Source organism: Gopherus flavomarginatus, chromosome 1 (assembly GCF_025201925.1).
Source record: "Gopherus flavomarginatus isolate rGopFla2 chromosome 1, rGopFla2.mat.asm, whole genome shotgun sequence".
NCBI lineage: Eukaryota > Metazoa > Chordata > Testudines > Testudinidae > Gopherus > Gopherus flavomarginatus.
The window spans coordinates 255148782-256302214 of NC_066617.1; the positions used below are offsets into that span (position 1 = coordinate 255148782).

The 1153433-nt window shown below is 43.0% G+C and overlaps 5 protein-coding genes and 1 long non-coding RNA gene across 12 annotated transcripts; 4 read left to right on the top strand and 2 right to left on the bottom strand.

Moving 5' to 3' along the window:
- The first annotated feature begins 37653 nt into the window (after positions 1–37653).
- On the top strand, positions 37654–43760 carry LOC127034328 (uncharacterized). Its single transcript, XR_007769352.1, has 3 exons — positions 37654–37752; positions 40269–40424; positions 43610–43760. It is a non-coding gene; the product is annotated as an uncharacterized LOC127034328 (long non-coding RNA).
- A 152291-nt stretch (positions 43761–196051) lies between these two features.
- On the top strand, positions 196052–198252 carry LOC127034224 (zinc finger and SCAN domain-containing protein 29-like). Its single transcript, XM_050922844.1, has 2 exons — positions 196052–196953; positions 197574–198252. The coding sequence occupies exons 1-2, from the start codon at positions 196398–196400 to the stop codon at positions 197630–197632; spliced, it is 615 nt and encodes a 204-aa protein (XP_050778801.1). The 5' UTR covers positions 196052–196397; the 3' UTR covers positions 197633–198252.
- A 27956-nt stretch (positions 198253–226208) lies between these two features.
- On the top strand, positions 226209–350449 carry LOC127034074 (vertebrate ancient opsin-like). Its single transcript, XM_050922546.1, has 4 exons — positions 226209–226554; positions 273194–273519; positions 315797–316030; positions 350115–350449. The coding sequence occupies exons 1-4, from the start codon at positions 226209–226211 to the stop codon at positions 350355–350357; spliced, it is 1149 nt and encodes a 382-aa protein (XP_050778503.1). The 3' UTR covers positions 350358–350449.
- Positions 342815–630584, bottom strand: ST6GAL2 (ST6 beta-galactoside alpha-2,6-sialyltransferase 2). Of its 7 annotated transcripts, XM_050922205.1 has the most exons (8): positions 579234–579361; positions 539632–539714; positions 534399–534497; positions 369432–370434; positions 365600–365697; positions 363061–363162; positions 361714–361888; positions 342815–348085 (listed from the first exon to the last, which is right to left on the bottom strand). In XM_050922205.1, exons 4-8 carry the CDS (start codon positions 370375–370377, stop codon positions 347817–347819), a joined length of 1590 nt encoding a protein of 529 aa, XP_050778162.1. In that variant the 5' UTR covers positions 370378–370434; positions 534399–534497; positions 539632–539714; positions 579234–579361; the 3' UTR covers positions 342815–347816. The 7 variants fall into 7 exon arrangements, with proteins under 7 accessions (XP_050778162.1, XP_050778155.1, XP_050778171.1 ...); XM_050922198.1 differs by lacking the exons at positions 539632–539714; positions 579234–579361 and adding an exon at positions 630460–630584; XM_050922235.1 differs by lacking the exons at positions 342815–348085; positions 539632–539714; positions 579234–579361 and adding exons at positions 351482–351871; positions 630460–630584.
- Positions 395229–879721, bottom strand: LOC127034210 (uncharacterized). Its single transcript, XM_050922820.1, has 2 exons — positions 879452–879721; positions 395229–396850 (listed from the first exon to the last, which is right to left on the bottom strand). The coding sequence occupies exon 2, from the start codon at positions 396727–396729 to the stop codon at positions 396052–396054; it is 678 nt and encodes a 225-aa protein (XP_050778777.1). The 5' UTR covers positions 396730–396850; positions 879452–879721; the 3' UTR covers positions 395229–396051.
- A 73030-nt stretch (positions 879722–952751) lies between these two features.
- On the top strand, positions 952752–981366 carry SLC5A7 (solute carrier family 5 member 7). Its single transcript, XM_050922054.1, has 9 exons — positions 952752–952844; positions 954230–954452; positions 961316–961429; positions 963143–963298; positions 972876–973024; positions 975001–975135; positions 977193–977346; positions 978715–978932; positions 979639–981366. Exons 2-9 carry the CDS (start codon positions 954275–954277, stop codon positions 980278–980280), a joined length of 1746 nt encoding a protein of 581 aa, XP_050778011.1. The 5' UTR covers positions 952752–952844; positions 954230–954274; the 3' UTR covers positions 980281–981366.
- The last annotated feature ends 172067 nt before the right edge of the window (positions 981367–1153433 follow it).

Consider the following 1153433-nt stretch of genomic DNA (forward strand, 5'->3'; position numbering starts at 1 on the left):
TGGTTTATACTAGTTGCACTTTGCTGGCATAAATATGCTGTTTATATCAGCAAAACTGCTTTTTACCTGTATAGCTTATTCTAACACCATCTCGGTGCAAAATAAGCATGACCATCAAAAGTGCAATTTTGATGGCATAATTTTCCACCCTATATGTTTCTATTGTCTCACCTACATCAGAGACTACACCTCATCAACACCATCAACCAATGTAACTAAACACTGATCTTGTTGACTTTTCTAACCCCAAATTTCACTAAGAGCATATCTAGCTGTTCCTACTGCACCAAAAACAACCCACATCCTGGTGCAAAAATACCTGCAAAACCAGCACTAGTGCAACTAGTCAGCAAAAGTTTTCTGTGTAGACCTGGCCTCTGATTTTAGAATCATTTTGATCACAAACCCTGAAAATTAACCATCAAAAAAGAGAGAACAAGCCCAAATAAATTTGTTAGTCTCTAAGGTGTCACAAGGACTCCTTGTTTTTGCTGATACAGACTAACACGGCTTCCACTCTGAAACCTGAGAGAACAAGTGTTAATCCTAACTAGTTCATCAGAATCAGGGCCAGATTTAACTTTTTTGCTGCCCCAAGCAAAAAAGAAGAGCGCCGCCGCCCCGCTGTACCCCCCCCGTGCCGCCAAAACCCAGCCCCGAGCGCCATGCTGCCCGAAGCCCCGCCCCCTCCAAGTGCCACGCTGCCCCAAGCCCCCGCCCCCCCCCTTTCTGAGTGCCGCACCATCCCCCGCCCCACCGAGGGGGGCATTTAGGGGGGCATTTAGGGAACTGGTGTAAAAATCTGTCTGGGGATTAGTCCTGCTTTGATCAGGCCTGGATCAAAATCTCTCTGTAAGACAGTATACTGTTTCTATAACAAATAAGTTTCAGACCTAAAGGCCTTAGTAGACCAATCCGCACTATCCAGCTCACAGAGAAAGCCAGATCATTCACAGCCTGCAAGAGGAATGGTTTGACCAGACTAATGATATTTTTCATAATGTACTTTTCAATGTACAGCACAATGCCTTTCAGACATTTAAAAACTTTTTAAGCAAAATAAATTAGTTTTAAGATCAAGTAATTGTATATTGCTAAAAAACAAAACATGTTTTTAAATGTCTGGCACTTAGCATTCTAGAGAAACCAATATAAATGTATATCATTTGTAGAGCATGCCAAAGCCTTCAGATGGAAGGCACTATAGGAATGCAAAGTAGTAGTATTGTAAACAAAGATAAATAAATGCTCATTTTAAAATTGTGGTGCTGTATATTAAAAATACAAAACAATTATGAAAAATAATATCTTCCAATAATACCCTTCCTCTTACAATCATACAGGTTGGGAGGGTCCAACTTGGAAAGAAATGACAGAACGCTTGGGATAGACAAAAAGCAGTAGGTCCAAGGCTGGGGGAGAGGCATATCTCCCTGCCGCAGCCCTGAGTGCCTGTGCAGCACTTAATAGGCTGCTGTGCAGCCTTGCGGCTGCACAGCTTAGAACAGGAGTCAGCAACTTTTCAGAAGTGCTGTGCCGAGTCTTCATTTATTCACATTAATTTAAGGTTTTGCGTGCCAGAAATACATTTCAACATTTTTAGAAGCACGGGCAGCTCCAGGCCCCAGCACGCCAAGCGCGTGCTTGGGGCAGCAAAATGCCTAGAGCTGCCCCTGTTTAGAAGATGTCTTTCTATAAGTCTATAATATAGAACTAAACCATTGTTGTATGTAAAGTAAATAAGGTTTTAAAAATGTTTAAGAAGCTTCATTTAAAATTAAATTAAAATGAAGAGCCCCCCACACCAGTGGCCAGGATCTGGGCAGCGTGAGTGCCACTGAAAATCAGCTTGCATGCTTCCTTCAGCACCTGTGCCATAGGTTGCCTACCCCTGGCTTAGAGGGAACTTAGGCCAGGGGGCCATGGCCCTCCCACTTTTTGAAAGTGGATGGGGCTGGCTCTCCCACTTTTTGCTAGGGCACACCCTGCCCCCTTCCCCTCCTCTTCTCCCGAGGCCCCACCCACCAGACTGGTCAGTGTAGAGCCCAGCCAGGGAGGGGAGTCCTGGCAATTGTGGGAGCTGTGCACCCAGACCCTCTACCTGCCCACAGTGAGGGGGGCTGAAAGCAGCCTGTGGCCCATGTCCTGCGCCAGCCCAGGGCAGGTGGAAGTGGAGGGATCCACGACTCCGCTCCAGCTCACCACAGCTGCCAACGCAGCTCTCTCTAACCCAGCTCCGTCCGGGGGGGCGAGGAGGAGGCGCGGAGCCTTGGAGCCACAGCCCAGCCATGGTAAGAGCCGTGTGGACAGCTGTGGGGACCCAGGTCAGGGAGAGCCTCACGGGCAGCTGTGTGGAGTCTCGGTTCCTCCACTTGTTCTGGGCGGGGAACTCGAGGGTCGGGGACAAGGGCAGGGGCAGGGCTTTGACAGGGCCACTTTTGGGAAGGCTCTGGCACCCCTGGCAGAGGAAGTTAGTGGAAGGCATAAGCAGAACTGTACTGGAAAAGTGCAAGCGTAAACCAAGACTGCTGGGAAAGCAGAAGTAAAAGCATTGCCCAAAGCGGTGAACAAATCACAAAGAAAGACTAGAAAAGCTAAATTTCTGGAAAGAAGAGGCTCAACAGCTAGAGGAGGTGTCAAGAAAACAATATATGAAAACTATATTAAATAAGGTTAAATTGTATGGAAACACAATCAGGCCAATGATGTAAGCAGTAAGAAACACTACCAGTGAACAAATAACAAATGCCAAAGCAGTGCTGGAAGTATGGAAAGAGACTTTTGACAAAGTACTGAAAGCTATAGTTCATCCATATGCAAGCATTCTACACTTACTAGATGAATGGGGCAGTTTTCAAGGCAGGCTGGACCACCATAAGAAGGGGAAATAGAAAGAGCAGTGAAGCAGTTAAAAATGGAAAAGCTGCCAGAACAGACAGTATAACAGCTGAGCTGTCAAAGCCTGTGGGACTATCAAGGCATCAGAAAAAATATATAAGGTGTGGGCACAAGAGGACGTACTGGATGACTGTCTAAAGGCAACAGTTGTATTGGTCCTGAAGAAAGGAGAGCCTGCTGATCCAAATACTCATAGAAGTATAAGATCATGATCAATACTAGGAAAAATCTTGATGAAAGTTATTGTCAACAGATTAAGGCTAGATTTAAAGGAAGTAGTAGACAAAGGAACAGTGTGGCTTCGGACGAGGCCAAAGTTACATTGATCAGATATTCATGCTCCCACTGTGGATGGGGCGGGGGAAGTGAGAATGAGGATGTTTGCTGTTTTCATCCAGTTCACAAAGGCATTTGATTCAGTTTGGACACAAGCATTATAGAAATAATAAAGTCATATTGCATTCCAGATAGGATAACTGCAATTATAAATGTCACGTACAGAGACTTCTGTAGTGCTGTAAGAATTGGTGGGAAATTAAGCAACTGATTCAAATCAAAGTTTGGTGTAAAATAAAGAGGCATAGAATCACCATTGCTTTCCATTGTGTTTTTAAATTGGAGATTAAGAATGGTAGACAAATTGGAGGGTATGACATTGGGTGGCCTAGAGTTAAGCTCTTTAACTTATGCAGATGACTTCATACAACTGTCAGACATGTTTGAATTAACGATGATACTCTTCACTATCTTGGAAAATTGGTGTAGTAGGCTTGGACTTACAATAAATGCCAAGATGTTGAAGTGGTTGTATCTTGGAAAATAGATAGTGTTGGAATGAAGCAGTAGTGAAGTCATAAAACAATTAAAATCTTATGTGTACCTAGGAAGCTTGATCAGTGCAAAGGTTCCATCTAGGATGACGTTACTAGAAGATGCACTTTAGCTGCAAGTGCTGCACAGAAACTGGTGAAATTATGCATTGATAAAAACATTATGTTTGATACCAAGTAAAAATTTATTTATCAAATCAGAACAATTTTAAGACAAATTTTAAAAAGTTAGAAGAAGGATGGGATATAAAGTCAGGGTCTAGGATTGGCTGCAGTTGAAAAGATAATGATAGTGGACACACAGTAGAAAACAAACAGATGTTGGGATGCCGAAGAAAATAATGCAGACACAACCAAGGTTATCCATCCTAGACACTGACCACGGACTAGACAATGGGACATGAACCTTCCTAACCAGCAATACGACGACCCTCACTACAATCTCTGGGAGCATAACTGTCCCCACATGCACAACTCACTCAACTCCCCCAGGAACAGCCTAGAGGAATACCCAGTCTTTCATTAATGGAGTAGTACTTAGGGTTAATTATTTGACTCTGAGACAGAGAGTGATTATTGCCATTTTAATAATGAGGATTCTAAGGCCTCAGTCCTGCAAATACTTACTCATATGCTCTGTCAATATAGCTGTGTGAATAACTGATTTTTGGTTCACTGTCAGTTAAAAAAAATGTTCAGATCAAACAGAAATTTGGTAAATTGAAAAAGTTGAAACATTTCATGTGAGTCAAATGAAAAGTTTTATGTTTTGGGGCATTTTAAACCATTTTTAAATGAAAGCAAAAGAAATGAAGGTCTAGATTCACAAAATCAAGGCGGAGAAAAGGGTGTCCCCCATAGCCTAGCACTTAGGGTACTTACCTGGGATGTGAGACCCAGATTTGAATCTCCACTCTGAAACAGGGACTTGAACCTAGCCTCCTCTTCCTATGGGATGGGCCTAATTGCCAAGCTATTGCCTAGTCTGGGGTGGGGCTCTCTCAATCTCTCCTGCTGAAGCTGGTCCACTTTGTGTATATTACCTGAAAAGTTATTGGGCCAGAGAGAAAGTAAGAGTGAATCTACAGCCCAGTGATTACAACCCTGAGCTGGGAGAGGGGACATCTAGCTTCCAGTCCCCTCTTCAATAATGTGTCTGCAATTCTTTTGTTTTGACTGCAACAATGTGCCACAATGGATCCACATTTGCAAAATGTTTCAGGCGACCTGAATCTGCATTTTTTTCGTGAACATTTTTTTTGGTCAAAACATTTCACCCAGCTCTATTTGTGAGTAATGTAATGTGTGTAAAGTTAGCTATTTAGCATATCGGAATCTTCTCTGGAAAGATTAGGGTACATCTACACAGCAAAAAAACCAAAAACAAAGCAAGACAAAACCACAGAAGCAAATCTCAGGGGGTCAACTGAAAATAGCAATGTAGACATTCGGGCTTGGGCTGAAGCCTGAGCTCCCAGATTCTCCTCCATTGTTTAGTTTCCAAGCCAAATGTCTACACTGTTATTTTTGGTGCTGCTGTGAGTCCCGCACAGTTGATCTGCGCTCTGAGACTTGCTGCCATGGGATTTTTTTTTACTGTAAGGACATACTCTAAGTGACATCCCGGAAGCCGGTGGTAGTGCTGGAGAACTAACGTTTCCTAACTCCCAGTCCTGTGTTTTAGTAATAAGACTATTCTTCCTTCTTAATTTTCGTTTCCCTTGTTTTGTGTTTTGATGTACTATGTAGGGAAAAGAAAATAGAGACAAAAACAAAACCTTGGGCCAAATTGACCTTTGGTGTAATCACAAAGAGCTATAGAGTTTTATACCAGGGATAAATATGACCATCAGGGATTACGCTGGGAAAATTCACATGAGAAGAAAGTACTTATCCATATGGGATAAATCAATATAATAGACTCAACTTTTTCTCCTTCCAGGACTTGGTCCTGCAGTCCTTACTCAGGCAAAACTGACAATAAAATAACTGGGAGCACCAATTGCAGGATTTGACTTGCAAAAATGAAGGGGGAAGAATGGGAAGATCTCACTGAAAGATTTTCTCAGAGAAATAGTCAATTAATAATAAAATAATATTACCTAGCTCTCTTATAGTACTTTTTATCTGTAGATCTCAAAGCTGTTTAATAGATTACTTTTATTTTTCAAAGGGGCAATTGCCTATAAAATCATAGTAAGTGGCAATCTTTAGGATTACCTACCTGAAGACCTCAAGGCATCTACAATAGACAGCATTTCTGGAACGGTTTTCATTTTCACTGATGCCGATCAGATTACAGCAGTGTAATTAGCCAGCTGTCTCTCTAGAATCATGGAAGGTGATCTGCTTCCCTGCCTGGATTCATGAGGCCTTCCCTGCCTCATGGGAAGGCACCTGTCTGCCCCCATTGGCCTCTCTCTTCCCTCTCTTGGCTCTGTGTAAGGATTCTGGGAATATGAGAGACTGCACTGCTACACTCTCCCATGTGAGCTAGGAAACAGTGGGCACTGGGCTCCCAGAACCAAATCAGAAAGAACCACCATGCTTGTGCATGAGACCAGGAAGTGATACACAAAGCACCAACACATGTGCTAGTAATAACGTAATTAGGAAAAAAGATATTACAATTTTCCTTTCGTCTCTGCAATGAACTCTGAACAGGCAGAGCTCTGGGCTAGTACAGAGGCTCTCGGCGGTTCTGCAAAGGCACAGGGGTCCACCTGCATGCGGCTTATTTTCAAAAACCGTTAGGTACTTAGGTACAGGGCATAAGGCATTACCTGCAGCTAGAGCTGGTCAAAAAATGGGAACTTTTTTTTTTTAAAATGGTCTTTTTCTTCAACTTTTTCTGAAGTTTGAGATTTTTTTAGAGCAGTTCTACTTGTAACAATGGGGGGAAAGTGACAAAAATGTGAGTGATAATGTGTCTCATAAGGCAAAATTCTTGGTCTAGTTATTATCATTTTCTGAAGATAAACAAAAACAGAACCCTCAATTCTGGGAACTGATTCAATACTTCAATATTAGAATCTAAAAAGAAAAAAAAAGTACTATTAAGTACGTAAAATAATTTGTATTTATTATTTGGATTGGGGTAGCATGGAATAGCCCCAATCAGGATAGGACTACAAATGTACTAGGTGCTGTACAAATACAGAATAAAAACCCATCCTTGCCCTGATATCTTACCATCTAATTAAGACAAGAATCAGCAAGTGAATGTAAACAATCAATCAATCAGAATGAACAGTGAAGGTGGGACATGGGAAGAGTAATAAGAATCTGTATTTGCATAGGCCAGGCAGGTGCACAGATAAACAAGTTGGAATTAGTTTAAAAAAAAAGAATAAATAAGGTATAAACAAATAACTAAAATACATTCCAGAAGTCTCTATCCTACCTACCTATGACTAGGAATATGTCCTAGTCAACATATTCATAAATGATCTGGAAAAAGGGGTAAACAGCGAGATGGCAAAATTTGCAGATGATACAAAATTACTAAAGATAATTAAGACCCAGGCAGACTGCAAAGAGCTACAAAAAGACTTCTCAAAACTGGGTGACTGGGCAACAAAATGGCAGATGAAATTCAATGCTGATAAATGCAAAGTAATTCACATTGGAAAGCATAATCCCAACTATACATATAAAATGATGGGGTCTAAATTAGCTGTTATCACTCAAGAAAGATCTTTGAGTTATTGTGGATAGTTCTCTGAAAACATCCACTCAATGTGCAGTGGCAGTCAAAAAAGTAAACAGAATGCTGGGAATCGTTAAGAAAGGGATAGATAATAGGAAAGAAAATATCATATTGCCTCTATATAAATCCATGGTATGCCCACATCTTGAATACTGTATGCAGATGTGGTTGCCCCATCTCAAAAAAGATATATCGGAATTGGAAAGGTTCAGAAAAGGGCAACAAAAATGATTAAGGGTATGGAACAGCTTCCGTATAAGGAAAAATTAATAAGACTGGGACTTTTCAGCTTGGAAAAGAGACAGCTAAGGGGAGCTATGATTGAGGTCTATAAAATCATGACTGCTATAGAGAAAGTAGATAAGGAAGTGTTGTTTACTACTTCTCATAACACAAGAACTAGGGGTCACCAAATGAAATTAATAGGCAGTAGGTTTAAAACAAATAAAAGGAAGTTTTTCTTCACAAAACGCACAGTCAACCTGTGGAACTCCTTGCCAGATGATGTTGTGAAGGTCAAGACCATAACAGAGTTCAAAAAAGAACAAGATAAATTCATGGAGAATAGGTCTCTCAATGGCTATTAGCCAGGATGGGCAGGAATGGTGTTCCTAACAGAGGGGTAGGCAACCTATGGCACACGTGCCGAAGATGGCACAAGAGCTGATTTTCAGTGGCACTCACACTGCCGGGGTTCTGGCCACTGGTCCAAGGGGCTCTGCATTTTAATTTAATTTTAAATGAAACCTCTTAAAACTTTTTAAAAACCTTGTTTAGTTATATATTATAGACTTATAAAAAGACATTAAAATGTATTACTAGCACATGCAAACCTAAATTAGAGTGAATAAATGAAGACTCAGCACACCACTTCTGAAAGTTGCCAACCCCTGCCCTAAGCCTCTGTTTGCCAGAAGCTGGGAATTAGTGACAGGGGATGGATCACTTGAGGATTACCTGTTCATTCCCTCTAGGGCACCTGGCACTGGCCACTGTCGGAAGACGGGATACTGGGCTAGTTGGACCTTTGGTCTGACCCAGTAGGGACGTTCTTATGTACCTGGTTTCTATCAGTTTCCCCTAGGCATTACAATGTATATGGTATTAGGTTAAGTTTACTTCCTTCTATAGATGTTAAAATCCTTTATATAGAGTGAAAACAGAAATCTATCCCCACCAACCTCAACAGGAAGATTGTTTAAGGCTCCCAGGGGTGTTTTGAAAATTACATGTTGTACTGTCAAATAATACTCAGTGCAATTTCAGAAATCGCCTGGTAGTCATATGAACAAAGCACCAGTTTCTCATAAAGCATCTTTCCCCTAAGGCAACAGAAGACAGCCCCATACATTTTCAAAGAGTTGCCTGAGATTTAGAAATATCATTTCCACTCTGATAATGTGCGGGAAACAATACAAGAGTCTTCCACATTCAGGTTTGAATGAAGCGACAAAGAATTTAAACATGCCATCCTGAACCACTGATTACAGAAACCTTCCAGCTGCGAAACAAAAAATGTCCTCACCTTATCCGGTGAAGTAACTAGCTTATTTCTGTAGGCAAACAAATAAGTTACCACTCACTACTATTGAACATTTCTTATCTTGTCTGAGTCTTACAAGGACTTCCAATTTACATAGTTCTGCCCTGAAGCATTCAGGAAGTTTCTATGGCCGGTGACTTTGGACTGCTTTAATTAGGATTGGATTCTGCCATCCTCACTCATGCTGGAGAGGAATTAATCTCTATCCTATGGCCTGTGCTAGCATAAAGCAGCCATAAAGTAAGCACAACTCTCCTTTTCCCCCTATATATCCCCAGCACAGGAAGCCTTCAACAAGAGCCTGCATATTCTGGGGGTGGAACCAGGTCACACATATGTCAGAAACAGAAGGGGGAATGGCTGAAGCATCCTTTTGATAGAAGCCCTATGCTGGAACCTGGAAATGTAACACAGAGAGAAGCATGATTATATTTCAGTGACCTACCCCTCTGGGCCTTTATGAAGACGGCGCTGGGGTAGCTGCAAAGAGAGGAATCCCTGGTAGCACGGCTCCGTACTTGCCAAGTAGTACGGCTAAATCTGCAAGAGGCCAGTACTGCTGTGGAGGCAGCAGCTCTCTGCACAGATAGCCTCATGCCCTCCTGACAGGGCTGGATTAAGTTTGTGTGCCTGGCGCCCAACATATTTGTGGGCCCTCATTGGGGGAATAGGGCATGTGATGGTGGGTGGTCTGAAGAGTGAGGGGCCAGTTGGGGGCAATGAGGTGCAGCGCAGTGGGAGTGGCCCCACTCAGCCCAGCACAAGGGCACTGTTTACAAACCCACAACTGCTAAGCACATTGGCCTGCCCCCTGCCCAGTGCTCTGCCCTTATGCCCAGCACCCCCTCACCCAGAGACTTCCCCCACAGATCCCTATGCCCAGCACCCCCTCGCCCAGAGATCTTCCCCACAGATCCCTATACCCAATGACCCGGACCCACTTTGCTGAGCACCCCCTTCCCAGAGACCCCTCCCACTGACCTCCCACCACAACTGTAAAGCACCCTGCACATCATACCACATGCCCAGCTCCTACACCTACAGATTCCCTACTGTATAGTGCCCCCTTCACAGTCCCACCATCACAGCTGTACAGCGCCCCATATTCCTAAGGGAATTCTGCATCAAATTCTGTGCATAATATTTTAAAATTCTGTAATTTTTTTTTACAATAAATAAATGAGGAAGCTCCACCATGGCAGTGGGGAGCACAGGCCACTGGTTGCATGGAGGTGGGAGATCACCCTGCAGCCTCCCCAACTCCCCTAGGACAGAGACTTGGCAGTGATGCTGAACCTGACCCTGACACAGCACAAGGGCCATGCCTGCCCCCAAAACACCCTGGGGCCCTGCCCCTTTTGCGACAGGTGCACTAGATGTGGGCTGGGAGGCTCAGCCTGGCAGCAGGATCCAAGTGCAGAGCGACCTTGTGTGGGAGGATCCAGATGGGCGTAAGAGGGTTCTGCGTGGGGCATTCTGGGTGCAGGCAGCTCAGTGGGGATCTGGATGCACAGGTTGGTTCCAGGTGCAGGAGCAATGGGAGTCTGCAGTGGGGACCAAGTGAAAGTGGTTGGTGCTCAGCGGGGGGACCTGGGTGCAGGGGAGGTAGGGTTCATTTGGGAGGGGATCTAGATATAGGTGGTTGAGGCTCAGTGGGGAGGGTGTCTGGGGCAGGCTCATCAGGATGGTACAGATGCAGGGGAGGTGGGGCTTGTCAGGGTGAGGGTTTGATGGGCCTGCTTAACAGGGGAGCTCCAGGAGATCCACATGCTGGGCCACCGCTTCCCCTTTCCCCTTCTCTTCCCCATCCCATGCCCCTTCCCCACTGCTCCATCTCCTCCCCAGGCTTGTGGGAAACCACCCCCCGGAGTGAGCCGGCGGAGCGGGCTGGGGCTGAGTTGCTTCACTTCCTGCCACCCAGTGATTGCAGGGCAGCCCGTGGTGCCATGGCGCCAGGCTCAGAGTCAGAAGGGGCCCTGGCCAGCCCGATCCCCTGGCCAGCTTGCCCCGCCCCTACTCCACCCCCACCCTGTCTCTTCCCACCCCTGCTCCACCCCAGCCCCAGCTTTTCCCACCCCTGCTTCGCTCCATCCCCATCCCCATTCCACCCTTCCTCTGAGCAACGTCCCAGCAGATTGCGGCAGGGTTGGACACGCCTGCACTCGCCAGGTGCCAGGAAGTGGAGTGACCCTGCCCCAGCCTGCTCCGCTCTGCTCCTATGGCTCCCAGCATTGGAACTGGCGGGCAGTGGGAAACCGCTCCCCAGCACTCACCAGTGGCACAGAGCGAGCTGGGGCCGGGTCGCTTCACCTCCTGGCACCCGTGAGTGGAGGGCGCACCGAACCCCTGCTGCAGGGGGATAAGGCTGGCCGGGGTCCCTTCTGACTCTGGGCCATGCGCCATAGCACCATTGGCACCATGGTAAACCTAATACTGCCTCCTGAAGATCTCAGAATAGCTACTGGGGCAGATCTTTACTTTCTTCCACATGGGTGCAAACCCTGCTCCCCTGGATGGAGAAATGTAAAGGAGGCTCTTCAAGGGGAACTTCACAGAGTTTCCTGCCCCATATTACCACATGAGGGTACGATCTGGCCTTAGAGTTTATACAGTCTTTCCCTCTCATCAGTTCGGTTTCACTTCCTTGGTATCAGTGATGTCATAATCCTAGTTGTTTTCCATTCATCTGTAGAGTCTTCCAGTAAAAACAGGGTTAACAAGACTTAAACTTCTAATGCAAAACAAGCAAATGAATGCACAAACTCAATTGTTTTTTCCTTTGCAGCTCACTTTTAAAGAGTTAATACTTTTACTGCTCTTCTGGGCTCTGATCCAGCAAAGACTTGTGGACATTACATAACTTTACTCTTGTGAGTAATCCCTTTGGTTTTAAAGTTTCCAACAGAACTACTCATATGAGTAAAAATACTTACATGGACCAGACTGCAGGATTGGGGTCCTTCTGTGTAACCTTATTTTCTTTTGCAATTATAGCCAAAGGGGGCAGGAGGCAGCATCAAATTTCAATTTTAAAGTACGAAGTGGCTAGGAATTTTCTGATAAATTGTGTGGTTGATGATCAGGTTTTGCCAAGTAAATTTCCATGCCTGCATTTTTAAAGTTAGTTTATGGTATGAAGTAAACAGTAAATTCACCTGGTGAATGCCTGCTAAATGACTTTACAAGTTTCAATCAACTCACTGTTAAAAGCAAAAGGGAAACCTCTTTATTTTTGTTAAGTTGTGTGACATAGTTCCTCCTCTACCTTGGTGGGTCCTGCGCTTATTGGCAGATTTGCTCACCTCAGTGATCTTCCCCACAGTCTGGATCAACTCCTCCTGTGTCTGATCAGGAGTTGGGAGGTTTGGGGGGAACCCGGCCTGCCCTCTACTCCGGGTTCCAGCCCAGGGCCCTGTGGATTGCAGCTGTCTATAGTGCCTCTTCTAACAGCTGCATGACAGTTACAACTCCCTGGGCTACTTCCCCATGGCCTCCTCCAAACACCTTCTTTATCCTCACCACAGGACCTTCCTCCTGGTGTCTGATAACACTTGTACTCCGTAGTCCTCCAGCAGCACACCCTCTCACTCTCAGGGCTTGTCTACATCACAAAGTTGCAGCGCTGGTGAGGGGGTTACAGCGCTGCAACTTAGGAGGTGTACACATCTGCAGGGCATCACCAGCGCTGCAACTCCCTGTTTGCAGCGCTGGCCGTACTCCCGTTTTGTCTGGGGTGTAGAGGATCCAGCGCTGGTAATCAAGTGTAGACACTTACCAGCGTTTTTCCTTGACCTCCGTGGAATAAGCAGGTATCCCAGCATACCTGAGGAAGCCTCTCTGGTAATCAAGCAGGTATCCTTCCCCGCAGTTTGCTCCGGTGTTCTCCGAATCCCCCCCCCAAGCGGGTCTCCTTCCCCGCGGTTTGCAGGGGGGTTCGGGGAACGCGAGAGCAAACCGCGGGGAAGCAGGTCTCCTTCCCCGCGGTTTGCTCTCGCGTTCCCCGAACCCCCGTGCAAGCAGGTCTCCTTCCCCACGGTTTGCTCTCGCGTTCCCCGAACCCCCGTGCAAGCAGGTCTTCCCCGCGGTTTGCTCTTGCGTTCCCTGAACCCCCATGCAAGCAGGTCTCCTTCCCCGCGGTTTGCAGGGGGGTTCGGGGAACGCGAGAGCAAACCGCGGGGAAGGAGACCTGCTTGCACGGGGGTTCGGGGAACGCGAGAGCAAACTGCGGGGAAGGAGATCTTCTTGCAGGGGGGTTCGGGGAACACTGGAGCAAACCGGGGAAGGAGACCTGCTTCCCCGCGGTTTGCTCTCGCGTTCCCCGAACCCCCCTTGAAGCCGCCCAACAGCGCTGCAGTGTGGCCACATCTAACACCACTTGCAGCGCTGGTTGCTGTAAGTATGGCCACTCTGCAGCGCTGGCCCTATACAGCTGTACTAATACAGCTGTAACAACCAGCGCTGCAAAATTGTAGATGTAGACATACCCTCAGCTCCTTGTGCCTCTTGCTCCCAGCTCCTCACATGCACTTCCTCTCCTCTAGCTCCTCCCTTCCTGACTGGAGTGAGCTCCTTTTTAAACCCAGGTGCCCTGATTAGACTGCCTTGATTGGCTGCAGGTGATCTAATCAGCCTGTCTGCCTTAATTGGTTCTAGCAGGCTCCTGATTACTCCAGTGCAGTCCCTGCTCTAGTCACTCAGGGAACAGAAAACTACTCAGCCAGTGACTAGTATATTTGCCCTCTACCAGACTCCTGTACCTCACTGGCCTGGGTCTGTCACAGTTGGTATAGAAAAGGCATCGGCAACTTTTGGCATAGGGCCTGTCAGGGAAATCCACTGGCGGGTCAGGACGGTTTGTTTACCTGCAGCATCCGCAGGTTCAGCCGATCGCAGGTCCCACTGGCAGCGGTTCACCGTTCCAGGCCAGTGGGGGCTACGGGAAGCAGCATGGGCTGCGAGATGTGCTGGTCGCTGCTTCCTGCACCCCCATTGGCCTGGAATGGAGAACCACGGCCAGTGGGAGCTGCAATCAGCTGAACCTGCGGATGCTGCAGGTGAACAAACAGTCCTGGCTCGCCAGCGGATTTCCCTGACGGGTCGCGTACCAAAGGTTGCCGATCCTTGGTATAGAACTTGGACAACCAGACACATCAAAGGCTTAATGCATTGCTGGTGAAAACAAGAGCAACTCCTTTGACTTTCAAAATATGTCAAATCACTGTGAGAATTTATGTAAATATTTCTATCTGTCTTTGAATGCTGGGTTTTTTTTTTCATGCTCATCTAGGAACTAAGGTCTTATTAAGTAATCACTCACTGCTCACTGAAAGTAAACTGAATAAAACAGCTGGGGTCTGATCCAGCTCCTGGGTGTCAGATCGGGCCATTTGTGCATGAACAATTATAATTATATAATAAATCACCTTTATGCTAACTCTACAGGAGTTTTTTATGAACAAACCCAATATCACACGTGACAAATTATTTGCTCTTCCAAGCCCTTAGCAAAGCTAAGGAAGTGCATAAGTGGATCCTTATTTTGAAAAGTACTTCAGCATGTGCTTCGCTTGAAGCCACTGGGACTAGAGCTGGTTGGGAATTTTTTGACAAAATGATCAATTAGTCAATACTAAAACTGTTCATGGGAAAAGGTTGGTTCTGAAAAATTTCCTGTTTTGAAAAAAGTTGACATTTTTGAAACATTCCATTTTTACATTTTCAAAACAAAAAAGCTGATTTTCTTTCTAAATGACTTTTTGTTTTGAAATTTAAGTTGATGTACAGTAAAAAAGTTAAAAAGTTAATTTTTTTTAAAAAGGCAATGAAATGAAAATGAAATATTTTGAAATTATCAGAACAAAATGTTTTGATTGACCCAATCTATTTTTTTTTTCATACTTCCAGTTTGCAAAAATTTTTTAGATTGACTTTTTGTCCTGATTTGGCATGAGAACACTTTTTTTCAAAATTTCAAAAATTCTTCTGCAATGAGAAAACAGTTTCCTGCCCATCTCTAAATGGAACTTAAACATGCTTTACTCTAGAAACATGCTAAAGTGTTCTGCTGAATAGGGATGGACCTGAGTTTGGGCCTCAGTCACTAATGCTTGCTAAAAGTAAAATTAAAATGTATATTTAGGCTGGTGATTGCAACAGAAGCATGCTCCAAGAAAGCAGATCAGAGAATGCCAGCATCTCTGGAGAAATTACTGCGTTGCCAGAAGAGTCAAATCCAAAAGAAAAATGGAAAGTGACAGAAAAAAGGGTGAAAAAAAAGTTGTGAAACAAGGAAGCAGTCACTGAATACCATAAAGCAAATGCTTTAATTATTAATGTTTCTCACTACAAACACAAGCAAACAGACAAGCCCCAAAACAGAACAAAAGGCCTGAGAACAATGTCAGGAAATAAAGGATAAAGATCTAAAGTAGGATTTAGAGCCTTATTGAAATCCACACCCAGTGCTTTCATTTATAAAAGGAAGAGAATATTTATACAGACAGAGAAAAAGAGCCAATGGCATTCATGCTAAGGATCTACAGAATTCAGTAGAGTTACACCCACTTTCAACAGCAGTGAAGTTGGACCTAGGGATTCTAATTATTTTGGGGAGCTGGGTCCTAATTTATAACTCTTTTCTACAGGCAGCACAGTAGTTACTTCAAGCAGCTTTGGTGTAGTATTTTTAACACTTCACCTCTCAGTCCCAGCCAGTGAGGGATGAACTGACAACATTATAAAAGTGTAAGTAAAACCAGTTTTGTATGCAGTCTGTCTCAGTCCAGTCACTTGACCCATGGATAATTTATTACATGTTGATACTCCTAAGAGCATTTTGAGCCAAAAAAATCAAAATTCTGTGCACAATATTTTAAAATTCTGCAAAATTCTGCAAGTTTTATTTGTCAATAAATAAAGGTAGAGGCTCCAGCATGGCAGTGGGGAGCACAGGCCACTGCCTGCATGAGGGTGAGAGATCACCCTGCAGTCCCCCAATCCTTCACCGTCGGGACACAGACTCAGTGGTGAGGTTGCACCTCACCCTGACATAGCACAAGACCTGGGCCTGTCCCAGAAACACCCTGGGGCCCTGCTCCTCTGTGCCAGGCGCACCAGGTATAGGGCAGGCAGGCGAAACCAGGTAGGATCTAACTGGAGGCATCCAGCTATGGGGTGAGAGGATTCTGTGTGAGACAATCTGGGTGCAGGCAGCTCAGTGGGGGGGTCTAGGTGTTGGGGGATCTGGATGTACAGAGGCTTGTGGAGGTGGGGGGGTTCCAGGTGCAGGAGCAATGGGACTCTGCAGGAGCTTCCAGGTGAAAGTGGTTGGGGCTCAGTGGAGTGGTCTGGTGTGGGGGAATGGGGCTTGGTGGGGTGGCGGTCTGGGTGCAGCTAGTTAGGAATGTGAGGGGTTGGATCACAGAATCCCCCTTGGGAGCTGCCACCTAATGTGCCAAGACTACTCCTACCCCTGCCTTTCCTGCCAGTTCAGGACCCCTGCACCCTGTTTTGCTGAGCCAGACACTCTCATCTGCTCCAACAAAGACTCAGGGTCTGAATTACTTGCCACAAAGCTGCAGATTTACCTGAAAGCAGCTCACAGAAGTGTGCTTGTCTTTAACACTCCGTTTTACTCTGTATAAAGCTTATGCAGGGTAAACTCCTAAATGGTTTGCCCTCTATAACACTGATAGAGAGAGATGCACAGTTGTTTGCTCCGCCAGGTATTAATACATATTCTGGGTCAATTAATAAGTAAAAAGTGATTTTATTAAATACAGAAAGTAGGATTTAAGTGGTTCCAAGACAGAACAAAGTAAGTCACCAAGCAAAATAAAATAAAATGCGCAAATCTATGTCTAATCAAACTGAATACAGATAATCTCACCCTTAGAGATGCTTCAGTAAGTTTTTTCCTTCGATTGGACACCTTCCAGGCCTGGACACAATTCTTTCCCCTGATACAGCTCTTGTTTCAGCTAGGGGATTCTTCATAATGGCTCCTCTCTTCCCTTTGTTCTCTTCCACCCCTTTATATATTTTTTGCATAAGGTGGGAATTCTTTGTCTCTCTCTGGGTTCCCACCCTTCCTTCTCAATGGAAAGACGCCAGATTAAAGATGGAAAGAATCCTGTGGCACCTTATAGACTAACAGAGATTTTAGAGCATGAGCTTTCGTGGGTGAATACCCACTTTGTCAGATGCATGTAGTGGAAATTTCCAGGGGCAGGTATATATATATATGCAGGCAAGCTAGAGATAATGAGGTAGTTCAATCAGGGAGGATGAGGCCCTGTTCTAGCAGCTGAGGTGTGAAAACCAAGAGAGGAGAAACTGGTTCTGTAGTTGGCAAGCCATTCACAGTCTTTGTTTAATCCTGAGCTGATGGTGTCAAATTTGCAGATGAACTGAAGTTCAGCAGTTTCTCTTTGAAGTCTGGTCCTGAAGTTTTTTTGCTGCAGGATGGCCACCTTAAGGTCTGCTTATAGTGTGGCCAGGGAGGTTGAAGTGTTCTCCTACAGGTTTTTGTATATTGCCGTTCCTAATATCTGATTTGTGTCCATTTATGCTTTTCCATAGCGACTGTCCAGTTTGGCCTATGTACATAGCAGAGGAGCATTGCTGGCATATGTTAGCGTATATTACATTGGTGGAGGTGCAGGTGAATGAACCGGTGATGGTGTGGCTGATCTGGTTAGGTCCTGTGATGGTGTCGCTGATGTAGATATGTGGGCAGAGTTGGCATCGAGGTTTGTTGCTTGGATTGGTTCCTGAGCTAGAGTTACTATGGTGCAGTGTGCAGTTGCTGGTGAGAATATGTTTCAGGTTGGCAGGTTGCCTGTGGGCAAGGACTGGCCTGCCACCCAAGGCCTGTGAAAGTGTGGGATCATTGTCCAGGATGGGTTGTAGATCCCTGATGATGTGTTGGAGAGGTTTTAGCTGGGGACTGTATGTGATGTCAGTGGAGTCCTGTTGGTTTCTTTCTTGGGTTTGTCTTGCAGTAGGAGGTTTCTGGGTACATATCTGGCTTTGTTGATCTGTTTCCTTATTTCCTCCTGCGGGTATTGTAGTTTTGAGAATGCTTGGTGGAGATTTTGTAGGTGTTGGTCTCTGTCTGAGGGGTTAGAGCAGATGCGGTTGTACCTCAGTGCTTGGCTGTAGACAATGGATCGTGTGATCTGCCCAGGATGGAAGCTGGAGGCATGAAGGTAGGCATAGTGGTCGGTAGGTTTTCGGTATAGGGTGGTGGTAATGTGACCATCACTTATTTGCACCGTGGTGTCTGGGAAGTGGACCTCCTGTGTAGACTGGTCCAGGCTGAGGTTGATGGTGGGGTGCAAGCTGTTGAAATCGTGGTGGAATTTTTCCAGAGACTCCTTCCCATGGGTCCAGATGATGAAGATGTCATCAATGTAGCGTAGGTAGAGAAGGGGCGTGAGTGGACGAGAGCTGAGGAAGTGTTGTTCCAGGTCGGCCATAAAAATATTGGCATATTGTGGGGCCATGCAGGTGCCCATAGCGGTGCAACTGATCTGGAGATATATATTGTCATCAAATTTGAAATAGTTGTGTGTGAGGATAAAAGCCTACAGCCAAGCACTGAGGTACAACCGCATCTGCTCTAACCCCTCAGACAGAGACCAACACCTACAAAATCTCCACCAAGCATTCTCAAAACTACAATACCCGCACGAGGAAATAAGGAAACAGATCAACAGAGCCAGACGTGTACCCAGAAGCCTCCTACTGCAAGACAAACCCAAGAAAGAAACCAACAGGACTCCACTGGCCATCACATACAGTCACCAGCTAAAACCTCTCCAACACATCATCAGGGATCTACAACCCATCCTGGACAATGATCCCACACTTTCACAGGCCTTGGGTGGCAGGCCAGTCCTTGCCCACAGGCAACCTGCCAACCTGAAACATATTCTCACCAGTAACTGCACACTGCACCATAGTATCTCTAGCTCAGGAACCAATCCATGCAACAAACCTCGATGCCAACTCTGCCCACATATCTACATCAGCGACACCATCACAGGACCTAACCAGATCAGCCACACCATCACTGGTTCATTCACCTGCACCTCTGCCAATGTAATATACGCTATCATATGCCAGCAATGCCCCTCTGCTATGTACATAGGCCAAACTGGACAGTCGCTACGGAAAAGCATAAATGGACACAAATCAGATATTAGGAACGGCAATATACAAAAACCTGTAGGAGAACACTTCACCCTCCCTGGCCACACTATAAGCAGACCTTAAGGTGGCCATCCTGCAGCAAAAAATCTTCAGGACCAGACTTCAAAGAGAAACTGCTGAGCTTCAGTTCATCTGCAAATTTGACACCATCAGCTCAGGATTAAACAAAGACTGTGAATGGTTTGCCAATTACAAAACCAGTTTCTCCTCCCTTGGTTTTCACACCTCAGCTGCTAGAACAGGGCCTCATCCTCCCTGATTGAACTACCTCATTATCTCTAGCTTGCCTGCATATATATATACCTGCCCCTGGAAATTTTCACTACATGCATCTGACGAAGTGGATATTCACCCATGAAAGCTCATGCTCCAAAACGTCTGTTAGTCTATAAGGTGCCACAGGATTCTTTGCTGCTTTTACAGATCCAGACTAACACGGCTACCCCTCTGATACAGATTAAAGATGGATTCCAGTTCAGGTGACATGATCACATGTCACTGCAAAAGTTCATTGCCCACTTGCCAGCACACACATATACAGAAAGACTTACAGGTAAAACACCCATCTGCAGACAATTGTCCTGGTTAACGGGAGTCATCAAGATTCCAAACCACCATTAATGGCACACAGTTTGCATAATTACAATAGGTCAGAGTTATATTTCATATTTCTAGTTTCAGATACAAGAGTAGTACATTTATACAAATAGGATGATCACACTCGGTAGATTATAAGCTTTGTAATGATATCTTATAAGAGACCTTTTGCATGAAGCATATTCCAGTTATATTATATTCACTCATTAGCATATTTTTATAAAATCATATAGACTGCAGCATCACAAGGGGTAAGTGGCATGGGGGTCTGAATGTGGGGGCTCGGGATGGTGGGCCTCATCAGGATGGGAGTTTGAGTTCAGGGAGCTCAATGGGGGGTGGTCTGGGTGCCGGGCTGTGGGTCCAGAGGCAGAGGGCCTGGGTGGAGAGGGCTCCAATGTGGGGGTTGAGATTCAGTGGAGTGAGGTTTGGAGGGCTAGGGGGGGTTCTGGACATATGAGGTGAGGCTTGACAGGGGTGTCTGGGTATAGGAGGTTCAGACGCACAGGTGTTGGGTAGATGGAGGAGCAGCTCCCTGTACAGTGACCTGTCCCCGAGCAGCTGAGGAGTAATGAGGGCAGGAAGCAGAGGAGGATGCTGAACTTCCTGCAGCTGGGGGAGATTTCTGAGGGTGGGTCTGACATACATAAGAATGGGTCAGACCAAAGGTCCATCTAGCCCAGTATCCTGTCTACTGACAGTGGCCAATGCCAAGTGCCCCAGAGGGAGTGAACCTAACAGGTAATGATAAAGTGATCTCTCTCCTGCCATCCATCTCCACTCTGATAAACAGAGGCTAGGAACACCATTCCTTACCCATCCTGGCTAATAGCCATTAACGGACATAGCCCCAGCCACTCCTTGCAGGGGAAGATGAAATCCCATCCTCTCCTGCCTCCAGCCCTGCCGGGACTAGCAGCTGATCCCAACTCAGGATAGAAGCCACTGGCTGGGGTGTCCCCAGCCCTGCAGTGATTTACCTCTCTGCCAGCTGCCTGAAACAATGTACCTGCACAGCTAGGGAGTGATATGTGACTGCTCTTGTAGCTTCCCTTTGCTTCCCTGTCAGAAAGTAATTTTTCTGCAGGGAAGCAAAAAAATCTGTGAGGGACATGAATTCTGCACACGCACAGTGGTGCAGAATTCCCCCAAGAGTAATGTTGAATAGCATGTTTTCATTAATTCTCTTATTATATGTTCATAAATACAAAATGATTGTGACTGAACTGGAGCTGCTCTCACAATTTATGAACACTGAATACATGTTATTGGGATGTTTACTGTCTGAATATATTGGTTTAGCATACTAGGAGGTTGTAAGAAAAGACAAGCAGGAAGGAGAAAAAATGGCTCAAGATAAGCCAATTATCCGCAAACCTTTGAGGACTGTTAAGAGACAATGCCAGAGCAAGAGAAAGCCTGGGACCACACAAGGTCAAAAGAACTAAAGTGAGCTTTAAAAAGGTTCTCGCTCGCAAAAGAGAGGAGGAGGAACTGAATAAGGCCTTGTCAACACTTGTTTACCCTTGTGATGGCATGTAGAGTACAGGCACTACACATGTAGCTAAATGCCACAGTGAAAAGCAGGCTTCATCCACACTTCCTGGGGTGCGTAGCTACACATGATAGTGAACCAGCCATGGGGAAAGATTCCAGGAGCAAGGAGGCCCTGGCTAGTGGCACAGCTGGACCCCTTGCTTGTCTGACCTCCATATTCCTCCTGCCAGGTGTCTGTGGCTCAGGCTTCTGGGAGGTATTAACGGTGGTGTGCAAGGTGGCTCATGAGTGAGGTCTCTGCTAAGTATGGTTGTAATAACCTTAGTCCCAGATTTGGACCTTAGCGTCCAAGATATGGGGGTTAGCATGAAAACCTCCAAGCTTAGTTACCAGCTTGGACCTGGTACTTGCTGCCACCACCCAAAAATTAGAGTGTTTTGGGGCACTCTGGTCCCCCTGAAAAACCTTCCCTGGGGACCCCAAGACCCAAATCCCTTGAGTCTCACAACAAAGGGAAATAATCCTTTTTCCCTTCCCCCCTCCAGGTGCTCCTGGAGAGATACACAGACACAAGCTCTGTGAACCCAAACAGAGTGAATCTCCCTCTCTGTTCCCAATCCTGGAAACAAAAAGTACTTTCCTATTCCCCCCAGAGGGAATGCAAAAATCAGGCTAGCAATCCAACACACAGATCTCCCCGATTCCTTCCTCCCACCAATTCCCTGGTGAGTACAGACTCAATTTCCCTGAAGTAAAGAAAAACTCCAACAGGTCTTAAAAGAAAGCTTTATATAAAAAGAAAGAAAAATAAGTACAAATGTTCTCTCTGTATTAAGATGATACAACACAGGGTCAATTGCTTAAAAGGATATTGAATAAACAGCCCTATTCCAAAAGAATACAAATCAAAGCACTCCAGCACTTATATTCATGCAAATACCAAAGAAAAGAAACCATATAACTTACTATCTGATCTCTTTGTCCTTACACTTGGAAACAGAAGACTAGAAAAAAGAAACTACTTCTCCAAAGCTCAGAGAAAGCAGGCAGCCAGAAAACAAAGACTCAGACACACAATTCCCTCCACCCAAAGTTGAAAAAATCCGGTTTTTTGATTGGTCCTCTGGTCAGGTGCTTCAGGTGAAAGAGACATTAACCCTTAGCTATCTGTTTATGACAATGGTACACAGCTCTTTGTAAAAGTAGCAGATCTGCGGCTTGGCACCAGATTGATTGTTGGCCTCCCTGGCCTTGTTGTATACCTGCCTAAGTTCTTTAGCTTTCACGCAGCACTGCTGCTGTCCCTGTTGTAGTCCTTCTCATGCATCCCCTGAGCAATCTGCTCGTAGACGTCCATGTTTCTAGGGTTGGTCCATAGCTGTGTTTGCACAGCCTCTTCTCCCCACAGGCCCAGGAGATCCATTATCTCCTATCTATCTCGTGGTCAGCTGGGCAGTTGCGCACAGCAATGGAGAGCAGATAGAGATGTGCTCATCATGCTGCACAACTAGGAAAAGACATTTCAAAAATTGGCAGGGGTTTTAATTGGAGGGGAACGCTTCTGTTCTCTGTGACCCCTAAGCAGTGGAGTTCATAACTGTGACCAAAGCATTCAGTGTTGGGCATTGTGGGACATCTGCTCAAGGACAGTTAGGGTAAACATAGGGTAATGCAATGTCTACATTCGCAATGTGTTGACTTCCATATGTCAATCTTGGCTCAACACTATTTGGGGAGCTAGTGTTATTATATCTGCATAAAGGAAGTGTAGACACATGCACAACTAGGTCGGCACAAAGCAGCATACATTAACCTAACTTTGTAGCATAGATCAGACCTTAGAGCAGGGGTGGGCAAACTATGGCCCACGGGCCGGATCTGGCCCTTCAGAGCTTTGGATCTGGTCCATGGGATTGCTCCTCATGGTGCCATGGGCCCCGTGCCACTCTGAGCAGCAGCCGGCCCAATGTCCCTGTGACCCCCAGACCCCTGCCTCCAAGCACCATCCCTCGCAGCTCCCATTGGCCGGGAACGGGGAACCACAGCCAATGGGAGCTTTGGGGGAAGTACCTGGAGGCGTGACAAGGAACCCTCTGCCCCCTCTCTCCCAGGATCCTCAGTGCTTCCTGGATTGGCACAAGGCCGGGGACAGGGCAGGCATGCAGGGAGCCTGCCCTGGCCCCGGTGTGTGCCGCTGCCACCCCAGAGCCTGAACCCCTCCTGCACCCTGCCCTAAGCCCCCTGCCTGCACTGCGCACATCTGCACCCCAACTCCCTGCCCTGAGCCCCCTCATACACCTCACACCCCTCCTGCACCCAACCCCCTGCCCTGAGCCCCCTGCTGCACCCTGCACCCTTGTGCACCCCAATCCCCTGCCCTGAGCCCCCTCCTGCAGTCCACACCCCTCCTGCACCCCTGCCCTGAGCCCCCTCCTGCTCCCCAACTTCCTGCCTTCAGCCCCCTCATACACCCCATACTCCTACTCTGCCCCAATCCCTTGCCCTGAGCCCCTTCTTGAACACCACACCCCCTCCCACACCCTGCACTCCCTCCCACACCCCAGCCCCCTGCCCCAGCCCTGCATAAAATTTCCGCACACAGATGTGGCCCTCGGCCCAAAAAATTTGCCCATCCCTGCCTTAGAGGCACAGCACAAACTCTCAGCCCTGTGTTCACAAATCATGCTCTAGGATAGCTTTTTAGATGATATGGCTCCATCCACACTAATTGCTACTATTTTCCTTTAAAGAAAGTGTAACATAGGAGAATTAGTATAAACAGATTGCATCCACTATGCAGCATCCAGTTGAATCATTGTACAAGCCAATAAATTAGTATTTAAAAGGTACAGTTGAAAAAAATGAAGTTTAGATTTAAGATGATGGTGTTTTCAACAAAAACATGACCAAGCACAGCAAGACAGCGAATGAACCTCCAGCTCCCAGAAAGTAGTAATCTAAAGGCTAGTCTACACACCTTTTGCACTGTTATAACTTAGAAATGGATATAGTTAAAGCAGACCAATCTCTAGTGAGGATGCAGTTATACTGGTATAAAGGTGCTGCTATTGATATAGCTTATTCATGTTAGGGCTCCAGACAGGGAGCTACAGCAGCAGAACATTTTACAATACTCATGGTTACAGAACAAGCAGTGACATTGGTTGATTCTTGCTGTTCTGGGATGAACTCCAAAACCTGAAAGTATGTCATTATCCTCAACCCTAGGACTTAATTCAAAAAATTTAATTTTCATTGATCCAGTTTTTTTTGCCATTCCTCTTTTAAATTTTTCTGTATTAGGATTTTGAATTCTTGTTTACTCAAGCATATTTCTATGTCAATTCTTCCATTTCTTACAGCACTTGTAGTGGCTTTGTCTGGCATTTAGTCCCATTATCTCAATATGCACTGGAATCCAGGCTAATGCTATATGTATCCCCATCCATACTAACTCTGTTATTAGAAATAGAATTGCATTGATTAAATCACTTCTGTATATAGAGACACCATATTTTATTCCCGTGAGGACTAATATTGAGTCCAAAGAAATGACCACTGCTGCTCGGCATACATCCCAGATCCGGTTTAATGCCAGCATTATTGCTACTAGTTCAGCTGTCATGACTGCTATAAAATTGGATATTCTTTTAGATGTACTAATTCCAAATGTTGATATACAATATACTGTCCGTACTCTTCTTCTTTTTCTTTTTTGGACCCTTCTGTATATATTTGACAAAACTCCACTTTTCATCTATATACTGGTACACTTCCTTTTTTAGACCTATGGTCTCCTTTTTGCCCTTAAGCTTGTAAAATAAATCTAAATCCACATTTGCGTATGTGGCTTTCCATCCATAACTAATTTTCCCATTTAGCTTTTCAACTCTTGCATCCACATTTTAACCCGAATGGCATGTGGTATTCTGACATAATTAGAATGGCACAATGCTATAGTTTGCCTATTGAATTCCCAGCAATCTTCATATATTTGTTTGGTACTTTCATTCTTGCAGTTCTCATTAACTTTCTGGGCCAAACTAGGTCCAGTAGTTTCATTCATAGTGTAACTGGCATTTCACTCGGAACTATATGTAGCACACACATAAGTGTTGTGATAAATGCACTACATGCAACTCATTGTACCTGTGGTTGTATTAAATCTAATTTAAGTTTCTGATTTTGATGCTGACCAAAAGTTTGGCAGCCATACAAGGCCATCCTTAGGATTTATGGTGCCCTAGGCGAGATTATTAAACTGGTGCCCCTGTGCCTGTCTTGCTCTTAGCAACACAAACATAAGTTTACACTACTGGAAAACTTGCCACATGCATGTTATTAAAACCAGTTTAACTTAATTAATCACACTGTAATGCTGATGGACTAGCACTAAAGAAGCAGAACTGTAGAAAAAATTCTGCTTTGACAGAATGATGCAAATAATATAATTTTTTAATTTGTCAACATTTTATTGGAAATTTCTATGAAGAGGTATTGAAACAAGGATTAGTTTTTAATTAAAAGCAATCTTTCTGGCTTTTTGGGCTGCAAAATCAGTAATAATGTCATTGTATGACAAAGACAAAGTGATGTCTTGTTTGACTGCAAGAATAGTAAGACCAATCAAGTGTTCCTGACTCCTTGTAGAGCGGAGATAGTTTTATTGAGCTTTAGTTTTGAGAAACTCCGTTCTCCTGATGCTACTGTTACAGGAATTGTCAGTAGAATACGAGTGGCAATGTACACAGTAGGATATAGGTCAACAAGTTTGCTGGTATGAGTAAACTGTACAATGTCCATCATCAATTTTGTACGTGGCAACATTGATGACGGTGTACTCAATTTCTTCATACAGTTCAAGTCCATTTAAATCAAAATGATCACCATGCTTCAGGAGGCTCTCTAGGTCAGGGGTCCCCAACATGGTGCCACAGGGGCCTCTCAGTGCATCCGCCAAAATGCCACCAAAATTCGGCAGCATTTCGGCAGAGACGCCCCTAGATGACACTGCTTGCTGCCGATAAGCAGCGTCATCCAGAGGCGTCGCCGCTGAAATGCTACCAAATTTCAGCAGCATTTCAGCGGATGCTCGTCCACTGCCACGGTCCTTCGTCTGGTGCCCACCAAATGAAAAAGGTTGGAGACCACTTTTCTAGGTTCTTGCACTTTGTCATTAGTTGCTCTTGTTTTCCTATTTTGTTGAATTTAGTCCTGCTCAGCCCGCTGCCAGCTGAGTGAATGGAACCCCAGGCCGACAGCGGGTTGAGTGGCTCAGCTGGGGTCTCAGCCACCAGCTTGCTCAGCCCGCTGCCAGCCTGGGGTTCCTTGGGGGTCCCCAGGCCAGCAGCGGGTGCTGAGTGGGGCCAGCGGCCGGGACCCCGGGTGGCAATGGGGCAGCAGCCAGAACCCCAGAGGAGCGGTGGGCTGAGCGGCTCAGCCTGCCGCTGCGTGCCATCAAAAATCAGCTCACGTGCTACCTTTGGCACGTGTACCGTAGGTTGCCGACCCCTGCTCTATACACTAGTAAGGAGATGAGCATATTACAGTTGTTGGAGGGCTCTATTTAGCAGTAACAGGGCTATAGGAAAGTCAGTTAACATTTTTTGTTTCTCTGATGAAATCTGGCCCACTCCCTTCCCCATATCAAACTTGCCACAAATAATTGTCAACAACTTAATTTTCAGTTTTTGGCTAAGATATTGATTTTTTTTTTAAAAAAAATATTGAAATGGAATTCAGGACTGTTAGAAAGCATTTTTGGCGAACAAATTTGTTAAATGACAATCTAAATGGCAACACAGTACTGCTTTCATGCTTGGCTCACCCCCCAGCCTGCTGGTCCAACAGCCGCAGTAGAGGAGGAGATAGGTGGAAAACTGCAGGACCCCAAAATCCACCTCTTGGGGTGCAGAGTGGCAACAGCAACAGCAAACCCTCAGGTCCAATCACACGCCAATGGGCACCACCACCAGCCTTACGGACCATGGTGAAGTTAGCACAGCATCTGATCTCAGGGACGGGGCACCCATGGAGCCACAGCAGCTCATCCTGCCCTGTGCAGCTCCTCCTGGATGAGATGGATCGCTTCCAGCCCAGGGGGGAGAGACACTTTTCATCTCAGGCGACCAGATCCAGATGTCCTGATTTTATAGGGCCAGTCCCGATATTTGGGGCTTTGTCTTATATAGGTACCAATTACCAGCACCTAGGGTAACCAGACAGCAAATGTGAAAAATCAGGACAGGGGTGAGGGGGAATAGGAGCCTATATAAGAAAAAGACCCAAAAATCGGACTGTCCCTATAAAATCAGGACATCTGGTCACCCTACAGGTGAGTTCCTTCCTCCTCCCCAAGACCCCAGCAGCCAATTCCCTCCCTCAGACTGTGCTGGATTTGGTTCTCTCTGGGACTCAGCCGCCCTGCTCTTACATGCTCCACTGCTTCCCATCTGCCCGGGCTCCCAGCAAAGCGGTGCCCCCAGACCTAGTGGTGCCCTAGGCGGCTGCCTGTTCTTCCTATGGCTAAGGACGGCCCTGCAGCCATAGAGGATAACTGGTCTGATTCAGGCTCTGTATACTATAAGCAGCGTTTTCTTATCTGCCTCTTATTTACTCTCAGAAATACTTTTAATCAGGTTTACCTTCCTTTGCTTTTATCTTTAATATAGCCTATATGATCGTTCCAAATAATTTAGTGCCAAATATTACCCTTAGAAATTTAAACCTTTTAACTATCTCTTCTCTCCATGAAGATACATTTTACATTCCTTTGCAGCTCTCCTTTTTGTAAAGAGGAATCCTTTGAATTAGCAACCTCAGGCATTTTCCCCATCTGAAGTCTCTCATAATGCTCTGTTGATTCTCTGTTCTGCTCCCTCAATATTTCTGCTCGTAACCTGTAAAGCACAATCATCTGCAAACAGAGTGACACTTACCTCCTCACGGATTTGTTTTGGAAGATCGTTTATCATAATATTAAATAAAGTTGGGCCGATACTGCCTCCCTGTGGTGTAACATTTTTAATATTTGATATATATTTGACATAACTGTCCAAACTCTGACCTGCATGGTCCTTTTACTCAAAAATTCTCTAACCCCTCCATCCATGCTTCCCCATATCCCTATTATACCGTCTTTGTAAAATCAACCATCCTTCCGTAACATGTCATTTGCTTTTTCAAAAAAGCTATCATGAAACCTTTGTTTCTCAGCCTTTTTTTTTGTATTTCAGTTTTCAACTTAACAATATGGTCAATGGTGCATCTTTCTCTGATAACTCCACTCTGCACCTTGTTTATAATGCCATTGGTTGCTTATTTGGCAAACTATCTTTCGTTCATCATTTTCTCAGTTTCCCCTCAGACACTAGAGCTGTGAGTATGTCTCTCTGACTTGAAGAAGAGCTCTTGGTAGCTCAAAAGCTTGTCTCTCTCACCAACAGAAGTTGGTCCAATAAAATGTATTACCTTACCCATCTTGTATCTCTAATATCCTGGGACCAACACAACTACAAGAACACTGCAAACAAATAATCTCTCCATCACTGAAATTTCTCACAGTTGTGCTGGTGTGGGGCTAGTTTTGCTGTCTGCAGGTAGGGAAGGTTCTTAACCATTTCCAGCCTGCGTTTTGTGAGGGATTTGTAGACCCCTCTCCTACTGAGAAATCAGTGCTTTCACACCACTGCAATAGCCGAGGCGCTTGTGTTACCAGCCACTTACTTTGCATGGTTCTAGGGTGAAGGAAGGGTAGTTGATGTATAAGTGCCTCAACTCTGGAATTTTCCTCTTCCCTTGCTCCAACAAAGCCCAGGGTTGTTGACATTCAGTGTATGGTGAAACTTTTTGCCTGAGAGAATGGCTGGAGATGACTAATTCTGCCTTAGTATCTTTAACTGGCAGCAGCTTTGCTGTCTGCTTCCAACACTGCTGCAGCCACACTGCTGGCATGCATGTGTCTGTTTTAACCCCACCCTAAAAAGCAGATAAAAATAACCTTTTGAGTTTGGCTTAATATCTGAGGATGCCACTCATAGCCATTACCTCAGCAAAGTGAAAAGCCATCTAGAGCAGGGTTTCTCAGCTGCTGGGTTGGGACCCAAAATTGGGTTGTGAGAATGTTTCAAAGGGTCAGGTGGCAGCTCCTGTGGCTCCTGTCCCATGGGGCTGGCTGGACTCACCTCCCTGCTCCAGGTACTGCAGCCTCTGGGATCCCAGTGCCACTTAGTTTCGGCGCAGTCATCATGATGATGGGAGCCTAGGTAAGCCAAATGTGACTGAGTGGCACTGCAATCCCATGGGCCAGGTCACACCTCCACTCACACAAACTTGGTCCACTCAGAGGGGTGGGGTCAAACCTGAGGGGCACTGCAAACCCGGAGGTCACAACTCAGAGCCAAACCCAGCCAGTTCCATAGCACAGGAGCTGCAGAAACTGCCACTGTGGGGTGAGTGCCAGGCAGGTCACAAGCCCACCGGGGGCAGGACCAGACCAAAAGCACTCCAGGGCCTTCACCCCCGGGGCGGCTCTAGCCATTTTGCCACCCCAAGCACGGCAGCATGCTGCAGGGGGCGCTCTACCGGTCTCCGGTTCCGCGGCTCCAGTGGACCTCCCGCAGACGTGCCTGCTGAGGATCCGCTGGTCCCGCGGCTCCGGTGGACGTCCCGCAGGCGTGCCTGAGGATGCTCCACCAAAGCCACAGGACCAACTGACCATCTGCAGCCACACCTGTGGGAGGTCCACTGGAGCCGCCTGCCGCCCTCCTGGCGACCGGTAGAGCACCCCCCGCAGCATGCCGCCCCAAGCACGCACTTGGCATACTGGGGCCTGGAACCACCCCTGTCCACCCCCAAACTATTTACTGGGTCATGACAGGCCATAAACATTTACAAATGGTTGCTGAGCTCACAAAGGTTGAGAACCACTGATCTAGAGTGCTCCTACAGTAACAAAGGATGACCATAATAGTATATTACATTTGAAAAACACGTATACTTTTTAAGGCAGTAGGTTTCAATGAATACGTATGTTAGTAACAAACAAACATATGCACCCTTAAAGTAATTTGAGTTGAATGCTGTAACTAGCCCCTGTGGCTCCCATGCCAGATATTTTATTTTATTGAATGAAGAGCTCCAATTCTTCATCACCCATGCATTGACCAATGTTATATAACCAACATGCATCCATGTTAAAACTCTGATGCTGCACTGACTTCCTCTAGCTAGAGCACATCTCTGTACTTGCCTGGAAACCTAGTGGAGTCACTGGGGTTTCAAATGGGCACCAGGGTCAATGATAGACCAAGACCTAGGTGTCATAACTCTCCTACTCAGATCTGAACCTTAGAGTTCAGAACATGAGAAGCTAGCGTGAAACCTCCAAACTTAATTAACAGCTTGGATCTGATATCGCTACCACCAGCCAGAAAATTCCAGTGTCTGGCTCACTGTGGTCTCCCCAAAACCTTCCCTGGGGAACCCCAAGACTCAGATGCCCTGAGTCTCACCACAAGGGGAAATAACCCACTTCCCTTCCCCCTCTTTACCTCCTCCCAGATTTCCCCGCCCTGGGTACTCTAGGATATTCCCTGCTTCAAGTCCTTGAAACACAAGTACCGAGAGATCAATCTCTCTCTCCTCTCACCCACAGGGTATGCAAAGTCAGGCTTAGTAAATCTAACACAAAGAGATTCTCTCTTCCCCCCTGTCTTCTTCCTCCCACCAATTCCCTGGTGAGCTGCAGACTCAATCCCCTTGAGCCTCCACTAAAAAAAAATCCAACAGGTCTTGAAAAGAAAGCTTTATATAAAAAGAAAGAAAAAGACATAAAATTGTCTCTGTATCAGGGTGACAATATACAGGGTCAATTGCTTAAAAGAAAAAATGAATAAACAGCCTTATCCAAACAGAATACAATTTAACACATTCCAGCAACTACACACATGTAAATACAAAAAAACAATATAAACCTATTGTCTTGTACTTACAACTTGGAAACAGAAGATTAGAAAGTTTGGAGATAGAGAGATCACTCTCAGAGCCGAGAAAGAGAACAGACCAAGAACAAAGGACTCACACCCAAAACTTCCCTCCCCCCAGATTTGAAAAAGTCTTGTTTCCTGATTGGTCCTCTGGTCAGGTGTTTCAGGTCACTGTTTATGACACTAGGTTTGTACAACAAATAGGGATACGTTGAGATGAAAAGCACTATTGAATATGCAAGATATATAATATTTATTAGAGCTAGTGGGGTCTGGTTTTCCCATCCCATGAGAATTTGAGATTGTGACATTTCCCTCGCCCTCCTTCCTTGAATCAGAATGAAAAATTGAAATTTCAAACATTGTCATGAACCGATAATCTGACATTTCATTTGGGTCAGGGAATGGAAACATTTCTAAGTGTTTCATTTTGATTTTGACTTTTATAGTTATTTTTAAACTATTTTTTAGTATAAATCGAGCTAAAACTTCAAAACAAAACAGCATTATGATCCAAAACTTCTTGTTTTGTCATTTTTGGAACTTCTCCCCTTTCCAAATCTGGAGATTCATCTAAGCTAGGGGTCGGCAACCTTTCAGAAGTGGTATGCCAAGTCTTCATTTATTCACTCTGAGTTAGGGTTTTGCATGCCAGTGATACATTTTAACATTTTTAGAAGGTCTCTTTCTATAAGTCTATAATATATAACTAAACTATTGTTGTATGTAAAGCAAATAAGGTTTTTAAAATGTTTAAGAAGCTTCATTTAAAATGAAATTAAAATGCAGAGCTCCCCCGGACCGGTGGCCAGGACCTGGGCAGTGTGAGTGCCACTGGAAATCAGCTCGCGTGCCACCTTCGGCACGCGTGCCATAGATTGCCTGCACCTGAACTAAGCTGACCCTTTCCTGCAAACCATTTTGATTTCAACATATTGGCATTTCCTGATGAAAGCATTTGTTCAGAAAATTCCCAACCAGCTCTAATATGTATAATATTTATATTTTTATAAAAAATTTAAGCTTGTGCATGTCCCCGACCCTTCCATTTATCAGGGAAAAAATAGTGGAAGTGTGTTGTATCAATTATAGTGTCAGAAAGACATTCACAGTAACCTACATGGAGTTATAAATGGCTTCATCTTTCTGGAACTTGACTGGTATATTGTCTGCCTAGACAATGCCAGCTGAGTGTAGGGATAGTAGCAATACTTGTAAAATAGATTAACCCGTCTACTCTAGGAACAACTATACTGGTCCTTAGTATTCTAAAGCGATAGATGGGAGCCAAGATAACTGCTTTCCTATCTCTTCTCTCTTCCCAAGCTTTGTAGCAATCTCCTAATAACTCCCCACCCCTCAAACTCACTCAGAGAGATTGGAAGTATCTTCTCATTGCAGTGGGCAGCAATCTATGCTCCCAACCAGTTGTATTACCACCTTTCCTGCTGGCTTCCTTGGCATGGAGTCACTGTAGGCTCCCTACTGATTCTACTGCTCAGCCCCTGCTTCTTGTGTTAGTTACCTGTCTCCTGATGCTTCTTTGTGAGAGTCAAGGGGTCAGACCCAGGGGAGATGAAGGAGTGCAGGAACTAAGAATGTAGAATAAGTAGGAGTTCCCAGTGTAAGCGGGGAAATGATTCCTCTATTGTGGGGAACTTTCCTGGCTTATACACTACCCCGGTGAAATGGGCTAGCAAAAGGATCTGAGGCCTCGCTCCCACTTCCTTTACCCAGAGCCCTGCCTAACCTAGAGGACTCCTCTTCCACTCTCCTGTGTGGCAGAGTCCGTGTAACCCCAACAAGGCTGAGCCCAGGGTTGCTAGGAGACTTGATCCCCAACCTTGTCATGGTCACTTAGGGCAGGGGCTAGGGTGTCCCACTCCGGGGTGCTCTCTCTGCACTGGATGCTTCCCTGAGCCACTGATCATTGAATACAGTTCAAAGCAAATACAATTTATTAAACAGCAATCAATTAAAAAAATAAGGAAAATATAGGAAAGGTTAAAGGAAAACACATTACCCCGCTGGAAGTATGTCTGCTCTATGGACCCAGGCCTGGATCACTGCTGTCTTTTTCTCCTATGTCTCTCCAAAATCCTGATTAAACTGCTAGTTCAGTTACAAAAGAAAGGAAAAAGGGTCACAAGGTGGCTGGCCCCAGTAAATGAAGTAGGTTCTGCACCCCTGTGCCAGAACAGGTGCTCCCCTTTGGTCAATTAAGAAGGCTGGGCAGCACTTGGGAGTTATAAAGGACCAGGGGGAATCAGAGAGGGAAAAGACCTGGTGAGTCAGAGATACCCAGTGAGACAGAGGCTATAGTTGGGAAAAGGGGCAGGTGAGAGCTGCTAGAGCCAGAAAGTGTTTCCTGAGGGAAGGCTGAAGGCAAAAGGAACAGCCAGAGAGATTTGCTAGGCCAAGCCTGGACTGGAAGGCTGAAGATGGGAGAAGCAGCAGAGGGAGGTGCCTGCTGGCTCTAAAACTAGAGAGGTCTGAAGTCAGGGGAGCAGTGAAGGGGCTTACTGGCTGACATCTCCACACTGAAAAATGGGACCCAGGACAACAGCAAGAAGCCCAGAGCGAGCGAGGGACGCTTCTCTGGAAAGGGTGATCTCCCAGCAGAGAGGCTGTGGGGGTCCTTGCTGCTTAGAGTGGGATTGCAATCCAGCTGGAAGGGCTCAGGTAGCTGTCCTGGCAGAGGTACAAGAGAAGGCCAATGAGTAGCCTAGGAGTGGCAGAAGATGCCAGAACATGGTATGTTGCATCATGGAATTTTAAGGAGTATGTACCTGGAGGTATGTGAGAGAGACAGACAGACAGATATTCAGTTGTTGAATTACCCGAGAGGGGAAGCTGAAGCAGACTCACTAGCTGTGCTGTGGTTTGGTGCAGATGATCTTCAAGTTGGGCTGCCCTATGACAATAAGCCAGAAGAGTAAACAGCAAAGGGTAGAACATTACAGAATAAATGAATGAACATAATAAAAGTAAGCTCTTTATTAGAGCTGGAGGCAAAATTCTGAAATTGTGCCATGGGAAAAATAATTATCAAAACTTTGAATGTTTCAAGTGATTTTGACCAGCTTTGATCCTTGATTGCAAACCTCTTTGATTGCAGTCATCCAAAACTGCCCTAGCTCATCAGAGCACTGATTGACTCCTGCAGTCCCACAAGTGGTTGGCACATGATACAGTCTGAGCTGCTGATTCCCCAACCATTGGTGTGAAAGTATGAGGGCCTAGAAGGATGTAGCCCTTGCTTCACAATGCAGGCAGCAATCTACATGCAGGTCAGAACCATTTGAAACAGGCAACAGAGCAGATTGCAAATGTGAACAGAAATGTGTAAACAGACATTAAAACAACATTTCTCAGACTCTGAAAAGGCTGAGCCTCCCTCAAGGAAACCTGAACCAATGATGCCTCACTTCAGTCCTGCTGTGGGTTAAAAGCCCATCCAAAATGAGTGGTCACTCACAGTAGACTGTGTGGATTATCACTATATGATACTTCTTTCTTACTTGATTTGATAGCAGTAAAATAGTTAACATTGACATTTAAAGAATCAGTGGCATCTCAGTTAGTCCCCTTTGAAATGAATAGGGGCAGTTCACACCTCAGAACTATTTTTCAGGCTCTCTGCAAATTCAGGCCGTTGTGACTGCACTGGTTACTCTCACTTCACATTTCCCCACAACCAAAACTGCTAAGGACTTGCTTTAAAAATGAAAACTTGGACTCTGGAGCGCAATTGAAAAGTTTGTCTGCACCTCCTGGATATTCCTTAATGGCCTCCCAAGGGGACACTCCTCACACGTTGGGAAACATTGCATTAAGAATATTCATAGACATTGTGCACCTGCTCCTGGAACCGTGCCAGGCATTGAGAGACAGATGCAACCATTCACAGCCCCTATAATATTTCTGTGTGCCCATAGGAAAAAAGATGCGGGTGGTGGATGCACTGCACCATTGTAACTCACACTGGTGCCGTTCTTTAGTGTAGGCACAGTCTTAGAGACTAAGCAATGAATTGTGCAATATGCCTTTCACTTTGATATGCAGGTCAAAAACTGCTGCAACCCTCATTGCTAAGTATGGCACTATACCTTGGTCAGGTGCCTATCATTGTTGGGCTATATGCAATTGGCGATTAGAGTAGCCAGGAGCAGGATATAAATTTGTCACTGATTTATCATAGATATTTTACTCAAATTGTATTTCCTAGATTTCCTGTTGGAATGTTGCAATTTGCAGTGTCCCTATAGACCAGGGAGATCACATGACTGCCATTAGAGTCAGAATTTGCCACTGTTACAATACGCTGATCTTTGACATTAGAACAGTTCTCTCCTACAGTTAACATAGGAACTTCCTGTAGGAACTAGCAACAGTTGACAATATTAACTCTTTAAATGGGTCCTAGTGCAGTTTTTAAACAGCGTTTTTCAATATCTTTCTTAGATAACAAAGGGCCGAGGGCACCTCAAGTGGGACTGCCCTGTGACAATAAGCCAGTGGAGTAAACAGCAGCAAAGGGTAGAAAGTTTCAGAATAAATGAACAATCATAAAGGTAAACTCCTTATTAGAGCTTCTTTCCTGATTTAGCAAAGAGGAGAATTTCAAAACTGCATACTGAACTTTCAGCATAAAGCAAATCCACAAGGGAAGTGTGTGTGCTGAATTTGTACAGAATGTCTCAATTAAACAAAAGGGTTATTTTACATTTGGATAGATAACAGTGACCCTATGGCCTGCTTGAGGAATGAGTCTGGAGAACAGAAAACATCCCTCCTATCAGGCAATAATTGACAGGATAATTTTAACAGTGAAGCCAAGACCTGCTGCATGGTCATTATTTCCTCCTCTCATGCTCTACCCTACCTAATTCAGCACCAGCTTCTCAACACAAGCTCAGCCGTGCTGAGTGACAGGAGCAAACATAAGGAGCTCATTCATCATGCTGACATAACGTCTCTCCCCTTCTGTTTTTCCATGCTGTAGTTGAAGCCTCCTAACAGTAACATCCGTCCATTCAATAGTGTGAAACAGTTTTAAGTACATGTTTTACTTAATAATTTGAGCTATAAATAGATAAAATTAAAAGCAGCATTTACTAGTGAAACAGGTAGTGGTTTGCAAACAGCATTACAGCTGTCACTGGTAGCAACCATTATAATTGATGGTGCAAAGCAGTTTCCTTTATGAAGCTTTGTTTTAACGCATTCATAATGTCCTGAACATTCACTTTCAGGGCTGATATTTTCCATGCACAATTACTTCCTGCCAGTGAATTTTTTTTCTGGAAAGTTTGACAAAATCCCACCACCGTTTTGAAGTTGAGAAGAGTAAAAATAATTCCAAACGGTTTTTCCATTGTAAACAAACTCTAACCACCCTCTTTTGAGCAAGACTGTTGCAGTTCAGGGCAACTGCACCTGTATTTCCTCTCTGTGGTCCTTCGACAGCCTGTCATTCTGGCTCCTCAGCTGTCACCTCTCCTGGGTGGAGACCCACATCTCTCCCACTCCTGACTGGGATTTTTCCAGGACGCACAGTTTCTTGCCTACGCTGTGAGTTCCCCAGCAAGTCACATTATTGAAGCAGGCCTGCTTTGCTTTCTCAGAGACTATGCACAGTGTAATAACCCACAGTTAGAAGTTACTAAGCAAAGACATTTCTGAGCAAAGACATTTAGTCTTAAGGTGTAACCATTACGGAGAACACAATAAAAACCAACACACATGCTAATAAGTTTACCAGAGATCTCCCCAACTCAAACAAGGGTTCTGGTAGGATTCAGTTCTGAAAACTTTTGTGGTAACACCTTTTGCTCCGAATAAGAACGCCCATGAATCTGAGGCATTCCCTTATACAGTTTGGGCTTTAGATCTTGGGGGGAATAGGAACAGATAATCAACAGACAGTCGTCGTCTCAGGGCATAGCTTCAAAAGATTGGGTATGAAGGTGGGAATTTGTATTCCCCTCCTCCCAACTATTCCTTATCAAACACACTTCACTAAAAGTTCATTTCCGTCCAGCACATTGTTTAAGACTCCTTTGAAGTTCATAATGCTTCCCAGGAGTTACATTAGTCACATCTCCCTCCTTGAGACATTACATACAATGCCTCAATAATACATAAATAGAACTCCTAAAATACTTAATTAAATGAGGTTTAACAATTCAGTAAGGTTTGTGCTCGATATTACAGGAAATTGCTGTATCACAAAGGCTATTGCAAAAATGGCTCAAGTATGAAAACTGAAACTTGGCATGTTTACAATCTGAATCCTCATAACAGACTAGTGCCTTTGGTTACTTAATCAAATCTTCTTTCCTGATTTAGCAAAGAGGAGTATTTCAAAACCACATACTGAACTTGAAGCATAAAGCAATTCCACAAGTCGTATAATGTGCTGTGATCTCATATTGATGTAGAAAGATTGAAGAAATCACGTTTGGATTTTGAACAGTAAGTACATTGTTTCCAAGGAGGATGAAGAATCTAGAATTCTACAGATGGTTTACTCCAAACATGGCAATAATTATTTTCCTAATGCACAGCAGCTGCTATGATCTGTTCCAAAAGAACTGATACTATAGACTGAGAGCCAGCCTTGTGCAGCAGTAGGCTGCGTTCAGTTCCCAGGCCTGGACATGTTTTCTAGGGCAGGGACACTATATGGAGATGAAAAGTTCAGTCCAGGGGGTGGGGGACATCTTCTGTTGCTTAAGTGATTCTTTTGGTTGACTGAGGAGTGAAAATGCTGTGCTGCACACAGAATACCATCCAGTTCTCTTCACCCATAAGGGCTGTAGCTACCGCTAACATTGTGTAACATCTCCCATTTTCTGTTCACTTGGATCTTAGTGCAGCTTTTTGGCAGGTTGATTCCTAATCCTGCGAGGTAAAATTACTGCCTGTCCAAAACCTAAAGGGAAACCAGGGAGTTTAACAAAATTTCCTGGAGTATGGTTGGGTCCTGTGGGGATGAGTGTCGCACAGAAGCCTGCTGCTCTTTCAATGAGACAAATTCTCAGATGTAAACAAGTAACTCCATTGACGCCAGTGGAGCTCTGCTGATGTCCTGCAGCTGAGAATCTGCTCCAGTAAGATCAGGCTTCCCCATGGAGCAGATCAGTGGCCTTCTTCTTTAGGAGGAGCCTGCTCCAATGTTTGCAGAGGCAGACAGCTGAAATCCTTCTTGGTAGCAGATATTTATTGGGCTTGAGGCGGTGGCGTTTCTTCAGAACCCAGAAAGGCTCCTGTTGATTCTGCTGCTTCGGTTTCCTATTACCCTTCATCTCATCCTGGATCCAAGACACCCTAGAACTCACTGTACTAACGGGAAGTTCTTTGTTCTGTGGTGGGATTGGGGATCCCAGCCACAGCTCATTGAGGGTTCATTGATAGCTCACAACCAAACAGATTCCACATTATATCATTACATTTTTGTTGTGAAACTTTTATATAACCTAGCAGTGAGAGGTGATGTGGCATGCAGAGAACTTCCTGTTCAAGGAATATGGAAAAATGTTAAAAATTAGAATTAAACTTTTTCTCATTTGTGTGTTGGAATAAAGTGAAACTTGGGAACCAAAATTTTTGTTAGGTAGGGTCAAACATGTCAACTTCCTACTTAGCCAAAACAGTGTACGTGCAAGTATTTTACAAAAAGCAACAGGCATTCTCAATATTTTGGGGCCTTTGCTAGGGGATAATGTGAACACTGTCTCCAGTGTATGTGTTAAAGTCACAGCTGTAAGGTAAACTAGCTATTTTCTTAAATGCATTTCAATTTGGTTGAATGTCTGCTCAGTGGTTCCCAACCTTTATTTCTTCAGGTAATATCTTCTTAAAAAATTGTTGAGGTGAAACTGTGGCACATGTACCACACTTTGGTAACCTCTGGATATGAACTTTTCAAGAGTGTTGGCCTGCCCCTATGAGAACACTCAGTGTAGGGAATCTTCCTTCCAGCTCCTACTGTGTGAGGAGCAGGGGTAAGAAGACGTAATAATTTTGTGCCCTTTGATCCATGCAGAAGAGGGGAGTCTTTTTCTGAGTCTTTTTCCAACTTGCTGTCTGGTCACCCTACTGCTAACCTGCATCTCCAGGACCACAGGTTGATTTGCCTGCTGTGGGAGGTATCCTGACCCTGCCGTAATCAATGGGACAAGTCTAACTCCACCTAGTTACAGAGGTATCTGGTGCAGCATTGGTGTCACCTAGTAGGACTATGGGTAGCTGGTTTAGAGCTTTTATCTAGCAATTGCAGCAACATCAACTAACACACTTGACTTGATCGTAAGTGTCTTGCACAATGCCCTTCTTTCGGCTATTGAATGGTTAAGTTCAGGAGAACCAGGCAGCACATCTTCTAACAGTCCACAGTAGCAAAAAGGGGAGTCAGCAAGGCCCCACTTTAGTCATTAGCAGCACATTGTGTCACTCCATATCTGAAGTGATTGAGCTTTACCCATAGATAGCATGAAAGGTCAAAACCAGGGGGCTGAACTGTTGGATCTGTCACAAGATAGGCATGGGCTATGGCTAAGGCTTGTTCTTGACCCCTGGAGGTGACAGGTTTCTTAAGGGAATTGCCCAACCTGGCTTTCTTGAACTGAGACGGTAGCTCGGTGGATTAAACACATCTTTAAACAGAGACAGACATGACATGTCTTGTCCCTTAAGGAACAGATTCTGCAAGGTGATTTGGCACCTGATGTCAGGAGGAGCAATACTGGACAGCCACACCACTCAGGCCAGTTGGTTGATCTCTAAGTACCTGTTAATATATGCATGGTTTCATTCAGCTGAGTGGCTCTTTATCCTGTGTGAAGAGAGCTGATCTACACCGGGAACCAGTAATCTGCTACAGAACAGCACAAGACAAGACCAGAGTTTCTTACTGTTTGTGCATTGGCTCTCCACATAGAACCAGCTAATTTGCTGATCAAGTTGTTTCTTGTTTTATTTTCTGCAAGATCTTGGTAAGGTGTTCCTTAAAAGTCAAGGTACACCTACATATGGAGGCTTTGAGTCATGGCCCAGCCTGTATCCATTCAGGAAGATGTTGAGCTGGAAATGTCTTAAACATGATCAAGAGATTTTATATACCTATGCAAGAATGTTTGGAAAAAGTAAGTGGCAATTTCTGATCCTCATTTACTCCAGTATAAATCTGGAACAACTCTGGGATTTCTGCCTTCATAACTGAGTTCAATATAACAGAATATAGGTTCAATTTAGCTAATCATTTAAGTGTTTTGGGGCTCGATCCTGCAAGATACTCAGCAGTCTAACCCCAATCTGGCAGAGCAACTAAGCATGTCATTACGTTGGTGTCAATGGGACTACTCACAAGCATAAGTTCTCTGTTGATTCAGGGCCAGAGCCCTGCATGGACACAGCCTGTGTTCAGATTTACTATTCTTATTAGCTAGAACAACGTTACTGGAATCAGGGGAAAAGCAGATATTTTTTATTATAGACCCTATTCTAAGGACCCACTTACAATAGTGAGGGCTGGCTTTAAGTGATGGTAAAGAATATAGTTTAATGAATCAGTTTGACCTAAATAAATTATTTACAGTTTTAGAGAATGGCTTAATACTTACCCAAGCACAAAATTATATCTGTTTATTCACTTTAATCATATTGGTGTTATGTTGACAATTAACCTTTGATTCCATAGAAGTGTTAATTGCATAATAATTCTATTTCAGATATTTTATTCTGAATTTGATTACCCCTTGAGTAATAGAATGCATTTACATTTGTTAAAAATGCACTATATAATTGAATGGGTGTAAGGAAACATTTTTAAAGCAAATAGTTTTGGAGTGACAATGTTAGCCGGAGTAAGCTTTAGAAAACATAATTAAGCACTGAAATAATGTTAGCCAATTAGTTATGGGAAAAATTGCATGGTATCATGTTTTAAAAGTGTTTTGATGCTCATCTCAAATCAGCATTGGCTTTTACTCAGGATCTTCCCAGCAATATTAGAAAATTCCTTTACTCCTTGGCAGGGCCGGTGCAAGGATGTTTCGCGCCCTAGGCGAAACTTCCACCTTGCCCCCCCCCCTCACCTGCGCCCTGGCCCTGAGGCACCCACCCCCCATGGCAGCTCCCCCACTCTGCCCTGAGGCACCCCCCTTTGCAGCAGGTCCCCACCCCACACCCTCCACCCTAAGGCACCCCCCCGCCTCAACTCACTCCTGCTCCACACACGAGCACGAGTACCCCAAGCATGCCATGGCTGTTTCACTTCTCCCACCTCCTAGGCTTGCAGTGCCAATCAGCTTAGGCACCGCAAGCCTGGTAGGCAGGAGAAGTGAAGCAGCCATGGTGTGCTCGGGGAGGAGGCAAGGCAGGGGTGAGGTGAGGCAGGGACTTCCCCTGCATGCTACCTTCTCCCTTACTTGCTGCTGGCGACCCTCCCCATGCTCCCCGCCCCAGCTCCCTCTGCCTAAATGCCGGCAGCGACCGGGGCGGCCGAAGATCCGGCCACCACAGTCGCTTCCAAAGAAAATGGCGCCCCCCAAATCCCAGTGCCCTAGGTGACTGCCTAGGTCGCCTAAATGGTTGCACCGGCCCTGCTCCTTAGGCTAATTTAAAATACAGTCATTTTGGCAACAGATTTTCTTACACATAGGATTGATAACCTATTTGGTTTGCATGCAGCCAATGTCTTAAACTTCCACTGAAGTCAAAAGCAAAATTTTCATTGACTTTAATGGGATGAAGATCTGGACGAGGTTGGCTCACATTTTGAATTGTTACAATTGTCATTCATCTTATTCTAACATATCCATTCTTTTGGAAGAGCATTTAACAAGAAGCCTGAATAAATCTGATAGCCTGTATCAACTGCATAATTTTGTATATTGAAACCAGTTCCACATGATGAACAAATAAATATCTATCTGTGATAGATAACGAGGTGATCTGTCCCCTTTAACGGCAGAGGGGGTCCAGGCAGCCACTCTCTCTTTCAAGGTAAGGCCCTTGAGGCATAGTTCCACAGGAGGAAAAGACACCATTATGGATTACTATACAGTCCCAAGGCAATCCAGTGAGGCACAAACCCAGCAAAGAAGGCTAGGCGTACCCTGTTTCAAGGGGAAGCTAGGAGAAGGTTGCCAGGAGTGGAGCCCAGTCCCAGGGAGGAGGGCCTGTGGCAATACTGCACTACAAATAAGTCAGCCCAGAACTAAGAGACGTTTCCTATTTGTTACAGGAGAAGAAGTGAAAAATGTCAGTTTGAATACACATTTCTCCATAAATAGGCATTTGAATGTACATTTTATTATAATTTCATAATACAATGAACTTTGTTGCAAACGAGACTAACTTTGCTGTGTCTTATTTCTGTAACAGTCTCTAAGGTAGCTTTTCCGCCCATCTGAGTGCTCAGCTGGCAGCAATTTCTGCATTTGCATTCACATTCTTCAACAGACAAATAAATAGACTAATCAGTTAAAGTGAATTACTCAGAATCTGTTCCCAGCAAGATAGCTTACTGAAGCAGGCACTAGGAATGCTGATTGTCTGTACCAATGCAGTAAGTTTTATTAGATGTACAAATTTCTCTTACATCTGTAAGTCCCATGGCTTGAAGCTCTAGACTCAGGTATGGAGCTCACTACCACCATCTATCCCTGAAGAGGGGAGAGTAGACAAAGCCTTCACAGAGAGCACAAGGTCTCCAAATGTTTCTACAGCTCGGTCACAGGGCACAGAGCCCCATCCACTTCCCCGCCACTCTCAGGGGTGGCTCTAGGTATTTTGCTGCCCAAGCACGGCAGGCAGGCTGCCTTCGGCAGCTTGCCTGCGGGAGGTCCCTGGTCCTGCAGATTTGGCTGCACACCTGCAGGCAGTCCGCCGAAGCCACGGGACCAAAGGACCCTCCGCAGGCATGCCGCCAAAGGCAGCCTGCCTGCCGCCCTCGCGGCGACCAACAGAGCCCCCCCCTACCCCCCAAATGGCTTGCCGCCCCAGGCACGCGCTTGGCATGGTGTCTGGAGCTGCCTCTGGCCACTCTGCTTCTGCCCTTTGCCCAACATGCGTGCTGAGCACCCCATCTTCCCACATAACCGGGATCTGTAGGAGTGGTGGTGGGTATCAAAGGCAGGATTTTTTCCCTATTCATTCAGCCCCTTCTCTTCATAGCTCCCACCCTCCTTCTCTTCCTCTTCTCTCTACCCTGCTTTCCCCTGGCTGTTAGCCCCTGCATTCCTCCTTTGTGACAGGAAAGGTGATTTTGGGATGGGGGTTATGTTTAAGCCTTATTTCTTGTCTGTTCTTTCCTGGTGTCCTTCAGGTGGTAGCAACCTATTATGATTTCTGGAAGATGCCTTTTCTGAGACAGAGTGGAATTTCACTGCCCTGTAGTGCTTCAGTTGTGTGCACTGAAAACCTCATTGAAGCAGCAATTCTCACTGAGCCTTGGAAAAAATACACTGAAAAAGAAAAAACAGTTGAGCCTAGGATACCCAGGACCGTTGGAATTTACACTGAAGCACCTTTGATCAGGCATAACAAAACCTTTTTTTTTTTTAATAGAAAGTACACTATAATGCTATGGGATTTTATTTTCAGTACTCATAGTTTTTTCTGTCTTCCTGTCCCACAATATTAACCCCAAAATTTGCCTAGAAAAATGAAGTTATTTTTCATTGATTTTTTCCACCTTTTTTCAATTTTCAGAACAAACACTGATCAATTCCTAGGATATCCTAAACAAAGTAAAACCAAGAAATGAAGGGCCTAATGGACAGTCAATATTATGCAGTCAAGGCCCCTTTTCTCCAAGAGTGGATTAGATCTGTCTACAGTGGCAATCTTTCCAGTGTGCACAATATTGCACCTATACAACAGTGACTGTGATGTAATACATTCTGACAGTGTACAATGACACATACTGTGTGATGATCAGCAGAACTGGAGTCAGAGAGCCAGTGTTCCCTGGAGGGAATGTTATTCATTAGTTGAACAGGGAATGTGGAGAGTTAGACTGGAAACAACTCAGCCACATGGGCAGAGGGAGCCACAGGGTTCAATAAAGTTTCACTTGTTCAACTTAAATTGCATTCAGCTTCACACTTTGTGAATGAAACATGGTGGCAGCATCTGAACTGAGAGTTCTCTGCAGTGCAGCAGCTGGAAGCATGAGCCATGGAACTTGGTGGGAAGCCCCACAGCCCTGGATTTTACAGACGCAAACCTACCGCAGTGAAAGACCTGATGGAAGGAGGAATTCAAACTGTACACAGATCTGGCTGTGCAGGATAATCACAGCAGGAAAGTAACACTGAGTTTACCTTACTGGGGAACAAGGCAGAAAGGTCTGCAGCTCTCTGAAGCTCACCACTGCCTCATGTCTCATAACAGTCCTAGTAGCCTTGGGGATCAATTTCTCCCCAAAGGAGAATGAAATGTGGAGTGATTGTTTTTTAAAAAAACACTAGAGACCAATCTGTATGGGGAGGTGAGAGACCCCCATCTTATTGTCTTATGCACACTGGCTGCTACTTGCCATTCTGGAGCCGTGATAGACTCCCTGATTTGGGACAGGATAGTCTGTGGCACTTGGGATCACAGCCTGTGGCAGCAGCTACTCCAGGAAGGCGATCTCACATCAGACAGATGCTTAGAAAAGAGGCATGCAGCAGAAGCCTCAAGAGAAAGGATGAAAGTCCTAGAAGGCACAACAGCCCCAGTAGTGCACGCCGTGAGACAACAGCAAAGTAGAGCAGATGGCCAGGGTTCCATATCCATATTGAGATGAATTTAGTGTGGCAGACAGCATGAGTGGCTGAAGGATAAGTGCCCCGCACTAGAACAGCATTGCAAGGAATGTGTTAAAATGGTTCAATTTACCAGTGTGGGCAAGAGCAGAAGGTCTCAGAAATATTCAGTCAGACTTGTGATGGCATGTCAGACAGCAGTGATGACATCATAACTCTCTCCTTGAGTCCAAGAGAATATCAGATTCAGGCCATTGGGACAGGGAAGCATCAAGGGGACAATACAACCACAAAGCTAATAGGGACACTCACTGCATGATTTCAGCTGAATAGCAAGGCCTCCTGCAATGTGATACTCTGTCTGAATTGGACTGAGACATGCACATTACCAAAAGCAAATAATCTAATAATGTGCAATGAGAGAATAATGCAGCCTATGGGAAAATGTGACCTCATAAATAACTAACCCAAAAAATAACAGATGGTACCAAATGAAGTTTGTAGTGGTGGATGGCAAATCACAAGGCCCCTTTTAGGGAATGCAGCCATAAAAGCCACAAATCTGAGCTGGGTGCAGCATCAGAAATTTAAAGCTGCAGTGCATGAAGCAAAAAATGTTTCCCCCAGGAACAATGCAAACAATTTTTACAAAAATGAGGATGTTTTCAAAGGTGATGAGTGCTTCTGTTATGCTTACAAGAAGCACACGCAATCTTTATTAAAAGGGGATAAGGCAATACGCTGTGTTTATTGAGAGTACAATTTAAGCATTAAAATCAGGATATACTTCCATTCACAGACAGACACACACACACCCCCGAAAGGTTCTGCAGCTGGATTTTATAGTTACCAGTCCTTAGTGTTACTCAGTCAGTTCCAGTGGCCAGATGAAACTGCACCAGAGGGAGGGAGCTGGGCCTCTGTCGAATGTGTTCAAAGCTCTGCTGTTGATGAAGAACAAACCCAAAGTCCCATGGCAATACACCCTTCTTGTATGGGAACTTATTACTATAAAAGTCTCTGGACCTTGCTGTGTCACACCAGAGCTGTTAATCATAAGGTAGTCAAGGTTGCTCCAATCAGTATTATTTGGGTTGTTACTGGGAGTTATCTGCAGCTGTTTCTTATCTCATCCCTCTGGCTCCGCTCTATCTTGTCTTGTCTTTGGGGTGTATGTCTTTGCTTTAGGGTCGTCAATCTGCCATCCGGATGGTTGATAATAAAGTTGGTGCCTTTCGACTCCTCCACTCCCTTCTTGACCATCCAGCCCGGTTGTCTTTTCTCAGTTAATTACCATACAGTCTTCACTCCCATACCAAACAGTAAATAATTACAGCCATAACACTTCTATCTTTTTGAGAACAATCATTAACATAATCAGCAAAGAATGAACAAAACAATTTCTTCTTACTAATTCAAGCCTAGCAAAATGGAGTATAAAGCAAAATAAGCAAAATGGAGTATAATTTACTTGAGACAATTTTTTCCCATTAGGCTTTTGGCCTACATTGTTCCCTTTTTGACCCTTTAATAGTGATATATTAAATGGGTCAGATCTTATGTAATTGCTTTAAGGCAATGTATTGCAAAGCAATTTGGGCTTGTTGTTTTAATTGGAGGTACATTCTCTTTATCCAACAGCACACAAAACACATTATTACAAACATTATTTCAATTAGTACAAAGAAAACAATTATGGAATGAATCATAATATTTAAAACTGATGTCCATGAGAGGGACCAGCCTCTAAAAATGTCATACCAAGGGTGCATCACCATTTGTGGAGCTTGTGTGGATACTTTTAGAATTTCAGTTCCTTGGTGCAAAATAGCCAGACTTTGTGTTAGCACTTTTGTCTGTGTTGTTGCAGTTAATTGACTAATTTGCTTATTCCCTGATAGCCATTGGTAAGAGGTGGTCCAATTAACCCCCAAAATAAAATTAAAACTTAGGGCATTATTGGTGTCTACTAGGTTAACAACCTTATGTTCACGAACCAGAAAATAGTAAGTCATGGTGGAGGTTTGCAGTATTGTTACATTACACATGCATTGTTGTACAGCTGGCCTTGGAGTGTACTTTTCCTGCCACACATTTTTTTCCAATCCAATAGTACTTTGGTGGTGCTATTATCCAATTCATCCCAATAGCACGTTGCTAAATCTTTATTTTGCATGGAACAAAATCGGCAAGGCAGGACATACCCACTGTCAGGTAGTCCATTTTTCACACCCACAGTGATCAATGTCTCCTTTCTCATTTAAATACATTCCTGCCAATCATGGGGCCCAAATCTGCTTTCCTTGGAGGTTTGGGAGTGCTAGGAAAGACCACAGGGTGTTCAGGTGCCTAGTAGGGCGAACCTGTATCACCTGGATAGTGATGTATCTTGTTAGGGTGTTCATGTTTTCCATAGGCTTATACCATTCTGGAACATAAGGGAGGAAAATATTATTTCTAGGTCTGCCGAAAAGAGGGTGGGAGAGTTAAGGCAGACATATCCTTGGCTCGAATCAAATCCATCTCTCTTTCTGTTAAAACAATGGCTAACAGCTGTTTTATCAGTTAGGTCTCGCATGTATGATTGATCTGGTCCCAAGTGTGCCACTGTAGATTTAACATATTCACCCCTGTTTGTACCAACTGATTGATTTGGTGTTCTTGCGGTGCAAAACTTCTACCACACTGGCCTTAGTTTTTAATGCTTCCTGATCCGCTGAATTTAATATTCCTGTTCCGGCTCCTATGCCCCCCCGTTTAGTACTGGCTAGATCTCTCTTCCCGCAAAGGGGAGAACATTTTTGTTTCAAGAAGCTGTATCAAGCATTGAATAAGGGGCTGCTGTATGGTGCACATTTGGGCCGTGTGGTGGTTAAATTATTTTTTGTCCAATTAACTGATGTGTAATGTTGTTATCGTGGGTGCCATGTATGCCTTAATGGGTGGTTGTTTTTTTAGTCAATGTGGGTAGGATCTTTCCATGACTGGAGGACCATTTAACAGCAGCATTGTTATGTTGCCCACAAAAATTGTTTTATTCACCCCACTGTAATCGTGCACACCTCTAATGGTCCTGGCATGAATGGTGGAAAGGTGTGTGAATTGAGTTCACTGGGTTCACAAAAAGGATTAAAATCCATGATTGAAAACCCCTACAGAGCCATGTTAATCACACAGTCACGCTCCTTATTTGTTATATTAACCCAGGCTTGTAAATTGTGTGAAGGGCCCATACAGGGTATTGTTATGCATGGGTATTTCCTGAACGCCGTTTCACTTTCCAATTAAACCATTGTATCCCCAGTGTGCGTATGTTATCCCTGAACCTGAAAAGCTTATAAATATCCCCCAAAACAACATCTAGCCCTTAGCGGATTCCTGGCAGGACTTCCTTAGGATCAAGTAGGGTGTGAGGGAATTTCTTTTGGGGTGCAGGCATTCACATGATTATTGGCAGGTATATACTTCTAATTCATGTTCAATACTTGTAATGATTAAACACAAACAGATTAAGAAAACAATTCTATCTGCGACCCATGAACCCATTTGAGTTTGCTGTCTTTTTCAATACGGTCCACTAGTAGGGCTAAGATGGTCAGCTATGGAATACGGACCTGTCCATTTAGAATCCAGGGTGTGATTTGTTTTTCCTAGCTTTAAATATGTAAGCAGAGTCAGGATAAGCTCTACCCTGACATCTGGTGGTGAATTGTGGCGAGTTGGGGAAAAGAACTTCAGGGGCTGATCTTGTTTGCATAGGTACACCCATCCCACCTAGCATGAGCCCACAGCAGCCCAAATGGTCACTTTGGCTGCTGTGGGCTCCCCAGTTTCTCTGTTACTGGGGCAGGAAGAATAAAGTGTTGTTACCCTGATTATGTGTTTCAAGGACAGTGGAACTGTTTTATGACAGAGGGACTCACCCTCAACTAAGTAGCACTCGCTAGACAAGGGACATGGGTTCCAAAACCAGGTGAATTGAAAGGGGTTGGGGACAGGCATTTGTACTTGATGGTATGGGTGTCCTCCCCTCCATCCTGGGGGCCCCCCAAATGCCAATTGCACCTCTTTCTCTCTCTACTGTGGAACATCAGAGCTAATTTTGATTCCATTAGAAGTCTTGTTACAGGCTATGGACCTGAATTCACTTTGGGCCAATGGTGCACCAGTACAAGCTGAAATAATTAAAGAGCTAAAATCATTGAGTGCTGGGGGGCTGAAGATATGTTGCTGAGGAGCTGGTGGAGCAAAGCAGTTTGCAAAATTGCTGGAGTGGCTCATGGGATGGCTGGTGGAGCGGAGTGGCTATGGTGAAGGCTGCGGCAGAACCCCACAGAGACGTGGGGCAGTCGGCCTCAGGCCACCTAAGGTGCCCCTTGACACCCCCGTGCACCCCCCTGGCTGGGAGGTAAAACTCTGCAGATAAACTTTTGAAGTCTGAGGCTGCACTGACCAGGGCCAGAGACTTTTGGGGTGTGGGACTTTGGGTGATTTTTTGGGTTGCTGGACTTAAGAACCTGAGAGAAAAAGGACACTGCCAAACTTACTTGGGGCTGGGTATATTGCTCATGGTTTGTGTTATGAATCCTGTCTGTGGTGTTTCCCCAACATAATGCAATATTGTTTCCCTCCTTTATTAAAAGGATTTTGCTACACTCAGACTCCATGCTTGCGAGAGGGGAAGTATTGCCTCTTAGATGCACCCATGGGGGAGTGGTATGTAATTGTCCCAGGTCACTATGTGGGGGCTAGAGTTGGTTTTGGATTGTGTTATTGCAATGGAACCCCTAGATACTGAACTCAGACAAGCAGAAGGGTTACAAATACATTACCTGGTCACCTGTTTCCCATAGATCAGAATTGGTGGCTTCCTGCTTGTATAGTTTCATAGTCATTTATTCAATGGCTTGATTCACCCTGTACTGTAAGGTAGTTTTGTCTTCTTGCAATTGTTTAAGCCACTGAAAGTAGTCATGCTGGGTTGCTGTAGGATGCTCTTCAGTAAGGCATTCAGGATTAATCATTAACCACGTCAGATGCCCAAACAGGATTTGGTATGACTGGATTTTCGTCCTCAGCCTGTTACTGCTGCGGATGGCAGCTAGAATTAGGGGCAACTTTTCAGACCAGTTCTTAACAGTGCAGTCCACCATTTCCCACAGTGCTTCCTTAATGGTGCAATTTATTCTGTCCACCTGTCCTTAGAACTGGGGTTTGTATGGGATGTGAAACCTTTGCTTAATTTTCAAGGCATGCATTATCATGTTAAAGACTTCCCCCCACAAATGCACCCCTAGTGTCTGCATCTATAACCTTGGGGGTCCCATACCTGCCTGCCATTTCTGTATCCTTTCCATGAGCTGCTTTTCACCCATTCCTTTGCCAGTCATACATCCAATACTGTATCCCTGTCACACAAAATCACTATCGGCATAGATATACGCAGGTGTTAGGGGAGCCTTCATACTCTTTTAAAACTTGGTATAGAGCATGAAATTCAGCATGCTGTACTGACCCATAGGCCAAGTGTCCCTGAATAACCTCATCTTCTAGGTTAATAGTGGCATATTTAATTAATCTTTTCCCTTTGATTACCAGTGAACACCCATCAGTAAACCAAACATGTTTTTCCTGGCACTAAAGCAATCCTCTGTTCCAGAATGATTTACTTTTTCAATTAAAGCATGTGTCAGCATGTCTGGTGTGGACACTGTTTCAGTAGGGACTCCTCTGTTAACTAGAATGAGGGTCATGTGGGTATTAGAAACCATACCTCCCATCAGTTTGCCTGACAAGACGTATTTAAGGGAAGTGTGGGTACTTTGATTAGTAATGGGCACTGTGCCTGTGAGTGACTCAAAGGGTTGTACTGCCCAGAGAGCTGCTAGGTATTCACATTCACAAGGATCAAAATTTAATTTTGCGCCTTGTAGTTTTCTTGATTCATAGACTACTGGCACCAGCTTTCCTTTTTCATTTTGCAGTAGAGTAGCTGCTATTGCTATGTCATTAACAGCCAGCTGGATAACAAGTGGCCTTGACTTCTCAGGAAAGAGTAAATGTGGAGCTGTGGCCTCTTCTTGCTTTAAAATACTTAGGATGGAATCCTGTTCCTGCTTCCATTCCCAATGAGTCTCTTTAATAGTTTCCATAAAGGAAGTGTAATCTCAGCATACTTGTAAATATGTGGCTGCAGGAAACTGAATCCACCCAACAAGACTCTTAAGAAGAGTACATCGGTGGGGGCAGGTATTTCTAGCAGTGCCTTTTCCCTGGTCTGCTTGCCTGCCCTCTCTCCCAATTATTATACCCAGCTACACTTAGCTGGGCATGGAGGCTGGAAGTTGATTAAGATTTGCCAGTTAGTACTGATTTCCCCCTCCCCCTCAGTAACCAGTGTTTTTACATATTCTTTTCCTTGGTAATTTTATTTTGTGGTTAAAATTTGTGTTCATCATTTCCTGCCCCCAAATGCACTTAACCCTCCCCCAAGATACAATGCTAGCAGCAAGACAAGTAACAATTTTTGTTGCAACAGTAGATCCATGGTATTCTCAGTTGCTCCTTAGCTGGTACCATTTCCCCCCCACCCCAAAATTCTGAAAGACAAGAAAAACATTTTTCTACCTCTCCGTAGGGATGGGGAAGGCAGCAGATTGGGTTTTTTTTTAAAAAGTGTTTTTAAGCAATTTTCTTGCTGATTGCAGGCAAAACAGAGGAATTACCCCTATACTTTTCTGTGTTTTTGTTTTCTGGGTAGGCCATGTTTCAATGGCTTCCACCTTTTAAGGGTTTAGGGTGACTTATCCCATATGCAGTTATGGGGTGATGTACCTCAGTTTTCCTTTTTATACAGCAAACCAGATTTGTAATTGTTTTTTTGCTGTGCTAAGCTTTAAGTTTATTTACAGGTAATAGCTGAGAAGCATTACTATAATGTCTTTTTTTAATGCTCAGTTTGTCACTTTTATGAAAGTACGCAGTCTGTTTACTTAGAGCCACCTTAAGGCTCAGTGTTTCTAACCTTGATTCTTTGTGCATCTTATACCTCCAGAGGGTGGTGTCTTTCATTTTTATATTACACCTCTACCTCTATATAACATGAATTCGGATACAACATGGTAAAGCAGTGCTCTGGGGTGGGGGGGGCTGCGCATTCCGGGAGATCAAAGCAAGTTCAATATAACGCGGTTTCACCTAGAACACGGTAAGGTTTTTTGGCACCCGAGGACAGCGTTTTATCAGGGTAGAGGTGTATTATTATTATTACTGCAGCTCCTGACTGCTCCTTATTACATCCATGACTACGGTCTTTATTTAAAAACATATTAAACTTCATAAAGCATTGTGGTACCTTAAGGGCTAAATGCTAAATATCAAAGCCAAAACACACTGGTTACCTGTGTTTGGCAAAAAGTGCCTGTCAGTTTTGCAACTTGAATGAAAGATTCAAATGAATTTTCAGTGGCATTATTTAAACACCAAACCAATTCATCTTAAACTTACAAAACAGGGTTTTACACACCTGGAGTCTTAGTTTAGGTTCTTAAAATGTTACATTTTTATTTTTAAACATCCATTGCACTGCTTTAATTATTTTACACAGCTATAAATAGATTGCATTCCCTTTTATACATTTGGGAGCAGTTAAATTCCAACAGAAAACCCTTATGTTCCTTAGTAGAGTTCATTGCATTGTTCATAGTTAAATGATTTAAATCAGATTGTTTCTTTGCCTCTAACATTTTTAGAACATTCAACTCCTTAATTCTCTCCTGCCTTTGCTGAGTTAACCTTCCCCCTGCCCCTTAAATCATCAGCTCAGACATCACCATTTCAAGTAATGTCCTAGGGATATGAATTCCTCACGCCTGTACTCACTGCTTCGCTTACGCCTTCCGCTGTGCCCCCTCAGGGATCCCAGCCACTTCTCCAATCTCTTCATCTGTTGTCTGCCTGCTTGCTTGCCTGGGCCTGATCCCGCTTTCCTTGCTGAACCATCCCTTTCCATGGGCACAGGCTTTGTTCCACTACTAATTTAGCAAGGAGGGCAGGCTCCTCAACTAGCCCCCACACACCCTGGTCCCTTTTCTTAAGCATTTCTTCAAAATTGTGAAATCACAACAATATCACTCACAAAAAAAAAATTACTACACTGCCCACACTCCTATATCCTTCACAGTTTGGTTTAATACAGCAAGATCGGTTTAAAAGGAGTAATCTCTTGAACAAAAGGTAGTGATCCTTGTCCTCCCCCCTTGGAGGTATTGTCTTTAGATTGCTTCCTTTTAAACATTTTTTACACAGGTGCTACCACTATTTGCCCACACTTCTATATCTTTCAGAGTTGGGTCTCACGGGCAGTATTTTCCATTACACTCCAATATCCTTCAGAGTTCAGGGTTAGAGCGAACTAAGTTCACCTGTTGTTTTTTTCGGCTCGCTACAACCGAGGGTGGGCACACCAAATTCTGTAATGATCGGTTTTTTATGCAGACTCTTACAATAAACACAGTGTCTCTCCTTGTTTCCCCCCTTGCAATTCTTCACCAAAAATATGCTTATAAGCAGCACACGGAATCTTTTTAAAAAAGGGATAAGGCAATATGCTGCATTTAAGAGTACAATTTAAGCATTAAAATCAGCATGTGCTTCCATTTACAGACCCCCCCCTCGCAAAAAAAATAATCTGCAGCTGGATTTTATAGTTACCAGTCCTTAGTGTTACTTAGTCAGTTCCGTGGCCAGCTGAAACTGCACAACAGGGAGGGGAGCTGGGCCCCTGTTGAATACGTTTGAAGCTCCGATGTTGATGCAGAATGAATGCAAAGTCCCATGGCAATACACCCTTCTTTTATAGTAAAAAAGTTCCTATACAAGTCTCTGGATCTTGCTGTGTCACACCGGAGCTGTTAATCATGAGGTAGTCAAGGTTGCTCCAATCAGTATTATTTGGGTTGTTACTGGGAGTTATCCGAAGCAGTTTCTTATCTCATCCCTCTGGCTCTGCTCTATCTTGTCTTGTCTTTGGGGTGTATACCTTTGTTTTAGGGTCATCAATCTGCCATCCGGGTGGTTGATAATCAAGTTGGTGCCTCTCGACTCCTCCACTCCCTTCTTGACCATCCAGCCCGGCTGTCTTTTCTCAGTTAATTACCATTCTTCACTCACATACCAAACAGTAAAAAAAGACAATTACCAGCCATAACACTATCCTTTTAAGAACAATCATTAACACAATCAGCAAAGAATAAACAAAACAATTTCTTCTTACTAATTCAAGGCTAGAAAATGGAATATAAAGCAAAACAAGCAAACTGGAGTATAATTTACTTGAGACAATTTCTTACCATTAGGCTTTTGGCCTACACTTGGAAAGAAAGCTTCAGCTCAAAGCAGATTCCCCCTAAGGGTGAAATCTATGTGCTTTCACACAGAGGTAAATTCTAGTGGCACTGTGTAATCCAATATGCAAGCAGCCCAAAAGTTTGCAGAGCAAAGGTATCATAGCACCTGTAGAGGCCAGTACAACTTGCATAAGCAGCGTGGTGGTGGTAAAGAAGCTATCAGGCAAATTACATATCTGCAAAAACCCAAAGCTACTGAGCCAGGCTTTGAAAAGGTGCCACCAATTGTGGGCAGCAGATAGTGGTGTCTTGTCAGATCTTTCCAAATCCCAAGTCTTTATGGTTTGTGATGTGAAGAATGGGCTTTAGCATGCAAGCCTGGATGAGAGGCCAGCATGCTGAGTCAACATTTGATTGCTACAGATGGCTGCTCGTTGCAATTGTCATAAGATTCACCCTCAATGCTAAGGTTCTCTGGATCCCCTAAGTAGTAGAAGGATTGTGTGACCGAACCCATCACAGAGACCCCCTTGGGACTGCCACCTGATGTGCTTAGACCATCTCAGAGCCTGTTTTCCCTGGCAGCTTGGGACTTCAGTATCCTGTCTTGTTGATTCAGACACATTAACCTGCTGCACACACAGATCCAGGTCTGAACCATGTCCCCCAAAAGCTTCAGGCTTAACTGAAAACAACTTAAGAAGTGCACTGTCTCCAGCACCCAGATATCCCAATGGGGTCCAAACCCCAAATAAATCTGTTTTACTCTGTATAAAGCTTCTACAGGGTAAACTCAAATTGTTCACCCTCTATAACACTAATAGAGATATGAACAGCCTGTTTGCTATCCCAAGAATTATTTACTTGCTCTGAGTTCATAAATAAAAAATAGGATTTAAATGATTCCAAGTAATAAAGTAAATTACCAAGAAAAAACAAACAGAAACATGCAAGTCTAAGGCTAATGCAGTAGGAAACTAAATGCAGGTAAATCTCACCCTCAGAGATATCCCAATAAGCTTCTTTCACAGACTAGGCTCCTTCCTAGTCTGGGCCCAGCAATCACTCACTCTCTCATTGTTACTGCGATGGCTGCCTTGACTGCTGCTGCTGGGTTGACTGCCATCACTGCCACTGAGGCGCTGGTGGCAGAAGGCACGATAGGGACTCCTGAGACTTCGCTGCCGTCATGACATCTGCCACCTCTGTTTCAGAGACCACTCTCTTGGCCCTTGGGAAGGACCAGGGGACAAAGGAGGGCAACAGCTCCTCCCAGAAGGCAAAAACTCCCAAGGAGGTGGTTCTCTCCTGCTGCGGCCCTGCCAACGGCTGCAGCCTCCCTTTTCCCCCCCTGTTCACTCCACCATCCCTGGAGGTGCCGTTCCCTCTGCTACCAGGGAGTACACCCAGGTAGCTACGACCCCTCTTCTTGCTGCCTTGCAATCTGCTCCAGCTACCTTCCATAATACCAGCCCTGACTTTGTAATGATCTCTTACAAGATACCTTTTGCATGAAGCATATTTAAGTTATATTATGTTCATGCTCATCAGCATACTTTCATAAAAATCATACAGAGTGCAACGTCACGCCCTCCTCCTGAACTTACTGCCAGAGACTTGGACACTGACCATGGCAGAGGCAGTATACCTAAAATTTGTTTTTGGGCTCCCCTCTGGGGCAGACACTTCTGTCCCCCAAAAGGGAAAGGGACCCTGATCCAGCTGTGGGCTCACAGCTACCAGTTATGACAGACCTTTCACTGGCCAGCAAAATCCCTCCCCGCCGCCTTCCGCTTAGGTTGGGCTTGATTCCAGCTACAGAGTCCTTGAGATTTGTTCCCACCTCAGCAGTCACCAGGACCCACACTTCCAGTTCCAGGATACTTGTCTTTATGCACCTCTTCCACTCCATTAGAGACCGTTTGTGCTTCTGGGTCTCAATTTGCTTTGTCTTTTAAGTCCATGGTTTGCTGGTGAGCAGCCTTCTCTTTTCCCAGGGCAGCCTTTTCCTGGGCAAATTGCACATGACTTTCCATTTGTCTTTCCTTTAGACCATTACTCGATGAGCCGGGATACCACAGAACACCCCCATCCTGCTAAAACAGGCACCCCTCCACCCAGGGGTGGCTCCAGGCCCCAGCACTCCAAGTGCGTGCTTGGGGCAGCAAGCTGCGGGGGGCACTTTGCCGGTCTCCGGGAGGGCAGCAGGCAGCTCTGGTGGACCTTCCGCAGGCGTACCTGTGGAGGGTCCTCTGGTCCCGCAGCTCCGGTGGACCTCGGAGGGAGCCGCGGGACCAGCGGACCCTCTGCAGGCACGCCTGCGGGAGGTTCACCGGAGCCACGGGACCAGTGACCAGCAAAGTGCCCCCCACTGTGTGCCACCGTGCTTCGGGTGGCGAAATGGCTAGAGCCACTCCTGCCTCCACCACTCCTGTCTTGCTAAGTTAGACACTCCAGTCAGTTTCAGCACAGACAGATGTTGGGCCATATCTGTCTGCAGTTCACTGAAACTGAGAGCTGTGGGGCTCTGGTGGCAATTTAAAGGGCCCAGGGCACCAGCTGCTGCCCAGAATCTGAGGCCCTTTAAATCACCAGTCTGGGGAAGCCGGTCCAGCATGAGGTACTGGACTGGACCAGCTTACTTTCACCTCTGGATGCCTCCATTGCATTGTAAAGCCCCACAGCTGGAATCAGATCCACATGGGCAGAGCACCAATGGGACTCCATGTGGGTATAACAGTAGGTGGATCTGATTACTGGCTTAGAACCTAAGTACCCAGCCTCATCCAAAACATAGATATAGAACTTGTGCCCCATCACAAATATAAAGCAAAATGAAGTCTGTGCAAAATGTACTGTGTACTCAGACTCACCATCCTTAGGCAACATCCTTCCTGAGCAGGTATAGTAACAGAACAACAATTCCACTCTTGCATTGCTATGTATCTTGAAAGACTAATACTTTCACTCTTCTTGATATTCTGGATCTCTGTCAGCTGTGCTCACTGGAAATTGGCCCCAATTATTTTTCCCTGCTATGTTGTTATGTTTTGACCTGCACGTGCTTTTGCCATAATAAATTTCTGCCCTGAACAACTCTTGGGCAGTACTTGTGCCCTTTAAGAGTTAACGAGAACCTGTTGAAGAATAACTGTGTGCCCTTTTGGCAATGTATGACTAAACGTGATTTGACAGCCTCCATGCAGTTTCTCCCTGCTGGTTTTCCCCTACCTCCATACTGTGCTGAAGTTAAGATTTAATGAAATTCCCAGCTGAGATGAAGAATGAAGACAAAATTGTCTAGGCACTTAATGTCAATTTCTGACTTCACAGGGATACTCATTATAACATGTAATTTTGGGGGAAGAGGTTACCTACCTACCTCTCAGACCATGACCCAAGAATCTATTAGAAATCCATGTCTTGGGTGCGAGGCTGGACTCGAAGTTTTAAATCTATAAGAAGTGATTCATTGAAAAGTTTTATTACAGATTTTGCACTCTGATTTTATGAAAGTGTGCTGATGAGTGCGAACATAACGTAACTTAAATATGCTTCATGCAAAAGGTCTCTTGTAAGTTATTGTTACGAAGCTTGTAATCTACTGAGTCTGATCATCCTATTTGTGTAAATGTATCACTCTTGTATCTGAAGCTAGAAATATGAAATATAACTCAGAGGGCCTACTGTAATAATGCAAAGTGTGGGCCATTAATGGTGGTTTGGAATCTTGATGGCTCCCATCAACCAGGACAATTGACTGTAGATGGTTCTGTTTTACTTGTAAGTCTTCCTGTATGCGTGTGTGCTGATAAGTGGATAACAGTCTTAGTGACATGTGATCATGTCACCTGAACTGGAATCCATCTTTAACCTGGTGCTTTTCCATTGAGATGGAGGAGTGGGAACCCAGAGAGGGACAAAGGATTCCCACCTTATGCAAACGATATATAAGTGGGTGGAACAGAACAAAGGGGCTGCAATCATGAGAAATCCTCTAGCTACCACCTGAGCTGGAACAAAGGCTGTACCAGGGTAAAGGATTGTGCCCAGACTAAGAAGGCATCCAGTCTGTGATAGAAGCTTTTTGAAACATCTGAGGGCGAGTTTTCTTACTATATTAGGTTTAGAGTTGCATGTTTTATTTTATTTTGCTTGGTAATTCATTTTGTTCTGTCTGCTATTACTTGAAACAACTTAAATCTTACTTTCTGTATTTAAGAAAATCATTTTTTACTTATTAACCCAGAGTATATGTTAATACCTGGGGGAGAGGGGCTAAAAGCTGAACACATCTGTGCTAGAGGGCAAACAATTAAGCTTTATAAAGGGTAAAATGGATTTATTTGGGGTTTGGACACCATTGGGAGTTGGGCATCTGAGTGTTAAAGACAGGAACACTTCTTCAGTGGCTTTCAGTTAACTCTGCAGCTTTGGGGCACATGGTTCAGACCACGGCCTGCTCTAGGCACCAGTGTACCAAGAATATGGTTGGGGTGGCACTTTTCAATGGGCAGCACTCCTTTTTTTGTTGTGTTTTGTTTTTAGCTTGGGGTGGCAAAAAACCTGAAGCCGGCCCTGGTTCAGACCCTGGATCTGTGTTGGAGCAGACGGGCGTGTCTGGCTCAGCGAGACAGGGTGCTGGAGTCCCAAGCTGGCAGGGAAAGCAGGGGCAGAAGTAGTCTTGGCATATCAGTTGGCAGCCCCAAGGGGGTTTCTGTGATCCAACCCACCACAGTGGTGTAGTCAAGCAGAGTCTGTGCACAGCTGATTGCTTTGAGATATTGGTAGTGATTTTAAGTGAGTTTTGGGTATGGTGGCTGGAGAATAGACAAAGTGGTTACCAGTTTGTTATTGTCTGTTTGCTTATTTTGGGTAAAGGAAATATGGACAGAAAAAGTAAGTAAATAAGTAAGAATGAAGATCAGAAGCAGTTAGAACTACACAAGTTGCAGATTGTCTGGAAAGGCTGAACACTGGGCACTGGGAAAGTCTGTTAATTAAGGAGCCCCTGAGCTGACTACATCTCATAAGAACGGCCATACTGGGTCAGACCAAAGGTCCATCCAGCCCAGTATCCTGTCTACCGACAGTGGCCAATGCCAGGTGCCCCAGAGGGAATGAACCTAACAGGCAATGATCAAGTGATCTTTCTCCTGCTATTCATCTCCACCCTCTGACAGACAGAGGCTAGGGACACCATTCCTTACCCATCCTGGCTAATAGCCATTAATGGACTTAACCTCCATGAATTTATCCAGTTCTCTTTTAAACCCTGTTATAGTCCTAGTCTTCACAACCTCCTCAGGCAAGGAGTTCCACAGGTTGACTGTGCACTGTGTGGAGAAGAACTTCCTTTTATTTGTTTCATTTACTGGGGGTGGTAGTGGCGGTCAGAGTCCTGAGCTCTTTAAATCACTGCCTAAGTCCTGCTGCAGGAGCCCTGGTGCAGCGGCAGCGGGGCTCTGGTGGTGATTTAAAGACCAAGGGCTTCCAGTCACTGTTTCCACAGTGGAGCCCCAAGCCCTTTAAATTTCCACCAGAACCCCAAGCTCCAGGGTAGTGGTGGCAGCTGGGAGCCCCAGGGGCTCTGTTGGTGACTTAAAAGGCCCAGGGCTCTGCTGCGGCCGGGAGTCCCATGCCCTTTAAATCACCACTGGAGCCCTAGGCTGCCACCGTTACCCTGGGGGCTCTGGCAGCGGGGCTCGGGCAGAGATCTAAAGGGCCCGGGGCTCCAGTGGCTGCAGGGAGCCCTGGGCCCTTTAAGTTGCCACTAGAGACGGGGTAGCGACGGCACCTGAGAGCCCCTGGTGCTCCATTGGCAATTTAAAGGGCCCGGGGCTCTGCTGTGGTAGCAACAGCTGGAGCCCCAGGCCCTTTAAATTGCCCCCTAGTGCCAGGGCTCCCAGCTGCCTCTGCAGCTGGTAGTTCTGGGGGTGATTTAAAGGGCCTGGGGCTCCCCTGCCTCTTCTGGTTGAGGCCACGCCACTTCCAGTTGAGGCCCTGTCCCCTGCTCACGACTTCAGTGTACTGGTAAATTATTTTCACCCCTGGAGGCATCTCTTTGGCCTCAGAGAGTGGTATTAGAGTTTTCTGTGGTGATCTATATTGGCTTTTAATGCACTCATGACAAAATATTTTGGTAGAATTTGAGATCAATACTTTTTCCAGCATAAATAAGGAATGAAGTCTACAAATAAAGTATGTTAAAGAGGCTTTATTTATTTGATACACTTCAAGTGGTTATAGTTTTAAAATACTTGTGCTTCACCATAGCTGAAGTTTCTTTTTAAAAAAAAAGCACAGCTGTCTTATTATCTAGTACTTGTCTAAGCTCCAGTTGATATGAATGAAAAAACAACATCATGGAACCCCTTTTGTATGAGGCATTAATCAGATTATTCTTCTGTAGAATGCAACCAAGACTAATCACAGTATTGTTGTGAACAGCTCATTAATACCTGAAGTTACAGTACTTTAAATGACAAGGAACTATGTCATGTTCATAGAGAGACTTTTGCATTTATTACTTCCTGAAATCTCACTTTTCATGCTGTTACCTTAGTCTAAGTCATTTTGAGAATGCTGTATATGAAACCTATCCCATTGCCTTCAAAAGTCTAAGCACAAAATGAGCTGTTGAAGTATCTTTCAGGAAAGCTTAAAGGATAGCACGGCACAGCTCATGTCCAGCTCACTTCTCCTTCCAAGAATTACAACCCTTACTCAGTGGGGACCACATCCTGAAGGGAATCTTTCCTGAAGCCTCTCTTTTAGCCTTCAATCCCCGCCCCAACCTCTACAATATCATCAGAAGCAAGCTCCCCACAGTCTATGACACAAACTCAAAGTGGCATCAGATGCTGCTTGAACAACGGATGCAAATCTGTAGACATCTCTCGACTGCTACAATGATGAATACTCCCACAGCACAGCTTTCAATATCCATGGGTCCTACACATGCCTATCACAACAGGGAGGGGGATGCCTTATAGTGCACTAGATGTCCTTTAGTAACTATGTCTCATTTCACCTACACTCTTGAATCTTAGACAGAAAAAGAAAAGACACCATATCAGCAGTGAGTGAACACATTTCACAAAGTGATCACTCTATACCTGGTCTCTCAGTCCTCGTCCTCAAAGGAAACCTGTACAGCACCTTCAAAAAATAAGGTTGAGAGCTTAAACTCATAACTTTGCTACACTAAAAATCATGGACTAAATAAAGACATTGCATATATGTCTTATTACAACTGTCTATAACCCACTAGTGCCCCCTCTTCAGCTTTTTTTACTCCCCTCCTCTCCATGACTGGAGAGGTATTAATGGGCTGTTTCACCTTGAACAGTCCCCAGAAGTGTGTTAGCTACTTATGCTAAATAATCTGTTCCATCTGGTAATGCTGTGACACCGAGTACATTTCCCAGGCCTGAAAAAGGGCTCTGTGTAGCTCAGAAGCTTGTGTCTCTAAAGTGAGAATACAGGGAAGAATGGTTGGAAGACAGGCAACATTTTGGGGGCCAGTTTAGAGCCAGAATGTGGATGGTGCTGTGCTGGAAGGCTGAAGGAATTGGGTTTGTTTAGTTTGGAAAAGAGAAGACTGAGAGGGGACATGATAGCAGTTTTCAGGTATCTAAAAGGGTGTCATCAGGAGGAGGGAGAAAACTTGTTCACCTTAGCCTCCAATGATAGAACAAGAAGCAATGGGCTTAAACTGCAGCAAGGGAGATTTAGGTTGGACATTAGGAAAAAGTTCCTAACTGTCAGGGTAGTTAAACACTGGAATAGATTGCCTAGGGAAGTTGTGGAATCTCCATCTCTGGAGATATTTAAGAGTAGGTTAGATAAATGTCTATTAGGGATGGTCTAGACAGTATTTGGTCCTGCCATGAGGGCAGGGGACTGGACTCGATGACCTCTCGAGGTCCCTTCCAGTCCTGGAGTCTGAGTCTATGAGTCTGAGTCTGAGTCTATGTGTACAAAGGAGGAAGTATGAGGTGGGAGGAAAAGCAGGATATGAGGAACCATTCATTATGCTCCTGTGCCAGTGCAGCTGGGGAATGTAGGCACTGCACACAACTATTTGCAATGGCACTAGCTGCCCCCAAAAGGAAGTAGGGAGGCTCTGCCATGCCTGCTGCACCAGCCAGCAAAGTTTTCCTGATGTGTAGTGGAATCCGTACCGTGCCCAAGGCGGCAGGGATGCTGCTGCATTTGTGTCCCCCAGAGGATGCTGGGAGAAATTCAGAGTACTTCCTGGGGGCTGGTACTGTAGCCTGCCCACTCCAGAGTACCTTACAGAATGGACTATTGTTTTAAAATACAATCTAATCTATGATTTGGGTGCATAATTGTCACATCAGGGCTGGCCTCAGCAGTGGATAATCGACAATTTAGAGCAACAGGTTAGGCACTTAACCCGCCAGAAAAACAATGGGAATCAGGCACCTCTCACTTGAGCACCTTTGAATATCCCACTAAAGCACCTGGTTACATCTGTAGGTGCCTAAATACCTTTGTGACTGACTCATACTGAATTTGACATTACTTGGAGTAGGCACTGCTTCCCTGTTACCATGACATCCTTAGGCACAGAATTACGAGCCACTAGCTGGAGCCCCCTGGTTCTCTGTTATCTTGTCAGTTTGTAGGCTAGTCCACAATCCCAAACTGTTTCTCTCAGTGAACAAACACACACACTTGAAGTTTTAAATCCAAACCCCTGGAAAATTCAAGATCCAAAACTAATCTCACAAGGTTTTTATCACTGGCTGGAAACCATTGATTTTCACAGTTTTGTAACAAGTTTCTAGACAGATTTTCTTCAGTTTTCCTACTACTACATTTCTGGGCAGAAAACTAGGACCAGACTCTCCTCTCTTCTGCTGTTTAACTCCCTTGTCTTCAGTGGAGTTACACCTGAATTACAAGCAGGGCCGCCTCCAGGCACCAGCCAAGCAAGCTGGTGCTTGGGGCGGCAGATTCCAAGGGGCAGCATTCCGCCCAAACCTTTTTTTTTTTGCGCTTCGCCGCTTCTGCCGCACCTGCAGGTTTCTCTTTTGGTTTTCTGCTCCTGCTGCCCTGTAGGGGGTGGTGGTATGGAGGAGGGGAGCTGCTGGGAGCAGTGCAGGTTTGCAGCAAGATGGCACGGCAGCCCACGTCCTTCCCTGCCTGCCCACCGGAGCAGCGCGGAGCCCTCCCAGCAGGCAGCACCGCTTAAGGAAGCCCTGGCCACCCCCCTTCTTTCCACCCCCGCTAGCTGGGGTGTGCACTCCGTTGCCTGGGGTCTGCAGGGCTGGGAGTCCCCCTACATCCACACTCCCGCTGCCCTGCAGGTATTTTTTCTTCTTTTTGGTTTTTTGTTTTTTTCTTCTCTTCGTCGCTCCGGCCGGCTGGGCGGTTTGTTTTGCACCCCACCACCCCACTTTGCTGCTCCAGCTAGCAGGTTTGTTTCATGTGCCCCCCGCCTCCTTCATTGCTCCAACCAACCGGCAGGTTTCCCGGAATTCCCGCCTCTGCTTTGCTGCTCCAGCCGGGCGGCAGGTTGGTTTCTCACCCCCCGCCCTTTGCTGCTCGAGCCGGGCGGCAGGTGGGTTTCCCGCCCCCTTTGCTGTTTTGGCCGCTGCGCAGGTTGGTTTTTTTTGGGCACTTGGGGTGACAAAAAAGCCAGAGCTGGCTCTGATTACAAGTTAGGATGATCAGGCATCACACATGAGAGACTTCAGCTCAAAGGATAACTTTACGTAACCTTCCACAGAAAGTAACCAGAGTCGGGGTCTCGGAATGAAAGTTCCACCTCAGCCACAGCCACAGCTGCTGCAGACATGATGCTAGAATGCTGTTTCCTTAATCCCTCTGTAGGCCCACAGTTTGCAGTGTTATTGAAGCAGATCAGACTTCTACCTAGGGTCAGTCACCATTTTAGTGGCCTGACAGTCAAATTAATCTGTAACAAATTTCCATTCACAGACTGTAGAAGTGGTAGCTAAGCATGGTGCAACAGGCTCTTATCTCTCTAGTGCTCCCTGCTTAAAGTTATACCAGGCCTGCAGTGGTCTCTCGTCTCACAACTTGACCCTCCAACCAGGTCATATTTTCATCACATCTTCCAGGGTAACAGGAAGTTCAAATAAACATCTGATGTCCTTATAAAAGGTTTTTGGCCCTGACTTTGTGCCCTGTCGTCCGGAAACTCTTCTCTCAGGGCTCTTCATCATCCTTGTCCCCTACTCAGGGCCTCATGCTACCTTACCATAGGCCTGTGGGTAAACCCAGCCCCATCCTCTAGACAGGGTTCCAGACCAGGGACCCTATAACCAGCAGTCAGTTGGTTCTGTCAAACTCCTCACTGCTTTCTTCCTGGACTTCTTCCTACCATAATCCCTTTTTCAGATCTTCTCGCCACAACCTTTCTAGGCTTAGGACTCACAGGGCCCTCCCCTGGAGTCTCCCAAACAAAATCCCAAATGTAACCCCCCCGCCTCTATCCTCCTCAGGTTTGACCTTTCATCCCTGTCTGTTCCTCAGTTGACCACATCCCCAAGTTCAGATCCCATCCCATTAGCAGTACTAATCACTGCAGTATGCTCCACCCCACCAGCCACTCCAAGGCTACGTTTTCACTACTGGCCGTATCGGCGGGTAGCAATCGATTTCTTGGGAATCAATATATCGCATTTCATCTAGACGCGATATATCGATCCCCGAACGAGCTCCTGTCGACTCCGGAACTCCACCAACGCGAACGGCTGTAGCGGAGTCGACAGGGGGAGCCGTGGATGTCAATCCCGCGCTGTGAGGACGGTAGGTAACTTGATCTAAGATACTTAGACTTCAGCTACGCTATTCACGTAGCTGAAGTTGCGTATCTTAGATTAATTTCCCCCCCAGTGTAGACCAGCCCCAAGTCTCTCTTGCTAGAATTGGCTACTTAGGAGAAGATCCCAGGACCAACTATCCCCATGGGCTTCCTTCTAGATCCTTCCAGTATCCCTGCTCTCTAATCCCAGAGAGTGACTAGAGTTCCTTTTCCTGTCCCTATAGCACCCTTTGCTTCAAATGTCTTCAATTTAAACTAACCACCCAGCTCCTCTCTGAGCTGGGACTTATCTTTAATTAAGCCTGGCCTATGCTCCAGGTACATCTCAGTAGCATCCCTCAGGCCCACATCAATCCTCAGAGCCTGTATGGGGTACATACCACATCAGACAAAGATGAGATTGCCATGTGCTGAGGAGTTAATAGTGGGCTTGAGAGCTTAATTCCCTTCCACCTGCACATTTTGTAAGGTATTCTAAGTTGCCTTAGAAAGAGCTTGCTTCTTTGTTGGCTACCAGTAGAACATAAGAATGGCCATAGTGGGTCATGGCAAAGGTCTGTCTAGTCCAGTGTCCTGTCTGACAGTGGCCAAAGCCAGGTGCTTCAGAGGGAGTGAACAGAACAGGTAATAGAGTGATCCATCCCCTAGTTGCCCATTCTCAGCTTCAGGCAAACAGAGGCTAGGGACACCATCTCTGCCCATCCTGGCTAATAGCCATTGATGGACCTATGTCACAGAGTTTGGGAGAGACTAGGCCCTGCACCCCTGGCTTTCTGTGATTCACCATGACTCTCAGACAGTAGAACAGAAGATTTATTAGAAGACAGGAACACAGTCCAAACCAGAGCTTGTAGGCATAAACAGGATCCTTTAGTCAGGTCCTTCTGGGGGATATGGAGCTTAGACCCCCAACCTTGGGGTTCCAACCTGATTCCCCAGTCAGCCCAAGACTGGAAAACACACTCCAGCTGTCTCACGCCCCTTTCCCCCTGGCTCCTCCTCCAGCCTTTGTCCAGTTTCCCAGGCAAAGGTGTCCCCTGGCCCCATCCCCCTCCTGACTCAGGTATTGTCATCCCCTGTTATCCCATCCCCAGTGCAGACAGTGCCAGTAAAAATAGACATTCCCAGGTCAAACTTCCCTGCTCCCTGCTGCGTCACAACCTATCCTCCATGAATTTATCTAGTTCCTTTTGGAACCCTGTTACAGTTTTGGCCTTCACAACATCCTCTGGCAAAGAGCTCCACAGGTTGACTGTACATTGTGTGAAGAAATACTTCCATTTGTTTTAAACCTACTGCCTATTAATTTCATTTGGTGACCCCTAGTTCTTGTGTTGAGCAGAAGTAAATAACATTTACTTTTTCTGCATCAGTCATGATTTCATAGACCTCTATCATATCCCCCTTAATAGTCTCTTTTCCAATATGAAAAAGTCCCAGTCTTATTAATCTCTTCTCATATGGAAGCTGTGCCATACCCCTAATCATTTTTGTTGCCTTTTTCCTAAACTTTTTCCGATACATATTTTTTGAGATGGGATGACCACATCTGCACACAGTATTCAAGATGTGGACTACCATGGATTTATACAGAGGCAATATGATATTTTCTGTGCTGGTATTACCGTGCTGCTAGTGTAGCATGGACTAATTCTTGAGGTGAATACCTTGAGCTGTCAGCCAAGAATGTAGTGATGTCTGCTTCCAAGTGAGCAGTGCAAAGGTCAAAGGTCCTGTGTCCCTGAATTGGGCATAGTATGCTCCTACAATTTTGCCCTTGTTGGACCTAGGGAGGTAGCAGGTAGCATTAGGAGAGAGAAAAAATTTCATTTTGCAGACTGGAGATGTAGGGGCGGGGAGATTACGTACAGAGATGTTGACAAACCCAAGCTTACACAACAAATCAGTAGCAGAATCTCCTGATTCCCCACTCATACTGCGATTTACTCCTTTGAACATTTCCCCAGAACTCAAGGTTATGGACCTTCAGAGTAGGCTATAAGATGAAGCATTTATTCTATTGTGCACCACCAGCAGGTTGGTTAACTGAGAGATAACAGTGAAGGGCACTTTTGGCATTATCTGGTGAAAAGTTTGAAAGCTTTAAGCAGCTTTTTCAATCTCTAGTTTTTAAAAAGTCAAACCATTTTATTTGTTTATTTACTTTTGATTTGATCTTAAGTTATTTGCGCATCATCCTGATAGCTGTGGAGGGTGCTTTATAAAAATTAATGTGTCATCAGTTTCTGATAGCCAAGAATCTATTTTTGCCTGAGCTCTTCAGAGCATTTGAAAAATCCCTATCTGAGACAAGCAGCAGAAATCAGCCAAGGTACACATGATTGATTGATTTTGACATTTGGAGCTGTAAGATTCCTATAAAACAGAATAAAGCATCTGTGCTGTTTAGACCTTCAGCAGCTGTTGGAGGAATAGTATAAAATAAATAAGCTCTCCTAAAGAAATGGCTAACATTAACAATTAAACCTAACCACACTTACTAAGTAAGGAAGGATACTTTGCAAAGCGATGTATGACACAATTTATAAAAAGCGTGCCATACATTGCATGGCATGATCATCCTATATAAATAATCACGATAAGGCATAATCATGATTCTCCCTGTCAGCTAGCAACACATAGTACAGCATTTTGCATAATTAAGGTAGCTACCATCCAATGTTGCTTAACTAGTATATGTATTAACAGTAGGAAAAAAAACGCACTTTGTATGGCAAGTTCTAATGCTTTGTATTTTTCAAACAAAAAACAGAGTGGACTAGATCCTCAGGTGTAAATGGGCACAGTGATGTCAATGGAGCTGCAGCTATCTACATTAGCTCAGGGTCTGGCCCACAGTACTAATACACAGAGGTAGCAAGTTTTAGTTGAAATCACAATCTATGTAACAGCTACACTCAGCCATTTCTAGTCAGCTTTTCTAGGCTAACAAGGATGTAGTTAATATGTGACCATGTCATTTCTGGGCTTGTGATAAATCACTGCATAGACTCCAGTAGGTAGGATGACCAGACAGCAACTGTGAAAAACCAGGACGGGGGTGTGCGGGGGGTAACAGAAGCCTATAAGAAAGACCCCAAAATTGGGACTGTCCCTATAAAATCAGGACATCTTGTCACCCTACCAGTAGGGGCAAAGTGATACAGGTTCAGCAAGGGTGGTCATTCTCTGGGGAAAGGGGCTTAACTGAAGTAATCCCACTCAGACCATAAGCAGTTTCTGAGTAGAGTAAACATGGTAACAAAGGGAAGACAACAGCCCCACAGGAGGCCTACCTTCCCTCAAGGGGGCTCTGGCATCTAGCAGTCTCTGGTTCGGTCCTGGCCCTAGGCAGCTCCTCCTTTAGGGAGCAAGCACAAGTCCTCTGAGCTGCTGCTTCTTGTATTTTGTGGCATGACAGATTCACATTCCCAGACTATTTGCCAGGTGTTGGATTTCATGATATCTAGTTACAATCTCTCTTTTCCTGTTTTTTTTTTTTAAATTGTAATAAGGCTGTCTTAAAGGTGCCCCATTTTCCTGAGGCTCTTACTAGGTATTTTATTGTAATCTTTGTCACTTTTGAATGCCTGAGTTTGTTACAGAAAATCCCCTTATCAATGTTACAATCTTTTCATGTGATCAACTGTTTCCTTAACTGTGCATGGCTCTCATAGCCCACCTTTGTGTTTGTTAAAGGAGGCCAGGTTACTGTTTAAGCCACAGTGTCGGTTAAGTATTTCGAATAGGGCTACCTCACTCACTCAGGTTCTTGCAGTATGTCAGTATTTTTGATTCTAGGGCATACTTCATGAAGTCTTCCCCCCATGATTCTTTGGTCAATACTTCCTGACACTCCTCAGTTCATTTTTATTAGGTTTAGTTAGAAGGATGGCAGTTTTTTCTTATTTTATAGCATTCTTTGCTACTCAGTCTGCGTCCTCATCTCTTGCTATCTCAGCATATGCTGGGATCCTTGCTATTTCAATGTTTACTGTCTGTGCCAATTCTGTTGTTAATGACAATATTTCATTAGTCATATTTCTGCTATCTGAATTCCTATTTTGATTGCCAGTAGTCCTAATAGTGAATCTGACAAGATGACAATGGAGGTGGGTTGCACAGTCGGTATCTAGTACAACTTCCTTATTATCCCTGCTAGTTCAGCTGTCATAACAGCTACAAAATTTGATAGTCTAATGGATTTCTTTATTCCAAGGGTTGGTTCTCATCTTTAGACCCATCTGTAAATATTTGGCAATGTTTGCCCAATTATGACCTATATTGATTTGCTACATTTAAGCCTTCTTTTAATTTCATTGTATAGCTCCACATTCATATTGATGGCGGTGGTGTTGCAGGGGGAAGGGGGGAAAAGAGTGATATTTTAGCTATAATGCATTTTACCATGGCTTTATGTGCTAGTTTCTTTTAGGTCTCGCAGCTCTTTTGTCAATACTTTAATTCTATTAACATGAAGCATTTTTGGTGTCTTCCTTCCCCCAGTCATGTTATCCACTGAATTCCCGGCATTCTTATAGACTCATAGACTCAAGGACTGGAAGGGACCTCAAGAGGTCATCGAGTCCAGTCCCCTGCCCTCATGGCAGGACCAAATACTGTCTAGACCATCCCTGATAGACATTTATCTAACCTACTCTTAAATATCTCCAGAGATGGAGATTCCACAACTTCCCTAGGCAATCTATTCCAGTGTTTAACTACCCTGACAGTTAGGAACTTTTTCCTAATGTCCAACCTAAATCTCCCTTGCTGCAGTTTAAACCCATTGCTTCTTGTTCTATCATTGGAGGCTAAGATGAACAAGTTTTCTCCCTCCTCCTGATGACACCCTTTTAGATACCTGAAAACTGCTATCAGGTCCCCTCTCAGTCTTCTGTTTTCCAAACTAAACAAACCCAATTCCTTCAGCCTTCCTTCATAGGTCATGTTCTCAAGACCTTTAATCATTCTTGTTGCTCTTCTCTGGACCCTCTCCAATTTCTCCACATCTTTCTTGAAATGCCGTGCCCAGAACTGGACACAATACTCCAGCTGAGGCCTGACCAGCGCAGAGTAAAGCAGAAGAATGACTTCTCGTGTCTTGTTTACAACACACCTGTTAATGCATCCCAGAATCATGTTTGCTTTTTTTGCAACAGTATCACACTGTTGACTCATATTAAGCTTGTGGTCCACTATGACCCCTAGATCTCTTTCTGCCATACTCCTTCCTAGACAGTCTCTTCCCATTCTATATGTGTGAAACTGATTGTTCCTTCCTAAGTGGAGCACTTTGCATTTATCTTTATTGAACTTCATCCTGTTTATCTCAGACCATTTCTCCAACTTGTCCAGATCATTTTGAATTTTGACCCTGTCCTCCAAAGCAGTTGCAATCCCTCCCAGTTTGGTATCATCCGCAAACTTAATAAGCGTACTTTCTATGCCAACATCTAAATCGTTGATGAAGATATTGAACAGAACTGGTCCCAAAACAGACCCCTGCGGAACCCCACTTGTTATACCTTTCCAGCAGGATTGGGAGCCATTAACAACTACTCTCTGAGTACGGTTATCCAGCCAGTTATGCACCCACCTTATAGTAGCCCCATCTAAATTGTACTTTCCTAGTTTATCTATAAGAATATCATGCGAGACCGTATCAAATGCCTTACTAAAGTCTAGGTATATCACATCCACCGCTTCTCCCTTATCCACAAGGCTCGTTATCCTATCAAAGAACGCTATCAGATTAGTTTGGCATGATTTGTTCTTTACAAATCCATGCTGGCTATTCCCTATCACCTTACCACCTTCCAAGTGTTTGCAGATGATTTCTTTGATTACCTGCCCCATTATCTTTCCTGGCACAGAAGTTAAACTAACTGGTCTGTAGTTTCCTGGGTTGTTTTTATTTCCCTTTTTATAGATGGGCACTATATTTGCCCCCTTCCAGTCTTCTGGAATCTCCCCTGTCTCCCATGATTTCCCAAAGATAATAGCTAGAGGCTCAGATACCTCTTCCATTAACTCCTTGAGTATTCTAGGATGCATTTCATCAGGCCCTGGTGACTTGCAGGCATCTAACTTTTCTAAGTGATTTTTTACTTGCTCTTTTCTTATTTTCTCTTCTAAACCTACCCTCTTCCCATAAGCATTCACTATACTAGACATTCCTTCAGACTTCTCAGTGAAGACTGACACAAAGAAGTCATTAAGCATCTCTGCCATTTCCAAGTCTCCCGTTACTGTTACCCCCTCCTCATTGAGCAGTGGGCCTACCCTGTCCTTAATCTTCCTCTTGCTTCTAATGTATTGATAAAAAGTCTTCTTGTTTCTCTTGTTTCTTCATATATTTGCTTAGTGTTCCAGTCTTCCCTGCCTCCTATGACTTGCCCAAAAGGTTAAGTCCAATAATTTCATTCTTAAAGCTACTGGCATTTCACCAGCAGCATCTGCCTTACATACAAAGGGGTCATGATGAAGGTACCACATGCCATGAGTGATGCTGAACATCTGTCAGTGATTGGTTTTATTAATGCTCTGAGGATTACCATTGGTTTCTTATCTGTGTCCCAGGTGGTTCCCAAAACACTTAAATAGATAAATGTAAACGTAAATATCAATCTACAGTATTTTCAATGTGATCCTTCCATGTTAGCTTTCTATCAAGTGTCACTTCACAGGGGAGTGTCATAAGCCCTACCTTAATCAAGGTAATGATAAACAAAGGATAAGTGCAAGAATAGGCATTTCTTTGTTTGCAAATCACTGTACCATATGGGCTAAACACAAACCAGGAAATCACTGTGAAGTGAATTAAATAAGCACTTAGGAAATGCAAAGAATGAGGAAACACGGAGCTTTAAGTATACAGTTTCAAAACTAAAGGAATGATATTCACTAAAAGGAAAATTTAAAAAAGCAATTGTTAAACTGTCTCTACTTGGTTGGCAAATAAATATAGTTAAGGGTACAAATTCCCAGGTGTGCCATTTGTGATTGTATATATCACAGAATAGGTTCTCAACTCTGACCTGCAGTTTTTACTTAAGAAATCCTTTATCCACCTATATATAATTCTTCCATTTATGCCTACAGATGCAATTTTATACTTTATGGAGAGAGGGCTTATTGCACAATACACTTTGTCAATATTTAGGAATGCTATCTCTATATAGTCTCTCTCATACCTTTTTGTGCTTCCACCTCTCCTTTTACTATGTGATCACTCATACTCCTTCCCCTCCTGAACCCTCTTTGCATGTTGTCTACATTCCTCTCTCTAGGTGTGCTGTTCATCTTTCAGTGATTATTTCCATGGCTTTACCCATACATAAGGTCAGGGGCGGCTCTAGCTTTTTTTGCTGCCCCAAGCATGGCAGGCAGGCTGCCTTTGGCGGCTTGCCTGCTGGAGGCCCACCGGTCCCGCGGCTTTGGTGTACCCACCGCTGAATTGCTGCTGAATCCGCGGGCATGCTGCCAAAGGCTGCCTGACTGCTGCCCTCACAGGGCCTGGCAGGGTGCCCCTAGTGGCTTGCCACCCAAGGCACACGCTTGGAGTGCTGGTGCCTGGAGCCGCTGCTGCATAAAGTAAGGGCAATTGCTCTATACGCATCAGGTCTTGTTCGCAGCTTACCTGGTTTCCATATTAGGACTACAACTGCATATTTCCACTCCACTGGTAGCTCAACTCTCCCTGCACCCCACCAGTTGTATTATTTTAGCAGTAGTTTCAGACTACCTTCATCAAGTGTTTAAACATTTCATTAAGTATGCCATCCTTACCTGGTGCTCTCATACTTCTCTATGAGAGAACTTAATTTAATATCATATCCGCATCTTCTTCCCACCTCTTCCAGTTCATGATTCTCTTTAATGAAATTTGTTTCCTCATGTGGATTTCTATACTCTGCTTTTCACCATTACTAATGTTATGGAATACTTCTGCTTTTTTCCTTCATTAGAGCTTTTTTATCCCTGGGCCTTCCACAATGAAGCCTGGTATAGAATTGCTCTTACTCTATATTCCATTCATTGTCCTAATCTGCTTAAATATCTGTTTTAGTATCTTTATTTTCCTGACAGTACTTTCTCCAGCTCTCTTTTATGCTTTTTAATAGCCCTTTATGCAGTTGCCTTATTTTTTATATTTCATTAAGTCCTCACTATTCATTGTATTTCCCCCTCCCACTTTCTTTTATGCCTTGTTCCATTCCTTAATTGCTTTTTCACATTCTTCATTCCACCATGGTACATGGTTTCTATCTTTATGATGACTTAATAATTTGAGTATAGCTAACCTTGCTGTCATCATGATTCCCTTAGTTACAGTGCTAATAAACTCTTCAATGTCATCACTTAGATTGTTCACGAATATTTTCATTACATTTGCTTTTCAACAGTTCCCAGTTTGCTTTTTTTAATGTTCCAAAATAGGGGGCCTTCCTCCATCCTTAATATTGTCTTTATCTTGATATCATAAGTACAGGGAAGTGATCACTTCCCATTCCCTCCTCTTTGTAGACTTCCTAGCTGCATTTGTTTTGTATACTACTTGACGCAATTCACAGGTCTGGACAGGAGAGGTTTCTATTGGCTGCATTAAACCTAGTGGGTGTACCATCATTCAGTATTATGAAATTATTGTTATCAAGGAATCGTTCTTATCATTGCTTCCCTTCCCATCCCTGATTCTGTTTTCACTGTCTTACATATGGGACTGTTTTATCTTCAACTATCTCTGTCAAATTGTTAATCTCCAGTTGTCTACAGGGGTTGTGTACGTTATTGTCATAAACAGATAGCTAAGGGTTAATGTCTCTTACACCTGGAAAGAGGTAACCTGAAGCACCTGACCAGAGGACCAATCAGGAAACCAGACTTTTTCAGGTCTGGGTGGAGGGAAGTTTGTGTGTGAGTCCTTTGTTCTTTGTCTTGTGCCTATCTCCCTCTCGGCTTGGGAAGGATTTCTCTATTTCCTGCTTTCTAATCTTCTGTTTCCAAGTTGTGAGTACAGAGATCATAATACAATAGGGGTTATTGTTTTTTTCTTTTGTATTTACATGGTATAGTTGCTGGAATGTTTTGAATTGTATTCTTTTTGAATAAGGCTGTTTATTCATATTTCTTTTAAGCAATTGACCCTGTATTTGTCACCTTAATACAGAGAGACCATTTTTTATGTATTTTTCTTTCTTCTTATAAAGCTTTCTTTTTAAGACCTGTTGGAGTTTTTTCTTTAGTGGGGAACTCCTGGGAATTGAGTCTGTGCTCACCAGGGAATTGGTGGGAGGAAGAAGTCAGGGGGAAATCTGTGTGTGTTAAATTTACTAGCCTGACTTTGCATACCCTCTGGGTGAGGGGGGAAAAGAGATTAGCTCTCGGTACTTCTGTTTTCCAAGCTGGAAACAGGGAGGGTGGAATCCCTCTGTTTAGATTCACGGAGTTTGCTTCTGTTTATCTCTCCAGGAACCCAGGGAGGGAATACCTGGAAGGGAGAAGGGAAGGGAAATGGTTTATTCCCCTTTGTTGTGAGACTCAAGGAATTTGGGTCTTGGGGTCCTCAGGGAAGGTTTTTGGGGGGACCAGAATGCCCCAAAACACTCTAATTTTTTTGGGTGGTGGCAGCTTTACCAGGTCCAAGCTGGTAACTAAGCTTGGAGGTTTTCATGCTAACCCCCATAGTTTGGACACTAAGGTCCAAATCTGGGACTAGGTTATGATAGTTATATATTAACCCTATTTTTGTATGCAAATAAAATCAGGTTTAGTAGCCTTATCTAGGATATTTTTCTTTAGATCCTGTCCATGTGCTATTAGATTATGTGCATTCTAACAGTAAATTTACTTATCTTTCAGTGTTTCCTTCACTTAAAGAGCATGGAGTGGTTCTACTGTTTACTTTTTTTGCTGCTATAACTATAATTTTCATTGTTTTGTTTCCCCCCCATCTCCGCTGTGCAATTTATTACTTAATTATAAAAGCTATAAACTTTGTCAATACATAATGTCGTCTCCTGTTTTCCCTTAGCACTTATTATAATCTTTGATTTATTCTGTTGCGTTTCTCTTAGAGTTTCCTTTCCTCTTCCCCTTTTGGTCTTTGATGCCTCTTAGTAGCTTTCACATATAAAGAACAAAAGTTACAAATAGCATATTGTGTCTCTTGCTTGGCTGCATTGTGCTTCCCCCTCCATTGCTACACTTTAATGCTGTCCATTCCACACAATTATCACAGGAGTGGTCCCCTCCACATTTACTGCATCTAATTTTCCCTTTTAGATATATTTTGCCACCTGTCCAAACTCTTAGTTTCTGAAGCACCTCAATGGAAGTGGAATATATGGTTTTGTCCAAAAAAAAAAATTCTAGTATCCAATTGTTACCCTATCTGGAAAGGTTTCTCCTTTTAAATGCAACTAGTACAGCTGTTGATGGGCTTTCCTTCCCCTCTCTTTCTAATTAGCTGCTTAGCATCTAGTACCTTATCCCCTTATGCCTGTTTTTTTCTTCATCTTTCAGTCATTTCGATCAGCACCCCATATAGGGATCCTCGTCTCCATCAGATACTTAGGCAGTTGGCGGCTTACTTTCAGTTTTCCTAACATTTTAATCTTTAATAGCTTCCCCACTTGTTCCTTGCTTTTACATTCAATTAATAGAGCTCTGCCTTGTCACTTTCTAGGTCTCCAGCACCTTTTTAACCCACCCTGCCACTTTCAGAGGGTTTTATATCCCCTATCTTCACGTACTTGACTAGTGACTTCATTATTCTAGCAATTGGATTTTTCTCTTTACTCATTCCTCGTCTTTCTGCCAGTATCTTTCTAGCTCTGCCATGTCCACCCTTTCCTTTTTCCTGATCTGTGACCACTCACCATCATTTTTTAGTCTGGTTTCATTATCTTCCATCTGCCTGCAAAGTACAGCTCTGCCTCAGCCAGCCCAGCCCCCAGTCTAGCCCCCCATGCCTGACAGCTCTTGCAGGTGCAACAGGGCAGGGCAGATTAACCCTCTCCTGGCCAGCGTGCGTATTAGTACACCTTACCACATGTTTATTTGCATCACCTCACTGGGCTGTTCTAAAGTACTGTCTTACATTTCTGTATCTTGGAATGAGATGACAATATACCATCCTGACCCCTACAATGGCCTGTACCTGTTTTGATGCAATTCCCAGAACTAATGGTAGGGCTTTTTTCTTTTTAGTAAAAATAAGAACTCCTCCAAATCGTCAGAGCTCTGACATAATATAAACCTCAATTTGAATATGAAACTATCTTCCAGGAAGCATGTACAACTGTAAATTGTTTAACACTGATGAAATTCACAAAATGTGATGCTTCACTCTATTCCTGGTTTATTAGCTCACCCCTACTTTCTTTTAAGCCACTGATGCCTTTCCTGCTCTTTGTATTATGTAATTTCACAGTTGGAGAATGCCTTGTCATCATTGTGATGTACCACTATTTTATTGCTTCTTCTTTTTCTTTACACTAAATGTAGAAAGCCCATAACTAACTGAAACTATTCTCTTACTGTTTGTTGAGAGACCCTGGTTGACCTTTACTATATTTCCCTTCAAATTGATAAATGCTAAATCTTATCTGACTTTAAACACAGTAACTCATTATTCCTTTTTACTGGTTAGAGGTTGGTTTGGAGACAGTACCATAATCCTTATGTTGCTTTACTACACAGAATACATACCTATATATTTCCCTCTGCCGCATCAGTGTCTTGGGAGTCAGGTCTGACTGGTGTCACTAAAGCATTTTTTGCATTTATCTTGCATACTGGTTGGAATCTCACCGGAAATTTTCCAGGTTATTTTCTCACTTGTTTCCCAGCAGCCAACATACTTCAATTTCCAGGCTAGAATAAGGAGATTCCTCCAAAGTCTGCTTCATTACCTCACCACAGGGGGTTTGGGAAGAGACCTTAAAGAATCTTTAGAGGTCAGCAATGGTGGTGGGGGGGAAATGTCACACTATTCATTGGTGTTTGAAGGCAAATTTGATGTGAGCATATTTGCAATCCTGGGGAGTTTGTTTTCCATGAACATGTGAGTGATGTGAGCTTTGTTAGAGTAACTACAAGTTGTGTTAAAAACAGGAAATGACCCACAGTGCACAAGTGATTTAGTGCACCAATTCAGAGCTAAATTTTGCCATTGGTAGCATCTATGTAAGAGAACACAGTATCCCAGAAAACAAACAAAAAAATCAATAAACCTAGAATGCCAAATTCATCCCTGGATGCAACACCACTAAATCAATTCAATTAAACCAAGAATGAGTTTCTTCCATTTATTCTTTTACAAACTATCCACAATCTACATATGATGCAGGATTTGGGGGCAGGGGGAAGAGAAGAGGGAGGAGGAATGTTTTAAGCTACTTTACTGTAAAGAGGCTGTAAAGAAACAGGACAAAAAGAAGGAAGCCTATTGTCATAGGTTGGTCCACTTACCACCAGTAGGGCACTGCTGCCTGGTCACTTTGGAGATCAGCTCAAGGCCAGCACCCCCATCCACGGTTTGCACACCATTACTCTGATTCTGATCAGCAGTTCCTCTTGCTCCAGGACCCACAGTGTCTGCTTCATGACTTAACCCTCAAGCTAGGTCACAGGGTCCCCTTTCAAGGTTCAGTTCATTAACAGTTCTAGGCAGTCTTCCCATTTGGTGCCACTCCCTCAGTCACTAGGGGGGTGGGAAACTCAGGCCCACCCTCTATTATGAGTTCTAGCCCAGGGACCCTTAGCTCAGCAATTCTGAGCTGCTGCTGCCTCTTCTTTCTGCTCTGACTGCTCCTTCCGTGGACGCTTCCCACCCTTCTGATTCCCCTTCTCTCTCTGGCAGTACCAGCTCCAAGAACCCTCTTCTTAGGGAGTAACTGTCCTTTCTCAGCCACACTTCACTTTGTGGGCAGCTACCTGGCTTTATAGGCCCTCCCTGTCCCTGCATAGATGAGCCTGTTCCCTAATTAGCTGCCTCCAGCCAAAATCTCCACTGCATGCAGCCTAATTAGCAGATTGGGCCCACGTGGCCCAATTCTACTCTTGCAGGGCTAGTGTGGGGAAATCTTGCCCCATCACACTTATAAATATAACTCACTACAATATAAATTTCAGGCACTCATGCAAGGTATATGTGAATGGAATACAGTGTTAGAAACATGAAACAGGACTGGAAGGAATGTCTTGGGTCATTAAATCCAGTTCCCTTCTGTTGCAGGCTACTCCATCATATAATTCTGTTCATAAATTTATCAAGCTCCATTTTAAAACTAGTTGGGTCATTTGCTCCACTACTCCAATTGGAAGTGTGTTCCAGAGCCTCACTCCTCTGATGGTTAAAAACCTTCTGTCTGTCAATCTTGCTCCAGCATCAGTATCAATCAACCTCTCCATGTAATCATCCCTGTCTTGGAACCACTATAAGGGTTAAAGAAAAGCACTTCCCAAACTGCTTTCTTGATGTCCTTAAATCTCACTTTCTGCTGTCATCACATCCCACGCACTCCGTTGCTGGAGTACTCCGAGCGATCACTGTTATAAAACAAATTAGTTGAGACTATCATTTAGTTGTCATATTTTCTCTCTTCTTTATTTGTCTTAGGGAAAGATTCTGACAGGTAGGAGAATGTCTCTATCTACCAGTAGGCAAGGAGACGAACTGTGCCTGTCTATCAAGGCTACTATAAAGTTCTGTAGAACACACTTGAACTCAGTTTGAAAGCAGTGAACACCTGCCTTGGCTCTCTATAGCTAATTTTGCAGATTCAGGTAGAATTACCAGATGCAATCCTCACACAAATCAGATTAAATATTTACCATATGAGCAGTTATTCTGAAGTTTATAAGGAGATCCAGTAATAGTTATACAAACTGAAACCCATTTACACCACTCACAGTGATTTTGCAATTTCGAAACAAATAAATAAATTGAAATGGTGGCCTGGTTTTTGAAGATCTAGAAGTGTGAGTGAATATGTGTGTATGCTTGAGAGAGAGAATTTCCAGTTTTGATTTTTAATTGCCAGAAATCTTGCAAGAACACTCTCATGAGATTTCTTCCATCTGTGCTTCCTGTGTGTGTGTGTGTGTGTGTGTGCGTATGTAGCTAGATAAGATACAAACTTAGTTCATTAATCTTTCACTAACCTTAGTTCACATATATGTAATGCCATACTCCTTCCAATAAGAAGGTTCCATTGACCTTGATTTCCATCCTACACATGCTGTTTTCCTAATAGAAGGCTTCTCTCACTGACCTGTGATTGGGTTCAGGGCCAGTACTTGGTTCTCACTATAGAAGGGGTTAACTGTAGCTTCACTTTCCTTTTTCTTTCCACAGGTGTTCAGGAGAAGGGTTTTAAGAAGGGCAGCTGGAGACAGGGAAGGGAGGAGAGAATGTTTGTGGGAAGAGAGAAGTGAGGGTTGAATTCGCGGGCGGGATCTTTTTGGGTTTTTTTGCATATCATAACTAGCTTTCATTTACATAAGTAAAGATTCGCTTCTGTTGAAAAATCAGCTGATTACTGCTGCTCTTTTGCTGCTGAGCCACCTCACCCAGCATCACCAAACTAAGCGATGCCCTACAGCAGTGTTTCCCGAACTTGGGATGCCACTTGTGTAGGGAAAGCCCCTGGCGGGCTGGTTTGTTTAGCTGCCGAATCCGCGGATCTGGCCGATCGCGGCTCCCACTGGCCATGGTTTGCTGCTCCAGGTAGATGGGAGCTGCTGGAAGCAGCGACCAACACATCCCTTGGCCTGTACTGCTTCCTGCATCTCCCATTGGCTTGGAGCAGCGAACTGTGGCCAGTGGGAGCTGCGACTGGCTGGACCTGCGGACAGAGCAGGTAAACAAACCGGCCTGGCCTGCCAGGGGCTTTCCCTACACAAATGGGGTCCCAAGTTTGGGAAACACTGCCCTACAGCAAAAAGATGTGGCTAAGTCTTGAAGAAATGATGCAAATAAATCATAAGAAGAAATATGGCCAAATCCAACTCATCATAAAGGGTTTAATGCAAGCGATTGGCCATTTCCAGTTGTGGAAGTCTATACTTCAAAGGTATGCATTTCACCAGACTCTGATATCAGCTGCCAAATGAAAATAATATTTTCTAATACTGTTGTCCCAGAACTGTACGCAGAGGTGTATGGCAAACTGACAAGGGCCATAGGGTCAAATGGTGTACAGAGTATCCACATAACCCCAGGTATTTGGACAGCTGTGCAAACAAAGCACTACATGTCAGACACAGCACCCTGGATATCATCTTGTTTCTTTGTGGAGTCTTCTATGCCATTTTCTTCTCCATAGGATTGCATTGGCACAGACATTATCAACTATCATTCCTGGGGCTGACTTTAAAAAAATCCTCCAGCAGACAATCTCCTGGTGAGATTAGAAAGCTCAGCACAAAGGGTCTGTCAGAGAGTTTTGCCATTTCAGACAATGGAAGAAGCAATTTTCCTATCATTTGAAACTCGAAGCAGCAGTCTGTTGAACTCAGGTAGATTAAGCTGCCCCTGGGCAATGCTAATACTGCCCTACATATAGCTGGAAGCCCACAGAGAAGCGGGGGAAGAGGGTTTTTTCCTGCAAAAGGTCAAACAGGTGGGAGTTGTTTGGCTCCACATAAATATCTGCAATTAACATCAAAATACAGGGTTAAAAAAAACAGATTGGTATTGACCATTTATGCACCCCAAGTACAAAAATAAATCCAGCTGTGCTTTATTATTCCTACACTAGCTTTAATTCTGTCTATGCCCTCACACACATGACCTTAAAGAGAACATATATCACTGCCCTTCATCTCACTCTATTCATCAGTTTATCGCCCTCCAAAAATGCTATATACTAGCCTATGACCAACTAAACAACTAACCTATTCAGAACTTGAGATTTGACTCTCCCACAGACCACCCTGTTACTGAAATCCAGAAAATACAGAGCTGAGTGAGATTTGCCGTTGAACAATCGTGCCACTGCAATCTGAACAAGCTGCAAGCAACCGAGCAGCTGCACTGAGCCCTATAAAGGGGTAATTACAACCATCCTACATACAGATATACATTGTGAAAATAAGCGCCATTCTGTGCACATTGCAAAATCAAACATCTCTGGCACATTCTGTCACACGGTCCCTGGTTATGATGTTGAGGAATGGTGTTGGCTGCCCCCAGTGACAATCAGTGACAGAGTGGACTTTGGGTTTATAAAACTTGGTTTACACTATGAAACATACCTATTACTGGTAATAGCTGTCATCCATGGGTATAATTGAACAGGTGCTGGCAACAGTCCAACTACAGGCAAAGCCAGGATTAAGACCCCATTTAGTACCATTGTTTCTAACCTGGTTTCTAAAATGATGCCAGACATGTTTTGGTACCATTTATGCTTATAGTTAAGAATTTTCAAAGGCTAGCTCAGATTGCTAACACCTGTTTTCACAACAGGTACATTTTGTACATTTTCTAGTGTCGCTAAAACTCATGTGGCACTGTTCTTATACATAATAGCATCACTCCACACAGTCAGGTCAATGAAGTTGCACCTTTGAAGTGGTGACTAAGATGTTGGGGAGAGTGGGGAAGCAGTTAGCAAGCATATTGGAGAGCAAAAGGCATATTCTGCTCTGGCTGGTGTCTTCCTACCTGATTTCAATTCACAAGGGAGAACAGCCATCCATCTGTCCTGGGGAAACTGGTTTGCCAGAAAGAATGACCAGATGAGAAATTCTTTTAATTGTTAATCAGATACATCTTATGCAATTTGCTGTGCGTTCTTGGTTACATATTAGTTTCTGGTGTAGTTTCTCTTATACTTACCTGTTTAAATTGTTCTGGGGGAAATGCTTAGACAACATCTGGCATACCCAATTAGATATAATTCTAACAAAATCAGTTTAAGCTAGATAAACTGTATTAAAGCTTGAAACTCGGCTTGGATCCTGAAAAGAAAGGTGATTGCAAAAGTCTTTTAAATCCAGTGGGTGGGAGATCTGAATCATCTTCTGAATTAGGTACAATAATATTATAGCATATACTAAAACTCTGGGAACGCACATGTGATTTGTAATACACTCATAAGCCCCCTTCCCCAAATTGTATAGCTAATGAAGTTACTCTTTCTCTTGTTTGCCTGTTCTCTCTTGTTTGCAGTGTTGTAGCCGCGTTAGTCTCAGCATATGAAAGAGACAAGGTGGGTGAGATAAAATCTTTTACTGGACCAACTTCTGTTGGTGAAAGAGACAAGCTTTTGAGCTTACAGTGAGCTCCAGAAGGAGTTGGTCCAATAAAAGATATTACCTCACCCACCTCGTCTCTTTCTATTCTCTCTTGTCATTTGCTTGTAACGCATTACTCCAGTCATGCAAATACACCCTCTATAAAGATTAAAGTCCTTTAAGCAAATTTATAACATCATCATCGTACAGCCAGACACTTGGATGCTTCTAGAAGAGTTATAATGCATGTTTACTTGATATACTGAGGTTAAATCTAAGATGGAGTCAAGTTATCATAGGACACACAACTCCCATTGGCATTGATGGGAGTACAGGGACTATATCAAGGAAAAAACAGACCCTTGTAGATTCAGTTTTAATCTTGTGTAATGAATTATTTGAAAGCTGTGATGAAAATTCAGCATGATATATCTCATAATATTTTTTTCAGAGATATAAGGTTTTTCTATTACATATGGTAGCTGCACTGAATTTACCACTGCTGACACATTAACTGGGCTGCTGTAAAATTGACATATTTCAGCGTATACATTTTACTCCCGGCTGAAAAAAGTGTACATAATGAATGCTCCCCTTTGTTGAAACGGTTCAGAAGGCAACAGCTCAGTTCAGCAGTTAATTTGTTTGGTTTCATCTTATCTACAGTGCTTGGTGCCCTAGATTGTATTATTCCTGTTCTTAATTCTTGCGTTGTCTTTAAGCTAATGGATATTGTCCCTGATAAACCCCCCTTAAGGAGCAGTGTAGTGATGCATCATGAGAAGTGGAAGGGATGGATGTCGTTAAGCAGTTCTTTGCAGTGCTGCTTGTTGTGATTGCCTTCATAAGCTAAAGGAAGGGGGCTAGGGGCTTGAGTAGCTGAAAAATTCCTTTTGTGAACCCACAAGGGTTGATTTTGTGAGGTGATGAGCTCCTGCACCTGCCATGGCACTCAAGTGGAGCTGCGAATGTTCAGCTCCTCTGAACAGTAGGCCCTTAGGGTCAGATTTTAAAAAGTCTAGGCACCTGAAGATGCAGATATGCATCCAGTGGGATTTTCAGAAGCATTTAGGTGCCTAATGCCCATTGATTTCACCAAAATAGGAGTTAGGAACCTAGATGCTTTTGAAAATCCCACTCTTCTGATATTATTTACAATTTGTATGACTATAGCATCTATGAGCTCTAGTCATGGGTGAGAACCCTGTTGTGCTAGGTGCTGCTCAAACACAAAATAAAATAATGGTCCCTGCCCCAAAGAGCTTACAATCCAAGTCTAAGACAACAGATGGCTACAAACAGGTATAAGGAAACAGTGAGATACTATAGGTCAGCATGATAGGCAGTGATTTGAGCACACCAGTAGCATCTTCAGGTGCCTAACTACCTTTAAAAATTTGGCCCTTAATGCCTAGAGTAGTATGATGTATTGAGATGCTGTAAAATTCAGCAACCTGCTTCTTCAGCGGTATTTAACTCAGAGAGAAGGATCAGCCAGGGGAGGGCAATAAGGGCAGTTTGCCCTGGGACCTCATTTGAAAGGGCCCCCAGACCCATTGAGTGGGTACTATTGTGGCCTGGCACAGCACGAGCCAGGTCTGGCCTGGCAAACCCTCCATCTTGACTAGGCCAGGCCAAATATGAGTAAGTGGTGCAAACTGGTGCACTGGGTCACAGCACCGCTTAGATTTGGCCAGGCTGTCACCCAGTGGCTCTGTGATTCCTTGCACCAGGTCACAGCTCCTGAAGGAAGGAGCCAGGCCCAGCCCCACAGGACAGAAGCTGCTGCTGTTGCTTCTGCTGTGGGGTGAGGGCAGGACAGGCTCACTTTCCAACCCCACCCTCCTCCAGTGATTCCTTTCTGGAGGTGGGGGGGAGGCCTCCTCAATTTCAGATTTTGCTCCAGACTCCCAAAAACCTCTGTGCAGCCGTCTTAGGAAGACATTAGATAAAATGGCTGCCAATTTAGTTTTGGTACAATTCAAGGTGGTAACCTATTAAACTCTGACACTAAGAGCCCCTCAGTGCCCACTGGCAGAGGGCACAATATACTGTAACTCATATTAGCCCTGGCACATTCACTACCCTCAACTCACTGTTGTCATAATATGTATCTAAAAGGTCTCATGTAAGGTATTTTATCTAAACTGCTTACATACTGGCCCCCAAAAATCACTGTGTGATGTACATATGGGTTGTGTACCAAGAGTTATGTATGTGTGTTGGAAATACATTCTTAAAATGTGTTTGGGAGGCAGAGCACACACCAGGCCTTCCCTGGACAAAGGAATGGGATTTACCTGTCTGACTGCCTTGATTACAGGCAGAGGACAATGAAAATACATTTACATATAAGGTAAAAAAAGCCAGCAAGCAAGCAAGCAAACAAGCAACAGAGGAAGGAGCATAGTGAGCTCACCAAGGGTCTAAGTCTGCACCCCAGACTGTCTTCCCGGGTCTTGAGACAAAGACAATGGACTTTGGGGGACTATAAGCGGGAGCAAAAAGAGTAATCCATCACTTAAGGGACAAAAGAAGACAGAGTTCTTGGAATCAGTGAAAGGTGGATCCTTCAACTATATGTGCTGAAGTCTCTGGGAACTGACTATAGTTGAGAAAGTGCCTGAGACCAACAATGTAATCTATTAAGCTTTAGTCACTAGAAAGTGTTATTTGTGTTTTGTTTGTAACCACACCTGTCTCTATCTCTTGCTTATTATTACTTAAATCTGTTCTTTATTAATAAGCATATTCTTGTTTTATTACAATACCATCTCAGTGCTGTCTATTAAAGTGAAGTGTGAGTCTTCAGATAATCTAACAAACTGATGTGTGCACTGTCTGTTTGGAGCAGCAAACTTAATAATTTCTGTGAGTGTCACAGTGAAAAGGACTGGGCACTGCAGAGAGACGTCTTGGAGGAACTCAGGACCTGGGATTTACTGTATTTCACCTGCAAGGCAAGATTCAGATTGGCAGTGTCTCAGGGGTTTGCTGGTGAAGCAGACAGACGGGTGTAGCAGGGAGCTGACACACAGTATAATCCCCAGCAAAGCTCTCCCTCGGTGAGGCAGAGGGATAATACAGTGACTTATATTTCTGGGTGTCCTGAACATAATGTCACAAATCCTTAAGTGGACAGGTCCTGGTTTACTCAGAAACCACTTCTCTCCTACAGTGTTGCCAAGATAAGTCAGACCAGTTGAAGCACTCAGGCTAACAGCACCCACCCTGGCTTAGTCATGATATTTTTCACTGAAAGAGTCTCAGCTGTAGAATTTGCTATTCGGTTTGTTAAAACCAAAATTTGTTACTTAAAGATCATGCTGCAAGTTCTGTGTGTTTTCTGAAACTTTATCTGAGTACTGAAGAAGGGATAAGATGATAGGTTGGGTGATGGGAAAGTTGTAGTTTTGAACGTATTGGGGAGGATCTTAGTTTTTTTTGACATTGTAGGTCTTAATTACTGACTTAAAAAGCACTGTATGGCCCCATGTTTAGAAAACAAAATAAATAAAGTGAAATAAATAAAAAGGAATTCTCACTTACTTTTCACAGTTGTCCAAAGATATTTTATTATACTTCAACCAGATTAGGGAGAAAATGGCTTTAGACATTTTCCTCTTTTATAATTCCTATGGAACTGAAGTGAAACCTATAATAAATTATTGAGAAACTATCTTTAGAGTTTCCCTTGGGCTAGTGAAAGTATTTTAATAGCATAACTGAGAAGATAAGGAATGGCAGCTAAAGTTTTTGTTAAAGAAACAGACCCATCAAACTTGCAAACAGGTGTTTTTCTGTAAGCCAACAGAAACCTAATTTGAGACAAAGCATGATATGTATCTCTCCAGCTCTCCTGATCTGCATCGGATGTTGACTTTACTTTGGTCAATGCCAAGGGAGGCTAAAAAAAGGGAAATATGTCTTATACTTGGCATTTTTGTGCTATTATTGAATATCTTTGGAAGACAGGTGAACGACCATGTTGCACTATAAGTAATATGCTTACTTTTTCAGGAGTGAACCATCATAAAACATATCCCATAGCTGCTATTCGTAGGGTGCATGATAGTCAATCTTAAGAAATATCTGCTGAAGAACAGAGTACACTGGTCATTGTTCTCAATGGCACTGAAAGGGAGAATGGAATAATTAAGAGTTGGCAGAATCTGAGCAATTCATTTATTCTTCAGTCGCATCAGCCCTTTACTCATGAGTAGCCTTGAGACCACAGGACGGCTTGTTCAAGTCACTGGAATGACTCATGGGAGTTAGGACGATTCACAGGAATATGCGTTTGCATGATTGAGCCCTAATTTTGTAAATGTCATTATTTTGTACAGCACTATTGTTTCTGAGCTTTACAGCTGAAATAAATACATATACATTTTTTACCACTAACTGCAATGTCAAGTGGCTTTTATAAAAATCAGCATGCGGAAGGACACTATTTCACAACATGAAGTGGAATTTTGAAGTTAAAAAAATGCCTATAAAATAACGTATGTTAAAAAAAAAAAAGGTCAAGAGGATTTTTACCACATGGATTTACTCTGCTATATAATGCAGATGTTAAAAAGCTGCAGCGATAGGCCCCCAATCGTGAACCGAGCTTTGCCCACCATACAAAAGTACAGGATTGAGGTTCTAATCTGGGCTCTCACCGTATTTGTTAGTTTACTTCATGTCCTCTGGCCCGGGTCAGGAGTTGTGGGTACTCTGTACCTCTCCAGATCATATTCCTTGTTTTTTAAAGTCAGCCTTTATACAGCACATAATGGCTTTTCAGATAAGAGGCTGACAATAGTTATATTTTGAAATCCCACAGCCCAGTTTCTAGATTGAACCAATATTTAGTTACCTAATAGAAATCATCTTTCATCTTGTCTAAAATAAGCTGTTGTGTAATACTATTCACTGCACTGTAATGGATAAAGAGGTCTGCAATAATCTTTGCAGGTTAAGTGCTTATCTTTAAAAAAAGAAAAGAAAACAACAACAAAAATCCTCAACCCTAAATTAACATATATGTGAAGGATGAGAGCAAAATCCTCAGAAAGTCCTTTTTTGATTATAGCAATTTGGAAACAAAAAATATGACTTTCTCACTAGCCAAATCTGTTCATGGTGGCTGTAGAAAAGAGATTTTCTCTATTCCCAATGGACAATGATTATTTTTAACCTTAGGGACCTATTGGTAGCAAATAGGATAAAAGGGGGCATAATGGTCGGCATGAGGCATGAACAAAATGTGAGAAATGATTAAAGAAGTGAAGGATAATTACTTTTCTCTCTGTGATATTTCTGAAGTGTCTACCTCTTCTTCTAAAAGCCCCTTGGTATAATAATCAAAATAAATTATGTGCATTGTAGTTGCATTTGAAACATTGGCCTTGTGGACACACTCAAAAAGGCACGTGAGCAAATAGTTTGCCTTCCAAAGCAAAAATGCAATACATATTTAGTTTAATACTTCCCTATTTTAAAATAAAGGCTCCAGCTCCATTCAACAACTGACAGTTATTTATGTATTTGTCAATAAATATCAGGATTTGTTTGGGACCAATACTTTTTTTATTTTTCCATATCCTTGTAGTAAACTTCTTTTTTTACTTATTCGAAACTGGCCCAGCAAAGTTAGCTGTTCCAGCAGAGTTAATGTTGTGCTTTTCATAGTATTTTCGAGATGTTTATATGGCATTTAAATAGATTTAGTTTTAGATGTCTCCGTTAAATTTAGTAAGAAAAGCTCTATACTAAAAGTTCTTTGTTCTCATTAAAGCTTTCATTTGGATTTATTTGTGTTGGAGTGTTTATGACTTGAATGTCAGTTACTTCAGAGGGAGGACAAAGTGAAAGAGATTAAACGACATGGCTCTGAGAAACAGCACCTGGACAGTCGGACATTTCATAGTGTAACCATAGTGCTGGAAGAAGTTTTAAATGGTAAATTGAAAGATTTTTCTCAGTGTAATTAGAATTCTTACGTCAGAAGCCCCAGGATCACACAATACACAGACTAGGATTAACAGATTAATAGGGGAACAAAAGCCTTTGTCTCTAACACAGTAATCACATGATTAATGTTATGAGTAAAGCAGGCCAAAAAATGCATACCTTTTTCTGCAACATTTTTTGAATGTTTGAAAAATATCCCCTACTATACCAGGATGAAATTTAGAACTGCGACATTTTTCACTGCAAGGGATTTAAAGAAAAATACCATTTTGGGATATCCAAAATGGACTATTCTGGTTTCTCAATTGCCCATGTGGAAACCCCCCGTCTGCTGTCCAGAACTGTCTGGACGCTGGCTACCCAGAGTGCAGCAGGTCCATTGCTAACCAGTTTGGGATTAGAAAGTCGACTGTAGGTAAAGTGGGGGTGGAGGTTTCAGAGGCAACCAGGACTGTGATTTAGCCAATGGTGGTGGGCACAAACAATATCCTAGTTTTCAGAGAATGGGGTTGCCAAACTGCACCGGGGCCATTGATGGAATTCATGTTCCCAGCAGTTGCCCTTCTCAAGGAGCACATGAATACATAGCCCACAAAAGGTACTACTCCGGTACTATGCAGGGCCTTGTGGCCCACAAGGGCCAATATACAGATATCAAAGTGGGCTGCATGGGAGAAAAACAGCATGCCAGGGTTTTCTGATGATCAGGAGTCTACATTCATAGACAGGCCAGGAAACTATTTCGACCACATGACATTGTCAAAAATGGAGTTACTGTCCCCTTGATTATCCCGAGGGGGCCACATGTGCCCTCTTTTGCCTTGGCTTATGAAACCACATCCTGATCCAGAGTCCTGCAATAGGACTGGGATCCCATGGGTCCCATGAGACTGCTGCTGTAATAGTGGGAGGGGGTAAAATGTACTTAGTTGGGCAGGATTGGAAGGGCAAAAATAAAAAAGATTCTGGTAATTTGCGGGAAAACACTTAAAACTTTTAATAGTTAAATTTAAGGGAGGGATAGAAGGAGATTTGATGTCTATTATAACACGAGTTAAAGTACTTTTCCCCCTTGGTTTAAGCAAGATTTGTTTTATTCTTTTAGTGGTAAAAATTGTGTCTGAATTCCATTATATATAATATAGTAACTGACTGCAGGGTGGGAAGGGAGCAGGATTAAAAAAATAGTCCCACACAGGGCTCTATTCTGATTTCAGGGGGCCTGGAAAAAGAAGGTTCAATTACACTCTCATCTGGTGCCGAATGGTGGTTGAATATGCGTTTGGCAGATTGAAATCCTGCTGGTGCTGTTTACAGACACATTTAGATGCCTCTGTCATCAATGCTGTCCACACTATTGTGGCTTGCTGTGCTGGTCATAATCTTTGTGAGGCATTTGCCCATGAACTGAGCTATCACAGTAGCGGTTTGCTGAGCCTATACACTCAGCCCGAGAGTGCAGCTATCACAGTTGGGGCAGGATGCCCTGAGGCAACCCAAATCAGGGATGCTCTGTGCTCCTACGTTATGGATTTGCATGGAATGATGGAGGAGGGAGAATAGCATGTTTATGAATGTGCTTGTACAATCTTTACAGTAAATGAGGCACTGCCACATCATGCAGTGAAATGTGTATGGGGGGATGAATTGCCGTGCATTGTAGTTATGAATGACATGACCACTTATGAACTAGTAAGAATGGCGGATTTACAGTATGGCTTCACGTAGAGAAATGTATGGAGAAATAGTGTTTTCATAAACTTCCCTGTTGTCCTGTAGCATGTATCTGCTCTGACCAGGGGTACTGAAAGCAGAAACCGAGCTACACTGAGGTTCCCACATTGCTAGTAATAGCAATGATGGGCAACTTTTAGCTCATTTCCTTAGAGTAGCGTACACTCTTCAATATTAAACATAAAAACCTAGCCAGGACTTTTCTGTCTGCTGCTGCAGTATCAAGCAGGGTTATGTGGCTTAGTGCAAGCTCCACTGCTACAGCACAGGCAGCATAACTAAAATGTTAAATGACAACATACAATATTTATTGTCACTGAAAGGTTCAGCTGAGTGTTGGAGGAAAGCAGCTCTAAACCACTTCAGAAATAATGACTCAATTGGAATGCTCTCAGCAACAGAAGCAAGAGTCACCGTAGAGAATGCATATGTCTTTGCATAATTTCCGACAGTTAATGAGACCCACAGGGGATCTGAACACAGCAACATGCTGCTTGTTTTGTTTTTCTTTCTTTTTTATCTGGAATGTTTATTGGTGTCCAGTCAATCCCTGTTGGAATTGCTGTCGTGCAATATATGTGGCTTCTGTTATGCAACAAATAAATAAAAAGAGAGACAAGGTGGATGAGGCTATATCTTTTATTGGACCAGTCTCTGTTGGTGAGAAGACAAGCTTTCAAGCTTATATAGAGCTCTTTCTCAACGTCCTCTCACCAATAAAGTTGGTCCAATAAAAGATATTACCTCACCCATCTTGTCTTCTAGCATCCTGGGACCAACACAACTACAACAACACTGCATACATAAATATATAACTGGGAAGAAAGACTTTGCAAACTTAAAAAATATATCTATAGTTCTCCACTGACATATGCTTCCTCTCATTCATTAAGTACTAATGAAGTCCTACTGCCATATCTCTAACACAGGAAACCAAAAGGCTCTTAGTTTCTGTGCAGATCTCTCAGACTTTCCAATGCACAGTTCTTCATTTTAGTTGTTCTATTGACCCCTCCCACCACATATACTGACATATACCCCCAACCACCAAATGCATTGGGAATCTCTCTGGGAAACATTCAGGTTTCCTTTCTCAGAATTAAAGAAAGTGAACTTGTGGGGCAGGGGATGGCTCCACTATCCAGGGCTGGCTCTAGGCACCAGCGTCACAAGCATGTGCTTCGGGTGGCACTTTTCAAGGGGTGGCATTCTTGCCCTTTGGGGCGGCACTCCAGCCTTGTTCCGGCTTTTCCTTTTTATTTTTTTTTTGCTTGGGGTGACAAAAAACCTGGAGCCGTCCCTGCCAGTATTCCTACACTCAGATGTGATGTCAGTAAAATGGAATACGAAGATGTTGTTGCACTTGGACTCTCCCCATGGCTCCTCTTATTCAAAAGCCTGACAATGACAGTACATCTTTACATATTTGTCTCTGATTGGCTGTCAGAAGATAAATCTGCCAAAAGGCTAAACAACATATATAAGCTCCTATATCTGTCTGGGATTGTGAGTACAGCTGGCAGTAGGAGTAGGCATGATTTCACCCATTCTTCAGATGAAAGGGGGAGAGAGGGATGCACACTGTTAAAGAGAGGTTAATACAAAGCTTAGTGCCTCCACCCCGACACCAGTGTACATTCGTGGGTATAAGACATTCCACATTCCTGTATATTCCCTTCGATATTCCTTACACCCCCGCAGTTGTTTCTGAGGCCTCATCTACTCAAGAAAGTTGCACCAATACAACTTGAATTGGCTTTTAAAAAAGATATCGTTAAACAGGTACAAAAGGGCTGTGTGGCCACATTTAGTTTGATACAAAACTTGTTTATTTTGGTTTATCTTATATCAGTTCTCAGCCAATTTAAGGCCTGGTCTACACTCTGACTTTAGGTTGAATTTAGCAGCATTACCCCGATTTAACCCTGGACCCGTCCACACAATGAAGCCCTTTTTTCCGACTTAAAGGGCTCTTTAAATCCATTTCTTTACTCCACCTCTGATGAGGGGATTAGCGCTGAAGTCGGCCTTGCCAGGTCGAATTTGTGGTAGTGTGGACACAATTTGACGGTATTGGCCTCCGGGAGCTATCCCAGAGTGTTCCATTGTGACCGCTCTGGACAGCGCACTCAACTCAGATGCACTGGCCAGATAAACAGGAAAAGGCCCTCAAACTTTTAAATTTCATTTCCTGTTTGGCCAGTGTGTTTGCAGAGCTCATGCAGAGCTCATCAGCATGATGTGCACATTGCCAGGGCACATTACCCAGGCCTTACTTTGTGAGAAGTCTATGACCATGTCCCTCTCGTCACCACGCTGTCGTTGCCTCCTCGCCTGGTTTTGTGCGAAACAATTGTCTGCTGGTGCTCTGACGGAGGGAGGGGCAACTGATGACATGGCTTACAAGGAATTAAAATCAACAAAAGGGGTGGTTTTGCATCAAGGAGAAACACGAACAACTGTCACACAGAATGGCCCACTCAAGGATTGAACTCAAAACCCTGGGTTTAGCAGGCCGTTGATTTCACAAAACAAATCGAGTCAATTTCTTGTTTTGATCCTTCTATCTTTTACATCTTAGGCTGGCAGCAGATGATGCAGTACGACTGCTAGCCATTGTCATCTCCTGGCTGCTTGCCAGAAGACGGTGCAGTATGACTGCTAGCCATCGTCATCTCCTGGGTGCTCGGCAGAAGATGGGAATGACCTGGCTGAGTCACTCCCATGTCTGTCCAGGTTCCCCTGACTGATCTCACCAAGGTCAGCTAAAACAGTACCCAGGAATAAGATGACAACGGCTACCAATAATAATGCACCATCAGATGTCAAAAGGCAATGAGCTGCTGCTATGTAGCAATGCAGTCCCACGTCTACCAGCTCCTAGGAGACATATGGTGATGGTGAGCTGAGCGGGCTCCATGCTTGCCATGGTATGGCATCTGCTCAAGTAACCCAGAAAAAAAGGAATGAAACGATTGTCTGCCGTTGCTTTAACGGAGGGAGGGAGAAGGGGGCCTGACGACATGTACCCAGAACCACCCGTGACACTGTTTTTGCCCCATCAGGCATTTGGATCTCAACCCAGAATCCCAATGGGCAGCGGAGACTGCAGGAACTGTGGGATAGCAACTCACAGCTACCCACAGTGCTACGCTCCGGAAGTTGACGCTCGCCTCGGTACTGTGGACTCAGTCTGCCAACTTAATGAACTTAGAGCATTTTGTGTGGGGGCTCACACAAATGACTGTATAAAAATGATTTCTAAAAAAACGACTTCTATAAATTCGACCTAATTTCATAGTGTAGACATACCCACAGACTAACAGACGTATTGGAGCATAAGCTTTCGTGGGTGAATACCCACTTCATCAGATGCATGTAATGGAAATTTCCAGAGGCAGGTATAAATACGCAGGCAAGAATCAGTCTAGAGATAACAAGATTAGTTCAGTCAGGGAGGATGAGGCCCTCTTCTAGCAGTTAAGGTGTGAACACCAAGGGAGGAGAAACTGCTTTGTTAGTTGGCTAGTCATTCATAGTCTTTGTTTAATCCTGAGCTGATGGTGTCAAATTTGCAAATGAACTGAAACTCAGGAGTTTCTTTTTGGAGTCTGGTCCTGAAGTTTTTTTGCTGCAGGATGGCTACCTTTGAATCTGCTATTGTGTGTCCAGAGAGATTGAAGTGTTCTCCTACAGGTTTTTGTATATTGCCATTCCTAATATCTGACTTTTCCGTAGTGACTGTCCAGTTTGGCCAATGTACATAGCAGAGGGGCATTGCTGGCACATGATGACATATATTACAGTGGTGGACGTGCAGGTGAATGAACCAGTGATGGTGTGGCTGATCTGGTTAGATCCTGTGATGGTGTCGCTGATATAGATATGTGGGCAGAATTGGCATCGAGGTTTGTTGCATGGATTGGTTTCTGAGTTAGGTTCCAATATGTCTGTTAGTCGATAAGGTGCCACAGAACACTTTGTCGCTTTTTATAGATCCAGACTAACACGGCCACCCCTCTGATATATGTCTGCTTAAATTCACACCTTAAATTATATGGGTGCAGTTTTCTTTTGTAGGCCAGTCGTTAGAGAAAAACACCCGTAATGAAAACACAGTGATCCTTCAGGAAATGAAATTAATGTGTCTTATAAACAGAGCTGTGTGAAATTCAGCTGCGTGAACAACTTCTTTTGTTTCATTTTGTACGTGATTAAAAGCTGCCTCTTGAATTTCACTGCAAGCTCTGGGTTCTAATGGAAAATCTCAGAGGAGATTGTTTATACAGCAATTTCTTCTGATTTCAGCACAAAAACCATGGAGTGGTTTTGATTCCAAGGCATAATTCCTATCCCCTGAAATTCAGCCCAAGTTTACTCAAAACTAAACTCAGTTTTCCTGTAAGGTTCACGCAGCCATGGCAAACCAGATTTGTAACTGAGTAAGTTTGGATTTCATTGTGAAAATTTGCTCTCTTCATCAAACCTTATTCTCTGCAGAGAAGAATCTTTTACATCTCGCAAACATAAAAGAGAGATTTTCAGCTATGCTTGTTTTATGTCATGTTTAGTGCCATGTGAAATTTCACATTCTCCCTGTGTACATTTGTCATGCAATAAAGCAGGCATTTTCATGAAAACACAGAATTTTTCTGCAGTTAAATATTTACCTCTCTTCTGAGAGACAAACCCATGTCTTATTCAAATGGGATAATAGCAGTGATTTACTTCCTGGAGCACAATAAACCCTGGCCTGATCCTGCCTAACCTCCCACTGAAACCAATGGGAATGGAGGGCACTTCATAACCAGCAGGTGATGCTCAGCACCTCACAAGATTTAGGCTCTGTGTATATGGCCAACAGCTGGGAAAGAAACCATTTTCTTTTCACGTCTGATCATTTCTTGCTGCACCTTTCAGTAGACACACGGGAAAAAGTGAAAATCTCCTCAAATGATAGGGAGATTATTTAGAGTTGAAAGTTACTGCAGTGGTTTCCCCCAGTGTATTTCCAAATGAAATTTTCTCTTGTTCCTCAGATACCACTGTGACACCAATAAAGTAAGGCACATGCACAGAAGCAACAACAAAGAGTTCCTTTTTAATGAGAAAGTGTGCAATCCTCCAGGGTCCCAAAGATGGTACATTTTCAAATGAGGAATCCATTTGTCTGACTCACGTGAACATATTTTAAAAGCACTCTTTCCTTTAGGCTAATTACATGCTCTTTGGTTTATCTAAATGAAACAATGCAAAAATACACCTGGGGCATTCAGCAGAGTCTTTGTGGCCTGGTGATTGATTTAGTCTCGAAGGAGTTTTATAATCTTTCTTGGGGACTGTAACTTGCTGAGATTATCACATCTGAGCTTTCTCATAAGGCTAACTAACAAAGAAAGTCAGACTCTCTGAAGTTTGTTTCACTTCCCTTACACTAAGAATTTATGTTATTGAAAGGTAACTTGATTGTTAGTTGTTATCGCTGTTCATTCTTGAGCACACCAGTTATTTATTTAGTTGTAAATAAACTGATTGGTAACTTTTCTGTACAGAAAAACAACTATAGATGAGAGGGCATCAACTTTAACACTGCTTATTAAAAGTTGTAAATTAATGCTGTAAACACTGTAGAATTACATTATAATTTTGATTCTGTTAAATAACCCATTTAATGTCAGTTGATATGTTTTACACTTATAGGTTGTGCAGACAATAGCTGCTACAGCTAAGGTTATAGTTCGAGGCATTCAAATAAGGAGGTGCTCAGATAGTACACTGTTGGAGGCATAGAGCAGATAGATCTTCCCAATTTCAGATGCTTATTTAAGTCCATCAAACCATCCCTATTCAGCAAAGCACTTATGGAAATGCTTGACTTTAAGCACATGCTTAAGTGCTTTGCTGAATTGAGGTCATAGGGCTTGATCTAAAGTCCATTGAAGTCAGTGTGAGCCTGTCCAGTGGGTTCAGGATCTGACCCATAATTTTGAAACTTTCACTTTTCGGACTGAAATGTTCCCATCTCGATCTTCATTTGGAAAATATGCGCAAAACTCTCATTCTTTTTTGAGTTAAGTAAGGATGAAAAAGGTACATTTCTTCTCATTGCAATTGTCCTCACTGTCTTTTCTGTGAAGGCTAAATAAAAAATAGCTAAACTTAGAAGATGAAACGTGAGATGAAGTATAAAAGTCTTCAAAATTGCAAAAAAACATGATTGTGGAATAAAAGTTATGAACCTCTGTGTATGTGCCATTGAGGCTCTCTATCAGGACAATGCTATCCACTTTTGTGCAATAGGAAAATATGTAAGAAAAATTAAGCCTTCAGCCTATAGCAGTTAGACTTATCTTCTCAATATGGTCTACAAAGCAAGCCTAATTTGAGTTCCTTGCTTTAGTAGCCATGGAAATATAGAATAGCATACAAAACTTGGGTGTTAAGAACGTTAGAATGCACATGCATCTGACCCGTGCTTTCTTCTCTCATTGAGTGTTCCTCATTCTATATTTAAAGTTTGTTATATTTTAATGTAGCAATTTTCTGATATTTGAAGATAGATATGACTGGATAGGAAGCAGCCAACTAAAAGGAAACTCTGATGCCCCTGCACATTCATGTCCACTTATGACTTATTTAAATGTTGTAGCTTTCTGAGGAATGCATTCTGGTTTAGCATATGAGATGCCATTTCTGCTGCTGTTGCCGCTCCAGTTTTGAGATGTAATATTCTATTCCAAGCAAAAAGCTACATTCAAGGAAAGTATACATGGCTAAGCACTCCCAGGTTAGGGACTAACAGAGTAAGGATTGCATAGAATCATAGAATCATAGAATATCAGGGTTGGAAGGGACCTCGGGAGATCATCTAGTCCAACCCCCTGCTCAAAGCAGGACCAATCCCCAACTAACTCATCCCAGCCAGTGCTTTGTCAACTCACTCATGCCCATCACCCCAATCGGGGTATGGGCCGCCAACAACAGATCTCCAGAGTCCTCTATCCTGGGCCATTCATTCTAACTGGTTCCAGGTATAGCCCATTTTTTTGCTATCAGCTGAAGGTCATGTCGCCAGGTGTTTCTTGGACGGCCTCTTTTCCACTTGCCTTGGGGGTTCCACCTCAGTGCCTGTCTGGTGATGTTAGTTGACTGCTTGCGTAGTGTATGTCCTATCCAACCCCACCTTCTCCTTCTGATTTCTTCCTCTGCTGGGAGTTGACAGGTCCTCTCCAAGAGGTGGATGTTACTGATGGTGTCTGGCCAGTGGATCTGGAGAATCCTTCTGAGGCAGCTATTTATGAAGGTCTGGATCTTCCTGATGGTTGTTTTGGTTGTCCTCCAGGTTTCAGCTCCATACAGTAGGACTGATTTCACATTGGAGTTGAACAGTCGAATTTTTATTGCCAAAGACAGCTCTCTAGAGCTCCAGATGTTCTTGAGCTGTAAGAAGGCTGCTCTTGCCTTACCAATCCTTACTGTGATGTCTGCGTCTGTGCCACCCTGCTGGTCGATGATGCTACCTAGGTAGGTGAAGGACTGCACTTCTTCCAGGGGGCTTCCATTCAGTGTGACTTGGTCATTGCTGGTGGAGTTAATCCTAAGGATCTTGGTCTTGTCCTTGTGAATGTTGAGGCCAACCTGTGATGACGTGGCTGCCACTACGTTGATCTTCTTTTGCATCTGCTGTTTACTGTGCGAAAGGAGTGCAAGGTTGTCAGCAAAGTCCAGGTCATCAAGCTGGGTCCACAACGTCCATTGGATTCTGTTCCTACGCTCGTAGGTGGATGTCTTCATAATCCAATCTATGACGAGGAGAAAGAGAAGTGGTGACAACAAGCATCCTTGCCTGACTCCAGTTTGCACCTGGAAGCTGTTAGTAAGCTGCCCTCCGTGGATCACTCTACAGTGTATACCGTCATATGAGTTCTTGATGAGGTTGACCATCTTTGCTGGGATGCCGTAGTGCCGAAGGAGCTTCCAAAGGGTCTCTCGATCCACGCTATCGAATGCTTTCTCATAGTCAACAAAATTGATGTACAACGAGGAGTTCCTCTCTATAGACTGCTCGACTATGATGTGAAGCGTTGCTATCTGGTCCGTGCATGATCTGTTCTGCTGGAAACCTGTCTGTTCATCTCGTAGCTGTGGATCGACAGCATCCTTCATTCTCTCTAAGAGGACTCGGTTAAAGACCTTCCCTGGCACCGACAGGAGTGTGATTCCTCTATAATTGGCACAGTTGCTAAGATCTCCTTTCTTGGGGATTTTGATGAGATATCCCTCTTTCCAGTCTACTGGAATCACTTCTTCTTTCTATATCTTCTCAAAGAGGGGGTACAGCATTTCCACTGAAGCATCCAGATCTGCTTTCAGGGCCTCTGCTGGGGTGTCATCAGGTCCAGCCGCCTTCCTATTCTTCATCATGGTGATGGCTTTTCTGATCTCGTCTCTGGTTGGTTTATCGCAATTAATTGGGAGGTCCTCGTTAGCTGAGTTGATATCTGGTGGATTTGGTGGTGCTGGTCTGTTCAGGAGTTCCTCAAAGTGCTCCACCCATCTGTTCATCTGTTGTTCTATTCCTGTTATAGACTTTCCCTGCTTGTCTTTAACGGGACGTTCTGGCTTGCTGAACTTTCCAGACAGTCGCTTGGTAGTATCATACAGCTGTTTCATATTACCACTGTATGCTGCCTGCTCCGCTTCTGCTGCCAGTTCATCCACATACTCTCTCTTGTCCTTCCTGATATTCCTCTTCACTGCTCTGTGGGCTTCAGCATACTCTTTTTGAGCTTTGGCCTTTGCTGCTCTAGTCCTGCTGTTGTTGACTGCTGCCTTCTTCTTCTTTCTGTCTTCTATCTTGATCAAGGTCTCTGCTGTGATCCACTCTTTCTGCTGGTGTTTCTTAATTCCAAGCACTTCCTGGCATACTGACCTAAGTGTCTCTCTCACCTTCTGCCATCTGTTTAGTACACTGTCTTCCTCTTCCTCAGACCGATCCTGTAATACTGAAAACTTATTCTTCAGCCTCAGTCCAAAATCTTCCTTGGTCTTATGGTCCTTCAGAAGGCTGACGTTGTACTTCACTCTTCTATCTGACGCGTCTATCCAGTTCTTTTTCAGCTTCAGCTTCAATCTGGCCACCACTAAGTGATGGTCGGACGCCGCATCTGCTCCTCTTCTAACTCTAACATCCTGCAAGGATCTTCTGAACTTCTTGCTAATGCAGACATGATCGATCTGATTTTCTGTCATGCCTGCTTGTGATACCCAGGTATTCTTGTGGATCCGCTTGTGAGGAAAGATGCTACCTCCTATGACCAGGTTGTTGAGTGCACACAAATCCACAAATCTCTCTCCATTCTCACTCATCTTTCCCAGAGCGTGAGTCCCCATGACTTGTTCGTACCCTGTGTTGTCTGGTCCAATTTTGGCATTAAACTCTCCCATAAGGATGATGATGTCTTTGTCTGGGAGAATCTCTAATATTTTCTGGAGTCTGTTGTAAAAATAATCTTTGTCCTCCTCTTCGCTGTCATTAGTTGGAGCGTAGGACTGAACAACATTCATCTTAATCCTCTTCATTTTAGTTCTGAAGGATGCTGTGATGATCCTGAGACCATGTGCCTCCCAACCAATCAGAGCTCTCTGTGCCTGCTTGGACAACATGAAGCCTACTCCCTGTGTGTGGGGTGCGTCGCTCTCTTCATGTCCTGAATACAGCAACAGCTCTCCTGTCAACAGTCGTCTCTGTCCCGCTTGCGTCCATCTTGTCTAGCTAATGCCTAATAGGGTCAGGTTGTTGCTCCTCATCTCTGCTGCAACCTGCACCGTCTTTCCTGCCTCGTACATGGTCCTCACGTTCCATGTGCCTATGGTAATCCTCCTGGTTGCAAGAAGGGTAATCGGCTTAGTGGCTTCCTCACGGCTTTTACCACCCAGCGTCATGCATCTTCGAGTTGAAGACCCTTCTTTTTCCAGGGTAAAAGTCTCTGTTGTCTCTATTGTTGGCGTTTCTGTAGCAGGTTGATTTTTTTACGGGGTGGAGTTGCTAGCCCCACGCCCAACCCTCCTCCTTTATCCTGACTTGGGACAGGCAGATGGCCCCAAAGGACCTCTCTGGTGGAGTTAGTGCTTTGTCAAGCCTGACCTTAAAAACCTCTAAGGAAGGAGATTCCACCCAGGGCTGGTGCAAGGATGTTTCATGCTCTAGGCGAAACTACCACCTTGTGCCCTCCTCCCCACACCCCCACCCTGAGGCGCCCCCCCCACCGCAGCTCCCCTGCTCCGCCCTGAGGCACATCCCTTGCGGCAGTTCCTCACCCTCCGCCCTGAAGCACCCCCCTGCCCCAGCTCACCCCTGCTCCACGCACGAGCATGAGCACCCCAAGCACGCCATCGCTGCTTCACTCCTCCCACTTCCCAGGCTTGCGGCTCCTAAGGTGATTGGCGCCACAAACCTGGGAGGCGGGAGAAGTGAAGTGGCTCACCCCTGCCCCACCTCCTCCCCGAGCATGCCGTGTCCTCTTCATTTCTCCTGCCTCCCAGGCTTGTGGCGGCAATCAGCTTAGGCGCCGCAAGCCTGGGAGGCGGAAGAAGTGAAGCAGCCACAGCATGCTCGGGGAGGAGGCAGGGTAGGGATGAGCTGGGGCAGGGAGTTCCCCTGCATGCTGCCCCCCGTTACTTGCTGCAGGCGGCCATCCCCGTGCTCCCTTGCCCCAGCTCCATCTGCCTAAATGCCAGCGGCAACCGGGGCAGCCGAAGATCCAGCCGCCATGATCACTGCCAAAGAAAATGGTGCCCCCCAAATGCCAGCACTCTAGGCAACCACCTAGGTCGCCTAAATGGTTGCACCGGCTCTGATTCCACCACCTCCCTAGGTAACCCATTCCAGTGCTTCACTACCCAACTAGTGAAAAAGTTTTTCCTAATATTCAACCTAAACGTCCCCCACTGCAACTTGAGACCATTACTCCTTGTTCTGCCATCTGCTACCACTGAAAACAGTCTAGATCCATCCTCTTTGGAACCTCCTTTTAGGTAGTTGAGCAGCTGTCAAATCCCCCCTCATTCTTCTCTTCTGCAGACTAAACAATCCCAGTTCCCTCAGTCTCTCCTCATAAGTCATGTGCTCCATCCCCCTAATCATTTTTGTTGCCCTCCGCTGGACTCTTTCCAATTTTTCAACATCCTTCTTGTAGTGTGGGGCCCAAAACTGAACACAGTACTCTAGATAAGGCCTCTCCAATGCCGAATAGAGGGGAATGATCACTTCCCTCGATCTGCTGGCAATGCTCCTACTTTTACAGCCCAAAATGCTGTTACCCTTCTTGGCAACAAGGGCACACTGTCGACTCATACCCAGCTTCTTGTCCACTATAACCCGTAGGTCCTTTTTTGCAGAACTGCTGCCTAGCCACTTGGTCCCTAGTCTGTAGCAGTGCATGGGATTCTTCCGTCCTAAATGCAGGACTCTGCACGTGTCCTTGTTGAACCTCATCAGGTTTCTTTTGGTCCAATCCTCTAATTTGTTTAGGTCCCTCAGTATCCTATCCCTACCCTCCAGCGTATCTACAACTCTTCCCAGTTGAGTGTCATCTGCAAACATGCTGAGGGTGCAATCCACAGCATTCTTCAGATCATTATGCATGTGCTATCATAACCCTACTCTCTAGTCTATATGGATTGTGATATAGTCTTTAAATCATGTAATCACATACTATTTCTCAAATAATACTTCCAGGCTTTTTCCATAAAAATAGGAGGTTTCCAATTGTAGGAGCTCCTTTTCTACATCCCCTCACCTTTTAAGGTTTGTAGGAGAGGAGCTTTCCTGTTCTTCTGAAGACTTTTGTGGGCCAAAGGAGAGGAGCACCACTACTGTGTGCCTTCTAAGATGTGCAAGGGTTGAGCTCAGAGCTCCTGTGCACATCTTACAGCATTCTTTCAAATGCTTCCCACCTTTCAAGGCCTGCAGAGTGATGCAAGGGCTCCCTGCTCAACCTCTCTCTACAGCTCAGTGCACCTTCTAAGGCTGCAGAAGAAATATACTTCACAGGACTTAGTCCAGATTCACATTCGTGTAAATGAGATCAGCGTTTGTCTCAGGTTTTTACACAGAGGATGCAGTAAGCAATTACAATGGCAGTCAGATACAAAATATTAATCAGAACCGTGAAGGAAACTCTCAGTTTCCAGTTGGTTTTATCTATTTAATTCCCTGGCACATACACTTAAATCCTTTCTATTATCACCTCTGCTCATCCTGTCCTTCCATCTGGAGTGCGCAGTTTTGGTACCAATATGATTATTTCAGTAAGGAATGTGACATTTTACCAAATCAGTAAATCAGTACAACCCCCTACTGTGGGTGCAGTTATACTGGTATAAAGATGCCTTATGCTGGTACAGCTTGTTGGAATAATAACTATATCTGCACTCTGGGGTTGTACTGATTTAACTATTTGGCTATTTTGATATGGTTAAAGCTTTACCATTTTGGGAGTTTTACATTTTTTTCTTGTAGTCAAGCCTTAAAGATCACCCCCCACCACCTGTGCCAGTCAAGCAGCCCAGTTGTCAATTGATATTCCCCCTAGCCTTGGAATAGAGCACATGTATCTGCACTATTAGACTAAAGGAAGCCATCCTCGCAGTTCAGAGGAATCTTTGCCCTTGAGACAATGGGTGCTCTGAGCTCTCACTCAGGGAGACAGAGTGGTATCAGTAGTTTACATTGCTCATTTAAAGGCCTGCTAGTGGATTGGGTCCGTATCCCATAATGGTTTGAAAATGTAAACCTTCTATGGGAAATCTCTCTCTTGAATAGATTTGGTTTAGTATTTTTTTCATTACAGTGTGTTATGAATAGAGATGGGCTAGACTGCTGAACTGGTCTACCTGCCAAGGCCCAAATGTGTGACAAAAAGCCAAAATGAGGGACACAAATAATTATTCATGGAGGAAACTTAAAAATGTTGTCAGCTTCATTCCTTTAGTGAAAATAACTATTTCTGCAACCTCTGTGTCAGGATTTTTGTGTGTGTGTGTAATTTCTCATGTATAAGATCCTACTTAATTTGCGATAATGAGGAAATTGCTGATCCTGCAATACTAGGCTTCCACTGTAATTTTGGCAGTGGGAGCCCCGGACTGCCCAAGCTCCTGCTCTCAGCCCCAGGTGACTCCCGCTCTCAGCTCTGGGTGGCTGACAGCAGAAAATTGCAGCAAATATTACTTTTTTGTGATTTTCCATGGCTTGTCTGCAACTCAGCTGCAATTTTTGGACAATCATCCCGTGATTCAGGTAGAGTCTTACTCATGTAAATAATTTGACAATAAAGGAGATGGAACTCCAAATTTGTGTGCACTGGAGGTAACTTTAAATAAGTAACACTTGATAAGCTTGAGCTTCACAGGTCTTGTCTAGACTAGGATTTTAAAGTGTATCCTCACTAGGAACAAAAGGTACATTTTTAATTCATATTAAACTCACCTGTGTTATAATCCTAGTAATGCCAAAGCAGTTGTAAACCCTAGACTTTGGATATGTCTACACTTAAAAATGCTACAGCAGCATAGTTGTGCCACTTCAGTGTAGATACGCACTACAGTGATGGGAGGGGTTTTCCCATTGCTGTAGTTAATCCACCTCCCCAAGAGGTGCTGTCTACACTAGGGGTAGGTTGGCATAGTTATGTCTCTTCATGCCACTCTTGCACAACCCACATAATTGCTCTACCCTGCATGCAGAACAGTCAGAACCAAGAAACTGCTCATGAGTACCAAATACTCATGGTAATCTGTTCAGAAGCAATGAATAATGGTAAAAATATTGTGAACACATTTTCCATATATTTTTTAAGAAAATTGTGATCTGATTGGACATTCTGCAAGCAGAAAAAGAAAATTATGAATTGCCAGTTATATAGAAAGCTTTATTTTGATTGCAACAGTACACCATTCTGATAGAGCTAACACTATGAACTAAAATGTCTTATTATAAAAAGAATTGAATTGTTGCATATGAGAGAGTCCACGCTGAGGAAGAGTTCTTGCTTTTCTGGCACATGAGCTAAGTGTTTTGTTTTAAGAGCAATGTGTATCTAGTGGCCACTGGTGATTTTCTCCTGCCTTTGCAAGTGAAAACAGTTATTCCATAGTCTGGAAATGCAAAACCAGATTATTTTCAAAGAATAATCTTTGAATTCATTTCCATGATCAATACATTTGTTGTTGTTGATGGAAGAAAACACTTGTAAGGTTGAATGACAGTCATCATTCTGGTATCCAGTTTTGATTAATGGCAACACCATCCCCTGCAATAATGTGGGTATTTTTTATTGTTTGTTTGCTATTTGTATCCTATGATATGTGGTTTTAAACCATCATTTATTTGTAAATAGGCTCCCATCTTCCTATGAGAGAGGGCACCAGACCATGTGGAATCTGCTCAGACTACTTTTCCCCACCTTGTAAATCAACCATGGCTAATGAAATTCAGAACTTAGGTCCTGATTTAGCAAGGCACTTTAATACAGACTTAACATGTGCTTACTTCCATTCTCCTTCAGCCAAGCATTTAAGTACATTTTCAACCTTAATCATGTGCTTAAGTCCCATTGATTTAACTGGAACAACTCCCATGCTTTAAGTTAAGCGTACTCTTCGGTGCTTTGCTAAATCAGGGCCCAAGTCTTGGAAATCGCCTATACAAGGTCTTGATCTAGTTTTGTTGCCCTGATACATATCATTATTTCTGTCTGTGATGAGGTGCCTGCACTACAGTGGGCTCTAATGTGTTAATAGAACCCTAGGGAGGCTGCACAGGAGGAAGTCAATCAGAGAAGGGCTGAACAGAGCCAGGGCTGCCCAGAGGATTCCGGGGGCCTGGGGCCATTGGTGGCAGGCGCTCCGGTGGACCTCCCGCAGGCGTGCCTGCGATGCCTGCGGGAGGTCCACCGGAGCCGTGGGACTGGCAAGCGGCAGGGGGCGAAATGTCTAGAGCCGGCCTTGTTCGGCGGCGGGGGGCCCTTCCATTCTGGGACCCGCCGCTGAAGTGCCCCGAAGACCCACGGCGGGGCCCCCCGCTGGCGAATTACCGCTAAAGCGGGACCCGCCGCCGAAGTGCAGCCCGCTCTTCGGCGGTAATTTGGTGGCGGGGGGCCCCCACCACGGGTCTTCAGGGCACTTCGGCAGCGGGTCCCTGAACGGAAGGGCCCCCCGCCGCCGAATTACCGCCGAAGACCAAGTTTCACTTCCGTGGCAGGTCCCGCTTCGGCGGTAATGCGATGGCGGGGGGTCCTTGGCCCCGGAGCGGAAGGACTCCCCCGCCAGCAAAGACCGGGAGCGGAAGAAGCTCCGGGGCCCTGCCCCGCAAGAGTTTTCTGGGGCCCCCGAGCGAGTGAAGGACCCCACTCACGGGGCCCCGAAAAACTCTTGTGGGGGCCCCTGCGGGGCCTGGGGCAAATTGCCCCTCTTGCCCCCCCCCCTCTGGGCAGCCCTGAACAGAGCAGCCAATCAGGGCCAAGCAGGCCCATATAAAAAGGGAGCTGCAGGGCTGAGGAGGGCAGTTCTCTGCTGGGAGCCCAGGGAGGAAGGACTCTGTCTCTGGAGGGCTGAGAGAACTGCCAGCAACCTGCATAGAACAGTGCTGTGAGCAGGGACTCGGGAGCGAGACAGCACCTGGCTAGCTCCTGGGGTTTGCAGGCTGAGGCCCTGAGACACGGGCAAAGAGGATGCTGGGGCTACGAGAAAGTGACCGGATAAGTTGCTGCAGTAGCCACAGAGGGAAGTGGTTGAACTGTGGACTGCAAGTCCCCCGAAAGGGGGGAGTACAGTGTGTGGCACGGCCAGAGGGCTGTGTCGCTGAAGAAGATGCCATAGACCTTTGAAAGGTGCAGGTCCTGGAACAAAAGTGATGGCAGCGAGGCACCACTAGAGGAGGGTGCATTGATAGACAGAACTCCTCCCCAGGACAGCCAGCAGGAGGTGCCACAGCGGTGAGTGAATCCTATTACACTTTCTCTCCAGTTCAAGGATGTGCAGACCAGGGCTTGGAAGAGTTTCTGCCCCAAAGATGATGTTTCCCCTGTATTCCTGCTCCCATCTTGTTCCACTCCTTAAGATCAATAAAACTACCCCTGGGAGCTCTGAAGTGAGGAGGGAGGATGAATAATGTTTAATTTTAACTTCACCCTCTCAAAGGCTAATCCTTTCCTAATGGGGATGTTTCTTAGCTATGACATTTTGAACTCCTCTTTTTTCAAACTTGCCTGTGAAATGTTTTCCTTTTACATACTCTTAACAAAATACCTCTTGTTTAGAACTCTCATTCTAAATAAGCCATAACACAAACAAACTCCTTTGATTAAACTTTCAGTTTCACTCCAGATTTCTTTAGAGATAGGGTAAAGTTCTTGTTTTAATGTGACCAATTCTGCTTGTAAGTAGTATCACAAGGTTAAATCTTAATGAGGTCCTTTCAATACCTACAGCTAGATGACCAATAGCTGGAATTCTTTAGACATCTTATTGATGATTTTCATAGGAAGATCATTCTTAATTAGCTTTCATTTCATCTAGTTTCTGCACTGAAGAACAGATCATCTAGGTACTTATCTGTGGCACATCATGTCAGTGGCCTAGAAAAAACATATTACCAGTAATTGTTTTTCTCTTAACAAGGATAATGAATCACAATTTTCTCCATCTCTTTGCCTCTTTTGTGCAGTACCTACATATATAGACTATTTCTCTCTTTTCTTGTTTTGGCAGCAATTTATGGCCATATCCTGTTTTTTTAATTACATGAATAGTCCTATTGACTTAATTGAGACTATGTGGGTGAATAAGAAAAGTAGAATTTGGCAACCCAGATCGACTTTTAGGTGCCTAGAAAATCCCTGGAACAAAACTGTGATGCTCAAAGCTGAGTTAGCTACCTAGGCTCCCTATACAATGCATGGGGAGGGAGAAGTGCCTTAGAATGTGATCCATAGATGCCATCACACTAATTGCCTAAGCTGGCCAATCAGAGATGCTGAGGACAGGAGTGTGTGCTAAGCCTCACCCTCTCATAGAGCTAGGTGCCTAAGTCCAGGCTGCAGGGAGGCATCTAGCTCTGCTTCGTGCTTGACAAATGGAACACCTCTGCAGTTTCCTGTAGGAATAAATGGGTACTTGCCTTGCTCCACACAAAATGGGAGTGGAGGAAAGCATGAAGGAGATGTTGGTGGTGCTCACCTTATAACTTTTAGCTTGCTCTCTCCCTGTCTCTGGCCAAGTGACTATTTATTCTCAGTGGAATAGTCACTGGGCCAAAGAGACCGAGAAAAAATGACTCTGTCTCTGTAGACCAGTGGTTAGGACACCAAGCTGAGAGGTCCAGTCCCCCTGCTCCAATCACTCTTTCATTGTTTATCCACAGTGGATTGGCTTCAATAAGAGAGATTAAGGGAGTCCATAGGTCAGTGGCTAGGGCACTATTGTAAAAGGTGGGAGGCCCCTGTTCAAATCCTTTCTCCCAATCAGGCAGAGAGGGGGAAGTTGAACCTCATAGACTCATTGACTTTAAGGTCAGAAAGGATCATCGGGATCATCTAGCCTGACCTCTTGCACATTGCAGGCCATAGAACCTCACCCACCAACTCCTGTAATAGACCCCAAACCTCTGGCGGAGTTACTGAAGTCCTTAAATCTTGATTTCAAGTTACAGAGAATCCACTATTTACACTAGTTTAAACCTGCAAGTGACCCATGCCCCATGCTGCAGAGGAAGGCAAACAACAACAACCCAGGGTCTCTACATACAACCTGACATGGGGGAAAATTCCTATCCATCCCCAACTATGGCAATCAGTTGGACCCTCAGCATGTTGGGAAGACCCATCAGACATCTGGGAAAGAATCTTCTGTAGTAAATCAGAGTCCTCCCCATCTAGTGTCCCATCACTGCCTGCTGGGGATAATTGCTAGTAGCAGTTGCAGATGGGCCACATGCCATTGGAGGGGATGGTCTGGTGAGACTGCCTACATACATTTATCAAACTCAAGTCTTGAAACCAGTTAGGTTTTTTTGTCCCCATGATCCCGCTCGGAAGGCTGTTCCAGGACTTTACTTCTCTGATGGTTAGAAACCTTCATCTAATTTCAAGCCTAAACTTGTTGTCCAATTTCTGTCCACTTGTTCTTGTGTCCACACTGGTGCTTAACTTAAATAATTCCTCTCCTTCCCTGGTGTTTGCCCCGTCATATAGTTACAGAGAGCAATAATACCTTCCCCCAGCCTTCATTTTGTTAGGCTAAACAAGCCAAGCTCTTTAAATCTCCTCTTGTAAAGCAGGATCTGCATTCCTCTGATCATCCTAGTAGCCCTTCTCTGCACCTGTTCCAGTTTGAATTCATCTTTGTTTAACATGGCAGACCAGAATCGCACGCAGTATTCCAGATGAGGTCTTTCTAGTGCCATGTACTGGTGCTTTTACTGGAAATACCTCGCCTGATGCATCTTAGGATTGCATTAGCCTTTTTCATGGCTGCATCTTGTGATTGACCAGCACACCCAAGTCTTTCTTCTCCTCTGTCACTTCCAACTGAAAAGTCTCCTGGATCTCCCACATCCCAGGGGAGCTCTTTAACCACATGGCTAAATGTTATGAGATGGGTACCACCATCTCCTCCTCAGCTAGATTTTGAATGGGACCTGATCCAGTAGGTGGCCTCTGAGCACACCTATATGATCAGGCCCCATACAGGAGGCAGGCGTTTGTCCACCTACCTTTCCCCAGTTTGTGCATTGCTCTGGGGATTAGGTGAGAGATAGGTGTCTGAGTTAGGGGGCTACAAGGTTCAACAGAAGTTTTGTGGATCATAGTTGATCAAAACTGGGACTTAGGGGCCTACATTCCACATGTAGGTGCTTCAGTCTGGGGTTTAGGCACCAAAATTCCTTTGTGGATTGGAGCCAAATTCTTTATGGGACTCAGACTGTCCCAACTCAGAGGGCGAGCTTATGCTGAGATTTCAGTTTGTTTATATATAATATGAAAACAATAACATAAGCCAAACTCCAGATCGGGTACAAGTTGGTCTCTGACTCAGGGTCAGAGTGCTCTGTTGGGGATGGGCAGTGAGTCAAAAGTGAGTCTACAGAGCCCATGTACAAATCCACAGTGATTTTTTACATGACTTTTAAGTGCTCAGATACCAATATGCCTTAGGAAAGGCCTTTACCTGAAGAATTTACTAGTAAGCTGATGGGAGCAGAATCCACTCCCCAAAATTGGTAAAAAGAGTAGAGGCATCCACACAGTCATAACTCCTTGGGTGTGAAAAAAGACAACAGAAGCCACCGCTTGAGGCTTCCTTCCAGTGTTCTTTTTTGGCCATGCATGTCCAAACTGTGTGCTCACCTGCTGGCCATGTCCTTGATATGACCTCATTGCTGTGCAGAGATCCAGCACAGAGAGCTGTATTTCTGAATGGGGTTAGAGTCCTCCATGCAGGTTCTCCAAAGTGTTTATCCTTTTTCTGACAAACAGTTAACACATGCCATTCAGGATGAGTTGGACCACTATGTGCTGATGAAAGGCGTTTTAGAATTGGATCAATAGAGAAAAAAGTTAACTAGTTCAAAATTAGTTAAAACAGCTGTTTCTTTCATGAGAGAGTTCCATTAGTAAAACAACTCTCTCTTTCTGGATACCATGGACCTGATCCACACCTGCCTCATTGGTGCTGATGAAATTATTTGAATTTAACTCACGCTGGATTCCCTCTGGATGCCATCTAAGGATTCCCTCACATGCAAAGGGCCAAGGGTCTGAATCGCTATGAGCCTTTTGATAATGGAATTAAAAACAGAAGGCTCAATCGTGCTCCCATTGAAATCAGTCAGCACCAGATCCTCAGCTGATATGAACTGCTATAGCTCCATTAACTTCAGCATAGCTCCATGGATTTAGACCAGCAAAGGACACCACCTGAAGCATTTTGCTGCTATATTCAATGGAAGCAGGTTCAGGCCCAGAGTTTGTAGAATCAGCCTGGTGTGTGTGTGTCTCTGTGTGTCTGTCTCTCTCTTTGTCCCCCCCCTCTTAGTTTTGAAGTACACACTTCTGAACTGAACTGAGTATCCGCATATCATGGGGATTCATGACAGATAAACCAGCCATTGATTTTTACCAGTACAGGAAGTATGGTGAAAGGAACAATCTCAATATTGCTTAGTACAAGTGTTCAAAAATCATGAATCAGGCCCCCACATCATTATCCCTGGCTTAAAAATCACAAGATATTTAAAATAAAGTTTGGGACCTTTTGATTTGCCTTCTGATCCTTCATCCCTGATGGAAAGGTAAGTTTTTTGCCATTGTGTTCGATGGGAGCAGGAGCAAGCAGTAAGTACTGTCAGTGACTTTTCAGAGTCCTCCCTCTCAGGGGAAGGAAATCAGAAGGAAACAGAACAGTGCTTCCCTGTGACAAAAACAACAAATAAAACGCAACCAACCAAAAAACCCAGCACAACTCTGCCTTTCATACGCACCACAATAATAAAGCTAAATGTTGATTTATAACTTGACAAAAGGAAGCCACTTTCCCATAATTGTTCTTTGTGTGTGTACACTATTCCCTTCATTGGAGCTCTACAGAGCTGCGTGCCTGTCTAGGGTATAAGCTAAAGCCTGGGTGCTGCTGCTCACACTCTCCCTGATAATCTACCCACTATACATGGTGCACACAGGCTAAACCAGTCGAGTGCTGATTGTCTGTCTGTCTTCCAATGCCTTCCCATAAATCCCTGCACACCAGAAGGACAAACAATTCACTGGGAAAGAATCATGCAGGGGCTCTGCTTACTGAAGTGCAGAGAAACATGGGATGTGCCCCCAGAAGTCCTAGCACCTCTCATGGGGGAGTACAGCACCCAGTGACTTGGCTTTTCAGTGCGGTCGCTCACACCCAGGCCCAGCTAACCTGGGCACTGATCATCCAGGATAATTCTGCGTGAAGACATATCCTAAGTGCAATATAGGCAGTACAGCTGTGATGTCCCACTGCAAGGAGTGCTGGAGTGGAGCAAGACCCTGGACTGCTCAAATTTTGGTTTTCCCTTGACTTCTGGTGCAAAAAAAGGCCTAATGGATAAAACTGGTGATCAGGTCTCTGTCTTCCTGGATAGTAGAATCTAGTCCAAGGGTGGGCAAACTACGACCCACAGGACCCTGCTGCCCAGCCCCTGAGCTGCTAGCTCGGGAGGTTAGCCCCTGGCCCCTCTCCTGCTGTTCCCCCTCCCCTGCAGCCTCAGCTCACTGCGTCGCTGGTGCAATGCTCTGGGTGCCCGGGCAGCACAGCTGCAGAGCCGCTGCCTACCCTGATGCTCTGGGATGGTGCAGCTGTAGCACCGCCAGCCACCGGTGGTCCGGGCAATGTGGTAAGGGGGCAGAGAGCAGGGGGGTTGGATAGAGGACAGGGGAGTTTGGGGTGGGGGGCGGGGATGTGAATAGGGGGCAGAGTGGTCAGGGGGTGGGAAACAGGGGGATTGAATGGGGGCAGGAGTCCTGGGGGGCAGTCAGGAAGGAGAGGGGGGTTGGATGGGGTAGTGGGAGGCAGCAGGCGCAGGGGGACCAGGGGAAGTCAGGGGACAAGGAGTGGGGGGAGGGTGTGAATGGGGCAGGAGGCCTCAGGGGGGTCATCAAGGAGCTAGAAGCAGTGGGGGGGTTGGATAGTGGGCGGGGGCCAGACTACACCTGCCTGTTTGGGGAGGCACAGCCTCTGCTAACCGGCCCTCCATACAATTTTGGAAACCCGATGTGGCCCTCAAGCCAAAAAGTTTGCCCGCCCCTGATTTAGAAGCTGCTTCTTTCCTCTTTTCTGTCCAGGTTTGGGCAGGCTTGTGTCTTATGTACCTGCTAGTTTCAGCTGGTGGCTAGTGCTTGCTTGTTGCAGGGGAACAGGTGCCTATGGTAGTTCAGGTTTTTGGGGACTGCTAGCTGAGAGAGAGATTCCCTGTGAAGCTGGGAGCTTCAGGTTAGTTGGGCTCACTTTGCATCTCAGCAAGAGAAAATTTTGCAGGTGAGCATCAGATTAAGAAAACGACAGCCAGAACTGCTTATCCCTAAGAACAATGGATAGACTCATCAGAAAGCAGCCAATTTGGTGGGTCAGGTGAATACGTGCAGGGTGACTTGTGCAGTGCTATACTTAAGATTTAGAAACAGAGAATAAAATCCCGCTGGGATGAAGGTGCCCAGCTAGGGGAGGGTTGTAGACCAGTTAGATTTTGGAGAGAGAGGTGACTAGGAAGGATTGTTTTCTAACCATGCAAAAATCTTGCTTGTTTCTTTATTGCAGCTCAGAATGCCTTCCTAGTTTCACTTATGAAAAGTGTAAATCTAGGTATCATAAATGATGTGCCTGAATTCTATCTTTTAATAAATCTTTCAAAAATAATGTTACTGTTGTATGGGTGTTTCAGACTGATCTCAAGGGGAAAAGAACCCTGCAACCTGGAAGGAGAGAGAATGGAGAAAAAGTTTATGGGACCTACATGACATACTCAGTTTCAATCAAAGGACACAGGCCAGAGCTGTCCTCTCCTAGTAAAGAGTGTTGCCATCAGGCTGTGGTGGGCAAACACCTGGGGAGGCGCCAACATGACCAATGAAGAGACATGACTTAGATAATGGTTTTAGGTCAATCCCATCCCCATAAAGGTGATGTATGAACCAGTTGCAGGCAGTTGTCATCAGTAAAATGTACTATAAAGTATTCTAAGAGAGATTAAATTTAATTGCATCAGAAAGGGGAAATAATGTGTAATCCAAATGAGGTGTCTCATCTTCACATCAGCATGAATGTGTGATTAAATTGCAGATTCTGTGAGACTGTACATTGAAGAAACTTCTGCTCTCTAACTGCTCTGTTTTACTCAGCCTCAAACCATTTATCAGCAGGAAATAGGCTACTATGTGTGTCAATGGTTAGGTGAGACACTGTAACGTGGTCAATCTGCTTCAGAAGGCAGAGTGCAATTCTGGAGCATTGCTCACCGCAGAAGGGATTCACTGTAACCAACAATCGTGCCAAAATAGTAGAACAGAGAAACTCTACGCAGAGACTAAGCTTTATTCATTACCTTAATATACTGAGACAGACATTTCTGTGATACATTTGATAATAACTGTATGTTGCAGGTGCAAGGCGAGACTTCTGGGCACCTGGCCTCTGTCCTAGCTGTATAAAGAAAACAATCTGCCAAACCAGCATCTGAAACAGGTGTTCAAGCACATTAGAACCTATCTGGGGCACTTCTACTTCAGCATAAAGCAATACATATTGTACCTGCTGTATGTTGGCAAGTACATGAGGACTAAGAGAGCAGATGTTCTCTTCCTCTTGTGATGGAATCCAGTTAACAATATACTTTGCTCATTTGAACTTTTTTGCTTAAGAAGCTAGCAGAAGTTATGTATATACCCTATGTTGCCTCTTACGGCTTCTCTAAATTACTATTGCAAATAAAATGCACAATTAATTTAAAAACAAAAAAGGTGTTCTCAGCTCACCCCCGAACATTAGTAGATGTAATTATTACATGTAACCTCTTTTTCTTACCAGCAGGGGTCATGCCATGACCATGGCTGCACTGATTTGCTTTCCAAAGTCTCATACTTTTGTGTTTACAGTGCTAACGCATTTTTAGAGGAGATCCATTTGGAAATACAGTTCAAATATTTCTACTCATAGGATGGAAAAAAGGGAGGCTGTGTAAGGGCAGTATGCATTTTATAACACAAATATTTGATAAGCAAGACCTATAAAGTTTATGTTGTATTTTTGGAAGCCTAGCTGTTAATTAAATTAATTCTTGTATTTACTGTTTGAATAAATTAATCCATTCTGCACTTCACCATGTTTGCATGTCTAATTCAAAGATTAGTTGTTCTGTGTCATCATCTTTTTACTTAAAAATATGTTTTGCTTGGCTTGGCATTACATTAAAGTATAAAACTTCCTTGGGGAGGGAAAACAGCTGATTATTTCAGCTACACTATGAGAAGCAGAATGGCTTTCAGGAATTTAAATGAAAATCATACAAATTTTATGAAGACTATGCTTTTACATCAGATTTCTAAAAGTACCTGTTCTGATCATTTGCTTAAACTTTGGTCTGGGGAAACCATAGAAGTATCAGTATTTAAGATGCAGAAATTAAGCATATTGCAGGTCAGTGTTGAAAAGCATCAGTGGAGCTGTGATTTGACTCTTCTAAATCACCTGTCCACGCTATTATTATTTCTACTGCAGTAACATCTAAGGACTCCAGCCAGAAGTCCATTCTTCAAGGCAGTCTACAAACAAACAGCACAAAGACAATCCCTGACCCAGAAAGCTCAGATCTAACCTTTGTACAAAACATGAACAAACAGATAATATGGGAGGGCTACATGACTATGTAGGAGACAGGTATTTTTCCAGAAATTAGCTAACAGACTGATCACAGAAGATACATGACTTTAATCTAACTAGTGCCAGATGGCAGTAATGTGTAGGCATCAGAATAATGGCAGGTTTTGAGGAGAGATGGGTTATATCTGGCTCCTTCTAGTATTGTCCGTCCATCATTTCTATAAGCAGCAAATTCAGTCAAGTAAAAACATATATCATCTCCTGGATTAAGAGCAGCTTGCTCAAATTCAACCCAGGCATGACCAAAGTGATTCTGGTTGGAAGAGGAGAATTAAAGAACCAGTTGGGCCGTTATCACTTCTCTTCAGCTGAAGAGAAGCCCCCTAATTCATCACTGTGGTTAGTTAGCTTGGAGTCCTGGTTGACTCACTGCTAAGTGTGGATGACCAGAGAGCGTCAGTGACTAAAGATATCTCCTTTAGCCAACTAGGAAATGTCACCACTTCCTCTCAAGAGAGAACTTGGATGCAGGACCTGTCACCTCCAGGCTGGACTACTATAATTCACTGGATGTAAAGCTGAGTGCAAAATCTCCAGCTGGTATAAAATGCAGCTGCACTCTTCCTCTATTATTTAGGCCACAGTGAGTAAATCATGCTTGTGCTCCAGTCTGTCCACTGGCTTCCAGTTAGTGGCTGAGGCCAGTTCAAGGCCTTTGTCCTACAGCCCATGCCTCAAGGAATTTACTATCAAAGTTTAGATTTATGAGTAATTTTTGTTTCATAGTGGCACTACTAAAGCCTGCTTCATTTCATTTTTTATTGAAGGGAAGTGACTGAGTGTCACAGGGTTGGTCTCTCACCCTGGGATTCACCAGCCTCTGGTCCTTGATGTCAGGACAGTCAACAGCACAGGTCCAGCTGTGGGAGACTCAGCCCTCCGACTGAGTCCCATGGGAGTCAGCCCCTTTGAGGGCTATCAAGATTCAAAGGGAAACGAAACACAAATGAAGGAACACAAGCCCAGCGTAGGCTTCCCTTCCATCAGGGAGCCTATGGTAGGCCATAGTCCTGTTCAGCACCCACAGGTGATCACTGCTAATAATACCGAGGTGATTGTTCCATACCAGGCTCACCTTCCCCTGAGAGGGGAGAGAGGTGCAAGAAGGGACACATTAGCCATCATTTGAGCAGTTCCTGCTCTCAGTCCAGTTCCAGGAGCTGAGGACTGAAGGTCTGCCATTCGCTGAGCTGGACTTACCCCTTTTAGGTTCACCCTCCAGGCCAGATATTCCTTGCAGGTTAAGCTTAATTGGTCTCAAAGCAGCTCATTAACCCTTGCGTCACCAACATGAGGTGGTGAAAGGGACAGGCAGTAGGAAGTGGGGTTGGACAGAAGGATGAATGCAAAGGGCTCAATGCAGAGGAATTGGCAGTAGGTCAGAAAGATTAATGAACTAGCAGCACAGGCACACTAAATAATGGCAGCAAGGACTGTACTAAGTAGGTACACACCAAGCCACCAGCATGGGAAGTAAGGGCTAAATTCTGCTCTTATTTACACTCTTATAATACCACTGTCTTCAGTGGGACTGCAGGTGTGTAAATGATTGCAACAATAAACCCAGAGGTTTTGATACCAAAATACACATTGCAGTGAATGTTTGTGCATTTCTACTAGGACTATTTCATAACCTTCATCTATTGTCATTGAACAAATGGACTGAGACATGCTAAAATAAAAGTAGAGAAGCAGCTAACAGCTGTAACAATAAGATCTTACATTCCATGCATCATTATCTTTTTAAAAAACTGCAAGGAACAGGTGAGATTTGTATGTGACACTAGATAGCATGTTTGATGAACAATCTTTACTTTGAACAGCTGGTAATCTCTTTCTTTAGCCCCTTCTGTCAAACTAGCTAAGGCTATGTCAGGCATTATATAACCAAGTCACCCCCAACAACGAAACGTGTAAGGCAACTGACTGTGGTTAGTGTTATCCCTTCAAGCTACTTATCTGAAAGCGTTTATGTGGTGCAGAATTATAATACAGTTCAATATATTAACATACGTCATATGTATAATAATACAATCCTTAACTCTGGTATACTGATGTTTGGAAAATTAGCTGTTCATGCACAAACATTAGTTGAAGCACTTGTGAAGCACTTTGAGATCTACTGATGACAAGTGCTAGATACATGTTAGGCATAGCGATAATAATACCTATCTGATACAGTGAATGGCCCAAGAGAGCTACATAATATCAGACACACTACCCAGGAAGAGGTTTAATATTGTAGTGAACGTTTAGATTCACTGCAGAGCCCCCACCTCTACCTGAATGGAACTTGATGAAAGTCCCTGATGGACTTTTGGTCAAGGTTATATTGGTTGTAGACTCTGATATGCCTGGAAAACTGTAGGGGGCCAGTATATCTCTAAAAGTGAGTGACACTGTCTGGGAAGAGGGTTTGGGCATGGAAGCCAGGGAGTGCGCTGATTCAATGTCTCCAAAAAACAACTGCACTCAGTTGAGCTCCTAATGAGTTTCAGCGGGAGTTAAAGCTGCTCCTATTGCAGGAAGTCTCAATAATAGCTAACATAAAAAAAATGGAACTCAGTAAAATGAAGCAAGTGAGATGCAAAGAGGTGTGGTTTACTCCTTTCATGACTTCTAGTGAATCTGCCCTGCCGAATTCAGGAGCACCAGTGAAAAAAGCTCAAAGTCAGGGGAACACAGTTTATTTAGAACCATATTTAGGGTTGGTCTTCAGCAGGTTTAAGTGAGTATTGCTCCATTGAAATCTCTAGTTGAGGATCTAGCCCAAAAAGTCTGAAGTGGAGTAAACCAGAGCAAATCAGACTTAGGTGTTGAAACTACTCTGAAAAAACCGTTATATCTCCATGTTCTTGAGTCTTAGGCCCCTGCATTCCTGTGCCCTTTTGGCTTGTAGGATTTCTACTGACAGTGGAAAGGGAATAAGGTATTTGACAAAATTGCTAGGAGCCTGGCGCCTCATGACCTCCAAGACCACGCTGGAGCTATCAGCATTTTATGCTGTTTTACGTCCCTGTGAACCTTCTGAATTCCTTGTATTAGGGAAATGAAAGAAAAGACAAAGCAACAGCCATGGCGAGAGAAAGGAGAATGCATTTATCGGTTAAGTTATTAACTCTTAGATGTAGTTGCAGAACAACAGTAATTTTGAGCTGTCCTTTGTCATGAACTTGTACATCTTTCAGTAAATCCAGTTTGAAGATTGTTTCAGACATTGTCCTGTAAACATTGTTTCCCAGCTCAGCCAATCTGTGGTTCATTTCAGAGTTCCTGCTGAACTAACTTCTGACTTAGAGCTACCAGATGGGTCTCTACCACCATAGTAATTTCATTTCTTTTGACATTACGGATGGTCCTCATGACCCTCTGTTTGGCAATACTGATATGACACCTTGGAGGTGTTGTCTGATCTCATGAGCGCTACCTTTTAAATAATGAATCGTTTTGGATCCAGCACTGCTCAGAGCACTGCCCCAAGTTCTAGCTCATTTAAATGTTGCCTCGTCTCCTGCTTTGAATATTTGTCCTGCACAACCACAAAGTGACTCTTGAGAACTATTCACATGCCTTGCAGAGGATGAATGTGTATCATAACAGCTTTGTCAGTACATCTTCTTAACAGATTGTTGATGTTTACCACCACCTGGGGGGAATTCTTTATGTGTCTGTAAACATCACTCAGTCCAGATGCTGAGCTAATTGCACTTAAAGGCAAGTTCATAGAGAGTGTGTGAAGCCTTGCCCATGGAACTATGTCTAGGCATGATAACATTAATCCTATTAGGCATAATACTTCTCTTAATGTTCATGTCAGACTTTATATTACCAGGACTGTAACCTCTAGTTTTCTGTCCTTTCCTGAGAAGGAAAATAATCCAGACTGCTCTGTTGAATGGATCTTAATTGTCACAGATGCTGGCCTGGATATACATAGGTTTTATCGATGTTCACTACAGAGCTTAGACTTTGGTGCCTGTTTCTTTGCCTGGTGGAAAGGAAGTTGCCTTGATATGTGACAGTTGAATACTTTTCAAGCTGTTCACAACTGCAAGTACTTTTGGGAAGACTTGTTGTGGACAGCCACTGGAAACAGGACTACCAGTGTACATAAAGTTGCTCACATGCATAGTATTTGCGGGATCAGAGCTTAAGGTTATCAGTGAAATCTTACAGCATTCAGCATCTCACGTGACAGAGCCCATAACCAGGGCCACTCTGCTGTTTTTGCTGCCCCAAGCAGCACGCTGAATTGCCACTGCGGAAGACTGGGGCAGTCTGTGTGCCATTAGGGCAGCACGCGTGTTTCCGTGGCGGGGGCAATTCTTTGGCAGCTTCTATGTTCAGCTATCCGTGGCGGCGCAGCTTCTGTCTTTCGGCTGAAGACAGAAGCTGCTTCTGTCTTCAGTTGGAAGAGAGAAGTTACTATGGCAAATATTTCCTAATTTATGAAAAAAATAAGGTATTTAGATTGCCTAGGCACTGAGACATACAGCCAGGTCTCGACGCCTGCAGGTCCTTGAAACACATGTAGCATGATGCATAAACAAGACTATGTGCCTTCCTTTCCTCTCCCACTCAAAGCCTTCCCTTCTGGTGTCTCTGTCCAAATTCACATCTTTTCAAATGTATGATGTAAAATAAAATGCAAGGTAAGTTAATAATTAAAGCAATTAATGATACGTGCATAATCATGTGTGGGTGAACGCAATAGAAGGTTGACTCAACTATGTGATTTACATAGAAACAATATTTCTGCTCTCAACATTCTATTGGCACCCACAAATATCTGTGCATGTACAATTGTGTGCACAGATTAGAAGAAGGTTTGATGGCCCTTTGAAAATGTGGTCCATTGAAACATCTGGTCTATCCTCCTTCCATGGCAGGATTGTTCCTCAGAGCATATTCACCATTGAACACTGGATGCAGAATTATGTCTCAACAATAGTCGATAACAATATTATAGGTCTTTATTTTTCAATTGATATAAATGATCTGAGCTGGGTGGGAACCAGATTTTCCATTTCAAAGGAAACTCTGTGATTTTAAATTTTATTCCCATTGTAAAACAAAAGCACACAAAAAAAAGGAAGTTTCCTATGAAATGAAATCCCATCCCCCCTCAGTTTTTTTTGTCTGAAACATTTTGTTCTAATTTTGACCTTTTTTAAACCTTCTAAACTTTTTGTATCTAACAACAATGAATTTCTTTTTGAAATCAAAAGCAAAATATTAAGAAAATGTTGAAATGGAATGTTTTGACATAATTGAAATGTTCCATCGGGGAGGGGTTCAAAATAAAATTTCATCAAAATAGACATGCTTTTCAAAACATTCCAATTTAAAGAATATGGCATATTTCATTGGTAAATTGTTTCAACAAAAAAATTCCAACCAGCTTCATAATTGAGGTTAGTCCGTTTCTTTGGGAAAGTTCCAACCAGTAGAAGATAAATTATTAAGAGGACATTAAGAGTAAAGAAGCACAAAAACAGTTAAATTTTTAATGTTCAGGAAGTTGTTTGATATAAGAGGTTTAGTGTTTGCTGTTCTCTCCCTTCAAAGCCTAAGCTTGGCCTAGAGAAGCAACAAATTGTGTGACCCTTTAGTAATACTAATTGGCTGCTCAATATTCTATAGATGTTTCTTACAGTATTTGGCAAAGGAATTAAAATAGCCAAGCAAAAAAATGGATTAACCCCCCTCCCCTCCAAAACTGCAGAAGTTATGAAAGATCCTGCAGAGGACATCAGTGGAGAGAGACTGCAAAACAGCATGGTCAAATCATTAAGAAGCTCAATTCGTAATGTGGCTGAAGTACTGTCTACATTTACAGCTAGCAAGAAATTCAAAGATCATGGCCATTTACCATAAATGAATCTTCATCAATATGTTCAGTCCAACTTGTTTTAGGTTTGTGGAGGTTCACTGTTATCTGGCAGTGTAGCAATAGATGATTAAATAGCTGTGCGAGATTGAGTGTGGTCCTCATGAAGCTACCCCTTCAGATCATAGCTTGTGGAGTGGTTATTGACTTCAATTCCATAAACCACTCAAACATCCACTGCAACTACTAGTGGATATGACAGCTCTGGACCAGAAGGGTCTGTCCCTGGTCTCTTCCCTGGGAGTAGTGAGGGTGCTCCTTGCTTCTTTGAGGGCAAATGGACCTCAAGGCCCACTTACTTGCTCCTACCTCCTCCCCCCTTCTTCAGCTCCCTCTCACTCAGGATCCTAGCCCCAGGACCGTTCCCTCTCAGCTCCCTCACTCAGGGCACAACCCTATGCCCTCACCTCTCCCTTCCCCTGGGATTGACTCCTCTTTCCCACCCCACTGGCCCCCACAGGCTCCAAACTGCTCTCCATCACTGGGGGCACCCTGTGTTCCCCCTTCCTTCCCACCCCCACCACCTGTGCTCCCTCTGCTTGCCCACCACTACCACTGGAGACCCTGTGCTCTCTCCTCCCACCCTGACTGACCCCTTCCTTGCCTGCCCAACCCCCAAGGCCTTGGGGACACAGACAGCGTGGCCAGCTGTAGCCTTCCGAAAGCTTTGCTTGCTGAGCAGTGCGCTGGCCATGGGGCCAGGCTACCAGAGGCATTACATGAGCTGGGGTGGCTACCCTGAGTAGTAGAACACTACTATTGGTTAGGAAGGTTGTCACTCCATATCGTCTCAGCTGCTGATCAGTGGAAGCAGAAGAGGGGGCGGGATAAGTGAGCTAGTGCAGCAGAGGAAACTGGAGCTCCTGAAAGAGGAGACTGCAGGTAAGAACTCCGCTTGGGGCTTGAACATGTGACCCGAGCAGACCTTCAGTACTAATCTTGGGAGGGACCGGTTGATTGGGGGGAAGGCTTTGAGCCAGGGCAACTGCTTTGAGCCAGCAGCCTGATAAAAAGGCAGCCAGTTGTGAACCCAGTGAACAGATAACAGGCAAACAGAGGGAATTTTCCAGGGAGTTCACCTGGGAGGAGTTCCCACAGAGTTTTTTTGCCTTTCAGGCTTCTCTGAGCAGTAAATACAACATCTGAAGAGCTCTTCGAAGGAAAAAACAATGAGTGATCAGCTGTTGTGACCTGCACAGGACGTGCCATGTTTGTCTTTCTCCCAGAGGACAGAAGTGACTTTGTCTGTACGAAGTGCAAGCTGGTCTCCATATTGGAAGAGAAGGTTAAAGGATTAAAGACCCAAGCATCAGCTCTGTGTTGCATCAGAGAAAATGAAAACTTTCTGGATAGAAGTCAGTGTTTGGTACTGCAGGAGCAGCGTGCTGAAGAATCAGAGAAGAAAGTACAGAACAGGGAAGAAAACTGGTAGCACGTGACCTCCAGAAGAAGAAAGTGGAGAACCCATGTATGCCCAATGCAGATAGAGGTAAGAAACTATTTTCAGGCTCTCTGCACAAGTACTATGGTGTCAAATGGTTTTGAAGAGTCATCTGAGGGGAGGGATCAGAAGGAGACACCACTGACCTGAAGACATATGATGCATTGTCCTAGGAATGGGGGTTCCACGACCACCACTCCCAAGGGGAAGAGATGGGTGGTGGTGGTCAGGGACACCCCCATAAGGAGGATGGAGTCATCCATCTGCCATCCAGACCAGGAAACACAAGAAGTGTGCTGCTTGCCTGGAGCTAGAATTCAGGATGTGATGGAATGTCTGCCAAGACTGATCATGCCCTCGGACCACTACCCCTTCCTACTTCTTCATGTGGGCACCAATGATACTATCAAAATGACCTTGAGTGGGTCACTGCAGACTACATGGCTCTGAGTAGAAGGATAAAGGAGTTTGAGGTGCAAGTCGTGTTCTTGTCCCTCCTCCCTGTTGAAGGAAAAGGCCCAGGTATGAACCATTGAATTATGGAGGTTAATGCGTGGTTGCACAGGTGGTGTCGGAGAGAGGGATTTGGATTCTTTGACCCTGGGATGTTGTTCCAGGAAGAAAGATTGCTAGGAAGAGATGGGATCCGCCTAATGAAGAAAGGTAAGAGCATCTTCGCTGGCAGGCTTGCTAACCTAGTGAGGAGGGCTTTAAACCAGGTTTGCCGGGGGATGGTGACTTAAGCCCTGAGGTAAGTGGGGAAGTGTGATACTGAGAGGAAACACAAGGAGGAGAGTGCAACAGGGGAGGCCTCTTGATTCATACTGAGAAAGTTGGGCAATTGGCTAGTTATCTTAGGTGCCTGTACACAAACCAAAGAAGCCTGGGAAACAAGCAGGAAGACATGGAAGTCCTGGCATTCAAGGAATTATGATGTGATTGGAATAACAGAGACTTGGTGGGGTAACTCACATGATTGGAGCACTGACATGGATGGGTATAAACTGTTCAGGAAGGAAAGGCTGGGGAGAAAAGGTGGAGGAGTTGTTCTATATGTAGGAGAGCAGTATGGTTGCTCAGAGCTCCAATATGAAACTGTAGGATGAGGTAGATGAGGCTTTCTTTGGACAACTAACAGAAGTTTCCAGATCACAGGCCCTGGTTCTCATGGGGGACTTCAATCACCCTGACATCAGCTGGGAGACCAATATAGCAGTGCACAGACAATCCAGGAAGTTTTTGGAGAGTGCTGGAGACAACTTCCTGGTGCAAGTGCTGGAGGAACCAACTAGGAGCTGTGGTCCTTTTCACCTGCTGCTCACAAACAGGGAAGAATTGGTAGGGGACATAGAAGTGGGTGGCAACCTGGGCAGCAGTGACCATGAGATGGTGGCGTTCAGGATCCTAACAAAAGGAAGAAAGGAGAGCAGCATAATATGGACCTTGGACTTCAGAACAGCAGACTTTGATTCCTTCAGGGAATTGATGAGCAAGATCCCCTGGGAAGCTATTATGAGGGGGAAAGGAGTCCAGGAGAGCTGGCTGTGTTTTAAAGAAGCCTTATTGAGGGTGCAGGAACAAACCATCCCGATGTGCAGAAAGAATAGCAAATATAGCAGGTGACCAGCTTGGCTTACAAGAAGTGGAAACTTGGACAGAAGACTAGAGAGGAGTATAAAAATATTGCTTCAGCATGCAGGGGTATAATTAGGAAGGCCAAAGCACAATTGGAGTTGCAGCTAGCAAGAGATGTGAAGGGTAACAAGAAGGATTTCTACAGGTATGTTTGCAACGTAGGTCAGGGAAAGTGTGGGACCCTTACTGAATGGGGGAGGCAACCTAGTGACAGATGATGTGGAAAAAACTGAAGTATGCAGTGCTTTTTTTTGCATTGGTCTTCACAGATGTCAGCTCCCAAGACTGCTGCACTGGGGCAACACAGTATGGGGATGAGGTGAGCAGCCCTCAGGGGTGAAAGAACAGGTTAAGGACTATTTAGAAAAGCTGGACATGCACAAGTTTATGGGGCTGGGTCTAATGCATCTAAGGGTGCTGAGGGAGTTGGCTGATTTGATTGCAGAGCCATTGGCCAATAACTTTGAAAACTCGTGGTGATCAGGGGAGGTCACGAACGATTGGAAAAAGGCAAATATAGTGTCCATATTTAAAAAAGGGAAGAAGGAGAATCCAGGGAACTACAGACCAGTCAGTCTCACCTCAGTCTCTGGAAAAATCATGGAGCAGGGATCCAAAATCAAGGAATCCATTATGAAGCACTTGGGGGAAAGGAAGGTGATCAGGAACAATCAACATGGATTCAGCAAGGGCAAGTCATGTCTGAGAAACCTGATTGCCTTCTATGATGAGATAACTGGCTCTGTGGATATGGGGAAAGCAGTGGATGTGATAAATCTTGACTTTAGCAAAGCTTTTGATATGGTCTCCCACAGTATTCTTGCCAGCAAGTTTAAGCAGTACGGATGGGATGAATGGACTATAAGGTGGTGTGACAAAGTTCCTCGTCTACCTTGGTGGATCCTGCGCTTACTGGCGGATTTGCTCACCTCACAGATTCACCATGTGGGTCAGGAAAAAACCCGGAGACCTTCCCCTCTGGTAGAAACCACAGTCCAGGTCAATTCCTCCTGTTTCTGATCAGGGGTTGGGAGGTTTGGGGGGAACCTGGGCCCGCCCTCTGCTCTGGGTTCCAGCCCAGTGCCCTGTGGACTATAGCTGTCTAGAGTGCCTCCTGGTACAGCTGCGCGAAAGCTAAAACTCCCTGGGCTACTTCCCCATGGCCTTCTCCCAACACCTTCTTTATTCTCACCACAGGACCTTTCTCCTGGTGCCTGATAATGCTTATACTCCTCAGTCTTCCAGCAATATGTCTTCTCACTCTCAGCTCCTTGTGCTTCTTGTTCCCAGCTCCTCGCATGCATGCCACAAGCTGAAGTGAGGTCCTTTTTAAACTCAGGTGCCCTGATTAGCTAGCCTGTCCTAATTGGTTCTAGCAGGTTCCTGATTACATTAGTATAGCCCCCGCTCTGGTCACTCAGGGAACAGAAAACTATTCATGCAGTGACCACTATATTTGCCCTCTACCAGACTCCTGTACCTAACTGGTCTGGGTCTGTTACAGTGGATAGAAAGCTGGCTAGATTGTTGGGCTCAATTGGTAGTGACCAACTGCTTGATGTCTAGTTGGCAGCTGGTATCAAACGGAGTGCCCCAGGGGTTGGTTGGGGGGGGGCAGCTTTGTTCAACATCTTTATTAATGATCTAGGTGATGGGATGGATTGCACCCTCAGCAAGTTCACAGATGACACTAAGCTGGGGAGAGAGGTAGATACAGAGCTGCCCAAAGGATTCAGGGGGCCTGGGGCAAAGTGTGGGAGCTGTGGCGCTTATACTCACCTGGCGGAGGTCCGGGTCTTTGGCGGCAGGGGGCCCTTCAGTCGCTCCGCATCTTCGGCAGCACTGAAGGCCCCCGCCACTGAAATGCCGCTGAAGACCAGGACCGCTGCCAGGCCAGGGCTCACGGGGGCCCTTTGGGGCCCGGGACCTGGGGCAAATTGCCTCACTTGCCCCCCGCCCCAGGCGGCCCTGGGTAGATACGCTGGAGAGTAGGAATAGGGTCCAGAGTGAACTAGATACATTGGAGGAATGGGCCAAAAGAAATCTGATGAGGTTCAACAAGGACAAGTGCAGAGTCCTGCACTTAAGAAGGAAGAATCCCATGCACCGCTACAGGCTGAGGACCGACCGGCTAAGTAGCAGTTCTGCAGAAAAGGACCTGGGGATTACAGTGGACGAGAAGCTGGATATAAGTCAACAGTGTGCCCTTGTTGCCAAGAAGGCTAACGGCATATTGGGTTGCATTAGAAGGCGCATTGCCAGCAGATCGAGGGAAGTGATTATCCCGCTCTATTCGGCACTGGTGAGGCCACATCTGGAGTACTGCATCCAGTTTTGGGCCCCCTACTACAGAAAGGATGTAGACAAATTGGAGAGAGCCCAGCAGAGGGCAACGAAATTGATCAGAGGACTGCGGCACATGATTTATAAGGAGACGCTGAGGGAACTGGGCTTATTTAGTCTGCAGAAGAGAAGAGTGAGAGGGGATTTCCAAAGAGGATGGCACTCGGCTGTTTTCAGTGGGGGCAGATGACAGAACAAGGAGGAATGGTCTCAAGTTGCAGTGGGGGAGGTTTAGGTTGGATGTTAGGAAACACTGTTTCACTAGGAGGGTGGTGAAGCACTGGAATGGGTTACCTAGGGAGGTGGTGGAATCTCTATCCTTAGAGGTTTTTAAGCCTGGTTTGATAAAGCCCTGGCTGGAATGATTTAGTTGGGGTCAGTCTTGCTTTGAGCAGGGGATTGGACTAGATGACCTCCTGAGGTCTCTTCCACCCCTACTCTTCTATGATTCCAGTTGCCGCCCCCCCTCCCCCCCCCCCCCGGGTTTCCTAAATGGCATCCCAGTCAGGGAGTGAATTACATGCTGGCAGGCTGTTTACAAGCAACTCCAGAGACAGCTACAACAGCAGGGCATTGTAAGACACCACAGGTTGTAGGGCAGGAAGTGAAACAGCACCTCACTGGACTGGATTGCACCCCAGAACATCACACATGAGTTGTAAAGTAGCCTCTAGAGTCACAGATACTGATCCCTTTTTGCAAAGTGTGTCTTCAGACTCCAATTACTACCCATACAATGGTAATGATGAAAAACTCCCAGGTAGGCTTTTATACTCTGGATCTTGTTTTTGAGATGAGATTGGTGGTAATGGGGTTGGAAATTATACCTTTTGTCCTAGATGTTACTTTCTTCATTTTGAAGCTGGGATGCACTTTTTGTGTGAGGACAAAGGACTTTTTCTTGTGGTCCCCAGTGTCTTTGAGGAAGAATGCTGGCTTGCTGACAGACCAGTTTTCCAGTAGTTGGCGGGACAATAATGATGTTTTGCCCTGGACTCTGAACACAGTCATTCCTGACTGCTCTTGCCCTTCTTTTCATCCACAGAGATCACTGCAGAATTCAGATGACCTGCTATTGAGGAAGCAGAACTATGGTTAGAGTGCTAGTGGCAGAAAATGCATTTCACATTGTTTCATGTTGGACTTAATTTCATTAAAAACTGAAAATTTATGCCATGGCTATTCAGAAGTGGAACAAAAACTCTTTGAGAATAGTATCAAGCCACTGCTTATTTGTCTCAAGGCCTCTCTCATGCAGGGCTACATCTTATCACCCTTCTTGTTCAACACATATATGGGTTGGTTGTGTTGGGGTTTGTTTTGTTTTTTGTGGAAGCTTAGTGATGATGTACGAGTTGTGCTGTCTTCATTATGAGGATGGTGCCCAATTCACATTTTCATCTCTGAGGATCCAGGCATTAAAATAGGTCTAATTACAGTGTCTCTCTGAGAATACAACATTAATAAAGACTGAGACGTAACCTGGACAAGACAAAGATAATGCTTATAGGATGGGGAGAACAAGTGGGGGAAGTGGCTGAAATGGTATCAGCACCACTGACTGGGAGAATAGCCAGTGCTTAATTTGTAATGAAAGAGGTGCCAGGGCTCAAGCTGGGTAGCTCGAGAGCAATAGCTGCTGGCTTGGTGCCCAGCTCTGAAGGCAGCACTGCCGCAAGCAGCAGCAGAGAAGTAAGGGTGACATGATGTGGCATTACCACTCTTACTTCTATGCTGCTGCTGGTGGCGGTGATGCCTTTAGAGCTGGGTGACTGGAGAGCGGCAGTGGCTGGCCCAGAGCCCAAGGGTGCTGGGGTTATGAACTGCTAAGACCTAGAGGTGTCACAACTCAGACCTGGCAAGCTCCTGCACAAATTAAGCACTGGGTATAGCTGTCCAGCATTTTTATGATTTGCAGCCTAAGAGAGACTTCTTGGATCCTGGACAACATCTGAATGTCCAGACAGGAGTAGCAGCCAACTGGGCCTCTTTTTCTGCACTTGGCAAGGAGGTTGTATTTTTTTTCCAAATGCAAACCTCACCTTGCGGTTAGATTTTTACAGTGTGTTGTACTTGGGGCTCCACCTTGAAATCACTGGATGTTATAACTAGTGTCATAGGCACCGAGTTTCTAATCTGCTGGGGGTGCTCCCTCTGATCTCTGCCCAGACCTCGCCTCCAGTGCACCCCTTCCCCCAATGCCACACTCCTGCCCTGCATCTTTCCACCCTTGCACTGCCTCCTCCCTGCCCAGTTCGCCCCCTCCCTTAAGTACACTGCTCCCTCGCACCTCACCCCCAGTGCCTCCTGACACTGCTAAACAGCTGATCCGTGGGAGCTGGGAAGGCGGGGTGTGTGTGTGTGTGCTGATCGGCAGGGTCTGCTGGGGGGCAGAAGGCACTAGGGGAAGGAGAGGCATTGATAGGGGGGCTGTGCACCCATCATTTTTTCACGTTGGTGGTCCAGCCCTGGAGGACCCATGGAGTTGGCACCTATGGCTAGTGTCAAATGTGGCCGCCTATTTATTAAGCAGCATTTCCATCCAGGAACATGTTATACTCAAGTTCTGTATTAACTGGTAGTTGCAATTCAAAACATAGTTTTTTCATCTATAAAGCCCTAAATGGTTTAGGACGGTCCTGCTTCCTTCCTCTTGTGAAACTGCAGAAGTGGAAAGCATCTGGAGTACGTGAGCTAAAAACACCTGGTATAAGCAGGCAGGGGCAGGTGGGAGGACATGCTTGGTGAGGGGAGGCTGGTGGCTCTGGAAGATGTTTTGAATCTTGGTACCCCAGAACCGTCTTGACTTTTTGTACATTGCTGTCTCAAGCAAGAGAGAGTAGAATTTCATTGGAGTACATCCCCTTGTCTGATTTCTCCTGTGTATGATATACAGGTTGATGTGTTGTAAACCAAAAAGCCCCTAAAACACATAGCAGCTGAATAGCTACTGAGACACATGTACTACTGTATGTTTAATTCTAAGGCTACAATTTAGTCATGGGTATTTTTAGTAAAAGTCACAGACAGGTCATGAGCAATAAATAAAAATTCATAGCCCGTGACCTATCCATGGCTTATACTAAAAATACCCATGATTAAATCTTGGGGAGATAATGAGGGTAGGGGAAGTCCATTGCTGGGGGAAACATCTCAGGGGCATACAGGGCCAGTGGCACCAGCTGCCGGGGGCTGCGGACTGTGGCTGATCCAGCCTGGGGACTATTCAGGGGGCCCTGCTTTGCCTTGGATTTCCAGAGAGATTCTGAACTCTGTGCAGAACTGACTTTGCAGGATTGGGGCAAAGCTAGTAATAGTAAGTAATAATTGGAGATATACCAATCTCCTAGAACTGGAAGGGACCTTGAAAGGTCATTGAGTCCAGCCCCCTGCCTTCACTAGCAGGACCAAATACTGATTTTGCCCCAGATCCCTAAGTGGCCCCTTCAAGGATTGAATTCATAACCCTGGGTTTAGCAGGCCAATGTGCAAACCACTGAGCTATCCCTCCCCGCTTTCATGTTACTTTTAGTCAAACAGGGAGCAGATTCAGACACTATGCATCTATTGCTTTCTATAAAGTAACCCATATATACATATGGACACTATAATTTGGAGACTTATAAGTAATGATGTCAAACGTCAATGGCACTAAGGAGGGGAAAAAAGAGGATTTTAGATCTAGACTTTGACACCAGAGGTCACTGTAGGTTTCTTGCAGTGCTTAGCTACTGAGCCTCATTGCAATTCTTTGAGGGAAATGTTCCTTCTTTAGCAGCTACCAGTACAAAATGAGACTCCAGTCATACAATGAGCTGTGTGTGATCTCAGAGAGCCCCAAAGCTCAATACAGCTTTGAAGCTTTCCTGAGGAAAGCAACAAGGAATGTCTCTATGCATCTCCAGAGCGGAGTCTTCCTTTGGCCCAGCCCAAATGAGACAATGAAATAACATGACGTCGATGAAGGCTAAAACTTCACCCCATTCAGCCCTGCTATTTGAAAGAAAAGTAACTGTAAAGATAATAATTACGCACTGTGACAGACCCAAACCAGTGGGGTACAGGAGTCTTGTCCTATTGGTATCCAGGAGGTGGGTGGGCGAAGCCCCCCCACTTGTAAAGGACCTCCCCCCAGCCTAAGGGAAGGATCCACAGGTCCGTGACAACAAATAAGTACAGGGGACAACTAATGAAAAAACAGGATTGGGAGTGAGGTCATAGGGCTAAACGAAGGGAACCTGATGAGGACACCGAGCAGAGAACCCCAGACAACGCCCACTGCTCCTCGAAAGCATCAAGGGAGCCCGTGGACGCCGCCCAGAGGAACTCTGCCCGGATGCGTGAACGGATGGAGGAGCAGAAATAGGCCCCACAGTCGTAGGAAATCCCGTCAGCCAATCTCCTCTCCCTGGTTTTGTAGATGGCTAGTTTGGCCAAAGCCAAGAGGAGGTTGATAAGGAGATCCTGCGACTTTGTGGGGCCACAGATGGGGAGTGCATAGAACAAAAGGTGAGGGGAAAAGTTCAACCAAAAACGCAATAAGATATTCAAGAGGAGCCGGAAAAGGGGTTGCAATCTGACGCACTCCAAATAAATGTGCGCCAGGGTCTCCTTCACATCACAAAAAGGGCAGGTGTTGGGGACAGAGGTGAACTGCACCAAGTACGCTCCCGTGCTCACGGCCCCGTGAAGGAGCCTCCAACTGACACCCCCGGCAGGCCTCAGGATCAGAGCAGAGTATAAGCTGGCCCACTAAGGCTTCTCACCCTTGAGAGGTGGCAGGAGGTCCCGCCATTTGCTATCGGGGCGGGACGCGAGGGTGAGGTAGTGAAGAGTGTGGAGCACGAGCTTGTACAGACGTTTCCTTGGCGCAGTCTGGAACAGAACCAGCTGCAGATCGTGTAGCCAGCTCGCAGTGAAAGGGCAGGGGGGCCGATTGGGTCCATGGGGCAGGGGCCCGATAAAAATGTCCACGGAGTCAGGGGTGGAGGGTGGGCGGGACGTGCCCTCTCGCAGGACCCAGTCGAGGTAGGCCCGAGCAGCAGGCAGTAAAGTGGCCTTCACCTCCTGAAGTACGCGCTGGGGAGTACGAGGTCTGGAGAGCCCCATGCGCTGAGCAAGCGTCAGGGGATCCAGCCAGTCTCCCCGGTCGTAGTCTAGGAGGTCTCCGACCCTGGTGACTCCCGCCGAGACCAGCCTCTGGCGCACCGCGGGGGACTCCGCCACCTGCACACAAAGCTGGGGATTGTGTAGCAGGGGCTCCGCTAGGAGGTCAGCTCCCACGGTGGCAGCCAAGGACCTGGTCGTTGAAAAGAGCTTCCAGGTCCGGAGGAGGTCTTGGTAGAAGACCGGTAGCCCAGAGAGGTCTCGCAGAAGACCTCTTGGATGGAGGTAAAAGAGCTGCCAGTCGTATCGGAGCCCTCAGAAGCGGCGGAGGAAGGCGCGCGCCAATACGCTGCACACCGAACTACCTGCACCATACAGGAGCCTCTGCAGGGCCTGGAGATGGAAGACATGGACCTGAGTGCGTAGGCACTTCAGGCCTTGCCCCCCTCCTCCAGGGGCAGGTGGAGGACCCCTGCAGAGACCCAGTGCATCCCCGGCCAAAAGAACTCCAGAATCGCCATCCGGAGGTTGGCCAGGAAATCCGGGGCTGGGACCAGGGTGTTGAGCCGGTACCAGAGCATGGACAGGACCAGTTGATTAAGCACCAGTGCCCTCCCCCGAAGGGAGAGGCACTGGAGTAGTTCTGCCCATTTCCGGAGCCGCTCCGTCACCCTGCCCTCCAAACCATGCCAGTTCTCCGGGGGAGACGGATGCATGGCAGAAAGGTAAACGCCGAGATAGAGCAGCGGACCCGCGCTCCACCGGATGGCCTGTAGCGTGGGTGGGAGGGAGCTCGCCTGCCACCCGTCCCCGATCACCAGGCCAGAGCTCTTGACCCAGTTGACCTGGGTGGAGGAGGCCGCCGAGTACACAGCCTGGCAAGCCTCCACCCGCGCCAAGTCACCAGGGTCCTGGACCACGAGGAGCACATCGTCAGCGTATGCCGGCAGGACCAGCCGCAGCTCCAGCTCCTGAAGCACCAACCCCGTCAACCTCTTGCGAAGGAGACAGAGGAAGGGCTCGATGGCCAGAGCGTACAGCTGGCCCGAGAGGGGGCACCCCTGCCACACTCCCCGCCTGAAGCTGACCGGCTTGGTCAGGGTCCAGTTGAGCCTGACCAGACACTCCGCAGAAGCATACAGCACCTGGAGAAAACCCACAAACAGGGGTCAGAAGCTGAACGCTCGCAGAGTGCCCAGGAGATACCCGTGATCCATCCTGTCGAACGCCTTCTCCTGATCCAGGGACAAGAGGGCAAACGACAGACCATCCCTACATCCCAATTCCAGAAGGTCCCGGACCAGATACAAGTTATGAAAGATGGTGCGGCACGGGACGGTGTAGGTCTGGTCCAGATGGACCACTTCTGCCAGCACGGACCCTAGCCGCATTGAGATGGCCTTCACAACAATTTTGTAGTCCGTGCTGAGGAGCGAGACGGGACGCCAATTCCGTAAGTCGCGCAGGTCCCCCCTCTTCGGCAATAAGGCCAGCACGGCTCGCCTGCACGAGAGAGGGAGGACCCCGCTCTGCAAAGACTCGGCCCAGACGGTGACCAGGTCTGGGCCGAGGACGTCCCAGAACACGCAGTAGAACTCCACGGTCAGCCCGGCCAAGCCCGGAGATTTATTGGTGGGCATGCGATGGAGGGCTTCCGAGAACTCGGCCAGAGTGAGAGGCAGCTCTAGCTGGTCCCGGTCGCCCATGCTGACCATCGGGAGTCCGTCCCAGAGCACTCTGCAAGCGTTAGGATAGGTCGGATCCGGGGAGAAAAGAGTCGCGTAGAAGGCCCTGGCCCTCTTGCACATCTCCGCCGGATCCGTGAGGGGGGTGCCGTCCTCGGCCAGGAGGCAGGTGACGTGCTTCTCGGCCCCCCTCCTTTTCTCCAGGGCGTAGAAGAAGCGGGAGCCGCGATCCATCTCCCGAAGGAGGTGGATGCGGGATCGAACAAAAGTACCCCGGGCCCGATGGTCTTCAAGGGCCCGGAGCTCCTCCCACTTCTCCCGGCACGCTCCGCAGAGGGATGGATCCTCGGGGCTGGTGGCCAGATGCCTCTCCAGCTCCAAGACCTCCCGCTCCAACTGCCCTATCGCATCCCTCCGTCGGCTGGCGCCCCGGGTGTAGTCACGGCAGAAGAGCCAGGGGCGCACCTTCCCCAGATCCCACCACCGCCGCGCCGAGGAAAAGGCACGCCTCTGCCCTCGCCAGGCCAGCCAGAACTCCCGGAAGGACACCACGAAGCCTGCATCCTCCAGCAAACTATTATTAAAGTGCCAATAGGCTGGCCCCGGCCTCACCGCACAGAGAGAGGACGTCACGGTGGCAAGGTGGTGATCCGAAAAGGGGGCCAACCGAACGCTGGAGGAGTGGGCCCATGAAAGGTGGAAACGTGACAGGTAAATACGGTCCAGCCAGGAGTGGCGCGACCGATGGGCCTCCATCCGGATGAAGGTGAACGTCGAGACGTCATCTGGGTGGTGGTCGCGCCAGACGTCCACCAGGGAGTGGCGTTCGACGATCTCCCGGAGGATGTCCGTGGCGGCCGGGCACTGCTCGGTCCCCGAGCGGTCCTGTTCCTCGAGGGTGGTGTTAAAGTCCCCTCCCAGGACCAGGCACTCACGAGGATCCAGGGAGCCGAGGAAGGCGGACCCTTGCTGATAAAAACGCAGCCTCTCCGGGCCCAATGTCGGGGCGTAAACGTTGATGAGATTAACCACAAGCCCCTCCATGCGGACCTGGAGGTGCAGCAGGCGACCCGGCACAGCCTCAGCGACCCCCAGCACCTCGGGCCGTAGGTCGGGGGGGAAACAGGGTCGCCACTCCAGCCGCGCAGTCCGAGAAGTGGCTAAAGTCGGCCCCGTCCCCCTACTCCAGCCGCCAGCTAGCTTCAGTGGCCGGATCCGTATGGGTCTCCTGCAGGAAAACCACAGAGTACCCTCCCTCCCGGAGGAAGGAGAGCACCTGGCTCCTGCGGAGACCCATCCTACAGCCCCGGGTGTTTAAAGTGGCAAGGATGATCGGCGCCATGAGGAGGGCTGGGGGGGATCCTTGCTGGCAGACACGCCCACGGCCTCCGGCAGGCTGCGCAGTAATCCGTGACCTACCCCGTAGGTGAGTAAAGAGTCACGGAAGACACGGACCCACCGGTAGGCTGCTGTGGCCTGCTTCCCGGTCCTCTTACCCTCCCCCATGAGGGCCCTCACGGCCCGGAGGAGCTGATGGAAATCCCCCCACCGCTGGAGCGCAAGATGGACTTTGTTACGGGAGCCACGGATGTCCTCAAGGAACTTCTGCAGCTCCTCCCTCAGCGCATGGGGGGGCGGGGTCACTGATCGATGACTGTCCCCCAGTGGGGCCCCTGTCACAGCCCCGTGGCCCACCGAGGTGGGCAGGCAGGGGGCAGACCCCCGACATGGCAGCAGATGGGCCGACACCACTCGACCCGCCCCGCTCCCAGATTCAAGAAGGGGCGGCAGAAGGAGAACAGCAGCCCCTGGGGGGTCAGGACAAGAAAAAACTAGTGAAGCCGCTCCCTGGGGGGTATTCCCAGGGGCGGCACTGGCATCACCGGAAGTGGGGGGGACAAGGACAGGGCTAATGGGAGTAGGGCGGGGATCAGGGAGAGAAGTCGGGAAGGAGGTAGAGGCAGGATCCGGAGCCTCTATATTTGAGCCGCCAGACGGTGGCTCCTCCTGGCCAGGCTCAGGGATCTGTAAAGTGGGCAGGGGACCCCTAACGACGCCTGGCTCAGCCACTGTGACACTTGCGGCAGCCTCGGCATCCAGAGATAGATGTTGGTCAATGGGGTCCCTGCTGAGGAAGGAGGGCGGGTCCTCCACACCCAAGATGGACACTCCCTGGGAACCGGGTGTCGGCAACGGGGCCCTGGCCTTCGCCCCAAGGGGCTCGGCGGCTGTCAACAGGGTGCCACCCGCAGCCGGGTCGATGGAAGATTCCAGGGGACCCTCAGAGGTGGGAACAGAAGCAGTGGTTACGGGAAGGGAACTCGGGGACAGGGGGGCCGAGGTGAGGTTGCCCAGATCGAGGCCCGCCGGCAGAGGGTCGTCCTCCCCCTGTGTGACCGGGGTCAGACCCAGGGCCTCGATCTCCTCGTAGATGGAAGGGAGATCACCGGCCACCACCTCAGGGCCCTCCCCGCCAACACCTGGGGCGATACCCACCACGGCGCTCGCAGAGGCGTCGAGTGGGAAGGGGGCGAGAGAGGCTCCCTCGGGGGCTTCCACAGGAAGGGACCCCGGAGGAGGGGCGGTGTTACCTTCCGGTGCTGCCACGGCGTCCCCAGCCGGCACCACAAAACGGGAGTCATCAGGGGGCAAGGCGGAAGACTCGTCATCGGTGCCCCCCTTCCTGCTCTTCCGGGGGGCCTCTGAATCCGAAGGAAGTAAGGAAACTCGAGCCTTCCACTTGCCCCACTTCCCCTGCACTAAGGACCAGCCCTCCATGGCATCATCCGGGGGCTGGCTAACAGGGGTCGGGTCAGAGGGCAAGGGCAATGGCTCAGGGACTCGGGGAGGCAGTGGTGGGACAGCAGAAGCAACGGAGGATTCCCCCTGGGATGAGCCCTCTCCCACGTCCGGCGGTATCTCCGCCACACCCTCCTCCACAGAGGTGGACTGAGAAGGAGGAGGAGGGGCAGCTTCAGGGGTACCGGCGATGACAGGGCCGGCGCCTTGCCTGGGCTCGGGGCTCCCGGACGCTCCTCCATGCTGGGCCAAAGGGCAGTCCCTCCAGACATGCCCCATCAACCGGCAGAGGTAGCACCGGGCCTCCCCCGTTGAATAATGCACCCGGTAGTGGTCTCCCTGGTAGGGGACCAGAAAGGACCCCTCGAGCGCCTCTCCGCCACGCGCCGCCGGTGGCAGTTGAAGCTGCACTTGCCGGCGGAACGAGAGAACATGACGGAGGACGGGATTCTTGCAGCCCAAGGGGAGAGGGCTGATGACGGATATGGGGCGTCCCAGGGCAGAAAGGGTGGGCAGCAGGGCAGCATTGGGCAGGAAGGGAGGGACGGAGGTCAAGATTAAGCAGACCCCCAGGTCTTCCAACGGCTCCAGAGGGACGAACATGCCCCCCACCGCCAGGCCCGTCTCTACCGTCTCCTGGGCGGCGGCCTCCAATGCCAGGAAGAAGACCACCTTCCTGTACATTTTGGAGGCCGCCACAATGGCCGTGGGCCCCACCACCCTCGCCAACGCCTGTACGTAGGTCTCCACGTGGGGCGAGGCAGGCACTAGGAGGCAATGGACGCCGTGCTTCCTGGTCAAAGTGGGAAAGGGGCCCTGGCCGCTGTAGATGGTAGCGGAAGTGGCGGTTGAAGGAGCAGCGGCAGGCGGGGGGGCCGCCGCCACCTTGGCGTACCCCCTGGAGGCCGGGGGAGGGACACCTGCAGATCTGGTGGAGGGAATAGCAGGGAGGATGCCGCAGCCGGTAGTGCGGCCGCGGCAGCGGGGGCAGTCTCCGCCATGGAGGGCCTGGCCTTTCTAGCAGGGCCCTTACCCTTCTTCCCACCCCGACCCTTCCCACCAGCTGGGGGGTCTCCTCCCCAATCGGAAGGGGCGAGGGACGTGGCAGCAGCGGAGGTCTCCCAGTACTCGCCGCTGCCAGTGCCCCAGCAGGGGCGGTGGTAGGTGGATCGGCAGCGGCGGTCAAGGTAGAGGCTCGGGCAGTGGACACGGGGGCAGGTGGAGGAGGGGCAGTGGGAGCATCACGAGGGGTCTCCCCGCCGCGTCCCCCGCCATAACGAGAGCGGGAAGGGGGACAAACAGCGAGGGGAGGGGAAGGAGAGGAGGCGGCCACCCCTCCCCGCTAGGCTGCAGGCAGGGGAGGAGGGCGCCAGTAAGGGCAGGCTAAAGGGGTGTGGGGAGCAACCAAGGACCTTGGGGTGGGAGGGTTTCAGGTCACCGACGCAGAGGGGAGTTCCGGCTCCTCTAGTTGCACTAGGGGATCAGGGGGGACAACGGCAGAGGGGGGGTGCAGTGAACAAGGGGAAACCAAATGGGGAAGGGCACTAGCGCCTGGGAGGGGGCGTGGGTGCAGGAGGGGAGGGACCAAGCAGGGCTGGGGGAGCACAGGGTGGGGGGAAAAGGGCGAGCTGGGAATGCGGTAGAGGGACCACAGGGCTAGCTGCAGGGCTGGGGCAGGACTATCAGGGCCGCAGAGGGAAATGGGTGGGGCAGACAAATGTGGCAAAGGGGAGAGGGTCAGCCCAGGGGGCGAGGGGTGTGTGCGCTCACAGGCACTTGTGCCAAAAAGTCAATGCTAGGCTGCTGCTGCTGCAGGCCCAAATGAAGGAAGTGGGCATGGTAAGCCAGGGGAGAAGCTCAGTCCCAAAGGCAGGAGGCCGAAGCAGAAGGAAAACAGCCAGCGGTGGTGGTGGAGGGGGCAACGATGGAGGTGGGGGTGAAAGGGGACATGGATGAACCGGGGGCAGGCTCCATGCCACATCCCCAGTGCCCCCGCAGACACAGTCTAAACCCCCACCACAAGAGCACAGTTCGAAAAAGACTTAGTCCAGAAAAGCCCCCTCCACAGTGGTCTTCACGTGGTCTCCCAGCAGCAGGTGGTCCTCTTCTACTCCCCCTCCTCCTCCGGGCACCAACAGCTCCCTAGCAGCAGCCACAGTAGCCCCAGCAGCTCCAGGTGGTGGTGGTCTGGTGTCCAGGCAGGAGGGACCCCGCTCAGATGGTGCCCTCAGGAACAAGAGCTGGGGTCCCTCACTCCCCTCCTCTCTGGGAAGGAGGCCAGCAGCCCCCCTCCCCCAAAGGGCTGTAGGTGGAGTAACAGCAGGAACAGAGCGGGGAGGGGAATCTACTAGCCAGCCAGCAAACAGACAGCAGAGAAAGGGGTGGGTGGTGGTGTCTAGCCCAGCCAGGGGAGCAGCAGGAGCAGAAACAGCAGCAGCAGCAGCGAGGGCCCACTGCCCAGCAGGAACAGCAGCAGCAGCAGCAGCAGCCCTCTCCCTCCTTCCTCTACAGCAGAGCAGTGGGACAGCCACTACTGGCCCCAGGAGAAGCAGGCTTCTGTTCCCTGAGGGACCAGAGCAGGGTCTGCACTAGAGTAATCAGGAACCGGCTAGAACCAATTAAGGCAGACAGGCTGATTAGAACACCTGCAGCCAATCAAGGCAGGCTAATCAGGGCATCTGGGTTTAAAAAGGAGCTCACTCTTGTCAGGTTGGGGGGAAGCCAGAGGAGAGGAAGTGCCTGTGAGGAGCTGGAAGACTAAGGAGTACAAGCATTATCAGACACCAGGAGGAAGAACCTATGGTGAGGAGAAAGAAGGTGTTTGGAGGAGGCCATGGGGAAGTAGCTCAGGGAGTTGTAGCTGTCATGCAGCTGTTACAGGAGGCACTATAGACAGCTGCGATCCACAGGGCCCTGGGCTGGAACCCAGAGTAGAGGGTGTGCCCAGGTTCCCCCCAAACCTCCCAACTCCTGATCAGACACAGGAGGAGTTGACCCAGACTTTGGGGAAGATCACTGAGGTGAGCAAATCTGCCAATAAGTGCAGGACCAACCAAGGTAGAGGAGGAACTTTGTCACAACACATACAACCAAAATAAAAAAAGGCTCCAACATAAGTGGTACCTGACCCAAGCGCAGAGCTATATGCCACAGATAGAATCTAAAACAGAAGCAGAACAGAAAGCCTTAAATAATTATATTTTCATTATGATAAATTGCTGGTGATATACGTTGTTGTGTTTAAGGTTACAAAACAGTTTTCATTATAATTGCCTGTTTTCAGATGCTCATATTCTTCATCTCTTAGGCTGGGAGTCTCCATGCTTCATCTCCTTGAGTTATTACTCTTTAATATTTTCCCAGTAAAGCAGACTGTTTTGAGATGCACCTGAAGAAGTGGGGGGGAAAGAGTTAAAACTGCATGCTTCAGTCTAAGGCAGTGGTCCCCAACCTTTCGTCTGGCGGGCGCCAGAGGAAGGGCCACTGCGGCGGTGGAGCACCTGCCGAAATGCCACTGAATTTCAGCAGCGACGCCTCTCAATGACGCCTCTTGCCGTCGACAAGTGACATCATTGAGAGGCGTCGCCGCTGAAATTTGGGAGCGATGCCTCTCGGTGACGTCATCTGTCGACAGCGAGAGGCATCGCAGCCGAAATTCGGGGGCGACGCCTCTCGATGACATCACGTGTTGATGACAAGGTGGTCATCGAGAGGTGTCCCCACCAAAATGCCGCTGAAATTCGGCGGCATTTTGGTGGGTGCTCTCCCGGGGGCCAGGATGCAGGCGCATTAAGATGCCCCCAGGGCACCGCGTTGGGGACCACTGGTCTAAGGCATGAGTGCTTTATTGTGCAACCTGAAAGTTAACATTGTTTGCACACTAAAATTTAAGATCTAGAAATGTTCTCTTTCAGAGAATGATGGACATTTGTTTCCAAATGTGAATGCAAAACAAATATATTTACAAATCCAGTATAATTTAGTGCCTGTATTTTAATGTGCCTGTATTTTAACGGCACCATGCCATTTACTGCCTGATGGAATTACAGTAGTATAAAGTCACTGAAAAATGTAAAGTCCTAATTGTGAATAATGCAGCAGCCACTGGAAAGCTTGGTTTGGTTCCAGCACAAGGAGCTGATGCCATTTTTGTTTAAAAGCCAAATCAGTGGTTTCTGAATTCACACATCTTTCCTGTGTATTTCATAGCGCTGGGAACTAGCAATGTCAAATCTATTCAAAGCTTATGATTTACACAAATATTTATGATGCGAGTTGGAAGGGACGCTTTTTAAGAACAAAGGCCTTCAGAGAATGCTTTAGGTGAGATATCTTTGCACAAGACATTTAGAAAGAGTCCAATAAAATTATAGCAGGAATTATACAATGACAGAAAGAGCATGGCATAATCACTTAGACAGATTGTCATCAGACCGGTGGATCAACCATGCAAGTAAGTTTCTAAACAATCAAAGAAATTAACTAGATCTTTGCAGGACAAAAATGCAAATCTTGGCCATCTAACAGCAATATAGAGCAAATTCAACCTCATTCTAATTACATAAAAAGACTAAATCTATCCTTTCATGTGTCTTATTAGAGCCTAGCCACAGAGAAATGCTGGAAAAGAAGAGATGTTTAAGGGGAATTATTTCACTTTTACATTAACTTTGATTAAATGTCTCTGGAGGTTCCCCCCAAATCCCTCTACAAAATGATGCATTTCATAAGGTTCATTTTCCCCCTAAATATTGTAGGTTTCAAGGGATTATTGTGCAGTCTATTCTGACACCTATTCTGGCATTAGATGTGAATATGGGGCTCCCATTACTGGCAGTGGGAGCTCCATGCAGGCAGCTGAGAGTTGAATCTGTTTTTCACATTTTAAGGCTTATTTATTTAAATAATTTTATTTAAATGACTCATTTACTGCCGCTTCATTACGTCCCTTTACTGAACTACCCACTCCCAATACTATTAATTATAATGTGTGGAAACCTGGTCAAACTGCACATCTTGTCATGTGTTACTGCTTTACTAATAGCATGGTCCTTCACGTCTCACTGCACAAACCATATAGAGTTCTGTGTAGCCTCTTTTTTTTTTTCAAGGCTCTTAATAGAAGGACTAGGAATTCTAAATATGACATATCCCATAGCAAAAACCTAAACAATTCTTTGAATATCTACTTTTGTAAGTGAGAGAAGGTTGCAAAACTATTGATCAACTGCCCTGCTTGGCAATGTGATTAAATCCATTCAATAGGAAGGCTCCAGTACTTTTTACAATTTCATTATTCATTAAAATGTCTAGTATATATTCCAAAATCATTACAATCAAACACTGAGGTTCTCAGTGTTCAAAACTAATAATATTGTGGTGTTTTGAGGATTATGAACAACTGTGCATTTAATTTGACAGCCTAATCATTTTGAATTTTTTTTCACAACAGTGCTAACCCTGTTTCTTTCCTCTTACATAGCACAGAGTTTGATTATCTGAAATAACTGAGCAGAAACTGAAATAACTTTAGCTCCTACAGGCTTTGAAAGGTCTTTTTAAAAATAATTTTATTTCTCTGTATGAGCATAACATTTCATTAATTAAAATGCAGCTTGCCAGAACCTTAGAGAGTTCACCTGTCAGTTTACGTACTTATCTTCAAATAAACAACCTTTAAAAAATATGACCCCTAATGGTCAAAGGTATTTAAAATCTATGTTTCTGCAGGTGTACTGTGTCTGACCAACTCCGAATGCACTGACATTTCTCATAAGTGTGGTGACTGCATAATATAAGTAGTCAGGGACAACTGGATAACATTCACGCAGCTTAGGGAGAAGTAGTCCAGGGATAGACCTGAAATGTAGATGGAAGATTAAAGAGCTGATAATTTTGATTTGCTGAGGAGAAAAAAACGGTGGTTGTCAGATCCACTTTTGTTTATTTTTTCCTTCACTTGTCAGCACGTTTTTCCATATTAGGACCATAGTTAAGGTAGGCTGACCAGATGTCCTGATTTTTCAGGACAGTCCCAATTTTGGGGGCTTTTCCTTATATAGGCTCCTATTAGGCCCCACCCTCTGTCCCGATTTTTTACATTGGCTTTCTGGTCACCCTAGTTAAGGTGTGTGTGTGTAGGAAGGGGGAAAAGCCTGGATACTGCAGTGAAGACAGTTCTGAACATCTTCTGAAGCCATGAAAGTGGGCTTTACACAAAGCTGTCCAAAACTCAGAACTTCCATATACTGGACTCTGAAAAACATTTGTTTCAAAAATACTCATGCATGCTATTTCCAAAACAAATCTTCTCCCAGGACCTCACCATCTACTATGTGAAACTGACATGATTCTTAAAAGCAGCAAAGAGTCCTGTGGCACCTTATAGACTAACAGACATTTTGGAGCATGAGCTTTCATGGGTGAATACCCACTTCGTCGGATGCATGTAGTGGAAATTTCCAGGGGAAGGTATATATATGCAAGCAAGAAGCAAGCTAGAGATAACGAGGCTAGTTCAATCAGGGAGGATGAGACCGTCTTCTAGCAGTTGAGGTGTGAACACCAAGGGAGGAGAAACTGGTTTTGTAGTTGGCTAGCCATTCACAGTCTTTGTTTAATCCTGAGCTGATGGTGTCAAATTTGCAGATGAACTGAAGCTCAGCATTGAAGTCACTGAAGTCTAGTCCTGAAGTTTTTTTTTATGCAGGATGGCCACCTTAAGATCTGCTATTGTGTGGCCAGGGAGGTTGAAGTGTTCTCCTACAGGTTTTTGTACATTGCCATTCCTAATATCTGATTTGTGTCCATTTACCTTTTCCATAGTGACTGTCCAGTTTGGCCGATGTACATAGCAGAGGGGCATTGCTGGCATATGATGGCATATATTACATTGGCGGACGTGCAGGTGAATGAACTCTTGATGGACTGGCTGATCTGGTTAGGTCCTGTGATGGTGTCACTGATGTAGATATATGGGCAGAGTTGGCATCGAGGTTTGTTGCATGGATTGGTTCCTGAGTTAGAGTTACTATGGTGCAGTGTGCAGTTACTGGTGAGAATATGCTTCAAGTTGTCTGTGGGCAAGGACTGGCCTGCCACCCAAGGCCTGTGAAAGTGAGGGATTATTGTCTAGGATGGGTTGTTGATTCCTGATGATGCATTCGAGGGGTTTTAGCTGGGGACTGTATGTGATGGCCAGTGGAGTTCTGTTTCTTTCTTGGGTTTGTCTTGCAGTAGGAGACTTCTGGGTACACGTCTGGCTCTGTTGATCTGTTTCCTTATTTCCTTGTGAGGGTATTGTAGTTTTGAGAATGCTTGGTGGAGATTTTGTAGGTGTTGGTCTTTGTCTGAGGGCTGGAGCAGATGCGGTTGTACCTTAGTGCTTGGCTGTAGACAATGGATCGTGTGGTGTGCCCGGGATGGAAGCTGGAGGCATGAAGGTAGGCATAGCAGTCGGTAGGTTTTCGGTACAGGGTGGTGTTAACATGACCATCGCTTATTTGCACCATGGTATCTAGGAAATGGACCTCCCATGTAGATTGGTCCAGGCTGAGGTTGATGGTGGAGTGGAAGCTGTTGAAATCATGATGGAATTTTTCCAGAGTCTCCTTCCCATGGGTCCAGATGATGAAGAAGTCATCAATGTAGTGTAGGTAGAGAAGGGGCGTGAGTGGACGAGAGCTGAGGAAGCATTGTTCCAGATCAGCCATAAAAATGTTGGCATATTGTGGGGCCATGCGGGTGCCCATAGCTGTGCCACTGATCTGGAGGTATATATTGTTATCAAATTTGAAATAGTTGTGTGTGAGGATAAAGGCACAGAGCTCAGCAACCAGTTGTGCTGTGGCATGATCAGGGATACTGTTCCTGACAGCTTGTATTCCATCTGTGTGTGGGATGTTTGTGTAGAGAGCCTCTACATCCATGGTGGCTAGGATGGTGTTTTCTGGAAGGTGACCAATGCATTGTAGTTTTCTCAGGAAATCAGTGGTGTCAGGGAGATAGCTGGGAGTGCTGGTGGCGTAGGGTCTGAGTAGAGAGTCCACATATCCAGACAGTCCTTCAGTGAGAGTGCCAGTGCCTGAGATGATGGGGCATCCAGGATTTCCGGGTTTGTGGATCTTGGGTAGTAGATATAATAACCCTGGTGGGTTATTGACATGATTCTTGTGAGTTTCACCGTGGCCAGTCATGAAACTGACAGGAAGCATGTCAATTTCATGCAGCAGCTGCCCAGGATTCCATGGTCGGTGACTCTGGCTTATCTCTATGATGCAGACTGCCCCAGACTGGGGACCCTGGCAGGCTTCCCAACTCTCAGGGAAGCTGAATTACCAAGTGGCAGAGGTTGAGCAGTCTGGGGAGTTAGATGGCCCAGGAGTCTGGAAGCTCTGGGGTCCCCAACCTGAACTAGTACACATGGTGGGACTGCCCCAGAGCTGCAGACACTAGAAGCCCTGAGGTGCCCAGTCTCTGGGGTCCTCCATTGGAACTCTGCAAGTACTTCATCAAAAGTTTGTTGAACCTTATGTTTTCATGAAACGTTTCAGGTTTGACAATCAGCATTTTTCTATGAAGCTAAGTTTCATCAGATAATTCTCAACCAGCTCTAACCATACACCCACTTGGCAGAATAAGCAACAATTCAACCAATGTCTGAAGACCATTAAAAAAAATCTTTATATGTTGCCCAATCACAGGGAGGTTAGAATCTGCTCTGCACTTCACTAGAGTGTGCAATGCCTGATTCAGCCGAAATTATATATTCATGTATAAAATCATAGGACTGGAAGAGACCTCAAGAGGTCATCTAGTTCAGTTCCCTGTACTCAAGACAAGACTAAGGGAATGGCTACACTTACAGATGTAGAGTTCTTTAAACCAGCCTTCGGAGAGCACAGTAGGGAAAGTGCTGAAGTCTGTCCACACTGACGGCTTCAAGCACATTGGTGTGGCCACATTTGTGGCACTTGCACCAGCGCATTATGGACAGCTATCCCACAGAGCACCTCTTCCCATTCTGTACCTGTGGCTTGTGGGAAGGGGGAAGAGGGTGCAGGGTATTCTGGGTCCTGTCCCAATGCCCCCAATGCACCGGTTCACATCCCAGCAATCCCTGTGTGTCCGTCCACATTTGGAGCCATCTTTCAACATTTTTTGTACTGAGCGCTCTGTCTTCCCTTTCGGTCTGTGGGAATGGAGCTCGAACTGCTGAGGAAAATGCTGATGAGTCTTGCCAGCACATCATGTTTGGCAGTCGAGTTACTCCTTAAGATCCAAACTGACAGTGAGGACTCTGATGGTGATATCGACTCGAGTAACGCATACGACACAAGTTTGCTTGTGGCATTCACGGACATGCTCACCACCATGGAACTCCACTTTTGGGCTCGGGAAAAAAGTCACTGAGTGGTGGGATCACATCATCATGCAAGTCTGGGATGATGTGCAGTGACTGCAGCACTTTCGGATGAGAAAAGCCACTTTCATGGGACTGTGTGAGGAGCTCACCCTTGCCCTGCGGTGCAAGGACATGAGACTGAGAACTGCCCTGCCAGTGGAGAAGCGGGTTGCTATTGCAGGCTGGAAGCTGGCAACTCCAGACAACTACCAATCGGTCACTAACAGGTTTGGAGTGGGAAAATCACCCATTGGAATTGCGTTGATGCAAGTTTTCAAGGCTGTTAATTGGATCCTGCTCAGAAGGACTGTGACTCTGGGTAACGTGTGTGACACTGTGGCTGGCTTTGCACAAATGGGTTTTGCTAACTGCAGAAGGGCTATAGATGGGATGCATCTTCCAATTCTGGCACCAGCCCACCTAGCCTCCGAATATGTTAATTGAAAGGGGTATTTCTCTATGGTTCTTCAGTCACTTGTGGATCACTGGAGTGTTTCATTGACATTAACGCAGGCTGGCCTGGAAAAGTGCATGACTCATGCATCTTTCAGAACACTGGCCTGTTCAGGAAGCTGCAAGCTGGGACTTTTTCCCCAGATCAGAAAATCACAGTAGGAGAAGTCAAAATGCCCATTGTGATCCTTGGAGACCCCGCTCATCCTTTAATGCTGTGGCTCATGAAACCCTACACAGGGAGCCTTGACAGCGGCAAGGAACAGTTCAATAACAGGCTGAGCTGGTGCAGAATGACTGTGGAGTGTGCTTTTGGCTGTTTAAAGGGGCGCTGGCACACTCTGTATGGGAAGCTGGACCTGGCTGATGACAACATCCTCTCAGTTATATCCGCATGCTGTACCCTCCAAAACATTTGTGAAGGGAAGGTGGAAAGATTCACTCAGGCATGGACCTCCAGCTTCAACACCTGGAGGCTGAATTTGCACAGCCAAAGAGCAGGGTTATTAGAGGGGCCAAGCGCGGGGCTGCAAGGATTAGGGATGCCTTGAGGGAGCAATTTGAGGCTGAAAACCAGCAGTAATGTCTGGTGCCTTGCACAGGAGTGAAGTGCAGTGGTTCTAATGTTAGTAGGAATCTGTGTTTGCTACGCTGACTTGTAATGCCTGTTGCTTTCCTGGGCTAAGGTATCTTTTACTTTATGCAATAATAAAGAATGTTTTCAAAGCTAAAAAAACCATTTATTGAAAAGAAACCCAATTGCTTGGAATACAGAAAGGGCATGACACATCTATGCTGTGTGGGATGAGGGAAGGGGGTGGGGTGGGGAATGGTACAATTACAGATTTGTGTATGTCCTGTTATCATATTCAGCCTTCCTGTCTCTGGAGTGCTGTGCAATGAGTGCTGCACTTCAGGATGGCTATAATGCATGGTGATGGGGGCTGAGTGTAGTGGGTAAGGTCATCGTTTTCAAGGCTAGGTGGTGAAGCTACAGGTGTTAAGAATCCAGATGTTGGGGAAAGTGGGTTGGAGGTGACATGGGAGCACAAAGGAAAGAGTTTTGGGACAAGGGCTGCGGGGATGGCGGGGGCGGTAGTGCTCTTTCTCAAAATAAAAACTGCTTACCGGGCACCTCCTCTGGTGTTTGTCCTTCCTCAAGTACTGGCTGCTGCGACTTGCTGCCTTTCTCCTGGCTTGAGAACAGCTCCTGGCTGCACGCATTTAGGGATGCCAGGGTGTCTTCCTCCTCCTCCTGCCTTGTTGAACTGGGCTCTGAAGTGTCCATGGTGGTACTCAGAATGAAGGTGGAGTTGCCCCCCAGTATTGCATCCAGCTTTTTGTAGAAACAGCAGGTCGCTGAACCAGCACTGGAGCAGCGGTTTGCCTCACGGGCTTTGTGGTATGCATTCTCCAGCTCCTTCACTTTAACCCTGCACTACAGTGCATCTTGGTCATGGCCCCTTTCCATCACGTCCCTTGATATCTGCCCAAAGGTATCATAATTCCTATGGCTGGAGTGCAGCTGGGACTGGACAACTACCTCCTCCCAAACACTGATAAGGCCCAGCACGTCGCCATTGCTCCATACTGGGGATCGCCTGGTGCGTGGAGGCATGGTCACCTGGAAAGATTTGTTGAGAGCACTCCTGGCTGAGCAAACAGGAAGGGGATTTTCAAAACTCCCGGAGAATTTAAAGGGCCGGTCTGACGGTTGGTCACCTGAGGGCAAGGCAATAGAGTTTAAAGTGATGACCAGAGTGGCTAGAACAGGCATTGTGGGACAATTCTGGAGGCCAATCAGAGCACATTAACAGGCCAGGGCATCCACACTGGCACCAGGGTGCTCCAGCGGGGGCGCATGAAACATTATTTCACTCACCGAGGTGGAGTACCAGGAGCGCTCTAGCCGTGGAGTCAGAGCGCTCTATGTGTCTTGCCAGTATGGATGCTTCGTGAGGTAGGGCACTCGGGGCTGCTTTAATGCGCTCTAACTCGCAAGTGTAGCCATGCTGTAAGTATTAGCTAGACATTCCTGACAGATGTGTTTCTAACCTGCTCTCAAAAATCTCCAATGACAGAGATTCTACAACCTCCCTAGGGAATTTATTTCAGTGCTTAACTACCCTGAAAGGAAGTTTTTCCTAGTGTTCAATCTAATTTTCCCGTAATGCAATTTAAGACCATTGCTTCTTGTCCTATCCTCAGAGAACAATTTTTCTCCCTCCTCCTTGTAACAAACTTTTATGTACTTGAAAACTGTTATCATGTCCCCGTCTCAGTCTTCTCGTCATAAACAGATAGTTAAGGGTTAATAGAACAGGAGTACTTCATGTCTCTTTTGCCTGTAAAGTGTTAACAAGTTCAGTGAGCCTGGCTGTCACCTGACCAGAGGCCCAATCAGGGGACAGGATACTTTCAAATCTTGAGGGAGGGAAGTTTGTGTGTGTGCTGTTAGTTTTTGGTGGTTGTTCTCTCTGGGTTCTGAGAGTGACCAGACGTGCAACCAGGTTTCTCTCCAATCTCTCTGATACAGGCTCTTATGTGCTCAGAATAGTAAGTACTAGGTAGATAAGGTGAGTTAGGCTTATGTTTGTTTTCTTTATTTGCAAATGTGTATTTGGCTGGAAGGAGTTCAAATTTGTATTTTGCTGAAAGGATTTTAATTTGTACTTGTATACTTAGGCTGGGAGGGTATTCCCAGTGTCTATAGCTGAAAGACCCTGTAACATATTCCATCTTAAATTTACAAAGATAATTTTTACTGTTTTTTTCTTTCTTTAATTAAAAGCTTTTCTTGTTTAAGAACCTGATTGTTTGTTTTTTTTTTCTAGTGAGACCCCAGGGGACTGGGTCTGGATCCACCAGGAAATTGGTGGGGAGAAAGGAGGGAAAGGGGAGAGAAAGGTTAATTTCTCTCTGTGTTAGGATTACTTTCTCTTTCAGGGAGAGTCTGGGAGGGTGAGAGAGAAGGAGGGGGGAAGGTGGATTTTCCTCTCTGTTTCAAGATTCAAGAAGTTTGAATCAGAGTGATCTTCCAGGGTAACCCAGGGAGGGGAAGCCTGGGAGAGGCAACGGTGAGGGAAAGGGTTTACTTTTTGTGTTAAGATCCAGAGGGTCTGGGTCTTGGGGGTCACCGGGCAAGGTTTCGAGGGGACCAGAGTGTACCAGGTACTGGAATTCCTGGTTGGTGGCAGTGCTACAAGTGCTAAGCTGGTAATTGAGCTTAAAGGAATTCATGCTGGTACCCCATCTTTTGGACGCTAAGGTTCAGAGTGGAGAATTACACCATGACACTTCTCTTCTCCAGACTAGACAAACCCAATTTCTTCAATCTTCCCTCACAGGTCATGTTTTCTAGACCTTTAATCATTTTTTGTTGCTCTCCTCTGGACTTTCTCCAGTTTGTCCACATCTTTCCTGAAATGTGGTGTCCAGAACAGGGCACAATACTCCAGCTGAGGCCTACTCAGCACGGAGTACAGTGGAATAATTACTACTTGTGTTTTGCTGACAACACTCCGGGTAATACATCCCAGAATGATATTTGCTTTTTTTGCAACAGTGTTACACTGTTGACTCATATTTAGCTTCTGATTCACTATGCCCCCCCCCCCCCCAGATCCCTTCCTAGGCAGTCATTTCCCATTTTATATGTGTGCAACTGATTGTTCTTTCCTAAGTGGAGTACTTTGCATTTGTCCTTATTGAATTTCATCCTATTTACTTTAGACTGTTTCTCAAGTTTGTTCAGATAATTTTGAATTTTAATCCTATCCTTCAAAGCACTTGCAACCCCTCCAAGTTTGATATCACCCACAGACTTTATAAATGTACTCTCTATGCCATTATCTAAATCACTGATGAAGATACTGACCGGAACCAGACCCAGAACCGATCCCTACAGGACCTCACTCGATATGCCCTCCCAGCATGACTATGAACCACCAAGAACTATTTTCTGGGAAAGGTTTTCCAACCAGTTATGCACTCACCTTATAGTAGCTCCATCTAGGTTGTATTTCCCTTGTTTGTTTATGAGAAGGTCATGCAAGACATTATCAAAAGCCTTAATAAAGTCTACCACTTCCCCCCATCCAGAAGGCCTGTTATCCTGTCAAAGAAAGCTATTAGGTTGATTTGACTTGATTTGTTCTTGACAAATCCATGATGAATATTACTTATCACCTTATTATATTCTAGGTGTTGGCAAATTGATTGCTTAATTATTTGCTCCATTATCTTTCCAGTTATTAAAGTTAAGCTGACTAGACTGTAATTCCCTGGATTGCCCTTATTTCCCTTTTTATAGATGGGTACTATATTTGCCTTTTTCCAGTTTTCTGGAATCTCTCCTGTCTTCCATGATTTTTCTAAGATAATCACTAATGGCTGTGATATCTCTTCAGTCAGCTTCTTGAGTATTTTAGCCTCTGCTCCTACCTCATTTTCCTTGTCGTTCATTATGTTAGCTGTCCAATTGCAACTCAACTTTTTGGCGAACACTGAAATAAAAAAGTCACTTAGCACTTCTTCCATTTCCAGTTATTATTTCCCCCCCCCCTTATTGAATAACAGGTTTACCTGGTCCTTGGTCTTCCTCTTCCTTCTAATGATTGACATTGGTTATTTGGTCTCTTGAGAATATTTCACAAGGAAATAATGAACCAAAGTGTGGTCAAGCAATTGAGTATACAATTTATCAACAGTCTTGCTATTTTAATTTTACCTTTTTTTCCTTATCTGACTGCTAGGCCATTCCTGACCTCAGTTTAAAGGAGAGGTTTCAGAGTAGCTTCCATGTGAGTCTGTATCCACAAAAAGAACTTATGCTAAAATAAATTTGTTAGTCTCTAAGGTGCCACAAGTACTCCTGTTCTTTTTTTAAAAGAGAGACAGTCAGTAGTATGATCTGGAAATATCCCCCGTCACTACAGAATGCATGAGGGAATAGAAGCATCTCTTCCTGGCTTATACTGGGAATTGGCCTGGCATGTAATGAGGAGTGAGCCCTATTCCATATGGTAACCGCATGATATTGGCAGGTTACCATAGTGGAGGTGGAGAGCACCATGAATATTTAATGCAACCTTTCTGTAGCTGCAATAAGGGGGCTTAGGCAGGGTTTAAAATTGTGATTAGTCTTTTCAGTTATTAAAATAAATAAATAATAAAGAAAGAGGGGATCCTGCACTAAAATAAAAGTCTTCCCTTCAAGAGAGCCAGACGAAGCTCCGCAGGCTGCCTAGATTTATAATAATAATATTTTTTTATTATAAATCTAGGCAGCCTGCGAAGCTTCATCTGGCTCTCTTGAAATGAAGACTTTTATTTTAGTGGAGGACCCTCTCTCTCTCTTCCCACCACCTCTCTCACACAATTTTAAAATTACAGAATTCTATCCAGTGTATCATACTCCAAATTCTTCTGCCCATCAGTACCAGACAATTCACCATGAAATCTCAATTTCTCAATCAACTCATAAATTTGCATACATGGTTTTCATCCCCTTGGCAGTTTTAAATTAGGTCATCAGAAGTTTGCACAATTTGGACTTAATCCAGTGCTCATTGACATCAAAGGAAAGGCTCCTGTTGACTTCAATGATGCAGGTGTTTCGCGTACAAAAAAATAAAAATAAAAATTCCACATGCAAAACTGCAGATAGAAATTAAGAAACCAAGTTGAGGCTACTTTGAAAATCTGTCCATATGCTGTATACATTTGGGAACAGTCGGCCTTATCCTGGGAGAAGGTGGGCACCCCCAACAGGAATTTAGCATGGTCAGCCTCTTTCAGAAACAAACCCTTTATGCTCTACAATTATCCCATTCATTTAAAAAAGCCTGTTATTTTTAGCTACAAATATACTGAGAATATTGCTGTAGTTACTCGTTTTCATTTCAACTATTTGCACTTTTACAGTTGTTTGTCTCAAAGGCCCTTGGAACTGGTAAATATTGATGGTCTAATCCTGCAATCCCTACTTACATAGTCAGAGTTTTCTTGAGTAAAGGGTGCGGGATATGCCCCCGAAATTGTCTTTTTCCCTGTTACAAACACCCATGCAATACAAATACGTTAGCAGCTGCTGAATCAATGTCACAAGTGCTTTTCAGAACAGCTTTTTATAACAGCTACATTAGTTTCCAATTACAACACATCAGTTACTAGCCAAGCAAGATGAAGAAGTTTAATTACTTATTCATGTGATTACACTTGAAATTACACGGTCTTATATCCCTCGAGATGAATATACAGCATTACCCGCATCAATAAACTCAAATGTTGCTTTTGTATTCTTGCCAGCATGGAGAATGGCTCATGTTCATTTGGGAATTCTTCTCTTCTGATAGACCACCGGCAACAGTTTTCTTGTATCTAGCACACAAAATATTTATTTTTTTACTTAGGGAAAACGTTGCAATTCTAGTGGAAATGATCAGCTAGATTAGTCAATGACAGAGCTGGTCAAAAAATGGTAAGTACATTTGATGAAACTTTTCGAAAAAATGTTAAGTTCTCCAATATTCTGACAAAAACAACAAACATCTAAAAGTGTTCAGTTTTTGCCCTTTTTCTACCCTTTCCCCTCTCCCACCTTTGTTAGTGACAAAAGAAAGTAGGGAGTGCGGAGGGAGAATACAGACATGGAAAAAATAGAAAATGAAAAGCTCTCTGTTCTTCTATTGAAAAATTAAAAAAAGTCCACAACAACAAAATTCTCCATGAAAATTTTCTTCTTTGGAAAAAAAACGGTGATATTTCACTGCAAAAAGATTAGAATGAAAAAATGCAGCCAGGTTAGTCAATAGCATTCTCCTTTCCACAATAGATACTAAAATTTTACCAAACCCAAATCTCTTTTGGTTACATTGAATTGAAATATTTTAGTCCTGATTACACATAAAGAAATTTAGTTCTCACTATGTTTTAGATACGGTGGGCTGGCTCTCCAATCCTCTTCTTTACAAAGTTATGAAGAGTAAACCTCTTCCAAAATGGGAATCACTTTAAAGTACCTGGGAGTCTAATACTGGAAAAAGAATTATTTCTGGAGAATTGATAACAGGTAAATGCCTCCGTTCTGCCTTGTCTATACTCCTGATTGAGGCCTGTGCCAACAGATATTAGACAAACTCTCTTAATAGTTAAGGTGAATGTGCATGCGCTCTACCAAAGTTTTAAAGTTGGTATTTTGAACTCATTATTTGCCTTAAATGCAACTTATACTGTTGTTGAGTAAAGGCATCATGCACTTTTGGTACTGAGTATTTGGCTAAGGACTGCAGTATAAATGTAATATGGACCTTGTGCAGGGCTAACTGGAGGCTGTAACATCATTCTCTAAACTAAAGAAAACATATAGCATCCTCTTTTTTTTTTATAGCACTGGCTTGTTTTTAAACAAAAAAAATCTCTCAAAAAACAAAAACCAGAATCCCCTTAGCTATGGGTCAGTTCAGGGGAGTCCCCTAAAATCCTGCTGGGTGGCTCCTTTCCATCTCTACAACAAAGGAAATACGGAATCTTCAATATCTGCAGCTGTCATAAATATAAAGGGAAAGGTAACAACCTTTGTGTAGGCAGTAACATAAATCCCTCCTGGCCAGAGGTACAGAATCACTTACCTTTAAGGGGTTAATCAGTTCAATTAACCTAGTTGGCACCTGACCAGAAGGACCAATGGGGAAAGAAGATACTTTCAAATCATGGGTGGGGAATGGGAAAGGTTTTGTTCGTGCTCTCTTTGTTGGTTCCCTCTGGGGACAAAAAGAGAGACCAAGCAGGTAACCCAGCTCCTAAAAAGATTCTGAACGGATAAATCTAAAAATTACAGAAATTGTAAGTGATAGCAAGGAAATCTTTCGTTTTTGCTTGTGAATTTTTCGTATGCTAAGAGGGAGGTTTATTCCTCTTTTTGTAACTTTGAAGTTGAGCCTAGAGGAAAATCCTCTGTGTTTTAAATCTTTTTATTTACCCTGTAAAGTTATCTTCCATCCTGATTTTGCAGGTGTGATTCTTTTTTTTTTTTTAAATAAAATTCTTCTTTTAAGAACCTGATTGATTTTCAGTGTCCTAAAAACCAAGGATTTGGTCTGTGCTCACTTTGTTAACCTATTGGTTGGTAGATTATTCTGCAGCTGAGAGAGACCTTCCCAGCCTGGGTAGACTGCCTTGCCCTAGTGGAGCTCATGCTCATGGGGCTCAAAACAGCCATGTGGATGTTCTGTCTCAGGCTGGAGCTCAGGCTCTCAAACCTAGGGAGCAGGTGGGATTGAGACCACGCAATGTCCTCACTACTATTTTTAGTGCACTCGCTCAAGCTGTCTACCTGATCTGGGAGACTCCCTTCCAGCTATAGAGTGGACATACCCCTGAAAGGCCCTCTCCCTGCTTCCTGGTCTGGACTGAATAGTCACCCTCCTGGCCTGATGAAAGCTTTTTCACTCCAATTGGCAGGGAATACAGGTTTTAGGGGGCAAGGCAGGCCCTCTACCTGGTCTCTTTTGTAGGGAATTAACCGCTTGTTTCCCTGTTCCTAAGTGGAGTATACACACTCCCATCATAAACGCTTTGTATAGCCAAGGAGTTACAGAAGAGGGTACACTTTCTTTTCCCATAGCACAGAGGTGTACACTAAAGAAATGGGCTCCCAAGGAATTTTTTATCTTTGAATCCCTTGCTACTATGCAATATGTCAATGATTATGGTCTTACCTGCAGCTGAGCAAATAGAGACATGGCTAGGTCTTAGTACCTATTTACTCAACAATTACCACAAAGCATCCAGGACTGTTTCTGAAAAAGCCTGTACAGAACACTTCGGAATTTCACCTCATAAGTGACCTATAAGAAGTTTAGGAAGAAACTGAATTACACTTTAGGTGATGAAAATAATTTGAACTCCATCTGGAACAATGAAAATAAAGGGGTTCCCTCCTCCTTGAGATTGATGGTTTGGGTTTACATTTGTCATAATTCTTAATTGTTATGTACTGAACAACATGTTTACATTTGAATGGTTACATGCTTGGTATTATTCTGCTAAAACGTTGCAATGAAATGCATTAAAAAGTTTCTATTTTCCAATGTCTTTTCAGATATGGGAAACATTTCTGAGAATTAATATGACCTACCAAGAAAGCGTAAACTCACACCACTGTCTGATTGAATCAAGATCAGACAGAAAATGAGCCAGGTCCTTTGGGAAGATTTCAGGGAATGGTTCATATTTCTGCACATTTATTTTATTAATTGCTTGTTCAGTATTCAGAGTGACGTGAAAAATGAGGATGTTAACCGGGTGACTGACACCCAAAAAATAAAGCTAGTGTACCTTTGCTCTCCTACTTTGGTCCTTTACCTAGCATAGCTCAAGTGGTCCTGAGGATCAGATCCGAACACTAACATAGGGATTCCCACATTAAATCAGTGAACCATCTAGCCCAGTATCCTGTCTATGATAGTGGCCTTGCAACCACTATCTGCTCTCCAGTGATTAAAGGATTTCATTTCACCCCAGTTTCCCCTCACACCACTGCAGAGAGCTATATGAGTGTATAGTTGGGAAACAGAGGAAGCAGAATGCTTGTGGGAAAGTTGGGCTATACAAATAGGGGTCACAAGAATGGATTGAACACCAAGCTGAGGAGTTTTCAAGCTACTTTAAGGGCCTGATGCAAAGCCCACTGAAGTTAGTGGAAAGATTCCCATTTACTTCAGTGGGCTTTGGTTCATGCCCTAATATAGTGCTTATAACAAGAAATTAAACCAGGGGTCGGCAACCTCTAGCATGCGGCTCCCCAGGGTAAGTACCTTGGCAGTGTTATAACCTTAGTCCCAGATTTGGACCTTAGCGTCCAAAATATGGGGGTTAGCATGAAAACCTCCAAGCTTAGCCACCAGCCTGGACCTGGTACCTGCTGCCACCACCCAAAAAATTAGAGTGTTTTGGGGCACTCTGGTCCCTCTGAAAAACCTTCCCTGGGGACCCCAAGACCCAAATCCCTTGAGTCTCACAACAAAGGGAAATAATCCTTTTTCCCTTCCCCCCTCCAGGTGCTCCTGGAGAGATACACAGACACAAGCTCTGTGAAACTACACAGAGAGACTCCCCCTCTCTGTTCCCAATCCTGGAAACAAAAAGTACTTTCCTATTCCCCCAGAGGGAATGCAAAATCAGGCTAGCAATCCAACACACAGATCTCCCCGATTTCTTCCTCCCACCAATTCCCTGGTGAGTACAGACTCAATTTCCCTGAAGTAAAGAAAAACTCCAACAGGTCTTAAAAGAAAGCTTTATATAAAAAGAAAGAAAAATACATACAAATGTTCTCTCTGTATTAAGATGATACAACACAGGGTCAATTGCTTAAAAGAATATTGAATAAACAGCCTTATTCAAAAAGAATACAAATCAAAGCACTCCAGCACTTATATTCATGCAAATACCAAAGAAAAGAAACCATAGAACTTACTATCTAATCTCTTTGTCCTTACACTTAGAAACAGAAGACTAGAAAGTAGAAAGTACTTCTCCAAAGCTCAGAGAAAGCAGGCAGACTCACAAAAGACTTAGACACTCAATTCCCTCCACCCAAAGTTGAAAAAATCCGGTTTCCTGATTGGTCCTCTGGTCAGGTGCTTCAGGTGAAAGAGACATTAACCCTTAGCTATCTGTTTATGACAGGCAGGCAAGTCAGTTTGTTAACCTGCCACATCAGCAGGTTCGGTCGACCGCAGCTCCCACTGGCTGCAGTTCGCCATCCCAGGCTAGTGGGGGCAGCGGGAAGCAGCGCGGGTGAGGGATGTGCTGGCCGTGGCTTCCCGCCACCCCTATTGGCCTGGGACGGCAAACCGCGGCCAGTGGGAGCTGCAATCGGGCCAAACCTGCAGATGTGGCAGGTAAACAAACTGGCCTGGCCTGCCAGGGTGCTTACCCTGGCGAGCCAAGTGCCAGAGGTTGCCAACCCTTGAATTAAACTGACAGTTGAAGAAAAAACAAAACTAATGCAACTGCTTCAAATGTTCTGCTGGATCCCGCTCCCAACTTTCACTACTACATAAGCCAATGGAGTACAGGTAAATTAGCCATAAGACATCAAATCTGATCACATCCGCACTATGAAGGCTTTTATTTTTTCATGATGAAGTCTGAAATGTCTGGCTTTATATTCCAGTCATCATCATCTTTATTTATATTGGTATATGATTGGTATAAGAGTCAATTTCTTCTGAAGGATTTGTCATTTTGTGAAGGGAGATGTAACAGAGTGCAATAATTCATTTGCATACGAATCCTAACTTGCTTATGTAAATTATAAGTTATATTATTGTAGCTCCTAAGAGCCCATGTCATGCACCACGACCTCATTGTACTAGGCTCTGTACAAATAGAACAAAAAAAGACAGTTCCTAATTCCTGTGTGACTCTTTACTGGAGAGCCCCTACTTTTATGTTAAGACATGTTCTTTTTTGCAGTCATAATGACCAGGTGGAAATAAAAGCATACTCCTAAGGATGGCATCTTTCTAATGCAATTATAACATTACACATTTTGTGGGGTCTGTCATTACTGTGCGCTCTCATTAGGTCTACAAATTTACCCAAGATTTTGGACCAAAAAGAGCCAGCATTGCACACATGAAGTCTTCAAGCATTAGTATTACACAATGGGTCAAGTGCATTATGGGTTTATTCCACCTTACTCTGAAGTGTCAAACATACATCACTGCTGATAGCAGGGACAGAGTTTGATGGCAAATCTTCTCTTCTTGTGGGTAGGACTAGGCAGAAAGGGAATAATCTCTATGTTTTTATATATTATGCATCAATATGTCATTGCAATATGTTATAGAAAGAGTTGTTTTAAGTTTACGGTCTTTCATGTTTCATTGAAGTATGCTTTCCAGCACTGCTATTTGCATTTCAGAAGGGAAGGTGCTATTTCAATCACAAATGTCTGATATAATTCAAGCAGAACTGCTTCTTGTGATGTGGACTGCGTGAAAAATTTAAACTCTGTGTCATGGTCAGATTTTATATGCATATTTCATTTGATTATTTTCAGTTTATAAAAATGTACCCATCCAACGTGCTAGGTACAGTTAATATTTTCATAATCTGTCATAGAGCAGGTTGCAAATTTTCTTACAAAACAGAGTTTTACTGAAAAATGCCAGTTCATTAAACCTGAAATGTCTGAAGAAAGTGAGTCAGCTTTGACAACTTTATTCAAGTCACAGGCAGATTTCTGTCAGAAAACTGCCTGGATCCCTGTCATGTTGCCAAGGAGCCCACAACTTCCATGGTCACAGCTCCAGGGCAGCCCCACCAAACAGACAGACCCAAGGCCAGGTCCCCCTGGATTTCCAGGGTCCATGGTTCTTGGGCAGGCCCCCCCGCAGCCCCAGCCAGTTCTCTGTTGCATTTCAAAATCTTAAAATTCCTTATGAACCCAAAATCCTGAGTTTCAGACAGCTTTAATAATAATGCTGGGTTTGACAGTTTATATTTTCTCCTAATGACAGCAGTTTGTCACACCTGAAAGTTTCTCTCCGAATTTTTGGCTTATTTCATTCAGTGTCATTATATTTATGACTCAAATCAGACTATTCATCTGTCAGTGTATAACACAACATATATGTTCCATTTCCCACTCTGCATTCTCTGTGAATTACCATGTTTTCTGAATAACAATTCTATCAAGTGGAGCAAGAAAGAAGGGAGATGAGGGGAGATATGATGCAAGGAGTTTGCATGCTAGAATTTCATCTCTAGAGTTTATAACATCATCCTCCACTGAGGACACCACAGACAATCTTGGATGTAGCCACAGTGATCCACACATTTAACCTATGGTCTGGGTTATGGTGATTCTCCATAGCTAGTTATGGATCCATCATCTTTTAAAAAGCTAAATTGATTCAGAACACAGAAGCCATATGCTCAGCCATACAGGACACCCAGAATACATCCTCCCGGTGGTCTGCTTCGTTATATATGGAACACAAGGTCAAATTAAAGGTTTTGGTTCTTATCTTCAAAGCTATTCATAAAAATGACCCAGATTATCTGAGTGATCATCACCTTATACTAACATGACTTCCCATGACAGCCACTTTCTCCCGGAACAATCGAGTGAAACTTGTGCATTCAGGAAACAGAATTTCCTCAGCAACTGGCCCATAAATCTGAAACACACTCCCGGATGAGATCTGAACAACCATGAACCTCAGTGTATCTGAGCAAACTGCAGTACTCAGTTCTCTGATTGAGCTCTTCCTCTGTAATATCGTATATTTTTTTAAAAAGAAAACATATAATGAAACAAAAATCCTACAAAATAAACATGGTCCAGTCTAGTCCCTGCTGAATTAAGGGGTCAGAGAAATATATCTTTGTGCACACTTAACAATTTGTAGCAGAGTTTATTAGCAGCAAATGGTGATGACAATGACTATATTTTGTTAGCCTCATATAACAGTGCTTCATATAACATTATTAAATTAGTGCTTCATATAACAGTATTAAATTAGTTCTTTTAAAATCCAAGGGTCTTTTCAGTCTGTGAATTCTGCAAGGATTTTAATTATGGACTCTGAGGTCAAAAAGCAGATGCTGTACTCCCTTAAATTAAAGGAGATTCAATTTAACTGTTTTGTAGTGTAATCTGGGGACTTTAAGTGTAAATCTCCTCCTCCTCTTCTGTGCTACTGAGAAGTGGATCTTCACACAATTGATATAAGACTAGAACAGTGGTAGTAATTGTGGTTCCATTGAACTTTGTTGCAAAACTTCCAGCCAGGATGCCAGCTGGAGCATAGGACTTGCCCATCAGTATTTTATTAACTGCAGGTCAGTAGCTAAATGATTTCTTTTAGAATTTATTTCATATTGATATTAGGTCACATTCACATTTGGTATAAGCAGGTGTAAATGTCCTTGATTTCAATGGAGTTGTGTCTAGATTGTGTCATTGTGTCCAGATGAATATTTCTGCGCTTATAGCGGTGAGGCTTTAAAACTGTAGTACTCGTAGGTTGAATCTTTAAAGTAGATGAGAAATAAAGCCACAAAACAAAATGAACAATAATCCCAAACATACAAAGAGCGCTTACACACACCGACATTGGTAGATGTGCAGGTGAATGAGCCCCTGATGGTATGGCTCATAAATACCACCCTATACCGGAAACCTACTACCTACATGCCTCCAGCTTCCATCCAAGACACACCACACGATCCATTGTCTACAGCCAAGCTCTAAGATACAACCACATTTGCTCCAATCCCTCAGACAGAGACAAGCCCCTACAAGATCTCTATTAAGCATTCTTAAAACTACAATACCCACCTGCTGAAGTGAAAAAACAGATTGACAGAGCCAGACGAGTACCCAGAAGTCACCTCCTACAAGACAGGCCCAACAAAGAAAATAATAGAACACCACTAGCTGTCACCTTCAGGCCCCATCTAAAACTTCTCCAGCGCATCATCAAAGATCTACAACCTATCCTGAAAGATGATCCCTCACTCTCACAGATCTTGGGGGACAGACCTGTCCTCGCTTACAGACAACCCCCCAACCTGCAAATACTCACCAGCAACCACACATCACTGAACAAAAACACTAACCCAGGAACCTGTCCTTGCAACAAAGCCCGATGCCAACTCTGTCCACATATCTATTCAAGTGACATCATCATAGGACCTAATCACATTGACTGCTACTCTGAAACCTGCCAGGAAGAGTTGCAAATTAATGGCTGGTGGTCCTTGGGTGCTTTCAGCATTAGGCTGACTTCATAGACTGTCCCTGCAGACATTTGGAACAACAGAGCAGCCTTCAGTCCAGCAGACTGGCATTATTCAGTGCTATATCATGAATGACCGATAAGGATGGACACCATGGTAGATATAATGAATGGACTTAGTAGACAAAATTCAGCCCTGGTGTGAGACAGTACAACTCCTTATACCGGGTCTGAATTTGTACAGACAACAGGAGAATTTCTTATCTGCATTCTAGTGACTGTTGACAATCACAGACGAGCCCAGGGCAGAGCTATTACTTTTTATTCATTACTCCCAGCTTCCTTAACATCTCTTCCTATTTATTTCATTCTTGCTACTTATTCTATAGCACCCCCAGGATGCCCTTTAAATCTTAAAACATTGCTCAGCACATCACAGGAAACGTTTAACACACACATTTAGTTTTAACTTTGAAAGAGTCAATGGTGGTTTTATTAGATGAAAGAAATACATCTGAAGGGAAGCATGGCATTAATGACCGTGCTCCCTGCAGAATAAACAATAATACAAATAGCCCATGAAACAATGACAAGTTACTTGTTTATTTCTGCTATTTGCATCAAAACAGCCCTTAAGTAAATAAATCTCTTTTGCAATACAGATGTTCTCTATCTGATACACTTAAAAATGCATAAAACCAGACCAGCATTTATAACAGAGTATGACATAGTAGCAATAATCTCCTTAATGTTGCTTGTTGTTGTAGTCATTGTTCATAATGAATATGTTCCAAGGTCATGGTTCTAATATAGGGAACAGAGTCATTTACTGTTGTGCAGAAAGTAATTCAGATAATTGTTACCTAACTAATTAATCTGAATTATGAGGACAAATAAATGCCAGAAAAAAAACAGAATTACTGCAACATCAGGAAAATCATGTGTTTACTCCCACATATGAAGTTTTCCTCTAGCACTTTCCACTGGTTCATTAAAATATATACATTGTTTAAACTGTTGCGTACCAATTTGAATTTACCATTCTGATTCTATGGTTGTGCTGTTACAGAACACAGGACAAAGGCTGGCCATACTGCATCTAGTTAGTCTTAGTTCAGTTTTTTCAGATGACATCCCCCATTACAATATTTTCAGCTTGAATGAGCACCAAATAAATGTCTTATATGAGAAAACCAATTGAGTAAAAGTATATAGTATACAACTTTAACCCAATTAATAACTTCAAAAGTTGAAATTCTTCTGCACAGAAGTTTTCTAATTCTCTTCAGTTGTAATGAATGTCTTTTACCAGACAGCAAAAATATTGGGAACAGAAGGATTAGTAAAGAGGTTTTTGATAGTAAATAGTTCTGGAATATGTAAATAGTTATTTTTGGTTCAGCAAACCTGGCTGGTTGTAAGTGAATAGTAGTTTAGGTAAGATTTCCCCAAACAGGTCACTATATTTTGGATCATAGAGCGTATAAGCACTCACAGAGAGAATTAATATTTCTGCTTTTGTCCATTTTAGAAAATGTGTATGCATTTACGTTACCTCTTGACAATTTATTGCTGCCAAATTAAGAGAATACCAAATACAGTATTAGTTCTAAAATCTTCAATCCACTGGACACGTCCTCATATTTTCCTGAGAGGATGCCTACTGGCAAGATATTTGTATTCAGTGAGGCCAAATAACTGTGTTTTTCATTTTTAGTGCACATTTTTTGACTTTTAGAAAGCAGAGTTGGCCAATTCCACCATGGCCCTGTCTCCCTCCTGTCCGTTGGGGAGTGCTATGCAGCCCAGGACAGTAGGGAATGAGCATGCCTTGTGCTCCCTGAGCTCAAGGGCTACAATTCTACCTATTATGCAGGCCTTGCAAAGGGGGAGTATGGGAGACACTCTTTATACCACTCCCCACATCCACAGGAAAGACTCTAGTTTTGATCTAATAAAGTCATGGTTGTAGTGCCAAAATATCAGGTAAATTTGTGTGGTCTGCATAGAGATGCCCATCTAGAAGCGCTCTCCACCTTATGTGCCATCTCACACTTCTCTACTGCTCCAGGTTTCTGCAAATTAATTTCTAAGAAAAACACCGCTTTTCTGAAACTGATTTGATGATCCAACAGGCCATTGAAGCAAATTCATTTAGATATCAGGCAGCCCATAAAAGCTCTAAATATTGACCTGTGGAACTAATCTGCAAAGGTGGGCAGAATAGACTATGAGGTCCTGTTTCAGTCCTCGATTCAATATTTCTCAGGATTTTTAACCTCTGATGGTGGCTTATGTCAATTTGCCATCATTTTGGGGGCAGAAGTCCAGATGCCATCCCCATATATCAGAAGGCTTCATCCTTCAGTTTTCTTCATCTCATTTGATATAGTTTAGGGTAAAAATATGTGCTATAATGAATGCATCCCCTAGAGCAGATCCATTAATCAAACAAATAAGCAAACATGCACTGACAAACAATCCCTAGCAGATATTTATCTCACATCGGGTGCTTTGCCTTTGACATGCTGTGGTTTTACACTCACCCTGTGTGTCTTGTCATGTTGCATCACGTTATGTCAATCTACAGGAGACTAGAACAGCATGAGACAGGACTTGAGCTACCTTGATGGAAACTGATGTCTCCTACTTCAAAGCAAAAAGCCTACTTTTTACCAATATGAAGTCTGTGAGCTAAAGTAAAGTAAACAGCCACCTTATCTCTGAAGATTTTAAGAATATCTTGGCACAGTGGTAAACCAACCCTTTAAATTTGCTAGATCTGTTTTCCACATGGCCTCACATTTTCATAACATTTTAAATTCCTTTTATGAGTTACCTATATGATAGCCTATTCCCTATCTAGTTCTCAATTAATTTGTCCTTTTATCTTTATGGTTCATGATGTGCATCTCATCAATTCCTTTGTAATAGTAATACTCATTTAGATTAATGTACATTTCTAAAATATAGCATATTTCTAGTAGAAAGGACATCTCTTCACTACACATCAGACCTGACACATTTCAGGCAAATGAGCAATCTGACAGAATATATGCTTTACCAGAAATTCTTCTTTCAGCTCCATATTTATACTTCTAGAATTGGGCAAAATCTTTTGACCAAAACTTTTTTTTTAGCTAAAAAAAATATTAATTCAGATTGACCAAAACACTTCAAAATTCATGTTGATTTTACCAAACTGTTTCAGTCAAACCTTCTCCCCTCCCAAATCCAAAACAAAACACTCCCCTAAGCCCCTCCCAAAAAAAACCAGAAAAAAAATCAAAATGTTTCATTTTGGCACTTTCAAAATGGAACATATCAATTTTTCAATTTAAAATTACTTTGTTTAAAAATGTTCTTCAGTTTTATTAAAATGCAAACACAAATATTTTTAAAATGTTTAAATTGAAACAAAACATTTCATTCAATACAAAATTTGCACTTTTTGGTTCAGACTTCTTTAGAAAAATTTTGAGCAAACCAAAATGATTTCTTTTTTAATAAACTGCCAGTGATTCATAAATCATGGCTCTACTTACTTCACAGAAATAGAACATGCAGACCAAGTGACCACGCAACAATTGGAGAAGATATAAAAAAGAAAACTTAGCTTCCAACTTGAATATCTCTTGTTTACATAAGAAATCTTTCTTTTTCTCGCTAGAGAACTTCTATCCCATAGAACAACTTCTGGCAGCATTGGTGGAACAATCAGAGGCTCTAGTCTCTTTTGTAAGAGAAAAGAAATATTAACAGTTTTCCTTAAATTTTGTCTGGGATGGGAATTTCTTGTATCACGGTTTCAGATGCGTGCATCTCAGATGCCCCAGTTAACCTTACCCTGGGTGCAGTATCCACAAGTTGTGGCACTTTATGCTGGCCAGAGAGAGGCCTTCCTGGCTGGATACAGATTTTAGGACTTAGGGATGGAAAGTACCTACTTTAAATCTATCATGAGTACTTTCCCACAAACACTTTGGGAAATCTCTGGGCTTGCATGAAGTTATGAGGTGTTTTCATTGCTGTTATTGTGTTTAATCCAGAACATTGGTGACAGGTGCTCAGATACTATAATGAGGAAGACCATATGTAGACACCTAAATAATCTTTCATAGGAATATCAATAACTGTTTGCAAAATGAATATATTTGTCCTGTTCAAATCAGCCACTTTCTCAAGTCCTTCTGTTGATTTCTCTGTAGTTCTCCTCTGTTTCATTGTACAGAAGGATGATTTGCAAGGATCTATCTCTCTGGAAAGGAATTTTTCTACCCTCACTACAGGATGCAGTCGAAGAGAGCTCTGTCTACTAGAAATACCACTCACTCTAACTATAACCTCCACAGCAGGGCTTTTATAAAAGAAATGCTAAGGGCCACACAACCTCCTTCACTATTTTGGAATTAGGTGTGAGTAGAGCCACTTACAGCCTGGCAGTCTTGAGACAGATCACTTGGGTCAGTGCAGGGTTTTAGCTCCGGGTATTAACAAGTGATTTTCCATTCCACTGCAATTCCCCTTCCCAGTGCCTAAGCATGGATCAATTTTCCCTGTAACCTACATGGCACCTATCCTCCACTCCACAACATTGTGCAACCCCCAAGGAGCTTACCTAGGTTTCTGGGGCTCTGCATGCTAGTAGCTCAGGGAGAGGCACACTGAACCTGGTAGGGATGGGGAGCCAAGGGCAGATTCAGAGTCTGCTCCGCATGCACTAGGAAGTGAGATGCCCCTCCTAGGGAGCTGAGGAGAGGGGAGAAGCCATTTTGGAGAGGTCTGGAGCCGGGCAGGATTGGCTGTATAGGGAGCTGATGAGTCCCGGGCTTGCATGCAGGATTCCCACTGAGACCTGGCCTCTGGGGACCTGAAAGCAAGGTCCCTCAGCTTGGCCCTTTCCTTCTCCAAGATGACTCCCAGTGTGTAGAGTTTTGCTGGGAAAACTTCTCCCAGCCAGGCTGAGTTAGCCCTACAGGAGATCAGTCACCACATGGCCAGTTCTGCTCTGGCTGCTAGACCAGGGCTGCTGCCTGTTGTGAGTGTGTCTGAGACTAAAGTTAGGAGTTTAGTATAGCTTTGTAATCTGCACCTGGAGACTGCACCTGGAGTCCCTAAGTGGTGAGGGGAAATCCTGGCACCAGAAGCAGCCTGACTCCTGCATGAAGAGGATGTCTGCCAGCAGTGATCCTCAGCCCCTCTGCAGGGACTGAAGAGTCCAGAGCCACCTCTGAGGATCATTCAAGGAGTTTGTGAGTGCACCATCTTTTAGTTAGCTAGTCAGAGAAATGGTTTGGGAAACCCCTCACGCCCTGAACTGTGTCCTCAAGTCAGGGGGGAAGGGTTTGGGGATTTTATTACCTGCTGCCTATGAAACCCGAGGAGGGATTTACCACCTTATCCCTTTTGTGAGTCCTTTAGGATGTACTGAACTCAGTCAGCCACATTGCTAACCACTGCACAGAAGATATCATGGTCATAGGTCATCAAGGGCCCCAACAAAGTATGTGTTCCAAGGGGACACTGATTTGACATTTGCTGTATCAGTCATGTGACTGGGAAAAGTCACAGGTAGTATCAGCATTGGCACTGGTGACCCCCAAGACTAGTGTTTTACCCTGTTCTGTTATATTTATCTCCTATTTAATATAATTACTGTATTGAATATATTGTATGTATTTGTGTTATTTCTTGGGAGTCTCCAACTATTTGGGAAGTAAGTGGGGGTTACCCTGTGGTTAAAATTTTCCTCCCAAGCTGTCCTGGGACCCTGCCAGGAAGGAGTGAAGGGGGTGGAGGATACTGCCAAATAAATTAATATGGGAAGAAAATAAAGCAGTTATACCCTGCTACGTGGGTGGTGGGATCCAGAAGAACCCAGGCCTCTCCATCAAAACCTATAAGCAGATTGGCATTAAAGGAGATAACTGCGTAGAGAGGGGGCACTACAGTTGTATGTTCAAATCAAACAACTGGATTTATGCATGTAAATATTATTAGCACAGCGCAAGATGTGTTAGTTATTTATCAAGTTTACATCATTGCACAGTGTATCTTTAAATCTAATTTTTAAAACAAGGGTTGAAAAGTACTTTTAAAAAGTATTGATTTAGTGAAGACTGTACTACATGCTACAACTTCCTTTGTCAAAACAGTATTCTTTTGAAGAGGTGCAGCAAAAATTTCTGGAAATTTTTATCTCGTATGTAGGAGAAAATATAACTAACCTATGCATTATATATGTAGGATAATCATAATACAATTGAAAGTGTGTGCTGTAGTATATTAGAAAAATGTTCTTCTAAAGAAGTCAAAAAGCATTATAATATCTTCACAGTGGAACAGACATTTTTATTTTTACTGCACTTTGGAATATCATTGATTGCTCTTTATTCATGGAATAAAGAAGAACTGGTGATTTGATCTTAAATAATTTATCTAAGCAAACCTCTCAGGGCTGCTGAAATAGGCTATAGAATAAATGAAAACAAGTTTTTGAACAGACTGACTGTGAAGTCAACGGGCTTTGAATCAGGCACTTCTTCATTATTGCAATGTTTCTGCAGGCCCTGTTCGTCACTTGGAACCCAAGTTAAACAAAGTCTTAACTTTTTAGAAGTTTTATCAGAAGGATACTTTTCCTGCAGAAAAAAAATATTTAGCATTCTGTATAGCCAAAACAGAAGACTTGGGAATTTTCCCATATAGTAAACTGATTTTTTGTTCTTCATTTATAATAATAAAAGTTGAATTTAAAAAGCAGATATAACTCAGGGATCAGCAACCTTTGGCACACAGTCCACCAGGATAAGCACTCTGGCGGGCTGAGTCAGTTTGTTTACCTGCCACATCTGCAGATTCGGCCGATTGCGGTTCCTACTGGACCCCATTCAGCCCGCGCTGCTTCCCGCAGCCCCCATTGGCCTGGGACTATGAACTGCGGCCAGTGGGAGCCGCGATTGGCCGAACCTGCGGATACTGCAGGTAAACAAACCGGCCTGGCCTGCCAGGGTGCTTACCCTGGCAGACCACGTGCCAAAGTTGCCGAACCCTGGTGGATCTTACACAATGCAGATTTGCAGTTCATACACTGCATTGCAAAACCAACCAAAATTCAGATTAGAGAGCATTTTACATTTCATTCAGTTATCAACATTAGCTATTAGTTACAGAAGCAGCAGGCTTAACTTACGTAACAGTTTCTTATTGCATTACTCAAGTAAAATGTTAAAACTTAAAAGTTATTTAATTTTCTAGTATTTCCCCTACAGGAGCTATGACTCAGGCATCACAAAGGATTCTTTGCTGGCCATTAAAGGTAGAATGTCTTAGATTTCAGAGTGGTAGCCGTGTTAGTCTGTATCAGCAAAAACAACGAAGAGTCCTTGTGGCACCTTAGAGACTAACTAATTTATCTGGGCATAAGCTTTCATGGGCTAGAACCCACTTCATTGGATGCATGGAGTGGAAAATACAGTAGCAGGTATATATACGCAGTACATGAAAAGATGGGAGTTGCCTTACTGAGTGTGTGTGGGGGAGTCAGTCTAACAAGACAATTAAATTAACAGTAGGATACCAAGGGAGGAAAAATCACTTTTGTAGTGGTAATGAGGGTGGCCTATTTCAAACAGTTGACAAGAAGGTGTGAGTAACAGTAGGGGGCAATTAGTATGGTAAAATTAGTTTTTGTAGTGACCCATCCACTCCAAGTCTTTATTCAGGCCTATTTTGATGGTGTCCAATTTGCAAATTAATTCCAGTTCTGCAGTTTCATGTTGGAGTCTGTTTTTGAAGTTTTTTTGTTGAAGAATTGCCACTTTTAAGTCTGTTATTGAGTGACCAGGGAGGTTGAAGTGTTCTCCTACTGGTTTTTGAATGTTACAATTCCTGATGTCAGATTTGTATCCATTTATTCTTTTGCGTAGAGACTGTCTGGTTTGGCCAATGTACAAGGCAGAAAGGCATTGCTGGCACATGATAGCATGTATCACATTGGTAGATGTTCAGGTGAACGAGCCTCTGATGGTGTGGCTGATGTGGTTAGGTGTCCCTTGAATAGATATGTGGACAGAGTTAGCACCAGGGTTTGTTGCAGGGTTTGGTTCCTGGGTTAGTGTTTACATTGTGTGGTGTGTAGTTGCTGGTGAGTATTTGCTTCAGGTTGTGGGGCTGTCTGTAAGCGAGGACTGGTCTGTCTCCCAAAGTCTGTGTTAGTAAGGAATCTTCCTTCAGGATAGATTGTAGATCCTTAATGATGCGCTGGAGAGGTTTTAGTTGGGGGTTGTAGGTGATGGCTAGTGTCTTTTTTAATGTCTTAGATGTCACTCCAGCTAGGCATCTAAAACTCAGAGTACAGCTTCTGTACAGCTATGGTCCCAGGTACAAGGGAAGGCAGCTGGCCAGGATGAGAGTCTCCATTTCTTACATATGTCATGAGTCAGTTCTTCTCCTATGGACTGGTCTTGGGCACTAAGTGCACAGCCTTCCCCAGCTCTGGATTCAGTCCCTGAATTCCATAGGAATTGGAGAACACCCTCAGATATCCTAAATAATCCTCTTAAGGTACAGAAATGCCTCCCTTTGACTTAGGAAATAATTCTGCCTCTCACTAAAGTATTGACATTGTCAGTTGTCAGCTTCTGCTGAAGAAGGTCTTGGAGGAACTTAAACCTTCAGCCTAGGCTTTCACCCTGAATATGCTTTGTAGCTACATACTGGCTAATCCAGTTGCCTGTTACTTTCAAGCACCCTCGCACTGTGTTTCTCTTTGTCTCCTTTTACTTCTAGGAATTGATTCCTGTCTCATACTAAAACCCCTCTGTCTTTAGTGACCTTGAAACTAAGTCTTGTCCACTTTTGCACAAAACATTACATTAGTCAAGACAGAGAAGGATCAAGATTCCTTCGTTTTTTGTGGGAAAACATCAAATGCCCTTGTTTTATATATGAATATTCTGCTCTGTGTACACCATTCCCTCCCAGAGTCCCTCTTCCCCAAGACTAGCACATACTCCTGGTCTAGTTACAACGCATTCAGTCGAAATCCAGGGTCAAAGCAATTCCAACGAAGACAGCCAAAATCATTTTTATAACTCATTTCCCAGTTTTAATGTGTCTTCTGGTGTAAACATCCATGCCTACATTTTAATCCACTTTACTGTGCTTGAAGTATTAATGAATTATACAACTGTCTAACAGTGCAGCTGTACAACTTAAATAAACTCTGCATAATAATACTGTAGTTACAAGGCTTGATTATTGGGTTTATTATGTTGCATAATTTCCAAAAAACATCAGAGCTATTTGACTCTGGAAAGTACCTTCCATTTAGTGCTATGACTTCCAGATTACAGATGCTTTCTTCTATATTTGGAAAAAGAGCCAGCTCCACAATGACGTCTCTTGTGTTATTGACAGTACAGTGTTTCACCACCTGATGATTACTAGATACTAGGTCCCACATACAGGTATAAAGAGTGAATTCCTTGTATGTTTGGCGTTTAATGGAAGTAGTGGTGATTTTTATTATTTAAAGAAGGAAGTTGCAGGTTAGAATGTCTCATACTCTGGCCCTAAATGACCTTCAATCTTGTCTAATTTTTTTTATTGGCGAGGGTATTGCCTAAACTAACCCCCATTCCACATGATGTCATTTCATGTTTATTGTTGTTGAGCTCTTAGGTCCTGATCCAAAGCCCACTCAAATCAACTGGAGTCTGTCTATTGACTTTAATAGGCTTTGGACCTGGACCTTACATCAGAAATGCTGAGTTATCAAATTGGGCTCATGGAATACATCATTTTTGTTGTAAGTAGCCATGCAAGTAATGTTTGGCTTTACTGCACTAGTGTATTTTCTTTTGCTGCCTATTTTTTTTTAATTTGTCTCACATATCAGCAATAGCAGTTTGTTAGGTATAGATCACCATCAGCTGCTTATTTTCTGCTGATGATTTACATGCAGTCAGAGAATAAGATTGCTGAAATGAAGTTGATGCCATTTTTCATGCCTGCATGGAGAGTGTTGCTTTGATTGGGAAATAGGTTTTGATGTGCTGTGAGATACAGAAACAGATGACACAATGTAGTGTCTCTCCATGTGCTGGGCAGCGGGGTGGGGGGAGAGAGGAGGAAAACGATGGAAAATGAAGGTCACAGCATCTGCCTCTCTTATTTCTGGCTCTCCAGGCAATAAAGATAATTTCTTCCCTGGCAGATTCTCAGTTTACAAGTAACTGATGTGATTAAGATAGTATTTCTGTACATATTTATAAATATCAATAGAAATTCAAGCAAGCACGAAGGATGATGAGAACTGGCTCATGGCAAGAAACCAGGTGGAGGTGATGGGTGCTGGGGTTTGTGAATACTGCAGGGGCTGCTGCTGACTGATAACAAAAGCTACTGGAGGATGGTAGATATTGGGGTTCAGGCTGCTGGTTTGGGTGGGGAATAGAGTTGCCAACTTTTTATTTGCAGAAAACCGAACACCCTCACGCTACGCTATTCCCTACCCTTTCCCAAGGCCCCACCCATTCTCTGAGGCTCTGCCCCTGCTCACTCCATCCCTCCTCCCTTTGTTTCTTGTTCTCCCCCACTCTTGCTCACTTGCTCATTTTCATTGGCTGGGGTAGGGGGTTGGGGCACAAGAGGGGGTGACAACTCTGGCTGGGGGTGCGGGCTCTGGGGTGGGGCCAGAGATGCGGGGTTTGGGGTGCAAGAGGAGGCTCCAGACTTGGGATTGGGGCTGAAGGGTTCAGAGTGTGTGTCGGGGTCTCCAGGCTGGGGCAGGAGGTTGGGGTGTGGGAGGGGGTATAGGCTCTGGGCTGGGAGTGCAGGCTCTGGAGTGGGGCCTCTGCCTGCAGGCACCACCTGCAGCTCCCATTGGCTGTGATTCCCAGCCAACGGGAGCTGTGGAGCCAGTGCTCAGGGCAGGGGCAGCACATGGAGTCCCTGTGGCCACCATGGCACCTAGGAGTCAGAGGGAGATGTTGGCAACTTCTCACGAGATGCATGGAGTCAGGCAAGGACCCTGCCTGCCCTACTGCAGGAGGCCAACCGGATTTTTAACAGGCGATGGATCAGTAATGCTGACTGGAGCTGCTATGGTCCCTTTTCAACCGGGCATTCTGGTTGAAAACCAGACACATGGCAACCCCAGTTAGGAATAGTGCTGCTGAGGTCTGCTAGAGTTTATTCCAATTGCTCCCTATTGGCCACATAGCACTTAGCTTGGGGGCAGCATCCCATCACGAAGCTGCAGTGATGGCTCCCCAGCCTGTTGAAGCAGCAATTCTCTTGTCCTGCTGCATATTCAGGGTGATGGGGTATTAGGGAAGGTGAGAAGTGCTCTAAGGGTACGTCTACACTACGAGATTATTCTGATTTTACGTAAACCGGTTTTGTAAAACAGATTGTATAAAATCGAGTGCACGCGGCCTCACTAAGCACATTAATTCGATGGTGTGAGTCCATGGTCCTAGGCTAGCGTCGATTTCTGGAGCGTTGCACTGTGGGTAGCTATCCCGTAGCTATCCCATAGTTCCCGCAGTCTCCCCCGCCCCTTGGAATTCTGGGTTGAGAGCCCAGTGCCTGATAGGGCAAAAAATCATTGTCGCTGGTGGTTCTGGGTACAGCCTCACCCCTCCCTTCGTGAAAGCAGCAGACAACCATTTCGCGCCTTTTTTCCTGGATGAACTGTGAAAACGCCATAGCACAGCAAGCATGGACCCTGCTCAGATCAATACCGCAATCGTGGATGTTGTAAACACCTCGCGCATTCTCGCACAGTCTATGCTGAACCGGGACGTGCAAAGCCAGGCGAGGAGGAGGCGGCGGCTACGGCAGCACGGCGACGAGAGTGATGAGGACATGGACACAGAATTATCTCAAACCGCGGGCCCCTGCGCTTTGGAGATCCTGCTGGTAATGGGGCAGGTTCTAGCCATTGAATGCCCAATTTAGGGCCCGGGAAACAAGCACAGACTGGTGGGACCACATAGTTTTGCAGGTGTTGGACAATTCGCAGTGGCTGCGAAACTTTCGCATGCGTAAGGACACTCCATGGAACTTTGTGACTTGCTTTCCCCTGCCCTAAAACACCATAATACCAAGATGAGAGCAGCCCTCACAGTGGAGAAGCGAGTGGCAATAGCCCTCTGGAAGCTTGCAATGCCAGATAGCTACTGGTCATTCGGGAATCAATTTGGAGTGGGAAAATCTACTGTGGGGGCTGCTGTGATGCAAGTAGCCAAAGCAATCATTAAGTTGCTGCTACGAAAGGTTGTGACTCTGGGAAACGTGCAGGTCATAGTGGATGGCTTTGCTGCAATGGGATTCCCTAACTGGGGAGGGGGCGAAGACGGAACCCATATCCCTATCTTGGCACCGGAGCACCAGGGCACCCAGTACATAAACCGCAAGGGGTACTTTTCAATGGTGCTGCAAGCACTGGTGGATCACAAGGGACATTTCACCAACATCCACGTGGGATGGCCAGGAAGGGTTCATGAAGCTCGTGTCTTCAGAAGCACTGCTCTGTTTAAACTGCTGCAGCAAGAGAATTACTTCTCAGACCAGAAAATAACAGTTGGGGATGTTGAAATGCCTATAGTTATCCTGGGTGACCCAGCCTACCCCTTGATGCCATGGCTCATGAAGCCATACACAGGCAGCCTGGACAGTGGTCAGGAGCTGTTCAACTACAGGCTGAGCAAGTGCAAGATGGTGGTAGAATGTGCATTTGGCCGTATAAAGGCGCACTGGCGCACATTACTGACTCGCTCAGACCTCAGCCAAACCAATGTCCCCTTTGTTATTGCTGCTTGCTGTGTGCTCCACAATCTCTGTGAGAGTAAGGGGGAGACCTTTATGGTGGGGTGGGAGGCTGAGGCAAATCACCTGGCCACTGCTTACACTCAGCCAGACACCAGGGCAACCAGAAGAGCACACCACAAATCGGTGCACATCAGAGAAGCTTTGAAAATGAGTTTCATCATGGACCAGGGTACGGTGTGACTGCTGTGTTTGTTTCCCCTTCCATGAACCACCCCCTTTATTGATTCCTTCCCTGTAAGCAACCCACCCTCCCCATTCGATTACAGCTTGCTTAAGGAAATAAAGTCACTATCGTTTAAAAATCATGTATTCGTTATAAAAAAGTCATTATAAAAAGAGGCAGAGAACTGACAAGGTATCCCGGGTGTGGTTTGGGAGGAGGATAGGAGGGAAGGAAAAGGCCATTAAACACATTTCACTGTAATGACAGCCTTTTGGTTGGAATGTCCATGGGGGTGGAGTGGGCAGGTGCACGAAGCCTTCCCCTATGCGTTCTTACAAGTCTAGGTGAGGAAGATATGGAACATGGTGAGTGGTGAGGGTGGTTACACAGGGGCTGCAGCGGCACTCTGTGACCCCACTGCTCTTCCTGAAGCTCCACCAGATGTTGGAGGATATCAGTTTGATCACGCAGCAGCTCCAGCGTTGCATCCCGCCACCGCTGATCTTCCTGCCTACACCTCTGATCTTCCTGCCACCACCTCTCATCTCAAGTGTCTTGCCTATCCTCAAGTTCGTCCCTCCTATCCTCACGTTGGTCCCTCCTGTCCTCATGTTCACTGCCATCTTTCCTGTACTTTGCTACCACATCCTTCCACTCATTCAGATGAGCTCTTTCATTGCGGGTTACTTCCATGATTTCCGAGAACATTTCGTCTCGCGTCTTCTTTTTCCTCCTTCTTGTCTGAGATAGCCTTCGGGATGGAGTAGGGAGACTTGAAAAATGTGCAGCTGCGTGAGGGAGGGAAAAAAGGGAGAGAAGTATTTAAAAAGATACATTTTACTGAACAATGGTATACTCTTTCACAGTGAACAACACCATTCACCTTACATAGCACATGTAATTTCACTACAAGGTCGCATTTTGCATCTTAATATTGAGTGCCTGCGGCTCTGGTGTTACAGATCTCACAGACGCAGGTCCGGGCATCAGAATTCAGCTTGCATGCGGCCATGGTAAGTTATTGTCTTTCGGCTTCTCCAGCCTTCATACACACAGTGCCCTCTGATGCTTCTTTCCTGTTAACATGCAGCAGCAGAAGCCAGCCCCCCTCCCATCCAATTCTCTAGGATGATTGCTTTACCCCTCCCCGCACCGCATGGCTGGTATCATGGAAGATCACTGCTAATCACCCCCTTTACCCCTTCACCGCGTGGCTGGTATCTGGGAAGATTCCTGCTAGCCAAACGCAAAAAAGCTCAGCGCTATCCTTCCTCCCCTCCCCGTGCTTGGCTACGTGCAAGGAAGGATTTCTTTTAAGCAACAACCCAGTAGGAAAATGGCCATCTCTCTCCCCTTAATTAAATTCCTGAATTTCAACCAGGTTACCATGAACGATATCACTCTGCTGAGGATAACAGAGCGAGATAAAGAACGGATGTTTCTTGAATGCCAGCAATCACCGGGCATGCTATGCTTTGTCATGCAATGATACCCGATTACTTGCTACACGCATGGTGTGGTAAAGTGTCCTGCCATGGTGGACGGAACAAGGCTGCCTTGCCCAGAAACCTTCTGCAAAGGCTTTTGGAGTACCTCCAGGAGCGCTTCATGGAGATGTCCCTGGAGGATTTCCGCTCCATCCCCAGACATGCTAACAAACTTTTCCAGTAACTTTACTGGCTGTGAATGCATCCCAAGCCCTCATGGCAAATCAATCATTAAAAAACGCTTGCTTTTAAAACATGTTTTATATTTACAAAGGTACACTCACCAGAGGTCGTTTCCATGGCTTCTCACTGTCTGGGCTACTGGCTTGGGAGGGCTGGGAGGGTAATTCCGTCTGGGTCACAAAAAGCTCCTGGCTCTTGGGGCTAACGGAGTGCTGTGTGCTTGCTGCAAGGTCATCCTCCTCTTCCTCCTCCTCCTCCTCATCTTCCCCCTCCGCAGAATCCTCAGTCATGGTTGAGATTACAACCCCCACCTCAGAATCCACGGACGGGGTGGGGTAGTGGTGGCGCAGCCCCCTAAAATTGCATGCAGCTCAGCGTAGAAGCAGCATGTTTTCGGCCTTGACCCGGACCTTCTGTTTGCTTCTTTGGTTTTCTGGTAGGCTTGTCTGAGCTCCTTAACTTCCACTCTGCACTGCACTGAGTCCCTGGCGTGGTCTTTTTCCATCATAGCCTTGGAAATTTTATCAAATATTTTTTCATTTCGTCTTTTGAAACAGAGTTCTGTTAGCACTGAATCCTCTCCCCATATAGCGATCAGATCCAGTACCTCCCATGCGGTCCATGCTGGAGCTCTTTTTCGATTCTCAGGAGACTACATTGCTACCTGTGCTGATGAGCTCTGTGTGGTCACCTGTGCTGATCAGAGCTCCACGCTGGCCAAACAGGAAATGAAATTCAAAAGTTCGCGGGGCTTTTCCTGTCTACCTGGCCAGTGCATCCAAGTTCAGATTGCTGTCCAGAGCGGTCACAGTGGTGCACTGTGGGATACCGCCCAGAGGCCAATACCGTCGATTTGCGGCCACACTAACCCTAATCCAATATGGTAATACCGATTTTAGCGCTACTCCTCTTCTGACAGCTGAAAGCCAGGGCTGCCCAGAGGATTCAGGGGGCCTGGGGCAAAGCAGGGGAGCTGCAGCGCTTGTACTCAGCCGGTGGTGGTCCAGGTCTTCAGCGGTATTTTGGTGGCAGGGGGCCCTTCAGTCACTCCACATCTTTGGCAGCACTGAAGGGCCTCCCACTGCCGAAATGCTGCCAAAGTCCTGGAGTGACTGAAGGGCTCCCCGCTGCCGAAATGCCACCTAAGACCAGGACCACTGCCAGGCCAGGGCTCATGGGGCCTGGGGCAAATTGCTTCACTTGCCCCCCCTACCCCCAGGCAGCCCAGCTGAAAGCTAAAGAATGCACAACGGTAATGTTCTGGTTGTCTTTTCAAGCTTTGGTTTCAGACTTTGAAGAATCTATAAAATTCTTCAAAGCAGAGCTAGCTAGCCAATGTTATACTAATATAACTGTACTTTTGACAGTTTGCTTCATCCAACTACATTATTTTAATTTTATAATTGTCCACACTTCACTTGTGATATTTCTAGCAGTGACCCCCCCAATGCACATTTAAAGAGTGATAGATGGATTTATGAAATGAAATACTGAAGTTCCAAGGCAATGGGTGAAAGGATTCACTTTTACACCACAGTGAAATCGTTTAGTTCCCCAGAATTTGAGCAAAGTTGTAATGAAAATGCTCTCTCTCTCAAGAGATTGAGTGCTGTGCCTAAAACTTCAATCTTGGACAAGCATTTAGGTAAAATCTGGTCTTAGACCTTGATGTGTCAGCCAAACCTCTGCTGGAGCCTTATAAAATCTTGTGGCAATTGCTATGCCCATAGTGAAGTTAGCTGGGAAGCTGATATCTGTGCATGTCAATTTCCTTAAATGCAACCCCTCTTTCCCTTCCTCCCACTTTTATTGGTCCCTTCAGCAGACGATAAAAAGTAACACTGAAATGTTCATATCATTGTGATGTATTTTTCCCCTGCTTTCTTGGAAGCATTTGTTATCTAATTAGATTTCAAAAGTTTAAGGATAGGTAGGCAGATCTGTACTTGTCTCATTTCCGCCTCTCTACCCCACCAATTTTGGATCTGACACCCTATGTGAGGCCTTTCTATGTAAAGAGTGGGAAGCTGAGGGTTCAGTTTAAGGGTATCAGAGAGCAACTTCTGAAGAAAACAATAGCACCTCTCTTTTCACACATTTCTAATATATTAATGTTGTTTCTTCCAGGTCTGTTTGCCAGGCAGTCCTCTTTCTCTTTGTCCATTCTGGGTTTTTTTCCAAAAAGGCAGTTTCATCCATAAGTTTGTTCATTTGAATTGCAGTTTTTTTGTAATACACTTTCTAAGCATGACATGCAAGATTTAATGTCAGTGATGCTGCCAGAAGGTCCAGGAATATTTCTTTTAATCCTGGCCAGTCTCCCTGTCTGGTATCTTTCAGTGCTGCTGTGCCTTCAGCAAAGATCTGCAAAGGTGCATCTGCTGCAGATTCCGATGACTATGATTTAGCTGGCGAGTGACTTGTGTTACCTTTTTATTAATGGGAATTCATCTTTGGGAATTCAAGGGAATTTTTTCAGATTCTATCCAGGCAATTAATTTAAGCTTTTATGGCAAACTTGTTGCTTGTCCAAAATACTGAGGAGCGAGCAGGTCAGAAATCAGGCAGTCCTCTCCTAGCCAAGTGCCACATGACATACTCTCACCCCATCAACTAATATAAAAGAGGTTGTTGAACAGCCATAAGTCTGTTGGGCCCAGATTCTCAGAGGTATTTAGGCTCCTAATCTCCATTGGACTGCCTGATTTCTGACCTACTCACTCCTCAATATTTTGGATAAGTAACAAGTTTGTCATGATTTCATTGGGAGTCAGGAGCCCAAATACTTTTGAAAGTCTGGGCCTTGATCCCTACTAAACTGGTCTGGAATTGACCGATAGACCTTCCTTGGCATTAGTAGCCACCCAATATGTTAGTTTCATCCTCACAACAATGATGCTAGCATTTGTTGCTATCCAACTTAAATATTCTGTTTCAATTTGTGACCATGTCTTATGCATGCCATGTTTTAGCTTGAAGATACTGATTCCAAAACATTTGAGGGTTCCCACTGTAAATCATCATTACATTTATTCACAGTGCTCCTTTCTGTCCCTGCTGCCCCAGCCCAAAGCTACACGTTAGTCATGTTGCTTAATGTACTGCTGGAAGGCTCTCTAATACTACAGTGATAATAACATGCATAGACTAGAAAACTGAGACCTCACCAAACTGATTCAACTATGCTGAAGTCAATGGAGTTGCAGGGATTTATATTATTTCAGCTGAGTCCATTAAATTATTGAAACATCTTTCTTATAAATGTCCAAAGTACGCCGTTGCTCTTCTTATTTCTTGAATGGATTGAAAAGAGCGGGTTTGAGAGAGAGAGAGTGTCACAAGGAAAATAGTAGTAACCATTGTTAGAGGGATAGGAACCATGCTCTAGAAACATAAATTGAGGCCTTGCCATGAATTTGTATTTCAGTTATTCAGAACAGCTGTCTACCTTCAAAAGAAAAGAAAAGCCTTCTAGATATGTGTTTCTGCTTCTGTTGACTAAAGCCAAAAGATGGCAGGATTCCACTGGACACTGCTACACAGGCCATAACGCTGTGCACAAGCTGCAATTGTCCAAACCCTTCAAGATGAAGCAAAACCTGCCATTTCTAATTGTGCTCATTAGGCTTTTCATCATAATTCTTGCTATTCCAAAGCTTATATTGCATGATTAAGAATAATTATTATCTCATGAATATGCTTTTTCTCACAAAACTTTACTAAAATTGCCTGCGTTTTTGTGTGAACAGGGAACTTTTGAGTGGTTTCAGACTTATATTGATCATGTCTCTGTCACTTTATTATTATAAATGAATGTCTACTGGATCCTCCCAACTGTGGTCATACATGACTTTTGGCAACTGGGCTTGATATTCTGAACTCAACTTTGTTCATTGCCAGGCATGGTTAAAAAAAAAAAAAAAAGATGGGGTAGGTGGATGGGAAACTTTGACAAATCTAAAAGCGGGGGAGATTTCCCTCCTAAAATCTGTGGAATTTCTGAAGGGATTTTTTGCTTTCAGAGTGCTCTACAAACATTAACTCTCAACACCCATGTGAGGTAGATAAGTATCATCTCCATGTTAGCTAGGGAAACTGAGGTAGAATAAGGGCCAGATTTTTAAAGGTATATAGACTCAAAAAAATACAGATAGGTACCTTTTGGGATTTTCAAAAGTACCCAACTCCCATTGATGTTAAAGACAGTGAAGTGTCTAGGTACTTTTTGTAAGTCCCACTGTATGCTTTTCTGCATCTTTAGATGCCTAAATACCTTTAAAAATATGCCCCTAGTTGACTTGCCTAGTGCTGCTTATGCACATGTACTGCTTTGCAGCTGTAGCAAGCGTGAGATAGAATTCTCACAATCTTGCAAGTTTCTTCATGGGAGGGAGACATGGTCTAGCTGACACTACTAAACACATTACATTTTAATGTCATTTTTAAGGATAGCAACTGTATTCATTTTTGAAAGAGCTGAATGCTAAAGTATTTGCATACCAAAATACAGCCTTGTTCTTAAAAAGCACTTTATGAAATAAATTACTGGAACATCAAAATATGAACGTTATTTAGTGTGGCTGGGTGTAAGCTCATAAGCAGGATATTACTGATTCAGTGACCAATGTGAAAACTTTAACAATATTGACACTTAATTTTAAACTCTGTTGTGATTGTCCCTTAACTTGAGTGGGTTATTAAGAGATTGTATTTTGCTTAACACTATTGTCTGTCAGGCTCAAAAAGTCTGCTATGCACTAGCTTACATTCTAAAGCTTATCAGCATAATTAAAAGAGCTTGAAGACTCCAATTTTAAATGAAAGGTTAGATTATATACACTGAGTTCCCTTTATATATCATGTTGGATGTCTGATTTCAGAATGTAGGATCAACGCACTCACCTGCACTCTCCAGGCACATGTGGTCTAGTAATTGGGTGGTCATTGTAGCAATGGACTCGTTGCAGAATGGCATGCAGCTGAGTTTTCTGAATATCATGCCTGGTTGCCAAAAGTCATGTACTGGCACAATTGAGAGGATCCAGCAGACAATCAAGGAGCTCTGGAATTGCAGGTTATTCAATATACTCACTATAACCCACTCAGTAGGAGCTCCTAGTTCAAGTTTCAACCAGGGTTTCATTACGAGAGAATTTTTTATGCCCCTTATATTTTTGAAGTGGAAAAATACATTTTCAGCTTTCAACCATTATGATTATGCTCAGGGCAGACAAGAATTTGAGTATGAACATTTGAAGGCAGCGAGTTAAACCGTTTATTGGTACTTAAAAATGACTAACTCTCTTTTGGATCCCCTAGTCAAAAACAGTTCAGTTGTAACAATTCCAACTTTAAATACAGCTAAACATCATCAAAATCTTGATTAGATATAATCTAATCCTTTAAAGAACTAATTAGAAGACGTACATATAAAAATTATCCTATTGTTTGGTCCACTTCATAAAACGGGCATGACCCCAGGCATTCCTTACAAGGTCTATTCAGAGCAAGGATAGACAAGAAGCAGCCTCCAAGGGAGGGGGAATGGGTTACATCAGAACTTCATTGGGCAGGGCAGATAAAATGAGGCTGAGCTGGAAGTCTTCGAAGCTGTAAAGCTCAACAATGGATACGAAGGTAAGAAGAGCCAATTTCCCATGGACCTTCATGACAGTCACTTGTGCCAGTTAAGTCCCTAAGTAGAAACCTACTGAGGCAGTTTTGGAGTTAAATACCAACAGTGTTTCCAGAGCCATTGGAACTGCTTAAAGGAAACTAAGGGCAGCAGCCCAAGGCTTTGCACCCAGACATGAGATAATCTGATGCTTCTCAGTCTAGATCAGAGGTGGGCAAACTATGGCCCTCAGGGCCACATCCGGCCTGCGGGACCATCCTGCCCGGCCCAAGCACCCGGCTGGGGAGGTTTGCCCCGGCCTCTCCCCTGCTGTCCTCCTTCCCTGCAGCCATGCCGCCATGCAGGCAGCATTCTGGGCGGCAAGGTTGTGCACTCCTGCAGGTGTGGATAGGGGTCAGGGGATGACGAATGGGGGGGTTGGATGGGCATGGGAGGGATAAGGGACAAGAGGGCAGTCAGGACAGGGAGTTGTCTAGGAGGTGGGATCTCGGGGGGGGGCAGTTAGGGGCGGAGGGTCCTGGGAGAGAGCAGTTAGGGGACAAGGAGAGGATGGTTGGATGGGATGGGGATTCTGAGGGGGGCAGTAAGGGGGCAGGAAGTGGGAGGGGCAGATAGGGGGTGGGGGCCAGGCTGTTTGGGGAGGCACAGCCTTCCCTCCCAGGCCCTCCATACAGTTTTGCAACCCCAATGCAGCCCTCGGGCCAAAAAATTTGCCCATCCCTGGTCCAGATAGAAGAATCAGGCCCTAAAGCCTTGAACTTATGTCTGAATATATCAGGAGTAACCCCACTGAATTCAGTGTTGTCTTACTTGGGTGAAAAAATAGTGTAGTTGAGGGGGTGTTTTTTGTTCGTTTTGTTTTTAAGAGTGTAGGCTGCTTTCAGTAAGCTCTAGAAAAGACAGAACTAAGTCCAGGGGTTCTGGAGAGATTAAAAGTTGTCGTGTCTATATTATTTTAGGGCTTGAATTTTCCAAGCTATCCAGTATTTTGAATGTGTGAATTGTGGGGTGCCCAGCACAAGACTTCTAGAGCTGACTTTCAGAGGTACTGAGCTTATTGCTTGTATTGAAGTCACCATCTCTGAAAATGAGACCCTAGGTCCCAAGTGTTGCACCCAAAATTAGTGAGCATGTTTGAAAATGATTCTCAGAATGGAGTATATTTCCTATTGACTTGTGAATGATCAGTCCTGTACAGCTGTGCAAGAGGAAGCCTTGTGCATCTGCAGGGGACAGCAACAATTTCCACTGAGAATGGAAGTGCTGTCAATGATAGTCTCTCAGAAAAGACAAGGGATGGCAGGGTGGGAAATAAGGGTATGGCCCCTTGTCCCTCTCTCTGCAGAGCTGGCTTAGTGTGCGTGTGTACGGGGTACATACATTGTTTTCTCAAAAGATTACAGGGCTGATGATCCCAATATGTTCTCCTCCTTGTTCTGCAACATGATCCCTTCTTGCCACCCAGAATGTGGGCCAAGTCTTCTGTATTTACACCAAGTATGTGTAATATTTCTGCAAGCTGTCTGTTTCTAGCATCATTTGGCATGCATAGCTGAAGATTTAATAAATAGGCAGTAAAATTGCAAGACATCACTGTTTCTACTAGAGCCCTGTGCAGGACGAGTGCAGAGCCCTGCAGCAGAACTGGAATCTTGTAGGTCCCGCAAGACCCACTGCCATAATAGCGGGAGCAGGTGAGAGTGGGATTAAAAAATAGTCCTGTGCAGGGCTCTACTTTCTACCAGTCTTTAACCGGAAAGGTCTATTGAATTTTAGAACTATTTTTGGAAACAGTAGTTCCAATAAACTTCTACCAGGTTTAGCTGAGTAACTATGTAAACTCCTCATACCAGTGGTGGTGCTGCCACTGTGGCAGCTGGACAAGGCGTCAATCAGCAAAAAGAAAAAAAAATGAAATAAATTAACCTCCATCCACACTGACTGTGTCACTTAGACAGTTGCTAATTTGAAACCTAATGTGTCCAACATCCAGAAGAAGGATCTATTCTCTGCAAAAGTGGTTGTTCTGGTTCCCGTGACTTTGTAGTACACATTTCGTTAGGGCAGCCTAAAGCAAGAATTCAGGGGGGCACATATTTCACTGAATAGCCTGAAAGCTATAGCAGAAAGTTGAACTGGAGTTTCAAAAGGTCATGTGCAGCTAAATAGGTTTATATAGATATATATATATATATTTAAACCATATACATATGGTTGGTTGGCACCCAATTCACCCCTCATTCCTGATTGATTTCATCCATATAACAGGATTGGTCATCATGGTCTCTTTCATAGCAGTGAAAATTGTGTCCCACAGAGTAAAATGAGTTTGATTGTTATGCTCATACAAAGCACACAGGATCTTTTCAGAGAGGAAAAGGCAAATACGCTGCATTTATTGAAAATACAATAGTTAGCATATGCTTTTCACACTCTCTCTCCTGCCAGTTGATGTTTATAGTTACCAGTCTGTTGTAGCATTGAGTCAATCTAACGGCCAGTTAGATTGAGCATGAGTGAGGAGCTGGGCTCTGTCGGCTGCTTTGCAGGACTGAACCCAGAGTTCAATGGCAAAACACCCCAGCTTTATAGTTGTAAATTCCCATTTGAGTCCATGCATTTTGCAATGACATCCTGTAATCATTAGTCCTTAAGTGGTGTTATCATTTGATGGTTATTTTGGGGCTTCCCATTGTTATCTCCTATTTGTTATCTCGCCTTTTGGGATGCCTGCCTCACCTCTGAGGTCATCAATGCTGCTAGCATCGAATACAATGGATGTTTTCTGATTGTCTCCTGGTCTTTCCAAGTCTCTCACTTTTTCTTGACCATCTGGACATTTGTGATGGCTTTCACACCTTATCTTTTCCTGATGCATGCATTCCTCATTCACACAAACAATCTCTTACAAAAATCTTCAAAGGTACACAGACAGCAGTATTTTATATTCAGCAAAATACATTGTAAATCAAGCCTTGCTAAATCTTATAACTAAAAAAGTTTACACTGGGGCTTCAGGCCCTCAACATTCCTCTAATCTCCTTAAAATAGACACAATACAAGATCATGTCTCTTACTTACTAAAATCTTAAAACAAAGAAAAGTATATTTAGCTAGAGTGCCTAATTTGTAATACATATAGGAAACCATAGTAGACATTATAACTTATCCTAAAACAAAAGGGTGACCATAATCAGTCATAAGGATTGTTCTGGTCTGTCATTCCTTTCTGCTATTCAAAAAAGGTGGCTGGCAGGATGAAATCAAATCATACATTAATTCTCATAGTAGAATTATAAAATCCTGCTCCTACATGATTACTTTACTGCCTGCACCCATTTCTTGACTGTCTTATACCTGCTGATTATCTTGGACCATCATAGAAATCTCTGCAGAATTTTGCCCAGATGTTTCTTGAGCTTTATTAGCAGCCTTGATTATCAGCAGACTTCCATTTATAATCAAGAACAATTGCTTTGTCCTGGACTCTGCAAGAGGGATGTGTCAACAAGTGGTTGTGTGTGCCCAATTAAAAGTGAAAGGGTCCAGTTCTTGTTATTCAGCTAGCTAATTATATCTAAAGTAAATTACTGCAGGAGATATTTCAGTGAAGACCTTTGGGACTGAACAGACCCTTACATCTCATCTGATTAGCAGGAGATTACATTGCCATCTCTCTGACCATAGGTACACTCCCAATAATTTAATTAGCATTACAGGAAGTGCTTGTGCACTCAACCCAATTAGAGTTATACAGTTAAGTCACATCTCTAATCAGATGAATTTTCTATAAATAATTCAGACCTGTTCTCTAGTGCCTTTGTGTGAATTTGGTAGCTAGTAGGCATGTTGCAAGCACATGTTGTACAGCTTCCTTCCTAAAACTCTTGACAATCCTAATCCTGATCTGGAATCACTTTGCAGTTCCAATCCTGGTCTCTCCTGAAGAGAATTCTGCCAAATTGTGGAATGGCTTTGTGATGTGGATAAGTAATCCCTGGGGACTATGTTAAAACCATCAGACTGTTTTTGCTGGCAAGTATAAGACACATTTATAAAGCACATTTAATCCTGAAAGATTCTTAAGGGTTTCCAAATTATAAAAATACATCATTGAAAAGGAGCTACTTATGGGTTGTGGGGCATCAGTTTTCTGGTACACAGCACACTTCACACCAATCTGAGGAGGGAAAGTTTTGGCTAAAGTTACTTGGGAAAAGTTCTAATCTTAAATAAATCCTGGGATTTTTAATGTCCATGCAGAACAGACAGACCTCTGTTTCTGAACCTTGATCTGTAGAGGAGAGAAAAAAGACAGGAGCATTTAGCCCTAGTAATAGGAATCAAAGTTAGTTGCCTGAATAATATACTCAAATAATTGAATACATCTTGATGTTATATCAAAGGGAAAAGAAACAAACAGAAGCACTTACTTTTCCATAGGGCAAAATTTGGAAAAAAATTGTCTAGTGTACAAAAGACAGCAGCAATCAGGGGGATTTTTACAACTATTAGAGAGATGAATTTAATTTGTGTAGGCTGAGATTTCCCAAATTGTGTCACAAAAACAGTTGAGATGATGAACCGTGAAGAGATAAGAATGAAGTGCTAAAACTGGATGTGTCTACTATATTCAAGCCTAGTTACTTAGCACAATGCTGGGCTACAATGAAGCTATGTTAAAATCTGTAACAGTAAATATGAGTTAAATATGGGAAGGTACCATACATTATTAGATAGACAAATGACAGAAAATCACATGAAAGGTGACAGAGTCGCTCTCTGTGCATAATGCTGTACAGAGATGCACCTCCTGAGCTAAGGAGCTTAAAATATAAGGGTCATAGCCAGTACTTAGGGCAGAGCCCATGTAACAGTGCTATGGACTGAGAGTATGTTGACGCTGCAGTTAGACAGCTGCAGCTGGCCCGTGCCACCTGACTCTGGCTCTTTGGGCTTGGGTTGAGGGGCTGTTTACCTGGAATGTAGACATTTGGGCTCGGGCAGGAGCACAGGCTTTAGGACCCTATGAAGGGGAGGGATAGCTGAGTGGTTTGAGCATCAGCCTGCTAAACCCAGGCTTGTGAGTTCAATCCTTCAGGGGGCCATTTAGGGATTGGTCCTGCATTAATCAGGGGGGTTGGACAAGATGACCTTCTGAGGTCCCTTCCAACCCTAATAATCTATGATTCTAAGTGGGAGGGTCCCAGAGCTCAGACTGCAGCTTGAGTCCATGTCAGCTTACAGAGCAACCGCAATGTCTAATTGCAGTGTAGACATACAGGTGATGCAGTGACTATGGAGAGGGCAGGGATCCTTCCTTCAGACTCTCACAGCAAAGCCTGGACTCCTCAAACTTAAGGTTACTCCCTTCTGAATTTCAGCTATTCCTATCGAGAATATTTCCCTTTTCTTCTTTCCAGTGACTAGATAAATATGAAGCTGGGCATATTTTCAATTAGCTTTCTCATGTTTGGTTGAAGTGCCAAACCTCTTACTAGACAGAATTTCATTACCATGCAAATGAAAAATTCTCACTGGTCTATAAAGCAGTGGTGGTATAGCCGTGTGGGTCCCAAGTTATTAGAGAGACAAGGTGGGTGAGGTACTATCTTTACTGGGTCAATTTGCCTTGAATGGTCCTGTTGTGGGGTGGCTCTGAAGGGGTTAAAACAACCCTGGAGAGGGTTGTGGCTGGGAAAGGCTAGGCTGAATGGGGAAGCAGCCACAGCTGGGGCCATGCCCCAATCAGCCCACAGCTGGCCCTTATAAGAGAGGCAGGAGAAGGGTTAACTGCCTGAGAGGGAGATACCTGCAGTGGAGCAATGCTGGGGAAGGGCAAAGGGAGCTGGGGACCTCTAGCCTGGTAAACTCCTAAGCTGCAGGCCTGCTGGGACTGCAGAGGGGCAGCCTGAGGACAGGCAAAGGCAGCAGGTCCTACCCCCTTGCCAATGCTGAGTGGCCACGACAGACTGCAGTGAGTGGGGGCTAGATGATCACTGGCAGTAGCCACTGAGGCAAGGTGGGGATAGAGGGTTGGGGGTTCCCCTGGGAGGGGAGACCTAAAGCATGAGGTTATTGCTAGGGCAGAACCCTGAGGTAAAGAGCACCAGGGTCTGGGAGGGACATGGGGCTAGCAGCAGGTGAGCAACTGGTTAGAGGGGAAACCACAATGCATCATGTAGTCTAGCCAACAAGTCTGCCCCATAAGAGTGAATGGGAGCATAAAGCAGTCTTATTATAACTCCCATGAGGCACTGGGGCACCATAAGCATATGATGTTTAATGTTGAACTGACTCTAAAGGAAATATTTTGGCATCACTCTTTTGCAGATTCTCATTTAGGGATAAATGCACCTCACTGAACATGTCAGTTTGTCTCACCCAAACAACAAAGACACAAAATAGCTCACATGAGAGCTATATGAAACTTTCTTTATGAAACCATGTGAAAAAAAACCACACCTGGTTTGGGGTTTCACTGTCAACCAAATTCAGCATAACTAAGTTCATGAACCTGTCAGATAAAACACGGCCATCTTGGTCTTAATCCATTCAGCATCACTTTCCACAAAAACAACATGAATAGTGTATCTGCTTTTGTGGTGCTCTCCGAACTTGTGACTTTTTAGGTTACAGGTTGGGAAGAGCAGGCCAGAAAGCAGCAGAATAGCTTTGTAAAGCTAAAATTGTAAAAGGCTATTAAATCCCTTTTTAAAATGTGTACATTTTTATTTCAATAGAAAAAATGGACCAGATGCTGCCCTCAGTGTCACAAGTGTGAATGTGGAATAACTCTACATAGATTTCAGTGGAGTTACCCTACAATCTGACTGGTGTTTCGGAAAGCAGAAACAAAACCATTATCTCTGTCCTCATTGGATTGTAACAAGTACTTCAATACTTGTCTAGATAGTGCTAGACACATTTCAGTGGATTCTGTTCTATAGAGATAAAATACATTTTTTTCTGTTTTTTTCCCCCAATGTCTTGTATCTCTTCCAGAAATACTGCCTCAGGGGTATGTGAAAAACAATATTTAACTGAAGACATTTATTGTGTTGCTCATGGACTGAATTACCTTGGAAGCAGCAAAACTCAGCTCTAATCTGAGTGCACTGCAAAATGAATAGGGTCATCTAGTTATCAATCTCTGTAGGCAGTTGGGTGTTGTGTTTTATTAGTACTGAGGGGAGCTGACTGAACAATTGGAAAATAGGTTTGACAATATTTATAAATAACCCGATTAACATCACTCCACAGCTATTTGTGAAGTCACCTTAGTCAGATGACTACTTAGCAGGTATAAAAATGTTCTCTATTTCTATGGATTTTAGTATGAATGAATATTTCTCTAGAAACTCATCATTCACTGTAGGTCATTTGATATTGTTTCTGCTCCCTTGTTAGATGTCAGCCTTTTTAAAAACAGAAAAATATCTGTATGGGAGAAATTCTGCTCCGTTAAAACCAGTGGGAGTTTTGCTATTCACTTCAGGGGGGTGGAGGCAGGATTTCACCCAGTGTGACTTCATAACTAATCACACACCATAAATATTGAATGCAAAAATTGCGAGCACACCTTCTTGTCAACTGTTTGAAATGGGCCATCCTGATAACCACTACAAAAGTTTTTTTTCTCCTGCTGATAATAGCCCACCTTATTCAATTAGTCTAATTAAAGTTGGCGTGGCAACACCCATTGTTTCATAGTGCGTGTGTGCATGCATGCATATATATATATATATATAAAATCTTCCTTCTGTATTTTCCACTTCATGCATCCGATGAAGTGAGTTTTAGCCCACGAAAGGTTATGCTCAAATAAATTTGTTAGTCTCTAAGGTGCCACAAGTATTCCTCATTATTATTAATTTATTTTGAGAAATCAGACTTTCTTGAGAATAGACTCTGCTAATGGCATTTACAGTGCTTCCAGTTTTCAGCCTCAGTCACAATTACTGCAAAAATAGCCTCTTATTGTGTTTTGGTTTTCTTGTTCCACATGAAATGCCAGCATGGATATGGCGAGCGGGGGGGCGGTAAATCAAACAAAACAGTAAATGGCTTTTTTGAACTTATGCAAAGGTTGAGTTTGATTTTCATTTACCCAAACCAGTTTGTCTATCACTAATTATAAGGCATCAACTGACTTTAACTTTCTGGGAAATTCACAAGTTGCTGGGGAACGTTGTTTGAATTAGCTTATTCCTATTGTATTATGAAATTTTATAAATGGGGAGAAAACAACAGATTTTGTCCTGACCTGACTGTCCAGGTCTCTCTGAGAGAGAGAGAGAGGTAATGTAACATATACATTTTAGAAATCTATAAAGTTACCTGAAAAACTTCTTTTAACGTGTAACAATTTCTTTATATAATCATTTCCTTAAAACAAAAATGTTGGAGCGCAGTTATTAACTCAGCCCAAATCCTCTTCTGCTCTACCCTCAAAAGCAAAAACAAACCCCAAAACATACTAAAAACAGAACAAAACATCAATGAAAAAACAAAACAAGGAAAAAAATGAATGCATGACTGAAAGACAATTTTTAGTAATGAAATCTTCATTATACAGCAAGTATCCCAACAAATATGGTCAGAATATCATATTTTCATGCTTTAATTCCTGACCCCTCTATATATTCTATATTACTCCTTTTGACTGGAGTGATTAGCTAATATTCTGGGTCTTGCTTCAGGTTGTGTATATAAGGAGGAGAAATAGATGATGGAATCAGATATTTCTTTGATTCTTTGTAAATAAACATGACAATGTACGCAAAGTCCTGCTTTCAAACATAGTAGGAATCTGACAATAGGTGCTGTTTTCTTTGTTCACAATTCCATCCTCTTTCTAGCCAGCATTCTGCCCAACATGCTCTTTCTTGGTCTTTTCTCATAGCCACATTACATACACACTTCCACCAAACAGTACCTACCCCACACTCCCATGTTTGCATTTGCCCTGCAAAACCCCACCACACACTTACCTCAACTTCCTATCAGCTGGGCATGTTGCTTAGGTATCTAAATCCACCATTTAGGAGCCAGTGACATTTTCAAAGTCACTGCTCACCTGCCCCCAATCCCAAGGGCCTGTTTTCCCATCCACTGGAACTCCACAGCATCTAACCACCAGTGTTCTAAGCAGTGGTGCTATTCCATGGCAAACAGCCATAGCCACAGGGTCTGGGGCTCATACCTAGGAACAGCCACAGTCTCAGCTAGCTATACAGGTGAATCCTGGACCCCAGCTGATGTGGAGTTCCCTGAGCACCGAATGGCATTTTTAAACTAGGTAGGGGCCTGCCTATCTTGCTGTCAGCAGCTAATGTAGGCCTGCTTGGATCAATCATAACACCCAGCACCTATCATGGCCCAAATCTGAAAGACCTCCTTGCAGGCCACAGTTAGGCGCCATTGCAATTGCTCAAAAAGCAGCAGGTACAAAGGGAAATTGAGGGCAACAGTGAGATATCTATTGAGTGTGAACCAGCAACAGATGTATGTTGGGGGACAGGTTTCATTTGGACAGAGAGGCTGTAGGTAGCTGGTCAGGGTCAAGGATGGAGTTGGCCAAACACTTGGAGAGGAGAAGAGAAATATATAGATCCAGGCCAGGTAATTAGACAAGGCAGGAAACCTAAGCAGATAGGTCTGGGAGGGCATTCTGGGGGAGGGGTGGGTGGGTTGGGTTAGGACTAGGAAACAGAGAGGATCACCAGTGGGGGGAAGAGGGAGTGGACTGCTGGGTCTGGAGGGGGAAGGCCGGAGTGCAGAAAATCACATGGAATGACTGCATGGTTCTGTACTTGCTAGAGATCAAAGCAGAACTCAGCCTGAGCCCAAATTCAAAAAGGGGCGGGTGACTTTTATACCCAAACTCTCATGCCTACCACCTTTCCAGCAGCTTTCTAGGGCTATCTAAGCAAATCTGCGTACAGAGATATAGGCTGGCCCAGAAGTCCATCCAAAGCCTCTGCAATCTCCTCAGTGATGATCTCAAGTCTGTTGCACAACAGAGCCATACGGTCTCAGTGCCTGTCCAGGTGACCACTGCCCTGGGTATTCTGGCTACTGGATTGTTCAAGAGAGTCATATGCCAGACCACAGAAATAGCCTAGTCTGCTGCCTCCTGCATACTACTCCAATTCCTGAGGGCTCTGTTGAGACACGTCCTCGACTTCATTGATTTCCCAGAAGATTGAACCATATGTGATGGGTTGGATCACAGAAACCCCCTTGGGAACTGCCAACTGATGTGCTAAGACTATTTCTGCCCCTGATTTCCCTGCCAGTTTGGGACTCCAGTACCCTGTTTTGTTGAGCCAGACACGCCAGTCTGCTCCAACACAGACCCAGGATCTGAACCATGTGCCCGAAAGCTGCAGACTTAACTGAAAGCCACTTAAGAAGTGTTCCTGTCTTTAACACTCAGATGCCCAACTCCCAATGGGGTCCAAACTCCAAATAAATCCATTTCACCCTGTATAAAGCTTATACTAACTTTAACTCATAAATTGTTTGTCCTCTATTACACTGATAAAGAGAGATGCACAGCTGTTTGCCCTTCCACGCCCCCCCCCCCCGTATTAATACATACTCTGGGTTAATTAATAAGTAAAAAGTGATTTTATTAAATACAGAAAGTAGGATTTAAGTGGTTCCAAGTAACAGCAGACAGAACAAAGTGAATTACCAAGTAAAATAAAATAAAACACACAAGCCTAAGCCTAGTACAATAATAAAACTGAATACAGATAAAACCTCACCCTGAGATGTTTCAATAAGTTTCTTTCACAGACTGGATGTGAAAATGTCTTTCCCCTGATACAGCCCTTATTCCAAGGTGTTAGCTTGGGGATTTCTCATGACATCCCTTTGTTCTCTTCCACCTACTTATATATCTTTTGCATAAGGTGGGAATCCTTTGTCCCTCTCTGGGTTCCCACCTTTCCTTCTCAATGGAAAAGCACCAGGTTAAAGATGGATTCCAGTTCCGGTGACATGATCACCCTCAGAGTTATATTTCATATTTCTAGTTTCAGACACAAGAGTGATACATTTATAGAAAAATAGGATGACCACACTCAGTAGATAAGCTTTGTAATGATACTTTACAAGAAACCTTTCGCATGAAGCATATTTTAGTTACATTATGTTCAAACTCATCAGTATACTTTCATAAAATCATATAGAGTGCAACGTCACACCATACAGCAGAGGAACATGCAGGAGTTTTCTGTATGTCAGTTCCCTATCTGGTGGTAATGGTTTTCCTACTTCACAGGGGTAGTGTGGGGATTAATACATTAAAAAATTGATAGGTGCTCAGATACTGGGGACCATAAGCTAGAAATGTAGGATACATTGTTTGTATTTCAGTTGCTTATGTTCACAAAGAACTTATTGAACTTTTAGGACGAAGGAACCGCATATATGTAAGAAATAAACATAATGAAATATCTACAATAGACTGAATATTTGAACTTTGATATGGTAGGCTTACAAAAAAATTAAAATCAGAATCTGAAACCCTGTCCTCAGACCCAGTTAGCACTCCTTTTTGACAGTAGTTTCATGGAATATGTAGCCAGTGAATGACCAGGGGGCATGTTCTTGGTGAAATATAAAACTTCTCTGTTTTTTTTTTCCTGTCTAACTTTGCATCAATATAAAAAGTTAGATAAATTTGCCCCTGAAAACTGGGGCAAAAAAGATCATCTTCCACAGAATCCAGCTGGGTGGTTTCTGCAGCTCCTTCCCAACTCTGAATTAGTCAGCTAAACTGGCTCCTATCAAGCCTTGCCCATGATAGCTTATAAGGACATAATTTAACTCTGTCGACACAAGTGACACAGGCCTGGTCTACACTACGCGTTTAAACTGAATTTAGCAGCGTTAAACCGATTTAACCCTGCACCCGTCCACACAACGAGGTCCTTTATATCGATATAAAGGGCTCTTTAAACCAGTTTCTGTACTCCTCCCCGACGAGAGGAGTAGCACTGAAATTGGTATTGCCATGTTGGATTAGGGTTAGTGTGGCCGCAAATCGACGGTATTGGCCTCCGGGCGGTATCCCACAGTGCACCATTGTGACCACTCTGGAAAGCAATCTGAACTCAGATGCACTGGCCAGGTAGACAGGAAAAGCCCCGCAAACTTTTTCCTGTTTGCCCAGCATGGAGCTCTGATCAGCACGGGTGGCGATGCAGTCCCAAATCCAAAAAGAGCTCCAGCATGGACCGTACAGGAGATACTGGATCTGATCGCTGTATGAGGAGACAAATCTGTTCTATCAGAGCTCCATTACAGAAGACAAAATGCCAAGCATTTGAAAGACCTCCTTGAAAGGCTATGATACAGAGTCCGCAGCACAGTGCTGTGTGACAAGCATAATGGAAAGCCAAAGAATCAAATGGATGCTCATGGAGAGAGGGAGTGGGTATCGAGGACTCCAGCTATCCCACAGTCCCCATAGTCTCCAAAAAGCATTTGCATTCTTGGCTGAGCTTCCAATGCCTGTAGGGTCAAACACATTGTCCGGGGTATATCTCGTCAATTTACCCCCCGTCTTCCCCCGTGAAAGAAAAGGGAAAAAAATAATTTCTTGACTTTTTGTAATGTCACCTTATGTCTACTGCATGCTGCTGGTAGACGCTGTGTTGCGGCACTGAACAGCAGCATCCTCTCCCCTCACTTCCCTGGTGGCAGACGGTACAGCGCAGAAGGACTGGTAGCTGTCCTCATCATCATCATCCCGTGAGTGCTCCTGGCTGGCCTCAGGTGAGGTCGGTCAGGGCGCCTGGGTAAAAATAAGAATGATTCCCGGTCATTCCAGGCAGATGGTACAGAACAGCTGGTAACCGTCTTCATCATAGTGACTGGGGGCTGAGCTCCGTCAGACCCCCCCCACCTTCATGTCTAAAGAAAGATTCTGTGCTGCTGGACTATCATAGCAGCTGGAGGCTGCCTCCTCCTCATTTTATCTCACTAAAAACTCAGTGTTTCTTATTCCTGCATTCTTTATTACTTCATCACACAAATGGGGGGACACTGCAACGGTAGCCCAGGAGGTTGGGGGAGAAGGGAAGCAACAGGTGGGCTTGTTGCATGGGCACCCCCTAGAATGGCATGCAGCTCATCATTTCTGCGGGATCTGACACGAAGCAGCTGTGCTCTCTGGTACACTGGTTCTCTAGTACACTTGCCCCAAATTTTAGGCAGGACTGACTCTATTTTTAGATACAACCTAAAGGAGGGAATGACCCAGGGAGTCATTCCCATTTTTGTCTTTGTGCCCCCGGCCGACCTCAGCGAAGGCCAGCCAGGAGCACCCATGACAGCAGCAGATGGTACAGAACGACTGATAACTGTCATCTCATCGCCAATTTACAATGGCACGGCAGACAGTACAGAATGACTGATAACTGTCTCTGCTATCTTGCAAAGGCAAATGAATGCTGCTGTGTAGCACTGCAGTACCGCCTCTGTCAGCGGCATCCAGTGCACATACGGTGACAGTGACAAAAGGCAAAACGGGCTCCATGGTTGCCATGCTATGGCATCTGCCAGGACAATCCAGGGAAAAAGGGCACAAAATGATTGTCTGCCGTTGCTTTCACAGAGGAAGGAATGAGTGACGACATTTACCCAGAATCACCTGCGACAACGTTTTTGCACCATCATGCATTGGGATCTCATCCCAGAATTCCAATGGGAGGGGGAGACTGCGGGAACTATGGAATAGCTACGGGATAGCTACCCACAGTGCAACACTCCGAAAATCGACGCTAGCCTCGGTACATGGACGCACACCGCTGAATTAATGTGGTTAGTGTGGCCGCGTGCACTCGACTTTATACAATCTGTTTTACAAAACCGGTTTATGTAAAATCGGAATAATCCCGTAGTGTAGACGTACCCACAGCTGTTGAATTCACAGATGCTCTTTAGTTCCTGCTGATTTGCTTTGAAGCACTGCACCTAAAGGCACTTGACATGCATGCAGAGATAAACCAACTCTCTTTCCTTCTACAAAAATAAGTTTGTCAAGTTCTTCAAAATACTCATTCATTTAATCTAAACAAATTGAGGGGCTGTCAGGGTTCTTTCCCTACTCTGAACTCTGAGGTACAGATCTGGGGATCTGCATGAAAGACCCCCTAAACATATTTTTACCCAGCTTACTTAAAATCCTTCCCAAGGCACAAATTCCACTTTACCTTGAACAGTATGCTGCCACCACCAAGTGATTTAGACAAAGAATCAGGGAAAGGACCACTTAGATTCCTATTCCCGCAAGCCCTGCACCCTCTTTCCTGGGGAAGGCTTGAAAATATATCCTCACCAATTGGTACAGGTGAACACAGACCCAAACCCTTGGATCTTAAGAACAATGAAAAATAATTGGATTCTTAAAAAATTTTAATGAAAGGAAAGGTAAAAGAATCACCTCTGTAAAATCAGGATGGTAAGTACTTTACAGAATAACAAAAGATTCAAAAACACAAAGGATATCCCCTCTACACAAAAGTTTAAAGTTACAAAAACAGGAATAAACCTCCCTCCTAGCACAGGGAAAATTCACAAGCTAAAACAAAAGATAACCTAACACACTTATTTGCTATTACTTACTATTTCTGCAATATTAGATGCTTAGTTTAGATAGGGAGATGTGTTTTCCCTGCCCCGGTTCCTTGTTGACTCCAGGAGACACAGATAAAAAACCTTCCTCCACAAATCTGAAAGTATCTTCTCCCCTTATTGGTCCTTTTGGTCAGGTGCCACACAGGTTATCTGAGTTTCTTAACCCTTTACAGGTAAAAGAGGGATTTTATGCTACCCTTAGCTGTATGTTCATGACCGGGCAGACCTACCAGTACAATGCAGTAGGAAAGCAAAACAGCCTTGTATGCACTTAGTACTATATGGGATTTATAGCTCTCATCAATAATCTGGCATTCCAGTTTTAGCAAGTCGGGTATTTTTTTTAAAAGGATAGTTCCAATGTCTCCATGTCCCAATGTTTATATTGACTCGTTAAAGTGGTTGTGGTGGTTCTGAGGTTGGTTTAATTCCAGCCTGAGTGTTGCCCTTTCCTCCACAAAACCATTTGTAGTTAGGGGGTGTGGCCTTCCTCTGAGACTGATGGCGAAAGGTGATCACAGTCTCTTACACCATTTAATGGTTTTGCAAGTGTGTGGGTAAAGGATTTTTTGGATAAATGGATAAGGAAGAACCAGGGCCCATACCAGGTGCAGGGGTCAGCCTGTGATGAGATTAAAAAAGGAAATGGAGAAAGTGTTAGGGGACCCAGAGGAATGGGGGGTGGCTGAAAAGCCCACCCTCCTTTGGTATATGGGTAGTGGAAGAAGGTCCCTGCCCATGGGAACTGGATGCCTTCCAGGGAAAGGAAGCACTTCAGTCCACTTGTGAGAGGTTTGAAGTAAGGGCAGCATTACAGGAAGCTGCCAATAATCTTTCAAGTTTGGTGCTGTTTCAGCAAGGGCTGCTGCAGTGTTGTAAATTAGTTAGGGTGGTTAAAGATGATTTGGCACAACAGGGTTTAGAGTCAGAAGCAGACCAGCTATTGGGCAGGTCCAGACTAGAGCTTTAAATCGATTTTAAGAGCTCTAAATCGATTTAAAGCTGTAACCGTCCACACTACAGAGTGCATAAAATCGATTTTAAGGGTCCCTAAAATCGATTTTGGAACTCCATCTAAACGAGAGGAGTAACCCCAAAATCGATTTTTTAAAATCGATTTTATGATAGTGTGGACGGACATCAAAGTTAATGGCCTCCGGGACGTATCCCACAGTGCTCTAGTGGCCGCTCTACACAGGTAAAGGTACTCTTCTGCTGGCCAGGTAAACAGGAAAAGCCCCGGGAACTTTGAAATTCCATTTCCTGCTTGCACAGCGTGGAGCTCTCAGCAGCAGAGAGTAGAATGCAGTCTCCTGAAAATAGGAAAAGAGCTCCAGCATGGAGCACACAGGAGTTACTCGATCTGATAGTTGTATGGGGAGAAGAGTCAGTGCTTTCAGAACTGCGCTCGAGCAGACGAAATGAGAAAACCTTTGAAAAAATTTCTAATGCCATGCGGGAGAGGGGACATACCAGGGACTCGTTACAGTGCCGAGTGAAAGTGAAAGAGCTCAGACAGGCGTATCAGAAGACCAAAGCAGCAAAGGGCAGGTCAGGCTCTGCCCCCAAAACATGCCGGTTCTACGACGAGCTTAACGCAATATTGGGGAACAGCGCAACGACGAACCCCCCCTTGTCTGTGGATTCAGAGGTGGGGGTCGTGATTCCTGCCACTACGGAAGATTTATTTGATGGCGATGATCAGTATGATGAGGACCAAGAGGAGGAGGCTCCAGCAGAGAGCACAGAGCATTTTATCCCCCCAAACAGCCAGGATCTTTTCCTCACCCTTACTGAGGTTCCCTGCCAGCCATCTCAAGGCAGTACTCCAGAAAATGAAGCTGAGGGACCATCCTCTGGTGAGTGTAATTTCTTTTAATAAAAGCTTCGGTTTAATGTAAGCCTTTTTTACTGGGTGCTTCAAATCACTACCTGTACTTAGAGTCACTGACCAAGTAGATTAAAAACCTTTCCTAAAACAGTGACCCATGAGGTGGTTTTTAGAAAAGTCTCCATTGTAACAGGGCGGATTCATCCTGCTTGTTCGGGGAACGCGAGAGCAAACCGGGGAAGGAGACCAGCTTCGCCGCTTTTTGCTCTCGCGTTCCCCGAACCACCCAGCAAACCGCAGGGAAGGAGACCTGCTTGTTCGGGGAACGCGAGAGCAAACCGGGGAAGGAGACTAGCTTGATTACCAGTAAAATCTACTACAGGGATTACTAGCCATTATTAACTTACCATTTTCTCCGGACACGGTGTGTGTGCTCCCCTGACCTGCGTCTGAGCAGAAATCTCTGTCCTCAGCCACAAGCAATAAGTATTAAAGGAATCCTAAGGCGACCTTGTGGTAAAGTGACATGTTCAAGGTTCGGTAACAGGCACAGGTCAGTGAGGAGAAAGACTGTATGCATTGTTGTGTGAAATGTGTCTCTTATGATTCTTTTATCACTCTTTCCAATCCCCACCCCCCCACACACAGCTGCACATTTCTCCAGCCTCCCTCTCGCTTCTCCTCTACGTGGGGGGGGGGTATCATAAGAAGACTGAGGAAAAGGAGGACGTGTGAGGACATGTTCACCGAAATCATGGCAGTAACCCGTACAGAGAGAGCTCAGCAGGGGGACTGGAAACAATTGGTCGCAAAGTACAGGGAGGCTGCCAGTCAACGCGAAGACAGGAGGGACCAACGCGAAGACAGGAGGGACGCCAAAAATGATGTCAGGTGGCAGGAAGATCAGCGCTGGCGAGCAGCAACTCTGGATCTTCTTCGTGATCAGACTGACATCCTCCGCGATATGCTGCAAGAGCTCCGTGGTTTCAGAATGCCCCTACAGCCCGTGTATAACCTCCCTCAGTACTCACCCTGTCCCACACCTTCCAGAACCAGGCGTGTAAGAATGCGTGGGGGAAGGCTCTCTGCACCAGCCCCCTCCACCGCTGCGGACACTCCAACCAGAAGGCTTTCATTAAATTGAAAAGCCCTTTGTGTCCTGTTTTTTCCCTCCTCTAATGATCCAAACTTCTCCCATGGCACCTTTGCCTATTTTTACTCTCAGGTCATGCTATTAAGGCAGTGTGACTGTAGTTTGGTAATGAAGTAAAGCAAGCAGCTTTGGAAAGCTGCACGGAAGCTAGTTATCAGCATCAGGATTTGACAATTGGGGATATGAGTAATAAAGGGAAAACAAAGAAAGCAGCCATACCGTAACCTGGTCCATGAGAATTCTTGTTCTGTCTTCTCTGATGCACTTTCTTCTTTCAAACCTCCCTCCCCCTTCCTCCAAACCTCCCTCGCTCCGTCCCTCATAGAACGCTGAGTATGAAATTTCATGCACAGTATTGTAACAACAAGCATGATGCTTGATTGATGAAAGGGTCTGATTTTAAATAAAGAACACAATTCTTGTAACAAATAGTAGTAACTTTATTTTCAATAAAAAAGCAGTTAAGGAAGGTTGCAGGTACAGTGCCTAGCAGCAGACGGAAGCAGCTAATGGTGGAGGTAGGTAATAATTGGGAAATACAGAATTATATGTTTTCCAATGGACAGCTGTCGCAAGTAACCTAAGCAAGCAATTGAGGAATGCTGCAGGCAAAGTATCTTGCAGCAGCAACACTGCATAGACGGGGAGGGCAGCAATCAATTGAAAGGAAAATCATCATTCAAACTGTACCCTGGCCCATGAGGAAGCTACTTTTCAGTGCTTCTCTGATGCGCACAGCGTCCTGGTGAGATCTTCTAATTGCCCTGGTGTCTGGCTGCGCATAATCAGCGGCCAGGTGGTTTACCTCAGTCTCCCACCCCGCTATAAAGGCCTCCCCCTTGCTCTCACAGAGATTGTGGAGCACACAGCAAGCAGCAATGACAAAGGGGATATTGGTTTGGCTAAGATCTGAGCGAGTAAGAAGCGTTCGCCATCTCTCCTTAAGCCTGCCAAATGCACATTCTACCACCATTCTGCACTTGCTCAGCCTGTAATTAAACAACTCCTGAGCACTGTCAAGGCTGCCTGTGTATGGCTTCATTAGCCAGGGCATCAAGGGGTAGGCTGGGTCCCCAAGGATAACTATAGGCATTTGGACATCTCCAACTGTTATTCTCTGGTCAGGGAAGTAGGTCCCTTGCTGCAGCCGTTTAAACAGTGTAGTGCTCCTGAAGACACGTGCGTCGTGAACCCTTCCTGGCCATCCCACGTGGATGTTGGTGAAACGTCCCTTGTGATCCACCAGGGCTTGCAGAACCATCGAAAAGTACCCCTTGCGGTTTATGTACTGGGCACCCTGGTGTTCCGGTGCCAAAATAGGGATATGGGTTCCATCTATGGCCCCCCCACAGTTAGGGAATCCCATTGCAGCAAAGCCATCCACAATGGCCTGCACGTTTCCCAGAGTCACAACCTTTCGAAGCAGCAGCTTAATGATTGCTTTGGATACTTCCAGCACAGCAGCCCCCACAGTAGATTTGCCCACTCCAAATTGATTACCGACTGACCGGTAGCTGTCTGGCGTTGCAAGCTTCCATATGGCTATTGCCACTCGCTTTTCCACTGTGAGGGCTGGTCTCATCCTGGTATTATGCCGCTTCAGGACAGGAGAAAGCGAGTCACAAAGTTCAAAGAAAGTGCTCTTACGCATGCGAAAGTTCCGCAGCCACTGCGAATCATCCCACACCTGCAGGACTATGCGGTCCCACAAGTCAGTGCTTGTTTCCCGTGCCCAAAAGCGGCGCGGAACGGGTAGAACCTCACCCATAACCGTCAGGAGCTCCAACGTGCAGGGGCCCGGGGTGTCAGAAAACTCGTTCTCCAGTTCGTCATCGCTGTCGTCCCCGCATTCAAGCATTCTCTCTTGCATTTCTGCATCATGGGTCAGCAGTGATAGAACGAGAATGCGTGAATTATTTACAGTATTCGCGATCAAGGACAAGAGCAGACCTGGATCCATGCTTGCTGCAAAATGTCGTTTCCCTCACTGCAGCCAGTAAAAACAGCGCTAACTGACTGTGTGCCGTTTACAGGAAGGGGGGGGGGAAGCTGTACCCAGAACCACCCAGGACGGGGACTTTGATCCCATCATGCACTGGGCTAGTAACCCATAATTCCAAAGGGCAGGGACCCGTGCAGGAACTGTGGGATAGGTACCCAGAGTGCAACGCTCAAGCAAAAGATGGACGCCAGGGAAAATGGACGCTCAACATCGATGTAAGTACCTCTAGTGTGGATGCACAAAATCGATTTTATAAAACCTGCTTTATAAAATCGATTTTAAGCACATCGATTTTAGGCTGTAGTCTGGACGTGGGCTTAGAGACAGGAGCTGGGAGTTGGTCCTGGGGGAGTGGAGAAAAAAAAAGAAGAAAAGGTTTCAAGGTGGAAAATGGCAGGGTTTGCAGGAGCAGATAGCAACCCCCACTTTTCTCCCAGAGCCAGGATGAGAACCTGGGGGTGAGGGTTCCCAGCTGTTTCAACCCAGGGAGCCTACTCTTGTTTCAGAGCTAACTATAACCTTTTCTTCCTTTCCTGCTTCTTTCCCTCAGTTTACTTAATTTGCTGCAGGTAGCCTGTACTTTAAACTGACCTAAAAGGCTTAATTGGTTTCTTTCCACCTCTTCCCCCTTCTCTCCCCCTGCCTTTCCACACTTTTGTTTTTCTGAAGTTTTAATGGAGGATACTTTGGATACTTATGTGAAATGTTTTGGGGTTTTGTTTCTTTGTTTCTGTTTTGTTTTGGACAAAGTATGACAGGTCTGCTGTATTCCACTGGAATTTTTGGAGGAAAAGATCCATGGGCAACCATGGAGACAAATGTTTTACTGCCTTTTTAAACTGTCTCAAGGTAAAGGCAGCACAGGTTAAGGCAGCTGTGTGGCAATAATTGTACTTGGTGGCTAAGTTGTTAGAAACAAAGTGCACTACCTTAAAGAACTAAATGTAGGAGCAAGTAATTTAAAGAAGCAAGTTAAAAGTTACAAATACCTTTTGCAAAAATTAATAATACAGTGTTTGGAGGAAAGTAAACATTTGGGAGTTGTGAAAATGGTACAGGTAACAGTTATGGTGTTACAAAAAAATAAGTTTTTCGTTTCATAATAAAACCCAGTTATATAAAGGTAACTGTATGTGCAACTCTGTGCAGTCACATTGGATAGAAGCTTGGTAAATAAATTATACAGGAGGTCAGGTAGAGTGGTTACTACTACCACTATGCTTCTGTCCCCAGAAGCCTTTACAGCTATTTTGAGGGAAAATGGGCCCTTTCCCCCCAGAAATGGTCTATAGGGACTGCTACAGGCAGCAGGTGGAGGATTAACCTGATCAAAATTATTTCACTATTGGGTAATGTAATCAAAATCACTAAAGGAGTGTCAGGGGTTTCTACTGGAACTTAACTTGACTGCCCCTGGCTGTCTCTGGTTGTACAAGATGGGAGTGTAATCGGGGTACAGTTGTGTAAAAAGAGTAATCACAGTGCAAGGGATGTTAGACAAAATAGAATTTTGTGTGTGCGCACAGGAAAAGGAAAAGGAAAAGGGGAGCAATGATGGAAACACTGAGCCTTGGGGTGGCTCTGGAGAATCAGACTGTCACTTTGGGGGTGCATGAAAACTCTGGGCATGGGGGAGGCATTCACACCTTGTGTAAAATTAATATGGCTGATATAATGAAGGTTAAACTGTTTCCTAGGACATGTGCAGTGCATATTGGACAAGGGGTAAAAGAAATGCAAACAAAACATGGTACTTAATTAAAATCCTGTTAGGGCTCCAAAAGGAGCCACAATAGATTGTGCTTCTTTTTCAGATCTGTGTATTTTGGAGCAGGAGATGAAAGTGGAAAGTAATCAGAACTCTGGTGGAAGTGGAATGTGTCCCTTCTAAAACAGCTGCTAATAGCTTTGAATCCAGAGGCAAGCCAAGAAAGCCTCTGTGTAAATGCAAGTTACTTAACTGATGGGGGAAGGAGGAAACTGCCCTTTGCAGCACAAAGAACCTGAGAATAATGAATACATCTGGTCGGCAAACAAGCTACTAGAAGACACAAATTATGGCCCTCCAGAAAAGGGAGGTGAAAAAACAAGTCAAGCCTGAAAATAAGGGGAACAGGTTAACCCTAAGGGGTGTGTGTGTGTGTGTGTGTACAGAGCAGAAATCTAAAGCTCTCAGCTATTATCTGAGAATAAACGTAAAGCTTGGTACAGTAAAGAAACTATTGCAAACCTGGTCTGTTGTACAAGAGGAGAAACTGAGGCACACCACCTCATAAATTTCATAAACGACCAGTGAGTGGGGTAATTCACTAGCCTGACTATAGAACAAAATAAGGACAGCCTGGAGGTAATTCTTCTATTTATCCTGAAATTAGCAAGGAAATTTGTAAAAGGAATTGGTATTATTATTAAGCAATAATCTGTCCCCACTAGGGGGGTGGAAATTGTTTCTTTTGTTTTTCAGACACTCTACAAACATGCTGGCACCAACAGAAGAATAACCCAGAATACCATGGATCTATGTTTTGTGTTGTTTGTCTGTGGCGTTTGTCTTGTTGCTAGCATGACATGGGTGGGGGATGGCTTCAAAAGGCTGACCTGGGGGGAAAGGAAGATGTGTATGGGAATGCAAAATTCTCAATTAGGAGGCCAGCACCTGTGTAATGGCTACTATGGTGCCTGGAAATAGAGCAGCAACTAAGGTAGGCCCCATAAGCCCTATGGGAATAATGAGAAGGGGAGGAGCTCACTGAGAATCAATGAAAGAGTGTAAAAAATGGGTGTAAATCAAACAAAATGTTTGGCTGTGTCCCTCTCCTATGACTATGGAGGAGCAGGATCAATGGCCTATGGCAAGGGGTGGACAATTGGGTGTACTGTGTACGAGGTGTTTTGCTAAAAATGTACATATTACTGGGGGCACAATTACACCAGCCCCCAACCAAACTACACACATCTACACACTGCTATCTGGACTTAGGTGCACAAATGGATCTGTAAATCTTATTGTGGTGAATAATCAAACCAGGGCATACTGTCTGATTCCATACCAAGTGGTTAAGTTGGTTTGGACAATAACTCATTTCTCTGTGGACATTCAATGGACTTATAATATGGACAAAAGCACGGAAAACCTGCAGGGGCAGCTTGTTGCAACTGCCAGCAACTGGACACATTAAGATCTTAACCCTGTCGAAGGAGGAGAGGCAGCGTTTTGGTCGTGGCTCGGACATGGGACCATACCACAGTGGTCAGGACTTGGTGTTGCTGTGCATTGTATATTGTTAACAGTACTTGTGTTATGCTGCATATGCAGATAACCTATAAGTAATGTAGTATGCCCTCCCCACCCCACAGTGTGCAAGACAACCCGGACCCAACCTTCTCAGGCCCAATATAATGGGAAGTCTGGGACACTAATTGGATTAGGTATGGTACGCCCGTACGAGAGAAGATGCAGGGCACAGGACTACACAAGGGACAGTGCGACAAATGGAATATCAACACCTTCCACCTTGATGCCTGGCCCTATAAGGAAATGTGTTGCCATATGTCTTATGCTTTTCCAGGGATACCTAGGCAGGAGCATCCCAAAAGAAAAAGAAAAAAAACGGGGGTGGAGTGTTAGGATATAGATATTCAGGCCTGTCTGCAAAGGCCTATACTTTAAGAATTTAGGTGTATTCTTATCACTTAGCTAGTTATAGAGGTATAAAAGAAAGAATCAAAATCACTGTCTGTGTAATGGCCTTCTCTTACTGTGACAGGCTAAGGCCTTCAGCTAAGATGTAGTTAGGCAGCCATAAGCTGGGAAGTGTATGGTCACATCCCCACATTCCAAACTAGTCACATTGAAATAAGGTGCTATTAGGAATACAATCCTGTCCTGATATTCCTATCACCTCCAGAGAAAGGGAAGAGCCTAGAAGATATAAAAGGAAACTTAGTTTGATCGCATCCTGTCTGGCAAGAACTCACTTATCAATAGACACAGCTGGAGAACCCTTATGTCTGTATAGACGTAGTTGTGAAATCCTCACTTCTGTATTGTTTTGTATGTTTATTTGCACGGTCTCTGTCTGGTTCTGTAATTGTTTCTGTCTGCTGTATAATTAATTTTGTTGGGTGTAAACCAATTAAGGTGGTGGGGTACAATTGGTTAAATAACCATGTTACAATATGTTAGGATTGGTTAGTTAAATTTCAGTAAAATGATTGGTTAAGGAATAGCTAAGCAAAACTCAGGTTTTGCTATATAGTCTGAAGTCAATCAGGAAGTGGGGCAGGGGGGAATGGGAACAGGGACTGCAGATGGGGGAATTGGGATCATTTTTTGCTAAAGGGGGAAATGCAAACAGGGGATAGGAACATGGACACAGGCAAGGCTCTGTGGTGTCAGAGCTGGGAAGGGGGACACTAAGGAAGGAAACTGGAATTGTGCTTGCTGGAAGTTCACCCCAATAAACATCGAATTGTTTGCGCCTTTGGACTTCGGGTATTGTTGCTCTCTGTTCATGTGAGAAGGACCAGGGAAGTAGGAGGGTGAAGGAATAAGCCCCCTAACAATGTTACTCCTCTGACTGAATGTTTTCAGGTTTGAGGCTTTGTTTTTCACTATATGATTTATTTAACAGTTAATTGTTGTTTGTACTTTAAAAGGGTTGCCTTTTTTTCCTCCCACAAAGAAATGGACAGAGTTGAAGGAAGGGTTATATACCGTAATTAGTTCTCTGCTTTCAGCTCCACTGTTGTCTGAATAAGTTTTCTTATGTATGTAGAGCATAAAAGGATGGCAATCATTTAACTAATAGTGCTGTTATTCACCTCCCTTTAAAAAGGTATAAAAAAAACCAACAAGAAAGAAAATGTAACTGAAAAACCTGTTGATAAACTTTAGGGAAAATGTGCCTTATAATTTTGCACTGAGATAATACCTAATTTTAATTATAGCTGGTATCAACAGAACATTGTTTTCCTTGGCCCCTCTGGGCTTCATCTCCAAGTAAAGCTAGTCTAGTACTGACTTGGGGCCTCTCAAACATGTATGCAAGTAACTGTACTCTCTCTTCCTGTAGAGTTCAATGGGGCTGATCGATGGGACTATAAATAGATCACTCTCCTTTATGGACTTCAGTGGGATTACTTGCATGAGTGAAATGACGTTTGCAAGATAAATCTTCTGTGGGTTATTCCCTCTGGTGTTTCCTTTCAGGAGATTATCCTCTGGAATTTTCTTTAATTTGCAATATAGTAGAAGGGTGTGCAATAAATAAATGGGGGAACAATCTTTAGGACAATTTTCCATTCCTACATTTTGGAGTTCAAAGGATGAGTCCCTTCTGTAAATGACAAAGTCAGGCTGGACAGCGGAAAGAGTGTAGTGGAAGGCAGGTATGTTAGTTCCAGAATGATAAAGACCCTTTTCTACAAGCAACTCGTTCCTCCCCATAATTGGAGGGGGGCACAATCAAAAGGAAGGACACGTGACACGTGACTGCCCCACGTCTCTTCTCCCCCTCCCCCGAGCCAAGCTTGGGGCCACCGGCTGTCCCCACCCCACGTTACCTGTGGTGTGAGGAGGCTCTGTCCTCTCCCTATGCCTCTTCCCCAGGATCGTTCAGCCACTTTCCCCATCAGCCGAGTGGGGAGCATGACAGAGCCACTTCCGCCTGAAAGAGCCTGGCTGGGAGGCAGCAGCGGCCCACTTCCTGCCTGGGCTTGGCTGACAGGGACAAGGGCTAAGCATGCTGGGGAGGGACAGGGAGGTTCTGGCTCGCTTGGCCCCTGTTCCCATCAACTGACCCTAGGCAGGGAGTGGGGCAGTGCTGCCTCCCAACCAGAAGCAGCTCCGTCCCACTCCCCGCCCGGCTGTGCTACTGTGCCAGGTGGAAGGCACAGGGAGAGAAGGACAGAGCCCATCTCCCTCCCCACCCTGGACAGACCAGTCTGGGGAAGCACTTTACCCTGCACGTCCCTCCGACATTGCCACTTGAGTCCAATTAAGGGCTGCCCGAGATCTTTCAAAACCCCTCTTCTGGTGAGAGAGGGAGGAGACACAAGCTGCAGGGCTAACGGAGACAGGGAGATAGGTTTCTCCAGGATGAGAGGCTGTCCCCATCCCCCTGTGTCCCTGTTTAGAGGAAGGACTGACACCCCAGGGCCAACACCAGGACAACACCCCCAGCAAGGGGGCAGGGAAAGTACCTCCACTTTGTTTTTGTATTTGTAAATTTGTGTCTCTTTGTCTGGTGGATGAGCACTCCTTGGGCTGCCCCAAGGCCTACCTTGAAAATACTGATAAGTAAACCCCAGGAGGGAGGTAGATGTAGTAAAGTTGCTGCTGAATCTTACCTTACAAGCAACTCCAAAATAGGAAGTTCAAAATTGTTTTACATTTTTAAACTTTAAAGATACGACTCCTTGTAGGCACAGACATCTATAGAATCATAGAATAATAGAAATGTAGGGAAGGGACCTCAAGAGGTCTTCTAGTCCAGTGCCCTGCACTGAAGGCAGGACTAAATATTATCTAGACCCCATCCCTGACAGGTGTTCATCTAAACAGTTCTTAAAAACCTTCAATGACAGAGATTCCACAACCTCCCTTGGTAATTTGTTCCAGCGCTTAATCACCCTGACAGTTAGGAAGTTTTTCCTAATGTCCAACCTAAACTGCCATTGCTGCAATTTAAGCCCATTGTTTCTTGTCCTATCCTCAGAGGTTAATGAGAACAATTTCTCTCTCTGCTCCTTGTAAAAACCTTTTATGTACTTGAAAACTGTTATCATGTCCACTCAGTCTTCTCCAGACTAAACAAACTCATTTTTTTCAATATTTCCTCATAGGTCATGTTTTCCACATCTTTAATCATTTTTGTTGCTCTTCTCTAGACTTTCTCCAGGTTGTCCACAGCTTTCCTGAAATGTGGTGAATACAATATTCCAGTTGAGGCCTAATCAGTGTCGGGTAGAGGGGAAGAATTCCTTCTTCTGTCTTGCTTACAAGACTCCCGCTAATACATCCCAGAATGATGATTGCTTTTACACCATTACATTAAAATCTATACAAGAGTAAATGCTCTTAAATGCACAAAATACACAAAAGTGAGTTAATGTTTTACATTTCTATAAATAAGGCACCAATCACAGCCCAACTATTGCTGAATCACATACAAGAATTAAATGACAAATTAAGAGGGGTGAGCAATGATAGGAGGCCATTTTGATATATATGCCCCCTATTAAAAAACCTACATGGCCAAACATTTCTAGGCTGAATTTATGGTAACATTTGATTGCCTGGTACTTTGAGCAGAACTGTTTGCTTTGCTTTATATGTGACTAACACATTTCTAAAGGTCTCTAGTCTGGTTGCTCATCAGAGGTGCTCAGGCCCATGTCCCATTGAAAAAAGCAAAACAAAAACACCACCTCTCATGAACTCTTGAATAAACTGTCTGATGCAGCAGTAAAAAGGGATCCAATAACATCCTCGAACCGAATATTTTATCCATACAGCAAAGCTCCTGGTAATAGACCTAACTTGCTTCATTATTTTTAACTAAAATTATAATCTAGGGAGAAACCTTATCCTAACTTGGGAGTTATTTTCAGGGAACCAGGATAGCAGAAGCAGCCTGATGATAAGGCTTTGTCTCCTTCTGCTTCCAGTAGTCCCAGTGTAATTAATAGAATCTGCAGGGAGTGTGGTAGGAGAGAGGAGCTCCTGTGAACACCACAAAGTCCCAAACAGATGAGAAGTTAGCACTGCTGGGGAAGGGCTGGGCCAGCTACTTACATGGAAACACGTCTTCCTGTCCATCCTGAAGGCCTTTCATCCGCAGCCTCACTGCAACTCCCTTTCCCTAATCCCTGATGAGAGCAAGAAATCCAATGTTTTCTGTTTGAGTGTCCGAGAGAAGAGAGTACAAACTGTTAGAGGGCCTTCCCTCCACCCTCTTCCCTAGTTCTTGTCACACAGATGGAAAACAGAAGACCAGAAGTCCAAAGTGCAGGCAATGCAATGTTTATTTGGGTTTAGTTCCAAGCAACATATTCTGAAGCCCTTCACACCAGTCGGGCTTATCTGTATACTCTGATAGAGTTTTCCCCTTCCCCTCCCCCAGCTACAGTTCTATACGCCAATAGAACCCCTGGCTCCGCACACCAATGGAGCTCCCTCCTCCCAGTGTTCTGTTTCCAGCTCTAATGCTGCAGAGCGTTCACTGTGTCCCCCTTCCCAGCTCTGATGCTGCAGAGCATTCTCCTATTCCCAGTCCCCCATTGTGCCATTACCATTTCCCTTCCCACTCCTTCTTCTTAGCAGGCCCAAATATAATTGCAATACACACCCCTAGTCACACCCCTTATAACTTATGGTCGTGTTCTGTTCTGGAGGGTTGTGAGTCAGGATCTTCATCTCACCATTTTGTGCCCCTTCGGAGAGGTATGGAGTGAGGTTGTGCTCCAGTCAGGGGCAGGCATTTCTCTGGTCTTTTAGCGTTTTACCACCCACCACAGTCCCACCTGGTACCTCCCAATTGGTTGTCTTACCTAACTTTGAGATAAGGAGTTGAGGCAGTCGTCAATTGTGCACTCATATATAACACTCCCATCATACCTTGTAACACTTTTAGTTCCAATCCTTATCTGTCCCATTATACTAAAAGCCCCATCTGGTTGTGGGAAATGCAACACATAGCATCTTTGTCCTTCACAGATATTAGTAAGGATGTAAAAATATTAAAAGTATTAAAAGTCAAACCCAAAATTCTATCTCAGGCTAACACAATCTAGGGTGGGTTTCTCCCCAGCTGTAGATCAAAGAGGGAGGAAAAGAGAGTGTGCAGAACTGCCAGGAGAGCAGCGGACAATTCAAAAGACTCAACTTCTTCAGTTGTGCTTGCTACCCTTCCTCCCCCAAACACTCAGTTCCTTCTGCCTCCTCACACTGGTCAAATTCCCCTCCATTCGGAAGAGGGGGAGTGTTTCTCATCTGTTCCCTTGCTACCAGACTTTGGGGACAGGTAAGGTGCAGGGATGTCTCCAGTTATTTTTGTCTTCCATCCTACTACTCAAACCAGCAAATCTTCTAAGGGCTGCTGCTGAGTGAGCCTTGACTTTCCATAGCTCTTGTTGCTCCCTCGTACTCACGACTTGGCAAGCAACTCACAGCATGAGGCAGGACTTATTCATGGACAAGGCTGAGGGTCTATCTGAGGTGCCCCCAAAATAGCTAAATTGTTTAGGACTCACCATAGTCCTCAAAGTGAGAACCACCAAACTCCAGTCCAATTTAAGCCTGCAAGTGAATTGGACAACAGCTGGTTTGTTTAAGGAACTTAAATCAACTACAAAACCCCAGCTTTTCTGAGTCCTCCAGGATATCGAGTAAAAGCATCCTCAAGGAATAAGACAGATTATAGGAATACTTCAGTAAAACAATAGAGACAAGGTGGGTGAAATAATATATTTTATTAGACCAATTTCTGTTGGAGGAAGAAATAGGCTTTTGAGTGCTACAGAGCTCTTTCTCAGGTCTGGGAAGATATCCAGAGTGTTCAAGATAAATACCAGGTGGGTCAGATTAAGCATCATATGCATCATTTAAAATGAAGTGGGCAATTAAGGGTTAGCAGGAAATAGGGTGTGTTACAAATTGTTGTAATGAGCCATGTGTCTCTTGAGTCTGTGCGTTTTGGTGTCCAGCAGAGTTATGAATTTAAGTTCCCAGGCTCATCTTCTGAAATGGTTGTGCAGGTTTCCTTTGAGGATGAGAAGTCAGATATAAAGTGATTGCTTTGTGAAAAGTGTTTGTCTATGGGTAATAGGGTGTTGTTGTCTTTCATCATTTTTCTGTGTGACTTCAAATTCACTAACAGAAGTTTGTTAACTAGTGATCCCGACAGTGGGACTCTATGTCCTAGCAACCTCTAAGAGCAGACTAACCATTCTATGGCTCTCAATAATTGTCACTACTCAAACATAAAGAATAATCTGGTGGTTAAAGTTAGGAAATCTGGGTTTTATTGCTGGTAGAGCTGGCTGAAACTTGGAGGTTTCGGTTCTCAAAAAGATGAGGTCTTTTGGAATTTGCTTTTGTTCCAAATTGGATTGAAACCAAATTTAACAATTTTTTCCCCCATGAATTTACAAATCCAGGAAAATTTAATTTTGGAAATACCAAAACATGGTGTTTCTGAGACAAAATAAGGAAAATTGACATCCTTGTCAGTTTCATAGCAGTCTCAGTGAACCCAACAAGAAGGTTTATTTCATTCTGCAGCTGCCCGGACTTTCAGGGTCTGAGGCTTTAGGGAACCCCAACCGCAGACTTCAGGACCTCCAGGTTCCTTGTTGCAAATTTGGGAGTCAAGCTGCTGTTAGAGCCAGGATACCCAGGATTTTAAGGCTCCTGGCTCTAAGGATTGCCAGGCTTTCTGCCTAACGTTTGTTGAAAACTTTATGATTCGGTCTATTGGCCGGAGTTGTTTGTGGAAAAAAAAATGCAGACTTGGTCACCTCAAATCATTTAACATATTCATATAAATTTTCCTAAATTGCTTCAGTCAATTTTCTTTTGAAATATTTCAATATTTTGGTTTTAAAAACTTCATTTCAAAATTTCCTTTAATTTTGATTTTAATTTTTTTTTTCAGAAACACTAACTTCTCGGTCAAAATTGACAGTGCATTTTGGATTGAATGAAATGATTTGCTTGACCTAAAAAGATGGTTGTATTTCCCCCTCCCACACACACACACACATACTTTTTGATTTGCCAATTAAAAAAAATTCACTATAGCTTTTCCTTGAAATAAATAGTTATTTCAATTTTTCAGAACTGACCTGAAAAATCCAATTATTCACTCAGCTTTACATAGCACAACTGTGATACTTAAGCCATTGTTTGCAAAGCTTCTGCCATTTCTATAGCATGAAACGTCTGAAGATCTCAAAAGTATTATTATTCCAAACCTTCTGTTAATTGTATCAATGTTTAATCCTAGTTGTTATAGCTCCCTTTTGAGCTTTACAATCATATGCTTTGTGCACAAAAAGAGGATTATGAGCAGTTTCCATCTTGGGCTCAAGTCAACTATTCTCTCTCCAAAAGTCACAAAATAGGCTCCCTATGCCATCCAAATTGTTTAAATGTGTATTCTAAGCCAATGTACCTGTCGTGCTGTAAGTAAGTATTCTTCAAATCGACTACTTGGATTTGGAGGTATAGATTACAAACTGCTGTGACTTTTCTAAGATACTTCTGTTTCAACTAAAATATACAAAGAACCTTTCGAATAAGAAGCTCAAGACTTACAAATGACTCCAGTGTTTGTTTATGGATCTCTTGGTAACTGTGCACAGGCAGAAGGGAAAGGTTTCCCCCTATTTGATAGAGTTTCCCCCTATTTGTACTTATCAGGCAGGACAAAGTAACGTCATGATGCTGCATTGCAGAGTTGCAATGTTTGTGTGGAATGATGTTCACTTCATAACATCACTATGTATGGACATATCACTGCTTTGTGATGCTGAGTTATGACAATGTCACTGCATTCTGAGGCCTGAAGTAAATCTAAGATTCTTTAATCGTCATGCAAGCAAGACTAATGAGACATAGGAGATAGTCATGACCTTGAGATTGTTTTTGTAAATTTCAGCACAGGTATCAATCTTAGCTTTGAGCTGCTCTGGAAGAATGGCTGAGTGAGGAACAACAAGGTAGAGAGCAAGGTAAATCCAGGACAGACCTGGACTCTCTAGGTAAACAATGGGTAAACTGGAGTAATTAGAATGAAGATACAGCAACAGAGCTAGAATGATTATGTGTGTGTCAGAAGGTAGCTTATGGACCTCTTATGATCACAACATGTTAAGAGGTAAATTTTCACAGCAGGTCACAATGGTGCACCTTCAGTTTCCTTCCCCCAAAAGCAACATTAGAGACCAACCAATTGACAACACTGATTTTTTAACAGGTACTTGTCAACCACCTACTGGAGTGATGTTGGCACCTTAGCAGACTTTGACAATCTCCAGTAACAATACACCTACTATCTTTTCACAAGATTTTGAAAGCCAAGAAGGATATGGGGTCCAAATCACAGGTCACAACACTGTTTCCCCAGGCACTCCACCCAGAACCTCAGCAACACACACCAAAACCCAAACAGAGATCATCTTGCATTTTATTGCCTGTCTCTTCTCCACTATCACAGAGCTGCTGCTACAGGGGCTTCCGATCTGAGAAACCAAGAAATCTCATGGTGGCAAGGTGGGCATGTAAATTGTTTAGCAACCTGCTTATTGTTGACATAGGTTATTTGCAGGTGTATCCTGCTTTGAAAACTTATTCCTATCTTTCCTCTGGTTTGGAGACTTGATATTTAGGACTGAATTTTCAAAGTTTAGCACAAGAGACTGACCTGACCTGGTTTCATGAGACAATAAGGTTTCTCTAATGCCTGCAAAAGATCAATTTCATGCACATGAAAGGGCATTAGTATGTGTCAGTTTGGTAACTCTGTATCTACTTGCACATTGATGCACCAAACTGAGGGCGGTGGATGCACATTCCTTATGACTTACATTGAAAAAATGGCCATTCATTTTTTTCCCCATTTTGGGTTGCCCTCCACGTAGCGGATCCATTCAGACTCACATGGAAAGGGGGGCCTTGAATAGCTGAAAATTGTAGTGGTTATCTAGTTCTTTTTAACTTACTTGCAAGGGGACTTCCAACCAGCAATTAGTGGAAATGGTATATTGTCTCTTTGCTCACAGGACTGCAGGCCTGTGTTAGGTTTTCCCCAGCTTAGTTTCTCAAGTAGCTTTTTTTCAAAGCTTTGAAACACATTATTTATTGTCTGTATTATCAGGATGCCAGTCAGAGATCAAGGCCCCATTGTGTTAGACACAGTTTAAAAACAAATACAAAACTCAAGCTTATCTCAATTGTTTCTGTTTTAATTTCTGAATTAACTTCTCTTCCTGACCTGTTAGGTGCATCACACTAGCCATCTATCAGCCAGAGGAAGTAGAGAACTGCCTGAATCCAGTTTTATAAAGGATCTTTATAAACTGACCACGTCCAGACTAGGGGAGGAAAATCGATCTTAGATACGCAACTTCAGCTACGTGAATAACGTAGCTGAAGTCGAATTTCTAAGATCGAGTTACTCACCCGTCCAGACGGTGTGGGATCGATATCCGCGGCTCTCCGTGTCGATTCCGGAACTCCGTTCGGGTTGATGGAGTTCCGGAATCGATGTAAGCGCGCTCAGGGATCGATACATCGCTTCCAGACTAGACGCAATATATCGATCCCCGAGCAATCGATTTTAACCCGCCGATACAGCGGGTTAGTCTGGACGTGGGCTGAGGTGGAGTAGGAGGAGGATGTTCAACTGCAGGCTTTTACCTCCACCTACAATTTTAAAAAGCCTCATGTTATCAGCTCAGGAAGAAACGGAGCTAGCAGCGGTCATGTTAAGAAAGGTATAGCCCCAGAATAATTTTCTCTATAAGGATTTTGTCTACAGATGCACTCCCCAGAGTCTTTTTTCCCTATTAGAAGGAATTATTGATGGTATAAGTTTTTGAATTTTAAATATATATTGTATTTTTTTTTATCTTTTTTGCACAATATGTACTTCAGCACAGAAAAACCCTAAGCCTGGAATTGTCTGCTTTACCCCAAGCCATGAAAGTTCAAAAACAGACAAAGCTGCACCTGGCAAATGTGGATAAATCTGAGAACAGATAAGTCATGTAAAATAAGTCTCTCTGATGGCAATATTCACAAAGGGATTTAGGCTTACTGATGCTGAGCATCACAATGATTAATTTTTAAGTGCCTAGAAAATCCCAGGAATATCATTGAGTTTCACAAAGCCTGAGTTAGGAGCTTGAGATCCCTGTATAATGATGGCAGGAAAGAGAAGGGCTTTAGAATGGAATTCACAAAAGACAGCCTGCTAGGGAGAGAGCCACCTAAACTAGCCGATGAGAAATTAGGACCAGATAGAGGGATGGCATTTAGCACACACCTAACAGAGAGAGGTACCTAAATCTGGGCTGTAGGAACATGCCTGCCTCTGCTTGGGATTCATGCTAGGAACCCTTCTATAGGAGTCAGGTGGCTCAGGCACAAAGTGTTTCTTGTGAGAATGACTTGGGTAAACTTCTAATCCACACAAAACAGCAGTGGCAGCAGGAGGAGGAGCTGGGGGTGGTGCTCATTTTATAATCTGTGGTCCAATGGTTAGAGCGCTCCTCTGGGATGTGGGAAACTTGTATTTATTTTTCCCCCATCGCCATCAGAGGGGAAGAAAGAAGTGGGAGACCATCCCACAAATCATCAGGACTCAGCCCTAAGCACTGAGGTATGGGATATTCTGATGTGGGGTTCCCTCAGTCTCATCTGGTGAAACATCTTCCACAGTGGATAAAAACTTGGATAGTCATTGGGCCACAGAAGTGGGAGAGTATCAGAGGGGTAGCCGTGTTAGTCTGGATCTGTAAAAGCAGCAAAGAATCCTGTGGCACCTTATAGACTAACAGATGTTTTGGAGCGTGAGCTTTCTCTCAGAAGTGAGAGAGTGACTCTGTCACCTGGCAGTTAGAAGGGAAGTCCTAGGGTCCAGTTCTTCTGCTCCAGTCATAGTTTAATTTGCCTCTAGTCTATATTACTGTTTCCCCAGTGTAGACAATCAGTTCCCCCCTTGTCTGTGGGTCTTTCACACCCTAACAAGAAGGGGAGAAGGGGCTTATTAGCCCTGAGAGAAAGTCCCTTCACCTCCTGCCCTAAATTGATGAAGTCCAAAACTGCAGAGTTAACTTTTGCAATCCTAGTAGAGAGAGATAAGGGACTAGAAAGAAATATTGGAAATCCAGTTTATCATCTAGCTATAAAGACCTACATTTTATCCCACACACTTTGACCAAATTGTATTACTCTGCAACGTTAAATATTCAGAAGCTGGGTTCCTCAGTCGCTGCAGGCGTGTTTTTCTTCTTGTCTTGAAGGAATGATCTATCTACAACCAGCTTCACATTATCGCTGTACTCAGATGTCTCACTCCAGTGTGTAACTCAGTAAGTCAGGTGACGCAACTCAAAAAGTAAACCCACGGAGCTGGTGGGAACATCGGCATGCGGAACAGCAGATACTGGGAGGATCTGTGCTGAAAGCCTGAATTGTGGATTATCCACAGCGCAGGTCATTCGGATTGCTGGATAATCTCGTGATCTCACTTTCGCTTTCCAAAATGGCCTTTCAACTAGCAATTGATTGCTTCTCTCTTCAGAAACGAATTTTCCCATATTCCTTGTATTCTGCTCTGGCAAAGCGTCTTCTCCTAAAGGGGGAGGCTGCTTGCTGGGCTTGTTATTATTTAAACGGTGCGAGACCCAAACCCTGGAGTTGGAGAGACAAAACTGTCTCTTTCCCAATTCGATCGTTTCCTAAAAGGCACACAGAGCCCACCCTGGGGGCTGAATAGGTATTGCCGGAATGTTTCTCATTAAAGGAGCAACAGGGGACAGAAAGTGCCAGTGATTTCAGACTGAACAGTGTCCAGTCCTCTTTCTGCCCAGCTGGTTCTTATGCGCACGGGCAACAAGAAAGCGGTTTGCCAGCTTTGGCTTGATGTATTCCTGGACGTTTTATCTCAAGACAATCTGTAGTTAAAGATTAATCTTTAATTCCGGACCCCAGGACAGTGCTGGAGTTGACAAACCCTAGCAAGAGCATAAAGCTGCAGCCTCCTCTGGCTCGTAGGAAAGGGAAGGAGCCAGGCACTGAGATGCTGAGCTCCGCAAACTGTTGCATACAGAGAAGGGCGGCGGGGGCGGGGGCGGGGGCAGGAGAGTGTCTCCCAGAAGATCAGCCCCCCCCCCCAGGATGTGCACACAGAAGCCAAACGCTAAACAGGATAAGCAGCCCCCCTCCAGGCACACACATGTGCGCGTCTGTCACCTCTCCTTGGGCACGTGGAGCCGAGCTGGATGTCAATGCCAGGGGCCGCGGCCACAGCTTGAGCCCTGGCAGCGGCGTCTCTTGCAGCAGCAGCAGCAGCTGCTACCCCCGTTCCTTTGGGGGGGCTGCGTGTGCAGCTTTCTTTGCAAGGCTCCCAGTGCCCCGCGCCGGATCCTGCCCCCTTTAAAGCTCCCGCCGCCGGAGTGACAGCCCGGCCGAGGCAGGGGCGGGCAGAGGGAGGAGCTATAGGAAAGGTGCCCGCCGCGGGGCGGAGGGAGGCTGCCAAGGGGAAGGGGTTGGGCCCCCGCCCCCCAATGGGCAGAGAGCGGGGCGGAGCCTGGGGGGGGGGGTGAGGCGCCCCGCGGGGCTAGGGAGCGCGCGGGCTGAGTCGCTCGCCCTTTTAGAGCGCTGGGTCAGCAAGCGCCGGGCGCGGTGGCTGGAGTCGCGCTTCCCAAGCCGGCAGCGCCGAGCCCCCTGCCCGCCGGGAGCGGGGCGGGAGACGGAGACTCAGACTCACCCGCCGGCCAAGTTGGCGGGGACCCTGCTCGAGGCGCGGGCGTCGGGGCGGCCGCTGAAGGGGGGCAGCGGCCGGCTTCGCTTCCCCCGTGTGACTCGGGAGCCGCACAGCCCCCAGCGCCCCGGAAAGGAAGTAGCGTTTGCACAGACCTGCCGCCCGGCTGAGACCCCGCTGTCCCTCTTCGGCGGTGCTGCGGTGAGTGCGGAGGGGGGATTAAAACGGCCAGGAGCCGCCTTTCTGGTTTGAGGAATAGGGGGGCTAATCCCTCTTGCGTGGGGGTCGTCAGGCACCTTCCAGCTCTGCCCCTCTGCAACATGCTGATAGCACGAAATTAAATGAGGCGGGGTTCCCTGCTGGTGGGGCATCTTCCGATCAGAATTAATTTTTCACTTACAATTTCTTCAGCCTTGTTCCTACCCATAATTGAGAAACCTGCATGTAACTTTCAGATGTGATTATGTTTTCTAATTCCTCGGGCTGCGGGGTAGCAGCCTGCACGGAATTGCAGGAGATTACATCTCCTCTACATCATATCTAAGAATCACCGTGCTGAAGACATGATTTTCTTTAAATCCTGACTTCTAAACAGATGTAGATGTATTTTTCTACGTGCCAGATTAAAATTATCTGAAAAAATCTATAAAAAAGTTTTAATAAATCAGAGTAAGTCACAAACAACGATCTAGGCAGCGTTGTATTTCTTTCCCTTGGCATTTGGCCATACATATTTACTTTGCTGGCAGATGTGAGGGAGTTTAAATGCTTGGGCAGTTTTAAGGTACTCAGTGAAGATGCTGTCTATTAATCTGTTGGAGAGTTGCCCTGTTGTAGCTGGTAAAGCCTAAAATAGTATCCCAGAGTTACTCCCAAGTCCCAAAAATGGCACCTCTTCATTACTTTTGCTTAATGCTTAACTGTGTTGTCTAGTTGGTAGTTAGAATTGAACTATACTGACAATTGCTTGCTTTTCCTTGTTGAATAACAAAGATCTCTAGGGTGTGACTTTAATTTTTAAGGTGCTAAAGAGGTGGTCCAGCTACAAAAGTGGCTCAGAGTTTTCCTGCAAACTATTCACCTCCCCTCCCCGCTTTAATATTCAAAAATTCCTTGCCTATCTTAAGAACTAGTACATTTTCCCCTAAGTGTGATAGGCAATCTAGTCTAGGTTTTGTAGTTTGTTTTACTACATTAGTGTAAAGGGAGAGCAAAGTTTTCAAATGTGGTATCTAAAGTTAATTATCTAAACAAGTAGTCTGATTTTCGGAGGTTTGGGGACCCAGCAATCAATGCGATCTGAGAGTGCTTCAAAAAATTTGGCCAGAGTTCTGTTTCTTAATTGTTTTTAAACGCCTGAATCTAAGGGCTTGTCTACATCAGAAAGTTGCAGCGCTGGTGAGGGAGTTACAGCGCTGCAACTTTGAAGGTGTACACATCTGCAGGGCACCACCAGCGCTGCAACTCCCTGTTTGCAGCGCTGGCCGTACTCCCGTTTTGTCTCGGGTGTAGAGGATCCAGCGCTGGTGATCCAGCGCTGGTAATCCAATGTAGACACTTACCAGCGCTTTTCTTGACCTCCGTGGAAGGAGGAAGCCTCTGGTAATCAAGCTGGTCTCCTTTCCCGGTTTGCTCTCTCGTTCCCGGAGCCCAGAGCAAGCAGGTCTCCTTCCCTGCGGTTTGCTGGGTGGCTCCGGGAACGAGAGAGCAAACCGCGGCGAAGCGGGTCTCCTTTCCCGGTTTGCTCTCGCGTTCCCGGAGCCCAGAGCAAGCAGGTCTCCTTCCCTGCGGTTTGCTGGGTGGCTCCGGGAACGAGAGAGCAAACCGCGGCGAAGCGGGTCTCCTTTCCCGGTTTGCTCTCGCGTTCCCAGAGCCCAGAGCAAGCAGGTCTCCTTCCCTGCGGTTTGCTGGGTGGCTCCGGGAACGAGAGAGCAAACCGCGGCGAAGCGGGTCTCCTTTCCCGGTTTGCTCTCGCGTTCCCGGAACCCCCCTTGAAGCCGCCCAACAGCGCTGCAGTGTGGCCACATCTAACACCACTTGCAGCGCTGGTTGCTGTAAGTGTGGCCACTCTGCAGCGCTGGCCCTATACAGCTGTACTAATACAGCTGTAACAACCAGCGCTGCAAAACTTTAGATGTAGACATGGCCTAAATCATTCCTGTGCCATCAAATGTCACTTTGGACATGTACAAGTCTCTGCCATTCCTGCCATCTCCATGTATCCTGGGTCGTTCTTTGAGAGTCCCATAAATTCTCTCTCTCTCTCTCTGAGTAGTATTCAAGAGGGATTTTTTTGGTCTGCCCCTTTTGTATGTGGAGAACTCAAATAATTGTATTAATTTGGTTTGCCATATATAAACTAAAAAGGTAAGATCTGATCATGTTGATATTTACTATTTCAAAATTCAGAATAAAACTTAGCCTTTTATTCAACAGATTAAGATAAATGGTGAATGTTCATTAATCTAGCATAAACTCCAAGAATTAGTTGTTTGCATCTATAAAAGATTTTCAGTGAAGATTTACTTTGAAATATCAAAACAGTTTTAAATGTTACATTTTTCAATACACTTTTATGCTGGATAAATGTATTTAAGTTATTTTTTTTAAATGAACCACTGCACTTACTGTGAAATCTTAAATCAGGAAATTGTTCAGGGCTGTATCCACAACAAGCGAAAAGTTTGTTATACTGCTCTGATGCATACCAAAAGAATTATTTTTTTAAATTTTATTTTATTTGCAAGAGGTTTTGGACATCTGAATGTTTTTCTTTATAGTTTTATCAACAATTAAGTTTGGAAGTGAATCGAGGACCATTCTCTGCCATGGTTTACAACTTTGCAAGATAATGTAGATTAAGAATCCCTCAATTGGAAATAAAGAAGTGTAATTTCAAAAATATAAACCGAAACCCCTTAATGCTGACAAGCTCAATAACTTTCAAGTCACAAGCTACATCCTTCTTTTTGGGCAAAGTTGGAAGGAATGGTTTAATCAATGCAAAGCACAGATCATACTTATTTGTCTCTTTTCCCACAAGATTGCTTCAGAAGAAACTGCTAACAATGACGGGAGTCCGTGCATTCAGCATCTTGTTGACTAGTATTTGTCAGAACTATTTTTAAAATTTGTAACATATAAAATAAAAAAATGCTCTGTTGAGGCTCATTGGTGACTTGTACTAATATCCAAGACATTTCACTTGGCCAAATGTTTCAGATAATTTTCAGTGTTTTCCTTCCTGCCCAGAAGCAAGCTAATACGCAGAGACCTGGCAATACTGTTTGATGAACGCTATGCAATTCATTTACTAATGGTATTTTTTAAATGCTGAAAAGCCACTTAGAGATTTAATATTTAAAAAAAACAACAGAATTGACTGTTCAGTTAAGAATTTGCTAATGAGAAGAGGTGAAAAATCATACTGATGTAGGGCTCAATCTTGCATAGTGATGAAGTAAGTTGGCACTGAGAGTACTCAAGCATCTTACAGCAGAACTGAGCACTTGGGAGGATCAAATCCATATTAATCAATTATACGCTAATATTAAGGCAGGATAAATCCAACTCGGGGTCTCAAATAAATAAATAAGAAAGCTGCTAGGCTTCATTTAACACCATCATTTGGCATGTGGTCTGTCTAAATCTATAAATAAATTTAGGATATGGTACTGTATTTGTGTTTTTAATATGGGACTATTCTTAGTCAGAACTTCAGACTTTCCCCATTAGATACCCCTATGTCTTCTTGGGGACTTAAGCAAACCTTACTCAGCCTGCTTTTTATTTTATCTGGCAGTATCAGCAGACATCCCCAATGTGTGTGGTTTTTAAAAAAATATTATTTTATTTCTCTAGCCAATACACAAGCTCTATGTTGCTGGCATATACATAAGGAGTCTATTGCACTTTGCAGCGATGACAAACATATACCCTACCTTAAGGAGTTGATAGTCTGAGGTCCCAATTCTGCAAATATGCAGGTATATTGCTTTGTGCACCAAGGATTTATTCATGAACTCAGCAGAGATTTTCCTCCTATGTAAAGTTACTCACATGCTCGTTTATAAGTTTGTAACCTAAGGCCTTGTCTATGCACAAAAATTGTATCGTGTGTCGGTACGATTAAAGTGATACAACTCTTCTTGTTTAGATGAAATTATATTGATATGAAAGTGCTTATACTGGTAGAGTTTTTTTCCATACCACGTGAAAGGAAATAAGCTATACTGGTATAAAGGCACCTTTACACTGGTATAGGTGCATCCACACTACAGGTTGTACCAGTATAATTATTTTAGTTTAAAAATATCCCACAAGCCTAATTGAAATAGCTATACCAGAACAAAAATCTGTGTGTGGATGAACTTTGAAGCCAAATTCTTCAGTACAGTTGATTGGTTATAAACAAAGACAGAGTTGTGGGGGGCTGAGAGCAGGATGAATCTAAAACAAGTGGTCAGATGAAAAAGAGATGAGTAAAGCTGTATGGGAAATGGAAAAAAAGTAAACTACATTTTTTAGGTTGATATAAATACAATTATAAAAAACACTCATGAATAGTCTGTTCTTCAGATTATAGTGCTGGCTAACAGTTCCCCAGCACCTGTAAACCCTCCCTGAGCTCTTTCTTGGGGCAGTGTGACTGCTTTTTCTCGAAACTGAGCTGCATCTACTGGTCCAAACTAGGTTGAAATGAACCTCAGTTTTCACTGCAGAAGATGTGACATTCTTTTTAAATGACAAATCTGAGGAACTAGCTTAGATTGAGATGTCAATAGAGGAAGCTTTGGAACAAATTGATGATAAATTAAACAGTAATAAGTCACCAGGACCAGATGATATTCACCCAAGAGTTCTGAAGGAACTCAAATATGAAATTGCAGAACTGATAACTGGTATGCAACCTATCGCTTAAATCAGCCTCTCATCCAAATGACTGGCAGATAGCTAATGTAATGCTGATTTTGAAAAAAAAAAAAGCTCCAGAGGTGATCCGGGCAATTACAGGCTGGTAAATCTAACTTCAGTACTAGACAAAATGGTTGAAACTATAGTAAAGAACGAATCAGGCAGCGTGAGTATATCTACACTGTAATTAGACATCCGTGGCTGGCCAAGAGGCTGTTTAATTGCATTGTAGACGTCCAGATTTAGGCTGGATCCCAGTGTGACAGGTTGGATCACAAAAACCCCCTTGGGTTTGCCAACTGATGTTCCAAGACTACTTCTGCCCCTGCTTTCCTTGCCAGCTTGGGACTCCAGCACCCTGTCTTGTTGAGCCAGGCATGCCAGTCTGCTCCAACACAGACCCAGGGTCTGAACCACGTGTCCCAAAGCTGCAGACTTCACTGAAAGCAATTTGAAAAGTGTTCCTATTTTTAACACTCAGATGCCCAACTCCCAATGGGGTCCAAACCCCAAATAATTCCGTTTTACCTTGTATAAAGCTTATACATGGTAAACTCATAAATTGTTTGCCCCCTATACCACTGATAAAGAGAGATGCACAGCTGTTTGTCCCCTCAGGTATTAATACATACTCTGGGTTAATTAATAAGTAAAAAGTGATTTTATTAAGTACAGAAAGTAGGATTTAGGTGGTTCCAAGTAATAGCAGACAGAACAAAGTAAATTACCAAGTAAAATAAAATAAAACACGCAAATCTAAACCTAATACAGTAATAAAACTGAATACAGATAAAATCTTACCCTCAAGCTTCTATCACAGACTGTACGCATTCCTAGTCTGGTCACAGTCCTTTCCCCGGTACAGTCCTTGTTCCAGCTCAGGTGGTAGCTAGGGGATTTCTCATGACTGCAGCCTCCTTTGTTCTGTTCCATCCACTTATATATCTTTTGCATAAGGCAGGAATCCTTTGTCCCTCTCTGGGTTCCCACCCCTCCTTCTCAATGGAAAAACATCAGGTTAAAGATGGATTCCAGTTCAGGTGACATGATCACATGTCATTGTAAGACTTTGTTACCCACTTGCCAGCACACAGGTATATAGGAAGACTTAAAAGTAAAACATGTTGTGGAAAAGACATCCACTCAGTTGATTTGGGTCAGACAAGCAGAGGCTCCTTTTATTGTTATAACAAGATTACAAGTATGCATACAGGGAGAGACAGCGTAACCCCATGCAAGAGGTAGGCTGCTCTGCCCTTTACAATTTTACCAAGCTTATAAAGGTTAAAACCGCAAAACGTCACACATAAACATACCCATATTTGGGTTATATTGCTAACACTGCAAATTAAGATTAACATTTTTACCATATCTGGCATAAAATATTGTAAATCAGCAAGCTATTTCAACGTTTCATGTGTTTTGGCAGTGTTGCGCTGGTCATTTTGTAACCCCTCCTTGCGGTTACCTTAAATAAGCAATATTTGCCACACTATACTTGCCTAAGTAGGCAATATTTGTCACACTATACTTGCCTAAAGCTGAGCTGGCACCCAAGGGACCCCTTGTCCTCCTCCCAGTTCCTCTTTTGTCAGTGTTTCATACCCCGTTTCTTCATACCTAGTTTCTTCACACCCCAGTTTCTTCATGCCCCAGTGCTCAGTATGCTGATAAACAAATTGTTCTTATTTAGCATGGGTTTAGTTGAAGCCTGAGGCCTGCATATAGGGGCGTGTAAAAACAATTGCAAAGCGTATCTAATTACAAAACAATGGCAAAATTTATTTAATGAGTTGGGGGTGGGGGGTTATGTTCCCTATCAAACAGAACTATCTACAGTCAATTGTCCTGGTTAATGGGAGCCATCAAGATTCCACCATTAATGGCCCACACTTTGCATAATTACAGTAGGCTATCAGAGTTATATTTCATATTTCTAGTTTCAGATACAAGAGTGATACATTTATACAAATAGGATGATCACACTCAGTAGATTATAAGCTTTGTAACAATACCTTACAAGAGACCTTTTGCATGAAGCATATTTTAGGTATGTTACCGAAATGTTGGGTCCACCTAGCTGAGAGCCAGTGACGGCCAGACAGGGATAAGGAAAGGTTGCTTTATTCTGCAGAAGAAAGGAGAGTTCTGTACCTTGGTACAAAAAAACTCTACTTCACACAAAAACCAAGAATCTTTTAAACACATTCACACACAGGCTTCGGCCATGTTAGCATTTGATTGGTGGTTAGCAAACCCTGCACTTCTGCAATCTGCTCAGCAAAAACCGGCTTAGGACCAGCTTCAACTGCCTCAAGACCGATAAGGGAAGACAGTTCAAAAGTTCAGGCTACTGTGTCCGTGAGGTGTCCAATTTCCCCTAATGGTTGCCAGCTATTATAAAACTACTAGCTGTTAGGGGGTCGCTGCTGACTGTCACAGTTACATTATGTTCACACTTATCAGCATACTTTCATATAGAGTGCAATGTCACATCCAGACTCTAGGACCCTGCGAGGTGGGCCTCAGAGTTTGGGCGGGACCATTGGTCTGACCAGCATGGCCGTTCTGATGTTAAAACTGTTGGACTCTCCTGCTATGAAATTTTATTGGCCAAAAAATGCTTAATATAATAAATCTATATTTTGTTTACCTCTTCATTTTGTTCCTGCATACTTTCCTGCTACTGCTCTAAAGTTACTTCTAGTTGTGTTTAAAGCACATCTCATTCACAGAACAGAACCATTCACTTTCCCTTCATTGGGAAAGCCCAGGACCAGACCTATCCGGGACAACTTAAAAGGTATTGTCAGGGCTCCAAACATATTCTTTTCCTTGGCTTTACCACTTAATTTTATCAAACCAAATTATTCTACTTCTGATAAAAGGGAGAGATGTAGGAAAAGTTAACCTTTTGAATTGTAAGTTAATAATGAAAATGGCTCCTGAAAAACATCTATATTTTATAATTCACAAAGGTAAAGTCATGATACATTGTGTAGTTTAAATAAAATCATTACAGTAATAAGATGGATGTAGCAATATGATTGTTTAGAAGTGCACAATGACTTTGCAAGTATGGTACAGTATGAAGAAAAAATACTTGCTAGAAAAACACATCATTACACCAGAGAGACATTGTATGAAACAGCTAAACAGAATTTTTAGTAAACTCTTCAGCTGTTTTGTTCCATACCTTTTTGGTGTTGTGATGCATCTTTCTATCGAGTACTTCTCAGATAAACTACTGGTTAGGAGCAGTGCAAGGGATAACACATTTCATTTATGAAGAAAGAATATAGATAATGAATAATATGGGAACACTTGGCGTCTGAAACAGAAATTTTAACTCCCCTTTTTTAATTTATCTTTTAGTTCAGATACCATGCACTTTTTAAATTGAGAATGGAAATCTGTATGACATCATAATGGTCCTTTTAGTTCCCTTTTAACAAAAAGATCTATGTAAAATAAGAATATAGATTAATTATGTTCTCAGCAACCTGTTCTCAGCAACCTGTTCTAAAAGCGGTGGCTAAAGAGTTAATACCTCTTTCATGATATTGTGCTTTACTAGTTTCCTTTTTCTTTGTGTTATAGTCTCTGTGGTATTAATTAATTAAATTTTAATTGAACAAATACAATATTTATATAATGAACATATGATATACGTTTTTAAGTCTTGTGAGGGGAAAAAGCATTGAGAAGCTGGTTGAGGTCTATGAATAGTGGAGACGAACGTCTGATAGCCAGTGAATGTGGTAGATATGAAATAGATCTTGTAGGTCTTTCAGTCTTGCAACATGTTTTATCTTCAAGGAATGCACTAACAGTGCTGCTGCTTGGATATGAAAACCCTTCCTTTTTCCCTTCAGATTCTTAGTAATCAGTGCTTATGTATGGTATAGTAGGTTCCCCCAGCCTCCCAAGGCCCCAGTCAGGACTGAGACTTCACTGCATTGGAAACTGTACAAACACAGCAGGAGAGACACTGGAGTGCTTAAATAAAACCATATTCCTTATTAAATGTTTTCTCACGCTAGTGCCTGTCTTATAAAGTGCCTAAGTGATCTTATGCATAACAAACTGCTGGCTAGAGGGAAGCCTTCTAGAATAGCTTTCATAAATGCAAAAAGCACTCCAAGACCTAAAATAACTGATTTTATTCACGTAGAGAGAAAACAAAAGACTGAGTTTTAACAAAAGTTCTTCTTGCCAAAGGGGAAGAACTGTTAACAGACAATGTAGCCTCTTGGTATTAATATGAAAGAATTGTCTTGGATGTAATGCTTGTTGTTTTCTTTCTGTGTGTGCAGGATGTTTTTGTCGTGAAGAACCCATTTGTGACAATGGGACTGATCACAATTACTAGAAATTGCTTTGCTCTGAAGACCTGGCTGCTCTTTAAGATGCCTTCTACTTTTGATCTAAAAGTAATCATCTGAAATAGTCCAATTTTAAAATAACGATGGTGCCCTTGAAGCTATCCGTCTCTTCTGTTATGCAGCCTATGAGTTTCATAGACAGATGATTACAGAATAAGCAGTTACTATTGAAACACTATTTTCTGTTATTAACAGTGAAGAAGTAGTTTGCCAACTGACTGAAGACCGCAAGAATCTAGTATCGATTTGTATTGTAATGGAGAGATATTTCTGTAAAGTGGCTAGAAGATCTGAGAGTAGAACATTTAATATTTCTGCACTCTCCGGCCTACTATAATGTCAGAAATGAGTACCAACTGGACAGCCAACCTGAGCTTTGGAGCATCTACAGATCCTCATGAGCCAAGACCTGGACTCTCTAGAACAGGGCACACCATAGTGGCTGTTTTCCTTGGATTTATCTTGGTATTTGGCTTCTTGAATAACTTGATAGTTCTCATACTCTTCTGCAAGTTTAAAACCCTGCGCAACCCTGTGAACATGCTACTGCTGAACATCAGTGCCAGTGACATGTTAGTGTGCATCTCTGGCACCACACTCAGTTTTGCATCCAACATCCATGGCAGATGGATTGGAGGAGAGTATGGTTGCATGTGGTATGGCTTTGCCAATTCCTGCTTTGGTAAGAGTTTAAAGATTTTGTCTTATGCTATTATTTGTAACATAGTGGATGCGGAAGGTGAATGTGTACCATTCGTGCAACTAGCACAGTTCTATGACTTCCGGGTTTCTAAGACCACACGTACCACTTTGGATTACACACCCCTGCAGTATTTGATGTACAGTCATGCTCCCATGCAGCATAATTTCACCAAATATGGCCTCCCTAGCCCCAAACTGATGCTCTACTGGTGGTAAACATCCAAGGCAGCCATCTTCCACTGGGCAATTGCCACTTTATCACAGTGAGCTGTCAGTAGTAAAGTGGCAGTGTATAATTAAAGTGTATTTTAGATTGTCTGAAAATAGATTCTCAGCACTAAGACGGTCTTGTTTTTCAAAAACATATCCAGGTCAGTTTGTCATCTTGCTCTGCCTGTCAGTTTTGTTTTTATAAGCCACCAATGTATTGAAATATACAAGAATTCTTTTCTCTGGACTACTTGGAGATCAGGTTTGCTGTATACTTTATGTAAGGGGACTGTTATCCCCTTACTAACATTCAGCTTTGGTTGGCTAGCGCCCAGTACTAAAGGAATGTGGAGAGGCCAGTGCTCCAGGTCAGCCTGATTGACAGGGATGGCAGGCTAATCAGAGAGTCAGGAGACCAGGGCAGGTCCCATCCTCTGTGTGAGCTGGAATTGCCTGGGTCAGACAGAGTGGGGCCAACCTAAGGAGAAAGCAGGGGCCCAAGCTGAGCTGGGGAGCAGAGCCAGGCCAGCCAGAGGGGCCAGAAAAGCAGCCCAGGAAGCAAGTCAGAGCTGGGAGCAGAGTCACAGAAGCAGCCCACAGAGCAGACCTGTGCTCGGAGCAGGGCTGCAGCCACAGAGCCAGAGGGGCCAGAGAAGCAGCCTGGGGGCTGGAGGCAGAGCAGCAGCATCAGTGCTAAGGCAAAGTAAAGCTGGAGCTAGAACAGTGGAGCTGGGGCTGGAGCTGGGGCAGTCTGAAGCCGGGTGTGGTGGGCAAGTGGGGTCAGCCAACGGGGGACCCTGGGCAAAGGGCCCAGCGTAGAAAGACACCCCCAGCCAAGGGTCCTTGCAGGTCAGACTGGGAGGGGGATCTTAACCCAATGGGGAGCTGATGCTGGGAAGAAGGGTTCCACCACCCAAAGCCCAGAGGTGTGTGGCCACCACCAAAGCAAGTGTCCAACCCGCAGCATCCCTGCGGCATAGCCAGGGCCCTGAGAAGAAGACCTGGGACCTATAGGGAACAGAGACTGCACTGCCCTGACATTCCAGAGACACTGTTTGTGATGTTCCCTGAAACAGAGCAGGGGGATGTTTTCTTTAACCTTTCCCATTTTTCCTTATTCTTTTTTTAAATTAATAGTTTATTAAATAACTTGTATTTGTTTAACTTATGTAATGATCAGTGGGTCAGGGAAGTGTCCAGTGCAGAGAGAGCACCCTGGAGTGGGGACACCCTAGCCCGTCTTAGGTGACCACAACAGGGTTGGGGGCCCAGCCTTGTCGGGGTTATGAGGACTCTGCCAGACAGGAGAGTGGAAGAGGAGGCCTCAAGGACAGAGAGGCCTCTGGGTAAAGGAAGTGGGAGTGAGGACTCGGATCCTTGCGCTAGCCCATTTCACCAAGGTAGTGCAGAAGCCAGGAAAGCTCCCCACAATAGCAGGACCATTCCCATGCTTACATTTAGTACCCAGTCCGGTCACAGGAATATATTAAGTATCAGAGGCCAATGGGGGCTGTGGGAATTGGTGTGGGCCAAGGGATGTCTGGCTGCGGCTTCCTGCCATCTCCATTGGCTTGGAGCAGTGAACTGCGGCCAGTGGGAGCTGCGGTCAGCCGAACCTGCGGCCGTAGCAAGTAAACAACCTGGCCTGGCCTGACAGAGGGCTTACCCTGGCAGGCCACATCCCAAAGTTTGCCGATCCCTGGTGTAGGCAATAGAACCAAGGAAGCAGTATTCCAGAAAAGGTCACGACGGGAAATCAGAAATTAGCTTTTTTTTTTTTTTTTTAATAGTTGGAAGTTATTGGCAACTCCTTTGCTGTTACAGAATGTTTTGTAAATTATTTCACCAATTTAAAGGACAATGAAGTGCTCCTTCAAAGTAAATCCTGTGGTGAGAATTTTACACAGTTACTTATCACCTCTTTATTTTGCATTGTATGAACTAAGGAGCTCCATGGAGGTCACATCCCATTGACGTCTGTGATACTCGTTGAGGCAGGGATAATTTTGTTGTGTTTGTACAGCACCTAGCACAGTAAGATCCTAGTGTATGACTAGGGCTTCTAGTTGCTATGATAATATAAATAATAATGATGCCACTCAAGACTCTGTCCATGCAGAGCTTGTTGCAGGAGCAAAGTCTTAATTCTCTTCTGTAGAAAGGTGTCACGTGGTTCACGCACCACATCTTGCATCTCTTCCTGGCAGCTCTGGGGATTAACTCTTGCCAGATGCTGCCTCCTCTGGTGGTCTCTCTCCCCATCATCTCTTTCAGTCTGTGCCCCTCTCACTACCAGAGTTGCAGCTTCCTGTTTGTGGCTTGGTCCTCTGGCCAGATCATTAAGGTCCTCTCCTTCTGGGGAAATCAAAGTCCTTCCAGAGCAGCTGTCTGGCTGGCATCTCCAATGTCCTGCACCACGTCCCAGTGGCTGGTGTCGTCAGACGTTACTGGTGTGGTGCTCTGCTCTGTTTAATGTTAACAGTTGGCTGCGTGCTTGTGTTCCCCGTGTGTTTCCCCGACTCTGCAGATCGCTGACACAGTAGACCCCAAGAGAACCCCCAATGACCACTGACTCTGATAAGGTAGAAAGGCACCCGGCCAGGTTTATTGCCAAACGAAGTACAGTAATAGTTTCCCGCAGACTCTACAGGACATACTATGAATATGTGCCCTCTGACAATGGACTGGCTCAGTCAGTGGCAAAACTCTCCACTGCCCCCTAGGCTGGACAAAGACATCGCCCCAGGAATGCATTCTTATACACAGGTACGAACAAGTTACGCATCACTGCTGACGTATTGAGGTGCAACCCCTCTACATAGTAAGGTGCTGCCTCTCACCTTGTACATGTTGGTTTGAACAAAAAAAACTATCCATCATATTACCCTTTTGCTCCGGTCTTTAGGATGGGTCAGACTGTTCTGGTACCATCCTGGCACATGTTTATATTACTAGTGCTTAGCACCTTTAAGGTATGTGTTTAATTGCAGCATCAGCCTTCTTGCCAGCTTCTGTGAGCAGGGACTGCCTCTGGCTCACAGCTTAACTTTGCTTTATGTTAGCAAAGTCTTGACCAATACTTTAGTTCAGGCCTTAGGACTCATACGGGGCCTCTGATATAAGGGCTTATGCTTCAGGGTCTCATCTTACCACAGCTAGTAGGGGAACCCAGGCCCACCCTCTAGATTGAGTTCCAACCCAGGGAACCTATAACAACCAGCCAAGGTCTGTATGGTCCTATCCCTTGCTGCTGTTTTCCTGGGCTTCCCCGTCTCTCTCGGTTTGCCAGCCCAAGCTCCCTCATCCCAGGGAGTAGCCATAGACTATGTCCTAACAATCTCTTTCTGCTCACAGCTCCTGGGTTTTTTATATGGGTCCCTCCTGTTTCAGGTAAGCCCCTTTCCAGTTAGTGACCTGCTGCCTGTCTTCTTCCTCAGGTGCAGTCTGGGCAGTTAATTGGCCTGCCTAGCCACTTTAATTGCTTGAGGCTTTGCGTGGGGTGGGCACTCATCACAAAAGGGTTCAACCCTGCAAGGTTCTAAGCATCCTCAATTCCCACTGAAGTCAGTTAAGATTGCTTAGCATCTTGCTGGTTAGCACTCAGACTGTGGTTTAAAGGATGCTTGTTATAAACAACTCTGAAATGAAGCATAACGGGTCTTTTGTTTCAGAAGCTTTAGTTCCCTGGCTAGCCTAAAAGCTCTCCTTTCTGAGTGAGTAAACTTGACTCCCTCTTGCACTTATATGCCTGTAGGCATCACTGTGACCTAAGTAAGTTTTCATGGGTGGTAGTTTCTCATTAAATAAACATTGCTATTTTAAACTAATGAAGAAAAATGCTGACAACCAGTGGGAGTGCAGTTCAGGTGCGTACAATACCATTATTTTTACAATGCCATTTCCCTCACGCCCCCAGAAATATTGAAACTTGCAGGGGATAATGTACTTTTAAAATTGTTCTCTTGAAATTTTAAAATTGGTGCTTGCACTCAAAACGCTTAGCTAAACACAGCTTATAAATAACAGGGCCTCTGCTTGGACATAGTTTAGAAAGCCAAAATGCTTTAGTCTCATATTGCTTTAGGACCACAAATATTTGGGGAATCTTGAGCAGAGAGGTTATTTTACCTCTGTACTTGGCAGTGGTGGTACTGCTGCTAGAATTTTGTGTCTAGGTCTGGTGTCCACAGCTCAAGAAGGATGTTGATAAATTGCAGAGGGTTCAGAGAAGAGCCATGGGAATGCACAAGGGAGTAGAATACATGCCTTATAGTGATAGATTGAGCTCCTTGAGTCCATTTAGTTTAATAAGGAGAAGATTATGGGGTGACTTGGTTACAGTCTATGAGTACCTACATGGGGAACAAATATTTGATAATGGGCTCTTCAGTCTGGAAGGGAAGGGTATAACATGATCCAGCGGTTGGAAGTAGACGCTAGACTAATTCAGACTTGAATTAAGGTTTACATTTTTAACAGTGAGGGAAATTAATCATTGGAACAATTTACCAAGAGTTATGGTGAATTCTTCATCATTGGCAATTTTAAAATCAAATCCTCCTCCTGCAAGTTTAGCCATTAATGTCACTGGTCACAAGATTGCAAGATTCACAAAAGGTATTTAGTTGCTTAAGCCCCAGACTTAGGCACCTAAGACCTGCTTTTGCTACACTGCAATCCACAAAACTCCTGCCAAACACTGTAGGCACCTAATCTCACTCAGCACTTAAGGTTCAGGGGAACAGTTCCCTTGGTGCCTATGTTTTTGCCTCTGAGCATGCTCATAGCCGCCTCCCTCTAAGTGTCTGGACACCTGTCTCCTACCAAAACCCAAGGGTGACCCACAAAGTGAGGGAAAATAGGCCTTCCTCCTGCCTATTTTGCACTTGGGGCCAGATCCAGTAGGCTTGCTTAGAGGCTGCTTAACTGATCAGATCCCATTCAAAATCTGGCTGGAGAAGTAGATGTGGTGGGGGTGGTGATAACTAACTCATTCTGCCTGCCAAATTTATTGTCACAAGAAATGCCTTAGGTGGCTAAGTTGCCTGACTCCAGGAGAGGGGCTCCTGGTTATAGATCACTGGCAGAGATAGGTACCTCCCTGCAGTCCAGACTCAGGGTATGTCCATACTGCAAAAAAGACCTGTGGCAGCAAACATCAGCTCATGCTATAGGGCTAAAAAATTGCAGAGTAGACATTTGGGATCAGGCTGGAGCTGAGACCTTCTCCCCTCACTGAGAATATGTCTACAGTACTCGCCAGATCGGCGGGCAGCAGTCGATCCAGTGGGGATTGATTTATCGCGTCTAGTCTAGCTGAAGTTGCGTAACTTACCTTGACCCGCCCCCTAGTGAGACCAGGCCTGAGTTTAAGAGCCTGGCTCCAACCTGAGGTTCAGTGTCTACCGTGCTACTTTTAGCCATGCAGCACAAGCTTGAGTCAGTTGACCTGAGCTCTGAGGCTTGCTGCTGCAGATCTGTTTTTGCAGTGTAGATACTGAACTCAGTGAGAGGGTTGGGGTTTAAGACATAGGCCTCTCATCGCCATGATACAGCAGTGGGTGGGTGAGATTCTGTGGCCTGCTGTCATAAACAGATAGTTAAGGGTTAATAGAACAGAAGTACTTCATGTCTCTTTTGCCTGTAAAGGATTAACAAGATTAGTGAGCCTGGCTGTCACCTGACCAGAGGACCAATCAGGGGACAGGATACTTTCAAATTTTGAAGGAGGGAAGTTTTTGTGTGTGCTGTTAGTTTTTGGTTGTTGTTCACTCTAGGAGCTCAGAGGGACTAGACGTGCAACCAGGTTTCTCTCCAATCTCTCTGATATAGGCTCTTATAAGTTCAGAATAGTGAGTACTAGGTAGATAAAGCGAGTTAGGCTTATGTTTGTTTTGTTTATTTGCAAATGTGTATTTGGCTGGAAGGAGTTCAAATGTGTATTTGGCTGGGAGGAGTTCAGATTTGTATTTTGCTAAAAGGATTTTAATTTGTACTTGTATACTTAGGCTGGGAGGGTATTCCCAGTGTCTATAGCTAAAAGACCCTGTACCTATTCCATTTTAAATTCACAAAAATAATTTTTACTGTTTTTCTCTCTTTAATTAATTAAAAACTTTTCTTGTTTAAGAACCTGATTGTTTTTTTTTATTCTAGTGAGACCCCAGGGGCGTGGGTCTGGACCCACCAAGGAATTGGTGGGGAGAAAGGAGGGAAGGGGGAGAGAGAGGTTAATTTTCTCTCTGTGTTAGGATCACTGTCTCCTTCTCGAGGAGAGAAGAGGGGGGAAAGGGAATTTCCTCTCTGTTTTAGGATTCAAGGAGTTTGAATCACAGTGATCTTCCAGGGTAACCCAGGGCAGGGAAGCCTGGGAGAGGCAACAGTGAGGGAAAGGGTTTACTTTCATTGTGTTAAGATCCAGAGGGTCTGGGTCTTGGGGGTCCCCGGGCAAGGTTCTGGGGGGACCAGAGTGTACCAGGCACTGGAATTCCTGGTTGGTGGCAGTGCTACAAGCACTAAGCTGGTAATTGAGCTTAGAGGAATTCATGCTGGTACCCCATCTTTTGGACGCTAAGGTTCAGAGTGGGGAATTATACCATGACACCTGCGTTGTGCAGTAGGTCAGACTAGATGATCATAATGGCCCTTTCTGACCTTAAATTCTATGATTCTATCTCCCGTGGGCTAGCTTAGGTAGTTCTGTGCCTAGCATGTTGGCTTTGGCTTTTGTGGATTGCAATCTAAAGTGACTTTCTCTCCCCATTCATTGTAAAGGGCCCCTAGGTGCCTACCTCAGGCTTTGTGGATCGCAGTGTTGTTCCTGTGATTTTTCTAGGCACTTGGAAGTTTGGTGTTGCAACACTCAGGGTCAGACCTCCTAAGCCCCTTTGTGAATTCAGCTCCTGGTGAGAATGACAAAACAATTTCCGCTTGATTTTGTTGTAACACAAGCAAACACCACGTACAACTCATGTAAGCCCTCATTACAGTTACTCGTGTGCCTCTAAGCCTAATACATGTTACGTAGTCAGAGAGAAAAAGTAACACCGACACCACACAAAATAGTCTCTTACCAGTTTAAACACCTGATCCAGCAAACCCATACTTACCTTAGTATTTACTCATGCTAGCAACTCCTGGAGGATGGGTTTGGAGACTTGGGCTGTGCGTATGTTGAAACAGGTTTGGTAATTTTGTAGGATATTCTTTTTTATTTAAAAAGAATGACTAATTCTAGAGTAAGGCTGACACAATGAAAATACTGCATTTAATAATACTAATGCAGTGACTAATACTTCGGCCCTGATCCTGAACATTTCTCCACGTCTGGGTCCCTGCACCCCACATGGTGTCCTATTGAAATCAATGCAGCACCATATAGGTGCAGGGCTCTGCCTGTGCAGAGGAACTGGCAGGACTGGGGCCTATATTAGTATATCCTGACCACTGTGCATATTAAAACCATTTTTTAGATCTAAATGTGAAGCTCTGATCCCTGATTGAGATCTGGTGTCTGTTGACTAGGGCCGGCTCCAGGCACCAGCATTCCAAGCTGGTGCTTGGGGCGGCAGTCCCTGTTGTTTTGCCCTCAAGCAGTGGCCGAATTGCCGCCATGGGCGGCGGGGGCAGTCTGGGTGCCGTTAGGGTGGCAGGTGCGTTTCTGCGGTGGCTGCAATTCGGCAGCAGCTTCTATGTTTAGCTGTCTGCGGCGGCTTCAGCTACACATAGAAGCTGCCACCGAATTGCTGCCGCTGTGGAAACAAGCCTGCTGCCCTAAGGGCACACGGACTGCCCCCGCCACCCGCGGCAGCAATTCGGCGCGCAGCTTGGGGCGGCAAAAACTGTAGAGCTGGCCCTGCTGTTGACCCTTCTTCTTCCTCTTAAACTTTTACTGTTCTCTCCCCACTTTTCCTTTTAATCACATACTTTCCTGTTCAGAAGGCCCTGTTCCAGGACATTGGTTGCTGTTACTTTAGCATCTCTAGCTCCTATTGACAGCTTAAAAATATAGATTATTTGTCTAAATATGAATGTTCAGTAACTTACCATTTATTTCCAAGAGAAGATCATTCAGAACCTGCTTTAGAGCCTGATCCTACATCCATTGTGCACCAAAACCTCCCCTTGGCTTTATTCAGAGAGTTTGGAATGCATAAGAGCTGAGACTTTAATTTGTAGCCATGGTTCAGAAGCCGGGAGCAGTCTCCTGATAGCACCTTGTGTAAGTTTGTAAATCATATGCTGTAGGAATGGTGCAAAGCATTATAGCCTACAATAGTTATACCACACTGTTTGAAATATTAATATTGAATACTCATTCATCAGTAGGGTAGGGAGTTGAGGGTGAGAGGAAGTGTCCTCATGTTAGGATATATGATCATTCTCTGCCCTATTGCTACCTTTCAGATGACATTTATCAGCCTTTTTTTTAAAAAAAAAAAAAAAAAAAAAAAGGAAATCCTTGCTGATGCCGTGAGGTGTAGCTGTTCCTGCTAACATCATTATGCTCAGTGTGCCTCAAGCACAATGGCCAGGTCTCTGTTCATTGTCAGGTAGCTGTTGTTAGCACTGTCTGCTCTACCCAGTTCACAGCCTTTGGGGATTAAGAAAACAATTGTCCTCATTTTGATAGAGGAAGGTCTGGAGCGTGTTACTTATCCACTGCTCAACAGCATGAAGACATATCAACAGTGAAAGGTGGCATGCAGTGGTGGATTAGCCAATGGGGCCCATACCCAGGGGCCTTGGCCAATTGGCGGGCCTCGAAAAAATAGGCACCCCTGCATCTTGACCACACTCCGCCTGCCCGGAACTCCTGCCAGGGAGTGGAGGAAGCCCCTGTGCCCTGACTCCTCTTTCCATGGCAGGAGCGCTGGGTGGGAAAGGGAAGCCCCCGCACCCCAATCCCACAGAAGTGCCGGGTGAGCAGAGTGGGGCAAGCCCCTGTACCCCGACCCATTTCCCTGGCAGGAGCTCCAGGGGCAGCAGGGGTGGGGGGGGAACACACGGGGATGGGACTGCAGGCAGACGGAGTAGGGAGGGGCCCCCACTTGCTTTGGCCCAGGACCCCACAATACCCTAATCCATCTCTGGTGACATGTAGTCTTTTTTTTCTGTGCATTGGAAGTGATAAAAACACAGTAGCACAGAACGAATAAACTGGGCAGTTGTGCTCAGTCTGTAATGTAAGTTAGGCTTCCTGACTGATTGTTAGCAGTTATCTCTGTGTTGCTGTCACGTTTTGTAAAACGTGTTCAGTCCATGTCCAGTCTGACTTAGGTTATGTCTACATTACAGAGTCTAAACGCAACCACATAACCCCATAGTGTAGATGTAGCCTACACCTATAGCAGGGTTTTTTTCACCGCCTCCTCTCATTCTTCCGTTGACATAGCTGTGTCTACACTGGGGGTTATTTCAACATGGTTACTTCGGTCAGGGATGTGGATTTTACACACTCCTGACTAATTTAGCTCTGTTAACTTAACTTTTAAGTGTAGACCAGGTCTGTGTTCCCTCACACAAGCAATAGAACACGAAGCCCTGTTCTGTACTTGATACTCACTGAAATGGAGAAACTCATGGTATTGTTGCATGTTTTAGGTACCATTACCTGGTCACATGTGATGGCCATTTTTGATTGATTGCTTGCAGCAACCAGAACACACATCTATATTGTGTAGAGAAAATATGTAAACAACATCTTAGCTAGTTTAGGGGGCTTAATCTGAGACAATGATAATCTGGGATTTCCTGCAAAGTTATGTTGAATACAAGCCAACTATAAAAGGCTGTGGTTGTCAGCTCTCTTTAAAAAGATGGAACTTTTTTCTGGTGAAGTTAGGTTTAATCAGTTGCATTTGATAGCACTGTTCCTTAATCTTAGTATACAATGTGAATGCAGGAAATGTGCTGTATATCAAACATGTTGTATTTGTGGCCTAATGTTGATGCAATAAAATGCCGAGGACAACCGTGTCTTTAATCATTTAACTTATCTATGAAGTAATGTATTATTGAAATATACTAGGCCGAATCCTGTCTTCAGTTATAACTCTGCATCCTCATTGACATCCATGGGAGTGGATGGGTATAAGTGAATCCAGGAACAGTATGGTAAAATGTATTCTGTATACTCAGGCAAAAAAACCAAACAAACATGGGAGAGTTCTCAACTGCTTATCATGAAAAGCTATTAATTTTCTTTGACTTTAGTAGCCTCTGATTTTCTTCCACCTACTCTAGCACCTCCTAATTGAAGGTCATTACAATCACTTTCCTACATTTTGTAAAAGTTAAAAACATTTAATGCAGCAATCTCTGAAATTTGCCAATGAGGAGAGACATTGCCTTTTCTCTACCTATTTAAATTACAATTAATTAGGCAAATAGCTCCTTTATAAAGACTGATATTTATTTTCCATTACGGTTTCTTTTAGGAAATGTTTAATTAGGACACAGATATTTTCCAGACTGCTAACCAAATGAATGCTTATAGACAATCATTGATTCAGTGATTCCAAATAATTACATGACCATATGCAATAATTAAAATATTTAAGATTGTCCAACTTCTCAGCCATAAGATATTTCTCACGTAGAGCTATTACAGTTCTGCCCGTTAATGTGTCTGCCTGTGTCCTCAGTAAGAATACTTCCTGAAATGAAAAAATACTTTGCAAATTTTTGTATTGTTAGAGAAAAGGGGAGGCTTCTAGAATGATATATCTAAATTGTTTAGATTTGTATTTTCCTAAACATCGAAAAGGGACCAACATTACAGGGAAAGTATCTTCCAAACACACTTACTCCGTAAATGGCTTGTGAATCAATAAACCACAGCTTCTATTGATTCACAAGCCATTTATCGTCTTTGTATATTTCACAGCCAATAGAAGCGCTACTTAAATAATCTATACCCCTGCCTTGTAATCAGAAATTTTCTGGATTATTGAACTAATGTGACCTCTTTTTGCTTTAATCTTTTCCATAATTGACACAGATGGGATGCTATTGATTGACTGGACATGCTAGGGAGAGTCACTCTGGGGATAGCTGCAATACAGTGACGTCCTTGTCCTATTTTTTAAATGTTCATATTCCATTTCATTTTTGTGGACCCTAAGTGATTGTGGATCTGGTTACTCAAGAGACCGCCTCTTTCCCAGTGCCACACAACCCCAGATGAGATCAATGGAGGTACCTGATCTAGAGAGCCTTTGATATAAATGAGAGGGATCTGTGGTAGGGTATTTGCCATGACTGGTCCTTGACTTTGCAATATGTTGGCCCATCTGGTCTGTTAGAGCCACATTTGTTAGTTTTCTGCAATCATCCCAAAGCCCATCCTTACCCACCTCCCTCCTCCAGGCTTTTGGTGAGGTCTGGGTCAGCAGATTTATTGTATTATCCTCATGGGCTCAATCCTGCAAGGTGCTGAGCCTTCAACTTCAACTGACTTCAATGGGAGTGTGGAGTGATGAGCATCTTGCAGGATCAAGCCTTATATTTGCTATTGGTGTCACATTGGATGAGCAATCCCTTTATTTTAGATGGCACAGGTAGTACTGCTAATAGTTAAGATTGTCCAACCCTTGCTGTATAGAACTCTGGTTTCAATTGCTTATAACTTTAGCAATCTTTAACTGGTTGGGCTGTAGCTTTCCATGCTAGGTGCCTGCCTCAGGCTGAATAGTTTCAGCAAAAACAAACAGTTAAGCTCTTTCCTCGAATGAGGTTTGGCAAAAAACACATTGTTTGCCCACTTAACAAATTATTTCAGCCATTTCATTGAGAAGCTCTAACAGCTAAGTGCTTTGAAGCAGGAACATCTTCCTGGTTGTAAACCTCTGAAAAGAAATCAGTTTGCACATGCTCAGAGGTTTCTTAGAGACTCCCATTTTTTGCTATTTACCATGTTCTTGCTCAGACATTTCAGCTATACAGTCAGGAGCAGAGACAACATATGATTAAGGGATCAGTCACACCACACAGAGAGCAATTAGTCAAAGTGGCAAAAGTCTTCAATCAACCAATAGTCTGAAATTTGTTTGAATAAGCTGGTTGGATAATTAAATATATTTGTAAAAATCAAAACCTATTCTGAACAATTCATGAACAGAGAAAAGAAAGCTAAGTAGATGGCATAACTTTTTCAGAATTAATAATTAAACTGTTTTTTAAAATCAGCACTAGCTCATGGCTCTGCTTAAAATATATATGTAATTATTTATAAGGTTCAAAACCATCAGTTACTTCTACACTTCTGGGTTTTGGTTGGGCCTGAAGCAGAAATACTGAAATGCCACTGAGGGAGCACATCCTGCTATACTTTTAGTGTATTTGGAACTAGAAAATAGTGTACTTTTATGAGATTTCTAGAACATGCAGCCATGGGTTGATATTGACTTTGGATATGCATTTAAACTGTTACTCAAACTGAAGCTTGTGAGTTTCACGCCTCACTATTATATACAGAACTGATAATGTGCATGTTAGTGGCCTTCTGAGTTCTGCCTACTATGTTAATAGGGGACCTTGTTAAATTCACCTAACTAATAATCCTAATGAAGTTAAATAATTCATTAGAGCTCCACACAGCAGCAAATGTAATACAGACTAGAAACTAGCATAGCAAAGCTGACAAGTTACATATAAACCCTCTCAGAGTTCAGCATTTCAGTGAGGAGACATAAGTGGTTTTATTTTCTCTCTGTGACTTTCATGTCCATATAGTAAGAAAGTCAATTGTAGTGAATACGTCTAGGACTTTGATGATTGTAGAAGCAGCTTTTCCCCAAGTCAGCTACAATTAAAACGTTCTCTTTAGTCTGTACAGGCCTTTGGTAAGAACTCCCCAGGGCTCAGCCTTAATTCGCCAAAAGATTTGCCGAGTTTCACAAACCACTTGGTAAATCTTGGCAGAATTTTCCAAAGGAAGAGTGTGGAGTAGCATGGAGCATCTCAGATCTTAGACTGAGTTGGAACAGTCACAGCATCAGCTGCAGCAGGAGCAGATAGTAGAGCATTGTACAGTAGAACCTCAAAGTTACCAACACTTTGGGAATGGAGATTGTTCGTAACTCTAAAATGTTCATAACTCTAAACAAAACATTATGGTTGTTCTTTTAAAAGTTTGCAACTGAACATTGACTTAATACAAATTTGAAACTTTACTATGCAGAAGCAAAATGCTGCTTTCCCTTAATTTTTTAATTTACATTTAACACAGTCCTATACAGTGTTTGCTTTGTTATTTATTAATTTTTGTCTCTGCTGCTGCCTGATTGTATACTTCCAGTTCCAAATGAGGTGTGTAGTTGACTGGTCAGTTCGTAACTCTGGTGTTTTGTAACTCCAGGGTTCTACTATCCTGTGAATGTGGTATTGACAATTGTGTTTTAAAGTTATAAAGCTTTAACTTTTTGAATCTCAACATCTACTGTCATTAAATACTTGTCAGAACTCTGCACATAAATTCCTGCAACTGTGAAAATTTAAGTCAAATTAAAAAAAAGTTTAAATCCCATAATTTTGCACAACTGAAAACTTAGATAAAATAGAAACAATGCTTTAAAATAAACAGATTATCCAATTAAATTATAAAAATAAAATTCTGCCAAACCTAAATACTTAGTATAAAGCTACTTCTATCATGTCATATGAGAGCATCGTCTAGTATTAGCAATGTTACTTTACATATTCTGTAACCCAGAGGCAACTGGATAGTAGAAGAACCAAGATGGTGGCCTGCTGAGAGTCCAGGAGGCTTCATGTTCACACACTGGCTTTGTATTTCATGATGAAGGTGGATACTGGAGAGTGAATATAAAACTAATCTTCTTTGTGCCCTGTAAGCTGTAATGAAAATGCACTGTACACAGAATTCTACAGGTAATGATATTTACCTGTATTGATATTGTTCAGACACAAGAGGGAACTCTTTCCTTAAAAATGTCTTCATGTAGAAAAGTGGGTGTATATGTGTATGTTAAAAACATTATTAATAATGGTACCATGTATTAGTAAATGTCAAATCACCAAGTAGGAATAATAATTAGAATAATCCTTAATGCAAAGTAGAAAAACTTTGTATTAAATCGATCTACAGGAAAAAAAGATAAGGAACAAGTGGTCTGATTTTTTTTTAAGGTATCATTTACATAGTGCTTTACAATGAGAGTAAGATATATTCCCTGTCCCAAAGATCTTACCAGATAAAGAGAAGAGAAGCAAAGATAGGACAGAATTTCAGGTAAGGGAAGATGAAGAGAAATGATAGGTAAGGAGAAAAGGGTAAGATAAATTATTGAACGAGACTGGTACTTTGTGCTTCCAGGCTTGTCTTAGAAGGTCTGGTTGTGGGACGGTTCTGTATCAGTTTCTTTCAAATACCTGTTAGAGTCAAGAAGAGAAGAGCTGTGCATTTAAAAAAAATGATTGCAAAGTTGTGTTGCTTTAATAGACCACTACTACAAGTTATACAGATAGAAGGAAAAAAGCAAACAAGCATAGAACAAGTTCTGGTCTCTCAAGAAATAGCTTCTACTTTATCTGATTAAATTAAAAAAAATTCTCAATGTCTGAAGTTGGCTCTATTCCGAAAGACTAATTCGGAGACATTAAAAAGCTGGGTTTTGGAACTAATGGATTGTAAATGATTCTGTATGAAATGCTTTTCCAATTTCGTCACCGGAAGAACGCAAGACATAAAGAAAATGGTAATCTGATCATTAAAATCTGCGAGTATCACATTGGAATAAAAGGATCTAAAGATAGAAGTGTTTTATGATTTTGGCTGATAGTTAAGTTTGTAAAAAATGTTCAATAGAGATACTCAGTATGATATTGTAATTTGGGGAACATGTTCAGCTCTAATGGACCCCAATAGGATAATAGGGCATTCAGCATATTGCAGGCTTGGCCTTACAGGGAAATTCCTTGGTGGTATATAGAAATATTGTCAGGAGTGGATAGACTGAGTTTGATTGCAGTTCACTGTATAACCCTAGCAAGATATATTTTGTAATTTGTTTCTTTATTGAAGGTTAGGTACTTAGTAGCCATATAACTTAGAGAAGTTGGTTCAGTAATGTTCAGTTATTCATTAATAACAATGCCTGTTTGAAAGTATAGGCACTTCAGTTCTGGAAAGTTTTAAGGTTTTGAAGAGGTAGGCCCTGTAATGTTTCAATAATCAAGTGGCACTCTTTTACCCCAGTGTGGGAAGTCCTACATATGGGCCAGAATACTTCATGAAGTTTGCCTTGCAGAATTCTATCAGGTGGAGGGCTTGTGCCAACAAACCACATTGATTTCATGTTTTTTCTGGGGGTGGTGTAAGGACGGAAGGCCATCTGCTGGAGTTCTTGTACTCTGCACTGGCTTTGGACTTATGTAACTCTATTCCTGCTCCAATGCATGCCTCTACATTTGTAGTTCTATCCTAAAAAAAAGTGACTTGGTAAAAAATGGTGGCTTCTATATTCACTGTGTCTCACTCATGTTCATAGCAAATTTGCTCTGTATATATGATTTTTCTTCTGTCAGCCGCACAAACTCAAACTGGGCTCTAACAATCCTCTTTTCATCCTCTGCACCATCTCCAGTAAGAAAGATTTTGCAGACCAAAGTATGCTTAGTTCGACCTGTGCAAGTCTATTGTCTGCACAGATATTGCTGAGGGCATAATCTGTAAACTCACTAAATGCTGATGGGGTTGTACAGTTGTAGCTGAGGATATAATCTGCAGAACGTATTACTGGCGATTGTGTACGTGACTGGGAAAACAAAGATTGACTGTCAAAATTCAGAGAGTTTGCAAATTTCAGAGTTGGAATAAAATATTTTATTTTACAGTGAGCAAGTTTTGTTGTTTGTTCATGTTTAGTGTTATGTTTTGCAACAATAATTTCTTGTTTCTGCAAACATGCTCATATTTGCTATGGGGACTTCAATTGCCAGGTCATCAAGCTCCCCCTGCCCCCTATTCTGCACAGTGAGTTAGCTTTTGAAAATTTCTGCTATTGTTGTTATATTATTTCTACATCAACACACACAAGAAAAATGCTGGCCTCAGCAGCTATTGTAAATTTGGAAATCTCCAGGAGGTTGTGTTCTAAGTGCTTTGATCTGTTCTAGTAAACCTGATGAAGGAGTTTTGCTCAGTACAATAACTAACCAATTGAATGAGAAATGAACCAGAGGCCCAAATGGTGCCTGGCTTACACCTTACACATTCTCCTAGGTCTCCACGGACTGCAGCAGATGGTACACAAGCTGCAACTGGGCCTGATGTCTATTTGAAAATGACATCTTCATACCAATTGCCTTTTCCTCCAAACCCACTTTTATACACTTCATATAAAGCTTCCTGTGCTCATATTTCATACGCTATCGACTAAGGGAATGCATTTTCAAAAAAGAAATTGAAAGATGAATGTGCTAGAAAGGTCACTATTTTGCTTTTGAATTGCTTAAACTACGTATTTCATATGTACAGTGTATTTTTCCCATAGGAAACTAAAATAAAATGCACTCTAGTTTAAATAGAGTAATAAAACTATTTCCCTTCAAAGCCAGCCCCAGGCCCTCTCACACTGGGTCAGAGTAAATTAGTTATATAAATGAAGCAGATATTCAAAAATCACCACTTCCTAACAGTGTTGAATGAAGCCTGATCTCTTAAAATGGAGCCCCCCAAACAGCCTCAATATACAAGGTATTATCAGTACTGGAACTGCTGTGTGTTCTCTCGGGGGCAGACATTTAAGTTCTTCTTTGAGTGCTCACATATGACCAATGTAGGTGTGTGCACACATCGAGCACACTTGCCAATTTTCTCCCCCCAATGATATCTGTTGCATCAGCTCCAGCACTCTCTGGTGCCACATTCTCATAACGCCATATAAAAGGCCCTGTTGACCCTGCTCCCTTCAGTTCCTTCTTATTGCCTGTGATAGTTGCTGGAACCCCTCATTGCTCAAGCAATTAATCTCGTATGGTTTTCTCCAGTTTTTAATGTGAATCGTTTTTGTAGTTTAGTAGTTAGGAATTAGTTGTGGATGGCTCCATGCTTAGCGGGATTGTCCGCTTCCCTGGTGTCAGGGCATGCCTCAGCTGCCAGATTTCAAGCCCTGAGCATTCTGTGGTAATTCTTTGCCTTTCAGCAACCTGCCCTGGAGCTGTCTCAAGTACTTGGGGAAAGCTCATAGGAAAGACGACTGCCAAATCTGCAGGCACTTCTGACCCCGAACCAATAGGACCAAGCTGCACAACGGTGGGTCCTCCTCATGGAGGCAGCCTTAAGATCTGCCTTGGAGTCACATTCGGACTCATCACCAAGCACCTCAGCCTCAGTGCAGAACTCTCCTCCAACGAATCCTGAATCTCTGCACCAATCCTCTTCCCTGGTGCCGAAGAAGAAGCACCACAAGACCAAAAGAAGAGCCGATCCCTGGTGCCAAAGGTGAAAGGAAACAAAAATAGAGTGATACCTGTGTTGGGCCACTCTTCATCCCTGGCACTGCACTGTCAAGTGCCTGCAACTCCAGTGCTGCCGCAAGCTCCTCTGTCACTGCACAGGAGCCACCTCCTCAGGGAAGACAGTGTATCAGACTGTTTGTGGTGCTGTCGAACCCTCAGCTTTTTACAGCAGCTGGGGACCTTACACTACCAGCACCAGTGTCCACGGAGCATCAAGATTTGGCACTGCTGGTGCAGCCAAGCAGCAGGGAGTTATTACCAGGCTCTTGCCTGGTGCCCAGGCCACTGTCTAGGGGAAAACCTCCATTGACAACCTCAAGAGCTCCACCCCAGTAACCTTTTCCATTCCGAGAGGCACAACATTGCCTTTGCACCGCAGAACAGCTTGTTGGATTTGGAGGTGGGACTTTATTCCCCTCATCGGCACAACCAATCTTGCCTTTCCCCAGGCCATTCCTATTCCACCCATGGCCCTGAGTTCAGTGGTACCTCCAAACATTTGGCCACCAGGTCCAGGGGGATTGGAAGCTATACAGTGGCCCTTTTGGAAGTCTTGGGGATTTCCCCCACTGCAGGGCACCCCCTCAAGGCACTCGTACTCCGTTGTCTGAGGCTATGTCTCAGTCCTCTCCAGGCCTGGCTAGTCACGGTATACTCCCCCTCCTTGTCATCACCTGGATTCAGTGCTCACGGTACCTGCCCAGGTCCTCAGGCACCACTAAGGTTTCTGCTACACCTGGATCTGATCTCCTAGAACCACGATCGGCTTCTCCACTTGAATATCAGCTCTCTTCATCTGTCAGCTTGGAGGATCTGTGGCTGAATCCGGAGGAGTGGGCTTGCTCCGTGCAGCTCTGTGACGTTCTACAGGGCAGTAGGAAGCCCTCCACCAGGGGTACTTACCTTGTGAAATGGAAATGGTTCTCCATCTGGTGCTCCCAATGACAAATTCCACCTTTGCAGTTGTCATGGTATAATTCCCCACTCTGAACCGTAGCGTCCAAAAGATGGGGTACCAGCATGAATTCCTCTAACTTCAGTTACCAGCTTAGAACCTGTAGCGCTGCCACCAACCAGGAATTACAGTGCCTGGTACACTCTGGTCCCCACAAAACCTTGCCCGGGGACCTCCAAGACCCAGACTCTCTGGATCTTAACACAAGGAAAGTAAACCCTTTCCCTCAGCGTTGCCTCTCCCAGGCTTCCCCTCCCTGAGTTACCCTGGAAGATCACTGTGATTCAAACTCCTTGAATCTTAAAACAGAGAGGAAAATCCACCTTCCCCCCTCCTTCTCTCTTCCCCTCCCAGATTCTCCCTGAGAGAGACAGTAATCCTAACACAGAGAGAAATTAGCCTCTTTCTCCCCCTTCCCTCCTTTCTCCCCACCAATTCCCCTGGTGAATCCAGACCCAGTCCCCTGGGGTCTCACCAGAATAAAAAAACAATCAGGTTCTTAAACAAGAAAAGCTTTTAATTAAAGAAAGAAAAAACAAAAATTATCTTTGTAAATTTAAGATGGAATATGTACAGGGTCTTTCAGTTACAGACACTGGGAATACCCTCCCAGCCTCAGTATTTAAGTACAAATTAAACTCCTTTCAGCAAACTATAAATTTGAACTCCGTCCAACCAAATACACATTTGCAAATAAAGAAAACAAACATAAGTCTAACTCGCTTTATCTACCTAGTACTCACTATTACTGAACTTATAAGAGCCTGTATCGGAGAGATTGGAGAGAAACCTGGTTGCACGTCTGGTCCCTCTGAGCCCCCAGAGAGAACAACCAAACACTAACAGCACACACAAAAACTTCCCTCCCTCAAGATTTGAAAGTATCCTGTCCCCTGATTGGTCCTCTGGTCAGGTGACAGCCACGCTCACTGAACTTAACCCTTTACAGGCAAAAGAGATAAGTACTTCTGTTCTATTAACCCTTGACTATCTGTTTATGACAGCAGTCATCTCTGAAGCTCATCTCAGAATACCTCTTATAGCTGAAACAACAAGGTCTAGCCCTCTCGTTAAGCATGGTTCACCTAGCAGCCATCTCTGCCTTTCATCCCAAGGTGGACAACCAATCTGTCTTTTCACATGAGATGGTGATTCATTTTCTCAAAGGCCTAGAGATCCCATCCCTCCCTGGGACCTGAACCTCATTCTACCAAACCTTATAGGGACCCTGTTTGAGCCACTAGCAATATGTTCCTTGTTACACCTTTCCTGAAAGGTGGCCTTTCTGGTGGCTATTACTTCAGCCAGGAGAGTTTCAGAGATCTGGGCCCACATATCAGAGCCCCCTTATATGATCTTTTTCAAGGACAAAGTCCAGTTGTGACCACACCCATCATTCCTTCCAAAGGTGGTCTTATAATTCCATTGCAGTCAACCAATCTTCCAACCAATTTTCTACCTTAAGCCACATGCAAATAGAGAGGAACAGCTCCTCCACTCATTGGTTTCATCCTTTTTATATAGAAAGCCAGAGCCCGCCTAACAACCATTCTGCAGAACTACTCAGCTGTTCATAGCGATAGCAGAAAGAATGAAGGGTCTTCCCACCTCTGCACAGAGAATCTCATTGTGGATTATTTCTTGTATCTGGGCATGTTATGAACTAGCAAACATCTCCTTCAGCTAATCTGATGGCTCACTCCACAAGGTTTCAAGCCTCCTCTGCTGCGTTCGTAGCGCAAGTCCCGATTCAAGACATCTGCGGGGCAGCAACCCATTGGTTCACACATTCACAACACCCTATGCCATTATACAGCAGGCTAGAAACAATGCCAGCTTTGGCCGCACAGTCTTGCAGTCATCTTGTACTTGAACTCCGAACCACCTCCTGTACAACTGCTTGTGAGTCATTTATATCGGAATGGACGTGCAAGCAGTTGAAGAAGAAAGAACGCTTACTAACCTTTCTGTAATTGTTGTTCTTCAAGATATGATGCACATGTCCATTCCAAAACCCACCCTCTGTCCCCTCTTTCAGTGGTGGTCAGTAAGAAGAAACTGAAGGGGAGCAGGGTTGGCAGGGCCCTTTATACCAGCGCTATGAGTGCATGGCACCAGAGGGTGCTGGCACCAAAACAACAGATACCATTAGGGAAAAAATTCCAGCAACTGTGCTCAGGGCATGCACACCTGCATTGGAATGGACATGTGTAACACATCTCAAAAGAAGAACAGTTACAGAAAGGTTAGCAACCATTCTTTTTAGACCTCTCAGCTAGATGACCCAAGTGCCTAGACTGGGGGTAGTGGTGGTGGTGAATTTCTCAAACTTTCCCATCATGGGATAGTCTGCTGCAACACAGAACCTCTCTCCTCCCAAAAGAGATCACCTGGAGCATGCTCTCTCCTCATTCCTCTAGCTGTTTTATATTTCTCCCCTCATCCCCCAATCACTCTAGTCCCTAAGAGCATCTCCTCCTAATCATGATCACATTCTGGCTACTGATGCAGTTGCTTACAAGTAATATTGGGGAAGTTACCTCCGTGCCTGTAGACGCTCGAGGTAAACAACCCATCTTGGACCACCAGAGGCTTATCCTGAAGGCTCAGGAGCCAAAGTTTGCTGACCTCTGAATTATACCATCATCTTATGAACAGGTTATAAAAATTTTCCATTTTTACTTATCTTGGGGGGTGGGGGTCGGCTTATAAATGAACCGGGTAATGATAGAGTGTGTGCATATATATATATATATATGCACACACATACATCATACATACATTTTTGCAACTGCATCACAGTTTTTATGCCTTTTCAATATGTAATCCGCTATAACCCCCAAGTCCTTTTCAGCAGTACTACCACCTAGCCATTTATTCCCCATTTGTAGTTGTGCATTTGATTTTTTCTTCTTAAGTGAAGTACTTTGTCTTTATTGAATTTCATCTTGTTGATTTCAGACCAATTTCCCAATTTGTCAAGGTTGTTTTGAATTCTAATCCTGTCTTCCAAAGTGCTTGCAACCCCTCCCCGCTTGATGTCATTTGCAAATTTCCTAAGCACGTTCTCCTCTCCATTATCCAAGTCCTTTAATGAAAATACTGAATAGTACCAGACAAAAGACTGATCTTTGCAGGACTCCCCTAGCTACATCCTTCTGGTTTGACAGTGAACCATTGATAATTGCCTTTAAATATGGTCATTCAAATAGTTGTATACCCACCTTACATATAATGTATAATGAAGTCTCAGATAATAGTTCTGGATTGTCTGAAGGTCCTAGTTTGTGATATTAACTTACATTTTTTACAACCTATTCCCTGCAACTAATTGCCACACAGGAAATTCCCTATGCCTAAGACCCAATTTAGCTAGCTATTAGGTTTTTATTTTAGTGCTTGACACTTCATTTAGAGAGAATTCTGTCCGGTGCTTGCTTATTATATTGAGGAAGGGGGGTTAGGGAGTTACGTTTGAGACCGGCTTGTTCTATTTTCAGGCCCATTTCAGGGTATATAGGACAGCATTTTGAAAGCTAGCTATCCAATTAGAACCTAAAGCCATGCTGATCAAACATCTGCTCTAGCTAATAGGACCATGGTTACAGCCAGCTCAGTTTTGAATTGCAATGTGGCCAGAGCACATATAAGTAAGCTACCTTTCTGAAAAACAACTGTCAAGACAAGGAAATGTATGTATGTGAGAAAAATAAAATGCATTGAGCAGAACTCTATGAATAACACTGTATGTACACATTGGCACTGCATAGTCCCAATATTCAAATATCATTTTAACCACATTAAGCCCTATTCTGATTTAGTAGAACATTGACCTATCTGAAACCTATTGTTTTTGTTTGTTTTGGGTTTTTTTTGGGGGGTAATTAGTATAGACAGAGCCTAAGCAATTTTGGGGGCAGGATCTGTCACTCACTAGGTGTTAGTACAGTGGGGTGCTGATACTGATTAGAGTAACTGGATACAATCACAATATCAGGAATAAATAACTATATATGTAAAACAGCTTTATTAAGATTGCAAAATCAAGCACTGAAAGGTTAGGAAATGCCAGAATTGAGGTTGCCCATACAGTGCTAATTTTTTTTGTATCCACTGTAGTAGTCCTTAATTATGTGATCACAGGCAACCTTAGGGCTGGTCTACACTACGGGGGAAAATCGATCTTAGATACGCAACTTCAGCTACGTGAATAACGTAGCTGAAGTCGAAGTATCTAAGATCGAATTACTCACCGTCCTCACGGTGCGGGATCGATGTCCGCGGCTCCCCCTGTCGATTCCGCAACTCCGTTCGGGTTGGTGGAGTTACGGAATCGATATAAGCGCGTTCGGGGATCGATATATCGCGTCTAGATGAGACGCGATATTTCGATCCCCGAGCAATCGATTGCTACCCGCCAATACGGCGGGTAGTAAAGACGTACTCTTAATCCTGGCATTTCTTAGCTTTTAGATTTTGCAAACTTAATGATGCTCTTTTAATAATAGATTTGTGTGCAATGTTGATAAATGCAAAGCAATGCACATTGGAAAACAATCCCAACTATACATATACAATGATGGGGCCTAATTAGTTGTTACCCCTCAAGAAAGAGATCTTTGAGTTATTGTGGCTAATTCTCTGAAAACATCCATTCAATGTGCAGTGGCAGTCAAAAAAGCTAACAGAATGTTGGGAATAATTAGAAAGGGATAGATAATAAGACAAAAAAATATCATATTGCCTCTGTATAAATCCATGGTGCACTCACATTTGAATACTGCATGCAGATGTGGTCACTCTATCTCAAAAAAGATACATTGGAACTGGAAAATGATTAGGGCAAGCCTGCACAACTTGTAAAGCGGCGAGGGCCACATTACTCCAAAGAAAACAGCTGAGGGCCGAAACCCCCCAGCCTGTGGAACCACTCCCCCCAGGACCTCTCGGCCCTGCAGAAACACCCTGCCCCAGCACCGCCCAGCCCTGCAGAAACAAATCCTCCGTCCCCAGCGCTGCCCCACCAAAACAGCTGTGGGCCAAAAAGGAAGGTTGGGGGTAGGGAGGTGATACTTTATTTTAAATCAACCAGGGGCTCCCAGCTGAAGAGGTGGCTGGGAGCTGTCAGGGGCAAATTAAAGGGCTCAGGGCTCTGGCGGCTGGGGAAACCCGGAGCTTTGTGGAGCTGGGGCAGGGATTTAAAGGGCCCAGAGCTCCTGCTGCTGAGGGGAGCCCAAGCCCTTTAAATCCCAGCCCCAGCCCATCCGCTGGAGCCGCGGTGGGGATTCAAAGAGCTCTGGGCTGCCTGCAGCCACGGGGAGCCCATAGCCCTTTAAATCTCAGCCGCTGCCGAGAATCTTTGCGGGCAGCCCAGAGCCCTTTGAATCCCGGTTGCGGCTGAGATTTAAAGGGCTCAGGGCTCCCCGCGACTGCGGGCAGCCCAGAGCCCTTTGAATCCCTGTCGCGGCTGAGATTTAAAGGGCTCTGGGAGATTTAAAGGGCTGCAGGGAGCCCAGAGCCTTTTGAATCCTGGCCATGGCTGGGATATAAAGGGCTCTGGGCTCCCTGCGGCTGCGGCAGCCCAGAGCCCTTTGATTTCCCACCGCAGGCTGAATGGTGAGCTTCCGCGGGCTGCACGTTGTGCAGGCCTGGATTAGGGTATGGAAAGACTTCCACGTTAGGAGAGATTAATAAGACTTTTCATCTTGGAAAAGAGATGACTACAAGAGGATATGATAGAGGTCTACAAAATCATGACTGGTGTGAGAAGGTAAGTAAGGAAGTGTTATTTATTCCGTCTCATAACATAAGAACTAGGGGCCATCAAATGAATAGGCAGCAGTTGTAAAACAAACAAAGTATTTCTTCACATAACACACAATCAACCTGTGAAACTCTTTGCCAGAGGATGTTGTGAAGGCCAAGACTATAACAGGATTCAAAAAGAACTAGATAAATTCATGGAGGATCGGTCCATCAACGGCTGGGAATGGGCGACAGAAGATGGATCGCTTGATTATTACCTGTTCTGTTCATTCCCTCTAGGGCACCTGGCATTGGCCACTGTTGGAAGACAGGATACTGGGCTAGACAGACCTTTGGTCTGACCCACTATGGTCGTTTTTGTGTATTAGTGCGGATATTCCCTGCTCCTTGTCTTAGGCCTATTCTCGTTGCTTACCGAGTCTCAGTATCCCCTTCTGAAGCTTCTCGCACCAGTTCCAGTCTCCCCCTCCTCCCAGCTCTTTACCCAGTGTTGTGGAAAATGACCACCACCCAGTTGAGTTGATCAGACAGCCTGAGGCTCCTTTATTGATTAATCAGAGAATACATGCATATGCATGGAGAGACGACAGGTTTTCTAACAAGAGGTAAGTCGCTCTGCCCTACAGCAGTGATACCTGGGTTTATAAAGCCAAAAACCGCACATTACCATATGAACTTATACATCCGAGGATACCATATTTGGTTAATACAATGACATTTTTTAACCATCTGTTAAAAAACAACTACTATTAATATACCGGTTATGAGCTAATTTGCAAGCCTGCTCTTTGTTACTTCCCCTTTTTACGGGTTTTTGTAATTGTCAGGACTTTGACACCTGGTTTCCACCTACTTGCGGTTTCAGCAGCTGTGTTCTGAAGCAAATTTTGAGGAACTTGGGTCCAAAAATACCTATTGGTGTACCTTTGATCAAATGATCATGAGTTATATTTTACGCCCACACAAGCAACTTAATAAACCATAATAAACTAAAAGCTGTTATAACTTAACAGATTTTCTGGCTCCCCTTTATCCAATTCTAGTTCCTCTTTTTGGGGCCCTGACCACATTTTTTTTGCCTCAGGCTGCCCTTTGTACAGAAAAACAAGTTTAGCAGGAGTTAAAACTCTTGCTTCTAGCTAAGGGCCTACTTTTACTTTATTTTCAGAAAAAAGCCTGGGGCCTTGGGTAAGGTGGGGTCGGGGAGGGGGGTTTCCCTATCAACTCCCTCCTTTTTGATGCCTTTGTCTTACATGGTATCAAACTCCTTACTCTGGATATTCATAAAGTTCTGGATCTCCGGATGAGGATTCTTTAAGTTTGGAATGCTGGCATAGGTGGCTTTTTTTAAGGAAGCATTTAGCGTGGCATAATGCAGGCGATCCTCATTGGCTAAAGTCGATTCCATTAATGGGTTAAGGGGTACTAACTGTGGTGGGGTATAGGAACGGGAAGTTGCACAAGGGCATGTGCAATGTGACCAGCAACAACAGCAACACCAGCAGCAGATACAGACAACAGTAAACATGCTAATGCCAAGGAGGAGCCATACGTACCAGGGGTGATGGGGTGACTGAACACTTTTTGTGAATTGGCAGAGAATGTCGCTTTTAACACAGAGGGAAGATACTAAGTGAACAGTTTGGAAGGCGTTCATAGCTTCCTGATAAACAGTTTCTAAATAATGAATTTGAGTTTGCAATTGCGAAATAGATTGAATGTCTGGTAGGAGAGATAACAATGAGTGGAAATCGGTCAGGGACAACAGAGGTCCAGTCGAAAGGAACCTGAAATTTTAAATAAACCTGATAATCTTTTTCTGCGGGCCAGTAGATGTTATGAGTACCTGAGCTAGTGTGGAGGTTAAAGGCCACATCATGTATGATTGATGAATTGACATGAACACAACTGCTATTGACGGACAAAAGGGTATGGGAGGCTAAGTCTTGCAGACTGCCAAGACCCTCCCAACATACCCGGTGATGGACAGTTACCACCTCTCCGGGGTGTAGTTTTCTAAAGCATTTCAGTTGTGGGGGCTGTAAGGGCCAATAGGTCCAGAGATCACCTAGACCTATTCAAAGGTCAGGGGTTATAGCTGGGGCACCGATTAAGAAGCGGTTAGGACCGCCAGGAGGCTTAATTTCCCAAACATCTTGATGAATTACCCAGTCCCACAAGCAACCACCCCAAGGGCCTGGGAGAATACGATATGTGGGGGCCCAAAATCCTTTCACGGGTCCATAAGCCCGGAAGGAACACTCTGAGCGCCAACACTTCCATTCAGAAAACTTCCAAGTATGTCTCCATGGCCACAAATAGGGGGGTATACCAGATGTATTAGTAAGGGCAGTGGGTCAGCGCTGCTGTTCGAGGTCCTTACGTAAGGAGAAAAGGATGGTATTGAGATAATCCTGTACTTCTGAACACGCCTGATCCCACTGCAATGCCTTTCCTGATACAGTAGCCTGATGGACCATATGCTTAAGCAGGTCCTGGGTAACAATGCTTAGTGCCGAAATAGTATGGAGTGCGCCTATACCGGCCTTTTCCTCAGTAATCTGAGTTCCAGAGATAAACCCTGCGGCCTGGTCTAATTGTCCCAGATGGCCCTCATGTTCCTGCGTTTTGTAAACAGTCCAAGCTGATGCTGCAGTGTTAGCATCATGCAGCAGAGTGTCAACAATATTTCTCCTTTTTCTGCTTTCTGTAAGTCGAGCTTGCTGTTCCATTAGGCGTATGGCTGCACCCTTTGAGCAGTTAGGATAAGTGCTAGTAATCTGAAAGTGAGTAAGGGGTAGGGAGAAATGGACAGTTCCCAGAGTAGTATTTAAGATTGTCCATTTAAATCCTGATAAGTGAGGTTTTTTTGTGGGCTCATACCATAACTGTTGGCTTTGAACCTGAATACCCTTCTTAGCCAGGGAAGTGTTAATTGAATGGGAAGGGGTGTATTGAAGTAGAGTACAAGTGATATTTACAGTGAGGGGAAGATCCTGGACACAAAGAAATCCTACAGTGGCTAAGCATATCCTTTTAACTGTAACATTAGTTCTGGTGGCACGAGTGGCTATAAAACATTCTGGACCCTTTTCAGTAAGTGGCCAACAAGTGCCTGGGACTAACACGAGGTCTATATCGTGGTCAGTGTCCCACGTGTCTATGTAAATTTCAGCTTGGTCAGGTTCTCCTGTATAAGTAACATAAGAGGTTATATTACGGTAACTAAGATACACCATACCAAACGCATTCCATTTACCATACCATTGGTATACATGGCCATGCAATGAGAAGATTAACTTGGATACGCAATAGAAAAACAAATTATCAGAGGAAGAGGGTCTGGGCCATTGTATAATGGTCGAGGTCTTGGGTAAATATGGGTCTGACTGGGGCTCGGGACGGATATGATTTTCTGAGATATTGAGGGATGGAGTTACTACGGGAGGCTCAACTAAAGGGGAGGCCGTGGGGGGAGCAAGGGAAGGATGGGATTCGTCTAGTAGTTCTGGAATAGCCTGGCATGGCCAGGGGACCTCACCTGTATGGCAATCACCTGAACTGGGAATAAATCCCAATATCCATTTTATCCCACATTGCCATGCCTGTTTCAGCGATGCTTAAGAGCATTTTAGCAGTAAATCTTGGGTTAAAGAACTAAGGGTGGAGACAACATGTAATTCGTCCACTTCAGCCCAGATACTGCTTACTTGTGCCCCGGAGATAAGCCTATGTCCTGGGCCAATTGGCCCAATTTTCATTATGCTGTTGATTTTTGTAAATATTTCAGACAGGAGCGGCACTATTTGCCCCGTCCTGCAAGGAGCCAGTTAAATCCCTCCTTTGGTAGGAGGATGCACCCCAAGTCTATACCAACCCAAGGGTAGCCCCTCAGGAGCAATTGGGGCAGGTAAAAGTGATCTGGAAGTGGGATAAGGGCAGGGCAAATTTGATAGTTCCTAGCCTGGCATTAAGAATGGTCCATCTGAACCCCCTTGGGTTTCTTTTTCCTAGAAGAACCATACCACAACTGCTGGTTATACACTTGGATACTTTTTCAGGAGGCTTTAGGTTCGTTCTATGGGAGAGAAAATACTATAACAGGGTACAGGCTATGTTTTGGGTTACTGAAATAGCCTCTAAGTAGAAAAATATTCCCGTGGTTAGACAAGTCCTGTGGGTATATGTTTGGTTATTTACTAGTGGTGTCTGCAGTGAGCTTACAAGTAAGGCTACTAATTGGAAAAATATTTAGAAAATATTACTTTTCCATCCCCATCCCAAGTTCATTAAAGAGGAGAGGCTAAGGAACATTAAAAGTCTCATTTTCAGGTAGTTTTGGCTAGCTTCCGCAAGCTATTTTTCAAGATTTCGTAGTTTTAATTCACTTAGCTGTCCAGCAGTGAGGCAGCAAGGGAGAGGTTACTAGCACAATCACCTTGCTTGCTTGGAGGCTTTATTATGTCCTCAGGTGGAGAGGTGGTTTTCTTAGCAAAGTTCAAAGGCTCAGTGGGTCTGTCAGCAAACAAAGGAGAAGTTACCAGTTCTTTTACCTTGTCCTTCACTCCTGCCGTCCAGAAAGAGCAACAACGCAAGAAGGAAAGATAGACCAATCATTAGTCAGAGAGTCATCACAGTGATGAACATGGGCAGGTAGTCAATTCTTGGCACTTCACAGCAGTGTTGGTAATTAACAGGATTTGATAAGGGTTTTTCAGCATGGAGCTAGGGCAGTTCCTCGCTGGTGGACCTCCATGTACACCCAGTCTTCTGGTTTCAGCAAGCAGCAGAGCTACTGTATTTAAAAAGACTTAACACATTTTATTAGTGCCTGGCGATAATTATGCATTGTGTCATTTATTAAATAAAATGTCCACCTGGGCCAAAGCCAGCAGGGCACTGTTGATAGTTGCATTGGGTGCCCTGATAGAAATTTTATAAGGGCTGAGTGCGTTGGAAGTGGCCTTGTAAGTGCATTTGGCCATACTAGATCTGTGAAGCTGCACATAACTTAGTTATAATTTGTCCAGTAAAATTAGGTTTACATTCACTGTTGCTATTTACAAGTATGCCAAAGCTTTACAACCGTTTTGGCATAAGCCTTTTTATAAGGAAATATATTACTAAAACTAACACATACTGATAAGAACAGCATTTTGGCATGTTTATAAAGTCAATCTGAATATTTACAAAGGGTCCTTATGGAGTGGGGTGAGCTGCAGGTCTAGTCTGGACTGGTTTTTCACTGTTGTGTGCCAGACAAATAGGGCAAGGATTACAATATTGTTGAGCCATAATTAAAAATTTTGAGGCATACCAATGCCACACCCCTGATGCAATCATCCCTCCTTTTCTCACGCGGGCCAAACCATGGGCCACGCGAGCAAGGTAGGGGAACATAGCCCGGAGCGCAACCAGATGACCATCTGGAGTGCACCACAAGGTGTGGAGAACACCCATTTTTTTTCCCATCCGTTCTTCTCCTTTTTAGACACTGACTCTTGCAATAGTGCCAGGTCATGAGGGGACGCAGCTGGAGAAAGAGGTTGCAGCATACAAAGACAAAAAATTTCAGAGGGAAACCATCAGCTACTGGGTCCAAAGAGGAACTAAAATATGCAACGGGTTTGCCTGAGGACCCCTAGGGCCATCCCCTCCTTTTCTCATGACAATAGAGAATAAAGGGTTTCTTATAATCAGGGAGGCCCAGTGCCAATGCTCAGGCCAGAACATGCTTAACCTGAGTGAAAGTCTTATTAGCCTTTAATGTCCAAGGGATGGGGTCTGTGACCTTATTTACGGTCAAATCTTGCAATTACAACATTTAAACATTTAAATAAAATTATTTTGCTTAAAATATTTTTTTCTTTACAAATATCCTTGCTGATTGCAGGCAAAACTGAGGAATTACTTAAATTACTCCCCATTTTTTTTCTGTATTTGTTTTGTAGGCAGGTCAAGTTTTAATGGTTTCTATCTGCTATTTGTTACCAAAACAAATTCAAAATCTTTTACCATTCTCCTGGCCTTGACTGCCCTGTTGCAGCCACAACTTTGGATTGTTTTCTTGTTTAGTTTTGTGTTCTGGCAAAAGTATATATATATTTTTTACAACCCAGAACAACACCAATTATTATAAAACAAAAATTATACACACCAAGAGTGCTGATTATTTACAGACATAAAAATAAAAATCTTGGTTTCTTTAGAATAACACCTTCTTTTAACATTTGTACTTAGTTTTACTGCTTAATTTTTTCTAATAACTACAGAGTTAACTTTTAACTTTTTTTTTTTCTTACTTTCTTAAACCGCGGTTGCCATTTGTTTGGGCCCGATCCTTTTTTCTTGCTGCATTATTATTATTTTTTTTTTTTATGGGCACAGGCATTGTTTCACTACCAATTTGGCAAGGAAAGTGGGCCTCCCGACCAAATCCCCTTCTATCTATCCATGCACACCCATCCACATACACACACCACATCCAGAGGCATCCTGTTTAACGATCAACATTTTTTTTTTTCTTCATGTCTGGACTCAACACAATCTTTCCCTGAGGCAACAACAACCCCTCAGCATCGGTGCACTACAAAAGAGAATAATAACAGGGCTACAAACAATAAATAAAATAGGGAGAACAACAGCATAAGCAGCACAATAAAATTCCTTCCTCGGTATAGTTTGAGAGGAGGGATTTAACTATATTTTTGGGAAGTGGTCTTGCTGGGTTTAGGCAAATTTCAGCCAGCTGGGCAGATTCAATGTGCCCAACCTGGTCAGCATGATCGGCTCACAATGCCCACAGGGAGGGAGAAACCTTAACCAACAGTTTCTGTTGCAACGAGGAAGGGCTGGGGTCAGTCTTCTCCTTAGAGTGTTCCTTTAAAAAGCTGCCAGGGCCTTATTGTGAGCGGGATCAGGCATATTCAGATACACACCATTTGGGTACAACAGATTGTACAATTTAATTCACACAACAAAATTTTTTCCTAATGGGTTGACGGGAGAACACGGACTAAGGAGAAATGCATGTCGGTTAGAGAGACCAAAAAAAAACAAAAACGGTACAGAGTGGGGAATGGGAGCATTTCCCACTCCTACTGCAGTCACAACTTTGGAAGAAAGGGGCACAGTGGAGAAATCTTGTGCCCTTAGAGTAGAGCTAGAAGCTCCCGTGTCAACCAAGCAGGGGGTAGGGACACCATTTATTAGGGGGCGGTGGAGCAGGAAGAGGCACTCCCTCCTGCCGTGGGTACTGCCTAGGGGGTCGCGTAGGGCAGTTTTTGATAAGGTGTCCCTCCTTTTTACAATACCTGCACTGGACTTTTGGGCAATTGGCTTTTCAATGTCCCTTCTGCCCACATAAAAAGCAGGCCGAGGGGTTAGGGTTAGTCAAGGGGTTATTTCCAGTATAGGGTTGGGCTTTAGTTACTGCCTGTTTTGGCCTTCGCCTGGGTCCTTTTCCAGCAGAATTCTGCATATTTTGGATTTGTAAGGCCATGAGTTTAGATTCTGTGTTATCCTTTTTTCTTTCTAACTGATGGTGAAAATGTTGTGCCGCTGCCAGAATTCCTTCCAGATTTTTGCCTTCCCAATCCACTATATTAATTTTTAACTGTTCTCCCACCTTTGGCAAGAGTTCTTGCACAAAGGCAGCCACTATTGCCTGTGTAGCTGCCTGTTCTGTATTATTAATCCCCGAATGCCTTTTAAACACTTGCTTTATACGTTCCATAAAATCAGCCGGATTTTCTCCCTTATTTTGCTTACAGGCGTTTATTTTTGCCCAATCCGTTTTCTTTGGGCATACGTTAAGGACTTCATTGACTAAGTTAACCCTTTTCTGGTTAAATTCTAGGAACAAATCAATTAGCTCATCGGAGGGTGGTGACGGGTAGATTCTTTTCGGGGCAGTCAGTTTTGGGCGCGTTTGGGACGGGCAAAGGGGAACCACGTCTAAGGGGGGAACTGGACATATTTTGAGCACTATCTAATTTTTCCCGTGCTTCTTTAAGTTGGGTTTTTAACTTTTCTTGGGTATCTTTTAAACCCCTAACTTGGGATTCCTGACGTTTTTTACCCATTTCATCATGCCACTTGAAATAAGCATCAAACTGTCCCTGTCCTACAGAGTTAGCAACAAGGGCACCCCGGAGGTGCACAATTCTATCAAGATCGAAACTGCCCTCTACAGGAAATTGCAGTTTTGGGTCATCTCTGGTATACCAGTTCCACTTTTGCAAATATTTACATGTCGACGGGCCACGGTGCACATACATATAAGCAGCAGGAGTGCCTTTTGGACCAGACTCCATTCTTACTTCAACCTTCTCTCACCCAAGCCACTCACACAGGGGAACGCTGATCAGGATTACCACGGTTTTAACACCAATGGCATCTTTGCCTGCCCTGGGCAGGGGAAATGGGAGTAGGCTTTCGCTGACCCGCCAAACAGCAGGTACCTACAAGGAAGGAGGTAAAGGATGGGACGGGCTTCCTTCCGGAGAACCCGCGGTCCCCGCACGCCTGTCGTCAGCCCAGAGCACCAGCTTTAAGCCAACGATGCTTCTGAAGCTACGGACCCAGCAGTACGGTTTTCCTGGGGGCTTCCCTCCTCTCCGAGAAGGGAAGGGAGCTTATGGCTCCAGTGGGCAGAAAAGGGACCCTGCGGTCCTTAGAGGACAGTGCTCGAGGAGCGGTCACAGGGTCATAGGTCATGGAAGGGAAGGGAAAAAGACGGGGAAACACACAAGCACCCAACAGGCTAGCCACTTATCAAGGCCTGCCAGCTGGGAAGTTTCACAATCACTCCACACACAGAAGCTCAGCTGTGGGGCTTGCTTTCGAGGCACTCCCGGTCACGAGCTTTCGCTTCGCAGGAGGCTCGGGGCGTCTTCCCACAGCTGCATTCACACTGGCCGCTTGGCCCTCACACACACAGACACAGGCACTTTCTTGACACAGGCGTCAAGGTGAAAAAACCTCAGAACCCCGGATCCCCACCAAACCTAGTAGGAAGGGGATCCCCGATCAATTCCCAGGGCGTACTAGCCCAGGAACGGATCAGGACTCTCCGGACCAAAGGGAGCGTGGTCCGTGGGCTGCCGGCGATACCTTTGAAACCTTAGGAGTCTTTGGAAAGACTTTATACCTTTGAGACTTATACAACCTGGAAACCTCAGAGAAAGGGCGTCAGGTCTGTCTGATGGCTAAAAGTTCGAACCCAGCTTGTGACTTACCCCAAACTGGAGCCTACAGACCAGTCCTCTGCCAAGCCCCATTAGAGATTTCAAAAGGTCTCTTACCTTTTAATTGGGCCCTGGGGTTGGAAGGAAACTGCCTGTGGTCCTCCGATCCAGGAGAAGCCCTCTCGTGGGTTCCCGGACAACGCACCAAATTGTTGTGGAAAATGACCACCACCCAGTTGAGTTGATCAGACAGCCTGAGGCTCCTTTATTGATTAATCAGAGAATACATGCATATGCATGGAGAGACGACAGGTCCTCTAACAAGAGGTAAGTCGCTCTGCCCTACAGCAGTGATACCTGGGTTTATAAAGCCAAAAACCGCACATTACCATATGAACTTATACATCCGAGGATACCATATTTGGTTAATACAATGACATCTTTTAACCATCTGTTAAAAAACAACTACTATTAATATACCGGTTATGAGCTAATTTGCAAGCCTGCTCTTTGTTACTTCCCCTTTTTACGGGTTTTTGTAATTGTCAGGACTTTGACACCTGGTTTCCACCTACTTGCGGTTTCAGCAGCTGTGTTCTGAAGCAAATTTTGAGGAACTTGGGTCCAAAAATACCTATTGGTGTACCTTTGATCAAATGATCATGAGTTATATTTTACGCCCACACAAGCAACTTAATAAACCATAATAAACTAAAAGCTGTTATAACAGATTTTCTGGTTCCCCTTTATCCAATTCTAGTTCCTCTTTTTGGGGCCCTGACCACATTTTTTTTGCCTCAGCGTGCCCTTTGTACAGAAAAACAAGTTTAGCAGGAGTTAAAACTCTTGCTTCTAGCTAAGGGCCTACTTTTACTATATTCTCAGAAAAAAGCCTGGGGCCTTGGGTAAGGTGGGTCGGGGGGGGGGGGTTCCCTATCACCAGTCTCAGTGCTTTTGTACACAGGTTTTTCTAAAGCCTTGTATATGCTAGAAAAATTAGTACTTTTATTACAGCAACTTCCTGCAGAGGTCGTGCTGCACCAGTGCAATAGCAGAAGTCCTAGAACATGACACTTTAACCTATGAGCAGATTTTCATGATGTGAGGGTAAAAAAATGCCTGGGTCCTATTTAGACTAGCAATGTAGCACAATTGCTAAATGTAATTGTAATAACAGCTGCTAGTTATTCTAGTGTAGTTGTACTTCAGTGACCATCTGTCCCATTCATCTGCCTTTTTCTTCAGTGTCCTAGTCGTTTCACTCACTAAGATAAGATTATATTTGTCATAAACAGATAGTTAAGGGTTAATAGAACAGGAGTACTTCATGTTTGTTTTTGCCTGTAAAGGGTTAACAAGTTCAGTGAGCCTGGCTGTCACCTGACCAGAGGACCAATCAGGGGACAGGATACTTTCAAATCTTGAGGGAGGGAAGTTTTTGTGTGTGCTGTTAGTGTTTGGTGGTTGTTTTCTCTGGGCTCAGAGGGACCAGACGTGCAACCAAGTTTCTCTCCAATCTCTCTAATACAGTCTTTTATATGTCCAGAATAGTAAGTACTAGGTAGATAAGGCGAGTTAGGTTTATGTTTGTTTTCTTTATTTGCAAATGTGTATTTGGCTGGAAGGAGTTCAAATTTTTATTTTGCTGAAAGGATTTTAATTTGTACTTGTATACTTAGGCTGGGAGGGTATTCCCAGTGTCTGTAGCTGAAAGACTCTGTAACATATTCCATCTTAAATTTACAAAGATAATTTTTACTGTTTTTTCTTTCTTTAATTAAAAGCTTTTCTTGTTTAAGAACCTGATTGTTTTTTTATTCTGGTGAGACCCCAGGGGACTGGGTCTGGATTCACCAGGGAATTGGTGGGGAGAAAGGAGGGAAGGGGGAGAGAAAGGTTAATTTTCTCTCTGTGTTAGGATTACTTTCTCTCTCAGGGAGAGTCTGGGAGGGGGAGAGAGAAGGACGGGGGTAGGTGGGTTTTCCTCTCTGTTTTAAGATTCAAGGAGTTTGAATCACAGTGATCTTCCAGGGTAACCCAGGGAGGGGAAGCCTGGGAGAGGCAACGGTGAGGGAAAGGGTTTACTTTCCTTGTGTTAAGATCCAGAGGGTCTGGGCCTTGGGGATCCCCGGGCAAGGTTTTGTGGGGACCAGAGTGTACCAGGCACTGTAATTCCTGGTTGGTGGCAGCGCTACAAGTACTAAGCAGGTAATTGAGCTTAGAGGAATTCATGCTGGTACCCCATCTTTTGGATGCTAAGGTTCAGAGTGGGGAATTATACCATGACAATATTAATATGCAACAGCTAACAAACTCATTAAAAGCTCTCTTTTCATTTATTTCATGTACTGTAGCTCTTACAAATACAGTATTTTTTTATAATGCAGGATGTCAGCCATAAGTTCCATTTTATAGCAGAGCATCAAAAAACTGTCCACACTAGAAAGGTCTCATTCACTTTAGGACCAGTTTATAAAAATGTATGTGCTTCAAGGAGCAACCATTTACTAATAGCATAGGGCCCAATTCTCCCACCTCTCTTCTCGCTAAGTAAATTCAATGGGACACTGACATGAGTAAGTGCTGCTCCATGGGAGTAAGGGTTGAAGGGTCAAACACTACAGGTGTTTAGTGCTATACAAGATACAAAATGAGACATGGTCTTTGCCCTGATGAGCTTAAGTCTAACTACATCTTAATTTGTGCCAGGGCTGAACCCTGGCACCTCTAGGGCTAGCAGTTTATAGCCTTGGCACATTGGGGCTTGCTGCATCAGTTATGAATGTAAAAAAAAAAAATTGCTTGAGCCCCAGCACCTCTTTCATTACAAATTAACCACTGAACTACACTGATGTACGGTCAAGGTAGAACAGGCAAACATACAGACACAGGCATAATATGGGTTTGGCAGGTAACAGCCTTTAACTCTTACAGCCCTTTTATCAGACTAACTTACAACAATGCTGGAGGTTGGAGGTTACAACATGTATGATTGACAAACACCCCCACTTTACATCAGGCAAAGCAATATGCACAGAGGCATAAGTCTTTTTTGTCCAGCCTCTCATGACACTTTGTGATCTAAAGCCTACTGATGTCAGTTAAAGTCTTTTTTCTGACTTCAATGGGCTTTGCAACAAGCTCTAGATTTTCATCAAATAGACCTAACTTATGATTCATTCATTTAATATAAAGCAAGAAGGCACCGCTGCATTTATGTAGTCAGACTGCTGTATAATAGCACCAGCCATTAGGACTTTCCTGAGTTAATGCCAATACCAGACTTATAATCAAATCCAAAAAGATATCAGGTGAGTTTGCCAAGATTTATTTTCCATAACCCCATGTTGACTGACATTAATTGTATTACCTTCCTTTAATTCTTTATTAATTGAGTCCCATATCAGCCACTCCATTATTTTGCCCACAGATTGATGTCAGGCTGACAGACCTATAGTTACCCAGGTTATGCCATTTACCTTTTTAGAATATTGTCACAGTTGCTTTCTTCAAGTCCTCTGGACCCCCCAGCATTCCAAGCTTTACTGAAAATCATCATTAGTGCTCCAGAAAGCTCTTCAGACAGCCCTTTTAAACACTTGGATGCAAGTTATGCGGATCTGCTGATTTAAAAATGTCTAGCTTTAGTAGCTGTTTACCAGCCTCCTGAGTTACTGTTGGAACGGAAAGTATTCCATCATTATATGATCTCACTACGTCGTCTGCTTTTTACCCGAGTACAAAATAGAAATATTTATTGAGCACTTCTGTCTTTTCTACATTGACAGTTCTGCCATTTCCATCCATCCATTAATAGACCAATACCGTTGTTAGGATTCCTTTTGTTCCTTAAGCTCATTTTTATTTTCTTTAACTCTACTGGCCATAGATTTGTCCTTTGGCTTCCCTTATTTTCTAATATTCCTAACTTTTGATTTATATTTATTACTATCAGCTTCCCCTTTCTTCCCTCCATTTGTTATATTGTTTGTTTTTTATTAATATAGCTGCTTTCACTTCCCCCCTAAGTCTCAGATTTATTTGTTTTTTTTTTAAAACCAGTCTGGCCTTCTCTCTTATCTGTGGCTTTTTTGGCATCTAGTAAAGTGTTCTTAGATAGTTCTCATTTATCATTCACATTTTTCTGTTTAAAAACTCTCGCAACTGATTTGGTTCATAATTGTTTTCATCTTTGTGAAGTTGTCCCTTTTATAGCACCACAGATGTATATTACTGGTTTGTAAAAAATTCACATGATCATTTATACCTAAGCTGCCACTAATGATTAGTTCTGTGATCAGTTCCTCTTTATCTGTCAAGATAAGGTTTAATATAGAATTCCTCCATGTTGGATGCACCAATTTTTGAGTTTGGAAATTGTCATCTGTAAGTTTTAGAAACTCGGAGGACATTTTTGTACTGGCTTTTTTCCTGTACATTATAGCAGTGTTTCTCAAACTGGGGTCGCCGCTTGTGTAGGGAAAGCCCCTGGCGGGCCAGGCCGGTTTGTTTACCTGCCCCACCCGCAGGTCTGGCTGATTGCAGCTCCCACTGGCCACAGTTCGCTGCACCAGGCCAGTGGGAGCTGCTGGAAGTGGTGGAAGGGATTTACTGGCTGCTGCTTCCAGCGGCCCCCATTGGCCTGCAGCAGTGAACTGCAGCCAGTGGGAGCCGCAATCGGCCAGACCTGCGGACGGGGCAGCTAAACAAACTGGCCCAGCCCACCAAGGGCTTTCCCTACGCAAGTGGCGACCCCAGTTTGAGAAACATGGCATTATAAGATATGCTAGTGAACAGGATGACCCAATTTGATGATCTGTAGTATCTCATCTTTTCCTTTATCACTTATAACATTAATCCATAAGCATTTAAGGTCATTTGCTTGTGAGTTATCAGTGACCCCAAAACAGCTAATGCTATTTTTGACTCAGAGTGCTTGCAACATAGTCTGCTGCCTCCCAAGCATCCCCTCATGACCAGGTACCCTACCTCAGTTTCCATTCATCCTGGGCTCCTCAGTAGACTTCACACAGGCCTGTATTTGTGCAGACATCCCTCCATAGGGTCTAGGTTTATCAACATAAAAATTCAGAACAAAACTCAAAGTCCCTAAAATAAAGTCCAATTCAATTCCCTCTTTATAGCAATTCCCACTTCCTGCCTGGCTGGCTGGAGCCTGGTTCCCCTGCTGTCTCCAATGCGTCTGCAGCTTTCTGGTTCCTACAAGAAGCTCCTGTCTTTCTCCAGCTCCCCAGTCCCAGGTTTCTCAGTGTTCCACTCCACACTAGTCTCTTTCAGCATTCCCCTCTTCTCTGCAGTTTTCTGTTTGCTTTTCATGGAGGGCAGCTGATTTCTATCAGGCCCCATAAAGAAGCTGTTAATGAGGTGAGCTAGACCCGTTCTCTCTTCAAGGGCCCAGTCCACCCTTGACAGTGCCAACAGGTTTTAGCAGTTCTAAGTAGGTTTTAACCAGTGCATTTTAACATTTAAATCAGGCAAATCTTCCTAACAGGTTTCAGTAATACCAATTAGGTCAAATTTATGCTCATAAACGAGAAATTTCAATTTCTCTTGTTTTTTTTACTCCAGCTCCTAGCATTGGTGTACAGTTTATGAATTCCCTTCACATCCTTTGGGTACTTGATTAATTTTGTTCTCAACATCTTGATTTATGCCCAAAAAATGCTAATTTGCTTCCTCTTTTAACCATCCTCTTTTAATTAATTTAAGACCATCCCAACTAGTTTAGCCATCCTCTCCCCTGGAAGACAAGTTCCCCTTCTAATGAGATAGACACCATCCAAACTGTGTTGCCTCCTTTCCCCATGCAAGGTGGGCTAGAATTCCACAAAATGAAAACCCTCTACTATAACACTACATACCTAGTCAGCAGTTCTCTTCAAGAATCTTCTGCCTTCTGTCTTCCATGGCCAGTGGGGCAGGAAGAATCTCCAGGATGATCACTTGGACATTCTACTCTTTCAGTGTACTAATGAGAGGAGCAGCTGTTTTCAATATTTTTGTAGGCTATTGAGAAGAGCTGCTCCTTTAATTAGCATAGCATGCACCACCTTTTCTTGGTCAAAAAGTATTAAAGTGTCAAACTGCTACATTGTAATAAACAGGAAATCCTTTGATCTAGAAAATAAAATAAGATGCTTCAATCTTAACTAAGTAGCAGCTGCCCTTAATGATTTTAAAAATAAACTTGAATATTTCAACTATTATGTTATCTCATTATGCACTACTAAATTACATATAATACAATAAAGTAATATAAAACTGAAAACAAAGTAAATTTTGAAACAGAAGTTTCCTAAATAATTTTTCAAAACTTCAATTTTTCAGGAAATTTTGCAAGGGTGTTTTTGTTCAGATTCAGAATGAAAACAAATTTTGAAAAGTTACAATGCCCCACAAAATGTCAACCAGTTCTAGTTATGAACTGCAGAGCCTCATCTGATTTTCTCTGTGTATCCTTTCTTCCTTGAATCTCAGGTTCTTCGCAAATGTGGTTGTTCAAGAACTCTTCAGCCTTTCTGATACTCTATAATGTCTGTACTTATCCTTCCAATCCATTAATTGTTTCTTCCAGCACAGCCACCAGTTCATACTCAGGAAGTCTCTTCTGACTTCGGGCATGAATGAAAACATGGCACGTCTATTAGAAGTCCCAAACAGTATTTCACTGAGTCCCATCATGGTTTTGAGAGTAGAACTGTACCTGGAAAGCAAGCTTCTCAAACACTCTCTTCAAAGTCCCTCTAAAAACTCTCCTGTTTTCACTTCTTTTCATCGACTTGGAAATGAATCAGGCAGAAATGGGAATAGTCAGTAATGTAAGTATTCAGAAAATAACCAGGGCTGAACTTGCAAATGAAGCCAGAGGTCTTATCTACACAAGAAACAGATTTTACTAATTTGGTACAGCTTTCTCATGGACACAATCTCTTGATAAATACACATAATTGCTATCAACATTAACGGGGTCTGCATGAAATTTATCAAGAAAGAATACAATATGTTCAAGTCAAGTCTGTAACAAGATAGATATGAAAAAGTTTCAATTTGTTAAAGAGGAGGTTATTGTTTGTCACTGGTCATGTCTTGTTGCCAGTAAAAGTTGCAGTTCATAGATGAATTCCTTAGTTCATAAAGGCAGCACAAGTAGAACTCATAATTGGTAGAGCTGAACATGCTTATTCTTATTCTAATGCTGTAGCTTACTCAAAAGTTAAGTCATTCATACCTCTTGGATTTGCAAGGCTGGGCTAAAATATTGTGCTAACTATCTCTCTGAATATTTCAGCACTTCCATTTCAGGACACTGAGAAGTAAAGAGGCATACTATAGTGAAAACAACTTAGGGGAGAATAAGTATGTAAAAAACCTACTTTAATAAAAGTTTTATTAATGCTTTGGACATAGTTTGGGGTCAGTTCTTCATTAATCCAAATTCATTAGTCAATTCTTTTATATTATCTTGTAGATAAGCAAGTGATAATTAAACTGAAAATATTTAATGTAAATATTAAAAAAGCAAGGTAATTGAATTATTTATAATAAGCACACATTTATAGCTTGACTGGAAATGTTCAAATAAGTTATTTTTTAATTAAAATGAAACATTATGTCAGGAGGAAATTGCACGAGGGTGCAATATCTTTATCAAAGAATTCACTCTGGTTCTCTCTAATCTTCATCTCTTTCATGTGGCTTTCAAACCTACCCAGACAATCAGGAATTGAGCCTGATGTCCTCCTAGCTCCCTTGTCGCATACCAAGACGTTGAGACCAGTAAAAGGCATCAAATGCATAAGTCACTCCACTTTCCCTTTATGTGTATAGGAAAAATATAGAAAGATCTTTACGTGTGTTTCAGCAAGTATCCAATAGTACTGTCACCAATCACTTTGAGTTGTTAGTTTTCTTTTATACAGCTGTAATATGCAGACAAGGTTCACTCATAGTGGGGACTCTTCCACTTCCCATTTTTTCAGGTTGGCGTTAACGAGCCACATCTGCTGCAATGAGTCTTCAGTGGGAAGCAGCCAGTGTCTCCAGACAAGACTCTAAAACCTCTTAACAGGGTGGGTCACCAGCAGAGTTACAGGCCTTAAGGAAGTCTTAAGAAAAGGGAAAAGAATCACTGCAGCTAATCTTATGTGTTGTTGATAGGAATTTAAGTTTTATATCTCTATATGGCTGCTTATACAGCTGAGCAAATCTTGTCTGCATATTACAGTTGTATAAAAGAAAACTAACAAACTCAAAGTGATTGATGACAGTTGGACTTAGGTGTTGCTAAGTGTTGGATTTAGGTGTTGAAGTCCTTTTGTAGGTCTGGGCCAAAGTTCAGAAGGGAAGCCCTAACAAAGGCCACGCTCAGAGAGAAACTAGTGCTGCAGTTTGTTATGCTATTGCTTGTTTTCAAAATATGAATAAAACCAAACTCCAGCCATGGGTGAGCTGAGGATTCCAAGAGTACAAATGGAAGACTCAGTCCTGCTCCCACTGAAGTGAGTGGTGACCATATCTTTTGCTGGTATAAACTAGTGTAGCTCCAGTGACTTTGATGGAATTAGACAGATTTATGCCAGTTGAGGATTTGGCCCTGAACCTTTTTGCTGTTGCCTTTAAATTGAAAGCAGATTCTGGCCTAGAATTAGTGGATTTAGTTTGGTCCCTATTTATAGAAGGCATTTCTTTATGGGCATGGATATACACAGTGTTGCTGATGCCAAAGGGCAAACCATCATCAAACAGGCCCTGAAATATCATGATTGTCTTCAAAATCTCGAGATTAAGAAAAAGCCCCACACCAAAATTTGGGTACTTTTCATTTGCATTATGGTGGTTGAACTGTTTGGGTACACTTGGGGAGAGTGTCACATTTTTCATGCTTTTCTCTGCAACCATGCAGGCTAAAACATTGATTTTCTTTTTAAAAAGCTGATTCTCACATTTACATGACTGCAGCAGCTGGGGATTTTAGGAAAGCATCCATTGCTGTGAAACTCACAATAAGAAAATCACAAAAGTTGGGACTTATATTGCATCAAGTAGACTCTGATTTTATAAACATAGGAAATATAACAAAGCAGTAATATGATTTATACCACTTTAGCTAAGTAAGGATTCCAAAGTTGTTGACAATTCTATTTCTCAATCTATACACCAGTTCTTCATTGGTGGCACCCTCTGGAGCTTGTAAAATCCATTTAGGGACAGTTGGGACCGTCTTATTTTCATTGCCAACTAATACATAAAATATAAAAATATGCAGAAATTTTTGTGAAGAATCATCTTTAGGAGAATTACCCAAAAAATTATTTGGATCCAGTGGTAAATTTTCATTCTATCCTGAGAGTTCATTCTCTATTTGTTACATTTCCCTAGGTATTTATGTAGTTTCAGAGTTTCAAACTAGAAAATCAGCACCTGTTTTTTTCCATTGGTATGAAATTAGAATCTTTCAATCCAAGTTAGTCAGTTAAATCTGTTATTTCTTATGTTTTCATGGTGCTTCAACTGTCAGTGGTGATGGTGAAGGTAGAGATTGACGGGAACTGTTTGGTCCCCAGTCCCCTTTTCTACCTCTGTGTTGGTATAAGATTGGTCTTTATTGTGTATCTTCTAATACTCTGTCTGGTCTTGTTATAAACGTTGACGTGAAAGGCCTTCCATTATTTCTCTTGCAAACCTATTCCATTCTAATACATCTCATTCTTAGGAAGTGTTCCCTCATGATAACCCTGGGTTTTTGTTTGTTTGTTTTGGCTCTCTTTAATTTTATCTCATTGTTCCTTTTTATACAATCTCTTGTACAACTGTTTTCCCCTTCATCAGTATTTGTAGTCTTCAAAAGGTAGTTGTCTCTCCTCGCCTGAGAAGGTTGTGAAGGCTAGGATTATAACAGAGTTTAAAAGAGAACTGGATAAATTCATGGAATTTAAGTCCTTAAATGGCTATTAGCCAGGATGGGGAAGGAATGGTGTCCCTAGCCTCTGTTTGTCAGAGAGTGGAGATGGATGGCAGGAGAGAGATGACTTGATCATTACCTTTTAGGTTCACTCCCTCTGGGGCACTTGGCATTGGCCACTGTTGGTAGATAAGATACTGGGCTGGATGGACCTTTGGTCTGACCCAGTATGGCCATTCTTATGTCTCATAACTGCTTAATCTTTATTTAGCCAAGTTACACAGTGTGTTCTTTCATTTCCATGCCATCATGTCAGTCTCTCCTTAGCGCCTCCAGATTTTTCCCCGCTCTTCTCTGAATTCCCACTTATTCACATTAAAGTCAGCAATCTACTGTTTTAAAAGCACCAGACTCAGTGTGGTCTGATACTAGTTTCAACACTATTATATGCTCAAATACAATACATGATTTAAAGTCTTATGGTGACAAAAAAGAGGAATATGAATTTTTAGAACTCCTGTAGTTTGGGATCACATATATCATCGCCCTGGTCCTGCAGAGAGAAGTGGAATATGGGTCATGTCAGTGAAACTCAATAAAAGAGAAGTAAAACTGAAATGGCTTTTGGCAAGGAATGTATGTGTGTAATGTTTTGTGTAAATAAGAAAAATGATTTCCTATGCAATATTCTAAAGGAAAATGTGTTTTGGGGGTAGTTTATGTTTTAAACTGATTTGCCAATATTTTGTTAGTTCATGGTTGATGATGCCCTGGTCCTAATTTATTAGCTGAACTTCAATTCTGTGTTATTTCAAAAGAGAACTTCCTTTAGTTCAAAGAAAGTGCAATGGTAATAAGATTTTTATCAAATAATTACAATGCAGGTCTGGGAGCTACTCAGTGTCTTTACTTTTACCTGTAAAAAAGGTAGTGTTCCAGCAAGAGGAACCAGTCTTGTGTGTTTAATGGATTTATTAGGATAATAAGCAAACAAATATAAATTTAAGCAAAATATGTCACTAACTAATTTACTTCCAGTTTCCCTAAACTAAACAAATACAACACAATGTGATGAACAAATCAAAGTTACAATTGGAATTCAGTCAATAAATCAATGGTTCAGTTTATCTGACTTGGCAATTACTATTAAGTCAGTGTATAAGGTTGACACAAGAATTAATTCAATATTTCACAGGAAAGTTAAGGAAAAATGCCTCTCTTTTGATCTAACCAATTGGGCTAAGTCTGTGAAAGACAGAAGCGGACTCTTGCCTTTGTTCTAAGGAAGTATAACTCTCAGAATGATTTCTTTATAGCTTCCTACTTTGGTATTCCACTAAGTTTCTCTGAACGTACAACCGATGTTAGAGTCTATTTACTTAACTTATTATCTTTTACACGTTATACAGCATCTGCATCTTTCTGACACTTTTACAAAGAGGCAGAAGTGTTAAATCAGGCTTAGCAACTTTGGAATAACACTTTTAACCCAAACTAGTCTCTTACAAATAACTTGCCAGATGTGCGTGGGGGGGATTGGATGGAGGGGATTAGTGGCTTATTCACACCCCTGAGTGACATACATTCTGCTGACATAAGATGTAATGTAGACATATTAAAGTCTCAAACTCATGTGGTTAGTCTTAGAGCAGTGTTTCTCAAACTGGGGTCGCCGCTTGTGTAGGCAAAGGCCTTGTGGGGCCGGGCCAGTTTGTTTACCTGCCCCATCCACAGGTCCGGCTGATCGTGGCTCCCACTGGCCGTGGTTTGCTGCTTCAGGACAATGGGAGCTGCTGGGAGTGGCGCCGGCCGAGGGACTTACTGGCTGCCGCTTCCAGCAGCCCCCATTGGCCAGTGGGAGCCGCAATCGGCTGAACCTGCGGACGCGGTAGGTAAACAACTGGCCCAGCCTGCCAGGGGCTTTCCCTGAACAAGCGGCAGACCAGCTTTGAGAACCACTGGGTTAGGCAAGAAGAATTTGATATACTGTATAGAGCTACTGGCTCCAGTGCGGATTTCAATGCAAAAAGGCATTTCCACTGCTACATCAAATACTCTAATAATGTAGAAAAGGGTATTTAGTTTTTTGCTGCCAGTCATAGTCCAGTGCAACTGCAGCTGTATTCCCCCACTCTCTATAGTCCAGAAAAGGTATCCACTCTAGGTTTCCAGCTCCTCAGCTGTTTCCTTTCTTGGGCAGAGATTTGTGTCTCTCCCTCTTCTCAGCAGGGTGTTTCCAGGCTGCACAGATCCCTGATTATACTGTGAGCGTCCCTGCAAAAGACAGACTGCCTAAGCAGGCCTGCTTCGCTTCTCCCCTCAGAGACGGCACACAGTGTAATTGCCACAGTTAAGTTACCACATGGCCCTTTCTAAGCAAGCACATTTATTCTTAAGGTGAAAGCGTTGCAGAGAAAACATATTAAAAACAATGAAAGAACCTACACATGTGCTAATCAATTTATCAGGCATCTCCCCGTGATTCCCAGCAAGGTCGCTGGTTGGTAATTAGTCCTTCAAACCTCACACAGTGGTTTTTCCTGTGGTCACAAGTTCATCAAAGCTTCAGTTCAGAACTAGCTCCCAACTCTTATGTGGCTTCAGTGAGCCAAAGACATTCCAACCATTCCCTAAGGATTGGGCTCCCTTTGGAACAGAAGGTCCTGTCTGTCTACTGGATCAGAGAGAAGGCCCTGAGTCACTTTTAACTCAGGCTATTTAACCAAAAATCTTTTCTTTGACTTTTAGTCTCTGGAGAATCCAGTTTGAATCAATATTAGTGATTCTCTCACCAGCTGGTGGCACCTCTCTGGAGATGTGGAAACTTGAGTGAATTTTCCTAATCACCCTCCCACTGTTCTTAGTTCCTGGAGGACTATGGTCCCCCTCCCCCGTGATAATTCATACAAACTCTCAATAGTACATAAACATTTGCACTTTCAATACAATGTACTCCTAAAATGCTTAAAATGTAATTCAGTAAGGTTTACACTTATAATTCAGTAATGTGTGTCCAGGATATTCTCATATCTGTTACATTGGTGCCATATAAAACAGGGGTACTAAATCCCTGAATTGTTTGGTTTTTTTGCAGGTATTGTGTCCCTGATCTCCTTGGCTATCCTGTCTTATGAACGCTATAGCACCATCACCCTATGTAACAAACGAGGCTCTGACTATCAGAAGGCTCTGCTAGCAGTTGGTGGTTCCTGGCTTTATTCTCTGATCTGGACAGTACCACCGCTCATTGGCTGGAGCAGTTATGGGATTGAGGGAGCTGGCACAAGCTGTTCAGTACGTTGGACCTCTGAATCAGCTGAATCTGTGTCCTATATCATCTGTCTCTTCATATTCTGCTTGGTCATCCCTGTAATGGTCATGATATACTGCTATGGGCGTCTCTTTTATGCTGTTAAACAGGTAAGCTATGATATGCTAAATATAGGCAGTATAATGATCTGAGATGTTGCCTCTAGGAAATATCATTTTCCTTTAAGTATCTGGTTGTAAGATGCAGTACTGATAAGGAGAAGGAAGATGGACCGCACCAAGTTTTCTTATTTTTCTCAACTTGAAACAGATGTCTGGGTAGCCAGGTAGGTCCTATAGAACATGCTGGCTCTCAAATTAACAAAATAGAGCAGCAAAATATTGTATGTTAAAGAAGCCAATGCATTTGGATGAGCCCTGCGGTCATATCAACAAGGACTTCCATCATTGTTCTCCATTTCAGTCCTACCTAGATGACATATCACTGTCTTTTAAAATACTCGGTCCTAATTCAATACTCACGTAACTCCACTGCAGGCATTGAAGTTACACTAAAGCTTAGTCTGACCTTTCAACTCTGATACACTTTAAAAAAATTGATTGGAAAAAAAAAAGATTCGGTGCACAGCCCCCTCTTATAGTAGCATGGAGCATCAGGCACTGTGAATTTTATCTTCAGACATAGCTGGATGGAAGACAGAGCACGGTGAAGTTTTGATACTGTTGGAACAGTGGTGCAGCTCAGTGATGAATAAGGAAGGAAGGAGTGAATGTTTAGGTCTTGTCTATATGGGAACACTGGAAAATTAAGATGGATTAACTAAAAACGTGAAGTTAAAGAGCATTAATTCTCTGAGTGGATGCTGTTATTCAGAAGTAAATTAGCCTTAGTTCCTGCTTTGGCTTAAGCCTTGGGGATTCATTTTACACCTTTAGTTAATTAGTCTTAACTCTCCTGAGTGTCCCTGTGTATACAGGCTCTTAGAGGCGACCCAGAATAGAGTGCATACTTCTAGCAGTGATCACAAAAGTGTCATTTTCTTACTCATCTCTTGCTTCCCTAAATATTTTGTACTATCACCCATCATCATAGCATATGAATATCTATATAGATAAAGTGCCAATAGCATATGCCAGGGGGTTCTCAACCTTTTTCCTTACAAGGCCCCCCCAACATACTATAAAAACTCCACAGCCCAGCTGTGCCACAACAACTGTTTTACTGCACTGCGTATAAAAGTCAGGGCTGGTGTTAGGGGGTCGCAAGGAGGACAATTGCCTGAGACTCTACACCACAGGGGGCACCACAAAGCGAAGTTGCTCAGACTTTGGGTGGTGGGGCTTGGCCCAGGTCTGCAGTCCCACATGGCAGGACTTCAGCTTTTTGCCCTGGGCCCTACTGAGTCTAATGCCAGCCATTCTTGGTCGACCCCCTGAAACCTGCTCATGGCCCCCACAGAGGGCCCCAGACCCTTGGTTGTGAACCACTAGCATATGCCTCATTTACTAGGTACTGCTGTAAACATCAATGTCACTTTATTCAGTTTTATTTAAAAAAATGAGTATAATGCCAGCCATTCTTGGTCGACCCCCTGAAACCTGCTCATGGCCCCCACAGAGGGCCCCAGACCCTTGGTTGTGAACCACTAGCATATGCCTCATTTACTAGGTACTGCTGTAAACATCAATGTCACTTTATTCAGTTTTATTTAAAAAAATGAGTAATATTCTTTTCCTATGTATAGATGGTTGGTCTCACCCTGAAATAGTGAGCATGTTGAAAAAGCAGAATGTTGGAGACAAGATTTGAGTGCAATCCATAGCCACACTGAATTTAGACCCAAAGGGATTTCTGCAGAATGTAGTATAGAAAAACTACTTCATTTTATTGGTAATTGACCATAACAGAGAAATAAGCAGTAGGAAAGGTGTGACTCCTTCCCTGAGGCTTTTAAAAAGACTGGTTTCTGGTCAAGTCAGAAGATCAATGGAAAACATTGGGACATTTAGAAACACATGGATTTTATAAAATTATGGAAGTGGAAAGTAGTCAAATTGGAGTCTTGGGTATTTTTTCAGAAGGGTGGACCCAGGAGACATGGTGAGCTCAGATTAATTCAGAACAAAGGAATTTACCATATTGGATTAGACCATATCAATACATAAAAAATGTATAGATCCAGGTCTACTGAAGTGGTTTAATTACTACAAAGTCTGTATCAGATAAACATTGAACTGTTAGACATAGCATCTAATTCACATCCTGTCAATATTTTTTTAAAAATCATCTAAATAAGATGCCTGTTGCTGAAAAATAATATAGCAAAATCCTGACTGCATTCATAATGTGTACTTAATATTCAGTGGTATGAGTTTGCTGTAACACATTCATGTAACATAACTTTTCAGATGATTTCCATGGTTTCCAGAAGTTTTTACCATGACTTCTATAAAACTTTCAAAAATTTTCCATAGCAAGCTTGCTTAGAAGATAGTTTTTTCTCCAGTTTCATGTCATCTAACTATTCATAATCTCACAATATGCAACTATCTTCTGTAAAATGCTAGAGAACATTATGGTTTGATGTACTGTACTGTACAGATGAGCTCTGGGTGATAAGAAATTATCTCCTTTCTATACAGAAATAGAGAGAGTATTTTTTGTAATAGAAAAATATTTGAGAGGTTACTATATGCATGTTAATATTGTTACTTTTTTGAGTGAGCAAAAGAGTCCATTAATAGAAAGCAGAACCATATTATTGTTTTATAGATAAAAAGGTGAGTCTTATTGTAACATTACCAGTAACACGTTAGAAGTAATGTAGGTCTGCAGCACATCATATAAGCATAATAACTATGCTGTAGCTGCTGGTAAGTTTTCTAAGATATGCAATGTTACGTTTTTATAAGCTCTGAAAGAAGTTTGTACATCAGAAAATTAGATGCATAAATTGTATTATACCCAGAGATTAAGAACAGAAGAGCTATGCCACTATTAATCTTGTCATGTAAATTCACTGAGGTAGAAGAAATATCTTAATAGACAGGGAACAGATAATGCAAAGACTGGCATGGTGCCTATGTTTTTTTTTCAGGAACTGTAATTGTGTATTTTTTTCTTTTCCTTTTCAAAATTTAACAGGCTATTATAGTTTTCTGGGATACCAGGCATTCATACTCTGTGTAGTCATTTGTAGGTAATTCATTGGTAGAATTTTGCAAGAATTTCATTAACACAGAAGTGTTATAAAGGATAACTTTTCCCAAAGAATGTAATAAACTTATAGAAAGTCACATATCAGTAGAATCTGTGTATAAATATTGAAGAACACCTTTTAGATGCAAATACTATTAAACTAAACTAAAAAAAAATCAGACTGATCAATTATCAGAGTCCCTGTGATTTAAGGGTCTCAGAAGACTTTTGGATGTTTTTTTTCAAGAATGTTATTTTAGAACAGGTTTTCCTGAAGAAGATTTATCCTGAATGGCTGGGATTGGTTAGTTAGACTGTATGCTGCCAATCTTATGGGCTGCACCTGGGAAACAGAGGTGTCCACCGTAGTCAGGGTTGGACTCCAGAAGAGTCATGGGACCGTGATTGGGAAACAGTAAAATAGGGAATGGTCTGTGTTGTGAGACCATAACTTAGGCACAGAATGTTCTGCATAGAGAACTATAAAATAAACCATGGCTTGAGAAGCTGTTAGGCCCCTCACGGGTATATCAAAGTTTTAAGATAGACACACAAAGATACAAACACTTAATCTGAATTTCCTTCAGAGTCCCTATGTACATTCTGGTTAAACTTTTGTGTAAAGTTTATATCATGTTTTTTATGAGAACCATTTTTTCCCTGTTGCTGGTGTTGAATGTTTCATTTATACTTTAAGATTTTTGTTGATGAGCAAGATTCACTAGAGGAACTTGGACTGAGGAGCTGTGGAAAGGAAGAGGGGGCAGAAAAATGATCACCATTATCACAGTACACTGTTCACATATATTCTGGTCAGATTTTGCACCTTACACAGTAGAGGGAGAGGGAATTGGGATCAGTTTATTTATTAGACTGCAATTTGGGTTTTTAATTTTCTTTTGATCCTTGGATTATGATACTTCTAAATAATTCTATCATTGTGTACCTCAGGGAAAAAATATCTATACAATTGACATTAAGTTGTTTTGTACTTTGGAAACCCAACCCAACTCCCAAATGTTGAATTATGCAGATTGGTATTGAGAGCTCTATAGCACAGAAGGTGCAGTATGATTAGATCCCCAATGGAAAGACCCAAAGAGATCACACAAATGAAATATGATGTGTTCGATAATGAAAATTAGTAATGTATACAATTGACAGGGGTTGGCAACCTTTCAGAAGTGGGGTGCCAAGTCTTCATTTATTCACTCTAATTTAGGGTTCTGCGGCCAGTAATACATTTTGATATTTTTAGAAGGCCTCTCTCTATAAGTCTATATTATATAACTAAACTATTGTTGTATGTAAAGTAAATAATAGTGCAGCGAGGTGAGTGGGACCGGCAGCTGGTATCCCAGGCCGGCAGTGGGCTGAGTGGGGCCAGTGGCCAGGACCCTGGCTGGCACGGGGCCGGTGGCTGGAACCTCAGACGAGCTGCAGGCTGAGTGGGGCCGGTGGCAGAGACCCCGGCCGGCAAGGGGCTAGCAGCCAGAACCCCAGACCATCAGCGGTCTGGGGTTCTGGTCACCGGCTCCTGCCAGTTGGGGTCCTGGCTGCCATCCCCACTCAGCCCACTGCCAGCCGAGGGTTCCGTTCATCCAAGCAGGCAGGAGGCTGAGCGGGGGCCGGTGGCCAGTGGCCGGGACCTTGGCTGACAGCAGAGTGCCACTAAAGATCGTCTCACGTGCCGCAGGTTGCCGACCCCTGGTATAAGAAATTTCTTCAGCCTACATTATCTCTTCCTTGCATAGCAAGAGACCTGCCAAAAGGACAAATGACAGACCAGAAAAGTGATCCATTAACAAAGAGATTCTACACAAAGCCAGGCTGGAATCAATCTCCTAAGATATTTCATCAGGAGACTGTCTCTCATCAAGGCCTTAAAAAGTGTAACTAGAACACTTCAAATATTCAAGATGAGTGTGAGTAGTAGTTCTATCAAATGTGCAATTTAACACACGAGTCTGAGCCTGCAGTTCTTATTCATGCAACAGACCTTAAGTTAACAGTCCCATTGAGGAACATGGACGAAAGGCTAATGGTCAGACTGATTCCTTTTAGAGCTGGTTGTCGGGGGGGGGGGGGGGGAGAGGAGGGGATTAGTTCTCCGCCTCCATGAAAAAAATCATTTTTCAGCAGAAATGAAAATTTTTATTTAGTTTTTGATTTTTGTTTGGTTTTCAAAAACAAATCTTTCTCCCATTTTTGATTGAGATTTTTGGATTCCTCTTCCCACTTCTCTCAATTTTTATTTTTTTCTGCCTTTTTCCACTGGAAAAGGGAGAGTGAGAGAAAAAAAAACTGAGGGAAAAATTTGTTTCCTCATCTTTTCTCCCATTTTCACTCCCCGCTCTTCCAGTGTGAGAAGGTGTAGTAGGGAAGGGGGGGAAAAGGAGAGATGAGATCCCCAAATACAAAGACTAAAAATTGATTTTTTTTTGAAAACTGAAACAAAATGAAACTTACAATGTGAAACAATAACATGAAAAATGTGCATTTTGATTTTTCATAGAAATGTCAAAATTGAACTGTTTTCACAAATAGTTTAATTTTGACAAACAGTATTTTTTTAAGGAAAAATACATTTGGTTGAAAAATTTCAACCAGCTCTAGTTTTTTTAGAGATGTTATCTAGAAGTGCTGGCGGGGAGAGGGAGGGCATGGTTGAGAGAGCTTAAGGGTATGTGTACACTAGAGCTTTCTTCAGTCAGTTGTGTAAAAAAAACCACCCCCTGACTGATGTAAGTTTCACCGACAGACGTGCCAACGTGGACAGCACTATGTTGGCGGGAGATGCTTTGCCGCTGACATAGCTACCGCTGCTCATTTGGGGGTACAGCTGTAATGTCTGTAGTGTAGACATAAAGCTGTAGATTATTTTGTGGCTACTACAAAACAACTGCACAGCCCACCTTAGGCTAGAATCACAAAGCTGAGAATTACTGCAATAGGGATGGCCATTGTGACTACATAAGTAGGATTAAAAAAAAACAACTAAAATTGATAGAGCTTTGTAATTCATAAAGAGTAAGACGAGAAGTTGACTTGGAACTTATTAATCCTTTCCCTCCCCCGAAGGTTTGCCCATTGTAGAAATTTGTTTTTTAACATATCTCCAGAGAAGTAACTCCTAAATGGGTACCAGCCCACAACAATTTTGAATATGTGGGGAGAAAATAAACTAGCCCACTTGAGTGAGAAATGGGCAGTCTGGTAATGCTGTCCCCAGTGCCCCTCCAATACTCTGCTCCTTCTACCTCTATTACTTTGCCCTTCAAAGCCACTCATCAAGCCAGCTGAGAAATGGAATAATATTTGTTTCCTAGTACAATACCACTGTTGTTCTATTAAAAAAATACCATGAACCCCACCAGATTGGTTAGAGAAACTAGCCCTTTGGGTTTTTTGTGACCCTGTTCATTGACAATTCATTTTTTTCTTTTTGTAATAAAACATTAAGTCATTAGCAAAATTGATATACCAAACATGCCACTGTTCAGCAGTCTTTTGGGTAGTTTTGGCAATGCACAGTGGGGCAGAAGCAAGTTGTGCGGGGGTGACTGGGAGCAAGGGGTCAACTTCCCATAATACAAAGTTCTCCATCCCACAATATTATCTCTAGCCCATCATTGTAATGCCTGTTTGCAATTTCCCACAAACCCACACTGGACTTGTTGCTCACTGCCATCTCTGACAGACGCATGGAGCTTGAACACCTTTGTACTACAGCCATGAGTGCTGCAAGCAAAAGATGCACAATCCTCTGATATTTGCAGAGTTGCCAGAAGAACACAGAGAACATGATGATTTCTTGGAGCACAGATTGCTGTGGGAGATAGCACAAACCAATTCACAGTTGTTGGTAGCATTCACAGAGCAGCAGCAGAGGTGGAGTGCCACTTCTGGGCCCAAGAAACCAGCATGGACCGGTGGGATTGCATTGTAATGTAGATTTCGGATGACGAGCAGTGGCTGCAGAACTTTCGGATGTGCAAGGCCACATTTCTGGTTCTGTGTGCCAACCTCGCCTCAGCCATCCAACACAGGGACACCAAGCTGAGAACTGCACTGTCAGTGGAGAAGTGGGTGGTGACCACACTGTGGAAACGTGTAGTGCCATTTTGTAATGACACAACAAGTCAGTGGGAAGTCATTTTGGACTGGGAAAATCCACCATGGGGACAATTATTGAGCAAGAATGCAAGCCATTGTCTCCTGCTACTCAGGACTGTGACTCTTGGCCATGTGCAGGGCATAGTGGACGACTCTGCAGCAATGGGGTTCCCAAACTGTGGTGGAACAGTGAACAGCACGCATATCCCTATTTTGGCCCCAGAGCACCTTGCCACAGAGTACATTAACAGAAAGGGCTACTTTTCTGTAGTTATGCAAGTACTGGTGGATCAGCGGGGATACTTCACTGCCATCAGTGTTGGCTGGTCAGGGAAGGTGCATGATGCTTGTGTCTTTAAGATCACAAAACTGTTCCGAAAGCTACAAGCAGGGACCTTCTTTCCCAACTGGTGGATTACCACTGGTAATGTTGAAATCCAGGCTACCCCTTATTCCACTGGCTAATGAAGCCATACACTGGCCATATCTACAGCACCAAGGAACGATTCATCTACTGGCTCAACAGGTGCAGAATGATAGTTGAATGTGTTTTTGGGTAGATTGAAAGGGCGCTGGTGTTGTTTACGCACCAGGCTGGATCTCAGTACAAAAAATATCCCAATGGTTACAGCTGCCTATTGTGTCCTGCATAATATTTGTGAAGCAGAGGGGGAAACTTGCTGCAAGGGTGGAAGCTGAGCAGCTCTCTGCTCAGTTTGACCAGCCAGATCCAAGGGCTGTTAGAAGAGGTGAACACAGTGTTATACAGCTCAGAGAGGCTTTGAGAGGGTATTTTAACCATGAGCCACAGTAGTGCATTGTGGTGAACTGTGCTCAATCTGGATTTACTGTTTTGGGGCCTGATAGGAATTGTCTAGTGCTTGGTGTACCTGCATGAATATGACACTGTCAGTGCACCTATTAATATTGTGATACTGGCTGTACATTTATGAATATTACTGTGTTTATCACTGAGCCTATGGATTGTGAGTGTACTAGACCACTACTTTCACTGCCAGCAGGCATTGTATACCATGTGTGTCAAGGTATTATTCCCACTTTGAACTTTAGCGTCCAGAAAGTGGGGACCTGCATGTACCCTTCTAAACTTAATTCCTAGCTTAGATCTGATAGCGCTGCCACCAACCAGAAATTCCAGTGTCTGGTACACTCCCTGTCTCCTCAAAAATCTTCTCTGGGGGACCCAAGACCCAAACCCCTTGGGTCTTAAAACAAAGGGAAATAAACCATTTCCCCTCCTTTCCCCCTCCCAGACTTTCCCTGAGAGAGACACTGATCCAAACTCCTTGGATCCTAAAACAGAGAGGAATTGACCTTCCCCCCACCTCCTTTTCCCCCTCCACTCCCTGGTGAGTTCAGACCCAATTCCCTTGGGTCTTACACAAGAAAAAAAATCAATCAGGTTCTTAAAAAGGAAAGCTTTTAATTAAAGAAAGAAAAAATAAAAATTATCTCTGTAAAACCAGGATGGAAAATGTTTACAGGGTCTAAGCTTATACATAGACTAGAGGGACTCTCTCCCCGCTAGCGTAAGATACAAGTTACAGCAAACAGAGGTAAAATACCCTTCCAGCAAAATACACATTTGCAAATTAAGAAAACAAACAAACTAATTCGCCTTTTCTAGCCAGTACTTACTATTCTGAACATGAGAGACTGCTAGAAAGAATGGAGATAGATCTGGTTGTACGTCTGGCCCCTTTTAGCTCCAAGAGAGAACAAAGAACAAAACAAACAGCACAAAACAAAGACTTCCCTCCACCAAGATTTGAAAGTATCTTGTCCCCCGATTGGTCCTTTGGTGAAGTGTCAGCCAGGTTCACTGAGCTTGTTAACCCTTTACAGGTAAAAGAGACATTAACCCTTAAGTATCAGAGGGATAGCCATGTTAGTCTGGATCTGTAGAAGCAGCAAAGAGTCCTGTGGCACCTTATAGACTAACAAACATTTTGGAGCATGAGCTTTCGTGGGTGAATACCCACTTCGTCAGATGCATGTAGTGGAAATTTCCAGGGGCAGGTGTATATATGCAGGCAAGCTAGAGATAATGAGGTAGTTCAATCAGGGAGGATGAGGCCCTGTTCTAGCAGTTGAGGTGTGAAAACCAAGGGAGGAGAAACTGGTTCTGTAATTGGCACGCCATTCACAGTCTTTGTTTAATCCTGAGCTGATGGTGTCAAGTTTGCAGATGAACTGAAGCTCAGCAGTTTCTCTTTGAAGTCTGGTCCTGAAGTTTTTTTGCTGCAGGATGGCCACCTTAAGGTCTGCTATAGTGTGGCCAGGGAGGTTGAAGTGTTATCCTACAGGTTTTTGTATATTGCCTTCCTAATATCTGATTTGTGTCCGTTTATCCTTTTCCGAAGCGACTGTCCAGTTTGGCCGATATACATAGCAGAGGGGCGTTGCTGGCATATGATGGCGTATATTACATTGGTGGACTTGCAGGTGAATGAACCGGTGATGTGGGTATTATTATTCCTGTTTTATGGGAGACAGGGGCATGAGGAACAAGGGAGTTAACTACAGAACGCTTTGTAGTATATGAAGTTTTCTTTATCTAGATGAATAGCAGTTGTTTGCTTATATTTTCCCTCCCCTCCTCAACCTTCTCTTCAAGAAGATGCATATAAAGCAAGCTTTGATTAGTCTTTGAGTTAGTTCTTATGTTCCTTGCTTTTAAGGCTGATGGAATTAAAAGGATGCTTTCACTGACTTATAAGGTGAAATCATTAGTGCAGTTAGTTTTTAAAGGTATAAATTGTCCTGCCATTGTCTGAGTTGTCAATGGTTGCCCAGCAAGTGAACATGAGAACCTGTTACAGTGAGGCTAGTGTGAACCTCGGGACTGACTACTTTTGGGTCTAAAAGGGTCTAAGCATATGTCCAGTACTAATGCCAAGGCAGTGTGCCTGCAGCTGCAGAATCCAATATTTCTGTAAAAGCTGAAAAGTCAAGAAATAAAGATAGCTGGGTAGCATCTGATTTTTCTCCATATTGCTGCAGGAGTCAAAAGTTCATCAGCTTAACTGTCAGAGGGGTTAATACAAGGTGAATCCAATCAATGTAGAAATGTCTAAACACTTTGGAAGGCTATCACCTGTTGTCAGGATAGTCACTTATTGCAACCAGTTTAGGGATCTTTGGAAACATTCAGCTGGTCTCATTTAATGTAGTTTTAACTAACAAGTGCAATGCTAATGTTTAAGCACACACGATAGGATCATTCTCAGTACCTTCAGTTATTTAGGAGCAACACGTAGGTCCTTCCCATTCATCTGTTGGGATGGAGACAGCAATGAAAAAAAGAAGTGATGATCGCAAGTCTCCTTTCACTTACACTGGTATAAATCATTAGTAATTTCACTGAATTCAGTTAGCTACAACCACACAACTAAACTGAGTATAATCAGGATCAGGTGCTCTATCAGTCCACTGTAAGTCAATCTATAAAATGGACCTTGGGAACAGGATTTCGTTTTTCCACCTTTAAGGACATTTTAAAGAAATTGGAGGTTGGGGGGAAATGTGTCACTGTAGATGGGCCCTTCGTCACTCACGGTACAAATTAGCTGGAGACCACTCTTTATCACACCAGTGCCCTTTTATTTCTCTGTCTTTTCCCACCACCACCTATAGACAGTGATATACAGTTCAGTATCAATCCCCCTTGGGGAACAGCTTGCTCTTCCAGCTAGCTGGGAGCAACAGGCCCTCACTCCTCACTTTCCTGTTCCTCTCCTTCTACTTCCTTCCTGCTAGCTTTATAGGCCTTCCCCCATCAAGCTCACAGGGGATTCTGTTTTAGTGCTTTAATCAGCCACACCCTGTCAGCTCCAATCACTTCCCCTCACTGGGAGCTGAGCTAGCAGGCTCTGAGCTAACGGGCTGGGTCAGTGTCTTTTGGCCAGCACTCTGTTACAGTCACATACAAACTAACAAACTTACAAACAGATACCTTAATGACAGCATTACCTCCATAAGGGGTAGTCTGACAGATCATAGAAATGTAGGGCTGGAAGGAGCCTCAAGAAGTCATCAAGTCCAGACCTTGGTTCTGTGGCAGGACCAAGTAAACCTAGACTATCCCTGACAAATGTTTGTCCAACTTGTTTTTACCTGCTTCCAATGATGGGGACTCCACAACCTTCCTTGGAAGCATATTTCAGAACTTAACTATTGTAGTTAAAGTTTTGCCCAATATCTAACCTAAATCTCCCATGCTATAGTTTAAGTCCATTATTTCTTGTCCTACTTTCAGTGGGCATGGAGAACAATTGATCCCTGTTATCTTTAAAACAGCCCTTAACACAGTTGAAATCTATGAGTTTCCCCTCCCCCAGAGTCTTCTTTTCTCATGACTAAACATGCCCAGTTTGTAACCTTTCCTCATATATCGGGTTTTCTAAACCATTTGCCATTTTTGTTGCTCTTCTCTGGATTCTTTCCAATTCATTCACATCTTTCCTAAACTGTAGAGTCCAGAATTGGACACAGTATTCCACCTAGCAGCCTCACCATTTACAAGTATAAATCAAATAAAATCAGTTTGCAGTAAGCTGATACTTACAATGCGTAAGGGGTCAATTTAAGGACTCATTCTGCAAAGATTTTAATGACAGCCTTTTGAGAAGGGAAAATATCATTATCCGAATTTTGCAGATGAGAACACTGAGTCAGGGAGGTTGTGACTTGTCCAGTGTCAGACAGTGAATTAGTAGCAATGCAGGGTATCAAACCAGATGTCCTGAGTACTGGTCCTGTGCTCTAATCAGATCATGCTCTCACCCCATGTGGGTAGTAATTGGTGGGACTATGTAAGTAGGGGTATCACATGCTGAGTTAGGCAAATGAGAAAAAAAGTGTGCAAAATTTTAATTAAATTTTTATATATTTGACTAGTAGTCTATAAGCTGGGCAAATAATGACATTTGCAAAACCTGAATCATTTGGCCATCTCTTGAATGATGGTGCATCCCACATTTGTGGGGAGAGCATGCTACAAACATGATGTTCTGGTATTCTGTGAAGTTAATGGAACTGTGTGTATTTACACCAGCTGATTGTGTAAATTCTCCCTACCTATTTAAAATTAGGAAATAAAAACTCAATAAAATGTCCACAGCCATGAAATAAAAAACTCTCAAAACCTAAAGGTAAACTGTAGTGTATCAAAACTGGCTACTATCCCTTTAAATAGTTTGTGAGCCGTCTACTAGTCCTCCCTATCTTCTATGTCGCAAGTCACCAAAACCCTGCCAGAGCAGCCAGGTGTGCAGTTAAGTAGGTCTTACATTCTATATTTAGTGAATGCAGATATTTGGACCCCACCATGCCTGTGTGGTTCCTTCATATTCTCTGTGTGTGTGTGTGTGTGTGTGTGTGTATACACACACATACATACATATATACACTCATACTGTCTTTTGCTCTTTATGCAAAGTTATACCTCCTAGTGCTTAGGAGTTTTATATAGTAAATATAAAACGGGATTCTGGGTGATAATATACTCATTTTACTATAATTTATTGGGCTGTCTACGTACTGTCTCCTCACAGCCTCTATTTACTCTGCTCTTTGTGCTATATAGTATGAAAATGAAGAGGCTTAACATTGACTTTTTCCAGTTTTAAGTCTGAACTTTACATTTGGTTGAACATTTTCCCTTAATCATGCTTACAGAAGACAGTGTGCATCTGATTAAGATCTTAAAACCATAGGGCTAAACAAATATGTCTCTAGAGTTAGGATTTTTGGAGTAGTTGTGTTTGTTTTTAGCTGATGAAATGTGGTTTTGTTTGTTTTAACTAGTACAGCTGACATCTGCTAACCAGCTGTGTATTTGTTACAGCTGCCCTTAGGGTATATCCCAGGCATTATGTTCTAGTTAAGAGTGGTAATGAAAATTCAAATTGAATCTCTCTCAGCTATGCAAATGGATTGTAGCTGAAAAAACGCATGTGAGATTTTTACCAAGAGACTCTTAGTAAGACTGCACACAGTTTTATTTCTAGGCACATTAAAGAGAAATTACACATAATGCCAAAATGTTTCAGAAGCCTGTAACATCCGTTTTAACTAGTAATGTAACCCATTCTCCTAATATTGGCTATTATGCATGGAGAGGAAGTTACATTTAATGAGCACCATTATTTATTCTGAGTTTAAAAATCTTCAATAGGCTAAATGAGAGGGAGAGAGATTTATTTGGAAGCAGAAATAAAAGCAACTTATCAATACTTTGAGCCTAAAAGATAAGAAGGTAAATATTACTTTGAAAAAGATTTCCCCAACCCTGCAAACACTTAAGTACATCATAACTCTATTCACATAAGTATTGCCACTGAGAATGTATAGGATTGGGGCTGTACTTGGTCACGCAATACACAAGAAATCAGTGCGCCATTGTAATAGGAATCAGAACAAGGGGTTTGATAACACCACTAGCTTTTGGCCACACCCTTCACTAGGGTGAGGCCTGTTAGTAGGTAAAGGCCAGATTCTCAAAATGGCTCAGCTTCCACTTACTTTGGTGCTTAAATAGGAGCGGAGCTGAACCCTAAGAGACATCCACCGTCAGCACTAAGACCTGTATAATAGGCTAGCACAACTCAATTTTGCTTTCAGTTTCACCAGGTGCTGGGCTTGGGAGTGTGCTAGGCACAGTGCAAGCAGGCATGACAATCTGAAGATATATAAAGTTAACATCTGATGGCTCTTGGGCTGTGTATCGGGGGGCCTCTGTCTAGTTTCCTTGGGAGAGGTGTCTGCATAAAACAAAACCCAAAACAACTGGCACTTACTGATGCACTTTCAAGCCACTTCAGCTAAGAGGCCAAGAATTGAATATTCATGAACTATCTCTTCTCAACCTGATCTCTCCAAATCAGGCTTTAGGCCCACTGTGGGGAACCCTGCATTCCTGCTGCTGCTGCCAACCTGGACCTCAGCTCTTTAATATTTGCATGCTACTTTGGGTTTCTTTCTAGTACATTTTCTACTACCAACAGTTATCTCCAGCACAGGATGATTTACCCTGCTCGCTATTCTCTTTCTGGAATAGACAATGGGTCTGTGATAGGGGGCTTGGAGAGCTGGGTGGCCTAGCAGATAGCACACTTGACCAACCCCTTGTCTATCAGGAGGGCAGTAGCAGCTACCCCCAGGCTAGGAGTTTTTGGGCCTCCCTTAAATGGGGCATGGCGGGGTGGGGGGCACACATCCTCCCTTTCCACCAGGGCCCAGCCAAGGGTCCTATAGAAAGTAACACCAGCAGGATCCTCCCTGCACGGAGGATAAGCTTGGGCTACTTTCTACCTATGTGCTCCTTCAGTTTGGGGCATGACCCCTGCAGTTCAAACAGTCACTAGCTTCATACAAAATCCAAAGCCCTGCAAGACCTCCCGGTGCTCAGAGTGGGTGGAGAAGGCTCTGCCTGGGGTGGGAGGAGAGGAGGAGCTTTACCTGATCTGTGCTCCCCCCCTCAGGCACCACCTTCTGTCTGACTTCTCCTCTCCTGTAGCCTGTCCACCTCCCCTTGACTGGGGGCTTCTGAGCTCCTTTTAACCTGGCCCTCCCTCTGGTGCATGCACAGTAGGCCTGTAGGGGTGGGGCTGGATGGGCCCAGCATTGCCTTTTAACCCCCTTCAGGCCACAGGTTCATTAAGCAGTTAGTCATGGATACCTAACATATTTTAATATAAAACTGAATGGATTTAGTTTGAGCTTCAGCCATTGACAAGTATGTTTAGAATGTTAATTCAGTCTAAATGCCAAATTAAAATAAATATGCTTTCAACCTGCTGAATCATCTGGTGATCTCAGCATTATTTTTGACTCTGACCTTTCCTTAGGGAGGCTCATGACTTGCTTGATTAGGTCTTTATATCCAAATTACAGAATTCTGTAAGATTACACCATCCTTTTTGCAGTGGGCTGTGGAGATTCTGGCTTCATACGGTGTTTGAATTTTAGCCCTTACAGATCATTCACTGCACAATGATGGAGTCCTTTGTCATAGAACTCTGGAGCATTGCCTAAAATTGAACTGCATCAGTAATGTCACACAGCTGATTTTAAAGTTAGTGGCACATGTATCACTGAATGTAATCCCCTTAATTAGTCTGCCCTGAAATAGCTTGCATCATGGAACCTATTGTGCCAGTCATTTGGTGGAACTTTTCAAGCTGCCATACGTCAGTTGTGTTTTAATGAGGCTTTAACATGGAGAGCTGTAAATGGTACGTTTTAATGAGCAACACTTCCCTTTCTAGTTGTCATCAGTTGTCAGCTGTGTGTGAGTTTTCTCTGTGTGCTGCGCTGGCTCTGGTCAGGTAGCCAGTACAGCATACCTTGATCAAACTGCCCAAAATGACCACAGACTCGGTTCAGAAGCGAAGGCACTCAGCCAGGTTTATTGTCAACGAAGCATGGTAATAGCAACCATAGACTCTACAGGGATACTAAGACATGTATGCCCATTGAAACAGACCTGCTCAGTGAATGGCGGGACTTTCTATTCCCCCTAGGGAAGACAAAGACATGCCCTCTGCAACCCTTCTTTTATACATGGATACAAATAAGTTACGTATTGCCCCACTGACGTTAATTATCACCCTTTCCCTTGTACCTGTTCATTTGATCAAAACATCTCTATTCATCAACTTTATCTTTAAGCAGGGTCAGTGTGTCCTTGTATTATCATCAGGGAGTGTGTTTACACCATAACCTTGTATTGGGGTGTTCGGGTACTACCCTTCTGGAATCTGTTTATGTGAATACTTAGTGCCTGGGAGTGCCTGTGCTTTTGCAATACCAGCCCTGTTCTTGCCAGGTTCTGTGAAATGGCAAGCAGGCATGTATTGCAACAGGCCCTGACTTCTGCTCACAGCCTGACTTTTGCTAACTTTGCTTTATATCAGCAGGGCTTAATTTTGGTTAGGCCTTAGGCTTTACACTAGGCCTTTCATACTGGGCCTCATGTCTCAGGCTCTGTCTTTCTACTATACTACTGACCCCAATAATTAGGAATGGGTGACCCAGTTCTGAAAACTCAAGACTCTCACCACATGCAATAAAAGATGTGACACATATAAGTGATGGCGAGAGACTTGTCTTTACTCACTAGCCCAGGGGTTAGCAATCTCTGGCACGCAGCTCACCAGGGTAGGCATGCTGGCGGGCCAGGCCAGTTTGTTTATCTGTCACGTTGGCAGATTCGGCCAGTCGCGGCTCCCACTGGCTGTGGTTCGCCGTCCCAGGCCAATGGGGGCAGCGGGAAGCGGCACGGGCGAGAGATGTGCTGGCCGCGGCTTCCCACCAGAGCTGCGGGACCAGCGGACCCTCCGCAGCCACGTCTGTGGGAGATCCACCAGAGCCACGGGACCGGCGAGCGGCAGAGCGCCCCCTGCGGCGTGCCGCCCTGCTTGGGGCGGTGAAATGGCTAGAGCCGCCTTGTTTTGAACACCTCCCTGAAAGCTTGCCTCCTGCTCTAGGTTTCTCAATTTGATCTGACTGGGCCTTCGAGTAGCTCATTAACTCTTCCTACCTTGTGTGGATGCTTGTGTGCCCCAGTACACTGTATGTAGACAGAATCTCCAAAACATCACATGAACATTTGCCAGTTACTACAGCCTCTCAAACTCAGTCACTTTCTGATCACATGACCGCTTCTTGTTCTCTGAGCAATGTGTTCTACAGTAGCCTATTCAGTGCTGAGGTGGATACACCATATGGAGCCTGTGTTTGCCAATCCCCACATTTATCACTCTCAGTGACTGGGTGAGAATGTGTTAATTCTGTCAGCATATGAGCCAGTAAATTTGGGTGGGCCCCTAATATTACAGATGGACAATATCTAATAGGTATGATGTGAAAGCAAACCGTTTACACTGAAAAGAGATAATTAAAATAAATCAATTAAAATCTGGAATCTACCTGCTCCGGCTGCTTCCCCATTTAAAGTTGGGGAAGCAGCCGGAGCAGGTGCCAGCATATCTTCAGCCTGGCTGCAGGGCAGCAGCTGCCAATGTGTGTGGGAGGCTAGGTCCTGGCCCCCAGGGGCGGCTCTTCTGCAGACCCTGTGTGTCTGACTCAGGAGCACTCTCCCTCTCTGCTGCCTTGTGGGGTGCCCTTGGAGCCCGTGGCACAGCTGATCCTGGCCCTATGCTCAGCTGGGATGAGGAACTTGCTGATCTTTCTCTTCACCGCCTGCTGGAATGGTGGGCCGGTAAGTCAGCCGCTCTTCTCTGCCTCCCCCAGCAGGCCAATCCCAGATATAGCATTTCCCGCAAGTTAGTTAGTAAGAACCTTGATGCTGGGAGAGCTGCCTGGTTCAGGGCCAAGCCTGGCCCTGCTAGCAGCAAAGTCAGGTTGCTGCAAATTTTGTTTGCAGCTGCACTGCCAAGGGCCTGCAGGGGCAGGTGCTGTTACTTGTCTTCCTTTCCAGGCTGCTTCCCACGACAGTGCCCCTAGCCCAGCGTGCTGCAGCAGAGGGGTATGGCATGTCCCCGGCTGGGCTCCCCCACATGCTGCCCAACGGTGACCAACCGTATCCCACAGCTACGGGGCTCCATTGAAAGCATTGACAGAGACACCCCCTAAAACATTTAACCCTCAAACATCCTGAGCACCTGCCCATTCTACAACCACCACAACTCTTTACCAGATTGAAGAACTGGTTTATTTTAGTCATACATTGAGAACTTCCTTATAAAGAAGTGTTAAAAACATAACTTTTCAGTTGTGGTGCAACGTAACACAGGGTTCCACATTTTGGCACATATTTGGATAATTTGTGTCACCCACTGGCAGGTTTGTAAGTTGATAGGTATAGTCTTTTAGTGTCCAGTAACCATCTTGGTTGGCTCAAACTACCAGTCTAAGATTCATAATATGCATTGGGTGCTGCCATATAAGCAAAATAAAAGAAATGCTGCAAACATAAGTTCTGGTGATAGAGTTCAGTGGTCGCTGTCCACTCCACTAATCAGTTATTATGACTTAGCCTGTATTGTTGATCAGCTATGGCTATGGTTATAAATGCAGCCACTTGCTAAAATGTAATCTTTCTTCGAATTCTTAAAAGTGATCTGCAAAAGAAAACAAAAGTTAGGTTGGGAATGTTTTTCTTCTGTGTGATATATAAAGAAGATCTGAACATATGTTTGTTTAAGTGCTTTCTTTCTGATTGTTGTTCACATTAGGAATCCGGGTCTCATCTACTCTAGGAAGCTTCTATATGGATTGATAGAATTTAAGGCCAAAAGGGACCTTCAGATCATCTAAGCTGACTGCTTTTATATCACAGGCCATTAAATGTCACCCAGTGACCCCCATATCGAGCCCAATAATTTGTGTTTGGCTAAAACGCATCTTCCAAAAGACATCCAGTCTTGAAGGCACCAAGAGATGGAGAATTTATAACATTTTGCTAATCCTAATAACAAATGAGCTTTTCCTTTTTCATGATTCTTTTGCAGTTCCTCCAGTTCATGGGCATTTCATAGAAATGTTTTAGAGACTGAATGCAGGAAGGATACTGAAAGGTTTGGGCCTGACTCTGTGTAGGGAGTTCTTTTATAGTGCTTCACAAACGAGAGTTGTGGACCATTTTTCCTTTAATCTCTTTTCTTTATTTTGTTTTCAGATAGATGTGTTTTAGTCAAAAGAGATTTTGCTGAAAACAACTGTTTTTATATTAATTCACAATGTATAAAGGTGCAGACATGACTCGTTGCCTTTTTGCTGTCTGAAAGCTTGAATGGAAACATATTTCTGACTCTTATCTCAGATTACACCTATATTTCTCCTGGCCAAAAGCTGCTGGAGTATGAGTGGGTACTGCATTATGCATATCATAGGTGGTCCTACTGGTGAAAAATTAGCATGTTATCCACTATACCTATTAAATATTAAATACAAAAAAAATCTGTGAGGCAACATTGTGGTCTAATTTTAACTCATAATTAACTCATAAGAGTACAAAAATCCAAAGACAAGACTGCCTGCTAATGTGCCTTTATCTCATCTCAGTGTGTGAGGGGCTTGCGTACTTACCAATAGCCCAGATGAACTGGTACAGTACAGTACTGAATTTCTGGTAAAGAACACAAGAGATTTTCAATGTATTTTGATTTTTGAGCTCCCACCCCTACTACAATCTTTTGACTGTTATTCTTCACTCCATGCAGAATCTGTATAACACAAATCTATGATTCTTTCATGCATCATTGGTAAAAAGTGCTATCCAGAATAGAGCAACAGAGCAGCAGCAGCAACACAAAAATGAACTAGTGAAATGTTTAGTTTTCTCCTTTATGTGAAATTTATTTTTTTTTAAAAGAAGAAAACAACATTCTTAGAAAATTAAGCTACAATGCCCGATGTCTCGTATCCAACTGCTCTTGCAGGTAGTTATTGTCAATATCTCTAATGCCCTTTCTCAGAGATAGGAAGACTCAGACCATAGTGGTTGTTGGATCCAATATTGTGTCAGAACTGAGTGGTTAATCAATGTTTGGGGCCCTGGAGATATTTCAGTTGGGAGTAGAAATTTGACAATAGGTATTTCTTTCGTGCAGTTTTGTTTATTTACAAAAAATATACAAAATCTAGTGTACCTGGACACAGAAGGAATCAAACAGCAGGAAACAGCTTCTTTTGCTCACAGCACCAAGAACACTATTCTGCCTGCCTCCCTGACCCAAAAACCTCTCTCCCAGGTTTCTTCTAGGGTCAGACACTGATTCAGGTGCTCCTTCTGTCTTTCTTTCACTCTATCTCAGTTCTTGTCTGTTCTGCCTTTCTTCCCACACACACTCAAAGCAAGAGTCAGCAAAAGCTCCTGGGTCAGTTCACCTACTCCTTGTGTTAGGTGGGGATTTATCTTATACAGTTATATTTATTGAAGGATGAGTTCACACCTCTCAATCTCAATGAGGTTTTAACTCAATCCATAACACTCAGCTCATAGCAACAGCAAACAACAAAGTCAATGCAAAGTGACAGAAGTGCTAACGTCTTTCATCCCTTTTTTTCAAACCGAGTGGGCCTATTGGGTAAGTCAGTAGTCTCCTGCACCTGCTGTAAACAACCAAACAAAAACAAATTTTCATATAAAATGATCTTTGCAAAACCGAGCACTTTACTTCAGTACATAACCCGCCCATCTTGTCTATAGACATCATTATATACTAACAGAATATTGTGTAAATGTGCTCCAACACCATATTTGTATTGGATGTTTCACAGAGAGGGGACAAGGACTTGTCTGATGGTGATGGAGTCAGTATTGCAAAACCACTTTCTCCATGCTTGGCCCATTCTAGTGATACCAGTAGGTCTTCAAAACATAAGAACATAAGAACAGCCATATTGGTTCAGACCAATGGTTCATCTAGACGAGTATCCTGTCTTCCAACAGTGGCCAGTGCCAGGTGCTTCAGAGGGAATGAATGGAACAGGTAATCATCAAGTTATTCACCCCCTGTCATCTAGTACCAGCTTCTCACTGTCAGAGTTTTAGGGACACCCAGAGCATGGGATTGTGTTGTTGACCATCTTGGCTAATGGACCTATAGTGCATGAACTTATTTAATTCTTTTTTGAACCCAGTTATACTTTTGGCCTTTACAACATCCTCTGGCAATGAGTTCCACAGGTTGATTGTGCATTGTGTGAAGAAATACTTCCTTATGTTAGCTTTAAATCTGCTGCCTATTAATTTCATTGGGTGACTCCTTATTCTTATGTTATGTGAAGGAATAAATAACATTTCTCTATTCATTTTCTGCACACAATTCATGATTTTATAGACCTCTATTATATCCCCCCTTTAGTCATCTCATTTTAATCTCTTCTCATATAGAAGCTGTTCCATAAGCTTAATCATTTTTGTTGCCCTTCTCTGTATCTTTTCCAAATCTAATATATCTTTTTTGAGATGGGGCAACCAGAACTGCACACAGTATTCAGGGTGTAGGCGTACAATGGATTTATATAGAGGCATTATGATGTTTTCTGTCTTAATATCTTCCATAACATATCATGTTTATCTATGTGCATGATAAACGTGGGTGGAAGTCTTAAAGGATATCAGCCAACCCATTTTTTTTTAGTCATAAGGACGTAAAAAGTAGCAAGTCTAGACTTGTGCAAAGAGTGGTTTTTTTTCCCCTTTCAAAAATGCTCAGGAGAGAAAATTTCCCTTTCACTTAGTGCAGGGATCGGCAACCTCTGGCACATGGCTTGCCAGGGTGCTTACCTTGGCTGGCCGGCCCAGTTTGTTTACCTGTTGCCTCCACAGGTTTGGCCGATTGTGGCTCCCATTGGCCGCAGTTCGCCGCTCCGAGCCAAAAGGGGCTGCGGGAGGCGGCGTGGGACAAGGAATGTCTTGGCTTCCCGCCACCCCCATTGGCCTGGAGTGGCGAACCCGCGGCCAGTGGGAGCTGCGATCGATCAAACCTGCAGACGTGGCAGGTAAACAAATCGGCCCGGCCCGCCAGGGTGCATACCCTGGTGGGCCACATGCCAAAGGTTGCCAATCCCTGGTCTAGACACTAGAAAGGGATTCTTTAAAATAAATGTGCTTACTCTAAGTAGATTGAAAACATACACAACTTCACACTACTACTTTGTGATTATTTAGTGGAGTTATTAGAGACCCAGTGGTGCAGCATCTGAGCTTACAAGGTGAAGTTGTTGAAAATTTGTTAAGCAATGTTTCATAAAGCAAATTTGTTTTACTTTATAAAAACTTTTTCATTAATAGTGAATTAAATATTTGTTTTAAAGAATATTTCTCCAGGCCTTTGGTCCCCGAGGCATCTTTATTAGCAAGAAATAAGCATTGGCCTATAAACGCTTAGTGTTGTCTTTTAAACTTTTCCTAATTTTGTAAGCAGTGTAAGTGCCATTTTGTGAGTCATATTCAATGGGCCATGACAACGAATGGGCGAGAGGTGTTGTGGGTTAGTCCCACTCTTCCCTGCACATCAGCACTGGCAGCATGAAAGCTTCAGACACCATGAAATACCAGAGCAATTTCTCTCCTGAACGGCTGCCTATGTCTGCTTGCCCAGCTCCAATGAAACAGGCTAGGAGCACTGGCAATCCATTCTGCCATCCCATCTCATACCATGGGCTTAGATTGCAGCAAGAGAGATTTAAAACTTCCTAACTGTACAGATAATTAAGCACTGGAGCAAATTACCTAGGGAGGTCATTGGAGGTTTTTATGAACAAGTTAGACAAACACCTGTCAGGGATGGTCTAGATAATATTTATTCCTGACTCAGTGCAGGAAACTGGACTAGATGACCTCTCAAGTTCCCTTGCAGTCCTACATTATTATGATTCTATGTACAGGCTTACCTCTGCTTACTTCTCCTTACTCTTACCGACTAGCCTGAATTTCTTTGGAGGCTGACTAGTGAAGGGTACAGGGAGAAGGAAGAGATTGCCATGGGATGGAGTGCCCAACCAGGGTCAAGAGAACACAGCTATGCCTTGCCTATGCTAACAAACTTTGTAGCTGCAATTCGCCACCAGTGGAAGCTGTAGTGCAGACAGGGCTCAGTCATTTTCCCCACTTGTCTAATCTGCCTCAGACTAGAGTTAGATGCCTTATTAAAAACACCTGAGCTCTGTCATCATTATAGCTTCCATGCATCCAATTAAGTGGGTGTTCACCCACGAAAGCTCATGCTCCAATACGTCTGTTAGTCTATAAGGTGCCACAGGACTCTTTGCTGCTATTATAGCTTCTTCCATTTCTATTTGCAGTTGAGCTGCACTGGTGGAGAATTACAGCTATAAAGTTTGCTAGTGTAGATGCAAGGCTTATGGTATTACTCACTCAAAAGCAGATGAACCATCCTGTTTCCCCAAGAGTGTAATACGATGATTTAAAATGGACATTTTGCATTTACAGACACAACAGTGCTTTTCCCCTTGAGAGGCCTGGGTTACAGTTGCTAGGCAACTAGGCCTTTCTTTTCACACTGGTTTGTTTCTCTATGCCATAGCTCAGGTGCACAAATGTCTGTGGTATGTTCACACAGCAGCATGGCCACCTGGCAGATAAATTTCCAAAACATCGGGGTCAATAAGCCTGACTGCTCAGGAATTTGTGACCACAGCCACATCTGTCTTGTTAGCATATACAAATCCGTCAACAGTGTACGCAAATTGGCCTGATACATAAAAATATCTACTGCATAGTGTGACAGGCTGCAATGCCACACTAAGACTGACAAACCGGTCAGGATGGACTCTTCTGTTGCTACTCATAGTGATGCTTGGAATATTTCATACATAAAGATTCTCTCTGCTAGCGATCTGGTGTTCCTTATAAACCTACTGTTGGTCTCCTTTGTATAGATCTAGAGATGGACCATGGAGCCAGGTGCATAGGGGAAAGTCTCTGTATCCTGTAAATGAGTTTAGCTTGATTACTTATTGACACACTATGTAAGTACATGGTTTTTATGTAAAGTGACTCAGGGCAGCCTCACCCAGCAGCTAGCCTCCTTGGAATGAGCAACTTCCAAGTATTGGGCCACCACAACAATGAAAGCCTTCCTGGTGATGCAGAGAGCCCGTATGTTCATAGGCTAGCTGGCACTCAACCAAATAAGCAATTCTGAAAATAGACTGTGGGCCTCTAAAGAATCAGAGTCATAGAATTTAAGGCCAGAAGGAAGCACCCAGTCATCTAGTCTGACTTTCTATCTATCATAGGCCACCAGCCCTCAGACACAAAAGTGAACTATGTAGAATAAAAGCCCATCTGTGTCCATGAACATCCCCAGAACGTGGTTCATTAGCGTGTGTATGTCCTCTAGGGCACTCAGGTCCTGCACATACCCAGCCACATCCTTTAAAAATCCAATACATGCTCATATCCCACTTGTACCTATAATTAAATGCTCATGTGGGGATTTAGACATGCCCAAGCTTCTAAAAATTTAGCCCATATATCCTTACTGGACATTTTTGCATGAACATCACATTCTGGAGACTTCTTGACCCCTAACTGTGAGGGATTTGGAGGGAGGATTACACAGTATTTAGTATAGGCTTTGGTTTTGTTTATTATGTGTATGTTCAACCATGGCTTTTTGCAAGCAGAAATAATTCTACACAGTCAATGTTTGACTTACAAGATGATTTATCAGACTGATAAAAGCAATAGTTTTGTCAGAAGTCAGGAAAAGCAGAGGCAATAGAGATAAGATAATCTAAAACAATATAAACCTTTATTACAAAGTAAATATATTTCCTAACTGGACGCTTGTAAATTATTTTTTATTTCTAGGAGATTGTCTTTAGTACCCAAACCCAGGGAGGGCATACTTAATTCTGTCTAGGAGAGAGTCATGATGTTGTTGTGCATTCATTTTATAAATACTCAGGTTGAATATAATTCATTGAAGTATGTTCACCATCTGTGATATTCTCAAGGCAGAGATTAGAAAGACCTAACTCTTCCCAGTTAGGATGTAATTTTTTTTTCAAGCATTTAATGGTTCTAGATACATGACCTCCTTATTAAAAAATGAATAAACATTTATTTGACATGTAAATTTGAGGTAGAGATATTTTTATCTCCTTCAGATTTACAGTGAAACCATCTTTGCTAAACAAGCAGTGAGGAAGTGAATGAATGAAACCTGGCTGGGTACTGAGCCCTCTTAGCTTCCACTGGCATCAATGGAATGAGTGTTGAGGACATGCAGCACTTTGCAACTTTGCTGTTATAGAGTATGTTTCCATTACAGTGAATGCTTCAACATTTGAGGGAAATTAACTAATAGCTACTTGGAGTAGAGGCCCTTATGACCAATTTCAGTGCAACTTCTAGGGCAATTAGCTCCCACCTCTCAGTCCCCCAGGATAGCCTGGGCTGGGTGGGAGCAGCCCCCTTGCAAAGCCCCACCCAATTTACTGTGTTCTCACTGGTACTGTGCTTCCGTGTGTATTACCTGGACTTCTGGGGACATTGTTTTGTGCTGCATTAAGTGTGACTAATGAACCACCCGCAGTTCCCATTTTACCATTTTTGATACCATCTAAGAGACTATCCAAAAAGACAGTTACTTGTCAAACAAGATGTTTTTTTTTCCTTCTAAAACTCTCTAAAGGGAAAGAGAACAAAAAATGTTATTAAAAGGAAAGCCTTACTTAATGTTTTAAATTTCAAATGATTTAACTGGTTTTCCTTCTTGTCTGTATCTTTAAGATTAAAAGGATTTTTAATGCTGTGTTTGCCATGGTACTAAACAGACTGAGGTCTCTGTATGCCAAACCCGAAAGTGTTTAATGTTAGACAGAAACTGGGTATATTAACACCTTTGACCCATATATTCCATTTAAATTAATACATTTCCCCTTTTTAAAGTTAAATGTTACTATGCAGTTTTCTTGTTTGTTTGATTGGTTTTTTGTATTCTCTCCCCTCCCAGGATGCTAAATTTAATTGCATTATGGTCACTAGATGAACTGCTTGGTAAAATAGGTACCTCTTGGACCAGATCCTGTGCTTCACTTAGGACTAAATCACAAATTGCCTCTCTTTGCAGGTTCTAGGACTAGCTGCTCCAAGAAGCAGTTGTTTATCTTTGCATCACACCCTGAGGTGTCATTTACCTAGTCAATATGAGGATAGTTGAAATCACCCATTATTATTTCTGCTTTTGTAGCCTCTCTAACCTCCCTTAGCATTTCACAGTCACCGTCACCATCCTAGCCAGGTGGTCAGTTGTATGTTCTTCTGGCTATACTTTTGTTATTCAAGAACAGAATTTCTATCCATCGAGATTCTATGGTACTGTTTGATTAATTTGACTTTCTTTTTTTTTTAAACATAGAGTGACACTTCCCACCAGCACCTCCTACCCTGTCATTTCTCTATATTTTGGATCCTGGTATTACCATGTCCCACTGATTATTCTCATTCCACCAAATTTCCACAATGTCTATTATACTGATATCCCCAATATCTATTATACCAATATCCTCATATAATAGCAGGCATTCTAGTTCTCTCATCTTACTAGCTAGACTTCTAACTGTTGTATATAAGTAATATACAGTTTGTCAATATTTAGTTGCTTGCTTTCATGTGTTATGTTTAACTGGGGGCTGGTCTACACTGGGGGGGGTATCGATCTAAGAGATGCAACTTCAGCTACGTGAATAGCATAGCTGAAGTCGAAGTATCTTAGATCGATTTACCTCGGGTCCTCATGGCGCGGGATCGACGTCCACGGCTCCCTGTGTCGACTCCGCTACCACCGCTCGCTCCAGTGGACTTCCAGAGTCGACAGGCGCGTGTTCAGGGATCGATATATCGTGTCTAGATGAGACACGATATATCGATCCCCGAAAAATTGATCACTAGCCGCCAATACAGCGAGTAGTCTGGACGTACCGCAAGACTCTTTCACATTTAACTTTTCCTTACTAGCTCCTATCTATCCTTTGCCAACTTCTTTCCTCTCTTCTACAGTAGGATAGTAAGTACCTGTAATGGGATCGGCACCCACCTCTCATGAGTGCCTCCTCTGATTGAGTGTGTCTGTGGTCTTTAAATTCATCATCCCTGGCACGGGACTATATCCCCAGGGCTTCCTCCCTGATGACACTACCTTCCTGAAGCCCTCCCCGGCTCAATCCCTATAGCCAACCAGAAGCTCCTTCACTGATCCCCCGGTCCCTGCTAGCAAACTATCTTTGACTCAGCCCTAGCTGCCAGCTTGGACCACCAAGCATCTACTCTCCTCCAGCTCTAACAAGAAACTGAACTTGCTCTGGTCCTGCAGCACTTCTTATACTACCTTGCTGGGCCCTGATTGGCTGTTTTCCACACAGCCACTCTAGGTAGCTTGGTGGACCTCTCTACTGCCCTTTTCTAGAGTGGCTTTGGCAGGGCCACAAGACATCTAGCAGGGGGCCTCAGGGCCTAGTCCACCCATCACACTCCTCCTCCCTCAGACAAGATTGAGGTGGTACTCTTGCAGGTAATGTCTCTGCTTACCCAGTATTTCACCCTACTTTGGCAGGGTATTTACTCTCTCCAGCCTTTCCGTCTGGAGTTTTCCTTTGTCTGTGACCTCATTTGTCTGGGCTCCCCCTCCCTGGTCTCTCTTACCTAGGGAGCTTGAGTAGTCCTTGCTCTGGTTTCTCAGGGTTTCCTTGCCTGGCCTCTCTGCCTGGAGAGATTTGGCAGTCTCTCAAGATCTTCTCCCTCAGGCCTTTCTACCCAGAGAGCTTTTGTAATCTCTGCCCCTTTTTTGTCAGGGTTCCCTCCCAGGCCTCTCTTACCTGGAGAGATTTTCTAGTTCAGGCTCCTCCCTTAAGTAGCTCTGAGACATGCCTTCTACTAATTTTGCCCTGCTTGCTCAGAGTACATCTCTCCCAGGCCTTTCTACCTGGAGAGCTAGTCATGGTGATCTCTGCCCTCGTTTATCAGGGTTTCTCTCCCAGGTCTCTCTACCAGAGAGTTTTTAACAGTGAGTCTGGGTCCCTCTCAGACCTCTGTCTGAAGAGCTATTCACTGTAGCCTGCTGGGTAGCTGAGGGGACTACTGCCATTATTGCAGCCTCCGTTGTGCATGGGATCTTAGTATTCATGCCACATTTCTTTGTTAAACTTCTACCTGTTCCTTTGGTGCGGGGTGGGCTTCTAGATGCCTGGCACATCACTGGTATCCACCACTGGGCCCTGATTGGCTGCTTCCCACATAGCTGCTCTAGGACCTCTCTATTGACCTTTTCTGGGGCAATGTGACAGGCCACAAGGCCTCCAGCTGGGGGCTTCAGGGACTAGGCCATCCCATCCCAATACCTGCTTAAAAATTCATTCTTACCTTAAGGTATGTCTCTATCCAGACTATGTGCTCCTTCATACTTGTTGGCTTTCCCCAGACTTCAGTTTAAAAAATCCTTTGCCACCTTTTTAATTTTACGTGCCAGCAGTCCGGTTCCATTTTGGTGTGAGTGGAGCCCAAGTCTCTATATAGGATCCTCCTTCCACAAAAGTTTCCCTAGTTCCTAATAAACCTAAATCTGTTTTCCCTACACCATCATCTGATCCACTCATTTAGACCTCACAGTTATGCTTATGTTACTGGCCCTGCATATGGAACTGGAAGCATTTCAAAGAGTGCTATTGTACTGTATCAGAGGGGTAACCATGTTAGTCAGGATCTGTAAAAGCAGCAAAGAGTCCTATGGCACCTTATAGACTAACAGACGTATTGGAGCATGCATCTGATGAAGTGGGTATTCACCCACGAAAGCTCATGCTCCAATACATCTGTTAGTCTATAAGGTGCCACAGGACTCTTTGCTGCTTTTGTACTGGTTCTCAACTTTAATCTCTTACTTAGCACATTCATTCTAGGACCCTTGAGGCCATATTGCTATAGGGGTTTTTGTTGTTACAACTAGGCTACAATGAACTGAAAAGTGGTGACTGGTTGAACCTTTTGAAATTCTCTTTTCTGTTAGGATAAACAACCAAAAGTTCTTCAAACTATCTGTGCCCTAAGGGTATATCTACACTGAAGTAAGCCCAAGGGTTAGTAGATCTTGAGTTAGCAGACTCTGGGTTTGTAACCTAGGGCTCGATCATCTATACTAATTTGTAACCCCAGGTTATGTATTGTTGAACCCTGGGTCCCAACCTGAGGCTCCAGTGTCTGCACTGCATTATGTGATCCCAAGTCCAAGCTGCCATATCCCAGACTTCCTAGCACCCTTCCAAAATGTGGCCACTCTAACCCTTTGTTCATGTTGCAGTGTGGAAAAATTTGACTGTCCACTAAACTTGACTGTCTCTAGGGCAAAGAAAGTTAGCCCGTGAGATTCTTTGGTGGATTCTCAGAGCACAAGTCCAGTAGGGCTGTGTCTACACTGCAAAGCTATAGGGTTTGAACCACACTTTCTGACTTGACTCAGGCTCAGACCCTCCACCCCTGTGGAGGCCTCAGACCTTAGGCCCAAACCCTGGGCTAGTGTGATTTGGGTGTAGATGGAACAGGGGTTAGGCTTGAGCCTGAGTTCCAACCCTGGGCTTACACTGCAGTGGACGCATACTGTCAGTCTGCAGAATGGGGCATGAAAACATTTGAGAACAGGCTCCTGAGTGAAATTTCCAGCACTTATGGTGTTCTGGTTGGAATACAAAAGTAAGCGGCAAACCAGAAATTAAAAACAAATAGAAAGGAAGAGGAAGTGAACCAAACTATCCAAACTGAAAAAACAGTTTTGTCCAATTTGAATTTTGGGACAAGATTTTTGGTCTGTTCTTATTTTGGCCAAATCACTTTGCCCATCTCAATTGAAATGAACTATTGCTCTTCTCCTAACTGGCTGTCTAATAAAGACATGTGACTGTTCTTATTTTCTACTTCAGTTATCATCATTTCACTCTATCTTGATACTGTTTCACTCTTGACATCCAATGCTACACTTCCAAGTGTAGGTGCAAATTCTATTCCCTACACACAAATGATATTAACACTGCATTGCTTGGCATCAAACAGCAACTTTTGTAACTGGAGCTTCTCATCTGTAATTTGACATCAGTCTTTGAAGAGTTCAACCACAGTTGCAATACTGCAGATATCCAGTTGAATAGATACTATCTCTGAAAGAAGGTGCATATAGATGGGCAGGGAATGAATGATTGACACTGAGTATAGGTCCTTTCATACTCTGCTTTAGCAATTCAGTCAGTGCAAAATGCACTGAGGCCAGCTTTTAAATAGTGGTTTGCTTTATTTTCCATTTGTCTTAGCTCTGACTGAATAATTAGATCAGCTCAAAGAATTAAAAGATTTAATAAAAACATAGAATAAAACAATAGAACTTGGTTATTGGAAAAATACAAAGAATTTCTGCATAGCTTATTGCCAAGTTTTTTCAAAAATAGGATCCTTATGTTAGTCACCTATGTTCATATTTAGACATCTAAATTACCGGTAGTTGCCTGATTTCCAAAAGTGCTCCTAGGATCTCCCATTAACTTCAGTAACAGCATGCCTCATTGCTGAGTAGCACCTAATAATTTATATTCTTTTTCCTGTTACATGACTTGATACTTCATGTCATAGTTACAGCACTAGCTGCACCTCCATCCCCTCTCTGAGTGCAGCCCTCTGGTGTCAGGCCTTGTGCTTTTACTAATCCTGAGGTTGAATTCTGCAGTTCTCCCAGTCTTAGACCGGGCTTTGGGCTACAGTACCCTGTGTATCCAGTGTTCTCACCCTGCAGATCCAACTGGGTTGAGCATCTGTGGTTCTTCCCTTCAGGAGTCTGTGACTAGTGGTATTCAGTGACAAAACAGCCTTACTAAAATCAAAGCACTATTTATTTTGGTAGAAGAAACAAATCACTCAGAGAACAACAATGTCACACTGTTTGGAGTGACTCATGACTGTAAGTGCCTGCCTCAGTGCAGACTGTCAAAAAAGGAGCAGACACCCCAAACTGGTGATGTGTACTATAATTACATTTCACCAAGTCAGTAACAAATGTGAATTCCTGGATCTCTATAACAGTCTTATCATGGAGCCACAGACAGTCCTCTTAGACTTTCCAGTCTGTCTTGCCACCCAGGCAAGCTGGACTCAGTGATAAATGGTCACACCAAAAATCACACAATATTCAGGTTGCTTCCAGTCCCAAGAGACCAGCCATTCATTGGACTTTTGGGTGGTTGTGGTGTTTTCCCAAATTAATGTTTGGTTCCCTTTCCCTTTTAATAAAAGTTCTCTTTTGTTGAACACAGACTCATAGCTTGTATTGCCTCTTTAAGGCACCCAGGTTTGGTGTTAAATTTTCCTAGATTACTGGATGGGTGTTTGAGATGGTTCTGTGTTGTATTTTTAAGATGAACCTCTAAATTTTGACCTCGGGCCTTCTTGCTGCCAATTCCAGGTACAGGAAGGATAGCAGATATCTATTTTTCTTTTTACAAATGACTCTGCTTTTCATTTTTTATTTAAAAAATAAATCCAACCATTAGATATAGTTTGTGCAAGATACACACTGCTGCATGCAAAGAATGGTGCACAGCTGAGAGCACAAGGAGAAACTGCTTCAGGAAACATAATCTCTCCCAGAGTTCCTGGTGTGCTTCAAGAGTGTGCATTCAGCACCATCCATTGGAATGGTGCAACTTGTTGGCCTTGGGATGTTGGCTCTGCTCTGCAGGCTAGGATTATGGGGGAGGAACTAGTCCCACCTCCATCCCACTTATGCCTTTCAGATAATTTTCTCCAGAGAGGTAAGAGATGGCAAGCAGTCCCTGCACACAGTTTACTTAAGGCACAGAGATTATATTTAATTACACCCATGCCAACTCTCAGTTTTATCACAGGTCTAATTTTTGGTGTTTTTGTTAAAGCTCCAGCTACTGGAATCATGCTATAACCTGAGTATCTCAGCTTTCATTAAAAAAAAACCAACCAACCCATACATTTCTACCTTTCGTTGTTGCAGAGAAAAGTCAAAAAGATGAAACCTAAAGCCTTCAGCACCAGGAGGCAAACTGTAATATAATTGTTAAAATTTCATGATTTTGGAGAGGCCTGGCTCAGAGAGTTTGAACGCTTGGGTTTGGCAATACTACAATTTAATTATTATTTAATTATAGCAAAACACAGTAACCAAAGCCTGTCGCCGCTCCCTGATGTGTTCCGGCAGTCTAGAGTACTGCCTTCTGGAGAACAACCCGCAGACACACAGTTACAAATCAAGGACCGCTGCCCCACCCAACAGGGGCTCCTGGGGCATTTTGTCCTTTCATGGGGTGACAAGCTTGGGAGAAGCTCATGCGCTTCATGTGTGGGCCAGGCCAATCATAATCTGGCCCACTGAAAATATTCTTTCTCCAGGGGACTGATGAACTGAAGAGGCTAAAGGAAATAGTGTCAAGGAGATGGAAAAAGAGGAAGTCAGACAATGAAGTGTGAAAGTCTGAGGGGTAATAAGGGAAAAAACCTCTTTCTAAGGTCAAGAAGGATCATGCTAAAGATGAAGTCCCTCCAGCATTTTTGTCTAATTTCATAACCAGATGTATTGTTTATGGCAATATTCATGTCTCTGAAATGTTATTTTTATATCCTTTAGTGGTAGTGGAGTATGTTTGGTGCAAACCAGGGCAGGAGAGAGCATTAGCTGACATTTACAGCAGCACTTCCACATCATTCATCTGTCTGAGAAAATCATATATGTGAAGAAAATAAGACGTGGAAAATGGAGACTGAAAAGGCTGTGAGGTGTGTTTGATATTCAGAATACAACAGTTTGCCAGAAAAACCTGCGGGCATATTAATTCTCAAATGTTACGTCCAAGGTTATTTACATTTAAATTATTTTTCTACCAGTAGTGATCAGTAGAAACAATTTTCTACAAAACTTTGGGTGGGAACACACCCAGTCCCTTCTTCTTAAGATTCCGTATTTTCTGTGGACTGGATGGTTTGGGAATTCTTAATAAGATACTAGGTCTTTCACTTTGAGATCATCAACTCTAGTTTGACCCAGATTGGTAACAATCGAAAGCTGTTACCACCTGCTTGTAATTTGTTGCTGTCACACCTCACACTCAGGACTGAATGGACCCATAGATTGAATTATTTCCTGGGGATGGTTCCGACGAGTCCCAGTGGAGGCATGAGGGAAGGTCAGGGATGAAGTGCCAGAATGCACAGACCACAATGGTCATGACTCCCCTCTAGGGAAGGTAGCTACATGCTTTGCTCGTCTGAAACCGCAACCTCCTTATGAGTTGGTTCTAGTGGGTGGTAAGGTTAGCTGTGGCTGCTGGGTGCAGGGAAGTTCTAAAAGTCTAAAGCTATGAAGTATGTGAATGTCATTCCAGGAGTGATTTTATTCCTGGACAGCCAGGATCAGGGAGTAGAAAGGTGGTTTAGTGTACAGGTGAAGATTAAGCTCTCTGAGAGATCAGTGTCCTATAGTTTCGCTGATCCTGAAAATGAAAGAGCTTAATTTGTTTTCCAACAAACTGAATGAATTTCAGTGCAAACCCATAGATAGGTTTGCATTCAGTGTGATATGTGCCCATTAGCATCAGTGTGCTGGAACAAGAAGTGGATGAGGCATAAATCTGAGGCAACAAAAGAGGCAATAAGTTTCCCTTTCTAAAACCAGGCTCTATTATGGAAACCAAAATAACTGTACTTGCTGGATTTTGTCAGAGACATGCGAGAAAAAACACATGAATTTAACTATTTTAGGACTTCTATGCTGTGTGCAAATCTGGTCCTGGGAAATAAATCCACCCAGCAGTATATGATGGAGCAATAAGGTTGACTTAATGCATGAGAATGTGTTTACCAAGTCAGAATACTATTAAGAAACATAGACTTCCCTAAGTCCACAAGAGAGCTTAATTGATATTAACGGGAATAACATCTATGGGTCAAGGACTGTACGTGGCCCTTAATTTGGGCCTATCATTGTATTTGCATTTTAGGCTGAAACATTAATATTAGACTCAATAACTATTCCAGCGTCAATACCCAAGATTCCAGCAATGCCAGAGTTAGGTTAATAAAATATTCTTGATCTCGACTTGACCTTGTAATCATAGCAATGATATTAAAATAAATAAGAGTAAAGCACTCTTTTTATGATGTCATGACTTACTCATTTTGTATTTTCTGCTGATTTTAACATATGCATTATGACTCCAATTCAGCCAAAGCACGTCCCTTTTAAATCAATGGGATCTAAGCATGTGCTTAAGTGCCGTGTTGAATCAGATCCCATAGGACAGTAACATGCCATTGATAAAGCCGAAGTTTTTGTTTGATTCCTGATTTCTAGAGGGATCTTATGTATCTTTGGTATTAGCATTTGTTTTGAACACAGTCATTTGAAGTTAAATCCCCCTTTTTACCAGCTTTCCATGGTAATCTACCTACAGTAAACTCGAAGACATTCTGTATATCTTGATATTCATAAAGTACCAATTACCATGTTACTAGGCTTGATAGCTACATTGAGACAGATTACCTCTTCCATCTCCTGTCCTTTCCAATAGCTTTTTAACAGCCCGTATTTATTTTTTTTGAGACTGGTAACCAGATTGTGGAGTGTGATGGGGCAAGGCCAGATGACTACAGTAAAGTACTGAGAAACAGGTATGTTAGCCCAGGCTAAACAAATCCCTAGTACCCTGGTAACCAAATGGCAGTTGCTCCAGGTTAATCAAGGCACCTGGGGCCAATTAAGATCTTTCTAGAGGGCAGTGGAGATAGTTACTTTAATTAGAACACCTGCAGCCAATCAAGGCAGGCTAATCAGGGCACCTGGGTTTAAAAAGAAGCTCACGCCAGTCAGGCAGGGAGGAGCCAGAGGAGAAGGAGCGTGTGTGAGGAGCTGGGAGCAAGAGGGCAAGGAGCTGAGAGTGAGAGAGTGTGCTGCTGGAGGATTGAGGAGGACAAGCATTATCAGACACCAGGAGGAAGGTCCTGTGGTGAGGATAAAGAAGGTGTTTGGAGGAGGCCATGGGGACGTAGCCCAGGGAGTTGTAACTGTTATGCAGCTGTTACAGGAGGCACTATAGACAGCTGCAATCCACAGGGCCCTGGGCTGGAACCCAGAGTAGAGGGTGGGCCCGGGTTCCCCCCAAACCTCGCAACTCCTGATCAGACACAGGAGGAGCTGACCCAGACTGTGGGTTCCACAAGAGGGGAAGATCACTGAGGTGAGCAAATCCGCCAATAAGCGCAGGACCCACCAAGGTAGAGGAGGAACTTTGTCACAGGAGACAGAAGCAAGGTCAGCAACTGCTGGCTACCAACATTTGAATCACTGCCCATCTTGGGAGATGCCTGGGGTTTTATAGAAAGTGTGTGAAGTATTTAAGTGTCCAGTGATTGACTGTTAAAAGAGAAGACAATTTAATTTACTTGACTAGTTGTGGAAGGAAGAAAAATGATTCTTCCCTGGTCTCATTTTCCTCTACTGTGACTTTCCCATTAAAAAGTCTAGCCCCTTCTGTTTTTTCCTTTTCATTTCCAGATGTTTTAACTGACTAGTCAACCCAGGACTGGCACTCGATTATGACTATTGCATTATGTCTTGGTTTTTGGTAGTATAGTTAAATATTTGGTTATGTCCAAGAGTTCATAACTAACATCTGAGAGGTTTTACCGGAAAGGAGAGCAGAGAGCCGGTATCTCCAATGCTCTCAGTGGCCCCATGGAGGAGGAGGCTACCTGATTGGAATGCAAAGAGGAACCAAAGGCAGAGCTGGGATGGGTGAGGGGGTAGGGAAAGGAGTTGATGGGCACAAAGAGTCTAATAAGATTGGGACTAGAGAGGGAGAAATTCTGACTGGGAGTTGGAGGGGGAGACTCGGACTGGTTGGGAAAGAAGACTGGGCCTGGGAAGCGTAGGGGAGACTGGGACTCAGAGTTAGTGAGGGAAATTGGAGGAGGGACTGGGAGCCAATTGACTGGGGGCAGAGAGCACTGAGACTGGATGAGGAGCTGGGTTACAGGATGGTGAAGACAGGGAGTAGCTGGACAAGGGGACTAGGAAGCAGGGGAGGCAGGAAAGCATATCTGACAAGGAGCTGTACTTAATGAGGGAGGGGTCCTATGGAATAAATAATGAGTGATCATGTAATTAAAGATTGTGCCATAAGGCTTATGTACCAGGGAGCTGAATTAAGGTTGCACAAGAAACTTTAATTGTGGCCTTTTCTAACATTTGAGTGCTTGACTTCGCAACCGAAGGAGTTTGCAAGATCCTGATATTTCATCTGGTTTAGAAACTCATCCTGAGCCTCTGTAGTCTAAAATCTAGAGACCCCAGGAAGTATAAATGTCATTATAATGACAAGCACAAGTCGTCACTACATGACTGTTTTCAGCCACACTAGGTCTTTTCCAGGAGTGGCTGTAGATATAACTTTTCTTCTAAGATCAGTGGTAACAAAGCAGACATGTACATTTTGGCCCAGGATAGGTCCATCTACATGTTTGCTCCCTAATCTTCAGAACAAATATAAACTTGACCCACACTGGGATTTCAGTGCATAGTTGAACTGATGCAAACCCCTAGTGTAGCCAAGGTAGCGTGATTTGTAGAAGCACATCCTTCTTAACCCAGGGCAAATAAACTACAAAGCTACAGATCATATCTATACTAAGAGTGAGATTCTTTGCTGTTCCTCATTTGACAGCCAGGGAAGACGGGGAGCTATGATGGCTTTAATTCTATGGATTCATGTCCTCCCAGTCCTAGGCTGCTCCTCAGCCCTTGGTGTGACTTAGCCCTATGGTTACAGTTACAGCAGCCTGTGAGTGCTGCCCTATGGGCCGCGGTACTGCCTGGAATCCCTGCAGTGCACCTTCTGCAGCCTGAACACATCCCATATGCTCCCTATGTCAGGGCTTGCCCTGAGAAGGCAGACTTGCAGCTATGCCAGGGGAATCATCTCCAGGCCACAACTGGGGCTTAGAGAGCCACTTCACACTGCTTCAGCCTTTTCCCCCAGAGTACAGGGATTGTAGCAGGAGTAAGGGTTTCACCCTAGGAATTTGCATTGGGGCTACTGTACAGATGCAGCTAGTGGTTTCAAGCCCAGTGTAGATAAATCTCTCTATTATATATACACAAACAGACCTCAAATATATATTTTTACTATCATTTCAGTTTACTACTTTATTTAATTAAAATACATTTAACTCAAAATAGCAGAAACAAAATATTTGAACCTCATTGCAGTTAATTTAGGCTTAACATAAATTCAGTTGCCATATACATGGAAACAGTTTTTGAACACTCTTTCGGTTGTGGTTGTCCAGTACTGTCTTTGTAGTTAGCTGTCTAGACACAAAGCTTTCTCTGAGAGAGGTTCACATTTGATTATTGTAAATAAGTTCTAGAGATTTGCTTAGTATCTGTTTTAAAATATGGAATGTAACCACTTCTTTGTTTTTTAATTGGCCAGTGTTCTTGATCTTGGCAAAAACATAATTTTTCAGGTCTTCGATCACCTTGAAATGTATTGTATTTGAGGCTTTCTGACACCTATAAAGGTGAACTTTAAAAGGTAACACATTTTTAAAGGTGAACTATAAAACTGCAATGACAACTGAGTTAAATCCATAAAAATACATTGTATGTCCTCAAAAACTAGACTCTTGGGATGGCACACCAGTGGTGCACAACTTTATTGCACAGGAGGACCACATAAACTTAAGCACAACCTTGTGTGGACCAAACAGATTCTATGGATTCTTTGATAAGATTTAAAGTCACCTGTACTGATCTATATTTTAAGTTCAGCTTATTTAATATGTATTTAGAGAGATTGTTTCTCTGCACAATATTGTCTATTTACACACTTAGAACCATAAAATTGTAGGACTGGAAGGGACCTCGAGAGGTCATCTAGTCTAGACCCCTGCACTCAGGGCAGGACTAAGTATTCTCTAAACCAGGGGTGGCCAACCTGAGCCTGAGAAGGAGCCAGAATTTACCAATGTACATTGCCAAAGAGCCACAGTCATATATCAGCAGCCGCCTCATCAATTCCCCCGTTCCCAGTGCCTCCCGCCCACCAGCAGCCCCGCCGATCAGCGCCTCCCCCTCCCGTCTCTTACCTCCTGATCAGCTGTTTTGTGGTGTGCAGGAGGCTCTTTGGGGCAGGGGAGGAGGCGCAAGAGCATGACAGGCTTAGGGGAGGGGGCGGGAAAGGGTGGAGTGGGGGCAGGGCCTGTGGCAGAGCCAGAGGTTGAACAGTGAGCACCCCCTAGCACATTGGAAAGTTGGCACCTGTAGCTCCAGCCCCGGAGTCGGTGCCTATACAAGGAGCCACATATTAACTTCTGAAGAGCCACATGTGGCTCTGGAGTCAGAAGTTAATATGGCCACCCCTGATCTATACCATCCCTGACAGGTGTTTGTTTAACCAATGATGGAGATTCTACAACCTCTCTAGGCAATTTATTCCAGTGCTTAACTGCCCTGACAGGAAGTTTTTCTTAATGTCCAATCTACTCTGCCCTTGTTGCAGTTTAAGCTCATTGGTTCTTGTCCTATCCTCAGACATTAAAAAGGACATTTCTTCTCCCTCCTCCTTGTAACAGTTTTTTAAGGTAAAAGGTTGTTATCATGCCCCTCTCAGTCTTTTCATTTCCAGATTAAACACGCTCAGGTTTTTCAGTCTTCCCTCATAGGTCATGTTTTCTAGCCCTTTAATCATTTTTGTTGTTCTTCTCTGAACTTTCTCCAGTTCGTCTACATTTTTCGTGAAATGTGGCACCCAGAACTGGACACAATACTCCAGCTGAGACCTAATCAGCGTTGGGGAAAAGTGGAAGAATTACTTCTCGTGTCTTGCTTACAACACTCCTGCTAATACATCTCAGAATGGTGTTTGCTTTTTTTGCAACAACATCACACTGTTGACTCATATTTAGCTTGTGGTCCACTATAACCCCCAGATCCCTTTCTGCAGTACTCCTTCTTAGGCAGTCATTTCCTATTTTTTAAGTGGGCAACTGATTGTTCCTTCCCAAGTGGAGTACTTCGTATTTATCCTTATTGAATTTTATCCTATTTACTTCAGACTATTTCTCCAGTTTGTACAGATCATTTTGAATTTGAATCCTGTCCTGCAAAGCACTTGCAACCCCTCCCAGCTTATCATCTACAAACTTTATGTGTACTCTCTATGACATTATCTAAATAATTGATGAAGATATTGAACAGAACCAGACCCCAAACTGATCCTTGCAGGACCCCACTTGTTATGCCCTTCCAGCTTGACTGTGAACCACTGATAACTACTCTCTGGAAAATGGTTTTCCAACAAGTTATGCATCCACCTTATAGTAGCTCCAGCTAGATTGTATTTCCGTCGTTTGTTTATGAGAAGGTCATGCAAGATAGTATCAAAAGTCTTATTAAAATCAAGATATACCACATCTTCAGCTTTCTCCCATCTACAAGGCATTATCCTGTCAAAGCTATTAAAGTTTATTTGTGTAAACTAAAATGATGTAAACATGATGACAAAATGCTAATGAATGGACCGCTAGTATATTGTGTTGAAGCAGGCTCTGGGCTTTATGAAATGCTCTGGTGGGCTGTGCATAGCCTGCTGGCTGTAGGTTGAACACCCCAGCAGAACACAATTACATTTTAGCTACCCTTTTAAACATTCCAGCACTTCCTGACATCCTCTGGAATGTCTTGGTTTGCTATAGACATTCCAGAATGCATCCAACCGACTCAAAATCCCTGCCCTGTCTGTCCACCACCACTAAAAGCATCGGTGGCTGGACTTGAGCTGCTTTGAGAAATGGCAAGGAGGTACAGTAGGTGAGGCCAGTACTCTAAACCCCAACCCTAGGTCTGGGAGCTTTCAAATTCTAATGTGAGGATTAACTGGTTGTGTGTGATTGGTTGATTTTAATGAAATAGTACTGATTCTAGAATGTAAATGTGAGGTCAAGGTTTCTGATGGGGACAGGGAGCTGAAGCAGGATGAGAAGGAAGATTGATGACGAGGGATGGGGCATATGGAGAGGACTAGCCAATAGAACACTGGAGTGGGACGCAGTAGTCCTGGGTTTAATTCCCAGCTCTGCCACTGACCTGCTGGATGCCCTTGGGCAAGTCACAGCCCCGTGCCTCAGTTTCTCCATCTGTAAAATGGGGCTAATGCTGCTGACCTCCTTTGTAAACTGCTTTGAGATCAATGGATGAAAAGTGCTATATAAGAGCTAGGGATTATTATTATTAGGAAGGAGGGTAGAGAAGAGCATGATATAAAAAAATCAGGAGAGAGTTTACCTAACTTGCATGATCACATAAACACATAGCAGTATTGCCAACTCCAAACATTAAAATATCATGGGTCAGGCCCCTTAAAAATCATGAGATTTTAAAAAGATACATTTGGCAATTTTTTTTATTTGCCTTCTGACTTTTGAGCCTTTAGGGTGCACTTGGGTCACATTTTCAAGCTTTTCTCTGCAACCATGAGGGCTAGAAATTTCCTTTTTAAAATGACTGTTGAGATGCTCACATAATCCCTTGTTTCCAGGAGCTGGGGCTTTAACTAAAACATCAAATATTGTGAGATTCACAATAAAATCACAGGAGTGGGCAACACTGGTAAAAATAAAGCCATAAAACCCATGGAACTAGCTAGATGTGTGCCAAACATCACAGCACAAGCACTTCGCTTTTACTTGGCCTCCCTTCTTCATCAACTCTTTAGGGCAGGGCCATTATCTAAACTAGGGAGCACAAATGTGCGACTGAGGCCTCTGCCTTCACTGGTAATCTTTAACTCTGATTAATGTGGCTGAGCTGAGGACTTTGCCTGCTTCTACTAAGTCCCTAATATTATTCCAGCTCCCAGAGAAGCTGGACCTGCACTCTGTAATCAGACAAAATTTCCATTACAGCCAGTGGGAGTTTTGTATGAACAAGCAATGCATGATTGGACCTTTTATCTATTAATATGTCTCATAGGATAAAATGTGTATATATAAGCAGCTTTGTTCCTACTAAATGTTTTTTCCCCTACATTTTCAGAAAAGCCAGATTTCTTTATTGCTACTTACAGAGAGAATTGGTATTAGAGGGCCCTGGGAAATTTGGCAAAATTCTTCTGTATAGTGCAGTAGTGTGTTTGCTTTATGTACACATGCTAGAGTAAAATGTATTTGTTTTGCTACTGTGGTACCAAACAAACACCACACCAAAAAGCCTGACATCACATCATATTACTCTGCCTTTCATATAACTTCACATTAATCACAGTATATAATAATATCTGTTGATAACTCGCAGTTAGTGGTGTATACACACATTCTCTCTCTCTCTCTACTTAGTGTATAGAGGGTTGAGCATACAAATGCCATTAGACTTTGCATGGCTTATGTGCTGCAGATTGCAATGGAAGATACTATACCTTTCAAATTGTCAACAGTTTCCACCTTTGGCTCTAATGATTTCATGTACATGTTTTTTCCCTGAAACAGAGCCTTCATTATGTGCATTTCTGCAGTCTACAACAGAATCTGTCCAAAATAAGTTCACTTCAAACTCTTATCTGTTTTTTGTTTGAAGTGTTTGACAATTTATATTTATGTGAGCTGCCCTTTTGTGTACAATTTACAAAGTTCTAGATGCTTTGGGTCTGACTCATTTTCACCAAGACCCCTCCATCCCTTTCTGCCATGGTTAAGAGGCTTTAAAGATAGTGTCTTTTAGAATTACAATTTTTATTTTATTAATGAGAGGATTATTATTTAAAATATTGTGGGAAAAGTTGGGCTGTAAGTAGTGGGGATGGAAGAGCAAGGAGTTTCGGGGGCATAAATGCTCAGGAAGAATATTTCATGTGTAGGGGTCACTTGGAGAAACAACAACAAAAAAGGAACATATTCACAAAACACAGTCTATTCCTCTTCAGTACCTACTGAGGTTTCTGCCTAAGGGAGATATGTGTTTTCTGTGCACTCACTAATATTATCGAGGCCATCAGAGGTATGGATACAGTCTAAACAGTCCAGTAAGAGAAAGTTTGTTATAACTCTCAGGACATGTGCTAATAACATTTTTTGTTCATTTTGATATCTCAACCAGATAAACTTTTAATGGTCCTATGTAAATATCATGAAGTTATTCCATTTCAAACAAGTCCTGTATACTGGACAAAACTGAGTTAAATTATTGTACATCTTTTATAAAACACCTGGGATTGTTTTAGGAGACAAGAAAAAATAAGTGATGACTTTGTCATCTTTCTGCCTTTTTCTTTAAACTTTAGTGGAATTCTGGTTTGTACTGACAGATAGCATTATGCACTCAGTGCTTCATCCAAACCCCAGAGGAGTCGATGGAAAGACTCCCATTGACTTCAATCAGTTTTGGAGTGGGCCCTCAGTTTGCTTTTATAGTTATTTTTGTCAATCAGAGTGTGATACTTTGAATTGTATTCTGAGATTTATAAGCTGTTTGAGCGATAAAATGACCATTCTAGCTTCTTCATAATTCAATATTATTGTTTACCTTTCACTAGGTTGGAAAAGTCCGGAAGAATGCTGCCCGTAAAAGGGAATACCATGTTCTCTTCATGGTGATTACTACAATAATCTGTTATCTATTATGCTGGATGCCTTATGGAGTTATAGCACTGCTTGCAACATTTGGTAGTCCAGGTGCAGTTTCTCCAGTAGCATATGTCATACCTTCCATCCTGGCAAAGAGCAGTACCGTATGCAATCCAATTATCTACATACTTATGAACAAGCAGGTAAGGAACATTGCTGTCATTACCTATTCACTACACGGTCTTTTTAAATGGCTCATCTGTTACTACATGATCAAAACCAAAAGATTGACCTCAGAGCTTAAAATAGTTTGGACTCATTTAAAGGGATTAATGCCTAATATTTGTACTGATTGTCTTCCAGTTGATCTTATATGATTATCATTGATCTCTCCCAATCCCAACATCCTCTGCATTTCTGACAGAGTCCCACATCACAGCTATCCTCTTATTCTCCATCTTCAAATGGGGATAACCCATATCCAGTTCTGTAAAGTAGTTGTTATATATTAAAGGTGCAAAGTATTATTATTTCGGCACCTCACAGCCAGAGTAACAGACAGAATAAAATGGTCAAGAGATTTTGGGTGGTTTAGTAAATGAAGTACTCCACTAGCCCTTTTACTCAAAGAGCTGCATCACTGTGGTGGTGCCAATTTACTGCCTTGTGGGAAAAGATGTGCATGATACACATGATGTCTAAAGTGTCTTTTTTAATTGGGTATGATTGGTTGAAATCCCTACAGAAGCTAGACAGTACTGAGTAAGAATGTAAGAGGAATTGCATCACGGTCTGAGAGATCGGTTCTTCAGTTCGAAGACATGGGGTAGACATTCTGTTGAGACATACATTGTCCTTAGGGATACTGTACTCTGTTCACAATACACCTGAGGTTCTCAGTCTGCAGTCGTCACCACCTCAGCCTTCCCACATTGCTAAGTAAAAGGGGTGTTCTGTTCTAGCTACATGAGAAGCAACATCAGCAGAATCCCAGTATAGAAAAGTTTGAGACCAATGTAATATCACCCTGGAAATGTATTTGCTTACTGAAACTGCTTTATCTCTTTTTCACACATACTGCATGTTAATTTGTAAGTTGCAGACTTCCCTGTATAAGTGGGGTATGTTGGCATATATTTACCAAAGAGCACTTGAACCATTTGGGGTTTTTTTTGGGGGAGTGGAGGGGGAAGGGTTTTTAAAAATGCATGACCTGGATAAAAATATACAAGAAAAGAAGGCTGGAGAAATATTTATTATTTATCAGCCTTGACAATGACCCTTGAAAATAAATTGCCGTTACAATTGCAAGTTTGAGAACCAAATGCTGCATTCTTCCCCTTCAAATGCAGAGATAGCTGGCTGCTAATGTATGAGGATAGAGTTTGGCTCTTAACGAGCCAAGTGCTCCGCTGGTATAAATACTATAACTGTTAAAATTACTATAGAATTTCACCCCCAGTTCAATATATTATCAACATTTTTATTTATACTATAAAAAAACAAATAGTGGCTCTGGATTCTTTATTATATGTCCACTGGAATCTACTATTAATAATTATGACCAGCAGCATTATGTTCAGCTTAGATATGGAAAAATGAGATTGTAATAAACAAAGATATACTAACATTGCCTCTCCTATCAAACTACCTCAGAGCACTTAGCTGCTTCACTGTTGTTCATGTAGGCCCATGTTTCCAAACAGGAAAAGGAAGTTTGACTGGACCTAATATGCTCCCTGCATCAAGGGTTGAGGTTGCATTAAAATTGCAGGCTGACACGAGGACCTAATTAAAGTCAATGACAAAACTCCCATTGATTTCAATAAGACCAGGATTTTGCCTCTTTTGAAATCTTCTTTGAGCCATTGTTGAGGAGAACAAATTACTCCTACTGGAAGGTGCTAAGAGAGAAGCAAAACAGCAACTTCCTTCTCTTCCCCCATGTGCTTCAAAAAGCTCATGAGTACTCCTTAGAAGCAGCCCGTGTCTTACCTGTATTTATTCTGAAAGGGTTCTGAATGATTAGGTCTTTAGTTTCAATCAGTGAGTACTGAGATTGCTGCAGAAAGATTTGACAAAGGGGATATGTTTTGGTATCATCTGCACACAAATAACATATCATCAGTGATAAAATTATGGAAGCCTGAGGAACAATATAGATACAGAAATATATAAGCATAGCACAGTGTCTTTGGTATCTCAAAATTTCACAGGAACAATATCATAAGAATAATTATATGTAGTGTATAAATTGACACGCAGAGAGATACACAGGACTGAGGTCATGTCAGAAGAGCAGCTGAAAGAGCACATTGCCCCCCACTTACCTCATCTCCACAGAGCAGGGGGGAGACAGGACAGGGCTCAGGATGGAGGGAGCTTGTTGGCAGTAGGGGCTCTCTCAACTGGCAGATCTATTTAAAAAGGCAAGGTACATAGAGTGGGGTCAGCATACTTAAAGCGGCAATGTGCATCTATCTCACACACATGTGAGAGTCTGTCTCTGTCTGCCATGGTGTTTCCCCTCTCTCCATTTGTGCTGCCTTGTAGAGTGTGAGGATACATTAACAATGTGTTAACCCTTGAAGGCTCAGCTGTTCTAGTTCATCATTTAGCAGTAAGGCAGTCCCAGGAAAATATCCCACTCTCTAACTTCACCACCTCAACCAAGCTTCACAATCATCATTGCTGTGTACAGTATTAAATTGTTTGTTGAAAACTTATACTGTGTGTATGTATGTGTGTATAAACATATAAAAATATTTTGTCTGGTGAAAAAAAATTCCCTGGAACTTAACCCCCTCCCCCATTTACATTAATTCTTATGGGGGGAAATTGGATTAGCTTAACATCGTTTCGCTTAAAGTCACATTTTTCAGGAAAATAACTACAACATTTAAGCGAGGAGTTACTGTAATAAGAACTCCATCTTTCACAGTGTCATAAGCTCACAGGAAAATCAGACTGGATTGAAATTGATGGTGCTATAGATTCCACCTACAACAGAAGTTCTTTACAGTCAGGGAAAATACAGCCAGGCAGTTTCTCAAGAAGAAAAACTTTTAGCACATATACCCAAGAAACATAGCTGCACTGTAGCAAGCCACTCTACTGTTGCAACACCTCCCCTCTCCTTCTTGGTAGATACTGCATTGGGATGGTGTCCTAGATACATGACCCAAATAAACTTTGGAAGAAGGAGGAATAGCCATAGGAAAGTCTCTTTTTTCAGGGACAAAATCTGTTGGAAGAGTGTACAGTGTGGCAACATCAGGAAGTGAAGTCAGTCTTCAAAGATGCTAGAAACTTTGAAAAAGTTGAAGATGTCTTTGATTCTTTCTGAAATGTCCTTGCTTAGTCTCTGACGATACAGGATATTGGAGTATTACATTTATCTTTGCCCTCAGACAGCTTACTCCACTTGTTCTTACCGTCTACCTTAACATGATAGCCAGAGTTTAGCAAAGCAAAGAGGAAGGACAAAGCTGGCACAGCTATCAAGGCTAGTGCTTAAAATGGTGGCTACTCTTTGTGTTGCAGTTTCTTGCTGTTGTTTGGTTTGGGGGGTTTTAATAGTTACTTTCCTCATTCTCAGTTTTTGTAAGCTTCATGGCAAGAGTGAGTTCTAAGAAGGGACTTGGGTCAGGTGTCAGTGTAATGAAACCAAAATAATAATAGTAATTAATAATGGGGATTCACTAGGGGAACTTGGACATTGTGGTGCCTAACTTTTAGGTGCCATGCCACCTAGTGGAATTCACAACCTCGTTTATTAGCCAGGCTCCCTATACAATGTATGGGGAGAATTAGGTGCCTAAAAAGAGATTAATAGAAACCATCACACTGAGCCAGAAGCAGCCTAAGCTAGCCAATAGGAAACGCAGAAGAGAGGCCTAACCCCCCTGCCTAATCTCTAGGCCGAAAGAAAATGCCATCCTCCACTCAAGGTGCACGGCCATGAACTCTCTCCTGCAGCTAAGTACCTAAGCCAGCTTGCTTCTTTCTTGAGAAAAAACAGAGGAGGTAGCAGTGGTGCCACCACCCTTATACCCAACTGCCCAGTAGTTTGAACACTGAATATGTGGGAGACCAGATCAGGCCGCACCGGTGAGGGCAGGAGAACATTTAGTTTGTGAATCCTGCTGGGGCTTTGGTGTGAGCTAGACACCAAGCTACTCAGTGCAGCATCAGGATTTGGCACTGTACACATGCTTACCAACAGAAATGTAGGTGCCCAGGAGGATTTTACTAATGGAAACATAGGTGCTTAGAGAATTTAGGCCCCTACAGCGTTAGGACACAGCTGAACAGGGTTTTTGTGAATACGAGGGTGCCTAAAACTTGAACCCTCAAATCCTCTAGCCCACAGAGCTGTATTTCAGCTCTCATACCATTTAGAAAGTTGTCAGAAGTAAAATAAAGTGATTTTTTTTTCTCTCAGAACTGTGGAACTTAAGTGTGTAAGTTCAACACAAAAGAAGGAGGTTGATACAAATCCATATTTTCACCTTTTTTTCAGAACAGGAACACTCTGATCAACTGGGTCATGGATTGTCATAACAGCTCAATTACTCTGCATTTGTTCTAATTCTGTCTGCAGTTTTGGTAGCTAAGGAAGCGATGTTGTCAGTGCATTTCTCGTGTCATCAGGGCTCCAGTCTGAGGTTTTCCTTTCAACATTAATATCTGAAGAGTTCTGGAAGTGCCATATACTTCATGTTAGTCTAATTTAAACCAAATTAAACTCCTATCAGTAAATTGTTTAAAGCTCTGTAGAACCTCTTGCTTGGATGCCAGTGTAAAGATTACAAGCTGCATCCTCTGCTGATGCTAAGTACCATAAACTCCACTGAAGGCAATGAAGCTATGCCTAATTACACAAAACAAAAGCTGTTCATAAATATTTACTGTTTCAAGTTCTGCTCCTGAAATGACATCCACTAAGGCTTGCATGGCTAATACTGCATTGTGAAAAATCATACCGTGATTATCAACTCTTCCTGATGTTGAAAAAGTGCATCTGAGCATAATTGAGGAGAGCATACATGAGAAGGGCTATATGAGATGTAAATGTGAAGTCCCTGGTTAGTGGTTTGATTTCCACTCAGTCTGTCTTTTTGTATTAAAATAATTACACTTATAAAAATAGAAGCTGACTGTAATTTTCTCAAAAGATTTGAAGAGAGAAGTGATGCTTAAACGACTAGGCACATCACTTGAAAAAGTTTAATACTGTGACCATTCAAAACTTCTCACACAACAGAGGAGGGACAGTATCTTGGGAAAATATAAGTGAACTCATCAAACTGCAAAGATTCCCATTGACTTCAATGAACATTGGAACAGGCCCATAATGCATTAGAAATTGCCTTTAGATAAGACATGGGTCTAAATTTGTGCAAGCCTTAGGTGAGCATCTAGTCATGCAAAGATTCCCATTGCCTGCAATGGGACTGCTCACATAAATAATTAGTTCAGTGGTGTGAATAAAGGTTGCCCAGTGGGGTGTGTTTAGGGACACGCTGCAGGGAGACTGTGGGCTTGTGTACACTTGAAAGTGGTTGCAGATTCATTTGAATTATTTCATGATAATGTGCTTTGCAACATTTGTTGTTGTGAATCATCTGCCATTTTAACCTGCATTGATAAACCTGCTTTGGAAATGGATTTATTGAGATGTGGAAGGAGTTTACTTGAAACCAAGTAGGTGCAGATGCACTCCTATCCTCAAACAACTGTCCCACATCTATATAGCAGGCCTCCCATTGGTATCCTACACTGCTTTGTTGGCTAGCTATGTTGGCTTCTCTTTTCACCTATGTGCCTTCTACTGCTCCACAGTCATCTTAACTGGATGTCACCTCCCCATTAAATGTGGGAAAGCATGAATCCAGGTGTGGCCCTTTGCAAGTCCAACTCACGGTGAGTTCACATATCTAGAATTAAAAAAAAAAATATTCAGCAGCCAGGCTTATGCTTTGTATGTGTGCCTTTGCTGAAGTCCTGATCTATATTGTCCTCTGGGGAGAGGAGTGTTTCCAGGTCCCGGTGAAGAGCCATCACTGTAGTGCACTGGTCTACAAGAGGCTATCAGAGTAAATGAGGAGAGGAGGCAATCCTAGAACCCAAGACAATGCAACAACAAGAGGTTCCTGAGAATGTTAGAGACAACAATAAGGTTATGGGAGAGCTTGCAAGTCTGCAGCTACCAAGAGGAGCTGGACCATATTTTTAGCAGAGATGCTGTCACTGAACCATGGCACATTGTGGACACCATCCAGGACACCCCTGTAGTTGTCTGGTAGGACACTGAGACAGAGGAGACTGATCCTGAAATCCAGGATTTTGTCACTCTGCCCTACCCACAAAGTCAACCCAATGCTGGAGGCCCAGGAGTCTCCCAAATCATGGATGGAGACTCAACATGGGAAAGTGACTTCTTCCAATAAGTATTTTGTGCTATATTACAATACAGCTAGCCTGGAGGATTTAAACAACTTTGTTTTCAGTACTGTCAGAGCACTGCTGTGTTGGTCTACCCTTTGTCTGCCTCCATGTCTCTTAATCCCCACAACCCTCATTGCTCAAGATGTTGACTGTGCCACAGAATTAAAAAATTCCATCCCATTTATTTCTCAAAAATATGCAGCTACACAACTCCCAGTTAAAACTTGCCAGATCCATCCCTCACCGCTCTCTATCATGGTGCTTATTGCTCCCTCTCCTTCCTGATTGACTGTCACCATTCAAGAAAGCAGTGATGGAGTCTCCTGTTGAGTTTGATGGATGAGCTACAGTTACTTATTGTGAATCCTGAGATGAGACCAAAGACCAATTTCAGACCTGCAGTCCTGTCCACAAGTGCCACTGGTGAAGGCAGTTGTAGATGAATCTGAGCTGCTTTTAGCTTTATGCCTCACATGTCTCTCCTTAATTGCCACAGTCTGTGAGCTCTTGGGCTCTTTCAGTCCAAGGTGGCAGAGCTGCTGCCATTGGATCTTGTCATGGGCTAATAGCTCACAGATATTGAGGTCAACGTTACAAGATTGGAGGTTGGCCTTGAGAATGTCCCTGTAACATTTTATTGGTCTGCACCTGAAACAAGCTCCCATTTGCAATTGTCCGTAGAAGATGGTCTTCAGTATTCTACTGTCTGACATATGGACCACACAACTGCACCAAATCAGCTATGTGCTCACTATAAAAGCTTCAATGCCTGTCATGTTGTATAGTCATGAAGCTCAGAGTTTGGAACCAAATCTTGGCATTTAATTCCCATTATCTGCCATAGACATCATAGGTGGAACTGGTCCAAGCATTTTGAGTGGCATCAATAAGTATTCCACGTATCGCAGCTGTAGAGGAGCGTGGTGATGATGACATTGCGGAAAATGCCAGTTTTTGTTTGGACTCTGACACTATGTTCTTGCCAGGGACAACACTGAAGTATTTTCCAAAGGCATTGCTGGCTGCACCAATGAGCTTTGTAATATCAGTCATTGTATCTCATGAAATGACATTGCCTAGGTAGCAAAATTTGTCAATGACCCTGAATGGTACGTTGTCAATGGACACAACTGAAATAGTTGCAGAACTTCCTGGTCAAGGCTGGACCCATGACTTCTACCTTTTTCAGGCTGATCATTAAGCCAAAATGTTTTGCTGCATGTGGAAAGCAATCAGAGCAAATGAATGTTCCTGAGGTTATAGACCAATAAAGCACAATAATCAGCGAACAGTCATTCGCAAACGATTGTATTAATAACTTTTGTCTTTGCACAAAGGTGATGCAGATTCAAGACACCTCCAGTCATATGGTACTGCATATAAATATCACAATCAATGTCTCTGAATGCACCTATTAGAACAGCTGCAGACACGATGCTAAATAATCTCAGAGCAAGAACAAAGCCTTGTTTGACTCCATTGGTAACAACAAAGGTAGCTGAGAAGCACCGTTGGTTAAAGGCATGGACCAGCATTTCTGCATTAAGAGATTTAATAATGTTGACAAACGTATTGGGGCAACTGAACTTGTGGAGGACTGTCCACAGGGCTCTGTGATTTACAGAGCCAAAGGCCTTAGTAAGATGGACATAAACTATATATAGGACTTGATTCTGCTCAGAACATTTCTCCTGAATTTGCCAGAGGGCAGAGATCATGCCTGAAGTACCATGCCCGGGACAGAGGTCACACTGGATTTCAGGCAATATCTTTTAGGCGGTACAGCATGGGTTAAAAATGAGATGGATTGAACAGAAGGCTGTTTAGTGTAGAAGATACAGAAAAGAAACAGCACTAGCAACATTTCTTTTTTGTCTTACAGTTTCATTAATGCCCTCAACTTTGAGCAAACTTGATTTGTTATGAGATAAATTGCCCAACTTAGGCTATACAGACACTGCAAAAGCAAAGAGATTTTCAGGGCTTTTAAGCATTCAGTTCCTGCTCTTTGGGTTACACCAGAATTCTGTTTATTTTGCGATGCACTTTCTGCTGATCTTTAGGTGCTAACAAAGAGAACTTAAACCAAAGAGAGTGCACTATTGTGGCACAAAAATTGCATGGTGCTACAGCTCTCTCACCACTGTCCATATAGCTTGAGATTCCCTTCCATTCCTGCACCAACTCTAGGGGCACCATCTAGGATGGTCTTGTGATTTAAGGTACTCCAGGATATGAGAGATGTGTTCTGTTCCTGGTTCTTCCACAAACTGCATCCTTGGGAGAAGCCAACATCTTCAAAAGTTCAGCCAGGCATAAATGGGTGTTTGTGCACCCATCTGCACTGACTTGTAATACATTTGGGAATGAACTGAAATATAGAAATGTGTACTGATTCAGATATACTGTCAAACATATTCATACGTTGCCACCAGTTCAGAAAGCTAATAGGACTAAAATTTTCAGAAGAAAGCTAGTCAAGAAGTGCTGAGTTCACATACACTATGGATCAGGTAATGCAAGAAAATGGTAGGCCAATGTAGTTGAATAAAGTAAGACAGGTTACGCTAAATTAAATTCTGATCCCCTGAACCAGAAAGAGAGAGAGACTTCATTTCTGTGTATCCAGAGTCATAGTTGCTTATTTAAAATAAGTTCTTGATAGGTTTCACTCCTTTAAGAGATTGTCTACACTACAGATGTCATAGCCTCCAGCATCCTTCCATTGCTGTAGAAACTGCACTAGGCCCAGGACAGCATGGGCTCAGTCAAAACCCATTGACTTCAGTGGACTTTGAATCAGGACTTTGAATCAGAACAATTGAAACTACCAGGGAAATGTAGGTAGGCATGTCATAACATTTTTTCCCAGATCTGGACCTTAGCGTCCAAAATATGGGTGTTAGCATGAAAACCTCCAAGCTTAGTTACCAGCTTGGACCTGGTACCGCTGCCACCAGCTAAGAATTATACAGTGCCTAGCTCACTGTGATCTCCTCAAAACCTTCCCTGGGGGACCCCCAGACTCAGATGCCTTGAGTCTTACAACAAAGGGAAATAACCCCCTCCCCTTGTTTCCTTGTTACTTCTTCCCAGGCTCCCCTCCCTGGATGACCCTAGGAGATTCCCTGCTTCCAGTCCTGGAAACACAAGTACCGAGAGAGCTAATCTCTCTCCTCCACTCACCCAGAGGGTATGCAAAGTCAGGCTTAGTAAATCTAACACAAAGAGATTTTTCCCCTTGACTTCTTCCTCCCACAAATTCCCTGGTGAGCTGCAGACTCAATTCCCTGGAGTCCCCACTAAAGAAAAACTCCAACAGGTCTTAAAAAGAAAGCTTTATATAAAAAGAAAAAGGACATTAAAAATAGGCTCTGTATTAAGTTGACAATATGTAGGGTCAATTGCTTAAAAGAAAAATGAATAAACAGCCTTATCCAAAAAGAATACAATTTAAAACATTCCAGCAACTACACACATGTAAATACAAAAAAAAATATAACCCTATTGTCTTACTATCCTTGTACTTACAATTTGGAAACAGAAGATTAGAAAGCCTGGAGATAGAAAAATCACTCTCAGAGCCGAGAGGGCACAGACACAAGACAAAGAACAAAGAACTCACACCCAAAACTTCCCTCCGCCCAGATTTGAAAAAGTCTTGTTTCCTGATTGGTCCTCTGGTCAGGTGTTTCAGGTTACTTGTGTTACCCCTTTACAGGTAAAAGAACATTAACCCTTAACTATCTGTTTATGACAAGGCAGGATGTAGTACTGACTTCAGAAAAAATCCAAGATATATTTAAAAACCATCAAAATATCTCCACTATGCTTTGAACTCTCCAAGAAATGGGGACTAATAAAATAATCTGAAAATGCTCGTTGTGTATTGTGGCAGTAATAGACCCTTTGTTTTATCTTTAAGACAAATGTTGCAGTAGTGGCTGGTAGATTTGCCTCTGGCACTGTCAGTCGGTATCCATCAATCAGATTTCACTGTTCTAAATGATTCTGACTTAAAGGTAGGAATAGGAACTAGATGCAATGGCCTCTTTAGTATTGTTCAGTTCAGTGTTTGGCGGTTTTTGTTCTACAAATTACTTTCTCTCACACTGCATGTGCTGGACTTTGAAGTAATGTACTGGGTTTAGTTTCTCTATTGAAATCTGATGGGTAGCTTGTATTAGATAGATACATACAACATTTAATTGACTTTGTAGTTATAAACCAGTCCCATAACTTATATAATCCTTATGTAGAATTATAGAATAAAGGACATATTAATACTTGCTACTTAAGATCAAAAGCAAATTCCACTGGCAATTCTACTGAAGTGTTTGTGTGACATGCACACGAGTAGCAGCTAAGGTAGGAATTTGATGGTGTGCATGCTAGGAAAGAAGACAGGTTTGTTGTGCAAAATAAGATGCTACATTAATAACTCACAACAAGATGTTTATTAGTGATCATGAAAGACAAGGCTCATATTTTATACCACCTCAGAATTGTGCATGTAGGCAACTAATATTTACTCTGGGGTGTCCTATTGCTTTTAGACACGGCTCCTGAATTATAGGTGGGGCTGATAGTACTGCCTATTATTTAGGTTGCCTTCACTTCCGATTATATGACTATTTTTTCAGTTGCTTTTAACTTTGCTAGGTTTTAACTGTTTGTGCTGAAATTTTCCATGCTGATTGTTTGCCTCAGGCTGATTTTTTTTTTTTTAATTTAACCCAAAGCTGTTTATCTGTTTCCAAGAACAAGGCTAGGAATAAATACATTGCTTTGCCCATGATAAAAAACTCTTAAGACCTTTTCTTTGAAATTGTCTCGAGCCCTCATGCCTTGGAACAGGGACTTGACTTTTGGCAGGGGGATGGCCTTTGTGTCAGGAATGCGCCTTTTGCTATTCTCCTGAAAATCCTCCCAAATTTGGCCAAGTTATAAACCTTTGAATAATCTTAGTTCACACATGCTCCGTAGAGACTTCTTGGATTTTAGCTGCTAAAACCTCTGAAGGTTCCACCCTCACTGAGCATGTGCAAGCCTCTCACAGCTCTTAGTGCTAACCAGACTGCACATGTGCCAGAGCAACTTGACATGCTTCCTCCATCCCAGGGCTACTGGGGCAAAGCTGAACTTTCCCTATAATGGCTGTTCTGGGCCAGGCACTGGAACTGCGAGCAGGGAGCCTGTCTCTCTTGTGCTCTCAATGACTCCTCCTGCTGGCGCACCTCTGTTCTTAATATAATTCTTGCCATACTTCATTGCTGTATTTCCTTTTTGTATCCTCTTTTCTCTTCTCCATGTGCCCCAGCTGCCCATTACCCAGCCTAATATCTATTTTCAGCCCAATTTATTTGTAAAATCTAAATTAGGACTATTGAAGAGCTTGTAATTGAGGTTTTGTAATAGAAAGTGAGAGCTGAAGGTGGCTTGAGGGCCACTTACTGCCACCAAAAGGCCATCTCATCTTGGAGGTGGAGTGGGGGAGAGAAAGAGGCAGCTTAAAATCACAGGGAAGCTTGAAAGACCATATTTGGTTTCGGCAAACCCTCACATGTCATGGTTTGCCTTATCTGCCCCTGGTGTTTGCCAACATCCCTAGTCTTACTCAATGTACAGCGACAGTCAAAAAAGCTAACAGAATGTTGGGAATTATTAAGGGATAGATAATAGGACAGAAAATATCATATTGCCTCTACATAAATCCATGGTATGCCGACATCATGAATACTGCATGCAGATCTGGTCACCCCATCTCAAAAAAGATATATTGGAATTGGAAAAGGTCCAGAACAGCGCAACAAAAATGATTAGGGGTATGGAATGGCTGCCATATGAGGAGAGATTAATAAGACAGACATTTCAGCTTAGAAAAGAGATAACTAAGGGGGAATATGATAGAGGGCTGTAAAATCAAGAATGGTGGGGAGAAAGTAAATAGGGAAGTGTTATTTACTCCTCCTCGTAACACAAGAACTAGTGGTTACCCAGTGAAACTAATAGGCAGGAGGTTTAAAGCTAACATAAGGAATTACTTCTTCACACAATGCACAGTCAACTTGTGGAACTCATTGCCAGGGGGTTGTTGTGAAGGCCAAAAGTATAACTGGGTTTAAAAAAGAACTAGATAAGTTTATGGAAGACCAGTCCATCAATGGCTATTAGCCAAGATGGTTAGGGATGCAACCCATGCTCTGGGTGTCCCTAAGCCTCTGACTGCCAGATGCTGGAACTGGACAATAGGGGATGGATCACTTGATAATTTTCTCTGGCCTGTTCATTCCCTCTGAAGCAGCTGGCCTTGACCACTGTCAAGGAAACAAGACCAGTATGGCCATTCTTATGACACCTATCATCCATGAATTTACTGAATAAATAATAAAAAAGCAGTAGCCAGTAGGGAACAGCAGTTTTATCTGTTTCATTACTTCTAACCTCTCCTTCACTTGCTTCTCCTCTCCTCTTCCACCTTTTTATCTTTCTCTCATCCTTTGCTCACCTAAGTGTGACCTTCTCTTTCTCACCTCTCACAAATCTTCATGTCATTTCAGACTTATTCTTTGCCTCCTTCTCCCCTCAGGTGATCTCTCTTCCAATCCAGGTCCACCCTTTCATGCCCATCCATTTCTCTCCCACTCTCTCCAGTGTTTATGTTCAGCTTCTGCTATTTCCATCCTTCCCCATCTCCTTTTTCCTACTCTCTCAGAATCTATATTTAAGAAATCCATATTGATCCAGTACCTTTTTATCCTCTGCTCCCTCCACTTCCCTTCACTCATTATCTCAGCACTCCCAATATACAGTTCAACATCTGCCTCGGCCCTCTCCTTGGATGGTGGGGAGGAGATGATGCTCTCACTCTGAATGGCTGCAGCAGGATTAATCAGTTCTTACCTTCACAGATGTAGCTCCCTACAAGTAGAACAGTTTTCCATGTTCTCTCCGCTAAGTACCATTTCCTTTCTTCAACGTTGTCCTTAAAACCTACACCTCACACCAAGCAGTACCCATATCAGTAGCGGATTTCCAAGGTGAGAAGCCTATGCCATATTAGAACAATGTAGGCCTGGCCTGACATAAGCAATGAAACATGGGGAGATGAGGGAGGCCTCATTTCCTAGACAACAGGAGTAGGAAGATTAATTAGCAGACTGAAAGCACAATATTTGTGCCAACTAAAATAAGTGAGTGGGTCAGTAAACTGAGACAATGTCTGAGCTAGCCAAGATGAGAGGGAAAACACTCAGGGAACCATTTACTATGAGCAAAATAACAATGGACAAAATAAGTTGGAAATGTAAAAATGTGGTAAAAAGTAGGTCAAGTGTGGACAGTGCATAAATAGAGCCTGCCAGATAGGAATTGTTTCCTACAAAGTAACCAAGCAATCCCAAAATGTGTAAAGCAGTGTACAGTAAGTACAATGTAATGTGTCAATGGATATGAAGGAAGAGGTTTGCTGTGTAACTTTGCATGTGTTGAACGTCCAACCTTCACACCCTACTCTTGAGTCTGATCAACTCATCATAGCTTTACTGCAGGGCCGCCGCGGGTCTTCGGGGCACTTCGGCAGTGGGTCCTGGAGAGGAAGGACCCCCCCCCCACCGCTGAATTGCTGACGATGACCCGGAGCGGAAGAAGCTCCAGGGGCCCAGGCCCCGCAAGAATTTTCCAGGGCCCCTGGAGCGCGTGAAGGACCCTGCTCCAGGGGCCCTGAAAAACTCTGGTGGGGGCCCCTGCGGGGCCAGGGGCAAATTGTCCTTCTTGCTCCCCCAATGCCCCCGGGCAGCCCTGCTTTACTGTATGCCAAATAAAAGAACTTAAGTGATGAGACTGGAGTCGAACTGAGTTCTTGGGGAACTGAATGGAAGAGGTCTTGGAAAAAGCCCAACAGAAGACAGCAAGCTGGATCTGTAACTTCGCTATAAAGGTTGGCTCTAAAAGCTGGGTTGGGTGGGCTAGGAGAGTGGAAATCTGATAACCATGAACCATGTATGTAAATCATTCTTACCTTCTCCCCAGTTCTTCTCTCCACTCCCTCCCGCCTTAATGGAACTTATGTCCTGCATCTCAGAGAGTAAGTTCTTAGAGGCAGGAAAATGTCTTCCCCTATTGTGGTTTGTAAAGTGTCATGTACATTTACAGTTCTATAGATGTTAATTGCCTATACTCTATGCTTATCCTGACATAGCAATACATCATTCATTTGGAGGTACAGTACAACTGAATACATCAGGGACACTCCTGCTCTTGACAAACTAATTCAGATTCTCTCCCAGCCACACTTTTTTTTAGTCAGCCAGTGCTACTGGTAAAATTTTGTTTTCATGAATTTACATCAACCATCTCTAATGTTTTGCCAGTAAAATAAAAAACTTAGCAACAGCATTGACTGAATGAGAAATTTTTTTGTTAATGTACATCTGGTTATACCGTTCACAGCTTCTTTGATTTCTTCCATTCTATCTTCTTTGTACTTGCTGTTGCATTGGCAATCTTTTTGGTGGACATATCTTTAATTTGTCTCCCCTACCCCCTGAAAAATCTACATTAAAACATTAAAATTGGATTCAAATGTTTTAATGTATCTAGTTAACATTTCCATCAACGTTGATAAGCATTTAATTGAGCACTAATACATTTCTTAATAACAAGAAATGACAAGAAGTGCATTTGTAGCTTGCCTTGGGCAATACGGCACAAAGTCAAAGACTGACTGAATTTAACTTCCAAAGATGTGCAATCATTGCTTTGAAGTGCATAGTGTGGAATGACTTCTTGTTATTGTGAAATAGAATTTAAATAAGGAACTATACCCAGGTCTGTAATAGACACTATTGCTGTATGATATGTATTAAAGAAATCCATCATTGCCACTCCAGTGAACCAAGCAAATCAGCTAGTCCTCAATAGATTTTGGTCCCAGCAGATCCCAAAATAAAAAACCACCAAATCAAAAGATTAATGTGTTGAAGAAGAACACTCCAACTAACCTCTTAACAAAACCATTGACAAACTAGCCCCCAAGTGACCCTTTCCCTCACATCACTGCCGGAGGGACCATGAGTCTAAGAAAACTTGCATAAAGGGGTTGGAATGCCCATGGCACAAGACTTGTTCATCAACAATTCATTAATAGCTCAAGGAGCCCCTGAAGCTATAAAGGAAGATATAGTGATCTTCCTTACATCAGCCAAATCACAACCAGCAGAACTGTTCCATGCAGTAAACTTGCTTATTCTTAAGTTCCAAGGCCAGAAGGGACCATAGTGATCGTCTGTTCTGGTCTGACCTCCTACGTAACACAGGCCATAGAACTTCCCCAAAATAATGCCTAGAGCAGATCTTTTAGAAGAACGTCCAATCTTGAATTTAAAAGTTGTCAGTGTTGGAGAATCCAGCACAATCCTTGGTAAATTGTTCCAATGGTTAATTAGCCTCACTATCAAAAATTGATGTCTTATGTCCAGTCTGAATTTGTCTAGCTTCAGCTTTCCACCTTTGGATCATGGTATACCCTTTGCTTCTATTTTGAAGAACCCATTATTGAATATTTGTTCCCCTTATAGGTACTTATAGACTGTAATCAAGTCACCCCTTAACCTTCTCTTTGCTAATCTAAATAGATTGAGCTCTGTGAGTTTGTCACTGTAAGGCACGTTTTCTAATCCTTCAATCATTCTCAGGCTCTTCTCTGAACCTTCTCCAATTTATTAACACCCTTTTTGAATTGTTGGCACTAGAACTGAGCAGAGTATTCCAGCAGCAGTCACACCACCTCAAAATACAAAGGTAAAACAACCTCTCTACTTCTACTCAAGGTTCCCCTCTTTATGCATCCAAGGATCACATTAGATCTTTTGATCACAGCATTATAGTGGGAGCTTGTGGTCAGTTGATTATCCACCATTATCTCCAAATCTTTTGCAGAATCACTGCTTCATAGGATGGTCCCCTATCCTATAAGTATGGCCTACATTCTTTGTTCCTAAATCTATACATTTACATTTAGCCATATTAAAATGCATATTGTTTGCTTGATCCCAATTTGTCAAATGATCCAGATCACTCAGAATCAATGGCCTGTCCTCTTCATTATTTACCACTCCCACAATTTTGTGTCATCTGATAATTTTATCAGTGATGATTTTATGTTTTCTTCCAGCTAATTGATAAAAAAGTTAAATAGCATAAGGCCAAGAATCAATCTCCGTGTGCCATGTTAATTTTATATTCTAGTTTTTTAATTAAGATGTTGGGCAGAAGCAAGTCTAATGCCTTACAGAAGTCTATGTATACTACATCAACACTATTACATTTATCAACCAAATTTGTAATCTCATAAAAAAAGATATAAAGTAAGTTTGATGGGATCTATTTTCCATAAAGCCATGTTGATTTGCATTTATTTATTATAATACTCTGCTTTAACTCTTTATTAAGCTAAACCCTTATGAGCCACTCCATTATCTTGCCCAAGTATCGATGTCAGGTTGAAAGGCCTTTAATTACCTGGATCATCCTATTTACCTTTTTTAAAAATTGGCACAAAATTAACTTTCTTTCAGTCTTCTGGAACTTCCCCAGTGCTCCACAGCTTATTGAAAATAACCATCAACAGTCCAGCAAGCTCCTTTTAAAACTCTTGGATTATTCATGCAAAATACGTACACATGACCCCAGATCCAAGTCCTACTTACCACAAGAAGTTCTTGGTCTACTCCCTAAACAAAAATTATCAAATCCAGACAGGATCCTGCTGGGATAAAAGTAACCACCTCAGTATGAGGAATGTCTGCTACCATCTGTTACGATGAAATTTGGACTAATTACCAAACAGGAGATCCTGAAAGTTCTAAGGAATGTCCAGCGTCACCACCCGTAAAACAGAACTAGCTCTTCATGGCTGCTGAAGTCTAGTAAAGAAATTCTGACTTCCATTAATAAATTAGATCATCAGTGCCTTTTTCAAAGAAGACAAACTACCAGCCATTCTACAGCATACAGTAGGTCAGTTGACTCTGATGAAATCTACACAGGACATCTACACCAGTTACCTCCCTTTCCTTGCAATGTCATCAGAAAGGTAGTGGTTCACCTTCTGCAGCCATCATCACTGAGCACAGAGTGGGTTAGGACATGTTGTCTTTACTGATGGGTCTCAACCTTCTGCTGAAATCCTGGATAGCTCCACATCACTGCATTTACTCTGATCTACCTGATAAAAGCAAATAGTGCTCAAGTGATCCCAGGCTCTGTCAGGCCAAGCATGTGAGGAGCTGAGGACCTTCAGCTCCCAATAAAGTCAACCTGAGTGGACAATGTTCAGCACCTCCCAGGAGGCCCTCAGCCCACCATGCAGACAGCTGATTAGTGCAGGTCCCCTGCAGACTAAGGGAAATGGAATTTTCACATATGAGATAAAGGGCCTACTGTCATAAACAGATAGCTAAGGGTTAATGTCTCTTTCACCTGAAGCACCTGACCAGAGGACCAATCAGAAAACCGGATTTTTTCAACTCTGGGTGGAGGGAAGTTGGTGTCTGAGTCTTTTGTCTGTCTGCCTGCTTTCTCTGAGCTTTGGAGAAGTAGTTTCTACTTTCTAATCTTCTGTTTCTAAGTAAGGACAAAGAGATCAGATAGTAAGTTATATGGTTTCTTTTCTTTGGTATTTGCATGAATATAAGTGCTGGAGTGCTTTGATTTGTATTCTTTTTGAATAAGGCTGTTTATTCACTATTCTTTTAAGCAATTGACCCTGTGTTGTGTCACCTTAATACAGAGAGACCATTTGTATGTATTTTTCTTTCTTTTTTATATAAAGCTTTCTTTTAAGACCTGTTGAAGTTTTCTTTACTGGGAAATTTCAGGGAAATTGAGTCTGTACTCACCAGGGAATTGGTGGGAGGAAGAAATCGGGGAGATCTGTGTGTTGGATTTGCTAGCCTGATTTTGCATTCCCTCTGGGGGAATAGGAAAGTACTTTTTGTTTCCAGGATTGGGAACAGAGAGGGGGAGTCACTCTGTTTGGATTCACAGAGCTTGTGTCTGTGTATCTCTCCAGGAGCACCTGGAGGGGGGAAGGGAAAAAGGATTATTTCCCTCTGTTTTGAGACTCAAGGGATTTGGGTCTTGGGGTCCCCAGGGAAGGTTTTTCAGGGGGACCAGAGTGCCCCAAAACACTCTAATTTTTTGGGTGGTGGCAGCAGGTACCAGGTCCAAGCTGGTAACTAAGCTTGGAGGTTTTCATGCTAACCCCCATATTTTGGACGCTAAGGTCCAAATCTGGGACTAAGGTTATGATATGGTGTAGCAGTGGTGGGATATAGACAGAATCCAGAAGCCGGTAGGAATATTATATTTTTCTCTTCTCTGATAAGGGCTTTTTAGCAGAGAGAAACAGTTTGGTTTTAAAAGGGAACCAGAGAAAATTTTTTTTTTCTGCTCTCTCTGGCAGTTGGTGGCTTGCATGTTAAGCAAGAAGCCATTAAGGTGCTATTACGAGTCTTTTGTCACACAATATCACTCCCATTGAGAGTCATTACCAGCACTATATAAATGCAAATAAAGTGGTTTTTCAGGTTTACTTAACATTGAAGATTAGCTAAAGGCACTGTTGCTAGGCAGACTTCAGGAGGCAACAGAGAACCTGCAGTTCAGAAGATAAACACCGGAGGGCACCCCAACACAAGAAAACAGGAATCATGACTTCTAAGGCAAAAATTGAGGCCGAAGAGCAATTCAAAGAAGCTGAACACAGGCGACAACTGGAGCTGAAAGAAAAGGAAGAAAGCATCAAACTGGCAGCCTACCAAAAAGAACAGGCAGCCAAAGAGGCAGCACACAAAAGAAAACTAGAAGAAGAAGAGGTGGCCTACCGAAGGAAACAAGCAGAAGAAGAGTTGGCCCACAGAAGGAAGCAAGAAGAAGAAGAGGCGGACCACCGCCGAGAAATGGAAAAAACAACAAAAAGAGAATGAAGAGAAGGAAAAACAGAGAAAACATGAACTGGAGTTGGCAAAAGCTGGGCTGCATGTGCCAGCCAACCCTAACAACCCGGCGCCAATTATTGCTCCACAGCACAGGAAATTTCCCACCTACAAGGCAGGTGATGACACCGAGGCCTTCTTGGAAAATTTTGAAAGAGCCTGTCTTGGGTACAACATCCCCGAAGACCAGTACATGGTAGAATTGAGGTCACAGCTCAATGGACCTTTAGCAGAGGTGGCAGCTGAAATGCCTAAGCAGCAAATGAATGACTACAAACTTTTTCAAACCAAGGCCAGATACAGAATGGGGATAACCCCAGATCATGCCCGTCGGCGCTTCAGAACCCAAAAGTGGAAACCAGAGGTGTCATTTCCCAAACACGCCTACTACATTGCAAAAAACTATGAGGCCTGGATAACAGGAAACAACATTCAAACCTTGGAAGAACTGCACCTCCTCATACAAATGGAGCAGTTCTTGGATGGTGTTCCTGAAGACATCACACGGTACATACAAGATGGAAATCCCAAAGATATCGCTGAGGCGGGGGAGATTGGAGCCAAATGGATGGAACTGGCAGAAAGCAAGAAAGCTACTGTCAAGGGGAACGATTACCCCAGGGGGCACACAGACCATAAACCCTACAACCGAGGCCAGCCAAAGACCCCACATACCACCCAAGTAAAGCTACAGACACCCTACCCTTCCACCTCACCAGTCTCCAGTAACTCACCTCGGCCCGGTGACCCATCAGATGGAAGATGCTTTAAGTGTAATGAACTGGGACATATCAAGGCCAACTGTCCCAAGAACACCATGCGAGTGCAATTCATTACACCACCATCACACCAAAGATCCCCAGGCCCGGATGCCTCTCAAATACCCTTGGAGTGAAGGGAAAATTTGAGAGTGGGCGGAAAGAAGGTTACTGCGTGGAGAGACACGGGGGCACAAGTGTCAGCTATCCACCAATCCTTCGTTGACCCCAAATTCATCAACCCAAAGGCCAAAGTTACAATTTACCCCTTCATGTCACAAGCTGTAGACTTGCCTACAGCTCAACTGCCTGTCCAGTACAAAGGCTGGTCAGGAATGTGGACTTTTGCAGTCTATGACAATTATCCTATCCCCATGCTACTGGGGGAAGACTTGGCCAACCAGGTGAGGCGGGCCAAGAGAGTGGGAATGGTTACACGTAGCCAAACCAGGCAAGCTTCCAGACCCATTCCTGTTCCTGAGCCGTCCACAGAGGCCCTGTCTGTGTTACCAGAGACCCAGACAGAGGTAGTGGACCCGGATTCCATGCCTACCACTGAAACAGCCACAGCATCTCCAGTCCCAGGCCCGGAACTGGAACAGCAACCAGCACCAGCAAGTGCAACCACATCTTCAAACTCAACGCCAGAGGGTGCCAGCAAGCCAGAACTGGCAGAAGCAAAAGACAGCCATACCCAAAAGGCTCAGCCAGAGCCTGAAATACCCTCAGGTGCACCAGCGGAGAGCGGTTCACCAACAACGGAAACAACCCCATCACCTACATTGCTTCCAGAGGGACCAAGCCCAAGTCCACAGTCTGAGGAAGAACTGGTGACCCCAGCCTCAAGGGAACAGTTCCAGACTGAGCAGGAAGCAGATGACAGCCTTCAGAAAGCTTGGGCGGCGCACGGAGTCTGTGACTAGTGCCAAAGCTGTAGAAATCCACAAGGTTTTGGATTCTTAATAGTTGACAAGCAGGTTTGCAGGTTAAGCCCCACACAATAAGATAAGTATCATTAGTTACATAAGTATCACCTTATGAAACAATGGAATTTAAATAATAAATCAGAAATGTAGGTCTGGAAGTGACCTCAATAGGTCATTTAGTCCAGTCCTCTGCACCAGGGCAAGACTTAGTATTATCTAGACCATCCTTGACAGGTGTGTTTGTCTAACTTGCTCTTTAAAACCTCCAATGATGGAGATTCTACAACATCCCTAGGCAAATTGCTGCAGTGCTTAACTACTTTTTCAGTTAGAAAGTTTTTCCTAATGTCTAACCTAAATCTCCCTTGCTGCAATTTAAGTCCATTGGTGCTTGTCGTGACCTCAGCAGCTAAGGAGAACACTTTATCACCCTCCTCTTTATAACAACATTTCACATACTTGAAGACTGTAATCACATTCTCCCTCAGTCTTCTCTTATCCAGACTAAACAAACCTATTTTTTTCAGTCTTTCTTTGTAAGTCATGTTTTCTAGACTTTTTGATCATGTTTGTTGTTTTACTCTGGACTTTCTCTAATTTGTCCACATCTTTCCAGAATTGTGATGCCCAGAACTAGACACAATATTCCAGCTGAATAGAGTGGAAGAATTACTTTGTGTGTCTTGCTGTTTACAACACTCCTGATAATACATTTCAGAACAATGCTCACTTTTTTGCAACAGTGTTACATTGTTAACTCATATTTAGTTTGTGATCCACTATAACTCCCAGATCCTTTTCTGCAGTACTCTTTCCTACTCATTTCCCATTTTGTAAGTGTACAATTGATTATTAGTTCCTAAATGAAGTACTTCGCATGTCCTTATTGAATTTCATCCTGTTTATTTCAGACCATTTCTCCAGTTTGTCAAGACCATTTTGAATTCCAGTCATGTCTTCCAAAGTGCTTGCACTCCCTCCCAGCTTGGAAAACTTTATAAGTATACTCTCTTTGCCATTATCCAAATAATTTATGAAATATTAAATAGAACCAGACCCACTCTATACGCCCATCTTATAGTAGATTCGTCTAGGCTGTATTTCTTGTTTCCTTATGAGAAAGTCATGTGAGACAGTATCAAAAGCCTTACTAAACTCGAGATATATCACATCTACTGCTTTCCCCCTATCCATAAGGCCTGTTACCTGTCAAAGAAATCTGTTAGGTTGGTTTGACATGATTTGTTCTTGGCAAATCCATGTTGACAGTTATTTATCACCTTATTACTTAGGTGCTTACAAATTGATTACTTGCTCCAATATCTTTCTGAGTACCAAAGTCAAGTTGCCTGGTCTATCATTCGCTGGGTTCTCCCTATTCCCCTTTTGATAGGTACTGTATTTGCCTTTTCTCCATCCTCTGGGATCTCTCCTGTCCTCCACAAGTCCTCAAAGATAATTGCTAATGGCTCAGAGATCTCTTCAGCCAGTTCTTTTTGTATTCTAGGATGTATTTCATCAGACCCTGCCAACTTGAAGACATCCAACTTGTCTACATCATTCTCAATGTGTTCTTTTCCTGTCTTAGCCTCAGATCCCATTTATATAGCTGTTCACTATGTTAGTCATTCAATCGCTGCTTTTTTGGTAAAAACTGAAACAAAAAAAGTCATTTAACTCTTTGGCCACTGCTGCATTTTCTGTTATTGTCCTTCCCTCCTCGCTGAGTAATGAGCTTATCCGGTCCTTGGTCTTTCTCTTGTTTCTCACGTATTTGTAAAATGTTTTCTTGTTACCCTTTATGTCCCTAGCTAATTTAATCTTGTTTGTTGCCTTGGCCTTTCTAATTTTGTCCCTATGTGCTTGTGTTGGTCTTTATATTCATTCTTCATCATTTGACTTTGTTTCCATTTTTAGTAGGACTTTTTTTTTTGAGTTTCAGGTCATTCAAGATCTCCTGATTAAGCCAAGGTAGTCTCTTACCATACTTCCTATCTTTCCTATCCATTAGGATAGTTTGCTCTTGCGACCTTAATAATGTCTCTTTAAAAAAATGCCAACTCTTCTGAACTCTTTTTTCCTTAGACTTGCTTCCCATGGGATCTCACCCTACCAGTTCTCTGAATTTACTGAAGTCTGTCTTTTTTAAGTTCATTGTTTTTATTTTGCTGTTTTCCCTCTTACCATTACTTAGAATCGTGGACTCTATCATTTTATGATCACTTTCACCCAAGCTGCCTTTCACCTTCAAATTCTCAACCAGTTCCTCCCAGTTTGTCAGAATCAAATCTAGAATAGCCTTTCCCCGAGTTGCCTTCTCCACCTTCTGTAATAAAAAATTGTCTCCAATGCATTTCAAGAACTTGTTGGATAATCTGTGCCCTTCTGTATTATTTTCCCAACAGATATCTGAGTAGTTGAAGTCCCCCATCACCATTGAATCCTATTTAAAAAAAGCCCCATCCACTTATTTTTCCTGGTTAGGTGGTCTGTATTAGATTCCGACATCACTTTTTTTTTAACCTCTTTTATTCTTTTCCAGAGATTTTCAACAGTTCTGCCTCTCACTTCTATCTCAACCTCAGTGCAAGTTTATACATAAGACAACACCTTCTCACTTTTTTCCCTGCCTGTCCTTCCTGAATAAGCTGTATCCTTCTATGCCAATATTCCAGGCATGTGAATTATCCCATCAAGTTAAAATCTGTGATGCCAGTTATGTCATAATTGTGATCATTTACTAGTTCTTCCTGTTTCCCATACTACTTGCATTAGTATACAGACATCTAATATGTTTGTTAGATTTCACCTCTATATTCCCTCGTCTCTCCTTTGTCCCAGCTGTGATTGCCCATGTTCCCCCCACCATATTCCAATCCTTCACCGAAGTTTCCATGTTTTGGACAGTCCTATGGGCTTTTGTCTCCTGCCCCTGCCAAACCTAGTTTAAAGCCTGCGTCACTCTGTTAATCACCTGAAGATACTCTTACCCTTTCTTAATAGATGGACTCCATCTCTGCTCAGCAGCCCTTCTTGTCTGAACAGCATCCCATGGTCAAGGAAGCTGAAGCCCTCCTGGCAACACCATCCTCGCAGCTAGACATTCACCTCCAGGATGTATCTGTCTCTGCCTGGGCCCTTACCTTTGACTGGAAGGATTGATGAGACCATCACCGGCTCTCCCAACTCCCTCACCCTTACTCCCAGAGCTCTGTAGTCACTTCTGCTCTGCTCAGGGACAGACCTCTCAGTACCATTAGTGCCCAGGTGGATGAGCAGGATCGGAGCCAGAGGGCCAGAGATGATCCTCAACAATCCTTCCATAAGATCTCGAATATGGGCCTCTGGCAGGCAGCACACCTCTTGGGATGCCAGGTCAGGGCAGCAGCTCGATGCTTCTGCCTCCCTTAGAAGGGAGTCATTGGCCATTTCCTCTTGGGAGTAGCGGCCAGGATCCTTCCAGCCGTGGGGGTACATGGCTTCTGCTTCTCCACCTCTGGGGAGATTCCTCATCCGACATGGCCAGGGCAGCATACCATTTTTTATTTCTATGCATGGTGGGTTGGGAGCAGGGGTGGAGCACTGCCTGCTGCTAGAAGTTGCCACCAGTCAGTTTTCTCCCTGTGAAGGAGCCATTTCCTCCTCCCCTGGACTACTGCGGTCCATTCTAGCTGGATTGCTTCCTCAACCTTCATGTTTTCAGTGAATTCCTCATGTGTACAGAGGCTCCTCAGCCTAGCCACCTCCTCCTGTAGCTCTCCCACCTGTTTCCTGAGAGATTCCACCAGCAGACACCTTTCATCAGGCCGGCTCCAGGCACCAGCCCAGCAAGCAGCTGCTTGGGGTGGCCAGTGGCAAGGAGCGGCACGTCCGGGTCTTCAGCGGCAATTCAGTGGTGGGTCCCTCACTCCCTCTCGGAGCAAAGGACCAGCCACCAAACTGCTGCCAAAGACTGAAGCAACGGCAGTAGAGCTGCAGATTGCAATCACAGCTTTTTTTTTGCTGCTTGGGGCAGCAAAAACCCTAGAGCCGGCCCTGCCTTTCACACTGGATGGTCTCCCCAGCCTGGGGAAATGCAGGCCAGTCTCTGCAAATCCACACCAGGACTTGGGTAGCATCCATGGTCAGGTTCTCTGTTTGGACACAGGTGGAGGAGCCAGGAGCAGTCTTGGCACTGGCATCACAGCAGTTCCAAACCCTGCTGATTTTATTCTTTCCCCTTCTGCAAACTCCTTCTCAAACTCCCCTGTGTGCTATCCTGCTCACTTAGCATGGGCCAGTCTCTCCTAGGTCAGACTTGCCCCCTCATTAACACACTGGCAGGGTAACCACAAGGATGATCAAGGGTAATGAAGGATCAGAGGACAAGAGGCTAGAGCCTCGCTAGTGCCTGCTCAGGTAGCAGCTAGTAAACCCCTGGCCCCCACTCCAACTGTCCCCTTACACACAATTCCCAACAGGCCACACTGTAAATTTTAAGCAAGCCAAAAGAAAAACCAACCAGACAAACAAGCTTGCCCACTCACCCCAAGAATTAGTGCTCACTCCTTCTTCAGCAGGGAATCTCCCCCTCCAATGCCCCCTATTTGCTAGGTTCATTTTACCATGAAGAATGCAGTGATCTTGTGAAAAAATACAGGTAAAAAACACAAGTCAAGTTAACCGAAGGGCCTGAAAGGGGAAGTCTTCTTCAAATCAAGTTTTTCAAAAGAATATTTTGTTCTGTTCAGCCCCTAGCCGATCAGAGTATAATTAAACAAAAAAGGCCTCTTAACTTACTTTCATGCTGTGTGGGAAGTATAAATGACGTTTCCATTCTGAAAAAGCAAAATTGGCTAGGTTCCACATGTGCACACTCCTCTCAAGTACATGGTATAATAAAAGGTGGGATTCTGACTTTGTAATGGCTTTGTGGTTATCTTAACAACAATCCAACATCTACCGCACTTCTGTTTAACTGACTTCCTCACAACTTGACCATCCCTAGTAAACATGAACTTTCTGAGATGGAAAAAATTCAGGCTATCTAGATTAGTCCACCTCTCTAAATTAGGGGCCTGAGCCAAAGCTCTTTACGAGCTGAAAGACTCCCATAGATTTCAATGGGCTTTGGCTCAGGCCACTGGTGGGTGCACAATGTTGTATTTTATCCCCTAAGTGTCTGTGCAGTTATGTTTTCCCTTTTGTAGTTCATTCTTAACTTTAAATTATGGTCTGTGTAAAGAAATTTTTGCTTTACTAACTTTAGGACATGATTTCTTGAGAAGGCAAAACTTTCACTTCAACAGAAATTTGCCAACAAGAGTGCAGCCTTTTCTTAGGACATGTCTAAGCAGAGAAATTGACCAGCATAGCTACAGTGAAATAAACCATTCTTCTATAGCTTTGCTAGCATAATGGCTCCTGAGGATGCTCTAGTCTATCATAACAGTAACTTGATTCTGAAATTATTATTCCACTAGAGAGATGCCAGCCAACTTCCCTGTGTACACAAGCCCTTGGCGTCTGTGTATTCTCCCTGTTCTTGTCACTGAATGAAGTCTGTGTCCACAGTCATCCCACATCCTTTTATTGATCAGTGGTTTATAGCAACCATTTAGTCCATAATCCCTTTTACTGTTCTGTATCCCAATCCACTTACATAGTATGTTTTCCATTTTTAATTAAACAAGCTACTTGTCAGCCTCTACCTCTATATCAATTCAAGATCTTGATCTCCTCACTATGTAGAGCTGACCAGTAACATCCTCATTTCATGCCACGTGCAATTTCATCCACTCAAGTTAAGGACCAGTGCTGCTAAATAAATGAAAACAAATGTTTTATTTACAGCAAAAATCTGTACACTGTGCATACATAAAAATATACAAAATCAAAATAGAAAATAGAAAAGTGTTAAAATGTATACAAACACTGTTTAAAAATGTGACTCCCGTAAAATCTCAAGATTTAATTTGTTGAAGAGTACACATTCATTTAAAAAAATCATCATACAAAATAATTCTCAAAGCTATTAAAAAATTACAGTCATCCATATTTGAATAGTTCAATGACTACATTTCACAGAGGATGAGATGATAGGGATACATGTAAGACTTCTACATAGCTGATATTTCAAGAACAAAACTCTGGATTTGATTGCCAAGTTGAAGAGAAGAAATTCAGAGTGTCAAAATTCATTTAATTAAATAAGCCTGTGAGAGGCATGCCCAGACATGGGCTACTTTAAAGTTCAAACAGTTAAATCAGGTATCCTCTTCGCGCTGGAGAGGATAGCATTCAGGAAATCTGTGTATGTTCTGTACTGACATTTCATAGTCTGCTTCAAAAAACAAATCTAGCATATCTATGGATTGTAGACGAAGGGAAAGAACTCAAAGTGACACTTTCACAGACAACGCATTTAACATTACTTTCATCATAAGTTTGTATCAGTGTCTGAATAGCATTTCCCGGTTTATGAGACCATTACTGAAGAGGGAGACCAACACAAAAGCAACCATGTACGGCCTTGTCTAGACACAATTTGAGCACCCATTTAATTCAAACTATTCCTAAACAGATTGAGTTAAATCTGTGCAACCTCTGAACGTGGCACTCACGGTTAAAAATGAACTATTTCAATTTTGCTTCATTTGGCAAGAAATTGATGCAAACAGAATCAAGAAGGAATTCTTAATCTGAAACAAAAGAATTTCAACACCAGTAGGTTGCACTGATTTAGCTAAATATTTGAGCTTAGCATGTAGACCAGCCCCGTGTGTATAGATCAATATAATTATACATTGATCTCTCTCTCTTTATCACAAACAAATCTGTTACTTTGGTGCACTAAACAGTGTAACCATGTGGAGAATGAGGGCCAGGGAAGCCTTGGAACCACAGAAGGAATGGAATATCGGGAGCATTTCCCCCCTTAAATAGTTTCTCTGGAATTAACAGAAGAATACCTTGATTTAACCATCTAAACGCGTCATGGATAAAGCACCATAGCCACCACATGTTGAAAAAGCTGCATAATTCACAGTGGAAAACACAGCAAACCAAAAAGTAACATAAATTCAGCAGATTTACCCAAGCTTTATGGTTGTTTTTTTTTTTTTAAGTGCAACCGTCTCACCTCTTAATCATACACCATCAGTTTGGCTTTTGTAACTCCAGAGGCATACAAGGTGAATGAGTCTAACTTGAGCATTTGCGTCGCGTGTGTTATGTTTCAGGAGCGCATAGGCCTTGCCCAGGCAAATCGCCCACTCACTTCAAGTGTGAGTTACATACATACAAGGGTGACAAGATCGCACCCTAAAATACTGATGAATGATTTGGATGGGGAAATGTATTACACGTCACTTATGTATATATAAAACATCAGTCATTAGTTACCATTATTAAAAAGCTATCCAGATGTCTATTGAACACCTAATACACATTCATTCACTTTTTTAAATGCAACTGATTTGTATGGATTTTTGATACACGATTTCTACTCTCAAAAGTTTTAAAAAAAAACACACACACACACACAAACTTCAGTGGCCTCCCATAAAAGCAAAGAATGTCAAAGCTCAGGAGGGAGGCACCATGCAGGGAGGGAAGGCTGGTGAAAGCAGTTCTATAGTTCTCTTCATGGTGCCCTTTGTTTCCCCCTGCTGGCCTCCTGTCATTCAGAAGTAAAATTGCAGTTGAATTCTCAGTTAGCAAATCAGACTCAGCTGAACTTGTACTGAATTTTTTTTTTTTTTTAAATAAGATAGAAGGAGTGGGTGGAGAAAAATCTTCAATTGTCAAGATGCCTGTGTTTGTAGAACAATGAAATATCACAGGGGAAACGAGGATTTGGAAGCTATCTTAAGGCCCTCCCTTCTTGGGATGATTCAGACCCTGTGCTTCACAGCGTTGACACTGGCCTCCTTTTGGCGAAGAGGCTGGTGCACTTAGCACAGCTAAGCTAGGGTGTGCAGATATAACACCCATATGGCTGGTGAATTAAAATATACACAGAGATAGAATTAGGACAGATGACGTGGTGTATGAAAGAGCCACACCAATTTAAATAATTATATAATCTAGGGAAAGGTGAATGTTTCTTGGCATTTGGACTTGGCCAAGAAAGATTTGCTGCTCAGGTGCCTTGAGTATGCACTATTACTACACAAAAAAGGATGTGCATGTAAGTTTAAAGTATAAAATACATTTCATGAATGTGTACCCAGTTCTGTCTGAGAATTTTAAAAGGTAGCACTTCATTTAAACAGAAGTGCTAAGAACGCTGCCTCACGCTTCTCTTTACGGGAATCTTTAGAGTCCATAGGGCTGCGTACAAGCTGCACCATGATGAGAGACTATCTAGAGTGTAATACAACGCAATCCTATTGTTGTGGACAACTGAGAGTATTGCTGGTTAGCTTTTTTTTTATTCCCGATGGAAACAAGAGTTTGAGTTTCGCATGGGCAAATGAGTGGGAAACTGGCATGCTATTTTGTGGAATCTGAGATACTTCTGCATATGGCACGGTGACTTACTCATTTGTATTGGAAATATGATCAACTACATTTATTGAAAGGTGTGGAAGCTAATCCAATTTGAACTTGGCACATGGGAAACCCTGATCTGATACTAAGATCACTGTATTAGAAAGTGCCACTCTGCCCATGCAGAAAAAATCCTATTGAATGTGTTTCACAAAGGTGAATGAAGTGAAACAAATATATGGGAAAAGTATTTTTTTCCTTTGTAGGTTATATAGCACTACTAAGACTGGATACTGTTAAGAACAAAAACAGACATAAAATATTATTATAAAATGTTTTCCAAAATCAGTATGTAATGCATCCAGATACTAAGGCTGAAATTAATGAAAGCTGTCCATTTGGCAGTATGAAAACATGCATTACGAACATACCTATCCAATCAACACAAGGCTATCTGGATCACATGAACACACTTGCTGGCAGGTAGGAAGAATTTTAGAAGGACTGCAAAGCCCAAGATAATGACAACTTGCAAAAAGACAGCGAAGTGTGTGCAGTAAACTAATTCTGCTCTTATGGGGGGAAAAACAGCAGGAAAGGTTGGATGGGAGAATTACAAAATTCTTCTGATTTATATTTATATCAGTGGTTTTCAACCTGTGGTGGATGAACCCCTGGGGGTCCACAGACTATGTCTAAGATTTCCAAAGGGGTCCACACCTCCAGTTGAAATTTTTTAGGGGATCCAAAAAAGAAAGATTGAAAATCACTGATTTTTAAGAAGAAAGATGACAGAAAATACATTAACATGGTTTTCTCCATCGCCAGCTATCTCTCAGTAGCCAATAGCGAAATATGCTTTTCCCCTCCACTGTTTTAATAACAGTGTTTCTACCAGCCAATCACCTTTTTTGCTGAATGGATATGGATAGGATATGTATGATTTCTTGTACATAATCACTCCTGCTGAATTTTGCTCACTGCAAAACCAAATTTTAAAAAGCAAACAAGAACATTAACCTACCTCCAGCCTGAAACTGACCTTTTGTCAGAGAAAACATATTTTAAATGCATTAACATCCCGGTGGATTTTAGAAGTGGTTTAGAGAATATCCATGCTGTGTTTTTACAATGAAATTATGAGATTGTCTCAGTGTGTAAGCCATAGTAAGATTGTTGAAGGCTTTACAATGTCTCCAGGATACAGACTTCATAATTTTGAATTAAAAAATACTGACATCCTGTTTTTCCCTCACAAAAACAAAAAAAAAATGCTGTGCTTTTTAAAAAAGCAATAATAAATGAATTTAACTTGGCTTACAACAAAATAGGCAAACAACTAATTTCTGAAATCTCCCCATCCAAAATGCTTATTTCCTTGGAAAAGGCAGGCCTACATTTTTTGAATAAGTCCTTGTAAGAAATCTGTTTTTTACAACTTGCTTTCAAATGTATGTGTGCAAGCAGAGCACATTGTCTCCATTCCCCTGGAGTGTATATCTACATATGTGCACAGAGGGGAAAACTGCCCCCAGACAGAAAGCCCATGCACCATTTCAGTCTTACTTATGCCCTCTTGCTGGTCTTCTGCTCAAGCTGAATGAGGGCAGAATGAGAGCCTTCTGAAGAAAGAAGATTCTCTTTACCCTTTGCCTGAATGCAGCATCTGCATGGACCATGAGAGATATGTGCAGTCATACTGTCTTTATTTAAATAACCTGGTTGTGTGTACAGTAATATCCATTTAAAAGTAAGTAAATATCACTTGTTAATTTCTGGCTGCAGAAACTACCTTAATACAATGACTAGCTATTGGGCCTGATTCTCATTTAGGAAGGTCCCTTTACATTGGTCATTTACATTCACTTTAAAGCCTGTTTGCCTTGTCAGAATGGAGTAAAGGGACCTTCGTTTAAATGAGAATCAGGCTCATTATACTCATAGCGTGCCCAGTTCAAAACCATGATTATTTTATTTTGGGGGTGAAGAAATGTGAAAATCCTGTGATATGATGAGAAATCATCCATCTCTCAGCAGACAGCTCTGTGTTAAGTTTTTTTTGTCTTTTTTTTTAAGTGTGGCATCTAGTACATGTGGCACCTGTATCTCTGATGTTTTCTGACAGGTCATGTCCACAACAATACATTGTATTTCTACTTAACAGTGCCTTTGCACCTTTCACGAGCAAAGCTTTTTTTCTTTAACTATTTGCAAAGCAGTTATACATACTCAGGCTTAGGAAGGAAGAAAATCTCATGCTTGCTACTTAATTACAGTTTATAGACTCAAGACTAGGTTGGTCTAAGATACATTTTCAAGTATTCCTTTGTTGTTTATAGTACGACAGTAGTACCTTATTGCACATTGTTTCTGAACGATTCACTTTTACAAGTGTGGGAAGTGATTCTGTCCCGGGCACTTTACAGACCTGAACCCTGGCAAGATTACTTTCCCCTTCCGATACAGATCATCCTGCAAACCTTTGTTCATCCTCTGCACCAGCAGTTTCTCATACAGTAGTGGATGGTAAGCCCCTAAGGTACAAGCGGCATCATAGTATAGTTCATGGTAGTGACAAAGGTCGGTTTGTCGGACTGAAGGGATGTATTCATACACGTGCACTTCGTTACACATGGACATCATGATGAGGATCCCTGAAATGAAATTTAAAGACAAAAATATAGCTATTTCACCTCCCTGTGATCTGCTGTCTTTCACCACTGCACTTCAAAATGCTTTATTGTACTTAGTTTAAAAATATTCAAATGTAATAGAACAGTTGCCCCTTTACACTGTTATATAAAGACCATGATCTCTTGCAATGTTGATAGGATAGGACAGCAGGCTTATGAAACCCATAAAAGCCCTTTTAAACCCTGGACTACCATCTCCACCCTGCTCAATTCACCGAAGGGACTGCCCCTCCAAAAAATCCATGATAAAATCATGGAACTAACCTAGGCATGTGCTAAACTACTTACTTACTATTTAAATCACATAATTTTTCATCATTACCCCTTTAATGCATTCCCTTATTTGTATGTTGTCTATATAGTTCTTTAGCAATACAGACTTTATCTTTATATCTGTCTGATGCACCTAGCACACTAGATAGTGTGTGTTAATTATATAACCACCACCACCACCCCCCAAGGTTTTTCTTGGATACCCATCATCTTCATATCTAAACTCTGAACAAAATTATGTAAAGGCATAGAAACTTAAGAGTCTTCTCCCTTCTCTTCTCCCTGGTTTCAGATGTTTATCTGTGCCCTGAGCCTGTAAACATTTAAGCACATGCTTAACTTTAAAGACGTGACTAGTCCCATTGACTTCAGTTATTTTTAGGAAGTCATTGGTATGGGAAAAGCTGCATTGTCCAGCATTCACCCAGATTCTTCCCACCATTTTGACAACTTCTGGTCTTGATGCTATTATTCAGTGGTGAGGTTAGAGTACTAACATGTTCCTAAAAGCATTTCTTACTTCCAGTTTCATAAATGGTGTCTTTCTTAGAATGGGTTTGAGCCAGTTGCTCTTCATCCATCCACTGCCTTCTTTCAAAGCACTGAGACATTTTGGAGACACAGAAATCGCATAGGTGGACAAAGCGATATAGCAGGGTGTCATCCGTGTATTGGTAGCACTAGAGTCTGTGTCCTCGCAGATCTCTCCAAAGAATTCTATATAAATGCTTAGGAGGATGGGATTCTATGTGATGGGGGCATAGATGATGACAAGCAGCTGCCCACTGTGACACTCTGGGATTTGTCCAGCATAATGCGGACCCATTTTCTCTGGCTCAGTCTCGTATGTATAATCAGCTGTGTCCAAGATTTCTAAGACATCCACCAGTATCAGCACAGAGATTCACTTCCTGTTTAAAGCTAGGAAACGGTTACCTCCACTGTGCCAGGCATTGTCGTCTCTGTCCCATGTCCATGCATGGGACTAGCCCGGTTCATTGAATGAGAATGTTGTCTCTCATAGCAGGGCTACGTTAGAAATGATAATGTCCAACTTTTGGTGTCGCTAATTAGAAGTTAGATAATAGGCTTTCCCATGAGAAAGTTTTGGAATTAGAGAGCCACAAAGGGATTGAGAGCTAAATCCCATGATTTAAAAATCAATCAACATTAAAAAAGTTAATTTACTACTAAAATTAAGCAAAACAATTGTTTAAAATGTAGTTTGCAGCATTAGAACTCAGATTTCCAATGCTTATTAATTCAAAAGCAGATTCTTTTCATCCTGCCCTGCCTCATCAGATAACCTTCACGGTGCTGCCTTCCGTTCTTTTCTTTTCTAAGTCACTTTAAAACAATGTATTTGTAATTAACTCTTCTTTTATCATTTGATGCAGTGATTAGAACATGTTTTTTATTATACTAAAGTTTTTCTTTTACATTAGATGGAATTTATGACCCTAAAGAGTAACAATACTAATCTAGAAGGAAAGATGCCCAAACATATGTGAAATTTACTGTTTCACCTACAAGCAACAAAGAATATGAGTGAGAAATCTGGAGTGAGAAATGATGAATTACAAATTGACAAAAATTACGAGCCTAATCATTCAGAATGAATCCATAACTCCAGCCTGTAACTAGAGATGCATTGAATGTTCAATTTGTCTAGAAGCTATGTTTAAAAAAGAATCCCTGATTTGATTTTGTTTTTCAGTTTTACAAATGCTTTCTTCTACTTTTCCACTGCTACCGTCCTTTGGCTGCTGATGGAGAATCCATATGTCAGTCTAAGGTAACTGTAATCCAGCTGAATCAGAAAGTGGACGGTGGAGTCACATGTAATAATCAAGAACTTCCTGAAACGGATGGGAAAGTGCCCTGTCTGCTGAGCCCAGAGTCAAGCTTGGAGCCCGCTTCAGAAGACACGCCACAGATGTTAAAGGAGAATTCTCTCTGATGACTAGTCACACACCTTAACCAGTGTACGCTGTTCTATTGCCACACTACCCAGTTTACTTTAACATTCCTAAAGGAAATTGCTATTTGTGGAATAGGAAAAAAAAATATGAGAAGAACAGAAATAAGCTTCTGTTCCTATTCATTAATAGCAACTAAGATTGAAAGTCACAGAAGAAAAGGTTTGATATGGCAGTTTTAAAACAATACAGGTGACCTTCCAAATATAAGTTAATTATTTAATAGAGAACTGAAAAGCAGTGAAGGTTTAAATCTTTATAATCTGATGAGCAATGTCTCCAAGAGTCAATCTATATTAAGGACATATGTGTCATCTAGTTTATCCTTTTGCCAGTAGATTTTTCCCTACTAGTATTTTGGTCTCCTGTACTTATAAAAGTGAGTGATGAAGATTCCGCCCCTTCCCTTAGGACGAAGCATAAAAAACTCAAAGATTTTCCTAATAGTCACCCTATTTTCCCTTTCTTAATTTCATTCAACTTCTCCTAGTTAAATCCCTTTAGCCTGAAACATTAATCTCCATCCTTAGCATTTACAACAATCCCACATTTGCATGTGGCTATTCACTGGTATTCTGCACCCTGCCTGGCTAATACCTATTTATTTCCAGGCGCAGTTCAATTTTTTTAAGTGGCTGATGACCCAGGTATCAGACAATGTCTTTCTTCCAATGCTTATTGCAACTCTTACAGTCTGGCAGGGCATGCTGTCTGTCTGTCTGTTCTGGGGGTTGAACTCTCCAGGACCAGCAGCCAGACATTTACTACAGGGCCTAAAGTAGATTGGGGGAAAAAAAGAGGGAAAGTGCACCCTGCACCAGCCAAGGAATAAGGGAGGCGTGGGAAGTGCCTATGGTTAAAAGCTCCCTCCTCCCCCACCCCTGGTTTGGATGAAGGAGTGGGAGGCACACTTTGCCCTTCTTCCGCTTTTCCTACTGTTTATGTTCCAGGTACCTTTTCCCTCATCTAACAGAGCCTCAATTTTGTAAGATTTACATGAGCAGTGATGAAATATGTTACTGAATTCACATCTACTAATTTAATTCTGTTCCAAAGTGGAGTCAGTGTGTCAAGTTTGCATTGATTGATTGATGTAAACCTATGCTATTTACTGCTCACAGTTATTGCCATTATCCTTTATCGGCCAAATTTGCAAACTGTGATTTATATATGAATGCTATCACTTGTGCAAGCAAATAATCAAATTTACACATGCAAACACCATTTCTTGCGTACATCAAGCACGTGTCTGTTCTGCATGTGATAAATATCTCATTTGGGCACACAAATGGTAGGGCACGAAAAATCAGTTGTGTAAATGACTGCTTGCAAAATTGCATGCACTCAAATACGGGGTGAGTCAAGATACCTTTTGGAATCGTGAGTAGATATTTAAAGCATTTCCTCAATGCTTATTCCACTATTAAGACATTTTAGAAAGAATTCCACCATTTTTCCAGTGTCCTTCTGGCTCCAATAGCAGTTGATTTAAAGACTAGAGGAGAACAATACTGTGATTCATTCTGGTGAACATACATGCAAAGCTTAACAGAAGGGACAAATATTAGTTACTTTTAACATTTAAACAGAGTCTTTAAAAATGTGCTGCAAACAAAGAACAATAAAAACTACAATAAAGTAATCAGTGATGTTCTTTTAATTGGGTAGTGTCTCGTACAGAACACTTTACGGTTCAATGCATCTCACCAACCTTATTTAGGGAGAAGATTAAGTCACTGGAGAGTACATACTGGCAAGGGAAATATACTATATGACTGAATAGCTCTTTTCCATCTGTAACTTCTGATTCCATTAACAAAACTGACAGCATAAACCCTGCCAAGAAATCCTAATAATCCAGTAAAACATCTTTTAAAGCTAGCAATAAAAACTATAAAACAAATACAATTCTAAATTAGAGATGACACTCCATTCTTTCCTCACACAGCTGTAAAAAAGGGCACAAACAGGAAAGTTAACCTCTTCATTCTGAATAAGCATGACTAGACATCCTAGGTTTATTTAAAAGCTTTAAGCGCCTTTATTTTTTTTAATTTTATATTTAAAACAGTTTCTCATTCGAAGAACAAACCTGTCTTATAGATAACCTAGGACTAAGTTTAGAAAAGCATTAAACAGAAGGAAAATAGTAGGAATCTGAAACAAATAATAGAAATTAGAAATTCAAAGAACTAGGACATTTAGACCAGCCCCCTGCCCGTGACCTACAGTGCATTTTCTAATGCTCTGTACTTTCTGCTCCTTAGAAGTTCCTAGCAATAGGACTACTAACATTTATCTGGGGAGAGCATTCCACAGCCTAGTAAATCTCACAGTCAAGCCTTCCTTTCTTAATTTCCTTAGTTCTCTTATATCTTTTTGCACCATTCTATTCATTTCCATTTTCCTTAGTGTTGATGACCTTCAAATGGGAAGTTTATGTCATCTGGCCCCAGCTATTTAGTTGTTGTTGTGCCAAGTTACATTTATTTTAATTTTTCCTCGCAATTCAATTACTTCATCCTTTGAGCATGTTGAGTGGTCTTCTCAAGCCCCCTTGAAACTGTCAGTAGCTTGGCACTGAGGTAACCAGAAATGAACCCTGTATTTCAGATGAGCAATAACTTAACAATGAGGACTACTCCTCTACGTACTAGTTCTAAGGAAATTGGGGAAGCTCTACCAGGTGATTCACTTAAAAATTAGGCTAGACAGATTGCTCAAGAATATACTGTGGGGATCCACCCAGAATCAACAAGTGGACAGAAAAGAACGATTTATAGGCCTTTTCCAGGTCTGATGTCTATAATAAACTATTTTTGAGCTCTCAGAGCTTAAACATAACATCTATTTTTAATAAGGAAAAAAAAGTGTGTGTGGAAATTACAAAGAACAATTTTACCTGACCTTAAATGTGGCAAGAATAACTGGTGAGGCTACAGTATTACCATACATGCAAAAAGGGAACTGAAAAGATTTCCCTATAAGCCAAACCTAGTCTTTGCTAATGCCCTACCTCTTTTTTTATGGTCCAAAAACCATATTTAGATTACAACAGCTGTAAAATAGGAAATTTAAAAAACAGTTTTGCCCACATACAGAAAAATCTATAAAAGTTGCTGTATAGACTACAGTTCAGGAGTGTGACTTATGTGTATTCTGTAGATAAGTTACTGTGGGGGAAATTATGATTAGCACTAAAAATATTCATTTGAAAAGAGTTTTTAGAATATATATTATTCAAATGAAATTATCAGGTTATCAAGCTTGCTGACCAGCTGTTTCTTTATTATAATATTACAGTTTTGGACACTAATAAAAAATTAAATATTTCAAAATGCTCAATAAGATATATTAGTTTACCTTCCTTTTAATAGCAATATAACTTTAGAAGATTAGATTTAGCTTAAATTGAGTCTAAAAGGCACAACTAAACTCTTGGGATTTTGCAATCTGTGCTGCTGAAAATATTTAAACAGAATTAAACCAAAAGTGTTACGTTATTTGCATGATTCTAATCAAAAGGAGAAAATGTGTTAATTTGATTTTGGTAATTTTAATAATTCAAGAGGTTTTCAATGTCCAGCATGCATCTTTTGCATGGTACAATTGTGCTTTGTGGTTAGCAAATTAATTTTAAAAACATTTTTCCTAGTTTGTAAATATATAAAATATAATTTAATATACCTGAGTATAACAGATGACATATAAAAGCATCTGACGTAAGGAATCTAATTTAAATATTAACCAAGACTTCAGCTCAGCTTCTGATTTAGCAAAACTGTTTAATTATTTACAATGAAGAAATACAGATATAGGATTTGATTTTCAAAAGGGCTGGTAACTCACAACTTCTGTTAAGAGCTGTGGATGTGCAGTAACTCTGAAAAATGAGGTCCATAGGTATTCACTTCTTTAAGAAGTCAGCATTAAAGAGATCTTAACAAGCTTATGTGTGAGAGAGTGAACAAAATCACATATATGTAATATGATAACCACATACATGTAATCTGATGATCACACATTCAGTATATGCCACTTTTTTCCCCATGCATCACAGTAGCAGCCACAGAACTAAGTTTAACAACGTAACTATTTTGAATTAAACTATTTTGTTTAATAAAGCACATGAAGGTTTTATGAACATTGGGCATAATGAAAATAGTTTTCTGCACATTAGTCTGCATATGTACACTGTGTGTTTGTCATTCTTTGACAAATTAAATTAAAAGTGACAGATTCTCAGGTGGATGCTACTGACTCCATCAAATTTAACAAACAAAAGCAAGAATAGAAGCAATGGTAAATGCTGTAGCTGCGCTATCTTTGAGGTGTATCCCTAGAAATACTACAAAACACATGTATGTATGAAATTTACTTTTTATTGCTGTTCAGGAATGCTGGATGCAGGAGTATTGGTTCATGTTTTTAATAGGGAGCCATATGATGCCACAGATATGCGCATGGATTGAAGGCAGTATGTTACCCACAGTTCTGTGGGTTTAATAGACTTTTTAAATGAAGAAAAGTGCTGTGTTCATTTTCAAGAGAAGGTTATTTCATGTCTGTTTGGTCAATCAAAGATGACAAATATTAACCACAAGAGAACACTACTTGAATTTACAGAAAATCAACACTAATTAAAGAATTTAAATGGTGTTTGTGTCTAGACATAAGCAGTAATATACCCGTGTTTGATGTAGATTTTTGCAACATGTAGTTTGATTTGAAATCAATGTTACTGTGAACACAAAAAGTTGCACCGTTTATCAATAACTATAATGTATTCTGTAAATTCATAGATATGAAAATGCTAACCAATACTACCGTGTGCTGTTAAGTGTTTTATTCAAGGTCAAATGACATGCTGGAGTATTAAAGAAACCCACCACACAGAATGAAAAGATGATAAGTGATAGATAATGTCTAGAATGCTATTTGAAATGAGTTTACTCTCTTCTCTGTGTATACTAGGAAGCTGAGCTTCTTAAATATTTGAACGTTTTCTACCTGCATGATAATATATCTGAAAAGGGTAACCATTACACCAGTCCAATTTTGTTTTTTAGCAACTAGTTACCAGATTACTAGCTAAATCAAGGTAACAATAACACAGGCAAATGGTTTTAAAACAACTAATATGTTTAACATTATCACTGTTTTCAAATTATGCAAACATTCTTTTTAAGCCTAGGTAGAGATCAGCAGCATTCTTCTTGTCAACATGCCATTTGAAATGGTTTTATATCCGTGTCCTGAATGAAAACAATCTGATAATGTACCAGTGTTATGATTTGCTTGTTTGTGTTGTCATCCTGAGTTACACATGCAAAGGATGTTGAATATAGTGTTATCAAGAATCCTTAATGCCTACCTGTTGTTTTGAACTGTTACGGTGAACTGTAAATCCTGAAACAAGAATTTCTTTTTCAATAATAAAATACATATTTAGTTACTGTTTATATTTTCTTAAAACCCAGCTGACTTTGAATTTTGCTCTATCCTACTTCATTTCCCTTCTTACACCTACTCAGGATAAAAGTCCTACTAACTAGAAGCCATGATACTGTTTAATAGGTGAAGCAGGTGTTCTTTAGCACATAGGTTACCATAAGCAATGACATTTTACTACTACCACCTCAATGCAAATCAGGCAGATATGCAACTGTGTATGACTCTGTATTCACAGCCATATGAACCCATTCTGTGGATTTGCTATAATTCCCATGTGCCATGTCATACGGAAGTGTGACTATACATGCGTGAAGGGTCATGAAAGGTTCTAGAAGCAAGAGAGGTATACTCCCCTTCTACATACTCCAGATGTAGCCAGGGTGATTCAACACCCGATGCCATCTTGCTGTGAAAGGCAGAATTCCTATTCACAGCAACAAAACGGAGTGTGTGCACAGAAGATGAGTGACAGCGAGCCACAGTATTAAAGGGAAGACGCCATTACGGCATTAGCCAATTAAATGTCACAGATCCAATGGCCAAGGCTGCTGGTGCAGATCCCTCAGGCACATGGTGGCTGGAGCACACCAGCTGACACAAGAATCCCTTACACTAGGCAGCTGCTGAAGAGAATGGTTGCCTCCATACAATGATACACTGCCAGCCAAAGGCACATCCTTTCCATGTTCTAAACTGGAAGCTGTACCAACAACAATCTTTAGCACACAAGGGTGAGACCACAGAAAGGCAAATGCCTCCTGTAAAGTGGCTTAACACTATATATATATATATAGCAGTGCTTCAATTAGTTAAAAAAGCAGTGGTATTCATTCCAAAGATCGCCTGCCTCCCTCATAAACACCATAAGGAAGCTCCCCACCCCTCATCTGTTCAGTGCCCTTTCTGCTACTGGTGAGGATACAATTGTGTGCTGTAAATGAAACACACCATTTTTCTAAACGAGGTGTGCTTACTTTGTCTGTACTTCCATTTGCTTATTCCTCTTTTGTTAGCTTTCCATTTACTCATTCCTCTTCTTCCCTCTCACTCTTTTTCATTCCTGCTGTTTTTTTTCTCTCTAGTGATGCACCTTTGTCATAGTGTTGGGCCTTCTCAAGCCCAAACTGGCACCTCTGTCTGCTTGCATGTTGTTGTAGGTGTCACGCTCTATGTTCTCTCTCTCTTTTGCTCTCTCTTTAGTGTCTCACTTTTCACTCAGAATAGCTTCATCTTTTGCGGTTCTTATAATGTGCAGTATCCAATGAATGCAACTTTCATCCCAGTAATATGTCTCATTTCATGGCTGAAAATTAAAAGACACTACTGGAGTGGTGCTGAAATCATGTGTTATATTATCATGATAAAACAAAATATTGGATAGCTGTTCACTTAGTACCATCTATCTCAATGAGGCAAAGGGTGTGTAATTTCCTAATTTTTATTAAAAAAAAAAACCAATGGAAAAAAATCAGAAATTTCACCATGTAGCATCATAACCACACCCACATGCTCATCAGCAGAGTTGAAACCTTCAAATCCATCACACAGACCTCTGCCATTTGAGTTCACAGAATAAATGATAGCAATAGTAGGTTATTGTCATCTATGTGGACCAGCACTAGAGCAGGATGGGCTACTTGCCAGTGAGTTTCACATAAATTTGCTGACAATACAGGAATCTTGGGTTCCATTACAGGAAGTGGTGCGGGCCGAGGGATGTGCTGGCTGCCACTTCCAGCAGCTCCCATTGGCCTAGAGCAGCGAACTGCGACCAGTGAGAGCCGCGATCGGCCGAACCTGTGGACACGGCAGGTAAACAAACCATCCCGGCCCGCCAGGGGCTTTCCCTACACAAGCGGCGGACCAGCTTTTAGAACCACTGCTCTACACTGCCTGGGTGCGAGCGGGGATGGGGGTGGGAGGGTGTCACCGAGAGCCCAAGAGATGCAAGCTTCCTCCTCTCCATTCCAGTACTCAGCTGCACCCTGCCCAGAGAAGCTAAAAGTAGCCATTTAAAATTTGACTTCAGCCCAGTACCCCTGGGATGTGGCATGCACAGTTTGGTCAGCATTGGGAGCTGTGAGAGGCGTGAACATGCTCAGTGAAGACAGAAGCTTGGTGATATTAACTGTTAAGTTCTAGAAAGTCTCTGCTGAGCATGGGCAAACTGTGATTTTTTTCCATAGGCTTATAACCTGGCCAAGTTTGGGCAGATTTTCATGAGGACAGTAAAGCCCTGACACAAAGGCCACTCCTCTGCCAAATTTCAAATCCCCGCTCCACAACATGAGAGTGCTAGAGCATTTCCAAAGGAAAGGTCACCAGAATTTTTGTTTAATGTAAAAAAAAGGAAAGTATTTTCTACTAGTCTTGTTGTCAGAAATAGCTGAACAGTTTTCGCTTAAGGTTTCCAAAACAATTTAGCCTGTCATGGAAAATTTCAGCCCAGATCATTTAAATTTAGCAAAGTTATCAACATCTGAAAACAGAGCTTTATTATGGGAAGTGTTGGGTAACCTTAATACTAGGCGGTGGTACAAGGAAGGCTGCAGAGCTCCTGAGGGCTCCATACCATGGATGTACTTTTACCCAGGTCCGGGCTCAGAGTATGCACCCTTTGCAACGTATGAAATATGGACAATACAGAGCAAGTTGTTATCTCACTAGTAACATCACTAAAGATTTGCTATCTTGACTATTGTGCTAGGAAGGTTTTCAAGCACGGAGAGCTCAGCTGGCAAAAGGGCCACTTAGCAACCTTAACAATATGTGGGTGGGTCTATCCTTCTGTACAGCGTGGTCAACTGGAATTTCTCTCTCTGCATTCCCGGACTATTTTCAGTTGGATGCCCCTTTCTCAGTATACAATAAATAGCTGGAAACTTGGTGAATCACCCGCAATAGGAGAATATCCAGAACATATGTTAAGCAGGAGAGTGACATTCCCCCATTCCTTTGTTTAGTTGGGTACAGATTCTTATAACCATGTTAAGCAGTACTTTGCTCCAGAAGTAATCCCAAGGACTTCAATAGGACTTCGATGAGTTAACATACTAAACAATGTGAGTATGAATGACAGAATCTGTCCCTTTAGGAGAATATATAAGTGACAAGGGCTATGCATCTGTTTTAATTGTAGGGCTGCAAATCTTGATTTAGAAAAAAAGTCATTCTAATAAACTGATTTTATGCATGCTTATTTTGGTTCAAGTTATAAGAGCACACTTAGATTAAAAGGAAATAGGTCTCTCTACCTATGGAAAGTCATATGTGCATTTTAGGCTACTATAAACAACAGGATCTTTCTTAATTTGATTTCTTAATCTTATGTTCTTATGCTCTGCAATAGTACGGATGTCAATTTTAGCTCTCTCTTGGAACTGGATAAATTCATGGTGGTTAAGGCCATAAATGGCTATTAGCCAGGATGGGTAAAGAATGGTGTCCCTAGCCTCTGTTCGTCAGAAGATGGAGATGGATGACAGGAGAGAGATCACTTGATCATTGCCTGTTAGGTTCACTCCCTCTGGGGCACCTGGCATTGGCCACTGTCGGTAGACAGATACTGGGCTAGATGGACTTTTGGTCTGACCCGGTACGGCCATTCTTATGTTCTTATGATGTTTTCATGATAATAATGAGATTGTGCTAAGATAGTATGGGCATTTAATAAATCATTTCCTAGATATCATCTTTAAAATAAGTTACTGTTATATTTTATGATAACTTTCATTTCTCTAGACCCTCTATTCAATCTGAATTATATTTGCTAGAGATATTCATCCCTAAATATGCTAATTTTTTAGATTTGCAAACAAACAAGCAGTACCATGCAATTTAGATTACATGGCTCTTATACAGTCCCTCTCATTTGTGTCTGTCAGCTTAAGTGCCAAACAGATATTTGCCACTTGAGTTGATATTTGCCACTAGATATCCAATCTGAACACTAACATATCCCATCAAATTTCTGCCAAATTGAATTACATTATTTGTGCATTATCCTATCATTTACATCTACCTCTGAACAATACAGTTGCTGTAGTATGATCTTTTACAGTTTAAACGACATTACGTGTGCTCTGTATAGATATATATTCAATATGCTCTTAAATGTGAAATATCGATTCTGACGAGCCTTCAAATGCACCTAACGCAATCGTAGCTAGATGCCAAATAAGGCAATTAAGGCTTACAGTCGGTTTGTCCAATTATCTATCTTAGCATTTTATACTGCTGTCCAGAATGCCCTCTGTGGAACAGCAACAGCAAAAGCAATGTCCCTAGTTAATTTCATGGAGTCTGGCACATCTCCCTTTTTGAGATAAAGATGGTGGTGTGGGGTTTTTTTTAAGGCTCATTTGTTTCTGAGTGCATTTTTGATTTGGGTTTTTTGGGGCTTTTGTTTTTTTGTGGGGGGATTTTGTGGGGGTGGGAGAGAGGAGTTTACAAGATGGAACTTTTTTAATGTAAAGTATTTTCTGCTAGCCTGGTTCTCACAAATAGCCTAACAGTTTTGGCTGAAGTTTTCCACAACAGTTTAGCCTGTCATGGAAAATGTCTCAGTGTTGTCTTTCTTACAGTGCAAAGGTCTTTTCAGAAAGGACGTTTTTTCAGCTTTCCTAAAGACAGATTCTAGATTGACAACTGGACTCTTCCTCTTCACCATTCCCAGGTTAAGCAGCTGTTTTTTATTTTATTTTATTTTATTAAAACATTTTCATTATTCTAGGAAAGTTTTTGCTGAACAGTGAGCTTTGAGCAATGCCCTGATATCATACCCAGAATACTTTGTCTCCAGCTTCCAAAAATCTAATGCTGGGAACTGGCAGCTTCAACATTCCTGACAAACACTGCTCTTCTGGTGGATAATGACTGGACAGGTGATTCGATGCAGCTGGATCCTATCCCACTGAAAGCCTAAAAACTTTCACTAAGACCTTAAATTGGCTCTGGAATCCAATGGGAAGCCACCAGAGGATGCAGAGCACTGGGGAGACATGGCTTTTCCTGCTTGTTGTTCTAGCTCAGGCATCCAGTAATCTTTGTGAGTTACCTCGGTGTTTTCTGACTGTGATAAACATGTGGATCACTACGGTTAGATCCTTATCCAAGGGAGGAAGGGTAAAGTCTCAGAGCAGAGGTGGAAGGCAGCCCTTGCTGCACTGTTGCTACCTGTGTATCCACTAGCAGTGATGAATCCAGTAAGATCTTGAGACTTCATAATGTGTTGCTTACATATATCCCTACATGTTAGTGATAAGCATCTACCAGACACTGACAGTCACACAACAGGAAATGTGACCTCCAGGCCAAGCCATCCCTTCTTCAGGGAAATATTATGGAACGGCCAAGAAACCGAGTTGGAATTCTGTGCCTCCTACTGTAAAGGGAGGGTGACATGCACTAGCTGCTCTGAGGCTGGAACAGTACTATAGAGCCCTGCCTGGGTAGGAACACTCCTCCTCCCCTGTCATTTGTGGAAGCAGCATGCGGCTTGACTGGTTGGGTAAAGATTTTAAAACTTTACAATGGACAGTAATAGCACAACAGCAATTTCACTGTATCTATCATTTGTGGTGGATTTTAGCGGTAAGTAAAAGTAATAGTTTTGTTTCATACAAACTCCTCGTATATCTCACTGCAAAAGTCCATACACTTGAGCATTTCGTAAACTAGTGATTTAAGGGTCAAGAATTCATAACATTCACGGTGAGTCACTGTTATTTTATACTATGTTTCCCATGCTGTGTATTTTAAATGGTCATTGTCACTCACTAGCACAATAAATAATGCATGAAAACAGGCCTGAGTATGAGGAGTGTATCTATTTAACCATTATTTAGATAACATGTCTTTTAGGGCATTGCTAGATACACCTACCAATGAAACCTGATGAAGGTGGGTTGGGCTGTATCTTCTCTTTAGTGTTCTCCTGAATGATGTCCCAGAGCTGCCATATAAACTTGGGATGGAGAATGTAAAATGGCTGGTTTGGATTCCTCCTGCGATGTTGCACGTAAGGTGTGAACAGGTTATAGTCTGGCTTCTTATACCACTGGGGGGGGGGTGGAGGGAAAACAACCAAAAGTGAGAAACTGATCAGTCCTAGGGTGCTGCTCAATACACACTAAACAGTATATCAAATACAACACCAGCAGCTCTGTGTTGGCACTGAAGTACGAAAGCATAAGCAGCAAGCCGGCCTGGGTTGCTGGACATTTTCTTAGTAAGCCAGTCCCGAACTTGGGCTGCTCTGCTCCCTCCTCCATATGTGTGCTCCCAATATGCAATTCACTCCAGTGCATAGAACCAACACAAGGCCTATGCATCATTCACAGACCCACGTTAAATAATTAATTAGGGATTAAATAGGCTTAGTGCAAGACATTGGCACTGGGGTGAATTTCATTCCAAAACACCACCAGCTGCAGCAGCTCCTGGAGGAAGCAGAAAGCACTCTGTCAGCTGCACTAAAGGGGGTTCACCTGATGAAACAGGCACACTTATCTCCAGCTGCAGAGTGCTCAGATCTATTGCTTCCCTGGGCTCCCACTGCTAATAGCTTCCTTTTCTACAGAGCCCCTCCAAGTGACTGCAAAATGGATTTTTTTGGGGGGAGGGGGGTGATGGTGACTGGAAACAAAGGGGGGCTGGGGAAGGAGGGCACCAGCAAATTAATTTGGAAGCCTGGGGACTTGTGAATAAATATATGTGGTGGTGTGCTTGAGGGTCAATGGATTTGGAAGAGACTAGGGAAGAGTATTATGTATTTTTATTTAAGTGTAGGGTTTTTGTGGTGGGACATAGAGGGAAATGGAAAATACAGATGTGATTATTTACCTTCGCTCATGTCCCTCCACAAAAATCCAGCACTTTCCCTACCAGCCCCACACAGCAATTTCTCCCATATTTATTATCTAACTCTCATTTTTAAATACACAAAACAGTAAGACCTCACCCCAACTCCCTACCAATCCATCTGCCCTCGGTATCTCTTAAAATAAGTAGTCTGCTCAGGTAGAAGTGAGGGCCATTCAAAAGACTTTGTCCAGTGAATATATATCTCCATATGGAAATGGTGTGCCGTACTTACAAGTACCACATTAAAATCTTGAGATCATTGAACTGACTGGTAGCTATGGGCTGTAGAATCAAACTATTCATTGCAGGTAACTTTGTCCATCGTTTTCAGCTGGTTGGGAGGAAATGAGCAAACTGAGGACTTACCACATTCAGATTTGCAGAGTAAGGAGCAGGATCCCAGGCCACTAAAATAACATCTTTATATAATGAACTGTCAATGAAGTGATGGTTTGGATTGGTGAGAATCTGCAAACAAACACACACACACATACATACACAAATGTTTTCAGTGAAACCTGAGCAATGTGAATCCTTTCTCTACAAAAGAACATGCAAAGAGTAGCACTAGTAAATGCAAATGTGCACCAGAGTAAAGTCCGGGGACTATATGAACATCAAGCTTTTTGAAACATGGCACATCAGTGGAAACACAGATACACATCCATGCTTTTGTTGGATGCTCAACAAGCCAACAAAAATGGTGGCGGAGTCGGAAAAAGGGGGGTTATCATCAACCTTTTCTTGCTAAGGCTAAATGCAAGGGGGTTTTTAAACACGTAAAAAAACCTGAGCCCAAAGGAAGTACAAAAGGAATAATCAACTTCCCCAAGGGCTTCTCATCCCTCTCCACAGCTTCGGATGCTCCTAGTTATCTGGTGGCCCTGTGGACACACATAGCATCTGTACAGCTGGTGTGTATCCAGAAAATAGTCAGAGTTCCTCTCTGAAATAAAAGCTTCCCTCAGCCACTTGTTTTACTTGAACCTTCAGTGAACTTTTATCAATTTTACATGTTAAGAGTTTAACCATAAGCAGCACTCATGCTTGTGTGAAGATTCTGTTCACTGAATTACAACTGTGTCCACAGTAGATCACCAGTAAGAAACATGCTACGGGTCCACCCAGAAGCGCACCAGTTGTGTGTGGACACAGCTATGTATTTCGGAAATTTAAGATTAAAGTATTACTAGCCCAAACTGCACATCGGAACCTTTTCTTGGGGAGCCAGCAACTTTCACAGGAGGGCTGTGACTCCAGGATCCTACTTTGGTGTTCTGTTGTTTTTTAGCTTAAATAAAAGAGATCCCTCAATGAAAGTAGTTCCAAAACAGAAAATTCAACCCTTCAGAGTAAAAGACCCATCTGCTTCAATAGGAGCAAAATAATTCCATTTTTGCAATAGCAGAAATACAACTCAGATCCACTGCTGTCATCTGCCTTTCTGTTTCTCTCCAATATATCTTCTCCCTAATTCTTCTAGCCCACTGTGGCTTTCCTTTCATTCCTCCTGGCCCATCCTTTCCCTGAGCTGCTATTCCTTTGGCTCCTAACCAGATCTTGCTGATCTCTGGGTCATCCAAATCCAGGGAGGATTCGGAAGAATGACCTCAACAGTGATTAAAACAGCATTAATTTGGCTCTAGCTGTTTTATTAATCTACATTCCAGAGAAATGAATTCAAAACTAATTGTCATTTCCCTTTAGATTTCAATGAGCCATATTTCCTTGAGAAAAATAATTTTGTTGCCATAGCAGTATTTTCCCTACCACAAACTTTGAGCTTAGGTGACTTTTCATCAGCTTGCTACGAGACCAGAAGAACAAGTCCAAACCACCACAGTATCCCTAACCTCCCATTTCTGTGGGCAGTGTTTTTTTTAAATAATGTGAGCTCTTGTCTTCAGAGTATATGCTTGTTAAGGCAGAGATCATGTCTTCTTTTAAGTTTGCTCAGCATCTACCACATTGGGGGCACTGCCAAAAACAAACAGTTAAGAAAAGGAATAATTTAACAATAATGCTACTAAACTGAGTTATGCAAGGTCTGCTATGACACAATTTTGAAAATGCAATAATAATAATTAGAATTTATATAGCATGTTTTATGTTCAAAACACTGTAAGGGCATTAACTAATTAAATCCTCACAATCCCCAGATGGGGAAACTGAAAGGAGAAAATGAAGTGGTTTGTCCAAGGCCAGAGCTTAGGAAATCGTTTTTAGCAGTTTTTGAAAACTGAAAAAAATACTTCAACCACAAGATGTCACTACAGCTCAACAAATGTTAACATCTGTGGAAGAAAATCTTTTTTTTCTGGTTAGTTGAGGAAGTTCAGCTCAGATGCAATGTCTAGTTTTCACTGAGGTTTCTGTACTTTGTATACATTTCCAACTGGATTTAGAAAGAGGTGGAGTGACTTGGCCTACCTAGGTCATGCTCCAAGACAGCTAGCTCCCAAGAAAAGGTGGAGTAGGGGGGTTGTAATGGAAGATAGGGGAATTCCAACAGCCATGCTCCTACGGGATCACGGGGACCCAGAAGCAGTATGGAGGTACAAATCCTCTGCAGTGATGACTCTGGCCTTAAGCAGATACCTTGAGATCTGCAGGCTTCATCCAAAACTTTGCAAACCCATCCTTGATATCTTTGTCTCAGGGGAACTCTGCGCTTCCAGACTCCTCAAGTTTCCTGCCACTATGCAAGAATACCCTGTAGGGGAGAATTGACCCTGAATGTTTCATCAGTTCTACATCATGGTTATGTCATTGGTGTGAATCACTAGTTGCTTACCAGATTATCCAACCATCTTTGTCCTTAAAATGTTTGATTTCTAAGATGTTAATTAAGCAATATTATATTGTATAGAAATAATAAACACATGAGTTCCCAAAAGATTCTGACCTGGGAGTTAATGATGCGCACGGTCGTTTTATTTCCAACATCTTTTTCATAGCCACGTGTAGGAGCAGAATTAAATCTCAGAACTGCATCATGAGAATCTAAGGGCACAAAAGGGCTACATTTATATATTTCTTAGTAAGATAAAACAATCTAATTTCAAGGAAAATGGATTTGTAAATTTTCCTAATCCTGGTACTGTATTCAGAGGATAAATATTCCACCATGAGGCAAAGCCCAAATCCTCTTTATCTGCCATATGTTACTACAATTGTTCAAATCTACTGGAAAAATTCAGAACAATCCAATACTAATTTAACTTGCAACGCATATGCAGTGTAGTTGCTGCCATGTCATACCTCACCCACCTTGTCTCTTGCAATGTAATACAGATTTACCCTAACTGGATAAAATTAGAATGAAAGTTTATTAGTCCACACAATTTTGCATATTATTTCTGCTGCAGTATATTAAAACAAATACTTCATGCAAAGATGCTTTAAACTAGGTCAGTTTGCACTTATGTAATGATCATCACTGCTTAGATACAGAGGTCTATAATAGGCTTATATTTTATAAAGTAGAATTCTGTCTCCCAAACCTGCAAATCCAACCTCATCCCCAAAATCAGTGCCGCTCTTGTGGAACCCGTGGGTGAGCAGAGCTGTCAGCACACAGGCCCTATTCCTCCACAGCAACTTTAGGGCCCTCTCTGGCTTCCGGGCAGCTGGGCTCCAATAGAGCTGCACTGCTAGGGCTTTCCACAAACTGGAGCTCTGTATAACAGACAACTGCCCCAATTCAGCAAAGTGGTCAACCATATGCTTATCTTTAAGCACATGCTTAAATCCTATTCATTTCAGCTTAAGCACTTTGCTGGACTGAAGCTTCCATCAGTATTGTCTTTGTGAGCATTCCCTACTGCTTATGTAGATTTCAGAAGAGGTTGGGAGGGGGTGCAGAGGAACGATGAGAAAGGGGGTAAGTGAGAATGGCACCCCCACTACAGACAGTACTCTCCTGCTTTCACACTTGGCCCTGGGATCTACACAAGTTTTTCCCTTCTGCCTACGTAGAGAGAGGAGATCATCTAGGACAAAGTATGCTATCCACCTCATCTCGTGATGGTTTAACAGATGAGTACAATGAGTTACTATAACAGTTATTAAATTTAACTATATTTAAAATGCACCCATCCATAGCTCTGGGCACAGCCACAAAATCATTCAACCTGGAGCCCAACATTCACTTTGTATACAATGCTGGTCCCACCCACATTAACTCTCCCTCTTCAACCCAGCCCTCTGCCTGGAAAAATAGTAGAGAGCTACTGCAATGCAGTGCAACCTGCAGATCAACACATCCCAACCCTGAGGTCAAGGGAACTACTTGTGTGAATGTGAGATTCGGGACTGAGCCATAAGGGCCCAAATCTGCAAGGTGCTGAGCACCCCAGCTCCTTCTAGTACCAAGCAGGGAGGGGAGGTTTCTTGTACATCTCTGTGCACCATGCAATGGCCTCACATATTCTGGCTCTAAAGATTTTGGCCTCTTCCACCTAAACATGAGTGGCCTGATTTTTTTCCCCAGAAGCGTCAACGGGAGCTGCAGGCTCAGCACCTCCGAAAATTAAGCCCCTTACATTCAGGTGCCTAAATATGGGATTTTAGGACCCTAACTTTAGGTGTCCAGGTTTGAAAGTTTTTCCCACAATCTTGTGACCAAGGGGAGTTATACAGTTCACTGTGTGTTTGTTAACACAATTTAGCACAGCGTCTTAAAAACTTCCAACACCTATTAGTGCTGGGTTTTATATCACGTGTAAAAACCTTTTCTTTTAAAAGAAAAGTAAACTGGGGTGCAGTTTAACACTTATATTAGCTGCTTTTAAGAGGAGTGATTTTAAAGCTTGTGAAGTATTTAGAGGTATCCAGGATAAATGACCAATTACTGTTCACATGCTAAGGGGAAAATAAAACCTCCCCATGACGTCACAACAGAACGTGATGCTGCCAAAACAGTTGTGTTTGTCATTAAATAACATGATCTACAATTAAAGTGTTTACAGTTGCAACATCTATTTTCTTTCAAAAACAGCTATGATGAGAGTCCAAAAAGCGAAGAGCAAATTAAAGTCTGTAACAGCATTTCTAATAGGAACACAGAAGAGGGAGCTAAAGAGCTACTAATAAAAAGTTCCTGTGATCCTCTTTTATCAATTTTTTGCTTCTGGAAAGAGATCTAGTTACAATCCTGATATGTGTATCACAAACTACGAGAAGGCATGTGCAACCTGGAGCTGCACCCCATGTGCTTCCATCAGATCTCTTCCTTTCTAGTTGGCCTCTCTTCAGGATTGAAAATGTGCACCTGGGGAAGCTTTGGGGGCAGAAAAGTTGATGGCAGGGCCAGCATCACCCTTCCACCACACGCTATGCGTGCAGCGTGCTATATCCCAGACCCTGACTCCAATGGAGCATTTCCAAATAGCTAGAGTGGGCATTAGAGCCAAGGCAGCAGAACAGGGGCCTTACATGGATGGCTCTAGCATTCAGCAGATCCCCAAAGATGTATAGGTTCTGTGACCAAGCACTCCGCTAAGCCTTGACTGACTGACAGAAACTTCTGGAGGGGGCTTCTGAGAGAAACCTTAATTTTCATTTCCCTGTTCCTTTCCCACAGGCTTTTCCGATGGAGAGTTTGAAATGTTTGACGAAGGCCTTATTAATGGTGGCATTTCAAACCTGTAACTTTTACTAGGACTCTTCCATTTAGGAGACACATTCTCAATTAAACTGAAGGCTCCACAAGAATACGGAGTGAGTGGCATGAGGCTGCCATGACCAGAATAGTTATGAGGGAATGCTTAGTACCATGGAGTCAAATGAGCACTGAAGGCACCATAATGTCAGGGTGACCACCCAATACCACACTGAAAATACCTGTGCTGGTTTGAGACTCTGACACTAAAGGATTTTGCTTCATTTCAGTGACAGCACATAGTGAGAGGAAGGAATTGTTGAGCTATTTCACCTCAGAGGTTTCTAAATCAGTGGGACTTCTCATGAAATTGGGGGTTACTCAGTTTTGATTTTAGCTGCAGGCTGGCAAGGCACTTGTGCTGTGCTGGAAGCCCATTAGAGTCATTTGAGAATGACAGCAGTTCTAATAGATCACAGAGATTTAAGGGAAACCCATGGCAAAGAGACAAAGCAGGAAGATGAAGCAGGTATGAGGATGAGAAATCCTGGATGATGGGAGGAATTGCTAGTGTACATCCAAAGATTTCTACGGAAAGTTGAGAGAGATAATTCTTGGTGCTCCAGAAGCAAATGGTGGAAATGTGATGCATATATTTCTTCCTTCTCTTGATCCTTTTAACATACTACGATTGTGTCACATCAGTAAAGAAATCCTAAGACAACAAAAAAACAAAAGCTTTTCCTTACACTGTACTAACGTATAGACAGAAATACAATGAAGATTTTAAAAATGAAAGCCTGAGAATAAAACTAACCTGTTAAGGAAGTAAACATGATCACACCAATATGTAAAACTGTCATGGTTCTATTAAACTCAATTCATTCTTTGTGCCCCAAACCAAATAAAATAAAAAGATGTCACCCTCTTAAAATGAATGACTACCATGGGCCTGATTTTCTCACAGTTATATACTGGCGTCATACAGGAGTACTCCACTGAAGTCTATGGAGCTATATGGATGTAAAGCTGGGGAGAGAGAAGAATAAGGATCTTCAGCCTTATCCCTGAAAAAGGATGGCCCCTGGATAGATGAACACACACATACTTATGAGTGAGAAGCATTTTCACCCACCTATTTCATCCCCTAGAGAAGAGTTCAGTATTGCACCAGCAGACATAACTACGGCACAGCTTCCGAAGCCATGTGGATACAGTTTGCCTAGTGGAATTTGAGGAACGTGCTTTTCCCATCCAAGAGCTGAAAAGGGGGCCTCCTTGCCATCTATTGTTTTCACATGCACCCTGTCCTTGAGCTCACAGATGAGCTGGTCTCCTGTCAGTCTGGAGTTTCGTTTCCCTTTGAACCGCACCCCATGCTTGTTGGTGTTGAGATAGTCTTTCATAGCTTTCTGCAGGCGAGGGTTCAGCATCTTGGAGGAGACATCCCCTTTCCAAAGTCTATAAAGGAAGGATTTTGACATTGTAGAAGATAACCCATCCCAATCATCAGACTCATCAAATAGCTGGCTTCTCCTGCGTATCAGGTTTCTTTTCTTTGTTCTTTTCTCATGGGTCCATTTTTCCTGTAAAACATTTTCCCTCTGATCATCTTCATTGGGAGAGATGAATTTCACTAGCTGTTGAATGTTGCTGTGTTGCTGAGGCTGGCCAGCAGCAAAGAAATAGTTGTCATCCCCTTGATAGAAAGCATTTTTTGATTTTCTCCCTACCTGGGAAGGAAAAAACTCTTCTTCATTTTCAAAGCCATCCTCTAGATCAATCCACTTTTTAATGCTTCCGGTCCCCAATTTAAATGAATCTAAGAGATCTTCGTTAAGAAGCACCTCATTCCTATCTATGGTTTCAGAGGATGATGGATCATGTATTGCTCCCATAATAACTCTCTGCTTGCCCTGAATGGGCAGGAGCCTCTTTGTCTCAATGTAAGAGAAGGAACTTGGAACCGGTTCAGCAGTGTTGCTATCTGTAAAATAGATGAAGATCACCAAGAAGAGGAGACCCCATGCAAATAGCCCAAACAGCATTAGTTGTTTCCATTGCTTCAAGTTAGGTTTCATGGCAATGCCTGTACCAACTCCTCTGTGCCTTGAAGTATTGGTGAAGGGGAATGAAACCTGAAAAGAATATCAAAGATTAATCAAGAGCTGTTCTGAAAACAGAGAAAAAGTAGAAGTATATTAAAAAGTTCTGGGAGGAGTAGTCTCAGTGCATACACAGCAGCGTGGGAATCTCAGAGGAAGAAACAAACATAGGCGCTCAGGGACACCACATAGGTGACACATTTTGGCTCCATCTGCATGGTGACAGCTGCTGGCTACAGAAGCAGTCTCTGGTGGCCAGTTTATAGAGCAACATTGGAACCTGCCTTGGAGGAGATCATTTACCTATCGGCTTCTGCTGTACCCAATACACCAACTTGATTAAAAACAAAATTGATAATGTGCATTATGGAGAAAGTCTGGCTCCCTCCCCTATGGCCATGGAAGGCCCTGTGCAGTCGAACCACTATGATTCTTCAGTATAAAGGTCAAGGAGTTATGTAGTAAGTGCACAGGGCCTCTGCATGGTACAGAGCCTTGCTGTGCATAGGGGCTAGTGAGGGGAGGCTCATAGGCAGGCTGGAATAGGGGCCTTATTCATTTACATGGGATACCTCCATTTTTATATGGTTAAATTATGCAAGGGGATGTACACACGGGCTGCAAGTTGTTCTACAAACTATTCAGCAACATATTAGCCTCAGGCTGTGCTGAGGATAACTGTGTAACCTCAGCATGAATTTCAAATTTGGACGGGTCTTACTGCAGACTTTGAGCCCAAATCTTCTCTCACACGGGTATAACTCAGAAATAACTCATGTGAAGTCAATGGCGTTACACTGGAGGAAAGCCAGTGCAAGTGAGAGAAGAATTAGGCCCACTACTCCCACACAAACAGAAATATGCTGCATGTAGCAATATGCTGGCGGCCCATTTGTATTCTGAAGGACAAATTTTATATATCAAAGAATAATATCGCGCACAGTGCAGTATGTGTATTTCAGCTGTGTCATCTCATGCTTGTACCACTACTTCTATAGCCTGATTATCCAATGTTGTATCAGTTTTACACAGTGGATATATCTCCACTGATATTTTCCTCAGCTGGTGTAAATTGGTGTTGCTTCATTGCACCATCTGAACCATCTGATCTGGCTCAATGGCTTTAAAACCAGTGTAGTCCAGCAGAATATCAGGTCCTTTATATGCAAAACAACTGTCTTTTTCACATCCCCTGTACGACATGTTCTGTGGTATCAGTGGAAAGAACACAGTGGATTTTTGTATGCCAAGATGGGATGCCAACAGTTAGCCTATTTCTAAAAGACAGAACCGATGGGACGAGCCACTAAATATACAGCTCAAGGATAGTAACAGTCTTTTAAAAAAAAAAAAAAGAAAAAAAAACAGGTATAGACTTGGAAATTTGCACTTTACCACAACGTTGGGATTGTGGAGGAGATTTAGGGACAAAATCCTGGAAAAATGAAGTAAAATCTGAGTGACAGGACTTACTCCAAGGAAGATACACTGCAGTGCTGATGACTCATCAGACATTGGGACGTTCTTTACAGGGTCGGCTCTACTGTTTTCGCTGTCCCAAGCAGCATGCTGAATTGCCGCCGTGAACGGCGGGGGCAGTCCGTGCGCCGTTAGGGCGGCATGCGCATTTCCACAGCAGCGGCAATTCGGCGGCAGCTTCTGTTTTCAGCCGGAAGAGAGAAGCTGCGCCGAAGCAGACAGCTGAACATAGAAGCTGCCGCTGAATTGCCGCCACCGCAGAAACGCACATGCCGCCCTAACAGCACATGGACTGCCCCTGCCGTCCACTGCAGCAATTCGGAGCCCTGCTTGGGGGCAAAAACACACGGACTGCCACCCCTTGCAGACTGCTGCCACAAGCACCAGCTGGTGCCTGGAGCCGGTGCCTGGAATGCTGGTGCCTGGAGCCGGTCCTGGTTCTTTACCACTCAGCTGACCAGCAACAGAACAGCATATTATGGCAAGGTGGGGCAGAGGATCAGCCCATAGATCCAGACACACATGGGGAGGATGCAGTAATGCAAGTGGGGCTTTGCAGATGCTAAGACCTGAGGGTGCCAATCACCCAACCTAGCTGTACAGTAAAGCTATTTCCTATTTTTCTAGTCTAGGCAAAGCCTCGAGCAGCAGAAGAGCAGCTGACTTGGAGCCTTACAAATGTCCAAGTAGAGGCACAATATCACAGGGTCACAGCTGAGTGGCCAAGTATCACTGCAAACAAACTTACTTCTAATACACGGACGAAATTCATCAGTGTAACAGTGAACACATAATTCCCATGCTCCACATACATTCAGCTTGAGTTATACAAAAACCTGGAAAAATACCTGTTATGCAAACTGACCCATTTCCTTCCCCCTACTCTGTCCGTGCAAGACGAGTCTCCTCAGTATGTTCATGAGTGCTGTTTCCAGTTTTAAAAGACTCAAGGCTACTTCTGTCAGGAGACTTCTTACAGTATGATTGTGTGTAACGTCGATCGGCACTGAAGTTATTCTAACTGGCCCACTCAGTGTTCAAATAATTTGCATTTGTTAATCAGCATTCTTTGCCTGTCTGAATCACTCTCATTCCTTTTTATCATTTTCCCTGCTGGTTTCCATCCACCCTCCACTTTTCAACGACTGCCTTCCGGACAGCACACATGATGAGTTACCTTTTGCTCACTCAGGTGTTCCTCTAGCTGAGTATACATTTCATGTTTGCAGTGTTGGTCCCAGAATATTAGAGAGAGAAATGGTTGGTGAGATAATGTCTTTTATTGGTTCAACCTTGGTGAAAGAGACAAGCTTTAAGGCATACACAGAGCTTTTCTTTCAGTCTGGGAGCTCTGTTTAAGGTCAAACATTTGTCTCACAAGCGGAAATTGGTCCAATAAAAGATACTGCCTCACCCACTTTTTGTCTCTATACATTTCATGTAAGTTTCACAAAGGAAGCATCTTTCACAACCTTACTAACAGTCCAGTTTACAGAGCCTTAAATCATTGAGGAAGAGGGCACTAACATTTCCCACTGATTTGTGAAACACATCTATTTAAAAATAATCCAGCATGAAATCTTACATATTTCTAATTTTCACAACATTTTATTACCAGAAGACTGTAAGAGGCAGAACAGGTTTGGTATGTGTTGGCTTGTTTGTTTTGTGTCACCTAATGATTTTCTTTTCCCCCAAAAGCAAAGTATTTATACTGCTGTATAGTTGTTAACAATGCAATCAGAAGTAGCGACACATCAAGATGAAAACAGAAAACTGAGTAAAACATTAAACATTTATAGAACAACCTTTGGATGTATAAGATCCTTTGCAAAGTTTTTATCCCTTGGAACAGGAGGCGGGGCCAGGCCACAAACATGAAGGATACCCAGGAATCTCCTGGACACCTGGGCCATCCAGGTGAGCCTCTGTGCTTCTTTACCAATTCTGGGCTTCCAAAAAGACCACATATACACCACACCCTATTTCCCCCAGTTAGCAGGGACTACTGGCCACCACTACCCCAGTTAAAAGGGGAGCCACACAACACAGGTAATATAGCCCCGGGGCTATCTGCAAGTCCAGAGAGCCATTAGTCTGACCTGGCCCCCTCCACCAAGCATGCAGCTACCAACTCTCCACTCCTGGCAAATCCCCTCCCATCTCAGAGATCCACGCTTTGTGAAGTCTTGGGAAGGTAGGGAAGAAAGGCAATGCAGATTTGTCCAGGACCCCTCCCCTCCCACACACATTTTCCACAGTAGAAGGGGTGGAACCAGGGGCGGCTCTAGGAATTTTGCCGCCCCAAGCACGGCAGGCAGGCTGCCTTCCGCGGCTTGCCTGTGGGAGGTCCACCGAAGCTGCGGGACCAGCGGACCCTCCGCAGGCACGCCTGCGGGAGGTCCACTGAAGCCGCAGGACCAGCAGACCCTCCGCAGGCATGCCTGTGGGAGGTCCGCCAAAGCCGCGGGAACAGCGGACTCTCCGCAGGCAAGCCGCAGAGGGCAGCCTGCCTGTCGATGCCGGCAGAGCGCCCCCCGTGGCTTGCCACCCCAAGCACACGCTTGGCGTGCTGGGGCCTGGAGCCGCCCCTGGGTGGAACAGTCACACATGGAGGGGGTCTCTCTGTGAGCAGCTCTGAGGCACGTAACTGGGCCCGAATGACATCTCTTGTTTTATTTTTGTTTCTTGAAAATCAACATGCCAATTGTTGAGAAGACAAAAATACTGCATAGGAAACAGAAGATGTTTAGTAAAGACAGAAAAATAACACCAAGATCACAGAATACAAATTAATCGGACTAAGGACTCCAGTGGATTTCTAGTACTTCTGTCTGGGCAGCTAGCTCATGATGCAAATCTCAGACTATAAAAGCAAGTCTAGACCAGTCTCCATATCTTCTCCTTGCTCCAGTAAGTTCTAAATATGCCACCCCAAACTCACCTACCCCCTTACTTACACACAAGATTAGTTGTGTATTAAGAGGCTACCCACACTGAGCAAGGCTGGCACAATGGAGAATGTAGTTAGAAGGTAAGATAGTTTCTTCTTCAGCAAAGATAAGAGTGTCCCTTTGGCACCCCTGTAGCTCAAGATCTTATCTTGCTGCATCTCTTCTGAGTGGTAGGCATGTCTAAGCAATTAGCTGATGTCTAAGCTCCAACTCTCATCTGGAAAGTTTTTGTCTTTGGCCAGTTTGCTTGCATGAAAACCAGTTGAAGCAATCTCTCAGGTCAGGAGGTCATTTATTTATTTAATAAAATACTAACAATGTATGGACAGCAAAAGGCAAAACCATGTCTATTTTTTAAATGTCCAGAAAATGACCCTAATTCTCAACCAAAATTTTTCCAATGAAAGCATCAGTCTATAGGAGGTGTAACTTTGTTCTGCTAAGATTCAAATTACTGGTGTGCTGCCTCTCTGCTGTAACTCCCATTGTTTCCTAACAAGGGGCACTTTCAGTTTTTCTAAGCCAGACCGCCTGACTATTTATTAAAGGAGAAGAGATGGGTGAAGGAGATCCCTTTGGAACATTCCTCCCTTTCAAGGCTGCCTATTGTTAAACTAATCTGCACAGACCCCAGCAGCTAAGAGGTCAGCATGGTTCACGTTGATGTTCTAAGTTTTGCACTGTCATGTTAAACAGGGGTTTTCTTGGCTGCAGTTTTACAAAGAGCAGGTCACCTTGGGGTTATTTGGGATACTGAGTGTCAGCTGCAGGCAGACATTCCCAGGATGCTGGAAATCAGACTAGAGTTTATTTCGTGGAACCCTTACGTAGCCTGAGTAGACAGGACGTGCTTCTTTAGTCAGCTAATTCCATGGTACTAAGAAACCTCTGGCATGAGTCAAGACAGCTGGAGGCTGCATTTCTAGGGTAGAGAAACACACACACACACACACACACACACACGCACACACGCACACACGCACACACGCACACCCTTTCATGAGGGAGGTGCCAAATTATTTTTAGCATTCTCACTGTTGCTGCACAGGCCTGTACAGTAGGCAGCAAAACTGACAGACCCCTGGGTATGGTGTCTGCCAAAAACATATATTGGCTTGTTTATGGCAAAGGAACTTGTCTATTGGCTATAATTAGGCCTTCTAATTAATGAATTGCTCTTGGACAGCTTTCTTGTTAGTATCTTTAATTATTATTTGCCAGATAAGTCAACTGTATTCAGTATTTCTTGTGGCAATGAAAAACAGTTCCTTTTTGTTTCTGGAGGGTCATCTAAATGATGCAGTGCTAACATATCTATAATGTTACTTTGTGTGCTTTGCATCAGATTGCCCCCTCCCAGGGAACACCTAAGGGGGAAGAGAGATGGGCAGTATTACCAACCCCAAGCTTTAAATAATCATGAATCAGGCTCCCAAAAGTTATTGGACTGACTTAAAAATAATGAACTTTTAAAAATAATATGGTGGGGGTTCCTTTCTGGCGCTTGGGCATCTATAAGGTTCATGATTTCAAGCTATTCTCTGATTCTGGCTGCTGGGACTTTAAGAAAATCACCAAATATTGTGGGAATTGCAGTAAAGTCACTAGAGTTGGCAACACTATGAGCTGGAGAAAATTTCAGTGAGGTTTCTGGTGAGGATCATTTCCTAGATTATTCTGCAGAACAGGAGGACTTGGCTGCATAAACCCCAGGGTTTCAGTGGAGACCAGAACCATTCACATGGAGGCTTTATGCTTCTGATACCTGCTCACCCTTTACCACCTCCCTCCAAGTAGCTGGCATTGGAGCCAAGCTGCCAGGAACTTCTCTACCATCACTGTTCCTGAAGCTTCATCAAATGAACTCCACAGCGCAAAGACTACTCAACTTAGAAGCTAACGCAGCCCGGGTTGGCAGGGGGAAAACACATGTGACACTCCCGTCCTTCGCCCCACGTGTGGATCCCCAGCTGTATGGAATGCTCTTCAGTAGATCTGGGAACAGTGCTACAGAGTGACCCCATCTGCCAGCTAAAATGTCAAGCAACTCCATCTATCACAACCACCAGCGCTCACTTTCGTAATCTCCACAACAGCCACATCTGATTCCTACGAATATTAAACATCAAGGGTGAAATCCTGGCCCCTGTTAAAATAAATGAGAAAACTCCCATTGAAGTTTATGGGGCCAGGATTTCATCCTAAGTTTCAGTTATATTATTCTTTTTATTGAGAGGGGCCACGGTAAAGTGAGAGGGAATGGCAGGAAGGAGGGAACACAGGAAAGGGGATATTGAGGGTCAGAGAGAGGACAGAAGGAAAGAAGGGCTAGAGCAGTGGTTCTCAAACTATGGGTCGGGACCCTATAGTAGGTCGGGACCTCATTTTAATGGGGTCGCCAAGGCTGGCATTAGACTTGCTGGGGCCCAGGGCCGAAGCCCAAGCCCCATCGCTCAGGGCTGGGGCCAAGGCCAGAGAGCTTCAGCCCTGGGTGGCATGGCTCAGGTTACAGGCTCCCTGCCTGGGACTGAAATCCTTGGGCTTGGGGCCTGTCATAAACAGATAGTTAAGCGTTAATGCCTCTTTTACCTGTAAAAGGTTAAGAAGCTCAGTAAACCTGGCTGACACCTGACCAGAGGACCAATAAGGGGACAAGATACTTTCAAATCTTGGTTGAGGAAAGTCTTTTGTTTGTACTCTTTGTTTTTGGGTGTTGTTCGCTCTTGGGACTAAGAGGGACCAGACGTCAATCCAGGCTCAACCCAAATCTTTCTGAATCAGTCTCTCATGTTTCAAAATTGTAAGTAATAGCCAGGCAAGGCGGGTTAGTCTTAGTTTTGTTTTCTCAACTTGTAAATGTTCCTTTTTTGCTGAGAGGATTTTACCTCTGTTTGCTGTAACTTTGAACCTAAGGCTGGAGGGGATTCCTCTGGGCTATATGAATCTGAGTACCCTGTAAAGTATTTTTCCATCCTATTTTACAGAGATGATTTTTACCTTTCTTTCTTTAATTAAATGCTTTCTTTTCAAGAACCTGCTTGATTTTTCCTTGTTTTAAGATCCAAGGGGATTGCATCTGGACTCACCAGGAATTGGTGGGGGAAAGGAGGGGGGGAATAGTTAAATTCTCCTTGTGTTAAGATCCAAGAGGTTGGATCGGTGTTCACCAGGAACTTGGTGAAAAAGCCTCTCAAGGCTGCCCAGGGAGGGGAAGGTTTTGGGGAGGGACAAGAAGTGATCCAGACACTGAAATTTCTGGATGGTGGCAGAGTTACTAGATCTAAGCTAGTAATTAAGCTTAGAAGTGTCCATGCAGGTCCCCACATCTGTACCCTAAAGTTCAGAGTGGGGAAGGAACCTTGACAGGGCCCCCATTGGGCAGGCTCAGGTCTCGGTCCCCCCTCCTGGGGTCGTGTAGTAATTTTTCTTGTCGGAAGAGGGTTGTGGTGCAATCAAGTTTGAGAATCCCTGGGCTAGAGAACAGCACAGAGGGCAGGAGGAGAGAAGCTGGTGGCAGAGACACTGTGACAGTACAGGGAAAACAGGCAGCCAATGAGACAGAAAGTGCCCACAGTTTCAGTTGTTTAAAAAAAATAACAACAGCCAACATCCAGGAACTGTGACAACTGGGGATGGGAGAGGGACATGATGCGTCTCTGTAGGGCTTCTTCCTGCCCTATTGGTACCAAGGGGAGTTCCTGCTGCTCTGGAGCAGGGCTGACTTCACCCATGTGTGTCCTACTCTGCTTTTCTTTAGCTTATGTCATTTGGGAGAAGGAGGTCACTGATGCCTTAGGCCCATGGAAAAGGAATCCCCACATTACAATCTGGGTCTCCCTGCCACTCCCAAAGAGCCTGCTCAATCCCAAGGAGGTGCTTCACTGGTTCCAACAGCCCAGGTGTATGAGGAAGGGAGAAATCATTGGGCCTGGTGGGTAAAGCATGCCCCTTTTATTTCTACTGTTCTATTAAATCAGATTTCTTCCTTGCTCGGAGTTCTGTGATGGACTTATTGGTCTGTATTTGAAACAGAATGCATATTTTTATCATAAGCCTCCATAGGGGTGTTATTTGACACACAGTAGTAACTGTTGATGAGAGAGGAAATTCTAAAACACAAGTGCATTGGCACAGTGTGACCAATCATTTAGATCACAAGCAGGAAACTGTACCCATTTTCAATCCTCTCTGATTTTCTGTGGAACCGATTCCCCCGCCCACTCCTTTCAATTTAGAGAAGTGAATGAATTTCTTTTCTCCTGCAAAACCGCAGTTCAAAGCAGCATGCTCCTGTATTCTGACCTCAGGTTTAACCAAGCATGACTGCAGGAATCTTCTAGAGCATTGTAGCTAGAAATATAGAGGGAGGGAAATAAATGGCCCATTCAATAGAAGGAAAATACTCAACCAGCATATTTTTTTGCGGGGGGGGGGGCGCGGGGGATAGCTTTAGAAATGTGTTTCTGCAGAAACACATAATTTAACAAAAGAAAGGAAGTGTTTTGAGTCTGTTTGTTTTAAGCTTGACAGGATGAACAATTTGCAGTCTCACCAAATCATACAAACCACAGTGACTACTCACAAGTCTTCGCACATTTCTACACGGCATGCAACAGCTCATTTTATTTCTGCTTTCAGCAAGGTTAAAATAAAAGGCTTCTTTTCGTTGCTCTATAAAGGTTTCTAGTTGCTGTATTACTCTAACTTAACACAGCAGTTATCACAGCACAAAATAGAACTCTAAATTGCTCCTTGAAAGAGAGAAATGTTTATGCTCACAATCATATGAACACAGTAATCATGGTTCCAAAAGTTATTTAAACATTATTACATAAACTTAGCCCAAACTCACATCTGATATCTTTGCGGGAATGGTTTGAAGAGTTTGATTTTCCATTTGAAGTCTGTAATGCTCTTGACATTTTTCCTTCCTTTACACTGTCAGAATATAATGGTAAATTCTACACCTACAGAATAAATCTCTATTGTATATTCCAGTAATGTATGAACTGTAACACTTTTTTTTTTTAAATCTTGGATTTCAATTATATTCACATTTAAAACTTGCTATTTTCCATTGGTACTAGAAAGGACAAAAATACCTTGTTTTAAAATGAACTTTTAAAATATGAAGTGCGGTAAAAATAATTCTCATTTTTTAGTTCTATCTTTAGGCTAAATAATACTTTCCTTACACAAGCATATCTTTAGCTCTGTAAGGACTACTCACACAAGAAGTAAATTCAATTGATCCTTCTTTAACTGTATAATGTAATTTATTGAATTGTAATAGAGAATTTTAACATTTATATACACACATGCACATATGCATCTACAGTCTTCCCTACAAACTTACTTTGTCTGGGCTGAAAGTTGGAATGAAAGATTTCATCCTGGGGGAAAGATTGCCAAACTAAAGAATAAAATCCATTTGGCCCGTTTTAGATAAGTATAATCAAAAATTGAAGTTTTCTTTTGCATATTTAAAAAACACTACAGACTGTAACATGCCAACATTGCTGATGACAAGCCAACCAACACTAACTTGATGTTTTGTTTGGCTTTATAAAATAAAATAATGTGGTATTAATACATTTTCTCCATTCTGGCACTGTTGTGTGCTTGGCTCAGTGATTTACTACTTTAGACCAAATTTAGATCAACAGATCTTTTCTGCTGCATGTAATGTGATGCTAACCACTGGATGTGGCCATGAATTCTACCTGTTTGGAAACTTTGCAGCTATGCAGGAGGTCTAAGAATTACCATCATTCAAACAGTGTGAGGAACCTTGTAAATTAAATGAAGATTACGAATCTGATTCTCCACTGCCTTGCACATTGTCTAGTCATTTACACGTGCATGCTGTGGATATAAAACATTGCCATTCTGAACTTTTAGCACTTTATATTCACTTTGCATACCTGTGAATATGCAATATGCAAGGCAGTAGAGAATCAGGACCTTTGAAAACAATGGCATTATATTAGTGAAAAACTGGTGTAAGCAAGTCTGTCTGGGCTGCAAAATTAGCCTGGTTGGTCATTTTTGCTATGAAATTTAAAAGAAGGGTCCTGACTGTTCTCATATTAGATCTGTAAAACAGTACATATATTTCTTCTGAAGCCTTAAATTGTAAGCTCTTTGACCATCTTTTCATTCTGTTTGTACAGCACCTAACACAGTGGGGTCTGGTTCTGCGATTCAGGGCTCTCAGGAGCTATATTAATACAAACAATAAACAACAACAACAACAACTTTTGACAGAGGCTGTTTGTGTGCCTTTACCTCTACAGCAGGGATCGGCAACCTTTGACATGCAGCCCACCAGGGAAATCCACTGGTGGGCCGGGACGGTTTGTTTATCTGCAGCATCCACAGGTTCAGCTGATCGCAGCTCCCACTGGCCACAGTTCACCGTTCCAGGCCAATGGGGGCTGCTCTAGAGGAAAGTTAGGCATTGGGATGCTGAATGTCTCAACACATAAGTCCCTCTGTGAATCTACCCCCAGTGCCTACCTTTGTTAATTCTTCTTCTCCTCCTTCTCACAAAGCATCTTTACAGAAACGGGGACAAGTACTGCACCATTCATTCCTGTCCATGACGTGCTCCTCCATTAAGTTCAGCGTGGTCATGTCCTGGCCTATGCGTCCCACCATCTAGTCGGTGGTTGGCTCCTAGTTTGGACTGACCTTGGTGTTATCTTTGCATTATTTACTTTGCCATCCTATCATCTATTTGTCTTCTACAGCATATCCATCACCATAATCTTTTCGATTGCAGCCAATCCCATCTACTCTCCTAACATTATTTGTTTTAAAATCATTCCACTTTATACTACTATCTTCAAAGGCAGTTAATGCTCATAGCTTTCTTAAAGAACAGGAGAGTGAAACTGAACAGTCCAGTCTATTATATATTCTGCAAGTGAAGCTATGAGCAGCAGCAGAGGTCTTGGAGCTAGTTGTCTGCTGAGTCAGGAAGAAGGCTCTTTTTGTTATGCTTGTATAGCATCTAACACAATAGGGTCTCTGGTCCATTAGTGAGGCCCAAGATATTAGAGTAATACAAATAAATAATAAAAAGACAGCAATTCATGCTTTATAGTCAGTCACATTTGGAAGGTTCTCTTTGCAACCATTAAGACTAGAAAAGAATGCTTTAAAAGAAAACTGATTTTACAGAAACTATCCCCTATCCCCAAGCATACTTTGAAGGGGCAAGCAAGCAAATACATTTATCAAGGGTAATTTGTTTACTTCTTTTCCGATTATGAAGTGAAGAATCATCTAATATCTAAACGTGTTGTCAGTTTTTAGTTAATTTCTTAATGCACATTAAATTCACAGCCTACCTTATTCTGGAATAACTTCCATGTGTAGGTAAGCCCTTCGGCTGCCAAATAATGCTAATCGTCATGGGTTTGAGGCTTTTTTTTTTAAAGTGGAATACTCCATGCATAGACACTCTTATTCTGAAATAAATATGCCTTTTTATTCCTGAATGGCTCCATGTGTAGACAAGTTCTTAGCTGGAAAGCGAAGAGCTGAAAAAGCATGAAGACTCAACTATCCTCTGGCCTCTAAAGGTTGTCCTTCTTGGTCACAGCTGAAACACATCAGCAGAGCCAAGTGTTGGGAGGCTTGTGCATCCCTGCCATTGACCATACTGTACCTGTTCTGGTAAGAAGACTATATGTCCTTTACACTTCTCAAGTACCAAAAATATACTATACATTGCATGGATTTGAAATGGTTGTTTTAGTGCCAACAGACCTTAACAGAGACTGGGAATGGCTGGGTCATTACACTAATTGAATCTATTTCCCTATGTTAAGTTCTCCTCACACCTTCTATGGGTCATCTTAATTTTCACTTCAAGTTTTTTTCCCCTTGCTGACGATAGCTCATCTCAATTGATTAGACTCTTCCTGTTGGTATGCATGCTTCCATCTTTTCATGTTCTCTGTATGTATAAATATCTCCTGTCTGTGTGTTCCATTTTGTGCATCTGAAGAAGTGAGTTGTCGCTCATGAAAGCTCATGCTGAAATAGATTTGTTAGTCTCTAAGGTGCCACAAGTACTCTTGTTCTTTTTGCGGATACAGACTAACACGGCTGCTATTCTGAAACCTGGCACTACAATGATGTCTTTAAGTAGAATTTAAGGATATACATGCAGTGACACAGAGTTCCTCCAACACAGGTGCACATGCCACCAAAAAACTCTCTCTTTTATGCTTCTATGAAGTCTAGCTTCTTATAAGTACAATCAAAATGACCGAACAGAGGGTCCAGAAGAGCTCCAAGATCTCTAATCTATGTATGATACACAGTGATTTTGAAAAACAGTATCTTAAATAATTTACTTTTCAATATTTCATGTTTAGTTTTTGTGGCCCTGATTTTTCAGAATAAATGTCCATCAGGTAACATTAGGCACAGGCAAGGAGGATACACTATGAAGCCTATGTTTGGCATCTGACATACTTATATTTAGCCACAGATTTTTGATGAACAATGACCAGGTATCTGAGCAGTGTAAGTCCACATAAGTCTGGAACGCCCCACCACTGTAAAGTCTGTCTAACAAGTAAAGAGAGAGATCCAAACTGGTCCATATCCACTATTTGTCTCATATTTCTGAATGGAGGATTTTACTCTTCTTTTCCAAACTTCTGTGGAAAGCTTGAGAGAATTTATATGTGTACTAGGTCAGCACTATGAATCAGCACTAACTCCCATCTGTTTTAGATTTTTATTGTTCTATGCATCCTGTGCTGTGCTGATATAAGAGATACAAGGCAGGTGAGGAAATATTTTTTATTGAACCAACTTTCTGTTGGTGAGAGAGATAAGCTTGCACAGAGCTTGTTTCTCTCACCAACAGAAGTTGGTCCAATAAAAGGTATTTCCTCATCCACCTTGTTCTCTCAGATTTTCACCTAATTTAGACCCTTATATTGCAAGGCGCGGAGTCCTTGTAACTACAACAAAGGACTCATGCTGTGCCTATGAACTAAACTTTCCCCCTCATGTGGGGGAAATCTGGCTCCCACTCAATTCAATGCGAGCTGTGCATGGGTAAAATTTGGCCATTAACAGTTAATGTAAAGCTCACTGATGAAGCACTGTGAAATTTATTCATACAGCAGCAGGAGCTCAAGAATGTTCTGAGCAGTGCAATTTATTAGACTAAGTTTACAGAAAATAATGTACACTTATTTTTATGATATGGAATGAATATATTCATAGAGTTTAAGACCAGAAGGAGCCATTAGATCACCAAGCCCGACTTCCTTTATATCTCAGGCCATTAAATTTCACCTAGTTACCTATTTATTGAGCCCAATAATTTGCACTGGCTAACACAGATCTTTCACAAAGAATCTCTGGTATTATTTATCCCTCCTGGCAACCTGCTCTTAGTTTCTCCTGGAATTCTTCAGTAATTATGTACACAAAATATTTTGCATATATATACAAGCATTATAGTCAAATTCTGGGCCAGATTCTCATGTTTACCTAACTGCACTTGGTAGAAGATCCAAGTGGGGAGAGGAAACAGAACTATCATTACACCACCTTTCCATTTCTCTTGGACCTGAGGTTAGCCAGGATCCAATTAAGCCCCTGGTGCAAGTTTACAGCAGCCTCAGAGCAGCTCATATTGTGCCATCTGGTAATGGCCCCAAGAGGTGTTCTGCCAATCTAGAATAATAAGGCATTCTAGCCTGACCCCGTCACAGCCCCTACACAGTGTGGGGTGGCGGGTGTAAGGTAGTGTAAAACAGTGGTCTCCAACCTTTTTATGCACAAGATCACTTTTTGAATTTAAGTGAAACCCAGGATCTATTCTGCCCCTTCCCTGAGGCACCGCCCTTTCCCTACTCACTCCATTCCCCCCACCTCACTGCTCACTCCCCACCAACCTCACTCACTTTCACCAGGCTGGGGCAGGGGGTTGGGGATCGGGAGGGGGTGTGGGCTCTGGGCTGAGGCTGAGGGGTTCGGAGTGTGGGAGAGGGCTCCAGGCTGAGCCTGGGGCAGGGGGTTGGGGTTCAGGAGGAGGTGAGGGCTGCAAGCTCTGGGAGGGAGTTAGGGTACAGGAGGGGGCTCTGGGCTGGGGCAGAGTGTTGGGGTGCAGGAGGGGGTGCTGGCTCTGGGAGGAGGACCAGGGCTGGGGCAGGGGGTTGGGGTGCAAGGGGCTATGGGGTGCTGGCTCCAGGAGGGGGCTCAGGACTGGGGGTTGGTGCAGGCTCCTGCTGGGCAGCACTTACCTCGGGCAGCTCCCGGGCGGCAGTGCAGCGGGGCTAAGCAAGGCAGGCTCTCTGCCTGCCCCAGCCCCACGCCACTCCCAGAAGACTTTTAGCAGCTGGAGATCGCAATCGACTGGGAGAGTCTCCAGGATCAACCAGTCGGTGACCACTGCCTTAGAGTATTATTCTAATCCTCAGTTTTACATTCAGCACTCAGCTTTCAGTAATACATTCCGTATTCAGCTTTTTCAATATACAGCTCTGCTGTGTAGCAGTACAGTATGTAGTGTAGGAGCAGTGCGGGTAAAGGAGCATTCTGTTTGTGGTTCCACACCTGCGCATAAGGAAGTACAGAAGAACTTTGCACTAGTGACTGGCAAACCTGTTAAGAATCACTGAACTTGTGAACTAGCGAATAAATGAACAAATAAAGTAAAATAGCAGAATTCATGTATCAGAAATGTGTACTTATTTCATTTATTTTTCAACCAATACTTAATTTTAATTATTCATGATAATACTCCAATAATCCTAGTAAACATAATGAAATATATTTATGAAAAATAATGATGTCTTCGCAATAGGAAACTTCAATCCAGCACTTGCTATTAAAGGTAATAAATCTTTGCTGAAGGATAGGGAAAGACTTCAGATATCAACATGTGCAGTGTTCCAGGGGAGGGATTGCTTCTTCCTATGTGTTCATATGTCTCTCAGCACATTTTGGATTTTACTGCCATATAGTAGTACAGAGACAAGGTGGGTGAGATAATGTCTTTTACTGGACCATCTTCCGTTGGTGACATGAGAGAGACAAGCATCTGAGCTTACACAAAGCTCTTCTTCAGGTCAATATAGTAATATAGCAATACAGTAAGCAATATAATATATAGGAATACAGTAAGACTTCACTAATTATTTATCAGTATTTTTATTGAATAATGGGTGGAATCCCACTGTATACTCTTACCAGGACTAGTATGTGGGGAATAGAAAGATTTGAGCAGAAACCAAGACAAGAACTGTACATCAGACTGGTTGTCTTATACTGTACGTATGCAAACAGCTCATATTTTGTTTCGGCTTAACATATTTAACTCAGGCAAATCATAAAGGGTTCAATTCCATAAACTTCACATTAATCTACACTTCACTCAGGTGTATAAGTGTTCTATTAACTTCAGAGTAAGGAAGTGACAAAACAGCTCCGCTTCTATTAAAACATGCAAGCTATTTAATAAGGGAATGCTTAAGTCCTATTGTATCAGAACCTAAAGGAACACGATTTAAAGGAAGAGGATTAATTTTATCACACTCTTCCATCTGGATCCTGCTTCTGCAGTTTTTTCTTCACACAACTCCCATTAGCTTCAGGCAGAGTTGCCCGCAAAAAATGACTGGTGTGGAATTAAACTCTCCAGGCCCAGCAACTAGATTTGTAAGATCAAATTGTTCACTATATAAGATCTAATTCTGAAGACTTGCCCCTCCTCCCCAACACATGTACTGCTTTTCCAGATTTCAAAATCCATTCAAAGATTGCTCAGAAAGAGACAGATATTAGTAACAGTAAACAAATTTACACTGAAATGGACTTATCACACCAACCACTGATAATGTTTGAAGCTTTAATTATTAGGATTTGATAAACCTTTTTATGAATCCTGTCCAATGTGCTTCTACATTTCTCAATGAACAGTGTTTATCTAACTTATTTACTAATTACTTACCATTTACAAGTATCCTTCAGGTCTGAATCATTTTTGGTGAGGGAATGAGCACTTAGACATGTTCATAAGACATATAAAGAGAAACTAAAGCAGTGTTTCTGTGGACTAGGCCAAGCAAATGAAAATGCTGACTATTTGTGGGCAGGAGGTAGAATTTCTAACACTACCACCACAAAGAGGTAACAGCTTTTGTGTGTCCAACCTTTCCTGCCACTGTCAGTCCCGGATTTCTCCTTACAGTTTTCAGCAACAAAACAGGGATAACCATTAAAAGCTAGTGCAAAAGAAATAAGCCAGCCTGCAGATATTATAAATGTCACCGTCTCCATAAGGATATAGAATCTGGACAAGCACATGAAGCATAATCACATATTTTCAAACCACTTAAACAGAACATGCCCAAAGGCATGCTGTCGAGGAGCTAGCATTTTCAGCAGCAGGTAACAGATGCAGTTTCCTTTCCAGGAATCACAGAATCCAAGTTTATGTGAATTCTAATATATCCGTTTGCTGCCAAGCACATTGTTGTAAGAAATGGGCATGTTGGTGTCTTTAGTTTAAAGTTAATTTTGCTTGGCTTGGTAGGGGATCAGAGCCTTTCGAGAAGACTCTTTTAGCATACTTACTTTTAAAGTGTTCTTTTGGGTGGCTGTAACATTGCCAATACAATTCATACTTAATTTTGTTTTCTTCCTTTGTGCTCCATTTCTACTCCTACTTTAGCGTTTGGATCATGAAAAAACCACAGAGGCTGAAAGCTTAAAACTGCAACCTACCTCAAATGCCTTCTTTCCGACGTGGCTACTCTAAATTGCAAAACCCTTCTGAATAGCAGCCACAGGAAGAAGACCTGTGAACCAGTTACTACAATGGTAAGCCTTGACCAAACCTGTCTTTGCTGTTATGAAATTTTCATTCAGTTTGTTTCCAAACCATTGAAGTGTCCATGACTACTGTGATCTTCTTCCGCTGCTGTCTCAGCCAGAGGTAAATGAAAAGTGACTGAGTGTTTTGATTAGAGAAAGTATTACATTTCAAAGAGGAAACAGACCTCAATTCTGTTTGGCAGATATGAATTAGAAATTCAGTGTCAGATTATGCCTTGAAGGCACCAGCTCACGTTGGGGATGATGAGGAATCACACAAAGGGAGGTTGGGATCTTGGAGTGGTGCAGGGTTCCCTGTGTGAAGGGCAAGCTCTGCTACTCAGTTCCGGGGGGAGAAAACCCACAGTGCCTCCACTTTATGGTGGGTCATGGCAATCTAAGTAGAAGACTCACTGCAAGGGGTTACTGAACTACTGTCCCTGACCTTAGCATGTGGGGTATGCTACGAAATCTCACACTTTCTCAGACACACCACATACAGACACACACACACACCAAACAAATTAGGCACAATCTCGCCCTGTGTTATAAAGAATTCTCAGAGTCCATTACATATACCAGTGTTTGTTTTGTAGCTGAATCACACCCTGACTGTTAATCATTTATTTAAGAGATACAAGAAAAAAATTACAAAAATATCACAAAGTTAACAGGGTTTATTTTTGTTGGGTTTTTTTAGGTTCAGCTCACTTAATGATTCTGCAATAAATAAGCAAGCAGTTCTAGAAATGTAGTAGAGAAAACAACAGCACTGTCAATGGATAGATACAAAATATCACAAAAATAATACTCATCTCTCCTGAGTTCTCTCTAGCTGGTTTTAAATCTGGGCCAGATAGTCATTTTAGCTATGCTCACTCACTCTTTCAGCAGCTCTGGATATGATTTACTATTGGCTTTTTCACCTGTTATTAAAAAATGCTACTGGTACATCTGGGGCTTCCCGTCAGTCCCAATCATACATAGCAGATAGCAGTCAATTGCTGGCAGTGGACATTACGGTCATTATTAACTTTGTCGGTATTATCAGATTTGCGGTGTCCCTCAATAATCTGTTCTCTCTCCCATGTTGTTCAAAGCATCTATGAGGCTTTTTGCTAACTTCATCTCTAAACATAGAATAGAGTGTCAATTGCATAGTACCAAGGTGACCAGATGTCCCGATTTTATAGGGACAGTCCCAATATTTGAGGCTTCTTCTTATATAGAAGCCTATTACCCCCCACCCGTCCTGATTTTTCACACTTGCTATCTGGTCACACTAATAGTACTAGTCAATAATTTACAGCTACCTAGTTTTTTGCACCATGGACCCTGCTAGACCGGTTTCAGCCCTGAAGGAATGCATGAATGCTACCTGAATGTGACTCTCCTGGCCTCAATTCTGAGAAGACAATTCATTAATATGCGGGGATTCCCTCTTCCATTGTGGCCCTGCTTACTGGGGGAGAGGTACTGAACCAAGTGAAAAATCCTGCTGTCAGTTTTGACCACAACTTTTATAAAGTCCTTGTGTCAAAAATGGTACAAAAGTGGTTTTTATTCCCCTCCACCCCCCGCAGTACACAATTTGCTCTGGCTGTGCCTTTATTTAGCTCATGAAAACCTCACAAGAGCAACATATATCCAAGCGACAGCAAGGCTTAATTATTGTAATTCCTTGGTACCGGAGCTTCCAGCAAGGTCTCTCTTTGCCTCTTACAGCTTTTGCAGATGCAGCAGGATGTCTGCTCACTGGTTTAACTAACTGTGATCACATTACACCCATCCTGCATTCTTTACATTAGCTGCCTATAAACTGGCAGGCTGATTTTTAGATGGCCCTGCTGATCTTTTTAAAGCCCCTAATTATATAGATCCGGCTATGTATGAAAGTTGCTGATAGGTATTTCATGTGAACACCAATCTTTCAGGGATTCAACCATCATGACATCCTAGCTGGTATCCCGTGGGGTGTGGCACTCATTCTGCCATGACATCCATACCAGTCCTCCCCTCTCCATTTTTAAAGGGACACTGGGAAGTTAAACAGTGAATTTATCTGCAGTACTTGTCCCATGAATGGTCTCTCTGTCTGTATTTAGTTTTCTCTTAAATGTGTGGTTTGGGCAGGTAAACATCTCAGGCTAATGTTGTGGAGACCTTATAAAGAACAACCCAAAAGTGAACCTGAAGAGAACAGACTCCAAGCCTATGCTACTCTATTGTCTCTCTAAACTAGATTAAGATTATTAAAGAAAACACAGTCAACCCAAACAAGAAACAGCAGTGAGCAATTAGTCATTGTAAGTGTCATAAACAGATAAGTAAGAGTTAATAGAACAGAAGTACTTCATATCTCTTTTGCCTGTAAAGGGTTAACAAGATCAGTGAGCCTGGCTGTCACCTGACCAGAGGACCAATCAGGGGACAGGATACTTTCAGATCTTGAGGGAGGGAAGTTTTTGTGTGTGCTGTTAGTGTTTGGTTGTTGTTCTCTCTGGGGGCTCAGAGGGACCAGACGTGCGACCAGGTTTCTCTCCAATCTCTTTGATACAGTCTCTTATATGTCCAGAATAGTAAGTACTAGGTAGATAAGGCGAGTTAGGCTTATGTTTGTTTTCTTTATTTGCAAATGTGTATTTGGCTGGAAGGAGTTCAAATGTGTATTTGGCTGGAAGGATTTTAATTTGTACTTGTATACTTAGGCTGGGAGGGTATTCCCAGTGTCTATAGCTGAAAGACCCTGTAACATATTCCATCTTAAATTTACAAAGATAATTTTTACTGTTTTTTCTTTCTTTAACTAAAAGCTTTTCTTGTTTAAGAACCTGATTGTTTTTTTTTTATTCTGGTGAGACCCCAAGAGACTGGGTCTGGATTCACCAGGGAATTGGTGGGGAGAAAGGAGGGAAGGGAGAGAGAAAGGTTAATTTCTCTCTGTGTCAGGATTACTTTCTCTCTCAGGGAGAATCTGGGAGGGGGAGAGAGGAGGAGGGGGGAAGGTGAATTTTCCTCTCTGTTTTGAGATTCAAGGAGTTTGAATCACAGGGATCTTCCAGGGTAACCCAGGGAGGGGAAGCCTGGGAGAGGCAACGGTGGGGGAAAGGGTTTACTTTCCTTGTGTTAAGATCCAGAGGGTCTGGGTCTTGGGGGTCCCCGGGCAAGGTTTTGGGAGGACCAGAGTGTACCAGGCACTGGAATTCCTGGTTGGTGGCAGCGCTACAGGTTCTAAGCTGGTAATTAAGCTTAAAGAAATTCATGCTGGTACCCCATCTTTTGGACGCTAAGGTTCAGAGTGGGGAATTATACCATGACTTTAAGAATATAAAAGTTATCTGTGAAAGTGATAAAGAGACTGAATACAGGCAGGTAGAACTATTTAACATAGAAAGATGTTAGTCCCTTCCATACTGAAGCTTTCCCATTACAATCTCCAATTTTGAGCTTCGTAACTTTGTCAAAGTGAAACACATTCACATGAAGTTTCACAGGAATGATCTTACGACAGGGTAAAGATTTTCTGGAAAGTTTGAGACAAATCAAATAAGTCACTGAGGATATGAGTGTTCAAAAAAAGTGAGCTGTTTTCATTTCTTGGACAGTTTCCTATTTCCCCCCCACCCCCATCATAACTTAAAAATGATTTGGCTTAAATATCCAAATTTGCTTTAATATATCTTATAGATTCATAGACTCTAGGACTGGAAGGGACCTCAAGACGTCATCGAGTCCAGTCCCCTGCCCTCATGGCAGGATCTAATACTGTCTAGACCATCCCTGATAGACATTTATCTAACTTACTCTTAAATACCTCCAGAGATGGAGATTCCACAACCTCCCTAGGCAATTTATTCCAGTGTTTAACTACCCTGACAGTTAGGAACTTTTTCCTAATGTCCAACCTAAATCTCCCTTGCTGCAGTTTAAGCCCATTGCTTCTTGTTCTATCATTAGAGGCTAAGGTGAACAAATTTACTCCCTCCTCCTGATGACACCCTTTTAGACACCTGAAAACTGCTATCATGTCCCCTCTCAGTCTTCTCTTTTCCAAACTAAATAAACCCAGTTCTTTCAGCCTTCCTTCATAGGTCATGTTCTCAAGACCTTTAATCATTCTTGTTGCTCTTCTCTGGACCCTCTCCAATTTCTCCACATCTTTCTTGAAATGCAGTGCCCAGAACTGGACACAATACTCCAGTTGAGACCTAACCAGCACAAAGTAGAGCAGAAGAATGACTTCTCATGTCTTGTTTACAACACACCTGTTAATGCATCCTAGAATCACGTTTGCGTTTCTTGCAACAATATCACACTGTTAACTCATATTTAGCTTGTGGTCCACTATGACCCCTAGATCTCTTTCTGCCATACTCCTTCCTAGACAGTCTCTTTCCTTTCTGTATGTGTGAAACTGATTGTTCCTTCCTAAGTGGAGCACTTTGCATTTGTCTTTATTGAACTTCATCCCGTTTACCTCAGGCCATTTCTCCAATTTGTCCAGATCATTTTGAATTTTGACCCTGTCCTCCAAAGAAGTTGCAATCCCTCCCAGTTTGGTATCGTCTGAAAACTTAATAAGCATACGTTCTATGCCAACATCTAAGTCGTTGATGAAGATATTGAACAGAGCCGGTTCCAAAACAAACCCCTGCTGAACCCCACTTGTTATACCTTTCCAGCAGGATTGGAAGCCATTAATAACTACACTCTGAGTACAGTTATCCAGCCAGTTATGCACCCACCTTATAGTAGCCCCATCTAAATTGTATTTGCCTAGTTTATCGATAAGGATATCATGCGAGACTGTATCAAATGCCTTACTAAAGTCTAGGTATACTACATCCACCGCTTCTCCCTTATCCACAAGACTCGTTATCCTACCAAAGAAAGCTTGGTTTGACACGATTTGTTCTTTACAAATCCATGCTGGCTATTCCCTATCACCTTACCACCTTCCAAGTGTTTGCAGATGATTTCTTTAATTACTTGCTCCATTATCTTCCCTGGCACAGATGTTAAACTAACTGGTCTGTAGTTTCCTGGGTTGTTTTTATTTCCCTTTTTATAGATGGGCACTATATTTGCCCTTTTCCAGTCTTCTGGAATCTCTCCCGTCTCCCATGACTTTCCAAAGATAATAGCTAGAGGCTCAGATACCTCCTCTATTAACTCCTTGAGTATTCTAGGATGCATTTCATCAGGCCTGGTGACTTGCAGGCATCTAACTTTTCTAAGTGATTTTTAACTTGCTCTTTTTTTATTTTATCTTCTAAACCTACCCCCTTCCCATAAGCATTCACTATGTTAGACATTCCTTCAGACTTCTCAGTGAAGACCGAAACAAAGAAGTCATTAAGCATCTCTGCCATTTCCAAGTTTCCTGTTACTGTTTCTCCCTCCTCACTGAGCAATGGGCCTATCCTGTCCTTGGTCTTCCTCTTGCTTTTAATGTATTGATAAAAAGTCTTCTTGTTTCCCTTTATTCCTATAGCTAGTTTGAGCTCATTTTGCGCCTTTGCCTTTCTAATCTTGCCCCTGCATTCCTGTATTGTTTGCCTATATTCATCCTTTGTAATCTGACCTAGTTTCCATTTTTTTAAATGACTCCTTTTTATTTTGCAGGTCATGCAAGATCTCGTGGTTAAGCCAATGTGGTCTTTTGCCACATTTTCTATCTTTCCTACCCATTTCCTACCCATTGCTTTTGGGCCCTTAATACTGTCCCTTTGAAAAACTGCCAACTCTCCTCAGTTGTTTTTCCCCTCAGTCTTGATTCCCTTGATTTCCCCTTAGTCTTGATCTTGGTGAGGGACTGGTGTCTTTGACTAGCTTCAGGCTATTTCGTTATTAGATATGGATTCCATGCACGGTACAAGCACCACAATGTTGTTAACAACACATGCTGGCTCGTGCACTGTAGGAAAGTTATACTGGCCCACTACAAGCTACCTAATTCAACTCACCAGTTCCACATGCTATTTAGAAAACATAAGAGCAAAACGCTGGGTGCTCTCAAGCCCAGTGGGGTTTAGAAATGCCTCTGGAATTGACAAGACCCACAGTCAACCTCCAAGCCAGACAGAAACGTTTCTGTGGTGCCTACAAGCTTTGCAACAACTGAATTTCCTTTTCTGCAAATCGTACCAGCACTTCAGGGATGGCAAATCTGTCCCCACCTCACTATCCACTCTGCTCCATCAATCCATGGTCTTAGCTACTGAAGCACCTGTAAGCTCCACAAGAAAGGACCTTCACACCCTATGAAGTTCACAAGTATCCTACTGGCCTGATGCTCTACTCTGGTTTACGAGCATCACCAGGGCAAAGGGCTCCTTGCGTCCAGGATGGATGCCACTTCGTTGTTGCAATCCCTGTTCCCCTTCCCTGGCACTTTCTTTCTCTCTGCTCCTTCAGCCTCCACTTCCCTGTTCCAGGTCTGGATGCCTCTTCCACATACCTACTGGCTGCTAACCTATGCTCATAATGTTCATATGTCTATACAGCCCACAGGAGTAAGCCTACCAGGATCAACAGACGCAGGCTATCCTGGCTTGTGTGAATGCTTGAAAAAATAGCTGTGTGGATGGTGCTTTTAAGTTGCAGCTTGGGTTCTGAAGCCTTGGGAATGGGGGTGGGCTTCAGAGCCCGAGTCCAGCCCAAGGCACAACTTCAAAGCACTGTCCACATGGCTATTTTTAGAGCACTAGAGTGAAGCCCCACTAGCCCAAGCCTGTCAACCCAAGCTGGGAGGCTTGCCTCTGCAGGCTGCATGAACATTCCTTATGAGTCCCTGCCCAGCTTAAACTCATTAAACATTTTAAAATTCCTAGACAAAAAACTTTACTAAACTTCTGTCAAGGTTTTTTCCCCCACTTTGAACTTTAGGGTACAAAAAGAGTGGGGACCTGCATGAACACTTTTAAGCTTAATTACTAGCTTAAATCTGGTACGCTGCCACCAGCCAGAATTTAGTGTCTGGCACACTTTCTGTTCCCCCAAAACCTTCCCTGGGGAACACAGACCCAAACCCCTTGGGTCTTAAAACAAGGAGAAATTAACCATCTCCCTCCTTTCCCCTTGTCGAGGCGGTGGGGTGCTCCGTGCTGCCGCCCACACTTTCTGAAGGCTGTCATCTGCTTCCTGCTCAGTCTGGAACTGTTCCCTGGAGGCTGGGGTCACCAGTTCTTCCTCAGACTGTGGACTTGGGCTTGGTCCCTCTGGAAGCGATGTAGGTGATGGGGTTGTTTCCGTTGCTGGTGAACCGCTCTCCGCTGGTGCACCTGAGGGTATTTCAGGCTCTGGCTGAGCCTTTTGGGTATGGCTGTCTGTTGCTTCTGCCAGTTGTGGCTCGCTGGCGCCCACTGGCGTTGAGTTTGAAGATGGGGTTGCAATCGCTGGTGCTGGTTGCTGTTCCAGTTCCGGGCCTGGGACTGGAGGTGCTGTGGCTGTTTCAGTGGTTGGCATGGAATCTGGATCCACTACCTCTGTCTGGGTCTCTGGTAACCCAGACGGGGCGTCTGTGGACGGTTCAGGAACAGGAATGGGTCTGGAAGCTTGCCTGGTTTGGCTACGTGTAACCATTCCCACTCTCTTGGCCTGCCTCACCTGGTTGGCCAAGTCTTCCCCCAGTAGCATGGGGATAGGATAATTGTCATAGACTGCAAAAGTCCACATTCCTGACCAGCCTTTGTACTGGACAGGCAGTTCAGCTGTAGGCAAGTCTACAGCTTGTGACATGAAGGGGTAAATTGTAACTTTGGCCTTTGGGTTGATGAATTTGGGGTCAACGAAGGATTGGTGGATAGCTGACACTTGTGCCCCCGTGTCTCTCCACGCAGTAACCTTCTTTCCGCCCACTCTCAAATTTTCCCTTCGCTCCAAGGGTATTTGAGAGGCATCCGGGCCTGGGGATCTTTGGTGTGATGGTGGTGTAATGAATTGCACTCGCATGGTGTTCTTTGGACAGTTGGCCTTGATATGTCCCAGTTCATTACACTTAAAGCATCTTCCATCTGATGGGTCACTGGGCCGAGGTGAGTTACTGGAGACTGGTGAGGTGGAAGAGTAGGGTGTCTGTGGCTTTACTTGGGTGGTATGTGGGGTCTTTGGCTGTCCTCGGTTGTAGGGTTTATGGTCTGTGTGCCCCCTGGGGTAATCGTTCCCCTTGACAGTAGCTTTCTTGCTTTCTGCCAGTTCCATCCATTTGGCTCCAATCTCCCCCGCCTCAGCGAGATCTTTGGGTTTTCCATCTTGTATGTACCGTGTGATGTCTTCAGGAACACCATCCAAGAACTGCTCCATTTGTATGAGGAGGTGCAGTTCTTCCAAGGTTTGAATGTTGTTTCCTGTTATCCAGGCCTCATAGTTTTTTGCAATGTAGTAGGCGTGTTTGGGAAATGACACATCTGGTTTCCACTTTTGGGTTCTGAAGCGCCGACGGGCATGATCTGGCCTTGGTTTGAAAAAGTTTATAGTCATTCATTTGCTGCTTAGGCATTTCAGCTGCCACCTCTGCTAAAGGTCCACTGAGCTGTGACCTCAATTCTACCATGTACTGGTCTTCGGGGATGTTGTACCCAAGACAGGCTCTTTCAAAATTTTCCAAGAAGGCCTCGGTGTCATCCCCTGCCTTGTAGGTGGGAAATTTCCTGTGCTGTGGAGCAATAATTGGCGCCGGGTTGTTAGGGTTGGCTGGCACATGCAGCCCAGCTTTTGCCAACTCCAGTTCATGTTTTCTCTGTTTTTCCTTCTCTTCATTCTCTTTTTGTTGTTTTTCCATTTCTCGGCGGTGGGCCAACTCTTCTTCTGCTTGTTTCCTTCGGTGGGCCACCTCTTCTTCTTCTAGTTTTCTTTTGTGTGCTGCCTCTTTGGCTGCCTGTTCTCTTTGGAAGGCTGCCAGTTTGATGCTTTCTTCCTTTTCTTTCAGCTCCATCTCTTTTTGTTTTATTTCTAGTTCCTGTTTGTGTTTTTCCATCTCTCGCCTGTGTTCAGCTTCTTTGATTTGTTCTTCGGCCTCAATTTTTGCCTTAGAAGTCATGGTTCCTGTTTTCTTGTGTTGGGGTGCCCTCCGGTGTTTATCTTCTGAACTGCAGGCTTTGTTGCCTCCTGGAGTCTGCCTAGCAACAGTGCCTTTAGCTAATCTTCAATGTTAAGTAAACCTGAAAAACCACTTTATTTGCATATATATATGGTAATGACTCTCAATGGGAGTGCTATTGTGTGACAAAAGACCCTTAACAGTCTGGTAATGGCTTCTTGCTTAACATGCAAGCCACAAACTGCCAGAGAGAGCAGAAAAAAAATTCTCTCTAGTTCCCTTTTAAAACCAACTGTTTCTCTCTGCTAAAAAGCCCTTAGCAGAGAAAAGAAAAATATAATATTCCTACTGGCTTCTGGATTCTGTCTATATCCCACCGCTGCTACACCATGTCATAACCTTAGTCCCAGATTTGGACCTTAGCGTCCAAAATATGGGGGTTAGCATGAAAACCTCCAAGCTTAGTTACCAGCTTGGACCTGGTACTTGCTGCCACCACCCAAAAAATTAGAGTGTTTTGGGGCACTCTGGTCCCCCTGAAAAACCTTCCCTGGGGACCCCAAGACCCAAATCCCTTGAGTCTCAAAACAGAGGGAAATAATCCTTTTTCCCTTCCCCCCTCCAGGTGCTCCTGGAGAGATACACAGACACAACCTTCCCTCCACCCAAAGTTGAAAAAATCCGGTTTCCTGATTGGTCCTCTGGTCAGGTGCTTCAGGTGAAAGAGACATTAACCCTTAGCTATCTGTTTATGACACCCCTCCCTCCCCCCCCCCAGACTTTCCCCTCCCTGGGTTGCCTTGAGAGGCTTTACACCGATCCAAACTCATAGACTCATAGACTCTAGGACTGGAAGGGACCTCGAGAGGTCATCGAGTCCAGTCCCCTGCCCTCATGGCAGGACCAAATACTTTCTAGACCATCCCTGATAGACATTTATCTAACCTACTCTTAAATATCTCCAGAGATAGAGATTCCACAACTTCCCTAGGCAATCTATTCCAGTGTTTAACTACCCTGACAGTTAGGAACTTTTTCCTAATGTCCAACCTAAATCTCCCTTGCTGCAGTTTAAGCCCATTGCTTCTTGTTCTATCATTGGAGGCTAAAGTGAACAAGTTTTCTCCCTCCTCCTGATGACACCCTTTTAGATACCTGAAAACTGCTATCATGTCCCCTCTTAGTCTTCTCTTTTCCAAACTAAACAAACCCAATTCCTTCAGCCTTCCTTCATAGGTCATGTTCTCAAGACCTTTAATCATTCTTGTTGCTCTTCTCTGGACCCTCTCCAATTTCTCCACATCTTTCTTGAAATGCGGTGCCCAGAACTGGACACAATACTCCAGTTGAGGCCTAACCAGCGCAGAGTAAAGCGGAAGAATGACTTCTCGTGTCTTGTTTACAACACACCTGTTAATGCATCCCAGAATCACGTTTGCTTTTTTTGCAACAGTATCACACTGTTGACTCATATTAAGCTTGTGGTCCACTATGACCCCCAGATCTCTTTCTGCCATACTCCTTCCTAGACAATCTCTTCCCATTCTGTGTGTGAAACTGATTGTTCCTTCCTAAGTGGAGCACTTTGCATTTATCTTTATTGAACTTCATCCTGTTTAGCTCAGACCATTTCTCCAACTTGTCCAGATCATTTTGAATTTTGACCCTGTCCTCCAAAGCAGTTGCAATCCCTCCCAGTTTGGTATCGTCCGCAAACTTAATAAGCGTACTTTCTATGCCAACATCTAAATCATTGATGAAGATATTGAACAGAACCGGTCCCAAAACAGACTCCTGCGGAACCCCACTTGTTATACCTTTCCAGCAGGATTGGGAGCCATTAACAACTACTCTCTGAGTACGGTTATCCAGCCAGTTATGCACCCACCTTATAGTAGCCCCATCTAAATTGTACTTTCCTAGTTTATCTATAAGAATATCATGTGAGACTGTATCAAATGCCTTACTAAAGTCTAGGTATATCACATCCACCGCTTCTCCCTTATCCACAAGGCTCGTTATCCTATCCTATCAACTCCTTGGATCTTAAAACAAGAAGGAATTAACCATCCCTCCTCCTTTCCTCCCACCACTGCCTGGTGAGTTCAGACTCAATCCCTTGGATTTTAAAACAAGGAAAAATCAATCAGGTTCTTAAAAAGAAAGCTTTTAATTAAAGAAAGAAAAAAAGTAAAAGTATTCTCTGTAAAATCAGGATGGAAAATGCTTTACAGGGTACTCAGATTCATATAGACCAGAGGGACCCCCACCCCAGCCTTAGATTCAAAGTTATAGCAAACAGAGTTAAAAATCCTTCCAGCAAAAAGACACATTTACAAGTTAAGAAAAACAAACATAAGACTAATCCACCTTGCCTGGCTATTACTTACAATTTTGAAACATGAAAGACTGATTCAGAAAGATTGGGAAAACCTGGGTGTACGTCTGGTCCCTCTTAGCCCCAAGAGCAAACAACGAACCAAACAAAAAGCACAAACAAAGACTTCCCTCCACCAAGATTTGAACGTATCTTGTCCCTCTATTGGTCCTCTGGTCAGGTGTCAGTCAGGTTAACTGAGCTTCTTAACCCTTTACAGGTAAAAGAGACATTAACCCTTAACCATCTGTTTATGACAACTTCAAATACAGTGAAACCATTTGAGGGAGTTTCAGCCCTCAAGATTCAATTTCCTCACCACAAACCTGGAGCCTGGATGAATCCAGGAAAGCATGGGAGTCTGGAATTGGCTTCCAGTGGGGACTGCCCTGTAAGTAAAGCTTCCCATTTTGTTTTTGATAAAGGATAGCTGGACAGCCTCATGCATTTATTGACATGGCCATCAATATAGGCAACTATCTTCTTCAGCAATTCCCCTTTATGTCTGTCACTCTCTTTGACAACAACAATCAGCAGCTAAGTTGTCTGGAAAATTTAAAAGCGTACAAGTGATCAATGGTGGAAAATCTTAGGAATATATTCTTGCTTTAAAAATGCTTTTCCATGAAGTACATTTCTGCACACAACATGCCTCAGCTACAAAGGGACCTATTCTTTTTGAGATACACAGATGCATGACTCCCATTGACAGGAGTTATGAGAATGCATTGATAGGAGAATAGACTTCCAAGTGTCTACATTTACCAAACATTGATCCATCCTAGAAGCACTTTTTAAGAATGACACATTCTTTCCCCTACTGCATTTTCCTCTCAGCTCTTCAGAAATAATAGACTGCAGTAGCTGACTAGACTCAGTGCCATGAAAAAAACCCTCAAATTGAAATACCATTAAAGCTATGGCACAAAACCTCTAAAGCCACAAAATTCAAGTTATTTGTCTAGGAGATAAGAGTAGCACAAAAATTTTTCACATCTCTTGGTCAGCTCTTGATCAGGGCTGTTCTATTTGTTATAACGTGGAGAACATTGTATTGTATAGTTGTATTTTTTAGACACACGCTTTCCTCAGGTAAACTGTCTGCATTTAGAACACAATACAGATAATTTTCCTGAGAAAGACACTTGTCTCAGGAGAATACCCAGGGCTCAGCCAGCAGCACAGGCATTGTCTCATGTTGGAGCAATGCAAATCCATACTGCCCCCAGGGGAAGGTACAGATGATAGGCTTCTCTCCCCTTAACTCCAGAGCCTCGTCAGTGCACAAGGGAAGCACGACTGCTACTAGATCTCTTAAGAAGGCACGACATACTTCCCTTGCTGTGTTGGGCCCATTCAATGGGCTGGTGTGAAAGAAGCACCCTCTTTGGAGTGATGCAAACCACCAGGGTGCACTCAGGGACAGCACTGTGACAAGCCAATGAGTAGGGCATGCAAGGACTGGGAAGGTTCCTTATGCATTTTTCATCCCCTACAAACCCACATAAGGCACAACACAGTCTGACCCCTGGTTAACACTTGAATAAGGATGTAGTTCTCCCAATGGATGGATGGCAGCATATGGCTATTAGGACACTTAAAAAAAAAAACACAAACAACCAGATTATGGTGTAAATACATGTTTCAGCACGTAATAAAATTCTTAAGAACTGTTTCTCAAATGTAAGCACTGTGCTTGCACAGAAGGCACTTTTCAAAGGTTTGTCAAAATAATGAAAGAAACTGACTGTTCTAGTGGTCTTGCAGCTTTCTATCTGTCAGTTTTAAGTCTAAAGCATCCAAAACACATAAAATCCATTCTGGGCTGAGGCATGTTTTTTAAAGGTCTCCCTCTGAGAAGGAAAGGTTTTAATAAACATAAAAGTTAATTGCTTGACAATGTTTACATAATGCAGCTTTAACAAAGGAGGTTGTCTGTCTTTTCCGTATGTGTATCTTGAATTATAAACCACTGAAAGTAGATTATTAAGGAAGTGCTGATACAACCTTGGTTATGGTCATGCAAACCCATCAGCATAAGAACAGCCTTTGGGCATATACTTTATTTTTTTTATTTTCACATTAATGTTTGTGGCAAGTCTGTGCATGGAACTAGGTTACGTTGGCCTTGTACCTGTATCTTATGTACTGTATGATATCTGAGTTAAATTTTCTTAACATTTGTCACTACCTATTTTTAGTACAAACCACATTTGTATTTATATTATTGTAAACTACTTCAGTTATGTGAACGTAACTTGTAAAACAGAAAGAATGATTGCTGACGCCATGATTTTTAGAAAGTTATATAGAATACATTACTTATTTCAAGACTTTTCCAGAACTCTTATTATAACCCCATTGTTCTTATTCCAAACACTTATTCTATATGTAGGGTTGCCAGGTGTCCAGTTTTCAACCAGAACGCCCAGTCGAAAAGAGACCCTGGTGGCTCCAGTCAGCACCGCTGACCGGGCCATTAAAAGTCCAGTTGGCACAGGGCTGGCAGGTTCCCTCCCTGGCTCCACGCAGCTCCCAGGAAGCAGCGACATGTCCCTCAGCTCCTAAATAGAGAGATGGCCACAGAGGCTCCATGTGCTGCCTCCGCCCTGCGTGCCAGCTCCACAACTCCCATTGTCTGGGAACCGCGGCACCTGGCTGTGCCTCTGCCTAGGAGCCAAGGGACACGTTACCGCTTGTGGGGAGCTGCTCGAGGTGAGCACCACCCGGAGTCCACACCCCTCACTGTGCCCCAACCCACAGCCCGCACCCAAATTCCCTCCTGGAGCCCACACTCCTTCCCACACCCCAACCCCCTGCCCCGAGCCCCCTCCTGCACTCCGAACCCATCAGCCCCAGCCTGGAGCCCCCTCCTGCACCCCAAAACCCTCATCTCCAGCTTTACCCCAGAGCCTGTACCCCTAGCCAGAGCCCTTACTTCCCCCCACGTCCCAACCCCCTTCCCCAGACTGGATCCCCCTCCCACATCCTGAACCCCTCATTTCTGGCCCCACCCTGGACCCCCACACCCTCAATCCAGAGTCCATACCCCACCTTAACCCAGAACCTCCTCCCATACTCTGAACCCCTTCACCCCAGCCCACAGCCTACTCCTGCACCCCAAACCTGTCATCCCTGGCCCCACCCCAGAGCCTGCACCCCCAGCCCAGAACCCATATCCTCTCCCACACCCCAACCACTTGCCCCAGCCCAGTGAAAATGAGCGAGTAAGGGTGGAGGAGAGTGAGCAACAAAAGGAGAGGGGATGGAGTGTGGGGGGGAGAACGAGGCCTTGTAGAAGCAGTGGGGCAAAGGAGTGGGGCAGGGGTGTGCCATTTTGTGCAATTAGGAAGTTGGCAACCCTACTATAATGCCTTATGATATAGTCACCCCCGGCAGTTTATTCTCTTATAATTCATGAGCTTCTTTGATACATCAAAACATGTCACCCTAGCTCAGGGATATTGACTACAGTGTTTGTTTCCTGTCTCTTAAATTTATCATTTGCTGTTGACAACAGCTTCCAATGAGAATACTAACTGGTCTAAAATTCATTCATATCCTCATCCAAAGCTTATTTCAGATAGATGAGTTTTGGATTAGGCTCATAATGCACTGTATGGATTACAAACTTTATAGTTTGATAAATATTCCTGCACTGTTTAAAACAAAATTTTTTCTTTGCAACCATCCTGTGCATGTTTTTTGTAAACATATACTTTGCAAAGACACATGGTTTTCAAGATATCTGAATTAATATCTGAGGGACGCAATAAACCTCCAATGAAATTACAATGGGTATAAGAGGACTTACATTCAAAGCAAATTTGTTTGTTAATAATTGGACACTGACCTCTATGTCAATTTATTGGTATCCGATGTACATTCCTGGCGTGATCCTGCTTCTATTTTCTTCAATGGGACTAGATTGGGCCCTCAATAATTATACATGGTGAAAACCTTGACCCATCGAACTCAGTGGGAATTTTCCTGTGGCCTTCATATAGAGCCATGATTTCTCCCATGTTTGTGTGGATTCTACATTTTGCTGCTTTTGTGGTGAGTGATAGATTTCCTGTGTCATGAAGTACAGGAAGTGCTGAACTAGCCATTCAGTTGTTGGCCATTCTGCCGAGTCCTACCACAAGGGTACTGCTTAGTCTAACTGTGGTGGCAGTTTCTGTGATCTGGAAAAACTTTTCTATTAGGAACTTGAGTCCACATTTCACATAGTTGCCATCACATAGTAACAGGCTTTGCTACTGACTGGATTCAAAGTGGCCGCGTAAAGATGAAAGGCTCCATATATATCCCATTATCAGTCACCTGAGCCATAGAAGACCCACTTTGTGTCATAAAAATCTAAAATATCTATGACACCTATTAGCCCATTGTGATGTACTGTACCTCAAAGTAGCACCCTGTAACCCCCATATTCTTCATTTGTATATGGTTGTGATATTTCTTACAAAGCACGCCATGTAAGCTACCATATGAAAGGTCCTAATCTGCTGAAACTCATTGTTCTGGCAAAATGTGTGTATCGTTACCACATATAAAGTTATGAGATTTTGCAATATGGTTGTTATTAAAATATGTTGTGAGTTTGGGAGATGCCCACAAGTAGCTCTCCAGTGACAGCAAAGGTGGTGACCCACACCCAAATGGGCGTTAAGTGACCATTACGAGCTATTGACCAGCAGGGAACTGTAAACAGAAGATTTCCAAATCTTTAAGAGGCAGTTGCGCAAGCACCACACAATGGTGACTGCTCAACTTTGTGACTCAGCAAGGCCCACCAGGACATGCTTGGGCCATTATCTTCCTTGGGACATGAACTGAGAGTATAAAATAAGGGACAGTGGCTTCATGAGACCACCTCCCTCCTCCCTCACCTACGCTGAAGACAACAAGAATGCTGCGGAGACAAAGACTTTGAACGGAGGAGACTGGTCCCAGGCTGAGAAGGAAATTCAGCACGTGTATTAAGAACTGTGAGCGGCCTATAACATATAAACACTAGGATGAGAAACTGCTTGATCCAAATCTTGCTTAGTCTGAAAGTTTAGGATTTAAAATGCATGTTTACTTTTTATTTTCTTAAGTAATGATCTCTGACATTTATGCCTACCTTTATCCCTTTGTTATAATAACTTAAAATCTTTCTGTACTTAAACTTATTTTAATATTTCATCTACCAGTGAGTTTCTCTAAAGTGCTTGGGGAATCTGCTGGTGCACGTTCACTATCCTTTGACGAAGTGGCAAACTAATTAATGAGCTTGCATTGTTTAACAGAATGTCTTGAGCAGTGTAAGATTTACATTTCTGGGGTACAAGGCTGGGGACTAGAAGGATTTGCTGGAGTCTCCCTCTTTATAGTTCATGAGTGGCTTAGAGAGCATTCATGCAATTTAGCTGGGTGTGTCTCTGTATGCTGGTAGCTGAGTGATAGCAGCACCTGGAGGGGTCTGCAGCTTGTCACTAGCAAAGCACTGTGAGACAGTGCCCAGGCTGAAGAGTTAAGGGGCACAGCAGTCCCACTGTTCCAGGTTGTAACCTGGGGATCCTATCACACTCCTCCACTGAATTCAGACCGTTTTTAAACTAGCATACCCTTAAATAAGAACTGATCTCTTTCAGAACCTTTATAAAGTGAGTAATTATTACATTTATGTCCAGTTTTTTGTGTGCATGTGTCATAAACAGATAGTTAAGGGTTAACGTCTCTCTTACCTGTAAAGTGTTAACAAACAGTGACCTGCAAACACCTGACCAGAGGACCAATCAGGAGACAAGATACTTTCAAATCTCGTGGAGGGAAGCCTTTGTTTGTGGGTTTTGGGTTTGGCTTTGTTCTCTCTGGGTCCTGGACGGGACTAGAGGTGCAACAAGGTTTCTGCCAATCTCCCTGCTACAGTCTCTTATCTATTCAGAATTGTAAGTAAGAAAAGGCGGTCATAGTCTTTTAATTTGGTTTTTTTTCTATTTGCATATGTGTACTTGCTGGAAGTAGCTTAAATTGTGTTTCTGCTGGAGAAAGTTTCTTTCTATTGTTTATAAGTTGAAAGACCCTGTAACTGTTTACCATCTAAAGTGCAGAGATAAACCTGTTACTTTTTCTTTCTTTTTTTATTAAAAGCTTTGCTTTTTAAGACCTGTTTGATTTTTCTCTCCTAATTAAGGCTCAAAGAAGTTGAGTCTGTATATACCAGGGAATTGGTGGGAAGCAAGGAGGGAAAGGTACATTTGTATTGCCTCTGGGCGAGGGGGAGAGAGAAACTTGCTCTCTCTGTGTTGTGTTTCAAGGAATTGATTCACGGTATCTCCTAGTGTACCCAGGCAGGAAAGATCTGGGAGGAGGTAAAGAGGTGGGAGGGAATGGTTTATTCCCCTTTGTTGTGAGACTCAAGGAATCTGGGTCTTGGGGTCCCCTGGGAAGGTTTTGGGGGGACCAGAGGGTATCAGGCCCTAAAAATTCCTGATTGATGGCAGCACTACAGAATCTAAGCTGGTAATTAAGCGTAGAGGACTTTATGTTAGTACCCATATCTTGGACGCCAAGGTCCAGATTTGGGAATTATACTTGACAGTATGTTTTAAAAACATGGAGAGATTCAAATCCTTTAATCCATGCTCAGGCAAAAGCTTCCAAGAGAAACAGGCGTGGATTGATTTAAAAATCAGGGCTTTTTTTTTTTTTTTTTTTAAACCATCGGATTTAAATGACAATTAAAATAAACTGTAAGCAGCTTGATTAAACTGTAGATTTAAAGTGTTTTTATTATTTTCCTGAAGTAAAAATATACATTGTGGAATAATATATGTGATGGGCCAAACCCTGTAAATATACTATCATAGGCTGTAGCACTTTGGACCATTGCTGTAGAATATAACAGTACATATTATAAGCATAGATTTCCTATTTACATACTTTGGCCCCAATCCTGCAAGGAGAACCTTGTGGGCAGAGGACTGTTTTTGCACATGATCCTCCATACAAGATCAGAGCCTTTGTTTACAGCCAGATATTACTGTAAACAACCCAAAAGTTGTTCTTCAAAAGATGTACTAAGGGATAAATCCTCTGCTAAGCTCAGATACACAGACTTAGCACAGGGAAACAAGGGAACCAAAATCATCTTTCAACATTCAGCACTGCAGCTGCTACTTCAACTTCAGGAACCTCACACCCTCTACGGTCTGAACTTCGCGCTCCCTGGGGCTGGTTGGCTGTTGGATTTGCAAAGTGGAAGATCTACCTGCCCCGCTCCTAAAAATCTCCTGCATGATGTGGGGCATGTGTCCCCCCACAATGACAGCTCCATGAAATAAGGGAGATATGAACACCTTGCAAGGTCTCCTTGAACCCTTCACAACATCAGAGAGGACCAACAGTGTTTGACACTTGGGATTTTAAGGTCTGATCCAAAGTCCTCTGAAGTCTTTCTGTTTGCATCAGTGGGCTTTGAATTACCAGCAGTCATTTTGTAGCCCTAGCTATAAAACATCTTTATTTAGTTATATTTATAGTGCTTACTATAATAAGGTGCACACTATGCAGGATGTGTTGTGAATCCTACTAGGAAGACAATTACATATATATGCAATGAACATTTATTTCTCATTTACATTTAGATTTATAAAAAACATTCTTCCACAAAGCACAGGGCAAATATACCCAGTGTAAAAAAACATATGTAACTAAATATGAGCACCTCTCTTTCTGGAAGTTGGAAAGTAAAGAAGGCCATCATCTATTACAGCCTGATCTTGTAAGGTACACGGCTGCACACCCTCAACTCCCAATAAGTCTGAAGCACCACGCAAGACTGGGCCCCTGGAAAGTCATTGTGCTTTGAAGGGCAGTAAACAAAGGCTCTGTCAGAGCAGCTAATAGGAGCAAGTCCAAAGTAAGGTAGTCTGGTAGCCAAATGCACGTTTTTGGCAGTACCTTGTTTCAGTGTCAGTACAATGTCTGGATGTGGATTCTGAATTTCCAGACCCTAAATTCAAAGAAATTATCTGATAACACCTTGTCACTGTTGAACATTTTGAAATATGAACACTTAACTTATTACCATTCCCCTCCTGATTCACAAGTCAAATGGCCTGGGCCGTCCCTAGCCATTTGGGTGCCCTACACAGCCCCCTCAGGTATGCTGCATATGCCTAAGGACAGCCATGCAAGTGGCAGAGAAACCACTTTCTCTGAATTTCAGTCGTTTTTTAAATGATGACTTCAGACTAATATTTTGTTATGGAGCATAATTCACTAGGCATTACATATGTTATGTCTGTGTTCATATCCGTGTTAGCAGCCCTTGTTAGTACGTCTCCTTGTCATCCCTCCATGCCTGAACCAAGACACAAGGCATATTCTTCTTGCTCCCTGAAAGCATACTCACGTAAATTCTTACATGCTCTCATAAGAATTAATTTTCAAATACTGGACAATTATAGACATCATAAACCTGACAGTTATTTTCTTCAGTCACCAATCCCTTAAATCCCACTAAGCACTCAGAGCAATAGTAAACATGGTCAGTGGTAAAGTGGCACCCACCATCCAATGTAGATTATATACTTACAACTAGAATTCGTCAAATGCAAGAATATGAACATAACTGGCCCATAGCATTCTATGCTAGAATACTGAGTAGAGACACTGGCATTGACAGACAAAGCATGTACAGTTTGGCCCAACAAAAGTATTTGACATTAACCATATCTATTCAAGAGTGATAGGCCTATAAGCAAGTTCAGAAAGCACTGACATCAAGAATATTTTGTCACATTAGTTAGCTCCAGTACCATAATCAATGTTCACTGACTCTGGTGACATGAAGATTGCTACGGCTAACATAAAGAAAAGGAGAGGTGTTCAAAACTTCACAAGAAATCACCTGCACAGTCATTGATGGTGCCACAGTTCCTTGGGTAGTACACTGGTATCATCAAGGACTTTGTGATAAATGGCAGAGTCTACACTAACCATGAGCTAGCAGCAAAGGATGCATACCTTCTCTTTGACAAGTACAACGATTCCACCTCAAAGAATGTCTCAAGTTCTAGCAGAGCTATAGAAGCAAGGAAAGTGCATCAGTTGAGTGCAAAACACAGTTTACTCCACAGAAAGTTGTCTTGATGGTTACTGAGAATAAGAAACACTTCATTTAACATCATTTGTTCAGAACTCATGCAAGACAAGAAGTTTCACCAAATGACACACACGAAAGCACCAGTTACACATTATAGGTAGAAGAAACACCCCAGGGGAAATAAACCAGGGACGTACAGTAATCAACATAAAAGACATGGCTACCTTGCCTGGGGAAACTGGCCATGTCCCTATATAATAGGGGTTCCCAAACTTGGTTTGTGGCTTGTTCAGGGTAAGCCCCTGGTGGGCCATGAGACGCTTTGTTTACCTCAGCATCTGCAGGCACGGCTGCTCGCAGCTCCCAGTGGCCGTGGTTCACCATTCCCAACCAATGGGAGCTATGGGAAGCAGTGTGGGTTGGGCCACCGTTTCCTGCAGCTCCCATTGGCTAGGAACAGCATACTGCGGCCACTGGGAGCTGCGAGCAGCTGTACCTGCGGACGCTCAGGTAAATAAAGCATCTCATGGCCTGCCAGGGGGCTTATCCTGAACAAGCCACAAACCAAGTTTGGAAACCCCTGTTGTATAATAAATGGTGATGGTTGCAAAAGAGAAACCAGTGGGAATATCAGTATTAACACAGGATGCTGATGTATTTGTCTTTAGTCTTGTACAATTACCTTAAACAGGGCCAAAGATCTTTAGTGATTATGGAACCCCCGTTCCAAGAGAGCACTAAAATTGACATCCGTTCTATTGCAGAGCCACACCAGAACATTGTACCAAGACTGTCAGCTGCCTATGCACTTTCAGGCTGTGAAATTGTGCCACCATGTTGGAAGCACAGCAAACATCATACATGGCAAAAATTGGAAAAGGTACCACATCAACACCAAATTTCAGCTCCTTATCGCCAACTGAAGCATTTATAAAAAATGTAAAATGAGCACATTATCAGGCACATGTATGAAAAAGTGCTTTGGGTCCAGATGCACCACCACTTGATCTACTGGACCAGTATGGATGGATATGCAAGTTTCTGCTCCCAAAAACTGTACCAGGCAGTATTGTGCTTTCTCCTCCAAATATTCTGAAGTTAATCAAGTGCTCGTTAGAGTGATGCACCCTGTAAGTCTATGAGATGTGGATGTAAGAGTGCCAAACTGCCACACATCATATCCTTTGCATGCCAGGCAGATGTGGTGCGTCGCAATGATCTGACAAAATCACCTTTAGCACTTGCAGATGAAAACAGGAATGACAAGTAGTGACTTGGTATTACTAATATTAGGACACACAGCCGTAGCGTGAATAAACAAAAGCACTAGCAATCATTTGTAATGCTTCTAAAATGAAGTATATGGTTAAAAGTATTATTTATTATTAGTTTGTTTTATATTTTTCATATTAGAAAGAGTGGTCACTGTACCAAATGAAAATTGAGATCCGTGCTATACATCAACCCCCCTCCTCATTTTTCATAAGAACAGCCACGCTGGGTCAGACCAAAGGTCTGTCTAGCCCAGTGTCCTGTCTTCCAACAGTGGACAGTTCTTATGTTGATATTTCAAAATAGTCAACAATGATAAAGTGACATCAGGCATATTTTTAAAAGGTATGGTCTTGAGAAACGGAATCTTCAAAAAATATTCTGTGATCCCTAAAGCCAGGTTGACCAGAGTGGTTTCTGGACTAAAGAGCTCCTCATCAAGATAATCCTGTTATCAGCTTCCCGGTATTTACATCCAAGAACTGTTAGCTCAAGCAATTCACAACATATATCTGTCTGGATGCATTAAATCTCAGTTTAAATGTATACAAATGATCATCATAATTATGGTAATCTTAATCCTCAAGGTTGATGGCTGTACATTCATGTATTTTAAACAAATCCATTTTTTAAAAATCCAATTAAGCTAAAAAACTGATTTTTCTGAATTAAAAAAAGCAGTTTGTTAAAAACATTATCACTAATATGGATAACAAAAAAAACTCACTGGAGTTTCACATGAGTAAGTTTCAGGACCAGATCAAGAATGTAATCTAAGATTGCCCACAAGATTTACAAAAAAATGGTTGCGTATGTTTTTAATGTGATGTCATAATAATTGTCCAGAACACTATTATTCTCCAATTCTTCAACCACTCATATGTTTACCTTGAAGCACACAAATAGTTCAATTGTGGAGAAACAAAATCCATTGTGGAACAAATGCATGTGTTTAACTTTAAGCACATGCATAAGTGTTTGCAAGATTGGGGCCTCTGATTGTAAACTCTTCAGGGCTCAGATGTATCTTCCTATGTGTCTGTACTACAGCTAACGTAACTTCTTGTATCTTTGAAAGCTATTTTCAAAATAGTCAACATCTGTGAATGAAATAATCACTAAGGGAAACTCTGATTTATGAACCTGAAATATTTTAAGTTTCTAAACTTTCAGGGGTAAATACATGTAATTTGCTAATTTGGGTAAATCTGTGCCCACATTTTAATAAATATGTGCACCCAAGTTTAATGTACCCCAAGATATACAATATGTGATGAAATACAGAATATTGATCTGAGTCAGTACAACCAAGAGAATACATAACTAAAAAGAGCCATCTAATATGAAAGTGTGAAAAACAAGCACCATGTTTACAGAATAAAGCCATAAGGATGCAAACTTCATGGTAGAACAATGCATGCAGCTGCTCTTAAAGTAAGCATGCTCAGATAAAGAAAATCTGAAAGTAATTATTTTTGCTGGTACAGTGTACATATATCACTGCACCAAGCTTACATAATTAAACAAGACAAAAGGTCAGATGGTACCTAATAAACCATTTATAACAGTAATTATAACTAAGCTGTGGCAGTCTAGTACTTTATAATAACTAACAACTATTGTTAGAGGAAAATATCCTGTTTTAAGTTTCTTTCTTTGTAAATCAATACCACCAGCATTACCAACCCATCTTTTCTAATACACTTTAGGTGCATAAAAAGGGACTGTAGTATTAGAAAATGCTATTTAATGGTTTAATCTTGCAAACCCTTACTGAAGAGAAGCCCCATTGAAGTCCCCAAAAGCCTGATTAAACAAAACAGTATTTGGTTCTGAATTTAAAAGTGGGAGCAAACTCAAGTATTGTGTCTTCTGTATCAAGGCCCCAACTCCTTAGTTCCAAAGTTACTGCAGCACAGGAGAAATCAAGCTTTTTCATAGGGTGGACTGTATCCCAAAAATTGTCTCACTGACCATCTCCACTCCATTTGTATTCTGGTGAACACTCTCCCTTACTATTTGTAAAAAGCCAACAGAAACAACATCAATTGCTTACAATGACAATTAATATTAAAAATATCGTACATGATTAGCTTCTCTTAATGCCATTAACAACTAACCCACAGAAAAGGAGCCAGCAACACACGCCAACTAGCTCTACATAAACCACCAGCATGTGCTCTGTAAACCCTCAGTGGTCTCCAAATCAGTTTGAAAACTGCTGCTGTAGCAGAGCAGTGTGTTCCTACTGAGAGTTTTACATACAATTCTGGACTGGACAAACAGATATTCCAGCATCTTGTGCTAATATACCCTGGTGAAAATCCAGAGTACTCCAGTACTGTAAATCTTCAATAACTCCACCATGACCTAATTTAGCATGATCAATCTGGTCCTTTGTTTTATTTACCACAGCTCTTGCCAAATTGAATTAAAGTATCAGATTCCATGAAAAAAAAATTAAGACAATGTAAGTTTTGCATGAGAGAGCACTCAAAATCAGGAAATGGATATTCAAATTTTGTTAATGCAAAACCTTAACTCTGCCCCCAAATGCAGTGATATTGTATTGTATAATATAAGAAATCATGTAAACCCTCCTGTGACACACATGCCTAAGTAACAGATTTATGGTTGGTGTATAACTTTCCCTTTGGCATTTCCTTACTTAAGCACTTAAATGGACAATCCAAACATTCTCTTAAGATCATTTTAAAATGGAATATCCTAATTGTGTGGTTTTCTAGTTTTTCTTTAACACAGGGGAAAGCAAAAACATAAGGAAATGGCACTTCACAATTCAGCTGTCCTACTGTCTTCCAGTAGTTTGTGTAAACTCCAAATCTGGAATTATCTGTCCAGGCATTCCTGGATAACCCTTGTCTGTGCACAGATGGGGCCACTTGACAAAAGATCTTCTATTAACAGCATCAGGAGCTGCACAGATCCTAAAGTAAATCACAGTAGGCTTCCTCCTACAAACCGTGTGAAGTGCAGCGCAGCCCTCACTTAAGTCCCTATCTTATACTGTACAAGCCACAGGCAACTGCCATGCCTACACAGAGCCTCTTTGACTTGAATGGCTTCTGCATGGATACTGTAGCCAACCCACTCAAATTGCAGAATCAGGGCTTAATTCCTTGCTCATTTAAAGGTGCAAGGGACTTATCCCAGGCACAACTTTAGTATGCTTCTCAGTACATAGTTAAGTTAGCCAGTCATACATGCACAACATAGACTTATTTAGCTGTACAATTTACAATCTTGGTTAAAAAAATGCAAAACATACTGCACATGCCCAGCCTATGATTTTTCAGTCAAATCAAATAAAATTCACCAGAAAGCTCAAAAACACTTCTCTTTCTTGGTCTATTTCCAAGTCAAATTCCAAATCACAGCTATTCAGAGTAAAGGGTTATTTTAAACAAAAATTGCACAAACTTTATTTTTAAATAGGAAAATGCACCCTCCCCACATTATCAAAACCAACTAAGTTATTTTTGCTCAAGCTTTCAAAAATAAATAATCTTCAGGCAGAGACCGAGCCTAGAAAATTTCATCCCAAAACATGAAAACTCAAAGTTCTGAGAGACTAAAAACAGAAGGTTAGAATAAAAACTATTATGCAACCTTGACTATAATGATTGCTGCAGGCTCTACTATAACATCACTTATTATTTAACATTTTTACATGCGAAAACAAATTAATCTTAATATTCCATAAGTAGGGCCCTACCAAATTCACAGTCCATTTTGGTCAAGTTCACGGTCACAGGATTTTAAAAATCATAAATTTAATTATTTCAGATATTTAAATCTGATTATTTTGTGATGGTGGAACTGTAGGGGTCCTGATGCAAAGGGGAATTGTGAAGGGGTTGCAAGGTTATTGTGGGGGGGGGGGTTCCAGTATTGCCACCCTTACTTGTGCATTCCTGCTGGCAGTGGTGCTGCCTTCTGAGCTGGGCGGCTGGAGGCCAGGAGTACAGCTCTGAAGGCAGCACCACTGCCAGAAGCAGCAAAATGTAAGGATGGCACAGTATAGTATTGCTACCCTTACTTCTGTGCTGCTGCCTTCAGAGCTTAGCCCTTGGCCAGCAGCTGCCACTCTCTGGCCACTCAGCTCTGAAGGCAGCAGCAGAGAAGCAAGGGTAGCATGGTATAATATGGTATTTCCTCCCTTACTTTGCACTGCTGCTGTCGGGACACTGCCTTCAGGGCTGGGTGCCTGGCCAGCAGATGCTACACTCCAGCCACCCAGCTCTGGAAGGGTGACAATACTATGACTCCCCTACAATAACCTTGCAAACCACCCCCCCCCACCCCGGCAACTGATTTTTGGGTCAGGACCCCAGTTTGTGAAATGCTGGTCTCCTCCGTGAAATCTGTATAGCATAGGGTAAAAGCACACAAAAGACCAGATGCATTTTTCACTGCTTGAATTTGGTAGGGCCCTATCCATAAGTGATTACAGCTATGAATGATTTATTTAATCAATTCAAAATATTTTTCTAATATTCACTGACACCAAAATAAAATATCTGATAAAAATATAATCATTCGACAGAAAGGACCAAAGTTGCATACTAAAGGTACATTGATAATCAATATTTTCAGGGGGGGAAAGATACTTCTTACAATATAAAACAGTTGTATAACTATTCCAAGTTCAACCTGAGAAAACAAAGAGGGAGCTAGTCAAAAAGCCTTGGAAAGCAATATCACAAAAAGGTCTCATTTAAATTCCTGGAAAGCACCGCTTCTCTACATATATCTATTCAGCTCTCTGAACAGGCAAGTCCTGCTAAAACACACACACACACAGCCTACTGTAACCCTGCCTGAGACTGAGCTATGCCACCGAGAATCCATATGGCTTCACGTAGATCTTTCCCACCCAGTAAACGGTGGAAAGCAGAAAACCGCCCCACAAAAAGTAAATTTTGCGAGTGTGTGTTTGCAGCCCAGTCATGGGCTTTTTCTCAGATCTTTATATTCGCGATCGCTACCGGGGGGGATCAATCTCGAAGCCTCCAACCCCGGAGCTCTTTGCTCTATCGGCAAACAAGCACGGCAAGGGGGGGACAGAAACCGCGGCGCTTCTCTGGCCGGTAACATACTTCGATCCCCGTCAGCGCCCGGCCACAACAGTCCGCGTGCGCGCCGCGGGCATCCCGCTGCTGGCCTGAGCGCCGCCGCGGCTAAACCAAGCCAGCCGGGCGCTGCGGGAAGGCGGCGCGGGGTCCCTCCCTCCGACCTTCGCGCCCAGCCCCGGCGGCGCAGCCCGTGCTAGGGACGCCTCAGCATCGCTCCGCTGGGCGCTGCCGGCGCGTCGCCACCTTGCGCGGCCCCCCGGGCTCACCCACCGCCAGCCGCCTCCCTGGGGGCCAGTCACGCGTGCGCCCGGCGGGGAATGCTGCTATTGTCTCTCCCCGCCTCGCCCATCGCTGCCCCTGGGAGCGGGGCTGCTTCGCCCCCGTTACCTAGCAGGAGCAGGGCTAGGAGAGCCGCGGGGAGCTGGGGCGCGGCGGGGGCTGCAGGGCGGCTGCCCGCCTGGCTGGAAGCGCAGCTCGCTGCTGCGGGGCGGACATGCTGAGGCTGCTGCTCCTGTGCCGCCGCCGCCGCCGCCGCCGGCTCCGCGTCCGGGAGGGAGGGACAGACCGCGGGAGTGGCGGGCAGCAGCAGGCTCGGCGCTCCCCGGCTCATTGTTCGGGGACGGGCAGGGGCGGGGTCACTGCTGCCTGCCGGGGAGCGCGGTGCCCCGCCTCGGGCTGAGGCGGAACCACGCCGCTGTGTGCCCGGGGGACGCCCGCCCGCCCGCTGCATTGGCCGTGGCCCCCAGTGGCCGGCTGCGGCCCCGCGTGTCCGAGGGTGGGTGCGGCTCGGGGCGCTGCCGGGCTGGGAGCCCTGAGCCTCAGGCGTCTCCCGCAACCCCCCCGGCCCGGGCGGGGCCTCCGGGCGCTCAGCCACGCCGCCTCCCCAAGAGACAGGAGCGACTTGGCGCTGCGCGCTTTAGCCCGGCCGCGGAGAACCGCTGTGGATCGTCGCTGGGCGAATCCACCAAACCACGTGCGCCTGGAGAGAGTTTGCGGGGTGAAGCTAGGACCGGGAGCACTGAAACCCCGGCTCGAGCCTGCAGTTTCTACCAACCGCGAGCTTGCTGGAGGGTCACCGCCAATGGCAAGCTGCCTGCGGACAGCGTAGGTTGCCATGCAGGAGGTGACCTTCGGGCATCCGCAGCAGGTCCAGCGCGCTACGCTGCTTTTTAGTTACTGCCCTGTGGCTCGTCCTGCAGTACGTGCCCTCAGTAGTGCCCTCTAGCTGCCTCAGAGTAGCACTGTTGGAGGCTACGTGAGAATGATAAAGCATCTTGCAAAGTAAAAGCAGCGGGTGAGGGGAAGAGGGGACCTATTTTTCCCCATACAAGAAAGTTTTCGGTACAATTTAGTTTGATTTCTGGCGGGCGCAAACCCCAGAAAGGGGGCTGATGTGACAGTTCCACCCCCCACGTAGAAAGCAAGGGAGGCAGGAGGTATTGAAAAAGGTTGGGATTTTAAGATAACACTCCATTTATTAGGAAAACATTTTAAGCTTGTAAAGACTTAGTTGAAGTTATTATCTACATGTCTACAAATTGTGTATAAAGGACTCAAAAACAATACAATGAAACCTGTAAGATCAGCCCCAGCAAAGGAAATTAAAAATAAAAGTTAAAAAGGAACTACTGTAAATACGCTTTTGTACCTCTGCATTTTTATGTAACCAACCCAGACTGGTTGTTTCCTGCTGGATTCTCAGTTAGCTCCCACAAGCAGATGAATGAAAATTATTTCCTACCTAATCCTTGCTAGGCAAGTATTTGGATAGCCATTGATTTTATTATTTTAGGGCTAGAGTCTGCTATCCTTACTCAGATTTAATAGTAGTTTACCACAGACAGGTGGGTGCTTTGATCACACTTTTTATTTGAATTGAACTATTCACCTGCTTAAAGTTAAGCATCTACATAAGTCTTTGCAAAACTAGGGTTTTATTGTGTCTGTATCTGTTGTATCTAAAATATTCAAAACAAAGTTTATGAAAGAAAATCTTAACTGTTCAAGAAAAGTTAATCAAAACAATGGGTATTAAAGTTAAATAGGAGACAACATGCTAAAACAAATTAAAATATAGCATGTTAAAACCATACAAATAAAACAAAGGTGTTAAAGACAAAACAGGATCAAGAAGCAGTGAGTTAAAAATAAAGAACCTCAACTGTTGAAACAACCCTCCATATGCAAAGCAAATACTAATGATCATAAATCTTTAAGCACTTTATCCACTTAGCCTATTTACTGTATTTGACTGAAGAAAGAGGAAGTTTGTGAAGGATGCATCTGATTAAGCAAACAAAATAACCTTTTTCTTCAAGTTAGGACACTATAAAGTCAGGCTTTGGAAAAGAAGTTTCTTTATCTGAACTAAAATAGTAAGTTGTAGATATAGACATGAAACATGAAATAAATAGTTTGACACTCCCTGTGCATCACAGAAGACTGTAACAGCAAAAGCAGCCTTAATAAAAGTGTTCTCACCAGAGATGTACTTAAGAGTTTGGCAACTGCTGGGTAATCATTCTAAGGATTTGTTGCTGCCTGAAAGTTATTCCCATAGTCATTCAAAAATCTAAAATTTTAACTTAGTGCCAATTTTATTTATATATGCTTTGCCTACCAAGTAACCTTCCCCCCCCCCCCAGATTTGTTGCATCATGCTACAAAGATACCTGCTGGCTGAGACAATTAATCGTAACCATGTCATACAAAAATATAGTACAAGATATATATTCCTAACCCAATTTTCTTTTTTTAAAGTAGGAATTTGATTATATAGAAATGCAGCTTCTGATATGTATATCACAGTTCTAAAATGTGCTATTCTTTATGGTCATTCCACTTTTACTATTCCAAGTGAAAATTAATTTCAATTTAGAAGCAGAACAAATGAATAGTATGAGTTAGGTAATATTATGAAAAAGCTGGTAGCACAAAGATATTCTACATGTGATATTAGGACAGTACCTCACCTGGAAATTTTTCTCCCTATCAGGAGAATTCAACGGTAGGGAGTTAAACTGTTTGAGCGCAAGTCTCATAGGTAGATTCTACTGATATTAAAGCCCATCTAAATGTAAAATTTATCTCTTGGAAGCCAGTTGGAGATTGTCTGCAGACAGATAAGGTTTGCTTTTGCCTCTAGCTTTGCGTGCATTTTGCTTTTGGCTCAGCCAGTGAACTCTGACGAACAAAGATCCGTATAGCCCACAGTTCCTACCACTGACCTGATTCTGATTTCACTTATATTACTGTAAATAAAGAACAACTCAATGGAGTTACACTGGAGTAAAGACTGTGTGAGATTATTATTATCAGCCCCCCCTGTGATTTCAAAACACCTGGAGAAAAGGTTTGAAGTTCCGAGGATAGTAATTGCTGGAAAGTCCAGCTTTTCAAAAGGTGCAAGAATCTACATGCAAGTACTCAAGTATGGGTGAGCATTTCTTTTATATATAGTTAGCATGAGGATAAAGTTTCAGATACTGTATACACACCGATATGGTTTCTGCTTTTCTGTTACTGAATTTAAATACTGGTGCAAGTGCATCTATTATTTTGTTGCTGTATTAGTGGCACATATGTAAAGGGAATAAATAACCTAATTTAACCTGATCTTGAGACACAGGCCCTTAAAGTTATAACATATCAGTGTAGTGATCATCTAAATCTACAACATATAGTTTATAACCAAAGCCCTGTTACAAATCGATTAATCACTCCCAGGACATGTCCATAACAAATGTAATGGGTGAAATCCTGGCCCCATTGAAGTCAAAGAGGTTTTGCCATTGACTTTAGTAGGGCCAGGATTTCACCCAAAAGAACCTATTAGAATTAGTCTAGCTTTGAACATAAAGGGCTAAATTATGGCTGTCCCAATATGTGGGTGGGGTGGAGGGGATGTGTAGGAAGCTCTTACCTCCTCACCTTTGATATTTTGTGAGCATCCCAGGTACTACTACTCCTACCAATAATGCTTACCACCCCATAGGAACACATTCGAGTGGATTAGACCCCACTCCTTGGCAAACCAGCAAGCATATAAGGCTACAATGGGGAAAGTGTATGACACACCTCTTTGTCATATAGGTATAATATACACCTCTATGACCTGGTAAGCATGCTCCCTCCGGTACCTCTGGAGGCAGCGTACGTGCTGCTTCTCTTCAAAAGCACTGTTTCCGGCTACTTTGTCTCCTTCAGTGCCCTTCTTCCCTGTTCCACCTCTAATGCAGCCAAAAGAAAATCTGAAGACTTTATATATTGTGTTCCTGACAAATGCTGAACCAGGTTTTGTTTTTAATTGTGAAGTGGATTTTTAATAAAGTTACTGTAGTTGACTTCCTGGTGCCTCAAAAGTGTGTTGGGTTTGCAGTTGTTTGCATTTGTACGTGGATTTAGGAACTGAGCCAACAAGGAATTAATATCCTGCCTTCAGGAGAGGTTGTGGCCCAATTTTCTTTTCTCATATCTTCTAGAAGATGATCAGTGGAATAGCTTTATCTCTAAGGGAAGCTATTTCTCTGCCCTTTGAAAGCACCATGATGAAATACTCAGTAGCAGAAAGATAGGGTAGAATTCAAAAATTTAGGTAACTCAGGTTGGAATCTGGTAACTACAGCATCCTGGCTCAAAGGAATTGGGGGGAGAGAGGGGGAGGCAGGAAGGATGCAGTGCTTACCAAATTAGCAGGTTGTTGCTAAAATAAGCCAGGTATTTTGTTAAAAATCCCTTTCAAATATATGTATCTGAAAAACAATCTAATCCTGGGCCAGATTCAAATACACACTGACACTCATTCAGCATGAACAAGAGTAAGTGCCATTCACTATCGGTAAGTCTTATAATAAATCTGTCATAAAATGTAAGCTTCACCACTCTAGATGTGGGCTCAGGATACACTGTGACTCAGAGACACATTTCTGAGTCATAATTTCTTTCCTGTTTCTTCCTTGCTCTTGAAGGACCATATTTTACTGCAGGCCTATCCCAGAAGTAAATTCCTAACCCTCTGGCTTAGCTGTATCTGCCAGGAAGTAGAGTCAAGGCCCTACTCCCAACCCCTGCCAATACCTGTTTCAAGGAGGAAGTAGGAATTTAGCCTCACCTACTGCTTCGTGTGCAGTCTCAACTTTTCTGCATACGAGTATAAGGGGTTTCTTGCTCTCTTGCATTGGCATGTAGCACAAGTCACAATCTTGTACTGAGACTTCTTCCAGTAGGAGAACCGGACTAAGAAGAAATTTTTAAAAATTGAAAAACACCCTATTAAAAACTTTGTGCTAATTGTCATATCTTCAGATGGCCAGTAAGCCATCATGTGCCTGCAACAAATAGACTTTATACAAGGTAAAAGAAGGAATCAACAAAGTGGAGAAGATTTCAGCATGAGCACAGTAGGAAACTGTATTAGTCTGCTCCAAGCTCAGTCTCCATCCTCAGCTGATCGCTGTCTGATCAGTTTTTCACAATAGCACTGGGAGATAGTTCTAGAATTTAGGCAAAATCACACAGATAGTCATCAGGTGGATAAGGACACAGACTCCATGCTAATGAAATTGCAATTTCTTTTCAAGAAAGAGATGATTAGCATCCAAAAAATGTGCAGTAAAAACTTTTTACAATTGCTAACTTTGAGGAACCCAACCAAATGTCTCTTAGCATTTTCCACTGAAGCTGTAGAGGCCTGATCCTAGAAGCTGCTACATTTAAAAAATTTATTAGTAGCTGTACCACTTGATAGGCACTCTGCATCTGGAGTTCCCATTGACTTCAATAGAAGTTGAGGTGCTACACATAATGCAGCATTTATATGCTGCTTTGTGACTTATGTAGGCACTACACTGGTCTACAATTTTTGAGAAATCGTCTGCTTCAGAGATAAAATGTGATATTTATTATATATTTTGATGTGCTGAACTCAAATATGACAATTAAAACAACTGATTGGCTACTGTTTCTAAGATATTCAAGTTTTTACATTTTATGTCTATGTATATTGTGTAGATAGTAGAGTTTTAATCATAAATTGTAAACCTAAGTCTTTTCTTGTGTTTATGGTTGCTTTACATGATAATATTTCACCTGTCCTGTTTATGTAACACTTTAAAAATCAGCAAAAGGGTTATATCAATAAAATTTATTATGAAACAAAAGGCAAAAAACTATTATGTACATAGTTTAGTCCTATTCAGTGTCTACTCGGTGCATCTTGGCTTGTCTCTTGTATTCATTAAATGGAGCATCTCTTATCACTGTCCAGCAATAGTCTGCAAGCATTGATGGGCTCCATTTGCCCTGATAGCCTGCCAGGAGATTCCACTGCTGTAGTCTGGAGCCCAACAGCTCTGTCTTACTCTTGAGTAGTTCCAAATCCCTGACAAGGTCATTCAGTTCACCTTGTGTTAGGAGGTGTGGTTCAGAGGAGGACGATGGGAGAAAATGTGGGTCCTGTGACATTGATGGGTCAGGACCAGAAGTTTCATCCTCTTCCTCTTCCTCATCTGACTCAAGTGAGAATGATTCTGATGCATCAGGAACCGGCAGTCCTTCTCCGTGGGGTACTGGGCATATAGCTGATGGAATGTTTGGATAATGCACAGTCCACTTTTTCTTCTTTGACACACCTTTCCCAACTGGAGGCACCATGCAGAAATAACAATTGCTGGTATGATCTCTTGGCTCTCTCCAAATCATTGGCACTACAAAAGGCATAGATTTCCTTTTCCTGTTCAACCACTGGCGAAGATTTGTTGCACAAGTGTTGCAGCATATGTATGGGGCCCACCTCTTGTCCTGATCTCCAATTTTGCAGCCAAAAGAAAGGTGATAGGCTTTCTTAACCATAGTGGTTATACTGCGCTTTTGTGATGCAGAGGTCACTTCACCACAAACATAGCAGAAGTTATCTGCACTGTTCACACAAGTACCAGGCATCTCTGCTCACTTTGGCTAAACAGAAATGTGTCCCTTTGCAAAATCAAACACTGACAAATAAGAGAGCACGACACTGTATGATTTCTAGAGCTGATATAGGGCAATTTGTTCAGCAGAGTGATGTAAGCTTTATTATGATTGCATCATCCATAACTTCTAGGAATAACATGATGCAATTCATATAATGTATGATGCAATACCAGCTTCAGACTGCATCATTCATTGTTTTGCCTAAAAAGCAAGTACTGTCCAAATCCAGTCATAGATTTATTCATAGATCCAGTCAAAGATGTATTTTAGTCATTTCTGGTTTAAATTGACTTTATAACTCACTTATCCTCCGCCATTCCCAAGTCAAGGGTCGTATATACTGACCCAATAGCATATCTTGAAAACTAGAGCCAATCAACAATTTTAAGCATCATTTTTGTTCTCAGTGACCCAGAATTAGTAAAGTTGGACTACATTTATTTCAGAAGCATTTTGGCTGTAGAGCAGTGTTATTGATGAGCTGCAATGGGTCATTTCTTCTGTTGCAAAGGTTAACTGAAAATCATTTTTCATGTAACAGGTTTCTGAAGAAAAAAAAAAGCCATGTCTGCTGACTCATCAAGAAATGAGAATGAAAAGATGATTGGATTTGGAATGACAGTTTTCACAAAATAAAGTAGCGTGCATAATTCAGAATGGGAAATGCATCTTGCTGATGGGGCACACTAACACAGAAATGTATGCATTTTCATACATTCACTTTTAGGATAACTGGCTAATCTTTTAGAGCCTCTCACATTTTGGGGTCCCATCCAGACCAATGAGTGGTTGTATCACTGCCTGCCCTGTTACCCTGGCTGTCTTAAACACACTTCTTTTGTGGCTCACAACCTGGACACCAACAGCCAGCAGACAAGCATGCAGTTCCCTGGGTGTGTTTGTGCTGTAGAGCCCTGGTTCTGTGATCTGACCCCAGCAGCCTGCCTGCAATACAAAAGCCCCACCCTTGTCTCCACCAGCCTTGGTTCCTATTTGTAGGGTGCCCCTAAAACACAACCAAGTCCCAAATTTCTCCATAACCATCTGCCTTGAAGTGTTCAGACACCTCCTGGACAACTCAGAGCAATAAGGCAGCTTGTTGTGCCTCTAAATAGAGAAAAGCACAGCTTATAGCTTTGAGTTAACAATCACTTTGATTCAAACACAGCACTGTGTTGCTTTAGATTAAAAGTAAAAGAAGATGAACTCACTTAAAACCTCTCTTTTTGTTAAAGCAGAAAGGATAAAGACAAAATTATTACAAGCAAATAAAAATAAAATGCACTTTCTAGCTGCTAAGACTTAACAAGCTACAGTCTTGGTTTTAGATAGATTTCTTACTAAACTTTCTTCTTTGCAGCCATGGCTGCCTTTCTCTCAGGCAAGTCCTTCCACAGAACTAAAGGTACTGGTTTCCCTTGTCTTCCTAGGTGAAAAATCTTTACATAAGCAGGTTTCTCATTTATACTCAGTTCCCAGAGATTTCAGGTGTCTTAACTGAAGGACCCATCTTTCTCAGCTTGCAAGAGCTCGGGCCCTGTATGTCTGCCCAACAATGGATGCCAAAATGGCTGCTTCTGTCTCTTATATCTTCCCAAACTCACTGTTTTGTCTCCACACTCCTGCAGTTCTTCACTTCCTGTGGACTTCCCATTCCCCTGCTGATTCATATATAATTGGGGTTTCCATTGTTTTTGGTCACACCTTGCTTAATTTCATTGGAGACAGGTAGATAGCTGCCTTCCCTCCTATCTGGGATAAAACTTTTTCCTCCCTGTGCTTGGTCACAGACTTTAAAACTATATGAATGAGTATCCATAATTCCTCATATAGTGTTAATACACATATTTATGACAATATTAATCACCAGTCTGTCATTAGCTTTCATAAATGACCTTATTTGATACAGTTTTATAATACAATAATATTGTGTACAATCAGTTGATTCAATTACTTATTATTTGAGGTTCAGACCCCCACAAGAGTTTTTCCCTTGACTAGAACTGTCATTTAGTTACTCACATACACTTCATTGTAGCTGAAGTGGGAAGGTTAGATTTAATGTGCAAAATAACCCCATCAGGATTTAGCCTAAAAGAAAACTATTAGTTTTCATTAGCACAGCAGTCTGGACAGTCACATTATAACAAAACATTTCTCAACATGCACGCACTGCAAAATGTTAAGACAAATAATGAAATATGAATATTGTTGTACATACATTACATTAATCCTCCCTGTGCCAGTGTTGGTGCACAGGGCAGAAATTAGTCCCTTCCATTCTTCTCTGGCATTTGCTGCTGCTTCCATCCGCTCTGTGGTGTTGAGATTGACTGTTCTGCCCTCCCTGCTAAGGGTTCTTCTTCAGGTTTCTCTTGAGTGCCCTCATGTCCTCACACCATTTGGTTTCCACTTGCCAACTTCAAGTGGGTGTCTGTGTGTTGGCATCTGGTGTACTTGCTCCAGATATGTTCAGCGCTTCCTTCTGATTCTGGGGTGAAAGTTCTTCTGAGGCTAAACCAGGAAAGAAATTTTTCTAGTCTCTTTTATATTGGGTCCTCATATTGCTGGAGTCACAAAAGCTACCACAAAACTTTATTCTGTAACATTTAGAGTTAAATAAGTTTTATATATATAAATAATTGTTAGTTAAATAGTACATTATAATCAGAAGGGGGAAAATAAGTATAGGCTAGGGAGAAAAGATATGTTTTGAAATGCTGTAAGAGGGCTGCTACCAGGCATAGGAACAGAAGAGACAATTTTAATCGAAGTCTTTATTTTCCGCTACATTTCACATGCAAAGTTAGTACATAGTAAACAGCATTTCTCCCTGGGTGGCAAAATTCACCTCTCTCCTGAACAAAGCTTGAATTAGTTGGTTTTGTTCAAGGAACAAAGAGGCAAATTCTGCTCTTAGTTATACCCTGGCAGACCCTTGCAGTACAGTACAAGCGAGGGCAAAATTTGTCCTTATATCAGGAAAGAGATGGAATTCACACACAGAGCATCTGCTGAGAATGCAGGAAATGTCTATTATTTTTATGAAAATTAGGCATGACTCAGTTTACCCACTCACTTTTATATTGATACCTACTGGTCTCAAGGGTAACTTTCCAGAGACATTAATTGAGAACAGGAAAATAAACAATGAATGGACTGTGTGTGGGTCACATAGGTGGGCTAGTTTGAATGAACTGTCAAGAACCATCAGCGTGTTTCTAGAGCTACCTATGAGATACAATGGAGACCAATGACTGCTGGCCAAGGGGAGTATGGATGAGTGACTACCTCTCTGATTACAAGACTTCCAGGGTCAAGTGGTGAGTAAGGGGAGTGTTGTAAGAATGACTGTCAATCACACAATCTTTTTGTAAAGTAGTAGACAAAAGCTTGTTATTACCTGTAAGAAACTTGTCTCAATATTAGTAATATGTAGAGGCACCAGTCAGGACTGAGCCCCTACTGTGCTAGTTGCTGTATGGATAAAAAGTAGAAGACAGCCTTGAAACATATACAAACTAAGATTAGGTACAACAACCGGAGTAACAAACAATTGGAAGGAACTGTGGAGGGAGGAAGACAGTAATAAGGAGGTATGTTTATATGGCCAGCTATAAGAGCAAGTTGGTCAATTTACTTTTTAGAAGTTACAAGATAAAAATACACAAAATGTAATGTAAACCTCAATTGTAACAGCCATTATCTATCTAGCTATTAGCACTTGGTGGTTTCCCATAGGTATGACAATAGAAGTGGGTTTTGTGGGAGGATTAGAAGGACAGGGTCTCAGCTGCATTGATTAGTTCAGGGGGGGTTTCCATGTATTAAAAAGCATAAAGGTCCTTGGAGAAGAAGCAGACAAGTAAGCATGGGAGGATAGCATTATTGGCAGTTCACACTGAAAGTGGAAGAGGATAGGATAAGTTATAAAGAGCCTTAGAGGTGTGGACCACAAGCTTGTATTTGATTTGGAGCAATGGACGCCACCAGAGAGATTCAAAGAAGAGGTGGTCAGAATGACAGGATAGAAACTAGTCTATTCAAAACAGTATTCAGTAGCAGAGTTTTGAAAGGATCTGAGGGGAACGAGGTGGGTGTCAGGAATGCTAGAGAGGAGGAGGTTGCACGAGGGAGAAGAGGGTCTGCACAAGAGTATTAGTAGCATGGACAGAACGAAAAGGATGGATTTTAGAGACATTATGGAGGAAGAAGCAGCAAGATTTGATTTTATGTTCCTTCATTTAAATACATCAGCTATAGCATCTGTGGCAGAGGGTCATTTGTTGGAGAAAGTTGTTTCTTACCCAAAAAGAAACTCATGTCCTTCTCTTTCTCATCTTTTTATCTTATGTTGCTAAAGTAATTGTCTTCCATATAAGCAGCAGCACTCAGAAGTGCATGCAAAACCAAAGAAGGTATGCAAACTTGTTTCCAGAGAACGTCTCAATTTTCTACAAAAATATTGTGTCACAAGGATCCATTCCATATGGAATAGTATTAATACTGTATTTCTTCTTCATCATGGAACCTCCAAAACCTTTCTCCTTTTTCTGTCCGAGTCTTGGAAGCACTGATTCCTATTAAAGTGTATAAAGAAGCTGACTTCATTTTGTTTATTCAGGATGCTGTAGGTAGAGCAAGGATGACTTAGCCCTAAATTGAAAGAAAGTTTTTAAGATTACAACACTTGAATTAGACTCATTAGGCCAAATTCTTTTTCAGGCAGAGGAGGCTGAATATTGCACCCCCATACCTCTGTTGGGTCAGTTATGTTGTTAGGTGTCTTCTCTCGTGAGGGAGGGCAGTACTCCTGGGAGGGAAGCTGTACATTGCAGTGTGGCTCCATAGGAACCTAGCCAGCTGAAGTTTTCCAGGAGTTGCTGTGAATCAAATAATCTCCCAGCCAGCTTGCCCTTTTCCTTTTCCATGTGGCCTTGCTCACTTGTGAACTGATTAGCTGGTTTCAGGCTCCTCTGCAGAGTAAGGTTGCTGGGCAATTTGTGCCACTCTGCCTTCTTCTCCTGCCTTTGGGGGTCCATGGACTGGATTATTCATATGTTCCAAGGCCAGAAGTGGTGATTGTGATCATCTAGTCTGACCTCCTGTACAAAACAGGCCATAGAACTTCCCCACAGTAATCCCTAGAACTTTTAGAAAAACATCCAATCTTGATTTAAAAATGGTCAGTGACCCAGGGTGAGTGGTTCCAGTGGTTAAGTCATTATAAGTTGCAGCCTTAGTTGCAGTCTGAATTTGTTTGGAGGCTCGCTGTGGTGCATCCCAAAGGTTGAAATCAGCCCATCACGTTTTGGATAAAGGGATAACGGCTAGAGATAAACAGCAGAGATGCGGAAAACATTTTGACACCCATATGTGTGTGTGTGTAGTTTGGTTAATTACACTTACAAAAATATTTGAAATGGCAGTTATTCACTCGACTGAAGTTGATGTGCATCTGCACGTACTATATTTTGCAAGTGGTTTTTATTTTTTTTAAATAAGCCATAACTGTTTTTATCACTGAAAACAAAAATGTCAGACAGCCCCAAGCAAAAGAAACAAATACCAGATAAAAAAAGATGAACAATGATAAGATAGTGTTTTATATCCATTTCTAAAATACAGCCCAATACCCTTTAAATAGCTTAGTGGATTTAAAAGTTGTGAGATGTAGAGTCAGTGTCCGCTTAGCAAATTTGCTGCATATACAGTGAATCCATTCCTTGATGAATGGGCCTGAGACTGTCAGCAGCCAAAAGTTCTATTTAAACCCACCTATGAGGGAAGAGGAAATGGGACTAAGCAGTTAGTGTTCAGACTAGGATGAGAGAGGTCAAAGGCGCACAGCCCCCTTGTGTTACATGAGACTTGTCTATACTAGTAGTGAAATAAAATACCTTCTGTTAGTTTTCAATGATATTGTTTCCCTTAAGTCTCAATTAAGCAAGAGCCACCCTCAGTTAAGCTCACAGGAATTCATTCCGTTATATGGCCATCAGCTTCCTTGGACTGATCACATTTGTTGCGTAATCCACACTACCAAAGCTTTTTTTAAAAAAAATTGTTTCAGACATAAGTTTTAATATTTCTTAACAAGACACAGTTTTTTAAATTGTATCAGAAGTTTCTGGAACTTTCCATTAATCAAAATGAAATCTCACTGTCTGGGCTATTAAACTAATTCCCAACAATAAAGCAACTTATAAAGCTATGTTCTGAAAGTCAAAGTCATATTTTCTGCAGCTAAGTTGAATTGTGTCTCCTGTATCTCAGTGCCTTATATTTTCATTGATATTATTGACATCAGGATATAAAACACATGCATAGTGGTTGCCATTAAAAAAAATCAATATTTGCTAATTTTTACCACAGAAGGATATCTTAGGTGCATCACACCTTTCCTGTAGAAATAGCTGTCAAGCAGACTAAGCTATGTATGGTATTTCTAAGGTGCTTTTATAATTTTACATGATATCTATTTCAGATACTATATGTTTGATTTCTGTTGGCAAATATTTATTCTTTAATGGAGACCACTATAGCATTGCAAATAATGGATAACAACCTATAGTTAAACAGTTTAGTTGAAAGGATGTGATCATTTCTTACTCTAAGAATAGGGAGGCCAGCTTCTTTCCAATATGGGCTGAGTTTAAAAGAGGTTTTAATAACTAAATTACCCCACTGAGATGAAATAAAATTGAGAACTTGATGAGAACAGATCTTTAAATTGACATATACACAACGGGAAAATTTTATCATAGTGCCATTGATACAATATATGTTTATTACTAATGTGTGAAGTCTCATAATTGTTGTTGCACAGATTTTCAATTAGATAAAATTTACTAGTAAAATGTTAGTTAGGTTTTGGAGTACTGGTGATACCTTATGATGACAGCACACACAAGATGGATTTTGGAGACTCATGTGTGATAGAATTACCAATTTAAGATAATTTTATAGTGCAGTAACCCTACAGAAATTAAGCACTATATCACTGAAACCCACCTCGACCTGAACGTAGGTGAAAGAAGAGGAAGGCAGTCCACATTAAAACAGCATGAGTGGGATTTGAAACAAAAGACACAGGTGATAAGGTGCATGTGGTCTATCTTTCAGGTAGTACACAGTGCGCTGGGCCCTCCTAACCAAGCAAGAGAAAGCTGGCCGGTATGGGAGAGTACGCGTTTAGGCTTTTCTTTACCATTTTAACCCCATGTCCCTGAACACTGTACGGCTGCTGACTATTAAATAATGTCTTGTTCTGAAAAAGCTGTTCTGTGTTACTGGAAAACATCAGCTGGGTGCATAGGTCCCAAACAGGGGTCCAAGGTCCTTTGGACCTGCTGAAGAAGCTATGGTGAGACCAGGGATGCTGATGTCAAGGACCCTGGATCAGAGCTGTGGAGTTGCAGGGTTTGCCCTTCATCGAAGTGGTAGCCCAGGGCCTTTCACTGAGAAGGGTACAGTCCCGGAAAGATTGTGGAAGGGTCAGAGGTACAGCATGCCCTATAATATTGCAGCAGTACTGAAGGGCATTATCCCTGCTGTTGCCCACTAATAGGGATTTTAAACCACTGGATTAACAGAAGTAAAGTTGCCATGGCCCCTAGCCCTACTAGCCCCAAAGTAGCCCTTGGCTTACTGAGAGCTGGCACACAGATCTCTCTGAGGCAGGCAAGTAGCATAGAGAACTCCTCCCCAGACAGTCTGACGGCTGCTTTTACCACTCAGCTTAAGAGGTGCACAGGCCTTCTGCACCTGGGTGAATTCCACCCTCTGTCCATTTTATATTGCTGTCTTGAGGAAAATGGTTGTAGTTATTCTCTCTTCTCCCAGAAGCTGCCCTTTCTGTGCCAAGAGCTTTCTGAAGCTTCCTGGAACTGCCAGTCCACATTACAGTTTGCTCCTGGTGAGGAGACATCTTTGTATCCACCAATGGAAAAAATATGCTCAAATCTTAATAAGAGGTTAGGGACCGTTATTTGAGAAGTATTACTTATATTTTTCCTGTGCTTAAAAGGAAATTTTGTTATTTCAGGTGGAGGCAGTTGTGGTTTCTGTCTATGTAGGAGTCTCCCATCTCTGAAAAGCTTCATTTAGTGAAGCAAGGTAAGATGCCAGAGAAATGAGAAAAGGGATGAATATAGAACTCGAAAAACAAAGGAGATGCTGAAGAAAAATGTTTGTGTCCAAACTGCTCTCCATTGTAACATAGTGACACCCAGGCCACTGAGAGCAGAGTTTGCCCTTTGATTTGTCAGAAAACTTGAGCTTTTCTGGCAAAGTCTTGAGTTGAATATTGTGTCCCTTTTAGCACAGTTGCAATGGCACAGTACTCTGTTTAATCCCCATTTTTTCTCATCCATCATCCACAACTCTGATTTCTACCACGATTCTACAGTCAGTTTACTGTACAACGCAAAATGAAAGTCAAGTTAATTTCGCGCTCTACCCACCTCAGTCTGATTAGCACAAATTAAATGTTGTGCTAATAAGATGAAATGTGTGACCACAAAGCGGACATCCATGGGTTCTCGCTGACTGCTGGGGAAAATATAGTTTCTTGCTATTTGTGGAACATACAAGTAACATGAAAATATTTTTATCACAGTAACTGAGAATTTTGCAAGACATTCTCAATGTACAGCATTAGATTGGGATATCCCTGCTCTCATAAGGTGGGGGAAAGAGAAAGCCCTTTGGGAATTTGAGGCCTAATACATATTTAATGTGATAGCATGTATCAAGAAGCATATTTCTCCACTGATCACATACTATGTAGACATAACAAAAAGTAATTTCTTATGATTATCATCCATGGGCTAAATTCCTCAGCTGTGGCATCACAGTTGTGCAATAAACTTAACTGTACACAAGCAAGTTTTCACAGCATTCAACCCTATTGCAGCATATCATTTTGATAACCGTGAGGAGACTCACAGATGTCACATTCTACCACCCAGCAACGAGCCATTGTCTTAAAATCATACAGTCTAGACCTGTTCCGATCAAAGTCAATGGGAGTTTCGCTATTGATTTCTGTGGATCAGACTCTAGACCAAATTCAGACCAGCATAGGTTGACTCAATACCATTTCACTGCCATCTGCATCAAGCCTGAATTTAGCCTTACTGTCTAAAATGTGTTTCTCCTGTTTGTCTCATCTTTCTCTGACAAGCAATCTTATAAAAATAAACACACAGAAGGGAGGAGGAACAGAGTGTACTTGACTTTAACTCCTACACATATTTGGTCTGATAGCCCTTAAATATTTAAAAAACAAACCATATGAGAAAAGTAAATAAGACTAAAAACCCATCACAAGGTTCTGATCGCATCACAACCCACTCATGCTTCATTCATGGAGCAACACAAAATGGCAGAGGACTGTGTTTTGGAGTGAATGGTCCTGAACTCTCCTCCATGCTGTTGGAGTATAATTTAGCTGGCAAGTGTCAAATTAAAGGCAACATTTTTTAAAAGCAGGGGCAGGTAATATGGCCTGTTATACAGCATGTTTTTCAAAGCATGTACATACCTATGAAAATAAAGGCGTTTTTCACATGCAAAGGTTGTAGTATCACAGCAACAGAGGTGCTAATGTGCCCATCTAACTCTGATTTAGTACTGTAGATGAACTTCGAGAGGGGACTTTCTGAATGGCTGTAGCTAGATTTCTCCTGTGTAATTTTATCTTTTCTTTGAAGTTTTTTAGACTATTGGCCTATAGTAGTGAGCTTGGGAAAGGGGAAAATGCTGCAACTGGGATATGAAGGCAGCACAATGAAAATGGGCCAGATTTTCTGCTACCTTGCACAGGCACTTCCCCCTCTGCAAGTGAGATGTAAAATGCTCCCAGTCAGATCAATGACGAGGCACGGAGTGGGGAATCAGACCTAATGTAATAAAGAAATGGAGGCACCCCCATTTTTAACATTAGATAGTTAAGGTATTTTGCAAATAAAGTACGCGTAGCTGCACCAAGTTTGGAGGTGAAGCCCCTTTACCTGTAAGTTGACATATATTAGTTTTATAGGGACTTGGTTTCTTGCACATGCTCCACTCTGCCTCAGCTGATGACTTTTTACTTTAAAGATCAGCAGAGGGGCCAGATCATTGGCCTCTTTGTGCCAAAGTTTCCTTAAGATCTAAGAATTCCTTTCCACAGAGGAAATCCCTGGCAGGCACAAGATGGCACAGCTACATTTTACCCATATATGGGTTTGTTGCAGTAGGAGGGGACAGGGTTGGAGGGTGCTGCTTTCTTGGTGAGTCCTGCTGATGTATTGCTCTTTCAGAGCAATAAGAGGGTGTAAGTTTGAATAACTGTGAATCAAAACATTACTGACTTGGAGCAGGGACTAAACCAACCTCCATAGCCACCCCAGAATTGGGAGAGTACAAAGGAGGTTTTAAGTCACTGTGACAGACTGTACTCTTATGTTCATCATTTTTACAAGGCTATGATAAATTTTGTACAAAACATGCCTTGTGAGGTTGTCATGGTATAATTCCCCACTCCGAACCTTAGTGTCCAAAAGAAGGGGTACCAGCGTGAATTCCTCTAAGCTCAATTACCAGCTTAGTACTTGTAGCGCTGCCACTAACCAGGAATTCCAGTGCCTGGTACACTCTGGTCCCCCCAAAACCTTGCCCGGGGACCCCCAAGACCCAGACCCCCTGGATCTTAACACAAGGAAAGTAAACCCTTTCCCTCACTGTTGCCTCTCCCAGACTTCCCCTCCATGGGTTACCCTGGAAGATAACTGTGATTCAAACTCCTTGAATCTTAAAACAGAGAGGAAAATTCACCTTCCCCCCTCCTCCTGTCTCCCCCTCCCAGACTCTCCCTGAGAGAGAAAGTAATCCTAACATAGAGAGAAAATTAACCTTTCTCTCCCCCTTCCCTCCTTTCTCCCCACTAATTCCCTGGTGGATCCAGACCCAGTCCCTTGGGGTCTCACCAGAATAAAAAAACAATCAGGTTCTTAAACAAGAAAAGCTTTTAATTAAAGAAAGAAAAAACAGTAACAATTATCTTTGTAAGTTTAAGATGGAATATGTTACAGGGTCTTTCAGCTATAGACACTGGGAATACCCTCCCAACCTAAGTATACAAGTACAAATTAAAATCATTTCAGCAAAATACACATTTGAACTCCTTCCAGCCAAATACAAATTTGCAAATAAAGAAAACAAACATAAGCCTAACTCGCTTTATCTACCTAGTACTTACTATTCTGGACATATAAGAGACTGTATCAGAGAGATTGGAGAGAAACCTGGTTGCACATCTGGTCACTCTCAGAACCCAGAGAGAATAGCAACCAAATTCTAACAGCACACACAAAAACTTCCCTCCCTCAAGATTTGAAAGTATCCTGTCCCCTGATTGGTCCTCTGGTCAGGTGACAGCCAGGCTCACTGATCTTGTTAACCCTTTACAGGCAAAAGAGATATGAAGTACTTCTGTTCTATTAACTCTTACTTATCTGTTTATGACAGAGGTATCATTTGAAAACTCATAATCTACTGAACATTATTGTCCTGATAAAATGCATGTAGCAATATTGTATGTAAAGTTATAAGATTCTGCTCTGTAACATTGCTGAGACATTCTTCAAGTTTAGAAAAGCAGCACAAACCAGTTCCTCAGGGACAAAATGCTAGCCAGCCCCTCAGTCAGGTACCAATATAATCAAGTTGACTATTACTGGGTTAAACAACCATTCTTCGGCAGGAAGAAGGGTATGAGAGAAATGTACATCATGTCAGACAGATTTGCTACCACCTGAACCACAGCTGGAGATGATTCTCAAAGAAGAGAAATGCTATGAGGGAGAACAGAGGACAAAAATCACCTCTCTTTCCTCATCTCTACTCACAGCATCAACGATGTTTGAAAGAGAAAAGAAGCATCATCAGACTGAGGGCAATATCCAGCCAGACTGCTGTGAGCATATGGTGAGAAAAACCCTTTTTTTCAAGTTCACTTAGCTTGTTAAGTGAGATATTACTTTGTGTTTTACCTTTTATTTCTTGTAATCAGTTCTGACTTTTATAACTTCTTACTTGTAATCACTGAAAATCTATCTTTCTGTAGATAATAAACTTGTTTTTTTTTGTTTTATCTAAACCAGTATGTGTTTGGATTGAAGTGTTTGGGAAACTCAATCTGAGATAACAGGTTTGTCAATATCATTTTCTATTAATGAAATGATGGGCTTTCTACAAGCTTGTACTGCACAGAAAGAAAGAACTGGGCAGTGCAAGATGCAAATTTCTGGGGACAAGTCTGAGATTGAGAATTTACTGGTGTCACTTTGCAATATAATTCAGGAGTGGTTGGGTAGAACACTCATATCATTCAGCTGGGAGTGATTTTGCATGCTAGAGGCAGTGTGTGAACATGCCAGGAGTGGTTGTTCTCACAGCAAAGCCATGTAAAAGGCACCCCAGATTGGAGAATTGAGGGGACACAGCTGTTCAACAGTCCAGATTGTACCATGGGGAATGTTAGTTACTTTGGGCCACTTTCTTCAAATACATCTAACAGAGCTACGATATACCTGAGCATCTAGTATTTGCAGTGCTTGGTTTGTACATTGAGGGTTGGATTCTGCATTCAGTTACACTTCAGGACACATTCAGAGTAGCTCATTTGGCCTCAACAGAGTAATCTGCAAATATACCCTGGAGTAACTGAGGGGAAAATTTGGCCCTTACTGTGGAGAATAATGCCAGGTTTATGGCTGCTACCTCTCTTCCAGAGAATCTAGTTTTACGGTTGTCCGTATGCTAGATACACAGTTAGATGATCTATTCACAGCGTCTATTAAGCCATCGAGAATATAATTGTCACAAAGAAACTTGTGAAAGATTGCATAATATATACCTGTCTAATAGCATCCCAGAGAACTGAGCTGTAGCGAGAAGAGTGATATAGTCCCTTTCACTGAGCTTTTTATGAAGGATTAACATTATCATTAATTAATGCTAGGCACCATCTCCTCTCCTGTACATGTACTCTTGTGGCTTGCCCTTCATCCTTTTGCAACAGAAGGCTGATAAGACATAAATACAGTTAAATGCTAGGTCATTTTGGTAATGTATTTGCTATTGAACATCTAGCCCTCTTTAGAAGTTACAAAGCTGCCTTATATACAGGACTACTGGGTGTTTTGACACCAGTAATTTCAACTGTATACCAGGCATAGGTGAATCAGGCCTCAGAAATCTGTAACATTATTAGGAGCCACGAGATGGCCTGTTACAGCTGCCCCTTTTATAAAAGGAAAAAATAGAAAAAAGTATCAAATCAATTACAGTAGAACCTCTATTTTATGAACAATTTAGCAACTGAGGAATTAACAAAATCAAAAAGTTGATAAAACTAAATCTTTCAAAATGACAGGAGCTATGGTGCATAAGTTGTGATCTGGTGCACTGCATCACTTTATCTTTGGGCAAACTACTGCAAAGCAATTTCCAATGCACTGAAGGCATCAGAATATGAAAGGACATTGAGTTGTTCTTCCTCAATATCACCTTCATTATGCAATTTTTTCCATGTTGGGAAAAATGGTTCATATAAGGGGTTGTTTCCAAGACTGGTGTTTTTTAATAATAATAATTAATAATAAATTAAACTGAACAGAAAAAAAACACATTCAAACAAAAAAAAAACCATGAAGTTTTACTTTAATATGGGCTTCAGATTTGCTGAAGATATTTCAGAGCACTGGTATTTAACGTCAAGCCACACTATTCAAATACTAACTCCATAACAAATATTTATGGATTCACTTTCAGATGGTGCTAAAAACACAACTAGGATGGGTAACATATGATCAGATTCCAGAGTCTCTTTTCGCCCACGTACATATTGATAGAAGCCTTCCTAGCTGAATCTAATTACATACATCACTTTTTTTCCATCTGTTAATAAGTTATTACTGTAGTGGTGGGAGACCTGAATACATAAACCACTCCCTGCTCTACCTGCACTAATACAGTCACAAGTTATTGCTTGGATGCATCCATCTGAATTTTATATTTATTTATATCATGCCATGCCACTGTGCGTATGCTAACAATTAGTTGCTTCATTTTAATGAGGGTGGATTCTTGCCAGTATGCCACTGAAGCTCCCTCTTCAAAAGATCTTATTGTTATCAATGCTTCTGCAAGATATGGTATAAACCCTGGTAAGAAATCACCATCTCCAGAATCAGACTGGAAATAAGGTGTATTTGTTTAAATAGTAAGAATAATTAACCATTGAAACAATTTACCTGGGGTCAAGGCCTTATTGTTTACCTGCTGCATCTGCAGGTTCGACCGATCGCGGCTTCCACTGGCCACAGTTCACTGCTCCAGGCCATTGGGGGTGGCAGAAAGCTGCGGCTAGCACATCCCTTGACCTGTGCACTTTCCCACAGTCCCCATTGGCCTGGAGTGGTGAACTGCGGCCAGTGGAAGCAACGATCATTCGAACCTGCGGCAGGTAAACAAAATGGCCCGGCCTGCCAGAGTGCCAAAGGTTGCTGATCCCTGGACTAGATGATCACAATGGTCCCTTCTGGCCTTAGAATCTATTAATCTTTTCTAGTTTAAAATCCAATAGTAATCACGCAATTTTCTGCCAGTTTTTTAGGGTTGGGTTGGATAGCCTAAGCTGAGCGAATGTAACCACAATGATTTTATTCTGTGTGGTTCACTTGTCTTTTTCCCTAGCTGTCTGGAGCATAACACAGATCTGCATCATGTTCTTCCATGGTAGCACTAAGCACTATTCCAGGGGTTGGCAACCTTTCAGAAGTGGTGTGCCAAGTCTTCATTTATTCACTCTAATTTAAGGTTTTGCGCGCCAGTAATACATTTTAATGTTTTTAGGTCTCTTTCTATAAGTCTATAATATATAACTAAACTATTGTTGTATGTAAAGTAAATAAGGTTTTTAAAATGTTTAAGAATCTTCATTTAAAATTAAATTAAAATGCAGATCTCCCTGGACCGGTGGCCAGGACCCGAGCAGTGTGAGTGCCATCGAAAATCAGCTCGCATGCCGCCTTCTGCACACGTGCCATAGGTTGCTTACCCCTGCACTATTAATATCTCCAGCAGAACTATTCTGGTTTACACTAGTTGAAGATATATCCCATAGATTTTTTCATATGCATTTTGCTTACAGACACACCTTGTACAAGCAGCAGTCACCTGCATAGCCAGTCTCTGTTGGGGGAGGGGGAAAGAGTTTTGAGAGCTGCTCATATACATATGTAAGCATTACACTGATTTGTGCACCAGTATTCAACTTGAACTTAGTGGCAACTTTTCTCCCTTCTGACAATATTTAGTCCAGTTGGCACACAACAGTTGAACCTGGTGCTACTTCTCTCCTTAGTGGATGCTGATAACTTTCACTAAAACATAATTGGTGTTGCACTGTGCTTTCCCATCCATTCTCTGCATTTATTAGGATTTGCAGACTTTTGCAAAGTGATTTCCTCTTACCATTGTAATGCATGTGTCCTTTTGATGGACATCCAGCTGGCACTGTGTTCTCCCACATTTGCCACTGGCTGTCCCTTTGCTTATAGATTTATAGCCTGCCTGCAGACAGAGTTTTGCTATTCCATACAGTGCCTCCTTGTTAGAAATGGATTTTAGCTGGACTTCTGTCATTTCATGTGCTCCAGCACTGTCTCCTGCTTTATTTAAATAAGCCTTTGCTCCCCACTGTATTAGATTTTGTTAAATTTGTCAAAAACAGTAGCTTGTCTTGAATCATTTCTTCCATGTCTGCAAATGCAGAGTCCCGAGCCAACAAATCTGTCATAAAACATTCTATGGGTTCACTTGGACCTTGTATTGACTTATGAAATTTATAGCATACCAACACTGGATTAGCTTTTGAGGTGATAGATTTATCAAAACCTACTGTAATGCACTCAGATTTTCAGCTGACATCTAGCAAGCAGTATATATATATATACACACACACACACCCCTCTTTCTCCTGAGCAGATTAGAAGATAGTTTTTCTTCCTCATCTGTGGATTTCAGGGGACACTCAAAGTGAACTCTGTATGTTATCTGAAGTTCTTCCACTCCTCAGAAAGATTCATGCCTTCTCAGTCTCTCCCAGCAGATAGACTCCTTAGTCCTGTACAGTGTTCTTTCCACAGACTCATTCTAAATTTACAAGTTATCCAATAGTGTAATCTTTTTATACCACTAATAAATTGTGTTTATGAGTATATCCTGTTGGCAGCACTTGTGCCCTCAAGAAAGGAGTCAGTGAAAGAAATAATGGCAGTCAATATGCCTATATGCTCAGCAGCCAACCATGACAGCTAACAATAAGCTTTTCACCTAGAACTAAACAGAACTTGTTGGTACTTTTGTAAATAGTCTATCTGATGACTCCCTAATATGTTACAAATAGAGCATATGGTATAGTGCAGTAATTGCCCACCTTTAATTTTAAGTATTGAAATTGCAATTAAAAACACAAACAGAAAAAATAGGGTTTTTTAGTGTTTGTTTTTAAAAACTTCAATAAATACCTGCAGATACAATTTTCAGAAGGGCATGATTGAGGAGCTTAAGTCCCATTTTCAAAAGTGACTTGCCTACTTAGATGCCTAAGTCTCACTAAAAGTCCGTTAAGAGCCTTTGAAAATGTAACCCCATGGTCCTTATAATTTCACATTGTTACCACTAACTGCCCCAAACAGAAGCTCCTAGCACAGGCATCGGCAATCTTTGGCATGCAGCCCACCAGGGTAAGCCCCCAGGCGGGCCGGGCCAGTTTGTTTACCTGCTGTGTCCGCAGGTTCAGCTGATCGCGGTTCCCATTGGCCGCAGTTCGCTGCTCCAGGCCAATGGGGGCCGCGGGAAGCGGCGCGGGCTGAGGTAAACAAACTGGCCCAGCCTGCCAGGGTACTTACCCTGGCGAGCCATGTTCCAAAGGTTGCCAATTCCTGTCCTAGCACTACAATATTTATTTATTTTAACAGATCCTATATTTTTGGCCCAAATCAGCATCTGGTAGACCTCTCCTCAGCTTCTGTGCATGCCCTTCAACAATTCTTAACGGTCATGTGCAAGTGTTATCAAATATGTATATTTAACCTTTCATAATGCACCAGGGAGTTAAACCTGTTAAAATATTAGGTTACAATGGCACTATTAGTTGGCAATATTGCTTATTCAGCTTCTTTTTGGAAAGCTGCACCACCAGTAAAGGAAGAAGATATCCTCATTGTGCTATCTACACAATTACTGTAATGAACCTGCTGATGTGTTACTGGGTAGTGCCCCTCCCCCAAGATGAGCTGTAGGAAAGGGACTGAACTAGGAAAGGTAGGGACCTCATTCAGCCTCCAGTCAGTGGACAGATTTGAGAGGCTTAATAAACTGGGAGCAGTAATAATAACTAGAAGGCAGAGGGGATCAGGCTCAGGGAGAGAGCCAGGGAGCAGTGGGTGGTGAGCGGTTGGCTGGGTGGAGGCAGTAGCCTGAGAGCTGGGACAAATAGACTGAGTGAGAAGCTGAGAGCAGAGCAGGGAAGCCAGTCATTGCAAACAGAGAACTGGCAGCCTGCATGCAAGAAAGACTCAGCCGCTGTGGCTGGATGGAAGATGACAACGCAAAGGACCCCCAAAGAGGCCACAGAGAGCAACAGGACTCAGCTCTGGCCAGTAAGACCTACAGACCAATACCTAATTGGCTGCAGAGGTTGGAGTAAAGGGGCAGTCCAGATACTAGGCACAATATGTACCTAAAGGGCATATTTACCCATAGACAGTGTGGCCAACTCCCATGATTGTGAGTTTCATGATATTTTGGGATTTCTTTTCAAGCCACATTGGCTAGAACCAAGGGAATTTCCACTCTAATTCTTTCTCTCTTCTTATTTTTTTTTTAAGTAGCCTTTCTAGTCCTCCTGCTGCCGGAGAAAAGCTTGTAAGCATGGAGCCCTAAAGGCTCAGAAACCAGAAGGCCAATAAAAAGAACCCCATTATTTGAAAAAAAAATTCTCATGATTTTTAAGCCAATTATGATTTGTGGAGACGTGACTCATGACTTTTAATTCTTGAGGTTGGTAATAATGCATATACCTTTCTGTTGGACTATGCCCATGGCCTGAGCAGGAAGCACTTGTTATCTTTTACAGCAACTGCATAAGTCTTGTTGCTGGAGTATTTGCACCCTTTCCTCTCTGCAAGCCCTCCTAAAGAATCTCATTCTTTGCCAGAAGTGAGTGTGAGAACACATTTATAAAGAACCCACTAAAGACTAAAGTCTGTGGAGCCTAGTGCTTGGAACACCTTGGAGCTCATGGTACAAAGAACAACACTAGCAAATATCTGGAAGGGTCTTGTGTACTAGAACACTGTTGCCATGTTGTAGAGGAGTGTTAGTGTGCGATCACCACCTTGTGTCAGGATGCAGCATTGCAAGGACTCTTCCTCTTTAGCGCCCATCCGCATCCTCTTCCACCGTGGTCCACTGCCTCAACAGCCCAGTCCTTCAGCCAGGTCTGCTCTCAGTCTAGTCCCCTTCTGGAGTTAACAGAAAACTAATGCCCAGCTGGCTATTTTGAGATGAATTTAAGTCTATAATATAAACACGTCTCCTTCCTAGAGATCCCAGACCAGAGTTATCAAGGTTAGGCCCTTGACTGGGTCAGGTTACTTGGGTTAGGACAGGGACAGTCTTGTTTCCCTGTCCTGGCTTTAGGCAGAAGAGCGAGCAGCCAGCCCTTTTCATCTGGCCTGCTGAGCTCTGATTGGCCGCTGCCTGCTCCTGGCTTTTCTGTGTTCCAGAGGACCAACTCTCACTCATTCTGCATGCAGCTGATCACAAGAGGCCTCTCTAGGCAACCCTGGTGGTCTGAATTCACAGCTCTTTCCTTCCAACAGGAGACCTTCATAGGGTGGAGTGTGCCAAGGTGGTGAGATCTCCAGGAGGGGATAGTGAATGCCTGATACACTTTGTCAGAGAGAGGATGAGCGCTAATCCCTGTTTGGGCTCCTTACTGCCATAGAAATAATAAAACTGGGTCTATGTTTATTACTAGAATAAACCCATTTGATTAAAAGCACAATGAACTCCTTTGCTGCTAGGCCCAGATGCACATTTTTGTGCTGCACTAAATAGATGTTACATTAAAATCAATAGATATTTCAGGAGATTCCAGTTATGTGTAGCCATAGAGGAGATTCTAGTTTACTGAGCATACTGGTATGTTGAACAAAAGCTTCTTCATCATATTCCATCATTCTTCCAAACTTAGGCCTTGTCTATATGGGGCCAGGGTAGTTACTTTGCACTATCTTTCATTTGTTCCTATTAAAATGGCTCACGTCCACACAATACAATTCTTAGTGCATACTGAGTGGCCAGTTAATACAAATTCCATAATCCACTTTGAAATTGGATTAAATTAATTGCAGTTTGAGTTACTGAGGACGAGCATTCTTGGGATGCGTCTCTACTTTGCAATGGCTTAGCAGTCCTCCAACTGCCATTCCACACTGCTTTGCATGATACTAGGACTTGCCTTACTGTGTGCTCTCCAGATGTCTGTGGTCATCTTGACCAGATGTCACTTCCCCATTTAAATTCTGACAAAGACAGGATCAGTCTATTTGTGGATGCATGCTCCTAGAGTCACATACCTCAGCATTGCAGCCACGTGGAGCCATGCTGAGGTCCCAGATATCCTTGCCCTCTGCAGAAAGACTAAGGGGTGGGCAGTCCTGCCCAATAATCACCACATTACAGAGGTGTACAATGCCATTGCTTAGGCAATGGGCCCAACTCTGGGGGGCGGGAGGGGTCACTGCCAGGACCCTATTTAGTGCTGCAACAAAAGCAAGAAGTTCAAAGCACTTACTAGAGATCCAAGGTGAAAACTGGACCTCCGGTAGTTCCCCTGCTACCTGTCTCTACTACGAGAAGTGAAACAGGATTCTCTCCCAGGTCGCCACCAGTGAACCTGGGTTTCGTGGTGGGCAGCCCCAAGGGCTCTGATCTGAAATGAACTCTCGGTATAATCAGGGCCTTAAAGTGGTTAAACTGAGAGCAGACTCTGACCCCAAATTATATCCTCAGCAAGGCAAAGTGTGATGTCACTAATGCAGAGTTCAGATTTCATTGGAGAACTGAGAGGAAAGTGAAGCTGAGTGCAAAGAATTCATTTAAAATCACAGCTGAAATAATACCAAAGCCATATGAAAAATTACTGACAAAGTACATTGCTTTTTGTATTAGAATAATTTTGAGTTTGTTCCAGCCTGAAAGTCACTTTTAATATTAATGCCCTACAAGCTTAAGCTCTCTTCTTTTGACTTAACCTAGGAATTAGTTGCATGATAAATGCAGGCAGAGACATCAGCTTGAAGAGGCAGAACAAAATCAGAACAATCAAAGATATGGGATGTGGCAGTACATGCAAAAGTAATACAATTTTGACAATTAAATTTCTCACTAATCCCCGTGATACACACATGCTTGTAAACCTAAGGAAATTGGGTTCAATTAATGACTTTCATTTTTTCTAAATTGAAAGAGTTCATTCCTTTGGATTTTCATTAGGAGTTTTTTTAAAAAAAAATGCTGTGTTTGGAGTCATTTTGATATACAAGGTGAACAACAACTTAGGTGACTATGGCTAGGACTCTGAAAATCTTCAGTCATGCATAATTTGAGAATGTAAATCTTTTGTACTAGCATTCACTTGCTCTGTCTGGATAGAATTTTAGGAACAGTATATCTAAGTAACAAATTATTATGCAGTATAGACTAAATTCTGCCCTTCCTTATAAATAAGCAATCCCACTCAAGTTAATAGGGCAGGATCTGCCCCCTGGTCTATCCAGAAGTTCCCTAATATCCATTGGTTCTCTTAATATAGTCAAGTCTCTAACTTAACATGCAAGTCACAGGATTGATAAATGTGCTTGACTTAGAAGGGAAAAGAGCACTTTTACAAGTGTGCATATCACCATTAATGGTGGAGTTTCAAAGCCCATAGAAACTCCAGCTTGGCAGAGTAAGATGAAATCTTCACTCTGCTCCTCTTGGGCTGATTAAGTAGGCTTTTTTTTATTATAAGTTATGTGTTTAACCCATAGTGTTCAGACTGCAGCATCTCACAGCCTACACTGTTTATTCTTTGCTATGAAAGTACATATTCATCTAGGGGAAATGGCAGGTGTTGGCACAGTGGCAAGCACAACATGGGGGTGCAGTGCTGACTGCGACAGAGGGCAGAGAGAGAGGAGACAGAAGAACATTTAGAGGAGCAATGGCTCTATGTTTTCTCTCCTTTTAAAAGCCCTTGCCAGCATCCAGGAAGCAAACACGTGAGCCAGAGGGGACTTGACAGTGTTTGCATGAGTCTCATGTTAAAGACCTGCCTTTGGGGACCAGGATAGAGAACCTCAGCTGCCATTCAATACTTACATAAAGGAAAGTCTCAAGCACTATCCCTCAAAGATCAGAGAGGTAGCCGTGTTAGTCTGGATCTGTAAAAAGCAACAAAGAGTCCTGTGGCACCTTATAGACTATCAGACGTATTGGAGCATGTGGGTATTGACCCACGAAAGCTCATGCTCCAAAATGTCTGTTAGTCTATAAGGTCTATAAGGTGCCACAGGATTCTTTGCTGCTTTTACAGATCCAGACTAACAAGGCTACCCCTCTGGTATTGGAGCATGAGCTTTCATGGGTGAATATCCACTTTGTCAAACACATGTAATGGAAGAGGCAGCTTTGAAAACAAAGCCATATTAACCAGTTGCTAAGACAGAGAGCAATATGTAGGCAGGCTTCACTTCTGCAGCAGGTGGATGGGATGGGAGCCATGTGTATGTAAAAATTAGTCAGTTACATGTGGTATGTGTCTAAGGAGCTGTCTCACTAACCCTCCCTACAATGTTGAGGCCAGCTCTGTGAAGAATGGTGCGATGATCATGGACAAAAGTTCACAAGGTCACGGGGAATGCTGGAGATGAAAGATCACAAAAAATTTTCCCACACACCTGAAAATGGAAAGGACAGCTCTGCCTGTTACAGTTTTGAGCCCTCTGATTTCACTCACTATTGCCAAGACAGTGACAACTGCTGTGAGGGGAACTCTATTCTTGTATCTTAATGGGATGCAGCCTGCACTATGTAATCCTACAGTGCCAGCCACTCCAGCACCACATACAGAAAGTGACAAGGGGAGACGGGGCCAAGTTATTGCTGAACTGCGTGTTAGTTTGAAAGACACTGCAGTCCATCTCTCTCTACTAGTGTTTTTACACTAGTAAAACTAGTTGCAATAGGGGAGGTCTAGGTTGGATATTAGGAAACACTATTTCACTAGGAGGGCGGTGAAGCACTGGAATACTTAAAGGTTTTTAAAGCCCGGCTTGACAAAACCCTAGCTGGGATGATTTAGTTGGGGTTGGTCCTGCTTTGAGCAGGGGGTTGGACTAGATGATCTCCTGAGGTGTCTTCCAACCCTCATCTTCTATGATTGCATGATACACGTTAGGCTAGGATGGTGTGATCGGGGCATGGTGTAGAGGGCTCTGACCTAGTGGCTACCATTCAGGTGGGGTAGGGGAACACAAGCCCTGCCACTCCACCAGGTTCTGACCCAAGGCCCTGTAAGACTGGTTTGTATGGCATCAGCCCTCAGTCAGGTTCCCTGGGTCTCTTCCTACCTCCGTCCATACTCATCCGGTTGCCGCCTGTCTTTGGGGGATGTTACTTTCTGAGCTTCCAGCCCTCCTCCCAGTTGCTGAGTGTTGTGAGTCCCCTGCTTGCCAGCTTGATGTGGGTGTGACACTACACTCCATATTCTTCATAGAAATATTGTTATAATATGAATATGGCATAATTAAGATGTAGTTTATGTAAGATTGGTCATGTAAGGTATCATTGGAAAGGTTATGATTTGCTGAATAAGATTATCAAATCTGTGTACATGTATCATTTCTGTATCTGAAGTTAGGAATATTAACTATGTAACAATTACAGCTGTGTGTATACTTGGGGGAATGCCCACCAAACAGCAGACAATCAGCCTGAATGAGACATTTAAGAAGGACAATAGAACTTTGAAGATACAAATCTCTCACCTTCCTGAGTTGCTTCCTGGGATGTTGCTTTGACACTGCAGGGTCATCTGATGATGTCACCTGGTACAGAGTACCACCTTGGACACTGCTGATGTTTTTCCACTGGAAACAAAGGATTCCCGCCTTATGTAAATCCTACTTAAGGCTGGGAAGTGAGTCAATCAAGGCTCTTCTTCACTGCCTCCCTGCTCAAGAACGAAGACTGCTGAGAGCACATGAAGAGACAAAGAAACTAAGCTGGGGAAAGGCAAGGGGTGAGTCCAGGCTGAGACAGGGGTCTAGCCTGTGAAGAGAAATAACTGGAACTCTAAGAGGCAGAAACTCTGTAACCTACCTAAAACAACATTGAGGGTGAGAAATTACTATTTGTAACCTGTTTCTTTCCGGAATTAAGTTTAGGTTGCATGTTTTGTTGTATTTGCTCAGTAAATTGCTTTGTTCTGTTTGCTATCCCTTATAATCACTTAAAATTTACCTTTTGTAGTTAATAAACTTATTTCTTGTTTATTTCAAAACCCAGTCTGTGAAAGTCATATCTGGGGGCTTGGGGAGGGAAGCTGTGCACATCTCCCTCCGCATTGAGGGAGGGGGCAACTTTTATGAGCTTAGGCTGTACAGATCTCTCTGTACAGTGCAAGATAATATAATTTGGGGTTTACACCCCAACAGAGGTGTGCATGTGAGTGCTGGGTAAAGTTCCAAGCTGAATCCTCCCACACCGAGCTGATTTCAGTCTGTGTCTGCAGCTGGGTGTGGCCTCACCTGTGTGAATGCTAGAAAAGGCTTAAGGGCCTGGCACAGGAAGGACAGGGTGAGGAAACCCAAGTTGCTGGAATGAGCAGGCTCAGTGGAACCCCAGCTCAGGAGGCATCCCAGATAGGGGATCCAACCCATCACAGTGAGCTTAGCTCAGTTCTCCCCTGAGTTCCCAGGGCATGTCTTCTTCCCTGGCTTGCCAGCCCCAGACTGAGCTACCTAGCTAGCGTTTAAACCCCACCTCCAACCCAAGCATGCTTGGCCAATGAGTAGGGGCAGGACCTCCTCACCCATCGCTGTTCCTTGACCCTCTCCTATCCAGTGAAGGGTTTATACATGCATCACAGATGGACAGGGAGAGTTGGTACTGACAGGGAACCCCACAGAGGCCTACAGAGGATGCTCATGACATGCCCAGAGATGGCATTGTGCGGAAAGAATCAAAGCTTGTGGTGTAGGGTACTGCACCTGGGTCCAGATTATCTGATGAGATTGGACTTTGCAGGGTGGGAGAGAAAGATTGTTTTAGGCCATTTGTAAGCTCTGCGATCCTGAGGCTGACCAAGTACAAATTCTGGGCATGGCATAATGTAGGGCAGACTTACATACAGCTTACTTTGGCCTTAGGGGGCCATTGCAGTAGCCAGAGATTGGTGGAGAGCAGGTGTGCCTGGCCACACCCCCTAGTGGTGACACACGGATATTAAGATTATTCTATCCGGATGTGGGGAGGTAATTGGATACTCTAGTAACAGCACAGAAAAGCTGTTTGTAGGAAAGATCCAAGTTCTAGTGTAATCTCCCTGCAACACACAATTAAAATGAGATTCTATAAAACCCACACACCCAAATTAAAAAACAGCATTTTATTTTCAAAAGAGATACTAGTCTTTGAATGTAAAGACCAGTCTACTCAGTACATTGTCACAGGATATCACACAAAGAGCTACCAAGTTATACTTCTGCACTCGCTTTGGTCCACGTGTGTTCTTTTGGACTCTTTATTTGCATCCATCCCTCAAACAAGCAGATGGACTCCTTTTTCTGCAGAAGCTGATGCACATATTTGCCACTTTTTTTAATTATCACATGCTGCTTATTGCAGCATCAGCCAGAGGTGGAAAGAAAAAAGCAGCATTTTTAGGGTTACCATATGTCTGGGTTTTCCCAGATATTGCCTCTTTTTGATCCTTTACTCTCAGTCCAGGTGGATTTTTCAAATAAGAGGAAATGTCTGGGGGTTTGCAGAGCAGACGTTGCAGCTCAGAAAGAGCCCTGATTGGTCTGCTTCCTGACTGATCCCTCCCCTGCATCTGCAGCTGATTGGTCCCTTGCAGCTGCTCGATGCTGCCCACCCAGGCCTCAACTCCCAGGGAGGTGCTGACTGATGACTGTCATTGCGGCCTGGGTCTGCACCAGCCGCTCTGCCACCATGATAGGGAGCAACACTGCCCCCTACTTTGAGAATGAGGCCACACGTACCCCCTCTAGCACCTCAGGCACCCTTCCCAGTACATACACACCCTCCCGCAACCCCCACAAATACCCCTGTCAGTACGCACACCTCCTCCCGCAACCCTGACAAATACCCCTCCCAGTACACACACCCTTCCTGCAACCCTGACAAATACCCCTCCCAGTATGCACACTCCCTCCCACAACCCCAACAAATACCCCTCCCAGTACACGCACACCCTCCCACAATCCTGACAAATACCCCTCCCAGTACACACACACCCCTCCTGCAACCCTGACAAATACCCCTTCCAGTACACACACCCGCTCCTGCAACCCTGACAAATACCCCTCCCAGTACACACACACCCTCCCGCAACCCTGACAAATACCTCTCCCAGTACACACCCCTCCTGCAACCCTGACAAATACTCCTCTCAGTACGCACACCCCCTCCCGTAACCCCGACAAATACCCCTCCCAGTACACACACACCCCTCCTGCAACCCCCACAAATACCCCTCCCAGTATACACACACCCCTCCCGCAACCCCCACAAATATCCCTCCCAGTATGCATTCCTCCATCACCCCCAGAACTGTATCCTCCCTCCAACTCCCTCCTCCTCCAGCAGTGTCCTCTTTCTGGGAACCTGAAACATGGTAACCCTAAACACTGCAGCAATACTATTGGAGGACCTTTATTTAAATTAGGTCAGGGTGTACAATTTATCTTAACACTTCCTCCAGACTCAGTTTTGACACATTAGGTCTTAGCTATTATTAAAAAATTTTGGACCAGAGCGTGGGAAGAGGGAATCTAATTTGCCATTTTTTAATTTATAGGAGCACAAAAAAAAGTGCTTGGCTTCAGGCACTTCTGATTCACTGTAATTAAGTAATTGCTTTTGGCGTTTTTCTTCAATTGTATAAAAATCGATGGTGTGTTCCACATAGGGATTGATGACTGGAGATGGGCTGAAGCGAAGTCGTGGGGGCATTAATTCCTAATGTGAGCTACATATAGTTGTGGGGAAATGGGGGTGGGGAGCTGGGAGAGAATTTGTTTCCATTTAGAAGACAGGCTACTGAATGTGCTCAATAGCTAGGATTCAACAGCAACTCATAAGCATTTCATAGGGACTTAATGAAACAAAGGAAAAGAAACACAGAGGGCTGCGATATACACTAAAAAAGCAAAGCAAGTACAGAGGCTCAGATAGTCTCCCCTACACCTGTGCACAAAGGGGATTCTGCATATATGGATCACCCCTGTTCCATGCAGAAGCCTTCCAGCCCTGCAGATACACCTCCACTCAGTCCAGGGTCCATGCCAGAGGAGGGACTGGAGAATGGGCAGGGAGGGAAAACACATCTCCCTGCTCTAGACCCACATGTTAAGACATTACAACCCCCACATTTGCTCCTTCCCCAGGTTCCTGGGACAGTTGCAGCCAGGGGAAGCCCTGCCAGCAGAGCCACATTTCTGTGCTGACAGGGAAAAAGGCTTCCAGAGGATGCAGTCTGTGGGGAAGCATTGGGACACCCTACATATAGCACTGACCTCTCCATTTCCCCCAGCACCCAGGTGGATCCTAGGGGACTGGTAGAGTTTTTTACAGGAGCATGTGGTGGGGGAGGAATGTGCAGAATGGGGAGGGGAGTGTAATTACATGGGCACTTACCTCATCAAACTGTTTCCCCATAGAGAAGAGATGATCTGGGCTAAAGGCTGGCACTACATCTTTCAGTCATCCAGGTTTAGAAAAGGGTTATGTAGGATTCTCGGATGTGAATTTTTATGCTGCAGTACTTCAGGACAACAAGAGGAGCATAGAATGAAGTGAACCTTAATTTTGAATTTAGTCAGCTTGTGTCAAAACGTTAAACCTGATTTTCTTCATGCACTTTTACAAAAATGTTACTATTCATTTAAGCACCACAATATTTACAGATCAGTTGTTAGTTTGTCAAAGAATTGTAACCACAAAGAAAAAATGTGAATACTTTACTTGGAAAAAACCTTAGGAAAATGGTGATTTTTCCAGATCTGGTTCCTTTACTCTAAGTTTTTATATATATATAATTCTTTCCAAACAAACACCAAAAGAAAGGCATCTTTCTGTCTTGACAAAGTTCTCATGCTTTGTGTAATTAAATTTACTCTATTTAAAGTAAATTCTATCTTGTCTATTCTCCTTCTGCTGAGGTAGCCTGTGGTTGGCAAGATCCAAATTTAAATAGTTTCTTTCAGCGCCAAGGACAAATTGTTTCCCCAGTTATAACAGAATGGTATGAAAGATTTATGTAGTGGTCTCAATAACTCCAGTGCATGTACTAGCTGGAGTAAAGCTAGCAGGATTTAGTCCTCTCTCTATTTTTTTTAAATATCAGGTTGCCTTAATTTATTTAAGGCCAGATCCTGATGACCTTGTTCATGATGAGCATGAACAGTCCTGTCAATTTCAGGGGAACTTCTCACTGTAAGCAAGCTGGCAAAAATAGGGCTGCTGTTAAAGCCTAGCCATTCAGTGAATTTGGTATTCAAAGGGCAATCACATGAAAGGAGATTTCAACTACCTCTGAAGTTGTCTGATATGCTTTGGATCAAATTGGACCCTGACTTACATCCCATGCACCTGGTTAATTTAGTTGTAGTAGTTTTGATTTCAGTGAGATTGCACGGAGTTCATGTCAGGGTCCAGGTTCTCCCAGTAAACTCAAAATTGTGCCCCAAACAAGTTGGGAAGGTAGATTGTTTGGTTGGGGAACATAGGTATCAAAAACAAATTCATCCAAAGACTTGTCTACACTAGAAAAATTTGATGCTTTAACTATACCACTAGAGTTGAAGAGAAACCTTCCACAACCCCAAAGTGTGGATGAAGTTACACTGATTAAAAGTGCTTATACTGGCATAGCTTATTTCAATTCAGGAAGTGATATAAGCTATCTTTATACAGGTATAATTGCATCCAAACTAGGATTTATAAATCCTGTACAAGTAAAAAACTCAAACAAACCACACCGCTACCCAACATTCTTATATCAGTACAAAAAATATAAAAAACTTTTTTAACGTAGACCAGGCCTAACTCATCAGAGAGCATGGCCAAGAAGAGTGCCTACATTCAAAGAGAAGCGCCAGGCTCTGCAGTATCGTGCTAGTCTTAGTGGAGAGACTGATCATGTAGTTGGCACATTTACAAGGGTATCTTTACCATATTTCTTACATATGTTACTAGGCATGCATGCCTGGCAATGCTAAAAAATCTTCTCCTATTTTGTGCATTCCAGTGCAAAGTTGGTTTTGGCCTATTTTATTGCTGAAACTTTTCTGCATTAATCTAGGTGACTTTGTTGAACCTTTTTGGAACGCTTTACTCACTACAAAATCCTGCATAATTGATTTCCCCCTGATTCTGCCTCCTGGATACCCAATCTTGCCCCCCTAGCTAACAGGGCACTGCTTCCCGCAGTCCTCACTGGCCTGGAGCGGTGAACCGCGGCCAGTGGGAGCCGCGATCGGCCAAATCTGTGGACCCGTCAGGTAAACAAACCGGCCCGGCCTGCCAGGGGCTTTCCCTACACAAGCGGCAGCCCCAGTTTGAGAACCACTGCATTAGTAGGTTGTCCTCCTCTTCTAGTGTTGGCCCACACAGAGGATGACACATGTTCTTAGTAAATACAGTATTTGTTAAACCTACTGGCAGATAGGAGTTGTGGGACAAAGGGATCTTGGACTCTATTCCTTACTCTGGAAAGGAGTGTGCTCTAGTGGAAACACACTCCTCTGCAGTAACTTCTCCCAACCCATGTGACCACTTCTGCCTCCCTGCCCTCTGGGCTGTCCCTGTGCCAGTCCTGTCTCTTGCCCATCTCGGCTCCTTCTCTCATTCTCCTTGCTTACTCAATCCCAGTCTACACTCCTCAAGCTTCTTAGAGTCTCCTTGTCCAGTCAATCCCAGTTCCTCAGCCAACGTCTCTCTCCCTCAGCCTGACCTCCAGTTGCCCCCTCACCTTTCCCAACCCCAAATTCAGGGTTCCCCTACTCTGGCTCCTTGTTGCAGTCTCCTTGCCCAGCTAGTCCCAGTTCCACCCCCACCCTGCACCCCAGCTCTTCATCTCTTTCCCCTCCCTCTCACCATCTTTCCCCCTCCCCCTACTGACTCTCAGTCCCAGTAAAAACAACAAGCTTAAAGATTCCAAAGTATATTAACAATAGAGAAGAAAGTCAATTTTAAATATATCAAAGATACTTTGACAGTTCCTTTTCCTTCTTAGCACTTGTTCTGTCACATCTGTTACAGAATTTTCAACATGAGAAATAAACCAGCATGCAACCACTAACATTTCAAGGAAAAAATGTTTATAGCTCTCTCATATCTCTACTATCCATTTTGATTCCTGACATAAAACGACTGGCTGCAGAAGGTATGTTTGCAAAACATGAATATTTTGAAAAATTGATGATCCCATGCCAAACCATGAATGTTGAGAAATACATTATCCAGATTGTCTTGTGAATTATAAAGGATCTCTATCTTTTAGTTTATTTTAGTCCAACTACAGGACGTTGTCAAACTTGCACAGACCTATGAAGGAAGAACAAAAAATAGGTCAAAAGGCAATTTTGAGTTTTAGGGTGCTTTAAGAATACAATAAAAAAAGCAACTACAAATGAAACGACCATGAAAACTAATCAAGAATTGCGTTTTACGTTCATTCACAAACTTCAGCTCTATTCTCACATCCCAGTATTGGTTTAAGTTTAAGGTTCTGCACCTCTTTGCACATGTAATTCCTCTTGCAGGGAAGAAGAATTTAGCATGCAGGAACAGGACAAGTTGCTTTATCTGCTTTATTATCTGGAAAGTGTTTGGAGGAAGGGACAGTGCTATGGTCAAAATGCCATAACAGGACTCATGAGATCTGTGCTTACATCTGAGCTCTGTCACAGACTTCCTGCCTGGCCTGCTGCAAGGTCACCAGATTACTCACCTCACAGGAGTGTTGTCAGGATAGATTCATTATTAATTTGGATTTCTATAGCACTTAGAAGCTAATTGTGGACCAGAACCCGACTGCGCTCAGTGCTGTACAACAGAACATAAAGACAGTCTCTGCCCCAAAGAGCTTACAATCAAAAGAGACCAGACAGACACAGGGTGAGGGAAAGGCTGTAACTCAGAGGCAGAGTGAACAATGGCAGCAGGCTTGTTAGTTCCATAATTGTAGGGTGTGTGTGGGTTGGTGCGGGAGAGGGTCAGCTAAAGAGAAGGGAAAGGGGATATTGAAGAAAGGGGGGGAAACAGAGTCCAGTCAAAACTGTAGGAAGTTCTCTAGGTCCAGGGGAGTGGTGAGTAGAGAGGTGACCCCAGCTGGGCCTCATTTTAGTTCCTGCTTTGGCTGCTTCTTCCCTGACCAGTTGGGGAGTGAAGTGCTTAGATCCTAGGGTGAGGTGGCCCATCAGTACATACTACATCTAAGATGTTTAAAACACAAAAAGAGGGAGGATCTCTAGAAGTTTCCACCGTATAAGGCTAAGGTCACTGTTGCTTTTACCAGTGTCATTGGTAGCAGAGTTCCCTGGGACAGGAGTTCTGCCTGAGGGACTGGTTGCAGTGGCCAAAAGTCACTGCTACTCCCTTTAGAATGAAACTGCAGGGGTCATTGTTACACCCAAACTCAGCAGTGCTGGCTGAAAAAGGGGTCTGAACAGAGCATCCCTGAAATTTGCTAAAGTAGCCGCTGTTGTCTGAAAGAGCTCCCATCTACAGCATTTCTATCTGGTGCTTGGTAAATTAAAGCTGCCCTCCCCTCTCAGCAGAACCTCTCTGGAGAACAGAGGCAGAAATATTTCCTGCTGAGCTGAAGGAAGACTCCCCCATCCACGGGTTGTCATAACCAATTCCCAGATTTGGACCTTAGCGTCCAAAATATGGGGGTTAGCATGAAAACCTCCAAGCTTAGTTACCAGCTTGGACCTGGTAAAGCTGCCACCACCCAAAAAATTAGAGTGTTTTGGGGCACTCTGGTCCCCCCAAAAACCTTCCCTGGGGACCCCAAGACCCAAATCCCTTGAGTCTCACAACAAAGGGAAATAAACCTTTTCCCTTCCCCCCTCCAGGTGTTCCTGGAGAGATACACAGAAGCAAGCTCCGTGAATCTAAACAGAGGGATTCCACCCTCTCTATTTCCAGTCTTGGAAACAGAAGTACTTCCCTCTTCACCCAGAGGGAATGCAAAGTCAGGCTAGTAAATCTAACACACACAGATTTCCCCCTGACTTCTTCCTCCCACCAATTCCCTGGTGAGCACAGACTCAATTCCCTGGAGTTCCCCACTAAAGAAAAACTCCAACAGGTCTTAAAAAGAAAGCTTTATATAAAAAGAAAGAAAAAATACATAAAATTGGTCTTTCTGTATTAAGGTGACAAATACAGGGTCAATTGCTTAAAAGAAATATGAATAAACAGCCTTATTCAAAAAGAATACAATTCAAAGCACTCCAGCAACTGCACACATGTAAATACAAAAAAAAACCATATAAATCACTATCGGATCTTTTGTACCTACAACTGGGAAAGAGAAGATTAGAAAGGTAGGAAACAGAGATCCTCTCATAGCCGAGAGAGAGATAGGCACAAGACCAAGAACAAAGGACCCACACACAAACTTCCCTCCACTCAGATTTGAAAAAGTCTTGTTTCCTGATTGGTCCTCTGATCAGGTGTTTCAGGTTACTTCTTTCCAGGTGTAAGAGACATTAACTCTTAGCTATCTGTTTATGACATGCCCCCCAAATTGCAGACAGTGGGGAAGCTCACTGGCGGCGATTTCCTCCTAGAACTTTAAACTAAACAGATTAATACAACACATGCACCTTTACATATACCGCTAAGTATATAACTAACAGAGTTCTACATTTTAAGAACACTTTTTAACTACTGGATTCTGGGAAACTCTCACGGGAGAGTGCATCCGCTACTTTGTTAGAAGCTCCTGAGATGTGCTGAATTTCAAAATCAAAATCTTGGAGAGCTAAGCTCCAACGAAGAAGTTTCTTGTTGTTCCCCTTGGCAGTATGAAGCCACTTTAGTGCAGCATGGTCAGTTTGTAGCTGGAACCGCCGTCCCCAAACATATGGGCGTAGCTTTTCCAGGGCGTACACAATGGCATAACATTCCTTTTCACTGACTGACCAGTGACTTTCCCTCTCAGACAGTTTCTTGCTGAGAAACATGACAGAATGGAAGTTGTGATCCGTTGCTTCCTGCATGAGAACTGCTCCTATACCACGCTCAGATGCATCCGTGGTTACTAGGAATGGCTTGTCAAAATCCAGGGCCCTGAGCACAGGGTCAGACATGAGCGTCGCCTTAAGCTGGGTAAAGGCCTTTTGACACTAATCAGTCCAGTTAACTGCATTTGGCTGGGTCTTTTTGGTCAGGTCGGTCAGTGGGGCAGCGATTTGGCTGTAGTGTGGTACAAATCACCTGTAGTACCCAGCCAAGCCTAAGAAGGATTGGACCTGTTTCTTTGACCTTGGGACAGGCCACTTTTGGATAGCATCCACCTTGGCCTGAAGGGGGTTTATGGTTCCTCGACCCATCTGGTGCCCTAGGTAAGTCACTCTGTTTTGGCCTATTTGACACTTTTTGGCCTTAACAGTTAGTCCGGCCTGCCTGATGCGCTCAAAGACCTTTTCCAGGTGTAGTAGGTGTTCGGGCCAGGAGTCTGAAAAAATGGTCACATCATCGAGATAGGCAACTGCATATTCTCCCAGTCCTGCTAGTAGACCATCTACCAGCCTCTGGAAGGTGGCGGGTGCATTTCGAAGGCCGAAAGGAAGGACATTAAATTCATACACACCCACATGGGTGACGAATGCTGACCTCTCCTTGGCAGGTTCATCTAGCGGTACTTGCCAGTACCCCTTGGTTAAGTCTATTGTAGAGATGAACTGGGCATGTCCCAACTTCTCCAATAGCTCATCGGTGCGTGGCATTAGATAGTTGTCCGGACGAGTTACCGCATTTAGCTTACGGTAGTCCACACAAAAGCGTATTTCCCCATCTGGTTTGGGTACCAGAACCACTGGAGATGCCCATGCACTGGTAGATGAGCGAATTATACCCATTTGTAGCATGTTCTGGATCTCCCGTTCTATAGCAGCTTGGGCCTGAGGAGACACCCGGTAGGGTGGGGTTCTAATGGGGTGAGCATTACCTGTGTCAATGGAGTGGTATGCCCGTTCAGTCTGTCCTGGTGTGGCTGAGAACAATGGGGCGAAGCTAGTTCACAGCTCCTTGATTTGTTGCCGCTACAGACGTTCCAGGGTGGTTGAGAGGTTCACCTCTTCCACGCCACTGTCTTTTTTCCCGTCGTAGTAGACACCGTCAGGCCACTCAGCATCTTCTCCCTGGACTGTAAACTGACAAACCTGTAAGTCTCTGGAATAGAAAGGCTTGAGAGAATTAACATGGTACACTCTGGGCTTTAGTGAGGAATTGGGAAATGCTATGAGGTAGTTCACAGTTCCCAGGCGCTCTTAGACCGTGAATGGCCCTTCCCATGATGCTTCCATCTTATGGGCCTGTTGCACCTTCAAGACCATAACCTGGTCTCCTACCTTGAAGGAACGTTCTCTGGCATTTCTGTCATACCAGGCCTTTTGCTCTTCCTGAGCATCCTTTAGGTTCTCTTTAGCAAGGACTAAGGAGTGTCGGAGGGTGCTTTGTAGGTTGCTTACAAAGTCCAGAATGTTAGTTCCTGGAGAAGGCGTAAACCCCTCCCATTGCTGCTTCACCAACTGTAATGGCCCCTTAACCTCGTGACCATACACAAGTTCAAACGGTGAAAACCCTAAACTGGGATGTGGTACAGCCCTGTAGGCAAACAGCAACTGCTGCAACACTAGGTCCCAATTATTGGAGTGTTCGTTGATGAATTTACGTATCATGGCCCCCAAAGTTCCATTAAACCTTTCCACCAGGCCATTGGTTTGATGGTGGTACGGGGTGGCAACCAAGTGGTTCACCCCATGAGTTTTCCACAGTTTTTGCATGGTCTCTGCCAGGAAATTAGATCCTGAATCTGTAAGGATGTCGGAGGGCCAACCTACCCTGGCAAAAATGTCTGTTAGGGCCAGGCACACAGTGTTAGCCCTGGTGTTGCCTAGAGCTACTGCTTCCGGCCATCTGGTAGCAAAGTCCACGAAAGTCAGTACGTACTGCTTTCCTCTGGGTGTCTTTTTTGGGAAAGGACCCAGAATATCCACAGCTACTTGCTGAAATGGGACCTCAATTATGAGGAGTGGCTGGAGAGGGGCCTTGACTTGTTCTTGGGGTTTTCCCACTCTTTGGCATACCTCACAAGACCGGACATACTTGGCAACGTCCTTGCCCATCCCCTCCCAGTGGAAGGACTTCCCCAACCGGTTCTTGGTTCTGTTCACCCCAGCATGGCCACTGGGATGATGGATGATCATGGGCTAAGCTTAAGAGCTTCCCCCGGTACTTAGTTGGAACCACCAACGGTTTTTGGGGCTGCCATTCTTCCTGGTGTCCACCAGAAAGAATCTCCTTGTATAAAAGTCCTTGGTCTATAACAAACCGGGATCGATTAGAAGAGCTGAGAGGCGGTGGGGTGCTCCGTGCCGCCGCCCAAGCTTTCTGAAGGCTGTCATCTGCTTCCTGCTCAGTCTGGAACTGTTCCCTTGAGGCTGGGGTCACCAGTTCTTCCTCAGACTGGGGACTTGGGCTTGGTCCCTCTGGAAGCGATGTAGGTGATGGGGTTGTTTCGTTGCTGGTGAACTGCTCTCCGCTGGTGCACCTGAGGGTATTTCAGGCTCTGGCTGAGCCTTTTGGGTATGGCTGCCTGTTGCTTCTGCCAGTTCTGGCTCGCTGGCGCCCACTGGCGTTCAGTTTGAAGATGTGGTTGCAATTGCTGGTGCTGGTTGCTGTTCCAGTTTCGGGCCTGGGACTGGAGGTGCTGTGGCTGTTTCAGTGGTTGGCATGGAATCCGGGTCCACTACCTCTGTCTGGGTCTCTGGTAACACAGACGGGGCGTCTGTGGACGGCTCAGGAACAGGAATGGGTCTGGAAGCTTACCTGGTTTGGCTACGTGTAACCATTCCCACTCTCTTGGCCCGCTTCACCTGGTTGGCCAAGTCTTCCCACAGTAGCATGGGGATGGGATAGTTGTCATAGACTGCAAAAGTCCACATTCCTGACCAGCCTTTGTACTGGACAGGCAGTTCAGCTGTAGGCAAGTCTACAGCTTGTGACATGAAGGGATAAATTGTCACTTTGGCCTTTGGGTTGATTAATTTGGGGTCAACGAAGGATTGGTGGATAGCTGACACTTGTGCCCCCGTGTCTCTCCACGCAGTAACCTTCTTTCCGCCCACTCTCAAATTTTCCCTTCGCTCCAAAGGTATTTGAGAGGCATCTCGGCCTGGGGATCTTTTGGGTGATGGTGGTGTAATGAACTGCACTCGGATGGCGTTCTTTGGACAGTTGGCCTTGATATGTCCCAGTTCATTACACTTAAAGCATCTTCCATCTGATGGGTCACTGGGTCGAAGTGAGTTACTGGAGACTGGTGAGGTGGAAGAATAGTGTGTCTGTGGCTTTACTTGGGTTGTAGGTGGGGTTTTTGGCTGCCCTCGGTTGTAAGGTTTATGGTCGGTGTACCCTCCGGGGTATTCATCCCCCTTCCCCCTTGCTTTCTGCCACTTCCATCCATCTGGCTCCAATCTCCCCCGCCTCGGTGAGATTTTTGGGTTTTCCATCTTGTATGTACCGTGTTATGTCCTCAGGAACACCATCCAAGAACTGCTCCATTTGTATGAGGAGGTGCAGTTCTTCCAAGGATTTAACATTGTGTCCTGATATCCAGGCCTCATAATTTTTCCCAACGTAGTAGGCGTGTTTGGAAAATGACACATCTGGTTTCCACTTTTAGGTTCTGAAACGCCGACGGGCATGATCCGGGGTTATCCCCATTCTGTATCTGGCCTTGGTTTGAAAAAGTTTATAGTCGTTCAGGTTCTCCTTAGGCATTTCAGCTGCCACCTCTGCTAAAGGTCCACTGAGTTGTGGCCTGAATTCTACCATGTACTGGTCTTCAGAGATGCGGTACCCAAGACAGGCTCTTTCAAAATTTTCCAAGAAGGCCTCAGTGTCATCACCTGCCTTGTAGGTGGGAAATTTCCTGGGATGTGGAACCATAATTGGTGAAGGGTTGTTAGGATTGGCTGGAGCCTGTTGCTTAGCCTTTTCTAATTCCATGGCCTGTCAGTGGGCTTCTCTCTTGAGTTCCCACTCTTTCTCTTTTATTTCCAGCTGTTTTTGGTGGTCTGCATCTTTGGCTGCTTTCTCTCTTTTGTAGGCTGCCTCTCTGTCTTCTTGTTCTCTTCTGTGGTCCGTCTCTCTTTCTCTTAGTTCCATCTCTTTTTGTTTTATTTCTAGTTCCTGTATTTTTTTTCCATCTCTCGCCTGTGCTCGGCGTCTTTGATTTGTTCTTCGGCCTCCATTTTTGTCTTGTTAGGCATGGTTCCTGTTTTCTTGTGTTGGGGTGCCCTCCGGTGTTTATCTTCTGAACTGTAGGTTCTCTGTTGCCTCCTGGGGTCTGCCTAGCGACAGTGCCTTTTTCCCTTTCTTCCTCTAGCTAATCTTTTCAATGTAAAGTAAACCAGAAAAACCACTTTATTTGCATGTGTATTGTGCTGGTAATTGCCCCCTAATGGGAGTGCTATTGTCTGACAAAAGACCCGTAATAGCTCCTTAATGGTTCCTTGCTTAATATGCAAGCCACAACTGCCAGAGAGAGCAGAAAAAAAAATTCTCTCTGGTTCCTTTTAAAACCAAACTGTTTCTCTCTGCTTAAAAGCCCCTAGCAGAGAAAAGAAAAATATAATATTCCTACTGGCTTCTGGATTCTATCTTTCCCCCAATGCTGCACACCATGTCTTAACCTATTCCCAGATTTGGACCTTAGCGTCCAAAATATGGGGGTTAGCATGAAAACCTCCAAGCTTAGTTACCAGCTTGGACCTGGTAAAGCTGCCACCACCCAAAAAATTAGAGTGTTTTGGGGCACTCTGGTCCCCCCAAAAACCTTCCCTGGGGACCCCAAGACCCAAATCCCTTGAGTCTCACAACAAAGGGAAATAAACCTTTTCCCTTCCCCCCTCCAGGTGTTCCTGGAGAGATACACAGAAGCAAGCTCTGTGAATCTAAACAGAGGGATTCCACCCTCTCTATTTCCAGTCTTGGAAACAGAAGTACTTCCCTCTTCACCCAGAGGGTATGCAAAGTCAGGCTAGTAAATCTAACACACACAGATTTCCCCCTGACTTCTTCCTCCCACCAATTCCCTGGTGAGCACAGACTCAATTCCCTGGAGTTCCCCACTAAAGAAAAACTCCAACAGGTCTTAAAAAGAAAGCTTTATATAAAAAGAAAAAAAAATACATAAAATTGGTCTTTCTGTATTAAGGTGACAAATACAGGGTCAATTGCTTAAAAGAAATATGAATAAACAGCCTTATTCAAAAAGAATACAATTCAAAGCACTCCAGCAACTACACACATGTAAATACAAAAAAAACATATAAATCACTATGTGATCTTTTGTACTTACAACTGGGAAAGAGAAGATTAGAAAGGCAGGAAACAGAGATCCTCTCATAGCCGAGAGAGAGATAGGCACAAGACCAAGAACAAAGGACCCACACACAAACTTCCCCCCACCCAGATTTGAAAAAGTCTTGTTTCCTGATTGGTCCTCTGGTCAGGTGTTTCAGGTTACTTCTTTCCAGGTGTAAGAGACATTAACCCTTAGCTATCTGTTTATGACACGGGTGCAATGGGATTGGCTGATGCAGATGTATTTTATAGTTCCCTATGCCAGTTGTGTTGTATTAGCTTCTCCAGTAAGTTTCATGGGATGTTTCATGATTATAGGACACAGCCTGCAGAGCCCTAAATCACATGGTTACTAAGGCCCCAATGCTGCAATTGATGGCACATGAGCAGACTTCTGTGCCCATGTAGAGCTCCATTGAATCAAGTCCAAGAGTTGAGGGCAGAGCATCTTATGGAGACTCTTTGCATATTACAAGGTTGGGACTGTATGTAGACAGGGTTAAGCTTAGAGTGTTGCCCTGGATTTGAAGGGTGTGTATACCCTGGAATGTGATCAAGCTAATTGCAACTATATTATGTGCATTCAGTCACCATGAATGAATGAAATAGAACACCACGTAGTTAAGGGTTAATTTGGAGACATGCTTTTAGAGACAAGGTCAAATCTAGCTGGCAGTTTCTGCTAATCAGAATGGGACAGACAAATAAACAATTGAGTCTGAAAACCTTGGTGGTTGGAAAACCTTGAATCTAGACGCCTCTGATATTAAAAGTTTATTGAAAGTTAGAAAAGTGATGATCCAGTAGGGGTCATTATGACTTATGTGTTTTGTAGAAGTTAGTTATAAAAAATTAGCTAATAGAATGTACTTTGGAGCAGTCCTCTAAAGCCACCTTGAGAGACATTTTTCCTGACACCCTTTCTCCCTGGTGGGTGAGCGACTGGCCACTGTGAACCTGCTGTTAATTACTCTCTGCCATTCCAGATGTGAGGTATATCTGGAATGTTCTAAACCTATTGCTTATGCTTGTGTGTGCTTAAATCTAATAAACAGGGGCAACTTAACAGTTTCACTCCAGGAGGTGTAAGGAATAAATCAGCAGGAACACAGCACTTCCATCTGATAAGATTCATGCAAGTTGATTTATTCCTTACACTGCCTGGAGTGAAATAGTTAAGTTGTCCCTGTTGGGGGTTTCTGAAAACCCTGGGTATGGCCTGTTAGTTGGAATGTTAGTGTACTACACAGTTGTCGGCATAAGAATATTGAATTTGAATACAAATACCATGTTTTAAGTGGGGTTTATTTTAAAGTGTAATTGGAAACTGATTTTTTTTTTTTTAAATCTGGCAATTTTTGGTATCATTGCACTGAGGGTTGAAGCCATTTGGTAGAAATCCCAGAAGCTCTGTTATATCACAGTAGACCACTGCACATTCAAAAATCTGTCTATCATTTGGATGTTGCTATAGCAATAGCCTACTTCCAGCTGGAAGGAACTGGTTTACTTGTGCCTGCACACCCTGAGCTATGAGCTTGCTTTCTTCCATTGTACAGCAGTAAACAGCCATTTATAAAATGCAGTGCAAAATAACCCCTGAAAAGTGGAAAGCTGTTAAAAGGATACCAAAACACCCACTTTCATTTCAAAGGATCTCACTGGCATATTTCCAGCTACATAAAATGGTATCTCTTTTAATGAATTACTCCTAATTATTTCCAATGCTTTTGTTGCTGAACTAGAGTCTATATTAAGAAAAGCAATTTTACAGCATTTGAACCAATTAAGCATTTTTTTAGCATTGCTATAAATAAAGATGCCACTTCATGGTACTTATCAGTTCTCCTCAAGCTTGTTGGAAGGAGTGTGCAGCCCCGTGGAACTATAGTAATTACAAATGATCTCCAGATGGTACCATGACAGGCCAAATTGATGATATTTTTTAGAGCCAAATGCTTATCTTCTTAGTCACAAATAAGCAAGTCTTTCTAAGATGTCTGAGCTTTTCCAAAGGGGGGTCCATTTCCTCTTGCTCTGTGTGCACTCTCGGTCAGAGGAAGGTTCTCTAGCACCCTCGGTCAAAAGTCACATCACTGACGGTGTCAGTGACAGAGAATGAGAGCACTCAGACTGTACAGTCTGTTTGTTTCCTTAGGACAAGATGGTCTATATACCCCAGCTGTCAAAACTATCCAGGCATCATGACTATACACTGGTAGAGTGCCAAGTTTCCAGTGCCATGAGAAAGATAGTGATTGAAATGGTGTGCCCATCATCTTTGTTCAGTAAAGTTTCTGCAGGACAAATTATGCTCACTGGCACTTCTGCAACTACAGCATTTTCAGGTTCTATCCGAGACTCCAGGGCAATCCCCATTGCCTTTAATGGAGTTGTTCAGGTGCAACATATTGCAGTGTAGAAATAATTCTTTTGCTGATGCCCAGCAAGGAATATTATCCAGTGTACTCTCTCCTAGCACTGAAGAGCTCGCACAGCCAACAAGCAGACTTTTTTTTTGTCAATAATTAAGGATATATGACAGAGTGGGAGAAGAGCAGATTTGCTGAGGAAGACGATGCCATTTTTTATTCAGTCACTTTTCAGAGCAGAAACACTTTAAGGTTCCATGAAAAATCTCGACTCTGCTGCACTGCATATGTTTTTCAGCATACATTTTACAACAAATAAAAACAGGAATAGTAGATACCACAGAGGAACAATTCAGCCCATTTTGCAATTTTTTTTCCAAAGAAAGAATGCTTTTAAATAATGTTAGCAATTAAGTCCCAATTTGTTTGACAAAGCTACACCTTGTTTATGTTAATAGGATGGAAAGGGCCACTGCTTATGTTTCATTGGAGATAGTTTCCTTCAAGGCTGGTTTAGCAGGTCAGCAGCGCATCTATTTATGTTACAGCATAAAAAGGAAGCTTTAATTTAATAGAAATGCTTCTACCATTTTCAGAATGAAGTAGGTTACAGCAAAAATTCTAGGTAGCCTAAAACAGCAAGTTCTAAGTATGCCCCCTTCCTTTCCTTCCTCAAAATTTTCCATTTGTCTACAGTGTTAATGCAGAGTATTTTGAGGGTCTTCCTGTTCCTCTCCTGTGACATTCTATACTTCAAAGCAGTGCCCTGGAACCCCCGTATTCACCACTGTCATATAATTATGATATGTTTTGTACAAAGTGTGCCTTATGAGGTATCATTTTAAAAGTCTTGATCAGTTGAAAATTAATATTCTTTTGGATTGTATGTGCTACCCTTGTATAGGCAGTTATGAAGTTTTGCTGTATGTGTATTACTGAAATATGTTGGGAGGTTGGGAACACCCACAACCAGCCTTTCAGATACAACAATGGAGTAGTCAGATGCTCTGATGGCCCATTAAGGGCGACCCAGTCTCCCAATGGCCGTCCCATAAGACTTCTCAGGGAGAATACGTAGACAATAGAGACTGTTTGACCAGTGGGGACTGCCTGATCCACACGGCAAAAGATCTTACCAGAAAGCTGGAAGAAACTATAGAGGAAGGGACATTATCACCAGGCCTCTTGCACCTCCCCCTACAACTCACCACCTGGAAACACAACTGGAGGGCAAAGACTTTGAACTGGGGAGGATGGTCCCAAGCCGGGAAATAGTCCCAGCCTGTGTATTGAAGATCTGTGACCTGTTTGTACTATCTGTCAGGGTGAGACACTGCTTAATTCAAATCCTGTTTAGTTTGCAGAACTCAGATTAAAAATTTATTTTTATTTCTTAAATAACTAATTTTGATCTCTACACCTGTTACTTATAATCAATTAAAATCTATCTTTCTGTAGTTAATAAATCTGTTTGATATTTTACCTAAAACAGTGTGTTTTGGTTGAAGTGTTTGGGAAATCTCAGCTCAGTTTACAAAGGCTTGTGTGTGTATCCTCTCCACATTGAGGGAGGGGCAGACTGAGTAATGAACTTACACTGTCCAGGCTTCTGATGAGGGCAAGATGGTACAGTTCTGGGGTGCAAGTCTCAGGAGCTGGGAGGAATTGGCTAGAGCTTCCCCATTGTTGGTTCATGAGTGGCTGAAAAAGCATTCATGTATCTCAGTTGGGTGTGTCCCTGCCTGTGGATGTCTGTGTGTAAGTGCAATACCTGCTAGGGATCTGTGGATTTACACAACATCACATTATAATAGGGATATTCCAGGTTGGTGGGACGGAGGGCTCAGTGGTCTCACAGTACAGATTGCACCCCAGGCACCCTGTCACACCTCCCAGTAAGACAGTTGCTAGTGCTTCCATGCAGCTGGTGCTAGCAGGAAGCAGCAATAATTTGTTCCTGTTTTGCTGTATAGGGAAAAAAGTATACATCATAAAGAGAGTGGGTTGCTAAAAGTACAGATGCAGACCTAACCGTGAAAATGCTTAGCATGTGATTAACTTCATGCAAGTAGTCATATTGAAGAAAGTGGGGACATATGAGTAAAGCTAATCAGATCCGTCAGTGTTTGCAGGATTGAGAATTTAGAGCATTTTCTGTACTTATCTCTTTTTAATTTTGTTCCCCAAACTAAGCAGAAGATGTTATTGCTCACTGGTAACAGTTTCTGCCAACATGCATGTTTCAAACTTCAGCCATGCCTGTAGCTTTGTTCAAAAAGTGTGCTTACAATTTTCTAACAATAAGAAAAGTTTATTTCTTCCATTTCCTCAAAACTCAGCACTGAGAAGAGGGCTTTGGCTTAAACTTTAACAAAAATCTTTAGGCGGAGACCAGGCATAAAATAATCTCATCCCGAAAGGTGAACATTTCTGCAAGTCATGAGGCTGTCAACACAGAGCTTATAATGTAAGTAGTTCTGCAACTTTCCACCCTCCTTACATCATTTGCACTTGTATGCTCTGATCCTGCAAGCTGCTGTGCCTGAGAGGACCCCACTGCCTGTGTGGAGGCCTAGTCAAGTCAACGGGAGCAGTTTGCAAGACAGAATCTTGCAAGTTCTGGGGTAGCAACTGTCTCTGTACAACAGGCTGCACAATGGGGTGCCAGTCCTGTTTGGGGTTCTGAGTAGCATGGCAACAATGTAACTATGAAATAGAGACCAAGCTGATGTGACTGGTATTTACTTTAATTGACAAACAGAACATGTATTGTATTCTATTCTAGGAATTGTTTGCATCACTAAGCTCTCCATCATCTATTTCCGCTTCCTTGCCTCATGTAATTAACTCAGAGTATAATCATTAGGAAAAAGTTTATTGAAGCTAATGTGATGCATGCTAGATTTAACTGCTTAATTACTTGCTTCTTAGTCAAGTCCTTTACCTGCTTCCTTTGCATTATGTCTTTTTAGATTGCTAGAGCTTCTGGGCAGGGAACTATATTCCTAGGTACCTGGAAATGTCACATAGAACAGTGCTTTGAACTATTCTATTCAGGTTCTTGTATTAGACCAGTCACCCTGCTATTTGATATGGAAATAGGTCAATAAGCTGTTAGAGGCCTGAGGATCTCTTCATTTCTTCGTTCTTCAACAGGCAGGCCATTCATCAGGTTTTCTGAAGTTTGTCCCCCAGCTGGTACCGAGAAAGAACTGGATGTGTTTTTTTCTGGTGTCAGACGGGGGATGGCATTTTGAAAATCATGACCCCCTCACCCCTGCTGGTGTGACCTTGCATGCATAGTGAGTGTGAGGTCATGCCAGAGTGGGTAGGCCCATGCTGTTCCTGGAAGTACAGCAAAGTCCAGTATTCTGGGGCTATGTGAATGGTCACCCTATTCAACCTCCCTCAGGGTTCCATGACCTACTCATCCTCCGTCCAACTGAGGAGCACTGGTCTCACTGTGAAATCCATTAGAAACCCTCCTTAATTGGCTTAACTGGTCACAGTTCTTAAGGAAGCCTTCCACAGGTCTTCCTTATTGTACCCTTCCCATACAAGTAATGTCCGTTGATACCACTCTCACAACAGATCACCCATAGGGATCTTACTGCTAGGAGAGGGGCACATTCCTCTGCAGCATGCCCAGCCCCTGCCAGGGAGTGAGGCTGGTCCTGAGGGTCTGACTCTACTCTTTCATGCTATAGCACAGAGCACTAACTAGAGCCACAGGGATCACTTCTGAACATGATTTTTTAATGAGCACCCTCAGTGTGGGTTGCACTGTCTAACATGAAAAGAATCATAATCCCTGCTCCAAGCAATTTACAAAATAAGGGCTAGATCGTGGCTGTAAGCCACCTCTGCCAGGGAAGGGGACAGGGCAGAGGCGGTAGCTCCTGAAGACACACTGACTGCGACACACAGAATGCCTGTTGGAGAACAAAAAGCAGCAGCAGTAGCTGCTGCTGCTACACCCTGTTATAGCATCAATCATACACTCAAAACCCAGTCTTTTGGTGACCCAGCTCTGCAGCCAGTGGAGAACGGAGTGCCATTGTTACTCCTTGTGCATCGTGAGTGCCCAGACCACCCCTGTGCCTAAACTTGCATGGGGGCAGAAGGATAGGAAGGCTCCTTGCACCCTCTGTCCTGTATCTGTGCAGGACTACATAAAATCAAACCAGCTGATGGAGGCTGTTCCAGGAGCTGCAATGTCACTTGTAGGGACCATTGTCTCCACGCTCAAATAGATTAGTTGGAAAAGAAGGAAGAGAGTTGTGCTTGCAGGTCCAATTGTAGTTTGAAAAGTTACAGCTGAACTAACCTGATATTCACACAATGGTGAAACAGACTTACTTGCAGAGTTTCAGAAACTTTGTTGTGGTTATGTTTTCAAGGCAGCATAGAAGTGACCATTAGGCTGGTCAACCAACTCAAATGTTGCAGGGTAAAGGTTGTGCCATGCACCATCAGACCACAACCAAAGTGGATCTACTACATTTAGTCAAGGCAGGAGGTTTGTTATCTTTCGTGCCCCATGCTGGCTATTGTGCCAGTGCTGAAGATAGATGGTACCATGAGGAGGTGTGAAGATTCCCAAATAAATATGATTTAGAGTTTGGAAAAGTTATAATTTTCCATATATTTTCATAATTTTCCCAGCCTCCACCCTATCCAACCCCAAACACTGTTATAATTTTCTGCCCAGGTCTACTAAATCCAGAATTAGATTCAGAATATTCACTTCATCACACTGAACATTGTTTCCTTAGCTGGGAGTCAAAAGTTTTGCAAAACTGATCTATGAGAGTTTGCTTGCAAATGTAAGTAGAGCAAAAACAGAAATGACTACATTATAGAAATGCACATGGGGTGGTATCAATATATCACCATTTTCCTTTTGGGTTAAACACTGTCACTAGCCTTGTTCCAGCAGGCTATGAACAATATTTCAAATGGATTGGCAAAAATACAATGGCACCCTCATAAGAGTCAAATAACTGGGGGGAATAAGAAGTTACAAGTGAACATAAAGATGCATCCTTTGTGGTCACTGATGCTTACTTATAATGGCTAAAGATCAGTGCAGCAAATTGTCCATCTAGAGAATACACTATTCAGAAGCTGTTTGGCCATTGTGGCCTGCTAGAATAGCTAACAATCAATTGTGGACCTCAATTTGAATATCAGGAGTGTTAAACTTTTTCACTGAGAGCTTTATTGAGTCAGCACTGTGCCAAACTTGCAGCAGAAAGATTTGTTCCAATAAGAGAAGCTCCTCATTATTGCACCCAGCTATTTCCTTATCAGTCATTTTCTGAAGGATTTAATCTCTTTTTTTTAAAGTTACATTTCTAGTCTTTGAGCTTGTGAAGAAAGCCTTCCAGGTAGGAATGTGACTGTATTATCTTCCAGACTCAGCAGAAAAACACTTTGCTGAGAAAGAGAAAGCTAGAAATGGGGTGGTAGGGAAAATGTGTCATTGGCAAGGGAAGATATTTAAGAAGGTGATGAGCAAGTCCAGATTTGCGGAAACTACTAGTAGCGGAAAAAGGAGTTATTAACCAGGGCAGTAATGTAGGGAGCTGGAGTGGGGAGCCAATACCAGAAAACAGGGGCAGGAAAGGCATCAGGAAGAGATTAGCTTTAAAGATGGGAGCAGCAAGGTCTTAAAATGAATGGGGAAGAGATATCAGAAACTGGGGCATTAAAGGAAGAAAAAAATTCATCCCTAGCCAGGCAAAAGCAAATAGTGAGCTTGTTTAATCCAACCAAGGATGACTTTCTAAAATCCCATTCCAGCGAGAGGGATGGGCTCTGACTTCAATGATGCAGCACAAACTGTATTAGAGCACCAGATAGCGAAAGCCTGGAACATCATAAGGGCTCTAAGGGCTTGTCTATATGCCAGAGTTGTATGACTGTAACAGTACTGGTCTAGTTAAAGCAGTACAAACCCCTAGCGTGGATGCAGTTGTAGCAGTGTAGAGGGGCCTTATATTGGTGTTGCTTACTATTTAAGTGTGTAGCACATAAAAGGCGCCTTTATACTCGTATAACTGTGTCCTCATTAGTACTGATTTAACTATTTTGGTAAGAAAAAATCCACATACCTAACCAACATAAACTGGTACAAAATACAGTGTTAAGATCCTTTACTGGGATTTGTCCTGAGGCAGTCCCAATTTTCTAGTCATTATCCCATTCCCATAACACTTAGTCATGCAGCACTAAGAGTGGATGTGAAATAGTTAAACCCATTCTAAAAATCTCATTACGGGTGGAGAGACATAACAGTGTTCTGCTCGTCTGTGTTCTCTTCTCAGCCTGCTCAGAATTACATTCCCTTTGAGAACATCAGAAAACTTGCAATTAGCTGCTTACATATAAAGGGAGTGGGGAATGTTAGGCCCTGCTCCACCACTGCCCTCTTTTATAAAAGCTGGAGATGGTAATACTATGTGTGACATATACGCAACCACATGCAGTATCTTTGGGACCATATTGTATTACATTTATGACTATTCTGTGTCTTGCAGTAGATTAGGGATTGTATTCAGCTTGATGGGAGACAGTTAGCACAGCTCATCCAGGAAGTGTAAACAGTGGGAGGTAATTAGTCCAGACCCTGGGATTGTAAACAGCTCCAGAGAAGCACCATCCCCTGGGGTGATTTGCATATACTAGCTCAAACAGGTACTAGAGCCAAGGAGACAGACAAAGGGCTGTTGGTATAAAAGGGTCAGCATGAACTGAGACCTTCCCTTTGTAGTCAACAAATCCACCTGACCTTTATTTCCAAGGGAGGACGTAACTGTACTGAGGGGTTGGAAGGACTTGAACCCACTAGGGTCACCAGAGGACTGATGGGCAACTTCTGGTACATGTAGTATGTATCAAGATCTTTTTATCGTGTCCTAGGTTTGCTCTGCATGCTTTTGTCCTTAAATAAATGTGTTCTGCTTTGGAAGAGCTGTTAGGGTCACTGGTAAATCACTATCATTGTCCTTGGACGGAAACTAAGGCGCAGGGACTAGATGTCTGTCAGACTGGCTTGGGATAGTCACAGTAAAGTGCAAGGGGACTCCAACCTAAAACCCCAGTCAGAAGGGAGTGGGTTATGGGTCCCTGCCCAGAGAGAGAGGTGAACAGCCCTAAGGGGCATTCCTGGAGCAGACCATTGAAAGGGGTGGGTGGATTACAGGTGCTGTTACCTGAAACTGGCACTATGTATCATATAGTTCCGAAAATAAGTATGAATAATTTAAAGCCAAACACTAAAGACATTAAACTTGTGTGGTCATTATCTGGTAAACGGTTAAACAGTTATTTTATATTTATAGTTTGGAGTGCCTTCTTCAGTTGTTCTTCCAATAGTACGTTACCAAGAAGGATGTTTCAGGAACTAATGAAATCCCCCTGAAGTATATATGGACAGTACAAAAATGTAACCCTCGAATGAGTAACATGCATTGTGGATTACCTTTCCAGACCTTGGAACACTTTGATGGGTGTGCAGCCCATACCACCCCTGATAGGGTTAACATAAGACTGAGAGGCCAATTAGTTTACCTGGAATCACTTGAGAAAAGGGGAGCTGGGGTAAATTGAGAGAAGGCAGCTGAGGAAGGGCTGTGAACTATAAAACCAGGAAGCTGAGCGCAGAAGGAGGCTGCAGTTGCTTCCTGAGAGGAAGTCTGGGGGAGAGTAGGCCTGGAATCCAATTCTGACAAGAGGCAAGGAGGGGTGAAGTAGCTAAGGGGAGTAGAGTTGGCTCCTGTGGTGAATCAGAAAAGAGAAGATAGGAAGGCTTGATAAAGGAGCCCAGGGAAACAGCAACCAGGATGGAGACTTAGGAGCTGGATCGTGGGTAATGGAGTCCCTGGGCTGGAACCTGATGTAACGGGTGGACCTGCATTCCATATACCAGCCACTAGTACAGTGGCATAAAGCCAGAGAAGGGACTGAACGCCATCTGGCAATGGCATTTGGACACTGGTCCTGTTGTCCTTTACAAGCCCGGAAGCAGTGGACAAAATGATGACCTGGCAGGAGGGCTGAGTTACGAGAAGAAAGGCTATTGCAAAGGGAACCTGATACAGAAAAAGCATTCCCCGACAGATGCAATGGGGCATGCTAGTGGTGAATGGGGACCCCATTACACAAACATTTGGTCTGATAACGCTGATTTTTCTTGTAACTTTGCCAAGAAGGTCCCTGCTAACTTAATCAAATACAATAATGTATTGTTAAGTAATGAGTTTCCTAAAAAGTGTCAAACTCCATGTTATGCCTTGTGAAAGCAGCTAAGCAAGTGCTGCTTTTATGTAGAAAGTACAGCAATTACTGCAATTTGCAAATAACTTCACTCTCATTTAGACATAATTTCTTTCTAGGGGAAAGTCAGTTATACTATCGCAAGCGAATCTGCAATAAAAGTGCTCAGACTTAGATTTTCCACAGTGATACATGTTTAATTGTGGTGCAAAGCTACATGTATTTGTCTACATAGTTACAGTGCTAATAATTCAATGACTCAAAAGTTGACTGTAACTGAGGTTCAGAAATACAATAGTGGGTTCCAGAGTCCAGGCCTCTCCGAGAAGAATGCCATGCTTAACGTCTCTGCTGATCTTAACTGCCTACTTAAACGCTGCACTTCTTCATGCTTTAAGTTAGATAGGGCCCAAGCTAGGAAGGGCTTTACAGATCAAAACAAATATTTGGCACTGGCTTGCATTCAGCCTATAGAGCACGGGTATAATGTTCCTGTGAGAAGTGTTATTAAGGTGGCATGCAGCCACATACTGCACCAGTAATGCCAGAGTTGACCTCACCTCTACAATTAACATGACTGGAAACAGATTTCCTTGACCCATGTCTTTCTGGTTCATGCCTAAGTATGATAAGACCATTTACCATGATGGTCTGTTTTCCTTCTGTTAGGAGAATTGAGGGGATTCTGTGCCAACTTATTGTAGCTGAAGTCTGGCTCTTAGGTGTTTTCTTAGTGATTTTTTTTTTAAAGGAATGTTGGTTGAGCTGTTCAAACTGTTAATATAGGAGGTGCTGGCCATTCAAAATCCCATTATATGGAAACTCCACTCAGTTTGACCATGTGTCAGAAAATCAGATTAGACAAGTTACTTCCTTAAAATTAGAAGGTTGCAATTGCTAAACAAAGTTACCAGTAAAGGAACATTAAAATCCACACTAACCTCACTTTGCATGCCTTGGCACTCCATCCATCCATAACACTCAGACACAGTATCCTCAGCTATACTAACTCCCTTCCAGTTCCAGCCTCCCACACCACACATCCCCATTCCTTACAAGTCTCACAGCCTCTGCTCCAACCTCAGGCAGATTGTTGTAAGCCCTACAAGCATGTGGTGTTCTATTCGAAAAAGTATGAGGGAGGAATTCAAGTCACTCACTTCAGTAGGAATGTGAGGAACTGAACATTTGCATTGCAGGTTAAAGCGCACACCTCAGTCACCTGATACTGCTGCAGCTCATGCCATGTTAAAGCAGGCTAAGAGCTGTTCTAACTTACAAAGGGATACAACAACTCCATGGGGCCAAAAATACACAGGGAAGACTGGCCAATACATTTGCAGTCCTAGCAGAGGTGATGCATGGGGGTGGGGAGGCATGCGGGGACATGTGCCCCCACCAGATTTGCTGCTTGGCTTGTACTGAGCATGTCCTCACTCTGCAACCGCCTTCCCCTCCCCCCGCCCCATTGGCAGGCAAAAGTCATTTGTTTTCTAGCTATGCCCCCTTTCCTTCAACTATATTTTCTTTTCCCTGCTTGGGAAACAGAGTTGAGGAGAGGCAAGGGGGACTCAGCCTTTAAGACATGAAAAGATCACCCTTATTATCCAGGTGATCCTCTCTGGTCTAGTTAAGCCATTTTTAGAGCCACATTTTGCTAATATTATGGCCTAGAGTCCCAGCAGGAAATAAAAATGTCATAAAAATACCCTAAGGTGAGATCTTCCATGCATGTAAATCAGTGCAGCTCCTCTTAGAAGTGGGCTAATCAATTTTTTTGTTTTGCTGGCAGTTCTGGGAGAAACCCTATACACATTTCAGATCAACCCAAAATCAAAATCCTGAATTTCTGGCAAATCAAAAAACCAGAAATATTTGTGTCTCAGGTCACACAAAGTGTTTGTTTTCTTCAACTCCAAATGAACCCCATAATTTTGATATTAGGAGCCATTCACAAGACAGGAGTGATGTTGCAGGAACTTGGAGCCAGGTCTCATGAATGCCCCAACCACCAGGCTAGTGGCTGTTTTATAGCAGATTTGTCTGCTGCCTGCTGCAGCTGATCCATGTTGTGTTAAATATTCAAGGGGTGAGAGTGAGTGACTCTGTAGCATGATGGTAGGGCACCCACCTATGAGTGGAGGATACTGAGGTTCCAGTCCCTGTTCTAGAGTGGGCCTTTGAATGTGGGTCTCCCACATCCAATCTGAATGTCTTAACTGCTTTGAATGTGGGTCTCCCACATCCAATCTGAGTGTCTTAACCGCTAGTATCAGAATAGCAGTACCACCAGAGACTTTTCTGAATGACAACTAAGTTGCCTTGTGACTGTAGAACCTCTCTCCACCCCTCCACTTTCTTCTCCAGAAGCTGAATCTGTTGAAATGATCCATTTTGACCTTTCTGTTTTTTCCCCCTCATTCAACTGAAACAATTTGCTGAAACTGACACATTCTCAGTGTTTTGGTCATTCCGTATTGGCGCTTGTCAGTTAAGTTTTGGCTGAAAAATTGCACCCTTTTGTAGTTCCATTGACTTCACTGCATCTGTGCTGACTTACACGAACTGAGGATCTGACCCCTGATTTCCATTCTAACAAAGGCTGCTGCCACTATGATAAAATGAAGAGCATGTCATGGCTATAAAGAAAACTATATGGCAGAGAGTGTTAGGCTCAGTTCCACAATATAGGACTCGATAAACTGCGAGAGTCCAACAAGGAAACAGGACACAAAACACCACAACTTTGGAACAGACCTTGAGCGAATAAGATCACTTGCTCTAAATATACAGTAACGCCTGTGATTCAGACTCAGATTCTTCATTCAGTTAGTTACTATGGTCTCAGTGGAATAACTTGAAAACACTTTTATTTCAATGAGACTTACATGGGCAAAATCATCATGTTAGAAATGTTACTACTTGTGTTATGAATGTGCAATAGCTGCTTTTCAGCAGCACATTTCCCAGCCATTTGCATTTAAACAACAATACTGTAGGTAAAGCACCAGATCACCTTGAGTGCATGCAAAATCTTAGCATATAAAATTCTCATCTTTTTAAAGATAGAGATAGTCAAAAAGTCTACTAGAGTTTTTAACTCCTCTAGTTCAAAAACATGATTGAAATTAGTTGAACAAAGTTTTAGAAGAAAAATTGCCCCTAAGCTGTGGTCATGAACGGCATGGGTGTAACAAAATAGCTGAGTTATAAATCCTTGAAAAGTGCTGTTTAGAATAAGCACAGTAACTCAGATTTAACAGTGGTCATAAACAGAATTCTGTACTACATAATGGGTTCCACTGTTTCGTAAATCTTGGTTTAGTCTTGAGTAAATGGCCGTGCTCATAGTCATGTGCTTATTTAGCACTAGATTTACAATTTGTTAAATTGTTTGCATAAAACCCTATGCTCGGTATGGTTGGTTAGTTTTGCAGGCAGTATAAATCTTGGGTGGAGTTTCTGCAGCAGGCTAAGAATTTATCTTAAATATTAATGAGTATGTTGCACTAATATTTGATGTCTTAAATTATTTTTGTTTATCTAGATGTCTATAAAATGCACCTTTTCAAAGCTCTAGGCATTTGTAGCTGTACGGAGAAAAATAGTCACTATGGTAATTGTAAAGAGTGATTTCTCAATAAATTACACTTCTGCTGGTAATATTGACCAAAGTGGTGGGGGTGGTGGCAGGGGTGCGAAGAGGAGGGAGAAAAACATAGTGGATGTGCTCTTGCTTTGGGGTAAAGCTATGAGAGAGAAACATGGATAATTGGGGGGGAAATCTAGTCTAATAGTACAGAAGATGACTGGGATTGGGAATCAGGATGCTCAGGTTTTATGTCCAGCTCTACCATGGACTTTGACACTTTGGCCCAGTCACTCAAGATCTGCAGTATTGCCAAACCTGCGTATTCAAAACTCTTTAGTCAGGCCCAACCAAAACTGTGTGGTTTTTTGGTTGTGTCACAGGGCCTGGCTTCTCCCCAGCTTCCAACACCTGCTGCCAGACCCAATCTTTTCAAAGGTTTATTCTCTTAATACAAGCAAGTAAATCAACAAAACAGTCTTCTAACGCACTCTTTTCTGTGGTCAGGGCCACCCATCCCAAATGTCCCTGACTGCTGGCAGCTTCCTAGTTCTAGTCAGCTCTGCTCCCTTCCTGGAGCAGTAGCCCTAGGGTGCCTTGCTCCAGGGAGACACCACAGGAGTTAGCTCTACTCCACCGTGGTTTCCCTTCTCTTGGCACAGCCTGTGCCACTCACCCACTTCCATTTCCTGCCCTTTGGCCCAGGTCTGATCCACCTCCTTAAATTGGTTGGGTTGGGCTTACCTGCTCTGACACAGGGGCTCCATTCTACTCACAGAGACCAGCTACCCTGTGACATGTCTGATTTGTCACTGGCTTTTGAGCCTTTAGGGTTGGTTCATTTGGGTCATTTTTAGCTCTTTTTCTCAACTACCCTGAGACCTAGAAACTTATACCTTGTCAATAGAATGAGATTACAGGGTTGTCCCACTCTATGTCTCACTGAATCCTAGAATGTCTGAGGCAGTGTGAAGTGATGAAACAGCAGCAAGTGTGGTTGAGAGCTCTTCTTGCTCAGAACATCACCGGGTTGAATCCTCACTGGGATTCATGGTCTGTTGCCATCCAATTTTTAAGTTCATACTCATTTTCCTTTTATGAATTTCTCTTTATGAATTACAGCCATGTGACAAGATGGACTTTTTGAACAAACAGTCGAGATTCTCATGTAATCACTTGACTACAGGAGCTGGGACTTTAAGGAAAAACACTTGTCAAATATCCTGAGATTTTCAGTAAAGTTGAAAGTTGACAACAGTGTCTCTGTGTGCCTAAGGCAAGGGTAGGCAACCTATGGCATGCACGCCAAAGGTGGCATGCAAGCTGATTTTGAGTGGCACTCACACTGCCCAGATCCTGGTCACCAGTCCAGGGGGCTCTGCATTTTAATTTAATTTTAAATGAAGCTTCTTAAACATTTAAAAAACCTTATTTACTTTACATACAACAATAGTTTAGTTATATATTATAGACTTATCGAAAGAGACCTTCTAAAAACATTAAAATGTATTACTGGCGGGCGAAACCTTAAATTAGAGTGAATAAATGAAGACTCGGCACACCACTTCTGAAAGGTTGCTGACCCCTGGCCTAAGGTTTCCTATTTGTAATATGAGGATAATACTTTACTTACTGCATTTGCCTCTCCTTGGTTTTCAAAGGTTTATTTCATATTTGCAGCACTTGGAGTTAATCAAATGAAAGATGGTATATCAGCATGGTGTACAAAATGTTATAGTTTCTAGTTTTGATGTCTCCCCAACTGTTGGCCATACAGCTGATCACTATCCTAGCTCTGGAGCCATTCATCTGTGTTACAGGACTGCTCTATAAATGAGATCTCTCTACATGCAAATAGTTACTGGATAAGGTGCCAGTAGATAGCTACACTAAATACTCCTGAGTGCTCCAGTTTTTTATAGGATTGTTTAAAGCTTATGTTTGTGCACTGCAAATGGCTTCCTCTCTGCAGCTGCTTATAATCTGGGGCCTGATTCTTTGCTCACTTAGAGTGGCATGTATCAGGAACAACTCCATAGAACTCAGTTGAGTTGTACTGGTGTGAAAGGAGTATCAGGCCTAATGCTGTGTGTAGATGGACAAGGAAATTATGCCAATCTGTTCAGAGTTGTCAAGACACTTTTACATAATACTGGTTTTCTGGAATCATATTTAGCATTCAGTATATTTGAAATACTGTCCAATTTAACTGAATGCAGTGCAACAGTTCATCCTTGGTCTTTACAAAAACTTGACTACTTGAACACCATCAACTTGCTTTCAGACCCATAGGCCCTGATTCTCATCTAACATATAGCAGTTTGCTGGTGTAACACCACTGAACTCAGTGACTTATCTTACATCAATGTAAGAGATCAGAATCAGGTCCAATGTATCATTAAATTCTATATGATGGCTTTGTAATGAGGAACAATATTGTTTGAAGGAGGTGATGGAAGAATGGTTCTTTAATGTGCTCTTCTACAACAGCAAAGGAACTACGGAAATGGTGGAAAATAACGTTTTCACCTCCCTTGATTCCTTCCTAAAGTGCTTTCATGTACTACAAGAGCTCACCCTTGATCCATACTAGTGATTTGAATTCGTGAATCAGTTTCCATTACTCCTCCAAATCTGAGTTTCTTAATCCCTTCCTTTATTGAAAAGGGATATCTGCCCCCACCAAAACAGATTTGTATATTATTAAAGATTTGACGAGAGAAACTGTGAAATCCTTTGCCTTTTAGCTGGAGGTAAATCCTGAAATCCAGAAACTGCTTCAGAGCTGGGGAAAAGGAGATGTGACACAGAGCTGAGTCCAATTTCACTTACGCTGGTTAAGATGAGGAGTAATTCTACTGAAGTAAATGGTGCGGTGGTGTAAGAGGAGCATCACTGAGATCAGAATCGGGCTGCACTCAGTGTATTTTCAATTGACAGTCTCTATCACAACAGACTTGAGGAGATAACTGACCTTTTATTGTTGTTACATAAGAACATAAGAACGGCTGTACCGGGTCAGACCAAAGGTCCATCTAGCCCAGTATCTGTCTACCGACAGTGGCCAATGCCAGGTGCCCCAGAGGGAGTGAACCTAACAGGCAATGATCAAGTGATCTCTCTCCCGCCATCCATCTCCATCCTCTGATGAACAGAGGCTAGGGACACCATTCTTTACCCTTCCTGGCTAATAGCCATTTACGGACTTAGCCACCATGAATTTATCTAGTTCCCTTTTAAACATTGTTATAGTCCTAGCCTTCACAATCTCCTCAAGTAAGGAGTTCCACAAGTTGACTGTGCACTGTGTGAAGAAGAACTTCCTTTTATTTGTTTTAAACCTGCTACCTATGACTTTCATTTGGTGACCCCTAGTTCTTGTATTATGGGAATAAGTAAATAACTTTTCTTTATCCACTTTCTCTACACCACTCATGATTTTATATACCTCTATCATATCCCCCCTTATTCTCCTCTTTTCCAAGCTGAAGAGACCTAGCCTCTTTAATCTTTCCTCATATGGGACCCTCTCCAAATCCCTAATCATTTTAGTTGCCCTTTTCTGAACCTTTTCTAGTGCTAGAATATCTTTTTTGAGGTGAGGACACCACATCTGTACACAGTATTCGAGATGTGGGCGTACCATGGATTTATATGAGGGCAATAATATATTCTCAGTCTTATTCTCTATCCCCTTTTTAATGATTCCTAACATCCTGTTTGCTTTTTCGACTGCCTCTGCGCACTGCTTGGACATTTTCAGAGAACTATCCACAATGACGCCAAGATCTTTTTCCTGACTCGTTGTAGCTAAATTAGCCCCCATCATATTGTATGTATAGTTGGGGCTATTTTTTCCAATGTTCATTACTTTACATTTATCCACATTAAATTTCATTTGCCACTTTGTTGCCCAATCACTTAGTTTTGTGAGATCTTTTTGAAGTTCTTCACAACCTGCTTTGGTCTTAACTATCTTGAGCAGTTTAGTAACATCTGCAAACTTTGCCACCTCACTGTTTACCCCTTTCTGCAGATCATTTATGAATAAATTGAATAGGATTGGTCCTAGGACTGACCCTTGGGGAACACCACTAGTTACCCCTCTCCATTCTGAGAATTTACCATTAATTCTTATCCTTTGTTCCCTGTCTTTTAACCAGTTCTCAATCCATGAAAGGACCTTCTCTTTTATCCCATGACAGCTTAATTTACATAAGAGCCTTTGGTGAGGGACGTTGTCAAAGGCTTTCTGGAAATCTAAGTACACTATGTCCACTGGATCCCCCTTGTCCACATGTTTGTTGACCCCTTCAAAGAACTCTAATAGATTAGTAAGACACGATTTCCCTTTACAGAAACCATGTTGACTATTGCTCAACAGTTTATGTTTTTCTATGTGTCTGACAATTTTATTCTTAACTATTCTTTCAACTAATTTGCCCGGTACCGATGTTAGACTTACCAGTCTGTAATTGCTGGGATCACTATAACGCCTTTTTAAATATTGGCGTTATATTAGCTAACCTCCAGTCATTGGGTACCGAAGCTGATTTAAAGGACAGGTTACAAACCTTAGTTAATAGTTCTGCAACTTCACATTTGAGTTCTTTCAGAACTCTTGGGTGAATGCCATCTGGTCCCGGTGACTTGTTAATGTTGAGTTTATCAATTAATTCCAAAACCTTCTCTAGTGACACTTCAGTCTGTGACAGTTCCTCAGATTTGTCACCTAGAAAAGCCGGCTCAGGTTTGGGAATCTCCCTAACATCCTCAGCCGTGAAGATTGAAGCAAAGAATCCATTTAGTTTCTCCGCAATGACTTTATCGTCTTTAAGCGCTCCTTTTGTATTTTGATCGTCAAGGGGCCCCACTGGTTGTTTAGCAGGCTTCCTGCTTCTGATGTACTTAAAAAACATTTTGTTATTACCTTTGGAGTTTTTGGATAGCCGTTCTTCAAACTCCTCTTTGGCTTTTCTTATTACACTCTTGCACTTAAGCTGGTAGTGTTTGTGCTCCTTTCTATTTGCCTCACTAGGATTTGACTTCCACTTTTTTAAAGGAAGTCTTTTTATCTCTCACTGCTTCTTTTACATGGTTGTTAAGCCATGGTGGCTCTTTTTTAGTTCTTTTACTGTGTTTCTTAATTTGGGGTATACATTGAAGTTGGGCCTCTATTACGATGTCTTTAAAAAGGGCCCATGCAACTTGCAGGGATTTCACTTTAGTCACTGTACCTTTTAACTTTTGTTTAACTAACCCCCTCATTTTTGTATAGTTCCCTCTTTTGAAATTAAATGCCACAATGTTGGGCTGTTGAGGTGTTCTTCCCCCTACAGGGATGTTGAATGCTATTGTATTAGGGTCACTATTTCCAAGTGGTCCTGCTATAGTTACCTCTTGGGCCAGCTCCTGCTCTCCACTCAGGATTAAATCTAGAGTTGCCTCTCCCCTTGTGGGTTCCCATACGCTGCTCCATGAAGCAGTCATTTAAAGTATTGAGAAATTTTATCTCTGCATTTCATCCTGAAGTGAAATGTTCCCAGTCAATATGGGGATAATTGAAATCCCCCACTATTACTGGGTTCTTAATTTTGATAGCCTCTCTAATTTCCCTTAGCATTTCATCATCACTATTACTGTCCTGGTCAGATGGTCGATAATAGATCCCTAATGTTATATTTTTATTAGAGCATGAAATTTCTATCCATAGTGATTCTATGGAACATTTGGATTCGCTTAAGATTTTTACTTTATTTGAATCTACATTTTCTTTCACATATATTGCCACTCCTCCCTCTGCATGACCTGTTCTGTCCTTCCGATATATTTTGTACCCTGGAATGATTGTGTCCCATTGACTGTCCCCACTCCACCAGGTTTCTGTGATGCCTATTATATCAATATCCTCCTTTATCACAAGGCACTCTAGTTCACCCATCTTATTATTTAGACTTCTAGCATTTGTGTACAAGCACTTCAAAAACTTGTCCCTGTTTATTTGTCTGCCCTTTTCTGATGTGCCAGATTCTTTTTTATGTGACTGTTTATCATCTGATCCGGCCCTTACATTATCCTCTTCAGTCGTCTGTTCCTTATTATAACCTGGAGATTCCCTATCATCAGATTCTCCCCTAAGAGAAGTCTGTGTCCGATCCACATGCTCCTCTGCAGCAGTCGGCTTTCTCCCATCTCCTAGTTTAAAAACTGCTCTACAACCTTTTTAATGTTTAATGCCAGCAGTCTGGTTCCACTTTGGTTTAGGTGGAGCCCATCTCTCCTGTATAGGCTCCCCCATCCTAAAAGTTTCCCCAGTTTCTAATGAACGTAAACCCTTCCTCTCTATACCATCGTCTCATCCATGCATTGAGATTCTGAAGCTCTGCCTGCCTACCTGGCCCAGAGCGTGGAACTGGGAGCATTTCTGAGAAAGCCACCATAGAGGTCCTGGATTTCAGTCTCTTCCCTAGCAGCTTAAATTTGGCTTCCAGGACATCTCTCCTACCCTTCCCTATGTCATTGGTACCTACATGTACCATGACCACCGACTCCTCCCCAGCACTACACATAAGTCTGTCTAGATGCCTCGAGATATCCACAACCTTCGCACCAGGCAGGCAAGTCACCATACGGTTCTCCCGGTCATCACAAACCCAGTTACCTATGTTTCTAATGATCAAATCTCCCATTACTAACATCTGCCTTTTCCAGCAACTGGAGTTCCCTCCCCCGGAGAGGTAACCTCAGTGCGAGAGGCAACCCCAGCTCCATCTGGAAGAAGGGTCCCAACTATGGGAAGGTTTCCCTCTGCTCCCATTGACTGCTCTGCTTCCCTGGGCCTTTCCTCCTCCTCAATGGCACAGAGGCTGTCTGAGCGGAGGTGGGACAATTCTATAGTGTCCCAGAAACCCTCATGAACATACCTCTCTGCCTTTCTTAGCTCCTCCAGTTCCGCCACTCTGGCCTCCAAAGTCCGTACGTGGTCTCTGAAGGCCAGGAGCTCCTTGCACCGACTGCACACATACGCCACCCGCCCACAAGGCAGGTAATCATACATGCTACACTCAGCGCAATAAACTGGATAGCCCCCACTCTGCTGCTGGGCTTCTGCCTGCATTGTCTCCTAGTTAATGAAGACATATCACTCTTCCTGCAGTACTTAGAGTCAGCTAGTAAACATTGTACAAGGCAGCTGGAACCCATGAGAAACAAGTAATAACATAGCCATTAAGACATTTAGACCATTTACAAGTTACTGCAGACTACTTAACCCCTTCCATGCCTTACTAAAATGTGAAAACTTTCAGCGTGATCACTGGAGTGCCATAATGTGATATCACACAGTGACTCTCAAACTTCTTGAGCCCGTGGACGCTTTCTTGATTTGTCAAAAATGTAGGCCTCAATCCTGTAAGAAGAGCTGCACAGGCCAATCCTTGTTCCCATACAGACTAGCCCCCCATTGAAATCAATGGAGATGCATAATGATCTGCTCACGTGAAGCTGCTTGCAAAATTGTGGTGGAGCTGAGCAAATAATTGATTTTTGTCTAAACCTAACCCCCCTGCCCCCCCCCCACAAATAATTTGGTTGGTTTTGAACCAAAACTGACTGGTGTTGGAAAGTCAGCTGTGGGTAAAGTGGTGGTGGAGGTTTCTGAGGCAATCAGATATGTGATTTACCCAATGGTGGTGGACACAAACAATATTCCTGAAGTAATTGCTGGCTTTGAGAGAATGGGGTTCCCTAATCGTGATAGGACTCAGGTGCCCATAGCTTCCCTCCTCAAAGAGCAAATGAATACAAAACCCACAATGGGTACTACTCCATTGTTATGCCAGCCCTTGTGGATCACAGAAGACAATTTATGGATGCCAACATGGGCTGCACTGGAAAGGTTTATGATAGGAGGGCTTTCTGCCAGGCAGGAGTCGACCTTCACGGACAGCCTGGGATAATATTCCCACCAAATGACATTGTCATAAATGGAGTTACTGTCCCTACTGTTGTTCTGGGGGACCCTGCCGACCCCCTTTTGCCTTTGCTTCTGAAACCACATTCTGATCTCGAAAGGCCTAGCAAAAGAAAGCTTAATTACATTCTCAGCAGGGGTAGAATGGTGGCTGAATGTGCATTTGGCAGACTGAAATCCCACTTGTGCTGTTCACAGACTCATTTGGATTCCAGCATCTGCATTATTGTGAGGAGCACAGCAAGCCACAAACTTTATGAAGCCAAAGATAAGCCACTTGCCCCTGAATGGACCTATGACAGTAGCGAATTGCTGAACCAGTACACTCAATCAGAAAATGCACCAATCCCAGCTGGAGCAGGATGCACCTTGGCAACAGAAATCAGGGCTGCTCTGTGCCCCCATATGAAGGACTTGCATGGGCCCAAGGAAGAAAGATAATGGTACATTTATGAATGTTTTTGTACAGTAAAGGAGGTAATGCCATATCACACAATGAAATGGGGGTGGGGGGTAACTGTCACTGAACACAGTGAATGGGGAAGATGTTAATATAAATATTTATTTGGGATGACATGACAATGTAGTGAGGACTGGGGGGCGGGAGGGGAGGACTGTGCATTTACATTGATGTGTATCAAGAAATTGTTTTGGATACAACTTGCCCATTGTGCCTTACACTGTGTATGTCTTTAGAATCAAACTACACATTATAAGATGCGGTATCAAGATGGTAATAACCTTTCTTAATAAAATAAAAGCCTTTATTTGTATTACAAAAATATTAGCATGTGGCCAGGTAGGCCAACTGCCACTAGAACACCAAGACCCTAGTAGTAAACCAACACCACAACCAATAATAAAATAAAGTGCATACATTGAACAGCGCCGTCACACACATCCCCTAATTTTGCATGTCCCCTACCATGTTCTCCTTTCCCTTGTTTGTGAAATGGCACAGACTTGTTGCCATTACAGAGGTGTGGCGACCTGCAGGGGGAAAAGATTCATGTGTGTGTGTGTGTATGGCAGGGCGGGGGGAAGGTGGATATGTGCAGTGAGGAGGAGGTCACCACAGGAGCAGAAATATGCCAGGAGTAGATTTGCCCTGTCCAGCTGCTAAGTCCTGGTTGCATGGGCCACCCAACCATGGGACTGTCCAAAGTGTTCCTGGTATGTAGCACATGGCAGTGTGGTAGGGACTTAGGCTGTGGTGCGAGCATAGCAGGAGCCCCCATTCTAGCAGCCATTAGCAAAAGCAGCCACTCAGCTAGGTCTTTCTGCTGTGATCTGTCTTCCTCCCTGAACAGCTGTTCCTGATCCAGGAACTGCAATGCAAACATCTGCTCCTGCACTGCAGTTCTGTCTTCAAGCTCTGCAGCTTGCTCATTACTTTCTTTTTGCCTCTCCACTTGCCATGAATACTTCTCTTGGGTATTGAACCTGCTTGTTGGCTGTATCCAGAACGTTAGCAATAAGTTCATCATAGAACCGCTTCGTCTTGGACCACTCTGTGATGGTATGGAGATTTAGTCTTCTGCTGGAGTATGTTTGAGCTGCTGAGGTACAATGGCCAATCAAGGTGACTGCTAGCAGACATAAAACAGACTGTTAGTGTCTCAGTGATTCACAAGAAATCGTTGTGGAATCTCAAGGACAAAAATTATACTCTATAAAACTGCACTTCAATCTATTGTGAGAGGAATGCTTCAGCTCCTAGAAGCTCCATGGACACAACCAGGTTAATTGTAGTGAGAAGAGTACACAAAAAAGGGTAAGTTAAAAATCACAATTGTTTAAAAATTGCAGACCACCTTGGGCTTTGGGAAAAAGAGAGTGGCTGTGGCATACTACATAAACCTTCCCTATCTCTCAGGCATTCCACTTTTTGGAGGATGTAACAATTCTTCTGGTTCCTGCGGCAAAGAGGTTTTCATTCCAAACTTCCAGTGGCCAGCCAGCCATGTATGCCTCTGGAGTAGTCAAACTTATGGCGACTGAACAGTACACCTCTGCAGTGGGATGGTCAGCTTCTGAGGTGGTCCTGGAAAATACACCTTTTCCCAAAATGTGACAACCCATCAGAAGTTTCCACTACAGGAAAAGTTTGCAGCTCCGAGCATCTGGAATTGGGGCAAAATGTGTGGAGGAAATCAACAGAATGCTGCAGTAGAATCTGCATGGATTACTGCCTCCTCACAGCTTTGGTACAGCCTTTTGTGACTGTATGCAAACACACACTAAGGGTATGACTACACTTGCAACTGTACAGCACTGCCGCGGGAGCACTCTCACAGCAACGCTTTGAAGTGCAAGTGTGGTCGTGGCACCAGCGCTGGGAGAGAGCTCTCCCAGTGCTGCAGGTACTCCACCTCCCCGTGGGGATTAGCTTACAGTGCTGGGAGTGCTCCCAGCACTGGGGCACTGTTTACACTGGCGCTTTACAGCGCTGTAACTTGCTGCACTCAAGGGAGTGTTTTTTCACACCCCTGAGCAAGAAAGTTGCAGCGCTGTAAAGCGCCAGTGTAACCAAGGCCTAATACAGGCTTGCAAAGAAATCACCGCCCCCCCACCAACCCCAGCACACTTCTGGACTGCATGCAAACCTCCAGCTACACTTTGGACATCCATGGACTCCATTTAGCTTGTATGGACTACATTTCAACCTCTGCCAGACAGTTCATTGTTTACAGGCAGCTCATTACACCATTATATTAGTAAGGCATGGTGTACTACCAGGGAAGGCAATATTGGGTTCTTATTTTTAACACCCTGGACCATCTTAGCAAGAATGTGCAACTTTCTAATAAAGCTTCATTTTTGCATGCTTGTTTCACAGTGTGGTTCTCAGTCTCCATTTTGAATTCCAGGGGTGGAGGCATATGGGGGGAAGATGCCAAGATGCTGGCATGCAATCTGCCATTACTGGATAGCCACAGCTGTCCACAGCTTGTAATAACTTTTGCATTGGTGCATAGCCTGATAACCACTCCCATTCTGTACTAATAAAAACAATCATGAAGCCAGAAACTTATCAGGCTGTGGAGCACATTCTGTCTCTTCCATTCCTTCTGGAGGAGGTCCCTCCTCAAGGGTGGGGGTTATCAAAAAGTGCCTCTGAGCATGGACCCAGGAAGTGCTGCAGCTCCCCTCCAGTTTTGTTCTAGTTTGAGCATCAGAAGGTTGCTTTCTTGGCTAACTAGGCCCTCATGAAGCAGTTTGCTCTGTGCTCAGCACAGTACCCACCACCTGGTCAAACACTTCAAAAAGGAGCAGGATGACAAATGAGGTGCCCGAAGTGCTATTCTCATAGACTTTAAGGCCAGAAGGGACCATCATGATCATCTAGGCTGACTGCACATCATAGGCTCCAGAACCTCACCCACCCACTCCTCTAATAGATCCATAACATCTGGCTGAGTTACTGAAGTCCTCAAATCATGACTTAAACTTCAAGTTACAGAGAATCTATGGTGATCAGTTAGATCCTGAGCAGGTCAGCCAGACCCACTGGTCACGCAGCTGTGAAACAATTCACTTTAGTAGTTCAGAGCCCTCCCTATCTAGTGTCCCATCTCTGGCCATTGGAGATATTTGCAGTCACAGATGGCTCACTTGCCTTTGTGGGCAATCTCATCATACCACCCCCTCCATAAACTTATCAGACTCAGGCTTGATAAATTCTTATCTCCGGCTTTTCAGTAGTCAGTCTTGAGCTGTTTAATCCACTCCGTGCACTGGTCTGGTGAATCCGGTGTTCTGCCAGCTTCTCCACTAGTTCCTGGTTAGTGTGGTCATTCCTGTTAATCTTACTAAAACTGAACTTTTTGCTTGCCTTGCACCACAGATTCACCCAAATCTGGCTCTGCTTTCACGACCAGGAAGTGGCGCACTTGGCAAAAGACTTCTGGTCAGAGGCAGGAGAAGGTTCACTAGGTTTGCACCTCAGCAGTCAGAACAAAATGGAAGGGTTAAATGCCAAGCTGCTGTACGTGAAGAAGGGGGTGGGGGGTATCTTCTATTTCCTGGAAACTGATTGGTTACCCTTTGGACAGAAAGGACAAAGAACAGAGTCTACGGGATTGTGGGACAGCATTGGTGGACTCTCAGTGCCTGAGTCTGGGGTCCCCGGCACCTGAGCTACATCCACAATTCAAAACCAGGGAGTTTGGACCTGAGTCCCAACAGGACCCAGTCTTGAACCCACCCGCACTGTGGGCTCTGGCCTGAGGCAGACAGAATTGTGTGTAGACAGATGTGGGGCTGAGTTTGGGCTTACATAGCCATGTAGACATACCCATAGGCCTTGTCTACACTGGCAATGGCATGTATGGTATGTGTAGCTATGCACTGCAGTAAAAAGCAAACTGTGTCCACACTGTCTTGTGCAGCTACATGCCACAGGGAAAGGTTCTGGCAATTGGGAGCCAGTGGAAAGAGTGTCAGCGATGGGGAGCTGCGAGAGCCTTTCTCCACTGTCTTCCCAATGCCAGAGCATTTTCCCACTTCCAGAGCCTTTCCCTGCAGCAGGGAAAGGCTCTGTCAGAAGAGAGGCCGTGGGATGCTACATTGTGAAAAATAGCAGTGTAGCGGTGGGAGGGTGTACAGAGATCTAGAGAGCTTTGTAGGGCTGAAGTTCTGGTGTGTCTTTACTCATTTAAGCAGTGACTCACCATCTACACTGCTATTTACACATGTGGTAGGGGTGTGCAGGGCCGTCCTTAGGCATAGGCAACATAGGCAGCTGCGTAGGGCACCTGAAAATTTGGGGCACCACTGGGTCTTAGTGTCCACCCTCTTGTTTTCCTATCCCTGTTCTGACCCTTCCTGCAGGCTCCCACAGATGGCTGCTCTAGCCTGGTGAGTCTTCCTTGGGAGGGAATCTAGTAGTTAAAAGTGAAAAAACCTCCAGCCTGCCAGACCTATTAGCACAACATTGAAACTGTTAAAGAGACATTCAAGGGGTAATAAAGCCATTTAACAGGCATTTGCCAACCCCAAGGTATATACTGACAGGTTTCAGAGTGGTAGTCCTGTTAGTCTGTATCAGCAAAAACAAGGACGAGTCCTTGTGTCACCTCAAAGACTAACAAATTATTTGGGCATAAGCTTTTGTGGACTAGAACCCATTTCATCAGATGTCCACGAAAGCTTATGCCCAAATAAATTTTTATACTGTCAGTTTCTGACTTTACTGACAAAAACAGTTGTGCATTAATGTAATATTTACACAGAACATGTCAGTCTACAGGACCCTAGTTTAAAATTTGCTTTAAAAATATTTCATTAGTGAGCTGGTGAAGATTATAAAATCACATTTCTAAAAAATGCTTGCATAGAGTTTTAGATTCACAATCATCTTTAGCCTTAAATGTGTGGATCTTCACACATAGTTTTTTAAATAAATCCTTCAAAAGACCTCCCTTATCTAAAATACACATTTTAATTACTATAGTTAAAAAAAAAAGTGCTTCCAAGTCTTCCTGTCCTTTCTGTCCATCCCTTCACCACCTCTCCCCCCACTCCCCACTCAAGAGAGACCTTAAAGGGACAACAGTCCTTCCCTTCCAGATAGCTGGACAAAGAGTTCCCTTTCTTTACTTCTGACTATCCGACAAATTAGTTTTAAAAGAACCCTCCAGCAAAATCAGTACCTTAGTAAGACAAAATCCTTGTTATACCTAAAATCTTTGGAAACATATTTTTTTAAAGTTGGTGAAATTTCATAACCATGTCTCTTGTTATGGAGATCACACAAAGTAAATTACTGTTCCCTTTTTCTAAAAGCAATGAACATTGTTATGAACACACTAAACCTCTCTGATTAATTTAAAAGAATGTCTTTGTTTCAGTGAGTTAAATATGTAGTAATCTGGAATGCTAGCTTAAGATTTGAGTACATTTAAAATATAAATTCAATTTAGAAATACTGATGAAGAAAATGTAAAACAGAGAAGAGCTGCATCATGTATTCCATTATATGTAATGTTGTATTCAGCAGGACAGCTGACTCACCCTTACTATGAAGTTTTTGCAAATAAATCTCTGACAAACTTCAGGGCATATCAAAAAAACCTGTGACTGACATTTTTTATTCCCAAATTTTAGTGCTTTTAATTAGGTACTTTCTTCATGTCCATTCTGCATGAGGGAGAGTGCATGGAAGTCTCTGTGGGGAACTGTGACTCTCCGCCACCATGAGGCAGGCTGGGCATCTCATTATCCTTTGCTGTCAAGTCCCTCCTCCCCCTCCCCCACCAGGCTGTGAGCTTGGGCTGCCATCCGGCATAGGGGCACCAGTTTAATAATACTGCGTAGGGCCCCATAAATCCTAAGGACGGCCCTGGGGGTGTGTGCCATGTATGTGCTCTATAGCCTGTCATTAGTATAGACACAGCATCCATGTATATACTAGGGCCCGCCAGAGAGCCATTTGCTCTTGGAGAAGCCAGAGGCTTCTCTCTGACTGTAGTCTGCCAATGGCAGAACATTGAAATATGGACACTGAGTGTTCAGCACCTATGTGGAAATTAAATTGCAATAGGCAATTCCTTCCTCCTCCATTTCCAATTACTTCAGATAATGCTAGTTTCAGCACAATAAAACCACGGTAAGTAAAATAGAGAAATTACTTCAATTGTACTTCGATCTGATGCCTGAATCTTCCAAATTACTTCCTTGAATTTATCTTTTGATTAGAGAATTAATTTTTTCCCAGCCTTGCCAAAGAGCAATATGTTCCTCATTCCAATTAAAAAGAAACTTGACTCTAAGAAAAAGTTAAATGAATAATTTGGTAGAGAGATTCCACTTCATGAAGCCATGCTGCCCCACTTCTATCAATTTAAAACACTACTGCAAAAATTGCTTTTCTGCTTCAACCACATCTTCCCCAACAACAGCCCCTGCTTCTACCCTACACTGAACACAGGCTGCTTCTCTTCACTATTAAGCCCTTCATGGCCTATTTCCAGCCTACCCATCATCTCTTAAACACTAGCAAGATATCAGCTCCCACCCCTGCTCCGTCTCTAAAGCCAGTCCTGGATTGCTCATTTGTCAAACTTTTCAACAAGTACCTTTGTGTTTTCTCCTATGCCACCCCCCTTGTACACGGGAGGAACTCACCATTAAGTATTAACAAAGCCACCATGTTCTCCTCTTTCAAATTCTTCCTTAAAATGCCTTTACTGCAGTACTTACTGTGATGTTATTGACATAAACTGTGACTTTATCAATCATCGTTGCAACAACTGTTATATATTTGCAGCAAATATTGTACAAAGGTTGTCAAGTGAGGTGTCTATGAAAAGATTATGATTTTCTGGTTATGATTATGCTATCTGTCCGCATGTATCATTTTTGTATTTGAAGTTATGAATATTGGCTAGGTACTTGTATCTCAATGTGTGTGATTCCAAGTAGCATTAGTGAAGCATTTGATCAGCTTCTTGAGACCTAATCACATCAGCCACACTATCAGAGGCTTGTTCACCTGCACATCTACTAATGTGATATATGCCATCATGTGCCAGCAATGTCCCCCTGCCATGTACATTGGCCAAACAGGACAGTCTGTACGTAAAAGAATAAATGGACACAAATCACACGTCAAGAATTATAACATTCAAAAACCAATTGGAGAACACTTCAATCTCCCTGGTCACTCGAATACAGACCTAAAAGTCGCAATATTATAATGAAAAAACTTCAAAAACAGACTCCAACAAGAGACTGCTGAATTGGAATTAATTTGCAAAATGGATACCATTAAATTAGGCTTGAATAAAGACTGGGAGTGGATGGGTCATTACACAAAGTAAAACTACTTCCCCATGTTTATTTCCCCCCCCCCCCACACACACACACTGTTCCTCACACCTTCTTGTCAACTGCTGCAAATGGACCATTTTGATTATCACTACAAACGTTTTTTTCTCTCCTGCTGGTAATAGCTCACCTTAACTGATCACTCTTGTTAGAGTGTGTATGGTAACACCCATTGTTTCATGTTCTCTGTGTGTATATATATACATCTTCCTACTGTATTTTCCACTGCATGCATCTGATGAAGTAGGCTGTAGCTCATGAAAGCTTATGCTCAAATAAATTTGTTAGGCCATGTCTACATCTAAAATTTTGCAGCGCTGGTTGTTACAGCTGTATTAGTACAGCTGTATAGGGCCAGCGCTGCAGAGTGGCCACACTTACAGCAACCAGCGCTGCAAGTGGTGTTAGATGTGGCCACACTGCAGCGCTGTTGGGCGGCTTCAAGGGGTTTTGGGGAAGGCGAGAGCAAACCGGGGAAGGAGACCAGCTTCGCCGCGGTTTGCTCTCGTGTTCCGCGAACCACCCTGCAAACCGCAGGGAAGGAGACCTGCTTGCTCGGGGGTTCGGCGAACGTGAGAGCAAACCGGGGAAGGAGACCAGCTTCGCCGCGGTTTGCTCTCGCGTTCCGCGAAACCACCCTGCAAACCGCAGGGAAGGAGACCTGCTTGCTCGGGGGTTCGGCGAACGCGAGAGCAAACCGGGGAAGGAGACCAGCTTCGCCGCGGTTTGCTCTCGCGTTCCCCGAACAAGCAGGTCTCCTTCCCTGCGGTTTGCAGGGTGGTTCGCGGAACGCGAGAGCAAACCGCGGCGAAGCTGGTCTCCTTCCCCGGTTTGCTCTCGCGTTCCCGGAACCACCCAGCAAACCTCAGGGAAGGAGACCTGCTTGCTCGGGGTTCGGGGAACGCGAGAGCAAACCGCGGCGAAGCTGGTCTCCTTCCCCGGTTTGCTCTCGCCTTCCCGGAACCACCCAGCAAACCTCAGGGAAGGAGACCTGCTTGCTCGGGGTTCGGGGAATGCGAGAGCAAGCCGGGGAAGGAGACCAGCTTGATTACCAGAGGCTTCCTCAGGTATGCTGCGATACCTGCTTATTCCACGGAGGTCAAGAAAAGCGCTGGTAAGTGACTATACTTGATTACCAGCGCTGGATCACCAGCGCTGGATCCTCTACACCCGAGACAAAACGGGAGTACGGCCAGCGCTGCAAACAGGGAGTTGCAGCGCTGGTGGTGCCCTGCAGATGTGTACACCTCCTAAGTTGCAGCGCTGTAACTCCCTCACCAGCGCTGCAACTTTCTGATGTAGACAAGCCCTTAGTCTGTAAGGTGCCACAAGTACTCCTGTTCTTTTTGAGACAGGAATTTTCAGATTAAGTGCCCAGTTAAGAAACACTTAACTGACAATGGACCTTGGTGGACTCTAATCCACATATGAGAAGCCTCCCTGGGAACCTTCAAGGTAGCATGTGAGCAATGGCCACTCTACCTGTAAAGAACTGGGTCATGCATGGACATGTGACTTGCCCATGTGACTCCAGACTCAACCTGGCTGCTGTGATTTTCACAGTAAGAACAAAGGGGTCCTTCCACATGGCAGAGGATATAAAAGGCCCTGGAAACCTCTCCATTTTGTCTTTAATCCTGCTTCTTACCTCTGGAGGAACTTTGCTACATACTGAAGCTCTGAACAAAGGACTGAATGACCCATCCAAGCTGTGGATGTACACCAGAAACTGGATTTGAACCTGCAGTTTATTTCATCACTGCTACAAGCCTGAACCAAAGACTTTGCCATTACTGTATGTAATTGATTCCATTTAACAAATTTTAGCTCTCATCTATATTTCTTTCTTTTATGAATAAACCTTTAAATTTTACATTCTAAAGGATTGGCAACAGCATGATTTGTGGGTAAGATCTGACTGGTTTATTGACCTGGGTCTGGGGCTTGGTCCTTTGGGATCAAGAGAACCCTTTTTCTTTTACGGGGATATTGATTTTCATAACCATTCATCCAGGGCCGGCTCCAGGCACCAGCTAACAAGCAGGTGCCTGGGGCGACAACTCCGGAGAGGCGCAGCACGTCCAGCTATTCAGCGGCAATTTGGTGGAGGGTCCCTCACTCCAGCTCGGAGTGAAGCACCTCCCACTGAATTGCCACAGATCGCGATCGCAGCTTTTTGTGTGTGTGTGTGTGTGGCTGCTTGGGGCGGCAAAACTCCTGGAGCTGGCCCTGCATTTATCCTCATAAGGAGTGGTGTTGGTGGTGATACTGGAAAACTGGAGTGTCTGGGGAAATTGCTTGTATGACTTCTGGTTAGCCAGTGAATTGAGACCAAAGTCCTCTCTGGCTGGTTTGGTGTGCCTTAATAGTAAAAGAAACCCAGCCTTCAGCTGTAACTGCCATACTCTAAGCAATTTGTCCTGAATTGATACTCTCAATTGTATCCTGCCACAGGCAGATTAGTTACACTTACAAACAGTCTTCTGGAATGCAGTGCTTATCATGCTGTTCATGATTCCTTTGTTACCTTGTGCTCCCTTGTCGATTTACTCATTCAGCTGTTTTTCTCACCTTATACTTCCATTGTAAGCTCTTTGGCGGAGGAGCCATCTATTTATTTTGTTTGTACATGGACTAGAACAATGGGATCTGGTTCATGATTGGGATCCTATACACTAGTGCAATACAACTAACAAATAAATTCTCCCCAACTTTAGGATCAGTTATTTGATTCTCCTTTTTTTGTTACAGTACTTGTTCCTGCAGGAATGAAGATCCAGTTTCCTAAAAACAAGAACATCTGCCTGGGTTAGGATGCAATTCTCTGACTGAGCTTCACTTCGTAGGATTTAGAGTTGCATAAACAGTAGGAGTTTCAGCATGGGATTACAGAAGTCATGAGGTCAACAAGACTAATCACCAGCATTTTATTAAAGCACATGTTTTCATTTTTATAGGCTTTTGACACATGAGTAGACAGGTGTATTATCTGCACAGTAATCACCAAAAGAAAAATGCACTCCTGTTCCAAGTTCATTTGATGAGTGTATTGCTTATTTCAGCATGTGTTTCAATTGTAAGACCATTTTTGACTGTAAAAGCCCTAACTTGTTCTGATTACTGTATTTCATATGTTACAGCCAAGGTCCATCCTATGTACTTCATTACAAGATGAACCTAAACTCTGTGGCAAAACTTCTGGATTCTGCAACACACTGTTGCAAATTCTGCGGCAGCCTCAGATAACTTTTTTTTAAAAAAGGATGTATTATTCAGTTTTAGCTACTCAGTAAAGTATGGTTCTATATTTGTTCAGATATGCAAATTAGCTAGATGTTTCTGCCAAAGCGACTAGCAGTGAAAGTTTTGGGATTTTGTCGCATGGCTCCCCAGGCCGGGGGAGCTGCCGTGGGGGGGCGCCTTAGAGCGGGGAGGGGCTGCTGCTGGGGGGTGTCTTGGGGGAGATGGAAAGCTGCCACAGGGACAGGGCTTGGGGGGGAGGGGGCGGCGAGGTGGAAGTTTTACCCAGGGTGCGAAACATCCTTGCACCCACCCTGCTCTCAGCACATAAGGAGTGTGCTTTATGCCAGCACTATTCAAAATCAGAGCTTGTCAGGAAACAGCTTTGCAGCAGCAGACCCATGAGTAAATGACCCCATCTAGTCAGTACAAAACCCTGCTATGGTGTCTCATAAAGGAGGGGCAGGATGGGGACCTGATGGTACCTCTCTGTCCTTTGCTCCCCTTCTCTGTACAATCAGCAATATAGAGAGGAGGAAGTAAGGGACAGAGGGGCTCAGAAAGATGAGGCAGAGCTTAGCCTGTCTTTGTTCTGCTCTGCTGCTCCAGGGGGAGCTTTTTTGACTTAGGCTGAACAGATGAAAGAAAGGAGAGAGAGTGCTGCGTATGTGAGTATTTCACATTCCTTTAAAAAAAACAAGAGCCATAAAAAAGGGTCCTGATTTTTGTTTTTGACGATATCAAAATGATACAGTTCATGCCTCTTAGAACTATTGTTTCCATGCTGTCTGCAAACTTAGGTACACAGTGCTGCAATGGCGATGCTTTGTTCATGTATTCAAGCTTTTCTTTGCAACCTGGGCTGGAAACACAGCACCAGATTCTCATATGTGCCACCCCGCCCTCTGCTCAGCTCACGCAGGGCAGGTAGAGGGTATGGGGAGAAGAAGGTGACTAAGCCTCATTTCCACTCTTCCAGTTTTGTGCCCGAGGACTGCTGTAATCTGTGACTGCATTGGATCCACCCGGGCATGCTCCAACCCACCCCAAACACTTCCCCTACAAGAAATCAAGCAGAGTGGGTGTTATGAAGCCTTCTAAAGGCTCTATATTACCTGAGGAATCCTCTTAGGGCAGCATTATAGCCGATTTCCATGACTAAGATACTGCAGAAGAAGCCTCGAATGTGGCCAAATTTTTGCTTGTTTTTAGTTTTTTACATTTTTATCAATCACACTTAGATTCTGGAGCACAATTCTGTACGAAGAGGGCAATTTTGTTGGCCAATTCCTCAGCCACAAAAATTGCAGAATACCCAGTTCCCTGATTCTAGCTGCAGACTGTCAATTCACAGTAGATAGTAGCAAAACCTGTAGCACCTTACATTGCTCATTCAGATATGTCATCACTGCAGTCCTAAACACTGCTGTCTCTGTATCGTAGGCAGCGAGTTAAACTACACTCCAAGTTTTCATATACTAGGATGCAGACAATGTCAAATGCCAAGAGACAGAATAGTGTTTGACTGGAGTTCAAAGACTTCACAATCAGTGGCTTCATTACACAGGAGTCTTGAACCAGAAACGTGTGCACTGCACCAAAACTCCGAACCTGCCTAATGAGGAGTGGAGGGGCGTTAACCATGCAAGCAGAATTGTCTACAACTGCTTATTCAGGTGTTTTGTTTTGTTTAAGAGACAGTACATTGAAACTCATATTAGTTTGCTGAATGTAGAAGTACAGCTCGGGCATGGTAGCTGCAGATGCAGGATAAGTAGCTGAGTAGAATGCCAGCGGCTTTTTGGGAGGAGCGACATCGTGGAGACATGGGGGCGGGGATCTGCTGTTGCGCAACTATGGCGATTTGAAGAAGGATGAAGTATACAAGGAGTGGGAAGACTGAGTGAGGGGAGGGATGGGAAAAGGTGAGGCACATCCAGTGCACCAGAAGGCTGAGGGAGTGAGGCAGAGTGAGAAACAGGGGAAGATATGGCTGGATAGTGGGGTGCTGGGAGGCAGAAAATATGAAAGGCAGGACCAGGGAGGTCCAAAGAGAGGCAGCTGCCAGCAGGAGTAGCAGCATAGAAATGGTATGCCAGAACTGGCATGGATAACATTGGCCAGGGTGTACATGCAGCCTGTCCTTTAAGGTAAGGCATGTTTAGATTTCTTTTTCATTATTAAGAAGAAATCAAACAGGCTGTTTTTCTCAACAGGGAAGTCTTATCTACTTATTACAGAAAGATGCATCTTCCCAAAGCCAGACTGGCACAAGTGGTTGGTCTGTAAGTGCTGCCTACACACTAAACATTTCTCTTCACATCTCTCCTCCTTGTCTCAGGCAATGTCTACACTACAGAGCCTATACTAGATAGGCTGGCATAGCCCCCAATGTAGGTGCAACTTGCACCCACAGAAAGAGTTTTTCTGCTGGTGGAGAAACACCCCACCCTGAATGATGTTAGCTATTCTGATAAAAGCACTCTTGTGTGAGCATAGTGACAGCTAACTGTTTTGTTTTGTTTTTTTGGCATAGCTATGTTGTTTAGAGTGTGTTGCTATGCTGCTATAACTTTTGAGTGTCTTTAAACCATGATTTGAGGATTTCAATAACTCAGACATAGGTTAGGGGTTTGTTACAGCAGTGGGTGGGTGAGATTCTGTGGCCTGTGTTGTGCAAGAGGTCAGACTAGATGATCATAATGGTCCCTTCTGACCTTAAAGTCTATGAGTGTAGACCAGGGGTAGGCAACTTATGGCACGCGTGCTGAGGGCAGCATGCGAGCTGATTGTCAGTGGCACTCACACTGCCTGGGTCCTGGCCCCCACTCCGGGGGGCTCTGCATTTAATTTAATTTTAAATAAAGCTTCTTAAACATTTTAAAAGCCGTATTTACTTTACATACAACCATAGTTTAGTTATAAACTTATAGAAAGAGACCTTCTAAAAATGTTAAAATGTATCACTGGCATGCGAAACCTTAAATTAGAGTGAATAAATGAAGACTCGGTACTCCACTTATGAAAGGCTGCCGACCTCTGGCGTAGACCAATCTTAAGTCTCTCCGTATTTGCATTTTATTCTGCTCCATTTCTTAACTCAATGGTTTTATTGTATTTATTTATTTATTTGCTGCCCTGCCTATGCTCTTTTTTCCAAGGTGTCTCCTGGGAGAATTGCATAGCAAATACTATTTATATTTGAGTTGAAATCTTGGATCCATATTGTTTCATGCATGAGTTGGGAGTTAAACAAAACCCTTATCAAACTTGACACATTTAGCACCTGTCAACCAAGGATTCCAGAGCAATAAGCAATTGCTATTTGCCATCCTTACTCTACCTCTACTCCCCCTCCCCACCCCTCTTTACCCCCACAACGTGTGTACCAGAGGCTATGTATACACTACAGCCTATATCAGCATAATTTATGTTGCTCGGGGGGGGGGGGAGTGAACAAATCTCTCTCCTGAGCAACATAAGTTACACCAACGTAAGTGCTCATGTGCATAGTACTATCGCCGCAGGAGAGCTTCTCCTGATGACACAGCTTCTGCTGGTCACTGAGGTTGTTTTAGTATGCCTACAGGAATGCTTTCTCCTGTTGGAGTAGTGTGTGTTCATCAGATGTGCTGCAGCCGTGCAACTGCAGTGCTGTACGTGTAAACATGACCAGCATGTTTCGTTATCAGTATGTTCTGATCCTCCCACACAGATACCCAGCCACTTTTACCATTTGTTTAAGTAAGGGCTATTGACATTTTATGACCCATGAATGACTAAACTGTGACCCATGAATGACAGAACTGTGCTTGTCAAGTTGCCTGGTACTTCAACAGTTGTAATCAAAACCTATTCAGCATCCCATCAGGACTAGTATTTGGATGTATTTATCAAAAAATCAGAAGAAATTTTAAATGGCAAATATCTGACTCAAGACTTTTGGCCTCTGTGACTGTTTATTCAAGAACAGTGTTAAACCTGACAGTGTCCATGTGATAGGCCAAAAATATAACCTACCAAAATTCTCTTTAAATTGATAACTGTATTTTGAGTGGCAGGGGGGTGGGGTGGGGTGGGGCGGGCAGGAACTAAGCAATGAAACTTTGACCTGGATCTTGAAAAGAATGGGCTTTCATCACAAGATAGGCACTCTTTGCAGCATTCCAAGATTCCTGTAGATTTTCCTACCTTACTTACTAGAACTGTGCAGGACCCAGAATTTCTGTTTCACAGAAAAATCTGCATTGTTATATTTTAATGTTCCAAATAGGAATAGTCAGAAAAAGCCTCGCTGCCTGGTTTGTACAAAGCGTTTACTTAGAATTGACATATTCCCCTGGAATGTGCTGATTCTGTCAAATAAGCACTTTCTGATGGAAAACTGTACCAAACCAAACCTGAGCATGTAATTTTGTGTCTGTTTGACATTAATCTGTGTCAGCCTGAGCTGCTATAATGCCTCATCTGAACATAGTTCAGGTGCCTCATACCAATCCCCCACTCTGGACCAGACTCTTTCCCTGAGTACACCTGCCATGGTGCATTGTGGCCTCCCTTCTGGCTGAACTGCTTCAGGGCCTCTTGGGAGTCCACGGTGTGGAGCATGATGTAAATAGTTTGTTCTCTGGCCCATAGAGGAGAATGGGGTCATGAGGCACCTCAACTGTAATTGCTAAGAGACACTGTGGCAGCTCAGGCAGATACAATTCAGTATCAAATGAGAGCAAAATGAAACATTTTGATAAAAAAGGTTGAAGTGTTTCATCTGACATTTTTCAAATCAAAACGTAGATATTTTAACTTTTCATCCTGATTTTCTAACAAAAAAAAGAGTTAAATGATCAAAATCTTCCTCTGGACAGAAATTCTGAACTTTTCACAATACATACATACATACACAACAGTTAGAGCTTGTGAGAAGTTCAGAATTTCTGTCCAGAGGAAGATTTTGATGATTTAACACTTCATATATATATATATATATATATAGTGATTCATATATCCATGTAATATGTTATAGATCATTGAGGCCTGGTATGAATGGCATGTGCCTGACATGAATACACGTGTTGCAAGTTGGCAACCAAAGCCAGAACTTAAGGTCAAGAACTATTAGAACTATTTGTGCAAAAACAATCTTGTTATGTTCTGAGAAAAATACAGAGAATCAGCAGAAAAGGAAACAACACCAGCTGGACCGATATAAAATCATATAAGAATTGGAGGAAATGGCACACCTTGGATGATGGTGGCCTGCCCAGGATTGTCTTTTTGGAACTGTGTGGATAGAAGGCCTAGTAAACTAAAGGCAAAGAATGGATGATGTGATGGAATGGGCTATAAATGGCTCATAGAATATCAGAGTCGGAAGGGACCTCAGGAGGTCATCTAAGCAGGACCAATCCCCAGACAGATTTTTGTCCCAGATCCCTAAATGGCCTCCTCAAGGATTGAACTCACAGTCAAGGATTTAGCAGGCCAATGCTCAAACCACTGAGCTATCCCTCCCCACACCTATGGGTTGCCTATGATTTCTGCAGATCGGAGTTGTTTATTGATCCAGAGTCCCATGTAAATATAGATGTGTTTTTTGCTGGCTCCCCACATTGTATGATCTTTTGATTAAAAGGAATCTTGACCGGCCATCAGGACCATTCTGACCTTTGGATTCTGGTATAGTATGTTTTGGGTGTGAATGTGGAATGAGTGAGGTTTGTTTTCTATTCAATAAAGAGCATTTAGAGTATTATATACCAACACTGTGTCTAGTATCTGCTTGCTCCCTATCCGATAGGGAGACCTCTACTGCGGGTCTAATATAACCACATACAGATCTCTCACAACTTATGCACATTTAACATGAGCGATTTCAGCTTTATGTTGAAAGGCCTGGAGTCCCGGAGGGGGCGTGGCCTCAAGATTTAAAGGTCCTGGGGCACTAGCTGTGGCTGGGAGTCTCAGGGCCTTTAAATCACTCAGGGGGCTCCCAGTTGCAGAGGTGGCTGGTAGCCCCTGGAGCAAATTAAAGGGCCTGAGGCTCCAGCCACCGTGGAGCTTTGGGCCCTTTAAATGCCCCCCCCCCCGTCCTGCCTCCGGAGCTGCAGGTGTGATTTAAAGGGCTCTTCCGGGCTCCCCACCAGGGCGGGAAACCTGGTGGAGCCCTTTAAATCCCGCCCGCAGCTCTGGCGGTGGGATGGGGGGGCATTTAAAGGGCTCCACCAGGATCCCACCGAGAAGGGAAGCCTGGCGGAGTCGTTTAAATGCCCCCCCCATCCCACCGACCGGAGCTGCAGGCGGGATTTAAAGGGATTGGGGTTCTAACTTTACGCGATAACCGTGGAACGGAACCCCTGCCTAAGATGCGACAGACCTGTACATGTAAGCATGCCCAGGCTTCCCTGGCATACAGGTGCACCAGACTCTCTGTTTGATAGAGAACAAGGTCTCCTCTTCTTGGAGAACTGTGTTTATTTTAGGCTGTTTACAAACTAACCTAATAAGGCAGAAGTTTTCAACCTGTGGGGATCCCTCGGGATCCTCAGACTATGTTTAAGGCTTCCAAAGGGGTCTGCCCCTCCATTTGAAATTTTGTAGGAGTCCTCAAATGAAAAAAGGTTGAAAACCACTGTTATAAGGCATGGAGGCCGCAGGGCCTAAGCAACCCCACCTTTTCCCCCCTCAGCCATGTGAGGTCAGGGGAAAAAAAGAAACTGCAATGAAAGGTCACCCAGAAACAGAGCCAGCAAGAGCAGAGATAAGCAGCTACAACAGGAATCTTTGGATGCTGATGAGGTCATCACGTCTGGCTAGTTTTTACAGGTTTTACTCTGGATATTCTCTGCCTTGTGCTAATAGGTTTTTTGCTCTCAACTCCTTCCCATCTCCTCCCTCAGGGTCTCTTCACATTAACTTCACTCCACCTATCCACATGCTTCCTTTGCACCTGTCTCCCTTCTACCATCTCCCCTTCCTGTTACCCTTACATGTCCCTTTCCCTTCCTTTGTCTCTGCTTTAGAGAATCACCATCCAACAAAGCCCTACCCAAAAATTAAAAACATGCAGCCATCATTCATGAAGCTTAGGTGACCTTTGCAGACTATCACATTAATAATAAAAACCATAGGACCCACACTGGGCTCCTATGCACCAAGTCCCAGGCCCACTGTTTCAGTATAGTCTTAACATCAGCAATTATTGAACAAAATAGCTCAAAACATTCCACTGGAGAGCTTTCCTCTAGTATCACATCACTGATTTGCTGCCTTTCCTCTTCAGCCTCACCTGGTAAGGTCTGCAAGTTACATAGCCACAACTGGCAAGTTCAAAAGGCCCATCAGTGAAAAAAAATGCCATTTCTTTAACCTCTGTCACTTCTTTAACTCCTGCTGGCCCCGAAAGAGCCATAGTAATGGAAAGATCGGGACTGGAATATCTTCTCTGGAGACAGCTTAGAGTGACACAATGTTAGCCTAGAAGGAATCCTTCCTGAACCTCGAAGGGTAAGTATGTCCCATCACAAAGTGTTAAGTATTTATTTTTAATGGATGCTAGCTTTGGCAGTATCCTTGTAAAGATACATGGAAAATGATGAATACACAACCGCAGCACTGCAATAACTTCTCTTATTTTTTCTTATTAACAACTGTGACTCTGTATGTCACATTGCTTCAAACTGCATCTCATCACATTTAGTTAATCATGTCACATCAAGCACGAAGCGAAGTAATGTGACATTTCTAATGTAATCTAATGTGATAGCATCCGAGAGAAAAAGCCTCCTCCAAAATTGGAAAAAAACATATATTTTAAATATGCACATTTTTAACACCTTACTGCTCTCTACTAAATGAAAAGAGTCTCTGAGCAACTTTAAAACAAAATGGAGTAAACTGATCAGGGGTTCTGCTTTGCCTATGGTTACATGCACAGCGCCCCTCATCCTCACCCCCATTTAACAGCTCAGTCACACAATAAGATCCTTACAGACACATGGGTCTTCCTGCACAGAGCTCACTGTACGTTCAGGCCTAAGTCAATAGTACTTGCATATCATATCTGAGGGAAGAATTTGGGCTGAGGTTAACAGGGAGGAACATTTATTTTGTATTTGGACAGCACATCTTCCTCCTAACATAGAGTGCCTGTACATATCTGCCATGTTTTTTTCATGGATGGATTTAGGTGCCAAGAGATATTACTGTAGTAATCAATAACTGAAACAAATAACACTATATACGCCAGTCAACGATAAACCTATTGTCAAGAATTTGTACCACAAATCTGACCTACAGTGAATGGAATACTACAGTCTTGTCAGCTTTGTGATTTAAAGCCATCTGTTTGCAGAGTTCTAGAATATTGTATGCAGTTAAATATCCACATCATTAAAATTTTAATTTCCGATAACCCTGGCAACATACAAATGCAATTGTATTGAAATGACAGTTTTGGATATGCCGAGATACCGTTAACTAGTTATTTAAAAATAATTATGGACTTTCAAAATTATATATATGTGCTCCAGCTTAACAGTTTTTTGTGACAGGGACTCTTTCCTTGTTTTACGTTTTGAAAGCACACCAGTGCATTATGGGTGTTACCAGAAACAAATAATAAATAAATTAAGGGGATTAAAGAGAACTGTATTGCTGGAAAAACAAAGAAAAACAACAGAACTAGGATGAAATGTGAAGAACTCTTTCCACTTGCTGGGATGGATCCTCATTTGGTGTCAGCTGGTGTGGCTCCAAGTAAGTCAGTAAAGTTATACTGATTTACACCCAGTGTGGATCTGACCCTTGCTATTTTTTCCAAGTTGGGCAGAAAATAAGCAACATAAATAAACAAGAAATTAAAATCTTGCCCTTGGAAAATTAAACCGTGCAGTTACTCAGACTCTGAGGGCTAATTCATCATTGCATTACACCAGTTCTACACTGGCATAACTCCACTGGTTTCAATGGAGTTGAACCAGAATAAAACTGGAGTTCCTTCATAAGGAATCAAGTCCTGCAATACTAAATTTTGCACACAGCCGAACCAGGTGGCAATGTCACCAAGTGTGTGGACTTTAATGTTGTGAAAACAACATGAAGGAACATTCCCTTCCCAAGGCTACATATATTTGTAGGCAAAACCCCATCCCACTGTGTACAGTAGATTTATACCTGTGACCGGGCTCAGGCACTGTAACTTACTATAATGTAGCCGATGGGATGGGGAGAGAAGATTTCCTGCCTGAAGAATCTTCATGGAAAAAACTAGGTCAGGATTTGCCCTCTCTGCTGTATTGGTTTTGCAGCCTTTTAACCTGACAGTCTCTCATCCATTGCTGCTGGCACAAAAGCAGTTGCAAAGATAGCATCAAATCTCAGCGTGTAATGGGGTGCTGTCGCTGTTGTTTTTGTTTAGAGTGAAATACGCAACCCCTTGGAATTCAAACACAAAAGGTAGTCCTGATCTCCCAGGTTACTGATGTTGATGAATGGGTAGATCTAATCAGAAAAAAAGGCCAAGGGCTCAGCTCCAACCTCAGTAAATTCAGATTCATATTACAAAGCAAGTTCAGTGGGCTCTTTCATCACCATAGAGCAGCTGAAGTTTAAGGTAACTCCTTTGGTTCCATCCCATATGGGTGTGGTTGAAAAGGCAACTGTTTAAATGCAGGATTTGGCCAAACAGTATCAGCCAAAAAATGTACAAATTAACCAGGAGTTCCATTTTCTTTGTATGTGGTTAGTTAATGCAGGGCTCCTGCTAATCTTGTCGGAACCCTGAGGATCTCTGATTTTTATTGTCTTTGCACCTTTTAAGCTAAAGGCATGTCTACACTACAGGAGCTACAGCAACACAGCTGCAGCTGCAACGTGGTGAAAATGCTTCCTGCATTGACAAAGGGTTTTTTTCCATAGATGGAAGTAATCCACCTCCCCAAGTGGTGGTAGCTACATCGATGGAAGAATTATACATTGGGTGAGGTCAGCTAAGCTATGGCACTCAGGGGGGGTTGAATTTTTGACACTCCTGAGTGAGGTAGCCAGGTTGATCTAAATGTTAAGTACAGACCAGGACTAAGAAACCCTGCATTGCAGTCACCACCACTGTAGTCAGAGCTGGCCTTTGGTGTTGGCAAAGTCCATGCTGTGCTCCAACTCCTGCTGCTTTCACCTGGAATTTGCCATTGAAGGATTCAGGCTGTTTAGCACCTCACAGGATTGGACCCTATAACAACAGCAAAAGTTTAAAACTCATCTTTCCCTGAACCTATTCACAGCAATAGAGGAATGAAATTCAATGTCAGTGGGTCATCTAGGTGCTGACATTATTATGCTTCAACTCTCCTTTGAAAGGATTAACTCCCCATGTTATTATAGGGTTCAGGTGGTGTCTACGCTACCACTTATGTCGGCAAAACTTATGTCACTCAGAAGTGTGAAAAAACACCCTCTCTGAGCGAGATAAGTTTGGCTGGCACAAGTGCTTGTGTGCACAGTGCTATGTTGCTGGGAGAGCTTCTCATGCCAACACAGCTACCACTGCTCAGTGAGCCAGTTTTGTTATGTCGACGGGAGAACTCTCTTCCCCCGGCATAGAGCAACTACACAAGCAATTTTACAGTGACGCAGCTGCATCAGTACAGCTGTGCCATTGTAAATTCATTAGTGTAGACATGGTCTCAGGCTTCTCCCTGGCTTATTCAGTCCTTGGCCTCTTCTGGGACTTCCAGCAAGCATATTCATCATGCAGGGCAGATTTGTGATGCAGACACATCTGTTAAGAACTGATTTGAGGCTTAGGGATTGTCTACCCATGGAGTTATTCAGGAACAGCTATTCTTGATTAACTCTTTGTGTGAACACATGTTCTGGAGTAAGGGTGCCTTGTTCCAGTATAGCTTAATCCACTGTGAACGTGGAGTGGTGTTCCTGAATAACTACATATGTAAAAGCAGCAAAGAATCCTGTGGCACCTTGTAGACTAACAGACGTTTTGGAGCATGAGCTTTCGTGGGTGAATACCCACTTCCTCAGATGCATGTAGTGGAAATTTCCAGGGGCAGGTATATATATGCTAGCAAGCAAGCTAGAGATAACGAGGTCAGTTCAATCAGGGAGGATGAGGCCCTGTTCTAGCAGTTGAGGTGTGAAAACCAAGAGAGGAGAAACTGGTTCTGTAGTTGGCAAGCCATTCACAGTCTTTGTTCAATCCTGAGCTGATGGTGTCAAATTTGCAGATGAACTGAAGCTCAGCAGTTTCTCTTTGAAGTCTGATCCTGAAGTTTTTTTGCTGCAGGATGGCCACCTTAAGGTCTGCTATAGTGTGGCCAGGGAGGTTGAAGTGCTCTCCTACAGGTTTTTGTATATTGCCATTCCTAATGTCTGATTTGTGTCCATTTATCCTTTTCCGTAGAGACTGTCCAGTTTGGCCGATGTACATAGCAGAGGGGCATTGCTGGCATATGATGGCGTATATTACATTGGCGGATGTGTAGGTGAATGAACCAGTGATGGTGTGGCTGATCTGGTTAGGTCCTGTGATGGTGTCGCTGGTGTAGATATGTGGGCAGAGTTGGCATCGAGGTTTGTTGCATGGATTGGTTCCTGAGCTAGAGTTATTATGGTGCGGTGTGCAGTTACTGGTGAGAATATGTTTCAGATTGGCAGGTTGTCTGTGGGCAAGGATTGGCCTGCCACCCAAGGCCTGTGAAAGTGTGGGATCATTGTCCAGGATGGGTTGTAGATCCTTGATGATGCGTTGGAGGGGTTTTAGCTGGGGGCTGTATGTGATGGCCAGTGGAGTCCTGTTGGTTTCTTTCTTGGGTTTGTCTTGCAGTAGGAAGCTTCTGGGTACACGTCTGGCTCTGTTGATCTGTTTCCTTATTTCCTCGTGCGGGTATTGTAGTTTTTGAGAATGCTTGGTGGAAATTTTGTAGGTGTTGGTCTCTGTCTGAGGGGTTAGAGCAGATGCAGTTGTACCTCAGTGCTTGGCTGTAGACAATGGATCGTGTGATGTGTCCGGGATGGAAGCTGGAGGCATGAAGGTAGGCATAGCGGCCGGTAGGTTTTCGATATAGGGTGGTGTTAATGTGACCATCACTTATTTGCACCGTGGTGTCAAGAAAGTGGACCTCCCGTGTAGATTGGTCCAGGCTGAGGTTGATGGTGGGATGGAAGCTGTTGAAATCGTGGTGGAATTTTTCCAGAGTCTCCTTCCCATGGGTTCAGATGATGAAGATGTCATCAATGTAGGGTAGGTAGAGAAGGGGCGTGAGTGGATGAGAGCTGAGGAAGCATTGTTTCAGGTCGGCCATAAAGATATTGGCATATTGTGGGGCCATGCGGGTGCCCATAGCAGTGCCACTGATCTGGAGATATATATTGTCATCAAATTTGAAATAGTTGTGTGTAAGTATAAAGGCACAGAGCTCAGCAGCCAGTTGTGCTGTGGCATCATCAGGGATAGTGTTCCTGACAGCTTGTATTCCATCTGTGTGTGGGATGTTTGTGTAGAGAGCCTCTACGTCCATGGTGGCTAGGATGGTGTTTTCTGGGAGGTGACCAATGCATTGTAGTTTCCTCAGGAAATCAGTGGTGTCACGGAGATAGCTGGGAGTGCTGGTGGCATAGGGTCTGAGTAGAGAGTCCATATATCCAGACAGTCCTTCAGTGAGAGTGCCAATGCCCGAGATGATGGGGCGTCCAGGATTTCCGGGTTTGTGGATCTTGGGTAGTAGACAGAATAACCCTGGTCGGGGCTCAGATCCCACTGAGGAATACACTAAGAAACTACAGCATCTACTCAGGACACTCCCTACACTAACACCAGAAGAAATCAACATACCCCTAGAGCCCCGACCAGGGTTATTCTATCTACACGGGAGGTCCACTTTCTTGATACCACGGTGCAAATAAGTGATGGTCACATTAACACCACCCTATATCGAAAACCTACCGACCGCTATGCCTACCTTCATGCCTCCAGCTTCCATCCCGGACACATCACACGATCCTTTGTCTACAGCCAAGCACTGAGGTACAACTGCATCTGCTCTAACCCCTCAGACAGAGACCAACACCTACAAAATCTCCACCAAGCATTCTCAAAACTACAATACCCACACGAGGAAATAAGGAAACAGATCAACGGAGCCAGACATGTACCCAGAAGCCTCCTACTGCAAGACAAACCCAAGAAAGAAACCAACAGGACTCCACTGGCCATCACATACAGCCCCCAGCTAAAACCCCTCCAACGCATCATCAAGGATCTACAACCTATCCTGGACAATGATCCCACACTTTCACAGGCCTTGGGTGGCAGGCCAGTCCTTGCCCACAGACAACCTGCCAACCTGAAACATATTCTCACCAGTAACTGCACACCGCACCATAATAACTCTAGCTCAGGAACCAATCCATGCAACAAACCTCGATGCCAACTCTGCCCACATATCTACACCAGCGACACCATCACAGGACCTAACCAGATCAGCCACACCATCACTGGTTCATTCACCTGCACATCCATCAATGTAATATATGCCATCATATGCCAGCAATGCCCCTCTGCTATGTACATCGGCCAAACTGGACAGTCTCTACGGAAAAGGATAAATGGACACAAATCAGACATTAGGAATGGTAATATACAAAAACCTGTAGGAGAGCACTTCAACCTCCCTGGCCACACTATAGCAGACCTTAAGGCGGCCATCCTGCAGCAAAAAAACTTCAGGACCAGACTTCAAAGAGAAACTGCTGAGCTTCAGTTCATCTGCAAATTTGACACCATCAGCTCAGGATTGAACAAAGACTGTGAATGGCTTGCCAACTACAGAACCACTTTCTCCTCTCTTGGTTTTCACACCTCAACTGCTAGAACAGGGCCTCATCCTCCCTGATTGAACTGACCTCGTTATCTCTAGCTTGCTTGCTAGCATATATATACCTGCTCCTGGAAATTTCCACTACATGCATCTGAGGAAGTAGGTATTCATCCACGAAGGCTCATGCTCCAAAACGTCTGTTAGTCTATAAGGTGCCACAGGATTCTTTGCTGCTTTTACAGATCCAGACTAACACAGCTACCCCTCTGATACTTGACTCCATATGTAAACAAGCCCTTAGTTTTATATTGTAGAACTGACTGAGGTGACAGAGTTGATTTCATTCCAGAAGGCTTGCCTATCCACAAAGTTGCACTAGTTTAACCAGAATCTGATTTAAAAATCAACTGAGGGCTTTTCTACATGAGAAAGTTGCACCAGTTTGACTTAAGCTGTGATTTTTAAATCAATGTAGTTAACTGCTGCAAATTCCTGTGGGGACACACTCCTTTCCGTTTAAGAGGGGCTTGTTGATTAGGAATGGGTTTAAGCTACCCCCAAAGAAGCCACTGTTAAACAGAAATAAGAGTAACCACACATGGGGTTTTATTGAGTTAACTAAAATTGGTTTAGAAACTGCTTTAAGCTAAACAGGTGAAATTCTCCATGTAGACAAGGCCTTAAACTGATCCAAAAGTTGTGTCTGGACACACTTAAATTAATATAAACCGGGCGTATAATCAACGTGGCTTAAACTGGTTGGGAACAATGTTAAACTGAACTGAAGTAAGAGTAAGAGTGTCTTACACAGGGCTTTGCATTGATTTATCTAAATCAATGTAATACCTGACTTAGGTAAGCCAATGGCAAAGCCCTGTATAAGATTAAAAACTGATTTAAATTACTCTGGTGCAACTTTCGTGTTCAGGCCTAACTCACCACTATTCACATGACCCCTTCCCAAGCAAAACCAGGCAGAGAGAGACACAGATAAAAAACCAGTGGAGTTTCTCTGTGGCCAAAAACTGTGAGCATGCACTCCTCTCCCTCAGGGCATGTTTACACTAACAATTTTTGCCACAGCCATTAGTATATCACTTGTGTGCATGCATACTTGGCTCCTTGCATCGACACTGCATGTACTCACCAGCAGCACTTGTTTTGATGCTAGGTATAGTGCACCATGGCTAGGTATCCCGGTGTGCAACTCACCACCATCCAGCGCACTCTATTTGGGGAAGTTTTGGCAATGCATGGTGAGGCAGACATGAGTTGTGCAGGGATGACTGGGACTGCAGGGTCAAGTTCCTATCATAAAACTTTCCCTACCAATAATGCCATCTCTAGCCCATAATTTTTGTGCCTCTTTTGAAAATCCCACAAACCTGCACAGGACTTGTCACTGACTGCCACCTGACAGAAGCATTGAGTCTGCACAACTCTGCAGTATTGTCATGAGCGTTGTAAGCACAGGACATATGATCCTCCAGAGTCACAAGAAGAGCTGTGGGGAACATAACAGGACTTTCTGGAGGACAGATGGCTGTGAGACCTAGCAAGAACCAATTCAAGATTGTTGTGGCAGTCATGGAGCAGTGCTGCTTTTGGGCCTGAGAAATGAGCACTGACTGGTGATATCACCTCATAATTAAGGCTACAATTTAGTCATGGGTATTTTTAGTAACAATCATGGACAGGTCATGGGCAATAAACAAAAATTCACAGACCTGTGACCTGTCCATGACTTGTACTATGAATGCCCCGGACTAAATCTTAGGTGCTGCAGGTGCTGTGGGGGGGGAGAAGGTACTCTAGCAGACGCTGCTGTTGCTGCTGCTGGAGGTGTTGGGGGGGCTCCAGTGTGCCACCACTGCTGCTGGGGTATGGGGAGGCCCGAGACCCTGCTGCTGCTGCTGTGAGGAGAGGAGGTGGCCCGGGGTGCCACTGCTGCTGCTGGGGACAGGGCAGTCCAGGATGCACTGCTGCTACTCTCAGACTGCTGCTCCGGGGCAGCACTTGGGACCAGCTGCCCTGGTTCCCCAAGTAATAGCTGGTGCAGCTGGTCCCAGGGCTGCCTCAGCTGCTCAAGTCAGCCGCACTAGCCACTGCAGAAGTCATGGAGGTCCCGGAAAGTCACAGAATCCGTCGCCTCCATGAAGGACTCGCAGCCTTACTCATAATGCAGGCTTGGGATGATGAGCAGTGACTTCAGAACTTTTGGCTGCTCAAGGCCACATTCCTGGATTTATGTGCTGAGCTCAACACAGCCCTTTAGCGCAAGGACACCTGACTGAGAGCTGCACTGACAGTGGAGAAGTGTGTGGCAATTGCACTGTGGAAACTTGCAATGCTGGATTGCTACCGGTCAGTGGGAAATCATTTTGGTGTTGGAAAGTCCACTTTGGGGACCGTTGTCATGCAAATATAGAGTGCCATTACTTGTGTCCTGCTATGCAGGACTGTACTGTCAGCAGTGTGCAGGACATAATGGCTGAATTTGCAGCAATGGGGTTCCCAAACTGCTGTGGGACAATAGATGACACGCATATCCCTATTTTGGCACCAGACCACCTTGCCACAGAGTACATCAACAGAAAGGACTAGTTTTCTAGGGCTATGCAAGTGCTTGTGGATCACCAGGGATGCTTCATGGACATCAGTGGTAGCTGATCAGGAAAGGCACATGATAATCCCATCTTTAAGAACACAGGACTTCAGAAATCCACAAGCAAGGATTTTTTTTCCCAACCAAAGAATTACCATTGGTAATGTTTAAATGCCAATAGTGATTCAGGAGGACCCAGCCTGCTGCTTATTCCCCTGGCTTATGAAGCCATACACTGGTCACCTTGACATTACCAAGGAAAGATTCAACTACCAGCTCAGTAGATGTAGAATGACAGTTGAATGTGCTTTTGATAGAATGAAGAGGTGCTGGAGTTGTTTACTCACAAGATGGGATCTCTTGGATCTATATCCTGAGGGTTCTATATCCTGCCTGCTGTATCCTGCATAATATCTGTGTAACCCTTCTGCCAGGCCGAATCGATAGCAGCAAGGGCTAGGTTCAATACAAAGGGGCCCCTTCCCTAGAACATAATGTAAACCAGCTTGAGCCCCCAACCAGTGACCTGGGAAAATCCTACACACACATCCCTGGGCGCCTCAAAGAGGCAATATTTCCCCTCTCGCAAGCACAGTCTCGGTGTAGCAGAAAATATTTTATAACATGAGATAAACAACATAGCATTAAATTGGGAAAACACCTCAACTAGGCCGTGTCCTTTTCCCTGGGCTCTTGAGTCCAGCAACCCCAAAATCACCCCAAGACTCCAAAGTCCAATACCTCAAATGTCCCAAGAGTCCAGCAACACAAAAATCACCCACAGTCCCAAAAATCCCGCAACCCAAAAGTTTCTGTCCTGGGTCAGTGCAGCCCCAGAGTTCAAGAATCTATCTGCAGGGGTTTCCCCCTCCCTCCCCCGGCCAGCCTGGGTAGAAAGGGGCACCTTATGTGGTCCAGGGCCGACTGCCCTCCCTCTCTGTGGGATTCTGCTTCTGCCTTCCCCACAAACTGCTCAGCTCTGCTCCGCTCTGCTCTGCCAGCTGCTCTGCTCTACCAGCCATCCCGTGATCCGCTCCAGCCGTTCCCGCAAACTGCTTGGCTCCGCTCGCTCCGTGGGCCGCTCCAACCTTCCCACAAACTGCTCCACTCTGCCAGCTGCTCTGCTCCACCAGCCGATCTGTGATCCGCTCCAGCCATCCCCGCAAACTGCTCATCTCTGCTCGCTCTGTGGACACTCCAACTGTCCCACAAACTGTTCTGCTCCGCCAGCTGTTCTGCTATGCAATATAGTTTCAGGCTTCCCCAATAGTTAGCACAGCACTCAGAGATCTCAGCTCAGTAATTTTAGCTCTTTAGTGATTTCAGCTCATAGTAGGGGAGCCCCAGTGCTGGGGCACCATTAGCCCAAAGTGAGTTCAGCTCAGCAACCTATAACTTAGATTCTTAAGGGAATCAAAAAACAGCTCTGATATTCAACAGGGGAGAGACAACAAGGTACAATTAGTGCACCTGGCTCACACAAGGAGCCCATACCACCAGGTACAGACACCTGTCCACAGCCGTTTTCCCTTCACTGAGATTTGGCACCCACATCCCTTGTCTAGCGAGTGCTACTTAATTGATGGTGAGACTCTCTGTCATAAGCAGTTTCATAGTTCCTCATTCACATAATCAGGGTGACAACACTTTATTCCTCCTGCCCCAATAACAAAGAAATTGGGGATCCCACAGCTGTCAAAGTAACCATTTTAGGCTACCATGGGCTATGCTAGGCGGGGTGGGTGTGCCTATGCAAACACGATCAGCCCCTGAAATTCTTTTCTACACTCGCCATAATTCACCACCAGATGTCAGAGCAGAGCTCATCCTGACTCTGCTTACATCTGTGAAGCAAAGAGGGAAAGGTTTCTGTCAGGATGGAGGGTGAAGGTAGAGCAGCTCTCTGCTGAGTTTGAACAACCAGACATAACGGGTATCAGAAGAGCTCAACTGCTTGTGGGGGCTCTGAAAGAGCATTTTTAACAGCAAGCCTCAATAATGAGGTGTGGTGAACTGTGCACTACCTGGATCTGCAGTTTGAGGACCTGTTAGGAACTGTGTGGTGCTTGGTGCAAATCTATGAATGTAACACGGACAATGCGCCTATTAATTTTGTGGTGCTTGCTGGACATTTATGATTATTACACTATTTTTGTCACTGATCCTACAAGTTGTGTCAACAACTAAGAGGGTACTTTCACTACTGCCAGGCATTCTGCAGCATATGTCGGGAACTAATAATGATAAATTGATCTCCAAACAGTAAAGTTTATTGACTAACAAAAATACTTCAGAAATGGTGTGCAAGTTAAAACCTTAATAAATGTATAGAACAGAGCTTAAAGAAGGGGAAGGAACATTCATGTCTATTTTAGCTACACATACATCACTGTGGCTCTCACAGTATATGTGAAACTGTGGTTGTCCTTAATGTCCCCCAGGATGGAGGGGTAGGTCGGAGATTGGACCCTGATGCCAGATGGAATGTTGAGGGGGTGTATAAGGAGCTGCTATGCTAGAGTTGTCCATAGACTGCAAAGGGGAGCAAGCCTGGGATTGTTGAACCTATAGATCCACAAGACTCTGAGCATCTGTTTGCTGTTGGAGAAGTCCCTTATGTCCTGGTGCTCAGGGCCGTCCTTAGGCATAGGAAGAATAGGCAGCGGCGTAGGGCCTCATTCTCCCTGGGGGCACCACGCTGCAGGCAGCCCAGACAGTGTAGAAGCAGGGCTGCTGGGTCCTAGAGAAAGCCCAATGCAGCACAGTCTGAGGGAGGGGATTGGCTGCTGGGGTCTCTGGGAAGGGGAGGAGGTAGGGGTTGGGGAAGGAGCTCACCTGTGAGTGTGACTCTTTCCCCCCGGCTGAGGTCAGGTGAGTCAGGCTCTGTGGCTCTGGAACCAGTATCCTTTGTTGTCCCCCATAACATCCATTCTTCTCCTCCCTGCCCCATGGAGCACCCCCTCCTTTCTCCCTCCTCCCCAGGAGCACCCCTCTCTCTCTCCTCCCTCCCCTCCGTCAGGGCTGGGTTGGGTGAGGTGCTGCGGGGGAGGGGAGGCTGGCTGACTGCCTGCTGAGGAGTGAAAGTGAAAGTAACTCACTTCCTGGGCAGCGAGCCAGGATTGGAATGTCACACAGGGCTTGGCTGGGGTTAGCCAGATGTGTGAAAAATCAGGACTTGGGGTGGGGTGAGCAGATATCCCTATTTTATAGGGACAGTCCCAATTTTGGGGTCTTTTTCTTATATAGGCTCCTTTTACCCCCTCTCCCCCCGCCCCCACTGCCTGTCCTGATTTTTCACACTTGCTCTCTGGTCACTCTAGGTGAGGGTAATTGGTGCCTATATAAGACAAAGCCCCAAATATCAGGACTCGCCCTATAAAGTCAGGACATCTGGATCTGGCCACCCTAGCTGGGAAGCGCCTCTCCCCGGGCTGGCAGCTGCCAGCGATCCATCTCATCCGGGGGGAGCTGCACAGGGCAGGATGAACTGCTGTGGCTCCATGGGTGACCTGTCTGAGATCAGATGCTGTGCTAACTTCACCATGGTCCGTAAGGCTGGTGGTGGTGCCCATTGGCGTGTGATTGCACCTGAGGGTTTGCTGCTTCTGTTGCCACTCTGCACCCCAAGAGGTGGATTTTGGGGTCTATTGCAGCTGTTGGACCAGCAGGCTGGGGGGTGAGCCAAGCATGAAAGCAGTACTGTGTTGCCATTTAGATTGTCATTTAACAACTTTGTTTGCCAAAAATTCTTGCTAACAATCCTGAATCCAATTTCAATATTTTTTTTTAAAAAAAAATCAATATCTTAGCCAAAAACAGAAAATTAAGTTGTTGACAATTATTAGTGACAGGTTTGGTTTGAGGCAGGGAGTGGGCCAGTTTTCATCAGAGAAATAAAAAATATTGACTGACTTTCCTATAGCCTGTTACTCCTGATAAGAGCCCTCCAACAACTGTAATATGCTCATCTCCTTACTAGTGTATAAGGCAGGGGTCGGCAACGTACGGCACACGTGTCAAAGGTGGCAGGTGAGCTGATTTTTGATGGTATGCAGCAGCAGGCTGAGCGGCTCATCCCATCTCTGCTCTGGGGTTCCGGCTGCTGCCCTATTGCCAGCTGGGATACCAGCCATCGGCCCCATTCAGCACCTGCTGCTGGCCTGTGGACCCTCAAGGAAGCCCAGGCTGGCAGTGGACTGAGCAGGCCAGCTGAACCACTCAACCTGCTGTCAGCCTGGGGTTCCATTCACTCAGCCGGCAGCGGGCTGAGTGGGCTGGTGGCGGGCTGAGCAGGGCCGGTGGAGGGTTGAGAGGCTCAGTCTGCTGCCAGTCTAGGGTGCCAGCAGCACTCAGCCTACTGCTACTCCGGGGTTCCGGCTGCCGGCCCCTTGCCAGTCAGGAGCTCCGCCGCCAGCCCCACTCTTCCTCCTGCCAGCCTGGGTGAGCAGAATCCCAGGCTGGTAGCGGGCTGAGGGGGGGTTGGCGGCCGGGATCCTGGCTGGCAGGAGTTGACGGTCAGAACCCCAGACCAGCAGCGGGCTGAGCAGGGCCTGGGATCCTTCTCTAGGGTTCCAGCCACCAGCCCGCTGCCAGTTTGGGGTTTCATTTACTCAGCTGGCAGTGGCCTGAGCAGGACTGGTGGCCAAGACCTCAGATAATAACAATAGTTTATTTATATAATATAGACATAGAGAGAAACCTTCTTGTGACGAACTGGGAATGTTCTTGATGTTTCCTCTGAATACTGTGTTGGTGCCTCAGTGTCCCCTATGCAGTTCTTAAGTATCTAGGTGGTGGGATAAGGGCATATGATTGCTGAAGAGCAAAGGGACAGTGCACCTAAATGCCTGGCACTCTGTCTCCTAGCAACTGATGGCCTGGGCCCCTTCTCTGCAAAGGTGCCAGCTGAAGGTGTTGGAGACAGAGGGATCAGGTGACCTCCTGGCCCGGGAAAGCGGCTGAGGAGAGAGGAGGGGCTGGGAGGGGTTGTTAGTCTGGAGCTGGCTGGGGTCGAGGAGTGAAGTGCAGATGTGGGGGGTCTGGTTCACTGCCCCCCAGAATGGACCCGGCCGAGGGGTCTGCTTCGCTGTATCTACAAGCTCTGTTTTAGACCTGTTCCTGTCATCGAATAAACCTCTGTTTTACTGGCTGGCTAAGAGTCACATCTGACTGCAAAGTGGGGGTGCAGGACCCGGTGGCTTCCCCAGGACCCCACTGAGGCGGGCTCGCTGTGGGAAGTGCACGGAGGGGCAGAGGATGCTGAATGCTCCAAGGAGAGACCCAGGAGGTGAAGACGTGTGAGCTTCTTGCCCTGAACAAGTCTGCTCCAAGGGACAGGAGGCTCCCCAAAGTCCTGACTGGCTTTGTGGGGAGCAGTCCCAGAGCATCGCCCGGTGACTCTGTGACACTTCTACAAACATTAAAATGTATTACTGGCACGAGAAACCTTAAATTACAGTGAACTTGGCACACCTCTTCTGAAAGGTTGCCGACCCCTGGTATGAAGTGACCATATGTTGTACTAAGATTCTCCTGCTTTTTTTTTTTCCCTGTGAGTCAGTATAACTTTTGCCAGCCCAGAAGTTGGGCAGCCAATGTTTTACGTTTTCACAATGTTTTCTCCAACTTTCATAAAGTAAATACATAGTTAATATGAGTTTAAAAAGCCAGGGACACTTCTTTGTGAAGAATCTGTACAGCAGATCATTCCCATAGACGATCCAGAAAATAAATTTGAGGTTGAATTTTTTAATGTTGTGATGGATAAAGCAGTATCTGCTATTGATGAAAGGTTTAATACCTTGCAAGTACACCATGAACAGTTTGGATTTTTGTATGACATAACTAAATTCAATGAAATAGGAGAACAAGAGCAACTAATGACAAAGTACAAGAACCTAGAGAGCCTCCTGAAGCACGGTGATAGTTTTGATTTAAATGGACTTGAACTGTACGAAGAATTGAGCACACTGTCATCAATGTTGCCACATGCAAAATCGATGATGGACATCGTACAGTTTATTCATACCCGCAAACTTGTTGACATATATCCTAATGTGTATATTGCCACTTGTATTCTACTGACAATTCCTGTAACAGTAGCATCAGGAGAACGGAGTTTCTCAAAACTAAAGCTCATTAAAAACTATCTCCGCTCTACCATGAGTCAGGAACGCTTAACTGGTCTTGCTATTCTTGCAATCGAACAAGACACGATTCTGTCTTTGTCATACGATGACATTATTACTGATTTTGCAGCCAAAAAAGCCAGAAAGATTGCTTTTAATTAAAAACAAATCTTTGTTTCAATACCTTTTCATATAAATTTCCAATAAAATTTTGATAAATTAAAAAAAATATTATTTGCATCATTCTGTCATATCAGAATTTTTTCTATAGTGCTGCTTCTTTAGTGCTAGTCCATCAGCATTACAGTGTGCTTCATTAAGTTAAACTGGTTTTAATAACGTGAATGTGGCAAGTTTTCCAATACTGTAAGCTTATGTTTGTGTTGCTAAGAGCAGATCAGGCACAGGGGCACCAGTTTAATAATCTCGCCTAGGGCACCATAAATCCTAAGGCCGGCCCTGCTGGTGCTTCTCCCTTTTCTTTTCCTACTGGGACTTCTGGGCCTGTCTCCTTTCTTCTCTTTCTATTCTTGATACTTAAGCCTTATATTTTCTCTTTTTAAATCTAGCAATAGCTTGAGTTTTTCAGATATATTTTCTTACTTTCTTTTTTAATAAATTTTACCTTTTTTAAGAACAGGATTGGAGTTCTGTGTCTTAAGACGTCTGTGCACATGTTTTTTTAATTAGCTAGTGGCATCAGCTGATTTCTTTCTTTTCTCTTTCTCAGCTCTTCCCTGGGCGAGGGGGAGGTGAAAGAGCTTGGGGGTACCCCACAGGAAAGAATTCCCAAGTGAGCCTTCCTGATCTGTCAAAGGGGTTCTGCGGTTGGGTGGTGGCAGCATCTAACAATCCAAGGTCAGAGAAAAGCTGTAACCTTGGGAGTTTAATACAAGCATGCAGTGGCCAGTATTAATTTTTAGAGTCCTTGCGGGCCCCCTACCTTCTGCACTCAAAGTGCCAGAGTGGGGAATCATCCTCGGCAGGAATGAAAAGCAGATAACAATGCTACCTCTCGATTGTGCCACTACCTCTTGTTGTATGAGTAAATTAATGAAGTTTTATAGCTATACCTTGCTAAGTTTGGGGTGTCATCACTGTAATGGGAAATAAATTTACACACTTACCTGAGGTTCCTTCCCCTGCCTAGGGCTCTCCTGTGTTTGACTGCTGGGACTGACTGAACTGCATTGGAATTTCAAACAGGGCCTGGCTCATGCCATAGATGGACTCCTCAACTGCACGTCCCCAATCCTCCTCCTTTTCCTCCTCTACCTCCTGCTTCTAGTCAATGCCAGGGGTCTTTGGCTTCTGCTCCTGGAAGGTATCCATGGTGGCATGCAGAGTGGCAGTTAGGCCTCCATCAAGTATGGCATGCAGGTTGTTGTAAAAGCAACAGGTCTGCAGCTTGACATGGGATTGACTGCTGGCCTCCCTAGCCCTCTGATGTGTTTGTCACAGTTTCTTTCGCTTTCACGCGACACTGCTGCTGGTTCCTGTCATACTCCTTTTCCTGCATCCTTCATGCGGTCTGCTTATCGGTGTCCATGTTTCTATGGCTGGTCCACAGCTGTGTTTGCACAGCCTCTTCTCCCCACAGGCCCAGGAGATCCAATATCTAGACCAGAGCACATGTGGCGTGTGTAGCCAGCATTAGCAGCTGGGCAGTTGCACACAACAATGGAGAGCTGCAAGGTGGGCTTGCCAAGATGGGCAATCAGGAAAAGCATTTAAAAAATGCAAGAGGTTTTAAAGGTGTGTGGGGAGGGGGAGGAGGAGCCTTCCATGCTCTGGTTCACAACTGTGACTAGAGCGGTCAGTGTTAGGCATTGTCGGACAGCTGCTGGACATCTGTTAAGTCAACATAGGCAACACAGTGTCTATACGTATGCGGTGTGGGCATCAGCACATTGACCCTGGCTCAGTGCCACTCAGGGAGGTGGTATTACTATGTTGGTGTAATGGAGAGCTTACATGAGTGGGAGACAAATAAGTGTAGGCACATACACAACTAGGTTGATACAAGGCAACTTATATCAACCTAACTTTGTAGTACAGACCAGGCCTTGGTACATGGGACTAGCACACCTACTGGCAATGGAAGACCAGGAGCTTTGGGTCCATAGGATCAAGGTTCACAACCCTGGAGTTCCTGTGCATTTGGGTGGAGGGATTCTCCTTTATGTTCCCCTGCAAACCCCTGTCAGCCACAGCAAGGCCAGTCTTCTCTCTAGTTGTGTAATTCTGCCAAATGGACTTATTGACACTGGTTCCATTAACTTTCCAAATTTTTTCCTGTGGGTTGTTGGCCATCTGGCTCTTCCCCTCAATTTTGCTTACTTCTTACACATAATTCGGGGACCAAACAGATGCTGCTTAGATCTTAAGCTCCTCTTAGATTGTAAGCTCTTTGGGCAAGGGAGTGCATCTTCCTGTGTTTTTGTATAGTGCCTAATCCAATGGGACCCTGCTAGGGACTGGGGACACTGATAGATACTGCAAAAAATCCGCTATAATTCATAATTTTATTTTTAACAATATCTGCTTAATAGGTGTGAAAGAGTGGTTTCTAGAAAGGTGTTAATATTTTGAGAATCTGTTTGGCCAGCATGCACTATGTATTTTCATAAACCCAGAAACCAAGTTGCCCCTCAGTGCTCATTTTTCTTCCTCGCTATTGAATACATAGCTAGAAAGGAAATCACTCAGGAAAGAGTGCAGAATAAAGATTAATTATAGCAGAGCTCTCGCGCTGCAATGGTGAGGATTGTGCCAGCACTGCTGGATATTGATATGATTAGAAAGAAGAATCATCAAAAGGTTCAGTCTTTTTTTGAGATCAGAGGCAATGTATCTTCAAAGGAAGACCTCAGACATATCCGTATTCCCTGTGGGGTTCCTCACAGATCTCTTCATGAAGGCCAAAACTTAATGAGATCATTTGACAATTATACCAGAGGATGCTGGTATTGGTAGCGTAACATGACCATGAGGAGTTAACCAGATGTTGATGTGACCTACTGTGTTAAATAATAATCTGAATACACAGGTAGGGCCCACAAGGGTGGCCCAATACAATCCATAACATAAGAACATACATAAGAACATAAGAACGGCCCTACTGGGTCAGACCAAAGGTCCATCTAGCCCAGTATCTGTCTATCGACAGTGGCCAATGCCAGGTGCCCCAGAGGGAGTGAACCTAACAGGTAATGATCAAGTGATCTCTCTCCTGCCATCCATCTCCACCTTCTGACAAACAGAGGCTAGGGACACCATTCCTTACCCATCCTGGCTAATAGCCATTAACGGACTTACCCTCCATGAATTTATCCAGTTCTCTTTTAAATCCAAGCTACATAACCCTAAATGCTTTACTTAGTAAATGTAAAGAGGGATTTGCATCTATTAATTTTAATTGTGGTGGTGAGTGTTGGGGGGAAGGGGAAAGGTTAGCAAGGGAAGAAAAGAGAGAAATGTGGGAGAGTGAGGAAGGTTGAGGTAAAACTCAAGTATAGAAATCAGTGTGGTCTTGAATGAACTTGGGTTCAGTTTAAAGCAGGTTAAGCCTTTGTTCAATATCAGATAATTGTAATAAAAATGTCATTTTTATAGCTATGTGAACATTGAGCAGGGGAGAATGAATGGTATGATATATTCTTATGGACAGAGCAAAGTAACAGAAATTCATGGAACACAAAAATAAAATTAAAATAGAAGGACTTTTATGTTCTGTGATGTTCCTTTCTTACATCTTCAAAGCAAACCCTTTCCTAAAAATTCCCAAAGAATCTGCTTCTTGGAAGGTTGAATGTTTAGGTCTCCAAATACTATGCCAATGGCAACAGCACCACAGAAATGCCAGAAACTAAATAGACACAATTGGGTATGCAGCTATAATACAGGGTGTTCAGGCAGGTTCTATCTATCCATCCCAGTGAAATAACAAACAAAAAAATACATTTCTTTTCTACAGTGTATGCTGCATAACCAAACAATCTTAATGACAGTGTCATCTGACATTCTTGTCTTCATATCCTTTTCAGTACCTTCCACAAATTGGAGGAATAGGAGATTAAACTAGTGGAGAGCTCTGCTGAATTTGCAGAAACAAAAGAGATTTGTTGCCATAAAATTGGAATGCAATTCCCCACATAATATGTAGCCGCCCTATATCTCAGAGGGCATTTAGCAAAAGCCAGCACATCATCCTGCAAGCAACTAGATATTGTCAGCAGTTGCTGAGATAATATAGTAGTTGGTTTTAGTTCCCTGACTGCAATTCAGTTGGCTGAAGTTGCTAATTGTTGCCCAGTGTAGGCATCTATTATTCCAGTGGTAGAATGCTGCTCAGTTGCTATTTGATTTGATCTTTGACACGACAGAATTACAGTAAGAGGTGAATGCACTCTAATTGTCCTTTAGCTCTGTCAATACAGACAAATATTGAGTTGGATTAAACTCTCTTTTTTTCCTCCTAAATTTTCTCCTAAGCAGCAAGTAAATATGTTCAGCCATAAGATAACACACTGCAAAGGGTCCTGCTTCCAGACCACTGCCACTTCAGACAATGATGGCTTTGCCTGATTTAGCATACTCATTTATTTTGTGAAACAGCCTTATCAAATGAAATCTGTGTGTTTTTGGTTTTTAACCCTACATACAGTATCTACATAATGCAATAAATTTAGACTCGTCTCAGTTAAATATTCTGTGCTCTAATGTGCATTTTGGAAGCCCTTGACCACCAAGTGGGGGGAGAGACAGCACATACAGGGACATGGCCTCCTTTATATTGGTTACATTGTGTACTGGGGAGCAAAAATTGGCTACGGTACTGTTTTGATAATTAACAAATACTACTGAAAGATCATTGGTTTGCAGCGAGCAGGGCCAGCTCTAGGCACCAGCACTCCAAGCGTGTGCTTGGGGCAACATTTTCCAAGGGGCAGCACTCTGGCTCCTTTTTTTTTTTTTTTTTGGCTTGGGGTGCAAAAAGCCAGGAGCCGGCCCCGAGTGGAGGTGAGCTGCGGTGGTGGATGGCACGGGGAGGGTCGCAGGAAGTAACCCTGAGGAGGTCGGGGGAGCAGAGGAACCACTCCCTCCCAGCTCATCTCTGCTCCACTGCTGCCTGCTGCTCCGAGCGCGCCGCCGCTCTGCTTCTCCTCCCTCTCTCCCAGGCTTGCCACGCGAATCAGCTGTTTTGCAGCAAGCCTGGGAGGGAGTGGGGAGAAGCAGAGCGTTGTGCTCAGGGAAGCAGGAGGAGAGAAGGTGAGCTGCGGTGGTGGGGGGCATGGGGAGGGCTGCAGGAAGTAGCCAGAGGGGGCAGAGGAACTGCTCCCCCCTCCAGCTAACCTCTGCCTCCTCCCCCGAGCACATCGCCACTCCACTTCTCCCCCATCCCTCCCAGGCTTGCTGTGTGTAGACAGACCCTAACTTTGTTGTATTGTATTACCTAAGGTTTCGCTCTCAACCTTTTCTCTCTGACCAGTCTGCCAAGACTGTTGTTCAGGTCCTCATAACCTCACATCTCAATTACTGTAATCTCGTCCTCTCTGGCTTTGATGCCAGCCACATTGCCCTTCGCTCAATCTACTCAAAACGCTTCTGGGTAGGATCATCTTCTTTGCTCATTGCTCTGACTATGTCACCCCCTTCTTTGTGTCCCTCACCTGATTGTCCGCACTATCACCTCAAACACAAGCATCTGCCTTTGCCATTAAGGCCCTTCCCCATTTAGTCTCATCCTATCTATCACATCTACTAACTTGTCCAGATGTCCACCTCCATCTCTGCCCTGCCAGTGGTGGCAGCCTCAATCACCCTGTCATAAACAGATAGCTAAGGGTTAATGTCTCTTTCACCTGAAGCACCTGACCAGAGGACCAATCAGGAAACCGGATTTTGTCAACTCTGGGTGGAGGGAATTGTGTGTCTGAGTCTTTTGTCTGCCTGCCTGCTTTCTCTGAGCTTTGGAGAAGTAGTTTCTACTTTCTAATCTTCTGTTTCTAAGTGTAAGGACAAAGAGATCAGATAGTAAGTTATATGGTTTCTTTTCTTTGGTATTTGCATGAATATAAGTGCTGGAGTGCTTTGATTTGTATCCTTTTTGAATAAGGCTGTTTATTCAATATTCTTTTAAGCGATCGACCCTGTGTTGTATCATCTTAATACAGAGAGACCATTTGTACTTATTTTTCTTTCTTTTTATATAAAGCTTTCTTTTAAGACCTGTTGGAGTTTTTCTTTACTTCAGGGAAATTGAGTCTGTACTCACCAGGGAATTGGTGGGAGGAAGAAATCAAGGGGAGATCTGTGTGTTGGATTGCTAGCCTGATTTTGCATTCCCTCTGGGGGAATAGGAAAGTACTTTTTGTTTCCAGGATTGGGAACAGAGAGGGGGAGTCTCTCTGTGTAGTTTCACAGAGCTTGTGTCTGTGTATCTCTCCAGGAGCACCTGGAGGGGGGAAGGGAAAAAGGATTATTTCCCTTTGTTGTGAGACTCAAGGGATTTGGGTCTTGGGGTCCCCAGGGAAGGTTTTTCAGAGGGACCAGAGTGCCCCAAAACACTCTAATTTTTTGGGTGGTGGCAGCAGGTACCAGGTCCAAGCTGGTAACTAAGCTTGGAGGTTTTCATGCTAACCCCCATATTTTGGACGCTAAGGTCCAAATCTGGGACTAAGGTTATGATATGGTGTAGCAGCGGGTGGGATCTAGACAGAATCCAGAAGCCAGTAGGCATATTATATTTTTCTTTTCTCTGCTAAGGGCTTTTTAGCAGAGAGAAACAGTTTGGTTTTAAAAGGGAACTAGAGAGAATTTTTTTTTTCTGCTCTCTCTGGCAGTTTGTGGCTTGCATGTTAAGCAAGAAGCCATTAACAGACTGTTAAGGGTCTTTTGTCATGCAATAGCCCTCCCATTAGGAGGCAAGTTCCAGCACTATATAAATGCAAATAAAGTGGTTTTTCAGGTTTACTTAACATTGAAGATTAGCTAAAGGCACTGTTGCTAGGCAGACTTCAGGAGGCAACAGAACCTGTAGTTCAGAAGATAAACACCAGAGGGCACCCCAACACAAGAAAACAGGAATCATGACTTCTAAGGCAAAAATTGAGGCTGAAGAGCAATTCAGAGAAGCTGAACACAGGCGACAACTGGAAATAAAACAAAAAGAGATGGAAAAACAACAAAAAGAGAATGAAGAGAAGGAAAAACAGAGAAAACATGAACTGGAGTTGGCAAAAGCTGGGCTGCATGTGCCAGCCAACCCTACCAACCCGGCGCCCATTATTGCTCCACAGCACAGGAAATTTCCCACCTACAAGGCAGGTGATGACACCGAGGCCTTCTTGGAAAATTTTGAAAGAGCCTGTCTTGGGTACAGCATTCCCGAAGACCAGTACATGGTAGAATTGAGGTCACAGCTCAGTGGACCTTTAGCAGAGGTGGCAGCTGAAATGCCTAAGCAGCAAATGAATGACTATAAACTTTTTCAAACCAAGGCCAGATACAGAATGGGGATAACCCCAGATCATGCCCGTCGGCGTTTCAGAACCCAAAAGTGGAAACCAGAGGTGTCATTTCCCAAACACGCCCACTACATTGCAAAAAACTATGAGGCCTGGATAACAGGAAACAACATTCAAACCTTGGAAGAACTGCACCTCCTCATACAAATGGAGCAGTTCTTGGATGGTGTTCCTGAAGACATCACACGGTACATACAAGATGGAAATCCCAAAGATATCGCTGAGGCGGGGGAGATTGGAGCCAAATGGATGGAACTGGCAGAAAGCAAAAAAGCTACTGTCAAGGGGAACGATTACCCCAGGGGGCACACAGACCATAAACCCTACAACCGAGGACAGCCAAAGACCCCACATACCACCCAAGTAAAGCCACAGATACCCTACCCTTCAACCTCACCAGTCTCCAGTAACTCACTTCGGCCCAGTGACCCATCAGATGGAAGATGCTTTAAGTGTAATGAACTGGGACATATCAAGGCCAACTGTCCCAAGAACACCATGCGAGTGCAATTCATTACACCACCATCACCCCAAAGATCCCCAGGCCCGGATGCCTCTCAAATACCCTTGGAGCGAAGGGAAAATTTGAGAGTGGGCGGAAAGAAGGTTACTGCGTGGAGAGACACGAGGGCACAAGTGTCAGCTATCCACCAATCCTTCGTTGACCCCAAATTCATCAACCCAAAGGCCAAAGTTACAATTTACCCCTTCATGTCACAAGCTGTAGACTTGCCTACAGCTCAACTGCCTGTCCAGTACAAAGGCTGGTCAGGAATGTGGACTTTTGCAGTCTATGACAATTATCCTATCCCCATGCTACTGGGGGAAGACTTGGCCAACCAGGTGAGGCGGGCCAAGAGAGTGGGAATGGTTACACGTAGCCAAACCAGGCAAGCTTCCAGACCCATTCCTGTTCCTGAGCCGTCCACAGACGCCCCGTCTGTGTTACCAGAGACCCAGACAGAGGTAGTGGACCCGGATTCCATGCCTACCACTGAAACAGCCACAGCATCTCCAGTCCCAGGCCCGGAACTGGAACAGCAACCAGCACCAGCAAGTGCAACCACATCTTCAAACTCAACGCCAGAGGGCGCCAGCGAGCCAGAACTGGCAGAAGCAAAAGACAGCCATACCCAAAAGGCTCAGCCAGAGCCTGAAATACCCTCAGGTGCACCAGCGGAGAGCGGTTCACCAGCAACGGAAACAACCCCATCACCTACAGCGCTTCCAGAGGGACCAAGCCCAAGTCCACAGTCTGAGGAAGAACTGGTGACCCCAGCCTCAAGGGAACAGTTCCAGACTGAGCAGGAAGCAGATGACAGCCTTCAGAAAGCTTGGGCGGCGGCACGGAGCACCCCACTGCCTCTCAGCTCTTCTAATCGATCCCGGTTTGTTATAGACCAAGGACTTTTATACAAGGAAATTCTTTCTGGTGGACACCGGGAAGAATGGCAGCCGCAAAAACAGTTGGTGGTTCCAACTAAGTACCGGGGGAAGCTCTTAAGCTTAGCCCATGATCATCCCAGTGGCCATGCTGGGGTGAACAGAACCAAGGACCGGTTGGGGAAGTCCTTCCACTGGGAGGGGATGGGCAAGGACGTTGCCAAGTATGTCCGGTCTTGTAAGGTATGCCAAACAGTGGGAAAGCCTCAAGACCAGGTCAAGGCCCCTCTCCAGCCACTCCCCATAATTGAGGTCCCATTTCAGCGAGTAGCTGTGGATATTCTGGGCCCTTTCCCAAAAAAGACGCCCAGAGGAAAGCAGTACGTACTGACTTTAGTGGACTTTGCTACCCGATGGCCAGAAGCAGTAGCTCTAGGCAACACCCGGGCTAACACTGTGTGCCTGGCCCTAACAGACATCTTTGCCAGGGTAGGTTGGCCCTCTGACATCCTTACAGATTCAGGGTCTAATTTCCTGGCAGGGACCATGGAAAAACTGTGGGAAACTCATGGGGTGAATCACTTGGTTGCCACCCCGTACCACCATCAAACCAATGGCCTGGTGGAAAGGTTCAATGGAACTTTGGGGGCCATGATACGAAAATTCATCAACGAATTCTCCAATAATTGGGACCTAGTGTTGCAGCAGTTGCTGTTTGCCTAGAGGGCTGTACCACATCCCAGTTTAGGGTTTTCACCATTTGAACTTGTGTATGGTCACGAGGTTAAGGGGCCATTACAGTTGGTGAAGCAGCAATGGGAGGGGTTTACGCCTTCTCCAGGAACTAACATTCTGGACTTTGTAAGCAACCTACAAAGCACCCTCCGACACTCTTTAGCCCTTGCTAGAGAGAACCTAAAGGATGCTCAAGAAGAGCAAAAGGCCTGGTATGACAGACATGCCAGAGAACGTTCCTTCAAGGTAGGAGACCAGGTTATGGTCTTGAAGGCGCAACAGGCCCATAAGATGGAAGCATCATGGGAAGGGCCATTCACGGTCCAAGAGCACCTGGGAGCTGTAAACTACCTCATAGCATTTCCCAATTCCTCACTAAAGCCTAAAGTGTACCATGTTAATTCTCTCAAGCCTTTCTATTCCAGAGACTTACAGGTTTGTCAGTTTACAGTCCAGGGAGATGATGCTGAGTGGCCTGACGGTATCTACTACGACGGGAAAAAAGACGGTGGCGTGGAAGAGGTGAACCTCTCAACCACCCTGGAACGTCTGCAGCGGCGACAAATCAAGGAGCTGTGCACTAGCTTCGCCCCATTGTTCTCAGCCACCCCAGGACGGACTGAACGGGCATACCACTCCATTGATACAGGTAATGCTCACCCAATCAGAACCCCACCCTACCGAGTGTCTCCTCATGCCCAAGCTGCTATAGAACGGGAGATCCAGAACATGCTACAGATGGGTATAATCCGCCCATCTACCAGTGCATGGGCATCTCCAGTGGTTCTGGTACCCAAACCAGATGGGGAAATACGCTTTTGCGTGGACTACCGTAAGCTAAATGCGGTAACTCGTCCGGACAACTATCCAATGCCACGCACCGATGAGCTATTGGAAAAGTTGGGACGTGCCCAGTTCATCTCTACAATAGACTTAACCAAGGGGTACTGGCAAGTACCGCTAGATAAACCTGCCAAGGAGAGGTCAGCATTCGTCACCCATGCGGGGGTGTATGAATTCAATGTCCTTCCTTTCGGCCTTCGAAATGCACCCGCCACCTTCCAGAGGCTGGTAAATGGTCTACTAGCTGGACTGGGAGAATTTGCAGTTGCCTACCTCGATGATGTGGCCATTTTTTCAGACTCCTGGCCCGAACACCTACTACACCTGGAAAAGGTCTTTAAGCGCATCAGGCAGGCAGGACTAACTGTTAAGGCCAAAAAGTGTCAAATAGGCCAAAACAGAGTGACTTACCTGGGTCACCAGGTGGGTCGAGGAACCATAAACCCCCTACAGGCCAAGGTGGATGCTATCCAAAAGTGGCCTGTCCCACGGTCCAAGAAGCAGGTCCAATCCTTCTTAGGCTTGGCCGGATACTACAGGCGATTTGTACCCCACTACAGCCAAATCGCTGCCCCACTGACCGACCTGACCAAAAAGACCCAGCCAAATGCAGTTAAGTGGACTGATGAGTGTCAAAAGGCCTTTACCCAACTTAAGGCAACGCTCATGTCTGACCCTGTGCTCAGGGCCCCGAATTTTGACATGCCATTCCTAGTAACCACAGATGCATCTGAGCGTGGTATAGGAGCGGTGCTCATGCAGGAAGCAACAGATCACAACTTCCATCCTGTCGTGTTTCTCAGCAAGAAACTGTCTGAGAGGGAAAGTCACTGGTCAGTCAGTAAAAAGGAATGCTATGCCATTGTGTACGCCCTGGAAAAGCTACGCCCATATGTTTGGGGACGGCGGTTCCAACTACAAACTGACCATGCTGCACTAAAGTGGCTTCATACTGCCAAGGGGAACAACAAGAAACTTCTTCGTTGGAGTTTAGCTCTCCAAGATTTTGATTTTGAAATTCAACACATCACAGGAGCTTCTAACAAAGTAGCTGATGCACTCTCCCGTGAGAGTTTCCCAGAATTCAGTAGTTAAAAAGTGTTCTTAAAATGTAGAAGTCTGTTAGTTATATACTTAGGAGTATATGTAAAGGTGTATGTGTTGTATTAATCTGTTTATTTTCAAGTTCTAGAAGGAAATCGCCGCCAGTGAGCTTCCCCACTGTCTGCAATTTGGGGGGCGTGTCATAAACAGATAGCTAAGGGTTAATGTCTCTTTCACCTGAAGCACTTGACCAGAGGACCAATCAGGAAACCGGATTTTGTCAACTCTGGGTGGAGGGAATTGTGTGTCTGAGTCTTTTGTCTGCCTGCCTGCTTTCTCTGAGCTTTGGAGAAGTAGTTTCTGCTTTCTAATCTTCTGTTTCTAAGTGTAAGGACAAAGAGATCAGATAGTAAGTTATATGGTTTCTTTTCTTTGGTATTTGCATGAATATAAGTGCTGGAGTGCTTTGATTTGTATTCTTTTTGAATAAGGCTGTTTATTCAATATTCTTTTAAGTGATCGACCCTGTGTTGTATCATCTTAATACAAAGAGAACATTTGTATGTATTTTTCTTTCTTTTTATATAAAGCTTTCTTTTAAGACCTGTTGGAGTTTTCTTTACTTCAGGAAAATTGAGTCTGTACTCACCAGGGAATTGGTGGGAGGAAGAAATCAAGGGGAGATCTGTGTGTTGGATTGCTAGCCTGATTTTGCATTCCCTCTGGGGGAATAGGAAAGTACTTTTTGTTTCCAGGATTGGGAACAGAGAGGGGGAGTCTCTCTGTGTAGTTTCACAGAGCTTGTGTCTGTGTATCTCTCCAGGAGCACCTGGAGGGGGGAAGGGAAAAAGGATTATTTCCCTTTGTTGTGAGACTCAAGGGATTTGGGTCTTGGGGTCCCCAGGGAAGGTTTTTCAGAGGGACCAGAGTGCCCCAAAACACTCTAATTTTTTGGGTGGTGGCAGCAGGTACCAGGTCCAAGCTGGTAACTAAGCTTGGAGGTTTTCATGCTAACCCCCATATTTTGGACGCTAAGGTCCAAATCTGGGACTAAGGTTATGATACACCCACTTGTCTGATTCTCTCTCAAACACCTCTGTGCATTTAGTTCCCTACCTCTCACCAGGCAGGGGAAGGTTATTAACCCCGCACCTTATACCCCTCCCCTATTATCTTTTTTAAAATCCTACCTCAAAATCTACTTCCACTGGGACGCCTACACACCACTCCAATCTGGCACTGGTTAGGCAAATGACTAGCCATGACTTCTGCATTTCTACTAACCTCTATTGTTTCACTGTTTCCCCATCCTGACAACCCACACCCACCGAATTTATCTGTTTTGTTCACCGGTTGCATCCACCTGACAGCTAGATAGTTAGCTCTCTGAGATGGGGACTCTCTCTGACATTTATCCACACAGCTCCTAGCACAACAGGGCCCTGATCCTTTGATAAGGTTCTGGGCGCTACCGTAGTACAAATATATTAATAAGAAGAAGTTTTGAAGCCCTTTCGATGAAACCCTGGCACAGTTGCGTGAATTAGAAATCCCATGATAGCCATTGTTGGGCATTTCCTTGCTTTCTTGGTGTTACGGCTGATCAATTTTAATTGTCACTTTGTCATTAGTTTATCATTTACATTCTAATTTTAGTGGCATACCCACCATTTCAAAAGTGGAATACCACAGGAGCGTTTCAAAGCAGCAGTGGTTAGTAAGCTGTAATAAGCAATACAAAGCAGCTAAGTCTGATTGCCAACTGCTGCCAAAGTACAGTAACAGGCCCCTCTAGCAGAATGAGCTCCCAGAGTGTTCCAGTTTCATATATTCCACTAGAATTAGCACAGCAAGTGGGGTAGTGGAACAGCAGCCAGAGCAGTTTGAGTACAGAAATATAGGTATTAGAGATGGAAAAGACTGACGACTGTCATTTACTACACTCCCCTGCCAATGCAGAAATGTTCCTGGCAGTGAATTGTTTGCACTTTGCATTGTACCATTTGATTTTTCACATTTGCTATGCATTAAGAAGATTTCAATATAGCAGTGACATGCACTGACTCTAGACCCCTCACTAGACCTGCACAAGATCTAATTAAGTACAGCAATTACAGCTTTGTAATCATTCGTGCATCTTAAGTGTCTTAGCTATCTAATAATGCAGGCTGCAACAATAACTACTGATCCACGATGAGCTGGACAAAATAGAGGGAAATATTTTCTTGGCTATATCGGATATGATGAATCCTGCCGAAAGAAACCCTCCTCTCCAGATTTTGCAGCAGGGCAGGAGAGCAGAACCAGCCCCTAGGAGTAGCTCCTTCTTCATCAAGGAGTACCGACAGACAGACTGATGTACTCTGTGTGTGTGTGTGTGTGTGTGTGTGTGTGTGTGTGTGTGTGTGTGTGTGTGTGAGAGAGAGAGAGAGAGAGAGAGAGCGCATGCAGATGATGCAGATGGGGCTTTACCATTTAAACTAGAGACACTTGCCGATTGCTGATTGCCGATTGGTGTGCCTCTTTCCCCTACATTCTATTTTATGTCTTTTTAGGCTATAAGATCTTCAGTGCATGGGTCTTGTTTTCTTATGTGCTGTAGAGATCCCAGCACAAGGATCTGATTCGGGGGCATTACCACAATAGAAATAAACAGTAACAACAACAAATCAACCTTAGCCTCTGTATGAACAAACTGTGCCCCTAGGTTCTGGCCTCAAAATACATCATGAGTCCCTGATTATTTGCAAATTCTGGTCAAAATTAGCCAGATATTTGCCTGCAGCAGCTCTCAAAGTCTGCTGGGATGGGATGTGACATGTGATCAGGAAGCCATGCTGCTGATGTTACGCCTCTCTCTCCGTACCCTGCTGTGACCCTCCCCCTCCAGGATACTTGTGCCGGTTTTGAAGATATGCTTTATCGCTCCTTTTTTTTTTTTTTGGCCGGTGCTGTTGCTGTTGCCAGTGCCTCTTTGTTGTGTGGAAAGATGACCTTACTCAACTGAGTAGGCCTCAGTGTGGGTGACGTGTGATGGGTTCGGTCACAGAGACCCTCTTGGGACTGTCACCTGATGTGCTGAGACTATCTCTGAGCCTGTTTTCTCTGCCAGTTTAGAAATCCAGAACCCTGTCTTGTTGAGCCAGATATGCTGATCCACTGCAACACAGACCCAGGGTCTGAACCACAACCCCAAAGCTGCAGACTTAACTGAAAACTGCTTAGCAAGTACTCCTGTCTCCAGCACCCAGCTCCCAATGGGATCCAAACCTCAAATAAATCCGTTTTACTCTGTATAAAGCTTATACAGGGTAAACGCATAAATTGTCCACCCTCTATAACACTGATAGAGAGATATGCATAGCTATTTGCTCCCCCAGGTATTAATCACTTACTCTTGGTTAATTAATAAATAAAAGTGATTTTATTAAGTATAAAAAGTAGGATTTAAGTGGTTTCAAGTAATAACAGACAGAACAAAGTAAGTTACCAAGCCAAATAAAACAAAACACGCAAGTCAAAGCCTATTACATTAAGAAACTGACTACAGGTAAATCTCACCCTCAGAGATGTTCCAATAAGCTTCTTTCACAGACTAGACTTCTTCCTAGTCTGGGCCCAATCCTTTCCCTGGTACAGTTCTTGTTAGTTCCAGCTCAGGTGGTAACTAGGGGAATTCTTATGATTGGCAGCCCCCTTTGTTCTCTTCCACACCCTTTTATAGCTTTGGTTCAAAGCAGGAATCCTTTGTCTCTCTTTGGGTTCCCACCCCTCCTTCAAAATGGAAAAGCACCAGGTTAAAGATGGATTCCAGTGTCACGTTCACATGTCCTGTGAGCCCTCCTCCGCTTTTTCAGGACTGGCCCATACATATGCAGTGGAGGCTTGAAGGTAAACAGAGCCAACTACAATCAATTGTCCAGTCAATGGGAACCATCAAGATTCCAAACCACCATTAATGGCCCACACTTTGCATAATTATAATAGCACCTCAGAGTTATATTTCATATTCCTAGTTTCAGATACAAGAATGATACATTCATACAAATAGAATGACCACATTCAGTAAATGATAAACTTTGTAATGATACCTTACAAGAGACATTTTGCATAAAGCATATTCCAGTTACATCATATTCACACATACAAACTTATTTTATAAAGCATATGGAGTGCAACGTTACAAGATAATATCTTTTATTGGACCAACCTCTGCTGGTGAGACGGACAAGCTCTCAGGTCTGAAAAAAGAGCTTGGTGCAGTTCGAAAGCTTGTCTCTCTCTCCAACAGGAGCTGGTCCAATAAAAGATATTACCTCACCTTCCTTGTCTCTCTAATATCCTGGGACTGACATGGCTACACCTACACTGCATAGACCTCAGGGAGCAGTTGCCATTAGAACACAACATAACAAATGTGGTGCAAGCAGATAGACTATAACAAAGCCACTGTTGATGCAATACACTCTTGTCAGATCAAAGTTGATGTAGGATGAGGAAAATATCAAAGTATATAGCAAACCTTTCAGGAAAATACAGACAGTTAAAACTATGAATAGGTATACACTATGTAAATGTACACATCAAACACTCATCTGGCATAGTATGTATTGGTAATGAAAGGGAAATACATGGTAAATTGTGAATCAAATTGATCAGTTTTGCTTTGATGTAAAAAAAGATGAACTAATTTTTGCTTTATTATTTGGAAGGAAGACTCCTAATTATAGCCTATTCTTCCAAAAAGTGCAATCAGAATGGTTTCTGCCTCCCTTCTAAATACAAAGGATTGGCTCAACCAATCAAGGAACCAAAATTTATACCATGTAACCTCTCACCAATCAATCCAACTAAAATTTTAAAAAAAGTTAAGCAAATATTAGCTGCAAATTTTTCTGTGAAAATATGTCACAAAACTTCACTTTTTAAAAATGTGAAACATTTCGCAAAAATACCACAATTTTACAGAAGTTTTGCTATCAAGAAAAGAGGAAAAATTCAGTGGCAAATGTTTTGCAAATATTCCACTCAGCTATTTATTATGCAATAACCACAGCATCCTGATATATCAGTTTTCAAAACATTACAAGCTAGTTCTATTGTGCTGGCTAACTGGTGGCAAGACTCTAGAGCAAATCCCCTTTTTCAGGATTGAACTTGTTAGGCCAAATAGTCTCATGGAACAAATGGGTGAAAATCCAGTGGTGTCATTTGAGATAAGTCCATTTACAGTAGCAGAATATTTAGCCTGTTGAGTATGTATCAATGTTATGAAAGCTGAAAATTGGATCAGGACCTCTGTGGTCTGTAGGCAGTGAATCATGATCCAAAAGAGAACTTCCTGCTGGCTCAGTCAGAGAATCGGTGCTAAACTTGTCTCAGCAGGAAACTTCTCTGCATATTTTTCAGTCCACATGAAAGAGCTGCAATATCTGTTGCTCTGCAGATTGATCTTGAAGAAAGCTTTATATTGCAAATATTGGGTCTGATTCTTCTTCCTTTTGAAGTCAAAATAAAAAATCTCAAGACTCTGAGGGTAGCAGCATCAGAATGATCATTAGCAACTTTCTTTTTGCAGCATCCAATTTAAAGGATGGTAGTCATGGTAATTTTTATACATGTGCTTTCAAATTATTTTTACACTTTTTTATACTTATTCTTAGAGGCCTTAATACAATTTATTTGTAACTCACACAATGTAGCCTTCCTCATTTCAGAGTCCGAGATTTTGTCCTGTCCGCATTATAGACTAACTCTCTGTAAATGTTTTATGTGTGAAAACTAATCTGTTTTTGGTCTAGCAAGGTAAAATAAAAGTACTGCAAAGCCTTGAGAATTTTTCCTCTCTTGCTACAGCTCTATAAATCAAAAACTGATTAAGTTGTTTCTTTACATGATGCTACCGGTACATTCTGCTCAGGGAGGCAATATGTTTTCCTTTTTGCTTTTATGGCACTTTTCTATGTACCGTGTGGCTTGCTTTCTTTATCTCTTAATTCCTTGGCTGTTTCATTTTTGGTCCTCTCTTTATTTTGACATTTGGAAGTGTTGATAGTGTCAGGAAACTCTCCAAAGATTAGAGGTTCAGTTCAATTTGGATTAGCACCCATAAGTTTGGATCATCTGAAGCTTATCCAAATCAAGTCTGTAATATTTAGCTGGAAATATCATGAGAAAACGTGTTCCTGTGAGATTTCCAGCTAAATTTTGCAGACTGAAGAGGTTTTTGATAAGCTTTGGATAATCTTCCAGTCTATTAGGTGTTTATCTGGACAGAACCCAAATTCTAAATCTTTTGCAGTTTGTCCATTGCTGATTTTAACCTTATTCTACCACTATAACCTAAGGGGCTTTTTGACCACTCAAGCTACCTAGCCGAGAACCTTTTAGAATGTGAACAGTGCCATTCAACTATTAAATGCCAAAGGTCTTTGATGGTTAGTCAGTATTAGCTTTGAAGGGAAAGTGGTCACAAACTACTGTCCTTTAACACTTAGGGCTTGGCTGCACTTACAGCACTTACAGCTACCTGCACCCCTGCAGTGCTGAGTGAAGACACTACCTATGCTGATGGGAATGCTTCCCCCATTGGCATAGTTAATCCATCGCCCTGAAAGATAGTAGCTATGTAAATGGGAGAAGCCCTCCTGTAGACATAGCACTGTCAACACTGGGGGTCAGGGCCGCCCAGAGGATTCAGGGGGCCTGGGGTCTTTGGTGGTGGGAGGCCCCCGCCCCCAAATTGCCGCTGAAGACCCGGCACTTCGGCTGCAGGTCCCGAGGTGGAAGGATCCCCCGCCACAGGTCTTCAGGGCACTTCGGCGGTGGGTCCCAGGGCAGAAGGACCCCCGCTGCCGAATTGCCGCCGAGGACCTAGAGTGGAAGAAGCTCCGGGGGCCCCATGAGAGTTTTCTGGGGCCCCCAGAGCGAGTGAAGGACCCCACTCCAGGGGCCCCAAAAAAACTCTTGTGGGGGCCTGGGGCAAATTGCCCCACTTGTCCTCCCCTCTGGACGGCCCTGCTGGGGAGGGGGGTGGGGGCTGCTTGTGTAGACCAAGCCTTACTGAGAGTTTTGTTATCATTTCTTGTTTGTTTTTCTGCCATTGAATGAGCTGTTTTTGTTACACCATTTGCTTGGTTTCACACATTCATTAAATTAACTATTTTTTGTGTTTAGTTATGTATTTTAATACTTTCCTCTATATGTTACCTTTTAAAACACAATAACTTAAGAAAGCCTTTTCTTGGACTTTGATAACGCCAGTGTCAGAACTGGTATCATTTTTCATCAAAAAGGCCAACAAGGCTCAGAAATTATAATGATTGTTTCCTATAAGTAGACTCATGATGAGAAGTGCTTCTCCATCCCCAGGATTAGCATTCTCTGGAATTCTTTTTAAATGCCTCAGCACAGGTGCGAAGGACCGAACAGAAAATGCATGGAGACTGACCTACCTGTTCACCCTAGAAGTAGTCCTTTGGATCAGTCTTGAGGCAAGCAGGTGGAAGGATGTGAGGGGAGCTTGAACTGCCACTGTTTAGGTTGTTCCTGATCTGTGGATAAATAGAGAAATTCAGGAATGTTAATCTGTAATTTTCTGCAGCACTACATTGACTTTTAAGTTAATTTATGAATATGTATAAAATTTAAGGATATTTAATATGAACTGTAATGGTTCTTAGCAAAATGGATCACTAAATATAGCTTATAAGAAAGGATCATAGTACCCATTGGGAAAGATCAAAACAAGTGTCTAGACACTTCACTTTATTATTGTCACATAACTATGGAAGCTAAAGGGACAGAAGGCAAACAGGGACAGAGTGACCAGCCATTGATGGCAACATTGCAATTCCTTTTTCACTTATGTCCAACAGTGAAATAGGGAAGAGGCATGTATAAAGCATGGGAGATGCCAACATTAGACATGTCACCCAAAGCAACACTATGAGAGTGAAAACAATGAGGAGTCCTTGTGGCACCTTAGAGACTAACAAATTTATTTGGGCATAAGCTTTCATGGGCGAAAACCCACTTCATCGGATGCATGGAGTGAAAAATACAGTAAGCAGTATAAATATTACAGCACATGAAAAGATGGGAGTTGACTTACCAAGTGTGTGTGTGGGGGGTCAATGCTAATGAGGCCAAATCAATTAAAGTGGAAGTGGCCTATTCTCAACAGTTGACAAGAAGGGGTGAATATCAAGAGAGGTGGCAGAGGGGTAGCCAAGGCAAATTTAAGTGAGTGGGGCTGTGAGTGTGTGCCAGGTTGCAATGTTTGGAAGAGGGAACTGGGAGCAGACCTGCAGGACAGGAGCTGCCACTGCAGGGTGAGTACACAGTGGATTTGCTTTTCAACACGTTTAATCCCAGGGCCTCCCCTCTGTACTGGGCCAGGAGACACATATATTTGCCTAGGGCCCTGCGACACATCCAGAACCTTCCCGTGACCCACTGGTGGATCAGGACCTACCATTTGGGAAACACCAAACTACATAACCATAGGTTCCTAACAGTAATAATGTTTGTTTCAAAGTACTGTGGGCCTAATATTCAAAAAAAGTAGTAAAAAAAGGATGTTAGGAATCATTAGGAAAGGAATAGTTAATAAGACAGAAAATATCATAATGCCACTATATAAATCCATAGTATCTCCACACCTCAAATACTTCAAGTTCTGGTCACCCCAGCTCAAAAAAGATATCTTAGAATTGGAAAAGATACAGAGAAGGGCAACAAAAATGATTATGGGTATGGAACAGCTTCCATATGAGGAGAGATTAAAAAGACTGACACTTTTTCCCTTGGAAATTAGATGACTAAGGGTGCATATGATACAGGTCTATAAAATGGTGACTAGTGTGGAGAAAGTGAATATGGAAGTGTTATTTACTCCTTCTCATAACATAAGAACTAGAGGTTACCAAGTGAAATTAATAGGCCACAGGTTTAAAACAAACAAAAGGAAGTATTTCTTCACACAATGCCCAGTCAGCCTGTGGCACTCGTTACCAGAGGATGTTGTGAAGGCCAAAACTATAACAAGGTTCAAAAAAGAACTAGAAAAGTTCATGGAGGATGGGTCTATCAATGTCTATTAGCCAAGGTGATCAAGGATGCAAACCCATGCTCTGAGTATCCCTAGCCTATTTGCCAGAAGCTGGGAGTGGACAATAGGGGGTGGATCACTCGATGATTGCCTGTTCTGTTCATTCCCTCTGAAGCTCCTGGCATTGACCACTGTTGGAGGACAGGATAGTGGGCTAGATGGATCATTGGTCTGACCTAATATGGTCGTTCTTATGTAATTATGCCTCTGCCTGTGTGGTGCTTGATCCAAAGCCCATTGAAATCAGTGGGGATCTCTCCATTGACTTCACTGGGCTTTGGATAGCACCGTAGTCCATTACAAGGTATAGAAGACGCACACTGCCCTATTCTCCTTATGTTGGATATATTGAGGAGCTCAGGGTGTGTGGGAAGGTCCAATCTGTGTGGCGCCATGGCATAGCCATGGCCCCTCCCTTCTATACATCTGTCAGCAGAACAGCACTGCAGGGAGCATCAAGAGCTGCTTCCCAGCATACCAGCCCCGAGGCACTGCTGCTTTGGTGCTTCACTGTTTCCCCATTCAAACCACACCATTGCTCCACCACAGTTTTGCTCTTTGGTATTCGTAAGAGTCCATTGCTACAACCGACTCATCGCTTGACTTCAAAGGTCCATGAGCCTGAGTGGGATAAGCTTAGTTTAATAACAAACGTGATCTTTAATTTACGGCACTCTTTAGTTTTTCTCATTTCAGGGGCCAGCATATGGTTGATACCAGGCACAAAAAAAATTTTTTTTTTTTTATAAGAGCACCTTCTCCCTCACACATACTAAGTGGGAAAAGATTTTTCTTTTTTAAGTCAAAAATTGATTATAAAAACATGACAGGAAAGTGTCTTGATATGGAAAAGTCTGTCATCTTTACTTTTTGTGCTGGTAACAGCAGCCTGCTGTCCCTTCTGAAACTTATAAGCATTTCACTAGTAGACACTGCACTGAAACATTTCTCTAGTCAAAACATAAGTAGAAAGCCAACAGTGCACTCAGCTAATTGTATTTGTGGCAGATTTTTAAAATAATCAGTTGACTTCATCTTTATTTATGCCACAGCATCACAACTTATGCATGGCCCTTTCTCTACAGCTCCATCAGTGAAGGAGAAGGATATGTGCTTTGATGGGATAAAAGGTTTCTGGAGTGATCTTTACTGATAAGTACTTGAACCAAAGCCTTGAAAAGGCCGTATTTCATTCTTTTGAAAGTGATCTTTTTTAAAACTTTCCCCCTTCGGGCCTACTGCAGAGATTTTGTTATTTAGTGCATCAGAGAAAATGTGCCTCATGATCAAACCTGATTTTCTCTTTCAAGAAATAAACAGATGCTCACACCCTTGACTACTGAAAGAGGGGAGATTTTTAAAGTGAGAATAAAGAGCAATGCAAAAAAATTAAAGAGAAATAGATAAGTCAAAAATCATTTTGGAGAAATTGCAGAGGACTCAAGTGATAATTTTTATGCATTCATGGGATGGAGTGCAGAGGGGAAACTGAAATAATAAACACTACAATCTCATTTTTGTGCACAGATCTCTGGAGTAAGAAGGTGCTGTTTATCACACAATTGCTCTTTACACTAGAACTGCATTTTAAGAATGATTTGCTATCTCATACTCAAGATAATAGATCTTCATATTATATATAATTGCTATTACATTGCCTAATTTTTCCATCATAGCTAAAAACAAATCATGTGACATGTTCATAGTGAAATATCTTAGAATCTATTTTGATCTCCCTTTATGGCAGATCTTGAATTTTTATTCTCTCTCTCTCTCCCTCTTCCTCTCCCCCTTTCCTCCCATGGGAAATTTATGTCTGTTCCTGGCATCTTTCCCCAGTCTTCCCAAAAAACGGTCACGGAAATTAAGGATTCATTATGGTGTTTTTGCACTTCTAGTGTATCTCTTACATCAGTAAATTCCCCTTCTTTCCTAGAAGAGGCCCTACCATATCCTGCAATGACCTCTTGATCTTTGTGTGCTTGAATCATTTATTAGTTATCTTTCCCTCTCGAGTAACCTCCTTTTCATTTTCCACCTATTTTCTCCTGTTCTTTTTTAACAGTGTCTTGACTTCATGCTTCAGCTTTTCCAATCCCTTTCAGTTGCAGCTGTCTATAGCTCACAGTTGTCATCGCCATTTACAAGTCTACATTTGGCAACAGTATAATAGTTAATAATTTGCATTACAGTAGCATCCAACAAAGATCAGGTTCCCATTGTGCTAACTGCTATACACACACAGACAGTCCCCCTGCCCTGAAGAGCTTACAGTCTGAATAGCCAAGAAAAACAAAGGATGGAGTTGTAGGTACAATTATTTTATTTGTGCCAATCAGAGTGTTTTTTAGACTTAGGCCTTGTCTACACTAACTCTGTAAGTCAATCTAAGTTACACTACTTAAGTTACATAAGTTACAACATAGCTTCTGCCTCTCCTTGAGGTGGAATACTGAAGTCGCTGGGAGAGCGCTCTGCCATCGATTTAGCATGCTTTCGCCAGACCTGCTAAATCAATGCTACTACTCTAAGTATGACAAAATTTCAGATAATCTTTTATCTTCTTTATTCTCCTCAGGACCAAACCAATCCTCCAAACTCTTTGGTTTGGTTATCAGTTCTAGAATTACACAAATAACTAGATATTAACATGCTACAGATTCAGTTCAGGAAATGCTTGGTTTCATATGCTTCTGGAAGAATACCAGGAGATATTGGCAAACACAGCATGTCTTAATTCCTAGCAGGGCCAGCTCCAGGCACCAACGCAGCAAGCAGGTGCTTGGTGCGGCTAACGGAAAGGGGCGGCACATACAGCTCTTCAGCGGCAGGTCCCTCAGTCCCTCTCGGAGGGAAGGACCTGCCACCGAAGAATGAAGCGGCGGTGTTAGAACTGCTGCCGATCACGCCTTTTTTTTTTTTTGGCCGTTTGGGGCGGCAAAAACGCTGGAGCTGGCCCTGATTCCTAGTTCTACTTAAAGTGAAGCAGCTAATCTAGAAAGCCTTTCTCCTCAATTCACAGGAACACTAAACAGAAACATACACACTAGGCCTAGGCTTCAGAAGGAAGAAACTGGGTATAACATCATCAGATCTCGGAGATGAAAAATCTTTGACATTTTCTTACTTAGCTTGCAGCAAGGACAGGCTGAAGTGACTAATAGTGATAATGGTTTCAGCAGAGTTGAATTTACTATGTGCAATTTATTAACTTTGCCTTTTCTGATATTCTTAGATGATCAGCAGCATTTGACAAGGAAATTGAAGAAAGTTTCTTGAAGCAACAGGAAAAAAATCATTAATCAAAAGGTATTACCATGTTGCAAAAACTGTAGGGATAGAAAGATATTTTTAATTTGAATTTCAGGAAATTACACAAACTTTATTTATCCAACTGTTCTGTCTTTTGAATGCTTTGATGGGCACAATAGAAATTGAATTGAACAATAGAATTGCCAGTGCCAACAAAACAAGCAAAATTAGAAACCTGCATTGTAGTGTTTTCATAAAACCCACAATGGAGTTTGTAAATTCAAATGGATTTTTAACAAAACCTAACATTCATTTTTAATTACCTGTATTAAAACTGGCTTTCTGCATGGTTGAAAGACTTTGTTCATTATGATGGCATTTCTGCAGGCCTAGGCCTGAAGAAAATCTGTCCAATAAAAACAAAGCTGTCACTAGTGGCTAAAAGTGGACTCAGCTGTGAACCCTGTGGGGTGACATTCTTCTTTCTCAGGGTGCTAGCCTTTCCCCACAGAAACACAGGCTATTGGAGGTGATGAGGGCCACCAGAAGTGTATGTATTATTTTGTTGTATTATATTAGTGCCCAGAGACCCCAACAGAGATCAGAGCCCCACTGTGCAAGGGGTTATATAAATTAGTAAGAGTCCCTGCTCTGAAGAGCTTACAATCTAAATAAACACCACCAAATGGTGAGATAAAGGAAGTATTCTTTCCATTTTACAAATGGGGAACCGAGGCACAGAGAGACCACATGACTTACCCAACATCACACATGAAGGCTGTGACAGAGTTAAGAACTGAGTCCAGACCTCCTGTGTCCCACCCCAGTGCCTTAGTTTATTTTGCTTTTTTTTGTCTTTTTTAAAAACTTTCTTTGGTCTTACTTGGTCAAGATCTCATGCAGCTTTTCGGGGGGAAATCACAATGAAACTGTATTTGTAGTCTAAAATGATGAAAATTATCATTGGACGAATGTATAAATTCATTCAAAAACAAAAAGGAGAACAGTGCAAAAATTTTTCATAGAGTGGGTAACTGGGACATGATTTTATTTGTTTTGCAATGGTTAATGTGTTATATATAGGCTGGTACGGGTGTGGGGGGAAGTTAAATGTTCATGAAATGGATGAGAGAAAATAAGTGGATTTTGGTTCTGAGTAATACAATGAAGGCAGAATCATGATGCAGAATGTTGGTAAAGGAATCCAACAGGATCATAAATTGGATAAATAACAGACCATGTTTCAAATTCAAAGAGAGTATATGTAGAGTCACAAGTGGAATATTGCATACAATTTAGATCACACACTTTAGAAAAGGTTATCCAGGGTTTAGAGAGGGAAAGGAGATTGGTTTGTGATATGAAAGGGCTATTTTGCCATAGGAGGAAAGGCTCAAGAAATAAAGAACCTATCTATCTAGCTTAGGTATTACTAGCATCCTTCCCTGTAGTATTTCAACAAATTTATCACATATAAAAGGAGGCTGAAAAAGGGAAGATTTTACTGTAGTTTTCAGATACTTGAAGAGAAATCTATAGTAGGAAATTAAGAGTTCTATTTGCAGTGTCGAGGGGTAATACATAGTCACAAATGAGAGCAGCAGAAGAGAAAATTAAAGCTAAGTTTTTTCTCATGAGAATGGTGACTGGAAAGTAGTACAGTTTGTGATTCTTTTACAGCAAGGATGGATATACGCTTGGAATTCTAAGTGTATGTATGTTTGTTGAGTAGCAAGACATACTTGCCAAAAAGAGGAGGAAGACTGGCTAGAACTTTTTGTTTTATTCCATTCACAGTTTCTGTTTGTCTCTCAGAAGGAATCCTAAATTTTACCTTACATAGGAAATCTTTTGGATACACCAAAGTCATGGAGAGCAACAAAGAGTGGATAGTTCTAGATTCTGATGCAGAAGGGGTATAGAGAAAGATGAGACCCTGGAAAAGGGAAAAGAGGGTGATACGGGCTCATTGCCTGGAGAGTGGGGGAGAGTTCTGAAGCCAAGATTACAACAGTCAAGATAGTAAGGTGATCAGTAGTAAAACTCAGGAACTACAATCAATTTAATACATTTTTATTTTTTTCCTTTCCTAGAAAGAGCAAAAGCAACTACCTTAGCTCCTACCCCATTCTGCAAAAACACAGTGCTTTACAGAAAGACATCCTTTGCAGCTATCAGATAGGATGTGCCAGCAGGTATCACAAACAGGACATTCTCTGGAATACCTCATGTCTTCTTTCCTGTTCTACTTTGACACTGATTCATTTTGTAGTTTCAGAATTCAAATAACAAACCGATGAAAAAAATGTATGATGGAACAAGGACAAGGCAGATGCAGAGCAAAAATAAAATTAAATGACTTCTATTATATCCTGGAGGAGTAGCAGTAATGAAATAGCCCTAACATCTCCGCCAGTGAACTCCTTACTACAGCTCAGCTTAGACAGTCCACTCCTCAGTGCTGCTCATGTAGCTTGCAACATGTATCCCCCATTCATAGAAAAATGAAGGCACACAGCACAAATACTGCTCCACATATAGCATGTATGGAGGCTGCTAATGTAGTTCTCTAAGAGCACAGTAGGGTTGTTAAGGGTTAGCGTAAGTTTTCCATGTCAGTTGCACAGGAATCTAATGATGATGCAGCTGAATTGTGAATCATTTCAAACTCAGTACTAAAAATGGAAAATGACTGCTTCATTTTTGTAAATCAAACTTGAGCTTTATCTCTTTTCTTACCCTCAGGAGCTCATTAGTTGCTATGGAGAGCTTCTACACAAATATAATATTGTATGTACAGAAACATTACTCTAGCTGAGAACTCTAGGACAAATCAAACACTTCACAGGATTCAGAAGAAAATGCTAGCAGGATCTGAATTATGACTTTATAGTAAATATGTACATGAGATTTCAAAAATTAAAAATATGAGGTTTACTAAGATTTGATTCACAGATACTAGCTTTCCCTTGTAAGATAGAGATGTCCTTTACATTACTGAATGTTCTTTTCATTTATTACAGTTAAGCTAGAACAATGTATCTTGTATGTGAAAATGTGCAAAAGCAGATGCAGAAATTTTGACTTAATCATATTATCAGGTCTGATAACAAAGCAATCAAAATGTTCAGTTGCCTAAAGACACATAGCAGGACATGTGTTTATGAACCACCGAGATTGTCACTTCCATAGTATTTCAGATGAAAAAAGTAACAAACAGCTATTTAAGTTCTTTATCTTTACCAAAGTTTTCCTCCCAATCTCCAACCTGATTCTTATGAGCCAAGGTTATTATTATTGTTATATATTCCCAGACTATCCCAGCAGCCAAGTGCTTCACCATATGGAATACTGCATTCCAATCATCTTGTGGTAAACCTGTGGGTAATTCAAGTCTGAAACCTCAACAGACCAATTACACTTTTATGCTAAGAATTGCTCATGGTTTAGTGGATAAATCAGTTAACAGCTGGACAAGAATTCTTTGTACAGTTTTAATCATTTTTATAGTCTCTAATAGCATGGTCAGATTAGATATAATGGCTTCACAAGAAACTAATTCTCTCCTTTAGAGAGAAGACACCAATGTTGTTGGATGGCTGAAGAATAGTTAATTTCAGTAAACTCAGAACACAGGATTTAATGTTTTGCTTAACTAGAAATGTGTAGCAATCAGCTGGCTATATCCTCAAGCCTAAGAAAAGAGGGGATAGAATGTGTGCGCATGTAGGGCAAGATGTTAGCTGAGTCCAAGAACAACTCCCTCCACCCAAAATCAAGTTGTTATATGGACTTTGGGGAGATTTCCATTTGTTGTCCTTAAAACTTTCCCTGGCACATACTAAATAAATACAGATAGAACATACTTCCCAGAAGATTGGTAAGTATCTATCCCCAAGTTTCTGTGTGAAAGTCAACCATTTTGCTCTGCACGGGTACATGTGGTTACTTTCTGTTTTTATTCACATGAGATTGCATCTTATGAGTTTTACTGTGCAATTCAGGCTCAAATGAACTCATAATCTCCAAGTAAAATTTAATTCCATTTGGTTTTCATGGAGAAATTGAAAAATAGCTTAAGAAAATAGTAATAATGGGTGCCTTCACCTATCCACATACAGACTTTTGAGGTGGCAAAATTTGTAGAAGACACAAAACCATTTGACTTAGACAAGACTAAAGAAGAATATGAAGAATTTCAGAGGGCCCTAACAAAGGAAAGTGGACAGGCAGTGTGATGACAGATGAAATTCAATGTTGACAAATACTGCGTAATGAGTACTGATGGGAGTCATGTGAAATTTGAATGATTTTGTGATGGGATGTTCAAACCACATTAGCCCAGAAACAGATAATGTGGCTTAGAAGGGGTTAAGTATCCTGATAGGCAAGCACTTATTGAAGATGGAGCCCAGCTAGTCAGGAGCAGGCAGGGCTGGTACAAGGTCAGGAAATGAGGGCAGAAGAGGGCTTCAGTGTAGAAGGCTGCAGTCACTTTCTGGACTTAGACAGGGAAAGAAGGAAACCCAGGGGAAAAGTAGAAGCCCTGGGATCCAGGCCAGGAAGAAAAGTTTACCCAGAGGAGTGGTGGAGAAAGAAGTCTATAGAGCTGGATTAGGAAGCAGCCCAGCAAGGTTTAGGACAGTGCAAACCTCGGCCATTGATTGAAAGGTTCCAGGCTGGAACCCGGAGTAGCAGGACGGCCTGAGTGCCCCAACCAGCCACTGGGGTAAGTGACATCGCTTTGAATTAAAGGACTGCTGGGAATGATACTCAAAAAGGCTGTCTAGTGAGACTCATCTGCATGAGGCCACACCAGGGGAACTGCTCAACCCTTCTTGGAAATTCCCCCCAGACATGCCTGGACTTGTGCTCCCCAAGCACTTGGACTGAGGATATAAAACAGACAGAGTGGACACATACTGGGCCCTTCTCCTGCCCCCACCTTCGCTGCAAGCAATTAAGACACTGAGAAGAAGACAAGACTCAAACAGAGGAGATTGGCCCAGGTTTAAGGAACAAACCTGTGTATTAAGGACTGCAATATTCAGTGGGGTGAGAAAAACTGCTTAATCTAGATCAGGGGTCGGCAACCTTTCAGAAGTGGTGTGCCGAATCTTCATTTATGCACTCTAATTTAAGGTTTCAAGTGCCAATAATACATTTTAACATTTTTAGAAGGTCTCTTTCTATAAGTGTATAATATATAACTAAACTATTGTTGTATGTAAAGTAAATAAGTATTTTAAAATGTTTAAGAAGCGTCATTTAAAATTAAATTAAAATGCAGAGCCCCCCAGACCGGTGGCCAGGACCCGGGCAGTGTGAGTGCCTTCGGCACCTGTGCCGTAGGTTGCCTACCCCTGATCTAGATGTTGCCCAGTCTAATAGGGTTGAGAGATTAGACTGCGTGCTTATATTTACTTTTCTTTTGGTAACCACTCTGATTTTTTGCCTATCACTTAATATCACTTAAAATCTACCTTTTATAGTCAATACATTTGTTTAATTGTTTATCTTTACCAGTGAGTTTGTATGAAGTGTGGGGCAAATCTGCTCAGGTTAGCAAAGGCTGGTGTCTATCCACTTTCCATTGTTGAAGTGGTGAACCAATTAATAAATTTGCATTGCCCATCTTGAGCAGTGCAAGATGATATATTCCTGGGGTACAGTGCTGGGAATTGGAGGGGATTTGGCTGATGCCTTTTTCTGTGTGATTCATGAATGGCTCTGGAAGCATTCATGCAATCTAGCTGGGTGTGGGGCTCCACATGCAGTTGTGCTGAGTGATCACAGCTCCTGGAGGGCTAGCAAGGCATTGTGAGAGACAGCCCAGGCTGGGGAGAGTTCAGAGGGCACGGTCCCAGGCTGCACCTCAGAGAGGATCCCATCACAACAGCACTAATGCAAACCTTTGATTTGTCCTATGGGGAAATCGACTCAACTTAAACTGATGCCAATAGACTCAGATAGGCCCTCACAACAGAATAAAGTAAAGGAGTCAATTTTGAATATGTGGGAAAATGAGTCAGAAAAGCCATTATGATGCTCCAAAGCCCTCCAATTTTTTGTATAGTTCCATGTATTTTCAGAAGGGATGAAAGAGAGGACTTGATTACATTAACCTTGGCTGAGAATGGAAAACTTTTCTGAAAGGCTTGCCAAAAATAACTGAGTTGTAAAAATATTGCCAAATAATACTTTAAAACCATTTTACATGATGAAGAAGATGGATATGGCCTGTCGGTCTCATTACTCCAAGAATTACTCTAAAGCCAATTCATATTATGGATAGTGTTAGTCAGTTCAAGAGCACTTTTGGTGCTGTTGAAGAAAGCTACTTTCAGCAATTATTTGTGATTTCCTAAATCTCCACACATATTTGTACAAGGAAAAAATAGAATTACTTACTGGCAATTTGGTTGTCTGTCTCTTCTTCTATCCAAAGCAGAAAATTAGTTATTTTTTTAGTTTTATCCAACTACAATACCAAAAACAGGTGACATTATATATATATATTACACATGAGAAACTATGTTATAATTATTAAGGTTGCAAAGTCTACACTCAAATGTTAGGGCCTTAAAGGTGAGAATGAGCAAGTAGAACTTAATGCGTGAGGAGAGGAAAAGCCAGTGCAGAGATTCGAAGAGGGAAGTAATGCAGTAGCATGGTGGTAGAAGAAGGTCTGACCACTATTTTGCTTGGACTGGAGAGAAGAGTAGGAGGATGCATATATTTTAAGTATCAGATAACTATAATTAAGCTCTGGTTAATCTTGTGGGGATTGGTCCTTAGCTGGTGTAAATCAGAATATATCCATTGATTTCAATGGACCTATGTTAATTTTACTACCTGAGGATCTCACCTACAAACTTTGAAAACTCTTTTCTTTTAAAGCAGCAAAGAGTCCTGTGGCACCTTATAGACTAACAGACGTATTGGAGCATGCGCTTTCATGGGTGAATACCCACTTCATCAAATGCAGGCTTGTTTGTTTATTTATTATTATAAGGAAGGGTTTCCAACAGTTCATGATGTTTCTTTGCAATAGCTCAAGATTTGGTTTGGTGGGATTGTTTTTGTTCTGCAACTGTATCCTCAAAGTCAAAAGCCAGACCAGACACAGCTGCCTTTTATGATTCAACACGTGGTGACTGGAGCTGGGTGTTGTCTGTCATTGTGGCTACCCGTTTAATAGTGCTAGAGACAAGGCGGGTGAGGTAATATCTTTTTATTGGACTAACTGCTGTTGGTGGAAGGTACAAACTTTTGAGCTACAGCGAGCTATTACCTCACCTGCTTTGTCTCTCTCTAATATCCTGGGACCAACGCTACTACTACAACACTTCAAACAACGGTTTAATACTGCTACAGTTACATCGTTACCACTACTGTTTTTGAAGTTGGCACCTTGTTAAACTGATGTTGGACTGTCACAGCACTGGATACTGCTCTTTAACTAGATTCACAACCACTACAGTGACTTGAAAATCTGTTAATAAAGCATTCTTTTTTAATGTATCCAACTCTTAGGCGCAAAGTGAATTGGAGGCCACAATATATTTTCAAATCAAACTGCCAGCAATGAATTAAGAATTTCTCCAATTTGAAACATTTGCAATGGTGACTTCCCACGGCCCCCTTTGGCCTGGCGTGGTGAACCACAGCCAGCGGGAGCTGCAATCGTCCGAACCTGCGGATGCAGCAGGTAAACAAACCGTCCCAGACTGCCAGGGGTTTTCCCTACACAAGCAGCGGACCGGCTTTGAGAAGAACTGTTCCACAGCATCTTGGCGAGATACTAGTTTTATTTGCCTTTCTGTGTTTTGCTTGTAGTTAACCACCTACAACAATAGGTTTATCCAGCTCTATGCAGCTGCCACACTGCACTGCTCCATCTTTCCTCAGCTGGAGCAATTCAGTGCAAAAGGAACCTGGCTCCATCTTAAAATCCAGGTAATCAGCTGAAAGGGTCCTGAGTTGAACTTGGCTATTCATGAAGGCCTTGTTTCTCCTTTAATTTGTTTGCATGTGAGTTTAGTGTTCATGAAAGCTGCTGGTCAAAGTTCTCTGTGTTCCCACAAAAGAGAGGCAGTATGGGCAGCACAAGCCTTCCTGCCTATGTCTGTCTACTAACAACCTATGCTGATATGAACTGGAAACAGCGGTGAAATTCTCTGGGCCTGAGTCTGATCTCTGTTACACCTGGTAACAGACTGGACTGGTATAACTCCACCGAATTCAAGAGAGAGAGTAAAGGAGACCAGAACCATTTCCTATTACCAATTCCCTGCACTAACCTGTTTCCCTTTATCTATTTCCTTGTGATTTTGCAAGTTGTGTACACAGGTCAAGATATTCTCCAACCAAGAGACTCAGAATACTGTTAATACTCTGATAATGCAGGTGTCAGTGTGAGGGACGCAGTTAGCTGTCTGCTTCAGAACTGAATCCATCACTTCCTCACTGTTTCTATCCCCCTTTCAGCCCGGTATGTTCCCACTGTTAGCATACATTTATTCTAAAATGTGGCAAACACAAGAGTGCTGCTAAGCATTCTGGGTGCCCTCAGAAAGACACCGATAGTTCTTGATTTTGTTTATGCATCTTTACATTCTCCTGTAGAGATGGTCATGACAACGTACATAACCTTGGTACAGAGGGCATCGATATTTCCTGTTTGGAATCTAACATTATCTTCCACTTGTTATAGAGTAATTATTTTGCATTCTTGTCGTATTTCATTATTCTAGTTTTTTCTGGCATATAGCTCTTTTGTAAATATTTCAGGGTTAATTGTCATTGGTTGAAGAAACTTGTTAGAAGCTTCCACTATAGATTTTGTCCTTCTGCCTGTGATTCTCTGAACTGATGATCCTAACAAAGCATTGTGAAGTGTGCTGCCATATTCTAACAATGCTAAGTGTGGATATAAGTATTCAAGTTGCTAAGTATTTAATTCACACTATGCCTCCCACAGCTTAAGGGTGATCAGGAATCTTATATGATTGCCGAGATTCTTTCACATTCTGTTCCCTGGATATATTGCAGATTCCACATTTGGATACCCTATCTTTAATTATAGCCTTCATGCCTGGCTAGAATCCTATTTGAGTTCTTATATTATGACCAATACTGGATACCTTGAGTTATATTCTGATGCTTCTTAGGATGCAATGTAGATTATATTTCACATTTCTGACCTCATACTATGTACTATTGTGACACAATATTTTTATATATGTAGCAACTTCATCTTAATAGTCCCAATAATGCAATGGTTCCTGAATTTTTTTTTGCTAGCTTGCATCTAGAATGAGTCTTTCAACCTCTTGCAAAGTTGGGACATTTTGCATTTCTTGTCAAATTTTGTTTTGGAAATGGGTAGTACTTGAATTACATTTAGTTCAGATTCCCCTTCCTACAGCTTCTTGCTTTCACTGTTTATAGGTACTCTTGAAAGCATGCCTGGTATAAGAAGCTCTTTATTGGGCCAGTATTTCACATTTAATGAGTAGTTTTACAATTTCCTGATCATTTTCTGAAGTCTAGGTGGTACTTTGCAGAAGGGTTCTGTAATATGGCTTCTGAAGGTTTATGGTCTGTATCTACTCTGACCTATTTCTCTCCATAAACACATGTATAAAACCACTCACCAATAAGAACAATTGCTAGCATCACTTTCCCAGTCTCAGCATAGTTCTTTTGTATTACAGTCAGTCTTTTAGAAGCATGTGCCACTAGGCAAACATGCAGGAGGACAGAATTTGTTGGTAAAGGCTGGATCTTTATTTTTTGGCACCAGTCACATGATGCAAGTTTTACTCCAGTCACATGGCATTGGTCATTATCCACAACTGTAGTGAGTACTGTTACATGTCCTAGCCAGTTGGCCCATGCTCCTCCAATCTCCCACCTGAGATTGTACACTTTATTAAGACATATTTTAAAATGTTTAAATGTTTCAAGTTGGTAAGCTACCTCTTAATTTAGTCCATTACAATGACTGAACTGTTGCATTTTAAAATTAAACTGATGGGGTGGGACAGAATATACCCCTGTATTAACACCTTACACACAATTGTAATAATGTTTGTACAAAGTATGCCTTGTAAGTTATCATTTAAAAACTCATTATTTGCTGGTCAGTATTGGCCTCATAAAATCTGCATGGCAACATTGTATGTTAAGTTATCAGATTCCCCTGAGCATAGGTAGCGAGTTATATGAGACAGTGGTGCCCATGCTCCACCAATGTGCAGGAAGGTGGGCCTGGCTCCACTAATGTTTGGGCTTATACTTTCAGAGCCATCCCACGCATACGGCCCTGTGCTTTGGGGTGCCCCCGCGCTTGAGGGGGATGTGGGATCCAGGGCGGCTTGGGGGGTTAGTGGGAGACCTGGTGCCAGCAGCAGCAAGCAATCCAGCCACAGTCCACCCCACTCTGCCTCTTCCCGCCCCGTTCCACCCCCACTCCATCCCTTCCCCCAAACCCCTGCCCCTGCTCCACCCGCTTCCTGCCCTCATTCCAATGCTTTCCCCAAGTGTCCGCCCTCGCCCAACCTTTTTCCGGCTTCTGCCCCCTCCCCCAAGCGACACCAGGAGCCGGCGGAGCAGGGCAGACTGGAGCTGGGTCGCTTGCTGCTGCTGGTGCCCTGGACCCCACGTCCCCCTGAAGTTTGGGGCCCCCCCAAAGTGCGGGGCCTGGGGTGGTTGCCTCAGTCCGACTTATGGATGGGACGGCTCTGCTTGGACCCGTTCTGGGCACCACTAAAAATTATACAAACCTGATGCCTGTGCTCCTGAATGGTGTTAGCAACACATGTCCCAAACCCCAGAACCCTGCCCACACAATTTGTTAAACAGTTGTGTCCTAAACAAAGGAATGTGTACTTGCCTTAATTTGCATTTAAACAGTAAATAGTCATCGAGCAGGAAGGGAAGACAAAGGAAGTTCAAACAGGTGAATAAAACAGCAGGGAATCTCCTTCCACATAGACCAAACTTACTCACCCTCTAAGCCACATATCATAATCTTCAGAAGTTCAAGAGCCAGGGCATAACTTCTGGGACTCAGAGTTTCAGCCCTGCAGTGGGGTGGTGGGGCTGGGAGCTTCTAACTTGCAGGGAGCGGAGGTTTCAGGGCTTCAGCCCTGCTCCTGCTGAAGCCCCAAGCCCTGGCAGGTGCCTCCTGTAGGCTGAAATCCTGAGCCCCCGCTCCCCAGTCTGCTAGGTAGAGAATGGTGGGGGAGGATGTGGAAAGCTTTGCAAGCCACACTTTAACTGTAAAAGAGCCACATGTGGCTCATGAACCATGGTTTGGTCACTCCTGACATAGACTCTGTCTCCTAGGTCTCAGCTGAAGAGACTTTTCAAGAGGAGGAATGAAACTATAAGGAAAGAGGGACAAACAGACCCCTTTCTCCCTGCCCATAACATTCACTGTATCTGAAGAGCCAAAGGAAGCATCTATTGGACTCTGTGAGATTAGTTCTGTCCTAAAGAGTTTGGTCAGTAAGACTGCTGAAAGCATGTGCTGAGAAAACTTGGCTTTGAATCTAATATAGTTTGTTAAGTTAGGCACCAGTAAGCATTTTATCTTTATTTTCCATATAACTATTTCTGAGTTTGATGCCTCATTACTTATACTCACTTAAAATCTCTCCTAACAAACTTGGTTTACTGTTTTTGTCTAATCCAGTGTGTTCAAGTTGAAGTGTCTGGGTGACTATTTGGAGTAACAAGTTGTGTGTATGTTTTTCCCTTAAAGGAATAACGGACCTATATAAATCTGAATTCTCCAGGAGAGGGTTGAGCTGTACAGGACATACATTTCTGGGGGGAAATCTGGGACTGGGAGTATGTTGGGGTCACCCTGAAGCATAACCCAGGCTGGCAAGAGCCAAGATGTGACTGGCTGGCTAGCTGGCTGCAGCACAAAGAGATACAGCTGGGAATGACTTAATGCTGGAGGCTGTTTGTGAGCAGTTCAGACTGAAGGCTACAGAAGCAGGGCATTGTAAAGGGCACCCCAGGTTACAAAGCAGAGGTGACACAGCTACTCATTACTCTGAATAGTACCCTGGTGTGTTTGAAGGGGTAACTTTAGTAACATAATTTTATTTATTCATTGCCCTTGGTAACTGTATTTATAGGTCGTCTCATTCACTGTCCTTTCCCAGTAAAGCCACTCAGCCTCTCTTTCATGCAATTCCCTCTAATACAAGTACAGGGTACCCTCAGAGCACCATATAGGCCATGCTCCAGGAAAGATTTATGCATCTACCTAACTTCAAGCATCTGAGTAGCCCCATTAACTTTAAATTAAATATATGCATCAATCTTTGTGGGGTCAGAGCCTAAATTAATAACATTTATAACCTTTTATTGCGGCTGTGATTGTCACGAAAGTCACAAGAGCTAGACAGTGCCATTGTAAGGGAGGATGTGTGGCCCTACCACCCCAAGAGAATCATGGAAGGCATTCTGCCTCATAGTCAGCTCTTCAGGGCTCTTCATGGGTTGGGGGTAGGGGAATAGGATGAGGAGAATGTGGCAGAATTCTCGAGGGTAATGACATATGACCTGGAGCATTGCCTTTCTGACAAGCTGCTCCTGCAGGAGAGTTACTCAGTAGCAGTACCTATACTTTTAGGATAGTCCAGGCAGCCTTGTGCAAAGGTGCAGGGAGCTCTTTAATTCCTCCACCCTCCTCAACCCCTACCCACTACATGGATTCTTTAGGCCTGGTCTACGCACAACTACTGCACCAGTTTAAATCGGTTTCTAAAGCAACCTTCAGACTACGCCACAATGTAGCCTGTACTGACTATATAATACATATGTCATAATAAGAAGCTGATATTGCAACTTAATTCATAAGAAATCTTCAAAAGCTCTTGTTAATATATATTAACTTTCACACTCATGCCTCACATTCACTTGACAGGCTTTAATTAACTTTAGCTGTAACTCCCGCAGAGCTGTGTACCACTTGAATGTTGTATATTTTTGAAGAGTGCATTCAATATACAATAACAAATGGGTAGGACGTTCTAGTGGTAAAATGTACTTGGATAGATACAATAGACAGATACTGGAAAGACAGGTACTATGATGATTGTGAGATTTTAAATAGCAGGTATCAAACTAGTGTGGCCGTTTTGCAGCAGGATATTTGAAAGCATTCCATACCACAGTTTTAGAAGGCAGACTTCTATTCTAGATTTGGGAAGATGATTCTTTGTATTGTAGATTGATTTGCTTATGAAATTATATCCAAACTAGTACATTTAACCTCTATTACTTTTCTCTGCCTAATTGACTCAAATCACAGATTTATTCTGCTGCTGCACAATAATAATAAAAAATATATACTCTATACTAGAAACAAACATCTAAATCCAAGGAACCTTAACAAGAAACCAGGAAATGGCTTAATGCAGATTTTGGTAAATCAACCCAGCTGCTAGTCATGAGTACCAAATTGTTTATATTCCCAAGTTCAATGAAAAGGGAAATAAAGCTTTCAGCAGAAGACAACTTGTAGTTCACGAAACATTAGGCATATTCAGAGTAAATGTAATTTGACACAGCTACTTCCTGTTGGCACAGTCCAGTGTGAAACCTGTCCATCATATTAACAATCAAAGGAAATTCAGATAGGTTCAGAGCAATTTAGGCTTGAAAGTTACTCACAGCAACAAAGCCTCTATGAGTCAGCCAGATGTTCCAGAATGAATTATTCAGAAAAGGATTTTCAGGTTAATTCTGTGAAATTAGTTTTCCTATTTTGTACAGAACAAGGCGTAGAGTATGTGATGGTAAAAAACAAACCTTCTGTCCCTAATGCACCCATCCTGGATGGAAATAACCTTGTCTCTTCAGGAAAAGGCACAACGTACAGCATGCTGGACTATGGTATTATTATAAGTTACAAACATTTCTTCAGAATGCTATCAAGTACAACACCATGTTTAAAATATTGATGACTCCAGGGAAATGCAGTCCAACCACTTCTATTTAAATGGCCAATAAAATGTGACCTCGTCCATCAAGAACCTCATTTATGGTACATTTAACGGACTGTAATCCATTCATGTTGCAAATAACATAAGTATTTGAGAGCAGAGACTCCATTTGACACTGGGCCTTATAATCCTTATTTTGAAGGATTTTTACAAACAAACTCTAATGTAGAGTGGGATTGAGGATTAAAGGTTCACAATGGTAGATGGATTAACCTGAGATATAAAATACACATTAAGCTGCACTTGGCTGATTTTCCTTCAAAAGCATTTGATTATTTCAGATTCTCATGTCCTTGATAAATTTTCTAGCCTTCGAGGTGCTGGATTAGTGTCTTTGATGCAGAAAATGAATTTTGCAGGGGAAATAGCAGGCATTACCTGATTTAAAATATGTAGAAAATGATGTACGTTCTCAATTTTAAAATGTTTAATTGTTCTCACCATCACATTTCACAATAAATCCAGCACTGGAACTGACTGAGGACAAATCAGAGAGTATTAAAATGTCATCCGAACCAATCATTGGAATGAAATACAGACATTGTAAAAAGTCCGTGGGTAATAGTCTCCCCTGTCCTTCCACAAGGAGAGAAAAGCCAAAGCCATCAAAATTGGGGAATTGAAAAGGGAGATGTACCAGCTGCATTTCATGCTTCTGCCCTGGTGTCCTACAGAAATGCATCCTCCAGAGCTGTGTGGGGTGGGTCTCCACTGATTATGAGGGGCAGGAAGAGACGCTAGAGGAGGGATATGTAACATTAACATCCATAAACCTCTTTTTGCAATTGTACTGATAAATTTGAGGTATCATCAGCCAATAGTGACCAGGTATCATGCTGCCAGAGAAAGAAGATAATTGGTGGGGAGAACAACAGGACAGCCATACACAGGTACTAAGAGTCTATATTTTGGAAAAGGACCACTCAGTACAACAAAAATATAGAACTATTCAGAGGTCTGCAGGCTGGGAACTTTCTGCTTTGTTTTGCTGCATCACAACACATTACTGTGCAGGGTGGAGGGGAGGGAGAACTGCCATTAACTAAAGTAAGGGAGGAGTGAGGCATAGCTCCAACCCATAATACTCTGGGCAATCCAGCTAATCTTATCAGGGCCACTTACCTACACTATGGCTATCAGGACATCTGCTAAATCAGGGGGCTAAAATCCCACCTCAGGGATGGACAGATGATCTGGAAACTCATGAGTTGTTATATGTGTGATGGAACAGTTATATATGGTTTTGAGTCTGAGTACATAAAATGTTTGTATAACTGAATGAGAGGGTACACAATCACCTCTATGCTTTCTTTCACACGGTCCTTGTATTTATTATAACCTTTCTGAGCTAACCTGCAAAGCTTCTACCCAGTCCACATTTAAATTTGCATTACAGGTTCTGTCTACACTGAAGGTGTAATTTTCAACTTCAGGAGACATACCTGTGCTAGTTCTGATGGAGCTCTTGCATTAAAAATAGCAGTGCAGCTGCAGTGGTGCAAATGGCTGGGGAGCTAGCCGTCTTGCGTAAGATCCTGTTTGAAACTCTAGGTACATACTTGGATGGCAAGCTAGTCCTGCCACTCCTGTCACCATGGCTATGCTGCTATGATCAGCTAGTGTGGATATGTCTACCCGAGCTAGAACTTACACCTCCAGCCCCTGTGTAGACACATCCATAGACCTACTTCTGCTATGCTACCTACTGACTTTTATTAAAATAAAAATCCCTATTTCTTGTTCCCCTTCCCTTAGCCTGTCTGTCTGTCTGCTCTTGGAATGTGATCTTCTCAGGGCAGAGTCCATCTATTCTTGAGGGGCTGCAAAGCATTGAGCATGCTGTGGGGGGTGCTATAATAAACAGCAATAATATCAGGGCATTTTCTGTGCCATTTGAGGATAGAAAAAACATTGAAAATGCAGGAAGAGGACTGGGGAAAGAACTTGAGGGGACTGATAAAGAGCAAGTCAGAATCGCTAGCAGAGCATCCCTTCATTTGCTTTCAGAGGAAATAAAGCATCCAAAGTTTGTGTCTAGCAGGAGGAGACTAAACAGAGAGACTGCTGTAAAGGGGACTGAGGATACTCGTAGGAAGCTGGGAACTGACTCAAAGGGGGTTGTATTGAATCATGATTTGGATTCATGGAATTAAGAATTGGTCCTTTTGTAGAATTCAACTGGGAGTTGAAAATGGATACGTGTCAACCCAGGAAGATGATTAAACTGGAACAAAAGCTGGGGTATTCAAAAGCAAAAGGATTACAAATATTCTAAAGTCAAACCACAGCAGCAACTGCTTAACTGTTCTTATTTCCAAGTATTTTACAACAAAGTCCCAATGTATTGTGCTGAATTCCTTGTGTAGATATTTGCTTTTAATTAACAAAAGGTACAATTTGGGGCTGATCCTCATCTGGTACAAACTAGCATAGCTCTGTTGGCTACAGTGAAGCTGTGCTGATTTACCCAAGATGAAGATCTGGCCCTATATGTATGTGCCCATATGCTCAATTCCACCACTAGCAGAAATAGGTTGTGATTCAAATATTCTAACTTTAAAATCCTATTAACTTTACTTCTGCCTTTGTTATCTTTCAATTACCCGATAAAACTTTATGATGGAGTCTGAGATTAATTCAGTGGAAATGTAACACAGCAGTTAAACAGATAATAAGGAGCACAGAGGGTAGCTACATATTGATTCAAGAGAAAGGCCATAATCTTCGTACAGTATCTTCACAATAGCCTACCCAGAGATGTAAACTCACAGCTGAGAATTGCCCCTGGTCTCAAATCTCTATAAACTGCAGAGCACACAATGGAAATTTGCAAATGAAAGAGCGACAGAGAAAAGAAAAGAAATCCTTAAGTCCTTCAAAGAAGGGAGTTACTTTTATCTTTAGAAGACCCCTCCGCGCTGCTCCTCTAAGCAACAAAGAGCTTTCTCTGCAGCCTTTCAGCTCCTTTTCAAAAGAAGGAGATTCTGAGAAGTCTATTTTGCTAACTCTGTTGAAATGTTGGTAAAAGGGTCTTTAGTTCTGGACTCTAGTCATCTTCTGTGGATTATGGTTAGAGAAGATTAATATCCCTGATTCCACTTGATATTGTTACATGTTCCCCATTTTAAAAAAATTACATACAATGTAAGTTAGAAATAAATACCAAAAATATGTCCAATTACTAAACCACACAAATTGAGAGGTTGCAGGCTGGGGTAGACCTGACAAATGAGAATGACTCTTATTGGGCATCATTACTGCTGCACCTTGAAAGTTTTTTGATCACATGACCAACTCCTTGGTGTGAAACAATTCCTTCTGTTGAGGTCTGTTCAGCCACAGAAATGTGTCTGCCAGAAGAAGCCTGGAACAGGTGTTTACATCCCCTAGGTGCTTTTGAAAAATCTCAGTATAGTTCTTTACCAGCGTTCCTGTATGTCATACTTTTTGTTATATGATGTCAGAAGTAAATTGTAGTGTAGGCCAAAATGAAAATAAGTCTACACATCCCCTGGGATAGCTTTGAAAACCTCAACCCTCATCCCTATTTCCTGGTACTGCTCAAGTGACATGGCTCAGGGCCGGCTTTAGCAAGTGTGGGGCCCGATTCCTGGGGGGTGTGGGCGGCTTGTACTCACCAGGTGGCGCTCCCAGTCTTCGGTAGCACTTCGGATTGCTGGCCGGGAGAGTGGGGCCGCTGGGCTTGCTATACTCCAGCCGGGGTCGTGGAGCCGTCGGGCTGCCACTCTCCAGCCGGAGTCCTGGCCAGGGGAACGGGGCCGCGGGGCTTGCTGTGCTCCGACCAGCACTCTGGCTAGGGGAGTGGGGCTGCAGAAGACCCCAGTGGAGCTGACCACCCCCCGGGTGAGTAAAAAAAATTAAAAAGGCGCCTAAGGTGTGGGGCCCTCTTAGGCACGGGGCCCAATTCCGGGGAATTGGGCTAATTTGCCTAAAGCCAGCCCTGCATAGCTCAAGGTTATGCCAAGTTAATAGTCCTGTCACAGGATAGGAGTCAGTAGCCACTGATTCAAGTAGCTATTGTTAGACAGTGCCAGGTTTACAATGGCTCCAGTGGCTCCATGGAGTTGGGCCCATGCTCAGAAGGGGCCCCGGCCTGCTCCACTTGCACTGTACCCCGAGACCCCGCTGGCTGCCCTGCCCACCACTTGCTCCTCTCGTCCTACCCGCAGGCTAGCCGAGGACTCCTCTCCACCCCTTGTCCCCTCCCCCTGCTCTTCTCAGCCCCCTGGCCAGACCCTAGGGCACCTCCCGCTCTGGGCAGTCTCTGCTTCCTACCATATGTGGGGCCCCACCTGTCTGCCCAAAGCTGAGCCACCTGGGACTGGTGCAGAAGCCTGGCTAGACTCAACCAAGTTGGAGGAGGAGACAGTGTGGAGGGCTTGGCTAGGCCTCTCCAGGCAAGTGCGTCTTGAGGGACCCCATCCAATGCAGGTCCTGGCCTGTCTCATCGCACCACGCCTGAGGGGATGGAGCAATTCCCAGCCCTAGGACCAACCCTGGCTGCGCTGCTTACTCAGCCCGGCAGACATAGTCACCTCCCAGCAGGGCCACTGAGTGTGGCTGGGAGGCAGAGCTTGGGGGAGTGGGTCTGTGGGGAATAGGAGGCGAGGGTGCTGGGCTGTGAAGGGGCAGGGAGGATCTGTGTGTGCTGGAGCACTAGGGAATGGGGGTTGTGTGTGGGCGGTGCTGGGCAGGGGTGGTGTTGTGCAGGGTGCTTTGCATTTGTGGTTGGGTCTAGGGGGGGCGCTGGGCATAGTGGGTCCAGGAAAGGCTCTGGCCATAGGGAGTCGGGGGTGTTGGGTGGCGGGGACTGTGTGGCATGGCATGGGCCTACCCCCAAGCGGATATGCTGGCAGCACAGGGCCGGGCAGGCCATTGTGCATCACGCAACTGATGGTTTACAAATAGTGCCCTTGCACTGGGTGGAGCAGGGCTTCCTCTGCCATACCCCATTGCCTCTGGCTGGCCCCTCGCTCTGTGGACTGACCTTCCCACACCATGCACCATTGCCTCCATGGGGACCCATAAATATGTTTGGTACTGGGCCCACAAAAGGTTAATCTGGTCCTGTTGTTAGAGACCCCAGTTTTTCACAAATGTGAAATAACACGAAATAAAATGAAAATCAGTGTACAAAAAGAAATAAAATGGAACACTTAAACCTCAGCCATCAGCTCCTGTCCCACAGGCCTGGGCCTAGCTCCCCACCCCAGGCAGTGTGAGCTGGTGCCGGGGTCACAATGCCACTCACGTTTGGGCTGGTCACCCCCACAGTCTGAATGGGGCCAGCTTGGTTGAATTTGAGTGAGTGGTACTAAGACCTTCCAGACCAGGTCCTAATGCCCCCACAGGACAGGAGCTACTGCTGTGGGCTGAATGCAGAGCAGGTTTATTCTGTAATCTGCCCCTCACCTCAGGCCTCCCGGGGGCGGAGCCTGGACATCCCACATGGATAAAATGAAATAAAACCCATTTCCCCAAAAATAAAACAAAAATTATAAAAAATAAAAAGAATTTCACAAGGCTCTAGACACTATTGCACCTGTTCCTATTGAAGGACACAGCAGCCTTTCAATTGATTTCAGTGAGAGCACTATTGGACCCTATGTCATGCATTATCAGCTCTTTCATTTGATAACTTAACAAGGCAGGGTCACTATTATTTATGTGCAGACCATATTCATTAGTCAGTTTCATTCATGATAAGGATGAATTCATTAGTTTCTGATGCTGATTCAGATTCATAACTGTTAGTTATAATTAACTGCTAACGAAGGCTATTAGTGCCTTGTTGGCACTTTTCCCTTTCCCATAAAATGCTAACAAGTTCTAGCACAGGAAAAGGGGGCTTCTCATCTTATGGAGAAATTGACTCACATTAACAAATGAGCCTAAATGGTGCAATTAGCCTCCTAGAGCACAGACTTATATGAAAAGAGAATGTCATCTCTCTGCCAGGAAACCTGACACACTAGAAAGAGCTGTTCTATTTTTTCAGGATTGTCTGTTGACAGTCTAGAGAATCCACCTTCTAAAAGTTTTTTCCTCCTACTTCCCACAAAAAGGTGTTCTAGGAGTACATACAGGCAGACGTCCTGGCAAGGCATCAGCTATATTCTGCTCTATATTAAACTGATCTGAAGGCAAAGTATTCCACTGAATTCAATGGTGTAACTCCAGATTTAAGGGCTTGACTACACTGGAGAGTTGCAGCACTGGTGGTGGGTTTACAGCGCTGCAACTTACTCACCATCCACACTTGCAAGGCATATACAGCGCTGCATCTCCCTGGCTGCAGCGCTGGCTGTGCTCCTGCTCTGCCTGGGGTATAAGGATTGCAGCACTGGTGATGCAGCGCTGCTCCGCAAGTGTGGCCACCAAAAGCGCTGTAATTGGCCTCCGAGGTATTCGGAGGTATCCCAGAATGCCTGTTCAGCCACTCTGCTGTTTTGTTGTGAACTCCGGGCTCCCAGAGCTGCTTATCTAAAAAACAAACACAGCTCATTTGCTCGAGCAGAGGCAGGCAGGGGGATTCCTTTGGAATGTTCACAGTTTGCTTAAGGAGAGAAGCAACACGGCAGGGGGTGGGAGGAGGGAGTCCATTTTGGAGCAGCTGCTTATCTGGTCTGAAGGCTATTTGCATTTAGTGAATAAGAGAGGGGTGGGGGAAGGGGTTGAACTTTTTAAATGATTGAAGGTTGATGCTGTGTATCTTCCAGTCCTTAGAACTTGCAAGGCAGGGAGCTGACACAGTGTCAGCTCCAAAAATCCATTCTCTCTGTCTCCCCTACGCTCCCTGTCACACTCCACCCCACTCCCCTCTTTTGAAAAGCACATTGCAGCCACTTGAACGCTGGGATAGCTGCCCATAATGCACCACTCCCAACAGCGCTGCAAATACTGCAAATGTGGCCACACTGCAGCGCTGGTAGCTGTCAGTGTGGCCACACTGCAGTGCTTTCCCTACACAGCTGTACGAAGACAGCTGTAACTCCCAGCGCTGTACAGCTGTAAGTGTAGCCATACCCTAAGTCAGAGTAACTAAGCTCACAATCGGTCCAACACATATGTGGTATGCTCCTAATACTCCCTTCAAATTATAATAGTGTCATGGAGCCAGTGGCCTTTCAGGAAGCATCAGGGCCTAACTGGCTCAATACAACCATGTGGGGAATACCTGGGAGCAAAAAGGTACTGCAGGTGGCACTTCTTCAGCTAATTAGAAATGGAGCAGCTGAGGGTTTGGCTACACTTGCAGCTGTACAGCGCTGGGAGTTAAAGCTGTCTTCGTACAGCTGTGTAGGGAAAGTGCTGCAGTGTGGCCACACTGACAGCTACCAGCGCTGCAGTGTGGCCACATTTGCAGCATTTGCAGCGCTGTTGGGAGTGATGCATTATGGGCAGCTATCCCAGCATTCAAGTGGCTGCAATGTGCTTTTCAAAAGAGGGGGGTGGGGTGGAGTGTGACAGGGAGCGTGGGGGAGAGAGAGAGAGTGCAGACCAGACAGTTAAAATTCCAGTTGGCAGTGCAGTGGAGCATGGGGCTAAAGCAGGCTCCCTGCCTGCCCTAGCACCGTGCAGATCCCGGAAGCAGCTGCCAGGTACCTGCAGCACCTAGATACATGAGCAGCCATGTATGATCCATGCGCTGCCCCTGCCCCGAGGGCTGGCTCTGCAGCTCCCATTGGCTGGCAATCGCAACCAATGGGAGCTGCGAGCGTGGTACCTGCAGGCACGAGTGCAGTGCAGTGCATGGCACCTCCCTGGCCACCCCACAGCCCCCCAGACACACACACTCCAACCCCCTGCCCTAGCCCTGAGCCCCCTCCTGCACTCCAAACCCTCATTCCTGGCCCAACCCCAGAACTCATACCTCCAGCTGGAGCCCTCTCCCACACTTTGAATCCCTCATTCCTGCCCCCCCGAGCCCATGCCCCCCACACCTCAACCCCCTACCCAGCCTGGAGCCCTCTTCCACACCCCAAACCCCTCATCCTTGGCCCCACCCCACAGCCCTCACCCCAACCCTCTGCCGCAGCCCAGTGAAAGTGATTAGCGTGGAGGAGAGCGAGTGATGGAGGGAGGGGAGATGGAACAAGTGGGAGTGGGGCCTCAGAGAAGGGGCAGGGCAGAAGCAGGGCTGGAGGTGGGGCAGGGGTGTTCAGTTTTCTGCTATTAGAAAGTTGGCAACACTAGAGTCCATGGATTTGTAGCAACATTCCCACTGTCCCCAGACCTTGCTAAGGGCCCTCACAGGCATCTGCAATCCACATATGGGAAGCGAGCATGCCAGGGCTGGCACCAAGGGAATGGGTGTTGCACACTCATCTTCCTCCAGCAACCTTGAGGAACCTTGTGTTACCTTTTGTGGTGCCCTACATTGCCCTGGAACCACCCTGAGAAAGACATTCCAAGTGCAAGTGAGTCTAATAGAGCCTCAACTCAGGAAGACAATGGAGGGAGCAGGTTACAGAATCTCGGTGGTGGAAAAGGCCAGTGCACAGATGGAAATAAAAATTCTTTCTTGGGTGAAACTTGGCATCCCAAGAGTTTAGTTTACAGGAGAGAAGTGTTTGGTACAGATTTATTTCACAAATCAGAGAATAATTTGTTACATTTATTCACTTGAGTAATTTACCCAGCTCCTATCAAGTGAGGCAACCAGTGGCTTTACACTCAGTCTCAGCTCACCTGAACAGAGACACTGCTGTCTCTATATGTGTACAGTACGTAGCGCAGCATAACCCAGATCCCACTGGGACTTCCAGAGACTGCTGTAAAATTAATTAATTATAACAATTCACAAATGCACCTCTAGAATAGAATCACAATTCAAGGAGGCTGGCCTATTGCTGCTGCTCATCTTCAGATTTCCATTTTGTTGACCCAACATGTCTGGATACTTCAGAAGTCAAGGTAACTGTCTTTATAATTAATGAAAAGATTAAAGTGGAAGTTATCTGCAAAGAGAAAGGAGAAGCTTTGGGGTTGAATGGTAGCACATGCATTGCCAGTAAACACAAAAGATACTTCACTGAGGATAATGCACTCTACTGCTGAAGATCAATGATGTGCATCTGAATACTATTAGCTCTATACAGACAGCTCATTGTGGAAGAGTGGATAAAGAGTGCAGGCTGTTGGGTTTAGAGAAAGTCTATGTTCTCCATGTAATGTTTGACATGAGGTCTTTTGTTCTATTTTCCGAGGGGACTGCATTATATGAAAGTTATGCAGACAGGAGTAAATATGGTAGTTAAAAAAAATAAAAGCATTCCACTATGCAGGGGAGCAGACCATGGGCAGACCAGGCAGCAAGACTGTGTGTGTGTGTCCTATAGACACCAAGGAGCTCTACTCCACAGTGTCTTTCTCATCATCAGTTTGGGGGAGAGGAGGGAAGGTATGAGGATGTGACAGAGACACACTAAGTTGTGGCCAATGGTTACCCACAGGTCAACCTGCTCCACAGGTATAAACCCTGTGCACAGGGGCAGCAGTTAATTATGAAGCCATGGACTAAAGTAACAGCACAGAGACGCTCTGTGCCAACTCACAGAAGAATATGTCCCACCCCATAAACCTTCTCAGATACCTGTACAAAGCCCATTTCCTTGGGCATTGCACTGAGCACAGGGTTGGGGCCCTGAGCTAAAGCCCACTGAAGTCAATGGAAAGGCTCATATTGATTTTAATGGGCTTTAGCTTAAGACTTACATGTATTCTGTACTTTAAAAGATAGTAGGCAAATACAACTAGATGTTCTAAATGCTCTGAGCTCTTTTACAGTATCTGAGCACCGACGAATTTAGAGAGAGATAAGTTAACCATGGGAAATGGTTGCTAAATAATTCAAAACCAAAGAGTGCTTCATTCCCATAATAAATAGCTCACAAAATCATTAAAAGGTGCTTTTTAATAACAGCAGGAGTGCCATAAACAAAAATAAAATAAAAAATACTCTTATTCAAGCCAGTTAATATTTTCTGTTCAGATTATTTTTGAAATTTAATATAGAAAAGACAAAAGCAGAATAGCTTAAAGCTTTCATGTAGTATTAAAGTGTTTAAATAGACTGAACATATAATTACAGTAAATACATACAGGAGCTGGGGCTTTAAGAAAAACACCATCATGAGGCTTGTGATAACGTACATTATGTGACATACAATAAAAACAGTTATGTTATTCACAGCCTGGCCTCCAACCAGCCATGAGCTACATTTGTCTCTGGACTAACATATCTACATAAGCATAATTCTAATTGACTCAATATGACCCATGAGGCAAGTCCATCTTCCCAAACACGTCCTCTAGTTCATTCTTTTCAGCTGCTGCTTTTTTTTCTATTTTAAAAATGATTAAAATCCAAATGATTGACATTCTTCTGGATTTTTATTCTTCCTGTTATTTATTATCTGCACTTCCATAACTATGAAAATGTAACAAGTTAAAAAAATGTCCATGTCATTTCTGAAGGCCATGTCCCCCTGGGAAATGCAGTGCCAAACACTTAAGCCAAGTGCCCTGGGCTTCCTTCATATGATTGAAAACACACTTTCATTTTAAGCCCTTATGTGCAATTACCTTTGTATTGCTGTTTCTCATTAGTGCTCTTCCAATTACCTTTGCATTGATGTTTCTAATTATTGTTTTTCTCCTATAGGTAATTTTGAGGGATGAGTTTGAAGAAAATCCATTCAGCCATTTCAGTTATCTAACCATAAAAGAACAGATTTTTTTTCACTAGTTCAAAAAGTTTGCAGATGTTTCTCCCTGTTTCTCGTTCAGTGAAAATGGATTAGATCTAAATATTTACATACTACATTATGGGCCAGATCTTCAGTTTGGAGTCAATGATTATAGCTGGATTGCCTGCCAACAAAGGAACTATGCTGATTTACTCTGGGGCTGAACTAGCCCAGTGTTTGCCTCAGGGAAGTATGGCTGCTTTGCTTTTTTTGGGACAAAATAACTTATAAAGGAGTGCAAATAGCATGATACATCATGTGTTCTAGATATTATTTTCCCATATTGATTTAAATGTGCCCCCTAAAATCTCCCCCTCCCAAAAAAGACAGAGAGGAACCTTGATTTGGTACCATGGGAGTGGTAGGATTTATAGAGCCTGTCTTCAAGGATCAAACATGGTCTGTGGAGTTCTGGGTCTTTCAGTTCCTCGAGAGGACCAGAATGTGTTCTAGGGAGGACGTAATAAACCAAGGTCATTCTCCAATACTCTGTTGAAGAATAAGATGCCTGTCTGTTCTCTTCAGAATACACTCCTAGAAGTCTGAAATCTTCCTCTGATGATACGACTCACTCTTTGATTCTTTCCAATGCTATTGAAAAATGTCCTATTTTGTAGTGTTCGTTTTTTTTCCTAAGAACTGGAGGGTGAAGAACTGAGTTTAACTTAATTCCACAGGGTCTCCAGCGCCTAGGTGCTTCTGAGAACAGCTGTTCAGTTACTCAGGCATCCAGCAGTAAAAGAGGAATTTTGGAACAGAGTGTTCACGCCTCATAGGAGAGATGAGGGCTGGGTGACTGTACCAACTCAAAAGCATGTTGCCAACTCTCATGATATTTGGTGTTTTTCTTAAAGCCCCAGCTCCTGGAGGCAACTTACAAGAATCTCAGCTTTTTTTTTTAAATTAGGTCTGTGTCCCTCATGCTGCCAGAGAAAAGACTAAAAACACGAACCTAAAGGCTCAAAAACCTGAAGGCAATTTTAAAAAAAGAACCAAAAGTCTATTTACCCCTCCTCCCAAACTTTATAATTTTTAAACCAAACTCATGTTGTTTTGGGGGCCTGACTCATGCTTCTTCAGTGCTAGGAATTGGCAATATTGCATGAACTAAGACTAAAGCAGCCTTGAAGCTGCAGTAGAGTCTACAGAACTGTTCTGATATGTTGCCAGCTGGGAGAGATCTCTTTCCTTCTCAACCCCATACTGCTCCCCTCCCAACGGCAAAGCCCATTTACTCAGACTGAGCTAAGGATTTTCTGCTTGAGTTCAGTTAGTGAGTTATATATATGTACTTGAGTGCTTATATCTATGCACAGTCAGTCAGGCCCTTGAACCTCTCCAAACCCTAGCAAGTCATCCCTCCCCTGTAAGTCTCTGCCTCAAGCAAAGCAGCATTTCTGCTGGGTCACAGCACAATGTTGCTCTGTAGAAACTCAAATTAAAGTGTTAGCACCTTTTTTCTTTTGTCAGGAAAATTAATGCAAGGAAACTTTTGTTAATGCAACATTATAGCTATGATATCACAAGTCAAGAAATTCCCTGTAATGCTATATGCATATTTACAAGTCCCTGTCAGCTCCAGCCCCCAGCCCCAATTGTGGAACTGGGCACTACCCTAATATAAATGATAAGATATAGCAATAATTGACACTGGTGCAATCCAATGTTGTAGTAAGTGAAGGCCCTGATAAAGGCCCAGTATGAGGCCTGAGGCCTGAAGTAAAGTAATGGCCAAGACTTTGCTAACATAAAGCAAAGTGAAGCTGTGAGCCAGAGGCAGGCCCTGCTCACAGAAGCTGGCAAGGAAAGGGCTGATGCTGCAAGAAGATACGTACCTAAAAGGTACTGAACACTAGAGATCAGAACATTCACATACTTGCACATTCCACACAGATAACAAGGAACAGACTGACCCATCCCAATGACAGGGGCAAAAGGGTAATATGATGGATAGAGTTGTTTTGATCGAACCAACATGTACAAGGTGAGAGGCGGCACCTTACTACGTAGAGGGGTTGTACCTTGCTACGTAGAAGGGTTGTACCTCAATACGTCAGAAGTGATGTGTAACTTGTTTGTACCTGTGTATAAAAATGTATCCCTGGGGCGATGTCTTTGTCCGGCCGAGGGGGCAGTGGAAAGTCCCGCCACTGACTGAGCCGAGTCCATTGACCGGGGACACTTTCTCGTAGTATGCCCTGTAGAGTAACAATCTCAGAGGAACTGCAATTGTGACCATACGGCAATAAACCTGGCTGACGTGCCTTCGTACCTTACTAGACTCTGTGGTCATTGGGGGTTCTCTTCGGGTATGCTGTGTCAGCTATCTGCGCAGAGCTGGGGCAGCACACAGAGGGAACACACGCACGCAGCCGAGTGATACCAACAGAGAGAGAGCAGAGCACCACACCGGTAGCATCTGACAACACACCTCTGACAACAAATGTAACTTCTTTAACATCACTGGAGTTACTCTGAAGTTATGCTGATGTAAATGAGAGGAGAATCCAGCCCCAAATATGCACCAAGGGACAAGTAAAGGGCAATGCAGAAGCCATGAATGACATTTCCACAAATGCCATTTCAGCCATAATGTTGCATTAACAGATTTTTGCACTTAATACTCATTAATCATAAAGCTGAACGTCAGTGGAATTACGACAGAGATGAAACTGGTCCATTAACACCATCAAAAGCCACAGTGTAATTCCCTATGCTCCATGATAGACAAGTCAGTCCTGAAAGAACGATTTGGGGTCTTTGGGCTCTTACAACATTTGCACAAAGCGTACACTAATGGCATCTTTGCATATATTTGACAGCAGGACAGTCTTCAAACTTGGATGAATCCAGTTCTGGTTAAAAAGACTATTGACTTTAATATACCTTTCAAAAATTACAGGGGCTTACATAGTGGTGAGCCAGTACAGCTATAAATAATTCCATCAGATGGGCTGTTCCTGTCATCTTGTCCATACTGCTGTGAATCAAGCAAGAGGACATTTAACAAAGCCACAGTGCTAGATTCCTGAAGACTTATGCAAGGACATTTTCACTACTGATTTGACAGCAGCTGTGGGAAGTGTAAATCATCGTTAGTGGAATTTTGTGCATATGTGATAATGGATGTGTCACAAAGTTGCTGAACGGATTATTGCAAAGGGGCTGAGGGGCTGATTCCATAACTTTTATTCTTTCCTTTGTCCAAGGAAATGAACAGGACCAGTCCTGTGAGGAAGGATTATTCATGAGAGTCAGGTTTGCAAGACTTGACTCAAAGTCTGGAAGAAGCAACAATATGCAAATAGCTTGGAAGTTTCTGTACAGTTTGTAGTGAAATCTAATGATATATTTCAGACACAAGTGGTCTGATATACCTTTAAAAAAAAAACCACTACAATAATGTCATTGACTTCATAAGAGTTAATCCGGATTTACATTGGTAAGATTAGAATCAGGACCCAAGAAATAAATAATCTCACTCATCGCTTACAGATAGCTTTTCCAGTTTTGCTATTTTAGAATACATCTCTGCAGTCTAATGCTACTTTTTTTTGTTTGCTCTTTATGATCGTCTCCTGATTTTGGTCCTAATTCTGCCACTCTTATTTGTGTCGAGTACTGCTTATGGGACTAGTTCCAACATAACACGGGTTGGCAGAACTGGAGCCTTTATAGAGAAGTGTCTCAGAAAATGAGGTAAGCATAAGGATAGCTTCAGCAACTCTAGAAAATAACAGGCTGAGGATAAAACAGATTGATGGGAAAGTTTTAGATGGAAAGGTTTTCCACAGAAAAATGCAGTTAAGATGAAATCCAGTGTTCCATGGGAACATGTTGGTTTCAACAATTTGTTGGGAAAACTGTTTTAATTTCATCTTATATTTGTAACAATGCAGGACTCACCCACGGCGCCTCCTGCTGGTCATCTCAGGGAATTAGCTCTTTTCCAGCCTGGGCATCCTCTGCAGGCCAGTGTCCTGCTTGTGGCTGGCGCCATGTCTCTCCCGGACCCTGGTGCCCTTTTATCTGGGGTGTTGCCCCCTGGCAATACCCCCCACACTCTGTCTCTGGGTCTCCCCACTCTGGGGAACCCCCAACCCTCTAATCCCCACCTTCCTCAGTCTGGACTACTGCCAGTCATCATCAAGCACCTGCTCCCTGGGGCAGACTGCAGTGTAGAAGGCCACTCATCGTAGGCAAATTTGGGTCTGGACCTGCTGCCTCTCTCTCTGCAACTCAGTGCCTCCGTGGGGCCTTGGAAAGGCCCTGCAGCCTGGGGAGTTGCCAGCATGGAGCTCCCTAGCCCCTCTATTCTTTTCCCAGCCCTGCCTCATCCTAGGCACCCTGAGCTTTCCGCCAGCCAGCCAGCCCCCTCACCCCCCTCTGAAGACAGAGAGACTCTGTTAAGCTCTTGGCTCCCAGTCCCTTATATAGGGCCAGTTGAGGCCTGATTGGGGCGTTGCCCAGCTGCGGCTGCTTCCCCAATCAGCCCCACTTTTCCTGCTCCAGACCTCTCCCTGGGCTAATTTCAAGCCCTTCCAGGCAGGAGCGGGTGACCACCCTGCTACAATATTCAGTACTTAAGTAATATGTATAAATATTAAAAATAAAATCTGAAATTAAACGTTTTTGTAGCATCAAAAAATGTTTTGATGTTCTTAAAAGCGTTTTGTTTTTGTTTTTTCATTCCAATTCAGAAGAATTTTTTTTTTAAATCTCAAAACTTTCCATGCAATGTAATTCTGGTTCCTGACCGGATCTAAAACACAGCTAGCTTATTGGCTCCTCTGCTTTGCTGAACTTGCTGCATCATGAATTGGACTCAAGTGACTGGTAGGTGTTCTGCTTAGATAATATTCCTTATTAGATAAGGCAGCAGAAACACACATTCTAGTCAGTAATTTCTTCTGAGCAGTAGTGTTATGTATTACATTTGGACAATGACAAAAGGTGAAAGAAAAATCCAGACTTTTGGAAGAAAAGAAAATGTCTCAAGAATTCTTTGTAAAAAATTATAACCTTTATTCTGTCAAGAAGATCCTGCTGACAGAAGTCAGTCTTTGATAGATACCTGTTGCTACAAAGCTTTGCTAGTCTTTATGGAGTTTGGGATAATAGCTGGAATAAAGGATCATAGGTGCTTCCTTTGCTTGCACAGATTCCATCTGGAAATCGCCCCCAGCCCAGATCCTACTGATTGAAAGGATGTGCAAAACTACAGAGCAGTCAAGAAGTATAGATGAGACTTCAGTTTTCTGGTGTAAAAACAAATCAAAAAACATGCTGCAGACTAATTATCCAATCTCAGCTCCTATTTGTAGCTGAAGGGGAAAAAATCGCAAGAGGACAATAAACAGAAATAGTACTCTGTAAGCAGCATAGACTGAATAATATTCACTGCAGAATTAACATTCACAAGCAAAACTATGGGCCTATGTCCCCAAGTTTCAAAGCCACATATCAACATGTTACATAATCAGACAATCCTCCCACAGGTCAGAACGAACTAAAGGTCACCTACTTAAAATGCTATCTCAAAAAATCTCCATGTATAACACAGGCTATTCAACAAAGTCAAGTGCTCATTTCAGATGAGATCATTTTCAGTGCTACAAGTCCCTGACCGTGTCAAAGACAAGACCAAACTTTAGAGGGGAAAAATTATCCAAAATCAGGTTGCTCATGGGATTGGGGCTGGAAAAAACAGAACAAATCATCAGGGGTGAAAGTAAATTAAAGGACTTACTGGTACGCAGGGTGGCCGGGCTCCTGGACAAGGTGGAGGAGGGCAGTTCTGTGCCCCCAAAAGGGGCAGGGCCTCAGAGGGAAGGGGCGGGACTGGGGCCAGACTCCCCCAGCCAGTCCTTCAGCACTACCTGGCCTGTACTACCCGGGGAACTGGCTGTGTGCCAGCCTGTACCGGTAGCCACTTTCTTACCAGTACACCGTACTGGACCATACCAGCTTACTTTCACCTCTTCAAATAATAACACTGCTCTACAGCCAAAATGCTTCTGAAATAAATGTAGTCCAACTTTACTAATTCTGGGTCACTGAGAATGAAAATGATGTTTAAAATTGTTGATTGGCTCTAGTTTTCAAGATATGCTATTGGGTCAGTCTATACAACCCTTGACTTGGGAATGGTGGAGGATAAGTGAGTTATAAAGGGACGGGATCTCAATTTAAACCAGAAATGACTAAAATACATCTTTGACTGGATCTATGAATAAATCTATGACTGGGTTTGGACAGTACTTGCTTTTTAGGCAAAACAATGAATGATGCAATCTGAAGCTGGTATTGCGTCATACATGATAGGAATTGCATCATGTTATTCCTAGAAGTCATGGATGATGCAATCATAACGAAGCTTACATCACTCTGCTGAACAAATTGCCCTATATCAGCTCTAGAAATCATACAGTGTCACGCTCTCTTATTTGTCAGTGTTTGATTTTGCAAAGGGACAGATTTCTGTTTAGCCAAAGTGAGCAGAGATGCCTGGTACTTGTGTGAACAGTGCAGATAACTTCTGCTATGTTTGTGGTGAAGTGACTTTTGCATCACAAAAGCGCAGTCTAACCACTATGGTTAAGAAAGCCTATCACCTTTATTTTGGCTGCCAAATTGGAGATCAGGACAAGAGGTGGGCCCCACACATATGCTGCAACACTTGTGCAACAAATCTTGGCCAGTGGTTGAACAAGAAAAGGAAATCTATGCCTTTTGCAGTGCCAATGATTTGGAGAGAGCCAACAGATCATACCAGCAATTGTTACTTCTGCATGGTGCCTCCTGTTGGGAAAGGTGTGTCAAAGAAGAAAAAGTGGACTGTGCATTATCCAAACATTCCATCAGCTATACGCCCAGTACCCCACGGAGAAGGACTGCTGGTTCCTGATGCACCAGAATCATTCTCACTTGAGTCAGATGAGGAAGAGGAAGAGGATGAAACTTCTGGTCCTGAACCATCAATGTCACAGGACCCACATTTTCTCCCATTCTCCTCCTCTGAACCACACCTCATAACACAAGGTGAACTGAATGACCTTGTCAGGGATTTGGAACTACCCAAGAGTAAGGCAGAGCTATTGGGCTCCAGACTACAGCAGTGGAATCTCCTGGCAGGCTATCAGGGCAAATGGAGCCCATCAATGCTTGCAGACTATTGCTGGACAGTGACAAGAGATGCTCCATTTAATGAATACAAGAGACAAGCCAAGAAGTGCCGAGTAGACATTGAATAGGACTAAACTATGTATATAATAGTTTTTTGCCTTTTGTTTCCTAATAAATTTGATTTATATAACCCTTTTACTGATTTTTAAAGTGTTACATAAACAGGACAGGTGAAATATTATCATGTAAAGCAACCATAAACACATGAAAAGACCTAGGTTTACAATTTATGATTGAAACTCTACTATCTACACAATATACATAGACATAAAATGTAAAAACTTAAATATCTTAGAAACAGTAGCCAATCAGTTGTTTTAATTGTCATATTTGAATTCAGCACATCAAAATACATAATAAATATCACATTTTATCTCTGAAGCAGACGACTTCTCAAAAATTGTAGACCAGTATAATCTTTCTACTCAGGCTTTAGAGAAGACACCTTAGGATGGGGCAAAAGTTTGGAGGGCTACAGATAAATTTTAAGAGAACTATCCATGAAGGTCAGAAAACTTGGAGGACTTTCCCTATCTCTTCTTTCCTTCCAAATAGTGATGACGAACTGGCAGACGCTGGGCAAGTTCAGGTTGAGTACCTTGTTGCCCCCCTCCTGTAATATTTCTTCCATTACCATAAAGATTAGCATGGGACACAGCTGTCTTAGAGCTGGGTCTCTAAGCAACATCTACGCTGATGTACTCCAAATCCTGGGGTGCCCAAGACTGGGATTAATTGACCCAAGTTTCTTTGCATACCGTGATGTATAACATTCAGCTGGGAAACGTCATACTGTGGTGCAGAACAGAGACAGAAGGACACTTGTGGAATCCCTTTTTCTTAGGGCTACAGGGCTGCAAATGGAGGACTAGTTGTTATCAGAGAAAGAGACAAGGGGATTCAGAAGTTGGAGAGACAAAACGGTGATCAGAAGGGGTAGGGAAAGATCTATAAAACAGGCAAGCCCCACTCCCTTGACAAACACTCACACCCAATCCTCACAGCTGACAAAATCTTCCCATAGTGCAAGCTACATATATCTTGACCTTTCCCTCACCAGTCACCAAAACTCATCTGGCCCCAACTCCTGCCCAAGATCCCTTTAATTTATCTGTGGTGCTTGTTAAAGTTGCAAAAGAAGAATATGAGACTAAAGTCATTTTGTTTTTGAAAGTTTGGGTGACAAAGCACATACCTTGTGTGTATTTCTATGTATGCACACAGGATTAATTACAAATAGCATGCTTAAAAAACTCAGAAGCCACAATTTATGGGACCAAGAGACAACCCTATATTATGGAAATTCATTGAATTCCTTAGACCTCGAGGATAAAATTCTGGCCCTATTGAAATAAATGGGAGTTTTGTCATTGTCAGCAAGGGCATCTGGATTTCATCCCTAGCATCTTTTTCATGTTTATATATAATAGTAAGACTCTAATCTTTTAACTGAGTAAATCAATGAACTTCTACCTTTTTCATTCCATTTCCTGTCAAAACAATGGGCCGGATTCAGACAGAAAGCCAGAAACAAACAATTTCTGATACTAGTTTTATTTATTTGTTCTCCCACATTCTTTCCGTTCTCTGCCCCCACCTTTTGATTAAGTACTTTCCAAATTTTGAAAAGCACTTAATGAATCACTCCAAGTCTGGTTAATATTAATAGTAATGAGCTTTAGTCTATTGGAATGGGCTTATTACCATGCAGCTGTCAGCTTTGTGATGCCAAATAGGCTTCTGTTAGCAGATCCATCCATATGCCAAACTTGCAAGAGAGAGAATGATGCCCATCCCTTTATACCACTCTGGAAAGGAGTGATGTAAAGGAGGAGTGTAAAAGAGAATCAGGCCTTGACATTTTCAAATGTGCATGTGTACATACCAGTGTATGGGCTTGATCCAAAGCCCATGAAAGTCACTGGGTATCTTTCCGTTACCTTCCATGAGCTTTGGGTCATGCCCTGCGTGTATGGATGGGGGTGTGATTCCCAGCTTGAGGAGACATACCCTTGCTAGCTTTGATTGAGCTAGAGCGCTAAAAATAGAGCATGGACGTGGAGATGCGAGCCATGGGATGGGCTAGTCACCCCTAATGTGTGCCTAGTGCCTTGGACAGGTACTCACTCGGGACAGCTAGCTCTTCTCACCACGTGCACCACTGAGGGGATACTTTGTTTAGTGTCCTAGTATGCCAAGAGCTAGTGTGGTTATATCTCCTCAAGCTGGGCATCAGAGCGTAGACATGCCCTAGGTACATATGCATATAGCAGGGTCAGATTTGACACACATCTTTCTTGGGACCTAAGCTAAGAAAGGAGGGAAGGGCTGAGAAGGTCTGAGCTTTAGTTGGGAGCCTTGGGACCCTGACACCAGAAAAAGATGAGCAGGTTGAAAAGCAGGTGCGCTTTGAATGTTGGACTGAAAAACAGATTTCCTGGGATCTCTTGGGGTCTTATTTCCTCAAGGAAACCAGGGAGGATTTCTCATTCTAGGCCAGGTTAAATGGAAAGAGGGGCTAGATTCCTCTGAACTCCCTTAAATCAGGTCAGTGTATGGCAGGCTTTGTCTTCTTGGTTATGTCTGCGTCTCTTGGGTCCTCTACTTCTGCAGGTGAGATGCCCTGGGGTTAAAGGTCTCTGAAGTCTGTGTCTATAGGATTGCCACTGAGACATGCCTGTGAAGCTGCCTTTGCATTTCCCTTCAGCAAAAGCAGCGACCACTTTTACAGCATGTGAAAGAGTGTGTGCTGTTGCATGAAGCAGAACTCTTTCTTCCTTCTTTTTTCAGCCAGAAAACCAGATAAATATGGAAGATCATGGTTAAAACATGCTTAGCTTTATTAGAATATTGCATGCTTGCAGTGCTTTAGAGGTATGCTTGGAAGGGCTAGATTTAATCAGGTAAATGTCAGTAAACATCAATTTCACCATACACACAAACTGATAGAAAAATTTTTTCCATCTATAATCATTGAAATCTACAGATAGGCAAAGTAAGAAAAATGTTACTCAAGAACCTGGAATTTAAGGAAATGTACTTTGTATTTTTTCACATATAATGTTGGCAATTTGTGTTCCAACAGTTATAAAGTTTTAAGTTTTTGAAATCAACATCTATGATTAAATAATTGTCTAACCCACTCTGTTTTCTGAGCCCCTCATCATTTCCCACAACTGTGAAAAATTAAATTGATAAAAATGTAAAAAGCTTAAAATCTCTCATTTTGCACACCTGAAAATTTAATTAATAAAAATCTAATCATGCTTAAAATAAATGTCAATATAATCTGTTGAAATGACAAAAAAAAAAATCAAATTCTGCCAATCCTATTTATAGGGTCACCAGCTCTGAGACTTGGAAAAGAAGAAATACTAGGACAAAAATGTCAAAGAGTTACCCAATTGCATGTGAAAAGAGGGTGTTAGATTTTAAACTGAAAGTGGCTGGCAACCTGCCAAGGTAAGAGCTATTTCATCTGCACCAAGGTCATGTGTCATAACTACCTCTAAATGTCAGTCCCACGGGAGAAATAGAAGACATTAAACAAAACCTAGGAGGACACTAGCTCTTTGCTTCCTGATGTGCGGAGTGCTCCTGTGTTGAGAGAAGTAACACATGCCCACCCAGTGATTGCCAATCAAAATCACCAGGGGCAGCAAACAAGCTCCAGGTGGTGAATCCACCTCAGCAGGCCGCTGCTGAAAGGACTGTTTTGAGAACAAAAGTGATCAGATAACCACTGAAGTTCAGACAGTTATTGACCAGTATCAAATAAGAATCAGAATGTTTCACGCCATCGATTTCACGTCATTGCCCCTGATTTCCACCCCTAGATCTCGCTATACATTCCATTAATTATTTGTATTCATGTGTAGTTGTTCTGGGATTATGTGTTTTATTTTCATTTCAACAAAAAAAGGATAGAATATTGGTCACTCCACCTACATATTATACTATGAAAGAATTTGTAGCATTTGGTAAATTCCTGAGGACTCTGCTACTTTTGAAATCCCACATTTAAACAATACATAAATTCAGCAGTATTCAGCAATAGATAATTCTCATTAGGATTACAGAACAAAACAGGCAGGCAACAGTAAGTCGGATGGGGTGACTGGTAGTGGTGTAGAGTTTTATGGCAATGGGGAGCAGGCTGAGTCTCCTACCAGTTCATTTCCAGACATTTGTAAAAGGAAGTGTAATGGGAGTTAGATGGATACACTTTTAACCTGAACTCTTTTAAGAGAGTATTTTGTTTGCAAATCTAGAATTATAGACTATTAGAGCTTGGTTCACTATGAAATGGAACCAACTCTATATCAATCCCTACAATTTCAAGGTCCAGGCCCAGAGAACCTGTCACCCCTTAACTTGGCAGAGAGCACTTTTACAGCTAGTCAGGAAATCATCCTTTTTTCACATGAAAAAGTTTGAAGAAAACTAAAATTTTTCATTTGTCAAAATTCCTTTGGTTTTTGTTTTGTTTCCTGAAAAACTGATGTTTTCCCCCAATTTAGAGCCTTTTATTTATATAAACCTGAAATGTTTTTGACAAAACTGGCTTGTCTTTCATGAAAAATTCTGATCACTGAAGAACAATTTTCCAAAAGAAAATAACTGACGTTTTTTGACCAGCTCAACATAGATACCACTCTCAGATACAGTGATGATGAGCACAGTGTAAGGGCCTGAACAGAATAGGACAGACACAGGACATGTGACTCAGTTAATAAAACTGATTGCATTTCAGCAATGGAACTCTTCAGTGAAATTATGGCTTTTTACTAACACTCCACAAAGCATACTTCATTTTTTACATAGGAAGGAGCAAGTTTCCTTTCCAGTCAACTAATTATTATGTAGATAGCTGTCAGATGACAGCTCAATGCATTATACAAGACAATAAAGTCAATTAATACAATAGACTTGAAATAAGGGTAAATGTAGTGTTACTGAAGGGAGTTAGTTTATGACCGCTTGAAAGAACATCTTCACGGGAGCTTGATCAAGAGTATGGAACTCACTGTTAGAAAAAGTCAAAACAGTTGTGACTTTGTCGCCTTTAGAGCCATAGGGAATCCTGACCCTTCCACCCAGTCTTTCTCACAATAGCATCTTCATTCTAACAGATCTGTTAATTTAAAACCTAAACCCAAGGCCAGCTTCTTGGTCTTATGGAAGGAATAAAAAGAGCATTGTCATCTTTTAAGTAATGGAAGGTGCTCAAATACTATGGTGATGGGGGTCATTACAACAACTACCTCAATAGATAGAAAGCTTTTATAAAATTTCACGAGAATGACAATTTAGTCTGAGGTGAGACTAAAAATTCACACCTTTTCTGCAGGACAATTTTCTGCAATTTTTAGCAGCAGAACCATTCTCATGGCAATGCAGAGCGATTTGAGAATGGAAACAGCAGCCATCGCCTGTGAAATTCACCTTCCTCATTATGTGGAAAAGACTTAAAAGTTTGAGGGGAAAATGATGCTTTCTGTTATCATTGCTAAAAATACGATATATCAGCAGCAGTGGGAATTGTTTTCAAATGACAGTGTTTAGATTTTGGAGCAGAGTCTCAGCCAATGAAAATTGTCATAGCTCCATTGAGTTCAACAGTGCTAAGACAATGTATACCAGCTGAGGCTCTGCCCCTTTGAGCCCAACTAAGCTCCTCTAGTTATATTTATTCAAATACCAACAGTCTGATTTATTGTTGAAAGCACTTTGTTGTGGGGCAGGAGATTAGTGACATATAACACAAGGGGAGGTTACACAACATTTTAGATATCAGAAATGTTAATATCTTCTGCATATTTTCATCACCTAAAAGGAATTGGGGTGATAAATAGTATTATAACATTACAATTTCACTGCAAAGCACAATCTCTGGAAAATAACTTATGGTAGCTCTTTCAGAATTCACCATTTTATTTTATTTTTTTATTGAGGATTGTCTCCCTGCAGCTGTGGTATGAGCCATTTGTCATTTGTTATCTTATACACTGTGCCTGCTATCTAGGCTCTAGAAATGTATTTCATCACAGAGCTGTCCAGCTAAATGGATGGTGTTTCTGTGTTCTAAATTTATGGTTCAATTACAATCAATCTTATACTATCAGCTCCCAGTGCGTGTATACAATTAATACAAACAAAATGGAGACCCATCACATCTGTGTCATGCTGCTAAAAAGTGAACAAAGTTAAGTCAATTCCCTCTTTATCGGTAATGGGACTGAGCATATGATTTTAGAGTGTGATGCTATTTTCACCTGAGCTGATGTAATACAGAAGGGTACCATTTTCTCTAGTAAATTAGTAATTTATTCCAGTTTTGTAGGTTTATGGCTGTAATCCATATAAAACCTTGCACACAGTAAAGCTTTAGAACTGTAGTTATTGAGAGGTTGGTATTTTTCTTCTCAGAGCAAGCTCATGAACCTCATTTGGGGTAAGGTTATTCAAAGCCTGCAGAGATGTGCTTGTCATAATGGTACAATTAAATTATTAGAATACAGTAGCATCCAGCAGAACAGCACATCCTTTACCTGTCCTACAAGAACATCTAAGTCAAGGAAAATGAGATCACCTTTGGTGTGACGAGTGGGACATATCAGATCCAGGTTTTACTGATAGAGGCTTGAGGATACAACTGTAACTTAAAAATCATAAAACAAATATTTTGCAATTATTTACTTTTCCACAGAAAATATGCCTCAAAATGGACCAGTGAGCTTGTAGAGCTTCCTTGGTGTATGATAAATTACCTTCTCCTTGACGTGAATGACGTGTTAAAAATGATCAGAACCTAATTCTGCAATGTGATGTGTTGCATCCAGGCTTGTATTATGCACGTTATAAATCTGTGGATTAGATCCAATTATATTTTACAGGCCATTCCGTGAAGGTTAGGATTAAAGAATCTTGACAAAGTATTCAACCTGAAGACTGCAATTAACCATGCAGAGTCCAGACCAATTACACTGCTGTTTAAAACAAACAAAAAAACAAACAAATAAAACACAAAAACCAGATTTGTCATGGAGAGAATTTATGGCTATAAATTAATCCTGGCAACATATTTCTTAGAAGAAATCTCAATATGTGCCTGTAAAATTATAATAATACCCTCTTATAGAACCTTTATGTATTTTCATTCTCTGGTCCTGCAAATACCTGAGCTGTAAAGCAAAGCTTTCCTCCCTCCCGCTTACAACAATGATGAGTCAGTATAGCTTGGCAATGTTCCACATTATTTGATAATAGATGTCACCTTGATACTTCACCAACAGCTCATCTGCAAATATGTTTGTCCTGAACTATAGTGCTCACATCAGTTTTAGGCCTTAGTTATAATTACATTGATAAATCTTTTACCAATCAGCAAATTGATTCTGTATAATGCTTTAATGCAGCTCTCAATGACATGTTACCATGCTCCACTAATATATGAACACTCGTAGTAGCAGATGAGGTCCCAGAACATGCAGTGCAACATATTATACAAGCACTGGAATACATCAATTTAATTAAATTCTTCCTCTTTGAGCTGAGGACTAAGAGCCTTGTTCTGATGAGCTTTTACAGTTGTATCTTCTCAGGTCAGACTAGATGATCATAATGGTGCCTTCTAATCTTAAAATATAAATTCATCTAGTTTTCCTCTGATCTCTCTGGCCATCCTTTTAATTCCTCCTCTTCTTTCTCACTGTCATAGGCATCCCACAGGCCTCTGACGTGGCTCCCTCCTCTTCTTACTTTACTCCCTTTCCTCATCTACTTTCACATCTTCAGTTACTGTTGAGGATTCACAAATCTACCTTTCCCTTCCTCATCTGTCTGTCCATTCAATCCCAGCCTGTCTCTCTCAAGTTTCTTTTTATGTGTCTCCCCATCAGCTCCAGCTTTCCACAGCAAAACTGAACTCCTTACCTGTGTTCTCCACTCTGCCATTGTGTCACTCCTGTCATTATCGCCATTCTCCTTATCACTCAGGATCAGAATGGGGTTGACCCTGGCCCCACAAAACCAGGCCATATTTACAGATTGTTCTTTCTACCTCCAAAACATTTCCAAAATTCAGCCACTCTTCTCTGTCCTTACAGCTAAACTCTTATCTATGACCATATAATCACCCCTCCTCCCTGCCTCCCCCGGCACCCGTGTTGCCCTCCTCCAGGCCAGGCAAACATTATGCATAGAAATGTACAACTGATTGTCTTGGAGAAATATAAACTACATTTTTAAAATGCTAACAAACATTAATCCGAGGCAATGCACTGTATGATAGAGAAAAAAGCACATGCAGCAAGAAAGGTGAAGTGAAGGAAGATGGAAGGAAAGAACTCAAATTAGGCTGATTTTAGTAATATTTCAATTGTTTTTTTGAATATGAGAGAAATGCACAGCACATATTCAAATTCATTGATTTTTAAGATTAGGAAAGACCATTAAGACTACTTAGTCTGATTCTAATACAGGCCATAGAACAGGAGTTGGCAACCTCTGGCATGCGGCTCACCAGGGTAATCACCCTGGTGGGCTGGGCCAGTTTGTTTATCTGCCGCGTTGGCAGGTTTGGCTGATCGCGGCTCCCACTGGCTGCGGTTCGCCGTCCCAGGCCAATGGGGGTGGCGGGAAGCCATGGCCAGCACATCCCTCGGCCTTGTAAGGGAACATACCCCCGCCCCCGTCTTGTTAGATAAGCTTTACCATTGCTTTATAGTTAGATATATTTTGCAATTGTTTTATAGGCCTCTGTGTGGGCTGTGGAATTTGGCTGACAAACTATTAAATAAAAAGGCGGTTTGTTTGGTAGATTCCGGGGCCTGCATATCAGTTTATCAGCATACTCAAAGCCTTTTGGGAGGTTGCTGTCACTAGTCAGATACTGTACCAGGATCCTGATTGAAATGCTAGTCTGTCAGTCCCTGCTGCAGAGTCCTGCCATTGATATAAGCATCTGTGATTTTAACATGTGATCTGTCACTGGTCGGATACTGCACCAGGATCCTGATTGAAATAGTAGTCCATCAGTCCCTGCTGCAGAGCCCTGCCACTGTGTATAAGCATCTGTGATTTTAATATATAATATTATATGCTTTTAGCCTTATTAGTTTATAGGCACATGCAAGCTAAATAAATGCAAAATAAAAGCCATGGTTTTAGTTCTCAAAGAAACTTGTTTATCTGCATACTGGGTGTGCACTGGTTGTGGAGAAACTAGATATGAGGAAAGTGGGTTATGGAACACTGACAAAAGAGGAACTAGGAGGGTTACAAGGGGTCACTTCTCCGTCCCCGGTTTGTTAGATATAGCCTTGCCATTATTTTATAGTTAGATAAGCTTTGTAATTGTTTTTACAGACCCTATGTGCGGACTTCAAGTTCTAACGAGCCAAGTGTTGAATAAAAACATTTTGTTTGTTGGAAACTGAGGACTGCGCATGAAATTATCAGCGTATTAAGCACTGGGGCATAAAGAAACTGGGGTGTGATGAAACTAGGTATAAAGAAAACAGAGTTTAAAATACTGACAAAAGAGGAACTGGGAGGAGGACAAGGGGTCCTTTAGAGGCCAGTTCAGTTGTAGGCAAACAGTAGTTTTGCTTGCATAAGGTAGATCACAAGGGGGGGTCACAAGATAACCAGCTCAACACTGCCCAAACACAGGATATCTGTTGAAATAGTTTGCTAATTTACAATATTCTATATGGTAATACTTTTGCAATATGAAATTGCAATCAAGGGGTCATAGAACAGTCAGCATAATTAACAATAACTGGAAATACCCCAAGCCAAACTTACAGTAAATAACCTTCTGATTTGCAATATTAATTACCAAAAAAGGGCAAATAACTTGTGTAATCAATATGACATTTTGTGGTTTTAACCTTTATAAGCTTGGTGAAAATTGTGAAGGGCAGAGCAGCCTACCTCTTGCATGAGGTTACGCTGTCTCTCCCTGTATGCATACTTGTAATCTTGTTTTATTAATAAAGGTGCCTCCGGCTGTCTGAACCAAAATCAACTGGGTGGTGGTCTTTTCCACAACAGCCTGGAGCAGTGACCGCGGCCAGTGGGAGCCATGATCGGCCGAACCTGTGGAGCTGGCAGGTAAACAAACTGGCCCGACCACCCAGGGTGCTTACCTTGGTGAGCCACGTGCCAGAGGCTGCCGACTCTGCCATAGAATTTCACCAATTGATTCATTTGTTTAGCCCATTAATGTGTAGTTGAACTACAGCATATCATTTAGAATGGCATTCAGTCTTGAGTAAAACGTGCCCTGTGATGCAGAATTTACTCCCTTGGTAATCTTTTGGAATGGTTAATTACTCTATTACTTACCTAATTTCCATCTTGAAGTTTGCACACTTCAACTTCTACCCACTGGATCTTGTTATGCCTGGTATGCATGTGTGTACATATTGTTCCATTACACTGAGTCATGTTCTTGTTGTAACTTTACAGAAAATATTCACCTGATTTTTCTTACATTTTCTAATGACACTAAAGGAAAAAGAAGTGAAGAACTTGCTGCATCTGCCAGTTTTTAATCTGCTATTTGTGTATGCGAATTCAATGTTTCTCTTGTGCTCATTATTGGTGTTACCATAAAAATAGTTCACCAGCTTTCATGCAAAACAGCAAACATTCAGGCGGGGTGGAGATTATGCTCTCAGAAGTCTCTACAAATTTACGGGATGATATTCTGGCCTCACTGAAGACAATGGCAAAACTCTCAGTTGGACCAGGATTTCACTCATTATCTTTTAATTATGCCCCCAAATCATCTTTTTTAGTTTCCTGTATGCCAGCCTCCATGGGTCACATTCCACTATTCACACTGTTGTGCCTTTTGTTTTTTTACACAAACATAATATAAAGGAACCACACAGGCACAGTAGGGTCCCAATAACTTTGTTTACTAACTATAGCCAAACCTGCAAGGCCAGTTCTGGCAGGTTGCTAAGCAGAGAATACAAATAGTACCTCTAGAAGGCTCACAAATTATTTTAAGATCTACTACCCGATTCCTATCCACTACACACTCTCAGAAGCATTTTGATAGACAGTGCCTGGGCCACATCCTCAGCTGATATAAATTGGGTTAGCTTGACTGATGTAAACACTGAACTCAGTTTATACCAATTGAGTGTATAGGTAAGTTTTGGGAAAAAATAATAGGGGTATCTGCCTTCAAAATGTTTGAGAACCACTACTCCGGCACAGCCTATCAGGAAAGGATCATAGATCTAACCAAGACTATATCCATTTCACGAGCATTTTCCTCTCATAGAATTTGTGTTGTGAAATTTCCAAAGTTCACATTTACAAACTCAAATCAGCATATGTCTATAGTTTGGGCAGTCTTACCTTCAAAAGCTAGTCTGTCAGAAAAAAATCTGTCCACTGCCTAGTTCAGCTATACCATTAATCACCAGCCGAACGAAGAATAAAAAAGATCTCAGAGCACAAAAGTATGCTTCCACTTGATGTGTTGACCAGTTTAGGCCCCCAGATTTGCCTGAAGCATTAAAGGAACCCAGCTGTGCATTGTTTGTATATAACCAACAGCTACCTCCTCATCACCTGGTTCAGTATTATAGGACATCAACATTTAGTGCCACTACTAGCTCAGACAAGAATTTGCTGGTTGTCACTAGTGGTTACCACATTGTTATGTACCCAAGAGGAGCGGGAGGAGAAGCAGGACAGGAATTTGAAGTGAAAACTTATAGCATCACCAATACATGGCTCAGAATGCTGAAGACAAGTTGCACAAATTTTAAAATAGCGGCTTGATTTTCTGGAGCCCTTATTCTCATTCACAGTAGGGTGCCCCGTCCACCCACTCATCCGGCAGTGGAAAGGGACTTTAAAGTGGCTATATATGTAATTTATTATGGAGCCTGCATGCTATATATCAGCAGCATGCAAGAGCCATCCTCAGAGCTCTGACTGGCGGACAGAAAATCCCATTCCTTCTTCCTGCTATCAGCTCTCCTCTGATTGGAGGTAGAGGATGCCATTCCAGAAGGAGGCTCCAGGCCATGGCACATATTGCTGCCAGGACATAGCAAGCTGAGAAATGAGCTCAGGGCTGGAGGACAGGCCCAGAGAGTGGGCTGCCTCTAAAGCCACTAGGAGCTTGCCCTACCCTCAAGAATCAGTCAAAGCCTAAAGGAAAAGAGGTGCCTTGATCTGAGAGTAAGGGACTGATTAGAGGGGCAGTTGGATTGTTTGTTTGCACAAAGGTGTTTGGGTGATTACCCAACTGGTGAATGCCTGTTTCTCAAAGGCCGAAAGAGGGTTCTCCACCCCAAGGAGAAAGGCAGATGAATGTCTGATTATGGGGGACTTCAACTTCCCGGATATAGACTGGAGGACGAGTACTTGCAAGAATAATAGGGGTCAGATTTTTCTGGATGTGATAGCGGATGGATTTCTTCATCAAGTAGTTGAAGCACCTACAAGAGGGGATGCCATTTTAGATTTGGTGCTGGTGAGCAGTGAGGACCTCATAGAAGAAATGGTGGTAGGGGACAACCTTGGTTCGAGTGATCATGAGCTGATTCAGTTCAAACTAGATGGAAGGATAAACAAATGTAGATCTGGGATTAGGGTTTTTGACTTCTCGAGGGCTAATTTTAAAGAGTTAAGGAAATTAGTTAGGGAAGTGGATTGGACGGAGGAATTAGTGGATTTAAATGTGGAGGAGGCCTGGAATTACTTTAAGTCACAGCTGTGGAGACTGTCAGAAGCCTGCATCCCGAGAAAGGGGAAAAAAACCATGGGCAGGAGTTGTAGGCCAAACTGGATGAGCAAGCAACTCAGAGAGGGGATTAGACAAAAGCAGAAAGCTTACAGGGAGTGGAAGGAAGGCAGGATCAGTAAGGAAAGCTACCTTGCTGAGGTCAGAACATGTAGGGATAAAGTGAGGAAGGCTAAAAGCCACATTGAACTGGAACTTGCAAAGGGAATCAAAACCAATAGTAAAAGGTTCTACAGCCACATAAATAAGAAGAAAACAAAGAAAGAAGAAGTGGGGCCGCTATACACTGAGGATGGAATGGAGGTTAAGGATAACCTAGGTATGGCCCAACATCTAAACAAGTACTTTGCCTCAGTTTTTAATAAGACTAGTGAGGAACCTTGCGATGATGGAGGGATGATAAACGGGAATGTGGATATGGAAGTGGATATTACCGCAACTGAGGTAGAGGCCGTACTTGAACAGCTTGATGGGACGAAGTCAGAGGGCCCGGACAATCTCCATCCGAGGATATTAAAGGAACTGGCGCGTGAAATTGCGAGCCCGTTAGCAAGAATTTTTAAGCAATCGATAAACTCGAGGGTTGTGCCATATGACTGGAGGATTGTTAATGTAGTTCCTATTTTTAAGAAAGGGAATAAGAGTGATCCGGGTAATTATAGGCCTGTTAGCTTGACATCTGTAGTATGTAAGGTCTTGGAAAAAATTTTAAGAGAGAAAGTAGTTAAGGACATAGAGGTCAATGGTAATTGTGACGAATTGCAACACGGATTTACTAAAGGTAGATCGTGCCAAACCAATCTGATCTCCTTCTTTGAGAAGGTGACGGATTACTTAGATAAAGGAAATGCGGTAGATATAATTTACCTAGATTTCAGTAAGGCGTTCGACACGGTTCCGCACAGGGAGCTGTTAGTTAAATTGGAAAAGATGGGAGTGAATATGAAAGTTGTAAGGTGGATAAGGAACTGGTTAAAGGGGAGACTCCAGAGGGTCGTATTGAAAGGTGAACTGTCGGGCTGGAAGGAGGTCACCAGTGGAGTCCCTCAAGGATCGCTTTTGGGACCGATCTTATTTAACCTTTTTATTACTGACCTTGGCACAAAGAGCGGGAATGTGCTAATAAAGTTTGCGGATGACACGAAGCTCGGGGGTATTGCTAACACGGAGAAGGACAGGGATACTATTCAGGAAGATCTGAACCACCTTGTAAACTGGAGTAATAGAAATAGGATGAAATACAATAGTGAAAAGTGCAAGGTCATGCATTTAGGAATTAATAATAAGAATTTTGGATATACGTTGGGGGCGCATCAGTTGGAAGCGACGGAGGAGGAGAAGGACCTTGGGGTACTGGTTGGTAGCAGGATGACTATGAGTCGCCAATGTGATACGGCTGTTAAAAAGCAAATGCGATTTTGGGATGCATCAGGCGGGGTATTTCCTGCAAGGATAAGGATGTGTTAGTACCGTTATATAAGGCGTTGGTGAGACCCCATCTGGAATACTGTGTGCAGTTCTGGTGTCCCATGTTCAAGAAGGATGAATTCAAACTGGAACAGGTTCAGAGACGGGCTACATGGATGATCCGAGGAATGGAAAAACTGCCTTATGAAAGGAGACTCAAAGAGCTTGGCTTGTTTAGCCTGGCCAAAAGAAGGCTGAGGGGGGATATGCTCGCTCTATATAAATATATCAAGGGGGTTAACGTTAGGGAGGGAGAGGAATTATTTAAGTTTAGTACTAATGTAGGCACGAGGACGAATGGGTATAAACTGGATATTAGGAAGTTTAGACTTGAAATTAGACGAAGGTTTCTGACCATTAGGGGAGTGAAGTTCTGGAATAGCCTTCCGAGGGAAGTAGTAGGGGCAAAAGACTTTCCTGGCTTTAAGACAAAGCTTGATAAGTATATGGAGGGGATGTTATGATAGGATCGTTAATTTGGGCAATTGATCTTGAATTACCACCAGACAGGTCTGCTCAATGGTCTGCGGGGAGATGTTGGATGCGATGGGTACTGAGTTGCTGCAGAGAATTCCTTCTTGGGTGCTAGCTGGTGACTCTTGCCCACATGCTCAGGGTTTAGCTGATCGCCATATTTGGGGTCGGGAAGGAATTTTCCTCCAGGGCGGATTGGCAGGTGCCCTGGAGGTTTTTCGCCTTCCCCTGCAGCGTGGGGCACGGGTCGCTTGCTGGTGGTTTCTCTGCAGCTTGAGGTCTTCAAACCATTTTTGAGGATTTCAATAACTCGGTCCTGGGATGGGGGTTGTTATAAAATTGGATGGGTGGGGTTCTGTGGCCTGCCTTGTGCAGGAGGTCAGACTAGATGATCAGATTGGTCCCTTCTGACCTATGAGTCTATGAGCCTATGAGTCTATGAGATGAGTCCCCATCACCTTACACTCAATTTAAGGCCCTTTTACACTACTGCCTGTCCTGAGGGTAATTGAGAATAAGATCCTTTATGGTAGCTCTGAGCACAGATCCATCTTAATCCCTATTCCAGATTACATGTAGAAAGTATAACTGTGATTCATGCACTATGTCTTAATTAAGAATTAAATATATTTTAAGTAAAGTATCAAACAAAGGATTTTGATAGGAGAGTGTAGCGGGGACTTGCCCAGTCTAGCTTCAGGACCTTCTCCTGCCTCAATTTCCTTTCTCAGATACTGTAGTAATTTACCAGTTTCCAGTGCTGTTAGGTCACTGGCCAAGTCACAAAATTCATTCCTTCCAGAGTTTAAATCAAACTCCAAAAGAAAATACAAAAAAATTCTTGCCAAGTACAGCCCTCTTCTCAGGGTCTGTCCTGTTCCTGTCTCCAGCCTTTCTGCTGGGCTTAGCTTCCATCCCTCGTGCGCTCCAATCAGTCTCTTTTCCTCCTAGTTGATAGAGGTGGCTGTACCATCTCTGGCAGCATAGGGGAAGCTCCGTCCCCTACTATCATCTATCCTGGGTTCCTGGCTTTGGAGCCCTAAACAATTGAGCTTTTTGCCCTCATAGCACAAACTACCCCACCTTTCCTCCCAGGGCCTCTTGCTACAAAGTTAGTCCAGCCTCCTGCCTTTTAAAGGCAAACAGCTCACTCCTGATTTCACTCAGGCTACCCTCATATAACCAGCAGACCTGGTTCTGAGTCACATGCCTTTTGTACTCACCTGATTTTCACAAAGTGACTGCCGGGCAGGAAACATGTCAATCTTTAGTCTATAGCTTTGAAGCATTGCTTACATTTTCCCAAGGAACTTATCTCACATTGGATGAAAACTCTGAAATGTTTGTTTAGAACTAGAGAATAATTTACAGTGAATAACATACACAGTGAATTTAGCCTCTTTTTTTCCTGGCTGAATTTCTAGAAGCAGAGTACAATTTCCTCCCAGGAATACATTTTTCATATATACCCGACCAGTAAAAAAAAGTTTGGTTTTTTTGTTTTGTTTTTATGAGAGTCAGTACTCAAAATTCCTGCATGTTAATTATCTGACCAGTTATAAAGTACATGGAATTTTGTTCCCTATTGGAGGAGTAGAACTTTCGTAGAAGAAGGCCGTCTTGAAGAATACATGAGGGCAGCGATTCTCAAACTGGGGTCTGCAAGTCAATTGCATGCCACGGAACAGCTGTGGAGTGGGGCAGATCCCGCGGCTGAGCACCTCGCTGGGAGCTAGAGTCTGCTCTGCTGCAAGAGGAGCAGGAGCAGCCTGCCTGAGCCAGCGGTGCTGCACGCAGAATTCACCTCCTGCTTTCAGGCTCCTCCTGTGCTTTTCTCTGCTGTTGTGTTATAGCCGGGGCCGCTGATAAAACTCCACGCTCAGCCCCAGGACCCGCCCCCACTGCACAGCTCTTCCGCGACATGCAGTTGATCAGCAGGGCTGGCCGCCATATTTATGTATCTCCGTCTAATCCTAATAATAACAAAATAAACAATAGTCTTTGTGGTGATTTTATTAATAATAGATCTTTTCATGAACATCGGTACGTTTGGAGGTCTGTGAAAATTTTTATATCACAATGGGGGCCCTCGGGATGCTAAACTTCTAGACCTGCTGCATTAGGGCTTTAAATGTCTCAGGGATTGGTAGCTATTAAGCAGGATTAGAGAATTTTAGAACATTTTAAATCTTGTCATCTGGGGGGGGCACAAAAAATTGCACAAAGTACCTAGGAAAAACTAGGCTGCTGTAAGATTTATTGGCTAGGTGTAAACTAGTTTGTTTTAACCATATAATAAACACTATTCCTATAAACATCTGAAATACATAAAAGGTAGTTATGTAGTTTGATGGGCCTGCGCCAGAGAATAATGTTGCCAGTGGGCCAGTTGCCAAGGAAACTCACAGGGTACATCATTTAGAAGTTTTGCTAAAAGGAAGAAAAAAAATCAGATGGCCACTCCAGGGGCATCCTGTACTTGCAGTGGGAATGAAGTTCTGTGAGTGTTTGGTGAATGAAATGGAAATCTGAATGCTTTGCTAGCAGACCCAATTGTCCTACACAGGGGGAGCTTAGCAGATCAGGGTGCGAGTTTGCTGAAACTACAGAAAGGAGAAATCATCAATTCCCCAGACAGAGATTAAAAGGAACCTATTTTCTGCTTACAGACAGAGCCATGGAGCAATATACTCTTCCGCTCTTGTCCCTTTATTCTGGGTAAAAGGATTGGAATGGTGTAAAGGGGCTTTCAGTTCTGGATCTGGCCTGGTTAGAACTCCCCAGGCGCAGGCTCCGCAGACGACTGTCATAGGCCGTCTTTCTGGGGACTCCCTCAGACCCTGGCAAAAGGTTCATACTGGGGCTTGGAGGTGAAAGGTCTGGCTGCAAAACTACAGAGACTCTGGGAAGTGTTGCAACCTGTCAGACAACCTGAGGAGGCTGCCATAATTTCCATGGGCCCCCGGGGCTGTCAGTGTTATGCTGGAGGCCACTGTGGTCCTCAGGGCAGCCCAGGATTGGGAGAGTGCAAAAGTAGCTTAAATCCTCATTAGCCCCTATCCTCCTGGGCTGTAAGTTCTGTGCTGCATCTCTTGAAGACACAGCACAGAATCTCTCCAGTGGCAATCATCATTCACAAGTCATCGTTATGTTTAGTTTCTTGTTCTTGTGTACACTTAAAGTGCTATCTCTTTAATCATTTTATTATTGTTATCCTTTCAACCCTGGTTTAATTTTCCTTTTCTATTATTGTACATTCATATATCATCCATTATTAACCTTCCAGGGCCTGATCCTTTCCTGGATGCTGTTTTTATCCTGATAAAACTCTGTTGAGTTCAGTGGAGTTACTCCTGATTTATGCAGGTTAAAATGGGAGAAGAACAAGACACACTATTTTTAAATCTGTGAATAAATATTATATTCCTGATAGTTTCTCCTACTATATGAAGGCTGAGTTTCTTAAAAAAACCCAGAAGTTACATGCTACATTGGGGAACTGAGTCTACGGTGACCACCTCCAAAGACTCTACTAAATCTCAGAAAATGGATCCAGGGAGATGGTCCTTAATACTGATATAATGAACACCTAAATAAAGGTTAATATGTTTAATTTAATAACAAAAGAGCTTAATTTATTTTTACCTTCTGTTGCCAAAATCCACTAAATTGCATTGTGCATCCAGCTGTCTGATAAGGATAATTACTTGTCATAGTGCTATGAAACATTTGGAGACAAATTTTCAAACCCTGGCATCTGATTTGCACCATTAAACAATGTGTGTTGCATTTGTGTGTGCAAAATCCCACCGGCTGATTTGGTAGATGCATGTGCAAATTAGAATTGGCACCCAAGGGGACCTATTTACAAGTAATACTACCTATTTTGCATGCACAAATGTGAATATACAAATTCAACATCTGCAGAAATAAGTGAGCCATAGATTTTGAACTGACATCGTTATCTCTAGCTTGCTAGCTAGCACATATATACCTGCCCCTGGATATTTCCACCACATGCATCTGAAGAAGTGGGTATTCACCCACGAAAGCTCATGCTCCAAAACGTCTATTAGTTTATAAGGTGCCACAGGATTCTTTGCTGCTTTTACAGATTTTGACAATGCACTCTCAGAATAACTGCACTTCTCCTATCTCAATTCCCCCTTTTAGTTGGATATGGTATTTTTCACTTCCTGTTCTAATCTGGTGCACGGTTAGACAGTTGCTGACTTGCATCCTGTAAGTGGCTGTGTTAATAGTTGTGGACAAAGCGATTCCTATATCTGTAAGTGGGAACAACCAGATAGTAAAAAACTTGTTTTTAGGGTTCCATTAGACTAATGGCTGTGCATTGGGGGTTTCACCCTGATAAATACCCAGCCAGCTCCAGATTAACCCATCATTGGGCTCTAGGCATGATGGAGAGGCAGCTACCCCAAACTGGAGTGAATGGCTTTGCAACCTGGCCTATGGGGTCACAGCATGATTCAGGTTATGGCTCTGTCCATGAATTTGGGCCCTAGATTCTCAGCGCATTAATCTGACCCTTCATCCAACCCACTTGATGGATATATGCGGCCTACATGACATATGCAGATTCTCAGGCTCCCAGGTATCTGTTAAAGAAAGTTTAGTTCTCCTGATTTTGCAAACATAATGTTCTAAATTAAAATAGAAAACAGTATTGTTAATCTGAAACAATGGCTCCAAGAAGCGTGAATCTCCCTCTCTCCATTCATCTCAGTGGACTGTTGACTCTAAAGCCTGATGAAGATATTTCAGATGTCAGCACTGCCTATTTTCATTGCTGATCATTTTAGTAGGTGGAATGGGACAGGAGTGAAGCTCAGGGGATTGCAAATGGGGAGTTGCTGCAGGGAAGGTAATGCAGGGAAGAAGGGACAAAAGACTCTTTGCAAAGTCAGGGAAGAAGGTGGGAAACAAAGAAAGGAGAATGAGGTGAATGAAAGGCAGAAATAGCAGTGGTCCTAAAGGGGAGAATATTTTCCCACAGCAATGATGAGAAGTTGAACTAATAATAAAAAAAAAAACACTAACAGCTAAAGGTTTAGATACTGCTTAAGGGCCTGATTCTCCCCTTGCTCTTTGTGCAAACATCCTATTGACATCAGTGAGATATCCACAATGGTTTGAGGGTAGCACAGAGTCCTAAATGTATACCTGGTACTCCGGCCATAGTTAAAACTGGACTCAGCTACAAAATGAATTTGACCTCCTGGCCCTGTATAAATGTGGGTTGATTAAGAAGTCTGAGTAGTATCAGATCATGTAGTAGATGTAAAGGAACAACTATCCTGCCCATTTCTGCTCACAGCATCCTACAGGCAGGGGTTTCAGGAAATGCTTTTCCTTATTTCATTTTCTACCGTTCCACTCTTCTAATTGTGCCTTACAACGGCTCCTTTGCACCAGTGTCAAAGTTTCTACTGTGCATTCCATAAATCACTCCTAATTAGGAAGGGATTACTATGTATATTCCAGCACTAATAAAGCTGCTTCAACCTCTGAACAACTGCTTGCTATTGCATGTTAAAAGCTATGCTGTTTTACCACAGTTCCCTCTGGGAAGAGGAAAAAGGGAGAGAGGTGGTTAATGGTTTCTAATTATCAAATTATAAAATCAAGTGCAAAAGTAATCCATATTCTTGTAGGTAAACAAGAAAACACTATTAGTTCATTCTAACATCTGGTACTTGAGGCAGGAACAGACTACTGTACCAGCCCTTTCTAGGTCTTATGGTCATTAAACCTGCCACAGAGACTGAGCACGGGGGTGGGAAGCTGGGCTGATGAAAGCAGGTCCTAAAATGTAACTTTTAAGGAAGAATGAAATTGAATATATTCTAACTAGAGGACAGAGCTGTGCTCATTCAGGCTTGTTCCTGCCTACTGCCCTCATCTCCATTGATTCAGCATTAAGCACATGGGTGAGCTATTAGGGAGCATATTTTATCTTCCTTTAATTGGTCAATAGCCACTAACATACTGGTACTTGTTTTTTCACTGGCTTGGCTGGTTCATTAGCTAAAAGGCCTGGATAAAGGCGTAGTTAATGAAAGGGAGTTTGTTGTTTCACCAGCCATTGTAGTTAACTTCCAGATGTCTAAAGATCACATTACTGTGCCACAGTGAAGGCTGAAAGAACAGATGGGCACCTATCACTGTGTGAGAAGCAACATTTGTCAGCGAATGCCAGGGGCTTAAGATGATTGGTTATATAAATATATATTTAAGGGGAATTTCCTCATCAGCTGTAGCTTATTAGCTATAGCAGCGATCACAGCTCTTTGCTTACATGTAGTTCTGTCTGTAGGGGAGTTGGTGGCTTGTAGGATAATATTTCAATATTTCCATTTGGGAATAAAATAACTAGACATTATCTCCAAGCAACGCTTTATTTAGAAAAAAGGTACAAATGCTTTGCCTTCCTGGTGTGCTTCGGTAAATGGACCACATCAAGCTCTTGTCCTTTCTGCTGTCCATCGGCTCTACTCATCCACAGTGACCTAACAGATCAACTCCCCCTAGCATCTTCAATCACCCATCATGCCATGATGGATCTTCTTTTGCCTTCCATTCTTCCCACTGCCCCACTTGCCCACAAACTTGTGGTTTTATCTAGACATCTTCACTCTCAGGGCTTTTCTTCTTCTCACTTCATCTCCAGCCTCTGTTTCTCTGAGGTCCTGTCCCCCATCCTTCCTCAGGCCCCCATAATTATACTTTTGGCTCTTTGTGTTCTTCCTCACTCCACCTAGCTCTTTCCACCCATCCTCTCTGACTTGACAAGCTTTAGCCCCTTCATAGCACATACGCTTTGTTTATATCCTGAACAGATGCTAATCATCTGCTTTAACCTCTGCAGCAAAATCTTAATGAGATTATTAGCATGTTATTAAGTTACCTGTGAAAATGGGATGTAGGCTTCTAAATCACTTAAGCACTTTTAAAAAAACTACTTTTGTGGTTGCTGAATGGCAGGAATCGGGCTTGCCTCCTACCTGGCCAGCATCATAGTCCTGAAGAGATCCTGGCTTTGGGGGTGACAGTCCTGCACTATCCTCCTTGTGCTCATCTTCCAAGGAGTCTTGCTAGTTATCCTTGATGGGATGTGCATTGCAGAGAAGAGAGCAGGCAGTAGGAACATAATCTTCCTGAGCATCAGAGACCAGGACGTGGGCAGTCAAAACTAGTGGCTGGAGCAGGAGTTGGAAGCCAGATATAGGAGCCTTGGGTCAGAGCCAGAGTCCAAGGCCAGATGCCAGAGCCATGGGTCAGAAGTCAGGAATCAGAACTGGGGGTCAGAACCAGGTTACCTGGAGTGAAGGAAGGCAAGAGCAGAGCATGGCTGGGCTGGGCCAGGAACAAACAGGTGCAGGAGCTATCACAGCTCTGCTTGCATACTTTAAATAACTGCTGAACTGCTGCTGCTGGGTTTCAGAGCTGGTCTGCTGACCCTTCCCCCCAGTTAGGCAGTGTACACAATCCGGCAGCCTAATACAGGCCAGATGCACTCATTAGGTTGCCTGGAGACTGGCTTTGCTGCAGGCCATGCTTCCAGACACTGGGTTGGGCCATAATGTAATTGTACAGAATCCTTTCCAGCTCCTCAAAAAATGGGCAGGTCATGTTTCCATTGCTGCGCTTTTTCCTGGCATGCCTGGTCTGAATGTAAGTCCTCCTGAATGTAAGCCATCTGTTTAACAATGTCTACAAAAGAATCTTTATTCTGGTAGTTGGCCACAAGGGCTTTTTGCACCAATGCTTCTCATGGTGGTGAGATCTAGGGGCTCAGCCTGGCTTCAAGTAGCTGCTTAAGGCAGGTTGTGAGGCTGCTGCAGTAATATGGCCACAGTGCTGATATACTCAAATCCAGGAGCAAACGGACAAATTCTGGCCCCACACCAGTTTTTGAGTAGGAAAAGGGACTTGACACCAGAGCAGTGATAGGCACACAGGTAAACAGAAAAGTCACTAATGGTTGTCTGCAAACCAGTGTGGGACAGCAGTCGGAGGACTGCCAAAGTAGTGCACAGAAGCATTATGTGCACACAAATGACAAAACTGACTCAATTTGCAGCAAGCTCAGTTCCGGTTGAAAAAGGAGTCCAGAGTGCCTGATAAATATGGAGTTAGTGCACAATAATGAATGTGTAATGTGCAGGTAAGTGTTTTCAAACAGGTCTAACTAGACCTAATCTGGTTTATCTCCCCACTGTAGAAAATCCCTTTGTCTTTAAACCATATCATAGTCCTTTTGTTTTAGTTTGTTGCCAGCAGGAGATCCTTCCAGGATGTGTTTAGCTTAAATGAAAACTTTCAAAGTATAACTACCACTTGGTAGAGAACTCTTCCACTTCCATTCAAGGAAAGTATAAATCAAAGTTAACATGGAGACTAAATCATCTCAATTCAGCTTGTTGTGAAAATCAGGATGCAGATGACAGGTAGGAAACCAATAGCTTTTAGATGAAGGACTTCAGTTTACAGTGTTATTACCTGCCTCTGCTCTCTCCTGTAAAGAGCAAATACCACATACTGCAGAAATATAAAACATTGACATTTAAAAAATCCTCCGGAAAATTCTTAAATCTTGTCCTGGTGAGAATTAACCTAGCTGTTATTCTGGGTACCCGTGTAGTCAGTAGCGTTTCCTAGCAAATCATTGCCCTGGTAATTATACACTCTCCCATTTTGTGAACAACTTACTGTTTTGAAAAGCAGGTCAGATCCCTGTAGAGAGTGATGGAAAGTAGTTTGAGGGCAAATGAAACATTAGCATACAGTAGGATTCCTTTATCTGTGATTTCTGCTTTAATGCTTAACTAGTGGCTGGGGTTTTGTTCAAGTCTAGATTCAGGTAGTATCAGTTGAAATGGAAGTGGTAGGAAGCAGACTCAAAATTGAAACCTACAGATTTTCAGATTCATCGGGCTCCAGGTTTTCTAGTTTTAAATGTGAAAGGTGAAGGCATATGGTGTAATTACACTGAGGAAAAAGCAACCCTTTTCATTTTGACCCTGTGAGCCTGGAAGGGGTGCAAGCTAATATTACTGTACATAGTATGTCTAACAAAAGTAATTATGTGTATGTCGGAAAACCTCTGGAAAACTATGTTAAAGTAGTGCTGAGGGCCTGCCTTCAACTCTGAAGAGCCATGAAATCCACAGCTGGACTAAACCTTTATCCCTAATGTGCTGTGTTGATTGAAGAACAGGCAGCAAATGCAAGATCAGTCATAATTTTTCAGAGGCCTGAAATTCCAATGCAAAATGGGATGAATTAAGAAAGGACATCTAAGTTTAACAGAATCTTCTGCCATTTGTGGCTTTAAGTAAATCCTTCATTGTTTTAACAGATTTTTTGCTAGTTTCCTTTTATTTCTTCTTTTTTGATAGTATTAAAAATAGAACAAAAATAAGTCATCTTGATATGGCACCGTTGATACCATTGCAGGGGTCCGTGGTTTCTTCAACCTAAATGTCAATGGTCCTATTAAGATTTGACTGGGTTTTTTGTATCTTTGCTCATCATTTATTCAGAACATATGTGTCTGCCGTGAATTCCTACAGTGTTAGCAGAAGTCCAGATCAAGCAACGGGAATGTTTAGAAGTGCGGCGGGTACTCAGCAACTGTTGAATTAGCTACACGTACTCTCCTGCCTTCTACCTACTGTACCTAGTTTGAAAATATATATATATATATATAATTTGCAGCATTTTCACTTCAAGGGGCAGATCCTCAGCACATAGAAATTGCATAGCTTTTTTTTTACTGCAATGGAGCTGGGCTGATTTACACTAGCTAAAGATCTGACACCTTACCTTCCTCATATTTCTTTTCTGTTACTTTACTCCACTGTAGAGTTATCCCTCTGTCCGCCCGAGAGTCACTGCACTCGAATCTGTGCAGTGCTATCTATTATACTGCCTCTGAAAAGCATGGCATGATGCTGTGTATGAAGAATGCTGTAAACCTCACGGTATTACACAAACAAATGTTTATTAAAAATCATTTTGAAAAATAACTACTGCATATGAAAAGAAATTACATTATAAATCTCACTATCTCGGCTACTTTTTTCTCCAAAAGCACCCTAGAGCTACAGGTGTACTTTGCAGATAAATAGTTTTTCATGTCACTTTTGAGCTACCATTTTTCTATTTAGGAAGAATTATGGGACAAAGTCTATCAACATTTCTTTCCTGAACCCACCCGACCTACATGTGTGAAAAGTGATCTGCATCGAAAGTAGGACTGTCACATTGTGAGTGGAGAGGGACAGGATATGGGTATGGAGCAACCCCTGAACGTCACAGACATCTTCTTTGTCCCACTGATAAAGGTGTTAGGAGTAGGCCTTGTGCATTTGTCACAGTGTGGATCCTCCTGCCATTTCCCAATAGAGGGAAATTCAGGAGGTACATAGTCCCCTGCAGCCAAGAAGAGTCATTCTGGTAGCACTATATGGCTGGGTGGGATTTTGAAAGATTCTTTTCCCAACTCACAAGGAAATCCCCAGTGCAGAGGCCAGTTGTGGTGGTGGTGCAGTGAGGAAAATATGTGTGATATATGTTTTATTTAATGTGTTTATGAATATTATCATTGTATGCTTATTAACAATTTGTACCAAAACCAAAATAAATTTATTTTTTTAAACCACACCCCAATCCCAGCATTTCTGACTGTAAGTTCTTGATTTTTTGTATTCCAGCAGCCTAAATAGGAGTCTTCCTATTTAAAGATGCTCCAAAGCTAATTACTCTTGCCTAATAACATTCCAGAGCAACATTTGTAAACTACTTGTAAACTAGGTCTTGAACTACTAAATATAAAAGGCCAAATCCTTTCTCCATTTCTGCTCAATCCTTCAAGTTGAACTCTCGTGTTCGTTTTGTCTGAGAAAGGAATGACTGAGTTACTCAATAAGGATGTCAAGATTTGTTCCAAAGCTTTTCAATGGGTTTGCTGACGTGTCCTTAACTAGAGCAAGGCACATTGTGCTGCTGTAATTATTCTTTTCTCATCTTCCGCACTTAAAGTATCAGTTGGCTAACGGATATCACATCTCAGACCTGGCAAGCTTTCTCCTCTGATCACAGTGAGGTAGAGTTGTCTTCATGGCCACAGTGGTAAAACTATACTTCTCAGTTGAGGAAGGAACATAAACGCAGCGCAAGGGCTCGTTTTTGCCCTTTGAAGATATGCAAATACAGGTGTAACACAAGGGCTGGACCTAGAAGTGGTTTGGGTTGCTGTTCATGTGAACCAGCCAGCATGGGCACTGTCATGCTCAGACCCAGGTTGCCTGCCAGTCTTTGGGTTGCTTGTGATCCAAACAATTCAATACATCCCTGCCTTGGGGAATCACAGTTATTTTGGGGGTAATGTAATTGAAAAGGCTTCTGCTCATACCTGCCTAGTACTCGCATACCGCTCTCATAACATGGCTAGCCCGACAGCATAGTGCAGCACACCGATAAACAGCAGCATGCTTGTGCTGTACACCAGGTGATCACTTTCCATGCTGCCTTGCATACCTCTGTTCCTATGCAGTCTGAGCATCGCCCCCCCCCCACACGTTGTAAATCATTATTTGCTAGCTGAGAGGAGAGGGCTCATTGACTTAAAACTACCCTGTCCCTCTTGCTATCTTTAGTCCTGTTATCTAGTCTCTTGCTCACACTATGTAGTAACTATCACCTGCTCTACTTCAAACTTTTCATCAATTGCTCTCTATAGCATGTCTTGAACCTCTTTAATTTTCCTCCCCTTCCTGTTCCTAACATTGTCTCTGATACACCAGGCCTGTTTCAATATCCCTGCCTCACTCTCTCATCCATCCTTTCCCCCTCTCCAAGGACCTGTAAAATCAGGGACAGTTGGGGCCTGCCCCAAAGGCCATTGAAGTAAAGGGCTTCCTAGGAAAGTCATAGGAGCTCCTTCACAGGGGGGTTCAAAAAGAGGCTGGCTAGCCATTTGCCTTGAATGCTTTAGACCAGGGGTAGTCCAAAGATGGACTGCAGGCCAAATCTGGACCACCAGACACTTCTGAATGGACCCCGAAATATATTACTTACTGTCATTATTGTTATTTTTTAATCTTCTCTGGAGTCTGGACCTTGACTGGACCTTGACTAAGAAATTTGGACCTTGACAAAAAATAGTTGACCGTTCCTGGTTTAGACACAACAAATCCTGCATCGTGGCAGGGAGTTAGACTAGATGACCCTTGCGATCCCTTCTACCCCATGGTTCTATGATTCTAAGTGGATGGAAGGACTCTCATTGAGTTCAATGGGCTTTGGATCAGCCCCTAACTTTCCTTGATTTTACCTTTACGGATCTTTTCCTATAGACTGTTTCCTGTTTGAATGTCAAAACATTATTTCTTTTTAGGCAGCAGACATTAAAAAAACCCACCTGTTTGGTCTCATGAAAATATTCACTATTATCATCTTGCTGGATGGGGACATTTGGAAATAGTAGAGTAAAAAGCACTTTCTAGCCCTCAGATACAATCTTTTGCAGCACTTTTAGGGGACTCCTATTGGGCTTTATTCAAGGGCTACGTTACAGTCTTTGAGATGTCTGAGGTGCTCCCCGCTGGGCTGTTTTATGTTGGTGCCATGTACAGTTACATTCTAGCACAAGAAACAGAAAAGCCAATTAAAAAAAAATCAAAACCCATTTCTGAATCTCAGCTGAAGCTTCAAAGGTGCATTCAAGACTATTGTCTCCACCACTTTACTAATGCACTCAGCAGGAAACAGAAGCCTGTGACACCAGGTGGGGGACAGAGAAGGGAGTAGGAGTGGACGTTTCCCTGAAGTCTGCAGAAGCACTTCTTCAGCAAGTTTGTGAAGGTGGGGCTTTGAGGGTGATGAGGAGGAGTCGTCAGAAGTAGCTATGCTGTGCACGTTGCTCCCTTGAGAGCCCAGTGGATATTCTCCCCGAACCTCCTTGGAGGACAGGATCGTACAGGGGAGCAGCCAATATTATATTCAATTCTTGTGGAGCTGTGCTGAGATGTGAAAGGGTGGGAGACTAGCCATCTTTCCATCAAAGCTGGCTGTCAGTAGCCATGTTGTTTGATTTACCCCCAGACCTCTTCTATTAATGGGATTTACAGGCCACACTCACACTACCTTCTCAGGGGGAGGGGCAGAAAGGAAGTGATGAGAACAAGGATAGAGTCCCAAATCTTTCTAAGGGTATACTGTAATTTCCAGCTCAGGTAGACATGCTCACACTTTCTCTGGTCACGCTAGCATGCTAAAAATAGAAGTGTAGCCGATGTGAGAGGTACAAAAGAGAATGGAATGTATCCTAAGAAGGGACAGGCCTGCACCCTCTCCTGCCAAACAGAATTAGTATTAAGTAAATTCTGCAATGTCAACCTCAGCACAGAAGTCAATGGGAGTTGTGTCATCTTATCTGAGGTCAGAATATTATCCTATGTTAACTGAGTCCAATGTCTTAATTGTACAATAAGAGAAGGCTTTTTGCTTATCATAGCCCAGAACAATCAAATGTTATAATCTCTCAAATCACACCTCCAAAACCTTTTGACGTAAAGGGATAACTTTTCAAAGCTAGCCTAAAATATTTGCACTTACAAAGCTCCAGGACACAAGTTTTTGCTGTGAGAACTGCTCAAACAAACTTTTGGATGTAGAAAATTGTATGTACAGGTAGAAAATGTTAGTGTGCATGGAGGTGGGTGGTGTAGAACCAGAGGGAAGTTAAGGTTATGTGAGATAAATAAGTATTTCCACTGTTTGTGATATGTTAATGTGTAACCTTAATTTTGCGTTTCCTGGATTTTAGACTTTTTAGCTGTAAGGTTTAAATAACTCCTCCCCCACCCCAGTGTTGCTGATATCTAGTTACAACTTTAACTTTGGCTTCATAATCTATTTTTGTTTGAGAACATATGTAAGGTTATTTATTATGATATTTTTCACGAGAGGACCATGTTTGCCACAGTTAAGTAAGTTTATGAAACAGCTTTAACTCAGAATTTTTTTGCCTCAGGAGGAAGAGAGGATACAGATACATTACAATATTCTTACATTATTTTGAATGCATTCCTTATGATTTGTTATAGGGAGAATCTTTCAGGATATGCAGAATTTAGCTCACTCCACCCAATAGTTGATAATATTCAGTGTTCATCTGTAAAGAAGATTCATCTCTTTCAGGTTTTCTATATTTTCAACTACATTATTCCATGTTTCACATGGTGACTCTCAAGTTTGCTCCTAGCTCTATTAAATTCCTGTATATATATGTTTTATGAACACTGTAAAGATCATGTTGAGTCTAACTTCTTCAGTGACAGGGGTCATGAAATATTGAAAGGTTTAACCACACCTGTGAGATAAATAAGTATTTCTCCCAAAGGCCCCAAAGCTGGCATGTTCATATACAGCTCCAACTCCTCGTTCATGTTGACACACTATTTCCTGCTGTTTGGAATTAATTTATGAAATAGCAGAACCAGAATATTAGGGCACTTCAACCTTTCCAGATGTTTTGTCATTACAGTAGTTGTTAACAGGAGAGAGAACAAATGAAAATTAAAAATGTAATATTCTTAAACACACAAAAGCTATTTTTAGTTAAAGTCAATGGACTGGTAGAATCTCCTCTTGTGTTGTTTTTTTTTTTTTTCTAGTCAAGTTTGCAGCAGAATATCAATGAGGCTTGTTGAAATGGAAACTTTTCACTGTGCATAATTAGAGTAAATGAAACGTGCATCCATTCTCAATGTGCTTCTTTTACTTCTGTAAACTTTAATTTCTCAAATAAAAGATGCAGAAAAAAATGGGGTAAATGTCAATTTGACTGAAAAGGAATTGGAATTCTAGCCCAAGTGGTGTAATAAGAATAGGGTTTGAATCTTTAACTAAGGGATGCAAACACTTCTTTTGTTCTGCCTTATTTATTTCTCAGTTGTGTTTCTGAAGGGCTCAGAGTACTAACTAGAATGAGACAGTGCAGGGCCGGCAAGGACGGCATATTTCTGACAGGGTAGCCTGATTGAAAATCTATTGTTATGCCATGAATTTTCTAAGCACAGAGGGTCATTAATACAATTACAGGAGAACCTCAGAATTACAAACACCTTGGGAATGGAGATTGTTTGTAACTCTGAAACATTCATAACTCTGAACAAAATGTTATGGTGATTCTTCAAAAGTTTACAACTGAACATTGACTTATACAGCTTTGAAACTTTATTATGCAGAAGAAAAATGCTGCTTTCCCTTTATTTTGTTAGTAATTTACGTTTAACACAGTACTGCACTGTATTTGTTTTTGTTTGGTTGGGTTTGTTGTTTTTTTTTTTTTTGTCTCTACTGCTCCCTGGTTGTGTACTTCCGGTTCCATATGAGGTGTGTGGTTGACTGGTCAGATAGTAACTCTGGTGTTTGTAACTCTGAGGTTCGACTGTAATGCTAAATTGTGTTCTGCCATGGCCTTTCTGAGTTGGGGAAACATGTCCAGGAGGGATTAGATGAGGATTATCAAAATTACTTCCACTTGTCACCTCTATCAAATTAGAAAAGCGACCTCCAAATGTTGACCACCCTCCATCACCAGTCATATTTTACTTGATAGTCCAGTTTTCCAAATCAGGCTAAGTCATATGTGGCAACTTTGAGGTATGGAATTGTTGTTACTAACACTACGAACTGGTGAACAGTTGAATTAAAAAAGAATGAAGGGTATTATTTTATTATGTCTATTATAGTAATGCCTATATCTGAGCCCTGTTCTGCTACATGCTGGATACACTGTCCCTGTCCCAAAGAGCCTACAATTTGAATAGGCAAAACAGACCAAGAGTGGAGGAAAGAAATAGTGTTTTTATTCCTGTTTTGCAAATGGTAAAATCGGGCACAGAGATATTGAGAAACTTGTCTAAGGACTCACAGGAAGTCTGTGGAAAAATCAGGAGTTGAACCATAAGTTCCAGCTTTACCTCAAGGCCATCCTTCTTCCCTTAGGTTAAACTCACTTTTACAAAAATTTGGAGCAGAAGCAATTTTCCAACACAAATATCAATTTCTGCTGAATTAAACTATTCCCACAGAAGTGTTTTTTGTTTGTTTGTTTTGTTTGTTTTTCGTTTTGTTTTTTTACAGCAGCTCACAGTAATCCCTTTGATGTGTCCAGAAGGATTGCCCTTCTGGTGTAGTTTCTAAGACACCATCAGGATCAACAGTGGAATGAGTACAACAGACGTTATGAAAACATTATGATGCCTGATCATGACACAGTGCTTCCTGCAGCTAACAATAAACAAAAACAGGGAAAAGTCTGTTTCCTAGGAGGCAGGTTTTCCTAGTTGATTGTTGCTGGATTTCTGTATTATACACATCAAACACAAAGCCATAGATGATTCCCTGTTTAAGATTTTTTCAAGCCAGGTCACTCAGCTGAATCTGTTGTGAAACTTGAAATTTGCCAAGCTTTAAGCAAATAGTCATTGTTATTTAGTTGTGGTTCAGTATCACCCAGAGGCCATAAAGGATGTCAGGGCCCCATAGGACAAGGCACTGAATAAACACACAAACCAAAGAGCTTGTTGTGAAGGGTTTAAAATCTAAATAGACAAGTTAGGCAAAGGGTGGAAGGAGTATATTATTCCCATTTTATGGATGGAGAACTGAGGCACAGAAAGATGAAGTAACTTGCTCACTACCACCCAGGGAGTCTGTGGCTGAGCTCAGAACTGAACACAGCCCCTTCTCCCCTCCCCCAGCTGCCTAACCCACAAAAGCTGCCTTCCTCTCCAGTTCAACAACAGAGGTTAATGAATATGGTGCCATTTTTGCTTTAAAGCAAACAATAATTTTGCTGTGTCCTTTCACAGGATGGAAAGTTGGTTCCCAGTATCTCTCTCCCCACTCCCTACTATTTCTATCTGCACAAAGAACAGCATTGTTTTCTAAATGAAAAACAGTCACCTTTGAAAGTGTGAAAAATGCTGCTCTTGCACTCAATATTTTCTTGAGAAAAAAACAGGTATAGTGTGAGGAGCTACATATGACAGAACTTGGAATGTGAAATGCATATTCTTATTAATTTGTGTCCATATTAACCTTGGTTTATCACAGAAAACAGATCAACTATTTTTAGATTGCATTCACTCTTTTATTTTGTCTGCCAAGCATTTCCAATCTGAAACTCGCAGAAAAAGCAATCTGTTATGCTCAGACTTCTGCATGATGAGAGGAACTAACAGGTTCCATGACAAACAAATGTGCTTTCTCTATTTTATATTCACATTCCTCCAGTACATCTTTTTTCACCTTCCTTTTCCTGAGCACTAAGCATGGTGGCTATACCATAGACAAAATGAATAAATAAATAAATAAATAATGGAGCTGATTTATCCGTACTTTAGGGCAAGTCGTGTGCATTGTTTGTTATCATTCCTCTGTCAGCCTTTTTTGCCCTGCTGAACCTGTGCACATTTATCAGAGCAAGATGGTCATCTAGTTTTACAGGTTAGGACAGTGTAGTCAACGTAAGACCAAAAAATAAAAAGCAAACACTGGAATAAAAATTCCAAAATACCAGGAGTAAAACTTAACTGGAGGAAGAAGATTCACTGCTAATGCAAACTTGGAGAGATGATTGCTATTTAAGTTCAGATTGTAAAGGGTCTCATCTGTGATTGGTGCATGGGAATTTATGCCAGCTACACACGTTAAACTATTGCATGGTTTATTCTTTTATTCTTATTTCTTACAAGATTAGGAAATTACATACCTGTTTGGTTAGGGGGAAGAGAGGGATAAAATATAATTTCAGTTATTCTCCTGAAACACTTGTTCGAGGAATGTTTCTACAACAGCACAACCAAGTTCAAGATGTGCAGATGTGGTTGGGCACCCTGTATAGAAATTATTTTCTTATAAGTTTATACATTTTGTTAGGGGCAAGACATCTGCAGAATTAGGCTAAGTAGTTCTGACACTTTAACTGTGAATGAAAAGACACCCATAGATGATGAAAAGTATTCTCAACAGCATGCTGACACCGCTTGATATATCAGTCAGCGCTGATACGCTGATCACAAGGTGCTACTGCTCTGTCTACATGTCTGGTAGGAGTTGACATAATTGTGCTAAAACAGCTAAGTTCATTCCTTCCTATCCATTCCAATTAGTCATGATAGGCAGCAGCTTCTCTTTTCCAAGAACACTGACAAGCAGAGTTACTCAAGGCCCTGTCCTGCCATCGCTCTTATTTAACGTCCTTGAGCAACCATTAAGGGAAATTGTGAAAGTAACGGATTTGAAGGAATCATTTGACCTACTCGTCCACATTTCTGGGTTCAGTATCCATTGGAATTATTGAGGTTAAAGACCTGGCTATTATCATAGACACCTCAGTGAAAATCCTCTGCTCCATGGACAGTGGCAGTCAGAAAAGCAAACAAAATATAAGTTTTATAGCAAATGGGATAGAAAATAACAAAAATATTATAAATCTCTGTATAATTAATAGCTTTCCCTGGAACTCTACATTCAGTCCTGGTCACCCCTCATCACAAAGGAACCAGGAGAATTGGAAAGGATCTAAAGATAGGTGATGAACATGTCCAAAGGGGTCAGAGATGAAGCAAGGCCATGCTTTTTGCACTTGCCTCCATGTGCCAGCAGGAGAGCTAGACAGGGAGTGTCCTGCACTCCCTGAAGAGGTGCAGCACTGAGTTTGGTTTTTTTTAATTTTTTTTTTGCATACCAGAAAGTGCTAGGAAGAATATTCTGCTAGTCTGGGTCAGAATTCTTCCAGGAGCTGCCCCCGGAGCAGTTGAAGCTCTGCATTGCTTCTAATGCAAGGCTGTGGCTAAATGGCATGAGAAAGCCCTAAAAGAGGAATGACAACATTCCTTGATAGATATTTATATTTAAGCCACAACATTAGAAATGCTCCCTGGCAGGAGCACACACTAGAGGATATTTTTAATTGTAATCATAAAAGTATATAGACTTAATCTGAGAGCTTTTGCTGAGAAAAGATGTGTTCTGGGCAGCTGCTGTGTGGAAACCTTCACTTGCCATTGTTAGTAAAATTAGATTGCATTACAGCCATTGTAAGATAATGTTTTTACCCCTTAGAACAATATAATTCAGCTGAGGTGCTGCAGCAAGCATTGGATGTGTGGAAAGTTGTCAGTTCAACAGTTTTTAGAAAAGTGCTTTTGGTGTGCATATATATACAGAAATTGTTATTAAGGGCAACACTGGGTAACAATATCAGGAAGTCGGAATTCCTGAGGCCAGAGTAAGTGTCACATAAAAACAGAGAATGCGTGATGTTCATGGATGACTTGTTTGCCCGTATGATTTACACAGGTACACCCTGAAGGCTTTGAATTATATCCACAACCCAAAAAGACACAGAAGGAAAACTAATCCTTTTGGCTCTTCTCTTTTCATCTCAGTTGTCATCTTGCCCTCACACTTCAGAGCATAAACCAACCTCTAACTGATAGAGGTTATACATACTATGGGGAGGTTACCCTACAGCTGTCCACTACAGGGTTTTCTTGCACCTTCCTCTGAAACCTTTAGTTCTGGTTGCTGTTAGAAACAGGATATTGGAAAAAATGGATCAAAGATCTGATCTGGTACGGTAATTCCTGTTACTATGTTCCTCTCTCCTCTATTATACTCTGGCCCTATCTCATCTATTCTCATCCATTCCCCTCCAATTCTTTTGCTCTTTTGTCACTCTTCTCAATTTTGTTGCTTTTTCATTTTCTTTCTTATCTGCCCCGTCTTTAATGTAAGCATAGTGCTTATATGTTTGTTCATACTATTACCACGAGCCTACTAGCCATTCATTTGGCTCAATCAGCCTGTCTAGATGCAGCTTCCTCTGGCCAATGGTGACCAATGGACTAGTTTTCAGAGTGGTGAATGCAAGAAGATGTTTTTTTCTAAAATACGGTAGAGTACTGAACTTGTGCTGGTTCATGGTGGTAGAATAGAAAATGAAGGTAGTAAGATATCAAACATTTCACTTTATTTGTTGGCTAAAAATGGAGCATGAAGCCTTAAGCAAGATGTGGGGAACTTGCACTCCTGTATTTTTCACACCTCTTTCCTTATGTACTGTCACACTAGTCGAGAAAAATCGATACAGTCACACTAACGATCTCTGTATTTTAAAGTCTGGAGCTCATGATTCCTGTATTTGAATGTCTGTAGCAGGGCATTGTCAGCAGAGGGGCGATGGCCTAGGAGATCACTTCCTCATTGGTTTGAGAGATCCCATGTTTGTTAACTTTCAAGGCCTGGTGCACAGACCAGCCTTACATTTAACTGACACAGTGAGGATGGTGAATATTTTTGTTGAAAGCACTAACAGTTTATCTTTAGTGTATTTACTTGTATTTAGTTACCATTAGGTAACTGCCAATGACATTCCTATATTTTGAGTCACCTACATCTCTAATGATTATCTCCTGTCACTAGTTCACTAACCATTTGGGTATTTGTTATGTCATCAGGTGGAAAATCTTATAGATAACCACTTGAAATTATTTCCTAACAGGATAAATTAGAGACCAAGAAATGAGTTTTGCTAATGATATTCTTTCTGAGGCATAAACTCATTGTGAATGACAATTGGTTGGACTTTGACACTGTTAAGTTAGCAATTGCTTTGCTTTTAATAAAAAAAGGTAGAAATTTGCATCCATGTAAAATTTGTATTTGCAAAGGAAAAATATTCATCTCTGTCAGCCTGATGCAGACTCACGACACAGGAAAACATAGGGTCCCATTATGCAAAAGAAATGCCAAAAGTGCACAAAAATTATGCCAAAAGGAAGTTATGCTGCTTTCACATTGTTGTGTCCCAGGGGTCCATAGTCTATGGCTAGTGTGTACTGGCAGGTGGCAAGAGTCCATCTGAGTAGTGCTGCTCAGCTGTGACCAACCACAGGTGACACTCCAGACAAGCGTAATAGTTGGCGTAGAGATAGCCTCCACAGGAGTTTGCATAAGGGGCAAAGATGTTGAGGTGCAAGTGATAATGTCACTGAAACCATTCATTGTGTCAGGTGACTAAAGAGCCATGAAGTAGCCACATCACAGGCTCAGCAGGAAAACATGTATTCATGGCATGCTGGAGAATATGGTGGTTATGTCCAGTTGTTCATGGCACAACACACTACATCATCAAGTGAGAAGACAGTTCATGTGAGGAGGTAGAACTGGTGAACAATCTATTGTTAGGCCACACCACAGCAGCAATGGGAATGTCAGAGGTGAGCCACACACAGTCCCACACATGCAACATGGCATATGGGAGCATGAGCAGTCAACAGAGCTGCAGAAACACAAACTTGCAACACAACCAAATGACGCTCAACAAATCTATTTAGCAGCTTACTTTCAATGCTGTATACACATCATTGCCAGCTGCATGACAAACAGCCTTTACTTATGTTCCTTTTGCTGTATACCATTTTGGGGCGCATATGGCACTTCTGCTTGGCCTCTGGCCACACTACTTTTATTGATGCTGCATTCCCTGGACTGCTGATGCCACACTGTGCTGAAGAAACACCAGAGTGTTCTGGGGCAACGAGTTTTAGCAGAGGAATACATGTAGCAGCCTGACTTCAGCATGAGTTTTATGGGCTTAACTGAGAACACACACACAAATTGTTTTTAGTACAGTGGGCTCTAAACATCGAATCTGGATGGGAACTTCCTTCGCCAGAGAAGAGCTGTCCCCATGTCCTTCTAATAAATATGTGAGTGAAAGACGCTTCAGATGGTAGATGATTATATTTGGTTGCTAAAAAAAAGAGTCTAGACTTCTGATATCTGAACATTCATTATTCTGAGGTGCAGTCACCCTGCATAAAGACCTGGGATAGCTTTTATCTGTGGCAATGTGGAAGTGAAACCATAATAATACAGAACAGTGGAGCCCACAGCTGTACACATATTACCCACAGCACGTAATATTGGCAAGGACACCCAAGGCTCAAGCTGCTAAAAGTAGGGCAAGCCCTGGTGCAGGAGCTGACCCAATGGCAGCGGTGAGGAGAAGCAGTACTGACTGCCCATCAGCTCTCTTTGGTTTGGTACCAGGATCCCTCCGTCATTATGGGGAGAGGGGGGAAGTGAGCAAGGGGCATTGTGACCTGGCACACAGCGGTTGCAGCTCTACTCATGTTTGGCCCCATGGCCTCTCCTTGAGCAATGCTGCGTCCCCTGTGCACCCAGTTGCAACACCACTCACTCAATTTTCATCCTGCTACTCCTCCTGTTATGACAGAGGTGCAGTAGGGACAGGCCTGAGTGGCACTGCAACCCCTGTTTGCCAGGCTGCAATGCCACTCACTGACTTTTGGCCCTGCTACTCTCTGGCATGATGGAGGGGTCCGCAAGGCCAAACTTGAGTGGGCAGTGAGGTGGCCATCACTGTTCCCCATTTCTGCTGGGACACCGGGGCTCCTCCCAGAGGCCTGCCCATCCTTGCCCTGCTTCCAGCAGCTCATGGCCCTTCTGCTCTGCCTGAAGGACTTGCTCAGAGACAGCCTTCAGACCTGCTACAGGTACAGGGAGCTGAGGTGAGTGCCCACATGGGGAGCCAGCCAGGAGAGGGAAGGTGAGGAGTGGACACAAGGGAGTTCAGTTGAGTGTAGCATGTGAACAATTTCTGGGGTGTAGCTGATACAAAAGCTGGTATGTAGCTACATATTCAACTATGGGACTGATTCTATGTTTTTTAAATACAAGGATTAACTAACATAAGTATTTTTGAGTACATAGTTTTTCAAAAGGCCTGTCAGCTCATCCTATTCAGTAGCTTAGTTTACACAACATACATCTATCATTTTTTAAAAATGTAAACTCTTAAAGTGTAGCAATTTTTCCCAACAGACTTAAAAAATAACTGAAGTGGAGCTAACTTGCAATGTCTTTGGTTACTAAAAATAATTCTTTTTCTCTATCTCAGTATTTAGTATGCACTTAGTATTTTAACCAGATAGGGGGTTGTCATAAACAGATAAGAAAAGTTAATAGCACAGAATTACTTTATATCTCTTTGACTGTAAAGGGTTAACAAGTTCAATAAGTCTGGCTGTCACCTGACCAGAGGACCAATCAGAGGACAGGATACTTTCAAATCTTGAGGGAGGGAAGTTTTTGTGCTGTGCTGTTAGTGTTTGGTGGTTGTTCACTCTGGGGGCTCAGAGGGACCAGACGTGCAACCAGGTTTCTCTCCAATCTCTCCGATACAGGCTCTTATAAGTTCAGAATAGTGAGTACTAGGTAGATAAAGCGAGTTAGGCTTATGGTTGTTTTCTTTATTTGCAAATGTGCATTTGGCTGAAGGGAGTTCAAATGTGTATTTTGCTGAAAGGATTTTAATTTGTACTTGTATACTTAGGCTGGGAGAGTATTCCCTGTGTCTATAGCTGAGAGACCCTGTACCTATTCCATTTTTTTTTTAAATTTACAAAGATAATTTTTACTGTTTTCTCTTTCTTTAATTAAAAGCTTTTCTTGTTTAAGAACCTGATTGTTTTTTTATTCTGGTGAGACCCCAGGGGACTGGGTCTGGATTCACCAGGGAATTGGTGGGGAGAAAGGAGGGAAGAGGGAGAGAGAGGCTGATTTCTCTCTGTGCCAGGATTACTTTCTCTCAGAAAGAGTCTCGGAGGGGGAAAGAGAAGGAGGGAGGAAGGTGAATTGTCCTCTCTGTTTTGTGATTCAAGGAGTTTGAATCACAGTGATCTTCCAGGGTAACCCAGGGAGGGGAAGCCTGGGAGAGGCAACGGTGAGGGAAAGGGTTTACTTTCCTTGTGTTAAGATCCAGAGGGTCTGGGTCTTGCGGGGTCCCCGGGCAAGGGTTTGTGTGGACCAGAGTGTACCAGGCACTGGAATTCCTGGTTGGTGGAAGCGCTACAGGTTCTAAGCTGGTAATTAAGCTAGAGGAATTCATGCTGGTACCCCATCTTTTGGACGCTAAGGTTCAGAGTGGGGAATTGTACCATGACGGGTAAAAATTACAATGCCTAAATGAGGCATAATTTTAACTAATTATTCCTCATGAAAACTCATTTCTCACCCTTCAAGGTCATGAAGGGCATTACAACCAGTGACGAAGAATGATAGTGGAAAAAATGCAGATTGATTTAGATTTTCAAAATTGATTAGCAGTTTAAGACTATGCAGCGATTTGTGTGGTGTTTCCAGTCTAGTAGGAGCTAAAATTGATGAGCGCTTTTTGAAAAGGTATTGCAAATTGCTATGCTAATCAGGGTAAATTAAGTCATGAAATGACTTGATTACGAGACTATTTGCACTTTGGGAGGAATCTTTAAATAAAACTATTTTGGGAAACGTTTCCTGACAGGAGATCTGCTACAACTTATTTATAGTGGGAACAAGGTGATCGTTTTTCTTTCATGCTTTTCCTCTTGTTTTTTTCATGTATCTTCTCAGAAGATAAAGCGATATCCTGTAATATCTGTCCTAATCCACATTGCTCTACCAGTTATTTTTTTGTATTTTTCTCTTCAAGATTTAATTCTATTCATTCTGATCAATAATTCTATACCTTATCAGCCTCCCTGACACTCTTGTAAAATACACTGGTATAATTTGTGAGCTACAGTCTGGAAAGCAGAGTCTACCTCCTCCATTAGAGCAGAGTTCCAGCAGGACAGATATTCTAAAAAAATATTCGTTGAACTCTTTTCTTGTAGTTGGTATTTACAACTGTATAATTCTAAGACCTGGGCATATTTATACAGTTTAATGGGGGTGAGTCCTGTACTTTTGTTTCATCTGAGGTTGAAGTTTACATGTACACAAAATCTGCATTAAGCCAAAGTTAAATGGATTTTGCACAAGGAACTCCACAGGGATCAATAGAAATATCGTCAAATCACCTCCTCACTCTGTAAGGGAGTTTTGCAATAATGCAATCTTGGGCCCACTATTTCCAAGCACTACTTCAGTGGGCCCTCCTCTCCCCCATCTCCAGCTTTCCCTTTCCAAGCCTTTGGTTTGATGCAAAGGCAAGGAGTTTTCCAGGTGAAGGAGGAGGGACTATGTGACCCTTGGGATCAAGTTCTTTTGTGTTTGTTGTTGTGTGCAACCATGTGCCTGCTTGATTGAAGTTTATAGTGTGGTGTGTTTGGGAGGGCTGAGTGCTCAGCCTAGAGGTCTGCTAGGCAAGGCTGTGAACTTCCTAATGAGGCTCTAGCTTGCCATCCTCTATTCCTAATCACTTTAGAATCCTTTGATAAGGGGGCGGGGCTATCTCAGGGAGAACAGGGGTTTAAAAAGCCAGCTCCTAAGCAACCAAAGGAGCTAGTGAATAGGAGCAGCAAACAGGGGAGCTTAGAGAGGGAGTGCAAGAGCAAGATATGCATAACAAACATTGGTTAAATTTAGGCCAATAACAACCCTTCTTTCCCCCCACCCAAAAAACCCCCAAAGAACAAACAAACAAAAAACCCTACAGGAGCAATGAGAATGTAGGCAGAAAGTTCAGCAACAGAGTGGGTGCTATCCAATTTATTGTACTGAATGCAGCATATATGCCTTGTGGGAAGATGGTGTATATGTGGATTCAGTGCAAGCAACTCATGGCCCACAGAGACCCAGTATGGGCTCTTGAAACCAGAGTGGCTAATTTGGAGGAGCTAAGGGAAACAGAGAGGTATATAGATGAGACTTTCCAGGACACAATAGAGCAGTACCACCCCCAGTCTCACAGCTTCTGTGCTGTTGAGGAGGAGGAAAGTCTAGAGAAAGAAGAACACCAAGCTAAAGCAGAAGAAAATGATCCCTTAGTTGGGACCCTCCTTCCAGATAATGTCATGGCATCCTTTTGCACTGAGATACCTCTCTGGACAAGAGGACCTCAGTTATTAGGAGGAGATAGATAATAGTAATCGGGGATTCAATTATTAAAAATAGATAGTTGGGTTTGTGCTGATTGGGAGAACCTCGTGGTGAATTGCCTGCTGGCTGCAAAGATTATGGACCTCTCAAGACATCTAGACAGGCTTTTGTGCAGTACTGAGGAAGAGCTGGTGGTCATGGTACGTGTAGGTACCAATGAAACAGGGAAAGATAGGAGAGAGGTTCTGGAGGCCAAATTTAGGCAGCAATGTAAGAGATCAAAGTCCAGGACCTCCATGGCAGCATTCTCTGAAATGCTTCCAATTCCATGCATAGGACCAGTTAGACAGGCAGAACTGCAGGGTCTCAATGTGGGAATGAGACAATGGTGTTTGGAGGAGCGATTTAGGTTTATTAGGAATCTGGGAACTTTTGGGAAAGGAGGAGCCTATTCAGGAAAGATGGGCTCCATCTAAACCAAAATGGAACCAGATTGCTGGCATGTATAATTAAAAAGGTCGTGGAGGAGGTTTTTAATTCAGAGCTGGGGGAAAACTGACAGGGATGGAGAAGCACACAGTTGAGACAGAGACATCCCTTAAGGGAGGATTTATTAAAGGGGGTATTCTATATCCTAGTAAAGAGGAGAAGACAGAAGTACAGGAAGGAACTGAAGAGAAACAGTCAAATGATAAAAAGAGTCACATTCAGTTACACCACTTGAAGGCAGATAACTAAATATTGATAATATTTATAAGTGCTTGTATACAAATGCAAGAAGTCTTAATACTAAAATGGGTGAACCTGTGTACTTCATATTAAATTAGCACATTGGTATAATAAGCATCACTGAAACTTGGTGTAATGATGATAATCAATGGGACATGATAATACCAGGATACAAAATATATACGAATGACAGAGTAGATTGTGCTGGTGGGGTACTAACACTATATGTAAAAGAAAGCATAAAGTCAACTAAAGTAAAAATCTTTAATGAATATAACTACCGTAGAATCTCTATGAATAGAACTTGCATACTTCAATAAGAAGAGTATAGCAGGAGAGATATATTACCAGCCACCAGACCAGGATGGTGACAGTGACTGTGAAATGATCAGTTGATCAGAGAGGCAACAAAAACAGAAAACTTAATAATGAGGGATTTCAAGTATCACCATATTGAGTGAATACATGTCACCCCAGGATGGGATGCAGAGTTAAAATGGGGGTAGGATAGCTCAGTGGTTTGAGCATTGGCCTGCTAAACCCAAGGTTGTGAGTTCAATCCTTGAAGGGGCCACTTAGGGATCTCAGGCAAAATCAATACTTGGCCCTGCTAATGAGGGTTGGACTCCATGACCTTTCAAGGTCCCTTTCAGTTCTAGGAGATAGAGTACCTCCATTTATTTAGACACCATTAAAGACTGCTTCTTTGGGCAGCTAGTTCTGGAACCCACAAGGGAGAGATAATTCTTGATTTCATTCTAAGTGTTGTACAGCATCTGGTCCAAGCTGAATGCCTAGTAATAGCAACCCTCATGTACTTAAATTTAACATCTTTGTGGAGGAGAAATAGCAAAGAAACCCACCACAGGAGCATTTAACTTCAAAAAGGAGAACTACACAAAATGAAGAGGCTAATTTAAAAGAAATTAAAAGGAACAGTTAGAAGAGAGAAATGCTGGCAAGCTGCATGGAAACTGTTTACAAATACCACAACAGAGGCTCAAACTAAGTGTATACCCCAAATAAAAAAAATAAAAAAAAGAAGAGGACCAAAAAAATGCCAACATAGCTAAACAACAGCATAAAAGGTAGTTAGAGACAAAAAGAGATTCTTTAACATTTGGAAGTCAAATCCCAGTGAGGAAAATAGAAAGGAGCATAAACTCTGGTAAATCTAAAGGAAAAGTATAATGAGGCAGTCCAAAAAAAGAATTTGACGAGCAACTATTGTTTTAAAGTACATCAGAAGCAAGAAGCCTGCCAAACAATCCGTGTGGCCACTAGGTGATCAAGGTGCTAAAGGGGCACTCACAGATGACAAGGCCACTGCAGAGAAGCTAAATGAATTCTTTGCATTGGTCTTCACTGCACAGAATGTGAGAGAGATTCCCACACCTGACCCATTCTTTTTAGGTGACAAATCTGAGGAAGTATCAGAGGGGTAGCCGTGTTAGTCTGGATCTGCAAAAGCAGCAAAGAATCCTGTGGCACCTTATAGACTAACAGACGTTTTGGAGCATGAGCTTTCGTGGGTGAATACCCACTTCTTCAGATGCATGTGGTGGAAATTTCCAGGGGCAGGTATATATATGCTAGCAAGCAAGCTAGAGATAACGAGGTCAGTTCAATCAGGGAGGATGAGGCCCTGTTCTAGCAGTTGAGGTGTGAAAACCAAGAGAGGAGAAACTGGTTCTGTAGTTGGCAAGCCATTCACAGTCTTTGTTCAATCCTGAGCGGATGGTGTCAAATTTGCAGATGAACTGAAGCTCAGCAATTTCTCTTTGAAGTCTGGTCCTGAAGTTTGTTTGCTGCAGGATGGCCACCTTAAAGTCTGCAATAGTGTGGCCAGGGAGGTTGAAGTGCTCTCCTACAGGTTTTTGTATATTGCCATTCCTAATGTCTGATTTGTGTCCATTTATCCTTTTCCGTAGAGACTGTCCAGTTTGGCCAATGTACATAGCAGAGGGGCATTGCTGGCATATGATGGCGTATATTACATTGGTGGATGTGCAGGTGAATGAACCAGTGATGGTGTGGCTGATCTGGTTAGGTCCTGTGATGGTGTCGCTGGTGTAGATATGTGGGCAGAGTTGGCATTGAGGTTTGTTGCATGGATTGGTTCCTGAGCTAGAGTTACTGGTGAGTAACTGCACACCGCACCATAATAACTCTAGCTCAGGAACCAATCCATGCAACAAACCTCGATGCCAACTCTGTCCACATATCTACACCAGCGACACCATCACAGGACCTAACCAGATCAGCCACACCATCACTGGTTCATTCACCTGCACATCCACCAATGTAATATACGCCATCATATGCCAGCAATGCCCCTCTGCTATGTACATCGGCCAAACTGGACAGTCTCTACAGAAAAGGATAAATGGACACAAATCAGACATTAGGAATGGCAATATACAAAAACCTGTAGGAGAGCACTTCAACCTCCCTGAAACTCTAATGGTTCTTACCCTCAAAATTCTACTGGGTTGGCTTGTTACCTTCAATATATATTTATTTATACATTACCACTCTTGTTTCTTTTCAGCCCTCACTCCTCCCTGGAGGAGTCTGCCAGCATAAAAAACCTGTAATGTCTTCCTAGGAATATTATAGTTCATGAAGGTAAGAATATGTAGAAAATGATAATGTTTATGCATAGTTATCTCTCACACATCGTATGGGAGAGATTTCAGGCTGGATATTTTGCTTTTACTCATGTTGATTTCTGTTTGGAAATCTCTTTCCAATTAATTCCTCATAAATTACACAACCTCACACATTGTACCAATTGATTTGTGAAATGTGACCATTGGCAGAAACCTATCCACTAATGCAACAGTAACAGCTGGTGCTTCATTTCTTCATAGGGTAAGACAAGGCAGACAGGGACAATCCCACACAGTGTGTATAATACATTCAGCCACAAACATAACCATATCTAATTACTTTTTTTAGGTGTGAAAGCAGAGCAAAATGTTTTAATATTAAATTTCATACTTTTTCACTGAAAAAGTAATTTATTATCAGGAAGACATTCCCCTTGCCACTTCCCCTATATGAAATGTATTACAGGCTTTTGTTTGGTTGGTTTGTGTTTTGGCTTCCTCTAAAGCCAGATATTGGCCTCTGTTTGAAGTACAGTTACAAATGTCAGAACTGATTTATGCCTTCCCTCCAAAAGAAAATAAGAAGGAACCCTGGCATCTTTTTCTTACCTAATAATGACAATAAACAGTAGCAGATGAAAATAGCACAGTCTAGAAAAACAAAACAAAACAAAAACAAAAACAAAAACTGGGGCTTGATGCAGTTAAACATTATTCATGCTAGTCCTTGCTCATGCTGGCAGTTTCATTGACTTGAACAGGACTACTCACATGAGTAACAAATATTCAAGGGTTGGATGGCTAGATCCTCACTCCTCAGACATTTCCTTTGTACAGGTGGGTTGTAACATTAGAGCCCTAAAATGTACATTGTAAAAGTGAAAATTCAGTGTAAACTTGGAGGCTACGTTTTTCAAAAATAGGAGTCTAATGGTTGGCTCCTGAATCCACATTTAGTGCTCAGCACTTTTGAAAAGCAGATTGCTTATTTAGGTGCCGAAATATGCAGTTAGTAGCCTATTTTTGAAAATCTTGGCCACAATTGTTATTTTGCACTGTACAGCTGAAACAGTCTTACTGTCCTCTTTTTATAGTGTAAAACCAAAAATGGCACTCCTATAAATATATAGTAAAACATACTGCATAACTCCTTCAAACAATTCACATTCCGTGCAAAAGCGGCAATCCAGGGTTAGAAACATGAGAGCATTGTAATAAATTAGAGAGTTCAAATATTTGAACCTAAATTCCTTTATTTGTATTAACTCCACAAGTTTACATATAGGTCTCTGTTATTCTTACATGATGAACCAGGGCATACATATTCCCAGCATTAAAAATCTCTATCCTGAAACTGCAAGTTCTGCAAAAGCAGTGCTAATGCTAATATTTTCTGAACCTACTTTGCGACGAGTGGGACAGCCACACAATTGTCCACAAAGTATAAACAAGAATGTCAAAGCCTTTGACAAACTTGCTGTCACTATCTGCCAAGTCCTCACTTTCAAGGCTGCATGAATCTTCTAACCAAAAAAAAAAATCACAGATGATATTGTCAGGTGCAAATCTCACATGATGCTTTTCCTTGCAAAGCTAAATTGATTGATTTTTCATCTAATATGGGGATACAAATCTCCAGGCTCAAACTGATAGCACCTTATGGGCTTTTTTGGCTCCTGATCCCAGTGGGATAACATCTTCAGATTCATTCTGATACTTTGGCACTTGGAGTACATTGGGGTTGTAGATTTCAAATCCATTTGGCTTTACTATGTATAACGTTGTTTAAAAAAACCCTGCTTTTGATTCTGATGCGATCTCATTACTGTCTTATCTTTCAAACATTGAACAGTACCAAGTGTCCCCTACTTAGAGACATAATGAAAATAGCAGTTTAAATTTTGGTTGCTCTTTCTTTGTTAACTGTAATAGGCTCTAATTAATTAAATCCATCCCTGTACATCTGCTTTCTTTTATATTTGGTACAGAAAACTGATAATTTGCTAGGCTGAACAGAAGAAAAATCTTTTTTGCACAGGTCATTCATCAGGGATTTACTGTTTTCCTGGCATAAAGAATGTTCCTGTAGCGTTTGTGTTACATCGAACTTCAGACATTGTGGGCTTGAATATCGATCACTTTACACTTGGTGTAAACTCTTATGCTGGTGCATGGCATCACCAGAGCTACTAAACTACTCAAAAGGGGTGGAGGAGAAAGATGTGTATCCGCACCTTGCCTTCTATACGATGGTGTTGGCTTAGCACTGGAGTTAGCATATTCTGTATCTCCAAAAGGAAAGTGTAAGAACATATCCTCGCTGTGCTTAGCAAGGGCCTGAGTCAACACCCATTATGGTCAATGGGAAGACTCATGTTAATTTTGCCTGTATTTGGATCAGGCCACAAGTGCTGAAAAGACATACTGCCTGCACTTTTCATCTGCAAGCAGGATATCTCCTGGAGCGGCTAGTGGTGTGGTGCCTTCTCACACCTTTCCTTAACCAGTTCTAGCTTTAAATGTTACAATTCAGCTCAGTATGTTTAAAATACTATGGCAGATGCCCTGTGTACTTCGCATCCTGTTAAATTCAGCTGAAGCTGTACAAATCAGATCAGACCTTGCCATGTGCAAATATGCTCAAGGAACAAATAATTGCATCACCATCTCACATAGTTTTGCTGAAGCACTGGTCACTTTACATGCCCCAACATTTTACCCTCATCCTAACCAAATTAAAAACAAACAGTAAAGGCATCCAGTGCTACTCAGTCTCTGTTACTAAGAAGGCTCCTCAAGAAATCGTGAATGCTCAGTCAATGGTGCACCCTCACGCATAGGCTATGTGGGGAGTGCACATTACAGCTACCAGCAGGAGAACCTGCTCCCAAGTGACAAGAGGGTGAGTAGGGTTGGGACGCAGGGTTACTCAAAGCCTCCTATAAAATCTACTAAGCTGTTTCAGTTGGCACAATTAGGCTTCCGTAACAAGGAAGAACAGAGAGGAATTTAGTGGAGCATAAGGCTGGAAGAAACAGCTGCCCCCACTCATCATTTCCTATAAGATGGAGGAGGGGAATCTGTGCACGATTCTGTATCCCTCCTTATCACTGTAAAACACTTGTTTCAACAGATTCTCTTACCTGGTTTTGAGCCGAGTATCTTCAAGTGCCTGAGAAACAATATGTTTTTCTTCTTCTGTCTCTGCACCCTTCTCTTGGTACTGCTAAAGCATCCCTTCTAGAGATGACTTAACTCCGGGACTTAGAAAGACCTTCTAAAGACCATTCCTCCCTCCCTTTACTTTTATAATGGACCAGATTACACCTAGCGTCAGGCATTTTCAGTACTATTTCCAAAGGGAAGATACTTCTACTCCTTCCCCTTGTTTCAGTTACACAAAAAGAAAACTGTTTTTAATACCAATATATCTAAGAATATCTCTCTCTCTCTCACACACACACACACACACACACACACACACACACACACACACACACACACACACACACACACACACACACACAGAGAACATTATTTAGGTTACAAAGTCAAGTTCTCAAAAGCGAGGAAATGACAGAATTAAGGTTGCCTGTGCAACTCTTCCCCTGGCCCAGCCAGTTCTGCTTATTTCCTCTCCCACTCTCCTTCTTCAGCCATTCCCAGTTCTTCCCAACAATTTGTCCCCAGTGTCCTTGCCCAGCCAGTCCCATTTGCCTCCCTCCCAGCTCCTCATCTGATCCATTTCTCTCCCCTCACCCCAAAATCCTAGTCTCTAGTTGCCCCTCCTTCTGCCCCTATTCCCTTTCCCCACTGGCTGTCAGTCACAGTCTCCCTGCCTGGACTCCTCATCCAATCTCAGTGTCTCCCCATGACCTAATCCCATCTTCTTGTCCTAGTCTCTTTACCCAGCCAGTTCCAGGTTTATCCCCTGCACACCACTCCTCATCAGATCTGTTCCACTTACCAACCTCCCACCCCAATTCCTGAATTCAGGGTCTTACAAGAGAAGTGTTGGGCAACCTAATAATAGGCACTCAGCCCCATGGATTAATATCATCCATCTTGCGAGCAGTTCAGGCCAGGGGCTTTGTCTTTATCCTTGTCTGTAAGACACCAGAAAGGTATCTGAAAGGCGGTTTATTTGCCAAGCAGTTCTGCCTCCTATCTTGGCTATGGTAATAAGAAAGTGTTTTTATTTAAGAAAAAAGTTGAAAAACTAGGCCCTGATCCTTCTTCCATTGAAGTCAACAGCAAAACTTCCATTGATTTCAGTGGGACAGGATCAGGCTCCTAGTGAACAGCTTTCTATGTCTCCCACAACTCTTTGCATCACATGATTCCCGGCCCAAGGAGTTTCTCACGGATGAGGGAAGAGAATGTTTGTAGCAGCTCCTTGTTAAAACACTGGCAGTAAATCTGTGCTCTGTCAGGCAGAGTCAGGCAGCTGTGGCTTCTCTGCCGAGTTCCAGCAGAAAAGGCTTATCCCTGGAAGCTCCTCCAGTCATTTTGATGGGTTGTCTTGGGTCTTGCTTGGTCCAAAGAACCCGCTTGTGCAAATGGGCCTGACTAGGAAATTTTCCAGTGAAATAGAGTTTTGTCAGAAAATGCCAGTTTGTCAAACCTGAAATTTCTTGCAGTGAGTTGAATTTGATAAACTCCCACCGCATCACAGGAAGCGACCATGCTGCAACCCTGCCAGAGATCCAATGAAAGCCTGTTCGCCTAATGGGCTGCTGGGGAGCCTCACCAAGAGTATCGTCCCGTGCCAGGGACTTGGGCTTGCAGGATCTGTGGCTCTGGGGCAGCCCCACCATGTAGACTGCCACCGGGCTACAGACCCAGAGCTTTCAAGCTCTCAGGCCAGCTGGCTCCCAGCAGGCAGCCCTGGGCAGCTCAGACTGAAGCTGACAATCTTGAAAGGTCATAGCAGCTGTGAAACTGACAAGAATGTCAATTTCAGGCAACACCTGCTCCTCTAGAGAGTGTTTTTGTTTAAGAAAAAAATATTGAAGTCAATAGCAAAACTTTCATTGGTTTCAGTGGGACAGGATCAGGCTCATACTGAACAGCTTTCTATGTCTCTCACTCCTTAAATCAAAGACCATGTGTTGGTGTTTCCAAAATGAAGTTTTTTGAGGCTTTCTGGTTTGTGAAAAATTTCAAAGTGTCAAAAATTCTTGCAAAACCAGAAATCCGACATTTCAGACAGCTTTAGTCCTCCATACCCCCGTCCCTTTTCAGGTCTCAGAGTGTGCTGTATTTCTATAGTACTATTTACTGAATTGAAAAATATAAGCATGAAGTTGTTATATAAATATCAAGTTATTGTGCTGTAAATCTGAATGATGGGAGTTAATATCACCGGCATATTTTTTATTGTGAAATCATTGTTAAAAATCACAGCTGCTTCTAACTGTGCAAGATGCTGGATTTGATGGACCATTGATTGAGCTCATATGGCACCTCTTATGCTATTACTAAAAATATTTGTATGCTAATATTTTACACAGAGGAGTGAGGGTGACTGTGCATTGTGCACGCAAATGTGTGAGCTTCATTCTAGGTGACTGTTATGTTAAAACCAAAGGGTTTTAACTAGCTCTTAGTGAGAAAACAAAAAACTCACTGTCACCAGGGAGAAACTGAGGACCCTATAAGTTGTTGTTGCCCAGTGTCATTTTTTGTCCAACTGGAAAAAATGAGCAAATGACAGTTTTCACCCTGCTATACTTAGTCTAAGATGAATCTCCCTCCTCACCACATAACTGTAAAGTGACCTAGTCTGGGTTCATAATCCAGATGGAAGATTACTGATTCCAAAGATCTTAAATGAGAGAGACAAGGAATGCAGCTTACTTGTTTAAATTACTGTACTCAAAAATCCAAATTGTGTGCCACGTGTATCTCCTTAAGTCGTGTGAGCAGTTTCTCTCTTACTAAGACAGGCCAAATGCCTTTAATAACAGTAGAGCTGAAAAGAAAGGATCCTGTTGTAAATAGTGTTTTGATTTAGTCTGACTCTTACTTAGTGGAATCAAAACTTAGGACAAAATAACTGAAGATGTGATTGTCCTTTGAGTGTCACAGATTTGAACAGACTTCACAAAGCAGTGGCTCTTGTAGTTCTATGATCTGGAGCCATTTACTCTGATATACTTTCAATTCATATTCTAAAAAAAAATAAAAAATTGACAGTGTTGGGGTGAGATGCAGATGTCCTGAGTTTGTGTGAGAATTGCTGTGGGGCACTGCTGACAATGGGTATGTACAGCTATAGCTCTATATGTGTTTATATGAGAAACTCTTAACCCCAACAAACTAGCACTGAACATCCCCAAACTTTGTGTAAGATCAGATCCAAATTAGAACTTTGCCTCACCTCTAATAGTTAACATACAACAACACACATTATTCACAATTGAGATGTAAGGGCCTTTACTCAGAAGAATATATGTGTCTGGGTAGGATAGTCACTTGTTAGGAAAAAGTAAGCCTCGTGCCCCCAGGAGCTCAGGTCTCTGCAGCATAGGCCATAAACTGAACTATTGGGTGCATGAGGAAATCACAAGTGTAGTTTATCTGATTTATGCTTGTGGTACACAGATTTTCTAACTTAAATAGACAATCGTTATAGCCATTCTCCTTATCTGCAAGCAGCAATGTTCCAAAAATTGAACACATTATAGAACTGAGGTGCTACTGGCAATTTAAATGAATGGGATAAGTCCCCTCACTGTTCCCTTGAGCAGATCTCAGTTTTGTTCTGATAGAGTCCCAAACCATACGCAATGGAATCAAATCTCAGGAAAACATATGATTGTCCTTATTTTTGTCTTTTAGTTTGCTTTTATTACAAATCACCTCAAGGGATGTCAAACTAAAAAGGTGGCAGTCCTACGAAGGAGAGGAGCACTGGGCTCCTGCATTAGACATGTACAACAGCAGGATATTCAACTTGAAAAATGTGCCCAAAAGGATTCCAGGGAGTTCTGTAATGAGAGTGAGGCAGTAATTCAAATCTGTGGCACTGTCTGGAGTTGCTTTAAAAGTGTAATAGAACGGTGCTTTCCAATAAACAAAGCAGAGCATGAATGCTTGTCTGCATTGCATGCTGTTCTCATACAGAAATCAGTTTTCCATTTTTTATTTTTAAATATAACATTGGACCTCTTTGCAAATTCTAAGGTAACCACTGCGGTTTGCTGGCATGAACAGCTGATTCTGTAAATGACTTCAGAAACTGCAGGTAATGGCTATAAGAAATTCAATCAATAAATAAGTTCTCCCTTCATTGCTGAGAGATGTCACTCCAAATGACTGTTTAATTCTCTAAAGGTGGCTAACTGTATTCTGTCTTTTTGGGGAGAGGGGGAATTTGAATCTGAAAGCCATGAGCAGTAGAGAAGCAGCCAGTATAACTATTTCCCTGGAAATCTATCAGAGGGTTTGCAGATAACCATAGATGCAAGGCACTGTCTGCAAGCCTATAATCTGTAGAGAGACTGAAGAGGAGCAAGAAAAGCATTTGAGCTCCAGGACGGGGTGGGTAGAAATATCTGCTCCACTTGTGATTTCTGACTCACATCTGCTTAGTTAACTGTCAAAAACAAGTTTTTAATATTGTCACTTCTGCAGAGCCAATATAACTGTCAAAGAAATCTGTATTCCTCAGGCATTGTCAATATCATCGTCACATACATTTCCAAACTCTTGGATTCCAGAATTGCTATTATTTTCCTTTACATGTGTACATGTGTGTGTATTTTCTTACTTGTAAAAGGTGTCAAATGAATAAGTGTGGAGACTGAAGACCTCTTTGATCACTGAACAGGTACAGCCTGGGCAATAACACCTGTCACAGATTTATTCCTCTGCTCAGTGTTCTGGATGGACCACTTCTAATGGTCATTGGCAGCATTAAGTCATTGCTTGAGACTGCCAAGGATGTCCATTATTGCCAGGTGTGGAACTTATTATTTCTATACCATACCACCTGCAGGCCTCAACCAAGATCGGGGACTGACCATTTCAGGTGTTGTGCAGTCATACAGGAGACAGTCTCTGCCCCAAAGAGTTTACAATATAAGTAAACAACATAGATAAAGAGAAGGACAAAAGAAGTATTATCTCTGTTTGGAGATGGGGATAGCACTGTGTTTTTATGTTGTGAACACTAGGAACTGCAGGGTCAGACTCCCTTAAACAGAATTGTTTACCAGTGTTTTACATTTGCAAAGAGCGTTTTAATCCATTCAGAAAAAAGATGGGAATGGCATTCCTCTGTATCAACTCCCTAAGTTCTATGGCATTGTATTAAACCATACTGCATGTTTGTCAAGTATGATATGAAAGTGGCTAATGCTGCAGTCAAATGTATTTTTCCAAAGTAACACCAGCTTTCTTATTGCATTTACCAAATATATCTACATGGAATGATATTTTGTAAGACATGAATCAACGCAGCATATGCTACAATGCTTTAACTTTGTTTTCATAATTGAAAGAAGCTGCTTTACAAGCATCTGTTCTAGTCCTAGGGATGTATCTTGCCATAGTTTCTCACTGAAAACTCCATCTAAAGTCACTGAGATTTTTCTGGATAAAAAAAGGCCGGCAGGCTTTGGCTTCTAGTCTTTTAGAGCTGGTTGGCTCTTTGAAACCTAATAATGCATCTGATTCTTATTTTAATTTATTTTGAAGTAAGTGAGCGTCACCAGCTTAAAACGGTTTACAGAGCTGTGGTTCAGGGAATGTGCAGAGCCACTATATTGTTGTTTCCTAGGGCAGGTCTCATTTTTTGTTTCTGTATTTTGGAGCAGGGGGGCTTGTTCTCTGGGACAATGAGTGCATATATGCCAGTGTTTCTCAAACTGGGGTTGCCGCTTGTGTAGGGAAAGACCCCGGTGGGCCGGGCTGGACCGGTTTTCCCGTCCACAGGTCTGGCCAATTGCGGCTCCCACTGGCTGTGATTCGCTGCTCCAGGCCAATGGGAGCTGCTGGAAGTGCCGCAGGCCGAGGGACTTACTGGCCGCCGCTTCCAGCAGCCCCCATTGGCCTGCAGTGGCGAACTGCGGCCAGTGGGAGCCATGATTGGCTGGACCTGCGGACAGGGCAGGTAAACAAACCGGCCCGACCCGCCAGGGGCTTTCCCTACACAAGCAGCAACCCCAGTTTGAGAAACACTGATATATGTCCTGTGCTGTAGCTGTGTTCTAAAATGTTCCCCATCCAGTTTCTCCAGTGCTTAATTTGTAATGAAAGAGGTGCCGGGGCTCAAAGCAATTTTTTTTACATTCATAACTGATGCAGCAAGCGCAGAGGTGATGGGACTATGAACTGAGAAGCCCAGAGGTGCCTGGACTCACCCCTGGAACAAATAATGCACTGAGCTTCTTCTTTTCAGGATATGTAAAGTGAATATATGTTGGAAGTAAAACCTAGAAAACTGTTTCTAATCCAACATATCTTATGCATTTATGATGCATTCATCAGGATTTTTGTAAGTATAGTTGCAACACACAGAAGTCACCCCACACTATGAATACCTTTTTGAAAACAGGTGCTTGTCATACTCATAGACTCATAGAGTTTAAGACCAGAAGGGACCACCAGATCATCTAGTCTGGCTTCCTGTAAATCACAGGCCACTAACACCCCCAGCCACCACCAACTAAACCCAACAACTAGAATGAGATGACAGTATTACAACCCTCTGGGGACTAAACTCTTATGAGTCACAGGTGAAGAACTGGAGGGACTGGGGTGCACCAATGCCCAAGGCTCCTGCAATGGGAGAGAGTTGATTAAGTGCCCAGATAATCCTGGCAAGTGGTCCACACCTCATGTTGCAGAGGAAGGCAAAAACCTCAAGGGCCGGGAATTTCTTCCTTATCTCACATATGGCAATCGGTTAACTCTGAGCATGCAAGCAAGAACAAGCCAGCCAAGTACCTGAAGGAGCAACTGAGCTTCATAAGTTTATGGTACAATGAGGTTTTCCACAATGGCATATGGCCCTCCTGAAACTGCTAATAGCAAGTATCTCCAACAGCTGAAGATGGGACACTTGTTGGGGAAGGGATCTGAGTTACTACGGAGAACTCTTACCCAGCTGTCTGGCTGGTGGGTCTCACCCACATGCTTAGGTCTAACTTATCCTCATATTTGGGGTTGGAAAGGAATTTTCCCTCAAGTCAGATTGGCAGAGACTCCCACCTTCCTCTGCAGCATGGGGCATTGTGACAGGATCTCTGGGGTACAGCCTGGTACTGGGGTACTGCTGTGCTCCTTTAACTCTCCAGCCTGGGTCATCTCTCACAATGGTTTGCTAGTGACAAGCATCAAACCTCTCCAAGCTCACTTAGTACAACAGCATATGGAGCCCCACACCCAGATAAATTACGTATGAATCATACAGAGAAAGGCATCAGCAAATCTCCCCAGCCTTCAGCCTTGTACCCCCAGAATATAATGTCTTGCATTGGTCAGCAGCCTGCTGACCCAGTCTGCCATTACCAGTCATTACCCAGTCTGCCCCTCCCTCGATGTAGAGAGCACACACAAGCCTTTGTAAACTGAGCTGAGATTTCCCAAGCACTTCAAGCAAAACACACTGTTTTAGGTAAAACATAAAACAGATGTATTAGCTATAGAAAGATAGATTTTAAGTGATTATAAGTGGTAGGTACAAAAGGTCAGAGATAGTTACCAAAGAATATAAAAGGTAAGTCTAAATCTTAAACTATATTAGAGTAGGCAGTATGTGGATCAAGCAATTTTTCACCACAGGTAGTTTATACTTCTTAATACATAGGCTTTCTCTTTAAGCCTGGGACCAGACTCCTGAGTTCAAGTCTTTGTCTTCCCAGCATTCTTGTTGCTTCCAGCATAGGTGGGGGAGGAGAAAGGTAAAAGAATGATGCCACTGTCCCCTATTTTATATCCTCAGTCCATGTGCCTGCAAAACACTAACCTAGACATATCCTGGTGGGCTTTGCTAAATCACAGAGTTGAGCAATCCCCCATTGTATGATGCTTGTGCAGCCCTCTTACAGCATTGTAAATCCGTTGCTTATAATTCCTCTGTTGATTAATGGTCACTTAACACCTCCTGGGAGTAGATCACCACCTAACAGTAGAGACTCTCTAATTTACAACATATTTCAGTAACAACCATAGAGCAAAATCTTATAACTTCATACACAGTAGTGATATACATATTTGGACAAAACAATGGGTTTCAGCAGATCATGACCTTTCATATGATATCTTACATGGCATGCTATGTATGAAATATATCATAATTATATGACAGGATGAATATTCTTTTTCAAGGTGCTGCTTTTAGGTACAGAGTGCTATAGGCATGGGTCACTTTTTGGTGTGAACTAGAGTAAAGGGTTCAGTCTCTAACCTGAAGTCTTTAAATCAAGATTAGAAGACTTCAGTAACTCAACCAGAGGTTATGGGCCTATTACAGGAATGAGTAGGTGAGATTCTGTGGCCTGTGATGTGCAGGAGGTCAGACTAGATGATCGTGATGGTCCTTTTGACTTTGAAGTCTATGAGAGAATGCTCAGTGCCACCTCAAAGCATTGGCCCACCCCATCCAGTTGCCCATCTTCAACTATGGCTCTCTCTGACTCTTCAGAAAAAGGAAGAAGAAAAAAGAAAACCAACAACCAAACAGCCCCCACAAACCCAGAAGACAATGGGGAAAACATTCGCTTCCTGATCCTTGCAGATGACTGGCTGAAGCCCTGCAGCATGAGATTTTAGCCAGGAACTGGAAGGGACTATCCAGGACTGCTGAGTGATGCCCCCTCCCCATAAGCAACCCCATCATATAATCTCACTCATAAATTTGTCAAGTCCCATCTTAAAACTAATTAAGTTGTCCACTAGGAGTTGTGATGAGCACCCTTATGATAGCTAAATGATGGGTACCGAAATGCTTTGATAGATTCAATATATAAAAACAGAGGGGAGTAATGAAAATCTGTCATATAGATGTGTGAAAAACTAGAAACAATTTAGAAGAGCTCTTTGCCAGTGCTTGAACATCTGGCATTCTCTGCTTCATGAATTGTAATCTTTGATGAGGATGAGAGGGAGGAGGGGCATTTAAAGCTGAAGGAGCAACAGAGGAAATTTTTGATGAAAACCCGGGTTTGCTTGAAGGTGTGTTGAGATCTCTGTGGCTGTGGCTGATGCTGACTGTGTCTGAAGATTTTGTATAGCATTAAACTTTATAGGACAAAGATTCATATTAGTAACTTGGGAGGTGCATGGCATTCAGAGATTCCCAAGACCAGAAGGGACCACTGTGATTGTCTACTCTGACCTCCTGTATAGCAGAGGCCATAGAACTTCCCCAAAATAATTCCTAGAGCGTATCTTTTAAAAAAATGTCCAATCTTGAACATTGCTAGGGAGTATCCCTGTTCTACGGTTGGTGGATGGGTTAAATCTTTACTGAGGATGGAATTCATGTTTACTCTGTGTTACATTGAGAGCAGGTCAAAATTTTTCAAGTTTACATTTATCCATAATTGCCCCCCCCACCCTGCCAAAAATGTGATTTTTGACTGAACCCACATATGCTTTACAGGTTTTTTGACCATCTCTTATAACATGGGGGCAAAATGTGAGAATTAGGCTTAGCTCTGCATTGGAGGCAGTGTGCACTGTCCATCCCTTCCCTAGGCTACCTAATACACAGATGTGTGGGTGCAGAGAATGTACCAGCCTTTAGGATGGCTACACTGGTTTCTCAGGCATACCTAGCCCACTGTGTGAAAAGGCATGACACCATAACACCATTTTTTGCCTGCCTCTTCCCACTCACTTTGGGGCAATGTGAAATTCCAAGTCAGATGGAAGGAGCGTCACTTGGGCAGGGATGGAGGTGGGGTAAGACTCCTTGAGAATTTTGCCCTAGCACTCATGCAAGGACGAGCCACGCTCTGGCTTGTAAAGACATATCCCATGGTTAATACAGAACTTCTGTATCACTCAAGGCCCAATTCTTCTACCCTTACCAGTGCTGAGCAGCACCTTACTCTACAAAGAATAACACTGAAATCACTGGGAACTGCTCACAGAATCTGAGGCTGCTCAACAGGCATAAAGGTATTCAAATCTGGCCCCAGCAAACAGGAGTTTTTTCCACAAGCCTGGTTTCTGTTAGGTTGGTTTGAGAATTGTGGTCATTGTTACACGGCAAAAGGGACAACAGCAAAAGCACCTAGTTAACAGGAACAAGCTCAAGTATGAATTCAATACTCAGGACCAGATGTACCAATAGCTACTTTCCCTAATTCCCTTTGTGCTGAAATTCTTTGTCATTATTGTAATTTTACTCTCATACATGTAGATGAAGCTGGCCCACAAAAGCAAAAAAAAAAAAAAAAGTAGAAAACACACTGCATAATTGTATTCAGCAATGATGGAAGTTATACATAAATGCAAGAAAAAAAATACTCTGCTTCCAATTTTTTTACCCTATCTATTGCTCCCCTGTAATGCATTTAATGCACTAAATGTCCTAGGCAATGATGCAATTTTAGCAACAATTTAGTTTGCTATTGACAAAGTAATGCTGGATCTCAAAACCTGGAACACATGGCACATAAGTAGTCCTATTTATAAATTCTATAGCGACTAGTTATACAAGCTCACTTATCAATTCCCTAGCTCAGTTTGTCAGCTTGTACCCTTCAGAATGATTTCTCTATCAATCTAATGTGAAATTACTGAGCTCGAGGAAGCAGCATTTATTTTGTACTTTGCCAGTGAGCTGAGCTGTGTTCTTATACTAGCTTATAAAAGTTGCTCCTTAAACACTACAGATAAAGTCAACTGGAAAAAAAATCAATATGGTCCCTTTTGCCCTGGATAGGGCAAGTAAATATACCCACTGTGACTTGAAAGTAACTATTGCAGACCTAAAACCTAATCCTTAGATCTATCGTGTTTATTCAGGGACAGAGAAAGTGATGAGTAGGACATGAAGCAGGAGTCTAAAATTATCACTGTGTATTTTCTAGCTATAAGGAACAGCCCTCCTGACAGTTATAAATACAGCTGTGTCATCTATATGATCCAATGCACAGCTGTATCCAACAGAGATCTGGACTGGACTGACAATAACTGATGAGTCCACAGTATCATGTCCTGATACTGATGCAGCTAGATTGGATTTACTTGTAAGAGAAATAGACTTGGATTCAGTTAGGAGCCAATCGGTCTGTTATTTCCTGTATTTAAGCAACAGCCTCTAATCCATCACCAGTGCAGCTTGTTAACACCTTTTCAATCAAAATGTTCAAGCTTTGAGCTTACTGGAAAGCTGTAATAATTGCACAATTCAAATCTATCATTCACATTATCCTTGTCCTGCTAGGGCAGGAGAGCCATGACCTGACCTCTCTGAGGGGAGCTATCATTTCCTCTTGAGTCTAATACACTTGATCCATGGTATCTAGGTAAATAAAAATGCATATCTGTGAGTGTGTGTGTGTGTGTATATATATCTTGAAATGAACGGCTTGGACAGCACCACTTATCAGCTAGATGACTAATAAAACATGTGACAAGCATACTTAACAAGCATAGACATCAGCAACTGGAGCAGTAGATGTGCATTCCTTAGTTCTTTAGACTTTTCTTGAGCATAGTAAATCTGAATGGTAAGCAACAGAAGCAGGTAAAATGATGTGCATGCATATTAAAAAAACCCACACATTTCTCCTCTATATCATTAGCTGTCATCCCTGTTCTGTTAAAAGTTTTACATTTCCAAAGCCATCCACCAGCAAGAAAACAAGTTGTGTTATTCTGAGCCTTTTAACACATCCAGTACAATAAACAGAGAAAAAGTGAAGGATAAAAGAATCATCTTGCAGTTCTACACAGCATTACCAATCTCATCTCTAGTAGTTTTTTCAACTGATTTACGGTCTCCTTAATTTACTTAACATTGCTTTTGAGCACATAGACCACTCCGTGCAATTTTTTGCATTGTAATGATACAGAAAAGATTGAACACATTAAAAAAAAATCTTTCAACTCTAATTGATCTCATGCAGCATACAATCTCTCCCCGCACCCTCTTCCTCTGTTGAGTTAATCTGTGGCTCTGTCAGCATAAGAGACTTACCAAAGGGTTTTCAAGGGGAGAATGCAGTTAGGCTCTCTTACACACACTGGAATAGCTGCTACCCAGTAATGAAGCAGGAGCTGAGAAGTCTCACTCTTTCAGTAGCTATTCAGGTAGTGCAGCGAGCTTTCTCTAGCCCTCTGCATATACACAGACAGGCGCAGATAGCGAGAGAGAAAAAAAGAGAGAGAGAGAGGCAATAAACTGAGCATAATTAAGAGAGCTCCTTTCTACAAATTACAGAAGCAAGTGTTCCCTGTAGCAGAGTGGGTTCTTTAAAAAGCAGTCTCTCCCCAGAAACCCTGCACGTTATTTTACTTTTTTTTAATTGGAAAAAGAAATCTTTCTTAGAAACAAAGTCATTGATGTGTTACAGTGAGGTTATTTTTCTTTTTTTATGATGAAAGTTTCATTGTGAAATTCAGTCTAGTTTGCAGGCGAGTGAGAGCCATCTCTGTAGCCTCTTAGCAAAGGAGCTTAGATCAACAGTCTCATGCATTTAATGACATTATTTATGAAAGAACACATCTGCTCTAATAAATTCACCAATTAGGGAGGTAATGGTTTAGTAAATATATATCAATGTCTTTTTCAACATATGCACCATGGGGAAAAAACCAATACAAAGCGTAAATTAACATAAAGATTTGTAATAGACCTGCTGTACTTGAAAGAATTTTGAAGAAGGAAAATAAATAATGCCCAGATAGGTAGGTTAGCTATATAATACATGCCTAATGTGTCTGATATAGGTGTTGGTTACTTGTCCCTAATACATGTTGAGTAAAAAGTGTCAAGAAATTTCAGAATGTTGTCATATTTGGCAAGGAGATTTGAGGAATTAAAGAAAGTTAAATCTCCTACACAGATCCTTTCTTTATTAAAAAATTCACTTTCTCTGTAGCTTTAAAAAATAGTCTTTGTTATTTGTGGTGTCACTTTAGACAGAAAGCAGATAAAAGTGTCCTGACTGTAAGTAAAATAAGAACACACATACACACACACAAGCACACACAAAAAGGCATTAATTTCCTTTAATTTAGTAATATCTGTTCTTTAGTGAAAAATAGCTTTGGGGACCTTGGCACACTATAATATAGGGTCAGTGTTGGGACAGATGCCACCTGGGGATGAAAAAAAATCAAGTGGGACATATTAATGCAACTTTCCCCCATCGAGCTCTCAGAACAGCCAGCATTACATTGCAGGACCCTCGTATGAGGATACTTTCAAGGACTGCTGCTTGGAAAAGAGGATGATGCTATTGTTAGAAGTAACTTTGTAATAAAGATGGAAATGGGAAGAAAAGGAGGGAGAAAATAATTAACAAAAGCCTATTGAAATAAGTCACTACAGAGAGACTCCTATATTGATAGTTCTATCTAAAACAGTTTAAAGCCCTATTTCTGAGAATCTCCCTTACACTTTTATTCAGCTAGCTAATCGTTTGAGAGTGGAATTTTTCCCCCACACAGCTGTACAGCTCATGTTAATCTCTAAAGCATTAATTTGGTATTTAATTACTTTTTACAAAAGACAAATACTTCAGCAGCTTCACTGGCTTTATTGGGAGGTCATTAAAGGTAAACCGGGCAGCAAGAGGCTATATCAGTGTTTTGACCCATGTGGACCCTTGTGTCCTGGAAGAATCAGTTGCAGTTTTGAGGCTGTAGACCCCGAGCCTGCAAATATTTACATATCTGCTAAACTTTAAGCATGAGTTGGAGCCCTGAACTCTAAGCTCTTCAAACAAAGATCATATCTTACTGCACATTTGCACAGTACCTAGCACAATGGGACCTCAGTCCCGATTGGGGCCTTTGGATGCTATTTAATAAATAATAATAATTAGTAATAAATGGATTTCTGAGAGTTGGTCCCTTAGCTCTCTTTCTTATCCTTAGTTTGTTTCTTCAAGGCTTCATCTGCTTTCTAGGTGGTACTCTTTTTCTGCCCACCAGGACTTCCTCTCTTTCTGTTTCCAAGGAATTATCTTTTCTCTTTTTCTTCACAGCCATGCCCTCCACACCTGGAAAGGTCCAGGAGGCGGAATAGCCAAAAAGGTGGTGCTGACTGCTGAGGTAGATGTTTGTAAGACAGCTGTCTATGAAGGCCAAACCTTTCACGTAGCATGCTTCTTGTGGCTCTGATTCTAGCTATATTGAATTTCTGTGTGTCTCAGTCACACCAGCCACATATATACAGGTCCACTCTGCAGTGGTGACAGCCTACAGAAGGGAGTTACTGCTACTTGTGAGAGCAGTAATTTAGACTGCTTTATTGTCAGAAAAGTGGCTATATATAAATAGGATTCTATTACTGAAGAGATGGTCTCCCTGTGTCTATTTGGGGGTCACATCTGGTGATTTTAGCAATAATGTAAGATTTCTAATATTTCTACTCAAGATAGCACCGCTGAGCGCATGCAGCTACAGGAGAAGGAATGGGGTGCTATTTCTTACTGTGCATCAACAGAATTGTTTCTTTTGCAGAATGTGTACCCCAAGGTGGGGATATGTGACTCAGAGAGCACAGTGCTTGGCTTTCATGTCCTAAAATGAATTGTATTAGCACCTAGGAGCTCCAGTCATGGACCATGACCCTGTTGTTTGTACAGCACTTAACACAGATGCCTGTAAGAACAAGAGACAACAGAGAAACATAGGGACATAGGACTGGAAGGGCCCTCCTGAGACATTGGGTCCAATCTCCTGCTACCGCAGACAACCCTATCATATAATCCCATAAATTTGTCAAGCTACAGCTTAAAACTAGTTAGGTGTTTGGCCCCACTCCTCCTAATGGGAGGCTGTTCCAACAACCTCCTTCTAATCTCCGGAATAAGTTTATTCATGGCCAGTTTATACCCACTTGTTCTCGAGCAAACATTGTACTTTAGCTTAAATAGCTCTTCTCCCTCCCTGATGTAATCCTAGACAGCAATCGTATCCCCTCTGCATCTTTGTCTTGGCCTGTCTTTATCCACGTAATAACAAGAGGGATTACAAGTAAACAATGAGAAATTTTTTTGTCAGCTTAATAGGCAGTGGTCTCAGCACACTAGGGGCCTAACCGTTATCAAGATGTTTTGTAACTTTCCTGGCTGAGGAGAATTTTAAGGAGGGATTTGAAGCAGGCTAATGAGGTAGCTTTGCATATATTTACAGGGAGCTCCTCCCAAGCATGAGGGGCAGCATGGGTGCAGGGGAAGCATGAAGGTGCTTATTTGAATATTCAACAAGTGGGTAATGAAAGATGACATCATGGGCCAATAGGAGGGAAGAGCTGACATCTTGAGAGTGAGAGATAATAGCAGGGCTGAGGATAGACAGTGAAGGGCCTTGAAAGTGAAGCTAAGTGGCTTATGTTTGTTGTGATAGAGATAGGTAGCAAGTGAAGGGGTACAAAGAGAGGGTTGATATGGTCAAAAGAATGGGCTAAGAAAAATGATCTTTGCAGCAGCATTCTGAATGGATACAACTGAGGACAGGATCGCATTTGTCAAGGCCAGAGGGAAGGACTGAGATGAGAACATGGACAAAAGTTTTAGCTGTGTGGATGGATAAGAAAAGTTGTATTTTAGAGATTATGCAGAAAGAATCTGCAAAATCTAGACAGAGACTGTATGTGAGGATGCTTAGCTTATGGTCCTGAGTGGCAGGCAAGATTGTGGTGGCTTCCATAGCGACCGAGAAAGGAAGTAAAGATGATAGGTAGACAGGTGGGTGGAAGATAGAGCTCTGGTTTAGCTATACTAAGCTTCAGCTGACAGCTAGACATCCATGAGATGTCAGAGAGACAGGCTGAGGTTTTAGTTTGAACAGAAGCAGACAGGTCTGTTGTAGAAAGGTAGATCTCTGAGTCATCAGCATAGAGAAGGTAGCTGGAGTTTTGTTTATGAATGAGGTTACCCAGAAATAAAATGTAGAGAAGGGTATCTAGGATAAAGCCCTGTGGAACCATCACAGACAGTTGGTAGAGCGATGAAGAGGATCCTCAGAAGGATACTTTGAGGGGGCAATTAGCGAGGTCAGAGGAGAACCAAGAGAGGACAAAATCGTGGAAGCCAATGGAGGAAAAGAGCTTGACCTACTGTGTCAAAGATGTCTGCCTGGTCAAGGAGGATGAGGATGGTTTGGAGGTTTAGCTAGGGAAAGACTTTGGTGAGAATGGTTTCAATTGAGTGCAATGGGTGGAAGCCGGATTGGAGAGGGTCTTGGATGGAATTAGAGGACAGGAACTCCAGACAGTGATTCTTAACAATGTGTTCAGTGAGTTTAGAGATGAAAGGGAGTTGGGGTGGCTGTTGGAGAAGCAAGTGGACTTAAGGGTTGTGTTTTTTTAAGATGGAAGAGACTAAAGCATGCTTGTATTGTGAGGGGAAAGAGCCACAGGAAAGTAAGAGGTTGGGCACAGGAGAGTTCAGGGGATGGAATGGAATGGGGTCACTGGGGCAAATGGTGGGATCAGAGGAGGAGAGAAGACAAAACACTAGTGCATCTGAGGCAGGGGAGAAGGAGGAGACTGTTGTGGTAGGGGAAGGGAAGCTGAGCTGAAGGGAGGGGAAAGTCATGTCATTTTATCTTTTTTTTTTCTTGGAAGAAATTGGCAAGATCGTGTTCAGAGAGAGAAATGGAAGTATGAGAATGGAAGGGTTTGAAGAGTGAGACAAAGGTGGGGAAGGGAATGGGACATGGGATTCCATTAATTTGAGAAGTAATTCTGCTTAGCTAGGATGATGGCAGAATTGAAGGAGGAGAGAACAAATTTGTAGTGAAGGAAGTCAGCCTGTTCATGGGAGTTTCACCAGAGACAGTCCACAGCACAAGAGCAGGAATGGAGGAAGCAGGTGTTGGGGATGAGCCACAGCTGGGGACTGGCAGGAGAGAGAGAGAAAAGAGTCACAGGTGGAGGAGTAAGGAATAGAAAGAATAAACAACCATATTGATGGAAGAAAGGCAAGAGGTCAAGGAGGAGAGAGCTGAGAGCAGATAAGAAGTCATCAGTGTGCAATGGCCAATGTCAAAACAGACCAGGTGATGGTTAGAGGGTGAATTCAGTGAGAGAGAGCAGTGCTTGGTAAAGACCAAGTCAAGTGAATGGCCCTTTTCTTGAATGGGAGAGTTGTACCCAACCTGCGGGTCAACTGAAGAGAAAGGAAGGCAAGAAATGTGTAGCTGAGAGGTTGGATAAGCTTTCAAAGTTGAAGTCACTGAAGATATGTGTGGGAGACTGCAAGAAAAGGGAGACAGAGAGAGAGAGACTGTGCATCAGGGTCAACACTCAGGAGAGGAAGGCTGTTAGGGAGGGATTAGGTGGATGGTAGAAGAGAGCACCAGGGAGAGGTAAAAGAGAGATGAGGCAGATGCTGTGCTGTTCAGTAGAAGATAGAGTGGGATAGGAAAGAGTTGGAAGTGGAAGTAACAGGAAAATATCAACAGGAGATAAACATGGAATCTCATGAAACTGCTTTTACAGAGTCACTTTTCAGTGTCATGAAACTTGAAAGTGTAGTTTCTGATGGACAGGAAGAGGAACATGCATCATACAGCCTCTAACTTCTTCCCCTTTTCTTTGACCTCATCTCTCACTTATAGATTCACCATAGATGCTGAAGAGAGAAGAAAGGTAGTTATTAAGGTCAATATAGCTGTTTTGCCACTCCCTCTTCTGCAAGATATGGACTTTTCAGCTCTACTCCGTACTGCACGTGTAGAAGGAAGGGAGTGTAACATACAAGCACACACTTGAAGGACAGTCCTGCCTGATCTCCTCTCTCAAGACTAGGTCTAGCGAGGAGGATGGGGGTGGGGGGAAGGTATAAGAAACACTAAAAGCCAAAGAAATGCCTTTCCCTGACCGAAGAACAACTTCATTCCTTACCCCTCCCATGGAATACAAAAGAGGTGGTACCAAAGCCCCTAGACCCAAGACCCTCCAAAACAGAACATGACCATAATTGTAAGGGGTGTGACCAAGGGTGTGCACTACAGATATAATTATCCCTGCTAAGAAAGGGAAGGGGGGACTCTGGGAAGAAAGCTCTACCAGCATGCAGAGCTATGGATATGCTTGTATGTGTAAGGGGACTGTTATCCCCTTACTAACATTCAGTGGGGGTGTTTTGGTTGCTAGCTCCCAGCACTAAAAGGGGAGGGATCGATGGCAAATCAGGACCCTGAGACTGACAGTCCCCAGGAACAATGGCGAGAGGCCAATGCTCCAGATCAGCCTGATTGACAGGGCAGGCAGGCTAATCAAAGAGACAGAAGGCCAGGGTGGGTCCCGTCCTCTGTATGAGCTGAAATTACCTGGGTCAGACGGAGTGGGGCCGAGCTAAGGAGAGAGCAGGGGCCCAAGCTAAGCTGCTGGGAGCAGAGCTGCAGCCCAAAAAGCCAGAGCACAGCCCAGAGAGAGCAGACCTGCCCTGGGAGGGGAGCTGCAGCAACCAGAGCCAGAGGGGCCAGACAAGCAGCCCAGGAAGCAGGTGAGAGCTCAAAGCAGAGTCACAGAAGCAGCCTGCAGAGCAGACCTGCTCTGGGAGCAGAGCTGTAACAACTGGAGCCAGAGAGGCCAGAGAAGCAGCCCAGGGAGCTGAAGGCAGAGCAGCAGCAGCAGCCGTGCTGAGGCAGTGTGGAGCTGGGGCTGGAGCAGTCCGGAGCAGGGTGCGGTGAGCAGCTGGGGAGAGCGAGGGGGACCCTGGGCAGTGGGCCCAGCACAGGGAGATGACTCAGCGAAGAGGCTCTGCAGGCCAGACTTGGAGGGGGATCATAACCCTGACAGAGCAGGGGTGACATTGGGGAGAAGGGTCCTGCCACCCAGAGCCTGAGAGTATGTGGCCACTGCCAGAGCAAGTGTCCAACCCGCAGCGTCCCTGCAGCACAGCCAGAGCCTGAGAAGGAGGCCTGGGACCTACAAGGAACAGACTGTGAAGTGCCCTGATGTCCAGAGACACTGTTTGTAATGGTCCCTGCCACAGAGCGGGGTGATGTGTTTTCCTTTAACCTTTCCCAATTTTCCTTATTCTTTTTTTAAAATTAATTTTTAATTAAATAACTTGTATTTGCTTTAAATTGTATGATGTGATCAGTGGGTCAGGGAGGTGCTCAGTGCAAAGAGAGTATCCCGGACTGGGGACACACTAGCCACTGTCCTGGGTGACCACAGCAGGGTTGGGAGTTGAGCCCCCCAGGAATCCTGGGTCCAGCCTTGTGGAGGTTACAAGGACTCTACCAGACAGGAGAGTGGAAGGGGAGTCCTCAAGGGCAGGGAGGCCTCTTGGTAAAGGGAGTGGGAGCGAGGACTCAGATCCTTTCGTTAGCCCGCTTCACCGGGGTAGTGCAGAAGCCAGGAAAGTTCCCCACAATAGCGGGACCATTCCCCTGCTTACATATGATTAACCCCAATAAGCATTACGTTGCCTGCACTTTGGACTTCTGGTCTTCTGCTTTCTGTCCGCATGACAAGAACCAGGGGAGGGTGAAGGGAAAGCCCTTAACAGTAGGCACCTACTCAGAAAACCAGCCTGACGTGGGAGAGTGTTTCAGATTCTAACTCATGTTGTACCCTAACAGTGTTACCTATTGTTCAGTGTAATCCCTTTAAATGAACTACCCTGTATTCCCTCTGACCCAGGTCTTAAATTCTCACAGAGTATTTCCTGGAGCTCAGAGCTCTGGGCTTCAGCCCAGTTGGGCACACCAGAGCTCCCATGGGTTTGAAAAAATTTACTGGAGCTCTGTTCTGTATAGCTCTGGCTGAATTTAAGCCCTGCTCTAACTCATGTCTAACTTCACCTCTTCCAGGCTGGGAGTAAAGATTCTAGTTCATTTTGTGATTTGAGCATATGGGTCTCCTTCCTACCTGAACCCACTGAGTGTTAGATCCTCACATGGCTATAACACTTGGAGGGCCTATGGAGCTTGCTTCCAGGTTTGTGCAACAGTCTAACCAATTTTCTTGTCCAACTGTTCACAAAGGGTCAGATTTAGAGCCAAGAGAGGGTCAGATGTAGTATGACCCTGATCTCCATGCCCCTGTTGTTAGACCCTTCCATACATTATAAGAACTTGGGGATACTCCATGAAATTTTACAAGAAAGAAAAATGGTGAAATCTTGTTTGTTACTTCCCCTCTCTGCCACAAATAATAACCAAGACCTAGTCCATGAAAATAATGATGGAAAAAATATTTTCGAATAGTCTGAAATAACAGCCCCTTGGATCTACTGTGACTTGTCTGTTCCATAGGTGTCCAATTTCCTGGCGGGCTAGCACATTGTTCACTGTTTGTTAAACTTTATATAGACAGATGTTTTAAGTGAAACACTCCCTAAAGGGTAAAGCACCAGTGAATGCTGACATCTGCATTGCACTGTGCTACACTGCTTTGTCTGAGGCCCATGCAAGCCTTCTAGGCAAGGGGCACACAAGTATGCAGCTCATGTCTGGAAGAAACCAGAATGACCATGAACTTAAACACATTCAGAACAAACTGTAAAACTCATTCCTTCAGCCTTCCCTTCCATGTTTACATAGCCTTGTCCAACAACAGCAACAAAATCATGTATTTATAAACAACTGCAAAGTCCATGCATGATGAGGCAAGAGAAAGACCTTCTCTTACTCTTCTCCTTTGTCTCTCACTCTCCTCCAGCTCTTTCCCCTCACAATACAAGCATGTGTTAGTCTCTCCCATCTTAAAAAAACCTCCAGCCTACACCACACTTGTCTCTCCAACTTCCGCCCCACCTCCCTTCTCACTTTTATCTCCAAGTTCATTGAACACACGGTTTACACTCAGTGTCTGGAGTTCTTCTCCTCAAATTCCATCATAGCCCCTCTCCGATCTGGCTTCCACCTTTTGCAATTCACTGAAACTATTCTCACCAAAGTCTCTAATGACCTTTCTCTAGACCAATCTCAGAAACAGTGTGCCATCCTTGTGATGGAGTGTTCATCCCACACCAGCCCCTGAAGGGGTTAAGGTGCTAAGTGGGTCAATTAACCTGCCTAGGCTGCACATGGAGGAGAAGCCAGGGAGCAACGAGGCCTGATTAACGGATGAAGTTCACCTGGACAGGAACAAGCAGGGCTTGTAAAAAGCCAGCTAGCTGAAGGCGGAAGGAGGCTGCCAAGAGGAGGTCTGCAATCATACTCTCTAAGGCTAGGAAGATGAGAAAGCTTCGAGCTACGGGGAAGGGGTATGCCTGGAGAAGGGTGGAAAAGGAGCCTGATACATACAACACAGAAAAGAACAGAAGAGCATTGAACAGTGCAGACCTTAGCTGCTGGTTGTAGGGTCCCTGACATGGAACCCAAAGATGAGGCAGGCCTAGGTTCCCCTAACAGCCACTAGGGAAATGGCAGCATTGAGGGTCAGTATTTTGTGTGTGTGTGTGTTTGGCAGGGGAGAGTTTAAAAAGATGTTGCCCAGTTTTGGGGACGGAAGGGCTGGCACTGGGTGTGAGAGTTAGGTGGTTCTTATGGAGTATACCATTGAGAGCTTATCATTGCACCACCTGAAGGAAACATGATTGATCCGTCGTATCCAACCAGCATTTGGGCAAAGACGGTGGCAAGTGGATTCCAGATTTGATTTTCTTTTTCAGTGAAGTGACTAATTATTGTATCAGAATGGGGCATTTGTTGACTGTTTCTCTGGGAGAGGATGGGCATGGGAGAGGGGTTTGACTGCAAGGAGAGATTGATGGCGCCGTTGGTGGTTGTCATGTTGTTGTATGGACAGTATTGAAATACATGCATCTGAGGGTGCTGAGGGAGTTGGCTGGTGTGACTGCAGAGTCATTAGCCATTATCTTTGAAAACTTGTGGCAATTGGTGGGGAAGTCTCAGACGATTGGAAAAAGGCAAATATAATGCCCACCATTAAAAAAAGGAAGAAAGAGAATCCAGAGAACTACAGACCGGTCAGTCTCACCTCTGTCACTGGAAAAATCATGGAGCAGGTCATCAAGGAATCCATTTTGAGGCACTTGGAAGAGAGGAAGATGATCAGGATCAGTCAACATGGATTCACCAAGGGCAAGTCATACCTGACTAACCTGACTGCCTTCTATGATGAGACAACTGGCTCTGTGGATATGGGGAAAGCAGTCGATATGATATATCTTGACTTTAGCAAAGCTTTTGATATGGTCTCCCATAGTATTCTTACCAGCAAGTTAAAAAAGTATGGATTGAGTGAATGGACTATAAGGTGGATAGAAAATTGGCTAGATCATCGGGCTCAACAGGTAGTGATCAATGGCTCAATGTCTAGTTGGAAGCCAATATCAAGTGGAGTGCCCCAGGAGTCTGTCCTGTTTTGTTCAACATCTTCATTAATGATCTGGATGATGTGATGGATTGCACCCTCAGCAAGTTCGCAGATAACACTGAGCTGGGGGGACAGGTAGATATGCTGGAGGGTAGGGATAGAGTCCAGAGTGGCCTAGACAAATTGGAGGATTGGGCAAAAAGAAATCTGATGAGGTTCCACAAGGACAAGCGTTGCACTTAGGATGGAAGAATCCCATGCACTGCTACAGGCTGGGGACTGACTGGCTAAGTGGCAGTTCTGCAGACAAAGACCTAGGGATTACAGTGGATGAGAAACTGGTTATGAATCAGCAGTGTGCCCTTGTCGCCTAAAAGGCTAACAGCATATTGGGCTGTATTACTAGGAGCATTGCCAGCAGATCGAGGGAAGTGATTATTCACCTCTATTTGACATTGATGAGGCCACATCTGGAGTACTGCGTACAGTTTTGGGCCCCCCACTACAGAAAGGATGTGGACAAATTGGAGAGAGTCCAACAGAGGGCAATGAAAATCATCAGGGGGCTGGAGCACATGACTTATAAGGAGAAACTGAAGGAACTGGGCTTGTTTAGTCTGCAGAAGAGAAGAGTGAGGGGGGATCTGATAGCAGCCTTCCCCTATCTGAAAAGGGGTTGCAAAGAGGATGGAGCTAGGCTGTTCTCAGTGGTGGCAGAGGACAGAACAAGAAGTAATAGTCTCAAGTTGCAGTGGGGGAGGTCTAGGTTGGATATTAGGAAAAACTATTTCACTAGGAGGGTGGAGAAGCACTGGAATGGGTTACTTAGGGAGGTGGTGGAATCTCCATCCTTAGAGGTTTTTAAGGCCCAGCTTGACAAAGCCCTGGCTGGGATGATTTAGTTGTGGTTGGTCCTGCTTTGAGCTCCTGAGGTCTCTTCCAACCCTAATCTTCCATGATTCTAGGACAGACAGTTGGAATACTGCCTGGGACAGTTGGTACAGAGTCTTTGGTATGCAAGTCACCCCAGAAGGGGGAAACTACAGTGGCCTGGTTGGATGGCCAAGCCATGAAGAGGGAGCAGCTGAGTCCCAAGAGCGAGATGGAATGAGCACCTGCAGGAATGGATGTCAGACTGGCAGAGCTAATCCCCAGATGCAGCCACAAGGAAGTGCTCCAGTGGTGAGTAGATTACCCCCTGATAATCATCCTCCTTCACCTATCGGTTCTTTGAGAGTCATGCATGTTCTTTTCTTGAAGTCTTCCCTTGGCTCACATGAGTCTTTTCTCTTCCAGTTCACTTCCTGCCTCTCTAATTGTTCCTTCAGAGATTTTTGCATAGCAAAATTAGATTCACAGCTCACAGGTGACTTGTTAGTTCTTTCAAAGTTCTGCAGTAATTTATGAGAGAGCTCTCCACAGCCCCTTCACTTATACCACACACAGTCATTTTAGAGTAAGCTGCATTTTTTCACATGCTATCCCACTGAAGAGAGTGAGTTCAGATATTCCCAAAGGAACTAAGCCCCTGGCCTGTGCTCTTTCTAAAGACAATGAAAGTTTCTTTTTCCTGTTTGTTTTTCTTTCCCTTCCATGAGGCACTGCATGTGTACCTCAGGATGGAGAAATAGCTGGAGGGATAGAAAGTTTATTTTCAAACAGGAAAAAATGTCAAGTATCAGCCATTCAAGCTGGTCAGTTTTAATTTTAGAAACAAGTAATCTGAGAGTATCTGGCTTTGGCTTTTTTTTTTTCTTCCCCATGATACTTCTTGACAAGTTCCATGAGGGGTGGATCTTACTGAGACAGTCATTCTCTTCTCTTCACCTTGCTGTGGCCCACCAGGTCCCTTCAGTGTGGTAATGTGTTCAGAGTCCTGCCATGCTGTGTTAGCATTGTGAGGGGCATTCCCCATGGCCATACAGCCTGATTGGGGCCACAGAAGCCTATGAGGAGTTGGGAACTTTCCCTGAGGGTCTTTGACATGGTGTGGTGTGGCAGAATTACTCCCTTCTGATCTTAGGGGCAGATCTGCTGACCCTTCAAGCCATCAACCTTTGGTTGGCTTATGAGACTGAGCACTGAGCCTGAAGAAATGTAGTGTATGATTCACAAGGGCAGGTTTCCATGCAACAAACAGTGTATAGAGAACTCCATCAGATGTAAGTATTCTAAGTATTATTATCTCCATTTTGTAATTGGGAGGAAATCTGAGGCATAGAAGTTAAGGCCAACATTTTCAACACTGTCAACTAATTTTGGGTATCTACTCTACTCAACCCCCAACTGGAGGCCCTTTTGAAAATATGACCCTAAGATCAAGGTCTGTTGCAGCAGGGCTGTGGTTTGGAACATGTATTAATAACACCACGCAGTGGAATCTTGTAACTTTACATACAGTGTTGCCACACAAATTTTATCAGGACAATATCGACCAGCTAATTATGAGTTTTCCAGTGATACCTCACAAGGCATATACTACACAAAGATTATTACAATAGTGTGTAATAGTGTGTCTGTCACACACAAATTCCACTAACTTTCAAAGTTTTGAAAATCCTGCCCTGTAATTTTTTTATGCTACCAAATGTAAACTAAGCTATTTATTTAAAGTTTTTAAAATTGTTTTCTAATTAAATAAAGATCTGAAGATATTTTACTTAATATGTAAAACATTTTCACTAAAGTTCTAAAGCCATCATAAAACTCTAAAACCTCGAGCTTCTCCTAACTCCTAGGACAACCTAGGAAATGTAATATTTTATTTATCATTTAGTAACATTTCAAACACCTTCTCACATGATTCACTTACAACTAGGGCACATCCCCATCTCTGCTCAGAGCAGAGCCAGCTTTAGGTAGGGTGACCAGATGTCCCAATTTTATAGGGACAGTTCTGATATTAGGGTCTTTTTCTTATAAAGGCTCCTATTACCCTCCACCCCCGTCCCAATTTTTCACACTTGCTGTCTGGTCACCCTAGCTTTAGGGGCAGGTGACCCAGGCGACTGCCTGGGGTGCCTGGCTCGGGATGCAGTTTTTATTGTTAGTGACAAAAGGGAAAATAGATTTTGAAGTAAAATGTAACATTCTAAGGCTGTCGCCTGCTGTAACACTATTTAATACTGGTCCATCCAATGTTGGTGCCCAGTTCAGTTTCTTAATGTTAGTATATTTCAGTTATTCTTAAAATTAAAAAGTTTTTGTATGCTTCAAAGAAACAAATTATTTGTATTTGCTTAAATATGGCACGAATAAATACAGATTTACTGATCCTAGAGTGCAAATTTACTGTCTTCTCTGACAGGGATAAATCATGCATGCAAATCATGCATCAAAGTTATTAAATGGGCTACGAATGCAATAAAAATAAGGTATTCGAAAGTTTAACAAACGGAGGGTGAGGGTTGCTGAAGATGCTCCTCGCCTGAGGCACCATTTAGTCTAAGGCCAGCCCTGGCTCAGAAGATTAGCTCTGTCCAGGTCTGACACCCCCTTCCATCATCTGTAATTACGATGACTTCTCTCACTCTCTGGGACTCAGAACGCTCCCTCTGCAGGATTTGGTGCTCCCTCTGTGTGGTTTGACGCCCTAGTCAGATCACTATATGTGTTTCCCGTTCAGAGGGTATCAAAGGCTCTCTAGAATGATCAACTGTCCGGTTGCCTTTCCAGGCGATCCTCTAATTCAAGTTTATGCCACTTTCTTCAGTGGTGGGTAGGAAAACCCAGCCCCTCCACCCCCACAGGGACCCTCTGTGCAGCAAACATGGGCAGATGCAGATTAACCCTTTCAGGTGAGGTGTGGAGTGAACACCCCATCAAACATCTACAGAGAGTAAATAGAGAAAGATCAGTCAGAATATTTGGGCCACATCCTCAGCTGGTGAAAATGAACCTAACTGCATGAGCTAATCAAGTTTATACCAGCAGAGGATCTGTATAGATGAACAAAATATAACATAGAAAAAGAACACTGGTAATTCAGTTTGTTCCTTTTGTTTTCAATTAATTTCCCTAACAATGCCTGTGCATGCTCAAGGCGTTTTTGTAAGAGATTGGGTTTAAATTTACTGTGTTGCTATGCACTTAACTATGGATACTTATATTCATTCAAAGAATTGTTGTTGTTTTTATCAGATGCTGAGTCCACTGAGGAATAAAAAGCATAGAAAGGTCAGGTAATAAGAACATTTAGAAAACAACAGTAAATGTCGGCAACATAACTGAAAATATGGTAAACTTGATAGATGTATAAATAATTTACAGCTGATTCTTTCCTTCTTCCCTCCACATAAAAGCACACAGCAATGAAGAATTTGTAATGCCATGTGCTGTTAAAATGGTGTTTATAACATGAATATGATTAAATCTCTAGGATTTCCAACACTTTCAGTACTGTAGTAAAACTAATGCAAACCATAAACTAGCATGCAACCGAGCCAGGTTTAAGTGTCAGGACTAAACCCTTTCCTGAACATTTTTCACAAACAGTCAACCCATTGAGGAAAGACAGAACCAAGTTTTGCTTTTGGGTGAGCAGGGGCACCTGAAGGGAAAAGGGGTTTGTGAGCGCCAGCTGATGCAGTGTGCATATGCATCTGCCATTCCATGATGACACACAACAGCTACCACCATCTCCTGGGGTGGAAGTGCACAGCCTATCAAAGGGGGCACAAACAAAAGAGCTGGCATCCACAGGGATCTCCCATATGGGTAGCAGCCAAAAGGGACACAGACTGTAGACATGCATATGCCAATGCTAGCCATGGTATTGAGGACGCACTCCGCAGACCTACTATGCTTAGTGGGGACATACATGATCAACTGTATAAAATTGCTTTCTAAAGATCGACTTCTATAAATGCAGCCTAATTTCCTAGTGTAGACATACCCTCAGTGCGTGACCTGTATGCTTTTTGGGAGCAGCCCAGGTTGGGGGCTACAGCAGCAAATCATTGTGAGGCACCCAGGGTTGCAGGGCAGGTGATGGCACAACTACTCACTGCTTTAGATCGCATCCTGGAATGTGACATTCACCTCTACATCTTGCAAGCCCCACTGTCACTCTGCAGGTTAGTGATAGGCACACTGCAACCCCCAACCCCTCCAAACTTGTCCCTGGAATGTCCAGCTTCCATTCCCCTCGACCCTCTCCATGTTCACTGTCGCACTGCTTCCAAAGAAACAGACAACCCCAGCTTATCTGTTTCACCTCAGCTCACTGCTTCACTTAACACACAGTGCTTGTATTTGTTTCTAGTGAAATCAAATATGAGTTTATTGAACAACGCATAGAGGTTCCAAACAGTAGCAAATAGAAGTATTGGAAACAAATGGATACATATAAAATTATGACATGCATTCTATAGCCTAGACTTAATTAACAAGATGCTCTCATGTCTAATAAAATATTGCTCATCCCAAATCCCTGCAGCACTGTACAGCCAGTCAGGCTGTGATCTATCTCTCATGAGACACAGATGCTGTCAGTTTGCCTCCACAGTGAAGGATTCAGTGTATCTATTTCCACTCCAAGATATACAAGAACAATCCTTTGTCTTTATTCAAAAACAGGACATCCCCTGCTGATTGTTTCATCCTGTAGATTTCCTCTCTTGTAGATTTCATGGTCTCTCAATTCACGCCTGGCTCTGTATCAAATAGGCATACAGTATGCAGCATACAGTAACAAATGGCCAGACAAGGACATAGCTGTCAGTTACCTCCTGTGTGAAAGCGACATTTCCAAGGAATGCCACTGCCTGAACTCCAAGACTAAAGAGCATAACTTTCAGTGCAGATATATAACTCCTTACATATCACCTGCACATACATTTCAAAATTATTATGATGGCCAGTGGCAGGGGTACTAGAACAATTTTTATAGTGGGGGTGCTGAAAGCCATTGAACAAAACTGTAAACCCTGTATGTAATGGAAAACACTTCAAGCCAGAGGGTGTGGCAGTACCCCCCAGCATCCATAGTTCCAGCACCTCTGGCCCGTGGGCTACTGGCTCTCAGAAGAGACTTCATATGCCACCCTTCAATGAATTATTATGTAGATATCCGACCCAGGGGATCCCTGTACAACCCTGTGCACCACGTGTCCTCTGCCAGTTAGTCCCTGGCACACAGAGACAACTTGCCTTGCCATGGCAGGATGTCTCCTAGCTGACTGTGAGTTTCCACAAGAGATGGGCCACTATCCTTACTGCACTGAGTTTTCACATGCAGCCTGCATTTGGCTCATAGTGAATGGGGACAAGCCCTGTGTAGCACATGGTCAGGTATCAACAGTGATTCTAAAATCCGCTTATAATTCATCACCTTTATCCTTGGAATGGGGGGTGGGGAGGGAATGTCACAGAGCTGAAGAGTTCCTAGTTTGTGATGCAGAACACAAGGGGTCAAAACACTAACTCAGAAGAGATAAGTGGGATTTATCAGATGATCTGACATGTCTGCTTCTAATTGCCAATGTTCAAAGAGATCAAAATCCAGAGAGACAGGATGGCCTCATCTTGCATCCAGTAAATCTGACTGCAATTACAAGAGGAATTTTCACACTACAGATTGCTTTATATTCACTGTTTTTCCCCATATTATTTATTGCCTGGTAGAATAGTCAGACATGATTCATAAGAAAGCAGAGAGAGAGCGCTTAAGAAAGGGAGCACAGAAGGTAAAATGTAAATACTACTTATTATTGCTTCTTTAGATATATAACACAATAGTTTTGGAGGCACTTAACTGTTATACAGTTGTTATTCAAGCTTCAAGCAGCACACCAAACCGATATAAATCTCATTAGCGGTACAGAGAGTAACACTGAATGAATGAATACTTATTTTACTTCCAAAGGAAACTGACAATGACCACCGAAGGCTTGATTCTGCAAACTCTTACTCAGAGGAGTTGTCTTACTGATTTTGATGGACCATGGATTTGCATAAGAATTACTCACATGAGTGAGGTTATACAGAGTCAGCCCCTGTGACTGGTTATAAAGGTGTCTTTGGCATAGTGTGGATTATATAAAAACCAAAATGTTCTCTTAAGACATAAAAAAAATAATTTCAGTTTTAGTGTTACACTCATCAATGCATAAAATGGATACAGCCAGGTTCTCTGTTGCCTGGCACCTTGTGTAGTCATTGACACCAGTGCCTTTGTTGAGTTTAACAATTTTTACCCAACTTGCACTGGCGTGAGTGACTATACAACATGCAAGGCCCATGGTACAACATTACTGCCAGCAAAGAATATGCAACACATTTTGACTGAATTGTGGTTTTGCTTTTCAATCTGTGATGGGTTGAACTTGAAATATAATTGCGTTCCATTGAGTAAAACAGCATAAGAGTAATTCTACCACATTGTTAAGAACTTGTCTAAAAAGCAAGTGATTACTGTATGACAGTCACTATTTAATATTTCATTCCCAATCCAGCAATGAGATGCAAGCAGGAAGATGTTCTGATTGCAAACTCCAATTGATTTCAGTGGGGCCTGGGGCAAACACAAGTGTCTGTTCAGGCACAACACATTACAGGAGCAGTGCTTGGTTCCTAAGACTCACTGCAGGAGCCAAGAGGTGCAGATGTAACCCCTTCTTAGGGGAACCAGGATGTGGCTAAATATAGATAATATATGTGAAGTCTTGGGTCTGGGGAACTTGCCTCACATGTGGGGAAAAAAACACTCCTGGGGAAGCTGTTGCAAACCCCAGGCACTGTGACTACATGTCTGGTAGGCTGCTACATTACAGAGAAGTCTGCATGCAATTGTTACTAACAATTATTGTTTATATTGTGTCCACAATGCCATGGATACTTAGCTAAGTATACAGTCTAAATAGACAATATATAGATGGGGGAAAGGCTGCAACCAAAAGCTAGTAGCTGCAAGATGATTCTTACTTTTACACTGGTTGTTCATTGATTGTGCTATGCTAAAATGAAAAAAATTAATAAAATAAAACCCACAGCAGGGTGAGCAGAAAATAGATTGGACTCTGTGATTAAGATTGGACTCTGTGATTAAGTTGTATTTTGCTTGGCTTACTTCAATAAAGTAATAGTTGAATATACTGATTTCCCCCATCATGTTAGTTGACTCTGACTGTCCAACTTTTAAGAAGTCTTTATAATTGAGCATCATAACTATGAACCTCATTTAGACCAACACATGTTGAATTCTGGGATGTGCAAGCACATGCGCTGGGCTACATGTTGGGCTAACCTACCAGAAAGAAAATGTCACACATTGCTCAGCGCCACCCCAAAATTCTCTCTGAGAAGTAACTGAGATACTAAAGAACAGATTTCCCATGGCAGGCTAGACAAAAGCTCTGACAACTCCCATAGGAATTCTGTGGTGGAATGGGGTGGTGTAACAGAGTGAATGCACTGGCCAGCATGTGTCCTTGCAAATGGGCATGGAGTTACAGTGACTCTACCTCAGTTTCCCACACCAGAAAGCTATTTGGCGCTGTGGCAGTCAGTCTTGTCTCATAACTCTAGCCCTCTGGCCAGGTCATTCGTAATCTCACCCCTTCTGGGGTAGTAAAGAGTCTCAGAGGCCAAAAGTCCTGTGACCCTGTACTGGGTCATCAGCCCCAGCCTCAGCTGTGTTGGCCTTGCTCCCTGTTCCTCAGAGAGGATTTCCTATCCCTGTTTCTGGGGATGGTAGGGAAATCGAGCCTCACCCTCTCCTCTGGGTCCCAACCTTGGGATCCTGTGTTTAAGCAGCTAGGACCTGTTCTTTATAAGCCTTTGCTGCTTCCCTGTGCTGCTTCCAGTTCTTATCACTACCTGTCCACAGGTGCTTTTCCCAGGACTCCATCTCCCTGTTGTCTCGCTCTCTGTAAGTCTGACTCTTTGTGCAGCTTCTTGCTGATCTGTTGCTGAGGAGCCTCTTTCTGGCAGTTCCTGGCCTCTCTGGCAGTTGTCGGGAACCTCTTCCCTGTTGCCCTTTCCTCTCAGCACCACTCCCCAGATATAAGCTCTCTGCTCCAGCTCTTCCCTCTCGGTCTTCGCTATTGGCCCTGCAGTCCTTACTTTATACGAGGCGCCCACTCTAGTTCTCCTCAGCCGAGTCTATCCCTTACGGTATGTCAACACTGCAGCTGGAAGTGTGCCTCCCACTCCTGGTAGACAGACACATGCAAGCTCAGTTCAAGCTAAAAATAACACTGTGACCATTGCAGCATAGGCCATGGCAAAGACTAGCCACCTGAGTATGGACTCTGGGCTTGAACTGGGGCGGCTAGCCCATGCTGCTGCCTGTGCAATGTCCACACTGCTATTTTTAATGGGCTAGAATGAGTCTGTCTACCCAGGCAGGGAGGCATGCTCTCCACTGCAGTGTAACCATAACCTTAAGTACCTGTCTCCCCTCCAGGAGCCATAATGCACTGACTGGGACTTTCCATCTCCCCTTAACTCTGTCACTGCCAGGCTGGGGTTTATGCACCCAGCACCTGTGGTCTGCACAACACCACCACCCTTACATTTCAAATCAGACACAAGCAACAGAGTAACTAAGCATCCCTAGCCTTACACTATTTAAGCTCATGTTGTGCCAATTATTTTTTTCTGCGAGTAATAAGGGACCACAGGAACCATCCATCCAAGTCTAATTTTACAAAATAAAGACATTTTTTCATGAATCAGTCATGGATGGGGATCCCATTATTAGCAACTAGGTCTTACTTATACAAAATGCCTGCTGCAAACAAAGGCTCCTTCTTCCTCAGTGCCATGATGGTGCCATGTTTGCACCACAAACACTGCCTAGGATTGTTTCCATCTAAGCAAGACGCTGTTTTCTTGAGATTTGTTTGAAATTCCAGTAGAAACATTTTAATTGATTTGAGGTTTTCTCTTTGGCAAACCTAATTTTTGGGTTTGTCAGTCTGACACTCTCTTTCTAAGCATGAGAGAATCCATCTTTTTGACTACAGTAGCACTGATTGAGCTGATAATCACAGGTGGATTTTCTTATGGGCTCATATTGGTTGGTGTTTCAGAAGCTATTGGTTGGTTGTATTCCCACAGCTCAAATAAAATGGTGCCAACAGGAGAGAACTGCGACATTTACTGTAACACCACAGACAAATTACCATTCCTTTAGCTACCTTATTTCCTTTTTCCTTTTCCAAAAATGTGTCATATTTCTAAAGACAGCATTCTTGGGAAAAGTGAACGTTATGCCTTATAAAGAAAAATGAGAGACCAAAGACTGGGCCAAGTGTGGGAATATTTCTGATGATTGTGAAACTTTTTATTCCCCCACAGTGAAATATTGTTTAAAAGTATTCAAAGTTCATGATGATTGAGTTTTCCATAGGGGTCCGGTCCTGCAAGTCCTGACTCACTTGGGGAATTGTTACTTATGTTAGGGGTCAGTGGAGGTCAGAGGGACATGAATATGGACCACTTAGTTTGAGGAATGACTTGCAGGATCAGCAATTGAAACCCCAGATGCCTGTGCTTGTATGGAGCCTCCTTGACTTCACTGGTTTGCATATGGGTCCAACCAAGAGGAGCAGTATTAAGGATCAGGGCCTTGGTTATTTTTCAGTGGCCATGTAATACATTTAAAATGCTGGCAAGGTGGGTAACATAATATCTTTTATTGGCCCAACTTCTATTGGTGAAAGAGACTAGCTTTCAAGATACACAGAGGTCTTCTTCAGGTCTGGGCACTGAGTAGCTTGAAAGCTTGTCTCTCACCAACAAAAGTTGGCCCAATAAAAGATATGACCTCACCCACCTTGTCTCTAATTACCCTGGGCCCAGCGTGGCTATAACAACACTGCAAACTTACGATACAGCATATGCTTTGGAATGTGCTTATTTTAGTGAGTAACAGAAAATAGGAAGGTTGAATTATACATAAACAAATCAAATATAATAATTGGCTAACTTCAGCATCACCTATTTTGGACAAATGTTCTTATACTTTGCCCTTTAAAGACAAATTGCTCTGCCACCACTATACCTCTGACTATCTTGCAGGCTTCTCTGGGGAAGAGAAAGGAACTAGACTGCAGTGAATGAAGAATTTATTGTACTGTTAAAGGTTTCATTAAATCTCATTGAAACCGGTAAGTATGGTAGCCACCCTTCATTCAGGTTAAATGAAAGAAACATTAGCTGTCTCCAAATCAAAGCTCAGACACATGTTCCTGCCCAGAACCCAGGCACACCCCAGGCCACACAAGGATTTGAACTCTTTGGGCAGTGGGGGGCTGGGGTAGGGATCTGAGTGGGATTGACAAGAGAGGCAGGACAGAAATGCGAGCAGAGATGCTGAGTGTTCTCAACACACACTGCAGTCAGATGGAGTTGAGGGTATTCAGTGCCTCATAGGACTGGGCTGAAACAGAATAAGTATCCACTCCTGTTCTGATCCACACTAATGGCAAAACTCTTTGTCACAGGGTACAGCCCTCACCTCCAGACTGGCACCACCTCCTGGTCACTCTGAGGATTAGCTCAAGAGTGATACCTCCATCCATGGTTTGCTCAAGGCTGATGCCCCAGCTTGCACACTGTCACTCCATCCCCACTTCCACCTTCCATCTCAGCTTCTGGAACTGCAGCATCCTATTCACTACTCAGTCCTCCAGCTAGGTCACCATCCATGTTTCTACCTCTGGGGTGTGTATCATGGTCCTATTGTCCAGACACTTCCCCAGTGGTGAGTGGGAGGACCCAGGCCTGCTCACTACTCTGGGTCCCAAGCCAGGGACCCTGTAAATTGCAGCCTCCTGCTAAATCTCTTTAACCTCTGTTAATTCTGCTATATTTCCCTGGGCTCCTTCTCTGCAGCCTCAGTACCTTCTTTGCCTTCACCTCAGGGTATTCAGCCCCACAGCCAACCAGGAGCTCCCTCTTGCTCCCCCGGTCCCTGCCAGCAGCTGCTCTGTTCAAGGTGCTTACAGTTCTCTCAGCTTTCCAGGGACACAGACCTCCCTCCCTGAGCTCTTAGCAGCAATTGCTCCTATTCTGCCCTGCAGCTCCCTTTTATCTGAGCTTGCCGGGCCAGGATTGGTTGCTCCCTGCAATTCCTCCCTGACTGGCTGTGCTTTCCACAGCTGCTCTAGGTTGCTCAGAGAACTCACCTCCGTTGCTCCTTTTATGCCTGTGTGGGGTAGGCATCCCATCACACTCTTACAGATGTAAATGGGAGTAGGAGCCAGTCTTCAGTCCATAGACAAATATTACAAACACACAATTCCTCCAGACTTCGGCAACTTTTTCTGCCAAAACATAATATCATGAACAGGTAGCAAAATGTAAGTCCAGCAGCTCCCATGTCTGTTTTTAAGGTATTAATTATGTCAGCAACTATAGCTAGGGGAACACAGAAACCCAGACTCAGGTCTTGAGTATAGAAGGCTTTGTGCAATAAAGCTCAGAACCAGATTCAGAGATTCCTTACACTGAAGTGTGTGTTCAGAGTATTTTCAGTGGTGTTCAAATCCATCTCCAATCTTAACAAATGAAGTGCGTGTTGGCTCATTTTTATTAAAGTTCACAAAGCAAAAATACATAAAGCAATGACAATTTATTATGAACAAAGTAAAAATAGATTGAGGCTTACTATTTCCTTGGACTGGTTATAATGCATTTGGGCAGGGAGAGAGGTAAAGAATAATGCTAAAGTAATAATTAGATAGCTGTAGCATAATTCATTATCCCTAGTAAAAGTAAACTGTTTTCTTCTGCATAACACCTGTCCTCAATTTAAAACTGCTGGACCAGTGTATTATTTTGCCAAACTCATCAGCAGATGTCAGGCATCTAGCAGGGTGTGTGAGTGATGACACAAGTGCAAAGGGAACATGGACTAGTATCAGTTATAACAAAATGGCATTTCCTGTAATGGTAAGAGCATCAAACACAAAAGCAGGGGCGGGGGAATATTTAATCCTGATTGTATTTACGTACACAACAGGCAAATGGCTTTTGGATTCCTCTTCCAAGTTGTTGATGTGATGTGAATATCTCTAAATACTGGGGATGGGGTTTTAAGACTCAGCCATGGAAAAATACTCAGAGGGTTCAAACTAAAGCAAAACTATGGTTAGGTGATATGTCTGGGAGACGTCAACATCGCTGAAGTAATTCTTTTCAGGTGATAGACTGCATAACAATGGCAAGTCTTGAGAAGCCTGCAGGCCTCATCTCTCACCCACCTTGCCAGTGTCAAAATGGGTGTGTCGGCTTACTTTGCCATTTAAGCCATAATGGAGAAAATCTGGGAAATCAATTACAAAGGAAAAAAGTGGCTTCCAAAGGAGCCACATTAATTCGAAGAACACTGCACTTCAGGTGGAAGTGAAAAATTTGTTCTTGGCCTGTAGTTCTGTGGAGTAGTGAAATATTGTACCTAGCTAGGATAGCTACTGTTCCAAGTTCAAGTGGCCCTTTCTTCCAGTGGGAATGTCTCTTGCTTGTTTACACAAAAAGGTCCTGTCCAGGAGGCTTTCCCATTTCTTTCTCTTTTCTCCTTCCCAGGACTAACTGTAACATTGCAGTGGGAGGTAATTATTCCTTCTTCTCATTGTGGGCCACCTATTGTCATGCCACATTATCCAGATTTATATTTACTATCTGATACAATCTGAGACCTAAAATTTGATGCCCGATGAATCCAGAAAAAGTCCAGATGAATTAAAAACCCTAACAGGCTCTGTGTGGGATCACAAGCCTCAAAACCAATCCTCCCAGTCCTCAGACCATGGCTGCTCCCGAAGAAGCTCACTTGACTCCCCTCCCAGAGTGTGGGGCTAGCAAAGTTCTAGCTCAAAAGGGGCCCCACCCATAAACTCGTGATTGGGGGAGATGGGCAGCCCCACCAATTGACTGAGATGCACTACTTACACCAGACAGAGGCACAGGAAGCTGTCTGACCAGGTAGGTGAATCTCTGGCTGGCTGCTGCTATGGTTCCTGTCTACCTTCCAACCTATTCCTGCCCTCTTCTCCCAACCCGCATCTGTTCCTGGTTCCTGCTTTCCTGTCTTGCTCCAAGTCCCTGCTTCTGGCTATGATCTTTGGCTTGGCACCTGACTGGCCCTGGCTCTGGTTCCAGGTCCCTGACTCTGACCATTATGCCTGACTGCCCACACCTTGGTCCCTACAGTTCTTTTTTTTTCCCTTACAGGTATATTTGCTTTCTTTTTCTATCACTCCTTTCATATCAGTCATTTGCTTTCTTGCACTCTCATTCAATGGTTTCATTACTCTTTCTTCCCTTCCATCACTATACTATTTTTCACTCTCCCTGTCCTTCCCTCCTTTTGGATTTCTTTCAGCTTTCTTATTTGTTTCTTTCCCTCTGTCCCCTTTTCTGTTCCACTGCGCTTCCCAAATCCCTGTCTCATTTTTCCCCAGAGTCTTTCTGTCTGTTTGTTCCCAACCTCTCTTCCCCAACCACTTTCCTAAGTTCCTTTCTTTTGTTAGCCTCCCAAATTCTCTTTCCTCAGGTCTTGTCTTGCCAGCAACATACTAAAATGCAGACAGGCATTTGTTTGCTGTATCCACACTTCAGGACCTGACCTATTCCAGGATCTGCAGGCCCCCTTCATCAGTGCTGGCCATGATGTGACACATGTCCTACTCACACAGCATGCAGGCTGCTTCACAGAGGCATTCTGGGGAAGAACAGCTTGAGAAGTCCTGTGTTGGTAGATCCATTTTCATTTACCATCTTGGTTCCAGTGGTGTCTTCTTCACAGAAGCCTGTTCATGTATATAGAAAATACGTCAACATCTGGGCTATTTAAACTGTGACCATCAATCTGCCATCATCATAAAAAATATTGTGTTAAGTACTTTTCCAATTGATTTCTTTCTACAATCTTGTTAATTTCCTTTTCTGGGTTTGAAGATACCATTGACTTTAACAAGCAAGCAGATGCTTTTAATATATTAGCCCAGGCATAATTAGCATACTTACCCCCCTTTTTCTTGCTGACTTAATATACCTCAGTGACAGATAACACTTATAATACTTTTGTTTTAATTGATAACTAAACACTACCTTGGGGAAGATGCCCTTAGATGTAATGTGTCTTGTCCCACTTAAACAGAAGTGTGCATTTTAATGCAATGCATGACAGGAGAAACCCAGAGTGACTGTTGACTACAGATTCATAACTAAGTAGGACATTTCCTGGTTGAATTTAGTTTAATTACAATTGCACTGAATCACTTAATTAGACGTTATCTGTGAAACATTTATGAATACAATTGCCTGCTAACAATATTCCTTCTTTCCCCTTGCCCGCTTCTTAATTGTGTATCAGTTTGTTTGTACATATAAAGATTAAGAGCTTGCCACAGAATATATTGATTTATTCTGAGGTATTGTAGTTGTGCCATCGTAATCTAAGTTTCCTTACACAGCTCCACTGATGACCTCAACCCTGATTTCTATGTCTAAGATGTAATTTAATTTCTCTGCCAGCTGAGAGCTTCAGACTTTTCATCAGGCTACTGTAGGTACTGTCTGTAGGGGGATTGTTGTATTATTTTCTACTGCAGCCTAGACTGAAACAGCAAACATCTGTAATGTTTCTCTCAGATCAAACTCAGGGTATGTCTACACTACAAAATTAGGTTGAATTTATAGAAGTCAATTGTTTAGAAATCAATTTTATACTGTCCCCACTTAAGACCATTAAGACCATTAACTCGGCGGAGTGCGTCCACAGTACCGAGGCTAGCGTCGACTTCCAGAGCATTGCACTGTGGGTAGCTATCCCACAGTTCCCGCAGTCTCCGCCGCCCATTGGAATTCTGGGTTGAGTTCCCAGGGCCTGATAGGGCAAAAACATTGTCACTGGTGGTTCTGGGTAAATGTCATCAGGTCCCCCTCACCCCCTCATGAAAGCAATGGCAATAAATCATTTCTCTCCTTTTTTTCTGGGTTACCCGTGCAGACTCCATACCATGGCAAGCATGGAACCCGCTCAGCTTACCATCACCATATGTCTCCTGGATGCTGGCAGACGTAGCACTGCATTGCTATACAGCAGCAGCTGATTGCCTTTTGGCAGCAGACAGTGCATTACGACTGGTAGCCGTCATCATCTCCTGGGTGCTCTTTTAGCCTACCTCGGTGAGGTCGGTCAGGGTCGTCTGGACCTAAATGGGAGATGACAATGGCCAGCAGTTGTACTGCACTGTCTTCTGGTAAGACAACCATTTTGCGCCTTTTTTCAGTGCAGACACCATAGCACAGCAAGCATGGGGCCCGCTAAGATCACCACTGCAATTATGAGCACTTTAAACACCACGCGCCGTATCCTGCAGTATACGCAGACCCAGAACCTGCGAAAGCAAAACCAGGTGAGGAGGCAACGGCAGTGCGGTGACAAGAGTGATGAGGACATGGACACAGACTTCTCTCAAAGTATGGGCCCTGGCAATGTGGACATCATGATGTTAATGGGGCAGGTTCATGCCGTGGAATGCTGATCCTGGGCCCGGGAAACAAGCACAGACTGGTGGGACCGCGTAGTGTTGCAGGTCTGGGACGATTCCCAGCGGCTGCAAAACTTTTGCATGCGTAAAACCAGTTTCATGGAACTTTGTGACTTGCTTTCCCCTGCCTGAAGAACAAGAATACCAAGATGAGAGCAGCCCTCACAGTTGACAAGTGAGTGGCGATAGCCCTGTGGAAGCTTGCAACATCAGACAGCTACCGGTCAGTTGGGCATCAATTTGGATTGGGCAAATCTACTGGGGGAGCTGCTGTGATCTATGTAGCCAACGCAGTCAAAGAGCTGCTGCTATCAAGGGTAGTATCTCTGGGAAATGTGCAGATCATAGTGGATGGCTTTGCTGCAATGGGATTCCCTAACTGTGGTGGGGCGATAGACGGATTGCATATCCCTAACTTGGCACCGGAGCACCAAGCCAGTGAGTACATAAACCGAAAGGGGTATTTTTCAGTTGTGCTGCAAGCACTGGTGGATCACAAGAGACGTTTCACCAACATCAGTGTGGAATGGCCGGGAAAGGTACATGACACTCACATCTTCAGGAACTCTGGTCTGTTTCAAAAGCTGCAGCAAGGGACTTACTTTCCAGACCAGAAAATTACTGTTGGGGATGTTGAAATGCCTATAGTTATCCTTGGGGACCCAGCCTACCCCTTAATGTCATGGCTCATGAAGCCATACACAGGCATCCTGGACAGTAGTCAGGAGCTGTTCAACTATAGGCTGAGCAAGTGCAGAATGATGGTAGAATGTGCATTTGGATGTTTAAAAGTGTGCTGGCGCAGTTTACTGACTCAGTTAGACCTCAATGAAACCAATATTCCCATTGTTATTACCACTTGCTGTGCGCTCCACAATATCCATGAGAGTAAGGGGGAAAACATTTATGGCAGGGGCGGAGGTTAAGGCAAATCGCCTGGCTGCTGATTATGTGCAGCCAAACACCAGGGCAGTTAGCAGAGTATAAGAGAGCGGAGTGCGCATCAGAGAAGCTTTGAAAACTAGTTTCATGACTGGCCAGACTAAGGTGTGAAAGTTCTGTTTCTTTCTCCTTGATGAACCTCGCTCCCCCTTGGTTCACTCTACTTCCCTGTAAGCTAAGCACCCTCCCCTCTTCCCTTCGATCACCGCTTGCAGAGGCAATAAAGTCATTGTTGCTTCACATTCAGGCATTCTTTATTAATTCATCATACAAATAGGAGGATAACTTCCAACGTAGCTTAGGAGGGAAGCACCGGGTGGGGTGGAGGAGGAGAGAAAGACAAGGCCACACTGCACTTTAAAACTTATTTAATGCCAGCTTTCTGTTGCTTGGGCAGTACTCTGGGATGGAGTGGTTGGTTGCCCGGAGGGCCCCCAAAACCGTGTTCTTGGGCATATGGGTGAGGAGGCTATAGAACTTGAGGAGGAGAGCGGTTAGTTACATAGGGGCTGTAGCGGCGATCCGTGCTCAGACAGCCTTTCCTGAACCTCAACCATATGCCAGAGCATACCATTAGCCTCAGCATGGCCTCTTGCCTTCCATCACCAAGCGGACACCACCTATCATCTTCAGCCCTCACGTTTATATTGTGTTTTCCTGGACTCTGACATTGTCTGCCTCCATGCATTCTGCTGGGCTCTTTCAGCATGGGAGGACTGCATGAGCTCAGAGAACATTTCATTGCAAGTGCAGTTTTTTCACCTTCTAATCTTCGCTAGCCTCTGGGAAAGAGAAGACAGTGTGAGTGTTGAAACATTTGCAGCAGGTGGAGGAAAAAAAGGGAGAGTAGTAGTTAAAAAGACACATTTTAGAGAACAATGGGTAGACTCTTTCACTGTAAACCTTGCTGTTAACATTACATTGCACGTGTACTTTTGGTACAAGGTCACATTTTGCCTCTTATTGAGGTTTGGTGTGAGAGATCACACACGCAGGGCTGGTGGGCAACAGAATTTGTCTTGCAGGCAGTCATGGTAAGACATAGTCTTTTTGCTTCTTTAACCTTCATAACGTGGGAACGGTTTCAGACAGCAGCACCCTCATTTCCCATACCAAGCAGCCGTTGGGTTGGCCATTTAAAATAGGTTGGTCATTTAAAAGAGGAGGGGCTGCAGTTTTCAGGTTAACGTGCAGTATAAACCCAACTAACCCCTCTCCCTCCAACACACCCAATTCTCTGGGATGATCACTTCACCCCTCCCCCAACCCCTTGGCTAACAGTGGGGAACATTTCTGTTCAGCCACAGGCAAACAGCCCAGCAGGAATGGGCACCTCTGAATGTCCCCTTAATAAAATCACCCTATTTCAACCAGGTGTCCAGGAATGATATTACTCTCCTGAGGATAACACAGAGAGATAAAGAATGGATGCTGTTTGAATGGATGTTGTTTGAATGCCTGCAAACACAGGGACCATATGTTGCCATGCTTTGTTATGCAATGAATCCAGACTACTTACTACTGGCCTGGTGTGATAAAGTGTCCTACCATGGAGGACGGAATAAGGCTGCACTGCCCAGAAACCTTTTGCAAAGGCTTTGGGAGTACATCCAGGAGAGCTTTATGGAGATGTCTCTGGAGTATTTCTACTCCACCCCCAGACACGTTAATAGATTTTTCCAGTAGCTGTACTGTTCGCGAATGCCAGGGCAAATCAATCATTAAACACACTTGCTTTTAACCCATATATAATATTTACAAAGGTACGCTTCACCAGAGGTCCTTTCTCCACCTGGCAGGTCTGGGAGGCCTTGGGTGGGTTCACTGGGTACTGACTCCAGGTCCAGGGTGAGAAACAGTTCCTAACTGTCGGGGAAAATGGTTTCTCTGCTTCCTTGCTGTGAGCTATCTTCAACCTCCTCCTCATCATCTTCCTTGTCCCCAAAACCCGCATCCCTGTTGCGTGCTACTCCATTGACGGAGTCAAAGCACAGGGGTGGGGTAGGGGTGGCTGCACCACCTAGAATGTCATGCAGCTCATCATAGAAGTAACATATCTGGGGCTCTAATCCGGAGCGGCCATTTGCCTCTCTGGTTCTTTGATAGGCTTAAGTTTCACGTGGCACTGCTGCGGGTCCCTGTTATAGCCTCTGTCCTTCATGCTCTTGGAGACTTTTTCAAATGTTTAGGCATTTTGTCTTTTGGAACGGAGTTCTAATAGCATGGATTTGTCTCCCCATGCTGGAGCTCTTTTGCGATTCTGGGATTCCACCATGGTCACCTGTGCAGATGAGAGCTGCACTCATCTGCAGCTCACCACACTGGCCAAACAGGAAATGAGATTAAAAAGTTCACTGGCCTTTTCCTGTCTATCTGTCCAGTGCATGGAGCACTCAGGGATAGCTTCCGGAGGCCAATACCGTCAAATTGCTACTACACTACCCCAAATTCGACCTGGCAAGGTCAATGTCAGCGCTAATCCCCTCATGGGGGGAGGAGTACTGAAATCGATTTTAACAGCCCTTTAAGTCTAAAATAATAGCTTCGTCGTGTATACAGGTGCAGGGTTAAATCAATCTAACACTGTTAAATTCAACCTAAACTCATAGTGTAGACCAGGGCTGAGTGTGGGCCTAGATTTGAAAGTCCTCTAACTTGTCCCTCCCTAAACCTCAGATTCCAATTTTAACAGTTAACTGCTAGCCCTGTTGCAATGAACAGGTTGATTGCTGTATGGAAGGTCAGTGCTCTGACATAAGCTTATCAGGAGCATGTGGAAGCAAGAGAGAGGGAGAGAGATAGACCAGCAAGCACAATTAATTATTCATAATACACGTCTTAGAAAATGGATTTCAGTAAAAAAAATGTTTTACATTAGGGCTATTTCGGTACTTTGTAGCGACACATCTCTGTGAGATGAAAGCTCCGAAAACGGAAGCTTCCATGTCCCAGTAGCACAACACAGGCCCAGTGAAAATAAACATGCAGCAGAACACTGTCCCTAAAGGAGCGATGCTGTCAGCAAATAAAGCTCTGCCTTTGGTGCCACAGCAACTGGATGTTTATTTTTAGTGAATTTCACATCTACCTTGAGTTGTTTCCTCTTCTTTATTTTTGCTGTGTTTCCATGTTGTTTTTTCCCACTTGCACCAATTTAGGACGTTTCCAAGAGTCAGTAGCAATATTACATCTCCAATTTCTGTTATTTATTTAGAAGCTGCTAATGGCACGTTTCAGCTGTCAAGAAAACCTGATGTTTAGTCTTTCTCCAACTTCCTTTTAATCTACATAAGAAATATGTTGTACCTAGTGGATATTTTAAAAAAGGCTAAATAATGACTTGTTGAACAGCTTAGCAGACCTACCACAGAGGAAGACTCACGCTTCACTGACTGAACAATCTATTTCCCACAGCGCAAAAGCAGTGTTCTCCTGATATTGTAAGTTCTTCTCCTCAAGCATTTTTAGCTGGAAAATAAGAGGACTGAGTGGTGGGGTGTAACCACGTGTGGGCCTATGTGGGCCATGGACCACCCATCTAGCACTGAGACCTACTCAAATCAGAGCCTGTGTGAACCTGCACCAGGGCTGCTGTCACAGCTGCTGATTCCTCCCAGGAGAAGCCTCTGCGGCTGTGGAATAAAACCTGGCTCCCATTCATTCCTGCTGGCCCACAGCATTTAAGACAGGAGGGGGCTTGAGGACAGGAGTTGGCACGGGACACGTGCCCTGGAGCAGCCTCGCCTCTGCTATATGTTGGGCTGCTATGTGTTAAGTACCGCAGCCTCCTCCCTGGGAAGTTCCTGCACCAGCTATGCTGAGTCTGGTCAGTCTGTGGCCTGTGAAGCCAAGCCACTTGCTGCTACTCAAATCCAGTTACTGTTGTGGGAACTTAAGCCAGAATATGAGCAACGCTATCACCTCCAAGCCTCTGCAGTGCCAGCAGCAGAGTGGCAGCCACTGCCTGGGGTGAGGCTGTTGCCAGGCAGCACTGGGGTGCAGGTAATCGGGGTGCTGCATGGATCCATGCTGGGGGCAGGGTGGGGATACCCAGGAAGTTGTTTTGGCTTGGGCTGAGACACCAGAAGCATCCTGGGGCAAGCACCATGGGGCCTACATCTCACAGTCCTTGCCATGAGAGGTCCTGGATTTCTGTACCTTCCCCTGCAGAGACTCAGTGCCCGCAAAGAGCATGCAGCTTTCCTGGACAGGTGCACTGATCATCGCATAAATTCTCCATGAGGGGCAGGGCTAGTGTGATCCTACCTCTGTGGAGAAGAGAGCAAGCAGGTGGCTGCAGGTGCTCCCTGTGTGCCTCTGGTATCTCAGACAATGACTCCAGCTAATGTGATTGCCCTGTGTCCACCATATCTTGGGCCCCACACCAGGATTTCAACTTCTAGCTACACTACTGCATGAGTGTTTTTAACATGGTGATAGCACTAATTTTGAGCGACATAAAGTGTTCCATAATCAGGAAATTTCCTACTCTCCAAACTCTCCAAATAGGCTTTTTAAAGTAATGAACTAGAAAGGTCTTATCCTGCTCTGCCTGATGTCATTGGCAAAGCTCTCACTGATTTCCAGAGGTGCAGGGTCAGATCCCAGGTTATAATTGAATTGGTCCATTGACAGTGAGGGCATCAGATTCTTTTATAAGACAACTTTTGACCAGATCAAGTCAGTATCCTCCCAGGAAATCTTTAGTGCACTCCAGTTCCAGCCCAGTCCATTGTTCAGCCCACCACTACCGTTGGGAGGGTACAATGAAAAATTAAACTAGTGCTGTGGTTCCTACAGCTTTTCAAATAGCTCAATCCTGATTTCTGGGAATGTTATTCTAGGACAGTTTGTGGACAGTACATTGTTTTTCAGGGGATTCAAAGGAATTTGACATCTCCACTATGTAGTTCTTCAGGGAGTGCTTCAGGATTCAGCTGTTTGAGGAAAACAATTCTTCTGTTGCTTCATTATCTAAAGGAACATCGCTAGTCAATAGATTGTGATAGCCTCTACATTTACCAAATTAGAGCATCTCTCTAACTTTTTAGTATTATTATATGATACAGCAGTATATATATATTACAGACAGGCCTCTGGAATTCATGGCACAACTGTACATTTTTTGTGATGCTCAGGGGAACTTTTCCTCCCCACCTTTAAGTATCACCTATCCGGTCCTGGAAGGCTTTCTCCATGTGGAAATACTGGAGAACTTCAAGAAAGCAAAGCATCCTTGCTGATGCATTAAAAGGTCAGAAAATTATCCACACACTACAATAGCTGGGGCAAATTAAATTGGCTCCAATTCTTACAGTTCTCTTGACAGATTGTTTCCAGACTCCCTCCTTTTCACCAGTTGAGGTTAGCGACCCAGTGAAAGTGTCTCCCTTTGTCACTGATTTGTTACTTTGATTTGTTACTTTGTTGAAAGCAGCCAGTTTCTCCCTTCAAATTGCCATTCACAGAGGGTTAAACGATAGCCACATTTTTGTAATTAGTTAAATATCAGTACATGTCTTCAGTTAACATTTGCACGTTATAATTTATTATGGCTTTATTAGAGCTGATAGACTAATTTGCAGTTAATAATATCTTTGAATTTTGCCTCTTTTTTTGTTTGTACTGCCTTAACCATACTCATTATTCAGACATATTTTGGGGCACAAAGGGTCATAGAAATTGCCAGCAAATCCACAGTTTTGCAGGTCCACCAGCCTAACCCCAGGTGCAGGCCCTTGATAGCTTGTTGAGGTCCCAGATATTGGAACACAGAAGCTGCAGCAGTGGTTACAGAAAAGTTGCATGGGCGCTCCACGAAGTATCAGTGGGCTGGAAGAGTATTGCCATCCTGCATGCCCATAGCCCATTGATTCTGGCTGTGTTCGAGGGTCAGGATTTGAGTCACAGGGAGTAGGGGAAGTTATATAATTTATTTCCACAATTCATCACTTAATTTAGTTTCATTTTCCAGGGCACATTTTTTCAATACTCCCATTCCCCCCACCTCAAATATTTAAATTTGGGAGTGGGTGTATCTGCAGTCCATTTTCTCCTACCTCTGCCACCCTGGTTGTACATCTCTTCAGAAGGTATGATGTTCCATGCTTCCTGTCTGGATTTTTCTTGATGCTTTAGCTCAGGGATCAGCAACCTTTGGTATGTGGCCCATCAGGGAAATCCATTGCCAGGCCGGGACGGTTTGTTTACCTGCAGCATCCACAGATTCAGATGATCACAGCTCTGACTGGCCACAGTTCACCATTTCAGACCAATGGGAGCTGCAGGAAGCGGTGGCCAGCACATCCCTCTGCCCGCGCTGCTTCCCGCAGCCCCCATTGGCCTGGAACAGCGAACCGCAGCCAGTGGGAACCATAATTCGCCAAACCTGCAGACCCTGCAGGTAAACAAACCGGCCCATCCCACCAGCGGATTTCCCTGACAGGCTGTGTGCCAAAGGTTGCCAATTCCCTTTTTAGATTTACCACCTTTTCTGCAGAAAATGTTTGAAGTTGCCTTAAAAGCAAATAAAATAACCCACTGCCTACTGATTAGTGCTAAAAAGACTCATACTTGAAAGAATGCCTGACTAGCTGCTGTTCTTATGGGACCTAATTAAGAAAATGTAAATTTCAATCTTATTCAAACCCCAGTTTTAGAGCAACGGTAAATAAAACTATTGCAGATAATGCAAGCTGGCTGTAAGAACAGGAAGTGTGTTATGGGTAGCATTGTACATATGAATGCATGCACACACAGTTGTATTTATTATTCAACTTGAAATCAACAGGTTTGTAAATAATTTTCCTAGGTAGCTCAGAGAAAGCCAGCCCCAGTCAATCTTATTTGCCTAACAGTTAAACATTAAAAGATACAGTGTATTTTGTTACATTCTCCTGGGGCTATATTATGCAAATTCCACCTATATATTTAAAAATAGTTTTCCAAGTGGTTGCTAGAGTAGGTTACTGAATAAATGAAGCCATATGTGATAAAGTCAGAGGCCTCTCCTGCATTTCTTTGTCATCACCCTCCTCAACCTAAACCAACAAATTGCAGGCTTGAGAGGCAATGTAGAAAAATTCCTGTCTCTGACACAATCTACTCTGAGCCTCTCATTACTGCAGCTGTCAGAGTATGAACTTATTGAAGACTTCTCTCTTTTTTCAACACACAAGCACAGCCTTGGGGTACGCTGGTCAAAACATTTTCCTCTTAGCTTCTGAAATTAATGATTTCCCATCTTCTATCTTGCCTTGAGTTGGGATTTATCAGGAATGGAAAGGCTGCTCAACTGCCTCCTGAGCTATTTTCTGGGACTGGTGATGTTTTTCTTACCAGAAGGGATTGATGCCAAGGGTATAGAAATACTGTACAACATTTGCCTCCTGGCTCTCAAGAACCCTCCAACCCAAAACTCCTCTCCACATAGAATTTATCTGCTAATCTCAAACTCATCCTTACTTCTACTGTAATATCTAACCCTCCTCCTTCCCCCCTCGCCACCTTTTTTTTTTTTGCCTTCCAACTCCACCGTGAAATAACTTTTTACAATTTGCAGGGGCCTGTGAAGATGGACACAGAATTAGATTGGGCCAAGTAGTCACAAATTTATGATAATATAACAAATCAAAGAAAGGTAGTCCCAAAGACAACCCATCCAAGATGGCAGTGAGAAAGGAGGAGGCAACAACTTTCCTCAACTGGTATCATCTTGTCCCCACTCTCGATGATCAAATCCACAGCAGCATGACTAGCCTGTTTTCAACAAATACCTGATGGACCCAAACAATTCTTTGGTCTAGCTCAGCTCTGCAACCTTGGAGAGAGAGACTAAAACCTGTGTCTCCTACCACCCAGCTAAGTGTCCTAATCACTGGGCTATAGAGTAGGTCTCACTCTCACTTGCTTTCCCTCTGGCCCAGTGCATATTTAACACAAAGTGGAACAGCTTCAACAGGAGAGACTGAGTGCATCCTGCCACAGACTATCCCATAGTTCAGTGGTTCAAGCACATTCTTGAGAGAGCCACCCAATTTCAAATCTCTTCTCCACAGCAGGCAAAGGAGGAAATTGAACCTGGGTCTTCCATGTCCCCGCTGAGTGCTCTCACCACTGAGCTACAAGTTGTGTGGGGGCACCACTGTTTCCTATGGCAGTTTTGTGTGGGCTTAGGCATGCTCTGTGAATGCCTACTCTATTGGGCCCTGTAGGCAGCATAGTTAGTAGAAAGCCTAGTTTGAGGATCCTGTTGGGGTTTAAGTGTGAGATAGGTTCCCAGGCACCAATACTGAGGTATTGTGCATACTGACTGTCAGAAACATGGACACCTAGGTGACTTTAATGGTGGAAATTTAGTCGCTTGTGGGGTTAGGCAGTAGATGAGCATGGTTTGATGGATGTCAGTGGTTCCAACATGTTGCACTTGAGCACCTCAAATAGGAGTTTAGGTGTCCAAACCCTTTTGTGGATCTAACCCCTATGTCTATTGGGCAGGTCTGTACTGAGCCCCTTTGAAAATCCAGCCTGGCATGACACTTTTCAAAAGCCCCAAAGACCCACTCAAGCATATAGTGATGAATGTCATCAAACGTCTGAAAGGACACTACAGGGGAGAAGAAAAGGGGAACTGGTGTGCTAGATTCCCTTGCTATTGCAAACTTCCGATATTTTAACTCTAGTCTACCTCCATTTTATTAGCTGACCAATTTCTTGGAATAAAACTGAATGACTCTGAGGGCTAGTCAGCAAAGAATCTCGTTTTGTTCTAACTCAAGACTATGAAAGGACAAAATAATGTAAAGAACTATTGGCCTTCTTGTTGCTTGAGCTAGTTCTTTTCTTTATTATGAATGTTGTGCAGCCGGGGGTGGGCAGGGGAAGCTATATTTCTGATCTCACTGGAGCAGTACAGTAACAGTACATCAGATATTTGCCTGCAGAGAAAATATGCTGCTGTTCTTCATGAAAGGAATGACGATTTATACGCCTTGTCTTTGTGCTGTGGACGTTAATTCCAGCTCCTGGCTTCAATCAGCTACATGAGTTAGAATCCTTTGAAATGGTCAGCTGGCGGCAACAGATGATTCCTGAATTCAATCAAAAAGGAGCCAATCAGAAGCACTCAAAAGTCAGTGTGGTTTCCCTGTGCTATGCTGTGCTGCTGAGGAAATTCGTTTATCAATTGGAGATAGGTGATCCTCTCTACTTCCAAGGACATCTGTCTCTCTTCAGTCCAGCAATCACATCTAACTACATGGCTAATTTGTAAATGGACACAGAGTCTCAAGTGCAATGTCAGTGCTGCCAACTAACTCGGATCAAACTGTGCTGTTTGAAAGGGGAGAAGTAACAATTTAGTTAGCTGAAGGCAAATTCTTAGCAGAGACTTCGTCATCTGCAGTCAGGTTTTTATGTTACTGATTTGATAATCAGGCCTTTTGTTCTAAGCAAGTTTCTCATGTTAAAATGGTCAATCAGTCATTTTTCTTCTTTTTTCAAACTGATGTTTGTTGATACTTTGCAGTCTCAGTAAATATGCAGTTTCCATGAATAGCCCTGTGTCCAGACAAAGGGAATAGCTAACTTGAGTTTCTGGGTCACTAACTATTCACAGATTAATGCTGTCAGCACCTGATGGACAAGGGGGAGAGCTATCAGAATGGATATGAGTGGTTGCACTTCTGCTTTGTAAATCAGGCAGGAAATCCAAGTGTAAATTTAGCTCCTGCCTGATACAATAGGTAAAACATCCCATGAAGAGCAGTGCCCCAAAGCTACATTGTTCTTTTCTTGTTGTTCATCTGATTTCACATGATCTTTCCACTTGTTTGTCTGACATTACACTAGTGATGAGAGATCTCAGCATTTATTATTGAAAAGCCCCAATTCCAAGAAGCCCAGAAAGTAAAGTCACAGAAAAGGGTGAAGTGCTGTTTCCGAGTTAAATGCTTAGTACTCACACAACTCCCATGGAAGTCATATGGAGTTGGAGGTGCTCAGTGCCTCTCTGGTTCAGGCCCTCTGTTTTGGCACTTGCCACCCGCAGACTGAGAAGTTGTACAACCCACTGAGGAGTATTTCCATTGCAAAAAGTTGCAGCCATGAATTTGAAATTAGTTGTGAGAATTTAACTATCCCCATGTAACTCAGGGGGTCGCTCAGAAGGGGGGGCAAGTGGGGCAATTTGCCCCAGGCCCAGGGCCCTGCAGCAGCCCCACGAGCCCTGGCCTGGCGGCAGTATGGGTCTTTGGTAGCATTTCGGTGGCCAGGGGCCTTTCAGTGCTTTTGAAGATGCGGAGTGACTGAAGGGCCCCCTGTCACCAAAATGCTGCCCATGACCTGGACCACCGCCTGGTGAGTACAAGCGCTGCAGCTGCCCCACTTTGCCCCAGGCCCCCTGAATCCTCTGGGCGGTCCTGTAACTATCTCCTAGGGAAGTTTTGGAATCTCCATCATTGGAAATTTTTAAAGAACAGGTTAGATAAAAATCTGCTAGGAATGGTCTAGATCAGGGATAGGCAACCTTTGGCACACGGCTCGCCAGGGTAAGCACCCTGGCATGCTGGGCCAGTTTGTTTACCTGTCGCGTCCGCAGGTTCAGCCAATCGTGGCTCCCACTGGCCACGGATTGCCGCTCCAGGCCAATGAGGGCTGCGGGAAGTGGCGTGGGCTGAAGTGCAGACGCGGCAGGTAAACAAACTGGCTCAGCCTGCCAAGGTGCTTACTCTGGTGGGCCACGTGCCAAAGGTTGCTGAACCCTGGTCTAGATAATGCTTAGTCCTGCCAGAAGTGCAAGGGACTGGACTAGATGACCTCTCGAGGTCCCTACCATTTCTACAATTCTATGAGTCTATGATTCCTTCAATCAAGCCTCTCCTGCCTCCCTAAAGAAAAGATGCCTTTTCATATTTTGACACAGTGACAATAAATCTGATATTGAATGTTATAATGGCTGTGCATATTGCATAGAATTGGACTTGGGTCTGCTGCTCTAGCAATACTCAGACACTTATGGAGAAGCAAAGGTATCACCATGAAGTGTAAAATGAAATTGCTGCAGTCTCTTGTATTCAATATCTTGCTATATACATGTGAGACATAGATTCTAAGGAAACAGGACATGAAGAGGCTTTCTGCCTTTTAATTGTGGTTTGACAATGTGACTGACTGGACAGGATGAGGTATGGTGCACTTTTCAAGTGTGTGAAGACTGCAAAATATGGAGGAAGATTGCTGGCCGATGATGCCTGTGTGTTGTCTTTACTGTTCATTGTGCTGCTTTGCACTGTGAGAGTGATGAGGATGATGTGCTACAAACCTTTCCCTCCTTTAGAATTAAGTTAACCCTACTAAGGTTCCCCAGTGCAAGGTTGTTCTCTGATAGGATTTTTCCTCCGGCGTTCCTTTCTGGCGCTGACCCTTTAAATTTGACAGAGACATGCAGCCATATTCCTAAGAAGGCTATTCTGCATTTGACTTCTGCTTCCTCCATCTACCTCTCTGCCCACTGAGAAGTATCCTTTTTTTCAGATTATGTTTTCTTTTCCTTATCCCTGAGAAGATGCCACATGCTCGTATACCCTGGATTTAACTGAGCTGGCTGGAAAATTGTAACAATTTGTAATGAAAAACTTCTTGGAATTTTGAAAAAGTATTGTTCAGCTCTATCCATAGATTCATACATTAATGCCTGAGGGAACCACTAAGATCATGTAGTGTGATCCCCTCACCCTGTAATTCCTGCATTGAGCCTCACAACTCCTACTCTTGTCTTTAATAAAGCCATCAAATACTGCTCCCTCAGTATCCCTGTGTTTGTGTTAAATAGTTCTGGTAACTAAAGGTGATATCAGAAAAAGAAGGCAAAAACAAGAGTTCCCTAAGACGACAGGTTTTATATTTATAATAATACCCAGGAGGATGAACCAAGGATCCATTCTTTCTTTAAATCACTCAACACTTGACTTCTGTTACAGAGTCATAGAGAACATAGAGTCTATTGTGGTATATCCAGAATAATCTAAAGACTGAGGTTAGAGTCAAGGAGGCCCGAGTCTCTTACTTACATTAGTTTTATACCAGTACAACTCCATTGACTTTGGTAGAGTTACTCCTGCTTCCAGTGGGTGTGAGTAGAAAATCAGGCCAAGGCAATTAAAGCCTCCTTAAAACCTTGCTGAAATTTTTGGTAAGAGGCTCAGGATTCCTTATTTTCTTCTCCAGCTGCCCCACCTCTCCGTTCAGCCTTCCCAAACTTTCCTCTCTGCCATGACTTACAGCTCAGGCTACTTTTACCCCTCAGAGGCCTTGGGAGACCCTCTAGAATACATGTTTAAAAATAATTTTTGGCCCCATCTCTTGCTCTTATACTTCAAACTGTGGGTGTGTAGGTGGGATTTCTGAGTTTCTTTTGACACTCTCTCCCTGCCTTGCCTTGATAACTCTATGCATATGGATTGCTGCTGGTTGAACGCTTTATTAGATGCCTTTCAGCTTGTGTTGTCTGAGCCCAGCACTTACTACAGAGACTTTGAGAGCCATCCTCTCTGAGAAGAGGGGCTGAGTAAGGAGGAACTCACTCTACTTGGAGTGAATTCAGAGAAAGAGACCTCATTACTCAGGCTTCTGTTCTAGGATGGGGTGGCTCCTGAAATGTCTGTAATTACTGCTACTGAGAGGCATTGGAGAGCGGGACCTTATTATTAAGTGGTGCTTCTCAGCAGGTTTTACATCCTCTTATGAGTTCTAGTGTCACCCCAAAAAAGGGCAAATGGTTACTTCCAGGATGTTGTTAGTGTTTTTAATTCTCCATGCACAGTAAATAAGAATGAAAGAAGGAATTCTTCTTTTTCTTAATTCATTATTCAGCTAGCTATCTAAGGACTTACATGGCTTTCATCACTACTCTCTGAGAGCCATACTATCAGGTTCCAGCCCATGCCCATTGAAGGCAATGTGGGGGGTCTTTCCACTGAATTCGGGTGACATTGGATCAAGCCTGAGGAATGGGCAATCTTATAAAAATCTAGAATGGTCAGCATGTCTAAAGGTACATCTACATTGCAGCTGGGTGGTGTAATTTCCACCTCAGGCAGATATATGCACACTGGCATTGTTCAAGCTCGTGTGTGAGAAACAGTGGAGTAGCCCTGCTGGGGTGGGTGGTGGTTCAGCCTACCCACTGATGTATGTACGTAGCTTCTCAGACAGGGTTAGAGTCAGGAGACTAGCCCATGCTGCCATGGCCATGCTGCCAGCTGTAGCATGCTAGCTCCAGCAAAGCTAGTGTGTGTACATCTACCTGAGCTGGAAATAACACTTCTTGCTGCCATGTAGACGTACTGTAAATCAGAGCATCGCTTTTGCCAGAATAATCTCAGAGGTATTTCTGTTTATTTGGATCGCTTCAGATTTTTCAAATTGCTGTAATTCTCCATCTCCATCAGTAGCTACCAATATATATAGTCCTTTTAGGCACAATATACAGAACAATTACTCACTGTAGAACTAATGTTACTACCTAAAAGCAAGGGGGGGTGGGAGGGAGGGAGAGAGAGCAAGAGAGCTCTATGCTGCATATTGATTCTGCAATATAATTAGTTTGGATTTAGAACATATGTTTGTGGTAATGTATGAGGGTCTTGCATTTTACATTTTTCTGAACTCTCTATGGATTTTACTCTGGAGCTAACAAAGAAAAAAATTGATTAAATAACTCGAATGTCTGATAAAAAACTAGCAGTCTTGACAGTAAATATTTACCACTAAAGCTCTGAAATGTGGATCATCTGTATCTCTACTTTTGATAGCATGAAAATCTTTCTCTTGTTTATAAGTCTAATTCTAAACAGAAGGAAGAGAAGTCCAAAAATTTGGTGCACAAAGATATTTGATAAATAGTGACAGCTGGTGGGGAAAAAAATCAGATTCAAAGCATGGAGGGTTTTATAAATGATATATAGCGTGTTAGTTTAAGGTTGAGATCATTGTTCTGTCAAACTAATTTCCATCCATTATGGAACTCTCCTGGTGAATTTTAACTGTTGTTAAATTGCTCCTTTTAGACTCTGTAGCAAATTTCAAACATAGACTATAGAAATTTAGTTGGGGATTGATCCTGCTCTGAGCAGGGGGTTGGACTAGATGACCTCCTGAGGTCCCTTCCAACCCTTATATTCTATGATTCTATGAAATGTAGGGCTGGAAGGGAACTTGAGAGGACATCTAATCCATCTCTCTATGCTGAGGCAGGACCAAGTAAACCTAGGCTATCCCTCACCAGTGTTTGTCAAGCCTGTTCTTTAAAACTTCCAATGATGGGGATTCCACAACCTCGCTTGGAAGTCTATTCCAGTGTTTAACTATCCTTTTAGTTAGAATGTTTGCTGCACATTTAGCCAATTACTTCCTTGAGGTCAAACTTAGATCTTAGCTATTTGTTCTATTTCACATTGGCCAAGTTTCATAGTTACTTGTCTTCAGTGAGTCTCAAAAGTTTTGTAGAATTGGTTTGAATAATATCCCCAAACCCTGTTGTTTGGTAAAATTCAAGGAATAGGTTAAAGTTTGGATCATATAATTACTAGTTTTTTAGTTGTTATTCTGCTATACAAGTCCTCTGCAGTAAAGTTACTCAGTATACCCTCCTAGATTAGAGCAATATCAATGAGCGTTGAGACACGATGAGGCAAAACTACTGTAAATTTAAAAAAAAGCACTTTAGCATTTCTAACTGCTGGTGCAACATGTTGTATGATAGTTTTCAGTATCTCAAGCTGTTTTACTCCAGACAAGCATATAATGAACATCGCCATGGTAACTGTAAGGCAAAGGAGGAAATACTTTATTTATGGTTTTGCGGTTGTTGGTTGTTTTTTTTGGTGAGCATCATATTTCCTTCTCCTCTTTAGATCTGATTACAATCTCTCACTGTTTTATGACATGTAACTCCATTGACTTTATTATTATTTTTACACTGCTTTGAGAGCAGTATCAGGCCTTATCTATCTACATTCTGATAATATATATGGAGATGAAATACTTACAAGTAGTGGTGTGCAAACCTCAAAAGGTTTGAAGTTCCGGTTGGGTTCGGACAAAAATCCAAACGTCTGGATTTTTAACCAAACCATCCTAACCTCTCAGGTTTGCAAAAGTGGGCTGGAAAAATCTCCCAAAGACAGTTTTGTTCATGAGATTTCCACCATTTTTACTTCTACTTACAAATCCTATTCTGATTTACTTACAGCCAGGTAATCCTACTGAAGCCAATGGGGTTGCTGAGACATACCTGAAGGGTGGATAAATCTGAGCCATAGGTCCTGATCTGAAACTGGAAGTTAAGCCAAATTTTATTTTAAAATGTCATAATCTTGTAAAAGGTTTGGTTTGGGTTTAGTACTAGAAACTGGCAAGGAAGGTTCGATTCTCTTCTCACAGTGTATTTCTATTGGTGTTCACATACCACAGTGGTGAGTGTGATGGGAAAACCTAGCCAGATATGTAACCCTTCTGCCCCTCTGAGTTGGCGGCAACAAGGGCTGGGTTCAGTATCCAGGGCTTCTGTTTCAATAACACAATGCCAAACCAGCTCGAGCCCCCACCCAGTGACCTGGGAAAATCTTACACACACCCCTAGGTTCCTCAAAGAGGCAATGCTTCTCCTTTCGCAAGCACAGAGTCTCGGTGTAGCAGAAAAGGTTTAATTACATGAGATAAACAACAAGCATTAAATTGGGAAAACACCTCAACTATAGGTCCTAGACCAAACCATGAGCAAAGACCCACCCCAGGAAATTGGGCCGTGTCCTTTTCCCTGGGCTCTTGAGTCCAGCAACACCCAAATCACCCACAGTCCCAAATGTCCCACAATCCAAAAGTCTCTGTCCTGGGTCAGTGCAGCCCCAAAGTTGGAGAGTCTATCTGCAGAGGTCCCTCCCCCCAGCCTGGGTAGAAAGGGGCACCTTACATGGTCCAGGGCCAACGGTCCTGCTTCTCCATTGGGTTCTGCTTCCTCCTTCTCCACAAACTGCTCCGCTTTACCAGCCACTCCACTCTGCTCCTCCAGCCGTCCTCACAAACTGCTCCGCTCCACCAGCCGCTCTGCTCCACCAGCTGTCCTGTGAGCTGCTCCAGTTGTCCTCGCAAACTGCTCGGCTCTGCTCGCTCTGTGGGCCGCTCCACCCGTCCCACAGCTACTCTGCTCTACCAGCCGCTCTGCTCCACCAGCCTTCCCGTGATCTGCTCCAGCCGTCCCCACAAACAGCTCCACTCCACTCTGCCAGCTGCTCTGTTCCACAGTATAGCTTCAGGCTCCCCCACTAGTTAGCACAGTACTCAGTGCTCTCAGCTCAGTAATTCCAGGTCTTTAGTAATTCCAGCTCTTAGTGATCTCAGCTCATAGTAGGGGAGCCCCTGTGCTAGTGCACCATTAGCCCAAAGTGAGTTCAGCTCAGTAACCTGTATCTAGATTCTTAAGGGAATAAAAAAATCAACTCTGACTTTCCACAATAGAGAGAGGTGTGGGTGGAACAGGTGTTTCTGGCACCACAAGGCACCTACACCACCAGGCACAGATACCTGTCCCCAGCCTCTCTCAATTCACTGGGTTTTGGAACCCATGTCCCTTGTCTAGCAAGTACCACCCAACTGAGGTTGAGTCATTTCTGTCACCAAGCAGTCCCACAGCTCGGCAGCCTGGGATGGGGTAGGCGTGCCTATGCAAATACACTCTCTGAAATTCTTTCAACCAGATGTCAGGGTAGAGCTCATCCTGACTCTGCTTACAGATAAATGGCTATATAGAAAGATGTCAGTGGCATTATTCCTGTTTTGCACAAGAGTGAGAGTAGAATCTAGCTCAAAGTGAGGAGGTTCTTGTTTTTCTGAACTGGCTCACCCTACTTAGAAATGCCATTTTGAGAGTCAGCACACACTCCCAATCCCTCCCCATGTGTTCGTTGAAAGGAATACTCTCCAGCATTCGCACCTCTCACAGATGACTTCCTAGAGCTCTAGGTTTCATGTATTGGCAGGCATCACTCCTTTCTGATAATGGCAGCAGCCAATCAAATACTGTCAAAATGTTTCTCATCCAGCAGACCTTCAGGTCTCTATTTTCAAGATAATTCAGTTTATATTTCACCAAAATATCTCTCAAATAATTCCTTCGAAAAGATAATCCACTTTTTTAGTCTTCATATGATGTTCAGGAATTATTTTCTGTTTTTAATGCCTCCTGATTGAAATCTTTTTGATGATTGAATTAAAGTCTCAATGCACTCAAATTGCACAGAAGAGTGCAATGTTTTCTTTTGGAAAACTGGACCACAGCCAAAATAATGCAAAGACATGTCTGTGATGTTGTTTCCCTCAGGAAAAGATAAAACACAACAGGGCATATGTGGAACATTAGAGGCCACCCAGGAATACAAAGTTTGAAAGAATGAGATAGTACTGTAAAAAGTGACCTGTGCCACACACATCCAGGGTCTAATTAGTTAAGCAATGGTTTCAGGTCCCACTTTAATCATTTCTTCATTTCAAGAATTAGCCACCAGTCAATACCTGTTTAAAACACAGGAAGTGCTAAACTACCCAACTATGACCTGTATTTAAAAGGGCAGATAAATTCTACAATCACTGCTAGAGCTTAAGAAGCTTAAGCCTCATGTAACCAGTCTGAGTCTATTGTAACATCTGGATGATATCATAAGACATCTTTTTCAGATACAAAGCATTCATATTTTTCTATAATTTGAATAGCATACTATATATCAATTCCTGCTCTTTAGCAAAAGAAGTCCAATGCCCCATATTGCATCCATTATTAATATGCTGTAGAAATAATAGCAGGCTGCTACACCTATTTAAAATAACTAAGATTTCAGGAAAGACTTTCAACTCAATTGCAAGGTTCTGATAAAGTGTCACAAACTGTGTGTATGGGTAAAATCAAGTAACTGAAAGTAAAACTCAGTGTCTTGAATTTCAAGCTTATCCCTCTCCCCTTGATTTCATTATTATTATTATTATTATATCAACTAAAACAGCTGCGTTGGAGTCATTGGATATTTAGTCCTGCCAAGTAACCCTGACTCCTGTCAGGTGACTGGGACCAGGATGTAAAAACTAGTCGCTTGCTAGCACTCCCGTGCATCACATCTTTATTACACCAACCAAGTAATTCATTTCTGTTCCCTATTCAGAAGAAAGTGCCAATAAAGAGTATATTTTGGTTTCAGCAAGTGCCTCCTAAATAGGGACATGATAAATATTCTATTTGTTTTCGATCATTACAGGACTGATGCAATTTTTCAAGTACTGTACAGTACACGCCAATTAACTGGAATGTGTTTAATCAGAATTGAGACATTGCTCAGGGATCTATTTTAGGCCCAGTAACAATTAATAGTAACGTGTGCTGATGGATGGTGATGGTAATTTGGCTTACTGGGATGCTCTCAAATGATCTAGTTGTACTGATGTCTTTTGTGTCCTTGTCTAGCAATGATTTTTTCTGTTTGGTTCTCAAGAACAGTTTTCCTTCTCTCTTTAACTATGGTACATGCAGAAAGAATATTAATTAGTTTGCCACTGCCTGCTCCTGTCTAGTGGTTTGCACCTTCTACATTGACTACAATATCTGGGCTGTAATGCTGGGAGTTTTACATTTCTCCTTACCACTGGTACTGGACAAATACGAAGGCTAGCTTCTCTTCTAGCACTGATAATACCTACTCTTAACTCCATGGATTCACTAAATTAAATAATGTGTTTGCTGTAGCTGTCTGGAAAGCATTTGCACTATTAAAATGCTATTTTCTTTCAGCTGGAGGTTCCTCTTAATGGCATTCCAAGGTCTGGTCCACATTACAGACCTAAACTGGTATAACTACATCGCTCAGTGGTGTGAAAAATGCACACCCCAGAGCTACGTAATTATACTGTCCTAATCCCCACATGTAGACAGCGCTATGTCAGTGGGAGAGCTTCTCCTGCTGATGTAGCTACCACCTCTCAGGGAGATGAATTAACTAAGCCAATGGGAGAGCTCTCTCCCATCAGTATAGAGTGTCTTCTTTAAACTGTGACAGCACAGCAGCTGCATCACTGTAGACTTGCCTCAAAGTTGTCCATAGGGTGATATCACTTAAGCGTAATCTACTGTATTTGTATTTAATAGTGATCTGTGGGAAAAGAACAAACAATGAACAGTCATCTGATTGCTAGTCTGAGCCTCCCTTCGTTATGTGACATTATATCTGATCATTAATGATCACGGTAACATTTACTAGCCTGACACACTAGAGGCTGCACTGGAGAGTCAGCTTTCAAATGCAGCTGATGACATAGCATTTGGCTACAGTTTTTCATTTTGAATTTGAAAGGAAATGAGCATGAAAAACAGGAATTTTTACCATGTGCAAAGATCTAACCAGAGCCCTAGATGAGACGCTTGCACTGCACTGTTCTACTTTGAGCACAAGGCTTTTTCTTACAATGCCATAGGGTTCTTGATGCAATATTATATTATAATATATATTTCATATATATATATGATAAATATAATAATATATATAATATTATTATTATATATTTCATAATGCAATAATATTCTTGAACCATTTTCTAAAACTCCATCACAAAAGTTTTTTACTTAATCAAGCACTGCTGAAATCCATGGAAAAAAAATAGTTTACAGTTATTAATAACACTGGTCTACTATTTTTGAGAAGTCGTCCGCTTCAGAGATAAAATGTGATATATATTATGTATTTTGATGTGCTGAATTCAAATATGACAATTAAAACAACTGATTGGCTACTGTTTCTAAGATATTTAAGTTTTTACATTTTATGTCTATGGATATTATGTAGATAGTAGAGTTTTAATCATAAATTGTAAACCTAGGTCTTTTTCATGTGTTTATGGTTGCTTTACATGATAATATTTCACCTGTGCTGTTTATGTAACACTTAAAAATCAGCAAAAGGGTTATATAAATCAAATTTATTAGGAAACAAAAGGCAAAAAACTATTATGTACATAGTTTAGTCCTATTCAGTGTCTACTCGGTGCTTCTTGGCTTGTATCTTATATTCATTAAATGGAGCATCTCTTGTCACTGTCCAGCAATAGTCTGCAAGCATTGATGGGCTCCATTCGCCCTGATAGCCTGCCAGGAGATTCCACTGCTGTAGTCTGGAGCCCAACAGCTCTGCCTTACTCTTGGGTAGTTCCAAATCCCTGACAAGGTCATTCAGTTCACCTTGTGTTAGGAGGTGTGGTTCAGAGGAGGAGGACAGGAGAAAATGTGGATCCTGTGACATTGATGGTTCAGGACCAGAAGTTTCATCCTCTTCCTCTTCCTCATCTGACTCAAGTGAGAATGATTCTGGTGCATCAGGAACTGGCAGTCCTTCTCCATGGGGTACTGGGCGTGTAGCTGATGGAATGTTTGGATAATGCACAGTCCACTTTTTCTTCTTTGACACACCTTTCCCAACTGGAGGCACCATGCAGAAATAACAATTGCTGGTATGATCTCTTGGCTCTCTCCAAATCATTGGCACTGCAAAAGGCATAGATTTCCTTTTCCTGTTCAACCACTGGCGAAGATTTCTTGCACAACTGTTGTAGCATATGTGTGGGGCCCACCTCTTGTCCTGATTTCCAATTTGGCAGCCAAAATAAAGGTGATAGGCTTTCTTAACCATAGTGGTTAGACTGCGCTTTTGTGATGCAAAAGTCACTTCACCACAAACATAGCAGAAGTTATCTGCACTGTTCATACAAGTACGAGGCATCTCTGCTCACTTTGGCTAAACAGAAATCTGTCCCTTTGCAAAATCAAACACTGAGAAATAAGAGAGCACCACACTGTATGATTTCTAGAGCTGATATAGGGCAATTTGTTCAGCAGAGTGATGTAAGCTTCCTTATGATTGCATCATCCATGACTTCTAGGAATAACATGATGCAATTCAGATCATGTATGACGCAATAGCAGCTTCAGATTGCATCATTCATTGTTTTGCCTAAAAAGCAAGTACTGTCCAAACCCAGTCATAGATTTATTCATAGATCCAGTCAAAGATGTATTTTAGTCATTTCTGCTTTAAATTGAGATCCCTTCCCTTTATAACTCACTTATCCTCCGCCATTCCTAAGTCAAGGGTCGTATATACTGACCCAATAGCATATCTTGAAAACTAGAGCCAATCAACAATTTTAAGCATCATTTTCGTTCTCAGTGACCCAGAATTAGTAAAGTTGGACTACATTTATTTCAGAAGCATTTTGGCTGTAGAGCAGTGTAATGTTAAAAGCCATACTGATTCACTTTATTACTAAATATTTGTCAGCGGTGCCCAGCATGTCATATGGGCAGCCTTTTGTATTTTATAAATCAAAATAAACAAACTACCTTATCTCTCTACTTTGCAGCAGATATATGGTCCCATACTAGAAGCTAGTGTGATCTATAAGAAAAAGTACAAGTCTGAAAGTCAGGGCACTCTGAGTTCTAATTCCAGCTCTGCTATTGACTCACTGGCTGACTCTGGGCACATCACTTTCTATCTCAGTTGCCCAGGGCTGGTGCAACCATTTAGGTAACCTAGGCAGTCACCTAGGGCACTGGCATTTGAGGGGGCGGCATTTTCTTCTGCAGCAACCGCAGCGGCTGGATCTTCGGCTGCCCCGGTCGCCGTGGCATTTAGGCAGTAAGTAAGGGGGGTTCGTGCTCGGGGAGGAGGCAAGGCAGGGGTGAGCTGCTTCACTTCTCCCGCCTCCCAAGCTTGTGGTGCCAATCAGCTTAGGGAGGCGAGAGAAGTGAAGCAGCCACAGCATGCTCAGGGAGGAGGTGGAGCAGGGGTGAGCTGGGGCATGGGGGGGTGCCTCAGGGAGGAGAGTGGGGAGCTGCTGCAGGAGGGGCGCCTCAGGGCGGAGGGGGGGAGCTGCCGTGGGGGGGGGCGCCTCCAGGTGGAAGGGGGGAGCTGCCCCGGGGGGAGGCGCCTCAGGGCGGGGGCTCGAGGAAGGGGGAGGGTGCAAGGTGGAAGTTTCGTTTAGGGCGCGAAACATCCTTGCACCAGCCCTGCAGTTGCCCCATCTGCAAAATAATAAACATTGCTCAGCTACCTTACAGATCTGTTGTGAGACTTAATTAGCGAATGTCCATATAGACCTGTGAACATATAAAGCACTATAAACATGCCAAATAGAATTAACACCATCTTTCCTCAGTGTGACTTCATAATGAATCCATAAGGAGTATAATAGAAGTGCAGTTCTGCACTGAGAGGCTTTTCCAGGAAAGCACACAGGTGCTCCAGTTTCTGTATAAATGTATAGCTAGAATAAAACTGTTATTCTTTTGCTTATTTTACAAGCTGCCTTACACACCTCATTAGGGATGTAAGAATGTAGGCCTACTATGGACCTGGATGGACTATGGTTTTTAACTTAAGTTTGGGCTTTAGCATGAGTGATAAACCCAAAGCATGTGACCAAAAAGAATGAGATCATGAAAAAGAGGGGTTGTTTGTGTTAACTCTGTAGTAACCTTTGAAATAACAGCATCATCTTATTTAAGGTGTGGTTTGAGGTAATAAAAATAAGAAAACATGGTTAACTGATGCAGTAAATGTGTAGTAAATACTTGGTTATATAGGTTTGTTTAATTTATAAGAAATGTTTAATGCAGTAGTTATGGAGAAATATGACATATGAGGTAAGAGGAAAACCTGGAAGAGAGGGGCCCAGCCATTAATCTTGCCTTAAACAGGCCAGAGAACAGGATTCAGCCCTTAATGGCTTCGTGTAGCTTTAGCAAAGGTCTGATGACCAACAATGACATCACTTGTTTATAATAGTGCATAAAAGGTAAAGTATTTAGGGGTTTCTTTGTCAGAGCTGTTACTTACCCCTCAGGAGGCAAGCTGTAATGGGAAGGCATCTCCTGAGCCAGATCCCATTCTGAGTATAAGTGTGTATATGCTTGTAGTTGTATTTTGGATGTAATCAACATTGTGGCCTTTGAACCAATGAAGGAATACATGTGTGGAAGCTCAGTCGTGGTAAAACTTAGTAAATTTATTAGGAAAATGATTTCCAACAGGGAACCTGGGCTAGAGACTTCAGAGTTTACAGCACAGGCTGTTAGGAAAGTATCTTTGCATTAATGATGCTTTGTTTTGTTATCATGTTGTTAAACATGATAGTTAGCAGCAGATTCTCGTCACTTATATTAAATACTTATTATGTGATGTCAAAATTTCACAGTACACAATAAGAACTGTTCCTGTTGCTCAACCAGTTAATCCAATATGTTATTGCAAGATGGACATCTATACAGTATGTTGAACGATCTCATTGAAAATATACAAGCTTTGAGTGTGCACTGCTTAGAGAAACCTACTCCTATGTTAGTGACTCCTTCTCAGTGGAATATTGCTGAATCTAATTTACCTCTTGGAAATATATGAAGAATTAACTAGGGAAATTAACACTAACTAAGCCTACAGAGCATCTCTGTTGTTTCATCACTGTGCATAATGGGAAATGCACTTAAGAATGAAAGTCCTCCTGACAAATGCATTAAAAGAAGAAATATTGTCCATGATATTTCATTTATATTGAATCAAACATGGCTATCCAATTGTTTATGTTCTGGAGTCACACTCAAGTCACTGTACAGCCTTTCAGCTCACATGCCATCTGTTGTTATGCCATGGCAGCCCCTCAAAGCCTTGCTGAACAAATCCTGCTAAAGGAGGCCAGTAACATTGTCTGCAAAAGAAAGCCCCCAACTGAAGACAATGATACCAAGGCCCTAGCCAAGAAATGGAGAAGGCACAAAGAGTGTGGCCCAGAACTTTAGCTACAGCTAAAGGGTCTTTGTGACCCCCTGACCCTGGACCAGCTATGTACCTGGACAGTGCCCACATGTGAGTTTGATCTGTTTTTAGGTTGCTGTAAGCTACTTTGTCTGCTGATGGTCACAAGAGAGTGAAACAGCAGCTGAGGTTTGGTGAGGTGGCCAGAAGCCCCAACTGTAGTCACTTTAACCTGGCCAAACCCCAGCATTAGCATGAGAAAGGAGTCAGAGGGAGGGATAGCTCAGTGGTTTGAGCATTGGCCTGCTAAACCCCGAGTTGTGAGCTCAATCCTTGAGGGGGACACTTAGGGATCTGGAACAAAAATCAGCACTTGGTTCTGCTGGTGAAGGCAAGGGCTGGACTCAAAAACCTTCAGTTTTAGGAGACAGGATATCACCATTAATTTATTGTTTTTTATTTATTTATTAATGGCACAGGAACTGCTATCCTCACTCTAAATCAGTAGAATCATAGAATCATAGAAATTGAGGCTGGAAGGGACCTCACAACATAATCAAATACAGCCCTTTGCACTGAGACATGACCAATTAAACCTAGACCATCCCTTATAGGTGTTTATCTAACCTATTCTTAAAAACCTTCAGTGATGAGGATTCCACAACCTCCCCTGGGAAGCCTATCCAAGTCCTAGCTATAAGGATAGTTAAGTACTTTTTCCTAATACCAGAGGTCCCCAGTACACTGGGGTGAGCCTCCTGTGCTGCAGTGAGCAGAATGCCAGTGCTACACTGCACCCCAACATCTGGCTCTGTAAGTCATTGGCGATGTTAGCACTAGAGTTGGTGACATATTTTTCAGCTAACAGAATTTTTTCCAAAAAACATATTTTTCAGGGCTCCAAAGTTATTCACAAATTTGGCCAAGACTTTTGGCTGGAAAAAAATGAAGAAAAAAAAGCCTTCAGAAATGGTTTGTTTTAAAACTATATTTCAACTTGAAATAACATTTTGTTTCAAAACTCCTCACATTTCATTTCCGCATTCAAAATGTTTTGTTTGACCTGAAGAAATTTGTTTCTGTTTGTTTGTTTGTTTGTTTGTTTGTTTGTTTGTTTGTTTGTTTGTTTGTTTGTTTGTTTGTTTGTTTGATGGAGCAAAAACTGAAAAAAAATGCATTTCAGTTTGAAATGAAACAATGTGTAGGGGTGGGGAGGGATGGAGGCTTTGCCACTGAAACAAAAAAATTAGCTCTTCACACAGCTGTAGTTAGAACCACATTTTATGATTTGTACACCAATTATTTTCAGCTGCTGTGGAAACAGAGCTGTCGGTTTAATTCTGCATTCCCTGCTTTGGTGACTCTTGAGCCTAAAAGCACAGTATTGTTAGGCTTCAAACTCACACTGGAATCACAATGCTATTTTTTGAAGCTCCCTCAAGCATTAGTTCCTCTAAGAGATGACTCAGTTCTACTGATCTCTATGTTGACCATAACTACTGAGTTCTGGAGAAAGCAGAGAGAATGTTTGTTTTCTAATGAAATCAACCAGTTTAAGCAGCTGGGATATGCAATAATCATGAAGAAGTTAGCATATTGCTGTTAAATATTTTGGGTGAAATCTAAGCCCCAGTTAAATCAATGGAAGTTTTGCCATTGATTTAATCTTTTATTCATCAGAGAGCTAGAGAGAGATGTAGAGAGTTCATCTGGGCTGGGTGCGGTTCTGGATTCCCTTCCTTGAATTTATAGAAAAAGGAACATTGTAATTAAGTTGGCTGATTAGATTGGCTACGTTTGACTATACATGAGGCTTTTGGTCTAACACTCTTATTTTGTATGTTTAGCTAACTAGATATAATTATTTTAATAATATTTCAGTTAGTTTGTTTTAAATTGTGCCTAGAACCTATTTACTCCATAAACTATAAATTGGTATACAAAATAATGCTTGTTATATAGATTTAAATTTATTTTTAGAAAAATTAATATGTGTGAAAATTAAAATAGACCTGACCATCAATATATTACTTGTGTTAATGTGTACATTCATATTTACTACAGTTTGTCTTATTTCATTTGACATTCTGACCTAATAGTAACAATAATGCTACAAAATATTTGATCATACAATTGCTTTTAAAGTTCTGCAAAATATATTTTATAAGATTTTGTACCATTTGTCTGTCTTCATTATTTGTATTTGCTTTAGGAGGGATGTTAACCCATATTAGCTATTTAGTTGAATAGTGAAAAAATCTTTCTGTGTCACATTCTTATTCCTGACTGGAGAACATTATTTTGTGGTTGCAAGAATAATTTTTTAAGTGAAACCTTAAAGCCTTATAAAGAGATTAGTGGGTCATAACTTCTTCGTACGGCTTTAAGCTAGGACCCCATTGTTGAGAACTAGTATGATCTTACATAGGTTTTATTACTCTATGCAGTTCAGTGTACGGACTCTTTGGGCCAAATTCTCCTCTTGCAAGTGTCACAGTGACAACACTGATGTAATCCCACTGAGTTCAATGGAATTACTTTTGATTTCCACTGGCATAAACGAAAGGGGAATCAGGTGCTTTGTTTCCAATTTCAAATGGGAGATTCAAGTCAAGCACTCTATGACAAAACTCCATTTCAGAAAATATACATACAGTTAAATTGCCAGCAGTTTCCTCCAGCAATCCAGACCAATCAAATTATTTTTAGTAGAAGTACAATAAATCTGCATTGAAGAGCAGGATAAAATACCTGATATTTAATACATTTACATTAACAAGTTCATAGTTCTCAGAGTTAGTCATCAGTTTAATTCAGATTTGCAAGGTCTTGCAATGGGGTTTTGTATTCAACAATTAACAAATTGGAAGGGATTATTTTTAAAATCTTCTTCACACAGTGTGACAAATTCTACATGCAATGTAGATTCAGATGATTGACAGAGAGTAGAGGGAGCAAAGAAGAACTTCTGTTTTACAGAGCTGCCAGAGTCTCTCACAAACACAAAGACAGAAGAAAAAGTGTTTAAAAAGACTTTTAAATACTCTTGGAAGCTTCTTTTGTTTCTAAAAGCTGTCAGAACTGCTACAATTATAGTTCTGGTGAAACAACCAAAAAAAGAGTTGAGCTTTGTACACTTTTTAAATGAGACCTGCAAAATTTCCATTTCAAATTTCCATTTCAGCCACCATCCTGGTCTTCTAATCTGATCCTCAGTCTGTGAGGAAGTAGCATCTGAAAGTTGTGTTGCCCTTATCTAGGGCTAGATTCTGCTCATTGCCTTATCAGGAGAGGGTAGAAAGGGGCAGTGCAGTGCCTATGAGTGTGTCTCACTCAGACAGAACTCATCTTGGGGTCTCACTTTAAAGGAGGAACAGAAAGGTGTGGAATGATGACCGAACCAAGGCCATCCTCTACCCTGACCTATCTTATCCCTTTGACTCCCATTGACTTCAATGGGTTTGGATCAGGCCCTGAGACATAATAAGAATATAAAAGGCTGAGAATGTCTCTGGTTCTCTCTGAGACTCAGGAATCTGTCTGAGAATCAAAGGAAGGTTGGAAAACCCCACTGGGAGAAACCATCATGAGGACACAGTTTAGGTTAAGATTTGTGTTTATATGTATAGTTCTGCCTCAGAGTTGTATTGTATAAGTTAAAAATAAAGGGAAATATTAGTTATTATACCCCAATGTATATGTTCCTAGTGGGGAGGAGATCTCACACATGCAAATGCAGGCTTATTATTTATGGAATTTTCTGCTCTATGTATTGTTGACCTTGGAAATACTACAGTATTTACTTCTTGTTACTTTTTCAAGCTAAAAAGTTCCTTTTGTAGTCATACCATCAAGCCAGTCTCTACCCCAAAGAGTTTGTAATCAAGACACAACCAGAAGAGATAATAGTCAAACAATATCTTGCTTGTTCACGGTAATGTTACAGAGTTTGAAGGCCAGAAGGTATCGCCAGGTCATCTAGTCTACCCACCTGCCCACCACAGGCCACTCACCCCATCCATTTGTCCCTGTATTGAGCCCAAAAGCCTAGAGACTAAATTATTGTGTGTCACAGGCAGAGAATAGGAGAGACTGAGGTGCACTAGTGACTGGAAGATGATTTCATGAGATATATCCAGTAGTCAGGGCTCATCACCAGTGTTAGAAGCATTGCAATAGTCTAACCTTAAGTTGACATGGGCATAGATCTGAAATGAGGTCCTCTATAGAGAGAAAGATTAGACCCTGTTTTTTTGCATAAAACAGATTGAAGAAAGCTCTCATGGCTCCCTAAGCATCTGATAGCAGCTGAGGCTCTATATCATCTCAAATTGCAGATCTGAGTAGTAAGCAGTTGACACGCTCCATCAGTCTCCACCATTTCCTCTGGACCCTTCCACAAAACTGTCAGCATTACATCAGTTTCACCTGGGTTGTGCTTCAGATATCTAGTGCTCATCCAAGACCCACCATCAGTCAGACAGTGAGTAAATCACTCAACATCAGTACCATAGATTCAAGGAAGAAAGGAGTGGCACCCAGTGATCAGAGAAAGAAGAAGTCAGAGAGGAGGGCTGGCTGCTCATTGCCTCTGTGACCTCTTGTCTCTGGTGGCTTTCTTCATGGCTAGAGAAAGAAGAGGCTGGGCCTGCTGTGACCTCAGACAGAAGATTACCAGCAGGAATTCCACACAGCTAGAAGTCCCCAATTGATAACTAGGTCTTCAATGTGGAAACTGTGGAAGATGTCTTTCAAAATCCAGCTGGTCCCAGGGACCAGAGAGATGTATGGGATATACATGTGGATGGCAGCTTGACGCAACCTGAAAGAAAATCGAGCCTGCCCACAAAGAGTTCTCAAGTTGTCCAAGGAAGAGAGACAATCCTTGTTGGAGGGTCAATACTTAGAAGAATCAAAAGAACATTCTGCATGGGACAGGCAGACACAGGATGGTGTCCTGCCTTACTAGAACCAGGATACAAGACATCAGTCTAAGATTGGATAGGCTTTTGAAGTCACTGGGAAAACATCCATTGGTGATGGTTCATATGGGCATTAATGACACCGCATTAAGAGATATCTTGCAGATGACAGATGACTTCAGAGAACTCAGAAACATGCTGAAGAAAAAGAATGTCCAAGTGATCTTCTCTGAGATCCTTCCTATCCCATAAGCAAAGGAAGACACAAGGCAGAAGATTCTGGAAGTGAACTGATAGCTCGGTAAAGTAGTGTAGGTGGACGGTTTTGATTTTGTGCAACATTGGTCCAGTTTCTATGGGAAGAAGAGACTGTAAAGTTTGGATGGCCTCCACCTCAGTAGAAGGGGCACCAATCTTCATGAGACAGCCTGACTAGAGTAGTCAGGAGGTTGTTAAACTAATAGCAAAGGTGGGGAGAAGAGGGAAGATATGAGTACTCAGAACAAAATCAGGATATTGAGAACAAAATTAATTAAGGAACCAGAGGACGTGAAGAGAAGAGATTGTTTAATTGTCCATACACTATTGCTAGGAGCCTGAGCAACAAACAAAAGGAATTTGAAATGCTCATTTATGAGCATCAATTTGATACAGTTCATATTTCTGAAACCTGGTGGGATGATTTGCATAACTGAAATGTTAAAATCAATGGTTATAACATACTTAGGAAGGAATGAGTGAGGAAGGGGAGTAGCACTCTATGTCAAAAATGGCATTACCTGTTTCCGAGTCACTAATAACTTGGAAAAAATGTCTTGAATGCTTATGGATCAATGTCCTAACAGATAAAGCACAAGATGGGGTATTATTTGGTGTTTTCTGCAGACCACAAAATCACACTACAGAATAGGATGACCAGCTCCTTATCTACCTATCTATAATGTGTAGGGGGAAAAAGCTGTGTGATCATGGGGCACTTCAATCTGAGTGACATATGCTGGAGGTTTTATGCTGTCAGTACTAAAACATCCTTGGATGACAATTTGCATCCAACTTGGGGAAATTGTATATTAGACCTTGTCTTAACAGATAAAGAGGAATTGATCACAGAACTAAAAATTAATGTTAGATTAGGTAAAAGTGATCATGACTTGTTCACCTTAATAATGTGAAAACCAGTAATATATGTATTTGATGCTTTAAAAGGGCCAATTCACAAAGCTGAAAACAATCAAGAGCCAGATTAGCTGGGAAGAAGAATTTAATCAGAAAAATATGAACGATAATTGGGAAAAGTTTAAGACCCCTTTACTACTTGCCCGAAACTCCACAATCTCATGCCTTAGGGAGAAAGCTGTAAAGGAAACTGGTTTAGAGGGAAAGTGAAGGCCACTCTTTCTCTCACTGTTTCTCTCTGTTTCTCTCTTTCTCTGTGTATTATGATAGGATCAGGCCAGATGGCTACAGGAGAATGATAGAAGGTAGAAACATTAGCCCCAGATTAAGCAGGTCCCTTTTCCCTGAGTAAGACAATGGGCTGTTCCAGAACAATCAGGAAGTTACTGGAACCAATTATGGCAGGCAGGCAGGCTAATTAGGACACCTGAAGCCAATTAAGAAGCTACTAGAATCAATTAGGACAGGCAGGCTAATCAGAGCACCTGGTTTAAAAAGGTCCTCACTTCAGGCAATGAGTGTGTGTGAGGAGCTGGAAGCAAGAGGCATGCAAGGAGCTGAGAGTGAGTAAGCATACTGCTGGAGGACTGAGGACTACAAGCATCATCAGGCATCAGGAGGAAGGTCCTGTGGTGAGGATAAAGAAGGTATTGGGAGGAGGCCTTGGGGAATTACCCAGGGAGTCGTAGCTGTTACGCAACTGTTACAGGAAACACTGTAGACAGCTGTGATCCACAGGGCCCTGGGCTGGAACCCAGAGTAGAGGGTGGGTCCAGGTTCTCCCCATCCTCCCAACTCCCTATTTGATACAAGAGGAGTTGAGCTGGATGTGGGTCCCACCAGAGGGGAAGGTCTCTGATCTGTCCCCCGACCCACTAGGTGGGTGAGCAGATACTGTGGGAACTGTTCTCCTCCCTTTCCCCATGCTGGCCAGTGATGAGGTTAGCTGAGTGAATGGCAGGTTTGAGCCCCCAGCAAAAGTGGCCAAACTGAGGGCTGCCATGAATCTCTGAGGTGAACAAATCCACCAATAAGCGCAGGACCCACTAAGGCAGAGGAGGAACTTGGTCACTATGTATATTTATAACAAATGGAAGAAAGGGGAAGTTGATAGTAATGAATATAAATCAGACACTTGGAACTGTAGAAAAATTGATAAGAGAAGCAAAGGGACACAAGGAGAAATCTACATCCAGCAGAGTTGAGGACAATAAGAAGGAGTTTTTAAAGTATATTATGAACAAAAATAATCCTAACCAGAGTATTGGTCCATTACTAGACGAAAATGGTAGCATTATCAATAAGAATACAGGAAAGGCAGCGATGTTCAATAAATATTTCTTTTCTATATTTTGGAGGAAAAAAAGATGATATAGTCATATCATATGATACCACTCTTTCCATTCCACTAGTATCTCAGAAGGATGTTAAACAGCAGGTAGTAAAGTTGGACATTTTTAAATTAACCGGTTCTGGATAACTTGTATCCAAAAGTTTTTAAAGAGCTGGCTGAGGAGCTCACTGAACAGTTAATGTTGATTTTCAATAAGTCTTTGAACAGTGAGTAAGTTCCAGAAGACTAATGTTGTGCTAATATTTTAAAAGGGTAAATGGGATCACTCAGGTACTTATCAACCTGTCGGTCTGACATGTATCTCAAGCAAGATAATGGTGCTCCTGATGCAAGATTCAAATAATAAGTAATTAAAGGAGGGTAATATAATTAATGCCAATCAACATGGGTTTATGGAAAATAGATCATGTCAAACTAATTTGAAATCTTTTTTGATGTGATTACAAGTTTGGTTGCTAAAGGTAATAGTGTTAATATAATATGCTTGGCAACAAAGAGTCCTGTGGCACCTCATGAAAGCTTATGCTCCAATACGTTTGTTAGTCTATAAGGTGCCACATGACTCTGTTGCTTTTTACAGATCCAGACTAACACAGCTACCCCTCTGATACATAATATACTTAGATTTCCCTAAAGTATTTGTCTTGGTATCTCAGAAAAACTAGAACAATATACAATTAACATAGCACACATTAAATGCATTAGTAACTGGCTAACTGATAGGTCTCAAAATGTAGCTGTAACAGAGAATCATCATTGATTGGGTGTGTTTCTAGTGGAGTTCCACAGGGACTGTTCTAAGACCCATGCTAACCCAGGTTTTTATCAATGACCTAAAAGAAAACAAAATCATCACTGACGAAGTTTGCAGATGACATAAAAATTGGGGGTGTGGTGAATAATGAAGAGAACTGGTCACTGATACAGAGAGGTCTGGATCACTTGATACGTTGGATGCAAGCGAACAGCATGCACTTTAATATGGCTACATTTGATCTAGGATCAAAAAATGTAGGCCATACTTACATGATGGGGCACTCTGTACTGGGAAGCAGTGACTGTGAAAAAGATTTGAAAGTTGCTGTGGATAATTAGCTAAACATGAGCTCCCAGAACAATGCTGTGGCCAAAAGGGCTAATGCAATCTTTGGATGAATAAACAGGGAAATCTCAAGTAGGAGTAGATGATGAATTGGAGTGTGTTCAGAGAACAGCCATGAGAATGAGTAAAGGATAGAAAACATGGCTTATAGTGATAGACTCAAGAAGCTAAGTCTATTTAACTTAACAAAGAGAAGGTTAAGAGGTGACTTGATTACAGCCTTTAAGTACCTACATGGGAATAAATATTTTAAAAGAGCTCTTCAGTCTAGTACAGAAACACAATCCAATGGCTAGAAATTGAAGCTAGACAATTTTAGACTGGAAATAAGATATACTTTTTTAACTATGAGAGTAATTAACCATTGGAACAATTCATCAAGTGTCATCGAGAGTGAATGTTTTTTCTAGAAGATATGCTCTAGAAATTACTTGGGGGCAGCTCTATAGCCTGTGTTATACAGGAGGTCAGACTAGATGATCATAATGGTCCCTTCTGGCCTGGGAATCTATGACACTTCACCATTCATGCAAGATGACAGGGAGACAAATCTGGGTACTGAATGCACTGTAGTCCACACTTTCCAGTGGCTTTATGTGTAAGTAGAACAGCTAGGGAAACAAGAGAGAAAGAAACAAGAGAGAGAGAATCCTGTGATATCTGATGTAAGAGAGATGTTAGGCCAACCAAAGAACCAATGAATAAATGCAGCCACTCAGAATACCAAGCTCAACATAGAAGAGTTTCTTGACTCTTTTGACTCTGAAGCTTTTGATGATGACAGAGGATAGTAAGAAGATCAAAGCCTAAGTCTTCTCTCCCTTCTGAGACACTGAATATATTAGTGCAGTAGTTTGCTTGTTCCTGTAACTAAACTGTTCCATAAAAATAGTTGATTTATGCTCTTTGAGTGTTTGGCTTAATGTATGGTACAGTTTGGATTTTCCTGGCCCACAGCCAGGAATAGCAAAGCTATGAAGGGGCGACCAGAAAATGCTGAATTGAATTTCTTGGGTCTGTTTGGAAACATGTCAGATTTTCCCAAGCCAGAGCCAAGCAGAGAGGGCAGAAGCGAAGTCAAGCAGTGGGAGGGGGCAGGTTGCTAGAAAAACCAAGTGAACAGCTCTGTTCTTTCTAGAAACCTTTTGGATTGTCCCAGCTTCACATGAGGTTTAACTGCAATCCGTGGTGAAGATATGTGCCGTCTACAGGCTGTGCTCCAGTTTGTGGTTCCTGGAAAATGGAGGCTATCTAAACTCCTCCAAAAGCCCAACCCCCACTAGTCAACTCTTTGAGTAGGCTACATAAGTTTTTGCAGGAATTGGTTTAATAATTTAAATGTCAACATTTTTAACTATTTCACTGCTGACCAAAGCATGTAAGAAAGAAGAGGGAGGATCATGTTGTTCAGATCTGCAAAATCTGTTGTCAGTAATAGCTCAGCTTGGTGCCATGAGTATCTCTGCTTGCTTATTTATTTATTTATTGTTAGAAACAAAGACCCAGGAGCTTAGCAGAGTGTAAGGCATCCAAGTTTCATAAGAGAAAGGAGGTCCAGGTCCAGGGAGCCCAGCATTGCCAATGAGCGTAGCCCAGTCCCACTGCAAGGTAGCCAACCCTCAGGAGCTCATCAGAACATACATGGTTATGTTCTGAACAAGGGCTCAAGCAGCTATGAGTGGTGTCTCACTTCGGTGTTTCAAGTGAGTAGAGCTTATGTTGTGAGTGGAACTTGTTTGTGAGTAGAGCTTGGAAGAATATCACTACATATTTCCCCATTGTGATCCTTGATTGGTTAATATTTGTTGCATGTGCCAAGGCTCAATGCATTGCACTAGTACTGGTCGATGACCATTATTGATTCCTCCTTATTAGTGCCTTTACCGTGGTCGTCCAATGGTGCATTAAATTTCACACTGACTCTATAGGACTCAGACAGGGTGAACAGAAAGAGAGTGTGAATTTTAGCTGATGAGACCAAAAAAGTTTTCTGTCCCCTTCACTTCCCAAAGGGGTTATGGAGTGCTTTTAAAACAATGCCTCTAAACTGTATGAAACCTGAATGAAAAATTAGACCCATTCCCTGCACTCCCGCAGGCTGTGCATGAAAGGGAATTTAATTTGACTGTGAGGAGGAATTCAGGAAGATTTTGAAGATATAATTTTAGATGCATGTCTCAAAAAGGGAAAGATGTTCAGGCTGGGGAAGGGGAAAAGGTTTGGCACTCCTCAGCATTCAGATTGTATGCTCGCAGAAAGCATGAGAGAGGAGACAGTCATGCATGGATAAGGGGTAGAGCAGGAAAAATGATGAGGGTGAGGGAGAAGAGACTAAGCTCTGTGGCCCTGTGGGACACCAGTGGAGAATGTTGGTAGAGCTGCCAAGGGAAATGGTAAAGTAGCATCTGATTTTAAGAGTGCCTTGCAGAAGTGCATGGCCGTCCCTCCCTGTCAATATTGGGTCCTTAATAAAGTAAGGGTAATTAGGGGATTAGAAGTCTCCATGGCCCTGACCCTCTAGGCAGGAGCAGGCAGCAGATAGTTCAGGGTGCTGGCTGCAGGCAGGGCAAGGCAATAAAGAGTCTATGGGAGCAGGCCATCAGGCCCAGCAGAGCACCAGTTTATAGGCTCAGGATCTCGGGTGGTGCAGAGCCCCAAATAGTCTAGGAGCTCAAGCCCTTAGGCAGGGTAGAGCAGCAAACAGTCTGATGTCTTGGCTTTGGAAGATGGCAGACAAATGAAGGCCTCTGGGCCTAGAGTAGGGAGGCTGCCATGCCAGGAGTGGGGTTGGTAACAGGGGAGTAGGGGGACCCAGGCTCACTCTACTCCACCAGGTATCAGCCCAGGGCCCTAACAGTGGCGGAGTGTTCCACCACTGGGTCAGTGGGGATCCAGCAAAAACACGCTGACCTGAATTCAGGCAATGACACAACTGGAGAATAGTCTAGTGACCCTGGGCTAATTTCTACATTCCCCTTAATGTGTAACTTTGGCTCGGGGTCATCCTCCGTCTCCCCAGGATATACTGCTATCGGCAGTCCCAGCAGCTTCTCGGAATTCCTGGTGGCATGAAGCTCTGACAGCCTCTCCAGGTCCTCAGCATTGTAGTGATCTCCGTCCAGCTCAAGCCCCAGCAGTGGGCAAGAGGCATCTGTCTCCAGTGGCTCCAGCCCAACTGAGCTGTAGGGCCTGCCTTTTATACTTCCTGTCCTGCCCCTCTGCTTCTGGCAGGGCAGGCATGGGTGTCCTGGCTCTGCCCACTAGCAGGTGGGCAGGGGCCCTTCCTGTCAATCTTGGAGGGAGAACACGCCCCCTCGCTACATGTCCATACAAGAGAGTTGCATTAATTTAGCAGAGTTAGTTTCTATACCATTTTAGTTAAATTGGTACAACTTTTGTGTGTAGGCAGGGCCTTTGGAGTGACATTGGTTAAAAGGAAAATAAGGACAGTTAGGTTGGGATTGTCGAAAGAAATTACATGAACCACTCCCATTAAATTTGAAAGGGATAAAAAGCTGGGGTCTAAATTAGCTGTTACCACTCAAGAAAGAGATCTTGGAGTCATTGTGGATAGTTCTCTGAAAACATCCACTCAATATGCAGCAGCAGTCAAAAAAGCTAAAAGAATGTTGGGAATCATTAAGAAAGGAATAGATAATAAGATGAAAATATTATGTTGCCTCTATATAAATCCATGGTACGCCCACATCTTGAATACTATGTGCAGATGTGGTCGCCCATCTAAGAAAATGTATATTGGAATTGGAAAAGGTTCATAAAAGGACAACAAAAATTATTAGGAGTATGGAAAGCCTTCCATATGAGGGTAGATTAGTAAGACTGGGACTTTTCAGCTTGGAAAAGAGATGACTAAGGGGGAATATGATAGAGGTCTATAAAATCATGACTGGGTTTGGAGAAAGTAAAGAAGGAATTGTTCTTTACTCCTTCTCATAACATAAGAACTAGTGGTCACCAAATGAAATGAATAGGCAACAGGTTTAAAACAAACAAAAGGACGTATTTCTTCACACAACACACAGTCAATCTGTGGAATTCCTTGCCAGAGGATGTTGTGAAGGCCAAGACTATAACAGAAAGAACCCAAAAAAAGAACTATGTAAATTCATGGAGGATAGGTCCATCAATGGCTATTAGCCAGGATGGGCAGGGATGGTGTCCTGATCCTCTGTTTGCCAGGAGCTGGGAATGGGTGAGAGGGGATGGATCACTTGATGATTACCTGTTCAATTCATTCCCTCTGGGGCACCTGGCACTGGCCACTGTCGGAAGACAGGATATTTGGCTAAATGGACCTTTGGTTTGACCAAGTATAGCCATTGTTATGTTCTTATATTCTTATGATTTGAGTGCCTACCTCTCTTCAGCCCCTTTGAAAATCCTAGCCTCAATTTATTATGCCAGGCTCATCTCAGCTGATGTAACACACCATTCTAGCAGTAGACATGTTCCAGGGAAAGTTTTGTACAGTGGGTGATTAAAAATGAAAATATTTCTTTATTTCATACAATGAGTGCTTTGTGGACAATCTTAAAGCTTAAAAAAAAAACTTTGAAAAAAGAGTTGGGTAATTAAAAGTGGCAGGATCAAGGAATGGGGGTAGGGAGAAGTGCTAAAAAATAAAACTCTAAATGACAAAATGCAGATGACATTTGTGTATTACTGAATGTTGTGCTGAGTAAAGGTAGTAGGAAAAATCTACCTTAGCTACCTAGAGACACTTACAGCTATGCTGTATGCTCTATGGGTGTCTTAATTCTCAAACCACTGATAAAATCAAGCTTTTAAAATAATATTAGATCCAGGTTTAACAAAGACAGAAATGTCTGAGTGTAAACAACAAACATATTACATGAAAGTACAAAAATCATCAGGATATACACAGGCAAAGTGATTAAATCAATAGATGTAATTACAGTGATCATAGAATACTACAGTCTTAGTCATTCACTGCAATTGTGAGTCTTCTAGAAAACAGAAGTTCATTGTTGTTTAGGGACTACTTGGATAGCATAGAATTAAACCAATTATGTCTATAAGCATTTTAGAACATAATGGTCTGCATATGCTGTGACGATAGACTACAGTAAATGCTGGACTAGTACTGGGAAATTTTTGCTGCTGAATAATATACTGTGGAAAAGGATGGAATTAAATCATTAGTGAAAGAAGGTGATGTGTGGAAGTTGTACAAGCCAGATGCATATGCATTACAGTCAGACATAAATGGCAAGATAATGCTCTACAGTGACTAAACTGCATTTAAGCATAATGATATACTATAGTGGAGAATTACTATGAATTCTCTGCTATGTTTAAATTAATATGTCAAAAGAAAACAAACACATACTCCAATTTCTTAAGAGGGGAAAAAAGCACACTCAGATTAATATGACATGTTTATTAGCATCTGAAAAACAAAAGGGATCCATACAAATACATTGCAATTAATGCTACCATAAGTATGTGACAGGTCCTTCATATTTAAAACATGAGAAATTTAAAAGATACCCACACAGAATATTACTCCATAGTGCATTAGCAATAAAATGATCAATAAATACTAAGATATGGGTCTGTACCTCAGGGTTGGGTACAAGAGATTCCCACATTCAAACACACTAACACTATGTTGGCACTGCACACCACTTTTGGCAGGATGCAGTATATGTATAGCTACATGCCACAGTGAAAAGCAGCCTACGTCCACACTGTGGTGTGTAGCTACACATCAGTGAAAGGCTCTGGCAGTGGGGAGCCAATGGGGAAAGACATCAGCAGCTCCCCACTGCCAGAGCATTTCACTGTCTCCTTCCTACCAGAACCTTTCCCCGCTGGAGTCTTTACCTGTGGAGAGGAAGGTTTCCAGCAATGGGGAGCTGCCAGAGCCTTTCCCCACTACTAGACCCTTTCCCCATTGCCAGTTTTTCCCTGCAGAAGGGAAAGGTGCTAGTAGTGGGGAGATTCTGGAGCTTTTTCCCCACTGCCAGAACCTTTCCCCATTTTCTCCACACCCCCCGCCAGAGTCTATCCCTGCTGCTGGACTCTCCAGCAGCTGAGAGGCAATAGGACACTATATGGCTAAAAATAGCCATGTAGACAGGGAGGCATTACTTGGGTGAGCAGAGAGCTGAGTACAGTGTGTGTCACGCTGTCTGGAGTGGCTCATGACTTTAAGTGCCTGCCTCAGGGCAGACTGTCAAATACAGGGCAGAGACCCCAAACTGATGGTGTGTTCTATAATTAGATTTCAGCAAGCCAGTAACAAATTGAAACTCCTGGATCACAGAGAATCCCCTTAGTTTCTTCAGTCTATCTTGCCACCCAGACAAACTGGGCATAGTGATAAATGGTCACTTACACCAAAAATATTCAGGTTGCTTCCAGTCCCAAAAGACCAATTATTTTCTCAGATCAATTGGTACCCTAGATATTACACCAATGACAATGCCTATAGCCAATACTATAATAAACTACCTAAAGTACAGTTGCCAGCTTTCACAAAGTAAATAAGCACCTTGACTTTCACAGTAAGCCCAAAATCAAGCTAATCTCATTTCAAAATGAGGCCAAAACAAGCCAATGCCTAAGAACCCGAACGCTCTATTTGACTAGATACCTGCGGCATGTAGTCTTGGAATGTGGTGGGTCCGCTGTGCACTCCTGACTCTCTTCCTCCCTTGTCCCTGCTTGCTCCCCCTTGCCCCTTCTTGCCAGGAGCCAATAAGAAGAAAAAAAAGACACTACAAGCCAAACAAGTAACAAGCTACAAACCAAAAACTAGCCAATAAGCAACTCACAGACAATTAAGCCAAAAAGAAGCCTAATTTCTGTGGTTCTTTTCCACAAGTTTGGCATGTCTGATCTAAAGGTTTATTAACTAGGAAAAAAGAAATGAGAGTTGTTTACATGTGAAAGCATGCAAACATATACACACAAATGAGTTATCTAACTCCTAAAAGAGATAGTGTTGTAGTGATTTGTCAATTCAAAGTGTCTTTCAGGGCACACCCAGGGGTAATCTCTGGGGATCTCTGCCTCAGTTTGGAGGCTCTGGCCCTGTGAGGGTTGAAATCCCTTTGTAATTAAATAAACTTGGTTTATTCTTTAATTAAAACTAATCCAGTGTTTGTAAACTGAATTGTGTGGGTAACTCCTTTTAAAGTAGCAAAGTGTTGTATACTGATACCTTAGAAGGGAAATTAACCTAATATCTCTGAGCTGTCCTCAGGAGAGGTCTGGATAGTGCAGAACAAATGTTTTTTGGGGAAAATCCAGAACTGGGAGTGTGTTGGAGTCACCCTCCAAGTGATAACGGAAGCTGACAGAAGACAGAGTGTGACTGGAGTGTGCTGATAGGCTTCTGGAGTCAGAGTTGCTGGACCAGGGCTATGGCTATACCCAAATACTCAGGGTGTATCCTGCACGCTGGCAGGCTGATTGTGAGTGACCCAAGCTGGAAGCTACAACAACGAAGTATTGCGAGGCACCCAAGGTTGCAGGGCAGAGGTGACACAACCTCTCACTGGTTTGGACTGCACCCTGGAATGTCATAGATCCCTAATACACAAACACAACAAATTTCATTAAGGAAAATTCAACCTTTTTCTTTAGAACCAGATGTACAGTCCCCCCCCCTCATTCTCTGCATACAAGTGGGGCGTTTTACTCAGTTATTAATGCAGTCATTGAGTATTATTACTACATTACTTTCTCACACAGACACATCACTGTTGTACCTGGATCCTTTCCATAATTTTGATCATTACAGTGAAGCCCCAATTCATCAAACTCTTATTAACCAAAACTCCCAGTTAACCAAAGGTTAGCTCTATTCTCAGCAGTAAGTTCTCTAGTGCTACTGAGACCCTAAGGTCTGCATGAGCTGAATTCCTACTCAGCTTAGCCCTTGCGAAGTTTAGGAGCTCTGTAGGAGGTAAGCTTCAAACTAAACCTCCCTGCTGCCTTCCTCCTTCTCTCTCTGCTGAGCTGGCTGCCCTTAGGGAAACAAGTCAGTGCTTGACACTAATTAGGTGAGCCATGATTACCCAAATCCCTGATTTTTACAAAAGAATTCAGTTAGAGCTGAGCAAATAAGTTTTAAAAAATAGTTTATTCAGAAGATTTTACCTTTATATGTTAACAAATTTTCCTTGAACCTGATCATGATTTTCTTGAATGTATTAGTTATCAAAAGTTAGTTGAGTAATTTTGAGAAATCATTTTTGTTTCTGTAGATCATTTCTGAACAGTTTGTGAATTGTGTTTTGCTCTCATGTATGTATCACACGGTATTTTTCTGTTTCCTGGTTGGACATGTATAACTCTTGGAAGCTGGTTGTGACAATACTTCTGAGGCAAAATGAAAACCTCTTTTCCGCTAGTATACTACAATATTGACTTAGAATTCACTGTTTTGGGGAACATTGCTGTCAGTCAATTAGTTCATTCGAGTCTTTGAGGCAAGAGAACACAAAAGGGTGAAAATATAACAGAAGTGAATTCATCTAAAAATATGAACAAATATTCATAGAAATTAATTTGCAATATTCACCCAACTCTAGCTTCAAGTATGTTCTCCAAGAACCAGCATTCTTCTGTGCAACATTTCCCTCAAACTGAGATACGCATCCTCCACATATTTGTGTAGCAAATCAAATCAGCCACTCCCAAAGGGCCATGACTGCGGGATTAGCAGGTAGAGGTATGTCTACATACAGTGGCACAGCTGCAGCTACACCACTGTATGATAGACACTTTCTATAGTGAGCGAGGGGGTTTCCCATCACTGTTGTAAATCCATGCCCTCACCCCAAGAGGTGGAAGCTAGGTCAGTGAAAGAATTGTTCGGTTGGCCTAGCAGTATCTACACTGGGGGTTAGGTTAATTTAATTACACTGTACAGTGCATTAAATTTTTCATAGCCCTGAGTGATGTAACAAAGTCAACCTAAATTTTACACACAGACCAGACCTAATTGTCAAGGGGATTCCAACTCTTGCAGTTAGTAGAGAACACAAAAGTATGTCTTACATCATTTGATAAAAGTGACCAGACTTTAGCAGATCACACTAATAGGGTGAATCAGACCATTAGCTCAATCTCTGACTGCATTACCTCTGTCTTGTTTGGATGAAATCTGAGACAGCTAGCTTCCATCCAGGACAGAAGAGTAATGGAAGGGAAATTAAGAAAACCTGCTTAATATAGGTTAGAGCAATTTTTACTAAAATGCAGCTCATGTAGAGAGACATAAAATCCAAAAATAATTGTGTAATTGTTAGTAGGCAGCTCAGACTTCATTCCAGACAGAATAATAATTAAATCTTGGGGATGCATGTGAATGCAGCAGGAAGATATCAGATATGCATATGAGTAATTTAATATGGAGCAAAATGAGTGAGCAAGCAATTGTGGGGAAGATGAAAAGTAACACTGCATAAAAGTACTCAGCATTACTTTGTAAATTAGCACTGCTATGTGTCATTCAGCTGTCTGAAAGATTCAAGAACATCATGGTGACAAATTCTTCATATGACATTACAGAAAGTTCTGGTGTGCCTGAAATTAATTCAGCTGTTTTTCAGAGAGAATTAGCACAAGCAATAAGAGACTTTCAGAGACAGACATATTCAGAAAAATTAACTTTATTATACAGTAGCTAATAGAAAGCCCTTCCATGCTGAATCATGGGCGAATGTAATAAGGAACTTATTTCACAATCAATTTTATGGTAAACAATTGAAATATGTCTGCTTCAGAATATAATGTATGGAATTCAGAGGGGCCACTTGGTTTCAATGACTCCTATTCAATGATGGGGGGCGGGGGGAGAGACACAGCTTCAGACCTCTGGCCACTGGTAGAACTGAATTAAATTCAATCTCGTTCTGAAATACCTGAATCTCTATGAGGAAGATGTATGTGAAATTTTATAAATTTAAGTTTTGCATGTCTTTGCTTTAAATCCCAATGATCAAAAGCACTGAAATATTGCAAGAGGATATTCTTAGAATTAGATCTTGTCAAAAATATTTTGAATTTGGAAATTTCAATGAAAATTCAAAATTTGACAAAAATAGAAGGAAAATATCAGCAAGGTTTCTTTCCATTTTTTGACCAGTTCTATTTGGAATATTTTCAGATAAGACTAGAAATGGAAGCACACAGAAATCCTGTTAGAAGCCCTGTCCCTATGGGAATTCCAGTTAAATTGGCAAATTCCATGTTAAATTTGCAGGCTTAAGGGCAATATTTTACTGTTAGTTTCACCTGTGTAAAATCTGAGTAACTCTGATGAACACAGTTGTTCTAGATTTACACTAGCAGACTTTAAAACAAAATTTCATGTGAGACGTTTGGATGGTTTGCTAATACTGTTAATATTTTGGGAACCAGGATGTTTATTTTGTGCAGCATCAGGCACTTCAAAAGTCCTCAGCAAGATAGACTTATACAATAATAGTACATCATTATTCAGTGACTCTGAGTCAGACCATTAACAAAAGCTATCAAAGATAATTAATTAATAAGTTAACAAAATCATCAGAAAATCATTGTCAAAATTCTGCAGTATAAGAGCTTTCCTAAAGTCATTCAATTTGCAAACTATATGGTAAACATAGTGACCAGGGGCCATATTCTATCATACTTCATCACACTGAGTAATACCTTACTCTATGAGTAGTCTCAATAACTTCAAATATGAGTAAGGGTGGCAGAATCTGGCCCTAAATAAAATTGTGTTCTTGCAACTGGCAGAACTCAAGTTTTGAGTGGGCCATTTATTCCACACATCTTGCACTAATTCTTGTTAAATTTATTCTCTAATGAAAACTAAACAGCTTTTTTAAATGATGGTGAAATTCGTATCCCAACTGTATTTGTTGTGTGTTTAAGCTCAAGGAGAGGAGAAATGTTTCAATCTCTATCTGCTCTGGTGCTCAGCTAACTTTTTTATTCACTTGTAAATGTCAGTCATGACTCTTTCCTTTACTATAGAGACTAATCAAGGTTACAGCCTGTACTGAAGATGATATTTTATTATCTCAGCAGTCTGGCTGCATTACAGTTCCAGTTGTAGTTTCAGTTCTAAAGGCTGTGTCTGGCCAGACCATGCAACAACCTTTCAGTATCAAAATATATTGTTTCTTTTTATAAAGAAGACTTTTCTTTTCTAGGGAAAATGAAGTGCTTCTTTCAAAACTGGTTTTGTCCGCCCCAGGATTGAGCCCTCTGAATCTGTTTGCATTATAGGTTCCTAGAATTGCTGTGACTCCTTTAAAAACAACCTGGCCCCAGCTTGTAAGAGTTTCATTTCAGGGTTCAACAGATACAATGATCTTACTGACCAAAATGTTCTGGGTGGGATGTAGCAAGCAAGTTGGTCCCTGAAAATACTCGTCCTGTAATCCACTGAGGGCTCAGGGATGAAGATCAGGACCCTATGGTGGATCCAGAAGTGAATGAGGAGTATGGGGGTTCAAGCCTTTGTAGAAGTGGAGAGAGAAGGCAAAGGCCAAAGTGGTGGGGGAACTAAATACTTTTTAAATATCCCACAGAGTACAACTATAACATAAATAACCAGAATACAAAATGCAGCCACATTATAATATTTAACATAATGCACTCACCCCACACTGGACAGGGAAGCGTTAACTCCTCTCTGTGGGCTGAGGAAGCTATGCCCCCACGTCCATACCAGGCATGCTCCAGGTGCAGCACTAGTATAAAAGGGAGCAGCCCAGCTCTGTCTGGGATGACCACTGAGGAGGAAGGATGCTCCTTGCTGGCTCCAGCCTGGGAGCAGCTGGAACCCCTGACTGTGGAAGTCAGAGGTGTCGAGACCCAGACAGACACCCAAGTGCATGCGGATGCCTGAGAGGGATCAGAGTCGCTAGGAACCCCATGTGCTGAGAATCCCAGGGACTTTGACAATGCCTTGAGGGCAGCTCAAAGAGACAATGCAGGAAGTGGCCCGGGGGGACTAGCTATGGTCCGGCAGTAAGCCAGTACGTTTCAGTTGGAGTCCCACTGGCTCAGTAGTGGAACACTCTGCCTCTGACAGGGCTCTGGGTCGGTACCTGGTGAAGGGGTCGGGTCCCCCTACTCTGGCTGTCACCCACCCGTAGGTAGCTGCCCACTTCCCCAACTGACTGCTTACAGCTCTGAGAGCCAGGGTGATTCTATGGACTCTGGATACTAGGCCTGACAGCTCTGAGGACAACTCTATTGACTCTAATAGTTAGGCAGTACAACTCCCAGAGCAGGGACAACTCCTTTGGCTCTGACCCTTCGACCTTACAGTCCTGAGGTCAAGGGCTGTCTGGCACTTATTCATGAGGTGCACTCACCCTGCACTAGACGGGGTACCCCCACCTCATCACAGTATAATTTTAGTACAAACACACAAGTAACTTTAGTTCTAAACATTGGAACTGCATTTTATTTTTGCACTTCATGTACTACTGTGTATACTCTGCTATTACCACAGCACTATTATTATTATTATTTAACTCTAACTTGCAATTCTGTAACATTACAGTTGAATCATCCTTGTTTATATATAATGAATATGTTAACAATTGTAACCCTAAATTGTAAATCTCCTTGGAAAAAGGTGTCAGCAATATTAATAATAATAACAAACCACTTTGAAGGGAAGTAAAAGTGTTCCCATATAAGAGCTACCATATAAAATGTTTTTTCTAATGTTTTATAAAAATATATTTTAAAAAACCTAACAAACACCATCATCAGGCTGTAGCAGATAGAAGCAATACAATTTTCATTAAGCTAAAAATGTAAACTTAATGCCATTTTGATTACGTGATTATCTAAGATTGCAGTGGATATCTAGGAGTGCATCTGTTCTGATCTCATAATGCATCTTGGCCTTTAGCAGTATGATCATTTTTTTTCCACTGAGCATATGCTTCTTTTGTTAAAAAATGGCAGTGGGAGGGGCGGGTGGAGGGGGCGGAAATGAGGAGACAGTGTAAATTCCAGAGAACCAGTGTTATATCTTCTCACTGATTGACCCAACTAGCTGATATCTTTTGGAACAAGCTCAGATGTCTGCCTAGGTCTTCACAGCAAGCCCCAGGTAGCAGCTGTCTAGCCTGAAGATGACAAAGACAGACAGTGTTCAGAGGGTGTGGACATTGTTTTTGTTACTTCTTCAAAGTATTTCTTCTTTCCTATCAGTCATAATTATGTCACATCTTACAGGGGTAGGCTTGAGCCAGTTGCATTTCTTGCAAGCACTTAACACCTTTCAGCACTTGGAGCAGATGGGTGATAGTGTTATCCTACTTCTGACAGACAGGTGGGAGTTTTGTTGCTGGCATTTGAGCCTATGCAGTCTCACAATTTCATCTAGTGATCTAACGTAGATGCTGAACAGGAGAGGGCATAGGACTGAACTTTGTGGAACTCTGCGCATAGGAGCTCTTGGGAAAGAGGAATTCTTGACCATCATAAGCCTGTGGGATCTATCTGAAAGGAAGGAATGAAGCCAACTATGCAGCTCCATTGATCCTTACCATGTTGCGTATATGGGTCATAAGAACTTTAAAGTAAACTCTGCTGAAGGCTGCATTTGTATTTTGTCCTTGGCTACATGAAGATCGTCCATTAGCACCGTGTACCATCTACCAGCCTCATCATTCTAAGTCAGTGTTACTTCTGGGTCTGAAAACTGATGGGGAAGGGCCTAGGATACTTAGAATCATAGAAGATTTGGGTTGGAAGATTAGAGTCAAGAGGTCATCTAGTCCAAACCCCAGCTCAAAGCAGGACCAACACCAACTAAATCTTCCCAGACAGGGCTTTGTCAAGCCGGGCCTTAAAAACCTCTAAGGATGGAGATTCCACCACCTTCCTAGGTAACTCATTCCAGTGCTTCACCATCCTCCTAGTGTAATAATGTTTCCTAATATCCAACCTAAACCTCCGCCACTGCAACTTGAGACAATTGCTCCTTGTTCTGGCATCTGCCACCACTGAGAACAGCCGAGCTCCATCCTCTTTGGAACCCCCCTTCAGGTAGTTGAAGGCTGCTATCAAATCCCCCTTCACTCTTCTCTTCTGCAGACTAAACAAGCCCAGTTCCCTCAGCCTCTCCTCATAAGTTATGTGTCCCAGCCCCGTAATCATTTTCGTTGCCCTCCACGGGACTCTCTCTAATTTGTCCACATCCTTTTCATAGTAGGGGGGCCCTAAACTGGATGCAATACTCCAATTATCCCATCATAGAAGGCAATCAGGTTGGTCAGGCATGAATTGCCCTTGGTGAATCCATTTGACTGTTCCTTCCTCTCCTCCAAGCAGGGCCGGTGCTACCATTTAGGTGGACTAGGCGGTTGCCTAGGGTGCCAGGATTTGGGGGCACCAAAAAGCGGTGCCCTCCAATTTTTTTAAGTGTTTGAGCGGCTGCTGTCCTGGGAGGAAGAGGGAGTCTGAGCTGCCACTGGCAGGCCACGGGTTCCCCTGAGTCAGCGAGCCACCGCCGGCAGCCCAGGGGTTTCCCGGGGTCAGTGCGCCGCCGGCAGACCAGGGGTTCCACCGCGCAGTCGCTGCTTCGCTTCTCCCACCTCTCAGGCATGCGGCACCAATCAGCTGTTTGGTGCCGCAAGCCTGGGAGGAGAATTAGAGCAGGACAGCGTGCTTGGCGAGGACACAGAGCAGAGGTGAGCTAGAGTGGGGAGGTACCGCAGGGCTCCCCGGGCCTGGGGGTGGGGAGCTGCCACAAGGGGTGGGGAGATGCCGTGGGAGGGAGGCACCTCAGGGCAGAGGGGAGCTGCTGCAGGGCTGGTGGGGCACAAGGTGGAAATTTCACCTGAAGTTCCCTGGATTCTCCTTTCCTTTTTTAAAGATGAGCACTATATTTGCCCCTTTCCAGTCATCCAGGAGCTCACCAGATGGCCACGAGTTTTCAAAGATAATGACCAATGGCTCTGCAATCACATTAATCAGCTCCCTCAGCACTCTTGGATGAATTGCATCTGGCCCCATGGACTTGTGCATGTCCAGCTTTTCTAAATAGTTCTTAACCTGTTCTTTCACCAGTGAGGGCTGCTCACCTCCTCCCCATTCTGTGCTGCCCAGTGCAGCAGTCTGGGAGCTGACCTTGTCTGTGAAAACAGAGGCAAAAGAAGCTTGAGTACTTCAGCTTTTTCCACATCATCTGTCACTAGGTTGCCTCACTCATTCAGTAAGGGAACCACACTTTCGCAACCACATTTTTTTTTTTTTGCAAACATACCTGTAGAAACCTTTCTTGTTACCCTTCACATCTCTTGCCTAATTGCAACTCCAATTGTGCTTTGGCCTTCCTGATTACACCCCTGCATGCTCGAGTAATATTTTGCTCCTCTCTAGTCATCTATTCAAGTTTCCATTTCATGTAAGCTTCCTTTTTGTGTTTAAGCTCACCAAAGATTTCTCTGTAAAGCCAAGCTGGTTGCCTACCATATTCTGCACATTGGGATGGTTTGTTCTTGCACCCTCAATAAGGCTTCTTTAAAATACAGTCAGCTCTCCTGGACTCATAGACTCTAGGACTGGAAGGGACCTCTAGAGGTCATCGAGTCCAGTCCCCTACCCTCATGGCAGGACCAAATACTGTCTAGACCATCCCTAATAGACATTTATCTAACCTACTCTTAAATATCTCCAGAGATGGAGATTCCACAACTTCCCTAGGCAATCTATTCCAGTGTTTAACTACCCTGACAGTTAGGAACTTTTTCCTAATGTCCAACCTAAATATCCCTTGCTGCAGTTTAAGCCCATTGCTTCTTGTTCTATCATTGGAGGCTAAGGTGAACAAGTTTTCTCCCTCCTTTCCACCTTATATTAGCCTCCCAGGGGATCCTGCCTATCAGTTCCCTGAGGGAGTCAAAGTCTGCGTTTCTGAAGTTCAGTGTCCATATTGTGCTGCTCTCCTTTCTTCCTTTTGTCAGGATCCTGAACTCGACCATCTCATGGTCACTGCTGCCCAGATTACCACCCACTTCTACTTCCCCAACCAATTCTTTCCTGTTTATAAGCAGCAGGTCAAGAGGAGCATGGTCCCTAGTTGGTTCCTCCAGCAACTGCACCAGGAAGTTGTCCCCAACACTCTGCAAAAGTTTCCTGGATTGTCCATGCACTGCTGTATTGCTCTCCCAACAGATGTCAGGGTGATTGAAGTACCCCATGAGAACTAGGGCCTGTGATCTGGAAACTTCTGTTAGTTGTCCAAAGAAAGCCTCATCTACCTCATCCTCCTGGTCTGGTGGTCTATAGCAGACACTCACCACAACGTCATCCTTGTTGCTCTCGCCTCTAAACTTAACAGGTTTTTCTCCAGTTTCATACTGGAGTTCTGAGCAATTATACTGCTCCCTTACATACAGTGCAACTCCTCCACCTTTTTCCCTCCCACCTGTCCTTCCTGAACAGTTTATACCCATCCATGACAGTGCTCCAGTCATGTGAGTTACCCCATCAAGTCTCTGTTGTTCCAATCACTTCATAGTTCCTTGAATGCCAGGACTTCCAGGTCTTCCTGCTTGTTTCCCAGGCTTCTTGCGTTCGTGTACAGGCACCTAAGATAACTAGTCAATAGCCCTATTTTCACAGTATGAATCAGGAGGCCTCCCCTCTTGCACCCGACTCTTTGTGTTTCCTTCCGGTATCCTACTTCCCCACTTACCTCTGGGCTTAGGTCACCATCCCCTGGTGAACCTAGTTTAAAGCCCTCCTCTCTAATGTAAGATGGGAAATGGTCCGGCTATTGTGGGGAACTTTCCTGGATTATACACTACCCTGGTAAAATGGGCTAGCAACAGGATCTGAGTCCTCGCTCCCACTTCGTTTACCCAGAGGCCTGCCTGACCTCAAGGGCCCCCCTTCCACTCTCCTGTGTGGCGGAGTCCTCATAATTCCAACAAGGCTGGGCCCAGGATTCCTGTGGGGCTCAACCCCCAACCTTGTCATGGTCACTTAGGGCAGGGGCTAGGGTGTCCCCACTCCGGGATGCTCTCTCTCTGCACTGGATGCTTCCCTGACCCACTGATCATTACATACAGTTCAAAGCAAATACAGTTTTGTCATAAACAGATAGTTAAGGGTTAATGTCTCTTTTACGTGTAAAGGGTTAACAAACAGTGAACCTGAAACACTTGACAAGAGGACCAATCAGGAGACAAGATACTTGCAAATCTCAGTGGAGGGAAGCCTTTGTTTTGGGCTGTTTCGAGAGGTTTTTGTTCTCTCTGGGTTCTGAGAGGGACCAGACGTAAGCAGATATCTCCAAATTTCTGAAACAGCCTCTTCTGTTCAATTTAGTAAGTACCAATTAGGAAGGCGGTTTAGTCTTTTTGTTTGTTTTCTTTATTTGCAACTGTGTATTTGCTGAAAGGAATGTATCTTTGTTGCTGAAACTTGTATTTGTGCTGGGGGGAGGATTTTCTCTAGTGTCTATAAGCTGAAAGACCCTGTAACGTTTGCCAGCTTGATTTTACTGAGACAACTTCTACTTTTTTCTTTCTTTTATTAAAAGCTTTTCTTTTTTATAACCTAATTGATTTTTGGCTATCTTGTGTAAGACCCCAGGGGAGGGAGTCTGCACTCACCAGAGAATTGGTGGGAGGAAGGAGAGGGGGGGAGGAAAAGCCTGATTTCTCTCTATGTTAAGATTACTGTCTCTCTCTCAGGGAGAATCTGGGAGGGGGAGATAAAGGGGGGGGAAGGTGAATTCCTCTCTGTTTTAAGATTCAAGGAGTTTGAATCACAGTGATCTTCCAGGGTAACCCAGGGAGGGGAAGCCTGGGAGAGGCAACGGTGGAGGAAAGGGTTTACTTTCCTTGTGTTAAGATCCAGGGTGTCTGGGTTTTGGGGTCCCCTGGGAAGGTTTTGGGGAGACCAGAGTGTACCAGGCACTGCAAGTCCTGGTTGGTGGCAGCACTACAGGATCTAAGCTGGTAATTAAGCTTAGGGGGATTCATGCTGGTACCCCATCTTTTGGACGCTAAGGTTCAGAGTGGGGGCTTATACCATGACAAGTTTATTAAACAGAAATCAATTTTAAAAATAATGAAAAAACAGGAAAGGTTAAAGGAAAACACGTCACTCCACTCTGTGGCACGGAGACGTCACAACCAGTGTATCTGGCATGTAAGGGAAGTTCAGTCTGCTCCTCACAAGTCCCAGGTCCCTTCTCAGGTGCTGGCTATGCTGCAGTGATGCTGCAGGTCAGATATTTATTCTGGTGGTGGCCATACGCTCTCAGGCTCTAGGTGGCAGGACCCTTCTTCCCAGCATTACCCCCACCCCGTCGGGGTTACGATCCCCCTCCAAGTCTGGCCTGGGAGCATCTCCCTGCACTGGACCCGCTGCTCAGGGTCCCCCTCACTATCTCCAGATGCTCACTGCACCCAGCTCCAAACTGCTTCAGCCCCAGCTCCAGCACTCTGCCTCAGCTCCGCTGCTGCTGCTGCTGCTGCTGCTCTGCCTCTTGCTCCCTGGGCTACTTCTCTGGCCCCTCTAGCTCTGGTTGCTGCAGCTCTTCTCCCTGCACAGGTCTGCTCTGTGGGCTGCATCTGTGACTCTGCTTTCAGCACTGACCTGCTTCCTGGGCTGCTTTTCTGGCTCATCTGGCTGGCTCTGCTCCCTAGCTCAGCTTGGGCCCCTCCTCTCTCCTTAGCTTGGCCCCACTCTGTCTGACCCAGGCAATTCCAGCTCACACAGAGGATGGGACCCCCCAGGTCTCTTGACTCCCTTATTAGCTTGCCATCCCTGTCAACCAAGCTGACCTGGAGCATTAGCCTCTTCCCATTGTTCCTGGGGACTGTCAGTCTCAGAGTCCTGGTTTCCCATTGACCCTTCCCCTTTCTTTTGGTACTGGGAACTTGCCAATCAAAATACCCCCACTGAGTTTTAGTAAGGGAACAACAGTCCCATTACACTAAATTAACAAGCCTGCTTGTGAAGATGTTCTTCCCCCTCTTCATTAGGTGGCTCCCATCTCTTCCTAGCAATCCTTCTGCCTGGAACAACATCCCATGGTCGAAGAATCCAATACAGGCCAATGTTAACTACCACTAGGATTGGTTTGCCCTTCTCATCTTGATGCCTTTCCCAAGAAAAGGAGATTAGAAGCCCTGCAGTAGCTGACAAGGTTGTTGGCATCTAGCCATAATTTTCTGAGTACTAACTAAATTCTTACATGCTTCAGCATAACTATAATGTGATACCAAAAAAGTCTTAAAAGAAAAGGTGGACAGCAAATTAGCTGTATTTGCAATGTGACATGGTAACAAAAAAGCAAATGCAATTTTGGGCTGCATACTGAAAGGCATTGATTTATAGAACAAAGACATAGTTTTCCCTCTCTTTGTGGTTCTGGTACGACCTCAGCTGGAATATTTTGTTCAGTTCTGAGTACCTTATTACTAGAGACAAGGTAATAAATGGGAGGATTTCAGAAAAGGCAAGGGGGAAATAACTGAAGTCTTGAGGGACTATTTTATGAGGAGAGATTAAAGGAGTTAAATATGTACTGCTATGCTAAATGATGACTAAGTGGGGAATATGATAGCAGATAATCAATAATGGGTCTTGTGATAATCTGACCACTGTATTCTTGTAGTACACAGACACTGCATATCAGTCATTTTTAATTCACTGTAGAAGCTGCTATAGGTTATGGTAAGAATTAAAGACATAAATATTGATTTAGAGTACAGCAGTATCTCATCAGGGTATGAGTAGGAAAATTATTCCTTTAGTGTTGATGCTTCAGTAAAATACTGGATTTGAAGCTTTTTTCTTTCAAGATTTAATGGGGAAAATCCATTTATCCCTTTGATCAAACATGGATCATTTAGCCCTTTTTTATTAAAGTCTTTGAAAATCCATCTGTATAACTTTCTTTATGCTTTTAATACCTTTCAGACTTTAAACAGATTGTAGAAAAAGAGGAGAAAGGATTCTCTCATTTCTCAGTACTATCAAACACACTGCACTATTTGGTAATTGCTTAAGAAAATTAATTGCGAGAACTTTATAAATCACAGTCAAACAGCACAGCAATAATATAATTTACAATGATAATACTATGTTCAATATTTGTCATCTTGCAATTTTCATAAGATGGTCTTAACATAAAATAGAAAGATCTAGTCTTCATTAAGGATATTACAAGCCTTGAAGTTCTCATTGAATTTAGGGATCCAGAAAACACTATTGGATTTGTAGGACCACAATTTATTATTCACTTTCTTGCACAGGAGATAGGAATCTCATACCAGATTTTGACAGAGGTACTGCTGAGTAGGTTTCAGGCTAAAATTAAGAATTGCTTTTTTAAAAGAAAAGTTTTAGGAAACCCAATATGCACTGGAATTTTTTCATTAAATTTAAGAACCAAAAGCAATTAACGAAAAACAGCATTTAAAAACAATCAACATTTTTCTACAGCATTCAAGCAAAAGAACATTTTGCTAGAAAAGGAGTCAGAAGGCAAAACTGACTATAAACAAAAGTGGAAAACACCAATCTAGTATCATTTTCCAAAATGACCAGAATTTGAAAAGGAGATGAGCCTTTTTTTATTTGCAACTTGCCGACACAGTAGTGTAAGATATTGTTAATAACACAGCTAAGGACACACACACATATGAAGACATATAGTATAATTGTTTTCGTCTTGACTACCCTTCTGTATAGACATTTAAAAGTTCACTGTCGGTTAAGACTGTAGCTGCTTTATACATAGTATCTGAGGGTACAGTGACAGGATTTGGGGGAATCTGCATTAAAGCTCTGACTCTGCAGTTTCTTGCACATAGGGAGTCAGTGGGGCTCTGTGTAGGCACAACTGTCTACCCAAGTACAAGAAGTTTCCAGACCTGAGCCTAAAATACTTAAGTAACATGGAGGGGTTGATGTTGATGTTTAGGGCCTTGTGTGTGGTGCTCAACACCCTCCCACTGACTCCACTGGGTCCTGTTTGCAGGCTAGGGCTCTTTGAGGGAAGCCATCTGATCTGGGTCATCAAAGTTAGTCAGCAAACAACCAGTCTGGAAAGAGCCATCTTGAAGCAAAGTAATATGAGTTGTGTCTCTCTGCTTAAGGAGCACCCTGTTTCCTCTCTGACTGTTTTTGGCTCCTTGTGTTATCGTTCTGAATTTTAAGAAATAAAGTAATGTTACACTGCAATCTTCTAGCAAGAGTATTTATGTTTTTGACCTAATTTCTCTGGGTGTATGCTATGAGGATAACAAGATCCTGCTCCCTGTAAATCCAGGGCTTTTGACTTCAACGGCAGTGGGATTGGGGATTAATAGTTATTTAGTGTCAAATACTAAGGACCCAGGGCCACATTTTAAAGGTATTTAGGTGCCTAAAGCTGCATCCAGATGCCTTAAAATCAGTGGAAGGTGGGCACCTAGGTGCTTTTTAGAATCCCACTACACACCTCTCTGCAACTTTAAGCACATAAATGCTTTTAAAAATCTGGCCCCTACCATCCTTACCCAGTCACTATTAAGGCAAAACTCCCTTTTATGTCAGCTGAATCCCACTCAAGTCAATGGATCTGATTCTCCCTGCCTTACACTTTGTGTAGCCATTGCCACTTGTGTAATGTGAATCCCAACTGAGTGTAAAATGCTACCACTCTAATATGCTAGCATTTCACACCCTGTTATACAAGATGCAAGGCAGTGGAGAATCAGGCCTGTTTTACACACTACCTAAATATTTGTGTATGGCATATGAAATCTCGGTATAAACGACTGCCTCTTACAAACTGCACATCCATACAGAAGGCTGACCAGACAGCCTAGAGATGGGATGAAGCTGAGTGCTGAACAATTTGAATAAAAGAAATTTAAACCTAATCAGTAAAAATCCAGCACAAGTCACTTGGTGAAAGGGAAAACATACCTGTCTTGCAAGCAGCAGAGTGATACATGCGACTCTACAAGACGAGGCTGACCAAAACTGTGAATGTGTAAGACAGACTGTGAGAGTTTGCTAAGGAACATGACCTTCATTACCAGACCCCCACATCAGGCTGGCAGAGGAAATGGTGAAGCAGAACAAAGTGCATCTAAGATAAAATGAGCATTTGAAGCTAATGGCCTTAGTTGGTTTTCACTCTGTCCTTCCTCAGCTTTCAGTGGGAGTTTGCCAGTGAAGGGACTGTGTGAAAAGTGGATAAGGACTTCCAGACTTGGCCCCTGGAAAAGACTCAGAGTTACCAGCCATGAGTGAATTATGCAGTGTTAAGGAGAGATAAAGTACTTTATCCGCTGTTATGTACAAGCACCAATAAATGTTTGTGTAATTAGAACCAAAATTGACACTTGGAGCTGCACTTGCATTATTATCAGATAGAGCACTGAGGCTGAAAGGGAGTAACATTCTCCAGTGAATGGGCCAAGGAACTGGGAGTCAGGACACTTGGTTCTGAGCCCAGCTCCATTCTATCTTGGGCAAGACACTTCACTGCTCTTTGCCTTAATTTCTCCATCTGTCAAATGAGGTTGGTTGAACTTTTTTTGTAAAGCATTTTGAGATCTGTAGACTACAGAGGAACAAAGTGTTGTTATCAATAAAAGGTTCTCTCAAGCCGCCTGAAAGCCAACACAAAAAGCCACATTATGTTTTCAGATACAACCACATAACTAGAGGGTGGCAACAATATAGATTTCAGTACAGTCACTCCAGATGCACATTGGTGTCCTGCAGCCCCACTTCACAGCTTGATAAATGGCATGCAGGCTGAACCGCAACTGAAATCATTAATAGGAGGGTCAGTCTTTTTCATCGTTACCTCACAAATACCAAAGGTATGAACTAGTCACAGTTTGGGGCGGGGCGGGAGGAGGAAACTGTGGAAATCTTAGATATTGCCTAGGATTAAACTGATGGAGTGATTAGGAATTTCCAGTCTTATTAAAGTTGCCCAACGCATCCTGTTATAATAGGAAACACTAATTAGGCCTGTCTATAATAAAAAAAAAGGGTGCTATAAATGTTTGGAGGAACAACTGAAGACATATATAGTCACCATGGTTCTTTCAGCCTTTTGCCTGGCTGCCAGCCACTAAGCATGAGAGCTGGAAGGGGAACACACAAAAAGGGGTGTTAGATCTCCTCCAATCTCCTTAGGATGAACCATGGAACTTGAACTGCAATTGGCAGAGGGAGATAGAATGAGGACTCAGGTGAGAGCTCTGTGCAATTCTGTCCAAGTCAGCCTTCATCTGGAGTTCAGCCTATCTCCCCATCCGAAAGCCAGCCAGGGTGGATGCTTTTAGGGACTGGGGATGATTGAATTCATGGGGCTGAAGTAAAATGTGAGACTGTGGAATTCTTTGATGGATGAAGTAAGGTTGAATTTGGGAAGGTAAGGAGAAGAAATAGAAGGTTATTGGAGCAGCAGGTGATGAAAACATCTGTGGGAGGAATGAGAGTGAGATCCTGGCTCAGTAAGACATCTCTGGATAGAAAGCAGTGTTTTGTTGATTGATTTGTTTGTCTTTGGAATGCACCAGATTGCACTAACTGGGAAGCATTTACCCTGCCAGGGCTTTATCCTTCCCCTCTGCTAACTCAACTTGATTTTCCTTCTTCCCCGGCCTTTATATCTTCAAATTACTCACTATTATGTGATATGGTCAAATAGTTGCTCAGGTTCTTTGTAGATACTTGCCAGTTTGGCCCTGGCTACTCCAATGCAATAGAAATAAACAATCCTCTCTTTTCAATGGAGGACTTCTATTGCATCCCAGTTGAAGTTGAAGATGATAGAAATGCTTCATTGGAAACAATGAAGCCAGGTCTATTGGATATGAACAATCAGCATGCTATAGAAATATAGTAGAAGAGCTTGGGGTCTAGACTGATCAATAGGTTAATGCACTAGCCCTTAACCTCTGGAGGTCACATGATTTAAAGCTCACTTAAGTAACAACTATAAATAGGGTAGGTTGTCTCCTCTTCATTTTGGGTGAGCATTTATAACAAAACCATCATATAGTTTGGCATCAGGGATGATGCAACCATTTAGGTGACCTAGGCGGTCGCCTAGTACACTAGGATTTGGGGGGTGTCACTTTCTTCGGCAGTGACCGCAGCGGCCGGATCTTCAGCCACCCTGATCACTGCCGGAATTTAGGTGGAGGGAGCTGGGGCAGGGGAGCGCGGAGAGGGCCGCCTGCAGCAAGTAAGGGGGAGGGTGGCATGCAGGAGAACTCCCTGCCCCAGCTCACCCCGTCCCACTTCCTCCCTGAGCGGTGCCTAAGCTGATTGACGCCGCAAGCCTGGGAGGTGGGAAAAGTGAAGCAGCGGCGGGGTGCTCGTGCGCGGAGCAGGAGCGAGCTGGAGCAGGGGGATGCCTCAGGGTGGGGGGATGGGGAGCTGCCGCAGGGAGAGCACCTCAGGGCGGTGTCTTGGGGATGGGGGAGGGCGCAAGGCGGAAGTTTCACCTAGGGCACAAAACATCCGTGCACTGGCCCTGTTTGGCATAATTGGCAATCTCTACTCAGGAGAGTCAGAACTGGAGTATTAGAGGAATACAGGTGCATTAGCATAGCTGTGTGTGGAAATTTGTAGCACACCTACTTACTGTAAGCGTGACTCTAGCCCCTATGAGAATCTCATGAGAATTGCATTCACAAGAAAAAGGAGGAGATGAAAGAACTCCTTGGGGCATTCCTCCTGAATCCACACAGCTAATGAGCCTGCAGGTCACATTGACTACAGCTGCACTAGAGATTTGTTAGAACTCTGAGCATGGCTCTGATGTGCTTTTTAAAAAATTCTCTTTATGGCTATCCTTCATCTTTACCAGGTTCTGAGCAGGAAAAGCAGATCAAATGTATAGAACTTTCCAACAGAATCCAGAGTATGACTCCCAAACAGAGGAAAAGCTACTAATGAGGAAAACCTTCATCTGATAAACATAAACATTCAGACATTTTGCAGCTATCTTGTTTTCCAAATATATATGTGCTTGGAGGCTAATCTTGTGTCCTCGCCAAGGACATGCAAAATGTCAAATGCAGTGGAAATGCTGGGCCTGATTCTGCTTTGCTGATTCTGTATTTGCTGTGACTGGCTGATGCATGCCAAATGCCAGCTGTACATTCCTGATAGGGTGACCAGATAGCAAGTATGAAAAACTGGAGCACTTTTTTTTTGGGGGGAGAAGGGGCTATAGTTGCCTATATAAGACAAATTCACTAATAACGCGATGGTCCCGATAATATTGGGACATCTGGTTACTCTAATTCCTGATTTTGGCTGGAGGTGACTGGTGCATAGCATTACTCCTCTGAATGGGCAGAAGTCCATAGCTGGGAAGAGTCGACTTTTTCCAGCCATCCCATTTTCTCGCCATCCCATTTTCTCCTACAGATGAGAACAAAGTGGGAGGATCGTGGTTCAGAATCTGGCTTGCTGTGTGTCTAGACTCTATTGTATGGGTAGGAAATGGCTGAGCAGACAAGCTGCAGAGAGTAGGTGCCAGGGGACTCTGCATTCTCCTGTGAAGTGAAACAGAACACGACATTTTGTGTTAAATCTTGGAGAGGCAAAGTAGTCATGTCAAGATGTAGTTGTGGTGATTTGGCCAATGGGTCTGTGCACAGCAAGGATCCACTCAGATGTGAATGTGTTCGGGGGGAGGAAGAGAAGGCTGTTGAAATTCTCCTGACTTATGCCAATATAAATGAGAACACATTCTTTTGCTCCTTTTCCCATTGGTTTTCACTACCAGCCACTGTCCATCACCATGATTATCCTGAATCTTATCTGCAGGTCTGGGTGACCTCAGTGGAATTTCCTGGTTTACACTGGTCTAAACAAGGTCAGACTTAGGGCACTATGGTATGAGTAACTTAACCCATTGTTTATATCTCTATAGAATTGACCCAGGAGTTGAGACTGTTTATGGCAGGAACCAATTTGGACCCACATTTCATAATAAGTGTACAGGAAGAATACTGCATGTGAGGCTAAACGATGTCAACATCATTGCCCTGCAAATCTGTGGGAGACTGAAATCTGCATAATTTTGTTAAGTGTTTGGCAAGAGAGATTCCCAGCCTCTCTGCTTAATGCTTTCATAGCATCTCTTTAATGCTCCATCATTCAGAGGTTAGCTCTGGAAGAGTGGGAGGAGGGGGCCAATAACCGTACAAAGAGCTTAGATGAAAGATGGGGGTAAACCTCTGTACAAAAAGCCTACATAGTCTTACACTAGGGTCTGCATGGTCTGTTGCACAGTGTACTAGAAGTGAGTCCCTGGGTAATGATGACAGTGTGACACAAAGATACTGTAAGGAAATGCCGGTTAAAAAAAAATAGGGCTTTGAGCTTTGTGCTAAGCGTTTTGCCTCACCGAAGAAACGCACAATGGCATCTACAAATGATTTTTTCACACATTTTTATTAGTACTGTGTATGAAAATGGGCTAATACTTTCTAATAATGTCAGCTTAATCTTAACTATGTTACCCATGTCCAATGTGTAAAATGGCAGAAATCAAAGAAACGCCCTGGGCAGTGGATTGAGACTGTTAGGAACAGGACTTTTTGTTGTGCAAATGACCTGTGAAGGATATTATTCCCATTAGAAGGTTTATAGATTAGCTCCAGAGCAGTTTTCCAATAATGAAAGTAAAAAGAAATAAAACAAAATGAATTAAAATAAAAAGGAGGAAATCGCTCTTTATTTTTAAAGTAACAAGCTCTTCACAATAGCTGAAGCATGGACTGAGCATGTTCAGTAACACAGCTGAAGCGGGCTACCTCACTCTGCCCTCCCACTATCGGCAGGCATGGGTCATCTCTGAATGGGGGGTTGTTAATTCTTTTTAGCACTAATACCTCCCCTTCAGGCAGTCTTTGTTGTGCTATAGGGATCCAAAAGAAGCCAGCATTAGCCAGGAATAAATCCACATTTACTCTAATATTGCAGATGAACATTGACTGTGTTATTTATTAATTATGAAATGCCATGTAACATACATATAATAACATAGGCCTCTATAACATAGAGGTTAAAGTCTAACATCCCAATACTACAAATTGTTCCAAATAGGCACAAGTGTCTGCCCACACAGAACAATTTTCAGGACTGCAGCCTAAATAAATGGCATATAAACGAAGGGAGAGGAAGGGAGAGGATACAACACAATAGTTCGGAGGTGATTGTTTGTCTTATGTTTAAATACTTTAGAAAATATGAGTTCTTCAGACATGTCCACATATACTGAGAGTGAGACACTGAAAACACAGAGCGTGAGACCTTGTCTATATTGAGCATTTAGGTTACATTGAGTTGCACACATTAGTTGGTATGCAAGATGTAAACTATACTAATAGTGTGCACACAGGACAGCTGTGCCTTCTTTCAATTTGCCTTACCATGTACACGTCAGGATCCTGGTGCATACTAAACATCAGGGACGGCTCCAGGCACCAGCATGCCAAGCGCGTCGGTTGCCACAAGGACGACAGGCAGGCTGCCTTCGGCGGCTTGCCTGCAGAGGGTCCTCTGGTCCTGTGGCTTCGGCAGACCAGCGGACCCTCCACAGGTAAGCCGCCGAAGGCAGCCTGCCTGCCGTGCTTGGGGCAGCAAAATGCCTAGAGCCGCCCCTGTGAACATGTGGCATTCCAGGGAGGATATCCCATTGTCCTTTGCTTTGCTGCTGAGCTGTGTGCATTCTGGGATTTTTCTCACTGAGCATTGTGGGATGCATGTGGAAACCAGTGGAATTCTGGGACTTGGGGTTAAATTAAAAAAAATCCTATGCTTCTGCTCACTTCTTTCCATGCCTCCCCTCTCTCTCTGGGCAGGCTAGCACCATTTTTGAATTGCTGTTGTCTAGAAACTGACCCAACAGTGCTGTAGGCCACTATGCAGAGTCTGGTTTGGGGCTTTATTTACACTCTCGGCACTGGGTGGCTTTGGTTTTGGACTTGGCTTGCCACACCACCAAGCAGATGACATGGCTGCAGCAGAGGCTCTTCCAGCAGCATCAGTGATGAAGGAAGGAGGAGAAGGATGATGAAGATACAGATGACGCCAAGCAACTGCTGCTACACAAGCTCTTCCTAGAGCAGCTTAACACAGTACAGTACTATTTCTGGGCACAGGGAACCAGTGTGGATTGGTGAGAAAAGATTGTACTGCAGACCTCAGATGACCAGCGATGGCGGGAGATGTTCAGGATGATGAAGGTAACCTTTTTGAGACCTGTGCTGAACTATCCCCAGCTGCTGCAGCAGTGTACCAACATGTAGTGCCTCATACTCATTGAGAAGTGGGTCGCCATTGCCATCTGGAAGCTGACCATCCCCAAATGTTACCACTTTGTCACCAGCCCGTTTAGTATAAGGAGATTGAGTGTTGGGGCCGTTGTCATGCAAATACGTGATGCCATGAATAAAGTACTATTGCATAGAGTTATACTGTTTGGTAATACTCATAAGATACTGAAGAGCTGTGCACGCATGGGGTTCCCGAACTGTACTGGGGCAATTGGTGGGACTCACGTGCCTCTCGTTTGCCCTCTGAACCAGGCCTCAGAGTTTACAAACAGAAAGGGGTATTTCTCAATGGTGCTCCGGGTCTTGGCTGACCTCTGTGGCAGGTTCACAAACATATATGCAGGGTGATCTGGAAAGGTCCTCATTGCTAGGTTATCTCAGAACTCAGTTCTATTTACCTTAATGAATAAAGAAGACTTTGTCCCCAGGATCACTATGGATATTAATGTAGTGAAGATTGATCCAGTTATCCTAGGAGACCTCTGTTTCCCTGGCTAATAAAGGCCACTTTGCCACAAGAAAGGAACTATTTAACTATTGCATCAGTAGCTGCAAAATGACAGTGGAGCGGGCATTTGGCCACCTGACAGGAAGGTGACACTGTTTATGGGCTAGGTTGGAAACTGCAGGGAAAAAAAACTTGCTGGAGATTATATCTGCATGTTGTAATTTGCACAATATTTGTGAGAGGAAGGGAGGAAGCCTTAACAGTGACTAGGACACTGAAGTGCAGTGATTTTTCTCAGCAGTTGGAGCAGCTTGCAGGATATCCTCTAGAAAACAGAAGTAGCCAGGGAAATACTGCTAGAGATTCCTATTACTCTTATTTTGAGTGTCAGACCTGACAATGTGCAGCTGAACATCCAGATGTTACTCTGGGGGTGGAGGGAAGGATGGAGGTGGGGAGAGGGAATGTATTATGAGCACTGCAGTGTCATTTATGGGTTGTAGAACTCGCATGTTGTGGCATTCCTTATTTTATATTGTGTCTATGGAGCCTTCGTACTTGTGTATAAACCTATGCCAAGCCAAATGTATGGCTTTTCTGTGCACCATGCACTGCGGACTCTATAAATTAATTTCACTGGGCTTTATTACTAAATAACAATCAGATAAACCTTAATCAAAATAACAATGAAACAAAGCTTTAAGCAACACAGTGCAATGGAGGGCAGCACATGACAATGAGCAGGGGGCTCCAGTTCACAGGTGAGTACATGTCTGGTCTCTGCCTCTTCTTCTTGGGCCTGAGCACCCACTGGTTTTTCTCCATGGGTGCTCCAGCCCTGGAGCACCCACAGATTCGATGCCTGTAGTTGCAGTCGTGAGGGACCTGGAACAGAAGGTAGCACAGCAGTATAGTATGATAATTAATTGTAAAGATAGATACTTACATGCTGAGGTTCCCTTGATAGGATCTCCCTCCTGAGTCCCAGGCTGGGTTTTGCCTGGGAATAGGGTTGGTTTCATGTATTGCTGCCCTCAGGTTTCTGAGTCCCAAAGAGATCCTGGCTTTCTGGAGAGAGCTCTTCACTGCCCTCCACATGTTCCTTCTCCGCTGACTCTCACTGCTCTTTGGAGGCAATGAACTTGATCATTTTGTGAGTGTCCAGTGAAAGGGGCTGGACGCTGCTGAAGACATCTGGAGGGGGAATCGGGAACTGGTATTCACTGTTACCTACAAGGCCAGGTTTGAATGGCAGAGTCTCGAGGAGTTAGCTAGTGAGCTAGACAGACTGGAGTGGCAGTGAGCAAACACAGTCTAAGCCCCAGCAAAGCTCCCTTGTTGAGACAAAGGGATAATGTGGTGGCGTACCTCTGGTTGAGAACCACTGATCTAGCCTATTTTGAAATTTCAACTGACCCAACTGAAAGTAATTGAGTGGTTCTTAGCTAGCAGGGCAGGAAGACAGGTCTTCTAAAAATTGAAGAGAATTTGAATTCAGCAGCCCCATTTTCCATGATTCTACTATTCTGATCCATCGAAGTGTGACCCACACAACTTTGCAAACACAAATTTGAATTAGAAATCTAGACCTTTAATTTAAATGCTAAATGTAAAGGGTGTAACCCTGGCTTGCTTTCCATCAGCCACGTGTCACCTTCTGTTTTCTGCCCTGGCTTCAACCTATGACTTTTGTATTTGGGACCTTTATATTTAGGCAAGTAATGGAAAAGTTATGTAGCTTCTCTGAATTGTTTTTCATTTTTGTCTTCCTGTGATGACAATTCACCACTAAAGCAGCTTTACATTGAGACTACAGGCTGCTGATACTACTGTTGCAATCAGTCATGTGTCTGAAACATCCTTCAGTTGCCCTTGTAAACTTAGTGACTCTCCATGGAATGCTTTGTTGTCTAAAAAGGAAGCTATATTGTTGATCAAAGTCCTCCGTATGCTCAGTGCACATTTCAAGATACCTAAGGTACCTGGACACAAATGTAGAGAGACAGACTCTTGGCTCTCTAAATAGGTCTCCTTTGTGTCTCTCTGCAGCTATGATAATTTGTTTAAATTACTCATTTTTTTACTATATTACACTGGTCTACAATTTTTGAGAAGTCGTCTGCTTCAGAGATAAAATGTGATATTTATTATGTATTTTGATGTGCTGAATTCAAATATGACAATTAAAACAACTGATTGGCTACTGTTTCTAAGATATTTAAGTTTTTACATTTTATGTCTATGTATATTGTGTAGATAGTAGAGTTTCAATCATAAATTGTAAACCTAGGTCTTTTCATGTGTTTATGGTTGCTTTACATGATAATATTTCACCTGCCCTGTTTATGTAACACTTTAAAAATCAGCAAAAGGGTTATATAAATAAAATGTATTAAGAAACAAAAGGCAAAAAACTATTATGTACATAGTTTAGTCCTATTCAGTGTCTACTCGGCACTTCTTGGCTTGTCTCTTGTATTCATTAAATGGAGCATCTCTTGTCACTGTCCAGCAATAGTCTGCAAGCATTGATGGGCTCCATTTGCCTTGATAGCCTGCCAGGAGATTCCACTGCTGTAGTCTGCAGCCCAACAGCTCTGCCTTACTCTTGGGTAGTTCCAAATCCCTGACAAGGTCATTCAGTTCACCTTGTGTTATGAGGTGTGGTTCAGAGGAGGAGGATGGGAGAAAATGTGGGTCCTGTGACATTGATGGTTCAGGACCAGAAGTTTCATCCTCTTCCTCTTCCTCATCTGACTCAAGTGAGAATGATTCTGGTGCATCAGGAACCGGCAGTCCTTCTCCGTGGGGTACTGGGCGTATAGCTGATGGAATGTTTGGATAATGCACAGTCCACTTTTTCTTCTTTGACACACCTTTCCCAACTGGAGGCACCATGCAGAAGTAACAATTGCTGGTATGATCTCTTGGTTCTCTCCAAATCATTGGCACTGCAAAAGGCATAGATTTCCTTTTCCTGTTCAACCACTGGAGAAGATTTGTTGCACAAGTGTTGCAGCATATGTGTGGGGCCCACCTCTTGTCCTGATCTCCAGTTTTGCAACCAAAAGAAAGGTGATAGGCTTTCTTAACCATAGTGGTTAGACTGCGCTTTTATGATGCAAAAGTCACTTCACCACAAACATAGCAGAAGTTATCTGCACTGTTCATACAAGTACGAGGCATCTCTGCTCACTTTGGCTAAACAGAAATCTGTCCCTTTGCAAAATCAAACACTGACAAATGAGAGAGCACGACACTATGATTTCTAGAGCTGATATAGGGCAATTTGTTCAGCAGAGTGATGTAAGCTTCGTTATGATTGCATCATCCATGACTTCTAGGAATAGCATGATGCAATTCATCTCATGTATGACGCAATACCAGCTTCAGATTGCATCATTCATTATTTTGCCTAAAAAGCAAGTACTGTCCAAACCCAGTCATAGATTTATTCATAGATCCAGTCAAAGATGTATTTTAGTCATTTCTGGTTTCAACTGAGATCCCTTCCCTTTATAACTCACTTATCCTCCGCCATTCCCAAGTCAAGGGTCGTATATACTGACCCAATAGCATATCTTGAAAACTAGAGCCAATCAACAATTTTAAGCATTATTTTCGTTCTCAGTGACCCAGAATTAGTAAAGTTGGAATACCTTTATTTCAGAAGCATTTTGGCTGCAAAGCAGTGTTATCGGTAGCCTTAACACAAAAGAAGGTTGACGCTTTATTCCTATCAAATTCAAGTCTTGCCTTTCAGCCCTTTTCATGGCATGGTCACTGATTGATCTTTTCTGTGTTCAAGTGTTGAAGATGAACATAGATTTCTCCTAAATGAAGGTGATATTGAAGAGCTGATGGAAGGATTGGAACAGAGATTTAAATGATAATCATGACTATGTTTCAGTGAAGACAATGGCACCACAAGTGCTCACTCACAGGCTCATCAAACTGGGATCATCATCTTGCTTCTGAGAAGCCAGTAAGTTCTGACCTACCACCCAGTAACCTACTAACAGTCACCAGAATTTGAGGCTAAACTCAGACAGAGGACTCCAGTCCTGGGACCTGATTGGCAGAACTTGGGGGGGTCCTGACTGGTTCCATGATTTTATTTAAACTGAGCACAGGAATAGGAAGTTGTCCATGCACCTAGATTTCCCCTGCTTAGGACTGCTTCCCTTGTGCTACGTGTGTCTACTGACTGACTATGACCTCATGGTAACCTGATCCTGCCTGTCTCCTGACACCTGACTTTTGGTCTGCCCTCTGGCATATCTCACACCCTGACCTCCTGATTCCTGACCTGGCCTGGTTCCTGACTCCCATTCCAACCAGTAGATCAGACTGCTCACTTTCTGGTCATGACACAAACACATCAATATTCTGTTTTCCAATTCAGTAGGCAAAGTTTCATGACATACTGGACCCCATGTAACATCCTGTATCCATATTCACCACTTTTATATGGTTGTTATATTTTATACAAAGTATGCTTTCTTATTTGAAAACTCATAATCTGCTGAACATCAGTGTACTGTTATAATGTGTGTAACAACATTGTATATAGAGTTTTTAAGATTTTACTATATGACTGTTACTTGAAATGTGTTATGGTTCTGGGTAACATCCACAGGCCAATTTATCAGAGACAAAGGCACACTGGCTCACCAGCAAAGCATTGGATCCATTATCTGCTTAATCAGACATTCAACAGAACGGGGAAGATATAAACAAAAGAATTTACAATTCATATGAAGGACTGAGTGCAAAGCATGTACACCATGGAACTGCCTAACCCCATGACCCAGCAAGGACTGTTCCAGCACAGGGGGTTGGAGTATAAGAAGGGAGAACACACAACACAAATTACCTCTCCTGTTCATCTTACATCTCTCTGCTCATAACATCAGTGAACACTTGAAGGACACTGAAGGGGCATGGTCCCAGGCTGAAAGGAAATCCATCCTGTGAAATAAGAACTCTGAATTGCCCTCAGCATCTGGTGAGAAAGCTGTTTACTGCAGATCTGACTTAGCTTGGTAAAGTTTGGGAATCAGTTTGCAGATTTATCCTTTTATTTCTTGTGTAACCAATTCTGACCTTTATGCCTTACCACTTGTAAAACACTTAAAATCTATCTTTCTCTAGTTAATATACTTGATTTATTCTTTTATCTAAACCAGTTTGTTTTGACTGAAATGTTTGGAGAATCTCTACTCAAGTTAACAAAGGCTGGTGTATAATCATTCCCTTTGATGGAATGACTGCCTTTTAATGAGCTTACATGGTTTGGGGGGTGGTCCTGAGCAGTGCAAGATGCATATTTCTGGAGTGCAAAGTTGTGATTTAGGGTTCAGGCCAGGGGGTAGGGATATGGCTCTTGGGACCCCCAATCTCCCAACCGGGGAGGTGGAAGGTTCTGGGCTCCCTACAGTAGCCGATGCTCCCTGGACAGCTCTTACTATGGCCCAGCTCTAGCTTCTGGCCTGGTCAGGAGGCAGGGCCTCAGGAGAAGAGGAGGAGAAGGGGTGGGACCCTGTGGCGAGTGAAGGCTAAGGTCCACCTCAACTCCCCTGACTGGGAAGAGGCTCGTGCCACAGTCAGGAGCTTTGCTTTCAGGTGAGGGAGCTGATCACCTTATATTGTGCCCCTGCCTGTGCCACTCTATGGCTGCCCAAGGCTTGCAGTTTGGTGGGGCAATGCGACTCCCTGCCCCACAAACTATATCCATGTTTTAAAATGGGTGAGTATAGGCCTCCTACTTTTAAAAGTGGGGGGTCATGGCCCCCCTGACCTCTTGGTTCTGGTGCCCCAGCATTACCCATATTCCCAAAATGTCTAGATTCTAGTAAACCAACCTCCACCCCTACTAATTTAAAATCCATGCACTCGCCCTTATTCAATATCTAATGACAGTTGATTTTTGCCCACTAGTCACTACACTCTATCATGACTAGTGACTCCACCCATTCTCCATCTCCTCTAGACTTGTATATCATTCTATAACTTCCTTACTGTTTCCTAAGAGATCTTGCTTTAATATTCTCTTATCTGCTCTTTGATCTTTACCATAAATGCTTCTAAGTATTACACATGTTCTTAAACAAAAGCAAAACTAAAACTATCAATAAAATCAGAGAAAAAATGCTTTTTTAAATTAATTATAAGATTTTATAGACCATTGGTAGACAGTGAGGAACAATACTAAGACATTTAAATATCATAGAATAATACAAGTTAAAAATGGAAAAACATTAGATTAGTTAATCTCCCTGCAAATGCACAGTTATTCCCTCTAGTACAATATATTTTATACTTGCTATTTCTGTGCTTTTTATTTGCCACAACCATTTGGATATACAGTAGAAACTAATTAATACTAATGACTAGGTGACCTTTCATGAATGAATAGACTTTGAGAGCAATTAAATAATATAAAGTACATAGACAGTATTTTCTCACTGTAAAATTTCCTATCTCCAAAACAGCAAAGGACCAGCTGACAGTAATCCTGAGGTTTGCTTGTCAGATACACTTGACAGACACGGGTCTGATATGGGGCATGTAAGTGTCTGCAGTGCAAATTCACAGGTTTTATGTGTATGACATATTTGAACTGGAAACATTATAGTAAACTGTGGTCCCCCTGTGGATACTGAAGGATTGCAAGCATACGCAAGTCAAAACAGAGCCACCTGACACTGAAATTACAGTAGCTTAGTAACAGGAAAAACAGTGATGATAGAATCAACTCAGAAATAACTTATGTTAAATTAGCCCAGTGATGGGCAATTAGCATGAATGCAGTGCATACAAATATGCCTCAGGTATGACAGCACTAATTGCTCAGAGGCTTTGTTATTCAGATATTTTCTGCCATTCGAATCTGTTTTCCAGTTTATAAGTTGTACGCCATATTGCATCTAATTTTTATGGTTCAAAAGCAAGGATTCAAGTGAATTTCACTGAGAACCATTGTAGGAAATATCTGGCTTGCCCTGGGTAAAGGTAGAAACACTATGTATACAAGTTACTGGAAAAGTAAAGTTATTATACTATACTGCCTTTAATCTATACATGCAACAGACATGTCAATGGGAGTGCAGTGAGTGGATCAAGGAAGTATATGACCCCTGTGAAGCTCAGTACATTTTGTATGCAGTGTAGTATCTAGTCTTCAAACACTCTCCAAGCTCATCAGAAGTAAGCTCCCCACAGACCAGGCACACTAACTCTAAGGGGCACCAGACCTTAACAGAACAACAGATGGAAAAACTGCAGATATATCTTTACTGAACCCCACACAACACACTTTTCAAGATCCATGGGTCCTACACATGCCTATCACAACATGTGATGTACCTCATCCAGTGCACTAACTGCCCTGATAACAACTATGTGGGTGAAACCAGACAATCACTACTCTCTTGAATGAACTTACACTTATACAATTGTACAGCACAAAAAAATGATGAAAGATATCATCATGTAAGCAAGTAGAACTTTGGGACTTGAAGAGAAACTGCTTGAAAGTAGGATCTCAGTGAGTAGCTGGGGTAAATTATGAAATATGATCCTTGAAATAAATTAAACTCTCCAACTAAAGGAAGCGTTGAATAAATGTGTCATCCACTGACACTATCCACTGGATCTCAACGTAAGCAGGAGAGAAGCTGAAAAAGCTGAAAGCTCAGAGCCATGTGGCAAATAGTCAGTAGAAATCAGAGTGTGGCACCCTCTAATGTGCTCTGGAATCAGGATATATAAAACTGAAGTAACCATGTGGGAGTCCGGAGTTTTGCAGAACCTCCTTGTCTGGAGTCACAGGACAAAGTAGAGCTCACTGAACGTCTGTGTGGAAAAGACTCTTCCCTTCATCCAGGGTCACAGAACTAATGAGAGTGGACTGAATCCATGAAGAAGCTGCAGAATCTTCTGTGTGACCAGCTGTGTGGAAAAGACTCTCCCATATTCCAGAGTTAACAAGGTAAAATAAAGAGGTGAGATTTCATTTAAAAGACTGTATTTCTCCTTTTGTTCTTTAACATAAATAACTGTGGGCTATCTTGTGGAGTCTGCCTCTTTAGTGAGACCTTAAGTAACCATATTTTAGATCAGGAATCTGCAACTTCTGGCACGTGGCTCGCTAGGGTAAGCACCCTGGCGGGCTGGGCCAGTTTGTTTACCTGCCACATCTGCAGGTTCAGCCGATTGCGGCTCCCACTGGCTGCAGTTCTCCGTTTCAGGCCAATGGGGGCTGCGGGAAGTGGCACAGGCTGAGGAATGTGCTGGCTGCCATTTCCTGCTGCCCCCATTGGCCTGGAGTGGCAAACAGCGGCCTGTGGGAGCTGCAATCAGCCAAACCTGCCGATGTGGCAGGTAAACAAACCATCTCATCCCGTCCCGGTGCTTACCCTGGCGAGCCACATGCCAAAGATTGCCGATCCCTGTTTTAGATTTTAATTAATACTATATGAATGCTCTCCTTCATAAGTCTAAACAAATTGGCCTGAGAGAGATTTAAACCATAACTTTAAGCAATTGCTTCTGATATTCTAAACTTGTCCCTTTTCAGGCCAAACCATTCAAACAGCAGGGCCCACCACCTCTTAAAGGGGCCTTAAAGGCAAGTGCATCCTTGGAGGATGTGTGATAAATGTACTAAAGAACTGATGATGATCATAAATAAATGTCATAAGAAATCACAGTTGTTTGTATTCATCCTTGGCATAACTACAGAGTCTCAACTGTACTCTGACAATTTCTTGCAGGACAGTATTGGTGTACTTAGTATATACCTAGAACATTAGTTGTGTGTACACTTGATTGATGGACTGTTGATTGTATATTGATGTGGTGCTGGGTGAATTAATAAACTGTTTATTGGCTAAGAGTAACCAAATGTCCTGATCAGAGAAATATGGTTGAAGTTAAAGTCGACCTGAAAAGAACCTAGCATTAACTTAGTGAGCTAATGCTCCCTGGACTCAATAACAAGTGGTTGTTCAATTAGATTCCATTCTAACATTGGCTATAACCCTCATCCAATTGGCAGATCTAGTTTGTTAGATTTCAGCTTTAAAATCTAACTGGCACCTCAGCAAATTCATCAAATTGACCCCTTTTCACAATTACACTTGATCTTTCAGGGCACTAGGCTTAAGAGTGAGATTTTCTGTAGCTGGAATAGATCGTTAATGAGTGCTTCCCAGCCACTACAGTAATTTCATCATTTAATGATTAGAAGTTTCCAATATTTGAGCAGTGATAGAGGTATATTAATTAATTTTCCATTGAGGCATCTAAATTGCCTTCACATACAGCAAACAGATAAAATTGGCTGTAAAATCACGGTTTAACTATTTACCTAGCAACAACTTAGAATCAATATGTCATCTACTACTTACTGGCAGAACTTTATCTCCACCCTATTCGCTTCCTTTTATGTGACTATCAAGCAATCAGGAGACAAAGAGAGAAGATTTCATTCATATCATTAGAGCTCATCAGAATATTCTTAGTGAACAATTTATTTGTCAGATTTGACCCTTCTGTCAGTGAATTACCCATGAACTGTTCATGACTTTTACTGTTCTCTTGATGAATAGCTTTTTATAAACCAATTATAGCAAGTATTCCTTCAAGTATTGCTTATTCAGAATTCTCTGCTTGAATCATGTGATTGGTCAGCTCAGTCACCTAGTGTTTCCATTCCTTAACTAGACGGCTTACCTTTATAAAGAGGAGGCCTAACCAAAGAAATCAGACTTCTTTTGGTTGGATCCTGTTGATTCTTTCAGGAAGCCTTATGGAGAAAGACATAGCAGGAGATAAAAAAGTTGTAGGAAATTTTAGGACATTTCAAATAATTTCTATTATGTTTTCCATGTCACAAAGAGCATGTTGAATGATTTGATTTATTTTAAACTAAGGGAAATAAATCAAGGAAGACCAGGGGTAAAGATTCCAATGGAGAGCATAGTGGTGCTCCTCACTAATATGCTTCAACCACTGTGCCTCAGATTTAAAAAAAATAGCTGAGTTCCTGCCTGCCTGTAGGAATTAGAAAAAGATAATTCAGAGATATTGACTGGGCAACTACTAAATTAACTGCTCAAAATGTAGGATAGCCCATCCTTATAGATTCATAGATTCTAGGACTGGAAGGGACCTCGAGAGATCATTGAGTTCAGTCCCCTGCCCTCATGTCAAGACCAAATACTGTCTAGACCATCCCTGATAGACATTTATCCTTCATTGCATGTACCTCCAAGCAAATAGTGGTTGAGTGGGAATAAAAAAGAAAAAAGGGAACAAGATTCAAGAGTTTAGCTTGAACCTAAGAGTCATCCATACTACCACCAAATAATTTCCTAGTGTCTGGCTCTGATACAATTACCACATGATCAAATGATATATGAAGAAGATGTGATTGTGATGATGGCTTTGTATTGGATTTAATTCAAGATTAATCAGATATAATCACTGAAGCATTTTCAAACTAGTTGCTCAAGAGATATTGAAGCGAGTGAGCATCCACCATAGGGTTCTAACAGATAACAGAAGGAAAGTTAAGAGGCAAAAGTCATAGATTCATAGATTCCAAGGCCAGAAGGATCCATTGTGATCCCCTAGTCTGACCTATGAAAATGTGTGAAGTGCATTTGTCATATAATTATAGTAAATTTAACATGGTTTACTGAACAGAATAGTTAAAAAATCCCACATTGAAGGCTAGGAAACATATGTGACTTGCTCTGTTTGTATTCCTGCATACCTGTAGGGGTGTGTGTATATGCACGTGTGTTTAGAGACTTCTGTCTGATGAGCTGATAACTCAGTTTTTGCTGACCACTCTCTTTATCTTATTGTTCCACTTGGAATGGAAATGATAACTTCCACTGGTGCTCACAGAGATCATTTGTCAGGAATGAGGGTCTGCAGCTGCTGCTACCCAGTCATCAGCTGGGTCACAGCAGAACCACCTGATTGGCTAAGACACTCAGGAGGCTTGCTCTGGAGCCCAGCATTTGTAGAGGATCAGCAGCAGCTCAGTGCACATGCCTGTGGATTCTCTGCCTACCTGTGCTTGCCTCACTCCATGCCTTGCTCCAGCCTCGACCCTGCCCTGCTCCCAGCTTTGTTCCAGTCCTATCCCAGCCTTGGAACCAGCTCTGCTCCTGCTTTCCCTGACTCCAGGTAATCTGATTCTGACTCTCAATTTTGATTCCAGGCTCTGACTCCGTCTTGACCCTTTGCTCTGGCATTTGGGCACTGACTTCAGTTCTGACCTTCATCTCTAATCCCCAGCTCTGACTCTTCTTTGACCTTGGGCTCTGGCCAAATTCTGACCATTAGGCTTGACTCCTGCTCCGATGACTAGTTCTGACCGCCTCTGACACCACTTCTGGGTTTGATATCATCATGTCAAGTAGACTGAGTCACTGTCAACTTCTCTCTGAAGAGGTATTTAGGAAAATTATTATGCTTATTTTTACATAAATCTGTGCTGTTGCTTATCTGTCCTCTACACAGCTGGCACTGCAGACCAAATAATTCCTTTCAAATGCTTTTGCAAAGAACACAAGCTTAATTTGTATTTTGGAACAGTAATGGTCATGCAAATTTAATATTTATATTCTAGCTCTTCTAAATACAAGGTCAGGGGAAAATACAGTACGACAATACCAGTGTCACAATAAAGTATAAAGTTAGGAAGGAAGAAATGTTTAATACCCCCATCTAACCAATTAGATAGCCAGCTCATGTTGACAGCATAATAAAGATAGGCAAACTAAGTTAGATAAAATAAGACCTGACATGATTCTTCAAAACTTAAATCTGACTTTTTTGGCAGTTTAACAGTATTTGGATAACTTCTTTTTTAATTATTATTTTTCTTCCATTTCATATACCTTTACACTTCAGGTATGAAGGCAGAAGGTAGCTTTTATGAGGCCTGATTCTCTACTGCCTTGCACTTGTATAGTGATGTGCAACCAGGCACACTGGGTGTATAGTGCCGCCAGCCCAACATGGTGATGATTTACACCATCTTTGCACAGGCCTACATGTCTAGCTGCACAAGGTGCAAAGCAGTAATGAACTGAGTCCAAGGCATTTCTGGCCATTTAAGAAACAAGAAGTACTAGAAATTTGTGAGTAACCCTGTTCTTATAAGAGTGCCAGCAAAATTCCACAGACTCAGTCAATTCAAATGCTGTTTAGATAAACACTAGAGCTGTGGGAAAATGCTCACTTTCAAATGCAATACTCAGGACCGGCACTAGTGTTTTTAGCACACTAGGCACACGGCCATTTCGCCACCCTGTGTGCTGCCCTGCGGAGAGGGTCCGCTGGTCCATGGCTCCGATGGAGCTGCCACAGCCGTGCGGGCAGCTGCTCCACTGGAGCCGCGGGACCAGGGGACCCTCTGCAGGCACGACTGCAGCAGGTCCACCGGAGCCGCCTGCTGCCCTCCCCAGCAAAATGCTGCTCCCCAATAATCCTGGCGCCCTAGGTGATTGCCTAGGCCGCCTAAATGGAAGCGCCGGCCCTGGCAATACTCACCAGATTTGGGGGTCTGTTCCAAATTCAAAGTTCAGTCCGTGCTTACTGAATGATTTGCATTGGTTTTTTAAATATTGCGAGAGATCTGAGCCTCAACTTTATGCAGCTCCAATCTGGTTTATGGCTTTGTGTTGCAAATATGTGATACTCAGGATTTTGCTTAGTTTTCAAGCAAAATCAACTGAACTTCAGCACTTACAATGCAGCCTAAGGTTCAAGGCTAAAAGCAAAAGCAAAACTCAAGGAATATGACCCCACAGGAATAAAAAAATATAGGATAAAATGTAACCAGTATTTCCTAATTTCATATAGTCATAAAAGAATAACCATGGACCAAATCCTGAAGGCTTTACTCAAGGCCTGATCATTCCTTTGTGATCAATGTGGAGTAAATTCTTCACAAGATCTGGCCCATTCTGAATGGAAGGAGTAAAGCAACTGATTCTATGGCACCACCTCTCCCTTTCTGGGACACCAGCAGGGTACGAGATCTGGATGCGGGGAAGGGACAAAAGGTGAAGGAAGAAAGATGCCCATGGAAACGTATACCAAACTCCACAAGTTCCTTAAGGAATCCTAAGTAAAGGTTTTGGCTTTGACCCTGTGTGTCTTGTGGTTCCCTGAACAATGCCAACTTGTTATTGGAAGGCTTTAGAGAAGCTTCTGTGATCCTCAGGCAGTCAGTAAGTACTTTATTTTATTGAGTGTGTTTCTCAATTCTAAATTGGAGCTGTGAAGGTCTGAAAAAATTCCAGTGAGGAATCTTTCTTAAAAAAACCAAAGATTTCCAAGGCTGCAAGTCTAGTAAGAAGAGATTAGTTAAGGTCAATTGAGAAATCTCCAAGAAAAAACTCCTCTTCTGAATTCAGAAAGTCCTTGTCTCTCCCTGGCTGACTCACTATCTCACTCTTAGATAAAACAGTTGAATTAAATATTGGCAGCTGGCCAGCTTGTCTTTCATCCCAAGCCCAAAGGTGAAAGACTGTGAATTTGCGAGCTTTTCAAAGCCAGCCTATGAAGGGTTTGTTCACTAGAGATTAGATTTCTGGTGAACAGCTTGCTGCAGCCTTTGTCTGTCTGTGCTATCATCTTGTGTTTCCTTCCAACATCCCTCCTGATTTCCCCCTGCACTAACACAAAATGACGGGCCTGCCTGTTTAGTTCTGCTGGCTGAACTTCAACTTCATTACTATGTATGAGGCCTGTTTTTACTGCAATTTAACGTTAATAGTCTAATTTGCCGACTTCCTAACTGAACCACAAATCTTTGAAATGACCATTTTATTAAGCTCCATTGGTACAAAGCAAATATTTACCATTTCTTCCAATTTAGTGTCTGCGGAAATGTCCTCCTTTGGTCCCAGGTTCATAGGGTGTCACGGGCACTATATAACTTTACTGCTGTCTGATCAAATTAAGCTGATTCAAGGAATTAGTTGTAGCAAGAGTTGGCCCATGTTATACTTTGTGACACTACTTCCAAACAAAGACTTCTCAGTGACACAATTTTCCCTCTAACATATGCAGTTTCTGGTCTAGTCATCCCTGCTCTCTCTCTCCAGTTCCTGCCTCTCTCAGATTCCAGTCCGCTCTCCCTTTCTCTAAAGGTATAGTGTGCTGTTTTGCCACTCTGTACGACAAATATTTCCTACATTTCCTTTACAGTGAGTCTTTCATAGTGTGCTTGCCCTGCTACAGGGCTTTGAAAACATCTGCTTCTGGTCACCATTGCACAGCAGATTTTCAACTCTTTAAAATTAATGTGTAAAAATTATTTTCCTTTTCACTGATGACCTTCATTAGCAGGTTTTATTTTATATTATATTATTATTATATTATTAATTACAGTAGTGCCTAGAGATCCCAATCAAGACTAAAGCCCCATTGTTCCAGGCAATTGACAAAGTATAGCAAGAAACAGTCCCTGCCCTGGAGATCTTACTGTTAAACTAGACAACACAGACAGGAAAACAGTGGTGAGGTGACTTGCCCAAGGTCACACACTAGGTCAGTGGCAGAACCAGAGTCTCCTGACTCCAACTCCAGAGTCCTATCCACTGGAGCATGCTGCCTCTCTAAAAGCACTCCAGTTGCAAGACACATGACTTCAGGAATAAGGTTAAATTGTTTTAAAGTATTTTTCTCCCTTTTAAGAAAATAACCTAGCTGACTGTTTAAAAACACAATAGATAAGAAGCAACTGCTTAGTTACTCTTTCAAAAGGCCAGCAGTAGGACTCAGCAACAGCAGCTGCAGTGGCAATCTTTTTATGGTATGTTGGGGTTTGGGGGGAGTGAGTGTTCTGCCTTTTTTTTTCTGTCATTCAGGGAGGAAGAGCCTTAGGATTCTGTGTCTGCTGTCAATCACTTTGTGAAATGGAATTTCATGTGGAAGGCAGGGAACTTTAAAAAAGCCAAGCAAAGAGAGATGAAAGGTACTAACCTTGGTTACAAGTATCAGAGGGGTAGCCGTGTTAGTCTGGATCTGTAAAAGCAGCAAAGAATCCTGTGGCACCTTATAGACTAACAGACGTTTTGGAGCATGAGCTTTCGTGGGTGAATACCTACTTCCTCAGATGCATGTAGTGGAAATTTCCAGGGGCAGGTATATATATGCAGGCAAGCTAGAGATAATGAGGTTAGTTCAATCAGGGAGGATGAGGCCCTGTTCTAGCAGTTGAGGTGTGAAAACCAGGGGAGGAGAAACTGGTTTTATAGTTGGCAAGCCATTCACAGTCTTTGTTCAATCCTGAGCTGATGGTGTCAAATCTGCAGATGAACTGAAGATCAGCAGTTTCTCTTTGAAGTCTAGTCCTGAAGTTTTTTTGCTGCAGGATGGCCACCTTAAGGTCTGCTATAGTGTGGCCAGGGAGGATGAAGTGTTCTCCTACAGGTTTTTGTATATTGCCATTCCTAATATCTGATTTGTGTCCATTTATCCTTTTCCGTAGTGACTGTCCAGTTTGGCCGATGTACATAGCAGAGGGGCATTGCTGGCATATGATGGCATATATTACGTTGGTGGACGTGCAGGTGAATGAACCGGTGATGATATGGCTGATCTGGTGCCAACTCTGCCCACATATCTACACCAGCAACACCATCACAGGACCTAACCAGATCAGCCACACCATCACCGGTTCATTCACCTGCACGTCCACCAACGTAATATATGTCATCATATGCCAGCAATGCCCCTCTGCTATGTATATCGGCCAAACTGGACAGTCACTACGGAAAAGGATAAATGGACACAAATCAGATATTAGGAATGGCAATATACAAAAACCTGTAGGAGAACACTTCAACGTCCCTGGCCACACTATAGCAGACCTTAAGGTGGCCATCCTGCAGCAAAAAAACTTCAGGACCAGACTTCAAAGAGAAACTGCTGATCTTCAGTTCATCTGCAAATTTGACACCATCAGCTCAGGATTAAACAAAGACTGTGAATGGTTTGCCAACTACAAAACCAGTTTCTCCTCCCTTGGTTTTTACACCTCAACTGCTAGAACAGGGCCTCATCCTCCCTGATTGAACTAACCTCATTATCTCTAGTTTGCCTGCATATATATACCTGCCCCTGGAAATTTCCACTACATGCATCTGACGAAGTGGGTATTCACCCATGAAAGCTCATGCTCCAAAAGGTCTGTTAGTCTATAAGGTGCCACAAGATTCTTTGCTGCTTTAACCTTGGTTAGAAGATGAAGTGGCTTTAGCAGAATTAAAGAACACACATTTGCAGCTAGCATATAGTGTTGCAATGGCTGGTGACCATTCCATCCCACTATTTTTAAAAATTTAACTACGACAAATTATTAGGGCTAAGGAAGGTAAAAGAAGGATTCTTAAATGCATTGCAGTAATAAAACCTAATGCTGTCATTTAGAGCTTGTAAATCAGTTTGCTATAGTTCTCCTCTCTAAAGCCTTTTCTGTCATGATGGAAAAAAGACTGAATAAAGAGACTGATAAAATGCTGCCAGGGTCCTATGGCAGACATATATATCTTCTGTCCTTTCAATCAGTATTGCTGTTCAGCTCACTGAATCTTCTACTTCAGAGCATGAAGCTCTATTCATTTATTCTTATATCACAAGTACAAGGAACCTTATTCATATTCTCTTATCTCAATGGCACAAAGAACTTTATTCATATTCTCTTTTTTGTTTTGTTTTTAATCGAACACAGAGAGGTGACATACCTGCAAGCTTCATAAATGATGAACCAGTGGATTTGGGTTCATATAATCCTACAAACCAGCATCAAGATGAGAGCTTTCAGCAGGCAGAACTGTTTCTCACTAGGGTAGGGAAGGTCACTCCCAGACAAATTCAGACAGATTCAGATATTTTCAGAAGTTTTCTCATTTTTTACTTCACATAGCTACAGCCGATGACAATCTGCTGCTGCTTATTTTTTTTGCAAAAATATACAGCTCTTGAGGAGCTACAAGACTGGAAACACATGCCGTTCACAAAAGCATTCTACATTGCGAGCAAATTTGAAATATTGGAAAATGAAAGGGAAGATAAACCTCATTATAGACTTTAGTAATTTTTTTAATCTGTGACATCAGAGCTGGATTAAGAGTCTGTTGAAGTCTGATAGGAGTTTTAGCGCCACTGAAACATGCTGATTAGAAGAAGCATCCTTCTAACTAGAAAGTTGCAAAGGGAAAAATATTGAGACCACATTCTTGTCGGTTTTAAGTGCAGTCTCAAAGTAACCTTTCAAGCAGCAGCAACTGCATACAGCCTTTTTATAAAATGAAATCTTGCAAAAAAACAAAGAGGCAATTACATTATCATATTGACAGAATTCAAGCTAACTGCCAAAGCTTAATGTATGAAGAAAGCATCTTCTAAATAGAACTAGGAACATAAGAACGGCCATACTGGGTCAGGCCAAAGATCCATCTAGCCCAGCATCCTGTCTACTGGCCAATGCCAGGTGCTTCAGAAGGAATGAACAGAACTGAATCATCAAGACCATTGAGTATTAGATATTATGGTCAGGAAACTAAACTGACTTTTTTAGGGGATGCAATGTGGCTAGTGGGAGCCAAAAAACCTGGGTTCTATAGCCAACTATGGCATTGACTTTGGCCAGACAGAAAGTTGAGGCTGAAGGAAATCAGCATGGTCCAGTGAACAGAGCACAAGGAGAAGCATCGGGAGATTTTAGGTTTCAGTCCCGCCTTCCAAAGTTTGGGCAAGTGACTGTGCCTCAGTCTCTCACCTATAAAATGGGGATAGTGATACTTACCCTCCTTTGTAAAGCACCTTGGGATGAATGGCTGCAAAAGGCTACATAAGAACTAAGTATTATTATTCCTGTTGTCTATGAGAGAGGAGTACTTTCTGTCTTTGAGGTGATATATGTTTGAGTTGGTATATTTTAGTAATATAGAAGACTTTTTCTCTCCTATCTGGTCTCTGTTTACATTTCTGTGAGCATCCTAATACTGTAAATCCTCAAAATCGGAGTTTGCCAGTGGTTTTAGCTACTTAGAGATACAATAATAGACTTTCCAAAACATGTAATTACATAGAGGGGAGAAAGCCATCTTTTTGGAACAAACACTACCTACAATTTTTAAAATCACATACTTATTATCTAAACATTAAATTATCCTCCTTTAGTGAAAACAATTTTTGTGTGGTGAAGGAGTACATTTATCCCAATGTTTTTCGTAAAGCTAATGCATGAGTACATGACGCTGTGTGGTATCTAATATGTGGGCTGCAGTGTAAAATGTAAACCAAATAGTGAAATAAAATATAAAAATTCTAATGTGATGCTCTGTGTATTACTAAAATCTCTCAATTAGTGTTCAAGGCCCTCAGCCAGCAAACCATTTAGGCATGCAGTCAGTCTTAAACATGTAAACAGTCTCATTGACCCATTGACTTCAGGGAGACAATTCATTTGTTTACAGTTAAGTCGGTGCTTTGTTATACTGGAGCCTAATTCATTCCTGCTGCTTTGTGCTAGGGTTGATCTTCAGAGAGAGCCTCTTATGCTGTGTTTAAGAGGGAGCAATGTCAGGACTGGAAGTGTATGGAGGAGAAGAGGTGAGACAGAAGGGGGAGTGGGCTAGGAAGAGAAGAAATGAGGAGAGGTAGAGGAGATGAGGGAAGATGTACCATTACATTTGAATCCCTGTGTTAATTAAAATGCAAGTACATTTTGAGTGATGGGGCTATAATTGCATTTTTGGCTTCTAGTGACTGTCCAGACGGATTGAGCCTCACTCTGGAGGTTTCTGATATCCCCAAAAGCCTTCAGTAAAATTGTAGCTCTGTAATTCACAGTGCTTGTTAATTTAATATATAGAGGACTGTATGTATTATAAAGGAAAGACTGTAACAGGCTTTGGAAAAAATATTCATTGCACAATTTATTTGATTAATTTTGCCATTAACAGTTTAATAAATTATTCAATGAATATTAATTGACCAGCTACAGAGCTGGTCAAAAACTACTAGAAATATTTGTAGAGCCAATTACTGTATTTAGCAGAAATCAGCAGCACTTGGTGAATCATGTATTTGAGTACTTCTAGTAGGTATTTAAAAAATGCATGTTTGTTCTCTTGATATTGTTCAGTACAGGCAGCTATAAGAAGTAAGTGATACCAGGGAAATAGATAATTAAGGAGTCAAGTCCTAAAGTCTTTCCTCAGTTTTTATTCAGTCTTTTCCGAGAATAAAACTCATTGACACCAATGGAATCTTTGCCTCAGGAAGAACTAAGTAAAGATGTTGGGGTTTAGCCTAAGGCTCTTTATCCTTCTACAGAACTACCATTGACATTTAGGGAAATTGCGTGCATGGATCAAAAGGTCTATCAGATCTCAAAAGTATTCAAGCACTTAACTGCCATTAATTTCAATGGAAGTTAGACACCCAAATACCTTTGAAGTTCCGGGCCTATATCCCTTATCATGCACTCTAACTCACATGCTAAGTGAAGGGAAGAGCTGTGGTAAAAGGCAGTGAAGTCTGATATATTGAAGGGAGAGAAGAAGAGAACAAAAGACATAAGCCATGTATAATGTTAAATATTATACCCTGGAGACTTCACTGAAAAAAAATTGAGTTTCTGGTATTCTGAACCAACCATTATTAGATATGGTTGGAGACACATTATTCCATTGATATGAGATCTGTGAATTCTGGGGACAGAGACAGCTCTCTCAATAAATGTCAGAGCAGAGATCTATCTATGGCAGTCTGTGTGTGTTCTCACCATAATGTCTAGAAGTCATTCTTCTGGTGTACAGCTTCTGGTGGCACAAACAATGAATTAGATGTTGGGTAAGTAATGTAGCCACTCTGATGGCAGCAACATCCGGAGATGACAAGGTCATCAATCCACTATCAAGATGATATAGAGGGTAGTTGTTAATCAGATGGCATGATCTTTGTTCCTGAGATCTATGGGGGCAGGATGGGGAGTTTAAGAAGCCATCCCCCGCCCCTACACACACAGTGGCGAAGATGTAAAGTAAACCACATGTGACCCTAGTGTATCCTGTTATAAGAAAACAGGATCTTTTGGTTCTTATGGTTGTTCTGAGGTGCATGCAAGAGCTGATCTGGAGAAACAAAGGGATGCACATCTGAGCTGTTGATCTACCAAGAAATGCTCCATCAATCCAAAATATAGTCTTGCATCATCTTGGACAGGTTATGTCTGGTGTACTGATAGAGAGGCTCAGCTATTTCAGAAAAGGGCATCTTAATTTAACCAGTGTTTTTGATGTGGCTTTGAGATGAAATTGTGAAGTTAGCTGTCTTAATAGTTGGCTGTGCACAGTAAAGCAGCCAGGCCCTGCTCCCTGGAGGAACCATGCCAGCCAGGACCAGGAGGTTGGAGATTTGAGTTGTCCAAGTCGCACCAGTGATGATACAAAGGGTTGATCATTGAGTCCAACTTTCCACAAGGACAGCTGGAGCACTATGCTGCCACTGATTAATCAGCAGGTGCAATAATTAGGGCATTGTTAGATGTCCATAAAGCTGCAGTGCTAGAACCCTATGAATTGCCAGCAAGCCTTTGGAGGAGAGCAACTCTCATTTGGATTTTGGTACATGTTGTTTTAATGTGCTGCCGAAAGGACTGAGGGTGGTCAAGCTTTTGCCTCCAAGAAATAGGGTATGGTTAAAAAATGACTGGCTGATTGTTCAGAAGAACCAGCAGCTATAAATGAGCTAACCAGTGGGTGAGATGGAAACAAATTAAACACACTGAAGACAATGTCATCTTAAGTTGCCACTACAAAAAAGTACTTAACTGAGGTGTCAAGGTCAAATGACAAGCAGAACTCCAGTACCCCAAAGCTCCTGCTGGCTGTTGCTAGGCAGATGTCATCAGTGCACGTAAATCTAGTTGCCAAGGTGGGCAGCAGGTCATTTATACCTATGTTAAAGAGCATTGGAACAAGTACTGATCCCTGGGGAAGGCCGTTATTCATACAATGGGGGCAGTTTTAACCATCTCCACACTTGATGACCACTGTTCTGTTAGAAATTATCTGCATATTAAACTCTTGTGTGGGACCATGGAGTATCATTTTAGGACTAATCCCTGTTGCCACACTGTTGTATGCCAATGAAAGGTCAACAAAAGCAGTGCTAATCTTTTGTCCTGCCTCAAAGGCATCCTTAATCAAAGAGATCAGTCTAACCACTTAATCCTCAGCACTGCAACTGGTTGGAACCTCGCATGGTAATGAGGCAACTGTGGTCAATTAAAGGCAACAGTCGATTAAAACCCAGAAGCTTAGAAGTGACACTGATCAAAGCAATTGAGCGATAATTCTTCAGGTCATCCACCTTCCTTCCAGGCATAAGAAGTGTCATTACATGTGACCTTCGCCAGAGCTTTGGAACTCTACATCATTCCAGACAAGTACTGTACAATCTTAGTAGAAAGTTGCAACAGGATGAGCTCATGTGATGCAGGAACTCCCCATGGATGTTGTCAAACCCAGGAGCCTTGTAAGGTTTTAAGATAGGAATAGCTGATTCCATTTCCTCCCTAGTAAATGGCTGGGATAAGCTGGAGTTGGCTGAAGGGATTGACTAAATCTTTCTGAGACCTGACAATACCTTCCTATCATGATCTCTGTTTGTGATCACTGGTTGGCTGGCTATTGGCCACAAGGTGAGAAAGACATCAGCATTCTAACAGGCTAGGAATCCTTAATCCTATATTGCACCTGCAATGGTAATTCACAGTAAAGGCAAGGATATTGATTAATTATATATATTCATGTGTATATATATGTCTCATTGTGATCAATATAAATTTTAAGAAAGATGGAAGATGACAATCCTCTATAATCACATGATCTAGAATTAAGCCAAATGAACTAGGCCAATTTAAATCAGCTGAGGATCTGGCCTATAGAATGTGTGTCTATGAAATTTCTATTTCCCACATCCACAAACAGCACATTAGAGGGACTTTTTATATAGCTAAAGGCACCTAAAATGCAGTAGCACATCACAATAATTCTCCAGAAATCCATGCCCCTCAGTCAGTGAGCCAGTCAGTAATACTAGGCCTATTTCACGTCCCATTGACATTAAGAGCTGTTTTGTCATTTACTTCAGTAAGAGCCAGAGCAGGGCCTTCATTTCTACAGCGTTTTTCCTGTATAGATGCATAGCATCTTAGACTGTTGGACAATTATGGGCCTGTGTCTGCAAACTTTTGCTTCCATGACTATACCCACAGAAGTCAATGAGCCTATTATGTGAGTAAAGATTATTCCAGTGTATCAAGCTTTCAGGATTGGGCTTTAAATTTATACAACATCAAATTCTTAAATAAGCTACAACTGCAGTGACTGAAATAGAGAAATCAAGTAATATACCCACAGATAATAGAAGAACAATGAGAAAGACATACTGGTGCTTACATAAATTACAAAGGGGCGATGCTTACTTGTTGTGCTTATGCAAATATATGGGACTTCTAGCTGGAGGTGAGTATTTGTCCCAAATTATTCAAGATGTCCACAATGTGTGAATAAAAATGAAGAGTACATTATATGAAAGATTAACCTGACCCTAAATGGTAGTGTAAGTGAAAGAAGGGGATATTTTCCTTGTACTATACAGGAATTTACCTATTGAAAATCATCACTGATGTCCAAGGAAATTGTTTGGTTAAATTGCTATGAACTCCACTGGAAATTAATAGCTGTTACACAGCTAAATCTATGCATCACACTGCAAAATTCCCCAAACCTTCCAGGTAATCACCATTTATAATCAAATGGCAAATAATTATTTAGTGGCAGTTTCTGCTACCCTTATTCACCTGAATAGCAGCTTCCACCATGAAAAGCCCCTTTGAAATGAATAGGATTGCTTGTAGAGTAAGGCACTACTCTGTGTCAGTATGGGTATCAGAACCTGTCCCTTAATAATCCACCACCAAAATATCCACCAACATACCTCCCCCATCTGTGCATACAACTCTCACTAACATCAGTGAAAGCTGTATGTCCAAACTGAAAGCAGAATGCAGCCCAAATTGTACAACGATGCTGTAACAGGCAATGCTTGGATCTGATGGTTGCTTTTTGAGCTAGAAAGAAATAATAGTTAACATTTTATATAAATATCTTACAGATAATAAGCTCAGTCACAAAGTCCTTACTCAATCATTTCACAGGAAAAGCTCCCATTGATTTCACTGAAAGATTTTTATCCCACATTCGTTTATACCGCAGAACTGTTTTACAAAACAATCACTGCAAATGCAATTATTTTCAGGATGGCACAGCATAGAATGCCCAATTCCCCAATAAGAGATCAAACCCAATAACTCTGGTGGGGGGGAAGGTGAACACTCCAGAATGATTTGGTGAGTAATCACAAGTAACAAAACACAATCCATGCCAGTGAATATTATTCCACTTCAAATACAGTGGCAAACTCAAACACAAGAGCAAACAAGAGCTAGATGGGTACAAACAAGTTGTCTTGATGTCATTGTGTTTAAGCAGTTACTAGTAACACAAACTTTAAAATATCTGAAGTCTAAATACAGAAAACATATGAAATTACCAAGAGGGGAGGGGAATTTCTTTTCAAGCACCTGCAAGACATAGTTTTCATAAGAATGTGTTTTCTTTTTGTCAGATTTTTAAAAGGTTGATTATGAATAATATGTCAATCAGTTTGTTTCAAACAAAAGCCGCAAGAGTTCCAAAAACAACCCACTCTTCTTAGATGTCACTCACTCATCAAAACGTAGTCTCGATACCTGATTAACCAATGCAGTAGTCTCCACTGGAGTCCTCCTACAAATCCACAAAAAAGTCAATTCTGTGAACCGTTACCATGTTGTAACCCCGAAATATCGGTTTTAAATATTGTATATGGAAAATATATAGTAAGCTCAGATACCACTGTTTTGTTGGAAAAATGCTTTCAGTGGAGGCTAAATGTTCCTACTCATAAAGAATTTGACTCTATCTGTAAGACATAGCCCTACATTGAGGGCAATGTGGAACCATTCCTGAGTTTACCTGTATACTTAGGAGCTGTGCCGGCTGCAAGATCCTATAGGATAATGGAGTCTGCTACACACTAAGGTACATGGAGAAGAAGTCACCACTTTAAGCTGAATGCAGGGACTGCCAGTTATTCCTGGCCTTTATGTGAAGTTCACAACATGGGAGGAAGATTCAAAGGAATACTAGTGGAGTAAGGCCTTTTTCATCACAAGTAAGGGTGGCAGTATTGAACCCCAAGTAATCAGGCAGCTGCATTCTGAACTAGCTGAAGACTATCTGGCCTGTAAGAATACCCCATATGAAGTACATAGCAGTGATCTAATGCAGATGTTACCAAAGGTAAGATAGCTGTCTGCAGACAACATGAAAGATCACAGTCTTCTTGCCAAGGAAGGATGAAAAATAAAAAAAACACACTTGGCTAATGCTGCTACCTAAAAATTCAGAAGCAGCTGAGGACACAACAAAGATCTCAGATTGCAAGTCTGTTAATAAATAAAGGATCTACCAAGGGAACAGATGTCACTTCCAACATGTCCTGCAGGTGTTTCTTTAATCTAGAATCACATTGCTCTTATCCAGACTGAACCTTAGTCAACCAGCTATCATCCAAACTGAAGCTAAGCACTGGCAAAGACAATACATTCTACAGCTTTCATGAAAAGAAAATGTAGAGCTGTAGGTCATTCTGGAGGTCTCCTCAACATGCGTATGGTGGCAGAATCTTCTTCTTCTCTTGAAAAGCATATTACCCTAGTGTTACACAGACTGCACTGGTTTCAAGTTTGTTTCAGGTGCAAAGGATGGTCTTGCTGACAGAACCTGGGTTCCAACTTTGTGTGGGCTGCAGGCTGGGTGTTCTTAGAGGGGAGGTTTTGATGTTGCGATTTGCTTCCTTGTTCTGAAGGAGCCTAGGTTTGTTGATCTTCAGGTCAATCCTACCTCCTTCACTATGTACCAAAACAACTCACCCAATTATTATGTCTAAATTCTGCTCTCCGCTTCCCCTGTGTAAATCAGAAGTAACCCCCTAGATTTCAAAGGAGTAACTCTGAATTTACAAGGACAAACTAAGAGAAGAAACTGACTCTTAATATGTAAAAATATAGGTGAGGTTACCTTCAAGATGTACATCATTGTTTTTAGCTTCTGGTCCTGCATACGAGGATAGTGATATAGTGATAAAATCTATGACCACATATCTCTAATTTTCACTGCCCTCAATTAAAAATACAATGTTTTTAATGAATCAGGAATGAAGAGTCTTAATAAACAGTAAGATAAAAAAGACTTATCATGTTTTTCATTTTGATGTCTGTACTTAATATTCTCTTTCATCACTGTAGGAAGATAGTGATCTTGCCAAGAGCTAGAGCAGAGAGAGGGGAAAAAACTGATAAAGTGTCACCTCTCCACTCTTAACAATTTAGTTGCAAAATGCCATTAAAGCTGAATCTCAAGCTTCTAAAAGGCTCAATCTGTCTGCGTAAAGCATAGAAATAGTGAAGAATGGGCAGTTATTCCCCTTTTGTAACTCCCACCATACAATATAACTTAGTACTATCAAATCTCTCATGCATGACAGCTGTGGTGACTGTATTGGTGCTAGATCCATGACTGATCAACGCTGCTTTTTGGGGTGTGAGAATCTGGTGGTGCTCAGACTCAGGTTTCCAGCTGGAACCATCTGAGCCCAAAGAGGATGGATGCCTGGAAGGACTGGTCCTTGACTGCCAAGTCTTTCATCCGTATCTTACTGGTTGAAATCTGACCCACATTGGTAGTGACAAAGAGCCATTGCCATCTCTGTGGAGTTTGATGGCTTATGTGATTTATTAGATTTATATAGAGCCCAAACCAGTATCCAAGCTGCAAATTAACAGAAAAATACTGAACATTTGATTAGCTTCCTCTTCATAATAGAAGTTCTGCCCCCACAATACAGCAGCTGTCTCCGGTTAATTGGCTCCAATGAGCTCCTCTATGATACAATTTATACAGTTATTGTTCTTATTTTGATTATAGTTTCACAGTGGTGATGTGGTAATTGTGGTTGAGGAGGCACCTTCACTATAAGTCCCTAATTTCAGGCACTTCTAACTTTCAAGAGGGAAAAAAGCACCCTCTGGAATCAGAACATGGTTACTTTCAGTTCAGAGATGAAAGTTTGTTAGAATTCTCCCTGGCCATTTCTGAAACACATGCATATACATGAATCTTTTACACTCTCCTTTTCCCCACAAAGCTAGGGGGATAGAAAGAGTGGGAAGTTGTGCTCCCTGCTACCACATCTCATTGTCATGGTATAATTCCCCACTCTGAACCTTAGCGTCCAAAAGATGGGGTACCAGCATGAATTCCTCTAAGCTCAATTACCAGCTTAGAACCTGTAGCGCTGCCACCAACCAGGAATTCCAGTGCCTGGTACACTCTGGTCCCCCCAAAAACCTTGCCCGGGGATCCCCAAGACCCAGACCCTCTAGATCTTAACACAAGGAAAGTAAACCCTTTCCCTCACCGTTGCCTCTCCCAGGCTTCCCCTCCCTGGGTTACCCTGGAAGATCACTGTGATTCAAACTCCTTGAATCTTAAAACAGAGAGGAAAATGCACCTACCCCCCTCCTTCTCTCTTCCCCTCCCAGATTCTCCCTGAGAGAGACAGTAATCCTAACACAGAGAGAAATTAACCTCTCTCTCCCCCTTCCCTCCTTTCTTCCCACCAATTCCATGGTGGATCCAGACCCAGTCCCCTGGGGTCTCACCAGAATAAAAAAACAATCAGGTTCTTAAACAAGAAAAGCTTTTAATTAAAGAGAGAAAAACAGTAAAAATTATCTTTGCAAATTTAAGATGGAATATGTTACAGGGTCTTTCAGCTATAGACACTGGGAATACCCTCCCAGCCTAAGTATACAAGTACAAATTAAAATCCTTCCAGCCAAATACACATTTGAACTCCTCCCAGCCAAATACACATTTGCAAATAAAGAAAACAAACATAAGCCTAACTCGCCTTATCTACTTAGTACTCACTATTCTGGACATATAAGAGACTGTATCAAAGAGATTGGAGAGAAACCTGGTTGCACGTCTGGTCACTCTCAGAACGCAGAGAGAACAACAACCAAAAGCTAACAGCACATGCAAAAATTTCCCTCCCTCAAGATTTGAAAGTATCCTGTCCCCTGATTGGTCCTCTGGTCAGGTGACAGCCAGGCTCGCTGAACTTGTTAACCCTTTACAGTTAAAAAAGACATGAAGTACTCCTGTTCTATTAACCCTTAACTATCTGTTTATGACACTCATGTTCAGCACAAGACACCAGTGATCCATTCCCCCTTGGGATAACAGCTTTCTCTTCTTCCTGTAGTTAGTTCTGTTGCTGAAATGACAACAGTTGGTTCAGAGTTCTGACCCTGTTGCTACTGATGCATTGGGTGTGTGTCACAGTTGTATTTAATATCTTTTTAACCTTTTCTCTATTAAAATACCCTGGGAAATTGCATTAACCCCTCTCTCTCCAAGTTAAGAGACCATTGCTTAGATTGCAAAGTCAAGCATGTGAAAGTTAGGAAATGTTAAATCTAGGTTGCCTGGACAGTCCTTATTCTGCTCCCTTATATGCATGAATTATGATGCAGTCTTTAATTACACGGACACGTACTATTTTTTTTCCAAAGGATCTTTGTCTTATTCAGTGCATAGACTGAATTGTGTTTAGAGAGTGAATCCGGGTTGTACAGTGAAAAGGGTTCTATTTGGGGCCCCTGCCTCATTTGGTCTAGATATTGGAAGGAACGTCAAGAAGAAGATGGGGGCGGGGAGGAATATGCTCTTGTGTTAAGGCAAATGAATCCCACACAAAAGATCTCAGTTCTATTTCTGCCTTTACCACAGACTTCCTGTATGATTCAGAGCAAATCACACCAACATTTTGGCAGGTGGTTAGTGCTACTAATTTTGTGTCCTTCATTCTCTGGGCCCAGCTTAGACACCTGAAATCTGATCTGTAGAGGTGCTGAGCACTCACAACTGCAGCTGAAGTCAATGAGAGCAGTGGATGCTAAACTCCTCCAGCAGTGTGGTCTGGAGGAATAAACATAGGGTTGTAACTCAGACCGCTCTGACTTGTAATCCTGACTCTGCCACAAATTCACTGAGTATCTTCATGTAAGACTTTGTCTCAGTTTCTCCATCTCTTCTCCCAGGGAAAATGTGGAGATAAATTCATTAGTATTTGTGAAGCACTTAGCTACTGCAGTGCTGTGTGTCCTAGAAAAGACTCCGAGGAAAGGATCAATTCAGTGTAGGCCAGGGATTGGCAAACTCTGGCATGCGGCTCACCAGGGTAAGCACCCTGGCGGGCCGGGCCAGTTTGTTTACCTGCCATGTCTGCAAGTTTGGCGGAAAGCAACTCCCACTGGCCATGGTTCGCTACTTCAGGCCAATGAGGGCAGTGCAAAGCCATGGCCAGCACATCCCTTGGCCCGTGCCGCTTCCCACAGCCCCCATTGGCTTGGAGCGGCAAACCGCAGTCAGTGGGAGCCACAATCAGCCGAACCTGGCAGGTAAACAAACTGGCCCAACCCACCAGGGTGTTTACCCTGGCGAGCCTCGTGCCGGAGATTGCTGACCTCTAGTGTAAGATTTGCATGCTGTATAATAAACAAACTGGGGGCCACATACTATATGATGAGGATGAAAAGAAATCTTGAAGTACTGCACCATTTCCTGATCATCTTCCATCCTGTGCACTGAACAAGGCAGAGATCCTATGGAAAAAATAGTATGTGACCTGAACATATAATTGTGTCCTAATGCATAGGCACAAATGAGGCAAACTGAGGCTGCCCCGGCAGCCTGAATCCTGACATTTTCTAATTTTTGACTTTGCTATCTAAATGTTTTCAACATATATGTAATATGTATATAAGATATCATGTTTCAGGGCATTATCCAACCATAAGGAAACATGTTTATGAGTAGGTTATTCCATAATGGTCCATTTCAGAATTTTTTGCAACTTTCCTCTGAAGCATATGACACTAGCCACTGTCCAGTACAGGATTCTGGAGTAGGTAGAACATTAAGCTGGTTTGCTGTGGAAATTACTACATTTCTACATACAGAACTTGATAGATTTTTATTTTGGCTGAATTTCCAGACTTTTGTATATTTTCAGTCTCAACTTTAGCATTCCATTAATATGGTCAAAGAGATGCTATCTCTAGTTTTTAATTCAGGCAGTTTCCGCAATGAAAAAAAAAACCCCGCTCCAGCGCCTCTCCTTTCCATATAATTAAAATGTATCTCAAGTATACAATATATTTTATCTCTTCTATTACCAATTTATTATCTTTTTTTAAAGAAAACAATCCACTCTTAACATTTCTGAGCCCTGATTTATCTGATCATCATAGATGTCTCTATCTGATTTTAATGATTTATATACTGTAATGCAGTCTTCTATATTGCTGTTTTAATGACAGAAGATGTTTTTTTAGTAATCTTTGGTTTCCCAATAAATATTCCATCTCATATTGTTGTGCATCACTCTCTAGGCTTGTCTTCTTCAGCTGAAAGAAAATGAAACTTGTCCAGTTTACTGAAATGCAATATCTTAACTAATATGCTATGTGAGCAGAGTACAAATCTTTGCTAGTCCACTCCTAAATAAAAGAACTGAACTTCAGTAACTTCCACTGGGGGAAATTTGAGTTGCACTATAAATGGGAACTCTTGCAGTTAGACATGATCAGAATCAGAAACTCCCTTCTGTGAGAAACTCCAAAATTTTGAAAAACGCTTTGTTCTGATTTGGAAAGAAAAATAGACATTTTGGAACTGCTGCAAAAGCAAATTCTGAAAACAAATACAATTTTGAAATAATTGAAATGTTTTGTTTTGAATTTTTCAAAACAAAATTCCACCTGGGGGTTCTAATATCAAAGCCCTGAACTCAACCAGGGCTCCCAGGGTTTTCAGATTCTCTGCACTGCTACTGGGAGCCTGAAAATTTCCAGGTTCCCTGCTTCCTGTCAGGATCTGGATATAATGTGTGTCTACACTGCAGCTAGGAGAGAGTGTCCCAACCTGTGTATACAGACATACACTAGCTGGGTGCAAGCTAGTATGCTCAAGATAGCAGTGTGGATGTCATAGGTCAGGTGGCAGCTGGGGCTCTCAAGCCTGCCTGATCCCCTAGGTCTGAGCTCAGGTGACTAGCCTGAGTTCCAGACCTCTGTCTGCATCCCAACGGCAGATTTGGCAAAATCAGTATGGTCTTGTGTCATGTTTTGATTTTGAATCAGCATCTTCCAACGGAAAAATGTTCCTTCATAAAATTTCTGACCAACTTACCTGTGGTCTCCTTTTCCCTCTTTCTCTGATCTATAAATCTCCATGAAGCAATTAGGTCATTTTAGTATATATGGGCCTGATGCTTCTCTCACTAGTACCAGTTTTATACTGATGTAGCTCCCTTGACTTAATTTGAGTGATTTCTGATGTACACCTCTGTGAAAGGAGAATCGGGCCCTATAGGCAGAGCCGTCCCTTGGGTATGGCAAATTGGGGTGTCCACCCTGGGCCCTGTGATTTGGGGGACCCCACACTTCTAAAATCATTAGGAGGTGGGCAGGGAGGTGAAGCAGGAGGCGGGTGAGTGAGCAGGGTGAGGAGGCAAATGGAGAGTGAGCGGCAGGCCAGCAGGGATGGGGTGATGAGAAATAGCACCTCTGCCAGAACCTCCCTCACCCCCCAGTGCCTCCTGCCCACTGGCAGGCTTTGCCGATCAGCACCTCCCCCTCCCTATTAGCGCCTACTGCCTGCCACGGATCAGATGTTTCATGGTGTCAGGAGGTGCTGGGGGGATGGGAGAGGAGCGAAGGTGCAAGCGTGCTCAGGGGAGGGGACAGAACTGGGCGGTGAAGAGGTGGGGAGGGAAGAGGCAGTCAGGGTGGGAAGAAGTGAGGTGTGGTCTGGGCAGATCCAGGGGGAGCACCCCCCAGCAGATTAGAAATTCAGCACCTATGTCCCAGGCCCCGCCCTCCCCCAGGGACAACCCTGCCTATAGGCTTATTTAAACTTTTCTTTAGCCCTTTTCTTCACCACCAAGAATAAGAAAGGGAAACATTGATCATGGTTTGACGTAATATTATAAACAAGCTTGAGTCTTGCTGTATTAGGAGCCATTTGTGTGACTAGTACTCACAATCATGAGTTCTTAGATCAGACAAGCACTCCCATTGGCGGCTACTTACTCACATGAGAGCCACTGTGAAAGGTTGCACAATTGGTCCCTTTCTGTCTATTCAATAACTGTAAGTGTGCATAGTGATTCTCAAGCAGAAAATCCAAAGGCCAGATCCTCACATGGTGTGAATTGGCATAACTCCATTTATTTCAACAATTGACTATGCTGATTTCCGTCAGCTGAAGACGTGGCTCAAAATCTTTTCCCTAAGTAGCTTACAGTCTGAGGGGCTTACCCTGCGTTCCTTGTACCTCCAAAATTCCCACTGAACTCAGTGGAAATTTTAGGCACTTAAGAAATGCAGGATCAGGCCCTAAATTAAACTATTCAATGCAAGAATGAATTAACAGATCATGACAGAGTAGGGGAAAGGAGGAAAAAGACGAGGGCAAAATTACTCTTGAGAGATAATTTCAGGAGCATAGTTTGTCACGGAAATGCATCATAAATTGCCTTTTGCTTTGTACATTCCTTGTGGGGACTGATTATTTTTGTTGGTGTTTACAATGGCTGGGCATGGGAGTGCTGAAGCAGAAATCACTGGTGGAATCACCATCATATTTTCTTCTGTTTGAAGGGTTAGTAATAAGTACAATCTGTGTGTGTCTGTGTGTCTGTGTGTGTGTTCTTAATTACTACTTAAATATATTGTTGGAATTTGTGGTAACCTTACAAGAAAGTTCAACAGAGAATCCTGGCAGGCACATTTGTGAGAGAGTGAAGAGGGAAGATACAAGTGAAAAGATGGAGAAGATAGGAAAAAAAATTGATAATTTAGCCGTTGGCTAGCAAACATCTGTGAAACATGCCTGAAATAAAAAGCTAAAGTCTCTGTCTACTGTGGAACTAGATGTAGACCCTGGAGACAAAGATGGCATTGACTGTACCCCTTGGCCTTGGAAACTATACCTGCTGGTAACTGAGAGTTATTGTTGTCCTGTTATCATGACTAGAGCTAAGGCTCTCAGCGCTATTGGAAACCTCTTGGTAAAGGTACTTTGGGGGATCAAGGAGCAGGGCCAGCTCCAGCTTTTTGGCCACCCCAAGAGATGAAAAAAAAAGAAAAGAAACACCCGATTAAGCTGCTGCTGAAGAGGAAGACAGGGAGTGAAGGACACACTGCCGAATTGCCGCCAAAGCTGGAAGCAGGCCAATTGAGCTGCCTTCAAAATGCTGCCACCACCGACCCGATATGCTGCCCCAGCAACAGATGAACTATTTGCTGCTTCCTTCACTGGTGCCTGGAGCCGGCCTGAAGGTGACTCTGTCAAGGAGGAAGCATGGGGAAGGCAGTGAACAGCAAGCATCCTGAGGGCTAAGGAAAGGAAACTTAGAAGATTAAGGGGGTTGTGAAGAATGAGTTGAGTTCATGTGAATAGAAGTTCTGACTGAGTTAGGATGAGGAAGAGACACAGATCACAGCCCAAAGGCCCAATGAGCTACAAAAATTTAACACTTGTTATGACTAACAGTCTGAGAGCAAGAAGATCCAGATTTTCAAAATGCAATCATATGTAGATGGAAGAGCCAGACACCACGTTGACATCAACTGTCCTCTGACCTCAAATCAATGACCCTGGCAGCTATTCTATGCAATACTCTAAAAACATCCCTAACACTTGCACTACCAAGACTTCGTTGAAATGATTTATATTTTCTTCCAAGCCACCTTTTTTTTATCTGCCATACATGAACAGAGTGTGTTGCAGTGGTATACTCTATAAATTTTGCCAACCAATTCTGGTCATGGGTTGGCTCCTGCTTACCTTACTCAAGTTAAAACAACAAGGAGTCTGGTGGCACCATAAAGACTAACAGATTTATTTGGGTATAAGCTTTCATGGGTAAAAAACCCCACTTCTTCAGATTCTTGCATTGGAAGAAGTGAGGTTTTTACCCACAAAAGTTTATGCTCAAATAAAACTGTTAGTCTTTAAGGTGCCCCGGACTCCTTGTTGTTTTTGTGGCTACAGACTAACACGGCTACCTCCTGATACCTTACTCAAGTGATTAGTTCCAATCATTTTGTTTATACTAAAACCACATAAGATTAAAAAAAAAGATTCAGTCTTATTTACCTAACTAAACCCCTCCAACTGCAGCAAGAAGCCACAACTAGAAATTTTAAACTGTGCCCATATCCATTATGAAAGGAATGTTATCAATCACTGCAGTGATATGGTTGAAAAGACATTGCTTAATCACTTTACATAGATATATCACTCCCACATTCAATGCTCAGTTAAGATACACAATGGGGGAATATTAACAGGTGCTTCCTTAAATTCTGAATAGAGCACCAGTGCTTTGACAAATGTTCCCATTACACTGGGCATTCATTTTAAATCTATGTATTGTTTGAATACAGATCGAAAAGAGGATCTAGTAGTCATGCAGGTGTTGCTTTCGTTAATGGATTAATGTGATGCATAATATATTAACTGCCATTAAATCAAACTTTAGTAGATTAGCTGACATATTTAACAAACCTAGTCGTTCTGTAACTAATGATAATAAGATGACTCAGGATTATGACATTTAATAGACAGGGGAGGCAGTAATTACAGACTGCAGGAAAGCTGGCTTGGGTGCATTATCTGTTTTTAGAAGTACCTATATGATTTCACTGAATTATCTTGAAGTCTATTGGCTTACGTAACCTTAGACTTAATTGTATGACATATCAAGAGTGATCAGGGAATATGGGGGAAATATTTTCCTATAAACATTCCTCTATTTGGAGTTGTCATAAACAGATAAGTAAGAGTTAATAGAACAAAAGTGCTTCATATCTCTTTTGCCTGGAAAGGGTTAACAAGAACAGTGAGTCTGGCTGTCACCTGACCCGAGGATCAATCAGAGGACAGGATACTTTCAAATCTTGAGGGAGGGAAGTTTTTGTGCTGTGCTGTTAGTTTTTGGTTGTTGTTCTCTCTGCGTTCTGAGAGTGACCAGACGTGCAACCAGCTTTCTCTCCAATCTCTTTGATACAGTCTCTTATATGTCCAGAATAGTGAGTACTAGGTAGATAAGGCGAGTTAGGCTTATGTTTGTTTTCTTTATTTGCAAATGTGTATTTGGTAGGAAGGAGTTCAAATGTGTATTTGGCTGAAAGGAGTTCAAATTGGTATTTTGCTGAAAGGATTTTAATTTGTACTTGTATCGTTAGGCTGGGAGGGTATTCCCAGTGTCTATAGCTAAAAGACCCTATACTTATTCTATTTTAAATTTACAAAGATAATTTTTACTGTTTTTCTCTCTTTAATTAAAAGCTTTTCTTGTTTAAGAACCTGATTTTTTTTTATTCTGGTGAGACCCCAGGGGACGGGGTCTGGATTCACCAGGGAATTGGTGGGGAGAAAGGAGGGAAGGGAGAGAGAGAGGCTAATTTCTCTCTGTGTTAGGATTACTGTCTCTCTCAGGGAGAATCTGGGAGGGGAAGAGAGAAGGAGGGGGGTAGGTGCATTTTCCTCTCTGTTTTAAGATTCAAGGAGTTTGAATCACCGTGGTCTTCCAGGGTAACCCAGGGAGGGGAAGCCTGGAAGAGGCAACGGTGAGGGAAAGGGTTTACTTTCCTTGTGTTAAGATCTACAGGGTCTGGGTCTTGAGGATTCCCGGGCAAGGTTTTTGGGGGGACCAGAGTGTACCAGGCACTGGAATTCCTGGTTGGTGGCAGCGCTACAGGTTCTAAGCTGGTAATTGAGCTTAGAGGAATTCATGCTGGTACCCCATCTTTTGGACGCTAAGGTTCAGAGTGGGGAATTATACCATGACAGGAGTCCCCTCCCAAGTGGCATAAGAGACCTGTTTCTCCACTACCTCGCTCCTTGTGTAGCTATTTATATCTGTGCAAAGGGGTGTAAGACTCTCCCAAATCTAAATAGAAGCCAATTAAAACCATATTGCACTCACTTTGTACAAAGTGGCAGCACAAGATGGAAGGAATTCTTATAGGAATTCAGTGCTTAAAAACCCACAAGTATCTTTGAAATAACTAAGATAGCACCATTATTTCTTTAAAAACACAGTATAGTTTATGGCTCTTAAATGATTTGATATCTGAAAAAAAAATCAGTATTTTGGCAAATTGCCAGCACTATTTTGATGGGTCCCACACTCTCTCTTCTTGTGGGGGTTCAGGGCACCGTTTCTCACCTTTGAACTGGGGTATAAACTGTCCCACTAGTGTCTCAGAAGAGGGGAGTGGACAGGGAGGGACCCGGGGCACCCTCTACTCAGGGTCCCAGCCCAGGGGCCCTAGGAATAGCGGTAAACCACTTGAACTAGTGATTCCTTCCCCTGGGCTACTTCCCTCTATGGCCCTTCAGCTTGTGGGGCTTCCTGCCCTCTCTCCACTTGGGCCAAGTTTCTCCCAACTCCTTGTGTCTGCAGAGTCTCTCTGCTCTGCACAAGCCGGGTTTCCCTTTACCTAGGGTCTTGGTCTTCTGGCCCGGCACAGCATTTCTCCAAACTGCTCTCCTCACTCTCCACTTCAACACCAAACCACTCTGCTTCAATGCCTTCAAACTGCTCTCCTCCAAACTGTTCTCTGCTCCAACACCAAACCACTCTGCTTCAACTCCTCCAACTGTCTGATTGATGCAGGGGGGTTTTATCAGGTGACTGGCTTCAGGTGCTCTCATTGGCTTAATTGGTTTCAGGTGCTCTAATTAACCTGTAGCAGCCTCTCTTCCCTCTATAGGGAATAAAGCTCTCATCATCCTGGGGCTTACATATCTCCCATCTATCACTCTCCTGCTGCCCTCTGGCCATGCTATATCACAGTATATAAGTCACTATGTAATTTTTAATGTATTCTTGCATTTTGTGTGAATGCAAGGACAGGTGAAACGTACTATATGTGGACTTGTTTAACCAATGTGTCCTTGAAAAAGGAATTTCTGTCTTAATGGAAATATACTGATGATATAAAATTGTATAAGATGAGATCTTGGAGATATCTCTAATATATTTATAGTAGAGTCTAATGCAAGATTTTACAGGGCAAATTCTCCTAAGACTCACTCCAACCATCCTTCATTATCCTGAAGTCTGTCACAGCAATGGAGCAACAGTGAGATTTTATTTTCTGAATAGCTATAGAAAACTACAAGATATTTATATCATGGAATACCAGAACTATCTTCATATGACACTATACCATGAAAAGTCAGCAGTTAGGTTCCACTTACAAGATCTAAGATATTTTCATTTGGCCAAAATATAATTTGAAAGGATTGGAAGTGTCTATTAATGAGAGAAATCTTAGCTCAAGTTATATTCCATCAAGAAAATGATGTTAGGAGAGCCCTCAAAAGACAGGAAATGATACAGTTAAAGCCATATGTACAGCCATGCCTGTGTCCCCTTGTAAATATATTCAAATTTTAAGTATATACTGTATTTGTTCTGTGTAAGTATATGTTTTCACAGATATGTTATGCACTCTGGGATTTTCACTGAGCTAGGCATTGGACCTAACTCAACTTCCGGAGAAATCAATGACTGTTTAATCATCAACGTTAACAGGAGAATTTAGTCCAACATAGAGCGTTTTTGAAAATCCCACCCATATTGAATTAATTGAGAAACAGTGTATAAGGATACAATCGAAGATTATATAGTAATACAAAAACACAAGAGTTAGAGTAAAAATTGCACACTCAACTCTTCTATTTCCTGATCTGCATTATAACCCAACAATCTTAATGGTTTTAGCTTCCATTTTTCATAAAGAATTCCCTAGGTTTTTCTGAACAAATAAAATAAAACAGATTCCATTATTTTGAAAGGTTGGTATCTTCCATTCATGACCCTTTCCCCGTTCTATGGAGAAGGTATCTTCCATCCCATCCATTTAGTATCCTTATCAATATGCTTAATAGTCATAAAAACTGTCCCAGTATGCAAGAAACATATATGAACTGGCACTATAAGCCACAACACTATTCTTCAGATGTGTCATTCATCTTCTTCTTTGCATCCCCAGTATATGATTTTGGAAAGAGAATTTCAAGCTTTTGTGCACATAAACTCTAAAATCTCAATTAAATAACCCCTAAAAATGTTAAGACATGCTTTGACTTTTTACCCCTTCAGAAGGAACATTTGTCAGCATGATCTGACACTGGGCCGTGTATTGCACACTAGTAACTGTGATTACTATTACAATGCATGACAAGAAGATGCTTTGCAGCAAGCTATCCAGGCAACTCAAGGTTCCAAACTTCAATTTACAGCTGGAACTTAATTTATCTTCAATAACCTGCAGTAATGGATCCCACAGAGCAATTCCCTTTTGTTGCACTCCAGCTGAGATGGACTTCTCTGATCGAAATTTGTCTCTCTAGCTTCAATGGTCCAGACTTGGTCCTGATCCTATATTGGCATCTGCTGGCATAGAGGGCCTCTGAGGCAGAAAGTCAGCCATGTGGTGGAGGTTTCAGCAGCACAAAGCAGCTACAAACTTCCCTTGGCAGTCAAACCCTTAGTTGGCTAGCACTGTCCAGAAGATTAACAGGACAGGAAGGAGTGATGTTCATAGGATGGGTGTGAGATGTGCCGATTACATCTATTCAGAGCCTGGTAGACTTTACATATACCACCTATTTTGTGCAGTCTCAACATAAGAGTCAAAAACTGCATGAGCACTTGCCTCTCATTCCCATGAGTAGTCTCCCAAGATTAGCATTTGGAGGCACACCAGGGGTGGGGGCAGCATCACTGCAAATGTTATATTTGTTCTGCAGATAAACAGAATTTTGTTTCCAGTTCTGTAAATCTACCACGTTACAAGCAGTTGAAAAAAAAATCACCGAATAAAAAGTGATTCTTTTCTTTGTTTGGATTATTAATAATAAATAGAACAGCAACACTGCTATTTAGCAGAGCCCTATTGTCAGAATGGTTTAGTGCCTTGAGCTTTAACAGAAAGGCCTGCAGTGTGTCATTGTAGCCAACATCCTGTGTGTGTGAGAGAGAGACAGAGAGAGAGATCAATACGTGGGAGGCAGGAAAAGACGTTACAGCAAATCCTGCACTCCTTACTCAGGCAAAACTGCCACTGGAACTAATGGGAATTTTGCCTGAGTGCAGAGTGCAGGATTTGACCATAGAGCTTTATATTGTTGGGTTTACAGTTTATTCAAAAAATTGTACCTAAAATAAAGTGGGAGGGAAGGGAAAAAGAAGAAAACAGGCTCTGGATGGTTGGAAACCAAGTTTGAATGTATTCACTTATTGTAAGTGGGGCTTTCTTTCTCAAATTGACACAGATTTCTCCCACAGTTACTTGATAGTATATAGAATGCACCAAAATGAGTCAGGTTGTATGTGGGCACCCCCATAAACCTCTAGGAAGAAACAGTTAAGCCAATTAACTGTGCGTTTCTTGAGTAGTAAACACACAAAGGGGAAGCAGAGTTTACCAAGGAAATGGGGTACTAAACTATTCAAATTACATTTATTTGAAAAATGGTAAATTATTATTCTAAAACACTAATTTAAACTTGGCTGAGGTAGGTAGGTGTTCTGGCTATTTATGTGGCTAATCAATAGATATTCATCACATGATAACCCCAGGATTATATACTTGTGATATAGAGATAACATACAAAACAGAAGCAGCTACTTCCTTGGTGAATTCCTGATCCCAGATAACGTTCCTATGGCAGGATTATCCTCCTGTGGCATCTTTTGTCAGCAAATCTTTTTATGCGTGTGTGTGTGTCCCTTTAAATTGAGCAGAGTCAAGGAATTGTAGTGGCCATTTTGCCAAGAGGCTTGCTGAATCTTCCTCTTTCAGTTGCTAAGGGCTATTTGCCTTATTTTTCCGCCAGTTTTCACTTTTCTGTTTCAGAAGAGATCATAGAATCATAGAATCGTATATGTTTCTTAGCATGTTCTCATAAAGTATACCACAGTTAAACTAAATCTGAGATGGAAAAGATCTTTTTTCATCCCAGTGAGGGACTCTGTCTTGGGAAGCAGTGACTCTGAAAAATGTCTGGGGGTTGTGGTGGATAAGTAGCTGAACATGAGCTTCCAGTGCAATGCTGTGACCAAAACGACTAATGTCATCCTGGGATGCATTAACAGGGGAATCTCAAGTAGGAGTAAAGAGTACATCTGTATTTAGAACTGGTGAGACCTCTGCTGGAATACGCTGTTATCATAACCTAGTCCCAGATTTGGACCAAAATATGGGGGTTAGCATGAAAACCTCCAAGCTTATTTACCAGCTTGGACCTGGTAAAGTTGCCACCACCCAAAAATTTAGAGTGTTTTGGGGCACTCTGGTCCCCCCAAAACCCTTCCCTGGGGACCCCAAGACCCAAATCCCTTGAGTCTCACAACAAAGGGAAATAAACCTTTTCCCTTCCCCCTCCAGGTGTTCCTGGAGAGATACACAGAAGCAAACTCCGTGAATCTAAACAGAGGGAATCCACCCTCCCTATTTCCAGTCCTGGAAACACAAGCACTTCCCTCTTCACCCAGAGGGAATGCAAAGTCAGGCTAGTAAATCTAACACACACAGATTTCCCCCTGACTTCTTCTCCCACCAATTCCCTGGTGAGCTGCAGACTCAATTCCCTGGAGTTCCCCACTAAAGAAAAACTCCAACAGGTCTTAAAAAGAAACAAAAATACATAAAAATGGTCTCTCTGTATTAAGGTGACAAATACAGGGTCATTTGCTTAAAAGAATATTAAATAAACAGCCTTATTCAAAAAGAATACAATTCAAAGCACTCCAGCAACTATAGACATGTAAATACAAAACAACAAACCATCTTTGTACTCACAACTTGGAAACAGAAGATTAGAAAGCAGGAAATAGAAAAAATCACTCCTCATAGCCGAGAGAGTACAGGCAGAAGACCCCAGAACAAAGGACTCACACACAAAGTTCCCTCCATCCAGATTTGAAAAAGTCTTGTTTCCTGATTGGTCCTCTGGTCAGGTGTTTTAGATTACTTCTTTCCAGGTGAAAGAGACGTTAACCCTTAGCTATCTGTTTATGACACACCCCCCAAATTGCAGACAGTGGGGAAGCTCACTGACGGCGATTTCCTCCTAGAACTTTAAACTAAACAGATTAATACAACACATGCACCGTTACATATACCACTAAGGATATAACTAACAGACTTGTACAGTGTAAGAACACTTTTTAACTACTGGATTCTGGGAAACTCTCACGGGAGAGTGCATCAGCTACTTTGTTAGAAGTTCCTGAGATGTGCTGAATTTGAAAATCAAAATCTTGGAGAGCTAAACTCCAACGAAGAAGTTTCTTGTTGTTCCCCTTGGCAGTATGAAGCCACTTTAGTGCAGCATGGTCAGTTTATAGCTGGAACCGCCATCCCCAAACATATGGGCGTAGCTTTTCTAGGGCGTACACAATGGCGTAGCATTCCTTTTCACTGACTGACCAGTGACTTTCCCTCTCAGACAGTTTCTTGCTGAGAAACACGACAGGATGGAAGTTGAGATCCGTTGTTTCCTGCATGAGAACCGCTCCTATACCACGCTCAGATGCATCCGTGGTTACTAGGAATGGCTTGTCAAAATTCGGGGCCCTGAGTACAGGGTCAGACATGAGCGTCGCCTTAAGCTGGGTAAAGGCCTTTTGACACTCATTAGTCCACTTAACTGCATTTGGCTGGGTCTTTTTGGTCAGGTCGGTCAGTGGGGCAGCGATTTGGCTGTAGTGTGGTACAAATTGCCTGTAGTAACCGGCCAAGCCTAAGAAGGATTGGACCTGTTTCTTTGACCGTGGGACAGGCCACTTTTGGATAGCATCCACCTTGGCCTGTAGGGGGTTTATGGTTCCTCGACCCACCTGGTGCCCCAGGTAAGTCACTCTGTTTTGGCCTATTTGACACTTTTTGGCCTTAACAGTTAGTCCGGCCTGCCTGATGCGCTCAAAGACCTTTTCCAGGTGTAGTAGGTGTTCGGGCCAGGAGTCTGAAAAAATGGCCACATCATCGAGGTAGGCAACTGCAAATTCTCCCAGTCCTGCTAGTAGACCATCTACCAGCCTCTGGAAGGTGGCAGGTGCATTTCAAAGGCCGAAAGGAAGGACATTGAATTTATACACCCCCGCATGGGTGACGAATGCTGACCTTTCCTTGGCAGGTTCATCTAGCGGTACTTGCCAGTACCCCTTGGTTAACTCTATTGTAGAGATGAACTGGGCACATCCCAACTTTTCCAATAGTTCATCGGTGCATGGCGTTGGATAGTTGTCTGGACGAGTTACCGCATTTAGCTTACGGTAGTCCACGCAAAAGAGTATTTCCCCATCTGGTTTGGGTACCAGAACCACTGGAGATGCCCATGCACTGGTAGATGAGCGGATTATACCCATTTGTAGCATGTTCTGGATCTCCCATTCTATAGCAGTTTGGGCATGAGGAGACACCCGGTAGGGTGGGGTTCTAATGGGTGAGCATTACCTGTGTCGATGGAGTGGTATGCCCGTTCAGTCCGTCCTGGGGTGGCTGAGAACAATGGGGCGAAGCTAGTGCACAGCTCCTTGATTTGTCGCCGCTGCAGATGTTCCAGGGTGGTTGAGAGGTTCACCTCTTCCACGCCACCGTCTTTTTTCCCGTCGTAGTAGACACCGTCAGGCCACTTAGCATCTTCTCCCTGGACTGTAAACTGACAAACCTGTAAGTCTCTGGAATAGAAAGGCTTGAGAGAATTAACATGGTACACTCTGGGCTTTAGTGAGGAATTGGGAAATGCTATGAGGTAGTTCACAGTTCCCAGGCGCTCTTGAACCGTGAATGGCCCTTCCCATGATGCTTCCATCTTATGGGCCTGTTGCGCCTTCAAGACCATAACCTGGTCTCCTACCTTGAAGGAACGTTCTCTGGCATGTCTGTCATACCAGGCCTTTTGCTCTTCCTGAGCAACCTTTAGGTTCTCTTTAGCAAGGGCTAAGGAGTGTCGGAGGGTGCTTTGTAGGTTGCTTACAAAGTCCAGAATGTTAGTTCAGGGAGAAGGCGTAAACCCCTCCCATTGCTGCGTCACCAACTGTAATGGCCCCTTAACCTCGTGACCATACACAAGTTCAAACGGTGAAAACTCTAAACTGGGATGTGGTACAGCCCTGTAGGCAAACAGCAACTGCTGCAACACTAGGTCCCAATTATTGGAGTATTCATTGACGAATTTACGTATCATGGCCCCCAAAGTTCCATTAAACCTTTCCACCAGGCTATTGGTTTGATGGTGGTACGGGGTGGCAACCAAGTGGTTCACCCCATGAGTTTCCCACAGTTTTTGCATGGTCTCTGCCAGGAAATTAGATCCTGAATCTGTAAGGATGTCGGAGGGCCAACCTACCCTGGCAAAAATGTCTGTTAGGGCCAGGCACACAGTGTTATCCTTGGTGTTGCCTAGAGCTACTGCTTCCGGCCATCGGGTAGCAAAGTCCATGAAAGTCAGTATGTACTGCTTTCCTCTGGGCGTCTTTTTCGGGAAAGGACCCAGAATATCCACAGCTACTCACTGAAATGGGACCTCAATTATGGGGAGTAGCTGGAGAGGGGCCTTGACCTGGTCTTGGGGTTTTCCCACCTTTTGGCATACCTCACAAGACCGGACATACTTGGCAACGTCCTTGCCCATCCCCTCCCAGTGGAAGGACTTCCCCAACCAGTCCTTGGTTCTGTTCACCCCAGCATGGCCACTGGGATGATCATGGGCTAAGCTTAAGAGCTTCCCCCGGTACTTAGTTGGAACCACCAACTGTTTTTGTGGCTGCCATTCTTCCCGGTGTCCACCAGAAAGAATCTCCTTGAATAAAAGTCCTTGGTCTATAACAAACCGGGATCGATTAGAAGAGCTGAGAGGCAGTGGGGTGCTCCATGCTGCCGCCCAAGCTTTCTGCAGGCTGTCATCTGCTTCCTGCTCAGTCTGGAACTGTTCCCTTGAGGCTGGGGTTACCAGTTCTTCCTCAGACTGGGGACTTGGGCTTGGTCCCTCTGGAAGCGATGTAGGTGATGGGGTTGTTTCCGTTGCTGGTGAACCGCTCTTCACTGGTGCACCTGAGGGTATTTCAGGCTCTGGCTGAGCCTTTTGGGTATGGCTGACTGTTGCTTCTGCCAGTTTTGGCTCGCTGGTGCCCTCTGGCGTTGAGTTTGAAGATGTGGTTGCAATTGCTGGTGCTGGTTGCTGTTCCAGTTCCGGGCCTGGGACTGGAGGTGCTGTGGCTGTTTCAGTGGTTGGCATGGTATCCGGGTCCACTACCTCTGTCTGGCTCTCTGGTAACACAGACGGGGCGTCTGTGGACTGCTCAGGAACAGGAATGGGTCTGGGAGCTTGCCTGGTTTGGCTACGTGTAACCATTCCCACTCGCTTGGCCCGCTTCACCTGGTTGGCCAAGTCTTCCCCCAGTAGCATGGGGATAGGATAATTGTCATAGACTGCAAAAGTCCACATTCCTGACCAGCCTTTGTACTGGACAGGCAGTTCAGCTGTAGGCAAGTCTACAGCTTGTGACATGAAGGGGTAAATTGTCACTTGGGCCTTTGGGTTGATGAATTTGGGGTCTACGAAGGATTGGTGGATAGCTGACACTTGTGCCCCCGTGTCTCTCCACGCAGTAACCTTCTTTCCGCCCACTCTCAAATTTTCCCTTCGCTCCAAGGGTATTTGAGAGGCATCTGGGCCTGGGGATCTTTGATGTGATGGTGGTGTAATGAATTGCACTCGGATGGTGTTCTTTGGACAGTTGGCCTTGATATGTCCCAGTTCATTACACTTAAAGCATCTTCCATCTGATGGGTCACTGGGTCGAGGTGAGTTACTGGAGACTGGTGAGGTGGAAGAATACTGTGTCTGTGGCTTTACTTGGGTTGTAGGTGGGGTTTTTGGCTGCCCTCGGTTGTAGGGTTTATGGTCGGTGTGCCTTCTGGGGTATTTGTTCCCTTTGACAGTAGCTTTTTTGCTTTCTGCCACTTCCATCCATCTGGCTCCAATCTCCCCCGCCTCAGCGAGATTTTTGGGTTTTCCATCTTGTATGTACCGTGTTATGTCATCAGGAACACCATCCAAGAACTGCTCCATTTGTATGAGGAGGTGCAGTTCTTCCAAGGATTTAACATTGTGTCCTGATATCCAGGCCTCATAATTTTTCCCAACGTAGTAGGCGTGTTTGGGAAATGACACATTTGGTTTCCACTTTTGGGTTCTGCCTTGTAGGTGGGAAATTTCCTGTGATGTGGAACAAGTACTGGCGACGGGTTGTTAGGATTGGCTGGAGCATTTAGCCCAGCTTGCGCTAAGTCCAGTTCATGTTTTCTCTGTTTTTCCTTCTCTTCACTTTCTTTTTCTTGTTTTTCCAACTCTCGTTGGTGGGCTGCATTGTTGGCTTCTTCTTGTTTTTGTAGCCTTTCCATCTCTTGTTTGTGAGTTGCCTCATCTCTGGCCATCTGTGTTCTGAGCAGTTCTATCCGTTTTTCCATTGCCTCGAGCTGTACTGCATCTGGGTTTCATGACATCTTGTTTTCTTGTGTTGGGGTGCCCTCCGGTGTTTGTTGTCTGAACTGCAGGTTCTCTGTTGCCTCCTGGGGTCTGCCTAGCAACAGTGCCCTTTTCCCTTTCTTCCTCTAGCTAATGTTTTCAATGTAAAGTAAACCAGAAAAATCACTTTATTTGCATGTATATAGTGCTGGTATTTGACTCCTAATGGGAGTGCTATTGTGTGACAAAAGACCCGTAACAGCTCCTTAATGGTTTCTTGCTTAATATGCAAGCCACAACTGCCAGAGAGAGCAGAAAAAAAAATTCTGTCTGGTTCCCTTTTAAAACCAAACTGTTCCTCTCTGCTTAAAAGCTCCTAGCAGAGAAAAGAAAAATATAATATTCCTACTGGCTTCTGGAGTCTATCTTTCCTACAACGCTGCACACCATATCATAACCTAGTCCCAGATTTGGACCTTAGCGTCCAAAATATGGGGGTTAGCATGAAAACCTCCAAGCTTAGTTACCAGCTTGGACCTGGTAAAGCTGCCACCACCCAAAAATTTAGAGTGTTTTGGGGCACTCTGGTCCCCCCAAAACCCTTCCCTGGGAACCCCAAGACCCAAATCCCTTGAGTCTCACAACAAAGGGAAATAAACCTTTTCCCTTCCACCTCCAGGTGTTCCTGGAGAGATACACAGAAGCAAACTCCATGAATCTAAACAGAGGGAATCCCTCTCCCTATTTCCAGTCCTGGAAACACAAGCACTTCCCTCTTCACCCAGAGGGAATGCAAAGTCAGGCTAGTAAATCTAACACACACAGATTTCCCCCTGACTTCTTCCTCCCACCAATTCCCTGGTGAGCTGCAGACTCAATTCCCGGGAGTTCCCCACTAAAGAAAAACTCCAACAGGTCTTAAAAAGAAAGCTTTATATAAAAAAGAAAGAAAAATACTTAAAAATGGTCTCTCTGTATTAAGGTGACAAATACAGGGTCATTTGCTTAAAAGAATATTAAATAAACAGCCTTATTCAAAAAGAATACAATTCAAAGCACTCCAGCAACTATAGACATGTAAATACAAAACAACAAACCATCTTTGTACTCACAACTTGGAAACAGAAGATTAGAAAGCAGGAAATAGAAAAAAATCACTCCTCATAGCCGAGAGAGTACAGGCAGAAGACCCCAGAACAAAGGACTCACACACAAAGTTCCCTCCACCCAGATTTGAAAAAGTCTTGTTTCCTGATTGGTCCTCTGGTCAGGTGTTTTAGATTACTTCTTTCCAGGTGAAAGAGACGTTAACCCTTAGCTATCTGTTTATGACAGCTGTCCAGTTCTGTTGTCCCCAGTTCAAGAAGGATGTTGATAAATTGGAGAGGGTTCAAAGAAGAGCCAGGAGAATTATTAAAGGATTAGAGAACATGCCTCATAGTGCTAGTGTCTGTAGCCAACCTGCTGCAGAGCCAGTCTCCTGACAACCTGATGAATACAGCTGGCCCTGACAGAAGCTGTCTGACTGAGGCACTTGACAGGATACAGAAGGCTGATATCTAAGCTCAGTAGTAGCAGCAGTCCAGTAGCTGCTCAATGTGCTCCTCGCCTGCAGCTGTGCTTGGTCCTGTCCCTGCCTCTGCTATCTTTAGCCTGTACCTGCTCCTGTTCTCTTTCTTCTCCAGTCTCTGCCTGCACCTGTTCCTGCCACAGCATCCCACTCCATCCTGGCTTCTGACCCTCAGTTAAACCTCCTGGTAGTGACTCTGGTTAGCCCTGCGGCTTCAGCTTTGTGTTACGACTCTGGGATCCAACTATACCTCTACCTCAATATAATGCTATCTTCGGGAGCCAAAAAATCCTACCATGTTATAGGTGAAACAGCGTTATATTGAACTTGCTTTGACCCACCGGAGTGCGCAGCCCCGCCCTGGAGCTCTGCTTTACCATGTTATATTCAAATTCGTGTTATATCGGGTCATGTTATATCAGGGTGGAGGTGTATTGGTTACACCTTCTGATTGTAACTCTGGCTTACCTTTTGGCTCAGGCTTTGGCTTCTGACTCCCAGCTCTGATCTTTGGCTTCTCTCCAGGACCCCACCCTGGCTGGATTCAACTCTAATTGGGAGGCCAGACTGTTGCTCTAACCATTAGGCTAGACCGCACAAGACTTGGTCTCTGACAGTTTGAGCAGCCCAAAAAGATTGAACAAAGATGGGTAAGTGGATAGACTGCCTTTCAGATGATTCCATAAGGCAGTGTTTCTCAAACCGGGGTCGCCGTTTTTGTAGGGAAAGCCTCTGGTGGGCCGGGCCTGTTTGTTTACCTGCCCCGACCACAGGTGTGGCCGATCACAGCTCCCACTGGCTGCCATTCATCACTGCAGGCCAGTGGGGGTTGAGGGAAGTGGCAGCCAGCAAGTCCCTTGGCCCATGCTACTTCCAGCAGCTCCCATTGGCCTGGAGCGGTGAACCATGGCCAGTGGGAGCCACAATCGGCCGGTCCTGCAGTTGGGACAGGTAAACAAACCGGCCCGGCCCACCAGAGGCTTTCCCTACACAAGCAGTGACCCCAGTTTGAGAAACACTGCCATAAGGACTGCCTTGTCCCTGCCAGACACTGTGGGAAACCTGCAGACTCTACAGTCCCATGTTATGGCCCTGCAGGTACGAAAAGCAGCCCTACAGGCTCTAGTCATTCCACCTGTGTCTGCCACTCTGGCTTCCAAGGAGCCAAAGATTCCAGCGTAGGATACATTTGATGGGGACGATAGAAAGTAAACCAGTTTCATGAACCAGTGCCAGCACCTGTCCAGGCTATGTCCCCAATCATTCTCCACTAACCAGACCCAATAGGACTTACTATTAATCTACTAACTGGCGAGGCCTTGGCCCAGGCTTCTCCCTTTCAGGAGACTTCTAGCCCTCTGCTGGGGTTTGAAGAGTTCATTGGAGCCATGGAAATTGTGTTCGACAATAAAAATCACATGACGTCTAAAGCGAACTGGCTTCAGGGGATGTGTCAGGGAAACAGGGCAGTCACCAAGTTTGCCTCTGAGTTCCAGCACCTGGCAGCAGACACCAAGTGGAATGAGGCAGTACAGGGATACCATTTCTGACGTGCCCTAAGTGAGGAAATCAAAGATGAGCTGGGATATGGGGAGCTGCCGCCCAACCTGGATGCCTTGGTCAAGTTGTGTATTGGTATTGATGGCTACCTGACTGAATGCAGCCTGGAGGGAGAGTCAAGTTCCTGACCCCGTTCCACATTCTCATCACAGAGGTCGAGGCAGATCAGCTGGGTTCAGCCTTGCGTCTCTGATTCAGAGAAGGACTAGCATCATGTTTGGGATTTATGCCTGTATTGTGGGCAATCTGGCCACCATGATGTGGGATGCCCTGTGAAGAACCAGGCTGTGTCTCAACCCGAAAGGCTGCAGACCTCAGCCCTGATAAGAGGATCTGGGCTAAGACTGTGTCCACTCCTCACTCCAGAACCTTGCATCCCTTTCGTACACTGGTACCCTAGCTATGGATGGACACTGTGCCAGCACCCTCCAACTGCCCCTCTAGCTACAACCTCCCATTATGGCAGAGGTAGAGCTGAGGGCACTTCTGGACTTCGGGGCCTCTGACAATTTCATGGACTTAGCCTTTGCCAGGGTTCACAATATTCCAACCAAGCACAAGAGCATCTCTGATTTGGTGGAGTCTATTGATGGATCCCCCTTCTCCTCTGGCCCAATTACTCATCAAACTGAACCTTTAGTTGTTATCACACTCCAGGATCATGAGGAGGTTCTACAGTTTGTTTTGATCAATACACCTCACTCCTCCATCATCCTAAGTATTTCCTGGCTCATCACCCATGATCTATGCATACAACTAGGGGACAGAATCAGGACATTTTGATTCAAGACTCTGCCATCAATTTTGCGTCCCAAAACAATGTGAACATAAGAACATAAGAACGGTCATACTGGGTCAGACCAAAGGTCCATCTAGCTCAGTGTCCTGTCTTCTGACAATGGCCAATGCCAGGTGCCCTATAAGGATTGAACAGAACAGGTAATCATCAAGTGATCCATCCCCTGTCATCTATTCCCAGCTTCTGGCAAACAGAGGCTAAGGACACAATCTCTGTCCATCTGGGCTAATAGGCATTGATGGACCTATCCTCCAGAAACTAATCTAGTTCTTTTTTTAATCCTGTTATAGTCTTGGCTTTCACAACATCCTCTGATAAGGAGTTCCACAAGTTGAGTGTGCATTGTGTGACAAAATACTTCCTTTTGTTTTAAACCTGCTGCCTATTAATTTCATTTTGTGACCCCTAGTGCTTGTGTTATGAGGAGTAAATAACACTTTCTTATTTACTTTCTCCAATCTAGTCATGATTTTACAGTCCTCTTTCATATTTCTCCTTAGTCGTCTCTTTTCCAAGCTGCAAAGTCCCAGTCTTATTAATGTCTCCTAATATGGCGGCCGTTTTATACCCCTAATAATTTTTACTGCCCTTTTCTGAACCTTTTTCGTTTCCAATATATCTTTTTTGAGATCGGGCAACCACATCTGCATGCAGTATTCAAGATATGGGCATAGCATGGATTTTATATAGGGGCAATATGATATTTTCTCTCTTATTATCTATGGTTTCAGAGAACTATCCACAATGACTCCAAGATCTCTTTCTTGAGTGGTAACAGCTAATTTAATTTCATATGTATAGTTGGGATTATATTTTCCTATGTGCATTACTTTGCATTTATCAACATTGAATTTCATCTGCCATTTTGTTTCCCAGTCACCTAGTTTTGTGAGATCCTTTTGTAGTTCTTTGCAGTCTGCTCGGAACTTAACTATCTTGAGTAGTTTTGTATCATCGGCAAATTTTGCCACCTCATTTTTACCATTTTTCCAGATCATTTATGAATATGTTGAATAGGACTGGCCTCAGTACAGACCCCTGGGAAAAAAACACTATTTACCTCTCTCCATTCTGAAAACTGACCATTTATTCCTACCCTTTGTTTCTGATCTTTTAACCAGTTACTGTTCCATGAGAGGACCTTCCCACTTATCCCGTGTCAGCTTATTTTGCTTAAGAGCCTTTGCTGAGGGACCTTGTCAAAGTCTTTCTGAAAATCTAGGTACACTATATCCACTGGATCCCACTTGTCCACATGCTTGTTGATCCCCTCAAAGAATTCTACTAAATTGGTGAGGCATGATTTCCCTTTACAAAAACCATGTTGACTCTTCCCCAACAAATTATATTCATCTATGTGTCTGACAATTTTGTTCTTTACTATAGTTTCAGCCAGTTTTACTGAAGTCAGGTTTATTGGCCTGTAATTGCCAGGATCACCTCTGGAGCCATTTTTAAAAATTGGCATCACATCATTTGGTGCATTTGGTCCTCCGGTCACTTGGTACAGAAGCTGGTTTCAGTGATAGTTTACAAACTACAATTAGTGGTTCTGCAATTTCACATTTGAGTTCCTTCAGAACTCTTGGGTGAATCCCATCTGATCCTGGTGACTTATCACTGTTTATTCTATCAGTTTGCTCCAAAATCTCCTCGAATGGCACCTCAGTCTGGGACAGTTCCTCAGATTTGTCACCTAAAAAGAATGGCTCAGGTCTGGGAATCTCCTTCACATGCTCAGCTCTGAAGACCAATGCAAAGAATTCATTGAGTTTCTCCACAATGTTCCTTTAGCATCTCGATTGTCCAGTGGCCCCACCAGTTGTTTAGCAGGCTTCCTGCTTCTGATGTACTTTAAAAAATTTTTGCTATTAGTTTTTGAATGTTGTGGACAAGAAGCCCACTGCAATTTCCCACACCTGCCCATAAATTCAGAAACTGCAGGAGGTACTCTGAAGGTGACTGCCACCATTCCTGTGACCACCTCATTAGCTCAGGAATCATGGTGAAATACTAGAATTATGCTGATGTTTTTAATAAAAAGAGAGCTGATGCCTTGCTTTTATGATTGTCCGTTTGACCTACAACTTGGAGCTGAGAACTCCTTTGGCTGGATATAATCCCTCCCAGAACCTGAGCTCCAGAAGCTCTGTGAGAACTTGGAGAAAGGTTTCCTTTCCCCCTGCACCTCTCTGTCAGGTACACTGGTATTCTTTTTCATGATGAAGAAGCACTGACTATGGAATGCTGAACAAGGTGATGGAATCACAAACCCTTGCCACTTATTAATGAACTCTTTGAGAGGCTCCACTCAGACAAGAATTTTACTAAGATGGACCTTTGTAGGGCCTATAACCTGGTTTGAATCAGAAAGAGTAAAAAAGTGGAAGCAGCATTCTGCACCCAATATGGACATTTTGAGTATCTAGTTATGCCTTTTGGATTGTGTAATGCTCTGGTGATGTTTCAGCATTTTGTCAACTATATCTTCCAGGACATATTGGATCAGTTAGTGGTTATTTATTTGGATAATATTCCTGGAGGCATTTTTTTTCTGAAAACCAGATGTTGCATGAACAACATATATACCATGTTCTACACAGACTCTACCAAAACTATCTTTACACCAAATTGAAGAAATATGAGTTTGAGAAAGATACAATTGAATTCTTCGGGTATATTATTTTCCCTGAAGGGCTAACAGTAGATCCACAAAATGTATCTGCCATTTCTGGATGGAACACCCTGAAACGGATGTAAGAAGTATTTCAGTAGTTTCTGCCAGTTTCAAATTATCAATTTCTTTCACCTAGTAGTCCTAATAACTATATCTCAGAAAGGGGGTCCACTCTTTCTGGTTGCTGGAGGCACAGTTTGTATTTGATCAGCTAAAGAAATCTTTTACCTCAGCTCCCATTCTTGTACACTTGGATCCTGACAAGCCCTTCACCATAGAGGCAGATTCTTCAAGCTTTGCTGTCAGAGATGCTTTGTCACAATATGCAGGCTTTTGTAACAACTCCACCTCTGCACCTTCTATTCAGCTAACTTCCGCTGAAAAGAATTATGTTATCTGGGTTAAGGAGTTATTTTCTATTTTTCTCACTTGGGTTTCAATTCCAATTTTTAAAGGATGACTTTTTGCCTCTAACTGCCTCCTTTACTCTGTTGTTTATCCATTGTGCATTTTTTGGTCCTCTTATTTTTTTTTTTAACTTGAGGTATGCATTAAATTTGGGTCTCTATTGTGGTGTTTTTTAAAAAGTTTCCGTTTACTCTTGTGATTGTTCCTTTTAATTTCCATTTAAAATAACTTCCTCATTTTGGTATAGTTCCCCTTTTTTTTGAAGTTAAATGCTACTGTGGTGGGCTTCTTTGCTATTTTCTCCTACACAAGAATGTGTAATTGTTGCTATTACTGAGTATCTCATATTCACCTCTTGAACCAGATCTGTGCACCACTTAGGACTAAATCAAGAATTGTCTCTCCCCTTGTGGGTTCCAGGACTAGCTGCTCCAAGAAGCCATCATTAATGATATCTAGAAATTTTATCTTTGCATCCCGTCCTGAGGACATATGTACCTAGTTAATATGGGGATATTTGAAATCTCCCATTATTATTAAGTTTTCTAATTTTTTAGCCTCTCTAATCTCCCTGAGCATTTCATAATCACCATTACCTTCCTGGTCAGGTGGCTGGTAGCGTACTCTTACTGCTATCCTCTTATTCTTCAAGCATGGAATTTTTGTCCATAGTGATTCTATGGTACAGTTTGATTAATTTTAAGATTTTCATCTTATTGGTATCTGTGCTTTCTCTTACATATATTGTCAATATCCCACCATCATAACTCACTCTATCATTCTGATATATTTTGAACCCTAGTACTACCATGTCCCATTGATTATCATCGTTCTACCAAGTTTCTGTGATGCCTATTATATCGATATCTTCATTTAATACCAGGCAGTCTAGTACACTCATTTTAGTATCTAGACTTCTGGCATTTGTCTACAAACACTTATAAAATTTGTCAGTATTTAGTTGTCTATCTTCATGTGATGTAACTGAATGGGACTCTTTCTCATTTGCCTGTTTGTCTTCAGCTGCTACCTGGTCATCACAAATCCAGCTAATTCTCAAATTCTTCACTACTGTTACCGGTCTTTTCCTCATAACTGAGATCTCCTTCCCTGGAAGGGTATCCTCAGTGTGAGAGGATACTGTGACATCATCTGGAAGGAAGGTCCCAACTAGGGGATTGTTTCCCTCCACTCCAGTTTGATGTTCTCTTTCCCCAAGACTTTCATCCTCCTCAACAGCACAGAGGTTGTCACACCGGAGGTGGTACTGTTCTGCGTATCTCTGTGTCTCCCTTAGCAACTCTATTTCAGCCACTCTGGCCTCAGGCGCCTGTACTTAGTATTTGAGGGCCACGAGCTCCGGGCACCAAATGCACACCACACATACGCCACCTGCCCACAAGGCAGATAATCGCACAAGCTGCTTTCAGTGGAATAAACTGGCTAGCCCCCACTTTGCTCCATCATTCCATCATTAGCAATTTTTAAATCAAATTGGCTGTTTTTCTAAAATATATGCTCTAGGAATTATTCTGGGGAAGTTCTATGGGCTTGTGTTATACAGGAATTGAGACTAGATTGGCCTTGAAATCTGTGAATGTATGAAACCCGACTTTCACAAAGCTGTAGAGTCAAATCTTGACAACCCTCTGAAAGGGACATACCCACTGAAGGGGTGGTTTTCAAAATCAGGACTTTAAGAGGTAATGCCTAATGGCTTGGCTAAAAAAAAAAAAAAAAGATCTAAGTTGTTGTTGTTAACATAGGCCCCAACTTCTGCCAGCGCCAGTGTGTGCTCGACCCGCCTCTGCCCCCTTAATTAGTTACAATAGGCATCATCACTATTAACTTCAAAACAGAGGAACTTTCCTTCTCAAAGTGCTAGGACTTTGTTGGTGCCAACGTAGAGTAGTCTGCAGAGGAAGTTGAATGGATGAGAGAGGGTAAGAGAAGTAATGGCGCACATAAGCAATTCAGGGTGGTTATGTTTTTCAAAATTCACGGCTCCACTTATTTTTTGAATAGAAGTTCAGCTCCTCCATGTCCCCAGTGCATTCACTGCTTTACATGTGTGGAGCTGTGGAGTGCTTGTGCACTTCTATAAATGAGAAGATAAACAGATCAGCTTCTCACAGGCAAGCCGAACTGCTGTGTATTGAGAATATCCATTAAATAGATTTCCACAATAGGATTATTTTTTTACTCATTATAAATTCATAATACACAAGCTCTCTGTACTTTCATGCTGACTCCAGCTTTGTACTGTCAAAGCTATTTAACTATGCTACATTGCCTCCGCACTTCATTTTACTGCAGACTGGTTGTATTTCACTGCTTGTTCTGTACTTCTCAAAAAAAAAGTTTCCTCATGGTAACATAACAAATAAGCTTTATCATTTTTTTTCCCTGAGTAAGTCAAAATTCTTTTGAAAGGAGCCGGCTTTTGAAAACTCTTGTGTATTTGCTTCCCTCTCATTTTTTTTTGTTAGGAGAACTAGGCAAAGAAGATTCTTAGTAGAACACACTCTTAATAGCTAAGACTCGATCTTGCAAAGATTTACAGACATGGTGAAAGTTAAGCACCTGAGTAATCCAATTATGAATTTATGAGGAGTTAAAAATAAAAAAAAACCTATTGATTTCAGTTAAAAACATGCTTAAAGTGAAGTGCCTGTGTAAATCTTCGCAGGACGGGGCTCTCCTCAGAAAATTTGACACCTGTGTTAAGGAGAGACAAAGTTAAAATGATCATGTATGTGTATTATAGTCAATAAAATATGCGAACTTCAACTCCTCAGAGACCCTCCCCCAAATAAGGCTTGTTCCATTTTTTTAAAAAATCATTCCTTTTGGTCTATTGTTTTTACAGCATGCAAATCATGGCAGGCGGTTTGCAAATAGAATATATGCTGTGCCCCCAAGAGCTTACAATCTAATCAGATCTACACTGACAGACCACTCAGCCCATATGGAACCCCAATAAAGTCAGGAGCTCTGTGCAGCCACACGTCTACCTTTACAGACTTGGTTGCAGGATAGGAACCTAATTCTATCTGTGACACAATCTGTGGGGCTCGAGGGTGAGGACGCATGAGGTTACAGCAATGCAATCAGACATGTATGCAGCCTAGGCATACGCACATCTTGGTGGCTCAGCTGTTACTACTGATTCACTTCTTGTGGGCATCACAGGAGAGAGTCTTAAGATTTTACAGAAATATTTATTTTGGAAATCATTGCAGATGACAGGGTGTACAAACACCTTAGCAGGCCCTTATATGCCAGAGCTAACGATTTTTCTTCAGCGTCCTAATAAGCAAAGGGAAAGGCTAATTAAAGGCAGGAAACTATTGTTTCAAAAAGCAATGTGTAATGACTGCTCAGACAGTTAAATGATTAAACTGCCTTCGGAAAGAACGACCATGCCCTAAGGCCTCTGTCCTCCATGGAGCTCAGATCTCTTTCAAGATTTTTTTGCCCTCTATTCCCAGAGTGGGTTCTTGGCATCTTGCAGGTGACATTCAGCATCTCACAGCATTGGGAATAAAGACCATATGCGTGTTATTGGCATATTGTGCTCACTGAGCCATTTAGGCAGACACATCTTCCAGTGTTACTTAGAATCTGATCTTCCAAGGCAGATCTGTCTGTGGCATAAATATTTTGTGGTTTTATTGCATTTATGAACCTGATCTAAACCTTGACATGCCTGACAGCTGTATCTGTGGGTAAGCTATTTGTAAAGGCATTTTGAGTTGGAAAGTTGAGAGATTCAAACATAACTGACACAGTTTTTCAGTCAGTCCTGTTCATCAATGGCAGGAAGGCTCTGGGTCTTTAGCAAGTGGAATCATTCAAAATGGAGGGTAAAACCAAACAACCTCTCCCACAAAACCAAACCACTGAAAAATAGGGAGCTGTGGAATTGCCTGAGAGCAAGAGAAATCATATAAGTTGAGCTCCACTCTCCCACACTCTACTGCTTCCAGCTTTTTATCAGCTCCTTATCTGCCCTGTGCTGATGAGGAGCTGATAATCAGGTCTAAATGCTTAGACTTGCTGTGGGACAGTGTTTCTGTGGAAGAGACGGCCCAGTCTTCACTAGCAGGGAGGTTTCCCCACTGAGGGCTCAGCTGAAATCACTGAGAATTGGGTGGAACCTCAAAAGACCAAGTCGCAGAGGTCACAGTGGCACATGGCAGCAGAAGATGATGGCACAGGGCCATTGGCAACAGAGCAATGGAGTGAACAGTGGCACAATGAAAATCAGTGGCCAGAGAGAAAAGTGAGTAGCTGGAGGAATGAGCAAGGCAGCTTCTCACCCCCACCTGGGAGGTGAACTCACGTGAAAGCACCTCTGAACTCTGAGTCTCTACTGACCAAGGACAACACTGGTGAGTGTTAATGAGGCTGTTAAGAATGCCGGAGACACAACACAGTTCATGCAAACAAACATGGCAGTGGCATCATACTTTCTATTTAAGCAAGAGATACCGCACACTACAAACTGGAGGCCAGTGTTGAGTGCATTGTCACTTGTTCATCCTGAAGTTGAACACTGGTTCCAAACAACACCAGCAAATGCTCACTACCTTTCTGCAAGAAACTCAACTACTGGCTAGAAGCATGCAGTGCAAGAGTGAAAGACTCAGCAGCTGAAAAAGTGAAGAACTCTCTCACCACATTCAGAAAATTTCCATACATGGCTGATGAATGCACCTCTGCAAATGGTCATCAAGTATTAAGTCACTGTTATTTTGATGTCAGTGGTAGGCCAGTAGATGCATTTCTAGATGTTCAAGTTATAGAAGACAGATCAGCTGCATTTGTGACAATCCACATCTTAGAAGAGTTAAATGCTTGTCAGTTAGACCCCAGATGGATGACTTCTTGTGCATTTGATGGAGCTGCAAACTTCTCTAGAAGATATGGTGTAGTACAAGCTTTGCACAGAGAAAAGTGTAACTCCTATTTCTCCTATACACACTGCAGAGGCCATCTACTCCAACTAGCACTAGTACAAGCTGCAGACTCTTCAAAAGACATTTAAAAAGTTATAAATTTAATGTCTTCATTATATTCTTTTTTCAGCAAGAGTCTAAAAAGACTGAATATCTTGGAAAATATAGATGTTACACTGGGTCTGAAGTTCAAATTAGTCCAACCTGGGAAAACCCTCTGGCTTTCTCATGAGTGATTCTTGGCTGTTGTCCACCAGCCGTTATTACTGGTTTTTGAAAGTATCTATCAAGATGGGATGGATCAAGTAGTGAGGCTGGTGGATTACTTTTGCTACTACATTCAGAGAAGACTATTGCCATTCTCACTCTTGTAAGTCTAATGTTGAAACCACTTGGGTCATTAAACAATGTCATCCTGGCATCTGCTACAACAGTAGTAAATCTTTGTCCAGCAATAAAAGCTACATTTGGATCAATCAGAGAACTATCCACTGAAAAAGTAATGGAAGAAGCAAAGACTTCAGTCCAGAAGTTGACTAATGAAGGAATTTATATTGAATCCTTAAATGAAAAGGACAAGAAGTGTTTGTTAAGATAACTGAAAAAGACTCAATTCTTAAAAATCTACAACAGCGACTTCTAGATTCTACTCAACCTCTACGTAGCTTTTACAGATCCCTGTCCTATAAAACACCGACAGTCGAGTGGAGTGAAGCACTACCAGCAATGAGGCTGCCATGTGCTCAGGACAGAATAGAGAATTTGAACACAGAGTGGAATGAAAGAAGTAGGAATTCATCTCTTGCTCCTCCCAGTAACAACAGCTACAGTTGAGGATTCTTTTTCATCACTGAGCAGAAATTTGTGTTCTAAAAGAAGTTGCCTTCTGCCTGATCATGTGACTGAACTAATAAGCATATCAATTGAAGGAATGGAAGTACCAGACACTCAAGAAGCCACCAAAGATGAATGCATTACATTCAAGAAGTTCATTAACAGAGCTGGGCAAAATTGTAACAAGAAACCAAGAAGGATGTAGATGTCGTGCTTCATAGAAGGCTTGAATAGCCAACTTTAATTTGTGTGAAGATTTTAAAACATGAATTAAATCTAATAAAATGGTTGTGAAACATTTTTCAGTTTTTACTATGGTGCCATACAGCCCACCTTCACCTTTATGGTCTAACCCCTCACCGGCCCTGACCACCCTCCACCTCTCTCGTAAATTCGAACAATTCCTGGGGAAAACACTGGCTGTGAGACTAGTGAGACTTTTCATTCCTGTTGTTTGGACTGAATCAGTTCAAATAAGCATTCGAACTATTTTTTCCCCACTGCTTATACAAATCTCCAAAACTTTTGACAAGGCCGCATCCTCAGTATCCATGGGAAAGATTTCCTTGTACCCAGAGGTGCTTGTATGAACTAAATTTGTTCAGTTTTTTGTTGTTGTTTTTTGGCACAGCCCTTTTCTCTGGTTGTTTCAAACAATACCTTTATATATACCTGTGTGTGGGTTGTACATAGTACCTATGAAAAATGGGTAGCTAGAGAATGTGATAGTGTTTTATCAATGCAGCTTGATAAAACACTTTCCATCTATCACTATTGCTCCTGAACACATGCTAGTGGCCCTTGATTATTCTGCATGAAGATTCAAGGTAAGGTTATGGGTCACTGTTGCAACACTCAGGTAGCCCAGGAAAGCAAATTTATGCACTTCTAGTCAGCTGAATTAGCTCAGGGAATTAACTGCAAACATGGATTCCTCCCCCGCCCCCAGATTTATAATATTGAATTAAAAGGAAATCGGAGCTACTTACCTCCACTTTTGCTTAGAGGGTATTTCTGCTACATATTTTATGCAGTATATTGTACAAGAGACATAAATACAACCATACAGATAAGCTGATTCAGAAACAGAGATATAGATTAGAAAATCCTCAGAGCTTGGAGAAAATGATGATATCACAAAATCTCTTTTCAAAGTTCTTGTGTTTTAAAGCAGTGTCATAGGTGGGGCTGCTCTGTAGCACCCTCTGAAGGGCCAAGTGTGGTACTGCGGGTGCTCCTATAAACTAAATTGTGGCCATCTGCTTGGAGTCGGGTAGCCTGTGCCATAAGCTCGGTTAAACAAAAATAACAAACTCAAAATTTCTCTGCTTGCACCTTTAAAGAAACAGACAAAACCTTGAAGGCAAGTACTTAGTTGTAGTGCTTGAAAGCCAGGCTGGGGCTAGCGCTCAGGAACTCCTTTGCTGTCCCCGCCTCACCCAGCTCTACCCCTAAGAGCAGCATGCAAGCCTTTTTAACTGGCCTGCTGGTTCTCAATTGGTCGGCATTTCCTGGCCCTTCTAGGTCTCTGGAGGACTGGCTCTTGATGGTAGCTTGGCCTGAGTAAGGCGGGGGTGGGGTTGTCTGGGCTCAAGGCCGGTGCAAGGAAGTTTTGCGCCCTAGGCGAAACTTCCACCTTATGCCACCCCCCAAGCTAACTCCTCCCACCACCACCTCGTGGCAGCTAACCACGCCCACCCGCCCCTCCCACCCGAGGAGCGCCCCCCCACGGCAGCTACCCCCCCCTTGGAAGCCCCCCCTCCACAGCAGCTAACCTGGCCCAGAGAGCACCCCCCCGCAGAAGCTAACCCTGTCCCCCTCCATGGCAGCTAACACTGCTCCCCTCCGCGGTAGCTAACATTGCCTGACGCGGCAGCTAACCCACCCAGGGAGCCTCCCCCCGCAGAAACTAACCCCGCCCCCCTCTGCAGCAGCTAACATCACCCGCCGCAGCAGCTAACCCCACCCAGGAAGCCCGCCCCAGCTCTCCTCCGCTGAGCACGCCGGCACTGCTCTAATTCTCCTCTCCTCCCAGGCTTGCAGTGCCGATTGAAGAAGACTTAGAGCGGGGGCTGTGCGCTCAGCAGAGGAGGCAGAGTGGAGGTGATCTGGGGCGGGGAGCAGTTCCCCTGTGCGCCCCCCCTTTCAACTTTTGCTGACTTTTTATAAACAATTTTATGTAACAGGCTGATTTTTGTTATGTTGGACAAGTTAAACTAAAGGCCCCACATAACACATCTTATTTTTGTCTCTAGTTAAGTAAGCATCAAGATTAAAGGTCTGTCTACAGGCACCGTGCCTCAGTGAGTCACAGCTGAGAATATCAGATTCAGGACCAATTGCTGAGAAATGGGGCAGACCCACTCCAAACTGGTGGTTATTCTTCCATAAGATATACCAAGCCAATAACAAAAGTAAACTTCTGTCTCACCTCACTGGTTAACAAGAAGTCAGACATGCAGTCTTCTTAGGTATCCCAGCCGTTGTTTCAACACCCAGACACTATACTTAATGATGAGTGGCTATTTAACACCAATTTCATTAAACAAAGGGTTCTTCTAATCCCAAGAGATCAGCCACACAGCCAGATCAATATGTAATTCAGATCTTACCCAATAATCATGCTGTTGCCAATCATTTAGTATCTAGTACCTAACGGTTTATTTATAAGAAAAAAGAAAGAGGAGAGAGTTACAATGATTAAGGAAATCAAATACACACATTGCAAAGTTCTTGGATCACGTTTGTAGCAGTGATGGAATAATGTTTCTGGTAATTTCCAAAAGATTGGAAGGTCCTCAGTCTACTGAATGCTCCTTTTAGTGTAAGTCCAGAGATCAGAGCAGGAAAGAGGCAAAATGGAGATGCTTCCAGGGCCTTTTATACTTTCTCCCAAGTGGAGGGAAAGCTCTCAGCCTTAGTTTGTGGGAAATCACAGCCACAAAATGGAGTCCAGGGTCACATGAGCTAGTCACATGCCCTGGCATGCATTGATGGTCATAGGAGCAGTCATTTCCACAGGAAGGCCCATCAGACAGGAATAAGCTTCTATTGCCCATTGTGTTTGTTAATGAGGCATCAGCTTGAATGGTCCATTCACAATGTGCTTGCCAGACTGGATGTGAATTACCCTGTGGGTATTATCCCAGGAGCAAACACATTTGAAATACAGTTATAAAATCAATATTAATAACTTCAGATACAAAAATGGCATGCACGTACAACCAGGAAAATCATATTCAGCAAATCATAGCTTTTCCATTGAAACTTTACATGACATATGTTGTACAAGATTTGTTGCAATTGTTTAACAGAGGTAGCAACAACGATATACATGGTCATATTTTAATCATATAACATCACACCTTTGTACCACTTTTAATGTAAACTGTCCAGTTTTGTATTAGTCCATCTGTCTCAACTTTTGCTGACTTTTTATAATCAATTTTATGTAACAGGCTGAGTTGGATTTTTATTATTTTGGACAACTTAAAGCACAAGCCCCAAGTAACACATCTTATTTTTGTTTCTGGTTAATTAACCATCAAGATTAAAGGTCAGTCTACAGCAGGGATCGGCAACCTTTGGCATGCGGCATGTAAGCACCCTGGAGGGCTGGGCCGGTTTGTTTACCTGCCACATCTGCAGGTTCGGCTGATTGCGGCTCTCACTGGCTGCGGTTTGATGCTACGGGACAATGGGGACTGCAGGAAGCGGCGCGAGCTGAGGGATGTGCTGACTGTCACTTCCTGCAGCCCCCATTGGCCTGGAGCGGCAAACCACAGCCAGTGGGAGTAGCAATCAGCTGAACCTGTGAACGTGGCAGGTAAACAAACCGTCCCAGCCCGCCAGGGTGCTTATCCTGGTAGGCCGCATGCCAAAGCTTGCTGATCCCTGGTCTACAGTAGGGAAATTTGAACCACTCAGCATAAATCCTGAAGGTGAATGCCCACTGCCGGTGTAAAACAGGGCAACTTACTCTGACAACTTACCAGAGTGTGTTGCACCAATAAAAATCTTGATTTCCCCCAGTGCAGCACAAATATATAATGTCCAGCTATACTGGTGCAAATTTCTCTAATATAGCCCAACTCTCAGATCAAACCTTGTGGGCTTTGGATTTAATTTCAAACATTCTCTCAAACTGCATGCTTCTGCATCTTAACAGAATTGTCTGGTGTCCATGGCAGTGCAGGTCTTCAGTATGTCTGTTTATGATCTTAGAAGTTAGAATCTATGTATGTAACAGCATTTGAGGATAGTAAATGTAAAACACATTTGAATAATAATGATTTTGCTGTTTTAATGTTAATTAAATCTTCATAGCAGAAGCAATTACTGAGTATATCCCTTCATGCTACAAAAACCTTTATTTCCAAATCTGGGCCATTAAGAAAAGATATAAAAGATTGTAGGGGTTTTGGCCAGAACATGCACCATAGGGCAAATTAAAGCTGAGCAGTGCTACTGATCCTCTCTAAAGCAGCAGCTAGCGTATCTGTGGTCCAATCACAATCTGTCAGACTGTTTCCAGATATTACAATTGTCTTGGCACAGCAACCATCCATAAACTCTCCATCCCTGTGTGGAACACAGTTTTAAATTGGCTAATATTTCATTCAAGTTCTCTTAGGGTAATAGCTATCACTTGTATACAAAATGAGAATCTAACATAAAACACTGACCAACATAAAACTGAACCCAGACAACTTTAAAATGCATAAATATGATTCTGCTTCTCCTATGCTCTAGCAATGACTCATTACTCTCCTGAAGCCTTGTTCATATATACGCCAAGGTGACATTTATTGCTTTCTTCCTTACATGTATTCAAATACTTAGAAAAGTTGAGATCATGAGTTTGGGTGTAAAAGTTGTGAGCCATTTCCTGGCTGATTTTTCTTATTGTGACTCTATAGGGTTCAGACCTGTTGGGCGGGTTGTCATTGCCTGCTTTGTAACCCTGGATACCTCTGTGCTGTGCAAGCTTTGGTTCAGAGCCCTAAACCCAGCAGCTTCCCAGTGCCACGTTTTCCCCAAACCATCTCCCTTGTGGTGTCCATTCCTTCTGACTGTAGCACTCACAGTACTCATGAAGTTTGCTGCTCCCTTAAAGAGGCATTACCTTATTACTTAGCTGGGGTCAACAAACACTGAATTTTAATCAAAGCATGGAACTGATTTAATGTAAAAGTAAAACAAGGTTATTAAAGAGTCATAGATTAAGTGATAGCAGGTATAAGGAATAAGGCTAGAAAGGGTTACAAGCAACTAAAAGTAAAAATAAGCTTCTAAGACTAAGAACTGATTTAACAAACTAGAATCTCTTGTTCAAAGAAGTGTTTCTCACCAGGTCTCTTTTCCAGACTGGCTGATCAGATTCTCTGGGCAGGACCTTTCACAGAGTTCAATGTGCTCAGTTCCTGTGTCTCCTGAAGTGAAGGATGCCAAATGGCTTTTTCTCTCTGCTTATATCTTCTTAAAGTTCATTGACCCAGCTTCAAGAGGAAAAAAAGCTTCCTGGGGGTGCAGTTTCCAACACCCTCTGAGATTGTTAAGTGCTCAGCTTTCTCCACTAGCTCTCCTAACGGGTTTGTTTACCTTGCATGTAAATGTGGGGTTTTTTGTTTGTTTGTTTTTTGTGTGTCTTCGGTCACACTTTGCTTAATTTACATTGGAGATTCATTCAAGCAGGTGGAAACAGATGTGGCTTAGGCACTGCTTGCCAAATACTTTTAAAGAATTTATTTCTATATCTATAAAGTCCTTTGTGGGTTTACCATACGTACATCATGCAAAAAATATTAATGATCAGCAAATTATTAGTTTTCCAATGATCTGTTACATGCCACCTTTGGGGCATATATCATGACAACAGTGTGCCAGCTGGCATTGGAGTGCTTTTAGGGTCACACTTCACCCACTTATAAAACCAGAAGAGGGTTAGCCAGTAGCTTACTCATAAGCAGCAGGTCAGGAAAACTCTTTCCTGGACAGGGCATCTGCCACCACATTTGCTTTCCCTTTACACAACCAATCTCCACTTCATATTCTTGGAGCGTCCTGCTTCATTGTAGCAGTTTGGAGTTGGAGCCCTGGTTATGTGCAACCAAATCAATGGAGAGTGGTCACATCGAACGCCTGATTGTCAACACTATGGCATAACAGTCTTTCTCCGTGACAGAGTAATTCTATTCAGTGGGTGTCAGTTTCTTGCTTAAGAAAGCAATGGGGTGTTCTTAGGGTCATACTTAGTGTTTTTCTTTTAGCCTTGTCCTCCATTTACCAGTTTTCTTTCTTCTATCTTCTGAGGCCAGGTTGCAAACAGCCTTTTTGCAAGGGGAGGAAGGGAAAAGGAACAGGAGTTGCAAAGGAAGCCTGCTGTATGGCCAATGTATGAGACAATCACAATAGCAGCCTCTATAACTAGGACCTGCTTGTCACTTGCCTTGGAGTTCCTCCAGGGAGCAAAGCACCCAGAAAAGGAGACAGAATCATGACATGATGCCCTGCTCAAAAAGCAGGGCCAACACAACTGGAGAAACAAACAGTGCACTGAATAGCTCTGAGAGTCTGTGTTGCTTTCCTGGTGCTCCTCAAAGGTGGTGCTGCTCCACACTGCTACCCACACAGGGGCTTCTTGCCAATCATCCAGTGTTGTCCTTGAAGCAGTCAGCCATTTTCATGTCGTCACTGATTATTTTTTAACAAAAAGAAATGACAAAAAGAAGGATTCATTTGGGGCACCTCATCGGGTAGGTACTGGAAACCAGGAGCAGTCCAGATTCAAACCTTTCCCTGAACCCACTACATCTGGGGAGAGTCCAACAATGAGCTCTGGTTATGGCCCTTTGCTGTTTCAAATACAGATGGGCGAATCTCTGGTAGTTATTGTGACATTACGCTCCATATTCTTTATGAAAATATGCTTATGATATGGATATGACATAACTGAGATATACTTTATGCAAGATGGCTCATGTAAGATATTGTTGGAAAGGTTATGATTTACTGAATTTGATTATCCAGCTTGTATGCATATATCGTTTCTGTATCTATAGTTAGGAATATGGACTATGTAACAATTACAACTGAGCGTGTATTGGAAAGATAAACACCTGATAACAGGCCGTCAGATTTGATGGGCCATTAGGAAGAAACAACAAGACTGTGAAGATATTAATCTCTGTCCCTCCTGGGAGGTGTCCTGGGATGTAACTGTGACACTACTCGGTCAGGTGGTCTTGTCATCTGCTACTAAACCTTATATTGGAATTCTTGTAACTTTCCACTAAAAGAAAAAGGAGGGGTCAAGTTTTGGAAACAAAAGATTCTTATTTAAGGGTGAGGAGGAAAGCAAATGGGACGCTCTCCTCCGTGGCCTACCCAAGAAGAAGGGCTGCTGGAAGAACCTGAAGGGGCAAAGAAACTAACCTGAAGGAAAAGGCAGGGGAGAGTCCAAACTGAGACTGAGGTCCAGTCTGTAAGAAAAAATAACTGGAACTCGGAATTACAGAAACTCTGCATCCTGCCTAATTCAACTTTTAGGGTGAGAAACTACATTGTGTAACCAATTTCTTTAATGAAACAAGCTTGGTTTGCATGTTTTGTTTTGTTTGCTTAGTAATCTGCTTTATTCTGTTTGCTATCTCTTTAACCACTTAAAATCTACCTTTTATAGTTAATAAACGTATTTCTTGTTTATAATATAACCCAGTTTGTGCAAATCATAACTGCGGGGGGCAGAGGATAAGAGGCTGTGCCTACCTTCCTCCACCTTGAGGGAGGAGGCGGATTTCATGATATACCTTTGGGTCTGTCCTCCTAGGGAGGTGGGCACCTGAGTGCTGATACAAGACCCTTAAATTGAGTCTTCCCAGAGCTGATCTCCTTGTCTGTGTCATTCTGCAGTTGGGTGTGGCCCTGCCTGTGTGTGTGCTAGAGGATGCTTAAGAGCCTGGCTCAGCAAGACAGGTAAAAAGGGGGCCTAGGCTGGCAGAACAGGTGGGCTCAGTGGTATCTCAGCACATCAGGTGGCATCTTAAGAATGGGCAACCCGTCACAGTTATTTTTGTTTTTCAGAACCTCATTGGGTCAGTTATTGGTTTTGCAAAATGAAAATGGTTCCCAAGCAGATAGCACGGTGTGGGGAGAAAATGGGATGGGTGTCAGATACCAGTCTGCAGTTTGGACCCATCTCTGTTTACAAGAATTTGTGAAAGTATGTTTAGTCCCCACTGTATAAACTTGTATTGCCTATTGCAATGGGGAAGCCCACAGTAATGAATGTTTCTGACCCTCCCAGACACAGTATTTGAGAATCGCCCTTTTTGTTTTCAAATTAAATGAATGATTCACTGTTCCACTTAAAGTAACTTCTGTTGAGCCATTCTAGTGTGTATCCTGCTAGGTAGTGTGGGAGTAGTGTGCTGGGACCCTCTGCACTGTGTTTAAAATATATATACTTAAATCCTCCTCAGAAAGAAACAACCCCCCTTGTTCCATTCCCCCACTGTTACAACACATCTGCATTGGCATCTTGTCCAATCCTCTGTTCCTGACATTATTTGGATTATCCTCTGAATGGGGGAATAAATGGAAAATGTAACAAGAGGAGGGGACTGGTGGAGAGTAACAGTTAGCCTGCCCATATCAGTGATCCTTTATCCCATAAAAACAGATGGCACCAAAGACCATATATAATGTATACAGCCACATTGCCTATGCTCACCTCTAAGCTCTGAGGGTAGCTTGAAAAATCAAACCCCAAAATATCAACAATAAAGCACACTTCCTGGCAGGGTGAGTCACTCTGTAGAAAGCAATTATCAACTGATTTTAAGTGGAAGCCCGCTGCATTCTTAAATGATCTACTATACAGAGGGAATTTTAGGACAGGGCACAATCCAAACATTAAAAAAGAAAGAAAGAAACAAAAACAGACTTCTTGATTTCTGCTTTTACAATTTCAGGTTATCAAAGAAAATAAGTCTGTGTGCCCCATCAAGAGCAGATGGATGCAGGAAGAATTGCATTTTAGCTGAAAGGTTTAACCTGATGTATTAAAAAAGAAATAATGGGGAAAAAACTACCTCACTGTTTACACAAGATGATTTTATTACTTGTGGTGCTGGATTGGTGCTCTAGGAAAGCACAGCTTCTGTGTTCTGGCTAAAATGATGTGGATTGCTTTTTGCTATACAATTGCCTTGACGTCAACTATTTTACCAATAGGTTTTATATAGGTTATTTCTTAAAATGCTTTAGCATGTAACAACGTCAGGCATGTTAATGGCAGAATCATTATTAGATCTAGGATAGATCTATCATTGAGGTCAAAATGGCTGCTTATCCTTGTTTAGATGGTTCATTGGTCTTCCAAACAGGAATTTGTACTGACAAGGCCACACATCTGCTTTAAATTAAAATTTGGGGAAAGTGGGGCCTAGTTTGTCTGAAAATAGGAATTTTTTGTTTCAATTCTGTTTCAGATCCTCATGTTCCATATTTATAGGAAACTACTGAAGAAGGAACTACATGTGACAGATACTAGTCATGCTGTTTAATGCATCAATTGGAAGTGCTCAGATACCATAGTGATGGATGCTGTGACAAATATTGCAACCCCATGCAATATCTTTGGAGATCCTATTGTATTATGGTTATGAATGGTTTCTGCATTATTGTGTTTTACTCCATGGGAGAGGATTATCACAGCTCCTATAGAAACTAAAACAGCTGGGGATAATTAAGGTGAAGAACTGAGGTTGGAAACACCTCCAGCGAAGTAACACTGCATGGGAAGGCTTGCGTATATTGATTCAAACTTGGTTTTCTGAGACCAACAGACAAAGAAAGGGCTTTGGGTATAAAAAGGCTGCATTTGAACTGAGTCAGAGCCTTCTTCTGATCCAGCAAATGGACAGAAACTTCTGTTCAATAGAGGGGCCCAAACCTCCTTTATGCTGAAGGGCTGGAAGGACATTGAACTACTAAGGCCCATAAGACTGATGATGGATGAACTCTGGTAAACTTTTAGCATGCGGATAGGAAATTTTATTGTTTTTATGTTTTCTCAGCAATGCTTTTACCTTAAAAATTAGCATTACTTAGCAAGAGCTGTGTGGTAACTTGTAACTGCTGGCAATACACTTTTCATAGCCGTTGGAGAGAAAGCAAAGCACCGGTGTTGTCATCGATGCAGATTGGCTTGTTTGGGATATCACAGTGTAAGCCATGGAGCTTTGAGGCCTTAAAACTCCTGGTCAGAAGTGAGTAAGATTTGGGTCTCTGCCCAAGAGATGTGATGGCTGGGTGCCAGAAACCTTAAGTGGGTGCCCCCAAGGGACCACAGCCCGGGAATACAGATGCAGTTACCCTGAAACTGTGACAGGTGGGATATTGAAACCTGCATAGAATAGAATCCTAAATAAAATACAAATGATTACAAAAGACTGAAACAATAATGCAATAAAGCAGAACTTTTTTAAAAACATAAGGTTAAACAGAAATATCAACATACAATAAATTGGATAGTATAAAAAATACTCATGCAAACCTATGTACTATAAGACAAGAATTGTGGATCGGTTATAGTAAGATGAATGTATGAGAAATGAATGACCAAACTACTAGACAAATTGTTGGCTGACTGCTGTTTCCTTACACAGATATGTTGAGTGCACTAAATTCAACCATCCATTTTTGCTCATTTGAAAGACATTGTTCCAGTGCGATATAATTATTTGTATTACGAGTGCGGGCAAACTAGCCATTATGATTTGGAGGGGGATTATTTATTATCATCTTATCATCTGTCTTCCGGAGTAACAAACCTGATTATTATATATCAAAAAAGAAAGCTCTGATATGTGGTAGCTAGACAATCGATAAAATTTGAAACTTAGGTGCAGAAGTTAACCATCAGGGGACACAGAAAGAACGCTGGCAACAAGGCACTTGGATGCCAATATTGCTCTGTGCAATATGAAATACTGAATAAGGTTCAGGCCAAGGATATAGATATAAGGTGCTTATTGTTTTACTCCATTCTGAGTTCTAGACATTAGTGTCAAGGTTGCCTTGGAGATGTATTTGCAAGGCAGGGAGTCTCTGAAATCTGCCTTCAACAGATTTTTCTAAAAGCTTGTTTGTGAAAGAGGGGGAAAGAGAGCATATCTGGCAAATCAGTTTACATTTGTCATCAGTGTCAGTTATCATTTAACTAGTAAGTCTCCTTCCAGGAGGCTATCATGTAATTTCTCATTGGATAATATGTGGGGGGAAAGTCACCAATGTGTTTAAGCTACATTTCACTAGCAGGTCACCACAAAAGAAATAAATTAGTGGAATATTAAATCCTTTCGGTTTTGTAATTCTGACTTTAAAACATTGTTTCTTATAATGTGATTTTTAACATATTTTATAGTGTGTGTTTTATCCCAACTTGAAACGGTAGCAAATAAATACTGCTAGTGAGAGGTAAAGAGCCCCTGCATGGTTTGGTTTGGAAGGGGCTTTTGTACTAATTGTTGGGGCTTCAGCTTGAAAGGGTGGCAAATTGAACCTTCAGGTGGAACCACTCTCACCCCTGCTGGTTTGGCGCACCCTTACTTGAATTCTGGGGTTGTGCTTGGGACTGTTTTCAGGGTACCCAGGACTGTGTGTCACCTTGTTACCACCTGCCTCCAGCGTGAGGCAGTCTTAGCTGTGGTGGCTGCATGTTAGCTCACTCACATCACCACCCCTTCAGCCACTCAAGCACTCTCCTCTGGGCTATGCCAGCCCTGTTTTTGCCTTGCAGGTTAAGAATAAATGCACCCCAGTCCCGAGTCCCCTTGAAGTGTTCCCCTGTGATAACCAGCCCCCGACAGTGCTACTTACAGAAATCCCAGACCTTTACCTTAACTCGCTGCTCCTGTGTAACACACAGCACTTGTGAGCACTTATAATAAAACAAAAAAGGGATATTTAAGAAAGAATAGAGATTCCACTAGAAACAAGAGAGTGATGGAAGCAGATGGGTTACAGTACAAAACAAAATCAGAAAATGTGAACTACCAGGGCCCACACTTATTAATAGCTCCCTTTCCTATCTAACAAAGTGGGTTCTCCCCCTCACCCCCCAACATTCAGTCTGTTGAAGGGCTGTCTGGATTCACAGGAACCAGGATCCAATCTTTCATGAGTTAATGAAGTTTCATGACATTGGTTCATGGAGTTTCATGGTCCTGCTTTGAGCAGGGGATTGGACTAGATGACTTCCTGAGGTCTCCTCCAGCCCTAATCTTCTATGAGACACCCACACTCAGCAAAATGTCTCCTTAGTGGATGGATGCAGAGTGCCTTTCTCCATACTGTGATATACTGAATCAGTCTTTTGTCATTATTCACAGACACTGTGAGCCCTTTTTTACCTCCAAGTAATAGTTTTCCACTGAATTTTCTGAGTTGATGCAACAGTGGACAATTGAGCAAGACATTATATAACCAGCTCGCCAGAGAGGGGTGAAAATTCTCTTCCACTTGAATGGGCCAGTACTGAGACACATGATTCCCTGGTGGCTCACTTTTTCTCCAAGATCATAAGGGCATAATTCTCAATATAGTTACATTATTCCTTAAATAATTGCAATGATTATGAGTATCAATAACTTAGAAGTGTCCAGTAGATACCTCACATGCTACCCTTTAGGGATAAATACCATGAAAGCCATGTATTGGGTGTAGTGAGTTTGCCAGGTTTGAGGCAGGTGTTGCTTGTAAAGAACCACAAACCCTTTGCCTGTTGCCGCTAATGGGGTTCTGTGTCACCGTGTTCTGTACTGGGGATGGGTGACCCTTCCTATGGCTTCAGGGCCATCTCACCATCTTTCACTGCTCATTGAGGGCCATTTCCCCCTCCCCCACACCACAAGCAGAAAACAGGGAACCACAATGAAATTGAAATGAATCTTCAGGTGCCAGGAGCTGGTCCGAGCCCTCTCACCTTAGGATAATGGGCCTGGGGTGTGTGGAGACATTTCTTCCCCTGAAGAAGATGAGTACTGGTCTGAGGCAAGGACAGATAGTGCTCCATAGTCAATAGCACAATTGGTACTTGTTTCCTAGCTACTGTATTCGGCATTATGAAGCACTAGCTGCCCCTGCCTCAGTCTCGCAGCTGCCTGAAGTGAGGAGAGGGATGTGTTTCCTCTTTTCCACTGTCCTATGTGTGGTCAGGCCACTTCCTGCTCCCCAAAAGACGCCCTCGCTTAGGCTAACTTCAGGATTCTCACTAAACACTGTCCTACTTACGTGTGTCTAAAGCTGGAAATCTTAACATCTATTTTTAATCAATCTAGGTTAGTGTTCTACCTCAGCAATTCATTGTTAATATTTCTCCTGCTATGCTCCTGACACCAATGGGAATAAAAAGCATATTTTGACAGTATGTGCAGTCAGTATCTGGATTTCATGGCATTTGAAGGATTTTAGGGAAATGTTAAAGTCTGTTTAAAACCAAATGGTAATAGTGTAGGCGAGCCCAATTTACTTTAAATTTTATTTTGTATTGCATTCATATTTAATTAATTTTTAGCATTATTCCCAGTGAGTGTCCCTCTTTGAACAAAGTACTTTGAGCTCCTGACTTTACCCTTTCTTTCTTCTCCAGCACAATAAATTCTTAACAAGGTGCTTACAAAATTATAAGCTCTATGGTATATATGTGACCTTTTCACTTCACCCGCCCCAAGGCACAGTCCCTCTGGAGTAGATGGGGCCACCACAGCAATACCACACTGCAGTTTATGACATGAATAGAGAATGCATTAAGCACCCGAAGAGGCAGGGGAATTTAGATATTTGGAATGTACTCAAGTTGGAACTCAGCCAGGACATCATGGGTAAAACCCCTGCTCTCACAGAAAGTACCACATTTGGTTTGGCTTTTAAACAGTTCAAAATGAACTGGGCCTTGGTGTCAAATTTCACCTCCTCCAGCAATTGAATGCTTCCCTGCACCATCCCAGGGTATTGTTTCACTCTGACTCAGCGTGTTGAATCATGGTCACCTCACGTTTTCCCTAGGGTACTAATCTAGCCTGATGCAGTTTAGCTAATGAGATATGAGTGGACTTAAGCCCAAAGTTGTATGGTGTAAATCGGTAAACTACACTCCGATTATCAGCGCTTCACAACAGAGCATGTGATTATGTGTCACAATTGTTAGGTTGTGACACATATACAGTAAAATAGGTTGAGCATATAGAGGGTGGCTTTGATAATGAAAGTCAAATATGGTCTAATGATCATAGAAATTGTTTTTGGACTAATAGGGTTTGGTAGCCAAGAGGTGTTTAACTATGAAAAGGGCACATATGTAAACTTGTGCTGAATGCAGATTGGAGCAGCAAGTTATGTAGCTCTGGTTGGGCCTTTTAGGTGTGGTTCGTTTGTCAGAAACTGGGTCTGATAGATTGAATCACAATTAAATTTACATCAGTGTTAACAGATAACGCAAAACATGAGGTAGCCCTCTAGAAAGCTGTTTGGTTTTCTTGGTCACAAAAAAACCTCTGAAAACCCCAAGAAAGTCCTGTCATTAAGGAAAAGATCTACCGTATTTAATTAGAATGCAGCCAATAGAACTGAGTTTTATTCATTATTATACAAAGATATAATAAGGCTATATAGAAATATATAGAAAAATGTCAAGAACTTAATTTAATAAATGATATCGTTTCTATAAGCTTTTTCAGAGTTTTCTATAGAAATCTATAGCTTGGATATACATTTGTATTAAATTCTGCATAATGGTTAAAAATTATAGAAAAAATATCATTTTTCTATTAAGTTCCACAAAATTTGTACCTTTTACGTGGAATGGGTTTCAGCTACAGGAAGCATCACTGATTGAAGATTGGCCCAGACTTTATTGTTGTTACATACACAATTTTGCTGACCATTTGGAAGCACCCCGGGAAGCACACCATTCAATAGACCACTGCCTGAGAACAGATATCACCTGTGAACCAGACACTGTAGCAGGCTGGTCTCCCACTCCGGCTCGGAAAGAGTTAAAGCCAGCCCTGGGAGAGGGCTGAGGATGTGAGCTAAAGGCTTGCTGATTGAGGAAGCAGCCGCAGCTGGGCCATGCCCCAAGCAGGCCACAGTTGGCCCTATAAAAGGCCAGTGAGCCAGGAGCTGGCAGAGTCTCTCTCTGGCCGTAGAGAGAGAAGGACCTGGCTGCCTGGAAGCTGAGCAGGGTGCTGAGAGTGGAGCAGGGCTGGAGGAAGGCTAGAGGAGCTGGGGAGCTCCAGCCTGGCAAACTCCCAGGCTTCAGGCCTTTGATGAAAGGCCAGGAAGGGTACTGGGTTGCAGGAGTGCAGCCCAGGGTAGGGCAAGGCAGCAGGTCCAACCCCCTCTTGCCAATGATGGTGGCCTTTACAGACTTCAGGCTGCCCGAATGAGTGGGGGCTAGATGGTGACTGGCGGTAGCCACTGAGGTGAGGTGAAGATAGGGGATTCCCCTGAAAGGGGAGACCCAGATTGGGGGTTGCTGTGATAGGCAGAACCCCTGGATAAAGGGCACCAGGATCTGGGAGGGACTTGGGGGCCAGCAGCAAGTGGGATATCCGCCAGCAGAGGGTGCTCTGGAGCTGGAAAAGCTGATTCCCTGGTCGACCAGCAGGAGGTGCCGTGCTGGTGAGTCGCCACATCGTTACAGGCACCGACAGGTAAACAGATAGAGATACCCAGAGATGTGATTAGTGGTCTCCAAATGGTGTTAATTAGCAAGGTATGTGATATTTACACAACCCTTTACAGACAACTCAGGACTGGATGGCATATGCATTGCATGTGATAATATGGCGTTGAATGTAACATAAACAAAGCACTGTTGAGTGATCTTAAGAGTGAGCCATTACTGTCTCACTAGGATATGGCATAAGAGTCTGGAGGTGGTAATGAGCCTTAAACCTCTCTTTTAAGACATTAACTAATCCATTGGATCGGTTAATGTGTAAAACATGCTGTATCCATTTGTTACTCCATGAAATAAGATGGGTAAGACCCTAATCCTTATTGCAGAAACCAATCATGTTTTACTGTTCACCTACAAAGGAAAGCTGTCTCTGAGTGTGGAGGGAGGTGTTCACAGGATACTATTCCACTTCAGTTCCAAATTGATTCAATTTAGAAGACAGGGAGCTGACTAAAACAAATGGACTCATAACACTTAATTTATGGGTGAGAGTTCCGCCTGTAAAATGGAAAGTAAATTTCCAATATTAATGTGTTTGCTCTGATGTGAGCCAGGTGTTCCTTACAGGGCTCGACTGTAAAGGTGAATTTCTCCCTTTTATTAGCAAGTTACAGCTTTGCACATCTACCCAAGTCTGAGATGGTGACAGGAGACTAACATCCCATGGAACTCAGTGAACAGAGATGTCATTTCATAAAAATTCAGGGCTACAACAAGAACAAGTGCCTTTATGGCATTGTTGTTCAATGCCTTTTCTCCATTTCTAAGCTAAACCATGAGTCCTCCCTGTAAAAGTACACAGTTAAAATGGTTGTCTAGAAAGAGTTTCTGACCAGGAATGTGTGTGGTGTTTTGGTTTGTGGTGTTTGTTTGGAGCAGGGGATTGTGTGCAAAGATGTGTATATTGGAAGCAAATTCTAAAGAATAGTGGAGATTATGAGGACAACGTCAGACAATCAGATGGAAAAGGGATTTGAAGGCCAATATGATTTTTTGCAAAAGCTGATATGCAATAAGTTTAACATTTACATAGGGATTTACTTTTTCAAAGTACTTTGCCAACTTTAACTTATACTCACACCACCATTGTGAATTAGATAAAGACAATATGGCCCAGAAATACTGTCATTTGGTCCTGAGTAATGCAAAAGGGATGGAAAACAAGGGAAATCTCCCTAGGAGGGAATTCTACCAGTGTGGGGAGTACCTAGCTGGCTGCTACTCCAGCCCCCATTCTTTCATATCTATTTTCAGCTGGTGAATGGTCCTATTGCCTATATCTCTGTCTGTGTCATTCAAGGTGCTGGAGCATCTCATTCTTCAGTGCATCTCCCCAGAAGTGGGGCCAATACTCAGCATTGAGCAAGCATGCTTTTGGAGAGGTTGGCGCACAGGAGATCAAATCCGAGTCTTAACAATATTCATCAAAAACAGTTTTCAGAGAAACCTGAAGACAGAAACCATATGTCTGAACCTAACAGTAGCATACAACATGGTCGAGCATATGAGGCTCTTAGTCAAATTGGCAAGTGCACTCCCAGCATGGATAGTCAATGTCAATGACCTTCTCCTCCACAACAGATGTTTCCAAGTACACATCGGAGACAGAATTAGCATGTGGAAAAGACCAAACCAATGACACTCCATGGCTCTCTGATGGCACCAATGCTTTTTAACCTGTACACAAATGACCGTGCACTCATTCAGTCCCACAAGCTCACATATGCAGATGATATTTGCTTAGGCATCCAGGCATGGTCATTCCCAGAACTTGAAGACACTCCAAATGCTGACTTGATTAAGATGGCTGAATAATGTAGTTGGTGTCATTTACAACCAAGTGTGACCAAGACAGTTCCAAGTGTTTTCCATCTTTACAACACCAGAGAAGACCAAGAGCTGAATATCTTTCTCAGTGGACATTGCTTGAAACATGATCCCACCCAGTCTACCTCTGAGTAACCCTAGATACAGCTCTCATATATCTTACCCACCTGAAGAACACTATGGCTACAGTGAAGACACTTAACAAACTTCTAAGCAAATTGGCCAGCACTTCATGGGAAGCAAACACTCAAACTCTGCAATCATCTGGCTTAGCCCTCTATTACTTGGCAGCAGAATACAATGATCGGGTCTGGCTCTATTCATCTCATGTCAAGTTGGTTAACACACAGCCATGCACATCATAACTGGGACAATTCAACCCACACCAGTGCCATGGCCCCCGAAGTTAAGCAACATCACTTCTCCATACATCCTTCAGGAGAATGCTACAGGCAGAATGGTTGAGAAGATCAGGGCAAGCCCGAGTTTACCACTATCCACAGACCTCTTCAACCACCCCAAGAGCACACTTGTTATCAAGGCACCCACTGTGGGCCCATTTGCCATGCCTAGATTTCTCTGCGATATCAATGTGGCATGAAGAATGCTCCACAGCTGACATCAACAGTGGTTCAAGTAGGACACTATGGTACAGTACGCCGGACCAGTGAGATATTTATAGCCGGCACGTTGTACTGGAAAGACATGGGGCTGCTGGGCGACCCCACGCCAGCAGCTCCTCCAGCACAGCTGTACCAACCCCAGCTCTGCCCCCAGCCTTTCCACACAGCTGTCTCCTGAGTCCTGTCTGGGGTCTGTGCAGCAGCCCCGCAGGAAGACAGAGCTGGGGGCAGAGCTGGGGACAGTACAACCATGCCAGAGGAGCTTCTGGCGTGGGGCCACCCAGCAGCTTCACGTTCTGCTCCTTTCGTTCCTGTGGTTCCAGTGCAGTGGGGGGAGGACAGAGCCCCCCATCCCCCCGACACACCAGGTAACATGGAATGGATTATGGGAGGCGAGGGGAGGGGGAAAGCACGGGGCCCAGGGCTCGGGTTGGGGTGGGGAGGAGTCAAGTGAGGAGTCAGGTAGGGGGTCGTGTGCCTCCCCTTTAGCTGGTGCAGCATACTGATAAGAAATTCATTCTACTTGCACCACTGGACATCAGAAACCAGTCTCTTATAACTGACCCAAGCATGTGTGTACCCAGTTTTGTCACACTATTCATGGGCCTGTCTGAACCATTTTTGAATGGGCCAGTGCGAATGTAAAGCCAGCCTTCACACCTGGGGCCAATGACAAGCTCCCACATGTAGCTGTGGCCAAAGACAGACAATATCACACATCACCATGACTGTCCTCTGACCAGATTTGATGATGGTCTAAGTGCTTTGCACTTTCATTGATGAGGCTGCTGCAAATTGGCTTGGCAAACCCTACATCCAACAAGGAGAAAAATGGTCCTCTGAGAAGCATAGCAAACTGATGTCATGAAGAACAGCCCTAAGTTCAGTACAGAACCAGCTCAAGGGGGAAAAAAGAGTACAAACCAGCTACACACACACACACACACACACACACACACACACACACACACACACAAAATATTGCAAATGGCAGCAATTCTGTATTGAGATTATTTTTCTCCCTATTTACTTCCCCATGCCACTCTCTCTGCAGCTCCTTTCTATGGCAACTCTCCATTTTGCCACGCCATCCAATTTGAACATTGACCAAGATTTCAATTCAACCCCCCACTTGGCCATGGTCTAGTTACTGCTGCCCTTTGAATCAAGGAACAGCATGGTGCGATGCACTTAAAAAACTAATAGTGACTCTGTTGGATGGTAGTAGAATGACTTAGTCAACATTGCTATTATTTATATTACAGTCATGTCTAGGGACCAATTGAAAACTAGGCTCCCTTGTGCCAGTAAGTGCACAAACACAGAGTAGCAAATGATCCCTGCCCCAGAAAATTATATTCTAAATAGCCAGGCATAGGAAAGCTAGGGAAAAGAATATAACCTACAAGCAAAGTGATGGTCTGCAAGTGTCATGTTCTTTCCACAATTATTTTGATGGGGTAGGAGGACAGGATTGGTGGTGGATTTTTCGGCTGTTTGTGTGTTTTAATTCTTTGTGTTGGATGGATTTAGCTAAAGAGAAAGACAAATGAAAGGAAAGGGGACACTGATGGATGGGAGATAAAAGAGGAAGGATAGGGACAAAAGGTCAAGAAGGAAGGAGGGGAGCAAAGAGGGTGGATGGAGTGAGGCTGATGTGAAGAAATTCTGTTTGCTCCTGCCCCTACCTCCTGCCACAATCAACTCAAGGGAAAGAATGTCCAGAGAGAAAACTTGGTGGAAGACTGTGGTTATATCATTGGTGTCTGACCATATCTGCTTGAACTGCTTTTGCTAGCTAGAGATAGGGATGGTTTAGAGGGTTGGATGCTGTTATGGGTGTAAGGCAAACTGGGCTCAACTCCTCGCTCAGCCATAGAATTTATGTTATCTTGAGCACATCACTGATTCTATACTTTATCTCAGTTCCCCATCTGTGAAGTAGGGATAATACATCCTGTCTCGCAGGAAGTTGTGTTGTGAGGATAAAATCCATTAATACCTGTGAGGCGCTAAGATAGACGGCAGTGAGGATGGTGTGGATTCACACTGAGAGTTAAATTATATTTATGTGAAATTCTGAAATCTGCCTACTCTAAAGTCCTGTGTATTTTATATGAGGAATGTTTGTGACCAAACATCTGAGAATTCAGTTTCAAATCTTATTTTTCCTTCCTGCTTAGTGGCTGATTGATATTTTCTCACCCCTTCAGCTGCCTCTGATTGGAATAAAGCTAAGTGGTATTTTGAGGAGGATGGTTACACAGGGTTTGAGCTGATATGCTCGTTAACGGAGCATCTTTCCACCATCCCTCATTCCCTCCCCACCTAACACACAAAATACACACACCACAAGATCCTCCCAGAACCACCCACTGAGGTGAAGAAGTCACACACAACATCTGGTCAGAGATGCCTTTTTTGGTGCCCAAGGTCAGGCTGGTTGAACAAACATCGGAGGTGACAGGGATGCAGTCACTCCTCTAGGAAGTGGGAGTTGTGTTCATCTGGATACAGAGAGAAGATTCTAACTTATACAGAGCATTAACTGAATTATCAACCTCGACTTCTGTTCCTCCCTGGAACAGTTTTAGCATCCAATCTTGCTTCCCTTCAAGTCAATAGTTTTGCGATTGACTTCAAGGGGATAAGGATCCAGCCCTTAATTTCAATTTCCACTTATATCCTCACCCTAAGCACCATTGTCTGCTTTGTTAATGAACTTTCCTAACTCATTATTTGTTCCAGCACAAGTAATTGCTTCTCCTCTGTTCTATGTAGTAAAATAAATGGAAAAATCCAGCCAAATAATTGATAAATATGGACTGTGCTATTTATAGCCTCTCTGGAAAGCGGTGAGGAGTGAGAAGGCGGCTGTCATTGCTGAAGCATGAAAAGCTTCAACCTAGGCAATCTGAGAATGCAAACATGTATCTCGGCAGGAGGGAAGGGTGCACTGGCTTTCTCTCCAGAAAAAGAAATTAAAGCTTACTGTGTTCAGCAGCTGCCTTTGGACCATCTAAAATAAAACCCCTTTGCACTGATTCTTATCTAGCTCAGCTCCTATCACCTTGAAGAAAATCAATCTAAGTAAAACACCAGCCCCTTTTTTCATAATTTTTCATAAGTTGGGAATTCTGCAGTCTTCCATTCACTGCATTTTCATGTCTAGTCTAGCAGCTGAACAACCTAGAGGTATCTACCAGTAGGGCTGTATGTACTGTACAGTCCACCAGGTACACCAGGGATAATTGCAGACACAGTATGCTGCAATGCAAAATTAGCTGGGTTCCATGGCTCCATCTAGGTACAAAATAAACAGCCTGAAGCACTCTCTCCTGTTTTCATTAGTGGCTAGAAGTTTCAAGGCAGCTCAAGGGAGGGAGGTACCCAGCTCCTACCGTAACAGGCCCAGGCCCTTTGAAAATCTCAGCCATTATGATTGTTCTTCTTTCCTGGCTGTGGACCTCTTTGCAAAAGCTCTAACTGAGTCCCATCCTACTATATTCAGATAGAGGTGTTCCAAACACTCCTTTCCCTCAGAGTCTGCTCTCCAGCACCCATCCCATGTTAAAAAAACAAATCATGCATAGTATCAGTGATCTGCCTGGAAGAGTTGAGAAAGAAATGAACCTTTGGGTCTGAGTTTTAATTCTGGACCACACTTAGATACCACAATGATAGGCACTCTCTCAAATCTTAAGCAAGAGGCAGAAGAGAGAATTCTACTATAGCAGAGGTTCTCAAGTTGTGGTCCATGGGGCACACTCTAGCAAACTGCAGAAAACAGGCTGGTCACATGACTCTGGCTCTCCTCCTTGTTTTTAGCAGCTATGTTGCATTAGTATACAGGTAAAATGTATTAGATACTTTATTAATATGGCTCTTCTATATCAGCAATTGCTGTGATTAGCATAGGAATGTCATGCTATTGTAAGTCAGAGGGGAAATGATTCACACAATTATAATGGAGGATAATTGTCTGAGAAAATGTAATCTGTATTTCCTGTTAACATTGACATAGGGTAACAAAGGTGATTGAGCAAAGACTATATCCTTCAGAATGATCCTTAGTACAAGTTTCCTTCTAACCCTACCTCCCCCAAGCTGAAATTCTAAATGCCTTTTACGCAACCACTTCCTTGGGCTGTGCTCTGCTCCTGAATTAGGGGAGAGATGTGTTCTTGAATTTAATTAATTCTTAAGAGATACTCATGGCTGAGATATGAGGGAAGACACAACTCACAACTCAACCATGGAGGGTGAGAAATTTTGGTCCAAAAATTTATCATTGAGCCAGCACTGAATGATCCTGAACTCCCAACCAGTGTAATTGGGGGGTTGGAGGCAGGGGCAGGAATTCTATACATGGGCGGAAAGAACACCAACATCTTTCCTCCTCTCCTCCATATGAACACCAAAGATTTATTCAGCTCCTATCACAAACTCCTAATATAGGTTCCAATCCCTCAAGTATTGAAGTCAGTAGGTGTTTTGCCTTTTGACTTCAAATGGCAGCAAAATCAGGTCCCTACCTTTCTTCAGATCAAGTGAAGAGAGTTTTACAATCATTTTAAACCCTTCACTTTTAAACCCTTTTAAACACTTTTAAACCCTTCCGTGTGTGACCAGCACACACGGAATCAGCTTCCTTCAGTTGTAGGCCTCTCAGACATTGGATGGTGTACCTTTGTGGCAAGAGTAGATGTACTCACCGGCGTAACCTGCTGTAGATGTGGTTTAAGACGTTTGAAGCCACAAGCAAAACTCCAAACTATGTGAGCTTTAAGACGTTCCTAGTCACCAGGAGTCCTGCACCAAGTCTGGCTTCTCCCAGTCCCTTCCCTGTGTTGCTTACTCTGGCTCTGCAGGCTCAGGTCCTTTTAAAGAAATGAATGCATAATTGTTCCTGCTGTAAGACCTAGTCCAGTGGTTCTCAAACTTTTGTATTGGTGACTCCTTTCACACAGCAAGCCTATGAGTGCAGGCCCCCCATGCCTTATAAATTAAAAACATTTTTTTTATATTTAACACTATTATAAATGCCGGAGGTGAAGAGGGTTTGGGGGTGGAGGCTGACAGCTTGTGACCCCCCAGGTAATAACCTCACAACCCCCTGAGGGGTCATGACCCCCAGTTTGAGAACCCCTGGCCTATTCCTGTCCTATCTGTCAACTCTCGCCTGCTCTTCTGGGTTTTTTGTTTTTATATTTTTGTCCTTTTCCTCTTTTTTTTTTCTCTGCTTATTCTTTCCCTCTTTCCTCCTCTCCAATATACCTATAGGGTGAGATTTTCAAAAGTGCATCATTGGCCTAGTTCCACTCCCACTGAAATCAATGGGAGATTTACAACTGACTTCAATGGGAGCTGAGGCCAATACTTTGTAAAATCTGACTAATATTTTCCTGTTCGTTCCCTAGTCTTCAGGCTCCAATTTTCCCACCACATTCTCTGTAACTCTTATTCATACTTAAATGTTCAGGACTTAGTTTTCCCTGCTGCCTCATGAATTGGTTTTCTTTTGTCCTCCCACTCCCTGCCACAGTCCAGTGCTTGCCTCTGTTAGCTACCTGAACATTGTGGCTGTTTGGCTTAGTTGACTTAGGCTTGCCAGTTGTGGAATGGCCCACGGTCAGTATAAGGCATTGTTTCCACTCTGACTGGATTTGTGGGGTGACTGGGAAACTTCTGAGAGGGAGGTAAAAGTGTAATGCAATACAGAATAGCAGATTCAAGAACTGAAGAATGAGTACGTGTGCGTATGTGCATGTGCGTGCTTATTCACTCTTTTTTGGGGAATGACCATAGTCCATAGCTTACAATGTCCTCATTCCTAGTGTGCTCTCATGCAAACATTCTCCTAAATTCCAGACAGAATAACTCCAAGAAAAAATAACCATCCAACTACTCCAAAATAGTCAAAGGTACCAGACCTGGTATGGGCCTTATTAAGTTAAACAAACTTTGAGCTGCTATAACAAATAGTCTGAGATAAAATGTTCCCTCAAAAAAAAAGAACAATTTTCAAATAGTACAAAATCTCTGATTTTTCAATATCTTATACCTAATAAATGCCTTGGCAATTTTCCTCCTCATCCCCTCTGCAGCCCAGCTTTAAAAAAAAAAAAAAAAAGAAGTCTTCTGCCAGAAGTGTGCATGAGACATTTCTAACAGATCAGTTGAGTTTTGGAAAAGTTGGGGAGGGGCAGAAAATGAGGCTAAGTTGCACAAGTTTTACGATGGAGAAACTATCGTCTCTGCAAAAGATCATGGCTTAAGTGTCATTGAACAAGGAATCTGAAAGGAAAGCTAATGAAATGTGGATTTTGGAGCACTTACAATAGTTCTGAAACACCTGGCAATCAAGAGTAGAAATGACATGTTTTTATTACAAAATAAAAGTTAGATTTCAGATAATCTTGCCATAAGGGAAGGATTTTACAAGTTTTATAATGTATTTTTGCAGACCTTTGGATAGCCAGAAAAAGTATCTGAATTTTCCATTATATCTAGTTACCAGAGCTATGAGGAACTTTTGTTTAAAAAGCCTATGAAACTATGAAAAATTCATAGACAAAATGAAAAAGATCCATTTGCTCATATAGTTCATCACCCTGCCAATGCAGGATTATTTCAAACAGGACATTTTCTAGCACTTTTGCTCTGTCTTGTTTTAAAAGTCCCAAGAAATATAGCTTTTACCACTTCCCTATGCAGGTTGTTCCAGAATTTAATAGATCTAACTCAGAAATGTTTTTTTTTTTTAAATATCCAGTGTGATTTTTCCCTTTCATAATCTTATCCTTCTCTCTTTGGTTCCTACATCCTTTCAGATAGTTGTGTCCTAATACAATTCCCTCATTTGTCGTTGCTTAATTAAATGATACATCTCTAACTTTCATAATCACCCAGCCTTAGAATTTGTGACTTAGCCTTCTGAAATTTGTTACTATCTTTCTGCTTATGAGCTGTACAAACTAAATACAATACTTCTTGGACAATTGCATGGCAACCATAAATGAGAGGACTGTCATCTCCCTGTTGTGTGAAATGGCTTTGCACATACAGCCCAAATTTGCACTGGTCTTTTTAGCTGCCGTATCACATTACAAACACATTTCACTAGCATCCCCAGGTTTCAGTCAACATTACTGACTCCCAGGTTTCTCTTTTCTCCCCATTCAATATGTGTTCTGGGTTATTAGCTAGTTTTATTAGCTTTGCTATTTTCTGTCCATGCATCTAATCTCTCTAGGGCCTTTATATTAGGTCTCTCTACTTAGTGGTGTTTGCAGCCCCTCCCAATTTAGTATCATATGCAAATTTCACTAAAGTACTATTTACTTGCTTTTTTAGCTCATTAATGAAGATGTTAAATGAGATTAATCTTAATGCCTATGCCAGTAGTATCCTACTAGATCACCTCTCTACAACTCAATAATTTGCTACATATCAATATCCTTTATTTACAGTCTTGTTGGCAATTTTCAATCCATATGATAATTTAAGAGTGGCTTGGATGGAAACTTATTGTTGAATTAATTACTTGAAAAAAACAGTATTTAATACTTAACTAAAATCCAAATATACAACATCTGCCGTGATCCTGTCTTCCACTGGTTTGGTGATTTAAAATAAAACAGTCGAGTTTGTTGGGCAAGATTTGTTCTCAGTCCTTGCTGCTTATTGCTGGTGGTTCACTTGGATTTTGTAACCTTTACTCATGTTTGAAACAACCTCATTCCACAAGCAGTCCCATAAAAATCAATAACACTACTTATGATGTAAAGAACTACTCATGATTAAGGGCGGAAGAATCTGTCCCTATATGTTCAGTGGGTATTTTCTGTGTATTTGGCTTTATTATTTTACTATTGATAAAGTTACATCTAGGGTATGATGTGTGCTAGGATTGCTTTTCTTTCCTCTTTTTTAAAGATTACTATTACACTTGCTTATCTCTAGTATCTCCCCTGTTATCTATAATCTTCTCTACTCCCCCAAAATTGCACCAATTTAATTTAAATTGATATTTTGGTTTAATTTCAATCAGTTCCTAAGCAATGTAAATTAAAGTGAAATTAACCAAAATAAGAGCAGCCACACAGAGGTTTGCATTAGTTTAACTAAATTAGTTTACAATAACATCATCAGTTAATCTGGTGCAACTTTCTGCTGTAGACCAGGCATGTGACTTATAAAGTACAATTATCAGCAGTTAATGCCCAAGGCAGTAGTTCTCAAACTAGGGCCACTGCTTGTTCAGGGAAAGCCCCTGGCGGGCCTGGCCGGTTTGTTTACCTGCTGTGTCTGCAGGTTCAACAGATCGCGGCTCCCATTGGCTGCAGTTCGCCACTCCAGGCCAATGGGGGCTGCAGGAAGTGGTATGGGCCGAGGGACATGCTGGCTGCCGCTACCCACAGTGCCCATTGGTCTGGCACGACGAACCACAGCCAGTGGGAGCCACAACTAGCCGAACCTGCCGAAGCGGCAGGTAAACAAACTGACCCGGCCCACAAGGGGTTTTCCCTAAACAAGTAGCAGCCCTAGTTTGAGAACCACTGCCCTAGGATATCATTAAAATTAACTGACTTCTATCTGTTCACATTTTCCAAGCTATTTTAAGCAGTTTTCCTTACTTCTAATTATTTAAAACTTTCCAGTATTGTGGAAAGGGACCTCCTTCGCCTGGCCGGACTTAGCGTTCCTCCCTCCGGCCATGGGCAGGCCTGAAGTAAAGCAATCCCACTCTAGAGAGTTTTTATTCCTCACTTGGGGGGGAGGGATAGCTCAGTGGTTTGAGCATTGGCCTGCTAAACTCAGGGTTGTGAGTTCAATCCTTGAGGGGGCCATTTGGGGAACTGGGGTAAAAATCTGGGGATTGGTCCTGCTTTGAGCAGGGGTTTGGACTAGATGACCTTCTGAGGTTCCTTCCAATTCTATGATTTTACAGTATTTACAAGGTGAGCCTCAAGGCAGGCCCGAGCAGTATTCTTCAGCTAAACAAAAGAAACTAGATCATAACACAAAAAGGGAATACTTTTCCTACCGCCTCTCCAGGGTGCTGCCCTGTTAAGCTAGTTGACCTGAGGTAACTTCTTTTCAGCTCTTAGGCAAAGAGCCTTCACCATTCTAGGACTGACATTCCTGCCTCTCTCTTATAGCTGTCCGGCCTGACTTTGTCACAATATTGTCTCTGCCTGCAGGTATATGGGATCTTGGGGAGCAATTACCACACAGGTGGGGTGCCAATTAATTTCTTTATTAAAGGAAAAAGGAAGTGGTGGGAATTTAACAATGAAATGTGATGGGATGGGGTGTATAAGGTATTTACAATAGACAATGATAAGGGGGGGTTCTTATTGAACAGTGTAGGGAGTTTTAACAGTGGGGTACAGTAAGTGGGGTTCAGCACAATGGGATACAGTACAGTCAATAAGCAACTCAACTTTATATAGGAACAACTCTAGATACAGTGTGGAATGCAAAATATAATGGTAGCTTCTATATAAAAATGGTATACAAAGTATATTAGAAAAATGGAGGCAACTAATGGGGTGTTATAACCACAAGTAAAATGTGAGTCACAGTGCAATAATACAATATGGGTGATAAGTAAAATTATGCAATGTAGAAAATTACTGACTTAATTTGTGAGGCTGTGATAGCAAGAGTGTACCTAAAAGCTGGGTCAAGAAGCGGGAGGGGAGTGAGTGATTAGTGGTAACTAACGACAGGAGAGTGCAGCTGCAAGCAGCGAGAGACTCTGAAGCCCTGTGGGGTGAAGCCCAGAGCAGCACTCTTCAGGAGCCTGCAGGCTGGAGGTACGGGAGACAAGAGCAGCTGGAGCGCACTTAAGGGGAGTCTGGGAGCAGCAAGAGGGGAGGGCCCTGAACGTGTAAGCGATGGGAAGGCACGTGGAGAATGGGGGAGACGGCTGAGGGAAGAAACAGGTTGCAGCAGTGGAGAGCACTTCAAGGAAGTTGCAGAGCAGCGAGGTGAAGACAAACGGAGCAGTGTGATGGTGATCTTCGGTAGGAGAGGGGCAGCGGAGGAGCGGGGGCACGAACACAGGGGATACAGGGAGAGGCAGCAGAGAGGTGTAAAGAAGGGCTAGAGGGACACCCAAAAAAAAAAAGGGAAAGAAGCGGCAAAGGGTTTGGGAAGTTACACGGCGGTGGGGGGAGCAGCAAGGGGTTACCACAGGGAGATACGGAGAAGTACACAGAGGGGGAAGATTGAGAGGGGGAAAAACAGACACGGGAAAGTTCAGGGAGAGATTGGGACAGTGGGAAGACGAATTCAAGCAGTAAAAACCTCATCTATCCTCTAAGTTAATTAAACTTATATAAATTACAAGCAGCTTATACAAAGTAATAAAACAGGTACAGAATACAACCAGGCAATGGTTTTTTTAAATCTATCTTAATCAACAACTAGGCAAAACAACAAATATCACAATTCTAAGCAAACTATAACAAGCAACTATACAGAGCAACAAAACAGCAAACTATAACAAGGCCGGTGAAACTTACAAGTTCTACAATCTTAGCAAACTATGACTTATTAAACTAAAAAGCAAAACCTACGGTGCACCTTATGCTATGAGGAAGTCACAGAGGGCAGAGTGGTATGTGCCCAGGATACAGCTCCCAAGGCAGCCCCCAAGGAAGCCAAGGGATGGTGGTTGCAGCAGTGGATACAGCTGAAAGCAGGGAGCAGAGCTTAGCAGCGGCACAAGCTTATTTTTAGCAGCAAAGCGCTGGGGAGTTTAAGAGAGGTTTTAAGACACAGACCAAAGTTTAGCTTGAGTCTGTGTGCTAGGGAAACAGAGCCAGCAGCTAAAGTAATAAAATGAAAGTATGGAAAGTTTTACAGAGGGATTCTTACCAGTCCCCAAGGCAGCAGCAAAGGCAGAAGCAGCAGTAACATCAGAAGAAGCAAGGAGGGCTCGGTACGGTCTTGATAATCAGGAGATCTCTCAGGCAGCAATTCATTCTTCGTGGGGTGGTGTTTAAAAACCGGGGGTACGCTCAAAAATAAAACGACAGCAGAGAAAGGATCCCCCAAAACCCCTGGCTGATCAGACCAGGCAGCAATGCAGGAACCTTTCTGATGTTTGTTTAAAAAATGTCTGTTTTTAAAGGCAAACTTAGGCAGTTTCCCACCAGTAATTTTGATAGGATCCCTCCGTCACAGGGGAGGAGGCACAGGGAAAAAACTGCAGGTGAGCACAGAGACATGCCTGGGCAGAATCCTGTGCAATAGGTGACTCAAAAGCACATGAGGCCTATGACTCATGCCCAGGATCTTAAAAACACAATAGGTCTTGCAGCTCCGGACATTGCCTGCCCTACACCAAGCCCAGGTTCAACAAGGTGATAACAGGACTAACCCTTTGAACAGGGCAGTGGTCCCACTTAGCACGCAGCACAAGTGGCCATCCCTTTGAGAAGGGCAATGGCTCTTGGTAAACAACTTAAGGGGCCTTCCCTTTGAGAAGGGCAATGGCTCTTGGTAAACAACTTAAGGGGCCTTCGCTTTGAGAAGGGCAGTGGCCCTGGTAAACAACTTAACAGTCAGGGAAGGGCGGCCACAGGAGGAGAACAAAAACAAAATGGAGTATGGGGACAGCTGTAAGAAACAAAATGGAGTAGGGGGATAGCTGTAACAGACAAATATATATTATTCTTGTTGATGACAGATTTGATAATAGTGTAAATTATCTCAGTCTCTTTTGCAGCACATTATTTATTATTCATCTTCATTTATTAATGGACCTGCTTTCTCCCTATTCTCTAATTCCTCTGATACATTTCTAAAAGTCCTTCATATTCCCCTCAATAACTCTGGCAAGCATTAACTCATTTTGCTTCTTTATCGCCTGGTATCAGGTTTTGCTGCAAACCTGAAACTTAGCAGAGGTTCATTGAAAGGTTCATAAACCTTCCAAATAAGGCAAGATCCAGTTTCAAGTGAATTTGCTCCCATGTATGGATTTCTGTCAAAGCCAGACAAAATTTGTTGTGGTAGCAATAAGCCAAATTTCTCCCCGAGGTCAATGGAGTTATGAATTTGGTCCAAGGTCTTCTGACAAGGCCTTGCATTTTCGCTTGTTTTTTATGCACAACTAGGTGTGATTTTTGACTGAGCTTTGTTTTGAATTTTAGAATTGTTCAAACCCAAAACTTAACACAAAGCTCAGAAGGGAAAAAACCCATGCAGGTCAGAACTGAAGATAAGGTTTGCATGAACCCCTATTAATTGTAATTTCACCCAGATTTACTAGGTACTGAAAGATCTAGAGATTTGAGAACTAGTCTTTGCATAAAACCTTTATATTGATAGGGCCAAATTATGCCACCTAAAAGGCAGACGTGCATCCGACGAAGTTGGTGTTCATCCAAGAAAGCTCATGCTCCAATACATCTGTTAGTCTATAAGGTGCCACAGGACTCTGTGCTGCTTGTAAAAGGCAGAGGTGCTCTGGGAAAAGGAAGAGATGCACCACCCAATCAGCGGCTGGAGGCATTATGCCTGCAGAAGCTACAATGCCTCCATGGGGCCAGATTTTCAAAAGATCTCCTTTCCCCTACAGGCATCTAAATGAAGTGGTGAGATTTTCAAAAGTGCTCAGCACCCAGCAGCTCCCACTGAGAACAATTGGGGATCCCTGCCTTTGGCTGCTGAGCACTCTGGGAAAATCTGACCATTGCATTTAGATTCCTAAATGAGAGTTGAACTATTGTGAAAATCTGGCTGTTAGTATAGCTAGCTCTCTCCTAATCCTGCCAGTATGAAGGAGGTATGTTTTCATCAAAAAATGTCCCTTTGGGACCAGCCATTGCTGCAGGCATTATTAGCTATTCCTTCCCAACTCAGATGTTTGCACACTGGAATGCCGAGAGCCACATTATGTCTGCCTTTTATTGACTTCCTCCCAATTTCCCCCAACTAGTGAATCCAGCAGCGCTAGTCTTAATTTAGCTTTGATTGTTTATACATTCCACTGCCATGGAATGATTGGCCCTGATTTTCCACCTGTTACATCAGTTCTGTGCCAGAATAACTCCATTGACTTGTACACAAGAGTGAAGAATTGGGCCTTTTGTAGTAAGAATGTTGTATCCATTAGGAGGTGTGTGTGTTGAAGGAAAGGTCTTTATTTCTGTTTGCTTTCTCCCTAGTTTGTAATTAGGCCAATCAATGTACTTAGGCAAAAAGCAAGGAGATAACAGCATTATCATTCTTTGGTAAATGAGTCTCTGTTCTGGTTGAAACCATGTATCATAGATTACTGTATATAATTACTATTGTTTCTGAGTGTCAAGAGATTTTACAATTACCTTTTCAAATGAAAATTGAACAAGGCTGAATATCCAAGGAAATGAGGAAGAAAAGTTCAAAAAGTCTGTTCTAGGAGGCTTCAATGTATAGTATAAGGGGGCTTAAAATGCAACTGTTATGAATTCACAGAGGGCCCAACTGCTTGCACCTTCTGCTGTAAAGGTTGTTTTAACTGGGAAACCATAATAAGACAGTCTAGAATGTAATAAAACGGAGAAAAATGGCTACTTTTGGAATTACAACAGATGGTTGTGTGGCTAGATTTCTTTCCTTTACTCCCATACAAACTAAAATCCATGCCAGCTATTAGTCATTTCACTTAAAATAACTACACTCATTAGGAAAAAGGTACAGCATATTTACATTATAATTGAAGACTTCTATCTGTCTAGACCAGAGGTGGGCAAACCACATCTGGCTCGCAGGACCCTCCTGCCCGGCCCCTGAGCTCCTGGCCCGGGAGGCTAGCCCCACGCCTCTCCCCTGCTGTTCGCCATCCCCTGCAGCTTCAGCACACCATGCCGTCAGCCCAATGCTCTGGGCGGCCGGGCAGCGCAGCTGCAGTGCCCGGCCTGACCCGGTGCTCTGTGCTGCACTGTGGCATGGCTGGCTCCAGCCGGGTGCCACAGCTGTAGCGCCGCCAGCCACTGGTGCTCCAGGCAGCACGGTAATGGGGCAGGGAGTGGGTAGGGGCGGATTGGATAGAGGGTATGGGAGTTTGGGGTGTGGATAGGGATCGAGGCAGTCAGAGGGCAGGGAACAGGGGGGTTGAATGCGGGCAGAGGTTCCCGGGGGGGCAGTCAGGAAGGAGGAGGGGGTTGGATAGAGGACAGGTGAGTTTGAGGTGGTGGTCAGAGGGTGAGGGTGTGGATAGGGGTCGAGGTGGTCAGAGGGCAGGGAACGGGGGGTGAATGGGTGCAAGGGTCCCAGGGAGGCAGTCAGGAAGGAGATGGGGGGGTTGGATGGGGCTGTGGGGGGCAGTCAGGGGTACTGGTTCTGGGGGCAGTCAGGGGATGGGGAGCAGGGGGGGGTGGATGGGGCCAGGGCCGGCTTTAGGCCGATTCGACCGATTCCAGGGAATCGGGCCCCGCGCCTAAAAGGGCCCCGCTCCTTAGGCACCTTTTTAATCTTTTTTTTTTAAACTTACCCCAGTCCCCGGCTGCGGTCTGCTCCGGGGTCTTCCATGGTCCCGCTCCTTTGAGCGAAGCGCTGGCGGGAGCGCGGCATGGCCCCGCTCTGCCAGCTAGAGCTCCAGCTGGGGCGGTGGGGCTTGCCGCGCTCCGGCCGGGACTCCAGCCGGGAGAGCAGGGCGGCGGGGCTTTGCCGCTCTCCAGCCGGGAGAGCGAGGCTGCGGGGCTTGCCGCGCTCCAGCCGGAGTGTGGCAAGTCTGGCGGCTCCGGCTGGAGCGCGGCAAGCCCCGCGACCCTTTAAATATCCCCCAGAGCCTTGGGGCAATGAGGGGCTCCGGGGGCTATTTAAAGGGCCCAGGGCTCCAGCTGCCTTTGCCACCCCGGTCCTTTAAATAGCCGCCGGAGCCTCGCCTCCCCCATACATTCCCCAGCACTCCCGCGGCTATTTAAAAGGTCCAGGGTGGGTAGAAGGGGGTTTGGGGGCTACTTAAAGGGCTGGGGTTCCAGCTGCCTCTGCTGCACCCCCTGACCTGCCCACACCAGTCCGACCCCCCCGCCTACAGCCAGCTCTGCACCCCTTGCCCACAGCCAACCCCTGCCAAACCCCCTGTCCTGTCTCCAGCCAACCCCTGCCACACACCCCTGCAGCCCTGCCCAAAGCCAGCCAGCCCCACACACACTGCTGCCCGCACCAGCCCTGCACACCCTGCCCAGCCCGCACTCTCTGCCCTGTCTCCAGTCAACCCCTGCTGCACCCCACTGCCTGAAGCCAGCCAGTTCCACACTCCGCTGTCTCCAGACCTGCAAACCCCTGCTGCTCCCACCTGCGGCCCTGCCTGAAGCCAGCCCACCCCACACCCCCTGTCTCCAACCAGCCTCACACCCCTTGCCCTGCCTGCAGCCAGACCCTACCTCCAGTCAGCCCCTGCTCTGCCTCCAGCCAGCCCCATGTCCACTGCTGCCCTGCAGTTTCCAGAGCAGTAACCCTGCACACCTGCTTCAATGAGGGGGGCAGGGAGCAGCTGGGACCAATACATGTGCACACCCCCAGGGAGTGGCGGGGACCTACACATGTGAAACGGCAGTCATTAATAGCCAATCAACAGCATATATGATGCAATGTACATAATATATAATTTTATTATTCATATAGTTATGGAAAGTAAATAATACATGAAAGAAATGAAAGGCTTTTTTTTTCCACTTTTTTTTTTAAGTCATCCCTGCCAGAGCCCCGCCGAAAATGTTTGAATTGGGCCCCACACTTCCTAAAGCCGGCCCTGGATGGGGCAGGGGTTCCAGGGTGGCCATCAGGGAACGGGGGGGTTGGATGGGGCAGGAGTCCTGGGAGGGACTTCAGGGAGTGAGAAGAAGGAGAGCGGGATAGGGGGCAGGGCCTGGCCCACACCTGGCTGTTTGGGGAGGCACAGCCTTTTCTAACTGGCCCTCCATACAATTTCTGAAACCTGATGCGGCCCTCAGACCAGGGGCAGCTTCAGGCCCCAGCACGCCAAGCGCGTGTTTGGGGCAGCAAGCCACAGAGGGCGCTCTGCCGGCGCTGCGAGGGCGGCAGCCAGGCTGCCCTCGGCAGCTTGCCTGGGGAAGGTCCGGTGGTCCCACGGCTTTGGCGGACCTCCCGCAGGCGTGCCACCGGAGGGTCCACTGGCACACCTGTGGGAGGTCCGCCGAAGCGGCGGGACCACCAGACCCTCCACAGGCAAGCCGCAGAAGGCAGCCTGCCTCCCATGCTTGGGGCGGCAAAATTCCTAGAGCCGCCCCTGCCTCAGACCAAAAAGTTTGCCCGCCCATGGTCTAGACAATAAGAGAGGGCTCTATTTCCAGGGATTTTTGTTTTGGGATCCTCCTTGGATTGCAACATTTCCCCCTTTATGTCCTAATCCAAGGCATAACATTTAGGGATAGCTCCGTGGTTTGAGCATTGGCCTGCTAAACCCAGGGTTGTGACTTCAGTTCTTGAGGGGGCCATTTAGGGATCTGGGGCAAAAATCTGTCTGGGGATTGGTCCTGCTTTGAGCAGGGGGTTGGACTAGATGACCTCCTGAGGTCCCTTCCAACCCTGATATTCTATGATTCTATGAAAAGGATGGACATGGTTCCCTTCAGAGCTCATGAGTGTCTCTCTCCAAACCTCAGCCAGAAAGAGGATCACTTCAGAGTGTTCCACTTGGAGCTGAGCATGACAACAGTTCTATATCAGCCAGACATTCATGAGGATGATGGAATTTACCTTAAAAGATTCTGAGTGTGTCTTTGTACATTGGTTTCTCCCATTCCCATCTTTGTCTTTTACAGTAAATATGTCTTACAATATTTACATAGCATCTTTCATCCTCAAGTGATTTGCAAACTGCTTAGGGTCTATACGTCCTGCAGCTGCTTTGCAGTGGAGGTCAGCAGCAGGTAATTGATACATAGCACACTACGCAACAGTGTAGGAGAATTTTAGCTAAGGACAGCCTACTTTTATGGAAGGTTCCCAAAAACCTTAAAAAGCAGATGGAAGCTCCCCCAAAAGGACCCCTACTTCATGAAATTCAGATTCTGGGATGAAGGGCTGAGTCAGCCCTTCCAGAATTCACAGTTGTTTCAAGGAGTTGAAATATTTCCACTCAGAAAATTAGGCTCCTATCATCTCCTTTTTGAGTGCCTTCTCTCTCTCACTTCTGTTTTTCTGTCCTCCTCTCTTTTGTTTTCTCTGTTCTAGTGATCAACCATGGGGAATTGGAGCCAGGAATCCCAGAGTTCTAATCTGGGCTCTCAAACTGATTTACTTCCTGGCTTTGCACCAGTTGCAACTTTTCAAAGGCAAATTCAGCAATGTTATAAGTCCGGGGTGGCCAAACCGTGGCTCATCTGCCAAATGCGGCTCTTTTACAGTTAAAGTGCAGCTCACAGATCCCTCTACACTCCCCCACCATTTTCCGCCTACCAGACTGGGAGGGGGAGATAGGGGCTTCTTCCATGCAGTAGGGTGGTGGGGCTAGAGGCTTCTGTCAAGAGGAACATGCCTGCCAGGGCTTGGGGCTTCAGTAGGAGCAGGGCTGGAGCCCAAGCCCCAGCAGTCTCCTCCCATGGGACTGAAGCCCCAAGCTCCCCATCCCCATAGGGCTGAAGTCCCTAGCATCACCACCCCACCCTAGAACTGAAGCCTCAAGCCCCAGCAGGTGTGCTCCATGGGGCTGGAGCCCTGAAACCCCCTTCCACATAGGACCCCCAGCCCCGGCACATGCCCCAGCTCTCAAACTTCTGAAGATCATCATATGCGGCTCAGAGGGAAATTTGGCCATCCCAGTATAAGTGGCAGAAAATAATGTGGCGGCTAACAGACAGTCCCTTGCAAATGCGAGAACTGAATCTGGTCCCATGTGTCTGTTCCCAGGCTATAAAATCAGGGTAATGATTACAGCCAGTTGGAAAAATTGCAATGAAACATTTTTTTCAATCAACATTTTCTAATTTATCAAACTCAAAATGTTCAGCACAGACAGTTGGATTTCTGACAAAGTTCCAATGGAACATAGGGAATTCCGAAGGAAACCCAACTAGTTTCCTTCCAGCTCACCTGTCCAACTCCTAGACAGCCTGCATGGTGGAATGCCTCAGTCTGGGACACCAGGGCTTTCCAGGTCCATGGCTCCAGGGCAGCCTGGCTATGCAGACTGTGTTGGGGTCAAGGACTCTAGGGTTTCCAAGGTTCATGGCTTCGGGGCAGCCAACCAGGTGACTGCCCCTGAACCAGGTCTCCATTCCCTTGCACAGATAATTTCATTTTCATTCTGAATCAGAAGAAAACCACATTTTGTGATATTGAAATCTTCTGCAAAATGCAATTACCTTTTTCTGCCCAGCTCTAATAATGACACTTACCTAAGTCACAGAGATGTGGAGGACCAGTTAGTTATTGTTTGAAGAGAGCTTTGAAAATACAAAGGGCCAAGCATTAAGATTCCCTCTTTCTCTGTCTCTTGAGCCAATTTTCCTTTGTTCTTTCTCCTCTTTTTGCCCATTAGTCTTTTCCACACTCCTTTGTCCTCATTGCAGGTTCAGCAGCAATAATGCTCCACACAGAATTGCTGAAAGTTTCCAGAGAAATTGTCTGGGATTCTAGTTAGTTTCACTCTCCAGCATCTTCTTTGTGTAAAGTCTGTTTATCATTGATGGAAAAAATAGACTAGCATAAGAATCTTTCATTTTTGCATCAAACTCTTATGTAAAGAGTCGACTTCAAAGGGAAATGTTAGTCTAAGCTCATCTGACTGTAGTCATCTTTCTGCAACCAGCTTCTTGCATAAACGTGCTCTGGAGGGAAACAATCCCAGGTACCCATTTAGATTTGGCACTTTAGTTAGTTGCCTATGCCACTTTACACTGCTAGAGCAGCGTATAATAGCCGTAATGTACTGAGAATCAGGCCCTTGCTTAATATCGTGCTAGTTAACATGTGTTCTAACATGATGTAATTTTTCAGTGTTGGCAGGATCTAAGTAAGTGGAAGCTGGCCAGTCAAATCTGCAAAGCTGGAGGTAGATGGAAGGAGAGGGCTGAAATGGCCACTCTTCCAGCTTCATGTTCCTTTCCTTAAACCTATTCCCAGCTTCCCTAGTGACATGTTCATCCCATTCAAACTGTCCTTGTCCCACCCATTCCCAGTCCTCTCTCCTTATCACCTTCTCACTGCCATGCTTTTCTCCCAAGCCTCACTCCATTTCCCTCCTATCATTTCCCCCCATCACCAGTGGCGTGTAGCCCCTTGTTCCATTCTTTCCTTCCATCCATTGAAAGGGTATCCCTTGCCCCTTACTCATCTCACATACACACACACACAGAAACATGTTTTCCCAACTCAAGCCCCCAATGCCAAAGCATTCCAAATACTACCTCCCGCCACCCTTGTGCCCCAGAGCAAGCTCTCATCCCCTGTTGAGTTACCAAACCCATAAGGCAATGTAGCTCTGCAGTGGCCCCTGTGGCATGAGGCCCCAGGCAATTGCCCTGCTTGCTACCCCCTAGCGCTGGCCCTGGCTTTTATATGCAGAAAACCAGTTACTGTAGCACAAGTGGGCCATGGAGTTTTTATAGCATTTTGGGGGGCCTTAGAAAGAAAAGGGCTGAGAACTCCTGCCATAAGGTACCATCATCTTCTGCCCTCTCCCCCCACTGCCACTTGTAAAACCTGCAGAAAAGATACCCTAGTCTGGTTCAGGGAGCCCAAGAAATTGATTTTTTTTATTTTCACTAATTCATCAAATTGAAGTTGGTAGCATATGAGGGGACCTGCTTCTGGGTATTCAAACACAGTATTTGTCAGAGACTATAGTGGGCTTTGGACTGCTGGATGGTGAACACAAATCCTGTTTGTTTTAGGATGAGCAATAGCTGTCAGTTAACGTGGCTGAGAATCAGTTTTGATTTATTCTTTTCAAATTTTCCTTTCTCCTTGTAAATTTCACAGCAGCTGGGCATCTCCATTTGTCATGTGCCAGGATCTACAGTTTGAACCTTCTCCTGCCTCCCCAGCACCAGATGTACACGATCTGAAAAGGGCTACCCAAGCACCCTGTGACATAAGTTGTGTCAGTAGTTATTTTTATTGATCAATTGAATGAAAGAGCACATGAAGCCCACACAGACATGGTGCCAGAAAGTACATTTTTCATTCTCTCCTGGAAAAACAATTACTTTCTTAGATGTTGGGTCAAACTAATGCCTAGTTTAACCACCTGGCCTCTCTCAGAGTTACACCAGGAGTGAATGTGGCCCATCACACATAAAAGCTAATGTAAATGCATGGTTTTCCCCATCAGTGATTCTTTCTCCATTAGGCACTATGCACCTCTATAGTGGGTAAATGCAGCCTATGCACTTTCTGCCTTGACACATTAACAACTGCTCCAAGGAATAAATTGCACGTAATAAACTATGTATCCAGAGTTCCCAAAACGTTGTGTCTGATTTTTTCTCCCTACTGGCACCTGGCTAGTAAGGGAAAAGGAAAAAACACAGGAAGAGATTTATGGGTAATAGTAATATATGAAAGGGAAACATAGCCACCAAAGACTTGATTCTCCACTGCCTCACATCTTGGCTAGTCATCTATACTCGTGTAAAATAGGTGTAAAATGATGCTGTCGCCACATCAGGCTTCTCCCCCAGCTCCTAAGCATGCACTGCCACACCCAGGTCTGGTCTCCATTACAGACCTCTGGGTGATGTCGTTATAACAACCTAACCCCACAGGCAGATAGTGCTATGTCAGCATGCGAGCTTCTCCCACTGACATAGCTCTCTTCCGTTGGCTTAGAACGTCTTCATTACTGTGCTACAGCTGCATCAGTGCAGCTGTGCTGATGCAGCATTTTAAGTGTAGACCTGCCCCTAGTCTTTTGCAAGGAGGTTTATTTTCCTTAACAGAAGTTAGCAAACAAACAAAAAAACAGTCTTTCAACTTCTTCCTTGGCCTCAGGCTTCAGGGCCACCCCGTGCATGCGTCTCTGGCACTCCTGCTACTGGCAGCTTCCCAGTTTCAGTCAGTTCTGCTCCCTTCCAGGCCAGCAGCCCTAGGGCTGCTTCCCTGAGTCCCAAGCCCCTTCTTCCAGAGACCCACCGCAGGTTCTAACTCCAATCCAGCATGACTTTTCTTCCCCAGGACGCGCCATCTCCTAACTGCCCACTAGCAGCCCTTTTAGGCTCAGGGACATCCCAGACATCTTTAATGGGCTGGATTGGACTCACCTATAAGGTGGATAGAAAGCTGGCTACATCATCAGGCTTAAATGATAGTGATCAACAGCTCGATGTCTAGTAAGCAGCCAATATCAAGTGGATGCCCCGGGGCTGGTTTTGTTCAACATCTTCATCAATGATCTGGATGATGGCATGGACTGCACCCTCAGCAAGTTCGCAGATGACACGAAGCCGGGGGGAGAGGTAGATACACTGGAGGGTAGAGATAGGGTCCAGACTGACCTCAACAAATCGAAGGATTGGGCCAAAATAAATCTGCTGAGGTTCAACAAGGACAAGTGCAGAATCCTGTACTTAGGACAGAAGAATTCCATGCACCAATACAGGCTGGGGACTGACTGGCTAAGCAATAGTTCTGCAGAAAAAGACTTGGGGATTACAGTGGACAAGAAGCTGGATATGAGTCAACAGTGTATCCTTGTTGCCAAGAAGGCTAACGGCATATTAGGCTACATTAGTAGGAGCATTGCCAGCAGATCGAGGGATGTGATTATTCCCTTCTATTCATCACTGGTGAGGCCATATCTGGAGTATTGCATCCAGTTTTGGGCCCCCCACTACAGAAAGGATGTGGACAAATTAGAGAGAGTCCAGCGGAGGATAACAAAAATTATTAGGGGGCTGAGGCACATGATTTAAGAGGAGAGGCTGAGGGAACTGGGCTTATTTAATCTGCAGAAAAGTGGCGGGGGGAATTTGATAACAGCCTTCAACTACCTGAAGGGGAGGTTCCAAAGAGGATGGAGCTCGGCTGTTCTCAGTGGTGGCAGAGGACAGAGCAAAGAGTAATGGTCTCAAGTTGCAGTGGGGGAGGTCTAGGTTGGATATTAGGAAAAATTATATGACTAGGAGAGTGGTGAAGCACTGGGATGGGTTACCTAGGGAGGTGGTGAAATCTCCATCCTAGGAGGGTTTTAAGGTCAGGCTTGACAAAGTTCTGGCTGGAATGATTTAGTTGGGGTTGATCCTGCTTTGAGCAGGGGGTTAGACTAGATGACTTCCTGGTCTCTTCCAACTCTAATCTTCTATAACTCTATGATTCTATGATTCTGTGCTCTGGTCCAGGTGAGGGCTGGGCTTTATCTACAGGAACAAGCTATCCTGTGACAGATACCAAATGAGAGTGACTGTTTTATGCCCACTTGACATTCACTTGTAGGTGATGACAGAAGGTTTAGGGTAGTGGAGAATCAAGCCTTAAAGTTCTTCAACCTAGCCAGTTTAGGCCTACGTTTTAAAAAATCCAGAGGCTTCCTCTTGAAAGTAAGATGCTTAAACTACAGTAGGGATTGGTTCACTTAAGACCCCCTGCCACTGCAAGTGAGGAATGGTAAGAATGGCAAGAGGTCAGGGGGACCCCCTTGGAGTTTCCCAGCACTTCAACACAAACAGATTTTGTTCAATTATAGAGTTAGTTAAAGGTCTAGGAGTTTCTCACTTTGAACGAGCCCCATCTCTCTTCCCTACTGTTGTGAGGTACTCAGAACTATAAACAGTATTTGGGTGCTGTTCCACCAGACTTTCATCTCTCTGCTCTTAAATTCTCCTAGATTTCTCAATTTACAATCCCAACGTGCATTATTCTTTTTTGCTATCTTACTGTTTGAATACTGATATCTAATTTGCTGTCTTCTGTCACTGCTCAGTTTATCATTATTCTTTACAGGTTTCTCCTTCTCATGACATATCTGTGTCTCAGGGTTCCTCCTCTCCCCTCCCCAGATGTATTAGTCTGCAATTTTCCAGGTTAAATTTCATTTTATTTCCTGCCCACATTTCTCTCTCTCTCATGGGTCTGTCTGAAATTAGTGTTTTCAACATCTTCAAATTCAGCATCATCTTAGAGTTTAATGCAGTGTGTCTTCCTCCCTTTCCTAGGTAATACAACTTCATAGCTTCTGACTCTGCGTTACAGTGACACCCATTTTAAACCTCCTTTATGCTGCCAGAGTGGTATAAAGGGACCTTAATGAAAATGAGCATCAATTCCAATGGTGTGCCAATGTGATTTGCACACTTCTGTTCCCATGCCAACCAGTGTCTTCTCTATTACTGCTGCAAGCCCTCAATAGGCCCCTTACTTTTGGTAATATTCAATCAAGGAGTTTCAGATCTGGTACTGCGGGAGTCTGGCCAATTCAAACCTTTTCCAAGCCAAGGATGACCCATTTTGGTTTTGACCCCAAGAACCTCTGGGATTTAAAAACAATCAGCAACCTAAAAAGGATAGCTGGAGCTGCTGAGACTCTGAGATAGGCTATAGCAAAATTAGGAGGCCCACGTGGAGTCAGGGAAGAGCTGGAGGGAGGCAAGTACTTATTTAACTCATAAGGAAACTTGGTCATCAAAAATGTTTAACTGAAGGAACAGCTGATAATATATAAAACTGCAAACTAACTTCATTGGGAGTTAGGTGCCTAAAAATTTGAGGATCTGGGACATTATCCCTAGAAAGCTGCCATTTGTCCACTAATTTCCCTGTAGAAAATGCATCCCTTTTGTAGATTAGAGGGACAGAAACTGTTTGCCTATTGGTTTATTTTAAAAGTTGTCATTTTACTGATAATCTAAATAATTAATCTGTCTGTACTTCCTAGTCATGGTTTCTGAAGTTGCAAGAAACTATTTCTGAAATGACCAGTAGTAATTCTCTCTGCACAGTTCATTAGAGACAAAGGATATGTAGGACTGCATTGTATTAATGTAAAGCATCTGAGTGCACAACATTTTCCAGTTAAAAATAGTTACAAACATGCCACCTCGCTTCTTATGTTTTACATGCATAAGAACAACATAATTAAGCTATTTAAAATAATTAAATCCCCAGGCTAAAAAAAATGCCCTCAGTTCAGTTTCTTGGGAAATAGCAAGATAACTGAAGTGGGCTAATGTGACTGCTGTATAGCATAGTTTTGCACACACACACAAAAATCAGGGCACTGGAAAAAAACTTTTGGTGTAGGATATCACATGAAATAGACTTGCAATTACTTCAAGAACAACTCCCCCATCATGTGCAGGCAGGGTTCTTTTGTACTTAGACTTTCTTCTTGCTATGATTTCACATTATTGCCTTTGTTATTATTGCTTTGCTTTGATTTCCTTTACATTCTTTATTGTATGATGATTGCACTTTCAAGAAACCTGAGCTGCATGAAGGGCTGAATTAAAGAAATAGAAGACCAGGAGCTGGTATGCAAACAGAAATCTAAAGACAGAGTCTAACACCTACCCAAAGTTGGAGATATTTTGCTCTGGGCTTGGGCAAATTAATTTACTTCTTCTTTTTCTCCTTTATCCCCCTCTTTCGCACATACGGATTAGAGAGCTTTGGGTTTGCTGGATTATGTTACCACTTACAACGTCTATAAAATGGGATAGAGCTTGTAAAAAAAGGAACTGCATGCAGATCCACAATTACACTGCTTTAGCAGCACAGCTTGATATATTTTGCAAATAAAATATATTCTTCCCTGATGGTAGAAGACAAACTTAGCTTCCACCAGAGAGAGTGCCCTAATTTGCCCTAATGTTCTTTCTTTTTAGTCTTTCTAGTGATCAGCAGACTGCCAACCAAGGCTCCATGCTAAACTGAAAGGAGGCATATAGAGTTCAAAGCACTTCAGCCTTAATGCAAACCCCTCATTGAGAAACATGAAATGCACTATTTGGTATGGTAAAGTTATGAGCAATGAAAAAGTGAATACAGTCGCTATAGAAAGTAGCATGTGAACAAAAAGCTTTTTTATTTTGAGCATTCCAGATTTTAATCCTTGCAGTGAATCATTTTTTTAGAACTAAATCTGCTGTGAAATTACTTCTGGTTTAGGGGTTTGTTTGTTTGGGGATTTTTTTATGTTTATTTTATTTTTAGTTGCTTTGTTTTATAAGGAAGGGGGAGCACCTTTCCAACTTTCTTAGTGCCAGATTCTGCTTTCCGTAATGAGACAGAGTGGTATCTCACCCTATTAATAGTCTCATGGCTTTCCCTGGACCTACCAACAAGTAAAGTACTACTCAATGTAAGTGGAGCTGAATCTGGTCCTTCTCGCAAAGGTTCAAATAAAAACAAGTGCTTGCTGGCGGCAAAAGTATGAACCACTGTGTCTGATTTTCAGGTTGCCTCCTGTGCTTTGCAATGAGAGGCATCAGTCAAAGCATTTACGATGTTATCTCAGGCCCATTTCCCGAGTAGTATCATATTTAAGCCAACTGCAAGGGGCTTATGCTAATTTAAATGAAGCATCTAAAAGACAGGCAGTGACAAGTATAAACCTATGTCAAGTGGATCTTGGATGTGTAAATTCCCCCCAAATGTTCATCATTAATAATAGCCCCTAACCATTCCTCTGGTAATAGTGCTCTTGAGTCTGATGAGCTATTGTGGCGAAGAGCAATCATTTAGCTTCATTTCATCTTCCTGGCAACGTTCCCTTTGAGTTTAGCTCACTGAAGAATCACTCGAAAGATATTCTCATCCCCAGAATTGTATACATTAGCTGAATGGCTTCATATAACATGCTTATTCTTAACTCAGTAGAATTAGAAAACATGTTCCCAGGACTATACTGTTGACCTACATCTGGCAGTTTCCTTGGAGACATTTTTTTTAAAGCCTAAAAAAGTCTTAGGCCATGGAAGCATTTGATTCTTTTTATTTAGGAAAACTACAAACCCTGCAACATCTCTCATTAAACTAACAAAATTATGACATCTCTACCGAGAGGATGTATGTGTGAGTTAGGGGAAGGGTTTACATCATTTCTCTGGATAGCTACACATTTAATTCAGCCTCACTGAAACCATGTCATACCTCAGGTCATTTGAATGTTGAAGCAAAATACTCCCTTTAGAAATTTCACAAATATCAGCCCTAAGTTACCTGATGAATATTTTTAGAACTGTAAAATTGCTTCAAACCCAAGAGCATATTTTAGCCTAGTTTACTGTAGCCTTTCTGTCTCCTTGAACAGGGATCATCATTAGTGATCTGTCAGCTGTGTTAATGCAGTGCAATGCAATAGCTAAACAGTCTACAGTGCCTCTTTTCTCAGTTTGAAAAACAGGAAATGAAATCCCTCCATACTGCTGAAACCTGAATAGAAATAATGCTTGTGAGATTATGCCATAGTTAAATGAAGAAGCTTTTAAAGCCAAAGAGAAACTGTCCTCATGTGCTTCTAACATTAGCGAAGATGTTTTATACTGTCAAATACTAGGAATTCGTTATTGCAGAAGTGAATATGTATTAGAAGTGCATGAATTTTCCATAGAACTTCCACTGCTCTTTATCTAATCGTTGAGTGATATTTATTTATGTGAAACTAATTTGCTTTCATTCTAGTTTCTTGCAGCAAATGAATATCTTTGCAGATTGTCTATACATATATATCGTTATGGCCAGACAAAACTCCTTAATTTTTCTTATAAATGTGTTCTATTTTGGTGTAGGATTATTTTATTTTTCCTAATGTTCTCATTAGAACATTTCTGTTCTGATGATTCACAACTCTGTTTTACCATGCCTGATCTGTCTCCCTCTGTCCAATCCCACATCTCAACATGTCTCTTGCCTTCATGGTAAATTAAGATCAACTTAAAAAAAAATGCCACTTAACCTGTATTTTCTCCATTCTTTCTCCAGTACCTTTATAATATCAGCATTTTCCTTGGCATCTGGAGACTTAATGTGGGGGTCACCTTTGATGCCGCCTTCTCATTCTCCCCCACACATTCACACCATGTTCAAATCTTGCCATTTCTTTCTCTACAACATTTCATAGATTCATGGATTCCAACGCCAGAAGAGACCATCATCTAGTCTGAGCGCATATATATCACAGACCATAGAACTTTTCCCCAAATAATTGTCAAGCAAATCTTTTAGAAAAAAACATCCAATCCTGATTTTAAAAATTAGTAGGGATAGAGAATTCACCATGACCTCCTTTGGTAAATTGTTCCAATGGTTAGTTACCCCTGCTGTCAAAATTTATACCTTATTGCCAGTCTGAACTTGTTTAGTTTCATTTTCCAGCCATTGGATCATGTTATACCTTTCTCTGCTAGACCGAAAAGCCCATTATTAAATATTTGTTCCCCATGTAGATCCTTACAGACTGTAATTAAGTCACCCTTTATCCTCCTCTTTGTTAAGCTAAATAGATTGAGGTCTTTGACTCTATCACTATAATGCATGTTTACTAATCCTTTAATCATTCTCATGGCTCTCACTTGAGCCCCCTCCAATGTATAAACAGCCTTCTTGAACGGTGGGGACCAGAACTGGATACAATATTCCAACTGTGATAGCACCAGTGCCAAACGCAGAGGCAAAATAACCTCTCTACTCCTACTCGAGATGCCTCTATTTGTGCATTCCAGGATAACATTAGCTCTTTTGGCCACAGAGTCACATTGGGAGTTCATGTTTAGTTGATTATCCACTATGATCCCACAAATATTTTTCAGAGTCATTGCTTCCCAGGATAGAGTCCCCCATCCTGTAAATATAGCCTACATTTTTTTAATTTCTAGATGTATACACTTACTTTTAGCTATATTAAAATGCATATTGTTTACTTGCACCCAGTTTACCAAGTGATCCAGATCGTTCTGAACCAGTGACCTGTCCTCTTCATTATTTACCACTCCTCCAATTTTTGTTTCATCTGTAAACTTTATCAGTGAAGATTTTATGTTTTCTTCCAGATCATTAATAAAAATGTTAAATAACATAGGGCCAAGAACTGATTCCTGCATTATATCCTGGAATCACACAGACTTTATAACAATTCCCTGTTTACAATTACATTTTGAGACCTATCAGCTGTTTTTTAATCTATTTAATGTGTACCATGTTAATTTTATATCATTCTAGTTGTTTATTCACATTGTCACGCAGTACCAATTCAAAGGCCCTAAAGAAGTCCATTACATCAACACTATTACCTTTGTCAACCAAACATATAATCTCATTAAAAAAATATTGTTAGTTTGACAGGATATATTTTCCATAAAGTCATGTTGATTTGCATTAATTACATTACCCTCCATTAATTATTTATTAATTAAGTTCTATATCAGAAATTTCATTATCTTGCCCAGGATCAAGCTGAAAGGCCTATAACTACCCAGGTCATCCTGTTTACCCTTTTTAAAAATTGACACAACATTAGCTTTCTTCCAGTCTTCTGGAACTTCCCCTGTGCTTCAAAACTTATTGAAAATCAACATTAACATTCCAGCGAGCACCTCAGAAATACAGACCAGAAATATGTATCGAAGTCTTTTGCATTTTCTGTATTATTATTGCTAATTCTACCATTTCCATCTAGTAATGGACCAATACCATTGTTAGGATTCTTTTTGTTCCTAATATATTTAAAAAGCTTCTTATTGTTATTAACTCTGCTAGTCTTGTGTTCTTTTGCTTCTCTTATCAGTTTTCTACAACTTCTAACTTCTGATTTATATTCATTATTCTCAACTTCCCCTTTCTTCTATTTGTTATATATAGTTATTTTTTTTTTTAGCTACCTTCAATTTCCCTTTAAACCAGGTCGGATTTTTAACCATTATGGCCTTCTTCCTTAATCATGGGATTGTGGCTTTTGGGACATCTAGTAAGATATTCTTAAATGATTCCCAATTATCATGCACATTTTTCTTAATAAATTCTTTCTCACAGCTGATTTGCATCATAATTATTTTTACCTTTTTTAAATTGGTTCACTTAAAGCACCAAGTATGTATATTACTGGTCTGGACTTTATTCTGTGTGCACATTATAAGTGTAATCAAATCATGATCACTTGTACCTAAGCTACCATTAATTTTTAGTTCTATGATCAGTTCCTCTTTATCTGCTAGTGTAAAGTCTAATAAAGAATTCCCCTGTGTTGGCTGCAGCATTTTTTGAGTTAGGAAATTGTCATCTATAAAGTTTAGAAATTCCAGGGATGTTTTAGTACTGGTAGCATGAGACCTCCAGCATATGTCACTCAAATTGAAGTCCCCCATGAACATGCTGCTTTTTTCCCTATACATTATAGATTATAGATCAGTACATAATGAGGCAGTTATCCTGTTCCCTAGTGTGAATTTGATGGTCTGTAGCAGACACCAACTAATACCCCATCTTGTGCTTTATCTGCTAGGACATTGGTCCATGAGCATTCAAGATCATTTTCTTTACAGTTATCAGTGAGTCAGAAACAGGTAATGTCATTTTTGACATAGAGTGCTACTCCCCCTCCCCTTTTGCCCACTCGATCCTTCCTACACAAGTTATAACCATTGATTTTAACATTCTGACCATGTGAATCATCCCACCAGTAATACCAATTAGATCAAATTTTAGCTCATAAATGAGCAATTCCAGTTTCTCTTGTTTGTTAGCCAGGCTTCTAGCATTGGTGTATAGGCAATTCAAGATTTTCTTCTTTCCCTCTCCTTCTAGATCTGACCCTTCCTTTCTGTCTCATATCTCCCTGCTCATGAGCAAGCATATCTACATCCCTCTGTTTCAGAAAAAGTTCCCTTTAAATCAGTGATTCCTAGACTTTAACAATCTGTGAAGCTCTTTCACTAAAATGTCAAGTCTCACAAACCCCCTCCTAAAAATGAATATTTCCAGGGATTTTCTCCTTTACCTGAGTACAAATTATAAAAGCAGTGATCTTGGAAATATAAAATATGTGTTTACAGCATGCTTATTACACACTATTTCTTATTAATTAATTAATTAATGTTTATCATTACAATATTTTTATTACATTATGAAAACAGTAACACTCTTCCAAGATCTCACTTTCATAGCTTGTATCACTTTGAATAAGCCTGTTATAAGACCAGGCTCCTATGTTTCATCAAGGACAATGTTTCTCAAACTGGGGTCGCCGCTTGTGTAGGGAAAGCCCCTGGTGGGCCGGGCTGATTTGTTTTCCTGCCCCGTCCACAGGTCCGGCTGATCACAGCTCCCACTGCCTGCGGTTCACCACTGCAGGCCAAAGGGGCTGCTGGAAGCAGCAGCCAGTAAGTCCCTCAGCCCACGCCACTTCCAGCAGCTCCCATTGGCCTGGAGCAGCGAACTGCGGCCAGTGGGAGCTGCAATCGGCCAGACCTGCGGACAGGGCAGGTAAACAAACTGGCTTGGCCCACCAGCGGCTTTCCCTGCACAAGTGGCGACCCCAGTTTGAGAAACACTGCACTAGCAGTATCAGATGTGAAACAGCATGATGGTATTTAAGAAGCCAACTCAAAGAGTTCCTCCTACACAAGCATTCAGGTCTTGAGCAGTCTAGGCAAACAATGCACGTTACAACAAAGCTTAAACTTGTTCTTGATAATAATTTAAAAAAAAATACTAGCTGCCTACTTCATTTTAAAAACAGCAAAAAATATCCACCTCCCTTCCCGTTTCTTATAAGGAGTCTTGAAGTTTAAATCTCTTCACTGTAATAGTTATGGTTACTTAGATCTGCTTAGCTCTTGGAAGTCCAGGGGCTCTGAGCTGCTGGCCTCGTGCTGCCCCGAGACCCTAGGAACAGCTCTGTCCACCATTAGGGAATTTTTTCCTGAGAACCTCCTGTAACATTCACGAACACCAGTTTGGGAACCACTGCTTTAAATGAATCGCCATGTTATGTGCATAGCTCAGCTGAGTAACTGCATGATTGTACTGCTGTAGCCTACTCGCTTCCTCATACAATGCCCTCTCCAACACTTGCCACTCTGACTCATCCTGTAACATTCACAACTTAGATTGCAAGTTCTGGGCTAGCTACATTTTCTTCGTCTTCTTAAATTGCACATCTTTGGATGCTGTAAAACATAATAGCAATAATAATAATAATAATAACCAGAGACAAAAGTATGTCTAGTAGGGTTCTTTGGCATTATTGTAATACTTAGTCCTAAATTATCAGATCAATGTATGTAATGAAGTCCCAGTCAGATCTGAAAAACATAGCAAAGGTAGAACAGCAGTATAGGGAATAGTGCCGCAACAGATGTCTTCAGTATAAAAATGTGAAACCTTTGCTGATGGAATTGGCATTTCATAAGGAGATAGAGGGAAAAAGCTGTCCACACATGGCAGATATTTCTGTTACTATAAACATGGAAATACCTTTAGCTACAGGCAGTTGATAGACAAGAAGTGGATGCCTTTTCCATTCTTTGTGTAGAAATGTAAAGCTCAGACAGTTCTGTGATTATTTTTTTCAACAATGACTGCAGTGGGGTTAGAATATGACATTATTTGAATGTTGAGTATAAATGAATAAGAAGAAACCATTGCAGCTCTCATCTGGCAAACAGAAGTAGCCTCGGACAAGCTTAATACATTATTCACTAGCAAGTGGCAGAATCACAGAGCAAGCAAATGTAACAGATTCTTTGTACAAGATATTCATCTTCTGAAATAAAAGCATACTGCATGCTCCTTGGGTCCCATTAAAAACATTAGTATGCAAAAATGACAACAAAAATCTAAACAAAAATGTGCCCAAAATAAATTTGATTTAAGATTATATGTTCCTGGGTGGTTTTCATTTGCCTGGTTGTTTTAGTGGCACTACGAATGTCAAGTACACTTAATTTAGATTAAATAAAACAGTTAATTCAAATAAAATAAGTAACCAATTACTGAAGATTTATTTCATACAGAACATACATATAGAAAAACTATGTAACAGTGGTGGGCTATAAGTCCTGCACTGGCACCTAAAAGGCTAAAAGAACCTGAAAGTGCTAATAATGTCACCGATTACACCTAAGGAGGGCGTGGCCAGGTGAAGGGGTGAATTAGAAGAGAAAAGGATCATTTGGGAGAGGACTAAGGGAAGATGATGCAGTGAGTGTGCTGTCTGTGATGGGGCCTGCTGGAAGGGCAAAGACATAGATTGTCTACTCCTGAAGTGAGCATGAAATCTCTGGGAAGATCAGCTGCTGCTGTGGGACAATGGCCTGCCAGAAACCCTGGGAAGGTAAACTGTGCCAACTCTAAGCTGGAGGTAAAGTGAGACACAAGAGAATGTGGACAGATGTGAAGAAGTCACATTATAGCTGCTTGAGTAAGAGACGCAGGGGCGGCTCCAGGCCCCAGCACACCAAGCGCGTGCTTGGGGTAGCAAGCTGTGGGGGGCACTATGCCGGCGCCGTGAGGGCGACAAGCAGGCTGCCTTCGGTGGCTTGCCTGCGGAGGGTCCACTGGTCCCGCGGCTTTGGAGGACCTCCCTCAGGCGTGCCGTGGGACCAGCGGACCCTCCGCAGGCAAGCCGCCGAAGGCACCCTACCTGACGTGCTTGGGACGGCAAAATACCTAGAGCCGCCCCTGGAGAGATGGTGGCTAGCTGAGCCTGACTGGGGTTGGGGATTGGACAGGGGTGAGAATATTACATTCAAATTCAGGTGTGCCCATAAAGAAGAAGTAGCTGAGCCTGATGTTTTTGCTGGACTGGTTAAAGGACTCTGATCCCAGAAAAAGTGGAAACAGATTGTGGCCTGGCCAAAGGGCTGTGTCACAGGAAGAGGCAAACCACCAGAGTGTCTGTTTGCAAGGGGTGCCAGGTGGAGAAAAACCCTAGCATGCCATGCCCATTCATTAGAGGGTACTCCAGCGGTTGAGCCACCTTTCTATAGTAACAAACTGTATGATGCTAGGTTTTTAATCATTGCTACTGTGAACCTGTCTTATCCCAGAGACTGAACAGTTGTTAAATCATATGAAACTACATTTTCAAATGCAGCTTCTTAATTTAGTCACAGAAAACTGCATTTGCAAAAGAAGGCCTTGTCAAACTGCTACATTTGCATCTCAGCTTGTTTAGTTATCCATCCAAAACCCTACTTATATGAAGAAATGCTATTTGCACAAGCAAATATGGGAATAAAATTGGAAGCCAGATTAATGTGTATTGGGCCAAACTTTCAAAAGAGACATCTATCATATAGTTGTCAAACATTAAATGACTTGTAACTACCAATTGCCTTCTCATGATCAATCCACAACCATTATGATATAATTTAAATTTAATACCACTTGAAACACTGAGTCAAATCATATGAATCCCTTCTCACATTACTACACACATAGGTGCCAACTTTCTCCGGCACCAGTGGGTGTCCCCGCCTCCTTGCCCCTTTCCCCTCCCTGACCCCACCCTTTCCCCACTGCTGGCCCCACCCCCATTCCAACCCCATCCCCAAATTCCCCCTCTAGCTCTGCCCCCTCCCTGCCCCTATTGGATCCCTTCTCCAAATTCCCGCCCTGACCCCACCTCTTCCCCAAGAGGGAATGCATGGCATTCCCCCTCCCTCCATGCCCCGTGAATCAGCTGTTTTGTGGTGCAAGTGCTGGGAGGGAGGGGGCAGAAGCAGTACATGGTGACATGCTCGCCGAGGAGGCGGAGGCAAAGGCAAGCTGAAACGGGGGGACGGGGCGGGGCAGGGAGCTGCCTGTGGGTGCTGAGCACCCACCAATTTTTTTCCATGAATGGTCCAGCCCCAGAGCACCCACGAAGTCAGCGCCTATGACTACACAGACTAATCATAGAGGAAAGATGGGCTGGGGGGTGAAAGCTCTAAGCCTGTGAATTGGGAGATCTGGTTTTAATTCCCTTCTCTGTCACAGACTTCCTATGTGATCAAGGGCTAATCACTTACGGCTTGTCTACATGGGGAAATTTACTGAAATAACTATAGTAGTATAATTATACTGTTGTAGTTACACTAGTATAACTCCCAGTGGGGATACTTTTATTTGTAATAATGTTGGCCTTTTGTTGTTGTTTTTTAACTTCTGTCACAGAGTTCACATGGTATAGCCATAGCAGTATAATAGTAGGTGGCTCTTGGTCTCTCTGTTCCTCACTTAGGAAACAGGGATAATAGCACTTTCCTACCTCACAGGGCATTGTAAGAATAAATGCATTACAGATCATGCTGTGATGTTCCCCAGGCATACCCAGGGTTGTGTGGCACCTTACCACCACCTGCCTTTAGCATGAGGAAATCTTATCTGTGATTAATGAGGATCAGCTCCCTAAAACCACCAGCTTCTGGCAATACAAGCACTCCCTACCTTCCAGCCCCCGCAGACTTCACTCCCTCTGCAGGTTAGTAATAGGCACACACCAACTCGAGAGTCCTCCAAGCGTTCCCTGCAGTGTCCAGCCCCTCATCCATTGAACACTCACAGAATTACCTGGCCAGACATTCCCAAAGGAACAGTACACACCAGCTAGTAAGATTCAGTTATGGACTACCATTTTGCCTAACATCATAGCACTTAGATATAGTTCTAGTGAAAACAAGAATAAGTTTATCATCAAACAACAGAGGTGCAAGTGATAATAAGTACGATTATTGGAAAACAAATGGTTACATATAAAATACAACCATAACAGGCTTTCTAGACAGTAAACTAGCTAGTGATCTCCCTCCCAAAGAATTTTCTCACCCAAAGTTCTCTTCAGCATTTTCAACCAAATCTGGCTGACTCCTCTTTTCCATGAAGCAAAATCGCTGTCTGTTTATTTCCTCAGTGAAGAGTATCTGAGTGTCATTTTTGTCTGCCAAACATAATAGAGCAAATCTTTGATGTGCACCTCAAGAGAGACTTCCCTTCCCCTCCCCGCATTTATTCTTTCCCTTTACCTCTCTTTCTTTGCAGTTGTAATCCTTTATTTGCATTCAGTTCAGATTCGTGAGTAGTGACCCACTGTGAACTATACAATACTTGTTTTAAATTTTAAAAAGCCACATAGGTAAACAATTCTTGTCTGACAAAAAAAATCCGTTTTTCACCTTTCCTGGTGACCAGTCCTTAGACGCAGACTTTAAGCACACATTTTCAGTATATATACAGAACTCTTTACCTAGTATCGATACATACATTTCACAATGATATGGATGACCAAAGTGACACAAGCTTTTATTAGAGACCTTGTATGGCCCTCTTTTGGTGAGATAAAATGTAAATACCAGACTCAGGAGATCCCCTTGCCAGTTGGCACTAAGAGGTTCCTGGGTCACAAGTGCAGAGATATTACAGCAGTGGAGGCCATATGAATACATTATGGAAGTGCTGGTTATGATTCCCTAGTTAAGGCTGTGTCAATAGCTTTCAGTTAACAGGAACTTAAATCTTTATTTTGCAAAAATCTTATTGAAATGGCAAAAATCAAAACAGTGCAGTAGTTTTGTTTTGGTAAAGTTGACATCAGACAGCTGCAGTGGCACAGCAGCCAGCAAACAGAGCTGTAAACAGGGGAGTTTCAGAGGGAGTTCTCTTGGAGAAGCAGGTTTTTGTAGTTTGTGTATTGTATTGTGTAGTTTGTATGTGTGGAGGCTGCTAGGGGCAGTGTGCTGGGAGAGCAGCTGAGCCCTGATTAGGGAGTGGGGCTTACCTGATTAGGGGTCCTATAAAAGTAGCCAGCCAGTCAGGCAGCAGCACAGCAGCCAGCAAACAGGGGAGTTTCAGAGGAAGTTTACGGGGGAGGTTGCGGGGGAGACTAAGAGACCTAAACAGAGGAACTGACAGGCTAGTAAAGGGAGTGAGTGGTGGTCTGCCAGTGTTCTGGTGCCTGTTGGGGGTTTGTGTTGTGTTGTGTTTCTTGGACTGCCAGGTTTTAGGTGGGAAGGCTATGACTGATACAGAGGTAGCAGTGAAAGACACAATGAGGATAACTGGATGTGGAAGCTGCGGCATGTACATGATCCTGGAGGGGGTACCCAAAAAGAGTTTTGTCTGCATGAAGTGCCACCTGATAAAGCTGATGGAAGAAAAGATCCGAGGACTGGAGATGCAGATGGAAACTCTGGTTGAGTTTAGAAGGGGGTTCGAGCAGATGATGGAGCACAGACACGAGGGGGCTGAAGGGATAAGCTCAGACTTGCAGATGGAAGCAGGACCAAAGAATTCTGAGGAGAGACTGCTGGGTGAGGAAAGTGGTCGGTGGAAGCATGTGACTAAGAGAACCAGGCAGAGAAAAAGACGGGCCAGTGAAGGAGAAATAGAACTCAGGAACAGATTTGCAGAGTTGTAAAATGAAGAAGGGGCACAGCAGGTGGTCGCTGAAGGAGAGAGGGCAAGGAAAAAGAGAAGAGCTGTTAGTCCTACAGGAGGAGGGGAGGAGTCAATGGAGGCAACACCAAATATAAGCCCCAGGAGGATTGCAAGGGTGAATAGGAATCGAGAGGACTTGCAGCCAGTGGGTGCAGGGGATAGACCGGAGAATCACACTATCACCAGGAAAAGGCAGGTCTACGTCATTGGAGACTCCTTACTGAGAAGAATAGACAGGCCTGTAACTAGAGCTGATCGGGAGAACAGAAGGGTGTGCTGTCTGCCAGGTGCTAAGATACAGGATGTGGACCTGAGGCTGAAAAGGATCCTAGAAGGAGCAGGAAAGAATCCATTGATTGTCCTTCATGTGGGAACAAATGATACGGCTAGATTCTCGCTGGAATGTATCAAGGGAGACTATGCCAGACTGGGGAAGATGCTTAAGGAAATCGAGGCTCAGGTGATCTTCAGTGGGATTCTGCCGGTTCCTAGAGAAGGGCAACAAAGGTGTGACAAGATTATGGTGATCAACAGATGGCTCAGGCAGTGGTGCTATAAGGAGGGCTTTAGGATGTATGGCCATTGGGAAGCATTTATGGACAGAAGACTGTTCTCTCGGGATGGACTTCACCTGAGTAAGGAGGGAAATAGACTTCTAGGATGGAGGCTCACCCAACTTATTAAGAGAGCTTTAAACTAGGAATTTGGGGGAGATGGTTGGGAGATGTCCAGGTGATCTCCACACCGGAATTTAACCTTAAGAGGGAAGAAAACAAAGTAAGAGGGGATACAGCCGTGGACAGAAGAATTGACATAAGGAGGAAGGGTAGTGCAGATGCCAGACTAACAGATGATGCTGGTGGTAGAATGTCTGTGCCTAACAGGGTAAAGAATGTCAGTGAAGACAAACGGCAAAAATTAAGATGTCTGTACACTAATGCGAGGAGCCTAGGTAACAAAATGGAGGAACTAGAGCTACTGGTGCAGGAAGTGAAACCGGATATTATAGGGATAACAGAAACATGGTGGAATAGTAGTCATGACTGGAGTACGGGTATTGAAGGCTATGTGCTGTTTAGGAAAGACAGAAATAAAGGCAAAGGTGGTGGAGTAGCATTGTACATCAATGATGAGGTTAACTGTAAAGAAATAAGAAGTGATGGAATGGACAAGGCAGAGTCTGTCTGGGCAAAAATCACACTGGGAAAGAAAGCTACTAGAGCATCCCCTGAGATAGTGCTACAGACTGCCAGGATCTGATCTGGATATGCATAGAGACCTCTTTAATGTTTTTAATGAAGTAAACACTAATGGGAAATGTGTGATCATGGGAGACTTTAACTTCCCAGATATAGACTGGAGGACAAGTGCTAGCAAGAATAATAGGGCTCAGATTTTTCTGGATGTGATAGCAGATGGATTTCTTCACCAAGTAGTTGAAGAACCAACAAGAGGGGATGCTATTTTAGATTTGGTTTTGGTGAGCAGTGAGGACCTCATGGAAGAAATGGTTGTAGGGGACAACCTTGGTTCGAGTGATCATGAGCTAATTCAGTTCAAACTAGATGGAAGGATAAACAAAAATAGATCTGGGACTAGGGTTTTTGACTTCTCAAGGGCTAACTTTAAAGAATTAAGGTAATTAGTTAGGGAAGTGGATTGGACTGAAGAACTTGTGGATCTAAATGCGGAGGAGGCCTGGAATTACTTTAAGTCTCAGCTGCAGAAACTATCAGAAGCCTGCAGCCCAAGAAAGGGGAAAAAAATCATAGGCAGGAGTTGTAGACCAAGCTGGATGAGCAAGCATCTCAGAGAGGTGATTAGGGAAAAGCAGAAAGCCTACAAGGAGTGGAAGAAGGGTGGGATTAGCAAGGAAAGCTACCTTAGTGAGGTCAGAACATGTAGGGATGAGATGAGAGAAGCTAAAAGCCATGTAGAGTTGAACCTTGCAAAGGGAATTAAAACCAATAGTAGAAGGTTCTATAGCCATATAAATAAGAAGAAAACAAAGAAAGAAGTGGGACCGCTAAACACTGAGGATGGAATGGAGGTTAAGGATAACCTAGGCATGGTCCAATATCTAAATAAGTACTTTGCCTCAGTCTTTAATAAGGCTAATGAGGAGCTTAGGGATAATGGAAGGATGACAAACAGGAATGAGGATATGGAGGTGGATATTTCCACATCTGAGGTAGAAGCCAAACTTGAACAGCTTAATGGGACAAAATCGAGGGGCCCAGATAATCTTCATCCAAGAATATTAAAGGAACCTGCATATGAAATTGCAAGCCCATTAGCAAGAATTTTTAATGAATCGGTAAACTCAGGGGTTGTACCGTACAACTGGAGAATTGCTAACATAGTTCCTATCTTTAAGAAAGGGAAAAAAAGTGATCCCAGTAACTATAGGCCTGTTAGTTTGACATCTGTAGTATGTAAGGTCTTGGAAAAAATTTTGAAGGAGAAAGTAGTTAAGGACATTGAGGTCAATGGTAATTGGGACAAGTTACAGTATGGTTTTACTAAAGGTAGATCGTGCCAAACCAACCTGATCTCCTTCTTTGAGAAGGTGACAGATTATTTAGACAAAGGAAATGCAGTAGATCTAATTTACTTTGATTTCAGTAAGGCATTTGACACGGTACCACATGGGGAATTATTAGTTAAATTGGAAAAGATGGGGATGAATATGAAAATTGAAAGGTGGATAAGGAACTGGTTAAAGGGGAGACTCCAACGGGTCATACTGAAGGGTGAACTGTCAGGCTGGAAGGAGGTTACTAGTGGAGTTCCTCAAGGATCGGTTTTGGGACCAATCTTATTTAACCTTTTTATTACTGACCTTGGCACAAAAAGCGGGAATGTGCTAATAAAGTTTGTGGATGACACAAAGCTGGGGGGTATTGCTAACACAGGGAAGGACCGGGATATCATACAGGAAGTTCTGGATGACCTTGTGAACTGGAATAATAATAATAGGATGAAATTTAATAGTGAAAAGTGCAAGGTCATGCACTTAGGGATTAATAATAAGAATTTTAGATATACATTGGGGACACATCAGTTGGAAGCAACAGAGGAGGAGAGGGATCTTGGAGTATTGGTCGATCACAAGATGACTATGAGCTGCCAATGTGATATGGCCATTAAAAAAGCTAATGCAGTTTTGGGATGCATCAGATGAGGTATTTCCAGCAAAGATAAGGAAGTGTTAGTACCGTTATATAAGGCACTGGTGAGACCTCATCTGGAGTACTGTGTGCAGTTCTGGTCTTCCATGTTTAAGAAGGATGAATTCAAACTGGAACAGGTTCAGAGACGGGCTACTAGGATGATCCGAGGAATGGAAAACCTGCCTTATGAAAGGAGATTCAAAGAGCTTGGCTTGTTTAGCCTAGCCAAAAGAAGGCTGAGGGGGAGATATGCTTGCTCTTTATAAATATATCAGAGAGATTAATATTAGGGAGGGAGAGGAATTATTTAAGCTTAGTACCAATGTAGACACAAGAACAAATGGGTATAAACTGGACACTAGGAAGTTTAGACTTGAAATTAGACGAAGGTTTCTAACTATTAGAGGAATTAATTTCTGGAACAGCCTTCCAAGGGGAGTAGTGGGGGCAAAAGACATATCTGGCTTTAAGACTAAGCTTGATAAGTTTATGGAAAGGATGGTATGATGGGATAGCTTAATTTTGGAAACTGATCTTTGATTATCAGCAGATAAGTATGCCCAGTGGTCTGTGATGGGATGTTGGATGGAAGGGATCTGAGTTACTGCAGAGAATTCTTTCCTGAGTGCTGGCTGGTGAGTCTTGCCCACATGATCAGGGTTTAGCTGATGGCCATATTTGGGGTCAGGAAGGAATTTTCCTCCAGGGCAGATTGGCAGAGGCCCTGGAGGTTTTTCGCCTTCCTCTGCAGCGTGGCGCATGGGTCACTTGCTGGTGGATTCTCTGCAGCTTGAGGTCTTCAAACCACAATTTGAAGACTTCAATAACTCGGACATAGGTTAGGGGTTTGTTATAGAAGTGGATGGGTAGGGTTCTGTGGCCTGCTTTGTGCAGGAGGTCAGACTAGATGATCATATTGGTCCCTTCTGACCCTAAAGTCTATGAGTCTATAAATGTACATGAAGTTTTATGTTTGTTAGAGAAGACAGGGATGAACAAGTACCTCTTGCACTTGTAGTGGAAGACGGTGAAGTACGTACTGGCCCTTAGTTCCTGGGGAAGTTCATTCCACAGCCTGAGTCTAACTCTCAAGAAAGTACTGTCTTCTGCACAGACAAGCTTTATCCTTGTTCTAGAGAGTTCCATTGTGCATAAGGAGCAGAGTTGCCAACCATGATCTTCATCCCAGAGTTTTAGGCAATCTTTAGATATACGGGATACAAGGCAACGAGTGCCTTGAAGATGAGGCCTGAGATCTTGAATTTGACTTGATATTCTATGGGAAGCCAGTGTAGAGCAGATCAGAGGTTTGAGGTGTTATGCGGTAGGCTGTGTTGCTGAGATTATGTGCTGCAACGTTTTATATGAGTGGGAGTTTCCTACGGGTAGACAGCTTCACGCTCAGGTACATCGCATCACTGTAGTTCATATGGGAGGTGACAAGCTTGTGTACTGCCAAGGCCAGGTCCATCATATTGGGATAGAGATCTTCTAGCCAGTCAGAGATGGAAACATTACCTTACAGGGACGTCAGCAGTGCTAAGGCAGAATAATTCCCCACATGCATGGAAGCTGACACATCTGACTGTCTCAATCTGTGGCTATAACTGATATTAAAGTATACAAACTCACTGTTCAGATTTTGAGTTAAGAGTCCCAGTTTGATGAAGCTGGGGTTCGTATTGTTTTGGGGTATTTGTTGGAGATTAATCTGAAAGCTTTATGGAGTCCTGGAGTGTTACTGAGTGTTTTATGGGCAATATGAATGTGGAAAAGAATGCACAAGTCTCTCCACTTCTTATTTCCATGCTTTTAAGGTTTGGGATGGATGGGATGTGCCCAACACTTTAGCTCTCACTAAACCCAACAGTTGTTTGCTAATATAGATTATTCCATTTTTTTGCTTGTATTACTCACATTACTAACTTTTAACAGAGGGGAATGCCCTATCCATTTGTGTGGGCACTGAGGGACAACCATTCAGCAGTGTTGTTTCATATTTCTTTGTCCTTTCCTTGCCCTTCCCCATCCTCCATGGGTTTCAATTTGAGGTAAGCAGGTTGAATGGCAGAGTGCCACTGTCTGAGGTTCTGCTTAATGATCCCTGAGAACAGAGCTCCCTGGAGTTGGTTGGTAGGAGCTCCCCTTCCTTTCTCAGACAAGGTCAGTTGTTTATGCGGGACTCCTGCCTCACGCATTTCCTTTTCCTCCTCTCCCCGCCCCCACTTCCCCTTTACTTACGTGTAATTTTGTGTGTCTGATTTGATGTCTCTGGCTCTCCTTCCTTCTTTCTGTATTGTCTTGCCAGGTTGAGATTTATTTATTTCCAGGAGAGGAGAACATGTCTAAATGCAACAACTCTTGGAAGCCTTCCAAAGTCTACGTAAGAGGGTGAATACAGAGGAAGAGAGGAGTTGCTCCCTTAGGGTATGTCTACACTAGGAAATTAGGTCAATTTAATAGAAGTCAATTTTTTTAGAAATCGATTTGATATTGTTGTTTGTGTGTGTCCCCACTAAGTGCATTAAGTCGGCAGTGTGCGTCCACAGTACTGAGGCTAGCATCAACTTTCGGAGCGTTGCACTGTGGTAGCTATCCCACAGTTACTGCAGTCTCCGCCACCCATTGGAATTCTGAGTTGAGCTCCCAATGCCTGATGGGACAAAAACATTGTCCCAGATGGTTCTGGGAACATGTCGTAAGGCCCCCCTCCCTCCCTTCCTCCCTCTCTCTCTCTCCATGAAAGCAACGCCAAAAAATCATTTCTTGCCTTTTTTCCTGGGTTACCCGTGCAGACGACATACCACAGCAAGCATGGAGCCCACTTAGCTCACTGTCACCATATATCTCCTGGGTGCTGCTGGCAGATGCGGTAGTGCAGTGCTACAGAGCAGTGTCTCCTTGCCTTGCCTCGCCGTGCAGATGGCAGATGATACAATAAGACTGCTAGCCGTCATTGTCATCCCGTGGGTGCTCCTGGCTGACCTCAGTTAGGTTGGTCAGGAGCACCTGGACAAAAATGGGAATGAGTCCAGGTCAGTCTCTTCTTTAAGTTTCGTCTAATGGAGATTCAGTCCTGCCTGGTATATCATGCCAGCTGTAGGCTTCTGCCTCAGGCAGCTCTTCCAATTGGCAGCACTGCGTGGTCACACCTACCCCAACCTACCCCTTGCTCCCATGGCTCATGAAGCCTGGACAGTAGTAAGGAGCAGTTCAACTACAGGCTGAGCAAGTGCATAATGGTGGTAAAATGTGCCTTTGGACATTTAAAAGCTCACTGACGCAGTTTACTGACTTGGTTATGTTGGACCCCCAAGTTGGGCCCCAGGGCCAGGCAGCTGGTGCTCCGGCCTCCACCCCCAACGGATTTTTCCCCCAGCCCCCAAAACTGCCACTGATCACGTAGCTGCTCGGAAAGCAGAACTTGTAACAGGAAAGGCAGCCTTGTGGTCAGCCGGCCTGAAGGGACGAAGTTCCCCTCACGACGGTTGCTTCCTGGGTAAGGATGTAGGGGCCCGACTGCCTCCCTTGTATGGGCATATGCCACTCGCGACCCCGCAATTGGCTTATCACAAATTATGACGAAAAATTCGCTATATATTCCTGACCCCCTCCCGGGGACGGAAAGAGAGAGAACTCGAATTCCCGTCGAACCGTATCCAGGTCTGATCAACCTGCAGCTCTCTCTGGCTCACGCGTTTCCCAGAGCCTGACTGCTTGCCGGCCGTAATGAAACTTTTGTGGTTTGTATGTGTAAGTATAATTAGCTGTTAAGGATATCTGTATATCTGTGCTGCTAGATAAAAGGCAAAGACTGGTCCCAGCCGCCCCAAGGCTCCTGCTAGGGGAAACCCGTTGACCAGGAAACCTTGAACGCAAGGGGGACCAGTTGAGCCTAGCAATTTGTGTTTAATAAGATTAGTTGCTGCATTTATGATTACTAACAGCACCAATATCACTTTTACTAACCCCTGGGACGACCTGAATAATTATTGGGACTTAGAAAAATACCAGGGCCAGCTTCTATTTGTAATTGTAGTGTTTGTGTTATTTGTTCTAGTATTATATTGTAAGCCCAAGCTGTAACCAATTGTGTTATCCCTCATCCTTATCTGTGACTCCTTTAATAAATCCTCAATCTTTAACACTACGACTGATTGCTTGCGTTATCCCCGTTCTTACCCTTGGGCACTTGTCACCCCCCCCCCCGAGGGCATCCAGTGATCGAACCTCCGCCCTACCCCAACGCTCATTACCCGGTAGATAACGGGCACCTGGTGGCCATATCGGTGGAGCGAGGGGCGAGAGCAATCTGTAATCAACAGGTTAGACCTCAGCGAAACCAATATTTCAATTGTTATTACTGATTGGTGTGTGCTCCACAATATCTGTGAGAGTAAGAGGGAGACATTTATGGCAGGGTGGGAGGTTGAGGCAAATCCCCTGGCCACTGATTATGCGCAGCCAGACACCAGGGTGGTTAGAAGAGCACAGTAGGGCTTGCTGTGCATCACAGAAGATTTGAAAACCAGTTTTATGACTGGCCAGGCTACAGTGTGAAAGTTCTGTTTGTTTCTTCTTGATGAAAACCTGCCCCGTTGGTTCACTCTACTTCCCTGTAATCCAACCGCCCTCCCCTCCCCACTTTGATCTCCACTTGCAGAGGCAATAAAGTCATTGTTGTTTCAAATTCATGCATTCTTTATTAATTCATCACACAAATGGGGGGATAACTGCCACGGTAGCCCGGGAGGGGTGGGGCAGGAGGGAAGCACAAGGATGGGGTAGTTGTAGGGGCACCCCCTAGAATGGCATGTAGCTCATCATAGAAGTGGCATGTCTGGGGCTCTGACCAGGAGCGGCCATTTGCCTCTCTGGTTCTTTAGTAGGCTTCATGCGGCACTGCTGTGGGTCCCTGTTATAACCTCTGTCCTTCATGCCCTTGGAGATTTTTTTCAAATATTCTGGCATTTCATCTTTTCTAACAGAGTTCGGATAGCACAGATTCTCCTCCCTGTACACCAATCAGATGCAGTACCTCCCATTCAGTCCATGCTGGAGCTCTTTTGCAATTCTGGGACTCCATGGTCACCTGTGCTGATGAGCGCTGCATGGTCACCTATGATGATCAGCTTGCTACAGTGGCCAAACAGGAAATGAAATTCAAAAGTTTGCGGGGATTTTCCTGTCTACCTGGCCAGTGCATCTGAGTTGAGAGTGCTGTCCAGAGCAGTCACAATGGAGAACTCTGGGATAGCTCCCGGAGGCCAATACCGTCAAATTGTGTCCACACTACTCCAAATTTGACCCAGCAGGGTTGATTTCAGCGCTAATCCCCTCATTGGGGAGGAGTACAGAAATCGATTTTAAGAGTCCTTTAAAATGGCTTCGTTGTGTGGATGGGTGCAGGGTTAAATCGATCTAACGCTGCTAAATTCGACCTAAACTTGTAGTGTAGACCAGGGCTTCGTTAAACTATTTTGAAAGTCCAGTAAAGTATATCAACCAGTTCTTCCTTGTCCCCAAACTTGCAACAAGTTCAAAAGAGCAGCAGATTTTAGAGGTATGATTTTTCCTCTCAGAAGATGCGCTGGTTTGTCAGCTAATTTACTTAGTGGCAAAATAATGCTAACTGGCCTGTAGTTCCCAGGATCTCCCCAAGAATTATCCCTAAAGACATATGATCTGTTACTGTCCACATGGTAGCTGAATTTAATAAGGTTTCATAGGTCTGTGATAATAGGCAGTTAGTTTCAATTTGGGGGGTGTAGCGGGGTGGTTACCCGCTCCTGCCCTGAGGGGTTTAAAACCAGCACAGGAGAGTGCTGTGGCCAGGGCCGGCTTTAGGCCAATTCCACCAATTCCCCCGAATTGGGCCCCGTGCCTAAGAGGGCCCCACGCCCAGTGAGAATCTCTTCCCTAGCTAGAGGCGCCTTTTTAATTTTTACTCAGCTGGCGGCGCTCTGAGTCTTCGGCAGCACTTCTGCAGTGGGTCCTTCGCTTGTTCTGGGTCTTCGGTGGCACTTCGGCAGCAGGTCCTTCAGTGCCGCCGAAGATCTGGAGCGAGTCAAGGACCCCCTCCGAAGTGCCGCTGAAGACTCGGAGCACCGCCCGGTGAGTACAAGCCCCACGTGTTTTTTTAATGTGGTGTGGTTTTTTTTTGTCTTCCCTGCCGGGGCCCCATCGAAACTGTTCGAACTGGGCCCAGCACTTCCTAAAGCCGGCCCTGGCTGTGGCTGGGGCAAGAATCCTGGGCTGATTGGGGAAAGCAGGCTCAGCTGCAGAGCCGGCTTTAGGAAGTGCAGGGCCCAGTTCGAACAGTTTCGATGGGGCCCCGGAAGGGATGACATTTAAAAAAACAAACCAAAAAAAAACAAACCACAGACATGTAAAAAACACATGGGGCTTGTACTCACCGGGCAGTGCTCTGAGTCTTCGGCGGCACTTTGGCAGTGGGTCCTTCTGTCGCTCCAGGTCTTCAGCAGCACTGAAGGACCGGCTGCCGAAGTGCAGCTGAAGACCCGAAGCACCACCAGGTGAGTAAAAATTTAAAAAGGCGCCTCTAGCCAGGAAAGGGATTCTCACTCGGTGTGGGACCCCCTTAGGCGCAGGGCCCGATTTGGGGGAATTGGTGGAAAAGGCCTAAAGCCGGCCCTGCTTAGCTGTGGCCATGCCCCAATCAGGCCCAGCTGGCCCCTATAAGAGGCAATGAGCCAGGACCCAGTCAGTCCCCCTCTGCCTGTACAGGGAGAAGGGCCTGGCTGCAAGGTGCAAAGCAGGGAACCTAGATTGGAGCAGGGCTGGGGAAAGCCAAGGGAGCCGGGAAGCTCCAGCCTAGGAAAGCCCCAGGCTGCAGGCCTGGTAAGGCCTATTAGGTACTTGGTTACAGGGGGCATCCCATGAGTAGGCAGAGGCAGCAGGTCTGAACCCCAGTGAGTGGCTTATACTGCAGTCTGTCCCAGTGAGTGGGGGCTATACAGAGACTGACAAGGGGCAGCACCCCAGATAATGGAGCACCAGGTCCTGGGAGGGACATGGGGGCCAGAGTGAGTTAAGGTGGATCACTGGCCTGCAGAGGGCGCTCCAATGACTGGAGAGCTAATTCCTGGAGACGACCAGCAGGAGGCGCCACAGGGGTGAGTCCTGCACCCTTACAGGGGGAGTATAGGTTTTTTCTTTCTAAAAGTATTTTTGATTATATATTTGTTTTCTTCAAGTGCTAGGAGATCATCCAATGCATGAGAGAGACTATAGATGCCAAATATTTGCATGATTATAATTGGTTTTTTAAAAGGCAAAAATCATCTGGCTTCACGTGTTGAGAATGTTTTGCACAGATCTAATGCCAAAACATTAATTCTATTTGTCCACTTCTGAAAGCCCTTGAATTTATTTTAAGGGGAGAATTAAAATACTTACAAATAGGCTATTTTCCTCTTGCTGATTGCATGCACTGTTTCATTTTATGCAAAACTATGAGTGAATGTAGCACTTATGAAAATGATGGATTATCAATACTAGCTCGAGCCAGGCATAGTTTTGGCAGGTGTTGCACAAACTTTCCTAACACAGCTCTGCTAATGTGCCTGTAACCTGATTTGTAGCCCCTGCGCTATTCCAATTCTGGGCCTCTTGATCAGAGACTGCCAAGCATGAGTTATGCCAACTTGTATGGTATTTTAGTAACATGAATCACAGAGGACTAGGATGAGACCACCAACATCATACTCAAATAGTGTTCTAAATCATACTCTTAAATAAACAACACCGTTGTTTTAAAATCTTTGAAGGAAAAAAATGATGAGATTAGATGCTAAGGCATCATCTACCTCCACAAAGAAATATTATGGTGCTGTCCTATTCCTCTCCTTAGCTGGCAATCACATGATACTGACTGGAAACTATGAAAGTGGCATCTGGCCTCTTGGCAGACTCAACTGCCTGGTTTTGTTGGCAACCTTCAAGTTACCTGCAAATCTCACGTAGTACAGACAGCCAAAGGACAATTTTGTACTCTTGGGAAACATTTTATTTAAGAGCAGCAAAGAGTACTGTGGCACCTTACAGACTAACAGAGGTATTGGGGCATGAGCTTTCATGGATGACTACCCACGTCGTCAGATTAAATCAGCTTTAATTTTGATCATTTCTGCAATTTAATTCTGTTCAAAACCAATGTGGTGCCCCAGTCCTTCATTAAAATTGACTACAGAGTTGCTTACACAATGGGCAAGGGAAGTGCCAAGCCTCAATATTGAGTGTTGTGCAGCAGAGCACTCTAGCAGAGTGACCTAGTGGCTAGGGTACCAGACAAGGAGGTAGGAGTGCTGGGTTCTGTTCCTGGCCTGGCTACTGTTCTGCTATGTGAATTTGGTGAAATCACATTGTCTGTTTCTCTCCTCTTCAGGGTAAGGCGTGTAGCACATAGGACTCTTATTTCAGTTGGTATCTCTAGGCATTGTTGTCAGAGAAATAATAAATTTGTATTATTTTTATTACTCTTGAAGCCAAATTGTAATCCTAGAGCAATATTAACTGGCACTTGTATTTATAACCTGGGATGATTTATTTTTTTCAAGCAACACTGAAAGTTCCTTAATTCAGAGAAGTCCATTGAAGGTTATGTCTAATATTAACAAATATTATTCTCTAATGTATTTTCATGCTTAATTTACTGGCAGTCTGCTGACCTATTCTACTCTGACAGTCCCTTAATAATAAACCTCGCACAAAATTTTTGATCCTAGGCACCTAAAATTCATATTTAGGTCCCTAAATAGACCTGGCCTATCTTTAAAAGATACTGAACCCCTGCATGGGTGGCAAGAGGGGTTGCTTAGCAACTTGGAAAATCAGAGCTACTTCTATTTAAGTGCTTAAATGTGGAATAAGTATCATAACTATAGGCCCCAGATTGGAAAATGTTGGCCCTATTTTCCATTTCCTTTGTAATACCGAGGTATAATGGGACAGTCTATTCAAAGTTGAGCTGCATGCCTGTATGCACCCATTAGCTGAAGCTGTTTAATAAAACATGATCTTCTCTCAAATTTAACAAAAGGAAGGTATTTTCATGTCAACAACTACTGTAGAAAATCTGTGCAAAGCTTGCTGTGTCCATGCAGACTTATCTGTGTGTGACTGTGCTTGGAGTCATGATTCCCGTCCATGTAACAATTTATCTCACAGTGTAGAAAAGTTGCCATGGTGACAAGAGCTCTGCAAATAAATATATAAATAATATATGAAAGATTTTTGTAAGCATGCATTAAAGCTCCAGTTCTCATATAGACTTTGTTACCCAAATGTAGGGGGAAAGTGGCACCTGGAATTCTTCTGGCTGTTATGTGTTTGAGATTCAATAAAGGAAGTCAAACCTTGTACAGACATTTGCTTTGGGAGGTCAGCAACAAGCTTTGTTTACCCAAGAGGTAAATATTGACAAAGGTGAAGCAATGTATATTGAGAGACACTAAACTTGATAGTCATTAAAACAGGATGTCAATGGTCCAGATCCTGGGGCCCTCTCCAGTAATGCAAAGCAGCCCTAAAGCTTGCTTAATCAGCTCTAGGAGGATTACTCCTGCCTAGACACATGCTCAGCTGATGTGAAACTACCAGAGGATCTGCTGTGACACCCCAGGGCAGTGAAAAAGGGCATGGCTAGAATATACTTATGTACCATGCATCCCTGGCTGTTCTAACCCATGCCAATGACCAGCCCAGGTCTTGAACAGTCCCAAGAAAGGGACATAAGCTGTTGCAAAGACACTATTCCCCATGTTCCCTATTCCTCTCTGGCCTTGCTTCAAGCACAGCTCTGTCATAATGGGGGCTCTGGGCAAACATGTATTTTGCACATTTGTGAGGGCCATGTCTTGTGGTTGTTCTCGCCACAGAACTCAGGTTTAAGTCACCTGGAGTTCCCTCTCCAGAGCAACTAGGTAATTGGGCCCTGAATGTTTTCATCATACCTACCTGGTGCACTCTCCGTTATGGCAGTGGATGTGCAATATAATCCTTCCAAACTGACTGAGAAATGGAATCCACGATCCAGGGGGTGGGGAGAGTGCTAGTCTTCAGCATTATAACTAATCAGGAAGAAAATGTGCATATGTTTATCTATTTGGTTCACCAGAGACAAATGTTTTCAGTGTGATCAGTGAATCAGGATGTAGTATTTATATATGCAGACTGGCTGGTTAGCATTATTCTAGATTACCCTCAATATTTTTGATTAAAGAGGAGGAAAACAAGCTTCATTGCTTGATTATTTCAGCCAATCAGTAGCCATGTTTTTTCTTCAAAATTATTTTGTTAGGTGTATTTAAAATAATTAAAAATCCTGCCATGATCTTTAGGTGCTGTAAGTATCTATCCATGCACAATTAATAACAAAAGTACAATGACTAATCTAACTGGACTAGTGGTCCACTACAATTTAAATCAATCTCTCAATACCTGCATGAAGAACATAACTGTGATAATGTGCTCTTCAGTTGAGCAGACAAAGGTATAATAACATCTAATGGTTGGAAGTTGAAGCTAGACAAATTCAGAATAGAATTAAGGTGCAAGTTATTAACAGTCCAGGGCTGTTTACCATTGGACCACCCAAGCAGCTAGCTCAGGAGACAACTGCTCAGGTGGCCCCTGGGACAGCCACACCAGCTGCTGCATGAGGGGCCTCCAGGACAGCCAAAGCAACCCCTGCTCCAGCAGCCACAGCAGCGGTTCCTGGCCAGCTGGAGCAGCACAATCCACAGGGACCAGCAGCTGGTGCCACTGGCCCTGGTTGCCCTCCACGCGCAGACACACACCCTGATGCCCACCCCAAGATTTAATCACAGATATTTTTAGTATAATCCATGGGCAGGTAACAGCCATGAATTTTTGTTTATTGCCTGTGACCTGTCCATGACTTTTCCTAAAAATATGCATGACTAAATCATAGCCTTAGTCATGATTACTGGCAGTTTAAGTCAAGGTTGGATGTTGTCCTAAAAGATATGCTCTAGTTCAAACAGGAATTAATTCAGGGAAGCCCTATGGCCTGTGTTGTATAGGAAGGCAGATTAGATGATCAGAATAATCCCTTCTGGCTTTATAATCTATGAATTAACCAGCTGAAATTATCTACCACTGTCCCTTTGTGGACTCTGACCCCACCATGCTCCACAAATCAGAAATAAAGATGCAATTTTCACACACCCTGAGGATCGGCAAATTTGGGGGTTTTGACTGAGATGGGAAATGAGGCCAATCAAGGACCCTCATAGAAAATGTCCTGCCACAAGCTCCATCTTTTTTTTTTAAACCGAAAGACTAACAGTCTAAGTATCTCCACTTCATGAAACTGTCGGGGTCTATCATATAGGCAAGTGTTAAATCTAGGGCTTGAGACCCCGATTCAGCAAGGGGCTTAAACATGTGCCTAACTTTAAGCATGTGAATAGTCTCATTGAAGTAATACTGTAAGTCAAAACCAACACATTACACTCCAGCCAGAAATAGTAGGCAACTGCTCAGACTGTGAAGCACTGATGTGATAGGCTCATGGCATAAAACGCTGCTGAGTAAGTGGTAAATCATATACTCCACTAGTTCCGTTTTTGGTTGTTTTTTTAGTATTAGCCTTATCTTAGGAAGAATGCATAATAGTAGTCTAATCTAAAAGTGACACACATGAATGAACGTAACAAGGTCTGCATCCTAACCAAACAGTTGCACACTTCTTGTAAAGTGTTAATAAAAAGACACCATCTTAGCCACAGATCTACCTGATCATTCGAGTGCAGCATCAATCCGAGCAACAAAAAGATAAGTGCATGTGTCACTTCTTCTATTTCTTCCAGTAGATTCTCAACAGTTGCTCAAGTGATTGTGTCCCAATAGCCTTTGCTGTGTTTGCACTGGCTTTGGCCTTGAAATCCTCAGAGATAACTTGTTGCATTTACAGGAGAGTTCAGTTCTGTGCTTTTCATGAAAGGAGGCAAAGAGTGAACAACTTGAGTCAGGTGGCGTAGTGATGCAGATTACTGCACTGATTGAGCTATGATGAATTTCTCTTCATACCATAGTGCACTGGATTTGTGAGGTTGCTGCTCATCTGCCACATGAAACAATAGCATTCACTTTTCCAGTTTAGTCTCAAGGCATGTCGTCTCAATGAGATCCATTGGATAGTAGAAAGGTTTTCAGATTTTGCCCTAGTTTGTTCTAAAAGTACTAGCAGATATAGCTTTTCCTCAAATGAAGGGCCATAGATATTACATTGGTGGGTTCTTATACATAAAATGTTTGTTTTATTTAAGCTGCTCTAAACTCCTCTGGCAGAGGGCCTAGCCTCTCATAACTGACAGCTCAGTTGTCTCGGGGCGGGGGTGGGGGGAGGGGAGGGAAACTGTGTTAGATCTACATTCATTAGAAAATCATCACGTAACCTGGAGTCCAGAGCACCATGCATTTGATCACATCTGCTAGGAAAGAAGCTTGAATAGAGTCAACATGTTAGCCTATGGCTTTTCCTCTCCACTTATGATTTTTAAACAAATCTTTGTTTACAAGTGACAATGCATTCTATATAGCACTCTCTACTAATCAACCAGTGGAAATGCTTTTTTATCCCCATGCACAGTTCAAAGAAACAAAGATTCTAGCTCACTGTTTCAGTGTGGAATAATTTAGGTTCCTCTTGATCGTGAAGAAACACAAAAGAGAGTCAGTTACAGTGAAAAGCATCATTGAATTTTTTATTGCCTCAGATGTTTTCCCCTTTATTTGTAGTACTATACTCATTGCATTTACCACAATGCTGATTCAAGAAACAATCTGGTAACAGCACACATGAAAAACACAGATTACATAAATTTGTGCAGGGCTCGATTAAGCATGAGTGAAAGGGCAAATGATGTCAAGAAATCGCTGTACAGATACTATAACTTTTACTTATTAGGAAGGCTTATGGGATGAAGCTAACAGCAAAACTCAGATTTCACATTTTCCTGGTAACTCAACACTAAATATTTATGCAGCTCTGTCCATTCTATATATATTACATACAAGCAAATACAGGGAAAAGACTTTAACTTCTTTTTAAAATTGTTCCTTGGCATATCAGTTCTCATGGAAGTTGTACATATCCCACTTTCTCTTCAGCATCTTCTAAGCAATGTATAGTTATTTTCTGCTATTTTTGATGATCTTTGGGTAGCAATCATGTGTATTTTTGTCTTAGCTACTATGACAACCAACCAGTTGTCTGTCAGCGGTTGGCCATCTCTTCACAATATTGCTTGATGGTGTAAATTTGCAATATGATATATTTTAAAAGATACATCTCTATTCCCGAAGATCATGCCAGTTTGTTATACATTCTATTAAGTGGATCTGGATGAGAATTACATAATCACACCCATTCGTTAATGCAGATGTTCTAAGAGCCCAAGTATCTGCTCAGCAGTTGGGCAAGAATGGTCACTTTTGATTGGCTTCATGTCAAAAGGTCTTCCAGGGAATCTGATCATGCTTGAAGTTAATGTGTATATTGTATTGTTTACTTATGTCGTTCAATGATCAGTATAACATACTGTATTTTTCCCTGTCACCACTAGTAGTGATTCCTATTCTAAATGTGAAATGTTCACTGTATTACTGTCTCAATTCTTTCAACTTGGTTCTTATAAAAGCTGTATTTCATAGCTTTACAGCAAAGCTGGCGTATTGGCAATGGCTCATGTGGGATGTTCCAGTGTGCCCCAGCCCTCTGAAGAGACTATAGGCCGAGAGGCTGGACCATAAACTTGGGCTACAATGTACAAGAAAGTTAGTAGCAGTTGGTGAGCACATGGTGCCTTGTTGACTCAGCTTGGGTGGCTCAGCCATGCCCTTAGATTTTGAGTGACTGCTTTGTATTTAGATTGCAGGTGGCCTGCAGTAGGCTAACATTTTCCCTGTGCCCAATGAACCTGAAAGACTCAACCAGCTGAGCAAATTGCTGCAGTCAGTTGCTACTGGGGCCCGCAAATACTGGTCGTAAGGGAAATCGCTGCTAGCTTCTTCAGTCAATTGTAGGTACCACAGCAGACTTGTTAAATGACTGTGTAAAGTGATATACTGCTTTACCTTTGCAGAATTCTGCAAATAACAGGTTTCTCATCACTGGCTGCTGGACACCCCAGTACTGGAGAAAGCTTCAGCTGGAACTAGAGACTTGGGAAATGAAAAAAGACAATCTATTTACAGCCAGTCAAAAAAAGCACTAACACAATTCTTGAAATTGTTTAGAATTTTTTTTATGGTCTCTGAAATTTCCTTGGAGTCTTCCCCCTCGCTCCTCCAAAAACACTCCAATCAGTTTTATAGCTGTTCCAAAAGCCAAAAACATTGCAAAGGTGGTAGAATATTTCTTTGGGAGTTTCCATAGAAATGTGGACACCTGCCATTTAGGAAAAAAAACCAAAATTTGAAAAATTTTCACCAGCTCTCCAAAAGTACAGGAAAGAAGACAACTGGAGGCACAGAAACTTCCATTTGAAATCTTTATTTTCATAAAGAAGCTATTATTGTAAGAAATTATTTTGTTTTAAAACAATTTTATGTTGAAATCTTGGCAGTTGCTTCCTCTTCAAGATGCTCTTTCTCTAAGTTCTGAATGATCTTAACTACCTAGAGCCTTTCAGTACAGTTGTTATAAAGCACTGAACCTTGCCATCTTCTTCTGTTTCATTACTAGTCGGCAACTCTTTCATATATAACAAAGATTGATCTATAAATATTAGAAAATGTATAAGTACTATTTTGGTTTTGTTCTATCCACCATGGATTTGTTCTTGCACAATAACATTAAAGTTATACAAAGGACTTCAGACGTGAATGACAGACTTGGAAATATAAAACTGTTGAATATCCCAAGCCAAAAAAGAGGGAAAGGGAAGGAAAAAAAAAAAGCAGCAGCAGGTTCCTCAGCTGGTAGAAATCTGTGTAACTCCAGTGATGTCAGTCTTAAAAATTGACCCAGTTTTTAAAATTGCAAATAAATTACATTTCAAATCAATTTTTGAAGGCAAATTACAGGTACTGTATGTGGAGAAGCAAGGGCTTGAGTTGAGGTGTGCCAGAGTGCAGGGAGTTAACAGGTGAGCCTGCATTCTCATCCCTCTGACACCAATTAGTTCCCCTGGAAAAGTTGATTGGAGTAATTGAAATGATCTAATCAGGTGGGGGAGGCAGGGGCTGGGTGAGCTAAAGAGCCAATTAACCCATCAGCTTAAGGCTGATAAGAAGGACACAGGAAGGCAGTGAGGGAAGACAGGAACAGGGCTAGTTGAGCCCTGTTTCAGGGAGATCTTAGAGAAGAGAGACCTTTGTTCCTTTCAAGCCCAGGGTGTGGTGGGAGAGCCAAAAGCACAGGGAGCACTGTAAACAGTCTTGCTGCATGTGACTGTAAAGGCGTTGATAAGAGGAACCATACAAAAATGGCACAGTGTGGATACACAGCCAGTGGAATTAGAGCAGTGTCTGTGGTGCTAGAAGTCAAGAATGGGACGTGCCCTGTTACCTGACAGTTCTTTGTTTCACTTGGAACAGCTGGCATCACACACAAGAAAACAGGGCCTGATCATGCAGGATTGAAGATGAAAATCTCAATTTCCTAAAGAAGGATCTGTAGAGAGGGCAAGGGAGAATTTCCTAATCAGTGTGACATTAGAAACTGAACTCTGCTTTCATTGTAATATATTTCAGAAGAGATAAAAGCAAAAGGCAGGGAATGCTCATTCTTTACAGCTATTTCTATTTGAAGATGCTACTCCTTCCCAATATTTCCAATCCGCATTTTCTCTACCTTCAGAGCATCCATGCACTCTCATCAATTTTGATTAAACTGATTTGGAAGGGAACTATAGAATACTGAACTCAGAACTTGACAGGCAGATGAAGAAATGTATCTTCAACTAGCGTACTTTTCATTTTATAATTAGGACTTTCACCACTGGAGCAAATTCCAGCCTCAGATTCTTACATTCAGTCCCCAGTGATGTCAATAGAAACTGTGTCTATCTGAGGATAGAATTTGGCTCATTGTGGTTTTTATTTCAGATGAGCATTTTTAAGAACCTCTTTTACAACTCATGTTTAGTTTTTCTTTCTGCAGTTCTTTTCTTGTACCTTCAATAAAAAATTGTTGATAGTTATCAAATATATAGATAACACCTTGTATTTTCAAAATAGGGCACTAAGAACATGAATTTGCTAACTTGAAGAGAGCACATTCCAGAGATGAGCTACACAGACTTCACTTGTGCAGGCTGCACTACGCTATCTAGATAACCCTAATGCAGCCATTACTATAGTATCTGTGGACTTAATTTTCAGAAGTGCTGAGCACTTTCAACTCCAGCTGAAATCAGTGGGAGGTAGGGAAGTTCAGCACCTCTGAAAGTCAGACCTCATACCTAATCCTATATTCTGAGGCCTGATTCTGGTCCGACACCAGTTTTGTACCATAATGACATTCCAAGACTATACTATACTGGCTTAGAATCTAAATTAGCCTCTTCTGACTTAGAGAGGAAAGTATTTTTACCCTTATTGGAAATACTGTGCACACAGTCATTAGACTTCAAGGATTTGTGCCTGAATTACGAGTGCAAATCTGGGCCCTATTTAGTAATATTGTGGGCACTATGCACAGATCTAGAAGCACAACTCTGGTCTTTATTAGACAGCCCTCTGCACAGAACTTCTCATTCACACTGCTGAAAATGCATCCCTACAAGCAGTGCTGGACAATGTGCATCAAGGCTGCAATGGGACACAGAGCTTTAGCATGAATCCAAAAATCACCCCAGACAGAAAGGACAAAGAACAGTCTAGACGTGTCAGTTATGTAGCTGTCTCACTTCCTACTGCTGTCTTGGTAGAATGGCCATAGAAACCTTTCTCAGAGGCTCGCCTCTCTGCTCTGCCAGCATCCAGCTGCCAGGCTACTCAATAAAAGGATTTAAGGCTTTTATCATATCTGAAGCTGCTTTTTCTCTTTTGGAGCTGCATCCCCCTGTTCCTACATACACTTATTGGTGTATGTCACAATGGCGTGCTTACCGAAGCATAGCTACATTGGTTTAACTCCACTGAGTTCAATACAGCTAGCCCCACTTACACCGGCTGAGGCTCTGACCCTATACTTAGGATTAACACAATCAAAAGTAGAATCCCTGTTACTAGAGCTGGTGAACAGCAAAAAGCTAAAGAACGGCAAAAATATGAATCCATTACTTTGCCCAGTTCCATCAGTTGTCTCAATAACGGAAAATGTATTTAAATACATATAAAACAATTTCTCCAGTGATTCCACTGCAATATATGATTTGACCTTCTCTACTTGCTACATGCATCAAAATTTGACAAATTCGAGCTGCTTGTTGGGGCTGGGGTTTTTGGTTTTTTGGCTGCCTCCTCCTGGTGATTTCCTTGTTCTTTATACTGGAATTGTATCTGGATGGTGCTTGCTGCTGTTTTGGTGGGGCTGGGGAAGATCAGCAGGGTGTTTCCAGTCTCTGGCTAGTTCGGTGCCATGAGGAGATCCCAGTGAATAGGGCAGTGGATAGGGACTCAGGAGACCTGGGTTATATTCCTTCCCTACCACTGGCCTGCTGAGCAAGTCTCTTTGCCTCTGTGCCTCAATTTCTCCATCTGTAAAATGGGGATAAAGATGTTGACCTCCTTTGTGAAGAGCTTTGAGATCTACTGATGACAAGCACTACATAAGAGCTAGATATTTATTAAAAACGTAAACTTCATTAAAGCTATTCTTGTCCTGGGACCAAATGCTACAATCCTAACACGATCACCAGGACTATTCTTCATGTTATAACACATGTGTTCACCAACCAATTTTGGGCAAAAAGCCAAAACAGAAAGATATAGTGCAGGCAGAGTGGTTTGCACTTATCCTGGAGGTCAACAAATTTAGGCTATACTGTGCCAGCAAGTGAGTGTGCATTTTAGAGACAGCCCCTTAGACATAAATACAGAGGCTGTTGGGGAGAGTGTGTCAAATGATTTCAGCTCTCAAGGCAGTGGATGGGATGAAGACAGAGTCCCAGGTACAGTAGTTGCACCTCAAAAGTTTCTACTGACTTATGAAATTAATGGTTCTACTGGGATTCCTCATTTTCAGTAGAGGCAATATCTTGCAAATGAGTGGAATTTTTTTCGAAACAGAATAAACTTTTGAAGTAGATCCATATAGGTCTTAAGATTAACAGCTTGAATTGCATCCAGAAGCAATTAGAGAGTCAGTACAATCTACAGCATTCTGGTGTAATCAAGTGATCCAGTGTACTAGATACTAAGGATCAGATTTTAAGGGTATTTAAGCACCTAAAGATGCAGATGATTTAGGTGCCTAGGTGCTCTTGAAAATCCCACTGGTGCCTATCTTCATCATTAGGCACCTAAATACCTTTAAAAATCTGGCCTTAAGGGACTGACTTTCAATTTTCTTAACGTCCCTTTACCCCACTGTGCAGAATATATTTTGCACCCACTTTTACTCTGACAGAGCAGAGAAAAGGCGCTGTAGTGTAAATAACATCTAGGCCCTAAATTCCTATAGCCAGGTTAATTTCAATCATATGCTATCTTTGTTATTCAGACCCAGGTATGTGCTTTTGAGAAACTAATTAGTGCCAGCCTGAAAATATTGCTTTAGGCATAAATCCCTTTTGCTTTCAGTGAACACTCGTACTTCATACGCACCCTCATGCTAATTTCTATATAGTTTGGGGGGAAAATCTGAGTCTTCCCCTTTTCTGATCTCTATATAAGGAATTTCAGCATTCCTTTGAACTCCATGGACATGGATGCTGGAGACTAGCTTAGACTCGTCAACCTAATGAAACGTTTCCACACACTTTTAAGAAGGCAATAACGAGCCAGTCATAAGTTCACCACAAGGAGGTGAGAGGGTAACAACAATTATTGGGTGGATTAAAGCCCCTCAATCACGGCCCGCAGGCAGGAATTCCTTTGAAACTTTTAGCCGCTGCCTTAGCCACAATCCTTTCTGACACATGAGGTATAAACTATACATCAAACAAAAAAGAAAGCAGACACCAACAAATACACAAAGGAAAAGGAAGTAGTGTACAACGGCACTACACAAAAATGGCAAAAATGACTGTTACATGATTGGAGTTCAGTTGTGGTAAAACAATTTAAATTGTCTTGTAGATGTGTATAGAAAAATCACTTTTGCTGTTGACCTCTGTTTAGCTGTCTGTCCTTTGACTGTATACTTGTACTTCTGGAAAGCACTTCAATTTAATTTAAATCATTAAAACCAATCAAGCCCTGGGCAAATGGAATTCATGGTGAAAATTCTGAGACTCGGACTTTCTGGCTAGAGAAACCAGCATCTCGTAAATTGGCCTGTAGAAACAGAATTGTAAATTTTAGTGACATTCATCACATAAGACTTCTGATTTGACAACATCTCATGAGGGTCACCCAAAAGGGATAGGGAGGGCAAAAGGGGCAGTTTGCACCGGGCCTCCCATTTGAGCAGGCCCCCAAACTGAGTGACATTGCAACCTGGCATGCAGCATCGCAGCACCACTCTGTCATGACAGAGGGGCAGTTGCGCCCTACTCCAGGTTGCAACACCCAGAGGTGGGAGCGAGGCCCAGCCTTGTGGTCCAGAAGCCACCACTGAGGTATGAATGTGAGGGGCTTGCTCTCCAACCAACCCCTCCTTGGGTCCTCCTTTGAGTGGTAATTTTTTTAGAAGAGTGGCAGGAGCCTCAGTTTCAGATTTTGCCCTGGGCCCCTGTAAACCTCTGTGTAGCCCTGACAATAATATAACATAGTCTGTACAATGCTGTCAATGTGTTTATGTATACCCTAATATTAAATGTTATAAGGTAATTGTATGGATTTCCAAAACAGAGCTTGAGTTTTGAAAGCAGAGGAAATCTATTTTGGCTCCATTTTAATTTCCTTACGTTCACTCCAATGCAACAGAAGGCCTGTGGGCAAGCCCACGCCCAGATGACTTCAAAAGGATGATTACTGTCTAATTTCTGCAATTAGAGCTCTAAAGTTCCTTAAGCAATTTATTCTGTTTCTACTGGTCTTCTGGTACTTTCTTATTGTTTATTTGTACTTACATCAGCCAAATGCAAAGATCTGCTGGAACCAGCATACAAACCAAATTGATGGTGGACAGTATTTGAACAGTGACACACTATGCACTGCTATGTTTTACTCTGCAAAAGAATGGCCTTACAATTAGATCTGGGCAGAAAAGGGTTTTCATGTCCCTCAAGAATTTTTGAGATTTCAGTGTTTTCCTGTCCCAAATTGGGACAAAAAGTCAATCTTGAAAATTTTCATGAACTAATAATAAGAACGGCAATACTGGGTCAGACCAAAGGTCCATCTAGCCCAGTATCCTGTCTACCAACAGTGGCCAATGCCAGGTGCTTCAGAGGGAATGAATCAAACAGATAAATATCAAGTGACCCATCCCCTGTCGCTCATTCCCAGCTTCTGGCAAACAGAGGTTAGGGACACCATCCCTGACCATCTTGGCTAATAACATTGATGGATCTATCCTCCATGGACTTATCTAGTTCTTTTTTTGAACCCTGTTATAGTCTTGGCCTTCACAACATCCCCTGGCAAAGAATTCCATAATCTGGAGGGGATGGGGAGAAACCTGTTTGGATCATAAAACTCTAAAACTTCATTTCAACTTCAGCCTTTTTTAAAACTTTTTTTTTAGAATAAATTGACTAAAATTTCAAAATGAAGTTATTTCAAACCAAAAAAAAATGTGTTTAGAAAATGTTGAAAAGGGCCATTCCGATTCAATTTCTTTTTTTCACATCTGGATATAGGGTTGGTTTCAGCCATTCCTGCAGCTTCCATTTTGATGAATTGGCATTTTCTGGTGGAAAACATTTTGTCAGAAAATTCCCTCTGAACTAAATGCTCAAACCTATATGCAGCCCAAAGGGCTGGGCTGTCTGCTATGCTTCTCCACAGGGTTTAGTCTGTGTGGGAATGGGTGAGGGATTCAGTAGTCAGAGTGGCTGGTGCACTTGCCCTCCGCATGTAGCCATGGTCAGTGAATTTTCACAAGCTACCAGGGGCCTAGATTCTGCTCTCACAGAGAAGGGATAGATTCAATAATCCGTCAATAAGAGCTTTTTGTCTCTGTTCCTCTATCCATTTCTTCTATAGCGTTGCCATTATTTGAATTCATACTCTATTGTTGAACAGACGTTTGTGAACAAGAGGTTCACTGTATTAGTATCTCTTTCAATTGATTGACAGTCATTATAACCTTTGTATTTCTGGGGGAAAAAAAGACAATTCAAGCATGGTATTTTTAAAAGGAACACTAGGAGAGTAATGGCAATGGAAACAACAATTTCAAAAAGAACTAGTCTATATATGTCTGAAACACTATTGGTCAGATATGTAGAGAGTGAAGACAAAAGAGTTCATTAGTATGAGATTGTCATTATAGTCCAGGAGATGGGGAAACAAGTGTCAAATGAAATGAGTTAGGTATAGGGTCTTGGAATCCATATAAAGCTGAGAAGAGAGAGGGCTAGCATGTTCTATTTCTGTGAAGAATAATAGAAGACATGTCTGAAGCAAGTCTGGAAATTCATTGCTGCAAGATGTGCTTGGAATCTGTAAGCAACATGTCTCCCTGGGCATGGAGCTGGGTGATCCTTGTATGCACTAAAAAGATAAGATGGAAGAAAAAGAATTGTGTTACATGTAAAGTATGAGAAACGAAGCACCATAGGGGCCTGAATGCACTTGGATAGCAGTAAATGGAAGACAAACAAGACGAGGGAATAGTGCAGGTCTGAGGATAAAAGAGAGAAATAAAAGAAAATAGGAAAAGGTAGCAAGAAGACACACAGAAATAGGGGACTCAAAATGAAGGAAACAGGGAGTGGGAAAGAGGAAGAGATGAAGAATGAACAAATAAGGAAAGTGATAAACTATAACTTTAAACTGATCTCTTTCAGCTTATTAAAATTTAAAATGTGCATTTAAATGACTTGGGAATCAAGATGGTCTATCCAGTTCTGGCCAATACCAGATGCTTCAAAAGAAGGTGACAATTATCTATAATGGGCTATTAAGCAACAATGGCACGGTAGCAAAGTTTCTTCCTCACTTTAGGGAGCTGTTGATTAGCATATAGCCTGCTATTCCTTATAACTTTAATCCCATCTAATGTAACTCTGTGATATTCTTCTTATTCATGTAACTATCTAATCCTCTTTTGCATTCCACTAAATGCTTTGCCACACAGCAATGGTTTTCAACCTGTGGTCTGCGGACCCCTGTGGACCACAGACTATGTCTAAGAGGTCTGTGAAAGGTTGTCATCACCATAGAACAATGATTTTCAACCTGTGTGTATGCCTAAGATTTCCAAAGGGGTCTGTATCTCCATTTGACATTTTTTAGGGGTCCACACATGGAAAATGGTTGAAAACCACTGCCTTAGAGTGTCCGTGGGATTTGCAGGCCAATTATGTGTTAATTTAACATTTGTTGCCTTTTAAATTCATTCTTCTTTCCTTGTTCTTGTATAACAAAAGACGATAAAGAAGACCACCCATCGTACTGCTATATTCCTCATTATTTGACATGTTAGAATTGTGTTACTACTTATACATCTCTTCTCTAAATTAAATCATTGTAATTAGAACTGGTTGAAAAGAGACATTTTTAACAAACATTTCTGTAAAAGTGTTTTTGTGTTTTTGTCAAAAAAGTTTCAATTTTCAACTCTGGCACTAAATCTTTTAATCTCATGTGCAAGTCTTTCCACATCAATAATCTCTTTCATTACCTTCTCTGGGTCTTTCCTTTTTCTGAAATTCTGCTACATCTTTTTTGAGACTGGAATGAGTAAAACCAAACATAGTATACAAAGTGAGGATGTACCACTGATTCAAGTAACATCATATTTTCAGTATTCTCCTTAAGCCCTGTCTAAATGCAACCTGATATCATATTTACTTTTTTATTGCAACTGTGCATTGGGCATATGTTTTCAAGGCACTGTCAATAATGACATCTAAGGATTTTTCTTTTTATTTGCAGTGAATTTAGAACCCATCAATGTGCATGAATAGTTTGAAGTTTTCCTTTTAATATGCACTACTCGCTACTTTCCTGCATTGAATGGCATTTATCACCATCTTGCTTAATTGCCTAGTTTTGGTAGGCCCTTCTGAAGTTCCTCACAATCCTATATAAACCTAATTTGGGAACCTAAATTGGGCATGCAGTTCCACATTTGGGCACTTAGGTGTGCTGTATCTTTTTTAAGTGTCACTTTGAGCATGCAACTTCAGAGCAGCTCACCTAATGTAGGAACCACATTTGAAAATTTCTGCATATGTCCAAATGCTTTATATAGCAATTATCTTTTTTTATCTTATTATTAAAAGGCAAATATTTGATCCAAGTTCTTAAGCATACAAATCTATAGAAAAGTAGTCTTGGCCAAATTAGAAAGTAACTGTATAAATTAGTTTGAAAAGATGCATACAGAAAGACAATCAAGTGTTGTTAGAGCTGGGGGGAGAATGGTAGTTCCATTTCAAAGAGGATTTTGATATTTTTAAAATTTGGATTAATTTGATTAGGAGCAAAACCCTCAAAATTTGACACTCTCAATGAAAGGGAATTGCCATTCAGTCTATTTGGGGTTCCACTCAGCTCCCCAAAAACTCAGTTTGACTCCAGTCTCCTCATACAAGTCTTTTATTTGGCATACAGCAAAGCTATGCTGAGTTTATCAGACTCAAACACATAAGGTGGATTCAAGGTACATCACAGATCCAAAGCCATACAACAAAACTTTTCTTTGTATTTTTTTCTTTGTAGTTGCTAAAGAGCCAGGCAGGTGAGCTAGCAGGAAATCAGGTAGAATTCCATCAGAATTTGGTTGAAATCAAATAGTCTCTGTGAAATGTCTCAATTTCAACATATCAAAAAATTGTGACAAAAAAATAATTCATCGAAATGTTTCTGACCAGCTCATTATTATATAGCATGAGCTGATAAAACTAAATCTGTTCAGTATGTCTGTTTTAATAAACTATGAAATCAAACATCTGAAAATAAATATTTTATCAGCATAGAGTATGTCAGATAATTGAATGTTGATATTTTAAGTACTCCTACCCTTATTTCCAAGACCTGGATCATGTTATGGGAATTGCATAGCTCATGGCAAAATGACTGAGATGAAACTGATGGAATTTGAAACCCTCGGGGGTAATGGTATGCTTTAGTAATCTGATGCAGTACTGAACTTCATGCTGATTAAGCAGAATGACCAGCTTAAAATGATTTCCAGAAAATCATTTAACTTGTAAAATGCTTTTGTTACAAAGCTTTCTGAACTGGCACACAGATTGAACTTCTAGTATGAATTCACAGATAAATTAGTAGGTATGTTAGCAAAGGCACTCTAGTACTTTCTTTCCTCACTTTCTCAGAGGGGTAACCATGTTAGTCTGGATCTGTAAAAGCAGCAGAGAGTCCTGTGGCACCTTATAGACTAAAAGATGTTTTGGAGCATGAGCTTTCATGGGTGAATACCCACTTCGTCGAATGCATCTATAAGGTGCCACAGGACTCTCTGCTGCTTTTCCTCACTTTGGTGTCTTTGGTATAAATGTATAGCTAGATTGGCTTTTCTGACAATATACAAAGGCATACATATGCAGTTGCTTTACCTTTTAGGTGCTATAATCAGTGGCTTCGTTTTACCAATAAAGATTGCACAGCCACTACTCCATTACCATTGATTTTGAAAATGAGGCCTCACTCGTGAAAAGATGCTCCCTTTCGATTCAGAGATGTACTGTAAAAATGAAATTGCTTTTCATACTAAAATGTTTTCAAAAAAAATATTTACACTTGTGTAGCAAACAGATGTCTCTCATTTTGTAGGTGCCATCTATCTTACAGTATCTGCCATACCTTCTAGTAGTTCTATAAATAAAACTGAAAATTTCAGTTAGCCTACAGGTAATGTGTTAAGTGACTCAACTGATAAATATAAGTTTGTAGATATGAAGATGTATATTCTCCTATGAAGCATAACTCTATATCGAATGGCTCCACTAAGAAGAACATGATTTTCAACACCTAATCTGATGGCCCAACACAAGAGTACACTTTATGACTACATATTTCAAACCTGGATCAGTGGGAAAGCCCAAGTCCTGGCACAAACATAAATACAGACTATAAATTAGCCACAAATAGGGCACTACACTTTTCAGGATCCTGAGTCTAAATTTACAAGCAGTTTATTGAAGTTTTGAGGCTAATGGAGGCATAAAATATTTTAGCCGGCTAGTAAAGTAAGGGTGCAGAATGACTGAGAAGTACTGTAACTGACTGCTCTGATTAATGATGGGTAAATTGCTGTTTATGCTTGTAATAAATGTCATTGGCAGTAATTCACAGAACAGCATCAGAGGTGCTACATGGGCTCTATACAAGAAACAATCACAGACTGAAATTCCAAAATTTGGCCTTGGCTACGCTTGCAAGTTAGAGCGCATTAAAGCAGCCCCAGGCACCCTAACTCCTGATGTGTCCACACTGGCAAGGCACATAGAGCACCTGGACTCCACGGCTGGAGTGTCCCCAGTAATCCACCTCCATGAGAAGCATAATGCTTGTTGCACCCCAGCTGGAGCACCGCGGCGCCAGCGTGGACACCCTGATCTATTAATGTGCTCTGATCGATCTCCAGAAATGTCCCACAATGCCTGTTCTAGCCATTCTGGTCATCACTTTGAACTCTACTGCCCTGCCCTTAGGTGACCAACTTGCCCTTTAAATTCTCTGGGAATTTCAAAATTCCCCTTCCTGTTTGCTCAGCAAGACATGGATTGCTCTGAACACATCTTTCCAGGTAACCATGCCTCCATGCACCAGGTGATCCCCAGTACGGAGCAAAGGCGAGGTGCTGGACCTCGTCAGTATTTGGGGGAGGAAGCTGTCCAGTTCCAGCTGCACTCCAGCCATAGGAATTACAGTACCTTCAGGCAGATATCAAGGGACATGATGGAAAGGGGCCATGAACAGGACGCACTGCAGTGCAGAGTTAAAAGGAATGAGCTGCAGAACGCTTACAACAAAGAGCATGAGGCAAACTGCTGTTCTGGTGCTGCCCCGCGACCTGCTGTTTCTACAAAGAGCTGGATGTGATACTTGGGGGCGACCCCACCTCCACTCCAAAGACCACCATGGACACTTCAGAGCCCAGTTCAACAAGGCAGGAGGAGGAGGAAAGTGGGAGTGAAGATGTTGAGGAAGAGGGGGACAGGCTGGCATCCCTAAAAGCATGCAGCCAGCTGTTTTCAAGCCAGGAGGAAGGTAGCCAGTCGCAGCAGACAGTGCTTGGGGAAGAACAAACAGCAGAGGAGGTGCCTGGTAAGGGGCTTTTATTTTGGGAAGGAAGTTGTTCGGTGCAGACTCTTGGGATGAAGAGGATTAGGGCTGGATGCATGCCTAGATGTGGAATAGGGTGTTGATGTGCTCTCTCACATCATGGTAATCAGCCTCAGTGATCTCTTCAAAGGTCTCATGCAGAAGCTTGGCAATCCGCTTGCGCAGGTTCTTTGGCAGAGCTACTGTGTCCATGTCCCAGTAAGGCCAATATGTCCGCGCTACTGTGCCGTGACAAGCGGGGGGACAGTGACCGTTGCTGCATACAAGTAAGCTGCATATGGGCCAGGGTGGAAGCCGCATTGTAGTAGAAGATTCTCCCTTGCTTCCCAGGTCACCCTCAGCAGCAAGAAATCTTCCAGGACTAACTCATCCTGTGGAAAATGTGGGGATGGTGTTCAGTATAAGGGTCCCCAGCTGCTGTTGGCTCTCCCCAAGGCACAGAAACCCAGAGGACAGTACAGCCATGAAATAATCAGTCCCCGCCTCCTTCCCACAAGCCACAGTGCCAGAATGGGAAGAGGTGCTCTGTGAGATAGCTGCCCATAATGCACCACTCCCAATGCCGCTGCAAGTGCCGCAAATGGGGCCACACCAGTGCACTTGCAGCTGACAGTGTGAACAGACGGCCGCGCTTTCCCTGCTGCACTCTCCGAGCGCTGGTTTAACTCCCAGCACTCTACATCTGCAAGTGTAGCCATGCCCTTTGTGGCCCTTTCTAACGAAAGTCTGAGGACATTGCAGAATGATGTCAGTAGTGCACAGTCATGTCTTGCAATGGAATGGATATTTTTTAATTAGCCATTACTCTTTAATCAGAATGATGTAGCCCTACCATCCCTTAGCCAGGGGGATGTACTCCCAAAAAAGAGAAACACATTTTGGAGCCCCATTGGCTGCATGGCAGACTCATGCACTGTTGACTTCCCAGGCACTAGAAAGGAAGGGGAGGGAGATGTGACCTCTTTCCCCCCCACCCCCTAAAGTCACCCTGGCAACCCTCCTCCTTCAACCATTGGGTAGAGGGAAGACAACCCCAGTCCCCTGAAGATAATCAGAGAGCGGAAGACAGCCAGGCAGATTGCAAGCAGTCTCTGAGCCTGTGCAGAGCCCTGGATGACCAGGAAAGTAGGAGGGAGGCTGTGAATAACTCTGCTTTCACTCCATATAGCTAGCAGTGGCCAGCTGGGAAGCAGAGGGGAGAGAAGGTCTCTCTGTGGCCTGGCAGCACAGCACCGTTCCAGAAATGGAGTGGGTGGTTAGTTCCTCTCCAGCAGTCCTGAGGGAGGACCTGCTTGCCTGTTTCTGTTTCCTGACCACTCAGCCAGAAAAGAATCATGAGTGAGTACCCTATTATAGTTAGACAAGTAATTGGGATTTAATTTTGCACATTAAGGCACATTGCACCTGCAAAAGGGCCTTCATCTACCTGGATCATCGAGACTTGACCTGCCAATTCCCATTATAATGAAGTAAATGTAACCCTTCTGCCAGTTGGAGTGGGCAGCAAGAAGGGCCAGGTTCAATATCTAGGGGTTCCTTTTCAACAATATAACACAGAACTGGCTCAAGCCCCCACCCAGTAACCTGGGAAAATTACACGCTACCCTCTGGGCACCTCTAAGAGGCAATACTTCCCCCTCACAATCACGGAGTCTACAGTAGAAAGAGTTTTCTTTAATAAAAGTAACTTAGCATTAATCAGGAAAAACAGCACAATCAGGATTCATAAACATAAAAACAAGGAGCAAAACACCCATCCCAGAGTACCCTGGACTGTGTCTTTTGCTTAAGGTTCTCAAATCCAAAACCAAAGTTCCTGTAGTGTGCTTCCTCCCCCACCCCTGCTATAACACCCTACTCACAGTTAAGTGACCAGTGACCCTGGTCAGTTAAGACCCAGAATTCAGAGGTGCAGCTGTCCAGGCACTTGCTCCAGTCTGCCAGCTGCCTGCTTGCTGCTCCCACCAGCTGCCTGTCAGTTACCTTCTGCTGCCACCTGCCTCTCTGCTGTGGCCTCTGCAGAGCAGTCTCTTAGTGATTGTCAGCTCTTAGCAGGCTGGGTGGAAATGCTGTCCCACCACAAGTGATTTCAGCTCTTATTGAGAACTTAATAGGAGCCTATTTAGCTCTATATTTGAGCAGTGAGGAGGAACAGGTTAAACCAGACTGAGGGCCCTTAGGGACCAGCCACACCTCCTGGCTGAGACAGCTGTCCCTACCCCTCTCTGCTTTCACAGGGGTCTGGCATTCGAGTCCCTGGCTTAACAAGGTCCTTTCAGCTGAGGGAGACCTCCTCATTTGGGACAGGTTAAGCACAGTTCTGCTCCCCTTTACTCATACAATAAAGACAACAACATTGATAACAACATTTTACTACCCTTGCATTCAGTACTAAAGTGATTTGTAACCCAACACCAGCCAAAGCTGATCACTTGGACCTACACAGCTCCTATCTGCTGGATACCTACACAGAGTAGGTGTGTTCATGTAAATACAGTTTGCTCCTGAAGTCTATCTCTACCTTCCCCACTAGCTATCAGGGGAGAGTTCATTGAAACTCTGCTTACATCTATTTCTAACAGCATCTTCGTACAGGTTTGCAACATGTCTTCATATGCACCACTTGGTACCTGAGACATGGGGGACAGAGAGACCCAACAGGGGGAGACACTTTTATTTAGGAACATTGGGGGAATGTGTGATCATGTAACCTAGTATGCTTGCCTGCATAGCATTTAGTAATTGAAAAGCATTATTAATATCTCTAGTAACCTATGTTTTTACTGATTGTCTATTTATTTTTAATCAAATCCTTACATGAAGTTTACAGTTATTGTTTTTAATTGGCTTGCTAGTGTGAATTTGAATTATTTGTGAGTTCAGTTAGGGGAGCCTTAGTGTGATTTAAAAAATGTCTCACTGGGAGCATCACCAAATAGCTTTACTCTTTAGCACACCATGAGTCAGGCAGCTACCAGCAGCACTGAGAAATGAGGCCAGGTGACAGAAACTTGGGAGCTGCTCCAAGGATATAAGGTGCCCCTCTCCTGTTAACAAATCATACAGGTACTAAGCCAGCACCAAAATGAGGGTTACAATGACACGTGCAATATATCTGTATTTGAAAGCAAGCAAACCAACCTACATTGCTTGTTGTGATATGCATTCTCTTCAGAGTGGGGTAGATGGTGCTAGAGCATACTTTTGTGCTGCTATGCGAATGATGCTTTGCTTTGGTACACAAGCATGCTCACAATAAGAGAAGGTCACGGTCCCATAATTTGTGGTTGTGAGATTTGATATAGAATGGTGCTGCTTTTATCATATTTACAAAAGAGTGCTTACATAAATTACTGTGAAAGACTGATACCTCATTGTTACTATATGGTAACTTAATTGGAAACATCAAGTATTAACTTCAGGTAATTCTACCACATGATCCTGTTGTAATACAGTAAATAATCTGCATCGCCTCTGTGTGCGTGTGTATGCTTGTCTGTCTGTAAAAAATGTGGAGTGAATCTGATGAATTTTATTACTCATGACAGTTCTGCCAATGAACTTCCATTTTTGCCTGCTGCTTCCCTATTTTACTTGTCATTGGCCTCCCCTGCACACAGCTTGCCAAATAATATAAAACTGTTGCATTTGATAATATTTTTGACATTACCAATGTAGAGATGAAAAACTGAAGTCCTTAGTCACTCAATGAGACCTTTTTGCCTAAGGAAAAACTATGAAAATAGTGAGTAAAGGGACAATATGCAGCCAATAAGAGGAGCCAGGAGTAAAGTACTGAATGTGTTTTAACTTGTGATCAAATTTAGATTCAAATCAAGGTGAGATGAAAGGCTGGTAAATTAGCTGGCTGAACCACTTATTCTTCAGAGTCATATATAAGTATCATCTGATTTTTTTTAGCTGATTATATTAAACACTCACTTTTTCATTCACATACAACAGTCTAATGCAGCCATCCATCAGACAAAATATTCTGGTTCTGCATTTCTCGTTGTCATTTTTTCAATAAAATAAATGTACAATAAATCATAGTTTTCAACTACTGTGTTAATGCACACTGCAGTTGGCTCTGTGGGAAGTTTATAATGTTAGGGTTCTAGAACACAGAACTTTCAAATGGCAGTGATTAAGGTCCAATTCCCCTTAACTCTGCTTTTGTCAAAAAGCACCACGCATCTGTTAGATCAGATGGCTTCAGGTACTGTTGGGTCTTTACAAACATTCAGAACCTGAATTAAACTGAGCTGCCATCTATAGTTTCAGGATAATAGCAGCGAGAAGTTTTAAATGGCTTTGTTCTACCCAAGTGATCTGCAAGAATTGCTATGGACTCCCTTTATGATGTAAGTGTTCTAATACAAGAAAGGGGAATACACTGAAAAGGAATATACAGTACTGGATATTTTAAAAAAAACAGCAACAACATGATTCTTTCAACATATTAGACATACATTTTAACAAGATCATAGGACATTTTATTGCAAGATAAGACTGGTAGCTATTTGTTCATTTCCTCTCATGCTATTTCCTAATTTCATTAGGAGAGAACCACTTCATAAACTTGTATTGGCTTGCATGACTTTAGACTCCTAAATTAACATGTTTTGTTGGAAATTAATGTTAGATAGCTTAATCTAAATGTGTTATAAGTGATATAAATACAGAACATTTGAATTCCATCGTTCTCAGTTTGATACATCGTCAATAACATAGTTTTATGAAATAATTTTCCTGTGTCAGCTATTTGAAATAGGTATGCTGATAAAATGGGCCTGTTCTCCTTTTTACGGTTCTACTACAAAAAGACCAAAATAGTGGGAGGGGGAGTTAATGGGTTTTACTAATGTTAGTATAGTCTAAAAATTATTAATGGATCGATTCAAAGGAAAGAAGTGTATTTAAATTACATTCCTTTTTTTTCAGGAAGCTGTCACAGCCTTGCCCTAGTTGAGCTCTCCCTGCTGGATATTTGCCAGGGGGTTGTTTTTGTAACACCAACAGACCCTGGTTGTTGGTGGGCAGGAGAGAATGTGGGGCCTCTGGAGCTTAGTGCGTGAGCCTCTACTGCAGGGGTCGACATCACTGGTATGCAGTTCGCCAGGTAAGCACCCTAGTGCACCAGGCCAGTTTGTTTATCTGCTGAGTCTGCAGGTTCAGCTGACTGCGGCTCCTACTGGCCATGGTTCGCCGCTCCAGGCCAGTTGGGGCTGCAGGAAGCGGTGCGAGCCGAGGGATGTGCTGTCTGGCTTCCCGCTGCCCCCATTGGCCTGGAGCAGCAAACCACAGCCAGCAGGAGCCATGATTGGCCGAACCTGCCGACGCAGCAGGTAAACAAACTGGCCTGGCTTGCCAGGGTGCTTACCCTGGCGAGCCGCATGCCAGAGGTGCCGACCCCTGCTGCATAACATTCTAAGGCTGTAGAAGATCATTCTCTCTCCCCCTCCACACACCAGATGGGACAGAACACCACACTCAAGTGTGTGGGTTACACTGTGTTTTGACGCACAGCTTGGCCCATGTGTTTTTAAACTCCAATTGGTGTCTGAAACCAACCCAGTGACCATCTCTGGTTCCACTTCTAGAGCAAAGACTCTGTCTGGTATCATTCCTCAGAAAGAGGATCCTGTGGACCAGTTGCCTAGGTCCCCAGGACCAGTGCTGAGTCCCCAAGATACCCCATGGCCTTAACCCTAACCTTTTCCAAAATTCCACCTTTGGGGATATTCTGCCTTATAGTTAACCCCTTCCAGGATATGTGGTAATTGAAGCAAATGGGTGCAGACTTTGCAAAAGGATTTCCAAAAACAGTTACTTTACTTTAGATAACACAAGAGAAATACAGAGCTGTGCAAAATAAGAATGCCTGTATGTTATTCCCTGCCTCAGTTCCTCACTGCTTTTGAGTTTTCTTTGGGATTTGGTCAGAGTCCCCTCTCCTGGACTTCTGTCCTCCAGCACATGCTTCTCTTCCAGTTCTGCTTGGTCAGAGAGAGTTGCTCCCCACAGACCTGAGTCTTTTATAACTTCCAGTCTTCTTTGTCATGTCACCCTCTGATCAGCTTAAAATCCTATCAAGTATCAGAGGGGTAGCCGTGTTAGTCTGGATCTGTAAAAGCAGCAAAGAATCCTGTGGCACCTTATAGACTAACAGACGTTTTGGAGCATGAGCTTTCTTGGGTGAATACCCACTTCTTCAGATGCAACATGCTCCAACACGTCTGTTAGTCTATAAGGTGCCACAGGATTCTTTGCTGCTTTTAAAATCCTATGTCAGGTCATGATGCTCAATCATCACACCCTTGGAATCCAGACTTCAAAACTTGGTTTTCCCAAGGCGCTAAACAGCTCTTTGTCCAATAGTGCTTCCCTTTGAATTGAAGACCATCAGGGTTTAATGAGCCTTCATTGGTAGCCTTCCACCAGGTGCAAGAATTTCTCCTGATACCTCCTGTGGGTTTTAGTTCAATATGGAGACTACAGAACCAAGAAAGCAAAGAACAGTCTAATAATTAAAATGGTGCTCAGAAAACAAAATAGAGCTTGTAGTTTGACATAGATGCACATAGAAAGTTTATGACATCAAACAGAATTCATAAGTGGTACAGAAAAGAAGTTCCCCAAGCCATCACTGAATAGTTTTGATACACTCTTGTTGGAGAAACAAAGATATAAATATCCAATCAGACCTCGTCTATACCACTTTTTTGCACAGTGGCTCTGGTGTAATAACATGAAAATCTGGAAACAGAAGGTCTAAAGAATATTGCCGGGACATAGATCAGACAGAAATTAATGAGTCTTATTTGTGCATATATTATATGTCCCTCCCACATGGCCTGTCTGCATTGTCTTCATGCTACGCACTGGTCAGTGTCTGATTAAAGTCCTTGATTTTGGGTTTATTCTAAATCAGATGTTGTGAAAAACCCAAGTTGCCCATCATTTATTGTCAGTGACCTACAGATCTATCCAAACCTTGTCCACATACTAAAATGTAACAACCAACAAGGTTACTTATTTATCAGGCTTAGAACAAAAACACTCCAAGTTCTGTGTACAGATGTGGTCTCCTCACCTCAAAAAAGATATACTGGCACTAGAAAAAGTTCAGAAAAGAGCAACTAAAATGATTAGGGGTTTGGAGAGGGTCCCATGTGAGGAAAGATTACAGAGGCTAGGCCTCTTCAGCTTGGAAAAGAGGAGACTAAGGGAGGATATGATAGAGGTACATAAAATCATGAGTGATGTGGAGAAAGTGGATAAGGAAAAGTTATTTACTTATTCCCATAATACAAGAACTAGGAGTCACCAAATGAAATTAATAGGCAGCAAGTTTAAAACAAATAAAAAGAAGTTCTTCTTCACACAGCGCACAATGAACTTGTGGAACTCCTTACCTGAGGAAGTTGTGAAGGTTGGGACTATAACAGCATTTAAAAGAGAACTGGATAAATTCACGATGCTTAAGTCCATAAATAGCTATTAGCCAGGATGGGTAAGGAATGGTGTCCCTAGCCTCCGTTCATCAGAGGATGGAGATGGATGGCAGGAGAGAGATCACTTGATCATTGCCTGTTAAGTTCACTCCCTCTGGGGCACCTGGCATTGGCCACTGTTGGTCGACAGATACTGAGCTAGATGGACCTTTGGTCTGACCCGGTATGGCCATTCTTATGTTCTTATGGGGTCCTATCTAATTTTGGGCCCTGATCCTACACAGGAAAATGTACAGATGGACTCTTATATGTTCCTACATCCCTTTAGAGAACTGGGGCCTAAATCTGATGTCAAAACATAAAATGTCCACTCTCAGACTAAACTAATTAAGTTGCCATAAAATCCTTTATGGAGCTTAGATATCATCATCTCCAGCAAAAAAGGTGGAGTGTTCGATTTGTGACAATAGTAAAGAATCACACAAAGAGTCACGTTCTTATAGTGTTGAATGAGGAACTTCATTACCATAAAATAAACAATATTATCCCTAAAGCTGTGTTGTCCCTCTCCTACTTTACTGCAGAGCTCCTGCCTAGGATCTTCTCAAGCCCTCTTGCCAGCTACCTGCAACTCATTTAAAGTAAAAGTTGCACACATCCTCTTCCTCCTGTTTTCCCTGTACAAAAAAGAATCCCACTCTTCCATTGACTGGCTTTAATAACTCTTTGCACTTCACAAACTTTATTTAGCGATGCCTCAGACCATCCCCTTTAGAAGCTAAACAAGCAGCTTTACATGGTACCTAAGTCCTTGCACAAGGCCACGCAGGGAAGTTCAATATTGTCAATTCCAAAAACTCAAAAATCATGAGTCAGAACCCCAAAAGTAATGAGGTTTTTTAAAAACAATTATATTGTGTTTTTTGTCTCTTTTGATTTTGGAACACCATCCGTCCAGCCCCAAAGTGCATGTGATAATTTGTGTTGCCAATTCTCCCAAATATATACAGGAAGGTAATTTTGGCCTCCACTGCAGGAGCTGTCGCTGGCTGCCTGATGGAGTGGAGCTTTCAGCTCAGCTCCTCTCCAAATAAAAAATAAAAATTCCAGTTATTTACCCCCTCAGTGCCATACCTGTCCAGCTCAGCTATTAATTATACTTATCCCAATCACCACATCAGCTCAGCCCCTCCTACCGTACAATCAGCCCCACATCAGTTCTAGCCTGTAGAGGCCCACATCTGTCCCTCACCCCTCAGTGCAATGAAATGGGCCTACTCATGTATTCCCACTCATGCACATTGCTCAGAAATGCCTGGTTCCCAGGAGTTCCTCAGGTCCCTGACATATTTTTAAAGTGTGTCAGGATTGATTTAGAGCAATTCAGAGTTTTCTGTGCACTTAACCACTGACATTGCCAGTGCTTCACTCCTTAGATGCATATTGAACAATCTTGTGGAAAAAAAAATCAGTACTTCACATCCTAAGCATGTAATTTTCACATGCTCATAACTCAGCCAAGTCAAATCAAATTTCCCCTGAATCAAGGCTGTGCACAGCTAGACAAAGAGAAATATTTCCAACCTAAATTGCAACCCACTAATTTCTACCACTTTGGCTATTAAACACGAAAAAGGTGCACAATTTTTTTCATGATGGGAAGACAGTTCATTTTTCTACTTGTAGAAAAATGACTGATGAGATGTTAAAGGCTGATGAACAGCACTGAAACAGAGCATTAAAAACATCAACCCAAACTGTTTCACAGAGCAATGAATATCTAAAAACAAGGGTTTACACTGGAAAATATTTTGCAACCTTAACTACAGTGGATGATGCCTGACCCTCCTGTCATAAACGGATAGTTAAGAGTTAATGGAACAGAAGTACTTCATATCTCTTTTGCCTGTAAAGGGTTAACAAGATCAGTGAGCCAGGCTGTCACTTGACCAGAAGACCAATCAGGGGACAGGATACTTTCAAATCTTGAGGGAGGGAAGTTTGTATGTGTGCTGTTAGTTTTTGGTTGTTGTTCACTCTGGGGGCTCAAAGGGACCAGACGTGCAACCAGGTTTCTCTCCAATTTCTCCGAAGTTCAGAATAGCGAGTACTAGGTAGATAAGGTGAGTTAGGCTTATGTTTGTTTTCTTTATTTGCAAATGTGCATTTGGCTGGAAGGAGTTCAAATTTGTATTTTGCTGAAAGGATTTTAATTTGTACTTGTATACTTAGGCTGGGAGGGTATTCCCAGTGTCTATAGCTGAAAGACCCTGTACCTATTCCATCTTAAATTTACAAAGATAATTTTTACTGTTTTCTTTCTTTAATTAAAAGCTTTTCTTGTTTAAGAACCTGATTGTTTTTTTTATTCTGGTCAGACCCCGGGGGACTGGGTCTGGATCCACCAGGGAATTGGTGGGGAGAAAGAAGGGAAGGGGGAGAGAGAGGTTATTTTATCTCTGTGTTAGGATTACTTTCTCTTTCAGGGAGAGTCTGGGAGGGGGAGAGAGAAGGAGGGGGAAAGGTGAATTTTCCTGTCTGTGTTAAGATTCAAGGAGTTTGAATCACAGTGATCTTCCAGGGTAACCCAGGGAGGGGAAGCCTGGGAGAGGCAACGGTGAGGGAAAGGGTTTACTTTCCTTGTGTGAAGATCCAGAGAGACTGGGTCTTGGGGGTCCCCGGGCAAGGTTTTGGGGGGACCAGAGTGTACCAGGCACTGGAATTCCTGGTTGATGGCAGCGCTACAAGTACTAAGCTGGTAATTGAGCTTAGAGGAATTCATGCTGGTACCCCATCTTTTGGACGCTAAGGTTCAGTGTGGGGAATTATACCATGACACCTCCAAAGCACTTGAACATACAAGTGTACTATCAAATCATAATACTTATGTTATTGAACCCTGCGGGTGGGTGCTGATGTCAGTTAGATGCATATCTGGGACTTTAGTACTGTCTCTGTTGAAAAAAATTGTAATGCAATTATAATGGAAGGAAAGGGGGATGCGGCTGAATGGGAGGTATAAAGTATAAGTACTTTGAGCTGAAACATTTCTTTGCCACTTTGGAAGCCCAGCGACAACCCTGGTGAGCTAACCAGTGAGAACCAAGGATTCAAACTAACTGTAAACAATGTGAAATGTATCCCTCTAATTTAAATGTTCTGGCTGAGGGAAATGCAAAAACAAAGGACTTGTCTTCACATACAGTGATGCAGCGGCGCAGCTGCGCCACTGTAGCACACTGGGGAAGATGCTACTAGGCTGAAGGAAGAGTTTCTCCCATTGGTGTATGTATGCCACCACCGTGAAAGGCTATAGCAATGTCAGCAGGAGACACTCTCCCATTGCCATAACACTGTCTACACTGGGATTGGGTTGGTATAAAAGTGTCGCTCAGGAGTGTGGATTTTTCACACCCTTGAGCAACATAGATATACCAAGGTAAGTTTGTAGTGTAGACCTGGCCTTTGGCCTTAATTCTTCATTGCATTGAGCCTCATGCTCAAGAATGAGCAACAAGGATGATTAAAGGTCTTGAGAACATGACGTATGAAGGAAGGCTGAAAGAATTGGGTTTGTTTAGTTTGGAAAAGAGAAGACTGAGAGGGGACATGATAGCAGTTTTCAGGTATCGAAAAGGGTGTCAAAAGGTGGAGGGAGAAAACTTGTTCACCTTAGCCTCTAAGGATAGAACAAGAAGCAATGGGCTTAAACTGCAGCAAGGGAGGTTTAGGTTGGACATTAGGAAAAAGTTCCTAACTGTCAGAGTGGTTAAACACTGGAATAAATTGCCTAGGGAGGTTCTGGAATCTCCATCTCTGGAGATATTTAAGAGTAGGTTAGATAAATGTCTATCAGGGATGGTCTAGACAGTATTTGGTCCTGCCAGAAGGGCAGGGAACTGGACTCGATGACCTCTCGAGGTCCCTTCCAGTCCCAGAATCTATGAATCTATGTTTTAATTTACTCCGACGCAAAGTTAGTGCAAAGTGGGCATAAAAAGGTATCGCTGCTGTCAATGTGAGTTCTGATTTGATACCACTGCACAAGTATAAACAAGTACACAAAGTACTAGGCGGAGCTGAATAACACTTTATGGCTCTGATCATTTTCACACTTAGGCAGGTGCTTACTTTATACACATTAGCTAGGCCCATTAAGGTAAAGTTCTGTCTGTGTGTACAGATAAGCACCATGGTTTGGATGATCTAAACTGCTAAGAGTAATAAAGGCGAGATTATTTCCAGTTCAGAGGCCCAAAGTATTTCACAAGTGCATACACATAAGTCGCACTCACAATTTTTATCTTGACAGTATCTCTTTTTAAAGATAGTATGCAAATCTCCTAAAAAAGTAAGGTTAAGGAAAAATTAGCAGCATTAAAATAAGTCTTTATTATACCTCACAGGTTGTGTCTAAAAATGCAGCTGACAATGAAGGCCCCGGAAGCCTTTAATAATACAAATATGAAAACAGGCCCCAAAAAGAGAAGTGAAGCATGAATATGTGAATATTATTTCTACTTATCTTGCATGTGCAGCCATAATGCTCTTTTTATTTCATGCTCTGCTAATACAAATCTGCATTTCAAAGAAACCAATAAAACTTCATAAAACACAGCACTGGGCTTATTTAAAATGAATTCAGTTACCTGTTTCAGTTTTAACCAAATCTATTAAAAATTATACAGAATGACCTCTTACAAAGACAGCAATTAGTTGACAAAGTAAATACGTCTGTGCACACTTTGGAGAAGCATCGCCTTTTCAGACAAGAAACATTTCGCACATTAAAATTGCTCTTATCCCATAATCTAACATGGAGTTCTTAACAAGCAAAGGAGCTACAGACCATTTTACTTGTTTATGGATAGCCACTAGTTTTAGGGTATACTACAAAAGTCTAGTTTCCCAGTGCTGTGTATGAATATTTTTATTATTGTCTTTTGCAAGAGGATATGTCAATCCAGTAATATCTAATCCAGCTATGGGACTTGGTACGCTTGCCAAAAAACAGAAAATTTTTTTGAGGAAAAGGAATAGTTAAGTTTAAACTACATTGACTTACTTCTTTTGGAAATCAAAACCTTCCTTGGGGACCCCAAGACCCAAATCCCTTGAGTCTCACAACAAAGGGAAATAATCCTTTTTCCCTTCCCCCCTCCAGGTGCTCCTGGAGAGATACACAGACACCAGCTCTGTGAATCCAAACAAAGTGACTCCCCCTCTCCGTTCCCAGTCCTGGAAACAAAAGCACTTTCCTCTTCACCCAGAGGAAATGCAAAATCAGGCTAGCAAATCCAACACACACAGATCTCCCCCTGATTTCTTCCTCCCACCAATTCCCTGGTGAATACAGACTCAATTTCCCTGAAGTAAAGAAAAACTCCAACAGGTCTTAAAAGAAAGCTTTATATAAAAAGAAAGAAAAAATACATACAAATGGTCTCTCTGTGTTAAGGTGACAAAATACAGGGTCAATTGCTTAAAAGAATATTGAATAAACAGCCTTATTCAAAAAGAATACAAATCAAAGCACTCCAGCACTTATATTCATGCAAATACCAAAGAAAAGAAACCATATAACTTACTATCTGATCTCTTTGTCCTTACACTTAGAAACAGAAGATTAGAAAGCAGAACTACTTCTCCAAAGCTCAGAGAAAGCAGGCAGACGAACAAAGACTCAGACACAAACTTCCCTCCACCCAGAGTTGAAAAAAATCCGGTTTCCTGATTGGTCCTCTGGTCAGGTGCTTCAGGTGAAAGAGACATTAACCCTTAGCTATCTGTTTATGACACGCCCCCCAAATTGCAGACAGTGGGGAAGCTCACTGGCGGCGATTTCCTTCTAGAACTTTAAAATAAACAGATTACTACAACACATGCACCTTTACATATACTACTAAGTATACAACTAACAGACTTCTACATTTTAAGAACACTTTTTAACTACTGAATTCTGGGAAACTCTCACGGGAGAGAGCATCAGCAACTCTGTTAGAAGCTCCTGTGATGTGTTGAATTTCAAAATCAAAATCTTGGAGAGCTAAACTCCAACGAAGAAGTTTCTTGTTGTTCCCCTTGGCAGTATGAAGCCACTTTAGTGCAGCATGGTCAGTTTGTAGTTGGAACCGCCGTCCCCAAACATATGGGCGTAGCTTTTCCAGGGCGTACACAATGGCATAGCATTCCTTTTCACTGACTGACCAGTGACTTTCCCTCTCAGACAGTTTCTTGCTGAGAAACACGACAGGATGGAAGCTGTGATCTGTTGCTTCCTGCATGAGCACTACTCCTATACCACCCTCAGATGCATCTGTAGTTACTAGGAATGGCTTGTCAAAGTTCGGGGCCCTGAGCACAGGGTCAGACATGAGCGTTGCCTTAAGTTGGGTAAAGGCCTTTTGACACTCATCAGTCCACTTAACTGCATTTGGCTGGGTCTTTTTGGTCAGGTCGGTCAGTGGGGCAGCGATTTGGCTGTAGTGTGGTACAAATCGCCTGTAGTATCCGGCCAAGCCTAAGAAGGATTGGACTTGCTTCTTGGACCGTGGGACAGGCCACTGTTGGATAGCATCCACCTTGGCCTGTAGGGGGTTTATGGTTCCTCGACCCACCTGGTGCCCCAGGTAAGTCACTCTGTTTTGGCCTATTTGACACTTTTTGGCCTTAACAGTTAGTCCGGCCTGCCTGATGCGCTCAAAAACCTTTTCCAGGTGTAGTAGGTGTTCGGGCCAGGAGTCTGAAAAAATGGCCACATCATCGAGGTAGGCAACTGCAAATTCTCCCAGTCCAGCTAGTAGACCATCTACCAGCCTCTGGAAGGTGGCGGGTGCATTTCGAAGGCCGAAAGGAAGGACACTGAATTCATACACCCCCGCATGGGTGACGAATGCTGACCTCTCCTTGGCAGGTTCATCTAGCGGTACTTGCCAGTACCCCTTGGTTAAGTCTATTGTAGAGAGGAACTGGGCACGTCCCAACTTCTCCAATAGCTCATCGGTGCGTGGCATTGGATAGTTGTCCGGACGAATTACCGCATTTAGCTTACGGTAGTCCACGCAAAAGCGTATTTCCCCATCTGGTTTGGGTACCAGAACCACTGGAGATGCCCATGCACTGGTAGATGAGCGGATTATACCCATCTGTAGCATGTTCTGGATCTCCCGTTCTATAGCAGCTTGGGCGTGAGGAGACACCCGGTAGGGTGGGGTTCTGATTGGGTGAGCATTACCTGTGTCAATGGAGTGGTATGCCCGTTCAGTCCGTCCTGGGGTGGCTGAGAACAATGGGGCGAAGCTAGTCCACAGCTCCTTGATTTGTTGCCGCTGCAGACATTCCAGGGTGGTTGAGAGGTTCACCTCTTCCACGCCACCGTCTTTTTTCCCGTCGTAGTAGACACCGTCAGGCCACTCAGCATCATCTCCCTGGACTGTAAACTGACAAACCTGTAAGTCTCTGGAACAGAAAGGCTTGAGAGAATTAACATGGTAAACTCTAGGTTTTAGTGAGGAATTGGGAAATGCTATGAGGTAATTCACAGTTCCCAGGCGCTCTTGGACCGTGAATGGCCCTTCCCATGATGCTTCCATCTTATGGGCCTGTTGCGCCTTCAAGACCATAACCTGGTCTCCTGCCTTGAAGGAACGTTCTCTGGCATGTCTGTCATACCAGGCCTTTTGCTCTTCCTGAGCATTCTTTAGGTTCTCTCTAGCAAGGGCTAAAGAGTGTCGGAGGGTGCTTTGTAGGTTGCTTACAAAGTCCAGAATGTTAGTTCCTGGAGAAGGCGTAAACCCCTCCCATTGCTGCTTCACCAACTGTAATGGCCCCTTAACCTCGTGACCATACACAAGTTCAAATGGTGAAAACCCTAAACTGGGATGTGGTACAGCCCTGTAGGCAAACAGCAACTGCTGCAACACTAGGTCCCAATTATTGGAGAATTCGTTGATGAATTTTCGTATCATGGCCCCCAAAGTTCCATTGAACCTTTCCACCAGGCCATTGGTTTGATGGTGGTACGGGGTGGCAACCAAGTGATTCACCCCATGAGTTTCCCACAGTTTTTCCATGGTCCCTGCCAGGAAATTAGACCCTGAATCTGTAAGGATGTCGGAGGGCCAACCTACCCTGGCAAAGTTGTCTGTTAGGGCCAGGCACACAGTGTTAGCCCTGGTGTTGCCTAGAGCGACTGCTTCTGGCCATCGGGTAGCAAAGTCCACTAAAGTCAGTACGTACTGCTTTCCTCTGGGCGTCTTTTTTGGGAAAGGGCCCAGAATATCCACAGCTACTCGCTGAAATGGGACCTCAATTATGGGGAGTGGCTGGAGAGGGGCCTTGACCTGGTCTTGAGGCTTTCCCACTCTTTGGCATACCTCACAAGACCGGACATACTTGGCAACGTCCTTGCCCATCCCCTCCCAGTGGAAGGACTTCCCCAACCGGTCCTTGGTTCTGTTCACCCCAGCATGGCCACTGGGATGATTATGGGCTAAGCTTAAGAGCTTCCCCCGGTACTTAGTTGGAACCACCAACTGTTTTTGCGGCTGCCATTCTTCCCGGTGTCCACCAGAAAGAATTTCCTTGTATAAAAGTCCTTGGTCTATAACAAACTGGGATCGATCAGAAGAGCTGAGAGGCGGTGGGGTGCTCCGTGCCGCCGCCCAAGCTTTCTGAAGGCTGTTCTCTGCTTCCTGCTCAGTCTGGAACTGTTCCCTTGAGGCTGGGGTCACCAGTTCTTCCTCAGACTGTGGACTTGGGCTTGGTCCCTCTGGAAGCAATGTAGGTGATGGGGTTGTTTCCGTTGCTGGTGAACCGCTCTCCGCTGGTGCACCTGAGGTTATTTCAGGCTCTGGCTGAGCCTTTTGGGTATGGCTGTCTGTTGCTTCTGCCAGTTTTGGCTCGGTGGCGCCCTCTGGCTTTGAGTTTGAAGATGTGGTTGCACTTGCTGGTGCTGGTTGCTGTTCCAGTTCTGGGCCTGGGACTGGAGGTGCTGTGGCTGTTTCAGTGGTTGGCATGGAATCTGGATCCACTACCTCTGTCTGGGTCTCTGGTAACACAGACGGGGCCTCTGTGGACAGCTCAGGAACAGGAATGGGTCTGGAAGCTTGCCTGGTTTGGCTACGTGTAACCATTCCCACTCTCTTGGCCCGCCTCACCTGGTTGGCCAAGTCTTCCCCCAGTAGCATGGGGATAGGATAATTGTCATAGACTGCAAAAGTCCACATTCCTGACCAGCCTTTGTACTGGACAGGCAGTTGAGCTGTAGGCAAGTCTACAGCTTGTGACATGAAGGGGTAAATTGTAACTTTGGCCTTTGGGTTGATGAATTTGGGGTCAACGAAGGATTGGTGGATAGCTGACACTTGTGCCCCCGTGTCTCTCCACGCAGTAACCTTCTTTCCGCCCACTCTCAAATTTTCCCTTCGCTCCAAGGGTATTTGAGAGGCATCCGGGCCTGGGGATCTTTGGTGTGATGGTGGAGTAATGAATTGCACTCGCATGGTGTTCTTTGGACAGTTGGCCTTGATATGTCCCAGTTCATTACACTTAAAGCATCTTCCATCTGATGGGTCACTGGGCCGAGGTGAGTTACTGGAGACTGGTGAGGTGGAAGAGTAGGGTGTCTGTGGCTTTACTTGGGTGGTATGTGGGGTCTTTGGCTGTCCTCGGTTGTAGGGTTTATGGTCTGTGTGCCCCCTGGGGTAATCGTTCCCCTTGACAGTAGCTTTCTTGCTTTCTGCCACTTCCATCCATTTGGCTCCAATCTCCCCCGCCTCAGTGAGATCTTTGGGTTTTCCATCTTGTATGTACCGTGTGATGTCTTCAGGAACACCATCCAAGAACTGCTCCATTTGTATGAGGAGGTGCAGTTCTTCCAAGGTTTTAACATTGTGTCCTGATATCCAGGCCTCATAATTTTTTGCAACGTAGTAGGCGTGTTTGGGAAATGGCACATCTGGTTTCCACTTTTGGGTTCTGAAGCGCCGACGGGCATGATCTGGGGTTATCCCCATTCTGTATCTGGCCTTGGTTTGAAAAAGTTTATAGTCATTCATTTGCTGCTTAGGCATTTCAGCTGCCACCTCTGCTAAAGGTCCACTGAGCTGTGACCTCAATTCTACCATGTACTGGTCTTCGGGGATGCTGTACCCAAGACAGGCTCTTTCAAAATTTTCCAAGAAGCCCTCGGTGTCATCACCTGCCTTGTAGGTGGGAAATTTCCTGTGCTGTGGAGCAATAATTGGCGCCGGGTTGTTAGGGTTGGCTGGCACATGCAGCCCAGCTTTTGCCAAGTCCAGTTCATGTTTTCTCTGTTTTTCCTTCTCTTCATTCTCTTTTTGTTGTTTTTTCCATTTCTTTTTGGTGTTTTTCCATGTCTCGGCGGTGGGCCGCCTCTTCTTCTTGCTTCCTTCTGTGGGCCAACTCTTCTTCTGCTTGTTTCCTTCGGTAGGCCACCTCTTCTTCTTCTAGTTTTCTTTTGTGTGCTGCCTCTTTGGCTGCCTGTTCTCTTTGGTAGGCTGCCAGTTTGATGCTTTCTTCCTTTTCTTTCAGCTCCAGTTGTCGCCTGTGTTCAGCTTCTTTGAATTGCTCTTCGGCCTCAATTTTTGCCTTAGAAGTCATGATTCCTGTTTTCTTGTGTTGGGGTGCCCTCCGGTGTTTATCTTCTGAACTGCAGGTTCTCTGTTGCCTCCTGAAGTCTGCCTAGCAACAGTGCCTTTAGCTAATCTTCAATGTTAAGTAAACCTGAAAAACCACTTTATTTGCATGTATATAGTGCTGGTAATGACTCTCAATGGGAGAGCTATTGTGTGACAAAAGACTCTTAATAGCACCTTAATGGTTTCTTGCTTATTATGCAAGCCACAAACTGCCAGAGAGAGCAGAAAAAAAAATTCTCTCTGGTTCCCTTTTAAAACCAAACTGTTTCTCTCTGCTAAAAAGCCCTTAGCAGAGAAAAGAAAAATATAATATTCCTACTGGCTTCTGGATTTTGTCTATCCCGTAACCGCTGCACACCATATCATAACCTTAGTCCCAGATTTGGACCTTAGCGTCCAAAATATGGGGGTTAGCATTGAAAACCTCCAAGCTTAGTTACCAGCTTGGACCTGGTACTTGCTGCCACCACCCAAAAAATTAGAGTGTTTTGGGGCACTCTGGTCCCCCTGAAAAACCTTCCCTGGGGACCCCAAGACCCAAATCCCTTGAGTCTCACAACAAAGGGAAATAATCCTTTTTCCCTTCCCCCCTCCAGGTGCTCCTGGAGAGATACACAGACACCAGCTCTGTGAATCCAAACAAAGTGACTCCCCCTCTCCGTTCCCAGTCCTGGAAACAAAAGCACTTTCCTCTTCACCCAGAGGAAATGCAAAATCAGGCTAGCAAATCCAACACACACAGATCTCCCCCGATTTCTTCCTCCCACCAATTCCCTGGTGAGTACAGACTCAATTTCCCTGAAGTAAAGAAAAACTCCAACAGGTCTTAAAAGAAAGCTTTATATAAAAAGAAAGAAAAAATACATACAAATGGTCTCTCTGTATTAAGGTGACAAAATACAGGGTCAATTGCTTAAAAGAATATTGAATAAACAGCCTTATTCAAAAAGAATACAAATCAAAGCACTCCAGCACTTATATTCATGCAAATACCAAAGAAAAGAAACCATATAACTTACTATCTGATCTCTTTGTCCTTACACTTAGAAACAGAAGATTAGAAAGCAGAACTACTTCTCCAAAGCTCAGAGAAAGCAGGCAGACAGACAAAGACTCAGACACAAACTTCCCTCCACCCAGAGTTGAAAAAAATCCGGTTTCCTGATTGGTCCTCTGGTCAGGTGTTTCAGGTGAAAGAGACATTAACCCTTAGCTATCTGTTTATGACAACTTGTTTATGGATAGCCACTAGTTTTAGGGTATACTACAAAAGTCTAGTTTCCCAGTGCTGTGTATGAATGTTTTTATTATTGTCTTTTGCAAGAGGATATGTCAATCCAGTAATATCTAATCCAGCTATGGGACTTGGTATGCTTGCCAAAAAACAGAAAATTTTTTTGAGGAAAAGGAATAGTTAAGTTTAAACTACATTGACTTACTTCTTTTGGAAATCAAAAATCTTAAAATAGTCACATGATACCATGTGAAACAGACTCTTCTTAATATAAATAACTGAGTAATTGCATTTGATGTTGAAAAATTAAATTCTGAGCTACCTTAGTGGTCTGATTCCTCACTGCCTAGTTGCCTTGTATAGTCATTTATGTGTACTAAGTGGATGTGAAATATTACCAAATCAAAATTTCCCATTCACTTACACCAGTAGCTGTTTATACTCTCTTTATACAACTATACATGACTGCACAGGGGAAAGACAGTGGTGATCCAGTAACCGCCTCTCACATATGTAAGAAAGAGGGATGCGTCTTTCAGATAAACACAGCATCTAAATGTCAAATCTAGCATTGAGCATACCAAGTGGATTTGTGATGTTCCCTGGAGGACAGGCCAAAATTAGATTATCCTGTGTTTTGTTGTCTTTGGCATACAATATTCTTGATTTTAATGTATCAGTGTCCCAATAAATGAGAGAAAAAAGTAACAAAATGGAAAGGGATCAGACAAAATGGAAGAGGTGGTTGCAGTTGTGTCTGACGTGATATACCCTGGAGTGAAATGTAAACAATCAAATACTTGGGTGGATTTTTTTTTCCAGGTACAGAGATATGATGGTGATGGACAAAAATGTAGATTATACTGACAGACCACCCCCACACACACTATACTTTCACTACTCCCTGTCTAAACTATGAAAGACTACTGAGTAAAACATTGGCTGTTAAATTGGTTGAGGCTTAGCTGTGCTGTAACCAGATTTTAAAAGCATACAGTAGCCCAGATGAAACCGTTGGCTAAAGCACTCTTTAAAGCTGATTATACATTGGTTTGGTCCCATTAACAAAGGGCAGCTCAAATTGTTTTGCAATGTGTTGAGCCACGATCGAGTTTGCTAGCTTGTTGTTGTTGTATCACACTACTATCGAGAGGCCCCGACAGAGAGCACTATACAACATATAGTAAGAGAGGGAGTCCCTGCGTTAAAGAGCTGACCATGTAAATAGCTACAGCAGAGAAAGGATAGGAGGGGAAACAGAGGCACAGTGAGAAGTGACTTGCCTAAGTTTGCATAGTAGGTCAGTGGCAGAGCTGGGAATAAAACCCTGGACTCTTGACTACCGTAGAGGGTGCAATCCACAAGACTAAATTATATTAATAATATAGACAGGGTCTGAACTACAATGAACTAAGCGTATGAGCTTGCTTGCTTTACTCAGGCAAAACTGTCATTGACTTCACAGATCAGCAGTAGAGATGGGAGAGGATAGTATTAAACCAAGTAAGGAGATCTTCAGAAAAGTAAAACTTTAGGCCTATAATTGGGTCCTGAGAGGGCTCCACTGCTAGAGAAATATATGATCATCTCAAACTTATTAGAATAACTCTTATTTCATTTTCACTATGGTGTATTCTTTCCACTCTCTGTGTATGTGTGTATAATAGACATTGTAAATGTTTCATACCCAGATTTAATAGTAATGACTATTCTTTCACTAAAATACAATACCACATGATTTCTGGGTAGGACACTTGTATAATGTGTTGTTTTTATAACCTTTGTTTTGTAAACGAGATGTTTACTGTGGGATATCAAGGATACAGTGATTAGAGGATAGCATAGTTACTGAACACATTAACAAAATCTTCATTCCTACCAGCTGCATTCACAGATTGCCACAGAAGAATGCTTCAGTCCTTGTCACTGCCAGAAAGCCAGATGCCCAGATATCCTCTTTGTATTCTGACGATCATTAGATGACCACTAAAATTACCAATACTCTGTCCCCCTTAACTTACAAAGCTTTGTTTCTGTTTGTTCTGTGCCTCTACTAAACCAGATTTACATATCAGTCTCTGAGAGGGGGCAAAAAAAATATACAGAAGGAATTATCTGTCTCTGAAGTTCTGAATAGAGTCCATATGTCTAAGAGAGTTACTGAGATTCAGTTTGAAACACACTGATAGCTGAAGAGGCAGCAGTGATAGTAACTTCTCAAAGTCCTAGGCCTGGTCTACACTACACATTTAAACCGAATTTAGCAGCGTTAAACTGAATTAACCCTGCACCCGTCCACACAACGAAGCCCTTTATATCGATATAAAGGACTCTTTAAACCGATTTCTGTACTCCTCCCTGACGAGGGGAGTAGCGCTGAAATCAGTATTGCCATGTCGGATTAGAGTTAGTGTGGCTGCAATTCGATGGTATTGGCTTCCGGGCGGTATCCCACAGTGCACCATTGTAACCGCTCTGGAAAGCAATCTGAACTCGGATGCACTGGCCAGGTAGACAGGAAAAGCTCCGCGAACTTTTGAATTTCATTTCATGTTTGCCCAGCATGGAACTCTGATCAGCACGGGTGGCGATGCAGTCCCAAATCCAAAAAGAGCTCCAGCATGGACCGTAAGGGAGATACTGGATCTGATCGCTGTATGGGGAGACAAATCTGTTCTATCAGAGCTCCGTTACACAAGACGAAATGCCAAAGCATTTGAAAAAATCTCCAGGCTATGATAGACAGAGGCCACAGCAGAGACTCAGCACAGTGCTGCGTGACAAGCATAACGGAAAGCCAAAGAATCAAATGGACACTAATGGAGGGAGGGAGGGAGTACTGAGGACTCCAGCTATCCCACAGTCCCCGCAGTCTCCGAAAAGCATTTGCATTCTTGGCTGAGCTCCCAATGCTTGAAGGGTCAAAAACATTTTCCCGGGTGTTTCAGGGTATATGTCATCAATTTACAGCCTTCTACCCCCCTCCCCGAAAGAAAAGAGAAAAAAATCGTTTCTTGCCTTTTTTCACTGTCACCCTATGTCTACTGCATGCTGCTGGTAGATGGGGTGCTGCAGTGCTGAACACCAGCATCCCCTTCCCGGTGGCAGATGGTGCAAAATGACTGGTAGCCATCATCAGCAGCAGCCCGTGAGTGCTCCTCGCTGGCCTCAGAGAGGTTGGCCGGGGGCGCCTGGGTAAAAATGGGAATGACTCCTGCTCATTCCTGGCAGATGGTACAAAAGGCTTGGTAACTGTCCTCATCATAGCAGCTGGAGGCTGAGCTCCATCAGCCTCCTCCCCCCTCCTTCATGTCTAAAGAAGATTTTGTACTCCCTGGACTATCATAGCAGCTGGAGGCTGCCTCCCCCTCATTTTATCTCACTAAAAACTCAGTGTTTCTTATTCCTGCATTCTTTATTACTTCATCACACAAACGGGGGGGACACTGCCATGGTAGCCCAGGAGGGTTGGGGGAGGAGGGAAGCAACGGGTGAGGTTGTTGCAGGGGTACCCCCTAGAATGTCATGCAGCTCATCATTTCTGCAAGATCTCTAGGGCTCTGACCCGGAGCAGCTGTGCTCTCTGATTCTCTAGTACACCTGCCCCATATTCTAGGCAGGACTGACTCTATTTTTAGACAAAGCATAAAGAAAGGAATGATCCGGGGAGTCATTCCCATTTTTGTCCATGCGCCCCCGGCTGACCTCAGCAAGGCCAGCCGGGAGCACCCATGACAGCAGCAGACCGTACAAAAGGATTGATAACCATCATCGCCAATTTCCAATTGCAAACGGTGCAAAATGCAAAAATCATCTCATCGCCGATTTACAATGACAGACGGTGCAATAGGAATGGCAACCGTCTCTGCTACCTTGCAAAGGCAAATGAATGTTGCTGTGTAGCTCTGCAGTACCATGTCTGTCAGCAGCATCCAGTACACATACGGTGACAGGGACAAAAGGCAAAACAGGCTCCATGGTTGCCATGCTATGGCGTCTGCCAGGGCAATCCAGGGAAAAAGGGCGCGAAATGATTGTCTGTCGTTGCTTTCAAGGAGGAAGGATTGAGTGATGACATTTACCCAGTATCACCCGTGACACTGTTTTTGCCCTATCATGCATTGGGATCTCAACCCAGAATTCCAATGGGCGGGGGAGACTGCAGGAACCATGGGATAGCTACGGGATAGCTATCCACAGTGCAACGCTCCAGAAATAGACACTAGCCTCGGTACATGGACGCATACCGCCGAATTAATGTGCGTAGTGTGGCCGCGTGCACTCGACTTTATACAATCTGTTTTTTAAAAACAGTTTCTGTAAAATTGGAATAATCCCGTAGTGTCAACATACCCCTAGAGTTGTATATATAATGTGGAGCTGTGCTAACAGCTTTTTTGTGACAATTGTGTGTCAGAAAGAGGTAATCAGCATATTGAGATGAAATGTTAAATATGGCAGCAGATCATAGCAACAAGAAAAAACTGAAAGGAAAATTTCTAATGCTTCAAGTAAGTTGAAGACAGATGGATATGCATTATTAGGGAATGATTCATTATCAGTACCTAAAGTTTATTGGTAAACTCAAATTAATTGTGCAAAAAGCTAATAATAAATATGAGTAATTAATTTCTTACAGCAATAATCATTCCAAAATATTGTAGTACCGTAATGAGGCAGCACTAGATTTCACTGTAAACTGTAGCAAGCTGAAAATTCTTAGACTCCTAGTATAGAAAACATGTCACAAGGTTAGCCTCTTTAGTCACTAGATCAATTTTCCATTTAATGTGAACTCAATTATATTATTTGACAGTCTTTAGAGACAGTATTTCCACAGAAATTCACGGTAAGTTTCATAAGGTATATAATTGATCACTGGTGTCATTATGTGCTGGCTGGAAATACTCTATGCAATATACATATTTTTTAGCTAGAGAGCTTATTGCTGTATAATCAGGTATAGCATTTGATCACAGATATGGCAACTCCTTGATAATAGTGAGTCTGTGGTTCTATATACAGGATATAAATATAATTATGTTTTAGTAAGGATTCCAGACATCCAGCCTATATATGAGCTGTAAATACATTTAACCCTGGCTTTAGTCCTTAAAATTGGGTGTGAGGAGGGATTTTGTTTGGCCCCAAATATAGTGAAGCTCTATTTTAGAGGAATATTCCTATGGAATTGCAGCTGCTCCAGTGCTCTTACCACCTGACAAAAAGACCATTGTTCTGCTGACCAGCTGTAGGTAAGCTTCAATAAGAGCCAGTTGCAGAGCAATCCACTGAGCGATATCTATTAGTTTATTAGAGTGATGACAGGCTGCACCTGGACAGGAGAAAGAACAATGAGGAACAAAGAGCATACGCAGTGCAGTGCAAACTGAGGACAGCCACAGCATTGCTTACCTTCACATTCAGCCAGAGGAATATTAGCATATGATTTTGCTTAAACCTAGAAGTACAGACTAACCCTTTGAATTAAATCAGAAATACTTTATCATTAATGTTGCTTGCAGTGTTGTTGCAGCCATGTTGGTCCTAGGATATTAGAGAGACAAGGTGGTGAAAGAGACATGATACTGGTCTGAAGAAGAGCTCTTGGTGAAAGAGATAAGATTTCAAATAGAGAGAGAAGTTCGTTCAGTCTTGTCTCTTCAGCATTAATGTTTAAATTTCTCATTGGAACTAAGAGGTAGAATTCCCAAAAGGACTACACATGAATATGGATAGTTAGAACATCGTCTTTCAACACCAATGTCAAACCATTGACTCCAGTCTCGCCCATCTTCCAAGTGATAGCAGAATTCTGGGACCTTGTTTATTGGCTTTCCAGTGAGAAGTCTGATTTGAAGATTTAGATATAGTCTAAGGCAGTGGTGGGCAACCTGCGGCCTGTCACGGTAATCCGCTGACAGGCCGCCAGACAGTTTGTTTACATTTGCATGGCTGCCCGCAGCTCGGTTCACAGTTCCCAGCCAATGGGAGGTGCAGGAAGCAGCGCGAGCTGCAGGGATGTGCTGGCTGCCGCTTCCCGCAGCTCCCATTGGCTGGGAACAGCAAACTGCGGCCACTGGGAGCTGCGAGTGGCCGTGCAAATGTAAACAAACTGTCTCGTGGCCCATCAGCAGATTGGCCCGCGGGCCGCAGGTTTCCCACCACTAGTCTAAAGCCTTGTCTACATGAACATTTTAGTTCACAGGAAGCTGGAGTGTGAATCTACTGTCCCTTTGGGCCCTGCTGCCACACATTAACAGTTTGTTCATAGGCTTTCATCTAGTCCCATTTCCAGGAGGACTAGATTAGGGGTTAAGAAGAAAACAGTCCTCTGAGCAGGTTATTCTGTCATTCTTACTGGGGTTTCTTTCATCTTCCTCAGAAATACCTGGCATTGGTCACTGTCAGAGAAGGAATACTCGACTAGATGGATCATTAGTCTGATCTCTTTATGGCAATTTTTATGTGCGTGCCCAGGAAAGGTTAGTTTGGAGGTAGCATCTGTCTGCAGACAAATCTTTCTTTTTGTTCTGTTTTTTAATTAGGGAAATGCGGTCTAGATGATATTACTATAAGGAGGGTGCAAAACTGATTGAAAGACTGTATTCAGAGAGTAGTTATCGATGGTTCACAACCAAACTTGTGGGACATACCTAGAGGGTGGTTCAGGGGTCTGTCCAGTGTCTGATACTAGTTAATATTTTCATTATCCATGTCATTAATCATAGAACCTTAGAATCATAGAAATTCAGGGCTAAAAGGGACCTCAAGAAGTCATCAAGTCCCATCCCTTTTCTGAGACAGAGCCAAGTAAACCTAGACCATTCCTGCCAGGTGTTTGTCCAACATGTTCTTAAAAACCTCCAATGAAGGGGATTCCACAACCTCCCTTGGAAGCTGTCATAAACAGATAGCTAAGGGTTAATGTCTCTTTCACCTATAAAAGGGTTAACAAACAGTGACCAGAGGACCAATCAGGAAACAAGACTTTTTAAAATCTGGATGGAGGGAAGTTTTGGGTGTGAGTCCTTTGTTCTTGGTCTGTTCTCTTTCTCAGCTCTGAGAGTGATCTTTCTATCTCCAGGCTTTCTAATCTTCTGTTTCCAAGTTGTAAGTACAAGGATAGTAAGACAATAGGTTTATATTGTTTTTTTGTATTTACATGTGTGTAGTTTCTGGAATGTGTTAAATTGTATTCTTTTTGGATAAGGCTGTTTATTCATTTTTTCTTTTAAGCAATTGACCCTGTATATTGTCACCTTGATACAGAGACCATTTTTATGTCTTTTTCTTCCTTTTTGAATAAAGCTTTCTTTTTAAGACCGGTGGATTTTTTTTTTTTTTAGTGGGGGCTCAAGGGGATTGAGTCTGCAGCTCACCAGGGAATTGGTGGGAGGAAGAAGACAGAGGGGAAGAGAGAATCTCTTTGTGTTAGATTTACTAAGCCTGACTTTGCATACCCTCTGGGTGAGGGGAGAGAGAGATTTGATATCTCGGTAATTGTGTTTCAAGGACTTGAAGCAGGGAATCTCCTAGAGTACCCAGGGGGGAAATCTGGGAGGCGGTAAAGAGGGAGAAGGGAAGTGGGTTATTTCCCTTTGTGGTGAGACTCAGGGCATCTGAGTCTTGAGGGTTCCCCAGGGAAGGTTTTGGAGAGACCAGAGTGAGCCAGACACTGGAATTCTGGCTGGTGGCAGCAATATCAGATCCAAGCTGGTAATTAAGTTTGGAGGTTTCATGCTAGCTTTTCATGTTCTGAACTCTAAGGTTCAGATCTGAGTAGGACAGTTATGACAGAAGCCTATTCCAGACCTTATCAATCCTTACAGTTAGAAAATGTTTCCTCATATCTAACCTAAATCTCCCTTGCTGCAGATTAAGCCCATTACTACTTGTACCATCCATGGACATGGAGAACAATTGATTACTGTCCTTTTTATGACAGCCTTTAAATATTTGAAGACTGTTATCAGGTCTTCCCTCAGTCTACTTTTCTCAAGACTAAACATGCTCAATTTTTAACCTTTTCTCTTAGGTCAGGTTTTCTAAATCTTATATATTTTTTGTTTATCTCCTCTGGACTCTCTCTCCAATTTGTCCACATCTTTTCTAAATTTCTATCCAGAATTGGATACAGTACTCTTTCTGAGGACTCACCAGTGCTGAATAGAGTGGGACAATTACCTCCCGTGTCTTACAGATGACACTCCTGTTAATACACCCCAGAATGATATTAGCGTTTTCCAGAAGTGCATCACATTGTTGACTCATATTCAGTTTGTGATCCTCTATAGCCCCCAGATCCTTTTCCCAGTATTACCACTGAGACAGTTATTCCCCATTTTAGTTGTTACAATAAATCTAGTCATTTAGCTCAACCAGTAAAAGCTCATACTTTGAGGTACTAGGTTCTCCCCCTGCATACAACTTGACCAGGGCCATTGTTACATTGGCAACATGAGAAAATGGAAAAATGAATAAAGTTTGATCCTGCCACCTAGAGGCTGTAAATGTTGAAGAGGAGTATATCTGATGATACAGGGTCATATACTGCCCTTGAGCAACAGTGGAAAGCTGCATACTGAGTCAAGGGCAGAATTTAGCATTAAGATTTCAGCTTATGTAAAATAGTTTGGGCTCATGAATCTCTCCTCAGAAACTTGTGTGCAACTCTTTTTAATGGAGTTGCTTGGCGTATCCAAGGGCAGAATTAGTCTCTCTCACTGCTGCTGACACCAGAAAAGTCCCCTAGGTCAGACCCAGAGGTAAAAATAAGGCTTTGACTATCCTGTGCTGCAGTGCGGGCTGCAGAGTGTGAACTGCAAAATATACCAAAATATCACCCTCTAACTGTTCGACACGGATGCTGATGGCACGAACTGTTTATGTTAACGTAATCGGATTTATATTAATGCAAACAAGGTACCATTTAGTTCATGCTAGCAGCATGCACACAGGCAGCTAGAGCACATTTTGGTATGCTCTGTAATTCACACCCCTGTAGCCCACACTGTGGCCTTAGGAGAGAGGGATTTAAATTCTTCCCCAGCATTCCTGTTTCTTTGTTCCTCTTATTATATAAAATCAACCAAAAAAGAGAGACAGGGTGACACTACACAGAGATTTATCCCTCCTTAAATAACCAAAACACAAAAGAATTGAAACTGTGAAGTGTGGCTGGTTTCTCTCATCTGAGGCCCCTCTAGACTAGATTATGCCGGTTAGCTTCAATCAAGACTAGTTAGCACTATATTGAAAGGTGTTAAACTGTGCCTGCTTTAGGTGAAAAATTGTGTTTAGATGCATGTTAGGCAACACATTTTCCAACATGGTCTATTTTCCTCATCTAGATGGGGCCTCTGTGGTCTCTGCTAGCTGTTTCTGCTCTTACGTTGTTATATTTGCAGATCAGCAACTTGTCCCTAAACCTGTCACTCCAGCAGTAATATCTCCTGTTTCGCAGGAAATAATTTTCTCAGCCACACAAAATTTGCAATCAAAATCTTATTCTTTTGATTTTAAATTACATCTAATGTCATTTATATTTTTGGGCTTGGAACAACGCATCCTAGGCCCTGAAAATAAAATGAAAGATCCAGGAGATAATATTACTCATACACAAAACACAAATTGATAGCACTAAAAGTTTAACAGGGTTATGAATAAAAGATCATTTCTGTTCTTGGATTTTGTGAAGAAATTAAGCCATCTCAAAATACTTGTTTTTTTGTTTTTTTTAGTTCCGTATCCACATTGCATCATCTGTTTTGTATCCTGAATACATTTCAGATCCTGATAAATCCAGCACTGTCAGATTATCTTCATTCTCATATATGGGTGAAATTCTGACCCTATTGAAATTAAGGGCTCTTTTGCCATGAATTTCTATAGGACCAGGATTTCACGCTGTATATTTACCAGAACTGTACTAGAAAATTTGGCATAATTATTTCACATGGAGTCTTTTATGAAGGTGTTCTGGAAAATAAAATAAATGTATAGCTCTTGAATTTGAAAAATTACATTTTACCTAATACTGTATATCTAGATCCACACCCACAAGGGAGAAGATTATTTCATTTTAACTTTCTGCTTTTGTTTCCTGGATTACCTGCAAAATAGCAGAACCCTTCTGCATTTATTCCTCATTGATGATGATGCAAAAAGGATTTCACTTCAGGTATATTTTTAAGGCCTTGACTTCACAACTAAAAAGGACTTTTTTTTAAAACCTTGAGGTAACTAACACACAAACTATCCTGAGGTAAGCACATAGTGAAGAGCAGGCACTTTAGTTTTACCACAAGGTAAATAGCCCAGTGCCCCCTCCAGCAGTTGACCTCACCAAGCTTACCATACTTCAGGTAATTCATATGCATTAGTTACCCTGAAGTAAAAATATATACCCTTTTTAGTAGCAGATATATTATCTAATGCAAAAACATCAAATTCTTTTCTTTTTTCTTCTAACTATATGATTGGCGAAATTACAAAGGATGATAAAAAATTAATGATAAAAAAGACACCAATTTGTCCCTTGCAAATACCAATTTGTCTCTTGTCATTTTCAAAGATGTAACAAGTTCTTATGAAAAAAGGAATGTTAGCAAAGTACTGATAATGCTTGTGATGAGTGCTTAGTGCAAATTCTATCTCCCGTAGTTTCCTCAGCCAGTACCTTAATGTAAAAAGTGTTATTCACTCAGGTGTCATAAAATGAACCATACTGCATGAAGTTCATTATCCAATCCACTGACTTTTCACAAGAATCAGCTTATTTATAGCATTGTGCAGCATATCATCTGCCAGGTCCACGCCTCTAGTAATATTAAATTTTATGGAAAACACATTTGTGGCACATTAGTGATGTTCCATTTGTATGTACGCCTAACAAATGGCTCCCCTGCAGTTGTCTCAGCATTTACCTGCCAGACAAGAGCCATTTACTGCTTCGTTTATTCATAGGCAATGAAAGTTATTGAATAAGTATCATATTAGAGAATTTAAAGAAGAAATTCATGGAGTTCTTAGAGACATAATGTCTGCAAAGATTAAAACTGAACTAACCCCAAGAGGTGGTTTTGGATGTTACATTTTGAAAGTCAATGGAAGGAAAAAATGAGTTAACTTGATGGTGTTGTTTAATTTAACAGAACCAAACTATATGGGGGGTGAGGGAGGACAGGGACTATCAAGCCTCTTAATAAACAGGATTTTATCCTGCCATTAAGTTGCTATAATTAGCCAGTATTTGACCAGATGGCAAGTAATTTCTAAAGTCAGACCAGATGTTCAAGATGTGGAGATAATCACAAAGATGATGACTGTGGTGAAATTAATTAAAAAATGTGTAGAGGCAGCACAGTGGTGCTTCATAGAGAGAATGACCAAAAAGTAACACAAGAGCAAAAGAAGGTCTGACATACTACAGTGCTGCAACTTTAAATGTAGAAGGCAAAAACAAACGGAATTTAATTAATTTAAGTGATCAAGCTCAGGAGAGCATTTCAGAAAATGATTACATAATGTAGTTTGGTTTTTGCTGATGAAAATATTAGCCAGTATGGAGCTGGAGAGTAAGGCAGAAATAATAAATACAAAAATTGGCAGCTAGTTTAAAAGAAGGATAGAACATAGGCACAGATGCCCTTCAAAATGAAATATGGGCACAACTCCCCTACCCCAACCCTGCAAAAAAAAGCCCTTTTCATGCATGCAAAGCTGATGACATGGCCACAGCTGGAAATTACCCATGACTTTATTCATTAAAGACTGATTATCTTCAGTTAGGCTGTACTCCTACAACAAAACAACAAGGAAGCAAAGAAATAAATCACCATACAGTGTGAATTGCATCACAGCCCTGCAGCCACTACCTCACTTTTCTTCTTAATACATTAAGCCTACACCTTTATTTAATTAAAAAAAACTACTAGGGTATAAAGGGAAATGATATTTTGCTAAAACAATCTATGGACTGCAAATGCTCTCCCCTTCCCTACCCCAGAAAAGGAAAGAAAAGTATATAAACTACTTTATCAACACCCTCTGGATCTTTCCAAGAAGAAATAACTGCAGTGCAATTTGGTCCACTCCTGCCTGGTCTCCCAGCACCTAATGATCAACTGTGGTTGACAGGTCTCAAAATACAAGCACAAACATTTCCCTTTTGTTCATTACCCTTAGGAGATCACTGACCAGCTCCACTACTGCTGTCTCAGTGCTATGCCCAGGTGTGAAGCCTCACTCTAAGGGGTCAAAGTTGCTGATAAAAGTAAAGAGCTATTAGAGAGAGCAGTTCACTTGATTTTCAGGTACTGTATCCGAAAAAGAAGAGTAGATACCAAGCAGTAATTGTAATAGTTATTCAAAATGATTGACAGATTTCTGAATGCAGTGTGCACTGTTGAATGTTTCAGGGTAGCCAAAAGTATGCCCTCACCTAGTGATCACGAACTGTCAGCAGTCTTCTAATTGGCTTTTGCCAGCAATGAAGAGTAGGGGTTGGAATCTAAGGCTGTAGCTCAAAATTTGTTGCTTAGGGGATTTCCAGTTGTGTAAATTGGCCACATTTTTATAAGGTGCTAATGAATTTGCAGCCTAATTCAATCCACTATGATTTCAGGGATTCTGGGAGATTGTTCTGTGTCAGTGATTTTGTCTGCAAAGGGAAGGTTAAGAATTCTTTGTACAGCCGCTGCTAGGATCTGAGAATGCAGGCAGGGACTGTGGGTTAATAAATCAGTTCATATTCCAGATTCGTAGCAATTTGGCAGTCATTCTGGCAGTGGCAATAAGGATCTATAAGGATCTCAGGGTCTCATTGATAGATGAGGTGTAAGACTGCAGGAAATATTTTTGCTGAAATCTCTTGTTTCTCCTGGCCCTTTTTACCTATGAACCATAGTGTTTTGTGGGAGATGATAGATGAAAAGGGAACATTTTGCTAGTGCTTTCACGACTGGGGACAATCGGTCACTGTAGTGTCTCACTAGGCCATCAGTCTCCCAATCAGAGTTGTTTAAAAAATGAGAACATTTTGCCCCTTTTTTGTTGAAAATTTTCTTCTTTTTGCCAGTTCTATAGACGGTTGAAAAATGGGAAGAATATTTTTGCAAAAAATATTTTTGAAAAATGTGATCCTCATTTAATTGAAAAAGTTTGAAATTTTTCAGCCACCTCTAGTCCTGATACTATTGTTGTTTGGAATATATTTCCCTCAGTAAATAATGTACCAGTGCCTCATGGAAAAAATGGATTTAACTGAAGATCGTGGACCAAATCCTCAGTTGGTATAAACAGACATAGCTCTGTGGAAGTCAATTTACACCAACTGAGAAGGACCCAACACAATCTTGTTCCCTGAGTGCAACTTTGCAGCAGAATAAGTACTGGAGAGTATGCCACATTCAACGTGTTCCTAACCCCTTAGGCTACTTCTATCCCTACAAAAATATCTAGAGACATTTTATATTAGGTGATTTACAATTCTTATTGGATAGTTTTGTAAGGGTGATGATTAGTAGGTAGCCTAGGGAATAGAACTTCTATGGAGTTAATGCTGTCACAGGCAAAATGTCCTGTTATTTTCAACAAGTTTGTATTATTGTGCAGGGCTGGTCTTAAGGGTGGGCCACCCGAGTGACCACCCAGGGCGCCATGGTCAAGGGCATGCTGTGCAGCAGCGCAGAGGTGTGCACTGCCAGGGTAGAGTCAGAAACTGCTCCTGGCTTGCAGGCAAGCATTGTGTGAAGGAGTGGCCAAATTTTCCCCTGTTTCCATCCAACAGAGGAACATGGGGGGAGTGAGCACTGACACACAGATACTGCTCTCTCCCTCAACATTCCTTAACGCTCCCCCAAGGGGACAGTGGGGGTGGGGTGAACGAGTAGCAACACGAAGTGCTCCATGCATCCAGGTCACTTTCCCCACCTGAGCTGTGATGTGAGACGAGCATCAGGAACTGCTGCTTTCTTGCCCTGCCCTTACACAGCTCAGGTGGGGAAAGTAACCAGGATGCAGGGAGCCCTGACATTGCTCCTTGCTCATTCCCTCACAGCCCTGTAGGAGGGTGCGGAGGAGCAGCATTCAAGGGAGGGGAGGGGAGCGAGCAGCAGTGCCAGCTGCTTCGTTCATCCAGGTCCATTTCCCTACATGGGCACAGGAGCAGGGTGCAGGAGCTATTGGTGGAGGCAGCACAGTTTAGGGGTACAAGAGGAGGTTGGGGTGAAGGAGTGGAGAGCCACAGGGGCCAGGGACAATGGGGGGTACCCACGAGGACCAACAGCAAGGGAGGGACATGCCCATGGGGGCCAGGGTTGCCAAAATGAAAATTCACCCAGGCCACCATTTTCCCCAAGACCGGCCCTGTCATTGTGTTCCAGCTGTTGTTTGTGTTCTGTCTTCCTGCCTTAATGATCAGCCAGTATTTACACCAGCGGGTTTGGGCTGTTTTCCGGAAGCAGACCAATAAAGGTGGGAGTGATGATGGTATTTGAAAGAAAAGCTTATATAGGAATTCAGTCAGAGCATTACAGGCATAAAACCAATGTGATACTAGTTGAAGGAAGAATAAGATTTCCTACTGCTTGGTGGAAGTTATAAATAAATATGAGTGTCTGAGTCTAGGCTAACCTGCAAAGGTTTTCACAGCTGTAAAAATCCTCTGTTCCAAAATTGTTAGTGTTTATTACACTTCTCATCAGAACCAGTCCAAAGCCGGGGAAACTAATGATAAAACCAGACGGCCAAATTCGGTGATGAATCCTGGTCACATGCCGCCTGAGGCACATTGCACATAAACTAAGAAGATTAAGCCTTATCACCTGCTTACATCTCTTTTGCATTACTAATATAAAATTGCCTACATATAAAACAGATGTGCAAGCCAAATTTGGGAGAAATAATCGCAGAATCATCACAGCCTGTGATGCAGAGTTACTACCCCATCACAGTCATATTTCCCCTTTTGATATGATGCACACCTTTGACGTGCTGGAAACGGGCCAAATCCTCAACCCCTGTGTGAAGCCCAGATCTGTAGTGTTTGCTCTCAGGTTCTGTACAGAGGCTGGTAAAGGACAAAATTTCCATTCCACTCACCCAGGCCATCCGTACCAGAAAACTCTTCTTCTTGACTGCAGCTTTATGGTTCTTGCACATGCCATTCCTCCCATGGAGCATTTTGACCTGGGTATCTGTATAGTGAAATAATCGCAGAATCATCACAGCCTGTGATGCAGAGTTACTACCCCATCACAGTCATATTTCCCCTTTTGATATGATGCACACCTTTGACCACAGCCATGCCTCTCGCTAGCCCCAACATGAGTTTCCTCCATGTGGCTGTTGAGAGAGATGCTAGGGAGCACTGCCCCAGGGGTACAGGAGAAACAGCCACCCTCTTTACAGCCTTGCCAAGCAGGACTATATTGTGTCTCCTTGCCCAGCAGGACTATGCTGTTCATGCTGCATTTAAGGCCCCCTGTGAGCATAAGGAATTTAGGTTGATGCTTTTTTTTTGTGGTGTGGGAGATGTCCAGATTCAAACCTTGTTTTGTATATTTGGGCTCTGGCCTAGTATTATGTATTTGTTGATTTGATTTTTTTCTTTCCCAGTGCTTACATGGCTTCCATTCACTCTTTTAACTATGCCCACAGCTGGCCTGCTTATCCAGTGTGCTCAGCTTGCTTTGGGCCCCTCCACCAGTGCCAGACAATTCTGAAAGCAATTTACTTGGCAACAGGCAGATTCCTCATGTATAGGAGTATGCTCAGGTGGCAGAGAACCCCAGACTAGTTTTTGCTTCTTTCTGCCAGCCATTAGTGTAAGGGGAGCGAGTGGCCAGGTTTCCTTTATATCTATCTCATCGCAAAGATCCCTTGAAGCCACCATTGCAACCCCCTCTGTGCTGAGCATTCCTAACCTGTAGCTTGGTACACATGTTAAAGGCTTCCAGATCTATTTTTCTCTTTTAAATGCATCAATTATAAATTTATTAAAAGAGATACCTCATTCTCTACTTTTTATATATAAAAAGATGTAACATTTCCCCCCAGGACACTGGGGGCCAGATCTGATCTCACACATGTGTAACACCACTAACTTCCATAGAGTTAAGCCCAGATCTATAAGGTACTTAAGCACATAACTCCAGATTTAGCCACATAAATCTCAAGTTTAGGCTCCTAAGTCACAGTTTTGGCTCCACTGAGATCAGCAAAACTCCTGCTGAATCTTGTAGGCACCTAAACTCATACAGTGCCTATGTTTTCAGGGTAAAAGCTAGGTGCTGATGTTTCTGCCTCTGAGCATGCACACTGCTGCCTCCGTCTAGGCGTCTGGGCACCTGTCTACTACCTAAGCCCAGAGCGATTCACAAACCAGGTAAAGGCTGGCATTCAGCCTGTTACCAAATTTATTTAGCCAATATTATGTATTTTTAAGAGAATCCTGTTTGCCAGAAGCTGGGATTGAGCAATAGGGAATGGATCACTTGACGATTACCTGTCCTGTTCATTCCCTCTGGGACACCTGGCATTGCTCACTGTCAGAAGACAGGATACTGAGCTAGATGGACCTTTAGTCTGACTTACTAGGCCATTCTTATGTTCATACTTATGCTAAAGTGACTATCTTTTCCATTTTTCTCTATACTGAAATATATTTAAAACTGTGGGTAAGCTTTAGTTCTTTGCACACACAGAGATAAAATAGTATTTTTCTGACATTTCTGAAAATAATAAACAGCAGATATAATTGTTGCAAGAAACTAGTTACAAATTTCCAGCAAGCGTGGATAGCAAGTGCAGACTGCATGGGAATGAAAATAGGGAAAGAATGACACAAACTAATTTGGGGGAGTTTGTGCCCATGGTAACAGTTTAACGCCTCAGCAGCGAGTAATTTATCCAGAATAGTCCATGTTGCTGGTTGTATCCCCAGAACAATGGAATGGGAAAGTATTTAACCCTTATCTTTCTGCATTTGTGCTGACTGATCTTTGACTAACACTAGTGGGTTAATAAATCTGATTAACGGTAATTATTGATAAAGAAACAAATATTTAAGTAACAGCTGGTACCCCAGATGAGCATCAGTAATCAGAGTTCAATCAAAGCTGTTTTGAATATAGGGTCACTAGCTGGTTCTCAGTAAAAGAACAGTTACAACACTGAGGCCTGGGCTACACAAGCGGGGGGGTTCGAACTAAGATACGCAACTTCAGCTACACTATTCGCTGACTGCTGCAGCTCCCCCGTCGTCCTCCTGCCGAGGTGGAGTAAGGGTGTTGATTCAGGGATCGGGACGCGATAAATCGATCCCCGATACATCGAATACTACCTGCCGATCCAGCTGGTAGTATAATCGTACCCTGAGGTTTTTACTTTGGTTGATAATGCATTTCAGACCTTTTTTTTTTTTTTTTCATTTTTGCAGCTAGAGGTCTTAGGGAGCATCTTAAAAAAAGACAATAGAACTGTATTATATAGCAGAAAGAGCTAACACAGGCTAAATGCCAGAGCCCTAGGAAATATAAATCGTGTCGGCTGACAATCAGAGGCTATTAGAATCCCTTGTAAAATATTTATTCAGATAATAAGGGCAGTTCATCAGTGCTAGATGCTGTTTATGACTATGGCCCCTGGGAATCTGTGTCAGGGATATTTTGGACTGAAAACCCTAAGAAAAGAAAAGAGAAGGAATTAAGGGGTAAAGATACAGATTGCCTTTTTTCTGGCACCTTAAGCCTTTCACACCAAAGTCAAAGAACTAGACAGGGCTTCAGAGAATCAACAGGCAATAATACAAAACCTGAGAGGAAACTAACGGGTTAAGGCAGCAACTTGACAGTTTGAGTAAGGTTAATTCTTGTATCCCTTGCAACTTGGAAGAAACTAATGTAAGCTGGGAGAATACCAGGACAGATCTGGCAGGGAAGAATGTGAGAAGTTACAGTACAAACAAAGCCGATGATTTTAAAAGTACTTTTAGAATGCCTCAGGAGCAATTGTATTCAAAGCAACAGGGATCCTTCACAGATCACAAAGGTTGTAAACAGAGGGAGGAAGACTTCAGGGAACAAGTACAGGACCTTGGGGGGCAAATTGCAGTGATCACACCAGAAGTAAGCCCCTCTGCACCTCCTCCTCAGAGTTTGTTCCCTGAGGATGGTTAGGATAGCTGTTACCAGCATCTTGGTGGTGATTTTGATAACTCCTGTCACAGTAGGAAGATGTCTAGGCAGAGGAAAAGCCCAAGTTTCACATTTCTCTGATAACTCCTGGCTTTAATTCACCCAGATATAACCACACCAGGGGAGGCTTTAGTTGTACCCAGGGCAGCGGGCAAGTTTGGGGCAGTGATCTGAATTCCCACCCTTTCAGTCACAGGCTCCTCAATCTTATAGAGGTATGTATAATAAAGACAATGCTAATCACTCAACTGTTTTCAACCATGTGCCTCCTGCACCCCATCAAACTGAATGGGAGGGAGTACTTGGCCTGTAAATCTATCTTAGGCAGCAGGTGGAGTGCCTGTCTAATCAGCTCGACATAGTCATCACTACCTGGGACCAAACCAATACAGCCCCTGTGGCATCCTTTGTGTCACAAATGGCATCCTCTGTGTCACAGGGATCTTCACCTTCACAGCGAGGGGGTCAGGCCTCCTGTACAATCTTTTGCCGTTTGCAATTCAATTCCGAAAAATGTTAGATAAGTTCATGGAGGATAGGTCCATCAATGGCGATTAGCCAAAATGGTCAGGGATGCAACCCCACGCTCTGGGTGTTCCTAAACCTCTGACTGCCAAACACTGGGACTGGATGGCAGGGGATGGATCACGAGATGATTGCCCTGTTCTGTTCATTCCCTCTGAAGCATCTGGCACCAGCCATTGTCAGAGACAAGATACTGGGCTAGGTGGATCATTGATCTGATCCACTATAGCCATTCTTATGTTCTTGTGCATTTAAATGATTGTGGTCACTTGTCTTTATCAGTGTTGGTAGGAAGTAATCAACTGAATGTGCTCATATACAACAGTGCAGATCTCTCTGTTACATGAAACTAACCCTTTCACTTCCTTTTTCTCCTCTGGCAAGTCCTGTCCCTTCTGCTTCCTCTAAACTACTTCCAGTACTTATAAGGACAATGCATAAATATACATGTTTTTTCACTTACCTGTTTACCAGACCTTTACAACCTTCTTGGCTCCATTTTCATGATCAAACATGATTGTGCAGTCGGCCTAGCTAATAGTTTGTTGTGTATCCTTGAAGTACCACTTTTAGTAGATACCCCCATTGTAATTCCTTATTCTTGTTCTATTGTGGCAATTTAAAAAAAGTGCCACATGATTACGGGTTATTCTGCAACCTTTAGTTGAAGATAAGGCTTTGGCTTTTTCCCAGTGCATGACATGGCAAGTAAGCAGTTTCTCTTAAGATCACTGGACCTGATCCTCCTCTTCAACACCAGTAGGGTGACCAGATGTCCCGATTTTATAAGGATAGTCCCAATATTTTGGGCTTTTTCTTATATAAGCTCCTATTACTTCCCACTCCCTGTCCCAATTTTTCACACTTGCTGTATGTTCACCCTAAACACCAGTGTCCATATCCCAATACAGCAAAGCCATACATTGCAGTGGCTGTTGATTCTTTATTAAGTACATACATAAATGCTTGCAAAATCAGGCCTTTATGCATGTATTATATCAGAATCAGACCATGTGGGTGTTAACCTATGTCTAACATATAGGAGAAAGATAATGCTCTAACAGAATGGAGAAAGACATCCTATTAATAAGCCTGTTCACTCTGAACAGACTAAGGGATCTAGAGAAGATAATTCAGCTGTGATTCTAATGCCTGTTGGTGAAGAACTTGATAGTAGAGCTGACTGAAAATTTTCTAGTGGAGTGTTTTTCCTCTGGAAAATGCTGATGCAATGAAATCAAAAAGTTTAGCAGGAACATCGATTTTGTTTATTTTCTATGAAAAATTATCTAAACATTTTAATTCAATTTTATCACAATGTTTCATCTCAAGAAGTCATAGTATTTTGTTTTGACATATTATAATAAAATATTTTGAATATATAAATGTAAAAATGATAAAGTTGAAACTAAATTTTTCAGAAATTTCATTTTACAAGAAATTCTGACATTTTGACATTTCATTCCAATCTGGGATAAAAGGAAAATTTTTAAATGTCAGCGTTTTCCTTGGAATGGAAATTCTGAGTTTCAACCAGCTCAACTTGAGAATAGCTCACCAAGGTAAAAAAGAAATGAAGTAGCATCTCTCAGATATATTGGGGGAAAAGTGGTCGTTTAATTGTTCAGGACTAATTTTGCATTTATCTGATAAAATCATTTGAGATGGTATAAGTTCCAAGCCTTCAATAGGAAGAGATACCTGCATTTCATCAGAGAAAAGAGATGATTTGTAAAGCACGGAGAATAAATGCCATACTTACATATGCACTTTTATGTTTAACTGACAATATCTGTTTTGCCCAATTAAAGTGGTTTATTTTACTATCAAGTTTAGCTAATTGGTACTTTGTTTTTGGTAGTGAATACAGAGCAGGTTTCATGGGAACGCAAACTCATTTGCTATGTGTAGTGGGAATAGATAGCTCACTGGTACAGAATTGCTCCTGATAATTAATTCCTACTTGTTTTATAACATAACCTAATGGCTCAAGCTGTCACTAAACTCCCAGGTGGCTCAGTGCGCGCTCACACACACACACACCAGGTGACATATTAGCCAATTTCAAAGATAATTAGTAAGCACACCACTATTTCTGTATCTTTTATACATTAGTTTCTCTGTGAAGTACCCTGGCCTCTAGTCAAAAACATATGGCCTGATTTATTTAAGAGGTGCTTAGCACCCACAGCTCCCATTGACTTCAGTAATATATGTATGATTGTCTAAAGAACTATGACACATTTTTGATAGTGTTTGGGGTTTTTTTCCAGGTGCATTCTCTGGTTTCTTAGGTAAGCAAGCCAGGTTGTAGAGATCTCTTTCGTTGCACAAGCACATTCCTGGTTTCAAAGCAAGTGACAACTTACTAATACTTTCTTTTATATAGCTTCACAAATCTTTATTTCACCAACTTGATGGATGAGACAGAGCTGGTGTAATTAGTATGAGGTGCAACTGCTCTGCTTGGCTGTAATACTCTGAGACTGTGATGGGAGTGCAATCAAGAGCACAGAGCTTCTGGGAAACAAGAGTGCAATGAGAGCTGTGAAGTGGTGTGCCAAATCTACTGGAAGAATATTCTCAGATCTGAGCCATTAGGACTTGCACCTGAAATAAGTGGTCTAGGGTTTTGTGAGCCTGGAACCTTTTGTAAATGAGAGCAGTGCCCAATCCTATTATTAACTGTTCAGTAGAGTATTCACATATATGTTAGCAATTATTTGTAACAGCTAAGGGTGTTTAAAATTTAGCTCAGATTACACTAAAAGTCATACATGCTGAATTTAGTTGTCTCTTTATATCTTTCCATCACAGCTGTTCCCTCCTCTGTTCCTTTCCAATCACTGTTTGATTATAAACTTTAAATTATTTCCATTTTGTCATCTCATCCACCTCAGTATTGCAGCATTATTCTCTAATACCTTCTTTTAAAATAATGAAAGGACACCTGGGTGAATGTTAAGAAGAGGGAAATCCTATTTGAATATATATGTTATTTATCTGTCAATTGATTGTTTGCACCTAAATACATATTACTTCTGTGTGGAATATGGCATATGCCCCACATTTGCAAATAAAGGATTAACAAGAGTCGCAGGGCCTAGTTACCTCCACCAGTTTCCACCTAGGAAGAAGGGGAATTGGGAGAATTAGGACCAATTTAATATTTGGCCCAGCTGAGGAGGAGGGCACTCCATGAAGACAGGCCTGAAGCAAAGCAAAGAAGAGGAGGATTCTGAAGTCAGCCAGAGAGCCTGAAGAGGGTCTTAAGGGATTTGCATGAGGAGACACTTCTCTGTAGTGGGAGTCAGACAGGCAGGAGACACTGATGAACAGGGAAAAAGTAGGTTGCAGCCTGTAGGGGTGCTGAGGGATTGATGGAACAGGCCTTATATGCACAGCACAAAATGGCTGGGTTGGAACCCAGAGGAGAGGGTGGGCATGGGGTACCTTTCTGTGTGCCCCAGTAAGAGGGGAAATACAAGCCTCAGGATTAAAAGAGGCAAAAACTGACAAGTTTTAGATGGGGCCTGAAAGATTGGCATAAAAGCTATTACAAATTTGGATTTTTTTTTCTATTTGGAATTTTCTGTTCTCTTGGAAAGGGACTAAACTTGAAGTGTGACCTGGGCATGAAAGATGCAGACTGCTGCAGAACCCTATCAGCGGGCAACAGGAGGCACTAGAGTGGAAGAACCCATGCAGCCTGCATCTTGACTTGGGGGGGCGCTCTGGTGGTGAATTAACCCATCACAGAGCTTGTCTACACTGACAGTGCTGCACCAGTGCAGCTGCACCGCTCTAGTGCTTAGTGAAGACACTGACTATGCTGATGGGAGAGCTTCTTCCATCGGCATAGGTACTCCACCTCCCCTAAGCTTCTCCCACTGACATAGCTGTCTACACTGGGGGTTAGGTTAGTATAACTGCATCGCTCAGGAGTGTGGATTTTCCACACCCCTGAGCAATGTAGTTATACTGACATAAGTTGGGAGTGTAGACCAAGCCAGTATCTAAATGGTGATCTAGTGGACAGGGCATCAGATTGGAAGTTGATCCCTGCATCCTATTCCTGGTTCTGTAACTGATTCATGTTAACCCTGGGCAAGTAACTTCATGACTTTGTGTCTCAGTTTCCACATTTACGAGATGGAGGGTGATGGCTAAAACAGACACCTTGCACTTAGAGAGCTATGAATGAAAAGTTATGTGCATTAGTCATAGTAGTAGACTTTGGTACCTATGCACCATTTCTGAATTCTCTGGCTAGATCTAAGTTTTTAAAAGACTAATGAAACTGGATGGACTCAAAAGATAGGCAATGGGATGCCTATCCTTTCATCTTAGATCACTGCTTTGGACTCAGAACAGGTTGATAGTATTGATCTAAAGATGTTATTATCTGATAGGCACTTACAGAGACTATTAAAAACTATTTAAATGCATTATCTTCTGTTCTAAATCTTGTTAGCTTGACCCTCAATTTGAAACATTAGAATTCAAATCTGGCAAATATTATAAGGACAAGGTTAACTTATTGTTCACAACAGATAACTAAACTTCATGCTACTTGTAAAATGACTAACAAATTATTACTCTCCACTGTGGGTCTTATCCCTATGTACGCAAGCCATATAAACTATAAAAATGTTGCTTGACCCTAGCTTTCATTGTAACTTACTTGCGAAGACCCCAGATGGGACTTTTTATGCCACTTAATAAATAGTTATCTGTTAGTCCTCTTGAGGTAGGGTTTTTTTTTCCGAGCTCCTCTTCCCCCAATCTCACTTTACATAGGATGAGAGAAAGAAGGTACTGTATTTACCACTGGGCTACTTGCTTCTTCCTATCTGGCAAGCAGAGGGCAGAAAGAATAGAAGAAATGTCTTTGGGCCATACAATCCCATTAGAAATCTTCCACAGTTTACAGAATATCTATCAGTCAACAAACACCTCTTCCTCCCTTCTGCAGTACACCAGCCCTGATCCCTCTCCTGCCCTCCGAGCCCCTCAGTCCCAACCCAGAGCATCCTCCCACATCCCAAACCCCTCATTCCCAGTCCCACCCCAGCATTTGCACCCCCACCACAGCCCTCACACACACCCCTGTACCCCAATCCCCTGCATCAGCCCAAAGCCCCCGACACACTCTGAGCCCCTCAGCCCCATCCAGGAGCCCCCTCCTGCATCCTAAACCTCTTATCCCTGGCCCCACCCCTGAGCCCGCACCCCCAACCAAAGCCCTCACCCCCTTCCACATCCCAACCCACTGCCTCAGCCTGGAGCCTCCTCCCACACCCTGAAATCCTCATTTCTGGTCCCACTCCAGAGCCCTCACACCCCAGCTCTCTGAGCCAACCTGGTGAAAATGAGTGAGTGAGTGAGGGTGGGGAGAGCAAGTAACAGAGGTAGCGGGGATGGAGTGAGCAGGGGGCATGGCCTTGGAGAATGGGTGAGGCCTAGGAAGAGGGGTGGGGCAAAGGTATTCAGGATCTGGCTTTTAAATGTACTGTGTTTTCACATATTGATATGAGGGCATATCCAAGTCAAATTAAGCTAGGATGATGACGATGAGATTGATATTGCAGTCCTTAGTCATAACTCCCACTTGTGTCCACTGGGTGTTTTTCCCTCAGGGTGTTTTCCCTGATTGGGAGATTAGGGCCTGATTCAACTCCAGCTTAAATCAATGGAAATTATCCCATTGACTTCAGTGAGAATTTGACCATTAGTTGGTTACATCCCAAGAGTTTCCAAGATACTTCATTAATTTAAATGGAAACTGGAGGTGACATAGGATCAGACCCTCGAAATAAATGTATTTATGTGTAGTTCATGAGTAAAATCTAAATAATGTGTATGCTGCACACATTAATAAATACTGTTTGTGTAGGAAGTGCTTTTACAGGCTATGTAGCAATGCAGACCTGGAAGCGTTATATTATGTTACTGATTTTCAGTACATTTAAAAAAGAAACAAGTTAAGTTTAACGAGGCTTAGTGATAATACTCTCAAAAAGCTATACTGAGTATTTTTCCTTAATGGAAAGAATTACATATAAGATTCAGGAAATAATTCTATTCATTAGATTAATGGAAGAAAGCTAATATATTACAGCAGTGCTCCTCCTACTCAGCATTCCTATAAATTATAAATAACATTCAATTTATTATGATTCCATAGAGGAGACAGTGCCCTTAATCTTCAGCTGGATTTCAAGCTCTAGCCTTCATTAATCAAAAGAGAAAGGAGCTCTTTCCTACATGTTTTATATTTATCCAAAAACTGGCAAAGGGAGTGAAAATATTTTAGGTGGAGAATAAAAGTCAAACCCTACTCACAAAGAAATACAGCTCATTTGAGACCGTTTTAAATAAGACTTTAAAAAAGAAAAAAAAAGTTTTTTTTTTAAATAATAAGCCTGACATTCACATTTTATGAATAGTTTAAATTAAAGACCACCCAAAGTGTTTGTGTCTGATGCTGACCTTGAGCAGGTTTTGATCAGTTTTGGAGTTCAAGCTTGAGGCTAAGTCAGTTTAGGTTAGGGGTTTGTTTTGGATTCCATAGTACAATGCTAAAATGTCACGAGGTGTTCTTTCATGACTTTGCCTAATGATGGATGTCTCATCAGATGAGCTTTGATTTAAGTTGTCATGGTATAATCCCCACTCTAAACCTTAGCGTCCAAAAGATGGGGTACCAGCATGAATTCCTCTAAGCTCAGTTACCAGCTTAGTACCTGTAGCGCTGCCACCAATCAGGAATTCCAGTGCTTGGTACACTCTGGTCCCCCCAAAACCTTGCCCGGGGACCCCCAAGACCCAGTTCCTCTGGATCTTAACACAAGGAAAGTAAACCCTTTCCTTCACCGTTACCTCTCCCAGCCTTCCCCTCCCTGGGTTACCCTGGAAGATCACTGTGATTCAAACTCCTTGAATCCTGAAACAGAGAGGAAAATGCACCTTCCCCCCTCCTTCTCTCTTCCCCTCCCAGATTCTCCCTGAGAGAGAAAGTAATCCTAACACAGAGAGAATTTAGCCTCTCTCTCCCCCTTCCCTCCTTTCTCCCCACCAATTCCCTGGTGAATCCAGACCCAGTCCCTTGGGGTCTCACCGGAATAAAAAAAACAATCAGGTTCTTAAACAAGAAAAGCTTTTAATTAAAGAAAGAAAAAACAGTAAAAATTATCTTTGTAAATTTAAAAAAATGGAATAGGTACAGGGTCTTTCAGCTATAGACACTTGGAATACTCTCCCAGCCTAAGTATACAAGTACAAATTAAAATCTTTTCAGCAAAATACCAATTTAAACTCCTTTCAGCCAAATGCACAGTTGAACTCCTTCCAATCAAATACACATTTGCAAATAAAGAAAACAAACATAAGCCTAACTAGCTTTATCTACCTAGTACTCACTATTCTGGATCTATAAGAAACTGTATCAGGGAGATTGGAGAGAAACCTGGTTGCACATCTGATCCCTCTGAGCCCCCAGAGTGAACAACAACCAAAATCTAACAGCACACACAAAACTTCCCTCCCTCAAGATTTGAAAGTATCCTGTCCCCTGATTGGTCCTCTGGTCAAGTGACAGCAGGCTCACTGTTCTTGTTAACCCTTTCCAGGCAAAGAGATATGAAGCACTTCTGTTCTATTAATTCTTATTTATCTGTTTATGACATAAGTACTATGCTATCTCGAGCTGGAATTTCATGAAAACAGAAATTCTTTTGAGCTTTCAGCTGCAAATGAACCATTTCCAGAAAATAGGGCCTCTTAAGTTCTGGATTGGAACCTAAACTGTAGGGATAGATCCTAATCCAAGGATTCAATTCTGAACCAACTTGCAATTCAAACAAGTCTGAATTTGAGGTTCCAATATTGGGCCCTCCTCTCCACCTACTTTAAAGTGGATTTACCCCCACTTCATCATAAACGGTGATTTTCCTGATTTTTAAATACCCATTTGAATAATCCTTTTATTTTTAAAATAAGGCAGTTTCCTATTTAGAATCTTATGTTCTAAGTTGTTCTCAGTCAGGATATTTCAAGAAAGCAGCACCATACAACTTTCCATTCTGCAATACTGGGTTCTTCGAGATTATTAATACCAATATTGCAGAGTTCCGTCTTCACCTCCCACACACCCTGAATCAGTGGCGGCTCCAGGCACCAGTGCTCCAAGCGCTTGCCTTGGGCAGCAAGCTGCAGGGGGTGCCCTACCGGTCCCTGTGAGGGCAGCAGTCAGGGAGCCTTCAGTGGCTTGCCTATGGGAGGTCCGCTGGTCCCGCGGATTCGTGGCAATTCAGTGGTGGGTACACTGAAGCCGCGGGACCGGTGGATCCCCCGCAGGCAAGCTGCTGAATCCGCTGGACCCAACCAGGGACCTCCCTCAGGCAAGCCGCCGAAAGCAGCCTGCCTGCCATGCTTGGGGCAGCAAAAAAGCTAGAGTCGCCTCTGCCCTGAATGTACTATGTTGTTCAGACACCAAAACTTTAGAAGTACTATAACTGTTTCAAACCTTTGGAAAGACATATTGGAGTGTGCAACTTTGCATTCCAGACTGTAAAATCTACACAAATAATTTAGTTCAGATTGGTAAAATTGTAACTTGCTGTTCACCAGAGGGGCCTACTGCTGATCCATATTTTATAGAACTTATATTTTTAATGAAATAAGGAACAGCATTCCATTTCAGAATGGAATGAAATCCTGGCTGTTCCGTAATTTAAAAGAAAGAAAGAAAAACCCAACTCTACCACAGCTGTCAATTGCAATGACACACTTGGTTTCCTCTTTCCCTTTTACAGGTCAGTTCCCCTTCCCTTTCTCCCCACATCTCTCCCTCTCTCTCTCTCTCTCACCACACATGTACATGCCTACTCCTACCTTTTCTTCCAAATGTTTATTAATGGACCAGGCACAGTATCCCTTTTGGCACAGTTCTGCAACTGTAGCTTCCTCTGCTTTATCTGTCTGTAGGTGTTTAAAGTGATGCTTGGCTGGGTGGCTGCCCTCATGCCCAGGTGTGGTGGAGTAGGCTTTGTGTACCAGTACTCATCTTGGCAGTAAGTGATAGACACCATTCCTCTTTCCCTCATAGAACAGACATCTTATTCAGATAGGGGGAACCCTCCCCACTGGGGAGGGGAAGTGTTGGGTTTTTTAACTCTAAAAAGATTGTTGATGTCAGGACTGGAACAAATAGGGTTTGTGCTGCAAGTTAAATCCAGCATTGTTGTTGTTTTTTTTTAAAAAATTGTATTTATTTATTTATTTATTTAAGTAGCTACCTACTGTTCTCAAATTGCCCTTTACTTTTTAAAAAGAGCAGTGTAGATTGTTTGCATTGGCAGGGCAACACAAGAATACTTGAACTGCAGATGCCAACACCATGCCTGATCTGAAGAGAAAACTCTCTCCTTTCACAAGTGCTGTACAAATGCTCCGTTATCCATTCCCTAGAAGGAATAAGGGGGAAATTATCCCAGTAGCTGGCATGCTGCCATATTCTGAAAAGGATTAATATAATCTATGTAGTGATGCTGTATTTATATTTGATTCCCAGCTATTTTTATAAAAGCCAACTTCAGGTCTCTTTAAAGGGCAATACACACTGTTCAAAGAAAGAAAGAATTTAGAATGTGTCAGCTAATGAGAGAGCTTCTATGAGAAGAAAATTGTGCACACTTTTTATTTGTCTAAAACTACTTATGGCATCTGAGCTCATCTAATGTGCTTCCCCCTACTGAGTGAGACAACTGCAATAAACTTATTGTCAGGATGGGGATTGGAAAAAAAATGTCTAATTTGCCTTGCCAGTTGATTTGACATTTTTGCTCTGACAATTGTCTTCCAAAACACACAAAGCACCAGCTTAAATACATATCTAATTTTCAATTCTGTTTCTGCTTTGGCTTCTCTGAATTCTTTTCCTATACCTCCCTCTAGTGAACTGGAAGCTATGTAACAGGACAAGGAATGCTCTATAGTCTGCTCTGAATTAAGAAAAAATATTTAAGAGTACATTTCTTCCTTTTTAAACAGAGCCACTATCTGAATTTAGGGAAATTATACCTTCCTTTTGATATAAAGTGCCTTTATTTGGAAAACTATCCCCATATACCTGATAGAGGCAATGTTGACATTTGCAATCTGTGATAAGCTTGAAACACTTCTAGACTGGCCTTTTTATTATAGGTTGTCATGACTGTATGGATGGAGATAATGGATGCAGCCTGTGTTTAAATACATGTTATTGTTATCAGGTCCCCCCTCCGTCTTCTTTTCTCAAGACTAATCATGCCCCAGGCTTTTAATCTTTCCTCATAGGTTAAGTTTTCTAAACCTTTATCATTTTTGTTCTCCTCTGGACTCTTTCTAATTTGTTCACATCTTTTCTAAAGTGTGGCACTTTGAATTGACACAGTACTCCAGATAAGGCCTCATCAGCTAATAATTAATCCACATGCTACAGCCAGTTCACCCAAATCTCATTGTACCTTACTTATAATAGACTCAAGGACTCATAGACTTTAAGGTCAAAAGGGACCATTATGATCATCTAGTCTGACCTCCTGCACAACGCAGGCCACAGAATCTCACCCACCCTCTCCCGTAACAAACCCCTAACCTATGTCTGAGTTATTGAAGTCCTCAGATTGTGGTTTAAAGACCTCAAGATGCAGAGAATCCTCCAGCAAGTGACCCATGCCCCACGCTGCAGAGGAAGGCAAAAAATACCCAGGGCCTCTGCCAATCTGCCCTGGAGGAAAATTCTTTCCCGACCCCAAATATGGCGATCAGTTAAACCCTGAGCATGTGGGCAAGACTCACCAGCCAGCACCCAGGAAAGAATTCTCTGTAGTAACTCAGATCCCACCCATTAGCCCCTTTTGCCAGAGGGCCTGGCTACACTCGAAACGCCAAAGCACCCGCTCCATAAACAATCTCATTGACATCAGTGGGACTGCTTGCAAAATGTGGTACTCCTCAATGCAGGTAAAGGTGACTGTTTCTAACCCACTGGTTTTACTGTGTGTCTTTTAAAATCCGCCATTTAAGCAGAGTGAGTTAATAAAACTGCTTTAAGAAAAACTATGCTTTGAGAAAGAAATGCATGAATGAACAAATCCTGATGAAAGAGCATTGAGGTAGTTTTCAGTCTCATAGTAAATTGGAATTGACTTGTAAATGGTATGAGGCAATTCAGTTTTAAAGAGTACATTGGAGTATCTCTTGTTTCAGGCTTCAATGTCATTTGTGTCTCAATTAATTTGTCTTATAGAAGGTAACTATACAAGCCAGAAATCCATGCAATTATTTACATCCTGGTGACAAGCTCTTCTGGTGCAACAGCATGTAGCGAGAAGAGTGATTGACAGTATGAGAGTCATATGTCTTTCACTTAAAATGCAGAAGGTATACTGTGCAGGGCCAGGCAGGTGCCATAAAACAAACTGCTACAGTCTGCTGATCTGAAGCCAAGGATACATATTGTGACTTAACTTAAAACTGAATAGCTGACCAGCAGCTGCTATATGTAAGATTTCCCATACCAGCCAACAAAATACACATATTCATTAATAACACTTGAGAAGAATGTGGCAAATGTCAGTATTTTTATGAAAATTATGTGACTTGGTTTACCCATTCACTATTATTGCTACCTTCCTGGTGTCATAGCTGACTTATTTCCAGAGATCCTTCTTGTTTGAAGGAGACAAGGAGGCAGGAACAGAGCCAGGGTTTTTGGTGCCCTAGGCGGGGGTCCTTCCGCGCTCCCAGTTGTTGGCGGCAATTCTGTGGCGGGGGGGGTCCTTCCATGCTCCTGGTCTTCGGGGCACTTCGGCAGCGGGTCCCGGAGCGAGTGAAGGACCTGCCGCAGAATTGCTGACGATGACCCAGAGCGCGGAAGGACCCCCCACTGCCGAATTACCTCCCTCCCAAATCCTGGTGCCCTAGGCGACTGCCTAGGTCACCTAAATGGAAGCGCCAGCCCTGCAAGGAAGAGCACCTGAATGTCTGCCTTTGAATGAAAGACAAGGTGAGTGAAGTAATACCTTTTATTGGACCAACTTCTGTTGGTGAGAGAGACAAGCTATTGAGCTACACACAGCTCTTCTTCAGGCCTGGGGGCAAGTCCACACTACAGGATTAAGTTGACTTAAGTAAGGTTTACAGATATCCACTACAGTAATTACACTGGTTTTGCATGTCTGCACTAGCTCCTTCTGTCAGCAGTGCACAGCCTCATCACCAGGAGCACTTCCACTGATTTAACTCTCAGAGTGGGGCATTGTGGGAAACTGACAGCTGGAGCCCCACTGCACCAGGCTGACAGACTGAGGTCTTTATTTACATTTGCCTTATGTCAACTTAACTCTGTAGCGTAGACCAGACCTGGGAAACTTACTCAGCATCTCACAGCTAAATACAAAGCGGAAGAGATTTTTTTAGCATAGATAGTTAACACACATTTCAAGGGACCACTAAGATGAAGTGGTCTGTTAGAAATCCTCCAGTTACAGAGAGGAAAGGAAAGGAGGGAGAGGAATCAGCAGGGGGAGTTGTTTGTTGTAATAAGTCATAAATCTAGTATCTGTATTCAGTCCATGATTTTTAGTGTCCAGCAAAATTATGAATTTAAGCTCTCAGGCTTATCTTTTGAAAGTGTTGTGCAGGTTTCCTTTGAGCATGAGGACTGATCGAAACAGAGTGATTACTTTGTGAAAAATGTAGGTGTTAGGTGTTTTTGTCTTTTATCTGTTTTCAGTGTGAATTCATTTGAGAGCATAGTGATTGTCTGGTTTCACTCACATAGTTCCTATTGGGGTATGTAGTGCACTGGAGGAGGTACACCACAAGTTGTGATAGGCATGTGTAGGGCCCATAGAGTTCCTGAAATATTACTACCACTGGATAAGGATCAAATCAGCAGACAGATAACTGTTAACGAGGCCAACAAGCAGCTCTCCTGCACCAGCACTATAAAGAACTCAAAGAAGACTCCACACCCCAGTTTACCCAAGAACTTAACGGATATCATCAAGTCCTTCTCCAAACTACTGCAAGAGAAACTCTACAAACTCATCCCCCATGAACCCACCCCAGAGACCTTCTACATGCTTCCCGACATACTCAAACAAGAGAACCCAGGCAAAACCATCATATCCAGCCATGGCACTGTCTAGTCTAGACGTGATAAATCAACCCCTGAGCCCTCTCCCGTTGACTCCTGTACTCCAGCGCCGTGAGAGGCACAAGCAGAGTCGACGGGAGAGCGACAGCAGTTGACTCACCACAGTGAAGACACCTCGGTAAGTTGATCTAAGTAAGTTGACTTCAGCTACATTATTCACATAGCTGAAGTTGTGTAACATAGATCAATCCCCCTCCCCAGCCCCAGTGTACATCAGGGCTTAGCTAAATACAAGAGAGAACAGATAGTTTAGCATGTGGCACTCTGAGTAAGGCTATGTTTACACTAGAGAGTTTACAGTGGCACAGCTGTAAGATCTTTCCTGTAGCTGCTCTATGCCAATGGGAGAGAGCTCTCCATCAACATAATTAAACCACCATCAACAAGCAGCATTAGCTATGTCAGCTGTGCACACTACCACTTATGCCGGCGTAACTTATGGCACTCAGGGGGGCTGTTTTTTTCACACTCCTGAGCGACATAAGCTTTGCCAACGTATGTGGTAGTGTAGACATGGCCTAAGTTTTCCAGACCTGAAGAAGAGCTCTTTGTAAGCTCAAAAGCTTGTCTCTCTCAACAACGGAAGTTGGTCCAATAAAAGATATTACTCACCCACCTTCTCTCTCTAAGGCTTGGTCTATGCTACCAGCTTATGTTTGTATAACTACATTGCTCAGGGGTGTGGGTTTTAGTGAACATGCTACCTATGCCAACAGGAGACCCTCCCATCAACATAGTGCTGTTAGATCAGTATATGTACATCACTCAGCCCCTGAGGGCTTTCACGTTGACATAGCTACCACCTCTCGGGGAAGTGGAATATCTACGCTGACAGGAGAAGCTCCCCCATTGTCATAGATAGTGTCTACACTGAGTGCTACAGTGGCACAGCTGCCCCTCCACCACTGCAGCACTGTAAGTGTAGACAAGCCCTAATATCCTAGTACTGACACAGCTACAACAACACTGCCTTTGAATGAGACAGTTGTTAAGTACTATCAACAAGGGAATAGGCCAAGCTATGGCAGAACAGTAGGGGATCTGCAACCAGCTCTCTCCAGATCTCTAGAGGAAGGAGTGGACATAGGGGAGAATGAAGAGACTGAGGAGTTGGCATAGCCCTTTGACACCACAGAGGCTGAGAAGATTTGGGGGGAGGAACAAAGGGACAAGTTTCCTGAGGGAGAAGGAAACAATTTTGACTATCAGATTGGTTGAGCTGAAGGACACTGATTGCAGAGGTCAGAAAAAAAGATTCCATGTTACAAAGGAGAAATCATATGAAAGAAGAAAAAGAGAGAGTGGTAAGGAAACTGAGGCAGGGAATGGTATGTAGGTATTTTGCCTAGATATGTATTTTCTTGTGCTGAATAAAGTAGTCATTGTCTTTAGAAATCCTTCTGCAAAGTCTGTGTCTATTTGCTTTGACTACCATCTGTCCTTCAAGGGGTAAACTGTAAACCAGAGTGCTCACAGGAGCAGAGCTCTAGGAAAGGGTATGCTTAAACTACTGGAATTCTTGAGGAGTCAACATTGATCTTGGGTCCTAGACCAGCTGGGCTGTGAAGTTTTACTTCTCAAAAGGGATATCAAGGTCTGTGCCTAGGAAGTGTGCCAGAGAGGCTAGAGCCAGATATAGTGGCTGGAGCCTGCAGTGACACATGGAAGCTTAAAAGCACATGGGGCCAGCATGTGGGTTCAAACAGAGCATTCTAATGAGAGTCCAGTAGGAGAAGCTCGATAAAGGTTGTGATAATACATTGCATTTCTCAGTATACTGAAGACATTGTGAAATCTCTAGCAGCCATATTCTATTTTTGGATATGCCTGTGCAGCTCCTGGTGACTGCCACAGGAGCTGCATGCCCAAATCTGAAGGCAGAATTTGTGTCCTGGGATTTAATGAAGATTCTCACTAGAATAGGAAAATACATATTCACCACTGAAATTCTCCAAAATCCAGAGAGGCTCAGATCTGGTAACATGTGGGTCCATCTCTATTTCTTACCTAGTGGCTTACAACTTGTTTGCTTTAATGAGCATAAGTAAGAGCTAAATCCTTCCTCCTGGTGGTTGTGCCCATTTGCTCAGCAATACAATCAGTCTCCATTGAGAAAGTCTATATTCACTTCTACCGCTACATACTTCAGAGTACAATAAACCTGAAATCAATAGAGAGAACTTAACTAGCTCTGGAAGCCAATGCCTCCTATTTCCTAATGTCTGATCTACACTAGGCCACAATGTGGGTCCAAAGAGGGCAGTGAGGGAAGACTGACACTATTTCTACGCCCTGGTTATGCTGTAGGTAGAATCCATTAAAGTGTATAGACTTAAGGAGTCTTTTAAAAATCAATTTCTGGGTAAATAAAGAGGGTATTTTTTTGAAAAGATGCTAGCTGGCCAGTTTAAGGACAAGTGGTGCTTCAAATCAGTTGCACCACAAACCACACACTGTTTACAAACTGTAGTTGCAACCACCCTCAAGCTCTACAGGTTGATACTGAATATCTTGACTGCATTTTATCAAAATACTACAGTAGAACCTCAGAGTTACAAATACCAGAGTTACAAACCGACTAGTTAAACACACACATCGATTGGAACTGGAAGTACACAATCAGGCGGCAAAAGAGACCCCAAAAAAAGCAAATACAGTATAGTACTGTGCTAAACGTAAACTACTAAAAAAATAAAGGGAAAGCAGCATTTTTCTTCCACATAGCAAAGTTTCAAAGCTGTATTAAGTCAATGTTTGGTTGTAAACTTTTGAAAGAACCACAACATTTTGTTCAGAGTTACGAACATTTCAGGGTTATGACCAATCCCCATTGCCAAGGTGTTCATAACTTTGAGGTTCTACTATGTTCACAGGTCATACAGCAGAAGGAAATTGTCATGTCACAGTACTTGATGCTCATCAGGTGGCATTACTGTGATCTTATTTTGAACTGTTATTACCAGAAAGACAAGGTGGTGAGGTAATATCTTGTATTGGGCCAACTTCTGTTGGTGAGAGAGCTTTTGAGCTTACACAGAGCTCTTCTTCAGCTCTACAGCGGGGGTAGTAGGAAAACTATAGAGAAGAAGAACTTCTCTGTGTTCCAAGTTTTAATGACCACAAATGGTATTGCCCTATTTTCTCTCATCTGAATAATCACAATACCCACAGCAGTGTCCCCTAGCACCATGTTGGGGCATTGTGTCAATTCTGGCTCAGAATGAAGAATACCTGTTGCTCAATTGCCTAATGCAATTCTCAGCACCATTAACACAGGGGAGGAGAAGGAATCCTCCACAAGGCTATGTTACTTACTAGAGTAACCAGGGGTAGAGTAGAAAGAATATTGTGGTTCCTAGAAGTAGACAATCTGAGCTAAGTGGTTTTAGGTTCAGAGCTTGTTGTCAAATATGGAAACCTACAGCACTGGCTTACAAATAGTATAAGGAAAAATAATTACAAAAGTGAATTTAAAAAAATCCTCCAAAACCCTCTTAGTAACATGCAACAACCACTATTGGGTGAATATTGAGAAGATGGACGTTGGGATTTTGCTTTCTGACACACACTTACACACCTTCAGTTGTCATTTGTTCAAAAGCAGCTGGCTCAGTTTGTCCAGCAGGGGGCATCCAGCTGCTACTTTTCCTACCACTCACTTTCCTTTTATCCTATAAAATAAAGGAAAATAAGAATGTCAACTTTTATCTTTGGGATAAGCAGTATTAGTGTGGGTTCCCTTATTTTCATCACTGTTCCCACTATATATAAACCCAGCTTTTCAGCTATGTATACCTTTTTTAAAGTGACAGACAATTTTCTCAAGTGTCACACTTGCTCTAAGCTAACAAAACGTATTTCTGAAATTTCATAAATCTAATGAGCCATTCAGCCCTCTTGACAAACCTGTAGCTTGATGTGTTTGTTTTTTGCTTATGTCTGCTGGAGAACCAGGTCATTTTAAGAACTCATAACTTAGCAGATGGGTAGGATATAAATTAAGCACAATGGATTAAAGTCTGCTCTTATTTATGCTGCTTGCATAGTGAGTGAGTCCACTGAAGTTAGTGGTGGCTCTCCATATTTACACCAGTGTAAAAGAAAGCAGGATCTGATCCAATGAAGTATTGGCTTTGGTGAGACAAGGTGGATGAGGTAATATCTTTGTATTGGACCAACTTCTTTTGGTGAAAGGGACAAGCTTTCAAACTATACAGTTCTGGGAAACATGCTCAGAGTGTCACAGCTAAATACAAAAAGGAACAGATTGTTTAGCATAAGTAGTTTACATATATTCTAAGGGACCATTCAAAGTGAAGTGGCCCGTTAACATCCCTGCAGTCATAAGACAAAAAAGGGGTTTGTAGTGAGTTACAGATTGTTGTAATAAGCCATAAATCCAGTGTCTTTATTAAGCCCATGATTTTTAGTGTCTAGTAAAGTTATGAATTTAAACTCCAGGCTCATCTTTTGAAGATCTCATGCAGGCTTCCTTTGAGGATGAGGACGGATATATCAGGTATAGAATGATCGCTTTGTGAAAAGTATTCATCCAACGGTGACATGGTGTTTTTGTCTTTTATCGTTTTCTGTGTGAGTTCATTCAAGGGCACAGTGATTATCTGGTTTCACCCACATAATTGTTCTTGTGGTACACATTTTGTTGTGATAGGCACGTGGAGGACCCATGGCTCTTGTGGGGGGTGTTTGATCATCATAGCAGTGGATTTATGTCAGTACATTTTCCATCTATTCTGGCAGGGTCTGGTGCTGCTTTTAGTTGGTGGGCCCTGTTCTCAGGAAAGCTTGCTTCTAATTATGAGCTTGGAAAGGTTAGGGAGGTGTCTGAAGGCCAGAAGAGGAGGTTAGGAAAGCTTTTGAGGATGTGGTGCCCATCAAGTATGGGTTGTAATTGTTTAATGAGACCTTGTAGGGGTTCTAGTGTGGCATAGGTGCCGAGTCCTAGGGCTGGAGCACCCTTGGAAAAAAATTAGTGGCTGCTTAGCGCCCACTGGCAGCCAACTCTCCCCTTTCCGCCCCCACAGCCTCCTATCTGCTGGCAGCTCCACTGCTTAACTCCTTCCCCTCCCATCCAGTGCCTCCCACCCACCATTAGTTGTTGTGCAGCATCCAGGAGGCACTTGGGGGGATGGGGAGGAGTCTGGTGCGAGCTCAGGGGAGGGGTGGAATTGGGTGGGAAGAGGCAGGGTGGTGTGGGGTCTGGGGCAGAGCAGGGGGTTGAGCACCCCTGGGGTCCGGAGGAAGCCGGTGTCTATGCAGTTTGAGGTGGCAGGTAACAACCAGGTGTGCAGTTAGAGGGTAGTGAGGTTTTGTGGGGGTGTTTGGTTTTTGGGTTTTTTTCCTGTATTGAAGCAGGTTCTCTCGGGGTATTTGGATGGCCCATTCCATGACACAATCTACTTCTCTAAGGAGTGTCCTTGTTTGAAGGCGGTTTTGAGTTTAAGATATATATCCCAGATTTTCCCCTCAGAGCATATTCTGTAGTATGTGAAGGCCTGGCTGTAGATAGCAGATGTCTTGGTCTGTTTGAGATGGTTCCTGGATATGTGAAAGTAAGTGTGGGGATCCGTGGGTTTCTTGTATATAGCTGTCTGCAGGGTTCCATAGTTGAAGCTGATTGCGGTGTTCAGGAAGTTGATGCTAGTGTGGGAGTATTATGACAGCAGATTTCTTGCACAAAAGCCAAGAAATGCCAGAGTTAAGGTTATGCACAGTAGCTCTATTCCCCCTTGTGTGTATGTTTTTGATTTAGGGGGAAATTTTGTGGAGGTTAGGCCATCACCTCTCATTAATTTAGAATGGCTTTGGGTACCCAACTGCCCTTTGTGCTTTTGAAAATTTCCCCCCTAATCTTTCATCTGTATTAACATACAACTTTTTCTACAACCTTGTTAAGCGTCCACAGATTCTTTATGGTTCTCACTGCTGACCTCATTCAAGACCTGATCCCAAACCCACTGAAGACAACAGGAGCTGTTCTGAAGCCAAAAGCTAAGTTCGTAGATCCATTTTTATGCACCTCAATAAGGAGCCTCATTTTTTTCAAAATCCTGAGCACCTAGCGCTTCCCAGCAGCTCTTTTGCCTGCTTGGCACCTTTGAAAATCAGGATTCTTATATAGGTGCCCAAATATGGATTAGGAAGCTTAACTTTAGGTGCCCATTTCTGAAAATCTTAGCCCTGGTATGTGGGCACCTTTGTTGGTCTTTGTCTGGCATTCACAGATTCACCACTTCTCCCTGCATGTCTTTTGATTATCCAACAGTCTAATTCATCATGTTGTCAGGAAGTTTGTTCTAATATTGATTTTAAAATTTCCCATCTTTAAATTTAATCCCATTCCTCCTAGCTAAAACCTCTATACTTTCTCTTCTTGGTATTTACACCCTTAAAATAAATTGCAGGGTCCAGCACATCAAAGCAGACATCAAAGGACAAGTACTTTACTGCAAGGGACTGAGTTCAAATAACATCTAACACAAAGATTATATATTGGAGCGCACCATAATACTCTACTTGGGAGAAAAAAAAGTACAAGTTCTCTGCTGGGAGGAGAAAAAAAGGTAGACTAGATAATCAGGCATTTGTTCAGAATTTGATCTATGTAAGAAGCATCATCGTTGGAACATTTTGCAAGGTGAAATGCCACTGAATGACCAAGATGTTTTATAACTGCAAAGAGAAAACACATTCTAAAAAATATATGCTTCTCTTAGGCCAGGTCTACACTACCCGCCGGATTGGCAGGTAGTAATCGATCTATCGGGGATCGATTTATCATGTCTTATCTAGACGCAATAAATCGATCCCTGAATCGATGCCCATACTCCACCTCAGCAGGAGGAGTAAGTGGAGTCGATGGGAGAGCTGCAGCAGTTGACTTGCCACCATGAGGACGGCCAGGTAAGTCGAACTGAGATACTTTGACTTCGGCCACGCAAATAGCATAGCTGAAGTTGTGTATCTTAGATTGATTGCGCCGTGCCCCCCCCCCCCCAGTGTAGACCAGCCCTTTGCCAAAATAAAGCAGATACACCAGTTGGATACTGAGAAATGTAACTCACTAGATATTATGACAGAAGACAGGCTCAAATGGGCTACATAATTGAATTATTCCTACTAAGCTTAGGAGAGCATCTGCATTTGCATTGCTGTCAGCCTAATCACAATGTTCTTAACAGCTATACATCTCCATTAACATAAAGCAGATATGCAATCTTACCTCATTCACTATGCAAATCTGCACATTTTTGCTTTGTTACCACTGCCATGATCTGCACCTCAGTTATGAAATAACTTTATAATTCTGGGTCCCAGTCCTGCAGCCACCTCAAACCTTAAACACTTCTGCACTGAAATGAATGTGAGTTTCAGGTGCAAAGTAGCAATGAAGATTATATCCATGATCATGAATGGAACTTTCTGACTGGGAGTCAGTAACATCCTATTTCTCCAGTCACAACACTAATGCAGAAATGTAACAGGAGCATTTGGTCCAGGCATTTCAGGAAAAATATTTTGTTTTTCAGATGGTTACAGTAAATCCATTTTAACATTGTATTATAATAACCCTGGCGAAAGTGTTAGCTAATACCCAAGAAATGAACTGCCTGCTTAAAGAGCATCTGAAATGATATTTTGGCTTAGAATGAGGCATAGAAAATAATAGGCCAATCTTACTATACCTTAAAAGTGTTCCATATCAGTTCAGCCTGTTTTGGGGCCCCTGACCCTTCCTCTTTCCTGCTCCTAGGAGCTGGCTCTGCAGCCCTTACTCACACTGAATAGTACTTGTGCAGGCAGTCCCATTGACTCTGAAGGGACTACTTGCCTTAGTGTAATACTCATCAACCTGACTGTAACTCTTCTGCCAGGTGAAGCCAGCAGCAGCAAGGGCCAGGTTCAATGTCTAATGGTTCCTTCGGACAATATAACACAGAACCGTCTCCAGCCCCCACCCAGTAACCTGGGACAATTACACATCACCTCTGGGTGCCTCTAAGAGGCAGTATTTCCCCTCTCGCAAACCCGAGTCTCTGTATGGAAAAGAAAACTTTTAATAAAAGGGGAAAGGAACCCAGCATACATTTGGGAAAACACCACTGTCGCAGCCCTAAGGTCTTTATTCCAACATGATGTCTGTATGGCCAATTGTCGGTCATCTAAAGGTCACACTGGTACTGTGTGCAACACCGTGGTGCAGTGTGCAACATTAGAGTGCCATGTGCATTTTCCTGCTCTTTTTCCTGGTCACCTAGGGGTCAGGCTAGTGTCGTGTGCAGTCTCCTGCTCTTCTGCCTGGTAACCCAGGGGTCAGGTTAGTGCTGTGTGCATAACACCAGCTTGCTGTGGGCAAAGGGACCCAATCTGAACAATCATAGTTCAGTTCAAATGATTAGATTAGGGTTGTGTGCAAAACTATGCTAGTGTGCTGGGTGCAGCTTCTAGCAGCTTCTAGTGTGCCGTGTGCAAATCCTATCTGCGTAGGGGGCAACAGCTCGAAACCTGGAGGGCGTAGGAGCTAGGAACCAATCAGATCCTGACAAGTGTAAAAAGGGCCTTTGAATAAAACCATGCCTTGTGCCAGGATCTGCAGGAGTATCCACGTACTGACTAAAGGACCCTTCGGCCAGGGGTCTCCTCCAGATATAGCCGGCTCGGGACGTGTCGTTTTATTACTTTTTCAACGTTATCTTCTACGGATTCGGTATGCTTCTGGTGTCTGTTCTGCTGGTCAGCTGCGCCTGGAATATGGTACTTGCTTTCTAATCTTTCTTTCTGTGCCTTGCTTAACCTTTTCTCTTTTCCCCTCTCTTATTTGGTACAGAACTGCATATGTTGTTATCTGATGTGAAGTTGTGTATATATGGTATGTAAGAACTAAGTTATTGTATTGACTGCTATTGAAGTTAATTGGTGTATTTAATAGTAGTACTTGGTTAGTGTGCACACAGTTTATTTTATTTGGTGTATTCGTTTACCTTTTTCTAAAGAGCAGTTAATTTTGAATTATTTGGTTCCTTGTTGATAAATGTAAATAGATTGCTTCAGGTTGTGTAAAGGTTTCTTGTTCCACTAGTACTGTTAGTTGGTAAAAGTGCTCCTCCTCTGCCCAAGTTGTGATTTTCTCCCTGTTAATAAAAAGCCACATGGTGTTTTGAAGTTTACATTTGTCTGGTGTTAATTTTCCTCTCTCAATTAAAAAATTCACCGAACCTGCATTAGGGACGGACAACCACAAGCATGATTTGAAAACATATGACCATGAACAAAACACCCACTCCATAGCACACAGGGCGGTGTCCTTTTTCCACAGCCTTTCATCTTGCAGTGTGAAAGTCCAACAAACAAATGTCCCGTTAACATGCCGCTCCCCTCTCCCTCCACTGCATGCCACTCATAGTTGTTGATTTTGGTCAGCAAAGACTAAGAATACCACAATAAGTCGACCTAAGTTACACAACTCCAGCTATGTGAATAATGTAGCTGGAGTCGACATAGCTTAAGTCAACACACTGCAGCGTCTACACCATGCTGGGTCAATGGGAGACCCTTATTCCTCTCATTCCCGGTGGAGTACCAGGGTTGACTGGAGAGCACTCTACCATCAATTTAGCGGGTCTTCATGAGACCCGCTAAATCGACCCCCAGTGCATCAATCGGTGGGGGGACATAAACATAGCCCCAGAGTTCACAGGTGCATTCACACGAGTTCATATCCCATACCAGGTGGATGAGAGAAAGGCACCGTCAGCTGCTCCACCATCGCTTACTCCACCACTGTCTTCTCTACTGCAACCGCTGAAATGTCTTGAAGCCTCACCACTTAACACAGCTCTCAGTGATTTCAGCACTGAGTGGTGGAGCCTCACTGTAATACAGGTTGGGTAATTTTTTTCATCAGAGACCCTGCCCCATAGCAGTTCTAATGCTTAAACCTGGCTAGCAATGATGTCAACTCTAGTGATCCACAAGAAAAGCCTCTCAATTGAGTCTTAATCAGATCTGTAATTAAACAGATTAAATGCTGCCTGGACCCTTAGTCAGATGCCACACCACCAAGTACAAATTCCTCTCCCTCCCGTCCCGTCCCGTCCCTTGTCCTCCCTTCCACATCTCTCCTCTCCATTGGGCTTTGACATTTCTACCCCATGCTTAGTGAGCTCAGTTCAGCTGAGGGTGACCCCTTCAATCAGGGCATGCCAAGCACAGTTCTGCTGCCCTTGGTTCACACAACAAAAATAAAAAAACCCTTTGTCACGCCTCCACCCAATAACAAAGTGACCTGCAATCCAACACCTGCCAAAGAGTGATCATTTGGGCTCCATCATGCTGGCTCCATCAAGGGGCTCCATCACACTGCACACCTAGGCAGAGTGTGTGCGTCTATACAAATACAGTCTGTTCCTGATGTCTTCTCACCAGTACATCACTAGATGTCCAGGGACAGTTCTTTCCAACATGAGGAAAGGTTGCAGAATTTGTCCCTTCATCAGCAGCAAAGGGCCAAGATAATACTAGCACTAGTTGCCTGTAAACAAAGACTTTGGCTGATTCAGTACCATAGTAAAGACACAGTTTGGGCGGAGAAGCACCTCACCTCTTGTCAAGGCAAAAGCACTACCATCCCCAAAATAAATGATGAGACAAAGAAAGCTCTGCTTGGGGGAACTGTAGTTAGAGACCTAGAGGAGTTGTAGTGACAAGGACATAGCCCTATGCTGGGCAGGTAGAGAACTAGCTATGTTGGCTGGCAGAAGAATCTCTGCAGGGGGTGGGGCAGGAAGCTTCTCTTGGCAGGCACAGCAGGGAAAGGGTACACAAGGAATGAAGATGCTAGGAGCACAGTTCAGGATAACAGTCAAGCAGCGAAGCCAGCCATCCCACTGAGCTCTCTTCTGTTCATCCAACCTCCTGCTGCAGAATTGAGCTTGCCCAGACAATTCCAATTATCTCCTGGGGATTTACAGTCAAATATTTTCAAACTATCCAAAATGCATGCTATTCCTGAGGGACTATGCCCTGCAAAACATAAGGTTTAACAATTTAGCTGCTCTGTGTCATCCCATCACAAAGCAAATATGGAGGGGGGGGGGGGTTAAATGTGAAAAATATATCATCCTGACTCTCCTAATTCAAAAATTCTGAAGGGAATGTGCTCAGCTCTCCAGGAAAAATTTCCTTCAGACAAGAAGCCAGACATGGCAAAATTCAAAACTAAAGGTAAATATTTTGAAAGCTTGAATGGCAGCAGTTTTGCAACCATTGCTGTAGTGCTTCTTACTGGCACCTGCTCTAATATCTGCATTAGAATATTGTTCATTACCTCCTTCATATTCAGTGCTGAATATTACACATGCCACATTAGTTTGGACACTTGCTGAGCAGTCAGAGAAAGATAAACAGTGACTTTACGCATATGAGTGTTAAACTCTAATGCATGAATACAAACTCCATTCTAAATCAAGTCTAAAGTTGTCTGATGTTTTGATGTTATAATTCAGAAGCATTATAAGAAAGTTTCACTGTATTTTACTTTCAGTAAAGTTTATATAAGCACCTTCTTTAATTGCATGAAAGAAGGCCATTTTCATTTATATAGCATTACTCACTGAGAGGCATTAGCAGCAGCTGCCTGGAAGTCAGAACCACTTATCGTAAAATGCATCTCCCTTCAACAAGGCCTCTTCATCTGGAATAAAACAGACCACTACAATCAATTATTGGGTGCATAACATAATATATGTTCCTATTGATTCTCAATACAACTAATTGAAACAAATAAGAGCAGAGGGATCCCAAAGACTTGGGGATTCATTAAGTGCATCTTAACGGGTTTACAGCAAAATACATTATTTTTAAAGAGGGCACCACCTTCATAGTTATAAATTGCCTACTTCCGTGTGATTGAGCAATTATTTGTTAATTTTTTGTTAAAAGCGAAAAAAATGGATCTAAACCCACAATTCTTATTTATTTGCAGATTCCCACTGTAATCTGCAGGACTAATTGCACGAGTGAGGAATATTCATAGGAAGAAGTGTTGAAGGGACTGGTACCACACTGTTTACAATATTAGGCTATTACATACCATTTGTACATCTTAACTGACAGTTTAGAATGATAACTTCTTCATATTCCATCACGTCTGTTGTGATCACCTAGAGTGCTTCTCTTGGGCCACCTCAATCCCCCCAAAACTGACCCAATTCTACGTGTCCCTCAGCTATGCCTTTGGGGAGAGGGATAGCTCAGTGGTTTAAGCATTGGCCTGCTAAACCCAGAGTTGTGAGCTCAATCCTTGAGAGCACCATTTACGGCAAACATTTGTCTGGGGATTGGTCTTGTTTTGAGCAGGGCTGTCATGGTATAATTCCTCACTCTGAACCTTAGCATCCAAAAGATGGGGTACCAGCATGAGTTCCTCTAAGCTCATTTACCAGCTTAGTACTTGTAGAGCTGCAACCAACCAGGAATTCCAGTGCCTGGTACACTCCGGTCCCCCCCAAGACCCAGTCCCTCTGGATCTTAACACAAGGAAAGTAAACCCTTTCCCTCACCACTGCCTCTCCCAGACTTCCCCTCCCTGGGTTACCCTGGAAGATCACTGTGCTTCAAACTCCTTGAATCTTAAAACAGAGGAAAATCCACCTTCCCTCCTCCTTCTCTCTCCCCTTCCCAGACTCTTCCTGAGAGAGAAAGTAATCCTAACAGAGAGAAAATTAACCTTTCTCTCCCCCTTCCCTCCTTTCTCCCCACCAATTCCCTGGTGGATCCAGACCCAGTCCCCCAGGGTCTCACCAGAATAAAAAAAACAATCAAGTTCTTAAACAAGAAAAGTTTTTAATTAAAGAAAGAAAAAAACAGTAAAAATTATCTTTGTAAATTTAAGATGGAATATGTTACAGGGTCTTTCAGCTATAGACACTGGGAATACCCTCCCAGCCTAAGTATACAAGTACAAATTAAAATCCTCCCAGCCAAATACAAATCTGAACTCCTTCCAGCCAAATACACATTTGCAAATAAAGAAAACAAACATAAGCCTAACTCGCTTTATCTACCTAGTACTCACTATTCTGAACTTATAAGAGCCTGTATCAGAGAGATTGGAGAGAAACCTGGTTGCACGTCTGGTCCCTCTAAGCCCCTAGAGTGAACAACAACCAAAATCTAACAGCACACACACAAACTTCCCTCCCTCAAGATTTGAAAGTATCCTGTCCCCTGATTGGTCCTCTGGTCAGGTGACAGCCAGGCTCACTGAACTTAACCCTTTACAGGCAAAAGAGACATGAAGTACTTCTGTTCTATTAACCCTTGACTATCTGTTTATGACAAGGGGGTTTGACTAGATGACCTCCTGAGGTCCCTTCTAACCCTGATATTCTATGTGGAATCCAGAAAAAAGCATACTCCTGCTTTCATCCAACCAACATTCCCCTTTAGGGAAATGGGCTACTGATCAGTAAGCACTTGTACTTACCCATCTTTGAGATATATAGCATTTTGAGAACTACATATAAACAGTGCATTGAAAGTACAAGATGATATAGAAGGGTAACTCTCCTTTCAAAGACATATGTGGCCCACTAACAGCCTCATTCTACCACTGCTGTTTTATTGTTTTGTTTGTTTACCCACCTTGTCTGCAATGTCATTGAGGTCAGGGTGTTCTTTTATTAACGAATGAGAATTTTTTGTATGATTCTTCAGCACCCCAGGAACTTTTGTGGCATGGGGGTGCTTCATAAATGAAATTATTATTTGTTGTTTTTCTCAGAATTGCATATAAGGCTGTGTTGCTTCTGGTTCAAAAGAATGTATTTTTCATGATTGCTAACAAAATTATTAAAATACATATCTTAGAGAAAAGAAACCTTGTCATCTATAGTGTCTAATGCAAACATTTTCAATACTTGCTTCTGGTTTGGGGGATCTTGGGTGAAATCCTGGCCCCAGGGCCAAATTAACTCTCCTCTAGGCCCGGGGCTATTAGATTTTGTGGGGCCCCTGGGGGTTTGGAGTGTGGGAGTGGGGTCAGGGCAGGGGCAGAAGATGGGGGAGTGGGAGGGGGTGCAGCTCCAGCTAGGGAGGGGTGCAGGGATGGGACAGGGGTTTGGGGTGTGGCAGGAGGTTTGGGTGTGGGCTCTGGGTCGGAGTTTGGGTGTGGGAGGGGGCTCAGGGCTAGGACAGGGTGTTAGCGTGCAGATGTGGGGGTGGGGTCTGGGAGGGAGTTTGGGTGTAGGAGGGGGCTCGGGCTCGGGTAGCGGGTTGGGATGCAGGGTGCAGGCTCCAGCTGGGAGGCGCTTACCTCAGGCAGCTCCTAGCTGGCAGCGCAGCAGGGCTAAGGCATTTCCAGCCCCTATGCAGAGGGGCCAGGCCACTCTGCACAGACACGCTGCCCATGCCTGCAGGCACTGTCCCTGCAGCTCCCGTTGGCCATGGTTCATGGCCAGCAGGAGCTGTGGAGCTGGTGCTGGGGGTAGGGGCAGCATGCAGAGATTCCCTGACCCCCCGCCCCTCGCCTCAGGGCTGCAGGGGCATGCTGGCGAGCTGATGCTTGCGGCTCCAACCCCAAGGGGGGGCGCCAAGGCTTGGAAACCGGTATCTGGCCTGCAGCGTGGAGACTTGCCATGGGCAGGATGAAAAGAAGCAGCAGGCCACTTCTGGCCTGCAGGGCGCCCCTTAACCCAAGGCCCTGGACGGCAGCCCCTAAAGCCCCTGTGTTAATCTGGCCCTGCCTGGCCCCATCAAAGTTAATGGCCAAACTCCCATTGAATGGGGCCAGAATTTCACCCCTTTACTTGTTGCTTTCCAATTTGGACTTACAAAATGCAAATTAGGGGAGGAAGAGGCTGGGAGGGCGTGGAAACAGATTCAAATTTTGATCCAAATCCCAGCACTTAAGAATTTTCTAAACTGTAAGCAAGTACTTGAGTCCCATTGGATTCAGTGAGTTTTAATCATTTGCTTAAATGCTTTCCTCAAAAGGGATGCTTTTCTGGAGTGTGCCATAGAAGGATGTATGAACCTGGGCATCCAAAAAAAGTAAGGCACTCAAAATCAAAGGCCACTTTGGAAAACATTGGCCTAAATAAATGGGATTTTCTAACAGAATTAAATGTCCAGCACACACTGAATTTCAGTGATTCTGTAGTGAGGCGTGGTGGCCTCCTGGGGACCCGGAGTGGGAAGGCCCCCACACTGAGCCCTGGTGTGCAGAACCAGGGCCTACTTGCCCCTCCCCCAGAAGGTGGGTTGGAGGGGCAGGAAGTATAAAAGCTGACCCAGAAAGCTCAGTAGGGAAGCATCCACCAGAGACACCAGATACCTCCTGTGGCCTTCTGAGCTGGGAAGCGGCAGAGGGTACCGAGGGAGCAGAGGACTGGCCTGGGCCACTGGGGCCGCTAGCTGATTCAGACAACTGGCCCGGACCACCCAGACCACTGTCAGACCTGACCCCAGAGAGAGAAGACGACTGGCCTGGACCACCACTGGACCAGACCGCCAAGGATTTGCTTGTGGTCCTGGGAGTCGCCGTCAACTTCCACCCTTCCTCACGGCAACAGGTACACCAAGAAGGGGAGTGTGGAAGTGGCCAAGGTAGCAGACCCCTGTCTGGTTGTAACACACAGTGTGGATTCCCACTGACCCAATGACAAGCTCTTTGTCACTGTCAGGGCCCTGGGCCGAGACACAGTGGAGCAGGTGGGCCTGCACCCCACCCTCCCCCCACCACCCCAAGCCGGGTATGGCAGTCTCCCTTTCCTCAGGCCGGACACCTGAGCCTCAGACTCTTTGTTGCCCTGCCTTGATCCAGGGCTGGGGCCAACTGATTTTTTGTTTCCCACTTAGCCTGAGCACAGGCCTGGGCTTCAGCTGCAAGCGGAGACTGCTTCGTTCCCACAGCGGCCGACATATCAGTGATGTAATGAGGTAGAGCAGCCTCCCAAGGACCCGGAGTGGGAAGGCCCCCACACTGAGCCACTACAGATTCAATATAAAAACAAAGGGGTGGGAGGAAATACAGCATGCTATTAATGTGCTCGTCAGACTATAGAAAAAATATGTATGAGATATCTATTTGATTTCTCGAACTATAAACTAACTACAGCACAAGATCCATAGATTTTTAAGGCCAGATTGGACCATTAATGAATATCTAGTCTGACCTCCTGCATAACTCTGGGCACAACATTTCACGAAGCCATTCCTGCATCAAGCCCATAACTTCTGTTTGAGCTCAACTAGATCTTTTAGAAAAGCATCCAGTCTTGATGTAACTATGTAAAGTAATATAGAATCCATCACATCACTAAGTAGCTTGTTCCAATGGTTAATTACCCTCCCTGTTAAAAGAAAATTGCACCTTTCTTTCCAAAATTAAAATGAAAGACTGCATCATAATCCATTTGCACAAAGGTTGTGCATGACACTTTAACTTTCTATTCCTGACTTTTGAGTGACTTCTTGCACAACGTTGGCATTCAATTAATTCTTCATCTGATATTAAACAGAAGTTCATTTGTAGCTGTGTCTCAGATCAATTCCCAAAGTACAAGAGTGAGCATCTTAAAAGCCACAATAACTGACAGTATTTGGCAAACTCGGAAGAAGTCAAAACCTGAACGGAAATGAAGAAATAGAGTTAGGTTTTATAAATCAAAAAGAATGATCCTCTGTATCTCTGGGTATCTGCCTTTTCTGCTCACTGTTTGCTTTTGATTCTGAGGGGGTGCGTTTTGGGAAAATCTGAACTGCTCATGCTGTATACCTGTTCTGTGGGTAAATAGAGAACTTTAGCCTCCAGGGTTTTCAATATGACACCATTTACCATGACTAAATATGTACAGAAGGCCAGATCTTCAGTTAGTATAAACCACAGAAGTCATGGACCTATACTGACTCACACTCAGGGAAAATCAGTCCTAAAATTGTATTTAAAAAGGGTGGGGTGGCAAGAGAGAGAGATTTGGATTTGATCAAAATTTATATCAAAGGATAAACTTCCTTTCAAGGATAAAGAAACAATTTTTTATTGGTTAGTATTTCAGTGATTTACAGGCATGGATAAAAATTTCACACCTTATGTAAATATTTGAAAAAATAATTATCTTGAGGAATATCTTCTATACAAATATTTCAAACTGGCCCCCTGATTCTTGGGCAGAGTCCTCTACCCTGGTTCATTTTTGTTCTTGTTCCTGTTTCTGTTTGCTCAATTGATCTCCAGGTTATTGGTTTTTCTGTCTGCTCATCTTGTTCTTTCCTCTTCTGTCCCTGTTGTCTCAGGTCACTTAACACTGAACTACATTTTCCATGTACTCCTATCTGTGAAGTTTGAAAGGGAGGGAGACAGAAAACAGAAAAGTCAATGCCACATTACTGTAAATTCTCTTTGGAACAAAAGCTGATTTTGCTCAACCTTCCTGGAGACTTTTTGTGATCATGGCTAAATGCATTTAATTTTCACAATAAAATCTGATTCAGTCATTCGTGATTGAAATTGAGCTATAATTAAATATGGAAATGTTCAGATTATATTTCTGTTCCCACAAAAATAAAACCCATTAACCTTACATTAAGGTGACTAGACTACATAGCCCATCAATGCAAAACATATTTCCTCTTTTTTATGGGGTTATGTCATTTAACACGCAATCTATAAGCTACTCATTAATTCCTCTTCTGCTTCTCGAATAGCCCACATAGCTCCACATTTAATCCTGAACAACAAATGGCTACCCTTAACTCTGACCATATTTATTAGTTCTGGAGGAGGAGGCAGTGGTGCCTTCTAAGAACTATTAGTTCAGTGATTAGAACACTTGCCTGGGAAGTGAAAGACCCAGTTCTACAGTGGATAACTAATGAAAGAGTGATGGGAGCAGAGAGGCTAGACCCTGGGGTCTCCTGCCTCCTAGATGGGTGCCTCAATCACCAGACTACAAAGTCATGCTCTCTGTATCCCTATGATTATTCCACGGTGGATAAATAATTAAATAGACATTGGGCCACAGAAAATAGTAATGACTCTGTAGTCCAGTGTTGAGGGCACCTACCTAGAAAGCTGATCCAACCACTTTTCATTAGTTATCCACAGTGGAACAGCTTCAACAGGGACATTGTAGGACCCCCACACCAATGTATCCCATAGACTAGGAGTTAGAGCACTCTTCTGAGAAGTGGGATTTGAACAGGGCCTCCCTTCTCCTTTTCTGATAGAGAGAGGGGGATTGAACCTGGGTCTCCTACATCCCAGCCAAGTATTCTATCCAGTAGGCTGAACCTGATAAGGTGGGTAGAAGCTCCTCCTCCTCAGTCATATATGAATGGCACCCAAGCTGGTAAGCAGCTTCTGAGCATGCCCATTAGTGCAGGCCCCACACGTGACTTAGGCAACCGAATGCCTGTCTTCCTTGGTTTGTGAATTACTCAGGGGCTTAGGCAGGAGATACATGTCTGGTCAGTTAGAGGAAGGCAACAGTACACATGCCAAGAGGCAGGAACATGAGTGCCTAGGGAACTTTTACTTTGAAAACTTGGATACCAAAGGAGTTCAGGTGCCTACACAGCTTGGTGAAAGTTTTGTGGATCCCAGCAGAGCCAAAACTGGTACTTGGGCATTTAAACTCAAGACTTAGGTACCTAACTACCTCCCAGCCATTTGTGCCTTTTGAAAATCTCTCCTGTATTATATTCCAGTAGTGCTTGCAATGGGCTAGGCACTGTCTAACACAGAAAGATACAGTCCCTACCACAGAGAAGTCACAAAAATATTTTTATTCAGAAAAATGCAACTAATTCAGTGTCTATTCCTACACCTTAGAATTTGAGAGACCTTCAGGCCCAGCAAACAAACCTCCCCCTTCTGCTCTCATCAGTTGGTTCATTTTATGTTAGTGATACTGACATAAAAGCCTGGTATTCTGCCCTGTTCTTAGGGAAGACTTGGCTTTCTAATCTGTCCCTTTGGGGACTTTTAACACTTGCACATTTAGACTTCACGGATTTAAATTAAATGCTACAAAATTTTTAAAAATACCCAATGTGAACCTGAGTTTCTGTCCAGGGTGCTGATCAGATGATTTCTAGGCTGCAAATGGCAACAACATATTGCCTTGCATGACTGAAATACTATTTAATAGAATTAATTAATTATGATGTGTTTGATTAAAATGTAGAATATTTCATACATATTCACTGATTTAAACACCTATTTCCTAATAAATATAAACGTTTTAAAAAACGAACTGACCTGACATCAAACAAATGTACACATACACAATTATAGCTTTACCTACAAGTGTCAAGCTTCCCTCTTTTACAATATTGATTACATTTGTTCCTCTCCTATGAGAAACATTTTAAATTTCATGTTAGAAAATGTGTACTCTCCTTCACAATATCACCACAATGGCATCTATTGTATATGCAGTGAGTTTACATGATTCACTAAATTCACAATGGGTTCATGGACATATTAATGAGCCTGGCCCAGCTGCAGACACGATATCATATTGATGACACATGTTGGAATTAAACCACAAAGATGCATACACATTACATTAACCATCCGACAAAATCAAGAAAATGTGCAGCTGAAGTCGAACACATTCCTTTGCCTTCCCTGCTGTGCATTGATATTTTAGGTTACTCTAAGCAGAAAATGAGGACCATATGTGTGCACAGCTCTGTAGCCAGAATGACTGAAGCCAGAATATGGCTACATACTAAAACAAACCCACAATGGGTTGTAATAAATGGACTCTGCATATCTTTGCTTTTGTGACTTCAGGATCTTGTGATTTACTGCCTTCTGCTTGGATCACACAAGGTCTTTCTCTTTTTCTCATTCTGTCTAACAACTGCAGGATGAATCACCCGCACAGTTACAGTGCACATAAAGATTATTAATCATTTCTGAAATATTTTTTTAAATGATATACAAATATTATGTTTCCCTGTCATTTGTTTAAGTTATAAAAGCACAGACTGAGAGGATGACTTCATAATAAATCTGCTTGCTCTCTTGGGTATTGCAGCTTTATGTAACTATGCTAATAAATTACCCCCTTTTTATGAACATTGTAGTTTAAACATCTTTTAGCAAAATGCCAAAATGAAATGCACCTGTGGAAGCCCCATGGGCCTGAATTCAATCTTTTCCTAGCTTCAAGTTAAATGAAAAACAAATCCTAGAAAACATTGTTTTCATGCTATTTGCATTTACCTTCCTAATACCGCAAGGAAAAATTATGAATCTGTATTAACTGAATAAATAAAACAGTAAAATTAAAAATGAACTTTCTTTGGCAGATTTTGTGGATTTGTCAGAGTACTAATTCCACTTTTACTTTAATAGGAATTACATTTTGCACCCTATTGCTCCACAAAAACAAGTTTAATAAGGACCCTGCAAGTTTCCCACCCTCCTCTGTCAACTTGCTTCAACCTTTGTTGTGTAGGGGACTTGACTAGAGTTGAAAAGATCTCCATGCTCCTTCGGACATTGACCTTGTGGCTGAGCATGCTAAAAAGTGTACTAATTGGTGCTGATGGTGACTGTGAAGTGTGTTGTATGACACCTATCTATTAGGAACTGAAGATGGCTAACTTATTTCAGCTAAGCCACAAAAAAGAACATAAGAACATAAGAATGGCCGTACCGGGTCAGACCAAAGGTCCATCTAGCCCAGTATCTGTCTGCCGACAGTGGCCAATGCCAGGTGCCCCAGAGGGAGTGAACCTAACAGGCAATGATCAAGTGATCTCTCTCTCGCCATCCATCTCCATCCTCTGATGAACAGAGGCTAGGGACACCATTCTTTACCCTTCCTGGCTAATAGCCATTTATGGACTTAGCCACCATGAATTTATCCAGTTCCCTTTTAAACATTGTTATAGTCCCAGCCTTCACAACCTCCTCAGGTAAGGAGTTCCACAAGTTGACTGTGCACTGTGTGAAGAAGAACTTCCTTTTATTTGTTTTAAACCTGCTACCTATTAATTTCATTTGGTGACCCCTAGTTCTTGTATTATGGGAATAAGTAAATAAGTTTTCCTTATCCTCTTTTTCTCTATATCACTCATGATTTTATATACCTCTATCATATCTCCCCTTAGTCTCCTCTTTTCCAAGCTGAAGAGGCCTAGTCTCTTTAATCTTTCCTTGTATGGGACCCTCTCCAAACCCCTAATCAATTTAGTTGACCTTTTCTGAACCTTTTCTAGCGCTAGAATATCTTTTTTGAAGTGAGAAGACCACATCTGTACACAGTATTCGAGATGTGGGCGTACCATGGATTTATATAAGGGCAATAAGATATTCTCTGTCTTATTCTCTATCCCCTTTTTAATGATTCCTAACATACTGTTTGCTTTTTTGACCACCTCTGCGCACTGCATGGATATCTTCAGAGAACTATCCACGATAAAGCCAAGATCTTTTTCCTGACTCGTAGCTAAATTAGCCCCCATCATATTGTATGTATAGTTGGGGTTATTGTTTCCAATGTGCATTACTTTACATTTATCCACATTAAATTTCATTTGCCATTTTGTTGCCCAATCACTTAATTTTGTGAGATCTTTTTGAAGTTCTTCACAATCTGCTTTGGTATTAACTATCTTGAGTAGTTTAGCATCATCTGCAAACTTTGCCACCTCACTACTTACCCCTTTCTCCAGATCATTTATGAATAAATTGAATAGGATTGGTCCTAGGACTGACCCTTGGGGAACACCACTAGTTACCCCTCTCCATTCTGAGAATTTTCCATTAATTCCTACCCTTTGTTCCGTGTCTTTTAACCAGTTTTCAATCCATGAAAGGACCTTCCCATTTATCCCATGACAGCTTAATTTACATAAGAGCCTTTGGTGAGGGACCTTGTCAAAGGCTTTCTGGAAATCTAAGTACACTATGTCCACTGGATCCCCCTTGTCCACATTTGTTGACCCCTTCAAAGAACTCTAATAGAATAGTAAGGCAAGATTTCCCTTTACAGAAACCATGTTGACTATTGCTCAACAGTTTATGTTTTTCTATGTGTCTGACAATTTTATTCTTAACTATTGTTTCGACTAATTTGCCCACTACCGACGTTAGATTTACCTGTCTGTAATTGCCGGGATCACCTCTAGAGCCCTTTTTAAATATTGGCATTACATTACCTAACTTCCAGTCATTGGGTACCGAAGCCAATTTAAAGGACAGGTTACAAACCTTAGTTAATAGTTCTGCAACTTCACATTTGAGTTCTTTCAGAACTCTTGGGTGAATGCCATCTGGTCCTGGTGACTTGTTAATGTTGAGTTTATCAATTAATTCCAAAACCTCCTCTAGTGACACTTCAATCTGTGACAGTTCCTCAGATTTGTCACCTACAGAAGCCGGCTCAGGTTTGGAAATCTCCCTAACATCATCAGCCGTGAAGACTGAAGCAAAGAATCCATTTAGTTTCTCGGCAATGACTTTATCGTCTTTAAGCGCTCCTTTTGTGTTTTGATCGTCAAGGGGACCCACTGGTTGTTTAGCAGGCTTCCTACTTCCGATGTACTTAAAAAACATTTTGTTATTACCTTTGGAGTTTTTGGCTAGCCGTTCTTCAAACTCATCTTTGGCGTTTCTTATTACACTCTTGCACTTCAGCTGGCAGTGTTTGTGCTCCTTTCTATTTGCCTCACTAGGATTTGACTTCCACTTTTTAAAGGAAGTCTTTTTATCTCTCACTGCTTCTTTTACATGGTTGTTAAGCCACGGTGGCTCTCTTTTAGTCCTTTTACTGTGTTTCTTAATTTGGGATATACATTGAAATTGGGCCTCTATTATGGTGTCTTTAAAAAGGCCCATGCAACTTGCAGGGATTTCACTTTAGTCACTGTACCTTTTAACTTTTGTTTAACTAACCCTCTCATTTTTGTACAGTTCCCTCTTTTGAAATTAAATGCCACAGTGTTGGGCTGTTGAGGTGTTCTTCCCCCCACAGGGATGTGGTCGATAATAGATCCCTAATGTTACATTTTTATTAGAGCATGAAATTTCTATCCATAGCGATTCTATGGAATATGTGGATTTGCTTAAGATTTTTACTTCATTTGAATCTACATTTTCTTTCACATATAGTGCCACTCCTCCCTCTGCACGACCTGTTCTGTCCAACTGCTGGCAAATGACAACAAATGCCCAAAATAATGAATGATGCTGGTAGCAAGCCAAGCTATGCCTGCACAAATGGTGCCCCTGCTAATGGGACTATATGGCATAAAACACAGCTGTAGAGCATTCTGAGGGTCATGGTCCTCCTCACTGCCAACAAGGAGAGAGAACTTTTCTCAGCATGGAATATTAATTGTCTGCTCTACTGCAGGTGTGGCCATGTTCCATACTTTCAGCATTCAGAAGAGTTCCAGTATACCACTGGTCTGTTATAAAGCTGTTGCTCAGCAGATACTAGGAGTAGCAGGCCTGCCTATGTGCTGCCTTTCATTGCGGTTGCAGCATTGCTCCAATGCTAACCTTTGAGGCATGACATCAGTGTAGATGGCATGTGTGATTGGTTTGCTGTGGCAGATCTATTCCCCATATCCCCCAGAAGGATTCTTGCTGTGGTCAGCTGCTGTTCACATCATGTAATGCTAGGTTTACTGAGGCAGATTCAGAAAGTTACTTCAGCACATGCACACCAGTAGTTCCGCTGAAGTCTTTGGGAATAATTGCATACTAGAAGTTAGGCATGTGTTCAAGTACCTTTCTATATCAAGGCTTGAATCATGGGCTCCAATGCCCAAATCTACAAAATTGGTAATAGTGAATAGTGACATACAGAAATAAATTTGTTGAAACTCTTTATTTAACTGATCAGACTAATAGATTTCATTACATGGAGGATAGATTGAAATTAATCACTGAATAAATAAAAAGGAAAGAACTCAATTGTGGGTGAAATTCATCCATATGCAGAGGGCCTGCAAAAGGTCTGTACAGCATATAAAGCCCACTTAAACCCTCAGACTATAGTTAAGAGGCTTTATATTTATCTGTAAAAAAAAACCCTCTGTCAAATTAGTCACATATTCTTCCCATTCTGTTCTAGATGATTCATAGTGTGTCAGATCTAACAGAATGTCCTGCTCAAATATTTGGGAGAGATTAGACTGTATCCCAAGCTAGAAGTGCTGGCTCTATGCACATTGCCATTAAGTGTGCCACAAGGCAAGTATTTCAATATGATAATTTTACATGACTTTGGTTGATAAGTACTGAAGGAGGATTTGATTAAATAAACTATTAGACACTGTGTGTGAAACAAAAAAGATGTATATAATTTCCATCACATTCCTCCAAGATTATCTCTACCCTGATTTTCTTCTCCAAAACAAGTTTAACTAGTTTGCTTAAACCTTGTAGAAATTGGAGCTTATGTTGTAAACAGGCCTATCTGGTGCAGTTAGTTAAAAGAGTGTCTTCTAAAGGATGAAATGGAACTCTTTCATTTCCGTTTTCCTGTTGTTTGGGGTTTTGCCTAGCCTAATGATGATGAATCATATTTTGAATATTCATAGTTTTTATCTTGCCAAATGTATTTAATTTGAAAAGAGTTGGTCATATCTCTGAAAAAGGTTGTTTATAAATCCATACCACATAATCCAGAAAATAATGTACTATTCACCAATGGTTAAAAGATAACTAATTTTGTTGTTAGTTTACGATATATTTGTTTATGCACCGGAATAGCAGGGGAGCTGGAACACTGGTACATATGAGAATGATTGGCTGTCTTTTACGAATAGTGTGCATCTGTGATTAAAACACAGCCAGGATGTGGGGGTTTTACTTCTGAAGGAGGTGGGAACCCTGAACTGTGTCCTGTGGTGTTCTGGGAAACCAGAATACCATTACGTAGATGGCCATTTAAGTACATGTGTTGTTATTTGTGTCTGGGTACGTTACAGAGTGTGAGTTTAAGATTTTTTTTTTTGTTGGTAATATTTAAATTTGGCTGTGGAGGGATGAGGAGAGACTTCATCCATCAGCAGAGGACATGTGTAATGCTTATTCTGAAACATAACTAGGATTTAAATAGTGCATATAGCTTGTGCTAGCCTTCTCAACAGAGGTGAATTTCATGCATCAAGAGGCCTGAATGTGACAGTCCAATGGGTCTCTCTGGCCCTGCTGGGGAAGCATGACAGTAGTCAGAAGCCTGGCCCCATTTGTGAGTTTTAAGCTCCCAGTTTTTCTAAGTGCTTTTGATACTACATGCAGATATGTCATCTTGGGTAGTGGTTTTTAGTGGTTTTCCCCTTTTCTAAGTCTTTTTAAATAAAGCAAACTTTTTCTATGACTTTCCCAGGTAACCCAATGAGAAACCCAACCCTTTCCTTAATCCCATTAATGCAGATAAAATAAGAAAACTATAAATATTATGTTATGCCCTAACATTTTTGTGTATGTTTTTAAATGAATAACTGACCTAAGAATTTTCATCATACTTATTTTGATTGTGGTGAACTTCACACAGATGAAACTTACATATATATATAAAATAAAAAACTAAACAAAAGAAGAGAGAGAGCAAGAAAGAGAGTGAGAGTAAAATCTCTCCTTTATCTCAGTCCAAAATAAAAAGGAAGTAAAAAATATGTGTAATTGAATGTTGAGATATATATTTATCAGATACATCACCAGGATTATACAAAGTCATCTTTGGCAGTCTTACTGGCCTTGTGGATGGGAGGAAGCAGTAGCTATGATATAGCTCAATTTTAGTAAGATTTTTGACACAGACCCCCATGACTGTCTCATAAGCAAACTAGGGAAATGTGGTGGGTACATAATGCTTTAAAGTTGATACTTAAAGTGTGTCCATCAATGGTTCACCATCAAACTGGGAGAGAATATCTAGTGGTGTCCTGCAGAGTTCAGTCTTGGGTCCAGTACTACTCAGTATTTTCATTAAAGATTTAGGTAATGGAGTGGAGAGTATGCGTGTAAAATTTGCAGATTACACCAAGATGGGAGGGATTGCAAGCATTTTGGAGGTTAGGATTAGAAGTCAAAACAACCTTGACAAATAAAGAATTGGTCTGAAATCAACAAGATTAAATTCAGTAAAGATACATGCAAAGTTACTTCAATTAGGAAAGAAAAAATCAAATAACTACAAAATGGGGAATAACTGGCTAGGTGGTTCTGGGGGCTATAATGGATCACAAATTAAATATGAGGCAACAATGTGATTGCAGCTGTAAAAAAAGCTAATATCATTCTGAGCTGTATTAACAGAAGTGTCATTTGTAAGACATGGGAGGTAATTTTTCTGCTCTACTCAGCACTGGTAAGGCCTAGATTACTGTGTCCAGTTCTGGGTGCCATGTTTAGGAAGGATGTGAACACATTGGAGAGTCCAGAGGAGAACAACAAAAATGATAAAAGGTTAGAAAATCTGACCTACAAGGAAAAGTTAAAAACTGTGCACGTTTAGTCTTGAGAAAAGAATACTGGGGGAGAGAGATCTGATAACAGTGTTCAAATATGTTAAGGGCTGTTATAAAAAGCACTGTAATCAATTTTTCACAATGTCCAGTGAAGGCTGGACAAGAAGGAATGGGCTTAATCTGCAGCAAGAAAGATTTAGGTTAGATATTAGGGAAAACTTTTTAACTATAAGTATAGTTAAGCTCCGGAATAGCCTAGCAAAGAAAGTTGTGGAATCCCCATCACTGGAGTTTTTTAAGAACAGGTTGGATGAACACTTGTAAGGGATAGCCTAGGTTTACTTGGTTACTCAGCACAGTTAGCTGGCCTTGATGACTTCTCAAGGTCCTCTCCAGGCATATATTTCTATGATTCAGTGAAAGTAATTCAATTTGAGAAGATGTTCCTAGTACAAAGAAATGTGATATGATTTGTGTAGATACAGGAACATTATGAAGAATTCTGGCAAGATTTCCTTTAAGAAATTATGGCACATGTTTTTTGTTCTTCATCAACAACTTAACATTACCTGAATTGAACTCTGATATCCAACTTTTTCATCATTACAGCCCATGATCATAGAAACTAATGAAGTGTCATGGACATCTGATGTATAGTATATGGACTTGTCAATTATAGTTCCCAAGAAAAGTTCAGCACTGTCAAAAATCTTAAGTATAGCTAATCCTGAACTCCTGACAAAGGATCAGATCAGTTTCTTCATTATTTTCTCCAGGGTGGGGATGAAAACTTTCAGAAATGGTTCAGTATTATTTCAGATGATTTATGTAGATAGAGGTGACAGGAAAATGAGCATTAATGGCACCATCTTGTAATTCATCATCCAATTCCATAGAAGCTACAATCCAGGATTTCTGTTCAATTGGGGCTCCAAGGTTCAAAGAAAATGTTTCCATTCTGTTTGGTGTCAGTTGCTCGTAAGTAGGTTGTGGTGGCTATTCAACTCATATTGCCATGGGGACAAGAGAGATTTGAAGAAGTAATGTAGAGGCACTAGTTCTTTGTAGCCTATGTGCCTGTCCCCATACCTTGGTGAATGCCCCAAAATCAGTGGCATTGTCCTGTGGATCTTTTGATCTCAGCAGGTTACAAGGTCCACTGATATGAGAATGACTGGGGGTCTTTTGCAATGATTAATATATAACTTAAACAAAGTCAGGATGTGGTCTTTTTATACCTGAGAAAGAGGTGGGGATCCGACCCAAATCTTGTGGTGTACTCTGCCCCTTGTGGTGTACTCTGCCCCTTGTGGACTCTTGTCCATTTGAGAGAGAAATTAATCTCACTCCTCCCATAGTGGGATGGTTCCAAGAAAATTCCACAGGCAGAATATCACAGGATTTTCAGATTCATGCATGGATTTTCTCCAGCTAATCCACCACCCAAGCAAAATTCTGGCTCAAGAAATTGGGAACTTTGCTTGAATGAGTACTAAGTACAGTCTTTAGTACTGCACCTATTGGTAATTGTAACGTTTAAATCAAATAGAATTTGTAATAAATCACGTAATTCTCCTGATTCTAGCCTATGACCTACAGTTTCTGGGTTAGTTTTGTTTGTTTTCTGTGTTGCTTTGGTTGTTCTGAAAGAAGGCCATTTTCATGGATTGTTTGAGAAATGTTCAGAGACTGATGTGAATTTCACATGAGAACAAAGTGCAGTCTATCAGAGTGTGACAGACTATACCTCTGTGTTCACACTGTACACACTTTTGTAATAATGTTTTCACAAGTGAGGTATCATTTAAAAACTCATAATTTGCTGAGCAATAAGTGCATGTAACAGAGTTATATGTGCAATTATAAACATAAGCTGAAATCATGACTAAAATATGTTTTCCAGATAAGCGTGAGGAGTAGTGAAACCAGTTCCTCAGAGAAAGGGCAAGTTGTTGCCTCAGCCTGGTATAAATAATGCTGAAGGACCATTACTTGCTAAAAGCAGCAAAGAGTCCTGTGGCACCTTATAGACTAACAGACGTTTTGGAGCATGAGCTTTCGTGGGTGAATACCCACTTCGTCAGATGCATGCTTTTACAGATCCAGACTAACACGGCTACCCCTCTGATACATTACTTGCTAAGTGGCCATTCTTTGGCAGGTAATGGGGAAAGGCCAAAAAAAATCTACATCTGTGCAAAGAAACAGCATGGAGCTCCCTTCCATACAGATTGTCTGTCGCCTTGCTCCCAGCTGGAAATGCTTCTTAAAGGGGGACTATAAAAAGAAGGGACAGACACCCCAAGACACTTCTCTCTCTATCCCTGACCATTGCATTGTCGGCACCTGAAAAAACAAAAGAAGCAGCCATTGGACTCTGGGGGAGGAGTATTGACCTGAAGACTTTGTCAGTAAGATGACTGAAAGCGAAAACTTTGCTTTGAATCTAATATAGTTTGTAAAGTTAGCAAATAGTAAGCAGCATGTTCAAGTTGAAGTGTCTGGGTAACTCCATTTGGGGTGACAAGTTGTGTGCATATTATTAAAGGAATAATGGACTTAATATATTTGTACTGTCCAGGAGCAGGCTGCGCAGTACACGACTTCAATTTTCTGTGAGAAATGTGGGACTGGGAATGTGTTGGGGTCACCCAAGGGTAATCTTTAAGGCTGACAGAAGCACACACAGATGTAGCTGTGAGTGACTCACATGCCTGAGGCTGTTGGAGCAGTCCAGGTTGGAGGCTACAGCAGCAGGGCTTTGTAAAGGGCACCCCCCTTAAAGGGCAGTGGTTACACAGCTACTCATTGGTCTGATTGTACCATTTTATGTCACAAAGAGGCCTGCCTAAAACATCTCCCAAAATGTTTCCAGGCTAATGACTGAAGTGATGCTAGAGCAATAGCTAAAACAACATGAGTTTGTTTTCACTGGAGGAAAAGAGGCACCCTCCCAATGAATTCCTCAACCACTCTGTTTTTTCCATGCTTCCATTTATGGATAGAAGGTCTTCCCTACCTTGAAACTTAAGTCCTCTAAATTTGTCTCCCTTAAATCCTTTCTCAATATCCACTTTTTCCCAGGACACCTAAAGGAGATTGGCCAGGGAATAATGGGTAGATTGAGATACAGTCAGGTATAGTTGGTGTTATTTTTTTTAATGTATATGGAAACTGTACATCTTTTATTGCATCCCAGTTTCCTACCATTCACACATTGTTTATCTTCTTAGAGCTTGAGCCAAAGCCACTGAAGTCAACAGAAATCTTTCCACTGACTTCAATGGACTCTTGATCAGGTCATTAGATTAGAAGATCTTGAGGGCAGAGACTGTATTTTCCTGTCTATGTGGACACACTCTGCGTACTAATAGAACACACAATAAATGACACTAAAGGCTAATCCCTGTGTGCTCCCTATGTTAACAGATTACCAATTCAAAAGATATTATTGAAGCTTGACTAATGATGAGTCTGTGTTAAGAGAGATTTGCTGCTTAGGGAGAGATTTCCCCAGAAGCCCACTAAGCATATCAATCAGCTTGATTTTGGCTGGCAATATCTTTCATAATCTTGAGCCCAACAAAGGCTGGATCCAGGATTTGTCTACCTCTCTTTGTTTGTACTAAACTCTGGCTTTTTCAGAGGTTAATAAAAGAACGATAGGCCCTTCAAAGTACTGTTTGCCAAGATGGTCCTCTGATGTGTAATTTGCTTCTTCTTAAGAGCCTTAGCTATATCCTATATTGATTTTATTAACATTTCTATTCATTATTTTAATGCTATTGGTATGTTCAGCACCGTACAAAGCCAAGAGGAAAGCATAAGGTCCCTGGGACAAGGTGTCATATTATATGTTGGTATAGCACCTAACACAATGAGTCTTCAATCTGGTTGGCTTATGGAAACCACCACAATATAAATGTTATTCCCTAACAAAATTCAAAACCATAGTTTACCAGATGATTGCCTCTCATAAGTGGTGTGTCACAGGAGCTGGACCTTTCAGAAGAGTCAGGGACAGTCTACCTGTGACAGGCTCTGCTAAGGAGAATGAGCCAACCCAGATCCACCTATAAATAGCTCATTACCTTGTTGGCTGAATGGCAGCTAATTAGTTGGGAACACCTGGACCCAATAAATACTTCTGAGGGCTCAGTCATAGAAAGGGCCCAGAACAGAGAGAGGAAGTTCCTGAGGAAAAGGACTTCTCAGGGGAGCTGATTAGAGTTCAGCAGGAAAGGAGTCCTAGGAAATTTGCTTCTGGGGGGAGCAGATTCTGAAAAGGCTATGAGTAGCAAAGGCCTGGTTCCAGTGAAGGACCTTGTCAGTCAGTGGCAAGAGGTCCAGATCACTGAGGAATTACACTCCACTCTGGAGAAGAGCTGCAGTGGTTTGACCTTTGCAGGGACACTGGCCCCAGAGAAGGAACCCTTCCCCAGGTGACGGCAGGAGGCGTGACTCCAGGAGGGGGTTCTAGGTCGAGAGGGCCTTACTGGCGAAGAGCCTCGAGAGAGGAGACAGATGGACCCAAATGGAAAAGACTGACTAATATTAACTCCCCACCACACCTACTCCCAGGGCACTGGGAGGTGAAGACTTGCTTGAATGTCTGTCTGGTCTCTGGTTAAATAAATTAGACCCCTGATGGGGCACTTCTCACTATATACAAGCCTCATTAAACTTATTGATAGCTCCAAAGGGGAAAATGAGACAGAGGCCTACCGATCTGCACTGGGCCACCAAAAACTGATGCCAGCATTGACACAAGGAGTCCCTCTCGGTGGGTCAGCACCCATATTATAACATGGCGCAAATATTATGGATATGATTCTTCTCTCATTTACAGTGCAGTAAACTAGGAGTATTTCTACTAAATCGCTACGGTTAGACTGGTGTCAAACTAGAGTAAGAGTGGAAAAGCAGAGCCATTTCTTGTTCGTCTTTTGATTTTTGTTTTAACTTTTTATTTTCACGACATTTTCAATACAGAAGATGAAATAGAGGAAGGACAAAATGAACCTCTTTGTGGACTAACAATGAGATAAAAGTGTGTATACTGCTTTCTAACTATTTGCAGGCAACAATACTTATACTTAATGTTACCTGAAACTTCTCATTATCGGATTGTATTCAGTTGATTATAGCTTTGCCATATTTTAACTGTTCAGGCTGAAATTTTCCAGAGCAGGTGTCTGACTAAGGCTGAATTAGTATATTTTAAGTTTCAGGTTTTAAGGTTTAAGGTTTTAACTATTTCTAAACTTTGCAGAAGTGCTGAACGCTCAAGATTGAGTAGTCACGATGTCAACTAGAGCTGTGTTTTGAGGATATAATGTGGTATAAAATGTTAAATATGCTGGAAAAATCAGGGCTTAGGTGTTTCAAGCTGGGCACCCAAAATTAATGGCCTCTTGATAATTTTAGCCTTAATCTCTCCATGACTCAGTTCCCCATTAAAAGATGGGGATGATCATGCCACCTATTATCACCAGGGTGTTGTGAAGGTAAATTAATTAATGTTTGTGTGTTTGGATACTAAGGTGACAGCACCATAGAAACAACCAAAGAGAAATTAGTAACCCTGTATTCAATGCAGGATTTGAATGCTGTGTAATAAAATAAGGCCCAGTGATATGATGAGGATAAGAAGAAATATTAACAAACTCTTTGTTCACTGAATGACACTGGGGTCTTATGGGAAAAAATATGTGATCATGTTATTAAAGATCATTTTATAATGAATATGAACAAAGGGGTTGAACTAAGGTTGCACAGGCTACCTTATTTGTGGCTTATCCTAACTTTTGAATGCTTGATTTTACAACCTTAACTTTCTTTTAACATGAGGGCTTTTTGAATGTAATATACTATAGGCTAAGGGATATTATGCAGTACAGTATTAAATAATGTGCAGGTATTTCAGCACTTTATACAGTTTATGATCAAGAAGTTCATGTTTGTGATGCACACAGTCTGGGGACTTGTGAGCATAGAACTGTAACTGTAATTTTATCTTTCCTCAAAGTAATTAGCAAGTGTTCATTTCTTTCAGCTATATCTTCCAATATTTTCCCTACTGCATCCAGATGGTTTTGCTGAGCTGTGGAGCAAATGGATGGATAATTTTCTTTGGGGACTCCATGGCTAATAAAGAAATTGCAGTGGGAATCTAAGATGAATGATATCCTAAAAACCACAAACTGGGTCTAAAGACCTTATTTTTAAATAATTCTGCCATTAAACCTTTCTTTAGCATTTGCCTCAGGAAAGTTTTTACTGCAGGCTTTAAACTAAGCTGCAATAAAAGCATTTTAACAAGAGAAAATCTTGTAAAAAGTCCAGTATTTTTAAAACACATTGAGATGAATTATTATGTGTTCCCTACCCTTAAATACTTTCATCAATTCCATGAAGGGTATCCACTGTGACCATTCTATACACAACGTTTTGGTAACTGAAAAATTAATTCAAAGACAAAAATCTTTATTAAGATCAGGTTATGGTTGTAAATTATTACACACGAATTCAGTAAAACACAGCTTGGCACCTTTGCCTAGAGAAAGGAGTAATGATAGGTTCAAAGGGTAGTAAAAGTGAGATTTAAAGCCAGATTATACTCTCATCTAAACCAATGTAAATTGAAAGTGACTCCATTAACTTCATCTGAATTACTACAGAGTTGCACTGTTGTAAATGAGAACAGAATTTGGCTCTCACCCTGCTTGCACAAAGTGTTCCAAGGTACAATGAACAGCTGCATAGCCTAGCGTAGAATGGGCCTTGAGAATTCTTGAGGGAAGGTCATGGAAGATGCTTGCAGCTGGTAGGAGTGGCCTGCTCTTCCTGGACATTGGTCAGGGGCTACCAATGAAGATCAATCCAGCGGATTCTGGTGTCTTGACAAACATCACTTCCACAAACTGAGTCCCCTGCCAAGACAGCTGTGTAGCATCTGCTCAGATGGAGTAAGAGAAAACCCAGATAAAAGTTCAGGTACAAACGTCACAGAATCAGCAGGAATTTTGGGATGTTACCAGTTATTCCCCATGTTAAGCAGAGCAAATATATCTGGAAAATTTACTATATCTAAATTCTAAAGGAACTTTTAAGTGCTGCACCTAGCAGATGACTGTTATTCACAGGTGAGACACTGGTGACAGAAACTAAGTACCATTAGGTTGGATGGTATCAGGAAAGTTCATCTGCACAGCAGGCAACTGTGGATGTCTTAATAAATAACAAGTCATGCGGTCTAATGGACAAGAGGCGCATAAGTTCCTAGGCAGGAGTACAGTATCCACTAGTACTGGAGATTTTAAACCCCAATCTGGCTACACAAGCAAGGAAGATGTACACAGGATGATACACTGCCAGGCAATCATGGCTCAGATCATTTTACTGTGTCTTCTCCCATTACCCTTTCTGGCTTGCCACCATCTAGTCTATTGGGGCTGGATTCACAAAAGGACTTAGGCACTTAACTGCCACTTTAGATGCCTACATCCCATAATCAGGTCCCATTGGGATTCACAAAGTCCCTGCTCATCTGTTATTGACTCCCATAGGTGCCTAAATCATGCAGCACCTAAATTTTTGCAATAAAAGTTCCCTAGGTGCCTATGTTTCTGCATGGGACCTGCAGCCTCATGTCAGGCATCTGGGAACCTAAGCTTCAGAGCAATACATGAACCAGGGGACAATTGTTCCTCTGCCTAACTCACCTGCAAGGTCTGATCCAGTAGGCATGTTGGGGAACAATAAAATACCTAGATCCTAAACTGAATAAAGCACCTCAAAATGCAACAGGCAAAATTACTGACAAGACTTTTTAATGAGTGACAAGCATGATGCTAAATTTTGAGCAAAAAGCCTCCTGAAAACCCATGTTTGGAAAAGATAAGAATATGTTGACATAAGTCATGTTGTTCCTCATCTCTTTTCCATTCAAAGACTATATTAATGAACGTTTTAGGATAATGCATACATGCTGAACTATGATATTAGTATATGAAGAAAATTGCTGAATGGTAGAAAATAAGGGTTACATTTTACCTGTTTAATGTTGATGTAAAGTTAATGACTTATAATAGCATAGAATGGAAAATGAAAAAATAAATTTATGAGAGTTTGGATAAATGTATAACTGGGTATGTGTTATGCTAAATAATGTTGATTGGAGGAAAGCTAATGAATATATAATGTGGAAAGGTATAAGAAACCAAGTGAACAACAAGCACAAGCTGGAGAATACCAGACCAGAGACTGAGATAACCATCATGACCAGAAGAGCTTCCCAGTACCGTGGAACTCAGTAACATGGGCCCCTGCCTGTGCTGCCTTATCTATTTATTATCTGTCATATATATGATCAGAAATGACAGATGCCAATGATTCCATCTGAAAATTTATAAATAAAGGGATGCCCTTTTCAGGACAGCACCATAGAAACCTCTAGGAGGTGAGGGACACCTGGCATCTGGCTTCACTTGCTTTTCTCAAGGTGGGAGGGTGCTCCCCACCTCCAGCTCACCCCTTCAGAACTTATCATCCGGCCCCCACCCAGTGAGCCTCCCTGACCACCCCCAACACACCACGAGTCAGCTGAATGCCATCCAGTCATTCCTTCTGTGAACCATACCCAAAAAACACCCGCACACCCTCGTGCTTCTGTCATAAACAGATAGCTAAGGGTTAATGTCTCTTTCACCTGAAGCACCTGACCAGAGGACCAATCAGGAAACCGGATTTTTTCAACTCTGGGTGGAGGGAATTGTGTGTCTTTTGTCTTTGTTTTCTGCCTGCCTGCTTTCTCTGAGCTTTGGAGAAGTAGTTCTACTTTCTAGTCTTCTGTTTCTAAGTGTAAGGACAAAGAGATCAGATAGTAAGTTCTATGGTTTCTTTTCTTTGGTATTTGCATGAATATAAGTGCTGGAGTGCTTTGATTTGTATTCTTTTTGAATAAGGCTGTTTATTCAATATTATTTTAAGCAATTGACCCTGTGTTGTATCATCTAATACAGAGAGAACATTTGTATGTATTTTTCTTTCTTTTTATATAAAGCTTTCTTTTAAGACCTGTTGGAGTTTTTCTTTACTTCAGGGAAATTGAGTCTGTACTCACCAGGGAATTGGTGGGAGGAAGAAGTCAAGGGGAGATCTGTGTGTTGGATTGCTAGCCTGACTTTGCATTCCCTCTGGGGGAATAGGAAAGTACTTTTTGCTTCCAGGACTGGAAACAGAGAGGGGGAGTCACTCTGTGTAGTTACACAGAGCTTATGTCTGTGTATCTCTCCAGGAGCATCTGGAGGGGGGAAGGGAAAAAGGATTATTTCCCTTTGTTGTGAGACTCAAGGGATTTGGGTCTTGGGGTCCCCAGGGAAGGTTTTTCAGAGGGACCAGAGTGCCCCAAAACACTCTAAATTTTTGGGTGGTGGCAGCAGGTACCAGGTCCAAGCTGGTAACTAAGCTTGGAGGTTTTCATACTAACCCCCATATTTTGGACGCTAAGGTCCAAATCTGGGACTAAGGTTATTACAGCTTCATATCATCTACTTCTTTGCCTTCATGTCCCACCCTGACACCAAGTGGCAGGACCTTATCTGATCACAACTCTGGGCAGAGTTCCCCTGGGCCATGTCCACTGACTCCTTAGATGCCTTTGTGGACTGGTGGACAATGTTGGGGGTTTTCTGCTTGTGTTCCCTTCTGGTTCCCTGATTTTACAACCTTTAACATCACTCCTATTCCTGTTTTCTCCTTTCATCCCCAGCAATCAACTGTAGCCTAGACTTAGTGGTTCTTCCCCCTTTATTGAGGCTTGTCTTTAGCTATAGGCAGGCCCAGACCCACCTGTCCCAGTACTACAAATACTACACACCATCCAACTTCTGCAACAAATAAGGTCTTATATAGCCTCCTTCAGGGCACAACCCTGATTCATCCCCGGGGCAGCATGAAAAAATAGTATATGGTCATGTAATGAAAGACTGAATCATAATGCATATGAACAGGCAACCTTGATTCTGGCACTTCCTAACTTTTAAGAGCTTGATTTTGCAACCTTAATAGTGTTCTTTTAACATAGTTTTTTGCATGTAATAATATAGACATCATTGTTCTAGGTGCAGTTTTGGGTAATGAATGCTATTGGGTGCTGCTATATTACACTGATCCTGTCTGGAAGTGCTAGCAGAGTCCCTCTCCAGCCAATAGAATGAAGGACTTTGGAGGGTACAAGAGGAATGTGCTGGGATACCAACTGTAAATCCAACATCTGAACTGGTATGCTGCTGAATGTGTACTTCTGGAGGAGGTTTGCTAAGTAGTTAATGCTGCTGATTTATATGGCTCTGATCCAGGACAAAACTGCTACCTCAGATTCTTCTCAGGCTGTGAACTGGCACCACTTAGAAGCAACAAAGGAAGTCTGGGGATCCAATCCCATATCAGAACTCAATGAACCTACTATCTGATTAACTCCTTAGAGGAAAATGCATAATTTAACATGTCTGGGGGGAACTAACTAAGTAAAGAATTAGGCATATGTACACAGGAAAAGTAGACCTATGCCCTAGTTTTCACTGGAGATAAATAATTTTGAAGGTGTTAGTCCATTTCTGCATTTCAAATGGACAAAATTAGTTAGGACAATTTTCAGGAATGAAAACCTGACTTGTTTAATCTTAAACTTTAGGGGTGACATTCTGGCTCCATTGAATTCAACAGGAGTTTTGACATTGACTACAGTGGAGCCCTGTGACTGTGTTTGTGAATTTTCATGGGATACCATGACTTTAATCTGAGCAGATACCAAATCTGAATGGGGTTGAGACACTCTCCCCACTCCTCATGTACACAGATTTGGGGTTTGAGCATATAAGTGTCATATTTTTAAGCTTTTCTCTACAAGCATGAGGGATAGAAACTTTTTTAATGAAATCTGAGATTCTAATGAATCCACAGGACCCCACAAGCTGAGGCTTTAAGACAAACACAAATATAACTAGATTTATGAAAAAAATCATAAGAGTTGGTAGCACTGTAGGTGGGAGATGAGGCTCTGAGCAGGTCTGCCTGGGATGGGAGTATAACCATGGGAACAATAGTCCTGAACAGCAGCTGGGAACCATTTCTTCACTTTGATTTCTGCCCCACATTGGAGTCCATTTTAAGTGATAGTGAGGATGCCAAGGAGGGTAGCGAATGGCTCCCACCTTTCCCAGCAGGCACTGTCTACAAGCAGATGGTCTTGACAAGGTATCACCAGAAATGCTACCACACCATGGTAAGAAGAACATAACATAGCTGTTAATTTTCATATTCAAGAGAACAAGAGATCTAAAATATGGCAGAAAGTTAAGGTGGTAGCTATACGAACACCAAGAAAAGGCCATTCCCTTCCATATACCTCCTACCCAATACCACTTCTGAGCTGTGTTTACAAATCCTAGAGTGACTAATTCTTCAAAGAATCATGCCCACAGTAGAGCAGGCTCTGACTGATGACCAAGCAGGCTTCAGATCTTATAGGAGCACTTGCGAACAAGTTCTTGCTCTTAAGCACCCATAAAGAAAATAGTTTCTAACAGAAAGAGAAGTCAGGGGCTGTGATTCTTGACTTGATGGGAGCATATGGTACCACCTGGCACACAGCTGTGCTGGTTAAGTGGTCAGTGATGTTACCTCCATGTGTTGTTATGACTACAGAAACGATGCTTTGAAACAGACGATTCCAAGAAATACTACGCAATTAATTGAGCATTTGGAGGACCCAGCAGAATGGATTCCCTTAGGGATGGGTTCTTGCTCAAACATTTTTAAACATACTTACAGATTATCTACCTCTACCAACAATTTCAAGGCCATTCAAGTATGCAGATGGTATCTGCCTAGCTTCAGGTGACAGAGACTTCAAAAAAAACCTGAGGACGACCTGCACCAGTCAAGTCAGCCATCCGTAGCTATTGTAAGAAGGGGAGACTTAAGCCCAGTGTGTCAAAGACAGTGTTAAATATCAGGGGGTAACCATGTTAGTTTGTATCCACAAAAACAACAAGGAGTCCGGTGGAACCTTAAAGACTTATGCCCAAATAAATCCATTAGTCTTTAAGGTGCCACCGGATTCCTTGTTTTTTTTAAAGACAGTGTTGTCATGGTTCTATCTCAGCTGCACCAACACTTCACAAGAGCTTAACATCTTCTTGAATGGAGAACAACTAGCACATGACCAAAGCCACTAGAAGTAATTAGGAGTAACTGTAACTTACACACCTACCTACAAGGATCACCACACTAAGGTGGCTCAAAAGACAAAGAACAGAAATGGCCTCTTAAATAAGCCTGTGGGCTCAACTTGAGCAGCTAACATCCAAACACAGCACTAGGTCTCTGATACTCAGACGGAAAATACTGTGCTTCTCTGTGGTTAACCTCTTCCCATACAAAGCTAGTTGATGTATAACTGAATCAAATGATGAGAATAACAGAGGCTATGAGACCAACAAACACTGATGGCCACCAGTCCTCTCTCATATGCCTCTTCCTAACATCAGGCATTATATTGCAGCAAAGAACTTCCTTGACAAATTCCAGGAGATGCCACAACTGCCACTTTCCAAAAGATATGTGGGAAGTGCCTTACCACCGACTCAGCAGTAGAAGACCAATCTGGACTATGTGATCGACCGCTTCTATGGTAGATGCTGTCATATTGTGGCAAGCAGAACGGCAATGAGCTGCTTCCTCTGTAAGAAACTCCTTCCTCATCACTCATCTTGAGGAGAGACTGTCAGGCTTCAAGCAGCCATGCTATCTCTAGTGCAAGCCGAAGCAGATCAGATGTAGAGTGGGGAGGTGTGTGGCAAATGACCACAGCCGGGGTCTCAGAAACAGCCGCCGGTGTAGCAGGTGTGCAGTCGAGGATGCTGCACACCTACTGAATGGCTGATCATTTTGTGCTGTTCTATCAGGAGGACTTTCCAGACTCCACACTGCTCATCCTGGGGCTATTGAATGACTAAAATGTGTGATGCCTTCTTAAGCCCTTTTGACTTTTTTTAATGTATACATCTCTCTTTTATCTCCCTACTTTATATTTTGGATTTTGAACTTTTTTCCATTTTTATTGTACCACTTGTGCACTCGCTAATACTATCTACAACAAACCCTCTCTCTCTCTCCCTTTGTCTCTCATTCATCCCTACCCCGCCTTCCCACCTGATGCCTACTCTCCCTCATTTCCTTTGCCCAGTGCATTCATAGTTTAATCAGCCCCTTCTTTCTCTTGTTCCCTTCCTCCTCTCATTTCTCCTCACCTTTTCTCATCCCCAATCATTTTAGTTCCTTCTCTTCCTCATTCCCTGCTCCTTTCTGACTCTTTCTTTTATTTTTTTTTCTCTCTCCCTCTTCTCCCCTCTGATCATTCCCTCCCTCCATTCCCCATGCATGGCTCAGACAGTCATTCTCCTTTGAGTCATCTCTCTCCCCAGCCCCCTCTTGCACTCTGATATCTCTCCCCCCCCACCCCAGCTCTGACAGACGCACTCCCCACATGGAAGAGGGAAACACAGTGAGCCTCTTAGCTGGAACGGTGTGTGACTGCCCTTGCGTCAGTAGTGTGCCGTGTTGTATAGGACACTATGTGCATTTGCTCAAGTAGATGTGATGCTCCTGTGGGGCTGGAGCTCTTTGCAATGTAACTGTCCCTTTAAAAAAGGAGAAAGCTTCTCACAATCTACCTCTGGACAAAAGGCGCTGGGATCTGACTGCTTGACTCCAGTTCAAGAGACAGGGGAGACAGAGAGCACAGAAAGAAGGGGAAAGAGGAGACCCTGCCACAAAAGAGGTGAATGGGGGCAGGGATTGGAATTAGTGACACTGGGGAGGGAAAAGCTTTGGAGGGGAAAAGCTTTTGCTGAGTGATGCTGAAGATGCAGGGAACTGTGTGTGTCTGGATCCTATTTTTGCTGAATGGGAGAAATAACTCTAACTTGCTACTGTAGCTAGTAGGCAAGCTCAGGGTTTGCCTGTGCGAACTCAGAAACTACAAGCTACCTGCTTTGCTTGAATGTAAAAGCTGATTATGTATGTCAAAGGTATTGGATAGTGATATGTGGGGGATTGGAAGAATTTACTACACTCTGTGTAGATGACAGTAGTATTGTCAATTCCTGGGGGCGGGGGTGTTAAACTTCACTTATAGACTTGTATGGAAACTTAAATACTTTTTTTATATAGAGATCCACAGTGTACATTAAAGATAGTATATTTTGCGTCAATATCTAGTACATAAAAATACAGGGTTCATTTCTTTGTGTAACTGAGAGTGAGTTCAAAGACACTGTGAGAAAGGATGGCAAAGTTGCACTGAATAGGTATATTTCTTAATAGTATCAATCCTCTAGAGTTTATTAATCTAAGATTATTTCAATTACACTTGTCTTCTATTTGGCATGTTTCACTGTTCTGACTTTTTTAAATGTATGGAGTTTTTCATTTAGAAAATGAAAGACAAAACTGAAGAAATTCTTGTGGTGTGAGGAATTTTTCTTATCGAAAAGCAAATACAGATGTGCAAGAGCAGAAAAATACAGATGTATAAGTACAGAAGCTGAATGAGGAGTTAATGTGGGGAGGGAAAGGGTATAGATTCCAATACTTAAGTTTTCTAGTGTGGTTATTATTTGTCCACAGCTTTTGATATTCCTTAATGTAATTTTGTAGCATGGATTTAAACTCATAAAAGATCCTTTGTAAAAATGAACAGCTCATATTACTAATATTTTCTATTCTGGAGGCTGTAAGTGAAAGTATTTCTTGAGTAGAGAAGTCTACTGTATCAAGGAGTATATTAAACAATTAGAATTATAAGTGATTTCTTGCAAGGCCCTAGTTTTTAGCAAGATTATTTTGTTTAACTCATGTAATGCTAGTTTTCTGTTCCTGAAACAAATTTTAAAAAATTAAATAACAATTTGCTTTTAGTTTCAAGGGTTTGTCAGAAGTTTCTGAAATATTGGTGTAACCTGCATTGTTTTAAACACAACTCATATTATTTCTGGTTACATCTGAAATAACCATTCAATAAAATAATCCATACACTCTCTTTGATGAACTGATGAGTTTCCTTTATATTCTGGTTCTAACTGGTCTCATGCCATGCATGTATGATTTGTTTACTTTGCTTTTATCAAATGTATAGTGTATAATGTATTATTGCATTCTCTTCAGAGATCTTAATGAAATAGCAATCCAGGGAACAGTCGTGATTTCAACATGCCTTTCCATGTGGAGGGGCTGGTAGCTATAATTGTATTCTATCTGGCAATCCTGTTTGTTGGAATATGGGCTGCCTGGAAAACCAAAAATAGTGGCAGTGATGGAGATCGCAGAGAAGCTATCATAGTCGGTGGAAGAGATATAGGCTTGCTAGTTGGTGGATTTACGATGACCGGTATGATAAACCCTCTTTTTTATACCTGAAACATAGCATCTCAATCTTTCTTTCTTATGAATAAAAGATATAGACAATATTGTGTTTTGAATAATGCAAAGTGGAGAAAAGAAATCTTAATTTCAATGCACAGTCATGATTTAAGATGGATTATTTTTGTTTGTTTGATACTGTATTTGTTTAATGAATAAGTAAATATGCCAGTCATTTAAATCATCATTATTACATTCTAAAGGAATAATTAACTCTATTTATTTTACACTGATGCCGTATTAATCAGTAAGTAGAGACATTTTGGGGCAGTAATGATTTTAAATAGAAGACTGAGATATCAGAATTTTTCAGTGGAATGAATATACAGTTACTTTTATTATAGCATCCCAAACCTGTGGGTTAGAGATGTGTTTTAGAAGAGAAAAAACTTTAAATGCAGAAAGGAATGGGAAAATATGCTGCAGCAAAGAGCATTTTTGATGCACTGGGCCAAATTTAATTCCACTGATTTCAATAGAATTACACAAGGGGTTATTTTGGCCTATTTTGCCATAGTTTGGCAAACTGACCTAATATTGTATTGTGCATATTCATATTAGCAGACATAGATTAGGAGAAGATTTGAGTTCTACTTTCAGTCATTCCAGCGCAACCTCTGAGACTCAAAGGGGTGCACTGGAGTGTCTGAGAGAACCACTGGATTAACGGAAGACAATGGGGCTACTTGTGTGAGTAACTCTTCAGTAGTATGCAGGGCCCGCTCCAGGCCACAGAGCACCAAGTGCGTGTTTGGGGCAGCATGCCGCAGGGGGCTCTCTGCCGGTTGCCAGGAGGGCAGCAGGCGGCTCCGGTGGACCTCTCGCAGGCGTGCCTGCTGAGGGTCCGCTGGTCCCACGGCTACAGTGGAGCATCTGCAGGCATGCCTGCAGGAGGTCCACCAGAGCCGCAGGACCAGCGAGCAGCAGAGCGCCCCCGCGGTGTGCCGCCATGCTTGGGGCTGCGAAATGGCTAGAGCCGGCCCTGGTAGTATGAGTAAAAGCATCACAATCTGGTCCTAAATTACAAGTGTTTTCAGATAGTCTATCTAATTTGTACAAAATTACATTGTATACAAACTGAACTGATATCTTTTTATTTAAACATATGTCATTTTGGTTTAGAATCATTCACATTTGTGATATTCTTAATGCAATTCCAACATGAAGCCCTTACACCTCCAGTTTAGATTGATTAGATTCTATTGAAATTTCTTTCTTGTGATGTATTTCCAGCTTCAGAGTTAAGGATGAGCCTCATAAAAACTAAGAGCAAAATTCTGTGGTCCTTAATCAAGCAGAATTCCCACTGACTGCAATAGGAATTTTGCTCACTTAAGGACTGCACATTTGGTTGTAGACAGGAAAATTGTTCAGGATGTTGTTTAAAGCCAATAGATTCTGAATCAAGGCTAAAACTCTACTTCCCTCCCTCCACTGCTGTGTAGTGTAGTGTGTTCTGTTGCCTGCTGAACAGCCACTTCTCCATTCAAAGGGGGCTGGATATCACTGACTAACTCTGGTTGGAACTTATTCACCAAAATGAGGCACGTCACCACGACGGGAAGATGACGATTCCATTTTGTGGCAACTTCTGAAGTTTCCAAATTTGTTTTACTTCCACCTTGGAATGAAACCAATACCTCTCAAACATTTTCAGGAGAGAAGGGTGTGGGGAGGCTGATGGCTAGGGTTAGGCCTCCGCTGTGGGAGACTCAAATACAAATCCCTCTTGGCCTGATTTGGGATCAAAAACTCCATTCTGAATCAGGCAGAGCAGGGACTTGAACCTAGGTCTATTACATCCCAGTCCTAACCACCAGGACACACACATCCTCCTGACACAATGCCATTATTATGAAAACATTCCAAAGGTTTTCCTCCCAAAACAAAGGAAGAACAAAAACAGTTTTTTTTGAAACCTCAGAAGTTGCCACAAAACAGAATTGTCATCCTCTGATCATCTGTGCTGATGATGTTTCCTATATTCACACAGGGTCCAGTCCTGATGTCTTTGCTCAGGTAAAAATCCCATGTACTTTAAAGTGTAAGGCTCGATCATCCAAAGAGTGATGCACATGCTTAATTTTACATGCTGTGAGTAGCCCCACTGAAGTTAATGTGGGACTACCAACCATGCATAAAGTTAGCCCCATTCTAAGTTCAGTGACACTTTGCACAGTGCTCAAATGTATGCATATTCATACATTTATGCAGAATCAGGGCCTAAGTCTTGTTTGAATAGGGATGATTGGACCACACCGTTTGTAAAGCAGGATTGAAAGGCAATTTTTAAATGCAAGATGATGACAATCAGCCATAATATACAGAAAACTGCCATGTTACGCCTTGGTATTTTGATGCCTCCGAACAAAGGGGGATTTTGATTTTTGTTGATTATCTTGTGATATCCAGGCAGAATGAGTTAAAGGGTAGTATTTTAGTTTGAGTTTTGAAATTCCTGAATTTTAGGAATATTATTCCAACATAAATATATACCATTAATTCCCTTAATTGTTTAAATGCTAATTCAAAAAGAAAGCCTGTCATGTAAATGAGAATTTAAATGAAAAACTGCTTACTGAGCATCACAGCACACCCATAGCACAAATGTGGAAACAAAAAAACCAAAATTTTAAAACTTCCTTTTTAAAATTGTATTTATTAGAATAGGATCCAATTCTGCTACCTTGACTCCTGCTGAGTAGTGCCTTACTCCACAAGTAGTACCACTGAAATCAAAGGAGTGACCCCTAGGGTAAGGTGTTACTCAACACAAGGGTGGCAGAACTGCGTACCTAGATTTTAATATCAAATTGATGGCCCATTTCTGGAGTCCATGGGAATCTTTGGATTGAATTCAGTGGGAGTAGGATTCGGCGTAGATTTATTAAAATTTATTTTGTAAATAAGCATTTGGACAGTTTATAAAATGTATACACCCAATTAATAATGTCAATAGGGAAAATCTAAATGGAGGTTTATGTTTCTTAAGAAACAGCTATATTAAAAAGTAAATAACATGTTTTAACACAAAATGGTTCAAAGCTGACCATATCTGCTGTTCTCAAAATACAAAGAGTTAGAAGACTGAATTATGGACAAATCACAAAATTTCATTTTAAACCTGAAATTGTTTAAGATGAATTAAAGAACAAATTAAGCCTTTAACTCATGTATCATTTTACATGTATAAATTTGAATATGAGCAAATTATTAGCATATTATTTAGTAAAAAAAATTACCTCAGAGACGAGATCTGTGGCAAATTTCAGCCCACCATAAATGTTTATGGTTGTAACTAAACCCTGGGGGAAACCCTGGGAGTTGTTTAATCAAATGCTGCCGCAGCCTAACAAAAGTGCTCCAAATGAAACCATGATAATAATGATCCTCGGACACTGTTCTTCATTTTAGTCAGAGAGAACACTACATTTTCTTATACAATGAAAAATTATCAATATGCTTGTGTGATCAGTAACTTTGTTTTACAAAATCTCATTAGCTTGATAACAATTTGAGTGATCAGTCAGCAGATTGTTTTATAAAGAAATGCTAGCTGGTTTTCCATCTGCTTAACTATAGAAAAATCCAATATTGTGATACGTGTTGACATGGAAAGATCATTTAATATAAATTTCTGTGTTTCTCATCTGAACTAAAAGCAGCATTTGACTCCACATCATAATCTATAACATTGTAACCTATAACATAATCTATAACATTTCTCTTGGTGTACATTTAAAATGGAAAGTTGATGTTGTCTGTATTTCATCAAAAGTGCAGGCAGATAAAGATTAAAATAGTCTTCCATATGTGACTGTCTCTGTAGATTACTAATTTTTTATTCCCTGTGTCTGGCTTGTTTAAAAAAGGGAGATCACACAACAACTACATTAAAATAACTTAAAAATTGGGGCTTAGCAAAGCTAAGTATCAGAAAATATACATCTAAGAATGAAATTTCATCCTTCTGTCATCCCAGCCATTATGGCTCTTATTTACTTATTTATTATGATGTATGCATTCCCAAAAGAGCACCTTCCCAATGTTCTAGGTTCTTTCAACAGATGTTTAAAAGACTTGCAAATTAAAATATAATTAGAAGTCACTCCTCACCGCCAAATCCAGAAACTGACCAACCAAAAAATTAACACTGAACAATATTCCACCATATCCTCAAATACCAGCCCTTTCTCCTGAAAGCCTGGGAAAATAAATGAGCTCTGCAATGTCCAGTGAAGATTAACTAATTTGGGCTATTTGTGATAAGAGTGGCAAGTCACGGTGCTTCCATGGAGAATGTCCTATCAGTAGCCTCTCTCTCTTACAGACTGATTTTGCTCCTGCCCAAGCACCTGCCTTGATCATAGCTGTGGCAACGAGAGAGGCAATACCCTAAGTGGGTATAAAATAGATTTACTGAGATCTGCACATATCTCAGAGATCTGATTCTGGGGGAAGAACTCCCTGTTCATGCAGAGAGGTGGTGAGAGCTAACACCACCCCCACAGAATGGTTCAGGAAAAGGTCTATTAAGAGATCCTTGGGTATAACCAGGTCAAGAGATGTTCTGCACCATTGTCAGAACAGTCTAAATATCAGAAAGAACAATACAATGACCTGTTATCTTACATATGCAACCATGTATGTATATTAGTATTACTGCATGAGCAGTTTTGTGAGGGAAGGAAACTGAAATGACCATGAAGTGAAGCCCAGCTGTTCTTTCCTAAAATGAGAGATTATCCCATTAGAAATGTGCTAATATATTAGAAACAGCAACCCAGAATTTTTTTCTTATTCATATAGTACATGATAAAATAAAAAATAAGAGTTTGGTCTGGTACTAAGGAAGCATGTCAGTATTTCTGGGTGAAAAAAAGCTGTGCTGGACAAAATAATCCCTTCTGAGCCCTGATATACATACTCCTATATGATTTATAGCAGGTAAAATGCCTAAGCAGCTTAGGAAGAGAAGTGGGTGCACTGGAATGAGAAAGTCAGGGGTCCAGACCTGTTACTCTCCATCCCAAATGCAACCAATGCTTGGTGCAATTGATCTGACTCAGCCAACAAGTTATTCCAGCCTGGGACTTAGAGTACTGGGCACCACTCTACAGATTCTACGTCCGCCTTCACTAGTGAAGAAGGTAAAACTTCCATCCATCCACCTAAGCATTTTCATTGTAGACATTACAATCATAGTATCTAGACACTTCAATCCCATTACTATATACTCTTTAACATACAGCTAGCAACACAAATCACAGGCATGTCAGGACACTGGAGAACCAAACTAGACTGGGCCATGTTTTCTCTAGCTTTTCCACCCATTCCTGTTAGGCGATACAAAAGCCTATAGTATGAGCAGTATGCCAGTGATTCTGTAATATTGAGCCCTGGTGCCAGGGATCAGTAATGGGGTGAGTGCTCTTTCTATCTCTCGATATCTGGGCATGCATTATTATCATTGCCAGTGTCTGTGTATTGTGCAATAAATCTTGGCAAGCTACCAAGATGTCCACTGACAACAGCAGGATCACAGGCAGAAGGATTTGGCCACTCTTACCAGGAGCAGATCTTCCATTGCTGTCCCAACTACATCTCCTACAAAGATTTGCAGCTGAATACTGGACCAGGGCTATGATTCTGAATGCGGAGTAGAAGATATTCATTATTTCTCTTTGTAGCCAGAACCCCACTGTTAGCTTTGTTCCTTAGCCTGTGGAAACGTACAAGATTTAGCTTCAAAATTAAAAAACACACAAACCCATATTTTGTACATGCTCAGTGGCTGAGTGATATTATTACAAAATGTCTGAGAGAATACTGTAAATAATCTCCCATAAAAGTTAATTAAAATTTTTAAATAATTTGTTTTCATTTGTGTTCACCCCCCACTTGTCTTTGCTTTCTTCAAATATTCTAACAAATTAGTTTATTGGCATGAATGTTTGTAGAAACAGTGACTGCAGACAGCATATTGCAGAATACTCAGAAAAAGTGAATTTCGAATCACAAGTTTTTACACTGGAAGTATGATTCTAAGAGTTACATTCCTTCTCATCTAATCAGGAAATAAGAACAAAATCTTGTGACCTCCGTGTCCAATCAAAACTGCTCAGGTTTTGCATTTCTAAAATCTAACATTTGTAATGAACTGCCCATGAACAAACTACAGATCTAAACATTAATTCATAAATCTTATACAGAGAGTATCTGTACAAATACATTAGAGAAAATCAAGGTCTATTTGCAGACAATCTGCAAATAGGAAAAGAAATCATATTCCCTGCAATTATTTGCTATAAATTATTTGCCCAGATCTAATTACAATACACTTCTGTGCGTGAGATCTGCATTTGAGACTTCGTCTTGATCCTCAGCCTCCCAAGTCTGGCAATCTGCCACCAGAGACAGAATGAGTGCATTAGCTTCCAGTGGTTAGGAATATCACAAATATTGCAGTTCTTTGTGTGAATGAAAGCAGGACCTCTACATATAGCACAACTCAGTTCAGGAATGTATCTTTAGAAGGCTTAAATACAGATGAGACAAAGTCTGAAAATTTTGGTAGAAGGACATGCCCACCGCAGCTCTAATTTTTTTAAATGGCATTTGTAGAACTGAAAATTGGCTAAATCTGGAGATTTTTTTTACTTAGCTGGAGGGTGAAACTCGAGACACATTTTAAGGACTATCATTGGTTAAACTCATATTCAATTTAAATGTTAAGAATTTTCTGAGCTGAGTTCAGTTTATAGTTGTATGATAAATGTGGACCATCAAAATAGGGTTTATGTTTTCAGTTCTTCCTCCTCTTCTTTTCAGCCACTTGGGTTGGAGGAGGCTATATCAACGGGACAGCAGAAGCCGTGTATGTCCCAGGCTACGGGCTGGCTTGGGCTCAGGCACCCATTGGCTATTCCCTTAGTCTGGTTTTAGGTAAGCAAAAATAAATTAGTCTCTTCATTTCTTAAAATATACAGATGTTAAAATTGTTATTGGAACGCCCACAATTAGGGCCTGATGCAAAGGTCATTAACATTAATGGTGGGCCTTCCAGTGACTTTAATGGGTTTTCAGTTAGGCCCTTAGAAAGGAAACTAATGCATTACTAATTACTGGAAATAATTTTATATCTTAACTCACCAAGACTGCCTTTGACACCCAGAGGTTAACCCTTCTGAATGCACTCGAGGACTACTACAACAATATAAAGTTTTTATTTTGAGTAGATTTTGTTTCATTCAGATTGGTCAATGAAGGGTACTATATATGGCCTTCATCACCTTAATATCAGAGAACAATCTTGAATGTGTTTATCCTCACAATACCCCTTTGAGGCAGTGAAGTGCTATTATCAAGATTTTACAGGTAGAGAGCTGAGGCAGAGAGGCTAAGTGATGTGCCCAAGGTCACACAGGAAGGCAGTGGCAGAGCAAAGAAAACAGTGGACCTTCCTTCCTCTCTAATTCAGAATGAAAGTCTAAATATACCAAAATTAGGAGGCTTACGCTGAATGACTGCTACTACGTAAGGTATAAAGTATTGACAGTGTGGTTGTTTGTTTGTTTTTTAAATACAGTACTTTTGACTTCATAAATATAGTCTTACAGTTGTTTTAAATGGACATAGTATATTTTATTTGCACAAAAGGGAGTTGTTCTGACAGCACAATTCCTTTTCTTAATTAAAAAAAAATCAGAAAGTAAAATTCATTGTAGAACAGGGGCTCTCAGATTTCTTCATAGGGTGGAGCACCACTTAATAAAGCTATTGTCTTGTGAATCACTTTCCTTCCCATGCACAATAGTATAGATTAACTTCTGACTGATTTGTCATCATTTTATTATTTAACATGAGATCCCTGTATCAACTACAGCAATTGTTTGAATGGAAAAGTACTATCAGGAATGTATGTATCTATTTTTATCTCTTGGTAATGTGCTAAGTGTCCTTTCTGATAAAAATGGATCTCAGTGTCTAGTCTGGCTCTTCACTTCATTTCTACTCCCTTCTATTCTGTTCCTTTGTCTCCTGCTGATGCTTTTCTGCCTCTTTTCCTCATCTCTACCTGTACATCCTTCCCCTGCCAGGTGGCTCCTTGCTCCCCCAGATATGCTTTCCAGTCATCTAACCCTGTTCTTCTCTTAGACATAATGTTGGGTAAATTCCTTCCTTTCTCATGCTGGACATTTATGTCTGGCTTGTGGATACATCACCAAATAAAATTAGAGCAAAAAAAAATTGCAGTCCTGTTCCAATATGTTGATCCCAAGCTAAGCGCCTTTACATTAAATGAAAATGAACTGAGCACCACCCACAGCAGGCTGAATGCACTGAAGCACAGAGCCTTGCAAATCCATATTTTGTTTTTCATAACCAGACCATGTGTGTTAGTGTTGTGTGTGAACATAGAGTAGGGGATGTTAAATGATTTTCATTCATATTTATCCTGCTCTTTGAACTGCTGCTTTCTTTACATGGAAAAATAAAACTTCCTTTCATATTTAGAGGATATTTTAATTACATTTTACATTTCTTTAAAAATACAGTCCAACAGACACATTTACACCACTGAAAAGCAGCAGTGTTTTACTGACTATAAATGCATTTTTCCACTAAAGTTGGCGTTTTTTGTTGTTTAATTTTTAGGTGGTCTATTTTTCGCAAAACCCATGCGTTCCAAAGGCTATGTGACAATGTTAGACCCTTTTCAACAGATTTATGGAAGAAGAATGGGAGGGCTGCTGTTTATACCCGCTCTAATGGGAGAGATGTTTTGGGCTGCAGCCATCTTCTCTGCTTTAGGTAAGGGACCAGCGATAAAAACATTCGTTCACTATCCAGAGGGAGTTTTAGAAAATCAGAAATGCATAACAGAAGCACCAGTTCAAAACCAGCTCCTGAAACCAGAAACTACTTTAAAATGTGAACTACCCTGGCCAAACAGTTTTTAAAAGGACAGTTGTCTTGGTTTAAAGATACCTGATTATCAGAACCTTGATTATCTCAGTATACTTTAAAGCATTTTGTTATTTTCAGTCACACAGTTTTTGTTGACAGCCTCAAAATCACAGCAACCAGGAGTAATAGCTGTCAAAGAAAGAGGATAGTCACACAACATTTTTGATAGTGCATATAAATGCTATAATCCCTAGCATTCGACCGTTGTAGGAGACCTAGCTGTAAAACAATTTTAATGGATCATAGAACATAGAAGCTGTGACTGATCAATGAGCCTAAATCTTGTTAAACTCTGAATGCATCTGTATTTGGAAAAATAAATAACATTCTTAGGTTTCAAAAGTGATTTAGAGAACTAATGGAAACATGGTTCAGAAAGGAAGAGTAATATTTGCATATAGAAAATCACACCTCCATTCTCCCATCCTTATTAGAGATTTGAAATTAGCTTCCCTTCAAAAATGGAGAAAACTCTTAAGTTAAATCACCATTAGTGGTCATGACTCAAACCAAGTAACACACAGCGTGCACATATACAGTACTGCTTTACAGGGGAATCTTTTTTTAAACAAAAAATAAAATTTCAAGCTTCTTTCCAACTGTGCTCTGATTAACTGCAAAGCACAGGGGAACTTGTTCTCCATAATTTCATCACAAGACCCTTAAGAATGTGAGAGCAGACTGCCTGCTGAGGTGATGGGAAGTGAATGACTCGAAGAACTTTCTGAGAATTTAAAATGTTCTTTCTTTTTGAATGAAGATCAATTGATTTTTGAGAAGGCTTTATGTTGTATTTCAAAGCAAGAAAGTAAGTATTGTGAATGCCTTTCTAGCATATTATATTAACAAGTGGTAATTAAAGACTATAAAATGGAGAGGTTTCTCCATTTTAGCTACTATTTGAACAAAGTCAACCATTTTGTGCTACAAAATTTACTGTACCATTCTCCCCTATGAAGGTTATATCCACTATGGGGAATAAGTTTTGACTCTGAATTTCCTTAGAGTTCTTCACTTGGGAGAAAGGGACAGGTTTGCAGCAGTCTAAGAAAGATATGTGGGTCCATCTCTGAACCCATGAATCTTGGAGGCTCTCTGAAGGCATCCGTGAAGCAACAGCATGCCTCCCAGTAGCTCCTGAAGCCCTGAGACAACATAGCTTCTGCAGGAGCTGTACTGCTAGGTCTTTCCCAACTATGGGTTCACATGGACCTTAGTGATTACATACAGGAGAGATGCCACACCTGCAAGTCATTGCAATGGTTTAAATTAAACATTCTGCAATTAGTGGGGGAAGGATTTTTAAAATGAATGATAAAAGAGGCACTCAAGTGAGACTTTTTTTTTCATCTAAGGAAAATATACTAATTGCTTTATTGAGATTCACTGTTTGAATGAATGTTAAAGTTTTGTGCTACAGAAATAAAGTGTATTTAATCAATACTACAAAAGCAATTAATTTCTAGAGTAATGTCCATCATGTCCACAACATCGGGAAACACAGGGGACTGGCCACTTTGCCCCTACATAAGCAGCTCAAAGTGGACTTAAAGCAATTGAAGAAGGTGGATGGAGAATTCCACCTGGGCAGGGAAATTAGCCTCTGCTGTAAATCCAGTGGAAGTGTCTCTTCTTCCCCCCACCACCCCTTATCCCAGCCATTCCTCCACCCTCCACCATAAGAGGAGGGGTGTAGGCAGGCCAGGGAGGGGAGGGAGGCTCATGGAGAAGCACAGCTCCACTATACCCATCATCCAGTGATGTAAGTAAGGTCCATCCCTGTGCAGCACCAATTGGTGCCAGAGTTGGGCAGCTGTGAATTAGGGAAGCCAACATAGCTTGGACAGAGCGTGAAATCAAAGCCATAGTCTCCTGGCCCTTGTGAGGGCACACAGTGTGAGGAGAGGGTGTATGACAGAGCCTGCCTTCCTTCCTTCTTCCCAGAAAGAGGCAGAATTGCAGTTGCTACAATTAACAGAGCACAGGATCTGGGACTGCTCTGTCCCTACTCCTTCAGGATCATATGGTGTTGCAAATGAGATGTGGAGGAGACAGGGCCATATCCCTGCCCTATAACCAGGCACTGGCCCGAAGAGTTGTGTCATAAACAGATAGTTAAGGGTTAATGTTCTTTTACCTGCAAAGGGTTAACAAAAAGTGACCTGAAACACCTGACCAGATGACCAATCAGGAAACAAGACTTTTTAAAATCTGGGTGGAGGGAAGTTTTGGGTGTGAGCTCTTTGTTCTTTGTCTTGGTTCGGTGACCCTCTCGGCTCTGAGAGTGATTTTTCTATCTCCAGGCTTTCTAATCTTCTGTTTCCAAGTTGTAAGTACAAGGATAGTAAGACAATAGGTTTATATTGTTTTTTTGTGTTTACTTGTGTGTAGTTGCTGGAATGTGTTAAATTGTATTCTTTTTGGATAAGGCTGTTATTCATTTTTTTTGTTAAGCAATTGACCCTGTATATTGTCACCTTAATGCAGAGACCATTTTATGTCTTTTTCTTTCTTTTTATATAAAGCTTTCTTTTTAAGACCTGTTTAAGTGTTTTTCACTGGTTAAGGCTAAGAAACGAAGGGAGGGGGAAAATCTCTTTGTGTTAGATTTACTAAACCTGACTTTGCATACCCTCTGGGTGAGAGGGGAGAGAGATTAGATCTCTCGGTACTTGTGTTTCAAGGACTTGAAGCAGGGAATCTTCCAGAGTACCCAGGGTGGGGAAATCTGGGAGGAGGTAAAGAGGGTGGAATCCCTTTGTTTAGATTCACGGAGCTTGAATCTGTATATCTCTCCAGGAACCCAGGGAGGGAACACCTGGAGGGGAAGAGGGAGAAGGGAAGTGGGTTATTTCCCTTTGTGGTGAGACTCAGGGCATCTGAGTCTTGGGGGTTCCCCAGGGAAGGCTTTGGGGAGACCAGAATGAGCCAGACACTGGAATTTTTCTGGCTGGTGGCAGCGATATCAGATCCAAGCTGGTAATTAAGTTTGGAGGTTTCATGCTAGCTTCTTATGTTCTGAACTCTAAGGTTCAGATCTGAGTAGGAGAATTATGACATGGTGGGAGCGGTGGGATAGATAAGATCCAGAAGCCAGTAGGAATATTATTTTCTTTTTCTCTGCTAGGGCTTTTATGCAGAGAGAAAGGGTGGTTTTAAACAGAGCCAGAGAGAATTTTTTTTTCTGTTCTCTGGTTGCAGTTTGGCTTGCATATTAAGCAAGGAACTATTAAGGGTCTTTTGTTAAACTATAGCACTCCGATTGAGAGTCAAGTACCCAGCACAACACACATGCAAATAAAGTGGTTTTTCTGGTTTACTTTACATTTAAAAGATTAGCTAGAGGAAGGAAAAAAAAGGCACTGTTGCTAGGCAGACCCCAGGAGACAACACAGAGCCAGCAGTTCCAACAATAAACACCAGAGGGCACCCCAACACAAGAAAACAGGAACCATGACTTCCAAGGCAAAAATGGAGGCAGAGGAGCAAATCAAAGAAGCAGACCACAGGCGACACATGGAAAAAAGGGAAAAAGAGGTGGAGCTGAAAGAAAGGGAAGAAAACATCAAACTGGCAGCCCATAAAAGAGATCAAGAAGCCAAAGATGCAGCCCACCAACGAGAACTGGAAAAACAACAAAAACAGAGTGAAGAGAGGGAAAAAGAGAGAAAGTATGAAATGGACTTGGCGCGGGCCAGGCAGGATGCTCCAGCCAATCCTAACAACCCTCCTCCAATGATTGTTCCACATCACAGGAAATTTCCCACCTACAAGGCAGGTGATGACACTGAGGCCTTCTTAGAAAATTTTGAAAGGACCTATCTTGGGTACAGCATCCCTGAAGACCAGTACATGGTAGAGCTGAGGTCACAGCTCAGGGGACCCTTAGCAGAGGTGGTGGCTGAAATGCCAAAGGACAGAATGAACGATTATAAACTGTTTCAAACCAAGGCCAGATTCAGAATGGGGATAACCCCGGACCATGCCCGTCGGCGTTTCAGAACCCAAAAGTGGAAACCAGATGTGTCATTTCCCAGACACGCCTACTACGCTGGGAAAAATTATGAGGCCTGGATATCAGGAAACAATGTTAAATCTTTGGACGAACTGCACCTCCTCATACAAATGGAGCAGTTCTTTGATGGTGTTCCTGAGGACATAACACAGTACATACAAGATGGAAAACCCAAAAGTCTCACCGAGGCGGGGGAGATTGGAGCCAAATGGATGGAAGTGGCAGAAAGCAAGAAAGCTACTGTCAATGGGAATGAATACCCCAGGGGGCACACCGACAATAAACCCTACAACTGAAGGCAGCCAAAGACCCCACCTGCAACCCAAGGAAAGCCACAGACGCCCTATTCTTCCACCTCACCAGTCTCCAGTAACTCACCTCGACCCAGTGACCAGTCAGCTGGAAGATGCTTTAAGTGTAATGAACTGGGACATATAAAGGCCAACTGCCCAAAGAACCCCAACCGAGTGCAAGTCATTACATCACCATCACCCAAAAGATCCCCAGGCCCAGATGCCTCTCAAATACCCTTAGAGCGAAGGGAAAATTTGAGAGTGGGCGGAAAGAAGGTTACTGCGTGGAAAGACACGGGGGCACAAGTGTCAGCTATCCACCAATCCTTCGTCGACCCCAAATTCATCAACCCAGAGGCCCAAGTGACAATTTACCCCTTCATGTCACAAGCTGTAGACTTGCCTACAGCTGAACTGCCTGTCCAGTACAAAGGCTGGTCAGGAAGGTGGACTTTTGCAGTCTATGACAATTATTCCATCCTCATGCTACTGGGGGAAGATCTGGCCAACCAGGTGAAGCGGGCCAAGAGAGTGGGAATGGTTACACGTAGCCAAACCAGGCAAGCTTCCCGACCCATTCCTGTTCCTGAGCCGTCCACTGAGGCCCCGTCTGTGTTACCAGACACCCAGACAGAGGTAGTGGACCCAGATCCCATACCAATAACTGAAACAGCCGCAGTGACTCCAGTCCCAGACCAGGCACTGGAAAAGCAGCCAACACCAGAATCGGTGCCAGCACTGACGACAGTGCTTGCAAATCCATCTTCAACCCCAACACCAGAGGGCGCCAGCGAGCCTGACCTGGCAGAAGCAGCAGACAACCACACCCAAGAGGCTCAGCCAGAGCCTGAAATAACCCCTGGTGCACCAGCGGAGAGCGGTTCACCAGCAATGGAAACAACCCCATCACCTACATCGCTTCCAGACGGACCAAGCCCAAGTCCTCAGTCTGAGGAAGAACTGGTGTCCCCAGCCTCAAGGGAACAGTTCCAGACTGAGCAGGAAGCAGATGACAGCCTTCAGAAAGCTTGGGTGGCGGCACGGAGCACCCCACCGCCTCTCAGCTCTTCTAATCAATCCCAATTTATTGTAGAACAAGGACTTTTATACAAGGAGACTCTTTCTGGTGGACACCAGAAAGACTTGCAGCTGCAAAAACAGTTGGTGGTTCCAACTAAGTACAGGGAAAAGCTCTTAAGCTTAGCCCATGATCATCCCAGTGGCCATGCTGGGGTGAACAGAACCAAGGACCGATTGGGGAAGTCCTTCCACTGGGAGGGGATGGGCGAGGACATTGCCAAGTATGTCCAGTCTTGTGAGGTATGCTAAAGGGTGGGAAAGCCCCAAGACCAGGTCAAGGCCCCTCTCCAGCCACTCCCCATAATTGAGGTCCCATTTCAGCGAGTAGCTGTGGATATTCTGGGTCCTTTCCCAAAATAGACACCCAGAGGAAAGCAGTTCGTACTGACTTTTGTGGACTTTGCTACCCAATGGCCGGAAGCAGTAGCTCTAGACAACACCAGGGCTAAAGCTGTGTACCAGGCCCTAACTGACATTTTTGCCAGGGTAGGTTGGCCCTCTGACATCCTTACAGATTCAGGATCTAATTTCCTGGCAGGGACCATGAAAGAACTATGGGAAACTCATGGGGTGAACCACTTGGTTGCCACCTCGTACCACCATCAAACCAATGGCCTGGTGGAAAGGTTTAATGGAACTATGCGGGCCATGATACGTAAATTCGTCAATGAACACTCCAATAATTGGGACCTAGTGTTGCAGCAGTTGCTTTTTGCCTACAGGGCTGTACCACATCCCAGTTTAGGGTTTTCACCATTTGAACTTGTGTATGGCCATGAGGTTAAGGGGCCATTACAGTTGGTGAAGCAGCAATGGGAGGGGTTTACGCCTTCTCCAGGGACTAACATTCTGGACTTTGTAAGCAACCTACAAAGCACCCTCCGAAACTCTTTAGCTCTTGCTAAAGAAAACCTAAAGGATGCTCAGGAAGAGCAAAAGGCCTGGTATGACAAACATACCAGAGAACGTTCCTTCAAGGTAGGAGACCAGGTTATGGTCTTGAAGGTGCAACAGGCCCATAAGATGGAAGCATCATGGGAAAGGCCATTCACGGTCCAAGAGCACCTGGGAGCTGTTAACTACCTCATAGCATTTCCCAATTCCTCTCTAAAACCCAGAGTGTACCATGTTAATTCTCTCAAGCCTTTCTATTCCAGAGACTTACAGGTTTGTCAGTTTACAGTCCAGGGAGATGATGCTGAGTGGCCTGAAGGTGTCTACTATGAAGGGAAAAAAGACGGTGGCGTGGAAGAGGTGAACCTCTCCACAACCCTGGAACGTCTGCAGAGGCAACAAATCAAGCAGCTGTGCACTAGCTTCGCCCCATTGTTCTCAGCCACCCCAGGACGGACTGAACGGGCATACCACTCCATTGACACAGGTAATGCTCACCCAGTTAGAACCCTACCCTACTGGGTGTCTCCTCACGCCCAAGCTGCTATAGAATGGGAGATCCAGAACATGCTACAGATGGGTATAATCCGCTCATCTACCAGTGCATGGGCATCTCCAGTGGTTGTGGTACCCAAACCAGATGGGGAAATACGCTTTTCCATGGACTACCATAAGCTAAATGCAGTAACTCATCCAGACAACTGTCCAATGCCACGCACCGATGAGCTATTGGAAAAGTTGGGATGTGCCCAATTCATATCTACAATAGACTTAACCAAGGGGTACTGGCAAGTACCGCTAGACCAACCTGCCAAGGAAAGGTCAGCATTCATCACCCATGTGGGGGTGTATGAATTTAATGTCCTTCCTTTCGGGCTGCGAAATGCACCCGCCACCTTCCAGAGGCTGGTAGATGGTCTACTAGCAGGACTGGGCGAATATGCAGTTGCCTACCTCGATGATGTGGCCATCTTTTCTGACTCCTGGCCCGAACACCTAGAACACCTGGAAAAGGTCTTTGAGCGCATCAGGCAGGCCGGACTAACTGTTAAGGCCAAAAAGTGTCAAATAGGCCAAAACAGAGTAACTTACCTGGGACACCAGGTGGGTCGAGAAACCATAAACCCCCTACAGGCCAAGGTGGATGCTATCCAAAAGTGGCCTGTCCCAAAGTCAAAGAAACAGGTTCAATCCTTCTTAGGCTTGGCCAGGTACTATAGGTGATTTGTACCACACTACAGCCAAATCGCTGCCCCACTGACCGACCTGACCAAAAAGACCCAGCCGAATGTAATTAACTGGACTGATGAGTGTCAAAAGGCCTTTACCCAACTTAAGGCAATGCTCATGTCTGACCCTGTGCTAATGGCCCCGGACTTTGACAAGCCATTCCTAGTAACCACAGATGCATCTGAGTGTGGTATAGGAGCAGTTCTCATGCAGGAAGCAACGGATCACAACTTCCATCCTGTCGTGTTTCTCAGCAAGAAACTGTCTGAGAGGGAAAGTCACTAGTCAGTCAGTGAAAAGGAATGCTACGCCATTGTGTACGCCCTGGAAAAGCTACGCCCATATGTTTGGGGACGGCGGTTCCAGCTACAAACTGACCATGCTGCGCTACAGTGGCTTCATACTGCCAAGGGGAACAACAAGAAACTTCTTCGTTGGAGTTTAGCTCTCCAAAATTTTGATTTTGAGATTCATCACATTTCAGGAGCTTCTAACAAAGTAGCTGATGCACTCTCTTGTGAAAGTTTCCCAGAATCCAGTAGTTAAAAAGTGTTCTTAAAATGTGAAAGTCTTGTAGTTTACATACTTAGTAGTATATGTAAAGATGCATGTGTTGTATTAATCTGTTTATTTTAAAGTTCTAGGAAGAAATCACCGCCAGTGAGGTTCCCCACTGTCTGCAATTTGGGGGGCGTGTCATAAACAGATAGCTAAGGGTTAACGTTCTTTTACCTGTAAAGGGTTAACTAAAAGTGACCTGAAACACCTGACCAGAGGACCAATCAGGAAACAAGACTTTTTAAAATCTGGGTGGAGGGAAGTTTTAGGTGTAAGTTCTTTGTTCTTTGTCTTGGTTTGGTGACCCTCTCGGCTCTGAGAGTGATCTTTCTATCTCCAGGCTTTCTAATCTTCTGTTTCCAAGTTGTAAGTACAAGGATAGTAAGACAATAGGTTTATATTGTTTTTTTGTATTTACATGTGTGTAGTTGCTGGAATGTGTTAAATTGTATTCTTTTTGGATAAGGCTGTTATTCATTTTTTCTGTTAAGCAATTGACCCTGTATATTGTCACCTTGATACAGAGACCAATTTTATGTCTTTTTCTTTCTTTTTATATAAAGCTTTCTTTTTAAGACCTGTTTAAGTGTTTTTCACTGGTTAAGGCTAAGAAACGAAGGGAGGGGGAAAATCTCTTTGTGTTAGATTTACTAAGCCTGACTTTGCATACCCTCTGGGTGAGGGGGGAGAGAGATTAGATCTCTTGGTACTTGTGTTTCAAGGACTTGAAGCAGGGAATCTTCCAGAGTACCCAGGGTGGGGAAATCTGGGAGGAGGTAAAGAGGGTGGAATCTCTTTGTTTAGATTCATGGAGCTTGAATCTGTATATCTCTCCAGGAACCCAGGGAGGGAACACCTGGAGGGGAAGAGGGAGAAGGGAAGTGGGTTATTTCCCTTTGTGGTGAGACTCAGGGCATCTGAGTCTTGGGGGTTCCCCAGGGAAGGTTTTGGAGAGACCAGAGTGAGCCAGACACTGGAATTTTTCTGGCTGGTGGCAGCGATATCAGATCCAAGCTGGTAATTAAGTTTGGAGGTTTCATGCTAGCTTCTTATGTTCTGAACTCTAAGGTTCAGATCTGAGTAGGAGAGTTATGACAAGTTGTCATGTGGAAAAGGGTGTAGCTGCAAGCACATAATCCCAGCATGTTCAGGAGCTCCAGGAGGCTTTCTGTCTCCCTGGGATGAGGCAGAATGCAGCTCCTTATTATCCACTGGATCTCAAAAGCGAAAAAACAGCCCAAAGCAAGTAAAGTACAGTTTTATTTTGCAGACTGTGACATATCTTGAAACTGGTGTCTGAAAGGAAACTGAAGAGAGCAGAATAGCTAAAGTCTTTTGTTTTCCCCTCCAGGTGCCACCATAAGTGTGATCATTGATATTGATATCAATATTTCAGTGATTGTTTCTGCCCTGATTGCAATTATATACACCCTGGTGGGTGGACTCTACTCAGTGGCCTATACTGATGTGGTTCAGCTCTTCTGCATCTTCCTAGGGCTGGTGAGCTTGCTCATTTATATTATGTTGTTGTGGTGGTCTTGCTCTGGAAAATGGGTCAAATCCAGAGGCCCAGAGCCCAGCCTAAATGGCCGATTGGGAACTAAGTATGGTCACTGGGTGTGGGGAGAAGAAATCCTTCCTCTCACCATGCTGCCAAGCAGTGTGGTTCTGCAGAGATATTACTGCAGCAGTATAAAGTGGCCTTTCACAGACCCAAAGAGCTTCTGCTCGAAGGAGGACTGGAAGATTCTCACAGCAGTGGATCTACACGCCTGTCCTATAACCAACCAGTCCTGCACCTCTTCCTCATGCAAAGCCTCCACATCCAGAACTACTCCCGTTTGATTCCAGAGGGACCTCTGTGAGCACAAAGCTGCATTTATGCCAGTGAGCCCATACACTGACACCGTGTAGGAGTCTGAAGGAGGGACACAGGACTCTATTCTCCGGCTCATTCCATCCTTTTAAACCATTCAGGCAATGCCAAACCTCTTGTATTTCCTCAGTTGGGATTGCACCTGGTATAGGGGAGTCCCAGCTGATGTAGTCACCTCCCTCCCAGCAGCCTATCGCACAGAGGGTGAAGAAGTGCAAGAGAGTGAGCAGCCAGAGAGGGGACTGCTTCAGAAATCCCCAGCTGGCATATGGTCCCTAGGGCACCATAGCCTTCAGGCACAGTTCAGAGCAGTCTCTAGACTGTCGTAAACTATGCCAGGGTTTGGGATTAGGGCAGAGAATTACTGAATCCACTAATCCATTACTGAATTTCCAGAGAAACTCCTCCCTTTCTGTGCAGTTCAACATAAACTGGATGCAGCAAAGAATCTGCCCTTTAATCATTGTATGTGTGTATGGTACATACAACAGCTACATTAGACGAACATTATTAAGATTGCAAAGTCAAACATTCAATTCTTAAAAAGCAACAGAGAGTCCTGTGACACCTTTAAGACTAAAAGATGTATTGGAGCATAAGTTTTCATGGATGAATACCCACTTCATCAGACGCATGTAATGGAAATTACCAGAGGCTGGTATTCACCCACAAAAGCTAATGCTCCAATACATCTGTTAGTCTTAAAGGTGCCACAGGACTCTTTGCTACTTTTTAAGAATTGAATGTTTGACTTTGCAATCTTAATAATGAGAGCACAAGAGAGACAGGCTCCCTGTTCTCAGTTCAGGTGCCCAGACCTAGACTCAGCACAACTCACAGCACCCAGAGCATCAATTGAAAGGAAGGTGCTGATTAGCTCTGGGCTGGAGCATGCCCCGTGTGGATAGAATCTTCAGAGATTTTAGTTCCTACAATCTAAGAAGATCCTACTGAGAATATGTGAATTGTGATTTTTCTAAAGCTTGGAACTTGACTAAATTTGAGCAGAATGTCATGGGGATGAACAAGGCACATCCCTGGGGCAAACACCAGCCCCTCTTGCCAAATTTCAAGTGACTGCTCCAACAACAGGGACATGCAGATGGTTTCATTTTCCTAAAGGGGACTCAGCTTTCAAAAGTTTGGGAAACATTGATTTATGGCATAATTCCCTCTTATCTACATACATTTGGTTTTTATGTGTACCTACCTTTTGTGCCAAACTTTCCACTGGCATAACTCTGTGGACTTCAGTGCTGTGGCGGATTAGCCACTGGGCCAATGGGGCCCCTGCACAGGAGTGCCAAGCAGGCAGGTGGGGGTGAGCCCCTGCGCCCTAACCCCATGTCCTTGGCAGGACCACCAGGCGAGCAGGGGAGTGGGGGAGCTGCAGGCGGAAGGGGTGGGGAGGGGCCTCCACTTGCTCTGGCCCAGGGCCCCACAAAGCCCAACAAAGAATATGATTCTCTTATGATTAAACTCGGCATTTGAGCTAAAGCACACAGCATGAAGAAAAATGCCGAGTACATTTTTCATACAATAATTTCATAATCTTTGCACAGACTGTTACATTCAATAAAATGTCTCTCTTTGGTTATAGTGGATCAGTGTTCCGTTTGCAATGTCACATCCTGCAGTTAAAAACATTGGATTCACAGCTGCGCAGAAAGAGTCTTGGCTTGGATCCATTGAATCACTTGATGTCTACTCATGGCTTGACAACTTCTTTTTACTGGTAAGTAATGCCTTGTATGAGAGAATAAAGCATTTAATCATTCATAGTGTATTGCCATGTGACGTGTAAATGTAAAGTGGCTAATTAAAAGTTGCCAGTAAACTGTGCAAGGATGTTTTTAACTTCTTCACTGCTGATGAATATACCAGCTATATCGTGATAGTCAATTGATTTCAATGAAATTTCAGTAGAATATGGCAGCAGAGCAACAGAAGTAAAGGGCCATCAATTAAACAGTTAAATATTGTTTAGCTAAAAGAGTAGACCTAGTTACAGTTAAGGAATAGAATAGGGATATGATTTAACAGCTGGCATTCTTGCCAGAGCATTATATTGTAGAAGGCAATAAATGCTATATACAGCTGATTAAAGATGCCACAGTTGTAGGTGAATAAGAAAACCTTGGATGGATGGACAGACAAATGCATGCCAGAGTGAAACTGAGTTTAATATTTGCAAAATCCATTTAATATAGGAACTGCTGGTAACTCCATGTATTCTTAAGTTTGCCCAACACTTTGTATTATAATATCCTTCTTTTCAGTTGCTTATAACTTTGGACAGATAATTTTCCATTCCAGGTGAATGCCTCAGGCTGAATGAATTTATTTATTTATTTATCAAATCTCAGCCAAAATGGTTCAGCTGTTTCTGAGAATGGAGTTAGAAAATACATGGGGGTTTTTTTTGCCTATATTAAAAGATTCTGCCAACCTTTCCTTTGAGAAACCAAGCACCCCCATGCTTTAAAGCAGGAACTTGGAATTTGATGCCCTGCATGCCAAGGATGTGACTTTTGCTATCCCTCTGAAAATCAGGCAAATTTGGCCAAGCTGGGGAAGGAGTAGAGGAATAGAACATATTACTCAAGGGAAAGAGGCTTGTATGGTGGTTCTGAAGGTACCAATCCTGTTGATGGCCCACGAGGTTGTCAATATGGTGCCACATGATGGAATTTCTGTTTCTCCATTTGCTTTTTTTTTAAACATAGGAAGTTACATGCATAAATACGAAAAAACTGTTAAAAAAACACCATTAAGACTGTAAAGCCAAACATTCAAAAACGAAGAAATGTCAGAATTAAGGTAGCCTGTGCAACCTTAATTGGGCCACTTTGTGTGTATGCATTATGATAACAGTTAACTATATGATCACATGCTACCTTTTCCACAGGACCCCTGCCACACTCAGTGCACAGGATGGATCATGCTCAATTAATGAGCAATTGTTTAATAGTTTTTTTTTCTTTGTTCAGTGTGTAACCCCATTCCTTATATTTTGGACACTATTCAGACCCTGTTCTCAAGACAGACTTGACATTGCAACTTTAGTAATGTGCTTTTAATGTAGATTTTTGTGTGTCATTTTAAATTTACTCAAACATGATTCCTGTTATTCAACAAGATAGAAGAAGAGATGCACCATTTTTAAAAGAAAAAATATTGTTTCTCTACCATTATGATGGTTTAAAAGCTTGTGCCACTGCTTTCTTAGACTTTCAATTGATATTACTTTGACTGCATGGCTTAGAAGAATTATTTGAGGACTGGGTTGAAAGTACATAGTTGCATGATTTGGAGGTCTAAAACATATGTCAAATACAAAGAAATGTTCATTTCAAATCCCACTGGTGCCTAAGGTAGACCTTGTTGGCTTTAAGAAGGTGCTCTGTATGTCAATTCTCCATCTATGAAATTAGTTGATAATATTTCCTAATCTTTTTTGTAAGGCTTAATTAGTATTTGTGATGCTCATTGAGATCTTTGGATGACTGGTGAAGTGCAAAGTATTAATGATAATTATTCAAGGGAATGGCCTGCACAGAAAAGGAGAGATGTAATTACACATCAAAAGATTTCAGTGTTATTTGAGATGGTGAAAGTATTCAATCGTTATTGGTTGTGCCTGTTGAAATTTTCGAGAGTATATATAATTGAGATAGTAACAACACTGGATAGGAGCAGATTATTTGTGTTTCTTGTTACGGTGTATATTAATATATCAAAGAAAACCTTAGTAAACCAGAAATGATAGAATATTGTTTATTGTACTTGCAGATGTTAGGAGGAATCCCATGGCAAGCATATTTTCAGCGAGTTCTTTCTTCTTCATCTGCCACATATGCTCAAGTATTATCCTTTCTGGCAGCTTTTGGCTGTCTTGTGATGGCCCTTCCTGCGATACTCATTGGTGCAATAGGAGCATCAACAGGTAAATGACTGACCACAGTGAATGTAACTATGGCTATCAGTGTGTGAAAACCCTTATAGAGTGTGTGTTCAGTATAATCCAGCCAGGTAATATCATTAAACTTCTCCTGATTTCCTTTACACAAGAATAGACCTGAATGTAACTGTATAGAACATTCTTCTGACTCACAGTGTCCTGCAGCTCATGTCTAATGATGTAAATATTTAATATATTTTGAATACACTCATGAACTACCTATTGTAAATGTATAAAACTACCTTCTATTGAATGGAATCAGAGCAAGTTAATTGTGTGTGTCATAGACCTTATGCAAATACCATCTAACAGAGATTCTACTATTGTTCAAGTGGTACAACCGTGTGCTATTACAGCTGGAATTTTGTCCCTGTTGCTGCCATTATTTCGCCTTTCCTAGATGTTCACAGACTTGGTACAAAATTTTAGTCTGAGTTCCATCCTGATATTAGCTATTTATTATTAATAATATAATTCCTGTTTATATTGCCTAGGAGCCAGTCAATGATCATGGACCCATGTTGTTAGGCATTGTGTAAGCATAACAAAATTATATTTCCTATTCCAAACACCTGGGCAGTGGCTATGTAGGTAAAGCCACCTGATGTTCAGCAATCGCTGACACATATCCTGGGCCATTCCTTCCTTCTACTCCAGTTCAGAATGGCCCAGGAAATGGCAGGAAAGGTGGTTGCTCTTATTGTTGCACTGCTCTCTAGGGAAGTCTGAGGTCTTAACACATCATGCTGTGCTGCCCCAGGGAAGTGGTCAATGCAGAACAGTGATGTGCAGCACCAAGAATCTGTTTTCTGTGATGCTGCTAATGACTGGGAGGAGTTGGGGGCAGAAGACCTTTCCTAGACTGAGCCTCATGGATGATGGGGATAGTCCAGTGCACTGATTTCAAAGAGTCAGACGATGGCAGCAGGCTATGTGGGCACCCAAAAGATTCCAGGCAGTCAGGAAGGTTTGAGGGCCACTGCATCAGAACATAGCAACAAAAAAGAAAGGGACCTTTCGGGTGCAGAGGTTAGTGGGGACGGCGCTAGCACAACTCATTAGTTTCATTGTGAAATCAGCGAATTTAGTAAGGTATATTTGGAGTGTTCATTCTGAAATGAGCCCACCCCTCCAACTGAACCTCAGCTGGTACAAACCCCCTGCAAAGCAGAACAGTTGGTTTAGATTTGCTGCGACCATCTGAACCCAAATTGGCAAGGTTTGCATAGTCCCAATGAGCAGGAATGAACATGACAATATGCACTGGCTCACTGATTATTCACAAAGGCAAAGAAGTCAATATGTATCCTACACAATCAGTTACATATATATGTATATATATTTGTATTACAGATTGGAACAAGACTATGTATGGTTTACCAGACCCCACAGAGAGGCAAGAAGCAGATATGATTTTACCAATTGTGCTTCAATATCTTTGTCCTGTCTATATTTCTTTCTTTGGCCTTGGTGCAGTATCTGCTGCTGTAATGTCATCAGCTGACTCTTCAATCTTATCAGCAAGTTCTATGTTTGCTCGAAACATTTACCAACTTTCATTTCGACAAAATGTAAGATTAAATTTCAATTTATTTTTGTAATGAAAAGGGCTTGGGGAGACTTTCAAAGTGACACTGAAAATTTTCTCCATTTATTTCTATCTCTAGTAAGATAAAATGTAACATTTCTCTTATTACAGTATATTAAATGAAGAAAATGAAAAATCACAGAAATCCTGGTGATTATGATTAATTGCATAGGTGAAGAAGTAACATCTGCTGAAACTGCATTTAGCTCTATTCATGATGTTACAATATACTTGAACAATTCCTAATTCTTATTGTCAGTACAAGTTTTATTAAATCATTAACTATGAGACATTTTCAGAACACCAATTAACATAAAAAATGCTTAGAAATCATTTGACAAATTGAAATTGAGCAGAATGATCTATAGCTTAAAAGCCTGTCAGTGTAAATGAAGTGATATGTTCTCACATCAGCAGATTGTTTCATGATGTGCTTATTTTTAAAATTAAGTTCTGTCTACTTGTTTTTTTTTTGTGCACTATATTAAACTATTTTTCCCTAAAGCTGCAAAAAATTGAATTTTTTTTCTTCTTACATGCTATGTATCTTGCTAAATCTTTCACAACATCTGATTATTCAAAATCATGCAAAATCCTTTGATTTTTCAGTCTTGTGTGTGATCTAATCATAATAAAAGTCATACATGCATTACTATGGAAAACTAACACCTTTTTTTCTTTTTTCTTAGGCTTCAGACAGGGAAATAATTTGGGTCATGCGAATCACTATTTTTGTCTTTGGAGCAGCAGCGACAGCAATGGCACTGCTAGCTAAGTCAGTTTATGGACTCTGGTATCTCAGTTCTGATCTTGTTTACATCATCATCTTCCCTCAACTCTTATGTGTGTTATTTATCAAAGGAACCAACACTTATGGTGCCATTGCAGGGTATTTGTTTGGCCTCCTTCTCAGAATTACTGGAGGAGAACCATACCTCTACCTTCAGCCCTTGATCTTCTATCCTGGTTACTACGCAGATAAAAATCATATATACGTCCAGCGCTTCCCATTTAAAACACTTGCTATGCTCACCTCCTTCTTCACTAATATTGCAGTCTCCTACCTAGCAAAATATTTATTTGAGAGTGGTTCTTTGCCACCAAAATTAGACTTCCTTGATGCTGTTGTTGCGAGGTACAGTCAAGAAAACATGGACAAAGCAACTCTTGTAAAAAGTGACAATATTATATTAAATGAGCTTGCACCAGTGAATCCTCGGTGCAGTTTGACTCTGAACTCAGCTTTCACAAATAAGGAGGCCTTCAGTGATGTTGATTCAAGTCCAGAGCTATCCAATGCTGAAGATAACTTGGTGACCAACACAAAGTGAAATTCTGCTTTCACATAAAATGCAGTGCAACAGGGTATCCCATCATGAATGGTAAGAGGCATTTTAGCAGAAGAAAAGCAGGGACCAGGAATAAAATGCCACTGCACAATTCTTTAAATCACTTCTATGAGAGTGGGAGCCCGTGAAATAAACTGTTGTATTTTATTATCAAACTTGTTGCGTTGAGATATAGAATATCAAACGAAGGATAAATTCTGCATCTCCCCCCTGCACCATGCAAACAGATCTTGATACTACAGAATTTAATAAATATATAAAACACAAAATATATGTAACAAAAAACAGTGAAAACTATTTAGGTCAGCCAGTATATAAAGATACTTGACATTTGTATTCAGTCATCTGTGAGATTATGATATGGTCACTCTAAAATAATGAGCAGTCAACATTATATTGGCACTAACTCAAAAATATATTGTCACTACTGTAAGTGATTCATTGCTAATTATCAGGTTGCTTGAACAAGTGATAATTAACAATCTTTCTTGCTTTTTCTTATAACAAATTTCGTAAAAATACATCCAGTATTTTATTATTTGAATTAAGTGTGTGATTAACAATAAGTTCCTTATAGGAGGGTTAAATGTGTTATTCTTACAAAAGGTTAAAAAAGATATCACTATTTTAAAGTGGTGTTATCTTATACAATATGCAAGATAACCTTAAATAAAATACATTACTACAGATGCCTTCCCTGTCTAGCTCTGAGAGGCTGTCACCAATAGAAGATAAAAAACTTGTTTATTAAAAAAATAAAAGCAATAAATTGAGTTGAAAATTAAGCTCTGAGTGAAGTAACGGGAATTTATGCTTTCTAGACGTAAATACAGTTTTGCAGTTGTGATAAAAGAAACAATTTTTTCACTCAGTGTCAAAATGAATATTGGACATAAACAGTCTGTTGGTGTGGAAATGGAACAGTGCAGAGTCCATTAACAGTATGGGGAGTCAAGAGGGCTGGATGGAATATGGGGGTAGGAAATCTGTAGAAAATTTTGACTTTTCATCAACAAAACAAAACTTTTTCAAACAAAAAATGCAATCTATTTTATTTGGGGGGCTGCTGTGAAACGTCTATGGAAAGTGGACATGTGGAAAAATTCACTTTGTTGAAAACTCAATTTTTTGGGCAGCCGTAGGTGTCAGCCTTCAAGGTCAGAGTAACTAATAGGAAAGGCTAATCCATACACCCAACAGGTGGCACAGTGATGCTTGTCAGCCAAAGGGAGTCCTCTTTTGTTAGAAGGACTGCTATTGGTCAATCCCAATGCCTCTTTGGAACACCAGGATTGGTCAGCAGGTGGATCACACCCATAAAAGATAGCACCAGACTGCAGTTGACCTCTTACTGCTCAGCCCCCTGGCACCGCAAACTAAGAACAAATAAAATTGCAGCCACTTGACCATATCTTAGATGTCTGTGTCTGTTCTTACTGGTACTGGTCCTTCCCAATGGGAGGCCTAACAACTAAATTGCTCTACAATCAAGAGTTACACTCCAGTAATTTTCCAATGATCCTTGTAAAATTAACAGATGACAGAAAAGTGTAAAACTGAAATTCATATTTCCTTATGTTTTGATTACTGGTGACAGTTTTTTATTAACTTTCATGAAACTATGAATTATAGCAGAGAACAGAAAATGTAAGAATAAGTTTTGCTGCTAAAGGAAGAAGCCATCAACTTTTGCATTCAGTGTCAACGTAACTTTCACAAGGTTGATCCTTAATTTTTTTTGCTCCTTTTGTGGAGTTTTAATTCTATCTGTATATTATGTATGTACATAAAATTCATTTTAGAAATGTTAATATTTTTCCAAAAGTCATATTTCAAAAATAACACTGCATCTCAGCTCTGAATGTGCACCTTATGAACTGCAGTACTAAATTTAAAAGAAAAAAGTCAAGCTCTAAGGACTGTAGATCAAAACTAGACCTCCTTCAAATACACACATGGCCCAATGCCAAGTTTCTACCATATGAGTGAGTGGAAGAGCTGATTCAGACCAGTTAAAGGGGCTCCAAAACCTGGGGCATGCACTATGGCATTCTCCATTGGACCGTATAGAAATGGAAGGAGAAGTTACTGGGGTTTGGCCAATGGGTCTATGCACAGCTTAGATCTGCTAGTTCAAAGCCCCCCATTGTCTGACACAGTGAATCATGCCTGTACTTGCAGCCATAATGCAGCTGGCCTGTGCCCTAGCTCCAGGATGAGTTTGAGGACTCAATCTGGCAACCATTTGTAAATGAACTATGCAAAGACTTGATACTTTGGCTCTGTATAGGGGAAGCCAGGATCTTACCCTTCAGGCTGAATCCTAACACCTTCCATGAACTTGGAAGGCCTGAACATAGCAGAACTCCTGAAGATCTGCTGGTTCATGGGGACAACCTGCAGTGAAGTTGTACTGGAGGCAGGGCTGAGCAGAAGATGGAGATTCCATGTCACAAAGGATTTCAAGATTTTGAAAACTGGTTTTGTTCCAAATTGGAATGAAACCCAGCAACTTCTAAATTCTCAGCTAAAGGAAGTTACAAAAATAAAGTTTTGACTTTTTAAATTATATATATTATAATACAGAATTTAAAAAATTCAAAATAAAGCATTGTTTCATAATAAAAATCAAAGTTTTTCATTCAAAAAATGTTGAAACATCCTGTTTCAACATTATTAAAACTTTTTAAAAAGCTTTTTGTCTCCTAAGTGAAATTTCACTGAAACCAGCACAAATGTGTTTCAGTTTCAACAGCACTGCATTCGCTGATGGAAAATGGTTTCGTCAGCGTTTTCCCAACTAGTTCTAAATGCGAGATTCCACATCTGTTGCTCTCTGAGTAGCATTATTCCATGGCATCTCAGTGCAGTAGGGGTGCAGAGAGCCATTGAACCAAACTGTAAACCCAGTATATAATGGAAACAACTTCAAGCCAGGGGGTGTGGCAGCACCCTCAGCACCTCTAGTTCCAGCACCTATGGCAGACGGGGAAGGATAGTCTGGAGTGTGGGCATTGGTTCTACAACTCTGCCAATCCACAGAACAAACCTACATGCTTGCATAGAAAGGAGTTATAGAAACTGCAGAGGGACTGTACGGATGCGCTCCATCAAGTGTGGGAAGATTCCAAGGTCCCTACAGAAAACTCTAGCATAATGCCTCTCTACACAGCTTGATCTACACTACAAACTTAGGCAGGTATAACTACATCTTTTAGGGATGTGGAAAATCTACACCCCTGAGCGACATAGTATACCAGCCTACCCCCGGCATAGACAGTGCTATGATGACAGGAGGGCTTCTCCCGTCGACATAGCTGCTGCCTCTCAGGGAGGTAGAGTACCTGTGTTGATGGGAGAAGCTCTCCAGTACACTTGTGCCACTTCAGCATTGGAAGTGTAGACAAGCCCCAAGACTTTTTGCCTTAGTTCAGTGTATCTAACATTAGAGAACAAAGATGTGAATAAAAGTAAGGGCCATACCCGAACCTTGACTTTTGTGAAAAAAAATCCATTGACTTTCTGATGTTTCTTTCCTAGTTTTGCATTTTGTAGGCAGTAGTACTAAATCCTCTATACAATCAATAGGGCAAAATTATGGCATAAGTTCATTTTCAGACACTGAGGTCATAATTTCTAGGCGTACCATTGTGAGTAAAGTATTCTTATCATGATTGTATGCTTTATTTTCATACTCTTAAAATTACTGTGGAAAACATGCTTATTTGGTAGCTTTGTAGAACTTTCTGCATGAGGTTTGTTCATAACATCCAGCTTATTACATAGACATGATGTCAAAAATGAATACAAGTAATCTATGAACTATTATTATGTCTATAGCTGTCCACATAGGATGATATGTGTATTATAAATAAATTAATCTTATGTGAACCTGAACTGAATGTAAACTTTAAGTGAATCAAGTATGGCAACAGTCAGATTTAGCCTTTTATTTTCATATAGTACAATAATTTAGGATTGAAAATATAAATATCACAGAAATAAAATGGTCATTTATTTTGCCTTCTACTCGTTAAGATCATTTGAACAAGTACAATGTGCAATTAGGCAGTAAATTACTGTAAGTCTGCTATTTAACAGGGTAGTATTTGTGTCTATTGTTATAAAATGTATATTTTTGTCTGTGTCAGAAATATTATATTAAAACTCTATACCTAACAAGTCAACCAAGAACCATACTATAGATGTCTATGTTTTAACTGCGTCAGTACTATATTAAATAGTGCCCAGGTAATTCAGGAAAATATTGTCTAGTTTTGGCTCTGTTTTTGTCCATCTATTAAAAACAAATATAAATTTATTTTATTATCAAGCAGAGTAAATTGTGTTTGCTTTATATACAATATATAGAACCTCAGAAATAAATCGTCCTACAACTGGAACACTCATAAAGACCCAGGGAAGCTGCTGATCCTCACTTTTTTTCACTTTACTTTGGCAGGGCCAGATTAAGGCATATGCACTGTAAACTCAGGCCTAGGGCTCTGGTTCCTGCAGTCATGGGGTTACACCAGAATCTAATCTTTCTTTTTTAAAGTAGCTTTCGATTCCTTGTGGTTGTGAAGGAAGGCTTGAAAACATGAACCCGATGAGTGTAACTAATGCCGTGTTATCTGCTTGATTCTGCAGACAGCCTGCAACCATAGCTCTGAAACGTGTGACCTGCCCCATTCATTTTAACACAGTATTAATTCCCAGAGCCATTGCTCTGTGGGGCCCTGTCAGTACCAATTCAACAGAAGACTCTGTGTGTAGCAGGAAGAGAAGAGTGCAGTGGGCTTGGCCTTCTCATCCAAGCAGAACCTCACTCCGCAACTGCTAGAAAAATATATAAATATAAATATAATTGGAGATATACCTATCTCCTAGAACTGGAAAGGACCTTGAAAGGTCATGAAGTCCAGCCCCCTGCCTTTACTAGCAGGGCCAAGTACTGATTTTGCCCCAGATCCCCAAGTGGCCCCCTAGGTGATCCTCCTGCTCCTGTCTCCTTTGCTCTAGAGGATGAGATGTCACTGCTACTGCCCCTGCTGTTGGTGGAGGGCAAAGCGGGTAACTCATGCCACTGTTCTGCCTCACTGAGAGAGGGGTGGGCCAGCCCTGTCACACCATCTGGCAAATGGAGCCACAGCTGGCGGGTGGAGCCACTGGAGTGCAGTGGGTCATGCTGTGTGCCTAGATTCCTGGATTACCTACATCCAGTCCTGGTAATCTGGAGTCTAAATCTGCTGTCCTTACGCAGTGAGAAGTTTGCCTAAGCAAGGACTGCAGGTTAGCCCCATTTGTGGAAAGATGAGCAAAAAACCTGACAGTCTGAATGAAGTGGAAATCCAAAGTATTCTGTTGGGGTTCTTTTGTTTTTGTTTTTGTTTTTTAAAAGGAGAGTGAGGGGGATTAAAACTGTTTCATCTTTTTTTTCAGCTTTACAAAGGTGGGTAGCAATAGTATCTCCATTTTACACAGGAAGAAACTAAATGATAGAGAGTCGGATTTTCAATAGCATTTAGGCACCTCTTACTCCCTTGGAAATCAATGAGAGTTAGGCACCTAAATTGCTTAGGCACTTCTAAAAATCCCACTAATTCCTATTGATTTCAAGGGGAATTAGGGTCCTAACCTGCTTAAGCTCTTCTGAAAATCCTAGTAGGCACCTATCTGCATCTCTAGGCACCTTTGAAAATGTGGCCCAGAGACACTGAGACTAAGATTAAGTCACTGATTTGTTCATCCAGCTTTTGGAAAATGTACAGGATGCACCTGGATCACAGGCTGAAACAACTGGCTAGGATTACAAGAATGTTGGTACCCTGTATGACAGGTTTCAGAGTAGCAGCCGTGTTAGTCTGTGTCCGCAAAAAGAACAGGAGTACTTGTGGCACCTTAGAGACTAACAAATTTATTTCAGCATGAGCTTTCATGAGCTACAGCCCACTTCTTGGGATGCATCTAATAAATTTGTTAGTCTCTAAGGTGCCACAAGTAGTCCTGTTCTTTTTGCGGTACCCTGTATATATATTTCAATAATACAAGCAATTAATTCAACCTACACAGACAGAAATAGGAGAAAATGTAAACAAGAGACTGTGATGTGCTTTTTTTTAAAGAAAGATCTTTTTTGATGTGTTATATATATATAGTAGGTAAAATGTGATATACATGCCAGTCAGACAGGCAGCAGCCATAGGAAAATTCCAAGACTCTCTATAGGAAAATCTTTGAAAATTATTTTTTACTGGCTAATTTGTAGTGATGTAAAAGTTTTTGGTGAATTTATTAGATTGTAGAGTGGGTCTTATTGCACTACTGGTGATCCTAACAACTACTAAAAACAGAATGCACATGACAAACATGGGAAGACATATTTGGTATACGCACAAACACAAACAAATATGAATACAAACAAATGCACAAATTTTTCTGAAACCTTACAATCCAAAACCAGCATTCTCCCTCCACTTTATGTATATATGAAATTACATGGTCAAATCTACTATAATAGCTGAGGCCTCCCAAATACTTAAAATGGAAATGACCATAACAATATATCACTCTTTCTTGCTTCTCTGCCTGTAAAGATGTAGATTGATTGGTTGTTTGGGAGATTTGGTGCGTGAATGAGAGTGAGTAAAGTGTGTAGGTGTGTGTGCACATAGACTCATAGACTCTAGGACTGGAAGGGACCTCGAGAGGTCATCGAGTCCAGTTCCCTGCCCTCATGGCAGGACTGAATACTGTCTAGACCATCCCTGATAAACATTTATCTAACCTACTCTTAAATATCTCCAGAGATGGAGATTCCACAACCTCCCTAGGCAATTTATTCCAGTGTTTAACTATCCTGACAGTTAGGAACTTTTTCCTAATGTCCAACCTAAATCTTCCTTGCTGCAGTTTAAGCCCATTGCTTCTTGTTCTATCATTAGAGACTAAGGTGAACAAGTTTTCTCCCTCCTCCTGATGACACCCTTTTAGATACCTGAAAACTGCTATCATGTCCCCTCTCAGTCTTCTCTTTTCCAAACTAAACAAACCCAATTCTTTCAGCCTTCCTTCAGCCATGGACTTAAAGTTCAAAGGAAATGGTACTTTCTTGTTCTAACCTAGTGCATAGTGGAAATGTTAGCACTGTCACATGCTGTTATATAGATTGGCAGACAGTATTTAAATATCCTTTTCAATTTTGAATGTAGTGTGTGCAAACACTTCACTAGTGAATATAAAAACTGACAGTGGAGAGGCAAATGATTAAAAAAGAGGCATAACTTTTCATTTACATATTTTTTATTCATTGAACATTTTAAAAAGTTGCTTTCCATCTTTTGTATGCAGCAAGCTGACTTTTTAAGTAAACTATGAATCAGCTGTTTCTTAGAAAATTTCAGATTTCACAATTTCAAATCCAATCCTTATTGAAGTATAGGGATGATAACTCTACAAATACTAACTAGTACTTCCATTAAGAAAAGGAGTAAATTCAGTAGCAGCACAAAGTTTTAATCATGTTAATGTCTTTCTGTATATTGAGGGCTTGATTCTAATTTATACAAAGGTAGATTTACATCATCCTGGCTGTGAAAAGGGGCCTTAATGTGTGTATAAATGAAACTAACACCAACTGAGAATCAGTTCCTGATTTATTATTTTTATTACTCTTTCAAAGTATAAATCAAAATACAGTGCTGGTATCAATGACGTTGAAGCATTAAAGTACATATACTTCTTTGGAAATGGATTGGCACTTTTCACCCAGCTCTTAATAAAGTTTCCTGTAAGTAAAAGGAATTTGATATTCCCAGACAATTTGCTAATGCAATGTAATCAATAAATGCAGCAGTGCTCAGAGCTTGGCACCATATTTTGTATTACTTAGCAGTTTGCATTCATCAATGGGCTAGGATGCTATTAGCATGGTGATTTAAATTAAACTGAAATTCTAAATCAAGCTCAGGTCACTGAAAAGAGTGGGACAACTCTGTTACCCCCTGGTATTCTGCTATCAAGATCTCCATCAGTGTGATCTGGGAACAATACAGGGCCTGCATTAGAATCTTTGGTTGATGATCTTGTTCTGATGCTGGATACTGGTCTAGTGTCCCAGTTGTATTAGATCTGTCAGCAGCCTTTGATAATAGTGACTACAAGGAGGTTTTGACTCTCCTGTGACACTGGGCAGGGATGAATGTAGGGGTGTACATTAGTGTCCCATTCCTCCTTTTCTGGAAAATTGTATAGGATGGTGCAGAGTGGCTGTTCATTCACTCTAAGTATCTGCTTATGCATGGGTCCCTGGGTTTCCATCCCCTCCTGTTCAACTTATTTGCCTCTTGTTGAACTGGAGGGGATGACAGAATGGAAAGGTTATAAGGTGTTTTGTACAGGAACTCCTCACTTAAAGTTGTCCTGATTAACATTGTTTCGTTGTTACATTGCTGATCAATTAAGGAATATGCTCATTTAAAGTTGTGCAATGCTCCCTTCTAATGTCATTTGGCAGCTGCCTGCTTTGTCCACTGCTTGCAGGAAGGGCAGCCCGTTGCAGCTAGCTGGTGGAGGCTTGGAACCAGGGTGGCCAGCAGCCCCCCATCAGCTCCCCCAAGTTCCCTGGGCAGCAGCTGCCCAGCAGGCTATCAATTGCCAGGCACTTCAGCTGTCCCTCACCCCCATTGCCATGTGCTGCTCCTGACCTCTGCCTTGGAGCTGCTCCTGGGAGCCTCCTGCTAGCTGTGCGGGGAGGAAGGAGGGGCTAATGTCAGGGTGTCCCCCTCCCCCCTGCTCCTGCAGCCCGCTTACGCCTTCTCCATATAGAGCAGGGAGGGGACACAGAGGGAGAGAGACATAGAGAACTTGGAGCAGCAGCTGCTGCCTCAACTTCCTGATCCACTTAAAAAGACAATGCACTTAAGAGTGGGTTAGCTTATTTAAAGGGACAGTGTACATCTCTTTCTCTCTCTCTCTCTCACACACAAGGTGTGTGTCTGTCTCTGTCTGCTATGCTTTCTCCCCTCCCTTCTGTTCATGCTGCCTTGTGTGAGAAGCTACATTAACAACAATGTGTTAACCCTTGAGGGCTCAGCCGAGTGCTACTTCATCATTTAGCAGCAAGGCATTCCCTGGGAAATATCCCTCCCTCTTCCACCCTCTAACTTCACCACCAGCCAAGCATCACAATCATCATAGCTGTGAACAGTATTAAATTGTTTGTTTAAAATACATACTGTGTGTGTATCTACGTAGTATATACTTTTTTATCTGGTGAAAAAATATTCCCTGGAACCTAATCCCCCACCCCATTTACATTAATTCTTACGGGGAAATTGGATTCGCTTAACATCATTTCACTTAAAGTTGCATTTTTCAAGAACATAACTACAATGTTAAGCAAGGAGTTACTGTACTGCATTGCTCTGAATATGCTGATAACACGTAACTTTTTGCCTCCTTTTCAAAGATAGATAATATACAGCAGCTTCATCCTTTCTCAGTGCCTAGCCGAGAAAAAGACTTGGATTTGAACTGTTTGAATCTCAATCAGAATATAAGAGATGTGTTACCAGAAAGAAGCAACTCAAGTTGGAGACGGTTGTTATTGCTCCATCTATTGATGGAGTGTGTACACCCTTGCCAAAGCGGTTCATAATCTCAGAAGAGTTATGTCCCCGGCTGCTTGTGGATTCTTAAAAGCCTTGTCTAATCTAGGAAAAAAACTGTTTAAAAAATATATTACAGACTCAGCACAGATGCAATGCTATTGCCTGTGGATTGGGTTATATTTAATACTGAACAGCTCCATAATGCACTCTTTTTATTATTTTTAGATTTTGCACCCAGTAAATCAACACCTTGAATTTCCTCTCAGCATTCAAATTCATCCTTTCCCAACAAGCAGATTCCCATTCCAGCACTGATTAACTGCTGCTGATGTCACTGTAGTCATTAAGGCCCCAAAGCTATGTGTTATTACCATTTAAGAAATGTCCAGGCATGAAGGCCTTTTAGAAAAGCTAGAACGGAGGGCTAAGAGAATAAAAACCCAAGGTCTAACAGCTAGATTTTTTCAATAATCTGAGAAAACTCAGAGCTGCTACAGCCTTTCGCAAGAGGGTACTGCTGGTGAAGCTAAACAGACCTCTTGTTTTTCCCTGTCTGTGAATGATTTAAAAATTAAATTAATATCATATTGATTTATTTTCATTTAAGTGATAATGTGAAGAAGTGAGGCTGATGTTTACAATCCATGCTCATGCTTTCAAGTTAGTGAAATAGAAGCTGTGCTGAAAGAGGCAGCAAATAAAAAGAACTGAAACCAAACAGTGTGTTTATAAGGCCCCTTGGCCAAAGGGTGGAATAATCAGAAAGGTAATTGTTTGATTAATAATGTACAAACTAAGTTTATTCATACATACCGAGATCCCACCATTATTGTTAAAACAAAAACAGAAGTGGAAAATTTATACAGCTGTTCTGGCCTGCTGGAGAAACAAGTTTAAAGAGCATCAGAGAATTTGGAGACACTTTGTATAAATGATGTGAACTTTAGCAACTTTGGACATTTCTGCAACTACTGTAACAGTGTTGATGGAGAAAATGCAACTCATTGCAGGAGTACTGCTTGCTGTAGTTAAAGACAGGAATTAATATTAAGACTCCAATCACATCTGTATTTTTTATATTTCTGCACAGCAGTGAACAATGCGTAGGACTATTGTTTCGAGTGTCCTTTGAATTTTTCTATAGCTTGCATATTTTGCTCCTTATGTATATCAAATATAGATAATAAATTATTATTATTATTTATTAGTAGTTTATTACTAAAACTCCCAAAGGACAAATTATTAGAGCCCCATTGTGTTAGGTGCAGTGCAAACACCTGCTCCAAAGAGTGTTAGGTCTAACAACAGAAGGCATGAATGATGGATGAAGCCGCAAGAGGAGAAGTAGCAGTGGTAGAACCATGCATTCACTACACTCGCACGCACACTTCTTTCGGGTTCTGAATCACTCACATCTTTGTTTTTAAAATCAAGTAAAATATCTCAGCTATCTTCACTTAACACTAAATTGCCCACAGCCCTGCACCTTGTGATATAATTTCCACGTCTGTACTGTAAAATGGTTGTTCAGTGCTGCCATTCTGATTTTGTAGCATCTTCTATTAACAGTGAATACCAATTTTGCACAGGTGTGAATGACTGTACAGCATACAGGGCACTGGAGCGTCAAGTTCAGAGCACTGTAAGTCTAAGCCTTGTTGTACAGTGGACAGGGCACTGGACTGGAAGGAGCTGGATGGGTGTCAGAAAACTGGATTCTATTTATGGTTCTACTACCGACTTGCTGTTCGACTTTGGCCAAATCACTTCACCTTTCCATGCTTCAGTTCCCCCTCTCACCTTGTTTGTCATGTCTAATTAGATTATAAGGTCTTCCAGGCAATGGCTGTGTCATAAACAGATAGCTAAGGGTTAATGTCTCTTTCACCTGAAGCACCTGACCAGAGGACCAATCAGGAAACCAGATTTTTTCAACTTTGGGTGGAGGGAATTGTGTCTCTGAGTCTTTGTTTTCCGTCTGCCTGCTTTCTCTGAGCTTTGGAGAAGTAGTTTCTTTTTTCTAGTCTTCTGTTTCCAAGTGTAAGGACAAAGAGATCAGATAGTAAGTTATATGGTTTCTTTTCTTTGGTATTTGCATGAATATAAGTGCTGGAGTGCTTTGATTTGTATTCTTTTGGAATAAGGCTGTTTATTCAATATTCTTTTAAGCAATTGACCCTGTGTTGTATCATCTTAATACAGAGAGAACATTTGTACTTATTTTTCTTTCTTTTTATATAAAGCTTTCTTTTAAGACCTGTTGGAGTTTTTCTTTACTTCAGGAAAATTGAGTCTGTACTCACCAGGGAATTGGTGGGAGGAAGGAATCGGGGAGATCTGTGTGTTGGATTGCTAGCCTGATTTTTGCATTCCCTCTGGGGGGAATAGGAAAGTACTTTTTGTTTCCAGGATTGGGAACAGAGAGGGAGATTCACTCTGTTTGGGTTCACAGAGCTTGTGTCTGTGTATCTCTCCAGGAGCACCTGGAGGGGGGAAGGGAAAAAGGATTATTTCCCTTTGTTGTGAGACTCAAGGGATTTGGGTCTTGGGGTCCCCAGGGAAGGTTTTTCAGGGGGACCAGAGTGCCCCAAAACACTCTAATTTTTTGGGTGGTGGCAGCAAGTACCAGGTCCAAGCTGGTAACTAAGCTTGGAGGTTTTCATGCTAACCCCCATATCTTGGACGCTAAGGTCCAAATCTGGGACTAAGGTTATGTCATGAGTGGCAGCTGGTGGGAGATAGACAGAATCCAGAAGCCAGTAGAAATATTATATTTTTCTTTTCTCTGCTAAGGGCTTTTTAGCAGAGAGAAACAGTTGGTTTTAAAAGGGAACCAGAGAGAATTTTTTTTTCTGCTCTCTCTCGCAGTTTGTGGCTTGCATGTTAAGGGTCTTTTGTCATGCAATAGCCCTCCCATTAGGAGGCAAGTACCAGCACTTATAGGCATGCAAATAAAGTGGTTTTTCTGGTTTCCCTTCATTGAACATTAGCTAGAGAGAGAAAAGGAAAATTAGCTAAAGGCACTGTTGCTAGGCAGACTTCAGGAGGCAACAGAGAACCTGCAGTTCAGAAGATAAACACCGGAGGGCACCCCAACACAAGAAAACAGGAACCATGACTTCTAAGGCAAAAATTGACGCCGAAGAACAAATCTAAGAAGCTGAACACAGGCGACAACTGGAAATAAAACAAAAAGAGATGGAGATGAAAGAAAGAGAAGAACAGATCAAAGAGGCAGCCTACCAAAGAGAACAGGCAGCCTACCAAAGAGAACAGGCAGCCAAAGAGGCAGCCAAGGAGGCAGCACACAAAAGAAAACTAGAAGAAGAAGAGGTAGCCTACCGAAGGAAACAAGCAGAAGAAGAGTTGGCCCACAGAAGGAAGCAAGAAGAAGAGGAGGCGGCCCACCACCGAGAAATGGAAAAACAACAAAAAGAGAATGAAGAGAAGGAAAAACAGAGAAAACATGAACTGGAGATGGCAAAAGCTGGGCTGCCTGTGCCAGCCAACCCTAACAACCCGGCGCCAAATATTGCTCCACAGCACAGGAAATTTCCCACCTACAAGGCAGGTGATGACACCGAGGCCTTCTTGGAAAACTTTGAAAGAGCCTGTCTTGGGTACAGCATCCCCGAAGACCAGTACATGGTAGAATTAAGGCCACACCTCAGTGGACCTTTAGCAGAGGTGGCAGCTGAAATGCCTAAGCAGCAAATGAATGACTATAAACTTTTTCAAACCAAGGCCAGATACAGGATGGGGATAACCCCAGATCATGCCCGTCGGCGCTTCAGAACCCAAAAGTGGAAACCAGAGGTGTCATTTCCCAAACACGCCTACTACATTGCAAAAAACTATGAGGCCTGGATAACAGGAAACAACATTCAAACCTTGGAAGAACTGAACCTCCTCATACAAATGGAGCAGTTCTTGTATGGTGTTCCTGAAGACATCACACGGTACATACAAGATGGAAACCCCAAGAATATCGCTGAGGCGGGGGAGATTGGAGCCAAATGGATGGAACTGGCAGAAAGCAAGAAAGCTACTGTCAAGGGGAACGATTACCCCAGGGGGCACACAGACCATAAACCCTACAACCGAGGACAGCCAAAGACCCCACATACCACCCAAGTAAAGCCACAGATACCCTACCCTTCAACCTCATCAGTCTCCAGTAACTCACCTCGGCCCAGTGACCCATCAGATGGAAGATGCTTTAAGTGTAATGAACTGGGACATATCAAGGCCAAGTGTCCCAAGAACACCATGCGAGTGCAATTCATTACACCACCATCACACCAAAGATCCCCAGGCCCGGATGCCTCTCAAATACCCTTGGAGCGAAGGGAAAATTTGAGAGTGGGCGGAAAGAAGGTTACTGCGTGGAGAGACACGGGGGCACAAGTGTCAGCTATCCACCAATCCTTCGTTGACCCCAAATTCATCAACCCAAAGGCCAAAGTTACAATTTACCCCTTCATGTCACAAGCTGTAGACTTGCCTACAGCTCAACTGCCTGTCCAGTACAAAGGCTGGTCAGGAATGTGGACTTTTGCAGTCTATGACAATTATCCTATCCCCATGCTACTGGGGGAAGACTTGGCCAACCAGGTGAGGCGGGCCAAGAGAGTGGGAATGGTTACACGTAGCCAAACCAGGCAAGCTTCCAGACCCATTCCTGTTCCTGAACCGTCCACAGAGGCCCCGTCTGTGTTACCAGAGACCCAGACAGAGGTAGTGGACCCGGATTCCATGCCTACCACTGAAACAGCCACAGCATCTCCAGTCCCAGGCCCGGAACTGGAACAGCAACCAGCACCAGCAAGTGCAACTACATCTTCAAACTCAAAGCCAGAGGGCGCCAGCGAGCCAAAACTGGCAGAAGCATCAGACAGCCATACCCAAAAGGCTCAGCCAGAGCCTGAAATACCCTCAGGTGCACCAGCGGAGAGCGGTTCACCAGCAACGGAAACAACCCCATCACCTACATCGCTTCCAGAGGGACCAAGCCCAAGTCCACAGTCTGAGGTAGAACTGGTGACCCCAGACTCAAGGGAACAGTTCCAGACTGAGCAGAAAGCGGATGACAGCCTTCAGAAAGCTTGGGCGGCGGCACGGAGCACCCCACCGCCTCTCAGCTCTTCTAATCGATCCCGGTTTGTTATAGACCAAGGACTTTTATACAAGGAAATTCTTTCTGGTGGACACCGGGAAGAATGGCAGCCGCAAAAACAGTTGGTGGTTCCAACTAAGTACCGGGGGAAGCTCTTAAGCTTAGCCCATGATCATCCCAGTGGCCATGCTGGGGTGAACCGAACCAAGGACCGGTTGGGGAAGTCCTTCCACTGGGAGGGGATGGGCAAGGACGTTGCCAAGTATGTCCGGTCTTGTGAGGTATGCCAAAGAGTGGGTAAGCCTCAAGACCAGGTCAAGGCCCCTCTCCAGCCACTCCCCATAATTAAGGTCCCATTTCAGCGAGTAGCTGTGAATATTCTGGGCCCTTTCCCAAAAAAGACGCCCAGAAAAAAGCAGTACGTACTCACTTTAGTGGACTTTGCTACCCCATGGCCAGAAGCAGTCGCTCTAGGCAACACCAGGGCTAATACTGTGTGCCTGGCCCTAACAGACATCTTTGCCAGGGTAGGTTGGCCCTGCGACATCCTTACAGATTCAGGGTCTAATTTCCTGGCAGGGACCATGTAAAAACTGTGGGAAACTCATGGGGTGAATCACTTGGTTGCCACCCCATACCACCATCAAACCAATGGCCTGGTGGAAAGGTTCAATGGAACTTTGGGGGCCATGATACCAAAATTCATCAACGAATTCTCCAATAATTGGGACCTAGTGTTGCAGCAGTTGCTGTTTGCCTACAGGGCTGTACCACATCCCAGTTTAGGGTTTTCACCATTTAAACTTGTGTATGGTCACGAGGTTAAGGGGCCATTACAGTTGGTGAAGCAGCAATGGGAGGGGTTTACGCCTTCTCCAGGAACTAACATTCTGGACTTTGTAAGCAACCTACAAAGCACCCTCCGACACTCTTTAGCCCTTGCTACAGAGAACCTAAAGGATGCTCAAGAAGAGCAAAAGGCCTGGTATGACAGACATGCCAGAGAACGTTCCTTCAAGGTAGGAGACCAGGTTATGGTCTTGAAGGCGCAACAGGCCCATAAGATGGAAGCATCATGGGAAGGGCCATTCACGGTCCAAGAGCGCCTGGGAGCTGTAAACTACCTCATAGCATTTCCCAATTCCTCACTAAAGCCTAAAGTGTACCATGTTAATTCTCTCAAGCCTTTCTATTCCAGAGACTTACAGGTTTGTCAGTTTACAGTCCAGGGAGAGGATGCTGAGTGGCCTAACGGTGTCTACTACGACGGGAAAAAAGACGGGGGCGTGGAAGAGGTGAACCTCTCAACCACTCTGGAACGTCTGCAGCGGCAGCAAATCAAGGAGCTGTGCACTAGCTTCGCCCCATTGTTCTCAGCCACCCCAGGACGGACTGAACGGGCATACCACTCCATTGATACAGGTAATGCTCACCCAATCAGAACCCCACCCTACCGAGTGTCTCCTCATGCCCAAGCTGCTATAGAACGGGAGATCCAGAACATGCTACAGATGGGTATAATCCGCCCATCTACCAGTGCATGGGCATGCTGTCTCTTACTGTGTGGCTGTACAGTGCTTGGTACGAGGTGACTTAAATTTACTTGGGGCATGTAGGTGCTACTGTAACATAAATAATAAATAATTCCAGAAAGGTCAGTCGTTACATCAAGGGACTTCTGCAATCACTGGCAGTTGCTTCCCCAGTACAATGCCACAAATAACATTAATTCCAACTACTGCTGTTCTTTGTCTCTCTTGTGCTATGTATAATCATAGAATATCAGGGTTGGAAGGGACCTCAGGAGATCATCTAGTCCAACCCCCTGCTCAAAGCAGGACCAATCCCCAATGCCTGATGTTTTAAATTAGCTTTCTTTGAATGCAATGACATGTTAGTAATTAAATGTGCCTGGGAGTTTCCTACAGCACAGATCTTCATTCAGATAACATGATTTGTGAGACTGCTATGCAAAGACAACCCCTCGTAGTCAGACATTGGATTTAGCAGGGGATTCACCATCAACTATAAGCATCAAAATTTCTTATAACTTCAGTGCTATGCCTGTATGTCTCACCCTATCCCAATTTCAATAATGGCCTTTGAAGCCTGTAGGCTTAGCAGGTAATGCACTGACAATTCTTTATGCATTTTGCTATCGGTTTCTATAATTTACCTTTTTCATTAGCTGAGCTCCAGGGTCTTTACCGTGCTCTTCTAATCTTGCAAATATTTGAGCTCCATTGCCTTTGCTTTGGGAATGAAAAAATATTCTTTTTAAAATACTATTAACCTTTCTTTCAGAAGCATGTTGCTAAAGAAACACAGGCATAACAGGCACCTCGCCCATTCAGCTGATGTCACTGCTGGTAAATAAGAGCTGCCTGTAGAGAGCAGAGAGATGGCAAAAAGTTGTGCACAAACCATTTGTTCTGTTGGAATTCACAAAGGTCTATGGCCAAAATGAGTTTTGGTTTGTGCGTCAGCTTTGAACAAACCTCAACACCAAGCAGAACTGAAACTCCAGTTTGGAATGGCTTTTTTGCCAGTTTGTATGGTCCCTTCTGTATCAAACCACTAAAAATAATCCTGTGTTAGAAATCCACCCTTTCTCTGGATCACACAGTGCATCTTTTCCTCACTATGTTGGACTTTTAGGCCCAGATCTAGGAAGGCACTTATGCATTTGGGTAACTCAAAGCAAAGGAGTAGCCCCTTGGAAGTCAATGGAACTATTCACACGCTTCGTTACACACCTGCTTAAGTGCCTTTCTGAATCAAGGCCTCAGAGTGTGACCTTTTCAGAACAGGAATTGCCTTTATATTGGTCTCCCATACTGGGCCAACTTGTCATTTTGTTTACAAAGAACAAATACATATAATATTTTATACATGGCTATACATTATTGCAATTCATCAGCTTAGTATATCTTGGGTTGAGTTTTGGATATATATGGCAATAAAATCCCCAAACAGTACAAACTGTTCTAACACAGGGGCAGAGCAAAGGGAAATTAAACCAAAGGAACAAAATCTCTGCTTATACTTAGAGCTGTAGATGTAATACCTAGATATATAAATGTATCTGTAGTTATGAGTGTGCACGCGCACACACAGACAAAACATAGTATAACATTTTCATGTTTTTTTGCAAAAAAAATCATAGAAATTTTGAACATGAAAGATTTTGACCTATTTTAATAATTACTTTCAAGGACTTTGATGAATTCATAAATACACAGTAAATGGATGAGAATGGTCTGTAAATGAAGGAGATGTCAATATTTGGCGGCAACAGAAGGCTGTCTGCAGTGGACTTTCCTGTGGGACGCTATTGTTGATGCCCCGGCTCCCTTCCCTTTGGGGAAGCATTAGGGAGGAGAGGTCATTCTACTGGTGCTTCTTCCTGACCTAGTGCATAGCTAACACTCATTCTGACTAAACCAGATTGAGGAGTGAAGGATCAGGCTGGTGAAAGCTAGATCATCCCTTTGCATTTTGTTAATGCAAACAATGTATCCCTAGTTCCTGGAAAAGGTTGGAGAACGCTTGTTTGTGTGTGTATCATGCTCCTTTCTTATTTTTATTCCCCTCTCTCTATTTCTCTTAATTTGTCTCCTTCTGGATGCAGTATAGTGAGCAACAGATTCCAGAATTGCTTAATTAGGGCAAGGACTAAGTCAGACCCAGCATAGCAACAATGTGTTCCTCAGTCTGTAAGCTAGAGGCCCAGTGGATTACAAGGTCTCTTAGACTGCAGTATCCCCAGACTTAAAGCCCAGCCACCTTGTGCTCCCTAAAATTCTGACTGATCAGACCTTTGTGATTTTGAGAGGTGGCAGTTCACAGACCAAACCTATTTTGCAAACCCCAGCAGGGGAGAGGAAGAAATAATACCAGTGTTTCGTCCAGTCTCATGACTGGTGAAGACAAGCCAGTTGCTAAACTGGGGCCCAGTCTTGCAAGATGCTAAGCATTGTTGTGGTTCCCTCAAGACTCTTCCACTCAGTTCTCCAAGAATTCAGTTTGAACACCGTCTTGTCACTCATTTATTTGGCAAACAACAAAGTTACACTGAGTCAATCAGCCTCAAGCGTAGGGGATGGATATAGGGTGTACTACACATCCAAAGTTACATGGAAACCTCTTCCTTTATATACAGTTACACATCATAATGAATTTCCTGTACATTGCATTACATGTTTTGGGATTGGCTTGGTTACTTTGTTGGACCCAATCCCTGTACAGCATGCTCTGTCCATGCACAGTTCATGCCTGATTCACTCCTTATCTCCTTTTACATTCCTTACATTACATTCCTCCTTATCTTATCCATTGTTATCTTGTCCACTGTAAGTGGTTTCCTGAGTGTTCCCCCTTATTGTAGCACAGACATTCTGTGTCCAGCCTGCTGATCCATTTACCTCCTTAATCCTGTCTTCCAAGAAATGAGGCCTCCCCCTTGTCCAAATAGTCATATCAAGCCAGTCCTACCAGTATAACTTTAGGCGTGACAATTTCAGTCTTGAACTCTAGCACTTATTATGTGGCTCGGGGAGATACATTATTAGTATTATGCTGAACTGTGAGAATGATCAGCCTGATAGAGCTCCTGTATCAAAAAGCATTCTATAATACTGAAAAGATATTAAAATGCAGGCAGGAATATATTTCATATGCTGCTTAATGTGATACAAAAGTGATGTTGTATTTGGCCATACATAAGGATATTATTACAATACTTGACATCGTTCTTGCTCATTTTCCTTCATTTTCTTATGTACTTTTAAACATCAATCTACATTTTTTACTAATTTTAACAAAAAATTGGAGTTCCTTCCAATATAAATTAAAACAATCTCCCTCATCCCACAAGACAATGAGTGCACCTTATACTTAAAGACTGTTACCCCCTGTCATAGGTGCCAAAGGGGCCTTCACAGTAACTCAAGAGATACAAATACCAATATAGTATTTTAAACAGTCATAATGTCTAATCCCGTTGCTGCAATCCACAGTGATGTGAATGGCACACAGATCATATTCTTTGAGCATGAGCATGTTGCTGGCTGGTTGTTACTCTCCAAATGTCCATCAGTAGATGAAATATTTTGAAAGTCAATCATTTCCAGTAGCCATCAAGTGAAACGGAAAGGTAGAGGGAAATACAAGTTATCTCCATCAATTCTGATCTTGTTGCAGTCAAAATCTCAAATGCAAGGTCAATGCTGAAAGGAAAATGAGACATATCATATACTGAAGGTCTCATTTTCAATAAATCAAATTCCCAGCTGTATATTGGGTCCTTCTCAGTGTACCTGGAATGGTAGAACATTTTAAATTGCTAACACTAACAGTTCAGGAGATTTTACTTTGGCTATCAGTTTTCTTTCCCCAGTGTCTTACCAGCATTAATGTAAGCCAGTTGTGTCAGATGTTCATGTTTTGTGTAGATCTAACATATAAATCAAGCTTTTTACTACAAAGTAGTCACAAAATAATCCACTACACCTTCTAAAACAAATCATAGTCATTTACCATTTGCTGTTGCCCAGCAAACTCAAGCTGGAATTTTCAGAAGTGGTCTTTGATTTTGGGTGCTCCGATTTTTGGGTACCTGGCCTAACGCAACTAGGCCCCTAATTCTCAGAGGTGCGGAATGCTCCCAACTCCCACCAACTCCAAAGAGAGCTGTGGATGCGCAGTCCCTCTGAAATAGTAAAGACAAAAATAACTAGCTATTTCAGTTATCAGTTTTATAAAGTCCTTGCCTCTCCCTCACTGATGTCAGGCTTGTGTTTTACCTCTAAAATACCTGCAAGTGTTTACTAGCTTTTTCAAGTGCATCTGTTTGTTAACCAAAATGCAGCCCTTAGAACATTGTCATTTTTGAGGATTTGCACCAACTGAATGTGCATGAGGATTTGATTAGACAGACAGATCAGCTCTAACTACCAGAGCTGCCTGGTAGTTTTTCATTATAATGATTTGCTGATGGAAAATGCCCATTTCAAAATCAAAATCTTTCGCAGAAAAATTTCAATTTTGCCGAAGTAGTTTGACTTTCCATTGGGAAAATCAAAATGACAGCTCCTCAGCTATCCACCAGGAAGGTTTTTGTCAATTTCACTTTCTGCCTGACAATTGACAAAAGCTTTTCAAGAGGTCCTTCAAGGCTGTGAACCCTTTCTCTGCCTTCCAGGCACTCAGGCTCCCACCTTCCCCCAGTTCCAGGGCCAAATAGGCAGAGAGACAAGATAGGAATTATGGATTGCATGTGGGAAACTGTGAGCAGAATTTGGCCTTTACATTTCTAGAAAACAGCTCACTGCAGCCTCATTGATGTCAATGGGACAACTCACAGGCTATGTCTACACTGCACTGCACACTACTGGTGTCAGCATATAGAGTAGGGATAGCTACATGCTACAGTGAAAAGCAGGCTGCATTCACACTGCAATGTGTAGCTACATGTGTCAGTGAACGGCTCTGGTAGGGGGAGGCAGCAGGGAAAGGCACAGCAGCAGAGAGCTCCTCCCTGCCAGAGCCTTTCCTTGCTGATGGAGTTTTTCACTGTGGCAGGGAAATCTTAGCCAGAATCTTTCCCTGCTGCTGGAGTCCTTCCCTGCTGCTGAAGCTTTTCCCTGCAGCAGGGAAAGACTTCAGCAGTGTGAGGCAGTGGGACACAATACTGCTAAAAGTAGCACTGCAGATGGGGGAGGCACCACTTGGACAAGTAGAATACATACTCACAGGGTTCAGGCATGTCTTAATTATAATCATATTCAACTCTAAACAGTGCCTCACTGTTTATGCTATTTATGCCTGTACTAGGAGTCCATGCAGTATATGTACTCTACACACTGGCAAAAGGAGTGTGCAATGTAGACGTACCCATAGCGCATAAAGTTAAGCACACGTGTAAGTATTTGCAGAACCATGTATATGAGGAAATATGGATACTTAACAATATTATGCTTTAAAGTGTGTGGCCAAACAAAGAGAAACAAGTTCCCTCCCAGACAGGATAGAAGGCAGCTATTTACCTGTCTGCTATACAAATTAGGCACAGTAGAATCAAAACAACGGAAGGAGGATGGAAGGCCCACAGGAAGGGAAGAACAGCATGAGGTCATCCTGACTCTTGAAACAAGGTATTTGAACTTGGGAAGATATAAGCAAAGATAGAAAATGGGTCCTTCAACCAAGGGGAGAGGGTGTTCAAGTCTCTGGAAACTGACTATCGGTGAGAAGCGATCTTGAACAAAGCCTGTATCTTGCAAAATTAAGTTTTAGATTTTTAGATGTGTGTGTTTTCACTTTTGTCTGCTTGTAACCCTTTCTAACTTTATTCCTGTTACTTGGCATCACTTATGCTATGTTCTGTTGTTAATGAATTGTTTCATTTTTACTGTAAACCAACTCAGTGTCATGTTTAATGTAAAGGTGCATTTAACCGAGGTAAGCTAATAAGCTGTGAATGTGCTTTTGTGTCTTTAGAGGAACAAACAAACCTTATTATTTCTCTGAACTGCCCAGGAGAGGGCTGAACATTGTAGGGCATGCGGGCTGGGAAAGTTCAGGAGTGGCAGTGTGTTGGAGTCACCTTGCTGTTTATAACCAAGGCTGGGGGAAGTCAGAGTGGGGCTGAAGACAGGTTGCTGGGGTCAGAGCTGGTGAACCAGGGCTGTCTGGCACACAGACACGCGGGGTGTGACCTGCATGCTGGTCGGCTGTCAGTGAGCCCCACAGGTCCTCAGCTACAGCAGCAAGGTAGTGTGAGGCACCCAGGGTTGCAGGGCAGGTGATGACAGAACCTCTCATTGATCTGGACTGCACCCTCAAACTCTGAAACAGTCATAATAAATATTTAGGTCACAACCCTGCAAGCTCTGCATCCAGACAAACTCATACCACGCAGGGGCTCTGTGCTGAGGCAGGATCTGCCTATGGAGAATAGCTTGGAGAATTGGATTCTCAATCAAAATTTTGAAATACTTCCTCTATCACAATGTTTTAATACAATTGTGAATTTTCTAGTAAATGTCTTAGATTGTAAATGCATCAGGCTATGGCCCATGTCTTGATATGTTTGTACAGCACCTAGTACAGTCAGGTCCCAATCTTAGTTGGGGCTGCTGGGCACTACTGTAATCTGAATAGTAAATACTAATGTTCTGTGCTGGAAGGAGAAGAGGATATGAACTAGACAGAGCCAGAGGAGAAATTTCAACCAGATGTACCCAAGGGGAAGGAATTGGACTAAGCCTATCCAGAGAAGAGACAGAGCAGACCTAACAAACAGGACTAGAGGAGAGAAGCAGTGCTGAAATTCACACCTGCCAGACAGCTGCTATTGGAGACAGAGAGGAGAACAGGTTAGATGCTTTAAACTTCATTTGATGCTGACGTTTGACATTTTGAGATTTCTCAGTTGAAAGGAATTTACCTTCATGTGGTGAAAGGAATTTACCAAGTTACCAAGAATATTCCATAGTGGAGCTATCATGCTCTGTGCCTGGGAATTACAAATATGTTTGTGATCTACAAAAGCAGGCACACTTTTCCCCACAACCCCATTATCTGTCCTGACCTTTCCCAGTGCAGTGTTGCCCACTTATGGGAACATTTATCCCAGGATACCTCCCTGAGGGCTAGCCCTTTAAATTTGCCAGAGACACACAGCTGCAGCCCTGAAATGGCCATTTTACAGCTTGCAGCTGCTACTGCTTCCTGCCTCTTCCTCTTCCAAGAGGTAAGTAGTCTAACTCTTGTTAAGATTTCCCTTAATGTTTCTGAGGAGAAAGTATGTTTTCACAGTCTGGTTTACTATAAGTCACTGTATTGGTAGTTATACAGTATCTGTATATTCTTGAATGGCTATAAGGCTGAAGCATATTATGCTGCGTAAGCCACTGCAGTGCCTCAGTTGTGGTGAAGTGATTCCTATGAATGTTGAAGTGTGTCAGTTTTAAAGTACTTTGGGATTCCTCTACAAATAAAACACTATTATTAAACATAACAGGAAGATAGGAGGAGTGCTGTGTGAAATGCTTTTGGCTAGGTTTGTGCCTAGTTTTCTTAGGAAGCTATATGTTTGGTGGAAATCTCACAAGGTACAAGAGATGACTCCCCTCAAGAAGTCTGACAGTTTGGAAATCCAAATGCAATGAAGTGCTACAGGTGTAGTATGTACACAGAGGATTGGTTTGCTGAGTACAATGTACTAAAACTAGAATGGGGAACAATTCTAAAATCAATTCTAGCAAAACCTGGCACTGGTGCTGAAAGTCACTTTGCTTCTCCCTTTGAGATAGCTTCTTGCCCGGCAAACTGCAGCTGGAATTTTCAGAAGTGGTCACTGATTTTGGGTGCTCCGATTTTTGGGTACCTGACCTAAGGCAACGAGGCCCTAATTCTCAGAGGTGCGGAATGCTCCCAACTCCCACCAACTCCAAAGAGAGCTGTGGATGCGCAGCCCCTCTGAAAACCAGGCCATGTATATTCCTACTTACCTCAGTGCACTCTGAAAGCTTATACTTGGAGAGCTGAAATAAGTACAATGTATTTTCAAAAGCAAACCAAATGTTATGCAATGAAAAGCTTTTATATTATAAAAGAATAAATGTAATTATTTCTGTATGATTTCCAATAGTGATTCATTAACCAGGGTCCAACTGTCCACAGAAAGCTATGAATATTAGTATATAACCAAGGTATTGTTGGTATGCTTATAGCTGAAAGAGGATATTTCTACAATTCTTGCAGTTACAAATTGTAAATACAGAATGACGACGAGACAAATGTCTCCTTGGGGTGCTTTTAAGAAGCAAATCCTTAATAAGCTCATCACTTATAAAAGCTGAATGCTTGCCCAGGGACAGACAAGTAAATGGGAAAGGCATCATGTGGTTATGTTTCTCATCAAGTGAAACCTTCTAAGACTCTGGCTAAGCTCATTTTGTGTTTGCTACCACACAATGGAATGTGCACTAAAGCAAGGCTGAGTAAGACAAAGATTACATTAGCCCAAAGTGACATCTTAGTCTGTTACTTTTGAAATGGACAACAAGGCAAACTCTTCCAAAGGAGATTTTGGGGGTACTTTCCCTCTTATCCTACTAGTCTCTAGCAATAACAACATCTACCAGAAAATCCTATTGTGTTTCTGCCAGTGGTTAAACTTTGCAAGGCAATCACTGCTTACTTATTTACCTACTAATATCTTTAGATACAGTTGGTCAAAGGAACAACGTTTCTAAAAATATTTATTTCCTGCCTCTCTCTCAAATTTTGTATATACAGAGTTATTCTTCTGGATTCTGTTGAATTAACCTTGATACTCATTGTGGAAAGAGAGAGTCTCAAAGGGGAGAAATAGGTTTGTTTTATATTATTTTTCCAGGTGGAATCATTACTATGATGGATGAATTGTGAAGGATACTGGCACTAAGCAATGGTGCCGGTCCGAGTAGAAAGAAATCCTTTGGGACTAACTGCAAAAAGGAATGTTTTGAAAGTCTGCCCAGGATGCCTATGTTTTCCAATTTAGTTTTTGAAATGAATGCTTCAGAAAATAGACAATTCCGTTCAATTAGCCCTGGCACATTTTTAGCTTCTTACAATCAGAACATGAGCTTGAGGTAAATAACTGAAAGAGAGACTGATCATTGGGGTAATTAACTAGATCTTGTAGTACCATCCATTAATATGTCAAGATATATGGCCAAATAATATATAGCCTCAGGCAGGTGCACAAGACCCTCTCCACCTTGTGCCCTCTAGAAAAGCCAGATTTAATCCCAGTCCCTGTGCTTAAGGATGACTTGTAACTAGCACTACCTGAAGTATTAGTTTCCCCAAAGGGGTTCAAGGCCATGACTTGGTTGAGAGGAAAAGGTAGCATACCCTGTGAAAAGGTGTAGCCAGGGAATATTCTGGCTCATGCTCTCCCACAGCTCATATTTTACAGATCAGGAAAAGGAAGTAGAGTGAGTGGCTAAAGAGAAGCACCTAAAGTCACCAGAATTAGTCACTATGAACAGAATGCAATTTTCTCAATGTATTCTATATTATTTTCCACAAACATTTCTCTTCTGTTTTGCTATTCAAAACCTGAAACCAAGCTATGTATTGATGGGTCACATACTGTAATCACAAGGTAGTGTTTCTGCTCCCTGACCAGGCAAGCGTATTTCTTATTATCAGATCTCTGGTTTGAATGTTTGCAAACCAAGAATTAAAAAATCACTACTTATGAGCATCTGTGCCAGTAAAACTTGACTGCTTTAGTATTTATGGAAAGCCAGCGTGAAAGGGCAATTTCCTGTAACATTCTTGAATGATCTCATTATATTATGTTTATGCTTAATGAGGGCCAAGATTGCATGTAACCTCTGGGGTCGGGGGGAGGGAGAGATGACAGATATGAGAACTGTGAGTTCAAAAGACTATACCAAAAATGTGCCAGACAAGTATGGACTTTTTGGACAATAAATGTTAAGTGGATTTCTTGGGGATTCCCTAGGGAGAAGTTACTGCAAATTATCCAACTCCAGTTATGCAAAAACCCAGCCTTTTGAAGCTACTTTCCTGCCCCGCCCACCGAGGAGAGGGTCTTTGTCTGATGATAAAGTGTTACCAAAAGCCAAGGTCAAAGACCCCAGCTATATAAGGAAAGGGCTGCCCTGCCCTACCCTACCCAGCCATTGTTCTGATTCTAAATCGGAGACAGTTATGAACTTGTAACAATGGGAAAACCCAGTTTGGGGTTTTGAAATACTAACACCTTCCAGAGGCCAAGGTGATCTCTGGAAAGCTTTTTAACATGCGTGTAGGTTCTCTTATTGGTTTTATATGTTTTCCCTGCAGTGCTTTCACCTTAAGAATACATGTGCTTGCATAGAAAGAGGTGTGTGGTAACCTGTAACTACAGGCAATATGCTGGTCATAGCCTTTGGAAAGAAAGACTTCTAGGTAGAACTGGCTTGCTGGAGCCAGTGTAGGACAGGGAACTGTGCATCCTAAAAATCACCAGCCAGGAGGGAGTGAGGCACAGAGCTCCCCCCAGGAAAGGTGACAGGTGAGAGCTGGAAACCTTTCAGTGGATGCCCTTAGTGAATCACAGAGGGGGAAAACAGGTGCAAGTGCCCTGAAACTGTGACAGCTAGCGCAAAAATGTCTGAACACAACCAAAGTCCGTTCCTGCTGTTCCCCAAACGCTGTGCAGCACCTGCCCAAATTTGCTGCTAAATGAGGCCCTGATGACACAGCTGTACAGTGCTGTGAGTTAAACCAGCCTTCGTAGAGCACAATAGGGAAAGTGCTGCAGTCTGTCCACACTGATAGCTGCAAGCGCACTGACGTGGCCACATTCGCAGCACTTGCAGCAGCATTGGGAGCGGTGCATTATGGGTAGCTATTCCAAAGAGCACCTTTTCCCATTCTGGCACCGTGGGTTGTGGGAAGGGGGCACCATCTTTCAAAGCCATCTTTCAACAGTTTCTGTGCAGCACGATCTGTGTTCCGTTTCAGTCTGTGGGAAATGTAGCCCGAACTGCTGAGGAGTATGCTGACGAGTCTCACCAGCACGTCACATTTGGCAATTGAGCTATTCCTTAAGATCCAAAGTGACAGTGAAGAGTCCGACAATGATAGTGAGTCACGTAACACGTACATCACGAATTTGCTTGTGGCATTCATGGACATGCTCAGCACCATGGAACGCCGCTTCTGGGGTCGAGAAACAAGCCCTGAGTGGTGGGATCACATTGTCATGGAAGTCTGGGATGACAAGCAGTGGCTGCAGAACTTTCAGATGAGAAAAGCCGCTTTCATGAGACTGTGTGAGGAGCTCGCCCCCACACTGCGGCGCAAGGACACAAGACTGAGAGCTGCCCTGCCGGTGGAGAAGCGGGTGGCTATTGCAATCTGGAAGCTGGTAACTCTAGACAGCTACCGATGGGTCGCGAACCAGTTTGGAGTGGGAAAGTAGACTGTTGGAATCGTGTTGATGCAAGTTTGCAAGGCCATTAATCGCTCAGAAGAAATGTGACTCTGGATAACATGCAGGACATTGTGGATGGCTTTGCACAAATGGATTTCCCTAACTGTGGAGGGGTGATAGATGGGACGTATATTCCTATTCTGGCACCACCCTATCTAGCATCCAAGTATGTTAATCGGCAGGGGTATTTCTCTATGGTTCTCCAGGTGCTTGTGGATCACTATGGTCATTTCATTGACATTAATGCAGGCTGGCCCAGAAAGGTGCATGATGAACACATCTTTCAGAAAACTGGCCTCTTCAGGAAGCTGCAGGCCGGGACTTTTTTCCCAGAGCGGAAGATCACAGTAGCGGAAGTCGAAATACTCATTGTGATCCTTGGAGACCCCGCTTACCCGATAATGCCATGGCTGATGAAACTGTACACAGGGAACCTTGACAGGAGCAAGGACCAGTTCAACTACAGGCTGAGCCGGTGCTGAATGACTGTGGAGTGTGCTTTGGGCCATTTAAAGAGCCGCTGGCTATCTCTGTATGGGAAGCTGGACTTGGCTGAACACAGCATCCCCGCTGTTATATCCGTGTGCTGTACCCTCCATAATATTTGTGAAGGGAAGGGTGAAAGCTTCACTCAGTCATAGACCTCCGAGGTTCAACACCTGGAGGCTGAATTTGCTCAGCCAGAGAGCAGGGCTATTAGAGGGTCCCCGCGCAGGGCTGCAAGGATTAGGGATGCCTTGAGGAATCAATTTGAGGCTGAAAACCAGAAGTAATGTCTGGTGCCTTGCACGGGAGTGAAGTGCAGTGGTTCCAATGTTAGTAGGAATCTGTGTTTGCTAAGCTGACTTGCAGGGCCTGTTTCTTTCCTGGGCTAAGGTATCTTTTACTTTATGCAATAATAAAGAATGTTTTCAAAGCCAAAAAATCCATTTATTGAAAAGAAACACAACTGCTTGGGAATCAGAAAGGGCAAGTGGGTGGAGTGGGGAATGGTACAATCACAGATTTGCGTATGTCCTGTCTGGAGTGCTGTGCAACAAGTGCTGCACTTCAGGATGGCTATAATGCATGGTGATTGGGGGCTGAGTGCAGTGGGTAAGGGTCATAGTTTTCAGGGCTGGGTGGTGAAGATACAGGTGTTGGAGGCAGCTGGTGGCAGTAAGAACCCGGATGTTGGAGAAAGTGGGTTGGAGGTGACATGGGGGCACAAGGGAAAATTTTGGGACAAGGGCTGCGGGGGTGCCCATAGTGCTCCGCCTGCATGGCTACGAGTGCCTGGATAGAGTCCGCTTGGCGCTCCATAATGCTTATCATCCGATCTGTGCTTTGCTGCCGGTGCTCCATGCTTTACCGCCGGTGCCCTGCGTTTTCCTGGCAGATCTTGCTTTCGCTCTCCTTCCACTCCTGTGCTTTTTGATTCTCTTTAAGAGATTGCTGCATCACTTCTTGCAGCATGTCTTCTTCGCTTTTTCGCGGCCTCTTCCTGAGTCTTTGCAGTCTCTCAGCTGGTGATAACATGGACGGCTAAGATCTCAAGGTTGCATTCATAAAAGCAAAATGCAACACTTAACAGAGGTAGCATTGTTTATACCAGACAGAGTAATGATTCCCCCGCACTTAAGGAGGGCACACACAGTCTACACAATAGCATAATTTTCCCAGCCCAAAGAGAGCACACATAACCCATTGGAGCCCCAAAATTGTGAGGTGGGGGGACTGATTGTTTCAGGGCTGTTCTGTCCTCTGGGTTTCTGTGCCTTGGGGAGAGTGAACAGCTGCAGGGGGCACCTACACTGAACACTTGCCCAATAATTTCCACAGGAGTTCGTCCTGGAAGATATCTCGCTGCTGAGGGTGAGCTGGGAAGCAAAGGAGGGTCTTCTACTGCAATGCGGATTCCGCCCTGGCCTATATGCAGCTTGCCTGTGTGCAGCAATGGTCCCTCGCCCCTCGTGGCACAGTGGCATGGACACATTAGCCTGACTGAGACAAGGACCACGGTAGCTCTCCCAAGAAACCTGCGCAAGTGCATTGCCCACATTCTGGATGAGACTTTCGAAGAGATTACCAAGGCAAATTACCGCAATGTGATAGACTACATCAGTGCAGTATTCCTCATCCAGGCATGCATGCAGCCCTAACCTCCTCTCCTAATGAGCCCGCAACAAAAAAATTCCTTCCCAAAAAAAAGCCACTTACCGGGAACCTGCTCTTCTTTTTGTCCTCCATCAAGTACAGGCCGCTGCAACTGGCTACCTTCCTCCTGGCTTGAGAACAGCTCCCAGCTGCATGCCTCCAGGGATTCTGGGGTGTCTTCCCCCACCCCAGCACCCTCACTCCCACTTTCCTCCTCCTCCTCCTCCTCCACTCTGAAATGTCCATGGTGGTACTCGGAGTGGAGGTGGGGTCACCCCCAAGTATCGCATCCAGCTCTTTGTAGAATCGGCAGGTCACAGGGGGAGCACCTGAACGGACATTTGCCTCGCGAGCTTTGCAGTAGGCACTCCGCAGCTCCTTCACTTTAATCCTGCACTGCAGTGAGTCCCGGTCATGGCCCCTTTCCATCACTTCCCTTGATGTCTGCCCGAAGGTATCGTAATTCCTATGGCTGGAGCACAGCTGGGACTGGACAGCTTCCTCCCCCAAATACTGATGAGGTCCCCCACCTTGCCATTGCTCCATACTGGGGATCACTTGGTGTGTGGAGACATGGTCACCTGGAAAGATTTGCTGATAGCACTCCACATCTGGCTGAGCAAACAGGAAGGGGATTTTTAAAATTCCCAGGGAATATGAAGGGTGGGTCTGATGGTTGGTCACCTGAGGCCAGGGCAGTAGAGTTAGAACATCAGAGTGGCTAGAACAGGCATTGTGGGATACTGCCAAATACTTCTGGAGGCCAATCAGAGCACATTGGGCGGCCACACTGGCACTGCAGTGCAGCAACTGCTGCACAATAAACTTTATTCCTCTCGGGGAGGTGGAGTACCAGCAGCGCTGTAACCGCAGAGACACAGCGCTGTACATGCCTTGCCAATGTGGACGGGGAATGAGATACAGCACTGTGGGGAACTTTATTGCGCTGTAACTCGCAAATGTAGCCAAGGCATAAGACTTAAAAGGGAAGACATTTGAATGAGAAAACATCACTCTGTTGGCACTCTCAGCAGAAAGGCCAAGGGCCCATGGACTAGAGGATAAACTCTCAGCAGAAAGGCCAAGGGCCCTTAGGAATGGTCCCTGAAGTTCATAATGGCAGCAAGCTGCTGGGACAATGTGAGGAAGATTCCACTGTCTAGGCCTAGATTTTTCTGGTTCCCAGGATGAGCAGAGGGCTGACATATCCAGTATTGTTAATCTGGCACCTTTCATGAGCAATAAATTTAACTTAATTTCTCTGAGGCAGGGATTGTCTTCATTTGTTTGTACAGCGTATGGGCTCTGATCCTAACTGGGGCTTGTGGGAGCTTTTGTAAGACAAATATCCATAATTGTATGTGATGGTGAGTACATAGCAGTTCCATTAACTCCCCTGCCCAGAGTTCTGATACCAAGGAATTTAAATGAGTCACAAAATTATTAGACTTTCACAAATAGGACCACAACTATGCAGTTATATGTGTGAATATGATAGGATAAAATTGAATGTAAATTTTGCTGTAAAACAAACAACTAGCTTTTTATCTTTCTTTGTCTCTTAAAAAAGAAAGAACCCACCTAGTTATAAAGCTGGGTCCACATACCTAGCAAAATATATTTTTCTTCTATGACAGAAGTAAAAATGAAAGAAATAATAAAATGTCAGTCATCACTCCACAGATTAGATAAATAGGGTGAGATTTTCAAAAGAATCCAAGTGATTTAGAACTAATTTACCATTACGTTTAATGGGAAATGTGTTCCTAAATCACTTGGTCGCTTGAGAAAGCCTCACTCATAATTTGATAGTTCCCAAATCTGCACGTCTCCTCTCCAATACTTTTATTAAGTGGGAAAGGTAATTTCGCCAACCCTTTTTCTTCTGGCATTTAGTCTATTTTGTATTGTGAGAGGTGGAAAACACTGTTTACAACTAGTGGCTTTGGGGATCTGATAACCATGGCACTATCATTCTGATGCTATGTTCCCTTTTCTCATGTGTCAAAGACCCTGCACCGCAGAATGCAGAGTTAAATTTCACCTTTGGATAAGTATTCTTATTCACTTAACTAAAACTTCAGATTTCTTTCCAATACAACTCTTCGGATCATTGTGGTTTTGACAGGAAAGAAAAAGAACTGTTTAGGCAAAGTATTTGAATACTTATTTTTGCACTTAGTGATCTGTAAGGCTTGAACTTTAAAAAAAACTTGTAAAAGCATCGGACATGAAAGCAATTATAATGATTAACAAATATTTATATGCAGTGTTGTAACCAGAGCAGTCCCAGAATATTAGACAATGTAGGTGAAGTAATACCTTTTACTGGACCAGTCTCTGTTGGTGAGAGAGAGCTTTTGAGCTTACGCAGAGTTCTTCTTTTCAGGGCTGGGAAATGTACTCCAGAGTGTCACTGCTGAAAACAAGGGGGAACAGATTGCTTAGCATAAGTAATTAGCACATATTTCAAGGGACCATTCAAGGTGAAATGGCCTTTTAACATTAAAAAAAATCTGAAAGACTTTCAAGCCTCAAGGAAATGTAGTTAAAGAATTTAGGATATAGCTTTTATTTGATAAAAGAAACTTGTCTTTATTTGTGACTGGTTTGCTGTGTTATGTGAGGCAATCAAAGACTACAGTGGAAGAGTAAAGTCGGGCTTCATCTCAGACAAACAGTTCCTCCTACAGGCAATATTTGATTATGTGCATAATCATTAAATAACTAATAAATGTCAGATATTAGCAAACATCTGTATAGTCAACAGCCATCAAAAGGGAGAAAAGATGATAGCTACTGTGTATATCAAATGTAATCAAGTTAATGGATCGTTAAACTCCCATTAATGTTTTTAATGCTGCCCTCCCTCTCAGAGCAGCCTCAGAGATGGGGGAGACTGTTTGGACCAGCAGGAGAGAGAACATCTTTGGGCGTATTTAAGAATTTCCTCTCCTCCTTTTAGGTGCACAATCTCCTCATCAGCTTGGGGATATGAAATGATTGGCTGAATAGAATGGTGCAGTGGAGGCCTGTGCACCCTGCGGAGGGAGGGTTTATAAGCCCTTCCCACAACAGAAAGATGCCCTTGGATAGGGGGAAGAAAAGCACCTGCCATCTCCTTCATGGGATGAGAGCAGGACTGAGTTTTGGGACCTTGCTGATGGCATCATACTAGTTGCTTTTGAGGGTCTGGGAAGGAATTTTCCCTCACTGTCAATAATCCTGGGTAGCATGGGAGGTTTTTGTCTTTCTCTCAGCATCTCAGAGATCCCTTGGGTAGGTTGGGTCACAATGTGTTCGTGTTTTCACACCCTGGCAGGCACCCAGTAAGACAGATATGGCAATTTCCTGCAATATCATTGAAAGACTTTATTGTATTAAGTTTGTGGGAGCCAGGATTGTATGTAGCCTCTGCAGCGGGAGAAGTGAGCGATATTGCAACATCATGCAGTATCTTTGTAGTCCACAGTTTTAAATGCTGGTTTATGTATGATTGTGTTCTATATGCTATGAGGGAGGCTGCCACAGGTTCTCTGGGAACTAAAACTGTCGGTGGTGATTAAGGCAAATCAGCCAGGTTGTAAACAGCCCCAAAAAGAGGTACCGCTCTCTGGAAAGGCTAAAATATACTGATTCAAACTGGGTTCTCCAGAGACCACTGGACAAAGAAAGGACTTTTAAATAAATAGCCTGAGTTTAAACTGACTCAGGACCTTCTTTCTGATCCAGCACTTTATGTCCAAATGTTGCTGGGAAGGGTTGAATGGACTTGACCTACTAGGGCCCGTAAGACAGATGAGTGGCTTCTGGAAAGCTTTTAGCATGTGTATAAGAGTGCTATTGTTTGTATACGTTCCCTCAGTAATGCTTTAACTTAAGAATAAAAGTGCTTGCTTAAAAAGACCTATTTGGTAACTTATAGCTGTACGCAATTAAGGTGTTCATTATCTTCAGAGAGAAAGCAAAGCACAGATGCTGGCTTGCTGGGGAACTCACAGCGTAGGCAGGGAGTTATGCTACCTTGAAAATCTCTGTCAGGAGGCAGAGAGATGTGGGGCACTTCCCAAGAGAAGTGACATCTGGGAGCTGGAAGCTTAAAAGTTGGTTCCCTTGGTGGACCACAGAGAAGGAATACAAGTGCATTTTCCCTGAAACTCTGACTCCCAGTGCAGATATTCATTCAATAGGACATCTGGTTCCCTGGAGAAGTGGAATTGGAAGCAGGATTGGGGAGAGCATCCCCTAAAGAAGGCAGGGAATGGAGTATGGGCGCCTACCGTCTGGTATGGTAAGGAAACCATCCCTTTTCCCCAGCCCCTTACCCTTTCCATGATGGGAGGTGGGTGGGCTTCCAGCAATGGTGCTGGGACTAGATTAAAGGTGTGGAGGGAGTGCCAAAGGCGGTTCTCCTTCACGGTAACATGGGTGACAGACAGAAGGATGACATGCACTGGGTGAGGTATTGCCAGAGAGTCTCCTACATTTAGTAAATTAATAAAGTTGCTGCCTAAATAAAGCATAATCCTGCTGTCTTGTCTTCCTGTGGGGTATGGGATAAAAAAACCTTGCATGCTATCCAACATTCCCATGGCAGTCACTTTTGGGACTCTGACTTTGCCAGGATGTGTGCATATTAATGTGTTTCTAAAGGATTGTGTGTAGACATTATAATAGTTGTTTAATTTTATACACCTATTGCATTTAGGTATAATATTGCCCCTCAAAAAATTAGCCAGCATATAACTTTTAAGGGTTCTCTATTAGGGTTATTACATGTGTGTACAATAGAGCTGAGTCAGATTACAAAAGAAAACAGAGAAAGGGATCACTCACTCAATACATTCCTGTATTTCAAGGAAGACAGAACAGACCAAAATATTGCTCTTCTCTCCTCCCCACTTCCCAACAGAGTATTTGTGTTTTCTCAGGCTTATAGCAATATTTCATGAAGACCTATTTACAAATTCAACTCTCTTCTGGTCAATCTTTTTCAAACCTCCTTTATGACCATTTCACTGGCTGATTCATAGAATCATAGATTATTAGGGTTGGAAGGGACCTCAAGAGATCATCTAGTCTAACCCCCTGCTCAAAGCAGGACCAATCCCCAAATGGCCCCCTCAATGATTGAACTCACAAACCCTGGGTTTAGCAGGCTAATGCTCAAGCCACTGAGCTATCCCTCCCTCCCCAATCTTGGCTCCTCAGTTCTAAGTGATAAACATTTGCAGTAGTTGCTATCTCCTGACTAGACAAGGGTCCAACAAGGTTTGTTTTGCCAAAACGCATATCCTTGGAGAGCTCATTATTGTTCTGCTACTCATAGCAGTAGCTCTTTGCCATTACATGATTGAAATCTGTACCTAGTAAATGGCTGATCAGCTGCAGCTGATCTCCCTTCATCTCAGTTAGCACTAAGTGGAATAAACCAACACAGCAGGAGTAAATGAACCATGGCAAAATTGATCTTAACCTCCACCCCTTTGATTTAGCAGCTATGCACTAGTTCCAGAGACAAGATTGTTTCTGTCAGCTTCACCAGGTTTTCTAATAGAATTTGACAGAGATAATGTATCTTAACATAACAGACTGAATTATCACAATTAGGAAAAGTGGATATTGGTCTAAGTTGCTTTCCTAACTTGCTTGCCTGCTGCTTTTTCAATTTCCCTTGGATTTAAATTCAATAACCACTGCCTGAGATATGAAATTGGTCTAATCCATAGTTCTGGAGTTCCCCTATCCCAAAAACCAACCATTTAACACCAGCATAGCACCTTGTCCCATTTCCAGGAAAAAGCAGGGGAGAGAAAATGGACCTCTGAGGAAATATACAGAGATACTGATATTTAGTTTTTCCAAGCTTATATACAGGGTCAGATTCTCACTTACACTGCCAGCTCCTCTGCACTACTCTGGCAGTATAAAAGGGTGTGTTATGGGGTGTAGTCCCCACATCAGCCTTGGAGAAGTTGAATTAAGCCAAGTGGGTCCAATCCCCCAGGAAATGGGGGGAATTTAGGCTTTGTGAAAGGCACTAATTAGGAGGAAGCTCACCTGTGAGGGAATAGGCATGGCTTCTATAAAGCCAGGAGGCTGGAACCAGAGGGAGAGGAAAAGCTTTCAGTTTCCTTTCCTGATGTAAGGGGGAGGCGAGACGAGGCACCGCACCGCACCTATGAGGATGGGTTTATCTAGTAGAGAGGGGTCTGATTAGGAGGACTGGAGAACGAAAAGCACAGAGAAGCAGAATAGGAAGTATGGGGGATGAGAGCAGTAAGGTAGATGTAGGTGCAGACCTTAAATACTTGCTGTAGGGCCTTGGACTGGAACCTACAATAGAGAGAAGACCTGGGTTCCCCTATTATCCACTGCAGAGTGGTATGGCTGCAGGCAGTGAACAGGAAGACTGCCTGCTGTCACCATGGATGGCTGAGTCACAAAGCAGCTGTACTGCTACCATGTAAGCAGGAGGAGAGGCAGTACTGGTTAAAGAGAAGACAGAGGGTACTGAACTGGGTGGAGCTAATCCCCAGAATAACCAGAAGGTAGCACCACCCAATAGTAGGTGACAGGGCTTAAAAGTGAGTGTAACTGCAATTTTGCAGAAAAGTTAGCGTATGAGATGAGCATTTGGCATCAGTCCTTAACTCTGCCATATGCATACATTTCAGCAGTGATATCACATGTTACATCTAACATATGGAAGCAGAGTTGTGTGTTTGGGCATTTTAGTCAACATTTATAGAGATACAAACCTGGATGCCTAACTTTAGGTGTCCAAATCTGTAATCTAAAAAAGTATCAGTATTACTGTTTTGTTGTCCGGGCTCCAACTCCTGAATGCCAGACCAGTCTAGCTGGGCCATGAAAAAGAAAATGTAATGCCCAAATCTTAGCATTTCTGCATGTCAAATTTAATGAAAGCTACACTGTTGCTTATGTAATCTCTCCCCTTTTCAAATGATACCCTCTCAGCTCAGAATCATACTGAGATAATGCCCTGCCTGAAGAACACAGGAAAAGAAATTCCTATATTGGAGAGAGTCTCTTTCTACAGTCTTTTTTTTTTTTACTATGATTTAGCATGCAATAGAGAGAGCTTTCTTGGAATCTTCGAGTGTGTGAAGCTTCTGGGAAAGGAGATTAAGTCTTGGCCTCTAGTATCTAGCACTTCTGAGATAGAGCTGGCAATATGCCTCACTGAGGCATTATTCTGCACACATGAGACTCTGGTAAGTCATATAAGTACAACATTATCAGATTTTCTCCATCCTGCAAACCTAGCTACAGTATCTCACCTATTTCCATCCAGCAATACAGTTTTTTCTGTAAGACCCTTCAGCAGTGCTCTGCACATGGCATTTGAAAACATGCCAATAGTCCCCAAAAATGTAGAGAGGCTAGGATTTTATAAACAGCCTACCTATAAATGATTTCAAGTACTATTTGCTGTGACCAGATTCCCAGGGGGAGCCAACTGAGATCACTCAATCATGGTGAACTGCAGCAAATGGGGCAGACAATCTCCAAAGCTGGTGGATATTCCAATACTTAGATTTACCAAGTCAACACAAAACAGCTTCTAAATTACCTCACTGGTTACCCAGAAGCCAACAACACAGTTCCCTTAAAGTAACCCAGCCTCAGGCCTCCACCTAGACACCCAAGTCAAAAATGATGATGATTACTGAAAATTGTATTCTTCATATAAAAAAATTCTATCAATTCCAAAGGATTGCACACATTACCTCCCAGATAATGAATATTCCATATCTTACCCAAATAGAGGCTTACAGCCAATTCTCATTAACAAAACTAAAATTTATTAAAAAAAGAAAAGAGAGCAGGAGTTGGTTAAAAGATCAGGATATGTACAGACATGAGTTCAATTCTTGAGGTTCAGATTCAAAGCAGAGATGGTGAGCTTTGTAGTTGCAAAGAGTTCTTTTAGAATTTAGTCCATAGGTTACAGCCCAATGTCCAATATCATATTCAGAGTGTTCCAGTTTAGGACTGGGATCTCAGTCCTGGGACTCAAACTTCCCCTGATGAAGCTTAAGCAGATCTGAGATGACAGGATCAGAACCCACTGATTTTCCAGCAGCCACATGACCATACAGTCCTGAGTGAACAATAGGCTTTTGATGTAACCTTCTGTTTCCTAAACCTCACCAGTAATTAACTACATGGATTAACATAAAATAATCTATCCATTAAGCAGTTCATCATAAACTTTAAAGAGACATATAGACAATGGCATTACTGCACCCAAGATTAATCTAAATGTTAATATTCCCTTTTGATCTTTGAATCAATATCTGTCTGTTTATTCATAAATGTTAGCCATGTACACACATACAATTAGTATTACTTCTAACAACATAGGTTTGCATTTCAAAGTTCTAGCCCAGGGTTAGCAACCTCTGGCACACGGCTCGCCAGGGTAAGCACCCTAGCAGGACGGACCAGTTTGTTTACCTGCTGCCTCCTCAGGTTTGTCTGATCGCAGCTCCCACTGGCTGCGGTTCACTGCTCTGAGCCAATGGGGGTGGCAGGAAGCCACGGCCAGCACATCCCTCAGCCCGCATTGGCCTGGAGCAGCGAACCACGGCCAGTGGGAGCCACGATCAGCCAAACCTGTGGAGCCGGCAGGTAAACAAACTGGCCCAGCCCGCCAGGGTGCTTACCCTGGGAGGCTGTGTGCCAGAGGTTGCCAACCGCTGTTCTAGGCTATTTACCAGGGAATGGTCCTAATTACCATATCTAACAAGTCTCTACAGGTTGACTCTGGGTTAATTAGCCTGCAGAATGCTTAACCCTTTCTGGCATTGTGTTACACTTTGTATAAGATTTGTTATAATTATATACTAGTGGTAGCAATAATGATTTGCATGGTCATATTTTAATTAGACAATGTCACACTTGCTATTATTTATAGTGCCTTATACAGAAGTTTCTTTAATTATTCCTTTTTGATCTTGACGCAATACTTATTAGTGCAGATCTGCAATATCTCATATAAAAATGAAATGTTTCCATCACTTGACTTTCGTGTTAGTTTATCAGATCTCTTAGTATTGCAATTGTACACTTTTTAGTAATGTAATTCCTACATCTAAGCTTGCTATAGTAACCTGTGAAATTGCTGGTATGCATTGTGGTGAATAAACCGGCGCTGAAAACGCCATTCGCCTATGGTAGGTTTAATAATTTTCCCATGTGAGTGGCATTAGCTGCTGCAAAATGTAAGCTTTTATGTTATTTAAAAAAAATTGTTGTGACTACAACCTTCCAAATATGAGCCTAGTGTAACCTATATAGTGGTGTCTGATGGACAGTTCCAGGGTTGCTGCTTGTGCTCAGAGCTTTCCCAAGTTGCAAAAGAATGAAATCCAACTGCTTTTTTTTTAGTGTTTGTTGGTGCTATTCAGAATCTTGTGAACAGCAGTGAAACTAATAACAGCCAAGTTAATTTCACTCTGCTGTCTGGGGACAGTTCTGAACAGCAGTTCTAGAGACTCCAGTGAAGGAATAGGGATGGATAATAGAGTAGAGGAGATATTCACTCACAGCTGCCGAAGGAGAGGTAGACACTGTGCATTAACTTTTGTAACCCTGACCCAGGCTGGATGATTGGGACCGGAAAATAAAGTCTAGTGTCTTCCTAGCACCCCTGTGCATCACATCTTTATTACAGAGGGTGAGCCATTCCTAGACTTTTTAAAAGTCAGTCCATTACATCTCTTTGTACCTTTGAATACTCATGTATCTTTGAATGCTGAATAGTTGCTATATTTTTGCTGTATTGAAATATACACATATACTAAAACTTATGGTATCACTCTGAAGGCACCCCTGCTTTACTGCTGTATAAATATGTGTCTACTCACAACATCCATTATCCACAACTGGTATTAATAGATCTTCCAAAAGTTTTGCTGGAAAAAATTACAAGGTCTCCTGGATTTTAATTAACTAAAAGAGCAAGCGGGACTCAGAATTAGCTTCTAAAATGGATCCAGGGCAAAAAGTGAATAAGATGAATGACAAGGTTGCCTAATACCGCAAGCTGTCATTATGTACAGCTTCTGTAGAGTATTTATGGTCAAGGGTGATTGGGCTTCAGGATTTATTTCAAATTCTGTCATCTTAAAAGAGACACAAAGCATGGAGAGTCAGTCTTTAGATGTGGATTCCATTCCAGGCTCTGGAAAATTACTCTTAAGCCTATAAAAACCTCGGGAAATGTCTGCCCTCGCATTGCAAGACACTGGATAACCCAGACAGACCCAGAGTCTGTTCCAATATAGCAATATAGTGTTTTTCCTGCTCTTTTTCTCCAGGCTACACTGCCAGATGTGCACTGGCTATTTCCAGGTGCATCTTCTTCCAAGTTTAATTATAATGAAATATGAATTGCCTCCCATCCTTCCATCTCCTTGCTATCCTGCAATTTGTTAAACCACTTAGGAGAGTGAGACCTTCAATGATAACTGTAAAACAATAAGACATTCACATATAAGCGTAATTGCTCTTTCCTGCCAGCTCTTATTGTCTCCCTGAGCAATAAAATGAGGTGCAGAAATAGCACAAAGGAAGTTTCCATTCAAGGTACAGAGGTTATATGGAGGTCTGGTGCCTCAGACCTCTTAATGCTCTTGTTTTTAGGTTTACGTAAGTGTTTGCCTAAAACTTCAATAAAACTCATTTACTACAATATTTCCTAGGCTTAACTAATAGTTAAATTTTGAATTTATTCTTGGCTCTTCTAGATCTGTAAAACAAGACAATAAGGAAAGAACTCAACCATCCATGGGCTTGACCCGGCTGTATTCCCCAACCTCACTCCAGTTGGACTCAGTCATCTGCCCTATCCACATGCATTCTTCTCATCTAATCTATTGTAGCCTAAATACTTGAAGCTGCACTTTGCACAATCACAATTCCTGAAGCGCAACTACAAATAGGAGTGCATCTTTGAAAATCTAGGCCTGTGTGTCCCTCCCATCTACTCTGAATCTACCTCATCCAGTCATCCCACTACTCGTGATTTATGTTAGAACATATAGAATTAAGATAGATCCCAATCCAAAGCACAGATAATCTTCTTCTACATGCCTTCTCTGGCCCAATCTGACTATATGTGACTTTGCCTGAGGAAGGACTAAGCTATGATGGAGAGATTCTGCTCTAGTTGCCCTCAGATGTTCTGGAGAAGATGTCCAGAAATGACATTGTGAATGGGGTCTCCAGGAAGCATTCTGGCTGAGTCATCCATAATCCCCCTAGAGGGAGTATGGCACTCCTCTACCAGCCAACAGAACTGGTTATTGGAAAGGAAGGGGCACAACTATAGCCCCACATTCTTCCCTCCTGATCAGTATTTAGACAGGTGAAAACAGTGATACCAATGGGGAGTAAGGCTTCTGTTGCTCAATGGATTCTGACCAGCTCCTGAGCAGGGGCATCACCTTTAGCGCATGCCTGATATGAGATGGTCAGAATCTGGCATTGAGTAAAGAAGCTAACGGGACACTGACATTATTGAGACTACTCTCTTAAGTCAGGGCTGCAGATCAAGCAACTAGTAAGGTCTTAGTTTCAGGAGCAGTAGTGTCTGAGGAAGGAGAATTAGGTGATGGTCCAATGTGCTTTTGGCTTTGGATAATACAGAAGTGTCAAAGAGAGGTAAACTGAGATCAAATGAATCTATGAGAAACCAATTTACTCCAGTAGTGGAGCTATTCTGCACTGCTGAGGAGAGTGGAGGTTGTTTATTTGCTGGCAAGCTTGTACAATAAGGTTGCCGTAAGTCACTTTAACTTTCTTTTGGTGTAGTTGATCTAAAGTAAATACGGGAGCCCTGATATTTTTGGTCTGGGGGACTTTTTGTTTGGTTAGTGAGGTGTTTTGGTTCTGTTTCACCTCTCCCATGCCAAAACCGTAACAGTGTGATTTGAATAGTGAGTTACGTTATAGCTAGGGTTTGCTTAATGGACCTGGGAGAGGGTAGGAAGGGAAGATTGCAAGGGCTACTGGCAAAAGCTTTGGTGTTTTCTAATGCTGGGGTCAGGTTGAAAGAGTCTGGGGAACAGTGCCTGCTTTATTGGTAACCTTTATTGCTGGAAGTGCTAGAAATTGGAGAAGGCAGAGTATAGAATCATAGAATATCAGGGTTGGAAGGGACCTTAGGAGGTCATCTAGTCCAACCCCCTGCTCAAAGCAGGACCAGACCCCAGTCAGATTTTTGCCCCAGATCCCCAAATGGCCCCCTCAAGGATTAAGCTCACAACCCCAGGTTTAGCAGGCCAATGCTCAAACCACTGAGCTATCCCTCTCCAATCGTCTATGCGTTAGTTAGTTTGCTTGGAAAATTGTGAGGGACAGACTGTGTGGACATATCCAAGCCTGGATTTTTATTGGACATATTTGCTGCTTTGCCTTGGGTACTGTTTGTCTAGTATTAGTTCTCTATCCCTGCTCCCACCTTTCACTGCTTTTCCTTCAATGAATAACATTAATCATAAAGGTTTTGGATTTCATTTGGCTTTGCTTGTGGTATAATTATTATACAGGGCTAATTTAACAATTAGCCATTACGCATTTTATAAAAGCTAGATATTATTTAAGGGTCTGCTCCCATTGAAACCAATAGTAAACTCTCATGGAACTGACTGGAACAGGAGTGAGTCCTAAAATAACCTGCCCTTTTAAAAAGGGGTAAGAAGAGAACCCACATTTAGCACCTTTTTGCTGACAATAACGGATTAGTTACATTTGGGCTTTCGTGTTCAGCCAGTCAGTACAATGATAAAACAGACCTGAGCCTTACCCAGGGATGCAAGGGTAAGGATCCCATGGAAGTTGGTAGCTGCCAGCTACGCATCACTGAGGATAAAACATGGCCAGCAGTGAGGATGAAAAGCTGGAGTGAAAGCATATTTACCATATCACAAGCAATACAGTAAGGGTTATAAAAAGCAAACTCTATCAATAATTCAACACCTGAGCAGATTAGCCTCGGCATCAGAAAGCTCCAGCAGGAAAAATCAAATTTGTTTCCTTTATTCTGCAATCTGATGATGTTTATAACTTCATTAGAATTGGCACCAAAAGCTCTGGTCATCACACCTCTTTTTATAGAGGAATAAACTATACACTGCTATACACTGAGGATGGAATGGAGGTTAAGGATAACCTAGGCATGGCCCAACATCTAAACAAGTACTTTGCCTCAGTTTTTAATAAGACTAGTGAGGAACCTTGCGATGATGGAGGGATGATAAACGGGAATGTGGATATGGAAGTGGATATTACCGCAACTGAGGTAGAGGCCGTACTTGAACAGCTCGATGGGACGAAGTCGGAGAGCCCGGACAATCTCCATCCGAGGATATTAAAGGAACTGGCGAGTGAAATTGTGAGCCCGTTAGCGAGAATTTTTAAGCAATCGATAAACTCGGGGGTTGTGCCGTATGACTGGAGGATTGCTAATGTAGTTCCTATTTTTAAGAAAGGGAATAAGAGTGATCCGGGTAATTATAGGCCTGTTAGCTTGACATCTGTAGTATGTAAGGTCTTGGAAAAAATTTTAAGGGAGAAAGTAGTTAAGGACATAGAGGTCAATGGTAATTGTGACGAATTGCAACACGGATTTACTAAAGGTAGATCGTGCCAAACCAATCTGATCTCCTTCTTTAAGAAGGTGACGGATTACTTAGATAAAGGAAATGTGGTAGATATAATTTACCTAGATTTCAGTAAGGCGTTCGACACGGTTCCGCACAGGGAGCTGTTAGTTAAATTGGAAAAGATGGGAGTGAATATGAAAGTTGTAAGGTGGATAAGGAACTGGTTAAAGGGGAGACTCCAGAGGGTCGTATTGAAAGGTGAACTGTCGGACTGGAAGGAGGTCACCAGTGGAGTCCCTCAAGGATCGGTTTTGGGACCAATCTTATTTAACCTTTTTATTACTGACCTTGGCACAAAGAGCGGGAATGTGCTAATAAAGTTTGCAGATGACACGAAGCTGGGGGGTATTGCTAACACGGAGAAGGACAGGGATACTATTCAGGAAGATCTGAACCACCTTGTAAACTGGAGTAATAGAAATAGGATGAAATACAATAGTGAAAAGTGCAAGGTCATGCATTTAGGAATTAATAATAAGAATTTTGGATATACGTTGGGGGCGCATCAGTTGGAAGCAACGGAGGAGGAGAAGGACCTTGGGGTACTGGTTGATAGCAGGATGACTATGAGTCGCCAATGTGATACGGCTGTTAAAAAAGCAAATGCGATTTTGGGATGCATCAGGCGGGGTATTTCCTGCAAGGATAAGGATGTGTTAGTACCGTTATATAAGGCGTTGGTGAGACCCCATCTGGAATACTGTGTGCAGTTCTGGTGTCCCATGTTCAAGAAGGATGAATTCAAACTGGAACAGGTTCAGAGACGGGCTACAAGGATGATCCGAGGAATGGAAAAACTGCCTTATGAAAGGAGACTCAAAGAGCTTGGCTTGTTTAGCCTGGCCAAAAGAAGGCTGAGGGGGGATATGCTCGCTCTATATAAATATATCAAGGGGGTTAACGTTAGGGAGGGAGAGGAATTATTTAAGTTTAGTACTAATGTAGCCACGAGGACGAATGGGTATAAACTGGATATTAGGAAGTTTAGACTTGAAATTAGACGAAGGTTTCTGACCATTAGGGGAGTGAAGTTCTGGAATAGCCTTCCGAGGGAAGTAGTAGGGGCAAAAGACTTTCCTGGCTTTAAGACAAAGCTTGATAAGTATATGGAGGGGATGTTATGATAGGATCGTTAATTTGGGCAATTGATCTTGAATTACCACCAGACAGGTCTGCTCAATGGTCTGCGGGGAGATGTTGGATGCGATGGGTACTGAGTTGCTGCAGAGAATTCCTTCTTGGGTGCTAGCTGGTGACTCTTGCCCACATGCTCAGGGTTTAGCTGATCGCCATATTTGGGGTCGGGAAGGAATTTTCCTCCAGGGCGGATTGGCAGGTGCCCTGGAGGTTTTTCGCCTTCCCCTGCAGCGTGGGGCACGGGTTGCTTGCTGGTGGTTTCTCTGCAGCTTGAGGTCTTCAAACCATTTTTGAGGATTTCAATAACTCGGTCCTGGGATAGGGGTTGTTATAAAATTGGATGGGTGGGGGTTCTGTGGCCTGCCTTGTGCAGGAGGTTAGACTAGATGATCAGATTGGTCCCTTCTGACCTATGAGTCTATGAAAGAGCCATCAACCGGTAGCAACTTCTGGTCATTGCTACTGACCTGGGCTAGATTTGAACCAGTAAATCTCCTGAGCCATTCAGTCCCCAAACATTAGAACTAATAACCGTGCAGGCATCCTTGTAATAGGGCTAAATTCATAAAGGGATTTAGGTGTTTCATCATCTACCTCTTGGGCATCTAAAAAATCACTGGGATTCACAAAGCCTGACTTAGCTGCCTACCATCCCTGTACAAGGCATAGAGAGAGAGAGATGCCTAAGCCAGCACGTTGAGCAGGGAGCTGCCTAAGATAGCTAAGGGGGAGATGCTGAGGAGATGGGTGTGTCCTAAGCCTTGCCCTTCTCTCAGAGTTAGGCATTTAGGTGCCTCCCTGAAGCGTGGGCCTATCTCTAGTGGGTATTCTCAGTTGCAAATCCCTCTACTGGAGGCAAGGGCCTAACATGTTTCTTGCAAGAAATGCTGGTGGTAGTGGTGGTCACTGGAGTAGGGGAAGTGGATCTAGGTTTCTCACCTCCCAGGTGAGTGCTCTACACATCAGGCTGTGGAGTCATTCTTACTCTTTTTCTGGCCCAGTGACTATCCAACCAGCTATCTACAGTGGAACCACTTCAACAGCAGAGATTGAGGCAGTCCCACATCAAAATATCCCATAGCCAGGTGATTAGAGCATCCTCCTGAGAGGTGGGAGAGCCCTGTTCAGTTCCTTTCTTCTCATCAAACAAAGGGGGAAATTGAATCTGGCTCCCTCGTGTCTCAGAAGAGTGCTCCAACCACTGGTCTAAAAGAAATTAAAACAATGGGAATGGTAAGAAGAAGACCCAGAGACCTTCCAAAAATGGAAGAAATCAACATAATCTGCTGTATACAACTATAGACTAAATCCAGCCCTGAGGGGCATAAGGGCAGAGGGCAATAGATTGCTAGAAAGCATTCCCCACCACACTGTCCTACTCAACACGAATGGTATAGGAGGGTTAAATCTCTCAATAATTGATCTTTCCTATTGGCCTGAATGAGTGGACCTGGAATTGGCCAAAATCTGCAGGTTAAAGAGCCAGTTTCCACATACTGGACACATCAGGAGCACTCTTTGCTTCTACTCAGAAGAGTAGCAAAATGTGGTCTAAAGTACCCAGCCCCGAAGAGGAGCACTGCCTTCCCTGGCTAGGTAGAGTCCTCCTGAAAAGGCCACAATGGCAGCATTTCTGTAGCCCTCTTTTGCCTGTGTGACAGGGATGAATTTATCCTTACAGGAAATCACAAGCTTACAAAATGTTCAGAGTTTCAAGTTTGCATTTAAAAAACAACCAAAACCCTGAATGACAGTGCCAAGACAAACTTGCTCCTGTCACACACCTACCATGCCATGAGAATCACTTCAGTAGGAAACACAGATGAAAGCTTCTAGCAATAGGTCTCCATTCATACCGTAGTATCGTGAGTGTCCTAAAGAATGAGATGAAACTACATTGTCTAAAAAATCCAACACACTTCAATGAAGCCGAAGCCCTTACCTAGAGCTGGCCAAGGGCAACTCCATTCACAAGAACACTTTTTGTCACAGGTTCCATTCCCCAAGCTCTCCCTCAAGCCACACCCACCTGCAACCCCGCCACTAGAGGTTGGAGGAAGTTGATTACAATATTGATAAATTGTTAATTTGAACACTAAATAGTTTTTTTCTGCCAAAGACTCCAACTCTGAGCGTTTAGTTAGAGTAACATAATTTTGAATTAGGTAAAGTACTTAGTCCTTATAATGAATATAACACACTTTTTTCAAGAATACTACCTGTACAAAGCTCTGGTGCAGAAAGTAGGCTATGAAGAGTAAATTATGGTAAAGCTAAACATGCAGGATATGTGACTGACACTAATTTGCAAAAATGAAAGAATTCCGTTGTAGCCAATGATCAGTATCAAATGTTTATCCTTGAACAAGTGAAATTATATTAATTTAATGGACTAGAGTCTCTAATACCCCCTATATATATCTTCAGTTCATGACATTAAATACCTTTACCAAACCCATGAGCAGAATCATTGCCACAGGGGACACACAATTGACTCTGAAAAGGAATATTTATTTGGGAAAGTCCACAGCGGTTTTTAGTAGTCCCCACTTTTAAATATACTAAACAGGAAGATTAATAGCAGTCATATTAATCTGAGGGTCTTTGCTTACTGTACTGATTTCCCTTTGCTGAGGCCAATATCCCTTATTTGGCAGTCTGTATGGAAAAAATAATTTTACTTCACCTACTAACAGGCTTCCAATTTACCTATTCCTGTTAACCATTAGAACTGAAATGAGTGGCTCAAACAAATCATTCTCTATATATCCTGCAGTGGTAAAAATGGTTTGCCAGTCAGTTCAGGACTAACAGGTACTCCAGCGCTTCATAAACTTAATGGAGTTTAAGGCCAGAAGGGACCATTAGATCATCTAGTCCAAGGGTCCACCAAGACAACCTTTTGTGAATCATCTCTCACCGTAGCCATTGTTTTACTTGGAACATTTCCCCTCACAAGAGTCAGAAGGACGCCAACACCTAGCATTGCTAATGTGTTTGTGGTATTAGGTAGCCTTTTAAAAACACGTACCTTGATATCCACAGAGTTTTCAGGGCAATGTTTCTCAATTTCAGCAATGAAGGATGCCTAACAAGCATTGTTACCCTTTGTGCCTGTTCACAAAGCTACTCGTTCTCAGGGTCGCAAATATATAGTCATGAGAGAGGGCCAAATTTGAGTGAATGATGTTGCAACGTGGCATGCAGGATCACAATGCCACGCAAATGTGGCCTGGACTATACATTTATAGACTATAAATACTGTATTAGAAGGCTCACCATGCACCCGAAAAAGCTGGGGTATGTGCCTCTCATTGAGAACCTTTGATCTACTCTGACCTCCCGTACATCATAGGCCATTAAATTTCACCCAGATACCCCTAAATTGAGCCCAATGACTTTAATTAGACTAAAGCATTTCAGCCCTCAGGTGACTAAGCTGTAGCATGCTACAGGCAGAGAACAGGAGAGACCAAAGATCACCCATACATGATGCCCCTGCAATGGCGGGGAATTGATTAGTGGGCTATGCCCAGTTGATCCCAGCAGGTGATCCATGCACCATGCTTCAGAGGAAGAATTTACCCAATCTAAGCTGAAGGAAAATTCCTTCCCAACCCCAAATCTGGCAATCAGTTGATCCCTGAGCATATGACCAAGACACACCAGTCAGTCATCTAAGGCCTGGTCTACACTACGCATTTAAACCGAATTTAGCAGCATTAAACTGATTTAACCCTGCATCGTCCACACAACGAGGCCCTTTATATCGATATAAAGGGCTCTTTAAACCAGTTTATGTACTTCTCCCCGACGAGAGGAGTAGCGCTGAAATTGGTATTGCCATGTCGGATTAGGGTTAGTGTGACCACAAATTGACGGTATTGGCCTCTGGGCAGTATCCCACAGTGGACCATTGTGACCGCTCTGGAAAGCCATCTGAACTTGAATGCACTGGCCAGGTAGACAGGAAAAGCCCTGCAAACTTTTGAATTTCATTTCCTGTTTGCCCAGCGTGGAGAGCTCACCAGCACAGATGACCACGCAGAGCTCATCAGCACAGGTAACAATGCAGTTTCCTGAGAATCTAAAGAGAGCTCCAGCATGGACCGCACGGGAAGTACTGGATCTGATCGCTGTATGGGGAGAGGATTCTGTGCTAACAGAACTCCGTTCCAAAAAACGAAATGAAAAAACATTTGAAAAAATTTCCAAGGCCATGATGCAGAGAGGCCACACCAGGGACTCAATACAGTGCTGTATGAAAGTTAAGGAGCTCAGACAAGCCTACCAGAAAACCAAAGAAGCAGACGGAAGGTCCAGGTCAGGGCCGAAAACATGCCGCTTTTACGCTGAGCTGCATGCAATTCTCAGGGGTTCTGCCACCACCACCCCATCCCTGTCTGTGGATTCCGAGGTGAGGGTGCTAATCTCAGCCATGGCTGAGGATTCTGCGGACGGGGAAGATGAGGAGGAGGAAGAGCTTGCAGAGAGCATACAGCACTCTGTTCTCCCCAACAGCCAGGAGCTTTTTCTCACCCTGACGGAATTACCCTCCCAACCCTCCATCCCACACAATGAAGCCATGGAAGGGACCCAGGGCCAGCGCTTCCATTTAGGAGGCCTAGGCAATCACCGAGGGCACCGGGATTATTGGTGGGCGGCATTTTGCCAGAGGGGGCGGCAGGCGGCTCCGGTGGAGCTGCCGCAGTCGTGCCTGCGGACAGTCGGTTGCTCCGGTGGACCTCCTGCAGGCACCACTGCGGCAGCTCCACCGGAGCCGTGGACCAGCGGACCCTCCGCAGGCACGACTGCGGCAGCTCCACCGGAGCGGGACGAGGGCAAAATTGCCGCACGCCTAGGGCGCTAAAACCCCTAGCGCCGGTCCTGAAGGAACCTCTGGTGAGTGTACCTTTGTAAATATAAAACATGGTTTAAAAGCAAGCGTTTTTTAATGATTAATTTGCCCTGAGGACTTGGGATGCATTCGCGGCCAATACAGTTACTGGAGAAGTCTGTTAAAATGTCTGGGGATGAAGCAGAAATCACCCAGGGACATCTCCATGAAGCTCTCCTGGAGGTACTCCAAAAGCCTTTGCAGAAGGTTTCTGAGCAGGGCAGCCTTATTCCGTCCTCCATGGTAGGACACCTGACCACGCCATGCATGTAGCAAGTAATCTGGTATCATTGCATGACAAAGCCTAGCTGCGTATGGTCCCAGTGTTTGCTGACGCTGAAGCAACATCGTTCTTTATCTCGTTGTGTTATCCTCAGGAAAAGGATTCTCTGCACTACCTCAGAGCACTGGTCCACCCCATCTGGTGTCCCATCTCCAACTGTAGCCAATCTCCAATGCATCAGAGGAAGGAACACCACCCTATACCTAATACACCTATTATCCACTGGGGGAAAGTGGGGAATTTCTTCCTAATCCCTGCAGGCAACCGGCTGAACCCCTGAAGCATGAGACATTGCTATAGTAATTTTTAAAATGCAAAGCTACTAGTGTTATGAGTATGTTAAGGTCAGTATACGCAATTCTGTTCTCCCCATCACCCATGAAGGAAGGCACAAACAGGGGGATCCAAGTGTTCTTTTGGCATATGTGTTTCCCAGCACCCCAGAAATGACTGTTTTCCAGTGGTCAGAAGTCCAGTAACAAAAGCCAAAGTTATAATAACCTTAACCAACAGTGCCTTTGCCAAACTTCACATTAAAATACTACTGGCAGACCTGCACTGCCTCCAGTGGGCTATCAGTGGAGGACACCAGACCTCCCAATTGAGAGAAATTCAACCAGCCACTACAATTTTGTCCTTTATCCTGCAATAGTGTGACGCTCCCCAATTATTGCAGAACTGACTCCCATCTATTCATTTGCTTTTGGGTTTGTTCAGTAACTACACCTTTGTGGCTGACCCACCATCTGGACAAAGAATGCACATGGTATGCAAGTTTGGAAGATGTTGGCCAAAATTTTAGCAATTGGACCAGAGGATAATCTAATAGAACTTGTAAAGAAAGAGATCAAGTTGATTTCATTAAAAAGATAAGCTTCCACTAATATTAGAATGATACTTTTAGCATAGGTTCTTTTTCTGCTTTTGGCATGAGGAAACTAAAACTTCAGCATGAAAAATATGATAGTCAGCAACTCCTTTTTCTGGCAAGGAATGGACCTATCCTTCCAAATATTTGATAAGTATTTACAAATAAACACACTATAGACAGTGTTCCAAATGAGCAGAATATCCATTAATAATTTGCACTACCAAGATTTAAATTAAATATAGACATCTTGTTAGCCAGATACTCTCAAAATAACACAGACATTATCAGTAAAAGATGTAGTAAGGTTTTAGTTTTATCTTTTTTCACTGTACTCTGGATCCCATTTAGTACTTAACTTTTTGTAATCTTGAAATAAATTCCCAAACTCACCACATTTACAACACCAGAATGGCACTGCAGATCAAAGATTTGCACAAACTTGCCATGACTGAGAATCCAGACTGGAATGGAATGACAATCATTCATCTCAAAGGTGCCAAAGCAGTTCAGATACCGTGTGTCATGCTGCAGCATCATGAGTGGCTAAAATCTCAAGTGACAGCCCTTTCCCCAGATAGTGCAGACATAAGGCCCAGGGCCAGAAGATGAAGCCAGCACACTACGAGCAATTGAGGCCTGCTGCGCTTTCCTCTTTTTCAATCACCTCTCTTCAGCCTACTGACTTCTTGGTGCAGCACAACCTTCCAGTATAACCTGGTGCTAGCTGCATCTTCCCAGCTTGCAGTTTAGAATTTGAAAGTTTTCAAGTCCCTCTTACAAATGCCCTTGAATGTGAACCTAGGTCAGCTCAGGGGTCTTGGAGCATTCACAAGTTCTCCGTACAGAAGGTCCTTTGGAATGGATCCGTCTGGTGAAGATGAGCAAGCCAATGGATCACTATATTTGAGAATAGTGATTACACTTGGTAATTTTGCTTTATCAAGTTCTTTGTTTTCAGGACCTTTGGTTTCACGCTTGATATATAGAACACAAGAAAGACAGCAAGTAGGGAAGGTGTTTAACCCTCTGTTATGTCTGCTGTAGGTGGAACAGGTCTTGCCACCATAGAGGAGCATGTTCAAAATGCACGTTTGGTAGACCCATATCTTGTTGTTCAGTATCAGCTTCCTGATATCCTTCATGCACCAGGTCAACTGGCCGAATGTGGTGGTTGCCTTTCCTGTGTAAAAGTTAAGTTAATCATCTAGTGATGACTTAACAATACAGTGGATCCTAAATAACAGAACTTGTGCACAATTTCTAGAGTGGTGCTAGCTATTAAAACATCTGGTGTAGTCAACACACCTTGTGCCATAATCATTTTCTTTAGACTGATGGTTAGTCCAAATTCATCACAAACTAGTGCAGCAAAGTTGCTGAGCTCCTCTTCACTGTGTACAACAAGTACTGTGTCATCAGCAAAAAGAAGTTCTCTGGTCAGCAGTTGTTTGAGATTGCTTTTTGGTTTTAGACATGCAGTGTTGAAGAGTTTTCCCTCTTATTTTGTATGGAGATGCACACCCTTGGTGCTAGATGAGAAAGCATGATGAAGCAGCAGAGAGATGAACAGGCCAAAGAGTGATGGTGACAAAACACATCCCTGTTTGACACCACTGAAGATTTCAAAGTTATCAGATTGAATACCTTCATACTGGACTGTAACCTTCATGGCATCATGCAAGGATCATATCAGACTGAGGATTGTGAGGGCAACCAATTCTCTTTAGCAATTGAAAAGGGCCCTGTCTGCTGACCAGGTTATAAGCCTTTGTAAGATCTATGAAACCCATGTAGGCAGGTTTTCTTTTTTTCTTGACATTTTTCTTGCAGTTGGCTTTAATGTGAAGACCAAATCAATAGTGGATATATCAGTGTGGAAGCCTTACTGACTCTCTTGATATGCATGTTCAGCAAGGACTTGCAGTCTTTGAGAATGACGTGTACAAATACCTTGCCAGCAACACTAAGGACAGAAATTCCTCTGTAGTTGTTGCAATCTCTCTGATCTCCTTGGCATTTATAGTTAGCATGCTGGCAACGTTTGTGTCTTGTGGTACCCCTCCCTCCCTTCAACAGGCCAGCAAGACATTGTGCAGATGTTTAAGCACAGCTGTCCTCCTTGTTTCAGTACCTCAGCTGGATTCCATTTTTTCCTGTGGAGTTTCCTGGTGCTTGGGAGGTGATTGCCTTTTCAAGCTCATTTATAGATGCTTCTGTATTAAACTCTTCCACAGTCTGGGGAGAGCATTTAGCACTACTTCAGAAACAGTGGTTTTATGGGACCAGAATTTGTGATCGTGTTCCACCCAGCATTGCGGCTGTTTGTCTCTGTCAATGGTGATGTCTCCACTAAGACATCTTGACTGAAGGACCTATTGCTTTTTGAGTCCTTCATACATACCTCTTAGCTCACCTTTCTCAAAGGATGTTTGTATCTTCTTGCTACACAGGTCAAGGCAATGTGATTGAGCACATTGACCAAGAGCACATTACAACAAAGAAGGCAATCTGAAGTTGCTGATAGAACAAGTCCTTCTCTTCAATGATGCAAGAAGTGTTGGGGCATATGTACTGATGTTTTTGGCAAAGCCACCTGTGGTAGATATTTTTATTGATCTTATACATTCTGATGTTGCACCATGTCATTCAACCATGGGTGCTAATTAGTTTATTGTTGTTTTTTTAACTGCAAAACCCACCGCAGGTTTGCAGAGGTTTCCTTTTCCCAGGATAGAAAAAGGTGTAATGCATCTCATGCAGAGAGCCTGTGTCAGCTGGTCAGGTTGCAGAGAGAGCAGCTACGTAGTGTCAAGCTTCTCCGGCTCTTTGTCAATGATGGTGGACAGCCTAGGGCCACTGACTTCATCTCTAGATCATTTGATATACCAGGGCACATTGTCCTCACATTCCAACAAGCAAGTTTGAAGAAGGCAACCATCGTACCTGAAACTTGAGCGCATACACCTAAGCAGAAAAAAAATAGGGAGGTGGAGTCTTCCCTTAAGACTAAAGCGCACACACACACATCATCCCTGTTAGTGGTACTGACCAGGTCCAAAGGCCTGAAGACTGAAAGGTTTGGAAGCCAGTGTATCTGCAGGAAATGCCAGAGCTGAGTTACTATTTTCTCCACAGCAGATTTGGTCCAGAGTTTTTTCCCCTACCCTTTGTTCAGCCAAGCACTAGCTGCAAGGTAGCTGCAGCAGATGGCGTTACTCCTTTGTGGATATTGTTTTTCATTCCAATGGGTGTCTGACATACCCCTCCACTGCTCAGAGAAGGATGGGGTTCTAGTTTAGTCACTGAGCACCTAACCTGTGGCAGGTTGTACTAGGTTGTGTTACCAGTAGCAAGCCTAACATGACTATGAAGACTATAAATAAAAGTTATTACAGTCTGACTACTCTACCAACAAATCTTCATGCCTTTTATGTGCGGCTTCTCTTCTCCTTAGGTGTTTGTGGCCAAGCACCCTAAAAAGATTCTGGCTGTGATCCTACATGAAAAATAAAGATACCCAAGATATTCCTGCCTCTAACTCAAAAATATCTTTTTTTTAAATTTGTGATCTCTACGCTATCCCATTTCATGTTAGCAGTTTGTTTCCATGCTAATCTGGTACCAAAGACACCAAGTCATGTTTAGTAACTAGCAAGGTAATTGCCCCTCTATTTTGCCCTGGCCTAGTGGAATGCCAGGTTCTCTGTAACATCTATAATACCTTCAAGCACCAAACAAAATTTTGACCTCTAGAAGCCACTCCAGGCTGGAGTCACATAAGAACTTAGGCACCTAACTGCCACTTTTGGCACCTAAATCTCAGAATCAGACCCAGCTGGGATTCAAAGTCCCCACTCAGCTGTTACCAAAGCCTGTAGGCACCTAAAATCTCTCAAGGCTTAAATTTGTGCAGTGAAATTTCCTCTGTGCCCTGTGTTTCCGCTTCTGAGCATAGGCACTGCAGCCCCAGGACAGGCATCCAGGCATCTAAGCTTCAGAGCAATGCATGAACACAGGGGAAGACAGTCATTCCTTCCTTTGTGCAGGTGAGCTCACACAAAATGCCAGCAGCAGCAGGAGAGGAGAAGGACTTCCTTCATAATTTTTTAGCCGGGTGGTGGTTGTGGAAAATGGCAATGAGATCCCTCATAACTCTTAGCCACTTGTTAGAGCCCTCACCTAATGTGGAAGACCCCAGGTTCAAGTTCCCACTCATATGGAGAGGGGACTTGAGAGGAAAGATGAACTGGACTCTACCACCTCCCAGGTGAGTGCCCTTATTATTGGGCAATGAGATATTCTGAGGTGGGCTCCCTCAGTGTCTCCTGTCGAAGCTGTTCCACTGTGCTGGAATGTTCTCTGGGTCTGGAGCTTTGGATACTGCTAGAACCTGGCAGTGTTTGCTTTACATTTATAAATATGACTGTGCTTCAGCTTTGGTGCACCTGGGGACAGCATCACTCTCCAGCCCCAGCATGGCGAGTATGACCCCCCTGGAGTGAGCAGGATTTTCAGATGTATGAACAAACTAAATTTTTTGCATGGGTATGAGTATTGGGCAATGGCACTGAGTACTAGCGCTATTTTCCACCTGGGGCAATAATTTTAGCTGACATCTCACCCCTGAGAGTAGTAAAGGCACAGAAAGCACAGCTGCTACTGCCATACCAGGGCCAATATGCTACTAGCCTGTTTACTGCAATGGTCCCAGCTGAACTCATTGCAGGGTGTAGTGGGAAACAGTCCTACTGCAGAGGAAGAAATAAGGCTGCCACCCCTAGAAACCTTTGAGGGGGGTGGGATTGCAATATCTCTCCATCAAAGTGTCATTGAGATATCTCAGGAGGATACAAGAAACACCTCTATGTACACAAATGGTTCCATATGCCCCATCTCCCTGCCTAAGCCAACAGGGGAATGAAAAGCAGATGCCAACACTATCGCTGTTGTTTGTACTGCAACCTCTTCTCGTATGAGTAAAACAATGAAAAGTTGATACCTGTGTCTTAACTTGGGGCTGAGAGAGGCCCCATCTTTAAATTTAACATTGTAAGGAAACACATAGCCATTGTTCATTTCCTTTCACTGGGTTCAGCTGTGCTCACCTGGAGGGACTGGCTAGATTGTGGTGGAGTCCTGAACACAGCCCAGCTCACAGAATGGCTGCTGCCACCCACCATGTCTCCCTCCTTCTCCTCCTCACTATTCACAGCAGGGGCCTCCGTCTTGAGCTCCTCCGAGGTATTCCCGGTGGTCTGTGAGGTGCTGATGGGGTCTCCACCAAGTACGGCATTTAGTTCATTGTATAAGCAGCAGGTCTGAGGATCAGCACCAGATCTATTCTTGGCGTGCCTGGCCTTGTGGTATGCTTGGCGAAGTTCCTTCGCCTTTGCGCAGCACGGCTGCTGATCCTAGTCGTATCCCATTGCTTGCATCCCCCCATGTTCATAAATGTCCACGTTTCTACAGCTAGTCCATAGCTGTGCTCATACAGCCTCTTCTCCTCATAGGCTCAGGATGTCCAGTGCTTCCTGTTCACCCCAGGCAGGAGCACATCTAGTGCATGAGGCCAGCCTGGTTGGTTGAGCAGTTACACACAAGAAGGGTGAGTTGGTAGGTGTGCTCACCAAGGTGGGCACCCAGGAAAAGGCATTTCAAAACCACGTAAGGAGTTTAAAGGGCGTGGGGGGAGAACTGCTTTGGCTGGTCTCCAGGACCCTGGGGCAATGGAGTTGACAATTGTGACCAGAGCAGCCACTGTTGCAGGAAATGGAGCATTGCAGGACAGCTGCTGGAGCACTGTTAAGGTCAACACAGGTCATGCCATGTTTATACTCGCACTGCCTCGATGTCAGTAGGCGGACCTTGGCTCCACACCAATTGGGGAGGTGGCTTTACTATAGCAAGGTGCTTACATCAACCAGAGACAAATTTGAGTATAGACGCATGTACAGATCGGTCAACACAAGACAATTTATTTCAACTTAACTCTGTAGTGCAGACCAGGCCGTAGATTGTACGCACTTTGGGGGCAGGGACTGGTTTTTTTTGTTCTGTGTTTGTACGGCGCATAGGGTTCCTTGTCTATGATTGGAGCTCCTGGATGCTAAGATAATGCAAATAATAATACTAATCTGAATAGCTGCCTTGAATTGCTCAGAACTAATAAGCATTACTTTTTCTTTCTTTCTGCTATTCCTTATCTCTGCCTTAGGATTGAACTGTGCTTTTAAGGCACAGCCCTGCGTTGCAAGGCAAATGGATGGATTGTGTATTGTCCTGACATTCCGTTTAATTTTCTTTTTTATATTCAATCCATTATTTCTAGTTACATCTTCTGTTAGCAACTTAACTAATCCCTCTTCATCCCCGTTGCTGATACAGTTCATATATTTGTAGACAGTTGTCATGTTTCCCCATCTCCTTTATTTTGCCAGGCTAGACATATTTTCTTCTTTCACTCTTTCTTCATGAGAGCTATCCCCCCGGCTCCCTAATCAGAAAGGACTTTTCTCTTGAATTATTGTTAGTGTCTGTCCTGAATTGTGCAGAACTGAGGGAAACAGTCATACAGAAAGAGATTACCACGTAATCCCATTCACAGTGAAATACAAACCTACATCGTATTATATATAGTAGGCTCAGCTGGAATAAATTGGTGTAGCTACACTGATTTACAGCTGCTTAGAATCAAGCCAGTAACTCTGCTTTTACAGCTGGTGGAAATTTAGGGTATCTCTACAAAGCAAAGAAAAACCTGCGGCTTGCCTTTGCCAGCCGACTCAGATTTGCAGGGCTCAGGCTGCAGGGCTGTTTCATTGCAGGGTAGGTGTCTGGGCTTGGGCTGAAGGTAGGGCTCTGAGACCCTCGCAAGGTCCCAGAGATTGGGATCAGGGTCCCAGGGCCCGGGTTCCAGCCCGAGTCCAGAGGTATACACAGCAATGAAACAGTCTCACAGCCCGAGCCCAAGTCAGCTGGCAAGGGCCAGACAGGGGTTACTGGTTGCTGTGTAGACATCCCCTTAAAACAGGGGTAGGCAACCCATGGCACGTGTGTTGAAGGCGGCACATGAGCTGATTTTCAGTGGCACTCGCACTGCCCAGGTCCTGGCCACCAGTCCAAGAAACTCTGCATTTTAATTTAATTTTAAATGAAGCTTCATAAATATTTTTAAAACCTTATTTACTTTACATACAACAATAGTTTAGTTATATATTATAGACTTATAGAAAGAGACATTCTAAAAATGTTAAAATGTATTACCAGCATGCGAAACCTTGGAGTGACTAAATGAAGACTCTGCATTCCACTTCTGAAAGGTTGCCGACCCTGCCTTAGAAAGTATGAAACATTCTGAAATGGAAAATTAGACTCTACTCCTGCAACTGCCACACGGATGAGTAGCTCCATTGATTTAAATGAAACTGCCTGAATGAGTAAGCTCTTTTGCAGGATTGGCCTCTCAGTGTTCACTTCCTTACCAGCTAATGTTAAATATAAATAATGTTCCCCATCCTGCAAATCCTTCTTCAGGTTAGTAGTCAAATTAACATCAGTCAATAGGATTTCTTGCATGAATAAGGGCAACTTCTGTTAGTAAGGTTCTGCAGGATCGTATCTGATTGCACTTTTCAGAAATAGATTTTTATAATCCTAATTACTTAATTCCTCAACCATTCTATAAATAGAATAAGAACCTCCCCAGAAAACGGAGAATAAAAGTCATCAGGGAAGTGCAAAATGATAATAAATCTCCTTCATAAACAATGAAGAAATGGAATCAAGATGTAAGGCCATATAGTGTCTTCCATAAATAATATTTTCTTTTTCATTAACTATAACAATTCAGTGATTTAAAATAATCCAGCATAGCTGCAAATGCTTAAAAGCTGTCTGTAGCCAAGTGCACAATAAAGATTGCGATTAGCAATTTTTTTTGTATAAACATTGCACAGCAGTTGCCCTATTTGGTGGCAGGCTATTAGACTCTAATGAAAAATGTGCATTTTCATTAGCGTTAATGGTCTTGAATATCAGCTCTACACTTCTCGCTGGCCTAATTCAGTGGTTAAATTCCAGATTCGCTCCTGTGATACATGTTGCCCTTTTAGAGATGTAATATACACACTGTGTGGCTACTAGTGTAGGTTCAAGTTACAAGATGAGTTAAATGAAGGTGAAGACTGCAATCTGTATCTCTTGGAAGTGGAAGACCTATTTCTGTGACAGGCCCAGGTGTCTCTCTGACAATGTTTAGTATGATGCCTGGCTGGTGAGGTACAGGGAAGGCCTCTCCCTGATCTTAGCATTTCCTTGCTTTTAATGTTTTCTGTGTGAAGGTGCAGTGTACCTGGAGCAAACTGCACGGGGTTTTAGAAACCTTTTTTGCTACTGGAATAAGTGACAGACGACATTAAATGACATGATACTGACTCACATATACTATTATTAACACTGTTTGTATTAGGGTTGTGATAAAAAGAGCCCAACCTAGATTGAGGCCTGGTTAGAATTATAGAATCATAGATTAGGGGTGGAAGAGACCTCAGGAGGTCATTTAGTCCAACCCCCTCCTCAAAACAGGACCAACCCCAACTAAATCATCCCAGCCAGGGCTTTGTCAAACCAGGCCTTAAAAATCTCTAAGGATGGAGATTCCACCACCTCCCTAGGTAACCTATTCCAGTGCTTCACCACCCTCCTAGTCAAATAGTGTTTCCTAATATCCAACCTAGACCTCCTCCAACTGCAACTTGAGACCATTGCTCATTGTTCTGTCATCTGCCACTGAGAACAGCCGAGCTCCATCCTCTCTGGAACCCCCCCTCAAGTAGTTGAAGGCTGCTATCAAATCCCCCCTCACTCTTCTCTTCGGCATGCTAAACAAGCCCAGTTCCGTCAGTCTATCCTCCATATGTCATGTGCTCCAGCCCCCTGATCACTTTCACTGCCCTCTGTTGGACTCTCTCCAATTCGTCCACATCCTTTCTGTAGTGGAGTGGCCCCAAACTGGATGCAATACTCCAGATGTGGCCACACCAGTGCCAAATAGAGGAGAATAATCATTTCCTTCGATCTACTGGCAACGCTCCTACTAATGCAGCCTAATGTGCCATTAGCCTTCTTGGCAACAAGGGCACACTGTTGACTCCTATCCAGCTTCTCATCCACTGTAATCCCCAGGACCTTTTCTGCAGAACTGCTGCTTAGTCAGTCGGTCCCCAGCCTGTAGCAGTGCATGGGATTCTTCCTTCCTAAGTATAGGACTCTGCACTTGTCCTTGTTACACAAGGCTGTCCATACTGCCCAAAAACAGGGTGAGAAACAATCCCTGCGCTGAGGAGCTTGCAATCTAAATAGAAAAGACAAACAAAGGAAATGCTGTTATCTCCATGTTACAGATGGAGAATGGAGGCTCAGAGAGAGGAAATTAGCAACTTGCCTGAGGTCACACAGGAAGTCTTTTGACACCTGAAGTTTGAACCGAGTTCCCTCAGTCTTAGGCCCAGTGCCTTAATCACAAGGCCAGCCCTTAATTTCTTAATGATTTTTAGGGGGAAGAGGCAGGAGGGGCTGGCAGGAGCATATTTTGAAAGTAATGTAATAGATATTTAAAGTTAATAATTCATAGAACTATTTTAACAGCAGGTTTCAGAGTAGCAGCCGTGTTAGTCTGTATCCGCAAACAGAACAGGAGTACTTGTGGCACCTTAGAGACTAACACATTTATTTGAGCATAAGCTTTCGTGGGCTACAGCCCACTTCTTCAAATGCATAGCGGTTTCACATTAACTCGAGTAACAAGATGTAGCTGATTTCTAGCGTCCCACCAAATGGGACCCTTAGTTTGTGATAATTCCTGTCTATATCTTTATCTAATACACATTGGACCAGATTCTCAGTTTCAGTTGATTGTTTGTTTTTTCACAAATGTTTATACATATCTCATTTGTGCATGCATATCCGTAATACAAGCATGTAAATCAAGTATTTCTATATGCATATGGCCAGTTAGCTGATTGGCCACCTGTGCACAATATCCAATTTGCAAGCATATACCTGGTATCTGTGCACATAAATTAGATACCCAAAAGGGCACATGCCTGACTTTCTGTTCTTCTTTTCTTGTGTTATTACAAACTGATGCTGTTTCCATACCTGCCCCTGGCTGGTTCATACACACTGTGTACTTCCCCCGAACAGATGATTACAGATCATAACATGAAACTGTTCAAATGTCTGTTTTCCTTACCCCTATTTTCCCTCTCTCAGTACAATTTTCTGGGAAAAATTTTCCTGGTCTTTAAATATTTCGGTTTTGCGTTTTCATTCCAACTGAATCAATGCCCATGATGATAATGACAACAACTACAGTAAAATCAAATGCTGTGATTTTTGTACTCTTGCTTTCTGCAAAAATGATATATTGATTGTTCTTCAAGTAACTGCTACTCTCCATGATTTAGATCCACTTCATTTAAGATTTCACTCTTGGAAGTAGGTGGCTGACAACGTAAACAAGTGCTTTGTACCTGCAGTGTTATCCTATGATAATTAAATTTTCTTAAAGAAACATCTACAAGATTTTGTGGCTGAGTACCATATGTGACAAACTTCTTAATATTTGTGTTTATTGCTAGAAACCAAACCCCACTGTACTTGATCTCAGTGAAATAAAATGTTTCAACACTAAAAATAAGAAATATGAATCAGGTAAGGCTGCCACTACAAAGCTGTGTGAAGAAAGGATTTTTCTATTCTCTAACTATTCCAAAAAATTTAAATTTCATTCCGGGTCAAACTGAAAACAAATTTTATTAACATTTTCAGCAAATTGAAAAGGTAATATCATTTGGGTTCAAACAAAGCGCTTTGTTCAATCCAAATAATTTCTGTTTCAACCATTTAATGTTTAAATTTTTTAATAAATTTGAAGCAAATTTCTAAATAAAATTGTTTTGAAGCAAAAAACAGAAATGTTGTAATGAAGCATTCTGACTTTTTCAGAATTTGTTTTTATTTTCTCTGACCCAAACAATTCAGCAGCACCCACATGAATTCAAAAATGTTTCAGTGTTGCTGAAAAAAGTTTTGGATGAAAAGTTTTTTGTTCAGCTCTAGTTGCCCGTGTGCCTCCTGCCCTTTGCAAGGTCACTTAACTAGACTGACTTAACTCATCTAGCTTTGAGTGTTATAATCCTGAAATGCAGCCCAGGTTCACTGACGTTTACAAACCCTTTCAGCAGGCAAGCACCAGAGAGGGGCCATGCTGCTGCTTCCAGGAGCCGCGTGGACTGGCCCCTGACCCTGCTCCTTGGCTGGAGCACCAGAGCGGGGCAAGTCCCAGACCGCACTCCCCAGTGGGAGTTCAAGGGCCAGCTCAAAATGGCTGGTGGGCCGGCTTCGGCCTGCGGGCTGTAGTTTTCCCACCCCTGCTCTAGGACAAATCTATCAGAGGTGACTTTTTGTGTCATATCCCTTCTTTCCCACAAGTGCAGGAGAGGGCCTTCTGGTTTTGAGATGAACTCCTATTGTGATAGTTCTCAGTGTGCCCAGGATTGTGAGTCATCTTGTTACCCCGCCTCCAGCAAGAGGGAAAATTGCTGGTACTTAAATGGGTGTCAGCTCCCTGCCACTACTAGTCTATTAGCCATCCAAACAATCTCCTCTGGGCTAAGCTATGCCTTTGCCAGCTGGCGTTAAGAGATTCTTGAGTCATGCACCGCCTTTTTCACTGAGGCAGTAGGGTCAGCCATTGCCATCATCCCAGGACCCTCTTGCCTGGACAGGACACTAGCTGTACTACTCATTAATTTGAACTTTGTACATGCAGTCAGTCAGTCAACAACTCCAGTGATCATACTGAAATCCAGCTCGATGACAACATTAGATGTTCGTTGCCATGTTCACTCCTCCCTTGGGAAAAGGTGAGGCATGTGTCCTTCCTCCATCCCCTTCAAGTTTAATTACATCTCAAAATACCACACAAAACCCATAGATTAAGGGGCACCTTTCCCCCCACACCCACCCTCAGGCCTGGAGCAGAAGTGACAGATTAGTCTCTTCTGGGACCAACCCCACCAGCCAATCACACTGGCCCATGAGGCCTCCCAAAGCACGGGGCCCAGAGTGGTTGCCCCAATTCGCCCTACCCAAGGGATGGCTCTGCCTCTCCTTAACATCAATACCTCCCTCAGCAGTTGCTTCACCCCCCTCTGGGCTTCTCCCATCCTTTGCAGGATAGCATGAATTTATCAGCACTTTTGCCACCTAGAGTCTCGTTTTGAGTGGCTCTGACACGTGTTACCGTGTGGCCTTGCTTACTTTCCCTGCTCCCAGTAGTGCTCTGGGCCACAGCATTTCCTAGTGTTACCAGTGTTTCCTCACTCTCAGCACAGCTCTGGGTCACAGTGCCTTTTAGCCATACCACAGACACACTTAGCACTGACTCAGTTTCCCCAGCAAGAGTAGAGCGTCAGTTTTCCCCCTTGGCCACTGAGTCTGGCCACAGCTGGCTTGCATTTGAGCCCTTAGGGATTTAACCCTGTTACAATATTACACAAAATAACTTATCAGGAAAAATAACTTCCCACAGTCCGAATCCCAGAACAACATTTAGTGGCCATTAGACCCACACCTGTTTGCCTGCTAGTCCCTGATCTGACACAGCCTTATGTCCTTCCTCTTAGGTCCCATGGGACCCTCTTCTTCTGTTTGAGCTGCCTGTGTTTGTTCTGGTCAGGAAGCATCCTCCCCACTGCAGTGTAGACACACCCTAAGTGAATCCAAAACTGAAAGTGAGTCTTAGGGCATGTAAACTCACCTGCACCAAAACCAAAACAAGTTTGCCAAACCACTACTGTATGAAACCATGAAGTGCCCACAGCTGCCAGTGGAGCCCATAATCATAGTACAGAAGTTCTGCTACTTTATTTCACAGTTTAATGAAATTTCCAAACAGTGACCTTGCCACAGAGCAAGACACTCCAAACCTGAAGACTCACAAACTCCACATTGTGGGCCTTCATTACATTCAGTTCCAACTTGCAACTACTGTGATTGGACATCCTTTCACAGTAATTATGTGCAAATGGCTAGTAAGATTAGAATGAGATGAGAATGCACCCACCAGTGCTCATGTAGCCATGGTAATTGCTACTATCGATTTTTATATTGAGAGAAATGATTTATTATTTTTGATCATCAAAAAGAGTCTTTTATGCCCTTCACAATAACAAGGAAGGAAGTAGTCCCTGCCCCTAAAGAGTTTACAGTCTAAATCTGAGAAAGCACAAGTCGCAAGTTTGGAGCCGGTGAGTAGTGCAAGGTTTGTTTGGGGTTTTGTCTCACTTCCTTTAAGTAACGTGACTGAAGTGAATTTTTGAATTCTGCATGATTTCCTTTGAGCCTATTGTCTATGCTTGAGGCCAGCAGCTACAGAAAGTTTTTTCCGGAGATTCTCCACAATGTTGCACCCTAAATATGAGTTCTTCATCATTAGAATCTCTTTCCCCCTCCCATGTAATATTTTGTGGTTTTTAAAATGTTTGAAAATGAAGGTGGAGATAATCATTCATCTTTGTATGGAGGGAGGGACAATAGAAGAAGAGAAATATATTTTCCATGGTATGCCTCCTTAAAGTAATTCTAAGGATGAAGTTTTAACAAAGGCGTCATGGTGAAGGTTGGATGAGCAAGAAATCCTAAATTTCAATAAGCCATAACTTAAATGCAGCTCCTAAACACTTTCTTTCTGATCCCTCCTTTTGTTTTTCATCTTCCTTCGCACTAATAGCTCTTTCAAGATAACTAGCATATTTGAAAATACCACAGAACCTTACATTATCTTGAACAGTACATATTTCTTACACTTCTGAAGAAGCAGCTGTTTATCCTCCACCCTGACAGCACATGAAATTTATTGACAGCTGCACATCTCAGAATACTGACATGAAAAATATCTCCACTAAATTCACTGAGACTGTAAACGCTTCCCTAGCTTGTAAGCACGACAAACTACAGTTTCCTAGGAAAAAAAGATGAGTGCTATTAAAATTTAACCCATTGAATTTCCAGCAACTGACAGCTGGTTTCATGCCTTCCCAAACAAATGATTGATATAGAGTCTAATCTTCTAAATGGCTAATAGCTGGTCTGGCTTTCTGAAATGAACTCAATTGACCTTAGAAGGCAAATTTGCATTACACCACATAGAATATAGAAGCCCTGCCTTCTTCACAGTAGCACTTGTTAATATATAAGCTTTTAGATATGTGGCTATTAAGGAAAAGCCTAAATATGTTACAGCAGATATTCTATGAGAAAACTTTTTTTTTAAATATAGCTAGATCCCATTGTGACTAGTTTTGTTTACAAGGATAATTGCTTCTCGATGGATGTTGATGTCACCCATCTTAAATTACTGCCATTAATTTAGAGTATTAGTCATAAACTATTTTCAATTAACTTTCAGAGAGTTTGTCAGAAGCATTAGAGGAAGAAGAAAAAGCTGCAAGTCTTACTAATACTACTGTGTATTTAATCTTGCTTTATAATACAGTCTGTTAGTCATAGTCATTTATGTATTTCTTTTTGCAAAGGGCAAATAATCAGTTATATCGCTGTTTGACTGAATTGTAAAACAGACCTTCTGTCATGTGATGATGGTAAAGATTCACAGAAGAAGATGCTTTCTCCTAACACCAAATAAGGAAAACTCTATTGTCGCTAACATTGTTCCTGCCTCTTTCTCTGGTTCACTGGCGAGCTTGGGTCTTAACCCTAATCCTTTTGCAGGGCTCCTTTTTAGAAGTATAAAGAAACAGTATTTGTATCTTCCCACCTTTTTAATGATTATTTACACAAAACAGGTGGATTTGTTTAGATAAGTCAGAGGCTAGTAGACAGTAGCTAGCTGCTGCAGGTCCTGAAAGCTGAACATTCTAGAAAAGGAGCAGTAGAAAGTGGATGGGGATGGGGTTTATTTTCCTCTGACAATCCAAGTATCAGGGCAGAGGGAAAGGACTTCAGGAAGTCCTACAGATGGAGCAGTTTCAAATGAAATTGCCAGAGCAAAAGATGGCAAGCCAAGTGTGGTGTCAATAATCACTCTTCAGATGCGTGCATAGGTGATGATTTTGACACAAGTATACAGCACAGAAAGGAAAGGGAGATCCTGTCCCAAAGCAGCTATTTATTTCCTCTGTATGGATTAGCCTTTAAGTTACCACTGAAGAGTTAACAGTAAGCCATCATTTGTTACTGTGCTGTCAGAGACCACTGCAATCACAGGTCTCTGCTCATACACATGATTGCACTCTGTGTAATCCTTCTTCTTTCATTTTCATGAAAAACACAGCAGAAAGAAAAAAACATATGGAACCTAGAGGTTCTTACAAATCTAATACCCCTACCTTTGATGAATATGTCAAACCAAGGACCAGGGAGCTTTGCAAACAGGGAGTTCTCCAGGTGAAGGATGAGCAAATACGAGACCCTTGGGGTAAGTGGCTGTCTGTAGTGTGTGTTTGGGGGTTACTTGCTGTGTGCTGAGTGAGTGAGCCTGTTTTTGTTTGTTTGACCATGTGCTGTGGCTGGCAGTTGGAAGCTGTGAGCTTCTAAACAAGGTTTGAGATCTAGAAGCCTCTGTTCATTGGCTGAGCCTTAGGCAGGGGGCAGGGCTATCAAGAAGGCCAGGACTTTATAAAGCAGTGAGTCAGCAACCAGGGGCCGCTAACAGGGAGTTTTGAGAGGGAGTTCGGAAGGGGAGTGGGAAGGGGATGAGGGATACTTGCCAGTCTTTAAAAGCTTTAAACTAAACTATAATCAAAACTTCTTGATTTTAAACAAAAACCCTATCATTAATCTAGGTAACTGTAGGAGAGAATGCAGGCAGAAACCCAGCAGCAGAGTGGGGATTAGTCTGTTTATTGTACTCAGCGTAGCATGTATGATTATCTGCCCTGTAGGCGGGTGGCATATGTGTGCACTTGGTGCAAGGAACTCCTGGCCCTCAGAGACCATGTATGGACTTTGGAGGCCAAGGTGACGGAACTGGAGGAGCTAAGGGAGGCAGAGAGTTATGCTGATGAGGCTTTTCGGGACACTATAGAATTGCCCCACCTCCGGTCAGACAGCCACTGTGCTGTTGAGGAGGATGAAAGGCCCAAGGAAGCAGAGCACTCAATGGGAGCAGAGGGAAACCTTCCCATAGTTGAGACCCTCCTTCCAGATGGTGTTAGGGTATCCTCTCGCACTGAAGTTACCTCTCCTGGGGAGGGAACTCCAGTCATTAGGAGAAGGCAGGTGCTAGTTATGGGAGATCTGGTTATTAGAAACATAGATAACTGGGTTTGTGGTGACCGGGAGAACCGTATGGTGACTTGCCTTCCTGGTGCGAAGGTTGTGGATCTCTCGAGGCATCTAAATAGACTTATGTGTAGTGCTGGGGAGGAGCCAGTGGTTGTGGTACGTGTAGGTACCAATGACATAGGGAAGAGTAGGAGAGACGTCCTGGAGGCCAAATTTAGGCTGCTAGGAAAGCGACTGAAATCCAGGACATTTATGGTGACATTCTCAGAAATGTGTCTAGTTCCACGCGTAGGGCCAGGTAGGCAGGCAGAGCTTCAGAGTCTCAATGCATGGATGAGATGATGGTGTAGGGAAGAGGGGTTTAGATTCATTAGGAACTGGAGAAACTTTTGGGGTGGGGGAGCCTATACAGGAAGGATGGGCTCCACCTAAACCAAAGTGGATCCAGACTGCTGGCACTTACATTTAAAAAGGTTGCAGAGCAGTTTTTAAACTAAGAGAACGGGGAAAGCTGATTGCTGCAGAGAAGCACGTGGATCGGATAGAGATTTCTCTTAGAAGAGAGTCTATTGATAGAGATTCTCTAGGTTTTAGTCAGGAGGAGCGGATGGAAAAGGATAACATATGGGCCAGATCAGGTGAGAAACACAGAATTAGACGCATCAGAAAAGGGCAGACAAATAAACAGTGACAAGTTTTTAAGGTGCTTGTACACAAATGCTAGAAGTCTAAATAGTAAGATGGGTGAAGGAGAGTGTCTCATGTTAAAGGAGATATTGATATAATTGGCATCACAGAAACCTGGTGGAGTGAGGACAATGGGACACAATCATTCCAGGGTACAAAATATATCAGAAAGACAGAAAAGGTCATGCGGGGGGAGAGGGGAGTGGCATTGTATGAGAAAGAAAATGTAGAATCAAATGAAGTAAAAATCTTAAATGAATCCACATGTTCCACAGAATCTCTATGGATAGTAATTCCATGCTCTAATAAGAATATAACATTAGGGATCTATTATCAACCACCTGACCAGGACAGTAATATGAAATGCTAAGGGAGATTAGAGAGGCTATGAAAATAAAGAACTCAATAATAGTGGGGGATTTAAATTATCCTTATATTGACTGGGTACCGGTCACCTCAGGATTAAATGCAGAGCCAAAATTTCTCCATACTATAAATGACTGTTTCTTGCAGCACCTGGATACAGGAACCCACAAGGGAAGAGGCAATTCTTGATTTAGTCCCGAGCGGACCGCAGGATCTGGTCCAAGAGGTAACTGTAACAGGACTGCTTGGAAACAGTGACCACAATATAATAACATTCCTGTGGTCGGAAGAACATCTCAGAAGCCCAACACTGTGGCATTTAATTTCAGAAAGGGGAACTATGCAAAAATGAGGAGGTGAGTTAAACAGAAGTTAAAAGATACAGTGACTAGAATAGAATGAAATCCCTGCAAGCTGCATGGACACTTTTCAAAGACACCATAATAGAGGCCAATTTAAATGTATATTGCAAATTAAAAAAAACAGTAGAAGAGCTAAAAAAAGAGCCACCGTGGCTTAACACTGTGTAAAAGAAGGAGTGAGAGATAAAAAGGCATCTTTTAAAAAGTGGAAGTCAAATCCTAGTGATGTGAATAGAAAGGAGCATAAACACTGCCAAATTAAGTGTAAAAAATGTAATAAGAAATGCCAAAAAGGAGTTTGAAGAACTATTAGCCAAAAACTCCAAAGGTAATAACAAAAACTCCAAAGGTAATAACAAAACATCAGAAGCAGGAAGCCTGCTAAACAACCAGTGAGAGCCCTGGACGATTGAGATGCAAAAGGAGAGCTTAAAGACAATAAAGTCATTGCAGAGAAAACAAATGAATCCTTTGCTTCAGTCTTCACAGCTGAGGATGTTAGGGAGATTCCCAAACCTGAGCCGTCCTTTGTAGGTGACAAATCTGAGGAATTGTTACAGATTGAAGTGTCACTAGAAGAGGTTTTGGAATTAATTGACTTGTTACTGTTATGTTTATCTCCAGGACCATGTGGCATTCACCCAAGAGTTCTGAAAGAACTCAAATGGGAAATTGTGGAACTATTAAATATGGTTTGTAACCTGTCCTTTAAATCAGCTTCTGTACCCAATGACTGGAAGATAGCTAATGTAACACCAATATTTAAAAAGGGCTCTAGAAGTGATGCCATCAATTACAGACCAGTATGTCTAACATTAGTACAGGGCAAATTAGTTGAAACAATAGTAAAGAATAAAATTGTCAAACACTGAGAAGAACCTAAATTGTTGGGCAAAAGTCAACATGGTTTCTGTAAAGGGAAATCGTGTCTTACTAATCTATTAGAGTTCTTTGAAGGGGTCAACAAATGTGGACAAGGGGGATCCAGTGGACATAGTGTACTTAGATTTCCAGAAAGCCTTTGACAAGGTCACTCACCAAAGGCTCTTACGTAAATTAAGTTGTCATGGAATAAGAAGAAAGATCCTTTCATGGATTGAGAACTGGTTAAAAGACAGGGAACAAAGGGTAGGAACAAATGGTAAATTTTCAGAATGGAGAGGGGTAATTAGTGGTGTTCCCCAAGGGTCAGTCCTAGGACCAATCCTATTCAACTTATTCAGAAATGATCTGGAGAAAGGGGTAAACAGTGAGGTGGTAAAGTTTGCAGACGATACTATATTGCTCAAGCTAGTTAAGACCAAAGCAGACTATGAAGAACTTCATAAAGATCTCACAAAACTAAGTGATTGGGCAACAAAATGGCAAATAAAATTTAATGTGGGTAAATGTAAAATAACCCCAACTATACATACAATATGATGGGGGCTAATTTAGCTACAACTAATCAGGAAAGAGATCTTGGAGTCATCGTGGATGTCCATGCAGTGTGCAGCATCAGTCAAAAAAGCAAACAGGATGTTAAAAATCATTAAAAAAGGGATAGAGAATAAGATGGAGAGTATCTTATTGCCCCTAGATAAATCCATGGTATGCCCACATCTTGAATAATGCATACAGATATGGTCTCCTCATCTCAAAAAATATATACTAGCATTAGAAAAGATTCAGAGAAGGGCAACTAAAATGATTAGGGGTTTGGAACAGGTCCCATATGACGAGAGATTAAAGAGGCTAGGACTTTTTAGCTTGGAAAAGAGGAGACTAAGGGGGGATATGATAGAGGTATATAAAATCATGAGTGGTGTGGAGAAAGTGAATAAGGAAAAGTTATTTACTTGTCACCATAATATAAGAACTAGGGACCACCAAATGAAATTAATGGGCAGTAGGTTTAAAACAAATAAAAGGAAGTTCTTCACACAGCACACAGTCAACTTGTGGAACTCCTTGCCTGAGGAAGTTGTGAAGGTTAGGACTATAACAGGGTTTAAAAAAGAACAGATAAATTAATGGAGGTTAAGTCCATTAATGGCTATTAGCCAGGATGGGTAAGGAATGGTGTCCCTAGCCTCTGTTTATCAGAAGGTGGAGATGGATGACAGGAGAGAGATAACGTCATCATTACCTGTTAGGTTCACTCCCTCTGGGGCACCTGGCATTGGCCACTGTCAGCAGACAGGATAATGGGCTGGATGGACCGTTGGTCTGATCCAGTATGACCATTCTTATGTTCAAGGAAAAGTTTGCTTATTTTATGATAGAAATACAATGGAGTGGTTATTCTTTGAGATATACTGTAGGGCCTGATTCTGCTGAAGTCAATGTCAAAACTCTGTTCTTTTAATGAAGCAAGATTGGACCCATAGTCTTTTATTTCATAGCAAGTTAGAAATGAGTGATACATGGCTATCTACAGTAACTTGCCATTTTGAATAAATACTACAGTAAAAACATGAGTAAAAGTTGTGGAAATAGGGTATGCAAGTTCCACAAGTTTGCTTAGATGGATTCAATTTCTGTAATATTGCCAACACATTTCTAGATTTTATGACTTGGCTGATTCTTGAACACAGAAGCTGTAATAATAGTCAAATATTCAACACTTCTAAATTCTACAGAACCTCTGAGAACTTATATGGTTCCTAAATGGACCAAATTCATAGAGTACTTTTTCTTTTATTAAGGCCTTTTGCAGTCAAATATGCAGAAATGATATTGGTGGAGTAATCATCTGCATCTGGTATGAACACATTTTGCAAATAAGACAACAGAGAGGGGGATGTTAATCAAGACAACGGCTGAATGTCATGTACGCCTAAAATGAATATCTTGTTGTTCTTGGTTAAAAGCTGTTTAATTTTGTGGCCATACTGTTTGGTTCTTGTTAATGCTTTTTTTTAAATGTTTGCAGCCATGCTTAAATATTGTATTGTATGCATAAGCATATTAAAGAAAATAGAGGTCAGCAGTTGTTTGACGTTCAGCTTTATAAACAGACCCTCAGGATGACAATATTTTACACCATTGGTGCACAAACTTTTCCAGTCACACCTCCCTTATCGTTTGTGGAATTTGTCACAGCTCTCCTCTATTACTTGTAATCTGATACTGGGTTGGTTGGTTGGTTTGTTTTGCGAGGACTCTATCCTGCAGTGAAACTGGGATCTCACTGATATAAAAGCAGGAGCAGGATAAAAAAAATAACAAAGAATGTGGGAGTGGGAATGGGGATTGCAGGGCAGGACAGGAACAGGATTAAAAAAATAGTCCTTCTGCGCCACAAACATGAATGCCCCAGCCAACAGCAATGCAGAGGTAAGGGTGGCATTGCAGCTGTTGGCTGCTCTGCCTTCAGAGCTATGCAACCAGACAGCGTAAGAGGGTAATATATGGTGACAAAGGCATTAAAAATGCTATACATCGATTTATATAAACAAACAAAATGACACTGAATGAATGAAAGTTTCTATAGTCTGAAAGACAAATTCTTAGGTCTTTCACTGGCTGGGCTGGTGGAGATCAGATGTAATGTGGAGGTAACATTTTGGGACTCCAAGGTTTCGTGCTGTCGAAGTGTCTTCTGTCAGCCATTCTATTAGTGTCAAAGGAGAAGAGAAGCCACTTGTTGACTTCCCCAGACAGATGATTTGTAATCATTTAGAAGGGGAAGTGATAAGGAGAGAATGATGCCTTCTTTCCCCCCAGAATAATGGGTTGTGGGTATTTGAACCATGTATAGAGTAGGTATTGGTTGGGCTGGAGACAAGTTCTGATTCTCCTAGAAACTAGTGGGTACCTGAGTACTACACTTAGGAAGAAAAAATGCACATGTACAAAATGGGGAACAACAGGTTAGGCAGTAATACTGCTGAAAAGAATCCATGGCTTTTCATGGTTCACAAATTGACTATGACCCAACAATGTGGTGCAGTTGCAATAAAAGTTAATATCATCCTGGGATGTATTAACAGGAATATTGGATGAAAAACATGGGAGTTTAATTGTCCCACTCCACTCAGCACTGGTGAGGCCTCAGCTGGAGTAGTATGTCCAATTTTGGGTGCCACACTTCAAGAAAGATATGGACAAACTGGACAGAGTCAAGAGGAGAGCAACAAAAATGAAAAAAAAGTTTAGAAAATTTGTCCTATGAGGAAAGGTTAACAAAACTGGGCATGTTTAATCTTGAGAAAAAAGACTGAAGGGAGACCCGATAACAATCTTCACATACATTAATGGCTTTTACAAAGAGGACTGTGCTCAATTGTCCTCCACTCAAGGTAGGACAAGAAGTAAGAGGCTTAATCTGCAGCAAGGGAGATTTAGGTTAGATATTAAGAAAAACTTTCCAGCTATAAGGATCGTTAAGCACTGGAATAGGTTTCCAAGAGAGGTTGTGGAATCCACATCACTGGAGGCTTTTAAGAACAGGTTGGACAAACACCTGTAAGGGAGTGTAGGGTCTTGGTTTACTTGGTCCTGCCTCAGCATGGGGAGCTGGACCACATGACCTCTTGAAGTCCCTTCCAGCCCTACACTTCTGTGATTTGTTGCTCTCTTGGTTAATCTATTACAAGTCACTAGGGCACTGAGCTGTGCCCCTCCAATAGCTGCTGTTTTGTGAGTGAGAGAGTTAAGCACCATCACTATGAGCAGGCGAGCTGAGAATCCAGAGTATAGGCAGTGGGGTATCATTTATAGACACTGGGGTTCTCATTCATGTATATTAATACAGTTTGGGGCACACTGGCAGACAAATCTGAACTCCTACACAGTCCTACTCTGCCAATACTTTGGAAACTTGTACCTTATGACGACATTACAGAGACAACACAAACATATCATGTAAATACCATGATTCCAATCCTTAACTGTATTAGGGCCACTTTACATTATTCCACCAGCACGAGGCAGCCTTAAAGATGATGTAGTTGGCTGTAAAAGGATCACCCCAGTGTAGGCAGATCCTTAGGTGGCAGAGTGGACATAGAAGCTCCTCAGCCAATCTCTATCCCAGCTGCCATTGTAATAAGTGAGTAGAGGAAGGGAGCTCACACATAATAGGTGGCAATTAGATCAACCCTGGCTTACACTGGGGTCCAACCCACTGTACAGCAGCCACAGAATAGGAAGAGAGCAAAAGTGAATGAAAGCCCGTGGCTACAACCAAAGAGGTCATACAACGACATGCCAACAACCAGTATTTGACATCTAGCTCTTCCCAGCTCTAAGTCACCTAGTTTTGGGTATTTTTGCTCAGGTGGAAAATCCAGTCAACTGTTGTGTACTAGTCTACACTGTGTAAAGAATAAAACAAGTAAGTGTTGGTATGTGATCGATACAGTCTCATTACTAAGAATGTTTTATAAAGGTCCACAGTGTAATAAATAGTGTGATGATTTACACAGAGGGTTTTAAAATGCCCCGAGTTCTCACTGTCTCTCAGAATTACCATGAGTTTTGCTTTAAGCCAGACAGTCCAGTTAGGAATATTTACTGTCTGTTGGAAACTGACAAGAACATGAAAACTCCAGAGAGAGAATTGTCAGTGTCACTTCTTGATGTCATGAGAAGATTACAGAAGCCACATCAGATTTATAAAGATGGTTGTTTACTAGTTGAAAATGGTCAAAATAAGCTTTTCCTGTGCTCTGTGGGGGAAGAGTTTCTGAAGAGATTTCAAGCAGTTTTATGCTACTTGTCACAGCAGCATAACTCATGCTCTGCTCTTAAGCAGTTTGTCTCATCACTATAAGTGTTTCGTTTTGGTTTTTTTATTATTGTTTTTCTTGTACAGAAATAGGAGAATGGAAAAATCTTCAGGGCAAATGCAGCAGTTCTGACTCTCGGAGGTGCTGAGCAGCCTCAATTCCCTTTGGTGCTGAAAGTTTGTCTCTCTCGCTCATTCAGAATCAGGCCCAGTGTTTGCAAATTGTGCTAATATCAGCGCTGATATTAACTAGGGATGTGAATAATCAAACACTTAAGTGTTTTATTTAAAAATGTCAAGTATCAGGAGGTAGCCACCGGGCTCCTTGTTATTTAAAAATGTGACTTATAGAAAATACCATTTTACATTATTACTTATCCATGAGACCTTCCGTAGTTCATACATTTTTTTAATATACTGAGTTTTTAAATGCAAAACATTAATACAAAAATATATAATAAAACAGTTATCTAAACAATAGATCAGTTAGTACTAGAAAGCAGTGACAACACTAAAATAAAGTAAGTTTTGGGCAGTGCCTGATAAATATTATTCAATCTACATTTTTATTTTACAGAGATGCATCAATAAAAAAGAATGGCTCTAATCTTTCTATGAATAAGTATGTATTACAGTAAAAGTAATTGTTGATTATTTAGTTACACACATAATGTGTTAGGTGTTTTCTAAATACAAGCCACAGGTCTTGTCCAAAAGATTTCCCACCCTAAACTTACAAGAGAAAAGAGTTCTAACACACCGTCAAATGCTCAGGGTGATGATAGAGACACAACTTCTTAGTTACATGGTTGTTCATTGCAAATTTCTCTTTTCTTTTTAAATTAAACATGATCTCCTCCCTCTTAAACTCCCCCCATCCTTACTTTATAGTTTTAACCATCTCATTTCCCCACCTTTAGCCCCAGCATCTTTATGCCCCTACTTCACAACATTCAGCTCCCTCCCTCCATGTAAATGAGCAGTTCCGTCTCTTTACCTATATGAATGAAACAGACAGCTTAATTTAGATAAATAGCTTAATTTCTTCTTGGCATCACAAAAAGAGTGAGCCTTCAGGAAAGATTTAAATGAGGAGAAGGTAGTGGTTTTTTGAACAAGTTCAGTCAGTACATTTCATCTGTAAGGAACTTTAGGAACTAAATAATTTTAGGACAGGAGGTCATACAAGTGTAGGACTGGAAGGGACCCCGAGAGGTCATCTAGTTCAGTCCTCTGCACTCACGGCAGGACTAAATATTTTCTACACCATCCCCAAATTCTTTCATAGACCACATTTTAAAAGTGAGATTAGCTCAGAGCTCTCCTCCATTCCTTTTCTCGACTGCACAGCTCACTCCCAGACAATCCTTCAGGTCACCACTTCTCCCATGCACCACTGCAGAACATCTGTGATCCCGAAAGCAAATGCATGCAGAAACATTAGAGAAGTGCATTATGTATTTTTAGATTTTTTTTTAACATATGATTTAGCAGCTGCAAACAAAGAGATGGCATCAAGAATCCCATCATGTCTTCGTTGACTCCAGCAAGCACTCTGCAGAAAACCACTGGTCAATAGACCTCTGTGCTAGCAGATACAAGCACTTGCCAGGAGCATTGCATTTGCAAATGGTGTCAGATAGACTGCATCAACTGAAGAGTCACCTCTCTGTATTTTCAGAGAGTAAATGACATCACTTGTCAGACATTCTTTCAGCACAGATAAAAACAGTGTCTCTTCTAGAACCCTGCTGAGTGAGACTCCAAGAAATGACACTGCCCCGTCACAAAGACCCGGCTATTGAACAGGATTAACTGCCACCACTCAGTGGGGTCTCCTGGTACAGAGTAAGTGCAGTAAGATGTAGTGTGCCTGCTCTTCTCAGCAGCGTTTGAAGTTACTGAGGCTCAGGGTCAGCTAAGATGTTTTCCCAGTAGCAGCACACATTACGTTTCCGAGGGTGCCTTCGTTATTGGCAGCCGAATCACAGTCTGTCTCCAGGGATTTATTTTGCTTTCTCTGATATCAGTATTTCCTTTCTGATATTCTTCAACTAGCCTGCACGTGGCAGCTGTGACTCTAAACCCAGCAAGAATCACTTGAAACAAGGATCTAGCACACAAGTTATACTGTAGCTTTTCAGCATCACTGAACCAGGATGATCAGAGGTTAAAAAAATGCTGTTTTTAAAGGCCCTGATGCTATAGACTAGGGCCTGGTCTGCACTACACGTTTAAACCGATGTTAGCAGCGTTAAACCGATTTAACTGCGCACCCGTCCACACTACGAGGCCCTTTATATCGATATAAAGGGCTCTTTAAATCGGTTTCTGTACTCCTCCCCGATCAGAGGAGTAGCGCTAAAATCGATATTACCATATTGGATTAGGGTTAGTGTGGCCGCAAATTGACGGTATTGGCCTCCAGGCGGTATTCCACAGTGCTCCACTGTGACCGCTCTGGACAGCAATCTGAACTCGGATGCACTGGCCAGGTAGACAGGAAAAGCCCCGCAAACTTTTGAATTTCATTTCCTGTTTGCCCAGTGTGGAGCTCTGATCAGCACAGGTGGCAATGCAGTCCCAAATCCAAAAAGAGCTCCAGCATGGACCGTACGGGAGATACTGGATCTGATCGCTGTATGGGGAGACAAATCTGTTCTATCAGAGCTCCTTTCAGAAGATGAAATGCCAAAACGTTTGAAAAAAATCTCCAGGCTACACAGTGCTGCGTGACAAGCGTAACGGAAAGCCAAAGAATCAAATGGACTCTCATGGAGGGAAGGAGGGGGTACTGAGGACTCCGGCTATCCCAGAGTCCACAGCAGTCTCCGAAAAATATTTACATTCTTGGCTGAGCTCCCAATGCCTGTAGGTTCACACACATTGTCCGGCGTGGTTCAGGGTATAGCTCGACAATTTACTCCCTCCCTCCCCACGTTAAAGAAAAGGGAAAGAAATCATTTCTTGACTTCTTTCAATGTCACCCTGTGTCTACTGAATGCTGCTGGTAGACGCAATGCTGCGGCAGTGAAGAGCAGTATCCGCTTCTCTCCCCTCCCTGGTGGCAGATGGTGCAGTAGGACTGTTAGCCGTCCTTGTCATGAGCCCGTGAGTGCTCCTGGCTGGCCTCAGGTGAGGCTGGCCGGGGTCGCCTGGGTAAAAATAGGAATGATTCCCGGTCATTCCCAGTAGATGGTACAGAACGGCTGGTAACCGTCCTCATCATAGCAACTGGGGGCTGAGCTCCATCAGCCCCCTCCTTTTCCTGTATAAAGAAAAGATTCTGTACTGCCTGGACTATCATAGCAGCGGGATGCTGGCCTCCTCTCTCCCGCACCACTTAATGTTCTGCCTGGACTGTCATAGCACCGGGAGGCTGCCTCCCCCTCATTTTATCTCACTAACAAGTCACTGTTTCTTATTCCTGCATTCTTTATAACTTCATGACACAAATGGGGGGACACTGCCACGGTAGCCCAGGAAGGTGGGGGAGAAGGGAAGCAACGGGTGGGGTTGTTGCAGGGGCACCCCCTAGAATGGCATGTAGCTCATCATTTCTGCGGGATCTGACATGGAGCAGCTGTGCTCTCTGATACACTGGTTCTCTAGTACACTTGCCCCATATTCTAGGCAGAACTGACTCTATTTTTAGAAACCATAAAGGAGGGATTGACTCGGGGAGTCATTCCCAGTTTTGCCTTTGCGCCCCGGCCGATCTCAGCCAGGGGCACCCATGATAGCAGCAGACAGTACAGAACGACAGATAACCGTCATCTTACTGCCAATTTACAATGGCAGCAGACAGTACAGAACAACTGATAACCGTCTCTGCTATCATGCAAAAGCAAATGAATGCTGCTGTGTAGCGCTGCAGTAACACCTCTGTTAGCAGCATCCAGTACACATACGATGACAGTAAAAAAAATGCTGAACGGGCTCCATGGTTGCTGTGCTATGGCGTCTGCCAGGGCAATCCAGGGAAAAAGGGTTCGAAATGATTGTCTGCCGTTGTTTTCCCGGAGGAAGGAATGAGTGACAACGTTTACCCAGAACCACCTGCGACAATGATTTTTGCCCCATCAGGCACTGGGATCTCAACCCAGAATTCCAAGGGGCGGGGGAGACTGTGGGAACTATGGGATAGCTACCCACAGTGCAATGCTCTGGAAATCGACGCTAGCCTCGGACCATGAACGCATACCGCCGAATTAATGTGCTTAGTGTGGCCGCGTGCACTCGACTTTATACAATCTGTTTTACAAAATCGGTTTATGTAAAATTGGAATAATCCCGTAGTGTAGACGTACCCCAGGTCTTTGGTGCTGAGATGTGCTTTTACTGCCCTGGCACCGCAGCAGAAATATTGGCCTCTTCCAAACTTACCTGTCGGGTTAAAGCCTCAGATGGCTCAAGAATTTAGAGCCAAGACTCTACCAAGTTCCAGTGTGCCACAGTCAATGTCCCTTTCCCCTTTTTTGGCTCCTCTTTGCAAAATAAGATGATGATGATCCCATATTTTTCTCTGCCAGGCTTTTCTGTGTATGATGGCCCCGCTTGTTAAAGCCTGAGCTTTTTGTAGCTGCCATTTGCCAGCACCAAGGATTGCAACTTTCTTTACTCAGCCAGTCTGTAGCATAAGTTTGTAAACTTGGGGGCAAGGACTGTTTGTCTTATTTGCTTCATGTCTCCTCACCCAGCACAATGGGACCAGTCTCAAGGGAGCTGGCCCCTGTGATTAAAATAGGTCTAACTCCCCTGTGCCAGAGCAGGTGCTCCCAGCTGAGTCAGTTGAGGAGGCAGAGCTGCACTGGGCTGTAAAAGGTGAGGGGGGGTCAGTAAGGGTAGATTTGGAAGGGGAACTGCAGTGTAAAGCTGTAGAGTGAGAGGAAAGGAGTTGGGCAAGAAGAGCTGGCTGAAAGCCTTGTTTTTCTTTTGGGAGAAAGCAAGGAAGGCAGGCAAGGCCAGGCCTAATTTTGCATGTGCCCCAGCTGCCCTTTCAAACAAGAAGGGACAGTACCTTTGGGAGGAGAAGTTATGCCCAGCTTAATGCTGAGTGGAAGCTTTTTGTGTTTGTTGTTTAGAACTCTGGGTTGATAATTAATAAAAATGGGCCCCAAGAAAGGCTGTGATTGATTGAGAGACTGTGTAGAGTTCTTAAGGGAGAACATTGAACAGGGGGAAGGTGTTTCAAAGTGACCTTTCACCATGAGACAGTGCTCAAGAGGCAGCTGATCATGTTAAGGGACTACTGTCTGAGAAGTACAAGAAGAATATTCTTTAAAGTAGGAAAATGAATCAGGTATTGCCCCTTCAAGAGAAGCTTCTAATTTCTTACTTTTACATTTCAGTACCAGCAGGGATGTGAACTAGTTTCCAAAAACCTGTCCACGTATCCACATTTCTCACAGCATAAGTCTTCTGCAGACATTGATAACACTGAAGCACTATTACAATATGTTGTGTAAGAAAATGCTGTATGAACTATTTCCTGAGATTGTAGATATTCTATTTTTATATCAAAATTTAAATGTCTATTTCATCTTCTAAAGAATTTCATAAGAGGCTTAAGAAAGAGGAGATTCATACTCAGGTAAAGGAAAGCTACTTATGCATTATTTACACTAAACCATAGTATTTGCCAAGTAAGGATTATATCTTGCTTGTTTTCACCAGTGAAATATCACTGAAGTCAAAGGATTTTTACGGGTCTAAGATTTAGCTTTAAGACTAAATAATAACCAATTGGCATTTTATAAATATCATGTTTAATTTCTCATTCACCTCCCGTGCTTTATCTGCACTTATTTAAACAAGTATCTGCAATTTTATTATTTAATTTTTTCATTAAAAACTTAAAATATGGCTTCATATAAATTATAGTACACCTCTACCCTGATATAACGCTACCCTATATAATACAAATTCGGATATAACTCGGTAAAGCTGTGCTCTGGTGGGGCGGGGCTGCGCGCTCCAGCAGATCAAAGCAAGTTCAGTATAACGCAGTTTCACCTATAACACGCTAAGATTTTTTTGCTCCCGAGGACAGCGTTATATTGGGGTAGAGGTATATTAGTGCAAAAATCTAATACTATCTCCCATGCAACTGTGTAGTCAGTTGAAATGGCCAGATTGCATTCTAGTAGGCAGCACACACAATGCTTAAATCGAATGCATCTTCCCTGCATGCCTGGCTACTCAGCTGGCTGCAGAGGGGATGCATAGTCCCACCCACACTCTCTGCCTACTCTTAGACATCTAGCACCAGAGAGACATGTGGGAGGGCTGGGTGCAGGGGGTGAAAGGGAACAAGTACCTAGCACTGTCCTATTTGGGTTCTAGATAGTTCTGCACAGGGGCTCCAGCAGTAGGTGGATGGAATTCTTTGCTGCCTTCTAACTCCTCCCTTGTGTGTCTGTACAAAGACTAGCTAGAACTTGGCCTCCAAAGGCTTGCATTCATATTAGAAAAGGACCTATGCCCAGAATTGTGATCTATGCTTGTGGCCAGGTTTTGACATGCCCTCTTCAGAGTTAGAGCATCTTTGGATTTGGGGTTCAGGTCCATCTCAAACTTACGCAACATCTTTCATCTTGATGGATCCCAAAATGATGCGCAAGCTATATGTGGAAGAATCATATGGCCCACCACAGAAATGCTACCATATCTGGAATAGAAGGTGGCAGATGCTTTGTACAGGCAATGCTACGTGATACTTTTGTGGGGGATGGGGCAGAACGGACTAAATTGAAACAGCAAGAGAAACTTAAGTATGCAGAGTGCGATTACCAGAGCTGAAACCTGTGCAGAACATGGAAATTAGGCTTTTGTTTTGTTTTGTGTTAAGAGTAGGGATATTATCCAGAGGTCTTGAAATGACCTTGAGTGATCTAGCCCCCAGATTCACATATCATCCAAAAGCTGACACCATTCCAACTATACAATGCCTTTTTATTATGATGGGGGTATGGATTTATTACTGATCCAGATTTTCCTTGGTCTTACTCCACCAGTGATTGGATTTGCTTCCCTGCATATTTTATCTGGAAGGTATTTCCCTCTCCTCTCTGATGTATGCTTCTTCCTGGCAACAATCACACTTTTTTAAGTCCCCCAGAATAGTGGGGCTTTATATCTTCATTTGGCTAAGAAATGCAGTTTTTCTAGATCATGGAGATCTGGGTTTGAATTCTTTTACAACAAGGTCCAGTCATGATTAATTAGTCCCATTTTGAAAACATGCACAGTAAAAGCCGAGGACTTGTTTGTTACCAGTAGACAATCTCTACCAGGGAACATGAATATTTCTATTTAATTCACCCTATTCTATGAGATTATCTGGTACAATCAAGTGACTTACCTGGTAATTAAAACCTGACCTCTTGGATTTGATAGCTATGGCATGAGCAGAGACCAAGGTTCATTCTAAATTGGCAGTGAATATACTGTTGCCATTTTAACATACCTGCTTAGCTTCCAATAATTCCTGGTATACTAACTGGGCCTGTAAAAGCAGCAAAGAATCCTGTGGCACCTTATAGACTAACAGACGTTTTGGAGCATGAGCTTTTGTGGGTGAATACCCACTTCCTCAGATGCATGTAGTGGAAATATATATATATATTTATATATATATATATATATATATATATATATATATATATATATATATATATATATATATAGGTATATATATGCCTGCCCCTGGAAATTTCCACTACATGCATCTGAGGAAGTGGGTATTCACCCACAAAAGCTCATGCTCCAAAACGTCTGTTAGTCTATAAGGTGCCACAGGATTCTTTGCTGCTTTTACAGATCCAGACTAACACGGCTACCCCTCTGATACTTAACTAGGCTTGTGCATAGAATCTGATTTTGGGACAAGGATGAATATTATTAGGATTAAGGTAGCATATACAGGCCCTGAGCAGGGATTAATGTCCTGCAACAGTGTTGGCTGCCTCTTGAGCACCTCCTCATAGGTGGAGGTTTGCCTCTGTTTCTCCCCCTCTTTACGGCCCCTTACGAAGAGTAGACAGGCACCACCACGCCTGCCCAGATCTGGTTTGATAACAGAAATAGATTTTAATGGTCCTCAGGGTACCAAAAAATCACCACACACAAGTCCGCACTTAGCTCTGATGTCTCCTCTCGCAACCAGAGCTCTTGTTCTGTCCCATAGCCCATCCTCCTGCTCACTGGACTTGGGCCTCCAAATCCCCCTGCCATCAGGGGTTTTCTTTTCCTGCAAGAGCATCTCTCACTTCCTAGAGCTTCCTGAGTTTCCCCTTCTAGCTCTGTTTACTGACATGCCTTCTGCCACTTTTTATATCCCAGTATAGCCCCTCATTTCAATATGTTTATTGTAATTTCTGTTCTATCAGTATCATAGAGCAAATCACCAGTCCAGGATCTGTGATTTTTTTATTTCCTTTTTTCTTTTTTAAAGAAAGACTCAACAAATTCTACAAATTCTCAACCACTGATTGGAAAAACAGTGCAATCAAGTCAATGTTTTGCCTTGCTTATAAATCCAGTGAACAATAAGTTCATGTGTTTTGAATAACCCCGAAAGGTCTTAATAAAGCAGCTCTTTTTGGAATGATTGGGCTTTTCTATTAATTCAAATGCATAGAAATTATTGGTACTAATTTTTGGTCTTTCCTGTTCAGTCATCATTAATTTTTGAGGAGTGTGTTGGGTGTCTGAAAAATAGCTATTCAATAGATATTTTTTTCAAACCCACCAAAAAACTGCATTTGCACTTCTTCTCTCAAACTGTATTCTTATCTAGGACAAAAAAAGGGCCTATAAAATGTTTTGAAAGTTAGTTTTGAATCTTCTCCTGAATGGCTTTTAAAAGCTAGCCTCTGCTATAAAATTCTGCTTCCAGCTACAATCTGATGTCTAATGGGTATATGACAATCGGACAATCTGTATCCCTATGGGGGGGGGGGGCAGAATGAAGACATACAAAGAACTCTCAATAGTTCTACATCTCAACTAGCAATAAGTCCAAGTAAAAATGTAGCTCTCCAAGCACATGTCAAGAAATGGAAAGAAAGGTTCAGGAGGGCAGCTGACTGCGTCACTATAGGTTTAGCTAGACAGTATGCATTAGGAATATTTATGAGCTTTAGGAGCAGAGTCGTCTGTAATGCAATTGCAGCTCATTTAATTGAGAAAAGGGAATGAAAAATGCTTACCTAGACATGTCTACTTAAGCCATCCTCTGATTTACTCCATTTGTATCAATACAGGAAGTCAAAGAAGCAAATTGAATTTATAGGCAAGTGAAAGATAAACCAATTTTGTCTGGAGAAATCCCAGTAACGTAGTTTATACCTAAGCTTCCTCCTCTGTTTTCATATATCTGTGTGTCCACAGCATGTTACAAAATAGTAAATCAATTTAAATGATCCATATGTGTCAATTATACTGTTCAAGAGACATTCCTACAATGGAACTCTGCTCTTTTTATGGTCGTAGTAGCTCCATCAAATGCATTACTAACAATCTCAGGCAGGATCCATAAGGAGCTCCTTATATCCTCAGAGCCTCATTTGCTGGTATGATGAGCAAAAATCCCAGATCCTGGATAAATGTTAATTTAATTATAATATGTTCAACTTTTTTAATATTTCTCTTTTAGTTAACATGAAACTGCATATCTTTCTGGAATGCATGTTCTAAATAGCCTATTCAGTTAAGTCAATAAACTCAAACAGAAAAGCAACAGGATATCAAAAAAAGGAGTTACACAGTTAGGCATACTCAAAGGAAGGGATAAGCTGCTTCCAACCACAGGGGTGCAGGGCCGGCGCTTCCATTTAGGCGACCTAGGCAATCGCCTAGGGCACCAGGATTATTGGAGGGCGGCATTTTGCTGTGGGGGCTGCAGGCGGCTCCGGTTGACCTGCCGCAGGCGTGCCTGTGGAGGGTCCGCTGGTTCTGCAGCTCTGGTGGACCTGCCGCAGGCTTTCCTGCGGACGGTCCGCTGGTCCTGTGGCTCCGGTGGACCTCCCGCAGGCACGCCTGCGGCAGCTCCACCACAGCCATGGGACCAGCGGACCCTCCACAGGAACGCCTGCGACAGGTCCACCGGAGCCAAGGGAGCAGCACGCTGGGTGGCAAAATGGCCGTGCTCCTAGGGCGCCAAAAACACTGGCGCCGGTCCTGCGGGTGTGGGGGTAGGGGAAAAGATAAGCTCTGCAAAGACGTGGGCCAGTTCATCCCTTCCCCCTTCCCCTGTAGCTGGAAGCAGCTCCCATCCTTCCCTCCCACACAGTGCCGAAAGGCTGCTGCTGGCCACATTCTGGTGTGAACTCTAACAGAAATCTGAGGAGAGGGGGCATGTGACCCTGAGTCCCCCCCACACGTGTTGCCTCAGGAAGATGCAGTACCAAGAGAGGTGGGTCCATCCCAGGGGCCAAGCCAGCATGGAGGCGGACAGCATCAGGCAGGGAGGGTCAGGTCAGTCAGTCACCCTCCTGTGTGTCACCTCTCCCCAAGTGAAGGGTGGTCGGGGGGGGTTCACCTCTCCCTGTGTGAACCCTAAAGTAGGTAAAAAAAAAATCCAACTATACAATATTTCTTTTTTAACAGGGTCTCAGTCAACTTGATGTTAGTTTGAATGTTTGTACTGCATAGTTCTAATTGATTGCCATTGAGCTTGCTTGAATATGAGTAGTTTTACCAGGTATCTTGTATTCAGCATAGGGAAATATGGTCACCCTAGGTTGTAGCAAGATGAACCTACAGTCACACTGATACAAGGAGGAGAATAGGAGCCTGAGAAAGGAAGGTTAGGAAGTAGTCCTAGGAAAGAACAGTAAGGTCTGAGAGAGAGAGACCTGAACTGATCATTTGAAGGTCCTTGGATTGGTAACCGGATTGGTAGAGGGCGGGCCTAGGTTCTCCTACCAGCCACTGTGGGAGTGGTACTGTCAGCCAGGGGCAGCTCCAGACCCCAGCACACCAAGCATGTGTTTAGGGTGGCAAGCCGCAGGGGGCACTCTGCCGGCGCCACGAGGGTGGCAGGCAGGCTGCCTTCAGCGACTTGCCTGTGGAGAGTCTGCTGGTCCCGAGGCTTCAGTGAACCTCCAGCAGGCATGCCTGTGGAGGGTCCGCAGGTCCCGTGGCTTCAGAGGACCGCAGGCATGCCTGCAGGAGGTCTGCGGAAGCCGCGGGTCCAGCAGACCCTCTGCAGGCAAGCTGCCACAGGCAGCCTGCCTGCCGTGCTTGGCGTGGAAAATCCCTAGAGCCGCCCCTGCTGTCAGTGCATTAAAGATAGAGACTCCAAGGAAAGTGACTTTGATAATATCCTGGAAGGGGAGGATGATGGTAACTTGGCCAGAGGGCTAAGCCATGAAGAAGAGGCACAGCAGCTCTGGACTGGCAGGAGAGTAGCTGCAGAGTGAGTGACTGGGACCATGAGCTGAATGACTGGCAGACAGGGCATGGACAGTTGCAAGCTAATTCCCCAGATGAGCCCCGAGGAGGTGTTGTCAAGCAGTATGTAGAGCAGACCCTGTGACATGACTTGAGAGCGATAGGAGGGTGCAAGGATGGTGGAGTTCTGAGGAAGGCAGAAGGAGTGAGCACAAAGAAGGGATGCAGGGGATTGGCAGGACATAGAAGGAGGAATGGAGAGGATGGCAGGGATGAGGGAGCAAAGAGAAGGGGCACTGAAAGGAGAACAGGGTATCCGTGGGGTGTAAGAAGGATATAGAAAAGGAGCTATAGAAGAGGGGTATGGAGGAAGAATGTGGGGACTGGGAGAGTTAGGGGTGAGGGGTGGAGCACAGAGAGCAAGGAGAAGACCAGAAAACATGGAAGAGAAGTGCAGAGGCCAAGTGAGGCATAATCTTCACTTTGTATTTCTCAGAGTGCTTCAGCTAAAGTACCTTTTTTAAAACAGGTATGTATTTATATAGAACACAGAGGGGCCCCGGGAGTTCCTGGCTACAGAGGCTCTATTGTGGTGGTGATAACGGATCCTCGGTGGCTTGACCTTTATTAATATGCTGGTTGACAGCCAACACAGAAAATTCCAGCCACTTTCCTGGCTAGATACTACAATGACTGGCACTCTGTAAACACTTAAGCGAGGTTCTGATTAGCTGGTTGTGAAACAACAACATTCAACAGCCCAGTGAAAATATCAGCTGTGTGGGGAAAATAGCCTTTAAATTGGTTTCTTAGGGAGTTAACCCTTAAAATACCAGGCCTGTTTCTCACCTGGTATAAATCAGCATGGCTAATGGATAACAACATTGCTATGCTGATTTAAACTCCCTAAGAATGTGGCTCACAGTCTTTACCTGAAAATATTTGACGTTTTGCTGTTTAATTTCAGAAAACATTTTCAATAAGAATTTCTCTGCCAGGTACAGGCTGCAAAGAATCCTGTGGCACCTTATAGACTAACAGACATTTTGGAGCATGAGCTTTCGTGGGTGAATACCCACTTCCTCAGATGCATGTAGTGGAAATTTCCAGGGGCAGGTATATATATGCTAGCAAGCAAGCTAGAGATAACGAGGTCAGTTCAATCAGGGAGGATGAGGCCCTGTTCTAGCAGTTGAGGTGTGAAAACCAAGAGAGGAGAAACTGGTTCTGTAGTTGGCAAGCCATTCACAGTCTTTGTTCAATCCTGAGCTGATGGTGTCAAATTTGCAGATGAACTGAAGCTCAGCAGTTTCTCTTTGAAGTTTGGTCCTGAAGTTTTTTTGCTGCAGGATGGCCACCTTAAGGTCTGCTATAGTGTGGCCAGGGAGGTTGAAGTGCTCTCCTACAGGTTTTTGTATATTGCCATTCCTAATGTCTGATTTGTGTCCATTTATCCTTTTCCGTAGAGACTGTCCAGTTTGGCCGATGTACATAGCAGAGGGGCATTGCTGGCATATGATGGCATATATTACATTGGTGGATGTGCAGGTGAATGAACCAGTGATGGTGTGGCTGATCTGGTTAGGTCCTGTGATGGTGTCGCTAGTGTAGATATGTGGGCAGAGTTGGCATCGAGGTTTGTTGCATGGATTGGTTCCTGAGCTAGAGTTATTATGGTGCGGTGTGCAGTTACTGGTGAGAATATGTTTCAGGTTGGCAGGTTGTCTGTGGGCAAGAACTGGCCTGCCACCCAAGGCCTGTGAAAGTGTGGGATCATTGTCCAGGATGGGTTGTAGATCCTTGATGATGCGTTGGAGGGGTTTTAGCTGGGGGCTGTATGTGATGGCCAGTGGAGTCCTGTTGGTTTCTTTCTTGGGTTTGTCTTGCAGTAGGAGGCTTCTGGGTACACGTCTGGCTCTGTTGATCCGTTTCCTTATTTCCTCTTGCGGGTATTGTAGTTTTGAGAATGCTTGGTGGAGACTTTGTAGGTGTTGGTCTCTGTCTGAGGGGTTAGAGCAGATGTGGTTGTACCTCAGTGCTTGGCTGTAGACAATGGATCGTGTGATGTGTCCGGGATGGAAGCTGGAGGCAGGAAGGTAGGCATAGCAGTCGGTATTCCTACCTTCATGCCTCCAGCTTCCATCCCAGACACATCACACGACAGAGACCAACACCTACAAAATCTCCACCAAGCATTCTCAAAACTACAATACCCACAAGAGGAAATAAGGAAACAGATCAACAGAGCCAGACGTGTACCCAGAAGCCTCCTACTGCAAGACAAACTCAAGAAAGAAACCAACAGGACTCCACTGGCCATCACATACAGCCCCCAGCTAAAACCCCTCCAACGCATCATCAAGGATCTACAACCCATCCTGGACAATGATCCCACACTTTCACAGGCCTTGGGTGGCAGGCCAGTTCTTGCTCACAGACAACCTGCCAACCTGAAACATATTCTCACTAGTAACTGCACATCGCACCATAATAACTCTAGCTCAGGATCCAATCCATGCAACAAACCTCGATGCCAACTCTGCCCACATATCTACACTAGCGACACCATCACAGGACCTAACCAGATCAGCCACACCATCACTGGTTCATTCACCTGCACATCCACCAATGTAATATATGCCATCATATGCCAGCAATGCCCCTCTGCTATGTACATCGGCCAAACTGGACAGTCTCTATGGAAAAGGATAAATGGACACAAATCAGACATTAGGAATGGAAATATACAAAAACCTGTAGGAGAACACTTCAACCTCCCTGGCCACACTATAGCAGACCTTAAGGTGGCCATCCTGCAGCAAAATAACTTCAGGGCCAGACTTCAAAGAGAAACTGCTGAGCTTCAGTTCATCTGCAAATTTGACACCATCAGCTCAGGATTGAACAAAGACTGTGAATGGCTTGCCAACTACAGAACCAGTTTCTCCTCTCTTGGTTTTCACACCTCAACTGCTAGAACAGGGCCTCATCCTCCCTGATTGAACTGACCTCGTTATCTCTAGCTTGCTTGCTAGCATATATATACCTGCCCCTGGAAATTTCCACTACATGCATCTGAGGAAGTGGGTATTCACCCACGAAAGCTCATGCTCCAAAACATCTGTTAGTCTATAAGGTGCCACAGGATTCTTTGCTGCTTTTACAGATCCAGACTAACACGGCTACCCCTCTGATACTCTGCCAGGTACTTTTACTTTGTCAGTCCTCTGTATTCTGGATACATCTAACTTTATTTAAGCCAAAACTCTAATAACTTTATCTGGTATCTGAGCAAGCATTCCATCTGAATTTCTGGTAGCTAACAAGCAGCACAGATCAGTTATTACCTCTGAGAAGTGGTTCATTTTAATTACCTGCAAATGTTTTATGATGGCTGTAGTTTCTTAGCTGCTCGAATGACACTCCTCTGTCATTAGTGTTCCCTCTAATGCAAATTGATAGCATGGTTTGTGATTTCTGCCACTTATCAATTAAGAATTGTAATTGGTTATGGACAGAAGAGTGGACTTTAATTGATAGATGTTGTTCAAATATATTCCATCAATTTAGTTTGTCCAGAATGCTTAGAAAATTGAAAAACTTTCACTCCAAATTTGCCTGCTGAGTTCTCTGGATCATGACTGTCAACAAGTAATACATTTGTTAGTAGTACTTGTACCTCAATATACACATTGTATTTTATTTTTGTTTACTCACCCTTAGAGCCATTAATTTCTTTCCTCATCTCTCACAGATATATTCTCAGCCCTCACCTGGAAGACTTAAGCCATGTATCACTAGGAAAATTAAAAGTGTACAAAGTAAACCCTCAGGGCAGAGGGGGACCTAGGTTTTAACTCTACTAGATAGCATAGGCTAAAACTAAAGCGAACTGACACATTTTTCAGTTCATGAGAAATGTTTCAGTTGGGTTTTTGTTGTTGTTGTTGTTGTTGTTGTTATGGATTTGTTCTTCCTTGAAGCAAAAGCAAATTTGCTGAAATTTCTCTGCAACTGGAAAAATTATTTTTTGAAACACTGAAACGTGGTGTTTCTGAAACAAAATGTGAAACTGACATTGTCAGTTTCGCTGCTGCTATTTATGCAAGAAGTCAATGAGTGTTAGGGACCTATGTAGCTTTGAGGATCTGGACCAGAGTGTCTAGGGGGTAGGTGCAGGTACTACTGAGTAATGGATTTACTGTCTCTAAATTCTCATCTCTATATTAAAGAAAACTGTAAAATTTGGAATGGACAGCCAGTTATTTTAAGTATTAGTTATAAGAAAAGTTAGTCATACTTGCCAAGCATTGTATTCTACAACAAAGATTTAAGATACTCTCAAAGACTTTTAATCTCTTAAAGGAATGAAAAGGATTGTTGCAGTCATGTTTCCTGAGCTAATGACTAATGCAGCAATAGAAAGGCTGTAGATTTATTTTAATGTAAGCTCATCCTAAAAGCCATTTGGGAGGTTAGTTTTTTTGTTTTTGTTTCGTTTCGTTTTGTTTCCTTTGACATGGTGGTGGTATTGCACAGAGGCTTAGTTCAATAAATAAAACTACCAAAGTCAGCAAATGCAATAAGGCAAGTTGTGTAAAAGTTACAGCAGAGGGATTCAAAAATAATTAGGGCTTTAGCTGTATCATGTATAAGGATGTCTTCGTCTTAGCCTTAAGGGAACTTGGTTCTAGCCTATATCTAAAAGCTAGATTTTAAAATCACTCAGTCAAATAAAAATTAGCAATTGCTTGTGAAAGGTGCTGGACTGATAGCCTGAACAATTGAAGTATTTATCCACAGAGCAAGGAGAGCCTGGACACCAGCAATAAACATTTCCCCACATTGCACACAGCCAGCTGCAACCCAGATCTGAAAGGATCACTTTTAGAGCCCAAGGGCTAGTTTTATCTCAATCATCCTTCAAGCATCCTCCCAAACCACAAACCTGTATTAAATCTTCCTTAAGCCTTCTCCAAAAGGCTATGGCACCTCCGCTTTCTGAAGTGTCAAATACCAAAATTCGGTCTATATCCTGTATAGTGAGAAATAGGAGCAATCCAGACACCCTTTTTTTTTGCCCCTGGTCATTTTGTCACAGGCCCTGCATCCCTTCCCACGTGGACTCCCCCTCTTCATTTGGAATTGTTTTGGGTATGTCTACCCAGCAAAAGCTGTGCATAGCCAGCCCAAGCTAGCTTGAATCCAGCTAGCACATATAGCTAGCAGTAGCAGTGAAGACAGCATAGCATGGGCTTCATAGCAGGCTAGCAAGCTGAGTACAGGTGCAGAGTGCCAGGCTTGTTCTACTGGTGCTGTCTTCATTGCTATTGTTACCCATACTAGCTGCATTCAAGCTAGCTCTGGTTTGCTAGCCTGTGCACAGCTTTTGCTGTATAAGCATACTCTTAGAAGATAGGCCTGGCAAACTTCTGCTCTTCCTATATCCATGCTCTCCTCATTCTTTGAGGTGCTCCAGTCTTGAGGTCCTCTATTCTATTTATAAGGGTGCCTGACTTGCTGGATAACATCCACACACAGTCCTCTCTCGGGCATCTCCTAATCAGTAGGTGTTGTGCCCAAACACCCTTTATTTCATGAAAAATTTGAAGGTCTTAGGCTCAGAAGGAAAATTGTGTCAGAAGAAATGAGAGCAGGTAGAGCCTGAGAATAGATTAGGAGGGGAACAAGCCAGTCCCTGAAGAAATGACCCCTGGGAAAAAAAGAATCTCTGGGAGAGAGAAGAAAGTCAACCAACTCTCCCCTGGAGATCCCAAAAGCATTAAAAAGAAATACAGTGGACCCTACCTCACAAAACAATACAAGTTAATGTGGGAATCTGAGCCTGTTGGGGGAGGGCTCCTGTATGGAGTGACAGCGCTCTGGGAGTTCACATTAATTTGAGTTTAATTTACAAGTTACACTACTTCAGACTTGGAGTAAGTGGTAGCTCTTGTTATATGGACTTGTAGACTGGGAATTAAACTGTGATCACAGATGGTTTCCCATCAGGACCAGACAGCCATGTTTCACTTTTTACCAACATGGACTAGTTTTGAAACAGAAACCTGGAGGGTAGAGGACTCTGTTTCCCATTTCCAATATCCTGAGCCATCTACTCCCCTAAAGTCTCCCCTGTGAGTAGTCTCTGACTTTTCTGCCTCATTGGGTCACTTTTGTATTCATAAGCAATTTCAGAGGCTGTTTGAAACACTGCCAATCTAATTTGGCCATATTTTATTTTCCTTTCTATTTTAGTTCTGCAAGAGAACTTAGTAGTTTTTGAGCCTCATTAAACATACACTGTCTGGGCAACGCAAGCACAAGGTCTTCTTTTAGATGCAATTTGCATGTAGCTGATGCAGGCAAGTCAAATGGGATTCTTGGCTCCTAAACTGTAAAATCTTGGCCTAGAGTTTCAATCAATATAATCTACAGAGGTACAATCAGCTAAGAGCCTTAAGAGAGAATTCTTAATGAAGACATTATAATTATCATGGTATCACTGAATTATATAGACTTCGAGCAGGTACTACACAAATGTGTATGAAGTAGGGGGAGCAGGGTATCCAAGCACCATCACCAATGTACGCTAATACAGGACAGAAAATAGCCTGATGCACATGTATGCGCACACCAGATCCCTTGATGCCAGCACTTGGACACTACGTTAAGAGAATATTTGGAATTATCATCTGAAGGCACATTTTAAAATGATAATGGAAAAAGTGTTTTTAAATTAGGAACCTGTCATAACTAGAAAGGGGAGAGTAACAACCCTCCTGTAGACAATACTATAAAATCCCTCCTGGCCAGAGGCACCAAAATCTTTTTACCTATAAAGGGTTAAGAAGCTCAGGTAACCTGGCTGACACCTGACCCAAAGGACCAATAAGGGGACAAGATACTTCCAAATCTTGTGGGAGAGGGGGAGGCTTTTGTTTGTGCTCTTTGTTTTTGGGTGTGTTCATTCTTGGGACTAAGAGGGACCGGACATCAATCTATGTTCTCCAAATCTTTCTGCACAAGTCTCTCATATTTCAAACTTGTAAGTAACAGGCAGGCAAGGCGTGTTAGTTTATTGTTGTTTTCTCAACTTCTAAATGTTTCTTTTGCTAGAGAGTTTACCTCTGTTTGCTGTAACTTTGAACCTAAGGCTAGAGGGGGTTCCTCTGGGCTCTTTGAATCTGATTACCCTGTGAAGTTATTTTCCATCCTGATTTTACAGAGATGGTTTACCTTTTCTTTTAATAAAATTATTTTTAGAACCTGATTGATTTTTCAGTGTTTTAAGATCCAAGGGTTTGGATCTTTGTTCACCAGGACTAATGGGTGAGGGGATGACCAAGCCTTCCCAGGAAAAGGCGTGTAGGGTTTTGGGGGGATATTTCTCAAGCCTACCCAGGTAAAGTGGTGTAAGGGCTTGAGGGGATATTTTGGGGGAAGAGGAACTCCAAGTGGTCCTTTCCCTGTTTCTTGTTAAAGCACTTGGTGGTGGCAGAATACCAGGTTTTAACCTAAGATGGTAGAAGTAAGCTTTGGGGCTTTCATGAGAGTCCCCACATCTGCACCCTAGAGTTCAAAGTGGGGAAGGAACCTTGACAGAACCTTAAAGTTGCCCCAAGATAAGTTTATATTACCCTCATCTCCATTCCCCCACTTTACACTCCTATTGTTATAGGAATGTAATTTGTCTTCTCTTTAGATTATAAACTGTTCTAGGCAGGAACCATGGCTGCTTATAGGTTTGTTCAGTGCCCAACACAAAGGCTCCTGTTAGGATCAGGACCCCATTAGGGACTAATATAATATTAATAAGAATGACAGGTGAACGACACTCAACAAACAGGTACCGTGTAGACACATACTAGTCTATATTCACTCAAAGAAATAATAACTCCAGTTTAGAATCTTAAGCATAGAAAAGATGGAGAGTGGAATTTTGGCCCCATTGCAGTCTATGGGAGTTTTGCCATTGACATCAGTGGGGCCAAGATTTCTCCTACAGGGTCAAATCCTGCAACCCTTCCATAGGTGAAAATCCCATTTCTTTGAAGTAATTTTTGTCTGAGGAATGGTTATATTTGGGGGAGGCCCCGGACAATTGGAAAAAGGCAAATATAGTGCCCATCTTTTAAAAAGAGAAGAAGGAGAATCTGGGGAACTGCAGACCGTTCAGCCTCACCTCAGTCCCTGGAAAAATCTTGAAGCAGGTCCTCAAGGAAATCATTTTGAAGCACTTAGAGGAGAGGAAGGTGATCAGGAGCAGTCATCTTGGATTCATCCAGGGCAAGTCATGGCTGACCAACCTGATTGCCTTCTATGATGAGATAACTGGCTCTGTGGATATAGGGAAAGCAGTGGACATGATATATCTGGACTTTAGCAAAGCTTCTGATACTGTCTCCTACAGTATTCTTTCCAGCAAGTTAAAGAATGGATTGGCTGAATGGACCATAAGGTGGATAGAAAGATTGTTGGGCTCAACAGATAGTGATCAACGGCTTGATATCTAACTGGCAGCGGATATCAAGCGGAGTGCCCAAGGGGTTGGCCCTGGGGCCGGTTTTGTTCAATATCTTTATTAATGATCTGGATGATGGGATGGATTGCACCCTCAGCAAGTTCACGGATGACACTAAGCTGGGGGGAGAGGTAGATACGCTGGAGGGTAGATTAAAGTTCAAAGTGACCTAGACAAATTAGAGGATTGGGCCAAAATAAATCTGATGAGGTTCAACAAGGACAAGTGCAGAGTCCTGTACTTAAGACAGAAGAATCCCATGCACCACTACAGGCTGGGGACTGACTCCCTAAGCAGCAGTTCTGCAGAAAAGGACCTATGGATTACAGTGGATGAGAAGCTGGATATGAGTCAACAGTGTACCCTTGTTGCCAAGAAGGCTAACGGCATATTGGGCTGCATTAGTAGGAGCATTTCCAGCAGATCAAGGGAAGTGATTATTCTCCTCTATTCAACCCTGGTGAGGCCACCTCTGGAGTATTGCGTCCAGTTTTGGGCCCCCCACTACAGAAAGGATGTGGACAAATTGGAAAGAGTCCAGTGGAGGGCAACGAAAATGATCAGGGGGCTGGAGCACATGACTTATGAGGATAGGCTGACGGAACTGGGCTTGTTTACTCTGCAGAAGAGAAGAGTGAGGGGGGATCTGATAGCAGGCTTCAACTACCTGAAGTGGGGTTCCAAAGAGGATGGAGCTCAGCTGTTCTCAGTGGTGGCAGATGATAAAACAAGGAGCAATGGTCTCAAGTTGCAGTGGGGAAGGTCTAGGTTGGATATTAAGAAAAACTGTTTCACTAGGAGAGTGATAAAGCACTGAAATTGGGTTACTTAAGAAGGTGGTGGACTCTCTATCCTTAGAAGTTTTTAAGGGCCAGTTTGACAAAGCCCTGGCTGGGATGATTTAGTTGGGGTTGGTCCTGCTTTGAGCAGTGGGTTGGACTAGATGACCTCCTGAAGTCTCTTCCAATCCTAATCTTCTATGATTCAATGTAATCACAGCTACTGTAACTAAAATAGAAATGAAACTCTCCTGGTGACTTTTATTGTTTTCTGATGAGTTCTCATTGATATTCCAGAGACTGGGTAAGCGATTGCATGAAGGATGGCCTAGTGGGGAAGATGTTAGCTTAAACTTTAGGAGAGCCTAGTTCAATTTCCTTATTCTGCCACAGACTCTCTGAATGTCCTTGGGCAAGTCACTTAGGCCTAGGTTCACAAAGGGACTCTAAGGCCTAGCTGCCACTTTAGGTGCCTAAATGTTGGGTATGGGCACTTAATGGCATTGACAAAACCACTGCCAGCTGGTACCTACGTTTCTACTAGTAACTTCCCTAAGGCATCTAAATTTCAGTGGCTGAACGTGCACACAGCTGCCTCAGTCCTGACACCCTCACCACCTATCTTCTGCCTAAACCTCAGTGGGATTCACCAGGTAGGCAATCCCTTGCCTACCTTCCCTTTGGAGCCTGAGGCAATAGGTGTGCTCTGAGCACATCTATGCCCACATAAAATAGAGGAGAAGGGGGTGTCCTGTCCCTTATAACTGTTAGCCCAGTGAGGAGGGTACTCTGGATGTGGGAGACTTGGGATCAACTCCCCCTCTGTAGCTGATAGGGAAAAGGGATTTGAGGTCTGGGTCTCCCACTTCTTATCACTGAGCTATGGGATATTTTGTTGTGGGACTGTCCTCCTCCATCCCTCTCCACTGTGTATAACTAGAACAGGGGGACTGGACCCTGGAGCTCCCACGTGGATGCCATAACCACCAGGCTATAGAGGGTCTCTCTAGCCCAGTGACTCTAAATATTTATCCAAAGTGGAACAACTTCAACAGGAGAGATTGAGGGAGCACCCTAACTCCATCAGACTATCCCATGGCTCAGTGGTGAGAGCACAGTTCTGAGAAGTCAGAGACCCCTATTCAAATCCTTTCTCCCCCTTGGGCAGACAGGGGAATTGAACCTGAGTCTCCCAGATCCCCGTGAGTCTTTAACTGCTGGGCTAAAAGACATAAAGTAGCTGGCAATGGCAGCACCACCATCTCCTCCTGTCTTCCTCAGTTTGTGGCTCGCTCTGGGACTTAGGTAGAAGACTAGACTCCCAGAGTGAAGCAGCAGTGTGCATGCTCAGAGGCAGAAATATAGGTCCTAGGGAGCTTCTACCCTGAAAACAGGCACCGACTGTGTTTATGTGCCTACAGAATTCAACGGTGGCAGCAGAGTGGGGTTTTGTGTGTCACAGTGGAGCCGTTGTGCCTCCATTCCCCCATCTGTAAAATGGGGCTAATAGCACTTCCCTGCCTTACAGTGGTATTGTGAGAATAAAGACGTTAAAGAATCTGAGGGGCTCAGACACTTCGGTGATGAGGGACTACATAAGTACCTTAGATAGAAAGTTACCAGTGATTGGCTCCATCTGCAAATGATATATGAGGGAGACTCTAATTTTGATCACCCCAAAGCTTAGGAGTATTTGGAAGTTGGGGCTTTGTCTCTGACCCATATCAGGTTATTATTAACAGACCTTAGCTCATTTGCCAGGGTCCACCACAAACTGGGGACTATGTTGATTTAAAATAAAACATTTAGCAATGAAGAGACACGCAGTTTTATTTCCTCTGATTCTTCTGACCTATTGTAGTATCCCTTTTCTGGGCTTGGCCACAAAAATGGACTCTATGCCCACTGATTCCAGTTAGACTCTGCATAGGTAAGTGGTCTGTACTAGTACAGCTGTCTGCAGGATTAGGGTCCACGTTGTAGGAGTTTGTTCAGTTGTTTCTATTGTTTTTTTTAAAAAGTGCATAACCACAAACCTGAAATCTCATTCCCCTGCAATATGTCCTTAACCAGTTCTGTTAAAATAGGGCCCAACACTTACCAAAAAGGTATTTAGAAATGTGATTACCCATTCCAGCATGCTCAGAGGAGCATGCTCAGAGGAGGAGTGCTTCCCAGCTGGCAAGCAAAACTTTAGCCAGGTTCTTTGAATATTAACCTGATCCTGTACAAGAAATGTTTGATGTAGCATGTTAACATTTTATTGTAATTTTGCCTTACCCCTTTTTTGTGTGTGTGTGTGACAAAATGTCTGCATTGACTGCTTTTAATCTGTAATTTTCTTATGTCATTGTTAGTTGCAGTCTCTCTTTGCAAACATAAAACCAGAAATCCTTAATGTTCTAATCAATACATTTTGCCAATATCTCATGCTACTCAGCCATCACTACAAAAAGAACCTGGACTAGACTGACCAGGCCATGTGCAATCACTTTATTCCTTGAATTCATTGTTTTCTTTCCACAAGGATATAAATGTAGAATTTGAAATGGGCGATTTAAAAAAAAAAAACCTGACTGCTTATATATTAATGCTTAAATGGTTTTCCTCTACTTGTCATATCTAATGAAAACCAGTAACTAAAACAAATGTGGCACTAATAAAATCATAAGCTAGAGCTAAGGCATTTAGGATGCCCACTTCTACTCTATTACAACTTCATATCAAAAAGCCTGCAAACCTGAAGCTAATGCCTTATAATATTTTTAAATAAACAGTCTGCTTAGAAAATGTTTGCATCTATCTCATTATTTTTCTCTATTTCTTTTTACTCCTTTATTACATGAAAACAGGATCTTTGCTTAATAAGAATGTGTCTGGTCCTGCTGTTTTTTCCCCCCACCTCAAGTCATAATCCTCTGTGTTTTGATGTGGGTTTGTTTTTCTTCTTTGAAAGATCATTCGTAGTGAAGCAACTCGTATATAATAGGGAGTTTTTTGGGTGGGTGAAAGTAAAAAAGAATGAATGTTTAGAGGAGTAGGGTGAGAGGCGATAATTAGTTATGTGAAGTGAATTAATTGCTTTTCTTTGAAAAATAATCCTCCAACTGTAAGGTGGCAATTGGTTGCTACAGAAATGATTGTGATGTCACATTATAGAACAATGGGCTGGAGGAGATGAACTCTTGAGAAGCAAAGATCCTGTCTTCATTAGCAATAAAGAACAAGTGAAGAAAATATATAAAAAGTTATTGTCCAGGCTGAAATAATTATTGCTGCTCAGGTGAATGACTTTCTAAGTTGTTGGGGGAGGGGGGCGTTTATTGACACTAGCCTATTAATACATATGATTTTTAAATTATACTTTTAAAGTGCTTTTACATCATAACATATAGCACAAGAATTTCTGGACACGATCCGCAAACAGTTAAGCACCAGTTTAATGTTACCTATGAGTAGTCCCATTGGCGTTAATGGGACTAGTCGTCTGAATAAAGTTAAGAATGTGCTTTGACTGTTTGCAGGTTCAGAACCTATGATCTCAAATTTGCTACAAAATACAATAGTTCTATCGGTTTATGCAATCACCAGCCCTCTATCCATGTCTCCACTTCTCTGACACCAAATTTAACCTGTGTAAATCTGATATCTTACACATGGATGCTAATTACTATCAACAGAGCTACTGAATCATGAAATTGGAGTTACAGAAAATGGTTCTCTTTAATGAATGAACACCACATTGTTTGAAATTCCTACTCTTTTATGTTTCACTTGCACCTCAACAGCAGGATCAGACATTCGTATTAAGCAAAGACTGTTTTCATGCAATAAAGTAGAGGAGGTGTAAGGAGAAAGAGATGTAAACATTTTCTAAGAAAAATATTTGCTTTAAAACAATAAAGTATTAGCTTCGGAGTTGCAAACATTTTAATATGAAGTTGTATTAGTGGTCTTTATCTCACTTAGGCTTCCTCAGCATGAGTTTTATGTTGGCTAAAGGATTATTTTATTAGGGGAAAAAACTTTTTAAAAAGAAAAAAAACTTCCGATGAAGAACAGAAGTTGTTAATCATGTAAGGAGCCATTTTTCTTTTCTGTTTTACTGAGTCAAATCAGTAATTAAAGTTATCCAGATGCGGTCGTTTCAGAGGAGTGCTAAACTAGAAAACATGAAATTACTCTAATTGTCCCAGTGTGATTAAATTTAGAAGAGGTGGTCAATGCATCAGCCTAGTTAATTTTTTTTTAAAAAAAAACATAAACAGGTCGAACTCTCAAGAATATTGATCTGATCTGTGTACATATGGTGGTGTGTTTTCTTAAGTAACTGCAACAGGGTTATAAATTCAATCTAGCTATACTTGCGGCTTGGTAGCATGCCAAAATGCCTCCTATTCATCCATATTATAATGTTTCCATTTCCCTTTGTTCTGCCTCACTAACTTCAGAACTTGTCATCTAGGTACATGCACAGCAGCAGATGCATATAGATGAACTCTCTGTAGCAACTCTTCTGTCTCTGAAATGAAAACAGAACAGATTGATGGGGTCAGTATTAAAGTAGCCCCCTGTAATGAGTTGAAGATTCCCATCTGTGCTATATACTAATGGGGCTGAAACCTGTAAGGGAAAAAAATCAATACAAATTTATGGGCTCTTCATAAGCATTAAATTAACAACAAGAAAAATGCAGAATTGTATCAAGAGGATGCTCATGATCCTCCTGAGGCTTATAAAACTAACTGAGCACAACCTGATATAATTAAGGTGTTAAATAAGACTTCAACATTTAAAGTTTCTGGAGGAAAAACAACTTGGTATCATTTTCAGACCCTAAACAAACAAGCAAATCTTTCCAAGAGGAAGCAAGCACAACAGAAGTTCAGCATAGTGCCCATCCTGTGTGATTTCTGGAGAAGGGAAAAGATAAGTAATTTCACATTTTTTTTAACTTGGTCAGAATAGTGAGTGGGATGTATTTATTTAAGTCTTCATTTAGGAAGTTTTAACAAGTTTAAAATCAATACCATACATTTTTATTTAAAGAAACATGCAATGACATAGTCATCCCACTTTTCTGTCTGGCAGGGTATTGCCATGTTCTGCGATGACGCTCCTTATGTTGTTTCTGTGGATTTTCTAAAGTAAAAGAGAATTCCATTTTCATTTGTGTTTACGAACCTAGCCATGTCTATATTTTTAAAACATTCAAATATGATATGTTTTGTGAGTGAATGTGCTCTAGGTATTGAACAAATGGGACCCAAATATCCATATACCTATCTGTGCCATATCTATTTTCCAGGTACTTAATAAATGCATTAACTTTTCCATAACTCTAATCGCTTCTCTCTCTTTCTCTCTTCTCCCTCCTTCCCCCCACACACACTCACTACTTTTTTTTTTATGCCATTACTCTAATTTTGGGCAGTTCTTCTTTTTTCCAGTTAGAAGCTACCAGTACTCAGTAGGCGCTTCTAGCAAATGACCATTTGTTTTGCTGGATTCACTGTATCCAGTCCACTGTTGCTTTGTGCTGGCTGGCTTGATAGGGCCATTTAATATCTGGAACAGCTAGTCCAAACTGCTTTAATAGATCTGTATAAATTAGATAAACTTGCTCTATCTTCTCTTATTCCATATTAATTCTAACAATATTCTGTGCATGCATGTGTGTATACACACACACACACACACTATTTATAGAGGATGATTATAGAAAGATTATAAAGACAGAAACATATTGTAGGCAAATATTAATTTTACCATGACTATTCAAGGACTGATCAAAAAATTACATACTTCCCCCAGCACTCTACATCTTTTTCCATTTATGAAAGTAATGATTTGCTATGTAAACTGTAAATATCTTCTAAATTATTTCAGATTTGAATTCTCAAGTATCTTATACAATTCTCATTTGTACCTAAAAGTTTTCTCAACTGTTCATGTGACATTTTACTTCATGCAAAATTCATATACACTAACACTTAGTCATGCTTTCACAACATCTCATTACGTCAATGGTGACAACATAGGTAAATTACATACTATATGTCATTCAGACTATGTGATTTGAGATTTAAAATATGATAATCATTGTCCAACTTGGACATTAACATCTATTTACATCAGTGTAAATGGATTATGGAAATGGTGAAAATGGGGAAATAAATTAATCTGAAATACATTCCCAGACCAAAGAAAATCATGAGTTAGAGTAAAAGTTGAGAATACATTTCTGAAACTACAGAGTTAAACAAAATACAAGAGAATATCAAAGTTTTCAAAACTTTGAAGCTATCAAAAATTCTAGTTCATTAAGGTTTAATCTGAAGAAACCTAAACATCCAAAAGCATAAAATTGTATAATTAAGCTACCCAAATAACCTGAATCTAGTCCAGAGAATGACGTAATTCAACCATCAGCTGTGCCTTGTTCCTTATATACCTTTACCATAGTTCTGTAAATGGTTCTGCAGATGCTTTACTGAGCCTGAGTAAAGTTAGTCACCGGTACATGGTTGTATTTTTGGACCGAGGAGCTTTTCTTAGAGGCTTCCAACAGTCTACAAATTTTTAAAAAATAAATGCATAAATAAAAAGATCTTCATAGTATCAATTTGCTTGCATTTTGAAACTCATCTTCCCATGGAAGAGACCTAGAGAAATTATTTTAAATTAAAGTTTAGGTCTCCACGTTCAGCACCTTTCAACATTAGAGGCCAATTGACCGTGCTGAGGTTCCTAATTTGGCAGCGAACAATCATTAGGCCTTTCCAGTATCAAAATTGAGCCTGGATATTTGAAGTTTCTAGGACAACCATTCTGTAGATGAGACATGAAAAAATAGTACTACATTTTACAATCATGATTAACCTCTATTTTTTCCTGGTTCCCATATCTTGAAAACCACTTGTCTGTATCACCTCATATATGAGCAGAAAATTGGCTGCTGACCACAGAACACGTATGCAAAATCAAAATAAGATATTACAGTTTTGAGAACTTAAAGGGAGGGCCAAATGTTTATAATGGAAGGCAAGTCTCAATCTTAGCTATGGAGGCTCTGAAAGAATGGGCCATATGCTTTCCAGGATGTTTTGTGATTCAGTGTTTCTCCTTGGCTTTTTACTTAGTTTGGTGGCTGTAACTAGAGTTAGTGATTAAGGTATCAATTATGCAAACACTTAAGCACATGCATGACGTTTTACTTATGAATACTCCCACAGAAGTCTTGTAAGGATGATGCATGCTTGCAAAACCCTAGGTGATTTTAGTCTTTGTGTTACCTATTAAGGGCAGGAGTTGTTCCTTATTTAACAGCTTTCGAGGTCATATACTGATCATTACACTTTTTTTTTTAAACTTGTAGCTTGGGGAAATAGGAAAACAGAAGGACTGATATAATTGCTGGTGCTGAAACAGAAGTATTCACTGAAGGGCAACCTCCAGTCCTGTCGCCTTCAATAGCAGTTGTATTCTTGATGGAATCAGTGCAGAACACAAGAATAAAGAGAAAAGCAAAGGTAATTTAATAAGATCTTATGCACAGAAGTCTTGTATACACTAAAGGCTACAATTCTTTGGCACTTCCCAAAGGAGTAATAAGATCAAATTAGAATATTAATGTGCACAGTAAGGCCAGATTTCAGAAGTGCTCAAACCCACAAAGGGCCAGATTTTTCCAAAGGGTACTCCTCCCATTTAAGTACCTCAATGAAGGAGTTCACTTCAGTCCAGATGTAAATGGGCATGATTCACTGGAGTTGCACCGGTTTACTCATAGGCTCTTTGGCCCTAACAATTTAGATCTAATAATCACCATTAAACAAGACTAGAGAAGGTCACCAAAAAACTTTACTAGCTAACATGTTTAATACACTCTTTTTAAACATTGTTGCATATTTTGAGTTTTGGAGAGTCAATTTGTTTTTCCCCCTGAAGTTCAGTCGGGTAAAGCAAGATACAGAACAAGTAAACATTGTAGTTCATATTCTGAGTTCAGTTACATCAGTAAAAATCACAAGTCACTCCACTGCATTTTGATAACTATGACATTTTTGGAAAGGTGTTCTAATATCAGTGATAAGCACTTTCAACCCTAATGCTAGTGTCTTATAATTTTCTGTCTAGGAATAGTCCATAGGCAAGTATTAACTCTTCTTGAAAGCTAGCATCTTCTGCTTCAAGAATACAATAATAATGAAATTCAAAATCAATATAATTCAGTAATGGAATTTTAGTATATTACTGATGGTGCATTGATTTACGTTACGGATATCAATGGACAGCTGTGCAATTGTACACTAAATCTTGGCATCTGAAAATAAAACAAAAAAGCACTTGCTTTAATTAATGTCTAGCCAATCTTCATGTAGATGAGTATACTTCCTTTACATTTGGAACCAAGTAAGGTTGATTCTTCATTCATTGCTATGTAATTTATTTTTTAAAGTTGATAATATGTTCTTGAGCAATGATCTCTAAAAGGCTTTATTTGTTACAACAAGCTTTGGTGGTGTTAACACTTTTCTGTGGAATTTATTTTTCTTCTCATCCAGCATGTGAGAGACTTAGGAAGAATTATCCATTCCTCCAAGGTTTCAATTTGCAGAATAAAGTGCACACACAGCTCCACTGAGAGTACTGGAGTCAACTCAGCCACAAAACTGCATTAACTACAAGAGGGAAACCCCAGAGAGATGAATGAGGTTTTTTAAAGCTTTGGATTACATGCATAAGGATGCTCTGTGTCAGCTACAGCTTTGCTCAGAAGGTTGTCTCCATCCAGATGCTCCACATGTTTAAAGAGGAACCTGGCTAACAAATGTCAACACTCACATGAAAAGAAGCTCTTCCAGCATTTTCTAAGTGTATGACGATATACAAAACCTTTTTGCTGCTAAAAATATTGAGCCCTGGTGACATAGAGTGTTTATGATCCCACTGAGCTTTTGTGCAGTTTTCCATATGCTCTTATGAGTCACAATGTATGTCAGCATTTCCATTACAAATAACGACTCATTGCCAAAGGAGACCACTGCAATGCACAGTATTAAAATCGAGTTACCTTGTACAGATAAGTTTCTGGATAAAAGTGTAATTGCTATGTCCTGAGTAACTGGAGAGTTTCTTGAATCTAGACACTGAGACTCAACATCTACATAACCTGGAGCTTTTTTATCATGTCTGCACAGTCACACACCATTGACTACATTCCAGAAGACCTGTCCCAATATGCATTAGACTCAGTCAAACTTGGGAAAGAGACTATTAGTGCCAGTTAATTCCTTGCTCATTTCAAAGAGCCTGCTCAGGAATTTGCAGGGGGTCCCCAGAATCTAAAATCGCTCCCCATTTTCAATAATGAAAACTGGCTTTTGATACAGAGTCCAACGACTGAAACACGTAAGTGATCTTAGGTCTGTTAATGAGGGATATAGTTGAAAGTTACTCTATGAGAGAGCAGCTCAAGCAGAGGTATTGCACATGTAAGCCTGTCAGGAAGGATCTGCCATCTAAGCACTGAGGTATCTAGGCATCTGAGCACTTACAAATAATTGAAATGGATATAACTAGGGCCCTACCAAATTCCTGGTTCATTTTGGTAAATTTCATGGTCATAGCATTTTAAAAATCTTTAATTTCATGGTTTCAGACATTTAAATCTTAAATTTCATGGTGGTGTAACTGTGGCAGTCGACCCAAAAGAGGGTCCTGGGGAGTGGGGTTGCAAAGCTATTGGGGGGCGGGGGTCATGGTATTGCCACTCTTACTTCTGCACTACCTTCAGAGCTGAGTGGTTGGAGAGTGGCAGCCGCTGGCCAGGAAGGCAGTGCTGATGCCAGCAGCAGCACAGAAGTAAGGGTGGCAATACAATACCTTGCCACCCTTACTTCTGCACTGCTGCTGGTGGCTCTGCTTTCTGGACTAGGTGCCTGCCAAAAGCCACCACTCTCTGTCTGCCCGGCTCTGAAGGCAATGCAGAAGTAAGAGTGGCTATCCCTCTACTCCCCTACAATAGCCAGATTTACAAGGGAGACCAGATTTCACAGTCTGTGATGTGTTTTTTTCACGGCCATGTATTTGGTAGGGACCTAGATATAACAGTGCATCTCTCCCTTTCCTTCCAACCTGTAGGAGAAATAACTTACATATTTTGTAAGTTATGAAGGCTTTACTGTGGGAAAGTCCAGTCAAAGAGATGCATTTTGTAGAGCTGTGTGGTGGTTACTCTCACAAAAGGTAACTCCATCACCTAAGAAATTTCTGTCTCGGGCACTTAGGAGCCTCCCCCTATTGGTTAACAATTTCACTGTTCCAGGAGCATGTAGCTGTCATGAACGGTGGTGGTTAATGCTATGATTTTGTTACGGGGGTCATGGAAATCCAGAATCTGTGACTTCCAAAGACCTCCATGACTTCAGCCCCAGCAGCTCAGAGCTGCAGCCTCCCGCAGTGGCAAGAGCTATGAGCTACCCTCACTGCCTGAGGCAGAGTGCCCCCAAGCTCCCAGCCACCATGAGCAGGGGTGGTACCCCACAGCTCCCAGCTGCTGCAGAGGACAGGACAACCCCTACAGCTCCTCACCAGCCACAGTGGCAAAGGGATCGTCGCAGCTCCCCGCCAGCTGTGGTAGGGCAGGAGGACCCCTACAACCGCCAGTCACTAAGGGGGGCAGGTGGCCCCCACAGCTCCCCACCGTGACAGCAGCAGGGAGATTCCCACAGCTCCCTGCTGCTGGGGAGGAGGGAGGGGGACCTGCAGCTCCCCTCTGCCACAGGGGGTCAAGGGACTCTTGGATCCCTGGCCACCACAGGGGCCAGGGGGATCCCAGCAGCTCCCCACTGCTAGGGAGGGGGCAGTGGGACTCTGAAGCTCTGAGCCCCCACTGGTGGGGGCCCCAGAGCTCCTAGCCATCCCACAGCTGCCCCATCCTTTTCCATTTTATCGTGGATATTTTTAGTAACTCAGGGACAGGTCATGGTCTTCCATTATATTTTTCTTTACTGCCCATGACCTGTCCATGACTTTTACTAAAAATATCCATGAAAAATCTTAGCCTTAGTCATGGTTGCAGTGGGCGGGCTGATCTCTGAGGTAGCTGAGGCCAGTCAATGGAGAGCTATGAATATTGGGACTGAGATCTTGAATTGGCCTATATATTTAATGCGGAGCCTGTGCAGAGTGTGAAGCAGCAGTAGGATGTGTTCATGGCGACCTGTGTTGCTAAGCTGATGCACTGCTGTGTTTTGTACCAATGGGGACTTTTTCAAGGCATGTGGCTTCACTCCTGGATAAGACCAGCAACAATCAAGCCCAGAGATCATCAGTGTGGCCAGGTCTGAATTCAACGGAAAGAGGTGAAATCTTCTAGCTGTCCCAGTTTGATATAATTTCTTATGTGATGGCTAAAGCATTACAGGAAGGAGGAGAGAAATTGGACTACTGAATTTTTGCCATCAGTTCCCAGTAAAATGCTATTGCCAAAGACAGTGCTCAATCCCGCCTCCTTTGAACTAATTGGCTCCAATGAGTGCAGGATTAGGTCTATCATACATGCCTCTACTTTTCTAGGTATATTGCTGCTGAATTTTCACCTCACTTGTGCGGATGCATTAACTTTCATGTTGCTGATATCTTCAGGCAGCTGAGGTAGGGAACATAAGGATAACTTTTAAGGTCGGTTTATCTGTCTCTTTCATTTTATTCAGTCCACATGTAAGGACTAGGAAACACATTTGAGCAGTTCAGATGCCCTCCATTGAAAGGACTGTTTTGTCATGGATGTAGCAATCTTATCCAGGAATGCCCATTACAAATATGACAATGACACAGGCACAGATATGTAAATACTCTCTGTCCTTTTTCACTGGATGAAAACAATTACAAAACATATAAGCCAAGCAAGCTGCTCTTCTTTCCTGGAACTGTACATCCGTACATCACAATTCACTAAAATAAGGAAAAAAGAAAGAGGGTAGTAAATGATCTATACAGCTGGGAACATCTGTCTGCCAGAAAGGATATACGTTCCACTGTACAGCTAGAATAGAATTACCACTGAACTTAGTCAAGCCATTAGAATGCCACATGATATGTATTTTATTCTTACTCTTCTAACTTGAAAACATCCAAACCAATTTTTTCTCCAAATTTTGCACAAATAGTCACATTTGGACTGAGAAAAGTATGGAACATTAAAAAAAAAAAGATTTCCTGTAAAGTGAATAGTGAATGAAAACTTCCAAAAGGGGAGAGAGAAAATCAGGATTGTATTGAAGGGAATAAAACATGCTGAAGGATTGACTGATACATTAAACCATTAAACTTTCCATAGTGCATTGAATCCATTGTAAGACATGCTGCCAAAAGCCATTTTCACAATGTGCAGAAAAGCTGTCAGTGTTCTAGAATCTTGTTTGTGTTGGGTCTTAGGCAAGTTTAATTTTAGAGGTGTACATTCTCCATCTGAGGACAGAGGAAACTCTTGCAGATGGATTTCTGCAGCATAGACAGTTTTTCTACCCACAGAAATGTCATCGTTTTAAAGTATTTCTTTAACATACAAATATATAATGGTATGGTTTATTATTAAGGTTTTAATCAAACTCTCTTGGGACAACCTGTGAAATTGTTCATGGTTTCACCATTCCTCAACCATTCCACCAATCCCAAACTCATGCTGATAATAATAGTGGTAGGACTATTTTTATAATATGCAATGATGTGGTATTAAGGTTTTTATTAGCCTGAATGATGTTTGTATGTATATTCAGACACATGTACCATGTAATAAGTAATATTTTGGAAATATTTCCTTGTATTTTTATTATAGAGCCATATGTAACATTAATCCAATCCAGCAACCTTTACTAATCCTGAGTAGCACTTAATCCCATTGACTTCAGTGGAGTTAGTCTGTGTCTGTTAGGTTTGCAGAGTAACGCCCTATAAAGTTTAATGAATAACATAACTTGTAAGTTATTAAAATTGAACAGGATTCATTATCTCTGCATTAAGAAACATTCTATACACTCTTAACATTCTGTGGCTGGCATGTAAATCAGTTTCATTCCAGAAGAAGTGTGGGAGAAACAAAGTGCCCAACAGACATGAGTGGTGACCTGTCATGACACTGACTTATAAGAAGAGATGGGATAACTCATTTGTTGCTATACTATTGCTCGTTAAAATATCTCAGCTCATTTGTAAAAATCAGAGGCTTGATTTGGACTCACAACAGTTTGAAACTGATGTACATCCAATGGAGTTATTCCTGATTTATTCCAAAGTAATTGAGAAGAGAATTAGGCCCAAGATAGTTTATTACATGGCTGATTTTTCAACAGATATAGCTATAGATATATTGTACATACTATCTAATCTCTGCCAAGACAAAATTTCATTAAGGAATTCTGGTGACCTCACAAATCATAGGAACAGAAATTAAGTCCCCAGAACCCCAACACAGTGTTAGTGGCCCAAATTCTACTCCCATTTATCTTGGGGCAACTGAGATCGATTGGCCCAGTATTTTTAATGTAATATAATTTAGGTCAGAATGGTCTTTATTTGAAATTTCAGTTTATATTCCAGTCTCCCCAAAAGCATTAGTATCAGTTTAGATACCCAGTGATATGAATGTGTCCATTGGAGCAGTCGGTAACTGTGGAATTTTCAGAAATAGAGTGTGTGCGTTCGCACCACACCAGTAAGAAGTATTGAAATACAAATTGAAGTATATTTCCCAAAAGCATGAGACACAAAATAATTTGGTACGATGGGCATTTTTTCTTCATCTGAGGCTTTTATTTTTTTGTCATTGTTTTTACATAGATGTTCAAGTCAAACAAGTTAGTCTAAATGTTTTATGACTTCCATTAACAGCGTTGGGACTTACTTTTATCCCAAAGAGGTCATTTTCCCCCTTAAGCCACATGCACAAGGTATGTTCTATCTTTCAAAAACAAGTGGATGGAATGATGCATTTTTCTCTATTGATTGTTCCTTTATTAGGCCTTACGATAGACATGACATCATTAACTTAATTTTCTATAGCCAATGTGTATTTAAAAGATTATCCTTTTGTTCTCTTTGTTGTCCACACAATGACATAGCACCCCTTTCCCCTTGTATTTTGTTCTGATCTGTCAGTCTAAGTGGCAGCTTGCCACACTAATTGCCATCTTGTGAATTAACTGACCTGTAAAATTATCAGGCATCTCTTGCAAGAGGCTGTCAGGAAACTGGAAAACATAGTGCAAGTTTAAACTACCAAGAACAGATTAGGAGTTACTCTGACTTCAGAATGTAGTGCTTTTGCTAGTGTGCAGCTGACAGCACTGGAAATTGAAGTCCTCTGTCTCGAAGACAGATAGTATTAATGCACATTTTCCACACCATCCTTGTTGCATTTACTTACTCTTTTGACCATTTAATATATAGAGCTATATTTTGTAAATGAGAAGGGTTTTTTTGGTCTTGTAGTTCTTGTTTCTTCTGATGTGTGACCACTCTTGTCTTCAGTTCATTAGGGTGAAATCCATTCCCAAAACTTGGGCTTTGTGTATGTGAGGAGAGGAAGGAAGGAGATGGAATCCACCACCTCCGACCTGGGGTCTTGGTCCTAACAGCTGGAGTGATGGTCCAATGTTGTTGGGAGACCAGATCCTCATAAATATGGCTTCAGTGGTTGGTCTCAGCCCACCTCTGGCCAGTTTTCATTGAGGTCTTTTTTTTTACTTATGTGGGTGGGGCCAGCACGGAGATAACACTCCAGACTCATTTTCCCTGCAGGGCTTCAATGCAAGGCTTAAATAATACAAAGGACCTTGCAGTAGCTCCCCATACAATGGATGAATCTCCTCCTGCCTGAATTGTCAGCCTACTTGCTCAGATTTAGGGCATATCTGTTTACGATCTTCTCTCAGAGTGAGGCTGTCCATAGGCTATTGTGGGTTTCTGTCCCCGAGGTACTGTCCTGGTGCTGATCTCCAGTGGCCAATGCTTGAACTGGCGCAGGAAAAGGATAATTAAATAACATGCCAGTTCATTAGTCTCTTATTAATGAAACCAGTGCTATACAATCTAATGCACATTGTGATATCAGGTTTCTCAGGTTCTTCCCTTCAAGTGTTAACCAAATAAGGATACCAAATTGTTTGATATCACAGACAGTAAAATCCTGAATGAGTCTAACTGAGTAATGCTGAATCTGAAAAAGAATGAGCCAGCTCTTGTCCATTAGTAAGGGCCCTATGGATGCCATCAACTATTACTCAGAGCAACCCTCTGAAGTCAATGGGGAGTTCTACGTAAAAATCAATGGCAGGATGTGTCCCTGTAAATCCAAACAACCACGGCAGCATGCAACACTCTGTCAGCTTTAAGTAAAAGATGATTGAGATCTTCTTGAAGCTTGTTCTCTGTTCTCTGAGAAAATAACTGAGAGGTGAAATCTTAGGAAGGGCATGGTCTTTAATATATATAGAAATCTCTATGTCCGGCTGATGATTTAAAAAGTCAAAGTAAATTGAGTATCATTCTCTAATGTAATTTGTATCACTCAAATCAAAGGGATCATTGGGTAAAGCAGCAACTCTGACGTAAGCACATAACCTTCACAGCACAGTTGTGCATCATAATGAAATGACACACTAAGGAAGCTTTTTACGAGCACATGTAAATTCTCTGGCTACTGTGCAGATGGGGAGGTGAGCTGCTATTGCTAGGGGACTCTGGGAGAAAGACTGTGAGTAGAAAAAGAATGAGAGAAAAAGAATAGAACTGATTCACTACAGTATCACTCCATTTTTACTCAAGGGGAGTTACACAGGCAGAGCGGTGAATCCAGCACAATAAAAGTTGTAAGCTGGCAGGGCTGTCCCTCTGCGTCCGTGTCTGAGGAGGCCATGTCTCCTCGCAATTTAGGTCTGCTAAAGCCTTTTTCAAGCAGGGAAAAGGGGAAAATTAGTGGTTCTCAAGGGGCCCATCCTTCAAGCAGGGCAGATCACACACAGTCTAGGCTCTGGCCTGTAACCAGGGAGACTGGTAGCAGTCTGTCCGCCGAGCCGTTAAGCAGAGCGGGGTAGCCAACAGTCAAGGGTCTGTTCTGCAACCAGGCAGAGCTGCAGCAGTCTATTCACCCCACCTTTAAGCAGGCCGACGCAACAAGCAGTCAGGGGTCTGGCTTGCAGTCAGGCAGAGCTGTAGCCCCAATCCAGTATATGGGGTTCAAGTTTGGGGTGAGCACCACCTGCAGTCTGTGGGGCTCAGATTTGGGGTGAGCGGAGGATCACAGGCCTCCTAGCCTATGGAGGGGAAGTACTGCCACCCCAGGAGTGGGTGGCAGGGGGAACGCAGGCCTGCCCAACTCCACCATGTCCCAATCCAGGGCCCTAACGGTGGTGGAGCAGTCTGCCATAGGGTCAGCAGGGATCCACCCCCAACACACTGACCTAATTTCAGGCTCATTCTCCACCAGACCATTGCCTGGTTCCCTGGGTTGCTTCCTTTTCTCCCCATCAAGAGTACCTGGATCCAGGGGTTGTCCTCAACACCCCCGGGCACACTGCCAAGGGTAGTGGTATCATTTCCTCCACATTGAGAGCATCAGGGCTCCCTGGAAGCTCATGCTGGTCCCTGGGGCAACAGCGGCTTCACTCCAGTAGCGGCAGCTTCCTCCCAACTGAGCGGCTGGGCTGGACTTTTATATTTCCCTTTCCTCTCCCACCCCTCTGCTTCTGGCGTCCCGAGCGTGGCCCTCCTGACTCCTCCCATCAGGCAAATCATGGGGGTTCCCTCTGCGTCTGCATCTGAGGGAGGCCACACCTTCTCGCTACAAAGTACGAGAACTTTGGGCCATCTGATTGTGTTGTGACAACTCTAAGTGATATGATCTAAGATAATAATCCAGAGCACATCATAAATACGATGGAGAAAATCTTAGCTCTTAACTAAATTCACAGCCAGGACCTTTCAGACAGCAAAACAGGGTGACTGTCCCCACTTATTGTATTAATCAATCAGAAAATAAAACTGTATAACTGGTGGGATTCAGTTGGCCAGCAGTATCTTCCTGACCAGAAATGCTTGCAAGATTATTGTAATTATTGCTTTGTTTTATGCATGTAATAGAAACACAAAGTCCTTTTACATGAGGTTTGTTGCCTTGTAATTTGGTGATATCTTGTTTCTACTGACTTCATCAGATGTCGTCTTATACATTACAAATTGCAATTCAGCACCAAAAAACCTCACATGTCTAGTGGGTAAGTTTGTATCAGCTGACCTGGTTATTAATCCATTGATCATGCTCTCGATGGAAAAACAACAAAAGTAAGTTACCTATGGTTCAAACTGTAGTAGCATAATATAGCCTCCTTGCAAATTCCATGTTTGGTTTTACAATGACAGGGATTTTTCTTTCTGAAACTGCAATATATAGCAAACAATACCATCATTCGTGGACATGGAGGAAATGCTTTCTTGTATACAGCATCTCTCACCCACCTAACCTTCCCATCTGCGCTTTCTCACCTTGCACACTGTCGGTCAAACCTATATTTGGATTGATGTTGTCAGAAGTTTTGTTTTAGTGAGGACTGAGTAAGCAAAGCACAATTTGACTCTATATGGAGAGATTAATGGAGAAGGGACAGTCTGAAAAATATTGCTCCAAAATTATGTCACAGGCCACACGAATGAAAATGCAATGAATAACTAAAGAGGGAATTGGAAGACTTCTTCATTGTGCATTTGGCACAAATTTATCCTCATATATAAAAAGCTAAATTTTTGAGAGCACTAAATGGATTTCTCAGTTTCTCTATCCCTCCAACTTAATCCTTTAAATTGCTCATATGAGCTCAGGATGACAAATGTGATAAAATAAATGATGAGGCCTATTCACTAATGTAATTTGTATCACGAAAAGTCAAGTAAAAATCCATATCTGCGTATATGATACAAGCACATACTGTATCGTTCTTAGTCAACTTGTGATGCTGAACCACTATCTTAAGGTTAAAAAGAAAAAGGAAAATACATGCTGACTTTTAAATTAAATTAGCAATGGCACAAGATGACAAAATCATGTTTACTAAAAGTTCCTGGCCAATGAGAGCTGCTGGAGCAGGAGGGCCATGCTGCTGCTTGTGGGAACCATGCAGAGTGGGGCAAATCCTTGACACTGCTCCCTGGCTGGAGTGCCGAAGCAGAGCAAGCCCCGGATCCCACTCCCCAGCAGGAGTTCAAGGGCTGGATTAAAATGTCTGAAGGGCCAGATGCAGCCCCAGGTCACAGTTTGCCCACCCTGGTCTAAAAGGACTCCAAGGCTCTTAACCAATTTAACAAGGTAAATCACCTTAATAGTAGGGAGTGTTATAGAGGGGGCAAGTTCTCTGTAGTTCTTCCCTCTTCATACCAGCATAATCTCAGTCTTGGTTAGTTTCAGTTTCAGTGTGAAGTTCTTCATCCAGAGACTGATATTTAGATAGGCATTGCGACTAGTTTTTTTTCCGGATTCTACTCAGGATTTGTCTCCCAGTAAATACATAACTCAGAAGGTTGTCTCTGTTCAGTAGTGGTCATCAAATTGTTTCTCAGGGCTTGTTTACATGGGAAAATGTTACCAGTTACATGGTACCAAAAATACCTGTATAGCTGTCTGCATAGACACTCTTATTCCAGTACAATAACGGCATTTTTCAGTATAGCTTAAACTCCTTTCCACACAATGTAAACTACACCAAAAAAGGACAGTCATACTGGAATAGGAGTGTCCACATGAGGGGAGAAAAAGGGTATGTTACACCCATTTAACTACCTTTGATTTAAATTCACACCTTAGGTTATACTGCAAAACCTCTCCTATGCACAAACTCATGTGTGAATGTCTTGCTGTAAAATGTATACAGACATACCCATAGACACTGACATATTTCCTATCTCACCAAGATCTATAAAATACCTGTTTCAACAGAAGCATGCTTGCTCTTTTTGAAGAAACTAAAATAAGCCACATCAAGTTATTCCTTTGTAAATTTGTTAAATCTTTGTTCTAGTAAAGTAAGAACAAAAATAAAACCAGATTGTGGTTTCTACAATGAAAAAAGTGTTCCTCACAGAAAGAATCAGGTACAAAATAATGCTTAGTATCAGAGGGGTAGCCGTGTTAGTCTGGATCTGTAAAAGCAGCAGAGTCCTGTGGCACCTTATAGACTAACAGACGTTTTGGAGCATGAGCTTTCACCTACAAAATAATGCTTGTTCTGGAAGCTAGCTAACCTAGTTATAAAAATGCCCTCACTAACTGGGATAAATAGGTAGATGAAAGCAGTGGATTTTCTGATGCTTTTATTGATTTTGGTTTTTGTTGTGCACCTTCTAGTTTGCACAGAGAAGCAGCCTTTCTGTTTTCTTTACTCATTAGCAAAGAGAAAAGAGATTAGACATCTAGTAGAAACTATTGTACAAATTGGGATCAGGGCTCCTTCAGATCAAGATTCACATTTAGAGCGTTTTGTCAATGTCATTAAGTAATTCAATAAAGCAGGAATGGTATCTCTGGTGGATTGAACGTCCATTGTTCAGATAAGAAAAGCTCAATTCTTCTTTCATTTGCTGTCGCAGAGGCACTGGAATAATTTCTTCAGCAGTGAACAGAAACACAGAACGGAAATTATGGATCTGTAATATTTCAGAAGGCGCAAAGCTAGAGAATACATGTGGGAGTTTCTGCTTCTTGAAAGAAGGGTGGGGGGGTGTTTTCTTTTTTCTTTTTTTATGAATTGACCCTGATAACTTATGTGGATGTTTTCTAATGCTTGGTGATTATGTCAAGGTTTTTTTAATTACTTTAAAATACATCATATTTTCCTTGGATTTGTATTACATTCCAGACAACAAAGAGTTAATGTTAGGCTAGACTGATCCATTAGGATTAGCCCTCACAGGGAAGTGGTGTGTAGCTGTACTGTAGCAGGAGCAGCCCAGGGAAGAAACTGTGTCAAAACACATGTATGTGCTACAGCACTGAGTTGCTGTGGTATAGATGCTTCCTACATTGAAGTTCCGCCTGTGTAAGTAATCCACCTCTCTGAGAGGTGGTAGCTAGGTCCATGAATGAGTTCTTCCTAGCAACATCTACAGTGGGTTATGTCAACCTCACTATATAACATAAGGTGTGAAATTTTTCACAGCCTGAATGATGTAGCTAGGACAAGCTAAGTTTTAGGTGTAGACCAGGCCTCAGAATGGCCACTCTGCTCATGCTATCCTGTTCTGGGAGGAAAGTAAGATACTTCATTGGTTTTCAGAGTTCAGCTTGCTTCACCCCTCTTGCCTGGCCATTGCTGCAGACAAGCATATGGACGGAATGAAACCATTGCTCCACCCACTCCTCACCTCCACCCCACCCTTTCACTTGCTAAGGGACCACATTAGCACCATAGCCTCTCCTGGACCTCTGTCATAAACAGATAGCTAAGGGTTAATGTCTCTTTCACCTGAAGCACCTGACCAGAGGACCAATCAGGAAACCGGATTTTTTCAACTTTGGGTGGAGGGAATTTTGTGTCTGAGGTCTTTCTGCCTGCTTTCTCTGAGCTTTGGAGAAGTAGTTTCTGCTTTCTAATCTTCTGTTTCTAAGTGTAAGGACAAAGAGATCAGATAGTAAGTTATATGGTTTCTTTTCTTTGGTATTTGCCTGAATATAAGTGCTGGAGTGCTTTGATTTGTATTCTTTTTGAATAAGGCTGTTTATTCATATTTCTTTTAAGCAATTAACCCTGTATTTTGTCACCTTAATACAGAGAGACCATTTGTATGTATTTTTCTTTCTTTTTTATATAAAGCTTTCTTTTTAAAACCTGTTAAAGTTTTCTTTACTGGGAAATTTCAGGGAAATTGAGTCTGTACTCACCAGGGAATTGGTGGGAGGAAGAAATCAGGGGGAGATCTGTTTGTGTTGGATTTGCTAGCCTGATTTTGCATTCCCTCTGGGTGAAGAGGAAAGTGCTTTTGTTTCCAGGACTGGGAACGGAGAGGGGGAGTCACTCTGTGTAGATTCACAGAGCTTGTGTCTGTGTATCTCTCTAGGAGCACCTGGAGGGGGGGAAGGGAAAAAGGATTATTTCCCTTTGTTGTGAGACTCAAGGGATTTGGGTCTTGGGGTCCCCAGGGAAGGTTTTTCAGGTGGACCAGAGTGCCCCAAAACACTCTAATTTTTTGAGTGGTGGCAGCAAGTACCAGGTCCAAGCTGGTAACTAAGCTTGGAGGTTTTCATGCTAACCCCCATATTTTGGACGCTAAGGTCCAAATCTGGGACTAAAGGTATGATATGAGTGGCAGCGGTTACGGGATAGACAAAATCCAGAAGCCAGTAGGAATATTATTTTTTTCTCTCCTCTGCTAAGGGCTTTTTAGCAGAGAGAAACAGTTTGGGTTTAAAAGAGAATTTTTTTTTCTGCTCTCTCTGGCAGTTTGTGGCTTGCATGTTAAGCAAGAAGCCATTACCAGACTGTTAAGAGTCTTTTGTCACACAATAGCACTCCCATTGAGAGTCAATACCAGCACTATATACATGCAAATAAAGTGGTTTTTCTAGTACACTAGAGGAAGAAAAGAAAATAAGCACTGTTGCTAGGCAGACTTCAGGAGGCAACAGAGAACCTGCAGTTCTGAAGATAAACACCGGAGGGCACCCCAACACAAGAAAACAGAAACCATGTCTACCAAGACAAAAATGGAGGCGGAAGAACAAATCAAAAAAGCTGAACACAGGCGACAACTGGAAAAAAGACAAAAAGACGTGGAGCTGAAAGAAAAGGAAGAAAGCATCAAACTAGCATCCTACCAAAGAGAACAGGCAGCCAAAAAGGCAGCACACACAAGAAAACTAGAAGAAGAAGAGGTGGCCCACCGAAGGAAACAAGCAGAAGAAGAGTTGGCCCACAGAAGGAAGCAAGAAGAAGAAGAGGCGGCCCACCACCGAGACATGGAAAAACAACAAAAAGAAAATGAAGAGAAGGAAAAACAGAGAAAACATGAACTGGACTTGGCAAAAGCTGGGCTGCATGTGCCAGCCAACCCTAACAACCCGGCGCCAATTATTGCTCCACAGCACAGGAAATTTCCCACCTACAAGGCAGGTGATGACACCGAGGCCTTCTTGGAAAATTTTGAAAGAGCCTGTCTTGGGTACAGCATCCCCGAAGACCAGTACATGGTAGAATTGAGGTCACAGCTCAGTGGACCTTTAGCAGAGGTGGCAGCTGAAATGCCTAAGCAGCAAATGAATGACTATAAACTTTTTCAAACCAAGGCCAGATACAGAATGGGGATAACCCCAGATCATGCCCGTCGGCGCTTCAGAACCCAAAAGTGGAAACCAGATGTGTCATTTCCCAAACACGCCTACTACGTTGCAAAAAATTATGAGGCCTGGATATCAGGACACAATGTTAAAACCTTGGAAGAACTGAACCTCCTCATACAAATGGAGCAGTTCTTGGATGGTGTTCCTGAAGACATCACACGGTACATACAAGATGGAAAACCCAAAGATCTCGCTGAGGCGGGGGAGATTGGAGCCAAATGGATGGAAGTGGCAGAAAGCAAGAAAGCTACTGTCAAGGGGAACGATTACCCCAGGGGGCACACCGACCATAAACCCTACAACCGAGGACAGCCAAAGACCCCACATACCACCCAAGTAAAGCCACAGACACCCTACTCTTCCACCTCACCAGTCTCCAGTAACTCACCTCGGCCCAGTGACCCATCAGATGGAAGATGCTTTAAGTGTAATGAACTGGGACATATCAAGGCCAACTGTCCAAAGAACACCATGCGAGTGCAATTCATTACACCACCATCACACCAAAGATCCCCAGGCCCAGATGCCTCTCAAATACCCTTGGAGCGAAGGGAAAATTTGAGAGTGGGCGGAAAAAAGGTTACTGCATGGAGAGACACAGGGGCACAAGTGTCAGCTATCCACCAATCCTTCGTTGACCCCAAATTCATCAACCCAAAGGCCAAAGTTACAATTTACCCCTTCATGTCACAAGCTGTAGACTTGCCTACAGCTCAGCGGCCTGTCCAGTACAAAGGCTGGTCAGGAATGTGGACTTTTGCAGTCTATGACAATTATCCCATCCCCATGCTACTGGGAGAAGACTTGGCCAACCAGGTGAAGCGGGCCAAGCGAGTGGGAATGGTTACACATAGCCAAACCAGGCAAGCTTCCAGACCCATTCCTGTTCCTGAACCGTCCACAGATGCCCCGTCTGGGTTCCACCCTCACAACTGAGCCCCGATGCAAGCAGTCCGAACAGACATAGGGATGCGAAGGAGTCTGAATCACTTGCACAACTGCATTATAGCCTGTCCCTACCTACCCCACATTATATTAACTCCAGAAATATGTATCCCATCAGAAAATATTTACCCTTAAAAATTCAATATTCCTGTAAACTACTTTGTATTCTCTTTATTATTCCAGCCTACTACATTTAAAAATAAGAATCAAATGCAAAAATAAAATATAGCTCTTTCACAAAGAAGTTGCCAAGGTACAAATATATTTCTAATCAACTAAATATTGTTCTATGCAATCTTGCTATACATTCAAATAACCAAGTCATTGAAAGAAATGAAATCACATGATGACTTGATAGTTTCTATGATTATCCATGGTAATCCCAAGTATTTTACATATTCTTAAAGGGAAAAAAGATGTCCAAGAGGCTACTTATTAGGTAACTTGTTCTTTCTGTAAACTCAATGGAAGGAAACCACATTTCTAAATATGCTGTATATATGTCTTGCCTTACATGTGTACTCTTCTATACCCAACACTTCTCATATTTGATTAACTTTTTAGGGAAAAGGGATAGTGTGAGACTGAGTCACTGAGCTTCAATTATGTATGCCTTTAAACTCTCTGCCTTTGTTTCACTATTTATAACACAATGATAATAATCACCAATTTTTATAAAACACTTTTGACACCATGAGCCTGCTGGATGAAATCCTGGCCCTACTGAAGTTAATAGCAAAATTCCCATTGAGGCCAGGATTTCACATATTGACTTTAGCAGGCTTTGGCTCAGGCCCTATATAAAAGCAAAGTTTTATAATGATTATTTTCTGTTTCCTCCTCATTTACTCCATATAGGACTATTAGCCTCACATATCATTTTGGCACTGATTCAGTGAAGCAGTTCACCTAACATTTAAGCATGCAAGTATTGTCCCCTAAATCAAGGAGAATACTCACATGCCACAAGTTACGCACATGTTAAAGTACCTTGTTGACCTAGAGGCTAGTGCTTGAATCCAAGGCTGGCCCTAGACCAAATGGCACCCCAGGCAAGGAGCATCTTTGGTCCCCCACCCCCCATTTGTTAAACTTTTGAATACCATATTTTTATTGCATTTATTTCATTACTTTGATACATGATTTGCCCCTGTCAGATAAGATGAAAAATTTGCATGCTAAATCTGCGAGCTGGGCATCCCAGGTGATCACCTGAGTTGCCTGCCCCTAAATCCAGCTCTACTTCAATCCCTACCTCCATTTTCAGTGTAGCAGTTAAGTATGTCTTTAAGTATGACTTTGGTGAGGTGTATGCCAGTGAATCAGGACTGTACGAGGCTGGGATCACATTCAGATACTGTTTATCCAAAGCCTCAAAAAGTAGCTTCTCAACAAAGTGTCACCACATGTGCATAACAGCTCCCTTGATACAATTTTGAGATTGAAATTTTGAAAACTAATTTGGCCACTAAAGACTGTTATAATTATTATCGTATATTTTAAAAGCAAGAAATCAATCCAGCTCTTTTTAATTTCCTTTTGTCCCACAATGTGAATTTCAAACAAATTGAAATTTCATTACTTTGATCTTAAGAATTGGTTCTGTTTTGGGCTTTATCTTAGGTGAAGGTGTGGTCGTCTCTATCAGGCTGGAACAGATATATAAAGAGATGAGTTTGCTTTGCAGTTATCTCAGTTAGACATTTTAGACCTGATAGTAACCCTTTAGATAATGATTCACTGTGCTAATTCAATTATTAATGATTTCCTGCCCCTTTTTCCAGGGGAAAATATCAGCTTTTTCTCTAAAAGCAGCAAAGAGTCCTATTGCACCTTATAGACTAACAGATGTATTGAAGCATGAGCTTTCGTGGGTGAATACCCACTTCATTGGATGCAACTTTTTCTCTGGTAATCAGTGCAGAAATAGACTCAGTTAGAGCAATAATTCAAAAAAGGAAAAACACACACAACTCTTAGCCAGAATTCTCAAACCCAGGTCCTAAAGTTAGGTTCCTAAATCCATATTTAGGCATCTAAATCCAAGATGCCTGATTTTTCAGAAGTGCAGAACACCCAAAAATGCCAGTGAAGCAGGGAGAGACATGAAAGTGCACACCACCTTTGCTGTCCCTTGCTTTTAAAAGAGATTTCTGGGTGTTTTGAGAGGAGTCTTTGCCTTCCCCCTTCTTGCCTCATCTCTCCCAGTCTTGTAGGTGTTAACTGTCACTGGGACGGGCTAGCACCAAGGGGGTCAAGATGAAGGGTGAGTGTTTCTAAACTGACAGCTCCATAGGCCAAATGGTGAATATAAGTTATTGTTTTGGTACACAGCCTATAGGAACAGAGACTTTTTCCTTTCAGTGGGAGTCAGCCCTATGGAAAATCCTTTAGTGGTCCTGCAGTTCTCCACCCTGGACAATTTTTAAATGAAGATTGGATGTTTTGCTAAAAGATATGGTCTAGGTATTATTTTGTGGAAGTTTTGTGGCATGTGTTACACAGTAAGCCAGATTAGATAGTCCTTTCTGGCTTTTGAATCCATGAAACAGGCATGCCACTATGAAACTTACTGTTCCAAACTCCAGTGTCCACCATTTTGCCTGACAATTTATCAAAACAGTGAAAATCATGTGTAAGCACCCCCTGCCTTCCCAATTTTCTGTACCTTGCAAGACATCTTCATCACTTGCCCTCCAGCAAGGGTCTGTCAGTGATGCTCAGACTGAGGCTCGTGAGCTGCAAGTGGTTCTTTAATATACCTCCTGCAGCTCTTTGCAGCACATGATATTAAACACTGTGTGATTTAATTATTAACCAATCAGGATGTTTTTACTATGTTAGTAACCAACTGTAGCTGATAAAATAATATTTGGTCAGTCATTTTGCTATGAGAATAATATACTAAATATTTCCCCTCTCATACTGTTTAAATACGAATACAGAGTACTATACTAAATGAAACAATGAATTGACACTACTGTGGCTATTTTGGGTAATGCTGATCGCTAATTTGGCTCCTGAACCACTGAGGTCTGAGTATCACTGGTCTAGATTGAACATTACCGTCCCCTGGGAGAAGGCAGAGAGAGGAAGAAGGGAGAAATCAATCGGGGTTGCATATAATTCACAATCCTCTCTCAAACTCTGTGTCCCATTGGTTGCATGCACTTTACCCTGCTTTGAACGCTCTGTTTCTTCCTCTGGCCTTTTGCGGTAGGTTTCAAAATTAAATGCAATTGCTTTAAAAGGATTGGTAATGCTGAAAGACAGCTCAGGGTTCAGTCTGTCCCTAAAATAACTCAAACCTTTTTTTCAGAATAGGATTCTGCGGTGTTTGAAAAATATTAAAGGCGACCCTAAATCAGATTAAGAGCTAGCTCTTAGTTCTTGATATCTTGGAATGTTGCCAGACAGCAATCTTAGTGATTGAGTCATTCTGCAGTGGCAGAGTTTGTTCAGATAATGCCCCAGTGAGTCATGATGTCTAATTCCTTTTAAAAGAGCCATGAGACCCACAATTTTAATTACATTATGGTACTAAGTGGAGGACGACTTAATGGAAAAGGCCCAGAATAGCATATTTCAAGCCCTGGCCTGTCTTTAGAGTTAGAGTAGCGGACAGCTATATCCTTGCTTGAAAGTACACTTTTTGTCTTGCAGCAGCACAGTTTATGGCCACCCTTTTAATGCTTTGCAGTGACTGTAAAGATAATATAAGGTTATGTAAGTCAGAATGGTCAGTCTACCATTAATGCAGTTGGGGAGTGGGAACATATTGAAAGTCATGCTGTAGAGACATCAGCAGCATGTGACCTCTGCCTGAGCAACTCTGGATGAAATTCTTCCTGATGAGTGCCTATGACAGGATATAGAAATTTTCCTGATCATGACTGATAGGTCTGGGTGAATACAGACTCAGACAACACTTTTCATTATTCGTACAGACGGAACACAAGTTTTGCTGCATAAATCAAAGACCACACTGTTTTCTGTACTAGCTGGGCTCAAGGGAGAGGGAGCTTTACTCATATAAACATAGCAAGAAATTCAGATGTGTCCTATTCAGATTAAGAACACAGATACTCAGACAACAACCTTGCATTTATGGAGATGTTTTGGAGAACTTGTGATTTGGGAACCGCAGTAAAAATGGCACTGTGTTTCAGAGAGGAAAAGGTTGATGAGAGAACCCTGGTGACGTTAGTATGTATACTACAGTGCAGATAATTAGAGTAAAGAGTCTGTATACTTCTGCATCATTAAATCTGTATTTTGGGCCCTTGTGAATCTAGTGAGCCTAAAGGTATATTACATTCTACATCCCCCCACAAAAAAATTAGGCAAGAGAATCCCATATATACATGTTACATGTGGATGAAACCTAACCAGTAGCCATGCTTGGGAAGGTACAGGCAGAGCAACCACCCACACGACCTGCTTAATCCCCTGCAAACTTTGTAGGGAACTCTGCACCAGCTCCAAATCCACCAGCATTGGGATGGGCCACTGGATTCTCATTGTTTAGTGCTTGTTACGGATATTTGGCTGGAATCAAGCATCCTGTGAACAGGCAATCTACAAGCTTCCTCCCTAGCTAGCTGTGCATTGGTCTGAACCAAAGCCCATTGAAGTCAATGGGCTCCGTGTGACCTACAACACCCGTGCATTAGACAAGTCCTGAGCTAAACCTGCCTAAGGTGTCAGTCATCACTTGTCCATTGAGAACTAGTACAAGCCCATTATACTCATTTTCTCCTGTGACTTTGAATCTGCTTTTCAACCCTTAGATTACCAGCACCATTATCTCACTTCTTTGGTCCATAGTTGTCATTATTTTCCAATTAATATTTTCATCAATGACAAATCTGCAAAAAAAAAAGTACCTATCATAGTTAACGTGTTCTCTAAACCATTTGTTTCCAAAATTAATTAGAATGGTGTGATCATTAAATCAGCTAAAACAAATTTAATTTATATTTATTACATCATGTCTTCACGGTAAATGGGACTTGGTGCCTTGACATAACTAAATTGGTTGTAAATTCCAGATTACTGAAGCAAGTCTCCTATAACAGGATGATCTGTCTTCAAGTCATTTTTGTTTTGACAGTTGCCGACAGTGATTTCATCAAGTCCAGCATAAAAATACCCTATTTTGATCCCAGACGAATCCTAATCTTGTGTGTCCAGGAAAAAATGTGAAGCACGAAAAGGTAACACTTCAATCAGACATTCAAAAGGCCTCAGCATACAGAATGGAAACCCCCTTCGGAATGAAATAGCTGTAAGAAAAGATAATAAAGAATGAACAGTGATTGGCATTAAAGAAACAATTGCAGCCATCTGCGAAATCATCTTTCAATATTAATGTTTTCCTAAATGTATCTTCTTCAATCAAGATTTAATTTTAAATTGTGCTCTGGAAACTGTGTATATTTGTTATACCTATCAAAGTATTTATACAGGCTCCCTCGCCATAATAGCCACGTACCCACACAACATTCATCCTCCCAGAACCCCTGGGAGGTAGGGAAGTAGTATTATCTCCGTTTCACACAAGGGCAATGAGACACACAGAGACTGACTTGCCCAAGCTAACAAAGGAAGTCTGTGGCAGAGCCAAGAAGGGTGCTCGGCTCTGCCAAGTCCTGCTCCAGTGCTTTCCCTCCATCCTTCACTCTAGTTTTTGCATGACTACAATTTGTTATTGTGGAAAAAATAGTAACATTCAGATTTAAAGTGCAGACCAAATCATGGGGTAGATTGACATCAAGGGGGAGTTTGGACTCAATTTCAATGGCATGTTGTAACCTCATTATTTCAAAGATATGAAGTTTTTCAAAGCACTTAGATAGCATATGTAAAATGGAAACTCAAACTCTGGCTTCAAGAAAAGGATTGGAGCTAGATTTTCCCACCAGAGTGCTCTCAGCACTGAGCTATGGGATTGTCTGATGTGTGACTTTCTCAGTCTCTCCTGTTGAAACTTTTCCACTGTGTATAAAGAGTGATTGGGCCAGAGAGCGCGGGAATGACAATGATTTTGTAGCCCAGTGATTAGGGCGCCCACCTAGGGAGCAGGAGACTGGGGGCTGGTCTACACTGGGGGGAGGGAATCGATTTAAGATACGCAACTTCGCGTAGCTGAAGTTGAAGTATCTTAGTTCAACTTGCCTGGCCGTCCTAACGGCGGCTAGTCAACTGCCGGGGCTCCCCCATCAACGCTACTTACTCCTCCTGCCGAGGTGGAGTACGGGTGTCGATCCGTGAATCGACTTATCGTGTCTAGATGAGATGTGATAAATCGATCCCTGATAGATCGATTACTACCCACCAATCCAGAGAGTAGTATAGACATACCCTGGGTTAAATTTCCCTGTAATGGAATGTTAACTGTACTATACTGTTATGACACCAGGTGGCACTGTGTGTAAAAATGCCACCACATCATCATGCATCCAGGGGTGGGGGAAATTGATGGGTCTGGCAATGAAAGGGGGACCTTTGCCAAGGACAGTAGATCACTACTCCCCATGGGAGTCACTGGCACCCCTTGGCCAGCTGGGGGAGAGAGGTGCTCATTGGCCAACATTCCCCAGCTCCCAGGATTTAGCCCAGCGCAGGGGCCATGTGGAGCCTCTTACAGCAGTGACAGTCCTCAGGATGCAGAGGGAAGCTGGTAAGGATTTTGGGGCCCCTTTCCCCTGGGACAGAGGGTCTGCCCTGATGTGGGGGGTACTCTGACCCACTGCAGGGCTTGTATCTCTGCCCCACCCCCCAGCACAGGGACACTGCCAGTTATCGGAGCAGGAGTTCCCTAAGGGAGAGATTCTATGCTGACTCCTCCCTGCTCATGGGGGGGTGAGGAGGAGCTTGGGGTCCACATGGTGCTGCAACAGCAAGTGAGAATGGCCCTGCTGGAGCTGGGTTTATTGCCACAGCCCCCACCTCTCCCATTACTCAACAGCGAGGAGGACTGGGGCCACATGGTGCTGCAACTGCAGCTGGGGGTGGGGTGGGCTTGGGTCCCAGGTGGCCCTGACAGAGCCAAGTCTGCTGCTTTGGCCCCCACCCCTCCCCTGCATATGAGAGCACACTGCAGCTTGTGTTACGATGACCAGCTGTCCTGATATTTTCAGGACCTTCCTGATATTAGGGGCTTTATCTTATATACGGAACTATGCCCCCCAAAAAAGGTGTCCCAATTTTTCACTCTTGATATCTGGACACCCTAGCTTGTGTCCAGGTGCACCTCCCCCCCTCCCCCCACGACTTCCAGGGAGAAGCGCCCATGAGATTTCAGCCAAGGGTATGGCCAGCTGCCTCAGGAACTGCTCAGAAGAAGCCAGGCTGGATGCACAGTGCATTCCCTCCCCTCCCTCAGGGCAAGGCAGCAGGAGTTGGTGCATATGGTAGTAGGGATGCCCTTCTGCATGCACAGGAGGGACCCAGCCCCATCCTAATGGAGGCACTGAGTATGGTGGCCTCAGAGGTGGGTGAGGGTTTATTTGAGCAGTTTTGCAGGGGGATTGCAAGCACAGCCCCGTGGGGAGGATGTGCACAGTCTTTGAAGGAATGGAACTCAGGTACAGACCAATGGCCTGGAACAAGCTCAGGAGGAAAGTCACACATTGAAAGGAGCAGCTGGGCAGGAGCAGGGACCTTGGCAGTGAGTTGGAAGAGTGTGTTCTTCCTGCTTGGGACCCGGAACCCATCATACCAGAGGTTCACAGGGTGACTGTTTAACCTTTTTTAACCTTTTCAGTGTCACAGTTTACTGCACATTCCGCTGCTCCCTGTCTTTCCCAGCCCACTTCTATTTGAATGGGACTTGACAAAATATGACCTGCAGTTTGAGGAGGGGGAGGAAAGTATATGTCCTAAACTGTAGGCAGTGACAGGTTTTAATTAAGAAAATGAATAATTTAAGAATTAAAGTTGCTTGTTCTCTCTCCTAGAGATTTTATGAGTATATCTAGATAAGTGTCAGACATTAGGCTAAAATGCAAAGTTCATATCTGGGAATGACATTCACCTTACTGTAACTCACTAAAAGCAGGAATAACAAAGTTTCATACCTATTTTATTATCTTTTACCTGCTAAACTGGCAGATGACTCACATCCTTAGCTATACACTAAAAGTAAATGAATCAAGGAACTCAGGTAAACTGAATGAAACTCTGTTATAGTCCAGAACAGGGCTGATTACACAATGTTCCAGTGACGAATGCAGAAAATACAATGGCTGGGAGATTTTCAGTGCAATGCTTATTCTATAGGAATGAGCATATTTTTTAAAAGGACATGGTTTTAGTTTGTTTTTACTTTTAAATGCTGGAATCTTTTTCTTTTTTAGTCTAAATCTATTTTTGAAAAGCTTGATTGTAAAACCCATTGTAAAACCCATTGCATTTATTTGTCTTTTCTTCTATTTAGGACTGTCAAACAATTAAAAAAAGTAATAGCAATTAATCTCACTGTTAATAATAGAATACAATTTATTTTTTGTACATAATTCTACATTTGGAGAAAAGAGATTGCACTACAGTACTTGTAATGGGGGAATTTAAAAATACAAATATTTTGTAATAACTGGTTACATTCAAATATTTGCACTGTAAAAAAAAAAACAAAAGAAATTCAATTTCTAACTGAAATGTCTTAGGGCTTGTCTACATTTAAAATACTACCATGGCACAGCTTTGCTGCTATAGCACTTACAGTGCAAATATTTGTAATAAATTTATTGAAATATTTTGGGATATTTTCTACATTTTCATGTACATTGATTTCAGTTACAACGCAGAATACAATATGTACAGTGCTCACTTTTCTTCTGCCTAAATTGTAGGGTACGTCAGGATGTCAGATCTGCAGCTAAGGGGGAGTTAGACCTTAATTTAAGAATTAGAGATTGTAATTGTGATCCAACATATCTTTGTTCTAACATATCCTCAGCTCAGTGTAAAACTTGCCATAAACCAAGATATAATAAATTCAGGAGCTACGTTTTCATTGCTTAATCAATCAACAATCAAATTCCTATGCCAGTACATAGGAGAAAAGTTAGCAAGGACACTGGAAGGGTTTATAGACTAAAAAACATAGTTTAATTAAATGCTTTCATTGCAACAAAATTGTTTTCTGGAAACCTTCATTCTGGCCTGCTCCAGTGTGTTCATTTTTAAAACTAGAAATTAAAAAATAGAACTGAATGTGTGAAATGTCTTATCAGGGCCTTTCTGAATTTGTGCCAAGAGAGCTATTAGCGTGATTGAAGGTGAGCCAGCCAAAATGAAATCCGCTAGGGAACAAGAAGAGAGACGCCTTTCTGCCCTAGACCCATCAACCATAATGAATGATAGGCAGAGTGCATGACAAGGACTGAAATGGAAGACTGACAAAGGCTCAGGAGAGCTTCAGAATAATTCTTTCAGTCGCATATGTCAGAGGCAAATCATAATATTTTTCATGTAGCTATGCTGTCAGTGCAAAAAAGAAAACACAAAGCACTATTTACTTTTCAAGCTGGCATCATTTTGGCCAGAAGAGAAGGAATATTGAGTTAATTAAATGTGTAGGTAAAAATCTCCATTCTGTTTTCGTACTGCTTATAAGCACGAGGGGCAGTGTAACACAGTTACACTAGGTTCCGCAGTAAGCAAGAGACCTAATGAGCAATCTACTGATTACAGTTATTTTTCCCTCTCTTTGATGTTTTCATCCACAGCGCTTAAGGCCTTATGCAATACATTGTATCCAGGAGCTGCTGAGCCAGGTGGGTTGCTGAAGGCTATGGATACAGGTCTCATGACTTCCTCAGGAAATAGACTGGCCTCCTGCATGAGGATAAAACACCCTTTTGCATTCCTGAGAGTTGTGAAGAGTTGATGAAAATAAAGTTCCCAGTCCAGCGTGCCACAGCTCTCTATTTTCTGCCTTTCACAGCCAGTCACAGAGGTTGCAAGACTAGATAACTCCCTTGTTCAACCACAGCAGGTGAAGATAAAGAACAGTTGTCTGGGTTCTTTTTTAAAAGCATGTTAGTAGGCATAGGTGCCTAAACTAGAGGTGCGGGAGGTGCTGCCGCACCCCTTGGCTTTAAGTGGATTCCATTATATACAGGTTTACAGTTTGGTTTAATGGCTCTCTGCACCCCTACTGTACAAATTGTTCCAGGACCCCTTTTGGTAGGGATCATCCCCTTTTCCTAGAGATTGGTGTCTCCTGACCCTGAGTAGAAGGAGTTAAGGAGAGGTCTCCTTCCCCCTCCTCAGGTGGTCCATTCTCATTGCCAGTTCTTTGGGGAGCAGTAAGAGTAACCCAATGGGCTCCTCTCTTGTATTTGCTGACCTACAGGCTAGAAGTTACCATTATTATTGAATGTTTGTGTTAGTACAGCAGAGCTTAGCAGCCCCAATCAGGATCAGGGCCCTGTTGTGCTAGCCCCTCTGCAAACAGAAGGCACCCTGGCCAGAAGAACTTCCAAATTTATCAGCCAGCAGAAGTGAGTTCTTCATTCTCTGCTGCCATTTTTTTTTCAGTCTAAACTCATGATCTTTGAATGCTTGGGACTGGTAACACTAGAAGTAGGGATGGGGGAAGAGTACTGTTCAGAGAAGTTAGGTAAGATGGGATAAGCATTTGAATTTGTCAAGGCTTGTGCTAACTGGACCACTAGACTTTCTAAAGTTCTCCCAGAAGCAGGGCCAGCTCCAGGCACCAGCGGAGGAAGCACATGCCTGGGGCAGCACATGCTATGGGGTGGCTTTCCGTCCATTTTTCGGGGAGACACAGTCCGAGTGGCTTCTTTTTTTGTTTGTTTGGTTTTGGGTTTTTTGTGCCTTGGCAGTCTGAGCGGCTGCTTTTTTTTTCTTTGCTTGGGGTGGCAAAAATGGTAGAGCCGGCCCTGCCCAGAAGTAGTAAAAATATTCCTCAGAATTCTGAGTGACAGTGAGTTTGACAATTTGCACAGAGCTAAGAAGTAAATTTGACACATTTTAATTATTATACTTTAAATGTGGTATTGTAAAGTAATTTAAAATTGAAGCTAGGGACATATTCCTGTGGACAGTGATTTGATGGGAAAGTTTCAGGAATCTGGAAGTGCCATCCAAAAAGAATGGAATATTCAGAAATTGTAATTAGCAAAAAAGGCATGTTTCTCTGGTTCTGGATCAATGAATTATTCACCACAGGTTATTCCAGTACTTTCTAAATCTATATCTGAGCTTTGCACAGTAAACTCAGAAGAACTGCAACCAAATATTTAGCATAACACAGTGATGGATGGTGAAACAACTTTGCATTTTTACAATGATTGAATAATAGTCAATTCAGAAAAATATAGGTCTCTGGGAGTAAAATAGAACAACAGAATGCATTATTTTTCTACCACTGAATTATCAGTTCCCACAAGAGTCTTGTTATTCATAGTAATAGCATATGGTGAAATTTTGTTATCGTAAACTAGAGGGTGAAATCATAGCTTCATTAAAGTTAATGACAAAACTCCCATTGACTTCCCTGGACCCAGGATTTCATCCCAGGAATTTTACTCACATCTAAGGGAACAACATGTCCTAGGAACATGTCAATTAATTGATGCCCATAATGTTACTGTTGTAAAACTAAACAGAGGGGTGGGTTTACAAAGCTTAGTGTAAATAAAAATGTTGTGATTATTTGTTTTTATGTAAATGAAAATGAGGCTTTGTTTTAAATGTAAATAAATGTTCCACACCAGAAATGGAACCCTAAACAGATCTGCATTGTGCAGGTGCACAAGAACCATGCAATGATAGGGACTAGAAACAGCATGAAAGTGACCGGTTTAGTTTAATTATCTAAACTGGGCTAGATTTTGATTTAGGCACAGCTGTAAACTAGGGATGGTGCACAAGCCATACCAGACTAGTAGTAGCCTCTGAAGGCATTGTGACTCATCTTGGAGTCACAATGTCTCCCCTTCTTCCATCTTGATCCCATGTAGGGTGACCAAATAGCAAATGTGAAAAATCAGGACTGGAGGTGGGGGGATAATAGGAGCCTATATAAGAAAAAGACCCAAAAATCAGGACTGCCCCAATAAAATCAAGACATCTGGTCACCCTAACCCCAAGGGGCAGTAATTTATTGCTAGCCTATAACGGGAAATTACTATTCCACTTCTTGTGTTGGCTTAGAGAGTCGGCAATGGAGCCATAGGTTCACATATTCCCTGCCTACCTGCTCTGGGGAAGGAGTAAGGAAGTGAATAGCCTAGGGTGTCTTCCTGTAGAGAAGAAGTAGCATTTTCCCTCTATAGCAGTATTACACCAAATTTCATGTGGATAAGAATATACAGAAAGCAATAGCTTGGAGGTGCAGCCATAGCTATCCATCAGTGTGCAATCCATTTCCTTACTTAGGGAGTTTTGCAATTTGTTTGTAAAACCTTTGCAACTTGCTTTTCAAACTTAAGCCTTGGACCTAAAAATGCATGTAAGTATTTTTAAATTTATGTGCTTGAATATCCCCAGTAAATTAACATATGTAAATTTAAATGTGTGTGTGCATATTTATAGGATCAGCACCATGTTCAGTGCCTTCATGAACATGCAGAATATAGTCTGCTTTCGGCTCTGTAACATACTTGCAAAAAGTCATTCTAAACTTATAGATACATTTGCTCAGACTCTGCTGAACATTATTCATACAGGTGATATAGATATAGTGAATGAAAAGCAAACTACCTACATGTTTGCAGGTACCACATTGCTCATATGCTACCCGGATATTTATCTAAGAGAGAAGTTATATTAGCTCTTATATGACCTCTTTCAGCATCAAATTAATGCATACTTGAAAACTAGGGCCAAAAATTCTCATCCTGGGTGCCTAAAGTTAGCCAAATAGCCTGATTTATTTTTCAGAGATGCTACTCACCCACAGCTCTCATCAAAGACAAAGAAATCTGTCAATGCTCTGTACCTCTAATAATAAGGCCAAATTTTTAGGTGCCTAAGTTTAAGCACCCAGAGTTGATAATGTTTGTCCAATAGTGTTATAATCGAATATCTACAGGTGAAAAAATCAAAATAATGAAATTGTTGAAGTTACAGTACTGAAGTAATTGTCTCTTTCTGCCTAGTTTTTTTTTTTTCAAAATGCCACGTCATCTGTCAAGAGCTTAAATAAGGAATCCTGACTAATGTATTTTATTCTTCTCCTCTCAGAGGTAAAACTGCATAAATAAAACAAATAGCAGTAGTAGGCTCTTCACTATGTGACTTGCAGTCAAAAATGGCATAAATCTTTTTTAATATATCCGTGGGGTAAAAGTTTTCACTCAGGTATTTTTCTATCAGCTGAGAAATGGCAATTTAAGACTCAAATGTCAAAACACTAATTAGAACATGAGGAGGAGCATTTTTTAAAAATCTATTCATTCACTTTAGTTTTGATGAGACATCTGATTCCTCCCAACTTGTAAATGAAGGGCTAACTGGTTACATTCAATTTCTAACTGAAATGTCTTAGCTCTTGCCTACTCTTAAAATGCTACCACGGCACAGCTGCGCTGCTGTAGCACTTCAGTGTAGTCCAGAGTCGGCAACCTCTGGCACGCAGCTTGCCAGGATAAGCACCCTGGAGAGCCAGGCGAGTTTGTTTATCTGCCGCATTGGCAAGTTCGGCCGATCGCAGCTCCCACTGGCCACGGTTCACTGTCCCAGGCCAATGGGGATGGTGGGAAGCGCCGTGGGCCAAAGGATGTGCTAGCTGCTGCTTCCCGCCACCTCCAATTAGCCTGGGGCGGCGAACCATGGCCAGTGGGAGACATGGTTCGCTGAACCGGCCGACACGGCAGATAAACGAACTAGCCTGGCCCGCCAGGGTGCTTACCCTGACGAGCCGCATGCCAGAGGTTGCCGACCCCTAGTGTAGACGCTACCTATGCCGATGGGAGAATCCCACCCATCAGCATACTTCCCCAAGAGTTGATAGCTAAGTGGACAGGAGAATTCTTCCATCCATCTAGCACTGTCTACATAGGGACTTAGGTCAATTTAACTATACTGTTTGGGTGTGGATTTTTCACACCCCTGAGCAACATAATTATGCTGACCTAATTTTCTAGTGTAGACCAAGCCTTATTCTGATTCATCATTACTGAACACACTTTAGAATGTTACTGAAGTTCTAATTAATCCGAACAGAATATGTCCTTTGTTCATGGAGAATTTTGAAAACAATACTACTAGATTGCTATGATTCTAAGTATTAAAAGTCAGATTTTACTGACTTATTACTGACATATTACTCCCATAAAGTCAATAAGACAAGAAAGAGGCTAAGAATCTTCCATATTAGCTATTCATAGAGAACTACCACCACGATAAAGAAAAACTGCAAAGAGTACTTAATCATACTTTTCTTCATGGAGACAGGCAACACGCTTTCTATTTATACTTTTAAAAATTTGAAAAGAATGTTAATGTTGCAAAGTCAAGTACTCAAAAGGAGGAGCTCAGAACCGGTATCAATAGCATTACTTGAAGTCCTAGATGTGCATTCACTGATGGTTTGGGATGATGTATGCAGAGCTCCTGGCTTTCTAACATGTGGGATTTACATGTATTAGCTGTCTGAATCACTACATTCTTCTTTTGAAGCTTACATGACACCAGGAAGGAAAAAAATTACAATGTCTATAGACATTAATGGCTATTGCATTGTGTCATTGAAGGGCAGAATTAAGGTTGTTTGGGTGCCCTAACTGGCACTTTCCATACTTTAAAACATTTAGATTTCTTTTAAATTTAACCTTAACTCTGAATTTCCTGGGTTTACAGTGCTGGTTTTAGAATAATTGCAACATCCTTGTATTGTCTTTTACTCTAAAATACTTTTTTGTACTTTCAACCTTAGCTCTGTGTTAACATAATTTTTGTCTGGGAATAGTCAGAGGGTTAATGTTCTAGCACTGGTGTGATGATTGCAATGAAAGTGTGACTCATTACTACATATTTTATTTATGGGGATGAGGTGGTCACTTTGTGGGACATCTGCAGAGAAAAAAAGATTAAACTGTACAGAAAATAGCTTCTCACAAGAGGCAACAGCCATGAATTAGTGGCATCTCTGGGGGGTTGGATTTTTATAATTTTGTTCTCACTGGTTTAGTGTTTTTCTATTTTCACTCTGCTTTTCTTTCTTAGTCAGAGTCGACTCTCTCTTTGCACAGGCAGGTTCTCTCTGCTGTTTGCCAGAATAAAATCCATTAAATAAAAATCACAGCATGGTAGGCAGTTTTCTGTTTGTCTCTGACTGTGACAGCCCTCCAGGAGAGCACTCAAACATACTGCTAAAGTGAGTGACTGTACTCCTGACTCTCCCTTCTCCAGCCACCTTGTTACACTGATTTACGATCTTTTTCTTTTTCCTTCCTTCCTAGCTTCCACAGCTGAGCCAATCTCCAGATAGGCTCTGTGACCAGATCCTCAGCAGGTGTAAAAGGGTGTCACTCTATTAAAGTCATACCAATAAACAAACACATAGCAATACCAATAAAGGCCAGTACACCTCTACCCCGATATAATGCTGTCCTCAGGAGCCAAAAAATCTTACCACATTATAGGTGAAACCGCATTATATCGAACTTGCTTGATCCGCTGGAGTGCGCAGCCCTTCCCTCCCCCCTGAAGCACTGCTTTACTATGTTATATCCAAATTCGTGTTATATAGGATTGCGTTATATTGGGGTAATGGTGTATTTTGATATATATTTGTGGATTAACAATTATTTTTCTCAGCTCCTGGCAGAAACTCTCTCCCATAAGTCTCATCATAGTGAAATGAAAACAAGCAGCACTGAATGCAGACCCTTTCTATCCCCAGTTTATATTGGCTGTCTATAATCTGTACTGAGTCACCAGGAGGACAGGGGGCAAAGGTGACTTTAAACCATCCTTGCATCCTCCCAGTTCTGTGCTAGCGCAGCAACCAGTGTGGCTCCCAGAGTAAAATAAATCAGCCAGTGGCTGCTTCAATTTACAGCATCCTTCTGAGGGTTGCCAATAGGCTGCTGTGCAGCAAAACGCTGCCATAGTGCTCAGCATTATGAAGACACCTCCTCCCCCAACAACCTCCTTTCCTCACCTTGCCCTAACCCACTACAGGCCATTCTCTGAAGCCTTATTGCAGCCCTGTGAAGAGCCTATGTCTGTGGAATTCTCCCCCAGCCAGCTGAGGAGCTTCTACAACCTGTGTGCATCAGCAGAGAGATAATTATTATTAATAATTATTTGTATTACCATTGTATCTAGGAGCCCTTGTCATGGACCAGCATCCTCCCGCCATGCCAGGCACAGAACAAACACAGAACAAAAACAGTCCCTGCTCCAGAGCGCTCACAATCAAAGTATAACATATGAGACAACACATGGCTGCGGACAGACAGGGATGTATAAGGAAAAAATGAGATGTTATTGGTCAGCATGACAGGCAGTGGTCTCAGAACACCCCGTGTCCATTTTCAAGTTTTTTGTAGGCATCATGGAAAAGGAGAGTTTGAAGGAGTGATTTGAAGGAGGATAATGAAGTGGCTTTGCAGATTTTTATGGAAAGCTCGTCCCAAGAGTGAAGGGCAGCATGGGATGAAAGCACAAAGGTGTTTCTTTGAGAATTTAACTGGTAGATGATGGAGGTTGACATCTTCTCAATTATCAAGCACAAGCACAAGGGGAACGAATTTCATCTGAAGTAAATGACTGGGTGTTCTTTACCTTCCACCTCCTGCAATAGCCCAACCCGCAGGCTGATGTTAGAGACATCAATCTGTAAGACAAAAAGCTTTGAAAAAATCAAGGTGGAACAAGAAGGAGATCTCAAGCCAGTTAATCCTTCAATGCTCTGAAAGTTTTAGGACAGTCATGAGTCCACCAGACCTTCATGGGGACTGTATCTTTCATCAAATCCGTCAATTGTAGTGAAGTTCAGAACAAACCATCTATAATACCCCATTAACCAGGGGTGCTAGAACAGTTTTTATAGTGGGTGTACTGATGATGGAAACCAGGTATTTGATATTTGTTGTTACTACTTAAAGCTAGGGGGTGTGGCAGCACCCGCAGAACCCCTAGTTCCAGCACCACTGCCACTAACCCTAGGAAATGTCATACTTGCCTTTTTGTGATGGGCATGGGGCATTCTGCCAAGGCTTGAAAGTTTCCCACTAGCAGGTATAGGCACCTACTTCCCAGGGTGTACCCCAGGTACATCGCCTCTTGACTAACTAAGTGGCACTTCGATGGGTTGGCTGTAAGACCATGCTTTTGAGAATCTGATGGATTACAGCAATATGTTTCATGTGATCATTCCAAATCTTGCTATAGATGACAATATCCTCAATGTACATAGATACATTAGCCTCTGAAAGGTGGCTACTGAGTCAGACAGGCTAAAGGACATAATCCTGAATTGGTATAGTCTGAATGGCATGAAGAAACCCATCTTCTCTCAGGACTCCAGGGTTAAGACAATCTGCCAGTATGCCCTAGAGAGATCAAGCATGGAGATATAACTGATGGCCCCCCTACCTCTCCAACAATACATTAAATGTCAGCATCAAGTGTATATCAAAATCTGACACCACACTGATGTTTTGGTAGATGCAAAATCTGGCAACCCATCCTGTTTATGCACAAGCATGATGGGGTTCCGCCATTTACTGTGCAACTCCTCAGCTACCTAGAGGACCAATATGGTCCATATCTCCCTTTGCATTGTTTCTCATGTGTATTTTCACAACAGTCAAAAATTCTCTTCTTCAATTTCTATGTGATGAAACACTAGGTGAGTCTGACCTGGCACCACTGAAAAGACCATAGAGAAGGACTGGGAAAGCTTTTGAATCTGTCATTCTTGTTCTGCCTATAGGCCCTCTTCCAATGGCACATGGTTGAAGCTGGAGGACATGGAGGCCTCACGTTCTGAGGGAAACAGTGTTATCAAAAGTCCTTCCCTATCTTTCCATGCCTTTAGCAAGTTGACCTGGTACATTTTAGTGTCCTTCCTCCTCTTGGGCTGGCAAATCTTGTAATTTATCAGACTGATCCATCTGACTGATCCATCTGGCTAACCATTTGGATTCTGAAGTGGGTAGTAGAAGTAATACCTGGTCCCCTGGCTGGAAATCCCCAATGCAGGCCTCCTTGTTATAGGCTTGTGTTTGCCCCTGCTGCACCTTCACTATGTTCTCCTTTGTAAACTCAGCCAAGACCTTTATAACTGAGGGAGAAATTAGTACATACTGTATCGTATTAATTGCCATGGAACTTTGCTCCTCCCACGTCTCATGAAGGCAGTCCAGTATTCCACTCGGTTGTCCAATAATTCAAAGAGGGAGAACTCCATTTACACTTGTGGGACCTCACAGAGAGCAAACAAGAGGGGCAGGAGCAACTGGTCCTGGTAGTGGGATACCAGGGCTATGAACTTTGTGGGGTAAGAGTGCACATCCCCTTGGAGGCACTGCAAATATATAGTGCCTGTAGAGTCTATTCCAGGTCCCACCAGACTAGGCCACGCCAGAGTTTGACTGCCATGCAAATCTATCAAACCTTGCACCTTCACTCCTTTGACTTGTATGGGAACCAGTAATTTCTTTGGCTCTTTCTTGCATGCCCTGGAGTCAGTCACCCAGACCAGCAATAGTTACAATCCATGTATGAGTAGTCTCGGTGGAAGTGGCCTGGTTGCCCACACATGAAGCAAGCCCTTGTTGCCAGAGCTGGGGTTCCTGCTTGGTCTCCTACATCCACTGCTGGCTTCAAGGAGTGACTTCTCTTAGGGCCAGCCATACTTCCTAGGCCTGGGTATTGGTGGGAATGTGCCCCTACATGCTACCCTTGATCTTCAGCCCAAGCCCTGCCAGGGTCAAGTTGCCATACCCCTCTCATGCCCCTCTTTCTTGCTATCCCTTCTGCGGGCTGCATCAGAAGGGATTGGAGTGGGCTACCCCGGGGTCTCCACTGCGGGCCCAGTGTTGAGCAGATAGTTCTTGAATAATGTTATGGCCATTACCAACACTCTGTTCCGACAAGCGGACAAATACAAAATGACGTGGCTGCACCCTAGGTCCAAACAGTGGCATCTGATAGATTATGCCATTGTCAGAAGGCGAGACATCCGAGACGTACTGATCACCAGAGTAATGCGAGGCACAGAGTGCTGAACAGATCACAGATTAGTCAAGATGTCTCTTCAACTTCACATCACTCCCTCTCGGCACAAACGCCCTAAGCATGTGTGACCTGCCTTCAACATAGCCAAACTGAAGGATGCTCAATGTTTCAACAATTTCCAGAAGAGTCTTGATGACAAACTGACATCCCACAGACAATTGATCGGTACTGTAACCGAAAAGTGGGACCAGTTCAAGCAGACAGTGACTGACACAGCATTAACATCTCTTGGACCAAAGAAAAGAACACATCAGGATTGGTTTCATGAGAACCAAGAAGAAATATGCTCAGCACTGGAAATAAAGAGAAAAGCATTTATTGAATGGCAGAATGACCCCTCCTCAGTCTCTAAATGGGACCATTTCAAGTACCTTCAGAGCAAATCACAGAAAGACCTCCGTCAGATACAAGACAACTGGTAGGAGAGCAAAGCCAAAGAAATGCTGAGATTCACGACTCAAAGATGTTCTTCAGTGCTATTAAGACTGTCTATGGACCTTCTAAACCAAGGACCACCCCATTCCTCTCATCAGACGACACAACGCTGATTAAAGATAAAGAAGACATCAACAAAAGATGGCGAGAACACTTTAGCAACCTCCTCAATAGACCATCAACCGTGAATAATAATGTCCTCAATGAAATTCCACAACCTGCTCTGACAGATCTTGACTTTCCGCCCACTATAGATGAGATTAAGAAAGCTGTTAGCCAGATGAGTTCAGGAAAAGCTCCTGGAAAAGATGGGATACCAGCAGAGATATACAAAGCAGCAGGTCCAGCAGCACTAGCAGCGTTCCACAGCGTGATCATCAGCATCTGGGAGGATGAAAACATACCACAGGACCTCCGTGACACTACTGTTGTCCCTCTTTTCAAGTACAAAGGCAGCAAAGCAGAATGTGGAAACTATAGAGGCATATCCCTCTTCTCCGTTGGTGGGAAGATTATCGCCCGCATCATCTTGAACAGCCTAATAGCCAGTATTTCCGAGGCAAATCTACCTGAAAGTCAATGTGGTTTCTGACCTGGCCGGAGCACAGTCGACATGGTGTTTGCTGTCAGACAAATACAAGAGAAGTGCATTGAACAGAATATTCACCTGTATGCTGTCTTCATAGATCTGATAAAGGCATTTGATACCGTCAACATGGAAGCCCTTTGGACCATTCTAACATGACTTGGCTGCCCAAGAAAATTTGTCCAGATTATACACCTTTTTCATGACAGCATGACAGGCGAAGTATTGTCTGATGGAGCCACATCAGACCCCTTCAACATCACCAACGGCGTGAAACAAGGATGTGTTCCTGCTCCTGTCCTATTTAACCTGTTCTCTGCATACGTCCTTAACCATACAATGAAAGATCTGGACCAAGGTATATACTTGAAATACCAGCACGATGGTTCACTTTTTGACCTCCGTCGCCTGAATGCAAAGACTAAGACAGTACAGAAACTCCTTCTTGAGGCACTCTTTGCCGACAACTGTGCCCTCATGGCTCACACTGAAAATGATCTTCAGCACATTGTCAACAATTTTGCTGAGGCCTCGCAACTTTTCGGACTATCTATCAGCCTCGGAAAGACAGAAGTTCTTCATCAACCTGCACCTGGATCAAATGCTTCTGTCCGAGTATCTCCATTGACGGCACTCAGCTTAAAGTAGTGGAGAACTTTAAATACCTGGGTAGTGTCATATCCAGTGATGGGTCACTGGATACTGAGATCAATGCACGAATATCCAAAGCATACCAGGCACTTGGCTGTCTGCGTGTCAAAGTTTTAAACCACCACAACATCCGGATGTCAACAAAACTGCTTGTGTACAGAGCTGTTGTTCTCTCATCTCTTTTGTACGGGTGCGAAACATGGACACTATATAGGTGTCACCTCAAGCAGCTCGAAGCATTCCACATGCGCTGCCTCCACAACATCATGAAGATCCACTGGCAAGACAAAGTGCCCAATCTCGAGGTCCTCAAGAGAACCCAGATGACAAGCATCGAAATGATGATCATGAAGTCACAGCTACGTTGGACCAGTCATGTCAACCGCATGGATGCCAACAGAATCCCCCGCCAGCTTCTGTATGGTGAGCTCTCCCAGGGCATCCGGCATATAGGTCGTCCATGGAAACATTATAAGGACACCATCAAAGCCAATCTACAGTACAGCAGTATCAAACCTAGGGACCTTGAGGACGCCACCAGCGACAGAATACAGTGGCGTGCAATAGTTAGAAATACCTGCATCACCTTTGAGGAAGACCGCTGCCGGCGTCTACAAGAGGCACGCGAACGACGTCACAGAGCATCAACAGCACACAATCCACTGACCGCGAACTTCCCATGCACCATCTGCAGCAAAATGTGCACCTCTACAACTGGCTTGTACAGTCATCAGAGGGAACACCATGAGACCAGCAATAGATGATCTGCACAGATTTGTCATCATCGGATCAATGGACTACCAAGAATGTTATGGCACCACCCACTCCTATCCTTCCGCCAGGAGGACTTGGATAAACTGTTCCAAGATGACTCTTTCAGCTACCTAGGCTCCTGTTTTCTCATCAGGATGGAGCACCGGCCACCAATGTTCTCTTGGATACTGGGCCACCACCTGTCGTCGTGCCCCAGATGGGAAACTTTCCCATTGGAAATGACGGCCGTGAATTTCGATCAAACTATCAAAGGCATCCAAGATGGCCATCTTAAGCTGAAGGTAATCTTGTGCAGCTGCCACTCTGAGGCTTGATATACAGCCTGGGCTGTTCCCATGAGGCATGGGACTAGAAGAGTAGGCCAGCTTTCCACAGGCCAGTTGGCTTCTGTGGCAACCCTCTTGAAGGTTAGCAGGAATGCAGCTGGGTTGTCTTCCAGCTCCATTTTTGTTAAGCAGGATACTAGGTGTGAGACATACACTGGCCCCCGCTGGCGCCAGGTTCTCTGTAACCGTGTGGCCATCTGCTCTGCCAGCTGTTGTGGCTAATCCAGCAGTATAGTTAACTCTCTACTGAGATGCTGCTGCTACTGAATGGTTAGCTGCTGAAGCAGTTGGGCCTGCTGCTGCTGTTGCTGTTCCTGGTGCTCCACAATCCACTTTAGTAGTTTGTCCATGTCCATCTTCAAATACTTACCAGTCTTTTTCTTTCCTTCTCTCTTTTTTTTCAGTATCCCTTAAGTTGGGCCATGTTCTCCATCAGTTTGTAGCAGGTTTCACACAGAGGCCAGCAGGCCTAGTGGGCAGGCTGTGGCTCGACATTCCTTCCACCCTGTAGTGAGTTTCACTCAGGCCAGTAGGCCCAGAGCGCAGACCATGGCCCATCAATTCCCCAGTGGCTGGAGTTCTCCTGGACTGATGGGGGCAGGAGGGAGGGGAAGGTACAGGGACCTGGGCCTTCCTTCACCACTTGATCCCAGCCCAGGGCCCAAGGACGAGAGGCATGAGGTGTCTTGGTCACCTCTTCCTGGTTCACCTGACCAGATTTCCATGTGCCACTTCTTATCTCCCAAGCATTGGTTAGGGAGTGGTCACAGCCTGCTTTCACCTCAGCTGGAGTTCCTAATCAGTCCCAGCTCAGTCAGTGTCATAAGCAAATAGTTAAGGGTTAGTAGAACAGGAGTACTTCATGTCTCTTTTGCCTGTAAAAGGTTAACAAGTTCAGTGAGTCTGGCTGTCACCTGACCAGAGGACCAATCAGGGGACAGGATACTTGCAAATCTTGAGGGAGGGAAGTTTTTGTGTGTGCTGTTAGTTTCTGGTTGTTGTTCTCTCTGGGTTCTGAGAGTGACCAGACGTGCAACCAGGTTTCTCTCCAATCTCCCTGATACAGGTTCTTATAGATTCAAAATAGTAAGTACTAGGTGATAAGGTGAGTTAGGCTTATGTTTGTTTTCTTTATTTGCAAATGTGTATTTGGCTTGGAGGAGTTCAAATGTGTATTTGGCTGGAAGGAGTTCAAATTTGTATTTTGCTGAAAGGATTTTAATTTGTACTTGTATACTTAGGCTGGGAGGGTATTCCCAGTGTCTGTAGCTGAAAGACCCTATAACATATTCTATCTTAAATGTACAAAGATAATTTTTACTGTTTTTTCTTTCTTTAATTAAAAGCTTTTCTTGTTTAAGAACCTGATTATTTTTTTACTCTGGTGAAACCCAAGGGGACTGGGTCTGGATTCACCAGGGAATTGGTGGGGAGAAAGGAGGGAAGGGGGAGAGAAAGGTTAATTTCTCTCTGTGTTAGGATTACTTTCTCTCTCAGGGAGAGTCTGGGAGGGGGAGAGAGAAAGAGGGGGGAAGGTGAATTTTCCTCTCTGTTTTAAGCTTCAAGGAGTTTGAATCACAGTAATTTTCCAGGGTAACCCAGGGAGGGGAAGCCTGGGAGAGGCAACGGTGAGGGAAAGGGTTTACTTTCCTTGTGTTAAGATCCAGAGGGACTAGGTCTTGGGGGTCCCCGGGCAAGGTTTTGGGGGGACCAGAATGTACCAGGCACTGGAATTCCTGGTTGGTGGCAGCGCTACAAGTACTAAGCTGGTAATTGAGCTTAGAGGAATTCATGCTGGTACCCCATCTTTTGGACGCTAAGGTTCAGAGTGGGGAATTATACCATGACAGTCAGTCAACTGTTTTTCCCAAGAGAATTGCTCTGTCACAGCCAGTTAAAGAGTTCTTAGGACTTACCCCTTTTGTTATCTCTTGGGATACCGTAAATCACTTTAGCTGAGTTCAGTGTTGCTGTCCCCATTTAATCCAATCCTTACCAACCAATGGATGTGCACTCTCTGGGGTTGTCTTTTCTCTGTCTCCCATAAGGAGATGAGTGGTGATGGGTAGGGATGGGTCATGGTGGCATTCATTTAATTTTGCTGTATCTATATCGTTGACATTTTATTTGAGGTGGGGGATTCATTGATGTGTCTAATTATTAGTGTATTTTAAAAGACTGCCCAGAGCATTGGATAGATGCTCTTGTATCATAGAGTTAGTAGTCTGCATTAATTAAATTAATAAATATACGCACCAATACACAGTGACCACCAGCAATGTTTACAAATTAACTCAGTGCAACAGGGTGACTTGCCCTTTAAGAGTAAGAGGCCTAGGGCTAGCCAATCCTGTTTAATAAACTATGCTCTTCCAGGCCTGTGCTGGGTATAGGACTTAAAAGGAAGGAAGCCCAGCAGCTCAGGGTCTGGTTATGGAGGAGAGCAATTGAGCTGGCTGGGGCTGGCAATCCAAGTCACAGGAATTGAGCTAACTCCAGTGGCAGACCCCTGGAACAAAGGGCTATGCTCCAGGAAGACACATAAGATGAAAGATTTTCCTCCAGAAGAGGAACAAGGAGCTGAAGAGGAGTCCAAGAGGGATGAGAGGCAAGAGAGATGCTTTGATGGTGTTTAATTTTGAGGAGCCCAGGGAGAAGCTACTCTATGAAAGAAGAATGTAATTCTATTAAATATTGTTTGATTTGGAAGGACCTAGCTATTAGCGCAGGAGGGAGCCAGGTGAAGGGACTTTGACAAGACCACCTGGGAGAAGCCAGCTTGGGGCTCATGTAATTACAGCTGGACTTAAATACTCCAGGAGGGGACTGAACTCTTAAATGACCTGGCTGAATAGCGAGGCTAGAGAAGATCCAGATGGAGGTGACCAACAGGAGGAGATAACCAAGAGGAAGAACCAGTATGTCCATACCCAGCCACAAGTGGGGTCAGTTGGTGAGTCGCTTCTGTGCGTGTGAGGCTTGCTCTGGGGTGGGACTCCATAACACTCAACTATTTAACATACATACTGAACGTCTCCAACAGTCAAGTTACAAGTAATGTTCAGAAAATTTGAAATTTCACATTTAAAATGAGAATGAACAAGTTTTACACAGAAAGGGGCTCCTATTCCTTCACCCTCCCCATTCCCCCTCCCCAACAAAGCCCCAGTCCAAACACCATAACTTCTGGCTTGCTTGAATGTGCATTTGGTCATTTGGGTCTGTTGGGTAGAGGCTGTCCTTCAGGGCCCATCTGTAGTTTTAAATATGTGCTGACAATTCCACTTAGCTTGATTACTGTGCGAATATAGTGCTACAGTTGGTTTGTTTTTTAAAAAAAATAAATTGCTGAGCAATTCTGGCAGCTGTTGGATAAGTTAACAACTAACATCCCATTGTCCTGGAAAACAGCATTTTTTATGCCAGTACTTCAGTTACTGTCGCCTGTCACATTAAAAACAGAGGTGAAAAGACATTGCTGTGTGGACCCTGCATACCTAGAAGAAATAGTATTTGCTGCTGATAGCTACCTAAACTTTCTAATGAAGGCAATCACACTGCAAGCAGATGGTGCATAACAGATTAAACATAGCTCTTGTTGACATATTGGGAGTTATATGAATCCTGCTGAATATATGACTGAAACATACCCTTCTATCTTTTCTTCTAATGCTGCTACTGTAGCTATGTTCAATCTTTACAGAGACCATTCATTTTAACATACCTTTAACCTCTACAAACACTGCACAAAGACATGCTATGTGATCAATAAAGAGCAGTGCCATGATATTCCTTGTCACAGTCATTGTGCCCTGATAATTTTTGTGGGAAGAAAAAAATACAGTAACCAATCTAAAAACATTTGCAGTTTTCCTGGTGAATATCTCCCACAGATACCAAGCCTACCTAATGTGTGTGCTTGGCTGCTTTTTGCTTTGTTCCTTCAACAAGAACAATTTATTTTGTATTTTAATCAGTTACTTGCTAGGCACCTTATTTTTCACCACAACACCATAGATTTCAGCTTATATAAAAATGTGACTGAGAGTTCCTTCTGGTGTATAAAACTCTCTCGTGTAGAGGATTTTAATTATTCTACCTCTTTCCTTGCTGAACTGAATCATGTTGAGCCATGTTTTATTTATCATCTCTGTCTTTTTTTTTTTAATGCTTTCCTGCTATCTAAAGCAGCATAAAGATCTTGTGTCAGTCATCTACTCCATGACCTGTGGTTCTGGGAGAGACTTTGGCCTGGCATACAATAACTCCTTAAAGTTAATGCACTGACTCTCGTGTAAAGCTGCAGTGAATGACAGCCAAATGAGGCTGATGTCTAGTGCCCTTTGCCATAGAGGATTCTGGTCTACTCATAGATTTTAAAGTCAGAAGGACCATCATAATCATCTAGTCTGATGCCCTGCAAGCCATAGAACCTCACTCATCCACTCCTGTAACAGACTCCTAACCTCTGGGTGAGTTACTGAAGTCCTCAAATCCTGGTTTAAAGACTTCAAGTTACAGAAAATCCACCATTTACACTAGTTTACATCTGCAAGTGACCTGCTCCCCATGCTGCAAAGAAAGGCAAAAAACGCCCATTTGGTCTCTGCCAATCTGACCCAGGGAAAATTCTTTCACTACTCCAAATATGGTGATCAGCTAGACCCTGAGCATGTGGGCAAGACTCACAAGCCAGACACCTGGGAAAGAATTCTCTGTAGTAACTCAGCGCCTTTGACATCTAGTGTCTTATCTCCAGCCGTTGGAGGTATTTGCTGCTAGCAGAACAGCTTTCATTTCTGCAAGCATGCAGACTCTGTGTGTCTATATTTTTGTTTGTTTATTTTTATAGTCAATTGCCTTTAGGTTGCCAGTAAACTAAGTTTATATGTTTATATATCCAGGAAGCTGCAGATACTTGTTTTTCTGTTTGGTATGATCTATGCTGAACGTTTCTGTGCCAAATGTATTAAAACTCTAGGTTTAGGCATTGTCAGTTCAATTATTTTATTAAGCACAATATGATATGACACAAAATCAAAACCTTGCAATATGTGCACTTTTCCCATCACAACTTCTCCTTAGCATATTGAACACTGAAGAGCAGATATTTAGTTGCAAGGACAAGCATCTCAGGGAAGGAAATGTGGCTCAGGTAACCACAACTCCCTACTTGCTGTGCCCCAGTTGTTCCCTGACAGATGGTAGCTTATTGCTGACTTCTGCTAGGATCAGGCCCTGCAGCAGCTAAGCTAGGCAGTATGCATGTCCAGAGGCAGAAACTTAGTGACCTGTAAAACTTTCGCTGCAAAAGTGTAGGCCCCTGCAGAGTTAGGCACCACCTGGGCAGGGTTTTGTGAATGCCAGTGGAGTCTAAATCTGCTGCTTCAGCACCTAAGTCCCTCTGTGACTCTGGCACTAAGCTGAGTGAGCATAGCTTTCAAAACCCCCGGTCATTGGTTTTAAAATGTACCTCTGGGTGGGCTTTAGGTTATCTGCCTTTGCTTTTCTGCATGTTTGTGATGAAATGGTTGATTCCAAATTTCGTAAACTCTGTTTCTTTTAAATAGAAAAATTGAATATTTTTTTCTGGAGGTGATCTGCTGTTAGCAGTATACGTATTCCATTTCAGAAGGCACTATTCAGCAGAGTGCAAAAGTGCATTGATTTACTATGAAAGGGGAAACTCCTTCTACCACCAGCATAATTTGGAATAGCTCACTCAGATAAATGAGTGGATTTCTATAAAAGAGAATAAAATACAAACCTCCAAATACTTTCCTTGTGTAAATAAAAAACTCTTTTCTGTCCTTATTGCTGAAATTCCTCATTTTAACTAAATCATCTCCCTATGAAATGTGCAATATGCAACTATACTTGTCTATGAAAACAAACAGCTGTTCCTGTTTCAAGAGCTGAGGAAATAACTTTATGACTCTTTTAATTTTATTTTGTTGGGATTTTTTTGCTGGGAGGCAACTCAACAAACAAACAATGTATGATTCTGAGGGTCTGATCCTCAGAATTGCATTAAAGTCAATGGGAAAGACTCTCATTGACTTCAGTGGGAGTTGAACTTTCTTGGGTTATTCAAAAGTATTCACCAAATAATTTGAGTGATTAACCCTTAACCTACTGCTTGCTCTCAACAAACTGCTGGTAAACATTCAACATCCAAAATCTGAAATTCAGTGTTTGCTTGATTAGTCTTGATTCTAGTTCTTCAGTAACTAACTTCAGCTCAGTTAGTCTCATTGCCCTGTTGGTTGGGCTCCCTGGCAATCCCTGGATGGAGGAATTTTTCCCTGACAGAATGTAATTCTTATAGTTGGGGGTTAGATTCAAATATGTTTATCTGCTCAAAATTAGCATTCTGTGAATATTCACTAATGTTTACTTGAAAACATTGGTTTGCACAAACATTTCTACCAGTAAACTCATTTACTAGACATTTACAGAACAAACACAAACAGGACATGGACATGGGTGAAGTGATTTTATTATTATATTAGAGTGGACATTTGTGAAAACTTTGTTCAGGCATCTACCAGCTCTCCGTTCTGTGCATCTCATTTCAGAGGGGCAGCGCTCTTGTCATTCTAGTCTTTGGCTTCCTTCAACATGTGCTTGAAATGCATTGAATTGTTTTGGTGCTCTTCATGACTGCTGGTAAAAGGATCAGTCATGCATCAGATGCGTGCATGCATCAAGATAGCTAGACAGCCATAGGTGTAGTGCTGAGTAGTAACTGGTGGTCGTGGTACGTGTAGGTCCCGATGACACAGGGAAAGGTAAGTGAGAGGTACTGAATGCCAAATTTAGGCTGCTAGGTAAGAGATTAAAGTCCAGGGCCTCAATGGCAGCATTCTCTGAAATGCTCCAGCTCCACGTGCAGGGCCATTTAGACAGGCAGAACTGCAGCGTCTCAAGGTGTGGATGAGACAATGGTGTTGAGAGGAGGGATTTAGGTTTATTAGGAACTGGGAAACCTTTGGGGAAAGGAGAAGCCTATACAGGAAGGATGGGCTCCACCTAAATAGAAACAGAACCAGACTGCTGGAATGTAAAATTAAAAATTTCGTAGAGGCTTTTTTAAACCCAGAGCTGGGGGAAAGCCGACAGATGTGAAGGAGCACACGGTTTGTACAGACACATCCCTGAGGGCAGGATTTATTAAAGGGATACTCTATATCCTAGTAAGAGGAGAGGATAGAATTTGATAAAGTACAGGTAGGAACTGAAGAGAAACAGTCGAACAAAAGAGTCTCATTCAATGGCATCACATGAAGGGCAGACAACTAAATACTGACAAATTTTATAATTGCTTTATACAAATGCTAGAAGTCTAAATACTAAGAGGGGTGAGATTGCATGATATTAAATGGTATTTATGTAATAGACATCACAGAAACTTGGGGGGAATGATGATAATCAGTGAGACATAATAATACCATGGTACAAAATAAAGAGGAATGACAGAGTAGGTCATGTTGGGAGGGGGAGCACTATATGTGAAAGAAAGCATAGAGTCAAATATAATAAAAGTCTTAAATGAATATACAGTACCGTAGAATCTCAATGGATAGCAATTCTATGCTTCAATAATAAGAGTATAGCAGTAGGAATACACTATCGACTATCTGACCAAGATGGTGATGGTAACTGTGAAATACTCAAGTCGATTAAAGAGGCTACAAAAACAGAAATAATAATAATCCCCAATAATAATGGGGGATTTCGACTATTCCCATATGGGAGCATTTCACCTCAGGACAGGATGCAGAGACACAATTTCTAGATATCATTAATGACTGCATCTTGGAGCAGTTAGTCATGGATCCCACAAGAGGAGAGACAATTCTTGATTTAGTCCCCAGTGGAGCACAGAATCTAGTCCAAGAGGTGAATATAGCTGAACCATTCAGTAATAGCCACCATAATATAATTAAATTTAAACATCTTTGTGGGGGGGATGAATACCAAAGAAACCACTAAACAGTAGCATTTAAGTTCAAAACAAGGGACTACACAAAAATGAGAAAACAGACATTAAAAGGAACAGTCACAAGAGCGAAATGCCTGAAAGCTGCATGGAATATTTTTAAAACATCATAATCGAGGCTCAAACTATATGTATAGTCCAAATAAAAAAAAGTAAGAGGATTAAAAAAAAGTGCCACCATGGCTAAACGGAGCACAAGGGATGGATCACTCAATAAATTGCCCTGTTCTGTTCACTCCCTCTGAAACATTTTGCACTCGCCACTGTTGGAAGACTGATACTGGGCTAGATGGACCTTGGTCTGATCCAGCATGCATTCTTATGTTCTTACATGTATTATGTATATGTGAAACTGAATTAAGGAAAAAATACAGATAAATATTGTAACTGATGACCTTAAACAACTCCAGTTAATGATGGTATGTGAGCCTCAGCCAAATGAGGGAGTGAGTCCATTCTCACACACACCCCAAAAAACCCCAAACACACACCCAAATCTTGGACTCCACTGAATATGCTTGGGAAAAACACAAAGGAGATAACCAAAATATTATTGTACTATAACAGGATGGATGCCTTGTGGGATGGATCCTGATGCCATAAACAGAAAATTTACTATGAGAGCCTAACAAGGATCTTAATGAGTTCCACTTCTTGAAAAACAGTCTGCAAGCAATGCCTTTGCAATAAATTCAGATGGGAGACCTTGTTCAATGAAAGTAAGTAGGCTTCTATTGATGGATGATAGGATTCCTGTCCTATTACTTTTCTGGGGCTTCTGATTAGCTTCAGGTGGCCCAGAAAACCCATGGTAGGCTAATGTCACAGCTCTTCAGGGCCACCCAGCGGATTCAGGGGGCCTGGGGCAAAGCAATTTCAGGGGCCCCTTTCATAAAAAAATTGCAACACTATATTTTTGTGGGGGCCCCTGCAGGGCCCAGGGCAAATTGCCCCACTTGCTCCCCCCCCAGGCGGCTCTGGGAAAAATAAACCATACGCATCTCGGCACAAACCCAGTTTTGAGAAAACGTCTTTACAAGATATCACTGGTTCTCAGCATCAGCTAGTGCTAAAAGACACTAAAGCCCATTAAAAGGGTTGGACAAATATTTTCCGTCAAAACTTTTTTTGGATCGAAAACTAGGGGTTTTTAAAAAGCAGAAAAAAATCACTGACAATGTCTGCTTTCCTTCAAAATTTGTTGTGATTTTTTTAATTGAAAAGCTGAAATTAGTCTGCCAAAATCTGAATATGGTTTGAGGTTTCAGAAGTGTGTGGCCAAATATTTGCTGATTGCTGTGTTTGAGTCTTTAAAGAAACAATAAAAAAAATCTGCTTAAAAAAAATCCAAAACTTTTGAACCACCTCAGCTTGTGACCAAACGCCTGAGCCCATCCAGTCCGAGATTTTTCCAGGTTTCTGATACTTTGCTGGCTTCCTTGATTCATATCTGTCTCCATAACTTTGGGTTCATTTAGCTTAGAACATAACAACAGCCATACTGGGTCAAACCAAAGGTTCATTCAGCCCAGTATCCTGTCTACCGACAATGGCCAATGCCAAGTGCCCCAGAGGGAGTGAACCTAATGTAATGATCAAGTGATCTCTCTCCTGCCATCCATCTCCACCCTCTGACAAACAGAGGCTAGGGACACCATTCCTTACCCATCCTGGCTAATAGCCATTAATGGACTTAACCTCCATGCATTTATCTGTTTCCTAGAGACTGGCTCCATGGGGTCCCTCACAAACTGGAGACGGTTACTTTGGGTTTGTCTTTAGTATAGCTTATGTACATACTCCATGAACTGAGCATTTGAGCTTGTTCTAGAATCTGGGATGAGCCTATGTTGTGAAAACTGAAATGCTCAAAATAGCACATGCATGTGAATGGACACAGGGTGCTAAAATTAAATTAACCCAGGGGTTCTCAAACTGGGGGTCGGGACCCCTCAGGGGGTCACGAGGTTATTACTGGGGGTCGCGAGCTGTCAGCCTCCACCTCAAACCCCACTTTGCCTCCAGCATTTATAATAGTGTTAAATATATAAAAAAGGGTCGCATTCAGAGGTTTGCTATGCGAAAGGGGTCACCAGTACAAAAGTTTGAGAACCACTGAATTAACCCCTCTGAAGCCTCAGGGAATGCGAGGCGAGGGGTCTCCCTTGGTAGGGTTGGGAAGGAGGTAGGTGGTGTAGGATATTGCTCTTCTCATGTGATGTATCCCCCAGTGGCTAATTTTAAATGAAGCTACCCTTCCCTGACATGAATCTCCCTATGGCACTGAAATTAAATATAGACTATAATTTGGCATTTGAGAAGTGAAAGGGTGGTGGCCCTAATGGAAAAGCTAACAGCTTGGCTCTTCTGCAAGCCTCAAACTGCTGAATGAGCTTTAGGGTAGGGAAGGCTGTGCCTCCCAAACAGCCTGGCTCTGCCCCCATCCGACCCCTACCCACTTCCTGCCCCCCGACTGCCCACCCCCCCTCAGAATCCCCAACCTATCCTGCTCCTTGTCCCCTCACCATCCCCCAGAGACCCCACCATCACCCCCACCCCAGGACCCCACCTCTGCTCCCTGTCCCCTGACTGCCCCGACCCCTATCCACCCCCCCACCGAGTCCTGACAGACCCCTGGAACGCCCACGATCCAACCCCCCCGTTCCCTGTCCCCTGACCACCACTCCCCAACCTCTGCCCCCTCCCTGTCCTCTGACTGTCCCCAGGACTCCCTGCCCCTTATCCAACCCCTCCCCCCGGGCCTCAGCCCCTTACCCCCGGCTCCCCCATCGTCCGGAGCCTCAGCGCATCCAGGAGCGTCCCTGGACAGCTGCAGCATGGCTCCGGCGGGGCCTGAGCTCCTCCCCGCTCAGAGCCACATGATAAGGAGGCGGGGCTGCTAACTCCAGGCCAAGTGGAGGGAGCTCAGACCCCTCTGGAGCTTGCAGCACCGCCCCCTTACCACACGGCTCTGAGCAGGGAGGAGCTGAGGCCCCGCTGGCACCATACTGCAGCTGTCCAGGGACATTCCTGGATGCACTGAGGCTCCAGGAGAGGGGCAGAGGTGGGGTCGGATCGGGGAGGGAGCCTCAGCCATTCTCATGGGGGCCCCTGAGGAGCCCAGGGCCTGGGGCAAATTGCCCCACTTGCCCCCCAATCTGGGCAGCCCTGCAGCTCTTGTGTTTGGCTTAGCTTCTCAAAGGTTTACCTCTGCCCCTTAATATATAATAACATGATTTGTCAGGCTATTAGCACTTTTAAAACTGTCAACTTCTTCTGAAACAACAACCTGCCCCTTTAATGGCACTACTGACTCCAAAGGAGATTAGTCCTTGACCTTAACTATTCAGCACTCTTTATGTACAACAGGTGGATGGATACCTTCCCTGAACATTATTTTGACTGACCTCCACCTCAGCTTAAGCACCACAGGCCTGAAAATGGAGGATTCTCCTAGCCAACTCAGTAACAAACAGTTATAAATGCCAGTCTAGGCACTCCACAAATAATTGTTTCAGGATACAGACATCTGCAGTTTACTCTAGGATTCAGAAACAAAGGTTTGTGGTGTGTCTAGACTAGCGTTATAATCATGTTAGTTAACTCAAGTCAATTGGCAATCAATTAAACAGGACCCCAGAACTTATCTTTATGGTTTCACCTGCGATTGAGGTCAGTTCTCCAAAGGACAAGGAATAGAGAAAACAAAGATGGGAAGGGAATGCTCGGCAGCTCTTGGACTCTGAAGATGCAGTGTAGGGGCAATTTTACATATACCACTCTCTTCATGTAAGGAATGGAAGAAATAACATGCCCACGTACTTTGTAATGTTATAATATTCATGTGTGGGAAGAAGAATGAGAACCAAGATGTCAAGAAATGCCTCTGTTTTTTCATTTTTGAGCAAAATATTCCAAACTATGCAAATTAAAGAAACTCACGTGCAATTAAGTTATAGTTCTAAATTTCTAACAAATAACTAAAAGGAACTGAAAAAAATATTTTATCCCTTTAAGTTTCATAAAGTTCAGCCCTGAATTATGTACATTGTAGAAAGAGCATTACATTGTGAGCCTGGTAAATGGAAGCCACAAGTCATTTGTAGAGTACTCTATTCCCCAGTGGCACTGGCTGCCTTTTTACACTAGATTTCTAAGCCATCCTTTACAGTAGCAGGATCCTTGAAAGCGTTCAGTGGTGCAGACATTAACAGCACAAACAAAGGGTGTTTGTATTTTAAGCAATGCATTACACACACAAAAAAAGTTGACCTTAAACTACTTATCACAGAAAGACATCACAGTATTTTCTGGTTCCTTGCTATTTGATTTTAACAACACACAATGTAGAGAGCCAGAAGTTGTGGTAATTCTATGAGGTTCCCATTCAGCACTCCATATTCAGGTAAAACACTCATTGTAAGTAGTGTAAATGGGAGTTTTGACTGAGACAAGTGCTGAATTAGGGCACTAAGTAGTTAGAATGTGTGGAAGCAATTGGGAAGAAGGAACCTGGGAACTCCATTTGCTAAACCTTCTCTACTAAAGCCCATAGAAGTAGATTTGCCACCCCAAATTTAGGCCACAAGCTTCTGGCAGACACCATATGTAAAACCACATTTAGCTGATCCGCCTTCTAAGTAAACCCACCACACACACAAAAAAAATCATGGAACTAACATGATGGCATCCCATTGTTTACTGCACTTGTGTGTTATACCCATTTCCCCACCATGTGTCTGTCTGGGTCTACTGAGGTTGCAAGTTCTTTGGGGAAGGGACCATCTACTATTCTGTGTTTGCACAGTGCCAAGCACAACAAGGCCCCATTCTTGGCTGACCCTTAGGCACTACTGTAGTAAGCATGATTAATAACAATAATATAATGAATTTCCAGTGTTTGCATCTGCCCTGCCTGTTACTGGTTCTATTTCCTGTCCACATGCACAAGCTGTTTGTTTTCCTGCTCCTATACTGCTCTGAATGGCTACATGCACACTCCCAACTTTACTTCTCACACAGCATGAGTGTGTGCTCTGTTGTTGCCACAAATTATCGCAGGAGTAATATAGTAGAATTCGGTATTGCCTTCAGAGATGTCATTGCTAATAAATGTACTGTGACACAGTTATGTTAAATATATTATGTGAATATTAATGACTAGAAGCTGAAGCTAGACACATTCAGGCTAGAAATAAGGTGCAATTTTCTTTTGAAACAGCAATGGTAATTAACCATTAGAACATGCTACTCTTTTGTCATGTATTGTATTTCCCAGTCCCCCTTCTCTCTCTCACCCATCTATATGCCAAGTCTTTATTTTCTTGTTCCTTTCCCTTGCTGACCTGACTCCTGAGGATATCCTAGCAGGCCCAGAATAATACTTTCACCTTCCTTAAATTTGGGGAGAGTGTCAACGGTGCTCCAGCACCTGTTGTAACAAATGATCAAAAGAATCCTGCATCCTTGTTCATTAAAAAGGGGTGTAACGAGGCGGTGTGGCTCCCCTCCTCATCCGGGAGGGTCGAGCCCCGTCAATCATCCATAGGGGCAGGGCCTCGAAGAGGAAGTCCTGCCCCCCAGAGGGTCAAGCGGCGACCCGGAAGAATAAAAGCCGGCCCTCAGCCCTCAGTTGGAGCCCAGCCACCGTCAGGAGCAGACCTGTCTGCGGGAGCTCCTGACTGGGAAGCTGCTGAGGCCGCAGGCCGGTGTCCGGACTGGCCAGAACCTCCCCACTATGACGAGGAGCTGCCAGAGCTGCCCCGCACCCGCTACGATGAGGAGTGGGCGGAGCTGCCCCGCCCTTGTTGCGGCCCCGAGGACCCCCCGGAACAGGCCTGGCCGGACTTCCCAGAAGAGCTGCCGGACCTGCCGCCCAGCCCTGGCCGGGAGGAGCCGATGTGGTGGGACGTCCCTGAAGCTGATCCCACGAACCAGGTAGGCTCGGAGGGGGATACTGGGAGTAGCCCGGGAGCAGCCGACCCGAGTCAGGCTGCAGACCTCCCGATACCCATGGCAGTGTGTTGCGGTCAGGATCCCCACTGACCACCTGCAGCAGTGATCACCGCCACTAGGGCCCCGGGCTGGAACGCAGTGGAGTGGGTGGGCCTGCGTTCCCCCTGCCACCCGTAGCCGGGTGGCAGAATCCCCCTCCCCCTGGCCTGAGGAGGCCATTAGGCTTACTGTGTGTTTGCCTAACCCTGACGCAAGAGGATCTGAGCCTCTATAACTGTGTTTGGTGCCCCGCCCGAACCAAGGGCTGGGCCCCCTCTGACTTTGCCACTGCTCTGCCCTGCTCCAAAGGGCCAGAGCGGTTAAACTGTGTTTGGTGCCCCGCCCGAACCAAGGGCTGGGCCCCCTCTGACTTTGCCACTACTCTGCCCTGCTCCAAAGGGCCAGAGCTGCTATAACTGTGTAACTGGTGCCCCACCCGAACCAAGGGCTGGGCCCCCTTTGCCTGTGCCACTGCTCGGCCCTGTCCCAAAGGGCCCAAGCGACCCGCACTCCTGCCAGCCCGCCCTGAACCAAAGGGCCGGAGCTGGGATAACTGTGTATTGTTACTCAGCCCTGCAGCAGAGGGGCTGAGCCCCAAACTGACTGTATATTGTTGCTCAGCCTTGCAGCAGGCGGCCTGAGCTCCTAATTAACTGTGTGTTGGTGCCCGCCTGAATCCAGGGCCGGGCCCCCGTTGACTGTACCACTGCCCAGTCCTATCCATAGGGACCGACTACCCGCGCGGTAGGCGACAGTCCTGAGACCGAGACCCGCAGACGACAAGTCGAGGCCGGTGTGGCTCCCCTCCTCATCCGGGAGGGTCGAGCCCCAGCAAGTCTCGCTTACAGGGGGAAGACTACATGACACCATTTTGTTGATACCCAATAAACACGCATATTTTCCCCACCCCATAGACTAGACAGTATGGACTAAATCTTGAAGGGTGCTTAGCGCCCAGAACTCCCATTGAAATCAGTGGAAATTGCAGGTGCTCTGCTCTCACAGTCATGCTCAGCGTGGGTTAGGATCATTCATGGAGATGGCTCCAGTTTTTGCAGTGTACCGTGGAAGAAAATCAGCGAACATAGACAAGCGCATGTATGGGGTAAATGCCTCTATTAGCAGAGCTCCAGTAGTCTGGGCCTCACAGGGACACATTGTTATGCTGTCTCTCTCCCAAGTACCTCACAAGATACCAGAAAAGGATACTTCTTATCACTAGCAGCAGATTTTTTTTTTTGTGACATTTTAAATGAACAGTTCCCTCAATCTTCTGACAATCATGCTGGGGGGAGGGTGGAGAGAAGGGCTGCTATGAAGTGGAGCAACGGAGTAAAAGCAGCAGATGGAAAATTACATGTACAATCACACAACAGGGTACCAATTATTTTTCCTTGGTAGCAACAAATTCTTGATTACTTTAACAAAACATGGTGAAAACTCCAAGGCTCATTCATATTTAATAAAAGAGAATGCAATCATTTTCTATTGTGAGGGTCAGAAAGGTTGAAGGCATATAATATTTGGATTTTTCTGCGACATTAAAGGTCAATTCCATTAGCATCCATGGAGTGAGGCTGATTTACACCAGCTAGGCATCTGGCTCCAAGTGTTTACGTAAAGTAAAAGAATGCCAAAGAATTTACACCAACCTGCCAAAGAAGTTCTCCAATCCAGTTCCCCCAAAGCTATGGAGTAATTATTCAAAATAGTGCCATCTACTGGTTCTGACCTTGCAAAGCCCGCATAACATAATAGAGGAGTTACAATTTCAATAGTAGTCTGTTCAGTGTGTTTGATTCTTGTTTGCTGTTAGCTTAACTGCATAGTTGGACACTGGGATACAATTTCAGAGCTGCAGAAGTGATTGATGGAGACCAGAGTGTTTATTAATATCTTTACATTTCATCCAAATGCTATGTGAAATGTATATCTGTTTGCTTACGGTCAAATTGTTCAACATAGTATTTAGGTTTTTTTGGGGATGGTGTGGGGGACAGCGTTGAGAGAAGGGAATTACAGTATTTTAATTAATACTTCCCAATGCACCTACTTAGACCCCAATCCAGCAAAGCACTTAAGCATATACTTAATTTTTAGGAACTGAGCCGTTTCAGTGAAGTAGATGAAAATACTCATATTTCTCTGCTGCCTTGGTGTGCAGGAAAACATAAGAGAAAACTACATTCTTAGAAATCTGGCTAAAATATGTCTGTTTCTTATTTATCCAAGATGCTCAGGGCCATATTCTAGCTTCAGATTTGTATGTGCAGCTCCCATATAAGTCTTTGAGCTTTATATGCAAACCAAGTTTATGGCCCTTATACAGGGAACTTTATATAGTAAAAGCATTTCACTGCCTGAACTGTGAATTTTAGAAAATGAAAATTATGAATTATTGGCTATATGGCAAAGTAATATTCAGCACCGTTAAAGCATTTTATATGTTTAAAGTGCTTTACAAATGTTACAGAATTAATCCTTGTAACCTCAACAAGGGATCCATTCCTGGCCCTTTTTAAATAAAATAATAAAAATCTTCTCTCTGTTACACCGTATAAGTAGATATTACATCCAATAAAACAAAGTTAAAATTATGTTACGGTTGCAAAGCCCTCCAAAGTTATGAAATGCTAGAATTGAGCATGAATGCCTCTGTAACCTTAATTCAGCCCATTTGTGCATATGATCTTTTCCGCAGAATGGATGAATAGTTCTTCAATATTTCTTCAATGCATGCACCTAGTCCTATTTAATACACACCATCCAAATCCTGCACAGAATACAAAATAACTAATATCCTTCTGAGTATGCCTGTGGTGCTCTCACCACAGAAACAGGGAGATTTGTAAACCTTAATGGATTTATCTCCACAACACCCATGTGTGAATAGCTAGCATTATCCCTGTTTTACAGCTGGAAAACTGAGGCACAGAAAGGTTAAAGCCAGAATTGTCAAATGTACCCACTAATTCTGGGTATACAATTTGAGTCAGCTAGGGCCTGATTTTTTTTTCTTTCTTAATGTTTAGTATCTTTATTTGTTCAACGAACAACTCCAGGCAACTTCAGCTGCAGTAGTGAATGTTCTGCATGTCTTCAAATCTGGTCAAATGTTTTTGTTTTTTTGGTTTGTTGGGGGGGTTGGTTTTGTTTTGTTTAGAAGGATCAGTGGTGCCAATTTGATTGTGAAAACTAGATTTGTTAGAAGAAAACTGCACCCATTTTTTTCTTCCCAGCACTATGAAGTTTCAAAGGGAAATTTTACCCCAAATAAAATATGAAATTACTTTTTTTAAGTTGCAGTTGATATTTCTAAGCACAGTGTTGGAGGCAGACATCTTGTTGAAAATTGATATAATCTGTCATTATACTAACCTGAGAGCCCGATGGAAGGGACTGTAATCACTTTCCAATCTGCTTGAATAATAGTGGCAGCAAGATGGCAAACTCCAGAACTAGACTTAGGACTAAGAATTTGTTCTTATCCTTTTCATTTTCCTGTTGTGGGACAGAGTGGAATGAGTGCAGTTTTCTGTTAGTTCACTTGTATGCCCTCTGCTGAGACTATAGCAACTGAGAAAAAATCTTATAGGTTTTTCATTACCAGTGGTTATTTTCTTTTCTTTTTAGCTTCCCAGTGAGAGAACCTTGAAATACTCATTGATACATTTCCAGAAGAGTATATCACAGTTTTAATTTGTTGGATTTTAGGAATGGTGTCCATGACAGTGTTTACCCATTAACTGTTAATTAGCATTAAAAAAGAAAGAATACAAACATTTGTTTTAAACAGAAAATGAGCTACTCTGGGGAAAAAAAATAATCTTATAAAACAGTGGTTCTCAAACAGGGGTACATGTACCCCTGGGAATACACAGAAGTCTTCCAGGGGGTACATTAACTCATCTAGATATTTGCCTAGTTTTACAACAGACAACATAAAATGCACTAGCGCAGTCAGTACAAACTAAAATTTCATACAATGACTAGTTTATACTGCTCTATATTACTACACACTGAAATGTGTGAACAATATTTATATTCCAATTGATTTATTTTATAATTATATGGTAAAAATGAGAATGTAAGCAATTTATCACTAATAATATGCTGTGACGCTTTTATATTTTTATGTCTGATTTTGTAAGCAAGTAGTCTTTACATGAGGTAAAACTTGGGGATAGGCAAGACAAACCAGACTCCTGAAAGGGGTACAGTAGTCAGGAAAGGTTGAGAGCCACTGTTCTAAAAGGCTGAATTTCTGCAACCAAACCCCATTAATGGGCATGACTTATTGATTAAATAACATATAACATGAAAGTATGACCCCAAAATGTTTAGGGTCATCTTCTTATATGAAATGCCATGCTTGAAGAAACTATGCAGTCAAATAGGGCATTCATTAGTGAAACATTTAGGACCTGCTGGACATCAGCAAAAATTCTTTGTGAACTTGATCTCAGACATCCATTGTCAACGGTATAAAAATGATTGATATTCCATAAATTGCATTGTGGATGTCATACCCACAGAGAGACTCAAGCATTCAAATCTTGAGCCAAGCCTCATCTTTGTGTTGATTGATGGCTCTTTGTCACTCAGTTTTATAGGTTATGACCACTGGAGACTTCAAAATGAACTAAGCCACACATAACAGGACCCCTTGCTCAGTGAAGCAGGGATGCGGGACTGAGAAACCAAACTGTTCTGTCAAAAAAAAAAAATACTCTGCTCAAAAAGATCTGTCAGACTTTCAAAGCTTTTGACAGGTCCTATATTCAATGCATACAAAAGTATTTTTGATAAATGTAGACAAAGCTATCCAGGGTGTTTCTTTGACATTTAAAAATGCTGCTATTTCGTATTCTTAAATAAAACACACATCTGTCTTATATAGTCACCTTTCTTTCATATTCTACAAAAGAAACAGCTGTATTCTTGTTATAAGAGAGAAATAAAGTGCTCTGTTTATAATGGTCAGTAGCTGAAGTTGTCCACCCAGTTGGTATAGAAGGGTTGCTCATATTTTTTATGACAGTGATGGAAAAGTTTTTGAAGTCTTACAAAACTCAGAAAGTTAAAACTGTATCTGAGGTCTGGCTTCAGCAGGTAGAAACTCAGAATTTCCATTTTGTGGGAAATTCTGGCATTTCAAAATTTTGTTTTTGGTTGGAATTGGAACAAACAATTTTAGACACCCCACAAAATGGAAATTCTGAAGTGTTGAGTTCAGCAAATTTGCATTTCAAAATTTTTAGTTTATATATTTTTATTTTTACATTTCTTCATGACTATGGCATGTCATGAAATGAAAAACCAAAAAAAAATCTGAATCAAATTTTGAAATTTCAAAACTGAAATTATTTTGCTTCAAAGTGTGTTTCTGTGGGAATTTTTTTGAAATCAATATGGTTTTGCAAAAAATTCAGTTTTTCCAATGAAAATCTGTTTCAACGAAAATTATTTCTGACGGCTCTACTTCTGACCTATACTGTGCTATGGGAAAATTATATTAGCATGCATAATAAAGTATGTTTATTAATGTTCATAATTATCTAGTCCTTCTAAATTCAGCTACAGTATTTGTCTTGATTATCTCTCTTGGCATGAATAAAGCGTCTGCATAAAGTAATATTTCCTTTTAATTTATTTTCCAGTCTCTAATTAAGTATCCCCTTTGTTTTCATAGCATTTTACATGACTAAGTATAAAAAGATGGACTGATAGAGTATTGCTGAAGTCTTCACAATTTTGAAAACTTTGGTCAATTTGCAGTCTAAGGACCCAATGCAACTCTCACTGAATTCAATAGGAGACTTTTCATCATCTTCAACAGAAGTTGGATCTGACACTAGCGAACTAATGAAAGTACAAAGATATAACACTACCTGTCCAATGTGGTTGGAGAATTAGAGATCTTATCCTGCAAGGCTAAAGGCACCAGGAAAAGAAAAGCACGTCTCCCCAGGAGGTAATAGTTACTAATAACTTGCCAAGAGACTATTTTCAGAAAGTTTAGCATAGCAAAGAATTATTTTTTTCCCCTAAAAAGTAAGTTTGAGCGATTGGAAAATTCTACGCTGGCAAACTTTTATCACCCATCCAGTTTAGACTGCAGAACCTTGTTTTGATGGGTGCTTTTTTTAGGGAAAAAAACATACTGTGGGTTTTTTCCCAACATTGTGTCCATTCTCAGCCTTGTAATCTACTTCTCCTGTTGAGAAAAGTTGACAGCAAGGGTCTATCCTCTTGTCTTTCAAATGACATGTACAATATTGTATATCAGGATCAAAGGAGCCAGAATGTGGCTATAACATCAGACAATATGACACAAAATACGTGGAGAACCAGAACTTCATATGCCTCTGGCACCATCTTTAGACAAAAGGATCTCTATTCTGGTGGGGACAACGTTAAACATAGCAGAACAATATCAATTTAAGACAAGATTTTCAAATGTATGTAAAAGAGTTAAGTGCCTAACATCCTTAAACGCTCTTGAAAATTTCATCTTTACAACCTAATTCTACTGTCACTGAACTCAACAGGAGTATTGCTATTCACTTTAATGGGAGTAGCATTGGTTCTTTAGCACAGCTAGTCTGTTTTTTTTTTCAAAAAACACGTATTCAACATTTTGTTGGAAACTAAAGGCAAGGCTAAGGAATCTGGGTTTGAGTTTTGAATATGGCTCATATCCAGGTTTCATTATACATGAATTCGGAGGTTGGACAAATTTATTCATCTGGACACATTTCTTTGACAAACAGTTTAAGTTCCTGATCTTGCAAGCACTAAATTGTAGGAGTCATTTCATGTATATGAGTAGTCTCTGACTACATAAATGGACCTCTTCACATGCATAGGAATTTGTAGGATCAGGTCCCAAATCTTTTACAGTATGTAATCACAATACTGGAACTGCTGCAGAATGGCTTCTATGTTGTATAGCGAACAATGACCATTTAAGCATTATAAAGTAGTAGTACCCTAATGTGAGAGAAATCTGTCAGGCTTGACCCAACCAAAATGACTGTTCAGAATAGCTCTCTCTTACGGCTGGTCTACACTGGGGGTGGGGGATCGATCTAAGATACGCAACTTCAGCTACTTGTATAGCGTAGCTGAAGTCGAAGTATCTTAGATCGAGTTACCTACTGTCCTCATGGTGCGGGATCAACGTCCACGGCTCCCCCTGTCGACTCCGCTACCGCCGTTCACATTAGTGGAATTCCGGAGTCGACAGGAGCTCGTTCACGGATCAATGTATCGCGTCTAGATGAGATGATATATATTGATCCCTGAGAAATCGATTGCTACCTGCCGATATGGCCAGTAGTGAAAATGTATCCTTATCTTCCAACAGCACAAGAGTCCCAGAGGAACAAGGGAGCTACAGCTATGTGTTGGGTGATTTAAGCACTCTAGAGGCTGTTTGGCATGCCACATACATATTTTCTTTGACACCTTGGCATTAGTTTATCCTGTTGTATCTTAGGGGAAAAGATAACAGAAACGTTAAACCCAACATCCATGTTCCAATGCGTTAGATCAACTTCCTGGATCTCTAAGGACTTTAACATTTACAACTTCTCACAGCCAATAGCACAACCTTGAGTCTGCCAGGTAATACTGAAACAAATTGTGCCATTTAAAGATGATGCTAGTTCTCTGGAAAATAAAAACAGAAACTAATTGCTTTTATTTCACTGCCTGAAGGAAACTAATATGCACTGAAAATTGAGACAACATCAACAGACTTTGTGGGCCCACCACTAGTTTTATACTGCTATAGTTCTACTGCCTTGAATGGCATTATTCCTCAATTCTCACCTGGAGGGAGATGAGAATCAGGCTCACCATAGTCTGACTAGAGCTTTAAAAATCTTTATTTTTCCATACATCAGAAGCTGGACCCTGATTTTCCTACAGATGTGAGCAGACATGTACCAATTACTGCATCCTACTCTTGAGATGTCAAACTACAAATGGATGTACGGGACTGGTTTAGAATATATTTTTGATGGACACACAGAGTATGGGCTCTATTCACACACACACACACACACACACACACACACACACATTGTGGTGGAAAGGCTGCCTGGGTGGGGCCCTTGTAATGATGCAAGGTGCCCATGATGCTGCCAAGGCCCAGGTTGACCAGAGCAGCCCAGGAAGTGGTCAGGGCCAGATGGAAGCAGGAGTAGCTAAGGTGCTTGGAGGATGAACTCTGGAACCATGACTGTAAGTTAAAAGTGCCCTCCCCTGGCAGAATAGCCAGGTCTGAGGAAACACCACTCATGTTCCCCAGGGTGGGAATTTAACTCCATATCTTTAATGAAAGTTCCTGAAAAAGGTGGTGGTGATAAATGAAAGTTTATACTTGCAAGAAAACCTCCTAAAATCTTTACAGCCCTGCTTTCCCTCATAGCAATGTATTTAACGGAGCAAGGTTTTTATTACATACATAGAGTCACTGCCAAAAGTCAGCCTTTATTAACCTCATTAGGAAGTGTTTCCTTAGTGCTCAAATAGGTCCTTCTGTTACCTAACATGGATTGTGACAAACATATTGTTCTCCAAACCCCTCCCCCACAAAGAACATACATTCCTGAATCTCTGCCAATGTATAGCACCTGGGTAGTTACTTTAAAAAAAATTAATATTCACATAAGGTTTCTCACATCTATTTTCCTGGCAGGATCAGAATCAAAATGTGATTTCAGAAGGATGAATAGAATTTGACCTATAATCACACATTCTATGTTGCTGGAAATTTCTGAAGTTGCTCTTTGATTCTTGACATCATCAAGGATTTCACACAGGGCCCTCCTTAGCCATACGCAGAATATGCAGCCACCTAGGGCACCACTAGGTCTGGGAGCACCGCTCTTCTGGGAGCCCGGACAGATGGGAAGCAGTGGAGCATGTAAGAGCAGGGCTGTTGGGTCCTGGAGAGGCGAATGCAGCACAGTCTGAGAGAGAGGATTGGCTGCTGGGGTCTCTGGGAAGGGGTGGGGGAAGAAACTCACCTGCGAGTGTGACTCCTTTCCCCGGCATGAGGTGAGGCAGGCTCAGCGGCTCTGGCAGTATCCTTTGTTGTCCTCCATAACATCTGTTCTTCTCCCCCCTGCCCCACGGAGCACCCCACCTTTCTCCCCCCTCCTCTCTCTGGCTGCCTACTGAGGAACGAAAATGAAAGTAATTCACTTCCTTGGCAGGCAGCCAGGATTGGAATGGTCGCACAGGACTTGGCCGGGGATAGCCAGATAGCATGTGCAAAAAATCAGGACAGGGGGTTGGGATAGCGTGAGCAGATGTCCCACTTTCATACGGACAGTCCCAATTTTGGGGTCTTTTTCTTATATAGGCTCCTGGTGCCTATATTAGACAAAGCCCCAAATATCGGGACTGGCCCTATAAAATCAGGATATCTGGATCTGGTCACCCTAGCTGGGGAGCGCATCTTTCCCCAGGCGGAGTTGCACAGGGCAGGATGAGCTGCTGTGGCTCCATGGGTGCCCCGTCACTGAGCTCAGATGCTGTGCTAACTTCACCATGGTCCGTTGGGCTGGCAGTGGTGCCCATTGGCGTGTGATCGGACCTGAGGATTTGCTGCTGCTGTTGCCACTCTGCACCCCAGGAGGTGGATTTTGGGGTCCTGCAGTTTTCCACCTATCTCCTTCTCTACTGCAGCTGTCCGACCAGCAGGCTGGGGGGTGAGCCAAGCATGAAAGCAGTGCTGTGTTGCCATTTAGATTGTCATTTAACAAATTTGTTTGTCAAAAATGCTTGCTAACAATCCTGAATTCAATTTCATTTTTTTTTAAAAATCAGTATCTTAGCCAAAAACAGAAAATTAAGTTGTCAACAATTATTTGTGACAAGTTTGGTATGGGGAAGAGAGTGGGCCAGTTTTCATCAGAGAAACAAAAAATGTTGACTGACTTCCCTATAGCCCTATTACTGCTAAATAGAGCCCTCCAACAACTGTAATATGCTCATCTCCTTACTAGTGTATAGAGCAGTGGTTCTCAAACTTTAGCAGCCCACGAACCCTTTTCACTAAATTGTGAAATGTCATGAACCCCCTCCTAAAAATGAATATTTTCAGGGATTTAAGTTTAAATTTCCTCAGTGTGATGGATGCCCCAACTCCCCGCCCCGCTCTTCCTGGGGCTCAGGCTGGGGTTTGGGCTGCCAGCTCTCTCGCTGAAGGGGGCAGGGCTCAGGCTGCCAGCCCCACTCTTCCTGTTACTCAGGCTGCCAGCTCCCTTGCTGACCGCCAGGACTTGGGCTTCCAGCCCCAACTGCCCAACCCCACTCTCCCTGGGGCTTGGGCTACCAGCCCCATGCGGAGCGCTGGGGTTTGGGCTGCTGGCTCCTGCACTGACCTCCAGAACTCGGGCTGCCAGCCCAAACTGCCCAGCCCCGCTATCCTTGGGGTTCGGAGTGTCTACCCGGCAACCAGGTCCCACCTGCTGTCTCCAATGCCCAGGGTCCTCTGGCCTCCATTATTGAAATTTTTCTGGCAAACCTCCTGTAATGTTCTGCAAACCCCCAGGGGTTCGCGAACCCCAGTTTGGGAACCACTGGTATAGGGCAGGGGTCAGCAACCTACGGCACACGTGCCAAAGGTGGCGTGCTAGCTGATTTTTGATGCTCTGGGGTTCCGGCTGCTGCCCCATTGCCAGCCGAGGTCCCAGCCGCCGGCCCCACTCAGCACCCACTGCTGGCCTGGGGACCCCCAAGGAACCCCAGGCAGGCAGCAGGCTAAGCAGGCCGGTGGCTGAGACCTTGGCTGAGCCACTCAACCCACTGTCAGCCTGGGGTTCCATTCACTCAGCTGACAGCAGACTGAGCGGGACTAAATTCAACGAAATAGGAAAACAAGAGCAACTAATGACAAAGTGCAAGAACTTACAGAGCCTCCTGAAGCACAGTGATAGTTTTGATTTAAATGGACTTGAACTGTACGAAGAATTGAGTACACTGTCATCAGTGTTGCCACATGCAAAATCGATGATGGACATTGTACAGTTTATTCATACCAGCAAACTTGTTGATATATATATATCCTAATGTGCACATTGTCACCCGTATTCTATTGACAATTCCTGTAACAGTAGCGTCAGGAGAACAGAGTTTCTCAAAACTAAAGCTCATTAAAAACTATCTCCGCTCTACAATGAATCAGGAATGCTTAACTGGTCTTGCTATTCTTGCAATCAAACAAGGCATCACTTTGTCTTTGTCATATGATGACATTATTACTGATTTTGCAGCCAAAAAAGCCAGAAAGATTGCTTTTAATTAAAAACTAATCCTTGTTTCAATACCTCTTCATAGAAATTTCCAATAAAATGGTGACAAATTTAAAAAATTATATTATTTGCATCATTCTGTCAAATCAGAATTTTTTCTACAGTGCTACTTCTTTAGTGCTAGTTCATCAGCATTACAGTATGCTTAATTAAGTTAAACTGGTTTTAATAACATGCATGTGGCAAGTTTTCCAATACTGTAAGCTTATGTTTGTGTTGCTCAGAGCAAGTCAGGCACAGGGGCACCAGTTTAATAATCCCCCCTAGAGCACCATAAATCCTAAGGACGGCCCTGATTTCACAGCTCCGAACAGATGTTGCAAAAAGAAAATGAGACTTTATTCTTTGGTTGGCTAAGCAAATGTCTTTTTTACTGAGGACTGGAGCCTTCACAGAGTGGTGTCCCAGCTTGAACAACAGATGTGTTACTTTAACAAATCTCCACTTCACTGTTCCAGATGAAAGGTCAAGATGTTTCCTTAGTGGCTAAGGTGGCACAGGACAGAATTTGATCCCTCTTGTCTAGAGTACCAGAAAATTCAAGAATTAAACTCTCCAACTCCAGTCTTCAGCTGCTGCTGAGGAGTGAGCAGTGCAACTCAAGAAGGAGGTGTCAAAATGGGTTTACAGCACCTGTCCACCTTTCCTGATCTTGCTCTGTTCTCAGGATAAGTTAGTGTACCCAGGGTCAGCTCCAGGCACCAGTACAGCAAGCAGGTGCTTGAGGTGGCAATTCAGCAGCAACTCCCTCTGTCCCTCTCGGAGGGAAGGACCTGCCACCGCATTGCCACCAAACAATGAAGTGGCGGCGGTAGAGCTGCCACTGATTACGCGCGGATTTGGGGGCAGCAAAAATGCTGGAACGGGCCCTTAGCGTACCTTAGGAGGTGATCAAATTTTGCTCTGATTGCCAATGGCTCCAGGGAATCACCAAGGCACAGGGAAGCCCCTTTTTCTCAATCACAGCCGCTACGCCAGTGGCAGGAAGGGGTACTACAGGAGCTGTTAAAGCAGTTCCATGCCACCAGAAGATCCCTTACACTGAGGTAATACACCAGTGACCTCTGCTTTCTGGCTGTGTTGTTCCACCAGCACAGCTCAATGTGGCTCTTACATTCTAGAGCAGTGATCCCCAAACTGTGGGGGAGAAACTTCTGGGAGGGAGGGCATGGCAGAGCCCAGGCCAGCCCCTCCGGAGCTGGGAAGGGAGCTCCACCCAGCCCCTCTCTGCCCCCAGTTCCAGCCCCAGCCCCGTCCCCAGCCAAGGCCCCAGCTTTAACTCCCAGCCCCAACCGCAGCCTGGCCCAAGCCTCAGGCCCCAGCTGCAGCCTGGCTCTGGGTCCCACTCCCATCAACGACTCCTGCTTCCAGGCCCAGCCTTGCCTCCAGCCACAGCCACAGCTCTGCTGCTGGCTGTAGTCCCACAGTCGCAGATCCAGCCCTGGCCTCAGTCCTATTCCTGGGGGGGAAGGATAGCTCAGTGGTTTGAGCATTGGCCTGCTAAACCCATAGTTATGAGCTCAATCCTTGAGGGAGCCCTTTGGGGAGCTGAGGTAAAAAGCAGGGGATTGGTCCTGCTTTGAGCAGGGGGTTGGACTAGATGACCTCCTGAGGTCCCTTCCAATCCTAATATTCTATGACTCCAGGGGGGCACAGACAGATTAGATTATGAGGCACATGGCACAAGAAGTTTATGTTCTTATGTTCTAAGTTTATGGACCACTGCTCTAGAGAATCTGGGCCACAGTACAAAAGTCAGCAGAAAAAGGACAGATATAAAATGTCAGTACCCAAGCCCCATTAAGAGAGGATACCCTGACTTTCGTAAGCAATTATCCTGTTGGATAAGCCAGGTCATTTAATCTAAAATATGCGGAGACAGTCACAAGTAGCCAAACATACACAACACAGATGCTTGACCCAAATGAAACACTGCTTTGTAAGAACTTAAAATAGTTGCTAAAACAAACCATCATGATTGTGGCACGAAGCTCATCATGAATGCTCCTAGCTATGAATCAGTGGATGAAGCCATATGACATATAATTCTTACTCTTATTAGAAAAAGAACTAAAATCATGCACTCAGATCTGAGGCCTATTCTTTTATACTGGTATAACTCAATAAGGAGAAGGGAATATTTTACATTATTCACAGTGGATCTTAATTTCAAAATCCTACCTTTACCCGAGATAGGCAGGAGGATAGGAAGTGGTGCAGGCCTGGCATTTGCAGAATACGTTGCCATGGAGGCCTACGGCAGCCATGACAACAATGTTGTTTATCACTGCTCAGAGTGGGAGTGTATTGTACATGCTCAGCTAGTACTTGCTGGTAGGAACCATAAACTATCTGGCTGGAGGCTTGTGCACACATCCTGGCCCCCACACTATGGCCTCTTAGTGGCATGACACACAACCTCAAGCATTAGCCAGATCTACCTACCATGTCTCTGTAGGAGGTACCTCCATTACTAGTGGTAACACAAACATACATAATATTTTAGGGGCAGGGGGGAAGCATATATTCTAAAGGTTATGTGCCAGTTTCTCTGGTCTGCTAAGGCCATTCAAAAACAGTTCAAAGTGACCTGGAAAGGCTGGAGATAGCTGGTGGAGATTCCTCCTTGCACAGGGAAACTCTCCAGTGGTGGAGGCAACTCTGCTATCTCCTGGGCCACATGTCCCCACACCCACACAGCATTGGGGGTGGGGCAAAGGGGCAGTGAGAAGGAGACAGTGTGGAGCCAGCATTTAGGGGCTAGGCATTATGTGTGAGGGTGTGTGGTAGAGCAGAATGCCACTATGCCTGATTATGCACTGGTGTGATGTCCTATGACAGTGCAGGGGGTGAACAGGTGAGCCAGCATTCTGATCACTCAGATGTTAATTGATTCCCCTTCAGAAAGCTGATGGGGGTAATTAGACAATCAGGCTGGATGGATGAATGGAATAAGGGGCTAATGAGCCCATCAGCCAAGGCTGATAAAGAGGCAGGAAGGAAGTGCCAAGGAGGAAAGAGGACTAGGGCATGTTGAGCTTTCTAACACAGCAGCCTGAGGAGAGGGAGATCTTTGGAGGAGAGCTAAAAGGCATGGCGGTGCTGTGAATAGATTGTTGCAAGGGGACTGTTATGGATATGGTGGAGGGAACTTAAAATAAAAGGGTTTGGTGAAGGCACAACCTCTGGCGTCCATGAAGTTTCTGCTGGGAAGAAGGTGAGAGTGAACCCACCCCCAGTGAGAGGTCCCTAAAGTGAGGGAAGTTAGAGTATGTCTTCTGCTTGTATGAGTGGCCAAGAATCAAGGCTGGGTGGCCAAGAAACAACTGACTCCCTGTGGCAGCTACTCTCCACTACCTCCAAGCACAGTGTGGATGCAGTGCAGAATCAGGGCCCATGTGAATGAAAAAGAATGGTGGCAGTGCGACCTCAGCTAATGAGAAGCAGGAGGAGATGCCAGCTGCAAGACATCCATCTGCACAGACCTTGTATAGACTGCCAAAGAGATTACTCACACTGTATCCAGGTGTAAGGGTCTGCAGGGGGCTTTGAAGGGCTTTGTGGCCCTTTGGAGGACTGGGGCCATAGTCAGTACATGTCAGAGTCCAGGATCAATTTATCTTCATTCCCTGTTATTATTTGCCCACCTTCAGTGTGAACAATGTTTTGAAAGCTAAAGGCCAACAACATTTTCTGTTTCGGCACATGGTGCCTGGTGTTAAGCAAGTGACACTGCTTGAAATGCAGATCATGAAAAGCAAGTTCACAGCAAACCATCCCTTCTTGTAAAGCCGAGTTCATGTTGCTATTTAAAATTGTTTCTTACAAGCCATTCATTAAATTTATGGCTGTACCTGACCTTCCATTACCATTACAATATTGTTTCTAGAGCCTTCTCAAAAAAAAGCTGTTTCACTATTTTTATGAAGCTGTGTGTAGAAAAGTACATGAGTGAGGGGGACCATGTAGACATCATCCTTTAGATATGGACCAGTGGTTAAAAGGCTCACTACTGAGCATTTCAGAGGGTAGTTTGTAACGAAAAGCCCCTTCATTGTGACTTCATAAGTACTGTCTCTCTTTCAATATAAATCTACAATTCTAGTTATACCATCCCTCCAAGATATCCAGTTAGGGCCTGATCCTTTTCCTATTAATGTCAATTGAATTTTTGCCATGGACTTAAGGCTCAATTATATTTTCCACTGAAGGATGTGAATTCTCTCTTATATTGATGAACCTCTCTGTGATCCTACCTGTATATTCAATATTCTGTAGATTTTTAGTTGCAGATAGTCTCTGAATGTCTAACTACTGGACTATTTAATTTTTAATATTCTCAGCTGTACAAAGTAAATAACTTCTATAATTATGTGTACTGGTGACATTTTTTCCCTGTTACATCCCACCATGTACCTTTTAGCCCAGGGAACCACTAATGGCAAGTTTAGCTACTTTAAGTAAATTCCATAATTTCACTTTATAAAGGGCACCAAATTTTTGTAAATGTTTATTACAAAGTTTGTTTTGTGCCCTGTGGGTCTAAACCAAATCTCATTTACTAATGGAAATGTGTTACCCTGCTTACTGTACACCTGACCTTTCAATTGTACTGAGTAATTTCTGGAAACAATGCTAAAACCATTTCCTGCTATGGAAGGAGTGACACCGCAGCATTTCATGGGCATATTTTCTTGACAAAAGGTATTTGGAAAAGCTTGTCGGGGTCCAATTAAACTTTATTCATGCTGACAGTAACAACCTCATATATTAATATAGCTGTGTCTCCAGCACATGCCATGCTTGGACAGATTTATTACAAATGCTGGCTCCATCTCTTCCTCCAACAGTAAAACATACAAGAGAAAGAAGGCGTAAGATAAGACTTAAAGTATAGTATGTGTTTAAGTCAGTGTTTCTCAAACTGAGATCACCGCTTGTGTAGGGAAAGCCTCTGGTGGGCCGGGCTGGTTTGTTTACCTACCCCATCTGCAGATCCAGTCGATCGCAGCTCCCACTGGCTGAGGTTCACCTCTCCAGGCCAATGGGAGCTGCTGGAAGTGGTGGCCAGTAAGTCCCTCAGCCTGTGCCACTTCCAGCAGCCCCCATTGGCCTGCAGCAGCAAACCATGGCCAGTAGGAGCCACGATCAGCCGGACCTGCAGACGGGGCAGGTAAATAAACTGGCCCGGCCTGCCAAGGGCTTTCCCTACACAAGCGATGACCCCAGTTTGAGAAACACTGGCTTAAGTGATTTACTGAATAGGAATGGATTCAAGCACGTACTTAAATGCATTGTTGAATGGAAAAGGCCTATCACTCCATCTATAACACTTACCATTTTACTGAGTATTACTTATTTTGCTTATTTATAGGCATTTCCATGGTACTTACCATCAGTTTCTAGGCACTTCCCAAATATTAATTAATTATGCCTCATCGCACTAATATGAAGGTCAGAATTAATGCCCCCCTTAGGCAGAAAACAAACTGAGTGTTCTTTGGTAATATATACACTGTAATACCTTGGCCCAGTGAAGTTTAAGAATGGAATGTGAATTTCAAGTTTTCAGTGGTTTTAATTAGGGCAAATCATGCCTTCCCTGTACAGATGATTTAGAAGATGAGTGTGTGAAAGCAGCCCTTACAGCTGGCTAGAAAATTTGTGTGGAAACAATTTTAATAAAAAATATAAAATATTTTTGTAAACATTTTCATTTTAAATAATGGGGGAGGGTTGACACTACTTCTGCCCTGTTGCATCTAAATGTTCCATTGACTTCAGTGGAGCTGGGCTTACGCAGTACCTCAGTGACAGTCACATCACTTTTATTTAGGTGGCTAAAAATGGGTTTAGAAGCCTGTCTTTAGAAACCCCAGTTTGGAAATTTAGCCTAAGCCTACAAATTACGTTTTGTTTCTCCAACAGAGTTTGCATATTTCCCAAAGACAGGCATTTAAATGTAGTTATCCATATGCCTGAGAGAGAGAGAGAGAGAAAGAGAGAGATTGAGGATTTATATTATAAACCTCACAGGATTTGAAATAAAAAACCTTTAAATTCTAATGTTGAGTATGTTAAATATACATTTGCTAACATACATGGGAACTTAAAGATGGTGTTTTGGCCACCAGAGGGAGACTACGGTTTGCATTAATGTAATACAAATATAAATTGTTGCAAGGTGATTTTAAGACTTCAGCATATTGACTACAGATTTTAAGCCAAATGTTGTTCCTTTGCTCATGCTGACATCTAGATGTAGACAAAATTTCATAAAAATCTGACTTAATACTGAACTTTAGTGCTTGCTATTGTCTTGAGAATAACTTACAATCCCCATCATTTGGTCCTATATAAATAGCAACAGAAATACACTTTTTCTAATCACTACTTCACATCCATACCAAGACTCTCAATTATTATGACTTTATTTGTATAGATGTTTAAATCTAACACAAAATTAAAACAAAACAAAAGTAAACTATTTCCTATTAATTAAAAATGTGGTAATTTAGTATTGTTCATATTTATTAACACAATCAAACTATACCTTGATCCACATTTCTATGACATGCTTGTCAAAAAGGAGGTGCTGTGTAGGCCGGAAAGGGGTTTCCGCTGTGTTCATAGCAACCTAGCTGCATTCCTTTACACTGCCTACTCTTTTTCTCTCTCCACATGATCCCTGTAATCCTCTTATTGAAAGAAGAGAGTAATGAGGCCTAATGGTAAAATATCAACATTTCCTGTAACTTAATAAAATGGAAATCTGTCTAAAATATATTAATAGAATTGTTAGTTAGGACATTGCTACCAGTATTGATTTAAAGGAATAAAAAGCTAAATCTAGTATTCAGAAATATGTCAATATATTCCTTAGTGCATTCTGTCAAGTTAAAAAACTGATAATCAATATATTTAATTAAAAGTATGGGAAGAAATGTCTCCTTCAGTGCACAAACTGAAAGCAGGATTAAAGCGGTGGGTAGGGTTTTCTAACCTCTCTCCAAGACACGTGGTGCACTGCTCTGTTCACAGGCTACTCAGATTCACAGTAGTGAAAAAAGAGAAACAAACACTAAACAACTTCATAACTTTTCTTTGTTCACTCACTTTTTAGTTAATTTATCCCAGGGATTAATGGCATTATCATCCAGGTTGTGTAACGAGAAGGGGTGGAGGCCAGGAAACAAACCACCAGGTGCAGGCGTGTGAAGGACAAACAAAATCCTATGTGGCTGCCATAAACAAAGAACATCAGATCTCATGGTAATAGAATATACAGCGTCTGTGGTAATGTTACATAATTGTTGTACATAGATTACCTTACACTGTAAATTGGAACAAGGGAAACTAAAAGAAAATTATTGCTGCTTGAGTTTCTTGTGTTCTTTGCTTGTTCGCATGTGAACAATCTGTTCCAAGATTGCCAATTCTAGGAGTAAAAAATTTGAGTCACAGCCCCAAAAGTAAACATTGGCTTAAATATCAAGTGATATTTTTACTGTTTGGGAGTTTTTTCTGGCTCCTGATTTTTTTTTAACTTTATTTTTTACCCTGAAACTCTGTGTGACCATTT

What these genes read in the sequence shown, in the direction of transcription:
- LOC127034224 (XM_050922844.1), top strand. Translation starts at nt 196,398, where the DNA reads ATGCAGTCTCCTGAAAATAGGAAAAGAGCTCCAGCATGGAGCACACAG. An exon ending in AGCTGAGGGACCATCCTCTG is followed by an intron (nt 196,954 to 197,573) that starts GTGAGTGTAATT and finishes CCCCACACACAG; the next exon opens with CTGCACATTTCTCCAGCCTC.
- LOC127034074 (XM_050922546.1), top strand. Translation starts at nt 226,209, where the DNA reads ATGTCAGAAATGAGTACCAACTGGACAGCCAACCTGAGCTTTGGAGCA. An exon ending in CTTTGCCAATTCCTGCTTTG is followed by an intron (nt 226,555 to 273,193) that starts GTAAGAGTTTAA and finishes GTTTTTTTGCAG; the next exon opens with GTATTGTGTCCCTGATCTCC. An exon ending in TCTTTTATGCTGTTAAACAG is followed by an intron (nt 273,520 to 315,796) that starts GTAAGCTATGAT and finishes ACCTTTCACTAG; the next exon opens with GTTGGAAAAGTCCGGAAGAA.
- ST6GAL2 (XM_050922198.1), bottom strand. Translation starts at nt 370,377, where the DNA reads ATGAAACCTAACTTGAAGCAATGGAAACAACTAATGCTGTTTGGGCTA. An exon ending in ACTCTGCAAATCTGAATGTG is followed by an intron (nt 361,889 to 363,060) that starts GTAAGTCCTCAG and finishes CCCCCCCCCCAG; the next exon opens with TGGTATAAGAAGCCAGACTA. An exon ending in ACCTTCATCAGGTTTCATTG is followed by an intron (nt 348,086 to 361,713) that starts GTAGGTGTATCT and finishes ATTTCATTTCAG; the next exon opens with GGATCCTCATCATGATGTCC.
- LOC127034210 (XM_050922820.1), bottom strand. Translation starts at nt 396,729, where the DNA reads ATGACTTCTAAGGCAAAAATTGAGGCCGAAGAACAAATCAAAGAAGCT.
- SLC5A7 (XM_050922054.1), top strand. Translation starts at nt 954,275, where the DNA reads ATGCCTTTCCATGTGGAGGGGCTGGTAGCTATAATTGTATTCTATCTG. An exon ending in TCTGCATCTTCCTAGGGCTG is followed by an intron (nt 973,025 to 975,000) that starts GTGAGCTTGCTC and finishes CTTTGGTTATAG; the next exon opens with TGGATCAGTGTTCCGTTTGC. An exon ending in AACTTTCATTTCGACAAAAT is followed by an intron (nt 978,933 to 979,638) that starts GTAAGATTAAAT and finishes CTTTTTTCTTAG; the next exon opens with GCTTCAGACAGGGAAATAAT.